The sequence below is a fragment of the Panthera onca genome, chromosome A3 (genome assembly GCF_046562875.1).
Source record: "Panthera onca isolate mPanOnc1 chromosome A3, mPanOnc1 haplotype 2, whole genome shotgun sequence".
Lineage (NCBI taxonomy): Eukaryota > Metazoa > Chordata > Mammalia > Carnivora > Felidae > Panthera > Panthera onca.
In genome coordinates, this window is record NC_138341.1 from 137,626,334 (window position 1) to 138,742,912 (window position 1,116,579).

General features: G+C 59.1%; 14 protein-coding genes and 3 long non-coding RNA genes across 41 annotated transcripts; 8 read left to right on the forward strand and 9 right to left on the reverse strand.

Moving 5' to 3' along the window:
- Positions 1-87,214: 87,214 nt before the first annotated feature.
- CDH4 (cadherin 4) lies at positions 87,215-629,948 on the forward strand. Of its 4 annotated transcripts, none has more exons than XR_014137503.1 (17): positions 87,216-87,599; positions 90,124-90,235; positions 473,855-474,081; positions 494,990-495,163; positions 559,924-560,079; positions 567,922-568,066; positions 578,273-578,445; positions 598,430-598,567; positions 610,954-611,139; positions 618,335-618,588; positions 619,056-619,198; positions 622,463-622,696; positions 623,792-624,025; positions 624,109-624,248; positions 624,839-625,003; positions 626,215-626,484; positions 627,181-627,281. XR_014137503.1 is itself a non-coding variant. In XM_081795372.1 (17 exons), the coding sequence occupies exons 1-17, from the start codon at positions 87,543-87,545 to the stop codon at positions 627,371-627,373; spliced, it is 2,913 nt and encodes a 970-aa protein (XP_081651498.1). In that variant the 5' UTR covers positions 87,216-87,542; the 3' UTR covers positions 627,374-629,948. The 4 variants fall into 4 exon arrangements, 3 of the variants coding, with proteins under 3 accessions (XP_081651499.1, XP_081651498.1, XP_081651500.1); XM_081795372.1 differs by having other exon boundaries at positions 626,215-626,396; positions 627,181-629,948; XM_081795373.1 differs by lacking the exon at positions 624,839-625,003 and having other exon boundaries at positions 87,215-87,599; positions 626,215-626,396; positions 627,181-629,948.
- Positions 629,949-642,267: 12,319 nt separating this feature from the next.
- Positions 642,268-707,779, reverse strand: TAF4 (TATA-box binding protein associated factor 4). Its single transcript, XM_081795375.1, has 15 exons — positions 706,357-707,779; positions 671,514-671,680; positions 670,185-670,304; positions 667,018-667,137; positions 666,130-666,252; positions 664,622-664,711; positions 663,808-664,053; positions 661,395-661,542; positions 660,894-661,008; positions 658,606-658,775; positions 658,152-658,282; positions 657,361-657,486; positions 656,869-656,925; positions 656,325-656,444; positions 642,268-643,753 (listed from the first exon to the last, which is right to left on the reverse strand). Exons 1-15 carry the CDS (start codon positions 707,675-707,677, stop codon positions 643,586-643,588), a joined length of 3,222 nt encoding a protein of 1,073 aa, XP_081651501.1. The 5' UTR covers positions 707,678-707,779; the 3' UTR covers positions 642,268-643,585.
- On the forward strand, positions 705,873-709,711 carry LOC145715385 (uncharacterized). Its single transcript, XR_014137504.1, has 2 exons — positions 705,873-705,962; positions 708,762-709,711. It is a non-coding gene; the product is annotated as an uncharacterized LOC145715385 (long non-coding RNA).
- Positions 709,712-727,165: 17,454 nt separating this feature from the next.
- On the reverse strand, positions 727,166-733,599 carry LOC145715386 (uncharacterized). The gene is made up of 2 exons (XR_014137505.1): positions 732,068-733,599; positions 727,166-731,291 (listed from the first exon to the last, which is right to left on the reverse strand). It is a non-coding gene; the product is annotated as an uncharacterized LOC145715386 (long non-coding RNA).
- Positions 733,600-733,909: 310 nt separating this feature from the next.
- On the forward strand, positions 733,910-745,282 carry LSM14B (LSM family member 14B). Of its 3 annotated transcripts, XM_081795380.1 has the most exons (10): positions 733,912-734,255; positions 735,981-736,144; positions 737,226-737,361; positions 738,121-738,237; positions 740,205-740,372; positions 740,622-740,699; positions 740,922-741,083; positions 741,406-741,556; positions 743,314-743,499; positions 744,081-745,282. In XM_081795380.1, the coding sequence occupies exons 1-9, from the start codon at positions 734,129-734,131 to the stop codon at positions 743,483-743,485; spliced, it is 1,275 nt and encodes a 424-aa protein (XP_081651506.1). In that variant the 5' UTR covers positions 733,912-734,128; the 3' UTR covers positions 743,486-743,499; positions 744,081-745,282. The 3 variants fall into 3 exon arrangements, with proteins under 3 accessions (XP_081651507.1, XP_081651508.1, XP_081651506.1); XM_081795381.1 differs by lacking the exon at positions 740,622-740,699 and having other exon boundaries at positions 733,910-734,255; XM_081795382.1 differs by lacking the exon at positions 738,121-738,237 and having other exon boundaries at positions 733,911-734,255.
- A 1,609-nt stretch (positions 745,283-746,891) lies between these two features.
- On the reverse strand, positions 746,892-752,654 carry PSMA7 (proteasome 20S subunit alpha 7). The gene is made up of 7 exons (XM_081795387.1): positions 752,428-752,654; positions 750,164-750,290; positions 749,487-749,611; positions 748,717-748,839; positions 748,138-748,257; positions 747,512-747,574; positions 746,892-747,102 (listed from the first exon to the last, which is right to left on the reverse strand). The coding sequence occupies exons 1-7, from the start codon at positions 752,521-752,523 to the stop codon at positions 747,010-747,012; spliced, it is 747 nt and encodes a 248-aa protein (XP_081651513.1). The 5' UTR covers positions 752,524-752,654; the 3' UTR covers positions 746,892-747,009.
- Positions 752,655-752,939: 285 nt separating this feature from the next.
- SS18L1 (SS18L1 subunit of BAF chromatin remodeling complex) lies at positions 752,940-783,918 on the forward strand. Of its 4 annotated transcripts, none has more exons than XM_081795386.1 (11): positions 752,940-753,110; positions 766,496-766,572; positions 767,087-767,176; positions 767,280-767,364; positions 768,684-768,828; positions 769,330-769,527; positions 770,683-770,847; positions 771,180-771,284; positions 772,231-772,320; positions 780,307-780,426; positions 783,338-783,918. In XM_081795386.1, exons 1-11 carry the CDS (start codon positions 753,042-753,044, stop codon positions 783,550-783,552), a joined length of 1,359 nt encoding a protein of 452 aa, XP_081651512.1. In that variant the 5' UTR covers positions 752,940-753,041; the 3' UTR covers positions 783,553-783,918. The 4 variants fall into 4 exon arrangements, with proteins under 4 accessions (XP_081651512.1, XP_081651509.1, XP_081651510.1 ...); XM_081795384.1 differs by lacking the exon at positions 767,087-767,176 and adding an exon at positions 753,492-753,564 and having other exon boundaries at positions 753,078-753,110; positions 783,338-783,917; XM_081795383.1 differs by lacking the exon at positions 767,087-767,176 and having other exon boundaries at positions 783,338-783,916.
- A 3,703-nt stretch (positions 783,919-787,621) lies between these two features.
- On the forward strand, positions 787,622-802,060 carry MTG2 (mitochondrial ribosome associated GTPase 2). Of its 4 annotated transcripts, none has more exons than XM_081795376.1 (7): positions 787,622-787,873; positions 795,540-795,730; positions 797,632-797,779; positions 798,666-798,781; positions 799,517-799,735; positions 799,860-799,998; positions 800,614-802,060. In XM_081795376.1, exons 1-7 carry the CDS (start codon positions 787,627-787,629, stop codon positions 801,006-801,008), a joined length of 1,455 nt encoding a protein of 484 aa, XP_081651502.1. In that variant the 5' UTR covers positions 787,622-787,626; the 3' UTR covers positions 801,009-802,060. The 4 variants fall into 4 exon arrangements, with proteins under 4 accessions (XP_081651502.1, XP_081651503.1, XP_081651504.1 ...); XM_081795377.1 differs by lacking the exon at positions 787,622-787,873 and adding an exon at positions 788,318-788,424; XM_081795378.1 differs by lacking the exon at positions 787,622-787,873 and adding an exon at positions 788,325-788,430.
- Positions 802,061-812,735: 10,675 nt separating this feature from the next.
- HRH3 (histamine receptor H3) lies at positions 812,736-817,715 on the reverse strand. Of its 2 annotated transcripts, XM_081795388.1 has the most exons (4): positions 817,098-817,715; positions 815,857-816,023; positions 813,819-814,735; positions 812,736-813,177 (listed from the first exon to the last, which is right to left on the reverse strand). In XM_081795388.1, exons 1-4 carry the CDS (start codon positions 817,345-817,347, stop codon positions 813,150-813,152), a joined length of 1,362 nt encoding a protein of 453 aa, XP_081651514.1. In that variant the 5' UTR covers positions 817,348-817,715; the 3' UTR covers positions 812,736-813,149. The 2 variants fall into 2 exon arrangements, with proteins under 2 accessions (XP_081651514.1, XP_081651515.1); XM_081795389.1 differs by having other exon boundaries at positions 812,736-814,735.
- Positions 817,716-834,375: 16,660 nt separating this feature from the next.
- OSBPL2 (oxysterol binding protein like 2) lies at positions 834,376-870,590 on the forward strand. 4 transcript variants are annotated; one of them, XM_081795390.1, is made up of 14 exons: positions 834,376-834,486; positions 847,401-847,573; positions 850,874-851,018; positions 852,751-852,826; positions 856,351-856,485; positions 856,917-857,014; positions 859,678-859,860; positions 861,466-861,573; positions 862,180-862,269; positions 864,560-864,683; positions 866,334-866,462; positions 867,481-867,604; positions 868,506-868,596; positions 870,367-870,590. In XM_081795390.1, exons 2-14 carry the CDS (start codon positions 847,537-847,539, stop codon positions 870,467-870,469), a joined length of 1,443 nt encoding a protein of 480 aa, XP_081651516.1. In that variant the 5' UTR covers positions 834,376-834,486; positions 847,401-847,536; the 3' UTR covers positions 870,470-870,590. The 4 variants fall into 4 exon arrangements, with proteins under 4 accessions (XP_081651516.1, XP_081651518.1, XP_081651517.1 ...); XM_081795391.1 differs by lacking the exon at positions 834,376-834,486 and adding an exon at positions 834,829-835,016; XM_081795392.1 differs by lacking the exons at positions 850,874-851,018; positions 852,751-852,826.
- Positions 870,591-877,815: 7,225 nt separating this feature from the next.
- Positions 877,816-884,187, forward strand: ADRM1 (ADRM1 26S proteasome ubiquitin receptor). The gene is made up of 10 exons (XM_081795394.1): positions 877,816-877,968; positions 878,685-878,898; positions 879,495-879,611; positions 881,577-881,700; positions 882,018-882,104; positions 882,549-882,630; positions 882,875-883,107; positions 883,341-883,498; positions 883,657-883,759; positions 883,966-884,187. The coding sequence occupies exons 2-10, from the start codon at positions 878,686-878,688 to the stop codon at positions 884,067-884,069; spliced, it is 1,221 nt and encodes a 406-aa protein (XP_081651520.1). The 5' UTR covers positions 877,816-877,968; position 878,685; the 3' UTR covers positions 884,070-884,187.
- A 201-nt stretch (positions 884,188-884,388) lies between these two features.
- LAMA5 (laminin subunit alpha 5) lies at positions 884,389-934,750 on the reverse strand. The gene is made up of 80 exons (XM_081795395.1): positions 933,977-934,750; positions 929,543-929,695; positions 920,079-920,196; positions 919,268-919,386; positions 919,009-919,179; positions 918,821-918,918; positions 914,585-914,700; positions 914,255-914,373; positions 914,012-914,102; positions 913,696-913,830; positions 913,481-913,543; positions 909,428-909,568; positions 909,207-909,344; positions 908,976-909,110; positions 908,756-908,890; positions 908,544-908,681; positions 908,014-908,066; positions 907,675-907,780; positions 907,506-907,558; positions 907,311-907,416; positions 906,889-906,988; positions 906,630-906,786; positions 906,356-906,494; positions 905,884-906,026; positions 905,700-905,806; positions 905,445-905,598; positions 904,741-904,901; positions 904,531-904,639; positions 903,233-903,330; positions 902,950-903,151; positions 902,736-902,862; positions 902,009-902,148; positions 901,222-901,337; positions 900,875-901,086; positions 900,326-900,530; positions 899,988-900,132; positions 899,628-899,768; positions 899,324-899,485; positions 899,012-899,113; positions 898,824-898,907; positions 897,937-898,167; positions 897,346-897,459; positions 896,978-897,105; positions 896,695-896,775; positions 896,367-896,581; positions 896,086-896,186; positions 895,797-895,977; positions 895,555-895,704; positions 894,869-895,020; positions 894,690-894,800; positions 894,395-894,506; positions 893,584-893,754; positions 893,207-893,403; positions 892,976-893,092; positions 892,684-892,838; positions 892,257-892,398; positions 892,051-892,153; positions 891,378-891,488; positions 890,477-890,656; positions 890,238-890,386; positions 889,987-890,157; positions 889,730-889,866; positions 889,483-889,636; positions 889,213-889,346; positions 888,975-889,137; positions 888,447-888,581; positions 887,985-888,133; positions 887,783-887,915; positions 887,556-887,699; positions 887,322-887,452; positions 887,055-887,219; positions 886,829-886,967; positions 886,573-886,718; positions 886,312-886,504; positions 886,072-886,236; positions 885,793-885,949; positions 885,547-885,680; positions 885,356-885,449; positions 885,063-885,185; positions 884,389-884,878 (listed from the first exon to the last, which is right to left on the reverse strand). Exons 1-80 carry the CDS (start codon positions 934,271-934,273, stop codon positions 884,739-884,741), a joined length of 11,097 nt encoding a protein of 3,698 aa, XP_081651521.1. The 5' UTR covers positions 934,274-934,750; the 3' UTR covers positions 884,389-884,738.
- A 17,256-nt stretch (positions 934,751-952,006) lies between these two features.
- Positions 952,007-953,178, forward strand: RPS21 (ribosomal protein S21). The gene is made up of 6 exons (XM_081795399.1): positions 952,007-952,105; positions 952,257-952,319; positions 952,406-952,469; positions 952,589-952,660; positions 952,969-953,024; positions 953,111-953,178. The coding sequence occupies exons 2-6, from the start codon at positions 952,270-952,272 to the stop codon at positions 953,118-953,120; spliced, it is 252 nt and encodes an 83-aa protein (XP_081651525.1). The 5' UTR covers positions 952,007-952,105; positions 952,257-952,269; the 3' UTR covers positions 953,121-953,178.
- A 113-nt stretch (positions 953,179-953,291) lies between these two features.
- CABLES2 (Cdk5 and Abl enzyme substrate 2) lies at positions 953,292-968,419 on the reverse strand. 3 transcript variants are annotated; one of them, XM_081795396.1, is made up of 11 exons: positions 967,897-968,419; positions 964,093-964,137; positions 960,454-960,525; positions 960,256-960,348; positions 959,007-959,084; positions 958,300-958,408; positions 957,595-957,760; positions 957,099-957,202; positions 956,632-956,738; positions 955,641-955,845; positions 953,292-955,467 (listed from the first exon to the last, which is right to left on the reverse strand). In XM_081795396.1, the coding sequence occupies exons 1-11, from the start codon at positions 968,376-968,378 to the stop codon at positions 955,327-955,329; spliced, it is 1,602 nt and encodes a 533-aa protein (XP_081651522.1). In that variant the 5' UTR covers positions 968,379-968,419; the 3' UTR covers positions 953,292-955,326. The 3 variants fall into 3 exon arrangements, with proteins under 3 accessions (XP_081651522.1, XP_081651523.1, XP_081651524.1); XM_081795397.1 differs by lacking the exon at positions 964,093-964,137; XM_081795398.1 differs by lacking the exons at positions 953,292-955,467; positions 955,641-955,845 and adding an exon at positions 955,852-955,986.
- Positions 968,420-970,244: 1,825 nt separating this feature from the next.
- RBBP8NL (RBBP8 N-terminal like) lies at positions 970,245-986,352 on the reverse strand. Its single transcript, XM_081795401.1, has 14 exons — positions 986,253-986,352; positions 980,994-981,139; positions 980,146-980,188; positions 979,511-979,606; positions 979,114-979,226; positions 978,418-978,490; positions 977,893-978,023; positions 977,664-977,746; positions 977,280-977,446; positions 976,211-976,895; positions 975,834-975,960; positions 975,296-975,366; positions 973,207-973,336; positions 970,245-971,578 (listed from the first exon to the last, which is right to left on the reverse strand). The coding sequence occupies exons 2-14, from the start codon at positions 981,052-981,054 to the stop codon at positions 971,448-971,450; spliced, it is 1,911 nt and encodes a 636-aa protein (XP_081651527.1). The 5' UTR covers positions 981,055-981,139; positions 986,253-986,352; the 3' UTR covers positions 970,245-971,447.
- A 25,938-nt stretch (positions 986,353-1,012,290) lies between these two features.
- GATA5 (GATA binding protein 5) lies at positions 1,012,291-1,022,285 on the reverse strand. 2 transcript variants are annotated; one of them, XM_081795402.1, is made up of 6 exons: positions 1,021,331-1,022,285; positions 1,019,993-1,020,168; positions 1,015,370-1,015,495; positions 1,014,462-1,014,549; positions 1,014,018-1,014,145; positions 1,012,291-1,013,665 (listed from the first exon to the last, which is right to left on the reverse strand). In XM_081795402.1, exons 1-6 carry the CDS (start codon positions 1,021,872-1,021,874, stop codon positions 1,013,510-1,013,512), a joined length of 1,218 nt encoding a protein of 405 aa, XP_081651528.1. In that variant the 5' UTR covers positions 1,021,875-1,022,285; the 3' UTR covers positions 1,012,291-1,013,509. The 2 variants fall into 2 exon arrangements, 1 of the variants encoding a protein (XP_081651528.1); XR_014137506.1 differs by having other exon boundaries at positions 1,013,554-1,013,665; positions 1,014,400-1,014,549.
- Positions 1,022,286-1,075,848: 53,563 nt separating this feature from the next.
- On the reverse strand, positions 1,075,849-1,085,287 carry LOC145715400 (uncharacterized). Of its 7 annotated transcripts, none has more exons than XR_014137513.1 (6): positions 1,084,531-1,085,287; positions 1,082,458-1,082,546; positions 1,082,101-1,082,301; positions 1,080,684-1,080,775; positions 1,079,307-1,079,570; positions 1,075,849-1,079,222 (listed from the first exon to the last, which is right to left on the reverse strand). It is a non-coding gene; the product is annotated as an uncharacterized LOC145715400 (long non-coding RNA). The 7 variants fall into 7 exon arrangements; XR_014137508.1 differs by having other exon boundaries at positions 1,075,849-1,077,789; positions 1,077,916-1,079,570; XR_014137511.1 differs by having other exon boundaries at positions 1,075,849-1,079,570; positions 1,084,938-1,085,287.
- Between the last annotated feature and the right edge of the window lie 31,292 nt (positions 1,085,288-1,116,579).

Below are 1,116,579 nucleotides of genomic sequence, written 5' to 3' on the forward strand. Positions count from 1 at the left end.
GAGGGCAGGACATTCTTAATATGAACGAAAGGCACTTCTCTGGTCACAGAGATCCATCAGAGAGGCCCTGTCCCGAATCCGAGGCTGGTGAGCCAGCAGCCGGGCCGGGCAGAGTGGGCCTCTGGGCTGTGGGGAGGTGGCCGGCAGGGACAGGTCACCAGCTCTGGCAGCTGAGCACATCCTCACGTCCCACAACCACCCTGCTCCACTCCCCTCCCCACCCCCGTGGCTGCTGAAGACTGCCGGTCCTCAGCGACCCCAGTGATGCTGGAGGTGGCCACACCCTGTGCCTCCTTCAAGTGCACACATGAACAAAAGGCCCCCCGGCTCTGAGAAGGGAGTCTTGCCAGACAGCGTCCCTTCCGACAGCCTCCTTGTCCTTACTATTAGGCTATTTCCTGCAATTGTGGCTAACATCTGTATTTCCAGAAAAGCCGAAGAAATTTACTTGGGAGATGAGCCCACACGCTTGATAGAAAGCAGAAACGAGACGGCTATGGAACCCCTTATGTCGGGGGCTCTGGCACGTCCCACAGGCCAGGGGACGGATCCCCAACCTTTGCAGCCAGATCCCCCTGAGGCTGGCTATTCATACTCCCTTCTCTTGGGGGCGCCTGTCCTCATTAAAAAGAGGGAGAACACCATTGTTTCCTGCCTTCCCCCGGAAGCTGTCACTAGGGTGACGGCAGACGGCACCGTGTGCCACACCTGGGCTGTCCAGAGTCACAGGGTGCTTTCCCACTATCGTGCTAAACATTGAAGTGACCGTAACTGCTTGGTACCTCCTCGGCCCTCTGCCACCAAGAACTGCAAACAAGAAATTGTAAATTCAAACCAACCTCGGGGCAGGGGCACCGTACTTATTGTACATTTTTACTTTTATGACTCAGCCCAATTTCAGGAAAACATAAAAAAGTGTGGATCTTTGAATCAATCCTAAGGAATGTACCGGAAAGAGCATCACTTCAACATGTTTCATTAACACGTTGGAGAGATCCTTAAATAATCCCAAAGCTGCTTCTTGAGTTTTACCTTAATTTGGCTGCAGAGACTTTGTGAGGTGGGAGGAGTAGATGAGAACCACGGAGGGGACAGCGCACGTCCAGACGTGGGTCAGCCAGTGCACAGATTGTGGGGCCAGAGTTGGAGCCTGAGCCCCGACCCGCAAAGCCACGCTTCCCTCTGGCTGTTCGTCTGTGTCTCTCTCCCAGACCATCACACCCCAGCGACAAGCAAATCCATGTCAAGGGCAGTGGAGAACATCATCTTGTTGTGCGTGTTGTGTTTGTATGTTTCCCTATGCTTGGCTGTGTGACTTATTTTGACTTTGTCTGTTTCTCTTAGGATCCCATCCCAGGAGCTACAATTGGTGTCAGTGCCACAGTGTTGGGTCTGTAGCAAGTTTGTTCACCCCACAAATGTCCGTCAGTTGCTGTATTTCAAGGTGCTGTGCTAGCATGTGGGGGTGGGGGACGCAAGGAGGTAAATTAGCCTTGGCCCAGCAGGAACTTCAGCCCAGTGGGGGAGGACCAGATACTCAGGGAAATAGGTCTTGACGGGGGTAGATGGCATACAAGTGAGTGGTTCACAGAGAACTGCCCTGGGGCAGAACCTCGGAGAAGGAGCAACCAGTGTGGACAAGACAAGGCAGGGACGTCTTCCGTGAAGGGGAAAACCCCGGGCCTGTTATAAAGGACGCAGACAGAGAAGAAAGATCAGTGTCTCCGGGAAGAGGAACATGACGGGAAAGGCTCGGAGATGAAAATGAGGCTGATCTCTTCTGGGCAGACGCTGCTTGGATGCTTGATGATCCAGAGGATGAATACAGAAGCTGATTCTCGCTGGCTTGGGCTGCATTGGGTTTTGAAGTTTCCATCCCACAGTAGGTGTTAGGACTTCATCCTGCAGCCAGAGAAGCTCTGTGGGCGGATGTTAGGGGAGGGAAGTGATGTGAAGGCTGAGAATCTGGCGTTGCCTGGGGAGGGTGGAGTGGAGCTCTCCAGGGTGCTGATGGGAGGCCTGTCCCGGGAGCCAGGGAGCTGGGTGGGTGGCCAGCAGGTGGAGGGAGAGAAGGATTGGGGGGTGGGGCACAAAGAGAGGTGCACGGGCTGGGCTCCTGAATGAAAGCGGATAAGGATGCCAAGAGAAGACAGACTTGGTCAGAGACAGGTCAGTTCTTGAATTCACCTCTCACCAGCTGAGTGACCTCAGTTTCCCCGCCGATAACCTGGAGACACTTGAAGTGGGTGAATACACTGCAGGGGACCACTGCAGACAAGACCTCATCTTTGTACAAGGTGCCCGGTAAAGGGGCAGCATCACTGAGGGTACACATCCCAATACCCCCAGGCAGGTGTCAAGGAAGGGGACTTATCTCCCAGAACCTACACCACCACTGACAATTCTAGGTGGTTGTAGAGCTCTAGAAAATAGTGGAAAGATTCCATAACATCATATTTAAAAGTTACACCTAAAAGACCAGACTGGTAGGTATAAGGGGTGAAGAGTTGTGTAAAGTCATGTAAAGCCGTCAAAACAAGAACGGAAGGCACAGTGATTCTCAGAAGATAACACAGTATAGCAAGAAAGGAAGATGTGTGAGATTGACCAAGCCCATGGGACATCCCACTGGAATGGCCAGGGGGACACCCAGCCTATCACTGGCCAGCCTGGGCCACGGTCACCTCGGGAAGGTCAGTTGTCTTTTATCAGAGGATCACGTGCTGAGACCCCAGACCCCCCAGGACGGCCCCCCCCCCAGGGGGCAGGTGGGGCCACAACCCCAGGCAGGGGACAGAAAGAGGAAAATGAACCACATCCTGGAGGTGACACTCTGAGCTAGGGGTAGAGACTAATGCCTTCATAGGTCTCAGGAGGGTCTTAATCTGTGTTTTGTTTAATTTTTTTAAGTGTGCGAAACGTTTAGGTGAATCCAAATAATTGGGTGACGGGAGGACCTGGCTGGTAATCTCTCAGCTTAATGAATGAAGAACTAATGGGAGCTGTCCTGTGCCCTGTGGCCCCCCTGAGACATTTAAACTCCTAGTAAATGACCACGTCACTCGCTCCAGGGCTCACCCACCCATCTTTGTCTCAAAGGGTACAGGGTTCTCCCTCCCTGTTTCTCCCAGGAGCTGCCACTGGCTTTTAGGGAACCCAGTGCCACAGCTTTGGGGGGGGCGGGTGGGGGACATGATGTGGCAGAAGTCACTGACATCTCTCTCCATGGCACACGGGCTGGTTTCTGGTCCCTTCTTCCACACACACCCAGGTGAGCATGGCTCTGGCTCCTCCTCTGGCCATCGGCCTCTACTGGTCACTGTGCATCCTGGGATTACCCAGGTTCCACACTCCTCCACCGAAGTCTGCAGCTGAGAGGAATTCAGGTGCCTGGCCCGCATCCTGCCTCCCTTAACACGCCCTGCTGGCTAACAGCAACTCGATGGACCCTGTTGCCTCCCAGAGCTCTGGGTGGGAAGGAGGAGACCGCCCTTCCGTCTCCATCCCCAAGCTGCTGGAGCATTCCACCGGGGCTCAACAGCAGGTAGAGCGCAGGACCACTCTTTAGGGGGGCCATCCAGCGTCATATAGCTTCCCTCTTAGACTCTCTCCCACCTCCAAGCATGGGGAGGGCTTGTCTAGTCTGGGCAATTGGGGAAAAGCAGTTCCACCCAGTTGGTGATGAGTTTCTCTGTGCCTATTTGTCAAGCCGGAGTGTCTATTCTTGGGTTCAAGATGGCTTTTCCAGCAGCCTGTGAGCTCTGTCGTGGGTTTCCAAGGTCTGCCCTGAAGCTCAACCATCCGGTTTCCCCCCTTCCTTGTTCTCCACGTTACTGCTGTAAAAGCTGATCCAGGGGCGCCTGAGCGACTCAGTCAGTTAAGTGCCTGACTCTTGATTTCGGGTCTGGTCATGGTCTCTCGGTTCGTGGGATTGATCCCCATATCGGGCTCTGGGCTGACATCATGAAGTGTGCTTGGGATTCTCTCCCTCCCTCTGTCTGCCCCTCCCCTGCTCGCTCGCTCTCTCTAAATAAATAAATAAACATTAAAAAAAAAGAGCCCATCCTGAGGCCATTGAACAAGAGTGGGGACAGACGGGTAAAGTAAGCACTGGGAAGTCCGTCCAGGAAAAAGCACGCTTGTTAGCTTCTCCTACCAGCACGGCGTGAACACAGACGCCATTTCCCGGCTGGTCTGTGGCCTTGGACAGATGTGGATCCTGTGGGCTGGCCACAAATGGAAGCATCATCTCTACAGACGAGAGCAGTGCCTTCCAAACCATTGTCCAAAGACAAAAAGTGAAGTGTCCACCCTGCAATCACCCTGGGACTGTTTTTAACCATAATATCCAGGCCTGTCTCCCAGAAAAGGTGACAGTGGGGCAGGAGGAGATGGAACTTCTAATGCTTGGACAAGAGATTCTGGTGTTCGACGGGGTCGAGAAGCTGTCAGAGGAAGTTCAACTTTCCAAAAAATAGCCATCTTAGCTTTTAGACGAAACCACAATTTCTGCAGTTTTTGCAAATAATATTGCCAGCGTAGGGAGAAGTATCTAATGACATTGTAGACAGGAAAATGTTTTGACTTTTGGTAATTAAGTTGAAAGTTCTAGAGCATTTTGCCAAAGATGAATGTAACGTTCATTTCCACATTGGGCGGTTTCCTGTGGAGACGAATAGGTTAATCCCGTTCTTATACTTGACTTCGTGGTTGATAGGATTTTAAAATTTGCAACGCAAGTGACACAAAATGTAAAACATACACAAAAGTAGGAAGCGTGGAAGGTAGACGTGAACAAAGAGAAGAAAATTAGGTCACTCAGGGGCACCTGGGGGCTCAGCAGGTGAGTGTCCGACTCTTGATTTCAGCTCAGGTCACAATCCCAGGGTCGTGGTGAGTGTGGAGCCTACTTGGGATTCTCTCTCTCCCTCTCTCTCTGCCCCTCCCTTGTGCTCTCCCCCCCCCCCTTTCTCTGCCTCTCTTGCCCACACAGGCACCCTCTTTCTCACTCTCTCTCTCTCTAAAAGGAAAAAGAAAATTAAGTCACTGGTAATCTCTCAGCCAGCATAACCACGTTCAGATTCCAACGTTTTCAATTCCAGTGTTGTGTCTCTGTTAATACTTACGTGCACACACTCAGAGTCGCACACTCACACACAAGGATGGAGTATTTATGCCCCCACGCCCACGAAGGGGACCATTGTGAGCACCATAACTGGAAACCGACCAGCTCGTCACGATGCTTGGTTACAAAAAGCTAACCTTAGCAGGAAAGGCATTGTGGATGACGGGATCCTTGCCCCCGAGGACACCCCCGTTCTAATGCCCATAACCTACGAGGGTGTCACTTTACACGGCAAATGGACAGGATCACGTTAGGGATTTTCAGATGGGAGATGATCTGTGATATCATCACAAAGGTCCTATAGGAGGGAGGCAGGAGGCCAGAGGCAACAAGAGAGGCAGGGGTCGGGCCAAGGAATGCACATGGGCCTTGAAGCTGGAAAGGCCAGGAGATGGGCCCCCCCCCCCCAACCGTGCCCCAGGATGTCCCAAAGAAACCAGCCCTGCGAACACCTTGGCTTTAGCCCATGAAACCCATTTTGGACTTCTGACCCCCATAACTATGCGACAACAAGTTTATGTTACATTAAGGCACTAGGTTGTGATGGTTTGTTACAGCAAGACAGAAAACTAACACGGGCGTCTCCCAAAAGGGCTCGCAAAGTCGCCTGGCGCTCTGCAGAACCAGCCTCTGCGCAGACAAGGCCTGGCCACACAAGTGCCCCGAACCCAGCGCCAGAACTGGTGCCCCGGGACCCTCACTCCAGGGGCTTCTGTCCCTCCTGGCAGCTGCCCCAGACCCCCTGTAACAGACCCCGTGCCATCACTGTCTCTGCCTGGAGTCCACTCTCCCTGGCTTTCCCCCCACGCGGGGCTGGCTCGCTCAGCCAGGATGGGGAAGGAGCCTCTCGCCTCTCCGCACCCCTGCCGTTCCCCTGCTCAGGATTCCACGTAAGGTCCTCCACCGACGTAAAAGACCAGACAGCAGTTGAAAGAGCTAGGTTTCTCTACAATGTAAATTTCTCTAAATTCCTCCAGGAGATGCAACATTTAGGTCATTTCTATTTTCTCTGTTGTTGCTGTTATTTTAGTCAACACTGCAATGAACATCTGTCTCGCTACATCGTTAAATTGTTGGGCACATCTGTGATTGTTTCTTTAAGATAAAATTCTCAGTGTCTGGACCCACCGTGTTACAAAAACCCAAGTGTTCTTTTGTTCTGTGTCACACACCTTGCGTCGTTAACCGGGACACGGCCCCCAGCGTTCCTGTAGCCAACATACGTGCCCGTGAAGAGTGCACATTTATAATTCTATGAGCAGCAGTACAAGTTTTTCAAAAAATGTTGATTTGTTAAACATAGTGTTTCTCACGGCTACATGCCAGCACCTGTGTTCTATCTTCATTTTGGAGACCCAGAGTACGGGAAACTGAAACAGCAATTTCACACCCAGTGTCAGTATCAAGAAAGGTTATTATTTCAACGATAAAAACTAGATGTTCAAACATTTCGTATGTGCAGCAAATGTATTTGCCTGTGCTTTAATGGGTCTTGGAGTTTGTATTGCAAACACGTGGTCAAGGTATAATTTTGTGTTTGCTTTCTGTTGTGGACATTACAGTCTGAAGGCTATCCTGTACACACACACACACACACACACACACACACACACACGCACGTATATATGAACGGATCAAAGCTTTGAGTGGGTGCGTTCCCAGCTAAGACATTTCACATCAATAAAGCAATGTGGGTCACATAAAACTCCTGTGTCCACCTTACAGATGTTGGAAGTGACCATGTGTTCATGCCATTTCTTGGCCACAGAAATATTCTTTTCCGTGATCCATTTATACAGTCTGGTTGCTCATAGACAGCACCTCCTTCCTTTCTGCACGACTTTTCAACTCTTACCCAGGCGAGGTTTCTGGTTAATAAGAAGGTAAGGAACGATACGGCTAATACATGGGGACCTCTAAGGGGGAGTGGGGGTTGTAATCGATTAAAAAACTCGACCTGAATTAGTATTAGATTTTTCCTTATGTTTAATTAAGTCTAATTAAACAACGCCGACATCTTCTTGGCACCTGTGGTGTGATTATGTTAAATATTTAATGCTTGTGAAGGATTAGGCTGCTCTTCTAATCTATAGCTAACAATCTGTTCCCTCTCTGGAGTATTTTTTATTTAGTTCTGCTTTTGTATAATGAGTTACATTTCAAAGGAAATTGTGGAACACTGCGGCACGGCCGAGCCGCGTTGGAGCCCGGCAAATGGGAGATCGAGGCACCACGCCAGTGACTTCCCTCCCAGCCCCAGGCTTGGCTGGACCACAGCAGAGCTTCCCCAGCAGACGGGACAACGTGAAGGGCACGAAGGAGGCTTCTGGAAAAGACTTTCAGCCCTGCCACCCAGGATTAAGGACTCAGAACGCAGGATGCCAAGTTCACCATGAAAACACCCTGGATGCTCTGAGCAGTTCTTGGCTACATCTCCCCACCCCCACCCCCTGGTTCCCAAAGGGCTGTCAGCTATACGGTGAAAAATAGATTTGTATGTTTTTACCCCTCCTCGCCCCCCAGCCCGCACAACACACACATCCACCCTCCTGTGGAAATTAAGCCACTCTGGAGAGCCGGCCGAGCACCGATTTCAAAGACCTCATTTCAAAGAAAAGGCCATGGTTATTTTTGGAAGCAAAACCTGTAAATGCTGAGTCAGGGTGTTTATAGAATGTCATGCTTCCCCTCCAGAGGGAAGGCGGTCCCTCATTATACATCTTGGCCTGAAACGCTTCTCCTAGAAGAAGTTCAGTGTTGTTTTCATACGCGATAATTGGTCCAGAGACTCTCGAAACTTGAAGCTTCGTTGCATTTCCCTAATGATTCCTAATATTTTCAACATATTTAGGCACAAACGACAGATTTATGTAATTAGCTCTCAATTGGCCGAATCTGTGCCATCAATTTCTCGGGCTGTTTAAAGATTCTCCCTCCTCAGCAACAGAGCACGGCGTCCAATGGGTCCTTCCCACTCACAAGGTGGAAAGAAGACCCAGGAACCCCATTTGTTAAAGCGAGTGGGCTTTAAAACATTAAATCAGCACAGAGGATACAGGCTCTGGTGGTGGACGAGTTACATTCAACATTTGGGGGCAGAGATGAAAATCGGCTCCACTCGTCGCAGCTCAAGCTCTGAGCCTCGTGAAAGAGACCCAGAGACGGATGCCCCTCGTGACCTGCAGCCCCCACCCCAACATCCCTCCTCAGGCAGCAGGGAGGGGAGGATGCCTCCGGAAGCCAGGCACATGCTCCGGAAGCAAGCCTCGTCTGGGGACCAAGAGACGCTCACGACACATGGCCGCCCTGCAGGGGCTGTTGGGTCTGCAGGTCAGTCCGCGGAGTTGTTTCCTGCACAGGTGGCGCTCAGCTCTGGAGTGATTCTAAGCGTACCTGCTTGGAGAACCTCCACCCTCACAAAGACGCCACCCACATGAAAGCCCGGCGGCACCCTGCGCGGCAGTGACAGGAACTCGCAGACCGCTCCGTGCCACCTGTTGAGAAGGCTGGATCATGTGTATTCAGGAGCATAACTGGATTTTCAAAAGTAACGTTACTCTTATGTAAAATTAATAGGGTGTTCATTATAAAATCCACCCGGCATCTTATTAACGTTTCTTGTCACTGGCAGCAGAAGGTGGAGGTTCCTTAAGCTGGGCTTCTGTTGCCCTCTAGTGAAAGAGGTCAGCATTATGCATGCAGAATTATTGTCATCACTGCATAATTAATGTTTACCGGGCTAGGGAACGGAGAATCGAGCCCCGGCCTGTCCCGGAGCGCTAAGCGCGTGCGTGTGTATACTTGTGTGTGTGCACACGTGTGCGTGCGTGCATTTCCCGGTCCCCCCCCCCACCACCTCCCACCCCCCACTTGACTGAGTGAGCATATGGAAGCCATTTCTTTTTTCCTGCCACTTTTATTTTTTGGCATGGAAGTTTAGTTTTATATGGCTATCAACAGGCAAAGATCCAAGCATAAAGAATAAATCAACAGAGCTGATCTGAGACACAGAGCTTTAATGCATAAGTATATATTTAATGTGTCTGCTGAAAGAATGTCTAATTACCCTGTCATTGAACAAAGCACATGTTCAACTGTGATAAATTATGCCAGCCTTTACTTCTGCACAACATATTGAGATTTAGGAAAGCTGCGGCAAAACCACCAGGCCACCTACCCGACAGAACGAGCCGGAACGCAGACCGTCATGGACGGAGCCGCGAGGGGAGGGGGCGGCGTCCCAAACGCTCATCTTAAACCCAGGCTTCCGCACCTGGCAAGAAGCAAGCCCTTCTCTGAGGGGTGACTCCTTGAACGTCCGCTGCTCCTTTGTTGGTCTCCTAATTGTCACCAAATCACGGTGTCCATATCCTGCCGTTCTGAATTCCATTGTGCCAGAGGTTTCGGCCCCCAAAGGGTAACAGCACAAGACGATGACGTGCCCCTTTGAACGGCACCAGGTAGATTAATCTGGGGGATGGATGAAGTGGGAGGGCAATCGTGGGTTACCAGAAAAGAAGCAAAGAGCAGCTCCCTGATGTATCTAGGCCATCGCGCGCAGGGAGGTAGCCAAGGAGGTAACATGTGAGGAGTGCTCTAGAAACCAAGGATCCAGCCGCCACCCTGGAGTGGAGGCCGAACAGGTGCTTCCTGCTAGTGTTCATCCAACATGGATTCATTTCACTAAGTAGGTCGCCACGAACGCACATCTGCCTTCGTCACTCCCCTCTCCCCCCCACCCCCCCGCTCTGCTTCCGCAAGTCCCGGCCCTGACGTTCTCTCCCGCTAGGTGCTGGTCATCACCTGTCCCTGGACGCTCCGAAAGCCCGAGAGGGGGCTCTGGCTGACAGTCCCAGGAGTCGGCATTTTTATTATGCAACAGCGGAGCAGAAACCACGCTGTGTTCTGTGATTTGTGCTGCACCCGGTCCCATGGACACAGAGCACTGGGTTTCTATTTATGTCAGCAAGAGACATAACAAACCAGGGAGAGGAAAATATAAATTCATCCTGTGCTGATATCTATTCTTTCCTGAGAGAATGCCCAGAGTGGCAGTCTGTTTCCTCAATGGCGATTATATTTCTTGTTTCTTTGATTACCCCTTGTAATAGTATTCTTTTATTTACCGACGTATAAGAGAAGGCTTTACCGTGATGTCTTCATCATGCGTAAAATACAGAGCCAGTAACATCAGTCCTTTTATTTGCTTTACCGAATTGTGATTTATAGACTAAAGGGCACATGAAAAATAGAGATAAAAAATCTATTTCTGATACCAGATTGGCTCTAAAATGTCAAAGTTTTCTTTATGGCTTTAGGAGATGTGTATCCTTATTTATCTTTCTTGGTCTGTTTTCAAAGGCTGCCGACTCAACGCTGCTGGACTGGGTGCCGTTCTCTCTCGTGTCGGATCAGGGCTCTTCCTTGCTGCTTCTCGGTATTTCATCATGGCCTCCTAAGGCAGCTGAGAAAGAAAAGCCAAGGGACCCAGGCCAGCTGGAGAGGACAGGTCAGAGCCATGGGCTGGTCACGCAGCCAGCCGAGGGCCACGGGCACGCAGGTGAAGCTCGTTTTAGGAATTAGCGAGAACGTGACAAGCTTCAGAAAGGGGCAGACTCACCAGCTACTTCCTTGTGAAGGAACATTTACGGTCTAGGGTGACTGGCCAGGACGGAGTGACCCGAGCCGTGCCTCCTGCTGTGACACAGCTGGAAAAGCCAACCCCCTCCAAGGCTTGGGGGCGGCGTGGGCATCTGCCTCAGCAGCTATGGCACCGTGGACAAGTGGGTGGCACCGTGGACAAGTGGGCCACCTCTCGGGTCTTCAGATTCCATGTCCTAACATGGAGCTGATGATAATTACGTCTCAGAAGTGGAACTCAGGACCCGATGGATTTCACCCGTGTTTATACCCGCCCAGAACACTGCAGGTGCGTCATTGATGTGTACCTGGTCCTCCACTCTGCACCTGTTCTAGCCCCTGACTTTGGAGCTGTGACGTCAGACCAGTGGTTCCAAGCTTTTAAACCTCAGGTTCTCCCTGCCAGACATTTCTGGGAGCATTGAGGAGCAGGGCTGGGGCGCCCTCGCCCTCAGTGACACATCGTGAGTCGTCGGCAGCCTGTGGACGTGATGAGCCTCTGTGGTGCAGGCGGTGTGGGATTTCACGACCCACCACTGAGCAGGCACTGGCGCCCTGACCTTTCTTGTAAAATCTTTACTTTTGCACACAAGGCACTCACTCCGGTTGGCCTCTCCAGCCAATGTCGTGATAATTGCTGACAGAGTGAGTGTCCTGGAGCCCAAGCCTCACGTTCGACAAGGGGAGCGCGAGTCCGCGGCGGGGGCGGGGGGGGGGGGGGGCTGCTACGTGCATCAAGCAATAGCAGCATAACAAAGCTCACCACCCAGGTAAACACCGTCACGGTGAGGACTGAGCTTGGGTGAGGCGCCCAACATTTTATCATAATCTGTGCCGCCGTGGCAGTCGCTTGCCTTGCAAAGCCACGCAGCCAAGAAATCTTAGCCTCCTGTTGGCAGTCGAGCGCGTAGGCATAGAGCCCTGGCCCCTCACCGCTGCCAGAGAGAAGGGATAACGTCCAGCACTCTTCCCCAGAAGGATGTCACACAGACTCCAGTCCCTAGCAACCGGTCTGCTGGTAGAACAGCTGGACGGGATTCCAGCGTCGAAGGATCACAATAAACCACCCTTGGCATTTTTCTCTCTGTGAGTAATATTCATAGGATCGCATTTACATTTTCTGTGTAATAAATCAAAAGCAAGATACCCCCGTTTCTAATTTATCTTGTGGACTGCTCTAGGGATATCTTGCCGCTGAGAATATTGCTAATATTTCTTTAAAAATCCTAAGATACACGGGTTCTGAATGTTGAATGTGGCAGTCTCGTTCGTGCCCGAAAACTTTATTCTGGGAGGGGTGTTTTCTTCACTTTTCGGTTTCTAAAGAAAGTAATACACAAATAACGTCAAGCAGGCATGAACTGTCAACACTAAAATATTGACTTTGCTCCAACCCTGTCTTACAAAGGGAAAACATTAACAATTGAGATCATAAGCAGACCTATGTACCAAGCGTATGAATTATGAATCAAAAGACAAAAATGTGGTTTTTTCCTTTCTGCATAGACGCAGAACAGGATATTATAAGCCTAAGGGAAAATAGAAGTCAGTGCTCACGAAGCATTGTACCTGCGTATTTGGCAACAAGAATGTTCCCCTATTTGCAGCACACAGGACACAGCCAGCAATCGTGACTGGTTGGTTGACCGGTAACAACGCTGATTGTAGGAAATTTCATGAATTTGGACTCTGCTACTTTAGAATTTGTGATGCAGGAAGGCTCTGCTTGAAAAACATCTTTATAGAAGCAGCTGGGTGGTTCAGTCGGTTAAGCATCCGACTTCAGCTCGGGTCATGATCTCTCGGTTCGTGGGTTCGAGCCCCGTGTCGGGCTCTGTGCTGACAGCTCGGAGCCTGCTTCGGATTCTGGGTCTCCCTCTCTCTCTGCCCCTCCCCTGCTTATGCTCTGTGTCTCAAAAATAATAAATAAACATTTTTAAAACTTACAAAATAGGGGCACCTGGGTGGCTCAGTCGGTGGAGCGTCCGATTTCGGCTTAGGTCATGATCTCACGGTTCATGGGTTCGAGCCCCGTGTCAGGCTCTGTGCTGACAGCTCAGAGCCTGCTTCGGGTTCTGTGTCTCCCTCTCTCTCTGCCCCTCCCCCCCACTCACACTCTGTCTCTCTCTCAAAAATAAAATAAACATTAAAAAATGTGGTTAAATATCCCTATAATCTTTATGGGGGAAAAATCTATTTAGTAGATAAGCCTTCATGTAAATACAAATACGAGGGACATGCACAGCATGCTTACGAGCACGTGCTGCTTCTGAGAGGCTTGGGACCTTTGTTTCCCTGCGAATTCTTATTATATGCTAATTATAAACCAATATTATAAACCATATTAAATATGAAATAATATGGCTTCTTACAATAGGAAACTGGCTCCAAAGTATATAAAATAAAACGTGAAATGTTCTCTCGTTGTGCTTCTCGGATGGTGAACATGCCTTGCCACTGTCCACACCTGTTTTTAATAAGTAGGTTCCAATGGGCACTTTCCTGTTGGCTGAACTCAAACTGAGGTCAACTTGGAAGTAATATGGCTGCCTTACAATAAATATTCACTAATTCAGAACTTGGGATCGGGGGCGGTTGTCCACCAGACCGTGCTCTGCCACGGAGCCCTTCCGCACCTTAGCGATGTCATGGGAAACACGGAGCTCATGAGCTGGCATGCGTGCACCTGAGCTTGGGGTGGGAGTTCAGAGAGCCTCCGTTCCAGGGACTGTGGCCCCCAGACAAGGGTGCCTCCACAGTGACTGATGGAGGCCAAGGTCAGGAGGCAGCACCCAGGTCGGGCACTGTAGGCCCCCCACCGCACTCACGCCTGAGCAGTGACTCAGCATAGAGGGGGAGCCTCTGCAGTGACACCACCGAGTTTCCCACGATGGGGGCTTGTGTTCCTCGTGGTTCCCCCGAGAAACGGACCCAGTAGGATAGAGAGAGATTTATTACAGGGAATTGACTCACATGATAAGGGAGGCTGAAAAGTCCCAAGATCGACAGTTGGCAAGCTGGAGACCCCGAAGAGCCGATGTTTCGGTTCAAATCTGGAAGCAGGATAAACCAGGGTCCCAGGTCCACAGTCAGGCAGGAGCATGCTTCAACTCAGCCCTTCTGTTCGTTCAGGCCTTCAACTGCTTAGACAAGGCCCACCCCACTGGGGAGATCACCTGCCTTCCCCCGTCCACCAATGTCCATCTCACACAGAAACATCCTCACGGACACACCCAGAATCACGTTTTCACCAGACCTCTGGGCATTCCGCGGCCCATCAAGTTGACACATAAGGTGAACCAGCCCAGAGCCCATGAATAATCTCCTGTGTCCAGTAAAGGACGTGCTGTATCTCACCCGCCTTCATTTGCAAAGGAGGATGAGCCCTTTCACAGCAGCGAGCGGGTGTAGGGGAGCAGCGGCCAGCTTCCTCACACGTCACCAAAGGTGGAATCTGTGCCCCTCCTCCCTCCTGCGTGTGCCTGCCCCCTCCTCCTCCAGGCCGTCCCTTGTACGATCCACTCCCCGGGACCCGCTTTCCTGTGCGAGAAGACGGCAGTCCCAAAAACAGCCTTGCGCTTTGCGAACCACCAGGCCCAGGATGCTGTGGGAGTGTTTAGCCCCCAGCTAGATAAAATTCTGATGCTAGATCATTTGCTCTTTGTAAGAATCGTAAGCATGACACAAGGCTGCTTGTGGAGTGGGTCGGAGCTGCCTGCCGGAGTTCTGGATCACTCTCTGCTGACGACCATTAGCGGCAGGGCGCTGAGCCAGCCTGATGAATGGCCAGAGGCTTCTCTTTCATTTTCAGATGCTCTCTGCAGGGCCCCGGAGTGGGTCTAGGAAGGACGGGCCCAGGGAGCTGTGTGGGATCATGTCCACCCACCCACTTATGAAGTCTTTCATTTATTCAGTGACCGTTCAGTCATAGACATGCTCCTAGCACCAGGCGAGTTGAACAAAAGCAGAAATGTCTGTTTCCCTGGGAGCTAATGACAGTGGGCCCGGTGTCCTGTCCCCTTCCCGTGTCCCCTCGATCCCGCCAGGAGCTCCGCCAAGTCCGGGTGCTGGAGTCCCATCTCTCCTCCCTGCAGCCCCGGGGTCCCGCCCCGATGCATCTAGAACCCCCGGGGCCTGGCGTGGGCTCACAGGACTCGAGTGGAGTGGGAAGACCAGGTGTCCACGAGGCCTCTGGACTGAAACTCTGCCTCCCAAAGAGCAGGCCCTGGTCCACGGTCAGAGCTCCAGACAATTGCAAGAAACGGTGGGGTCTGTTCTTGCCGCCAGTGTCTACGGGGACCATGGTGCCAGCCACCTGCGTGGATCTGGGGCCCAGGGGCCCGTACTGTCACGGACGCTGAGCCCCCAGGGTCTTCAGCCCTTCTCCTCATGTGTCCAACCCATGAAAGGCAGCCCCGCCCACGACCCAGGCCCCCACAACACGGACGGTCCGTCATCCACACTTGCTCCCAGAGCGGTTTGGTCACAAGTCCTGAGTGGCAGCCACTCCTTCCCCGGGCCCACGTGACACGTTGCAACGGAGTGGCCGCCGGTTTTGTCCTTCTGCCTCCTGCTGCTTTCCTGTCCTTGCAGGAAACGGACCTCGGGCCTTTCAGTAACTGGGATCCCCAAAAGTGACTTCGGGGTGGTCCTTCCCAGCGTGCGCACAGGGTCACGGTTTCACAAGACAAAGTGTTCCCCAAAGAGACTGTGGGTGTCCTAACTCATTGCCGTGCCCCCACCAGGACATCCCGAAGCCTGGGCCCCCTCTGAGCAGTGCGTGGCCTGTGTCACGCCCTCAGCGGCCGTGAGCCTGGGGATGCTTTGAACGCATCCATCTGTACAAGGAAATACCTGCCTGATGGCGTTTCTGCGAAAAGCCAGCTCAGCTTACGTGCAACACTGTTGGGGGTGGAGTTTTTGAGCAGGATGCAGTAAAAGGGAACCAGGCCACTCCTAAAAACACACTTCCTCCCAAGCCACTGCTCCCTTCAACCAAGCTCGGGGCCAGGGGCCAGGCTGCAGGTGGCTGGGATACACATTTTCCCCTTTGGCCACAAGCACAGACTCCAGGCCGGAGCTTGGGCAGATCCAGCCCTCCGCTGGGGACATTAAAACCGCTTTGCCCTCCTTTAGCCGACACCTAATTCCCAGCTTCTGCACGGGACGCTCTTGGTCTGAGCACAGAACCTCTTCATCTACCGAGGGAGGAAATGAAGCTGTCTCCTTCGTAAACATTGTTTTCCTCCGTAATTAAAATGAAACAGTGTCCCGGGCTGTCTGGCAGGCCCTGCTCGGGCTGTCAGAGCAGGTCTGAGCACCTTGCGGAGGCAAGGCCCTGAACGGCCGATAAATCACCACAGGGACAATGATTAGCATGATTCACAAAAAGGGATCCTAATTAAAGTGTGCGCTTTGGCTGGACCAACGTCCAAAGTGTCTTAAACACGCTGCAGATCGGTGACAGAGGTGTCCTCGCACTACCGTCTGGCAGGGGGCGGGGGCGAGGGGAGTGAGCCAGCTTCCCACCGCAGGTGCCTGGGGAGGCCACCATGTTTGGGGGCGGAAAGAAACCGGCCCTGGGGTCTCAAGTTCCTGGATAGCACGTGCCTTTGGGAGCCAAGAGTGGGTCCATCCAGGGGGCAAGCTGCCGAGCTGAAAGGGCCCCAAGGTCATTCTCCACCTGTGTCCCTCTGGGGATGGCGGTGCCAGGACTTCCTTTGGGAAACCGCATTCCCTTTTCTCCCTCTCTGTGTCTTCCTCTCTCACGGTGTAGATGCTAGAGATCCGAATGGAGGTGTTGGCAGCTTCATTCCCTCCGGAGGCTCTGGAGGAATCCGTCCTGGCCTGCCCGTGCAGCTCTGGGAGCCTCTGGCACTCCCATCTCTAACCGCTGAGGTCCCACCACCCCCTCCCCCGTCCATCGGACCTCTCCGCTTCCCTCCCACAGGGCACTTGGTGTGGGGTCAGGGCCCACCCGGGTCATCCAGGATGACCCCTCATCTCAGGCTCCTGACTCAGTCACAGCTGCCAAGACCCTTTTCCCAATAAGGTCACAGCCACGGGTTCCAGGCATGTGGACGTGGGCACGTGAATTCGGAGCACCAAGACTTCCACCCGCCAAAATGACCTTGTAGAAAGTCCCTTTTTCCCTTTCTTGTTTCCACTCTCTGTCCTTGCTTTGCTTTAGAAAACCCACAGGCAACAATGAAGGTGCTTCTGCCCCTCCGGGCTGCACGGGACTTTCACACCCACCCAGGTGTAAACGCACAATGTGCCGTCTGTATTATACGTTACGTGCACACCTGCAGGGACGTTATACAAACACACACACACGTAGGTCATGTCACATGTAACCATGTATAATACACGAAATAGGCACTATATTGATACATACAGTGGTGAAATACAGACAACATAGAACTTACCGTTTTGACCATTTTTGAAGGGCATGATTCAGTGGCGTCAGAGACACTCCCCATGATGTACGACCATTACAAGCAACCATCCCCCGGTGTCCCTCCCCCTCGGCATGGAGGTCCTGGTGCAAATGACCCTTTCTAAAGCTCCCACACTCATCCTGGACCCCCCACCCCATTCGTCTGTCCTGTGTCACAGACTGAAGACTCCGGGCCACCCCAAAGCTTCTCGCTTTACCCGCATGCTCACCCTGTGCTGCACGCTGCCAAGGCCAGGCAGCCTGCCCTTGGAGGTCGTCGCACCTGCACTTGGTGCCCAAACGTGTGATGTGCGCATGAGTGTATGCCCAGGACGGTGTCCTCAGTGAGTTGATTCGAGTGAAGGTTTGAGTGGAGTGCTCAGCGCCCTATCAGAGCTCAGGGCCACCCCATTATCACAACTAAGCACTCAGATCATGGCCACCCATTACTACGACCAGGCAGTTAAAAGCACCCTGTTTTAGTCTAGTTTTTCGGTGGGAGGATCAGAGACTCCGCCCCGGCCGCTCTGGGCATAGGGTCCTGGTAGGGAAATTGCACAGAAAGCCACAGGAGGAATCCCAGGGAGACTGAGGTGCCAAGGCTCAGGGAGGTTAGCCTTGCATCCGGAGGGCTCATCCCCACACGCAGCCCCAGAAGCAGGTGCAGACGGGCCCCTGGTTTCTGCCACAGCGCCTACACTGGCAGATCCGTCCGTGTCTCTGATTCAAATGTGTAATCAGGAGGCTTGCTGGCTCTGTTTATGTCTCAGCCCGGACCACACGGGGTTTGTCCCAGACCCCGCCAAGGACTGGATGCTCCTGAGTCAGGGGCTCACCCTGCACCGGTCAGCATGGCTGGGAGAGGCAGGATCACAGGGTGTCAGCACCCCTGCGGTCCCCACCCCGGCTCTGTGCGTGCAGGGGCCTGGGGTGGCGTGCTCTCCTTTAAACAGAGAGGCAGGGCGGTGGCCCGCGGGCAGGCGGGCCTCCTTGTAAGCAGCTGCTCAGCGCAGAGCTGGACCGGAGACAGGCCCCCCCTTCTGGGACCGAAGGTCTCAGGGGGAGCGTGTTCTCTCCACACCAGGGGAGGCAGAAGCAGCCCCGCTCCACTCCCCCAGTGCCCCCGGAGGCCTTGATGGATGAGCCAGGCTTCTCCGGGCCGCGCCCAGCCCTCCGGGCAGGCCCCGGAGCCAGAAGAGCGGATCCCCAGCTGCACACCCAGAGGCCAGTTCTGCTTCCCTTACAAACGTGCTGACGCTGCAGGACGAAGGAAAGTCGGGAGGGGCCGGGGAGTCACAACATCTGGGCCTCGGCGGTTTGTGCCGGAACCAGGGATCCCGCGGGAGCCTCGTGGGCCGTCCTCCCGCCCCTCCTCCCAGCTGCTGGGCTGGGGCTCAGGAGGAAGTCGGGGATGGGGGTAAGGATGGTCACGGCGCCTTGTGTTAACGCCACAATAGACTCGGACTCCCCGTCAGCAGAAGCGCCTCCAAACTCAGAGGTGGTCGCAAAACAGACCCGGGCCCTTGGAAAGGGGTGCGCTGACCCGTCGGGGCTCCCTGGGACCTCAGAGGCGCCGCCTCCCCGGAGAGGCCTCCAGGGCTACAACACCTTTGGAAAAGTCAAAGGACGTCCACAGCAACTACGCACTGATTTCAACCGTCCGTTTCCTCCACCCCTGCCTTCAGGAGTTTGAGCCGCCACAGACCCGGCATCTTGACGTCCGGCGGAAGCTTCCAGACCACACAGACACCTGCCCCAGCTCTGTTAGCCGCGTGGGGGCCTGCAGAACCCACATACCGCAGGGCACGGGTCGGGCCCTCGGGGGGTATGTGCCCCAAAGAATCGAAAACCGGAACCCAGACGTCGCACACGAATGTTCCTGCAGCCTTCGTCACAACTGCCAAACCACAGAACAGCCCCAGTGTCCATCGACAGGCGAGCGGATAAACAAAACGGGGTCTATCCGTAGTGTGATGTGATTCAGCCATTGAAGGCAACGGCGTCCCGACACCTGCTACCGCGGAGGGACCTAGGACGCGCTGAGAGACAGAAACCAGACACAAGGTACAAACACCGTGGGACTGGCTTACAGGAAGTGCCTGGAATAAGGAAATTCTGAGACAGGAAGCGAGTGGGAGAGAGCCTACGGGGCGGGGACGGGGGCGCCACAGGGGCGCCACGGGGAGTCACGGTTTATAGGGCACAGAGCCTATGCCTGGGAAGATGAGAAAGTTCTGGAAATAGTGGGATGGTCACCCCACTCTATGAGTGTGCTTAATACCCTGAAATGTGCACTTGAATTGGTGACCATGGCAAGCTCTGTGTTATGCATTTAACACAATAAACAAAAGGTGCTCGAACTGCCCAGAAAGTCTACAAGGAGGGAGTCTGTTGCTAAGTTCCGGTGTGTCTGGACCAGAGTCAGCAGGCACTTTCCGTGGAGGGTCGGGTAACACACATGAGGTTTCGTGGGCCATTCAGTTTTGGTCTCCTGTTCCTCTTGGTTTTTTTTGTTTTGTTTTGTTTTGTTTTTTTTTACAACCACATGAATTGTAAACACCATTCTCAGCTTACAGGCTGTGCAAAACGGGCCGCGGGCCAAATTCGGCCTCTGGGCTGCAGGTTGCTGAACCTCCCGTCTTTGCTACGAACATAAAAATTACATATTTTACAAGGAAATAACTACTTTTATTTTATTTTATTAGCACTGAGAGATTTCAAAATGTGTTACAATAGAAACAATTTGCAAAGCGAGATAGTGTGGTATGATTATGTCTACGGAAAAACAAAACCACTTGTTTCTGGGCATCTGGGCAGCTCAGTCGGTTAAGCGTCTGACTTTGGCTCAGGTCATATTCTTGAGGTTTGTGAGTTCGAGCCCCGTGTCGGCCATGTGCTGACAGCTCGGAGCCTGGAGCCTGCTTCAGATTCTGTCTCCCTCTCTGTCTGCTCCCCGCCCTGCTCGTGCTCTGTCTCTTTCTGTCTCTCCCAAAAATAAATAAATATTAAAAAAAATTTTTTTAAAGAAGGTGACAGGCACCTGGGTGGCTCAGTCGGTTAAGCATCCGACTTTGGCTCAGGTCATGATCTCACGGTTCGTAGGTTTGAGGCTCACCTCAGGCTCTGTGCTGTCGGCGTGGAGCCAGCTTCTGACGCTCTGCCCCCTTCTCTCTCTCTGCCCTTCCCCCACTTGTTCTTTCTCTCTCAAAATGAATAAACAAACCTTAAAAAAAAAGTGTATCTTTTTTGTTTGTTTATTTTGAGAGAGAGAGAGAGAGAACACAATTGGGGGAGGAGCAGAGGGAGAGGGAGAGAGAATCCCAAGTAGGTTCCCGGCTGTCAGCACAGAGCCCGATCCAGGTTCGGTCCCACGAAACACAAGATCACGACCTGAGCTGAAACCAAGATCAGACGCTTAACCGACTGAGCCACCCAGACACCCTGAAACCACGATTTCTTCACGTGCGTATCTGCTTGTGAGCACAGAGAAGTCTGGACAGACGCAAAGCCATCGACGGCTGTTACCTCTGAAGTGGGTTTGCCTGAGAGTCCAAGGAACTCTGCCTCATCTTTCGTTTTCATTTTCTTATTTTCATTTTATTTTTTTATGTTGTATTTATTTTTGAGAGAGAGCACGAGCGGGAGTGGGGGAGGGACAGAGAGAGAGGGGAACAGAAGATCCGAAGCAGGCTCTACACTGACAGCCGTGAGCCCAGTGTGGGGCTCGAACCCACAAACTGCGGGATCATGACCCATGCCGATGTCAGACATTCAACCAACTGAGCTACCCAGGCGCCCCTTGAATTTTTTTTTAAATAAGCATGTAGTTACTTGTGAAATTCAAGACAATTTCCACCAATAATACCAAAGAAAGGATTGTTATGTTTCCCATACCCCCAACTCACATCATAATGGTCCTCCTGTGCTTGAGAGGCTCCGTCAGTCTCTGAATGTGCCGTAAGACCCCACCCTCGCCCTGACAAACCTTTTCCACCCAAGGGAAATGTGGCCTAGAGCAGCAGGCAAGTGACACGGATGGTTCTGAGAGCTCAGGACAGTCCTGCAGAGCCCCTCCCCCCCCCCCACCTTCCTTCTCTCAGGAAGGGGACATCCTTGTGTGTGGGGACAGCACAGGGCATTGTCACTGCGCGCTGGGACGCCCTTGGGGGCCGCAGGGACTCAGCCCCGCGTGCTGCCTGTCCCCCAGGGCAGAAGGCAGCCGCAGGTTAACGATTCACTCTGATTCCCCCGACCTGGGGCCAGGTGTCAGGTCAAGTTTCCCCACAGGGTCGGAATGACAGACGGATGTCCCAGCAGAACATGAACGCTTCATAGAAACCCCCCTCGGGCTGGAACTCATCCGACCTCGTGCCCTGGGCCAGCAGGCCACAGCCTCATCGGAGGGGGGCGCAAGGTAAGTCAGCCATTCGTCCTGGGAGGGTCAGGTGGAGAGTCCCTTTCTGCTCTGCCCGGCCCGGCCCCCTCTCCCCCGGGAGGACACCTCTGCCCCTGCAAACAAGCTACGTGTCTGGGCTCCTGGGCTCCAGGCTTCCAACCCACCCGGTCCCCGGTGCAAGCCCGAGCCTGGGAACTTCTCTGCAGACAGCTGTGACGCGCATGGGACAGCACAGGGAGCGTAGAGTCAGGGGCTCCAGGGCCCAGATCCCTCCCCTGAGGCTGTGACAAGTAGGAAAGCTGTGAGCAGGCCCAGCTCTGTGCTCATCTCCGGGACTCTTCAGGGAGTAGTCAGCAGCCACGGGGGACACAGTCTTTCACCGCACCCAGTGTCTCCACTCGATTCTCCACTCCTCGAGGCTGCCCAGAGCCCCGTGAGGCCAGTGTCATTGTCCCCACTCAACAGGGCAGGAAACAAAGCTGCGCGTTTAAGAGACAAGACCAAAGCCCCGGAGGGGGGGCGGGGCCGGGCCCTAGGCCAGCTTTTCCCGCTGCTAAACTCCTTCTTCCAAAGGGCAGAAGGAGACTGACAGGTGTCCCCTCCCTCAAAATTACCTACAAATAAACTAGTTTTCATGAACTGGTCCTTGCTGCTGCTCTCATCCACAGATTCCTAATAATAATATCTCCCTCAAACCGTTGCTTTGAAGATTGAATGAGATACTACTTGGGGAGTACTTAGAAAAGACCCACGACTGTTGTTAAGACGATCATCGATCATCGTCGTTATTAATTGCATTACAGAGTCTGAATTGCCGTCCTCTGCTTTGCAAACTTAAGGGAAGGGGGCATTTCTGCAGGAGTCGTGCCCAGCCTGTTTTCTCCTTTGGTTTCTGCGCCTGTGGGCCACTACGAGTGTAGGAGGGTCATCGCCCAAGGGAGTCCGGCAGAACACTGTCACTGCCTTCCAGAAAGATCCCTCCACTTCCTCCGGGCACACTTCATGACGGAACTGGATGTCACAGTCACTCCCACGTTGCTGGCTTTCCCTCCTGGCCCCCGTCGTGTAGAGTTTGCGTCCAGTCCAGACGACCGTTTCTTTTTCCTGCTGTAGGCTCTCCGGGTTCGGAGTTAATACAAAGTAGCCCATGTCAGCTGCGATGAAGGCAGATCAGATACAATAGATACGATAGACGTATGGAAAGGAAAACTCACCTGCAGGGAATACTGTCTACAGAAGCAGGGAAAACTGACGCACGTGTGGTCTTCTGGGTATGTTACGTTCTGCGATGTGTGTGCACACATACACGCGTGAGTGCACACGGTCCTACGTACACACACAGACACACGCACAAGCATGCATACGTGTGTGCACACAGAGGTGCACAAACATAAATGCACACGTGCGCACGCAGAGAAACACGCGTGTGCACAAACACGCACGTACACACACACGCACTTGCACACAGAGAGAGGCACGCACACACACTCACGTAGAAATTTCAGTTTTCGTACTGTTTCGTAACAAAATCGGGAATCTACAATTTGTGTTCTGCACTTACTATACTCTGGCCTTTCCCACGTCAGCACAGATGAACCACCTTGTTCCCAGGGCCGCGTCCTACTCCGCCCCCGAATGCACCACAGTGGACTGAATGGCGTCGCCACCCCCGCACACGCGCAGGTGACTCCCAATGATTGCCTAGCACCAAGCACGCTGCGCTGAACCTTCTTTTTAATACAACGTTGCACACTCACGCAGCTGTTTCTGCAGAATGGAACCGATCCCGGAAGGTGAGGAATGGCCATGGGATAAGAAGGAACGTGGAAAATCTACCGCGGGAGAAACAAAGTGTTCTCTCTGCCTAAATTCTTCCGAGGGAACCAGCACAGAATGCCCTCCTGCTTCTCCTCCCAGTGCCAGCATTTACCTGAAATATCCCCACAGGCTGTCTGCAGTAATCAGCCTCAACGGATAATTGTTTGACAAGCCACATGTTGCCATCGTTTCCTCGATACTTTGGGAGGAGGTGACATAATATTGTGACAATGTACTGTAACACCTATGAAATCTTAATAACCAGTGCACGCCGAAGGTCGCGAGTTCCCAGCCACGCCGAAGCCCCGCACACGGCACCGTCTCTGCCGGAGACAGATCGCTCTCGTCGGGTGTGGCTGCAGTTTTAAGGAAGACGCTAAACCACGTTCCTTCCCACCTCGCCGCCTTTGTGAACAGTGTGACACGTCTTGCCTTTGAAATATCCAGTTAGGAGGGCTTGGAGGGAGTGGAGGGTGGGGGATGGGCATTGAGGAGGGCACCTGTTGGCATGAGCCCCGGGTGTTGTATGGAAACCAATCTGACAATAAATGTCATATTCAAAAAAAAAAAAAAATCCAGTTAGAAGTACAGAGAGAAGGGCATTAAAGCTGGATTTCCCAAAAGGTAGATGATTCTTCCTCCTCTAAGGAATAAAATATTCCAATTAAGACTTGGCGACCGGGGCGCCCGGGTGGCTCAGTCGGTTGAGCATCTGACTTCGGCTCAGGTCGTGATCTCGAGGTTTGTGGGTTCGAGCCCCGCGTCGGGCTCTGTGCCGACAGCTCGGAGCCTGGAGCCAGCTTCGGATTCCGTGTCTCTCTCTCTCTCTCCTCTGCCCCTCCCCTGCGCGGGTTCTGTCTCTCTCTCTCTGTCTCTCAAAAATGAATAAACATTTAAAAAAAAGTGTTAAGACTTGGCAACTAAGTAGCATTGCCTGAGGAACGATACGTGAGCTCACCCTTTGCGACACCGATATGCACCCGGACCCTTAGCGGTGAGCGTTGCTCCCACTCAGAAGACAGGATGGCACTCTGTCTTCCAACCCACTAGGCCCAGGCCCGATCATGGGGAAGCTTGATGTATTTTGTGAAGTGAGTGTCATCCACAGCCTGAAGTGTTTAAAAATCAGTCATTCCATTTAATTAGATCTTCAGTAGCTCTGAAAATTAATATCACACCAATTGTGACACTAATGAGCTCTGTGATCCTGGGAGCGATGGAGACAAGGGTCTCGGCAGGGACTGGGGATCCAGACACTCGCGTGGCTTCGGGGTACAGCTTTGCCCCTGCCTTGTTCCTGCGACTTAATTCGGGAGCCAGCAGCCGGTTTCAACAAGACCACACGGCGTCCACGCGCTGTGGTCATTTAGCCCGCTACGTTTGAGAAGAAAAAGGAAAAAATACATAACCAGCCGTGCCTTAACAGAACTGACATGCCATTTTTCCCAACTTTTTTCAAAACCCCATGTTTGCAGCATCGACCTCATTAAAAAGCCTGTAAGCAGGATGAGGATCTGGGTCCTGTATATATTAATAAAATCATCGATTTTCCCTGAGCCAACTTCTCTCTGGCACAGAGATGCCTAACAGCACTGCGAAAACACTGCTCATGTCAATTTCCAGTGTACCACTGTTAATATCCAATTTCGAGAGCACATCTTTTATTTGTAAAAGCAAATTGCCAGAAAAAGCAATTGCCACTGGCATCCTGTGTTTCTAGCTCCAGCACGAATCTTCATGGAAAATTTATAGGAAACAGTTTCTAAATTTCTCCATGGCCTGTGTAGTATGGGTGTTTATCATACATTTAGATACCTACGTGACTTGATTATTTTTTTTAAGTGACAACCCATGTGAATTTAAAATGAGGTTACTTTAGGGTGCATAAATTAGATAACGTGCGCTAAAGGATTAAAAATGAAAGGCAGAAGGAGAAGGAGCCACAGACCTACTGGAAAAACCCAGGCTTGGATCATCGCTAGCGTTTCGAACGGGTCCCCCTCAACCACCGTGGGATGCCACATAGCTGCAGCCCCACTGGACAGGAGAGTGAATACACACGACTCTGGGAATTACAGCCAGGTAATTAAAGACGTTTGTGAAGGCGCTCGGGGAAACCAATTGCTCTCTGGCATTATTGATTGAGGGAGAAGTCAAGTAATGTTAGGCGTCAAGTAGAGAGGGCCGACCAGACCAGTAAATAAAAGAACGATACATTTTAAATGCAATTGTGGCAACGGGCACTAAGCAATCACTCTATTAAATAAACCGGTCGGTGCTGAACGCGTTTGAAGCTCCCAATATGTCTTCATGGATGTGTAAAGCAGAGCAAAACGGGAAACAGAAAAAAAAAAAAAAAAAATTGAGTAGAATGGTAACGTGGGCTCTAAACTGAGGGAACCTGTGCGATCAGGCTGCTGATAGAAATGTGCTAGCGACAATGGACCCCGAGGAAAAGCCATAAACTGCGTAACTAGACGTATTAATAGAAACATGGGGAAAACGCGTCAACGTAAAAGCCGTGATGTCCGGAACAGGCGCTCAGAGTAATTGACAGGGGCGCAGCTCACCGCAGCGCGTGGACCCGACCTGCCCTTGGGACCGAGGACACGGCCAGGCTGCCCTTGGCCGGTGTGCGCGGGCCGTGGGTTTGTTTCCTTTGGCTTTTGCGGTGCTTTTTACTTTGCCTTTGGAACGACCGCCGATATGTCAGACTTGGGAAATTTCACATAAAAAGTCTGATTCCCGGCTTTTCATGGAAAATCGAGACCCGACCGCACCGCGGCCACCTTCCCGTGGGACAGAACGCGCTCTAGCTACAGGGAGGGAGGAACCCCTCTCCCCACTGTGCACACCAGTGTCACACGCACCCACGCACCCCTGCCACGCACCTGCCACGTGGCCCACGCCCCAGCCACGAGAGTGTGAGCCAAGTCCCCTCCCCTAACAGACCCATCGGATGTCCGGTCTCACTCGGTCCGGGAGCTGGGAAGCGCAGGCTGCCCTGGCCCACCTGGGTTCGAGTTCGGCGATGGCCTTCTTCATAGATCGCCGCAAAGATCATGCAAAGATGATAAGAGTCTGTGCTCCGTGCTGTCCGGGGAGAAAATCAATTTCTCATTCTCCTAAAAAGCTCACGATGTGACTGGAATTTACCAGAACCGAGTAAACAGAATTGTCATCCCCCTTGAATGCGGGGGGGGGGGGGGGGGGGGGGGGAGGGGGGAGGTGTTAGAAAAAGACTTTATCATTCTATTTCCACTCTCCTATTATTATCTAAGTTTGACTGATTTTTTTCCAGGGATGGGATGGTTACAGGGCGACTTCACGATGAACCTTGCAGAAACCATGCTTCCGGCTTTGTAATAGAGACAGTTTGAAATTTAAATCACTGGTGAAAGATTGAAGCCTAGCGACTGGGAAGATGTGATTTTTTTTTTTTTTTTCCATTTATTTTCCTTGAAAAGTACAGCCGACCCAGCATTTGCTCCTGAGTCTGACTGTCTCATCACAGGGCAGGTAAAGCAACAGAGAAGGGAATGAGTGACCTTGGGCTTGCCAAGGTCATGGAAACAAGCCTTCTGTCCCCCCCGGGTATAGACCTAGGGCAGAATACGGAAGGTGTTCCTGGGCGAGAGGTGCAAAGTCCTTACGCTGGAAGCCGAGGACAGCGTCCCACGGTAGCCCGGAGCCCATCTCTGCTCCAACGAGCCCCCCTCAAGGTTCGCCTACATCCAGGACAAGACGGGCTTCAGAAACCACCTTGCAGCCATGGTCACTCTAGGTCACTCATGTGCGACGGACACAACACACCCAGGTCATGCCGAACATTCGGGTGCGGTGGCAACGCACACAACGTGCTCAACACGGTGCCCACGGAGCAAATGACGCATGCATACTGGCTACAGGGGCTGAGAGGGTGGTGTACACGCTGACAGTTAAGGGGTGGGGGGAGCCCGAACCCCGGTGTCCCCCCACAAAGTGGTGTCCCCTTTTGCTGTCTGGGGAAGTTATCTGGCTGCTAAGCTTCATCTCTGAAGGTAGAATAATAACTCCTACTTTGTAAGAACTCCACAAGGGCGACATTGAAAATACAGCTCGAGGCAAACAAATGCATTATTAGATACTATTCTGTAGCACCTATGCTTTGCTAGGACCCGTATTTCAGGAACTGATCGGATGAGGCCAGATGATTTGGACAGCTACAGGAACTTGCACCGATGACTGAGAACAACATTTCTCAAACAGTGATTCAGAAACGTCCTGCAAAGTATCCACTGTCTGCCCCCTGCATCGGCTGCTTCCGAGTATCCACTCGGTGTGCTGGCAACAGGAACACGAAGTCCAGTCCTTGTCCCAAGGTGCGCCTGCCATGATTCCAGAGGACAAATGGCTTATTGCACGCTCTTGCCACAAGCGCCCTTTGCTTCTGGCCGGTGAAGTGACGTGTTCCATGGTTCATGCGTAGACTTGGCTATTTGTCATCATCCTCACTCTTGAAGAGAGTCATGCAGATTTAACCAAGTTAAGAAAGCCCCTTGGAGATAATGCTGCGAGGACACAATTAAGGCGTGCGTCTTCTTGGTATTTCCCACCGAGATCCACAGTGCTGCAGCCTGGAGTCCTTGCACCTGCTTGACCACACGGTCGTGAACTTGCACCCCATTTCGGGCAGGCCCGCGATTCAGTGCAAGGACAGCTGGAGCTATTGGGGTTTTCTTTGGAACAGACCACAGGCCACGAACAGGGATATCAAGTGCACCGAATGGTCATAAAGTCGGGGGAGCTCCAGGGACGCCGAGCCGTGGAGGGACGTGCATGGGGGCTCGCAGGTGACTCCGGAGAGGGGAGGGAGCTGTGGCTTTCTGTTTGGGATTCAAGGCATACAGCATCCCTCGGGAAGCCGAGATCCGTCTCTCATGAAATGAGATACTCACTCCGCTGAGCGCCCCGGCTGTATATTCTGAACGCATCGCACGCAGTCAACCCCGCGGGACTCGGTACTCACATGCGTCCAGGCGAACGGCCACCCACCCAAGCCGGGCGCGCGGGATGCTGAGTTTTGTCCTTGCCGTTCTCCGTCTCATCCACAAGCGCTGAGGCTTTCCTCCGGTTGTTCGGCACAATGAGGTTTTGATCCGATTTTCCAGCTGATGACTTCATTCCTCCAGAGTGAACATTAACTGCTTTGAGCTTTTCTGGAAGTTGCCTGAAGTGGAAAGTGAGAACGTGTATGTTAGAGCAACAAAAGTTCATGTCATGAGTTATTGCTTCCTCGGTGTATTTGAGAAGTAACCTTTCGTTTGAACTCCAGAATTTTTCTCCTGATCAGCAGAGTTGGCGTCGGGCTTCTGGGTAAAGAGCATCCTGCTGAGCCGAACGCTCCAAGGCCGACCCCCCCCCCCCGGCCCCCTGCCTAAGCTCCTTCGTGACTTTTCCTCATTCCCACAAAGACGCAGCGTCTGCTTCCAGACGGTCCAGAGGGACAGCCCATGTCCTCTGGGCTGTTTATCACGTTAGCCGCTTCCGTGAGGGCAAGTTCCTCGCAAGTTGCCACATCTACCTTCCTCGTTCTGCAGGTGCGAAAAATTCACTGACGCTGCTGCTCGTCAAGAGACGCAAAGAATTTCCTCCGATTTGTCTCAATTCATGCTTGAATTCCAACACCCATCTCAGAAACCTACAGTCGCTGTTGCTTTAAGCCCCGCGTCCTCCTCCCCTTTCTTCCCCAAGCCAAACGGTCCGGCGTGTACTTTGTAAGAACAGAAAAGACTGTCGCCGCGTTGGCTCTGAGTCTCGAGAAAGGATTGTGCAACCTGGGGGGACGGGGCACCATTTTTGCCAGGGGAAGTTTACCGCAGCCCTTGCGGCTATAACCTCAAAGGGCGGTCTGCTCTCCACGATGCCCTTTGCGTCTTCCGAAAATGCATTTGGATTGTTACGGTAGTTGCAATGCAGGTCCCACCCTGGCGGTCTGCCCCAGGGCGATGTCCAGAGATGCATGTCACCCGGGGCACGTGCGGCCAAGGGGGGCGACCGAATAGCGACGTGAGAAGGTCGCTTGGTTTCAAACCTAAGATCCGTGGGTTGTCTTTCTCTCTTGGGGCGTTTTGTTCTTTGTCCATCATTATTCGTTCTCATTTTGCTTCTCCGCCAGCTAGAAAGTTCTGTCTTCGGGTCCATAAAAATCGTCTGAAGTCCTCCCTCCCTCGCGGGTAGAAGCCATCGAGAATCTTGCTGCAACCAGGCAAGTGTCAGAACAGCTCCTTCCCAGACAGCTTGAAGTCTCCTTGTCATCGAAATCTCAAACTCTATCACCGCAAAAGAGTAACATACAAAGTAACTAGCATATTCATTTCCATCTGTTTTACACTCTCATTATACCTTGTTACTTAAAGGGAGCACGATCAGGCCACATGACTGGTACCCGACGCTGAGACTGCAGAAGTGAAGCCCTTAGCAGACACCGTGAAACAGGAGGGTTCCTGTTAAGGTATCGCGTCGGACCCGCAGACCTGCCTGGTTCTCAGATGTCACCAACAGAGCTAAGTGGGCGATTAAGGGGTTAAGCGGGATCCACCCCGTTAGTGACATCTGTCTCCCAGCACAAGGGAACCCGGGCCGTGGGAGGGGTCCCTTCCCTCCCAGGTCAGGCCACCCCTGTCTGTCAGACAAATACAATAGGAATTACTTAATTTAACCCCGTTTCAGTGCTAATTGAATTCCATTTTCTAAATCCTGAATAAATACATTACAACTGCCGTTTCGGTCAAACGGAGAGAGAGAGCCATGTTTTAATGACTCCCCTGTGGGTTTAATGCCTATTCTATCCTGAGAATAATGACTCCGACAGGCCTGGAATACATTGAAGGGATAATGGTTATTTAAACATGTCAAGTCTTTACAGAGCAGATAAGTATTTTAATTTGCATTTATGAAAATCAAAAAGTAAGCACGGGAAACAGGTGCCATTGTGTCTCCATCCTAAGCCGTGGGAAACACGTGCAGAATCAGGAAGTGCGGGGGGAGGAAAAGCTTCGTGCCCACAGCCACACTTCCGTTCCTTCCCGAGAGGCCCTGCCGCCGGCCAGTCTGTCCTCCATACGGCGTTCTGGCGAGTGGGCCTTAAAACGGCACATCCGAGCACACACCTGCCTGGCTTTACACCTTCAGGGCCTGCCTGTCGCCCTGTCATCAGCACCAACAGCAGCAACAAGGTGAGGGCCGGCGGGCCTCCGCACGACGTGCCTCCTTGGCACGCCTTGATTTCCGGTCCCACTTACACCTCAGGACCTTTGCACATGCTGCACTCTATAACCCTCACACTCACACACGCCATCCTTTGTAATTATCTAATTATTTATGTCATCACTGGATTAACGTGTGTCTCCAGATAGGCAGTCAGTTAGCCGCCTTACCTAATCTGTTCGCTATCAAACCCCCGTGCACGTTTTGCCCAGCACACAGTATGCTTCTCCCTAAGCTTCTGATTGAATGAATGAGTGAATCAATCAATCGATGTCTTACTTTGCAAACTCCGCAGAGCCTAAAGATAAATAAGCGCTTTAGTCAAGCTGTTTTTCTTATTCTTCCCATAAGCCACTGCTTCTTCGACTCCAAGTTACTTCGTGTTCATTAACTTCCATATTCTTCCCTTATTCTCCTTTTATTCCATCCGTTAAGATTTTCAAATCCCCTCCCCCATCACTATGTACCCGGGAGACATTGGACTCCTCTCCCCCAGTACTTGGACCAATCCTCCTTCATTGTCTGGGTGTCTGTTTCTTTCCTGGGGCTGCTCTGGAGGCAGAGCAGACACGTCTCTCTCCGGTGCCACGGGCCGTGTACCCCAGGCAAGCGCCCGCCTGAGAACAGCCCGGATGGGCCCCTCTCTGCAGGTGTCCTCGTTCCCACCCCCCACCCCGGCTTCCTCCGCTTGCTCTGCCTGGAGGGGTCGGTGGGAGCCCTATGCTCCCTGAGAAGGTGGCCGTGGATGGCACCCAGCTGCCGGGGCACCTGTAGACACGTAGGGGGACCACCCGCCTGGTCTCAACTGGAAGGCCAGACCCCCGTCAGCCAGCAGCTCCATCCATCAGGGGCAGAGGAGCCGGGGACAGGTTGGCAAGTGGTTAGCAACCAGCTTTCAGATGAAAAGGGTGTATATAGCACCTGCCAAGTTCCACGGGGTAAACACTCACCATAGCCGAGTGCGAGCCACAGCGTGATGTCCCCAGAGTGAACTTGGGGAGGGGGTGGGCTTCTGAAGAAGGCCGGGCTGCTGCCTGACCCTGCGGGCTTGCCTGACAGCTTTGTCTTTCTTCCCTCCTTCCGTGGAAGACGGGTCCCATCTCCAGCTGCCAGACCCTGCGAGAGGGACAGAAAAGAGTCTCTCTCCCAAGTGCTCAGGAGCCTCTGTTGCTCTCGGAAGTCTTTGCCAGGATTTGGAAATGCCCACCCTACCGCCTAATGAAGTAGATTTTAAGAGCCCGCACACCCAGCTCGGACATTTGACAGAAGACCTCCCTCCAGGCTTAAAAACTTCCATTCAAGGGGCGCTTGGGTGGCTCAGTCGGTTAAGTGCCCGACTCTTGATTTCGGCTCAGGTCATGGTCTCGGGGTTGTGAATTCGAGCCTCACGTCGGGCTCTGCCCTGACAACACCTGGAGGCTGCTTGGGATTCTCTCTCTCCCTCTCTCTCTCTCTCTCTCTCTCTCTCCACCCCTCCCCCCACTCGCACCCGCACGTGCACTCTCTCTCTCTCTCTCTCTCAAGATAAATAAACTTTAAAAAATTCCAATTCAAAACTTAAGCAAAATTCTAGAATATCTGCCTGAAAATCATTTTCTAAACTAAGAATAATGGCAAAATGTAAACATGTAGAAGAGGGATGTAAACATGTAACAAACCTCGAATCGCGAGCGTTCGCAGCTATTGACCCTGGGGCCTCGCAAGGCCTGACTTACTCCGCCCGCGGGCACAGCGGCCAGCTTCGCCCTTTGCCTCGGGTTTTGCCTTGAAGAGCAGAACCAAAGGGCTCGGTGGATAGCGGAAGGGAGAGGAGCCTGGGTTTTGTTATGGGGGTGCGTGCAGGGGAGAGGGGAGAGGGGGAGAGAGAGAACAGAGAGGCAGAGAGAGAATGGGGGGGGGGAGAGAGAGAGGAAGAGACCTGGCTACAAATGGGGACGAGCTGGGTCTTTCATGAGCTGTAATCCAAGCGTGAGCGGCTGCGTCTACAAATTTACATCTCAGGAGTTTGAGTCAAAGGGCAGGTATGGCCACAGAGTCACGCAGCCCAGCATCTCGGGCCACCGTCGCCTCTGACGCTCAGCACCCTGGGGTGTGCAGCTTTGGAGCAGACGCGGGCCCCCTGCCCGACCGTGTGCGCGTCAATCTGCAAATAGACCCTCCTTGACGGTGGTAATTCCTACTTGTGCCTTTATAAATCGAGCTACTTTTTAAATGCACGATGTCACCACCCTCCCCTTCTCTGCATGGATCCCCCGGGACCTGTCCACACGGCAGCTTGTCTTCTTAGGATGATGGGTCAGCCATCCCGTGATCCTCACAGATCTAGGGGGCCGTCAGCCCTGTCATCTGACTGCAGTGTTTGCCGAAGGTGTGGGGAAATGAGCCCCCCCACCGCCCGCTGCTGATGAGAGAGCGTATCTACGAACATCTTTACGTCGTTTCTTGATCGTTTTGTTTGATTTCTTTTTTTTAATTTTGGAGGGCAGCTGCACAGTATCATTTAGAAATTAAAATGTGCATGACCATTGACCCGATTTCATTTCTAAATCTAGCTGTAAAAATAACAGCACAAATGAAGAAAGACGCACAGTGGGGAGTCATGAACCTAATACTTACCTGGAGGGATCTGTTTGATTTGGGGGCATCCGTACAATGGAATACCCTGTGCGCATCTCTGCACCTCAATACTCCTGTGGGCTTGGCATGTATGAAATCACTGTTGGAAACTGCTGATCACATGGCCGTGGGGACTGTATAATTTCTCTCTCAAGCTTGATGCCCTTTTCCAGAATATAATAATTTTTTTAATATTTATTTATTTTTGAGAGAGACAGAGACAGAGACAGAGACAGAGACAGAGACAGAGTGTGAGCTGGGGAGGGGCAGAGACAGAGGGAGACCCAGAATCTGAAACAGGCTCCAGGCTCCGAGCTTTCAGCACAGAGCCCGACGTGGGGCTTGAACCAATGAACTGTGAGATCATGACCTGAGCCAAAGTCGGATGCTTAACCGACTGAGCCACCCAGATGCCCCCACCCCTGCTTTTTCACAATATAAAACTCCATTCATTCATCTCTGGGACCAATATTTACTGCGTGCGGCTATAAGCCGATGGCAGGACCTCAGCAAGTTGCAGTGAACAGAGCAGACTTGAGTCGGGGAGCAGAGAGGGGCGATGTGGAGGTGCAGACGGCGTGGAGCGCTCCCCAAGAGAACCACCCCCAGGGGAACCAGCAATGGCTTGGGGCCGCGGTGAGCCAGGACTCTGTTCCAGAAACAGTGTTCAGCAGCGGAGTAGAAGAGAGCAGGAGGCAGCGGTTCCCAGGTGGAGCATATTCCCAACAAATGGCTGATGGAAGTTTTGGAAGGAAGGGCAGTAACTCAGGAGACAGGAAGATAAGTTTTGGACCAGGCACCTGGGTGGCTCAGTCAGTTCAGCGTCCGACTCTTGGTTTCAGTCCAGGTCACGATCTCACGGTTCGTGGGTTCGAGTCCATATCAGGCTCTGTGCTGATAGTGCAGAGGCTGCTTGGGATTCTCTTTCTCCCTCTCTGCCCCTCCCCTCCTTGTGCTCTCTCTCTCTCTCTCAAAATAAATAAATCAACTTAAAAAAAAAAGAGATGACCTAGAGAGATTGAGAAAGTTGACTTTTTGGGGCAACCAGAAGTGGAGGAACATGAATTCGAACCCAGGTCCGCCTGGTTCCAGGTGTTTTTGCCACTCGAAGGGCACCTTGCAAGATTCCCTGAGAGCTCTTCTGTGGAGATTAAAAGAAAGAAATGTTGCAAGTGATGAAAACGTGACACCTTGCAGATTTCCAGCGTGAGATACAACGGGCAGGTGTCCACAAGCCTTGGCAGGCACGTGGACACGTTGGTAGAAGATGAACCAGCCAGATAGGCAGATACGATCAAGTTTCTATAATGCAACTTTGTGCTTTGAGAGAGGCTGCGATACAGTTTAAGCAAAGTGGAGTCAGACACTTCACACGTTCCTTCCGTGTCGTGTCGGAGAGTCCTGGACAGATCATTGCTTCCGCCTTTACCGCGAGTGAAGAATTGGACAAACTGCAAGCCACGGGCTTTTTCTGAACCCACCGAAGAACCAAGGCTGCAGAGCAGGCAAAAAAAAGCACCCAAACCTGGGGAGAAACAGATGCTTGCAGGGAAGAAGAAAACCCAAGCATTTGCTGACACAGGGCAGATGTTGCCTGATTTCACTGGCACTGGTAGGAATCTCATCTGTAAACTGTTAACTGGCTAACAAAGGCCAAGCAAGGGCAACAGGAGAGTCAAGTGCATGGGGGCTCCTACCCTCCAGGTGGGGGTGCGTCCTCGTCAAACACACCAGGTGTTGTGTGTTATCACATGTGCTGCTGGGATGCACGTCAACCGTGGCATAAAGGATGGGAGGGAATTAGCGACATACTTGTAAGTCCCTTACCCTGCGTCGAGGTGGGGCAATGCCATCTGAAGGTGAACTTAGGTCTTTTCAAATGTGCGTTGTACATGCTACAGAAAACACTCACAAAATTAAGAGGCATAAGTAAAGAAGAAATAAAGTAGAATCATACAGTGGTCCCTCATACCTAGAGAAGGCACAGCAGAAAGAGGGGAGTTTTTAGAAACTAGAAAACAGGTAACAAAATGATGGCGGGATTTTTAATTAATTCATTTTTTAATGTATTATATTTTTTAATGTTTATTTTTGAGAGAAAGGGAGACAAAGCATGAGCAGGGAAGGGGCAGAAAGGGAGGGAGACGCAGAATCCGAAGCAGGCTCCAGGCTCTGAGCTGTCAGCACGGAGCCCGACGCGGGGCTCAAACTCACAGACCAAGAGATCACGATCTGAGACGAAGTCGGACGCTTAGCCGACTGAGCCACCCAGGTGCCACACAAAATGATGTGTTTTAATCCAGTTACATCAATAATCATTTTAAATGTGGATGGTCTCAATACAACAGTTAAAAGGCAGAGATTGTCAGGTTGGGTTCAGAGAAAGGAAGACAGCTACATGTGCTCCAGGGGATATCGATTTTAAACACAAAGACACACATGCATTGAAGGTCGGAAGCTAGTGAAATCTCTATACCACGCAAACACAAATGATAGAAAGCTGCAAGAAATATATCAACTTTAGGCAGAGCAGAATTTGGAACAAAGAATATCATCAGAGATAAAGAGGGATGTTTATCCAGATATCTATCCAGATAATAAAAATATCCAGAAAACCTCTACATATTTGGGAATTAAATAATATACTCCTCCATTAGGCATGGATAGAAAGGAATTTTCTGATGAAATTAAAATGATTCTGAGCTCAACGACAATAAAAGTACAACATATCAAAATGTGTGGAATGCAGATAAAACAGTTTCTAGGACAATTTGTAATATGACATGCTAATAATAATAATAAACAGAATAAAATTCCACCCTGAGGAATTAAAGCAGGGAAGTCGCTTAATCCCAAGGCAAGCAGAAGGGAGGAAATAATAAAGTTGAGGGTAGAAAATCAATAAAATTGGAAACAGAAAAATAGTAGACAAACCCAAAGAAACCCAAAGAAACCCAAATCTGGTTCTTACAGAAGATCAGTAAAATTCATAAAGCTGTAGCCAGGCAGATCCAGAAACAAGAGTGAATCACAGTTTACCAGCATCAACAATGACTGTGTCATCACTTCTGGTACCTCCAAATATCGAGGACAATAAGGAGATTTTACGAACGATGCCACGCTGATAAATGCAACAACATAAATGAGCTGCACCAACTCCTTGGAAGGCACAAGCCCCTGAAAGGTACTCTGAGTAGGTAACCTGAATGGTGTCACATATATTAAAGAGGTTGTTAGTTAAAAACCTTCCAGAAGAGAAACTTCCCGGCCCAGGCAACTTCACTGGCAAATTGTATGAAACATGTAAGAAAGAAGCATGTCAAATGTTCACAATATCCTCTAGGGAATATAGGAAAAGACAATGCTTCTCAATTTGTGTAGAGGCCAGGTTTATTTTAATACCACTACCAAATAAAGACATTACAAGAAAGAAAGAGAGAGAGAAAGGTGGGGGGAGAGAAGGAGGGGGGAGGAGAGAGAGAGAAAGAGAGAAAGAGGGAGGGAGAGAGAAACCGAGACAGAAAGAGAGAAAGAGAGAGGGAGAAACAGAGAGAAAGAGAGAGAAAGAAAGAGAGAAAGAGAGAGGGAGAGAGAAACAGAGACAGAAAGACAGAGAGAAAGAAAGAGAAAAAGGAAGAAAAGAAAGGAAGAAACGGACCACTATGCCTTATAAACATCTCTGCAAAACTTCTCGACAAAATGATGCAGTGTGAACCCAGGAGTGTGTGAGGCAGCTCGTCCATCATGATTAGACGGGGTTTATCCAAGGGATGCGAGTCTGGTTCAACCGTTCAAGTAAAATAATATCATTCACCATATTAATGGTGTAAACAAGAAAAAGATAAGGCTACTTTAATAGATGCCGAAAAATCAGTCAGATGAAACTCAGCCCTGATTCATGGTGAAAGGTCTTGGCAGACCAGGAAATAGAAGGGACGTCTCTAAAGGACGGAGGACATCTATCCACGCCGAACGGGACTTCCCGCCAACCCCGCGCTGACAGGGACACACTTGGTGCTACCCCCTAAGCCTGGGGACAAGGCAAGGACGTGCGTCACCACCCGCAGCGGCCCCATGCTGCGTCCTGCAGGAGGCAGGACCCCTTCCTCCCACGTCCACGGTCGCAGCTCGCAGGCCGCGGGGCTGATGTGAGGTCCCTCCCCTGCACCCGGCCCCCCGGCCGCTCCCGGGCCTCCCGCTGACCCTCACCAAGGCCAAGCTCCAAGGGCAGCATTCCCCAGCCACGCACCGGTGCACGAACTCACACCTGTTGCTGCACACGCACACGTGCACCCACACCCGCTCACGCCCTCCGTCACCACCCCCACCCCCGGCTCAGGTTTTCCCGGCATCCGTGCCTGTGGTCACACGGGGCCTTGTCCACTCATTCGCTCGCCCGCGTCCCCGGACCGCCGCGTAGTCCCAGCTCTTGCGGGCTTGGGGGGGGGGGGGGTACTCTGTCACCTGCGGGTTCCCAGCACCCGGCGCGGAGCCTGGCACAGCATAGGGACTCAGCTCCTGAACCGGAATGCGGGCGCTCCGAGGAGGGGTGAGGTGGGGGGGGCGGGGAGAAGCGGGGGAGGGAACCCGGCCGTCATCCTCTGACTGATCTCTGTGACTTTCTCCCCCACGTGCAGGGCCACGGCCCCCCCACACCCCAGGGCTGCGTCCTCACGTGACGCCCCCAGCTTTGCTTCAACGGACAGAACACACACCTGACCATCAGCAACTGGCCAACGTGGGTTCTCCTCCTGAGTTAAGAATGTGTTTCCATGGTGACCTTCCGGCCATGAACTCCTTGGAAGGTAGCCGAGGTGGGCCAGCGTCCTCCAGTGTTCGGGACCACTGGGGACCTTCCCACCCAGAGCCAGTCCTTGTGGGAAGTCAGCTGCGAGTTCAAGTTGTCGGAAGGAAACCGTTGCCTTTTTTTAAAATTAATTTTTTTTTGACAGAGAGCACGAGCAGGGAGGGACAGAGAGACAGGGGGAGAGAATCCCACGCAGGCTTCGTGCTCCCAGCGTGGAGACTGACGTGGGGCTCAAACTCACGAACCACAAGATCGCGACCTGCGTCAAAGTCAAGAGTCGGATGCTCAACCAACTGAGCCCCCCGGGCATCCCAAGGAACACTTGTTGCCCTTTAACCTGGAGGGGCTCACTCTGCCTTCGACAGATTCTGTTAACACCCCTCTTCCGTCACGTGAGGAGCCCGGGTCCAGCGGGCCCCCCGAGAGCCCATCGGGGCCGTCACATCTGCTGTGAGAGCCCCGTAAGACCCAGACAGAACAGCGGGTCGGGCCGGTTCCCCGACCTCCATCACTGCCACCTGGCATGGGACCTGACAGACAGACAGACAGCTCCCTCCAAGTGCCGTGAGAAGGAGCGTGAGCACCGCGCACGCGGACATTATGGTTTTCGTATCATATGTTCTTAGCCGGGGGCCTCTTGCCAACAGTTTGAAATTCATTGTTTAGCTTCTTTATGCTCAAGGCAAAACACTTAACGGGAGACGAGCGTCGTCGAAACAACGGTGATAAATTCTAAACAGATAAAATTACCCTGTGGCCCGAAAGGAACCTGCGCGTAGTTAATATCGGAACTCGGCAAGTGCACCATCTGAAGAAGCAGGTCACTGACCAGGTGAGGAAACGCCAGGGACCCCGCGTCACGTAGCCCGCACGCCACGTCTCCTGGACGGAAATGGGACCCCGCCCCCGCCGTCAAACCCCTGGGTGTGGGGGCTGCGAAGCACCACAGTCCCGCCCCCATTCCAGAAGCCGCTGAACGGACTCTGCGGGTCCCACCGGGGATGTGTGCGCTCCGGCAAACAGGCCGGGATGCGGCACCCACAGGTGAGGAGACTCAGTTCTCCGGAGGATGTGGCACGGACTGTCTTTACCCGGAGGAAAAAATCCAGCGCGCTGAGCAAGTTAACTGCCATACAGGGAGCAGCCGCGAATTCAGAGACGCTGGCCAGTGTGAGCGAACACTCACGCTCCGGGGCAGGGGTTCAGACGGCCTGGGAGCCCCCGGCTTGGGAAGATGGCTCCGGATCAGACCCTCTCCCTCCATCCCTCCTCTGCCGCTGACTTGCTCTGAATCCTAACGGGGTTTGTGACCTTCCTGAGCTCTGATCTCCTCACCCCTGCAACGTGGAGGGCTCCCTCCTGGGGTTGAAGATCAAATGAGATTAGCAAAGTGCCCGACACATCGGTGCTCGCTGAAAATCAAGGATGTGGCTCCCGCGGTGACATTTGGTGCTTAGATGCTCAGATCCCATCAAACAGTCAGGCCTTTCTGGAATGAAGCAGAAATTAATAGGTCACCTTCAATCAAAATAGTATGTATTCAATGGGATTCAGCCTCCCATTGCCAAATTAAGAAACGCCCCAGCATGGGGCCCCCGGGGGCCCCAGTCGGTTGAGCATCCACCCGACTCTTGATTTCGGCTCAGGTCATGATCTCACCGTTCGTGAGTATGAGCCCCATGCAGCACAGAGCCTGCTTGGGATTCTCTCTCTCCCCCTCTCTCTGCTCCTCCCCCACTCATGCACTTTCTCTCTCAAAATAAATAAATGAACTAAAAAAAAAAAAAAGATTCTCTCTCTGTCCTTCTTGTCCTCCCCCCTCAAAAAAAAAAAAAAAAAAAAAGGAAAGAAAGGGGAAAAAAAAGAAATGCCCCAGATAATTCAAACTCTCTGGAATCCTGTTCCTAGCAGGAGCTTCTGAAGGAAAGTCAAGGGTACTCATGGGAAAGCTTTCCGTGTGTACACTTAGACTTAACACCTTCCGGAAAATACATTATCCGGAGTCTGTTGTCGCATCAGAAGGTGGGGAGCTTGCCAGCTGCTTCCCTGGAGTGTGGTCGGGCCGCCCGGGGCCCTGCGCCTCACTGAGCATCCCGGCTCCTTCTGCTCTCCTCTGGTCCCCTCTCTGGTCCCCTCCCGCTACATGACTTATTCCACGAGGCAACGACGCCCTCCCCCTGCCATTGAAAGCAGCTGTTTCATTTCTGATTGACTCTCTTTGAGCAAATCCTCCAGAATCAAGTTGCTTGAAGGGTAATTGTTCCCGACAAACATCTTGTTTCTTCGTCTCTGCAGCTGTAGCCACCCAGTTGTTAGAATACCATCTACTGCCTGGCATATTTATGGCTTGACTTCTTTCTCTCCTTTTACTGTGGTTCTGTGTTGTTTGGTTCCCTCAGTTTGGGGAGGGGGGGTTGTGCGCTTTAAGATTTTTTGGGGGGAGTTATTTTTTGCTTTCTTGTATTCCTGACAAATAGTGTAAGAAAGTTTTGTCTTAAACTTACTTTAAAATGTAACATGTCAATAAAACATCCTGAAAAATTGACATGAGTCCATTAACTGACAAAGCCTATGTTTCAGAGAGAAGCCAATCTGTCTCAAATGTTTGAAGACCACTTTAAAAGCTCTGGAACCATGTCGGGGCGCCTGGGTGGCTCTGTCGGTTAAGCGTCCGACTTCGGCTCAGGTCACGATCTCACGGTCTGTGAGTTCGAGCCCCGCGTCGGGCTCTGTGCTGACGGCTTGAAGCCTGCTTCCGATTCTGTGTCTCCCTCTCTCTCTGCCCCTCCCCCGTTCATACTCTGTCTCACTCTGTCTCAAAAATAAATAAACATTTAAAAAAAATTTTAAAGCTCTGGAACCATGTGTCAATCAGTTCCATGGACTCCAGGGGCCACATTTCATACTCTTATACATATTTAGTCCATCACCAGAAGTGTCCTCTTGAAAATGTCTAGGGACATTTCTATCATCTCACCTGATTCCCGGGGCTTTCCTCGAGGTCCCCCAGCTTCTAACCGTCTTTGTGGGGGAATGGGCCCCTCTTAAAGAAGGGTCCCCTGTGTGAGGTCAGGGCACTGTCCTAACACAACCAGGAGGCCTCGATCGGGCTGGGGCGTGAATGGGCGGCAGACGGAAAAACACGGGCGGTCTTCCCGAGCACCTGTGACTGCAGACCACGGCACCCCTGGCGGGGTCATGGTGGACGCACAAGCCATCGGCTCCTCAGCCACCACAGTCCTGTCTTAGAGAACCTGTCTCCGTTCAGCCCTGAAGGGCCACCCACATAACGCTGGACTTCACACTCACCATAGGTGACGGAACCGGGGGTTCAGAAAGCAGTACCTGTGTGGGTGACAGTGGGGTCTCAGGGAGCCTGAGGAATGGCTCTGTTTCCTGACTTCCTACTTCTGCTCAGAGCCAGGATCCAGCCACCTGTCACTGTGCTACTCGCGGTTCTCCGTAAGCACTTTTTTGTGCGTCCCCCTCTGAATGATAAACTCTGCAACGTCCAGCCTGTGTCTGTCTTGTTCAGCGTTTGTTCCCAGGATGCAGCTCTATGCCTGCAACAAAGGGCTTCCAGAAGAAACAATGAGCGAGCTTTGGGCCAATGAGAAAGGAGCAGACCAGGTCAACAAGGTGACCACAGCACGGGGGCCGATGGCCCACATAAGAATTATAAGTACAGTTATAGGGCATATGTCAGCAAAAACACCCACCCTTTTCCACATTAGAATATAATGCGTCTAATAGATGGGATTATTAAATTGTGAACTTACATTTTAAACAATAAATACTTTCCCCATGTCAGCAAAGGAGCCCTGGGGATTCATGTGAGGCATCCTGGCACATCTAGGTTTTGATTCTAAAAACCAGTCTCCCCTACAAGGAATCTTAGCTCCTCGCAGAGCAATTGATTTGATGTCCAGGGAAGGGCAAAGTACAGATGATCCTGGAACATCTTGTTGCCAGAAAGCAAGAATCCTTTCTTTAAAAGTTTGATAATAGTATTAAAAGGACAAAAACTGAAAGCTAACCAAAGGGGGTGTTGGTAGACACTGACAGGTAACCATCACCGAGAAAGTGATCATTATAGGTAATGGGAACCAGCCAATTCAACGGAAAACCACTGACCCAGAATGACCCTCAAAACGGCGGAAGTCTTCGAAGCCTTCTGTGAAAGATTGACGAGGTGTGGAAGACTGGTGGTGCCATGTTGTGACCCCCCCAGACGATTGCTGGTTAATGGGAGAGAATGTCATGGGAGGATCACCCTCTCCCAGAAGTCAGCGCCTCATTCAGACTTCTCAGTTACGAGCCGACATATTTCCTTTATTGTTTAACCCAGTTTGAGTTGATTTTTCGTGTGAAAGAGGTTAAGACTCAGCAAGTAACTAAAGACCCCAATACATGACTGGGGACTCCGGAGAAAGGTCATCCTCCCACCTTCCTGGTCAGTGAGCAAACTCCGAGAACCTCCGTCTCCTGGAACCATGACCAAAATCTGCCTAAGGGAGCTGGATTGCCTGTGTCTTTAGCAAACATGGAGCTGTGTCTCCAGTTGGCTTTACCCACAGAGAGAGGAAACCAGCTGGGGGGGAAGGGGGGGGAGGAGCAGCCATTGTGGTCCGGGGCAGGACTGCACAGGAGGGGACGCTGTTGGCCATTGGGTCTTCCTTCCTTTTGTCTCGGCTACCTTCCAGGCAGGTTTCCCATTCTCTAACATTCTTGAGGAACGCGTCTGGGATCTCAGCCTCAGAATTCTCAGTGTGTCCCTTTCCAGCCCTTCTTGGCCAGTTGTCAGGCTGTTACCTCACTTCTCAAACCCTACACCGGCTGGCACAAGGTCATGCGTCATTTGGGATGGAACAGTGTGCAGGACCAGTGGCATCTGTCACTATCTTGGTCACATTGCCATGAATTCTGCTGGACTTGCATTGGAACCATCGGTGGAGATGGTGGCATCACATATCCCAATGATGACGCAGTGTTGTCCGCTACGAGGGAGCGAGGGCATGACGTCATTATCTCCAGACCTGCGTCCAACTGTGCGATGCCAGACTGGCTGCACCTGGACGAAAAGGCCCACGCTAGTTTTCTGCGCTGGCTACTTGGCGTGTCTTCCCTTCGTTCTGGAGCTCCTCACTCAGGGCTCCTCAGAAGCTCAGTTTTAACAAAGATTTCTTTCCACGACCTCCACAGTGTTCAAAGGGCCGAGACACGCACGCCAAGATTCTAAGTCATTTGCAAAAGTGTGCAGATTTCCCAATGCTCAACGAGCAGAGTGAGGCTGTGGGTGGCCAAATGACCCGTGGCACACGGTCACCCAGCGCTTGTCTATCAGCCACGCGAGACACAGTGGAGGGAGGATAGCTGACTTAGCTTCTCAAGGGATGCATCCGAAAATACCACTTAGGATTGGTATTTATTTCCCACCGAACAGAATAAGTGTAGTGCTTCCTGCTGGGAAATTTACTGCTCCTTTATTCTGTTTAACCAATAATACCTTATGGGCTCTTGAAAATTATATTCGCTTAGAGATCAAGCAGCCATTTTCGTCTGTCCTGATGGCAAAGTGCCAATTGCCATTGGGTCCACAGAGCTCAGGTTCTGCCCATCACTTCTAGAACAACAAGGGTGCAGCCACAGTCGCTGCTGCTCACGCGTGGCTTCGAGGTGTCTCACGCCGACACTTTGTCGGGGCCACCCCCTCACGCGGGACGCCATTCCGTGCAGCTCTCTCTGTTCTCTCCTCAATGTCCAGCCTTGCTCGACTTTGTGAATGTCTTTCCAGACTTCCGTGTGCATGGACTTCTCTCTGCCCGTGGACCTCCGTGGCCGGTGGACAAATTGGCCTCCTTCCCACCTGTCCCAAATCTGTGCCCGTGCCCAGTAGCTCGTCAGCTCCTCTCACTAACAGAGAGGCGACTGGCATAAGCCGAGGCTGCTGTGTGGGCGGGACACTCCTTCCGGCCTATGTAACGTGGGCAGGAGGGACAGGGTTGCTGGTGTCAGGCCGTGGACGGGAGCTTCCGGCCGCCAAGCCAAGCCCACGAGGGTCCACGAACCGCACCCCCCCCCCCGCCCGCCCCGGTCCACACACAGACGCACGAGAAACCAATGCTTATTGTATATGCAGCTGAGATTTCGTGGTCTCACATGGCGATCCGTGGCATGTAGTAAAATGAGTGGGGCAGGTATGAAAATCAGCCAACCGATACATATATTTTAACATGAAACTTTCTTCATTTATTTACAACTCAGCCCACCCCCCAAGCTCCATTCCACAGAGGTGGGCGAAATTCAGTCTCAGCCTGCGTAACTCTGAACACCTCCTTCGCCCCGTGGATGCGAGTCCTACAAATCTACCAAGTGGGAAGACAGAGAGAAGGCAAGGACTCACATGCTTCTCGACCCCAGGCCGATAGCCTGATACTGAGACGTCCCTCGTCCTGGCCCCAGGGGCCACCCTGGAGACACCCTCCTTTGCACCACCAGGCCCATCACACGGGGATGTTCTTTAGTTCCTGCCATGGGCTAGGACCACAGACATGCTGTAGGGTTCTCTCAGAACTTCCCCACTCCCTAGAACAGCCACATTCTTTCTAAGTTATCCCCAGAAGAAAGGCATCGTTTCTCTGTATTCTGAGACCCAACATGCCTCTCTGGGCTTGGCTTCCTCCCCTGGTGCTTAGTTCAGGAAGCAGGGCCCATTTCCACAATCCCCGCTAGTGACCAGGCCCTCAGACCATTCACCACCCACTCCCCATCCACCCAAGGAAGCCTGCCTTGTCCAAGGGTGACAGAGTCTGCCCTTGGCTTCCTCCCAAGTCTGCAGACTGTTTCCAGGTCTTTTGTTTGCCCAGGGATCTACGCGATTGAAATTTAAAAGCTAGGGGGGCACCTGGGTGGCTCAGTCGGTTGAGTGTCCAACTTCAGCTCTGGTCATAATCTTGCGGTTCATGAGTTTGAGCCCCGCGTCAGGGTCTGTGCTGACAGCTCAGAGCCTGGAGCCTGCTTCGGATTTTGTGTCTCCCTCTCTCTCTACCCCTCCCCTGCTCATGCGCTCTCTCTCTCTCTCTGTCAAAAATAAATAAACATAAAAAAAAAAGAAAAAGAAATTCAAAAGCTAGGAAGAGACTCCATGTGTCCCTATGTTCTGATGTCACATTTCTCCCTTGGTCAAGAACCACAGACACCGTAATAAGCACCTGTTGATTTCAAGGCAGCATCACATTTTGGAGAGGGGGCGAAAATCAGTGCGTGCCTGTTTGCCGAGCCTACGATTCAGTTCAACCACAAGAAGACACATAAAAAGCAATTCATTAAGTACCAGAAAAAGACGTGAATATAGTTATTTAACTATGTTTCATGTGTTCAAACCATGAGGTAGAGGGGTGGACAATGTAAGAGCGACCTGGAAGCTTGTGGAAATGCCACACGGAATAACCAAACCCGAATCTCCAGGGACAGGCCCACACGTGAGTCGATTTTTGAAAGCTACCCTCGGGACTTGAGCTGAGAGGCAGTGTTCTCACAAAAGCCTAACACACCCCCAAAGACTCCCAGCCTTGGAGAAGCCTCTCATTTACCTCCAGGAAGCCACAGAACACTCTAGTTACGAATTCATTGGCCAAGGTGCCACTTTAGTGGGCCTCCTTTAGGAGGGAAGGGGACTCGTGGCCTATAGGAATCCCCCCCACACAGCCCCCCGACACGTCACAAGAGAAAAGTTAGCAAAATGACAGTCCCCAGCCACAGCAGAATGAAGCAAAAAAAACAAACCCCAGGTTCTGGAGAAAAGTGGGCAGTGACTAGGCTCTGGATCTGTAAGGCGGAGAAAATTCCACGCGTCAGAAAACCCCACAGATGCCATCTCTGTTCGCTTCTCGCTGGAGAGCTCATTCCCTCACCTGCTGAGCACCTGGGGGGACTCGGGGCTGTCACCAGCAGACATTGAAGTGACACTTGCTGCAGGATGCAAAACGGGTGATCCCTGGGGAGTTGTCTAACCTGAGCTAGTTTCTGTCACGATCGCCTACGTACGCAAAATTACGGGCACGGGTGGGTACCTAGAGGGGGGTCCTCGGCGTGGAGCTCCGAAAACACCCCGGTGCTGGGCCCACCCACACCCGTGAAGTCAGACCGCTTGGGAAAGGCCATGGCACATCCTCATCCCCGGGTTCCGGCCAACATCAGAAGGCACACATGGGCGCTAATTCTGGTGCCACAGGCGTGGCTGTTAAATGACAGTGGATTTCATCCAGTCCTTCCACTACTGTGGATAAAGCCACGGCTCAGTATCGGTTGGTTCTGTTGACGTGACCCTTTGACATGTGGCCGTCCGGCTCCAGCCTGAGAGGACAGTAGGGTATTTCTCCTTTGTTTTTTTTTTTAAATGCTTTTAATATTTATTTCTTTTTGAGAGACAGACAGAGTGTGAGCAGGGGAGGGGCAGAGAGAGAGGGAGACACAGAATCCGAAGCGGGCTCCAGGCTCCGAGCTGTCGGCGCAGAGCCCGACACAGGGCTCGATCTCGTGAACCATGAGATTGTGATCTGAGCTGAAACCAAGAGTCAGATGCTTAACCAACTGAGCCATCTAGGAGCCCGTATTTTTTAAAAAATTTTTAAAGTATTTTTATTTATTTTTGAGACAGAGAGAGACAGAGCATGAACGGGGGAGGTGCAGAGAGAGAGGGAGACGCAGAATCCGAAGCGGGCTCCAGGCTCCGAGCCGTCAGCACAGAGCCCGACACGGGGCCCGAACCCATGAACCGTGAGATCATGACCTGAGCTGAAGCCGGACTTTTAACCGACTGAGTCACCCAGATGCCCCAACAGTGGTGTCTTTCTCCAATTCAATAATGTCTGTCTGGTTCCCTCAGGCTCCTACTGGCTGCCAGACTCACAGAGTTGGAAGATGCAAGGCTAAGGTTCAAGTCTTGGTCTGTCTGGCTCCAAAGACATTATCGTACACAGGTCTTCACGGAAGTAAAACATGATATGATGGTAAAACTTACAAGGCATGAGATATACATCGTGTGGCCTGGAGGAGAGAGGAAGGCTTCACAAAGGCGACACATTGGAGGTGAATCTTGAGGACGGAGTCTTGGGGATGGGGGACATAGCCTTCAAGCAGAAAGATCAGATCAGATCAGTGTTAGGCCTTGGCAGGGCTGTAGCTCAGAGTAGAGCCGGGTCCTAGCAAGAGGTGGCAGAGATGAGTCTACCTAAGCACCTGTGTGACGTGTCGGGGACCGACAGTTATCTGGAGATAAAGTGGTGCCAAAGGAAGATTTTCTTAAAAGGGGTTGTTTTAGGATTTTCCAGAGAAACGGGACCAATAGGGTGTATATACACATGGAAAGAGATTCTTCTAAGAGCAGGTGGGCTCCAGACCCAGGAGAGGCACTGGGGGAGGGCTGCAGGCCGCCTGCTGGAGAAATTTTCTCTTGCTTGGGAGAGGGTGAGTCTTTCTGTTCTTTGTAGGCCTTCAACTGATTGGGTGAGGCCCACCCACATTGGGGAGAACAATCTCCTCTACCCTACCAATTAAAACGGTAGCCTCTTCCAAAACCCCCCTCACAGAAGCACCCAGAAAAATGTTTGACCAAATAGCTGGGTGCCTGCGGCCTATCAAGTTGACACATAAAATTAACCTTCACAGGCATGTTCTGATCAAATCTTCATGCTGGCAAGAACTTTCTGGATGCTGTTGGAGAATGGATTTGGAAGAGAGAGTCTATAGGCATCTACAAAAGGTTATTTGTAATGTGATTACAAGATGTAAAGGATCGCAAAACCACTATTCCAGATCCCAGCAACAGATTAAGAAAAAAAACCCATGAACTTTTCTTTTTAATTTTCTTTTTAATTTACATCCAAATTAGTTAGCATCTAGTGCAACAATGATTTCAGGAGTAGATTCCTTAATGCCCCTTACCCATTTAGCCCATCCCCCCTCCCAAAAAACCCATGAACTTTGAAGACACCGGAGGCATCCCGCCAGCCTGCCCCCCCAACCCTTCCCCCCGGAAGTCACCCCTAATTTGTGCTCTCGCGCTCTTGCGTAAATGTTTGCGTCTCCACCAATATACCCTCAGCTTTCCCGTGTTTTAAGTTTTCCACGTTTTAAACCAAACACACCATATGCATTTTCCTCTCACCTGTCTTTCCACTGAACAGTCTATTCCCGGGCTTTATCTGTCTGACCGCGTGCAGTTCTAAGTCGTCCTTTCCAGTGTCGCGTGATGTTCCATTCTGGGAGCACCCCGCACGTTGATTCTGTTCCACCCTTGGTGGATTTGGGTTGTTTCCACCATTGTTCTGTATCACACACAACACCGCCGTGAACGTGCTGGCCCGTCCTGTTGCCGTGGGCCTGGAGCTTCCCTGGGGTGAGGGGCTGGGAGGGGAGTTTTGGGCCCGTGGCTACGTGCATCTCCGAAGTTACTGAGCAACACCAAGTACTTTCCCAGAGTGTTGGTGTCCGCTCATGCTGCCTCCATCGGATTCCCGGGTCACCCATGGGTCCACATCCACACAGGGCTGCACTCTTGTCAGAGGCTTTGTCGCGGCCGGAACGCTAGTCGGTCTGGTGGGTTGTGGTTCACAACTCCCAACACTTTCCTTGTATTTATTGGCCATTCAGAATTCCTCTCCTGTAATGTCTTTTCAGGTCGTGTTGGATTATCTTTATTTTATTGAAAAATGTGTCGTGGGAGTTATTTATGTATCTTAAACACTGAACCTTTCAGTTTGATGTGTTGCGAGTCCTGTGTCCCACTTTTGAGGCTGTTTGGGGCGGTTTGGTACGATTGGGTTTCCCAACACTGTCCACATCGCCATCCACGGGGGATGTCGTATCAACCAGATGTCCTCGTGCCTCCCTGGGCACACCGTGTGCAACTGTCACAGACACGTAGTCTTTTCAGAGACGCAAAGAACATTTATACGAAGTGACCACACACTGAGCCATGGCTCTGCTGAGGACACTTCATGGTGCGATATGAAATACATTGAGGGTACATCCTTAATGTATTTCAAAGGATGGGTATTGCACACATCAAATTATCTTCAATTAAAATAGAAATCGGCAATTTTGAAAGATAACTAAAATGTCATATGCCTATATATTTTTGAATGTATAATATTTTGAATGTAATTCGCTGACAAAGAATTTTTGACAAACTTTCATTCTTTCTTTGACAAAGAATAAGTCATGATAAAAATTAAAAAGCAAAAGTTTTAAACCTTAAAATTAAAAACCACTTAGAACTGAATAGTAACAAAAATCCTACCTCAAAAAGATGGAGGCAGCAAGGCTACATTAGAGAAAAATCTGTAGCCTTAAATTGTCACACTAGCAGGGAAGGAAGGCTGAAAATAAATAAGCTATCAGGCACATTATCAAAAGATTACAGGTTCAATCGAAATTCAGGAGAAGGAAGGAAGAGATAATACATGTCAGAACAGAAATTAATGAAATAAATAAAACGGGATGCTATCATGTAACAGAAAGTATTAAAACGAGAAGAAATAGTACATATGAAAAGTTTGAAAACAACAACAACAACAAAAAACTACCCATAATTGTGAATAGAATTTCCGGGTAAATTATTTGAAATAATAAGACAGTTTATTAAGAGATCCGGAAAAAATATATACCTCCACGAAATTAATTTCCTATCGCCATACAAGCCGCAAACAGAAATGAAAGTCGAGTGCACGTTAATTACAAAGGCACCCAAAGGCTGAGACCCAGGGATAATCTAACAAGAGCTCTGCAACACCTGTATGATGCGGAATTATTAAATTTCACTGATGCACAAAGAAAACTCAAGTCAATAAAAAGATACACAATATCAATGGATCTGAAGCTTCAATATAATTAAATACGTCGATTCTCTCCAAACCGACGTGGAGAGTCCCTGCTGCTACAGCAGTTACGCCAAGACCCCGATGTAGCAACGTGTGCGGGTGACCTGGTAAGATCCTGCACCACGTAAACAGCCGCGCAGGAGGACACGGACGTCTTCGTCTACACGGGGAAGAAGATGTGAGGAGGGAGAGCTCTTCCTGCAGTAATTAAGGGCCCTGAGAATCACCCAATAGACCAGTGAAAGGGGAGACAACCAGAACCGGATGTCCATGGACACTTCATCTGCCACCAAGCTGGCACGGCAGAGTGGACCGGGGGAGACAGGTGCAGTTCTCAGTAAACGGTGACGGGCAACCCGGTTTTCCTGCAGGAAAAAAGAATTACATGTGTAACTCACATCATTCGCAACAACCCGCTTGATGTGGGTCACAGAGAGAAATGTGTGAGGCACTTCCTTCTGTAGAAGTAGGAAATTGTGGAGGAGACTATGGCGTCACTATTGATAAGCCAACTAATCGCTTATCTAATTGTCATAAACTTGCGAGCTGCCCCTCTTCTCCTTCTGCTTGAGGACTGTGTCTTATTTTTAGTTTCTGTAGTTTCACCAAAATGTGTGTAGATGTGTGAGTTCGTTGGGGGAGGAGGGTGGTATGTATTATGTATGGATTTATTTTTATTCTGCTTAAGATTAACTGCACTTTCTGAATCCATGAACTGGAGTCTTTCATCGGTTCTGGAAAATTCTAGCCTTTGGGCTAGAAGGACATGTGTCCTTGTGAGTTTACATCTTTTTTTTTTTAGTGTTTATTTATTTTTGAGAGAGAGAGGGACAGAGCGTGAGCGGGGGAGGGGCAGAGAGAGAGGGAGACACAGGCTCCAGGCTCCGAGCTGTCAGCACAGAGCCCGACGTGGGGCTCGAACCCACCAACCATGAGATCATGACCTGAGCCAAAGTCGGACACTTAACCGACGGAGCCCCCCCCCCCCCAGGAGCCCCAGTGAGTTTATGATTTTTGAATGAAACTTCTGTCTGCTTGGAACTTCATCTTTGAAATTCCTTTCAGCCTTTGTTGAAGGGGAGACTATTTCTTCTGCTTCTGCAGGCTTCCAAGAACATGACCAGCGAGGCCTGCCTTCAACTAGGCTTCGGGTTTTGCAGGCTGATGGAAACTCAGGCCACGACTCTGAACTCTCGGGGTATCAGTTTCAGGTCTCAAATCTGCCTCAAGGTTTGAGAGGACAGTGTCCGTGCAGCCCCTCGGGGGGGATCTGTTTCTTTCCCCTTATATCAGGGAGCACGGGCCCAGCTTTAAGAGGGGGAGCAGTAGCAGGCTTGGCTCTGTGGACGGATCGTGAGCTTGGCTTTGGGTCCCTGCATCCGCAGGCCGTAACACTGAAGCTCAGACACGCGTGGCGGTCAGGCACCCTCAAGGGAGGACCCGCTTCCCTGCTCGATCACCTCTCGGGGCTCCCAGTAATAATCAATTGCTGGCCGCCAAGGAGGATTTGCTTTCTTGCCAGCACATCATGCATTTTAAAGCTTTTTTTTTAATTCAGCATTTTTTGTGTCACTGGGGGAGTTTGTATATCCATCGTACCACTCTGCCAGAAGGCATTCTTTTTAATAGTTGCATAAAATCCCACATTATAAATGTCCCACTTTTAAATCATTAATGGATGGATAGTCAGTTTTGAATGTTTTTGTTTGTTTCTGGTGTAGAAAGACTCCTTAAGTGTGCATCTTTATGAGTGTGCTCTCATTTCTGCAGGATGGGTTCAAAATGTCAGAACGGCTGTGTTCACGTGTGTGTGTGTGTGTGTGTGTGTGTGTGTTCATAGACACGCAGGCAGTTGGACTCACAAACACACCTGCCACGTCTCATAGTGGGGACATTTGCCCCTTCTTTTTCCCCCCGACTTTTTACTTTGGAAAATAAATAGTTGCAAACTAGTAAGGTGATCGTGTGCCCTCAGACACACACACACACACACACACACACACACACACACACACACCAAGGGACAGTGATCTATATATTTACAGTATGTACTGACTGAACCGTGTGAATCATGCAGCCGTCAGGACACTTCATTACTAAACGTATCAGTGTGTGTTTCCTAAAATTCCCTTAATCCCTTCTTAATCTGGAACAGTTCCCCTGACTTTATTTTTATTTTTGTCTTTCATGGCGTGGATCTTCCGATGAATGCTGGGCCGTTATTTCGCACAGAATCCCTCCGATGTGTTTATCTGATCATTCCCTCCTGATTTGGTTCAGGATAATCACTTCTGGCCAAACCACTCTGGAGGAAATGTTTCCTTCCGGGTGCATCACATTGGGGGGTTACACGGAGTCGCTTTGCCCCACCCTTCACTTTGTTAGGTTTGAGCTTTTGGTTGAGATGTGTCTGCCGGTTTCCGTCTCGTTAAGTTATCATGTGCCCACAGCGATTCATAAGCGATCCTAGACTTTGAGACAATGTGGACACCCTCTTTACCAACGGCCTTTCATCCAGTGATGTTAGTGACCGTTGATGGTTCCCGCCTGAATCAGTCATTACTACAGAGGCTGTAAAGTGATGGTTTCCCCATTTTATTTCTCTACATTGAGTAATTGACATTTTTCTGTAAAGAATAGCTTTCTCGTGTACCCTAACTTTTGAAACCATCATTCATTCTGTCATTTATGGGAGTGTGGATTCATGGGTTCTTATGCTTGATGTGCTGTAACCCGTCCCTGTCATTTTCACCTTGATGCCAAGGTTTCCCTGGGCCTGGCCAGTGGTGCCCTCAAGCCACAGGGCTCTTTGGCTCCGTCTCAGCAAAGATGCTGAGTGTGGACACACGAGGAGGAGGTTTGCAGCCCAGCCCTCCGGTCCACGGGGTCCCACGGGCTGGTTCCACTTACCAGGATGCGATCTGGAGCCTGCCCTCACTCTCCGAAACACTCTGCCCCCTTGACTTCCAGCCACTTCCCCCAGCTCTGCTCCCGCCTCTGAGCTTGTGTTGAATGCGTCCCTTGATGTTGGTCCTTCCCGGGACGCCAACGCAATTCTCCTCCAGAGTCTCCGTGGATGACTTCACCCGCTCCCAAGGCTCCAGTGATCATCCCTACTCTCAGTTCCACGCCAGCACCTCCCTTGCTAGCCTGTCTCCCGAGCTCCGGCCCCGCCGCTGACGCCTGGAGACACTGCCACCCTCCCAGCCCTGCGGACGTGGTGCATCCACCCCTTTACTTGAAGACGTCAGCGCCACCTGCTTCCCAGACTCGAACGTGCCACCTGCTTTCTCGGTCACCCAGTGTCTCTGGTCGCCCAGTCGACCCCAGAGATGCCTTATACACTGCATTCTTCCCTTCGCCCTCCCTGCTGTGTGAACGTCCACTCTCGCTGAGCTGTCTCCCACTCCACGATTCTTCCCACCCGCCGACTTCTTACGCCAGAATTACTCCCCCAAGAGGACGAGGCGGCCATTGCCCACCTCCTTCCTGGGGAAAACCTGATGGCTGTCAGCAACCCCCCCACCCCGCACCTGGCTGTGTTCTCACTAATGAGAGGAACAAAGGTGTGATGTGGGACTTTGATGACAGCCGGTGCCTGAGGGCCTTCCCTTTCCTCCAGCCCCCAGCTCGGTCTGGCAGTGGCTGCTCCAGCATCATTCTGGACCAGGAGCTGATCTGGGAGATGAAAACCCTGTGCTGGGTTGATGGGCGGAAAGATGGGAGCCAGAATCCCAGACGACCCTATGGAACTATTTTCCACCACACCCCGATGCCTCCCTCCAGGCTTCTACCTGGGAGATTCCGACTTTGACCCCTTTGGAACCACTGCTTCTGGGTAGGGGAAGGGTATTTCTCTTAGCAGCTACCCCAGCCCCTGACAACACACAGCACATCCCCGTGGGGACGAGCCTCCAGCTGCCCTTAGAATTAGCTGCAAGGCCTTCATCAACTTCCATAATTGCTCAAAGATTCATTGTTTCCTTCCCCAAGCGCGCCCTTTTTGATTCATCTTTAGTGGTCAATTTCGACCAAGGCTTCGATCTATAAGTCGATTGTCCTCCTAAGAGAGGAGAGGCTTCTGGGTGCCGATCATGTTCTGCGTCTGTACAGATACGGTTGCAAGCATGTATTCGTCAGAAGAAGTTCTCTCTTTCGGGTCTTTATGCTTTGATATCTATTTACGTGCATAAGGAAGTTGTGCCGTAAAGTAGGTGCAGGTATGGGTGTAGGTGTGGACGTAGATGTCGCCGTAGATATAAGTGCAGAAGTAGACGTGTACCAGTGTATGTGGGTGTGGGTGTCAGTGCAGATTAGGTACAGGTGCAGGTGGAGGTGGAGGTGAAGGTGCAGACAGGTGTAGATGTAACCTCAGTCCTCACGGGTCTCAGACAGCATCAGCCAAGTGTCCCTGGCATTCCACACCTTCCTCCCTACCTGGAACTCAGTGGCGTCCTCAACAGGCCAGGAAGCGTCTACCTCCCCGGGTCCAGCCACACAGGGATACGCCTGAAGCACTCAATAAATATTTATGAACACACCAGTGAGTTGGAATTCTTCGCGCACATATGTGTGTTTGGGGCCCTTAAGAAATGGCTTCCACACGTCTAACTCCAATTGCATAAAATCATACTTCCTTTATTTAATCTAAGACAATTTTCTTGAGATTGCACAAAAATACCTCCTGAATTTGGGGATTGGGATTTTGAAAACAAACTCTCCTTTCTCCCTCCTCTCCATCTGCTTCCTGACTAAATACATTTAGTTCATGTCCCCTTGACCTTTTCATTTGGAAAGTGACTCATCCCTTGGGCCCATATCTTGCAGCGGCCCTCTCTCTGCTCCCTTTTGGGGTAACGGCTTTGCGGATTCCCTGGGCCCTGGGGGCCAGCACTGCAGACAGCGTCCAGATGTACAGACCACACCCTCTTGGACACTAGGACAAGAAAGGAGACAAAGGCTCATCGTGCATAAGAATTAAATGTTGGGGGGGTGCCTGGGTGGCTCAGTCGGTTAAGCATCCGACTTTGGCTCAGGTCATAATCTCCCAGTTCATGAGTTCGAGCCCCACATCAGGGCTCAGCCAGCTCAGAGCCTGGAACCTGCTTTGGATTCTGTGTCTTCCTCTCTCTGCCCCTCCCGCACTCACGCTCTCTCTCTCTCTCTCAAAAATAAATAAACACTAAAAAAATTAAATGTGTTGGTCTTATGTAATGACTACAGGAAGGTTGTCAGGTTCAGCAAACAAACCAAAACAAAACAAAAAAACAAGCTAGTTACTTGAATGTCAGATAATCACAGGAAGCGTTGGCACATGTGTGTCTCACGTGATAAATAATTTTTTCGTGTTAACACGTCCCAAATATTACAGGAAACATAATTGTATTAGAAAATCACTCATCGTTTATCTGAAATTCAAATTTTCTTTGTGTATGGGGCCCGCCTGTGCATTTTGTGTCACTTGTGTCCTGCTGTGAAAAATACCATCTTGGACAACATCAGCCCCCTTACTCCTCCCAGAAGCCCGCTGATGTAGGCAGAGCAAATGTCATCAGCTGCATTGAAATGAAGACGGTTTAAAAAAAAAATCACAACATCCGGTGGCAAAACTTTGACCAAGCTCCTACCCGTCCTTAAAGGCTTTGACTTTACCCGTGTCCATGGCTTTGCTGTGGGATAGGCGACCCTTCCCACAGAAGAAGGCAACTCGTGCCTGCTTCACTGGGACACTGCTTTTCCTTGGGGAAGGTACCTCCCCCCCATCCTGGGTCCATGTGTTCGGGTGAGCCTGGTGCCAGACCCCAGCAGGGAGACTCTGGCCGTACTAGCTCCTTGCACACCTAAGACAGACCCATGAGACACGATCACAGGACTTTGGCTGGAAATGAATCACTGGGAAAGAGAACTCTGTTTGGGGCAGTTCCAGTTTGGTAAGCCATCATAAAGGAAAGGAAGGAAAGAGAGAAAGAGGAAGCGAATCCCGAAAAGTAACTTGAATACCTAAACCGCCGCGCCTGAAGTCTAAGGGCCTCCACAGTTGTGCGTGAACCGGTGCACTGTTTTTGCTCAACCCGGTTTTAGTTGTATCTCTCTGCCGCTTGCCAACAAAAGGGGTCTGAACACCTGCTTCCACATTTAAATTTCAATCTTTATTTTCAAAGATCATTTATTTATTTTTGAGGCAGAGAGGGGCAGGGAGAAGGAGAAGAGGAATCCCAAGCAGGCTCTGCGTGCTGTCAGCACAGAGTGTGACATGGGGCTCAAACTCACGAACCGCGAGGTCACGAGCTGAGCCGAGATCGAGAGTCGCACACTCGACCGACTGAGCCACCCGGGAACCCCTCAACTTCAATCTTTGGAAAACTGTCCTGGACAGAAGTTTGACGGTTATTTATTGAGCACTTGCTATATCCTGGCCATATAGCCAGCACAGAGCCCCAGCACAGACAAGGTAAGCATGCCCCCTGTTCCCACAGGGATGATTTTAATGGTCAAATTCAGCCCGCCACGGCCATCCTGTGCCGCCCGGTCTGGGGGAACGTTCACAAAGCTGTGCTCTGATCCAGACGTGCTCCTACCTAAGGTCCGAATCCCAACGAGCCAGTTCTTCGGGCGGCCTCCGTAGCTGTCTCTTCAGAGGGCAGGGCACACGGCCATGCCCTTGGTCTGTTAGAGAGAACCCGGCCACGTTTCCCCCGGGCCCCTGCCCACTTTCACCGTCCTCCGGCACCACCCACGGGCCTGCCCATTCTCCAGCTGCCCACTCAGTGAACAAACCGTCTTGTTAAATTGCATAAGTGCCAGTACTAAGACCCCAGAAGGCAGTGAGTCCTACCTATTCCCAAGATTTACATTCTGAGTGTGTAAGTCAATAAAAACTAATTAGATGTTTACCTCATTTCCTTGGTAATGACCCTTCCATGGCACTGATTGTTGAACTGAATCCATATGCGGGCTCTGCCTCTATTGGGGTCAGGGCTAATTTCTGCACACACCAAGAAACATCACTGCAGTTTATTTATACCTGGGGCCGGTATGTTCTGTGCAGATGCTCGTCAGCTCATTTCCATAGGAGGAGGAGCCGAAGCCAAGATTTTAGCGCACCGAGCAGGGAATTAGGTATGCAACAACCATTAACAATAATGAGAGTTATGCACCTAATTCCCCAGCATCGTTTTAAAATTTGTTTTATTAAATAACGCTGTAATGTTATGGTAAGTAATGCAATGGTAAGTACCATTGACTTCAGCCTCATTAAATCATCTCCTTAACTATCATACTGGAAAACGATCATTAAACAAATGTGGTTTGTCATCGGCCATGATGTAATTGTCACAGAAGGAATTAATTGATAAACAAGGCACCACATATACGGTGCCCCTAAAGGGTGCGAAGTCGAGAGTGAACAGGTCTGGAAGATACCTCAGGAGAGAGAATTCAGAAGCCAAGTAAAGCAGAAAGAGGAGACACCCATAAGCACCCACCTTGGGTCCTTCAGGCAGGGGGAGGGACGTGAACTCTGGGAGAGGCATCACCCTGATGTGCTGTTGGGGAGAGAAGGGGGAAGGGAGGTTTACCAGTTGTCCTTCCTCCCTCGTCGTAGGAAACCGTGGAAAACACAAGGGAGTATCTCGATGATTCTCCCTTTCCCTGTCAGGACGCTCTACGTTAGCAGTCGAAGGTGCAGCACCGTAAAGGGAAACGGTGCAATTGTTTCCTGACTTTCGCTATGCTGTTCTCAGTGGCGATCAGTGGGGTTACGCTCTCCTAAAACATGGCCACCCAGGTCCCCCGAGCCCATGAAGATGAGGCCACGTGGCCCTGGAAACTAAGGTCACAGGTGGCACAGAGGTGGCTAATCGCTGACCCTAAGATAAGGAGCTTGCCCTGGTGTCATCACCGTGATCTGGGAAGTGGAAGGAGGAGGCAGAAGGGGGAGGTCCGTGTCAGAGAAAAAGAGTCAGGAGCAGAGGCCAACACTGTAGGTGCAGGGCGTGTTCCTGGGCCCTCTCACAGACCATCTCTCTCTCCTTGCCCCGGCTTGATTTTGAGGAAGGTTTCGCCTGACTTTAGAGCTGAGAAAATGGGTACTTAGCGGGTTAAATACAGGCTCAGAGCCCTTCATCGTGAGGGCCCTCGAGAGCAGGGTGCGAACCCAAAGCCACATTCTGCCCACTGTCCCGCGGTCCCAGGAGTCCCGGATTGCCAGTTAAGCTGCAAAGCGACTGAAGATCAGCCTTCTGTGTGGCGAGCATCCATCTCGACTTGTGGTTTGCTTCTCGCACCATCCCTGTTAACGGCTCTTACAAAGGAGATCTGGAATTTATATCAAAAATCCATCTCTGGGACAGAAGAATAAACACGAGGCCTCTGTATCACTTTGCCAGGCTCATGGTCGCAAAGAGTTACTAATGCGGTAAAGCTGAGAGGGGGTCTCGGTTGTTAAAGCAGCCTTTCCGGTGCAAACGACTGTGCAACCCACTCATTACCCAGTGGCCCACGGCCCCTAGCTCGCCGGGAGTCTCCGGTCGGGTCTTGAGCATACCCAAAACGGTGGTATGTACATATGAGAAATTCTCCCCTGTGTCGGCGGTTGCCCGTTTTATTACCCTGGGGGAAGGTAAAAGTACAAAGATTCAAAGGGAAGATAAAAGGGCATGATGGCACGGAGGGGGCAGTTAGCTCTCACCGTCCAGTAGAACTTTCTGTGATGCTGGAAGCAGCACAGAACTTTCTGTGCAATACGGCAGCCTCTAGGGACAGGCAGCTACCGGGCACGTGTAATGTGGCTCGTGCAACTGGGAGACTGAATATCTACGTTTAGTTCATTTCAAGAAATTTAAATACTCTCATCTGGCTAGTGGCTCTTGTCTCGGATGGTAGAGAACTGAAGACACATTTGTGAACGTGTCCATGTGTCTATGACATTCTGGCAGCCATTGGCTTTGGAATGGGCAGCCTTGCGGACAGGCGCATCCCAGCCTCCAGAATCTAGAAATACAGTCCTTCCCTGAAAAGCCATGCTCGCTCATCCATCAACCTGCCATTTCTGAAAAAGACCTCTAGTCTGCATGTCTTGTATCTATTTCTTTGGTTACTGTACCTGTCAATTTAAGTTACACGTTGTCCCTCAACCGAAGTGCATGCCCTGGGGTGGCCCACTCTTGGTGCTTTTTTACTGCACATGCAAAATTAATAAAGGGCTCATTGTAGCCACCAATGAAAAATGTAGTGCACAATCAAAACAATGCCCTTGAACTTTTTGGAGTTAACAAAACCACACGTAGACACATGTCTTGCTGAGGAAGGACGGTCCTGGGTGTTGCTGTCCGGACGGGTGCTCTGGGAGGACTGGTCCTCACGGCCCACTCTCAGAATCCGCTGACGAAAGATCCTCGTAGCCCTGCCGTTTGGGCCCGATAAAGACCATTCGAGATGCACATTTTCCAACTTCCCTTCAGCAGTCACAGATACCTCCAGATGCCTCAGAACTCCCAGACCATAATCCAGATTGAGTGACATTTTTAAACGAGGAAAACAAGATTTATAGATTAACTTGCCAGTTTCAGCATTTTGATCCTCATACTAAGAACTGTGCATTTGACAAGTGCTATGTAGGAATGCTGGCTGATTGGGCTTCCCGGGAAAATGACAGCCGGCGGGATCCTGTCCCAGCTACGGGATCGCCGAAATTAGCCGCCCGAAATCGTAGGAGAATATTGCCTTTTCTCCTCGAGAGTTCCTATGCCCGTCCGCGTACTTGCTAGGAAGTTATTTCATCGATCACTGGGGATTGGAGGTCCTGGTGAAACGTGATCTCTCAGAGCGATCCCCTGCACATGCAGCATATGCAGCTCTTAAATGTTTGTTCGGCTAAAGCCGCCTCTGCTCTTAAATCCAGTTAAAGGGCACAGAGCAAACACTGCGGCCCGTCACACGGGCTCCCCGAGACTGCGGAAGGCAACCAGGGGCCCTGCACAGGCACAGGAGGCCACTCGCTGTGACTTACGGGCATGAGTAAGTCAACATTGGTCGCTCCCAAGGGAAAACAAAGAAACAAGAAGGCACCAGCGCTTTCCAAGGTGCATGCATTTAGGTACAACGAGGGTTCCCACTGTGTGTTCCTGGGCTCCAAGCCCGATGGTTCTTCGTTCACAAGTCAACAGACGCTGATTCCAACGACGTTTAAAAAAAAAAAAAAAAAAAGGAGGGGGTGGGGGAGAAGTTTTTTGGAGTAGTCTCAACCCTCGCTGTATGTTAGAAACACCGTGGAAATTTTTTAAAAATCCCAGTGCCCGGAGGCGCCTGGGTGTGTCAGTCAGTTGAGCATCCGACCTTGGCTCAGGTCATGATCTCACGGTCCGTGAGTTCAAGTCCCACATCGGGGTCTGTGCTGACAGCTCAGAGCCTGGAGACTGCTTTCAGAATCCGTGTCTCCTCCTCTCTCTCTGCCCCTTCCCTGCTCACGTTCTCTCTGTCTCTCTCTCTCAAAAGTAAACAAACAAACAAACAAAAAAAGAGTTGGATGCTCAACTGACTGAGCCACCCTGAAAATATTCATATATTTTCTATGGTGTGGTTAACTATTCAAATCTTATGCCCTTTTATTATTATTTAAAATTTTTTTATGTTTATTTCTTTTTGAGAGATAGAGAGAGTGAAAATGTGCGGGGGAGGGGCAGAGAGAGAGGGAGACACAGAATCCGAACAGGCTCCAGGCTCCGAGCTGTCAGCACAGAGCCCGACGCAGGGCTCGAACTCACAAACCCTGAGATCATGACCTGAGCTGAAGTTGGACACTTAATGGAATGAGCCACCCAGATGCCCTGAGCATTCAACTTTTGATCTCAGCTCAGGTCTTGACCTCAGGGTCATGAGTTCAAGCCCCACATTGTGCTTTTAAAAAAAAAAAAAAAATTCCACCACCTGGATCACAGATTCAATTATATAATACTTTCTGGGTGTGAGGTTATGGGAATCAGGTACGAGGGCTGGACACCAATGACTGTGGGTCTAGAAAGTTCCCTGTCGGAGGTGGCCGGGGAAGCAGCTTAGACAAGGGAGCCCCTGAGAGCCGTGAGGATGGTCCACAGCCAGGTCCGTCCGAGGGGATGAAGAGATACCCGGTCTCTGCCACCTTCAAGCCACAGGCTGGAAGGTCAGAATTCCCAGAGAGCGGGCTGGCGGTACGGAGGAGCGGGGCAGGGAGGGGGGAGCTGCCCTCCTCTGCCCAACTTCTCGAAGGAGACAGGCGCTGACACTCCCTGCAGCCACTGCTCCACACGAGGCCAGGCGGGTTCCCTGGAAGGAAGCCGGAGGAAGGACCCAGAATGACCCGAACCGCTGTCTTCTCTGGCGAGCGACAGGTGTGTGCTACAGAATGAAAATAATGGATATTAGTCAAAAGTCTACGGGTTAGGAAAAATATGCAACCTCTTTGAATGCAGGAGAAGATATACTTCACTTTTTCCAAAGTATGTTTTATAACCACAAAGCCAGTCTCCCCACCATGGTTTCTTTTCTCATTACCGTTTTCATCATTTTTAAAAATGCAACTCAGTGGCATTCGGCATATAGGATGTTCTGCAACAGCACCTCCATCTAGTCCCAAAATGTGTGGGTCACCCAGAGGGAAATCCCACAGCCCGTGGGCCCACCCCCTGCCCCCCGGCCCCCAGCCCCCAGCCCCCACTAGTCTGCTTCTGTCTCTGAGGATTGGCCTGCCCTGGACGCTTCCTGTCAAGGGAAACCTCCACGCCTGGCCTTTGCGTCTGCCTTCCCTCACTCAGCATCATGTTTTTGTGGTGTTTCCAGGGTGTAGCCATGTCCGCGTTTGCCCTTCCACGGATGCACACGTGTGGTATGTCCACACGTGTGGACGGAATGTTTTCCTAAGAGGAGCATCTGGCAGGGGCTACCTGCCGGTTTTCCAGAGCTGGAGATAAGAAAACAGACCAAGTAGGGCCCCTGGGTGGCTCAGTCGGTTGAGCGCCCGACTTCGGCTCAGGTCATGATCTCCCTATTTGTGAGTTTGAGCCCTGCATCAGGCTCTGTGCTGACAGCTCGGAGCCTGGAGCCTGCTTCGGATTCTGTGTCTCCCTCTCTCTCTGCCCCTCCCCAGCTCACACACTCTCTCTCTTTCTCTCTCATAAATAAATAAACATTAAAATTATTTTTAATTAAAAAAAAGAAAACAGATCAAGCACACTTTACACGACTATCTACAGGGTCCTGTGTTCCCCTCGGCCCCAAGGCCCTGAGTGTCACTGACACTTCCCTGGTGGTCACAGGGCTGACCTGGCATGTGCTTTCCCAAAATCAGGGTGTTCTCAGCCCCACATTACCCAGGATTGGGCGTGGGCTGATTTCCCAGAGGAGACCGTTGTGTGGGGCCAGGAGAAAAAGCCCCAGACGTGGGCCGGGCACAAGGGGAGATGCTCTGCAGACAAAATTACGTCTCCCGGGGCTCAGAGACCACAGGACCTTTGTCTGTGCCTGGCGGCCTGATGTTTTGGTAGCCTTGGTGATAACAAAAAGCGTTCGCTTACTCTGCTCCGTTTCAAAGCCCTTCCTTGGCCTCATTTAAGCCTTTTGGGAAAAGAGAGATGCATCTCTGGGTGGCCTGTGTCATCACCTGTGCAGACCAGGAAAATACCTGTGCCCGTCCTGCACAGACTCGGGCCACACAGAGCTGGGGAGCCCCTGAAGCGTGGCAGGTCCGAGCCCAGCTGGGCCTCAAGGGCACAACACACACCAGTGCACAGACTTTGTGTCAGAAAAGGCACAGAAATGCCTACTGGATGGTATTTGTATCGATAATATGTTGAAATGAGGATGTTTTTACAAGGTTATTTATTTGGAGAGAGAGGGGGAGGGAGGGAGAGAGAGAAAGAGAGAGAGGGCAGGGGCAGAGAGAAAGGGAGAGAGAGCCCAAACAGGCTCCACACTGTCACCACAGAGCCTGGCGCTGAGCTTGAACTCATGAACCGCGAGCTGTCGTGAGATGCTTAGCTGACTGAGCCACCCAGGTGCCCCGAAATGATAACATTTTGCATATATATCATTAAAGTCAATTTCACCTTTTTAAATTTATAAATAATTATGTATTTTTTGACTTCAAGTTTTTATCTAAATTCTAGTCAACATATATGGTAAAATTGGTTTCAGGTGTAGAATTTAGTGATTCATCACTTACTTACCACGTCAGTGCTCACCTGTTGTTTTCAATGCGTCTGTTAGCGAAGCTTAAATTTCACACGTGGCTCTCATTACATTTTGATTGGACGGAGCTGGTCTGAAATGTGGACGATGCGTGCAAGGTAGGCACAGGGGCATAGGGTTGAGAGGTGGGATCGGGTCTCAGTCTGGGGTCCAGCCTGCCTTGACCACATGCCAGCCGTGTATCCTGAGACAGGTCACTTAATTCCTCTGGGCCTCGCTTGGCTCACCTTTAAATGGGAAGGTAAGCACTTCCCGGGACAGTGGTGCCATGGGAACCCTTCCCGGGACCGTGGTGTGGTGGGAGCACTTCCCAGGGCGTGGCCAGTGGGAGCACTTCCCGGGACCGTGGTGTTGTGGGACCTCTTCCCAGGACTATGGTATGATGGGACAGTCCGTGTCCGCAGAGACTGAGCCTGGGGACTGGCACACCATCCGGTGCCGGTGATCACTGCTGTTTCGCGATCCTTCCTGGCGTGGAAGAGGTGGGCATGAAAGACGGAAAGAAATAAAGGCTGCAGCCACCCCTTGCCAGAGTTCCAATTTGAATCTCTCCATCACCAGGAAACCACAAATCTCGTTCATTCAATCGTTGTTTATAGAAGGTGTGCCATAGCCAAGCCCCGCCCAAGACACCAGGAGCCCAGGAGGGCGGGTGCGTCCCGGAGCGCCCCAGAGCATCCGCCCATCTCCCCAGGGCTGTGGCCAGGACAGCGGCCGTTCCCACCCGGGCTCCTCTGTCTCCTGAAGTTGGTGGGTGACCTCGTTCACTGTTAGAACTTGTGGCTTCGTTTTTGGGTACAGCCAAGGTCAGGGTACGTTGTGGGGCAATTCATGTGCATGCTGCTCAGTGATGAGCTTCTGGGGGAGGGGAGAAATGAGTCCAGCTGGCCTGGGTTCTAGGCCTATTTACACACCTGTTGTCTCAGTGCAGAGGAATCTCACCTAGGAGATGGGGAGGTTTGCACATCGCGGGCTGCCTGGGAGGGTTAATTAAATTAATGAACTCACAAGGTGCCAGGAGGTGAGCAGACGTGTCCATTTTGATTACTGACACATCCTTCATGCTGACACAAGGTCTAACAACTGGACAAATGTTAAATAAATATGTGGAAACAGTAAGTCCAATCACTTTCATTATTTCAAGGAACTACCTTTTTCCTTTTTTTCTTCTGCAAGATGTTACGCTCTTAAAGCCAAATCAATTCATTCATGAGACTGTGTCTGTGTGTGCACATGTGTTGGTGTTCAGGGGAGAAAGGATTCATTACTGTGTGTGTGTGTGTGTGTGTGTGTGTGTGTCCGTGGGGGAGAGAGAGAGGACGATCCTCCGTATCTTTTTTTGCATCTCTCTCTGCAGGACCAGCCTTTCCTGCGGCCCTCATGCCCAGAACCTTCATACTCCCAGAACCCAGTGCTCCTGGCAGATCGGGCACTGGGCAGCCGCCTGCAGGATTCAGCATCGTTGTAGGTTGGCTGAAAGCACTGAGCATGAGCCTGACCAGGAGGTGAAGGCCATCTGGTCTCCCGCTCATCAGAACCACCTGGGCACCATCCAGCTGGAAGCCACGCCCCTGGAGGGAGAGGCCCAGGAATCCGCATCCCTAACAAAGGCTCCCTCTTACCTGTACCGCTGACCTGCTGGTACATTCCGCCAGAACTGCCTGCAGACAGAATCCAGCCCAAGCTCTTTCCTGCCCACAACGACGTCTGCCCCGATCCCCTGGGGCAGCGTTTCAGACAACCTCTCATTTCAGCATCCACCTTCAGAGGGGAGTACCAGGTCCTAGCAGAAGCGGGTCCCTTTTCACGTCACCAGGCCCCCTTCTCCTCCACTCCCAGGCCGTGCCGTCTACCGCTCAGAACGCGTTCAGGATCCATTTGGCAATTTCTGTTTAAAAATCTATCTCGCGCATACTCAGAGCAAATTAAATCAGATCAAGCAGAAATTGCCTTAAAGGGAGTTAACATCGTAAGTAAATTCCTGCTTCAAGTAGCCACGCTAACTGGCTCAGCCACACGTAACCTGTCGTCTGGGTCAGATCACTGAGGAAGCCGGTGGCCCCTGGGCTGTCTTCTCAGAACTGGCCCTGAGAAGTCCCACTCACCTTATCGCTCTGGATTTCAGTTCGTGATAGGGACGAGCCGCTCACCAAAGCAGTTCAAGAACGGCAAGAGACTGAACGAGCGGATGGGTTTAGGATGCTGTCTGTTCAGAATATGAAAAATGTGTGCAGTGTTTGGAGGCATCTGTTTTGTAGCCGGAAGTTAGAAGACACTCGGATGCCGGTGGGAGGGGGTGAGGGGCACACTGGGCAAAGAGGAAAGGAAGGGACATTGCCACCGGAAATGATGGTGGGAGGGCTTGCGCAGACAACGCAGGGCGGCTGTGGGCTCCTGTGGTCGGTAGAATAACGCCCCCGGGACCTCCACCTCCCAGTGCCCCAAACCTCGGAACACACGACCTTCCGCGGCAAAAGCGACTTTGCAGCTGTGACTACGCTTAGAACCTTGAGAGGAGAGGTCTCCCTTGATCGTCTGGGTCAGGCCACTTTGATCCCATGAGTCCTTACAAGCAGAGAGCCTTCCCCAGCTGTGGTCAGAAAGAGGCACGGAAAGTTGGAGGGCATGTCAGAGAGACGGACGCGAGAAAGGCCTCACCCGCTGTCGCTGGCTTTGAATCGAGCAGTGTGGCACCTCCAGACGCCGGGAAAGGCGCGAAAGGCGCTCTCCCCTGGGGCCTCCAAAGGGAACACGGCCGCGGGGAGCCCGGTGACACCCGATTCAGACTTCTGACCTCCAGAACTGTGAGGGGGTACGCTTGTGTTAAGCCACCAAGTCCGTGCTGATTTGCTACAGCGGCCGCAGGAAGCACAGACCATTCTGGAGTCCCCGCTGCCCCCCACGCCTACTCCCCGAGCCCTGCGGCCGGGGGCACCGGTGAGTCTGCTCCACACCATTGCTTTAGGGGTTAAACGAGGTCCTGCACAGAGAAATACCGGCTCCTTGCTGGTACCCGACGTGCGTGAGCCACGGTTGGATGAGAGGAAGGAAGGGGCCATGTGCCACGCGATGCACAATGGAGAATTCACGAGGGCGGCAAGGACACAAAGCGTGGCCGTGCAGGCGGAAGGCTTTACTACAGAGTATTCGTCAGAGTTACGGGCCTGCAGGTTAGAGCGTCTGCGTGCAAGTGGACCGGACGGTTTCCAGGTGCCCCTTCTTCGTGACCCCAGAGCTCTGTCAGCCTCGTGAGCCCCGGAGGCTGCACCGGCTTGGACCCCGGGGAGGCATCTTGGCGAGTGGCACGCAGGTCACGCTGGCAGGGGCTCTGCTGACGGAGGAGGAGCTGAGTGTAGGGAGCAACCAAATGACAAGACAGTCTTGGACCTCTGGTCCCGCTTCGCCCCGTGCCGTCCCTTGACGGTGCTGGGAACGGTGGCATTCTTCTGTCACCCCCGCCGGAAAGAGGTTTCATTCCCACACGCCCGAGCCTTCTGAAATGTGAACTGTTCCATTTCCTTCTTGCTTCCCAGGGAGAAAACCAAAGGCTTTTTATTCACGCCGCACAATCTCAATACTTGATTTAGCCTTCACTGTTTGTGCAAGAAAATTCCTGCCTCTTTTCAGATTCCGGGCCGTCCACTGCCCATGTGCATCTCGTGGTGTCTCGGTGTCCTTTTGGAGGGCATGCCCCCTGCTCCTTGCTGGCCTGGCCTGGGAAAGGGCCGGATGGACCGCTGCCCACTGGACCTGTCATCCCCCTGAGGGCGGGCGTGGTGGCCCCTCTGAGCCCCGCGGGCCAGAAGCCAAGCTGCCACACAGCGCCACTTAGTGGCCGTGAGCCACAGGCGCGCCCTGCTGGGAGTCCGCAGGAGTTTGGGTGATAAGGAAAAAACGGGGTTTTACAGAAGTCACGTTTCTGCTTTGTCCCGAGAGCTCTCTGGATCTGAGAGCTCTGTTGGAATTTGCAGAAAGCAGCAATCTATGAGTGAATTAAGGGATGCGTACGTGTATCGATGCATTCAACGGAGCCATATGACGGGATGAAATGGTCTGGTGTTCAACCTAATATTTGTGCATGGGGACCTGGGGGCGGAAGTAAGATCTGTGTGGCATCACCTGTCTATCTTCTGTCCACCTAGCTAGCTATTGTCTATCATCTGTCTGTCTGTCCCTGTCCGTATTCACACATGCACACGCTTCACAGAAATACCGATCACGTATTTGAGAAAAAGTAAAACCTCACTCTCTTGAACTTATCCCAGAGTGTGTATCACATTCAGAGTCTAGCTGCGTGAAGTTTCCATTTAGGACGCTTTGGCAGAGTGAGTGTGGAGAGCCTCAGAGTCTGGAGACAACCCGAGGCATTGACAAGGATGCGGGTGGGGAACGTCCCCGAGCCGTGGGGACAGAGACTCACCTCTTCCCAGGCAGGTGGTCCAGTGGGCCTGGAAGCGGTTGGCTGTGAACGGCGGGCCGACGGCGGCCATCCCCCTTCTCACGAGGCGCTGGGCCGCTGTCTTCTCTCCAGCCCCCGATTTGACCGTCACACCCACGCTTCTCCTCTCTCTTCAGTGTCAGGCCCCTGCTCTCTCCGCTGGCTCACATCTGCTTCCTCCCTGGTCACCCCTGGTCCGGACGGGACAGATCTCTGCCCCATGCCCGTCACGTGCCCTGCTGGCTTCCAGCCGCTGAGGCCGGTCTCGTTCCAGCCCCTGAAAGGACAGCGACGGCTGCTCCCGGCCCGTGGGAGTGTGCCTGCGGGTCACGTGGTCAGAGGAGCGGGCTCCCGTCTCCTCGTGCGGTCCGTGCGGGCCTTGGCCCTGGGCGCTCCTTGTGCCTGAGATGCTCTGAGTCTCCTCCTTCCCCATCTGCACCCGCAGTCCCGTCCTCTCTGCACTCCGTGGGCACTCCGACTAGGAAACCGCCAGGCGCGTGTGCCCCTGCCTGCGCTGCGTCCTCCCTGGAACGGAGCTCCCAGTGATGCCCCCGGGCCTTATCTGCTGCCTCCCTACACGCCAGATACATCGCAGGCCTGAGTGGCCTGTGTTGAACTGGGGAAAGGGGGCTCTTAGCGTAGTCCCCCCTGTCCAGTGGCTGCGGACCACTCCCTTCCGGGCTGGGCACGTCCCATCACCCTGGGCCCTTAGCTGGCGGCGAGGCAGCTATTCCAGCTCCAATCACCTCTGCCCGCGAGGGTGACGCCCACACGTGTGCTGTTCAGCAGTGGTCCCCAACCCCCGCGCTTCGACGCTTTGGCGTTTGGAGCCCAGCCAGCGTCTCCGGTGGGGCCGCGTCCTGGGGACCGTGGGATGTCCAGCGACACCTCTGGCCTCTAGTCACAAGATACCAGTAGTGTCCCCACCCGTCCCCACCCTCACCACAGTTGCGGCAACAGAAATAGCCCCCCACTTCGCCAAATGTCCCCTGGGGCACACTCACCACTGCCTCCTATGTATCAAATTCTCCATTCCTCACCATCCGCCCGCGAGGGGGGCCATCGTTATCTCTTTACAGAACGGGAAGCTGAGCTCAGAGAGGTTAACACACTTGCTCAAGGTCACACAGCCAGTAAGCCAAGGGGCAGAAAACTGAACTCATGCCTTAGCCTTTCTGGAAGTCTCCAGAAGGACAAATACGTGCCTCCCCTCCTGTGGACAACACTGTCACTGAAGCCATCAGTGTCTCGACCGCAAGAACTGGGAGGAGCCACACCCAGTCAGGACGTGTCCAAGTGCAGATGGGAAGGGACCCTGATGCTGAGAGAAGCCGTGACGCTGGCCCAGGTCAGCAGGCGAGCACGTGAGTCGCTGGTGAGGGGCTTCGAGCCTGGCTCGGATCCACCTAGAATCTCCTTCTGGAGTAATCGAAGATTTGCAGAGGGGAGGGGAGGGTTGCCGCACAGCCATACCGCTCGTCATTTCTCATGAGTTGTGAGGCAGGTGTTGGGTGGCCCAAGAAGAGAGTGAGGCAGGCCAGGCACCTAAGGGTGCTCTTGACCCGCTGAGGGCCAAGCCCCTGCTCGTCCAGGCTCGAGAGTGAGGCCGCTCCACGTGTGTGCCCTGGGTGCCCCCTCCCCTCCCCCCACGCCTCCCCGGGGCACCTCCTGTGCCCCAGCTGGTCCCAGCCCTCACTCTGAGCCTTGCCCCTACAGCCCCCAGATTCATATTTATGCCAGTGGCCGTGCTTGACCCCCCAACGTCTCCCATGCACACCCAAAAATCTTTTCGAGGTGTGTTCAGAGAAGGGTGTGTGGCCCCCTGGCCGGTCCCTGGCTCATCCTCCGAGCCACCTTGTCGAGGGAGGCTAGGCCAGGGCGAGCAGTCAAAGCCAGGCCAGCCCAGGTCACCCCAGACCAGCCCAGGCCACATCCGGCCACACCTGGTTCAGCGCACCCTGCCGGGGCGTCGGCCACGCTGCCGTCTGGGAAATGGGTTGCTGATGTCCAGACACACGAGCTGCAGCTTCGGCCCAGCCATCTCCTATCCCGGGGCCTCTGGAGGCTCGTGAGAGGCACACCGCCCGTTCCGGCACCCAGGAGCCGCCCGGACGAAAGCCGTGCCCGGGGCGCACGCAGCTCGGCTAACAGCAGGTGGTGAGGCCAAGGCCTCGCTACTCCCCATCACTTTCAAACCACGGCTCTATTCCAATGATTATAAAGCTCCCTGGCCTCTGACAAATGAACGGAAAGCCTTCCCACGTGCCGACAGAGCCGGGAAAGAGAATGGCATCAGAGCCGGGCCTCACCCTCCCTGGTGGGTTCTGCTCTTCCTAATTTGTGTTTGCCCAGAGCGATGGGAAATCCAGAGGCTGGCAGGCTGTTACTCACTTTCCAGCCCCGTCAATCTCGGTGAGGTTTTACATTATTGGATGTGAGTTTGGGGTGAATTATTCAGGTTTCGCGTTTTGATGAATGGGGGGAAAAATGCCTGTGGAGAACACAGAACTACGTGTGTGTGTTTGTGTTTCAGGAAAACACACATCCCCTTTGCTAATCCCCACTTGTACTTCCTGTACAGAATCTCCTGCAGGCCTTCCGTGCGCGGGGCAGAGCGCCGGGTGGCGGGACCCAGCTCCCCGGGAGACACCTGCCCATCTCTCCGAGCCTCATCCGTATCATCACTGTCAGTAACAGACGGTCATGATAACACCGCCTGCCCTGAGTGTGGGGGGCGGAGATCTGCCTGCTCTCAAGGGCTGGTCAGACCACGATGAGCGGTTCGCTCAGTCGCGGACCAAGCCCCGACTGTGGCGCGGCCGGGAGACGATCTGCAATACGGGGCAAGACCGGGCGGGCCCGCGTCCCACCGCCAGCGTCTCTGTGACTGTCTGTCTGTAAATCACGGGCGACCTCCTGGCTTTGCGAGAGCCCCCTTGGCAAGAGGACGGGGCATGGAGGACCTCCGACGGCACCGCGATGGAGGGATGCGATTCTGTTTTACAACCTCCCCCCCGTCCTCCCGGATTTATTTACTAGCTAATCACCTGTGCAAGACAGTGCCTTTTCGTCCCGCTTAGATAACCCACGGGTGTCCAGGTCAATTGTCGATGCACCACAGTTGGCTGGAGGCCCCTCTCACTTGAAAGCTGATCTCTGGTCTCCGAGCTTAGGTGGCTTCAGTGATGTGTTATTACTACCGTTCCATCACCTCATATTATTAATTTCATTTATAGCAGAACCAATAACTCATACATTCAAGGCACTTTGTCATGCATACCTGTAAATAGATTGGAAGTTTACTGAAGCATGCTGGGTAAACACGAATCTGGTGTCTGCTCGTCTCCTGGACCCGTGCCAAGTTCTTTCGATTCGGGCAATATTTTTTAGAATGCATATGAATTTACGCCACAAAGACAGCCTCGCCACCCCCGGCCCCTGCCACCGTCACCCCTGAAATTCCATTTAGTTTCAATCTTACTGCTCAAAGCCGGCTCTGTTGGAGCCGCGCCGCGTGAAGGTGAAATGTCACCGCGTCATTGTCACATTGATTTAGAAGCGTCGTCTGTAAGCCTCTGGCTCCTGTGGGGTCCTGCTCGGCGACGTGGGGAGGGCCCGCTTCACCCCGCGCAAGGTGAGTCAACAGAGGCAGGGCTACCCCCAGAGGGGGCCCTGGCGGCAGCCCCGGACAGGAGGCACCCCACTCCCACGCTGCGCCCCAAGGTGACCTGGGGTCATGACAGTCTGGATAATTAAAGAGGCAAGCTGCTCGCATAGAGCAAACCCTTTATTTCTCTTTAAGGCTGCATCTAAAGAAGGGAAAGCGGAACACAGGAACAGGACAAATACACCGACCCTTTGACAACGGCACCGTTTCCCGAAGATGATCCTGCAGGTGTACCTGCTTACGCACTCAGCAATGACATCGGTTCAAGGGAAGGAGCGCCCTGCCTCTGAGGGAAAGACCCCAGGCCCAGGCTGCAGTGCTAGGCTCAGCGGTACCCGTTTCATGGATCTCTGTGGCTTCTGCCTTCCCGGAACCCATCCCAGCCCCTTCTCCTGGTAACAGACCCTCGGTTCCCACTGGGGGATTCCACTCCCTCCTCAGTGAGACGCAAGTTCATGGACTCCATGCCTGTGTGGTCATGTGACCCAGGCATGGCCAGTCAGAGCACTGAATCGTCCCGGCACAGCCACTAGTTCAGAAGGCTGCAGGGACCAGGTTGGTCCGATGAGGCTCCTTCCAGGCCTTCTACTCGGATGACCAGTAAGGTCAAGTCTCCTATCACTTGTGTTACTGACAAGGCAGGTCTAGCAGCCATCTCGCTAGTAGAAGGAGAAAGCTACTTCAGAACGAAGCTGACATGTGCAATACAGAAGGGGACCGAGGCCAGCGGCCAAGAGAAATCTGTTCGGCACCTGGGTCCAGCCGTGCCTGAAGCCAACGTAGGTCCTGGCTTTGGGGTTACCTGAGCCAATATACAGTGCTCTATTTTTTTTAACATAAGCCAGTACGAGTTGGAATTCACCCTCTTCTAAGTGGAAAACAATATCCTGATAATACAACTTAGACCCCAAATACTAAGAGCCAGTCTCCCCATCGCTTTCTGCAATTGTTCGCCTTTCCTTGCAACCACAAGAGTCGGATTCTAAGTTAATAGTAGTCTTTGAATTCCTTCAAGTGCTATCCTTTGTAAAAGCAATCTCTCAGGTTGTCAGAGTGCGAAGTGATCCGATTGTACGGAGGAAATGTATCATTTTAAAATGAAAACGGAAAGGCGGGTTTTCTCCAAGGTCTTTTCTTTGAAACTGCGTGTCGCCCGCTCCAGCATTTGTGGTGCCCCCAGCCCACATTTTTACTGCTTTAGAGGCAGCCAGAGATTCCTCCGGCTTCCAGCCAGCCGTTAGTCCCAGCTATTCCGACTCCCGCCCCTGGATTCAGACATGGGGCAGATGGCTGAGCCCTCTTCCCAGCTGGGCGGCCACAGGCCCCCTCTCCCAGTGGCCCTGAGTAACATGTGTGCATGCACTTGACTTACGTTGAACTATTAACGTTACTTTATTTTGCACAGCTGGAGTCAATGGCATTTTGAACGCAACACGAAAATGTAAATGAATACACACAATTATCGAGAAGGCTATGCAAACCTGTCCCCCTCGATGTGGCCGGACCCCACTGAATCGTGTAACGCGGGGGACCCGAGCCCTGACTTTGTTCTAGACCTCGGGAAAACAGCCAACGCTCTGAAGATCCTTGGATTTCTGCTCACAGTGGAAAACACTGTCTGGGCTGGAGACCCCGGGACTCCCCTTTGCATGGGACCTTTCCTCGATTCGGACGATGCTGGAAGGGAAAAGCCCAGTGTCAGCAGCAAGGTCTGAAGCCAGGACTTGGTTTCTGATTGTATATAAATGTGGCTGAAACTTTCTGTCTGCCTCCTGCCCCGGTGCCGTGTTCCAGTGACTCCCGGGGCAGCCAGCGCACATGGTTTTCCGGAGCCCCTCCACGTGGTTATGCAAGACCCCGGCCCGTCTCTCCTGATGCAGGCGTGCTTCTGGGAGGAGGTCCCGTCTGAAAATCCACGGGTCCTCTGGTCTCAGATGGACTTACTGAAAGTAGAGCATGAGACAGGGCCTTGGGTGCGACAGTGTATTTAAAGATATCTCAACTGATTTCTGCATGTGGATTTTTTTTTTATCCTGCAACTTTTACGTGTGTGTGTGTGTTTGTGTGTGTGTGTGTGTGTGAAGTCCTTGGGGCTTTCTTCATAGGAGATCATGTCATATGTACAGGGAGATAATTTACTTCTTTTCTTCCAATTTGGATGACTTTATCTTTTTGTGTTTTGCCCAATCGCTCTGACTTTGACTCCCAGTGCTACGTTGAGTAGAAGCAGCAACAGCGATCATCCCCATCTTGTTCCTGATCTTAACGGAAAAGCCCTCAGCTGTCCACCACTGAGTGTGATGTGAGCTGGACGCCTGTCCTGTGTGGTCTCTGTTGTGTTGAGGTGTGTTTCTTTCTATTTCGAGCGTGTTGAGAGTGTTTTCTGATGAAGACACTAGAATTTTGTCAAATGCTCTTTCCAAATCTATTGAGATGATCCTACGACTTTTTACCCTCTGTTCTGTTAATGTGGTGTCACACTCCTTGATGTGTGTTTGCTGAACCACCTTGCCTCCCAGGGATAAACCCCACCTGGTCGTGGTGTCGCGTTCAGTCTGCTAATCCACGTTCATCAGGGATATCACCCGGTGAAGGTAATTTTCCTGTGCCTTTCTCTGGTTTTGGTGTCAAGGTAACGCTGGCCTCATAAAATGAGGGTTCTGATCTCTTTAATTTTTTGGAAAGGTTTGAGAAGGACGGGTGTGCAGATTTTCCTTTAAGTTTTGGTAGAATTCGCCAGGGAAGCCATCTGGTCCTGGAATAGTCTTCCTTGGGAGGGATTTTGATTGATCACTCTCCTTAGTCATGATTGGTCCGTCCATATTTTCTCTTTGCTCATGATTCAGTCTCAGTGGGTTGTGTGTTTCTAGGAATTCATTCATTTTTTTGGGGTTGTCCAATTTGTTGGCATAAAATTGTCCACAGCCTCTTAAGATCCTTTGTTTTCTGTGGAATCAGTTGTAACGCCTTCTCTTTCTGATTTGAGTCAAGATCTTTTTCTTAGATTTTTCTTAGTCTGTCTAAAGTCGTGTCAATCTTTTTATATTTCAGAAAATCAGCTCAGTTTTGTTGATTTTTTTCTATTTTTTTGAATTCTCTACTTCGTTTATTTCTGCTCTAATCATTACTATTTCCTTCCTTCTGCTAACTCCAAGCCTTCCCTCCGCTAACTTCAAGACTTCCGCTAACTTCGAGTTTAGTTTGTTCTTCTGGTTCCTGGAGGTGTAACATCAGGTTGTTTGTTTGCAATCTTTCTTCCTTCCTAATGTAGGCATCTTATCACTATAAACCTCCCTCTTGGCTGCATCACTATAAACTGCCTTGGCTGCATCCTGTAAATTTTATGGTGTGTTTTTTATTTCATGTGTCTCAAGACATTTTCTAAAATCCCTTTTGGTTTCTCTTTTGACCTGTTGGTTGTGCAAGAGTGGGTTAATTTCCACGTATTTGTGAATTTTCTCCTATTCTTTCTGCTGTTTTACCTGTGGTTCCTTTTGGTTGTGATGGGAAAAGATACTCGATACAATCTAAATTCTTCTTAAATGTGCTAAGACTAGTTCTGTCACCTAAGATGGGATCTGTCTTGAGGAACAGTCCATGTGCTTCCGAACAAGGCACACAGTCCCCTCTCGTTGCTGTGTTATTCACAATAGCCAAGAGGTGGGAAAACATCTCAACGTCCATTGATGGTGGATGGAGAGAGCGTGGTGTATGTAAACAACATGACATTGTTCCGCTTTAAGGAGGAAAATCTGCCATTTGCAACAACAGGGATGAACCTGAAGGACATTGTGCTGAGTGAACAAGCCAGACACAGAAGGATGAAAAATGTGTAATTCCTGTTATGTGAGGTAGCTAAAATAGAGTTAGAAACGAGAGCAGAATGGTGGTTTCCAAGGGCTGCGGCAGGGGGGATGGGGAGCTGTCCTTCAACGGGTGTAAAGTTTCGTAAGTTCTAGAGATGTGCCGTACCGCTTAGAGCCCAGAGTTAACGATCCTGAACTGCACGCCTACAGCTTTGTGACTCGGGTAGATCTCATGTCAACCGTTCTTACCAGAGTAAAAGAATAAATGAATGAAGGCATTCTCACTCATAAAACCATACAGATGCGCTCAGGAGGTGGGAGACAGGGAGGATGGAGGGTGACTTACCAGCTGGTTACTGACCGGGCACCTGGGGTTCGGCCCAGAAAAGTGCCACCCTCCGTTCGCTTTTAAACGACAGATTTCTGCCATACAAGCGGAAACTTTTGCACTCTGACAACCTAAGAGATTGGCTTTACCAGAGTAAGGAGCCGGGGTACTAACCCGCTAACTCCCACCCACCACCGGAGGCAGGCTGACCCCAGGCGAGATCCGCACCCTGACCTCCCTCCCTGTGCACACGCACACATGTGCTTTGGGTTCAGCCTGTGCAGGGGTGGAGGATGCCCTGGAGGCAGAAGGAGGGACCTCCAGGGCTTGAGGCAGGCAGCCACCTGGGTGCTCAGTGCCTGCTAGAGACGTGACCCAGCGGGAGCCACAACCTCAGAGCAGAACCCGCCCTGGGGCCACCAGGGGGCCCTGGCCTGGGCTGGAGAGGTGCCTCAGCTACCCCTCCGGGCTCTGGAGCTGCGTTTAGCAAATCGCACATCCCAAACCATTTGCAAGATGAGCTTGTGGAGCAGGGCCAGACCGGGAAGCTTCCTGCTGGGGGGTGAGGGTGGCAAGTCCCCTCCACCAAGAAGATTGGAAGGTTGGTTCTTTCTTTCTGTCCTCACCCCCCCTTGCGGGGGCGGGGAGGGGGAGAGGGCTCTCCGTGTACATCTGGACCATCCAGGAGCAAGCCTCGCAGAGGCCACCCCTGCAATGCAGTGTCACTCGGCGGAGGCCCGGGGCCGGCGTCATCGTGTCTGGCCTCAGTTCCCCTCCCTTTCCCCGCCGACTCCCCCTGCGGAGCTCCGTGTACGCATGCGCGGCGCCAGGCACCATCCCTTCGCGTGACGGCGGTGAACCTAACGCACGCGCAGCCGACCGCGTCTGCCGGGAGCCCTCCCGCGGCAGCCCAGGCCACGCAGCCCGAGGAAGGACGTCCCCGGAGATGCATTATTGCACTCTTCTGGTTTTGTTCTGTCTTTCCCTTCCCCCTGCCTCCTTCTGGCGTTGGAGAAAACATGAGTTGAGATGCCCGATTCCTGTCTTGCTTTCCCCTGCAAACTGGGAGTGTGAGCAGAATAACGCATTCCGTGTGTGAAGGGAGGGCGTGGAAGGGCCTTGCACGCTGAGCCGGGGCCTCCTGGGGACGCCCCTGCCTTCCAGCTGCGTGAGAGGCAAACCTGTCAGGACACGGTTGGGATTTCCAGCCCCAAGCTCTGTGTTTAGGGCTGAAATCAACTAGATGTTGGGCCAAGCCAGCTGCCGGGGGTTGGCTGGTTCCCCCGGGGGCACCCGCGGGAACACACCTCCTCTCACCCCTGCAAAACCAGGGGCTGCCCAGAACAGCTCATCAGTATCAAAGGCACCACGGAAGTGAGAAGGGGTTTCTGTCCTGTGTCTAGCCGTGACTAGCTACGCGAGCAGGCTGCAGAGACAGTCGTGCGGGTCTGAGTCTGCTCTTGCCTCCTAAGCCGGGCAAGGTAATAGTTATCTGTGTACCAAACTGTCCCACAGCCTGGTGTCTAAAACATCCACTTCCAATCGTATCTCACAGTTTTGTGGCTCAGGAATTTGGACAGGACTCAGCTGGGTGATTCTTCTGTTCCACAGACGCCAGTGAAGGTGACTCAGTGGTCTGCAGGGTCCTGGAGACCTTCACTCTCAAGGTGGACGTGCACAATGACAGCGGAAGGCACCCTGTGCCCGGCCACTCCCGCGTGGTGGCCTCAGCGTGGTGAGACTATGCACCTGGCCACTCAGGGGTCCGGTGAGTATGCTGTGAGAGGAGGCACCCCCTGGGGGCTGCACGGCCTCCTGTGACCTGGTACGTCTCCCCAGACGTCATTTCTGTCACATCTGGCCAAGCGAGTCGCTGAGGCCAGCCTGGACTCCGGGAGGACAAGGAGCCTCAGCGCCCCGTGGGAAGAGGCACAAAGGATCTTCAGCCATCCTCACTCTGCCGCGGGCCCGGCTGCTACCTCTTGCCCAAGTCTCGATTCTTCCTGAGCCGATGGCGATAGTAATGGGCCCCACTTTTGAAAACGGGCCCGAGAATAAAGTGGGACCACGCCCCAAAGCTGCGTCTCCGTCCCTTGAACAGGTCAGTGGGGAAGGTGGCTGTTTCTCCCTTGGTCCAACCTGGAGAGGCGCTTCCGGAGCACGTGGGCCAGAGCCACCCGGCGACGCCAGCCCTCCCTCTTCCAGCTGCCGTATCTCTCGGGCACCTTCCACCACATTCCTCTCAACGCTGACTCTCGAGTGCAATAAAGTGGCTCCTGCACGGGGAAGGCTGTGGCGCTCAGCGCAGATCATTATCTCTTAAGAGCAATGAGTATTTGAGAATGTGCCTTTCCCGGCAATAATTTATAAATGAGGGAGAACAATCATAATAGTCATTGAAATCCCAAAAAGCAGGAGACTATTTATAAATGCAGAGTGCTTCATCCTTGCCAATTCCAGAATCCTGAGTACCTAAGTGGGAGAGAGTGAGGGCAACTTGGTTAATTGGCATCTAACAATCCTGTTGTGAAAGGTGTTCCCCAGGACTCAGAAGAGGCCAGGAAGGCGGCCAGCTCGGCTCCAGGACAGCGAGGGGGGGGGGGGGGGGCTGTCGGCACGGAGGCAGCAGTGGTGGGGAGAGACGCCCTGAGCAGTGCCTCACAGCCAGAGGCTGGGGCACTAACCCAACCCACCTGACGGGGCCCGGGTTGGAGGCTCTGAGATTGGGATCCCGGGCCACTTGGTAACGAGCAAGAATGAAATCCTGCCATTTGCAGGATGGAACTGGAGGGTATTATGCTGAGTGAAATAAGTCAGTCAGAGAAGGACAGATATCATATGTTTTCACTCATATGTGCATCTTGAGAAACTTAACAGAAAACCATGGGGGAAGGGAAGGGGAAAAAATAGTTTCAAACAGAGAGGGAGGGAGGCGAACCATAAGAGACTCTTAAATACAGAGAACAAACTGAGAGTGGATGGAGGGGTGGGGGAGAGGGGAAAATGGGGGATGGTCATTGAGGGAGGCACCTGTTGGGATGAGCACTGCGTGTTGTACATAAGTCATGAATCACAGGAATCTACTCCCGAAACCTAGAGCACACTGTATACGCTGTATTTAGCCAACCTGACAATAAATTCTATTAAGAAGAAGACAAAGAAGAAGAACCATGGAAGTCGGGAGAGAGGCCATCAACTTACCTGAAATTCATTTAGGGCAAGAGCCTGTAGTCTTTACTGTTTAAAAACACAGGCACAGGGGGTGCCTGGGGGGCTCAGTTGGTTAAGCGTCTGACTCCGGCTCAGGTCATGATCTCACAGTTCGTGAGTTCGAGCCCCATGTCGGGCTCTGTGCTGACAGCTCAGAGCCTGGAGCCTGCTTCCCTTCTGTGTCTCCCTCTCTCTCTCTGCCCCTCCCCCAAGTGCTCTCTCTCTCTCTCTCTCTCAAAAATAAACATTGAAAAAATTAAAAATAATTAAAAATAAATAAACATAAATAAAACAGGCATGTTGGAAGCAAACAGGAAGTCCTTAAATAGGTGGATGGACAAATACACCGTGGTCCATCCAGACGATGGAACGTCATTCAGTGCTAAACAGACATGGGAATCTTCAGTGTGCCCTGCTGAGAGAAGCCGGTCTGAACAGACTCCACACTACACGGTTCCAACTGTATGATGTTCTGGAAAAGGCAAAACTATGGAGACTCAAAGACCGGTGGCTGCCAGGGGCTTGGGGAGCCGAGGACAGGCAGGCAGGGCAGGGGGGGATCTGAGGGCAGCGCGAGTGCTCGTACGACGTGTGACGGTGGATGCATTTGGCACGACAAGCCCCAGTTGGCTCCGTCCTGGAACAACAGCCCCCAGAACCCCGAATACAGGGGCTCCAGGAGGAGGATGGCACCTGTGTCCTAAACCCAGGGAAGCGTTTGCGTTTTCTCGCCTGTAAATGGAGGCCGATGCTGCCAGTCCCACTTCCGGAGCAGGGAGGCGGCCAGGACGAGCTGGAACGGCAGGTGTACAGGGGTGAGGCACTGCTGCTGTGCGCGCCTCATGGAGCCCCCCGGCCTTGGCCCGGCCCTGGTGTGAGACCTAACCTCCCCGTGGGACGGTGAGACCCGCGGGGACAGGGGCGGGTCTCCTGGGACGCAGCACAGTACCTGTTCAACCCGAATCAGTCAGGGAGTCCGTGTGCTGAGCCCAAGCTCGTTAAGCGAGGACCCCGGCTGCTGGAGCGAACAGGCCTTCCTCACCCCTGTCTCAGGGGGTGGCCACCTGCGGTCCGGGAGCACCACCCACACGGTCTCCCGGAAACAGCTGTGATCAGGATTAGACCTCCCGCTGTCTCTCTTCTTCTTCCTCAGTTTGGGAATGCTCCGGAAGGAGCTGCTTTCTGTGCCGTAGCCATGGAGCTAAAATGACCCCCAGAGAGGGGCCCCTGGGGGGCTCAGTCGGTTAAGCATCCGACCTCCGCTCAGGTCATGATCCCGAGGTTTGTGGGTTCGAGCCCTGCGTTGGGCTCTGTGCTGACAGCTCGGAGCCTGGAGCCTGCTTCGGATTCTGTGTCTCCCTCTCTCTCTGCCCCTCTCCTACTCATGCTCTGTCTCTCTCTCTCTCAAAAATAAACACTAAAAAAATTTTTCTTAAATTAAAATGCTCCCCAGAGCGGCCCCAGGACCTATGGACAGACCTGTGCTCACCTCCCAGTTCTGTTCTGGGTGAGCTTCACAATGTGAAGCAAGCCACGTCCCTCCTGGAGCCCCAGTGAAACGCGGCTGCAGCAAGCGGATGGGGTGGTGCCCGAGACCCTGCTCGGGAGACAAGGGTGCTGCCCAAGCTTCCACGCGGTGCCCCCAGCAAGCAGCTCAAAGCTGCTCTACAGCACCCAGCCTTGGCTGGAGACGTTCCGTGGGGGCCCCAGGGGCGATCCTTTCTGCAGCCTTGGGGGCAGAGGGCTCTGCACCCACTGGGTTATTTCGCACCCTCCTGCCTCCTTCTTGATGCCCCAGCACCTGCTTCTACTCGTTCACCAGGACTCACCTCTTCTGCAGCTGGAGACCCAGGTCTAGGCCATTTGCTATGTGTGTGTGTGGGGGAGGGGGGGGAATCCTGTTCGTAGGAATCATCAATTCCACAAGTGTTAGCTTGAGAGCTGGATGGCCTGTCGAGCAGACTGGACGACCACGTCTCCTCCCCGCTTCCTTTCTACAAGGCTCTCCTTTCCACACACAGCGCCCAGCAGCCTCGAGGGCCCTGCCAGCGGTCCTGAGAATCCCACTCTCCTGCTCCACTGGGACACGGGATATCACCACCACTCTGGCCACCTGCCACGGTTTCGTCCGTCAAACAAGGAATTTGTTCGCTCAACCCAAGGCAGCCCGCTTACTGGAGAAGTATCAAACGTTAAGCCACAACAGGACATTCAAGATGGAAGGGTTTGGAGGTGACTTAATGCCTTAGCCCCTGGTGTGCATTCTGAGTCACCCAGGAAACCCTGAGAACAGATTGATCAGGCACTAACTGATATTCGCTGTACCTGAATCTACGGGGCTGGGCTGGGGTCCAAGCATCCTTATCCCAAAGATAATCTCTAACAGGTGGGGCGTCATGTTTTTAGGGAGGAGGCTTCCTCCATCTGCCTCTGAGGCTTGTTCCGGGTAAAGCTTCATTCAACCACAGACCCGGAAAGGGAAAGGAGACAGAGGCGCTGCTCGGAAGCAACACAAGGGCTTGCTTCTTGAAGGATGCGCGTCTCTGGCCCCCACACTCAGCACAGCGCCACGCTCAAGCTTTCGCTGCCCATTGCATAGCTGTACCCGAGCAGAGTGGACGGGGCTGGGATCTCCTGCCACTGCCCAAGGAGTCCAGCCACCTCCCAGCAGCCCCGGGGCCTGCGTCCTGTGCCCTCGGGGGAGTTGATAGGCACTAATCCCCCAAAGCTGGATAACAAAACCCGGGTGACCGTAACCTGAAAGGATCCAGCCAGCCACTCAGCAGGTGGCAGCCGAGGCCCCGGGGACGCCAGGCATGGGGGCGGTGGGGCGCTGAAGCCACGGGGTGTCGTCCCAGCGCAGTGTCACAGCCTGGGCACTGATCTGACACCTAAAGCCTGCGTTCACCTGCTATCCGTGTTCCTGGTCTCTTGTGTTTTATCACCGCTCTTGGTCTGCTCAGATTTCCCACGTCCCCCCGCCCGCTCTCCCTCCCTTAAATTCTGTATCATCTCTTTCCTTCTCCTCAGACATTTGTTTGCATCGTCCTGCTTCCAACCCGCCCCCACCCCCCCCAGCCCCTGCCTTCTGGAACCTCCTGTCATCAGCTTGTTCTGCTCAAGCTGCCTCCTCTGGCCCCAGTTCTTGTGCTTCTGTCCTGGAGTTTTCCAGAAGAGACAAGAAAAGCCTCTTCCAGGTGTAGGCAAGGGTTCAGGTGGGTGCAGCATCGAGGGGCCCTCTTCACTCTTCCAAGGTTAAGTTTCAGGAGACCCGCCTTATCCCCACCTTTCTTGTTCATCTGCTCAGTGCTGGGCGGGGCACGCACTGTCCCTGGCACTGGGAGACAGCAGGGGCACAGTGGGCTGCCCCTGTCCCACTGCACACACAACTCAGACAAGCCGAGAATCAGAGTGACAGGAGCGAGGTGTCCTGGATGAGTGGGAGGTGCGTGAGCAGGCCTGTGGGGGGCAGGGGTCTGCACGGCCTCTCCCCTGAGCGGAAGTCAGCCATGCAGAGGCGCGGGGGTAGAATGTTCCAAACGGAAAGCACAGAGACCTGGATGCAAGAAGCAGCTCTGAGGAGTGGAGTCGGGCCGGAGACCAGACGGCATAGGTCCTGGTGAGCCACAGACACATCATCGAGGGTCCAACGTGAGGGCTTGAAGCAGGGGCGTGATGTGACATTCTCGGATTCACGTTTCCAGCGGGGGCCCTGCAGGGCCTGGTTTGCAGGGAGAGCAGAGGGGAGGAGGTGGCTGTAGGGGTGAGATGTGACAGGCCTCAGTCCCCAGGTAGAAGGAAAAGACACATGTGCAATACGATTTGGGAGAAGGACCACCAGACAAGGAAGAAAGTAAAAGGATAAAAAATGCACTCACTTCCCTGATCCCACCTGGGGATGCAGGGCACCCAAGAGACGGACGGGCACAGCTCCGTCCCAGCTTAGGAGGTGCCAGGGAGCAGGGGCGCGGGGCACCCACGTTCCCGGGCATCCCGGGGACGCACAGACGGGTGCGCAGCGGCTCTGTCGCTGACATTCACCAGCCTGCCCGCGTCAGCCGAGGTCACCTGACCTCCCTTCCTCCTTTGTCAGCTGCTTCTAAAAACCAGCCGACAAGTCGACACCATGCAAGGTCGTGAGTGAGCACTCTGTTACTGGTGACATGTGTCCCTGCTCCCAGCACCGGAGCTCCCCCTCTTCCCACAGCAGACAGGAAACAAATGAGCACAGAAAAGAACTGCTGGGGTCCCGAGGCAGCCCTTCCCCTCCCGTGGCCGGGACGCACCTCTTCCTCCAGCAGGTCCCAGGCCGCGGACAGCTGCGCCCTTACACTGTGCTGTCCTGATCCCTTTCCCTTCCCAGCTGCTCTCCTACTTTACAGAAGTCTCCTAAGTGGCAAAGCCCCTGTCCCCAACCCCAGCCCCAGAGGAGCAGTGGCCCTGAGAGCCGTACCCAACGGGGCCGCGTCTTCCTCCAAATACAGGAGGCGGGACCCGTGCTTCGGGGCACTGGCTCAGGCGAGGGTGTGGGTCCGGACTCAGGCAGCCCCGGGTTCCGGGTCAGGCTCCTCAGTGTTCTGCCCTGGGTCCGGGAGGAGTGTGGGGTGCAGCCCAGACGGTCACGGGATCTGCCCTGGCGGCCACCACTGTTGCCGTGGCCCTGCCCGTCCGCCCACTGGACACCGGGCTCCGTGGAGGGGGGTGAATACTACACCGGTGCCCGCAAGGCTCTCCGAGTGTCCCAGGGAAGGCGTGCAGAGAACAGTGCCAGGACGGTGTGACAGTGAGAAGACAGACGTGTGCAGGAAGTCCCAGAGCAGCCAAAGCCAGGTGCTGACCCTGAAGAGAGGGAGATGTGAGTGACAGAGCAGAGCCACCTCCCCCAAGGCTGACGATGTCCTGGCAGAGGGCAGGAGGGCAGACACACAGGAGCCGGGAGGGATGTGCCAGCCTGGTGGGGTCGGAGGTCAGGCTCCTGGGTGGGGTGGGGGGGGGGTGGGGTGGGGGGGGGGTGGGCCGGCCTGACCGGGGAAGGCTGGAAAAGGAAGGAGGTGGGTGCGGGCTGGGCAGGGGCAGTTGTAGCTTTCCTCCTAGGCGTCTGCACCAGAGTCTGGAGGTGGCCCCCAGGTTCTCAGTCACGCTGCCCAGTGCAGCCTCACAGCCTGGCCACCCGCCAGCTCGGGCCCGCCTTCCGTCCGCGGGAACCACTGCCTCTTTTGGACGTGAGATGATGATTCAAAACCTTTGAGGCAAGGTCTGGTACACAGTAAATATCAGAAAATGTTAAAAGGGAGCCATGATGATGTTGGTGACAACAGGGACAGTCAATGGGCTTCGTGGCTGAGCGTCAGTGGAACTGAAGCACAGAGCTTTGTGTGCCAGCCCGTCTCTCGTCTGCTTTTCCCCTCAGGATTGTTCTCCGCTCCTCGCAGGAAGGGTTTCTCGGGCTGGGTGTCGGGATTATTTCATTCACTTCTACTGTGCCTTGAATACCTTCAGCTGCCCACAAGGATTCCGTTCTATTCTAGGAACACACCTTTTACTGGATTCTCCCTGCTTTCTTTACAAAACAGCTTCTATCTAACACTGACGTGTCTAAACAATAATGGTAAGTGGGGAGAAGCAAATCAGCAGCAGACAAAAACGCAGGGAAACGCGGCCCTGACACACAAGCATCTGATTTGCTTCTAGAGATGAGCCCCTTCCCAGACCCACCTCAGCAAGTGTGCTCAGCAAACATCTGTGGACCAATTACAGTCGACAGTTTACAGGTGTCGAGAGGAAACAGTCACTCACATGCTACCCCCCCCAAATGAGCTTTCTTAATCTCTCTTGGAAACAAAAGCCCACTTTTCTCTAGGGTTCTTTATCTGGCAGGTGGAGAGCACAGCTTCTCCTGCAGGTGGGCTGGAGCCCCCAGAGGAAGGATGGAGGTCAGGCAGAGCAGGGCTGGCTGCAGTCCTCCCTCGGGGCCCCTGGGACAGGGTTGGGCCAACTTCCTCCTGCTGATTCCCAGGCTCTGCCCCCCCCCCCCCAAGCTGTCCAGCTTCAGTAGATCCAAGGCAGGGCCCAGGAAGCAGCATTTTTATGAGGCTCCCAGGACAAGCTTATTCACCTGCGGGATCGGCCAGTGGTTCTCAAATGCTAGGGTACATGAACATTGACCCAAGAGGCTGGCAAGGGGCCGGGTCCCAGGCCCCAATCCCCAAAGCCCCAGCTGGGAGGTGGGGCCCAGGAGCTGAACTTCTCACGAGCCTCTCTCGGATTCTGAAGTGGATGATCTGAGGGCCGAGGCGGAAAGAAAGGGGAGGTGGTTACCACGCAGATCCCTAGGTGGTGGATCTGGAGCGTGGCCCAAGGTTCTGCATTTCAAACGAGCGCCCAAGGGCTGTTGGTGCTGCTGGTCTGGGGTCACACTTCAGGCGACCTGGCTGGAGACCATCCTTTAGACTCACTCCACTGCCGTGTGTCTTAGATCACAGTTTTCCTTCCTCTCTTAATGTATCCTCCCTGCTTCGTTCGCGGCAAGCCTGATAAACCAATGCTCTCTACTGGACTCACATCAGCTACTGCAGGGCCTCTGAAGCCGTCTTCCTGAAAATGTGAGTTCCCATAAGACATCAGACGCCGTGTGAAAGGGCTGCCTCCATCAAACGAGTTGGGGAAGTGCTGTGGGGGTTGCGGGGCCTGCGCTAGCCGGAAGCATCTCTGTGAGTCCCCTCGCCCCGCCGTGTGATGAGGGTGTGAACAGAGCCCAGTTACGGAGTGAGGACAACCCCAGGAGTTAATTGCCACGAAGCTCGTCCGTCTGTGCCTGACTCAAGGCGGATATTCTCAGGATGCGCGTACCCCGTCTGCAAGTGGAGGCAGCTCTGGTGGCTCATGACTCCCAGGCGCTCAGTGGCCGGCATGTCCTGCAGTGTTTGGGCCTCGGGACCCCCACCCAACACCCCGTTTTTGCAGTTCAAGTGGCCATGCCTGTTTGCAGTCCAGCGGGTTACAGAGCCAGGAGAGCAAATGCTCTGCTCTGGAACTCGTCCCCTGAGGAACACTTGGTATCAAGCTCTGGTCTTCCGGAGACAAAGGCAGGGCCCGGGATGCACATTTCAGGACGGCCTGTGTGGGCTCTCTAGGCAGTGACGGGGTACATTAAGGGGGGGGGGCAGGAGCAGGGGTCTTTCAGAGATGTGAGCACATGGCCGAGGAACGCAATCCCCCCCCCCCCCTGCCGGCCGTGTGGATTTCCGGTACATTTATCCCTGAAACCTCACTGGTGACGCAGGACCTCTGTGCAAGCGTGACCCTGATAAGCCAGGCACGTTCGGGGATGTTAGTTCCCCATCAGGTTAGGAATGTGCCCAGATGCAGGGCGAGGTACAGCGGCAGGCTGGTACAGATGTGCCATGCCCTGGACTAGCTGCACACGCTTGCAGGGCGAGAAAACGCACGTCACCTTGTGGGGCTGCGTCTACGCCTAACCGCCTAACCCGGCTGGCTCCTCCTGGCTTATCGATCACCTGGGGTCTGAAGCGTGCAGCGCACTAACCAACGGACCGCCCTGCCCAGGTGGGAGGGCCCCTGGGGGAGAAGAAAAGGCGGTTCTGCGGCTCTTTGCCCACCTGCCCAAGTTGGCTCTGACCTTGGGGCTCCGCACTTGCACTCAGTCCTCTTCTCCCTCCTTTGCGGCGCATTTCTTAAACCAGAACTAATGTATTCTGGACACAGAGCTTCTCCAAACCAAGACAAAGAAATTTCAAATATCTGAGCAAACAAAACCACTTTCTCTCAATCTCCAAGCCAAAAGGAAACGTGCAGGAAGCATTTACTCACTTTCCAAGCCGCGCATATTTTCACTCGAGGATCCCTGAAAGAAGTGTCCCCCCGGTTCGCAGATCACCCAAGCAGAGCAAACGCAGCCGGCCTGGACAGGCGGAGCGGACATTCCTGACACAGCTCTCCTGTCGGAAAATTTCTTCCTTTTCTTTCCCGGGGCCTCTCATTTCTTTCCCGGCTTCTCAGGCCTAGCAGTGTGTTTTGATGCACAACCAGGAATCAGTCCCTTCCCCAGTCCTTAGGGGCGCAGCGCGGCCAGGGCTCTGCACTGCGCTGGAGGGTCAGCACAGCCTGCAGGCGGAACCACAGCCCGTCCGCGCTGCGCCCTCGCTACCGCCCGCCTGGTCTCTCGGGGCTGACTCCTGCCCGCCGAGCGTGGGTGCAAGGCCCCTCGTGAGGTGGGCCTGGGCCGCGGGAGTCGGTGGGAAGACACCCTAAACGGGGAGAACAGAAGGGGAGCGCCCTCCCACCGTGGGCCGGGCAGGAAGTTGCCCTGAGCAGCAGGGGCTCCCCATCCAGAGGGGGCGCCCAGGGTATGTGGGGGTGGGGCGAGGGGAGACTCTGTGCCTCCTTCAGTCCTCAGGTCCCCGCCCTCCTCCCCCTCCCCCGACCCGGGCTCGGACGCCCCGCCGTGGGGGGCGGGGGCGCGGGGAGGAGGCGCCGGGCGCGGGCGCGGCGCGGGGGGCGCGGCGCCTTTAAGGCCCGCGTCAGGCCGAGCGAGCGCAGGGGCCGGGCTCGGGGCGGGGCCTCGGCGGGGCGGCCGCGCGGCTTCACCTGCAGTTCGGAGCGCGCGGAACAGAGGCGCGGGCGGCTGCGAGGCTGGCGGACGCACCGGCCCGAGGGAGCGCGCCGCCGGCCGACTTGGCCTGGCTCCCGGAGCCGGGCGGCGATCGCGGCGGCGCGGCCGGGCTGGAGGCGCGGGGCCCGATCGAGCGGCGGCGGCGGCGGCGGCCATCGGAGCTGCACGATCGGGGCGGCGGCAGCGGCGGCGGCAGCGGCGGCGGCGGCCGGGAGCGGGCTCCGGGCGCCGGGCTCCGGGCGGGCGCCGGGGCGCGGCGCGGCGGGAAGATGACCGCGGGCTCCGGCGTGCTCCTCGTGCTGCTCTCGCTCTCCGGCGCGCTCCGGGTAAGTTGCCGCCTGGCGTCCCGGCCGCTCGGAAGCCCCAGGCACCGCGGGGCCGCCCCCGGAGCCGGCGGGGCGCGCACTCGCCCGGAGGGGCTCTCCCGGGCGCCCCCGCCGCGCGCACCGCTGCATCCAGAGGCTCCCGCGCTCCGCGAAGCCGCCCGCGGTCGGCAGGAGCGGGGAGCCGCCGGGGCAGAGGCGAGCCGTGGTGCGGAGCGGGGTGCGGTGCGGGTGGGTGGAGGGCCCAGAGAGCTCTGCCCGAAGCGGGACCCGCCAAGCATCCCTCGGCCGCCCCAGGTCCGCGGCCGCCGCTCGGAGCTCGGCTCTCCCGCGCCTGGGCAGGCTGCCCGCTGGCGGAGCCGGCGCGCCCTCCATCGCCCGGGAGCCGCGCGCCTCCGGAGTTGGCGAGCCCAGCCCGGGCCGGGACTGCGGGCGGGGGAGCCGGCGGCAGCAGGCGAAGAACCAGGGTCCTGGGGACACCCGGTCTCGCCGCCCCGTGCCGGGGGCCGGGGTCTCGCGGCGCGGCGCGGCGCGGCGCCTCCTCCGTGCTGGGCTTCCGGGTGCTGACCCAGACCGCGGCTGCGGGTGGGCGGCGGATGTGGACTGCGGGGCACCTTCGCCGCGGAGTCCCCCAGGCGCGGCTGGAGCCGGTGTCCGGCGGGGCCCTCGCCGCTCGGAGCGGGGCCGGGAAGTCAGGCGGGCGCGGGGTGAGCGTGCCCGGGAGCGCGGTCCGGGCGCCCGCCTCCTTCCCTCCGAGTCCGCGAGCTCGGCCCCCAGACCGGCTGTGCGCGGCGGGTGCAGGCCCCGGGGGCGGCGTGCGGGGCTGCGCCGGGTGGCGGCCCTGGGGAGGCGGCGGGGCCGCGGGAGTTGCAGGAACCCCCTCTCGTGGCCGATCGGCCTCGCTGCTCCTCCGGGCAGCGCGGTTGCAGCCTCCGAAATAAACAAGTGCGGCGCCCCCAGGCCCGCTCGGAGGCTGCGGGGCGCTCCGGCTGCGTTCGCCACTCGCCCGGGCGGGGCGAAACTTTCCCGGGCGAGTTCGCCCCCGGGGTTCCGGTCCTCTGTGGAGCTCGGTTCCCGAGGAGCGGAGCCGCGGCTTGGAGCTTTCCCAAGGAACGAGCCCGCGCCCCTCGCTCTCCCCGTGGCGCTTTGTGGGGAGGGCGTCCGCGTCCGGGCCGGCGGCGCGGTGCCGGAGCCGGGGCCCGGCGGGCGGGCGGCGGCGGCGCGCGGGGCTGGAGCGGGCGCCGCGGCGGGAGGCGCGTTCCGCTCGGCGGCCCCGCGAAGCCACGACCGCGGGCTGCGCCCCTGCTGCCGGCGAGCGCTGGCCGGGGGGAAGCGGGGCCGCTGCGCTCCGACGTCTCGGCCCAGCGTCCCGCCGCGCGCGCCGTCTCTTCGACGGTTCCCCTCCGCTCGAGGCTGACCTGTAGCTGCTGTCCCCCGCAGCCTGGCCGGGGGGCTCCCCGCCCGCCCCCCAGCCCCTCCCGCTGGGCAAGACCGGAGGACACCCACCCTTTCAGGTCAGTCAGGGCAGCTGTCTCGCCCGTTTGGGCCAGAGATGGGGGCTCCACGGGCGGACAAGTGTCCAGCCCAGTGGAGGTGCCAGGGCTGGAGGGTGGAGCCGCGTCGCCGGGAGCCTCCCTCCTTGCCCAGCGCTGCGCCGCCTCTGGGAGGACCTCCTCTCTTGCTCTGCCGCCGCCTCCCTCCCTGGGGACCCACAGAGAAGACAGAAGCCCAGCTCTGGGGCCCCGGGGGGCGGTGGCCGAGAGGGCCTCGGCTGGCTGCACCTCCCTCCTCTCTGTGGCTTCCTCGGCTGTCTTCGGACACTCCTCAGACGTTGCTTTCTGCGGGGACAGAGAGGCCCTCCGAGGCCCGCAGCCCTGCCATCCGCTGGCCCTCCTCCCCGCCTGCACCCCTGTGCCCAGGCCGAGCCAGCAGTTACCCCCTCACCCGCGCTGGGCTCCCGCCGCTTCCGCGCGGGAAGCAGAGGACCCTCCCCTTGACTCGAGGTCAGAAGGTCAGGTGCAGCCTGGCGCTGCGTCACGTGCCGCGTCCTTCACGTGACGTCCATCCCATGGCGCGGGCATCTCCTCCTGTCACCTGGGCACGAGGAGGGTGAGCCCAGGACAAGAAGGTGCCCGGGAGAGAGACCACAGTCACAGGACACGTCACAAGTGTTCTGTTTCATCGTTATTGTTAATCTCCCACTGCGCCCGGTTTATAAGCCGCGCTCGACCGGAGGGTGTGTGTCGAGGAAAAAACGGTTTATACCGAGTTTATACGGGGTTGGGTGCTGGGCGGTTCCGGGCTTCCGTGGGGTCTGGGACGGAATCCCCCCAGGAGGGTGCTGTTGGACCAGGTGAGTCCCTGAGAGCACGGAAGCAGGGGAGCTTGGGGGGAAGGCTGTGGCTCAGGTGGTTCTGTCATAGCCAGAGGCCAGACCCTGCCTGCGGCAGCCACTGAGAGACAAGGGGTTGGATTAAATTTCTGCCAACTTCACGTTTGTCCCGACCTCTTTTCTTTCTGTTCTCAGGCCCATAATGGGGATCTTACAGCCCGGGAGACCTGCAAGGCTGGATTCTCCGAAGAAGACTACACGGCACTAATCTCGGAGAATATTCTGGAAGGAGAGAAGCTTCTCAAAGGTAGGGGGGGCGTGGGGGGTGGGAAGAAATCGCACACTGTGTTCTGGACTGGGGAGACCTTTCCGTGGAAAAGGCGGGTCGGGGCTGTCTTTGAGGCAGGCTGTCTGCCAAATGACGGTTGTGAGGTCAATGAGGTGTCCCTCCGTGGACCTCAAAGGCGTTTTGCATCCCAGGTGAATGATTCAGAATGCCTGTCATTTTTGAGTGAGGTGAATCATTTCCTGGGCAACAAATTGGAATTCGGATGTAACGTCACCCAAATAATGTGCAGAGAGAGAGACTTTCTTGCTAAGTATTTTTATGTATGAAATTCTGGATTCTTAAATTATCCCTGCTTTGAAATGCATGATAAAGCAGACGATGTTGTTGGAAATGCGGTAAATAAACCCACAGACGTTCTGTTCACAAATGTGGTATTCATTTTCATTACTACCCCACTGATAACACGAAAACACACATGCAGGAGGGAACTACCAATTAGCTTTATCGTAATTGTAGGATTATATCCACGTTTGTGATGGGAACGTCAGAGGCAGCTTCAAAAGTCAAGAGACAGGAGATCATTCTGCATGTTGATCCGTTTCCCTTTCGAGACAAACTAATTAAACTTCCCATGTGTACGGGAGGGGAGATCAATCAGGCCTTCCTTGTGAGGTTTCCAAGTCCTACCGCGAACACCGTGGCTGAGCGCCTTCCCAGAAGCAGCAGCTTTTAGCCGGTTTCAGAGTGACGGAGGGAGCAAACTTTGGATAAGGCTTCAGAGCTAAATTTCAGCACTCACGACTAAATAATCCTCATAGCGCTGACTTTCTCCCCAGCTTTGGGTTTCAGGGAATCTCAGATTCTCAAGAGCTGACAGCAGCTCCTTAGGGGGGCGGTGGTGGGGGTTTTTCGGATTCTCTTCCTCGGGGACAGAGCTCGGTCACTTATCTTGTTTGTTCTTGGTTACGTGAACGGGATTTTTATTTGGGGCTGAGTGCAGCTTCCCTCACCTGTTTGTTGTCATCTGCGTTGACCTGCTAAGGGCATCATCTGTGGAGCCTTTTCGTGGATTACCCACCCTCCCTCCCCCCAAAAATCCGTGGCAGTTGCCCGGAAGCAGAATGGGCGTGTTGCATGAGTAGGCATATGTGGTGAGAGCCTTAGGAGATGCTCTGTGAATGTGCTGTGCGTGTCATTTCAGAATTCGAGAGGGTAGACCCTCTTTCAGGATGGATTGGTCTCCCGAGCGTCCCTGTGTGCCCTCAGGGAAGGCCTGGAACATTCTTCTACTCTCAGTGCGTTGTACTGTTGCACACAACAGGGACGCTGTGGTGCCCCCGTGTGCTGATCTGGAAGCTGGCTTCTTGTGCCTCTCTGGGCAAGGAGCCACACCTGATGGCATCTTGGAGTTTCGCTTTTACCCAGGAATTTCAGAAAGAAGGCCTCTGTTTTAGTAATAAGTACTACCTACCGCAGAAGAGCATGGCGGAATCTCAGACCTCTTATGATGAAACGTGGGATTTCTAACAGGCGTCTGGTCTCCCCCCGCGCACCCGCCGGTGGAGAGCTGGCCCCTCCGCTCTTGGCCCGCGTGGTGGGGAAGTCACGATCGCTGGCTGAATGTTGGCCTGCCCCATGAGCCCAGATGGTTTTTACCCAGCATGGGGTGAAGAGCCCACCATGGCAGGCAAACTGGGACCAGCAGACAGGCTTTGTGGATGCGGGACTCATTTTCTGGGCCCTTACTTGTACCTGAGATGTGGCCCAGCGCAGCCCAGGTTGAGGGGAGCTGTGTCCCAGTCACTGGGGCCTGCTCCTCCCCTCCTCTGGGGTAGGCTGGAGCCCCACTGCTTCTCCTGCACCTGCCTCCGTCCCCCTCCACCACGCCGTTCTCAGGGACCGAGAGATGTTTTCTATCTCAGAAATAATTGTTGCAGATACGGAAGCAAAAGCCAACGCTGACATACATTCAAACCAGGACAGATAAAAATGTCTCTGTGTACAAACTTTGCAAGTGACAAGACTGCAGTGAAGATGTGTGGGTCCAAGATAAGATATTGGCACAACACTTCTGTTATTCTGGTAGGAATCAGGTTAAGCTGATAATGACTCCTTATAATTGAGTTACTCCAACCGAGAGAGCTTAACCTTCATTTGATGAGCAAAGCTTCGCGGCGTCCCCATTTTATTGTAAGTACGCCGTAAGCCATTAACGACTGCTCAGTGGCTCCTTCTCTGCCTGAGTCAGCTTACCAGCAGCCCCGAACCTCCAGATTCCAGAAGGAGCGATTTGTTACATGGTAATTAACTTATTTATGATAAGTGGATGGAAGAAATGTCGTGGCATTTTGTTTTATGTCTAAATGAAAAGCATTTCCGTTCTAAAAATTTCATGCTAATTAGGCTTAAAATAGTTTTCCCCAATAGGACAGCAAATACTATGGTACTGTGGACCTTTGGACCAGCGGAGCGTTCTGTGGGACGAGTGCCCCTGGTTCCTAGATTCCTAGATCCCCTCCGAGTTCTGTCTCCTGTGTCTCCTTTTTCTGGCAAGCACGTGCGTGTGGTCCCATGGACTCTTAGCTGTGGTTTTGTTTTCAAGGTAGTTCACTACGGCCGCGATCACCGGTGCATGGTAATACCCAAAGTAGGTTGGTTAAGCGGTTTCTCCCTGGGCCCAAATGGAACGTTCTGGGAGCCCTGGTTGAGCGGGGGCCGGTTGCCCAGCCGGTGTCTTTTTCTCTGCTTTGTTAATAATTAATGGTCAGCCCTGCTGAGGAGGCCGCAGCTGATGCGGTGACCTGCATTGCTCTGTTGTGGCGGGCAGAGTTCTGGAAAACCCAGAGCGGCTCCGCCCGAGGATGGGAGGGTGACAGGATGTGTGGTGGGGACCCACGTCGCACGGGTCCTGTCTCCTCTGGGTGCTGGAAAAGAGGCAGCGTGTGAGTAGAAACGTTCGGAGGGGTCTGGGCCTTACCTAGGGGAAGCGGGCTCAAGTGACACAGAAAAGAGGAGTCTGCTTCGATGACGAGCCGTTGTGTTCCCCTCCTGCGTGAGCGTGGGGCCGCAGTGTGCACCCTGGGCCACACTCTGCTCCCTCATCGGAGGACTTCCGTTCTCTGCTCGGCCATCTCTCTTACCTAAACCGGAAATTTCATGAGGGCCGCAGCCTGTCACTCTGGTTTACTATTTTAGATCATTTCAGGATGTTCAGAAGGAGGAGAGAGATGGTCGAGGGCTGGGGTGGCGGCTTATCAGCGGCATCATCCCTTGCCTGGTTTAACCCTGCCGTCTTTACTTTGTCAGTTCGGTTTATTGCCTCATCGTTGTAAACTGGCGGCTGCGGCTCCGGGCATCGCACATGAGGTTGGAGCAGGATGAAGCGAGGAGGGGGTAGCACCGTCCGCATCCCTTCTCTGTACCGGGAAAGCAAGCACTTCGTCGGGTGGCTCGCTGTTCTGGTCGGCTGGAGCTTGGTCACCCGCCGCTCCCAGCCGTGAGGGGTGGGGACGCTGGGAAGGAGAGGGCTGTGTCGCCGTATCTGGGTTAGAGCTGTTACGATCCCCCACCTGGTGGAGCCGTGTCCTCGGAGCGAGTGGGATCCTGTTTTCGGAAGGAGGAAGGGAGGGGTGGACGCAGGGAGACAAGCAGCGACATCCGCTGCCGGCGCCCTACCTGCCGCGTCGTGGGATGAGCGACTCCTTTGCGTACCAGGCGGGAGGGGGCGGGACGGTCCCAGACCGTCCAAGTGCAGGTGTTTGCGGTCAGCAAGCGAGCATTTGCCACGATGTGATCGGCGCGGCCACGAGTACCCTTATCTCCTCTGGACGAGGACGTGGAAAATAGCCGCCCTGCCCCCTCGGTGTGGACAGGTCGCTCCTGCCGGGGCAGAAGGCAGCCCCAGGCGCGCGCGCGAGAAGGTAAGCGAGCCCTCCCGCCTACCCAGCCCCCGGCTTCGTGCCCGGTGTGTGTGCGGGCCGCATGCGGGCTTTCATCTCGGATGAAGACGTAACGAAGGAGCCCGAGAGCGCCGACGCCCTGGCACGTCTGGGGCGCCCTGGTTAAGTCGCGGGGGAGCGGGAGCTGCCGTGAGCGAGCCGGTAAATGGCGCTGGTGACCCCCCGGCCAGCACCGCCTCGCCCTCTTCCTCGGCGACGCCCCTTCTGTACCCACCCGCCTGGCGTACGCGGAGTCCTGTTTAAGAGGCTCACCCAGCAGGTGGACGCCCTCACACCAAGGTGGCGGTTCAAGCCGTGGGGCCTCATTAGGGTGTGCTGCTAGATGACGCTTCTGGGAAGGGGGTTTTGCGTGGCTCTGTTCGCTTTTCTTCCTGGTAAAGAGGAACAGATTCGGCTGGCCACGCCTTCTGCCTTTTGCTTTTTACCTCCTTCTCCTGCCTGGAAGACAGATGTGATGTCTGAGGCAGAGCAACCATCTTGTGACTGTGAGGACGGTAGAGCGGGAACTGGATCCTAGGTGGCGTCCTTGAAGGGCATCCAGATAACCTGTGGGCTCGTTGTCCCCCAAGAGGTGAGAAGAACGAGGCTAACACACCGCAGTTGAGTTTCTTGCCGTACGTGACCCAACGCAGTTCCTGATTTAGGGAAACAGTGCTGTGCACCCTAGCTAGTGCCTGTCCTTGTCTCTGGAAACTTGGAGTACATTTCATCCTCTGACTTGTGCCCAGGTTTTGGGGTCCTTCTCAGTTTTTGTTCCTTGGGCCCTGATTTCCGTCTCTCTTTAGTGGCCTGGCTAGTACCCATGCCTAGCTGAGAGCATGCCGTGGGCACTCAGTAAGTATTTGCTGGGCAGATGAAATGAACGGGCACCACGTTCGAGTCCGCGGCCAGGATGTGGATGAGTCCTTACGTGTCTGCCCCTCCCATCGTGGAGTGCACAGTCTCCGTGGGCTCTCTTAGCTGTCCTCATCCAGGGGGGCGGGCATTGGGACTTTGTCTCTGTCCGCAATATCGACCGGCTCTGGGAACCTCGGTCTCCACTAGGTGGAGGTGAGTGGGCGCAGAGCAGGACCGCGCCCCGACGGTGAGCTCCGCCCCCGTGGACGCGGCCCTCGTGGCCCGACTGGGTGCTGCGCACCGGGTCCCTGAGGCAGTGTGTCGGGAGTTCCCGTCTTCTGACTTCTGCCCCATGTGTATAATCACCTGTCACCAAATCAAAACCCTCAGTGCCGAAAGCTCACACGCCAGTTACACGTGAGGATGATGCACGCGTGGAAGCTGTGGCCTGAAGGTGAAGGTTTTGCGGTTCAGAACCGCGTGTTCTAGCGGCCGCTCGAGATGAGGAAACGGGAGGCCTTGTGTGCTTGTCCCGTGACAACACGGAGTTCGGGCCACGCTGCCTGCCAGCCTCCGCGGACACCGCCCTTGTGATCCTCGCGAAAGCTCTGCCCATGAGTAGCACTGGTCCCGTTTCGTGGATCAGAAGCCCGTGACCCCAGTCGGGAGCTTGGCTAGAACGCGCTGATCTGCTGTGCCTTCCCTGTCTGTCCAGACCCACGCTTGTAGCTCATTTAGATCCCTCACGTACCGTGTGCAAAGATGGTTCCGGAGCGCCAAGGTCACGTGCACATAGGATAGCCCAGGTGTTCCGGGCACCGTCAGAAAATTAGTAATTATCAAGCATTCAGACGTGCTAATTGTTTCCCGTTTTGGACATTTGCAACAAACAGAAGCCCAGTGTATCAGGAGGTGCTGGACGGGCGGCACTGATGTGCGAGGGCTCATCTGAAGTGGGTCCAAACTCTGTGGACACCTTGGGTTTGCAGAACCGGCCCCAGGATCAGCAGAGCCAGGGTTCCGTGAGGCCAACAGGAGTCTTCAATTCTGGGCACGTAGCAGACGGTCCAGGGCATGTGCTCAGGGGGCTCTGAGCCCTGCCAGCGCTGGGGGAGGCCGGGAGAGACCCCCCCCCCCCCAGGCGAGGCCTGCAGCCTGGAAGCTGGACATGGGTGACCCGGGCACTGGGGACAGTGAGGAGGCCTACGATCGTGGACCGCCAGGGGGGCCACAGACCGTGACTTGAAGGAGGTTTCTGGCACTTTCTCCTGGCCGGCTGTGTGTGCCTTCCATCTGCCGTGGTCCTTTCTACCCTGGGTCTGGGGTCCCAGGTGTTTGCAGGGGCCTCCCATTTTAGGTTTCCAGGCCTCTCCCCTCCCCTCCACCTATCCCATCCCCTTCCCCTCTCTCTCCCTCACCTCCCCCTCGCCTCTTCTCTTCTCTCCCCCTTCCCCTCCCCCTCCCCTCTCTCCTTTTCCCTCTCTCCCCCTCTCCTTCTCCCTCCCCCTTCCCCTCCCCCTCTCCTCCTCCTCCCCCACCTTTCTTTGCAGCATACTGAAGTAGATGCCAGAACTAATAATGACTTGAGAACTTGAGAACAAGTGAACAAGCAAGCATTCGAATGTCCTGATTTTTCTGACTTTCTGAAGGAACAATCTTTACTTAAAATGGATTTCACCATAAAAAAAAAATACCCTCATGTGAGTTTCTTTGCGTCGAGAGTCCAAAGTTCTCCCGCGTGTGTTCTTGTGAAACCTCAGGGCACTTGCCTCTGAGTTTTCGTCCTCAGAGGGGGGCCTGGCCTGTTGCAAGCGGGGGTGGTGAAACCCTTTGCTTTTGTCAGAAGGCTCAGAATTTGGGTGACTTTTTGCCCGCGCTCTAGGCTGCCCTCTCCTGGTGGCCTCTGGCACTGTTTCAGGTTGGCTCCCTGACTTCCATTCTAAATTTTTTTTTTTTTCAACGTTTTTTATTTATTTTTGGGACAGAGAGAGACAGAGCATGAACGGGGGAGGGGCAGAGAGAGAGGGAGACACAGAATCGGAAACAGGCTCCAGGCTCCGAGCCATCAGCCCAGAGCCTGACGCGGGGCTCGAACTCACGGACCGCGAGATCGTGACCTGGCTGAAGTCGGACGCTCAACCGACTACGCCACCCAGGCGCCCTCCCTGACTTCCATTCTTACAGGAAAGAAGACAAAACAAAACAAACCTAGTTGATTATCCTCAACCGGGTGTCCCCCCCACCCCCCGAGTGCTAACCTGCCCTCTCACTTAATGCCCTCGAGACACCTGCGGGCTCAGGGTGTTGGTAGGTCACGCCCCGGCCCACCTGGTTCTGTGCAGGGGTCTCTGTGACTTTCCATCCCCCGCACGACTTCTCCAGGGAGGAGTCCGCTTAGGTCATGGACTGTGTTAGTTTAGTGTAGCCCAGTGATCCGCGTATTTGGTGGCTTAACGCACACAAATTTATCCTCTCGCTGTTCTGGACACCAGAACTCCAACAGGGGCCGGTCCTCTGGGCTTCAGTCTGCAGGGGGGCGGTTGGGCAGGGCTGATTCCTTCTGGAGGCTCTGACCTCACGGCCACGCTGGTACCTCTGCCCGTACCTTCCCCTGTGCTCCCATCACCACCTCTGACCTGGCTGCCTCCCGCCTCCGCTCAGGAGGACCCTCGTGACGGCTTTGGGCTCACCCAGAAAATGACCCGAGATCCATAATCATCCCCAGGCTGCTTCTGCGCAGACCTGTGTGCATGTGAGGCGACACTCCAGGCATCCCTGGGGCCTCCCGCGGGCGTTATGAAGGAGGGACACACGGTCGCTTCCTGCTCCCACGTGTATCCCCTCCTCATGTCCCTTCGTGCGGTTCCGAGGGGTCCTCAGCAGTTGTTCACCGCGGGGGAAGCGGGGGCCCAGGGTGACCGAGGAAACCCGGCTCTTGGACGCCCCACGCAGCCCTCATCCAGTCCCGCCTCTTGGCAGGGGCCCCCACCTGCCGTAGCTGTGTCCGTAGTTGGGACCCTGTTGGGCAGCTTCCTCGTGGGTCCCGAGATGTGATTTGGGTAAAGGAAGGGTAAGCGGAGGGTAAGCGGAGTGAAGGGTAAGCGGAGGCTCCCAAGCCCAGAGCAGCTTCCGGTCTGGCTGCTGCCAACGTTGCCTTGTTTGGTTTCACTGTTTTCTGGCTGACAGTGTGAAGGTAAGCCTTCAGCGACAGATAAACATCCACGGGCGGAAGAGTGCCAGTCCCCGCCTTGTCTCTAGGAGGAAGGAATTCCGTCGGAATTAAAATGTATATGGGACGTTGGCTCTCCTCCCGTTATCTTTCCTTTCAGATGCCATCTTAACAAGGATGATAGCTCAGGTGATGTTGCGTAGATGTGTCGTAAATATCGTGTTAATCTCCAGGTGTGCATTTGGGAGTGGCGCATGTCTGCGCTCGCTCCCCCTGCTCTCGGGCAGGGAGGCGTGGGTACAAGGCGCCTCTCCTTCCCCCAGGGCTGCTTTGCCGAGCCGGTGCAAAAAGGCGTGAGTTCCGTCTCCGAGTGTCTCGTTCCTCGTGTTCCGAGGGTGTTCCCGCCCGGCTGCTCGGCTCCTCCGAAAGCAGAGGGAGCCGGCTTGCCCTGGAGCAGCCGCTCGGCGGTTTGCAAGGGCCCAGCCCCTGTCGCCGTTGGTCCTTTGCAGCTGCGTTGGGGGCAGCCTCCGTTTCCCCGGGGATGGTCGCAGCGTACCCTGAGCGGTTGCCGGGGAGCCCCGGGTACCTCGCGGGGAGTCTGCTGCCACAGGTCCCACAGCCCGGCCGTCCTGACTCCTCCAGGGTCTGGGTGGGCAGCCTGTTCCCGCCAGGGGACGACGCAGGATGCCTGGGGTCCCCAAGTCGCGCCCCAGCTGGGCCCTGGGGCCGCGTTTGCCTCTGGTGGCGGAGCTGCTGGGAAGCCACTTGGTGGTTGGGTCCTGACACTCAGGCTGCTTTGTAGTCGGAGGGGATTTCCGGGAGAAAGACCCCCTTCTTCCTTTCTTTTTTATTCTTCAGTGAGGTACTGAGAGCGGGCCTGGGCTGGCCCCTCGGAGGGATGCCCGCGGGCATTTGATTACTGAGCGCCGTGAACAGGATGGGCCACGCGTGCAGCCCCCTTCGGCGAGCACCGGCACGTCACGGTGGGACGGTCGTTCTTGTGTGGTGACCGCGGCTCTTCTGAGCTGGGCTCTGTGCTGGGCGCCTCCCCGGGGCCAACTGCGTGCATCTGCACAACCGACCCCGGGAGGCAGGCGCGTCACTGGCCCCCCTTTACCAAGCAAGGGCTGCTGACGCATGACGCTTCGGGGTCCCGCGTCCACGCTCCCCCGCTGGCGCCTGACGCCGTCCCCCTGCCCCGACCATCACCGCGGTCCCGGATTTTCCGGGTGGGAGGGCCGGGACTGTTCGGCTTCGGGGTGTCCAGACCCAGTGCCCCGTCGGCGGCTGTGTGACCCCAGGTGCATGTCGTGACCTGCGTGACCTTCAGTCGCACTGGCCGTGGGAGGAGACGAATGGGAGCCCTGGGCTCGCGGGGGAGTCTGGGTGGCCCTGCAGGCGGACGTACAACGAGCGGGAGGCAGACCCGGCCTGTTGAGGGCGCCGCTGAGCTGCCCCGGGTCACCGGGTCACGGGTGCTACTGCCTCAGCCAGTGCAGCTGGCCCTGCTCAGCCCTGTGGTACCCCCCCTGCCCTGCTTCTCTCCCTTCCCCAGGCTGGGGGGCTGCAGCCCACGTCCAGGCCCCAGCAGGAAGCGGACTCATTCCCGATGCGTGACCGGGGGGGGGGAGGGGGGGCGCCCGGGGCCGCGGGCACCTGTCTTCTCCAGGTGCCTCGGTCGGCGGCGGAGGACCTCGGACGCTCCCCTTGAGTGTCAAGCCCCGAGACGTGGGCAGCCGGCCTTCGAGGTGGGAGCTTTTCTGTGAGATGGCAGCTGCATCCGATAGGTTTTTATGGTTTTGTGTGGGGACTTCTGGACGTTCTCACGTGTGGCCAGAGACCTGTTGGCGGAGGGCGTGTGTCTCAGAAGCAGTCAGTAACGGCGTGGCTTCCTTCAAGCTCTGTGGGCTCATGGAGAGGCAAGTGAGAATGTGAGTTATTCGCCGTGGTTGTTTAGGAACAGGGCTGTGGGGTGATGGGATCGTGTCAGGTCGTATTTAACGCTGGAGCAGGGACGCGCCCGCGGGGTCAGAGGCTAACTCGAGTGTGGCCGTGGTGCCAGTTCTCCCTCTGTACAGCTGGACGCTTTTCCCTCTACCTGTCGTTCTTTCCCACCTTCCCTCAGTACAAAGGAGGGGTTAGATCACTTGTCTTAACTAGCTCTTAATATCTTAAGATAAAACACAGAATGCCAGGAAGGGCTGAAGGTGATAAAATTGCGATCAGACGTCTGTAAAATTACAGAACTTAATGTTTTCTTCAGAACAGGGAGGCTTTTCGATGAATTTTTTTTTTTCCTTAAAGGAGCTGGACGGCTTCAGGATTGATCTGCAGAGAAGTGTAAGCTAGACTTCCACGTGGGGGAAAAAAAATAGTTACATGCTTGAAAGGTTAATGGCTGGTAAACGACAATTTTCTACAATCCTGGCTAATAAAAGTACCTTATAAGACATAAAATGTCATGCTGGCAGAATTACAGGGGCCTTTGAAATCCATTTAAAGTCTCGGATCCTTTGAAAATGGGGGTGGGGGGAGTGTAGTGGGAGCTTCAAGTGTTTTCCTTGGTGGTTGAACGATGGAGAAGCCAGGTACAAGCTTCTCCAGAGAGGGGGAGTCTTTCTCCCGGGTATTTTTGGCTCAAACGTTGAACAAATGCTCCGAACTCCTAGTCCCGGAAACTGCAGGTGAATTTTTACTGCGGTAGTTCAGTCCTGGCTAAACCTGCCCTGTGTTTGTGGGTCATTGAGCTGGCCCTGCTCTGGGGATTTGCATTGGAAAATGCTGTAACGTGGTATTGCCTACGAGTCTCTGGGTTTTAAACACGGTGACAGTGGCAGCCCCTAAAACTAGGATGGGCTTGTCTCCGCTTTTTAGGTAGGAATTCCAGGGCACAGAGACTCTGGAACTTTCTAGAGCTCCACAGGGATAAATTGGGGGACTGGAAAACAAGGGCCTCCTCATGTTAGTCTGCCCGCCTCTCCCGTCCTGCTTGCCTTCCTTGGATGCGAGGAGTCTGAGTGTGCAGAGCAGATGACCGAGCAGTTAGAGAAAACCCGTAGGGCCGGCCTGGGAAACAAGTGCTCCTGGTGTGTTACTGTCCCCGTGCCCTTTGGATCCTGCACCTTCTGTGTTAAGTCGAGCCCCTTGACAAGGGCACCCCTTCCTCCTAAGTGATAGAAGACAGTCCTTACATCCAGCTATGCTGAATCAGCGTGATGGAGGGGCCAGCGGGCTGCCTTCCTAATTTCTTTGTGAGCAGGGTTAAATTCCCCTTGGGGCTGGCACAGGGCCGCGGGCTTGGCTCTGGCATCTCATAACAACGGGCTGCAGCAAAGAGGCTCACGTGCCTGCATGTAGATTCTGAAAGTCTCCCCTGCTCACCCGATGTTGCATCAGTGCCTCTCACCTGTCACCCTCGTCCGGTGCATGAAGCCACGCGAACCTAAAATAGGGATGTGACTTTCCGGCACCCTCGGCCTGGAGGTCGTCCGCTCCCCGCACCCCCCAGGGGCCTGAGCGAAGGTGCCATGCGAACTGGACGGCTCTGTCACAGTGTGAGGGGATCTTACTCGTGCCTCTCCCCAGTGGAAACACCACAGTAAAGGGGAGCTGGGGTCTCACACCGACAAGCCAGGATTTGGGTCGAGGCAGGTGGGGACTGTGGGACCGACCCTCCTGGGTTTCTTTGCGTGAGCTGACGGCCGGGGGCGGGCGGAAGACGGCAGCGGCCTGAGGGCACGGGACTTGGGATCAGGACGCCACACTTGTGCTTGGAATTGTGTCACGGGTGGCATCTCCTCCCTTTACGGAAGAGGCACCGAGAGGAGAGGCCTTTCTAAGCCAGGCCTCTGTCCTCTGGGAGCCCTGGAGCGGGTGCCCAGGACTGCTGGAGACAGGCCCCGTTGTCAGGCTCTAAAAGGAGGATTCTGGGAGGATGGCATTCTGTGACGCGCAGATGAAGTTCCCCAGTGGCTTTCTGAGGTTGCCGCTTCAAGGAGGCTCTAATTAATCACTTCCTGTGAGCACAGGGGAGCAGGGGCGACTCCCAAGATGAGGAGGACAGAAGTGTGCCCTCTGGGTATCTGCTCCTCTGTGCAGGCAGAAAAGCACATTGTTCCCTCACTCTGAAAGGTATTTTATCAGGAAGGCATCCCCTCCCCGCGGTTATCTAGGAATTGTTTTATTGCGTTTCTCCCTTATCAGTTTTGAAATAATATTATTTCCTTCGTGCTTAAATGCCACTCGGGTTAAAACTGCTGTTGTTGGAAATGGCGCCACGGACGGGTGTCTCGTTTATTGCCAGAGTTCTTGGTCGGTCTCAAGGAGGACAGATGGGACGGGGAGGCCGCGTGTGGCTCTGGACACTTGTGTGTGTCTTTCTGAAAGAGTCCCGGGTTCCGAGTGTTCAGCAGGCGCTGAGGAGGCAGGCGCTTATCTATGTATTTCCGACCATATTGTGCGGTTAATCTCCACTCACCGTCTCCCAGTGGAACCGCTCTTCGTGAGACTGGAGCCTCTCTCCAGAAAGTTATTTGATTTTTGATGTAAGGAAAGGATTAATGCAGTTGGGTTTTGATAAGGCTGGCCGTCTAGCGTGGCACAGACATGTGCGTCCTGCCCGTATCGCTGACAGTTGCTTTGTTACATAGGAGCTCTGCAGAGCGGCGATACGGGCGTGCGGAGATAATTGTAGTTCTGCTATTTAAAAACGAAGTCTAGTGCTTTGCAATGTTAAAATGATAACCTGTTCAGGGAAACTCGCGGTGTCTGTCTTTTGGCACGGAAAAGCCAACCTCTCCCAGCGGCTTGCCTCGCCTCCTGTTAACGTATTTTTTATTTTCCTGAGCGTGAATCAAAGCCTCGTTTCTGTTTGAACTCTTAGGCCGGACCGTGGGCCAGAGGTGTGTGTGTGCAGTTGGGCACTAAACGTATTTCCAGACGCTCTGTACCGACAAGGTGCTTCTGCCTTTTGCTTTTCAAGGATCTCAGATTTTGAGATTGGACGTGTTTGGTTAGACTCGGCGTCAGTAGCTTCCGCTGTAGGGAGCTTTCCTGATCCAGGCGCTAATCCTGGTGTCCTGCCTGGGAACTGAGGGAGGGAGAACCAGAGGCCACACTTGCGCCGTGGATCGGAGTGATCCCATAATCTATCATCTTCCTCTCGCCAGCCGGACAGTGACGGGGCTGCTGTCCACGCCGGCCCTCTCGCTCACTGCTGTTTCCCTCGTGGCCACGTCTGTTTTGATGGGGTGGGCGTCCGTGGAGGCCCAGGATGCTGGATAACGGAGACTGGGCCTAATACTCTGTCACAGCGTCTCTGAGACGGCAGTGGGGTCAGGGGCTGTTGGACAGAGAAAGTCGTGGGGTCCAGCCCGACGCCACGCTGCGTTAAGACAGCCGTTAATTGTTTAGCGCTTGGTGGTGACGCCTTGCTTCGGAAGCGCTTGTGAATCTTGGGATTCCTAGATACCAGAGCGGCTGCGGCACTCTTTGTTTGGCCCATCGGCCACGAATCCCAGAGGGCCTTAAGCCCTCCATGGCACGTTTCCAGTGCCCTTTTCCCTTTTCCCCCATGCCACGCCCACCCCTTCCTCGGGCGGGCACTGAGCCACGTGCCGAAACGAGTGGTACTTGCCAGCCCTTCCTTCCTCCTGCTGCCCCTTTGTTTTGGCTGCCCCTCCAGCTGCCCTGTGATCGGTGGGAACCTTCCAGGGCCTCCCGCCTCAAGTGCTGTTTCTTTGTGGAGCCCCCTTCCGCTGCCTACTCCCATCCCTTTGCCTGAGCTAAGTGAGATTAATTGCTTCCATTGTCTCACCGCTTTATTAAAGTGTGTGATGATGTAGTGTTTATTGTGCTCTCCTCCACGTCTGCCCGAGTGTGGTTGCACTGTGTGCGTGTGCGTGTGCGTGGCGTTCCAGCTAGAGGTGGGGCAGCATGTGTGCTAGGGAGCTGGAGGGCGAGGCTGACGCCCGGGTCACCCGCGAAGCCTCCCTCCCGGGAAGGAGTCTTTGCAGGGAAAGGAGATGAGCTTTCTCCCACCTCTTGGAAGGGCAGAGGCTGGAACTGACAAGCATGGGAATTTGAAAGCATGAAAACCAGAGAAGAACGGACATAAAATGGAAGAGTCAAAGTATTTTCATTCTGCACCTCTGTATTGGGGCTCGCTCGGTGTATTTATTAAGGCGTTATCAAAGCAAAGTAAGGCAAGTGGGTCTCAGTCTAATGAAATCGCCCCTCTGTGGACCGCATTAGCTTCAGGTGCCCAGAGCATAATTGGGTGGCGGTGGTGATTATCGCATCGGGAGTATTAGGGCCGGACAGCCTCTCTCTTTGTGTGCTGTGTGCACAGCACGGCTCACGAGAGTCTTGGCGGACGAGGGGCAGGGGTGAATGACTCCTCCAGCTCTGGTCCACACATTTCAGCCCCTGGTGCCCCTCTCTGACTCAGGGCCTGTGTTACAACCCGGCAGAAAGGCACATGGGCTCTGCCCTTTGGTAAATTTTAACTCCCGGTTTGTTTGGCTGGTCCCGGCATGGGCAAGGCACGCGGTGGTCTCTCACCTGGGGGCCAGGGGGCTTCATTTTTTAAATGACTTGACTTTGTGTCCCTCCCTGCCACCACCACCCTTCACCAGGGCGCCCTGTCTGCCAGGATCCTTCCGCTGCTGAGCTTTGGGTAGGTCTGTAGAGTTATGTTGACCTCAGGGAATGGGGATCTGGAGGTGTCTGCATTCCTCAATGTGCAGGAGTCAAGCTGCTTGGCTGATAACATTTTATTGATTCAACTCTTCTCCCGGTCTTGGCGAGCTGGAGGGCTCCCCAGATGAGGTGGTGATGCTGTGGTATTTTGGCGCTGTGGAGGTTCTCGCTGTAGATGTTGAAATGATACTATGTGTTCCTCGTGGGCCAGGGGTGTGTGTGTTATCACCTCCTGCAGTTACTCGAGGGTGGTGGCTCCTGGGCAGGGGATGCCCAGCCCTCAGGGAAACACGCAAGGCGTAATCGTTGTTTCCAGAGGAGGAGTTCAGAATCAGAGACGGAGGCAGTTTGGAAGGGAATTTGGGAGGGAGTGGGGACGGGCCGCGAAGCATGTTCTGTCTCCTTCAGAAGCATGGAGTTGAGGCTTTGCGGGGTCTCTGATGATGGGCCTGTGGGGAGCCAGAGGCCTCCGGGAAAGAGCGGTACCCCAGAGTCTCATGGTCAGTGATCAAGGAGGTGCTGATGGGATGAACTTCACTTCCCAAGTGGGGGTTGGCTTCAGATCCCGGCGGCCGGGACCCTTCCTGGTGGAGGTTCAAGATCGACCGGCAGCTTTCCTGGGAGCAGCCGAAGCCAGTGGATATGCCGTGACTTGCAAAAGCCCGGGGTCAAGGCCCGGGCAGGGATCTCTTTTCTGGCCCCCTGCCTCCCTCGGAGGACTGCCCCGTGTTCCTTTACGTCTAGGGTGAGAAGTCACGAGGCCGTGACTGCTGTTCCCAAGAGCTGTCCCTCCAAAGTTAAGACACTGTGGCCAGGAGCAGGTCCGGGAACATTCCAGGAGGTGGGCAGGGGCTGGCACGGGTGGGCGTGTCCTCCCAGGGCCTTGTTGCCTCTCAGCTGTCGTTCTCAAACGCACCCTTTGCTGAAACACCACAACCAGCTTCGGAAGCCGAGCTGGAGGGCCCAGTGCTCTGCGGCTGCCACAAAGCCCCGCGCACTCCTCACCCTGCCCTGCCCGAGACTCTGCAAAAGCGAGCGCCCGGTGCCTCCCGCTTCCCGTTGTGCTGGGGCCTCTGCGGGGCCGCCTCCTGGGCTGGGCACCCTGCCTCTGCTACCAGCTGTGCTCTCGCCCCTCTGCTTCTCCCCTGCTGTCCAGAGCCGATGGCAGTGTTTTTTTGCCTGTCGCCCTCCCTTCCCCGCCCCGTGGGCTCCCAGACCTGCTTCTTGGTGTGCCCCCAGGCCTGGAGCAGGCTGGGCCCAGAGGGACCAGTTGGGGCTGGTCGCTGAGCAGGTGATGGGGCGTGTCCTGCCCAGTGGGGCCTGTGTGACTGTCCTACCTTCCCTCCCTCCCTCCCTCCCTCCCTCTCTCCCTCCCTCTCTTCCTCCCTCTCTCCCTCCCTCTCTTCCTCCCTCTCTCCCTCCCTCTCTCCCTCTCTCCCTCCCTCTCTCCCTCCCTCTCTCCCTCCCTCTCTCCCTCCCTCTCTCCCTCTCTCCCTCTCTCCCTCTCTCCCTCCCTCTCTCCCTCCCTCTCTCCCTCTCTCCCTCCCTCTCTCCCTCTCTCCCTCCCTCTCTCCCTCCCTCTCTCCCTCTCTCCCTCCCTCTCTCCCTCCCTCCCTCCCTCCCTCCCTCCCTCCCTCTCTCCCTCTCTCCCTCCCTCTCTCCCTCTCTCCCTCCCTCTCTCCCTCCCTCCCTCCCTCCCTCTCTCCCTCCCTCCCTCCCTCTCTCCCTCCCTCTCTCCCTCCCTCCCTCTCTCCCTCCCTCTCTCCCTCTCTCCCTCCCTCCCTCTCTCCCTCTCTCCCTCTCTCCCTCCCTCTCTCCCTCTCTCCCTCCCTCCTCTCTCCCTCCCTCCCTCCCTCTCTCCCTCCCTCCCTCCCTCTCTCCCTCCCTCTCTCCCTCCCTCCCTCTCGGCCAGCACTGCTCGGCCCTTCATCCCTCTTCTCTGCTTTCCTTCCCTGAGTGGTTCCCACCTCCCCTCACCCCTGGTGGCTGGTCTTTTCCAGAGCCCCCACCGGAGGCTAGGATCCCTTGCCCGTGGGGAGGGTGCTTCGGCTGCCATGGGGCTGCCTTGGGACTCAGCCTGGGAAGGTCAGCGGCTGGATCTCCTCCCCTCCTCCCCGTGCACCTGCAGGGGCCAGGCACCCACGGTTGCTGGATTCCTGGGTGGAAGAAAGAGCCTGCCCCTGAGACTAGACCGGGGTGCCCTGATGGTGGAGGGAGACTGTGGGAGGGGTCTGAGAACCGGGGAGCCTGCGTCCTGCGAGGGCGGTGCCTTCGCCTAAGCCCTGTGGGGACGCAGACTCGGCCTGCACCCCTAGTGCCCGAGAAACGTGAGCAGTGCAAACCCTGATGTGAAAACCTCCAGTTTTGTGACCTTCTGTGAGTCCAGCACCCCGGTTGCCGGGCCGGACTCCGAGCTTGATGGCGGGTTAATGCCGTTTCCAGTAACAGAGCGGCTGTGTGGAGGCTCACGCCAACAGGGGGTTCAGACACTCCTTGCAGACAGGTAGTTGGAAGGAAGGGGGACATCCTAGTCAGGGCCCGTGGCTGCAAGGACGAAACTCCAGGAGGTCAAGGCTGGGCCTCGTGTGAAAGAATAGACCTCCACACCTATCGCCTGTCGGTAGCCACCGGCGAGGCAGGTCTGGCGACGGCCCCACCCTCCCCCTGGCCATGAGCCTTGACTGCTGGGGCTGGGGCTGGGTGGGGTGGGGTGGCCGTTCCCTGGGGCTGGGTGTGAGAAGGGGGTGTGGGGGGAAGGTGCAGGTGAGCGGGGCAGAAGGAACCTTACTTGGAGGCGGAATGCCCACGAAGGTGGGCAAGTGGGTTTTAACGGCACTTTGTCCAAACGCGGGCTGTCGGCACCCGAGGACCAGGGAGTCAGGCCCCGCATGGTCTCCTGAGGTATGGCGTCTGCGGTAGGTCTGGAGGGCGTCGGGGTTCCCAGGGCCCACGCGGCATTTGGGCCGGGGGTCCTGCAGCGACAGAGACCCTGTTATGCTGTCTCCCAGGCCTCAGGACGGAACCAGGACGCCCCGATTCTTGCAAATCTCGATTTTTCACTGAGAAAGCAAGCAGCAGGTATGAGCAGAGATTTAGTGGCGTTGCTTTGCTTTTACTGTGCTTATTTATAAGCGCCATGTTGGGCATTGATATAAATTTGCCTGTTAAGTACACGTGCTTCCGTAAAATCAAAGAGTCCATTAAAACAGAAGCGGAGGTCTGGCTCGCGAGGGGGCCGAGGGGAGACCACAGCGCGTGGCGTCCGTGCGTGAGGCGTGCGCCCGTCGCTCTGGCTGCGGCCGGGGGCCTGGACGACCTTGCCGAGTGTGCGACCTCCTCTCCCTTCCCCTGAGCGAGGGGTGGGGGGCAGCGGCGTCCGGGCCCCGTCTCACGCTGCTGTGGTTCCATCGCTCTGGACGGTGAGTGCCACTGGCTGCCTGTCCCGTGCTGATGAAACGTTTCCCGCTCAAGTCATGAGTTTTCAAGAAAAGTGACGATGGTCCCGAGGGTCTGCAGATGGGGCAGACCCAGGACGCACGCTGTCCTCACCCCTCGGACACGTGGCTCCGAGCCGTCGGCCTCCCTGCTCCGGGTTTGTGGCGGGCAGGGCTCTCCCTCACGCCCCGGGTTCCAGGCAGCGGTGTGCGGCCTCGGGTGCCCGGTCACCCCCTCCGGGAAGTGGGCCCCATAAATCGTGTGGGGGAGGGGCGTCCGTGCAGCCAGCGCCGAAGCCGAAGGGGCCGTGTGCTCGGAGCCCACGTAAGGGAACTGACCCCGGACCTGTGCACCCGCCACGGGCCCCCCTGCCCCCCATCAGCTCCGCCAGGCGGACTGCCGACACGATAAACACAACACATGTGCTGCATCTGTTGATTGAGCAGGTTCCGGCCACACTTCTGGTGTTTGTGCCTTCGAGAATCCCAGCTGCTCTGCAGAGAGGCTTCAGAGGAATCGAGACGGTTGGCGTGGGGGCCACTTGGGAGCATAATTAGTGATGAAACAGAGCAAGGATTCACCTCTGCAAACACACTTTAGACAAGGTGGTTTCTTTTTTTATTTTTTTGTTTATTTTGAGAGAGAGAGAGAGAGAGAGAGAGAGAGAGCTTGAGCAGGGGAGGGGCAGAGAGAGAGAGAGAGAGGGAGACACAGAATCCGAAGCAGGCTCCAGGCTCCGAGCTGTCAGCACAGAGCCCGACGCGGGGCTCGAACCCATGAACGGTGAGATCATGACCTGAGCTGAAGTCAGAGGCTTAACTGACTGACCCCCCAGGCACCCCTAGATATACTTACTGTTGACTTCATGTGACGTTTAAAAGGTTTTTGTTTCTACCAGGTGCATGTGCATGTATGCAGTGTGTGTGAGTGTGCATGGGAGTCCTGTGTGTGTGCACAAGCACACACGTGGGTGCGATCTAATGCAGACCTGTAGCTTGTGTTCGTATGTGCACACGCGTGCTTTGTGTGGGTGTGTAAGTGGGTGTCCACGTGCGACGTGTCCGTGTGCAGGTGCCCAAGCATGTGGTTGTGTGGTGTGCTTATGTGTTTGCACACGTGTGGGCGTGACGTGCGTGTGCTGGGACAGGACTTCCCTGGATCTTAGCTGCTGGAATCCGTGCCATGATGAGTCTTTGTGAACCCGGCTTACGGACCGTCTCTTACTTCCTCACGACGAATCCCTAGGGGCGGAACTCAGAACTGCTGATTCAGAGGCCGTGTTCCTTGTGTGGCTCGGGATCCGCTCGTCTAGGAGGTGGCGCTGATTTGCATCCCGGTGACGACGCTGGGTGTGCGCGTGTCCCTGCGCCTCACGCCCAGGGGCCCTTCCGCGGCCGTTCCTTTAAAGCCATGTCCCGGGGTGACCGGCGTCATCCGTCGAGAGGCTGGGTGCTCAAAAAATCTGCCTTTCCCTCCTCTTTTTCTCTTGCAAACTGCACGTTGGAGCCTGTTAGCGTTCCTAGCAGGGCGATAGGTGTGGTCTACGCAAACCGCAGATTCATCAGGGAAATCCGACATCTGTCTTCAGCCGACAGGGCCGTGCACTTCTGCGAGCCCTCTTGCTGCAGACAACGCTCTGGGGAGTTTTGTGATTTTTTTTTTTTTTTCAGGTAGTTTTGGTGCATTCTTTTTTTTTTTTTTTAATTCTTATTTAAATTCTAGTTCGTTAGCATACAGCAGAGCCGAATCTGGTGATTCATCACTTCCTCCCAGCACCCGGTGATCGTCATCCCTAAGTGCTTAGCAGGTGCTAACTTGTCCCTAATGTGTGCCCTGCCCGGGTGCTGAGGTGGGTGGCTGCTGGAATGCGGTCTGTCCAGGGGCCATTTGTTTGTATTAATGAGTGACCAGGGGCCATTTGTTTGTATTAACGAGCGAGCAGAACCCATCCAAATTGGCTGAAGCCCCCACACGGGTTCTTTGAAAGTCAGCGGAACTTTCTAAGGCCTGGAGTCCAGGGTTTAAACGGCTTGGGGAGCCAGGGCGTCCACCTGTAGAGGGCCTGACACAGTCATCATCGAGGCTGCGTAGGCAGAGGACAGCGGGACGTGCCGGACTCTGCCCTTGTCGCACAAAAGCAGCGATGGACAGTTGGCGAGGAGAGGGGTGCTGTGTGCCCCAACTCCAGGCTGTGGGCCGGATTCCACGTGGCACACAGCCCCACCTTCTACTCCTCTGCCAGATCCCCCTGCTTCCGCTTTGCCCTTCTCTGTAATGTGTGGGAGAGAACGGGCCCTGGGTGAGACCTCTTGCTCCCAATGCATCGGTCCGTAGCATTCGTGCAAGCAAGCACATGACGCATGGTGTTGTCCACCCAATTGGACAGATGAGGAAACCGAGGCCAACAAGCGGAGACGGCGTCGCCAAGGTCACGCTGAACGCACGGCTGCCCGCGTAAGGGCAGTTCGGCGCGGGTCCGGCGATGGGGCCAGAGGCTGGGGCGCGTGCCTGCAAGCCACAGCCCCCAAGACCCGGGTGGCTGGAGGGGACGCAGAGGACACGGGGACACAGCTGTGGAGAGCCCGGCCTGCCCCCTCAGCCCCGCCGCCCAGCGCTCGCTGCTGGGCAGATGATAATGACACCCGTAACGACGGCCGTAACGGTGAAAGATAAAGGAAATGAAACATTATTAACCGCTGATGGATAGTGTATTCAGTTTCCAATTTAATGACCTGTAACTGCAAATCTAGGGTTAAGAATGAACCAATTTCCCACTTCCTTTTTGCTCTGTTCATCCCAGATAAGGAAAGGACAGGATTACTCCAGAGACGTGGAATCCAAATGTCAATGTTCTGCCTCATTAGAGAAACGGGCGCGACTCCCCTGAAAGCCTGCACGGCTGGGGTGCTGTTGTTCAGCTCACCTGCTCGGGAGGTGCTCGTAGGGCCCTGTGTGCCCTCACGGGGAGGGCGTCCCCGGGGCTGGAAGCCTGCTCCCCTCCCGCGCCCTCACCCCTTCCCTCGGCTCCTCTTCCCAAGGCCGTAAACTTGCACAGCTAGTGCATCCCGGTCGGTGGGGTCGCACGTGCCTGGGAGCAGAGTGGGGCGGCCGTACAGAGCCCGAGGGAGCCATTCCTGGCAGGGATGTGGGCGCCTTACCCGCCCACCATCCCGGCAGGGCGCTGAGAGATTAGAGACCGGTGTTCAGGTTGATGGCATGTTGACCAGATTGTGTGCGTGTGGCCCGTGGTCTCCTTCCCAGGGCTTTTGCGTGGAGAGCAGGGGGTGGGAGCCGCCTGGGTTCTGTTGCCCCAGGGCCCCTCCCCCCAGGCCTCCAGCCCTGCTGCAGGGGTGCAGCGGCCAATGACGCTTGGACATCCCACGGCGGTACTTTACGAGGCCAGGCTTTCCAGCCATTCTGCGCACGACTTGATAGAACCTTCCGGATCGGATAGAACTTTCCCACTTGAGGTGGGAGGGGCTGCTGGTTACAGTTCACAAGCCAAGAGCGGTTGGTAGCTAATGCTTTTCCTCAAGGAGGGAAATTATGAGCAAACACTTCTGCTCGGCAACTTTGTGAAAACAAACATATGACAGTATAAACGCTTCTTAACAGCCCTGCATATTGGTCTGGTTCACAAGACACTGAAACCCTAAAATAAAACAATGAGAAAGGATGTGTGTGCCAGCTTGCGGGGAAGGATCTGACGGGTTCATTCTCACTGGTTTACGGGCAAGTTTCAGAACTGCATCTGTTACTGCTTTGTGAACACTCAGACGTCCTCTGGGCTTGTTTTCTTGCACTCTGTGACTGACATCTGCCCAAGGCTTACCGTCCGCCAGCCCAGTTGGGAAAGTTCAGCCCTGTCATTTTAAACACGGCTGACGTCAGACTTCTCCACGGTGCCTCTTGGAACACTGGATGTGTGGTAAAACGGCCACTTTAGATGGGACACAGAATCTCCACACGTGCCGTGGATGCCGGGGTCCTCCGCCCCCCCGCTCCGTGGCCCTGATGCCGTGTGTACCCTCTGGGAGTCTGCCTTCTCAGCTGCACCCTGGGGGGACAGCCACGGTGGCCTCGGTGTCCAGAAGTCAAAGGTGTGCCCTCGCCATGCACCTGCTGGTGGATGGTCGTCGCTCAGCCCCCGGTAGCTCGTGAAAACGAAGACACTTGAGGGGACTGATGGGGGTTGTGAGCCTGTGAGCTGTGCTCGTTTCCCACAGCAGCCTGCAGTCTCGGGACGCCCAGCGCAATCCCCCCCTTGCGGGGCATCTGGTGCGTGTCAGAGCTTGGAGTTGGGTGGACGCCATGGGCTTGGTTCCCAGGTTGCTTGAGAAGCTGCCTTCCCTGCACATCCTCCCCACGCTCGCTGGGGCGGCTTCCAGAACTGTGCGTTGGGTACCCGGGCGTGCCTCTGGGCCTGCGTGTCTGTCCTTGCGTCCGGCACCCCCCTGCCCCGGCGGGTGAGGCTTACTGGGTAACCCCCCCCCCCCCCCCCCCACAGCAGCCCACAAGGAAAGCATGACCGTGGGACAGACCTTGGTTTCCCGACCTGCTCGGAAAGACGGTCCAGCAGCTGAGCTGTGCTGAGATGCCCAGGTGCCCGGACGGGCAGGTGACTTGGCACTGAGCCGTGTCTGTCCGGAAACGAGTGCACATTTGTTCCTCCAGCCACGGGGAAACACCATTTGGGCGCCACATGTTTTCAATGAGATCGGGTTTCACAGGATGAAAGAAAATCGCAGCCAATAGGATTTGGAAGGACAGTGATCAGCCTTTAAAAAAAAAAAAATCTATTTATCCAAATCCATTTGTTGAGAGAAGCCTCGGGCATATTTTTATTCTCGTGATTTTGTTTTTCCCAAATAGAATGCGTTCCTCGGTGGAGTTCTCTGGTTACGTGTTCCCACAAAAACCCCCTTGCGTGGAGTGGCCACAGTTCCTAGCTGATCCGTGAAAATGGGATTTTCCTGATCTTTGGTTCAGGCCCCCAGAGTTGAACTGTGTAACCTCTTTTAGCGGAAAAAATCACATTTGTCCCCCTTGACTGGCAGCCTAATTCTCTTGCCCACCGGTGTCGGAGGTTGTGGCCATGCACTGTGGGGTGACCTGGGTGACCCTCAGGCACTTAGGCAGGTCTCACAGGGGCCTGGGTGGGGGGAGGCGAGCTGCCCGCTGATCACATCATCCACCCAGAGCGGCCAGGCGCCCCTGCAAAAGGCGCCTAGCGGCTCCTAATTAATGATCCTGCTGGTCCAGCAACCCCCTGCTGCCCTCGCTCGGCCCGGCGACAGGTGCAGCTGTGGTTACCGCGGGCCCGGGCGGCAGGGACAGGTGACACGGAAGCAGGACTCGGTGGCCACCGAGGGTGAAGGCGCTGACGACTGGAGCACGCCCGCCTGGCGCTGACATTAGGGGCTGTCCCTCGCGGGACGCAGCGCGGCCCCCACAACACACGGCTTTTATCTGTGTCGGCCGTTCAAGAGGATTCACGGTCTTCAGGCGATAATAAAATCATCAGGTTCTGCGGCGAAAGTCACAGACTCTGGCTCCTTGCAAGCAAACTGGGCTTAAAAGGAAAATGGCTTATCCAGATCCTATTAGGAAAGGACAAAAAACATTTAAAAAGCAGGGAAGTCCTTTCTCCCAGCTATTGTAGTGGGAGTGGGGTTTATGGACAGCCCCTTTCTGGGGGGGGGGGGGGTGGTTTTTGCTCCCAGGCCAAATGGAGAATTCACGGAGGCCCCAGCAGTGTTGGGGTGATGAGGGAAAGGGAGGAGGAGGGGTGACCCCCTGCACCCTGTCCTGCCTGCCCGGCCCTGTCCAGTCCTAGCAGCGGCTGGTCCCAGTGGGGTCTGGAACATACTGAGCCGTGAGCGTGCCCAGGGCTGCCTTCTCATTTCCTCCACGCAGCTCAGGGCGCTGGGGGTGGGGACTCCAGTCCCTGGGGTGACTCTGGCTGAGCTCTGCACCCCCCGCAGGCCTCCCTCTCCTCGGGGGCAGGCTGATTCTCGGCCTCTTTTGCCTGCTGCTTTGCCCGTGCACGCCTACAGCACAGGGCACAAGGGTCTCACCAGCTAGCAGCGCTTTGGGGTGCGGGGGTGGCGCTGGGGGGCTGAGGGTGCCTGGAGAGGGACCTGTGCGTTCTCGGCGTTTGCCTTAACAGACGTCTGAGACTTGCTTGGTGATGTCCTGTGAGGCCAGAAGTGGCACTGGGATATCCCCGTGGCCAGCAGAGTCCCGCACGGCCCTGTACCCTCCACAGCCCGCTTGGCACATCTTTCCAAGTGCTCCAGGGGGAAATCGCTGCCCTTATACCCCTCCCCTGCCAGCTGCACTCCTTCTGTGAGTGAGTAAGATGGTCTGGGGAGGCACTAGAACCTTGCCCAAGGTCCCCCAGCCCAGGAAGGACTAAGTCTGCTTTGGGGCTGGACCTTCGTGCACACACTCCAGATGCTTCCTTCTCCCTGGGCCACTCCACGCGGAAGGATGTTTCAGGCTAAGTCAGGTGGAAGGATGAGTGGATGAAATGAATGGATGGTGGGTGGGTGGGGGGATGGGCAGGTGGATGGGTGGATGAGTGGGTGTAGGTGGGAGGGAGGAAGGATGGATGAATGAATGAATGGATGGAGGGAAGGGTGAGTGGGTGGGTAGGAAGGATGGATGGATGGATGGAAGGAAGGAAGGGTAGGTGGGTAGAAGGAAGGAAGGAAGGAAGGATGGGGGACAGGTGGGTAGATGGATGGGTAACATGCATGGATGGATAGATGGGTGAGGAGGTGGAAGGATGGGTATATGAAATGGACGATAAGTGGGTAAGTGGAAGAAGGAAGGGTGGAGAAGTGGAGGGATGGGTGGGTGAGTGGATGGATGGGGGGATGGGCAGGTGGATGGGTGGGTGAGTGGGTATAGGTAGGAGGAAGGGAGGGAGGAAGGAAGGAAAGATGGATGGATAGAAGGATGAGTGGGTGGGTAGGAAGGAAGGAAGGAGGGAAGGAAAGAAGGATGGGGGACAGGTGGGTAGATGGATGGGTACATGCATGGATGGATAGATGGGTGAGGAGGTGGAGGGATGGGTAGAGGAAGGGAGGGTGGGATGGATTAATTTGAGCTTCTTCCTGATGGTTATTCAGATTTTTCTGGATAAAAACGTGCTGGGATGGCACGTTGGGGTACTGAGTCAGGTGGGCAGGACCAGAAAGCCCCCCGAGCGTCAGCTGAAGCATCTTCCTCTCTGTTCACGTGCGGTGCGCTGTGGGGCTCCTGACGGGGGTCCTTCTCTTGAAAAACTCAGAGAAGCACTGACCTTGTACCGTGGAGGGTGTCCTGTGTGCATGTCAAACAAATAGCCCTGTGGACGGAGGCCTTGCTCACCGTAAAGCATCACTTAGAAGGTGATCTTCAGTGATCAGGTTGGGTCACTGGGCAGATGCGTGGCATCCCCGGGCAGGCCAGCCCCTGAGGACAGGGGTTTGTCAGCCTTGGTGGCTGATCTTCCCGGTGCCGAGGTCAGCACCTGGCTCCCAGCACACACTTGAGGATTTGTCCATCCGGTGAAGGAACGTGTCTTCCCTGCCCCCCTGTGAAGGCTAGATTCCGGAAGCCCTCCGGTACGTGCTCCCTTCCCTCCTTCTCGCGTGTGATGGAGACGTTAGTGCACGTCAGACCCTTTGCCAGGGCTCTCCTATTGTTTTAGAATGTTCCTTTAATCCAGTAAGCGCGTGCCCCCGGCTGGACTTTGATGAGTCTGTGGGGAGACCGGGGAGGGTTTCGCGGTGCTGCGCTTGGAATGACAATCAGGAGGTGCTACTCGTGGCTGTGAGGGTCTTGGCTCTGGCAGAGTGCCCCGCCTCCTTCTGGGTTTTCCGGGCTTGGGGTGTCAGGCCAGCGCCGGGGGCACAGAGATGCCCGTGCGGGAATCCCCGACGGCATCGGCTCTCCCGAGGTGAGGCCGGGAACTCCGGTCCTCGCTGGAGCTCGGAGAAGCGGAAGAAGGCGGCCTGGAGCAGGGCGGTCTGGCCGAGAGCCGCGCTCCCGGCCCGTGCTGGGCGGCGGCCTGGCCTGGGACAGCAGCACAGCGGCATCTCAGCCCCCGGGCCACCGCAGGCCTCCCCGCTGCCGGCCCTGATTGGGCAGCGAGATCAATTAGGTTGACTGTGTGTGAGTTACAAGGATTAGACTGAAGCCCGTGGCTTCATTGATCAGTTGCCCTAGACAGTCAGCTCCCCCCCGGAGAACCATGGATCCACGGGCCAGCCCGAGGCCTGGCTCGCCTCCCTCCCTCGCCCCTTCCCTGCCGCCCTCCCTTTCCCTGGACTCGCCCCTTTCCCCACCTCCCCCTTCCCTGGACTCACCCCTTTCTCACCCCCCCTTCCCTAGACTCACCCCTTCCCCACCACCCTCCCCTTCCCCGGACTCGCCCCTTCCCCACCACCCTCCCCTTTCCCGGACTCGCCCCTTCCCCACCACCCTCCCCTTCCCCGGACTCGCCCCTTCCCCACCACCCTCCCCTTCCCCGGACTCGCCCCTTCCCCACCACCCTCCCCTTCCCTGGACTCGCCCCTTCCTTGCCACCCCCCACCCCCCCCCCCCCACCGGACTGTGTTTCTGGAACAGTGTCATCCAGCAGGTCCCTCTCTGCCCTCACGAGCCTTACAGACCTGCCTGCTGCAGACCGTCTGGGGGTCAGGTTCTGGTGTTCATCACTTCTTTGAAAAATCACATATTACTTATGACAGACGCCGTGAGCCTCTGGCAGCCACCTTGCCCTCAAATCCTGCAGTAAACATCATCCTTGTCTCTTGCCAAAAAACAAAACAAAAAGTATTAATTAAAAAAAACATTTATGGAGCACCTGGGTGGCTCAGTTGTTTGAGTGTCCGACTTCGGCTCAGGTCATGATCTCACAGTTCTTAGGTTCGAGCCCCGTGTCTGGCTCTGTGCTGACATCTCAGAATCTAGAACCTGCTTTGGATTCTGTGTCTCCCTCTCTCTCTGCCCCTCCCCTGCTCACACTCTGTCTCTCTTCCTCTCTCAAAAATAAATAAACGCTAAAAAAAAATTGTTTTTAAACACATTTACAAGAACCTGCACTAAAGAAAATTGTTAACAAGTCAAGCTGCAAAGGAGTCTGAGATTATAGGTGGTGAGAGTCCCCTGTGTTCATGGTAACGACAGGAAGAGCATGTGCTAACATGACAGCCTGCTGAAATTCTGGGACTAAAAATGCTCGGGAAGGACAGAGTTGGTTCTGACATCAGCAGAATCTTAGTCATGCTGGCGGAAATTTGAATGCGCGTCCCCGAGGACGGTGGGTCGAACCCAGGCTTCCAGAAAGCTGTGTCCGTCTTAACCCCCTGTGAGCGAGGTTTATCCGGGGGGAGAAGGATCTTTGCAAACTTATTCAAGTTAAGATGAAGTCATATTGGATTTGGATGGGCCCTGGATCTGTGAGTGGTGCCCCGATGAGAGGGGAAGGGGACGCTCAGTCTGGTTGGAAGAGACCCACAGGGAAAGGGCAGGTCGGAGTGGACGCTGAGACCAGAGTAAGGTGTCCGCAAACCAGGGAACCCCGGGAGCCCCAGCAGGGGTAGGAGGGACCGCGCTCCGGGCGTCAGAGGGGACGTGGCCGGATACGGGCTTCGGGCCTCCGGAGCTGGGAGAGGGTGGCTTTCTGTTGTTTTAAGCCGCCGTGTTCGCGGTGGTATTTGGTTACACGGTGCCAGGGCGCCGAGACGCTGAGGAACGTGGCGGTTGGGGAAAGCCAGGAACAAGGGTGTTGGTCCCAACGTGCACTGCTGACTTGCCTCCTCAGCAAGTCCCACAGCGACCCTGGGTGACCGTTCTGTCACCAGCTCCCGTGAGGACGCAGCAGTTGCCCAGCCCAGAGCCGCAGGGTTACCGTCCAGGACCTACGCGGGGTTTTCCCGGCGTCCCAACGAGATGCAGGTTATTCCCCAAAGCCCCTCAGACACCCACAGCACCCCACCCTGCCCTCCTCAGCTTTGTACCTTCTTACCCTGCCTTGCGGGAGGCTCGTAAAACCGTGCTCTAGGAGCGAGGGGTAAAGACAAAAACAGCCGATGGAAAGTGTCAGGGGCCCTTTGGAAATCAGCAGTACATCGGCCAGCATCGTCCCCCTGGGGCTTGCTTGGCTTGTAGCGAGCATCCGTGTGAATGTTCGAGATGAAGTTTGAGAAGGATGACCGGGCTTGGGACTGGTTCTTACAAAGGGACGTTACTAAAAATCATTTGTTTTAGGGAAACGCGTGTGTATTCAAGCACCAAACAAGCATGGGCGGGTCCAGGCGCGGACAGTTGGTGACAAGGATGTTCTGTTCCTGCCTGCTCAGAGCGCACACGGAGTGCAGAAGGGCAGGGCTGACAATGACACGAATCCGTGAGAGGGAAGTCATGCTTGTGGGTGAAATCAGTTACAGACCATGGACACACTTGCCCTGATAATAACATCTCAATATGGAAGAAAGAAAAAAAAAAAAAGCTTCAGGGAGAGAGTCTGGTGCTCCAAAGCCAGACAACCGGGGAGGTTGGAGGTAGGGGGCACCTGTCAGAGGAAGTGACATTAAGGGGACAACTGAGGGGCACCTAGGTGGCTCATTCGGTTAAGTGTCTGACTTGAGCTCAGGTCATGATCTCACGGTTCATGGATTCGAGCCCCGCGTCTGGCTGTGTGCTGACGGCTTGGAGCCTGGAGCCTGCTTCGGATTCTGTGTCTTCCTCTCTCTCTGCCCCTCCCCCACTCATTCTCTGTCCCTCTCTGTTTCTTTCTCTCTCTCTCTCAAAAAATAAACATTAAAAAAAGGCGGGGGGGGGGGGGAGACAACTGAGTGATGAGGAGGAGAGGAGCCAGCCACATGAGGATCTAAGGGGAGATTGTCCTGGGCAGAGAGAGTTGCACGTGCAAAGGCCCTGAGGCAGGCCTGAGCTGGGCATGTTCCAGGAACAGAAGGAAGCCCCAAGTGGTCAGGACAAAAGGAGTTATAAGAGGAGAGGGGACAGGCAGAGAGACTCTTACGGTGGACCCATGCAGGTGGGGAGCGCTGAGCCAAAGGCCTCCTCTGCCCCAGACCCAGCTCTCCCTCAGTCTGCAGCCAAGAGCCCTCAGTGCCTAAGAGCAGGGGCCTTGGCTGAATGGGCCACGCCTGGGTTCCAGCCCCTGTGGGTTCTCTCTGCAGCAGTGCCTACCTGGATGGGGAGAATGCCCAGCTCTTGGCCTGGTTCAGGGCCCCTGCCTCTCTCCCCCAAGACCCACGGACCCCTGCAGGGGTGAGGCAGGCCGTCCTCCGGTGCCTACGTACCATTTCGTTCAGGCGGAAAAGCCCTGGTTTTCTGGCCGGACCTCCGGGAAGGCGGGTTCCCCAGGGAAACAACCCCCCCTCTTCGTGCCCTTCTTTCTAGAAATTTTCTGGCTGACTGATGGCAGGGCCCTCCCACCTGCACACATACGCCACTGGGAAGCCACAGACTTCCTGCAGCTCTTAACCCCGCTAACCTCCCTGGAAGGTTTCCACGGGGAGGAGGAAGGTGACGGCAGCCGGCCACCGTGGCCTCATCGTGGCCGTGGCACCCAGGGCGACACTTGTGGTGTGTCGCCGGAGGGTCCCAAGCCCACCGCCCCCAGCCCACTTTACGGACGGGGTTCTGTGACCGCTAGACTGTGACGGAACAACACCGCGCCTGCCCGTCTCTGCCGATGGTCCTGCAAGTGCTTCGGGTCAGGGGTGCGTGGGAATGGGGAGAAAGTGGTGCCTTTACGGCGTCTGCGCGCCCGCAGCGCACTGACCGGGCCACGTGCGAGAACAGCGACGTCCGGAAACACTTGCCAGCTTCGTTCAAGTGGGACCGCGGGTGCCCTCTACCCAGGGGTGTGCACGACGCTGATGCCGGGGGCAGACCTGGCGGCTGATCCCTGCGACTCCGGACGCGCCCCTCACCTTGGACACGCGACCCCCCCGAGAGTTCTGGCCCCTTCTTTCCAGGGATTATTCTCAGACTATAAACCTCCTCTCTAAAAATAGGTCACATAAAAGGCTCGAGTATTTTTCTAATTAGTGTAAGAATTTATTGAATATACATCACATGTATAGATCACAATATTATTAAAATTACTATTAAGACTTTACACATCAAAATATTTCAGGCGGCGGGGACACAGGGAAGCCTGATGCTCCCTGAGAATCATATCTGCATTAGCAAGATAAAGGACAATTTAGGACGATTACAAAAGCAATGATTTAGCGTACAACATAAAACTCTGCTGAGAACTAACTCGTGATGCCAGCTGGGCTAAGCTGCTTAATCTTTATCTAGTTCAATTAAAATCTGAATGTTTGGGATTTCATTAACAACGAGGGGTTCGGAAATTACATGTGCTTTTACACCGCGTTCCACTGCTGATGCCCAGGATTGGAAGTTTCACCGAACGTCTTCAGGTAGATTTAGGTATAATTAAAACTTAAGTACTTAGAGGATAACGCAGAGGGAAGAGAAGATTCGGTTTGTTTTTCCCGTCAGATCCAATTGACAGAAGTAGAGCCCACCCAAGTCAGCGCACCTTTCGGGGGGGGGGGAGAGGGGTGCAGAGGGGGCCGCTGGCTGGGCGCCCCCCAGCCCGGGGACCCTCGGCCACGGGACGGGTTCAGTTAAGGAGCACACGACTTGCTCTGGCGACTTGTAAGTGCACGTGCGGCTCACGGCTGATCGTCACATGTGATGTGCTTGCAGCCTGTGGGTTCATTACGCATTTTCCCGACTTTGCGAGCAGGCCTTTCTGAAACTAAGCCAGAGTGATGAGGCAGCTTCAGGTATGACTTCAGATTAGGCACGACGGGGGCAGGATGTTCACGTGCCTGTGTTCCCTTGACCCGGGGGTGTCACCAGCCCTGTTCTTCCCCCAAGCATGGGAGGATCCCTCCGTCCCCATTGGGAGGGTCTGACTGAGCGTGGGGGAGGGACCGGGCATCTGCGTTACTAACGCGCCCCCGTGTCGTGCCCTGTGCACCCTGAGGGATCAGCCTACGATTTGGGCTGCATGTAGGACACACCTGCTTCTCCACCCACAGGGCGGAAGGGACTTGACAGATGGGACTCGGTCAAGAACGCGGAGGTGAGACGCTGAGGGAGGCGGTGTCCGCGGTGGGGGGTAGGGGCCGACAGCAGAGGTCGAGGTGACGGAGGCGGGGTGTAGGCGCCCCCAGAGGCTGGAAGAGGCCAGGAACAGCATCTCCCCGGGAGCCCCGTTGGACAGGGTAGTTTGTGTGTGTCGCCTACGGCCGCAGCGTGTGTGACGCAGTCACGGGGAGCCGGGCAGCTGTGTGGCCTCGAGCAAGCCGCTGTGCCTCTCTGAGACCCGTGTCCTCGCCTGTGAAATGGGCGCGGGGGAGGAGGGTCCGCTGAGGTGATGCAGGCCCCTTCCCTGCGAGCTGCCGCAGGGCCCTGGGGGAGCCAGGGGAGGCATCTCTGCTCAGGCTCACGTCTCTCTGCGTCTCTGGCCACACCCTTCCCTCCTCCTTCTGCCCGAGTCCTCACCCTGCTGCTTCTTCCTGCGTTCCGGGAAGCGGGGAGGGGGGGGGGGGTGCCTGGTGGGACACCCGGGCAGAACGAGAGCCCGGCCAGCTGTCCCATGAGAGGGGCTCGGGCTCCTTCCCAGGGCCTGGGCAGCGGCGGGGACAGCGAGCCAGCTGTGCCAGGCATCGGTCACCTGACGTCCCTCCTTTCCCTCGCCAGTTCCGTCTGTCCCCCGTCCCCCTGACTCCGGCTCCGCAGCTGCCTACGGGGGTGTCGAGGGGCCAGGCGGAGGTTCTCGGGAGTGGCACGGTGCGACGCGGGTGTTCAGGGCGCCTGCCTGGAGGAGGCGGTCCTGATCTCGCGAGTTCAGATGGACGCGCTGCCGTTTCTGTTCTGTTAACCTGGGCGGCTGTTCATCCGCCTTCAGTAACAAAGAGGCCGCTCTGGCACCGAGCTGATTGGCTGCCCTTCCAGAATTGCCCTTCCAGAGAACCCTGGCTCCCTGCTGGTCCTGGAGGCCTTCAGCCAGGGCCCTGCTCTGTTTCCGAGCAGGGTGCCGCCCCCCCCACCCCCACCCCCGTCGTGGGAGCCACTCAGGGAACGCGAGTCTCTCCAGCAACGAGTCAGCTGCAGGTCGGTCGGGAACTATCTGGTCAGACCCGCCCTTCCTTTAATGCGTATTTCGTGTTTGACTTCTTTCCCCGGAAGCCCCGGCCCCATCTCTTACAAGTCGGGATTTGGGATGGAGTGGAGCACACAGCTCAGTCTGCCTTCAGCGAGGGTGCTTGTGTGACAGCTTCCCCAGGTCGTGACTGTGACCTGTGCAGTCTCCTCCTTCCCCTTAAATCGCTCCGGAACTGAGCCTGTGACACTTTATTACCTTAGATTTACGCCTTTTTACTGCCTGTCTCCCCTCTGAACCACGAGCCCCTGGAGGGCAGGAGGCGATCTGTGTGTGTGCTCAGGGGTGCGCGTGTTAAATGGGCGTGGTTCGTATGTGTGTGTTTTCCAGCAACGTGTGCCGTTGAGCCTGACCGCCCATGAGTATGCGTTGCGCGTTTTGCACGTGAACTTGTCTTTTCATTCGCGAGGCTTCCCCTTCGTCCCGGGGGGAGAGGAGCGTTGTATCCGTGACCCTTGTTGAGTGTGGACATCCAGTGCCACAACCGTACTTTCTTCAGGCTTCTCGGAGGTCGTGTGCCCACGGATCACATGAGAACCCTGTGTAAAGTGTTGATTCTGATTGCGAGCGTCTTGGCTGGGGCCCGAGGGTCTGCGGGCCCCCACGCTGTAGCTAACGGACTCAGGACCACACTGTGTGGAGCAAGCGTCCCGCACGCGAACCTCCTTGTGTCATCCCGAGCCCCACGGCGGTTTCTAGGAGCTTGTGACTAAACCCTTCGGTTCCCTCCAATTCTCCTGCCTCCTGTTTACCAGTTTTTCTCTTCCCTTTGGCCGGTGAGCGTCTCAGGGTGTTGGTGGGCATGCGTTTGCACCCGCTTTGAATGGCCGTCGGAATTCTCAGAACCAACGGTGTGGCTGATGTCACGTCAGGATTGGAACAAGCCGCTACGGTCTGGCGTCGTCATTTCCGCTTGTCAGGAAGACGGAAACAAACAAATGAAGGGTGCGTCCCCATCCCACGTAGGTTTGGCAAATGTTCCAGCAGGGAGATGCCTGGAGACCAGAGCTGAAGATGTGCGTCTACGTCTGGCCTCAGGTGTGGAAACTGGGGCCACAGACCGGTCCCACGGGGCAAGAAATAGACCCGCCTGTAATTACCGCTGAGCCGTATCTAATGGCACCCCTTCTGTTTCTCTAGCCATTTGATGGTTTTGTGACACAGCCACCAGTCTGATACGACTCCAGGCCCAAGGCGGGCGGCTGTGTGTCTGTTCCGTCCCTGGCTGTCACTCTGAAAGAGTCTGAAAGCTTCTGTTCTTTCCTTCATTGCTTAGGTTTCCTTCCACCTGTTGATTTTAAGAGTCTCTCAGAGTTATCGGGAAGGATGATTATTGTGCATCTGGACGAAGCAAGTTGCCGTAGAATACTGTAGGCAAAACGTCCTAGGTTCCTTCAAAACTGCAGTTTACAGGAAGGGCTTCATTTGCTCTGTTGCTGTGACACCATTACACTTTTATTTTATTTATTTTTATTTTTTTAAAAATATTTTTTTAATGTTTATTTCTGAGACAGGGAGAGACAGAGCATGAGTGAGGGAGGGGCAGAGAGAGAGGGAGACACAGAATCAGAAGCAGGCTCCAGGCTCTGAGCTGTCAGCACAGAGCCCGACGCGGGGCTCGAACTCACAAACCATGAGATCATGACCTGAGCCGAAGTCGGTCTCTCAACCGACTGAGCCACCCAGGCGCCCCACCATTACGCTTTTAAAATGTTTGATTGCCGTGTAAAGGTAAAAAAAAAAACCAAAAAACAAAGGACGTGAGTCCTGAGTGTGTGCAAATGACAAAGCCTCTCAAGTGGAGCCTGCCGTAGAGCCAGCTCACGGAGGGGCAGAGTGAGAAGCCTCCTCTGGGCCCTCTGCTAGGATTACCGCTCCGGCAGGCGTCTGCCCCACCCCCGTTTTGCCTGATGGTGAACTTCAGGTCAGTGGAAACCCGTGGCCTCTAAGCTCTTGGATCTGCTTCTCTGGTCCACCTCTGAGTCATTCGGATGGTCGTCCGTGTGCGCTCTGATTTCCTTCCCATCGACAGGCAGCCTGCTCCCCGCAGGTGCTCGCGCCCTGTCTACACTGCTGGTGCCCCCTGAACGGCTCGTGCCGCGTCTCTGCGGTGGCCTTTGGCCTTTGGGAACACGTCCCTTGTGCTGGTGGGATGACCGGAATTTTGGGAGCACGATACGGGTTGAGACAGTGGAGTGTGTCGGGGTTGAACTTCGGTGCCCGGGGGGGAACGAAATGCCAACGTCTTCTGCACCTTTCAGCTGGTGTTTCACGAGCCTCTTGGTTTGAAGTGTGTGTGGCATGTTTTCCACAGGTGCGGACCCCGCCAGGGGCATGTGACGTTCAAGGACGCTGCAGACGGGTTCTTTAATGTTCAACACTCCTATGTGTGCACACGCTCAAGCAAAGCTGTCACAGAACCGCTCTGAGCCGCAGGGGTGGGTGGGCGGGCTGAAGTAGTGGGATCCAGTGTCCTTGTGGGGAGGAGGGGGCGGGGAGCGGTGGCGTCCCTGACACCCCCCTTCCCGCCCCGTTTTGCAGGAAAGCTGCGCGGCTGATCTTTGTCCACCTGTACATCCTGGCAAAAGCCAGACACGCCAGCAGCCTCCGAGATTTTTCTGGGGAAGCGGCTGCCGCTTTTGTTCACTGGAATAATTGCCGGGGCGGGGGGGGGGGGGGGGCGGGCAGGCGGCAGCGGGGAGGGCCAGGGCTCTCCGCGTGGTGCAAGGCGGACAGAGTGTGCCGCGCCTCCAGTTACCCAGTGCCTGGTTGTCATTGCCTAACGGGGACCAGGTCAGGCAGCTCCCCGGGGTCTTGACTTGAAAGTGAATTTGATGATTGCTGGTGGAGGAGAGGCCGGCCCTTCGACGTGTGGAGGTGAGACTTCGCTGCCAGACTCCTGTCCCCAGGCCCGAAATAGGCCCTCCGTACGTCGGAAGCTGCTCAGAACCCAGCCGGAGGCTGGGCCACGGGAGCAGGCCACGGGAGCCGGCTTGCAGCCCACCGGTGGCAGGAGAACCGATGCCTGCTGGATCTGGATTCCGGTGGGTGAGCGGACGCCCAGACTGCTCCCTTCTGACAGCCCTTGCTGGCCCAGGATTGGCTGTGAATCTGTGGGTCTGGTAACAAACTTGGGGTCCCTGGTTGGAAAATGAGGAAAAGCTTCAGGACCCCTGGGTGGCTCGGTCGGTGAAGCATCCGACTCACCTGAAATGCATTTAGGGCAAAAGCCTATAGTCTTTACTGTTTAAAAACACAGAGGGGGTGCCAGCGTGGCTCAGTCGGTTGAGCGTCTGACTTCAGCGCAGGTCACGATCTCGCGGTTCGTGGGTTCGAGCCCCGCGTCGGGTTCTGTGCTGACGGCTCGGAGCCTGGAGCCTGCTTCGGATTCTGTGTCCCCCTCTCTCTCTGTGCCTGCCTGCCTCTCTCTCTCTCTCTCTCTCTCTCTCTCTCTCTCAAAAATAAGTAAACGTTAAAAACAAAAAACAAATCCAAGAAAGATCTCTGGTATTTGCCCACGACGAGTACTCCACGTGGCAATCCTGGAGTTGAGTGTGGTGACTACAGACCAGCTTTTCGGCGTCCCCTGGAGAGAAGAGTGGGGCTGAGGTGTGTAAGGGAGGTCCCCTGAGGGGCCGCGGTCACTGTCTGGGACCAGCTGTGCAAAGACCCTAAGGCTCATGCCAGCCGGATGGCTTAGGCCACCTGCCCACCTCCGAACCCCGACTGTTCATGGAGCTCAGCCTGCAGGACGGCCCCGTCCTTGAACCAGCGGGGCCCAGAGCGGTGGGGTAGCCCCAAGCCTGCTGGCAGTCCGGGCTCTTTGCTAGGGAGCGAGGTTCACGTCCTGCAAGCCAGGTGGGGAGTCTGCTCAGCGGCCGCCACGAAGGACCACAGGCCGGGGGCTCACACGACAGAAACCTTTTCTCTCGCAGTCCGGAGGCTAGGAGTTGAAAACCACGGTGTGGGCAGGCTGGTTTCTTCCGAGCCTCTCCCCTTGGTGTGTAGACAGCCGTCTTCTCCCCGTGTCTTCCCTCTGTGCGTGTCTGTGTCCTGATCTCTTCTTACAAGGACACCTGCCATCATTGCATGAAGGCCGTTTCTAGGGCCTCACTTTACCTATGTTACTTTTTAAAGGTTCTACACGTAAAGACAGTCGTAGGTGCTGAGGGGTAGTGCTTCAGTTTTTCAGGGGGAAGGACGGTTCAGCTCGCGATGGCTCTCCCCAGGTACCGCCCGACAGGGATGGGAGAGAGTGTCTCGACTTCACAGCCGGGGTCTGGGCCCCTGTCCTGTGTCCGTCAGACTCACGGTGAAGCAGCTTTGCGGGGGCTCAGGGCCAGATGATGCCCCGGATCAGATGAATGTTTATTTGAGTTGTAGATGGACCGTTAGACACTTCAAGTTGGCCCCTGAAAAAACCAACACCCAGGAAATATGAGGGGCGCGTGTTTGTCTGAATAGGGTGGGAAATATCCCTGCCGAACAGAAAAGCCTGGGATGGAACCAGAAAGGAAAAGAGCGTTGGGTCAGAAAAAAAAAGATTAAAAAAATCCTTTTATTAAGGAAATGTTTTCACGTGGAAAGGCAGACAGATTGAGAGAAGGAATTGTGATACATGTGGTGGAGAATTTCTCACCTTTGAATACAAAGAGGTGATGCAGGTTGGTGGCAAAGCGTTGAGCGTAAGCAGCCCCTATCGACTAACGCGGGGAGAATGTACGCTCCTGCTGGTAACCAAGGAAATGACCTGAAAATGGGAATTTTCCACTTTTGTCCTACCAATTAGATAAACTTTTCCTTCCCCTTTAGAGCGGTGTTACCTAAAACCAGCCAATCACCTGTTGAGTTGGCATTTTTACACGGTCGCGAGAGATGTTAAATTGAGATACAAAGGAAAGTGACAGAATCCGTCAAGCTCCGGGGAAATGGTCATGCGCTTCTACTCAGCAACTCCGGATCAAGTCAGTCCTAAAGAGAGACATCGGGGGTGTGGGTAGGATGCGCCCCCCCCCCCCCCCCGACCAGACAGGGGAGTAGGCACTGCACGGCACAGGACTTCTGTGCTCACCGCGGCCTCTCCTGCACCTGACCCTACCCCAGCGTGGCCCGAGGGACGCCTGGTGTTCCTTTGGGTCCCCTGCGTTCTACGTCTGTTCTCCTGTCTCCCCTCCAGCCGCACTGAGACCTGGGGAGGATGCAACGCAGGGCCCACGCTCAAGGGACGGGACCCTAATCACGTGAGGAGGAAATCCACGTTCCAGGCTTGGCCCTGCCCAGGATGCCTTTCGTGTTGTGGCCTATCGAGGCCCAGTCGTGGCTAAAGTCTGTTCGTTTCATCCTTCTTAATCCCGTGTCCTGCATGGGGCCTGGTTCAGCCCGAGGGTCAGATAAGAGGCCTGCTGAGGCGTCCCCGTTCCTGGTGCCTGGCGGTGACTCAGCCCCCACCACCTGGGGCACCAGCGAGGGCTCAGGGCCCGGAGGCTGGGGGCTGGGCTGGGGAGGGGGTTGAAGGGACAGTCCCAGGTGGTTGCACAGCCGCCTGAGTCCCTTCATCGAGGGGCGCCCTTCGCTCGGATTTGTTAGCTTGCTGCCGGATTGCCCCCGGCACGCCGTGCTTCGTACAGACAGACCCTGCTGGGCCACCACTTGTCACGGGCATAAACCTCTATGTAATTATGTTTTTAGAACCAGACAGAGGGAGCTGTTAATTCCACATGCAAATCGAGGGAGGACCGTTGCAGCCACGTGAGATCCCCCACCCCCCCACCGTCGGGCCGTGGCAGGTCTGGGAGGTGGTGTTTAAGTAGATGAGTCTCTTCCTTCCAGACACAACAGGTGATGAGTGCCAGCTGACCGCTTGTATGTGGGAGGAGGGCGTTTATTCTGGGGGCCCCAGAGGACGCTCTTGAAAACCTAACAGTCCCTGGTTTTCTCCGGAAAGACCGCAGAGGGAGGGAGCCAGGAGGTACCGATGCCCTGGCTGTAGCGGCCGTGCTCTGTGGAGGGCAATGAATTAGCTCTTGGACCCCAAGGAATTTGAGTGCTCCTTGGGGACGGGGGGGACCTGGTTTGTTTGTCCCTGGCCCATTTGCCAGTCTTTGGTCACAGAGCCTCGGCTTCTGTCTGAGGGAAGCCCCCAGGCCCGGCCCATGTGCTCTGTGGAGGGTCCCCCCAGCTCGGGTGCTCACGGGGCCGATGGGATGTGCCCGCGTGCAACAGTGTCTGTCTGCCTGGGGCCACGGGGTGGTGTGGGGGTGGGCCTGTGATGGGACAGGACTGTCGAGGGGCTCCAGCTTCTGGATTCCTGGGTAAGAAGCTCTTGCCGGACGCCAGGCAGGAGAGAAGCCCCGGGAACAGGTGCTTTCGGGGAGCACAGAGCTCCAGCTGACAGAGAAAGCTGGCCCTGGGGACAAGTGGCCACCTCAGACGGAAGCAGCCTGACTCCGGGCTCGCAGAAGCACACCGGCCCCGCGAAGCTAGCCGGAGTCTGGTTTTTCCGTTCCTGCTGCAGAAACAGATGTGAGGGGGTGGACAGCGAAGGATGCCCGCAGCTTCCCGGGGGGCCAGGCGGCGGGGGTCCGGCCGAAGGAGCCGCGTGCTGGGCCTGTTCTAGTTCGCTGTCGTCAGTGCTTGGGAAAGGCGGGACGCTTTCAGGAGAGAGGCCACGGACAGCGGGGGGTTATCGGAGACGGCGAAGGCCACACGGCTCGCGTCCTCACGCCCTCTCCCTCCCGCCCTCACGCCCTCTCCCTCCTGCCAGTGGGTTTTGGTGGGTGGGGGCTGGCAGGTTTCAGGAAAGCCGTGAAACGAAACGGGACTCAGCTTCCGAATGGAAGGTGTTTTCAGATAGGCTTTTTGACGCATGTGCGTTTTTCAAAATCCATTCCATCGGGAGAGGTTAAGAACGGGAAAATCTAATTTTCTGGAACATCGGCGATGGAAAAGACCTTGCCCCTTGCAGATGGAGCCCGTGCTTCACCAAGTTTATAATTTGGAGGCTCGGAGGAGTTTGAAAAAGTCCACTTGTCCCCCTAAATCAGGTTCAGGCAGCGAAACACACGTGCTGTTCCAGGGGGCAGGATGAACCTTGGGCTTCGAGGGGGAGTAGAGCTGTCAGCACCGCCTTATCAGGTTTCCGCCCCTCGCCCTTGCCCGTCTGCCATATGCCGCGTCCTCTGAGCGGGATCGCTTTGTCTGTTAAAGGGAGAGTGGATGCTTTTCAGTGCAATTAATTTAGTAGGCCACAAACGTGGCTGCCTGCCGGGAGTGGGGCTTGATCAGACAGATGGGCTAATGGGAGCCGAGCGGGCGCCGACCGCGTAGAAGGGGATGGGAGAGCCGCTGTCGCTGGAGCGCCCTGGCTCCACTCCACACGTGGGCGGCTCTCTGAGCTGCTGCTGGGCCCGGGCACCGCCGCCCGCATCTCCCACGGCCACCGTTGAGCGGGAAGGTCACGGCCGCCACGCCCACGGGGCCTGGAGGCGGGTCCTCGGGCCTCCCTCCGGTGAGCCTCCCCTGCACCTTCACAGCTGTAAGTGTCTCGGGGAGCCCCTTCTTCTAGAAGGAGGTGGCCACATGGCCGAGTGTCCTGGCGCCTGCCCTGTGGATCCTGTCAACTCGTGCTTGACCTGCAGGGGGAGGCTGCGGCCGCAGTGTGTTTCCACTAACCCACCCCGCAGCCCAGGCCCCTGTCTTTGCTCTAGACCGGGCTTGTCCACCCGGCTGCCCCGGGATGGTGCTTGTTGTGGGTGTGCCTCTGTAGGACGCCCAGCAGCATCCCTGGCCTCCTCCCGCCCCGTGCCCGTGGCAGTCCCTCCCCCGGTGTGACAACCAGAAATGCCTCCAGACGTCACCCCGGGTCCCCTGGGGGGCAGGAGATCCCCCTGGTCGGGATCTGCAGCTCTAGATGCAGGGCCGGTGCTGGTTCGGAAACTGGCCCCATCTGTGCAACATAAGGGAAGATGGCAGGGGCAGGCCCCTGTGGTTGGGTAGGCGGCAGGGTTCATAAGCAAGGGGAGAAACCGGCCCAGCTGATTGGCTCATCTGCGCTCTATCCCTCCCAAGCTGGGGCGGAGCTTGTGGGGCCTGCGCCTTCGGGACTTCTCGTGGGGAAATTGCAGGCAGGTGCTCCGCGAGGACAAGGAGAGCCGAAGCCGCAGGCCGCTGTGGTTAGGTAGGTGGCAGGGTTCCTAAGCAAGGGGACCTCCCTGTGAGGCCGCTGGGGCGGCCGGGAGTTGAGGAGATCCTGCCCCTGCCTGTGGAACCTCGCGCTGACAGAGAGGCCTCGACAGGTCTCCATCACTGCTCGGCCCCCATGGCCTCAGGGCCTCGCGCCCTCTCAAGGTTGACTCTTTGGAAGGGCTCCCCGTGGGGGAAGGGTGGGCAGAGCCACCTCCCAGGGACAAGGGAGGGGTCAGGAGCCGCCGATTCCCCCACTCGGCCCAGCAGGCTAGGTGACCTCCTCCAACGGCCGGTCATGGAGGGCGCTTTCCGTGTCTGCTTGTGGGTGTCCAGCTGGGCAAGGGTGAATTTGCGTGGTTCTTCTGCAAGGGAACGTGTCAGAAGGAGGAGCAAAAGTGGAATGCCCCGTGGCGTTTGGGAAAAAGTAGGCCAGTCTGGCACCCTTGGGGGTCGTGCTGGGGGCACCTTGCCGGTTGGTTGGTTCCCCGCGAGTCTGAGAGGCCTGGGGCTGCCCCGCAGGAGGACCCTCGCCCTCTTTGCCGCAGTTTTTGTCGAAACCTTGAGTGTGGGCTGAGGGCTCCTCTGCCCGCCCTAGAAACCAGCACCTGATGCCCTAATGAAGGTGAAAACACCAGCTGCTGTTCAGACAGTGGTTCTCTGTTGGCCTCGGACTTTGTCCCACTCGTCGGGGTGAAGCTCCAGGACTCAGCTCTGAAGTGACCAGCAGTGACCGCAGCGGGAAGCAGCCTTGCCCCGAGTCCGATTCTGTCTGGATTTCCTGCTGTGAACCATAAAAAACCTAGGTGTGTGACGATTGCCCAGACGGATGCTCTTTCTTCCTTCCTCTTCGCCCATTTTTTTATCTCTTAGAATTAATGTTGACTCTCTCCTGAGGAATCAGTCCTGTGCTCGAAGCTTTATGGATGGTGAGTCGGGCAGCGGGTGTGGACGGGTGTGGCAGGGACGGATGGCATAGGGGATCCAGGGCGGCAGGAGACTTGCCCGAGCCCAGGGGGAGTTGGGATCCGTGATGACTGAGTTAGGGTGCTACTCAGTGCTTAGCCCCTGATCGGGAACCTGTGAGCCCCCTAAGGTCCAGAAATGTGTCCGACCTGTTTTCCTCTATACCCTCAATTACTGGTGGGCACTTGGGATAGGGAAGAAAACACTGGATATTCATCGACTGAACTGAATTTACCCCACGCAGTGTTTGCTGTCGTTCACTCAGCAAATGTCTGCCTGTCCGTGTGCCTGCCCCTGGACGCGGGCAGGAAGGTGGAGGGCAGAGTAGGAGACCCCTTCCAGGTCACGGTCATTCATTTAGCCACAGCCGGACCTGCATGCACATATGGACACATGCGCAGGGTCGAGGATGATCTGAGTTGGGGAGTTCTGCCGTTCCAGGTTTCTCCCCATGCCCGGCCGGGAGGTAGGGCTAGATTGCAAGCTCAATATTGGTGTCACAGCGGCAGCCTTTAAACTGCCCTCGCCATCCAGCCAGGGCCAGACTTGGGTGGTGCTCAGGTCTTGGCTGTTGCGAATAAGGCAGCAGGGGACGTTGGGAGTGTGGATGTCTTCTGAGATCCTGACTTCAGTTCTTTTGGATGCATACCCAGACGTGGGGTTGCTGGATCGTACGGTAGGTGCTCGCAGGGGCGGGGGAGAGGCGAAGTGAGGAGCTCCTGTCCACAGGGGCAGAGCCCTTGTCCACAGGTAGAGAGCACAGTTGCGCAGGACGGTGATATTCTGGAACACTGCCGCACAGCGTTGTGCCTGTGGTCAGCACTGTTATCCGCTTACAAACCGGTGGGAGAGTAGGCCTCATGCTGAATGTTTTGGGGTGATTTGGGGGCGCCCCGGGAAGGGGCAAGGGAAATCCCTGGATTGAGTTGGGACCCCTGTGTAGCTGATGGGGCAGCACCGGAGGGCTCCAGAAGGGGCCCTGAGACAGCTCCTGAGCCTCTTGGGGGCCGGCACAGGTGTCCTTCTGGTTCCCTGTATTTTGTGTTGTTGTTTTGTTCTGTTTTGTGGTCGTTCGTGTATTCGTTCAGCCAGCATTTCTGAGCTCCTACGAGTCAGACTGTGCTCGGCGCAGGGACTAACTGGGTGGTTCTTGTCCTGGGAGCTCACGGCCCAGAGGCTGGGTGAGCACTGATCACCTACCACCAGCTGAAGGTAGATTCGAGCTTGGCGAGTGGACCATGGAGACCTTGGGGCTGGAACAGATGGGAGGAAGAGTGGACCTGGAGGGTGTGGCCTCTTCCAGGGGCTCAGGGCCTGGCCTGCCCCCGGGGACACTTGGCAACACCTAGAGACATTTGTTGGTCAAAGTGGGGGAGGGTGGCTGTGAGCATCTTGTGGGTGGAAGCCAGCGTTGCTGGTAGACATCCTGCAGTGCCGGGATGCCCCTCAACACAGAACTATCCAGCACAAAGTGTTCATGGGGTTCAGAAAGGCTGGCTTTAGCTGAGATCCAAGGGATGAGTGGAGCCAACCAAGTGAAGAAGGAAGCAAGTATCTTGGAAAAGGGAGCAACCTGTGCAAAGGTCCTGTGGTCAGGGGAACGTGGCTGAACGGGAACAGGAGAAACGGCCAGGTGGCTGGAGGGGTGGGCAGACTGTGGTTTGAGAAAGGCACGGGGGTGGGGGGCTTGCTGCCCGCCTCTGGGGCCGTGGCCTGTGGTCTGCCCAGCGAGCTCGTCTTGTGTGCCTCCAGCTTTCTGGCCACTGGGTCCTCCAAGATAATCGGACACGAAGGCTGTCCACAGGGCAGTGTGACCCGGCTGGTCTCACCTTTGGCCAGTGGTCAAGAAAATAAAACTAGCCACTCTGCATATTTTGGGAGAAAGAGAGAGGAGTGGGGGTGGGGGGGCTCTGTGGTCTCATTAGCAGTTGATCGAGGTCAGAGAGCTCCAATATTTAGCTAACTCTGCAAATTGGACCAGTTAGTTCCCTGGGAAATGAATACAGTCTGCTCGTCGATCTAGGGAACCGCGCCTTCCCCGAGGAGCGCAGAGAGGAAGCAGAGCCGATATTGTGAATTCTGAAGGTGAGGGCACCTTTTGACCCAGAAGCTCCACGATCATCGCTGCTTGTGTGGCTGTTTCCCACGTCTTCTGAGATGGGGGCTTTGGAATGCTAATGCTTTAAAAACACGAATAGTTGTATGTGTGTGCACGTGTGTGTGTGCATGCGTGTGTCCGAGTGTGTGTGCACGTGTGTGTGCGTGCATGCATGTGTGTGCGTGTGTGTCTGTGAATGTGAGTAGAGGGTGAGTAGATTCGGGAGACCGTGCGTGACGTCATCTCCCTCCTGGGCATTTGCGGAGCTGCGAGCTGGGGCCCCCTGGCTCTGCTGCGTCCAGCCATCGCCACTGTCTGATGGCAGAGCCCCCTCCCTGGTGGCCCCTGGCAAATGCTGGTCCGCGTGCAACACGCCCTGGTGACTCGATGTGCCGGGGACTTGTCATGACCTCGGTTACAGCGGTCTGTACCGGCAGGGAGGCTCCCCCTGTGGTACTCACACAGTCCTCTCTGTGACCTGGTGGGGGGTCTGTCAGCAGCAGCAGCAGTCCCCCCACTTTACAGATGGGGAAACCGAGGCACAGAGAAGCAAGTCACTGGCCTGAGGTTCCTGGCTAGTCAGAGGTCGAGCCAGGACCTCCTCTGGGTCCTTGAACTCCCTCAGGTACGGGACGGCGTGCAGTCGACACCTGCTGTGTTCCCGCTCTCCAGGTCCGGGCCTCACCTCCACGGACCGCAAGGACACACAGGACAGAGAAAGGCCGGATGTTTATTACACATGGGACATTTCACTTGCTTTCCCTTCCCCTCCCCTCTTCCCCTCTTCCCCTCTTCCCCTCTTCCTCTCTTCCTCTCTTCCTCTCTTCCTCTCTTCCCCTCTTCCCCTCTTCCCCTCTTCCCCTCTTCCTCCTCTTCCCCCTCTTTCCCCTCCCCTCTTCCCCCTCCCCTCTTCCCCCTCCCCTCTTTCCCCTCCCCCTTCCCTTCCTCTCCCTCTCCTCTGCCTCCTTCCTCCTCCGCCTCCTCCCTTTCCTTTCTCCCCTCCTCCTCCCCCTTCCCCTCCCTTTTCCCCTCCCCCTTCCCCTCCCCCTTCCCCTCCCCTCCCTCCCTCCTCCTCTCCCTCCTCCTCTCCCACTTCTCCTCTCTCTCCTCCCCCTCCTCTCGTTCCTTTCTCCCCCTGCCCACCTACCTGTTCTCCCTTCCCCTCCCTTCTCTCCCTTCTTTGCTTGGATGGGAAAGGGAGGGTTCCCTCCTCTCCTTTGCAGCCTCAGGGTGAGTCCTGGGGTGCATGCTGGACCCCCCCCGCCCCCGCCGCTGCACACCTGGCTTCCCCCCGCGTGTCCCTGCAGTAGGTAAGATGCTGGTGTGTGCTGAGGCAGCACGGAGCTGTGCACGGAGTGGCTTTGGTCCCCAGAGTCCCCACATCCCTTCCAGACGTGGCGGTGCGCCAGCCACACAGGATGCTGCCTTCGCCCCCGCAGCTACCCAGGGTAGGGTTCTGGAACAGAGCACTCACCTGCAGAGAGAGACAGGACAGCACGAGGAGGGGGGTTGCCCCGGTGAGCTCCCAGTGCACGTGCCCGCAGGAGGCTGGGAAGGCCGTTGGCGGGCATGACGGTGAGGCTTGTAAACACTCAGAGTGTTTCCTGAGTGTGCTCCATGCACCGGGAAGTGGACGTCACCCCCTCTGCGCCCCCCGGGCTGCCGGGAGGTCTCCTCATGTTGTTCGGCTCACAGAGCGGGGGACGGAGCTCTGGCGTTTGGGGCCCTCATGGCCATCCTGCGAGTGCGGGGGGTGGGGTTGAAAGCCCTGTCGTGGAGCCCAGCTCGTCTGCCCCCGCCCGCCGCCCGGTGTGCCCCTCGCCTCCCCGAATTCAAATGTCAACAACAGTCGGCAGTGGAAGCAGGTGCCAGGACTGGGCGAAGGTTCCCGGCAACACTGGGTTGTCTGAGGATAGACTGCGATCCCCGGGTCTCCTGCGGGATCCCTGGCCACAGGTCTGGGGACCCGAGCAGACGGCAAGGTCAGCCCCCCTCCTCAGCTTGGCCTCCGCTTGAACTCGTCAGCCTGACGCCACGAGGGCTCCTCGCGCAGCGACAGCCGTGATACCCACACCCTCTGCTCTTGCGGCTTGGCCAGGAGAGGTCTGTCCAGCCGTCCGAGCCCACGCGGGGAAGATGACACCTGGAAGGCACCATACCGCAACGTTTCCGAGTGCGGGCCAGCGGTGCTTGGCTCCCGTCGACATCGGTCCCATCTCCCGGGGCCCCGACGCCCCCCGCGCCTGGTGCTGTGCTTTGCTGAAGTAGCCGGTGTGCAGGTGGGCAAGCTGCCAACTCTGGGAAGCGATCCGAGCATGTTCTGGATGGCTGCGTTGATACGGTGAGGTCGTGGGGTCCCCGTCCCAGAAAGAGGCTCTGGCGGGAAGGCGCGGTCTGCCCGTCACTTGGTAACGAGACGTGGTGACCTTTGCTGCACGCGCACTGTGGCTGTTGTAGATCTTCGGAGCATCGAAGAGGCTTGTTGGAATTGATTCCTCCTTGCTGGGGAAATGATGAACTCAAGGCTCTGTGATGTTGAGGCAGAGAGAGGAGGTTAGGGTGTGACTTGCCCCCAGACGAGGCCCTCGTTCCTGAGATTACAGGACAGTATTTGCTCTGATGTCAGCGCACTGAGGGGAGATCGCAGAGGTCATTTCCGGGACTCTGGGACTTGACCTGGAAGCGGTTCCGTTTACCTTTGCACGGAAATCCATGCTGGGTGCCAGGTACCTGTGAGACCGTGCGAGGCTCTAGGATGTCCCCACGTGACCCTGACCTCCAGGTGCCAGTCCCGGGGGACGGATACGGAGGGGCGGTTGTGCACCGAGCCTTGCTGGGAACCTGATGGGGGCTCTGTCTGTGCTGTCGACCCAGGAGGCCTTCCTGGAGGAGTCTGGGTGCTAAATTGGAACTGATCACATGAGTGTCCTCGGGCTGCCGTAACAAATCCCTACGAATTGGGTAGCTTCAGACGACCAACGTGTTCTGTCTCAGGGCTCTGGGGGCCAGACGTCCGAAATCAACGTGTGTGCAGGGCCACACCCCCGGAGCTGCGGGGGAGGGTCCTTTCTGCCTCTTCTGGCTTCCTGTGCTGCCGGAGGAGGCCCTGGGCTGGTGACCACGACTCCAGTCCCTGCCTCCCGCATCACGCGGCCTCCTCCCTGTGTGTCTGAGGGGACCCTGCGTCCACATCTCCCTCTGTCTCCAGATTCAGGCTCACCCTGATCTGGTGTGGCCTGATCGTCACTTATGACGTCTCCAAAGGCTGTGTTTACAGATGAGAGACGTCCTGAGTTTCCAGGCAGACGTGAACTTAGGGGGGCGTTGTTAACCCTGTGCCCTGATCCTCGGGGCAGGCAGAAGAGGGGCGGAGGCAGCGGGGCTCGCGCCCAGACGGGGTCTACGCATTCGTTGTCGAGGCTGCTCCTGCGGGCAGGGCTCTGGGGCGGAAAACTCTCCGGAGGCCAGCAGGTGGGCACAGGCAGGCAGGAGCATCACGGAGCTTTTCTCTTAAACTTGGAGGAAGTCCCTGGGGTCACGGTGGTGAGTGCTGGCCCCCCCCCCACCTGCTCACGCGGTACAGGGCAGGGGTGCAGCCGCAGGAGCACCGTCCCTCCCCCCCCACCCCACCCCACCGTTAAAGGAGTCGTTCTTGGCCGGGGCTTCGCCTGGTGCCTGGCCCAGAGTCAACTGTCAGCAAAGAGAGGATAGCGGGTTTGTGTTTGGCTTCTGTAACCCTGCTGTCCTGTGTGGGTCGTAAGTAAGTGTTGGCTGAAAATAGAAATCTTAGGTCTCCAAGGTATCCTCCCCTTCAGGTGTGAATTTGCTATTTTAAATTCCGTTAATGTTCCCTTATCTGTAGAGAGCAGGGCCTCGAAATTTCTCATTTTTCCAACAAAAGGTGGAAGAAAACTAGGACCTGTGTCTTTCCTGAGCTGTGTCAGCATGGGAGGTGTGTGTTTTTTTTTTAAATATTTATTTATTTTTGAGAGACAGACTGAGCGGGGGAGGGGCAGAGAGAGAGAGGGAGACAGAGAATCCCAAGCAGGCTCCGCACCGTCAGCTCAGAGCCCGTCGCGGGGCTCGATCCCACGACCTGCGAGATCGTGACCTGAGCCGAAATCAAGAATTGGACGCTTAACCGACTGAGCCACCCAGGCGCCCCGGGGAGGCGTGTATTTTGGGAGGGAGAGGACGCTGCAGGTGGGACGCAGCCTTTCACACCAGCTGGGGCTGGGAGAGAAGAGGCAGTTATGGACGGAGTCTGTGCTCCGTGCAGTAAAGGCAGACGCCCAGGCCGGCTGGCTCGGGCTGGGGGAGGGGTGCGTGCCCAGGAAGGCGGGTGTCATCAGTGCCCGCAGGGTGTCATCGGTGCTGGTCTTCTCTTGTCCACGTGGTTCCTTCCGGAGAGCGTTCCGTGGCCAGCTGCCTCCCAGAACGTCAGCCGTCTTGGTCAGGGGGTTATCGGAAAACCCGGACAAGATCTGTGCCGCTGTGGCGGCTGCTTAATCGAATGGGCCGGCTCTCCTCTTCCACCGGGTTGGCCTCAAGCGCAGTGCCGGTCCCCACACGTCCCACTCCCCCTGTGCCGGTGACGCCATTGCAAACCCATCAGGAAAGCAGAGGCTGCCGTTCTGAGTGGACAGATCCTGGAGAGAAAAGGAGTTGAAGGAAACTTGCCATAATTAGGCTGTCCCCTCCTGTCCCCTTCTGTCTCCAGACACTAACTTTAGGTGACAAGTATAGTGTTTCTGTGGTGTTTCCCCTTAGCGTTTCTTTGTAGGAGTCTCTACTTAGGCAGGTAATTAGCAGTCCCCTTGCAGACGCCTCACTTACGTGACTTGTTTTAGAAAGGGCTTAGCCCAAAGTTGAGCTCATGGAAGGCTTCCATGAATACATACTGAGTGAGTGAGTGAGTGGCAGGTTTTGAGCTATTTCGGCTCACTCGTACGAAATTCCTCGCATCGCAGGAAGCCGGCGGAGGGAGAAAAAGGGTTATTCTTGTGAAATACACACTTACCTCTCTCGTGTGCTGTGTGGCTTCGGAAGCCCGCAGAAATGCAGGTGTGTTTGTTGTGTGGCCAGCCTGGAGGGTGTGGGGTTTCAGCTGCTCGGGGCGGGGGGGGGGGGGGGGGGGGGACGAGCATGTCCTGAGCCATCAGTGACCATCTTTCTAAGGTTCCGTATGAGAAAGCAGAACTCACGTTCAGGTTGCACCGTATGAAGCGAAGTTTCTGATCCCGAGGCCTCATGGGCATTCTGGAAGCCTCTGGCACAGGGGGGCGGGGTTGCTGCCTGTGGGGTGGGCGACGGGCTTCCTGGGAGCTCTTCAGGGCGAGGATCCACAGGACGGCCTTTTCTGTCAACTGGCAGCCAAAGAGGAGTTACTTCTCGTTTCCCTGGAGGAAACTTTTACTTGACTTCCGGCGGTGAGAAGGCAGCCCTAAATGCAAGGCGCGCCCTTCTTAGGACTTTTCTCTCGGTCATCCGAGAGCATCTGAAGGACTGAGACGGGCCCGGCCTCGCGGTGTCTCGAGGCGCGGGACATAACCGTTTCTGCCATTGCCTTCCTGGGGGTCATTTCCAAACAGCTGGCCGGTCGGGTACGTTTTTATTGGCCGGAAGGTTTAGGGCTCGTTTCGGCCAGGCGAAAGGGGGCTGCCGTGCCCCTCCCCTCTCCCTGAGCGGTTCTGTGGGTGCCGCCTGGCATGGTCCCCAGGAAGCCTCCTATTTTATCCGAGAAATTTGTGTGCCCGAAAGCCACGTAGGAAAGACAATCATGTCTGAGGGCGTAACAATTAAAGTTCCTGTCAAAAGCGGACGGTTTAAACTTCACAGGAAAAATAGACACCTGGGGAAAACGTTTTTATTACATTTGACAGTTCTTTTAATAAGTAAAGAGTTTTTGGAAATCAATGAGAGGAGCTCAAATTGGCGTGGACGGCGGGGGGTGTGAAGAAACAGTGGCCACATTCGGTGAACACGCAGTTGACAGGAGAAGGATTGTAGGTGCCGGAGAGGCATTTCAAGGTGCTCACACTCACTTTGATGGAAAATAAAACTCTCTTATTAATCAGGTTGGCAGGTGTGAAGAGGTGTGACGCTCGGGGTTGGGATGTGCGGCGAAATCCACGCTCGTGCATGTGGCCGGAGGGGGTGGGGGGGTGGGATTTCTAGCCGACATTCTGGGACGGTCATTTGACAACGTGCACTCACCCCTCCATCCAGCATTTCCATGTTTAGAAACTCACTCTGGCGTTTGCTCCCGGGTGCACACGTGCGCTCACCGGACGTTTTTTTATAATGAGACACCACCCCTGTCGGTTGGCCGAGAACTGTCTCAGCCAAGTGCGGAACAGGAAACCAGGCAGCCTTTACAAAGCATGAGGTGTAATTCTACGAATGGCCACGGAATTTTGAGTAATAGTTACTCTTAGGTGAAAAAGCAAGTTTGCGAGATAACATATCTGTTGGGGACTCTATGTTAGGTAATATTTGTGCTTATATATATTCATAGAACATTTAAAAAAAATTTTATGTTTATTTTTGGGAGAGAGGTGGCGGGGGGGGGGGGGGGGGGAATGGGGCAGGGGGGGCAGAGACAGAGAGAGAGGCACAGAGTCCAAAGTAGGCTCCAGGCTCCGAGCTGTCAGCACAGAGCCCGACGCGGGGCTCGAACCCACGAGCCGGGAGATCACGACCTGAGCCCGAGTCAGACACCTAACCGACTGAGCCCCCAGGCGCCCCTCATAGAGCATTTTTAGGGGGATGTGGGGAAAGGTGACATTGCCTCTGGCTTGGGGGCGGGGAGCAGTGTGAGGTGGGGTTTTTACTTCTTGTCAGGAGATATCTGTGGTGGCCTTAAATTGCTTTTTAATAAAATTGCTAATTTCAACAACAGTTTGCTTAAAGGGGAAGTTAGCCTTTTCTGTCAGGTGCAAACGAACAGAATTCCTGTTATACTTTGTACGTGATAAAAATCTCCGTGTACCTCGTGCGTTCTGCTTCCAGTGCGTCCACGTGTCACAGCATGCTGCTCCCAAACGCCCTCCGTGGCCTAGAGCTTGTGGGGTGAGCGGTCACAGTGCTTCCTGGCACCCCGTGCATGTGCGACTCCCGTGTAGGGGACAGTGAGACCCCTCTGTCCCCTGCACCCACTGTCCCTCTTCCAATGGCAGCTCTTCCTGAGGCGTCAGAACCTCCTGGAAATCATCCACTCACACTCCACGCACCCCGGACCGTCACTTGTGACCATTTGATTGTCACCAGAGCGGGAAGAATGCCCGATCGCTCAGTCCAGCCTGCCTGCCTGGGGTGGGGTCCCATGGTTATGCTGTAGCCGCGTGGTGCTGCCTGGACAAACCCCTGTGTGGACGGGACAAACACCCTCCGGCAGAACACCCCCCCCCCCCCCCCCCCGCCGCCCCGTCCCCACAGTCGGGGTCACGACATGCGTCATCTTGTGAATTTGCCATTTTCACTTAAGATGAGTTATTGATCAGAGTTCCACGGCCGTTCATACAATTATCCCTCATTCTTTGTTTTTTTTAATTTTTAAAAAATATTTATTTTTGAGAGAGAGAGAGCGCGTGCGCGCACACGTGCGAGTGGGGGAGGGGCAGAGAGGGAGGGAGACAGAGAATTGGAAGCCAGCTCCAGGCTTCGAGCTGTCAGCACAGAGCCCGACGTGGGGCTTGAACTCACAAACCGCGAGATCGTGACCTGAGCTGGTCTGACACTTAACTGACTGAGCCCCCCAGGCGCCCCTCCGCCTCGTTCTCTTCAGTAGCTGCCTGGCATCTGGTCCTGTGGGTGCTCTGCCCGTGCCTGAGGCAGCTCCTGCCAGACAGGGAGTCGTTTATTACCAGTTTCCTAGTAGAAATAATCCTGCGCATCCAGGAACATCTCACAGAATCAGTCCCCAGAATTGGAACGGCTGAGTCCCAGGGCCTGTGCCTTTTACGCCTGGGTGGATGTTGTCCGTGGCCGTACTGTGTGGTTTACGCTGTCAGCAACGTGTGTAAGGGCCGATCTCCCCGCAGCCTCCAGAGGCTCGCTGCAGGAGAGATCTGTGCCAGCGGGGCCGTGGGGAGGGCTCTGTGCCCCCGTCCCTCCCGGCTTACCGCTGGGAGGCTGCATCCTGCCGTGACCACTTCTACACCGTCTCCGCTTCCCCTCCCCTGGGAAGACCACACGCCTCTCAGCACATCCCGTCTTGCCCCCCGAATCCATTGCCCACACTGGTCTGAGGGGTCATTTAAAAAGCCTGAATCCCCTCCTGTTCCTGCCCTGCCCAGCCCCACCGTGCTTGGCAAACACGTGCACACATTTACCACCTGGGCCGGCCCTGGCACATTTCCCCGCAGCCGCTGCGTGCCCGCCACCTGGTCCTGTCTGTTCCCCACACTTGTCCAGCTTGTCCTCAAGAACTGGAATGCCCCCCCCCCCCCCCCCGCCACTCTGGCCACGGGTGGCCCTTGTTGTTCGTGTCTCGGCCGACGCCCCAGCCGCAGATGACAGCAGGCGTTGGCTCGCCACGTGTTTTCATTTCTGACAGTAATCCCTGCCGGAAACCGTCTGGCTTAATTGTTTCTCTCATCCCCCTGGACCCTGAGCCCTGGCTGTCGTCCTTGGCGCTGAATGGTGCCCGGCGCCAGGAGCCCTTGGTAAGCATTTGTGGAGGGCCCAAAGAGACTCTTCCGAGAGAAGCGAGACTAGAAGCCCCACGTGGGAAGGTGCTGCTATCCGTCCGCTTCCCTGCCGCGCGTCTGCAGCACCAAGGCCAGGCCCGGGCACGGGCCGGCCCCGAGAAGCTCGTGACCGGTGGCAGGGCCACCTGGGTGGTAAGATGGACACGCGCCGAACAGGCACAAGCCCTTTCCGACCACACCCCCCTCCACCGGCCCTGTTTCCGTAACTGTTCTCATCCCAGCAGAGCCCGACGGAAGGTGGGCTTGTCTTAGGGCTTCTCTGGCGAGAGGCCTGGGAAATGCACGTCTAGTGGCCAAGGGGGACCCCGTGTTTGCGGGGCGGCTCCAGGTTCCCACCGTGGTCGTGGCTTGGGAGCCATCAAGTCCAGCTGTGTCCGTACAGGATCCGAGACCCCTCCCGCGATGCTGGCCCGCCAGGCGGGGTTCCCGATGCCAGGTGCTCCCTCCTGTGCCCTGGGCGGGGAAGACAGCAGAGTACCCAGAGCACCTGCGTGGGGGTCAGATGTCCCCGTCGTGGCCGCAGCACGGTGCACCTCCCTGAGCCATGAGGGGGGCACCACCCCTGGGTCTCCTTCCCGTCTCGCCGGCAACGGGGCGATTCCTGGTGGGTCCCTTGGGCCACCAGTGGTCCGTGTGTCTTTGCGTTGCCTGCCCAGGCTGCGTACCCTCAGGCCGCCGGGTGGGGGCCGCCCCCAGAGGCTCTTCACCCGCGCAGGCTCCGTCTGTGGCTAACTTGGGCACTCTGACCTGTCGCCCCCGCGTGCCTCTTGTATGCTCTGGGCTCTGCTGTTGTGCATCTTGCGGTGAGAGATGCCCTGTCTCGGGGGCTGTCCCTCCCCCTCCCCCGGTGGCCCCAGCTCTCCTCCCCCCCCCCTCCCCCCCGTGCTCTCAGATGCCCAGCTACTTCGTGACGAGCCTGCGATCTCAGTGCTCTTTGCCACAAAGATCTGAGATTTTCTTCCCTTCCCAGGCCTTGATCCTGCCCAGCGTTATCCTGAAACAAGGCCTCAGCCTCTCCCTAAGCGCGCTGGGGTGTCTTTATTTTTGGCCCAGGCCGGACATGTATTTGTAAAGGGTGTTGGTGCTTCACTCCCACGAGCCTCCCGGGGCAGAGACTGGTGGCCGGCCCTCCGAGAGCGGGGGTTATTTTTAGGGGCGTCGCACAACTCTGATGAAGAGAAACAGGCACAGGTGTGGCCACCATTTGCATTCGCACACTGAACATTCTCAGAGTCAAAGTTACGGTCCCCCCAGGGTGGGCGTTGCAGGGGTGCGGCCGTAAGGGGTGCTCCTGAGACTCTGGCTTCAGGAGACCCCAGCAGTGGCTTTTTTTACTGCACAAGTAGCCAGACAGCCGGGCCAGGCCGCTTGCGGCCGGTTAGGGAGGAGATCAGCGTGGCCCAAAGTGGCCCTGCCCGTGTACGTGGGCCCGTGTGTGGGTGGAGGCGGCCTGGGGCATCCGGGGCCCGTGGTGGGACGGGAAGGGGGCCACTGCGTGGCACTGCAGTGAGCGGAGCCACCTTCCGTGGCTCAGATGCCTGGTGTGTCTGCCAAAGCCCTGGGTTGACATTTCAGGCGAGGCGTGTAATAACGTGGTTTATTGCCCCTGAGTCGGAGTGGCTCAGAATTAAAGTCTGTGCTGTCTGGACGGCCTGCTGCGAAAACAAACATAACTCCACGCGGCTCCTGAACCACCGCTCAGCATGTGCGGCTCCTGAGACCTGAAGAGACCCAATGGGGCTTGGGTTCACTGCGCCCAGCTCGGGGGCCCTTGCCCTTCCACAGGCCCTTGGGTTGCTTGTCCTCTGGTTGCGTTTGGGGGAGCTTTGCGAGGGGGCAGGCCTCCCACCCCTCCCTTGCACGTGGAACGTTCCCGCCTTTGTTGCCGTTGCACCTGCTCTATTCCCTGTTCCCTTCTTCTGGAATGCCGCCCACAGCCGTGCCCTCCGGCTGGCCCCCCTCATCCCCAGACACTGGCACCTGCAGGCAGGACACCGTCCTCGGCCCCAGAGCAGTTGCTGTGGTCACCGTTTCCTCTCTGGGGTCCTCTTCCCCTAGATGGTAAGTGCTGCGGGCAGGCACCTTGCCTGCTGTGTCTGGGGGTGGTCTCAGAGTCTAGAGGCTGCAGGGTTGCCGTTTGGGAATGAGTGGCTGGATGCGGGGCCCCTTGCTAGGTGGGAGGGCAGCCTCCTTGCCGCTGCCCCAGGACGTGCCCCTTCTGGAGGACTCAGCCTGCCCGACCTGGCCAGGGGGTGGGGCAGCCTGGGTTGGGGGTGGGGCTCCGGCCACAGCTCAGGGCACAGGTGGGCTCCAGAGGGAAGGTAGGGGCAGGGGAGGCAAAACTCCCCCAGGATGGGCCTGACCCCAAGACGTGCTCTGGGCTGTGCCCTTCGGGGCCACCCCCCCGAGCCTTTGTCCAGCCAGCCCAGCCTCCCTCCTGTTGCCCTCCCTTCCTGAAACCGCATCCTGCTCATTATCAAAGCCCGTCTGGCCCTGGCTGTGTCACAGGTAATCTTACGTGAGCCTTGCCACTCTGAGAGACGGGCACAGCTGTCATCCCTACTTTGCAGGTGACGTTCAGGCTCCGAGGGTCAAATCCCCACATGAGGCCACACAGTGGCATGTTCCTGCCCTTGCTCGGGCAAAGCATGACGCGTGCGCTCCTTACGGCCGGTAACGGGCATCGGCGTTCGCGTTTCGTGCCCTCAGCCCCCTTCCTGCAGCTCCGGGGAGGCACCGGGACCGATAATGCTCAGATTTGCTGAGAAGGGCTACTCTCCCCTCCCTCGTTCGCTTAGAGGGCTTAGAGGGTTCGCTTAGAGGGCTCGCTTAGAGGGTAGAGTCTTCTGCACCCGAGCTCGAAACCTTCGTCTTCCCAGACCAGGGGGCCCAGCCTCCAGGGATGCTCCCGGAGCACCGGGTCAGCGCCGTGCAGGCTGGCGTCTGAGACGCAGCAGGAGAGAGGGAAGGGCCTCCACTAACAGCACTGTATACAGGACGTGTGTGAAGAGTACCACGTTGGCTGCGTTGGGCTAAATAAAACACTCTAGTAAAATCAGTCCTACCTCTTGACTTCCACTATTTTTTGACTGGCGCGAACGCGTTTAAGATTGCACTCAAGGCTTGCGCTCTCTGCTGACAGAGCCCCCGGCCGGCTGCTCCCGCCTGATGGGCCGGGGGCCGCCGGCTCCATTCGTGAGTGTGACCGTGTGTCCCGTGACCGGGAGGGCTGCCTCGCGTGGCTGCGGGGGTGACCTCTCTCCCAGAGCCTCAGGCAGATGAGCCCGGCGGGAGCCCCCCTTCGCTGCCGTCTCCCTCAGTTTCCCCCTCCGCTCCTCGGGATGCCCCCGTGCCTCTACATGCCCCCTGCCCGATGACACGCCGTGTGCTCACCCCGCCTGGCTCTGCGGCCAAGCTGCCAGCCGTAACGTCCTAAAGGCTGTGGGCTCGTTAGGGAAAGGCTCAGCTGACTGGACGGCCCATTCACCTAGCATGTCACAGGGACGGGGGCGGTCTGGGGACGTCCCATGGCCCCAGAGCATCAGTGTCCTTACCTGAGAGATGGCACGTGACTCCCATGCGGGGCTGGGCTTCACAAGCCAACGGCGTGTACTTCAGGACGCTCACACAGCCTCCGGGTCCGAGATCTTTAGGGATGGATCTGGGTGCGTGTGTGCACGTGTGTGTTTGTGTGTGTGTGTGTGTGTGTTCTGTGTGCGTGTGTATGCTTGTGGATATGGACATCTTTATGCGTCTGTGTGTGTGTGTGTGTGTGTGTATATGGTTGTGTGTGTATGTGTGTGCACGTGTCCATCGCATGTGTGTGTGTAAACGTGTGTGTGTGCACGTGTATATGTGTACGTGGATATCTATGTGTATGTGTGTTATATGCTGTGTATTTGTGTATATGCACATGTGTGTATAAGTGTGTGCACGTGTCCATCACGTGTGTGTATAAACGTGTGTGTGTGTGTATGTGTGTGTACACACACATACACCCTGGATGCCCCCTGGAATTGCCCATCTGGACTAGAGAAGCAGGAGGTGGGACAGCCTCCAGGACCCGCTGGCTCACACGTGAGGACGGTCCCGAGCCCTCACTCTCCCTCATCCCCCCCCCCCCCCCCCCCCCCCCCGGCAAACTGCGTCACACCCAAAATGCGTTTGAGAGCCACACCCTCTCAGCCGCTGAGCAGGGCTCTGCCCCCCCCACCCCCACCCCGTGCGCTGCCCACAGCTGGTCTCCACCCAGCAGCCAGAGCTCCTGTTCCAACGTGGCTTCGTAAGGGCAGATCCGGAGCCCCTGTGACCTCTGTGTGCTCCCGAGGGGAGGAGGCCCAAGGGCGGGCAAAGACTTGGGCACAGTGGTCACATCAGCTCAAGTGCAAACCACCCAGACGCCTGTCAGCAGGTGAACGGGTGGACAACAGGTGGCAAGTCCATACAGGGGGACGTGATTTGGTCATAAAAAGGATGAGTCCCGATAGACGCCCCAGCACGGGTGCAGTTGAGAACACTAGGCTCAGTGCGGGCGGCCGTCACAGCAGTTCAGGGTCCCGTTCCTGCGAAAGGTCCGGGACAGGTGACGTGTAGAGATAGAAGGCAGCTCAGTGGTCTCCAGTGCTGGGGTGTGGGGAGATGGCGAGTGACTGTGATGGTGGAATGTTCTGGAATTAGGTGGGGGTGATGGTGGCATAGCTCTAGAAATGAACTAAAAACCACTGTGGCTTGTGCTTGCAATGGGTGGGCTGTTTGGTATATAAATTATATTTCGATTAAGCTATTGGGAAGAAAGCCTGGTGTCCAGGCCCCCAGCTCCCACTGCATGAGGAGGGGACCCCCCGGCCCCTTCACGTTCACACCCCTGCCCGTCTCGCCCCTGCTCTCCTCCCCTGGCGCCCTGCCCGGTGATTCTGCACGGCGCCTGTGTGCCCTCCCCCTTGGCCCCCGCCCCCGCCAAGCTGGCGTCCTCTCGGGTCTCAGCTCAGGAGCCACCTCTCCGGGTATCAGTTGTCTCAAGCGATCACCCTGCTCTGCTCCCTGCACAGATAGCCTCTGAAACTGCCCCCTTTGTTGACGTGTTTGCTGTCTGCTGCCCTCCACGGGAGGGGACACTCCGTAGCAGACAGGCATCTGTTGGCTCGCGGCTCTGCACCCAGCGCCTGGCGCACAGCAGGTACCCAAACCGTGCTGGATGAATGGGCATTGAGTGGCAGCATTGGACGTGCCTGTCTCGCCTCGGACAGGATTCTGAGGCTGCCCACGGGGCGCGCACCTCGTGGTGTGGACAGGAGACGTGCCTTCCTGGTGCAGGGCGAAAGACCACACGGCGTCCAGGAAACACTCCCGGAGGACAAGGAGGAGGGTCCCCCGGACCGCCCTCCCCGCGTGAAGTCCGCTCAGGGGCTGCCCGAGCCTTCAGTCGCCGTTAAGTCTCAAAGACCTGTCAACAGAGGCGAGAGGCGTTCCGCGTCTTCTTAATAAGCACGGTGGCCGCGACAGTGCTGCCGCGGGAAGCTGATGAGATCAAGCACATCTGACGATGCCCTCTGGCGTGGGGGTGACACCTCCGCGAGGGCCGAGAGCAGAGGCCGCGTGGCTGTGGACAGATGTGGACGTATTTGTATCGATTCTCCCCCCAGCGGCCCAGCCAGCGTGCGAAGACGAGCGGGGCCAGGTCAGCGATTTTGTCTGTGGTTCACGTGACGGTTGAGTTGCCGCTATCTGGTCCAAGGGAGATCGAAGGTAATTACGTTCGCTTTGTTCGAAAACTTAGGAGTAAGGTGCGTACAAAGCTCTTTAAGATTCCAGACGAATCGATTGGTTTGATATTGAGAAATTTTAATCGCAGTTTCTCTGTGATGTACAAGGTGCGGTTCCTGGAGGGCACAGTGAGTCTCCCCTGCGCCTCCTCCCGGGCCCGGAGCCAGGGGCTCACGGCTTGCTCCTGGCAGCGTTTGGGGTAAGCTGTAAAGTGCTCTTGCGTCTGGTTCCTTCAAGGGTGACCTTGGTAGTGGCTGGCCACCGGCCACTGTCTCTCCCTGCTGGTGACTCTGTCTCTACCTCTCCGATCTGGTTAGAGTCCTCGAGGTAGATGCAGGTGTCTGTGGACAGACGGCCCCGACTCAGTCTGTCGGTCTGTCTTCTGATAAAAGCAGCCACTCCATCCCGCCCCCAGCATGGTCGCCCCCGAGCGACTTGCCTGCCAGCGAGGACGTCTGCCTTTTCCTCGTTATCTGGCCCAGTTCTGATGCCGTCCTGGGAGGAGGTCCTGCTCTGTCGATCACCCCCACTGGGGGCATCTCCTTTTCGGGGCGCCTCCCCCCGTCCCCGCCTGCCTCAATCCCACGAGACCCAAACGGACCCACCTCCCGGCTGTGAGGTCCAGAGGATCGTGTCAGCTCACCGAGCCTTGTCTTCTCTCTCTGGTGGGGGTCCAAGCAGGACCCGCCTCACTCACTGGTCAGCTTGCGGATGCGGTGTGGTGACGTGTGCATCACACATGGTGCCGTGCCCGGCACACGGTAGGTGTGCTTCCTCCCCTGCCTCCTCCAGCATCAGCAGTGGTGTGGCGAAATCTGAGTGCTCCACCCCGTCTCCTTCGGGGTCTGTTACCTCCTGGCACCTGTTCGCCAGCACAGCACGTGGTCTTTCTTCGGTCCCTTCTTGGTCCCCTCCCAGGAAGGCCTTTGCACGGGCCTCTTCCCGTCTCCCTTGGTCGTGCCCATCCCGCGTGCCTGGTAGGTCCTCACTGAGTATTGCGGGGGAGGAGGGAGTGCCTCCCCGGATTCTGTCCATGCGGAGACCGGCTTCTTTTTTAACAGGAACCAGGGGAGGCTGTCGGTGTGGAATCTCCACTCCTTCCTGCAGAGGGCAGGTGGCCCCGAGTCACTGACACTCAGCTGACTCTGAGGTCCCAGGGCCTGATTGCCCTGTGTTCACTATGAGACCTTGTAGGTAAAGGTCTCTCTTCCCTTCCTCCCATGGCAACAAAACCCTGTAGCGGTGAATCCACTCACACGTGGAGGTGAGGGCAAGCGGTCTGGGGGGCACGGAGATTCTGGCCTCAGTCGGGCTGATGGGAAACAGCCACGCCCCTTTGGTCTCTGAGGCTGACAGCTTGAGAAAACGGGTGAGGGGTGGAATCCCGGCTCCGCTCTCCTTGCCCTGGGTGAGCCACCGTTGCTCTCTGAGCGGCCAGGGCTCCACTGTGAGGGGGGGTGGTCCAGGAAAATGCCTCCCAGGGGTGCCTGAGAGGCTGATGAGTCGTTTCCTGGCTATGGCTGGCACACTGCTTTGTCGGGTGGTGGTGATGATGGTGATGATGATATAGGTGAGGATGAGAAGGAAAATGATAATGAGGAGGGTGACGAAGAAAATAATGGTAACAATGATAAAGAAGATGGTAATGATAACAATGGGGATGGGGATGACAGTGTATAGATAGAAGGGTGTCCCTTCCACTCTTTCACACCATGTGCTCCCCGTTTGGAAGGCCTGACGTCCCATTCCGTGACTTCTGTCATCTTTGATATTTCTGTTTCTTTGAGCTGTGAGTTTTCCCTTCCTGTGTGTGCTTTCTCCCACTCTCTCAACCCATGCTGCATCGATGATTTGCACTGCTGTGAGGGTAGGAGTGGCACTTCCTTCTTCCTTCCTTCCTCTGGTAATTTTGCAGTGTGTGAGTTTCTGCCCCGGAGTTTTTAGTTTTCTCAAACTGCAGGGCGTTAATTAGTTTGGTTATCTCATAATGCCATTATAGTTTTCTTATTAACTGGGCAAATATCCAAGGACTCCTATTCCTCGTTGGGGTCTTTTGCAAGGTTTTGGTCACAGGGCTGGGCGAGCGGGTGGTGGGCTTGCAGGGCAGCCACGGACAAGGAGAGATTTGATCGTTGGAATCACCTCTGGCTGTCCCCAAGAACGCCATGGGGCTAGGTTCACCCTTTTGGTTTGACCAAGGAGAAGAACACCAGCCATTTTGTAGAGCAGTGGTTCAACCTTTGCCTTTCTATGCACTTTGCTTCAAAACTCATTCAAAAGTTCAAGCTATCGAGATACTTTAAGGAGAGATGTTGGGGAAAGGTCGAGGAGAAGAAAACAGAGGTTTAGAACCAGAAAAGTCTGTTTGTGCACCTAGGACCTCAGAGGAGAACATTCCGTCTTGACGGACGGAATGGTTGTAAGGCTCGGGCAAGAAATAAAGTAGGAGGACGAGGATGTAGGTCTTCTCACCGTGAATTCGTGTCCTCCTGAAGAATGGGGACCAGAGAATTGGCCAGGCCACCACAGGGCTTCAGGGCTGGGCTCTTCCTGTTTCATTTGCCCCTCCCCCTCAGACCCTGGCGTGTCTGCCCATTTCTGAGTCATCTGTGCCTCTCCACACTCACTGACCATTACTGTTCATTTTTAATAATCATTTCAAGAGTTGCACAACACCAAAGATTTTAGTTGAAATTGGAGGGAGACTTTTTAATTATACTAATGGTTCTCCAGAAAGTGTTTGTTCTTTAATCATTAAACTATCCTTGGGGCCAAAATAACAGCATCGGAAGACTGAGCATCTTAGAGGAAATCTCATCCTTCGTTTTATGTGCATGGAAGTCCTAAAGCGAGTTCGCTGCTTCTAGGTGTATCCCCTGGAGACATTCTTGAACACATCCCCATGGAGAACACACAGGGTATTTACTGCTGTATTGTTCAAAATGGGGGGGGGGGGGAGGAACAAAAGCAAACAGAAGAAAACCAAAATGTCTGATGATAGGAGAATAAATATGTAAACTGTGATATATTCAAACGGTGTGATTCTGTGATAAACTGTGTATCCGTGTCCCCGTGGATAAATGTCTAACATAATGGTATACAAAAATTGCAGAATGATATTGACTAAATGGTACCATTTAGATGATGTTTTGAAATACCCTCAAATATATTTGATCTATTCGATCAAATATATTCGGATTATATGTCCATGCGGAACAAAAGCATGGGAATGAAGAGAGGAGACACAAACCAATTTCCAAGTGGTGGTTTCTGCCTTGCCAGAAGGGGCCAGGACGGAGGAGGGTGGGCCCAAGGAGCTCCCACTGGGATGTGTGGTCGTTCCTGGAGATCTGAAGTGCGTATGGCGTGTGCCCTCATTTGTTCAATTAGGTGGGGTGAGTGTGTGTGCGTGTGTGTGATTATTTCTTACACTTTTTTTTGGTTTTGAAGCGTTTCGTCGTTAAACGATACGGACTTGAAGAGATTTTATGTAATTGGTCTTGAACAAGAGGCCCTCTCAGAAGAAGTGGTCTAGATAAAAACTGGCTCATGTTGGACTCCGCGAGGCAGACTGTGGGAATTCGCAAAGGATTCCAAAGCAGATTGGGACACACGCGTTGCGGGTCCTTGCCTCTCCCCACACCTGTTACGTGGACACCCGGGGGCTTCCTCGAGCTCAGACCCCTTCCCTGCCAGGCATAGCTGGGCATCGTACGGCTTGGGGATTTATCATCTGATGCAGCATTTGAGAAGGGCCCCTCCCCAGGCTGGATCAGAGCAGTGAATCTAGAGCAACCAATGCAGGATGTTTGAGGGGAAAAGCCCTCTGAATTAGTCACAACCTTTAAAGAGTTATTTGCTTGCAGATTTTAAATGCCATCTCATTGCTTCCGAGTTCATTTTATGAATGTAAAGAGTATTAACCGAGTTTAAGAAGATGAGTTAATTAAGAAATCATAATTCCCAGAAAGCCTCTTTGACATAATTTAAAATCCCAGGTAAGTGTAATCCCATCATTAAAACCTGAAATTGAATGGGAGACTGGAAAATACTATGTGACTGTACGATACGAGGAATCCCAACGAGAGGGTCCAGGGGCAGGGAGGAAGAGTGAGCGAGGGAGGGAGGCCAGCCGCTCGTGGAGGAGGGTGGGGGGTTGGCACAGACTCATCCTGGCCCCGAGGTCGCGGAAGCCAGCCGTCGATGTCCAGGAGATGGTTTTCCACGAACGTACAGAGAAGTCACTCACACCAGAGCCTTCCGGTGTGGGCCACACGCCAACGCTCCAGTCGACCGCACAAGGAACCAAGGAACTCACTTGGGCTAGTGAGCCAAGGCCGGGCGCCCGTCTGTTGGGGATATCGTGAGAGGGGTCTGTCCGCGGGATGGCATTTTGGATTTTCTAGAACTGATTCTACGCAGACTTGTGTATTGAAGTTACTCATCCTTCGGTAACTGCTGGGCCAGGAATTTAGAATATGCCATCAAGGAAACCATGGTTCCTTGCCCTTTTTGGTTATGTTTGCTGCCGTTTCCTTATAAAGCCCTGCACGCTGGGTACAAATCATCCTGTCTAGTGCGTGGCCCTGTGAGGGCTGCACTGGCCAAAGCTGCGTGTTCGGGTTTAGACTGTGAACTCTGAGATGCTTCTTGTGTCTTCCATGGGACCAGACAGTTTCCCATCGGGCGGCAGCAGCCTGAGGTGGTCCCGTGAAAGGGAGTGAGATAAACCCCGGGTCTGTCTGCCCCCTTCTCCGGAAAGGCAGGATCCCTTGACACGCTTCTGTGCTCAGGGTGATGCGGGGGAAGCACCAGGCAGAGGCTCCCCGTTGAGTGGCCGGTATTACGGGCGCCTCTGTGCAAGTTCCCACGTTTCCGAGGAAGGACCTCGCTGGTGGAGGTGCTGCCGTTGGCAGTCATTGATCGGTGGGGGGCAGCGCTCAGCACGAAATGGGGCGCATCACTTTGCCCCGTAAATGTCAGTCATTGTCACTGTTTTTATCGAGCTATAACTTCAGCTGTATAACTGGAGACATCCATGACCCCGGTGACCGAGAAAACGATCTTCCGGTGAAATACTGACCAAATCAGAGAGCTGGGGAACAGCCAAAACATGGCCTCACTGCTGTTTGCTGACCTGCCAGGAGAAGGCTGCACGCGCTTGCGTGCGATGTAGCTTATCGAACGTAAACTTAGGTTAAGGAAGGAGATCGGGACTCTCAGCCGTCTTGGACACTGGCTGATGAGTCCGCTGGCAAATACATCATTCCACAGCCGACGCGCTTTCTTCGATGGTGAACACGGTTGTGGGCTGATGGCTGTGTGCTATTAACAGGAGGCTGAGTAATCGGAAGTGGCTGGCAGAGGTCTCGTAAACCCATACGTTGCTTGCGTGTTCAGGGCCATTTTTCATGCACGGCGTCTTCAAGGCGAGAGGGAGAAGGCTGTATAGCGATGGACCGGAGACCGAGTGTGCAAGGCTGGGACACGCCAGCCTCATCTGAGCAGGCTCCAGGGTAAGTATTTTCTAGGGACGAGCGGTGCCTTTTCCTGCCTGGGGCGCTGGTGGATGGCAGGGTGCACACTGAAGCCTGATTGCTTAATCCAAGGATCTGGAATTCATAAAACTCTTCAAAGTGCATAAGGCCGCCGTCTGTGAGGCCTGCTGGCAGTGGTGACGTTGTGTAGGATTACGGATTACTACCAGCTAGGCGCCTCGGGTCTGAAGGACGGCGAGCCTCAGCTTCCCGGGAGAGCGCAGATTGTAACCATCGGGTGGTACGGTTCAGACTGTTTGCTCTGCCGTGGTGGAAGGATGGACGGGGAGGGAGGACGGCCCCGCACGACCACCCCTCTGGTCATCTCTGAACTTGAAAGCACTTCCCTCACAACCACGGGGCCTGTGGGCACCTGGTTAGGAGCAGCAGATAAATTCCCGGGTGGATAAATCCTGCCTGGCATTCCTGGCCAGATGTAAAATGAAATTTACCCAACTGTACAGTTAGCCTTTTTTTTTTTTTTTAAAAGGAATTTAAGGATCCTGAATATTTGAAATCCTCCCTCCTTGACCCAACGCTGTCAGATTTGCGTTTTCTCTGGCCCTCACAAAGGACCTCACTGACCCCTCAGAAAACGGGAGTGCTGCCCTGCCTGCTTCCTTGGGGGGCACACAGACTGGGGTGTGGGGTCATCGTAGGGCTCTGCTGGGGGGCGGGGGCGGACTGTGCCTGTTTGGAAGGCACGGTGCTCTCGAGGAGTGTTTTCTGTCGGCACGTGTAACGTGGAAAAGTAGCTGAGTGTCTGGTCTAGGCTGGAACGTGAGACCCAAAATGGTTATGAATTAAGGTAAAAGAAACTTCAGGTTAGCCGTCCTTGCCAAAAACGAATCTTCATGCAGATTGTATCAAGAGCTTGGCTGGGAGCCAAGAACATGAGAAGAGCAATATTTAACTAGAACTCTTGAACGGTTCTGCGGGAAAACGCGTGTGCAGGTGTGCGCGCGCGGATGCCGTGTGTCCGTGTGAGAACCTAGACCGATCGCATCCAACCGGTGGGACACGTTCAGGGAGCTAGTACGTGCGTGTAAGACCCTGCGGCAGGAGCTTGCATAATTATTCCCCAGTCTCCCTGCCCCCTGCGCCCCACTCCAGCATAAAAACCTTCGATCGCTCCCGTATCGCTCGGCGTCAGTGAGTTGGGGCTGACCACCACGTGACCCCACTCGGTCCCGAGGAGAAGGTGTCTGTCTGGCTCGCAGACTTGTTGTGGGTCCGCTTCGTGTCGTCTCCACTGTGGCATCCTGGCCGAAGTTGTTAGTTGTTCTTCTTGTAACTATGACTTGCCGAGGATTGATTTTGGATGCATGATTCCCTAGGCTTTATGACCCAAGATGGCATGTGCCATTGTGTCCACGTCACGTGGCAGAGTGCCCATCACTGCCGTGACAGTCACGCTGGCTGGAAGAGTGCCCAAGGCTAGACTCTGCAGGGGCGGAGATGAAAAATACCCCAACAGCGAGAGGCTCCCTGAGACACAGACTCGACTCAGACGTAAAGCAGTGTGTCTGTGTGGAGAGTGAAGACAGCAGAGTCCGGGAGGAAGAACGACTCTGGACGAAGCCATGGACACACGACAGACCTTAGCGGGTGCCAAGGACTTCCCCAAAGTTCTGTGAGAGCAGAAATGGGAGGCAGAGGGAGGGCCCGACAGAGGGAGAGGAGATCATGCTGGCCTCATAGGACAGGGGGTGCACCCACCAAATGGTGCCTTGCTCTTTGTCCGTGTTTTGTGCTCTTCTTTGAAGGGTCCTGCTCTCAGGGTCGCCCCCCTCCCCAGGATCACAGCGAGGGAGAGCCCACTGATTACGCTCTCAATGTGCACGTCTGTCCTGCTTTGGGAATTGCTTAGCTAGTCTGTTGGGTTTCCATATTTGTTTGTCATTCTTCTGTCCACATTCCAAAAGGATTTGATGTAATTTGCTATAAAACACAGATATATGTTGAGGTTGTTAAAATGGAGAGAGAGAGAGAGAGAAGAGGAGAGGAGAGGAGACACAACTCAGGGAAATTCTGTGTCTGTTCCTTTCTTGTGAATGTCCTCCAGTGTTCTTGGTTTTAGGTTTGCCATTTTTCCCGGTGACAAGGTAGCCAGGGGCCACTCTGCCGATTCACGAAGAAGGAAGGGGTTGCTTCTCCTGTGGCTCATTAATTTATAAAGTTTTATATGTCCTGACATTTCTCGTGTTAGGTTTTCATTGTCGTTTTTGGCTGAGTCCTTGCTTCCTAGCGTCTTGTGCTCAATTTTAATATTTTAATTTCTTGGTTATGTCTACAGTGCTAACACAAATTCATAGACGCACGCTCAGAATAAGGCTTTCTGTAAGTTTAAAATTGGTAATACGAAGTCAGGGACAAAATCGGGAATTATGGGACACTTAATCACTGGTAGTAATCACTACTAATTTACGGGTAGAACAGGGACCCAGCATGAGTCAGTGTAAGATTCTGCTGGGTAACGAGAAAGACTGTACTAAGGGTCGAGGGTAGAACGCCTTTGGCTTAGTGATGCTGGGAGCAGAAATGCTTTCTCTGTCCTGATTCCTACCCATGTCTTGGTGAACAATCAAATTCTTCTAGGAATTAACATTCTCCTGATGAGAAACATAAGTAGATTTGTGCGTGCATTTTGTACCGGTCCTAATTTGTTCCCCTTCTTGTTGACATATTAGTGGATGCATTCGTCCATCCAGGTGGCATTTCTACCCCAGTGAAACGAACAGTGGACGACAGGTGCATCATTTTCTTCTTTTGTTTCTAGCTTTAACACCGCCAATGACACCACCTTGTGATTTCTAACATAGTGAAACCCGAAGTCTCCAGTTTTTAAACACAGTGTTAGCCCCTACAATTCACTAGCCATGTTTCCTTGGGAATATAAAGTGTCACTGAACGGTCAGCGTTTAATTTTTACTCAGCTTAATGTAGTACGGGCTGAAAGAAGTCTGCGTCGTCGAAGAAGCCATTACTGATGGAGTCCCCAGGTGTCAGATCTGTAACAGCAGCGTAAGGCATCCTCACTGGGACACTGCTGATAATTCACACGTCTCATTCGACCGAGAGCCCACTCTGCCCGATTTACTTTCAGCTTGAACTGCAGTTACATGAAGGGTTTGAGTAGTCGTCCGTATGCTTGGGAGTTAACTGGAGAGCAAGAAAGACGGCCGCCAGAGCGTCAAACATTGGCGTCTCCTGGAGGAGGGGCCCCTGCACTCTGAGTCAGCTCTGTGTGTAGGGAAGGGTGGGCTCCAGGCTGGAAGGAAAGACCTGGGAACTGAGCGAGGTGCTCTCCAAGGTACTTGTTTCTTCAGGGTCACCGTTCAGCAAGCTTTGAGCTTCCATCCAACAAAAGTTTACTGAGCTCCTGCTTTGGACCCAGGACTTCCCTAGGCTTTTCTGCTTGTATTCTCCTTTGCTCGTGGAGTCACCTTCCGGAAGGAGAGGCAAAAGCCCTCAAGTAAATACACAGGCAAGATGATTTCATGTAGGAGAGCGCTATGCAGAAAATAAAGCAGGACGGTATGATGGGGACTGCTTTGCTGCAGAAGACTGAGCTCCGGACAGGTCCTGGGGGGCGGGGTCAGGCCTTGGGGCTGAGCGTTTCTGGAGGAGGGAACAGAGGCAGAGGGTGCACCAGAAGTCCTAGAGGGGCGAGGCGGTCCCAGCGGCTGGGCACAGTGAGTCAGAGGAAGGAGGCTGTTCGCAGATAGGGAGACCGACAAGGAGTTTGGGGTCCATGCTTAGTTGGGAGGCATGTCAACGCCTCCACTGCCTGCAGAGAATTGGGTTGTAGGAGCGGGAGTGGAGCAGGGATCCAGGCTCACTAGCAGAGTCTCGTGCAGGTGGGAGGCATGGTGACTGCATTGGGAGAGGACAGAAGTCCTGTTCATTCCGTAGTCAGGTGGCTGGCCAGTCTGCCCCCCTCCTCTCCATCACACGTCCCAGACGGAGTAATTCACCAGCTTTTCTTGTTGCCCCAAAGATGGGCACGGCACGTGCGTGTAAAAAAACCACATATCACACGGTTGTTTACCTGACATTTCATCTCCAGGACCCCGTTTCGTCCTGGCCTCGTGGTAGGAACCCACAGCACCCCTGACTCACTGACTCTGGTTATTGGACCCCGACATTATTGGGGCCAACCCCAAAGCTTCATCCCCTGCGTGGCCCCAGCACCCTCTCTTTAGTGTAGAAGGGCCCTTTGGCAAACCAGTCGTGACCTCGCAGCTCAGTGGGCCCACCTCAGTGGTGCCAGCGGGGTCTGTGTGTGATGGCTTACCTGTTTTTAGCAGTATGTGTGTGATCAGGTGAGCAGCCACCTTTTTCAGATTGCTCTAAATGTTCTTACTTGGATTTTGCTTAAAAGAAGGAAAAAACACAAACTATCAACACATTTTTCCTTTTCCATACTTTACCAAAGAGGAAAAAAATGTAACAGGATATCTACTCCCACGATTTTTCCTGTGGTGACTCAGGATGATGACAAATCTCAGAGGGGAGTGTTAATGGCAGCTGTCAGTGTTATTTAAGATGAACTAGAGCTTTGCAGTCTCCTGCGGTATGAGCTCTGAGAGAGGCCCTGAGGGTTGCTCCCACCGGTCATACACCTGCCAGTCCGCCGCTCGTCCAAGATGGGACTCACAGGTGCTCACAGGGCAAAGCGAACCCTGCTTGGGTGTCCGTGAAGCATCTGCTCACCTTGCTTTGTCTTAGCACAGTGGTATACGCTGTGCAAACACAGGCGAATGGGGGCCTGTTCCAAACTGAGAAAGTCTCTTGGGGAGAAGGGAGGGCTCATGCCTTATCACAGCCTTTCTGTTAGCTATTTGCTTTATGCCGTGTAGCCCTGGGACCCAAGAAAGCCTCTTGGTTTGGGAAGAAGCCGTCGGTCTCCTCCGCTGCGGCTGGCTTGGCCGATTGGGAGCTGGGACCTAGGTATCTGCGGTGTGTGAGCACGGGTGTTCATGTTGTGCACACGGTCATCAGATTATCCCGCGGCTATCCCGTAACTAGAGGTCACCCCTCACATGGTTAAAGAGGAGTCTGGACGCCCACGTACGTGCTTATTGTGGAGAACCTTCCTCCGTGTACGGCTGACCCTCTGTCTGGTATGGTGACCTCCCACTGCCCCATTTTTCCACCGTAATGCTAAATATTCGTGCATCTGAAGCGACTGAGTCCGGAGAGAGCAGGAAGCTGGTTGTCCTCACCACAGAGGAGTTACTAACAACTGTCCTCTCTTGCCAAATGTAGGAAGATTGAATTCTGCCCAGACTTTCTGTAACAGACCTTCCGGTGACAGCATCATTTTGGTTCTCTTTTGTTTCCTTTTACCTCCTGTATTTAAACGATCCAGAATCTGTTTGCACCTCATGGTGGTTTTTGGTTTTTTGGGGTTTTTTTGTTTGTTTGTTTTTTGGTTGGAGACTGACTCCCCTGGGGCAGGGTGGACGAGTGTGGGGTGAGACTTCAGGAAATACAGAAGGACGTGTCATTTCAGAGGTGACAGTCCCACTTTCAAATAAGCCGGCAGACGACAGCTAGTAACTGCCTCCCGTTTCCGGTGCGGAAGGGCAAACCGTTTGGGTTTTTTTATATAATTGACACAGGGTCTTAAAAACTCCTGTTTTTTGTTTTTACTTTTTGTTTTCAAGCGGCATTTTTGGAGAAAAGGCACAGAGATGTGGGGCCCACGCCTCCCTGGGACGACAGGGCCTGGCTGCCCAGACCCTTCCGTGAATGAGGAGGGGAGAAGGAGGGCCACACTTTATCACAGTCTTTCCGTTACATATTTCGTTCATGTGGTGTAACCCTGGCATGCAGGATCCAGGATTTCCAGGATTTTGTGCATAAAAAGTCATACTGGGTCACGGGGCAGGGTGCCTCTTGCACCACCTCCCTGGAAGCCACCTGGGTCCAAGGGCCAAAGTGTTGTCATCGCAGACAGTGACGGGTGCAGTTGGTGGCTCTGGGGACAAAGAACTAAGCACGCACCCATCCTGCCTGTCTTCAGAGCAGCGCCTCGCAGGCTCCCGCCACGCGTGGGACGTACCGTGTCCCGAGGTGGCACCACCTTGATCGCTGGCTCACGGTTGCTGTGAACTGAGTCGCAGGGACGAGACACCCTCTTGAGGTGTGAGCCAGTTAATTTACACAGTGGGTGAGGACAGATCCCTCCAGGCCGTCGCACCCTTCTGTTGGCCGTGGGGAGCCGCGGTGTTGGCTGGGTGCTGGGCTGGCTGGCTGGCTGGCTGGCAGACTCGGGGTGCGGACACCTCCGCCGGGGGGGTGCGGGGCGAGGAGCTGCGGCTCTCCGAGCTCCACGACGGGGAGCCCCGTCTGGGGGAGCACCGCAGTCACGTTCGTGCACGGCTCAGTGGGGGCAGCCTTGCCGACCGGACTGCGCGGTGAGACCCTCCAACATGAAGCACATGCTGGAATAAAAGCCAGCGTAGGAGGCCTCTTCGGGTCACCTCTTCTGTGATGTAATTCTACTGCAGGCAGTAAACTGAGGTCTGCCTCCCCTTTAGCTGACTGACATCACGGAACCTTGTGACTTTTTTGGCCTCTTGCTCCCGCTGCCCAACGGTAGAGCCGGCTTCCCCATCGTCGCCTGTCTGGACTTTCTTCTCCTTTTCTTTCTCGGCGAAGCGCATTCTGATCTTCACGAGTGGTAACCGTCGATAAACGTGTTTCTTAATGTTTGTAATTGAAGTAACGGCATTATTTTATCGTTGTTCTGGAATCCAGGTGAGAACTGAAACTTAGAGACGCGTGTTGGTAACACGCAGTTGACGAGTATCCTGTCTAAAAGAGCAAACAGCAGATGTGTCCCAGGTGGCGGGCTTGCCTACATCAGAACTTGTTCTGGCGAGTTCTGTTAGAATGTGGCTGATATCCTCGTCGTAGTAGTTTACGCGTGCTAAGCTTGAGAAAGATCGGCTTGACGGTTACTCTGGAGCCTGTTGTTCTAATAAACGTTCCCTTTGGAACTGGGAAAAGCAAAATGAAGCACGTGCTAAGGACAGGGCCACCGCATCAGGGCACTTTGCAGAGGGACGCAGCACACTCGGCCCGGCAGAGCCCTGACCCGGCCCTGCGTGGGACGCCCCCCGTGCTGGGAGTCGACCTGACCACCTGTCTGCCCTGTCTGGGGACCGTCGTCTAAGAGAGGAGTTGGGGACCTCTGAGCCGGGACAGCCGCGCCCCGTGCTGTCTCCACCCGAGGTCAGCGGAGCCCTGCCCCAGGCCACTGCCCTCGCCCTCTGCTGAGGGGCTCCCTTCATGTGGCCTCAGGAGAGGCCCTGTCTCGAGTGCACAAACCTGTGGTCCTCATAGGAGATGTGACGTTGGGAACCTGCCTGTTGGTCTTCTGTATTTTCTAGAAGTAACTTTGACAGGAAACTCTGTTCGAACCGGGGAGTGAGTCACAGAAGGCAGAGAACATGCTTCAAGCCTGAGGTGGTCCCTGCATAGACCCTGTTCCCTCGAGAGACATCGGTACACCTGGGCCAGGCCTGCCGTGGTGGCCGTGGTGGTGGCCCTGCTGGTGGAGGGGCTCTGGGGGTCCGACGCGAGTAAGCCTGCCGCCTCCCATCCCCTCCGTCCCCCAGGCAGTCCCATGGCAGGGACTGTCACGTGGTGGTCACACCGTGACCAGGTGGTCACGTCCGTTTCAGACACTGGAGGGGCCAGGCCACACGCGGGCAGAATCTGGGCTCGAGCTGCCCTGTCTGCCCGCCACCTGGGTCGCCGGCGTGGGCTCAGCCTCCTGGTCGTCCTCAGGGCCGCGGGCTGAACAGCCGCCTCTCGAAGGCTTGCTGTAAAACCACGCACAGTCGCTAAACTCTGAAGAAGCAGACAGATGTGGAGCAGGCCTGTCTGGGAGTTTCTGGACACTGTGAGAAGTGACGTCTCCCCCACTTTATCCAAAGTGTGACTACAGCTTCTTTAAAAACAAAGAAACAGCACGCAGTTGAAATGAGACCTGAGAAGGGTGTAGATCGGCCGTTTGTGGCCTCAGTTCGGTGACATGTCCCTGGCCGGTGTCCGGGCATGGTACGTGTCCTTTCAGGGGGTTCCCGTCCCAGGATGAAGACATGTGACCTCCCCCACGGGGGTTTGACCTGTAGGATATGGAATAATTCTGTTCTCTCGCTGGTGCACCCCACGAGTAGTAGGAGACTGAATCGTCATTGTCAGACATGCAGTCAGGCAGACCCTAAGGGCTCCCCGTGTCCCCCATTGGCTCCCCTTGGCACCTTTCCAGTATTTCCACAGGTACATCACTCTAGGTAAATATTTTAGCGCAAATGGAATTTGTTATACGTGCGTTTCCGCAAGCTGCTTTTTAAATCTCCTTGGAGAACATGCGTTATCAGAACATACGGGTTTACTTTCTTTTAAAAATTGCAGGGTATCCCATAGGTTGAGTATCCTACTAATTTATTTAGCTAGTATTGAGGACATCGAGGTTGTTGCCTTCCTTGTTCCTTATTAGACTGATGTCTTTCTCCATTGTGGTGAACTCCTCTAAAAATGGGAGACACATGGCTAAATTGCCCTTAAAAATGGCTTCACTCATTTAAATGCCCACTGAGAATACATGAATGTGTTCATTCTGGGAAGCCTCTCCAGTACTTGGTACTTTCGGCCCTTTTCGTTTCTGACCATCTGGTAACTAGAGCATTATATTATTTAAAATTTCTGGTTCCCTGATAACTAGTAGGTTTGAACATGTCACGTTTTATATGGCCCATTTGTAATTCTGCATAGGTGAATATATTCCTTGGGGCGGTTTGGCTTTTTCTTATTGATTCGTAGGAGCTCTTTCTATATGCTAGACGTTGATTCCTTATTTGTTACACATGTTATGTTTGTTTTCTGGCAGCCAGTTGCCTGGCTTTTTTCTGGTCTTCTCCGTTCTTCTGAACAGCTCAGCAAGTAACCTGACACCCTATGAATGTGTGAAATGCTGAGGGCAAGAAACGGGGCCTATTTTCCACTCAGACACACAGGTCGGAGGACCCTGGAAACCTCGAAACTTCACAGAGCAACCTGCCCAGGAGATGAGCTGTCTCCCTGTGTCCTGCTGGACTGCCAGGTGCTCAGGCTCGACTCGGGCCCCTGGGGACCCCGACTGTGTTTTCATGCTCTCCCACCGCTTCTGGGACAGAGCACTGCCTTTTCTCACCCAACTCCGAGTAAATGAAGGGCCAGACGTTTGGAGCTCCCCTGCTTCTCAACCTGCTTGGGTCTCTCTGGTTTTCTGCCCCACCGAGCTCTACGTCTGGACTTTGCCCTCATTCTCGGTGGGTTTCTCCAGCCCGTAAATGACAAACCCGCTTCTCCTACGAGTGGAAGCAAAGCCTGGTCAGCTGGTGGGAGGGGCTTGCTCACAGTTGGGGTGTGGCCCCTGGGGGTTTGAAGGCACCCAGGCCTGGACCACGCAGCCACTGGCTCTCTCCCTGAAGCGAGCATCGCTTCCTCCGGTAAAATTAATTCCGCACGCTGGGGCCTCACGGACTAGTCTTCACATGAAGCTGGATGCTGTTCCCCGGGGGTGAGAGTGGACGCCGTTCCCACCAGCTGCTCCTCCTGCCGTCCGGCTTTGCGTTCAGGGCCGTTCCACCTTCTTCTTCTTCTCCTCCTCATTTCTTAAAAGAACTTTTGATTGGCCTGTAAAAGCTGATGCTGTGTCCTGGTTTGCCTCCCGCTGGACGGGCGGCCCTGCAGACCGGGGCGCGGGACGGGCCACTTCAGAAACATCTGAAAAGGAGGTTGCGACTTAGCTCGGCTGCTTTCAGGGAACTTCTCTTTGAGGACAATAGACAACAGTGATGTCTTCACCCCGTCAGCCCCGCCGTGTGTTTAGGGGGCTTATTTTCAGTTTTACTGTTGGAAGACTTTGTCTTCCTGCTTTTGGGTGTGGGGAGTAAAGAATTCACGGCGACGGTGGTAAGTGAAGATTCTGTGACGCTGGTTTCTGACCGGGGGTGATCGTGCCCTCGAGGGACGTTTGGCCGTGTCTGGGGACATCTTTGGCTGTCACCACCAGCATCAAGTGCACACAGGCCAGGGGTGCTGGTGAACATTTTCCAGGGCTGGGGAAGCCCCCCACCCCCCAGCCGAGGCCCCGAGGTCAGCAGGACAGGGCGTGGGCACCCCACTGCTCCGTGGAACTGGGGTGTTCTCCAGATAGTGGTGGGCGGGGGAGAGCACGAGCTTGGCCGGAAGGGGCTCCAGGGGGCCACACCCTTGTCGCTTGAGTTCCAAGCCTCCGTCACATCAGCACCTGAGCCTGCTCCCTGGTACCCCAGCTGGAGAGGAGTACCCACCAAGCTGGGTCTTTGCGAACGTCATCAGAATGCGTGGTTGAGTTCAGCAGATGCCTGCAAGTGGCCGGGGCCCAGGAGGCAGTTGCCAACGCTGCTGTTGTTGATATAAGTCAAAGATCAGAATTCAGGGAGAAGAGAGGGCGGCTTTCCGACCTCTGCCTGCCCCGGGGCCCAGATGTGACACATCGTCTACCCCAGCCTGCTGCTCATCCCCGTCTGCCCTCTGCTAGACCCTCCTTTCTGGCCTGGCTACAAGCGGGGGCAGCCGGGACAGCTGACCTTGACTCCAGCCAGCGCCGGGCTTTTCCGGCCTCGGTCAACCCGTTGTCCCCACTTGACCACCCCGCTCCTCGTCTCCGTGAAGCTGGCCAGAAGTATGCTGTGGAGGTGAGGACGGGCCTTTGTGGGGACAACAGAGCCACCGTCCCCCACTGGCTGTCCGTGCCTGGCTCCCTTACCTACGGAGGCCCTGTTAATTAGGCGTCGTTGGCCACATCGGGAGTCGCACGTTAACATTTTATAGGCCGTTTTCTCATAAAGAAAAGCAAAGCCAACGTAATTCTTGCTGGCTTTGGGGTTTTGGCTTCACGCTCAGCACATCTGACGCAGCCACTGTGGGGATAAAATTCCCCAAATGTTGCCGTATCATCGAGTAGCGAGGAAAACGCTCCATTTCAGTTCGTTGAGGAAAGACCCCCAAATCCTTTAATGTCCAGGCAATAAAGAGTGAACAAACCTTCCCTGGAGGACTGAAGGCCCTGAACGGAGCTCTGAGTCAGGAGATGGCCAACACAGGGGAAGTTCGGAAGGCTGGAGTGGGGGCTGGACCCCGTTCTGCCTTTGCCAACATGAAAAGTGGGTGTTTGGATGGAACCAAGGTACCTTCAGCCATTCTGGGGGCTTATCCCCGAGCTTTACTTTCCTTACCCTCGGGGCTCCGCAGTGACCCCAGCAGGACCGAGGCGGGTGGGGCAGGGTGCACATAAGTGTTCCTCTTGTGGAGGCTTCTGGATCTAAGACACACACAAAGAGCGGAGCAAAAGAACAGGTGCCTCCAGAGTGGGAATGACAGAGTCCAGCCTGAGCTCTTACACGGGCCTTCTCAAGACTGTTGTCTTGCACACACGTCAGCCATCTGCTCTGGTTTAAGAGAAGAAACATGGGGACTGATGGAGACAGGCCTATAGAGGACACTGAGGAGGAGTAGCTGATAGCTAAGATGGGGAAAAATCCCCTAGACATGTACATATGTGTGTGAGCACACACATCGTCTGCACATGTGTCTTCTATCTACCCATCTACCCATGTGTGTTATGTATATGTATGTGTATGTGTATATGTATGTGTGTATGTATGTATCGTCTTCCACCTCTGTCGGTCCATCCATCCATCCATCCATCTATGCACCTATGTATCCATCCATGCATCTGTGTGTCTATGATCTACACATCATCCATCCATCCATCCATCCATCCATCCATCCATCTACGTATGCATCCGTACATACACAGACACACGCATACACAGCATTCATAAGAACTGGAAAGTGTTAGGGAGTTTGGGAAATCCCCTGTGTTCTTCACAGCCCAAAAGGACATTGACGTCTATGGAATAAGACGTTGATGGATTGTTCTGGAAATGATCGGGTTGTCAGGAGAGCATCCTGGTGTTTCGGAAGGAATGAAGCTTATCATGCACTTGCTAAAAGTTTGTTTCCAGGATGGCTATACCTTTTTTTTTTTTTTTCTCAGAATTTTGTACTTGAAGAATTTGTCTTTGCCTGGGCGCGCTGCTGAGAGGCAGATTGATAAAACATAGCAACGGCATTTATAGAGCATCCCTTGTGTGCCCAATGGTGAGCTAAGACTTCTGCATGCGTTCTCGCCCTGGGGGTATCATCCTTCCCACTGAACTGATGGGGAACCTATCTAGGTAGAGGGTTTAGCATTTTGCCTGGGGTCCTGCAGCTGGAAGGTGGTACATCTGAGTGCTAATGTGTTCTGTTCTGTTCTCTTCGGGCACTTACACCCTCCCGCCTACCATCACGGCCATTCCCTGAGCTGAGAGCCACCGTCTCCCAGGAGACTTGGGGAAATGAGGTCTTTGGCATTGACCCCATCCCAGCTCAGCCAAGAGCCCTGAGAGTCTTTATACCCAATTGTTTACGAGTCCGGCCAAGCGGAGAAATGCAGTGCCCCTCACTCGCTTTAATCCCCTCACCGTTAATTGTCTGGCTGCATTTTCTTCAAGAGGTAACAAAGAGTAAAATCCAAGCAGTTGCTTCTGTTCGGCTGGTTGTAAATATTCAGCCAGAATTTGACTGACAGTGCAATCTTATGTTCCCCAAAGCTTGTGCCGTATGTGAATATTTTAATTAGGATTGTAACAAGCTATTGAGAAACTTTGAGCTAAATTGGTTCAGCTGTTTTTGCATTAGTGAAGCATGAAAAGGAATTTTTTTCATCTATTAGAAAATATCCCTTAAAAAAAAAAAAATCAAGCCAAACCAACTGAAAATCAGCCAGTTTGGGATACTTCTTTAAAGTCAGCAGATTGGATCTCGGTTGGGATTAACTGTACACATTTGAAACATGTGAAATTTAGTTCAAAGAGGTTGTTCGGGTTTTCACTCTTCCCTTTGGCAGCTGCTTGGAAGGGAGAGACAGTTCTGACAGGACCACGTGTTTCTAAGAAAGGAAGGAGGTTGCTGGCAGGTCCAGATTCCTCAAGGTGTCTTGACTTAGGACCCTCCATAGAGGCGAAGGGCTCTCCACCCGGGGAGATGCTGGGGTGCCTTTTCAGCACGCGGTCCTCATCCCCAGGTTGTGCAACCCCCGCGGCTGGAGACACGGCCGAGACTGCCATGTTGGGCCGCTCCATTAGAAATCCTCCCTGTGCTGAGCTGTGACCTGCCCGCTCGCCTCATCCCCTCACGTCGTGCCACCTCTTGGACATTGAGCGTCTCTTGTGGCTTTGTCCGAGAGCTTGAGTGAGACAGAAGGACGGGAGGTGGCTGGCTAAGGTCTAAAGCTAAGTCTTGCCATGTTGCCACCACACAGGTGGATGGTTAGGAAACCCCTCGGCTTCTCCGATCCCCACAGCCGTCCCTCCCCTCCGCGGGGCCTCCTGTGTGGGTTCTTCTCCACCCCGGTGGTGATGATCTCTTCACGTCTCTTCTTACCCACTTGTCACGGCCCCGTGTTCCCATCCGTACAGGGGCCGGACAGTCCCCTGGGAGGAACCAGACAAAGCGGGCAGCTCGTGACCCAGAGTAGGGGACCAGCGCGAACTCACGGCAGCTCAGAATGAAGGCCCAGTGTGGCCAGACCTTCAGGTTTTCCATAAGAAGCCAGGAAGCCGGAATGAAATGTGCAATCTCCCATTTTCAAATATAGGCAGCTAATTAAAATGTTTTGCTGACACACAGTGCGGGCCCCGCAGCGCAGATCCCTCTCCAACAACCAACGAGGACTACAAGCCACTGAGTCGTTTCCAACCTTGGTCTTATGGTCCCCAAGGGCAGGACCTATGATTCCTTGTTTCGAGTTTTTGTTCCCTGGAACCCCCCTGCGACACGGACATAACTGGCCACTTGGTAGTTGCTTATAAATCTTTTTTTTTTTTTTTTTTTGGAAAGAAAAAGGGTGTTTGTTTTTGTTAGGTTCAAAATTTAGAACAGTTCTACCTCGTGCTTTTTTTTTCCCAAACGTATGTGCTTTAACTGCCAGTTACCATAAGACATGCTAATGTCAATGCCTGGGAATTGTCCTCTTGTCTTCCGCTGGGGTGACAGATGGGCCGTGAGCCGAGCCAGGGCCAGTGTTTCCCGCGCGAAGGCCTCAAAACCATGGCTGAAGTCTCTCCTTGGACGATCAGCTGGGACGATAAGGGGTGGCTGCTGCCATCTTCACAATCCACCAAATAGGGCTCCCGGGGACTCGATCCTGCTGCCTTTTTGTCCCCACAGCCCCAGGCCTGCGCCTGCCGCACCAGGACACCGGTCAGGCTGTCCCCACAGCCCACAGGTGTTTTCTGTTCACTGTGCCCTCCAGGAGGGCGGCGGGAACCCGCGATTTCCCTGCTCTAAGGCCTCCCGAAGGGCCGTTCAGAGCAGGCGCCCCATGAATACTCCGTGAATGAAGGCAGAGCCAACTATGGCTTTCTCAACAGCTCCCTTCCCGTTTCTCCGCCGCCTGAGCGAGGGCACTCTCAATCCGCAGCATTATACTGTCAATTAGCGAGATCTGAAGTCCGTCCAGTCCCTTGTGAACAGATGCCCCAGTGTTCCTCTGGGAGAGGGTCAGACTCTGTTTCCCCTTGGAACCCTCGCTTGCCTAGACTCTCTCTTGAGAACACATTCGCTGGGGGTTTGGAGGGCCGGGAGCTGGAGGCTTAAGGCAACAGCGAGCCTGGCCTGGGGCCGAAGACAGTAATTCTTACCAGAGGGAACAATCCCATTAATGCGGGAGCTGAAGGAGAGGAAGACACATAAAACCACATAAAACCATTTGCCTGGCAGGGAGTTGTGCCACCAAGTGCTCCCCGTAAATCTCCACCCGGGGTCGGCGGGAGGGAGAACGTTTCCTCTGTGGTGCACCCAGCCCTGGGCTACGGGACACCCCACATGGAAACGTGGTGGGGGGGGGCGTTTCTAATGAGAGTGTTCACCACATGGACGTCCTTAAACCCGTCAAGGTCAGGAGGGGAAGTCGGGATGTGGAGGCAGCAAGGCAAAGGTGCCCAGAAATCAGCCAGCAAGGAGACGTGCCCGTATTTTACTTGCTGGCAGCCTGAGTTCATTAATTCCAAGGGAAGTTTCTGGGTCAGTGACTTCTCATCTTGGCTTTCTTTTCGTAAAGAAACAATGAACTCACACATCACCACCCTGGGAAGGGCCCTCTTAAGCCTGGTGAGTTCCTTACTCTGTGTCTTATGAGCCCTTTCTGTGGGATGAGAGGAGGCTCGTCGCGAGGGTCACTTCCGCACCTGCCCCCAGAATCCTGTGTTCCACGCGTGCGTCCGTGTTTACGTGTGTCTGAGGGTCCGTGTGTGTGCGCTCCCCCCCTTCCCTTTCCTGGGAAATTCTGCAGTTAAATGCACGCAGGCGACGTTCGCTCTAGGAACATCTGCCTTGAAAGTGCCTGGTTCCCGGCGCACGGATGGCCCGTGAACGGAGGCTGATTTGTTGTCGCCGCCCCAGCGCGGGGGGTTCGAAGGGCTCCAGGGGGCTGGGCTGGGGTCTTTGTTCTGTCCCACAAAGTAGTCAATGAGGCATGCGTCCCCAGCAGTGCAGGCCCTCGGTGCCTTCAGTGGGGGGGGATTTAGAGCCACCCTCTCCGTTCCCACGTTTCATCTCTCAGCGTTAGGGAGAGAGGCGAGAGGGAAGGAGGAATCTAAAGGCTGCGTTTTGCACTAACTGCTCCCATCAGAGTCTCTGGAGCATCTTGATGAAAGCCAGGTTCTGATGGAGCGAAATGAAAAGAGGCAGACAGTGACTTCGCCCCCACGAGATGACACTTTAAAGGGAAAGGCCTAGGAAGGAAGTTCTTTATTGAGTAATTAGCCATAATAAGCTCAGATAAGACAACAGATCAAACAAATCCTCGGAAGGAAAGTGAACAGAGACGATGACTTTCTGGAAGGAATAACAAATAACATCCACAAGCTGAAATCTGGGACTCTTGGCAAGATCCTGGTTCTAAATAGAAGTAATTGCCACACACAGCTTTCTCTTCTCATTGAACCCACATTATAACTGGCATCGTTAAAGCCCGAGCCGGGCTGCCTGTGAGGCCATCTCTGTATGTCAGTACCTTGCAGAAGCGGCCACAGCCAGGCGGACGGGCTCTAGGCTTGGGAAGAGCGGACGATGCTCACGTGTACCCCGAGTGTGCTGCCGGGCGCCCCCGGGGCTGTGCTCTGGGGAACGAGTGAGCTCCTTACCCTTGAGGGGCTTTCAGAGAGAAGGGTGCCGGGTGGGAGGCAGAAACAGGAAGCAGAAGATGCCAGTGGGGCTGGAGGGAGCTCAGGGCTGCGTCTCAGTTATGAGTCCTTCCGCCAGCCGCCCATTCCCAGTGGTTGCCATTTATTCCTGTTCACCGTGAGCCAGGCACAGGGCCCTGCCCAGGAGCTCACGGTCAAGGGTGCCGTGATTCCAATGCAGGGGATGGTGCCACAGTGAGGAAGGTCCAGGCGGGATGTCACTGGGGCAGAAAGAGGCCACCTGCGGAGGGTTTCCGGGAAGACGGAAGTCAGGGCACAAAGATAGACCTTAGGGCTCAGTTCTGGACCAGATATCGGGCCCTGGGAATCATGAGGGTTTCTACACTTAGCACGAAATAGAAAAAAAAAAACCCACCACCACCACCACCACTTCACAGAATCTGTTGACAAACGGCCAGAATACTCAGAGGCATGTAAACCCCAACTTTGGGAAGATGGTTTTGATCGGTAAGGGCTGTGGACACGTGAACTGAGGCTCCAAGCCTGCACCCAAGCAGAGCGCAGGCTGGCTCCTCCCATCTCGGCAGAAGGCTGGGCAAAGGCACAGCAGGTTGGTGCAGCAGGGGGCGCCTCGGTTGAGCGTCCCTCTCTTGATTTTGGCTCAGGTCATGATCCCAGGGTCGTGGGATCGAGCCCCATGTCCAGCTCTGCACTGTTCACGGAGACTGCTTGAGATTCTCTCTCTCTCTCTCTCTCTCTCTCTCTCTCCCTCTCTCCCTCCCCCCCTCCTTTCCTCCGTCTCTCCACTGCATTCTCTCTCTCTCTCTCTCAAAAAATAAAAATAATTTTTAAAAATGCAGCAGGAGGAGTTTGGGGAAAGACACAGGGAACTCGGATCCCAGGAACAGGACCTCTGCTCCACCGTTGTGGGCTGGCTGCTCCGAGAACACAGGCTGGGGAGCGACCAGCGTCAGAGTTCAGGAGGTAGCAGTGGAGAAGCTCTGTCCAGGAGCTCGCGGGGTGTTTGTCCTGCTGATAAATTACAGACAGGAGGCCACTGAGAGTTTATATCTCCATCTGTGTGCAGCGTGAGGCCCGCCTGGGCTCCGGAGACCCTTCTAGACCTTCTAGACTCTTCCAGCCACAACAGTGGACGCCTCCCTTTGCCAAGACACGTGCTCACGTGACCTTGGTGGGTCTGGGCGAAGGAGGAGAAAAATCACTCCTTAGCTTTCGTGACGATGCGTGTCAAAAAGAGAAAAGCGAGCCCGGGGACAAGCGCAGGTGATCGGGGCTGCTGAGTCCTTGGGAGTGTTTGTGCTTTTCCGGGGGCAGGCCACGCAGCTGCTGCGAGCACAGCACGTGAGTCGGACACGCCGCCGCTTGGACCTCCTTCTAATCTGCATGGCGTCTGTCACTCCGAGAAGGAGAAGGCTCCCCTTGTGATTTGGTTTCTGACGATCGTGTGTGCAGGGGGCGAGCTCCGATTCCTTCCTCGAACGGACATCTGCTAAACAGCAGTGACGAGCCCACACAGCACAGGGTGCGGGGACAGGGAGCCAACGTCCAGGACCGGGGAGCAGAGCAGGCATGAGGTCAGGGGGCAGGGGCTTCCGACCGTCCACTCGTCCGTGTGCCCGGGGCACCCGGAGGGACACCGTGACGTGTCACTGGTGGCATCTACCCTCAGCGAGGTCAGCCCAGCATCCGGCTGCCCGTCATGGCCCAGGCACGGGGGATTCCCGCACAGCACGGGCGCAGTCTGCAGGGGCCGGTGAGGGCACCAGCAGCAAGCAGTGAGGGTTACAGTGCTCTGACCAGTAGGAGCAGCTCGGAGCCCAGTAGGGCGGGTGCTAGGGAAGCAGGGTCCGCGAGAAGGAGCCATTTGCGCCGAGTCCTGAGAGGCAGGAAGGAGCCAGGCAGGCAGTGTGTCGGGAGGGGAGCGTCCCGGTCGAGGGCACGGCGGGTGCAGGGCCTGGCAGGGATGCGCTGGGTACGCGGGCCGCGGGCTGGAGCGAGGAAAGCTGCCGGTGGGGAAGGGGACCCTGGTCCGCGGGCTCAGCGTGGGTCTGGACGGTGGAGCCCGGCTGGGTGTGGGGCCCGCCCCGAGGGGTGCCCGGGACAGCTCTGGGGCAGGAGGGGCGGGATGCCGTCAAGCAGGAGGAAGTTACTGAGACTGTGCGCGACTGGCCAACGGAACAGACTGGAAGGGCCTCGCCGGGAAGTTTTCAAAACTGATCAGGAAGCCTTTTGACCTGCCTCACGTGTCCCTTTGCTGGTCACGCGTTGGATACGTGGCCTGCCTGAGTGCAGGAGTGGCTGGGGGCTCTGATGGTCTCATCCATGAAGTGAGGGGGTGCGGGGCCCCCAATTCCTTCCTGGGGTCCCTGGGGCTCCGGGGGCCCACTGCTCCAGCCGGTGTGACCTGCGTTTCCTCACTCCCCCGACCCTCTCGTGCGTTCATTAGCTCGCTCATTCATTCGTGCACGAGACATGTCTCGCCCAGCGTCTGGCGTTTGCCAAGTGCCGAGCTGGGTGACGGGGACGCGCTGGCCAAGGACAGACGGCCCCTCCGCCTGTGGGGCTTCAGTCTTTCAAGAAGCATCAGAGACCCCCTCTCGCACGCGTGCTCACCCACATGTGCCCACGCGCACACGCAGCCGCAGAAGTAAAATCCTGACAAATGTAATGAAGAGATCCCGGGCCCACAGGCGGGTAATTCGGGGGTTCGTGGCCAAGCCGGTGGCCAGGCGGGGCCCGAGGGCAGAGCAGCTCCATGCTGGTGCCCGAGGCAGCTCCTGAGCCGCATGGGGACCACGTGGCCAGAGCTCAGAATGTGAATGTTTCTCAGGTGAGTGAATTAGAACAACCAGATCTGGAACCGTGACTTCTGAGTTGTCCGTGGCCGGCCTTTCCACGTGACCTTCCACACTCACCGTGAATTACCCCCCTGGAGCAGGGCCTGGGAAAGAAGGGTTCTGACTGTACCCCTTCCGCCTGGTTCGCGGAGGCTTTCTGTTGGTGGCGGGCCCCCCCCAAGTGGTGCATCCCAGGACGTCACGCAGCAGCTCCCGTGGACCCAGCCAGCGGCGGTGGGCCCCCCCACCTTCCACAAGGTGCGTGACTTCGTTCACAGGCCACTGAAGCTCCAGGCGCCTCGTGGCCTGGCCTCCGGGAGGCTCACGTGGCTGCTTCTGCGGGGAGGCTGCCCATGCGGAGCTCAGCCCGAGCTCGCACGACCGTGTTCTACACTCAGAAGGGGCTCCCGGGGGGGCTTGGGGCCCACCCTCTCCCCGGCTTCCAGGCCCGTGTGCACATCCACGTGGGTCACATGCCCGCCGTGAACACGTGCTCAGGCCCCAGAGTGGGAGTTGTTGGGACGCCTCAGCGGCTCAGTCGGTTACGTGTCCGACCTCTGATTTTGGCTCAGGTCGTGCTCTCAGGGTCGTGGAATCTAGCCCCATGTCAGGCTCTCTGCCGACAGTGTGGAACCTGCTTGGGATTCTCTCTCTCCTTCCCCCTCTCTCTCTCTTTCTGTCCCTCCCCCGCCCCGCCGCTGTTTTTAAAATAAAAAAAATAAGTTTAAAAAAAGTTGCTTTTCTAGAATCCCCGGATGAAGACGTAGCCTCTGTCTTGCTTCCAGTTGAGTGACTTTGAATGAGGGACACATCTCCCATTCAACCCCAGGCCACAGTGAGCCTGTTTCCATGGAGATCGTGAGGAGCAGGGGCTTCTGTGATCCCCAGTGGTTCTCAGAGCGTGGCCCCAGACCACCGTCATCAGCACCGCCCGTTGGAAACTCAGATTCTTGGGTAGGACCTGCTGAATCCGGAACTCTTGGGGTACAGACACCGGAGGTCGTGTCTTTCCTAGGCCTCCAGGGGTTTCTGATGCCCAGTAAGGCAAGGAGCCACATGACCCCTCGCACCAGACCTGCCACGTCCTCCGCCTCGGCTGGGGTGTTTTTTACTGTACCTTCCAGGGCTGCAGTCCACGTAGATCAGGGAGCCGGCTGGGGTCTTGTCTCCTTCGATTTGTTGTGGTTTGTGTTTTTACTTTAGGTTTTTTTTATCTTCCCTGCGATAGTTTCTAAACAATAGGTGAAATATTAACACACACAGTTATGTTTCAAGACCTAAGAAAAGGAGCTCCCAACACAAAGACCGCACCTTCCCCATCCAGGCAGGGGAAGCCCCGGCTACCCCGCCCATCGCAGCCCCCCCCCCGCCCCCCCCCCCCCCAGAGGCAGGCGCTCCGCTGAATTGTGTCTCCGTCATTTCCTCCAACGCGCTGTTTGGTGTCTGCGTGTTGCCTGAGCTTTTTGGAAACGGGAAGTCCTACGATGCGCCCTCTGAACCGAGAACCGGCACCGGCAGGGCTAGCGATGTCGACCCCGGAGCCGGCTGTCGGGTTCGAGACCCGGCCCTGAGCCCGCGGTCCGGAGCGAGCCCGTGAAACCCTTTGTGCCCGAGCTTCCCTGCCTGTACGGCCTCCTTCCCTGGTGAGTTTCCGCGGTGTCGGGGACAGTGCTGTGCCTCTGGCTGGGCGCGCAGTCTCTCACATTCACGAACGCGTTGTGTTTCTGGACTCCGTTCGTGGGGCTGCCCCGTGGCTGCCGTGTGTTCCTTCCCTGGCGCACACGGTTCTGTCGGAGGGACGTAGCAGAATTTGTGCCCCTGCCACGGACGGACGTGGACTTGTTTCCCGTTTTCTCCTGTTACGGATGCGACCTCTGCGAACTTGTTGATTCCGTGTGCAAGGGTGTCCCCGGTGCACAGGTCCACATGCAGTTGCTGCCCGGTGGAATAGGACTGTTTCACCTTTTAAGGGGAAACATCTCGTGCTCCTCTAAGTGCTTGGAAAAGTTCACCTTCCTGTGAGCGACGTCTGAGAATTTCTGTGGCTTCAAATGCTTTTCAAAGGTTTGGAGCAGATTAAAAAAAAAAAAGAAAAAAACAAGAAACAAACAAAAAAACTTTTGGCTTGCGGATAGGATTTTACTTCCATTTCCAAAATTCTTAATGACGCGGAACGTCTTTTCATGTGTTTGACATTCTTTTTTTTTTTTTTTTTTTTTTTGGTTTTCTATTGTTAAACTTCAGCTTGGGTCTTTCACTCAGTTTTCTGTTAAGTTGTCATTTCTTACTGATCTGTAAAAGTTACTTAGGTACCTTAGCTGTGAATTCCTTATTAGATTTGAAGGGAGCAGATATCTTCTCCCAGTTAGCATTTTTCTTTCAGCTTTCTTCGTGCCGTCGTTGGTAAACACAAGCTTCTGAGTGCTGGGAGCTTACCGCTTGTTTGCTGCATCTCTGGATTGTTCGTGTGCATTAGGAAGCGCCTCCTTAAGCGCACTCTGGTACATTTGCTTCTCAGATGTTTCTAGAAGTTCACATTTGAGTCCTCCAACCTCTGGGAGCTGATTTTGTAAATGGAGTGGGATACAAATACAGTTTCACTTCATTCATTCCGTGTGGAGGGCTGACTGTTTGAGATGGTGCCTCAGGTCTCTGCTGATTTCCAGTTAAGTCCTCCATATAGAAATTTCTCACGCGTGCAAGTGTGTTTCTGGATTTCTGTTTGTCAAAACCTGTAGGAGTACCCTATGCTGATTCGGCCTTGTTCTAAGCCTGGGATGTAGACGGGGCAGTTTCCCACCTGGTTCTCACCAAGACTTCCTTGCCTGTCCTTTATCCTTTGTTCCTCCATAGAAATTTGGAAACGCCTTCCAGAAAACACAAAAATATTCTGGAATTTTCATTAGAATTCTTTTCAACCTATTGCCCAATGGGGAGAGAACCTGATATATTTACCCCTAAGATTTATTTCTCCATTGCGCAAACGGATGATGTAATACACAATTTTCTCCATAAATTTTTGCACACTTCTTGTTAGAGTTACTTACAGTACTTGATATTTTGTGCATGATCAGTAATGCCGTCTTTTATTAAACTACATGTTCCACACATTCTAGAGGATCGAAGTGCCATGCACATTCGTAAATTTATCTTGTATCTAGCAATCTGTTCAGTTTCTGATTTCTAATAAATTATACATTCTTTGGGGTTCTAGCATGTAGATAATCCTGTCATCTATGAATAATGCTATTTTTAATTATTTCTTTGTACCTTGGGTTCTTTTTTCTTGCTAATTAGTCAGTGTTAAATAGAGATGTTAATATCAGATAACTTTGTCTTGTTCCTGATTTAAAAGGCAGTGGCTCTAATAATTCGTCATTAAGTACGATGTTTGCTGTAGATTTAAAAGATATTCTTTATGAGGTTTAGAAAGTTCTCTTTCATTCTTAGTTTACCATGACTTTGTTTTGCAATTTTTTTCTTCTATTGAGACAGTCTCATAATTTTTCTCTTTAACCTGTTCACATAGGAAATTGCATTAATAAACAAACTTGCATTGTTGAGATAAACTTTGCTGGGTCATGAGACACAACCTTAGTATGCCTTGCTGGATTTATTTTACTGATTTTTATAATTAGTAATTTTTATATCTTCCAAAGTAAGATTGCCTATAATTTTTCCTTGTACTTTTCTGGCTTGATTTTGGCATTGAGGTTACACTAGCTTCATAAAACCAAATGGGGACGGGGGTTGGCCCTTCTTGTTCTAATCTCTGGGAGAAATTGTACAAAATGAAAATCTTCTGTCGACTGTTGGGTGGAACTTACCTGTACATCTCCCAGGCCGTGTGTGTGTGTGTGTGTGTGTGTGTGTGTGTGTGTGTGTGCACTCACGTGTGTGCATATGTGTGTGCCTGTATGTATGAACATGAAGTACACTGTTTTCTTAGATGATTAGAGAACTGTAGGGTGTCCTACTTATTACCAAGTTGATTTTGACTATTTACGTACTTTTTAAAAGCTGAGTGAAGTCAGTCAGAGGACAGATATCGTATGTTTTCACTCCTATGTGGATCTTGAGAAACTGAACAGAAGACCATAGGGGAGGGGGAGGGGGAAAAGAGTTACAAACAGAGAGGGAGGGAGGCAAACCACAGAAGACTCTTAAATACAGAGAACAAACTGAGGGTGGATGGGGGGGAGGGGAAAATGGGGGATGGGCATTGAGGAGGGCACTTGTTGGGCTGAGCACTGGGTATTGTATGTAAGCCAGTTTGACCATAAATTATATTAAAAAAATAAAAGAGAAATCTTTACTTTTTATAAGGTCATCTACACCACGGGGATTTCTTTCCCTGAACATCCCTCTTCTTGGGTGACATTTGTGGTTTGTGACGGCAAGCCCTCCGCTCCACACAGAAACAGTCTTTATTTGTGAGGCATTCACCTTGTCTCGGACGCGTACGTGACCACGCAGGGAGTTGCTGCTCAGGAACTATGCAGAACTAAATCTTCCAGGATGAGCAGTATACAACGGGCAACTCACCTGTGGGCTACGGGCAAGCGTGGGTTTCCTGTTGTTGTTGTTGTTGTTGTTGTTGTTGTTGTTGTTGTTGTTGTTGTTGTTGTTAAACCCTGTGATGATCCAGGAAGATATTCTCATCCACCTTGTTAGAGCTAAAGTCTCCTTAATTGTGACTTTTTTTCCCAGCAACTTAGGTAAATCCACTGTGCTGAGCCCCAGATAATAAGCAATTAGACCTCGACGATTGCAGTCACCTCTTAATGATCCCAGACTCTCCCTTGCTCACTCACCAGCCTGAGGGATGTGAGAAAATACAAACCAGGTCACGATTGCTTGAGACCTTTCTTCTGAAACCCAGGCTAGAGGAGGGCCTGGCCTCTGCTAATCACAGTGTCCACTAAGCCTCAGCTTCACAGCCTTTAACTTTTAAATCCGTGGACCGCTTTCCTGCCCCAGGACCTTTGCACGTAGTTGTGGCCGCCCACGACATTGTCCTCTATTTGCATGCCAAGACCTTCTCGTCCCTCAGCTTTGGTAAAAACGTCACTTCTTCAGACAGACCTGCACTGACCACCTGCTCGTGGGAGGTTCCCCTGCCCCCGCCACTAGGGTCTCCACTTTTGCGTTTTGCTGGTTTCTGGCCGAGCACCGTCCCAGTCAGTCGGGATTTCATTCCTTTATCTTCCCCACCAGAGTGTACCAGTGCCGAAACGTGATTCACTGGCTCGCTCGCTCTGGCTCAGTGAGCGTCTTGGAATGACCAAGGAATGCCTCGGAGACACTTGTTCTGCTGAGCGTCTCCCTCAGATCTGCCAGCAGCCCCAGAAGCTCGAGGTCCCGGCCCGGCCCTGGATGTGGCTTGTGAGGAAGTGCCCCAGGATCCTTCTGTTCTCCCCGCTTAGACACCCTGTCCTGCCCCTCCAGCTGGCAAGTCCCTTTCCTGAGTTCTAGCTCACTGTGACTGTGGTAAGCCCCTAGGGCGGGTCCCCTGGTGTCCTGAAAGGCAGCAGTGTCCCTGGGCTCCAGTCCTGGCATGGCCACGTGTGGTCTCCAAGTCTGAGTACCATCCCCACCTCTGGGGGTTCTTCCAGGACAGCGTGGCCAGTGAGAACTGGGGGAGCGTCTGGGGCCGCCTGGGGAATTTGGTGACGGCGGTTGTCACAGCTTCCACTGGGGGCTGTGCGTCTGTCCTCCTCGTTCACGTTGATAGCCTCTGCACAACGGCGTCCTCCAGTCTGGGGACTGTCTCTTCGTCTCTGTATCCTTTGGGTAGGATTCCCAACTTTTCTGTGAGTTCTTGCAAATAATCGTCATCCCAACAGGGTCTTTTCCAGGGCTCAGCGTCTCTCTGGAACTTGCAGGCACCTGCTAGGAAGCCGTCAAGTGCAGGACGGTGGCGGGGCCTGCCAGGAAGCGGACAGCCCCTGCTCACGAGCCGCTCCTGTTCGACAAGAGGCAGATGGCGATGAGCTCCACGCTGTGGAGGAGCGCAAGGGCCGCGGGGTCGTAGAGACAGCACCCCCTTGGTCCGATGAGTGGAAAGTCTTCCTGGCTGGAGTCGGGGGGGGGGGGGGGGGGGGGAAGGGGCGGGGCTGAGTCTGGAGGGTGGGCTGGGGGCGGGGGAGCAGGAAGGGGCCATCGCTGGGACGAAAGCAGCGCCTGGACCCCATGAAGGCCTGTGTGTCTTTGAAGATGAACGCAACCTGACGCAGCGATGTTCAGAGCGTCAGGGAGACTGAGGCTCATCGACTGTGCTGCGTTGAGGGCGTGCCTGCATCCACTTTTGGAAAGACAGTTGTCAGGCGCCTGCAGGTGGCTTTTGAGAGCCATCAGATCAGAACTGAGCCCTGGGGACTTGCGGGCAACATATCCCTGCCCCTAGGCTACAGGTACCCGCTTGTCCTTGCATTCAGAGATTTGAGCCCCTTCCCTCCCCCTGCAGAGCCCCACTCCAGTGGTCCCCCTTTAATGACGTCCTCCTTACTACCTCTAACAAGCGTCAGCATAATTTTTATTTAACAGATCCAAGGCAGGCCCCAAATAACTAAACGAGACCAAATTCTACTGGGCTGGGAGGGATTAGATGCTGTTTTCTAACGACCACGCAGACATGAGCTGCGAAAAAACCGGCAAGCTGCCTTTGTGCAGGATTCGGGTGGGCACGCGGGCACGAGCCCGGGCGTCAGAGATCCGGACAGGAGGGTTTCTCGCCGTTCCCGGCTTCCCTGGCGTCTCAGCATGGAGGGCGAGTGTGGGCTCCCTGTGGGGACAGATTGTCAGAGCTGCAGCTCGGGCTTTGCTGGGGAAATGCCTGCGTCTGCATTTTGCGCTCCTCCAGGTTTGAAGGCTGAACCTCCAAAGAGATGTTCCCGAGCGCCTGCATTTAGTTCGCTTCCAGCTGGCCTCTGCAGCCCTGGGGGCTCATCCCAGGACGAGGTTCCTGTCTTAGCTCCGAGTGCCCTAACAGTTGACCCTGCCAGGAAGGGCTGCAAGCAGCTCGTTGAGAAAATGATGCCAGGAAAGCTGACGAGGGGAGACAGTCTAAGGAGGAAACCCAGAAAAGGGCCTGTGAAGGAGGTCACGGCCTCGGGCAAGTGTAGCTCAGTCCCTCTGAGGACCCCCTGCAAGACCACGGGGAACCCACCACAGGAAGGAGGAGGCAGGCGTTCACCCATCAGTGCCCGCCTCTCACTGCCTGGGGCCGGCTGGTAACTGCTCATGGCCGGGAGAGCCACGTAGGCAGGAACTGGCCATCAAAGACGCCAGCCCCACTGGAGGCCGAGGGGCCGTGGGCAGGGCACCAGCGTGTCCACTGGGTTCCTTCGGACACCTGCTCCCCCGGGCTCACCGTGTCCTGACGCGTCTGGTGTTTGTCTCTGGCTAAGGGCTTGCCCTGTGCCAGACGCATTCTGGAGCCGAAGAGACAGCAGTGATGAGCCCAACAGCAGGACAGGGGTGAGTGAATGAGACCGACGCACGAGGAAGCCTCAGAATTTGAGCGAGTTCAGAGTGAAGATGGTGAGGAGAAGAACACTGTGGAAAGGGAGTGCCCAGCCACGGTGGGGACATGGCAGAGAGACCCAGGAAGCAGCCTGACTGGCCCCCACCAGCCCGACCCGGGGAAGTGCGGGAGTCAGAAATAAGTAAGACGGTGGGGCTCGTAGCCTGGGGAGCAGAGCAAGAATGTGGGAGTCCACGTTGACAGAAAGCAGACAAGACTGGGGGTGAGGAAGGGGCGGGGCATCCTTGCAGCAGAAAGAAAGGCAGCCGGCACGTGAGGCATGACCGACGGAACCAGGAATGCGCCGTTCGACGCAGCGTTGACGGCAGGTGATGCAGGCGAGAAGCGTCCGTAGGTGGTGAGTCTGGTCGGCGAGACTTAAGGAGGGTAGAGAGGCAGACGGACCCAAAACATCTTCCTAAAGATTCCTAACGGTTATAAAGGGGAAAATAAAGGTGAGTTTCCACGTGGGGCGTGGGGCAGATGCGTGCTTGTGAAGCGTCACAGCCACGGCACCTGTGGTAGCGGGACACGTGGAAACTGCGTGCCTGCTGGCACACAGCCCTTGATCCCCAGGGATCCCGGATCTGTTCCCGAGAGACCTCAGACAAACCCGCACCGAGGAACAGTCTGCAGCAACTAGCCTGCGCTCCTCAAAGATGCTCAAGTCACGAAATAAATAAACTGTATAGAAAAGGGGGGGGAGGGCTCAGTCAGTTCAGCGTCCCACTCTTGATCTCAGCTCAGGTCACGATCTCACGGTTCTTGGGTTCGAGCCCCACGTCGGGCTCTATGCTAATAATGTGGGTCCTGCTTGGGATTCTTTCTCTCTGCCCCTCTCTCTGCTCCTATCCTGCTCTCTCTTTCTCAAAGTAAATAAATAAACTTAAGAAATAATGCACAGGTCACAAACCTGATGAAAGAAAATCTGAGTGGGGACAGCGGAGTTCCGTGCCTGATCTGGGAATTTCTTTTGCTAAAAGACGTTCCTGGGGTGGTTAGAAAAATCTGGGAAAAGTCTGTAGATGAGATCGTAGCATTGTGTCAGTTGTTCCCGCCCTGATCTTGATGTTTGAGCTGGGATACGAAGGAGGATGTCCTTGGCTTTAGGACCTACGTATTGGGGGATGTGTTAGCAGTCAAGCACGTGGGGTCGAGGAAATCCACCTGCAGGCATGACTGGTCATGCATGGTCTTGCAACTTCTCTGTGAGTCTGAGAGGCTATTAAAACAAGAATTACAGAACGAGTGAGCAGTGCAAGCCCAGAGAGGTGGGAGTCCAGGGAGCACTTTGCCGAGATCAGGTGGTCAGAGAAGACCCCTGCAGAGATGTCATTTGAGAGCAGAGGTGCGGATGCCTCTGCTCTCACCGACCCCACCCCGCGGTGTGGACGGGCCGGCTCGGAGCTGGGAAGGGCCTCCGGGCCGCAAACCAGCTCAGCGTCCCGCAACCCCCTCCCAGTCTCGGTGACACTCGAAGGTCACCTAGCAACCAGTTCTCGTGTGGGCCGTGCGCGGCAGGCCTGGCCCCCGGAGGGTTTCGCACTCAGGCCAGGGACAGGAGTGGAAAAGAGAGGGTGGCAGAGTGGAGCCCAGGAGGGGAGGCCCCACAGAAACCCTCAGCCACGCAGCCACACGACGCCTCGGCCACCGGCTGATGCTCACACGTGGCACACGATCCTCTGGATCTGTCACGGGCCGGGAGCTCCCAGAGTGGCATTTTCCAAGGGGACCAGAGCTCCTCGCCCGTCACGCCATGAGACGCGGCCACATTCCCTGGAGCCCCTCCAGCTCCCGACCTCCGTCGTTCTAGACTGAGCCACAAAGTCTTCCGTGATTGCAGAGTACTGCTGGCAAAATGTGTCACTGGGCGGTCCATTCCGAATCCCCCGTTACCGTGGCAACGCAGACATGCAGGACAGCCTCCCATCACGTTTCGGTGGCGGGAACGCATTCGTAGTTTGATCCTCCTGCAAATCCCAGCTCGTCTCACCGGTGCTCGCGGCCTGGGATGAGAGAGGTGTCCCCGATGGCGCACGGAGTGGGCTTTTGCCCCAAGAGAGACGCCCGTCCTGTCGGAACTAAGAAAGACTGTCAACGGGATCTTGGCCCAGGCAACTTCCAGCGAGGAGAGGCGGTGTGAGCGGGGCCTCACACTGCGTGGGATCCTGGACGCCCTCGCCTGGGAGGCTGCAAGCGGTCCCGCCACAACCCATGTCCTTCACCCGTGAAATGGAGATATGAGTGTCCCTCCCGGGACTTCCCTGTGGGCTCTGTGCTGAGACACGTGGTAGGAAGGGCAACAGTCCTAGAAGAGGCCAGAAGGAGGGGCTCGTACCAGCCACACGCCATGGGGAAGAACGCAGAGGAAGTGGCAGGTTCCGAGGCTGGCCTTGGCCCCACTCCCCCGCTGATCTAACCTCTGCTCTGGGTATGGCTCTCCCAGGACCAGAACGTTCCACGTGCAAGCGTCCACTCGAACCCCATGTTCTCGCTCCCTGCCCTTGCCCCAGGTTTCTCCCGCCTCCACTGCTGTGAAGTTGCCATTCCTCCAACCTGGGAAAGCTGGTCCGAGGCTGGCTTCCTCCAAAAGGGTCCCAGCTACCCATGAGCTCCCTCTCCTGGGACCTTTTCCAGTAGCACTCACATTCCGCACCACAGCACTCTGGGGTGATCCACTCCGTGGCCACTTTCTCACGTCACACAGTCCATGCTCAGGTTGCCGACACCATTGGGGCCCAGGTGACAGACGTCATCACCACCCTCTCTGCTGTCAATGCGGGAGGTTTCACTGCTGATACCACCGTCACCACCACCACCGTCACTACCTTTTCCATCACCACCGTCTCACCGTCACCACCATCATCACCACCACCAGCTAACTGTACTGAGCACCTAGTGGGTGCCAAGCACTCTTCTAAGCACCAGCCTTAAAGGGCCCCTCTGAGCTAGGCACTGCTGTTATCCCACTTTACAGCTGAGAGAACTGAGGCCCAGACAACATAAGCAATTTGTCCGAGGCCACAGGGAAAGCGCACGGAGGAGCCAGCACCCGAGCCCAGGCAGTGTGACTCGCGTCGGCTCTCCTAACCCCACCCCAGACTGTCCCCCGACCCTTCCCAGGACCCCCTGGGAACTCTGTAGGCACACCACACACGCCATACATGAAGGGATGCCCCAGGTGACCTGCTCTCTCACCCCCTCCCTATCCCGGCCATCTCTTCCCCTGTGCAGCCTTCCTGGATTCTGTGTAGGGGTGGGGGTGGGGGGGGTCCCGCATCCCCACCACGTCACACGCACCGCGCTCACGTTCCCACATCTTCGTCCCCTGTGAACACGGGATCCCCTAAGGAGCGACCACGTTTCACCGCTGTCACCCCACCAGCACCAAGCTCCGTGCCTGATCCCTGACGGCTGTTTGACAAGCGTTTAAAAACTCAGGGTCGCTGATCTGCCAAAGCTTGTTGACTCAGTACCGTCAAGGAGCCCGCGCCCTCTGTAGCTGTAAACTCTCCCCGAGCCGCATGTGAGCCACGTCCCGCACCCCGGCCACCCTCCCGCTCCGTGTGTGGCAGCTTCCGCGCCACTCTGCGTCACTTCTGAAGAGGACGGAGCGTCCCAGACGCTGAAGGTGAGCGAGTCCAGAGTTCACGCGGTCACGCACGTGCTTCCGTTTTCACATCACCACACACCCGAACGAGTCACGCTTCGCGTTCACGCGACCCTCAGCGCTTTCGGGTCACTTTACGGTGTGTTCGAGAGCTGGTCCAACGGTGTCCAGAAGCGAAGCATGAGTACACGAGGTCACAGTTCACAAAACGGCCCAGCGCCCGCACCCACCGGGCCGCGGTGGCAGGACGATTCGGGGTGGATCTGGTACTGGGTTTCAGGGTTTTTCGGGGCGGGGGGGTCAGACACGGCGAGGGACGTCTACAGCTCTCCCTGCTGCTCTCCCTCCGCTAAGCCCCAGCGTCCTGAGAGGCCCCGGACGGCATTCGTCACAAGAAATGCAGCGGGAGAGCGCGCGTCACGTTATCTGCAATGAACACAGAAGACGATCGCTGGTTTCAGAATAAAATGCGCCTCGAGCGAGGCGCCGGGCACCGAGAGCGAGCAGTCAGAAGGCACAGCCCACTGCACTCGGGTCTTGCGGGACCGCAAAACCTGCCTCCCGCTCGCGGACCTGAGCGGCTGTGGGGCCGGGAGCTCGGAACTGTCTGGGGCCCCGGCGGGGCTGCAGGAAGGCACGCGATTTTCTCTCGGGCTTCGGGGCCAGACGGGAAAGTCGGGTGCAGGGTCCCCGGCAGGAGAATGTGCCAGAAGGAATGGGCTCCGGGCAGCCAGAGCCTTCGGTTTGTTAGGAATCAAGGCGGAAATCGCGATTTTTAGGCAAGATAGGAGCGAGCAGTGACACGTAAAGAAGACAGAAGCGGGAAGCATCGTGTGGGACGGATAAGAGACGTGTGGCCGGCGTCTGGGCTGCAGGCTGGTTTATGACGGCCCCCGCGGCTGCAGGTTCGACGCCGTTAACCCCACTCCCCGGCATCACCAGCACGCACGTCCGGCCTTCCCGTGGATGTGGAATCAAACTTTCCGATCCGGCGAACACGTTCTGTCGCCACCGAGGTGGCCGTCCTTCCACCTGGGTGAGCGTGACCGTCACCTGGCTGGCTCATGGGTGGGGGGGGGCGGGGAGGTCTGGCCGGGGCTCCCCAGGGGTGGTCACCGCCCCCCCCCCCCCCCCGCTGCCACCCCGGGTGTGAGAGCGCCGGCGAGGCTTGGGAGCTGCTCCTGGGCGCCGCTTCTTCATTGACGAGGACACCTCGGCGCACCTGCAAACAGGTGTCCAGAGCTAAGGCAGCACCACGGAGCCCTGCAGCCCAGCACGGACACGCTGGGTGGGGGTGACGGGCAAGCGTGCGCTCAGAGACGGTGCCTCGCTGGTTTTCTCCGGTCGTCACACCGGGTGGGAAGGGCTGGGGTACCGCTCTTCACGCCGCCGTCCCCGCGTCTGCGTGTGACACGGGCCGCGGCACCACTGCGTGACTTCAGGACCAGCGGCCGGGTCGCACGTGCGGGGCAGGCCAGGGACGGTCGGGCATCCGAGGTGGTCACGTGCTTACTCCGGGGCCAAGACGGCCGCCCGGCAAGAGGGGGCAGAGGGCGAGACGGGGTCCCGGACGTGGGACAGACGTGCTGAATTCCAACAGGAGAGCACGCGGATTCACTTCAGCGGTATTTCCTGGAACCCGAAATGGGCAGTGTCTGCAAACACAAGCTGCCCGCCTGTCGTGCGACCAAGCCCCACTTCTGAGTCATCCTCACGCGGCCGGGCTTGGTATGAGCTCCCCAGACGACAGCAACACGTGTCTGGCCGGGGCGAGGGGCGGAGGGGTGCGGGGGCGAGGGGCGCAGGGGGGCCAGGGGGAGCAGATGACAGATCCGCCCTGCGGAAGGGCCCGCCCCCTGCTCTCCCGGCTCTTCAGCCAGGCTCGGCTCAGGGCTGCCCTGGGCAGAACCGGGGGGTCCCATGGGAACGCAGCAGGCCCTCTCCTGGGCCAAACGCGGCGACAGAGCTGGACCCAAGGGGCGACAAAGGTCTGCCCGGCCCTCTGGCGGTGGGGGCAGGGGGCGAGGGGGTGCTGTTGTTGAAGTGCAGAATGAGCCGGGGGCTGGGAGCCCCAGGGAGAAAAGTGTGGTTTGGGGAACAACCAGATGGGCCTGCCCACACGACCACCAGCTTGATGGCCTTTCCCGCCTGGCCCAGAGCCGACAGGATGAACGCACATCCACGGGGTCTCCCGGTTCCTGGGTGGAAGGGAACAGCCTTTACTGAGTGCCTCCTGGACACCAGGGGCCACCCCAGGAGGAGCCCCCGCGTCTCCAGCTGCCCCCAGGACCACAGGGCCCCAACGCGGTCCGCCTGGAAGACGCCGCGGGACCACAGACGACTGCCATGACCTCACGCCCAGAGTGGAGGCCCGCCGGTGCCCAGGGCGCCTGCCTCCTCTCCCACTTTCCCACCCTCTGCTGCCTCACTTCTGCCAAGCCCTGTGCAGCCCCGGGGCCAAACCAATCAGGGCAGCTCCAGAGGCTTCCGCGGGGCTCAGAGCACAGGCTGCAATCAGATTACACGCTCCAGTGCCCAGCCCTGCTCGCTCCCAGCAGAACGGAGCCATTCATCAACACTGAGGCCAATTAAAAAGCAGGCAGGCTCCCAGATAAAACCGTCCCCAAGCTGTGCGTTCCCACCACCCCAAGAATCCCACGGGGTGACCACTGCCCGTGCAGCTTGCGCCCTCGAGGGATGGACCGGACACAGGACAGGGAGGAAGGACCGAGGCGCCACTGGCTTCCCACGCTGCCAGGAGGGTCGTCCCTCGGGGGCTGGAGCCCCTCGACTTGAGCACAGCGCTGAGCCCACCGCAGCCTGCTCCACATTTTGTGTGCTTTTCATGGAGTCATTTTGTGTACTTCCGTTAAAGACCTTAATATCCAAGTGACGGGGGGGGGGGGGGGGGGGAACCCAGCCTTCTCGTTATAGTCTCTGTAAAAACAATATTGTAAAAATTTACCACCGAGTTATTTACAAAGCAAGAGATGTAATCAGTATTTAAGCACCCGCTGGAACGATGGGTCTTTCGCTGAGAGTCGCAAGCCCTGGCTGGCAGCGAGTGTTTGAATCCTTTTCCGGGACTTAGAACCGAGCGATGGTCTGTCCTTTGAGGCGGACACATGCCTGTTCGTGGTGGAAACCACGACCCATACGAGGCCCTGGCTTTGGAGAAGGCCTCTGCGTATGCCACGGGCATCACCATGCCTACTTATCTCAGAGCCAGGAGCCCCCTGGGGGCACGGAGAGGCGTCCGGCCCGGCCCTCCACCCGCCTGAATCCGGTGACACCACAGCCGCCCAGGTGCTCAAGGTGGAAGAACCGGGCCACCTTTGAGCTCCCCAGGTCCCGCCAGGTCCGCCACTCCCCTCCATGCCCGCGTCCCTGCTGGAGGCTGTCTCCACGGACGGAACGGTACCTCTAGCTGCACAGTGGCAATGGCCTCGGCTAGGGGGGGCACCTCCAGCCCTGCCTCATCAGCAGCGGGGAGGTGACGGACCAGCGCACAGAGCTGGCTGTGGGCCGTGCTGCTCGGGAACCTTCCCACAGGCTCCCGACACCTTGAATGGCATCCACGCCCTCGCTGCCCTACAAGCCCCCGGTGTCCCGTCCCTGCCCCCTTCCCACTGCTCCCCCTGCTCCTGCGTGCGGCCCCACGACGCTGAAGGCTTCCTGCTGTGGCATCCGCACCATGCCCTGCACAGAGAGCCTGTCGTTCTGGTCCTCCAGCGCGTGCGGGGACTGACTCCATCCGCATCCGAGAGCCCCGAGGCCCCGTGACGGTTTGGGAAAACCTGACATCCCGCAGATTCTGAGAGCGTCTGAACCCTTCGGTCGGGAATGGAGAGAAGCGGGTCTTCTGCCTCTCAGATGTGAAACACAGACCCCCTGTACCGTGGCTTCCTGAAGTCCACCAACCACGTTAGCGGGGAGGCGGCCTCCGTGTCTTCAACGTGGTCCGAAGGGCGTGAACTGCATCCCAGGGAGAACGTCAGCGTTAGGCTCAGGTCAAGTGCCCTTCAGAACCAGGCTGTCCCGGGCCGCTACGGCGTCAGAATCACGGTTCAAAGTGATGGGATGGGCCTCAGCGCCAGGTGAGGGGCTCCCCGTCTTCCCCCGTGTTGACGTCGTAGGCTTTTTGGACCTTGTAAGGTCAACTCCTGTGACGGGCTGAACAGCAGACCCACACGGCCCCTGTGATGAGCGGGTGGGCAGTCCCAGCATCTTCTCGCGTCCCCCAGTTATAAGGAATAACGTGCCCACTTTGTCCTCTTAGATTTTTTCATGTGGTGTTGATTTTGTTTTATCTGAATAAACATATTCCGGAAAAGCAGTTCTAATGGTTTCCTTGGGATACAGGTTTTGTTCCTTGAAAAGTTTGAAAGGATAGCATATTGGGATCTTGTGGCTGCTTAAACAACTCGGTCTGCGATCAAAGTGTGGGCAGGGCTGCGCTCGCTCCGGACGCTCTAGCGAGAGGACCCTTCGGCCTCCTCCCGGTCCCAACACTGTGGGTGCTCCCTGGCTGGGGGCCACGTCTCTCGTCTCTGTCCGCTTACACATCACCTGCCCTTCTCCCGTGCTTCTCTCCTTTTCTTCTAGGGACCTTGGTCACTGGATTTAGGGACCCAGCAGACCATCCAACAGGATGATTGGTCTGTTTATCTCAAGATCTCCACCTGGTTACAGGTGCAGATGTTCTGCAAACATCCTTTTTCCAAATAGAGTGATGCACACGGGTTCCAGGGATTTGACATGAACTTCTCTTCTTGGGGGTCACCATTCAACCCTCCTTGTGCCGTTCTGTATGGTTTAGCATAATTTACGAACTTTTTAGTTTGAAACACAGATTTGCAAAGAAGTTGCAACATAGTACAGAAAGGCCCCCCGACCCCATCCCCTCCTGGTCTAACTCCCAGAAGTTACCCCCAGCAAACTGACCTTGATACAGTCCACAGATTTTAGGCATAATTGTCTTTTGAGGGTCTGATTTCAAGTCGGAGAGGTGTGCATACAGCACAGGCCCCCTTCAAAGCCGTTTGATTCAGGCCGGATTTCACCATCCGCCCAGGGTTCCGCCTTCCACCACGGAAAGGGAGGCTTGAGAACCACAGACATGGTGGCTGCGACAGTCAGTGCTTGGTGCACCCGGCGCGTTCCCCCCGCGTGGTGAGCGCTGCTCCTTTTAATAGATTCAAGCTGGGGCTCGGGCACAGGATAAGCTGCTGGGTCCGCTCCTGGGAAGGGTCTGGAGATGAGACGCGGAACACACAAAGGGTTTGGAGTGAGCCCTTCGGCGGGTCTCGGTGGGGTCCGGGCGGAGCGCTGTGCGCTCGGGCACCGATGGGTGAGCCCACAGCATATGCAGCGGCCTTCATCGGCAGTCAGCCGTGCAAGGTCACGCTGCGCTCCTCACCACCAGTGCCAAACAGGGGGGAACGGTTAGAGCCGTGGTTTTTATAGTTATGGAAGATCATTCAGCATGGGAGCCTGTGTAGCAAAACCCTGCACGGGTCACTGAGGAAATTTGGAACCTCATCCTCCTGATTGAGAGCAGTGGTAGTGCTTTGAGTACTGGTTCTTGTGTGTCGACCCCGCCGCCCCCGTTTTACGGGATGGCCGTCACATTTTGTAACCTAAAGTAGAAGGGAGGGGGGCTATTGGAATGTGTCCTGTAAAGGCACTGAGTCGAGTAAGAACCCTTTGAAGGGCAAGTGAGAAATCATGGTGCCGTTTCCTCCTGTTCCCGCTGCCGAACCACCTCTGTGCCTGAACGTTCTTTGTTTAAATTCCCGTTGCAAGTTTCAGAAGGGAAATGTTAACTTCAGGAATTTGAAACAAAAAGAAACTCACTCAGAGTTGGGTGGTGTGCGTGGAGCCCGGACAGATCGTTCAGAGAAAATCAGACGGTAATTGGCCGGTGTTTAAGGTGGAGTGTGATGCGGGTTGGGTAAATAATTTTGTTGCAGACTTTTTTTTTTCTTTTAATTACACAGACTAATTTGATATTGTCCTGGGAAGCCGTCCCTCTGAATATTCAACAAAAGCAACAATGCGCTGGGGGGATGATATTAAGGGCATTATTTTTGCACAATTTATGCTCGGTGACAGCTATCACCTGCCTTACTTCATCACCCGTTTACACGGAGACGGCTCGCTCCTCCAGTCTCATTAAGCTATTCGCTCATTGTAATGAACGATTTTAATGTGCTGCGTTAGGGTTGTGCCACGCCGAACTGTTGAGAAAATCTATCTGACTGTACACATTTAATGTTTGCAGCTAAATTAATGCCTTTGTTACCGCCTCCGTGGTGGATTGGACACCGTGCGTGCTTTGATCGCACCTGTCTCCGTTTCGTCCCGGTCCCGGGTCACCTCTCGGTAGCGTCGCGATCACCGCCCCGATGGGGAATCTGTGGACAGGTGCGCGTCCCGTTTCGCAGAAACTCCAGCAATTCGTCTGGAGCCCTCTTGGCCGCCCTCCCCTTCTCCCGCCCACAACCGAGGGAGCCTGCAAAGCCTCCTCTCCCTCCCCTCCCCGCAATTTGTGCCCCTCCCTGAATCCTTCAAGATGTTGTTGGCAAGTTGCAAAGACAGGAAGATAATATCTTTCCTGAGGATGCAAGGCAGTTCTAATAAAAAGCTGTCATTCACAAATCCAGATCGCCTGTCACACGATATGCATTTTAAAGACCATATGAACTGTTAAGCGGCTCAATATGGGCAGCCCGCATGGTTATTACGACTTGGAGATTTTTAGCGGTGAGAGAAGGGGGTGTGGGGCCTACTACCTCTTTGGCAAAGGGAAAGGTTGGGGTTCTGCAAAGACCTGCGGCATCTGGGCTCTGTGACCTCGGAATTGAGCGCCCTGTACCTGCTCAAGAGGCCTCCCCCGACGAGGGAAAGACGGGCGCAAACGTGACGCGGTGGAAATGCTGGAGGGTCATCCTCTACAATCTCGCAAGTTCTTGGAAACGACAAGCCGCACCGGGTGACACAGTCACCATCTGAGTGCAGCAGATGGGGACTCAGAAGGGTACTTTGCAAGGGGAGGCTTAGGTGGGACTCGGCAGGCGGCATCTCAGATGTGGAGGGAAGGGAGATGAGAGCCCTGCTCACGCCAGGGCCGGCGCGAGGTTTCGGAGGCCGGTGCCCTCCCTGATCTGTCTGTCCCAGAGGCCGCCGGCTTGTGCCCTGAAGGATCGCTGGGACATCTTGTGATTGACGTTTGATTCGAGCGCCTCCTTATTTTACAGATGATATCACCAGGGCCCAATCAGGAACTCAGGCTCTGAGATTTAAGGAAGAAAAATACGTTCTTTGGGAGAAAGCAAATGCAGAAAATTGTAGACAATTATTCTGGGCCTCTTTTAGACCGTGCGGAAATAATTAGCCCATCGCACTCAACCCAGCAGTTTACGATAAACGAAAACATCCACTTAGTGAGAATTTTTAGTTTTCGAAGGGAAGGACTAACGTGAGAAAACGGCGTGCTCCCCTCTCCCCCCACATTTGTTTTGTTTCCTGAGGAAGAAAACAGCCACAGAGATCATTCGGAGGAGGGCAGAGCGGTCAGCCCCAGGTCCCACGCACACGCCATGGCTTGCGAGGGTGGCGTTTGGCGGGACGGTGGAGGTGCAAGCCTCGTTCCCTCAGTGCTGGGCTTCTCCGTCCGGTCACCAGGCTGGCCCGTCCCAGCCCCTCGTGATCACATGGCCCCGTCTGTGTCGGATGAGCGCTGAGGGCTTTGCACAACTTGTAAGCATCTGTTTGTTCCCTTAAAAATGTGACCTTGCCGTTCTTATTCACCACAACATCCGTCTCCCCTCATCCCGATGCCCGGCGCATAGTAGGTGCCTCGCAAGTACCCGTGGGATGAATACCTGACTTGATGCGTGTGTAGAAAGAGCGTGGGCAGAGTGTCCGCATGGGGTTGTGGTCCGGACTTCTCACCTGGGCTCAGGGGACACTCAGTGGCGTCTGGAGACATTCTGGTTTCCCACAGGTTGGTGGGGGGGGGGGGGGTTGCTGTTGGCATCTGCTGGGGGCCAGGGACCCTGCCGAACAATCCTGCAAGACACAGGACGGCCCCCGCGGCCGAGAATGGTCCTCCCGTTGGGAGTGCCAGGTGTGAGAAACCCTGGTCGCGTTCGGGAGATCCTTCCTTTTCCCTGTATCAGTTTTGCAAATTCTCTGATGTAATTTTGTAATTAAAAATCGCTGGTTAAAGAGGTGTTTTTAATTAGCGCAGACTGGGGATAAAGAGGCAGTGTGGCTCGTGGGAGTGGCGTGGCCACAGCACGCCGTTCCTCCCTGCTAGTTTTTGTCCCTGGGGAAACTTCTGGTGCCGGCTTGAGTAGCTGCCCGTGCCCTCAGGCCTCAGAATCCTCGGACGCTCAGGGGGTGTTCTAGAAAACACCCTTGGGATGTGTCCACTCTGTGATCTGCCAGGCAGGTGAGCCCAGGAAAGGAACAATTTACCCAAACGGACAGACTCAGCATCATTTAGGGACAGAGGGGCTGAGCCGCCGTGTTGCTGTGTCGGGGGGCCTGGAAGCCATTGGCTGGGACTGGGTCGGGCCTGGGGTCACCCTAGACGTGACCCTGACAGCGGACAGAGGTCTAGGACAGCCGCTCTTCACTGGTGTCCCGTCAGCAGTTCCTGTCGTGGCCCATGCACCCCGCTGAAGCGCTTTATGGGCAGAGGAACGCCGTCTGGACCGCACCTGTGCCCCTGTCCCTCTGAACGCCATTCCCACAGCCTTTTGGGGGACTCCCCATTTGGCGTGAGGGCTCTGGGGTTACCTGAGCAGAGGCTCATTCCTGAGCAGCAAAGAGGTGTGTTTCATTCCCGCCCGCGTTCCTTCCGGGGACGCTCCCTGTGTCTGGCGTGTCTGTGCTTGGGCCATAAGAGTGGTTGGTCCGACTCTCTTCCTCTCTGCCTCGGGGAGTAGAAGCAGAATGACCCTTAGGAAAAAAAAAAAAAAGTAGGGAAAGCATATTTTTGCATTAGCACGTTGTCCTCTGAGGACGTCGTCTGTCCCTAATTATGGCCGTGCCTCCAATCTGCCCTCGCTGGGCAGCGCTCCTGAGGCACCCTGTGGGTGCACGGCCCTGGCGGTGCGGGAGGAGGGCATCGGCCGCCGCATCGGGTCTGTCGGGCAGCCTTCCCCTCCCGGCGCCGAGCAGAGAGCTAGTGACGAGCGTGTGGGGGGCAGCAGCTCTCGGTGACCGGGGCGGGGACGAGATCGGGGCGAGCCGGCTGGGTGGCCTTGTCGAGGCCTGGCTGGCGAGGAAGCTGTCGTGCGACCTTCTCTCTTGCGCGGGAGCCCGGTGCAAGGCTCGGGAGAGCGCCGCCGTAAACTCGTGCTGGGCTTTGACAAATGCCCGTTTACTCCAGGTGGTGACCAGGTCGTGCTGCAGGACGTGGACGCGGTGGGGGGCGGGGCTGCCGGGTGGAAACAGCGCCGTGTCTCCAAGGCCCCCTTCCCTGTGTTCTGGGGGGAGCCTGACGCCCCCAGGACGGGCCGGGCGTGCCCCCTGCGGTTGGCGGGCCCAGTGAGCCGGGGCCGCTGCCTCTGCGGAACGTGGCCGCTGCTCCCGGGTCCACCCCACGTGCAGGCAGGTGCTCACCCAGAACTGTCTCTAGAACCCGGTTCCGCGAGGCACAGGCAGCACAGGGGCCTCTGGGACTGAACGTGCCGCCCTGACGTTCCTTTCCAGGGAACTGAGTTCCTTGCATATGAAAATTAACCTTCTTTAATAACAAAAACGACACAGGCCGTTGAAGTGGGGCTGGCGTTATCTTGCCAGGGCGCTTGCCAGGCCTGGAGTATTTACTGAGTAGTTTTCAAAGTTCATTAAACTCTAGAGATTAAAGGCTGCCCCTTGCGGTGCCCCGTGCCAGGGCACTAAGGCCCTATTACTTGGTAAAATGTTTGCTCCGTTGTTAATTCAACTCCCCTGAGTTCTCATCTTCCGAATCAAAAGACATTTTCCCGTGCTGTTAAATTTGACATTTTCAAAGGACCTCGGACCGTTGTTCGCAGCACTTGCCAGAAGCCCGGTACGGCACATTTATTTCCTGGGGGAGGAACGCTTGCCCCCCACGGTTCTCTAGAAATGTCAAATGCATTAGCCCTCCTTTCTCCCCACGCTGTTTTCCCGTGTCACCTGACTTCCAATAACCAGCTGACCGACACAAAGGCTCCCCAGTGGAGCAGGAGCTTGTGGGGGGGCCCCACGATCTCCGGCCCCCCGGCACAGGACCCACCGGGCAGGGAGCGTGGGGACAGCGGCCCGTATGCCACCTGCTGTCCCGGTCTGTGATCAAAACTGCTTCTTTTCCACTTCTCATTTCCTTCTGAATCTCTATAGGAATATCCTTTCTGTCACCTGATTTGACTGAGGGCCTTTGCCGGATTCTGCAGCACAGTCCTGGTGGCAGTGACCGTGCTGTTAATGGGTCCTCACGCAGGCTGGCCTGGGCGGGGGTGGAGCCCTGTCTTCCCTTCACCACGAAGAAGTCCGATGGTGGACCCCGTGTTTCTGGAAAGAAACGCGGGTCAAGCCTTCGGTCTTCCGTCAGTGTGGGGGGCCTGGGAGAAGCCTTCCTTCCTGTCTGATACACAGATAAACGGCCACCGGCCCTCTGATGTTGAGGACCCCCAGGCGTTGGCACGATCGAACCGGGACGCTTTAATTGGCAGGGTCGAGGAACATCCTGAAACAAGCTGTCCTCGCGAAAGTCATTCTTCGTTACTGCCCGGCCCGGAAGTCTTTGTCGAGCTCCTCTGTCACTTAGTAGACGTTTGCTGCTCCTACCGCCGAGCCCCGTGTCGGGGCTCGGCCGTCCAGCTGCGAGCAGCAGAGACCCATGGCATCACCGTGCCGGCGTGGATTTCAGGGGACTTCCTAGCCGTGTGCCCGATCACTCCAGGCCTCAAACTCCTCCGTGGTATCAGGGGAATAAGAGTGTGCAGCTTGCTGCGTTCTTTTGAGGATTAAATGAGATACCGCACGTCATGGCAGGGATAAGTGCTCGATAATTAATAATCATCATCACCGCCACCAACGGCAAATGCCAAGGGTTATTAAATCCTTGCACGTGCCAGGCAGGGATCCGAGCAACGCTTCTCTGTTATCAGCACGTACCGCGTCCAGAGCATCGTAGGTGCTCACACGGTACCCGAAACAGGAGAACGTTGGGCCCGGAGAAGCGAGATGACTTGCCCAAGGGTTCCACAGCTAAGGGGCAGCCGCGCTGGGATTCAAAACCAGCCTGTGTAAACCTGTGGATTGTGCCGAGAACCGTCGTGCCGCAGCACCCGCGGCTTCCACCGTTGCTGCCAAGCCTCACGGAGCTCACTTCTCCCGGAAAATGGGTCCGTCGTCATCGGCGTCCTCACTGGTAACAGCGGTTGCACCTGTTGGACTGTGTCCGTGTGACCTGGTGGCCTTAGTCCCTCACACGCGTCATGTGAAGCCCTCCTGCAGGTACTGCACTGTCATCGTGCCGACCGCCTGGGACAGTGCTGGCTGTTGTTTCACGGGGGAGAGGACGGGGGTCGTCTCACCCGAGGGACACCCAGGTCACCTCGGTTTTGCGTCTCGGGAGGAGCCACACTTCCTGGAGGGTGTTCCCTCCTCTGGGCCCCCCCACCCACCCCTGCCCTTGACCTCCGTCCCCCTCCATCTCAGACGTGTCCTTCCTCCCTGACGGCTTCCCCGTGTTAAGTCTCCGCTCCGGCGTTTTCTCCCCCCGGAAGGCCGTCCCGCCCCCATCGTCTCTCAGGATGGGGAGGGACAAAGCCCCATTCTGGGAACTACGCCACCTCCATAAGGAAGAGCATATTCTCCGCGCCTGCACCTTGATGGAGATGCGGAGGGACGAGGGACGAGGTCCCTCCGGACGCTGCCGTGAGGAGGGGTCGGGAGCTGGGCAGCGGGGAGGGGCGAGGACGCGGCAAAGTGGTGACCGGGCTCCCCCCACAGCAGTCAGGCCACGCCCGGCCCTCGGCCTGTTGAGCCAGAGAGGCCACACCTGCCAACTTCCCAAAAGGAGTCAAACCCAGACTTTTATGTGAAATCTTTCCATTTTTACACGTCAGAAGCGTCATGTTAAAACACAAAGAGAGCTCCTCAGCCGGCACGTAGGCCAAATCAGGCACGTGTGCAGTTAGGACGTCTCCACGGCCATCAGACCGTGAGTGCCCGCACGCCCACGTCCGGCCTTCCTGCACGCCCACCATGTTCTAGAAGCTTCCGTGCCCGGCACGAAGATCTGCCCGCTAGGCCCGAGCCATCTGCCTGGCCGCCCAGCCATGAGCCCCAAGGCCGGAGGGCAGATACCCCAGAGCGCTAGGCGCGGCAGCCCCTGATCGGACGCTGGCCCTCCTCTCGGGAGGCCAGGCCTTTGGGGGGCCCTGGCGTCCTCCTTCCGCTTCGCAGGCCCTCACCCCTTCCGAGGCCGGAAATCTCCAGGCTTTGTGAGAGGAGAGAAGTTTCTGGGGACCCCATCCCTCCATCAGTGGTTCCAAACCCCAGAGAAAAAAGATTTGACCGCTTAATCCCAGAAGGCGGACATTTGTTATCCTTTAAATTATGCACAGGGGCCCCCGTCTTGCTGCGACTGAGTGAGGACACACAGTGAACATACGTGGGTGTGTTAGGAGGTGAAACAAATAAATGTTTAGTTAATTTATTAGCAGTAAAAGAGCTTTCGTGCTCATATATGTGGCATTACTAATACACATCTGGTGTTATTAATAACGTTATTTATACCCTAAACACTTAATTTTTAAAGGCCTCGCTAACTCTCTCTCACTGTGCTGCGATCTCAAGGCACAGTGATCACGTAGAATGAGCTCCATCACTAGTGAGAGTGTGGACAGACCCACATTTCGCGCAGCCTCAGGAACATCAGATGTGCTGGATGATTTCATCAGAGCGATTTAGGGCCCCCATGGTCTTTAATCTCATAAGGTGTCTGACAGACCGTTGGGATTAGGACTAGAGGCGGGGCCTCCGTATCTGGCCCTCTGCTCGTTTTGTAAATAGGATTTTATCCTCACGCGGCCACACCTGTTCCTTACCTGTTCCTTAGGTATCCTTTGTGGCCGCTTTCATATAAAAGCAGAGTTTAGTAGTTGACACAGAAACCATGGGGTCCTCAAAGCCTAAAATATTCATCAACCGGACCTTTCTAGAAACAGTAATCGTTCTCAAACACAGGATGCCCCATCCCAGAACCACCAGGGGACTTTTTTGAGGATCCAGAGGCTAACTCCTCCTTTGGAAATCTGGCAGGCAGGGACCCAGTCTGTATTTTAATGAGCTCCTTGGGTCACTGTGATGGCCAAGAGCAGGTTTAGGACGAATCTAGAAAATGCTCTGGTCTCGTGGTGGCATCCCGCTGACCGTGGTAATGGCCAGTGTGCACTCAGACCTTTGCGGCCGAGGCCCGAGTGTCCACACCACCCACTTGGAACGGCCTGCCTTCTCACTCCTCTGACACCTGAGCCCCAGCCCTTCCCAGTTTTCCAGGCCCAGAGCCCTGAGGTCCACACGGAGGCACCTGTAACCCTGTGTCAGCCCTGGGATCAGACTGGACGCTCCTACAGAGAGGGAAGGTGTGACAGACGCCTGGTGGGTTTTGTGATATACTTTTTAGTACTACTTAAATCCTTACGGGAAAATTATTTTGATAAAAATACTTACTCAAATAGGGAACAACGAAGAAGTCTGTGAAAACAAGGCCTCTCCCGGGGTGTTTGCTTTGGGAAGAGGGAGGAGGAGGAGGGGTGGTCCTAGGAGGCTGTCAGCGTCCTTTCCTCCGTCCAGGTGGAGGTTTACGGGGGGGGGTTCGCTTTGTGAAAATCCATCAGACTGTATGCCTGTGACTTCTCAGCTTTTCTGCAGGGATTGTATGATTCCCTAAACACGTATATTTTTAAGCATTGGCTTTTGAGGGTGGACCCAGGTGACCCAGAGTCACCTTGAAAAGCTGACAAGATGGAACTTGAAACGTGTGTCCCGTTCCTGGGGGAGGCCCCTGCTGTGTGTGCATCAGTACTTTCGTAAATCCTGTCGTTTTCTTCAGAATGAAGCAGTCATGTTGTTGGGGCACCTGGGCGGCTCGGTCGGTTGAGCATCTGACTTTGGCTCAGGTCATGATCTCACGGTTCGTGGGTTCAAGTCCTACGTCGGGCTCCGTGCTGACAGCTCAGAGCCTGGAGCCTGCTTCGGATTCCGTGTCTCTCTCTCTCTCCCTCTCTCTGCCCCTCCCCCGCTTATGCTCTCACTCTCTCTCTCTCTCAAAAATAAACATTAGAAATAAATTTAAAATAAAGTGTTGGCAAATGAGATATAAACATTTAAGTTATGTCAGAGTTTTTGTTAGAAAAATAAACAATTTCCACTTGGGTAGGGACCCCACTTCTTATTGGTGTCTGGGGTGCCCACTCCTAGCAAAGCACCTGTACGTGGGGAGGGGAAGGGCCTGTGGAGTGAACAGACGTGATTCTCCCCACGAGTCCAGGAACCACCAGCGTTTCTGCGACTTGGCCTTAAATACCTGCTTGTTCTGCATGACTGTCTCTTAAGCACACCCCGTCCACAGGATGGACGTTTGCCGGGGGGCAGGGCTCACTTGTGTGCTAGAGACCCAGGCGCTGAGCCGCGAGCGTGGGGAGCACATGGCGAGCTGTGTATGCTGCTTACTGCAGAGCGGAAGGAAGGTCGTCGGGGCACGAGCTGACCGTATTTCTGTGGGACTCCCCTTCTGCGTTCGTTCACCTACATCCTCACGTGAGCGTTGAGTGAACATTGAAGTATTATCAGTCCTGGTTATTTATCTTGGCATTGATGACGTAGCTTGAAAGATTTTGAGCGTTAAATATTTGCGGAGGCCCGACTTTGCATGAGGATAGGTTTGCACGCTGGGTCTCTACGACTTATGTAGTCAAGAGATGAGGTTCTTAGGAGTGATGCTTGCACACAAAAGAATAAGAACAAGAACCGAATAACGCCATTTGAGACTTATCACCTATAAGGGGAAGGGGAGCGGGAGGGACCTTGTGTTGGCCCTGGCTGTCCGGAGAAACAGAACCCATCGGTTGTGGGCTTACAGAGACCGATGCACCGGAAGGAACAGGCCCCCACACTTTGTGCGGCTGGCAGGTCTGAAATCTGCAGGGCGGGCGGCCGGCTGGAGGCTCGGGGAGGAGTGGATATCGCAGTTGAGTAGGAAGAAAGCCTGCTGGCAGAATCTCCTCTCCTTCGGGGCACCTCGGACTTTTTTCTGTTGTGACTTCAAGTGATTAGGCGAGGCCCACCACATCATGAAAGGCGATCTCCTTTACTGAAAGTCTACTCATCTAAATACTAACTTTATCACTCCAGGGCCTTTAGGCACCTGTAGATTGGTATTTGAGCAAGTATCTGGGTCCCGTGGGCTCCGTGGGGTCATTCCATGGCTTCGCTGATGGGCACCATTGGGGGAACCACCTCCCTCTTGAGAGAAGCAGGCAGTGGTGTTCTACGTGAGCCACTGCGACTGGATTTAGTGGAATGAATCTTACCCGCTGGGTCGGGGGAGAGTGGCACTCGCCATTTGTTACCGTCCGCCCCGTAGTTTCTCCGTGGGGAGTAAGCAAGAAATTAGAAACATGCGCATGTCCTTCCTCCTCTGCCCTGCTTCCTCTTGGGACTCAAGCACTCTGAGCCTCCCAAAGGAGGGTTGGCACCAAGGAGTGTCGCCGTGCCCCCAAGCGGTGACCCCGGTGACGCACACGGGAGAGACATGCCCCACGCGGGCTGGGCACCGTGCCTTGGGCCAGTGGAACCCAGCTGAGTGGGGATTTATTTTGACGTATTTCTTGGGCATCGTACATTCTGTCCCGATGAACTCAGACCAGGTTCCAGAAAAACACTGGGTTTGGACATGTTCCTGATGACCATTCCTGCCGTGTGACGTCCGGCTCTTGGACAGGCTTGGAAGCCGTCCATTTCCTTGTTTGGTTCTCTTGTCATGAACTTGTTGCACACGCTTGTGTTTGTGAGTGAGCCCTGGATCCGCGGCCGGTTCCCGAGCGCGATGGGTTTGGGTGGTGAAGTCAGGTCCTCTGAGTCACGCGGCGAGGACGTTCGAGATGGTTCCTCACTCACTCTGGGTCCTAACCAGACCGCCCCAGCTCGGCTGCCCCCCCCCCCCCCGCCCCGCCCACCCCGAACCAGGAACGGCAGGAAAACGGGGTCCACTGCTGGACTTTGAGCCCCAACCCCTTCCCCTTCCCGCCCACCCACCGGCCTTTTTTCTGAACAGGGAAGAGGGGCCGTGTTTGTATCTCAGGCGGGCTAGCCTTGTGCAACGGGGGAAACCTTCCCCTCCACTCCATGACTTCCTCGTGTCTGGGAAAACTAATCGGCTTGCGTCAGCCATTGGGGGTCCCTTCAGTCAAGCCCGCAGTTGTAAGCAGAGCGCCCAGATTGGAACACGCGTCTGCAGACCCCACAACAGAGCAGCCCTCACACTGTGACCGAGCAGGGCCCGGCCTGGTGAGGCTGCCTCCCGGGAGCTGGCATTTCTAGGTTGTGCGGCCTCTTGTGAGGGCATCACACTGGGCTTGGCTGGGCTGAGTTTGCTGTAAACTGAACCCCAAATCTTTATGCACACTAACCTCTTCAAACACCAGACTCTTCAAACAGTATCTTCAATTATTTAAAAGCAAAACAGAGCTTGTTGCGGTTTTTTTATGTTTATTTATTTTGAGGAAGAGAGACAGAGAGCGTGAGCAGGGGAGGAGCAGAGAGAGAGAACCCCAAGGAGGCTCTGGTGATGTCAGTCTGGACCCAACGCGGGGCTCAAACTCGGGAACCGGGAGATCATGACCTGAACCGAGATCGAGAAGAGGACACTTGACCGACTGAGCCACCCAGGCACCCTCATTAATGATCTTTTTTAAAAAATGGAAGTTTGGGGCTCCTGGGTGGCTCGGTCGGTGAAGTGTCCGCCTCTCGATCTCGGCTCGGGTCATGATCTCACGGTTCCTGAGTTTGAGCCCTGCATCAGGCTCTGCGCTAACCGTGCAGAGCCTGCTTGGGATTCTCTCTACTCCTCTCCCACTCATTCATTCATTCATTCATTCTCTCTCTCAAAATAAATAAATAAACCTTTTTTTAAAAAAAATAAAGAGATTATTAATGGAAAATGCCAAACATATTCAAAAGTAGAGAGAACTTTTGAATCCCAACCCCTCCAGATCTCCCCCCACCAGCTTCTATCCACCAACATGGGTTCTTTGCATCTGTCCCCAAAACAGCCTGTCTTCCTTGTAGAAGCAGCACAGGGCATCAGACTGGTCATCATTTTCTGGGGGTCATCGCTGTGGGCACTGGCACAGGCCAGCGTGCCCCTGGCTCACATCTGACATCGTCCCTAAGCATTGCCAGCTTGTAAGCTGATGTTTTAGCTGGTCTCACGTGCGTGCTGTTGTCTTGGAGAGACTGACCCTGCCCTCCAGGGTGCGTGGACCTTCCAGGCAGGGGCCGGGGGCCAGGCTCACCCGGTGTCGCTCAGGGTGCGGGAGCAGCGAGTGCACCCAGCGTCCCCTGAGCCCGTGGTTCTCACGTGGCTCCTCGTCGGCCTTCCACGCGTGAGGGGTGGAGCGAGGGTTAGCTGGGGGCCCTGCTCACCTGCGCGGCTGGAAACCTGCCCTAACATCTGCCCAGTTGTTTAGCTCTTTAGCGCAGAATGCATTTTCATCCTAATGAATATTTGCGTGGAGCTTTACTCTTAAAGCACATGCGTGTCTGACCGGAAGTGTTAGGCCAATTTACAGATGAGAAAACGGAAGGGTTAGCGACGTTCCCACTGGTCACCACAGTGGAATCTGTTGGAGAAAGTCCTGTTCCCCCCTTTCTTCCTTCCTCACAGATCCACACGTTTACTCGGGATAAGTAATCTCCTCAACAAAAGGCTTCTTTCCCGGGCTCCCTTGCTGCTAGGTGTTACCACATGACTAAGTTCTGACCCAGTGCAAATACATGGAATTATTTGGGGGACTTCTGGACATTTTTTTTTTCTTTTTGCAAACTTTCCCTTCTGCCTCCCCCTCGGCTTTCTTCCTTCCTCCTTCTTCCTATGTGGAACACAGAAGTGATGGCTGGAGGTCCAGCAGCTACCTTGGGTCCACGAGGTGACCTTGAAGGTAGAAGCCCCGGGTACACAGACCAGAGACATGACGAGTGTGTGTGTTGGGGGGGTGGGGTGCCCCAGGTGTGGCCTCACTCATCGGCTGCTGTCATACTCTGAGGTATGTGGCTACCTCCCTAGAAGTCAGGACACTCTGGAAAGTGACCGCTTTGTACCCCTACTTCCACGTGGGGGCAGTGGCTCCAAACACTGCATCTCACGGGAAACATGTAAGTTGGACCCAGAGAAAGAGAAGGGGTCCCCGTGCACACCACTCGGTTCCGCCTACACCCCAGGGTGTGTCGTCTTCTGAGCTATTCTGCTGGTGGCCGTGCAGCCACTTGGGCCGAGTTGACACCTTCCCGTGTCTGCATCTTCCCACCAGCAACTCGAGCTCACGCTCCCCATGCCTCACGGGATGCCGTTTCAGTTGCCTTTATTCCTAAACCCAAAGGGCAAATGGGAAAGCACCGTCTCTGATCTTGGAGAGCTTCCCCCTTTGTCTGAAAGCAGCAGCAGGACACAGAGTATCAGGAAAAATCTAGAAATTGCCGTGTGCAATCTCCAGCTCATGTAAGTATCTCCACATGTTATTCTTAATTAATTATATTTTATTGAAGCAATTAGGAGACTGACAACCTCAGTTAAGTGATAACGAGAAGACCGTGTCTTTTCACGTGCTACTGATCAGACGGGGTGGCCGTGCGTCCCGGGGGCTGGCACCGGGAAGGCACGGCATTGGGGGGGGGGGGGGTGCAGTGGGCAGACGGGTGGGCGAAGTCGGAGCCGTTCCCCGCCCCCCGCCAGCTGCCACCTGTTCGCGCACAGTGCCCCTCCCGCCAGGGAAAGGAGGCCCCTCGGCACATCCCTCGGCTTCCTTGTCTTTGTTTGAATTTCCAGAAACAGCGGCAACAGCTGCTCCAGTCCTGAACACCGCGCTTCTCTGGGAAGTTGGGTTAATTTGTCTAATTTTACACCTTTCACTCTGCTCCCCGCGGTGGAGCGCTTTCGCGTCAGAGCGTCAGGTAGATTTCATGCTTCTTGCCTTCCCTGAAACTGCCCGTGGCGTTGAAAGCGGCCCACGCACCTGGCTCAGACCCGGGGCTGCGGGACTTAACTGGGATGGTGACGGCCGAGGGGGCGTGGTGTTCCCGGCGTGGCTCAGCTGGTGGGACGGGGACCGCACGGCAGGGCCGGCGAGGGGACACGGCACCGTTTTCTTTCAGTCACACCTCCCCTGAATCGGAGTCATTTCTTGGGGACGATGCCAATTTCCCAGGGGCTCCCGGGATTTGGAGGTGAGATGGCTGTTTTGTTCTTTGTAGGACGAACATTGTTAAGAAGACCGTACGTTCTTTTGGCTGATGTCAGTGTCATGACTTGCTGACTTTGGGGGGGGCCTCGAGATTACACTGAAAGCTGTCCATCACCCTGTCGTCTCGCCTCAGCCTTCCCACCCCTCGGAAGCCACAGCCGGCCTGCTCCCCGCCCGCCGGGGGCTGGCAATTCCCCATGAGACACCATGCCGCGTCCACACTGTGCCTGTGCTGGGAGACACTCTAGAAACTGCTCGTCCCCGTGGCACCGATGCTTCAGGTGTGGGGGCAGCCCCTGGTCTATGAGACGGACCCTGGTGCCCACGTCCGACCTCGGGGCCGGGACTCCCCCACGCTGGTAAAGAACAGGAAACGAGAGCCGCTCACGGAGTCCGTGTGGCAGGACCACACACGGTTCAGCCACGGCCCCAATCCCCCGCGTTCACGTTGTTTAACTGGTCAGTATCCTCACGTCTGCACCGAGGGGGAAATAAAGCCGAGGCTGAAACGTGGATTTAATCCAAGGGTCTCTCCAACAGATCTTCTCTGTGATGAACATGAGGTTGCACTGCAAGCACTTGTCCCTCATCACTTAACCCCCCCCCCCCCACCCCGGGCTTGCAGCAAATCTCCCAAATCCTCATCTGGAGAAAACACAGTGCACTTTGCCTCCAGGGCTCCAAGTTCTCGGGGAGGATCTTAGGTGGTTTGGTGTTTGGCAGTGTGGAGAGCACAGGAGACGGTTGGCTTGTGGGTTCGTGCCGGGGCTGATCTGGGGGAACACACCCTTTGCTGTCAGAAGGTGATGTATTGGGGGGGCTGGGGACGTTGACAGGAGGGGGTGTCACTGTATGTTGAGGGGCCACCGCCAGCCTCTCTGACCGGGAGAAATTTGAGCTGAGGCTGGACAGCATCCAGGAGCCAGCCTGGAGGAGACAGCGACGGAATATTCCAGCAAAGGGGCGGGAAGGCGTGTTGAAGGCAGTGTTCACTCCAGCTGCTGTACAAAGATGCGGTCGAGCATCAGACGTTTACAGGGGCTGGAAGTGCCAGGTGAGGGAGCTGGCAGCTTTGGTTCCTGGTGAGCACCTGTCCCTGCCCCGCCCTGCCCCTTCCCTGCCCCGGCTGCGTTCTCACATGGGGGAAGGTAGGGTCTTCCTCTGTTCTTAAGGGCGCGAATCCCATCATGGGGTCATGGGCCCCATGACCTCGTCTGCTATTAATCATCTCCCAGAGGCCCCACCTGCGTTACCATCACTGGGGTTCAGCAGGGCGGTTCTGTCCTCAGCCTCCAGGGTTAGATGTCCCCGCTCCCCCGGCCCCAGTTCCCCAGTAATATCCGGCTTCATCCCGGGGCCCCTGCCCTCTGCCTGGATACACCATCCACGGCGCTCACTCCCAGAGGGGTGCCCCTCCCCGGCTCCCGAGACCCTCGTGAACACGCCTACAACAAAAAGTAGTTGCCGTCACCAGTTACTTCTCCCTCCTTCTAGAAGGTTCTTCCCCCCTTGCCTCACACAGCTGGCCCCGTTCCACTATTCAGTACTCCACCCTAACGGCAGCTCCCTTGAGAGGCCACCCCCTGTTGTGACCCTGCGATGGGAACGCACGTCCCCTCCCCACGTGCACAGCTTCCTGTGCTCACCATCAGTGGCCTGTGTGGCGGGGCCCTTTCACCTGGTGGCCAGCGGACCCGCGAGGGCCCCGAATCCCAGCACCCGGACCCCAGCAGTTGGCTACAGTTCAGATACACCATTTTCAGGGGGCTGGCGGTAGAATTGTAACTGAAGCACAGGGAGGCCACGGGGAAGGTAGGGAGCCACTGATCTCGTCTTCGTGGCTCGTGGACAGCGGTGGGCTGCACTTCACCGCTTTGCACAACTTTCTGTCTCTTCACAAAGCTAGACAGAAACTTCTTTCTGACGTTTCTCCGGAAACTCTGCCCCCGGGTATATTCCCGAGACACATGTCACAATAAAAATAATAAAAAAAATGTTCAGGAATGTTCTTCCTAGAAGCTTCATGCTGACCTGTTCCACATGGCAGCTTCCTGAGCCCACACGCCCGGGAAGATGGGTGAAGAGGGCCGCCGCTCGGCCCTGCAGGGTGACACATGGTGACAGTGGGAAGGAGCCAGCACGACGTAGATGACGGTCACACACGTTCTGTTGAGCACGAGAAGCCAGACTGCAAAGGCTGCACGCCGCGTCATTCCATTTCTTCATTTGCGTTTCTGTGAGGTTTGCAAACAGGCCAGACGAACACCGGTTTCTTACGGCCGCTGTGGCAAATCAACACACACTTAGTGGCCTAAACAGCGTAGGTGTATTCTCAGCAGGGTCGTGTCCCCCGGGGGGGCTCTGGGGGAGAATCTGTCTCCTGGCTGTTCCCGGTTTCTGGGGGCGCCCACACTCCTTGCTGTGGCCCCAGGTCACTCTGTCCTCGGGTGCTGTCAGTGTGTGTCTGGCTCTTGCAGGCTTATTCACTTGAAGGCTCTGGAAACTGAGCAGTTCGGGAAGCTGCCAGTAATTTTGCCAAAAGGAAAGCAGCAACATTTTCAAGACGCTCTTGCCTTCCAAGGCCCCGCGTGGGCTGGCACAGATACAGAGGCCTGCTCAGCCCCCTACTCCGCCCCGCCCCCCGTTCCTGGGCTCGGAATTGCCTCCTAACCCCTGGAGCAGTGGTGAGGGCTCGCGGCCAGCAAGGCGGCGTCCCTGACCTTGAGCTTCTCCCTCATTTGGTACCAGAATCAGAACCGCCAAAGACACATCAACACAGCTGGGCCTCGGAGACAGACATACTACGCCTCCCTAACACTCTTTAAATAACTACGACGTGAAAAGGGGTTTCCTCCCTCTCCAGAAGGAACTAAAATGTGTTCTTCATAGATAAACATTTCAGACCAGACCAACTCATCTGGATCAAATGTTACCTTTTTAAAGATGCAAATTGAAAATTAAACATCAAAACGCGAGGGTTCACTGGGGCCGCCAGGAGCGGCTTGGATGCTCTTTAGAGCTGGTGCATGGTTGGAAATCGGGCCCACAGTCCCTACCAACAGGCAGGGAATCTGACTCTGTATTGTTGTCTCACTTTGTGTGGTTTAGAATTATTTTAAAGAGGAAATAGGATAAGAACTACTAAGCATATCTTAAGCAGGTGGAAGCTGCTGTAAGTGAGAGAAGTAAGTCCCCAGGATCATTCCAGGAAGATGTGGGCAAGCCTTTAACCCTGCATCCTCACTGTCGCCCTGAAATGTCACTCATTTCTTAATATTCCCAGCGTGGAAACTTTGAAAGAGGCTCAGTCACAGCTACTAACAATACACCGTTTGGTGGCTGAGAATACTCAAAGTTTTAGAAATCTGATCGTCATACTTAACGTCGGGGGGCCTGCAGCGCCACGGGGCATCCTTGACCAGACCCGATAGTGAATGTAGTTTCACTTCTTTTCCCAGATGAGAGCTAATGAGCTCAGGGGAGGGAAGGGACTTGCCCGAGGGCACACAGCTCAGGGTTCAGCAGGGATCCAAACCAAAGTCCTGAGAACAGCCAGCTGCACCTCAGGAGTGTTGGCTTTTATACTGAGACCGGACAGGCTGGAGTTGTAGGAAAGTCCAGTGACACTTTAATGCCTTTCCTGTAAGTTATTAAGGAAAAGAAGAATATCTTGTGATCCTGTATCCACTCACCCATTCATCCACTTGTCCATCCATTTTTCATGCATCCATCCCTCTGTCCATCCACTCATCCATCCATCCCTCTGTCCATCCACTCATCTGTCCATCCATCCATCCATCTATCTGTCCATCCACTCATCCATCCATCCATCCATCCATCCACCCACTCACCCGTCCATCCACTTGTCCATCCATTTTTCATCCATCCATTCACTCACCCATCCATCCCTCTGTCCATCCACTCATCTGTCCGTCCATCCATCCATCCATCCATCCGTCCATCCCTCTGTCCTTCCACTCATCCATCCATCCCTCTTTCCATCCACTCATCCATCCATCCATCCGTCCATCCATCTGTCCTTCCACTCATCTATCCATCCATCCATCCATCCATCCATCCATCCATCCATCCCTCCCTCTGTCCTTCCACTCATCCATCCATCCCTCTTTCCATCCACTCATCCATCCATCCATCCATCCATCCATCCACCCACCCACCCACTCACTCATCCATCCATCCATCCGTCCATCCATCTGTCCATCCACTCATCCATCCATCCATCCACCCACCCACTCATCCATCCATCCATCTGTCCATCCATCTGTCCTTCCACTCATCTATCCATCCATCCATCCATCCGTTCATCCATCCACCCGTTAATCCATCCACCTGTCCGTCCATCCATCACCCACCCATCCATTCACCTACCCACTTACACACGCATGCACTCACCTGTTCATTCACCCACTCATCCTTATGTCCACCTACCTACCCATGCATGCATCCCTCCTTCCTAGATATTGGGGATTCCATGACCAACGAAGCTGATGAGGTCCCTGCTTTCATGGATCAGATATTCTTCTTCACCGTCCCACACTGTCATCAAAATGGGAAACCATGTTGTGTCCTCAGGAGTTCCCCACCCCAAGCATCCGCCTTGGGGCCCGTCTAGGGGGTCTGATTTCAGAACTGCATTAATCACTCCCTCACACAAGGAAAAGCTGCATTCTCAATGTAACAACCTCAGCAGAGACGGTGCCTGGATGATTGGCTGGCACAACCTCAAGTAAGACTTCCTTGCCTTTCTTGTATTAGTTTTCAAGTGGGCAGCGTCCCACAGGGCCAGACAGCCGAGCATCAACATGGAGGCTCAGCCACCAGCTGGACTGCACTGTGTCACCCACTTCAAAGACACCACCACAGTCATGCCTTAGATGTGGCCCACCATATGCTCAGCAGCTACATTGAACAGCTCATTTCATTGAGCTCTGTCTGATACAGAGCAAGTTTTGAGCTCAAAAAAAAATAAAAATAAAGGGAGCAAATGTGTGCCAGAAAGGAAGGACTGTGTGTGCGTTGGGGGATGCATGGGGGTGGAGATGTGTCAGCACCGTGGGCAGAGCGTGGCAGGCGGCCCGCTGGTGTGGACAGGCTGGACAGGAAAGCCTCAGGCCAGGCATCTGCTGGTGCCCGCAGGATGTGCGCCTGTCACCATGCTCACTCCTTAGCGTGGTCCTGTAGGGGGGCCACGATGGGGGCCATGCCACGTCTCAGTGCGGGACCGTGAGTACTGAGCCGCCTCCTCTAGAAAGAGGTGAATGCAGTCTCCCCACCCTTAAAGCCGGGGTGCCTGGCTATGGCAGGCCCTTGAGAGCGATGAAGGATGCCTTTTGGCCACTGATACAATCTGCTGTCCCCTGCAGGCAGCAGCCATGTCCTCCTCTGGGACTGCCCCGTGTCTGGTTCATTACTGAATCCTGGTAGGTGGATGAATGTCTCTGTCTCAGTCTAATCTACACCGAGGAAAACCAAGGGGAATCTCAGTGAATGTTGCTAAGATCTGGGCCCCCAGGCGTGACCCAGGATGGCTGGAACTGGCTCCTGACTGCTGCCCGAGCCAACTGAGCGGTCTGCCCCCAGTGGCATCGTCAGTCTTGGCGTGTGGGAGCTTGAGAGTGGCCTTGGAACTTGGCAAATGCTACAGATTAGTGTCCTTCCCAGAGAGCCAGTTTTCAGCGTTTACCGGCGCCCCACTGGCTTGGAATCCTGAAGTCTAGATTCCTTAGCACGGCATTCGAGGCCCCTCCTATTTTCCCAACTCAGCTCAAAGTGGCTTCAGAACAAGAGAGAAGGCTGGGGCGGGGATTGACTGGCTCATATAACTGAAGTTTCCATGGCATGTCTTGGTAGAGATATGTCCAGGGACTGAGGACTGTGTCCTCGAACTAGGCTGGCTCCCTCTCCCGCCGCCGTATCAGCTCCGACAGGGTCCGTGGAATCAGCAAACCCAGCAAAACAGCTTTTCTCAGCTAGGAGCTCTAGCAAGAGCTTTGGGTTGCATCTGGTTGGCTTAATCTACCTCTTCTTTTCCCCTTGAAGCAGTGGCTCTAAATGGAATGTTCTGTGGGACACCTGGGTGGCTCAGTTGGTGAAGCATCTGACTCTTGATTTCGGCTCAGGTCATGATCCTGGCGTTGTGGGATCAAGTCCCACATCAGGCTCCACACTGGGCATGGAACCTGCTTTGGATACTCTCTCTCTCCCTCTGCCCCTCCTGGCTGCTCACGTACTCTCTCTCTCTTAAGAAAAATAAAAAGAAAAGAGAAGAAGAAAATAAATAGAACGTTCTGGTTGGTCAGGCCTGGGCCCTGTGACATCCTTTGAGCTGGAGGGGCAGAGGCAGCCCCCGCAAACCTCGGGAGCCAGGGCAGAGGGACGCTGGGGCCTGATCCCCAAGGACAGGGCATGCGTGCTGGCAGGGCCCCTCTGCCTCTAAGAATGACTACGTTGAACCCACCCCTTCTCGGTTTGGTGCTCCTGGCTGTTTGTCTGTACGTGACTTCCATGCAGGGTGCCCTCTGTGTTGACCATGGTTTTAAGCCATCATTCTCAAGCACCTTCCCCCTCCTTCCTTTGCAGCTGACCCCCTGCCCCTCCCGCCTGCCCTGCACCCCCACTGCCAGCATCCTCCCCCCTGCCTCCCTTCTGCCAGGCTGCAGGTGACTGCGAAGTTGTTCAACCTGCCCCTCAGCTGCCAGCGCAGGCCGTGGTCCTGGGGCGAGGGGTGAGCAAGAGAGGGAGCACAGCACCTGACCTCCGTGCTCCGGGTGGGGGGGGGGGAGCACCTGGGCTGGGAGGGGGCTGGCCTCTCCTCACTGTCTCAGCAACCTGGGTCTGTGGGCAGGCTGTGTCCTCACCTGGAGGTTGGGGACATAACCGCACCACGGCGGGGATCGGATGGAGGCTGCCCCACGCCCGCGTCACAGCACAGCCCCCATCGTGGCTGTCACTGCCGTGATGTTGCAGCTCTCGTGTGATCATGGCCGGCACAGTCGGTGCTCCAGTCGTCACTGATTGAGCGCGTCCCGGCGCCAGGGCCTGTCTGCCACAGGTTCTCACCGAGGTCCCTCATTTGTGACAGGTGTTGTTGTCCCCTGGTCCCCACGTCCATGTGAGCGCCCCAGGTCCAAGTGGGTCTTCCCCGGAGCCCTTCCTGTGCTGCTGGCCTCCAGCTGGGAGATTTCTCACGGTCAGAGGTCAAGGTGGGGGCAGGCCTTCTCCTGGGGCCTCTCTCCTTGGCTTGTGGACGGTGTCTTCATGTGTTTGTCCCTCCGTCTCTGTCCTAATCTCTTGTGAAGGTGCCTGTCGGATCGGGTGACCTCGTTAAATGTACTCACCTCCCGAAAGACGCCGTCTCCACGTACAGCCACATCCTGAGGTCCTGGGGCCAGAAGTCTGGCATGACGCTCCCCAGCGGCCGGCTTAATGCAGACATGTCACCTGCGTGTGAAGGCACCGCACCCCGGGTGGCGGGGGTGGGGGGAGGCAGGCCCTGATGCCAGCGGGCCGTGGGCACGCCAGAGGCAGGGCCGGTGCGCCTCCCCCGCCCTCGGTCGACCCAGGCTGCTCGGGCCGGGCCGTCTCCGGAGGGCGGCCAGCCTGCGGCTGCCTGTGTAGCCCGCGCTCCTGCAGAGGCCGGTCCTGCCGCGGGGCCAGCAAGCTGTAGCGAACGGAGCCCCACGGCATCCTTGTGCTTCTTCGTGGTCCTCCTGGCGGCACTGTTGATGACGGTCCCCTTGCAAGCGTGGGAGCGAGCGGCAGAAGGGAGTGTCGGTTCCCAGGATCGGAATTCCGACCGGAGCCGCAGTCGGGTGGTTTCCCCAGTGGGAGAGGAATTTGAAGCCCTTCGGAAAGCCGGTTGCTGGCCTCCTGCTGAAGTCCACTCGCCTCCTTGTGGAAATGAGGCTGGGCGGCCGGGCTGGACCCAACGCCCCATCAGCGAAGGTCTCCCGGCGAGAGACCACGCCCATCGCACCTGCACCCAGTGCTCAGGTGTCTCCCAGCAGCCGAGACCAGGTGGGGACTGATGTCCTGTGTCCCTCCTCGAGCTCTGCCAGCTCAGCCAGGGAGAGGCTGGGCCCTCTGCCATCCACAGGTTTCAGGACTTCCGTCTGGAAGTGGGGGCTACTCCAGGCCCCCGAATCCCCAGGCCAGTGGCATCCACATGTCCCCAGAAAGTGTTGGAGACACACGGTCAGCCCACCTCCAGACCTGCTGAATCAGAACCCCCCGGGGCACGGAGGTGTGCATCACGTAGGCCTGCAGAACTGTCCGATCAGGCGAGGGGCGCCTGGGCGGCTCGGTCAGTTGAGTGTCTGACTCTGGGTTTCAGCTGAGGTCGTGATCTCATGGCTTCATGGGTTCAAGCCCCACGTCGGGCTCTGCGCTGACAGTGTGGAGCCTGCTTGGGATTCTCTCTCTCTACTTCTCTCTCTGTTCCTCCCCGCCTCGTGCCGTCTCTGTCTCTCTTAAATAAATTTAAAAAAACACATTAGAAAAGGTATAAAGAAAAAGTTGAGGATGATCTTTAATGCGGTCAATGCACATGACATAGAATTTTCCATCTTCACCATTTTTCGGGGTAGGCTCTGTGGCATGGAGAACATTCACACTCTTGGGCAGCCGTCCCCACCGTCCATCTCCAGAGCCTCTTCATCTTCCCAAGATGAAATTCTGTCCCCACGAGACACCAGTTCTCCCTCCCTCCCCCACCCCCACCAGCAGCCACCATCCGACCTCCTGTCCCTGTGAATGTGACGGCTCTAGGTCCCTTGTGTAACTGGGCTCACGCAGTATTTCTTCTTTCGGGACTGGCTCACTTCCCTCACAGTAATGTCCTCAAGGTTCACCCCTGTGGTAGCAGCTGTCGGCACCCCCTTCCTTTTTCAGGCTGAATCTTACTCTATCGCGTGGTCAGACCCATTTATGTGATGCGGGGCGCCAGGCGGTTGTGAGTAAGGCCGCACCGAACATGGGAGAGCAGGTACTTCTCTGAGATTCTGTTTTCATTCTTTTGGAAGTATACCAAGAAGTGGGATTGCCGGATCATATGGTCGTTCCATCTTTAATCTTTTAAGGAACTGCCGTCCTGCTCTCTGTCGCGGCCGCAACAACTTGCATTCCCACCAGCAGGAACGGGGCTCCCTTCTCTCCACACCCTCTCCAGCATTAGTTACGTGCTGTCTTCTTCTTGATGGTCCTTGTGACAGGGGTGAGGCGGGATCTCGTCGTGGTTGTGATTTGCATTTCTGATGAGGGGCGGTGTGGAGCATATTTTCGTATACCTGTTAGCCACCTACATATCTTCCTTAGAAAAACATCGATTCAGAGCCTCTGCCCACCTTTTAATTTTTTTTAAGTTTATTTATTTTGAAAGGAAGAGAAAGTGAGCATGAGCAGGGGAGGGGCAGAGAGACAGGAAGAGCAAGAAAATCTCAAGCAGGCTCTGCACTGCCGGTGGACAGCCCGATGTGGGGCTTGAACCCATGACCTGTGAGGTCATGAGCTGAGCCAAAACCCGGAGTCAGACGCTTAACCAGCTGAGCCACCCAGGCGCCCCCTTCCTCTGCCCATTTTTTAGTTGGATTGTTTGTGGTTTTCTGCGATTGAGTTGCAGGAGTTCTTTACATATTTTGGATCTTAGCCCCTTATCAGATGGTTTGCAGATATTCTCTCCTATTCTGCAGGTTGTCTTTTCATGTTGTTAATGGTTTCCTTTGCTGTGCAGAAGCTTCTTAGTTTGATGTGCTCCCACTTGCTTATTTGTTTAAGTTTATTTATTGGGGAAAGGGGCAGGAAGAGAGGGATAGAGAGAGAGAACCCGAAGCAGGCTCCGTGCCGTCCGCACAGAGCCTGATGTGGGGCTTGATCCCATGTACAGGGAGATCATGACCTGAGCCGAAATCAAGGGTTGGACACTTAACCGACTGAGCCCCCCACTTGTTCATTTTCGCTTTTGCTGACAAATCAAAAAAATTATTGCTAAAACTGATGTCAGAGAGCTTACCATGTTGAGTTCTAGGAGTTTCGTGTTTTCAAGTCTTATGTTCAAGTCTGTAATCTCTTTTGAGTTGATTTTTGTGGGTGGTGTAAGATAGGGGACCAGTTTCATTCTTTTGCATGAGGCCGTCCAGACTTGTCCACACCATGTGTTTGGGGTCCTTTTTGGTTTCATACACACTTTAGGATTGCTTTTGCTAGTTCTGTGAAAAATGCCATTGGGCTTTGAGAAGGACTGTACTGACCTGTGGATTGCTTTGGGCGGGATGGACATTTTGACGGTCTTTATTCTTCCAGTCCAGGAGCACGGAGCGTCTCTCCGTTCGTGTGCCTCGTCTTCCGTTTCTTTCACGGATACCTCGTGATTTTCAGTGTTTTTTTATCAGCAGGTGTTTTATTCATTTTGATGCAATCGTGAATGGGATAGTTTCCTTAACTTCTCTTTCCGATGGTTCGTTATCAGTATGTAGAAACACAACAGATATTTTTGCGTATTGATTCTGTGTTCTGCAACTTGACTGGACTGCTTTATTCGAAGTTTTCTCATGGAGCCTTTAGTGTTTCCAGGTATAATTTCGTGTCATGTGCTAACAGAGACAGTTTTACATCCTCTTTTCCGCTGTGGATGCCTGTGATTTCTTTCTCTTGCCTGCTTGCTCGGGCGAGGACTTGGGGTGCTGTGTGGAGGGGAATGGGGGGGAGTGGGCGCCTTGTCCCGTTCCTGGTCTTCGGGGACAGCTCCCCGTCTGCCAGCAGCGAGCGTGATGGTGGCCGTGGCCTCTATTGCGTTGAAGTGCGTCCTCTCTACACCCACTTTGTGGAGAGTTTTTATCATGAATGGATGTCGGACGGAAAGTTTACCGAGTGCCATTTTGGGGACTGGGGGCTTATGCTTTTTAATAAAAGGCAGTCTTTTTGAAGCGGTAAAGTCTTTGGATAGTATTTCTTGACTCCCTGCCCTTGGGAAGCGTCGGATGTCTGTACACAATCATAGGGGTGCGTGTGGGGGGTGGTTGGCCTAGGTGTTGGATGGACATGACCATGGGCCCAAGGAGGGGCTGCTCACTCAGGATACAGCAGGACCGGCCTGACCTCAGTTCTCGGTAAACGGGGTGGCCCTCGGAGCTGACCAGGGGCCTTTCAGACGAGACCCAGATCCTGTGGCCTGTCTCCTTTATAGGAAAAGCCCTCTGTCAGGGGCCACACCGTCCAGGTGTCCAAAGACTCTAAGTCTCCTGTGTTCTCCTCTCTCCGCCTCGTCCCCTGCCTCCCTTCACCTCCTCCCCTGCCTCCCCCTCCCTCTATCTCCCTCCCTGTCTTTCACCCCTCCCCTTCCCCTGTCTTGCTCTTCCCTCCCTCTCCCCCTCCCTCTTTATCTCTCTCCCTATCTCTCCCCCTTCTTCCCCCCTCCTCCTCTCCCCTCCCTCACTCGCCCTCCCTCTCTATTTCTCTTCCCATCCCCTCTCCTCCTACCCCTCCCCTTTCTCCTCCCTCTCTCCCTCCCTCTCTGTCTCTACCTCTCCCCCCTCCCTCCCTCCCTCCTTCCCTCTCTCTGTACCTGCAAATCTGCTGAGGTTGTTTCTTCCACCTTGAGCCAGCTGTGGGGTGTGGGCCCCACGTCAAAGTGCCAGGTGCTACCTCTAAAAATATCACCAGTGTGCATAGCACCTTCCAGTGCAAGGAGTCAGGCCAGCAGAACATTTTCCCTCCTGAGTTGATTATCATCAACAACTGTCAACACACCCCAGCCCATCTCCGGCTGGAGTGTGTTTATATGTTGATAAGTAGCGCGGAGATTTGGGAGAACTCTCTAGCTGTTTGTGGCTCAGAATGACCGATCTGCAGACCCCAGTAAACAATCAGAGCTGTCCAGGGAGGGCAGGGGCAGGACAGTGGCACCGGCATCCAGCTGACTGGGCCCCAGAGGCCAGACCCAGGTCGGGGGTGTTCCCTTCATGTGCACAGAGCTTCTGGTCAGCAGCCTGGCAGCCAGGCCGTCTTCACGGTCAAAACGTGTGGGGAAGAACACTGTCAATCCATTAGGTTTCCTGTCCGCACACGTCTGTCTGTTCACGGGGCTGTACTTGGCCCTCGAGACGTGTGCAGAAGGGAGCCGCGTCCGCTCACAGAGCACACGGAGAACTCACCTGCTTTTGCTGTTTTGCTGTGAAATAGTAAATGCCGATCAGGAAAATGAAGATGCCTTTGGCTTCTTACTGACCGTTTGGTCTCGAGGCATATCGTAGGCATCAGATTGAAGTGAACATTATGGTTCAAGTTTAAACCCTGGCATTTAAAATTTTGTTAACATTTATTTACTTTTGAGAGAGAGAGAGGCAGAGTGCAAGCAGGGGAGAGGCAGAGAGAGAGGAAGACACAGAATCTGAAACAGACTCTAGGCTCCGAGCTGTCGGCACAGAGCCCGACGTGGGGCTTGAACTCAAAACCGTGAGATCATGACCTGAACCAAAGTCAGACGCTCAACGACTGAGCCCCCCTGGTGCCCCCCTGGCTTTTTTTTCTTTTTTAACTAGGAGAGGTTATTAGATGATCCCGGTCAGGTTCCCTGAACCTCTGGTTTCCCGTCTGTAAAGTGGGCCAAGAACAGCACGCGTGTGACAGCCAAGTGAGACCATGTATGTGTGCGTCACTGTCCCCGTTGCTGTAAGGATGGGCCGCCGGGGGCTCAGAGCAACCGAATGTGGTTCCTCACGGTCTGGGAGCCGGGAGGCTGGGGTCGTGGTGTCGGTGGGCTGGCTCCTCATGCGGGTGGCGAGGGAGAGGCCGTGCTCCGCTCTCTGCCCTGCCAGCACCCTCAGTGTCCTAACGCCCCGTCTCTGCTCAGCCATCACGTGGCCTCTCTGTGGGTCGTGTGTGCCTCCTCCCTGTCTCTTCTCCTGTCCCTGGATCCAGGGCCCTATTTCATCAAGGGCCCATATCCTTAAATACATCTGCCAAGACCCTTTTAACGAACGAGGTCATGCTCACAGTCCCAGGGGACCTGTGTTTTGGGGGGAGCACCATTCAGTCCCCCGCAGTGGATCCACACTTTGTCGCCGGAGAAGGACCTCGCATGCAGCTTGGCGGGGCTGCTGGCCACAGCGAGGGCTCAGTACAGAAGTGCCTTGAGCTTGGACCACTGTCCCCCGTGGCAGGTACAGCCAAGGCCACCTTGTGCCCAGAGGGCAGCACCTTGTGGGTCGGCTCTTGCCCTCACCTGTCGACCTCTGATTTGTCTTGTGCCCTGGTGATGGCCTCCCCGACGGTCCTCGCTGGGGCCCTTAGGGCCTCCTGCCTCATAACTGGTACAACCTAGACTGGTCAGCGGTGCCTTGGAGCCCAAACCCGGGGGACGTGAAGACCCGGGGGCCGTTGAGATGAAAGAGAGATCCCAGACTGCGCATCGGCGGATGGCTGTTCACCGGGCCCAGCACAGCGCTAAGGGAGGGGCGCGCTCAGCCCAGGGATATCGACGGTTCCCAGGCACACACGTGTGGCCCTGCTGACCCCTGGGCTCCCCTCCTGCTGTCCTTGCTTCTGCTTCACTTGGGCTGTCCTGGCTGTCCCTCTCCTCCCGCGCCAAGGCTCACCCCTCTGGGCCCTTGCCATCCTGTTCCTTCTATGCATGAGCACTTTCCCTTTTCTGGCTGGTTCAGCTGAAGGGTCACCCTGTGGAGGTCTGCCCAGCACCCTGTGCCTGACCGATGCCCTAATGTGTGTTCTCCGCACACATGCTGTCGTCAGGCTCTGAATTACACGGCCACGGTGTCACCCGTCCCCATGGTGAGGACATGACAGTCCACAGCTTCACGACAGGCACCCGTGCACGAGGTACAGGCTGAAGGCTGTTTGCAAAGCCTGTGTGTTCTCACATTCTAACCATGGCCCTCCGAGGGGGTGTCGGTGGGCCCCATTTTACCAGAGAGTGTAGACAGGTGAAGAGTTGTCAGACCCACTGCTGGAGAGGAGGTTCCGGGCACTAACCCAGGAGTGTCTGACGCCCAGTCCAGGAACACCAGCCTCGGCCAGCGCGGGTCACAGGAGCGCGGGCGGCCACGGGAATCCCGGTCTCTGAGAAGAAGCCTCCCTCTGCAGTCAGCCCCTCCCCCTGCACGGAGGCCTTGTGGGGCGGCAGGGCAGGGTCAGGACCAGGCCTGGTGGGGCTGGAGCTGAAAGGGGGTGAGAGCCAGCGGGGAGGCCGTGACTGTGTGCAGGTGCCCCCTCGCTCTGGAGGCGCGATGTCCTCGCCAGAACTGTGGAATGAGAGGTCTCAGCAGGGAGAGGTGTCACCTCTGTCCCGACAGCACCAGAGTGCAGGGCAGCCGGCCCCGCGTGGGACGTGATGAGACGACGAAAGTCTCACCACTACTTCTGTTTACAGTGATTTTTGTGGGGGGGGGGGGGGGGCACCAAAGATGAAATAAACAGCCCCAAGCATTTCAGGAGACCACACGGCAGGTCTTTTAGAGCTGCTCATGCATCCCCTGTGGCCCAGCTGCTCCCCTTGTAGGATTACACCCTACAGAAGGGCACAGTGTACCTCAAAGCCACGTTCTAGAAGGTTCGCGGCGGTCCAGAGTTGGGAACGACCCGGATGTCCATCCGCAGTGGGATGGGGAGACGAATCAGGGCACGTTCACACACGTGAGGTGTGCATACAGCAAGGATGAAGGGCGATTGTGCTGCCCCAGCCCGAGGTGTGGACGGATGTGAGCACAGCATCCCCGAGAGCCGCCACCAGCAAGAGTACGGCCCCGTCTTCCCATCATCCGGAGCTCAGAAGCGGTCTACCGTGATGGGAGCCGTTGCCGTCTTGCTTTTCCGGAGGGCTGGCTGGGAGGGGACACCCAGCACACGGTTCGGCCGGACCCTCAGCTGCCCCTGTGGTCCTGCAGGCAGCCCCGTCTTACAGTGAGGTCTGCAACGCCTGGACCGCAGAGCGGAGCTCGCGCCAGCCCCCGCGGACGGGCGGCACACCTGTGCCTTGAGCGCCGCGCTCACTGCGGGCAGGTGAGGGGCTGGAGGAGGGCGGCTGGGAAAACAGCCCGCCCTGAACCCCGAGCAGCCTCTTTGGGCACTCGGGGGGGGGGGGGGGTCTGCCGAGGGAGGGTCAGTGAGGGCCTGGGTGGAGCACCCAGGACGGGGCAGGGAGCAGCTCAGGGAGCCTCAGGACAGGGGATGGGGGCTCCCGGGTGAACACAGGGCAGGAAGCAGAATCCAGATCTGCAGCCGGCACCTGAGTAGGATGTGGTCCTCGAGGCCAAGCCAGGGAGGAGGGACCGGCTGACCAGGGTCGACGCTGCGGTGATGGCTGGGAGGTGAGGTGGGGGTCCATGCCTTCCAGAAAGGCCGTCCAACGAGCCTCAGGAAGCCTCCCTGTTCCAGCGCAGGGGCACTGCCCAGGGGGAGACGTCAGCCACTGATGTCATCGGTGGCCTTGGGCCATCCCCAGAACCAAAGCCTGTGCACATCCGCTCTCCGCTAATGCGGCGAAACCACAGCGCAATTAGCAACGGTCCATCTGGAGAGAGACCCTGCGGGGTTTACTCTGCAGTCTTTGCTGTTTAAAAAGTGATGAAGAGGTGTTCGTGTTATGGGGGGAAAAGCAATGAAATAAATAGGACAGAGGAATGCATAATGTATTTAGTGGAGATGGCTCGTTTTGTTTTTTTTTTTTTTTTTAATCTGGCAGGTGAAGGAATAATCTCAGTTTTTGACAGCAGGTGTTTTAATCGTGCTGATTACGATAGCGGTTTTGCTTGGAAAATACCCTGGCTTCGTATATGAAAGATGAGAAACACAGGAAAGTTACAGCGAGTGGCGTTAACGTGCCGTAGCGTGTTATCTGGGACCCACACGCACGTTGTCATGTGGCTAAGTTCAGGGAGTGCACGTTCACACGGCGTTGGTAGGATGGGGGGCAGGGTGGAGTCCGCTGTTCTTCGTGGAGAACGGCGGAATCGCGGGTCGGGTTCTTGGCTCTGAGCGTCAAAGGCTGCAGGAATCGTTGGCCTTCTGGCCGCCCCCGTCGCCCCCTCCCGTGCGTCCCCGGTCTGTGTGTGTGTGACTCATAGCCCCCAGTCGTGATTGCTGTAGAAATGCTGGTGGTGCCGTGGCGTGGGCGCGCGGGGCAGGAGGGTCCTGGACACTGAGACCACAGCGGTGCCTCGTGGTCAAGGGGACCTGGGCCGTGGGCGCCAGTGCACGTGGCGGAGGGCACCGGTCACAGCAACTCCCGGAGACCCTTGAGGCCAAAGCCGTGTTTCCCTCTGTGCTGTCTTTGCAGGTTGTCTCAGGAGCACGGGGTGTATGGGCTCCATTTGGATGCTCAGGATGTTCCTCTAAACGAACTTCTTGCTCGTGACCTTTTGTGGAAAACCAGTGCGGAGTCCGGGCTAATTGTTGCTAATTTTTCTGTAATCGTGTATCGTGTTCCCGGTAGGTGGTGTTTTCTTTCGCAATGTTTGTGTCACTCACTTACCACTCAAGTGAGCAGCATGTGTAGGACAGCAACTCAGGGTCTAATGAGGGAAGAGAAGAGTCACAAAGTGATTCGCAGGCTGGCATCTTTGGAACAAGCAGTTAATTAAAAACAACCTTGAAGCCAAGAGCGTGGCTCCCTGCTGCGTGTTTATTTTATTTTTATTTTTTTTTCAATATATGAAATTTATTGTCAAACTGGTTTCCATACAGCACCCAGTGCTCATCCCAAAAGGTGCCCTCCTCAATACCTGTCACCCACCCTCCCCTCCCTCCCCCGCTGCGTGTTTAAACACGGAGGCTGACACACGCGTGTTTGCTGAGCCCTTCCTTGTGGCTCCGTGTCCCCAGCGCTGCAGAGACCACGGGCTCTGAGCGTGTGAGGGGCGCCGTCCTGCGCGCGGACGGCTGACCCTGATCGGCAGGGCCCTGTCGCGCGCGGATGAGGCTCAGCGGCCCGTTTCTCGGTGGGCCAGGGTGGAGGCTGTGTTTCAGTTCTAGCACAGACACATCCAAGGCCAGGAGCGTGAGTCGTTTTCCTGCAGGGGCTTCAGGTTCTGTTTTGAGAAACCAGAACGCCATCTTCTCTGAGTCCCCGCCTCCCGCCACCCTGCGTTCATCAGAACTGTCCCCCAGCCGAGGTCGTTCTGGCCGTGTCACCTTCCCCCACCCTTTCCTCCCCTGCACATCATTCATTCTCTACCACAACAAAGCGCCTTCTTCCCGTTTCCCGAGCAGGAGCACGTACTTGGAGCCCGGGGGACCTGGAGCCCCTGCTCTGTCTTCTGCCCACAGTGCCACCTCCAGACCCCCAATTTTCATGACAGTCATTATTCACGTCTCTGCTAGCAGCTGTTCCCCTCCAGGATGGCCCCGCCAGGCCACCTATCTGTCGACACATGCCAACCGGAACCTCTAGTTCCAGTGGGGCAGAGTGGGTGGTTTCAGACTGGTCTGGAACCAATGGCTGCCCTACGTAGATAGGAGGGAGGGGGGAGGGACGAGGGAAAAACAGAGGAAGAAGGAAAGACTCGAAAACACCAGAAAACACCCAAGGCAGCTAGGATTTGAGAGGCCAAAATCCCAGAGAAAAGAGACCTACAGGGCACAGAGGCCGGTGTCTCATGGGGGGGCACGGTCGCTGGAGTGGGTGCTGACATCCGGGCTGTGATGGAGGAGACACTCGGGCGAGAGGAGACACTGGGCAGAAAGCACCTGTGGGGGCTGAGAACGGGCACGGAGTGGGAAGGCCTGTGGTGCGTTGATTCTCAACGCTGAGAAGACAGGCTATTCCAAGTCCCCTGAAGGGGAGCCATGGAGCAGCTCCTGGGGTGCTGGTGGCGGGATGGACACTGGCCCGACCGTTAGGAAAACTGTCAGCAGTTCCCGCCAAAGCTGAATGTGGGTGTGTCCTGTGTCCTGGTAGCTCCACCGTGAGACAGATCCCTAACGGGACGCATACAGATGGGCACCAGGAGACAAACGCAGGAATATCTTAGCCACGTCACCCGTTATATCCTGGGATCCTGTCGATGGAAACCATCGAGACATCAATAATAGAATATATAAGTAGATCATGAGATATCTGTACAGCAGAATACTATCCAGCCTCCTGAAGAATGCACACCAAAGGTGACCATCACAGATCGGATGTCGACTGAAGGCAGAGGAGTGGTCGCCTTTGGAGGTGGGCGTTGGGTTGGGGCATGAGAGCGGTTTCTCTGGTCCTGGCGATGTTCTCAGTCCAATCTGGACACTGGCCACATGCTGGGGGTGCTCACTTTGAAAATCCGTCAAGCTGTGCACTTGTGATTTGTACGTGTTGCCATATGTATACCGTAATATTAATCTTAGCTGAGTAGGTGGATGATGGATGGGCAGGAGGGTAGGTGGGGACAGAGAGAGAGAGAGAGACAGAGAGTGAATGAATGAGGAAGATTGTTTACTCTGTCCTGGGGACAGTCCTACATAGACGGGTCTATTCCTCCCCCTGTTCTCAGTCTGTATTTTTCTATCCCTTCGAAAGAAATTATAATGTACTTGTTTGCATTTTCCAGATTGTGGGTTCCTTGTTCTCGGGGGTGACCATAACATGATGATAATAGTGGCCACTTATGTTTGACTCCTCTTTCCAGATGCTGGTCTCCATTTATTAACTCATTTAATCTTTACAAACAGCCCTCAAGGCAGAGACCATTATTATCTCCATCTCACAGATCCAACACAGTTGAGCCTCGGAGGGACTATCCTGCTTCCCAGAGTCACACAGCTGGTCAGGGGCAGAAGCAGCATTCCCAGCCTCTAGCACCCACATGTACTCCAGCCATCAGGCTCTCTTGCCTCTCCTAGTGATGAAGGTGTCAGTTTGTTTAAGGCCAGCTATGTGCTTGATACATACAGAGCTCAGCACCCGGGACAGCTCATCCCTGTGTTTCCAGTATGAGGCAGTGCCCAGTATCTGTTTGTTGGGTGGGTGGATGGATGGATGGATGGATGGATGGATGTGTGGATGGATGAATGGTTGGGTAAATGGTTGGGTGGATGGATGGGTGGGTGGATGGATGGGTGGGTGGGTGGGTGGGTGGGTGGATGGTTGGATGGATGGATGGGTGGGTGGGTGGATGGATGGATGGGTGGATGGATGGATGGATGGATGTTTGTTTGCATGGATGGATGGATGGATGGATGGATGGATGGATGGATGGATGTTTGGATGGGTGGGTGGATGGATGGATGGATGGATGGATGGATGGGTGGGTGGATGGGTGGATGGGTGGATGGATAGATAGATGTGTGAATTGATGGGTGAGTGGATGTCTGGATGGATGGATGGATGGATGAATGGGTGGGTAGATGAATAGAATTTCCAAAAAGTATGCCCTATGAAGACCCCCTCTGAGCCTGTCTGGTGTCTGATCAGAGACCAGGATTCCTGAGAAAAGCACCAGGGATACAGTCAGGCTTGAATGATTATAGCTTGGGGCTGGGCTTCGTACCTGGAGATGCCCCATCAATATAGATTCCTGGCCCCACCTCTAGAGATTATGAGTCAGCAGGTCACCGAGGGATCTTGGGACGCTGGGTTTCTAACAGGCTCCCAGGACGTGCTGCTCTGCTAGACCGTGGACCACGCTGGAGAGGCCAGGGCATGAAGTGCGCTCCGGTTCCGTTGGGGCCGTGTCTCCTGCACTGACACTTAATAATGTTTCCCCGAGCCCTCTGTTAATTGGACTACACAGAGATAATGAGAGAATGATTTCTAGGGCATGTCTTCAGGGCTCTGCAGAGTGGGTGTGTGCACGCAGGGAAGGGGCCGAGAGGGTGTGGAGAGCCTCCCCGGAACGGGAGTCTGCACTCGGCTTTGAAGCCCGCTCCTCAGTGCGCCAGGCGGCCTTCTGCCTCGAGGCCATTTATAGTGCCAGAGCGTGTGAAGCTAAAACAGTTTGATGTGTAATTGCAGGAGGAAACGAGAAACCTGCTGAGCATGGCAGGATAGAGCGCCTTATCACCTTCATGTGCAGCGGCTGCTCTCCGGAATTGCCAGCAGATCCGCGCCATCGACAGAACGGTGACATTTTTCATGGGCCGTGGTGTTCTGAATCAACACTGCAATGGTGTGATTAGAGGAGGGAGGGACTGGGACAATCGCAGCGGCCCTGTGACAGATCAGTCGCAAACCCTGCCTCCCTCCTTATTACCTGCTGTCTGGTGTGATATGCAAAACAGCTTCTCCAGACGCATTACACCTTCACATTACCTGAAAATTGAATTTTATTTGGTGGCCTGCATATAATTTATAGCACTCCTCCAGTACACTTCAGCTCTCATTTAGCTGAAGGTGTATTCTTTATTTCCTACTGGCCGAGAGACAGAGAAGGAAGCCCGGGTATTCATTTGTGCTTACGGCCCCCGGCCCCAGCCCCCCCTGCGGAACCGGGTTTTAAGCCGCCTTGGCAGCTGGGTGATGTGGGCTGCCCATGCTCCACGGCGCCCGAGACGCCACCTCCTGAAGAGGCACTGCCCTCGGCGTGGATGGAGCGGTGCTCTGGGGTGGGTTTCCCTGCTCGGCCGGAGTGCGCTGCCTCCGTGGACCGAGGCCGTGTTGGACACGTGCTGGGCCCCACCCACCCAGGGGTAGCGCGTCAGTGAGGGATAGAGGGGACCTTGGATTTAAAGCGTCGCTGAAATCATTTCTTTTACCCAAGCAAACAAACCTCCCCTCACCTCGCCCCCATTTCAAATCATAAACATTCTATGGGGAAGATCGGTTCAACGAATCTTGGCTTCTGAAGTTCCCGTGTAGGAGAAAATCTCGCTTGGTCAAGATTACTGTTTGTTTTTTTTTTAAATCAAATTTATCAGGTAAAATTTACATACAATACGCTGTACCCCCTTTAAAGTGTATACTTCCATGAGCTCTTAAAATATTTTGTAACGTTTATTTAGAGTGGGAGAGCGCACAAGTCAGGGAGGGGCAGAGAGAGAGAGAGAGAGAGAGAGAGAGAGAGAGAATCCCAAGCAGGCTCTGCACTGTCAGCACAGAACCCGACTTGCGGCTCAGTCCCCCGAACCGTGAGACCATGACCTGAGCTGAAACCAAGAGTCAGAGGCTTAACCAACTGAGCCACCCTGGCGCCCCTCCGTGAGTTTTGACAGATACATACGCTCATGACACCTGCACCAGGGCAAGATTCCGAGTATCCCGTCTCCCCTGGAAAGCTTTCTCTGCTTCTCCGCAGTGGACCCTCCTCCTGCTGACCCCTGGCACCAGTGATCAGGCTACCGTCACCGTGGATCGCTTGGCATTTTCTGCAGCTCTGAAGAAACGGGGTCAAGGGGCACATACTCTTCGGTTGCCCTGTTGAACGTTTCAGAGATCGTCCGCATTATTGTGTACATGTCGCTATACTGATGCCTGCTGGTATTCCCCTGAACAGAGACATGCATTCTGTGCCCCCGCTGGTGGGCATTCTGGATCTTCTCTAGGTTTTTGCTGCTGTGAATAAGCTGCCGTAACGTTTGTGCCCGCGTCCTTCGTGTGTCAGCTGTCTGGCGTGAGCGGCTGGGACGCAGGTGCTTAACTTCCTAGACATTGCCGGACAGCTTTCCAAACCAGCCGTGTGAGAACCCCACTTCCTTTCCTGCAGGTGGTGTGCCCAGTGCTTGGAACTGTGGCCCCTGGGTGAGTGTGTAAACCTCACTGTGGTTTAATATCCATTCCCTACAGGCTGATGGCATTGGACACTCTCATTGCTCATTGGTGCGTCTTCTTTTGCAAAGCCGCTGTTTAAATCTTTTATTGATTCTGGGATATTGTTGTTGTTTATCTTACTGTTGAGTTGCAAGTGATCTTGGTATATTCTGCATGCAGGTTTTCGTCAGATACCTATAATGAAAACGTTCTCTGCCATCCAGTGGCTTTTGCCTTGTTTTCGTGCAAATATCATTCAAAGAGCAAGAAGCTAGTTCATCTATGTTTCCTCTTACAGGTCACGCTTTTTACGTTCTGTCTCCAAAATCTCTTCTTAGTCCAGAGCCCCAGCAGTGGTTTCCCCTGGGTCTTTGGCATGTTTTAGAGTTTCATTTCTGTATTCATACCTGTGCGCGGTTTTGAGTTAACCTCTGTGTGTGGAGTGAGGTTGGGATCAGTGTGTTTTCCATGCGGGGGTCCAGTTATTCCGGCACCGTTTCTTGGAAAGCCTTTCCGTTTCCTGTTAAATCGCTCTGTTTTGTCAAATACTAGTTGACCCCCTGTGTGTGGTTCTGTTTGTCAGATTCTGTTCCTCTGCCTGCACACCGTGCCCTGATGCCCATGCCCTTGCAGGAAATCTCGACACCGGCCACGGCCGTGCACACCTCCGTCCACGGCTGTAGCTGGCCAGGAGTGAGCCGTGGATGGAGGGGGTCCGGGATGATCCTGCAGGGCAGGTAGCACAACGTTGTTGGCGGCCTCATCAACTTTGATACGTGTAGAAAGAGCTGTTGATTGTTGAGGGGTTGGAACGAACCATGGCACCTAGCACACGGGCCGCAGTGCTGGTGGGTTTAAATCTCCGCCCGGCTGTTGACCCACCCACCCACCTGTCTGAGTGGGTGTTTCTGGCAGCAGCTTTCTCCTGCCCTGGCTGTCCCGCCCTGTGGGAGGTGCGGTGTCTTCTGGAGAGGAGGTTGTACCCGCTGGAACATGGCACTCGCCAGGCACTTCCAAGTAGGGGCTGATGCCACACGACCACTCTTCAGTGACTTCCGCCTCCGAGTGTCAGGGATCAGATCGGCACGTGGCCCACGGAGCTGACACACCAGTGACATCTGATCCTTGGCTAAGTGCCCAATTAGGAGTCGGCTTGCAGTTCATGGCTGCCCTAGTTCCATCGTTTTTCTGAATGATCCTCATTAGGTTTTGCATGATCTAATTTAGCCCAGCTCTGTGAAAGCGCTGTGCAACCCCATCCCCTCTCTCTCTGCTATTTGAGAGAATAATAGATCCATAGGAGAATTCATTTGTAACTCTAAGCCCCGAGTTAAAGACGTCTCGGGGGATAAACGTGGGTGATTTGTGGAACATTGCGATGCATTTATGAGATAGATTGCACGTTCCCTGCGCACGGCGAGGCCAGATCAGGTTGCATTAGAGACGTCAGGCTCTTCCCTACCTAATCTGGCTCTCCTTTGGGGAGAGAACGCAAGCTTTACTGAGTGCTAAGTATGAGAAGCCACAGTGGAAATTGCTTCCGTCGCAGTGGTCCTGGGAGTGAGCGCCTGCTTCTTGCTCCTGTAGGCGCATCAGGGAACTTCATAAGGACTAAAGTGCCTCCCAGTGTGCTTAATTTCCAGGCCCAGCCCCACCTCCTCCGCTGTCACACGGAGGCCACCAGAAAGCACAGTCTCCCCGGACTGACGGGCAGGAGGGCAGCGCCAGGCCAGTGGCAGCTTGTGATCAGCGTGTGCTGTGCGGGCCGGTGCTCCCCCCAGCTGCCCACCGCCCGTTTTGCCCCGGGGTCCCCCCCACCCCCGCTCTCTCCCCCGTCCCTTTCTTCCTAAGCCTTGATTGTTAGTGACTCTGGCACTTGATCCTTCTACCTTTACGGACCCCCACCGCGACGTAAAGTAGGTGGAACCCCTTGTGTTTTCCTTTCTCTCTCTTTCCTAGCGCCTGGATCTCAGATCTGCAGCCTTAGCCAGCTCCACCCACGCATAGGAAGCTGAAGTCACTGGCTCTGTGCTCAGGCCGGGTTGTGTGGGCAAACCTGGCTTTCCTTCTGAGACCGTTAAGCCACAAATTCACGGCGATCGGCCTCGTAGTTGCCGTGACTTACTGCGTGTGCGTGATCTGTGAATCTGCAGAATGCCTGCGGGTTTGGATTCCGTGTTGGGCTCATTGACAGGAAACCGAGGCTGCCCCTCGACAGGCAGGCAGAAGTGTAGCAAAGAGGATTGCGTCCTGCCCGAGCTGTTCCAGGGAATTTGTTTGTGAGGCTCTCACTGGGGCGGAGACCCCAGCAGGCCCTGGGGGCCCACCGGCTCTGGGGATACGCAGCCTCTTCTGGCGGCCCCGCCTGGGTGCACGGAAGGCTGCAGAAGGTGCAGCCCAGAACGGAGCTCTCAACCGAGTGGGCAGGGGAGGGGAGGGGAGACCGAGGGACCCGGGACCAGGCGCCGCGAGGAGGGGTGCCCCGAGTTGTGTGCAGCTGACGCAGGGCCGAGCCCTCACCATACATGCTCCCTGGGCCCTCTTACGCCCGGGAGACCCAGCTGCCGGGTGTGGAGCCTGACGCTGCCCAGGCGACCTCCTGCGGCTCAACCCACGGGACACGGGGGCATCCGCTGCCTAGGCCGCACCTGGCCTCTGTCCGTCTTGCTCTGAACTAGCCGTTCTGTTATCCCGGTGACTGATGGCTTCCTCACCCCTGGCAGGGCCTTAGATGCTGAGCCCAGTCATTTAAATGGATCTGCCACTTTGGTTCTAGAGGCTTCCACCCCAGGGATGTGTTCACAGCCCTCGGCAGCCCCTGCAGGTGTGCCCAGGAGGGGCTGGCAGAGCCCTGGGCTCTCTGATGAGTCCCAGGGACCGGCTGCAGGCTCTAATGGTGGGGATGAGAGCCCCAGCCGCTGTCATGTCAGGAGGGGCCTTCTGGGCCCGTGGTGCTGGTAAGGGGGCTCCCAGGGCTTTGGACCACAGGTCCTCCGTGACCACGAAGCCACTGTGATAAGACCTCCCCGAGCTCTCTGTTCTCTGGCCACACTTGGTCTCACCACATGGCCTTTGCACGTGCTGTTCCTCAGCCTTTCGTGGCCTGGTTAGATCCTCGAGGAAGCTGCCCCTGACCTCCCCGGCCGCATCAGGCCCTCCTAGCGTCAGCCTTGACCCACCCCGTCCCTCTGTTAAACACGGCGATAGGCAACGTGCCCTTCACACAGGTCCCCGTGGATTCCACTTCCCCTCAACCCCGTCCCACACCAGCCGAGGCTTCTGCTGTTCCACTCGGACACTGGCTGCCCAGTGTTAGCTCAGGCCCCACAGGCTACAGGCAAATTCCTCCAAACTACCGCCGTACTTCTGACCAACGGGTTACAGGCTCCAGATTTCCCGTGACCCCCTCAGATTCGATACTTTGGGAGAAGGACCCACAGGGCCCCAAAAGGCCCAGTTCTGATTAGTGTCCCTTGAGGCCTGGGCAGCGGGGCGGAGCTCCTGTCCCCAGGGGCAGCAGAGTGGCATTGGGACGCCCCACTGTGCTTCTGCGTGCTGTTTTCCCTGAGCGCCCGTCACTAGGCACGGCTGGTTCGGGCACTGGCTGTGTCACCGCCCCTCCTGTCCCTGGCCCCTGGAGGTCAGGCTGAGTCAATCCCCAACTCTCCAGGTGTGCAGTTGAGGCTTCAAGTGACGGCCACCCCCCCCCAAAACGAGGGGCCTCACGAGCATGACAGAAACTCCCCACATTCAGGAAACCCTGAGGGTTGTTAGATGCCCGGTGTCGGGGGCCAGGGACAAAGACCCGATTCTCACGGTACAACAGCGAGGTCGTTCCCGGCCCGCCTGGGGGGCCCTGCCTGCCCAGCACCCAGCACCGTGCCTGGAACTCGGGGTGGGGGCTCCCGCAGTAGCCATGCTTGGAGGAGGGAGTCGTGTGAGCGAGGCTGGGCTCGGAGGAGGCTGGAGGAGAGCCGGGCCCCGGCCCGTCTGTGCGTGTGAGGAGCAGGGGCCCCATGCCTTTCCCGGCCCCGCTCTGACCCTGGCTCCGTCCGCCGGCTTCCGCAGCCGTGGCTCTCGCGGCACATCCTGGGCTCGCGGGAGGAATCTCTTGACCTTGATGTGCTTCTCCCCCTCGGTGTGTGTTACTCTCTCCGTCGGATCCCTGTCTCCTGTGGAACGTGTGTCAAACCGTGGCACTTAGCCGGTCAGGTGGCCGCTCGCTTCCTTCCGGAAGCTGGAAGCCTGGCGTTCTCAGCCAGCGGGGGTGCGGGTGCCGATGGCAGAGCTGGGCTCTCGGGTTCCTTCCTCCCGCACAGCCCGTCCCGTGACCCCACGGTGCCCTTACAAGCAGGCCATCTACACGCTCAGGCTGCAAGGAAACGAGGGATTTCCTGTCGCTCATGAGCATCACTGCCTGGTGGCTTCTACTGTGTAACTCAGGTCCTTTGCGCTGCATTTAAGAGGCGGGAGGTCACCGGGATCCTGTAGGGACAGGTGCAGGGTTGATGGCCCCACGAGGCCAGTAGGGGGTCCTCCAGCCCTGCACCCGTCTCCTTAGCAGAAGCCATCAGGGACCAAGGACTCCGGTCCCCTTCAAAGGTTGTTCTAGCTGGAGTAAGAATCGAATTGACACGAGGCAGAGTAACAGGAGAAAATCACATTTAATGGCGTGCGTACCGGGAATCCACGCAGACAGAAACTCCAAAGACAGGCAAAATGAGGCATACGTGACCTGAACTAGGGGGACGGGGTCTGGGACTTGAGAGGGAAGGAGTGCCCTTCACACGGAGATAAGAAGAGCAGGGAACTAGATATCGGTCCTGCCACACAGATGGGTCGCTCAGATAAAATGCATCTCTGCCAGTAACCTTTCTTTTGGGAAAAACCCGCAATTTAGATTCTTTGATGGAGTTAAGGGAGGGGCAGATGTTCCTTCTGAGCCCGCGGGGTCTCAGCTGCCTTCCGCTGAGAATAACCTTCACGCCAAAGCGGCCATCTCCGGTGACCTGCCCTCAGCCCCTGCAAAACCACACTGATCATCCCAAAGGGACTGGCCATTTTCTGCCAGTCCTGAAGTCACCACACTGGCTCCGTTGAGGGCCAGACGCCGAACGTCCTCGGCTTTGTGCTCCGTCCTTCCATTGCACCCATACGGCTCTGCCTTCAGAGCAGGAGAGCCGCCACGATGAGCCGTCTGGACCCCGACGACATCTCTCCACGGCGGGGCCACACCTGGCCGGTGGGCACCAGTGTGCCAACACCGAGCTCATCCCCTTCGACAGTCTTGGTTCAAAGTCCTAAACCAGGAAGGCTGTACCCCACGTCTCCCTAACTCATGGACCAAATTTGACCAATTGTGTCCTGAATGAAAGGCCCAGTGCTTGAGAAGCTCTACTGTTTTTAAAAACGTCTACTATCATAAAAATAACACACCCACCAGTAGGGCCCTGCGGCTTCCGTGAAGAATTCACATTAGGAAGTATGAAAATCCGTACCCCGTACAATTTGAGTGTTTCTTCTAGAGAAGCCAAGAAACCTTTCTGCGAGCTTCGGTTTTATAGTGTGTGTTTTGTTCTCCTTGAGAGGACCTCATAAATCAATTAGACACATTTTGCTATAAAAGAAATATTTTATGTGTGAAGTACTTTCTTTAAGATTTTCTCTTTTATCAGGGGTTTGTAAAAGCACAAAATGACACATGGGTATAATTGGTTGGCCATAGTCCTTAACTGTGGGTGTCGTATATCTCTGCTTATGCAAAATTTATTTGCGTGTCAGAACTTTATTTAAGTGGATAAGGTGGGGAAAAGCTTCCCTGAAGACATTATATATGAAAAAGAAGCATATATATGCTTCAAAAAACTTCTGCAAAAACTTTGCAACGCTGTATTGATAGGATTCTACCCACAGAAAGCACCCCCCAGAGTGTCCTGAAATAGATCCTTGACAGAAACCAAGTCTTGCCATTTTATTAAATCGATAACGTCCCCAGAAGTCCTTGAGAAAAAGCCCAATGCGTTTTCAGCATCCCAAATGGTAAAAACTTAGTTAAAAGGTTCAACTCATTTAAAAACGTCAAAACGGCGAAGGCCCATTGTTACGTGTATGCCTTGAAATCACCGGGTGTGGCTTGTCATCACTTCCTGTATTTTTCCTCTCCGAGAGGCATATGTCTTCTCTGTTGACTGTTCTGACTGATTGTATTTTTAACTTTTAAAAGACTTGTCTCTTAACTGGAAAATAGTTTGACTTTTTGTCAAAATGGTCAAAACAATCTCGGCGTTGGAAGTTGTGTTATTGGAAGATGTGGGCCTGTCTTTTAAAAGCCAGCCCCCAAGAAGGGTGTTGGCATGCATGTTTCACTTGCCTGTCGCTGTATGACAAACCCCAACACTGAGAGGAGTAAGACACCGGTACGATACTTCTGCTCAGTTCTGTGGAAACACAGATGGGCTCAGCTGGGTGGTTCGTCTTGGGGTTTCCATGCACCTGTGGTCTGGTAGTGGTTGGGGTTGGAGTCATCCCAGGCCATGAGCAGCCTGGACATCCAAGATGGCGCACGTCGTGGCTGGCAGTGGATGGCGGCCATCAGCCAGGAGGTTGGCCGAGACTGCAGACTAGACATGGTTTGGGCTTCCCAGAGCTCGGGGACCAGTTCTGAGGCATGTGTCCCGAAACACATGCCTCTCCCGAAAGAGAGCATTCCAAGGGCCCAGATGGAAGCCAGAGGGTCGTGTGACCCATCGGTAGAAGTCCCAGAACATCTGTCCACTGCAGTCTATTGGTCAATGTGGTCATCAGCCAGTCCACACTCACGGGAAGGGGATTGGCGTCTCCCTCTAGTGGGAAGAGGAGCCCGTAAGTACAGAGAAGGAAGGAATCAGTGACACCATCGTTGGAGACACCCCCCCCACCACAGCCCCGGGGGTGGTCTGTGACTCTCTGTATCACCCCCACTGCGTGGCTGTGCACAGACCACCCATACACGGAGTTCCCAGTGGCCCCTGCCTCTCTGCTCACTGCTTGGCGCATCTCAGCCCAGCACACCGCGCCTCTTTGGCTCACTCTCCGCGGATCGTCCAGTGTTGCCGTGGGCCCGCGGTAAACCCCGAATGCCGTGTCAAATGATTGCAAAGTGGAGGTGCAGATAGTGCACAAACACAGGATTCCGTGCAGACGATGAGCGCCTTGCTGGACGATGGCAGGAGTCCCGCCCAGGCGTCCTGACAGATGCAGAGCAGGGCGGGGCTCAGGCAGACAGTCATCAAAGAGGCAGAAATCAGCGTTTCGCCGATGATAATGTACGTTCACCCGAGAGAACTATTAAGACGCCCGATAGTTAAGAGAACACCTTCTGAGAATCCATGGAATTCTAGACTATGTTTTATAAAAATCACTGCGTACAAAAGGGCTCTAAAGTCGCCTGTAAAAGGAACATCCTATCGGGGCTGCAGGGTGTTTGGTTCGTAAGATGGTGTGCAGATACGGGCTGCTTGACTCGGTCTTTCGCTCTAAACGCTAGCGCGCAGTCGCCGTTAGAACCGAAACTTTATTAAACACTAGGAAAAATAAACGTATCTTCAGTAAATTCTGGTTTTGTTTCCCGACATACAGCGCTAATCAAATATTTGACTCGCGTCATTCGCTCCGGCGTTCGGCGGCTGTACTCTGTGTCTGTCCGAGAGTTTGGATCGTCTGCTTTGACAAGGATCTCCTGAGGCTTAAACGCAGGTGCGTGGGGTTGAGAGTGCAGCTTCCCACTCGCCTGTCAAGCTCGGGGAGCACGCCCTCACGCGGGCGCCCTCCGGCAGGTGTCCCGGCGCCCCTGCTCGCCACGGTGCTGTGCTGACGCGGGGGGAGGAGCGGAAGAGGCCTGGTATCCTTGTCAGGAGCCTGAGCGCGGCTGCGCACAGGGACGTAGTCACCGGGAGGCCCCAGGAGCACATCTGCAGGTAGGCTGCCCGTGGGCAAAGGCGTCAGAACGATCAGCACTGAGACCCGGGTCTGAGGTAGAAGTTTCCGCTGAGTTCAGGTAGAACTTCAAAGACATCTCCTCTCTCTGGCTTCATTCTCAGGGTGACAAAGACACAGTTCTTCACACGTTTCCGAGTCGGGAGCGACTCGGAGTTGGCAAGCTTTGTGCCAGCTCCCGCGGGGCTCTCCCGCGGTCTCAGACTTGTGATGCCGCATCGAAGCTTCAGCCCCGCCAGTGTCCTGCCCACCATGGGAGCCTAAGGGCCCATTCTCTGGGACAACTGAAAGGAGACAGGACTAAGCGTTAGAAAGGGGGGTTTTTGAAGGAAGGGACGCCCCCCACACACACTCACCAGCCTCTTGACCTGAGAGTGGGCATCGGGACAGAGCCAGCCGGGCCACACTGCCAGCTGGGGCTGGGACTCCAGTCGCAGGCACCAGCCACGCCCTCTTACCCCCGTCTGGTCCACGTGTACTACCGTCTGGTCCACGAGAAGGAAGAGGCAGGTGGCACTGACTACTCGCTTTGCAGGGTGTGTTTGTTCAAGGGCCCCCCCCCCCCCCCCCCCGGCGCCTCTCTGGACTGACGGGGCTCAGGCCCCGCCGAGGTAGAAAGTCCCGCAGGGTTTCAGAAACCACGTTTGTGTACCTGCGCGTCCTCCTGGTGACGGTAACCAGCCTGAATCCGACCAAAGAGCCCCAAGCCGCCTTCCAGGGCTGTCAGTGTCGTCTTCGCTGCCCGCAGTCGGCAGGACGGCTTTCCTCAGGCTCTGCTGAGCCGAGCGAGTTCGCGAGCGTTCATCCCAGACGCACTAAAGGCAGGTCGGGGCGCTCTGACACCGGGAGCGCTGGCTGGGCTGGGGTTGAAAGCCAGTGTGTGGGGTGGGGCTGGGTCTCCCCGAGAGGGGGACCTTTGAGCACATCACCTCCAGGACGTAGTTTTAAACCAACATCACCGTTGTCGGATCGAAGCGAACCATGTCCACGGTTACCATCCTGCTGTGAAAATGTTTGTGGTCAAAGAAATAGTAGCAGGTGTGGGGAACTCCAAGAAAGCGCAGAGCTAACCACCGTTTTAAGTAGACGTGGCGTTTCTGACCGGCCCGCTGGGGTGTGTCGGGGCTGCCCCGGGGGGGGGGGGGGTCACACGTCAGACTCTGTCTCTGGCGCCCGCGGTCCTGAGCGGGAGTTTGCATTCCGGCGAGTAAGATACAACAGGCTAGACGCAGACCCGCGTTTGGTGGGGCCTCGGCTCCAGACCGAAGTCAAGTCAGCCAGTCGGGAAGGCTCCCGGACTCCCGAGATGCGGCTCCTTGTATAAAATCAGTAACAAGGCAGATCTTTGACCCTCTGTTTGCTGATTGAAAAGCAATGTACGTGTGTGAGTACACATTTCTTCAACTTGAGCCCTGCTTCCCCGGAAGTAGATGTTTTTACTCCGAGGGTCCCTAAAGCTCGGTGCTGTTGACGTCGGGGCCAGATCGTTCTGGGGGGGGAGGGGAGGGGCGCGTCCTGTGCGTGAGGATGTCCAGCAGCAGCCGTGACCACGCCCACGAGATGCCAATAGCACCCGCCTCCCTGAGTGTCCGTTATGAACATCAGACGTGTCTGCAGACATTGCCAAGTGTCTCCCGCAGACCAAGGGGCCCCTGGTGGACAGCCACTGCCCTCGTAATAGGCTTTTTGCTTTCTCTGAGCGGACTTGACCCCGTGAGCCACATGCAAAAGCACCTCGGTTTGCCCGGAGGGCTCTGCGCGCTTAGTATCGGTGCCCAGGACTCTCAGTTTGCCGCAGGGGTGGTTAATGCTGTTTAATTGGTACAGTAAATATTCCAGAGCCTTCTTGTTACGCCAGAGTCATTGGGAAATCAGCTTTGAGACACGGCTGCTATTTTAGGGATCGTCACACATCATCTGCTGTTTGGTGTCAAACCCAGAGCTGCTGGTATTTAACACTGATTAATAAATGGCAGGTTGTCAGTACCGGATGCGAAGAGACTTTCCCGGTGCCATTGTTCTTTTAAATTAAAACATTTAAACATTTAAATCCAGGGCTGGTTCTGGTGGCTCATTTTAATTATTCCTTTTGTCTCAGCGTACCTTCTGTCTGATCACACAGCTGTCATGCCGGCGGTACCTGGAGTCGGAACACATGACAGCCTTTCCCTATTAACTGCCATTATTTTTACAAGGAAAGCTGGAAGCCGTTGGAGCAGATATTCATTTCCAGAGAAGACTGCCGGCTAAGTTATTGAAATGAACGGATCTGAAGGCTACAACTCATTTCATTTATATCACGGGCTGGCGGCAGGACTGGGCCGCGTGTGCGTGCGTGCGCGCGTGCGGAAGGCATCGGGAGCGCTTCTCGCCACGGTCGTCCTGCTGTCCCTTCTCTGCTCCTGACTGCGACAGTCACAGCCCAACTCCGGCCATCCCTGGCACACAGGAACGTACGTGCAAAGCCCATCAAGGAGGCCCCGTATCGATGGGGTTGGAGGACCCAGTCGGACAACCGGCGGGAAGCAAGGGGGCCCGTCTGGAGCCTCGCGTCGTGCCCCCACCAGGGACCAGCATCAGTGTGCAAGACTCTGTCTCTGCAGGAAGGGTCCGGTTGGCCAAGCCCGAGTTGAGCTCTGCACGGCTGCCGGGCGGGGGGGGCATGTCCCCCAAAGTGGGCCCCATGCCAAGACTGAACGCAATGAGGGATCCCTAAAAGGCAGAGTAAGTGCTAACAACAGGAGGGGCAGAATTCAGGAGGGCCGAAAATGCCCTCCCTTCCCTCTTCCCCGCCTCCTGCAAGTCACTGGGCTCAGGGACCGTGGCAGTGTTACCTTTCGCTGTAGAGATATGGTTTTGTCACCAGCTTTAAATCCGCCTGGTTCTGTTCTATTTAGCCGAGCTCCTGTGCTCCCAATCAGGGTGGGGAGATACTGCAGAATTCGGCTCTTGCAAACTGCAGGACGTTTCCCCTCCTTGCAGTGTTTATGTTCCCTGGGTCCAGTGTTACAGCCACACGTTCCCAATTTGGCGTGGGGGTGGGGTGGATCCCCGTGCCCCTCGTCCCCCGCGGAGGGAGTCTGGGCAGATGCTGGCATCCTTCTCCTCCAGAAGAACCCTGACGTCACGTGTCTGGTCCCCGCGGGCTCCGGTGACCGTTCTCGATGCAGTAGAGGGGCAGGAGGACTGAAACCAGAGGGGACCTCGGGCACCTAATTTAAACACACTGGGTCATAAGTCCGCTCTCAGAAGGACTGTTAACTCCTTAAATATATACAATTGGTCAGTTATTCCCAGTTACTTCTCAAATTCTTTTAACAGAAGGTAATAGACAAATAACATAAAAACAGTGAACTCCATGTACCTAAATAAAATATGAGAGAGGCAGATAAATTTAATGCCGTTTTGCCATTGCATTCTGGATTATAAAAAAGAGAGACTAGTAATAAAAAGAAAGCTCACAAATTCTCAGACTTTTTTAATGATGAAGCTCTTTTTGCCCACATAAAGACGATTACCATTTAGAGGTCTTTAGACTGGGGAAGTAATTTTCATAGGCAAAACAATTAATCAGGTATGTGCTTGCAGAACACAAAGCTTGCAATGTTCAGCACTCCCAGAAAGACCGGAGGTATGTGGGGGTGATCCTTCAGAAGGGTGAGTTTTACTGAGATTATCCGAAACCCAGACTTCTTTAGTCTAGCTGAGAAGACGGTGCCACCGGCCAAAGATGATCATTTGGGGCGCTCGGGTGGCTCAGTCGGTGCTGTGCTGACAGCTCAGTCAGTCAGCTGTGCTGACAGCTCAGAGCCTGGATCCTGCTTCGGATTCTGTGTCATCCTCTCTCTCTCTCTGCCCCTCCCCCATTCATGCTCTGCCCCCCTCTCTCTCTGTCTCTCAAAAATAAATGTGAAAAATTGGGGCGCCTGGGTGGCTCAGTCGGTTAAGCATCCGACTTCAGCTCAGGTCACGATCTCGCGGTCCGTGGGTTCGAGCCCCGCGTCGGGCTCTGGGCTGATGGCTCAGAGCCTGGAAGCCTGCTTCCGATTCTGTGTCTCCCTCTCTCTCTGCCCCTCCCCCGTTCATGCTCTGTCTCTCTCTGTCTCAAAAATAAACAAACGTTAAAAAAAATTTTTTTTTAAAAAATAAATAAATATGAAAAATAAATAAATAAAATAAAAGCTTGAAGATTACCAATAACCTTGTGCTCTCCCCGTATACATTACCCTGAATTAATGTTTATCATTCCCTTGCTTTAAAATATTACCTCGTGTTTCTCCCTAAACATTATTTAGCTTTAATTTTTTGAACTTAAAAAAATAGTCGAACATTCTCTTGGTTTCAGCTCAAGTCATGATCTCATGGTCCCTGAGATCAAGTTGGGCTCTACCCTGACGGTGTGGAGCCTGCTTCGGATTCTGTGTCTCCTTCTCTCACTGCCCCTCCGCCGCTCATGCTCTATCTCTCTCTCCTTCAAAAATAAATAAACATCAAAAAAAAATTTTTAATGATCATTTAAACATATATATTATTTTAAGTTTATTCATTTTGAGAGAGAGAGAACAAGGGAGGCACAGAGAGAGAAAGGGAGAGAATCCCGCACCGTCAGCACAGAGTCCGACACGGGGCTCAAACTCACGAACCATGATAAACAGGGTGAAATCAAGAGTCAGACGCTCAACCAGCTCAGGCACCCAGGCGCCCCCAAAGATGATCATTTCACATACACTTCTTAGAGCAAACGGCCAACTATTTTTCTACAAAACTTGTTTCCATAAATTTACTTTGGTGTCTTATATATTTATTTATTTTTTAATATAATGCATTGTCAAGTCGCCGAACATACAGGGCATACCGCGTGCCTCTTGGTTTCGGGGGTAGATTCCTGTGATTCGTCGCTTCCCTACAGTACCCTGTGCTCATCCCAACAGGTGCCCTCCTCAGTGCCCATCACCCACTTCCCCTCCCCCCATCACCCCAAGTAGGAGTACAGACTTTAATGTTACACAAGTGTATGTTTGATTGTTCGGCCTACGGAAGTTACTTTCCGACCCAAAAAGACGTTGCGCTTCAATCAGCCGTGTCTTCGATGAAAACAGTTTTAAGCCAAATTGGTGGCCGTGCTTTTGAACAAACGCTTTGAATATGCCCCTCACACATACAGTCTTTTCCGTCATCGGTCACGGCCGCCATTCACGGCCACGTAAATGTTCCATCACAGGGCTGGCTGACGACTGTTGAACTGTGACGTCTCATGTTGAAAGGTCAGCTGGTTTCCATTTCTCGTCGCAGGAGGTGGCTCTGAAGGGGGCGTTCGTGTGCGCGTGTCCCCTGCGCCTTCTGACACTGCCCGCAGGGCCAGTCAGGAGTGAAGATTCGGGGCACGTCTCAGGCTTGTAGATGCACCGCCCCTCCGCCCTCCCGGAAGCCCCGCCGTGTGGCATGTTCACGAACCGTGGGGACCTGTGAGGTCACCCGGCGTGGAGGTGGGACTGGAAGACGCTTACGCACCTGCGCTAATGAGTACAGCTTGTTGGGGGAAAATCTGTTGTTGGCTGTTTACATTTTTAGTCAGTGAAGCTGAACTTTTCTTGCCCCTAATTTATGGACCCTTTGCTTTTTCTTGCTGAATTTGTTATCTTCAGGGGTTTGTTTTCTCGTTTGCTTCCTACTTCCCACTGAAATTCTGCTCTCCAGCTTGGAAGACTTCCTTGCGTGCCATTTGTGAAGCTTTCTGCCTGCCCCGCTCTCTCTGCAGATATATCCCTCGTTTTTCTCTTGCCTTTCGGTGATGTCCGCAGTGCCGGCCGACTCGAAGACGTCCTTGCTTTTGTTACCACGTCTGTCTTTCCCCCAATGCGTTTCCCTTATTTTCCCTTCGTGACCCACTGCCTTTCTCTGTGACCCACCTTCTTCCCGGACTCCTTACCATCTCCCACTGTGGGATCTCCCCGATTCCTATCTCCCTTCCTTTTTCTTCTCCCTGGTTTTGCTGCCGCCGCTGGAGTGAACTCCCAGGCTTCCCCAGGTCCCTGTGCGGGCCTGCTGTGACCTCCCTTTCCTGCACTGGGGCCCTCCCGTCCCCCCTGGAGCAGTTCAGGGCCGGGACTGGAAGGATCTTAAAAGTGGCCACGGGGACGAGCTGGCTGGGCCCCTAGCAGCCACGCCTGGACAAGTCTGCACCTGATCCTTCCGTGTCCCCGGAGTCGTGGGTGCTGAGTGATTTGTTTTACCTCCTGTTGACTGAAAGGACTTTTTATAGTTTCCATTAGAGATTTTTATTAAGCAAACCCGCACTCCGCCAGACCAGAAAGGTATTATGCGAACGTTTTATGAGCAGAATGTAGAAATTAATGGAGAAAAAAGATACTAGAAAGTTGGATTGTTTAGCGATGTTTGCTGCTCACACCTGACGGAATGTGGTTAATCGTACACCATGGAGCAGGTCCCTCTAATCTCCTCCATAATGTGTGTGTTTTTTTTTAATTTCCATTCGTGTTGGGGGTTTTTGTAAAATAAACACATATTGTGTTCTCCGGAGAGATAATGGGCGCCTTTAAACGGACAAAGGCATCTCTGATTCCGCCAGCTCTGGGCTCCGATAGGCGCAGGAGGGACTCCGCGGCCTGCGTTATCGCGCCCCGCTGCAGGAAGTGACCGAAATAGACCAAGCCTCAGAAATCGCAATTGTGTCGAGCCTGGTGATGGTGAGCTTCTCCGCACGTGGACGCACAGTTCCATACGCTGAATCTACAAATAGGCCTGCACATCCGACGACTTCTTTCTGATGCTCTGAAAAGGCTATTCTGTCTTTCTTTCTTAAGCCAATCTTCGAGTTTAGTGATGGAGAAATACCAATAATGGCACACACACAAGAAACAAAATCAAAAGGCCCTGAAGCATTTAAAGTTTGATCAGGAGGACGCAGCAGTCACGTGGCTTCAGGCACTGCTATAGGTCTTCAGCCTGCAAGGATTTCTCCACCGGTTTAAAAACCCGGTTCACATTTACTTGTGTCACTGCACTCACAGGCCCCAGGAGGTGCGCGGGGATGGGGACTGGGGCGCGTCTGTCAACTGTGGCATTGCCCCATGGCCGGGGACAGTGATGCTTCAAGGGCACGGCACCAACCTGGCGAAGGCCGGCTGGGGAGGCCCGCAGCATGGCTCCCTGTCCGCTCCGGGCAGGACCTGGCAGCAAGGGCCACGTGGATGGCCAGGCGGGGGGGGGGAATTAAAGCCGCTCCTTACGTATTCTCCGCTGCCCGTGTTCTCCTGTGCTCCTGGAGGACTGGTCTTTACGCCCTGTCTGTCCCCCAGGCCCTCCCGTCCTCTTTGCCTTGCACGCACTGCCTGTCACGAGACACAGAGGACGTTTTTTCACCAAATGTACGGCCCATCTTGCAGAAATGATCGCTTTGCACAGTCCCCTAATAGGACCAGAAGAAGGGATTTCAACGTTTATTGCTTTCTAAACATTATTTTCACAGCGTACGTTGATAGAAGATTTTAATGAAAGTGGATAAAGATTAAGAACGTAGAATTGCCACTCTAGGTATTTTGAGCTACGCGTATCTTCTACCCTTTCTTGTTAAGCCTACAAAAATGAAATTATGCCAAATAATTTTGGCTGGCCCCCGCCTCGTCCATAGACTGTGGCTACTTTCTGTGTCATATGTAGTTTTCTGTGCTGTTTTTAGAGGTGCACGGACTCACGGGACTCTGTTTATTCAGGAGTTTTTGTAGCCAGTTCAGAGCGTGCTTGATTTCAGTTTTCTTGTCGTTAAAGGGAAGACAGTTCCAACGGGAGGCTTGGGTCACCTGTGAGGGGACTGGGCAGCTTGCAGCAGCCAGGCAGCTCTCTGCACCTGTGACTGACCGGGACCCTTACCCGGAATGGAAGTGAGGGCGTGTTTGTTTCTACGGTGTTGATGATGAGCGCGTGATGATCAAAGCTGTCTAGGCGGATACTTGGAAGTCTTCCTGGATGATCCTCCGTGGGCCCTGTTTGTGGATGTGAAACCCCAGTCTGTGGGTCAGGGCTGTCTCGGGATGAGCCCCCTTCAGGGGGGCATCCCCCAGGACGGGGCCTTGGGGGAACCCCAAGCTGCAGGCCTCTGGGCCAGCTGGGGCTGGGGAACGATGTTTCCCAGGGGGTGCTAACAGGACCCGGAGGCAGGAGGCACACACATGTGCAGGGCCCGTGGCAGCACCCTCCCCTGCCACCCTGGGCCAAGGACCAAGGGCCGGATCTGCACCCAGACTGTCCATCTACGTCAGTTTTCCCTGCAGTGGGGACAGGATGCGACGTGGGTCACACCGGCTTCTAACGTCTGGAGACCCGATTCACGTCAGCTGACTCTTCACTCGACAGAGGATTTGCTTGGGGGGCTTCAGACTCAAGGCCAACTTTTACACGGAAATACAGTTAGTTGTGAAAACACGGCCGGAACGTGAGCAGGTCTGTTAGTGTCAGTATCTCAGTGCCCTGATCATTGTGCCAAGCAAACCATGGCGGTGTCTGAAGGTGCTTTGGTGGAGGTTATTTGGGCACAGTTGTCCAGAGCAGCGGGCCTTGGCTGCATGAATGCCTCCCCACCCCTGAAGGGCAGTGGGGTTCTCCCTGGCATCGCCCCAGTGTCCTGACTGCCACCCAGCCACTGGGAAGTGCCGGGCAGACCTGTATCTGTATTCGATCCCACGCAGCTCACTTAGGACACGTTCCGCGTATCAGGGTCACAAGCCCCCGCAGAGAGGGGACTGGCGTGGTCAGCAGAGAAGCGGGTTTGCATCAAGAGACACTGCACGTCTTCTGAGATTCTTCCCTCCCCCCTCTCCTCCCCAACCCACCTGCCTTTTCCTGGGCCCTTGGTGCACTTTCACCCACATGCTCCGTGCCGGGCAGGTGACATGTGTGGCACCTGCCTTTGGAGGCCACAGATTCAGGGTGGGAGCCGTGGAAAGGGCCCCTCTGAGCCACATCGCGGCGTCTCACCCGCCTCTGCCCCGCGACATAGTGAAGATCCCAGTGTGACCATGCCGTAGAAGCCAAACCGTATGATCCCTATAAAGCCCCGGTGTCCTGACCTGCACAAAAGCTGTAGTGAGGGCTCCTGGGACACAGGGGAGCTAGCAGCAGGGAGCATGCGCACCTGCATTCACACTTCTCTCTCCTGCCCTCCCAGGGGGCTCCTGCTCGCCTGGAGGGAGAACCCAGGACCCGGTGGCCCGAGCTGGGTATTGAGTCGAGGAGAGTCGCCCCGAGCACTGAGAGGCTGAGGGGGCTTCCTGGAGGAAGGATCCGGAAGGGGGGGGAGGTGTAGGGCTCCACCGAGGGGAGGGGAGGGGAGGGGAGGGGAGGGGGGGGCTGGGAGGGTGGTGTCCAGGCAGAGAGGAGGGCGGTGAGCCCAGACAGCCCCTTCCTTCCTGCCCACCCTGCTGCCACTGGGCGGGGACAGTCATCACCTGAGCCTGGGTCCTGGGAGCTCAGCCCCAGATGGAGGACGGCAAGGCGGGGACAGTGCCGAGGCGGGCATGTTAGCGAGCTCCTAGACGCGACACCGTGGTCATCGCTGCTCTGTGCTGTTGGTTGTAAAGCAGTCCCGAAACCACAGTCACTTCCCGACTTACAGACAGAGTCACAGAGTCGGGTCACCGTACCCGTGAGGCCTGAGGCGGGGCCTGCCCCCACCCCTGTCCCAGAGCGAGAGGCCCTGGAGGGGGGGGTCTCACGAGGTCGGCTCAGGACCCAGGCGGCTGTGGACGGGGTGGCTCCTGGCCTGGCCCTGAGGGCCGGTTTTGCATCGTGTCCCTGACCTGTCCACCTGGACAGGTGAGCGGACAGGTGGCGGCAAAGGGCGTGAGGCTGGGAACGTAAGAGGAACCAGGAGCTTCCCCCGGGTTGATTCTGCTCCACTCCTGCAGCGTCTGTGGGACAAAGCGGGCCGCCTGCCGTTAACCATCGCGAGACTTCACATCAAAATCTGGGCGCCCCCGCTGTTTGGAAGTCGGGGGGTCTGGGCTGTCGCCTAGCAGGGAAGGGAGGGCCCCTTACAGGGGTGACAGCAGCACCGTGGCCACTCGGTTCTCACCCTCCCCGATGCCCCCCAACCCCAAAGCCCGGTGAACCTGGGGTTCTGAGACACGTACCCTCGTGGCCCCTGACAGGGCTCCCCCACTCCAGGCCTGGGGTGCAGACACCTGTAGGATGCAAGAGGGTGTCAGGACAGGATGACCCAGACGACATGGGGGTGGGAGCCTACAGAAGGGGGCTCCTCGGCCCCTGGGCTGGTCAGGAGGTTGGGTGGCCCCCCAACAAGGTTGCTCTGCTCCATCAGTAGAAATAATAGGAACCTGGAGTGAGTAGATTCCGTGTGAATCCCCGTCCTTGTGCTGCGTGTAGGAGACGTTAGTGTCCCACCCCCAGTTTGCAGATGGGTAATGAGGGGATCGGAGGGACAGACAGGACCCTTGTCCAAGACCCCGCAGCACAGCGAAGACACTTCACAAGCAGGATCTGGTCGGGGCCGCCTTCTCCCCGTGAGCTTGGTCTGCCCGCCGGGGCGTGGCCGTGACAGTGAGCGGCCCCCACCCCAGCCCGGCCGACTGGAGCCACCGGCACTGGTCTGACCAAGAAGAAAGACGTTTACTCTTCACTTTTGAGCGTGAAGGGCTTCTGGCCACGTGTGTCTTCAGATTAGGCTCCGTGATCACGTGGTCAGTGGACGGTGATCACGTGGTCAGGGGACGGTGACACGTGCTGCCGTTTGTTTCTGAGAAACAAACCCGCCCGGCTGAGATCCAGAGGGAATTTGGACTTCTCCCCCGGCTGCTCCCTCATTCACAGGCGTTCAGATGGTCTAGGCAGAAACCATTTGAAAATTAATTATCCAGATAATTGCCTACCACTTAAGTTCACTTTACAAAACGTCAGCTTGACGGTCAGCCCTGCTTGTGGGAAACGGCCTTGGCCCTCGCCTCAGAACCTGGCACCGGCCGTTCCCGCACCTGCTTCCGTCTGTTTGCTGGTGGGTTGGCCGGTTGATCGCGAGTTCCGTGGCTGTCGTGTGTCGCGCTCGGGCTGTGATCAGGTAATAGCGTTCCGTCCTCCCGGTCCCGCCTGCAGTCGGGCGGCAGATTCACAGGGGGCGCTCCCGGCAACTTCAAAGTCACTGTCATGTGTCAGAAAATTATTTGAGATGATGCCTGATTCCGCCCGTAATGGATCTTCGTCCTTCACTTAAAGGTTTCCTTACCCCACCTGATGGGGAAGAAAAGCCAACTTTAAGTAGCTTTATAGGTGTCGTTTGATTTCTGGAAAGATTGCTAATCCCAGTGGGAATTTATGTAAAAGCATTCAGACCCTGCAGAACAGTCAAGCCTTCCATATTTATCAAGTGCCGCTGTTCTCGCGTGAATAATGCATTCCGGGGCAGGCTCAGTAAATTGCCTTCGTTAATGAATTTCAAAGGTACAGATGGTTGTTGAAGCGTCTTATCTGGTGGGTTTGCTGTTGGAGTTTTGTTATTCGGCTTTTAAATTTCCGTGATTGTTGGAGAGTTTTCCTACATTTTGTAAGAAGTAAGGCAGGGAAAGCAAGAGATACGTTATTTGATTTTTTTGCCGTTAATCCTCTGGACGCGTTCTTTAATACGAGCAAAGGCCTTGTAGTGGATAAGCCCCAGGGGGAGGTAACCCCATGAACAGGCAGCCCCTGGCAGCCAAGGTGGGTGTTGAGTTCAAGGTTCAAGGAAAAGAGAAAAACAGTGACCGTTCCTCTGTCCCTTGCCTTTCTTCCCAGCCAACCCCGCCAGGCCCGTCTTCACCCAGCCTCCCCCACCTCCCCGCCCCCATCGCCCGCCCACCACCCTGTAATAACACACTTCGGAAACAGCTAGCTAGTGTGTCATTTAATCTTGGCAACTTCTTGAAAGTCAGACCAGTGCCGTGTCTCCTCCCAAGCTCACTGCATAGAAAAAGGTTTTAATAAGAAGCAGATGTGGGGCACCTGGGTGGCTCAGTCGGTTAAGCGTCCGACGTCGGCTCAGGTCATGATCGCTCGGTTTGTGAATTCGAGCCCCACGTCGGGCTCTGTGCTGACAGCTCGGACCCTGGATTCTGTGTCTCCCTCTCTCTCTGCCCCTCCTCTCTCTCTCCCTCCTCTCTCAAAAATAAACATTAAAGTAAAACAATTTTTTTAAAAAGAACATGTAAAAGTGAAAATCGAACTTCCGGGAAGCAATTAAGTAATTTTAAAGTCGTCATTTGATACCTGGGAAGACGAACAGTGTGTGGGTCTCAGCGCTGTCACACGTGGCGGGTGGTGGTGTTGATGACTCCTAGCCAGGTGCCTCCAGGTGTTCCCGGAAGGAGCTTGAATTTCTTTCTGGAAATGCAGTCGGGGAGGGGAGAGCGCCCCACACGGGGGTCTCTGCCCACACACCTCCCCCGCTGGCTCACCACCAGGCCCTGGCAAGTGGCTGGACCTCTGTCAGCCCGGGTCAGTGTGGGGTCCCTGCAGAGAGAAGTACCCACGGCACCCACTTCCCAGGCCGTCGGGAGAGTGTGGAATGTGTTCTGTGGGGGCCGGGTCTCGGGAGGCGCTCAGCACCACACAGAAAAGGTGGTGTGGGTGGCAGATTTGTTTTCATTTATTTAAAACCCAAACTTTGGCGTATCTTCCCTAGTAGAGTCACAGGGTGCCATCTGGAACACCGAATGTCCGTCACTGCCCTGCATGCGGTCCCACGACCTTCACCTGAATGGTCCTGCCTCTGTTTACAGCGTGGGGCTAATGACACCAAGGGAATGCTTCCCTTCCCCACACACAGACCAGTCACCCTTGCAGAAGAGATCCCGTCTTCAGGGCCACAGATGCCTCTGCGGGCCTGGCCTGTGGCAAGCATGTGTGCAGGGCCTCAGCTCCCTTCCTCCTCGTCTGTCCCCTGGGGACCCTCGGGGGGCTCAGACCCCCCGTTCAGAGTCCCCGCCAAATGTGAATCAGCAGCGACTTCCTTCCAGGGCACTAGAGTTTAAGCCCCACCCTTAACTAGACTTTGGGCTTCACCAGCAGGTAAGAGGACACGTGCTCTCTGGGAGCCAGGGCCACATAGTCACTGTCACCACCATGCATGGTCCTTGGCGAGAGAATCTGTCTCTGTTGTGGGGCCACCTGACACCCCAGTGGGGGGGGGGGGTGGGCAGAGGGTGGAGGGCACCTCTGAGGCACAGCCAGGTGTTTGGCCCCTGAGGCAGCTGCTCTCTCAAGCCTGGTCATGTCCGGGGACATGTATTTTACACACCTGGAGAGGGCGGAGCGGCGATGGGCTCAGCAGGTGCATCGTAGGCTTTCCCATCACCATCGTAGGCCCCAAGGAAACTCTGTATACGGCGGGAGGCCTTTTCCGGGAGCCGTTGGGCCTGCATGCGGCCCCTGACCTTGCCTCAGGGGTCCCACACCTGGCAGCCAGGCCCTCTGCCCGGGCTGGGTGGCCTGTGTGATCCCAGCCATCTTTGTCCGCAGATGCCTAATCGCCAGGCCCCAGGGTTGCATGCGCCTCTCCAGTGTTCTGGAATGCGTTGCCTGTGGCCGCGTGCAGAGCGCTCATCCATCCCTCAGAAGTTTGTAAAAGAGCTTCCATCAAATGAAAACCATGTACCGGCTGCTCTGGGGGCCGAACAGGCAGACTGTCCGCGGAGCTCACATCTGGGGGGCGGAAGGCGCTGCCTTCTCGCACGATGAGTGCAAGAAGGCGCCGAGCGTGGCGGCCGTGGGGCAGAGAATGAGGGCCACCCTGTGGGGAGCACCCCGCTGTTTCTTTTTTTTTTTTTTTTTTTTTTTTTGTTTTGTTTTGTTTTATTTATTTTTTTTTATTTTTTTTTTTTTTTATTTTTTAATATATGAAATTTACTGTCAAATTGGTTTCCATACAACACCCAGTGCTCATCCCAAAAAGTGCCCTCCTCAATACCCATCACCCACCCTGCCCTCCCTCCCACCCTGCCCTCCCTCCCACCCCCCATCAACCCTCAGTTTGTTCTCAGTTTTTAACAGTCTCTAATGCTTTGGCTCTCTCCCACTCTAACCTCTTTTTTTTTTTTTTTTCCTTCCCCTCCCCCATGGGTTTCTGTTATGTTTCTCAGGATCCACATAAGAGTGAAACCATATGGTATCTGTCTTTCTCTGTATGGCTTATTTCACTTAGCATCACACTCTCCAGTTCCATCCATGTTGCTACAAAAGGCCATATTTCATTTTTTCTCATTGCCACGTAGTATTCCATTGTGTATATAAACCACAATTTCTTTATCCATTCATCAGTTGATGGACATTTAGGCTCTTTCCATAATTTGGCTATTGTTGAGAGTGCCGCTATAAACATTGGGGTACAGGTGCCCCTATGCATCAGTACTCCTGTATCCCTTGGATAAATTCCTAGCAGTGCTATTGCTGGGTCATAGGGTAGGTCTATTTTTAATTTTCTGAGGAACCTCCACACTGCTTTCCAGAGCGGCTGCACCAATTTGCATTCCCACCAACAGTGCAAGAGGGTTCCTGTTTCTCCACATCCTCTCCAGCATCTATAGTCTCCTGATTTCTTCATTTTGGCCACTCTGACTGGCGTGAGGTGGTATCTGAGTGTGGTTTTGATTTGTATTTCCCTGATAAGGAGCGACGTTGAACATCTTTTCATGTGCCTGTTGGCCATCCGGATGTCTTCTTTAGAGAAGTGTCTATTCATGTTTTCTGCCCATTTCTTCACTGGGTTATTTGTTTTTCGGGTGTGGAGTTTGATGAGCTCTTTATAGATTTTGGATACTAGCCCTTTGTCCGATGTGTCATTTGCAAATATCTTTTCCCATTCCGTTGGTTGCCTTTTAGTTTTGTTGGTTGTTTCCTTTGCTGTGCAGAAGCTTTTTATCTTCATAAGGTCCCAGTAATTCACTTTTGCTTTTAATTCCCTTGCCTTTGGGGATGTGCCGAGTAAGAGATTGCTACGGCTGAGGTCAGAGAGGTCTTTTCCTGCTTTCTCCTCTAAGGTTTTGATGGTTTCCTGTCTCACATTCAGGTCCTTTATCCATTTTGAGTTTATTTTTGTGAATGGTGTGAGAAAGTGGTCTAGTTTCAACCTTCTGCATGTTGCTGTCCAGTTCTCCCAGCACCATTTGTTAAAGAGACTGTCTTTTTTCCATTGGATGTTCTTTCCTGCTTTGTCAAAGATGAGTTGGCCATACGTTTGTGGGTCTAGTTCTGGGGTTTCTATTCTATTCCATTGGTCTATGTGTCTGTTTTTATGCCAATACCATGCTGTCTTGATGATGACAGCTTTGTAGTAGAGGCTAAAGTCTGGGATTGTGATGCCTCCTGCTTTGGTCTTCTTCTTCAAAATTACTTTGGCTATTCGGGGCCTTTTGTGGTTCCATATGAATTTTAGGATTGCTTGTTCTAGTTTTGAGAAGAATGCTGGTGCAATTTTGATTGGGATTGCATTGAATGTGTAGATAGCTTTGGGTAGTATTGACATTTTGACAATATTTATTCTTCCAATCCATGAGCAGGGAATGTCTTTCCATCTCTTTATATCTTCTTCAATTACCTGCATAAGCTTTCTATAGTTTTCAGCATACAGATCTTTTACATCTTTGGTTAGATTTATTCCTAGGTATTTTATGCTTCTTGGTGCAATTGTGAATGGGATCAGTTTCTTCATTTGTCTTTCTGTTGCTTCATTGTTAGTGTATAAGAATGCAACTGATTTCTGCACATTGATTTTGTATCCTGCAACTTTGCTGAATTCATGTATCAGTTCTAGCAGACTTTTGGTGGAGTCTATCGGATTTTCCATGTATAGTATCATGTCATCTGCAAAAAGCGAAAGCTTGACTTCATCTTTGCCAATTTTGATGCCTTTGATTTCCTTTTGTTGTCTGATTGCTGATGCTAGAACTTCCAGCACTATATTAAACAGCAGCGGTGACAGTGGGCATCCCTGTCGTGTTCCTGATCTCAGGGAAAAAGCTCTCAGTTTTTCCCCGTTGAGGATGATGTTAGCTGTGGGCTTTTCATAAATGGCCTTTATGATCTTTAAGTATGTTCCTTCTATCCCGACTTTCTCAAGGGTTTTTATTAAGAAAGGGTGCTGGATTTTGTCAAAGGCCTTTTCTGCATCGATTGACAGGATCATATGGTTCTTCTCTTTTTTTTTGTTAATGTGATGTATCACGTTGATCGATTTGCGAATGTTGAACCAGCCCTGCATCCCAGGAATGAATCCCACTTGATCATGGTGAATAATTCTTTTTATATGCTGTTGAATTCGATTTGCTAGTATCTTATTAAGAATTTTTGCATCCATATTCATCAGGGATATTGGCCTGTAGTTCTCTTTTTTTACTGGGTCTCTGTCTGGTTTAGGAATCAAAGTAATACTGGCTTCATAGAATGAGTCTGGAAGTTTTCCTTCCCTTTCTATTTCTTGGAATAGCTTGAGAAGGATAGGTATTATCTCTGCTTTAAATGTCTGGTAGAACTCCCCTGGGAAGCCATCTGGTCCTGGACTCTTATTTGTTGGGAGATTTTTGATAACCGATTCAATTTCTTCGCTGGTTATGGGTCTGTTCAAGCTTTCTATTTCCTCCTGATTGAGTTTTGGAAGAGTGTGGGTGTTTAGAAATTTGTCCATTTCTTCCAGGTTGTCCAATTTGCTGGCATATAATTTTTCATAGTATTCCCTGATAATTGTTTGTATCTCTGAGGGATTGGTTGTAATCATTCCATTTTCATTCATGATTTTATCTATTTGGGTCATCTCCCTTTTCTTTTTGAGAAGCCTGGCTAGAGGTTTGTCAATTTTGTTTATTTTTTCAAAACACCAACTCTTGGTTTCGTTGATCTGCTCTACAGTTTTTTTAGATTCTATATTGTTTATTTCTGCTCTGATCTTTATTATTTCTCTTCTTCTGCTGGGTTTAGGCTGCCTTTGCTGTTCTGCTTCTATTTCCTTTAGGTGTGCTGTTAGATTTTGTATTTGGGATTTTTCTTGTTTCTTGAGATAGGCCTGGATTGCAATGTATTTTCCTCTCAGGACTGCCTTCGCTGCATCCCAGAGCGTTTGGATTGTTGTATTTTCATTTTCGTTTGTTTCCATATATGTTTTAATTTCTTCTCTAATTGCCTGGTTGACCCACTCATTCGTTAGTAGGGTGTTCTTTAACCTCCATGCTTTTGGAGGTTTTCCAGACTTTTTCCTGTGGTTGATTTCAAGCTTCATAGCATTGTGGTCTGAAAGTATGCATGGTATAATTTCAATTCTTGTAAACTTATGAAGGGCTGTTTTGTGACCCAGTATATGATCTATCTTGGAGAATGTTCCATGTGCACTCGAGAAGAAAGTATATTCTGTTGCTTTGGGATGCAGAGTTCTAAATATATCTGTCAAGTCCATCTGATCCAATGTATCATTCAGGGCCCTTGTTTCTTTATTGACTGTGTGTCTAGATGATCTATCCATTTCTGTAAGTGGGGTGTTAAAGTCCCCTGCAATGACCACATTCTTATCAATAAGGTTGCTTATGTTTATGAGTAATTGTTTTATATATCTGGGGGCTCGGGTATTTGGCGCATAGACATTTATAATAGTTAGCTCTTCCTGGTGGATAGACCCTGTGATTATTATATAATGCCCTTCTTCATCTCTTGTTACAGCCTTTAATTTAAAGTCTAGTTTGTCTGATATAAGTATGGCTACTCCAGCTTTCTTTTGGCTTCCAGGAGCATGATAAATAGTTCTCCATCCCCTCACTCTCAATCTAAAGGTGTCCTCAGATCTAAAATGAGTCTCTTGTAGACAGCAAATAGATGGGTCTTGTTTTTTTATCCATTCTGATACCCTATGTCTTTTAGTTGGCGCATTTAATCCATTTACATTCAGTGTTATTATAGAAAGATATGGGTTTAGAGTCATTGTGATGTCTGTATGTTTTATGCTTGTAGTGATGTCTCTGGTACTTTGTCTCACAGGATCCCCCTTAGGATCTCTTGTAGGGCTGGTTTCGTGGTGACAAATTCCTTCAGTTTTTGTTTGTTTGGGAAGACCTTTATCTCTCCTTCTATTCTAAATGACAGACTTGCTGGATACAGGATTCTCGGCTGCATATTTTTTCTGTTTAGCACACTGTAGATATCGTGCCAAGCCTTTCTGGCCTGCCAAGTTTCAAAGGAGAGATCAGTCACGAGTCTTATAGGTCTCCCTTTATATGTGGGGGCACGTTTATCCCTTGCTGCTTTCAGAATTTTCTCTTTATCCTTGTATTTTGCCAGTTTCACTACGATATGTCGTGCAGAAGATCGATTCAAGTTACGTCTGAAGGGAGTTCTCTGTGCCTCTTGGATTTCAATGCCTTTTTCCTTCCCCAGTTCAGGGAAGTTCTCAGCTATAATTTGTTCAAGTACCCCTTCAGCACCCTTCCCTCTCTCTTCCTCCTCTGGGATACCAATTATGCGTATATTATTTTTTTTTAGTGTATCACTTAGTTCTCTAATTTTCCCCTCATACTCCTGGATTTTTTTATCTCTCTTTCTTTCAGCTTCCTCTTTCTCCATAACTTTATCTTCTAGTTCACCTATTCTCTCCTCTGCCTCTTCAAGCCGAGCCATCGTGGATTCCATTTTGTTTTGCAATTCGTTTAAAGCGTTTTTCAACTCCTCGTGACTGTTCCTTAGTCCCTCGATCTTTGTGGCAAGAGATTCTCTGCTGTCCTGTATACTGTTTTCAAGCCCAGCGATTAATTTTATGACTATTATTCTAAATTCACTTTCTGTTATATTATTTAAATCCTTTTTGATCAGTTCATTAGCTGTTGTTATTTCCTGGAGATTCTTCTGAGGGGAATTCTTCCGTTTGGTCATTTTGGAGAGTCCCTGGCGTGGTGAGGACCTGCAGGGCACTTCCCCTGTGCTGTGGTGTATAACTGGAGTTAGTGGGCGGGGCCGCAGTCCAACCCGATGTCTGCCCCCAGCCCACTGCTGGGGCCACAGTCAGACTGGTGTGTGCCTTCTCTTCCCCTCTCCTAGGGGCGGGATTCACTGTGGGGTGGCGTGTCCCGTCTGGGCTACTTGCACACTGCCAGGCTTGTGTTGCTGGGGATCTGGCGTATTAGCTGGGGTGGGTAGGCAAGGTGCACGGGGGCTGGAGGGGCAGGCTTAGCTCGCTTCTCCTTAGGTGATCCACTTCAGGAGGAGCCCTGTGGCAGCGGGAGGGAGTCAGATCCGCTGCCGGAGGTTTGGCTCCGCAGAAGCACAGAGTTGGGTGTTTGCGCGGAGCGAGCAAGTTCCCTGGCAGGAACTGGTTCCCTTTGGGATTTTGGCTGGGGGACGGGCGGGGGAGATGGCGCTGGCGCCTTCGTTCCCCGCCAAGCTGAGCTCTGCCGTCCGGGGGCTCAGCAGCTCTCCCTCCCTTTGTCCTCCAGCCTTCCCGCTTTCCGCGCAGAGCTGTTAACTTATGACCTCCCAGACGCTAAGTCGCGCTTGCTGTCGGAACACAGTCTGTCCGGCCCCTCCGCTTTTGCCAGCCAGACTCGGGGGCTCTGCTTGGCCGGCGAGCCGCCCCTCCGCCCCGGCTCCCTCCCGCCAGTCCGTGGAGCGCGCACCGCCTCGCCGCCCTTCCTCCCCTCTTCCGTGGGCCTCTCGTCTGCGCTTGACTCCGGAGACTCCCTTCTGCTAATCCTCTGGCGGTTTTCTGGGTTCTTTAGGCAGGTGTAGGTGGAATCTAAGTGATCGGCAGGACGCGCTGTGAGCCCCGCGTCCTCCTACGCCGCCATCTTCCGGCACTCCCCCGTACCCCGCTGTTTCTTCGGGAGCTGTGGACCCTCCGTCCACTCGCCTGTCCCCCCCGGGGTGGGGTCTCCGTTCTCAGTGGCACCCCCCACGCTGCCCAATTGCACATGTATCAGACTTCCTATCTTGTGTGACGCTTTCTACATGTCTAGACTGCGAGCACCATTGGGCGGTCAGGGCGCACCCGTGGGACGTGCTCAAAAGGTTTTTGTCACTTAAGAGAGAGTCGCAGCTCCGTACAGAGAGGTTCCGTCCACCCTTCATCCACTTGATGGGGTATCACAGTCGGTACCACGCCCAAGCCCGTCCCGTCAGCCGTCAGTCCTGCACCTGGGCGTGCGTGTGTGCGGTTCCACACGGTTTTTAAAGTGTGTGATCGCTTGTTTAGTGCAAGGTGAACCGACCAGCCTGCTCTTCACCTAGCTCCTGACGGCTTCACATCAGCTTCTGCCTCTGATGAGAAATACGCCCAAACGCTCACTCAACCAGCGGTCACTGGTAGTGCCCGCCCTTTCTTCCGGCCTCTGTGCTGGCTGCTGGGGACACAGAGGTGACCAAGGTGGAGGTGGTTCCTGTTCTAGTGGAGTTGGTGGCCCAGAACGGGAGCCGGCAAGGAAATGGTCAGATGCCACCTGTGTGGAAGTCGGGCGTGGTGGGTGTTAGTGAAAACCCCTTGATGCGGAGGCCAAGGCTCGCTGGGCACAGGTGGGAGGGAGGGGCGTTTAGGCCACCCGGAGCCCAGAGGTCTGTGGCCCGGTCAGAACCTGAACGAGGCTGGTTGGGTGCCCCCGGTGTGAGTGGGGCGGTGGCTCAGGAGCGTGCCGGGGCGGGGCCCACGTCAGGAAGGCTGCGGGCAGGGCAGGAAGCTCGGACTTGGATGGAGTTGGGGCTGTATACGTACCACGTACACAGAACAGCTTCGCCGTGATATAACGCACACATCTTTCAACGCAGGTCAGTGGCGTTTAGTGTTCTCAGACTCACGCGGTCACCACCACCGTCCAGGTTCAGGGCAACTTCATCACCCCCAAAGGTTGTCTGTAGTTTTATCTCATGTAGGTTATTTTACCACCACAATCAAAACCGAAGAGTGGTTCGTGTCCCAAGGCATACACTTAAAATGACTCTCTGGCATCCCTGTGACATAAAGGAGGGTCACAAGGACGGCATGCGCCACCCACGGGGTTCCCACACCCGGGCAGGACTCCACTAGAAGACCCAGCCGGGGGCCTGTGGCCCGTCGCTGGGCCCCCTGGGTGGGTGGCAGCTGCTGTGTTGGACGCAGCTAGGTTGGTGACTTCAGTGGCTCAGGTGGGCATTGAGGTTGGGGACAGTTGGGGACCTGACTCTCCGAAACGATGAAGAGCTGTTGGAAAGTGCTGAACAACACAAGGGACGACGCCCCCTCTCTTCATGTGATAATGTCCCTCCTGGGAAAATTCACTGCAGATTGAATCCCTGCCAGATCAGGTGATGTTTACATGTAAGACACAATTAAGGTCTGGGCCCAAATGATTCTAAGCTTACAGGACAAGCCACATCAGCTGTGCACATGGAACTTCTCATGCTTTGCAGGACGACTTGGCATCCCTAGTCCTTGCCCACCAGATGCTAAAGGCACTCAGACGTGGTGATAACAACAGTGTACCCCGCTTGTTGTCAAAACCACTCCTTGGGATGGTGCCATCCCCATGAGAGCCACTGTGATCGGCTAGGAGTTCCTCATGGACCCTGTAGCTAGTCCTTACACTTCATCTGTAGTAGGGGCCCTGGCTCGTGTGAAGTAGCCAAATAAACATGGATGGATGGATGGATGGATGGATGGATGCATGGATGGATAGATGGATGGATGCAAGGATGGAAGGAAGGAAGGAAAGAAAGAAGGAAGCATGATGGATGGATGGATAGAGAGATGGATAATATGGATGGATGGATGGATGGATGGATGGATGGAAGGAAGGAAAGAAGGAAGGAAGGAAGGAAGGAAGGAAGGAAGGAAGGAAGGAAGGATAGGTAGAAAGATGATACAGATGAATGGGTGGATGGATGGATGGGTGGATGGATAGATAGATAGCTGATACAGATAGATCGATGAATGGATGGATGAATGGAGAGATGGGTAGGGGGATGGCTCTTAAATATCACTGTCCTTGAAGTACCCTCTGGAGCCTGCTCTCCAGCATATGTGCTGAGCTCACCATCTCTGGCCGTTAGCATGAGTGGACCGCTCCACCCCTAAGTAGACTGTGTTGGGAACTTGGTGAGTAAAAACCATATTTTGCTGTCATGAGAACACTAAAGTTATGCAAGCGTCTGAGGTTTTACTGTCGGTCAGTGGTTCCCAAAGCTGGTTTTGCTTTCTCTCTAGGGCTCATTTAGCAATTCCTGAGAACAGTTTTGGTTGTCACAGCCTCAGAGATTGTGCTGGCATCTAGTGGGTAGATGCCAGGGATGCTGCCAAACGCCCTGCATGTGCAGGAAACATCCCACCTGCCCAAGACAGCCCCCGTAACAAAGAAGGATCCAGCCAGGCTGTCAAAGTGCTGGGATTGAGAAACTCTGCCCCAGGTGATCGGCTGTACTACGTTTAAGCTACTGGAATGCGAATTAATTGATTTTTGGAATATTGAAGACAGCCTTGAACAAAATGGATGCACAAAGAGCACCTACAGAAGACGAGAGACCTGGGGGAGGAGCTCCAGGGCTGAGCTCTGTAAGGACGTTCCTCCGGGTGTCTTCAGAGCAGAGGGTGCGCCCTGTATGTTAGATGTGTCATTAGTGTGATTATATATACTTACGTGGAGACACAGATGTTCTATAAATGCAGCGATGCTTCTGAGAATAATAGGAAAACTTCTCCTGGGGGTGAGCAAGTTAACAGAGAACGAGAAGCCTGGATTCACAATGGGTAATAAATGGAAACTTGCCGCACAAAGAAAAATCGGTGTTTTAATTTGTCAGAAAATTACTGACTGGCGGGAGGTGCTTTGTACCAGAGCTCTCCTTTCAGAGCGTGAATTTTCCTTAAAAGAGAGCGAACCTGTGTTTACTGTCTCTGTTGGACAGAGCCATTTGAAAACAATGAGGACCTACATGGAGTTCACAGACAGCTGCCTTGTTGCAGTAACCACACGGGCCATTTTGGAAACAATTAGTTGTTGCCCACATCTGCCGCTATGGCCGCCGCAGCCAGTTTCTCTGTGTACCTTAGAGGTGGGCAAAACCTCCGATTAGTTTCTTTGTTCACTGGAGCTTCACATCGCCCCGCACCATCTCCGGAGTGAGGGAGTGACTTGTTTTATCCTCCCTCAAGTAACTCTGGTAAGGGTAACCCAAACATAGAACTGGAGACATTAGGATATACGGTTATTCTGAGAAAGTTGACCAGCAACGCAGCCAAAATTTGGTGATGGTATTGATACAATGGTGTTGGTGACTGTGGTCTGATGATGAAAGTGGCAGTTATGATGGTGGTGGTGATGATGTTGATGATGTTGGTGGTGGTGATGATGATGGTGATGGTGGTGACGATGATGGTGACAGTGGAGGTGGAAGTGATGGTGATGGAGGTGATGATGGTGGTGACAATGGAGGTAGCAGTGATGGTGATGATGATGGTGATAATGATGATGTCAGTGGAGGTGGCAGTGGTGACGGTAGTGATGATGGTGACAGTGGAGGTGATGATGATGATGTGATGGTGGTGGTGGTGATGGTGACGATGGTGATGGTGATGGTGATAGTAATGGTGATGATGGTGATAATAGCGATGATGATGGTGACAGTGGAGGTGACGATGATGATGTGATGGCGATGATGGTGATGATGATGGTGGTGGTGGTGATGGTGGTGGTGGTGATGACTGAAGCCGTATCAGGGTCAGCAGAGCTGGCCTCTGGCCCTGCTTGCCCCCAACCAGTGATCTCACACACCTCTTGGCCTCAGCTCCTCCTGCTCCTCCCCTGCACCTCCTGCCTCTGAGCTCTGGCCAGTCCCATAGTCCATCCATCCTGGGGACCAGCAAGCTTGGCCCAGCACCTGGGACTTCACATTTTTTTTATTCTCTCTGGAAGTCTTTCACCCAGATCTCCCTCTGGCTGTCTCCTTTTGGTCAGTTTGCAGCCCAACTGTCCCCTGGAGCCTCCCCAGTGCCCCTTCGCCATCTCAGTGTCCTTTTACACTTGAATTGCCTGATGCCAGGCTTAGCTTCTCTCTGGCTTGTTCAGCCATCACCCTCTCCAGGTCAGCCACGTGAGAGCAGATACGGGCACTAGGCATCGCTGTCCCCTAGTTCCTGGCCTGTGCAGGTCTAGTGGGAAGTCACCACTGAGAATCCCTGAACCAGAGTTTTGTGTGTACTTGTAGGATGGGGTCAGGGTTTGAGGGGCTGTTAGGTCCCCAGCAAGGAATGGGCATCATGAAGCGGCAATCCCAGGACCCCATCCTGGGGGTGCCCATCTCATTTCAGCAGCGACTCCTTTTGGGGCACACAGTGGAGCCTGTGTTTTATGTTTATGAACCAAGAACGTGTCAAAGCTCCCTTCTCGTTTCTGTCTGTGAGGCAGAAATAACGTCCCTGACTCTCGCATGTGTGTGCATTCAGAGACCGTGTTGTGCCCTTGTCTCAAATCACCTCTTTGAACGTCACACCTCTGAGGTGGGGAGAGGGACACACAGAACCTTAGTGGTCTGCCAAAAGTTTCAACTTTGGGTTTTCGGCGCACGCTGACCCCAGGGCCCACAGGGACCTCCCTCTGGGGGTCTCTAGGCCAGCAACCACCTGCAAAGTCTAGAAGCGCTGGGCGAGTGGAGGTCAGGAAGCCGCCCACGTATCGGGCAGGTGGCCGACACCAGGGCCCGAGAGGGCGCCGTGCCAGTCAGTCGATATTCTCCATTAGTAGGAAGTCAATAAACGTTTGCTGGATGAATGTGCATGGGTGTAAACCTCAAGGAGAAGAGGGGTCAGGAGCACGTCACCCACGCAGGTGTGTAATAAGCACTGAGTGACCACACGCCCTGCTGTTAGCGCTGTCTTTGCTCATTGGCACCCCAGCTCCGTTGCCAAGGAAGGGAAGCCTGTGATCGATGTAGCAAGGCTCTGGAGCAGAGAAGGGGTGCGTCTTGTCCTGCAAGGAACAAGGTGAGCCCAGGCGATCGGAGGTGAGACCTGCTTCCTTCACTTGGGCCCGGGAGCCAGCCGGTTCTTCTGATGTTTGGCCTTACAACTTGATTGGGAGATCTGGGTCTCAGCTTTTTGCTCTGACAGGGTGCAGTAGGGGGCTCAGAGCCCTAGACTCACCTGCCGTTGGGGGACCTGGTTTTACAGTGTCTGCACGTTGGGGCTGGGATGGAAGCGGCCAGGCCACCCCAATCCGGGTGTGAATGGAGCTGTTCCCAGGAGCAGGTGGTGAGGAGGCCCCTGTGGGAGGGGAACGTGTTGAGTGGGTGACCCTGGGGCCCTTGAGGGGTGGCTGAGCTGGCTGTCTCTCCTAGAGAGGGGGTCTCGCCGCGGAAGGGAGCAGGGGGTGCCGAACTTGGCTTCAAGGCGGTGGTGCACGTCTCAGAGCTGGGGAGACCGATGAGGTCTTCTGTTTCGCCAGCGACTCGATAAATGGTGTGGTCACCTGTTACTATGAAACACAGCATTGTTGCTCCCTGCTGGCCTGCTTGGCAGCTGGGCCCGCTGCCTCGGCTCTCCCGACACCCCCCGGGGGACGGGCCCCTGCGCCTCGGTGGTCCTGCCCCGATCTGTTTGCAGCTTTTTCCCGAGACGTTACCAGTGCACGCTGGCGGAGGACCAGGTTCCTAACGCAGAACCGGGCCTACTGTGTAGACCCCCGACTTTGAACAGTGAGTGTCGTTATCTCCCCTCTTTCCCCCGGTTTTGTGCCAGTTGTTAGGAAGGGAATATTGGCAATGTCAGGAGCAAATTGGATTAGAAAAGCACAAAATCCCTAAGCCGGGACTTCAGCGGGGAGGGAGACAGCCTTGCTACAGCCCCTCCACTTCCCCCGCAATTAAAAGGGGCACAAAGCAAAGCAGCACTTGGCAAGCACTGCCTCTTAATTGTCAGTTGTGCAGGATTAATGAACTACATTCCTTCGCCGAAACACAACATGCGGACGGTCAAGACTTGACGCCTCGGCGGTGGGAAAGCGCCTTCGTAGATGATCTTCGGAGAAATCGCAGGTGACTTCCCTGCCTCGGGAAGGATGGGGAGACTGCAGGCCCGGTGACGAGGCATCTTTTCAGACAGTCTTCGTGAGTGGCTGGCTCCAGGCGGAGGGAAGGCGCCGGCTCCTGAGGGCAGGGGTGGAGGCCTGGGAAGCACAGAGGCACCCCCCCACCCCGGGTGGGAGGGGAGGCGCCTGCCGTGGGGGCGGGGGCTTGACTGCTTTTTCCCTAAACTCCTGCCCCCCTGCACTTGGTGTCGTGTCCTCCTGTGTCGTTTCTGCATTTGCTCACTTACCCTGTGCACCGACCTGGAGTCGTCCCGCCGGGATGCACACCGTTTGCAGAGGAATCTTACGGAATGAGCGCACGGCCCTTGCACTTGACTGGCATCTGCTGCCCAAGGCGCTGGAAGCCGCGTGAGCTCCCAGGGCCGGAGGTCAACGTGAAACCCGGTGGCAAATCCATGAAAAATTAAGATGCCCGCTAAACATTGAGTTGACACAAAGGATTGGTGCGTCCGGCCCTCCCGGCTCAGGCCCCAGGGTGGCACCCGTGTGCACGAGAGGTCATGATGCGACAGCGAGGCTCTTTGACCAGGAAGTTGTCGAGGAGGAGGGGTGAGCTGGACTCATGAGCAAGTCCCCAGATCAACCCAGGACCGGAAAGTGCTATGGCCCTGCAGCACCAGCTGATGAAACCCATGACGGGAAGAGTGTTTGGGCGTCTCTGTGTTCGCCTTTCTGAAACCTCCTTGCAGATTAGAACTTTCTGTGGGGATTGCGCCTCGCTTCACTGGGTCCTCTGGGACAGAAACACCCTGAGGACTCTGTACTTCGGACACCACTCCCTCCGAATCCCTGCTGAGCAGCACACAAAGGTTTTGCCTGATTGCAAACATGACCTGCTGGGGTTTCCTCTGTGTCCTCCGTGGCCAAGGACTCCTCAAAGTAGCTGTGGGTCTTCCAAGGTAGAGGAGAGTCATTTTTATGCAAACAGTTGGTATTTTTAGTAAAATTTTTCTTACCTGTTTAGGTTTTTTGTAATTTTTATTTTATTTTTGAGAGAGAGAGACAGAGCATGAGCAGGGGAAGGGCAGAGAGAGAGGGAGACACAGAATCCAAAGCAGGGTCCAGGCTCCGAGCTGTCAGCACAGAGCCCGACGTGGGGCTAGAACCCACGAGCCGTGAGATCATGACCCGAGCCGAAGTCGGATGCTCAACCGGCTGTGCCACCCAGGCGCCCCTTTACCTGTTTGTTAAATAAGAGGGCCCTGCAGTTCTGGCTAAGGATTCCTTAATCTTTTCCTGCTTCTATATTCTAAAGGTAGTAAAATCACATTTTTTTTAAGTTTATTTATTTTGAGAGAGAGAGAGAGAGGAAGGGAGAGAGAATCCCAAGCAGCCTCCACACTCAGCACAGAGCCTGACATGGGGCTCAGTCCCACAAACCCTTGAGATCATGACCTGAGCAGAAATCAAGAGTCAGACACTTAACCGACTGAGCCCCCCAGGACCCTGACAGTAATAAGTTCACTTTAAGTAAATCCTTACATAGATTTCCTCCCTGTTGAGCTCGTCCCTGGCTCCCAAGCAGAGCCGGGACCACGGCTTCAGCTCTGTCCACCGTCCTTGTCGTGGGCTGACTTTCCAAAGCCCAGACGGAACAGGCCTCCTCTTTGCTGTTGAAAAGAACTTCCGTTCTCTGTTGAAGCTCCAGGTCGTGCTCAGTGAAATCACACCACTGGGGATGGAAGCGGACAGCTGGTGACAGAGCAGGAGTCTTCAGGGGAGGAGAGTCAGACGGGTGAGAATTCCCTGGGGGGACGCGGGCACCGGGGTCACAGCAGCAAGACGTCCACGAAGGAAGCACACGCCAAGTACTGGAGAGCCAGAGCCCCGCCCGGCGAGATCTCGGCAACATAACCCGTGCTCGACGCCAGTGACGCCTCGCCCACACGGCGGCCCGGGACCCCAACCCCGCCCGAGTCTGCACTCAGCACCCAAGCGCCCAGGTGTCCCGACCAAGCTTCAAGCGGCTGCTCCGGGGTGGGGCTCACCGGGGGACCCCTCCAGTCGGCCCGGAGTGAAGACAGAGGCTTCCACCGTGCACACCTGGGGTCCCAGGTGAGGAGTCTGAGGGCCCAGCAATGAAGCTGTCTGAGTCACGGCACCAGAACCGTGAAAGAGACCCCGAAGCAGGCAAGCCAGATCTTAACATCCCTGTAACGGGGACCAGAGAGCGCGCCTAGCTCCGCTAGAACTGAAGACGTTCACACGGGGGTGAGCGCCAGGAAGGAACTGGAAGAAGCGGGGCGGGCGGTGCTGTGAGTTGGGCCGCCGGCGTTTGTTGATCGACGCTCACCGCAGGTAGGCTCCTACCCGCCCACAGAGACCGGGAGGCGGGGGCCCCGCCTGCTCCGTGGAGCCTGGTGGGAGCCATTCCTGGTCGGGTAGAGGCAGGATTCACAAGTGCGACGTTCCAAAACAGATGCTCTAAGAAAGGGAGGTCGGGCCCGTAGTCAGGACGACACTCCTGCCCCAAAGTTGCCGAGCTGAGCGGAGCGCGACCGTGGTCAGCGGGGAATGGCAAAGTGTGGTTGGAGCTCGAGCCGGCCGGCAGGAAGCCGGGACAGGTGGCCCTCCTCCTGGCGGTTGATTTCCATGCTGACGCTAGCCCTGTCCACGTGCTTAGAAGTTAGTGGGGTCAGCGCTGCCTCTTCTCATAAGACTTGTTCCTTTGTGACACGTCACTTTTTGGGGAACTTGGTACGTTGGGGCCTTGCCTGGTGTCAGAAAGACAGTCCCAGAAGGACGGGTAAGCCCTGTTACGGTCAAACAGAGAAAAGCAGTATTCAGTTAATGCTGTCCCTGCGTATTATGTTTTTTAAACAGTCCCAGTAGGCTTGTTTCCAGCTATAATTATTATAGATGGGATCTTACTAACTTCCACTTGGAACCCGGAGCAAATATAAGGAGCGAGTGTTTGGAGTATGTTCTGGGCCGTTTTCAGGTTGTAGTAAAAGAAGTTAACGCCACCCCTGTAATTTAGTTGAGAGATGACAGTCCGACATTGGGCTGTTGACCAGAATATCCTCATTTGTTATTACCTCGGAGGGCCCGGCCTGATGATGGGCCAAGACATCGTTTTGCTTTTGCACGCAGAATTCTGTCCCTGAGTGGTGAGTACTACCAGAGAAGGTTAATTGATTTGGGCAATTTTGGACACAAATGGCTTCCCTGGATCCTGGAGTGGGGGTTGGAGGAGCCAGCTGGACCAAGGGGTCCCTCGGATGGGCTTTATTAACAGTCCAATAACTAACTTGGACGTCTCTGCTGTCCTTGGGGTGAGAAGCAATTCAGCCTTCATGTGCTGAGCCCAGATCCTCTCCCGAGCGAGTGGGCACTCGTGCCAGTACCCGCCGCTGGTGGGGGACGGGCTCGCCACTCACTGTGGGCTCTGAGCTGTTACCAAACTAATTTTCACTAGAACAAAGAGGCCGCTTGCAAACCAGAGGCTCAGCGCGAAGGAGGACTCTCCTTTCCAGGTCACGCTTCTTAACATCTTTCCTGTTTAATAAGCTAAAAGTCTGAAAATGTCGAGTTTCTTTAGAGTGCGTGTGAGTTTTATATGCCCACACACTTAAAAGATGTGTCTGAACATCCCCGGTGACTGTCAGCGGGGACTTGGGTCAGGCGTGTGGAGTTCTTGAAGGGGCAGCGTGGTGTGTGTTTTCTGTCCCTCTGGGAACGAGGAAGGGGCTCATCATAGAATTTGCTGGAGGGTCTGCATTTTGATTTTTGGGCATAGCTTACCTGCTGCTTTATCCGAGCATCCAGGAAGAATGGGATTTCTGTGGGATTATGCACTAGAAACAGACTTTCCAGGGAGGCCCGATAACGGGGAGGGGCTGGTGGATATCAAACCCGGGATTTTTTTTTTTTTTTTTACAGTCTCCTATTCCCATGGGGCACCTGGGTGGCTCAGTCGGTTAAGTGTCCCACCTCGGCTCAGGTCATGATCTCACGGTTCGTGAGTTCGAGCCCCACGTCGGACTCTGTGCTGACAGCTTGGAACCTGGAGCCTGCTTCGGATTCTGTGTCTCCCTCTCTCTCTCATGCTCTATCTCTCTCTGTCTCAAAAATAAAGAGACATTAAAAAAAAACAAAAAACTGTAAGCCAGAAAAACAGATTCTCAAGTCTGGTGTACTAGTTTATGGGGACTAAAATACAGCCTTATTTATTTATTTATTTATTTATTTATTTATTTATTTAGGACAAATTTGGACTTTCCTGTGTTCTCCATAGACTACCTTCCAAATTACTTTGCCTGTGTGAGCTCGCTGATGAAGGAAGTGTCTATGTGGGACGGTAGGGAAATAAAATCAAATCCTCCCCTGGGATGGGCTTGCGTTTTGAGTTCATCACATTTAGCTCAGCATGTGAATCGCATGTAGTACGTATCATCCACCAAAGGAGACCTGAATTTCCACTTCCTTCTCTCCGCCGTGGCCACCGTTCCTGCCACCACAGCAGCCGACTGACGGGGGAAAATTGGACACTTGCTGAGAACAGGCCGCCTATACGCATCGAGGCCCCAGCATAAGACTAGATTCAAGTGGGTTTTTTTAAGCTTCTCTCCAGATGTTTGACAATATGTGAACACAGCTGTATTATCTTGACCAAAATAGTTGATTTTGCTGCAGTCCTATTAGATACCATTCTCCTCCCTGTTTTGTTTTGTTTTTTCCTTTTATAAAAACGGCTATGAAGGGGAAGCCTGGGCTGTAGTAGGGAGCAGAGAGCCACGGGGAGGAAGAACTGTGCAGGAGGCAGGGCTCAGGCCGGTCCCAGGACCACCGTGGGGGCCGACGCGCTTGCTCCCCAAATGAGATGCCACAGGGTCCCAGCTACAGGGCGATGAGTTCAGGGTCCGTCCTTCCCTGGTTAGAGTGGCCCGGATGGCTCCCCAGTCACCCTGTCCTTTCTTAAAGTTGCTGAAGACGTTTATTCAAGATTGAAATTCTCATCTGTACCTCTCTTCTCCCCGTAAGCAGTGATATTTTCGGGGATTTTAATAATACCTGCCATTCTGAGAGTGCCTACAGCGTGGCGGGCTCTTTAGTGAGTTCTCCATCCGCTTCCCACACCCAGCCTGCGGGGACACGGGGGCCACCTGTCCGGTTTGCGGGGGAGACGGGAGGTGCCCTGCCACCCAAGGCCACGCTCTCTTCATTCTCGAGGCCACGGCCAGTTGACCTAAATCAGGCCCGACCGAGATGCTGACGACCAACAAAGAACGTCTCGTGTGCTGTTACCAAGCCAACATTTGTTAAACGCTAAGACCGCCTTCCGTTTCTGCTGCTTGTTTTTTGAAAGCTTATGTGTATGCGCTGGTGACTCTCCCCACTTGCCATTCTTGTGGCCGAGTCTCTGAGGCCTCGTCTTGAGTGCGCTGAGAAACCACGAGCTTGCCCTCACCGCTCGCGCTAGCCCTGCTGTGGCACCGCCAAGAGCAGCAGCCCACACGTGTGCAGGACGCAGGGTGTCTGCCAGGAGACGCGTATCAGCCGTTGGCGCACACGCGGCTTGAAGTTCGAGGACCGGCCTCAAGACCACCCTCCCTTCTGAGGTCGGCTGCAGAGCTCAGGGGTCCCCAGGACCACCCTCAGGGTTTGATAACTCGCGGAGACTCCCAGAACTCGCTAAAACCCATCAGAGTGTTGGAGAAGTCTTCTTCCAGCAAAAGGACCCAGATTAAAATCAGTCAAGGGGGAGCCCAGGAGGGACCGCGTGGGTAGACGCACGGGGGGAGCCCAGGAGGCACCGCTACGGGGTAGTGTCCACTGTCCTCTCCTGTTGGGCACGGCAGCACCCATGTGTGACGGCGTGCATAGAGTGGCACCAAACGGGCTCCCTCAGGCGTCCAGAATCTTGGTGTGAGTTCTGTCACTGAGGCACCGTGGACCAGCCCATGGCTGACCCCGCCTGCAGCCCCTCTGGGGGTCCACCCGACAGCACGGCCCAGAGCCCCCAGTCCACATCGCAGAGTTCCTCACTGGCCCCAGGCCCCAGCAAAGAAAGGCACCATCAGGCAGGACGCCCCCCCCCCGCCCCTCCCGGGGCGGAGGGCCAAGGCCGGCTTGACTTTCACAAGTAAGTTCAAGACTTCCGTGGTCTGCCTTCGACCACTTCACGGGAAGCTGTTGTAATTTCGGTAGCTTGTGGTCAGTTCCGTGACGTCCGCAGCATCTACTGATGAGTTTCTTCGGCAAACACTGCCGCTGGCCTACATTTTTGCAGGAGGCAGAATTGAACGCATGTCTGCTTTGTGACCAAATGGGAATCCCCTGTTTCCCTTTTGCTGGGAAAGGGACGTAGCTACTTCCCCACACAGTTAGGTCACATGGTAAAACTTTGTTCTTACTGAACGTTCTTCGAATACGAAAGTATGACACGGTATGAAACCGGTGGTCTGTGCCCGGCAGCTTCACGCCAGGCCTTGACCTCGCGGCACAGAGTGGGGGGCGCAGAGCCTCGATCCTGGCGTTTGCCGATTACTGGGCTGCATCCCGTGGCCTGTTTCGAGCTGCAACGTGACGGCACTGACCGTGGGCTCGGGAGAGATGAAAGTCGCACCTCATCATATGGGATTTCTGCCTTTGGGCATCAAGAGGCCTGAATAACCCCGACAGCATTCAAGTTAGTAGAATGTAGTGAAATAATTAGGAAGTGAGAAATTTTGAGTATTCATTACGCACATTTTTAATATAATATATTAATTGTGAGTGTAATCCATTTAGTGTTTTTTTTTTTTAAGTTTATTTATATACGTGGAGAGTGAGAGTGCTCAAGAGAGAGCTGGGGAGGGACAGAGAGACAAAGGCGAGAACAGAGGATTCCAAGCAGGCTCCGTGCTGACAGCAGGGAGCCCGACGTGGGGCTCAAACCCATGAACTGTGAGATCATAAGCTGAGCCCAAGTCGGACCTTTAACCGACTGAGCCCCCCAGGCGCCCCTGTATTGTGTAGTTTTTAACAGTGTCTGTGTTTAACAGCAGGAGGACCCGTTTTCTGGGTATTTAAGAACGGGCTCTATCGAGCCAATAGGAGTCCGCCGCAGCCGAGAGGGCCGTGATCGGAGGGGTTGCCGGCCCCTCCCCTGAGGAGCCAAGCGTCTCCCGCGTCGTCTCTGCCAGCATGTTGTTTTCTCCATTCCGAAGTCTTTATTTGCAGAAATAACCTATTTTAGGAGCTCGCGTTTTAACCAACGGGCCCCATAACTTAATTCATAAGCAGAGAGTTGAATTTCCGGTTCACTTAGCAAATTGCTTACGGTTCTCGGTTCTGTGCACTTGTAATAAAATACATTGTGGGTAAAAAAGCCCGTCATGTCTGTATGGTTTTCTTAAAGCAACTTTAATAAGGCACTGAGCACCGAGTGGCTTGCACACGTGCACACACGTTCTCTCGCACCCGTGCCGGGAGGAGGGAACGCTGCTGATTTTGGTGCCCAGCTCTGAATGCATGGCTGCTACCCGTGTCCTTTTTTTCTCTCGTCTGCGTCACCGTGTACCAGTTCATGCTTTCACGGCGCGTCTTCTGGATTCTGTTGGAAAAAGCATCAGAGAGTATCGGACCACCCTGGTTCTCTGTATAGATCCAGGCTGCTTTGTCGAGGGTCACAGAGGATGACTTTTTAACTTCCTCCGTTTTCTGGATCCTTGGAACACATCCACCCAGTGAGACATTCTTCTGTAATGGAATAGTACATTATTATTGGTGTTCCTTGATACGAAAGAAATGCAGTGCCTTGGGGATCGTAAATATCATCAATTCCCACAGGTTGGGAGAGAGACTGCAATATTTTTTAGATTATTAAGAAGGCTTCTCTTACCTCCGATGGGAAGAGAGATGAGTTTTATAATCACTATGCCCTGGGTGACGTGGGTGAAGCAATCAAACCCTCTCTTTAAGACATAATTATGATTGCTTTCAACATTCTTCTTTCTGGAAATATCCTCCTTTTTTTCTTTTTTTCTTTTTTTTTTTTTTTTTACTGCCTGGGGCATTTTTATATATTCTATTAAGAAAGTTCCTGCTGTGGCTGATGGCACCAGCACTCTGTTGTTTCCGCCTTGGATGAGGTTTTAGAGCATATTATTGAGGACTTCAGAACATTCTATCTGGAGTGCAGGCTGCAGGGTTTGCTTGTCAACTTTGGGGTTTTCATTGCCACTAGGCAATCTGCTTCCTAGTATCATTTGTTGCCAGGATCTCTGAAAGTATTAAATACTCCAGGCAAACACTGCACGAGGAGAATCTGCCCGTTCCCCCTGTCATTTGTGATGCGTGCGACTGGAGCCGTCCCACGTCTTGCAGGAGGCGCTCCGTTTGCAAAGCCTGCAAATATGAACCACCTACGAAACTCACCGGACAGGGGATGGGTGTGTTATGAGGTCAGTAATGCACAGCCACCCCCCCCACCCCGACTACTGTGAGCACAGTGCTAAAGAGTGCCAGGGAAGATGCGGAGCGTCTGGGGAGAAATTAGACGTGTCCCGAGCCTCCCTCGGACTTGCACACCCTCAGACACCCACATCTGAAATCTGAAATCCCATTCCACCAAAAGGGGATGTTCCCGGAAACATGGTGTTCTGGGTCGGTGCCCCCAGCCCCTCCTGCCTTCCCCTTCTTTGCTGTAGGACTTCTCTCCCTCCCCCTCCCTCCCCCTCCCTTCCCCTCTCTCCCTTCCTCCCTTCCCCCCTTCCCCTTCCCCTTTCTCCCTCTCTCCCTCTCCCTCCCTCTCTCCCTCCCTTACCCTCCCTTCCCCTTTCTCCCTTCCTCCCTCCCTTCCCCTCCCTCTCTCTCCCCTCCTTCCCCCTCCTTTCACCTTTCTCCCTTCCCCTCCCTCCCTCCCTCCCTTCCTCTTCCTCTTCCTCCCCTGAAGCTTCATGCTTCACAGTAAACCTCACCTCTGCTTTCATGGCGGTCTAGAAATGTTTGCACACTTGCTATTTTGCCATGGACTACAAACGAACACCACTGTGAGATAAATTTGCATCATGTTGGCTTACCGACTTTGCAGGAAATCTTCCTTTTGGCACGGCTTCTGCGTCTGCCTGTGGGTGTCATGGCCAGAGACAGAATTCCAGGTAATGCAAGCCTCAGAACAGACACCGAATGTGGTCCAGGTGAGGAAGAGCCAGCCCCTCAGGGGCAGGAGGGGGCCTGGTGTCGTCACCACTGGGGCAGTGACACTGGTGATAATTAGCATTGCCGGGTGGACAGTGCTACAGCCCCTAGAAGTAATGTGAGAAAACTCGAAATGCTTAATTCTGGTTAATGAGGACACTTGATGTTCTTTGCTGGACTAGTAATCGGAGTTAAAGACCAAACACAATTTTTACAACAGATGTGATTTTGACTCAGGTCTCAACATTTTGTTGGAGTTTCTTTAAGCTCTTAATCCACAAACGTTTTGTTAATCTCAGCCCTGAGTTGAGTCTTGAAATAGGAAAGCTCCAGAAAAGCAGGGGGTTGGAGTGCTGGTTCCTGTGCGTGGGAGGATGGAAGTCAAAATCACAATTTGCAGAACGTCCCTGCCTGCCAGACCAGTCGAGAGAGCGTGTGTGTGTGTGTGTGTGCTCTGATCATGTGTCCTAAACGTACAGGTGTGTGTGTGCCTCTAGACGTGGACCCTGTGCATACGTGTATATATGCAAATTCCTACATGTACAGATTTAATTCTCGCAGCAACACTACCGGGTGGGCTCTTTACTTTCCTCGTCTCACGGCCGAGGAAACTGAGGCTCAGAGATGAAGTGAGACACGGTGGTGACCGCGACCCCCACCCCGCCCGCCGGGCACCAGCGCTGCCCTAACACCCCCTTCAGGGCTCTGTGTGCGGTGAAGGCTCCGCAGTGAGGTACTAGGCAGGGTGAGACCGACCGTGAGTTTAAACCGTGTGTTCGGAAGCTTTTTCCAAAACAAAACAACATTTCAGAGGGTGGTTGAGGAGATGCCGTTGGGGACAAGATTGGGTCTGCTCACTGGCACGGGCAGGACCATGCTCAGGGCCACTAAGGTGAGGTCACGGGCCAAGTTGAGTCTCAGAACAGAAACACAGCTGGGCCCTCCTAGAGGAGAGAATGCAGAACCTGGACCCAGGTGTTAGAAGACCTGAGCAGCATCGAGGGAAGCAGGGGGAGGGGCAGCTAGAGGTGAGTGAAGGCCCGAAGACATACCTGTTCTCAGCTGGAGGCCGGGGCCCAAGCAGGGCGGGGTGCTGGGCCCCGGTGAGGGACAGGTGCCCCGGCCGCTGCCCCCGCACCTCCTTCCACTGGCCAAGTCTTGTTGGCCGTCAGTCTGAGAGGGCTTGGAACGTCAGCTCCTTGCACTACGGTCCAGGGCGAGAGAGGGCAGGGATGGGGCCGCAGGGCAGACAGGGAGACGTGGCACGAGGGAGCGGGAAGAAGTTCTGGCCAGATTTTGTCCACGAAGGGGATGTGGACCAGGCTTCACGGGGTTGAGTAGAAAGAGGGAGAGGAGACAAGAGGGCGATGGTCCAGGGGGCAGCTGTGCCAGGGAGATGGGGGTTGCACATGCCACGAGGGGGGTGAGTGCGGGTCAGGGGCAGAGGACAGAGTGCGGGTCAGGGGCAGAGGACAGAATGCGGGTCAGGGGCAGGGGACAGAGTGCGGGTCAGGGGCAGAGGACAGAGTGCGGGTCCGGGACAGAGGACAGAGTGCGGGTCAGGGGCAGAGGACAGAGTGCGCGTCAGGGGCAGAGGACAGGGTATGAGTCAGGGACAGGACAGGCAGATGAGGAGCTTCAGAGAGTGTGGGAAACCCACTGTGTCCTGAGACCACTGGAAAGGGGAAGAGGCCCACGTGATGGCCACTATGCTCAGGAGGCAGGAATCCCTGGGTGACAGAACCCACGCCTGATGCCTCGGGAGACCTCGAGCACACCTGAGCTCACCTCCGTCCCTCATCACAACCACTCGTCACATGTAGCCATTTAAGTTTAAGTAAAGTAAAATCAAATACGAGGAAACTGTTGACTCCTCAGCCACGTTTCAAGTACCCACATGTGGCTGCTGGCTGCCACACTGGACGAGGCAGCTACAAAATATTCCTGTCACCGCAGAAGTTTCTGTTGGACAGGACAACATTCAGATGTCCCTTCTACTTCTTGCTGGCCCCGGGAGGGGTGCTGGGCAGGTGCCTTTGATAGTGACATTCAATGCTTTTCAATTAGGAGGAAGTTTCTGATATAAAAACAGGATTTCCGTCAATCATGTTTCTTGGCATTTACCCACAGGAATGGAAAACTTAATGTCCGCACGAAACAACCTGCACCGATGTTTACACCAGCTTTATCTGTAGTTGTCAAAATTCGGAAGCAACCAAGGTGTCCTTTGGCAGGTGGGAGGGTCATTGTCTGGTCCATCCAGACAACGGAATATCAGTCAGCACTAACGAGAAATGAGCTACCAAACCATAAAAAGGCATGGGGGGAACTTCAGTTCAAATTACTAAGTGAAAGAAACCAGTCTGGAAAGGCTACGCACTGTGTGATTCCAACCATATGACATTCTGCGAAAGATGAAACTATGGAGACCGTAAAAGATCAGTGTTTGCCAGGGGCTGGGGAGGGGGAGGGGCAGGTGGAGCGCGGGGGACTTACCGGGCGTGAAACTCTTCCGCGGGATGCTGTGTGGGTGCTTCATGTCCTGGGGCGTGTGTCCAGCCCCACGGGATGCCCGGCACTGAGAGTGGCCCTAAGATAAAGCAGGGACTTGGGGTGCTGACGACGTGCCCACGTAGGTTCACGGATTGTGGCAAATGCTTAGCTCTGGAGGGGTGTCGACGGTGGGGAGACGGTGCATGGGTGGAGGTAGGGGGCATTCCGGAACCCTCTGCACCTTCCCCTCCATTTTGCTCTGCACCTAAAACTGCTCTGAAAAATAGCCTGTTAGAAAAAAGGATTTCCAGTTCAGTGCTTCTCCAAAATGACCCTCACCTAGTGTTTACAATCAGATTACGACTTTTGGGGTGAACTTAGAGACCTCCAGGCACTGGAGCGCTCACACGGAGCCTCACATTGAACTCCCGTGTTTCTTGGCGGGACCCCTGTTACCCTGCATTTAACACACGGTGAGCGACGGCCCCGAGCTGCCCGGGGGGAAACTTGGTTCTCCCCCAGCAGGACTGCCAGGAGCGGCGGTCCCTGCTTCCAGCCCGTCGCTCCCTAAGAAGATCGTGCGTCTCCCCCTGGGGGAAGGACGACCCCTCCTGGAGCCGTTCACGACCCTGTTGCTGGGCGAGCGCTTTAGGGGGTCGTATTCCGAAGCAGAACCTTTCCGTCCTGTGGAAGGTTTCACAGGCTGGGAAATAATTCCTTCCTCCCAATCTTATACACAGACATAGAGCCTTCGTTGTTTAAAAAAAGGCACCAACATAGTTTATGAGATGTAAATAGAACTTCTGTAACAGGAGAGCTGGAGCTGGCGGTAATTGTGTGAGTGGTGACATTTCCTTCAATCTATTGGCAGGGATCGTGGCTGTTCTGAGCACAAGAATATGCCTCTAAATTGGGAACAGTAACTGGCACCCCAGACAACAGGGGGGCTCACCCAGAGAGCCTGGGTCCAGATGCCGTGCGCGCTGCTGGACCACAAGCATGTGTGTGCCCAGGGGTGCAGCCTGGAGGAGAAGGGGTGCCAGCAGCCGGCATCAGTGCCAGGATGGAAAAATGTGGGCAGCCAGGCCAGGCATGGGCATTCACCCTCAAAACGAGCTTCCCTAGTGGCCCCTGATTTGGGGACAGCTGTGGACACATCAGAGCAGTTTGGGGACTCTGCTGTGTTTTAAGAGTGACCCAATCCTGATTCACAACAGCGGACCTACTTTCCTGTGTGTGAGTCTGTTTGGGCTGCTATCACAGACTCGGGGGCTGAAATAACAGACACTTGTTCCTCATAGTTCTGGAAGCTGGGAAGCCCAAGGTCCAGGCACCAGCAGATCTGGGTCCTGAGGGGGGATGTCTTCCCGGCTCACAGGTGGCCACATTCTGGCTGCGTCCTCACATGGCACTGAGGAAGCTCTGGTGTCTCTTCCTCTTGTTAAAAGGACACTAATTCTGTCACGGGGGCTCCACCATCTTGACCTCCTCTATTCCTAATCACCTCCCAAAGGCTCACCTATAAATACCATCACATTGGGAGTTAGGGCTTCAACATGTATATTTTGGGGGACACACACATTCGGTCCATAACAACATGATTGATGAGTACCCAGAGCTGAATCTGGTTTGCATCCAGCAGATGACCCAGGTGTGACACAACTTACTATTGCCACCAGGATGTACATGTAGCCTACAACAAGTGTGTGCTAATGCGTCAGGCATTTATTAAGTGCCATGTGTTTCCTGAGGATACAAAGTGAATACGCATTACTTCCATCTGCCAAGGTCAAAGACCAGAACATAGAAGACAGAGAAACAGGGGCACCTGGGTGGCTCAGTTGGTTAAGCATCCAACTTCGGCTCAGGTCATGATCTCACAGTTTGTGAGTTCAAGCCCCACATCGGGCTCTGTGCTGACAGCTCAGAGCCTGGAGCCTACTCAGAGCCTGTGTTTCCTTCTATCTCTGCCCCTCCCCCACTTGTGCTCTGTCTCTGTCTGTCTCTCAAAAATAAATAAATGTAAAAAAAAAGAAGACAGAGAAACAACAAGCTGTCACGATGTGATAAATGCATAACAGAGATTAGCTATGTTTCATTTACCACTTCATAGAAATGATGTAAGAGAAAGCTCTGTCTTCCCTCAGCCATTTCCGAAGTTTGTAATTCCCTTGTGTAGAACCAGACTTCCATCTGGTTGTATTTTCCTTCTATCTGGAAGATCTTTAACATGCCTTATTGGGCAGATCTGCTGGTGATGAATTCTTTCAGCTTTTGTGTTCTGAGAAAGTCTTTATTTTGACATTTTTTTGAGAGATAGTTTTGCTGGGTATAAAATTTTTGGTTTGGGGGTTTTGTTTGTTTGTTTTGTCTTTCAAGATTAAAAATACGGCACAAGCGTTTCCTGGTTTGCATCATTTCTGAGGCGAAATCTGCTGTCCTTAACTTTGTTCATCTGTACATAATGGACCCCCCACCGCCCACCAACTCTGGCTGGTTTTAAGATTTTCTTTTTTTTAAGTTTATTTATTTATTCTGAGAGAGAGAGCATGCATGTACATGCATGTGGGAGGGGCAGAGAGAGAAGGAGAGAGAGAATTCCAAACAGGTTCCGCGCTCTCAGCAAAGAGCCTGACTCAGGGCTTGAACTCGTGAACCATGAGATCATGACCTGAGCCAAAGTCAAGAGTCAGACTCTCAACTGACTGAGCCACCCAGACACCCCTGAATTCTTTTTATCACTGGTTTTAAGCAATTTAATCATAAACTGTGTTGGCCTGGTTTTCTTGTTGTTTCTTTTGTTTGGGTTCTTGAGTCTTTGGATTTATAGTTTTCATCACATTTGGAAAATTGTAGCCATTACTTCAAACACATTTGCTCCCCTGCCCCCATCCCCTGTGGAAATTCTAATTACAAATTTAATAGGTCACTTCAAGGCATCCAGCAACTCACCGATTCTTTGTTCTTTCAAATTATTTTTTTTCTGTGTACTTCATCTGGACACTTGCTGTTGATGTGTCTGCCAGTCTGGTAGTTTCTTTTCTCCTGCCGCGGTTGGTCTGCTAGCGACCCCAGTTCACTCCGCATCTCGGATGCTGTGTCTTTCCCCCACACAAGTTTGATGCAGGACACGATCCTGCTCCCCCGCCATCGTGAACATGTGGATAGAGGTGTAATAATTTCCCAGTGTCCTTGTCTGCTAATTCTCTCCTCCTGATCTTTTTTATTGATCACTTTTTCTCATTATGGGTCATATCTTTCTGCTTCTTTGTGCGCCTGGTATTTTTTATGTAGTGCCAGATACTGTGAATTTTGCTTCTGTGTGTGTAAGCACTTCTGTATTCCTGTTAATATTCTTGATCTCTGCTCTAGGACATGGGGAAGTTACTTGGAAACTGATGCATTTGGATCTCGCTCTTCTGTGTTGTTAATGGAAGATCAGAGCAGTATTCAGCCCAGGGCTAAGTGTGTCCCAGGACTGGGGCAGTTTTTCTTTTTGCTCCTGTTTTGACTGTCTGCTCAGTGTGCCGTGAAGCCTGAAGCCCCTCCCCGCTGGTGGGGACACACACCATTTCCAGCCCTAGGTGAGCTCCCCTGATGCTTCCAGACCGCAGTGCTTTCTCACATGTGTCCTCTGATCATGTTCAGCCCAAGATTGAAGGAATTCCCCCACAGCTCTATAGCTCTCCCTCGGGTGTATATTCTGCCTCATTACTTCTAAGCCCCTTCCCCTCCCAGACCCTCACTCCATCTTCTCAGCCCAGGGAACCCCTGGCTTTTTGAACCCAGAACCCCATACTGGAAACTCTCTCCAGGCAGTGAGCAGGGGGCAATCCTGGGCTTGCCCTGTATTTCTCCTCTCCATGGATCACTGAGCTAGGTGGTGGGTCAGTCTGGGCCCTGTGACCCCATCTCAGTGGGAAGACCCCTATTGGAGTGATGTGCCATGTAGAGGCAAGTGTAGAGTTGGTGCCCATCTTCTAGATCCTTGGGGGCCTTGCCATACTCTCCCCAAGAGCAAGAGATCCGTGTAGTGATCAGATCTTGGGGGTTGACTGGGCACCAGGGTGGTGAAGGTGCAGGGGGCAGGGCCGTGTTGTGGGGAAGACACAGCTCCCCTCGCAGGGGAGGAGGCAGGAGCTGCTCCCTGGCAGGGTCCCCAGGAGTGTTCTGTGTGGGTGTCGGGCTGTGCCATGGGGACACGTAAGGACATCAGGTCTGCCCGCCTGCCATTTCTTCCCTGCACCACCCCAAGACCACGGACAGCACTGTGAGCTCAGTCGTCTAGTGCTGGCACCAACTTGTTGAATTTAAGGAGGTCACGCCTCTCTTCTCTGAACCTCAGTTTGGTGGCCTGTATGTTGGGGCAAATCCTGCACACTCTGTGCACACATGGAGTCGCAAAGTGAACGCAGCTCAGATGCTGCTGACTGTAAGCGTGTGCACACCAGTCTTCCCACCGGTTCTCAGAGGACTGTGAGCGTGTTCACACCAATCTTCCTGCCTGGTTCTCAGAGGACTGTGATTGTGTTCACACCCGATCTTCCCACCCAGTTCTCAGAGGACTGTGAGCATGTTCACACCAACCTTCCCACTGGTTCTCAGAGGACTGTGAGCGTGTTCACACCCGATCTTCCCTCCCGGTTCTCAGAGGACCGTGAGTGTGTTCACACTGATCTTCCCTCCCGGTTCTCAGAGGACTGAGCGTGTTCACACCCGATCTTCCCTCCCGGTTCTCAGAGGACCGTGAGCGTGTTCACACCCGATCTTCCCTCCCGGTTCTCAGAGGACCGTGAGCGTGTTCACACCCGATCTTCCCTCCCGGTTCTCAGAGGACCGTGAGCGTGTTCACACCCGATCTTCCCTCCCGGTTCTCAGAGGACCGTGAGCGTGTTCACACCCGATCTTCCCTCCCGGTTCTCAGAGGACCGTGAGCGTGTTCACACCCGATCTTCCCTCCCGGTGTTCAGAGGACCGTGAGCGTGTTCACACCCGATCTTCCCTCCCGGTTCTCAGAGGACCGTGAGCGTGTTCACACCCGATCTTCCCTCCCGGTTCTCAGAGGACCGTGAGCGTGTTCACACCCGATCTTCCCTCCCGGTGTTCAGAGGACCGTGAGCGTGTTCACACCCGATCTTCCCTCCCGGTGTTCAGAGGACCGTGAGCGTGTTCACACCCGATCTTCCCTCCTGGTTCTCAGAGGACCGTGAGCGTGTTCACACCCGATCTTCCCTCCTGGTTCTCAGAGGACTGTGAGCATGTTCACACTGACCTCTCTGCCCAGTTCTCAGAGGACTGTGAGCGTGTTCACACCAACCTTCCCACTGGTTCTCAGAGGACTGTGAGTGTGTTCACACCTGATCTTCCTGCCCGGTTCTCAGAGGACCATGAGCATGTTCACACCCGATCTTCCCTCCCAGTTCTCAGAGGACTGTGAGCATGTTCACACCAACCTTCCCACTGGTTCTCAGAGGACCGTGAGCGTGTTCACACCCGATCTTCCCTCCCGGTTCTCAGAGGACCGTGAGCGTGTTCACACCCGATCTTCCCTCCTGGTTCTCAGAGGACTGTGAGCATGTTCACACTGACCTCTCTGCCCAGTTCTCAGAGGACTGTGAGCGTGTTCACACCAACCTTCCCACTGGTCCTCAGAGGACTGTGAGTGTGTTCACACTGATCTTCCCTCCCGGTTCTCAGAGGACTATGAGCATGTTCACACTGACCTCTCTGCCCAGTTCTCAGAGGACTGTGAGCGTGTTCACACCAACCTTCCCACTGGTCCTCAGAGGACTGTGAGTGCGTTCACACTGATCTTCCCTCCCGGTTCTCAGAGGACTGAGCGTGTTCACACCCGATCTTCCCTCCCGGTTCTCAGAGGACCGTGAGCGTGTTCACACCCGATCTTCCCTCCCGGTTCTCAGAGGACCGTGAGCGTGTTCACACCCGATCTTCCCTCCCGGTTCTCAGAGGACCGTGAGCGTGTTCACACCCGATCTTCCCTCCCGGTTCTCAGAGGACCGTGAGCGTGTTCACACCCGATCTTCCCTCCCGGTTCTCAGAGGACCGTGAGCGTGTTCACACCCGATCTTCCCTCCCGGTTCTCAGAGGACCGTGAGCGTGTTCACACCCGATCTTCCCTCCCGGTTCTCAGAGGACCGTGAGCGTGTTCACACCCGATCTTCCCTCCCGGTTCTCAGAGGACTGTGAGCGTGTTCACACTGACCTCTCTGCCAGTTCTCAGAGGACTATGAGAGCGTTTACACTGACTTCTCTGCCCAGTTCTTAGAGGACTGTGAGCGTGTTCACACCCGATCTTCCCTCCTGGTTCTCAGAAGACCATGAGCGTGTTCACATCAGTCTTTCTGCCTGTTTCTCAGAGGACTTCTGGGAGAGGCAAAGGAGAGGGAAGCAGGGAGCATCTTCTCTGTTCTACACATGAATGAGTGGAGCACTCAGCACCGTTACCATCGGCTGTACAACTGGGCAGTGACCATCCTTGGTCTGGAACTCAAGTCACTCGACGGCAGGTTGAGTCCCCTCTCCCCTGCACTCGACGTCCTGCAGGGAAATGCTGCCCCTGGGAGCACCAGGCAAGATCAGGAGACGCTTTGTTACAGCTTGGGGAGGGAACAGAATGCTGTTGACCCCTGACAGCTGGAGGCGAGGGATGCTGCTTACACCCTGCAGTGCCCAGGGTGGCCCCACGGCAGCAAAGCACAGTCTGGCCACACACGTCAGGGAAATGGGCCCAAGGTGGAAATCCTTTAGCCCGCCCTTGTCCGTGCACGGGTCTGGAAACGCCGGAGGGTCGCCCGTCTGCTCCCAGGGCACGACCGTGTGCTGGTTGTGTCATTCCTGCCTATGTCTCCGTGAGTGTAAGAAGAATGCATGCCTTTAAACCCCTCTGTCACCTGTGCACTCAAACAGGTGAGTCCCAGCACAGACTTCTCGAGGGTGTGCAGGGCTGGGGTGAGCAAGCACTCCCTCCCGAGGCGCCTCTCCTTCCAGGGCCCAGTACCAGACCCACAGGCAGCGCTAACTTGATGTGAAAAATGCAAGAACAAGTTAGAAGTCACCCTGTCTCTCGTTCTCTAGCTCCTGGTGCTTCTCTGCATAGAAAAGATCATCAGAATACGTGAGATTTTTTTCCAGGAAACTGCTTCAGAAAATGATTTTCAAATACAGTAAAATGCTTCTAAGTTTTTATTCATGCGATGTCCCTTATGATAAGTTTTCCAGCTCACATCCATGGCCCTCCTGTTTCTCTCCCCTCCTCCCTGCCGGGCTCAGCTGGACAGTCCTGAGCAAGGGGACCACGGCTTCGTCTTTCAGGATGAAGTGTGAGTGTGTTCACGCTGTTCACACTGGGCAGAGATGTGCCCTGTTGCTTCTGGAAGCCGCCACGTGGGACTTCCCTCTCCTTCGGCTCCATCGCTCCTGCTCGTTCCAGATACGGGAATTCTCTGCAAAATGCGGGTTCCCAGAGGAAGGATTCTGCAGGGCCCCGAAAATGCCCGGTGTAATCAGAGAGTTGGAGGCAGGATGATGCCGAAATGCACTTGTACGTGTTCTTCAAGATGCTGGGAATGTCTGTCTCCAGTGTGCGTTTCTGTCATCCATAAGGAGATGCTTCTGGAAGCAAACGGCCCGTTTCAGCAGCACGGACTGCGGTCAGCGCTGCCTTCGTGCATTCTGGGGGCAGGCGGCGGGCCACGGCTGGTTTCTCGGCCAGGACTGAGCTCTCTTCACAGCCTGCCGCTCACGCTCTCCCCGCCCTTCTGCAAACAGGGCCTGGACGTTGCTCAGCTGACTACCCCCCCATGTGGTTAGACGCTGGGGGCACATGTCACGTGACCTGGAGCCATCCAGTGCACGTGACCATTGCACTGACAGCTCTCTCTGGAGGGATGGGCCATTGCCTACATGGTTGATTTGAGGACAACAGCAGCCGCCCATGCAGCACCCATCCCATGCCAAACACTGTCCCCAAGTCCACCCCCTGAGATGTGTCATGCTATCACCATCCCCATTTTCCAGGTGAAGAAACTGAGGCACGGCACTTAGATAGCTAGGGACCAGTAGAGCCAGGATCTGAAACCGGTCAGTCAGCCCCAACACCGAGCTGCTCCGAAGCGCTCCTTTCCTGCCGCCACAGACTTTTGGGAGAGAGTAGCCTTCTTTCCTCTGGATCTGGGAGCCCACTGCTGGGGGCCAGCCGGGTAGGAAGGTGGAACAGGAAGTGAAGCTCAGGCAGAAGAAGGCAGAGCTGAGAGGTACAAAGTGAGAGCTGGATCTTTGATGGAATAGTTGCGTGCCTGGATCCAGCTGTACCTGAAGTTACCCCCAGACATTACTGCCCCCTTCAATAACGTAGCTGAAGCCATTCACACTGCATTTGTGACTTTCCTAGCAAACGGTTCAAATCTAATCAAGAAGCACAAGACCACGGCTTTGTCCCCACCTGTCATTACCTCTGTCTCCATCTTGCCAGCTGCTTTCAGAGACGGTTACAAGAAATCTCCCACCCCATGCACCCTATTGACTGTGATGGTGCTGCTCCCTCCAAGGGTGGCCTCAGCCAGTGGGACGTCAGTGCACACACCGTGAGCTGAGGCTAAGAGCGGGCTGAGCCTGGGAGCTCCTTGACTGTGGTTGGGGCCTAAGATCGGGGTGTTAAGGAGCCCAAGCCGATCGGAAGCCTCGCAAAGGAGAACCCTGGCCGCCCCCCAACAGCTCACCGCTGGGTGCGTGCGGCTGAGCGACCGGGTGTCTGACTGCTTCTCAGGTGGCCCCAGGCAAGAGCTGCTGAAGGCCCCTCGGGGTTTCTGGCCCACGAGGGTCCAGGGGAGCAGCCCACGCAAACCAAAGCATCTGAGCCCTGCTTTCGTCCTGCCGCGTCTCGTCTTTACTCCCTCGTTCGTTCGTTCTGATGCCCCGCTCGCCTCCTGGCTGCTCGTGTTCAGGCACTTCCCTCCCCTGGCATCCTCCGTGTTCCAGACCTGCTTCGGGATGTTTCTCCCCCTTCTCTGCTGCAGACCCACGTTCCTAAAACACAGCCTTCACCTTGTCCTACCCTGTAGGTCCCCCGGGCCTCAGGGACACGAGGCAGATGCCCAGAACACTCTTGAGGTCCCAAAGCCTGGTCTCGCCCGGCCTCCCAGACTTGCCACGTGCCAGGCCCCCATTTTCCATCCTCCCCCAGAACAAAGACTTGCCACTGTGCCGGCTACATCCCCAGGCCTCACTCTCGTGCCCCTAACACTCCTCAGAATTGTGCGCTTCTGTCTGTCCTGAGGTTCCACTCCTGGCTTCTCCACGAAGCCTCCAAAGGCCACGCTGCTGGGCGGCGTGTTTTCTGGTGGAGCGTCTGCCATGAGAGGGCACGGTGGCCAGGTGCGTCCCCGTCCCTCCATCCTGCTCACCGCCGCGTCCGTACCGCCGGTCTCCCACTAACGGGCCACGTTAGATGCCCGGCAGCCGTCTGGCTCTCTGCCCTTTTGTCACCACGAGCAGGTGACAAGCAGCCCGAGAGCCCCAACAGCTTCCCGGGTGATTGCTGTCCTCGCTGCGCTTCGGAAGCTGTTTGCGGAGTGCGCCCACCCTGGCGGGCATCCCGGGAACTTGTGTGTCTGTTCTCGTCACACGAACGGCGCGGGAGAGCCGTCGCGACCCCGTTCGCCTGGAGCACAGAGAGGTGACGCGACTTCCCGAATAGCCCAGCCGGGTTTGAACCTGCGTCATGAGTGTGTGAGGCCAGCTCCCGACCTCCCCTGACCGCTACCCCACTGCCCCCTCGTGCGCGTGTTTATCCCCCTCTGGGGAGCAGGCATGATAAGACTGGAGCCTGAAGTGGTCCAGGCCTTCCCCCGGGGCCGGGAAGGAGGCACCGGAGGGGAGCACCTGTGCGTTGGGGACGAGGACGTGGGTGTGGTGCAGATTCCCTGCCGAGAGGCGGGAAGGCGGCCCCCCCAGCCGCCCGCGGCCCCCCGGGATGAACGGGCACACCACGCTTCGTGTCGATGCTCTAGGCCAAGCGCGTTGGGCCCTTCAGAACTGAGGTCAGCGCCCCTGCTTCCTCGTGGGACGGGCTTGGCAGCCACGGGCTTCGACGCATCTCCCTGACAGAGGACTGTGCTCCATTTACCTTCTTAATGGAAGTGCAGACTCCTGCTTCACTCCACCCTCTCTGGCCGGGTGTCGAGCGGCTCGTGTGGACCCCAGCAGCACACTCTCCCCCAGAGCCTTCCACATCACGAACGGGGATTCGGGGATCCCGTCAGCAAATGTGCACTGAGCCCGTCCACTCGGCGACGACGGCGGGAGGTCCTGGGGCCGCGCAGCTGCGGGGGACAGACCTCCGGCTTTGCAGAGTGGCCACATTTGGGGGAGACCCCGTGACAGGCCGCCAGACGCAATCCAGATGGGCCCCTGGGGACATGCAGGGTGGCAGCGGGAGGGCTCGCTGGCCACCCCCGTGGCCTCAGTGAAGCGCCCTTGCGGCAACGGTCAGGGACGCCCCTGCTCGCCGGCAAAAGGCAGAGTGACCGTGGAATGAGTGAGCACAGGCTGCGGGCCGCTGCCCAGACGGTGGCCGGACACAGAGCTGTCTCTGCCGTGGTGCCCAGTACAGGCTTCAGCCGACACACCGCCTCCTGCCAGCGGGGCGCCCGGGAGCAGACACTGAGTCCCTTCACTCTGGTCCTGGTCCCCAGGCTCCTCCCGGTTCTCCCTCCAGCACATTTCCTCTCCTACACCCGCCTCTGAGTGGAGACCAACAAACCCATGGATGCATCGCTCACGCACTTGAACGATTATTTTCATGGATTCGAAGTGCCAGGAAGCCACGATATGCCCTCTGACCAATAAGGAGAGAAGTGGGTGGGGGGGGGGAGTTCTGGGCTGCATCACCTGCCGGGTGTAGGGACTCATGGCATCGGGAAGGGCTTGGATCACTCCTGGCCTGGATGTGGCGGAAGGCACGGGGCCGGGGCAGGATTTTCCCCCATGTTTGCGTGTGACCGCTGACGAATCCTTGTGAGTCCAGCCCTCGTCTGCATTTCCTCGGCCTTAGCAGTGGGGCCTCCTCTGCGTCCACACACATCCCAGGCTCCAGCCCTGGAACACGTGGTAGTGAGGTTTCAGGGGGTCAGCTCCCGTGTGGACAAGCCTCGGGGGGACAGGCAACGCCAGTCTCTGTCACAGAGACACCTGCCTGTTTAACAGAACAGAGCCATTTCTAATTTCTTAAGAGAGCATTCCAGATTAACTCGTTTGTCGAGAGCCTCCGTAAACAAACACCTAGAGTTCCCAAGGGTCCCCGTGGAATGATCCTTCTGAGTGGCTTTGGCTAAAAGGCATCCCGCGGTGGTCATTGCTCTGCAATTGTTTCCATTGGAGTGAATTATGCCTGTGCTAGGATCTGTACGGGGCTGATTTATTTTAAATTGCAGGATAAGTTCTAAAGCACAAGAAGTGCCTAGTCTGTAAAAAGCGTCCTGGGGCCTGAGTGGCAGCTGGAGGGCTGAGTGACGAAGGCAGAAATAAAAATCGGGTTCAGGCGCTGTCGCTCCTCGACCCTGTTCCTTGGTCTCCTGACTCTTAAGGCCGAAAGTGGTTTTTAACGTCGTTAGAAATTCGAGGCCATTCTCCTGCCGCTGTCCTCTGTCCCTGGAGCGTTTTCTAAAAGACCGTGAGCATTTGTAGGTGCACACAGAACACGGACCATGGGAGTTGCCTTCCACAGCATGTCCTGGGTCCAGCATGACCTGAAAGCGTTTCTCATGTCCAGAGATGCAAAGACAGGGAATCGGTGGGTCTAGCTGTTCTATAGCAGTCAAGTTTATTTAGTTTTTATTCATCCATCAGTTTGGAAAACCAGTGTCCGTCCTCACTCCGTGCTTTTATGTGTCGCCTGACATCATCCCTGGCCGTCTCCACCACGTGGAATCGGGACTTCCCAGCTCCCGGCCTGAAAGCTTCTGGGCATCCCTCCCTCTCCTGTCCTTCCCTTCCTGTCTCGCTAACACGGGCCACCCTGGTCAGGAGAACTGAGAAAGGGGTCTTGTGTGCTGTGATCGCCCCTCGTGCACGTCTCCGGGGGCTTGCCCGCCATACTCGGCGGAACCCCCGACATCGCCCGTGATGGACACGGGGCGAGACCGGGCTCAGCACACTGACTGCGCCACGGACAGAGTTGGGACAGAGTGGCGTTGAACTTGAAGCGGCCTGACTTGTCCGTCCCTGCTCCCCCAGGGCTGAGCTCCAGTGCCAAGAGTCACAGCCAGGGGTGAGCGGGGCTCTCCACCAGCGTCCATTCGACGGGCCAGTTGATTCTGCTGCCGGCAGCTAACGTGTGTCCTGTGCTTCAGGGTTGGGCACTAAGCGCCACATGTGCGTTAAGCTCTTTTACTTTCTCGGCAACCCTAGGACGTGGCTGCCGCCGTGACTTCCATTTAGAGGTTAGCACACTGTGCAGGCGGTTGAGCAACTGACTTTTGGAACCTAATCCGCCAGGGCTGGGAGTCAGAACCCAGTGGTCTCCGAAGGCAGCCCCTCGGCAGCATTATTTGGGGAAACTGCTGAAAAATACAGCTCCCTGGGCCCCCACAGGGAGATTCTTAGTCAGCGGGGCCCAGGAGCATGCATTTAAAGTACTCTCTTCGGGGGTGGGTGCCTGGGTGGCTCAGTTGGTTAAGCGTCTGACTCTCGGTTTCAGCTCAGGTCATGATCTCACGATGTGGGAGTTCGAGCCCCGCCTTAGGGTCCGTGCTGACAGTATGGAGCCTGCTTGGGGTTCTGTCTCCCTTCTCTGTGCCCTCTCTCCCCTCCCACACATACACTTTCTCTCTCTCTCTCTCTCTCTCTCTCTCTCTCAAAATAAATAAACTTTAAAAATTTTTTAAAAAAATAATAAAGCATTCTCTCCAGATTGTAACAACGGGCCTGCCGCTCTCCCTCACCAACTCCTCACTGTCAACAGCCACATGATTTGTCTTCAAGGAAGAAAATCAAATGTACACCCCCTCCAGCTGTTTTGCTCCCCCAGATGTTATCTAAGGGAAACGAGAGACACGCACCCGAGGGTTTGAAGCAGCTTCGTTGACAATAGTCCGGAAACCGGAAACAGCCCAGGCGACCGGCCACCCACAGGCGTGTCTGGGCAGCTCTGCTCTGTTCAGCGACCGGAAGGAGCAAACTGCTAACACCTGTGGGCCACGGGGATGCATCCCAGAAGCACGTGAAGTGGAAAAAGGCTCGCACGGAATGCTTGGCGTCCGATTCCATTTGTGTGACGTTCTTTCCAGAAGCCACATGAGTCAATGGTTTGAAAACACCGTCATTGCACGTGCTTCTGGTGGCAGTGAGGGTCGGGGTCAGGGCAGGAGGCGAGGGGACTTTGGGGGCAAGGACAACTTTCACGACCTTGACGGGACCGTCTTAGAGGATATGCCGGTGTCACACCTGAGATCTTTGCGTTTCCCTCCACGTACATCTTCACAGCAAAAGGAAAAACCCTGAACGAATATTGAGCTCTTGTTACTGATGTGCAGGGTGACCTATTTGTGGGTGGGTTATTCTCGGGTCTGTGGCTCGCTTTGGTTCCCCCAAAGTCACATGGACTTGTGGAGGAGCGGAGGGATGGGTAGAGACATGGTAAAACAACACAGGCTGTGATTCGGGAGGTGTCGGCTGCCCCGTGATGCAAGGTGGTCACTTATGGTCACCCGCCTGCCAGAAGTCTGACGGGTGCCTGTGCACCAGAGGCATCTTCTGAGGTTTCCAGCCATCGCTGGGATACAGGAGCCCGGCGGGGATCAGACTGGCCGCTTCGTCACCCGTGAGGCCGGACTGGAAATCGGGGCCCCCTGCCTTCCCTGTGGAGTCTAGACGTGGGTGCGGGCGGGAAGCTGCCAGCTGGAATTCTCCCAGATCCAAGAGGCAGGTGCCGCCCTAGGAGGCCACGGGGGCCTTAGGTTCATCTGGCTGGTTCGGGGCAGCAAACAGGCCCCAGCGAGAACCCGGTGAACGGCTCACTTCTCCTCTCCCGGTTGAGGTCTGCCAGCGGGGCACTTCAGCCCCAGTCCTTGCTACAGAAGTTACCTCCAAAGCGGCTTATTCCTGGGTGGAGGGAAGTCCTCACAGACCGTCCCACAAAGACTGGCCGTGACTCGGGCTTCGGTGAGGCGTACACTGGGGCGTGAATACAACTGTTTTAACAACAACAACAACAGATGGCGGGGGCGGGGCTGGGTGACCCCAGGACTCCAGTGCCCTGGCTCAGACGACAACTCTCATGAGTGCGGTTTGGGTCCATCGAGCTCGTGCAAGTTGCTGCTCGCCATGTTGTCACTGTAGCAGTTTTCACGGATGGCGAGGCCAAGTGCGGTTTCGTGTGACTAGGTAACTGTAGAGTGAGGATGCCTGCTGGCCGGTTCCCCTGTGCTTGTCCTATAACCTGCTCGGGGGCATTTGCATGCCCCCACACACAGAGCACACCTGCCTCCGGGTAGAACGGGCACCATTGCCCACTTTAACCTGGGCCCAGGTGACTCTCCCGTGCCGGACGCTCAAGGAGCGCCCGACTCGCCGCATCCCCGCGGTCCGCGAGGCGTATCTGATGTAGGCTCACTCCCTGATGGCACTTCAGGAGAGCCACTAGGTGACATCAGGGGGCATTGTGTTCTGGGAGACAAGTCTTTAGGAGAACGTTCTTTGCTTGTCTGAGCAGGAACACAGGGCTGTCTGTGGCTGCGGCCGTCCCATCTGGAAGGAGCCATTGGCTGGATGTCATCACCCGGGGATGAGCACAACGAAAATTCTGGTATATTTATTTTCAACGTTTTTGGTATTGTTTCTGTACCTGTGACCTGAATCTACACGTGTTTCTACTTGCGATGATGAGATCATACTCTCACGTGTTTCTGGACTAAGTGGGCCTTTTCCTGCTACTGTGCACAGTTGGTCAGGTGACTGGTCCAACGCAGGGATCTTAAAATACCCCTGACTGTTAAAGAAATCTAAAACGACACTCAGGATGATCACAGCGCCAACAGGAATGGTTGACTGTACTTTAATCGCCCAGTAATGGGCATTTCGCGTAAGATTTGTACAGTCACATTCAAGGTACATCGGACTAGGCAGAAATCCTTGCCTGCGCTGGATGACTATTTACCGAACTCCGTCGGCCTCAAGTCTTCGGGAATGGAGTGCCTTGGAGAAGAGTAGCATAATTTTATTGCTGACTCCTTGTCGTACAACATATGGTACAGGCTGTAACCAGATGCGTGTTACCTCACAGCGGTTTTGCGCCGAGTCTCCCAACCACCGTGTGTGCGTCCTGTGAATAAGCCCGCAGGTAGCACAGCAGCTGCCAGGAGGGTTTGCTGTGCGACAGGGCGGACCGTGGCGGCTGAGACCCAGCAGCCCCGTCCTGTGTGGTTTCCTGCAGGGCCTGACCCTCACGTTTGTCGCGTTTGTAGAGCTCCTGCCCCAGCCCTCTCACGGGACGGGTGTTTGTGACTCTCCTGACACTGGCATACTCCACCACCACGGGCTGGTGAAAAGCAGAAAATGCAAAAAAGAGGGACGGGACAGGGACAGCACAGAGTGATGTATGGAGTTCGAGTAGTGGACAGAAGGTTAAAGATGTTAAAAACTGTGATTTGATCTTAAAGAAGAGAGAAAGAACTTCTTTGGGGGCAATTTTAAGACAAGTGTGCTACTTTCTCTGTTGTTTCGGCCCCGTGGGCGTGTCCTTCCTCTGTTTTGTTGGCGGTGTTGATGTCGGTGGTGGTAGTGTTGGTGTTGGTGATGGTGATGTTGATACTGGTTGCTGTGGTGCTGCTGGCAGGGGTGTGGTTAATGTCGGTGATGGTGGTGTTGATGGTATGATATTGGCAGCGTTTCTGTCAGTGATGATGGCGTCGATGCTGGTGGTGTTGATGCTGGCGTTCATGTTGGTGTTCGTATTGGTGGTGTTCATGTTGGCAACAGTAGTATTGGGATGTTGGTGTCGGTGGTGTTAGTTTTGCTGCTGACAGTCGTGTCGGTGTGGTGGTGTTGACATTGGTAGTGTTGATTGTGTTGGTGGTGTTGGTGATGCATTGACAGTGGTGGTGATGATGTTGGTAATATTGGTGTGGTGGTGTTGATGGTGGTAGTGTCGACATTGGTGTTGGTGGTGTTGGTGCCGGTGATGTTGGTGATGTTGGTGATGTGGTGTTGGTGATGCGTTGACGGTGGTGGTGATGATGTTGGTAACATTGGTGTTGGTGGTGTTGGTGCCGGTGATGTTGGTGACGTTGGTGGTGTTGATGGTGGTGGCGATGATGTTGGTAATGTTGGTGTGGTGGTGTTGATGGTGGTAGTGTCGACGTTGGTGTTGGTGCCGGTGATGTTGGTGACGTTGGTGGTGTTGGTGGTGGTGGCGATGATGTTGGTAATGTTGGTGTGGTGGTGCCGGTGGTAATGATGATGGTATCGGGATTGGTGGTGGCAGTGTTGGTGATGTGGTCTCGATATACTGGTGGTGACACCGGAGGTGGTGGTGGTGTGGGTGGGCTTCTTTGTGAGTTCTCGTTTTCCCAGTGGAAGGCTCTGTCGGAGAGACTGCTGTCTACCGGATGCCAAGTATCACTGGGATCGGAGATGCCGTGGCGAAGAGGTCCCCTGAGATGCCTCTCCTCGTGCAGGCCACTCCCCATCTGAGCAGGGCACCCATGTGGCGGACAAGTCCCCACACAGAGACGGTATCAGAAAGCAGGGAGTGTGTGGACACAATAAAAGCGATAACCATCGGTAGATTGGTACAGAGCTGGGCTACGTTACGGTGAGCGACAGGGAAGGTCATCAGAGCGCACGGATGAGCGAAGCGGCTGGCGGCTGCATCAGGACAGACCCCCTCGCTGAGTGCGGGGGCAGGAGAGCGTCGGGGTGTGATGCACAGGAATGGAGCATCATTTCCGGCATTGAGCGCTGGCAGTCGTCAGCTGGGAGGTCGTCCAGGGGCTTGGATTCAGCCCTGGGCCCCGCAGGATTGGATGAAGTATGTGAATTCACCCAGAGACACAAGCAGATCGTTGAAACCCATTTACTTCTAGCTCGAGATCTTTCCTGGAAATTCACCAGAATGGATCTTCCCGGCTCTTGACCTTTCTCTAGAGGAAGCTGATTACGATCCACTCCAAACCAGCAGCACACACTCCACGTGGACCCTTCCGGAGCCCACGGTCCCCAGACGGGCTGCACCCTGCTCAGGTTATAGATGTGTCCTCCCCACTCCTGGGTGATTCCCAGAGGTACCTTGTGGTTCTCTGAAGTCTGTGCTTCTCACAGAGCAATCTTCCCTTCTGGGGGTCATGGCCTCTGCTGCCCCCCATGAAAATATTTTTTTGGAAAAACAAGCTGGATACCGAGAGCCGATGAACGGCCCCAGAAAGTGCCTCCGTGGCCGCAAGCCTGTGCGCCCCGTCATCTGTTCTCGTTGGCGACGGCAGAGGCGGCCAGCACAGACGGAACAGCACGAGCGTGTCTGTGCCTCCCGCGAGCAGTGGGCCCGCACACACACGGCAGTGTAGAGGCTGGCTCCCCACCCCGTCCACGGAGCCGGGTGGCAAACCACTAGTCTAGCCGGCTCTGTCTGCCCCCCCCCCCCCCGCCCCCGCTCCACTAAGCCCGTCTCCTTGTTCGCGGCCCCTCCCGCCCCACTCCTGCCCGGGAGGTTGAACCCCACTCCGGGGAGAGAGCAGATCCGGCCTGTGCTCCTCTACAGGTGAGCCGGCTCAGGTGGGCTGTGGAGGTGGGGGTGGCCCCTCCGGTCCCGCCCTGTGGCCCTCGGTGTCCCCCGGAAGCAAGACCTAAAAACCAGCCAAGTGAGATTCCGGGCTCCTGTCGCTGTGATAGGCCACCGGCAAAATTCCCCCGGGCATCACAGCGGGTGGCAGGAAAACGGGCATTTGACCGAGCTCCCTCCCCGCAGCTGCACGGAGGAGCCTATCACTGGGACAGGGCCCCCGGGAGCCCACCGCCTCGGGGATGGTCCCCCGGGACTCTGCACACGAAGCCCCGGGGGCCCAGAGGTTCATCCCCGCTCCCGGTTGTTTTAAAAATTATTGCTTCCGTTTCATCCTGAAAGTTGAGAGATTTGCATAAATTGCTGCCTTCGTCTTCCTTACTTTTTCTAAACTGGATAACGAAATCCCGTCTCTGCCCTCACATGCTGTGTGCAAATCACTAAAATCTATAAGCCTTGAATAGATTTAGAAAATCATACGCTGCTATGAAAGAGACCCATAAATGAGTCTTTGTATTTGAAGTTTTGTCATTTAACAAATGCATTGTTATCCATTATCCCTTCAATACTTAATAAACAGCTCGTAATGAAACACAGGAAGGCACAATGGGAAAGGGCTTTTTTCCCCTTCCTTTCTTTCAAAAACAGCTATTTCCTTGCAGGTAGTAATTTTGTTTTAAGAAGAACGATGTTTAGCGCCAGGCTTTTTAATAAAACATGTGCGAGAGAATAATTCTCCTAAAACATTCTGTATCTACAAAAATCTATATGTGGGAGAACCTGAATTATCCACTAATAGATTTTATTACATAGCAGTTAAGAATTTTTCTGGAGACATCTAGTCAAAGGCATCAATCTTGGGTAACAAGGCACGGGAGAGAAAGGGACTTACTGAAAACGGGCATTCTTCCCTTCGTGGGGAGTTCGTTACCTGCTCTGGGGCTACTGTTTCCTTCTAGAAGGTGGAGCGCTCTAGGCCGTGGTTCAAGCATGGGACGTTTTGTGCGCAGCTAACACGATAAGCCGCAAGTAAGGGAGTCAGCGTGTATTCACTTAATCCACGTTCTCTGGGGGTGTGTGCCTGCCAGCGGAGTGTCTGCACTGGGGAAACCGAGGCACTGAGAGGCTGTCCTCAGGTAGCCGGCCTTGAACAGCAGGAGCAGCAGGCAGAGACTCGAATTCAAGAGGCCAGGGGCGGAGGCCCACGGTGGGGTGAGGAGGCCCACACGGGGGTACACTCGCTGTTTTAATGCACAGAGACATTCTCATTCAGGTGGGAACGGCCACTTAGAAGCTGAAAGGAGGTGAGAGGGACTCGAGGGAACCAGGGGCGGAGAGCAGGAGGCAGAGGAAGAGAGCACTGCAGACACCTGGCGCGTAAGGGAAACCCACCGCGGGACTTTCCCGGGTGTTTGCTGTGAAATCTTTCAAACTTACGGAGCGGCTGAGCCAGGAACACCCGTACGGCCCCCGCGTAAGTTCCGCGCTTAACGTGTCGCCGCGCGGGCTCCTTCGCACACCCAGCCCTCCCTCCCGTCCCTGTCTGGACCCCAGAACCGATGAACGGGGGCCACAGCCCCGACACTCCACATGCACCTCACGGAACAGACGTCAGTATTTGTTGGCGGTTTTGAGGCAGACGTTCCCAGAGAGAAAAATGCACACGTGGCAAGTGTGACAAACCAAAACTGCCATCGAGGCACAGAACGTTCCAGAAAGTCCTCTTGTGCCCGGTCGGCCCCTCCCCACCCGGCCCCAGAGGCGATCGCTGCTCTGACTCCTCACTACCGCTTGCCCGTGGTGCGTCCACCATTAGCGCACCTGTTTGGGGTGCACCTCAGGCTCGGTTTGGGTTCTGCCTTTTAGCAGTGGGAAGCTGCTGGCCGTTTGGGGCCGTTCAGACATCCTGCTGTGGGCAGGTGTTTTCTGCGTTTCCCTGGTGAGCACTCTTGGTCTTGTCTTTGTCTTTTGTTTTATTTTTGAGAGAGAGACAGACAGAGTGCAAGCGGGGGAGGGGCAGAGAGCGGGAGACACAGAATCAGAAGCGGGCTCCAGGCTCCAAGCTGTCAGCACAGAGCCCGACGCGGGGCTCGAACCCACGAACCGCGAGATCACGACCTGAGCCAAAGTCGGACGCTCCACCGACTGAGCCACCCAGGTGCCCCGGTCGTTGTCTCTTTATGTGACATCAAGACAGCGGCCCAGGCCTCCGTGCACTTACCGTCCGTGGGGCGGGCGTGTTTCAGTCTCCCCTCCACCCGCCTCTCTCTGTGTTCAGTGCGTCTCCGTGGATGGCACGGATCTGGGTCCCGATGTTTCTCTGTGTGTTCTGACAGTTCGCACCCCGTGATGGGATGTGTGCCTCCTCTCAGTTTTATTATTGATGTGCTTGGAGTCAAACGTCTGTCTCCCTTTGTGACTTTTCTTTTTCTCATTTTTCCCTCTTATATAAATTGATTTTTTCTTTTTTAGAATTTTACGTTACTTATTGGATTCTTACTTCTACCCTTTACGTTATGTTTAGGGCTGCTGTAGGGATTACAGTGCACAGCACCGTCTACTTGAAGCTTCATTTAGAAGGAGGCTGAGGCAGAGCCTTGGGGGGACAGGGGGCGGGGGGTCAGGGCTCAGCAGACACTGGTTGGCTCGTCTACACCCCAGTGAAAGAGGACTTTCAGAGTGATCTGGCTCAAGTGACACAAATGTACACTCTCACTCTCCTTACTGTGTAAATATCGACGCTTCAATAATTAATGGTAAGCAAACTCGGGGGACAGCATGGCTCCCATTTTTATTAGCTCTTTGGAAATAATTCAGTTTAATAACTGCTGAATTTTTGAATCCCCTTAATATAAAAAGCGTTGAATGTTAGGATAAACTCCGAGCCTCCTCACCTGCCCCACTTTGCAGGTGAGTCTCAGATGGTCCCAGGAGGTCGTCCCCCAAAACTGACCCAGTTGTTCCCCAGGATCTGTGGAAGCCCTACGCATCCCACTGGCTGTATCTCCTCTGTGAGTGGAGTTCAGCTGAGCTAAGGCCCCAGGACTCCCCACTCCTCTGGAGGAACCTCCTCCCCGTGTGGATGGAAGCCTGGGGGCCACGGGCCGGGAACAGCAGAGTCGGGCGTATGGGTGAGCGAGGATCAGACTCAGGAGCCAAGTCTCAGGCTGCACAGGAAAGGGTCCTCGGGTCGCCCAACGTGGCTGGAGGGTGGCCCGCCATCCCACAGCCCTACCGCTTGTGCAGGGACCCCCAGACATTGCGCTGAGAGCCCGCCCCTCAGTTTCCCCAGGGAGCGGAGGTTGTGAGTGAGATCCCGGGTAAGGGGCTGCTTTCCATTCATCTGGGCCCAGGGCCAGACGCCTCTGATTGATCCTGGCTCCCGCGGCACCCCTGCACGTCACGTGCTCGTCCCCAGAATGTGGGTGACGGTTCTGTCTGCCCCAGGGTGGTTGGCAGGGTCAGCAGGGTAATCCATCCAGAGCTGTTAGATGGGCACCGGCCCATCTCAAGTGTCACCGAGTCATCACTGGGCCCTTATGACTATTACCATTAGTTTTACGATGGCTCTTGTTGCTGTGACGATGGCTGTCAGCATGAGGACCGTCACTTCCCTGCCGGGAGCCACCAGGGTGTCCTCCTTGGTGATGTGGGGTCTCCCAGCTGCATGGGACCTCTTTGGCGGCAGCATGGGGGAGGGGTCGGTAATTTGTCTGCATTACCGTTGTGTTTCTCAGATAACGGACACGGCACGGGCTGCGCTCAGAAATGGAAATTAAATTTTTAATAGGCTCTCCGGTAGTTACAAAGACAGGAGGGCGCTGGAGGCCCCAGCTTGATGGCCACAGATGACGGAGTCATTACTCACACTTGCCTTGGGGGCCCAGAGTGGGCTCAGATGCTCACATGGGAGCGAGCCCACAGGCGGGACTCGCTCATAACAACCGTGCGTCAGGAGCACCTGGGTGGCTCAGCCGGTTAAGCATCCGACTCTCGATTTCAGCTCAGGTCGTGATCTCGCAGTTTGTGGGTTTGAGCCCCACGTCAGGCTCCATGCTGACAGCACAGAGCCTGTTTGGGGTTCTCTCTCTCCCTCTCTCTCTCTCTCTCTCTCTCTCTCCCTCTCTCTCCCTCCCTCTCCCTCTCCCTCTCCCTCTCCCTCTCCCTCTCCCTCTCCCTCTCCCTCTCTCTCTCTCTCCCCCTCTCCGCCTCTCCTCTGCTCGTGCTCACTCTCCCTTTCAAAATAAATAAATAAACTTAAAAAAAGAAAGAAAACGTGTTGTCCGAGTCTCCCACCTCACCCGGCCGTCGGGTTCGCCCTCAGACCGCGACGTCCCCAGGGGGAAGCAAGGACTGTGTGCTCGCACAGGAGTGGAAGGCACAGAGCGAGAGAAGGGGCTGCATTTTGCAACTTGTGTTCCTGCCCCAGGAGGCGCCTGCCCCCGCCTACCGTGAAAAGTTTGACCCTCTGGCAGGCTCTCTGTGGGGTTAGGCGGGAGCATTTCCTGTTAGTCAATGTTCATGTTTCATCTTTGCAAGTTGTGTTAAAACCATTAGCCAGTCAAGCACCCTTCCTACGGCCTCATGGCCCGGGGTCCTGAGAGGTCCTGGGCGCAAGAGGTGCCCTGGGAATTTCAGGCCCCGCCGTGGGCACGTTCAGGTGTCCATTGGAACCCTCTTGCCGTGGAGACGGGAAGTGCAAACTCCTTATGTTTGCACATCTGGAACAGCTAACTGTGTCTGCAGTAGGGTGCTGAGCGAGCCTCTCCAGGAGCCGGGCTCTGCGTCCACAGCGGGCGGCACTAACACGATCGGGAGAAAGAACTGTCTTCTCCTGTGGGTAGTGGATGATCTCCAAGGTCTTTTCTGGTCGGTGCCAGAACCGCATTTTTCTTGGTGCCCTAGGTGGGTCGTATGTGCTCATGCTGGGGGCAAGAGGAAAGCCAGAGTCGGGAGGTGGTACCACAGTCCAGCGTCTTGATTCAAGCTGTTTCTCCGTATCTGATGTTAAAGCTTCGTAGTTTCAGCGTCCATGGCTCCTTCCAGCGTGCAGCTTAGGACAATGTAGAAGATACGTTATTCTGTCCGGCTTCTGTGCAGAAGAGCCGTTATAAATGGATGGTATAGGGGGACCCAGGGAAATTGAGACGGAGTCAAGGCCCCCCAAGGAAATGCTGCTGATTATTGCTGTTTACCAAGCTCCCTGTCCGGGCACTGAGAGTCAGTTAGGAATAATTGTAATGCGGGTGGGAAGAATCCTGGCTGAGAGGTCAGGAGCCCCCTTCAACCCGCTGACCCCACCGCCTCTGTGCGCACCGCTCTCCGTGCCGCAGAGAGCCACCCTGGCCGCCCGACTCGAGAGGGGCTCGGCAGCTGGAGAGGAGCGTGTTCTGGAAAGCATGGGTGCCATGCAGATTAAACGGGGGTTCCAGAATACTCGTGACAAGCAGAGACACCTGTGGGTGTTACCGCCTTCCGTTAGGGCACCGCAGGGGAGCTCGGCCGGACCCCACTAACGAAACTTCTCTGTTCTCTTCTTCCTAGGTAAGTGATCCCGCTTGGACACGCGTGCCCATACCCACCCGCCTCGCCCGCGAGGACGTGTCTCCGCTCCCGGGGCTCCCCCGTGGGTGCCGCGCGAAGGTCCTGCGTGGACCGCGAAGACCGGTGAGCGGATCTGCCGCTGCGGCCGTGCGTGGGCGACACCGGTCACGTGTCCGAGTCTGCGGGGGCGTTGCTAACTTGCGCGCGTAGGGGAGGGGTGCAGAGGAGGCAGCGAAGCCGTGAACCAATGAGCACTTGGTGTGGACGCTCCGACTTGAGAAGCCAGTGTAGAAAGCGGGTAGACTCCACCGGGGTGCAATCCGCGAGGCCCAAACAAGAGAGCGCAGGATTCCAGGGGGAGCATCAGACCCACTCGCACCGTAGCAGCCCGGCGGTCTGGTCTGTTCTGTGTGACCCGGAGGCACGGGCTCCTGCTGGGACCCCATTTTCTGCTTCGCGGGGTCCCCTTGGGCTGCTTCTTCGAGGCTCAGGTTGTCCTTCTGTTTGTGGCAACCAGATCAGAGGTGTTTTCGGTTACGGGAAATGTTAACGGTAAATAGCTGAAGGTGTCTCCTGCTCCCTGGAATCCAGACCGATGCGCGTGTGGCGTGAATCGGTGTGGTCAGGAGACGCTCTCTTTGCGCCTGAGCCGTGCGCTCTCTTAGAGCGGGATTTATCGCTCTCTCTAAGCTTACGTGGAAGTTTACGCGTGTTACTGTTTTTAGAAAGAAAAGAGCGAAGCCGGGCAATGGGCACTCCCGCACCTGTGGTGACCTGTGTCCGTACCCACCCCGCGTCGTGCGGGGGTGTCAGCAGTGGGGAAGAGGTCAAGGCCAAGCGCAAAGTAGAAACACACCGGAGGTGACGGTTGTCGTTGTCCGAGCTCGTGCAGTCCTGCGTGCTGGGAACATCTTCCTGAGTGCTACGGGGAGCCTCACGTGGGCTGTGAGCTTCCTGGCGTCCAGCGAGTGCAGGGAAATGCGACATCATGAGCCGGAAACATTCTTCCTTCCTTTTTGTTCCCGGTGGAAAAGACTTCTACGGAAGTTAGTTCCTTTCGGACAATATTTGGAATATTTCTAGACAAAAGACCCAGGTTTTGTGTGGTTGTTTGGCCATTTCACTTAATAAAACAGCGGGAATAACAATAGAATCCAACTCACTGATGTCGTGTAGGCCAAAGATGATTTGTCCGAATGAACATTCCAGCAGTGGCTTGATTGGATCCCAGGGAGAACCTGGGATCGCCGCAGGGGGGTACGCGCCCTGGGAAGCACAGGGAAAGGCTGGACCGGGCCGCAGCGGCCTGGGGTGTTGGTTGTGAGTGGAGTAACCAGCCTGAGAAATGGGACGCGCGGTCGGGGGGAGGACCTCTGGGGAGAAGGGGCCCATCGCGGACCCAGGAGGAGGGCATGGCCGGAGATCTCACGGAGCATGGGCAGCCGGCGGGCCCAGGGTGCAGGCCCAATTGTGAATGTGAGGGACTTTCTTTTAAAAGAGGATGAAAGAAACAGAACGAAAGGTCCTAAAGAGTGATTCCAGTAAAAGTGAACGTAAAGGCTGTTTTCAAGACGCGGCCCGGATGTTTCCTCGGGTGAGCACGTTCGCGGGATCGTGAACGCCGGACTGTGCTGTGCAGGCTCCGTGTCGGTGGGACTCGCCCCGCATCTGTAGAAGGACAAAGGTCACGGGTCATATGAGGGCATAGGTCACACTTCACCTGGAGTCCCGGTGTGGCATTTGGCCGTGGGGGGATTGAGTCGAGGGTCCAACTACCCACATCCTGAACAAAGTGGGAAATTCTTCCGTATCATCTGCTTGATGTGATTCCACGGGTCAGGTAGGTCTGTGGAAAATGGACCCAACCCTTCCACTTCCCTTTGAGTATCGCCACTTATTCTCACCGTGAAAGCCCATGTGTCTTTGGCTCGCGCCGCAGGGAGATACCACGGGCCCACCGAGGACGCCAGGGCTGGCAGCGTGCTTTTTACGGAAATCCCCCTTCCTTGCCCTGGGCTCTGGGGCGGATGCGTCCAGCTCCCTGTGGCCTCGTGTGCCGCCCTGGATCAGGGCACTGCTGTCCTTGGAACGGGGACCTCACTACTTACAGTTGTCTGGAGGCGCTCTGGAGTCCCTGGGGCTTGGCGCTCAGTGCCTCGACTCTGGGAGGTCTGTGTGGTTCCTGCGTGCTGTCTGCAGATGGGGAAACTGAGGCCCAGAGAGGCTGGGCAGCTATTCAGGACCACACAGCACCTGGTGATGAGCCATCCTGACCCGCCTGTGCAGGGCTTCTGGGCCTGGTCTTCCCCGGGCAGACACGTGGGGGGCAGGGGCCCGGGCTGCAGGCGCTCACCTGCGTGCCGGGCGCCGTGGACGATGCAGCCAGGTGTCCTTGCCACGTGTAAATCTGACTGATCTGAAACACGGTGACATCACTCCTTTCCTGATGGTCGTGTGTGGCAATGTGGTCCTTGATCTGGGCCCAGAGTCAGCGGGAGGGAAGCGCACGCCCCCCCTCAGCCCCGCACGGTGCCTGCTCAGTGCTTTCCAGGTCCACCGAGGGCTGGATTTGGGAGATGCATCTGGTTTAAGGAGGGAGAGATGCACAGGGTGGGCGCTCAGAGCGCAGAGCGGGGACAGTGCTCCTGTTCCAGAACACAGCTCAGCACTCACGGCTTTGCTGGCAACGTTTTGCTGAAGATGTAGGGCTTGAGGCTATATTTCTTGAGGAAATTTACTCTTAAGTTCGCGCCTGCTTTCATTCACGTCTGGAAGGCAGGTCTGTGATGTGAGGTGTGGGGGGCGTCCCAGTGGCTGCCGCAAGGTGAGGGTGAGAAAGAGGTGAATTTGGGCAGGAAGGGGCGGGGGCCGCTGTCGCCCTGACTGGTGGCGGGCTGGCGGGGGGAGGGAGGCTCTAAGCCGGTCCTGAACACACAGGAACTGGCCCCGCGTCCCCTGGCCCGCCGGGAGTGCGCTGTCCTTGCGGGGAGCAGCTCTGGGATCCAGTCCACGGTCCCGGGAGCCAGGAACTCAGGCGTGACTCACTTTCTGCCTTCGTTCCTGTGACCCTAGGGACAGAAGGTAACCCGCGGCCGGAGGAGCCCAACACGGACTTTGGGTCTGGGCAGCTGACTCTGACTTGTCCGTGGCTCTCGAGGGTCAGTGCTAACGGGGCTGGGGGCCGGGACGGGGCTGTTGCCTGAGTCACGACCCTGGCATCCAGCCCGTGCGGGATAGGTGCTAAGTAGCTGTTGCGGGAACAGCGAGATGGAAGGAACAGCACGTGAGTGTATCTTCCCTCCCACAGGCTGGGGTGTCGGGGGCCACGGGGGGGCCAGGCTCCGCGTCTGCCTGCTCGCACGTGGCGGGACTGCTGCTCACTCCGCGGCCCCACACGGGCTCCCCTGTCTGTCCTTTCCATTCGTTGTTACGTATTCCCTACGAGCAAGTGACGTGTCGGGAAAGAATCATGCACGGAGGACCGGATGCGGCATCCACACGGGGGGTCGGAGGCAGATGAGGGTGGAGTGTCGAAGACCCACCGCAGGGCGGGCTGTGGGGCTCCCTGCTCCCTCCCCGTCAGCGTCCTGAATGCGAATAAGAACCAAGAGAGAACGACTTCCGGTCGGTGCTGAGTGTCCAAATCGAGTGTGGGAGGGAGCACGCAGCGTGTGACGTGCTGTCCCGGACGTGAGTCTTTTCTGGAATCCTGAGTGAGGAACCTGCACCTTCAGTGGATGAGCCCTCTTTGCAGATGGGGAAACTGAGGCCCGGAGGGGCCAGGCAGCTCACACGTGGTGCAAGCGAGAAACAGCTCGCGGCCCCTCTCCGTCCTTCCCAACACGCCGTCACCGCCGCACCTGTGCCTTTGCCTCCGGGTCCTCCGAATGCGGGAAGAGTGAAGTCCCTGGGTAGCAGGGCTGTTTCCGCCCCACGCTTCCTACCACTGCCGGCCGGGTTCTGGAGTGTGGCGGGCCTGCGGGGGTGTCTTCAGTGAAGGGAATGTGGCGGAAAACTGCCAAGGCCTTAAACGTGTCCATGTGACTCCTTCCTTCCCCCTCGAGGACACACCCTCCATCTTTCTGCTCCTCGACTTGGCCAATCAAAGCGTTAATCCGGGAACGTGTGTATGGCTTTCGGGGAAGGAGACGCACCTGCCTGCAGGGTCTGGGAAAGGAAGGGCACAGGGTACAAGGCAGACCCGCGTGTGGCGATGCGGGTGGCCCACGACCGACCACCTGCCCGGCGTCCCCAGGGTGAGGAATGTCCATCCGTCCGTCCCCCCATCAACCCATCAGGGGCCACTCTTCTCACTCGGGCGGAACCGGTGCAGGGCGACCGGTGTCCGGAAAGCCCCGGACACGCAGAGAACGTCGAGGTCCGACCACGCAGACACGAGGTCACCTGTAACCACGACTCTGTCCTGTAACCACGCGGTTTCCCTACGACGCGGCTTCAGTGACACGCACCCCATTGCGAGGGTGTTGGGTTTTCTTATCTGCCTGAGTGAGTTTGCAACATGTTGTGTGAGTTTTTCAGTAGAATATAGTTTCTTAAGTCAGATGCAACAACTAAAAATAAATATATATACACACACATACACAGACGTTTATAAATACAGACATTTTCTCCAAAGGTAATTTTTCTAAAAGCCAGAATAGCTTTTGGTACCACATCTAATTAGGAGATTGTAGAACAACGCACAGCCATCTTGATTATAATAACCGTCTTCAGATAATGCGCTGTTAAATTAGCTCACTCAACATCTATTTTGTAAGTAGATTTGGTTTATTTTTAGTTCTTATTTGAAGCCAGGAATCCAAATGGAGGAGAAGGGTTTCAGCGAGCTTGTGAGACCATGGGGACGGTGCCCGGGGGCTTAGCAGGGCAGCGCCTCCGAGCAGCTCCGTGCTTTCCGGGAGGAAGTTTGAAGAAAAGCCATCAGCACGGGCAGCCTGCGCTGTGCCTCAGAGACAAGCTTCCACTCGAAGAAAAAGAAATGACGCGCTCACAGAAAACAGCGCAGCCTGCAAACATGTGGCCGCGATTCTCAAATTGCCAAGGTCACCCAAAACAAGGCAAGTCTGAGAAACTGTGACAGCCCAGCCCTGTGGATCCCAAGGAGACATGAGGATTAAGTGTCATGTGGGGTCCTGGGCGGGGTCCCAAAGGTGTCAGAATAGTGAACAGACTTGGGGCACGTGGGGGGCTCAGTCGGTTGAGTGTCCGACCTTGGCTCAGGTCATGATCTCACAGCTCCTGAGTTCGAGCCCCACGTCAGGCTCTGTGCTGATGGCTCAGAGCCTGGAGCCTGCTTCAAGTTCTGTGTCTCCCTCTCTCTCCGCCCCTCCCCTGCTTGCACTCTCTCTCTCTCAAAAGTAATAAACATTTAAAAAGTTAAAAAAGTGAATAGCGAACAGACTTCAGTTTGTAACCGTGGGTCAGCATCTGCTTGCTGTGATAACAGCGGCAGGCGCCACAGTGAGGTGCAGTGGGGGGGCCTCTCTGTCCCGTCTTTGCAACTTTTCTGTAAATGCAAAACTTTCCTAAACTTCAAAGGCCGTTTGAAAAACTCATAAACAAGATCAATTAGAACACCCGCTTCTACCACTGGAGCAAAACCGCGGCCAGTGCAATATTCTGGTGTATTTGCCATCTCTGTGCCCCGGGGTTCGCCAGGGGAAACCACGCGGGGGGTACAAGTTCGTATCCTGTTTCCCCGTCTTGTTGTGGGAACACAGCATCGTCCCCGCGTCTCTAAAAACGATGTGGCCGATCAGTCCACCAATAGGGAGATCCGTATGTACGTAAATGCATTCTGGGAGAACATCGCCTCCTCCTGAAAGTGGAAGTGAGCTCAGAAATGGATTCGGTGTGGCACACCCCTCACGCGCGCCCCGCGCAGCCTGAGGGGCCCCCGCCGTGGGGTCTTGGTGCTCCGAGGCGGAGACCCGGGCCTGGAGAAGCCGCCCTCACCTGTTGGGAGCTGGTCCTCGGCCACATCCGGCCAGTCGGTGCTCGTGCCGCTGAGTCCCTGCACGCTGGCGGGCGAGGAGCTGGCGCCCACTCGAGGGAGGCTGGAGCACCGTGTGGGAGCACCGTGAGCGTCCCGGAGCCACCGCAGGCGCAGCTGACCTGGGCTCTGCGGCACCGCACGCGAGGGCTCAGGACGGGGGCACAGCACTTCCGGCTAATTGAGGAGCCGACGTGTCTTGAAAACAGGGCCCCGGTGTTGCGTTACTCTTGCGAAGCCAACACCGGAGCGTTTTTCAGCGATTGCTCATGAAATGCTCTCCCCCTCACCCACGTCCTCTCCTTCCGATGACCTACTTTTGGTCTCCGTTTCCAGCACTGGCAGAACTGGGTCATGATAGGAGGCAGGCTCCGTGATGTATGTTTTCACGGACTCAGCCATTTTACCTGCCGTTCTGCGGGCCCGAGATGCGCGGAAGCTTATTATTCAAACTGTAAATAGGCAGCAGCTCGGAGCAGAGGACGGTCAACTTAAGTGATCGGGGCTCATTTCTCCCTGCGTTTGAGAATCTCTTTGGCGGGCCTGGCCGTAGAAGCCCACGGGGCCTTCTGAGCTCTCACACGCTCACACGCACGCACAAGCCCAGCCACCACGGAGGGAGCACGAGAGAGGTGCGGCCCGGTGATCGCAGACGCGAGAGGGCACTGGCCTCCGCCGAGCAGACCGTGGCGGCCCGCGGCCAGGCCGCGAGGCAGAGTCTGGCTCTGATTTAGTGCTTCGCCGTCCTTAGAAACCGGAGACCTCACCTCCGCGTCAGCAAACACAGTGGGCCTGATTGCAGTCTCTGGACGGGTGGGGACACGAATAAATCAGTGCCGGCGAAGGGTGTCTTTGTCAATTTCAGCATCCCAGCGGGCACACGTGGCAGTTCTCGAGAGCAGATAAAAGGAACTCATTCTCTGTGAGCATCTTATCAGGCATGTAGGAATTTTCCAGATATTACTCTACAGTATATCCATGAAAAAAAGAAAAAGAACACCCGAGCTTCACCACTTACTGTGTCAGTGCAGAATCCCAGTAAAGGCGTGGAAATAGACGGAGGGAGGGGAATGGAAGAAAATATAGGACGTCATCTAGGTCAGGGGTCCCCAAATGTGGATTTCCAGGCCCTGCCTCAGAAAACCGCAGCTGGCGGTGTGGACCAGGGCGGGGAGTCTCTGTGCCCCCCAGGCGATTCGGATGTACACCCACCCGCCAGCCGCGGTGTAGGTCGGTGATCGTCCCAGACGGAGGAAACTTCTAGCTCACTCGATAACATGCTCCACCCGTCGGTGTCTTCGGCCGCCTCGCACTCTTAGAACCCACCTTCCCGAAAATAGCTTAGGACACGCGTTTCTAGCACTGCCGTAATCCCCCAGATATCCAGCAGTGGGTATCCGATCACGTGGCAATGATGGGGCGTAGCACCAGGGTGGCCAGCCTTCACACCAGGCAGCAGTGGGACCTGTGCGGGACAGACCTGTCTCTCCAGGAGGGACTCACCAGCCCACCCGGCAGATCAGGATGCTCAGGTAGTAAGCGTCCCGTCCCCCGCTTTTGATGGAGGTGAAACTCAGCGTCCCTGCAAACCCTCTGAACCAGCCCCTTGTGCCTTAAATCAGGATCCCCAAGGACAGATCAGAGCCTCATGGAGCACAGGGTCCAGACCCGTCCGGAAACCCCACACGCACCCCATATACCGCTCCTGGAGTTGTCCTCTTTCTGAACACCCCTCAAAGGAGCACCCGAGAGTATAGAAGGCAGCATATTTCAAATCACTAAATTTCTGGGTTGAGGATCTTTCTGATCGGATTTTCAAACAACTTTAAATGAATAACGCTCCGCTGAAAACCACACACAAAGCTACCCAGGCTTTCAATAAGGAAATTTCAAATGCTGAATATAGATGCAGCTGATATTTACAATGATTTCCAAATGATGTTAACCCAGCCATTAGCAAAGTTTACAATTGATTTTAATGAGAACCTTCACCATATGGAAAAATCCCCCCGCCCCTTCTCTCTCTCCCTCCTTTCTTACCCCTAAAATATGATGCTCGCTCCATAACATCCTGAGATACCAGCTGTGCGTGAAAAACTTGCTGTCTATCAGCATCTGTGAATGGCAATAGGACGTCCTTACCTCTCAAGTGCAAGACGTGACACCACGGGGGCCAGCGCTCAGCCCTTCCCCCTCCCCACCCCCCCTTCTCTCCCCAGTGCCTCCTACACCCTCTGTCCCACCTCCTGCCTTCCTGTCCCCAGCACCTGTCACTCACATCTCCCTTCAAAGCTCACTTCACATGTCACCTCCTCCAGGAAGCCATACTTGATTACCTCCCCCTCCCCTCTGCCCACGCACATATAGCTGAATCTCCGATCAGCTCTTGCCGCTTCTTTCAGGGCTCATGTGTCATTTGAATCACAGTGACTGTTGTCCAGACCTCCTGCATGAATCTTCCCTAGATGTGGGCTCCCTCCAGGCGGAAGGCAGATCCTGGGAGCTGGCCCCGGGCAGGCTCTGAGAACGGCACCGGTGGGCATCTGTACAGCTGGGATGAGGCCCCTGCTGCTCAGCAGCAGCCGTCCCCGGTATAAGATGGCTGTCCCCATCCTGCTCACCCCTGTGCCCTCCCAGGCTCCACCTGCTTCCGTCCAAGCAGGGGCAAGGGCATTAATTGAGTGACCAGACGTTTACTGAAGCCACATATTTCCTGGGCCCGAGGTTGACTGGTGATATATTGACATGATCCTCGCTGAATTAAGAGCGGTAGATTTATTTTGCCTCGGGAAACACAGACGGAATTTTGGCCCAAATATTCATCATCTCAAGAGCAGGTCTGGACTATTGCGGCCCAGAGGATTTAGATGGTCGTAAATATGCTGTTTTCTGGACGTGGGGACGAGAGGCCACAGGCGGCCGCTGTGGGCTGGTGGGAAGGGCCAGGGCACACGACTCGGCAGCTGGGCTGGTTTTTTTTTTTAATTTTTTTTTAACATTCATTTTTGAGAGACAGACACAGAGCGTGAGTGGGGGGAGGGGCAGAGAGAGAGAGGGAGACACAGAATCCAAAACAGGGCCCAGGCTCTGAGCCGTCAGCACAGAGCCCCACGCGGGACTCGAACCCACAAACCGCGAGATCATGACCTGAGCCAAAGTCGGACGCTCAACTGACTGAGCCACCCAGGTGCCCCGTCGGCTGGGCTGTTTTAAAGCAAAACGTCAGAATAGCGGAGAGACTGGATGGATGGTGACGGCACAGGGCCCGATGCGGCCTCGGATGGAACGTCAAACCTCGGTCTTCCCACCAGGGCCCCGTTCCCAGGTCGCCAAGAGTGAGTGCCACGCTCACGCCCAGCTCCTCCTTAGAAGTTTGCCCTGGGCGTGCCTGCCTCCCCGTCCAGGGCACAAGGCTGGTCACCCTTTCAACACCTACAGCAAGTCCTATTGGTATAATTCAGGACTTCTTCAACATATTGGGATACACCTCCCTAAAAAATTCATGAATGATGAGCACGTGGCCGGATGACTTTTCACAAACGAGACCCCAGTGCGGCCGGCACGTGGAGCCAATCACGTGTATCTCCCACCCCCCTGGGAAGCTCTCTCGGGGCTACCCGAGGGGTGACCAGATGCCCAAGCCCAACCCTCTGGACTAGTTTGCCTGACTCTGAACTTGAGGTACGCGGGATCTTTTGTGGCCCGATCCTTTAGCGGGACGTGGGGTTTTGAGTCCATCCGCGGTGTCCTGTGTGCCGTAGCCGGTCCGCCGTGCGTTTGCTTGTCCCCTGCAGAAAGAGACAGGATCATTTTTCCCTCCGCCTGCTGACGGCGCTGGGGAGATTTCCAGGGTCAGGAGGTGGGGCTGCGACGGCCATCCGTGGGCGTAGGCATTGGTGCGTTTCTGTGCCCGCACACCTGCTGGGACAGCTGGGGCCTGGCGCAGGTGTGTGCCCGGTGTTGGCGGAAGCCTGCACACGGTTTCCCAGAGCTGCCTATTTGCAGCCCACGGGAGGGGGACGAGCCTCCACAGTGATTCGCTCCTTTGCCACTCCTGACCTTGGAACGTGGCGAGTGGCTAAGCCCCCTGGACTACAGAGCTCGGGTAATGAACATGCCCCCCCCATAGGACTGTGGGGGGAATGGAACAGACAAGACCATGACAGCAGAGCGCTCGAATAGGACCCTCCCGGTGTCTGGTCCTGAGCATCGTGCTGCCAGCCGCGTGTCCACCGTCGTGGCTCAGGACAGTCCTGTTCCCTACGTCTTCACTTCTGGTCTGTGCAGAGTTGAAAGCCTGGGCACCCTTCTGGGTCTCCTCCCCATGAATGCACAGGCGTGGCCACCACAGCTTCAAGGGTGGGGCTTCCTGTGGCCAGGCCCCCCAGTGATGGGGGCCTGAGGCGCCTCTCCGTCACCAGGAGGGCGTGGCCCATGTCACCTGTCACCTGTTCACTCTCAGGGACCATCAGATATGGCCTTTGGGTTCCAAGAAGTAACGATTGTCACTCCGAGCGTCTAGTGCTCATTCTTCACTCACGTGTCCCAGGCACCGGGCAGGTGCTCAGACCACCATCGTCCCTTTATTGACCATCCCTAGTTCCCAAGCCCAGGAAGCCCCTGGAGCCTCCACAGCCAGCCGCGTGGCTGGTGTTATTATATCAGAGCGGTCTGAGGTGCAGAGGACAGTCCCTAACCACTCCCTCTGCTAATTCTGCTCCCCCAGTAGGAAAAGTACCCTTGAAGGACAGACTGGAATCTGGACAGAGCTAGATTCTATGTTGGATGGGACCATCCAGCCACCTGTCCACCTACCTATGTATCCATTCATCCACGTTCACCCATCGTTCATTATAATGGGGCCATCCATCCATCCATCCATCCATCCATCCATCCATCTATCCATCCATCCATCCATCCATCCATCCATCCATCCATCCATCTATCCATCTATCCATCCATCCATCCATCCATCCATCCATCCATCTATCCATCCATCCATCCATCCATCCATCCATCCATCCATCCATCCATCTATCCATCTATCCATCCATCCATCCATCCATCCATCCATCCAACCATCCAGCCATTCATGGCACACATGCTCCTAGAACCCCACTGCCTCCCACTGGACCTTCCTGAAGTGGCTGAGTGTGGGCCTCACCCCGCAGGTGTGATGCTGGACTGGAGGTTTCCACTGCAAGATTCTGGGCTCTTGGACTTTCTCTCACATTCCTTAGCGGACAGGACTTCACGTTTAGCGGCATCTGGGACTGTCCTAGGGTGGCACCTTTCCTTCTTCAAAAGCTGACCTCACCCCTCCTAACACTTCGTGACTCTTGGGGAAATGGGATGCCTCCGTTCTCGACACAAAGCCGTTGCCTCTGGGCACTCCCACCCCTGTTTCTAGCTTCCGGAGCTTTGATTCCACTCCCCTGGCCAACAGTCCAGCGGCTGCTGCTGGAAGACGCGCAGGTCACAGCAGGCTGATGGCCATTCTTTGCAGGCGCCTCTTTGACCCAGGAGCTGATGCGGCCGGTCCCAGCTGTGCTCACGCCCCCTGAGCAGGCGCCTCTGAAGGGCTTCGCGGTCCCGTTTTAGAGGCCCCTGATGCACACCAGCAGCACCTGCCCCACCTGCCCAGCAGCTGGCTGTGCCGCCCGCCACCTTTCCCTGGAAGATCCACATCCATTCTGTGAGATCCCGCGACCCTGACAGCAGAGACCCACGTGGCACAGTTTTACACTATCGGCTCTCAAGACGCGCGTGCACGTCCACCAGTCCAGCCACACATTTCTGCCAAGGATCTTCTCCGTAGTCCTGCCGGGAGCTGGCGGGTGACGGTCACCCACGGAAATGCCCACGTCAGTGGAGACACGACCGCCTGGTCTCACTCTTCCCATCTGTAGAGTGGGGTGTCTCCCGGGGCGGTTGGGTGGGATCAGCCCCCAGTGAGGGTTAAGAGCCTGGCTCCAGAGCCCACACGTCCGTCCCTTGCTGTCTGTGTGGCCTCGGGAAGTTAGCTCACCTCTCTGGGCTCAGTGTCCTCGGCTGCGACAGGGAGGCAATAACGGCTCCTTCCGCGCAGACGCCTCGAGGCAAAGCACTCAGGACGACGCCCAGCGGGGAATGGGCACCACGTATATGCCACCCGTCCCCACTCCTCCTGGTAAAGTTGACCGGTCGGCAGGGCTCTTCCCGTGGGTCAGGCACCGAGAGATGGGTGTTCGACCTGCGTTTACTTCTTCGATCCTCTGAGTGGCCCTGGGGGGGACGTGGATCTTTGCCACCTTCTCCGGCCCAGGAGCTGAGCTGTGAGACAGAATGCACCAGCGGGCCTCCCGGCCCCGGATCCCAAAGGCTTAGTGACTCTGCTGTTGTGCGTGTTCGAACTCGTTGACTTGAAAGAGCTTTCAGCCTCGTTGAGAAAATAGGATTATAATCACCCAAACTGTGGCATGAAAATGACGAGGGTAATGAAGTGTTCACGTGGGCTGGGGATACTCACCTGCGCTGGGGGTCAGCAAGGATCCGCGAGGGCATAGCTCCCACAGGGCCTCGCGGGGCGCATGGGGCGGACACCGTGCTGGCGACGTGGGCAGATCTCTCAGGGCAGAGAAGGGCCGGTGCTGTCATCGGGAATTAAACGTGACCCTCACTGACACTTTACAGGATGGTGCCCTCGCAGTGCTTGTCGCCGGGAAGGACTTGCGATCCAGCAGAGTCGGGCTCGTTCCCTGCCCTCTGCGGTCAGCACCGTGTGTGCGGGGGCCGCCCACGTGTGCCCGCACGTCCTGCCCGGCTGCGTTCCTGCAGGACAAGGACAGCCTGGCCCATCTGCGTGTCCTCGGTACCCCCACCCGACCGGAAAACAACCGGGGTTCTCTAAAGCATGACCAGATGCGTCTCTCAGGATCCGCACTTGGGGAGGAAGAGTGTGCCTCATGTCCCCCCTCTGTGACACACCTCTGGAAAGTTGGTGCGAGTGGACCCGCGGTCCGTGGGCTCCGTGAAAACGTAAGAGAGGCGTCTTGCCACTTCTGACACCAAGGGTTGCGTGCATTAAAGTTTAATTTGATTTTTTAATATCACATTAAAACGTTTCCATCCTGGAATGGAATGGTTATAGCGCGTATAAATCTGTCACACACACAGTGTTTCATTTATATTAGCTTTTATTTAACTTGGTAAAAGGCAATTTGCTTTTATTAATTGATTCATTTTCCCCCTCTGGTCAGGCAGGCTGTGGGGACCCTGGGGGGGACGCGTGCAGAGCAGTTGCCCCCCCACCTCGGGCCCCAAGGCCACCCGTCACCTGGCGTTCAGGACGGGCAAGGTTCTGCCATCCACTGGGGTAAGAGACAGCGTCTGAGTACTCTCATCACCTGTGAGCAGCGGGTTCCTTTCGTCACTGGGAACCTTCGTGCCGGAAGTAAAATCAGGGGCCCCCGGGGGGCTCAGTCAGTTGAGCTTCCGACTCTTGATTTCAGCCCAGGTTGTGATCTCGCGGTTCATGAGTTTTGAGCTCTGTGTTGGGCTCTGGGCTGACAGTGTGGAGCCTGCTTGGGATTCTCTCTCTCCCTCTGCCTCTGCTCCTCCCCTGCTCGCTCGCTCGCTCTCTCTCTCTCTCAAAATACATACATAAACATTTTAAAAAATAAAATTGAAGATGGTTAGTGTTGGGGGGAAGCATTGATACCTGATTGCCACCGATGAACACGTGCCAGGACGACACCAGCCACTGTGCTTGGATTTTCTCACGGAGAGAGGGGAAGGTACTTGATTCATTGCACTCAGTCTCCCTGCTGATGGAGAAGCATTTTGAGACATGGTGCCTCTGGAGGGCCGCAGGTCTGCGTACCACTCGCTGCTCCTCTCTCCGCGCACTCAAGGGGTCCGCGACGTCTGAGGCGTTGTACGAACTCGTGGGCTGTTGTTACTTACCCGTACAAATGCCACATAATTACAATGGGGACAAATTGTTTTCCATGGTTTCGGTGATGACACTTTCTATGTGTGTAGGGCCTTAAACTCTACTCGGAGCTGTTTCAGACCCATTATGTCATTTCATCCAACTAATTGAACTTGAATTGGAACAAAAAAGCACATTGAGAAATTAATTAAATCCCACCCTTTTGTGGGGGCAGGAGGGGAGAGAAACACAGCTGGGTCACAGTGGGTTTGTGGGTGCCTATTAAAAAACGTGGGGAGAAAATAAGGGGGGAAAATATAGTCTACACCCCTCCCTGTTTCAGAAATGAAAAAAAAAAAACTGGAAAGAAATTGGATTCATACTGTAATAGGAAATATTTGAGGTGAAACACGTGTTCATTGTTTTCCTTCTTTTCTCTGACCCTCCCACCACCACGACTCAAAAAATAGATATTTCTGAAAGTTTTGCAATAGGAATTTTTTGTGAGAAGCTGTAATGATAAGACATCTTTGCATAGATGGGGCTCCTGGGTGGCTCCGTCGGTTGAGCGGCCTACTTCAGCTCAGGTCATGATCTTGCCATTTGTGGGTTCAAGCCCCGCATCAGGCTCCGCCATGTTAACAGCTCGGAGCCTGGAGCCTGCTTCAGATTCTGTCTCCCTCTCTCTCTCTGCCCCTCCCCTGCTCATGCTCTCTCTCTCTCTCTGTCTCTCAAAAAATAAATGTTAAAAAAAATTTTTTTAAGAAATCTTTGCACAGGAGAGTCTGAGACAGAAGGCATAGGTCAGCATTTCTCGCCCGGGCATCGCCGACATTGGAGCTGAGCATCTTTGCGGTGGACCGTGCATCGTAGGATGCAGCGTCCGGGGCTCTGCCTGCTCGATGCAGGAGCAGCCCCCGCGGTTGTGACATCCAGAAATGTCCCCGGACATGACTGCCCAGCACCCCTGGGGTGCGAGCGGGCTGGACAAACCGTCCCCGGGTGAGAACGGTTCACGAAGGGGCAGCATGGCTGTGAAGCATCTGACCCGTCCATAGGAAGGCGCCGCACGCAGGTCCGGGAAGCAGGCACAGAGTCCGCAGGACCCACATCCTTGGGTCGGAGCAGCGGCCGTCACCTGGATCTTCATGTCAGCTCCCGCCCCCTGCCCCTCGTGACCCTTGATGGCCACCCCCGTTTTCAGCAGGGGAAACAGGGCTGGTGGTCCCAGGGGCAGGGACAACGCCCCGGTCCCCGCAGGCCTTCATTTTCCAAAAGTTCCAGCGTCCGAGGAGCAACATCTAGAACTTGCTTGCTTCTTGGAGGTTTGTCAGCCAGCTCCCCGCCCCCACCGGCCCCTCCTCCATTCAGGAAGAAGCTCTACAGGCCCCGGGGCCCCTGACGTTGAGCTCTCAGGGCTGGTGAGCTCAGCCTCCCCCTCTGTTTCTTGTGCCTGGGGCGGGGGGTGACTTTTAGCCATTTTAAATGAAATGCCCCCTGAGAGGCGGGACCTGAGGCAAGGGCACTTCCTTCAGGTGGAGGCCCCGGGGGGGCAGAAAGAGCCCTCCCTCCCGGTGCTGCAGGCCTGAGCAAGGAGGCGTGTCCCGTGCACAGTCCCAGGGAAGCTCAGAGATGTTCACTGGTGCGGCAGGAGCTTCTCAGAGCCTAAGTGCAGCTGATGGAGACTCGACCTTCCAGTCCGCACTCTGAGCGATGGCAGCGGCCTCAAGAATTCCCACCTTAGGGCCCTGGGCCAGAGGGAGGGCGCCATCGGTTCTGCCTGCACCCGACTTGTCCACCTTACAAGAGCAGGTCGACCCGAGAGCGTCTCCAGAACTCTGGTGCAAAGGGTTGTGGACACGCACATGCCCACACACAGAGTGCACTCACACACGTGCATACGGTGTGCTCACACGCGTGTGCGCTAATATGCATAAATGCATGCACGTGTACGTACGCGGACCTGCACACAAAGGTGCGTGTGGTGTGCACGCAGGAGCACATACGTGCTCCACACACATTCACTCGCACAGATGCACACATGGTGCACTCACACGTGCACACGGTGCGCGCACACACACACACACACACACACACACACACACACACACAAGTCTGCTGGCAGGATCTTTGTCAGATCCTGCAAGGTGTGGAATCGTTCCATTCCAGATGGTGAACTGTGTTCAGAGGCTGAAGGGCCAGGCAGGGACGGGCGTCTGCCTCACCGAGAGCCCGGAAAGACCCCTGCGGACCCCCTGCGGCCAGCGGAGCTGCTGAGACCTGGAGGGCAGAGGGGTGCAGGCACAGACCACTGTGCACAGGGGCAGCAAGTACAGCGGGATCGCGGTTACCGTGTGTGGATTGCGTGGTTTTACCGGTTTTCCAGAACTAGCACCAAAGTTTTAAAGTTTGGGAGAGCTTTTCTTCCCACCCACACCCCCGAAGTGGGCAGCATTCCCATAGGCGGCTCCTTGCCTCAAAAAGACAAAGCTCTGAGAAGCAGGGTGGGGAGGCCAGAAAGGCTGGGGATCCGTGCAGCTGAGCAGTTTAGTGAGAAGGTGCTGTCGGCTTCCCTGAGGGTCTCCCGGGCCCTGCCGTAGGGGACGGTCCCTGGGAGGCTGGCGCCAGGGGGCTGCGTGGATCCGCCGTGCTGGGGGCATTCCGTCTGTCCCTCCTGAGTGACAGCATGGGGCATCATGTGCCCTGCAGTGAGGAGCCTGGGACTTCCCCAGAGCCCAGCGACCGCGCACCAGCCCGTCTCTAAACACCCCTCCCGCCACTCTGAGCACGTTTACTACGGCTGCGGAGAAAACACACATCCAGTAGCTCCTTGTGGTCGCCGTGCTGCTTCTGTTGACGCTGCTGGGGTGGGAGTGTCACCGTGTCCCCACCTCGCACGCCTGCCGGTGGAGGAATACGTTCACAGCAAGCTCTAAAGGAGCGTGTGTGAAACGGTGTTGACTGAACGACTGCGCCGTGTCCCCAGCATCGCGCCGACGTCGCATCCCCACTCGCGGTCCAGGACGTGGGTTCTGTAAGGTGCTGTCCGCAGGGAGTCTGGGGGAGGAATCCTCAGGGACTCTGCACTGATCTTGCAACTGCTGTCAGTCATAAATAATTTCAAAATTAAAATTAAAACAGCCATATTCATAGCACATTCCGTTACAGGAGTATCTGTAAACAGATTGTCCAGTCTATTCTTTAACAAGAGAAGCCAGAATCTTGCACACGAAGCGACTGCCTCTCCTTATCCTCTCCACCCCCGGCATCCTTCGTAAAAACCAAACAAACAAAAAATCCTTCTTTCTAATGGGAACGTTGAAATGTGCGTTGAAATGACAAGGCTGCTTTCAGAGCCAGCTTTTTATCCTTTTATTCCGGGTCAGAAGTGACTTAGGGCGTGTCAGTCTCTGAATGATAGCTCTGTCGTCCTAAAGCTCAAGTGGTACCTTGGACAGACCTCACAGGGGGTGAATTCCCTGGTTTCATCCTGTGCCCATTTGCTCAGCCATCTCCCGTGTAATTTAACGCAGTTGGAAGTTTCCAGCGACTGGAGACCAAACTGGAACAGCAGACGTTTGGGGGGCGGGGTGGGGCGGCCGCAGCTGCGTTTTGAGCCGAGCTTTCGTGGGAGATTTAGGGAGTCTCGTGGGAGCGAGAAGGGTGGAGGGCTTGCTTCCTTTGCCCCATTCGGGCTCGCCTGGTGCATCCCGGGCTGGCGTGCGGCCCCGAACGCCAGGATCTGGCCACCCCCAGCCGACTCCTCGGGGACGTTCCGAGATGCATCGCAAGGGTCCGCAGGCTTCAGCTAAAGCCTCTCCCTGTGCAGGAGCCGGCGACTTGCTTAGAAGGAAGAACGAGGGAGGAAACAAACATTTGTGCTCTGTGCTTGGCTCCATGCAATGGCCAGACCCGCATCTCACCTTCTCTGCGCTGTGGCCTCCGTGGTTCCCGGGGTCTCCACACGTCCCTTTCTCGCTCTGAGTCACAGACCACTGCAGGTGTCCCACCCTCGCTCAGAGATGAAGAACCCTGTGTCAGCCTCCAGTGTCTCTGAGTCCTAGGAGCCCCGTCCACCTGGCAGCGGGCTTGCGAGAGATGACGGAGGGCACATCTGTCCCCCTCACACACACAGTGGGGAGTCCCAAGGCGCCGCTCAGGCGAAAGCCTCCCCCCTTGGGCATCTGCCCCCCCAGCAGCCACCTGTTCCCATGGACAGGCACCTGCGTTGGTGGTCAGCTTCCTGGCTTTGCCACAAGGTTAGTGCTTTTATTAGTCCCACTTTATTGATGCGGGACCAGAAGGTCCATGAGCACGTGGCTCACCTGTGGGAGGGGGGACTGGACCCACGCCTGCCTCTCCCCAAAGGCTTCCGTGCCTCCTGCCACCCACCCCCTCTTTCTGGAAGTTGCTGACCCTGGTGGTTGTGCTCTGACTCATCAGGAATCCTCACTGAACACAGGCAGGAGGATCTTTCTCTTCTCTCAGCTTCCGTGTTAGGGAGGGCCTAGCAGGGCCGTGTTGTGACACAGAAAGCGAAGACCTTTCTAGAACCCACGTCCTGTGGTCTGAATTCCCCGGCACTCGTCTGCGGAGCGGGCTAACCATTGGCACCCTGAACGGCTCCCCCGAGTCAGGAACGTGCCCCCGCCCCCGCCCGGTAATGGACCCGTCTCTGCAAAAGTTTAAATAAAGGCTGCAGCCCTGTTTGTTTTTCTTTTCCAATGTTATGGGGGCAAGATGATTTATTTTGTGATTCTCGGATGTGAGTGATGGAGAGAGCGGTTCGATTTCATGATTGTGGTTGTCGTATTTCAGAACTTCCTAAATATAGCTTTATTTTTTAAAAAAAATGCCTACAGCTTTACATCAAGATAAAAAGGTTTCTGTCAAAATCAAATGACGTGTCAATTTTAATGAGCAACTGAAAAATTAACAAATGTGATGTTCTAATCTAATTATGTTCTTCCAGAAAGCTCTTTGAAAATTGACTCAAGTTTGATTGTCAAGTGCCTGCCACCAAGGCCACAGCCACAGTGTGTGGGGCCCCCGGGCACTCAGGGGGGGCTCTTTGCCCTTGACAGTATTTCCAAATTTCGGAGCCCTCTGCTCATTTTCTCAGACTCGGCGGAAAGGACAACGTACGAACAGAAAAGCAGACAAACTGTACATCTCTCTGAATTTTCACGGGAGTCACAACCACGTGCCCAGCATGCAGATGCCCCCCTAGTGCCCCTCCCGAGTCGACTTTTGAAAGCACAGGATCTTGGCTCTGCCCCCCACCCCCCAGAGCCTTACTGTGCAATTGGTGTAAAGACTGTTGCACACAATTAATGTGTGGTCTGCTCAGTTCTGGCCCATGTGTACACGCTCGTGTTACCTTCATCACGATATCCATCGTGAAGTGAATGTCCTTCACCTCCAAACGCTTCCCTCTGCCCCTTTGTTGTTGTTTTGTGTGTCTGTGACTGTGGTGAGAACACTAACATGAGCTCTACCCTCGCAAAGACTTTTAAAGTCTGCGAAACCTTATAATGAAGTCTAGGCCCCATGTTGCAGGCAGGCCTCTGGGGTACACTGTGACTGTGTACGTTCTGTCTAGTTCCACATCCTTGACGTCCTTCCGTCCACAGAAGAGGAATCAGAGCTTTTCGGGCGGGGATCCGTTCTTCCCTTCCCGGAGGACAGGCGCATATGTGCAGTGAGCGGAGAGGCACTGTGACATCTGCGTGTCTCCTCTCCTGTCCCAGCATCCCCGTGGTGCTCTGCGTGTGTCTGTGAAAGAACAGGGAGAGACTCCTGGCCCCATTGTCTCCAGTGAGTGAGAGAGAGCTCTGAGGATATATCACCGTGGTTCCTGGCTCCCTCTCTTACAGAAGGCATTCCGTTCTGGGTGCTGGACGCTTGAGGGCCGCATCAGTAGGATGTGGCATTTTATCACGGGCGTGGAACAAGGCAGAAGAGCATCATTAGCTACTCACTAGAACCGGCTCAGCAGACGTGTTCCGTCGCCATCTTGCTTTTGCTTTGTGGCACCTTGGATTTTGTAGAGAGGGATGACGCCTCTCTGGCCCATCAGGCATGCTGGCAGTCTCCGGGGTGTTATTCTGGGAGTTGGACACAGTGGAGCCTGGAGTTGCCCCTTTCTTAAGGGTTTTATTGATTAGCTGGGAACGGGACACACCCAAAAAGCGAGGATCAGGGAGGGCAGGAGGAGCTAAGTACCAAATGTGGGAGAGAAGAGGAGGCCAGAGCCAGGAGATCGAGAGATGGAAGGCAGGTTATGTAGACAATCAAAGCCAGAATGCAATCGGGACATGTGATGTGGGCGAGGCAGGTGTCGTGTTTACCCTAATCTCCTTGTTTCTGGAAAGGGATTTGGTGTTGGCCTTGTTTTTTTATTTGTTTTGTTTTTACAAATGCATGATCTTGATCTTGGTTATTGAAGATTACATACGTCCACATATTACACTTATAATGCAGGAGTAAAGTAAAAGGAGTTTTCTGGTGACGTTTTCAGTATCTGTTAGCTAGAGTATTCTGCTCCTAATAAAGATTTAATCCTGCAGACTTTGGATTTCATATCCGTGGGATGGAATGGCCATTTCCATGGTGAGGCATTCATATTTGATTCCTGAGACCCAAAGCCACATTTTTAACCTTTTATTGAGAGCCTTTCTGATTATATAATCTTTGGAAATCTGGAGATCTTAGATATCAGGAAGATAAATTTACATGGACACATACCATAATTCTGGTTCTTCATATATTTTATATCACATCATTTACATATGCTTTAAATATCCAGTGAATTGTAATAAATGAGAACTCATAATAAAATTGGTAATAAAATGGATTATTCAGGTAATGCTGTTTTATTACAGTCTCATTATGATTATATAATCCTTATTAAAATCTGGATCAAAGATGAATTTCTCACTGGAGGCATTTCACAAGTACTTTAATAAATTCTATTTATTGCACAATCCCGGGGTGAATATTGGTTTTTATAATCTCATACAAATGTGTTATAACATGACATGGGACCCATCTACAGGAAATCTATAGCATGATTCCTTGATAATTTGTAGCTTACTTTCAGAACTTCTGGTTCTTATTCTAGATTCTTTCAGTAGAAGAAATGTTTGCTGGGTGGAATATGTTCATAGCGTCATTTTTCATCGTTAGCTGCTGTGGAAGTTGCCCCCAAGTGGCCCTTTTCTTGGAATCTCATTCTGACAGCATCTGGGGTCTTCTTGTGCTGATTAAGGCTGCCCGTGGCGGGTGGAGTAGAGCTGAGTGAACACCGTCCGTGCGGTGGAGGACACAGCCATTTACTGACTGGAACCCACACAGCTGGGAACCGGCAAAGCAGTCCTTTTGCCCTGGCATCTCCAGAAAGATCTTTGAAGACTGGACAAGAGCCAAAAACAAGACAGCAAGAACGATCAAGGGGAAGGCGGGGAGCCTCTCTGAAAACAGACTGGCAATGAGGATGCTTTTGGATGGGAAGAAAATGCACTGGGAGTGTCTAATGTCACGAAATAGTCAGATCTGTTCCACCATATCCGGAAGGCAGAGCCCAGGAGCATATGCGCCTGGGCTAAGAACAAGACTCAGCTTGATCTAACAGGTAGAGACAGTGGAAGCATCTTGCAACTTTTTCTTCTTTTGGATCCTTCGGCGTTGGCCTGGTGCTGTCCACCGAGGGGTGCTGAATCTGCCTTTGAACGACGTTGGAGCAGCTCCATCTTTCAGACAGATATTCAGCACCTCCCTTGGTGGACAGCACCGGGCTGGCACATAGTCCCTCTCAAGGTGCATTTCTAGAACCCCACCTGTGTGCGTCAAGGAAGAAATAGGACCGACCTATTTTAACATCATTGGGATTCACTACCCACAGCTGCTACGTAGGAAGACCCTGACCCAGACTGCCGTGTCTGAGTTCAGGTTCCCAAACTGACCATCTCGGTGGCCTCCTTCTTGCTTCACTTTCCCATTCTGTAAAATGGGCCTGGCAAAGGATCTACCTTGATGTTTTAACAGGGATGAAAGAATCAATATTAAAGACCTAAGCGTCTGGCACACAACGATGTGTGCTGTAAAGAATATTTTCGAAATTAAATTAAATAGATTTTTTAAAAGGGATTCATGGGCCGTCCTTGAGGGTGGGGTCATGGTGGGAGGACAAGAGTGAATTCCATCCACAAGAAACTGAGGGACCTCATGGTTCTTCTAGGCATGTGGACAGTGGAGGTGGCACTGGCTGAGTCCCAGCTCATGGGGACCAAGGATCTGTTTGAGAGGAGGCACGGCAACAAGGCTTTGGAGGGGTTAGCGCTTTCTGAGTGCAGACTGGAAATTGGATGTGGAAACTTGATTTTACCAGCATCAGTTGGGAAAGCACAATTTTAAATGCAGGATTTAGATAAAAACTGCTTATTAGTAAAGTGAGGATTATCCAGGATTTAAAAGTTTGGTCTTATCTTCCTCGCTGCTCAAGTGTGGGAACTTGAGGGGATTTCGGCCCCTGGCTGGGATCTTCAGCCATAAAAACGTCAGATGGGTTCTCAGAAGTGTCACCTGCCGCTGGTCCTGAGGCTTGCTGCCATCCGGGGCGGAAATGCTGATAAAAATGTGTGTGAGCAAACCGAAGACACTTCGCCAACTCTGATCCCTTGTCACAGAAAACCCTCTGCCCCCTCGGATGGTTCACAGAGCCCGGACCCCATGGAAGGTTCCACACGGGCAATCCAATTCCACCAGCGCCACAGCATGGTGGGCTTTTCTCTCTGTGCCGCCCCCCCCCCCCACCACCACCACCACCACTCCAGGAAGGATGGTGCCCTGACTAAACCATGTGCCGCTTTCTCTGCTCTTCCTGGGACTTAACACTTAAGGGATGCTCCATAAGTTGTCCTGAGGGGCCCTTGAGCCCTGACCAGCATGAGAGCAAATGCCAAGCTAGATGCACGTAGTCTGAGCCAGGAATTACAGTGGGTCCCTAAACCTCAGACTTCCCTCAACCTCGTGTCAAATGCAACTCATCTCTAGAAAGACCTGCAGTCCGTTTAAAGCAAACCAGAGGGCCACACTTGCCAATCTATTGAAATCCAAAAGTTTGCTGTCACTGTCAAGGCTCTGGGGACACGGGGTCCCGCAGCACGGTGCTCGTGGGAATGCCAGTGCAGTCTGCTCCCGTGTTGGCGTTCTGTTAGTGAATCCAGGTACCGGCTGGGGCTGCACCCTGTTCTCACCCAGGCTCTCCTGGTGCAGCAGAACCAAGTTCCTTCTCACACCTTCCACGTAGCTTCTTCCACAAGGAAGGCCACCCAGGCAAGGTGGGGCGAGGGAAAGACAGCCCCAGGGTGAGGACCCTGGAGATTGTGGAGAGTGGGCGGCTGCGGAAGAGGAGGAGCTCGAAGGAGGAGCGGTCAGACAGCAGGGGGATGAGTGGGGACCCTCTGTCACTGAGCTCAAGGGGAAGGGAGTTTTAAGGAGGAAGAAGGCCCCATGACAGCAAACTCTGCAAAGCAGCTGAAGAATGTGAGGTCCGGTCACGGGGGTCCTGGGTTGAGCAGGTATGCCTGCTGCTTCAGCCGTCGTCAGCAACGTCATCGCCAAGAGTGCCAGGACCCTGCAGCATGGACAGCTGGGCAAGCTGTGCCCCGACTAAGTGGCCCGTTGTCCCGCAGGTGTTAGAAGACCTAGGGACCTGAGAGGGCCGACGCCAGGCGGGGGGCTCCTGGCCGCTCCCTCATTTCTGCCGCCTTTCTCTGCAATTAGAGATGCCTCGTGTGCAGGGACCATTAACGCTGTGCCTCCTGCTGCATTATTGAGCAGACATCCCGAGGGGCCGGAGCCAGCTCCCACTCTTCAAAGGGAATAAATAGGGTGAGGACGTGACCGTGGGTGTTAACTGTGGGGAGCGTGGGCCCTGCAGACCTCGAATGTGCCAGGCCTAATTACCCTCCGCATTAGTGGAGCGGCAGGAGCCTCACGAGGCCTTTGGACCTGCAGGGATGGAACCAAGGATGCTTCTGGAAAATTAACCCCGAGTCTCCCTGACAGGGGAGGACAAGCCACATCCAGCCTCCCAATTCCCAAATAAGCCTCTGGTTGGGCAGTATTTTCTCCAGAATGTACTCTGGGAGGTGTTTCTCCCCATGCTTTTTGCTTTTCAGACAGGAATCCCCACCTCCTCCTGTTTAGGGAGATAAATTGACTGAATGCTAACAAATTTGTTCTATTAACATATTCAGCAGTAGGCAGGCATGAGATAATATAACTCAATTTCTATCTTAAATCATTGTTTTAATCTTGCACTTGAATATCATCATTTAATTTGTACATCCAGCTGGAAATATTGATTTTCAGAGGCATTTATTCTGTGCATTATGTAAAATTCTATTTGCACTCTGCTATAGAAATATTACTTTGTGGCTTAAAATATTAGTGAGATTGTTCCATTTTTTTTTTTCTCATTTTCCTCTTGTATCTTGTACAGACAGGGGCACTAAGGGACTTTGCTGTAGATCTGGGAGCAAAAGGGGCCGAATGAAAACCACGTGGGGCTGGACTGTGGCCCACGGGAGAGGCGGGGAGAAAATTGTGTTTGCTTGCTTGGTTTCTGTGACCATGTGTGTGTTTTGGCATATGTGTTCTATGTTAATATGGTTGTTTAAAAGCTGGTAAATAGCAAACATCAGGCTCTCAGACTTACCCCAAGGCCAGGCACCCCGCCAAGCTCCTGGCCATCTGTCTGCAGGCGAGCGAGGGGAGCCCCCAAGGCTGTTGTTCAGTTGGGCTTGGGGTCTGGAGCTGGGGAAGCAGCCCTGTGCTTCCACACTGATCAGGTTCTGCTGCTTTTGAGGTCCTTCCCTACACTTGGGCCTTTTCTAGCCTCTGTCGTCGAAATACCATAGAGGACGCATGTGGCAGCCTCCACCGTGGCCGTGGCAGGAAGGGAGCATTTATCCCGGATTCATCCAGAAGTTGGCCAATCGAAGACATGAATCCCATCCGCCCCTTGGATGCCGACAACCACAGCCTTATACGCACAGAGCTCCTGCCCTTCAAGTCTGAGAATTTCCTCCAAGGAAGGGTCATCCGTCGCTCACATGGCTTAAGCCCCAACCCTAGTTGATCTCCCAGAAACCTCGTGACCCAGGCTGGGCGGTTATAATTATTCCCATTTCACAGATGAGGAAGCTGAGGCTCAGAAGCATGATCTAACGGTTTACTGACCTGAGGGGCAAATTAGTGCCAGTTAGACAAGAAATGGGTCCGGTAGACTCACCTGGGTCTCCAGCAACCTGTAGAGAAGTAAGCAGAGTCAGGTGGGGGCGCTGGCCACGGGGACACCCCTGGAGGGGCCCACATGGCTCGACCTCATGTGTACAAATTGCATCCACGGGCCCATGAAACAGGACCACAGGTGCGTTTGCTCATCTCTGCTGATACCCAGAAGACAGAACTGGATTTGCACTAATGGTCGTAATATCAGGCTTAGAAAAAAGATCAATGCATAGTTGTCCACAAAAACTTTTAAGTAAAACGTTGTAGAAATAAATTATATGTGAGGAAAGTCTAAAACTAGTGACATAGTTTGTGGGGCCCAGTGCAAACTAAAACGCAGAGTCCCTTGTTCACAAAGAGTTGAGAATTTCAGGACAGTGACAGAGAGCGGTGAACACATTATGAAGCCCTTCTGAGCACCGACCGACCCGGTGCACAGACCTCAGCTGCGGCTGAGTGGGCCCAGGTGAAGTGCTTGGGGCACTTGAGAATGAGTTCCTGGGAGCCCTGCACATGGCCACTTGAACTTCCCTTGCACCTGCTGCTGGTCAGAGAACCCCTGCCCTCTGTGGGTTCAAGGCTGGGAAGCAGGCTGATCCCTGCCAGGACCTTGAGCCACATCCTGAAGGATCAGGGTATTTCTGCCTCAAAGGACGCCCCCCCCCCCCCCCCGGTGAACACTCCCACTTTCTCCTTATTTTGTTGAGAGAAGATACAGCAACCTTCCATCCCACACGAGCCTGGAAAATCACAGCCGTGTCTCAGCAAGCGGCCGGGGCTCCCCACAGGTGCAGACCGCCAGTCCGGCCAGAGCTAGAACTGGACCCGAGGGGAGTCCTGCTCAGGGCAGCATTCGTGCCAGTCTTCATTCACTCACTCAAGGGATGTAGCCTCCCCGGGGAGAGGACCCCCACAGCCACAGCGCTGCCCCTCCCCCCGCAGCACGGGGCCCTCCTCCGGTGGGGGTGGGGGTGACTGTCCTGAGGCCAGGACACGGCTTCACTGACAGGGCGGCTCCCACAGCGGGGGAGGAAGGGCTCATGTGCATTGACGGTCCACAAAAATCAGGACTGGCCCTCGCCCCTCAAATACTGTCTCCTCCTGCCTCCCCGAGGCCTGTGCCTAAGTGCAGTAGGGAAACACCAGACCTCCTTGGTGAACGCCATTAAAAAACAAGTAACAGCGTAATTAAAATATCCAACCGCAAACTTCTGTGTATATGTGCGGGTGATTGTAGGTGTGTATCATACCCGCACTGCAGACACTTGCAGCACCCGGGAGGGTCCCCCGGCACCACGTGGGTCGACATCAGGGACGCTGCTAAGCAGAGCCAGCCAGCCCGAGGACGGAAGGCTGGAGCAAGAGAGAATTCTCCAGAACTGAGGGGAGCAGAGGCCGGTGGGCTTTGCACAGCCACGCGCCCTCCCCTCCGTGAGGCGTCCCCCCCGTGTATCCGCAGACCCCTCTCCTCTGCACGGAAACTCAAAAGCCAGAGCCTCGTGGGGAACAGTGAGCCCGGCCTGTCAAAGCAAAGGATGAAACAGGGCCTCACCGGGTGGAAGCCGGGCAGCCCTGGACTTGGACTCGAGGAGAACATCCCCGTGAGCGACGCGGACATCGCGGGCCGTGAAAGGGGCAGAGTTTTTGTCAGACCTGCCTGTTCTTACCAGCCCTTCGGAGCCAGCGTCTGCGCCCCAGTCACCGCCACCAGGTCTTTCGGGGTCGCGCCCCTCACTGCTTTGCTCTGAAGACTGAACTCACTGCCCACCCCCCTGCCCCCACCGCCGAAGCAACAGCGAGTGCCTCCCTGCCGCTGGCCACGGTCATGGACACAGAGGCAGCCCCCAGCTGGCGCCCAGCTGAGGGCTGCGGGGGCCGTGTCAGCGGGGGCGGGGGGTGGTGGCCAAGTGGGCCAAGATAAACCCGGGGCCCATGTGTCGGGAGAACTGTCACATCCATGTATCAAGGCATCCGGCGGGCACCGTGCGTGCTTTTCTGCAAATTTTCCTTCGGATCTCTTGTTGGAACAGTCTTTTCTCTGGCAGAGGTTTAGTCTCATTACCTTCACCCCCGCCAACCTACGGCCGTGCCTGCTCATCTGGGAGGACGACACCCTCCAAGTGCACCCAGCCGCCTCTGGGGAGGCCCCCAAGCAACCGAGTTGAGAGGTGTTTTCACAGACAGACAGAGTTTTGTTCTGCATGGATATGAAAGGATAGAATTAATAGTCCGAGCTCCAACCTGGAGGCCAAACCCGGCCCAGCCCAGCTCTGGCCCCGTCCCTTCTCCCTCTTGCCCCTTGGTTCTCAGTGGCCTTGACCTCCTGGGAGCCAGGGAGACAGCTCACCCCCAGGGCACCCCTGTCCGTGCCCCTCGGGCAGGACCCCTGCGCGTGGTGCACCCAGGCCAGCTAGGATTTCTGGGTCGCTGGCTCCTCCTGCCGTCCTCGGGGCACCGGGTCAGCCCCAGCCCATCGCTGGGAGAGTGAATACGACCCCTGTCTGCCTGTGTGCAGGGAACCAAAGGCCCTCCCCCGCTGCACTGGCACGCCCTGACAAGGACTGCAGTTGCCCTGATACCCACCACGAGTGACTCACCAGGCCTGGGTCAAACCGTGACTGGGGGCAGCCCCCCGTGCAGACGCACCACTTCTCATTGACCCAGCATGTATTTGCTGAGCGGGGGCTCTGGGCTGGGCTGGGCTGGAACACAGGGTCTGGCCCACAAGAGGCCCTGAACTTGCCCCATGCCGAGGGCCGTGATGCTTTGGCTTCCTGCCTGGGCACGGGGTGCTTGGCCCTCGGCGTCGTGAAGCTTGCTCCCGTCCAAATGCTGTTGGGGTGCGGGGAGGACCAGGGAAGGGTCCTGGTCTCCGTGCCACAGCCCCCCAGGCGGGATGCAGTCCGGGCTCCTGAGCCCTGCACCCCAGGCCCTGCGAGCGCCCGCCACCTCCTTCCCCATGTCTGCCGCTCGCCTTTCTCCCCACGTCCAAGCTCCAGGCCGTAGCTCACTCCCCATGTGGGCCTCGGTGGCTGCCGGGCCAGGTATCTGGGCACTGGGCACAGCCCAGTTTTCTCTCTTGCGATCAGGAGGTTGGGGGTCCAGGATCAGGTGCCATGGGTGGGTTCCTCCGGGGGCCTCCCTCCTGAGCATGTAGATGTCGTCCTCTCCCCTGTCCTCACATGGTCTTCCTCTGTGTCCCCATCTCCTCCTCTTGTGAGGACACCAGTCCTATTGGATCAGGGCCACTCCATGACCCCATTAACGTAATCACCTCCTTAAAGATTCTGTCTCCAAGTGCGGTCACTTTCTGAGGGGCTGGGGGTCACGACTCCAACACGTGAATCTGGGGGGGACACAATTCCGCCCAGAAGTGCAGAAAACTATCCCAGGCCACTGTCGGTCTTGAGTTGGCTCCTGGTTCTCGGTGGGTTCCATCCCACGGCCCCCACCCCCTGTCACCTGTGCCTGTGATTGTCCCGCAGGGAAGGAGGGAGCAGACCACACCTGCTCCCAGCCACAGCCTCCTCTGCACACATCCCATTGGCCGGAGCTGCTCCCGTGCCACACCTCCTTCCAGGGGCCGGGTGGAGGGGGGGGCCGTCCGTGCCCTGGGGGGCCAAGGGGAACGACACCCTGAGAGCAGCCATAGGCTCAGCTCATCCCCTGCCGTTTCCTTCCCTCCCTCTCCTCCCCTGCTGCCCAGCAACCTTGGCCAGGATGGGAGACCGATGGGCTTGTGGTCAGATGAGGATGTGAGGACAGAGGAAGGGCAGGTAACAGACCGAGCGGGACCTCAGAGGCCAAGTTGACACACGTGTGTGGGTCTGGCACCCCTGCCGTGCTGGCGCCTCAAACATGGCCTCACGGGGCAGGTGCTCAGGAAGTGGGCGGAACACGAATGAACAGCGACATATTGCTTATCCAGCTTTAGAAACTGCAGTTAGATCCTGCATGTGGTAGCACATTTAAGAAATTGACTTTATTGAAAGGCAAAGAGTTCTATGAAAAGATGTATAAAACCCAGCAAAAAATACCAGTTAATACGGTGCTTGTGCTCTGGAAATTGGGAAGCACCAAGAAATAGTCACAAAACCACCAAGAGCCACGTTTGAAACAGAATATAGGAGGGGCGCCTGGGGGCTCAGTGGGTTGAGCGTCCGACTTTGGCTCAGGTCATGATCTCACGGTTCGTGGGTTCGAGCCCCGCGTCAGGCTCTGTGCTGACAGCTCGGAGCCTGGAGCCTGCTTCGGATTCTGTCTTCCTCTCTCTCTGCCCCTCCCCTGCTCGTGCTCTGTCTCTCTCTGTCTCTCCCAAAAATAAATAAATATTTTTAAAAAAATTTTAAAAGAAGGTGACGGACACCTGGGTGGCTAAGTCAGTTAAGCATCCCACTTCGGCTCAGGTCATGATCTCGCAGTTGAAGAGTTTGAGCCCCATGTCAGGCTCTGTGCTGACAGCTCAGAGCCTGGAGCCTGCTTCGGATTCTGTGTCTCCCTCTCTGTCTGCCCCTCCCCTGCTCATGCTTTCTCTCCCTCTCCCTCTCTCTCTCTCTCTCTCTCTCTCTCTATATATATATATATATATATATCTCTATCTATATCTATCTATCTATATATATATAAATAGATAGATAGAGATAGAGATAGACATATATATGTATCCAAAATAAACATTTAAAAGAAAAAAGAACACAGAAGAACGAATACCCCAGATGTTGATATCTAATCATGGAAAATTCCCACCCCTGTAATGGGTGAGACAGGAGAATGTGCTTTGGGACACATAATGTCAGCTTCTGGTCCTGGGCTTTGAGTCTTCACAAGCTCATATCAGGCGGTGCTCAGTGCACCCTCCCAAGTGCTGGGTGCTGTGGCTGTAACAAGGGGAATGGGCAGCAGGACCTTACAAGTCCCCCGTAATGACAGATGAGCTCAGAGCCGCCACAGCTCTCAGTAGGTGCTTCCCACTCCTGTGTCTGACTCTGGGGTGTTTTCCAGAACCTCGATGGAATCGTGTGGTACGGCTGGGTGCCGGCTTATTTAGGTGTCTTCGAGGCTGGCCGGAGGCAGCGTTAGGAATCCTGATTCCCTCAGCAGCACTAGAATTTGGTGGCTTCCTGTGACGCGGTTGACCCTGACCCGTTCCACTAAGGCGGTCATGGCACAAAGGTGTGTGCTGTTGGAACCCCCCGCCAGCCCTCCCCGGCGCTGAGGCTCGGCACACCGGCTCGGCACACCCTCAGGTTTCTCTCTCAATGTGTTCATCACAGACTGTCAAAAGCGGAAGGATGGGTGGGAGGACAAATTTGACGGTTCCCCGTTGCTGCCTAAAATAGCGTATTCACTGCCATTTTCCCCGTGTGCCCAGAAGGTGTCTCAGGGAAACTTAATGTCTTTCCCTCCCTCTCCAGAAAATAATTAAACACTGCAGTCATCATGAATTCTGTATGTATTTGTTCAGGTTATTAATCAAAATGTGGAATTCTCCATCATCTGCTGCCATAGCAGTGGAGTCGATACCTCGTGCAAGTGAGTTAACGTGCACTGAATGTGTATCAATGGAACACTGGGAGGAAAGCTGGGCCCGAGAGGCCACCCCTCAGACCAGCGACCGAGCCCTCGGGGACTCACCAGCATCGGAGGGTCCTGGCCGCCATTGCTCTCTGCTGTTTCTTCACTTGCGTGCCACCGTATGGGGTGCGTTCCTCTTTTCAGTGCACGTACTGCCTACTTTTTGTATCTTTATTTATTTTCATTTTTATTTTTCTGAGAGAGAGAGAGTGTGTATGCGTGTGAACAAGAGAGGGGCAGAGAGAGAGAGGGGGAGAGAGAATCCCAAGCAGGCTCCATGCTGTCAGCACAGAGCCTGACTCGGGGCTCGATCCCACACACGATGAGATCATGACCTGAGCCAACGTCAAGAGCAGGACGCTCCATCGACCGGCACCAAAACAGGTGCCCCCAGTTTTGTACCTTTAAAAAACTCCATAAAGCACTGAAAAGTGCCAGTGACCTAGTAAACACTGGGGTGGCCGCCATTCAGAATCAGCAGACGTTAATAGACTTCTACAGAAAGAAGATCACTACACGATAAGTGACATCTCCTTCTTTACCAGAAGCAACACTTTTGCCTGTGGCGTCTCTCCATCCGTGTTTTTGTACCTTCTCTGTTCTCCATGACGTACGGTACAGAAGCCATGCTAAATTTTGCACAGACTTATCTAAAAAGTGTGTGAATGGGACCGTGCCACGTCGTACTAGAAGGGGACCTGTTTTACATAATATTGTTTGGAGATCTCTCTTCGTTGGCACGTAGTAACCCAGTGCCCTTTAGCCGCTGCCCACCCACCAACATGCCACAAGACACTCCCCATTCTCCCGGGGAGGTGGGGTGCAGGGCCGTGGCTGCTTCTCCCCAGTTTCCCACCTCTGCTCCCCTGCAGGGCGCCTGGCGGGGGTGCCCCTTAGATCAGGTGTGGCCACGCTGCTCGCTTTGGGCGATGGAATCTGAGTGGCAATGGTGTCTACCACCAAATGTCAAAACATCCAGCCGCCCACGTGAGACCATTCAGGGCCCTTTCCCGAATGGAAATTCATCAACTCAAAGCAGCTTGGGACGCCGAGCCAACACCCACAGGGCAGCCGGTCGGAGGGCTGCCCCAGCTGGAAATGGAATCGTTTGGGGTTAAGGTCCTGAGGTTTGTGGGCTGGTTGTTAGTGCAGCAAAATACACCCGGTCCTGACTGACAGAAGCCGGTTCTGACTCTGTGTCATTACGAACAGTGTGGCGACGCAGAGCATCATGTGTGACTCCGGAAGAACCCGGATTTGCGCATCAGAGGGCAGTTGTGTTTTTAATTTCCGTGCTGTCGCTCGCTTACTCTCCAGAAAGGCTGTTCCAGCCTGCCGTCCCAGCCGTGGTGGGAGAGTCCTTCCCTCCACCCCCAGCGCTTTTGAGATGTTGCACATTTGCCAGACGGAGGAGCACGAAGTTAATTATCTCATTGCTTTAATTTGCAGTAGGTACCCTCTTTACGATGCAGAGTTAGTTATGAGGCTCCAAAGTATTATTTTCCATGATCACGCAAGTAACAATCCTTTTCATGGAAAATCCATATTTTGCACAATATTGGGGAATTTTCCATGTTGGCATAAGAGGAAAAAAAGCCCTCACCAACCGCCAACCGTGTGGATTTTTGGAAACACATGAGGGGTATTATGTAAGCACAACATCTTAAAAGGGCTTTTCTGTTCCTTTTGGTAAACAGCTCTGGCATCAGGAAGGGTGTGCACTGGGGGTTCCAGGATACTCATCAGCACCTGGCAGGGGCCCCTCGGATGCTTCTGACGGACTCCAGAAACCATCTTCCAGGTGCCCGTGATTTGGAGAAGCGACAGTTTCTTTTGTTAGTAAAAGTTTGGTCGAGCAATAAAACTGTTGCTAAATTCGCAAATGTCACTTAGCTCTGCTAATTTCTCAGCCGTAATGGGTTTCGTTTGTCACTTACGACATTGCCAAACTGAGCAATATTTTCTTTCTAACTTTGGTTATAAGAATGTGTAAAAAGCAAAACGCGGAGGGCGCACCTGGGCGTGTTGGTGCTGAGATGTGACGTGGTGTGGCCGTGGTCGGGTGTGGTCACACTAGAGGGGCTGAGGCGTCCACTCCCAGACCGCAGCTGCGACCCCCCTCCTGAATGGTGCCCGTTACAAGTGACTCTGCAAGGGTAAATGGGCCTTTTGTAATGTTTATTTGACAGGGTTGGTACCTTCCTTGCCCTAACGCTGCCCGGGGGGCAGGGCGGGGGGAAGGGGCGACTAGAAATCTGTTTATCTGGCTGGAGCTGCTGACAGAACAGCTTTCCAGTAACCTTCGCCCCCTCGGCGTTCTGGAAGGTGCTCTGGAAGGTGCTGAGATTCTGACCTGGGTTCTTTTTGTCGCCAGCAAGAAGCCATTTCAGCTGAGCTAAAAAGAATGTGGCAGGTGCCACGTCGTCAAGGTGGCCTCTTCCTCCAAGACCCACAGCTGGCCTGCGTCTCTGCAGACGGTGGGACCTCCCCCCGGGGGGACGCTGCCCCGTGTCCCCAGCAGAGAAGGACCCAGCCCCAGGTGTCCATAGCCCCCCAGAAGAGAAAGGCTGCTGTTGGCCGGCCTGCCAGGACAGGGGGCGTGTGCCGCCTTCTGCTGTGGGCTCCGTGAGCACTCTGCCACCGTCTGGGAAACAGGGCATCGGATCCCCGCAGGGAAGCGTGTGGGATGCGTGTCCATCCAGGCAGGAGGTGTGATGGGCGGCACAGTGTCTCTCTATGTTGATGGTGCTGGGACTCACGGGACTCAGTGGGGACAGGCTGGCCCTGGGACCCCAGACTGCCGAGCTCCTCTCGGCCGGTACCCGACCAAACTCTGACCGGTTCTGGGCAGATGCCAGTGTGGGAATGTTTTGGACGCTGGAGTGCAGCCTGGGTGGTTGAGGTGTGGGCCATGGGCCGTCTTCCCTACTCCCCGACAGCTCACCTGTGGGAGCTGGCCAGTCTCCCTGCTCCTGAGGAAGGAGAGTTTTTATGAATTATAAAACCGAATTTCACATTTAGGGAAGGACTTAGTACTGGGATCTTGGAATTTGGCAAATACGCTCGCTGGGTAAAGTCACGTTTACGTGAAGAAGGAATTCAACGTGCAGGTGAGCGAGGCGGGGCCCTTAGGAAATGATTTGTGCCTGGGTGGGCTTGGGGGACACGGGGCCCCCTGCCCCGCCCCGGGCCCGCCTCTGAGGGCCCGTCCTGGCGGGCGGCACCCGGGGCCACCAGGTGGAAGGCCCCGCCCCCGCGAGCCTCACACTTTGCCGACCACCCTGGGGACAAACGCAGCCTTTCTGAAAGGCCAAGCAGTTCTCCCTTAAGTTATGTTGAAAATTACCTTTAAAATGCGAAAAGTGAGGCCGTGTCCAAAAAGTGTACATTTGGGAAGTGGCGGTAAATTCCGCGAAAGGCCAATGAACATTTCAGAACGCTGCCGGAAGTGTCCTAAACTGTGACAGCCGGTGCCAGCGAAGTGTCCTCTCGCCTCGGGGTCACGGGCGTTGGTCTGTCACGGGCACGGCACGGGAGGGATGACGACCGCCACGCGGACTCCCCACCCCGGCTTCCTGGGGCCACGCTTTCCCCCGCCCCCGCTTTCCGGAAAGACCCAGCTGGCGACCAGGGTTTGCTTTGTGCAGTCACGGTGCGAACTCCTTTCCCATCAGCCCTCACTACCCAGATGCCAGAGAACCTCGACCTCCCAGTGCCGCCAGCACACGTGACCTGCCACGTGTGCGGCATTTTCCAGTCTCGGCCAGTACCCGCTCAGCGGTTCCGTAGAGGGCTCCAGGTCCCCTCCTTTCGTGGGTGATGTTCCCCACTGGAGTCTAATGGGCGGCGGTGTGTTTCTCTTGGCTCCAAGAGCGAGGACGCCAACTGTGTGCAAGCCGAGCTGGGGGAGCGATTTGCGTGCCGCCTGGAGACCCGTCCCGGACGTGACAAGTCGGCCTGTGGAGAAGACTGAAACTCCGACGATGAATCCACTGCGGGACCCAGGCCTTTCCTCTCCGGAGGAGGCACCCCTGCAGGAAGAGGTGCCATGGGAGGGCTGGCCGGGCATCCCTCAGGGAGCGCTCGGGGGCCGGAGACGCGCCCCGAAGCTCGGAGCCGGGCGTTTCCCAGTCCCGGCTCAGGGCACACGGGGCGGGTGGGGCGGGTCTGGGGGACGGCAGACGGGCACCTGCTGCGATGCTGCTGGGAAACCAGCTGTCCCCCCCGCCCCCCCCCCCAACACACCCACACATCCTAGCTTGGCCGTGTTGTCATTTACTCTTTCATGGATTCACTGCACGGACACCTGTGGGCGGGCGTCTCCGAGGCTCCTGGCCACAGACATGGCAGGACAGACGTGCTCGCCGCCCCAAGCCCTGACCCTGCCAGGGTAGGTGAGGGACGCCCCAGATCCTGAACCCCCAGCGCCGACAGCCCGAATTCTGTTAGTTCCTCGCACGCTGCATGTACCCAGTGGACATGGTGTGGCTGTGTGTGTCGGCTGTGGGGCCTGAGGTCGGACAGCCCCTCTGTGTCTGCGTCCTGGGGCCGCCGTCAGGGATGAAGAGGCCGCTGGAGGTGAGAGGAGCACCCCAGCTCACGCGCCTGCAGACGGCAAGGGCGGCCACCCCTCGCGGAGCCTGTGGTCGGGCCCACGCGGCCAGGTGAGCGGCGAGAACCGTATCACAGGCTGATGGCAGTGGCCGTGGAGGGAAGCTGTTGGAGTGTGGCTGGGGGGCTGTGTCAGCGCTGGCAGAGTGGCGTCTCTGGGCCTCTCGGGGAAGATGCAGGACACAGGACAAAGGCTTTGAATGCAGCTTGTGGATGAATTGCATCTGCGAACGAGACTGGCAGGAGACCAGCCAGACTGCGGTTAACAGCTGGGCTTTGGCGGGGTGAGGGGCCCCGGGCCCGACGCTGGCACCCAGAAACCGTGGCCCCTCGAAGGTCACACTCAGCTCTCCGGGGTAACTTGTTGCTTGGCTGGACTTCAGACGCAGGGGGGCCGACACGAGGGGCACCGGGCACTGCCCCCTCCCTCCCTGACAAGACAGGATGAGCCCAGAGGGGGCCCAGTGGGAACAAAAGAGCATCCAGTTCGCGTCTCTCCTGTCTCGGCCCCTTGCAGATGCTTACAGGCCGGTCTGCTGACCTGTGGGTTTCCCTTGTTTTGTTTCTCTGGTTCGCTGGCCAGAAAACGGTGGTCGGACCCGAAGGCCCCCACCCGGATTTGCACCTGGTACCCGGCTGGGGTTGGATGGGCTCCTCTCCCCGACGTGGCCGGCGTGGGGAGGGGACCCAGATCAGCTTTGTTCTGGCCAGGTTCACAGACCGTTTGTTTTGTAGCAAAGTCGTATTTTCTGAGGAGGCCAGGTCGGATCTCCCGTGCACTTGTAAAGTTAGAAAATGGTGGGAGACAGGTGTGCACTGGGTGGACGGCCAGAGGTACAGCGTGAGGACTCGGTGTGGGGGGCTCCCGGAGGGCCACAGGCCGAGGCTCCAGGCTGAGGAGGAGAAACGGTATATAAATCACCAGGAGACCCCAGGAGAGGGGCGAAGGTGTTTGCCTAAGATGTTGACATCATTCCCACCCCGTCACCTGCTCTAGGATGTTTTCAAATTTAATTTTTTTTAACCGCCGGGCCAACTTCTTGGGGCATCATTTTATTCAGATTGGTTCCATTTTAGTGGCTTGAAATGTCTATTAAAAAAATTAAAGCATGATTACATAAATTTAAATTCTTAGGGTGGAAAAAAAATAAATTCTTACGGTATAGCAAATAAATTGCGCCTGTTTTTAAGCAATTCAAAGGGCAGAGTTAGTGCCTTCTGATTACCCAGCCCGACTGCAAGATTTACCCCATGAAGCCTGTTCTGGGGAGAAGCATCACAATGAGGAGGTGGTGGGGGGAGCCACGGGCAGGTGGTTGGAATATCCTCAACCTGGCGGGAAGAGACGGCTCTTTGGTAAGAGCACGGGGCTGAAACCGCGGGAGGGTGCTGCGTGCCTCGTTTCGTGGGGTCACGATGGCCAGATGGAGATTTGGGGGCCAGAGCGAGGCTCACAGATATGCTCAGGCAGCATCCTTGGTTATGCCGGATCCCGACTCTGCAGAGACATCTCAGCTCAGAGATGAGCTCTGTCCTTCCCTGCTTTCCAGGGTCCCGATGGGAGGTCGTTTCCCTTCCGTCTTGAAAAACATGTTTCGGACCCCAAGGCTGAGCCAATGGGCAGGGCGGTCGGTGACAGACGGGGCCCCGGCACCCCTCCCGCCTGTCCCATCACAAACGCCCCACCACAGACAGGGGATCTCCAGCCTTGGGTGGCTGGAAAGGAGTCAGGAAGACTCTCTGAAACCACAGGCTTCTTCCTGGCGTCCCTCCAAGAACCAGCTCCCAGCTCAAGCAATGCTCTTTGAAAACCTTTGGAAATGCAAACGTGGGCAATTCTTTTTCAAAAATGCTACAGTGCTTTGAAGGAAGTGGGGGGGGGGGGGTGCAGCAGGCTCCCAGGGAGACGCCGAATGCAGCTTGATTTCTTCCCAAACTTATAAATCCCGAACTTCCATCGTGTATTTTAAGGCAGCCTTTTGATTCCCGCCTTCGTCCTTCTCACTGGAAAGACGTCGTCCGCGTCCCTGGCATCTGGATGGTGTCGGGGGACACGGAGGGCGCACACGGGTCTCTCTTGGTTCACTGAGGACCTTCAAGTCACGGCTTTTCTGCGTATTTGCTGCGTGGTTCTGGGCCGGTGGCCTAGCCTGTCTGAGCCCCGGCCCCTCATCTGTAACAAGCGCCCCTTCCTTGGAGGCTGACGCGCTCAGGCTCCGGAGGGACGTTCTCAAGCGCCATCCACGTCCTGCTTGCTTCACAGCGTCGCTAGCCCTCGGTGTCACCTCCCTTTCCGTTGTAACCACTGTGGCGGAGACTGAATTTCTCACATTCTCTCCCCCTCCTCGCCACAGCCCCCCAGGCTGAGCTGCCGTTGCCACATCACACTGTGTGGACACGTGCAGCCAGTGCTGGCGGCCGGGGCCCCAAGACGCGTTCCTCCGAGATGAGTGCCAGACTCGGACACGGCGTGTAGGGAACCCCGTCCCGGGGCAGCCAGGTGGGGGGGTCAGTTGCCTGTGTCTTTGAAGCCGCTCCTGCACGTGCCCAGGCCAGGGGTCCCCTCCCCAGCGCAAGGATGGGCTCTCCCCTGTCCGTCGCTCGGAGCAGCCCGGCCCATCTCCGTTTGGGTCCCAGGAATGGAATCCTCTGTATCTGCTTGGCCTTCAGGAGAGACTGGAGTCTGTCCCCAGACCACACCCCTGCCCGTTTCTGGTGTCCTCTGTTTACTCGGGACGAAACCCCGACCTGCATCTCCTTCGGACACACGTCTTGGCTGGACACCCGCCTTCCATGGCGGCCAGTGGATGAGCTGTCCTGTGACCCCTGTCACACGGGCATGGCGTGGTGAGGAACACAGAGCCACAGGGCAGCACCTCAGTGCTCATCACCACTGCCAATCAGTCCTGACTTCCCCCTAAAGTCAGATGGACCCAGAAGGAACCTTTCTGTGCGGAGGTCAGCCGTCGGAAGGGGGGGGGGGGTGCTCCGCCAAAAAAAACCAGGGAATTTTGCAAGAACCCAGCCCTGGCTGGTAACAGGTGACCAACCAGCTTCCCGCCGCGACTGCCTGGAAAGCGGGAGGCTTGGAAGCTGTCACCCGTCCTGCACCTGCCCCCCAGCAGAGCAGAGGAGCCACCATGGGCCTGAAGTGTGTGTGTGTGTGTGTGTGTGTGTGTGTGTAAGTGAGGATGTGTGCGTGTAGCAATGCACATGGGCTGTTCTTCCAGGAGCAGTTGTGTGTGCAAACACATGTACGTGGGTTCACATGCAGGTGTACGAACATGCACTGTGAGTGTATGCGTGTGTGTGCACGTGTGCGTGCGACGTACACATGGAGGGGGCTGTGCGTGTGTGCATGTGTGTGTGCACAGGGCACGTGCATGGGGGAGGGCTCTCACGGAGCACGTTGTGAGCAGCTCCTTCCTCTGCTTCCCCAGCCCCAGGCAGACCCCAGGCGAGTGACTCCATGAGTATGAATGGGGGTCAGTCCACGAAGCTGTACGTATGTTCCACGGGGTGAGGAACTCGGGGCCTTGAGTCTGCTTTGCCTTCTGTAGGAGCCAGAGCGATGGGGCACGTGACGCGAGCCTCACCCTCCTGGCTGCGGGTCCTGGGGCAGGTAGCTGGGCGCGCCCCTGCCTGGTGACCTCCAGCAGCACGAGCCCCTGCTGCTGGCAAACAGACGCCCTGGCTGCTCGGCTGGTCCTCCGGGGCCCACCCCCGCCCCACACCTGGAGGGGCAGCAGCCTGTCACTCTCCACCTCTCTATTATGTTCACCTCTGGAGCCATTTGTGCAGAGACTTAAGCGGGTTTGATGTGATGAATCACAAAATCACACCCTTTATTCAAAAACTCCACATAAACGGCCATGCCGTTTGGGATGGATTGGGCCCGCACGATGAGTTATGGGCTCGTTAGAGTGGCAGGGCACATCCCTTTATCCTATTACGTTTCTGTAAATCACACAGAGCGTTCGTTTTTAGCAACAATTCCCACCCACCTCAAGGAATCGTCAGTACCGCTCCAGGAAATGTGATCCAATCCCGATTTTAACAGGATGCACATGGCTTGCGGTTGTGTGGTGAGTTGATTCCATTATTCCTTCCCCGTAGGGACAGCCCGTAAAGATTGATTACACATTACAAATGGTATTAGAGAGGGACACAGCCTGTGTCTCTTCCTGCCTGTGGCTCTGCGTGCGGCCCCCCCCCCCCCCCCCCCCCGCTCCCTCGCTCGGATGTCCCGCCCGCGGTGGGTTCGCCCCGGCCCCCCTGCCCGGAGGGAAGTGCATGTTCCTCCCTCTCTTTTCGACGGGGGACCACAGCGGGTCACCAGGGATGGCTTGAGCTTTGGGGTCAAGAACGTGTATTAGGGGATCACTGAGTCTTTGAAATCTGGGTCTCTTCCATAAATACGTGTAGAAAGATCTGGGCAGATGCCAGCCCTGGTCTCTTAGAGGTTCCTGTGACAGCAGGATCCAGAAGGAGGTGGAGAATCACCCAAATGTTTTTAGGATGGGGAAGAAAGGTGCCCTGGAGAGGGGCTCTGGGCGGCAGGGTGTGATGCGGTCCTCCGTGCGGAGACTGTCGTCATCATCACCAGTGCACCTGGGCACTCCTCCCACAGACTTCTGTTCGATACGAGCAGGGCCCCTACAGCGAAACGGCTGGAGTCCGAGCGTGAACTTGAATGTTCTCTCAGCTGAGCCACGACTGCGAGCCAACGGGCGTGGGAGCCCCCTGGTCCGGCACACGGCATTGCCGCCATCTGACAGGCCCGCGTGTGGGTAGCACCCCCTCTGAGAACAAGCAGTCTGCAGCTTGCCCATCAGAGCACCGGTCTTCGCGGTTGCACGTGCCTCGGGTGCGTCTGCCCTGGGACGGTGGGTGGTGGCTCCACGCGGCCGGCCAGGGGTCACAGACACGGAGCAGCGGTGTGTGTGTGTGTGGGGGGGGGGGGGGGGGGTAGTCGTGGCCGGCCCGACCAGGCAGCCACACCCTCCTCATGCCCTCTGCCTCAATTTGGGGCCTGATGAACAGAAATGTCACTGGAAATTCATTTTCCATTTAATCGAAATTTATTTCTGGGTCTTTCCAAATGTAAGGTCGTCCTTTGATGAGTTGGTGAGAATTTTTATCAAGTCTCAACCTTCCTGTTGGCTGTCTCTGGGTGTCTTGTTCACGGGTGAGCGGACACCCTCCGTGAGCTAATATCCGTAAAAGTCACAGTTGTGCCTTCACAGGGCAAGCGGATGGGCCGGCGAAGGCCCTTCCCTCCTTCCTTCCCGGCTCTGCCTTCACCAGGCAGCTCTCCCTGGGGGGGGCCCTGCGGTCTGAGACAGGGGACGAGGCATGTTTTCTGAAAGGGGCCGGACAGGAAGCACTTCAGGCCTGTGGCACAGAGGCAGCCGGGGACAGCAGCGCGCAAGCGGGCGTGACCCCTTCCCCCAGGCCGGGCGGCGGTCTGATGCAGCTCGAGGGCTACAGTTCGACGTTTGGTCTACGAGCCCCTTGGTCCTGTGTGACTTCGGCACAATGGCCCTGGGTCATGCAAGGCTCACGTGCTCCACGACCGTGGCCTGCTTACGCTAGACTTCGGCTCGGTGCTGGAGGTGAGCTTCTCGACAGCTCATGGGAGCACAGGAGAGGGCACATTCGCGGGGATTCGTGGGCCAGACAGCTGCCGCGTAGAGACTTATTCCAGATTGAGCCTCCCCACGTCTGGACGCGCGTGGATTTCCAGATGGCGGGAAGCGCTGGGCTCTTGCGGATTGCCCTTCCTGGACGGATCACCCGGCTGGAATGGACGGTCTTGTTAACAACACTAATGCGCGACTACCTGTGTTTTAATCACGCAGAGACAAACTCGGGCCGTTCCGTTCTGGCGAAGCGTCGCTAATTCCCGCCGTACGATAACGATGCGGCACCGGATTCTAGAAATTAGGCCTCCGAGATCCATTAGCTGTGTGGTGCACCATTGCTAAACGAATGGCTGTATTATTATCAAGGTAATTCCAACCAGATTTCAAGCCGTGACCATAAAGTGGCTCTTGCAGTGGGTTGGGGCTTGTTCGGAAATTGCCGGTTCGATGAGAACAGTTATGTTTCCAGGTTGGAATCTTTGTTTTTGTGAAATTCGGAACAGAATTTTACCAGTGTGGTAATAGCATACTCGGGCCACCTGTGATGATCGGCTAATAACAAAACGGAATCTCTCTCACTCCGTCTAGCTGGTGGTGGTTTCTGACATACGATTACCCAGTTCTCCGCGGTGTCCAGGATTCACAGGGATGCTCAGTAACTCCCGCCAGGAATCGTGTCCCTGAGAAGAGTTGACCCGAATCCAGGACCATCTCTCAGAGGTGGTCACACTGGCCGTGCCCTGCTCCCAAAGCCCGATTTCTGTTCCCCGTACCCATTTTCAGTGCAAACAGGGCCCTGGGGGGGACAGAGTGTGGGAATCAGGTTCCCCCTTAGACCCTCTCTCTTGCTCTGAGGCCGAAGGCACAGGACCAGGCACTGTATGCTCTGTGACCGGACGACCGTCCCCTGAGGCCTCATTGCTGTAACCCCGGGATTGGTCTGCTCCACCCTCCGTGCCGTGCACCGTGTGGTAGGTGGTCCGGGAACGTGTGCCAGATGAATGAAGGTCCTGCGTCGTTTGTGCGCTGGGGAGCCCTGAGCGTGCCATGGCCACAGGCCCAGAGTCACGCCCCCCTCCCACTTCCCTCACCAGATGTCAATACTCCCTCATGATGAAAGGTCATTGCCAGCCGGCGCTGAATGTCTTTCATGATTCTACGAGTGGCATTAACTCATCAAATCCTCACCTCACCTGGGAGGCAGATACTATTACTGTTCCCCTTTCACAAATGAGGAAACTGAGGCACAAAGAAGGAAGACCACCATGAAGAAAGCTGGAGTCAGTATTGACTATGTAAAGGTGGTTAGAGAAACTCACACTGACCTGCACCCCGTAGAGGTTCCCTGTCACACGCACAGCAGCGGCCCTCTAACCTCTAGGGTCTCCTGCTGGCAGGGGTCCCCATGAAGGGGGTGGGAGGGTCCCCATGGGGGCGGGGAAGAAGGCAGGGGTCCCGTGGAGAAGGTGGGGGTCCCCATGGGGGGAGCGGAGGCCCCTGTGGAGAAGGTGATGGTCCCAGTGGAGAGGGTGGGGGTCCCTGTGGACGGGGTGGGGGACCCGTGGAGAGGACGGGAGTCCCCATGAAGAGGGCGGGGGTGCGTGTGGACGGGGCGTGGGGACCCGTGGAGGGGGTGGCCGCAGCCTGGATGGGTGTGTCAGCTGCCAGCTGGCCCAGCCTCAAGTCCCCTCACTGATGAGTCACCAGCTGTGCTAAGTGGCTTTAAAGATTAAATCCTTTTCTCCCTGTTGGGCAGCCTGGAAACAAGAGGGAAACAAAACATGGTTGTGCGCTGGGGCACTGACAGCCTGAGCTGAGAGGAGGGAGGACCCCTGTGTGTCACCGGCACAAGGGAGCATGTGTGGGGGGGGGGGGGGGGGGGTGGTCGCTGTCCCACGGGACAGTTAAAGATCCCCATAGTCATCCGTGCCGTGCGTGGGCCGCGTAGCTGGCCTCCCGGGATCCTCCCGCCTGCCAGAGCAGTGCTGGTGGGCACATGCTGGCCCGCCTGGGAGGTGCCGAGACCCTCAGGCCCCGCACATCTGAACCAGCGCACCTGTCGTCTGGTGGTGTCTTCTGACTGGCTTCCCAGCCTGACTCACCTGCACTGCTGTCACCTGTTGGCAGCCGAGCCCCCGGCGGTGCCTGAGGGAACAGGTGCCCGGCCCCACACACCGTGTGCTTGTGACCCCATCACCCAGACGGCAGAAGACCTCCATGTGGCTGCAGCCTGGGAGCCCACGGGCATCCACACAGCAGACAGGGCCCCTTCTCCCCCGGGTGCTTTACCAAGTCTGGGGTAACAGGTTTAAAGGACAGGTGCCTGGGGCACCTGTGGGGGGCTCAGTCGGTTAGGCATCGACTCTTGGTTTTGGCTCAGGTCATGATCTTGTAATTCGTAGGTTCGAGCCCCGTCCTGGGCCTCCCGGATGACAGTGCGGAGCCTGCTTGGGATTCTCTCTCTGTTTCTCTCTACCCCTCCCCCACTCGCTCTCTCCGTCTTTCTCTCAAAATAAGTAAACTAAAAACAAAATTTTAAGAGCGGGTGCCTTTTTAAAAAAAATATAGTATTTTGGGAGCAACGCTTAATCAATGCAGGCATTTTTTTAAATGTGTAAGTGCACGTAGCCGTTGTAGTAAAAGTTGTTCCGTGGATGTTTCTAGATGTCGCCCGTCCAAGTGGTCCAGAAGGGGTAGCCCCCGCTGCCTGGGTCCACGCTGCTGCCCACCCCTGGCTAGCCGGTCCTAATGCTTCTGTGCTTTAACTTTCTGGTTTGGAAGGTGGGGATGGCAAGGCCACCCACCTGTGGGACCGTGGGACTTGTGGGCACTTGTCCGTCCCCTTCCCCAGATCCCCGAGGGGTTCGTCGCTGGAAGGATCCGAGCATTTCAAGACTAATACTGTCCTTTGCTTCCAGACACAGTTGCTCCTCTGCCCTGAGACCCTGGGTGCGTTCGGACTCATAAGCGAATAATTCTCTGTCTCTGGTGTCACAGTACATATGGGGAATCGTACCAATCCCCTTCCCATCCTGATCCCCCGTATGTACTGTGACACCAGAGAGAAAGACCCGGAGACGGTACGGAAACCACTCCTGTACGGTGGGGATTGAGCCGAAGCTATGCTAAGCGCTCCCCTGGGCTTAGCCCGCTGGGGTCCCCTCCGCAGCCCCACATCTTACAGCTGAGAAGCTAAGTCACAGCTCAGGTGTGCAATTGCCCCGGGCCGCAAACCCAGAGCTTCAGGCTCCGGTGCCCACACACACCCCCATCCCCCCGTGTCCTGTGTGCAGCAGAATTTACGGAAGGGGGTCCGTTCCTTGGGTGTTTCCCACGAAACCGAATGGTGGGCAGGTGCACCTTATCCTGATGGGCTCTGCCCACTGGCTGCGGCCCGGGAGCCAGACCTGCCCTGCTGTCTGTTCTTACAAACAAAATGGTCTTGGAGCACAGCAGACTGTCCTCATCGTCTCTGCCACGAGTACAGCAGAGGTGAATCGTGACACAGACTTTAGGGCCTGCCCTGTGTATAACGTGGGCGGGAAGAGAGGAGCAGACACACAGAACCCCACAAACGCTTACACTGCCTTCCCTGTGCTCCAGAATCAGCCCTTCTCCGGGTTCTGGCTGCTGAAGCTCCCTCTTTCTGGGAAGTGGCCGGGACCAGGGTGGTGGCAATGCCGTCTCCCGAGGTGCTGGCCCACCGGCTGCCGGGGGAGAGAGACCGGGTGTGCCTGGCCATGGGCAGTGTCCTGGGGCTTCTTGACTATTAGGACAGTGGCTGTCCGAGAAACCGGAGGGGCAGAGGGGAGCCGGCCACGTGCGCCCTGTGTAGCAGGGGCATCCCGGCGGGACCTGAGCTCAGATCAGCACTCGGGGTCCAGCCTGCAGGACGGGGAGAGTGACCACATGATGCTGCGATCCAGACCTTGCGTGGTTGATGAGAGGAATCTAGAATCCACCCAGCTACTCCCACCTTGCCATGGGAATGGTTCTGTGATTTATTATTTTAATTAAGGGCTTTTAAGCTTTCATTTAAAAAGTTAAAGAAGCTGTCTTTGTATGTAAATTGCAGCAGAGCGAGTTATCACACAGTGGCCGATGCAGGCTCTGAGGAGATAACACTCTCCCGGCAGGACCCCAGTCGCCGAATCCCCGTGGCCCGATGCCGTAACTCCACGCGTGGGCATCTCGGCTCCGGGCGGTGATGCCTTCCCTGGGGTGGCCAGGCCCAACCTGCTTTGCTGAGAGCCCTGCCCCCCTTGCCCCAGGCACAGCCTCTCCTTACCTGTGACATCTGGGCGTGACCTTGTGGGCACCCAAGGCTGGCACTGTCTAGTGGCCTCGTGGAGCTGTTTTTACCCCCGATGCCCCCTTGCTCCTTCCAGGGAAGCAGCCGTATTCAAAACGCAGACGCTTGTGGAGTTACGGGTCAGCTTCCGGTTCCTTGGCACGCTGTAGGAAGGGGGTCCCCGTGGGCGCGGAAGGCCACAGGGGCAAGTCTGCAGACTCCAGGCTCCAGCCGGTACCTCCTGCCTCTCCCTGCCTTGTCCCGGATCTTGCCGTCAGCACTTAGGACACATCCGCTCCTGGTTGCTCTCTGCATTTCGGGCACAGCGGGGCAGGCTGGAGGGTCTGCTCTGGGGCCTTAGGGGCGCCACCACACTCCATCCTCACATCCGTCCCGCGAAACAGGTCCTCTCCCTGCCCTGGCGGGTCGAGTAACCGTGGCCCGGTCTCGCTGCCACGAACCTGGATGTCCATGGTTCCCAGCCCAGGCCACCCCCGCCTGAGAGCAAATGCAGTGCTCTCCTTCGGGGAGCGATGGCAGTGCACTCGCCGAGCCCCAGCTGTGTCCCAGGCACCTCGGCGCCGTGGAATCGTGTGCTCCTGCCCCATAATGTCCTCTGTCTAAGGCACTTTGCAGTCGTAGCATCGGGCAGAGGTGAAGCTGAAGCCAGACAGGTTCAGCACCTGTCAAGACGATGCGGGTCCTGCATGCAGCCCGACCTGTTGGGGACCGAGCTCAGCTCCTTCCACAGCCCCCCTACCTGCCCAAGGTGACGTTCCTTCTGCCCTCGCCTTCTACGTCCCATTCCCCCACCTTGCGTGGCCACCTGTCCCCAGTGCCCTCAGAGGAGGGCGCCCGTGTCTGTCTCCAGATCTCCACTTTCCGGACGTTGGGTTTAGGGCCATTCTGATCCAGGCGACCTCGTCCTGAGATCCTTGGTTCAAGTCCCTCTGCAAAGACCCTTACCCCAGTCACGTTCTGAGGTTCCAAATGTGCACACAGTCTGGGGACTCTTCACCCCTTAGGCCCGTTGAGCACAGCGCACGTCCTTCCGTGTGCAGCCCCCTGCAAGCACACTTACCTTTGAGACCCTCGGAGCGATCCAGAAAGGCATCGAAGGCAGGCCCAGGGCAGACGCAGCGCCTCTCCTGGAATTAAACAGTCAAGTTCCCAGAGGTAAAGGGGACGGTGGGCAGTGGTAAATCTGTGGGTCTCCTCCACATGGAGTAACGCTGAGCCTCTCAGATGGGAGCGTGTGTTAGCATTGCTGTCGTGGGACTGAAAAAGCAAGTGCCTGGGAGTGAGCACCTGGGAGCGGGCACCTGGCTCACCTCCGGGGCACACCTGGGAATGGGCACCTGGGCTGGATGGGTGCCGCTGACCCGGCCTGAGGGCTGTGGCAGAAGGGGCGGCCAAGTGAGCCTGTCCCCCCACTCCCTGGGCAGGAAGCTCCCCGAGTCCTGCCCGCCTCCGTTGGAAGCATCCATCCGCTCGTGGCCGGTTCCTGGCGGGTGCTGCCCCTCCCCTCTCACACACAATGCCTCGGGGAGGGGGGGGCAGCTCTTAGCTGTAAAGGCTGCGTATGTCCCTTGTCCCTATTCAGTCTGCATCACACAGCCAAGAGCAATCATTTCTGTGCATGACACGAACGGGAGCTCGGGGAAGATCGAGCCTAAACCACGTGTGAACCAGAGGGGTGGGTCTGGTGAAAATCCCTCGCAGAGAAACGCACAGTGCTGCTCCGTCGGCCACCGAGTAGATCGACCAAGTGTGGTGTTTCCACGCGACGTGGTATTACCCGGCCTTAAGAAGTTAGGGGATTCTGACAGGGGCTGCGACACACGTGAACCTTGCTCATGTTATGCTCAGCGAGATGAGCCAGACATCGAAGGACAAATACCGTGTGATTCCACTCGTCCGAGGTCCCCGGAGGAGCCCAAACCACAGCGACAGAGAACAGAGCGGGTGCCAGGCCCTGGGAGGTGGGGTGGGAGTGCCCGATGGGCACCGAGTCCCAGTTTTGCACAGTAGAAGGTGCTAGAAGACCAGTGCGCGTCGGTTAGCACAACAGTCCCGTGCAGTTGAACACGGTGAGTGTGGAGGGCCGCTGCCTGGGGTACCACCTTCTAAAGAGCCCCGAGGAGGAAGGAAGGTCGGCAGGCAGGGCAGACAGCACGCTGGGGGAGCCCTCTGCGGGTCCTGACTTTGTGCGAAATCAGGGAGAGCGAGCTGCTCCAGGGGAGGGTTTCCGGTTCCAGCTGAAAGCAGGAAACCACCAGAGAGGAGCCCACGGAGCATCACCTGTTAGCCTCCCGGAGGAGGGGTGAGAAGTCCCCGTCGCTGCAGCCCCTGACCCCAGGCGGTGCTCGTGACTCATTTTGCCATTTGCCTTGGGATTGGCTCATTTCAGAAACCAAAAAAAGTTTGAGCATCTGGAGACCCCTGTGCAAAGACATGTCCCCTGGCGTGGCACTTCTGGGAGAGGAAGGTCATCGCTGCTGCTGGACCCGACACCACTGAGGAGGGCCGGGGCTTCGGTCTGGAGAGCGTGTGGGCACACTCGAGGGGTCCTCGGGATGCGAGCCCGACCCCGCAGGCCCGCGTATCACAGATGCGGAGCCAGGTGGGTGGGGCCCCGGGCGCTGTGAGCAGCGGTGAGCACCCCCACGGCCAGGCAGGGAGCCTCTGGCGGGCACTGTTCAAGGGGCCCCCCGGCCGCTGGTGTTCGCTGAGCGGCATGAGCCCAAGTCAGCAGCCGGGAGCCAGCCCTCCGCACGCCCCACGTTCGTTCGCTGCTGTTAGTGCGATTCCTGTGTTACTAGCAAAGGGGGAGCGGCAGCCGCCTGTGTGTTCTGGGCCCTCGTAAGGCAGAGGCCCCCTCACAGCACAACCACGGCTGTGCACGTAGGTAGACTGCACACAGACACAATCTCGGGGAACTCACATCCCGCACAGATGGGAGGGAAGGCTGTGTGCCCATAGCATCTCGCGCACTGCCAGGAGCCCTTCCCCTCCCGCGGCTGCTCTGCCCGCCTCCCCGCCTCGCCCTCGCTCTGCAGAAGCAGCAGGCGTGGCTTTAATTGCCGCAGCTCCTGACGGGTCAGGGGGCCCGGGGAGCCGGCCGGCTACAGCTGGACCCGCAGCCCATTAGCACCACCGCCCTGGGCCCGCGCTCCAGGATCCGCCTCTCTCCAGCCCGGTGCCCCGTGCCGGCCGCCCGCCGGCTCGGAGCCCTGGCAGCGGCCGCGAAGGTGCCTTCCCTGCTCCTCGTGGCAGGAGCCCAGCCCACACGTTAGATTCAAAAGAGCATCTCCTCACTTGTAACCACGCCAAGGTCAATATTTTCAGTGGGGATCTTGTGCGCTCACCCTCTGAGTCGGCAAACGCATGTGCCTGCCTTTCTGCACGCGAGGATGTGCTGGGGAGAAGGCACGTGAGCCCCGAGGAGCAAATGAAATGAAAATGGATGGAGGTATTTTCATGTAATGGGGGAAACCACGGAGCACATCGGGAGCGGCAGCCACAGCCGGTAAATCGCTGCCGGGAGATAAATTTTATACACAGTTCACGCTGTCGCGTTCAGCCTGGCCCCACCGCCCCCTCCTTCCCTTCTCCTGCCTTTCTTCCCAGTTGAGAATGCCACCGAAATCTGTGCATCTTATTTAATTAGAGAGAAAAATAATTTTCAGTTTAAGTAAAAAAACAAAAAAAAGCACTTCCGAGAGCTCCAGTCATTGAACCAGACAAGAGAAGCGGTCAATTCTGGTCAGGTGAGAAAGTCTCATTCGTTTTTCCCGGGGCCAGGAATCTGTGAATGAAGGCCCAGCTGTCCCCTGGGGGGGTGTATTCACATCCCTGTTCTAGAACTGGATTGTATGCTCTTCTCTGCGGGCTCTGGCCTCACCCATAAAGGCCTTGGACCAAGTCCAGGGTTCTTATAGATGTGTCAACTGCCATATGCCCGAACAGTAGCTACTTAAACGCCCTGGGCAGCCTTCCAGCGAGGGATAAACTAACGTGGCGGAGAGTTTGTTGGGCAAAGATCTTCTCGGGACAGAGTAGGGACAACCTTCGCAGCTTGTAACATAATAATGAGCTCATGGAGAGTTCTACAAGTTAAAAAATGAGGCCCTGGAAAAGCATTGAAGTGGGGTCAAAGATCTGTGTTTTACTAATCAAGTTCTTCATTTAGGGCTCTTTCCATTTTAAGTGGCCACACTCAAATGGCTGGCACAAAATCTTAAGTATAACAGAGAAATCCTGGGGACGGCTTCAGGTACGGCTTGATCCAGGGACTGAAGCGGTCCTCGTGATTATGTCCACCACCTCCAGGTTGGCTCCTTTCAGTCAGTCTCTCCCCTCATGGAAGCAAGCTGGCAGTGATCAATTCAAGCCTACATATTCCCAAGTTTTAAGTAGAGGGCGAAGGAGAAAGGTTTTCCCTGGTAGTGTTAACCAGGATACATGCTTCTGGGTTGCACACTGCTCTAGTGCCAGGCTCAGGGCCACATGGCACCAGCATTTATCAGATGGACTGTAATGGTGGTAGAAAGACATGAATTTGTTCTCATGGGTTTAAATCTGTTTTTGAGAGACTCTGCCATTAATAAAATGTTGGAATGAAGGAACAGAGCCCCATGGATTTTACAGAGCAGGGGGTCTGCACATCACGCTCCTCTGCCTGTTTTGTGCAGGTCTCATTGGCTAAGCTGCCTTCACAGGACAACAGTGGAGTGATTGCCATAGTGACCGCGTGCCCCGCTGTACGGTCTGGCCCTTTACAGGAAGCGTTTGCTGATTCCCGTAGAGCATATGGTGAAGGAAGTGACCCCGACGGGAGACTGGTACACGCGTCCCTGGGGCTCCTGACCCGAGATCTCAGGAAGGAATGGGGTTTACTCCCGCAAAGAGGTGGGGCAGGGGCGGGGTGGTGGCGTGGGGCAGGGCTGGGAGGACAGGTGGGGGCCACCACCCCTGGGCGGCCCGCCCTTCTGGTGAGGGGTTTTGGCTCTGAGAATTGGTGCCCGTGTTGGGACCACCGTCAGGACTAGAAAGGGAGGGAGGGCAGAAGGAGAAGCAACAGTGGGAGAGAAGATAAAAGGCGGACCCCCAGGATTGGTGAGTCCCAGCCCAGGGCGGGTGGGTGTGGGCTCTCGACCAAAGCTGCGGAGGGAGCTGGGCTCCTCGGTGTGGGTTTTATTTTGGCTTTTATTTTGTGTGTGGACATAAAACACAGCTTCTTCCCACAAGACAGCGCCTCAGATTCGTCCTCACTGGGTCGTGTGCCCGTGGTGTTAACTCTGTCCACCCCAGTCCTTCTTCTGGCTGACAGTGTTCATAGCTGGCAGGTCAGGGTCGGGAGAGAATAAAGAACCCCTCGGTGCTGACAGTACTGAGCCCAGAACGCATCAGCCATCCACCATAATCCCCCATTCTGGGCTTCCCTACTTCCTGCGGACCAGCCGGGCTCCTGGACAGAGCTGCGAGTGGGGAAGCCGTCTCCCCAGCCCTCACCTGAGGCAGGCATCACTAATCCATCCCTGCCGGGGGAGTGCAGCCAGCATCGGCACCCAGGAGAACCCCGCTGGCCACGGGCCTCCCCAGGACCGGCTGCACAGGGCGGCTTGTGCCGAGGGGACCCACTTCTCTGTAGAAGCAAGTGTGCCCCTCAGCACTCCCTCTGGAAGCTTGAAAATGTGCATCCACAATGAACTTCGTTCAGCCTGGGGACTCTAGGGTCTTGGGAGGTGTATTTTTTTGTTAATGTTTATTTATTTTGAGACGGAGACGGAGTGTGAGCACGGGAGAGGCAGAGAGAGAGGGAGACACAGAATCCCAAGCAGGCTCCAGGCTCCGAGCTGTCCGCACAGAGCCTGACGCGGGGCTCGAACCCACGCACCGTGAGATCATGACCTGAGCTGAAGTCGGACGCTTAACCGACTGAGCCACCCAGGCACCCTGAGGTGTATTTACTTTTAATGCCAGACAAGGACATCATTGCAAGAGCCATAAAGTGAGGTAGGAAATTAAAAGTCATCACGAAAAATGCAGTGGATGCCGTGAGAAACAGGTGCACACCATTACCTGTGCCGTCCACACCCGTGTCCTGGGTGTGGACGGACCTGTGCCGGGAAAATACTTTACTGTCGTCTACAGGAGCTGAGAGGACTCTCGCCTCCTAGGACGCAGCCACGGGCCTGGGGTCTGGGTCCCCAGGGAGGGCGGACTGAATCGGCAGGCGGCCTTCCAAAAAGCAGCCTATTGTTCTATTGTTCTAGCGGGTTCGGGAAGCCTACAACGGGTCGGCGGGAGGAGGCGCCCACCGTGGTTGATTAAACCGTCCTGGTGGTAGCTCTGGGCGGCCCCCGGGAGAACGAGAAGTTGCTCTACAGGAGGCCTGCGTCCTGACATAATTAACATTTCTGATCACTGGCTTCCCTCCCAGTATCGTCTTAGCAGCAAGCTAGCCTGAGGCGAAGCTGGGAGCCTGCAAAGCAGGCCCTCCTTCCTCTCCCGTCTCCTCCCCTGTAATTTCCCTTCCTCCCTCCAGCCTCTCTCCCTTCCGGCTCTTGTCCTCCCAGGGCCTCCCCCTGCACGGGCCCCTCTGGACCGTGGGGCATCCTGTCCAGCCCGGCGACCCCGGTCCTCCCTCCGCCGAGCGACTCCCAGTCTGACGCCCCACATGGAACACCCCACGCAGGGGAGGACCGAGGTCCCATCCCCAGACAGACACTGTGTCCCCACTGTCCTGGGCGCCGGTCCGGGTGGGGTGAATGTGGGCGCTGTGCGGAAACGAGTAGATCCGGGTTTTCTACATGATCTGAGGCTGGGCTTTGTGAGACGCTCTCTGTGCTACAGCATTCTGAGAGCGCACTGGGTGTAGCCGCGGGCTCTCCCTGTAAATTTTTTTTTTTAATTTTTTTTAACGTTTATTTATTTTTGAGACAGAGAGAGACAGAGCATGAACGGGGGAGGGGCAGAGAGAGAGGGAGACACAGAATCTGAAACAGGCTCCAGGCTCTGAGCTGTCAGCACAAAGCCCGACGCGGGGCTCGAACTCACGGACCGCGAGATCATGACCTGAGCCGAAGTCGGCCGCTTAACCGACTGAGCCACCCAGGCGCCCCTCTCCCTGTAAATTAATGCAAACTACCCGGGGATGTGCGCGCTTCCCACTGGTTGAACTTTGCGCAGTGAGCGAACGTAGCTCATCGAGGGCAGGACGTTTCTGTGGCTCTGGACCTGCCACCACAGCCCAGGACCCGAGGAGGCGGTGCCGGCCGTCCCAGGGTCCTGCGGGGACCCCTCTCTCCGCACACCCTGCTTGCACTTGCCGTGCAGCTGGAAGTCTGCGGTGTGAGGGACACAAGACCAAACTCAAAGTCCGTGCACAACAGGTGATGTCACCAGACACGGTCTCCCTCATCCTCCCCGTTATAGTGGGTTTCCGGTCGTGGGTTTGGGCTTCCGCACACCTGTCCCCGGGCAGGTGGTGGTCCCGCCCACACAGGGGATGACAGGACATCACCTCCAGCAGCTGGTTCTCTTTCCCCGAATCCCCCGACCAGGCCTGAGCCCGGTCCCTGAACCAGTCTGAGCCCCCCGCCCAACCACACGGGGGTCTTTCCTGCTCAAACCCCACACCTGAGAATAGGGGTGGGGGCTTCCCAGAGGGGGTGCGAGGCCACAAAATGAGAAAAGCACGCTCCTTCTGGCCTCAGGCTCATGCTTACGGGACCCCCACCCCGGGCCACCGGACCCACCGGGAGGACCCACGGCTGGCCAGCTGCGCCGGGCGTTGCCTCCCTTGTCTCCCGGATCACGTGGTAACATCCACCCTTCCAGAGGTGCGAGGTCCCCTGCGTGTGGCCTACTCCCCACACCCTCCTCCCCGGGCGCCCAAGGCAGAGCTCAGGCCCCTGGAGATGCCGGCCTGGCCGGGCTGCAGACCTCGGTGCCGAGCTGGTGGCGTTTGCCTTCATGTGGAAATTTGGATGTGAGGCTGGCGGCTCGTCCTGAATGCAAGCGTCCCTCCTCGTTAGGAGACCTTCAGAAGCTCTTAGAGCCAAAATGTACTTTTTTTTTTTTTTTGGTAAAATAAAATGGCTAATTAAATTGCATGTACTTTCATTATAAAGAAAACTGTGAAATGAGCATCTGTGCTCTTGACGTTCATCCCGCAATTTCCGTGCTCGCGGCGTCGTTATCAGCTAGAAAGCAGCTGATTTGCTGGAGCACACCCTTTTGGGCTAGAACACGACCCAGGGTAAAGGCCTTGATTTACGCCCTCTTATGTCGGCAAGAAAGGAATCTGTATGAAGTCAAGGCAAATGCTATTAAAAAACAAACAAGCAAACAAAAAAACCCTGCATATGCGTTATTACCGCTTCATGAGTAGGCGTGGCACCTGAGTGACGGGCACGTGGGCCACCGCACCTGCTGTAAAAAAAAAATCCCTGCAAAGAGGGAAGGGTGCCTCTCATGTGACAAATGATACCTGTTCCCTGGAAAATCAGGACGGGGCACGTCAGCTTTCCCAGGGCAGTAGTCATCAGGTGCCCCGTCCGGACCTCATTCCCACCCTGCCCTGCCCTGCCCCGCCCCGCCCTGCCCTGTAGAACGTCTGCCCAGGGTTCAGCAGCACCGTGGACATCTGCTGGGAGGCTGGGCCTGTGGGCACCCTGGCAGGACAGGGGAACGAGCTTGGGGCAGGAGACCCGGAGCTTCAGTGACTCCTTACTTTGGGAATCATGTTGGACTCCTTACCATCCCTCTGATAACCTTTCTGTGGACCTTCCTGATCTCAGGATTAAAAGCTGAGACCAGGAGCGCCTGGGTGGCTCAGTCAGTTAAGCGTCAGACTCCTGATTTCCACTCAGGTCGTGATCTCACGGTTGGTGGGTTTGAGCCCCACATCAGGCTCTGTGCTGACAGTATGGAGCCTGCTTGGGGTTCTCTCTCTGCCTCTCCCACTGTGCTCCCTCTCTATCTAAAAACAAATACGTAAACTTAAAAAAAAAAGCGCTGAGGTCCCTCTGGGGAAGACCCTTGTGGGCACGTCTGCATGTACGGGGGTCACTTGGGGACGCAGACCTTCTCCCATGACATTTATGTTAACGCGGCAGCTTCCAACCCACACACCTGCGGGACCCTGGTCTCCAGGGACTCTGGGGAGGTCAGTGGAAACATCTCACAGAGAACAAAAAGTATGTAGAATGGTGTAGTATTTTTCTTTTCAAACAAATGCGTCTCCATTCTGGGCCATCCCATCTGGCCAGTGACGTATTCTAGAATCTTCCTGCAGCCAGCATCAACTCTGGGGCTGCTGTTCGCATCCGGTTTCCTTTCTTTAAACATCTGCCCATGTACAGGCTTTGTCTTGCACGCTCTGGGGTTCCTTAAAAATACCCAAGTGGAACGTGGCCACACCCGACCCCCAGGGACCCCCGGACCCTCCTGGCACTTTACTGTCCAAATCAGGGCGGTTCGCCTGACGCAGGGCCACTCCCTCCCACAGGCCTAGTCCTCTGGCCTTATGCTCACGTCACGTTTCCGGTCTGGTGCCTGCACCCACAGCCTCCGCTCAAACAACACGAGCAGACGAGGATTGGTTTTCGAGGGGTTCTGCCTCCCTGGTGGCCCGACCCCTCCTTGCCGTGATACCCACCTTACACGTCCGCCCCCTCCTCGTTTTCCCAGACCCACATGCAGCACAGAATGACCATATGACCACAGAGGCCTTCAGGATAATAGAGCGACCTTTTAAATATGCACCAGCTCACAACATGCCCCTGCTTCAGCCCTCCCAGCAGCGTCCTCCGTGCTCCCAGTATAAAGCCGTGAACTCCTTGTCAGGGCTCTAAATGGTCCAGCCTCAGCCAGCCCTCTAGCTAGGCTTCCCGGGGCCTGGAATGTTCTGTCCTGGGCTCCGGGCACCCAAGCTGCACCAGACCCTGCAGGTCTAGGCTGGAATGCCTGCTGGCCCACCCCGGCCCCGTCACACCATCCGTTTTGTCCCAGGCTCTTCTCACACTAATTGTCTGGCCTGTTAGCAGATTGATATAGTCTGTTTCCCCTGCTAGAATGGCCACTCGGGGAATGACAGGTCCTATGTCACCTGTGGTTCTGTCTCCGGCGATAGCACGTGGCCTGGCCACTGTAAGGGGAAGGTGGTGAGGTGTTGCGTTTAAACAGACGCACTCGTAGATTTTCACTAAGACAGTAGTGAAACGTGGGCTAAGCCAGACAGATGCCTGTGGGAATGTGTGTGGGGGCAGAGGTGGGCCTCTTGGATCGGGACAGGGCCCGCGGGAAGGGGTTTGGGAACACAACCCCAAGACAGTGGCAGCAGTGACCCAGAGCCCGTACAGGCCGCCATGCCCCCAGACGGCCCCGCGTCCCAAGGCAAATGGCACAGAGGTGCTATGTCCCAGCCTCCGGCTCTCGCACTTGCCTGCCCTTGGGTCACCGCGAGATTTGGTGAGAAGAGCACTGAGTGAGGCCGGAGCTTCCCTGGAAGGAGTGATGGTGTCTCCCTGGGGGGTCACCTCTGAGCGCCCTCTGTCCCCTCCCTCACCTGCGGACAGCCGTGCCAGAGCTGAGAGCTCGTCACGTGCCGGCACTGGGCTCCCTCCACTGCTCTGCCTGCACGGCTCAGATAAGGAAAACGGCCCCGAGCTCGGGAATCTTGGCCCAGGGTGACCGGTGTGGTAAGCAGCAGGGCTGGAACCCAGCCACGGGTCTGCTCTGAAACATTCCAACAAAATGATTCTGCTGGAAAACACCGTCTGCCCGAGCCAATGCTGTGTGGGGCAGCTGAGGCCCAGATCGCGGGTCTGAGTGCCTTTAGCCGGCTCGCCTTCGACCTTGCAGAAAGACCCCTTGCCCTTGCCTTCCCTCCGCTTCTTCTTTGTCTGTCGTCTCGATGATAAACCCAGCAGTCAATCACCTCTGTTTTTCAGGGTCTCGTTTTGGTGCCGGCTTCTTTTTTGATACGAGGTCATTTATATTTTGCAAAGTATATGTTAGTTAGGTATCGCTTCCTCCTTAATTTTCAGTTTTCATAGTCGGAGGAAGTTTTGTCTTTCTGATTGGTCAAATTCAACTCAATAGGATTTTATTGAAGATCAACTGTGGGGTCCTTCTGGAACTTGGTGGAACATTAGGGATGGTGATGATGATGGTGGTGATGGTGGTGGTGGTGGTGATGAGGAAGACGGTGACGATGCCGATGTTGATGATGGCATTGACGGTGATGAAGACTACAGCGAACACTCTTCAGAACTGATGGGTCCCTTGGCACAATCCAAAGCCCTTCCCACACGTGAATGTGCTTGATCCTCACAGATGAGCCCTATGAAGCATCTTCCTTCTGAGATAGGGAACCAGGGGCACGGGAAGTCGGAGTGACTTTTCCAGAGTTGCCCAGCCAGTGAGGGGCAGCACCGGAATCTGAACCCAGGCTGCCTGGGACCACAGGTCATGTTCCGTCCCCCACCACCCCACCGCGGGGAAACTCACCAGGTTATGGGAGACAAGAAACAGACAAAGCGATTAAATACTACTTCTAAAATCATCTGCTGTGCTGCAGTAGTTTATTTGTTGAACAGACCTGAGTGCCTACTGTGTGCTAATAACCCTAGGGATAAGAGTGGACAAAGCAGGCATCCTCCGAGGAACTCGAGTGCAGGAGGGAGAATCCACTCTCCCTCCGTTCCACGTGCCCCATGACCAAGGAAGGAGGCGCAGGAAGGGGTGTCCCCGGGGACTGGAGAAGGCAGACATGGCTTCTCAGCTTCCGGGCATCAGGGGTCTTCATCTGATTGCTGAAGGAAGACTGAGATTGGGAGAGGGCGGAGGGGGGACAGGGAGGAGAGGCGCCCCTGGGGAGACCTGGACGCAGGTCCCCCGACGAGGGCAGAGTGAGCAATCCTCAGGGAAGGTGAGGGAGGCCAGGCAGCCTGAAGTGGGGGCACCAAACGACCGGCAGAGCCCAGGCCGGTGCACCTAACTCTGCCCCTTTCATTCCTGCTCACGTCCCCGCCTGCAGAGGCCCGGGGACGCCTGCCCCACTGGGCACAGTGCTTCCTCTGCTGGAGTTTTGTATTGATTTCCAAATCAGCTTAACCAAGATAACACTGACTCTGAGACCTGGGAAGAGGGCTCCCGTCTTCCCATCGAGCCCTTGGTCTTAAGTCATCTTGTCAGAAGTGAGTGCTGGCAGAGAGCGGGGGGGGGGGGGGCCAGCGGGGGCGGTGGTTCTGTGACCCCCCCCTCCCCCCCCTGCCAGCAGGGCCTGGCGTGGGAGACCCGGCCTTACCGCCCACCTGGTGCTCAGCGCCTTTTCTGAAGGAAGATTAAGCAGCAGAAAGCAGCTGCTTTCATTGATATTTATTGTTTTAAATTCGTTTTTAATTGCACAAGTAACACATGAGTGATTTCCCATTGTTGAGCAACCCACAAGCCCCGCCACACACCCACCCAACCCGCGATCGATTGCTCCTGGAGTCGGCCGGTGTTTTCAGTCTCGTGTGCTCGCTTTCCTGTACAGGTACAAACACACGTGAAAGTGTGCAGATTTGTTTTTCATTTTAGAAACCCAAGTGCTGCTGTCACGCAGAACTTGCTTGTCCATGGCGGTACGCGCCGGGCATCCTTCCGGGACACACACGGGGAAGCGCTTTGCCACGCGTCGTGCGTGCCGTGGCCGTTCTGCAAGTGCTGCCTTTTATTCCTATTAATTGCAGCCACAATCGGGGGAGATGCTGACCCAGGAAACTGGGAAAACTCCAGATTTTTAGGTGGCTTTCGGAGATGGTCTAAACTCGTTGACGCTGACCCATTGGGAGGAGGACAGACCTCTTCCTACGGCCGCCTTGGTCTCAGGCCCCACGATCGGGAATGCCAGAAGCAGAGTCTGGGCAGAGAGTGAGGGTGAGGGGCCAGGCAGCAGGGACTCTTTCCCTGTTCATCTGCACTCACGCGGAGCACCAGCCTGTACTCAGGCCCTGTGGAGGGGACACGAGGAGCGGAGAGCATTAACTCAGCGTGGAGCGGCCAGTTCCAGGTACAAGTGGCTCTGTGTATAAACCTGAGCAAGGCACGTTCCCCACGGGGAAACTGAGTCATCCGCTCTGACCTGGGGTCCCTGCTCTTCCAGACACGGGCCGCCCCGCACGCTGGCCCAGCGCCCTTTCTCTGCCATGGCCCCAGGCGCCCAGCGTCCCTCACTAGGCCCTCCCCTGCATCACTCTGGTCCACGGCGGCTTTCCGTCATTTGGCTCCCCTCGCGGGTCTGCCTTTCCCTGGAAAAGCCAACAAAACCTTGCACCTCATAAATTTTAACAGGCTTTTCAGCTGATGTATTTCATGTCTGAATTGTTTTATCTGTCTCACTTTGATTGTGCGCCCCGAGGGCTGAGACCTCGTCCTGTTTCATCTTTTGTGCGGCTCTGAGCAGACTCTTGGCATTCGGCTCTGAAAACACAGGAGAAGATGAATATACGCGAACATCTATAATTGTTTTATTTCGAGCGTTTGACAATAGATCAGAGATGTGTGTGTACCGGTACGTCTGAGACTTGAACGTAATTTCATTGCACATCTTAATCTGTTCCTTGGGTATTAGTAATTTGTAAAACATGATTTATTTGCTTAGAATTTTCCTTCATGACTTTAAATGTGTGCATAACATAAAGGGAAACGTGATCTCCGATTTCCGATTAACTTTTGCCGAACAGGCTTCCTGGAGTTACCTGTACTCACATGGAGGCATACATAAGACTCGAATCGTGTCTTAGGAACAAAAAGCCTCCTGCCCGAGCAGCAAGGGACGTTAAAACAAAGAGGTTCAAGTTGGATTTAAGAATCCAAAGTGATTTCTTCATCTGAGTTTTCAAATGTTTGGGGAAGGGACGTACGTAGCTGGCCTCCTTTCATCCTGTTCGTTGAACTGTTTCCAATGTAGAAACTCTCAGATTCTTTTTGTGCTGCTGGGAAATTTCTCTTGGTGACAATATGCCTGTGGCGTATGTAATTCAGTAGGTAATGTACAAGAACAGAGGTGAGCCCACCAGAATGATCCAGAACTTACTTTGTTCTTTCACGGCTGTCTGTGGGATGCCAGGTCAAGTGCTAGATCATAAGAATTCAGGGGTCAAGTGGAAAGACGGAACTTCCAGCCCTGGGGACTCCACAACTTTGGGGGAGAGAAATGGGCCACAGGCCAGCCAGCTCCATGAACAGGAACTTCGGTCCACGGCACCGAGGGCTCCCGGGAGCTGAGACGGCCAGTGGGGTGAACAGGGCTCCCTGAAGGGGAGGCCAGACATTCCTACAGGTGGGAGAGCTGGCCGTGCGGGCTGAGAACGTGGGCGTCAGGCAGGGGAGAGGCAGGTGCAGTGGGGCGGGCGGGAGCTCGGTGGGCTCCATGGACAGAGGACAGCGGGGTGAGGCACAGGCGTGGGGGCTTTGAGCACACTTAATTTGGTGATCTGATGGTTTTGGTGACTGTGGTCATCTGACTGCTGCGGGAGACTGGTGTGGGGGGACTAGGGGGGAGTGAGGAGGCCGGCCGATGTTCAAGGACGTGGGCAGACACGACGGCGAACATGGAGGCCAGAAGGTGGTCCCGAGCGGGGTGTCCTGCAGGCTGGTTTAGGTTGGCTTTGTGTGTGATGGCAGGAGGGGTGCGGCCCATGGGCAGGGGAGTGCGGGTGGTTCCCACAGGCCTTCCAGCACCCAGGGCAGGAGGGTGCAGGCAGAAAGGCGAGGGACATCCACTCACACCCCGAGGAGAGGCTCCTCAGCGTCGTTCGGACCCATGCCGACTCGGGGCGGCCCCTCCACCGTTTACCCAAGGGACTCTGTTCACATTAATATATGGGGGAGGGGCCGGGGAAGCGTGTTCCACATTCCGCTCAGTGGGCCGGAGTCAGGGGCAGACTCTGGTTAACACGCCATCCGCCGTCCGGATGGTGTCCTGTCACGTTGTTGGGATACGTCTCCAGTATTTTGTCTTTAAAAATGTGGCATTTTAAACAAATCCGTGTGTGCTGAGCCTGTCCGAGGCCTGACGGCTGAGGGTCTCAGGGTCTCCAGGCCCCAGTCTGAGAAATGAGGCCGGTCACGGCTCTGTGACGCCCCAACGTCGAGGTCTGCCCTGCCCCTGTTGAACACAGAAGTGCTCCTGGACAGCGTCCTCCAGAGTCCCAGGGACACGGCCCTTCTGCTCTGGGGGGACCGTCCCTCACTTACCCCGCCACACTCACACACTCAGCGGACCTGCTCCCAGCCCTTCCGGGACCCTGTTCCCCTCTGCCTTTCCACCGGGCCGCGTCCGTGGCCCTGCTCCCACGTGATGTGTGTTCACATCTGTGCGCATCAGAGCAGGTGGGGCAGGGTGTCCGCTCGGAAAGCCCGGCTCTGACCAGGGTTCCACGGCATCTCCCTCTGCTGAGGATAAAAGCTGGAGTCCTCCCGGGGCCCCCGGGCTGTGTCCTGGGGGTGCCCCCTCCCCTGCGCCAGCCTGCTCTGTCTCGTGTTGCCCAGCACGATCTGAAGGTTTAGACGACCCTGTGTGTTTGCGGTTGGCCCCTCCTTCCGCAAGAGGGTGTGCGGTGTGTCCTATCCCCAGGGGTTTGCCCGGCACCCAGCACTTGCTCACTGAAGGATCTGTCAGAGCAGTTGGCCACGTGGGGTCTTCCTGTGCTGCTGTGCTGGTGCTGGGGGGGAGGGGGGTGGTCACAGTACGGGACTCTGCTGTGGCTCCCTGCCCTCCCCAGAGCCTGCCGCTTGTGATGGTTGTTCAGCAAATGGCTCCACTCGACAAATTCCAGGGAAAATTAGTGCAAGGAGGGCGTGACGAAGGGGTGACTGTCCTGGGGAGGCACCCACGGGAAGCAGCATTGAATTTGAGACCAGAAGGAAGGGGAGGCTTTCGCAAAGCAAAAAGCATTCCACGTCCAGGAAAACAGCCTGGAGGGAGGACTGACGTAGGCAGGGGGCCCGTTCCAGGAGCAGAAAGAACCAGACAGAGCCCCTGGGTGCCAGTAGGGAGCTGGCTGGAAACCCAAGAAGTGAGAACTCTCTCTGTGGCAGAAGGTGGGAGCCAGAGAGCAGGGCTGCAGGGGGAGGGGGGGAGATGGGGTGCAACCAGGGGAGAGGGTGGCTGGGGGGGAGGGGGCAGAAGCAGGAAGCTACACATTTAGATTCCCTGGAGCTCCACGGGGAACTGAGTCTGAGCCAACACTTATAATTCAGGGGCTGAAGGGGGCAGGCCAGGAGGGGACAGCAAGTACCCCACGCTGGCCAGAACCCAGGGTCAGAGTGAGGGCAGCCGTCGCGTCATTCTCTTGGCAGCAGGTGGCCCCGGCGGTGTCAGAGCAGGGAATGTTCTGGAAGGATGGATCTTGCAGCCTGGAGACCTAGTCCCTGAGAGGAGCACACTAAACTTGATCTCCCCTCACTGCTGCGCGTGCGTCCAGACAGCACAGGGCCGCCGGCAACAGCCGGCTCCTGGAGGAGGCTGGCATCACGTGATGCCTTCTGACTGAGCACAGACCTGTGCCCACAGCCCTTCTCTGGGAAATGAGGGATCATTCCTCTGTCAGAGTAACAGCTCGAAGAAGGCGGCGTTCAAGTGGGATCCTCGGGCTGGCGCCAGGGGTCCGCCTCCCTCCTGAGTACATCTGTGCTTACTAGTCGTAGGTCGGTTCAGAGCCTCGTAAGATCTCTTCGTGATTCAGCTTCGGTAGGTTGGCTGTTTCTAGGAAGACGCTCATTTCCTCCAGGTAATCCGCTTTGCTGTTCATCATGTTCTCTCACTATCCTTTTCAATCCTGCCACATGAGTGGTAACGCCCCCTCCCACTTCTAATTTTAGTTATGTGAGTCTTTTCTCATTTTATTCTTGGCCTAGCTAAGGATGTGTCACTACAGAAAAATCAGGAAAACACAAAAGAAGGCAGCAAGGGAGGAAAGGCGAGACAAAAAAGCTCCAAGATGTTCAGAAAACAGTTCACAAAATGGCGCTAATCAGTCCTTTCCCATCAGTAGCCACATCAGGTGGGAACTCCCCAGTGAGAACACACAGATGGGCTGGGTGAGTAAAACCAGAGACAACACCAGAATCCAGCTGCATGCCGTCCCTAGGAGACTCACATAGGACCTGAGACACCCGTGGGCCTGTTTTTTGTGGTGACCTGCTTAAATTGCCTTCTTCTTTTGCCTGTTGGTTCATTCTATAGGTGTTTTCTTTGTGGTTACTATCTCAATTGCATTAAACAACACAAAGTTGTAACAATCTAATTTAAACTGATAAGAGCTTAACAGTTCAGCCACATATAAAAGCTCTTTTAATCTCTACCCCCCAATTTATGTGACCATGGCACAAATTACCCTTTTCAATATTGCATACCCATTGACATAGATTTATAGTTACCTTGTATGCTTTTGTTTTTTTTAATAATATGCTAGAATTGTGCTCCTACGTTACAGTGTATGGGTTTCTTCATTTGTCTATACATGCACCGTTACCAGGTAGTTGTGTATTTTCGTGTGAATTTGTATCACTGTATCTTTTTATTTTAATTGGAAAGACTCCCTTTAGTGTTTCTTACAGTGGGGATGAACTCCCTCAGCTTTTGTTTATCTGCTAAAGTCTTAATTTTATCTGATAAAGTCTTAGTTTTTCCTTCATAGTTGAAAGACAGTTTTGCCAAATAACAGTTTTCTTGATTAAACTGGCAGGTTCTTTCCTTTATCACTTCGCATATATCACACCCCTCCCTTCCAGTCTGCAAGGTTTCTGCGGAGAAATCACTGGTAATCTTATGGGAGCTCCCTTGTAGGCAACAAGTCACTTTTCTCTTGCTACTTTCAAGATTCTTTGTGGCTTTTGAGTTTGATTACAATGTGCCTCAGTGTAGGGCTCTTCAGGATTCATCCTAGTTGGAGTTCTTTCAGTTTCTTGAATTTGCCTGTCCATTTCTCCCCTGACGATTTTCAGACATTGTCTCTTCAGATCAGCTGTCTAACCCCTTTTCCTCTTGCTTCTCCTCCTGGGGCTCTCATAAGTCATCGTCCACTTGATGGTGTCAAGTTTTTTGGGTTTCTTCACTTTTCTGCATTCTGCTTTATTTCCATTCTCCTGGTTGATTGTTTTGAATATACCCTGTCTTTAAGTTCACTGACTCTTTCTTCTGTCCTTCTCAAGTTTGATGCTGAACTCCTCCATTGAATTTTCCAGTTTGGTTATCATATTCTTCAGCTCCAGAATTTCTGTTTGTTTCTTCCCTGTTTTTGTCTCTTTGTTGATATTTCATTTTACTCATGCATCATTTTCCTGCTTCCATTTAGTTGTTGTTCTGTACTATCTTCTGCTTTGTTGACTATTCTTGATAACGATGTTTTTTTTTTTTTTCTTGCATTCTTTGGTAATTTATGTATTTTCAGTTCTTTAAGGCTAATTTTCTGAGATTTAACTTGTTCCTTTTATTGAGCCACTTTTCTCTCTCTCTCTCTCTCTCTCTCTCTCTCTCCCTCCCTCCCTCCCTCCCTCCCTCTGTTGTTTATTTTGTTATCATTTGTTGGAACTTCAGCATTTGGAGAAAAAACCACCTTCCTCAGTCTTTGCAATCTTGTTTAGTACATAGAAGACTTTCACCAGTGTAGGTTGCTAGAGAGATTCTGGAGGCCTCTCAAGCCTTTTCTGGGAGGGCATCTTCTCTGGGCTGCTATATGTAATTTCCTAGTTGAGGTTTGTCTATTTCTACTCAGCATGCGCCCCCCCCCCCCCCCCACACACACACATTCTGTCTGTAGCACTTAAGCCTCTCTGGTGCCAGACTGCCTTGGGATCTCTTTTCTTCTCAGTGCCTTCCAACCTGGCTCCCATACATGTCAGCATTTAGATTCAGGGAAGACAAAAACCATTCTCTCGGCCACACACACACCCCAAAGTCAGAATCTTGAATTATGTTCCATTCTTCTTCTCCTCTCCCAACCCAGGAGTTGGCAGTTTTCTTTCCATCACATTGCTCTCTGCTAGGAGAGGGATTGTGAAGAATAAATACCATGAATTTTCCTACCACTTTTGATGTAGTTCTTCTTGGCTCATCTGGGATGCAAGAACCTCTTACCCTACTGGTGTTTGGATTTTTCTCAAAGGAGATTTATCTATGTACTGTTGTAAAGTCATTGTCACCATAGGAAAAGAAGGACGTGGGGCTTCCTATTCTACCACTTTGCTGCGGTCACTCCCCAAAAGCAGTTCTTAGCACGCTATGCATGGGGGATAAAGTCATCTTCTGACAGATCTCCCAGACTCCACACTCATCCCCATGGTCAATACCAGGGATCAGCAGACTTGTCCCATCAAAGGCCCATAATAAATATATTCAGCTTTGGTGCCCATAAGGCTCCGTTGCAGCTGCTCAGGTCTGCCATTGGAGTGTGAAGCACCCACAGACAACATGTAAATGAATGGTGTGGCTGTGTTCCAATAAAACTTTACAAAATCAGATGGTGGTGGGCATGCTGAAGTTTGCTGACCTGGTCCTTGCCCAGCATGGCAGACTGAGGGATCCTACCAAAGCTCAAGCCAGGTTACCTCACTGGTCAGCTCCAGTCATGCAGAGGGTCCACATTTAACTCAAAGCAGAGTGTGGTCTTTGTAACGGCTCCCACTCACCTCATAGTCTGCCCTCTGCTCTTGCCACCACTCTGTTCCACCCGCCTCTCTGGAGCTTAGTCACATGTGCTGTTCCCATGTTAAGGTCTTTGCCTTCACTGTTCCCAGCACTTGAGACACCTTTCCTCCTCCTATCTACCTGCTTAACTTCTTCAGTCCCTTTGAACACTCTGTGACTCTCCCCATATCACTCTGCTCAGGTCCCCTTAACAGATGGGGTTCTTAAATGACAGAGGTGAGTTCTCTCATGGTCAGGAGGCTGGAAGTCCAAGATCAAGGTGTGAGCAGGTTGGTTCCTCCTGGCCCCTCTCCTTGGCATATAGACAGCCATCTTCTCCCTGTGTCCTCACGTGGTCATCCTTCTGTGTGTGTGTACCTGTGTCCTAATATCTGCTTCTTATGAGGACACCAGTCATTTGGACTAGGGCTGACTCATATGACTTCATTTAACCTCAATCACCTCTGTAAAGGGCCCGTTTCCAAACACAGTCATGTCCTGTGTGCTGGAGGTCGGGGCTTTAACGTACAGATTTGAGGGACACGCTTCAGCCCACAGCACTCCCTCTGAGGCCCACGCTGACCTCCCTGTTTGGCTGGCAGCCCATCTCCTCAGCCTGGTGCTCCGGATGCTCTCCTTCTACTCTTTCCTGCTTGGCTCCGTCTCTGCTGACATCCCGCAGGACGTGCCAGCGCCTCCCCAGCATCATGTTCTCTGGGCTCCTTTATAGTCTTAAAAATTATTGAAGGCCCAAAGAGCTTTTGCATATATGGGTGACATTTTTTGGTATTTACCATAGTAGACATTAAGACTAAGACATTTGAAAAATAGTTATTAATTAATTCATTTAAAGGTAAGAAAAATAGGGGTGCCTGGGTGGCTCAGTCAGTTAAGCATCCGACTTCAGCTCAGGTCATGATCTTGCGGTTCGTGGGTTCAAGCCCTGTGTCAGACTCTGTGCTGACAGCTCGGAGCCTGGAGCCTGCTTCGGATTCTGTGTCTCCCTCTCTCTGCCCCTTCCCATCTAAATAAACATGAAAATTTTTTTTAAACATAGAATAAACCACATATATGCTAACATAAACAGCGTATTTTATGAAAACTAACCACATTTTGTGAAAAACAAAACCATTTTAGTGAGAAAAGTGGCAGTATTTTACATTTTTGCAAATCTCTTTAATGTCTGGCTTCTGTATCCACTCTGTTGTGGTATGTTGTTTGGGTTGGGGGAAAAAAAAAACCAGCAGCTTTCCTTAGATGCGTAAGTGTAAAAGGAGAGGTATCTTAATGCCCTTTTCAGATAACGATGGGTTCTTTTCTTTGATATTACACCAAAAGTTAACAAGTGTTAGTTTCCTAAAGCTTAGCTACAATATGGAAGCTAAAACCATCACACAGTACTTTTCCTACTTTGTTTTATCTGGTACTTTGAATGGATCTCTAAGGCATGCATAATTTTATAACATCATGGATTAGTCTTCTGAAATTGTTGGTTTTCTGAGTTCTCATATCTTCCATCTTATAATATTTTAAAATTTACTCATTAATATCACCATCAGTATCATGAGAAAAATATTTAATTGCCGGGAAGCTGTTCAGGCTCACAATGGCAGACACCAGTTTTCCAAAACTCTCATTTTTGCTTGAAAGCTCTAATTTTATCATTGGCAATAAATATTGTCAGTTGTTTTCCTTGAAGTGACAGACTCACTTTGTTAATTTCCAAGCAAATGTCTGCCAAACATTCAAATGTGACTAACTATGGTTTGTCTGTCAGTTGTTCTTTTAAGTAAAAATAATTTTCTGCGAGAAGAGTGGCTAGTTCAGCTTGTAACTCAAAAGTCACACAAGTGCTTTGCACCTTGACCCACCACACTTTGGTATGTCCTTCACCTCTGCTTCCCCATTCATCTCAGTAAATAATGGAAAGGAATGTGTTTGAGTCAAGATTTAACAAAACTAATTTCTGCTGGTCTATTTCATCCAGGACATTCTTTAGTGAAATGATCCACCGCCCCCCCCCCCCAACCCAGTAAAGACTCGGTGATGAAGAACATACTGAGTGCCGATTACTGTTTGGAGCCCCTAGCCTGGGTTTTGCCATGGCATCCACCATTCTACCATCAGTGCAAAGGCATCATGGTGAAAAAGACAAATAACCTCTTTTTTGTCAGCTTTGTTATAATAAAATTCACATACCAAAAAATTTACCTTTTCAAAATGTAAAATTCACAGTTTTTGGTGTATGCAGAGTTGGGCAATCATCATCAATATAACTTCAGAACCTTTTGATCACCCCAAAGCAGACCCCACACCTGTTAGCAGCCACTGCCCATCCTCCTTCTAACCACCCTCTCACTGCCCGTTCACACACACACACACACACACACACACACACACGCTCTACACAACCACCAGTATATTTTCTGTCTCGGTATATTTGCCTAGTCTGGATGTCTTATGTAAATAGAATCATAAAATATGTGGTCTTTTGTGATTGGCTTCTTTCAGTTAGCATACTGTTGTCAAGGTCCATGTGTATTGAAGAGTGTGTCCATACTTCATTGTTTTTTTACTGAAGACGAGTATTTCATTGTACACTCATTGGATGGTGTAGTAAACAGAATAACGGCCCCCCCGTGAGGTCCACGGCCTAACACCCAGAGCTGTGTCTATGTCACCTTACATGGTGAAAGGGACTTTAGAGATGAGATTCAAGTGAGGGCCTTGAGATGGGGAGATTATCTGGGACTAGCCAGGTGGGGCCAGTGTGACCACAGGTGTCCTCATATAAGAAGGAAGCTGAAGGTCAGAGTCAGAGAGAGAAATAGGACATTGGAAGCAGAGGCCAGAGGGATGTAGGGCCACAAGCTAATGGACACAGGTGACCCCTAGAAGCTGGGAAAGCAAGGAAACATTCTCCCCTGGAGCCTCCATGAGGAATCTGCTGACCTAGTTCAGACTTCTGACCTACAGAACCATAAGTTTCTGGTCGTTTGTTACACAGCCATTCAGAACGAATATACCCCATCCTGCCAATCCATTCCGGGGATGAGCATTTAAGTTGCTCCCATTTTTTGGCTACTATGAGTAGTGCTATTAGGAACATTCGTGTACAAAGTGTTTGTGTGGGCATACATTTTCAGTTCTTGGGGGTAGATACCTGGGAGTGAAATTGCTGGTGTGTATGGCAACTCCGTGTTTAACATTTCAAAGAACTGCCAAATATTTTCCAAACCAGCTGCACCATTTTATAGCCCACCAGGGACATATGAGCATTCTAACTCTTCCACACAGTCACCAACACTTGTTATTTTCTGGGTTTTTTATTGTTATTATGACCATACCCATTCCTCACAGGTATGAATAGTATCTCGGGTTTTGATTTGCTTTGCTCTGGATGGATCCATAATGACTAAGGACAGTGAGCATCTTTTCATGTGCTTAGTGGCCATTTGGATCTCTTCTTTGCAGAAATATCTATTCAAGTCCTTGGCCCTGTTTTAATTGGGTTATTTATCTTTTCTTATTGGGTTGTAAGAATTCTTTGTACATTCTAGATACACATCCCTTATCAGATACGTCATGTGCAGATATTTTCTTTCTGTGCCCCGCATGGTGGCGAGGAGGGAGCCCACACCTACGGCCGCTCTGGCCTGGAACAGCACGGATGCAGCACAGAGCACGGGGGGTGGTGTGTGAGAGAGATGCTGGAGCCCCACCTGCCTCTCCAGGGAGAGCCCGCCCACCACCCTGAACCTTGGCCACACCTAGACCCAACGTCATGATCAACCTTAAAGCATTCCTGCGTTCACTGACCCTGGTGCCAGCGTCCACCCGACTGTGCCCCCAGCTGTGTGCCACAAGCTCACCTGCCCTCCACGCCATGCACATGGGAAGGACAAGACTCGGGGCGGCCTTCAGGGGTAGCCTCAGCCCAGACCCCAGTGTTGGGTCTCCTTAAAGCCCCAGGAGGTTCCCCGAGCAGGTGCGCTCACATTGAGTGTGCACCGGGTTGCCTTTCCCAAGGCTTCTCACGCTGCCTGCATTGAGTCCAGATCCCCTTCCCCACAGAGAAGCCTGTAGGAGGGAGAAAGGGGCTCCATGGTGACCCTGCCGAGTGGTGGGAACTCCAGTCCTCCTTTGCATCTCCCGTAGAGCAAATGATGGGGGCCACCCGAGAGTTAGCCTTTCTTTCTCAGGAAGATGTTTCTGTCGATTCTTCTTTAGTGTTTAAAAACATTAGAAGAGGCACCGTGGAGAATGGAAGACGCGGGGGCTCATTTAGATGTCAAAGACGTCCCTGTCCGTCCAACCTACGTGGTGTATTATACACAGCAAAACCACGCCATGTGGATTAACTCCGGGGACTGCATTTGAGGAGCGCGTTGGTGAGAAAGATTGAACGTGCGAGGACCTGGCCCAGCCTCTGACTTGAGAAGTCGACCGTGGGCTTGGTTGTTATGAATGTCCCCATAATGGCTTCCCATAAAACCCTCCCCCATATAACGTCTGCCCATAAAAATCCAATCTCCACTGGCCCAGGGCAAGGAGAGGCCATGCGCTCCCGACCGGAATGTGTGAGCTCGCAGGGGAATGGTCCTCCGGGAGCCCATGGCCTCTCCATTACAGAGTTCAGCCCCAGAGCAAACGAATCCTGCAGTGTGCACGGGAAAGTCTGAGTGGGTGGCGCTGGGCAGTCTCTGGGGAACAGATGGCATTAAGCACCGGGACAAAGTAGTTTTGACCTCGGCCCCCATGATGGGTTTTTTTTGTTTGTTTTTTTTTTGGTTTTTTTTTTTTGCTCCCTGGGACTACTTCCCAGCACCATAAGCAAAGAGAGGGTTGTGTGCTGACACGTGAGAGCGGGCTTCCCAGGGGCAGGGGGCAGAGTGCGCTCGGTGCTTGTCCAGGGCACGTGCTGAGCTCATGCGGCCCTGGAGGTGGGGTAGGGGTGGGGGGTGCTTCGCTACGACGGTGCCTGACACCTATGCCCCGACCCCTGGCCTGAAGAGAGGAGGGGTGTGCGGGGAGGTGCGGGTTGAAGCGACCGGTCTCGGGAGCTGCGGGCGGGGTCTCATCAAGGGAAGGAGGGCTGATCGATCGACTCTGCCCAAGTGTCAGCAGGGAAGGGGGTGGGAGGAGGAGGAGAGAGCATAATAGTGCTGCTGTGATAAAAACAGTGGCTAACATTTAATTAAAGTCATTTAGCATTTAACTTGAGAGCATTAAAGTCACAAACATTTCTTGGGCCTCGAGCGCCAGCTCTGGTCAGGGTTTGGGGACGCAGTTGTGACCTGGATGGAGCAGGTGCCAGGACCTCCCATGCTTAGTAATAGTGATGCAGAATGGCACTGTGGACGGGGACGGTGACTCTCCGTGGGGCCACCCAGGCTTCCCCCTCCCAGCCCCCCACCGCCCGCATCGCCAACGCTCTCCGGCCTCGGCGCCTCTCATTCTGAGGCCGTTTTCTGCCCTTGACCCTGTTGGACGGCTAGTGCAGCCTGTGCCTCTCCCCCCAGCGGAGCCGTGCCTTCACATGCAAAACCTGAGGCCAGCATCACAAGGCCAGCGATCACACTGGCAGGTAGTTATCGACACGTGAAAAAAAATCTGTGACGTAGAAGCATGTTTTCATTAGCGTGTCAAGTAACAAGACCCGGCGGTGGGCCAGGAAATGCTGGATCTCCCAGGGGCGCTGACACAATGCTCTTTCGGATGGTCTTCAACCGCGGTGTGCCATGGGGAATCACGGGCTGTGCCACGTGGCTCCCCTTGTGCCCGCATGACTGACATGTGGCACCGTCCCCTCAGGAGCTCCTCTGGAGGTCATGCACCCCTAAGACTCTCCCACCCCAGGACCCCATTCCTCCCACCTCGGGCTGCCTCCTGTCTGAAGCCTCCGTATCTCCCTTCTGCTGGACCCGTACCCCCTCAGAGGGGAAGGGGTGAGCTGAGTGGCCACGAAGGGTGGGATGGCCCCTGCAGCCACTGGGCAGTGGGGTGAGAAGGGCTTTCATGCAGAAACCTGGGTCAGGAGGACATGGGGCTCCCAGCTGGCCCCTGCCTTCAGTTTCACGTAGCCTGGGGTGGGGTCTGTACATCCGTGACTCGGGTGCACAGGAGCTGCTCTGAGCAGGGGGCTGGGGAGCTCAGAACATCTGGGCACATTCCTGCATTTCTTCCCCACTCGCCCCAATGTGTACTTGGTTCCCTGGGGGTCCTGTGCCGGCCCGCAATGACCTCTGATGCAAAGTGGCCTGAGCTGGTTGTCTGTGGCCATCACCTTTCCGGCTGGGTGGATTGGTTCTGGCGTCACCAGCTAATACCAGCTCCTGGCACCAGCTGTTCCTGGGGGACCCTGCACCTGTGGTTCCAGCATCTGTTGCCGTCAGGAAAGGCTACGAAGCATCTTGGGGCCACTGAGCACATGTTCAGAGGCGGCTGGGGACAGGAGAAGCTGAGGGATGCCCCAGTGTCCCCGTGTCCACTTCAGCCGACGCGACCGTGCCGACATGTTCGGCGTGGCATCACCTGAAGCCCCTTTCTTTCTGTCTGCACCCACCCTCCGAGCCAGTGTGACCCACCCCCTGGCACCCTCAGAGGTACTGTGCGGAGACCAGCTTCGCTCCTGTCTTCTGTTGGAAGAGCTGAGGTGTTTCCAGGGAGGGGGGGACCTTAGCGGCCCGTGCCGTCACTTACGCCGGGTTCTCGCCCGGCAGTAGCCACAGACTTCGGAGTTGGGTATTCGGACGTCCCCCGGCTCCAGCAGGAGCGTGAGATGATGCCACTTCCTGAGCCCGGGGCAGGGGCTGCTGGAGGAAGGCCGGGAAGCCTCACGTGCCCGGTGAGGGGCCCGAGGTGCTGCGTGTGGAGCTGTGGCTTCCGTTTCTCTTGGGGGGCCCCGCACGCTGCAGAGGGGGCAGAGGGCGAGCATATCTGCCGGGCCCTGGGCTCTGCCCTTGTCTCCGGTACTGTGCAGACCCACCGTTTGAGTTAATGCATCAGTGCCCTGCCCTGTGCACCCCACAGGTGTTTGATGAGTGCTTTTGAAAGGCCTCCCCTCCTGATTCTTCCGTGGAGAGCTGCACTGTGTTAACTGGGAAACGACCAGAGCCTGCAGCCCCCTCCACCCCCACGCGGGGCAGGGGCTTCTAGAAACCGGGGGTGCAGCCTCACCCAGGCGCCCACAGGACACACGGGGCATGACTACTGACCACGTGTCCCTGCAAAACCATAGACTTCTGTGAACGTGCGCCCCGTCCTGGTGACAAATATGGCAGTGGAGAAGCATCTAGAAACCTCTCTGTGCTTGTCTTGCTCCTAAAGGCGCTCTGTCTCTCCCTCTCACCGCCACTGTCTTCTCCTTTTCTGTCGATGACACTTCCTTTCCCTGATCCTGGTTGAAGCAGAAACCTGCTTCAGTTCACCATGCATAACACAGGAGCAGTCTTGCACTGCTGTGCTCTTGCTTCAAAAATAAAGAAAGGAAGGAGTCTTAGCCACAGGATAGAGAAGCAGCCTTTCCGAGGAGATGCCACCGGTTCCTGAGTCGAAGTGACAGGTACACCGTTTTAATGACGGGGAAAGCGTGAAGGGTTTATTATAATTTAAGAATGCTTTCTGTGTGAACAGACTGTCTGACTGTGCCGAGATGCTTCTCAGAACCGGCTGGCTCCCAGAATGCCACGAAGAAAACGATTGGACAAGATGTAGAATTCGGCCCAGGCCCGGGGACGCACAGCCGACATGCACAGCAGAGGGCGTGGTGAGAGGCAGGAGTTGCGCGAAGCCACAGGCATTACGGCGTTTAATTTTGGGGAAGGATGTTAGGGTGCAGGCAGCTGACAGGTTTGACGGGCAGTGCCTGGATGCCAGCTTCCACACTGCAAAGGCTCAGCGTGTCTTAGGGCAGGAAGGACTCTGGCGCCAGGCAGAGATCTTCTGCCTCTTCGCTGCAGGGCCGGGGCTGAGCCTCCGTTCCCCTGCCTCTGTCACGGGAACCACTGAGCTGCAGTGAGAATCTGCCACACAAATGCCAGGAAGCCCCCGGCGTGGTGTTCCCCCGGAAGAAGCACTTGGCCAGCTTCAGCCGTTAGTCAGCATAACGTCCTGGGCTTTGTTCTTTCAGCCCCGCTTGCTCTCCGGTCAGCCGACGCTTACCTTCAACACCTTGCTCGTTTGTCCCTCCTCAAGGCAGGTCTCCCGACCCCCTCTGCTCTGCTGCCCCTGTACCTGCGCAGCCCTGACGCGGCCCTGATCTCTGTCTCGCCCTCCTGACGCACCCCCGGGGCCTGTGGCCTGGCCCCTGGTGCTAACGGTGCAGAAGGGGAAGCACCTCGGCTGTGCCCTTCCTGTGGCCTGTTCAGAGGCACCCCCACTGCTGTCTGCCTCCCTGTGCCTCCCCAGGCACCCCCTCCATGCCTGTCCCCACGACAAAGCCAGCCAAGCCAGGGGCGGGGCTGAAAGCAGACATCGGAGCACCTCGCCGGCAGTAGCTGATTTTCGCCGGTGTGTTGCCGGTGTCCCACTCACGGCCACTGAGTCTTTGCAGGAGGCAGACGCCCCCACCTTTCGGTGAGCCTACGCCCAAGTTCAGCGGCACGGCCCCGGTGCACGCTAAGCCCACAGCAGCCACATAACCTGGGCTGGAAGCACAGTTGTCGAGAAAGCTCTTTCTTAAATACTAGATACAAGAGCGCGTCAAGGGAGGGACAGTGGCAGGACATCTGACTGCCCTGCCTGTCCCACCTCACCGCGTCTCCCCAGAATGAGGTTCCCCGGCAGGCAGACGGCACAGGCCCAGCCACCCGGCCCACACGGGGTGCCTCTGAGTAAACACGCCTGACAGCCTTGGGCCCGGATCACGGCCGTGACTCCCGGTGCCATCTGACCGCAGTCCTCCCGGTTAGCGGAGAAGCAGGTTGCTGTGGACGCGGCCAGTGGCATCAGTGACACGCTGAAGCACTGGTTGGATCACAGGGTTTCTCCTCGCTGCCTTTCAAGCACGGCCCCTGTGCAGCAAGAGACAGACCCCTGATCCGCCCCCAGTGGAAAATGGACGTTCCCGCTTGTCCAGAAGCAGCTCGCTCTGGGCGGATGTCGGGGTCCTCTGAAGGAAGCCCGGAACCTTGGGTCCTGGGCTCGGACAGAGGATGGACAGACAGGCAGGACAGATGCTCAGGGGAAGGGGCCTAGCAAAAAACGAAGTGAGTAGTATGAACGCCAATGGTAACAGAAGCCACCCTTTGGACTTTGCAAGCTTCAGTGTTCATGGACGTTCCGGGTGAGCAGGAAGGAGGGGAGGGGAGATTCGTTCCCGTGCTTTAACACGAAAATCCCCCGAGGTGCGCAGCACCCCATTCTCTGTGTCGTTCATACGGTCATTTATTCAGAAAATTTGGGGTGCGGAGGTGGGGCAGGGGCGGCGTTCAGATGGTAAACTGTGCCCGGCATGGTGAGCACTTGTGCAGAGAGCTGCTGGGGCCCCCGCCGACCCTACGGGCTCACTGACTTAACAGCACATGTGAAGCCTTCAAGGCCCAAGTACAGTTCCCAGATTTAGCAGCAGCTGGGGCCTGTTGGGAAGGCAGACTCCGGGGCCCCGCCCTGGTCCTGCACATCCCAGGTGATCCTTGGGCATGGACACTAGGGAAGCTCTGGACGGACCAACCATTTTTCACCACAGGTTGTGTGGTTACCGGGGACCAGAAGCGCCCAGCGGGGCTCCTGGGAAGTCCTGTCTGGTGTGAAGGACAGATAAGTTAAAAGCTCAGTGTGGTCTATCCACCTCTTCGTTCTTTGAGGCAACAGAGAACTGTCTGAGCCCTCCTGTGCCTGAGACCCTGCCGGGCACTGGATGTGACCTTGAATGGGACAGGCAAGCGCCTGATTCCACGGGTCTGGGATTGAGCACAGAGAGAAGAGGAAACCACGGGCAGCCGTGGAAGTGTTTCCATCCCGTGGTGAAGAGCGCCAGGGAAAAAAATCAAGCCACAGAAAGGGGCAGAGAGTCCTGGAGTGAGGCAGCCCCAGGCCCCACACCACTCCTGATGGTCCCTCTCTGAGGTCACCGGAGGGAATGGCCACGCCCAGACCTGGGCGAGGAAGCCCACGGAGAGGGAGGCACGGTTGGATATGGAGAACCCCGAGGCAGGTGTTGCAAGAGCCAAGAGAAGCCAGCCGTGCACCGAAGAGGTGGCAGGGCCGTCCTGGGAACATGTGTGTCTGCAGGGACACAAGGGGGAGCCTCCAAGGACTGCAAGCTGAAAGGCCTTCCCAGTTCCTCCCCCCAGAAGTTCCCATCCCCTCAGCCCCTCCCCCAGGAGGTCCTACCGCCTACCCCCAAGAAGTCCCAATCACCAGCTCCCTCCCCCCAGGAGGTCCCGCCTCCCACCCCTCCCTCCAAGAAATCCCTCCCCCAGCCCCTCCCCAAGGAGGCCACGCCCGCCCAGGGTTTGTCCTCCCTCTCCCCTCCACGATCCCTCTGTGTCCCCATGCCCCCAGAGCAGTTCTGAGTGCAAGGTGCTGAGGACGCCATGAGACTTCCCAAATGTCCAGGGGACATTTGAGCTGCAGGAGGCCTGCCGAGTTCTCTAGAGGGAGAAGGTGAAGAACTCAGCTCCCTAACTGCCTGGACGCTTGAATCAGACCACAGACAACACGGGAAAAGCACTGGGCCCATAATAAGCCCCGGGACGTGTTCATATATCCCTGTGGGCGTGCAGTGCGCGTGTGCATATGTGTATGTGCACACGTACGTGTGTCAGAATCTTTCCTGAAACCCAGCCACAACCGACAGGACACGTCCCGTTGCACCCCTCCCCCCACCCCCCCCCCCCGCACCTGCACATTCTAGACTGTATGTTTAGACAGAATTAACTCCCAGGCCCTGTGCTGATGTCTTGTCTTCCCAATGCCCTCTGTGTCTGAAGCCAAGAACACAGCATGTTTAGGGCCGGGAGGCAGCATCCTGAGACTCGGAGAGAGGCCCCTGCGTGGAGGATGCGATGCAGACTTAATGGTAGCGTCTCCCCAGGCGGCGGCGGCTCCTCTTGGTGCCTAATGAGCCTTCCTGGACGTCGACGCAGCCTAAGTAACTGTGGGGAGAGCACAGGACCTGGGATGGGGAACATTTGGCAGCTGAAGAAGTGCTTTTGTGGCCTCTCCTGTGGACACGCTCCCAGGCCAAAGGCCAGCCGGGAGCGGTGACGGTTCTCGTGCAGCATCGCCAGCCTTCGGGTCCCGTAGAAATAGCGTCCCCCTGCCCTGGGGTACATGTGGCGGGGGAGGAGCCACAGTGCGCGTACTTGAGAGCGCGTGTGCGCCCCCCACCCCCCAGCGCACACGTGTGCGTCCTTCACTATCATTTTTCTAGATGAGGCATTTCACAAATGTGCTGCTACTCAATCCAGCAGCTTGCAGTAATGGCCTAATTACCAAGCTCCTGGCGAGCGTTGCTCTGGGCATCACTTGGGGAGAAATGGAAATAAACAAGGGGTCCTTGGGTAATTTGGGGGGAAATGGGCAGTGGAAGAGAGAGGTCTGGCCCTGGCAGGGCAGGTCCTGCTCCCCAGCACCCCCACTTCTGTGAATCAGAGCCAGGCTCGGGCCTGTCGGTTCCGAGTGAGGTTCCAGAGTGCTTTGTGCTAGAAATTCTGGTGCGAACCGTGTGGAAGGCCGGGGCGTGCCTGCCTATTTGCACTTCTCCGTGAAATGCAATTCCACACGGTCGGGAAGATGTCAGCCTTCAGGTCAGGTGATGAGCTTGAGTTACTGTTATTGGAAGTAATGAGTCCTGCCCGCCACTGGGCATGGGTAGGCAGCCAGGCGCTGGCTACTGAGCAAATTCAGCTTTTGATGGAGGCCCCTGGGGCTCAGGTCACAAAGGCCCCTCCACAAAGCAAGGCACAAACCTCTGCTGCCACCTGGATGGTGCACTGTGTTGTTAATTCTCCGTCTTTGTCCCTGTCTTCCTGTGTGCTCCTCCTCTCCTTCCCTCTCTCTGTCTCTCTCCCTCCCTCTGACCCACACGCACACACACATGTGCATTCCCATGCATGCACACAAGAACACACACACGTGCACAGTGCACACATACATGTGCACCCATGCTTACACACACAAATACATACACACTGTGCACACACATGCATCCATGCGTGCACACACGAACACATACGCACATGCATAATGTGCACACATATGCACCCATGCATGCACACATGAACACATACACACATGCACAGTGCACACATACATGCACCCATGCATGCACACACGAACACATGCACACACGAACACATACACAGATGCACAGTGCACACACGCACATCCACCCATGCATGCACACACGAACACACATACAAACATGCACAGTGATGCACACACGCACACGCATGTGCACACTTCTCTCCCAGCTGCCTTCTCCTTACTTCTCTGCCCCATGGAACAGCAGGATGCCATTAGAACCTATTACCTGGCAGGTTCTGCACACAGGATGCAGCTTTTGCACACAGATAAAGCATCGTTGTAACAGCTTGACGATCCCTGTACAGAGGGAGTCAGCACAGGAGGTGAAAACACACGCCCCACTCTGTGGAGACGAAGCAGCAAGTGCAGGGGAGGGGAGGGAGCCAGTGCTGCCGAGGACTTGGGCATGATCTGCCGTCCGTCCAGGATGAACCATGTCTGGGACCAAACACACCTCTTGTTAGGGGAGGGGGGCTGGCACCAGGACAGGAGGGCTGTTTGGAACCCGCTGAGGCCGGTGCCACTATGTGCAAGGTAGGAATGGCCCCATCCCCCGCCCCAGCCAAAGCTGAGACCCCGATGGCTGAGGCCAGCCTCACATCCAACGCACTGCCAAAGCTCTGCGTGGCCCTCCCTGGCCCAGAGCCCGTCCACGTGGTGTCTCCCTGTGAGGGTCCTGCACAGACACTTGACAGACGAAGAAACAAGCCCAGGTGATGCAACCACAGGGCAGATGGAGGGTGGAGAGTGGCTACTCGGCCTGCACGCTGCCTCAGCAACCCTGTGCGGGGCCGTGACACAGAGACACTGAGCAGTTCCCCCAGAGCCACACAGCAGCAAAAGTCTGAGTCAGGATCCAAGCCTCTCCACCGAGCTCACCTCCTCTTGCAAAGCCTGACGCTCTCCCTCCACGGCTCACGGAGTTCGCAGGCATCCTGTCCTGGGTGTTCGCTGAGGGGTCTCTGCTCCTTTGAGTCTCCTGTGTATCTTCACGGTTGTTACTGAGGAGGAGACGTGATGCACCGAGGAGCGGGAGGGCCCGCTGTCTCCGGGGGCTTCCCCTCCTCTCCCGTCGCACGTGCAGGTGTCCAGTGTCATGCCTGTGCCCCACGCGTCATGAAGGGGGAGAAATGGATTTCTAATGGACTGCAGTGGAGTGACCCCGGGTGACCTTATTTGAAGAGCTGTGTGGGAAAGAGGGCACGCCCGGATGCCATCATCCCCAAATTGCCTTGAGGGTCCCAGCTGTGATTCTGTGGGGGCCACAGCGTCCAGAAACCACTAACTGGCCCACGGGAAACTGGGCCAGAGGTCTCACGCGAGGCGGGACCAGGACCAGGTGGAGCCAGAAACCTAGCGTGGCCACGGGAGTGATTTGTCCATTTCCTGGTCTGTTAACCTTCGCGGTCTTGTCTTAACGCTGTTGCTGTTTGAATCTGCCTCCACCGCATGAACTGAAACCCAGATGCTCGGCTAAATATACAAGCGTGATGGAAAACAAACACACCCCTCAAGTGAGGGCCAAATGGGTTTTTAATACACACATATATAAAGGTGGAATTTTCTCCTGGGCCCCGGATGCATGAACTGAGATAGTTTTCTTTTTAATGTTTGTTTGCTTTTTTTTTTCCTTTCATAAAAGCGCTAAGTAATACCATGACCTTCTGGAATGCGAAAAGATTTTTTTTTTAATCCAAAAAGCTTTTTGATTCCATTTAAGAAGAAAAAGCTCTATTTTGAAAACACATTTGATGGCCCACACCCATTATTTATGATTTTCTCATAAATTATTTTTCTTGTGGACTTTTTAAAAATGGACATAAAACCTAGCCCAGCAGTGCGAAAAAGCGGGCGAACGCACAAAATGGTTGGCAACCGTGAAGTCGGTGCTAATGTAATAAGATCAAGCGGAAATGTGTGACTTTTTTTAAAGGACTTTTTCTGGCATGTGGGCTCCTGTCAGCCTCTGTGAGGCTAGAGGTACGGGAACATCAGCATATGGGCCCTCTCTGGGGTCAGAGTTCTCCTTACCTGGACAGGTTGCCCTCGAACCCAGGCAGCCCCTGGCCGAGTTTTCATCTCACCTCGGAGACCATAGTCTGGCTGGTTCTGTCCTGGGTCTGACGTGCTGGGTCTCTCCCCCTCTGTCAACTCCAGACCTGGATCGACACCTGCTCCTTCCTTCCTTTCCTCCTACTGCTCCTCATTCAGGGAAGTCTTCCTCCCTTGCAAGTTTTTGAGCTCCACCTTGAAACTGAGTTTCCCAAAAATGAGCCTTGTCCTCCTGCACCTCTCTGTCCCCCTGCCCCCACACTGGCCCAGTCCACCCCCACCCCCACCCCCGGAGTGTGGGGTGTTATGTTCTGGCCGGGTCCTGGGCTGCAGGCATCCAGCCCAGATGTGTTCAGCTTTCTAGAACACTGGATGCTCAGTCCCACAAGCACACATAATTTGGGTGAGGGCAGGTTTATTTTTAAGCCACGCGTGTTGACAGGGCGGTGTCTTGATCACGTCTGGAAAGTGCTAACAGTAAATTTACCCAGTGGTTTCTGTCAAATGGGAAGTTGCAGCTGTCATTTTGAGAACAGAGAAAGCCTGTCAGTGGACGCAACCCATGGGGCACCCTCCCTGGCCAATATGCTAGCTCTTTGATCATCCAGATGGGGCTGCCATGAACCCTGGTCAGTGGTCACCAGCAGCACCCTGGACAGAGCCCCCGGCCTGGAGCCAGCAGCACCCTGGACAGAGCCCCCGGCCTGGAGCCAGGGTCTCTGGACTCCTGTCTGGAGAACCCCTGCCCTCCCACCCAGCACTGGAGCTGTGGCCTGACTCTGGAGCACATTGTTCTTTGCCTTTTATGCTCACAGTTTTGCTTTGTGGTCTAGGAATGTTCGACCCAGCCACTGACATGGTCCATTGAAGCTTTCCTCACTTCCCCTTATTTTATTCGGAGAGTTGATTCTGCAGACCTGGGTGCCAGATGAGCTGCTCTCCCAGTCACTGGTCCAACATGTTCCCTTAATCATCATCGTCCTGTGGCTGCTGGGTGTGGTCAGCAGGTCCCAGGATTACCACTGGAAGTACTAGCCAATGAAGTCGTCATGCCCCCAACCAAACTGGGATACAGGCATGACCCCCTGCTTCAGAGAGCAGATGTCCACGTTCCTCGCAGGCCACCACTGTGGCATTTGCGCCGTGGCTCCTCCATGAAGATGCTCCTGTGGGGCCAGGCTGTGCCGTACATGTCTCAGGGCAGTGCTGAATCCCAAGAGCCGTGTCCAGCCTGAATCCCAGGCCGGCTTCCTTTCTCAGGCTTCAGGGCATGTGTCTGGGGCAGGCAAACATACTTAACGTCAGTGGCATCGAGCCTTCACAGGGATGACGTGTCGTTTTGTCTTTCTTAATGATTACTGTTCAAACAGGATGTGAAATAAGCAAACCAGTGGGCATGCTGGTTACCTCTTGTGTTCTCGAATCCAGCGGGCTTAAAGTTGGCTTCTTTGTGCTTTGTTGAGCATTTTCCTGAATTCGCACCTTTTCACATACCTCAGTGCCATTTGAGTTACCTCGCCCGTGAATTCTGCCCACACATATCCTTTGCAGTCTTTAAAAAATATATATTTTTTCCTGACTTTTTCTTGTGGTTTTGCAAAGGTTTTTTGGGATATCATACCCATTGCTGATTTTGCAAAGTGAGATGTCTCCAAGCGGGCACTCGTTGGTTGACTCTGTCAGTTACAGACTTAGTGGAAGGGAAATCCTTCATTCTCATGCCATGGTTTAGACTCTTGGGTCTTATTTAAGGAATCTCCCACTACCTCCAGATCACTAACAGCCCCCTACATTTTCCATTAATGCTGTGGTTTTACATGTTTCACAGAGCTCTGTAACTTGTGAGAACCCTGCTTTTGCATTTGGTGTGAGGTAGGGACTATACCCACATGGGTCTGTTTCTGGAGCCTCACTTCTCCCCCTCAGTCTCCAGCCCTGGGCCATCTTTTCTGCCTAATTGCTACTGCAGAGAACTCAGTTCTCCAGGAGCTTTACCTGTATCTCTGTGTTGTGTGTAGAGCGGAAAATGACCTGGAAACAGCCAGTCACACCTCTAGGAGGGCGAGTAAAGGTGTGGCTCCCGGTCCTGCTGGCCCAGGGAGAGGAGCTTCTCACATCTCTTTATCATCTCACTTCAGCTCCCAGTGCTTCCTTGGGGGAAAAAATGGGGTTTTCCTTCTTTCTGTCTCCCCTGTCTCCGCCCCGCTGCTTCAGAAAGCACACGCGCCTGCAGAGGGAGCCCGTACTTGCCTCCAGGCAGAGCAAGCCGGAGGCTTTATTCCAGAGCAGCTCATCTAGGAGTGGTGCAGACCTCCTCCTTCGTGACGGATCCGACCAGACACCCGTTTGCATGTGTCAGCCAGCGGGAGCAACCTCCAGTGCCACGTGGCGATGTTCTCACCCGATGTTCTCATTCCCTGGAAACACGCTCGCCTCCGTGTTAAACACACATTGCTTTTCATCACCTCCACATTGGTGTTGGTAATAGTCATTTATAAACTGTCCTTCTCTGAGCAGAATCCAGGATGTGATACTAAAAAAAAAAGTCTGGGAGAAAGGGCTTCAAAAGAAAATAAATCTAGTGAGCTGGATACCTAAACCCCCAGGGAAATAATTAACTCCAGGAGATTAAATGAAGGAGAGGAAAGCTTGTACGAGGGGCGTCTGCGTCTGCCTTCATCCCTTTCTCTCTGTGTATCTTGGGCCTCATCCTGGGGCTGGCGGTCAGTGGGCTCCTGGGAGCAGCGGACTCCGCAGCCTTGTGCTCTCTGTACAAGGATGTTTGTTTCCAACGTCCTTGAAGCTCAGATTCGCGGTTTCAGGAGCTCGTTCGTTTCTCCACGGCAGTTGCTGGTGCTTGCTTTTCCAGATGCGCCGCGGCTTAAGCGTGTGCCTGTTCTAGGGTCCCTGTGATTGCCAAGGTGACCAAGCCTCCCGTGCAGCTGTTCAGCCTGCAGAGGCGGGACGCGCAGGGAGGTGGAGGCAGCTGAGGCGGCCGGAAGGGATGGGCAGTACAGTAAGAAATGTATCTGGTCTTTGTCCCTGTTTCCTGGCACAGGGCTCCTAACGCTCTTGAAATTTCCTGTGTGACAGGAATTTCCTGTGTGTCCCTTACCCATCGTGAGCCTCTGCCACCCCCCTGAGCTAGTGAGGTCCCCTGGGTCCCCCGGCAGCCTGGGGATGCTGCTGGTCACCAGAACAATGTAGTGACTGCAGGACTGGAACTTTCAGCCCCACCTGCCCTCCTCCGGGAAGAGGAGATGATGGGGCTAGAGATGGAACTCTGTAAACCCTCTTGGACGGTGAGATTCCGGGAGCTTCCGGGCTGTGAGCACAGGAGGTGCTGGACAACCGTGCACCCAGGGAGGGCGAGGAAGCCTCACCCCACACATAGCTTCCATCTGGCTGTTCCCGAGTTCTGTCCGTCATAATAAACCATAAGCATAAGTGAACTGACTGTTCTCTGAGTTCTGTGAGCCATTCTGGCAAATTATTGAGCCCGAGGAAGGGATCGTGGGAAACCCCAGCCAATGAGAAGTACGGGGCTGGGGGACGGGGGTGGGGGTGGCATGCAGGGAGGGCAGAGACGACCCGGGACTGGTGACTGGTGTCTGAAGTGGGCGCAGTCTCGTGGGACTGAGCCCCTAACCCGTGGGGCCTGCACCAACTCCACGTGGTTGGTGTCCTTGGTCCAGCTGGTGGACACCCGGGTGTCGGAGAATTCGAGAACTGGTCGGTGCCAGAGAAAACACCCCAGAGGATGTGAGCAAAGAGCACCGGGAAAATGAGTGCCTCTTGTTTCTGTGGGTGACCAGAGCCGAACCCCTACTCCCTCACATGTCAGCGAGGGAGCTCGTGGCGCAATCCCGCCCCCAGCCCAGCCCTTCCGCAGGAACCACGGCAGCCCCTCGTGTGCACGACACCCATGGCGGGAGAACAGTGGACTCTGCCCGCCCAGAGAAGACCAGAAGTTGCACCGGCGGTCATCCCTCACGGCAAGATTGCGTTTCTAGCTGTGTTGGAATTTACGCCCTTGAAACGTAGACTTCTAGTTCATGTGAGTTTTTGTTGTTGGGTTTTTTTTTTTTTTTTTGAGTGACCAACTTGAGCTTCCCATAATGAAAAACATTTGTAATCAGTTAAACCTCAAAGTGATCCCGTGTAAGTTAGTTACGAACTTTTAAGTCTTTGGCCTGAATAACAGGTAGAGAAAAATAAATTAACAGAGAGCGGGTGGTTGGAAACTTCGTGTTAAGTACTCTGCTTGTTGACTCTGATGATTCGCGATTCGGCATTTTTCTCTTCTCTCTTTGTAGTGACTTAAGGAAAACGTATGTATCTGGGCCCAGCTAGCTCTGTGTTTCCCAACAGACCTCATAATTATTTATTAATGGAGGGATTTGACAGAGCAGAATTAACAATTTCTGTAAAAACCAGCATGTACGAAAACAGGGCCAACTGAATCTTGCATTTCTAGATGTAGGCCGCTGTTGAGGGCAATTGCAGACAGGGACAGTTCACCAGGTTGTGTAAGTTCTTCTGCTGGTATCACGGTTTCCATGGTAATCCCCCCCTTCTCCAGATGAATTGGAGTTCTCAAGAACCCATGCAGAGCTGGTCTCTGGTGCACATCCACCGGGGAGGAAGGGAGCCCACCACACACCGCCCCACGGCCACGCCCCTGAACACACTGCCCACACTGCCCCACGGCCACGGCCCCGCACAACACTGCCCTGCTGGTCTTTCGGGTGGGGACTCACACCAACCCTGCTGTACAGATGAGGACCCTCTAGCCGTATGGGCTTGAGCCAGTAGGTGCAGGGCCGAACCTAAAAGTAGGAAAAGCTAGGGCAAGAGAGGCCACAGAGCCCACGAACTTCCTCCCTGGCCACCAAGGGTCTGCACGGTCATCTCTGATGGGGAAGGTAATGGGTTGGGAGGAGAGGGCAGTCCCCCTGGCTTCAACATCCCCAAAATGATAGCTGGTCACTTGCAGCCTTTCATCAGGTGGGACGAGGAGGTAGCCATGTGCCCCACCCTGCCTTTGTGCCAGCTGGGCGGGCGAGGGGTGGGACACTTTATCTGTGAGCCCACGTCTTCAGTCCCTCGGTGTCGTGAAGTCGGGCACACCTGTCTTTGGGCGAGTCTTGGAACCCCAGTATGAACCAGGCTGGAAGAGAGACCGTGTAACAGGAGAGTGGCTTCCGCTCTCAGATCTCCCCAGAAGAAACCCACCTTGCGGGGGTTTGGGGTGGGGTGGCCAGATAGTCATCAGGCGTATTTAACTCTGTTTTCCTCCGGCGTAAGAGAAAGCAGCAGGCAGGTGTGCAGGTTACATGAGAGAAATGTCCCTGTTACAGAGAGAGCATCCGGTGGCGTCTGTGCAGACCCGCGGGCGGCTCCTTCCCCCTGCTGTTCTGCCGCGGCGTGTTTGCGACCAAAACTACGGTGATCATGTGGTCCTCGCCCGCAGCCCGGAGTGTGCTCAGTTGAGGGGCTGACCTTTGGGGGGCCTCTGCACAAAGACCCAGACCCGAAACCCACCTCTGTGACGGCCTAAGCCATGCATCCGGAGCGGGTGGGGTCCCCACTGTGCATCCTCCACATGCCTCCCTGTCTTTGGGGCACAGTGGGCCTCGGGAAGCTGCCGGAGGGCAGGGAAGAGACCGTGTCCAGTGGCTGAGCGGACAGAAGGAGCAAGGTGAAGGCATTTCAGGGGGAGGTACGTGTGTGCATCAGAGCCCTCCCGCCATCTGCAGGCTGGATAACCCCCCACCTGCGACTCAGAACTAGCAAACTGTTACGTTTCTCAAGAGCAGAGAAGGTGAACTTCAGGACTTAACACCTATCTGCTTCATTTTCTTCAAACCAAGCCCACCAGCCGCCCTGAGACGAGGCTTCAGGGCTTGGCTGGTGTCATCCTACCCTGCCACCTCTCCAGTGGGGACTGCGGTTTCCCACTGCTGTGACCCAGGGTGGGTGTGTCTGTACCCGTGCACACTGTGTGCCTTAGCAGCTCCCGGAAGGGGCTCCCTCCCCACACATGTGGTGACCCACCTTCGTCCTGGGGCACTCGTGCCCCACTCATGCAATGGAATGTCCACCTGGGACGGAGGGGGCTTTAGGGCGGGTGGCGGGAGGGACGGGAAGGCGCTGGCTGCAGCGGAGGGCCGGGGCAGGGCAGCTGGGAGCATCCTGGGTGCTGGGCAGTTGCTGTTGCCCCAACTAGACCGGCACCACTGGGGCAAATTGTCCATTCTCTCCTGAGGACTGAGGCTTGAGGGCACGTGGTGAACTGCAGGGAGGGGACAGAGACCAGGGGACCAGATAGCACGCCAGCCTCCCTTCATCCCTGAGGTCTGGGCTCGGAGTGCACACACATCACCAAGGCAGGGGTGGGGCTAACTGGACAGAGGACGGCATAGGTTAGGGTGGGGGATCAGATTCACACGCCTTCTTCTTTCTGAGTAGCAAGTGCACACCGTGGCCCCTCCTCGGCTTATGGTGGGATCAAGCCAGCAGGCCTGGCCGAGCGTGTGCGAGGCGTGGTCACTGACACTTCACACAAACGTCTGTGCCTTCGCGCTGTTGCCGAGCAGGAGGGGAGATGTGTACTGGTTAACCCGCAGCGTCACTCGTGGGACAAGAACGGACCCCCCCCCAGGATCCCCTTTCCCTCCCCCTCCACATCCCCCCCAGCACCTCCCTGGCTGCCGTACTCCCTGCTGTAGCCTTTGGACTCTCCCAAAGTAGGACGGTATCTGTCAAGTAAATGCTTTCTTGAAGTTGTGTCCAGCTTGTACCATCTATTTTTGTACAAACCCGGAGCTATTTTTCGTTACCAAAACTGTCTCTAAAAACAAAATGATGATTGTAACTCCGGGTTCACCCCAGAGCAAAAGCTCTACCGAATGCTGACGACTCACTGTCAGTCCCAGACCACGCTTCACACCTACTCGGGTGGCGCTCTGCCCTGGTCCCCAGAACATGGTGGTATCCACGTGAAGCCTGCGGGGCTGTTTGAATCTCAGAGGGCGTAGAGTCCCACATCAGGTTTTAGTCTTTACCGTGAACATGTCCACTATTTGCGACCTGTGTCACAACTGGGGCATTGGTGCACAGGGTGGGAACTTGCACGTGAGTTTGCAAGTGTGCACAGGATGGGAAAGCGCTCAGGCATGTCGCGAGGGCATTGATGTCACACAGGCAAGGGAGAACAAGTGACACTCAAGGACTGTGTCCAGGGAGGATACTGCTGTAGGTGCTGGATGACAGCAGGCAGTGAGGTTCTGGGGTGTGGCTGCTGGGGAGCCTGCTGGCAGCTCCCAAGTGGGGCACATCAGCCCCTGAGCTTCTGGGAGATGCCTGTAGAAGGGAGACTGCAGGGGGTGGCATCTCTAGTCCAGAATCCTAGAGGGGACAGCCTGGGAATCCCAGCTGCTGGGATTCTTCCTGGGCTTCCTCGTGGCTGAGTCAACTCAGAGGTGGGGTCAAGAGGTAGAGCATCCTCATGGGCTTGGGCATGTAGTGCTTTGTGCCATGATCACATTAGAATGGATGGGTGGATGGATGGATACGTGGATGGATGGATGGATAGATAGATGGATGACAGATGGATGAATGGATGGACAGATAGATAGATAGATGGATACATGGGTGGGTGGATGGATGGACGGATAGATAGATGAATGGACGGATGGATAGATGAACGGATAGGTGAATGGATGGATACGTGGATGGATGGATGAATGACAGATGGATGAATGGATGGACAGATAGATACATAGATGGATACATGGGTGGGTGGATGGATGGACGGATAGATAGACAGATGAATGGACGGATGGATAGATGGACGGATGGATGAATGGATGGACAGACGGATGGATAGATAGATGGACGGATACATGGGTGGGTGGGTGGATGGATGGATGGATAGACAGACGGACGCACAGACAGATGGATGGATGGATAGATGATAGATAGATAGATAGATAGATGACGGATGGATGAATACATGAATACGTGGATAGGTGGGTGGGTGGATGGATGCATACATAGATGGATGGACGGACAGATGGACGGATGGATAGATAGACAGATGTACAAATCTTCAACACATATGCAGCATCTATCACAGATTTATCTGTTGAAGATTTGTACACACACAAAGTATAGCTGGAAGACTACAGATGAGGTTGCTATTTACCAATGTGTTCCATAATTCGTTAACAAAAATGTTTAAGTTATTTTAATTTTAGTCCATTTAATTGATACCAACTTCTTTCCTTTTCTGTTAGGCCCCCTGGAGAGAGGTCTTTGTTTATCTGTTTGCAGAGAGTGGCCTTAAGTGTTGCAATAAGGACCAGATACAAAATTAAAACACCTTCCTGGGTGTGCCGTCCTGATTTAGCAAACAGGAACCTCACACCTGTTTCCCCAACCATGTGCTGGTGGGAGGCCCTTGTCCCACAGAGGAGGGTTCATTCCCTGTGTCCCTGGGTTCATCCCAGCTCAGGGTGGTCACTCCATCACATCTGTAAATGTACTTGTTTGCAAGAGTTCAAGGAATCCTTAGCTTCTGTTCCTGTTTTCCAGCCATACTGTTAATATTTGCTCCTGTGCGTTTCTTCAAATGGCACCATCCACATTCTTCCATCAAAGGTCAGCATCGTGAACCTAGGTTTCTGTAGAAAACGCAACCATCAGGTGGAGTTGGAACATGACCACATCCCAGGCTGGGGTGCTCGGTGCCCGGGCCTTCCGGAACCTCCTACCCATCAGGTCCTCCTGCACTGTCCCGCCTGCCCCTCTGTGCAGAGCGTGGTTTCTGGGCTCTGTTTGACATTCCGCAGCTCCTGCCCAGACAACAGCCTGTCTCCTCTGCTGACAGGGAACATGCCTCGAATGAAAGTTCATTAGTCTATTGAAACATTTCAGTTAATTGCTAAGCTGGTACCCAGAATTGTCAAGTTCATATTTCCATCTGTGCATGAGCGCAGTAATAAAGAATTTTTTTGGACAGGTTAATTTGCCTAAAATACCATGCAGTCAATCAGAGTAACAAAGTTGTTGACGCCCGCATCTGTCAAACGGGGTTCCATCCCGGCCCTCCCCCGGCTCACACGCGCCGGCGGCCGCGTGGGGCAACGTCATTCCAGTGCGGAGCGCCCAACAGCTGGGCGTCGCACTGGTACGGGTGGTTGATAGTTCAGGGACTTTGTTTTGGAAGTAACATTTAGTCACTGAGGTACAAGATGGCTTTGATATTTAATTTGGACTGTTGATATTATTTACATTTGTTAATTTCATATTTTATTGAATTTGCCACAGATGAAAACCCACTTTGAAATGAAATGTGTGTGCTTCTAAAGATCCCTAATACACACAGGTGTTTAATTTAAAAATAAAAATAGGTTAAGTGTTTAAACTAGTAATTACTGAAACCAGCTTCCCATCAAAGCTCCACCACCCCCCCCCCCCAAGCCAGGAAGGAAAGCATGTTCTGCAACCACCAGTCTCAGGCGTGGGTCCTGCTCAGTCTCACACACGGGCCCCAGACATGACAGTCGGCTCGGCTGCTTGCACAGACGCCGCAAGTCGGAGAAATGAGGGGCCGAGCAGCGGGGGTGGGGTTCGTCAGGGCCGGTGCCCCTCGGCCCAGGAAGCTGTCACAGTGAACCCCTGGGATGAACCTGCATGATGAACCTGGACCACAGCGCGTGACTCAGGAAATCAGACAGCCTGGGGAAACCTTTGACGCCAACCGTCACGCGAGGTGATGACAGTGCAGGGGCGGGGAGGACGAGGTCAGAGCTTGGACTCGGGGTGAAATGGGTCAGTGCTCCAGCTCTGAGCCTACGGTGCACCCGCTGGGTGGCCCTGGGGAGGGGAGTGAACATCCTCCTGAGACTCGGTTTCTCCGTCTGCCAGATGGAGGTGAGAGCAGCCCCTCGCCGAGTCGACGTGGGGATCAGTGGGAGCATGTCTGTCCGAGCCCACGTGGTCCCGCGGGCAGTGGGACGCTGGGGATGTCCTGTGGTCAGCAGGCAGCAGCTGTGTTCTGCGGCCGCCGCCATGGAGAAACCTGGCCATTTTGTGCTCCTGTCCCAGGTGGAGACACCTTGTGGGGCAGATAGTGAAGGTGCCGGGTTCACCTGTGTCTTCTCGGTTCAGACCACGCCTCCGTGAGAACTTGCAGAAATACCACCTCAACGGAAGCAGGCTTAGAACAAAGCAAACACCTAAAACAAGGTGGCTGCGCCCTACTTCCGCCATCCGAGGGGCACCCCCAGCGGCCAGGCATCCGCGTCACTTGTTGAGAGTGCGTCAGCGCTGATCTTTACGGAGGCCCTGGCCTGTCACTGTGTGGCCCTGGGGACCAGCCATCAACAGTAAGTGCTGTTTGAGCAAGTCACTGAGCATAAAGTTATTTTTGCGAACAGGAAACAACACGCACGCAGCATCTGAGCGGAGACGGAGACACCTGCACCCTCTTGGGAGAAACCCGGCCCCGGGGGACTGGCGCCAAAGCATCCCCACCGCAGCGCGGAAGGCCAGGGCTCACACCCGGACTCCACGCCTCCTCCTCCGCGTCCTGGGACACGGCCTGTTCTTCCTGGGGCTGCATTTCCTCATCTGCAAGATGGGGGCGAGCCAAGCCCGCGCGTCTGAGGCCCAGGGGGTCGACCCGGTGGCCGGGGCCACACGACGACCAAGTGGACGAGTTGAGTCCCCCTCCCCATAATCGTAAATCAGCTGTGAGGCTCAGAACCCACGTTGAGGGAGCTTTTGTTCCTGAGTCGTGGAGGCCTTCCCGGGCCGCTCACGTTGCCTTTTGAGGGTGGCAGGTCCTTGACAGGAAGCGCGAATGGCGGTAAGGGGACCCACGGGGGCGGGGCCAGGGGGCGTGTCTCTCCCGAGTGGCGCCCAGAGCCTCTGTCAGGATTCCTGTGATGGTGCCCAGGACCCCAGGCGTCTACACCGGGCGGGGGTGGTGTGGTGATGTTCTGCTCCCTCCGTGGTGGAGAGGGAAGGACCATTTTGAACAAGATCGCATTTCTCTGAGTATTTAATTAATACATTCATTCCACTTTCAAATATTTAATGAGAACTTTTTCCTCCCCCATGACATCAGAAATCTCTGACATTTGCTGAACCAACTTGGCATCTTTATTAAGGATTTGTGTGTGAGGCGTCCACAGTTTTGAGCAGCCTGTGTGATAGTTTGTTCCAAAAAGACCGTGTGGGAGGAGGAAGCATGAGAAACACAGGGCTATATTAAGGTCAGAAATAATGATCATCTACTCATTGTGAGAACCAAGTATCAGCAGATCAACGAAAACAAATCTGAAAGCAGTGAAAACAACATCATTTTAAAGAGGAAAAAAACAAGGATTTTGTTTGCTTTTCGGGGATTTTTTTTTTTAGACTTGGCCACAGAGGCAGACACTGTTGAGAGGCTCAGGGCCTTTGTACCTCAGAACAGATGATGTCACAGACTGCAGAGTGCCTCGTGAGCCTCCCCGGAGTAGGGAGGATTCCGGATCATCACCCCCACCTCTCAGAGGAGACTCGTGACCTGTGTGGTCCCGGGGCTGAGCCGTGTCTTGGCCCCAAGTTTTGTGATCCTAAGTCGCATGGACTATCCCCCCTGTGGTCAGGAAGGAGGGGGCTCCAAGCTAGCCCCGCCCCCAGGTGGCTCTGTGAACCATAGAGGGTTTGGTTGCTCTCATTCAGAGAGTGGGAAAGAATGTGTAACCCGTTGCCCTTATCCTGTGTGTAGAACTATAGGGAGTCAGGTATTTTCAGAGCATCCTGAATTCTTTTAAGGGCACTTGAAGAAAAATTTAAAAGTTCAGAAAAATTAGGGGCGCCTGGGGGGCTCAGTCGGTTAAGTGTCCGAGTTCGGCTCAGTTCGTGATGTCACGGTTCGTGAGTTCCAGCCCCGCGTCAGGCTCTGTGCTGACAGCTCAGAGCCTGGAGCCTGCTTCAGATTCTGCCCCTCCCATGCTCATGCTCTGTCTCTGTCTGTCTCTCAGTAATAAATAAACATTTTTTTTTTAATTTTTAAAAAAAGAAAAACAGTTCAGGAAAATTAAATTCAGGCCGGGAAATGAGTAGAAAAACACGCCGTTTGCAAACCTCTCTTCCTAGACGGGTGGGTGATAACCCTGAAGTCAGATTCTGAATCGTCTTCATGACCCCGTGGGGAGAGAAGTCACTGCACCCCTACAGCGGCTCACACAGGGGGACTCGGCACCGGTGGGCATAACTGGACACCTCAGGGGAAAGCGGTTCGGATCGGCTCGTTGCTTCGGGCAGAGGGTCAGCGGCTCCTAAGAGATGCCTCACCACGCGGCGGCCCCTCGCGGTTAGGGAGGGGGACTGACTCTGCCAAGATGCCAGTCACGGCGCCCGTGACAGGGCTGTGTCCTCTCAGGGTGGTGCACACCTCGGGGAATGTGCTGGGCTGGAGAACCCGACTGTGCGCCCGGGTCTGCCCGGCGCCTCCCAACCTCCGCTGCTTTGTGACGACTCCCCTTCCCTGCCTCCTCTTGCCGGCGTCCGTTCGACACTGCCTCATTTGCTGCAGCGAATTTTAAAAAGAGAAACAAGTCGATCTAGACACCTGGTATCCCAAGACTTCGAAGCGTCCCACAGCCCCCCATGCCACCTCCTGCTCCTGTGGGAGCTGGCTCCAGATCCGGTCCCAGGGAAGGGGTAACGTCTGGTTACTTGAACGTCCTGTCTGGACCCCGTTTCGAGATTTGCCCGGGCTCTGGGATTCTGGTTCCTTCTTAGGATCCCAGAGGTTTCCTTATTAATTATCAGCGCCCCCTCCTTCCTGCTCCCTGCCTCCCCACCTCCTTCCGCCCCGCCTCCCTCACACAAGGTTTGTGGCGTGCCTGGGCCCCGCAAGCCCACATCTCGCAGGTGACGCGGATGCTGCCCCGTCCCAGCAGGGCGTCCCCTGCTCTGCCCGCTTGCTTCCTTAGCCTCCAGGGATCCTGGGGCATCAGGTCTGCGACTGCCCTGAGACACTGAGACAGCTGCCCACCTGGGTGCCGAGGGGCGGAGTCCCTGGTGTGGTGCAGGGGTGCAGGGGCGATGCCGTTGCCCTGGTCGGGAGCCTCCCCTCCCTCTCGCCCCCGACTCCGTTCCGAGGACACGCTGCTCGCTGAGGTGGGGGTGGGGGCGACGAGGGCCCTTCATCCAGGAGTTCATCAGGAATTCCAGTGGGTCCTTGGGGAGCCCGGCAAACCCCTACAGAGCACTTCAGAGGAGATTGGATTGACGCCGGAGTGCCCTGAGGGTGGTGAACATTCCGAAGGCCACTGAGGCCTGACTGGCCTGAGGAGCAGAGAGGAAAGCGTCCCACAGCAAGGGCCAAGGCTGACACCGCCCCCGATGACGTGAGCAGAGGGTTTGGGGGGCGGCATGACCGCTCAGAGGCAAGTGTATCTCAGACAAGGGTGAGAGCCAAGTCCTCGGCCCCCAGGGCGGGAGCAGAGACGGGAGCGGGGCCGCTTTCCCCCACCCGTTGGCCCGGCGGTCACGGAGCTTCGGAGAGGCTGCCTCTGTGGTCCGGGGGTGACCGCCTCCCTCGGGACGCACGCCAGGGGGACAGCAGGGCCGTGACCCCTGTAAGCGTGGCCGTGGTGGTCGTCTCTCTCTAGGCTGATGGTGGCTCCTGTGCGCTGTGTCCCTGAGCCCAAGGGGTGGGGTCGTTCCTGTGCCCCGTGCACCTGCTGGGCCCCCCCTCTGGTCCCGCTGACTTGGTGCTGTGAGCAGGTGTGCTGGTCCTCGGGGAACACTTAGGCCTCCAGCCCGGGGACCGTTGACAGCTGTGGGCTGCCCTGGGCACGGTGCAGTAGGGGGGGGCGGCTGGGGGGGGGGGGGCGCGTTCAACAGCCTCCCCTCCTCCACCCCCCAAATCCCAGTTATGCCCTCTCCCAGCTGTGACACCACAAATGTACCCAGACATTGGCACATGTTCCCGGGACAGAATCTCCCCCGTGGAGGAGAACTATTGGTAGATAATGTCCATCTCTCTTTATTGTGTGTTTTTTAATGTTTATTTATTTTGAGAGAGAGAGAGAGAGCAGGAGAGGGGGAGAGAGAGGGGGAGAGAGAATCCCAAGCAGGCTCCATACCACCAGCACAGAGCCCAGCGTGTGGGGGTTGAACCCATGAACCGTGAGATCGTGCCCTGAGCCGAGATCAAGGATTGGATGCCCAACCCAGCGAGCACCAGGCGCCTCCGGCTGTCTTTGTTTTTTTACAAGTGGGAAAGCTGACATCCGTGAGGGCCACCACCCCGTGAAGGTCATCTGTGGGTGGTGGCCTTTGGGGAACACCCAGGCTGTCGACCATGGAGCCCACGCTTGCAGCCAGGTGTCTGTGGTCACACAGAGGTGTGGACAGCAGCTCTTGGAGCCAATGTGGGGGCAGCCCCGCCGGCCCTGGGGGGAGGGGAACACTGGGGCAGCCCCGCCGGCCGGAGAGCGGGGGTGGGGGAAGATATTCTAGTTTTCTCCCTTTTCCATCAGTGCCCCCCCCCCCCAGTGGACTCGCCTCCCCCCTCATGGCACCTTTAGGCCCACAGCCTCCCAGGCTTCTCCTCACCCCACCCATCCAGGAGTCTCAGTCCCCCCTCCTCATGCAGCACAAGGTCACTGGATATTTTCAGGACCCTTCCATGGTCCTCAGCTGGTATGTAGTTCAGGGACTCGTGGCACTAGCCCTGGGGGGCTGACTTCCTTCCCATACTGCTGAGGACCCTCCCACAGGCCCCCAGCCCCTCTCTGTGCCCTCTGCCCGTGACCCCTGACCACGTGTCAGGCGGAAAATGCCGCAGGTTCTGGGCCCCTGGTGCGCTCCAGATTGGGCCCCGCCCCCAACCACGGAGCCCTGGGGACTGGCTCATCTGCGTTCTGCCTTCCCTGGGACATCAGGCCTGGGTGCGTCCACACATCAGGCGGCCTTCAGGAATTCCTGCGTCGTGGCGCTCGCTACGGCGGAAAGTTCCAGCGACTGCTCCTGCCTGGGGCCTGGCCAGTCGTCACGTACAGGGGAAGCCGTCCGTGGGGCAGCAGGGCCGGCCCCACCTCCACACTGAGCACACTCACGCCTGACAGCACAGGGGCAAGTGAGCACGCTGGGAGAGACGCCCTGACCCTCGGTGCTGGCCCGTGACGGCATCCGCTGAGCGGACGGCGGGGCCCTGCTCCCCTCTCGCGGTCCGGCAGGGCAGGGCGGTGGGATTTCCTTCATCTCCCAGCCTTGTCTCTGGTGGTGCACTGCATACAGTGGGGCTTGATAAATGCTTAATGAGCGTGCACCTGCGTGCGCTTCTCAGCTCAGGCATCTCACAGACGAGTCGGGGCTCCGTCTGGGGCGCCTCTGCTCCTGACCCAGTGGGCAGAGTCCCTCGGGGCCCCAACGGCTTCTCTGCAGATGCTGGGGCACGGGGCTCCTTTGCAGACGTGCGGTACCCAGGAGCGTGGGAAGCGGGACAGCAGCGGCCACCAAGAGGTGACGAACCCTCTGGCTGCGGCCACCTGGCCTGGCCGAGGCTCTGACCTCTGGCCCGAGTCCCTCCCAGCAGCCGCCGGGGGCATAGGAAAGAGGAGGCTCTAGGCACTCACCGATGCCAGAAATGAAATTAAAACAAATAATTCAGAGCTTGGACTCCAGGGTCTAAATCCCCCGAGGCAGAAGGAGCCATAATCAAAGGCTTGGCGGGTCCTTATCTGTCCCCCACACGTGCTGCCGCAGCACATGCGGTTGGCTTTAATTATTGATGTTTCTTTTTAAGTTAAAGATGAATTTGAGACAGCTATGAACTTGGAAGGTTTATCTTCCAATTACAGGGAGCCCTGTTGATAATGATCACCGGAGGTGGCCGCGGGAGCCGTGGGGGAGCACCGGGGGGCCGCGGCCTTGCCAAAATCTGCCACACTGCCCACCCCCCAGGCCCTGCCCGGTGAAGGTGCTGTGTCCCCGCGTCCCCTTCCTCACCACAGCCCAGTGGGCCCCCCGAGCTTCTCTGTTAGGTGGCCTCAGGTCTTTAGATGGGACGCTGCCTCTCTTATTGGGCAGACGGAGGCAGGGGGTAAGGGTCAGGGGCACCAGTGGTTGCCCTGGCATGGAATCAGGGACACGGGATCAGGGATATGGGCTCTGAGGCGGGTGAGAGGCTCTGGCGAAGTTCCTGGTGCCCCCAGAGGCCTAGAAGGGGGCAGCCCCGGCCCTGGGACATCCCCCCAGAGCTGAGCTCTGAAGGTGGATTCACCACAGACCCTGGAGAACCCTGGCCACCAACCGCAGCCCGGAACTTTCTCCAGCCCCCGCTGGCCACAGTCACACCTCAGCATTGGTGCGGTGTGCCCTGGGTTCTCCTAATGTGCTTGGGCATCGCGGCCGTGACCGGCACACCGAGCAGGTTGGAACTTGGACACTTTGCCCAGACGCCCACCCACCCCGCCGCTGTGCTCTGGGCTCGCCGTGAGCAGAGCTGCCATTTAGGGAAAGTACTGGGCAGCCTGGATCCACAGACGGGAAACTCCATGCGGTCAGGGCGGGTGTGGATTCGTGTTGGCCCTCGAGGGGATCCTCACGTCCCCGAAGACGCCCCCGCTCACACCTCGGGGTGTCCGCCTGTGGGTCCCAAAGCCCTCCGTTTGGCATTACCCGTAATGGGGCCTTAATGCTCTCCCATCTCCATGCGCGAGGATTCACATTTGGCCGGAAACAAGTTTAGTTTCTGATTTAAAATTCCTCGAGACCCCACGACACTTCCCAGGATCTCCGGTTAGCATGGGCAAGAACCCACTTCTTGATCCCAGTTCTGTGGCCGGGTCCGAGTACTCCTGGAAGCCCAGCTAAAGCACGACTGGGTGGCAGTGGCTGGAAAACCAAGCCCCATTATCCTCCTAGAAAACACTGCCTGCTCCCCCAGCAGGTGGGCATTGAGCCGGGTGTTGGGGCTACAGCACCGAACTGGTCCCTCTCACACGTCCGTGCCCGTGGGGCGGCAGGCACGTGAGCCCCACAGTGAGGCTGACAGGGCTAAGAAGGAAATGAGCAGGAATGGGAGAGGGGCAGAGGTCAGGAGAGCCCGGAAGCCCTCCCTGAGGAGGTGACGTTCAAGCCACAGCAAGTAGTGAGAAGGAGCTCTGACGTCGTGGGAGTCCTGTCTTGTACACCCGCTGTGTGTAAGACCCTCAGCCAGGGACTGGGGATGAGCAGACACATAAGACAGCCCCTCGCCCGTGGTTCTCCCGTAGTGACGGTGTTCAGGCGTTTGCATCGACGTCCACCCGCGCTTTGGCACCTGGGACGGACCCTGTGTGGGGAAGAAACCGCTTCCAAGTTCCATAGGGCGTGGTGCCTGCTTCACGGGGAATCTGCATTCGGGGGTGCTCCCAGGTGGCTCCCACTCTGAGAAGCCCCCTCTGGAGCCCTCTGCTCCCGTCGGCGGACCCGGCGCGGCCGACGTGCCCACAAGACCCCCGCCGTCCCCGCTGGTCAGCGCTGCGTTCTCGCCCGTGGGCGTGCACCCCCGTGTCTCTCGTGAGTCTTGCCCCGTCTGTTCCCAGCACGAGGAGCTCGGCGGCCCCTCGCAGAGCTCGTGCTGGTGGTTGTGGCAGGATTCTTCAGGCGTTCAGACTCCACCTGCACACTTCTCTTTAGACCTCGCGTTGTGTGTCCCCTAAGTAAGAAACGGCCCCCGGAAACCCCAAAATTAAACGTGGGGAAGTCAGAACCTTAGCGAAAAGGCAGTAAGTAGAGTTCTGTTTAATCTAGGAGAATTTGACTCCAAGCATCAGAAATAAATGAGAAAGTTTCTTTTTAAGAGAGATTTGCTAGGACTCTTGTTACATTAACAAGGCAAGTGCAGGAGGTTTTAAAGGAGGATCTTAGTTTGAATAATCAGTTTGCTCCTTTGCCAGCTGAAACGGAAGCTTCATCTCGACTCCGGTCGTTGGACCGTTCCGGGGCCTCCTGCTCAGCTCAGGGCCTCAGCTCCGTCCCAGGGCTGACGCGGGCCATGCGGGTGGTGGGCACACAGCCTCTGATTCGTCCCCTGGGGAAGCCCCTGCTGGGCTGTCCCCGGAGGTTCCCCGGCCCTGACTCTCAGTGGTTTGTGGTGACTCAGACCCTGCCCCCTCGCAGCTGTGTGTGGACTTGTCTTCCTGTCCTCGTTTTCTCGTCCTTCTCCTTTCCACCCTCATGCCAGCCTTGTACAATATTAGCCTTGTTCTCCAGCACAAGGCATCTGTGGCTTTATAAGAATAACCTGCGTGTTGATGAGACCTGCACTGTTGCAGAAGTCGGCTGCCCTGTGCACGGGGACACGGGGCGGACCCTGGGGGAGTAGTCCCCTCCGGATTTGGGGCTATAAAACCCGGGAGTGCGTGGTCCACTTCACCGTTTCTCCGAGTCTCCGAACTCCCCGCCGTGTCCCTCGCTGACCCTGAATCCCCTGTAACGTGTACATGGCAAGAATGATGTCTCAGGCTGAGCGTCAGCGGATCTGGCTTCAGTTACGTTTGTTTTTCCCTGTGTGAACCGTGAAGAGTTTTGTTTGCTTGTTTTTTCCCTTAAAACTGGTTTCTGTAAGTCTGGCCAGAACAGCCTTCCCACCTCGGAGCTGGGAGTCCTGCTGAGGATCTGGACTCTGCCGCCCGTTTATAATTCCAGGCCCACTCCGTCCGTGCCTTTCCTGGCTTCCTCTGAGGCTCGCCATTGAAACGGATTCTGGATCAAGTTTGCTTTGCACAGTTAGGAAGGCTCCGTAAGGTGCTTCTCTGGTTTATCCTCTGGTAAGTCCTCGGGGCCACAGGACACGTGAAAACGCGGGGGGCCCAGAGAGAGGATCGTTTCTCAGGCTGTCAGTGGGGTGGCTTCAGCTCTGGCCACACCCTCTCTGCTCACCGCGGACCCGCCATCGCGCTCCCAGCCAGGCGCCCGAGCTCACAGGCCAACTTGGCGATGGGAGCGTTGTCGCGCAGACTTGGCCGGCTCCGTGTACGTGCGGCTCGGTTGCCCAAGTAACAGTGCTGTCCAACCACTCAGCTCGCCGCTCACTGGGTTATGAAGACAGTTCTGGAACATGCCCATCAGCAGCTCTTGCCTCCATCCCGTGGGGGCCAGCCTCCCCCTGCCAGCGGCAGTCGTGTTTGGTTTTCCCCTAACTTCCTCGTCTCCCTGCATGGCCATCTTAGTAGCCAGCATTCGAGTAGGATCTTCAAGATGCACGGTCAAGTGCAGCAAAAAAAAAAAAACCCCAAAGAGGTTTCACTCAGAAAGTTGGCACGTGGAGGCCTGACCTCAGACGGGTGTGAGAGCATCAAGGTTCCAGAAACTTCCAGAAGACAGCTTACTGCGTCCCAACTGGGAGTGGGGTGTCTCTGGCTTCTTGGAAAGTGGACTGGAAGTCAGGTGACAGGGCAGAAGGTGTCTGGGTGCGTGTGCTGGGTAGACCCAGAGCCTTCAGGAGGGCACAGTTACAGAGAGGAACCCGTGGAGGTTGCATGAGCCTTAATCACTGATGGCCTCAAAGACCCTTCCGTGGCGCTCTCGTGGAGCTCTCCGTGGAGCAAGGAGAAAGACCGTGAACGTAGGGATGGATGGGTGGAAGGACAGGGGAGGGGGTCCCACCAGAGGCTCAAGGCTGGGGGGCTTGCAAGGCAGCCAGAGACATGAGGAGAGAACGGTGTCCCCCGCGGATGAATAGAAAGGTCAAGCCTCCCGTATAAGGTGTTGGTGTGCAGACTGCCTGCTGACCTCACGGTGCCCGGTGCTGTGCCGAATATTTAGTCCCCACTACACGGTGAGGACCCACGGTCTGTGATATGCTTTCTAAGGAGAGTGCGTCCGTGCACACAGGAAGCCTTGAATTCTGTGAAGCACCCAGTGGGTTTGCATATGGCAGGTGGGCCTGGCGTGAGAAGCCAGGGGAACCACTGGGGCCCGTGAGATGACGAAGTGTTTGAGCTTTGAGGGCATTTGGAAGGGAGGTGGTGATGGAGAGCCAGAGAGGGGTGCCAGGGGTGATGTGGGCTGTCCGGGGAGAAGGGCTCCTGGTAGCTCCCACGGTGTTGGCTGAAGGACGGGGGGACGCTTAGAGAGGCCTCACGTTCATGAGACAGGAAGCGCCTCGTGGCATTGTCATGGCAGTAGGATGGCTTCTCGTGCGGAGCCCAGCACATGGCATGGTGTTCGTCAAACACCAGCCGCTGTCCCTACCGCCGCGGGAACGAATGAATGAACACAATCACGAATGAATGACAGTGAGAAGGAAAACAGCTGCGTCCACCTGGAAAACGTGTCTGGCCAGGATAGGTGATGTTCTACAGTATTTGGCAGCCATCTGAAGCTCGTGCCAGGCAGTAAACTGAAAATGCTCGGGGAGCATGAGTTTCTAATGCAGGTACCTGACCCGCTTCAATTGTGGTAATGAGTGCAATTACGGTCTGTGTGGTTAAGTGCCCACAGTTCTCGCCCGCCTCCCAGAGCATTCCCCTCTGTCGTGCTCCGGAGGGGGCCAGCGTCGGGCTTCCCCCTCCCCCAGCTCGGCCGTTCAGCATGGCAAGTGCCATTGAATTGATTGACGTCTTTCTCTGATCGTGTCGCGTTGCTGCCCTGTCGTTTCCGTCGTGCGCTCGCTCACTGTTCCTACCATGCCCGCTCTTCTCCACCTGAAATAGAAACCGTTCACGATAGTAATTTCAACACATGACCTCGTTGAAGACATGAGAGAGGCATTGAGCGATAGGTCACCCTGATTAGTGCTGGACTTTCACATGGCGGTTGGGAGTCCAGGGTAAATCAAGGTTGTGCTTGTCCACAAATGGGTCACGACCCTGCAAAGTTCTAAAAGGAAGGGCTGTTTTCCGGAAAGATCCATCTCCGTCTCCTCTGGCAATTTATATTCTGAACGCAGAGCTGAAGGCACGAGCTTCAGTAACTCTCAGGGCTGTGAGCCGCGTCTTTATTTCTTGGTGGACTTCAGGTCAGATGGCCAATTATTTTATGTCCTTTTTTTCCATTAAGAATACCGTCGTGAGCAGAGAACGGTCTGGCTCTCTGGCAGTGAAAATGCCCATCTTTGTCACCTCGGAACTGTTTTGGCAGAGGCTGAACCCAGACGCAGCTCTGTTTTGTCACAGTTGCCTTCTGTTCTGTTTTGAAGCGATTACTTTCTTCTAGGCTGTCTTATTGTTTTCTCTCCGTGGATGGTCCACTGGGGAGAGCTGATGGGAGGAAGAAGGCCAGAGATCGCACTTCCTCGTGAAACTTTGCCGCTTTGATGTTTAGTGGCACATCCAGAGAGAGAATCCCAGAGAAAATAGCAAGATCTCTCTCTAGCTGAAGGAAGCCGGTGCTCAAAATCGTTTGCTCTGCTGGGTTTTTGTGACGCTCAGACAGTACGGCCAGGTCAGCCTTCCTGCACGGAAGAGTTTACACCAGCTCATCGAGGGCACCAAGAGTGGCTTCGTGCGTGTGTCTGTGGCCGAGCGCCCGTGACCCACGTGGCCCTGCTCCCGTCCAGGGTGTGTGGGGGCCTGCCTCTGGGGGTGGCGTGGGAGCGTGCCCTGGGCAGGTGCAGATACAACTCAGAAGACAAGTATGCGGTCAGCCAGGTGTTTACTGGGGGCGGACCTGACTGGTGGGGCAGACCTGTCACCATCCAGGGGGCCTGTCTGTGAGTGTAGACAGGTGTATTGGCCAGTATAACACAGGGGTGCTGCTATGGCCAAAAGATGAAAGTAAGTCTCTACCTGTGAGTCCCGGTCACGCCCCATAGGGACGAGGCGAGAGGCATCGAGAGTGGGAGGGTTTGGGGTGCCTGGGGGGCTCAGTCGGTTAAGCATCCGACTTCGGCTCAGGTCATGATATCACGGTTCGCGAGTTTGAGCCCCGCGTCGGGCTCTGTGCTGACAGCTCAGCCTGGAGCCTGCTTCGGATTCTGTGTCTCCCTCTCTCTCTGCCCGTACCCACTCAGGGTCTGTCTCTCTCAAAAATAAACATAAAAAAAAAGTGGGGGTGGGTGGCATTGGATGGGGCACCTGGGTGGCTCAGTCAGTTGAGCGTCCAACTCTGGATTTCAGCTCAAGTCTTGGGACCGAGCCCTGAGTCAGGCTCCACGCTGACTGTGGGACCTACTTACGATTCTCTCTCTCGGGGCGCCTGGGTGGCTCCGTCGGTTAAGCGGCCGACTTCGGCTCAGGTCACGATCTCGCAGTTCCTGAGTTCAAGCCCCGCGTCGGGCTCTGTGCTGACAGCTCAGAGCCTGGAGCCTGTTTCGGATTCTGTGTCTCCCTCTCTCTGACCATCCCCCCGTTCATGTTCTGTCTCTCTCTGTCTCAAAAATAAACAAACATTAAAAAAAAATTTTTTTTTAAAGATTCTCTCTCTTCCTCTGCTTTTCTCTCCCACCCTCTCTCTCTCTGTCTAAAATAAAACTTAAAAAAATTAAAGAGAGGGGGAGATTGGAGATGGATCTTTAAGAGTTGGCAGAAATTCTCTGGCAGAGAATGATAGAAGGGCCCTGAATACATACGTGTTGTTCCTGCCGATGGAAAATTCTAGTTTCATCACTCAGCAAACTCAGCAAAGATTAATTAAACATGAGGCGCTGATTAATGTTCGAAGCGACGTGGGAGTTTGCGCTACGCTGTTGGTCTATGTCTGGGTGACTCTCGGTCCCTTTCTACCAACAACCCCTTAGGGCTGTGAGGCTCAGCTCTGACGTGGGGGACGCAAGCGACCGTCCAGGCTGGGTGCCGGGCAGAGCAGTCAGCAGTGCGTCTGGGCTGTGTCTCCGTGTCCACAGGAAGGTTGTTGGTGACCAACCCCACCCATGGCTGTCCTAGCTCTGCACCCGTGGTCCAGGCCCCTCCTCTTGCCCCGGGTGCGATGTCAGGACCAGAGAAATGCCCGGGGCACAGGCCGTAGCAGGAGGCCTGCCTCTTCTCTGTGTCCGAGGCCCTACATGGGGTCAGGGACTTCTTTGGGATCAGAAGGGACGCCTGAGAAGGAGGGCGGCTTGACGCGGGGGCAGGGAAGGGCAGAGCCCCACTGGAACCCGCCACCCATGGCTGTGGGGAGATTTCTGGCTTTTTCCATTTTGTGACTGGTGCTTTCTGGTTGGTATTTATGGCACGGGTACCTCTTTCCCCCTCTCAAGCAATGCTGCCAGGCCGGCTTGGCCGTCCTGGCAAGGCTGGGCAGAGGAGCTCTGTTCTACGGCAGGCCTTCCCTGCGCCGGGACCTCCTCCCGCGGCCGTGTCGTCGCCCCTGGGCAGGTCAGATTGTATCTTCTTCCTTTTCAGGACCCCAGAGGGCCCAGCACACTTGCAGTGTTTGCGCTGAGAAGTCGGCTCATTAGAGAAACTGTCACCCAAGGCAGGGTCGTCCTCACGCTGCTGCACCCCCACCTGGCCCCGGATGGGATTGAACCCCCTGGTCGTTCGGGTCCCCGGGCCACAGGGCCCTCCGGGTGTGTGTGTCCAGCCAGCCTGCAGGGACTCAGCATCCCGTGTGGGGCCCTGGTCAGGCGTCTGCACGCCATGGCCGGGCCATCCCGTGAGGCCACCATGCGGCGGGCTGGGCTGTGCTTGACGGGTGCAGGCGTGGGCACCAGGCCCCCCTGGGTTCACCCGGCTGTGCCCGCAGGCAGAGTCGCCCAGTCTGTCCGCGTCTCGCCGTGGGGCTAGCGGAGGAGTGGGGTGGCGTCTGAGCCCGTTCACTCGCTACGTGCACACAGGCAAGGGCGGCAGGCGTGTGCCCAGCCTCAGTGTCCCCACTCTGCGATGCCCCTCCCTACTCCGCCCCACCAAGGTGGGGGAGGCAGCCGCCGCCTGTCCCCGGGCAGGTCTCCCTGGATTCGCCAAGGCCCAGAGCATCATAAAACTCTGCAGCAGCGCTTCCGCCAAGGGCCGTGAATTAAATTAAGGAAGAAATGCGTTTCTACAGATTTCAAGGCATATCCAGCCTTACACATGATGCTAGAACGTTCTCTGATTCTGAATCGCTGGAATGCGTATTAACTCATGCCGGCTCAAAACTGCGGGTGTGACTGGAGGAACCTGGGAAATGAGGACTCCCACGTGCTGTGACCTCCCATGAGTTCCCGCAGCGTCCTGTTGATCTAGGCGACGATGCAAAACTGGGCACGGAGAGGCTGAGAGGGACAGCGGATGACACTCCAGCTGCGGCCCAGCCTGCCCTTGCTGTCCCCTGGGGTGGGTGGGGAGGGAGGGGCTTCATCCAGTTCTGGCAGAGCCCCGGTATATGTCCCCCCTTACAGGGTGTCGCCCCTGTAAGCAGGGGCCCCGATAAACTCCCTGCTGGTCCAGCTCAGCCTTGGGGTGCAGGGCCAGTGTTCGATTCCACACGCGACGAGATCCTGAGCCACCAGAGCAGCCCTGGTAGTGCCCTTGGCTTCAAGTGGCACCTTGGTCACCCAGCCGACCCACGTCCTTGTGCTGAGCCCTAATACAGCTTCCCTTCTCCAGCACAAGATATTTATTCCAAATCCACTGTGTCAGCAGAGCAAGGGCTCCGAAAACATGACTCATCCGGTACTGTGAAAAGTCAAGTGCGAGGGGTGATTTGCTAAGTGAATAAACTGTCACATGCCAGAAGGGCACACTCCGTCTGCTTACCTCGACGGGACAGAGCGGAGGCATCTAACCCGTGCACACGCACACCCGTGCACACACATCTGTGTGTGCGGACATCCACACGCACACGCACACAGCACCGGGCGTCGCTCGGGGCTTCATGGGGAATCTGCCACCAGTGCCCCCCCCCCCGCCCCCCGCCTGTTGTTCCTGGAGAGGCTTTCGCTCAGCACACCTCAGCCACGTGGCCAGAACCGCGGCGAGTGCCCTGGTGCACCGCTAAACGGGCAACCGGACATGTCCCCGTCACTGCCTCGGCCGCACCGCCCACTGGGCTTCGCTCGAGCTCCCCCGCAGAGGGTGCTGGCCCTGCCACCTGCTGGGCGTGCACGGGAGGGACACAGGTCGGCCAGCAGGAAGCCTGTTGGTGGCCACCGGGGTACAGAGGACAAGCACCCCGATTAGCCTGCGTTCACGGCGGCCGAGGCTCTGCAGGCTCCAGCCGACGCCGTAATCCCTTCTGAGGACACGAGGACGGGAAACGCCGGCCACCTCCACACCACCTGTTAGCTGAGCAGCTCACGTGGCACAGAGGGGAGATGATGCGTTCCACGTGCTTGTTCATTATCTGGGTCTTTCTGACAGTGTGGGAGCAGGAGTGGGCTTTCAGAACGGAGGTGCCGCCCCCCCCCCCAACCATGGGCACTGGGCGGGAGGAGCAGGGTCAGCAGGCTGCCCACCGCTCTGCATTGTCACAGCCTGCTCTGGTGGCACTGTGATAACAGGACCCTCCTCTGCAGACACGATGTGGCACTAACCTGAGGACCCGGGCCCCCGGGCTGGCGGACCTGCATTCGAATCCCAGCACTGACGCTCTGCTCCCTGGTCTGTAGGGTAGAGACAGGGTGACGCCCACCAGGCGGGGGTGTCGTGGGGGCTGCTAGAAGCTCACGTTTTCCAGTCCTTCTTTAGTCTCCCTTCGGGCGAGTATCTCGTTTTCCCTTTACAACTAGGGAACCAGGGGCAGGGCCCCTGTAGCACCTGTACAAAGGTAGCTACGGGCCACACTCCCAGGGTCCAAGGTCACAGCACCGGTGTCTCAGCTCCTACCTGTGTCAAAGAGGGATCGTACGAGTTGGGAAGGGCCGGCGAGTTCACGTGCGAAGTGCTTGCATCCTGCCTGCCCCGTAATTGCCGGACCCGTATTTGCTGTTCACTGTGTTACCACTCAGGGGTCTTCCCGGAAGGAGCTCACACTGGGGTGTGGAACCCGCCTCCCCCCCAGGACGGCCCCATTGTAACCAGAGTCACAGACGTGGCTGGTCCCGCCCCAGGTAGCCCCCCTGCTCACACGCGTCTGTCTGCCGTTGGGACCTGCAGCCTTCTGTCCCCGAGACTGGCTGTTGGCAGAGTCCACGGGACATGTGCGCTCACCTGTTGCACTGGCCGTTCCGTCTCGCGGCCGGAGCCCAAGGTCAGGGGTGGGTGGGAGGTGAGGCCGAGACGCGGCCCTGTAGGCGAGGTGTGCAGCCTAGACTTCATTCTGTACTTTTGGCTCCCTTTCTAACTTCTTGTGTAAAAATCTTCCTCCCACATGCCGCTTCATTGAACTCATTTTTGAGATTCTAGAAGTTGTACATCCGGGTCCCAGTGTGTAAGTTGTCACAAAACCTCTCTTGGAGGTGAAGAGCTGACACTTTCTGCGGCAGTGGAACCAGGAACCAGGGAGTTCGGCATTCATGACAAAGCTTTGCTTCCTGCCGGCAGAGGCGACGTGCCGGCTTGGCACCTGCCAGGAAGGGCTCGGGCTTCAGCTCCCGCCAGCGCCTCTGAACGGGGGCCTCGCTGTCGATGCGGGGAGACTGGATATCTGGAAACGACACGTAGGGTCACTCGAAGGAAGCACCTGGGTCTGTGATTTGTTTACGGGGAAGGCACGCAGGCCGTAAGCAGCCGCTGTGATCCCTTGTTCCCTGGACACTCCCTTGGCTTTGGACTCGCTTGTTGTTATGTCTGGAGCCTTGACACCTGGATGACTGAGGACCTTGGCTTGGTGGCCTCATCCCCCACATGCTGAGCAACGGCCGGTGGGGCTGAGGGAGGGCACACAGCATCCGGGGGAAGCTCTTTGAGTTGCACCCATGAAGCTCTCCGCGGGGGACGGTTTCCTTCCTTGTCTGTGCTGGGGCAGCAGAGTCCCAGGGTTTGTCTCCAGACTCAAGGTAGTAACGGCCACAGGTCTTTGGGGCCACTAGTTCCAGAGGAAGTGGTCCCCCCAGCACTGTCCTCTTGGGTTGCTCAAAAATTAGATCATGCTGCTGCTTTGCTTAGAACCCATCACAGGCCACATGTAGCATGATCAGAACTCTTCGGCGTGGCCCCGAGACCCCCTGTCAGCAGGCAGCTGCTGACCTCTGCGCCTGGGGCTACGTTCCCACTGGGGCCCCGCGTCTGGGCCTCAGGAGACCTTCCCTGGTGTCCCTGGGCCATGTGCTCTCCAGCCTCAGAGTCTAGAGCTCCTTGCTGCTCGAGTGCCACTGTCCCTCACCTGGAAAGGTCCTCTCCTACCTTTGGGGAGCTCACCTCCTCTGAGAGCCTTGCCCCATCACTCAGTGGGGATGAGACCCCCCCACATCCATTATTCTCTTGCAGCCTGGTCCTTCTCTCTCCATGCCCTTTCCTGTTCTGTAATTATACACTTATTCAAGACGAATTTCCCCAGGAGAGTGTGCACCACACGAAGATAGGGACTGTTTGGCTCAAGCTGAATTCCTAACGCTCACCAGGACGCCTTGCACACACTCAGCGGCCAATGTATACAATATACACTTGCCGAATGAATGCTGTGTTTCTTATCTATGATTAAATGTCATCTTTTCGCCCCCCAAAAATACTTACCGAGCGTCTACCGTACGTCAGGCTCTGTACTAAGCAACAGGATATAGTTTTGAATAAGACAAGTTCTCACCTTTAGGAAAACTATCTTTTAGCATCAACATATGAGCACTTATATGGTGTATTTGTACTGTATTTTAAGTGATTTATTTCCGTACTCAACGGTAATAATAATTACAGGTCTTCAGTGCTGCTAATCCAGAAACCGGTAGTACTTTGTTAGTTTTTCCGAGACCTAACAATTAGCTAAGCCTCCCTCACTGGCGTGAAATGCATTTCATTCAGACATCGGCAAGGGTTTTAACGAACACATCCACACGTAGGTTGTCCACATGATGATGTTCTTAAATGGTCCTCATACTGGTTTCTATGCACGGCTAGCACGATAGCTCTACCGAAGCTCTAGGCAGCTCCTGCTGCCTAGAGGACGCCGTGCGGAGAGAGGACACCCCTCATAAGGAGGAGCGGTGGGCTCTGGGGGGCAAAGACAGCCGCTGGTCCTCCTGGATGCCCTTCGAGGACGTCCCTGCCCGGGACCAGAGCTGTAGTCATGGGAAGGAGGGAAAGCGGGCTGGACAGGACGGGGTTCGAATCGATGTCACATCTCTTCAACCTTTTCGAGGTACACAATACACCTTCGTGGTAGAAAACAGTACAAAATGCAGAAAAGCAAACTCCATAACCGCAGTATCCGCACAGAATTCCATGCTAGTTCACACGGTCCCGCCGTGCACGCTCCTGTTCACACCTGTGCACACGGTGGACGGACTCGTTCACCACAGCGGGATTGTGCTGCCCTCAGTCAAGGGCAGGGTGCCTGGTTACTTACAAACCCACGCACGTCCCTCCCTGTTGTAAATTACATCATTTTAAGTGAGTAACTCCACAATTATGGGGAAACCGTGATTTAAGCAGCACTTAACGACTGATGTTTGGGTCACTTCCGATTTTCAAAGTTATAAACCGCATGGTAATGAGCACGCTTCATCATTTTTGCATTCGCTTACTACTTAGGATACGCTGTAAAACAACAGAGTTATCAGGTCATGATGGGGTGGGGGGTCACCTGTACTGCTTTTATTAAATACTGCTGTATTATCCTTCAGAAAAACGTTCGCTATATGCTTCCCCACCATTAGCATTTGGGAAAAATCCAAAATCCATTCAAATTCATAAAACCTTGAAATACAGTTTTACCTGATTGTGGCGCCCAGGGTAATGCTTGGGACATTAATTCGTGGGGTGATTTTTCATTTGGGAAAAAATTCCGTTTCCTATAATTATGCCAGAGAAAGTGTCAAGAATTTAAAAGAAACTTTAATTGTTCATTAGCTGTGTATTTACATTGTATGGGAAACTGTAAATTTTTAACAAAACAGCCATATGCAATATTGTTTTATGTTTTCACTTTGACTTTTATAATTTATTTCATTTTATTTATTGGATGGGTCTTCTTAATATTTTTTTATTTTATTCATGTTTATTATTTTGAGAGAGAGAGAGCGCGTGAGCAGGGGGGTGAGGGGAGGAGGCAGGGCACAGAGAGAGAGGGAGACACAGAATCCGAAGCAGGCTCCAGACTCTGAGCTGTCAGCACAGAGCCCAACATGGGGCTCGAACCCATGAACGACCTGAGCCGAACTCTGATGCTTAACCGACTGAGCCACCCAGGCTCTCCACTCCATTTCTGGTTTTTTTTTTAATTTTTTTTTTAATGTTTATTTTTTTTAGAGAGAGAGAGTGCAAGCAGGGGAGGGGTAGAGAGAGAGGGAGGCACAGAATCCGAACAGGCTTCAGGCTCCAAGCTGTCAGCACAGAGCCCGACGCGGGGCTCGAACTCACGAGCTGTGAGATCATGACCTGAGCCGAAGTCGGATGCTTAACCGACTGAGCCACCCAGCTGCCCCTGGATGTGTCTTAATCCATTTCTCAGGTTCATTTGGCATTAATAACACTGAAAATGTTTACAGAAGAGTGAAATGCCGTGAAATGGTGTGAAATTGGGTTAGACTAAAAGCAGTATGTGCGGTTTGGGGGAGCACAATCTCACCATTTGGTGAACCTTGAGAAGAGGGGTCATCACACGGAGGACGGGGCTCTGGATGTGCAGAGTGGTGGTCATGCCACGGGGGCCGTCCCAGCCGTGGTCCGTGTAGAGATACGCCCCCTGCCTCCTTGGGAAAGATGGCGGTTGGGGGGGGGGGGGGGGAGAGGCAGGGGACAGGGACACCAGGAGGGACTGTCACTTTTATTCCATATATTGTATTTGTAGTTGGTTGAAACCGTGTGCATATGGACCCGTGCAGGTTCTTACCTGTGTATGAACGCAGAGGAAGGGTTGGAAGCAAATGTGAAAATACGCCTGAGGCTCCTTCCTGGGGTTGGTCTGCTTTACAGCTGGATGTGCCCTTCATTTCTTAATAGATACGTTACTTCCCTAGCAGAAGAAATGTATACGTGTGACCGGTTTTAAAAGCATGCACGCACGCACACCTCTTTTGTCTGGCCTTTTGGAGGATGAAATGGCAGATGGGATCCAGTTCAGAGACACGGCCGCTGTTCCAGGCCCTGCCCGGCTCCTCTGACCAGGGGCTCGTCCCCCTCTCTGGGGAGGAGGCCACGTCCCGCTGGCCCAGCTTTGGCAGATGGGAACGCCCTAGCCAAGCAGATCACGGCCTTTCCACTAGCGCGTCGGCTCCGAAGGCAGGTCACGTGTGCTCATTCACTCGTGCACTCACTCGTTCACGCACCAGCCTTCGTCCTAGACACTGGAGCACCTCGCCCGACAGGGAGCCTGGGTCCCTGGGGCCCGCACCCCAGTTCGGTCCCAGCAAAACAGGTACACGGGCTCAGTCCTGGCGCACAGTGGGTACGTGGCCTCAGTCTCGATGCACAGTGGGTTCAGTCTCGGGTCCAGTCCCAGCACATAGTGGGTACACTGGCTCAGTCCCAGCACACAACAGGTACATGGACTCAGTCCCGGCGCACAGTGGGTACGCGGCCTCAGTCTCGACGCACGGGGGTTCAGCCTCGGGTTCAGTCCCGGCACACAGTGGGTACGCTGGCTCAGTCCCAGCACACAGCAGGTACACGGGCTCAGTCCTGGCGCACAGTGGGTACGCGGCCTCAGTCTCGATGCACAGTGGGTTCAGCCTCGGGTTCAGTCCCGGCACGCAGTGGGTACGCGGCACTGCCCAGGTGAATGCCGTCGGCTGGTGAAGAGCCACCAGGCATTGAGGATGGCAAGACGTAGCCTCGAGGTGACCCTGCTGTGGAAGCGTGGAGAGACGAGGGCGAGGCTTCAGCCCTCATGGGCAGTCACAGAAGACGGGAAGGCGGACAGCCCGGAGGAGTGAGCCCTCAGAGCTCAGCCCTGCCGCGGAGAACACGAGTCTGGGAGGTTGGGAGGGAGCAGGTGGATGAAGGAAGAACTTGCTGGTGTCACCCCCAGGCCGAACACGGGTGACGGGCAGGCTCGGGGAGCGGGTTCCTCTCACATGCGCTGGGCCTATGTGCTGGTACGTTTGTCCAGCCTGGACCTCCAAGGGCTTTGGGAGCCCGCAGCCCCTCTCCTGAGCACGTGGCTGAGGCCGCCAGGGACACGTCCCCAGCACCTAGAACGTTCTCGGGCCCGAGCAGGACCTGACTGCGTCTGCGTGGATCTGATGACAGGGCCCGTGTCTCACCTGCGAGTTGTCCGTGGGGATCCGAGCAGACTGAGTAGGGAGAGCGTCCGTGCCTCCGACTGGAGGGCCTCCGGTCTCTGTCTCGGACCGTGTGAGTGTTTGATGCGTGAACGCAACCTCAGCGCTGCCAACGCGAGGCCGGTGCCCGTGCAGGCCCTGAGCCATGAGAAGGAAGTTCCCCATGGGTGCACTTCCCGTGGGTGCGTTTCAGTGGCTTCTGGGGGTTGGGGCTATAAACACACACCCACGAGACCATTTTTAAGTGGCTCGTGAGTGCCTGTCTCACACTACCGTTTTAGGACCTTTCTTCTTATTTATCAAAAAGCTCCTCTCAAGCACCTGTGACCAGGTGCAGGTTGAGGTGGTTTCCAGGTCCCCAGATTAGGAACACGCAGGGCAGGGACTCTGTGACTTGTTCAAGGTCACAGAAAACAGGAAACAGAAGCCACTCCTGGGAGGGAACCACAGGAAGATTTCTCCACCTCGTCTCGGGCTGGTTACTTGATGCTCTGGGTTTTGCTGAGGAACATTGATCAGAGAGAGCGTCTCAAAATGAAGATATTTGCAGAACACTTAATAATGTAAACACAGCATTCACCTCGTAGTGAAACGGGGCACCGAGTGGGATTTGAGACAGACCAAAAACCAATAGTGTGAAATCCGTGCTGGTGGGAGCCCCGAATGCTATAAAGATCGTGCCGATGTGCCCATCTGTGGCTCGCCCCGTGTGATCTCCAGGCATGCCGAGGGGAGAGACACCCGCCCATCCGCGCCCGGGCCTCTGAGTCTGCGGGTGTCACATGTGACAAGTTCCCAGGGGCTGTGGCCGGCCTTGGCGTTGCCTCGAGGACGAGCGTGTGACTCTCTTTGCCAAGTGAAGGGTGAGCACGGTAACACGCGGAAGCTTCCGGCACGGCACTTGGAGTCCTGGTTCCACGTGCAGAGTCCCGGGGACAGGGTGGCCCCCCAGGGTGGGACCTGCCGAGCCAGGAAGGGGCCGACGGGGCCCCTGGGACAGGAATCAGGAGCGACAGAAGAGCCGTAGAGAGAAAGTCTGCACCTTCCGGACAGAGGCACGGGGTGAGAGCCACAGTGGCCATCCCCTCAGGAACCGGGCCAGCACTGGAGGTTTGAAAGAGAAATCCACCCCCGGCATTCTGTATCCAGCACAAGGATCCTTGGAGAGTGAAGAAAAGTGAAGACTTTCTCGAACAAAACCGGAGAACCTGTCAGCGGTAGGCCTGCCTGGCAAGTTCTTCACGGCAAAGGAAGAGGGTTTGTAGGTCGGAGACTCGGATCAGAGAAGGAACCGATGAAGGTCAAATAAAGTCCCTGACTGTTCTCAGTTTTGACTGATTTAAGAGAAAACTTTGTTTAAAATATTAATAGCAACCAGTAACTCTTGATTGCCTGGAAAAGTTGGTTTTTTTAACTAGTCGCCAACATTTAAGAATCAGGGGTCTCACAAAACCCCTGGATTTTCGCCAGCGGCAACCACAGGAGGCCCCTGTGCGGGGCCCGGAAGGCCTCGTGACCCCGCTCCAGACCAGTGAGTGCCCTGGTAGGCCCCCCGTCCTGTCCTCCTCAGACTGCCTGAGAGCAGATTCCTAAAATCTGAAGGTGAGTTCTAAAAACTCTGAGAGTGTTTTTTATGAGACCGCTGCCAAAGAGAAGACGGGGCTGGGGGGGAGCCGAGGAGAGGGACAGCCAGGGTTCGGTGGCCGGGTCCAGGCTGGCCCAGGGGTCAGGGAGCCACCTCTGGGGGGCCAGGGCAGCTGGGCAGGAACGCCTGACTTCACAAGCCTCGTGTTTTCTGTTCGGTGTGTGGGAGCGAGGACACCGTCATGCCCCACAAACCAGAGGGAGAAAAAGATTCACCACACAAAGCCAAGTTCTGTTTTGGGACAAAAGGACACACTTTCATGGGACCTTACATCACCTTGGCTTCTGATGTGCTGTGATACCTTCATGAATGTTAGAGTTGGGTCTAGGAAGAAATTCTCTTTCAATAGCTGGAGAGAAGGACCAGGGTGGCACCATCTACATCACGGAGTGTGGTCCCACATGTGCCCCCAAATCAATTTCCAATTTATTTTTTTAAGTTTATTTATTTGAGAGAGACAGAGTCTTTCCTTAATTTTTTTTTTGACATTTATTCATTTTTGAGAGACAGACAGAGCGTGAGTGGGGGAGGGGCAGAGAGAGACACACAGAAGCCGAAGCAGGCTCCAAGCTCTGAGCTGGCAGCACAGAGCCCGACATGAGGCTCGAACCCATGAACCGTGAGATCATGACCTGGGCTGAAACCAAGAGTTGGACACTTACCCGAGGAGCCACCCAGGTGCCCCTCAATGTCCTATTTCGAAAGGGGTCTCGGGAGCCTTCTGTGATAGTGATCTTGCAGCAAGTTAGGGCAGAGACGTCCCAGCCACAGAACTCGTCTGCACTGACCGTGTGTGACGTTGGCAGGCTGTTCACGGGACACGGATTTAGCCCTTAGGAGAGGCCAGGTCTTTGGCGAGGCACCGAGGGGGGGAAATACACCTCGTAGTCATTCCCACGTAAGAGATCTGATTTGTCTGCTACTGTCCCGCTGTTCCCTAAGATCAACTCTCGTAGGAAATTGGGTGAATGGCACTTGGGACCTCTCTCTACTGTCTTTGCAACTTCCTGTGAATCTACAATTATTTCAAAATTAAAACTTTTTAAAAATAAGACTGAATCTGATAAACCCAGCTGTGCTGGAAGGTCCCACCCTACCTGTCTCGCCAAGCTGGCTCCCTGGGACTTACCTCCAGGAAATTTTCTTCCATGAACAGCCCCCCCACGACACACACGCACGGGCACATACACACAGGCACAAGCACACACACACGTAGCCTGCTTCTCCCGCGTCCCCCTGTTCCCCGTCTTGCTCGGTGCAGAGCCGTGTCTGTGTGCCCTGTCTCTGTGCGTCTTCTACCAAGAGCTCCCGGGAGGACCCCGGCCATTCTCCACCCTTACCCTAAGTCCGCTGTGGTCCATGCTGGCAGATGGCCGTTGACTGAGTCTGCACACGCGTCAGGAGCTGGGGACAGACGTCTGAAGGGGAAGGAAGGTCATCCCACGGAGCCACGTGGAGTGAGATTGGGGCCAACCACTGACAATTAGTCACACCCAGAGGTGAAACGGGGTCCTGCCGGGTTGCCGACCACCTGTCTGCTCAGGAGCCTGAGCGCTTCACAGAGATGCTTGGCACAGATCTTCCCGGACTCACGATGGGGAGATGTCCTGATAAACCCGTCCTAAGTGGAAAATATCATCCAGTCGAAAATGCAGGCATACGCCTGGCCTCCCACACGTCAGAGCTCAGCCCTGCCTGCCTTCCCCGTGCAAGAACACTCGTGTGAGCTGAGCCCATGGCTGGGCAGGACCCTCTCGCACGAGGCCTGCGTTATAATAAAGTGTTGACTGTGTAGCGTACTGAATACCGTCCTGGAGTGAGAAGCAGACGGGATGTCTGGGTGCAGGGTGGTCATAGGTACCCTGGTGGCTGCTCCCCCTCCTGGTCACGTGGCTGACTGGGAGCTGCCGCTGCCTGGCATCATGAGAAACCATCAGATCGCATAGCACTGACCCGCAAAAAGATCCAAAGTCAAACTTCAGAGTAGTTTCTACTGAATGCACATGGCTTTTGCGCCATCGTAAAGTCAAAAAATCGTAAGTTGAACCATCATAGGTCAGGGACCATCTGTACTTAGCACTTCGAGGTGCCTGAGTACTTAGAAGAGGTGTGTGGTTCTTAGTACTTAGGGTGCTTGAGTACTAGCATAGGTGCTCAGTACTTAGTACTTAAGGGTGCCTATGTCCTTCGCTAGGGTGCTCGGTGCTTAGTACCCAGGGATGTCCAAGTACTTAGAGGTGCTCAGCATTCCCGTCTCACCCCCCTCCCAAGTCTGCCGCTTCGGTGACTGCCCATCCAACGGGGACTTGAGCAGGTCCAGGGAGGGGCGGCTACATCCACCCTCTGCCGGTGTGGAGACACCAGAGGGCTCGGTGCAGGGCACGGTGGGTGCACGCGCAGAGAGGACGCCCACGGCCTGAGGAAGTTCTCAGAGTCTGTAAATAGGGCCTCACCATAAATAAAACAGCACCCGCCTCCCGCCCGGGGCTGGCTTTGATGTTTCATTCAGGAGACGCCTGCTCGGTTCGAGCCGTTTTAATTTGTTTCCTTCCGCGTACTCTGCCGCGGGGTCCCCGGACGCAGGCATGAAAAGCAGCCGTCACAGACCTTAAACAAAAAAAAAAAAAAAAAACTTAAGTCTTGAGCTGTCTTTGTATCCTGGCCTTTTGGCCAGGCAGCCTTGGTCCCCAGGCTGGGGCAAAGGGTCCCCTCCCTCTGGGTAGACCGAGTGCCCGGGCTCCCAGGGAACAATACCCGACGACGGCGAGGTCGTGGAACCTCCCACCTGCAACAGCCACCCCGTTGGGCGTTTCGTTCCGCGTGACATCGCACAGGGGCTCCTGAAGCTGGAGCTCCAGCCCCTGCGAGAATTATCTGGAGGCAGAACCCCATTTGCGGGCTCCCACGTCTGCACCAGGGCCTGGAAGGCAAGGCGCAGGGGCCTTTCCCCGCCCGCCCCTGTCCAGGGAGCGCTGACTGCTAGGCGCTCCAGGAATGGCAGAAGTTCTGGAACCCCCCCTCCCCCGACCCACGAGGAAGCTCACGGCCATCAGGCTCCAGGCAGATGGCCCCCCAGTGGGGGGCGGGAAGGGGGAGGGACAAGGACCCGAGGGGACTCCGGGGCGCACAGCAGCACAGGGACACTGCGTGAAAAAGCCAAATCACGCCGGGAAGAAAATGCTTTCTGTTTAAGGCTCTCCTGCCTGTTCTGACAACCTCAAGGAGAAAATGCCAGCTGTTGACAAACATGCCCGTGACGCCTCTCAAGACGGCCTCGGGCACAGAGCTCCAGCCCGGAGATGATGGGGGGGGGGGGGGCAGTTCAAATAATCAGCAACACTTTTATGTCCTTACTGTCTGTCCTTTGGGGACACTTTTATGTCCTTACTGTCTGTCCTTTGGGGACAAACCCATGTATTTGCAGGACTCGATGACCCGGGGGGTTTTTTTTTCATTACAGACGACGAAACCAAGACTCAGACAGGTTAAGTAACTTGCACAAGGTCACACAGCAGCAAATATCCAGAGTGGAATTTCAGCCAGGCCGTCTGTCCCCGGAGCTGCTGTGTGTGACCGTCACGCCGCCCTGCCTCCGAGCCCCTCTGGCCAGAACAGTATGACATTCTCTTCTTTCTAAAATGGCCTGTTTTTCAAAGCAAGTGATGAGACTGGTTTTCCACCTGAGGGAGATTTAAGGAAGTGATGGAAAGGGGGGGTGTGGAAAGGGGGGAAGTGACGGAAAGGGGTGTGTGGGGGGGTGCACAGATGTGTAAACATGCACACGTGTATAGACACGTGTGTCCGCACATGGGTCACGTGTCTATATGCGTAGACAATAATAAAGTGGGTCAGTTTAAAGAAAAATAGCACCCAGGTGGCATTGGATGTGTTGGCACGGTGAAGTGCTGAGGGCGGCAGAAAAAGCTGAGCCGTCTGAGGGGTCAGGAAACCCTTCCAGAAACTTCTGTGGCCACCCCTGTTTCTGTGGGCCATCGGGAAAGTACGGAGGCGGGGCTCCTGCTGGGTCAGGCGCACCACGTCCTAGTGAGTCTCTCTCGGCCCCGGGACGGGTGACGGGCACTCTCCAGCCCCAGGCGTCCGTGCCACATGCCGTCCGTGGGAGGAGGTCACACGGGCAGGCGTCACGCTGTGCGTCTGCCAACCTAACTGCTGCTTTCCACCCTACGACTGTCATCACTCACCTTTAGGGAAGCTGTGGAAACGGTTCTTCCAAATCAGACCTGATTCAAATTGCATGTTTAGAGCACGTGGAAATGACAGGTGGTTAAGGCGTGCGCTGGAACCTTCCGGAGCTCACTGCCGGCGTCCTGGAGCCGCACAAAGTAACTGTTGTCAGCAGGTGATTGAAAACGTCCAGGCTGTGCTGTTCAATTAATTATGAAACAATCTGTCGCCCACGTTCGTAGCATCGAGTGTGGGCCTCACGCTCGGAAGAGAGGCCGACGACTGGGGCTGGGGCTGCACAAAGACTTGGGGACAGAAGCCAGCGCAGTGAAGTGACACAGAGATGCACACGCGGAGGGGCCTGGGGGAGGGTCAACAGGGAGGGGAGCACAGTCAGGCCGGGGCTGGCCTAGCGGGGGCACCAGGGGGGGAACGGGGTGCCGTTCCCTGTGCAGAACATCCGTTCATCCACCACGTAACTGTGCGGAGGGAGGGGGACAGTGTTGTGATTCAGGCGTGTCAGCTTTCTCCAGTGGCCACCCCGGATCACATGCTCATGCAGCCCCTCAGGCCTCCTCTCCGCCTCCCATGTTCAGCCAGAAACACCCACCTGTCTGGGGGTTCTGCTCATCCTTCAGGGCCCTGCCATCCTCCTCCTCCTCCAGGAAGCCTGCCACCAGCCAGCCTGCGGTTGAAGCCTGTCCCCAATCATGCTCACGTGACACTGACTGCTACAGGCCAGCACAGATGCCACAGACACACGGCGGGTTCGCTACTGAAGTGTGTACTCGGGACAAAGGGACACTGGATGCCACCCTCCATCCATGAGGCACGGGTGAATGCCGCGTGGCCGGCTCTGTCTCCAGGGAGGGCACGACAGCACACACAGTGAGTGAACTCGTGGGGGGAATGAGGTTCCCGGCGCAGGGGTCAGAGGCAGCCTCTCCAAGGAGGTGACATTGCACCGAAAGTTAACGAAGGAGCCACGTGGGAACTAAGACCCCGAGCGGCGGGGCCACCGGGCCAGCCGGAGGGCCGGCTCCGGACAACGGGGGACGTGCGGCCCGAAGAGGCAGACGAGGCTCAGACCAACTGTCACTATGGGGACGTGTCGCAAATGGGGAAGCGTCTGGTGCCCGGCCAGGCCTATGTTTGTCAGGAGCTGTCCTGGCCGCCCCGGGAGACCAACAGGGAGACTGGCCTTCGTCCAGGCCGGAGGCGACGGTGGCCTGGACGAAGCTGGTGTCTCTGGAGATGGTGAGGCTTGAAGGACGTGCTGACGGCCCGGGGCGGGGGCGGGGGGGGGGGGTCGGGTCAGGCGAGGACCCCTCCCGGCTGAGCGTCTGGGCGCTGGTATGCCACTGAACCCAGGAGCAAACACATCACTCCCACCCTGGGCCCTCCCGCCCCCTCCTGCCTCACTGCTGACCACACACTGTCCCTTTCCTGTGCCCGGCTGGTCCGTGTCGCCTCCACCAAGGCCAGGGCAGGAGGACGCCGCCTCAGGAAAGTGGGGTACTGATGCCAGGGAGGCCCAGAAACCGCGGTCCCACCCCCCGCCCACGGGGCCCTGACCTCCCCTCCAGCCCCTTTTCCGAGAGGCCAGTCCCACTCGCCTGGAGCCTCCAGTTTGCAATTTAGCCCTACACGCTCCCCCTTGACTCCTTGGGGCCCCTCCCGACCTAACAGCCAGGACCAGGCTCTGCCGGGTGACTGCTGACTCAGGAAGCCCCTGCCCCCCTGCATCGCCAGCCCTCACCTGCGAACCGGGCCTATCAGAGCACAGACCACAGGGGCGCACCATGCACGAGACAAGGCGGGACAGTGGACACAGAGTGCTGGTGTGGTGCCCACCTGGTGAACTGGCACGGATGACGGGGAGCCGGCAGGGGCCCGTGCGGAGCCCGAGCAGTGGTTTCTCCCAGCCTCACAGCACGGGACCTCTGCCCGATGGAGGTGCCTTCCCCGCACAGACGCACGTTAGGGAGAGCAGGGCCCAGGAAGGACCCTCATCTGTCTGCCTTCCCTCCCGGAGCTGTGTTCCTCTTGCCTCTTGATCCAGCAGGCACTTGGGCCATTGACTTGATCCCAGGTGTTTATTCCTGTTGGATAAGTCAAAAGCAGGATGAGAGCGGCCAGGGGTCCACCAGGCCGGGGTACGGAGCTGGGAGGCAGAGACCACAGCTCCAGCCACAGCCACAGGGTGAGCTGACCTGCCGCCCCGTGCTGGCTGAATGTCACATGTCTGTGCATCTCCCCTAACCAGCTTGTTAAACATGCAGCTGCCTGCACGAGCAGAGGGCCAGGCCCAGGTGATTCAGGAAGCCAGCGAGTGTAGGTGGAGAGTGGCTGAACCCCAAGCCACACCAGGCAGGAAACCAGAGAGCAGCTTTTCCTGTATCTGACTGGCACACCCCTCCCCAAAATACACCTGCCCAGATCAACCCTGGTGCACGGATGGGAAAGGGCATCTCCCTCGGATCTTCCCATGAGATCCACAAGGTATCTGCTCGGGGGCCAGGCTTTCAGCTCCACATCCGGGTTCCTGTCCCTTCATTCCAGGGGGCACTGCCTTCCAGGAGATCAGCAGACACCCATGAACTCAGAATCTTTGTTGTTGCAACATTGGATATTGGATTCCACAATTAAGACTCATCGTTTCAGCGCTCGGTCGGAAGACCACAGCAGCGTGAGTCAAATGAAGTTTCTTGAAATTAACAGTCGCCATCATATGTGAACGGAACTCCTCCCCAGAAAACAAGCCCAATAATTGAAATTATTTCTGCCAGCCCATCAGTCTGGGGTTGAGTAAATACAAATCTCTGGTTGCTAAGAGATGGGGACCGCCAGGCAGAGACGCCGCCGACGTAGGGGGGTGGCCGTTCGCCAAGTCTGTCGGGGGGTGGAACGCATTCGGGGTAGTCCTGGCGGGGTCCGAGTGCTGGAATCAGCCCGTGTGAGCGCCCGAGGGGCATGTGCTCTGTGGAGCTGATGACAATGTCTTGCTCGCACGTCGTGAAGAAGGCAGGAGCCGTCCCAGTGGCTTGTGGTGGGCTTGGACTCCAAGCCCAGCAAGTGCCAGCATCACCGCCTGTGATCCGACAGCTGTTTCTGGCCGGGCCCGAGCGGGAATGCTCACTCCCCAAATGGCGCACGCGCCTATCTGATCTGTGATCGGCTAGATGATGCTAAAGGAAAACCGACCAAAAACCAGCCTGGGTCTTCAGGTCTGAGTCTGAACGACAAGCCGGTCCTCAAGCGGCCCAGGGCGATTTCGCGTTGCCTGTTGGCCGGCGCGCATACGGTGAGCCCCTTCCCCCAGGCTCTGCCTCCCGGTCCTCTGCGATGCAGGATCCCTGTTGGGTCTGCTCACCGAGTGACAAATGCTCCCGTGAAGTGTGCATTCCAAGGACCGAGGGGGTCTGGAAAGATCCGCAAACAGTTCCTCACGGTTGTAAGGAAGCGAGCGGGCACTCCCGGGAGCGGGCACTCCCGGGCTTCCTGTGTATTCGTTTTTGATGAGGTGTGGGCGGAGCCGAGGGCAGCCGGGCTCTCCGATGGTCCACCCGGGTCACATAACATCACATTTATCCCTGACCTTTGAGCGTCTGATGTGCGACAGCCTGGCGACAGCCGCGGGCAAGGTTTACACAGTCCTCCCGACGCGGACCGCGGCCCCGCTCCCCTGGACTGTCTGAACATCTACTTGGTCTCGGCTGACGGCGGGGAGCAGAGAACACGGCAGTGAGGGGTCCCCGGCGGCCGCGTACTGAGGTGGCACCCTGCAAGGCCGGTTCGCGCAAGTCAGGGCGGAGGCTGAGACGGCAGAAGGGCTGGGGAGTCTTGTTAGTCCGGGAGCCGCGCCCGCCCGTCCGAGGTGGATGCCAGGCCTACGTACCAGGCGCCTTTTCCCGAACCGTGCAGACAGGAGCCAGGAGCCCTCTCCTAACCTCGGCTGGCTGGCCAGCTTCCCGCCCTCCTAGCCAAGCTGTTCTTGGTGCCCTTGGCCAAAAAGAAGGCAGTCGCGGTGGCACACGGTCCCCAGAAGTCGGTGCCCCGGTGAGGACCAGAGGCTGGGAGCTGGCGGCTACTTCACGGACCGACCTGGAATCCATCCGAGGGGCCAACTGTCTGAGCACCAGCAGCTGCAGCCAGCGCACCCGGCGGGGGGGGGGGGGGGGGGCCTTGCCGCATGAGCCCCGAGGAACTCTTCTGTCCTCAGACGTACAACCTGTCACGTTTGGGGTGTGCGAGCCGTGGTCCCGTGACTTCCGCCGAGATGCCCGTCGGCTCCGATGGAGCAGGGGTGGCCGCCACAGCACCTGATGTGCCCAGGCTCAGGGGTGACACAGTCGGGATGACGCACGAGACTCTGGGCCGGCTCTACGTCCCCGCACCCCTGCCCTCAGCCCCATGGCCTCACCCCCCTGGGTCCCGAACACGTTTGCTGGCCAAGCAGGTGCTTCAAAGGGCATGTGAGGAGCAGGAGCGTGGGAAGGCGGTGGGAGGAAGCTGTGTCTCGGGAGGGAGGCCCCGGCGGTGAGCAGGGCTGGGGGCAGGGGGGGCGCCGCCTGGGGGGGCTGCCGTGCACCCCGTGTGCTCTCTGGAGGCTGCACCGGGAGCACCTCTGCCTTGCGCACCGGCCGGCTGATCGCCTCGGGTGGTTTACGGGAAACTTCTAGTGCCAGACAGGTGCTGACCAGAGCAGCGTTCCTGGGCTGGTGGGTCCTTGCCGTGTTCACGTTCTCCAGCCCTGGGGGAGGGGAAGCCCCGTGTCCTTCACGATGCTGTGCGCTGGCTGTCATCCTGGGGAAGCCTCACTTCTGGGCCGTGCGTGTGAGTGTGCAGGGAGAGCAGCTGTCAGTGCGAGTGTGCAAATGGCTGTGGACGTGCAGGTGCGTGTCTGTCCCAGTGTCGACAGACAGCCACGCACACGTGTGTACAGGCGTGTGGAGTTCAGCCCCGGGAAGCCCCAGGAGCTGCGGACGATGCGCTAGCCTGGAAAGAAAAGTACATAATCCTCAGAAAGTGGCCATGGGAGGCCGGGAGGGCCTTCGGCTTCTGGAAGCAGAGGCACCATGTGGAACGTGCACCCCCGCCCTGGAGGTTGTCACGGGGCCGGGCTCACACCGGCACACGCGTGTCCTGTGATGTGCATCATGTCAGGGTACCCCGGCCGCCGGCACACTGAGGGCTCCGCGTCCAGGGGAATCTCCCCCGAGGCCGTGTGCGGTCTTCCCACCACAGCGGGGAGAAGAGCGGGGGTCAGAGAGGCCCAGTCAAGCAGGTGTCACTGCCCCAGTTAAAACCCGGGGCTTCGGAGAAGCTCCCACTGGCTCGATACTGGCAGGATACCCCAGGCAGGATACTGGTCTCTGGGCCAAGCTGGCCCTCAACAGACCACTTTTCCCTCCCTAACTGCCTGCTGCGATTGCCGTTTCTTCCAGAGAGAAAGTAAAGGCTTCGAGGAAAACACATAATCAGAATGTGGGTCGCCCACCGGCACACCTGGGTCCCTTCTGCCGGCAGCCCCCCCGGACCCATCGGCACTGCGCACGAGCCCTTCCCCCCACCTGCCCTGCAGGCCGTGCTGGGAAGCTGGGGTAGGTGCTCCAGGAAGAGCCCTATCCTGCGAGGTCCAGGGCCGCCCCCGGGTCCCCAGAGCCGGCAACACCGTCAGGCGGGCCCTTCCTTCGTTCTGGGGTAATTATGCACCGGCCACAGGCCCTGCCTCATGGAGCCCATGTTCTCAGGCAACAAGGTAAGGAGCACAGACAAGTCCCCCCCCCCCCATAGCCCTAGGACAGGCATCCCCAGGACGTGTGGCTGGAGGCCAGAGAGTCAGCCGGTCGTGTGGATCCCTGCCGTGCTGGTGGCTCTTGCGGAAGGTGCAGCGAGTGCAGAGGCCAGTGAAGGACAAGGCTTGGCGTGTCCCCACACTGAGGGGCCGGTGGCACCATGGCAGGAGACATTCAGCAAGAATCACGGTTGAGCCACAGGCCACCGCCGGCCTTAGAGGCCGTGGTGCAGACTTCGGTTTGACTCCAAGGCCACTGGGGAGCCACAGAGGGCTCTAGCAGGAGGCTGGGACATAGATTGGGTAGAACTTGAGTGTCCTATGCTGTAGCGCCTCTTCTCAAGCCCAGAGGAATCAAAGAGCAGTGAGAAAGTGCAGAGCAGAAGCCCCAAGTCCCCACCAGAAAGTCACCCCGTGTGCCTCAGGTTCCCGGAGAAAAGCTCTTTGCCGGAATTCGAATCTGCTGCTAGCCAAAGTGATCATTTTCCCATTAAATGGCCTTCCTTTTGCATGGCAAAGAGTGTTCTCCCTCTCTCCTTCCCCCTCAGCCACAAAAGGCTTTAATGAAAATAATTTCTGGCAGCTGTGTTTACCAGCGCCTGCTGTAGGATGGTTGTGACATCTTAGTATAAATAAAGCGTATGAATGCATGCAGGACGCGGCTCTGGCTGCAGAACAGGGGCTCCGGGCCCCACTACGGCAAGGCCGCCGGTGCACCTGAGCAGCGGGAGCAGAGTGGCCTGAGCCAGGCTTGTGCACTCAAGAGGCCAGCGCCGCTCAGCATGGGAAGGCTCGGGGGGACTCTGCCCACCCCACCGCAGCAACACCCTTTCTAGAAGGAACGGACCTAACGATAGGAGCGCGTGGCCAGAACATGGCGCGGGCGGGAGGCAGGGCTGCTCAACTGCACGCGGCAAAACAGTGTGGCTCCCGCAGCAACATCGGGCAGATCCGGCCGCAGGAACGGCTAGACATGTGTTCACTGGTGCTTCTCTCTTGGTGACCTCCGTCCCGACGCAGATTCCCACCCAGGCTGGCTGCCGCCCTCCGGGTCTCCATCTTTGTAGCTCAGGATGGAAGTTTTCAGCATAAAGAGACAGACTTTCTCCTTCCCTCTGTGTTTCCAAGAAAATACTGGGAATGACTGTCATTGACTCAGCCTCAGCGGTGTGTCCGTCCCTGACCCAGGCCGTGAACATGTAGCAGTGGGGTTGGACCAGGATCACATGCCCTCTTTTGGACCTATGGTGAGGCCGTTACTCCCACCACAGAAATGGACCAGGAGAGGGAGGGGTGATTCCCTGCACAACAAGGCACTGTTGCTAGAAGGTGGGGGAACGTTTATCCAAGGAAACGGTTGCTTTAGTACTTGGAGTCTGCTGGATCCACTCAGGAAGAACAAAACTGCATGGCTTGTCGGGATTCCCAGGACTTCTCAGCCACTCCCAACAGGTGGACCCAGGGTGCCAGTGAGGACAAAGAAAGTGGACAAGGGATGAGGGTCAGTAGAATAATGGCCTATAAGCGGGTTTTACAGCAACTGAGCTCTGGGACCCTCTCCACCAAACAAAGGGCCTCTGGAAGGTTAGACAGAAGTAAATGGACCAGTCTTAAAAATCCTGTGATGGTCCAAGTTTAAGCTGTGGTCCTTGCCCTTAAAGAATTACGTATACTTATCAAATCCTGACCCACAGTCAGTACTCAATTAAGGAAGGGATGAATACATGGATTAATGGATTAGTGAATGGATGATGGATGGATGATGGACGGTGTGTGGGTGTGTGGGTGTGTGGATGGATGGATGGATGGTGGGTGGATGGATGGATGGTGGGTGGATGGTGGATGGATGGACAGTGGGTGGATGGATGGATGGATGCATGGCGGGTGGATGGATGGGTGAATGGATGGATGGGTGGGTGGATATGTGGTGGCTGGCTGGATGATGGATGGATGGATGGATGGATGGATGGATGGTTGGGTGGGTCAATGGATGAATGAGTGGATGATGGATGGGTGGATAAGTGAATGTATGGATGGATAGATTGATGATGGGTAGATTGATGGATAGGTATATGGGTGGTAGTGGAGAGTTGGATAGGTGGATGGATGGATGATGGATACATTAATGGATAGGTATATGGCTTGGGTGGATGGATGGATGGATGATGGATGGATGGATGGGTGGTGGCTGGATGAATGATGCATGGATGAATGAATCAGTGAATGAATGGGTGGGTGGGTCAGTGGATGAATGAGTGGAGGATGGATGGATGGATGGATGGATGGATGGATGGATAGGTTGATGATGGGTAGATTGATGGATAGGTATATGGGTGGATAGTGGATGATTGGTTAGGTGGGTGGATGAGTGGATGGATGGATGATGGATACATTGATGGAGAGGTATATGGCTTGGGTGGATGGATGAAGGATGGGTGGAATATCCATCCCAGAGCCTCCCAAGTGCTCTGTATGTACTAAGAATGTGTACCATGCTCTGTGTCTGAACTGGGATTCCAGGATGAATTAAAGGCCCATTCCTTATGCACCCTTCTCCAAGTCAGACACAGTCCCCAGTCAGGCATCTGTACTTTGCATGAGGGTGACACACATCTACATAGTGTCTTCACAGGTGTCACTTCAGCATCTAGTACCATGCCCGCCGCAGTAGGGGCTCTGTGGAAAAAATGAGTCATGGCTCAAAATAGCCATAGGCAAGGCAACATATGAGACTATGGGAGGGGTGAAAGCTCAGAGCTGATGGTCTCTGGAGGTGAACGGCAAGGCCAGCTGCCAAGGATGAGGGTGGCCCAGAGCAGGTCTCTGGGGTCAGTGGTGAAGACTGGGGTATTTTTTGAGCGGAACTGGAGAGGATCCAGTGGAGGACAAGCGAGAAGATGGCAGGGCCCCCTGAGAATCCGGTCGGCTCAGAGACGGTGCCCAGTGACCCCACCAAGCCGGCCGTCTTCTCCAGCTGGACACAGCAGCCCTTGCAGGGGAGCCGAGCACACGGGCTTCCCTGTTGGGACACCTCAGTATGGCACCCAGACTCTTCAGGTCTGAGAAGCCACACGTGGGGAACAGAAGGGTGGCCCTCAAAGACATCCACGTCCCACTCCCCAGTGTTTGTGAAGTGTCACCTTAACATGGTAAAGGGGACTTTGCTGACGTGAGCAAAGGACGCTGAGGGGGGAGTGACTGGGATGACCTGGGTGAGCCCTAAATGCAACCGCACATGTCCTTGTACGGGGGTGGGGGGGGCAGGAGGGTCTGGATGGGAAAAAGAGGCAGAAGAGACAGAGGTCAGAGAGGCGGGTGCCGTGCTGCCGACCTTGAAAATGGAGGGAGGGGCCAGGAGCCGAGGAAGGCAGGCGGCTTCCCGAGAGTCCAGAGGGGATGCAGCCCTGCCCACCCCGGACAACTGTAGGACAATGCTGTGGACGATGTGGTCGATCACGGCCGCCCCGGGGCCTCCGCGCCTGTCAGCCACGGGCCCGCAGCTCCAGATGGGGTCTCTAACCTTGCAGAAAGGAGGACAGACAGCTCAAAACCGGCCTCCCTGTCTCCAGCCATCTTTCCACCATATCCTTTTAAAACTCCCCAGTGAAGAGGGGTGGGGGACCCTGAACACCACCGTGCAAACCTGAGATTGAGCGCGTGGGTCTCTTTACCCCGTGTAGCTGGAGAGAAGAGGCTCTTACGGAGCTTGACGATTCTGCCTCCGATGAAATGGCAGATCCCATAGTGCATGCGAACATCTGCAACTCTGTTAAGGCCTCTTTGTCCCCAGAACACGTGGCCAGGGCCCAGAAGAACCCTGCTCCTTAATATTTACCCGTCTTCCCCCAGCCTCTCGCGGGAGGGGGAGGCCGCCGGTCCGCACGGAGGTCATTAGTTTGATTCCGCGTGTCTTGGGTCCACAGTGGTTTCAAGAGACATCATGAAATAAATTCCGAACGGGTTATGGAGATGCCCACAGAGCAAATAACATGCGCAAATTACCTTGCTGCTAAGGGGGAAATCAAAGTCTCGTGTCTCTTCCAGACAATGTGACAGAATGAGACAGCGGTCAGGGAGGATGTCCTTCAAGAAGTGAAGGTGCTTACGTTCTGTGTCATGTGAGGGTCCCCTTCCAAATGGCACGGGCCGAAAGATCCCATGCTCCGAATGTAACGTTTATCGTAGTAGGAACGAAAGGAAGACCTCGGAGGGGCTTGATAAAGGGACAGAGCTGTGTCTCCAGCCCCCAGAAAGGACGGTCCGGCACGGGTGGGCACGTGAGCGCTGCCCGATTCTCGCGCTGTCCTCTGCAGACTCCGAATCTGTCCCACAGAGATTCCCCAGGCGTTCTTTCCGGGCCTAGCACAGGGTCCCCACCCTCGGGCTGTCCAGGGTCAGCTGGGGACAGACGCACGTGAGCTCGGGGACCCCGTGGAAGCAGAAGGGCGCAGAAGGGAGGTGTGTAGCACAAGGGGCAAGAGTGGCAGGGCAGCTGTGCCGGTCAGTGGGCAGCCACACGGCCGCCTTCCAGAAGAGTGAGCTGAGCTAAAGAGAATGATGCCAAGTAGGAAGCTGGAGACACGGGGCAGACGCGCGTTTCGGCCAGGGAAGAGCGTGTGACAGTCACAGGGCACAGGAGAAGCCATCCTCAGGGAGGAGCCCTCCCCTCGGGGCCTCGGGGTGGGGGCATCAGAACTGGAAGCAAACCAGAGCCGCACAGGCAGGTTGCCTCTGAAGTTTTTAAGTTTCGAGGAGCTACATTTAAAGAGTAGAAATAAGCAAGTGAAATGAATTTTAATCGGTATTTTATTCCACCCGATGTACCCAAACTAGCATTTCAACACGTGGTCAGCGGAAGAGTTTATTCATGAGAAACTTCGTTCTCTCTTTTCACGCCAATGCTTCGAAGTCCGGTGTGCGTTTTACATTGACCGCTCAGCTCAGTTAACACTGGCCGGGATTCGCGGGCGCTGCGGCCACACGTGGCTGGTGGCTGTCTCACCAGACGGCGAGGCCCTGGACCCTAGGCCCGGGTCAGCGCACTGGGGTCCTTGAGCCAGACCTGGGCCCCCTGCCTGTGTTTGTAAGTGAAGTTTTCTTGGCACACACGCCCGTCATTGACGTATCGCCTGTGTCTGCTTTTGCACTTGGATGACCCAGGGGAGTGGTCAAAGGGGACCGTACGTCCCACCAAGCCCAGGATTTACTGTGCAGCCCCTTGTGGAAAACGTTGCTGACTGGCTCCTGACGGAGATGGTCTCTCTAAGAGCAAAGGCGGGGCCGTGAGGGGTCTGAGCGTGAGGGGCCTGCTGCCTCTTTGCCAGGATCCTTGTGGCTGCCGCGTGGGCTGTGTGTGGGGTCTGGCCGGGGGCCCGCTCTGACACAGGTTCGGGCAGCAGCGGGCCCCCTCCCACTTCGGGGGGGAGGGGACAGGCCTGAGCCCCGCGGGGTTTGAGATCAGAGCGCTTCACGACAGGCCCAGTGCCACAAGGCCCAGAGCCGGTGCCTTGCATGCCGCCCCCCTGCACACCCGGGCTGGCCCGGCTCTCACCTGCCCCTCCCCACGCACAGAGCCCAGAAGCACCGGCCCCCCGTGTGTCAGGACACGGTGGAGGCCGCAGTACCGTGCAGGCAGGGTGGGCGGGGGTGACGGCTCCCTCGAGCACAGGGGTGCTGGTGTGGCTCATGTCGCCCGGAGTCAGGGGTGCTGGGCTGTACCTCACTGCGGTCCGTTCGCCGACCACAAGACAGTCTCGGTACAAGAACTCAGATGGAGAAGCGGGGCCGTGGGGTCGGCTCGGGAAGCAGGCCGTGGGCTAATGTGGCTCTGAAAGGAGGCGGAGCTCATTCTGACTCGAGTCTGCTGGGGAATCCCCCCTCACCTGAGAAGGAGGGCGTACAGAGGCCTGGAAGGAGGGTGGGGCGGGCAGTACAAATGGTGGGGGTCCTGGGGCTCCCCCCGCCCAGGATGGGCTCCCTTTCAGAGCAGGGCATGGGGTGGGGGCAAACAAGCAAGCAGAGGACGCTTGAGCCCCAAGGTCTGCCGGCAGGCTCGGGCTGCGCTGTCCTCAGCAGTCTGCCTGTTCTTCTAAGGGGATGCAGGGAGCGTGCCCGGCAGCGTTCTAGATCCTTCCACGTACCCTGAGACGACAAGCAAATGTGCCCCTGTGCCCCCCGGGAGCCGAGCGGAGCCTCGTGCCAGCTCCCACCGTTGGAGGAGGAGAGCAAGACCAGGTGACCGGGGGACCTGGGACAGGAGGGGCATTGACGGGGCACATCACACCCACGGCTCTGTCCCCGGGGTGGACTGCGGACTCCCTCGGTGTGGTGGGGCCCGGCTGCTGGGCGGGACAGGCTGCCCATCAGGCCGCTGGCACAGAGCCTGGGGAAGAGGGCCGACCTCCGGGAGAGAATCAATTACGGGGACGGCACTTAACCTGCCAAGGCTGACAACAGACATCAGACGCGTTAGCGGCACCACTCGCCACTGGCGGGCAGCAGACGTGCTAAATGCACGACACGGACACGAAGCGCGGAGAGAAACACGGGTGCCCCCTCATTAGGACGCTTCCAGCCCGGCCTCTGCTTGACGAGCCCAGTTCACTGCGATCCTCGCTAACATGCTCCCGTCCGCGTGAACGCTCAGACTCGAAAGAAATAAAACCATCTAGTTCCAAAAAAATCAACAGGACTTCACGCTTCACACTCTTTCGCTAGTTGGGACCCTCCTTTCCTGACGGATCCCCTCCCGGCCAGATCTCAGTGAAGCGGGCTTAGCTTGATACCACCTAAGAACAGAGGAAGACGACGGACCGACAGATGGACGGACAGGCAGACGGACACAGTATTTTCTAAAGATGTTAACTGGTTAATTAGTTCAGAATCTTCAAATGAGAAGTTAAGTAGGGCGCCTGGGTGGCTCGGTCGGCGGAGCGTCCGACTTCGGCTCAGGTCATGATCTCGCGGTCCGTGGGTTCGAGCCCCATGTTGGGCTCTGTGCTGACAGCTCAGAGCCTGGAGCCTGTTTCAGATTCTGTGTCTCCCTCTCTCTCTCTCTCTCTCTGCCCCTCCTATGCTTGCACTCTATCTCTCAAAGATGAATAAACGTTAAAAAAATTAAAAAAAAAAAAAAGTAAGTAGATACCGGAGCCATAAACATCGCAGGTGAGCACCCAGGAGTGAAGTGTGGCCAGCAGGCACCTGGACGTCAGGAGCCACAACAGCCAGCTGCTCAGCCGGGCGCTTGTCTGGGGTCCGTAGGAGTTTCTGGGCTGCCGTGCAGATTACTGCAGATGTCATGCTTGCACAGCAGAGGTTTCTTCTGCCACAGCTCTGGAGGCCGGAAGTCTGGGACCGAGGTGCCGCGCGGCTGGTTGCTTCGCGGGCTCTGTGGGGGAGTCCGCTCGGCTCCTCCCTCCCCCCTCCCGGGGTGGCCAGTGGTCCTCTGTGTTCCTCAGCTCGTGGACGCCACCGATTCCTTCTCCACCGCCGTGTGGCCTCTTCTCCGTAGCCCTGTGTGGGCTCACTGTCTCCCGTGAGCGACCTGCCGTTGGTTTTAGGGCCCACCCTAATCCTGTAGGAGCCCATCTTTTTTCTTTTTTAATTCTGAGTTTATTTATTTATTTTGAGAGACAGAGAGAGCATGAGTGGGGAGGGGCAGAGAGAGAAAGACAGAACCCCAAGAGGGCTCCGGGCTGTCAGCCCGGAGCCTGATGCCGGCCCGAACCCACGAGCCGTGAGATCATGACCTGGAGCCAAAATCAAGAGTCGGACGCTTAACCGACTGAGCCACTCGGGTGCGTCCCAGTGCAAGCACACGTTTGTCCCCACCTTAATTCTGCCCTGCGAAGTCCCGTTTCCAAATAAGGTCACATTCTGAGGCTCCACACGGACTCGAATCTGGGGGACACCATTCAGCCCACGCTGGTGCCCAAGGGAGCAAGCCCACGTGTCCGTAACTCTTGTCCTGTGGGTTGAACACGCGTCCTTGAAGACTCCTAAGGGGAGGGCCCCCTGCCTGGTGCTCCTGCTGTACCCTGCCCTGGAGGGGCTGGATTCGCACTCCTGCCCCCTCGGGGCGCCCCCCACCCACACGCCGTTCTCCACCCCCCAAGTGCGTCCCCGGCACGTCTCAGATGGGAGGGTGCCTCACAGACGCTGCTGGGACCCCTGCGGGGGGCAGAGCCCAGGTGTTTGAACAACTTAGATCCAGATCTCAGGGGAGGCCGATACTGTGGCCGGGAGGGAAGCACAGCAGGGGGAGGCCCTGGGTAGGGCCCCTAAAAGAGCGGGAAGGAAAGACAGTGAGGAGCCCCCTCCTGGCTGGGGCACCGCACGGTGCCCGTCTGAGAGGCGGAGGGAGGAGGGAAACAGAAGCAGGACCCCTGCCCTCGAGGGCCGCCCCCGAGAGTGAGCAGGTGACAGCACTGTGTCACGCTGGCTGTGGAGCACCACGCCGAGCTGGCCCCCAGGGAGCTCAGTGCCACCTCCCGGGGGCCCCCGCCACCCCTACCCTGCCTGAGGCTGGAGGAGGGGCCTCCCCATCGCAGGCCGGTCGTGGCCCCTCCTGGGCCCACGGAATGTCAGGTGGCATAGCCAGAGCCAGACCTTGACCTGGACTTTGAGGGAGGGCGGTGGGCCTGGCCAGGCTGACAGCAAGATGGACCAAGGGGCTGCAGGGGTGCTGGGTGCAGGCGTGTGCATGAGCCAGGCTGAGGGGCGTGGGCACCTAACGGGGCTGGGGGCCTCCTTCGGCCGGAGACGTGGGGGCCTGGTGAGGCCAAGGCCAGTGCCCGGTCCTGCACTGAGCTAAGTCAGGGCCTCCTCTGACAAAGGCCAGGGATGGGAGGGAACACCCGCAGGAGCCACCTCCCGGGTCCGGGTGTGGGGAGAGCGGCGACCGTCACTCCGGGCTGCTAGAGCAGGCCAGCTGTGGGGAGATCGCCTCCCCGAAGGCGGAGGCCGTGAAATCAGGAGGAAAGGCAGAGAGGGAGGACGGGCAGGCGGCCGAGGGGGCAGGCATGGAGAAGCGCTAGCCCACGCCAGGCCCGCTCACGCCTGCGACGGTCAGGGCACCAGAAATGGTGGCAGTGTCTCACTTCTAAAACAGTGGTCAGTGCATCCCTGGTGGGGGTCGCAGGACGTCGACCACCCCGGTGAGGCCATCCTCCCCCGCCAGCCCCGCACCGGGTGTCCGACACTGCCAGCAAAGGCCCTGGGGCCCCTGCCCTGTCTCTGGCTCCTCACTAGCCTGCACCCTCTGAAGGCCAGCTGGGGGGAGGTCACCTCTCTCCCGGGGGCCATTCAGATACTTCTGAGGGGCCTCGCCTGCTGGGAAGCGAGGAGTAGGGGCGGTGACCTTTCTCCTGCCCTCTGTGTCTGACCCCACTTCTTTGGGAAGACAGACGGGTCACTTTCCAGAAGGAAAAACTGTGCACAGTGAAGTGGCTTCTCTGACACCCAGTCAGTCTGTGCATCTGTTAAGCAAATGATTTGACGGTGTGACCAGAGGGAGAGGATGTGGACCCGCTAACATCATTCAGGACTCTGCGTCTTCCAACCACACACCGGCAAATTGGAGACGTAATTTGATGTGAATTACCTGCAAATTGTACACAGTACTTCGCCACTAAGGAGCTTTTTGCAGGGCTCAGTATGAATTTTCTCTTTTGTCCAAATCCTACAAAATACTCTTTGTGAATTGTTAAGATTTTTTGCCATGCATAAAAATAAGGCTTAAATCACCCAAAAGGTGACAAAAATGCATTCGAAAATTCTTGGAACTGTATAACTACGTATACATTTGAAGGAATCTGTTATTCCCCCCGGCCCTCGTTCCCAGGGGGCGGTGAGAAAATGGGGCACCAGCCAGTGGTCGGGAGGAAATCATAGTCCTTCTGGAGAGATCAGGCCCAGGCACAGGGCTGTGGTTGCCTTTGCAGACCCCCAAAGAGAGCTTCCCGGGCACATGGAAAGTCGGGGTGCCCTCTGCAGCTGGGCATAGGGGTGCATTTGGAGCTCCCGCAGGACCAAGCTCCGTGTCTGAGTTTGCAAATGGTTGCTGAGTTAAGATACCTTTGGTTTCCTGGTTAGGGAGCGGGCACAGTGCTTCACAGTTTGTCTTTTCAGGGTGTATGTGGTGCATCGGGGCAGGAGTAGAAAATGTGATGCTTAATTAAGCCTACGGCTATGTCCCTGTGTGAGCCACCAGTGACCCCGCGTGACAGGGGTCCTTCGTGTCCCCGCTGTTTGGGGCGACTCAGCATCCCCAGCTCCGTGAGCTGTTTGCAGTGCCCTGCATGGAGGGGCTGAGGACCAGGCCTGCAAATCCCCACCAGCACCCACCCACCCCAGGGGCTCAAACCATAGGTAAACGAGAGAGAGAGAGGCAGAGTTCCTGTCTGAAACCATCTGGCCAGCCGTGCCTCAGTGGGGTTCTGGGACAGAGAAAGGGCATGAGGGTCACTGGGCACACAGATTTGGGGGCACCGTCCCTACAGTTTCCAGTCTAGCAGGTCTGAGGTAGAGCCTGGGAACTCTCCCTGTAAACAGTCCCCGGTGGGTTAGCCTTCCGTGGCTGCTATGACAAACCAGGGACTTAAGAGGCCGTCATCTTACAGTGCTGGAGGTCAGGAGTCCACAGCGGGTCTCACGGGGCTGAGGTCAGCCTGTCGGCAGGGCCGTGTTCGTTCTGGAGGCTCTGCTCTGGCCTCTCCCAGCTTCCAGAGGCCCCCGCATGCCTTGGCTCCTGGCCCTTCCTCCCCCTCCAAAGCCAGCACCTGCCCATCTCTCTGACTCTGACCTCCTCCTTCCACCTGGAAGAACCCTATGATGACATTGGGCCGTCCTGATACTCCAGGACCATCTCCAGACCCTTAACCAACCACATCCCCGAAGTCCCTCTGGCCGTGGATGGCGATAGATTTACAGGTTTGGGGGTTCAGAACGTTGACATTTCTGTAGGGCCTGTGGATTCTGCCACTCCCACCAACAGGTGCTGCTGCTGCTGCCGGTCTAGGGACACATTGAGCTCCTGAATCAGGACGACCTAAACTCAGGTCACGTTCCCTTGATGTGATACTGGTCCCATCCTGGGTGGTGCAGTTCACTGGTCAGGTGGCCATGTGAACGGGGCACCCAGGCCCCTCCCACCACCAGAAGTTCACGGTCGGCCCCCTCTCTGAAGCAGGGACTCCACAGTTGCTTCTTCCTTGGCACTCACCTTCTCTCCAGGGGCTGTTTTCATCCACTTGAGACACAGACTCTGTGGCCTTGGGGTATAAGGCGGTGCATTCTGCTCTGGCTGCCCCAGGCCAGTGCTGTCTCTGGATAAGGCTCTGTGCTGGGGTGTGTTTACCATACCAGCAGCAGTGTGGGACTGCCCAGATTATTAGGACAGCCACAAACAGGTCCACCCCTAACGCTCTCTGAGCCACAGGCCCCCACACGGCAGGAAAGCGAGGATGCCCCAGGCCCCAGCAAGACAAAGGCGGGTCAAAGGGTACAGAACGGAAAGGTGTCGGTCACACCCCTAACCCTGTGCTTTGATGGCACCACTCAGTGCCCTTCCCGGTTTGAGCACGTCCCTGAGCCAACCCGACCCTCCTGGGTCTCTGTCACTTCAGGGTTCCCAGTGCGATTCAAATCCCGAGGCATCTCCTCAGCAAATCCCATGTCATCCAGTGTAATCCCACTGGAGAGATGAGGGATCAGGGCAGTTTCAAAGCAGAGCATGAAAGGCACAGTGGGGATAGGGAGGCAGGAAGCGGTCCAGTGCGTCGGAGATGCTCCTAGAGTACTGGTGGCTTCAGCACTGCCAGTAAACATGCAACTCCTGGGCATCTGCCTCCACTCTGACAGCCAGGCATCCCTACCTTTACAGCACTTACCTTCAGGGAGCAGAAGAAGGTGGCTGGATGGATGGATGGATGGATAGGTGGGTGGTGGGTGGATGGATGGTGAATGGATGGGTGATGGACACATGATGGATGGTGATGGATGGATGGATGGATGTGTGGATGGATGGGTGGGTGGATGGATGGATGGATGGATGGATGGATGGATGGACAGAGGGATGGATGGAGGGATGGGTAGATAGTTGGATAGATGGGTGGATGGTGAATGGATGGGTGATGGATACATGATGGATGGTGGTGGATGGATGGATGGATGTGTGGATGGATGGGTGGGTGGATGGATGGATGGATGGATGGATGGATGGACAGAGGGATGGATGGAGGGATGGGTAGATAGTTGGATAGATGGGTGGATGGTGAATGGATGGGTGATGGACACATGATGGATGGTGATGGATGGATGGATGGATGTGTGGATGGATGGGTGGGTGGATGGATGGATGGATGGATGGATGGATGGATGGACAGAGGGATGGATGGAGGGATGGGTAGATAGTTGGATAGATGGGTGGATGGTGAATGGATGGGTGATGGACACATGATGGATGGTTGGATGGATGGATGGATGGATGTGTGGATGGATGGATGGATGGATGTGTGGATGGATGGATGGATGGATGGCGAATGGATGGGTGATGGATACATGATGGATGGATGGATGGATGGATAGATAGTGATTGAATGGATGGAAGGAAAAGGAGAGAATCAGGCATTAAAATTTCATTAAGGATAAAACAATGGCTCAAAGAAGTGTGGATTTGAGCCCCCGAGGGAACACCTGACATTTTTGGTATAGTGAAGAGGCATCTTGCAAAATTCCAGATGATTCTAATCTGTGTAGCACTGTATTCCTCTCAAGTTTGTAGGATTATGGCATTTGTTGTGGGAACTTTTTTTACCTGTGAGGCAATATGTCCGTAAACAAACGTACTACAAGTAGGTATATTACCTGCTCACTCAGCTAGCGTTACTCTTGCTTTAGGAAAATGCATCGAGTGAAAAGATGCGTAAGAACAAATTGCGAATGGTTCTCTCTTGGCTGGTTTCCTAAAAATCGGCTGTATTTTTATGAAGCTGGAAATGACAGACAAGAGTCCATTAAAATAAATACAAAGTCACCATGCCATTCAGGCCTGGCAGCTGGACTCACCTCACACGATTTTGACGCTGTTTTCTCCCCAGAATGTGTTTATGTGAATTTATATGCCGCGTATAAATGTTCAGAATATGAATAAGTACACACAGCTGTATTTCCCACGTCTATGTGGTGGAAGGCGTATGATAAATCTTGAGATCCATATGTTTGTCTTATAAAATCCCGGTCTTTGAAAGTAGTAAGCAATAGACACTAGGACAGCGGAGGGGACTCCAGGACAAGAGGAAATAATCCGCTCCAGACACTGTTTCCGCAACACAGAAGACGGGCCTGGCAGATCTCCTCTCGGGCCCCGTGATGACCAGCGTGTGCTGGCTTTCTCGGGGTCCTCCCCACGCATCCTGGGACCCCACCAGGGGAAGCCAGTGGGCAGGTGCCTCAGGAGGGAGGGCCAGCTGGGGAGGGGCAGACACCTGCCTTCCAGCGGGCAGGACGATGGCCCACGCGATGAGCTCTGTCAGCTTTCTCTGCAGATGGGCCAGCAGTTCTGAACCTTTGCTTGTAGCTTACCGGCTGCCGGTGGAGTGAAACACATGCTTTACGGAATGAAATTTCATCTTCAGATCAAATATTTAAATGCGTTTCCTTGCGCACCGTAAATCTGTCTTGGGAAGACTGATCACGTGGTCCCAGCTCCTCTTGCTCTGAGCCAGGCCCTGTGGTCATGAACCATCCTGATCTAAAGCCCTGTTTTCAGCCATCGACAGTGGAGACAGACAGACAGACAGACAGACAGACAGGAGACAGGTTTTTCCTGGTGGTGGACCTCTGGGGAGGTGGGGGCCAGAGCAGGATGTTTACGCTTCAGGCCCTGTCTGTGGATTTGTTTAACCAGGGTGATTGGCACCCACTGGGCGGCAGGGATGTAGAGTTCATCTAGAGGAGGCCCTGCCCTGAGGGCACAGAACATTCCAGAAACCACCAAACAAATGAATGAAACCACTGGCTTTGGAAAAAAAGGATACCATCAGGAATGCTGCCAGTGAGGGTGGGGATTGCCCAGAAGCAGGGCCAGGGAGGCAGCACCACGGATATGGCCACAGGGCTCTGCCTGATGGAACTTTCTAGTTAGGGGAAGAGCGGACCCAGAGCTTGTGGCTCTGAGCCTCCCTGTCTTACTCACGCGGATCAAGTAGGTCAGATATGATGTGTGTGGTGCAGGGGTGGAGCTGGGTGGGGAGGGCAGGGTCTCAGACCTGTTCGTACAATACACTTTATACAAGACATTTCATCACCCCAAAAGGGGATGTGACCACCGCTAATATGCCCCCTGTCTTTCTGTCCCGTGGCTTCGCCCGCTCTGCACGGTTCACGTGAACGGACTCATCCGCCACGTGGCTGTTATCCCTGGCTTCTTTCACTCAGTACAACGGGTTTTAATCTATTTTTTAGCTTCTATCATTTCTTGAGAGCCATTCATATATGGCCCGGCTTCAAACCTGCTTCCCCTTACTCATCTGTTAAAGCTTCGGTCACCCCGTGGGTGAACTGGGGGTCCATCTCCGGCTGGCGCAATACGGGGATTGAATGACAAGTCTGGATACCACCCCCCTCCCCACCCCGTCTCACCTGCCTGCCCAGAGACAAACCTGGGGACGTGTTAGCTCTCCTGGCAAACTAGTCCCCCTCTGCCGGCCCCGGAGATCTCCACATTGTAGAGGACGCTCCTTAGCCCTGCACCTGCCCTGACGGTGCCCTGCACATCGTCTGCTTCCCTTCCTAGCTCGGGCTCTCCACGCTTAGCATGAGGCCAGCTGGCCCTCGGGCCCCTTCCACTGTCCTGACGTTGGGCACCTGGGGCACCTCTCGGAGTTCCAGGGTCCCAGCCCTCAGAGGGGTCCCACACCCTCGTCCCATATCTTCCCCCACCCACCGGAAAGTGCCCGGTGCATGAACCTACCAGCCCACGGATCCCTCCAGGACGGCGCCCACATGCCTTTGACATTCTGGGTGGCAACATTCAGGAAGGAAAGGCTCTCCCTTCCAGACCCCTCTCCCTCCTTTACCGGAGGACATTTTGCAGTTCTTGAAAATTCTGATAAATACAGAAGGCAAAAATAAGATCCGTTCTAGCACCAGCCGAGGTGGTGGGATTTTTTTTTTTTTTTTCCCAGTGAAAATAGACCAGTGGCGTCTGTACCCATCATTTTGCATATTTTTCTGCCAAGAGAATGGAGGTCTTGCCAGCTTTTCCTAAAAGAATCGGGATTTCTGTGAAAGTCCTGGATCTGCGCAAACCGTTGGTGAATTTGATGGCGGTCGGTTTGCCGCAGAGCCGTGGCCCGGTCCCCGGCTAAGTGTTCCCCTGTCCTACGCCTGCTTGGCCCAGGACGCCCGCCAGCTCACTCTAGACAGCATTCCCCCGCCCCCCGGAATGTGCCTGCTGAATTCTAACCCCCAGGGAGACGGTGTTAGGAGGGGGACCCTGGGAGGCGATGGGGTCCTGAGAGCGGGGCCCCCGTGGAAGGAGACCCCAGAAAGCTCCCTCACCCTCCCCGTCCTGTGAGGACCCAGTGGGAAGGCGTCACCTCTGAGTTGCAAGAAACAGGCCACACAGCCTGAAATATTAGCTCTAGCGGCCGGAACAGACCCAGACAGAGCGTGGGTTCCAATGGTTTAGGGAGGAGACGGTCCGTGAGCGTGAGTGCGTGTGTGCTCACACCAAGGGGTGGTTCACTCCCTATGCCCCTCGAGTCACCCTGAAGCTCCGTAGAGCTGGCCCACCAGCCATTCTGCCCCCTCGCCAGCAAGGGCGCCCTTGGTCCTACCGTCCTGTGACCCAAGCGCACAGCGGGGCAAAGCCCTCCACGGGAGCCCCTGTTCAGAGGGTCCACCCCTACGGTGGACACACAGGGTCCCCTGCCTGCCCCCGGTCCATTCACCGGACAGCGGCTGTTCCCCTGCTTTTCCCCTGCAGATGTGAGTCCTTAAAGATAGTTTCTCCCAAAACCCAGGGTGATTGTGCGCACGTGGAGGCGGCCCTCGTGCCACGAGAACCGTGGGCGTGACCCCCAGGTGCGCAGGTGCGGCGAACGTCCCCGAGGCACCTGCGTCCTGTCCTCGCGACTCAGGCGGCCCTGTCGTCAGTGAGTTTGCTCTGATTCTACAGACCGAGGCAGGCAGGAGCCGTTTAAGCACAAAGAAGAACTCTTCAGAAATCGGTTTGAGGACAGAGGAGGCAAAGTCTTCCTTCGGGGCAAACTCACTTCAGCTTTCTTAAGTTCCCAAGTCAGTGACTTGGAAACCCTTTCTCCCTCACAGTCTGATCGGAGGGAGGTCCTGACAGGTAGCATTTATCTCCAGGAGCACCTGCTCGTCAGTAAGCACCTGATGGGGCGCTCATTTATTTTAAAAAATGGAAATGTGGCTTGTGGTTATCGTGTGTCTAGAGCATAGAGGTGTTTTCCAGGAGGGAACCTGGCGCTCCTGGAGAGACCCCAGGGGTGTGAGGCTTTTGGGTCCTGGGGTGGGGGGTCTTTGTCTTTTGGTTTCAGTGTTAAGTCCCTTCCTAGGAGGAAATCAAATCCCATTTGTTAGTGTGGCTATTATTTTAGTCGTGATATTGTTAACAGTTTGCTTACATAATATTTAAATTCAACAGGCCAGGGTCCTCTGAGGTGGACCCGAGTCTCAGGGGTCTGGTCTGCAGCCCAGGGGCCCCCTCCCTGTACCGGCCCCGCACCCTCCTTCCTCTCTCCATGCCCCCTCCCTGCACCCATCTCCACCTGCCCTGTACCTTCCCTCCTCCCACCCTGCACCCTCCCGGCACCTGCCCTGGGAGCTGTGACGCCCTCTCCTAAGCTGGACCGTTGCTTTAACCTGTAGGGTTGACATGATCTGGAGTATTCTTATTCTGTGCATTGTGTCTCCACTGGCACCAGGTGAAGTGTTGTCGTGCAAATAGTCACCAAATCAAGTTATGCTGACTGGACCCTCCTCCCCCCCTCCCTGTCCTCCCTCCTTCTCCATCCAGCCTCCTGTCTCCCCCTCCCTGTCCTCCCTCCCTCTCCATCCAGCCTCCCTGTCTCCCCCTCCTGTCCTCCCTCCCTCTCCATCCAGCCTCCTTGTCTCCCCCTGCCCCTTCTCTCCCTCTCATTTGCTCCCCGCCCCATACTGCCTGGCTTCAGGCCCACGACCTAACCACTGCACGGCTCTGCTTCCTCCCAAAATGCCTTCCAAGGGCCTCCGTTGTGAGCTAGAACTTAGCAGTGACCACAGGACCATGGGCTTCCACGAAGAATCAATGAGTCCTTGCTCTTGCATTTTCTGCTGCACAGAAGTTCAGACCTGAGCCTGTGTGCCATCAGTGGGGAAGGTCCCTGTAACCTTAACCACTTAGTAGAATCACCATGAGTTAAGTGATGTTCCTCTGAGACCTTAGCTTTTGCACAGGGTAAAAACACATAAAGATGATGCGTTCATTCTCTCAAAATTAAAACCCGACTGGACATACTCTGCCACGAGCTTCTCCCCAGGGTGTCTGGACAGACGCCCACGCTCCGTGTTCCCTGAGTCCAGCCCGTGTGTGGTGGCCCACGTGCAAGGGGCCATGGCTGACCCGCACAGCTGCTCAGGGCAGCGGGGTGTGGTGCTAACCCCACTGGACGAGGACGGCGGCCGGTGGCTGCGTGAGCAGCGTGAGAGCGGATGGGTCAGTGCAGGGGCCGGGCCTCAGTAATGGCTGATTCCTGGGAGGCTTCCTGGAGGAGGTGCTGCTGTGTGTGATCGGGCTTGCTGGGGAGTGGTTCCCGGCATGTGGCATCAGCCCCAGGGACAGAGGTGGGGACAGTGGAGGGTCGAGGAGGGACCACTGCGTCCACTTGGCTGCTCACGTCCACATGCCTGAGCCGTTTTTCTGAGTGGCTCTCACTCTGTCTCAGTGAGCGCGTCCATTGCTCCCTATACTTGTTCCAGACCTTGGGGCCTGAGCCTGGCAGGGTTCCCGGGTGCACCTGTGCACAGAGAGAATAACAGCAACATCACCCCCACGGGCCACCCATCCCCAGGGGACCACCCATCCCCAGGGCCCCGCTCCCGCGGTGAATGGCTGCAGCCCGAGCCCCAGGGTCAGGTCTGGTCTGGCAGGAGAGACCAGAGAATTGGCTGCGGGTCTCCCAGGGTCTGTGAGGCTCAGGGAGCAGCCGGGACCCAGGGGCGGCGTTTGCCCAGATTCTGGGAGTGGACACGGTTCCCGGGGCCTTCCCGCTGGCTCTGCACAGTGCAGGCCCCACCTCTCGGGCTTTCCGGAATCCAGCCCTCCCTCCCCCGAGATGAACTTCCTGAGTGATCCTCTCCTCCCAAGAACGACTCTACCTGCATCGGCTGGGGGGCGTTAAGGGACCAGGTCCCGACTGGCCCACAGGCTTCCTCTCCCTCTGCAGCATCACCTCTGCCTTCTGCCCTCTGCCCTGCGACCTCACCAGTGCCTGCTTTGCCACCACTCCAGGTCAGAGAGAGGAAAGAGAAGTGTGTGTGTGTGTGTGTGTGTGTGTGTGTGTGTGTGTGAATATAGAAATTCTTGAATCATTAAAATAAATTTGCATCCATTACGGCCTTCCTAACATTTCTAAGTAGCATGAGAATCTGCAAAGAAATAAGCCCCTTTGTTTCTGCCAAGAAAGGAAAATTCTCCACCTTGTCTCGGTGCAAAGAAATTTCTAGGCATGAGGGAAAATGAGGGCCACGGGGGGATAAGGATGTGCCCGTGTGTGCACGTGTCTGTGAAACTTCTTACATTTGTTTGCACCACCTGTGTCCTCAAGTTTAATCCAGGAGTTCATCAGAGGAATATTTATTTATTTCCAGAAGCATCAAAGGCATTTTCCTTTCCTTCTGGTCAACGTATTCCTGAAAGGATCTGTTTTAAATGGATAGACCGACCTCACACTAATCTCCCTTTAGGCTTGAGAGAAAAGCCAGCAGAGGGGGAGACGCTCTGTGCCACATCACACAGATTGGCTCACTGTGGGTGTGTTTTATGCCGCGTTCCCTAGTACACATCTATTGACTGCACCGGGAAATTTTCTCAGATACGCACCCGCGCCAGCAAATCCCCGAGCGCCGGGCTGGGCTGGGGCAGGGGGCACATTTCTAACAAGTGCGCACCATCGCAAGAGCCCACCTGTGCTCCGTGTGACTCAATTTGCTGCCACTTTTACACATTTCAGCAACAATCGATCAGAAAAATGGATTTAGCTTCTATTTTAATGCTCCATTTTCTACGAGCAAGGGAGTGGGGTTTTTTTTGTTGTCGTTGTTGCTTTTTTTTGTCTTTTGTCTTGCAAATGCTAGATGGGGCCTCAGAAATGCCTCTGGGGATACTGGTCAGAAGTTAGCACGTTTTCCTGAAAGCCTTGAAGGTAATATTGTCAGGAGGGTTACGAAAGAAGGGATTTTTTTTTTTTTTCAGTTATCCAATTAAAATGACCCATGGGGACAGCCGGCCACAGGATGGAGCCTGGGAGGAATGGCAGCTGGGGTTTTGAATGGCTGGTTTGGGATCCCGAAGAACTCTATTAACCCTTCCCCCAACGGACCAGCGGACCAGCCGCTGTTAACCTGGTCGCTCCCAGACGGGCGAGTCCTGTGCTGGCTCAGCCGAGTGTCGTGGGAGGTTTCCCACAGGGAAGGCAGGTCACACGGACCACCAGGGTCTGTCACCCCATCATTCTTGTGTTCCCACGTTTCATCGATTGCCTGTCACGTGCTGGACACTGGGGGAAACTCGCCAGAGGCCCAGAGGGTGAGCAGGAGGGGGCAGCCAAAGCGGGGGGCTCGCCCCGCGCTCAGGGAAGCTCTCTGGGTGTCCTGATGAAGCTGCTTGGGACCCTTGGAGCAAGGGTCACGGCGCTAGGGTGGCGAGAAGCCGCGCGCGAAGTCCCCAGGTCCCCCGAGCGTGAAGGCCTCTATCACTTTCCTTCTCTGCCCCTCAGAGCACCTGCCCTGTGGCAAACCCCCAGCCCGGCCACCTGCCACGTCACACCTGCCACGTCTGTCCACACACCTGCATCCTCTTATAGCATGCCACTCCCCGGGACTGCATGCAGTCGTTTCTTTACTTGGGATTTTCAGTATCTCCAGTTAGAATGTTCTAGAGCAACGGCTCTGCCTGTGTGTCAGTACCGCCACACCTAGAGCCTGGCGGACAGGCAGAGGTGCCCTCCAGATCACGGGTGGAGTCACGCGCTGGCGGGTGTCCCCCAACTGCACGCGGACGCGGGGTCCGCTGCCGTTCTCGAGACGCCAGCATTGCCTCGGCTTCTCCAAGTCACCCTCCCACCGAGAACCCTTCCGCGACACCCACGGCGACATTCTTCTGTGAACCCGCAAGATGTCGAAAAGACTCGCCGGGTGTGATGGCAGGAGTGAGGGGCGGCCTCATTTGTTTCGCATTTTTGGAGACTGTCATGCTGGCTTTCGCTGTCTCCTTTAGCGGGGAGCTAAACGTGTCTGCTCTGTGTCAAGCCTGCCTGCCTGTTCATCCCCCCAGCTTTGACACAGAGGAGAACGCAGTTCTTATTTAGGACGAGGTAAAAATACGAAGATGACCCTTGGAAGGAGATGAGGCGGTACACGCATTTGAATCCCCCTTGCCGGATGAAATGTGAATTGGGATTTCAAAGTGGAGACTGGGAATGTTCTCCACCAGCTGTGCTCCTCGGGGGCACCAAGGGCCCCCCGAGATGATGAGCTGCCCGGCAGGGACTCAGCCGGAGCCCTGGGACACAGGCGGAGGCCCTCGGAGCAGCGCCCTGGGGAGCCCCGAGACGTGCCCCCCGGGGAGCCCCGCGCCTGCGCCTCCAGTCGTCTGCGTCCCTTGCAGACCGTGAGCCACCCCCACCCGAGACGCTGTAAAGAGGACATTAGCCCGCGGTTTTCTCCTCTGCACGGGAGCCCCCGACAGAGGGCCCCGCCGTGCACAGCGACACCCGCGGGTAGTGCTGACAGGAGCTGGAGTGAAATGTCATATTTTCAGATCCGCCGCACCGCGGAGGAGCAGAAGCAGGCCCCCCCGTGCCTTCAGAGACTGACATGGCATGAAGCAGGGTGTTAAAGATAGATTTCTTCGGATAGGTGCAGAAAATCTGCGCAGCGTTTTTCCTGCCTGGCTGCGTAGAAAGATCAAAACAGCCGTGTTTTCTGAGAGCAGAATTCTAATGCTCGGAAGCCACGCCTCCAGATTGGGAATGTTGATACAGAACTAATACCTACTTAGAGTAATTAGCACTGTGCGCCACAGGCACGGGGGTCGCCGGCAGGGAGAGGATTAGCTGTAGACACACACGGGCCTCCAGCCTGCAGAGACCACGGGAGCCTGCGTCGCGGGAGAGAGCGTGGTCCTGGGGTTACTCTGCCGGTGTAGGAGCCAGGTGCACCCGGGACTCCTGCAGACGCGCACGGAGGCAGAGAGGGAGGGAGGCAGCCCCGAGCCCAGGAGCCCCCGCAGCCACCTCCCTGGGGCCCCCCGCAGGGGTGCGGCCCTGCCCCGCCTGGATTCCGGATTCTGGTCTCCCGGAGGTCGAGAGAATGAATCTCTGTTGTGGTAAACCACGGGTCTGGGGTCATCTGTTACAGGAACCACAGGAGTGAAATGCAGGGTGATACCTGATTTCAGATTCACTGGCATGTGGCTGAAGGCTTCCAGGTGGTTCCTGGGGCCGGGAGGGGAGGGCACAGTGTGATGGTGAAGAGCTCAGTTCGCCGGTTCACAGCCGGGTCGGGGCTGGGAGCCTCACCCCAGGGACGCCCGGTGGCACCAACATTGGCAGGAGATTCCGTCGCAGCCTCCCTGTGTCCTGGAGCCCACGCAGCACCCTGCCACCCGCCGTCTGAAAACTAAGCTCCTGCACTGTCCCCGCAGGACGTCCGAGGCTGCGTCCCTGCCCCAGGCTGGGAGGTCCTGCTGCCCACCCACCTGGGACACGCCTCCCCGGGGCCCAGGTCGGTTTTCTCTTTCTCCGAATGAGCGCCTTCCCTGGGGAGGCAGCGATGGGCAGCTGAGCCACGAGACCACGCCGGGAGACAAGGGTGGTGCCCGGCCCGCCGTGGACTGGTTATGCGGCCTTGTGCAAGTCAGCCACTCTCCCGGCCTCGGTTTCCCTCCTGTGAAATGACCAGGGCTGTCTAGAGCCACACCGCCCAAGACGTGGCCTCAGCCACATGTGGCAATTCAGGTGCTACACTCCACATCACAAGTGGCCCGTGGCTGCTGTGCTGGGCGGTGCGGGTCTGGACGTCCTCAGCCTCTCTCGCACTCCCCCCGTGTGTCTCGGGGGCCCTCGCTGCTGCCCTGGGAGCCGAGCACAAGGCCAGGTGAGCCCGCGCTGACACCCCCGCCAGGCCAGCTTCTGCTCCCGGCTCTGGCGGGTACGAATGAAGACGGAGAGTTGAGGTTTCCCGCGTTTGTTCTAGCGTGGCCCGGTTTATGTAAAATTTTTTTTCTTTTGGTTTTTCTGGAGGTTTCCAGGGCCACTTCGCATTACGCACAATGGCCACCACGCCCCACCGTGGAACACGTGTTGACGTGGTCCTTACCTGGAGGAAGATGGCAGCCTGGGCCACGGGCATGACTTATTAGAGCCTCACTGTGAAACACGTGGTGACCTTCAGGTGCTCTGAACTTCTTTGCCGTTTAGTTGGCCGGTCGTGCCGTCCTCGCGTAAAGGTCATCGTGGCTGGAGATGCCTGCTGGGGACAACGTGTTTGCGCACAAGCCCCGCCACCATGGCTGAGACCGGCGTCCCCGAGCATCGCACGCCCCGCGCAGGGCAGCGCAGCCCGGCCCGGGGACGGGTGGGGCACGGAGGCTGACGGTGCCTCACACACACAGCCTGTGTGTGGGTCACACACACCGCGGGGGGTCTGGCCGCAGCCTGCCCACGAGCGACACGCGCCCCACTCAGAAGCCCCGTGCAGCCAATTAGGATAACACGGCCGCCTTCCATGGCGCTTTTGTCCCCTCACGAAGGGGTTCTTTCCACAGATCCCAAGTCACCGATGCCACTTGCTTAGTGCAGGTCACCGCGTCGTTGGCGTCACAGTGAGCACAGAGCTGAAAAACTAGCGTGGAAGAGAAGGTTCCGGAAGGCAGACCACGTGGGAGCAGGCAGGAAGCCTGTGGAAATTCCTGCGGGGAAAGGCTGGAGTACACAGGCAGGAGTGATGGAGGGCGGGTGGGGGGCAGAGGGAGGGCAGGCGGAGGGAGGGAGGCTAAAGTGGACAGGGGGTCATCGTTGGCCCCCAAGTGCCGCCCCGAGGAGGAGCCCCTCAGCTGGACAGATCGAGGATGCTCGGCCCTTCTTGTCCCACGTGATGGCGCCCAGGAGGTCCCACGACGTCCGTCCTGGTCCTGAGGAGGCCCGAGGGCGAGGCTGCTAGCCCAGCGTCGGTCATTTAGGCCGACGTCCCCACGCCACCAGCCCACTGCGTGGACTTCTCTGCAGCCAGTGTTTGCTCTGAGAGCAGAACCACGTGGACGTGGGGGTGCTGAGGAACCACGCCCGACACGTGGGCACGGCGTCCTAGGCCACAAGGCCACGTGGAAGCTGGGGGCCGTGTGCGCTCGCCTGGCAGCTCTCACTGACTACAGTGCTTGGGGGAGAAAGAAACATCCGTCCGCGCATCGCCCAGCGGCTCCGCCCGCAGCCACCAGGCCATCGAGGGGGCGGAGCCGGGGACCCAGAGATGCCGCTGCACCAAGTCCACGGGAAGCCATCCCATCACCCGGTGCTCCTGCTGAGCTCCGCCCTGAGAATTACTTTCTGGGCTTTTACTTCTCTTCCTCTTGCAGAGAGGTTCCCTGCTGGGTCTCTCGTGAAGTCACAAGATCCTCGCATCCAGAGGACGAGCACCGTTGCCGAACGCGCCCCGGAAGGGCCGGCTCGCACCTTCTCCCTGCGGAAGGAGCCAGCACAGGCTGGCAGCACGAGGGAGGCCTTGGGATAAAGCCCCTGCCGCGGGAAGAGTGTTCTGAGCCCGACGCTCATCCCCCTCCTTCCTGGGGAGAAGGACGTGTCCTTCCGCCAAGAGGTCACAGAGGCTTTTCTTCTTCTGGCCGCACCAAGGGCCGTGTTAAACCTGAGCTCCCCCCAGACCTGAGCACCAGGCTCCGCCTGGCCAGGTGTCCGAGTCGCAGGGCTGCGTGCCCCCGTTTCCGCCCACAGACGGGAGGGGCCCCACTCTGCCCCCCGCCAGACCACCCAGCACCTGCAGGGAAGCAGTTTTACCACAAGGATTCTAATTCCCCGGAGGACGTGCGCTCTCCGAGCTCTTCCTGAGGCTGGAACACACTCCCAGTCTGGCCCCGGGGCTTCTCCTCAGCTCTTGGGGTCAGGTGTTGCTGGAAATGACAGCGGGGATCAGGGACCCCGGTCCTGACTCCTGTCTGCCAGCCGAGCCCCTTGCTGGAACGTGAGCTCCCGAGGGCTCAGTGCTGTCAGCCGGCACAGGACCTGCCCCGCGGACGGTCCCGCCACGCGCGTGTTGAATGAGAGCGTCACAGCCCGGGCGAGCTCCGCTTGCTGGGGTCACAGGCATCACGTCCGTGGATGTAGTGCCTGGACCCAGCGCAGCACATGTGTCCGCGCCACGGGCGCTCACTGAATGCGTGCCACACCACACGCTCCTTGTCTTGGTGTGGCCGGAGGGAGATCCAGCGTCTTGGGCAGAGGAAGCATCTGCTCTAACAAAGAACCCCAAGTGGCTTAAACGGAACTGCGCCGTCTGGGTTCTGGAGGCTGCAGGTCCAAGGTCCCGCTGTGGCCCCGAGTCGGTTCCCTCTGAGGGCATGAGGGGCGCGTGCTCCGGCCCGTCCTCCACCTGCAGGCAGTGCTCTCCCCGAGGCTCCCTCTGTGCACGTCCACCCCTGTGTTCGCGAAGGACCCCGGTGGCATTGGATTTGGGACCCACCCTCCTCCAACTCAGCCCATGACAAAGGGGTCCGTGGAGCTGATGCGGGTCGTCGCTCTGGCTGTCCCAGAGGGAGCGGTTTCAGGCCGGAGTGCGGATAAACCAGTAAGCTCCGGCCCACCGGCAGGTCGGTCGAGAATCTGACGTGGGGCCCTCTCCGGCGGTCCCACGTGGCGGCTGCGTTCCGGCCGTGCTCAGCTGGACAAACAGAACGGAAGCAGAATGTGCGAACAGACAAGCCGGGCCTCCTGCACACGGACCCCAGGTCCTGCACGACCCAAGGATCGCCCTTCTCAGAGCTGGCCTTGTCCTGGCAGATGCAGACAGGCCACCCCTGCCTGGCGAGGCTTTTCCAGATGCGGACTATGTCGGTGAACCTGGAAGGAACCTGCTTTCCTGGGCTGCAAGCTTGACTCTATCCCAAGGGAATGAGTGTTGCTCAGGCGAAACAGAAACTCCTCCAGCCCAGGTTGGCCGGTCAGTGGACGGCCAGAAGGTGGCACCGGGCCACGGCGAGGCCTGGAGAAATCCCGTCTTCACCGAGGGAGGCAAATTCTGCCAGACACGAGTCGGACAGCGGGAAGAAAGGGTCCTTGTTATTGTCATCTCCTGTCCCTTCGGCTCTGTCCAGACGTCACTGATCTGAGAGTTTGCCACGGAGCACGTAATCGTCTGCCGCTTCCCGCAAAATCCCTGTGGCCTTCTTGTGGGCACCGATCCTGGAAACGTAGGTTTTACTGGGAACCACGCAAAGGCGGCACATCGGAGTGGCTTGTAATTCCCTTCCTGTAACCCTCGCGGGATCACAGCCCAGGGCGGGGGCTCTGCATTTAGCAGGGCAGGAAAGGGGCACATGGACGGCTCTGTCCTCCGGGAATGTTCCAGACAGAAGCCCACGGGAGCTTGCCTTGCAAAGGGAAAGCAAGGGCCACCCTCCCCCGTGCAGGCGAAGAAGCCAACGCGGGTGAGAGTGTTTCTGCATTTTGTGTTTTGCTGCGAGTCCTTGCGGGCATCTCACTGATGCGGCTCACGGCTCTCATGTCCGCGGAATTGATCGCGACCTTGATTCAGGGCCGTGGGAGTTAAAGCAAGTCCGAACGGCTGCTAATAATATATGCTTTTTATTTCTCTGAGTGTGCATCTTAAAATCACAACGACCTCGTATGTGAGCTGCGGGCTCCCAAGTGCTCTGTCAACCCAGTCCCAGGCAGCACAGGGTGTAGAAAACGCACAGGGTGTATGGGCCTGGTTTAGCGGGTTGGTTTTTGCAAAGCGATTCAAAGGACTTTGCAACTCATCTGCTGTTCCGTTCGATAGAAACTTAGATTTCTTCATCTACACCTGTCACTTTCCAACAAAGCCAGCAGGGCCTGGTATGCCCGGCCACCTGCTTGCCCCGTGGTGAGGGAGGGGGGTCGCACAGATGTGTGCTAGACAGGAAGGCGTGCGCGTGTTCCGTGAGGACGGTGTTCAGTGTCCTCCCTCGGCAGACCAGTGTGTGTCACGTGCCTCGTCCCGTGGCGGTGCCCTGTTTGGGGGTAGAGCACGAACACGGTGGAGGTCACCCCTTCTGCCGAATTCACGGTCACGTGGCACCGAGGGCTCACAGAACTGCCGGGGCCCTCGGGTGCCATAAACGCTGCAGAGGCCGAGCTGATGATCAGAAGCAGGGCCCCCTGAGCAAGCTGAGCGCGGCAGCCTTCGGTCCCCTGTCTCCTTCCTGTGCACGAGCCCCTCCTTCATGCAGACGCGGGGACCCCAGCACCAGAGCGTCCTTCCTGGTTGGGGGAGACCCTACACCCAAGCACGGAGGCCAAATGCAAGGTGGCAGCGGTGTTGATGGAGATGAACGTGGCACGCGTGGGCGTGGTCGCTGTCTGAGCGCGACGGGGGCGTCCGTGGCCGGGAATCCCATAAAGGAGGGGCTGCGGCCGGCGGGGGCAGTGCGCTATGACGCGGCTGTGCGGAGTGCTAACTAACCTAATCCTGAAAAGGTGTCATCTGTCCGCACCCACGAAGTGGTGGGGAAGGAGCGAGGTTGGGGCGTGGGAATCAAAGCCCCTACGTCCTCTCCGTCCACGCCGCCTCTTCCCGGGGTCCCCGTGAACCTGCAGAGAGCACGGCAGGCACGTCCATCCGGTCCACCTCGAGAGAGCATCCCCTCTGGACCCCAGACGGGGCTCCGCTAGGCTCTGGGGGGGGGGGGGGTCTTTCTTCCCTCCCGCAGGTGGGGTCCTCGATGGCCTCCCTTCCCTTTCGTCTCGTCCTCTTTGTTTTGATTCTAAGCACACTGATTGGCTGTGGGTTTAAACAGTATTTACTCAGAGCTCTTTACCTTGTATTTTTCATTTGGAAATATTAATTGTGACCTTTCAGAACTCCCAAGTAAACTTTGCCAATAAAATGAAAAGGTTGAAGATCTGGGCGGAGCCGGGGCATGTCTGTGGGGACAGAAGCAGGGGGCCGCTGCCTCTGGGAGCGGCCAGGCAGGCGGCCACGCTCTGAGCTCGGGGAAGCCCAGCCTCCGCCACGAGTGGGGAGAAAAGACGGCCCTTGGATGGCAAGGCTAGAGTCCGGGGCCCTTCCCCCCAGCCTCCTGCAAAGCCAAGCTGTGAGCCCTCCCAGCTCAGCCCACTGGAAGCAAGAGAATTAACCAGCTGGGAACAGGAGTCAGTGGCTGAAATTAATTTTCATGGGGTCAGAAGCGTTTGAACTGTGTCCCTGGGCCTCGGCTTCTCCCTGGGGCCACCTTCGGGCCTGGACAGGTGCCAGGAAGGGTATTAAGTCTACAAGATCCAATCTCCTTTCCAACAGGAGTCTCAGTGGGGGCTTCCTGACTCCTGGGGGGGTTTGCAAGGAAGGGTCCCTGTGTCCACCATGCCCACCAGCCATATGGGATGCCTCTGTTAAAGCTGGGATGCCCGTCCATCCCAGAGCCGGCCAACCTTCCTGGATGCCTGGCTGACGCGTCTCACGAGAGTGTAGCAGCTTGCCCTCAGACACAGCCAACCTGAACACAAGGCGAGGGCACGTGGTGTCAGCAGCCTCGGGTTCGGGGCTCGTGAGGTCAAGTGGGGAGGCAGGCGGCAGGCAGCAGGCGGCAGCAGGCATGGCCGTGAACGCACGGCCGTCCGGGCAGATGCGACCTCCCGCCGACGGCTGCCATAAAGAGGGCTGTATGTCGCCAGATCTCCTGAATCTTCCTGACGAGCTAAAAATCTGGATTTTTTTAAATGTGAAACTGGCCAATATGTAGTATCTACAGCCTAGACAGGGGGTTCCGAGTCTCCGCACTGCTGGCGTGTGGCCCAGTCAATGGCTCGTGGCGAGGGCCTGTCCTGGATGTCGAAGGATGTTGAGCAACCTCCTGGCCTCCGCCCACGAGATGCCAGTCAGTAGCTCTTCTCCCACGGCGTGACAACTGAAGGTGTCTCCAGACAGTGCCAGGCGCCCCTGGGGGGGTCTCAGTGACCCCTGCGTGAGAATTCGGATCTGGACCCTGAGCCTTCGTTTGGGGAGTTTTGCAATAGGTCCAGAAGACCCGCGATGAGTTAGTAGCTAAGCCCAGAAGTGCGTGCGGGGCTCACAGGCTCCCTTAAGCACCTGGGGTTTCTGTCCCCTTTGCCTGGGTCACATCTCAGCCACCTGAAGGCTCGTCCCCTCCTCGGTGCCACATGGGTCCATGCCAGCTCCCTGTAAACCACACTGGCCGGCAAGCTTTGGGAAGTGGCTTCATTTGGAAATGTTCGCTCTCATCTTTGTGACGGCCTCCGGCCTGAGCTCACCGCAGACGGTCGTGGGGGGAGGAGGGTTAACCAATTACCTGAAAGGAACAGAATGTCATCCGGCCCCCAGGGAGTCCAGCGGGGGACATGGTGGGTACCGGCCATCTGCAGGACCAGGCTCACCCCACCCCGCGGGGAGAACGTTCAGCCCTGAAGCTCCGGCCTCAGATTTGGGTTAAGGTGTGCAAAAGCATCCTACCCCGGGGCTGACCCTGTGGCGAGGCAAGGACTGTGGCACTCAGAAGATGTTCCCTGGCACCACCTCTACCAGTCTCGGTGCCTGTGGCCAGTGGCCGTTCATAGAAGCAACGGCGTGTCCTTTTCCTGCCACTTAAAAGGGACCCTCCGTCGGGAGACAGCATCATGGGGCTTGCTCCGACCCCCATGGGTCAAGACGGGGAGAGCAGGAGTCATGGTGTCGCCCGGCTGTCCACCCCGACCAGGCTCAGAGGCCGGCATCTGGTCCCCTCTGACCGCAGAGGCTTCAGTGAAGCTGTAAATTAGGCAGAAGCCTGCAGAATGGCCCGGAGTCTCCATTTGCAAGGGGTTTGCTGGGTTTTTCTGCACACACGTGTCAACAGTGAAAAATCGCATCACTAACGGCCAAATCAAATATCCTCATTGTGTCAGGTTTCCCAGACGTGATGTGCAGAGCTCAGAGCTCCTCGTAAACCCGTAGTGTCGCCTCCTCCCCTTAAAGGCGCTGGATGGCCCCCACCCCCACCCCCAGCTGAGGTCTGAGAGTCCCCTCCCCCTCGGGCAGTGCCCGAGTGCCCCACCCCCGCTCACAGCTGGGGGTGATGGGGAGGGGGGGAGGCCCAGTGTCCAGGGAGCCAGGCAGACCGCTTTTTTTTTTTTTAATTTACGTCCAAGTTAGCATCTAGTGCTAGAATGATCTCGGGAGTAGATTCCAGCGATTCAGCCCCTGCGTATAACACCCAGCGCTCATCCCAGCAAGTGTCTTCCTCAGGGCCCCTTGCCCATTTAGCCACCGCCATTCTCCACAGAGCTAGAACGAGCAATCCTAAAATTTGTACGGAACCAGAAAAGACCCCCGAACAGCCAAAGCAATCCTGAAAAAGAAAACCAGAGCTGGAGGCATCACAGTCCCGGACTTGAAGCTGTATCACAAAGCTGCAGTCATCAGGACGGTACGGTACCAGCACAGAAACGGATACGTCAATGGAGCCGACGGCTCTGGAAGGAGACAGGCAGGTGGGCCGCTGGCCGAGGAGGCTCTGCACATTCCAGGGGCATCACGAGGGACCCAGAGACCCTGCCCGCCGCCGGGGTGCCACACCGGAGGCTCCGACAGGTGGCCTCGCTTGTGGGAGAGCCACACATGTGGACTCGGGTTTTACAGATGTGACGAGGGGGAAGATGTCTCAGGAGCAGAGAAAGTTGGGCCACAGGCAGACCCTGAGGGAGGAAGGACGAACGGAAAGACAGGCCCAGCCGGAAGCTGGGTTTCCACAGTCAAATCGGCTGGGGGACACATTCTCCCTCCGATCCCACATAAACCGCACACTTCCTGACGTTTGGAAAGCGCAAGGCTGACTTCTCTGTGCACCACGCTTGTGGTTTGGCCTGAGCAGTGAGCTTCAGCGAACGGGCTTCCGGAAGGATGTTAATGGCGAGACTCAGCCTCGGAGAGAAATCTCGGCCCTCGGCCTCAGACAATCCCTGGAGCCACATGCTCAATGGTGGTAAAGGGAGCCCGGCCTGGCCTTTTACAAAGAGAGAGGCCATCGGAACCCAGACGGCGGGCCGCGTGCAGCTCTCACGGCCCTGTGCCACGGCGCGCTCCTGCCGTGCTAGAATGTGCCTGGCACCCCATAGGACAGTATTAAATCGGGAAGGGACAAACCATGAGATCATGACCTGAATCGAAATCAAGAGTCGGACGCTTAACTGACCGAGCCACCCAGGCGCCCCTGGGCCTGTCACTCACAGCATCCTGTCCTGATGGGTCGTGAAAAGGTGGCCTCGTAAAAGGGGGACCCAGAGGCAGGGGTCGGTAACATCCGATCAGTGCTGGAAGGGGTTAGGACCCACCAAGCAGACAGAGCCGGGATGGAGTCCAGCCGCACGGGGTGCCGGGCTGGGGGCTTTGTGGAAGGCAGCCCCCTCTCTGGGCGTCCGTCTGGCAGGGCTGCGGGGAGCCTTCCTGGCGCACATCCGCACTGCGGCTCCAAGAGCCCGGCAGCGAGTCCGGCAGCGCCGGCCCGTGGAGAGGAGGCCAGGCTGTGCGCGCTTCCTCCCGAGGAGACAGACGCAGAATCCAGAAATAGCGGCCCACGTTCCTCGTCAGCGTCTGTGGAGCCTTCTTCGCGCCCACGCCTGCCCGAAGCCTAGCCTCGCTCCGACAGCAACGTCAGCTCGGGCGGCTCCCCTGGGGTGCCAGGGTGGCCCCCGCAGGCGGCAGAACCCAGGCCCGGCCCAAGCCCAGGGTGCCCAGCTCTGCGGCCGCATTCGGGACATGGCAGCGTTTCCTGCGCACCTGTTCTGCTCTCCTGTGTTTCTGCTGCCCTTGGGGTGCTCCTTCAGGCACATAGGGGGTATCGGCCCTGGGAGAGGACCCCAAGAGATCACCTGCCTCTGCTTTGAAACCCTAGAACTCGGATTGCAGAAAAGTCTGGGGAGAAGGCAGCCTGACCTGGTCAGCTCCCAGGACGGGTTCAGGGACCGTTGTGGCCTTCCTGCTCCTAGACCACCGTGGCCCCCAGCCAGCCCCCCAGGAGTGGGAAGGCCCTCTCCCTCTCTGGCAGCTCCCTTGGAAAAGCCGAGGCCTTCCCTCACAACACCTGCTCCTGCCACTCTGTCTGCGGGCACACTGCCCGGGGCCCCCCAGTTCCTGAGAGCTGCGGGCATCCCGGGGCATGGGGGTGGGGCAGGGACTGGGCTCCTCTCAGGTGAAGCACGTGCAGCTGTCTGTAGTTCGTGGGGTCAGGCCCCACCAGGCTCCCGGGACACGGGTCTGGGCCTGTCTTCAGTAGCACCCACCCCCAGACCCGAGCCCCGACGGTCCCCACCCTCCACCCATGCACACAGCTCCCCCCCTGCGCTGAACCCCCTGCACCGTGTTCTCCTCCCCCACCTTCTCTTGTCTTTTCCAAGACTTCCTCGAGCGCTGTCTTCATTTCAGCCAGCCGCCCTGAGGAAGTCACAATGATGAATTAGCACAGCCCGGAACACTCCTCCTGTTTGCTCCTCTGGCCCGTCTGCAGAGGTTCTCCTGACGGCTGCATACTGGATGCAGCCACATATGAACAGGTGTGGTCTCTGCCCTGGTTCTTTTCTACGGGAGAGTCAGAAGTTAAACATGTAATTCTTATGTACACAGAAGCTGGGAAAAGGTAAATCCAGTGAAAACGACATGTATATAATAGAAGGTTCTAACTTTTCTGGAATCCCACGCTTGTGCCTAGTAGGAAGGCATAACAATGATGATTTCATTCATCAGGCAAACTAATTCTCACTAAGTTGTTAATGGTTGATAGAACAGATGGATTATTCCCCCAGGAGTAGTTGTTTTTAATGGATAACACCTGAAATGGTATCACCTCAAGTCAGAGGGTCTGCTCACCACTGTAAGATTCCAGATAGTTCCGTTTAGCAGTGGCTACACTTGTGTTCAAATGCTGGCAATGTGGAGATGTGGGTGAGACAGGTCACTCCGTTATGGAGCACCCAGTGGAAGGTGGTCTGTGAAGGGGCGCGTTGGGAGTCCAGAACGGGGTCAGGCTGCAGGAGACCCTAACGTCAGGCCTGGGGTTGGCCTCAGTTGTGGGGGTGCAGGGAGGATGAGCCTGCCTGGGGTGGTTGCACTTCTCTGCCTGGCTTGTCCCTGGGGACACTCCCCTTCTTCCTCTGAGGGTCACAGTGGCCAGATCTGTCCCCAGGGCCCCCACCACATCTTCGATGGTGGCCACAGCACCCCCACACCCAGCTCTGGCAACTTTCTCCAAAATACAGATGGAAATGACTTAAACAGAGGTGATTTCCAGGGAGAAGTTGAGAAGAGGATGTGCTTCAGTGGGACTGTGGCTCTGGGACTGTCGCGGGTGATGTCGGGGGGCTGATTGCTCCCCCAGACTCTACTGGCAGGTGCTGCCTGTCTTGGATAAGACCCGGGCTTGTCAAGCCATCTCATCACGCTGCTCTGTGGATGCTCCCTTGCTGCCTGCTGCATGCCAGGCCCACAGCACAGTCCTCAGGGATGCCAAGACCCATTCCACCTGCCCCAGAGGCCCAGGTCAGAGGCAGGCGGCGTGCTGTCTGGGTAGAGGAGGGGTCTGGCCCCAGATGCCCAGGTCAGAGGCAGGGGGTGTGCTGTCTGGGTGGAGAAAGGGTCCCAGAATGGAGTATTTCAAGCACCTTAGCAGAGAATTAAAGCTCCTTCCCTAGTAGGTAGAGGGGCTGCTTCCTACTCTCTCTTACCCAGACCCAACAAGGCCCCTTCTCAGCCATCGTTCCTCCTTTCCATGGGAAGTGACCGTGGGGTAGTGCTGTGGTGTCGTAACAAAAGTAACCAATCAGCTCCAAACTTAGTGGCTTCCAAAAGAGTGAATGAATGCTGATCACCGTGTGGTTCGTCGGCTCATGAACTTGAGAGCAGCTTAGTTGGGTGGTTCCGGCTCAAGATGCCTTGTGTGGTTGTAGCCAAGCTGGTCTCCAGGGGATTGGTGGGGTTCTGGGACCCACTTGCAGTGGGGCTGGCTGGCGCTCCGTTCCCTGCCAGGCGGACTCCCTCCAGGACTCCAGGCAGATGCTTGGGCATCTCTACAACATGGCTGCTGTTCCCCAGACGTAGCCTCCAGAGAGAGAGCAGAAGGAAAGCCCCAGCCTGCTTATGGCCCAGCCTCAGAAGTCCCACGTGTTCATTTCTGCCACATCCCTAGTGGCTACACAGGTCAGCCCTACTCAGTGTGGGAGAAGTGGCCGCCATTGCAGGATTGACTGCTACAGTGGGGCAGGAGAATCAGGAGAAGGCAACCAAGGATGTGTCTGCCAGCAGTCCTGGGGACCGGTGAGGTAGGAGGTTCCCTTTTGCCTTCACGCCTCCTCTGGGGGTCCCATCCACGCTCCTCAGTCCCCCTCCCCATCACCTCGCACGCCCTGATCTCAGTTCAAGGACATGTTGGCCCTGTTGACTTCCACAACGGTGACCCCTGACATCATGCAAAAGGACGCCTGGACGAGGGCCTCAGCACTGAAGCTGGCTGTGTAATGGACCCAGGCCCTGGCCTGGGGAGTGGACAGCGGGGTTTGCACTGGCTGCTGCCCAGGGGAGCCCGTCCACTCCGTCTGGGTTACTGCAGCTTTCTAGCAAGTCTGTAGTCAGGTAGCATCAGCCCTCCGACTTTGTCCTTCTTTAATACTGTGGTGGTTATGCTGGCTCCTTTGCCTCCTTTCCATATACACTTTTTAGAATCAGTTTGGGCAAATCCCCAGAGGAGCTTCCTGGGATTTTGAGTGGGACTGCAGTGGATCTATAGATCAAGCTGCAAAGAACCGACATCCTGACAATATTGAGCCTCCCTATCCATGAACATGGACTATCTCCACATTATGTAGTTCTTCTGTGATTTCACTCATCAGAGTTTGGGAGTTCTCCTCGTAGAGATCTGAAATGTACTGTGTTAGATTTGTACTTGAGTATTTCACTTTGGGAGGTGCTAATGTCAATGGTACTGTTTTTAATTTCAAATTCCACTTGTTCCCTGTGTATAGGAAAGCAATAAGCTTTTGTGTATTAACTCTGTATCCTGTAACTTTGCCATAATCACTTCTTCTAGTTTTGCAAAGACAGTCTTCTTTCTTCCTTCCCAATCAGTGTATCTTTTGCTTCGTTTTCTTGCCTTATTGCATTAGCAAGGACCTCACGTGTATTGTTGAAAAGCAGTGGCAAGAAGAGACATCCCTGCCTTGGTCCTGGTCTGAGGAGGAAAGTTCTGAGTTTCTTACCATTAAGTGTGATGTTAGCTTTACGGCTTCTGTGGATAGTCTTTATCAAGTTGAGAGTATAATCTCCACTCCTAGTTTCCTGAGAGTTGTTATCATGAATGGGTGTTGGATTTTGCTAAATGCTTTTTCTGCACCTGTTGGTGTGATCCTGTGATTTTCCTTTGTTAGTCTGTTGAGGTGATGGGTTACATTCATTGACTTTCAAATGTTGAGCCAGCCACACATACGCGGGATAAACCCACTTAGTCATGGTATATGTTTTTAAATACATTATTGGATTTGGGGCGCCTGGTTGGCTCAGTCGGTTAAGCGTCGCACTTCGACCCAGGTCATGATCTCGCGGTTCGTGAGTTCCAGCCCCGCGTCGGGCTCTGTGCTGACAGCTCAGAGCCTGGAGCCTGCTTCGGATTCTGTGCCTCCCTCTCTCTCTGCCCCTCCCCTGCATGCTCTCTCTCTCTTTCTCTTTTTCCCTCTCTGTCTCAAAAATAAACAAATATTAAAAAGAAAAAAAATTTTTTAAAAAGTATCCGTGCATGATGGAGATTTGGTTAAAAAGTAAAATGCTCGTCTTTCAGCGGATGGACTGGACAGCTCAGGGCCTGCCCCCTCCACGAACGCAGGCTCCACAGGACAGACGGGCCTGGGCTGGCACCCCTCCCAGGACCGCACCTGCCTGGTGGTCGGTGCCCAGCAAGTGCGTAGACACGGGAGTGAGTTCACAGAGAAGCCCCAGGGCCCCGATCCCCGCCTCCCCACCTCCCGCCACCCCTGCACCAGACCACGTGGCCGGCTGCCCAGATAGTGAGCCCAGAGACCACCTGCTCCTCCCACCCGGAGCGTATGAGCAAACGTGTGGACCTGGGCCCAGGCCAGCAGGGCCTCCGGGAGGTGGGGGGGCCACCGTGCGCTTCCTGGGGAAGCGAGAGCACGAGAACGCCGTGGACAGAGCCGTCGTTGCCCCTGGACCCCCGAGGCGGCTCTCCGTGCCCACAAAGCCAGAAATAGGGGCTGCAGCAGGCAGGGACGGCTTCTCCTTTCCTCTTTTTCACAGATGGCACAAGCTAATTATTCTCATTTGTGTAGCACCTTACACCTCTGTAGATTCTTTTCAAAATGTTGGAAAACAGATGATCACGTCTGTTTTTGTAGCCATGTGAGAGATTTTCATTAACAGGATCGGGCAGGACCATCTGTGTATTTAGTGAAAAGTTTGCCACCAGCCGCGAGTTTAGAACTTTGAGACAATAGCTGAGGGGGCGGGTTTCACCTGTCTGCTGGCTGCCTGTTGGTGGGGGAGGGGCTGGGGGATGCAGAAGGCATTGCTGGCTGGGCCTCAGAGCTTCTCGGCTGGCTCCCCTCCACTCAGCGGGTTCCCCCAGCCCAGACTCGTGATAACCAAGCCAGAGAACTTTCCAGAAAAATTGGTAGCCAGAAACCGCTTTGCTGCCAGCTGGCTATGCAGCCTCAGGCAAGTGAGCTCGCCTCTCTGAGCCCCAGCATCCTGGAGAAGTTGCAGCTCGGCTCGTGGGCTCTCAGGGCGCCCTGTCCTAGGGAGCGATGATGAGGGCACTTAGCTTTGATGGAAGGTTCTGGAGGATGAACCACACAGCACGGTGAGTCTGCAGCCACAACAGGCCCTCCGTCTTCATGCTGCTTCTGAGTCATCTCTCCGTGGCAGAACACCCCTCGTGGCAAGCTTCAAGTGTGTATTTATGCAATCCGTAATTAAAGCGATGCAAATCGATGAGCAGGGACCTTGCTCAGTGAACCGAACAGCCCCCCACTCTGGGCCCGGCAGGCTGCTGAGGTGGCAGCCTGAGTAGGGGGGTGGCGGGCCCTGGTGAGGACGGGGCAGGCCCTGTGCGGAACCAGCGCGGGCCGCCTTCTCGCAGCGCTGCAGGCGAGGTGACCCGCCGTGGCTCACACCCATTCGTTCGCTCAGCACGTGCTGGGCCCCGTCCTAGGAGAGCCGGAGGGCAGGCCCACCCTCAGGGGGTGTGCCTGCCAGGGAGGGGGTGTCCTGGGCAGCTGGAGCAAAGAGCCACGATTTTAGTGGCTTCAAAGAATAGAAACGTATTACCTTACAGTCCTGAGGTCAGAAGTCCACAGTGAGGCCACAGCCAAGGTGTGGGCAGAGCTGGCTCCCAAGGGAGGCTCTGGGGGAGAGTCTTCGCCTGGCCTCGTCCAGCTCCTGGAGGCCCCTGCACAGCTCGGCACCTGCCCGCCTCTCTCTGACCTGCTCCCCTCGTCGAGCCTCCAGCTCTGACCGCCTGCCTCCCCCTTGTAGGACCCTTGTGACTACCGTGAGGGCCCCATCTCAGGACATGTAATGGAGTCACATCTGCCACGTCCCGATGGACCACTTTGAGGGGCCATCGTTCTGCCCCCCCGTGGAGGGAGACAGCTACCGTCCCGCAGGTTTGTGGAGCCCTGGGTAAAGCCCGTGTGTGCTGGGCCAGAAAGCGCAGCGAGGTACGGCAGGGAGGATGAGGAGAGGCGTCTCTGCAGAAGCGACATCCCACCCTCGGGGAAAGAGACAGCCAGCCTTGGACACGTGGGGACCGGCCAGTGCCAACATCCTGGATGCTCAAGGTGGATACTTACACACCGAGATGAGCAACAGAGACACCTGCCCCACAGTGAGGGGCGTGCACAGGAGGGCAGGCGAGGCCCAGACAGGGCTGACACTGCAGGCCAAAAGGAGGTGCTGCAGGGGTGCAGGCACAAGGTGGAGGGGGCTTTGGTGCACAGCAGGCTGGGAGGCTGGGCGAGGCCGATGATGAGACCGAGTGGCCTGTACGACCTTGGTCCCAGGGCGAGGGACCTACAGGGCAAGGGGCAGGGGAGGGAGCCTTGAGGTTTGAGAAGGACCCTGGACCTTGGGGAGTGAGGATCAGCCTGGAGCCCGGGGGGCAGGGGACGGTGGGGGTCTGCCCGGCCTTGGTGGGAGGGCAGCGAGTAGGTGAGAGGTGCGGTGGGTGCTGGGAGAGGGTGCTTGGGAGCACACACAGGCCCGGGCTAGGGCAGCAGTGATCCAGGGCAGCCCGGACAGGGCGGGATGGCAGCCGGGGTCGTGTGCAGGGTGTCTGGCCTCGTGTCTGGCAAGCTCCCCAGCCCCTACTCCTCACGCCCTTCTCCCCACCCGCCCTCCTCACCAGCCTAAAGCCTGTGTCACACATCCGTGTATGGGGAAAACAATCCTGCCGGCATATCCCTGGCTCTGCAGGAGCGTCCACTCCCAGGGACGACCAGTAACCAGCTGCCGGAGGCATCCGTCCCCAGGCCGCCAACAGAGTGAGCCCCTTGGCTGTGGCCAGAGTTCCTTCTTGAATGGGTAGGAAGTCATGGTTTTTTTAATGTCATTTATTTTGAGAGAGACAACAAGCTTGGGAGGGGCAGAGAGAGAGGGAGAGAGAGAGAATTCCAAGCTGGCTCCACACTGTCAGCACAGAACGTGACGTGAGGCTCGATCTCGTGAAAGGTGAGATCATGACCTGAGCCGATATCAAGAGTCAGATGCTCAACCGCCTGAGCCACCCGGGCGCCCCGGAAGTTGTATGTATCCCTGTTAACGAGCCAGTGGGAACAAATAGCAGAACTGTCCCTGACTCACCAGGGACGGCCCTGGGACTTGAGACTGGGCAGTGAAGGCTGAGAGAAGGCTCTAGAAGCTTCCATGCAGCCAGGGTCGGTTGAACAGAGTTGTTTTCTCGGAGCCAGCCTTTCTCACCCCGACATTTCAGAAGCGCCCGATCTTTACGCTATCTGGGCAAATAAACAAAATATGCACACGCAAAACTGATGCTTTCCATGTGCTCAACCTGATAGAACGGCCCATGTCCCTGCCCCTGGATGTTCGCGGGGTTCTCAGAGCTGGGGCCACTGACCTGTCACAGAGAAGAAGGTGCTGCCTGAGCAGAATCACTAGGTCCTGCTGCCCTGTCTGGGGCGCAGGGGGAAGGGGCACCTTCCCCAGATCCCTCGTGTGTCCCCTTCCCTAAGACCAAGCCACAGTCTTGTCCTTGTTCTTTCCTACAAGGCAGGGTCGGTGAAACGGGGCCCCTCTGGGTGTTGGAGGGCAGGACTCGGGTCACACCAAGTGTCGCAAGTGGCACATCTCCGCCGCACCCAGACCCCGTGTTGGGGGTGGCGCCCCGGCTGCCTCACCCCCCCCCCATCCTGCTCTGCCGTGTGGGAAGCCCCACCCCCCGCCGCTCACGGCAGCCTGCCCTGGGCACAGCCAGATGCGAGGACCCCAGCAGAGCGTTTACATTCGTGCAAAGGGTGGCAAAATGCCAAGCAGCATGCCCTCCACTGCCAGGGTCAGCGGACAGTCCTGGTGAAGCCCGTCAGTCCACACGGCCTGCTGCCCCCACACTCGGACCCGCACTCTGGCCTTGGAGGCCATTGTCCCCTGAATGCTAACTCTCAGACTTTGTGATTCGCCATGACGGACGCCGTCTCCTGCTCATTCACACACCTCCATGCCCAGGGCACTGGCCAGCAGGTGAAGTGACAGCCGCCCCGGGGACTTGGCTGCCCTGAGCCACGGAAACACGGCACTCGGCAGTCACGAGTGGCTCTGAGTCCTCGGAACCCGGTGCGGAGAGGACCCTCCCCGCTGTGTCGGTGCTCACGGGGGGCACTGGCAGGAGCGAGTGACCAAAACCTTACCCAACCCCCTGACGTTACCTGCAGCCAACGGCTTTGCATTTGAGAGCAGCGCGTAATTGTGAGCTTCGGTGGGCTCTAATCAGAGATTTTTTTTTTAAGCTTTGGCAGTTTTTGTTCGTTACCGACACAGAGAAAGACTCAGCCCCACTGTTTGGCGGCTGGATGTACAAGTGCATCTCCAAGGTGGGCAGTCTGGCTGCAGAATCTTCCGGGGTCCGACTCAGCCACGGACGCCTGTGAGGTGTTTATTCCCTGCTTTCAAAAACACAAGCTGTTATTCCCCCGGAAGAGCATGTAATGTGCGAAAACATTAGGGATATTGCAAAATGGTCGCGTGAAAAAACTGGAAATGTTTCACCAAAGAATTAACCTTCCTTCGCTTCCTTCCCTCCCAACCTTGCGGAGAGATAATTTCTCCCAGTCTTTATCTTCTTTCCCTATGTAATTGCTGCTTTAAATCACAAAGCCTTGAGCGTTGTGAATGCAAACCGCGCAGAGCTGTATTTAGCCCGTGCACACCTACAAAGCCGCCCTCTCCGGTCCCCCAGAAGAGAAACCACGGGAAGGTGCAGGGAGTCGGGGTTCTCTCGTCCCTGAAGAGCGTGTGAACATCCGTGCTAATGTTGTAAGACAAGAGGGGCTCGTGGCTTTCTGTGGACGCCTTTGTTCTTTCCTTCTGAAGAATGGATAATTCCTGGGAGCTTGTGTTTCGCTCATAATTGTTTTTTAAATTAAGTTACACTTTGCAGCCCTGACTCTTGAGATAAAGACACGTCTGGTGGGGGAGCACCTTGCTTTTGTTAAAAGGAAGGAAGGTGATAAGACGTTGCTTACTTGCAGTTGAAACATCCACGTTGCCACTTTGCGTCTTGTTATCGTGAAAGTCAGCGTCTTCTTTTCACTTCCCTGTGTCGCCGAGGAGGAGGAGGCCAGGAGCCAGGGCGGTCCCTGGGGGCTGGAAGGTGCTCCCACATCCCCCGCCCCCAGTGAGTCCCCACATCCCCGCCCCCCACTTGCTTCTGCTGCCTCCAGGCTAGGCAGCCGGCTGCATGCCGGGCTTTGTGCTGGGCTTGTTCTCCCGATTTATCTCATTTAATCATCATTAATAAACGTCCTGCCGGGCAGGGCTGGCTCCGAGAGAGTAACCATTAGCTTGGCAACCTCTTCGTGGCAGAGCGTCCAGAAATCTGACCGTGGGCCCCGGGCTCAAGCCACGTGGTTTTGGGGTGCAGGCGCTGGGTCAGATACGATGCTCAGAGACGTTTGCAAGCTCTCCAAGGCCACACAGCTCGCCCTGCTGGCTCCGGGGCCTCAGCTCTTGGCAAGGCGGCACGCTGCATGCTCTTGCACTGTGATGCACGTAGTAGGTGCTGATCACATAGTAGGGACTCAGCGAGGCAGACTGCACAAACCTCTCTTCTCTCAGCAGCCAGAAGAGTCTGGTTCAAAGGCTGTCGTTTCTTTCCAGGGAAAGTCCGGGAACCCTCTTTCGCCATCTTGGAGCGTGCACCCAGCAGGAGCGAGGCCCGCTGGGCGCAGACTGAGTTTGGGCCGGGTCGGCTTGGCCAGGTGGGTGGGGTTCCCCTCCGCCTCCAGCCTCCTCCGTGCTTGTTGCCTAAATCATCTGAAAAATATCACTCCTGCTTCATTGACCTTCCTGCAAATTTTAATTTACACTCAGGAGTAAAATGTCATATAATTTTTATGCAGCTGGTTGAGCTGCCTCACCACCATATTACACAACAATCCTTTATCAAGATTTCGTGTCGAACTTGCACAAGGGATAATTACCTTGAGATAAACTCTTCGTTTGCCTGACGTTCCACACGGGGCTCCCTTAGGGACAGGGTCTGCCATTGCTGTGTTGCTCTGTAAGGGACCGTAGATGTGGTCTGGGGATCGGGCCAAGGACCGTGTGAGGCCAGGATCCATCACCTCCAAAATGACTTCGTTAACTGGCTGTTTTTCCTGCCAGGATAAAGTCACCAAAGTGGAGCTTAGATGGGCAGGGACCCACCCAGCGCAAGACTCTCTCCCCAGGCAGTGGGACTTAATGGCCATCGCTACCAACTGGCCCCTGTCGGAGAAGCGGGGTGTGTGACAGTGTGGGTCACCGCTGCACAAATGTCACTGCTGCTCGAGGATAGAAAAGGAGAAATGCCAGAACCTCCCCCTTCGGGAAACATGCAGCTAACGTGGGAGAAGGAACTGGAAAGGCAGAGAAGCCTAGAGGGCCTTTGAGAGCCACATACAGGCGTGGACGCCTGGCTGGGATGGAGTGGCAGGCAGTTGGAGGCAGCCACTAAAATCGTTTCTTTAGATGCAGGACTTCCTTTGGGCATTAATCTTCCCGAGCGCCATTTTCTTTATTGGAAAGAGTAGCCATGCCTCTCCGTGTCGTGGCAGGCACCACAGTCAAAGCTGACGGTCACACGAGCAGCCGTTGCCAACCTTGCTGTGTCCACATTAAATATTACCAACGTGGCATTGCTCTTCGGTCCTCAGGACACGTGGCAGGGTCTCACTCCCTCGTGACTTTGGCGTGGGGGTCGGCCGCAGGATTTGCTGTGGCGATGGGAGCAGAAGAAGGTTCGTCCCTCCTGGTAGGGACCTGAAAGCCAGTGAGGACTCCCCAGCGCGGGGCCTCCCAGACGGCCCATGTCATGTGATTTGGGAGATGTTTGTTACTTCGGCTTAACGGAGCCTCTTGCTGACTGATGCACCCTGAATCCCCAACTCTCATATTATGCATATATCCTGGCCTTTCAGGACTTCCCAGACCCTCGCCTGCTCTAACCTGCACTGGAAATGTCCCAGACGGACACAGAGTGACCACTGTCACAGATGCAAAACTATGTCCCTGCCCCTCCCCCACTAGCCGTGGGCCCATGTTCCTCAGACCTGCCTTGGGCAATGATGTGACACATAAAAAGTGTGTGGCCGGACACCCGGCTGGCTCAGTCGGTAGAGCGTATGACTCTTGATCTCGGGGTCCTGAGTTCCAGCCCCACGTTGGGTGTAGAGATTACTTTAAAGAAATATTTTTTTTTAAGGCAAAAAAAAAAAAAAAAAAAAAAAAAGAATGTGCAGTGGTTTCCTTTGCTTCCTTTAGAAACAGGATTTGGATCAGGACCACGAGCTACATGAGCTCTTTGCTTCTTTGGGGGTGACTCTTGACTGACAAAGAGGATGCTTCCATGAGTCCGTGTTGGGGGGCAATTCAGCCCTTACCACTGAGCAATTCTGGTCATGAGCCTGGTAAACATGTCCCCAAGTCCCAGTCACTCGCAGAGCCCCAGGTGTGGTCAGAGGCCCATCCTGGAAGGAGCCCCATTTTTTCTGAAGAACCCCTTCATGACACCCCCAGGGCCTGGTGGGGCCCCAGATGGGCCCAGGGCAAGGTGAACCCTTGGCCTCTACGGGGCTGTCCCCCTCTGCCCCAGGGTCGGACTGGCTCCTGCTTTCCCGTCCGGGCTCCCCCTCCATGAGGACATCAGCCCCCTTCTGGGGCTCTCCTGGTACCTGGCACCACAGAACCCCTAACAGGCCACCATTTTCAGTGTATTTGTGGGCCTGAGGGGAGGTGGTCGGCTCCCTCCCCTGCACCCTGAGGCTCCTGAGAGCAAGTCGGCACTTTTCTGAAGGCCTGCCCAGCCCCGCGGAAGGCATGGGCACGGGGGACAGACCAGATGTTTCCGCCCTTGGCCTGCAGCCACCCCAAGGTGTGCTCGTCCCAAGGGGGTCCCCACACGCGTCAAAGCCCACGTGGTGTGAATACACCTGGGACACAAAGGTCTGATGACATGAGACGCAGAGATGGAGGTCTAGGCTGTCTGCGTGATTGAGAGAAGGGAGAAATGTGTTTGCCTTTCCTGAGTTCCTTTTAATTTACTTTTGGAAAATGGTTGGCCAGCGGCCCAGCTGTATTTATAGAGGGAGCAGGCCGGTGAAGCTCAGGGCCATGGTGACACTCAGCCCCGACGAGCCCAACCTCAGGAGGTGCCGGGCAAGTGCGGCCGCCAGCACCCGGAGAAGCCCAGACCCTCGTGGCCCACCCAGACTCAGTCGGGGCCCCGCTCAGAACCCCGAGGCTTCAGGATCTGTGAGCTGAAAGCCACTGGGAGAAGTCCTCCGGCTTCCAGCTCTTGGAGGTGGGGGGAGGGCGCACCCCTGCGAAATCCGGACGCCCTTGCCCCCCTGCAGCCTCACAGCCTGGTTTCTGAGTCGCAGTGGCCCTTCCTGACGCACACGTCGGGCGTCCCGCACATCACAGGACGAACAAGTGGGCTTATCCCACGCCACGGGGGCTGCGTGTGGTTGGTGCCGTGCACAGTGGGGCCAGGACCTGGAGGGTTCCCTTGTGCCTCTAAATTCTCCTCCTGGTGTGAACGTCTGCAGCCAAGGGCAAAGGGTTAAGCACGTTTTGTTTACTGTCTTGACTCTTGACTCTTGATTTCGATTCAGGTCATGATCTCATGGCTCGTGGGTTCAGGCCCGGGCATCGGGCTCTGCGCTGGCAGCCCAGAGCCTGCTTGGGATTCTCTCTCTCTCTCTCTCTCTCTCTCTCTCTCTCTCTGCCCCTGCCCAGCCTGCTCGCGCTCTCTCTTGCTCTCAAATAAATAAATGTAAAAAAAAGAGGGGTGAAGAGACCCAGGAGAGAATGCTCTTTGGCGCATCTGGGGTATGGATGAGTTGGGGAGTAGTCCCGTGTTCTCTTCTGTCCCATCCGTCCCGTGCAGACATCCAGCTCGGGAGGGGCCCTGTCTGCAGGGAGAGCACACGCATGCACATGTGAACCCTAAGTGTGCACGTGCACCTGTGCGTGTGTGTCCCCCTGCCCCCCCGCCCCCCACTCCTGGTCTCCGAGCCCAGGGCCTTCCTGCCTGTCCCCGCCCCTCGGTGCCCTGTCTGCCTTACTCTTCTCTATAGCTCTGAGCGCCCCCTAAGCTGCCCCACGACATCCCGTTTTCTGTCCCCTCCAGTAGAATGGGGGCACTATGAGATCGGACGTGGCCTTGCCTACTGTCTCCCCACTTTGGAGAACAGAGGCCCTGGAAGGAGGCAGCATGGGAAGGCGAGCCAGGCCAGTCAGCACGCAGACGGGCAGGGTGGACAGACGGTAGGACCCGTCCCACAGATGGCCCACGGGGGCCGTGGTGGCCGCAGGCCTTCCTGGCAGGACGCCGGCCCCACACTCAGAGCCGGACTTTCCCCTGGATCACAGCCCCTCATGACTGGTCAGTGGGGCCACCTCCCCAAACCTCACAGTGGCCTCAGATACCACATCCTCCTCAGGTGTCTGGAACAGCTCCGTGGGAGCTTTGAGAAGAAGAAGGAATTAAATTGTGAATGGGTGAGTCAGCCAGAGAGGAATGCCTTTAAAACACAGCCCCAGGGGCGCCTGGGTGGCTCAGTCGGTTCAGCGTCCGGCTTCGGCTCAGGTCCTGATCTCGCGGTTTTTGAGTTCAAGCCCCGCGTCGGGCTCTGTGCTGACAGCTCGGAGCCTGGAGCCTGTTTTGGATTCTGGGTCTCTCTCTGTCTCTGCCCCTCCCCCGCTCACGCACACATTCTCTCTCTCACACACACACAAATAAATAAACATTAAAAATTTTTTTAAAAATTTAAATTAAAAAGAAAAAAAAACCACAGCCCCAAACCGCCCTTTTGGTGAAATGCAGTAAAATTATAAAGCAGGTCTGGAGGTCATCGGGAATTGCGCCCCCTCTGGCGGGCTCCCCCCTCTGCACAGAGGACTTGGGGCGGGGCGGGGGAGGTGGCCTCTGGGGACAGGAAAGAGAGCCATCTCTCTACCTGGGCCTTAGCGGCGGGTGATTTCATTAGCTCAGTCCTGATGTGAAGGTGCTAATGAGAGGGAGGCTGCCGGTTCTAAAAATAGTCGGTCCTGTTTCCTGGCTGTGAAGGGCACCCCCGGGCCTGGCTCCCCTGAGCCCTGGCTGTCAACTCCAGCGTCTTCCTCACCACCGCACGCATGTGGCATTCAGTGTGTGACAAGAGCCCAGCCCCCCGCCCTGCACAAGGGCGCTCGTAAACCCAGAGGGGGGGGTGCAGCCCCAAACCCGCCCCTCTCGCAGCCGCAGGCCTGCGTGGGCCCCGGGTGCCGGGCTCCCGTCGGTGGGGCCAAGCTGTCCGGCGAGCCCCGCCTGGGCTGTGGCAGCTGTGCCACGCGTCCCGGGACACCCAGCCCAGCGGACGCCTCCTGAAGGCGGACGCCATGACCGGTGTCTGTTCCCTGGGGAACTTGTCTGTAAACTGGGGTGACCACTGTCCCTGCCTCAGCAGTTGCAGCGTGGGGGGGGTGGTCTGGGTGTCGACTTCGGCCCATTTCCTGGCAGGTGGTGAGAACTCTGTAGGCAGAAGCTGCCGTTAACTTTGTAATGACCGCCATCACGTTTGGAAGGACAGGGAAGGGGCACTCCTGGTGGCTGGGGGTCAGGCGAGCAGCAAAGCCGGGGGCCCCCCTCAGCCCCGGCCCTGCCACTCACTGGCCGTGGACCTCGGGGTCCAGTGAACCTCTGTGTTTCTGAGCTTCACTCCTGTGACACAGAAAATCCCAGGACTCATTACGGGTTTGTGAGGGTTCGGCGAGGTCACATGCTCCTGGCGCCTGGCAGGGACCTGAGTGAGTGAATGAACGAACGAATGAATATTCACAAAATGTTCCTTCGTGACAGTTCATGAAACGTTGCTTTCACGTGTTCAATAAAACATACCCTTCTTTTCTTAATAGTCAAAACATCACCACTGTTTCTCCACATGGGCTCCCAGAACCTTGGACCAGAAAGCAGAGGTCCAGACGGGGACAGCCACCCCTCCCGGGTTCTCGATGCACCCCCATTTCCTGGAGCTCACCCCCAACATTTGGGGCCATTAGGACGACTCCCACATCCCTGCCCGTGGAGATTTGGACCGAGCGGCCCCTCCTCCCTCCCTCCGATGACCCTGGGCAGAGCCCCTGCAACGGTCCTGGCCCTCGCTGGACAGAACACCTGTCCCCAGCCCTCCTGCCTAGCTGGGTACCACCAGCGGTCATAGCCATTAAGGTCGATGTCCTCTGGGGGGCCTCCTGTGGCGTGTTTTAACGGGGCCCGGTCGCGTCCCCTGCTTGGCTGGGGGTGGGGGGACCGGCCGACGTCACGTTCTGCTCAGGCCCCTGCGAGGGTGGGAGGGCCGCCTTGCTGGAGACGTCTCCACGCTCGTTCTGACGGGGCATCAGTGCGAGGTACTAATGAGGAGCTCAGACGGCTCCCCGGGAAAGCACTGAGGCATAAATAACCCCCCTGAGACCTTGAACCTTTCTCCGCCACCCCGTTTCGGCATCTCGAACACACCTGCGCCTTTGTTTTCTTGAACAGAGGACCGTTAATTAGTACCTGGACCTAGAGAACTCGCTGTCCGTGCGTGAGCTCAGGACCGTGCTGAGACTGGGTCCCCACGCGAGGGCCGCATGCACACCCTGCTGCCTCTCCCTAAAGTGCCTCCAGTTTCCACGCGGCACCAGAAATATGAAATAAGGTCGTCAAGAGTCCTTGAGGGCAATATGGAGCCTGGGGGCATGCTGGAGGACACAGGTCACTCGGACCAGGGCACACGTGCGTGGCCACTTTGGCTGGTTTTTCTCGGGCAGAAAGAATGTCCTAGAAGAGACACAGTCAGTGATGGCTGGGGCATGGCGTTCGGTTCATTACGAGGAAACCCAGCGGGAGAGGCAGGTTTTATGTTACCAGCCGTAAATGAAACGGCATGAGAGGCTCCAGTGTTTTGCTTCCAAATGGGATTTTTAACATTTCTGAGATGGCGTGTTTTCTCTGGAGAAGGTATGTCTAATGGATAGTGAATATCCATTTTTAATAGGTTTTTTTAAGCAGTTTTAGATTTACGGGAAAATAGAGCAGAAAGCTCGGAGGGTTCCCATCCACCCCTCTCCCCCACCCCGCACAGTGTCCCCCCTGATTCACACCTTGCGTTCGTGGGGGTGTCGTTATAGTGGGCGTGAGGCAGTGTTGATGGGTTATTGTTAACTGAAGCCCGTGGTTGAACCTGTACTTGCCGTGGGTTTGGACAAGTGCACAGTGCCACGAATCCACCCTCCGCACCGCCCTGGCAACCGCTGATCTGTTTACGGTCTCCTTATTTTGCCCCTTCCAGAACGCCGTGGAATCCGAGTCACACGGCGTGGTGCCTGTTCAGCTGGCTTCCTGCACCTTGTGATGTGTCTCCCCCTGGCTCCTTAGTTCATTGGATATTCATTTCCGAAGCTCCTGGAAATGGGATTTGTGCATTTATCCCCCAGCATCTCTCAAGCACCTGCTGGGCACCACGGCCCTGGAGGTCGCCGTGAGGAGTGCAGGCCCCGTGCCCAGCAGCCCGAGCTCGCAGGCTGGCGGCCGTGGCCGGAGCCAGACGAAGCAAGCAGGGTGGCCAGCTGTGGGGACACAAAGGACAGCCCCCCACAAGCTGCAGGGGAGGGGGGGGGACTGGGAGCGTGGCCAAGGCTGGGCGGGAGGGAGCATCCCCGCGTACGGCGTGGAGACACGTGGTATGTGTTGTGGGGAGAAACACGCCCGGGTGGCCGAGCCCCGGACGGCACGGAGCGGGACAGGTGGGGCAGCTCGGGTGGCCGATGGTGGAGACGCTTGCGCCACACAGGACCCCTGAGAGCACGCACCCCACTTCCCCCTACGAAGCTGGAGGCAGAGGCTTGTACACATTCTGTGCCCGGAGGAAGCTTGGCTGTTATTTTTCACGCTCAGACATGAATAACGCGCTGAGCCAGTTTAGAATGAATCAGCTCGGCTTTGCGTCGTCACGCTGCTGGTTTGGAGACGGGTCGGGAGGGCGGAGGGGCCCACGGTCTTCTGAGCAGGCGGAGGCTCCGGCTCTCGTCGGAACCCTACAAATGGAGCGGAGGGCGGGCGGCCCAGACGGGGCGGCAGGTGCAGGGGTCGAGCGTCACCCAGCTGGGGGCCTGCAGCTGTGACAGCCAAGGGCCAGGGAGGAAGGGTCGCACTTGGTTTGAAGGCACGTGAATTCAAAGTTTTTGTTTTTAAATAACGTTTCTGTTTGTATTTGAGAGAGAGAGAGAATGAGCGAGAGACAGAGAGAGAGAGACAAAGTGTGAGCGGGGGAGGAGCAGAGAGAGGGAGGCACAGAATCCAAAGCAGGGTCCAGGCTCCGAGCTTGTCAGCACAGAGCCCTACCCAGAGCTCGAACCCATGAACTGTGAGATCACGACCTGAGCCGAAGTCGGACGCTCAACCGACTGAGCCCCCCAGGCGCCCCTCACATCACTTTAAAGTTCAAAAGGCCCCATCGAAATTCCAACAGTGCTCATCTCATGGACGTGTCCTCCGAGGGGTGGGTTCTCCTGGTGCTCGTGAGGTCACAGGTGGCATCGTGGAGGGCAGCAGGGGACTCCCGGCACTAGGACATCTGCAGGGAGAGGGGCACGACCTAGCCCATGAACGCCTAGCTCACGTGTCCAGAACGTGTCCTCCCGGGTGACGTGCACCAGCCACCTGCACGGGGGGCCTGCCTGTCTCCCCACTTCCTCCCTCGCACAGTTCAGGGCTTGGCACGGGGCACCCGCTGTGGAGAAGGTCAGCAGGTTCACATGCACTTTGCTGCAAATGACACTTTTCCAATTTCTGTGAACGCATGGCTGCTTCGGGAATCTGGACGGGGCAAGATGGTGGCAGAGGACAAGACGACCGGCCGCGAGTCCCCGGACTCCGTCCTGGCCCCGAGGCACCCTCGCCAGGCTCCGGGACATCTGCGGGTGGCCACGTGCAGGCCGATTGCTCCCGGGCGTCAGCCCGGTGGGGCGCAGGCTTCCCGGACTGCAAGTGGTGGGCACACAGGTTCCACGACCCGGCCTCCCGCACCCCACAAACAGGAACCCCGCTTCTGCTGTGCACCGTGGTCGTGGGCCCGTGTCCAGCGGAAGGCCCCACGGAGGAAGGGGCATGTGCAGCATCGTGTCTGTGTTTAAAAACACGGGTCAGAAAACAGCCCGGAAGGACGTGCAAGGGTCCCGGTTGCCTGAGGTTTCGGCGAGGCCCCCGTGCGTTCGGAGGCCACAGGGGCAGCGGCAGACGTGAGGCCTGTGAGGCAGCCCCTTCTTAGCGGGGGTCCCGCTCGGGCACCGCCAACATGCATGACCCACATTAACAAAACCCACCAAACATCCCTCTGCTTTTTACTATCCCTGTGCCCCAGCAACTCTAAAGACGTCCGTGGGGGCAGACAGGTGCACGTCGCACGGCCTCTGTCCCTGGGAAGCCGCTGGAGAGCATGAAGCTCTGAGAGAGAGGGGTCAGCAGCTGAGATGAATCCGGGAAGACTCCCTGGAGGAGGCTCACGTGGCGGTGCAGGGTGTTCCGGGCAAGGGGAGCCTGTGTGCCAAGGCCCAGTGCTTGGAGCGTTTGGCCAGCAGGGAGGAGGTCCTCTGTCAGGGGCCGGGGGGCTGGTGGGGTGAGCACAGCCCTGGGCATCCGGCCGGCTGACCTCTGTGCCGCACCTGTGGGGCAGGGCTTTCACCTGGAGGAAGTGGTGGGAGCTGAGCCCCGAGTGGGGCTGGGGGTGACTGCTTGGCCATCCTCGCCGAGCCCTTAGCTGCAGCCTCAGCTCACATCCCTGAGGCAGGGGTCTCTGGGGGGGGGGGGGGGGGGCTCGCTGGGGAGAATCGGCAGGAGAAGAGGTATCCGTGGGGCCCTCGACACAGAGTGGCCCCCACCAGGGCCCCCGCTCACGACCTCCTCTCCAACCTTGATTTCCCCCCAAGTTCCTGTGGCCCCAGGCTGCCCTGACCTCCTCTGGCTCCCCAGCACCTGACCATAGAGGTGCAGTGAGTGTGGGATGGATAGATAGAGGGGGTATGGAGGGACGGAAGGATGGGTGGGTGGGTAGGCAGAGGGAAGGAGAGCAGGGAGGGAGGCAGGCAGGCCGACTCTATCGGGTGAAGTTATCCTCAGCACTGTCCCAGCTACGAGCTCGCCTCTGGCTCATTTGATCTCTCTCGGCTCACCTAACAAGAAGAAGAATCAAAAAGGCCGTCTCATCAGCACAACGCAGTTCTCCAGTGGAGGCACAGCCCACGGCCTCTCCGTAAATGTCAGGCGGGCGCCGCCGTAGAGGAGGCAGAACCGCGCGCCCTCGCCCGCGGTTCCCGGCGTGCCCCCCTCTTCCCACGGAGCAGCAATTAAAAGGGATGAGGGTAAAGGGTTAAACGTGGAGCCTCTCGAGGAGGGGCTGACGGGCTTCCTTTCACCGGCGCGTTTCCTGCATCAGCCGGGCGAGCGTGGCCGCACACGTCTGCTGCGAGCCAGCGGGGCCGGGGCCGGGGCGGGATGAGCCGTTCAAGTTTTTGCACCTCCCTGGAGAGATGAGAGAGGCGGCACACCGAGTGTCGGGGCGTCGATTAACGGAGCACTGAAAGTGCCCGGGGCCCGTGTGCAGAACAAGGGCATCTTGTAAGGGGGTCAGTAGGGCTCGCGGGGTCACTCGAATACACGAATGCGTTCTGAAACATAATTAACCGTCTTCCGGCACGTAGAGGCCACGTCGCATTACGGTGATGGCCCGGAGTAGTTCGTTTTTCTGGTGCGGACATTCTGTGGGTCGGTGACACTCCCAGGAAATTCTAGAAACACCTGGAGCCCTGAGCTCTCCCAGCATCGTGCAGGCATCCCACACGCGGACACACGCGGCTCACTCCTGTCTGTTTAGGCAGCGATGCCAGTGAGCTTCTGGAGCTCGAGCTCAGACGTGGCCTCCTTCGGGAAGCGTCCCTGAACCCCCGAGTGCCCTCCCTGCCCCTCACTTGGGACCCGGGTGTCTGCACTTTGTGTGCAGTTGTGACACCGTGCACAGTTCTCAGCACTCCTGCCCCCGGCACCCCCATGAGCACCCTGGTCTGTGCCTGGGGCCGAGAAGGTGAGAGCTGGGGCCAGGAAGGGGGAGGGCTGTGGGCGAGGGCCACATGCCTCGGGCTGGTCCTCAGGCCTCTGTGGGAGAAGGACGGGCCCCTCTAGGGAGGTCTTTCTCCATGGCAGTGCCGCAGCCAGGACCTGGGGACTCAGGGAGCCCCAGGAGCTGGTTTTCATTGACACAGAACTCATAGACCATAAATCTCACCATTTCACAGTGAACAGTGGCACTCAGGATGGTCACGGTGATGAGTGGCCGTCACGTCTAGGTAGTTCCAACACTTTCTACCGCCCCGAAAGAGACCCGGCACCCGTTAGCGGCCACTCCCGCCCTCCTCCCCCAGCCCCGGGCGCCACCAGTCTGCCTTCTGGCTCTGCGGGCAGCCCTCCGCGGGCAAGGCCAGTGGTCACGGTCCCCAGGTGGCCTCGTAGTCAGCAGGCTATTTAAGCTGGTCGCATGACCCATGAGAGGCCCCCTCGGGGGCCCCAGGACCAGGGTGGGGTGGGTCCTAAGGTCCCGTGGGGACGACCTCATTTCCCACCCCTGTGGCGCCTCCCTGCGCGGTGTCCCTGGTTCGTGTGTCCCCGCTGGAGGGACCCTCGCCCACAGTCCTTGCTCTTTCCCTCTTCCTTCGCTCCTTCTGTTCCTGGCTCTTGGCGTTCTTGTCCCAAGCAGGCGTGTCTGCAGTGGATGCTGGGGCCTTCTGCTCGGGGTCCTGTGATCCACTCTGTGGCTAAATTTTGAGGACATGCTTCTGAAGTCACAGTGGCGGATGCCTAGCTCAGTTCGCTGGGCCGTTTTTATGGCCAGAAAACACTATGACCCTGTCTTCACATTGGCCCCCAAAAGGGGTGTCTCGTCCACTCAGGACACTCCCTCAGCTCCAGAGGCTGCTGAGTGGCAGGCGGCCCTTCCTTCCTGGGGCAGAGCTCTACTGATCCTGTGTGGATTATGGAGGCGGGGCGGGGGGGGGGGGGGGGGTGTCCTAGTTCAGCCGACTCTGAGAGGCTTTGGGCATCCTTTGCAAGCACCTCCCTCAGCCTGTGCTGGTCTCTGCCCGCTTGTTTTCATTCCGGTCACCCTACAACAGCCCCTGCTACAGTCATGCTAGTTCTGGGGTCCTCGAGACCCCGCGCTGCCTCTGCCACAGGACCTTTGCACATATTGCCGGTGTGGCCTGCCCAAGCCTCACGGGAGCTGTCTCATCCCTCAAATCTTAGGAGAAGCATTCCCCGCCCCACCAAGTCTGGGTCAGGCTCTCCTTCTCCACCGGCATGCTTCCCTTGGGAGTGTTAACTTTCTGATGTAATGACTCGGTTCGTTTCTGACCCACCCCACACCCTAACCTCTACCTGGCAGCGACTGTGTTTGGCTTTGGTGCCTGTTGTATCTGTAAGGGAATTGTTTCTGGTACTAGAATGAGTGAGTGGGGTTACTGTCGCGAGCTCTGCGTGCGCAGAGCCACCTTTAGCGTGGGGCGGCGCCTTCCCATGGACCCGCGCGGGTCCTGGGAGGGTAGGGCAGGCAGGGGGGCCACGGAAACTCCACCAACCACTCAGACAGGCCCTCCGAGGGGGACCAGGACTGCAGATACTGACACTTCCACGGCACACGGGAACCTGCGTCCGTGACAGGTGGCCGGGCAGGTGCATCCCTGCCCTTTATGTGGACCGGCAGCGTCCCAGCGGGGGGACCACGAGCCCGGAGTGCCGATCGGACTCCGCTCTGCGTTGCCAACCTCCTGGCGAGGGGAGGGGAGCAGGGAGGCGGCCACAGCAATGAAATCCCTCAGGACACTCGGTGCGTTTTCTGGTGCTCAGCCCGCCCCCGGTGTCCAGCCAGGGGTCAGACGCAGCTGCCGCCGTCTAAGTGTTGACACGTCGGGAGCAGGGGGGACGCTGGCGGGCGGTGAACGCAGCAGCTCACGCTCTTCCCTGGGCCTCTTCCCGGGACAGAACATGGGCTTGAAGAGCAGATGCGTCCTGTCCAGGCCCCGCCTGCCTCCACAGCCAGACGCCAAGAGCTGCTGCGTCCACACCTCCGGCTGGGGAGGGGCAGCGGGGCCCCGGGTGTGGACGCAGATCCACGGGGTCAGAATCCCAAGTGCTGGCTGACCCCACCCATCCTGCTGGGCTCCCTTCGGCACCCTGGGGACCCCCGGCCTGGTCTGGGGCCCCCTTAGTGGCCCGCACAGCAGCCTGTTGCCTCAACCAGCCAAGCTGTCATTTTCTGGCCACCCGCGCACGAGCCTCCGCTCTGTTGTGCCCGGGTAGCCCCAGTGCCAGGCACCAGGAGGCCACGGATGTTTATGGGATGGGCGACCCTGCGTGTCCTTGGCTGAGAGCCTTTGCTCCCCTGGGCCACCGCGTAAGACAAGCGGGCACTTACCGGTCTGTCCTGTGCCTGGTGAGGCGCATCCCGGCCACAGCGGGGACAGAGCCAGATGCTCAGAGAGGCCGCTGCTTGTCAAGCGCAGACCTGAGTTCAGGCCCTTACCCCAGAGGGGCCCGGATGGGCGTGGCCGTGGCGGTGGCACACAGCCTCTCCGCAGCACACGTGGCACTGGTGATCTCTGGTGGCACAGGGTCGGCCAGGCACTCACCGGGGAAGATCCAGGGGCAGGCAGCCCGCCCGAGTCCTGCCCCCAGGGCCCACTCCCCGGCCTCCCCCGCCACGCTGGCTGTGCGGGCCAGGCTGCCACCGGGGGAGCCGGCCGTGGGGCCGTGGCTGTCTGTACTTAGATTATTGGTTTTCAAGTCTCTCAGGACTCCTGTCTCTTGTCAGGTTTGTTTAAAACTAATGGAAGTAATTAACAAGCCCTAGAGAGACCCGTGCAGCAGGTCGGGGCTGGAGGAGGACGATCCCGCGTCGCCGCCCAGGACAGGAGGACGCAGCTCCAGAGCAGGCCTCCTCCAGGGGTCCCAGGGGCTCCGGGAGGGGGGGGGACGCGCCCTTTCCCCAGGGGCGACTTTCCCCTCGCAGGTAGTGCTGGGCCGCCCGTCCCAGAGGGGCTGGTGCTGTAGACCCCTTCCCACCTGCAGATCCCAGGCCTCCCGGGGGCCTGGGGGGCCGCAGCCCCAGCGAGCAGGTGCAGGTACCACCCCAGCAGCACAGTTGGTGCTCAAGATACACACAGAGCCGGACTAGGAGGGTCTCCCTGGGGCGGCGTCCGGGAGCCCGCAGAGCCCATCTCCCCCTCCTGCCGCTTCGAGAAGGTGCGAAGCGTCTCCGGGCCTCAGTGTCCCCATCTGCAGAATGGGGACGATGCCGCCTGCCAGCCGTGCCTTCCTCTGGAGCGGGAGCGGCCGTGCCCAGCAGACCACCCGGCGTCCAGCTCAGGGGGCCCTTCCCAGGAAGCCCCGGCCTGAAGCAGGATGGACGTGCAACCCAAATCTACTCCGAGCAGGAGTTTCTCTGCGTTTGTTGGTTGTATCCACATCGAGGGAAACGTTTCTGACAGAATCTCCTGGGACTTTAAATTTTTTCTGGACTGACCCTGGCCGTTCCCCTCGCTGCCCGGGGCAGGGGCGGGGAGCGTTGTGGGGAGGCCTCGCCTCCCGTCATAGCGACTCTGTGCCCGCACTGTCCTCAGCCCCAGGGACACAGTGGGAAGCCAGGACAGCGGCCCTGCCCTCACATGCGTGGCCGTCCAGGTGGACACAGGCAAGAAGCACAAGGCTTCTCCCAGGCAGAACGGGGTGGTTCACTGCAAGGGGCAGTGGGCGAGGGCTGGCCCGGCCCTGGGGTCCAGCGCCTTCGGGGTGGGCGGGTGTGGGAGGACCCCGCCAGAAACCTGCGGCTTGGGTGTCTGTCCCCAGCCAGCCTGGAAACCCAGCCAGGGTGGAGGCCATTCTCAGACCCCCATGCTGGCCTGGCCTGCGCAGGAGCTCGCGGGCACAAGGCGCCAGGCAGCACCCTGAGCTGAGGGTCGACAGGAGAGATGCTCGGGGCCACGCGGAGCTGCCTCTCCAGAACCCTGACGTCTGGAGACCGAACCCCCTGCGGCTCCCGGCCCTGCGTGCCGGTGTCCGGGGGTTCCAGGCTGTGCCCCTTCCCACGTAAGCACCGTGGTCGTGGGGGCGACCCCTCCCAGAGGGCGAGCCAGGTGACGAATGGCTATAGCCAGCCTTCTCCGTGTGCCCAAAAGGGTGCCCAGGGAAAGGGACGCCCTCCCCAGGACCCACAGCACCGCTCTGTGGGGACTGGCCGGGGCCCTGTCAGAGCAGAAACACGTCTGCTTTTAACACCCACGAGCGTCGCGTGGCCGCCCGTGTGGGGCAGCCCTCCGTTTACCCCACGGGCTTGCTTGCTGGCAAGCTGCACAAGGTCACAGGGAGGGCCTCGCGTGGCCCCACCTGTGGTGTCCCAGAGGGTCCCCCGTCCGCTGGGGACACGCGCCGTCCGAAGGGCCCCTGGGGACAGCACTCTGCGTTTCCCGTTGGGGCCACACCAACTCTCCCTTGAGTTCACCCACACTCTCTGACGGTGTCGCCCTTCAGTCTTGAAGAAATGCCGACCCTCCGTCGCTGTCCAGTTCCGTTAGCGTTGCTGCAAATCTGCTTTCAGAGAACAAAGGGGCTTATTTATGTATTTTGTGCTAATCTCCCAACATTCCCAGGGCTGTCATGTGTATCCTTGTCAGTGACAATTGGGTGTCAGGAATGATTGACCCAGCCGAGTTTGCGGCTGATTTTAATTTGCTTGCGAATGGTAGCGTAAGAGCAGTCTGGAGTTTTCTTGTCATTTGGAATGAAATACCGCTATCCCCCCGTTGGGGGACATGTTTCGGGGAGCCACAAGCCACCCAAGCCCCCGACGCCCTCGCCTTCTGTGCCCCCCCCTCCCCGGGGCCCAAGCACACCCTCCCGCCCTCGGGCCAGACCGGGTGCAAACGCCTGGCTTCGTCCAGTTTGAAAACATCTTTATTCGCACCCCACAAGTGGGAGGTGTGGTGCCTGGGGGGACGTCTCAGGTGAAGCACGTGAGATGACGGAGCGAGTACGTTATGTATTCTTTCAAGGCAAAGCAACAATACAAGGTGAACGCAGGGGAGAAACGCGTTATCCACCGTAACCGTGAGATGCTTTTTTTAGTTTCTGGAATAAATAGTAATTAAATCACGTAAGCGGTGACAGTGAGATTGCTTAAAAAAGCACTTCTCCCGCCGTAACTGCTGAGAGACCCACATCTTTATAAATACTGCGTAACTTTATCCGTCGTTTCTGTCAGCAGAATGCGGCACTGGCTGCTGGCGCCTCGTAACTTACCTACCGTGGTGGCGGTGGCAGAAGCAGTCGTGTAAAAACAAACCACGCCGATGTGGTCCCAGCGAACGCACGGCTCCCGAGGTGCCTTTTCCCGCGCGGAGTTACGATGACCGGCAACGGAGTCACTAGGAGGGGCGGGCACCTCGGTGCCTGATTCGTGGTCGGGAAGCAAAGCCGCGCACGGGCCACAGCGTCAGCGTGCCGGCTGCTTCAGCCGCCGGGCGTCCGGGTGACCCGAAGGCCGCCGCCGGCCCCGGACCCGGCCCAGCCGCCCTGACAGAGCGCGCGGGGGTCGGGTGGGGTCCCTGAGGAAAGACACGCACCAGAGACCACAGCAGATCGCGGCCTCACTCAGAACACCGCTTTGGCCCACTCCTTCCCCAAACCCAGAGTCCTCGGGCTGAGGAAACGGACGCGTCGGGGCTCCGGAGGGTGCTGGGGGCACGAGGTTTGCAGGCAGTGAGTGGGGTCGGACGAGGGAGCGTTTGCGGGCAGAGCATCCCCGTGGCGCCTCTAACGGCCGGACTCGGGGTGGACTGAGACACGGTGACGGGGGAGGTGGTGTTTCTGAGGCCGGCCGCCCCTTCCCTGGGGGTAGAGAGAAAGCACGTTCCCTGAAGGTCAAGAAGTCGGTTTTAAATCATTGTTTTCCCCGTGTTGCGCATCAGGAGACCCGCTGCTGAGGTGCAGCCACGTGAGCGCCCGTGACGCCCCGCTGCGCACCGGGCTGGTCCTGACCCTGTCTTCCTTTCCGCTTGCAGTCTCGTTCAGCAGCTGTCTGGGGACCAAGGGGACCCAGTATGAGACCAACAGCGTGGACTTCAAAGTGAGGGCGGACGGGACGGTCTTTGCCACCCGGGAGCTGCGGATCCCCTCCGAGCAGGTGGCCTTCACCGTGACCGCGTGGGACGGCCAGACGGCCGAGCGATGGGACGCCGTGGTGCGGCTGTTGGTGGCCCAGCCCTCGTCTGCGCGCCCGGCACACAAGGTAAGATGTGGCCCCACGCGGGGCTTGGCGAGTGGCCTCCCTCCTCTCCTTGAGGTCACTGTGGCACAGCGTCTGCAGAGTCCCCTGAGCATGGGACACGCGGCCGGCTGTGTCTGCCCAAGAGGACCATCGGACGGCCGCCTTCCCGAGGGACGCTGGCCTCGCGGGCAGGCGCACAGGCCTGGTTTGATACATGGCTCTCGCCCTCCTGAAAGCCTTAAAAACAGAGGCCCCGCATTTCCGTGTCTCGCCGGGCGCCCCAAATTCTCCTGCCCGCGGCATTGGCCTCAGGCCTGGGGCTGCTGGGTGAGCGGGAAGTTCCAGCTTGCTTGGCCCCTGGGACAGGCCCGTGACACCCGGGCATCAGCCAGCAGAGGGAAACGTGGACCGAGACCCTCACAGCTAACAGGGCCCCCGAATTATCCTGATGCAGTCAATGTATGCGGCGGGTTAGCAGAAAAGAACATACCTTCAACTGCGTTCCCAGGCAGTCCCTCAGGAAAAGGCCCTGGGAAGCAGAGGGTTAAACCAAGTTGGTCAGATGCCTTTCTGTACATTTACCCAGAGCCCCAGGGGCAGGTGGTCTTCGAGCTTCCCAGGCCGGCTGATCAGGGAACCCTCTTCCTGGAACACCTTGCAAGACGGGTGTGCCAAGGAACCCACTTTGGGAAAACAGGGACCTGTGTGTTGTTTATCCTGCTTTTAAACAAACTGGAGGTGGTTTACGTTTCAAAAGAGAAAGCGGCAGGGCACCTGGGTGGTCTGTCGGTCAAGAGTCTGACTCGGTTCCAGCTCAGGTCGTGATCTCGTGGTCCGTGGGTTCGAGCCCCGCGTCGGGCTCTGTGCTGACGGCTCGGACCCTGGAGCCTGCTTCGGATTCTGTCTCCCTCTCTCTCTGCCCCTCCCCTGCTCGCCCTCTCTCTCGGTCTCTCTCAAAATAAATAAACTTAAAAGAGAGCGAGAGAGAAAGTGGTGACGGGGCAGATAGCTCTCCCTCCTCGGTGATGGGCTGATCCGCCTGGGAAGGAGGTCAGGTGCCCTCATGCCTCATGGGTATACTGAACCAGGCATGGAAACGAGTTTCTAACAAAGGCGCCCTAGAGACTCGCGAGCCTCGCCATGTGGATGCTACAGACCCCAAGACAGACGGACGTGGTTTTCCATTCTTTCCCGAGTGATGATGACAAAGTGCCGATGAGAAAAGAGTGAGCAAGGCGGGCCCCGGGGGGGCCCTTCCCTCTAGGCGAGGGGCTGGCAGGGTCAAGGTTCACGTCCCTGATCGCAGTGCAGAAACCCTGAGCCTGTGAGCAGAGGGTAGAGTTCCTCAAAGCCTGTGGAAGGCCTCAGATGAAAGGCGCTAATTGAAAACATAATGACACCTTTTGTTAGGCGTGTTAATGAAGCGATTTCTGATGCAATTAATCCCGATTCCTCTTGGAAGGTGATTGCAATTAGTCCCCGCCACTAGAGCCCCTCCGGCCCCACGTCAGGCCCACCCAACAAGCACACGGGGAATCCGTGTCCCAGGCTCAGACCATCCTAGGGAGTCCAGCTGCAAAGTGCTGTAGGGACAGCACCCCTGAGTGTGTGAAACGTGGCAGGCAGTGTCCCTGCGGCTCAGCCAACCCAGCCCTTCTCTATTTATTCCACGTCACCTGATGGCACCCCACTTCCTCTCACATTCAAACCAAGGGTACCTTGTCCTGACTTTTTAGGACCCTACCCAGGCCCTGCCCTAAGAGGTGGCCACTCCTCTGACCCTCAAAACGTCTGGAAGCAGGTGCTGTCACTGTCCCCACTTTACAGATAGGGACACAGAGCCGTGCAACCACAGTCCCTTTGCTGCATGGGAGAATTATGTTCCAGAAAGGAGTGCAAACTGGCTTCCTAGGCACAGCTGAGCTCAGCATCATAAGGAGCCTGGCTGCCCTGGGTTAAGGTTTAAATCAAGGCTCCTCTTACTGGCTGATGCTTTGGGACGAGTCACATGACCTCTGTGAGGTTTCCTACTCTGGAAAATGGGATAACAGTAGGGTTGTCATGAGTATTATGTGAGATAATGTGAGTTCATGCAGATTGCAGACTCTGGAGAGCCCCTGCCACAAGGACAGAGCTCATTGCTGTCATCAGCATGGCCCCATCCCCCAGAGTCCTGTGGTCCTGTGCCCATCACAGCCACTGGACCCTCCTCAGGGGGGTGCCCAGGGGCAGGGAGGAGGGTCTGTGCGAGACACTGAGTCACTTAGTTGGTAAGTCCCTACAGAGACCAATGCCAACCTTTGAATAAGGTCACCCTCTATACATGGATTAAGGTCATGCCGTGTGGCTGATGTCCCTCACCACCCGCAAGAAGCAAATGTAAATCTTCTCTGGTGAAAAGTATCTCAGTAAGCCTCAAATTATCCCCGTCTTCTCTTACACGCAATGTCTAGCGCTCGGCTAAAAGTCACTGGGCACCCGTGGGGACGGGACAAGGTGCACAAAAGTCAGATACAGAAGACAGTAATGACCCTTAATGGCTCCAGGTGACAGAGTGGCTCCAGGTAACGGAGTTATCAGACAGATATGATAATAACTGCACTCACTGTGTTCAAGCACATTGAAGACAAGCTTTTGACAGAGGATTAGAAGAATAAAAAAGAACTGAGCCGTTTGTGACTGAAAAATGTAACAAACGAAAGAAAGAGTTCAAAGAGTCCATCTTTCTGCAGATTAGACACAGCTGAAGAGAGGTTTAGTGAAGCAGAAAATATCAGAAGGAAGAGAGTAAACAGTAACGGGCATGGGAGAGGTAGCACGGAGTTCTGACATGTGCACGCTCGGAATACGAGGGGGGATAAAATGGAACAGGAGTAATATTTGAAAAGACAATGGCAGAAGATATTCCAAAAACTGACAGCAGACATCCACACGTCGACTCGAAGCCCCCTGACCTCTAAGCGGGGTAACACAAAGAAAATTGTGGGTTAGCACGGTCCCGGTCCATTCAAGCCTCTGTAAAGAAAGGGCGTAGACGGGGGAGCTCGTAAACAATGGAGATGTATCCCTCACAGTCCTGGAGGCTGGAGGTCTGCGATCAGAGTGGCTGCGTGCTCAGGTTCCCAGGAGGGCCCTCTCTTGGACTGCTTCTCCGGACATCTTGTATCCTCAGCTGGCAGCGAGCGGATAGAGGAAGCACCCTTGCTCATGACCTTTAGAAAGTCACTAATGGGCACTAATCCCATCACGGGGGCTCAGCCCTCATGACCTCCTCCTCTGGTCCTAATCACAGCCCCCCCGGGAGCCCCACCTACTGATGCCATCACACCTGAGGGTCGGGATTCAGCCTATGAATTCGGGGGACACACACCTTCAGTCCCAACAGGTATTTTATGGTAAAATGTCTGAAAACCGGAGCCACATAGATCCGAAAGCAGACAGAAGACAGAGCTCCATGGAAGGTGGAGTGGTGACACAGAAGCTGGCTTCTTGCAGGGATGGTAGGGCCCGGAAGGTGGCGGGTGGTAACAGAGACAATTCTGTGACCCAGGAAAACTGCCTTTCAGGCAGCGCCACGACAGACTCTGACACAGGCAGAAACAGGACGCTTCGAGATGGAATCCCAGAATGAAAAGCCATGAGGTTAAGTAGGCGGAAATAGCTGTGAGCAGTGAGGGAGTGACACCGCGGGGGTGAAAGATACAGGACAGGTAACCTGCAGACAGGGTGCACGGACTTGGAGGGTCTGGGATGCTCCCTCTGTCCTGGAAGATGATGGAAATCAAACTAATACAACACTCGGATAAGACAAAGACCCCTGTTAGAAGATCCGGGAAAACCACTGCAAGGTCACAGTGGTGGACACATGGGGCACTGACCAAGGTAGACAGTATTTCGGGCCATAAAGTATATCTTAACTTGAGTTACCTAAAGTCTACGTAGAGTCAGTCTTGCCTTGTATCAAATTGAGAAAAAGATACCTATCGTAGTGACAGTTACTTTCCCTTGGGATTTTCATGGGATTCTAACGTGATTATAGATGAAAGCATTAGGCTGTAGCCAGATAACTTAATGACCAGCTCTGTGCAAAGCATCCTGGGTATTTCCTGTGTATATATTTTCACCTCTTCTAGTCTGCAAACTTAGGCAACACTTTTTTTAAATGCCTTAAAAATATAATTTGTCCTTTACCTCTATTATCAATGTGAATTTAAAAAAAAAAAAAAAAGGTCTTTCTTGGGGCGCCTGGGTGGCTCAGTCAGTTACATATCTGACCTCGGCTCAGGTCATGATCTCACGGTTTGTGAGTTCAAGCCCCACATCTAGCTCCACACTGTCTCTCCCTCTCTCTCTGCCCCTTGCTCACTTGCACTCTCTCAAAAAATAATAATAATAATAACAATAAATTTTAAAAAGTCTTTCTTAGAAAAGAGTCCTACAGTTGTTTAAGTTCTAACGTAATAGATGGGAAAATGGAATACTAAAACATCAATCCAAAAAACGTCAAAGAAATGGAAGGAAAGAGTAGAGGAACCCCATTTTTCTCTGTGAGTAAAATGGTGGGTTTGCAAATACGTTGATCATTATAACAAATGAAAATAGATAAGCTGTAATTAAAGGAAAACAAATTGACAGGTTAAAGAAAAGCCCCAGCTACATGCAGGTCATAGAAGATAGATCTAAAAAGCGTAAGGGTGGAGAAAAGCTGCAAGTAGAAAGACGTGGGGGAAAAGCCTTGGAGTTACTCATCAGGAGGAAAGTGGGGGCTCTGTTAACATAAGAATCCTGAATCTGGGGCGCCTGGGTGGCTCAGTCGGTTTCGGCTCAGGTCATGATCTCGTGATTCGTGGGATGGAGCCCTGCATCTGGCTCTGCGCTGAAAACACAGAGCCTGCTTGGGATTCTCTCTCTCCCTCTCTCTCTGCCCCTCCCCTGCTCACTCTCTTTCTTGCTCGCTCTCTCTCTCTCTCTCTCTCAAAATAAATAAATTAACTTAGAAAAAGGGGCGCCTGGTTAAGCATCTGACTCTTGATTTCGGCTCAGGTCATGATCTCGAAGTTCATGAGATCAAGCCCCGCGTTGGGCTCTGCACGGAGGGCTTGGGATTCTCTCTCTCTCTCCCTCTCTCTCTCTGCCCCTCCCCCATTGTCTCTCTCAAAATAAATAAACTTTTAAAAAAAGAATCCTAAATTTGTGTGCACTTAATAATACAGCTTCAAAACATTTAGGCAAAAGTTAGTGGCACTGAAAGGAGAAGTAAACAAATACTCAATTAACGGCAAAATTCAGCGAACACCTCTGAGAACATTTAGAGCAAGCAGACAGAATGCCAGCAAGGAACTAGAGGATTAGACGCACAGATTCAACAAGACTGACCTCCCTGAGACAGGTCTGAAACAGAAACCAACCACGGCTGCGTGCACATGACCTTCAAATACACGTAAAACCTGCGTGAAACGTGGCCGGAGGCCGAACCTCCAACCAGGTCGCCCCACACTCCAGAGGTACAAAATCCGAGCAGCGAAGCTAGAAATCCGTCACGAGGAAAGTAAGGAAAAGTCCCCACAGGTGTGGAAGTTGAGTCAGAACTTCTGACTGAGCCTCGGGTAGGAAAGGAATCCCGTGCCGGTTACAGAGTATTTGGAGCTGAGCCCGGGAAGCGGCAGCTGGAGCCACAGCCACGCGGGATGCAGGGTCCAGCCTGACATGCCCGTGAGAGCGGAAAGAGGGAGGAAGCCTGCAGTCTGAACCTTCATCTCAAGAAATTAGACAAAGAAGTGAAATGAAACAAAATAGAAAGGAGGAAACAGTCAAAGCAAGAGGAGAAAGTGATGAAATGAAAATGGTAGAATTAATCCAGACAGCAGCTGACTCCAAACTCCCAGCTGATCAGACAGAGCAGTCCACGTCAGAAGTGAAAACTCGGCCTCACGACCGATCTCGCCCAGCATTTCAGTGTCTTGCCTACAGTTTATACCAACATATTTGAGAATCTTCCTGAAATGACAGAAGTGCACAGCTTAGCAAAACTGAAGTAAGAAGAAAATCTGAGCTGTTTCGTTAATACAAGCCAATTTCCACTCAAATCCTTACCCCAAGGGCACGCGCACACGTGGTGGCCACACAGGAAGTTCTACCCGCCGTAAGGACGCGTTGAAGTTCACCCCTATAAACTTGTCCAGAGAGCCAAGCAGGCACCCCGTCCAAACCAGCCGGAACCCCGGAGGAGCAGAAAGGGTGGGTCGCTGTATGCCAGGCTGCTCGTAAATAGATGAAGAAACACCTGGGGCGCCAGGGTGGCTCAGGCGGCTCAGCGTCCGACTACAGCTCAGGTCATGATCTCCCAGTTCGTGGGTTCGAGCCCCGCGTCGGGCTCTGTGCTGACAGCTCAGAGCCCGGAGCCTGCTTCGGATTCTGTCTCTCCCTCTCTCTCTCTGCTCCTTCCCCGCTCATGCTCTGTCTCTCTCTGCCTCAGAAATAAATAAACCTTAAAAAAAAATTTTTTTTTAATCGCCCCCACTTGAGAACCACTAAACTACAGTAATCAAAATGGGTAGTTTGGGAGCAAAAACAATCAGATGCACAAATGGAGCAGAATAGCACAGAAAAAAAGAGGTAATGTTTTTTTAAAATTCATCCTCATGGAGGTATCACTTTCGTACAACGGAATTCTCCCACTTCACGTATCCAGCTTGATAAACCTTGTCATATGCACACGGTGCAGAGTAACTCTGTGGCCAAGGTCAGCGCACCACAGCCCGCGGCCAGAGCTGACCTGCCACCTGCCTTTTGATGGCCTGCAGGCTAAGAATGGTTTCTGTGTTTTTAAATGGTTGTATGAGTATCTATATTAATACCTTCAATTTCACTTCTTGGCCTGCAGTGTCTAAAGTATGTCACTGTCTGACCCCTTAGCAGAAAGTTTGCCAAGCCCTCCCTAGGGTAACGGAGGAAGGACCATCTTTCCAGTAGATGATGCTGGACTGATGGGGTGCCCTTCAGGAAAAAAGGTGAACTGGCCCCTACCCCACCCCACACCCCAAAACCAGCTCTAGGTGGAACGTTTTCAGCGCGTGCCGAGGGCTTCCTGCCCGGGTTTGGGTACAGCGGGGAGTTCAGACGGGGACAAGGTGAGTGGGGGGTGCGGCCGGCAGAAGGTTCTAGAGACACAAAGCGCCCTTTTCCGGGAGCAGTCTACAGGCTGCAAAGTCCCGAGAAGCTCTTGCAAAAGCTCCGAAGCACATCCCTCAGGGACCCCCTAATTTCCCGGTTCTGTGAATCCCGAGTCTCTCGCGTCCCGCTCTCTCCGAGCCCCGCCCTCCGTGCCCGGTGTCTGAGCGACTCGGTGGGGCTGGACAGCACGGACGGCTACGTGAACCGTGCGAATTTGGCAACACTTCTCCTCCTTTCCTCTCCTCTCTTAGCAACTATTCAAAGGCGGCCTTTTTATGGGTAATACCAGCAGTGCTGGAATCTGGAAGAACTTTTTTCTGTGCAGTCTTGCAGGAAAGCTGATAGCAATTCAATTAGAAAATGCAAATGAGGTCACATATTTCCCACCGGAGTGCCGAATCGCCCCTGAGGAACCAGAGCAATATTCTGGCCTAACAGTAAATACTGAAGATAAAGTTTCGCGTGCGGCTGTCAGCGGACTGGCTGCGGTGGCGCTTCGAGGCGGCAATATGGGACCTGTGGGTATAGTTTGCAAAAAAGAAAGTGTTGTTTATGAAACTAATCCTGGCTCTTAACGCGCACGTCAGCGTTTATGAAAGCCACGCTCAGCCGAGCGGCGCCCACACCCAGCCGGGCCCAGAGGCTGGCGCGGATCTTGCCGCGAGGTATCTGCTTCCCCACGCGTGTGGGCTGAAAGCGTCCCCCTGAGGAGTGTATGTTGGGGTCCTGGCCTTCGGCCGCTGGGAATGAGACTGTGAACAGGCTTTTGTTGGGGTGAGGTCCTTCAAGGGGGCCCCAATCCAGTGACCGGCGTCCTCGGGAAAAGGGGACGTCTGGACACAGATGCGCACGCAGGCAGAGCTCTCTGGAGGTGGAGACGGACAGCAAGTACGTTTCTGTGAGCCGAGGAGGGCCAGAGGTCGCCGGCAGAGCACCAGAGTCCAGGAGCGAGGCCCGGACGCGTTCTCCCCCTCGGCCCTGGGAAGAACTAACCCCTGCTGATACTTTGACCTCGGACCACCGGCCTCCAGAACCCAGACGGTAAATGTCTGCTGCCGACACCCCCCAGGCCGTGGTTCAGTGGCTTTCAGCAGGTGTGTGGCCTCATCCGCCAGCCGAGCGGAGGGCAGACAGACCCCGTGTAACCCCCCAGGGCTCCGGATGCCCTCCAGTCCCCTTCATACAGCCGCCTGGGTCCCCAGTACAGTGAGGACAAGTGTGGCCAAGATCTTGGTGCTTTAGGCCTCACGGTCCAGCAGCCTTCCTCTCTGTGGTCCATCACTTCTCCGTCTCAGGGTCTGCCCCCCAGACCCACAGTCTGTCACCCCTGCATCCTGAGCGCGGGCCAGAACCCATTACCGGCATCACCAAGGGCACCCAGGTTGGTCCCCGGTGGAGTGGAGGGGAGAACCGGTTCCCGCCGTCCACCCGAGAGATGGTAAGGCCGGCCGGGTCAGGAGAGCCCCCGGGTGAGCGCCACAGGGCTGTCGTGCCCCTGCCTGAACCCTGACACCCAGATTCGGCGGTTTCAACCGAAGGGGGGCCCACATGAGGCTTTCCGTGCAAGGTGTCGCCTTGGGAAAGCACCCAGGGAATGGAGTGTGTGTCTTCAGAAAGAACCTTCCAGGAGATGCCTCAGTGGTCAGCGAGGTGCAGACAGGGTCCGCGGTTCTCCGTGGGGAGCCGAGTGCTCACGCGCCCCGCGCTCCTGTGGGTTCAGCCCACGTCGCCGCACGCGGGGCCTGCTCCTGGCGGGACCGCCCCGGGGAAGCCACACGTGCAGATTCTCGTGTATCGCCACACCCGAGACCCGCACAAACCGCTGGGCTGGTCCCCGTCCAGAGCCGGAGCTGGCGGCCACAGCCCGGTCAGCGCCCCCACGCCCGTGGGTCTCCAGGGTGAGCAAAACTTCTCAAACTCACGGCATTTTAACCGTTTGTTGGCATGAAGCACGCAGCGACTGTTCTCATTGGTGGAAGGTGCCTCTCGGCTTCCTGGTCTGTCTGTGGTCTCGGAGAAGGGCCCTTGGGGCAAGTGTGACTTGTCCCCGACCCTGCCTCTCCCGGCCTGCGGTGAGCGGGAGGCACCAGGGAGAAGGTCAAACGTAGATGATGTTTCAGGCTGCGAACGGCCCTGAACAGGTGCCCGAGTCAACCCTTCCTTTTGCAGAGGGGGGGTGGGGGGGGCGGGGCGGTCGTGACAGGGCCTCCGCAGAGACAGCGAGAACCCCCATGATGTGCCCGGCCAGACCCAGCAGGGACACTGCCCCAGGCACCGTGTCAGCGAGACTTGATGGGGAGTGAGCCGGAGAAGTCCGGGTGGCTCGCTGCTGATCCGCACGGCACCGTGGACCCCACACGGAGGGCCACTGCCAGGCCAGGCAAGGAGGCTTCCTGGGAGGCAGTCAGAAAGGTCCCAGGTCACGTCCCTTCCCGAGGGAAGGACGACGGAGTGCTGCCGCGTCCCCACCAGACAGCACCCTGCCGCAGGCTCTGTTCTGTGAGGCGGGGACACCACCGGGAATTGGGGGGGTGGGGGCTGAGCAGCAGGCAGGGGCCGCTGCGGTGTCCGGGGCTCAGGAAGGTGACGTCTGAGCTGAGCCCTAAAACACGAGAAGAAGCCGGCGCTCCAGACCGAGGCCTCCTCCCACCCCGGCTTCTCCGTCCTCTGGCAGAATCCCGTCTCGGCCCCACCAGGCCTGGGCTGCGGGGCCGCCGGCACTCGGGGCGCTTCTCCGCACGCTGCCTCCCCGGGGACCAGGTGGGCGGAGACGGCGTGCACGCCTGCGACCGTGAGCCCTGCAGACAAGCGTGTGCCCGTGTGTGCCCTGCTCACCCTCACCCCGGGGCCTGTGGCTCTTGATGGGGCCAGTGTGCGTGCATGAGCGTGTTGGGGGCCTTGCAGAGAACCACCCCCCCAGGAAGTGTGGGGCGTGAGGTGTCCACGCTGCCCTCCTGTAGCTGTTTCAGATGAAAATCGAACCGGGTTTCCAGACCAGCACAGGTTTCTGGTTCCTTCCAAGGCCTGGGCTCCCATTTGGTATTTGGTTAAATACACAATCCTTACTCCTGAAGTTGTTTATGAAAACAACAGCGACGGGGTCACGGGCACCTTCCGCCACGACAAGAGCCCCCAGCACGGACGGGGACACCTGTGAACCTGAAACCCGCCGGGGGGGCGCTGACGTGGCCTGGAGCCCGTCCCGTGGGCCCCACGTCCGCAGTAGACGCTGGGAATAGACTGGAGGCCCAGAGTCCCCAGGCGCCTTTCGGGGGGAACATAACGGGAAGTCGGCTTGAGTTAAGGCTCTCCGTCAGACCCTTCCCAGGTCCTCACCGAAGCCTTCCAGAATCATCGACGCTGGCGAAACTGACCGTTTTTCTCACCAATTGACGCCCGTGTGCGAGAGTCCATTTGGTTCCACCGCTAACAGCTCCCAGAAAAAGTGACACAGTTTGGCTTAACTTGATGATTTAATTTCATTTGGTTTTTTTACCGCGATCGTATTTTTTCCTATAAACAGAAGAATAATCCCATGTAAGATGTTTGTAACCAAACATTTTTCGTGATTCTCTAGAGCAAGTTCTCTACCAGGGCGTTCAGAGAAGACTCGAGGCATTTTGGGTTGTCACAGCGGGGGGAGGGGGGTGTTTCTGGCATCGAGTGGGTGGGGCAGGATTGCCACCCAGCGCCCTACAAATGCACAGGACGGCCACACCCCAGAGAATGACCCAGTTCCAGATGGCGGCAGTGCCGAGGTGTGCAGGCCCCGGTCTGGAGACGGGCGCTGGGGGCCGTGGGCCAGCTGGGGAGGCGGGGACCGTGAGCGGCTGGCCGGGCACACGGCAGTGAGCCGAAGGCACGCACGCACACGCCCGCACGCAGGGGCCTGTCTGGACGTTGTGGGGTCTCCTGTCCTGCTCTTCTGTGCTCGGATGGGGATCCTCATCATGGTCCGCGAGCATGACGTCTGCACACAGACTGCCCATCTCACATGACACCTTCCCAACAAAATGGCGCCGACGGGAAAGGTCCCTGGGCAGCGGTGACTGAACTCTTTCCCGCAGGGCCGCTCACAACTCCCCGACCTCGGCGGCCTGCTTGACCCCGGTGGGAGTGGGTGTCAGGACCGCCCTCGGTGTCTGCACTCGCCCTACCGGCCACAGGGCAGAGAGGGGCCAAGGGCCAGGCCCAGCTGCAGCTGCATGACGGGACCGGTCACTGCACCTGCCAGGACCCCCACCTGGCCAGGTGTGAGCGAGGGCTGCACCAGCCCCTCCCTCCCTAAGTGGCCTGGGCGTGCCTGAGCGAGGCCAGGGGGCCCCCCACTGTCACCGTCACTAAGACTCTCCTCCCAAATAGACACTTGAAGGCGCAACCATGCTGTTCTGTTCAGGAGACCTCTCTTTGTACGCTCTCCGTGGGAGTTTTCAAAACGACCTCCCTCCCCTTCCTAGAAGAGATCGGAAGTAAGAAATACCATAGCGGTGCATGGGGGAGACAGCGCCTTCTTCCACGCAGCAGTGTCGCGGAAAGAGACTCCACTAAGCACCTCTCGGAACCAACCTCATGCAAATGTGTGTTTAGAATGGCTTGCGTGTTCTCTTTGCTGGAGAACGGGGATGCGTCTCCCTTGTTTCATTTTGTGTTTGGTAAATACCACTTTACTTTGTCCATCCTCAGCTACCATGGAAACCAGCCAGAAGGGTGCCGACACTACCCTAAATATTTTAAACATACACGCTTGCAGGCAGACATGTACCGGTTTTCAAATGCACGTCGAAAGGGGAGTAGGAAGAGAGGAGTGAACGATTGGTGTAGACTCAAGTGCCTCTTTCGTTAGGAATCTCATTGCCCTCAGTGAAAGTCAGTGCCACGTGTGACACTTGGGTGGGGGGCACGCTATTTATGGACGCACCTGTAACCCAGAGCCGCAGGGAGGCAGTGAAATCAGGGGGGCGGTGAGCCAGAGGCAGAGGCAGAAACGACGCTCGGGTTCAGGGGATAGACCCTCACCACCCTCGTGCCGTCAGAGGTAGGGCCAGTTCACAGCGCAGGATGGCATGTCACACCCCACTCAGCCCCCGACCGCCGACCCCTGTGTAACCGGCCACCTTGGAACCCCTGCCCCTGAGTCTCGTGTTTATGGCTGAGATTGGCCACGTGTTTACCAAACAGTAGGGCCACCCAAGAGCGGTCGGATGAGCTTGTGCAAATAGGCGTGTGGTCACTCTGTGTGTGCGTGAGAGGTCACAGGTGCCCCGGGGGCCCATACTGGACCCCGGCGGAGGCAGCTTGGCTAAAAGGAAAGACGTACCAGCTGCGTTCTCTGGAGACTGCTCAGTGTCATGGGAGGGAAGGGCTGGTTTATTTTTGGAAAAAGAGAAGCTCGCGGCCTCACCAGGGCCCCCAGAGCCTTCCGTCCCGTGAGTGCAGATGTTCCTGTCCCGGGAGGCTGGGGGTGACAGGGGTCTGTCTGCAGGGCTGCACTGCCGGTCAGAGACATCAGGTGGCCCGGGGACCTTCCCCAGGAGGCACCGACTCGGGGAATGCAGACCAAGGGGGAGGGGGCGGGCACGCCTCGGGATGCCGACCAGGACCCCCTTGGTTAAGAAGACGTCTCTAGGACATTAGACACTGCACCCACGTGGCATGTCCCACAGGGAACTAACTTGAAAATGTTTCCATGGATTCTTTCATCGAATCAGATGGACTTGTGCTCATGCTCTTGTCTCAAAGCGGAAGGAATTTGAGGTGTGAAGGGAGCATCCAGCCTGGACCTGAGGACGGGGTGGGCTGGGCTGTCAGGGACGTCAGGCTGTCTGTCGTCTGTGACCCCACGCTCAGGGGTCGGGGCTGCTGGGCGCCCCTTAGAAACACAGCCCTTGGGATCTGGCATGTGGGAATGTTGAAGCCGTTCCCGGGTTTGTGCCGCCTCCTGGGAGGAGTGACTTCTGAGCCACGGCTCCGGAGAGTGGCCCACGCTCTCTGTACCCATCGCACTTTGCAAAAGCGCCAAGTGTCCCCGCCTGCGGACCGTGCGTGGGAGCGCAGTCCCGGCTGTGCTCCAGAGCCCGGGCTTTGCACTGGGCTCCTCCCACCCCGCCTGTCTGTTCAAGAGGCTCTTCTCTTGGCCTCGCCCACACACTGCTGTTTCTCTAGTGTCCCTGGGCATCACGTCTACGCCCTGTGGGGCTGGTGCTTGACTCCGATGCCCCCCTCCCCCGCCGAGCGTGTCCACCGTGCAGACCCCTGGACCCCACCCTGCAGAGCCCACTGTGTTGGGTCAGGAGGGGGTGTGGCGGGACCTGCCGTCTGCGTCCCTGTCGCAAGGAAAGAGGGACGCTGTTACACCGCTTAATGCCCACCTCCAGCCAAGATGGCGGGGAAGTCACCCCAGGGAGACACCTGGAGATTCTGTCCCGGAGGCGGACGCTTGATTATTTATCCCCCCTGTTTACCTTCACCTCTGATGTTTTATGAGTCAGCCCGTTTACTTACAGCCAGTGCTCACGCTCGGCTTAATAATTCTATGCCCCTAACAGGTGAATGGTTAGATAATAGAAGCATGTGATGAATTATAACCTTTTGCATGTCGATTGGAGGTATGGATGATTATAGCCTTCCCCTGGCACTATTTTTCTTTCTTTTTTTTTTTTTTTCTCCTTTTTCAAAAAAAAAAAGGCGATAATTTAAATCCTGCCTCAGGTCAGTTTTGCATTATTCACCTTTCGATGGTGAATTGATGATGGAGGGAAATGACCCAGCTTCTCCCTCATATTGAGGAATCCATGAAGACTTCACCTGGAGGTCACACTCCATTACACTCACAGTCAGACACAGAGAACAGCCCTGTGGTGCACGGAGAGCAGGACCGGGCGGCACAGAGCTGCCGGGAGCGTGGGAGAATAATGTGCCGATTGAGGGGCCGGTGGGGGGAAAGCCCGCCTGGGGAGAGGGCCTCGCAGGTGGCTGTTGGGGTGCAGGTTTGGACGGGCAGGGCTCGGGGCTGGAAAGGATGGTTTCTTCTGACATGCAGCTTGCCCGTGAACTCGGGGGCCTCGGCCTCGCTGAAATGGAAGGCTGCTGTCCTGGGCGGGCCGTCCTTCTGTTCTCAGGTCCATTACCTCCCACCTCTCTCCCTAAAATAACAACCGTGGTGCTGAGTGCAAGGGCCAGGTCACATTATCCCTAGGGAGAGAGGACACCTGCCTTTGGGACTTGCCCAGAGAGCCTGCCGGGAGGGACCTGCCAGGGCCACACAGGTTGGCCTGGAGGGACCTTAAGGCCACCAGTCCCGGGTCCCCCAGGCCCCCAGGTGCCACAGACCGTCTGCAAAGGGACCAGCCCCACAGCCTGTGCAAACACAGGATGGCATTCTGTCTCCTTGAAGTCGGTGTCCGCTGACACAGGGAGTCCAGACTCCAGCCCAGCAGGGGGATGACCCCTCCCCAAGTCGTGGAGTGAGGCTGACCCCCCCAGGTCAGGGCCTCAGCCCACACCCTGCACCCCAGCTGTCCAGGTGGCCCCAAAGCGCAGAGCTCATCCAGCCCCACGAGCCTGGAGACCAAGGCCCAGAGGCTGTAAGCGACCCCCCCCCCCCCCCGAGGCCCCACTCCCGGCACTGGGACGCCCGCCTGAGAAAGTCCCCCTAAATCCCGGTCCCAGAGCAACGTCAGCAGAACGAATCCAGAACAGAGCACTGCTGATTCAGACTCAGCGGGGAGAGGCGATCGGAAACGGGAAACACTTTGTGAATAAAGCTGATTAAGAAATAGCGGATTTAGGGTTTCACGAGTGAGAGTGGTGCTCTGTGTGTCTGCACCGCGAGACACGTCTCCCCAGGTGGCCGGGCTCCACACCCTTCATCTGCCCCTTCTGGGAAATGCCCGTACGTGCTCGGGGCGGGGTGGGCTGTGCCTGGGGCACCTGGGCACCAAAGAGTGTGCAGCCTTGAGCAGGGGTGTGGCTGGGGTGTTTGGAGGGGAGGGGAGGGGAGGGGAGGGGAGGGGAGGGGAGGGTGGGGCGGGAGGCAGGTGGGGCTCTACCCGTGTGGCCAGGGAGACCAGCAGCCCAGGTAGTGAGGGGTGGGGGGTCCCCCCCCCCCCGCCCCGTCGTACCCTAATTCAGGGCAGGGAGCCCATCCATCCCGCAGCCGGGGGTAGTGCCCTCCCCTCCTGGGGGAGGCCACCGTGGCAGATGGCGTGCCAAGCTCGATGCCAAGGTGGACACTCATGCCTGCCCATGTCCGGACAGGGCTCTGGGATGGGCCCATCCAGGGACACCAAACCCTGCCTCCAGCATCCAGGAAGTCTCCTCCCTGGGCTGTCCCCCCCTCCCCACCCACCACCGCCCCCTGGCTCAGCCCCGCCCTCACTACTAGGCAATTTGGACGCATTCCTTCTCCTCCTTGTGCCTCAGTTTCCTTAACTGGGATGTAAGGTTATGGGACAGTCCTAAGCCCACCTGCCCCTCTGAACACTCGGGGCTCATTCCAGGCCAAGCCACCACCCCCAGGTGTCCAGGCTAAAGCCCCCCTACCCTGTTCTCTCTGCACCCCTGGGAGTCCAGTCCAGCCTGCAGAGCCCCCTCCGGCGTGACCCTTCTTGGGTTTCTTCTCCCCACCGTGAGCCTGACAGTAGGGCTGAAACCCCGCCATCTGCCCTATGCCCTCGGTATCACCTTGTCACCTACACTGCCCCCGGTAAGGGCCTCCTCGTGTCACAGGAGAGGAACCAAGGCTTGGGGGTGCAGGGGTCAAAACAAATACCGGCAGGGCCAGTGAAGAGCAGCCCGTGTCAGACCAGCCCCGTGACCCCGAAAGCCTGCAACATCACCCCCCCATTCTACTTTATTTCTAGGCCCCAAACAGCCCTTGAATTTCATGAGGGCATCTGCCTGATTTTTGAGGCACCCACACCGTCCTGCTTCCACACCTGCCCCCTTCTTGGCTATTCATTCTCCCGACAACAAACTCCTATTCACCCCTCAGTACCCCACTCAGGTAGAATATCCCCCTGAAGCGTCTATGCCTTCCCAAGATGGCCTGAATTGCAGTGCCAGCTCGAACCCGCCTGTTCCTGGCTCCGTGCTGATCACTGTCCCATGGAGAGTGTGGCTGTCCTGAGGACTAAGTCGGAGATTACCTGGGCCCATGGCGCCCCCATGACCCGTGACAGCCATCACTGTCATCAGGGCTCCTGGCCTGCCACTCCACACGAGCACTTGAGGGTGGAGGTTGAGGGTCACTTACTCGGCGCTCAGGAAGCATGGGGAGCCCCACGTTTACATCTGTCCACTGAGTTTGCTCTGTGCCGAGTGAGTGGCCGTGAAGCCCAACGACCTCCCAGGCAGGGCAGCACCCACAGCGTGGGGCCAAAATAATGCCTCGGCCCCCTGCGGGCGGGGTGCGTCCACAAGCTGTCCGCACCTCCAGGAAGTTAACCTCTTCACCACACCTTCTTGGGCATCCAGCAAGAGGACAGCAGGACCAAGTGATTTCCTCAGGGCTCTTTGTTCTCTGGATGTGCAGGTGTGAGCTTGGCCGGATCCAAAGGTCAGTTCAGCAGCGAGGACCCCCGCCCATCCCTGCCAGTAATGACCCTTGTAGCTTGGATGAGACTGTAAAGACCCAGTGATGGGGTGTGGCCAGCCTATCATGATGCCAGGCTGTCGGTTTGGGGAAAATTATAGTGTTATAGACACACACACAGCATACAAACACACACGCACGTACACGTGTATGCACGTACTCGTGCACACACATACGTACCTGCGTGCATTGCACACACACGCACACACACGCACGCACCTATAGACACCTGTACGTGCACACGCACGTGTATAATTTCTAGTAACAGTGGCACAGAGGTCACGTTCGTTCCGCTGTCCGGCACCCGGCCATCATTTACTCAGAAATACAGAATTCGGGAGCACGTTGGGAAAATCCGCGGGTGTCATCCGTTAGGAAATATTTTTGAGAGTAACTGGAAGCATTATTTATAACTAGCGCAATTGTGCATCGGTGTTTAGGCGCCGTGTTCCCAGTGGGCCCAGGGTGACCGCGTGTCAGAACGGCACGCTCGTTCCAGGGGGGCAACCGATCATCTGCACTAACGTTTCTGCCCGGAGACGTGGGCGTGTCTTCCAGGCTGAGGCTGCACGGGTCTGGCATCGATTTTCGCCAGATTTTGTTATTATATGTGTCTCACAGCTTTAAAATAGTAGCAAATATGTGCAATTTATTTAAACAACACTAGGGAAATTAACGCCATGCAAGCTCGTCCTCAGCAAATGAAGATAAAGCAGTTCAAAAAAAAAAAAAAAAAAAAAAAGCAGCTTTATGAAAACTCTTTAAAACCCGGAGCCTGAAATACAAAGGACTCAGGTGAGCGTTCTGCCTGCTGGCGCCCAAGCCTTGCCGGTGGGGCAGACCTGTGTTCTGCGCACCGTCACTGGGGGAGACATCGGGGGAGCCACAGATGGCCAGCACCCCCCCCGGGGTGTGCTTGTGGCCGGGGCTCCCTGGCATCTCGTGCAAGGCTCCCAAGTCCGGCAGGCTGCCCTCAAGCAGACACGCTTAAGAACAAACACTAACCCTGTCCCTCCTCCCGGGGCAGGTGCCCGGGGACAGGCGAACTATTTAGCTGCGAGCTGAGAAGCCCCCGGACCAGGCTGTGGAATGCATCAGTCACCTGGGGGCTCCTTAACACAGACTGCAGACAGTTCTCCGGGAACGCTGACTCCTGCCGGGCCTCCGCACACATGACTTGAGGACGGGTAAAGGGGATGTGACCTCCAGGCAACGAGACCCACGAGTGAGGGGTGGCAGTCAGCCAGGGGCTCCGGTCTTGAGGTCTGACTCCCAGGTTCAGATCCTGTCCCTGCCCACTGAGCTGTGTGACCTTCTGAAGTGACCCGGCCTCTCTGAGGCCCCCTCTGTGCCTCCCTAGGAAAGTGGGCTTGAGGACACGTCCTGCTGAGTCGGCGAGGGGAGTTCAGGCAGAGACCGTGGGGGACGCTCACGGCCCACAAGGCGTCAGCTACTCATGTGGGCAGAGAAGGCAGTTGTCTGTGCCCGGGCTGTGAGGGGACCGTGTGTGGCCAGGACCGTTCTGAAAGCGTTTCTGTGGTTCTCTGTGAAGCTCACGGAGGAAAGTAAGGATGCGACCCCATCGCTGTGTCATCCTGAGAGCCGGAAGATGAGTCACAGCAGCCATTGGTTTGACGTGAACAGAAGTCAAGGCCCCCGGGGACGTGCACACCTCGCGTGGCCCCTTTCCGATGAAGGTGGGGAGTGGTGGACGAAAGGCTTGTGGTTTTAGTTGCCTCAAACACTCGACTGCAGGAGCTCGGGCCGGGAGTCCGCTGGGGCCTGGGGGGCGTCCCAGAGGGGATCTCTCCTTCCCCTGTGGCTTGTCCACGTGGCATTGCCCGTGGATTCGGGAAGAGTTTACCTTTTCATCAAGTAGGCAGTTTTGTCCACATGTACTTAACTTATTTCTATGAAGTTCTTTTGAGAAAAAAAAAAAAAAGTGGGCAAGGTCCTGGGTCCTCAGACGGCCGTGCTCAGACCACCCAGGCCCATCTTGCTGGCAGAGGGTGGGACCCGCCGTGGCTAGAGGCGGGTGGACTGTGGCCAGGTGCCGTGGGCTGTCCTATTCCAGGTCTGTCTTTGCCTCGTGAGCCGTGATGTGCAGCTGGCTCCAAAGCAGAGTCAAACGAGCAGCAGCCATGAAAACAGTGCTGGGGCACCTTGAAAAGGAGCAAGGAGGCGGCACACACACAGACACCGTGCGTACTCGAAGCTCCGCACAGACGCCGGGCGCGTGCGTGAGGGTCTGCGGACACCGCGTGTGTATGCGAAGCTCTGCTGTGGCTCCTTTAATTATAGAAAGTCATATATGTTGCAATATTCAGAAATACAGAAAGGTAAAAGGAATAGAGTAAAATTGGGTAAAGCTCACTGGTGAGCAGAGAAAACAAGTTTACATTTTGATGTTTCCTTCCAGTCTTCTCTGTGTCCTTACACACACACACACACACACACACAAATAGGGACTTGTGCTACGTGTATACTCTGTTGCCATTCTCCACTTACATTATTTGATGGACATTCGTCATGTCCCCGTCTCCAAAGGGTAGCTTTTAATGACTCTGTAATATCCCAAGATACAAACATAGCATTCTGCATTTAACTACAATTTAGGGGCGCCTGGGGGGCTCAGTCGGTTAAGCATCCAACTTCGGCTCAGCTCATGGTCTCATGGTATGTGGGTTCGAGCCCCGCGCCGGGCTCTGTGCTCACAGCTCGGAGCCTGGAGCCTGCTTCGGATTCTCTCTCCCCCTCTCTCTGCCCCTCCCCCACACACACTCTGTCTCTGTCTCTCTCTTTCTCTCTCAAAAATAAATACACATTAAAAAATTTTTTTTGCCTATTATTTGCGGCTATCAGATCTCCAGAGGTTTTTTTCCGATTATTTTCATTACTTGATGTATACATAATATCCATAATATTATTACAAAAACATCTGCAGTGAACATTTTATATGGAGACGTTTGTTTGCATGTAGTGTTTTGGGGACAGATTTCCAGCTGTGGAGCTACTGGGGGTTTTTTTCCTAATTTTTTTTAATTGATGTACAGCTGACAGCAAGGAGCATTTTTGAGGCTGTTGTTGGACTGGCACAAAGCAGCAGAAGGCTGTGGTTAGCCCCCAGCAGCATCCAGTCAGGGCTCAGCCACCATCCAGTCCCAGTGGCTGCCCCATAGTCAGGGGCTCTGATGGCTTTAGTTGCCATAGCAACCCTCTGAAATCAGTGTTGTTATTGCCAGCCCCGTTTTATAAAAGCAGCTGGAGTTTGGAGGGACACAGCGACTCGCCCAGAGTCAGTGGACCTTAGGATGCACATCGACACGAGACACCGGGTCTGCCTAACGCCGCCTCCTACACCCTCAAACATCGCTTGAGCCGACTAACACGGCACAGTGCACAGGACTGAAGATCCATTCATTTAATCTTGTCAGTTTGACAGGTGAAGAGAGTATGTCACTTCAGTTTGCATTCATTTGATTAACGGAAGATGTGAACATTTTTAATAAGCTTACTGATTTTTTATTTTGCCATGACTTTCTATTCATGTCCTTTCCTGTTACCAAAAAGATTTAAATTTTTTATTGATTTGTAGGAACTCTTTATATAGTGAGACTCTCCATCCTTTGACAGATTTGTTGTAAATCATGTTTACCGGGGTTATCAACTGTGTTTAGGGGGTGTTTTCATAAACAAGAACTTTAAATTAAACTGTGTTTTCCAGGACGCCTGGGTGGCTCAGTCAGGTAAGCGTCCAACTTCACTCAGGTCACTATCTCACGGTTTGTGAATTGCAGCCCCATGCTGGGCTCTGTGCTGACAGCTCGGAGCCTGGAGCCTGCTTCTGACTCTGGGTCTCCCTCTCTGTCTGCCCTTTCCCTGGTCCAACTCTGTCTCTCTCTCTCTCAAAAATGAATACACATTAAATAATATTAAAAAAATAAAAATAAATAAATAAACTGTGTTTTCCCTTGTGATTTTTTTCCCCATTCTTCCGTTGCTTGATTTTTTCCCCCTAACACTTAGCCACTTTCCCAAGCATCATCCAGTCTCTCTGTGTTGATCTAGGACAGAACAGATTCTCTGAACAGATGCCTTTTCCTCTGCGCAGAACTTAACCAGACTTCTTTGACTCTTCTCTCCCCCCTCCGACTAATGCTGCAGAAAGGGAAGCCGAGTGCCGGTCTGGACGCCTCTCAGCCTCCGAATGACACGCTGTTGCCGTGGCCCCAGCACCAGAATGCCAACGGGCTGAGGAGACAGAAACGAGACTGGGTCATCCCACCCATCAACGTGCCGGAAAATTCCCGCGGGCCCTTCCCACAGCAGCTGGTGCGGGTAAGTGGAGACCCCTCCTGCTGGCTGGGGAGGGTCTTAGCCTAGTGCGTCCTCTCCTCCGGGATCTTGCAGGTGAGTCTGGCGGGCTTGTCCTGGAGCGGGAGCACGGGATGGTCTGCACTCGGTGTCCAAGGTCAAGATGGTAATGAGACGGCACGAGACAGAGATCAGAAGGGCAGCCTCGTCCTCCAGGGAAGGGGGGTCCGGCCGGACTTGGGTCGGCTCGCCTGTGCTGATGGAAGGAGGCGGGGTGGCGACTTGGGCATGCCCTTTGTCCTCTGACACGCTTCTTTGCTCACACTCTTTTCCAATGACGACTAAGACACTGGACGGTGGAAAGACGGCGTGTCTGTGCTGGGGATGACGGTGGCGGTGGGAAGTTCCGGAACTTGGGACGGAGACCGTGACCCCAAATTCGGGGCTTTTGCATCCCTAGTGGGGGGTGGGGCTCCTGCAGTGCACGAGCTCCCGGCCCCCTCCCCAAAGGTGCTTTCCCTGGGAGAAGGGAAGAATCGGTTCTACAGATCTGTGTTTCAAAATCAAGGCCATCAACTAGCACTTCCTCCTTCCCTTTGGAGAAAATTGCAACCCAGTGCGGCCAATACTTTGGTAAAACGACGGCGAGGATCCCGTTTAGCGCCCCATCGTTGGGGAGCGCCTCACCCCACTGGGCGGGGTGTTGCCACGGGTGGCCTTCCTTCCGGGGGCTGCTGAGCCTGTCCTGTCTCCGCTGCACCCACGGAGGGAGCTGGGCTGTGCGTTTCAAATGCAGACACGGAGCAGAGCAAGGCAGCGGGCCCCGCAGCCGATGCCTCTCCACACACGCCACGGCCGCGGTGCCCTGGCCACAGAACCTTGTTCACCCCCAAGCACCAAGCCCCTAAAACCCTCGGAATTTCCTGCCCCTTGAAAGCGCTGGGGTTGTCTTTTGTTATGTTAATGGTGACTTTTGGAGAGTCCCCTAAGGACTGGGGACTGATTGCCGGTTGCCAGGGGAACCGACTCCGAGAGGGGAGACCTTACTTTCAGCCCTGCCCCCCAAAAAGCCTGGGACGGGGAGGGGCTGGAGGTCAAGTCTGTTGCCAGTGGCCAGTGACTTAATCAACCAAGTCTGTAATGCAGCTTCCATAAAAACCCCGAGGGACAGGGTGTGGAGAGCCTCCTGTTGGCGGCCCGGGGAGGGGCAGGGAGCCTGGCATGTCCGCATCTTACCCATCGGGGGTTCCTGAGTTACACTCGTTATGACAATCTAGCGAGTAGACTTGCTCTGGGCTACGAGGGGGGGTCGTGGCAGGCCCTCTGGGTGGGAGCCGCGATGCGGGACTGAGCCCCTCCCGTGGGACGGACACCTGCTGTTTCGCAGCCCGCGTCAGAATAAACTGTGTCTCTTAAACTGCAGACACCCAGCCGGTGTCACAGGATTGCTTGGTGGGGGAGCCCCCCACCCTCGGGGGTCAGAAGTGTGGCCTGTGTTGCAGGCGCGTGAGGGCGCAGGAGGGACGCGGGACAGTCTCTCCACTCGTGGGGAGAAGCCACCCTCTGACCTCAGTTCCCCCTCCCCCGTGAGACGGGGAGCTCGTGCTTTCCAGAGCCCCTCCTGCCCTTGAGTGTCCTGACTGTTGGGAGGTCCCTGTGATGCAGGCACAGGCTTGAGCGAAACACTCAAGACGTGAACCCCAACCTGGGGGTAGAGTCCCAGGACCCCGTGTTCAAGGTCAGTGTGCCAACCCCCGGCCGCCGACAGGATGAGGGTGCTGATGACGTAGCTCTGTGGCCCCCACGTGCGTGCGCCCTCTCCGCCCTCTCTGCCCTCGGGGACCCGTATCTGACTAGCACTCGTCATCCGCCTACCTAGTGTTTCTTGTCAGGGATTCATTTCTAATGTAAATTAGGCTAAGAGGAGACTTTATTTGCGGTCACAGTTGGAAAGCTGGCATTGTTGGCTGTGAGGAAGGCTGACCGTGAGACTCGCAGAAGGCAGAGAAAACACAGCTGTTGGTGTCTGGCTGTGTAACTGTCACCCTCAGAGCCTGAAGGCTGCCTGGGACTCGTTTCTAAGGGAGGCAAAGAGCAAATATCAGCCTTCCGAAGAGGCGGTAGTACCAGCAGCTTCCTCTTGAATGGCATCAGGATGCAAAGCCAAGTGGAAGGGGAGCCAGCTTGCCGTCGTGTGGTTCAGCCTTACTTAGGGCCTCGTGCTTTGCAACTACTCAAAACTCCGCTTAGTCGGAAGCAGTTGCTGTGACTCAGGGGTCGCCAGACTTTTTCTGTAAAGGCCAGATAGTAGCCATTTTAAGCAGCCAACCAGGTTCGGGTTCAAATACTCAACTCTTTGCGGTACGAAAGCTGCTGTAGGCAACGCGTAAACTATCCCCGTGTCTGTCTTCCAATGAAACCTTATTTACAGAAACAGGCACTGGGCCAGATGTAGCCCAGTTTGCCAAGCGCACATCCAGCTTACCTCCCAGCATCTGGGAAGCACCCTGGCCCACCTCCCCGGCACTTGGCGGGAACATTGTAGTGAGTGCGCGACCTTGTGATGGGTACCGAGGGCTCTGGTCTGCTCACGCGCCGCAGGTGCACGCGTGGTGTTGTGCGTGCATGCTGGCACTTCTGGAATGTTCTGCTGTCCTGGCTTTCAGAGTTTCTCAGGTTAGTGGTCCTAGTAGGGACACACGAATCTTTCCTCCTCCGCGCCCATCCTTACACAGGCTGTGAAAGGTACCGTAGGCGGAGCCCCCGACACGCGAGGACTCCCAGGGCCTGTCCCCTCCTGGATGATGGAGAAGAAGACACTTCTGTACTTTCTACCCGAGGGACCCGCCGTGGTCTCGGGGGCCAGTCAGTCGTAGCTGGAGGCAAGAATAGCCAAGTCTCCCCCGCCGGCCGAGCCTTCGGCTCCCACACGGCCCGTGGATGCATTGATGGGGGAGGGGGGTGGTCACAAGGACATCTGTGTGCTCCGATGGGGGCCGTGCCGCCTTCCAACTGCACAGCTACAGAGCTGGCTTCGCAGAGCAGCTCCGGTTGCTGCAGAGCCCCTGCGGACGCAGCATCCCGAGGACCCCCTTGCCGCTGACACGTCTAACCTGGACCTCGAGGAAGGAAACGGAAACGGGGCCTCAGGTGTCCGCCGAGGAAAGCAGGGAACCGGTGCCACCAGCTCAACCTCGCTGTCCCCTGGCCCGCCCCATGGCTGTGCTTTTGAACAAATTTGTCCTCCGCTCCGCAGACACCCTGGCGTGTCCAGCAGCCCGCATAGGGAGGGCCACCTCCATGCTGGGCGCGGCCACTCCAAAACAGGCCACGAGCTGAAGGATAGGGTGTGGGTTAGTGTTAGCTGACTGCTATCAAGGGCATTCCCGGAATTTCAGAACTGAACACAAGACGGGTTATTTCCTGCTCCTGTGAAGGTGGTTTGGGGGAGGGGGGCTCTGTACCACGGTCACTCGGGGCCCCAGAATGAGGGCTGCAGGACTGGCTAGGCCTGGCCGTGGCATGCACTGATTTTGCCCGAGGTCCACTGGCCGAAACCAGGTGTGTGGCCGTGCCTTACCGCAAGGGACACGGAGAAACGTGGGCCAGCCGTGCAGGGAGGGAAGGGGATGTGTGTCTCTGCCCCCGGAAGGCTCCCCTGTGAGAGCGTGTGTGTCCTTTCGTCTGTGACGGCTCCCCTGTGCCAGGGAGACGGGACGAGGGGTGGCCTGACGAGAGGTCAGACCTGACCCTCCAAGCCTGGTCTTCGCCCCACGGCCCCCTTTGCTTTCTCCACAGCACTTAGCACCACGTGACTTCATGATCGCTACTGACGCATCAAAGCACAGGCCTCCCGCGCCTCTACTGTTGTAAACAGCAGGCATTACGTTCATTGAGTGAGTGATGGAAGCAAAGCCCAGTGGAGGGCGCTGCCTGGGCGCCCAGCGGCTCACACACCCTGGAGGCCGGGGCACCAGGGTCCCGGCAGAGATCTTGGCCCCTCCTGGTGGGCCTTCAGAGTTTCTTGCCCGATGGTGGAGTACTTTCCGTGGAACGGAATCCCAAGCCGAGCTGGGATCTTATGGGGAGATGCATCCTCAGCAGATGGAAAACAGAATCTCCTTACAGTTTCTGTAAGAGATTTGTCTTTCCCAAGTGCACGCCCAGTGATCATGTCAGAACTCGGGGCAGAAGCACGCACACACGTGTGCACCCGTGCCATCCCACGTGATAGCCCACGCGTACGACCCCCACACTCTCATGTGCTCACTTCCTGCCTCCCTCCTCCTCTCGCTCCCTCCCTTCCCCCCCGTTCAGCTCTTACCTAGCCCAGGCAGGGGTTTCGGGAGGCTTCCTGCCCCCCTCTCTGTCTGCAGGACGTTGATGAGTTTCCTGTCCCTGTTTTGGGGGAAGCTGCTCCAGAAAGAAGCCCGAGTCCCAGCAAATGTGAATACAGCTTGATGGGGCCGGGAAGCCAAGCGAGGAGCACTTTGAGGTTCAGCTGGGATCAGCTGCAGTTGTGTGCTCATTAAGGCATTTCATTCTGATAAAATATGCTAAATGAAAAACTGGGCAGGAGAGAAGCAGGCAGAACGTTCTTCCCCAAAAGCCTCTGTTAATTACAGGCTTTTTCCTTGGAAGGACTAGCATTAGTTCTGCGACGCAGGGAGAATGAATAAGCGACTTGGGTGGAGGAGAACCCTGAAAAGGGAAGGCTGGCCACGATGGGCTGGGCCGCCAGGAGCGGGGAGTGTCTGCGGCACAGTATGGAAGCGCTCCTGCGGGCGTGCCCACCGGAATTAGGCCGCCGTCTAAATTTAAGTGGGGAGGGGAGAGCAGCCACATCACAGAGGCAGCACTCAGAAGCTCCGGGCTGTCCCTGCTTCAGAGCCGAGGGGGGGAGACACTCGCAGGCCGGCTGATCCCCTGGGAAGCCGGAGACCCTGTGTTCTGGGAAGGGGCAGGAGGGGATTTTCCCTGCTCCTGTATCCCGGCTCTGGAAGGGACGGTTTGGGGCCAGCTGAGGTGCCCAGCACCGTGCAGGCACCGGAGATTCAGAGGGAGAGGACTAGAGTGCTTTCCAGCTCCGAGGGCCTGCGGGCAGGCCGCCTGCTGCCCGTCATTCAGAATTTGGTCCCTTCGCTACCACGGTTGGGATTCCTTCATGTGTACCTTCGTGGAGGGTTCTGAAAAGCCACTTGCTTTTCTAGCCTGTGTGTTAGGTTTGACTTCTGGCAAGATTCGGAATGAGGATAAAATCAGACTTCTAAGAAGTCTAATAAAAATTCAGAACTTGTTAACTTGAGAGGTTGTCCGGGGCAACTGTAGGAACCCGCTCAAGATGATGAGGAAGAAGGCTGTGCTACCGGGAGACGGGTCCTTCAATTTCAGAAGTCGGTATTTTAACAGACAGCAGCTCGTGCAAACCTGTCCTCGGAGCAAGGCCTGGAAAGGAGATCGTCACATAATCGCTTAGCACAAAGGGTAGCCACGTGGCGAAGGTGAGAGATGAGCGGGAGGCCGTTTCTAGAGCAGGGAGCTCACGAGAGCACGGCCGCAGGGGGCTCAGAAGGACTGCCAGAATCCGCTTCCCACCTACCAGCCCAAGAGAGCTGAGCAGACCGGACCGGTTCGCATTTTCCAGGATAAGTTTGGCTCCCGTTCTGTGCACAGGTGCCACATTGCTTCATACCCAACCACAAACATTTGCTGACCTGTGTGGATGCAGATGGGTGGGGTCTCTGCGGAGCTCAGTGAGCGATGTGCCCTGGGCCGGGGTCGGCACTGTGAACGTGTGAGACAGGGACACGGAGAGTCACCCCGTATCTGACCCAGGGTAGACCCTCCATAAATGTTGATCAGACGCATGAATGCATTTGATGGGACCGGCTGAGGTCTGACTCCGTGTTATCCTGCGAAACGTCCGCTGGGCAACCTTGTGGTGTGGTCATCACTGCGTTCGCCTAGGAACCTAGTTTCTGGCTCTTGGAAGGCATCCGTTCATGTGTGAATGACCAAGAGATCATTATTCACCGTCTCACGAAAGTCAGGTGGCCCTTTAAAATGTGGCATGTGTGTGTTTACCCCCTTCTTCTGTTCCCTCAGTCTCCAAGACAGGGTCTCACTCCTTAGCATGTCTCACAGGACCTCATGGTCTGACTCCGCTCCTTGGAACACCCAACTACAGCCACGCTGGGCTACGTGCAGGTTGGTCACACCCTTGGTTACCTGGACTCCTGCGTACGAGCCCTTCCCTCAGCCTGGAGGGCTTTCTCACTGCACCTGATGCTCCCCAGCCTGGCCCCTCCCTGCCTCCTCTGAGAATACCCCGCTTCCCAGGACCGGCACAGGCCCTCCCACAGGGGGCATGGCAGCCCCATTGCCTGCCACCGTGGCAGAGTTTTTGACACTGTTTTGTCATGATTATTGATCTGTCTTTCCCACTAGACATAAAGGTCCTTGAGGGACAGTCCGCCTGTCAAGCACAACCTTGGGGACAAAGTAGGTGTCATTAAGTACTTATCAAATGAGTGAATGACACAGCTGTTGTGCCCATCTCTACTGGTTAGCCTTTCATGATCATTTTGAAGACTGTTAGGTTTAATATACAATCCTTGAAAGTAATTACTTCGGAAGTTCCGCTTCTGGTGATGGTAAAGTAGCGTATGTCAGACTAACACTTCTGAAATAACAATTATAAACTCGGCAAAAAAAAGTCTGCAACTATTTGAAGTTGCTGGACAGTGGTCAGTAGGCGACAGGAACTGAAAGGAGGAAACAGCACTGGGCGAGATCTTGTTTTTGTGACTTTCCCTCTGAGGTCACTTCTCATCCTGCCATCAACAGGCAGCTAGCTCTCACACAGAAAACCAATCTCGCTGGTCAGAGGGGTCGGAAGATGGGGTTTAGAACTGACAAAGCAGCAGAATGTGAGGGGATCAATCCTGTAAGACGTGTAGCCACGGATGGAGACTCTCACATCTGCTTATAACTTCTGCCTAGCCAGGGAGCTGTGCGTGTGGGAGGGAGACTCCAAAGAACCCAGCAAAAAGCAACAGCAAGAAGATTGAAAGAACTGAGTGGAAGTTTCAACTGCTGTCTCCTGCAAGGGAAACAGATTTAGATTTAGGTCCAGCCAAGTTAACTCCCTGCCTTAACAGAAATGAACACCCTTCAGAGAAAGATAACAGAACCAGTCTGTACAATGTATCATCGACAATGACCAATACGCAAACAAAAATTACTAGACATATCCCCAGGAAATAGAAAGAAAAGAGAGAAAGAAGACAAAATGTAACCCATAATTAAGAGGGAAAAACTGCCCACAGAATCTAACTCTGGGATTACTATGTTAAAATTACCAACAAGACTTTTGAAATATCTTGTACAGATACGTTCAAGGACTCAAAGGAAAACACAGTCAGAATGAATGAATACATGTGGAACCATAGCAGAAAAAATGAAAACTAAAAACAGAACCAAATCGAAGTGGTAAAACTGAAAAGTACAATATCTCTAATAAAAACTTGCTGGATGGGCTTCCAAGTGGATCATAGATGGCAGAAGGGTCACTACATTTAAAGATACACCAGGGGGTCTTGGGTGGCTCAATTGGTTGAGCGTCCAACTTCGGCTCAGGTCGTGATCTCGCAGTTTGTGAGTTTAAGGCCCACATGTGGCCTTCTGCTGTCACCACGTGCAGCCCGCTTCAGATCCTCTGTCCCTGTCTCACTATGCCCCTCCCCACTCGCAGTCTCTCTCTTTCTCAAAAATAAATAAAACATTTTAAATAATTAAATAATTAAAGATAGATCAGTAAAAATCACCTAATCTGAAGAATGGTAGAAAACTGAAACACAAAATTTCAGCTGGATAAGAGAAGCAAACTTACAGATCCAAGAAATCCATTGAACCACAGGTAGGATGAATACAGAGAAAACCCAATCTTGATCATAGTCAAACTGATGAAATTCAAAAACTCGAGAGAAATCTTGAAAGCAGAGGAAGAGACACAGTCTGTCAGAGGGCAGGGGCAGCGAAGGTTGGCTTCTCTTTCGGAGGCCACTGGGCAATGGGAGGCCATTTTCAAGATGCTGAATGAAGAAAACTATCAACCAAGAATTCTGTATCCAGAAAAAAAAAAATGCCCTTCAAAGTTAAAGGTGGAATAAAGACATTTCTGATAAGCAAACTGAGGGAATTCATTACCAGCAGACCCACGAGAAGTGGTAAAGAATGTTCTTTAGGCTGAAAAGAAAGGACAAGGCTGGAAATTTTTTAGATCTGCAGGAAGGGATGGGGAGAACAGGAAAAGATACACTTGGGGGATAATATTTTACTGAAAAGACAGCTGACTGTTTAAAGCAAAGGTGTGGTGCTGTATTGTGGGTTTATAATTCGTAAGAGCGAAAGAGACAGTGGCGTCCACTGCTTTGTCCCCGGAAGGGAAGGAGCCGTTGACCAAAGAAGTGACTCCAGGGGAGTTCTTAATGACCTGGAGTGACGTTCTCCTGGAAACTCTGTGACTCCTCCCGCCGTGAGTCCTGGTGGACTCACGTGGGGGGGCTCAGGACCCCGTGGGGGGGCTCAGGCCCTGCCCCCCGCCCAGCCCGGGTTCCAACAGCACGGCCCCAACACAAACACACCACTCGAGACCCTTCTGCAGCCGCCGTCCAGCCTCCCTGTAATTACACATCGTGTGGAGACCTGAAGGGAATTCACACTGTCCTTGCTAAAGCCCGAGGGACGTGAAGAAAGCAGCCGTTCACCGACTCGGCGGCCTTGGGTTCTGTGATTTAATCAATCGCGCGACAGAACCGTGCAGATCCTTTGTGTCTCCCGTTCCCTCGTCGGAGCAGAAAACGTTCCCTTTCTTGAATTGCTTTAATGGCTATATTTATGCAGCTGAAAGATCTTGACGAAACGAAAGTAGAGTCAAATCACTGCAGATGCTCCGATAATTTATTGGAGAATATTTAATTAGAATATATTAATATTTTAGACTTCCACCATTAATTTAATATTCAGAGATTTGATTTAGTCATTGAATTGCTGTAGCGTCTTGTGCGGGTGGCTGTTTAGGGCAGGCGCTCTGAGCACCTGCCACACATGGATAGTCACAGCGGGGCTCCCGCCGAGTAGGACTTTTGCCATGGCCACCAGGCTCGAGTCTGCAGACCAGACATCATCTGCAAGTGTGGGCACGAGCTGGGAGTTCCGTTGGGCCTCACCGTGGAGGCCAAAGAGGAGGTGGGGCCGATCAGGGCTCAGAATATTCTGGAACTCAAGGAGCAGTGTCCGGCAGTGGTGGGAGGAGGTGGCTGGGCAGGTGAGGGCTGCATCCCACCTGGCTGGCGGGTCTGGTTCACTGTTCCTGTTCTCACTTACCTCCAGGACCATTTAGCTGTTACCAGGGAAACTCCCCTGTCCCCTCTGGCTGCCCTGGGGCTACCGTAGGGTGGGGCTGGTCCTCCGACAAGTGCCAAGAGGGGGTCGAGTCCTCAGAGTATATTGGGGTCAGGCTGCTGGCGGCCCTCTCCTGGAAAAGGGTGTCCTTCATTCTGGTGTGAAATGGTGACAGTAGGTCGTGGGGAAGGTTGTCTGTTCATCCATCACATGCTCATTAAGCTTTTACGTACAACCTGAACGCCCGTTCTGTGCTGTTCAGGTGTAGACGGTACACAGAGAATGGATGGGACAGAGTCCAGGGGACTCTATGTTCAGGGGAGAGAGATAAGTAAACCAACTATTAGGGGCCAGAGGGTGTGGGGTGCGGTAGCAGAAGAACCATGGTGCTGCAGAAGGGAAGAGATTTGAGCAGGGGGAACAGCAAAGTCTTAGAGGAAGAGCCAGGAGGTCAGAGTGGCTGAACGGAGACAGCCAGAGACAGGGGGAGGGGTGAGCAGCCAGCTTGGAGAACCAGAGGTCCGGGTCCTGAGTGGGGCGTGTGACTGTGGGGGGGACTTGTTTTACTCTGAGACCCAAGGGGTGATGGGACGAGGCTTAGATTGGCCAAGACCCCTCCGGCTGCCGCTCAGGGACCAGGCAGAGTGGCAGCGGCCGAAGGAGACTGCCTGGTGAGGGGGCCCCTGCAACGGCCAGCACCGAAGGGCGTTGTTCCACTGCCCTTGCTTGGCACGGTAACGGAGTTGAAAACCTCGACAAAACCTCTTTGTTACGTTTCCATCTCAGTGAAATTCAAGATTTGGGATCTGCTGCTGCTGTGGGACTAGCGAGACCCTTGGGCTCTCCCCGACCTGAGCCTGGGCTTGAAGGGAAGGAGGCCACCCCTGTGTGACTCTCCACCCCCCGCCCATCCTTCCCTGAGATCCCAGAGCAGCGGAGGGCGCCCCCGGCCTGGCCCACGGTGGGTGGACCAGCAGCCGGAACCCGGTCACCTTGCAGATGCGTGTAGCGTGATGTAAGCAGAGTTCCGCGGAAACGTGAATTCGTTCCCAGCATTTACGCCGTGGAACGTAGGGCTTCCGTTCCCTAGAGAAAAACCACATGTGAGAGTATTTCCTTGAACGCTCGGGACAGCCGCCGTCCACGAGCCCGTCCTGGGTGCAAACGTCAGCGGGACCGGGAGCCTCTGCCCCTGCTTGGCTCACCGACAGTCCCGTGGGGCCCCTCTGAGCATCTGGGCCGCGTCCCCCGAGCCAGAGTGCACCGAGCAGCTCGGATGGAGCCAGCACATTCCTGGGAAAGACAGGGCAGGCCCGTGGGCACGGAGCGACATGCAGGTGCGGGCGGGACACAAGTGGGCAGGGGCCCTGGCCAGCCAGCACCTCGGGGTGGATTCCAGCTCTGCTTCCTGCTGGGGGGGGGGGGGGGGGGGGCAGGGATGTGGGCAGGAGCGCCCGGCAGCCGCAGGAGAAACATCCCGCTCTGTGTCTGACCCGGGGCTCCGGGCCGCTCCCCCATCCTGGGCAGGCCAGCGCCTGCGAACACCAGGGAGTGACGTCCCCGCCAAGCCGCGGATTGGCCCGCGTGGCCATGTGGTGAGCCTGGCTCCGGGGTCAGGGCACGAGGATAGCACACTGGGAAGCGTGAGGGGCTGAGGCCGGCGAGCAGGGGCGAGGCACCCCTGCTTTAGGTTGGGGGGGGGGCGGGGGCAGGGGTGAGGACGGGGCCTGGAGAGGAGACTGTTCTGGAGGGTCCCACAGGGACCCCTGCTTCTGGGCAGGGCGTGCAAGACAGGCCAGGCTCTTCACGCTGTGTGGTCTGCCCTGCAGGGCGGCTCGGCCAAGGCGGCTCGGGGCCCACCCCGCTGGCTCCCTGAAAGTCACCTTGGGACCAGTGCCTGCAAGGCACGTCTGCTCCTCGAGTGGCCCTACGTCAGGGGTGATGCGGGGGTGGGAGTGGGGGCCTTGGCCCAGACACTCGTGACCCACAAGGGTGAGAGCCTCCCTTGGACCTCGGGGTCCACTCGGTGGCCTCAGGGCCGTGGGGCTTCGGGCCCCGGTGCTCATGGTTGGGAGGCAGCCGCAGAGCACCCTCCAGAAGCCCAAGCCCCCAGGGGTGGGCCTTGCAGGGATGGAGCTGGGGTAGCGTAGCACACAGGCTTTGCTTTCAAAGATGGCTACGTGCTCGGAAGGGAACAGACAGCACAGGAGCACGGCTGCAGGTGAAAACACGAGCCCCGGATCCTTCTCCCGCGTCCCAGGCGCCACCCAGACATGGGGTCAGGAGCTGCCTGGGTGCCTGGAACAGGTGCTCCCTAGAGCCAAGGAGGAGACGGGCTGAAGGCCGCGTGTGCCCTCCTGGGGGTCCGGGCCATTCTCTCCCGCTGGAGACCCGCCCACGCTCATGATGATTGTTGGTGTTTCCTGGCAACTTCCTCTGGCTTGTACACAACCAGCATGGAGACAGCTGCCCTCACCAAGCTCTCGGCTTAAAGACCCAACTGCCACCCACAGAAAGGAGGGTGTGGGGACACAGGCTCGAAAGCCAAGCCAGTCGGAACGGATAGGGTCCAAGGACGGGTGGTGTTTGGGAAACCAGACCCACTCCAGGCCACAGAAGACGACGGAAAACCGTGCGCTGCTTTCTGGCCTCCCCAGTGACGCTGGGACAGCCACGCGTCTGCCCCCAAATGACGCCGGAGGAAGAGCCAGTGCTGGTGAGTCAGCTGTGACACAATTCCTCTGTGCTTTGTTTGCCTCTGGCTGACAGTCCCTTCCCACAGCGGCTGGGTCTCCGGCCGCACACCCGGGACTCAGGGACATCTCCGTACCAGCCGTCAGAAGAGGCCTCACATTCTGAGCACCTGCACAAAGTTTTTGGGCCTCCAGGCTGCTATTCGATTGAGTTACCTGTTTGGTTTTGGCTTTTAGAGGCTTCACGGGCTGTAATTCTCAAGTTGAGAGGCTGATCTCATTTTCCCAAAAATGTGAGGTGATGAAGACGAGAAAAGGACTACGTCCTCGGTCTGTTAAAAGCAAAATTAAGCAGACAACTAACCAGCATCTCAGAAGAGTCCGGAGCCTTCCAGGCCCTCCAGGCTGGAGAAGGGAGGGTCCCTCCGCCTCGCCCCACCGCGTGCTGATCACCTTTCCCCATAGCGCGTCATGAGGACACGGGGGCATTCACTGAGCACCGGCTCTGGTCAGCACTGAGGTACAGCGGCAGCTCCATGGTCATGGTTCTGTCCTGTCCTCGAGAGCTAACACACTGGTGGTGGAGACAGACAAGAGGAGAGGAAACTGCCAGAAGATGGACAGAACCACAGAGAAGATCAAACGCAGGGATGAGACAGGTGGGGACAGGCAAGGTGGGGAGGAAGCAGGTGCTTTAGGTGGGACGCGTTGGTGAACACCTCTCCAAGAAGCCGCTGTTGAGCTCCTGCAAGACTAGGAGCCAGCTGTGGCAAGCTCAGGCAGGGAAAACAGCAAGTGCAAAGGTCCTGCGGTAGGAACAAGCCCGGTATACCCAAGGACTGGAAAAGTCTTTACAGCTAGAATGGTGAGTGAGGAGAGGTGGGAGGGCAGACCGGGAGGAGAGCAGGAGCCCAGCAGCCCCTCGGGCCCTCTGGACCAGGCAGGAGATCCAGCCCTTGCCCCACATGTTGAGAAGCCTGTAAAAACCCACCCGTGGTGGTCTGGGAAGTGCCTTTGGGTGGGGGATGGAAGGTTAAGGACAAGAGCTGCAGCGGAGCCTCGGGAGGAGGGAGCCGGTCTAGGGGAGCGGTGGTGTGGGCCAGGCAGGGCAGGGGAGGTGCCTGGGGAGGAGTGGGGAGCCAGGGAGCCCAGACAGGCCGGAAGAAAGACTCCACACGACTTGATTAGGAACTGGGGGTGGAGACAGGGACACTCTCTGGTTCCCAGGGTTTCAGGCTGAGCCACCCGGGCACACCCCTGTCACTTGGCAGGGGAAGGGGTGGGGGTGTTACATGCAGTCTCCCAGGCCCGCTGTCCTCACTGTTCTGGAAGAAATGTGAGCCGCTCAGGCCTCTGCACTCCCGAGCATGTCAGGTGGGGTCTGTGCCTACGAGGACCAGCATTTAGACAGACCCAGACCAGGGGCTCAGCAGGCCCTGAGGCTCCAGCACCACGAGCTGCCCCTACATCCCTCCCAGGCCCAAGGGGCCTCGAAGCTCTGAGTGGGCAGCTGAGGGCCCCGGGATGCCCTGTGGGTGGTACATTCCCTTGTCGCATCCTAACTCAGCCCATGCTCAGGCCCTGGAGCACTGAGGCCCTGGCGGCTGCCTGGGTCCCCTACTTTGGTTTTCTCCTGTTCCTAAGGAGTGGTGGCCATCGGCCTGATGGGACTTGGCCTCCGGGCCCCTCCCTCCCTAGGTGGACCCGGCCAGCGGGTGTGAATGGTGACTGCCCCCAAGACGGGACCCCGCCAGCTCTGCTGAGCCCGGCCCCCCCTGACCTGACTCCAGTCACGGGCCTCCCCAAGTGTCCAGCAAAGCCCTGCTGTGCACACGCTCGAGTGCACTTGTGGGCGTGTCCATGCATACACGCGGGCGCTCCTGGATTTCCACTTTGCCCCAGGGGATGCCGTCGATGACGTGACCCTCAGACCATGCAGTAAGCAGCAATACCATTTACTCCCAGAGGCAGGGACTGAGGCTCAGAGAGGTTGAGTGACTCATCCAAGGTCACACAGCCATGAGACAACAGAGCAGGACGCCTACCCGCCCCAGCCCTGTGCACTGACTGACAGCTCAAAGCCGCCCCGTCCCGGCCTGTGAACAAGGCCCTGTTGGTGGCCCGGCCGACTGTCACCTGATGCTTTGCCTGCAGCTTGGGGCTGCCCCGGAGGACTCCTGGTGTGGGCTCTCCACTCGGCTCCCCGTCCTGCACCAGATTCTTGTCTCCTGTTGCCCTGGAAGGGAAATCCCGCAGGAACGGACCAGGTCCCCCTCTCCCTGGGCCCCGCGCAGCCCCTGCTTGGGGGAAAGGAACATGTCGGGAGGCACGGGGGGGAACCTCAGTCCTGGGTGGTCAAACCCGGGCGGGGCCGCTGACCTTGAGGGCACCGCTTGAGTTACAGGCTGGGTGTGGGGGCTGCACAGGGGCTCAGCAGCCACTGCTGAGCTGAGTCAGGACGGGAGAACAAAGGGCCACCGAGCAGACGCCGTTTGCAGGGGCTTGTGCTAAAGTGGAAACTGTTCCGCCTCGCCGAGAAATTGAGTTTCACACTGCTTTCCCAACGGTGACGAGCCTCACGCCTGTTCCGGCTTGCCACAAGAGCGCCATATGGTACCCGCTTTGCGACTCAACGCGTGTCCCCAACGGGAGGGCCACCCTCCCTCCCGGCTGCAGGGGGGGTGGGGCCCCAGCAGGGGCCCGCGGGGGCCACCCGTGTGTCCTGTGCAGGGCTGACCCGAGGGCCCGGCCACCCCGGCGGACCGTTGGCCACACGAGTCCCTTCTCCATGCGCTGGAAGGCCGCCAATGACCGTGCCAATTAGAAGGGTTCACGGCACACGGGGTTCTTCCCGCGGAGTGTGGCCGTGCCCGGGGCAGGGGGCGGTCAGGAAAGAGGTCTGACCCTTGCGGCAGAAGGTACACGTCTGTGCTGCTTCTCCACAGCCCGGTTCTCAGTCCAGCAAGTTCTGTGGAGCTGTGACTGCACTGAAAACCAAAGGCCGGGGGCCGGACAAGAAGGATACGGTGCTGGCCTCGCAGAGCCCCGGCTGATCAGGAAGGTCGGGCGGGCCCCTCGCTCCCAGACGGACGGTGTGCCCTCCCCGCGGCTGTGCTGGAGGAATGCGGGTGACGCTGGGGCTCCCACTCTGCCTTCGTCCCCTGCGGGTGTCAGTCCACCCGGGAGGCCGGAGGGGACAAAGCGTTTGGGAGTCCACGGCCCGTGTCTCCGCTCCCCTGTTCTCCCCGGCAGCCGGTCCCCAGCCAGCCGCGGCCAGAGTCCTCTGCAAAGCGCCCCTTTATCCCTTGGAATGCCCAGGACACATGGTTCATAAATGTCCCCTGTGATCTGAGCTCAAGCAGCACTGCTCCCGGCCGGCCGCTGGGACCAGCCGAGCCGCACGCACCTGCCGGCCCAGAGTCTGGGCCCCACGGGCGCCTCCCGCACCGGCCCAACCTCCACCTCCGCTTGAGGTGATCCTGCCTCTCCCTCGCCCTCCGCCACCTGCTCTGGGGCGCATCCCTCCCTGGCCTCAGCCTCCCCTGGATGCGTGGGTCCCAGCACCTCTCACCACAGACAGCCAGGAATGGGGTGGTGCTCCTCCTGCTCAGACCCCACGGCTCCTTCTCCGGTGCCTTGGTGCTATTCCACAGCAACAGGTCACAGGGCTCCAGGCTCCCAGTATCCCCTGCGCTGAGACCCTCTGCGGGTTCCCCGGACAGAAAGTGACTCATCAGACAATGTTGGCGTGGTGGTGCTGAGGGGAACCACCTGGAAATCAGACTGGATGCCCACACACCAAAGCACTTCATTCGGGCCCCTTGCTCCGGGGGGCGGGTGTTCGCGGATGCCGGCAGGCTGGACAGCAGGCCGGGTAAGCCGCCCGGACACCAGGGGCCCTGGACGACCCTGGAGAGGACAGGCTTGAGCCGGACAGGGAGGCAAGGCCCCTGTGGCCTGGGGTGCCGGCCGCAGTCTCCCAGGGCAGTGGCCGTGTTTCCCAGGTCTGGCCGCTGCACAGCGCTGGGGCCGCCCCCTCTGGCCCAGCTCTGTGTGTCATTGACTGCTGTCAGCGTTTCCTTGTGAAGCCCGCAGCCAATGACAATTAGCCCCGCTGACCCTGTCTCATTTGGAACCAGAGGCCAAGAGCTGACAACCGCTCCATCACAATCAAGGGTCCCCTAAGATCGCACTGAAGCTCCAGGCCCTCCCCGGGGATCCCGCCGGGCTCCAGGCCCTCTTAATGGAGATTTTTAAAGTTTTTCCCTTATGTTCCATGCATACTAGCGTCTTGTCAGAGCTGTGGGATTGAGGGTTAATTTTAGAGTTGCTACATTTATGATCAACTGTTACTTTATATTTAGCTCCTATAAATGTTTCTAAATAATCAGATAATATTTGAATACCTTAAATAAACTAAGTAACGGCCTTGTTGCTCTGATCTGGAAATCACATTTAAATAGCTACAGACTGGGGAACTTTACAGAGGCAGGTCCGTGTGCGGGGCTGGTTTCCACGTGGATTCGGTTGACATCCACAGCTGTTTCACTCAGGAGTGGGGGGTGGAGTTAAATCTGTGTCCAAATGTAAAAGGATTATTTTCAATACTCCCACGAATATCAGGAGGATTCGAGCGAACTACAGTGTTCCTGAGTCAGAATTCTCTGGAGGCTTGTGGGGATTTCCCTTCCGGCTCCCGGCGACCCCATCCGGCATCTCCATTTGGTGTGTGTGGCCCTTTGTGGTTTCGGGAGGGTGGCCGGCCAGCACACATCCATCCGAGCGGAACATCTGGGGCTGTGGTGTAAGTGGAGCCTGTGGGCAGGGGCTCGGAAGGTTCTGCCAGAGCCTTGGGCCTCCAGGCAAGGGCTCAGCAGGCCGAGGGTGTGGACAGTTTCATGGTGTGCCCACGGGGCACGGGTCTGCTGGAATTTCCTGTCTCACCTTGCCTGATCAATGAGCCCTTTAGGGACCCCAGGCCTCAGAACCTTCTGGCATGTGGGGGCCTCACTGCTCACAGGTGGGAACCACCAGTGTCCCCTCTGTGGCCTCTCCAGGGCCCATCTGTGCCTGCGGCCTGCGTGTGCCTGGGTGTAAGCACAGCCCCGGCTCCGGCCCCCACGCATCGTTGCTGGAACACCCGGGAGGGCCACTGACCGCGTCTTCTCACCCAGGCACTTGGGCATCGTGGGGCTAGGCCTGGTCGTCCGTGGGGGCTGGGAAAGCCCACGTTGCCGTGTGAGGTCGGGCCTCGGAGCCCCTGCCCCGGGGAGATGGCGGCTGCCAAGGGCCTCGCTCTCTGGGGCTCTGAGTCCCCAGAGGCTGCAGCCTAGGTGCTGGCAGAGAGCAGAGCAGAACCCCTGCACCCAGAGATTGGGGAGCGGGCAGACAATCCTCCTGGTAGAGGGTTGGGGGTGTCTGCTGCGACCCATGGCGGGTGCGGTCAGAGCCACGGCCCTCGGAGGCCTGACGACTTAACCCTGTTCCCCTGCCCACCCCCCCCCCATGGTTCTGAAACACAGAAGAGGCCCCCCCTGGCTGCCTTGGTTTCCTATGGATGCTGTAACCACCACAAAATCAGTGACTTAAAACAGCCCACATTTACCCTCTGGCAGCTCTGGAGGTCGGAGTCCGAACCCCGTCTCTATGGGTGAAAATCAGGGTGCCTGCAGGCTCTCGGGGAATTGTTTCCCTATCTTCTCCAGCCTCTAGAGGCGCCGTCGAGCCTCGACTCGTGGCCTCTCCTCCATGGTCAAGGCCATCTTCCCTTCTCTGCTTGGTCCCCACATCTCCCCACCGCTGGAGCCAGACCCGCCTCTTCCTGTTTCGTAGGACCTGTGATTGCGTCTGGGGCCACCGGGTGACCCAGCATGACCTCCTCTCTCAAGGTCCTAAACTGTGTCTTGTCTGCAAACTGGTTTCTGCCATGTAAGGTGACATTCGCGACCGGCAGGGATTAGGGCCTGGGTGAGGGCCACAGGCGGCTCATCAAATGCCCAGAGCGGAATGCCGCGGGACCCCTCTGAGTGGAACGAGACAGAGGCTCAGATTTGGTCTCTGCCCCGTTCCCACCGGTGATGCCCTTCACCCTGCCTCCCAAAAGAAGGATGCCGACAAGAGCTAAGGTCTGTTAGCCCTCTGAGGAGCCAGACCCCTGCCGACACACCCCTGCTCTGTTCAAGCCCCTGCGGAAGGAGGGGCACCCTCTGACCTGCCTGTGATCCCCGCAGCGGCCCAGAGAGCCCAAGTTTCCCTCGCAAAGCACAGAGCTGGGCTTCCAACCCCGGGACGCCTGGGGGGCTCAGTCGATTAAGCATCTGGCTCTCGGTTTCAACTCAGGTCATGATCTCACGGTTCATGGGATCGAGCCCCCCATCGGGGTCTGTACTGACAGTGCTGACCCTGCTCGGGGTTCTCTCTCTCTGTTTGCTCCCCCAAAAGAAATAAACTTAAAAAAAAAAAAAAACCACCCTGCAGCCACCCCTCTGAGCGTAACCGAGAACCTCATACAGGTTGGTCATGCCTGGCTAACTGTGGGGGGGAACCGAAGTCCCCCAAATTCGTGGGTGTGGCCCCATTATTCCTGCTTCTACTGTCTCCAAGTTAGTTGTAAAGAAATGAATTTCTGGGCCCTTGGGTAGCTCAGTGGTGATCTCATGTTCATGAGTTCCAGCCCCCGCATCAGGCTCTGGACTGGCAGTTCAGAGCCTGCTTGGGATTCTCTCTCTCTCTCTCTCTCTCTCTCTCTCTCTCTCGGTCCCTCCCCCACTTGTTCTCTCTCTCTCAAATTCAATAAGCTTTAAAAAAAAGAAAGAAATTAATTTCTTCTGCAGAAGATTGATTTAAAAGAAAACTTACTTGGGGGAGAAGACCAGCCTTCTCTTTGGGAGGGAATGAGAACTTACCTGGGGGAGAAGACCGGGAAGGAGAACTGGGAATCTGCTCCTGCCTTTCATTTGCTGCCTGAAGCTAATCGGCCACGGCGGCTCCAAGAGCGGCTGCCAATGAGACAGAGACGGAGAACGAGTGAAGTGAAGTCCACGGAGGCGCCTCGCACCCGGGACAGCGTGGGGGGAGAGAAGCTGGCTGGACAGAGATACCGCCTTGCTGGGGGGGAGGGGGGACGGGACTGGTGACTGGACTGCCCACCTCCCAGGCCTGCCCTCATCCGGGCTCCGAGCACCAGCACTGGGGGCCACTGAGCGCCCTCCTCACCCACTCTGTCCCCTCCCGGTTGTCATCTTTGTGTAACATTCTGGCCAATTCCAGCCGAGAGGCATTTTTTCATCACCCCGGCTGTCTGAGTCTGACATCCTCGCGTGTGGCAGCTGGGGAGGAGGGGCTGTGTCGTCACGGCTGGAATCCAAGTCCCCGGACAGCAAAGAGCCTCCTCTTGCCTCCACTGCCCACGCCCTCCGCCCCCGCCCCGCACACGCCTCACGCGTCCATCCGCGACGTGGCCGCCTGTGGGAGAGCCATCCCGGCTCCTCGGTGAGGCAGCCGTCGGCGCGGGCCTCACCCCACGCCCACGAAGGGCTTCCGGGTCCCCTCCGGGTGGCCCCGCACGGGCCCCGTCCGGCCTCCGTCCCGATGCTTTTGGACCAGCGAGGAGCCAACAGGCACTTGGCTCACGGGCACCCAGCCAAGCCAGCAGTTAACGGGGCCCCAGACAGACGCACCCAGCCAATGCCTCCGTCCAACCCGGTTTCCCTGGGCTGGTTATTTCCGAGTCTAAAAACCCCTAATTCCGGGAGGCAGGCAGTATTTTAATGTAAGTTCGGTTCCCAAATGAGACCTTTTCGTCCAACTGTTCAACGGTACTTGGAACATGAAACACAACTTGATACACAGGAAGTAGCTTTGGCCGGAGGTGGTGGCTGTGATCTCTGCCTCCGTGAGGGCGCTTGTCCCTGGGGATGGAATCCCCCCAAATCAGGGGCGCCCTCCGCGCTGGCTCTGCTCATTCCCGGGGCGGGGGGGCGACATCCTCCGGCGACAACACGGCTGCGCTGCCCTGTCAGCCGTGGTTTCCCCAGATGGGGGGACGTGCCAGCCCCTTGCTTTGTCCCCGAGGAAGGTGCATCTCACATGTCCCAGCCTCTGTCCAATCCTCGGTTATTAAACTGTCAAAACGAAAATCCGCTGTAAGAAAAGCTTCCGTTTCCAGTGGCCCTGCAGCTTAGCGAGTGCTCAAAGCTGGAAGCCCAGAGGAAGGGCCGCATGCGGTGGGGACAGTGTCCACGAGGAAGGGCCCGCGGGCTTCGCTCTGCCCTGTGTCTCCAGCAGACATCACACAGGCAGCCGGGTCCGTGGGGTTACAAACAACTGACACCTTTTGCCTGGAACACAAGCCTCTCATCCAGGGAGGTTGCCAGACTTGTGAATTATCTGGCTGAAACAGAGGCACGTGCTCTCCAAACAGATTCGATTTTCGTCAGGGGTGATGATGGAACAGATACCAAGGGGGTGGGGGGGTCGTTCGGGAGGTGAAAGCCACGGCTTGCGAACCGCGTGTGAGTGCGAGCCGCCCCAAGGGCAATGCTGAGGACAGGAGGGGACCGCGGTATGGCCCTGCCAAGATGCCTCTCGCGCCTTGTCCCGTCTGGTCCCGGCCAGCTGTGCTGTGCAGGCGAGGAGACGGGACCCAGGCAGGCAGCAGCGAATCGAGAGGCAGGCGCTGCCCCTGAAGGGTCATCGCTCACACCCGCCCCCTTGACAGCTTCAGGAAGGGCCGTCACCAGAAGGACCAACCACGTGACTTGTGGGTCGTAGCTTTGACATCAGGGTCATCAAGGACCAATGATTTAGTCACCTGCGGCTACATAAGGAAACTTCCGTAAACACCCCTATATGACGGGGTTCATGGACCTTTCCAGTACACTCGCGGGAAGGGTGGCTCGCCCCAGCTCCGTGGGGACAGAAGCCCCCGCGCTCAGGACCTTTCCGGAGCTCACCCTGTGCAACGCGGTCTGGCTGCTCAGCCACGTGTACCGTCACCGTAAACCGCGATCCTAAGTAAAGCGTTTCCCCAAGTTATCTGAGCTTGGGGCAGCAAGCTGTAAAACATGAGGGGGGTTTGTGGGAACCCCTGATTTATGGCCCTCGTTGAGAAGCTCAGGTGACAAGCTGGGACTGGCGACTGGTGTGTGAAGTGCGGGCAGGCTCGTGGGACTGAGCCCCCTGACCGTGGGTCCGTGCTGACGCTGGGAGGCCGGCAGTGAACGGAACTGAACGAGTGCCCGCGAGCGGGAGAACCGGTCGGCGTGAAGGACAGATCTGACGCTCTCCCCAGCAGAAGGGAGACGGGCGATAGGCAAGCAAAACACACGGGTGCTTTCAAAGTGTCCAGGATGGGCGGTCTGTGGACGGGGTGGCTGGAGGTGGGCCACGTCCTCTGGGCATAGGAAGCGTGGGGAGGTCAGCAAGGACCGGGGCCACACGTGGAGCCATCCTCCAGCGTCCCCGAAGGCACGGCCGTCCCAGGGTCCCGGGAGGCACCCGCCTCCTCCTCCCAGCACCCAGGCACCTGCCGTCCCGTGAGGAGCGTGGGAGAACCCAGCTGTGCACCAGAATCACCGGGGGAGCTTCAGGGCCCAGTGCCGCTCAACCAGCGGGTCGTCGTGTGTTTAAACCCCACCCGGCGGGCCTGGGGGTATGAACAGGTGTGTGGAGAGAGGCTCCAGCTCGGTGGTCGTGTGGGAAAGTGTGCGGGGAGGCTGGTTATGCGGGCGCACGCCCACGACGAAGCCACTCGTGTTCGCCAGGGGTCTGCCGCAGTTCCTGCTGCCCTGAGCTGGGAGGGGGGCCGTGGCGGCCCGGGGCGGGGAAGGCAGGAAGCCTGCTTCGGGGCCCGCCTCGGCTGCGCCACGGGTGCGCACGCGGCAGGGGCTGTGGGGCGCATTTAGGCTGGCTGGGACGCCGCTGCTTTGGGGAAGACGTCCACGTGCAGGCCTGTGTCCTGTGCGACGGGCTGACGTGTGGGACGGGGCAGCTCTGGCCTCCAGAGCCGGAAGTGCCCCTGAACCTTCCCAGACGCCAGAGCCTTGGCTCTCCGCCCAGCTGCCTTACGCGGGTGTCAGCGCAGCCGGACGCGGCTCCTCCCGGGGCCTGGCCAGGCGGGCAGTTCCCGCCACACCGTGGGCACACGAGGACGGGGCGACACGAGGCGTCCAGGGAGCCTGTCTGTGCAGCTCCCCTGTGGCCCTTGGGAGCCGCGGGACACGGCCAGGCGGACGAGAGGCTCCCTTCCCGGAGACGGGAGTGCGAGGGCTCATCTTGCAGCCTTGTACTCGCCTGTGTCTTTCGAATCTCGCCCCTGAAGACACCGCACAGGAAAACAAGCAGGCGGGTGGGCGTGTGAGCATGGGGCGGGGGTGTGGCATCTTCGGGGCTTGGAGGAAGAGGTCCCGCCGGGCGGGGAGGCTGGAGGACACGAGGAAGCCCCCCAGGCACAGGCACCTGCGGACGAGCCCCGCTAGGGCACGTGTGCTGGGGAGGGGCGCCGTCAGGTGGGCTGAGGGGGCTGGGCCGGGACGGGGGGACCCCATGGGTTCAGGCCACTTTTGGGAGCTGCGGGTTGACGGTGAAGGCAGCGGGAGGGGTGTGCGCTTGCCTGCTCTAACCCCTCGGGGAAACCCTGGAGCCCTGCCCCATACATGCTGCTCTCAGGGTCTCAGGGTGGCCCGAGCACCGGTGGCCCCTAGAAGCGGCCCAGGCGATTCTAATTGTGCAGCCATGCTTGAGAACCGCCGGCCTGGAGAGTAGGGCCCCCCGGTGCCCGCCAAGCCCGTGTGATCCCCGTATGGAGGCATAGATGCCAGGGCAAGCTCCCCACCCACCCTGACCACCTGTGGCCATGAGTATTCAGGGCTCGGACCCGTGCCGTCCAGGGGGCTGAGAGTGAATGAGCAGGTGTGCCAACGGCCGGGCCCCCCCCCCCCCGCCGAGATGCGCCAGGACCCACCCCATGTGGGATGAGAAGACGTTCCCACCGGAAACCAGCAGGCGCCCACGTGGAACCACTGAGCCCTGTTTCGTTTCTTTTTTCATATCGGAGAAGAAAGCTTGGATATCTTGGACAATATTTTTCTGAGAAGCAGCCAGATGGGCTGTGGCTCCATCCGGCTCAATAAATAAACCGGCCGGGGCCGGTGCTCCACACGCCTGCCTCTGCCGTCCTCAGCCCGCGGTTCTGTTGAAGGGACAGGTGGGCTCGGGGTCCTGAGTGCCTCGGGGACCAGCGTGATGCGGGCCCCTCTGCAGGGGTGGCCCCCTTTGTTCTTTCAAAGACCCCAGGAGGGGTGCATCCCTGTTCCCGTCCCAGAGATGAGGACGGAGGTTTCCACGCCAAGGGAAGGCACCCCAGATCTCACGCCCAGCTCCAGCCAGGTTCCAGCACCTCCCACAGGTTTAGAAAAGCCGGAGGAGGACGCTGCCCTGAAGAAGGGGCACCAACAGGGTCAGGGGGTGCTCTGCTGTGGTACAGGGGTGCAGGGAGAGGCGAGAGCCCGAGCAAAGTTCCAGACACCCTCCCCAGAGAAACACACACGCACACACACGCCATCAGAGCCGCGGGGCGCTCCCGTGGGGGGTCCGATGCCGTAACAGCATTGGGATATAAATCAGACTTGGGGGCTGCTGTAGAAAAACACCTTCCCGTTTTGCTCAGGAGGACATTCATTTCCTGGGGCGAGAGGTGTGGAAATGCAGGTGGAAACCTTAGTCCAGCGCAGGCCGCTGGGAGGGGCCATCATCTGTGACACGCGTGTGCCGTCCCAGGCGTGTGCCCAGCGCCTTGTCAGCCCGTGCTCCACGAGGCCAGGCTGGGCGGCAACCACACTGGCCCCAAGGACCTGGTGAAGAGCCGTCTTTGTCCTGGTGAACCCGACGCCCGGCACAGAAACGATTTGGGCTTCTCGAAACCACAGCCCCACTTTCAAGAGAGGGAGATCTTTTTTTAACTACGGAGAGGCCCTCTAATAATGGGTTGCTAAGAAACAGCCACAGTAGATGATTCTGAAAACGTCTCGTTCGTCCCCGGTGTAAGAGTTCCCGGGGCCATGGAAACCACCCACCACCCGCCCGGAGCAGAAGCGCCGATGGGGGCGGGGCGTCCTGGGAGGGGCTCACGGGGTGTCTGGGGGGGTCGGCCGGCAGGGCTGTGGAGTAGCTGGTGGGGCGAGCCCTGGGGATGTGTCAGTGACATTAGACGAGAGAGTGGCTGCTGCTGGAGGCCCAGCCGGTGTCTTCAGGCGGACTTAACGTGGGCTGTGGACCAGTCTCGTAGCATCTGATGACAGGCGTCTGTGTGTGAGGCTATTTGAGCTAAATCCATTGGATCCAGACCTCGCCCTCCCCAGTCTGCTCCCGGTCCTCCCTTGGGGAGTCCGCGGTCCCCTGTCCCCTGTCTGAGGTCTGGCCACGGCTATGCTGCCATCTGGGGGGCAGGGGGAGGCGGCTGCGGGCAGGTCTCACATGCTGGGATCATTTGTGTGAAGCAGCCACAGAGTAAGGACCGAGTAGCATTCGAGAAAATAAACAGGCACCAGAGGACAAGCTGAGAAGCCACCGATGGCTCTTCAGGTTCCAACGATGCAACGGAGCAAACGCCCTGGGGAGACGTCTGGTGTCGAGAGGGTGGCCACATACCTCTGGGATTGTGAGATACAGGAAGGGAGGTGACAGGGAGTCTTGTCTGCACGTCTCGAGCTGCTCGGCAAAGCCGGAAAGCTCACAGCCAGCGGCGTCATCCGTCATTATGTTAAGTAACATCCACCCAGGGGTGGGCTCGCGGGCTGGCCAGGGTGCGCTCCAGAGCCTGGCTGGGCGGGCTCGGGCCAGGCACCGACCGCCTCGGGCAAGCCTGCCACGGAGGCAGCGAGCCTGTCCTGGGCGCGTCTCCGGCGTGGAAATGGCCAGAAAGCCAGCACACCCCAGTCCCGGCCTGGTGAGCTCGAGCCTGGCGGGTGCCGGGAGATGTCCTCCCACCGTGTTTGGGACGCACGGATTTCATGCCGCCGGGTCTGCAGCCGGGCTGTGAGCCGCAGCGGCCGGAACCCGCGTCCGAGCGAGGAGACAGCTGCCGACGCCGGGGACTCGGGGGACCCAGCTGCAAGGTTCTCACCACGACGCTCTGGGTGCGAGAACACTGCCTCTGCCAGTCGCCGAGGAATCTGCACTTCGAGAATCTGGACTTTGATTTGGAACCTAATGGACACATCATCTGTTTTCTTGGACTTGTTTCAAATGTAGCAATGCCAGCTGCCAAAAAAATAGAGCTAAGGCTCCGTGCAAAGACACATTTATAACCGCTACACCCTACAGTCAGGGGGAAAAAAAGCCTCCATTTAGACCTCATTTTGAGGCTATGGACACATTAAGGGCCAACTCTAGATCTTAATGATGCGTAGGGTTTTTCTCCAGTCCCGGCTTTACCCCTCCCTCCTCGATCTCACAGCGTCTCAGAACATTAAGGGAAATATATGCAAAATTCATTCCTAATGTGATTTGAAACAGAAGAGTGATCCAACACCTCCAAGCAGCTTCTGCAATTGTCACTTCTCCCTCCTGATGCTTTCAGCCTCCTGTTTGCCTCTCAAATGTGTGAGCTGCGGCCGTACACGCTCGCTGTTTACTGTCTGCACGCTGACGGGGTCAGGCCGCCGGGGCGAGTCCCCTGCCGCCCCACCTTTACCCTTCCTGCCTCTGCTCGGACACCACATATGTTGCTGTTTCTTTCCCCGATGGTGTTAGTTAAGTCAACTCGCTTTTGAAACTAAGTACGTGTATTTTAAAGCATAGTCCACGTAACCTTTGTTTAATAAAAAACAAACCCGGTGACTAGACCTACAGAGAATGGAACTGCCCCGAATGGCAGCAGAACTGATGTTATTGTTTAAAGGAACCGTGTATCCATCCACCTCCGAAAACCATCTCCGGTCCCAGCAAGGAGGCACCTGTCACAGATCGGAAAATGCCCGTGATGGCAGCGGTGTGGTGAGTGGTCCCGGGGGCTGGAGACCTTCGCTCGGAACTGATCCGTCCCTGATGCCTTCCTCCCAGGGGGAGGCGGGTCCTCCCACCTGTTACTGTGCAGAAGCGTCTCTAGGGACCAGTGCTGTCCTAACCAGCCCCGGGGCTTCTGGGGAGGCCGGCTGGGAGCCTCAGTGCACTCAGAGATCAAGTTAATCCGTGCCTTTTAATGTTGTCGCAACTCGCAAATGACACCCAGGAAGGCGGACCCACCTGCCGTCTTCCCAGAACCAATCCCGAGTTCCGAGGAACCTGAAAACAAGTGACACCTCGTTAAAACATTGAGGTGCCGGCAAGCCGGTGATTAAGTGCGACTGTGCCCACACGTAGGTGACACCCGGCCTAATTAGCGTTTGCACTTGGGGAGGCCGTGTGGGGAGGAGTCTCCGGATCCCGCTCCAGATGATGGATGAGGAAACCAAAGCCAGAACTCGTGGTCTCTAACCTGGGGGACATTGCTCGTCGCCGGCCGGCTGGGGAACCGAACAGAAGCTGGGACACACGTCAGTGTTACAACTGACAGACACCTAGGACGGGACAGGTGTCCAGGGTCGAGGGCAGCAAAGGTGGTGATGGGGAGCCCTGGGCAGGGCCGGAGCGTGCGGGGCCTGGCGGCCACAGGGGTGTGGGGATGCCGTTCTGAGTCTGACGGGGCTGCTGGAGGAGACCTGGGTCTCCTTTGGAAAGGGCACCGTGTCCGTTGCTGAGGCCGCCCTGGAGGACAGACACCTCGAAATGCTGGGGTTTATTGCCCGTGCGCGGGGATTTGGCGGGCGTGGCCTGAGCGAAGGACCTCACAGCAGGAAGGTTCTCCCGCAGGAACCAGGCTTTTTTCCAGACGGAGGCAGAGACCCACGAGGGCAGGCAAGGCGGTCACGCCGATCCCCCCGGCCAAGCAAGGCACCGCTGGCCCCGAGGAAGGGGGGAGGGCAGGGGCTACAGGGAGGGGTCTCGGGCGTCCGCAGAATCTCACCGCCGGCCTGCAGCGTGGGGGACTGGGTCGTGTCGCAGCTGCCGTTGCTGTTAATAGCACCACTGGCTGCCCCTCCGCGTGTGTCGTGTGGTTCTCCTGGCACGCGGCTCACGGCGCTCTTCCAGCCAGGCCTGGCCCCGGCCGAGAGTGGGGGCTGGGGGGGGGGGGGGCTCGTTCGTGCCCAGTTTTGCAAGATGAAAAAGTTCTGGAGCTGTACTGCACAAAACGCAAATGCACTCACCGCTGAACTGTGCTCATAAAAATGGTTAACATGGTAAATTTAACACTATATGTTTTTTAGCACAATAAAAAAAGCATTGCTATGCAAAGCTAGCTAGCCTCAAAATAAAACCTAAAACCCTTTATTTAAAAAAAAAAGAATTTGTCTCTTAAATAGGGAACACTGAGCCAGACGTGAAGCTTTCTCTGTAACTTGCAAGTTTATCTGGCACGTATCTCTCACCCTGACTCCGAATTATAGTGGCTCAGTGACGGACGGCCTTTCCTTTACTCTGGACCTATTTTTTTAAATGAAAACGATAAAGTGGCATACGACGCAATCCTGCTAGTTGAGGTTGTAATCTAGTAGACATTTAATAAATATTTTTTTATCCTGTTCCCCCCCCCCCCAAAAAAAAAAACCTGCCCTGGGGCATGTTGCTGGCTGCATTTCTGTTTTGGAGCCCTCATTTTGCTCACTCCGTGTGGGGTTTATCTGGAATCCTAAAGACTGAGCCACAGCCACCCGAGATGAGACTCTGGGTGCCCCCAGCCTGGTCCCCGTGCCCCCCCCCCGCTCCTTCCCCTCCACCAAGCCCCCACCAGCCCCCCAACAAGCCAAGGCCAACACCAAAAACTATAAGCATATCCGAAAGAATCGGTTCTCTGCAGCCAGGGCAGAACCAAGTGGGGGGCCACCGTCCTTGAGAAGGTCCCGACCCGCCGGGTGCCTGGGTCACCCTCAGGGTCTCGGAGCTTCTCGGCAGAGCGGCTACCCTTCCACGGGCTTCTCCGGGCCGGAGCGGGGCGAGGGTGTGGCCCTTGCAGTCTCTGGGCCATCCTGACATTATGCTGCTGTTGCAAACCAGGCGCGGTTGTAGCGGGAGCTAGAAGGGGGTCCGTTGTGTGAGCTCAGCGCCTCACCCCTGCAGACGTGGCGGGATGTGCTGACAGCTGCTTCATCAGCAGCCTCGTTGCCGCCTGTCAGGCGTGCTGTTCTGGAAAGAACACAACAGAAACCACATCTTTAACAAACACAAGCATCCCAAGCTCTTAGGGAGGAGAAAAAACACGCTCCGCTGTGGACGTGATCCAGGTGGAGGCCAGAGAGTGCTGGGGCAAGGTCCAAGTGACTCGGGCTCAAGAAACGAGATTTTCCCGAGACATCGGATCCAGATGCTGGCGTCTCAGGCTTGCCCCGACCCAGGCTGTGCACTGCGAGGCCCGCTCGGCTCGCAAGACGCCCTCCGCAGGGGGGGCGGTGACCGTGACTCTCCCGTAAGAAAGATGGAAACGTTTGAGGACGCAAAGCGAGGAAAACTCAGTAAATCGCTTGTGTGCCTTTGCGATGGGAAAGGGAAGCTCGCCGTGCAGCGATGAGCGAAGCAAATGCAAGAGCAAACTGAGGGCTGGACATTGCACAGCCCGAGAGGTGCTGGGGTCTCTGGTGCCCGCGCTCGCCGGCCTTGCTGGCTGGCGCCCACGGTCACGACTGCAAGCCCGCGAGGGGCCGTTCCCCTGCAGCCGTGGGGCCCGAGGTCTGTCACCCCGAGGCACCCACCCCACCTTTGTATTTTCCGGGGATCTCGGACCAGGGGCCACACGTTCATCTGCTCTCAAGGGTCGCTGTCTCCGCATGTCGCCCCTTTCCAGAAAGCAGAACTGAGACCGGGATTTCAGTGGCTGTGATTGGGGTCAGGGGAGGGAGGGGGCGGGCAGGAAAGAGAAGAGGGTAAGCAAGCATGTGGTCTCAGCTCGTCCCCGGAGCTGGGGGCCGAGTCGTGGCCCCGCTTCGTGCCCCTAACAGTCGCTGGCTGTGGGGCCTGGCTTCCCACGTGGCGGGGCTCCCGCTGGCCAAGGGCAGCTCTCGAAGAAGGGGGCAGCTGGACGAGGGTTCACTGCCCAGGGAAGCGGGTCTGGGCAGGACACCGGCTGCCTCTCCCCTTGTCCTCTGACCTTGCCGGACCCCACGTAGCCTAGATTTTAAGTCACACCATCCCAAACGTAGCCTTGAAATTTGACCACATGGTCCCGCCCTGGTGCACAGTTCAGTCACCAACTGACAGATAGTGAATTCATGTAGAAAATGGCTCATTACTGACCCGGGCCCTTGGGGAGAGGCGAGGCAGTTAGGACTCGGATGTGAGCACTTTCCAGGACTTGGATTTGTGCCAGGTGCCTGCAGCCTCCTGCACCCACCCCGACTAGCGTACCCCCAAATATCTCGGAAGAGCGATTCATCTCTAAGCAGCTGCTTTGCTCCCCGGACGGCGACAACAGACAGGGGCCTCTTGGAACCGGTCGACTTCAGTCACAGAAACAGGTCAGGAAAAATTACAGCCTCCTGGTCACGAGCAGAACCCGGGGTCTGACCCAGCGGGACGGCTCTGAGGCCCCAACCCGGAGTGAGGACACCCGCCCACGGCTGCCGGTGCCGGGCCCGAGGGCAGGAAGTCCCCGTGCAGTCAGAGAGCCACGGAGACCCACATGCTGCCTCCCGCCTTCCCAGAGAGTAGCTCGTAAATTATTCCTGCACAGATTTCAAACAGAATTTCTAACGTCCTTGGCAAACCCCTTTAGTTGTGAGCATTAACAGTGTAAACAACATTGCAAGGGGATGTTTAACACGTGGTTCCAGCTCCCTCCAGCACTTTCGAGGCCCCCCGCCTCGTTCCCGCCCATCCGCTAACGAGCCAGGATTCTTCCCTGGCCACCCAGGCCAGGTGCCCTCAGGAGTCCGCGTTCCTCTCTCAGCCAGGGAGCTTTGTTGGTGACGACAGTGCCCTTGGCTGGGCACCGAGGTGGCTAGAGCTGGGCCTCACCTGTACCTCTGGCCTCGTCCCCCTCGCCCCAGGTTGGGCCGAGTGAGCATCTCTACACAGACCCCGTGATCTTCCTTTTTTCACAGATGAGGACACGGAGGCTCAGAGAGGCTCAGTCACTGGCCCAAGGCCACACAGCCGGAAGGCAGAAGCCTCAGACCCAGGCCTGTCTGCTTCCAAAGGTTTTGTGTGAACACGGCCTCGGGAGCACCCAGCGCCCTCACCCCGGCAGCACAGGGCAGCCCAGACTCTGGTGGGACCCCCAGAATGGTGAATGGGTGAGCTCGGCCTCTGGCAGCTGCTGCCGGCCTTCACGTGTTTCGTTCCCTCCACCCGGACAGCAGTGTGACTTCCTCTGCCCCCGGGGAGCTGCCCCGGCTGCCTGGGGGCCCCACAGCCTCGCTGACTGCCCTCTCCAGTACGGCAGATGACGGTCACTTCTGACACTCTGTCACAGCCCCTGCCGCACGTGCACGCGGGCGTGGCTGTGAGTCACCTCCCCGGCCCCGGGACCCAAGCCAGCCTGTGGCCGGGACTCAGTGCACGTGTGGTCCGTCCATACTCCCAGCACGCAGACCACGGCTCTAGGCTCAAGCAGGAGCCCACGTGGGCTCAGGAGGGCCTAGACTCTGCATAGACCCGGCAGAGGTTAGGAGCAGCTGTGCCTGTCGGGGCTCCAGACCCCACACACCCTGGCACCTGGGCCAGGGCCACACGGCCGAGAAGAGCCCACCCTTGGGAGCCCGAGCTGTGGGTTCAGATCGGGCCCCTGTCTCCCAGCTGTGTGACTGTGCCCCTCCCGCGGTCCACTTCCTCACCCGAGTCGGGGATGATACAGCCCCCCCTCGTAGATGGTGTAATGACTGACACCCCCGGAGAACATCCCAGGAGTGATCTCCTCTCATTCCCACCCTCTTACGCTTCACTGTATAGACGAGCGAAGTGAGGCACAGAGACTGTAAGTAACTTGCCCGAGGTCACACAGCTAGGATGTAGGAGCAGGACTGGGTCCCGAGCCGTCTGAAAGGTCCTGGCGGCCCACCCCAGGGGAACGAGGCTGGCTGGTCCGCCCTGGAAGCCGCCTCCTCGCAGCCAGTGAGCTGGAACCTGCCTCACCTCTCACCCTGGAGGCCCTGGACTAACACACAGAAAACTCACTTGCGCAAGAGACAAAATGCGGGGCTCCTGTTCGGAGAAAACGCTTCCAGCCCACGGTTAAACCCTGCTTTGTGGTGATACGAAGACGAGCCCTCGCGAGAAGACTGCATCCAGTAAATACGGATTTAAGATGCTGGAGTGTTTGTAATTGGCACCTTCATAAACTCTTGGCCCTTCACGTCCCCGCACTGACACAGCCCGTACGTCAGGGCGGGGAGCGTTTAAGAAGGTAGCTTCCGAGCGTCCTCGCTGCCAGGCACCTGCTGTGGCGTGAGCACTGAGAAGGGAGCACCTTCCCACCTCTGGAGCCCTGGGGTGGGTTGGGGCAGTACTAACAATGCCATCTCTTTGCATTAAGTCTGCCCATCCCCCCCCCCCCATGAAGGTCAGTGCTCCCTTAGGCCCCCAGGCAGGAATCCCGCCTGCCCAGCCCCCCGCCAGCCCAGCGGCCCACGGACCCTTTGCTCTGCTCAGTGCACGAGGCTTTCTAGTGCCTGTTCAAGCTCCCTTGTGGACACCGGGGGGGAGCTTCTGCAATTCTGTTTCTTCCGCTCTGTAAACCGAGGGTTCCCTGCCTGGCTTTGCAGGAACCCAGGACCTCAGAAAGTACTGACGAGGATGCTGGAAAATTCTGCACCCCGAGTGCACTTGAGTTCCCTGGAATGGCTAAAGCACATATCGTGCGTGGGGAGGACGACTCGGGCCAGGAGGGGCTGTGCCCTGCGACCCATGAAGTCCTAACCCAAGCACCATGATGCCCACGTCTACCCAGGAGAGGCCACAGGGCCGTGGCACTTGGGACCACAGTCCCTGTGCTTTGTGACCACGAAGCATTTGTCCCAGCCCAGTAATGGCTTGGGAGTTCCGGCAACTTCTGTACTCATGAGCTGGGAGGGTGGGTGGCCCTTTTGCTGTCTTCCAAACGGTATGAGCGCCCTGCGTGGCCTTGACCCTTGACGGCCTTTGTCCAGGAAGGCTCTGAGATACCACAGGAAGGTACAGCCTTGCACTCAGACCTCCGGAGGGTTAACCCGCCTGCAATTAAACTCCTTGGCCCCCAGGAGCCCTGAAGATTCCCTTCGGGCCTCCCCCCGCCCACCACTGCCCTGCCGAAGTGGAAACCTACTTGACTATAACCCACCTTTCCTGTCAAGGGGGCGGGCAGCAGGGGAACCTCCTAAAAGTGTAGGGATTATGTTCTCAGGCCCCCAGAGGCCACAGCCGGGGAATTCCAAGCTAGAATGGAAATAAACCCAGGGAACACCGGTTTTCTGATGTTAAATCTTAGAAACTGTTAATCCTAGATTATCAAATGCAAAATACACCCCAGCCAGAAATGAAAAGCTCAGGACAAGCTGAGGTTTGGGGCCAGGAGCTGGGATATCTGTCCTTGGCTGTCCCGGCTGCTTCAGATGCCTGTATTTATTTATTAACCCTCCACTTCTCTCCGTTTACAAAAAGAGGCTTAAGGAAGCAATCTCACTTGGCACTGAGGAGCTTAAACTCACCTAAACTCAGGCTCTTGCATCTGGGAGCAAACTGGGGGCGTTAGAAGGCGGCTCCCTTGTGCGGGGCCCCCAAGATGCTGGCTCTGCTCTGGAGCGAATGTGCCACGAAAGGGCCCTCAGGGTGGGCAAAAGGAAACAAGGGAGACGAGGGGTCGTTTGGGGAGGGGCGGCCACCCGTCCCAACCTAAAACCCCACGCTGCTGTGGGCTTTCACACTGAACAGCTTTCTCAACGGCTCCCTGATTCTTCTAAATACAAAAGTAACGACTCTGGTGGCAGAGTTCCGCCGAGATTCTTATGGAAAAAGCATGGAAAATTCTATTTTCCACTTCTTTAAACACCAAATTTATTTTCTCTTATCTTATGAGATGTTCACTTTTGTAATAAGAGAGGCCGTGGTTTTGCCAACCTGAGGCGTAAACTGTTTATGGCAAGTAGCTGCCTATCTTAGGGGCAGATGAGTGCAGGGCCCCGAACAGGACCTCTTGGCTTCTTGCAACTGGTGACCCGTTGGTGGAAGCCGGCCATCTGTCCCCAGGCGGGTGGGAATGAGGATGGGGGCCGATGGAGTCCGGAAGGATCTCAGGCACGATTGTGGTCACGTCAGCTCGCCCCCGGGACAGAAGTTCTCCTAACAGACGGCACTTGGTCACCCGGCGGACCAGCAGGTGCGCTCCGTCTCCCGGGGGACACGCCAGCCACAGGCTGCCCTGCGATTCCCCTGCCCCTCTGTCCCCGCACCGAGTCTGGGCACTCGGCGGTCACGTGTGCTTGCTCCCGGCCCCGTTTCTGCCGCGTGCACCTGCTTCCATATTGACTTCAACGCTCTGGCAGCAGCTTGTCCCAGAAAGGAACAGAGAACGCCACACTGCAGCTCGTGCCTAAAGAAAAGGCTGCTGTGCATTGGCAGAGCATCTGTCCTGCATTAAAATGCGGTGCTCGCGGTCTGCTGAGTCACACGGGTGATTCTTCACCTGGACCGTTGTTTCACCAGCCACCTTCCAGGCTTCTGCGGAATCTGTTGACACCCGTGCCCGCAGTGGCCTCCTCCCCTGCCAGGCCCTGGGAGACCCTTAAAAACGGAGAGGCTTATCTGTGTCCCTGGGAGCCAGTGGTTCAATGGGAACGAGAAGGAGAGAACCGTGCAGGTGCCTGCGTTGCTAGGAAGGGGAGAACTTGGTGTGGACACAGCAAACAGGGTGGGCTTCTTGAGGGAGGAGGGCTCTAGAGGCAGTATGAAAACAAAAACCAAAGGAGTGGACAGTCCTTGCCCTGGTTCTGCGCTGAGTGTGTTTCCTGAGTCACTCCCTCCGCTCCTCACAAGAAGCCTGGACAGTCAGGACCGTCACTCTCCCAATCTTCCAGGGAGGGAGGAAGTTGGCCCAGAGAGGTCACGAAACAGGTGGCAAGGGACCAGGCAGCCTGAGTCTTGACTCTGAGCCCTGAATTTCTCATTCATGTGAGTTCTTGAGGGAGCAAGATTAGGACCCCAGGGCAGGCAGGTGCCCCCACATGTCAACGGGTGTTATTCAACAAAAGGTTCTGTGCCAGGGATTTTAGGGAAAATGTAGGTGATGCAGATACCAGGGTCTGTAATGAGCCCCCTCGGGATGGCCTGTCCTCTGGGGAGGCTGCTCTAAGGGGCAGAACCGTGTGAGCCCTCCTCAACCAGAATAGGCCTAAGTCCTGGGCAGACATCACGAGCGGGCCTGTACGGAGCCCCCGGGGCCCCGCCTCCCCACCCACAGGGCCCCGCCTCCATACCCCGGGGCCCCGCCTCCACACCCACAGGGCCCCGCCTCCCCACCCGCAGGGCCCCGCCTCCATACCACGGGGCCCCGCCTCCACACCCGCAGGGCCCCGCCTCCATACCCCGGGGCCCCGCCTCCACACCCTCAGGGCCCCGCCTCCCCACCCGCAGGGCCCCGCCTCCATACCCCGGAGACCTGCCTCCCTACCCACAGGGCCCCCGCATGTGCCTCCGGCCATGTCAGGGGCCCATCCCTCTGCCTGGGGTGCCCTCTCCACTTTGCTCACCAGACCTTTTGCTGGTGCTGCCACTGGGGCTGAGCAGCATCCAGGAAGCCTCCCCAGCCCCTGCCTGTATCAGTGAGCCCGTCTGGGCATGTCCCCGTCCCGACCTGCCTGTCACCAGCCATCTGTGCCCAGCTGGTCACTTCCTCTTTCACTGTCTCCTGTGCTGGGTGGTGAGCTCTCAGAGGTCACAGACCCACCCACAGAGTTCATCAGGCCCCAACCCATGGCCACGGGCAGAGCTGCCTGGCTGGACAGTCCATTCTCGACCACAAAAAAAAGGCCACTCAGAGTGAGAGCTTGAAGTGCAAGTCAGGTTCAAAAGGGGAGACACGGCCGTGGATGCCTGGACGATCTCCCAATGGGCCGTAAGGAGCCAGCGAGGGTTCTTGAGCTGCCGAAGAGCTCACCTGAGCTCCCGGTCAGGACTCACGACCTTCAGGAACCCACAGACTTTAGCCCACAGCCTTCAACCATTGGAGGTTTGACCATTATATAATTATTTTTATATAATTTGCAAACACCTTCCAACTTCACTCGGATGGCGAGGAGGGCTTGCCTGACTCCAGGCTCGGGCCAGAGCCAAGTAGCCTGCCTTTCCCCGGGGGGTCGGGGCCCCTGTCCTTCCCCAGCCCTCCCCATCTCCCGGCTTTAGTCTGTGAGGACCACCCTCCAGGGCCCGAGGTCTGATTGCAAGCTCTGGGAAGTTGCCTGCAGGTCCTGCGTGGACCTGGGGGTGTCTCTTGGGGACCACTGGCTCTCTGGGCAGCTTCCCTGCCCGTCTCCACCCCCAAAAATCCAACAGAAGCTTTGCATGTCACTCAAATCAATGATGCAAACTTGTAGTGGGTTCTGTAAACTTCTACTGGTCACTCTCGAGGCCCCGGCCTGGGGGGCTGCTTACAAAGTGACACAGAGCTACTGGGGGGCCCACTGGGTTTTTCTGAGATTGGCTTCACGGCAGGAACCCCGTGGCTGTGCCTGATGCCCCTGGACACCCTCGTCAGAAAGGAGGCGCCAGCCGGTGGTCTCTGGGCTCTCTCCTCTGTTCTCAGCCCCATCCCCAAGGTCCAGGGACCTTGGACCCTCAATGCCTTATCTTCTGTCTCCCGGGACACCTGGCTTGGGAGAGCATCGTGGCCAGGACGGGAGGGCACTAAGAGAAACAGACATGAAGAAGCGTCAGAGGCAACTCCCGGGCAACAGAAGCAGCGTTGGTCTTGAAACTGTCCCCTTCCAAGAGAGGGGGACCCAGAGTCAGGATGGGAGCATATCGATATTTGAATCCGCAGATGGTTTTCAGATTCATTTACAACACATCATTCATTTCTCCTGAGGAAAATTCCAGATGCATTTGTATTCTGCAGACCCCTTAACTCTGTGATTTATCACGTCTCCTCCCGATACATCATCGAGACGATCATACGTGTTTGTGAAGGCGGCTGGGCTGGGGCCCCACACTCACTTTACGACGACACCCCCCACGTGCTGTTCTGCCCCCCCCACACACACACACACACACACACACATGCTGTTTTGCCCCAACCCAGGACTTGTGTACATCAGGAGAAAGCATCACTTTCAATATCCTAGTGGGGTTTTTCCCCTGTGCTGCCGATTGGTATAATTTATAGGAAGGCTCTAAGCCCCCAGCCAGGCTGGGACCACCTGCGTTACCCGTATAATTACCAGCCCTCCCTTCTAGCTTTGTGTGCCGGGAGGAGGGAAGACGTTTCTAAAGGAGCTATTTTACTTGTACGGATGAAATGCATATTCATTTGGTGGGGGCGGGGGCTCGGGTATTTAGCGGTTATTGGGTGGCAGACCGGGTTCTCGGGGACTGGACAAGCCAGGCCAGACAGAGGGGGGTAGGGGGAAGGGCGGAGGAGCCAGTAACTGATTTCACTCTGTGACCTTGAGCTAGGTTGCTTTCAAAGGCCTCGGGTCAGACTCCTCAGGCACAGCCTCTTGGAATCTGGGGTCGCCTCTCCTTTCTCCTTATGGAACCTGCTCTCGTTCTCGAGGGACCGTCTCTGGCCTCCCCCGTCCTGCCCCTGTCCCCTTGGTCACCCCAGGGAATGGTTCCACCAACTGTTGTTGGGCATTTATCCCTAGCCATGGTGCCTTGAGCCAAAGCCCAGTGTCCCGGGCCAGACAGGTGGCCAGACCTACGTGGCCCTGGGCTCTTCATCGGCCGTGTGCCCGATGACTTACGCACATCAACCCTCGTTCTCTCCTCACGCGGATAGGGCCACCTCACAGAGCGTGTGCTGTCCTCACAACAGCAGCATGGAGGGCAGGTGACACTGGCCTCAGTCCCCACAGGGGTCAGACAGGGGACAGCCGAGGTCATGATGTAAAGGTGGCTGGACGCTGCCCAGAGTAGGCCGGGCTCAGCTCGGGGGTCCCGGACGCAGCCCAGGGGACAGACGAAGCCCACCCCACCTGGAACTGCTTGGAGCCACACTTAATGACACGGCTGGAAACAGAGCCCACACATCCTGACTTGCGTGCCTGTTCAATTGGCCTGAACTGGATTCGAATGCTGTGAACACAACTGCCCTCGAATCTCTGCACGTTTGCCTGAAGCTACAGGCCCCTGACCTTCAAGCTGACGAGGGAGAAGCTCACGGAGCCTCTAGTGTGTGTGTGGGGCGGGGGGGGGGGGGGGGGGGGGGGGTGCCACCCGCAGCAAGACTATCAGCTAAGGGGTTGTGTTTCTAAAAATAGACAGGTTTCTTAGGTCTTTTTAAATACAGAAAAACAAACTAAGGAAAGGAGAGGAAAGGAAAGGAAAAAGAAAAGGAAAAGGAAAAAGAAAACAAAGAAAAGAGACAAGACCCTCACCCACATCACCATCATTGGCCTTTTATATTAGGCAGGATACAGGAACACACCTAGAAGATCTTCCGATTTTCTGTAAAGTTGTACAAAATGGAACGTGGAGACCTCCCTCCATCCACCTGCTTGTAACCTTTCTGATTTCTTGCACAAAAGAAGTGGCTGGTGGGGATGCACACACCTGTGTGCCGCGAGGGAGAGATGAGAAAGGGGGTCTGTGAGCACCGCCCTCTGCAGCACCCCCACCCCCGCCGCCTCTGTCACACCAGCCACGCTTGTGTGGGGGCTGGGAGAAGACGCGGCAAAAGTCGCGTGGGGTTGGCCAGAGGCTGTAGGTGGGAGACGGCTGTTTCCAGCCACGAGGTGTTAGAGGGCTCCCCACAGCGCCCCCAGGTCCCAGCGCCCGGGGCCTGCGGCACCGAGGCACCCGCGTCGAGTCCCACACCCAAGACGGGAGCAGACGCGTCCCTTCACCCCCCTGCTCAGTCTCACTCTTCTTGCTTTCCGAGGGGACCCGTGGGGGTCTCCTTACACAGGGACACTTGTCCGCCATGGAAGCAGGCCCTGTGGCCGGCTAGCCCCTGCTTTCCCTTTGGGAGCCCCCCGCCTCGTGGCAAGAACACCCCATGGTCTGCATCCCTGAGGCCGCTTTCCTTGCAAACAGAGCACCCAGCCTACAGCAGCCTGAGCACCGGCTCTTTATTCCACGTCTGAGAAGAGAAGGGAAAGTCGGTGACGGGTCAGGGGTTCGGCAACGCTCAAGGACTCGAACACTTTATTTCCTGACCCCAGCACTGTTAAGGGTTGGCTTTGGGTCCTCGTGGTTGCAAGAGGGCTGCTGATGCTCCTGCCATCTTGCCCACCTCAAGAAGTGACAGTAGTAACTATCTTTTCATGCTTGTCGGGAACGCAAAAACACACCAGGATCCCTTCGCTGCCACAGACTTTCCCTTTTGCCTCATCCTTAGAGGTTGGTCACGGGCCTCCCCCAGCTCCAAGGGAGGCGTAATTCTAGCCTCTGTCGGGGGAGACAGGAGAGGGGAGCTCGGACTGGCCGTGGCATCCATCATGCCACAAAGGAAGCTCCTGGGGGGGCGGGGGAGGGGGGGGGGTTGGTCCCTTCCTAGCTCCTTGGGCTTCAGTAGTTACTAGATGGTTTTCTTTCTTTAGGGAGGAAGGTGGGACTTTGCGATTGTATTTTTAGATATCATCTCATTAATACTTTACTTCTTTGCAGTGACTGTGCCTTCAGACTCTAAGGTCGGCCCTCTAATGTGTTGGTGAATTATGTGTTCATTACCCGAGTACAACATAAAAAGCATCTTGATGCCTAGAAAAATCACTCATGTAATAAAAACCTTTGTCATTTATTCATTCTAATACAATAACCATCTTGTCTCGTGTGGCGAGGGTTATGGAGCCTCCGATGACAGCGGTAACACGAGGAGACAGTCATTTTTATAGAGCAGAGTTATTGCCATGTTTAGATTATCAGCATTTTTATTAGGGTGCTAAAATGAAAACTGATAAGGGGGGCACGTCGCTGACGCCCCTGGAGTTGCCGGGGTCTGACCCAGCCAGCCATCGCCGAGGTATTCAGTGGCGCCTCCTCTGTGGGGGCCCGAGGAAGGAGCTGGTCAGTGGAAACATCTCTGAGGAAGCACTAGAGGTTGTGTCCCCTAGTCCCCCACAGAGGATGTCACTCGTGGCAGCCGGCACCGCCGTGCGATGTACCGTCCGTGGGGGGGGGGGGGGGGGGGGGGGACGGGGGCGGGAAGAGACTCCGGTGCCCCTTCAGGGCTTCTCCAGAGAAACAGCAGGATTATAAGGACTGCAGGCTGGGGACTCGATGGCACAGACACGGTCTGAGGGCCACCTGCGGGGACTCTGCCGTGCCTGGAGAAGGCCGGCCCTTTTGCTCTATTCAGAGATCAGCTGGCTTGAGGAAGGCTCCCCGCTTCAGGGAGGACGGTCTGCTCGGCCCGAAGTCCACTGACTTAAACGGCAGTCTCACCCAGAAGAATGTGGGGCCACGTAACTGGGCACCCCGTGGCCCAGGCCAGCTGACGCACGAAATCAACCATCACAGGTGGGGAGCAGAGTCCCAGGCTCCGGGAAGCTGGCTCCAGCAGCCCGCCCTGGGTCGCTCACCCCTGCCCTGCCAGTTTGGCGTAAAACACACGCGAGGTTTCGGTTGACCCCGAGCTCTGCGGTGTGCTGGGGAAACGGAACATCGCCAGAGACCGCCTTAATAAAGGCATGAGGTCTAGAACGAGGGAGGTGAGCGTCCCTCCTCGTCTGGCCCGACAGCCCATGACTGGCCTGTCCTGCCCGGCTCTACACAAGTGCGGCCCAAGTCGGGGGATCCTGGTAAGCTGAGGGTGTCTGTCTGAAAGGGCTCGGGCAGGATGGAGTCAACGTGACAGCACAGCCCCAAAGAGGCCGCTGGTCCAAGTGGAAGGGAGGCGAGGTCACGGGGTGTCACCTGTGCCATCTGACAAGCTATCAGCAGAAAGGAAGTGGAGACCAAGGCCCTGACGGCCGGGCTGTCTGCAGAAGCAAAGGGCTGTCTCTAGGGACCAAGTGGGGCACACAGGCCACCCTAGGCAGGGACAGCGTCCACGGGTGTGCGTGCAGGGCAGGGGGTCGGACGCACCTGCCAAGGCCGCTGCGACCCGGCCATCCTGACGCCCCGCGCAGACACTCTCTGCCTCCCCATCTGAGGCTCAGACGCATCACAGCCGAGAACACCGGGGGCGGGGCGGGGGGGGGGGGGGGGATGTCCCACGGCTCCTCCAAACTTGAGAGGGAGCAGAGCTGGGTCAGAGGTGGTTTTGCGTTTGCGGGGAACCGGCCCCGTGTGACAAGTTCCTGCAAGGCCCTCCTCCCACACGGAAGCAGCCACCGGTCTGGGATGGAACCATAAGACCCGAGACCCTGAGCGGGTGCCGTGGGGGCTCCGAGGTGGCTGCGGGCTTCCTGTCGTGAGGTCACGTGAGGGTAGGAGACAAGAGCGCGTGGTGGGGACCACAGTGGACAAGACAGCAGGTGCCCCCATAAAGAGAGTACCGTCTCAGGCCCCCTGAATGTCACCATGAGCCCGGCATGACCGGATGTCCCAGTTTTTTAAAGAGGCGCTGAAAATCCGGATTCTTCGGTGAAAGCGGTGGGCAGCCAGACCCGCGGGAAGGCCCCGTGTTGCGCCGGGCTTCCCTCCACAGGGAACGGGAGCGTCCCAAGCGCTGGGTCTGTTGAGACCTTCACGGCTCTGCCCCCCTGGAGGCAGGAGACAGGGCACACACTCGGGACAGTCACGGCACCGCGTTCCCCTCGGACCCGCCCCGACTCCGAAGCCAGCGTCTGCCCAGCTTCCCCTCAGCAGGTGCCGAGAGCCCGGCACGGTCGCACCGCCGTCCTCTGTAGGGTTTCGGTCCCTCCGCCTCCCCGAGGAGGCCTGTTTCTCACCCCCTCCCCAGAGGGTGAGTGGAGTCTCTCTCTGTGACACACGTGCTTTACGACCGGGCCGTCTGAGTTAAAGCCGGTGAAGGTCACTCCCGATTACGCTGCCACCTGGACACCGGGAGAAATAAAGCAGGTCTTAAACTTCCTGCTTCAGAAACACGCACTTGCCGTTTTGCACTTTGTGTCGTCATAAAAGCAGGCTTTCGAGGCAGGAGAGGCGGTTCAGAGGTTGTTTGGTCCAAACCCTCCTTTTACAGGCCAGGAAATGAAGGGGCCAGGAAGGTGAGCCCAGGCCACCCGGCAGGTGTCAGTGGGTGAGCATCGTGGCCTTGGACCCCAGCCCACGCGGCCTCCTGATGGATCCAGGGACACGTCCTGGGGCTCGTTGCCACTTGTGTGAGACCCTAGTGAAGTGAGAGGGAGCTGCTGGGCGTCCAGTCCAGTTGGCTGAACCGACCCCCCGAGCACCCGGGGGAGTCCTCCTCTGGACCACCTGACACTCCCCTAGTTGCACACACGCTGGCCCCAGGGTACTAAATAAAGGAAATTTTAATTCACCACAGGAGGGTCACACGTGCACCCCCTGTGATGTCAGACACGACGTCTAGAATCCTTGAGAGATGCAACGGCTGAAGCCCTGGAAATGGGCAGATGCTCTGAGCTGCCCCGCAAGTACCCTTGGGTGTGTCTGTGTCGGGGTTCGTCCGTCTCTTCAGTGTGGGTACATGACATGTGTTTCGTGTCTCTTGCTCTCCCTCCTTCTGGGCAAGTGAGCCCCTTGGACCGTGCTGATGGCAGTGGACTAATGATGACGGTGACCGTGATGGTGACCATGGCAGTGATGAATCTGATGGTGATGTCGATGCAACTGCTGACAGCGTTAACGAAAGCGATGATGACGGCGGTGATGCTGGGGACGGTGTTCATGGCAACGGTGGTGGTGGTGACGGTGACAGTGACGGTGACGATAATGACGGCAGTGATGAATCTGATGGTGATGTCAATGCTTCATGCAACTGCTGATAGTGTTATCAAAAACAATGATGATGGCGGTGATGCTGGGGATGGTGTTCATGACGACGGTGGTGACGGTGACGGTGACGATAATGACGGCAGTGATGAACGTGGTGGTGATGACAGTGGTGAGCTTGATGATGATGGTGACAGTGATGGTCATAGAGGAGGAGGAAGGTGTAATTACCCTGTCTTGAGCACTTTCTACGAGTCTTCCGAGTTATAAGCATCTTTGTTTCGATCCTCTTGACGGTTTTTATGCAGCAGGAGTCACCGTCCCTTTATAGACGAGGGGACTGAGAGCTAGACAGGTCAAGGTTATCCAATGGTGTACTAACACGTGGCAGGGGGAGGGTTTGAAGCCAGAACTGTCTGCTTCCCAGACCTATGCTCATGGTCACTGACATGGTATCTTCACCATGCATTTGTGTGTTTGCGCTCAACTGAATTGCTAAACCCCTTGTCCACTGAAATATTTGGCAGCAAAGAATAAATGAACGTAACGCACTTACGTTGCCAGTTCACGTAAGGTCTTTAAAAGTAAGGCATGCTTTTCTCCGCTAAGTAAATCTTACACCAGAGCATGGCTCAATCGATAAATACTTTGCAGTAAAGCCATGTAGTGGGCCAGCTTTCTTAGGTGTAAAAAGGGTGTTTTGTTGAGAAGATTGCAAAAGACAATGTCTTTAGGGTAGGGAAGAAATTGCTAGAGGAAGGCGAGTCTCTAAGGACCACTCTTGTGTTTGCCATAGTTAAGCACATCGGCTCCTTTTCTCTTTTCATTGTGATTTCCCACCAGATATCTAGAGCAACAGCTCCCCCAGGGAGAGAATCTCACCGGCCTCCGTGGCTCTAAGATCGCGGCTCTACTCCACACCAGCTTTCCGTCAGACCTCAGGGTGGTCTCATCAAGTCCGGCTCTCCAAAGGCATGTCTGCTACTAGCTTGCTAAACGCCGGGTGCTGGCGGGTAACTGGATTCGTGCGTAACGTGTACGGCTTGACATGAGTAGCGGCCATTGAATCCTACAGAGATGGCTAAAGACACAGAAAAGACGTCTCCCCCCCCCCCCCCCACCTCCCACCGTGTGCATTAAGTGAATTGATGATGGTGGAGAGGCCGGATGGCATTAAAACAGAGAGACTCCTGGGGAATATCATTATAGACCACAGGTCCTACCTGAGGAGGGGAAAGTCCCATCGTTTTCTTCCGGACGCTGAGCTATCTGCCTCCGCTGTGAGAGCCTGTGTGTGCACGTGTTCGTATTTCTAATACTGACCTCGTTAATGTGTTTGGAATTAGCCAGCATGAAAACTTGGGAGAAAAGAGGTCTTGATGAGAAATAGTAAGCCAGTGCCAAACAAGGGATCAGGTCATGTTTAATCCAATCGTAGGGAGATTTCGAAGGGGGAAAGAACCCTTTCATTTGAAGACTTCTTTCATCTGCCGCCTTTTTCCCACTTACTCTGTAAAGGAACCATTACATCGTCTGATGTCACTGGGACCGCGTGCGTTATAAAAACAGGCCTAGTCCTCCTAAGGTGACAAGACGGAGTTAAATTTTCTGAGTGTTGGCAGTTGAACCATGAGGCTCCTTCGAACAGGACGTTTAAAGGTTGGGTCTCGGGGCGCCTGGGTGGCTCAGTCGGTTAAGCGGCCAACTTCGGCCCGGGTCATGATCTCGCGGTCCGTGAGTTCGAGCCCCGCGTCGGGCTCTGTGCTGACAGCTCAGAGCCTGGAGCCTGTTTCAGATTCTGTGTCTCCCTCTCTCTGTGACCCTCCCCCGTTCATGCTCTGTCTCTCTCTGTCTCAAAAATAAATAAACGTTTAAAAAAATTTAAAAAAAATAAAGGTTGGGTCTCTCCAAGCCCCACACTCTCCTTGAACCCCATGGCCATTTTCTTACCCAGGAGCCACAGTTACAATGTTTGAGTTTATGGCATAACAGCTGATTTTTATCACTTGACCTGCAGATCCTAGAGTTGGTGAATCCTTTTTCCTTTCTTCCTTCTTTCGTTCCTTTACCCCATGACTTACCCCCCAAATTCTCTCTTTGATGACACGGACATTAAAATTTGTAGAACCCAGCCTCTGACTCTCGCCTCAACCCCGGGCTCACTCATAAGAATTTTATTGAGCACTTACTGTGGACGAGACACAGTGCTTCACATACAAGACCTCATTTAAAATTTACCCAAACTTTGGTGGTAGGTACTACATGGATCTCTGTTTTACCAATGGGGAAACCGAGGCCGAGATCAGAAGGGAGGAAATAGTAGACCCAGGAATTAACCCCAAGTGCTCTGGACCCAGAATTGACTCTTAGCCAACTCGCTCTGTGGCATCTCCATTATATTGTCAGCTGCCCACTTGGTTTTCAAACATACCTTTTCTGTCATCGTGATACTGATGTACCACTATCTCCATCATCACCACCACCATTATCACTGTCCCCACCATCACCAGCACCATCACCAACGTCACCAACATCACCGCCATCACAATTACAATCATCATGACCAGCATCACCACGATTTTCACCCTCACCACCGTCATCACCACCATAAGTAATAAACAACCACCGTTTCTATGAGTCTTCTTACGGTCTGGAGGAAAAGGAATTGGTCTACCTTCTTGTTTCATGCACAACCGCCAGCACAAAGATTAAAATTTTTAAAATAGCTTATGTAGAACGGAAGTACAAGCAATTCTCAGCTTGTAGACATTTGATTTGGGACTGCATCGTGCTGATTTCTAACAGACCACTTTCTATGAAAGCATATCTCACCAGTGCTCGGTACGGTAATGGCGCTTTTGTGGGGTCAGCAGGATGTTGGCTGGTCAGAGGGCTTTGGCAGATGCCGGGTTGACCACGGTGAAGCCGGCCTCCCTCCCGTGGGACTTCTCCAGGCCTGTAGCGTGCCCCCACCTAGTGTGCATCTCTGAGATGTGTGTCCGGAAAGAGTGAAGGAGGCGAGTGTGGGAAAGGCTGAGGCGAGAGGGCCTGGCGGGGCATCTGCAGAGGCCGGGGAGCAGAGTTACTCGGTGCGGGCTGGACGGCAAGTCCAGGAAGCGGAACCAGGTTGGCGTCAGGTTCAGGGCGAGAAAACCTTTGTTGACCATCTCAGGTCTGCCCACCTCCTCCCAGCCAGCACTAGGTTCTCACAGCCAACAAGAGTCCCGGAGAAAGACGCAAGCTCCCCTGGCCGGGGCCAGGGGCCAGTCCTAGAGCCAAAGCTGGCCCGAGGCAGCCAGTGAGGGGCACTGCCCTGTGCCTGCAGGGGCAGGGGACGGCCGGCGTGTCCTGTCCTGGCCTGAGTGCGGTGGCCGGCCCGCTGCAAGGGCAGCACAGGCGGGTTCCTGGCAGAGTCAGCATCCTCTCCATGGCCTAGCAGACCCTGTGAAGCCATCCAGAAATAGGACAGTTACTCTCTAGAACTTCGTTCCCTCCTCCCGATTCGGGTCAAGGCCGTTATCACTACTAAGAATAATCCTCTGTTGATCGCCCACGGTTGTTTCCGAGCTCAGAATAAACTCAGAGTAAGGGGGAAACACCCGGAGGGCTCCGCAGTGAAATCCGGCGTGCCAGTCCTCCCAGGCACTTTGATGTCCCCCCTCTGACCCCAACTCTGAGTCGCAGCAGCCCCTCCCCGCCAGGGCTTCTCCCTGTGGGAAACAAGGCACCGCCCGAATGCCTGCCTCTCACCTGGCAAAACGTCTCCTAAAAGGCGTGAAGAGAATGTATTTAGAAGTTCTCTCGGCCTGGTTACGTACATCAGAGTGTAATCGTGCGATGAAATGCTGTGTGCCTCTTGAAAGAATGAGGCCACCTACACCCCCACCCGTATGTGCAGTCGCACCTCGCCTATACCCGGCCCGTAATATACTTACACCTGTACCCATCCCATCCTGTCTATGTGCTCACACCTGTACCTGTACCTGTCTCTGGGAGAGGGGCTAAGAGGGAAAAAGGGAGTCAAAGCGACTCTTCGCCACTAGCCTTGGTCCCGATCCCACGGCTTTAAGGTTTTCCATGAACATGGGTAGGTTTTTCAACTTAAGACAGACAGGAAAAGGCAGGCTTTGCCATTAAAGATTTTTTTCCACAATGGAGACACAGTTTTTATTGTAAAAGGGAAACTTTGGCTTCTTGTTTATAAATGATGGCGCGATGGGCTCCAGAAGAGTGCCCCAGACAACCTCCCTGTCCCAACCCCCCGACCCAAAAGGGTCACCTTCACGGTGACGAGGGACCATGTGGATGAATGAGAGCATCACCGGGCGGGCCCTCAACACAGCTGTCGCCTCAGCAGGGGGAGGAGGAGGGAGATTTGCTACAGAGCAGAGCAGGAGGGAAGGTGGTGACACTCCCGTGGCCTTGTGGCCACAGGCAGCAGAGGCGGAGGTGAGGAAGAGCTACCCCCACGAGCTGCCGGCACCTTGACCTGAGCCCAGCGGGGCTGGTTGGGGACTTCAGGCCTCCGGATCTGTGAGAAGATAAATGACCGTTGTTTGAAGTCACCCTGTTCATGGACCCTTGTACAGGTGACATTGTGGATCCTTTAGTTCTGTTTTGCTTTCTTAGCATTCTTCAAGCAAGAGAATCAAGAGAACAGAGAAGGGCTGTCCGCTTACTAGTCTGCGGAAGGGGAGCACCCCCAGGGCCTGAGCTCGGCCACCCGGGCCATCTGTCCCTCGCACGTGGGCGGGCCGGTGCCTGGCAGCCAGCAGCCAGAAAACCGCGGCCCTGCCCCCTTCCCAAATCATGCCCGCCCAGCTCTAGGGCCCCTTCACGGGTGGCAGACCTCAGCAGTGTCCTTTCTTGGGGGACACACCTCCCCCTCGGGTGATGCTGTGGGGGTGCGGGCCCCTACGCCTCAAGGGAACATCTGTCCTTTCTTTCTTGTCCCCTGACAGGTTTCTTCACTGGGCTCCCTTGTCGAGGTGACGATAGCTTGGCCCAGTTTTTCTTCAACACAAAGCCTTACCCTCCACTCCCGTCTTTCCCCAGCAAGGGCTGCATCCCCACGTGGAGCCCTGGGACGGCCGTCCCCCGGGTCGCCTGCCCTGGGGCTGAAGTAGCCCTCAGGCTGGGGCCCTCAGAACCTCTGCTATTTACCCCGCCCCAGGGTCCACCCAGTACGGCCCCTGCTGCCTCCCGCATCAGTACCCGTCACCTTTCAGCCCGTCACACGTGTGTGAAAGGTGGGTGTAGACAGACTGCTAAGGTGACCTGGGATCCTGCCCCCTGCTGTGCACACTGCTGTGAATATAGTGACTTACCGTCCTGGTCACGTTACTCTGCGCGGCCCAGCGGCTTTAGGACAGGGAGACCGGGTAGGAGGGCCCCTTCTCCAGCAGGAGAGGAGGTCCGAGAATCGGAGTGCGGGAGGGGCGGGACATGTGGCGGCTGGCTTGCAGATGGGGACGGCCAGGTGGGAGGGCGTGCGGGTGCCCCCCAGGAGCTGACAGCTTCCCTGGTGGATGGTCAGCCGGGAAAGGGAACCTCCGTCCTCCAGCCTCGGGAAACTGAGTCCCACCAGCAAAATAGGAGCTCGGAAGCCGACTCTCCCAGAGCATCCAGACAAGAGCTCAGCCTGGCTCACACCCTGGTCTCCGCCCTGTGTCACCCTGAACAGAGAAGCCATTCTCAGGGCTTCCGGGGGTGGCTTTGGGATAGCTCCGGTCCTCACCTCCAGCTCATCAGGGTCCCCGACTCACATGAGAAAGGGGACGCTCCTGAGCCCTTCCTTCTCCCCCTCCAGGCAGAGCAGGGGAGCTCAGGGGTGGGACAGCCTCGTGCAAAATGAGCTAAGTCAGGAGCTAACCAGGGGCAGATCTGTCCCCCGGGACACGGAGCTGTATCTGGAGGCACATTTGGTTGTCACACCTCAGCGGGGAGGGGGAGCGGGTACCGGCATCTAGTGGGCGGAAGCCAGGGATGCTGCTCGGCACCCTGAGTGCCCAGGACGCACCCCCACCCCGCCCTGTGATGGAGAATGATCCAGTGCCTGGGTGGTAGGTCCTGGTCCAAATGGGAGGTCCTGCGGGCACCTCAGGACGGTCCTTAGTTTTCACCACCCAGTCCCTGGAGGGGCAAGGCACAGCTTCCGCTCTTTGCCCTAAACCTAGAGATGCCGAGCCGGAATCTGGGTCCCTGTCACCATCATCCGCCAGGTGCTCACAGCCAACGGCGTGGCAGGTGACGCGGGCCGTGCTGCCTCCCTGGCCCTCGGTACGTGAACAGGAGGTTTCCTCACAGGTCGGCCTCCCCCGTCCCGCTCTCAGGCCACCGGGTGTCCCGAAGTTTGGGGACTTGTACATAATCAGGGAGCCGTGCTAGCGCTGCTGAATCATTAACGGTCTCTCTGGCCCTCGCACGTTCACAATGTCATGCAGGCATCACTCTACCTAGTTCCAGAACATTCCATCGCTCTTCAAGCACTCGGTCCCCGCTCCCCTCCCCCAGTCCCTGGGAACCACAAAGCCTCTTTCCGTGTCTATGGATTCGCCTATTCGGGACGTTTCGTGGAAGCGGACACACACAGCACGTGGGCTCCCGTGTCTGGCGTCTTCCCCTGAGCCCCGCGGTTGTGCGGTTCATCGCGTTACAGCGGGAATCGTGTCCGTTCCTTGCTATGGCCAAATAATATTCCTTGTGTGGGGAGGCCACACCTCGTTAATCTTGTCGTCAGCGCTTGGGCAGCAGGGCTGTGTCTGCTGGGCCACGGGACACGGTGCTGCCGTGAGCATCCGTGTCCAAGTGCTCCTTGACCACCTGTTTTTAGGTCCCTGGGGCACGTGCCCGGTGCAGTCTGGGTCCCATGGTGACTGTCACATTTGAGGAGGTGGTCCGTGGGCATCCCCTTGAGATGGCACTTGAGTCAGTGCTTCCCCACCAAGCGTGTTCTGTGAACAAACCGCCGGGGCAGGGCTCGGGCTCCAGGAGCTCCAAGGAAGCACCCTCAGTGTGGTCAGCCATCGGCAGATGCGCTGCGGGATGAGAGGGGCGCCTTGCTCCTGCCGTGAGAGTGGCCATGCTCACGGGTTTGGGGACTGATGGCTCTGCCCTTCGGGGGCTCAGCATGACCTTCTCCCTGCACCCGGTTCTGTCGGGCCAGGGGCAGAACCCACCTTCTCTGCAGGCTCCAGCTGGGGAGGGGGAGACAGGGCGCCCTGGGCTACGAGGCAGGGGTGCGGCAAGCACCCGGGCGATCCATGTGGTGGGCAAACAGACCACCAGTCCCACTACATGCTCCTGGGTGCCCTGAGTCCTGGGCTCTAAAGCTTCTGTCCCACACATGCAGGGCAGGAGGAGGGCCACTCCCGTGTGCTCCCCTGAGCCTCTCCTGTGTGCTCCCCCTGAGCTCCTGTGTGCTCCTCCTGAGCTCCTGTGTGCTCCTCCTGAGCTCCTGCGTGCTCCCCCTGAGTTCCTGTGTGCTCCCCTGAGCCTCTCCCATGTGCTCCCCTGAGCCTCTCCTGTGTGCTCCCCCTGAGCTCCTGTGTGCTCCTCCTGAGCTCCTGTGTGCTCCTCCTGAGCTCCTGTGTGCTCCCCTGAGCCTCTCCTGTGTGCTCCCTTGAACCACTCCCGTGTGCTCCCCTGAGCCTCTCCTGTGTGCTCCCCTGAGCCTCTCCTGTGTGCTCCCCCTGAGCTCCCGTGTGCTCCCCTGAGCCTCTCCTGTGTGCTCCCCCCGAGCTCCCGTGTGCTCCCCTGAGCCTCTCCTGTGTGCTCCCCCTGAGCTCCCGTGTGCTCCCCTGAGCCTCTCCTGTGTGCTCCCCCTGAGCTCCCGTGTGCTCCCCTGAGCCTCTCCTGTGTGCTCCCCCTGAGCTCCCGTGTGCTCCCCTGAGCCTCTCCTGTGTGCTCCCCCTGAGCTCCCGTGTGCTCCCCTGAGCCTCTCCTGTGTGCTCCCCCTGAGCTCCCGTGTGCTCCCCTGAGCCTCTCCTGTGTGCTCCCCCTGAGCTCCCGTGTGCTCCCCTGAGCCTCTCCTGTGTGCTCCCCCTGAGCTCCCGTGTGCTCCCCTGAGCCTCTCCTGTGTGCTCCCCCTGAGCTCCCGTGTGCTCCCCTGAGCCTCTCCTGTGTGCTGGCAGGAATCAGCAGATCTAGGGCCCACGGTACAGGGAACGGCATACAAAGATGCCTAATGGGCCCTGGCTCAGAACGTGGATCAGGGACTCACGGCAGCGTTAACTGGGCCAGAGAGGAACAAGCGTCCCCCAGTGCTTGGGGGACCCCCGCTCCACAGCCACCAACGTGCTGGCCACTTGCTCCTGAGAATGTGTTTGGACACGGGGCTCCTTTGCTCTAGGATGGAGACTCCCACGCTCCCGGGGGCCCCTTCCGGCAGGAAGGACGGTTCCCCAGGAGCTCTCGGCCACGTGTTCCTCTGGGCACGGGCCCGTTTGTGTCACCCACCCCGGCCGTCCCGCCTGGGGGCCCTCAGGTTCCTCGCTGTTGGTCCTGCCGAGCACACATCAGAGAACCGTGTCTGCTTACGGGGTGCGGCCCCAAGGAGACGAAGCCCTGGAAACTGCCTGTAGAACAAAGCCTTCCCGGGATCCCCGAGACCCAGTGTCGTTGCTTCCCGTTCGTCCAGCGCCCCAGAGAGCCCAGGCGTTGTCAGGTGGAGACGAAGCGGAGAAGGGGTTGGCCCTGGACCCGCAGCCCAGCCCCGCCTCCCTGACCCTCGGTGTCGTCACCTGACACGGGGCTGGCACCGGCCCCCTGGGGGCTGTAGCGGGAGTCGGGGAGGCCGGGTGCTCAGGGCGGGGCCGGGCACAGAGTCGCCACCCCAGGTGCACCAGCATATGCGGACGGAGGATCACCTTGGGGACCGGCACCTGCTCCTGCCCACAGAGTGGGTCTCTGGGGACCAGAGGAGGGAGGAAGGGGGTCTCTGCGGCACTGCCCACCCACCCAGCCCGCGCGCGTTCCCCGAGCTCCGGCTGCCTCGGGAGCTCCCCCAGGGGCTGCGGCCCAGGCCGCGTTGGGCACCAGCGGAGGGGAGACCGGCCATCGGTGCCAACACACACCCCAGCTCATACGCGAGCGTCGAGAGAGGACTTTGAAAGCGGCCCTTGAATAGGGCCACTCAGGCAGGGCAGTCCTGGAGGGCTGCTTGGGGAGAAGGCGTTGATGGGAGACCCGAAGGCTTCGAAGGGCAGGAGGGGAGGAGCCTTGGGAAGGACATCGAGGCTCGCGCTTTCCAGAGACGCAGCTGTCACTCTTCTGGGGACCTCTCTGTGGATGGGGTTCGCTTCACACCCATCCTCCCCGTCCCTGCCAGGGCCTCACGTCGCCGAACAAACCTGTCTGCCGGCCACTTCTTTCCCGTGGCCTGATCGCCTGCCCCAGCGGCCCCAAGGAATGTTTGCCCTCTTGTAACCGAGCGTAGAGAGAAAGTGGGACTTAGTTGAAAGGATGCATCGTGGTGATGGATCCCTTCTAGGAACAGTGGAGATCTGGCGTCCGTTTCAGGCTGAATTCCCAGTAACAAGCATCTCTTTTAAAGGCTGGCAGCTCTCAGGGGGCAGGGAAAACTTGCAGGGGGGGGGGGGGGAGTCCCAGGGCACCTGTTTCCAGCACCCGTGCTCAAATCCTGGATCTGAGGAGGCCGCCCCCCTTTCTAGAAACGGCCGCCCCCATTCCTGCAGCCAGGCCGACGCTCCCGAACGGGCTGTGCCAGCCGAGTCGCAGGGCTCCCGGCGTGGCAACTTTTACTAATACCAGCTTCTCGCCTGCTCCCCCGTCCTACCAGCCTGTGCCTCAATGACCTCACGTGTCACTGCTCCTTACACTGGGGGCATCCGCACAGCAGGCGTCCCTGGTGCTCCCACAGCAGCGGGCTCCCCGCCTCTGGACCCCAGCCCACCCCATATTGCCCCCCACCTTCCCTCCCTCCTCGGGACCCCAGCCTACCACATATCCCCCCCCAAATTCCCTCCCTCCTCGGGACCCCAGCCCAACCCATATCCCACCCCACCTTCCCTCCCTCCTTGGGACCCCAGCCCAACCCATATCCCCCCCCACCTTCCCTCCCTCCTCGGGACCCCAGCCCACCCCTGCACCCCCCACCTTCCCTCCCTCCTCGGGACCCCAGCCCACCCCATATCACCCCCCACCTTCCCTCCCTCCTCGGGACCCCAGCCACCCCATATCACCCCCCACCTTCCCTCCCTCCTCGGGACCCCAGCCCACCCCATATCACCCCCCACCTTCCCTCCCTCCTCGGGACCCCAGCCACCCCATATCACCCCCCACCTTCCCTCCCTCCTCAGGACCCCAGCCCACCCCATATTGCCCCCCACCTTCCCTCCCTCCTTGGGACCCCAGCCCAACCCATATCCCACCCCACCTTCCCTCCCTCCTCGGGACCCCAGCCCATCCCATATCCCCCCCCACCTTCCCTCCCTCCTTGGGACCCCAGCCCACCCCTGCACCCCCCACCTTCCCTCCCTCCTCGGGACCCCAGCCCATCCCATATCCCCCCCCACCTTCCCTCCCTCCTTGGGACCCCAGCCCAACCCATATCCCACCCCACCTTCCCTCCCTCCTTGGGACCCCAGCCCACCCCTGCACCCCCCACCTTCCCTCCCTCCTTGGGACCCCAGCCCAACCCATATCCCACCCCACCTTCCCTCCCTCCTTGGGACTCCAGCCCATCCCATATCCGCCCCCCACCTTCCCTCCCTCCTCAGGACCCCAGCCCACCCCTGCACCCCCCACCTCCCCTCCCTCCTCGGGACCCCAGCCCACCCCTGCACCCCCCACCTTCCCTCCCTCCTCGGGATCCCAGCCCACCCCTGCACCCCCCACCTTCCCTCCCTCCTCGGGACCCCAGCCCACCCCGCACCTCTCCCCTCCCCCTCCTCAGGACCACCTGCTCACCCGGCACCCATCCCTGCTCCCCAGCATGGCCCCTCTCCAGGCTCCTGGAGCAAAGCAAAACTAAGGAGAACCATCCTTTTGCTGTGCCACAGCGGTAGCTGGGACTCCACCAGTAACGGGAGCAGAGTGTCGACGCGCACGGTGCCACCCGTTCCGAGCCCTGTGGCCCCTCAGGCTTCTGCCATCACGATCCCCACGAAGGCTGGGGGTGCGTTGGCTTCCAGACGGTCACTGAGATGCAGCCCCCGACAGGCAGGGCCGGCCTGGGAGCCGCCGGCCTGGCAGCAGGGGCCGGAACACGCCTGGCACCCCTCTCCTCCGCCCACCTCGACCTCGCTGGGGGGACCTCCTCACCCACTCTCGGCAGCACGGACGGAGAGGCCGCGCTCGGCCACCATCCCCGCGCCGGGCGAATCTGCCTGTTCGGTCTCCAGCCGCGGCTGCTGGGTCCAGGACGGGATGGCAGCTGCATGGAGCCCCCGGGAGGGCGGCACCTCCCGGGTCGGAACGCGTAGGGCGCCAGCGCCGGCTCTGGGGAGGACGCCTAGGTGTGGACCCCGCTCGGGTGCTTGGGAACCAGCTGGCCTGGCAAAGTGGCTGCATTCCCTGTGCCTCGGTTCCTTTGCCTGTAATGGGGCTTTGACGCTGCTTGTAGAGTTTGAGCGGTAACTGAGCCTGTGCGGGGGGGGGGGGGGGCAGATAACACCTGTGGCACCAGCAGACCAGGTACAGAAGAAGCGTGAGCTGTCGTGGCTGTGATTACATTTGCGTTGCCCCTGTGTCCGTGCCACGGATACAGCGGCTGTGTGACTGCTGCGCTGCGGTGACTGTTGGTCTGTCCCCGTGGCTGCTGGGTTGCTAGGCAGATAGGGTGTAACCACGGAAGTGAGAAGGGCCACAGAGGGAGAGAACACGTGCTGAGCGCGTCACCTGAGCCATGATCCAGCTGTGCCTGAAACCCACACCGTTCCCACACGAGAGCCGGTACGTTGCCTCTTTGCTCGAGCCAGGTAGCGTGATTTCTGACACTTGACAAAGGACAGGGTTCAAATGCCCTGTGGTAGCGAGGGGGCAGACTGTATCCCCTGCACTGTGGCCCGGAACCTCAGCCTCATCTGGTATTTCTGTGTCCTCCTGTCCCTTGGTTTGTTCAGTCATCCACGTCTGGTTTGCAGAGCATTTTCCGTGCATCTACTGGAACACTGGGCTCTCTGGAGGAGACGTCAAAGCAAAGCACCCAGGCATCGTTACTGCAGAGTCGAATACTCTGCTCAGACTTACGACAAAGCAAAGTATTCGGTCCCCACTATTGGCAATGCATAAACTCAGCAAGGCTCAGTCCTTGGCCCTCGCTAAGTCATACTCAGCCCGCAGTTCACAAAGCGCAATACTCAGCTATCATTTACTGAAGAAGTTCGCTATTCATCCCTCAGTACTGACTAAACATACTGCTTTATACTGACGAAGCACAGTACTCAGTACTGAGAAAGCACAGCACTTATCCCTCGTTGCTGACTAAGCAACGTACTCAGCATAGTACTAAGCACAGTACTCATTACTGACTCAGCATAGTACTCACTCCTTGGTACTAACACGGTACTCAGTACTGACTAAGCACAGTGCTCAGCCCTTGGTACTGACTAAACCAAAGACTCCGCCCTCAGACATGCTGCAGACCATCCATTGCAGTCTGTCCCACGCTCTTGACAACAGCTCTGAGGGACTGGCATTAGATCCCATTTCCAGGTGGTGACGAGGAAGCATGACGGCAGGTGACCTGACCCAGGAGGGGAGCTAGGTGAGGTGAGCTAGGTGAGGGCACCTGTCCTGAGTCCCTGGGGTGCCCTTCCCAAGAGAATGAGGAGGAGACCTTCATCCCAAAAGGAAACACCCCCATGGGCCCAGCTTGGGTCACATGCCCCTCCCTGAGCCAGTCACTGGGCTGGGGGACGTGCTCCTGGTGCCCACGGACGGTCCTCCCCACCGGCCCGTGCAAAGCATGGTGGGCAGTGGTTTCTAAAGGTGGGAGGGGTGGGGGGCCCTCAGCAGACACAGGGCTGGTGGCTGCCTGGGTGCCCCATTTCGGCCTGCTCGCAGCCTCACCCCCCTCGCTGTCCCCACATGCCTGCTCACACCACACCCCCACCATTCCTGTCCCTCGGGGGCTGGGGGCTCATCCCAGCGCCGGGTCCTGCCCCTCGGGGCTCCCTCCCGCGGCCTCCCCCCAGCCCGAGCTATGGCCTGGCCACCACAGCCTCTGTCTCCCCCACCCTGCCCCACGTTCCCAAGGACTGGATCCCGTCCGGTGTCATCCCTCACCCCCAGCCCGGGCCAGCACACGGCAATGGCAGACTCGAGCTGTTGTGTTAAAACCGAGGCCGTGTGGGCAGGGCCTTCCAGACACAGGCAGGGAACGCGTGTCGAACACCGACGAGGCAGAGCTCCCGGCCAGACCCCCGCTGTTCGTCTGGAGGACCAGGATGCCAGCCACCAGGGTGTGGACGACAACCCTGAGGGAACGCTCAGCCCACAAGCTCCCGTGTCACGTCATCCAGTCCGTTGATCCCTACTTGACCAGACCGAGGCAGGAAGCACACCCGTGGACTCGGCTTCCCGTCTGGGGCTCCCTGAGGGACACGGGTATTCCTAGCTCGAGTCCCGGACGGGGGAAGTGGGCCCACTCTGGCTTGTCTGCGGACGACGGCCCTCGTTAGCGACCACGTTCTCGCAGCTGCCCCAGGCTGCTCTGCTCAGGGTCCCGTGTCCCTCCGGCAGGCTGCCCGGGCACCTACTGCCGAGCGAGCACCGCTCGAGGCCGCGTGCTGTGTGAGTGACCGTGTGCCCCTCTCTCCTGAGCGCGCAGCCCAGTGGGGGATGGAAAGAAGGCAGTTGACACAGAAAAAGCTGGCAGTGACAAGGACCGTGGAGACAAGCGGGGTGCAGCCGGTGCCGTTGGTACCGTCATATCCCCAGGGGCCGGCGCACCGTCCCCGCCCACTCGGGGTCTTGCTGGAGGTTCAGAGTCGGACACCCCCGCAGAGGGCTGACCGTGCCCCAGTGGCAGGTGCCCGGGAGGACCCCCCTCGCCCTGGGCTGGCCCACAAAAACCAGCCTCCTCGCCCCAAGGCCGGACTTCTCTGCCACAGGTCACACCCCGGGACTCCCCCTGCCACCGTGGGATGAGACTAAAGCCAGACCCCGGGCACCACGTCTCTTTTCCCTCTTGTGTCTTCTCCTTTTCCCACTCAGCCGCCCCGCCCCCCAGAAGCATCTTTGTGTCGGGCTCTGCTCACAGGGAGCGCCACTCTGACCCCGGGATCCAGAGGTCGGGGTGGGGCCTCTGCGGGGAGGTGCCAGGTGCTGATACGTGAGCACCCCAGTGACCTCTCCTGTGCTTAGCATGTGCCTGCCCAGCGCTGTGCTAGGGCTCTGCGGACCACACGGGGTCAGGAGGTTTGACCTAAGGCCGTGGGAAGCTGTCCAGCTACCGAAGCGGAAAGAACGTGCCCAGGAGGGTCCTGGGCTCCCACGGACGGGAAGGGGAGGGCAGGCCAGCCGGGGGAGGGGGGGGGGCCCAGGCTCCGGGTCTTGCCCAGGAGGTGGCTCTGTACTAGTGGAGGGACCCCAGCCAGACTTTCCACCCTGACTCAGTCTTTTTCTTTTTGTAACATAATTTATTGTCAAATCGGCTTCCATACAACACCCAGTGCTCAACCCAACCGGCGCCCTCCTCAGTGCCCGTCACCCACTTTCCCCTCTCCCCCACCCCCATCAACCCTCAGTGTGCTCTCGGTATTTAAGAGTCTCATGGTTTGCCTCTCTCCCTCTCTGGAACTGTTTTCTCCCCTCCCCCTCCCCCTCCCCCATGGTCTTCTGTTAAGTTTCTCAGGATCCACATATGAGCGAAAACACGCGGTATCTTTCTCTGACTTATTTCACTTAGCATAATACCCTCCAGTTCCATCCACGTTGCTACAAATGGCCAGATTTCTCATTGCCAAGTAGTATTCTATTGTGTATATAAACCACAATTTCTTTATCCATTCATCAGTCAATGGACATTTAGGCTCTTTCCATAATTTGGCTATTGTTGAAAGTGCTGCTATAAACGTTGGGATACAAGGACCCCTATGCATCAGCACTCCTGTATCCCTTGGGTAAATTCCTAGCAGTGCTATTGCTAGGTTGTAGGGTAGTTCTATTTTTAATTTTTTGAGGAACCTCCACACTGTTTTCCAGAGCGGCTGCACCAGTTTGCATTCCCACCAGCAGTGCGAGAGGGTTCCCGTTTCTGCACATCCTCGCCAGTATCTAGAGTCTCCCGATTTGTTCGTTTTGGCCACTCTGACCGGCGTGAGGTGGTATCTCGGTGTGGTTTTGATTTGTGTTTCCCTGATGAGGAGTGATGTTGAGCATCTTTTCATGTGTCTGTTGGCCATCTGGATGTCTTCTTTGGAGAAGTGTCTATTCATGTCTTCTGCCCATTTCTTCACTGGATTATTTGTTTATCGGGTGTGGAGTTTGGTGACTTCTTTATAAGTTTTGGATACTGGCCCTTTGTCCGATATGTCAGTTGCAAATATCTTTTCCCATTCCGTCGGTCGCCTTTTAGTTTTGTTGATTGTTTCCTTTGCAGTGCAGAAGCTTTTTATCTCGATGAGGTCCCAATAGTTCATCTTTGCTTTTAATTCCCTTGCCTATGGAGCCGGGTCGAGTAAGAAATTGCTGCGGCTGAGGCCCTGACTCATTCTTGATTCAAGATCCACGTTTGGGAAAGAGAAGCTGATTGGCCCAGCCTGGCCGGTGGGCCTGCCTGATGGCTGGTAGGGATGCGGGGGGTGCAGGGGGTGTGGACTGTCTCCCCAAGACCACTCACGATGGAGAACGATGACCCCCCAAAGGAAATCGGGCCTCCGTTACTGGAAGAGCCAGGAACGGGTGCTGAGTCACCCCCACCGCCAGCCGCAGTGCGGCCTGTAATCCCAGACCACAAATTAAGTAGCTACCTGTCTTTGTTAATTTGGTGCAGCCCGAAGGCCATTTCTGAGAAGCCTCTAATTCACTCTTCCCCACCAGGCAAATTCTGGAAGAACATATTCATGGCTTTCATTAGTATTCATAGGACTTTGAGTACTTTTTCATGATTTCTAAAACTCAAAGTAATTGTGAATGGTAATGTGTAACTGTCAATGTTACACAACAAATGCCTCTTCCTATCACGTTCTGGGGTTTCCTGTTCATTACAAGGACCTAATTGAAAATAATTGAGGGCTGGATTTTATCACATGGAAAATACGGGATAAAATGCAAGACGGGCAAACATCGTCAAGCCCCTCGCGGTGATGTGGGAGAGAGCAGCGAGGGTTGGGGGAGGGAAGAACCCTGGCTCGCCCGCGGCCCCAAGTTGGGCCCGTTAATTCGGTGAGAGCAGTTTGATCATCACCGGGTCTCGCTGTTCTCAGCACGGTGGCAAAGGGCTCTCAGAGTGCGGCAAGCGGGAAGGGACGCACGCAGACACTGGTCACGATGTCACAGCTGCTCTCAAAAGCAGCTGAACTGAAGCTCTGGTCCCAGAGCTCAGAGTCGTGGTGGCTTTTTAAAACATGGCGCTTCCACAGTCCCCGCACACCGAGTGACAGTGGCGACCAGGGAGCCGCTCTGGGGGACACAGAGACCCTCTGGGCTGTCCCCGGTGTGACTGTGCAAGGGGCCCCGTGTCCTCGGCCTCCCTGTCTGTGTATAAAAGCCTTCTTGGGAAGACAGGTGACTCCACTCTCGGTCCCCAGTTACTTGTACAACTTGTCCCCTCCTTGCCCCTCTGGTCCCCACGCCCGTATATGCAGATGGACTGGACAAGGTGGTGGGGTGGGGCTGGACATTCTGGGGCTCCCCTTTAGTGGTCCCCAAGGAGTTCCGGGACGGGGTGGAGATTCCTTCAGAGCTAACAGAGGCTTCTGAGGCATGAGGACACATAGGAGGAAACCCCAATTTGGACAAAGAGGCCCAAGACCAACAGGGGCGGAACGGGTGGGGGACCGGCCTTCCCTTTGCCAGCCCCATCCGGCGCGCAAGGAGGGGGTCCCGTCTGGCCTGCTGGCGCGTGAGGAGAGGGCCCACCAGCCTCCGCGGTCCCTTCCTCTCCTGCCAAAGGCCACTCCCTTACTCTGACCCTCAGAGGTCTCTGCAAGGGCAGGAAAGGTGGGAGCAGAACTTCCCAGGAGCCCCCCCCTCCTCTCCTGCTGTGGGATCCACGTCGTCGGGGGAGGTGAGGGGTCACCAGAACTTGCTTCTCTCCCTGACTCCCCTCCCCCTTCTCATTTCTCTGTTCACTTCCTCACTCACACAGCAGCCCGTGAGGCTCTGAGTGCACCTGCTTCCTCCCATCTCTGGCTGCTCCCCACATTTCTCTCCCTGTGTACTTCCTCCTCCCACAGGGCTCAGAGAAGCCCTTGGTGCCGCCCACCCCCCCAGCCCCGCTGCCTTAGGCTTCCCTGCGGCTGTGGAAGTGACACTGGCCATCTGCTTGCTGTCTGCCTGCCCTGCCCCCCGTTCCTGCCCCAGGCCGAGTGTCCGTGGTTCCCGTCTCCAGGCCGTGTGTCCGTGGTTCCCGTCCCCAGGCCGTGTGTCTGTGGTTCCCGTCCCCAGGTGGTGTGTCCGTGGCTCCCGTCCCCAGGCCGAGTGTCCGTGGCTCCCGTCCCCAGGCCGAGTGTCCTTGGTTCCCGTCCTCAGGCGGTGTGTCCGTGGTTCCCGTCCCCAGGCCGAGTGTCCTTGGTTCCCGTCCCCAGGCAGTGTGTCCGTGGCTCCCGTCCCCAGGCCGAGTGTCCGTGGCTCCCGTCCCCAGGCCGAGTGTCCTTGGTTCCCGTCCCCAGGCAGTGTGTCCGTGGCTCCCGTCCCCAGGCCGAGTGTCCTTGGTTCCCATCCCCAGGCAGTGTGTCCGTGGTTCCCGTCCCCAGGCCGAGTGTCCTTGGTTCCCGTCCCCAGGCAGTGTGTCCGTGGTTCCCGTCCCCAGGCCGAGTGTCCGTGGCTCCCGTCCCCAGGCTGAGTGTCCTTGGTTCCCGTCCTCAGGCGGTGTGTCCATGGTTCCCGTCCCCAGGCCAAGTGTCCTTGGTTCCCATCCCCAGGCAGTGTGTCCGTGGTTCCCGTCCCCAGGCAGTGTGTCCGTGGCTCCCGTCCCCAGGCCGTGTGTCCGTGGCTCCCGTCCCCAGGCCGAGTGTCCATGGCTCCCGTCCCGAGGTGGTGTGTCCGTGGCTCCCATCCCCAGGCCAAGTGTCCGTGGTTCCCATCCCCAGGCCGAGTGTCCTTGGTTCCCGTCCCCAGGCGGTGTGTCCGTGGCTCCTGTCCCCAGGCGGTGTGTCCGTGGCTCCTGTCCCCAGGCCGAGTGTCCTTGGTTCCCGTCCCCAGGCGGTGTGTCCGTGGTTCCCGTCCCCAGGCCATGTGTCCATGGTTCCTGTGTTCACCCACAGCTGCACTGCCATCCCTGCAGACACAGCCTGTGGTGCTTGTGCTCCTGGGGCCCAGAAAAGGGAGCTGAGCATGTTAGTGCTCACGCGGGAGGGAGAAGGGAGGACAGGCGGGCATTCGCGCAGACAGGACAGCAGACAGAGAAGGCCTGAGGTGACCCTGAGAAAACCAAGAAGCCCCAGCGGTCAGAGCTGGGGCCCCGCTACAGCCACGGGGGAGCTACAAATGTGTCCGGTGAAACCCTTCTCTTACCTCTGGGCTCTGCTGGGAGTCAAGGGTTTGAAAGAAAATTGCCTCTCTTGGCCGGCTGCAGCCACGGCCGCGTGTCCACCCGCCTCCTGCGTCCCGATGGTCCCGGGCCGGGCGGGGGGCGAGCGGCGGCCGCTGCACCTCAGCAGTCCCAGGAGGCAACAAAAACGAGGGTGTGTGGTCTGTTTGCTGGGAAGGTCTCCAGGCTTAATACCCGGCGAGGAGGAACACCCGGAAGGCGCCACAGAAGAATTATTTACGTCCTCGCAGAAGAACTTGGTCCTCAGAACCTGAGAGCAGCTTGCAAACGTCAGGGCAGGAGGTCCCGGGGACACCTCACAGCGGGCAAGGAAACCCTGACAGGACGCTGAGTGCAAAAGGGGAGGGGAGATCCAGCCATGTGTGCGCGTGTGCGCGTGTGTGTGCGAGCGTGCGTGGTGCGTGTGAGGAAACTATATAAGGCAGTGGAGTTCAAACCTGTCCCCGAGCTCTTCCCCTGGGGCCTCTCAAGGACCCTGTTCCTTCCCTGCCAGTCGTTACCACGCTTTTTAATTGTGGACTAAGAGGGTGTCACTTTTTCAGGTGTGTCTGATTCCCCGGGCACGCGAGCCACGTGAGGGCAGGGCAGGGTCCGCCCAGAGCAGGGCCCGGCCCACGGCACGTGAAGGTGTTGAAGTGACACGGGGCGGGAGCAGGGGACCAGCCTGAAGCTGAAGGTCCTCTCTCCTTGCTGGGGTGTCGTCCTCTCCTGGGGTGAGGCTTTCTCTGCTGAAGTCTGGACGTGATTCTCTCCGGTTCGATGCTTTGGGAATAAACCGCCGAGGTGTTTGTGATTCAAACCCACACATGGTGACTTTTCTCCGGTTTCAAGTTCATTTGAGATTAGGCAAATACCTCCTCCTTGGGGAAGATTCTGCCAGAATCCTTCATTTCATCCAGCCTTTCCTAAGGACGCGAGCTGGCCTTCCACGCACAAGTCCCTGGGTGAAAACAATCGCCCGGCACCATAAGTTATTTTAATGTAGACGTCACTTTAAACTAACCTTTTACCATCTGTTCTGTCCTTTAATAACAAATGCAAAAGAGCCTAATTCTCCGTGGCGTCGTAAAAGTGAGGTGGGTGATAGAAACGCCTGTCTGTGTTCTTTATTCATGGCCCTATCGTACGCTGGCGTGATGTTTTTCTCATTTTCCAGACACAAATCAAGGGGAAACTGCTCTCCCCTGATCTGGTGAATTCATTTGTACAGTGTTTCTTCTTAATGTGGTAAACTGTGCAGAGCATCCCCGAGCCGGCACTGAGTCCCGGGCGCGCACGCAGAGCAGCAGCTGGGGAATTAAGCAAAGGCGCCCAGTGGTCAAACTGTAATGAGACTCCTTTGCAAAAAATAAAACCTCTTTAAATATGTGGTGGGTTCTTTTCAGTGGTTTTATAATTAAATTTCCCCATGAAGGATGGGCAGTCTGGCCCAGAGAACGCGATAGAAGCGTGCCAGGCCGTCCGCTGTGCTCGCCGGCCGGCTGCCAGAGCCCCGCCTCTGGAGGACTGCCTGGCCCGAACCCAGCGACCCCTCCATCCAGCGCAGCTCGGCCGCTTCTCTGGGGCCCTCTGTGTGCTCAAGTGCCGAGCTCACCGAACTTTCTAGAACTTTCCGGGCTCCCAGAAGACAGAGCTTGTGCTTCATAAGCAGCCAGCCTGGGGCTTTCTACATTAATCACACAGTTCCCAAACGGGGTCTGATCTGCTCTAACGGGTTCCCCACACGTGGACAAACAGCGCAGGTGCAGATGGCCAGAGGGGTCTTCCTCTCTGGGACCCAGACTGGCAACTGCCGCCCCATTTCCCTGGCGAAAACTCCCTCGGGGGAGAAGAGGTGGCTCACGGCCACGGAGGGCCAGGGCCGCTGTCCTGTGAAAAGAGCCCTGGGGAAGGAGCCAGGTGGCCAGGAAGGCACCCGTCCTCTGTCCTCTGTCCTCCGTACAGACTCATCTCCCTGGACGCGGCTGCATGCTGGGCTGCTCGCACACGGCTGTCCTGGCTGAAGGACGTTACTCGGTGGGCGGTAGAGGGCCCATGATGAACACAGGGTACACACGTGTCCTGGGGCGCCCAGCGCTGTGAGGGATGAGCGGGCAGAAGGCGGCAGGCCCGGGACCCTATGTGTTCATCCCTGGAGGGAGGCAGCGGTGGCTGTGGCCAAGATGAGCACAGCAGAGCTCCGACACCCCCACGGCCCAAGGGACGGCACAGGGTGACATGCGTCCCCAGCCCTGGCCCCGGCCGTTCTTTCCGTGGCCTGGCCTGAGCCCTGCCGGGTGTGTGCTGCTCAGGGCAGAGCCAGGAGGTGGGAGATGGAAACAAAAACAGTCCTCGTAGACTGAGGGGAGGAATGGGAGTGGGGGTGGGATAGGGGTTTGGGGAGGGGAGGAGGGGAGGGCAGGGTGGGGGAGAGATATGTGGAGAGGAGAGGGGTGGGGAGAGGTATGTGGAGGGGGAAGGAGCGGGGTGTCGGGGAGGGGTTTGTGGAGGGGGGAGGGGCTGGGGAGGCGAGAGTTATGGGGTTGGAAGAGGAGTTGTGGAGGAGGGGGGAGGGTACAGGGTGGAGGACAGGAGTATTTGGTGCGGGGGGTACATTCCCAAACAACCACCCAAGAAATCTACTTAACATCTGTCGCTACCTGGTACAAAAACGACTCTTGTCGCGAGGACTTGGAGACATAGCAGCTGGCACAAGGGTGGGAGAGGACCGTTAACTACCGCCCCATCCCGTGACTGCCTTATTCTAGACCAGGAAGTGTGCACCCTGGACGCCTTCGCTCATGCCGCCCGCCCTACACCCCCACCTCTGGCAGCTACCTGCCTGTCCTCTGTGTCCATGAGCTCAGGGGTTGTTTTTTTTTCTGCATTGAATTTTATTTGCAGTCTTGCAATAAAGCCGACCCTGCTCTGTAGAACTGGAGGTTTCCATCGTGTCTGTTTCGTTATAAAATGTTGTTATGATCCCTGAGCTTTGATTTACAGGGAAAAAACTGCATTTTGTAAAGGTAAACTGGGGACCCGTGAACGATGAAGGGTTATTGGAGCACCCACCCCCAGCACCGCCTGGAATCCACATATAACTTCTGACCTTCAAAAACTTAACTACTCATAGCCTACCGTCCACCAGCAGCCTTACCAACAACATAAACAGTCCATTAACACATATTTTCTATGTTGAGTGTATTATGTGCCGTGTGCTTACAATAAAGTAAGCCAGAGAAAAGACAACGTTATTAGGAAAACCGTAGGAACAGAAAATACGTCTACAGTCCTGTACTGTATTTATCCAAAAGAATTCCCTATATAAATGGACCAGCGCAGTTCAACCCCGTGGTCGAGAGTCAACTGTATTCAAAGTTGAATTCCAATCTGTTACTTTGACCTTATCAATGATACCTTTTCAGTCTCGGGGGCTCAGAGAAACCAGTTACCTTCCAGCGGGCACCCCCGTTCCCGTCAGGTGAGCTTTTGCTTCCTCTAAATGAAAGAGTTCACAGTTCTCCGTGGAAATACTTTCACGTTCCCATGTAGGCCTGTAGCCGTTGTGACAACAGTCCTCAGTGTGAAATCTGTGTCTACCTCCCGGTTGCGGGTCCTCTCTGCCCCGACCCATCCTCACAGCCTCCCACCTTCGGGGACCGGACCCTGTTCTCTGGTGCCCCGTCAAAGGCGCAAGATATTGGGACACGGACGAACACGTAGCGGGTGTGTGTGCTGTGTCCCAGCCTTTCTCCCCTCTGGACTCTGTAGCGGCTGCTCCGTGGTCTCGTCTTTCCCCGTCACCCGCTGGGCCACCGGACGTGTGGTCGGTGGCACTCCATGACCCCCTCATCACTGGCTGCCCTTCCAGTTCCCAGAGTGGATACCTGATGTTCCCCGAGTTGGCCAAGTGCAAGCAAATCAGGGGTGGGATGAGAGGACGTTTAAGAAGCGTGGCCCCTGCCCCCCGCCGCAGGCTGACTCTCCTCTGCTTTTGCTCCTGTTTCCAGATCCGGTCCGACAAAGACAACGACATCCCCATCCGGTACAGCATCACGGGGGTGGGTGCCGACCAGCCCCCCATGGAGGTCTTCAGCATCGACTCCATGTCTGGACGCATGTATGTCACTAGGCCCATGGACCGGGAGGAGCGAGCCTCCTACCACGTGAGTACCTCGGGCCTTGGGTTCCTAACTTGGGAAGGAGAATGTCAGCCTGAGCCTGTGCTGGAATTGCCCGCAGGGCTGTGTAAAGCCCACGGCGCTGGGCACCACCCTGGGGTTTCTCATTCAGTGGGCCCGGGACGGACACGTCTGCCACATTCCCGGGGGAAGACAGGAAGGTCTGGGACCACCTTGGAAGGACCCCTGGTCTAGAAGCTCTGGATCCACGTGTGCTCCCAGGAGCTCATTAGTTCTGGTGGAGGGAGGGGACACGTGGCTGCTGGGCACCGTGGGGCCCTTTTTCTGGAGCGCCCCTGTGAGCAGTTCTATCCTGTCCAGCCCTAGAATAACACACCTGCTTCTCTGAGAGCCGGCAGCGGGTCCGGGATGAGTGCCGTGCTGGTGCCACCTCGGAGCGGGGCACGCAGAGGGGAAACGGACGTGACCACAAACGTTGCAGGGCTCGGGCTTCTGGGGGCTGTTGGCTCCTCTCCTGCTTGGCCTCCCTGACGTGGTAGCTCAGGGGAGGGACCCCGGAGCTCAGGTGAAAGCAGCAGCATCTCGTGGCCTCCACCCTAACGGCCAGTCCCCCGTCCGGACCCCCTCCTCATCTGCAAGATGCAGGTTTGCACCAGCTGGAGGCAGTGTGAGCTGGAGGCAGAGGTGAGGACCCCAGGCCCCTCACCAGGTGGGAGGATGCAGGGTTCACATGTGCGAAGCCCGGAGAACAGAGCCCCACGCACGATACGGCCGGTGTGCACGTCGTAGTCGTCATCACGATGTCTGAATGTCCAGGTCCTCGCTTGTAACTTGGAAATGAAGACCATCGTTGGAGAGCATCGCATTCTCAGCCTTTTGCCCTGATGTGGACGTAATCAGCCCAGATTTCACTTGGCTTCAGCCCCCAGTGCCGAATATGGCCAAACACCGCCGCCACTCTCTGGTTATCTGCTTGGGGCCCACTGTCCACCTCCTGGCACTAGCAGGAAGGCTCCACGTGGCAAAGAGCCATCAAGCTATCCACACCACGTCACCAGGCCTGAGAACAGAGCCTGGCCCTCAGGGGATGCACAGGAACCATTTGCAGAGAGAAGGAATTGGTGGGAGAGGTTAACTCTGTCGTTGACAATGGTGGCCTCTCCCGAGGGACCCCTGACGCCCCATGAGAAGTAGGGTGCGAGGCTGACTGGACCTGGGGAAGCCGGGTTGGGAGGTTGGTCCATCCTTCTTAGCCACGGTCTCAGACTGGCTGCCCAAGTCCCAGGTGGGTTCAGCTTCACAGAGCTAGTCGACATGGAAAAGAAGGTTCCTCTCTACTCATGGGTCTTCGCCCATGAGTAGAGACAGGTGTGGAATCAAAGTCAGGCTCCTGGCTCCAGAAATCCCCAGTTCACTAGACCCAGACATCCCTTTTCAGAGAAGCTTCCAAGAGAAACCTTGGCTCATACTTCCAGACTCTTCCCTTTGGGTATACCACTTCATCCCCCATCCATCCATCCATCCATCCATCCATCCATCCATCTTTTCATCTATCCACTGACCCATCCATCCATCCATGCATCTGTCCATCCACCCATCCACCCATCTACTCATCCATCCATCTACACACCCACTCAGCCACCCAACCATCCACTGATACATCCATCCGTCATCCATCCATCCATCCATCCATCCATCCATCCATCCGTCTTTTCATCTATCCACTGATCCATCCATCCATCCACACATCTGTCTATCCACCCATCCATCCATCTACACACCCACTCAGCCACCCAACCATCCACTGATACATCCATCCATCCATCCATCTTTCCATCTATCCACTGATCCATCCATCCACCCATCTGTCCATCCGTCCATCCATCCATGCATCCATCCACCCATCCATCCATCCACTCATCCATCCATCTACACACCCACTCAGCCACCCACCATCCACTGATCCATCCATCCATCCATCCATCCATCCATCTTTCCATCTATCCACTGATCCATCCATCCACCCATCTGTCCATCCGTCCATCCATCCATCCATCCATCCATCCATCCATCTACTCATCCATCCATCTACACACCCACTCAGCCACCCACCATCCACTGATCCATCCATCCATCCATCCATATATACATACGTTCCATCCATCCATCTATCCATCCAGGGAACAGTTCTCAAGCGCCTAGTACATGTTAGGCCTTGTGGTTGACAGTGGGCCTACAGTGATAACATGAACAAACATGGCCCCGGTCAGGGGGAGCTTATACCACTGGGATTAAAAGGCATCAAAGCCTTTTGGCCTGAAACCCCTAAGAAAGACCACGTGCCCAGATTCTTCAGCAATCAGACCACAGGTCTTGACGGAGTGGGTGTGTCCTGCCTGGAGATGCCACTGGAAATGGGCATCCGGGTGTCATCCTGACTGCCCCTCGGACGGTGGGGGCCAGGGTCAGGGAGAAGAAGCAGGTACAAGGAAAATCACTACATCTTTTCTGAGCCAGACCGGTGATTCCGTTCCCAGGGCTAGGGAATGTGGAGGGAGAAACACAGACTTGAAAACCCTGAAGCAGGTGGCCGCTGACACTCGGGCCCATTTTGCTGCTGGCGTCTAGGCAGGCCGTTTCAGGGGTGTCTTCCCCCCGGGAGGGGCTTGCAGGGGGCTTCCCCGAGGCCCTGGTAAAATAAGGCATGGTTGTTCCCACACCCAACACTCAGTGGGGGCCGGACACTGGGGATGCGCCACCCTCCTCCCTGCCCCCCTCCCTCCTCCCTTGTGGTCTGTCCACCCTCCCAGAGGCACATGCCCTTCTGAATGCGCTGTTCCAGGCATCTGTGCCCCCGAGTCTAAAGGGATGTACAGCCAGTGGCCGGGGACCAGTGAGCGTTCCCAGTGAGTGAGAAGAGAAAGCAGGGGGTTGCTGCTTGCTCGCTACGTCGCCCACCTGGTCAGGTGTCCCTCTGCCCTGCGGCCCTCGCCCCTGATTGGCCAATGACATCCAGAGCCTCGGCCGACATGGGAGAGCTTTGTCTCCAAACAGCCCCACAAAGAGGCCACGTGCTGGTGATCATGCTGACCTCCTTCAAGATTAGACAGATTGGTCTTTCATTATCACGGTTGCTTAGAGAAAGCCCCTCCCCCGGGCCTGAGGTGCCAGACCCTTCTCTTGAGGCCTGACGGTAGGGTTGGCCCCAGGCGACCCCTCTCCTGACCGTAGGGCTGGCGCCACGTGGCTCTTCAGTGTCCCCTGAAACGTCACTCCTCTCTCTGTACTGCAGCCATCGGCCGCGGTTGCTTCGTGGTTTGGGGAGGGGGAGCTCCCGGTGGGGCACCTCTCCTGCCTTCCTTGGGGCTCCAGCGACCCCTGCTGTCCCCAGTGCAGGTGTCTTCTCTGGCTGTTCCTTACGGACCGTCCAGACCGCTGAAAGAAAGCCTTTGTCATAGGCCCTGGGCCGGGCTGCCCCCCGCGGCTGCTCTGTGACCACAGCCCTGGCTGGCCTGGTGGGGAGGGGCCGCCCCGGGCAAGGTCCTGCTCAGCTCTGACGTCCAGGATGGCCACACATTCCGGGTCCCAGCGCAGAATGAAATGGGGGACCCTCATCTGGACTAAGGATTTCAAGACAGTGACGGCAGGGCGTTCAGCCACACGCGGGCCCTCCTGAGCTCGGGGCCCGTAGGCTGCGTGGTCTCAGGCCACGGAGCCCACCCCGCGTGGCCAGCCCGCAGGCTTCGGGTCCTGTCTGAGGCGGGATCGACGGCGAGGCCATTTCACGGAGACTGAGGCTTGTGAGGGGTGGGTCTCACAGCCCGTCGTTGTCTGGGCCTCCCGAGCCCTGTCAGCCCCAGGGCAAGCTGCCCCCAGAGCCCCTGCGCGTTGACTTCTGTTTCTCCCGCGGCCGAGTGTTGCCAGCACCTTAGCCCACGCACTCCCCCACGTGGACACCCCAGGCCGGGCCCTGGGACGGCGGGATCTGGGAAAGGAGGTGGACCGACGACGGCCTGGGACCTCCTCTCGAGTTCTTGGTGCACCGCTCGCTACGCGCTGGTCCTCAGCGCCAACCGACACTCGGCCAGCACGGGCGCTCACGCAGCCATGCCGCCCGAGACGCATCCCCTTCACGCGCCCGTGGGCTCCCCCACGGGCTGCACGGGCCGTCCACACACATCTGTGGCCCGACTCGAGATGGAGAGTCAGCTCCCCTCACGTGCCGACAACGCAGCTAGACCCAGAGACAGAGCAAGAGGGAGAAACAGAGACACAGAAATAGAGAGACAAGGGGGAGAGGGAGAGACGGGGGGGGGGGGGGGGCACGACCTGCCAGCAGCAGAGCCCCAGCCCCGCAGATGCAAACGTGGGCACAGCTCGTGTCTCTCTCTCAGATTCTCACCATGGCGCGGCCAGCAGGTGCAGTGGGCGGGGTTTGGGGACTGTGCCGGGGGCTGTCCGCCAAGCCCGCTCCGGAGGACGCGGGCCCCAGCGCCTGCTGACTGCACAGCCGCTCCTGGGAGAACGCACGCCGTGCGGGGAGGCTCTCCCTTGCATTTTATTTTAATTACTTTGGAAACCTTGAGCTCAAAGTGAAGACCTGCTCTTGGTGTTTCCAGTTCACTGTTTCTCCCCTGCAGTTCACACCAAAGTCAGCCCTGGAATTCTGGGCTCCCCGGGAAGGGCCCCGGGTCAGCCCTCCTGCTGCTGCCCCAGTGGCTGGTGCCACTGCCTGCGGCCACGGGGCAGGGCCCCCGGGATGGCTGCTGGGCGAGAGGAAGCAGAGATGCCCCCGAGGGCCCCTGGTCCTTTCCAAGGACACCTGCAGGCAGGCCACACCCCCTCCTCTCTGAAGCCGGCCGAGAGCAGCCGGCAACTCTGGGGGGACACCACCCACCCGTCCCCGCACACTCGGCTCGGTGTCCGGGTCTCTGGGTGACTCACTCGCCTCCAGACACTTTGCCCACATTCTCTTCCGTCCCCTGCCACGGCCCTGACGTCCCGTCTTGGGAGACGGAGAAATGATTGTTTCCCGCTCGTCATCAACTAGGAAATGTGCCCCACGGGGCTGCTCACTTCAGTCTCCTCAGACCCCATCTCACAAGTGGGCAATGTGGGCCCTTGCCCTGGGGCTCCCAGGGCCACCCCTGGCAGCCACCTCCAGCAGTGTCGGCCCTGCCCCCTGCGGGGTGACAAGTCGGCCGGAGACAACGGGACCCGGACCGGAGGGCGGCCAGATCCATTTGCCAAATTCTGGACTGAACCCTCACGTCTCACTTTTCAACTCTCTGTCCCACCGTGTGAAGCCCTCTGCCGTCCCCCCCAAGGTCAGGGTCCTGGCGGCCCTCACACCCCCATAAGGCTCCAGCACGAGCCCCTCCCGGCACTCCTACCTTACGGGGCGCCCCCCAGCGCGAGCACAAACTCGGTGGCTTCAAATAACACCCGCTTCCTGGCTCACACTCTGGAGGTCAGAAGTCGGCAGCTGTGCCCCAGGGTCTCACCAGGTGCAGGTCGAGGTGAAGCCGGCCTACAAGTGTCTGCTTCCTGCCCGTTCAGGCCGTGCCGGGCCCAGGTCCCCACTTCCTTCTGGCTGGCAGCCGGGGCCCCTCTCGCCCCCTAAAGGCCCCTGCATCCCTCGGCACGTGGCCCCCTCCGCTTTCAAGCTGTGCACGGAATCCGCCCGCTGTCTAGCGTCCGGCTCCCTTGCGGCCACCGGCCGGGGAAGCACCGTGATCCCAGAGCCACGAGGCCACCGTGTCCCGCCCAGACGGCATCCCTGCGTAGCGGTCAGCCGTGCCACAAAACGTCGCCCCGTCGGGGGGCGACCCGCCATCGCTCCCTCATCTGGGGATCCACACGCCCCATCCTCGGGCACCTTCGGCCACACCTCCCACCTGAGAGCCGGCTGATCGTCCGTGGCCACGGGTCACTGACACGAGCGTTCAAACGCACAAAACGAAGAGGGGTCGTGTTTGCTTTGCAAGATGGTTCTCCAGGAGATTCCTTCGAGGGCTCCGCACGTAAGACCCACTGCTGAGTCCCGCCACTACCGCCATCTTCCTGAGCCTCGCTTTCCCCGTCCGTAAAGTAGAGGTCGGAACCAGGTGGTCTCTCGGGTTCTTGTGAAACCCGAGGCGTGAGTGACCCGTGTGGGGCTCCTGGGGCCCTGCCCGGCCCTGAGCAGGCGCGCGTCCAGTGCCACCCCAGCGCCCACCCGCAGGCGGCCTCGGGGCCCACGTGGGGTGCTCCGCGGTCCGTGCTCCAGCCGGAGACGCAGCGCAAGCCCCGGAGAGGCAGCATGCGCCCGTCGTACCCAGCGCTCTCGTCCCGTCCCCTCTGGGGCCCGAGACCAAGCTCACAAGTTGGCGTCTCCCTGTCCCCCTCCCATGGCGAGAAGAGACACACGTCCTGCACACGACATCGCAGGAGCAGGACCTTCCCTTCACGCGAGACGAGACGCTTGGGGTTGCAGGTCGCCGAAGGCGCGGACGGCTTCCCTGTCTCCGCAGGAGGATGGGCCCCCCGAGCGGTGAGGGGGCCTTGGACACCCCGCAGAAGCTAGCAATGCGACGCACATTTGGGGGGCGGGATGGGGGGAGACCAGGAGGACCCCGGGCCTCACAGCCGGGGGCCGCTTCTGCTACAGGGCCGCACCAAAGCGGGCACCGCCACTTCCGTTGGGAGATGCCAGCGTTAACCGGAGCTCAGGATTACCTTGTCCAGAGGCTTCCTGACCCTTGACCCCGTGCGCTGCTCAGGGCCGCGTTCGAGGAGGCGGAGGGTCACCTGGCCGCCGCCCAGAGCTTCCGCAGCAGGATGGGCCGGCCGGGGGCTAACACGGCGAGGGGGCTTCACGTCCCTTAACCAGGGTGCTGGGGACTCACATCCGCCCCAGAGGCTGCGGCCACCGCCCGGCTCCTTAAACACTTCAAGGGTGAAATTCCACTCGGGGCCGTCGCGATGAACCGAGCCTCCGTGGGGCAGGTGTGGAACGCACACGGCCTCCTCCTTCCCAGAAGCTGGCGCAGGGCCCCAAGGAGGCCGTGGAGAGGATCGTGTGCCCCCCGCCCAGCTCGGGGACACCCCCCCACACTCCAACAGGCTTCCAGCACGGCTCTTCTCGTGCCCTTGGCCTGGAGCTGTCCTGTTGCAAAGGTGTTGGGGTCCGACGTGTCCAGCTTGCAGGGTGATGCAGTTTCCACAGAGACACGTGTGACACTCACAGCCTTGGTGAAGAGAGACCTTGGGCAGACCCGGTTCTCCCCCACATCCCAGGCCCCACACGGCCCCTCTCCGGCCCCCTCGGCTGGCCTCAGCCACTCTGGGACCCCCATGGGGACCTCCACCCTTGCTCTCCTCTCCATCTCCTTCGTCAGGCCTCAGCTCCAACGTCACCTCCTCTGGGAGGCCTGCCCGGCCTCCTCCCAACCCCAGCCGGCTGCTACCATACAGCCAAGTTACCTGTCTTCTCTTCCTTCTTGACGTCCCTCTCCCTTCCAGATGAGAAGCCCCGGGGCTGGGCCACGTCCGTTCCACTGGGCAATAATCTCAGGTCCAGCCAGTGCCTGGTGCACAGAGGCCCGTGACAGATACTGGTTGAGTGAATAAATTAATGAGTGAACGGTGAATGAATGAATGAACTCATCCAAAAACTAAGGGTTGCTGACAACCCTTCCCCGTTTCCACGGAGGCGAGAGCCGAGGCTCAGAGAAGTTTCATGACGCGTCCCAATCTCACACCCCTGCCAAGACCCTCCCTTGAGGGGCCCAGGCCCTCACATCACCCCCAGCCTGCTGCCGAGGGCCCGCGGGAACCTGCTCCCGGCCGTTCCCCACGGCTGACGGTGTCTGTGTTGCTTTCCAGCTCAGAGCCCACGCCGTGGACATGAACGGCAACAAGGTGGAGAACCCCATCGACCTGTACATCTACGTCATCGACATGAATGACAACCGTCCCGAGTTCGTCAACCAGGTCTACAACGGCTCTGTGGACGAAGGCTCCAAGCCAGGTGAGCCCCCAGCCCCTGATGACCGGCGGGCCAGCAAGAGCCGGTGGGCAAGGAGGCCCCGCGCTCCGGGGAGGCCGTCCGGCGCCCACGGGACCCTTCTGCTGATGCGTTCGTTTACCACCTCCTGCGTGTCCCACAGTGCGTCTGGGAGCGGTCCAGAGAGGGGTGCAGACAAGACAGGCTACCACAGGTGAATATGGCCACTGCACCGATGATAAGGCTAGGAAGGAAGCCGTGGGGCGCTGAGAGTCCTGGAGGTGGCTGCAGATCAGGGAGGGCCCCTCTGTGGAGGTGACTTACAGGCTGAGAGCTGAAGCAGGAGCAGGAGCCGCCTGGACAGGAGGTCTGCGGTCTGTGTGTGGGCAAAGGGGGCCTGGGGAGGGAAAAGGCACGGGCAAAGGTCCCGGGGCAGGAGGCGAGCTCAGAGAGGAGACCTGCCATTCGAGGTCTCCCACACCACACTTTGCATTTTATTCCAAGCCCCCCGGGAAACCCACGAGAAGGCCAGACGCCCCCAGCCCCGAGAGGTGAGCCTGCGTGCCCGAGGCCCAGCACCCCTCAGAGTTGACCCAAGAGCCAGTCTTCCCACAGACTTCAGTTTGGCGTAAATGATGTTGACTTCATCCTGGGCCGGGCCCCTGGCGAAGCACGTGATATGTCTCTGGATCCGCATCCCCCAGGAAGCGGGCGCCCTCCCGCTCCCCTTTAGCAAAGACACGGCTCAGGGTCCGAGGAGGTGAAGCGAGCAGCCCTCCTGAGCGTAGCGGGCCGGAATCCCCAGCCGACTCCGGAACCTTGCCCGGGGACCAGCGGCATCGCTGGGAACACGCTGGCAATGCAGAACCTCTCAGCGCGCACCCCTGATTCAGGCTCTGGAGGTGGGGCCTGGAGTCCGGGCACGATGCCCCGCCCCCCGGTGGTTTGTGCGCAGGCCCAAGTTTGAGAGGCGGGGCCCTGAACCGCTGCCTCCTCCGAGGATGGAGTGTCGTCCCCGGGACACCTGCCTGCGGGGTCGGGGCGGGTGGAGCTGAGCCCGGAGTAGCCACGAAAACACAGGACGCCCCGCTGCATGTGAGGGTAGCCATTGTCACGCGTGCGCCCCACGCAACGTCGGAACATGCTTCCAGGGCCAGAGGCCGCCTTGCCCATCTGAACTTCAGCGTGACTGGCGTCTGTAAGTTAGTGGGCGACGCCCCGTCCCGGGAGGGCTTCCGGGGCCCCTGGCCCTGGGCAAGCGGAAGCCCGGGCACAAGGAGCCCGGAGCAGAGGCGGCCTCCCGGGAGGGGCCGGTGGCATGCCACCACGGGGCGGCGAGGGCGAGCATTTATCATCCCTTCCCCGCCCGAGGACATTGTCGTAGCTCCGTGTCCCGGGGCTGCTGTTTCCACAAGGCGAATGCCATTTTCGATTGATTGTCTCAGAACCTCAAGACGCAGGCCAGCCTGGTGTCAGTGAAGGGGACGGGGTGTGACGTCATTTCTGCCGGCACCCGGGGCGGCTCCTCCCCTGGAGAGGCAGGGGAAGGCGGCCGACGGGCACATCAGCTCCAAGCAGCCAGAGAGACTGGACGGAAGCCGCCAGCCGCCAGCTCCTTATGCAGCCGGAGGCAGGGGACTGGGTGCCGGGCTTGGGGGGCTTCCTCGTTACCACAGACACGGTGGGCCTCTCGCCCCAAGACCCAGAACGCTCTGTAAAGGCGCCTGGATATCACAGCTCAAACCTCCCGTGCCATCTTTTAAATCGATACAGACAGTCTCTTCCCAAACGTGTGACCGGCTTTACTCATTAGGGTAACAAACGAGCAATAACCCTTTAAGCCTGGAGACTGGAGCAGCCCCTCCATCAGCCCAGCCCCACGGGGCCACGTGGCGTGCCCAGCGTGGCCGGGAAGACCGGAGGCCGGTGTGGATCCCAAGACTGGTCCTCTTTGGCCACTCCCGTGCCTCTCAGTCTGTCTACACGAGGTGTTGACTGGCTTTCAGAGTCCCTGGGGGACCCAGCGTCTGTCCCTGACCCCAGAACAGCCCTCAGAGGGGAATGGGGACACCGCGTCCCAGAGCGAAGCCCGGGACGGAGCGGTGCCGCGATGCGAAGGACCAGCTTGACGCCCTCACGCGCCTGGTCAAGGGCAGGCTGACACCAAACAAAGCTGTGGCATCGCCGAGGCGGGCGGAACTTGGAAACGGCCTCTGCGATGCCTCCCCTTACGTCAGGGAATCACGGTGACAGGCAGGTTTCCCACGGTGCCTTTGTGGGGTAGGGAAAACCACCACCGGAAATTAGTCACGATTCTCTGCCGTGATGGGCTAATGAGGGGCTTCAGGTGTACGTGCCAGGGAAAACAAACGGAAGGATGTATGAAATATTGACTCAGCTAGGTAAAAACCTTTTAAGGTTTGGGTAGTTCACTTGGGGACGTTAGCAAGCTGACTCCGGACCAGGGTCCCAGCCGGGCCCCACGTTCACCCCGCGTTCTTTCCCCAGCCCCGGCGCCCCCTCGATTCATGAAATGCTCCCTGGAATCGCTGGGTCAGACAGGCTGGGAGGGCGTGGAGGTCTTGGGATGGCCCGTCCTGCAGGCTGGAGCAGCGCTTATCGTGGTTTGGGGTCGAGAGGGTCCTCTGCTCTGATCACAGCTGTTAGATCTCTGGGTATCCAAAGCCCACCTCAGAGGCCCCCCTGGAAAAGGGGATTCGCCGGCTCATCTAACTGCAGAGTCCAGAGACGGGCAGCAGCCTCAGATGCCGAGGTACTGTGTCCAGAGTGGGACCGGCCAGAGCCCTGCTGGCCACTGTCCGACTGTCCCCTCCCCGGTGCTCGCTCGCTCCCAGGGAGGCTCTCTCTTCCTGTGGACAAGCCACCCCAGCAGCTGCAGGCGTCTCTGAGCTTCGGGCGGCCCCGGGAGAGGGAGTCCAGCAGGAGCCCCAGCAGATCCCCATGCCCTGGCTGGGGTCGTGTGCCGGGCCTGAGGCAGCCCCCGCGGCCAGGGCGTGCACTGAGAGCGTGTTGCAGGCACAGACAGGGTCTGGTTCTCGAGCCCTCAAGTCATAGAGTCTGAGCAGGTGGCGGGCGTGAATCCCCGAAGGAAAAGCAGATGGTTTACGCAGCTGTAAGGATACAGAGACACCCCACAAACCCTCCAGCCGTCTCCCCCAGGGGAACGGTTCACAGAACTGTCGTGCAAGATCACTCCAGGATGTTGACGCTTGTGCAGTGCACGGACCTCACGCACATGTCCGCAGGCTAATGTGTGCGTGTTTCCGTGCAGCTCTCCAAGACCTCCCCACAACAGCCCTACGGGACAGGCACTTTCGTTTTCCCCACTTTTGAGATGAGGTGAATAAGGACACACAGCTAGTGCGGGCAGAGGCAAGATTTAAACCCAGGCAGTCTGACTCCTGAGCCACAGTGCTAACCATTGTACAAACTGCTTCCCCTCCCCAGGTCTCTGTCAGGAACGCATTTGGCCACAAGTCACAGAAAACCCAGCTTGGACCAGTGGGGGTTTGGGGGAGAGCTTGAACCCATCCGTGCACACGGTATTTGCCTCCGCTTCTTGTTTCTTGCCACGTGGTCACAAAATGGCTGCCATGCCTCTAAGCATCACATCCACTATCAGGCAAAAAGACGAGAAAGAAACAGAAGGGCAGAATGTAGCGTGGGCAGTTTCCCCACCCACCCCCCCTACCCCACCACCCCCTGCTGAAAACACATGTTGTACATGAGAGCGCCTTTCTCCAGGATAGGAAAATATAAACCCCACCCTCAAGGTGTCCATTGTCCAGCTGAGGAACCCCGAAATCTATATGCTACGTACGTGCTAATGAGTGGTACGAGATGCTCACCTGGGCCGAGGCCTTCGGGAAAAGGAAGCATTTTCCTCCCTCGGGGCCTTTGCACCTGCTGTGCCCTCAGCCTGGGTATCCTGCCCCCAGTCGCTGTGACACTGGCCCCTTTTCCTCCCTCAGCTCACATGGCGCCTCTTCAGCCCACGTGAGGGGGCTTGTCTGCCCCCCTGCTTTCCAGTAATACTCCATTACTCATGGAGTTACTTAGTTTGTTGCTAGCTTACAGCGCTGGGCAGAGATCCTGTCTGTTCTCTTCACCGCTGTGCACCCAGGTGAGGGCGGGACTCCGTGAACCCCAGCCCCAGCCCGACAGCCCCCCTACCCGGGAGCCCTGGAGGCTAACCAGGGCTCAGGACACGCCCGGGGCCTCCTTCCTGGAGCTCGGAGCTGCTCGGCTGACAGTTCTGTGAGGCAGGCTTCGAGACCCTCACAAGAAAAGATGCCTCCGCGGTGATTATCTTTTAACTAAAAAAGGCTTTAATTGGAATTCCTGATTTCCCTAACCCCTCGTAACTGTGTGAAGGCCTATATTATAAATTTTGAAATTAATGTCGCCTTAAAATATTAAATAGCAGAGAAATCTATATGCTGCCAATGAAGTCAAAGAAACCCTCATCTTGATAACGCAGAGTTTTTGCTTAAATAGATTATTCTATTAGTGGCCCGTTTATTTATTTATTTTATTTCTGTGCTGGCGGAGGGCTCCCTGAGATTAATGCCATGGACTAATGCACAGATGGTACCAGATACTTGAAAGTCATCTGAATATTAAGAATTTAAATCTTTAGCCTCAGTGATTTGAGCAGAAAGCCAATTATGGGGCTGAATTAGTTTTCAAATTAAACTTCAATTTAAGGCTTGTGAAATTAATCCTTTAAGGCGGACAGCCGCGTTTGTACACGAATTTCTTGCAAGAACCGACCCTCTGCTTTCTCCCCTTTCCCTGCCGGTGCGATCAGTAAGAGATGCTCCCCACCCCGGCAGCAGGCAGCGGCCCCGCGTAGATGAAAATATAATCCCGTTGTTCTGTTTCATTCGCCAAGAAAAATGGAAGCCTTTCTACTGGGGAGAGAGGCCCAAGGAGGCGCCCAGAAAATCCTGGAAGGATGTTTCGTTTCTCATCCTCTGGGCCCCAGGAACAAGGACGCACCGTCTCCCCGTGTTACCATAGATGCTGCTGGTGTAAGCGCTTCCTTAGCGGAGGGCATGCCCGGGGCCGTGGCCTGTCCTTGGGGTAGCTGGGGCTCGTGGTTGTGCGTGGACTCAGGCCCGCCCGGCTGGAGGCCAGCAGCCACAGCCTCCAGACGCATGGGGACGGCCCTGCTCACACCCCAGGCACGGCGCATGCCCTCAGGACCCCACGAGGGATGTCCAGCTTCCAGAAGAGGACCCCCAGGCTCCAAGAGGCTCAGTGAGGTTCAGAACCAGGCCCCGGGAGCGGCAGGGCCGGGGTCTGATCCGGATGGAGTACAGTCTGACCCTGAGCCCAACTTGGCCCGAGGCCACAGGCGTTTGGTTGGAAAGGTCTCTCTTCTAGTGCCTTGTTACCCAGGGGTCAGCCCGACTACCTGGCTTAACTGCCCGCCTCAGCCCCAGCCCAGTCCCTGCACCGGATGGAATGGTGTCCCCCCAAACCGGGGTCACCCCGGAAGCTCGGAATGTGGCCTTATTGGGAAACACGATCTTTGCAGACATAATTCATTAGGATGCGTCCTGATCCACTGGGGCTGGAGTCCCTTGTAAGAAGGGGAGATTAGGACTGAGGCACAGAGGAGGAGGCCACGTGACGGCAGGCCAGAGCTTGGAGCCAAGCAACGCCAAGGGTGGCTGGCGGCCCCCAGAGCCGGCAGAGGCAGGAAGGACCCCCTCCGCTCCCAGCACCTTCAGAGGGGGCACCGCCCTGCCGACACTTTGTTTTTGCACTTCTGGGGGATAATAAAGTTCTCTTGCTTCAAACCGTCCAGTTTGCCGGAGCACCGTCTCAGCCCCCCACCCCCCAGCACCTTGTCTGTGCCCGAGGAAAGGCCTCGAGCTGCCTGGCGGAGGTTTGCCAGACCACCCACCTTGCCAGAGGCTTGCAGGAAGGAGTGAGGTCATGGCCACTAGCCACTGCCTGTCGGGCTCACCCCTCCAAACCCCAGGACAGAAGGACACGGAGGAGGCCACAGGCCACAGCGTTCACTGCAGGCCTCGGGGAAAGAAAGCCGAGACCAAGGCAGGAGGCAGGGTTTGGAAGGAGAAGCCCTCGTGTGTCGGGAGTAGACGGTGGCACAGGGACCCAGCAGGTCAGAGCCTGCCCCCGGGTCAGCAGAGTCCCGGTGCCCACCGGGTGGGCAAGCTCACCTGGGGTGGAGAACACGCCCAGACAGGGAGGGAGGCCGCCTCCCCCAGAGGGCCCTCCAAGCTGTCGAAAAGGGTTTCCTCCTGCCTCTTCCCACCTCCTGGACCCTGCTCAGCTCCGCGGCCCCCGTCTCCTCTGTTCCCCAGCGACCCTGCCCCTTTCCAACCTTTGACAGGGTTCTCCGGTGACGCACCTGTCACCTGACTGTGCGGTGGTGACCACAGACCCAGCAGATTTTCAGAATCTCTCTTTTTTGAGAGAAACCAAATTGTGATTTAGGTTTAAAAAAAAAGAAGTCCCATATTCTGTTTCTCGGCTGAGTATTTCTTTTTCTGTTTTGCTTTTTTTAGTAACATTTTATTTTCTGATAATCAACTCTTTGAAGGAAACTGGGAAGATACGGAGAAACTCAGGAAGCAAAAATCAAATTACACGTGCGGTCCCGCACTCAGAGATTGCTGTCGAGAGCATTTGACATACGCCCTCTGGCCTTCCCTCCTTTGCGTAAACACGAGATTTTAAAGACCGGGGTCGTACTGAACAGTTGAGAAACCTCATTCTTCTCCAGGGAGCCGTACGTGTATCATAAAAATTTCAGATATCATTAAATATTCTTCTACAACATTTTAATGGCTCTGAGCTAGTCCATCGTAGGAATGTTATTATAAGAACATCATGATTTATTTAACCAGCACCCCGCTGTCCTACAGCTAATATCATTTACGTATCGATTACGCTCTTTGCTTGTCTGCACCACTGGACGTGAGCTTCACGGGTCAGGGGTCTTTCCACTTGGACTTTTACTGGAGATCGCTGTAGAGCCACGTGCAACGTGCACCTAAGAGAGCGTCCGCGTGTCCCTGATGGGACTGCGGGCCTGGGGATGGGGGGGGGGGGGGGTGTCCGGTGTCACTGGGGACACACCCTGGTCAGCCCTGAGTCAGAAGCAGGGGGACTTAAACGGGGAAGCTGTCAGGTATTGATCAAGTCCCGGCCGTTCTGGGCTCTTTGCTGCTGGGCTCATGTGTGGCTTCCTGGATTGTCACCAGAGATAGAGGGTCTCACCTCCTCCAAGCTGACCTGTAGAGAGCTGTGCTTGCAGGGCTGGTCCCTGCAGGTGGCGGGTCATGTCCCCCACACCCCGCTGGTCCCTGCGGGTGGCGGGTTAGAGCTCTATTTTCGTGTCTGGTCGGCTGGCATATGCTTGTGTGTTCAGTCTCACAGAACCTCAGCACAATATCACAGCCAGGACTTGGGGGTCCATACAGTCAAGGTATGGAACACTGCATCCCTACGAGGGTCCTCATGTGGGGGATTTGATAGTCACACCCACCCCTGTGCATCAGGGATTTTGTCCCGTTTTGCTCACTAACATGCAATGCCAAAACGGTGCTTGGCACGTAGTGGGTGTTTGGTAAGTCTTTGTCGAGGATTTTCACACTTGGCCATCAGGAGCCATGTCCGCACGGACAGCCGAGGGCACAGATCAATCATCTCTTGTACATCTATGATTTTTCCCTTGGAACAAATTCCTACCAGTGGATTTCTTGACTGGACACATTTTAAAGGCATTTGGATACATACAGACAGTGGAACTGCCTCCGGAAGCTGAGGCTGGAAGCTGAGGCGAGGCCGTCTGCTCCCTGGAGAGAAGGGGACGCAGGAGTCCCAGGTCCTCTATATATCACTGCTATTCTGTATCATCGTTATATTTTTTTTATGTTTACTTATTTTTGGAAGAGAGAGAGAGAGAGGGAGACACAGAATCCAAAACAGGCTCCAGGCTCGGAGCTGTTGGCACAGAGCCCAAGGCGGGGCTCAAACTCACAAACCGTGAGATCCTGAGCTGAAGTCGGACGCTTAACCCACTGAGCCACCCAGGCGTCCCTGTATCATCGTTATTTTTAAATAGTGTTTGCCTTTTTGGTATGTGAAAAATGCCTTCCTTTCATTTCTTTAATCAGTAATAAAGTTGCTTTAAAAAAAAAAAAAGGAAGGGCAGAAAGGCTCTCGGTGGTGAAGATGTGAAATTCAGGCTCCTTGACCTGACACGCTAAGCCAGGTGTAGGCAGTTGTGTCGGGGACTGGGTCACGGGTGTGCTTTTCCTACCTTGAACCATCTGATCTCTTCCAGAGAACATGCACTGGTTACCGGATGGGCTTTCCTTCTGCAATCAGAGAAGAATTGTCAGAAGCAGATCATCTGTTTAAAGAGCAGGCTCCTGCGTTTAGCAAACATGCGGCTGCTGAATTAACACAGTGTTATAACGAGCCCAAACTAAAGGGCAGCTCTTGCTACTGACAAGCCAGACCGGGTGCTCCACACCCAGCGGCTGCCGGGGCACAGCCAGAGGGCACGGACTGACCGGGCGGGTCCCAGACAGCGAGAGCCTTAGCAGCATCCGGCCCGCACACACTCTGCCTCCAGAACTCTCTCTCACGAGGCACCAAATTTGACTCTGAGCCTGGGATTTTAAAGGTTTGGGAACGCCTTGGTCCCTGAAACTGATTCCCCGGGTCACCAGTCAGGGGCCGTGTTGGGAGCGGGGACCTCGTCAAGGAGCTCATGAGGAAACGGAGGCCCGGCTGACGGGGCTTCTGGGTGTAGAGCCCCTCTCTCCTTGCCCTTCCCCCCCTCCTCCTTGCCCTTCCTCAGGCCTGGAGGCCTAGCTGCACAGCTTGAAACCCCAAGCCCGGTTCAGCCCCAGCTTAAGACAACAACCCCCAAGAAAGGATCCTGTCAAAGAAGGTGCCCACACTCCCTGCACCCCTGCAGGGCCCTGGACAGCACGCTGTTCCCAACCTGGGAGCGAGGAACTGAAGTCAACACGTGCAGCTCAGGACAGGGGCCACCGGGCCCAGGGCTCCAGTGGCAGGCACGAGGCTGGGGGTGGTGCTACTCAGAACTCAGCTGCACGTGACACAGACTCAAACTGAAATGGCACAAGAATGGAAATGCATGCGCTCAGTGACACGAGAGTACTTCTAGTCAGGTCTTGCTATGAACCTAAAACTACTGTTCCTTAACGTCTTGATGTCTAAAAAGTCTTTGGGTGATAGGTTCAGGTGCAGCTTGATCCAGGGGCTTCCTAGGGAGGAGTTGTCACCCGAGATGGCCCTGGCCTTCTGTGGCCACAAAGTGCCCATAGCCCCCAACCTCACTCACTGAGCCAGCAGCTCCAGGGTCAGGGACAACTTTTGGTTTCCCCGAAACCCCAGCAAAGGAAACTATTGCCTTTGGCTCTGATGGGTAAGGTGCCCACGGCTGAACCCATCACAGTGGCCAGGGGGCGGGATGCGCGGATCCAACCCGGGGAGGGTGGACACCAAAAGGACCTGCAGTCACGAGGCAGGGTCGGGCCACCCCCCGCCAGCACTGAGACGCGGGGCCGCGGGGGCGGCTCCCCAACCGCTTGGATCCGAAACGCAGACAGCCGCGTGTCCCGCAGGAACCCCTGCACGTACACCCCACCTCCACCCCCGTGTGCACAGCCCCCTGCGGGGTCTCCCCTCGGCTCGCTTTCCCTGCGCCCCACAAGCGCTTTTCCGTGCCTTCCGCAGACCGCCCAGACCCCGTTCCTTCTCTATGTGCCGCAGGTCCCCGCCGCGCCCCCGTCCCCGCCACTCTGCGCCCCCACGTCCCGCTGCACCGCGCCCCGCGCCCCTGCGGAGGCTGAGAGCCGAGCGGGCGGAGGGCGCTGGGCTCCGAGCATGAGAAGCGTGGTCTCTGGGCCCCGGCCCTCCCGCAGCTGAGAAAGAAGGAAGGGCTGAGCCCCGAGCTCGAGCAGAAGTCCTGCAGAGGGTCTCTGTGCGGAAGTGCGGGAGCAGGTTTCCTTCTAGCACCATCTCCCGAGATTGGCCGGCGTCCGGCACGTGGCGGGGGCGGGGGGGATGGGCGGCTCCGGAGGCCTCCGCGCGGATCTGCGATCGGCTGGTGATGTCTGCCCTGGGTGTGTGCGAGGGCGCAGCCGCACGTGTCGCCAGCAATTTCCACCTGAGATGCTTTCTCTGTCGCAGGCACCTACGTGATGACGGTCACGGCCAATGACGCTGACGACAGCACCACGGCCAACGGGATGGTGCGGTACCGGATCGTGACCCAGACCCCACAAAGCCCATCCCAGAACATGTTCACCATCAACAGCGAGACGGGGGACATTGTGACGGTGGCAGCTGGCCTGGACCGAGAGGTGAGGTGGGCGTCGTGGGGCCGGGGAGCCCGTGTGGGAGAGGCCGCCCAGGCCCAGGTCGTGTCCCCAGAAGACTCATCTCCTACTGCGCCTGGTGGGGGGGTGGGAGGACCGGGGTCTCCACAAAGCAGTTCCAGTAGATCGCGGAGCTGGTCCCACGTGCGGTTTCCAGAACAGGCCCAGCTGGATGTGTGGGGCCGAGGGGCCCAGGCTCCGAAAAGCGGGGCGAACCTCTGTGGGTCTCAGGATGCCGCACAGCGGGTCCCCGGGTCTGGGGACTGGCACGTACACACCTGGAACTCCCTCCCGCGTCTGACCCTGGCGTCCAGGTGGCAGGCCATCCGCCGTACCCCGCGATGAAGTGAGGCACACAGAGGGGGCGGCAGCCTTCGTGCAGGCCAGGCACAATCAGAGCCGATGCTGGGTACTTCTCACCTTCCCCGTCCCTCCCGGGACCCCGCGAGGCTGGCACCTGGGTTACACCCAGACTCCCTCACCCCATTGTGTGGACCCCACCCAGGGCCGGACCCCGGATGGAGGCCACCTCAGGACAGGGTGGGAAAAGGAGCCTCTGCTGCTGCCGCCGGAGAGGCATTTTCCCACCACACTCGGGTGCGTCTGCAGGCGCTGGGCCGCACGTTCCCGTGTGGACAGACGGCACTGCCCCAGTCACCTGGCTCTGGGGCCCCTGGCAGATTCGGCAGCTGCTCCTGGCTGAAAGTCCCCAGGTGGCAGCCGCGGGTACTCCAAGCTTCTCGGAGGAGCGTCACCTGCTTGTCCCGCCTCTGGGCTCGATGACAACCTCCTGTTCGCTCTGTGACCACAGGCCGGCATGCCCTCTAAAGGATACGTGACTCAGTTTATCCTCTAAAGCATTCGGCTCCCAGGACTGGGAGGAGACCCTGGCTGAGCTCAGAGCAAACAGGGCTGTGCTCCTCAGTCCTGGCTCGCTGCCTGTAGCAACGGCTTCCTGGCCACATCCATCTCGGTGGCCAACGGCTCCCCCTCCCCGGAAGTGTCACGGGCCTGTTCTCTGGGTCCGGGGGACCTCATCTGGAACTGGGACAGTGAGCCGGGGCCCTGCCAAGTGTCAATTTTCAGGGCCAAGCTTCTCCCAGCAGGTTCTCCCGTCCCAGACTGACCCCTGCAGGTTTGGAGAGGGGACACCTAACACCTAGAGTATAGACCTCCTCCCGACAAAGCTACCAGAACCTGTCCAGCCGGGCCGCCCCACCTGCGCCTTCCTAATCAGTGAACGCCAGGTTGTAGCATGGAAAGCGCCCCCCGCCTCCCGGGAAGGCATGAGGCGCTTTCCTTGGAATTCCTAACTCGTAGTGGGGTTGCGGGACTGGGGCGGAGAGGTCACGCGAGAGGTCATTTGTGCAACATCAGGGCTCAGCAGGACGCAGGGTGGCCCTCGCAGCCGCATGGCCGTGAGCGTGTTAGCGGATAGCCCTGAGCGCCAGCCACAGTGCCCTCCCTCTGAGACACGGACACAGTGACGCCAGCCTGGTGGGCAGGGAGGGGAGGCGCGGGCCGTGGCGGCAGGACGAGAACTGGCAGGGAGACTCGTGGGGCTGCAGAGGCACGGGTTCAGAGTTTTCTTGTCCCGGCGTCAGCGGAGATGTGTGCACTGGGGGACCCGTCAAGACCCCACCACCCTCCCAGGGACCAAGACAGGCGCCGGCTCCGTCCACACCAGGCCCTGGAGTCAGGGACCGGGGGGAGGGACTGCTCCCCGGCCCCCAGGAGGCTGCTGTCATTAGCAGGGGAGGTGGAGCCTCAGGCTGTGACAGTGGTTCCCGATGGGAAGGCCATTGGAGAGATTCACACCGTCTTTTCCTTTCTTGTGTAGCAGATTTGGACAGAGGTGCTGGGTGAGGCACAGGGGATGGAGAGCTCATTAGGCCTGTCCCCAAAGGTGTGCGGGGGGGGGGGGGGGTGCGGAGTGGGGGACTAAATAAATGAGTATGCTGCAGGGGGGTGCCGGGGATCGCATGCACAAAGTATCTTGTATGGATGAGGTGCTCTCACAATGGAGAAATCCAGGGAGGCTTCTCAGAGGAGGTGACCTTGCTCGGACCCTGGGGTCTGGTAGAACCGATCACATTTTCTGCTCTCTGGGACAAATGACCAGCACTCACTTCTCCTGAATGCTACGCATCACACAGCTAACTTGCCTCAAGAAATCATAGATCCCACTAGGCACGTTCCTTCATTCGGTCAAAAACTTTGAGTACCTCGTATGTGCTAAAAACTATCAGAGACGCTGGGGAGACAGCCGTGACCAGGGCAGGCGGCCTCCCAGCACGTGTGGGGCTCGCTTTGCGGGAAGGAGAAGCCGGCCAGGAAGAAATCACCAAGTGAACAAATACGTCCGGGAAGCGGCACGGGTTATAGAGGGAGAACCCCATGTGCCTCCGCCGAGGGCAGGAAGCCCCCCCAGGGCCTGCCCCATCGCCGCCTCCGGGAAGGGCATCGGAGGAGTCTCCCAGGGATGTTGTAACAAAGTGCCAAAAACTCCCGTGTCACACTTCTAGGGGCCAGGAGCCCGCGGCCACGGTGTGGACAGGCCATGGCCCCCTCTGGAGGCCCGAGGGGAGGACCCTTCCTGCCTGTCACAGCCCCTGGCAGCCGCGGACACTGCTTGGCTGGTGGCCCCGTCACTCCAGGCTCTGCCTCCGGGTCACATGGCTTCTGTGTGTGCCTCTCTGTGTCTCCTCTTCTTACGAGGACACCGTCATTGGATTTGAGGCCCACCCTAATCCAGTGTGACCTCATCTGAACCAGTTACACCCACAAAGACCCTCCTTCCTAATAAGGTCACATTCTGAGCCTCCAGGTGGACAGGAATTTGGGGGAGAGACTCTTGAGGCCTGACCTGCTCTTCTTGGGATTCCTAAATCCTAACAGGTGTCCTTTGAACTCAAGGACGGGAAGGAAGTGGCCCTCCAAGGGCGGGCTGCAGGTAGCCACCAGCCACATGCAGCGTTGAAACTGACATCCTTAACGCCAAATAGAATGCAGCATCCGGGTCCTTACTGCTGCCAGCCCCATCTCGGGCTCCGCCCTCATGCCCGCCCGTGACCTCCCTGTGTCCATGGGCAGACACCGTGGCCCCTCTGCCTCATCCAGTCCCCCAGAGACATGGGCGTCCGTCAGCTGACCTAAACCACGACGCAGAGGCCGAAGGAGGCCCGCTCCCCATCTCGGTGTTGTCCGCGGCCTGCAGGGGGCGGGAGGTGGGGGTGGGCTCTCTCACCAGCCCTGTGTCTCAGAGCTCCGGGCTGCACCGCCTCAGCCCTGCTGCTGCGAGCTTTCCCCAGGTTCCTGTGCAGGTGGCCCTATCCGCTCCCCCGCCCCAGACCCCCACCGCGACGGGGCAGAGGGGCGCCTGCTCTGGGGCACGTCGGTTTCTCACACGGGCAGACCCCGGCCCCACCGTCCCACGACCTTCTCCACGGAGTTCTGTTCAGTATTTGATGGGTGTGGGCTTGAGGCACAGGGGACAGAGGGGCGGGAGGGCTGGTGCCCTTCCAGCCAGCCGAGCGTCCCGCCCGCCCAGCTGCCCTCAGCTCCTTCTCAGATAATAAGAGCTGCTCACCACAGGCCCTACCGGGAGCTCCGGCTGGCGGGGTCGGCTCTTCCGGAAGGAAAGAGGCATCTACAGAGCCTCTTTCCAGAGGACCCTTCCGGGAGGTCGTGCGAGAAAGGCTCTGGATACCGTGCTGCCGTTTCCCCAGGCCAGCCTTGCCATGCTGGAGGAACGGGGCCTCTGTTCCCGGCTTTAATTTGTGTGTGGACCAACAGGCCCGCTCGGGGAGGGAAGGACAGAGGACACGCTGGCCAGGCCCCCTGACGGCGGGAGTCAGGGATAACTGCAGACGCGTGGGCGTTTCCGGCCCTGTCCTTGCTTCCAGAAAACAGATACCCGGCACCTGCTGTGGACACCAGGGCCCCTCCGGGGGCCCCACGGAAGCTGCACGCGGCCGGGCAGTGCACACAGCACCGCTTCGTCCTCAAAACAGCCTGGGGTGGGGGTGCAGAAGGAGGGGTGCTAGCAGTCGTGTTTCTTCCCAAGTGAGGGAGGCGAGGCTAGAGCGGCTCACGGTTCCTGGGGGCCGGAGGGGAGGTCTCAGGTCGCAGGTCAAAGAGCAGGAGACAGGCTCTGCCCCAGGGGGCTGGAAGGTCACACGGGGCATGGGGGAGGGTGCCAGAGGCCTGGGGACGACCTGCCACACCCCAGACCTTACTGGAACCTCGAGCAGGGAAGGCTCCAGGTTTGATTTTTTTCTTTTTCTTTTTTAATGTTTATTTTTGAGAGACAGATGGCAAGCGGGGGAGGGGCAGAGAGCGAGGGAGACACAGAATCCGAAGGAGGCGCCAGGCTCCGGGCTGTCAGCACAGAGCCCGACGCGGGGCTCGAGCCCACAAACAGCGAGATCATGACCTGAGCCGAAGTCGGCCGCTTAACGGGCGGAGCCACCAGGCGCCGCAGGTTCAACGTTTTTCAAAATCCCAGGCAAGGCAGACGGAACACGTGTACGGGCCACGTCCAGCCTTAGGGCAGCTCTGGGCACCCCAGCTCCATGACGGCCAGCGCTGCCGGTCACAAGGACCTTGCTTTCCTCCCCTGAGAAACGGGAACGTGAGGGCTCCCTGGGCGGGGGCTCGTGCTGCCCTGAAGGAGGACGGTACCCCTGAAGTGCGTGTCTTCGTCTGGTGCCTGCCCACCCCAGCCTGGCCCCCAGCCCTTCCAGGGGACGCTCCTGAGCCAAGCGGAGGGGCTGTGCTCCACCCTGCCAGACGGAGCACAGGACACCCAGTTAGACCTGAGCTCCAGAAAAACAAGTCCTTTTTAGTGTAAGTATGTCCCAAACACCGCATGGGACATACTTATGCTAAGTTAGTCATTTGTCTGAAGTTCCAATTTAAGTGGGTGGTATGTCCGTATTTTTATTTGCTTTTTCTAACAACCCCACCCTGAAGTAACCGGCCATCCCCCCTCGGACCCCTGTTCTGGGCCCAAGGTGGGGGGCCGAACAGGCCGGTGTTGAGTCCGTGGAAAGGGCTCTCTGAGAAGCCCACTCACGCACCTGCCCCCCTCAGTGGGCACCACGGTGACATCTGACAGAGGGGGAACTGGAGCGGCCGTGACAGGCGACAGGGTCCTCGAGAGTCGGGTTTGGCCGATCAGGAGAGGCGGGACAAGAAGAGGAAGTGACCTCTGAGGGTACAGGCAGCCCGGTGGCAGGACGCACCCTCGAGTGGGGCTGGACGTGTGCCCCGCGGCTCAGGGCCTTCCCAGCTCCGCAGACCGCCGCGGCCTGGGAGACGTGAGATGCCCCGTCCGTCGGCCGGTGACAGCCCGCGCCCGCCCTTAAAGGGACACCGGCCGAACCGGGGGTGGCTCCTTGTACGCGGGGCCCAGAGGCCGGGAGGGCACCCTTTGACAGACACGGCCGAGGGGTGCAGAGCAGGGGGGCTGGTGAGAGAGTGACCAGTGACCCAACACCGTGAAGCACAATGGCCTCCGTGCCCTGTGACCCTCTGCCCCGAGTCTCCAGTCACCCGTCGCCCAGATGAACACCCTCCATGGCCTCCTTTCTCAGGACAAAATCCAGTCTTTCCCAGGGTCTCCGGGCCCCTCTGTCTTCACCGTTCACTCGGCCGAGCTCTTCCCACAAGGGTCCTGTGCGGTGACGTGCTGGCCTGACCCCCCCACCCACACACATTACAGCCACGTCCACATCCTGTGCTGGACGGTCGTCCGGCCTTCGGCACAAAGCCCTGCAGTCAAGTCCTCCCCCACCTGACCTCACGCTTCAGACCTTCGAGCCGACTTTGCAGATGCAAAGCCCCCACAAAGGCCCCCCCCAGAAAGGCTGTGTTGTCCAGCGGGGAGAGGCCCTGCACCCGAGTGGAGACGGCCCAGCCAGGAACCCTCCTGTCCTGTCTGAGCCCCTGCACCGCGTGGGCCCCGTCCTCCACACCCCTGCCGTGCGCCTGCTGCCGGCACTGTGCCCCTGGCGTAGGGACCGCCAAGGGCGCTGCCGTCCGGCCTCTGCCCTGTGTTCTCGGAGACGCTGGGAACGCACCAGCCCGCACATCGCTCGGCCTGGATAGGGTGTGGCCGTGCCGGGTCCCCCGGCCTCCGCTGCCCCTCGGCCCCGTCCCACCGGGAGGCTGGGCCTCTCCTTTGGGGAGGCCACCTCGGGTGTCCGCTCAGCGGCCGAGCGCCCCTCTCCGGCTGCCCTTCCCATCCTCCCACCCAGAGCAAGTGGTCTCTGAATCTTAAGCGAGTAAAGTGAAATAATTCAACACAAGCTGTCTGCACTGATTAGCACATCCACAGACCACAGGCTGCCGTGGTCCTGAGGCGGCCAGTGGACACTCCCTGCCTCCTGCGTCGTCGCGGGGCGAGGCGTCGTGGTGATGCCAGGCAAGCCCGGGAGCTCTGTAGGGGAAGGGGGGAGGTCCCCGGACAGAAGGGACGTCAGGGGGTCTGGAGGAAGGAGCCGACGCCTGAGACGTGCCAGGAGCCGCCTCTGTGCCCATGCTGCCCACAGCCCCCGCCTAGCTTCCCACTCCCCAGGTGCTGAGGGCTGGCCCACCCCTCCGCCGCCGCCGCCTCATGGCTCACCCCCCACCACGCCCTCCCCTGTCCCCGGGGACCTGAGGCCCCCGTTCTTCCTGTGTCCACAGACGTCGCCCCCAGGGAGGCGTCTCTGACCAGTCTGCACAGGGCTGGCGCCCGTCCTCTGCCTCCCCCTGAACCGGGCGTTTCCTTCGCGGCCCCCCCCCCCCCCCCCCCCCCCCCCGCCGAGGGAGACTGCGCAAGCTTGTTGGCTCCTTTACAGCGAGTCCCCTGCCCAACGAGCTCTGGATAGCAGACCCGGTCTGACCGCCTGGCGATCGGCTGGGTGCCTCGGGCACTGAGGTTGCTCAAGAAACGTGTAGAAGCATCAGCAGGGTGGACGTGGCGAGGGCGGGACCAGCAGGGAGGCAGACCCACGGCGACACGGTCTGAGAAATCTGTCACCCCTGCCACCTGAGCCCTGTGCGGCCTGCCCCATACCCCTCAGGGCTGCAGCCAGCCCACCCTTATCCCTGCCTGCTGTCAGACCTTGGATCTGTGCGAGCCCATCTCTCTTACCTGTTGCCTCTGACTGAAGCTCGGGGAGATCAGTACTTGCCTGGACTTTTTTGTTTCTCAGCTACCAAGCGCTCCAACCTAAGTGTCCTCGCTCTTTGGGGCCTCTTTTACCGGACTCGGTCCACAAGAGATGGTACCCAGAGCTTTATACTAAAGTGGGAATGGTTGATAAGAGGCAGGACAAGGTGGCATTTGCACTTCATCAGAGTAGGGCCTGGAGCTGAGAGAGGGACGCTCCGAGGATGACCGTGAGATACCAGCCGTCAGGGTTCAGGGCGCCGTGTCTGTCCCCCTGGGGGAGCTCACTCTGAGTTTGTGACTCTGTGCCCCGGGGAGATGCCAGGACTGTGGCTCTGCCTGGCTCCCGTCAGCCGCTTGGCAAGACGTGGCAGGTGGCCCGCTACGGATCCCGCACCAGATCCCCATTCCCGCTTTGCCCACGGGCGCTCCCCGCGGGGTCTGCCTTTGCCTCCGGGTAGAGGACGCGGTGGGGGTGGCCGCGGGAGGGTCCTCCCCTCACTGATGTTCCCAGCTCCTGCTTGTGCTTCGGTCCCAGCTGCCCTGAGCTTCCCCCGCTGGCCTCCGGGAGAGTGTGAATAAAGGCCCGCGGTCGAGCGGACGCCCTGGTCCGGGCCGCTCGGTGGCAAACAGTAACACAGCTCCATTTCCAGGCTTTTGTAAAAGCGGAGGGCAGCTGCTGGCAGGGGCCGGAGACCCCAGGTGACTCCCGAGGCCCTGCCCGGCCAGGGCGCCCTCCCCCTGCCCCTTGGGCGGCACGCGGGCCACATGACGTGGTTTCTCCACGAGACACCTACACAAATCTGCCTTTTCCTTCTCTCTCCGTGAGGGTATTGGTCCCCCCACCCCGGGAACGGCAGCATCCTGGGGAGAGAAACCCCACAGACGCTGCTCGGAGCCAGCTTCCCGTCTGGCAGAGCGAGCCATCTTTATGGACGGGAAAATCCACAAACATAATTGCCACCGTGTCTAATTAGGCAGAGCTATGTAAATTGAGCGTTTTTACATGATTAAAATGTCAGCAGAGGCCTCGTAAGGTGTGAGAGGCCCCAGCATCTCCCGTGTGCCCAGCGGGAGGCACCGCTCACCTGAACCTCCCCGGTTAGAGTGTCCGTGGCCGGACGGGACGGCGAACGTGACACTCGGGCCCCGTTCCAAAGGCGAGGGTGGCTTTCTGTTCTGACGGCTGTGTCGTGCGGCTGGTGCCGAGCCCCGGACGTCCTGGGACTCGCTTTCACCTACCCCTGGGCGAGGTCACTCGGTCACCACGGACCCCACCCAGGCTCTCTGTCCCCACACGTGCTGACCCTCGCCGGTCACCTTCATCGATTCGCGGTGTCTCCCCGCACGAGGGTGGGCCCAGGAAGTCCTCTCGTGGCCTCACGGGACTTGCAGGGACGCCAAGCCAGCGCCTGCCCGGGGTTCCTGGGATGCCGCACCTGCGTTGTCGGCCCACGAAGAGATTTCGTGGAGCAGGGTCCACGCAGCTTTTCTCCAGCATGATGACCCTCGTGGATCACCGCCATCGACCGCAGTCCACGCCATCCCGTTACTCGGATTCAGGGGGGAGCATCCTGTGGTCACAGGGTCGGCGTGTCCCTTTGCTTCATGACAAGCCTAGCGGCAGGCCACACAGAAAATTCCAAAACTGTGTTTCCTAGAAAATGAGCCCCTTGTAAGCCCTCCAAAGACGCCCACTGCAGGGGAGGCAGTGGCGGGGCCGGGCAGGGTGGAGGTGGGCGTTCCTCGCCGGCCGGTGTTCAGGCATGTTTATGGAGCCCTGAGTAAGTTCACCACGTGTGGCCTGGTTGTCCCCCGGGAAGTCCTCCCAGTCTCCTCGCCGGAAAGGGGAGGAGAGGAGGCCCAAAGGTGCTCTCGTCATGGGGCTTTTGATCTGCACCCCAGACCCTGCCGCCCGCCCCTGCCCGCTCCCGACACGGTGGCCCGTCCACGCATGCTGTGAACCCTCAGAGCCGTGTTTCTAGCCACGGGGTCCAGCGCTGGACGTCACAGCCACTCCTGCCCCAGAGCCCAGGCTGGAGCCTTTGGAGCCTTTCTCCACGATAATGCCTCGTGGTCTCTCTTATCACAAAAGCAACATGTCCGTGGTAGAAAACGCAAGTAAGGGGGCCCCTGGGGGCCCAGTCGGTTATGTGTCCCACTCTTGCTTTCGGCTCAGGGCGTGATCTCACGGTTTGTGAGCTTGAGCCCCACGTCCGGCTCTCTGTTGGCAGCTCGGAGCCCGCTTGGGATTTTCTCTCCCTCGCTCTCTGCTCCTCCCCACCCACGCTCTCTCTCAAAATGAATAAGTATTTAGAAACTTTTTTTTTAACGTGTATTTATTTTTGAGACAGAGAGACACAGAGCATGAACGGGGGAGGGTCAGAGAGAGAGGGAGACACAGAATCGGAAGCAGGCTCCAGCCTCCGAGCCATCAGCCCAGGGCCCGACGCGGGGCTCGAACTCATGGACCGCGAGATCGTGACCTGAGCCGAAGTCGGACGCTCCACCGACGGAGCCACCAGGCGCCCCTAGAAACATGTTTTTAAAGAAACACAAAGAAGCACCAAGAAGAAAAGAGGGGTCCGCTATCCTCGCTCTGGGAGAGACGCACCCACGTGCCCTTCCCTGCGCTCGCATGGCCACTGTGTCCTCAGTTGCAGCGGAGCCGTCCTGAGGGTCGAAGGGTGTGGCCCCCGGTGGCGCCTGGCGGTGCGTCACCGCCACGGCCTCCCCGCTTTCCGTCGTTGGGATCTGCGCGGCTTGTCCCCCGCTGTGGACCTTTCCTTGGTTTCGATCTTTCTGTTGAGCCGAGATGTGAGTGCAGGGCAAGAGGAGGCGGGTCAAGGACCCGGGCCTCCCACGGGAACAGCCCGGGCCCCGTGTCCCAGCCCTGGGAGGGGAGTCGTGGCAGGACCACCTGCCAACTCCTCCAGGAAGCCCTCCCCGCCTTCTCAGCCCTGACCGGCGTCTCCCATCTCTGCCTCCTCCTCAGAGGCTGGCTGGAGGGCAGGGGCGCAGGGAGGCCACCCTCTTCCTGGAGGTGTGCGGCTTGACAGGATGGCAATGGGGGGTGGGGTAGGGCCCGCCCTCGCCCGGGCTCCGGAGGAGGGCGATGTCAGGGCGGTGCTGGCGGGGGCTCGGCCAGACCCAGCCTGTGAATAAATCCAACTTTGTAATTGAAGTTCCACGGGCGTGGCAGCCGTGCTCACTCGTCTACGTAGGCGGCTGCCCTCCCAGGACGATGGCAGACTCCGGGCGGCCCCAAAGCTGCTCCCACCTCAGGTGACCCCAGCTGGCGCGTTCCTTGGGGTGGAACAGGGATCTCACCCGTGCCCTCGGCTTCGAGGCACCTTGTCAGCCAATCCAGGGTCTCGAGCAGCCCAGAGACAGGTTCGGCCACAGAAGTGAGGGTTTGTTGTTTTAAAACGGCATTGAAGCGGGGGGTTTTTGTACAAGAGTCCCAGTTTCTGGATTCTCTGAAAATTGGGAGGCTCTGGATCCTGGGTCCTGCTCTCCCCAGGCGCCGGGAGGCTGCCCTCTGCCCGGGGGTCCCTGCAGCCCCATCGTCCGGCAGCCACAGGCCCCAGGCAGGCACCTGTGTTCTCTCACACGAAGCCGCCAGCAAGGGTGAGGGGCAGAAGGGAGAGCGACCCCGTCCCAAGCGAGAGGGGGGAAGAGCCAGCGTCTCCAGGCAGAGGGAGGGATGTCCCTACGTGGTCACGCATGTCGGCCCCCTCCCCGCCCCCACCTGGCCTGCGTCCCCACGCCCTCGGCCGCCAGGGCCCCTGCCCCCACGGCCCCTCCAGTCTGTCTCACCCACCCCTGCTTGCTCCGCCCGCCAGACCTCGACGGCACCTTCCCAACTGGTCTCCTGACCTCTGCTCCTGCCCTCTTTCTGTCCTCACTCAACAGCCAGGGGATCCAGTCCACACCGGATCCGACCACCGCTGCCTTCTCAGACCCTCCTGTGGCTTCCTGTCTCCCCCAGAGTAAAATCCAAATGTAGCTTCTGTATCCTCTGCACCCTCTGGTCCACCTTGCCCCTGCTCGCTGGCCTCCCTTCCCGGCCACGCCAGAGTGCCTGCCTCAGGGCCTTTGCACTGGCTGTTCCCGCTGCCTAAAACATCCCTCCCCAGGATGCCCACCAGTTGGCCAATCGAGTGACTCCTTCACAAAGAAGCCCTGTCTGGCCAGCCCGTGTAAACTAGCACCCCACGAACCCCCACCACTCTCGGCCCGCTTCTCCTTCATTCTCCTACAGCCCTTGTCACTACCTGACGTGGCACGTTTTGCTCACGTATCGGCTGTCTCCTCCCCTGGAGTGATGGTTCCCAGCCAGGGTGATTCCCTCCCCCACGTCTGCGAACAGTTCTGATCGTCGCGACTTGGGGACGGCCCCCCTCAGAGAATGATGTGGCCCCAGAGGGCAGCAACACCAAGTGGGAAACGCCCAGAGCATCCGTGCAGGAGGGCACGGGCCCTGCGGGCCCCTCGGAATCCTGGACTTGCGGAACTAGGGCACGTGGCCCCTCCGTGATCAGGTGTGAGCTGTGCATGCGTGGCCGTGGCTGCCCCACCTCCCGCCAGTGCAGGTGCTTGTGTCTGTGACCCAGGCGGGTGGCCGGGAGGGGCCCCGAGGAGGAGAAACTCCAGGACTCAGGGACCAAGGCATCTCCTAGGACGGGACAGCCCCCCCCCCCCCCGCCCCCTGCCACTGGCTTGTGTCTTCCCAGGGTCTCAGACCCCCGAAATCCTCGGTGGTCGTTCCTGAGAGCTCATCTCCCCTCGGTCCCGCAGAGGGAGATGGGGACACAGCCAGGCACCCTGCTCATCCGCTGCTGGGGACTGCGCGGCCACTCCCCATGCGGCCGAGGGAGGACGCCGTCCCTGAGGTGCTGGAACGTTCTCTCGTTTGCAGAGAGTAACCTGGCGGTGCAGAGGGAGGAGATGGGGGCCGGGTGAGGCTTGTCGCGGCCGCAGCATCGCCGCAGCCCTGGGGGGAGGCGGCCGGCCCCACACACCCTGAGGGTGCGGAGGGCAGTGGAGACGCCCCCCCCCCCCGCCTGGTCATCCCCCCCCAAAACGCTGTCCCCGCCGGCAGCCCCTCCTGCCCCCCAGCCCCCAGCGGCCACTCTTCCGATGTCTGTCTCAACTGGCTGGCCCTGGCAGGACGTGTCACGTCAGCGGGGCCCGAGAGCAGGTGGCCTCTGGGTCTGCTCCCTTCGCCCAGTGCCGTGCCGTCAACGTTCGCCCCTGGGGCAGCACGTGTCTGCGCTCCGTTCCTCCTGGAGCCGCCAAGTCGTACTGCTGCCTGTGCGTGGACCGCAGCCGGTCATTCGTCACGGGTGGACGGACGTCCGGGTTGTTTCCACCTGGGGCCGCGTGGCCAGTGCAGCTGCGAGCCCTGGACAAGCGTTGTGTTGGACTCTTTTCCCAGCCCCCCGGGCACGTGCCGAGGCACGAGATCGCTGCTCGTGGGGTAACGGAGCTTTCAAGGACCCGCAGACCATGTTCCTTGGCGGTCACGCTCCCCACACCCCTTGGGACGAGTCCCAGTGAACAGGAGCAGCAGCCCGTGCCCCCTCCCCCGCCTCCTGTGCCCCCTCTTCCTGCAGTGTCCCTCCTGTGTCCCCTCCTCCCGTGGTGTCCCTCCCGTGTCCCCTCCTCCCCGGCGTCCCTCCCGTGTGCCTTCCTCCCACGGTGTCCCTCCCGTGTGCCTTCCTCCCACGGTGTCCGTCCCGTGAGCTCTCCTGCCTGGTTCTCAGGGCCTGATCCGACACCCAGGTGCTAAGCAACGTAAGCCCCAGGCGCAGGGGGGAGGCCAAGCCCCCAGTGTACTCGTAGGTCAGCGTCTGAGGGATGGCGTTTCCAGCAGTGACTGCAGTGATAGGCAGGGAAGCACGAGGGGGCCTGTGGCCCAGGGTGGGAGCATCGGGGCACCAGCGGTGACCAGACAGCAGGAGAACCCCAGCCTCATTCAGGGAGGAGGGATGCTGGGAGGGTCTGTGGCTTGCCCGGTGGACGCCGGGCTCTCAGCCTGGACTTACACCTGCGTCCCGGCTGCCAGCCCGTTGCAAAGCACCTGCAGCAGACACGAGCGTGGGGGGTGACACGGGCCATTCTCGGGTCGGGGGCGGCCCGGGCCCCTCCGGCACGTGGGGGTCCAAGCCAAGGCCTGACGTGGGTCAGGGTGCAGTCCTGGTGGCCGGCACGGGGAGCGGGTAACACGGGGCCCGCAGGAAGCTTTGATGCGTTTCTCGGGCAGGTCAGCCAGCTGCACTATTGACGGATGTTCTGCAAAATTTAAATGCTGAGCTATGGGGATCTTAAGCAAAAACCCCCGGGACCACCCACTTTCGATTTTCTTACCTCCTCTCGAACTTGAAAATGGCCAGATCACATTTCAGCGAATTCACTGCACCGGAGGAGGAGGGGTCCCCCTGGGCAGCAGTTGGGGGGGGGGGGTGTTGGTGGGAGACTCAGGAGGCCCAGGCCCGCCCACTCCCCACCGGCCACCTCCCTGCAGCTCCATCAGGGGCTGATATGGAGATCAGAGGCCCGCTGCACAGCTCAGCCCGTGGAGAAGGACCACTGTGGGTCCAGGGTCATCTCTTTGTCCCAGGAGACCCGGGCGGCAGGTTTTGGGGGCTCCAGACGGCCAGACCCCGGCCACACCATCCACCAGCCTTGTGCGCCCCCCTCCCGGGACTCAGTTTGATCCACTGCAAAGTAGGGAGGGTTTCACCCCTGCTCCCCAGGGCCGCTGGAACGTAGGCGCCTCGCGGCAAATGTGGTCTGTGGGGTCACCAGCCGGAGGCACTAGAACAGCCCTGAGAAACGTCCCTTGCCGTGTCAGGGCTCCCACACCAGGCCTCACGGAAACGATGACACGAAGCCTTATTTAATGAATACATCAACCCGCTAACCATGCCAGAGCCTTCCCGTAAGTAACGATGGGACGGTTATGTAAGGGCATCTTGTCCAAGGACGCCAGGTGACTGGCCGCCTTCCTCAGCCTCTGAATGCCGTTCCAGAAGGGGATTTGGTGCCGCAAAAAGATGACATTCCTGGGTCTGAGAATGTACTTTCTAAAGCATAAGCAGCAGCACGGGAGCTGGGCGCCTCCCACCCCCCGCAAGCCGGGGAGCCTCACAGCGGTGCAAACCCTGATCAGGGCCGAGCTGGCCCGGGTCTCAGAGCCCCGCCCACAGCGAGGCCCAGTTCTGCTGGGGCCTTGCCCACATTTCTTCCTGGTGGGGGGTGGTCTTCCCCCCCACCCACTCAGGGCCCAGAGAGTCCCCCACCCACCCTCCAGAAGCAAGACCAGCACACCCTCTAGTGGTGGTGGGCTGCACACGCGTGCACACACACACGTGGATGTACACATGGATACCTTCACGCGTGCACACGCGTGCACATATATCTATATGCACGCGTGTGCAGACACAAACATGCGCACATGGACGTACACGTGGATACATGCGTGTGTGCACATGCGTGTACACATACCTCTATGTGTGTGTGTGTGCATACACGCAGATGTACACATGGATACGTGCATCATGCATACTCATATACATATACTTGTGTGTGTGCACATGTGTGCGTGCACAAACATACACGGATGTACACATGGATACATGCACCTGTGCACGTATGTGTACATGTACCTATATGTGTGTGTGCGTGTGCATATACAAATATGCACACATGGATGTACACATGGATACGTGCACACGTGCACACACAAATACACTTGCACACAACTGTACACATTCACATACCTATATACGTGCATACATATGTCCGCATACAGGTACCAGGCACACACGTTCACGTACACACGTACGTGCACATGCATGTGTGTCCCTGTGTCTCTGAGGGCGGTAGCCCAGATGGTCCCGTGTCGCTTGTGAGTCAACAACTGAGGACACAGGACGGTGTGGAAAAGAGACTTCACATTCCAATCAGACTTTTTTCCTCTCTTCTCTGGCCAGATCTGTCCCTCGGCCTCCAGCCTGTGCCCTCTCGGGTCCTCTGCTCTGGCCCCTTGTGGTGGTGGCCCTGGGAGGCAAGGTGGGGCAGGAGGTTTGGTCGCTCCGTGTCTGCTCCACCGGGCCCCCTTCCTTCCCACCCCGGGGGTCAGACAGTCAAAGCCCCAGTGGCAGAGGTCGTGCGGGAAGCCTCACTGAAGGGGACGCTGCCGTGTGCCCTGAGCAAGGCCAGCACAGGGGCAGGGACGTGCCTGCTGTCTCACAGTCCAGGGCTCCATGATGCGCCAGGGGAAGAGTGCAGCCAGCAACCCGGGAGCGGGGTGGGTGTGGTCCTGCACACCCGCATCCTGCAGGCATCACGTCACTTGCCCACTCGTGCGCCGGCCCCTGGCTTGCCAGGCCCCACTTACTCGTTCACTGCTCCCCCCGATGGCGCCCACAGGGTGCTCGCCATGGAGCCCGAGCGCCAGGCCAGCCGTGGGGGGCGATGTGACAGTCAGTGTGCACCAGCCTGGGCACGTGTGGCCACATGGCAGGACTGGCAGAGGGACGCCGACCCAGCCGGGTGGCCGGGCTGCCCCGTGATGAGGGACACCGGCGTGCAGGAAGGCCCGAGGTGTCCCCTGCCCATCACGGGTGGATTCCGCCGGGATTCTGTGCGGCTTGGAAGTCGGTCCTGCGGGGGCAGGGGGAGGAGAAAGTCCGATTAAACCAGAGAACCTTCCAAAGCGAGGCTGCGGGAAACCGGATTTTGCGCCCGCGTCCTGGTGGGGCAGGGCGCACGCGGGGTGGGGTGCAGAGGGACCGAGGCTCAGGCGTGTGGGGATTCAGGATCGGTCTGCTGGCCTTCCCCCGGCATGGGCACCGCCTCCAGCACCAGCGCCCTAGTCCTCGCCAAGGCAGAGCTGTGACCTGAGACAGGTGGCCCCTCTGATGGACGGGAAGGAAGGGCGTCTTCCTTCTGCCCTGGGGAAGCGGCCTCTGCCGCGGGCAGGGCCACGAGGCCAGGCCTGGCGGGTTTCTGCGTGTGCCTTGTCCGCGCTGGTGAAGGTGAATCCTGACCGTGCTGCTGTCGCGGGCAGTCCGTCAAGGATGGTGCCGGCCACGCTCTCCGTGTACCGTCCGCTCAGAAAGAGACCCGCTAGGTGTCTTCACTGATGTTGCCGTGTGGGCACCGTTGGCTCCATATGCATTTTGTCCACGACAAAAGCCAGAAAGAACGACGGGTGTCCGGAATCCCCACCGGCACGACCACCTGCCCCTGGTGCGCTCGGCGGTCCCGGTGTGAGAAGACGCAGGGCCACGTGGGCAGGGCCACGTGCTGGGCTCATTTCACTGGGCCTCCTGCTCCTGCTGTTCACACTGCCTGTCCGAGCTTCCCTCTCCGGTGAGCCCTACACTCCTCGTTCAAGAGCCATCTCTGATGCACCTCCAAGGGGAAGCCTCTACCTCCTTCTGAGTTCCCTTGTGCCCGGCACAGAGGAGAAGATGTCAGCCACCTCATGGGGTGGTTGCGGTTCTCCTGACATAAATGACGGGTGGTTAGCAGGAGAGAGGGAAGGAGGCAGGATGGATGATGGGGAATCGATGGATGGGTGGGTGGAGGGATGAATGGGGGTGTGGATGGACGGATGAGTAGATGGATGGATGGGTGAGTAGATGGGTGGAGGGCTGGATGGATAGGTGGATGGTGGGACAAGGGGATGGAGGGAGGGAGGGAGGGAGGGATGGAGGGATGGGTGGGTGGATGGGTGGGTGGATGGATGGATGGGTGAGTAGATGGGTGGAAGGCTGGATGGATAGGAGGATAGAGGGACAGGGGGATGGAGGGATGGGGTATGTGGATGGAGGGATGGAGGGAGGGAGGGAGGGATGGAGGGATGGATGGATGGATGATGGAGGGATGGGTGGGTGGATGGAGGGATGGGTGGGTGGATGGGTGGGTGGATGGATGGATGGGTGAGTAGATGGGTGGAAGGCTGGATGGATAGGAGGATAGAGGGACAGGGGGATGGAGGGATGGGGTATGTGGATGGAGGGAGGGAGGGAGGGATGGAGGGATGGATGGATGGATGATGGAGGGATGGGTGGGTAGATGGAGGGATGGGTGGGTGGATGGGTGGGTGGATGGATGGATGGGTGAGTAGATGGGTGGAAGGCTGGATGGATAGGAGGATAGAGGGACAGGGGGATGGAGGGATGGGGTATGTGGATGGAGGGAGGGAGGGAGGGAGGGAGGAAGGGAGGGATGGATGATGGAGGGAGGGAGGGAGGGAGGGAGGGAGGGATGGATGATGGAGGGATGGGTGGGTGGATGGAGGGATGGGTGGGTGGATGGATAGATGGGTGAGTAGATGGGTGGAAGGCTGGATGGATAGGAGGATAGAGGGACAGGGGGATGGAGGGATGGGGTATGTGGATGGAGGGAGGGAGGGAGGGAGGGAGGGAGGGAGGGAGGGAGGGATGGAGGGATGGATGGATGGATGATGGAGGGATGGGTGGGTGGATGGAGGGATGGGTGGGTGGATGGGTGGGTGGATGGATGGATGGGTGAGTAGATGGGTGGAAGGCTGGATGGATAGGAGGATAGAGGGACGGGGGATGGAGGGATGGGGTATGTGGATGGAGGGATGGAGGGAGGGATGGAGGGATGGATGGATGGATGATGGAGGGATGGGTGGGTGGATGGAGGGATGGGTGGGTGGATGGGTGGGTGGATGGATGGATGGGTGAGTAGATGGGTGGAAGGCTGGATGGATAGGAGGATAGAGGGACGGGGGATGGAGGGATGGGGTATGTGGATGGAGGGATGGAGGGAGGGAGGGAGGGAGGGAGGGAGGGAAGGAGGGAGGGAGGGAGGGAGGGATGGATGATGGAGGGATGGGTGGGTGGATGGAGGGATGGGTGGGTGGATGGATAGATGGGTGAGTAGATGGGTGGAAGGCTGGATGGATAGGAGGATAGAGGGACAGGGGGATGGAGGGATGGGGTATGTGGATGGAGGGAGGGAGGGATGGAGGGATGGATGGATGGATGATGGAGGGATGGGTGGGTGGATGGAGGGATGGGTGGGTGGACGGAGGGAGGAAGGGAGGGATGGATGATGGATATGTGGATGGGAAGGATAGATGGCTATGTGGATGGATGATGGAGAGATGGGTGGGTGGATGGATGGGTAAATGGATGACAGAGAGGAAGAAGGGAAGGAAGTAAAGGTTTATCTTTTGTGAGAAAACTTTTGAACGTGGCACAGCACCAGAGTGAAGCTATTTCTATTATTTTTTTACGTCTCCTTGGTTGCAAGTTCTATCCATTTTCACAAGTGTCAGCTGTTTTCGGCATTTACTCAATTCACTTAACAAACACTGATCGAGGGTCTACTGTGTACCAGGCACTAGGCTGGAGTCCAGGCACACAGCCTCTCACAGATGGGGACTGAAGCCTGGCAGGCCGGCCCCCGTGCCGCCGCGCCTCTCGGCCCCTCCCCTCGTGCCTGTCGCCCTGGAAGGCCAGTTGAGGAGCCCTGACTGTGCCTCCCCACCCCCCATCCAGCGGATCAGTCCCCTAGAAGGAGTGACCCAGGCGTGCACAGAGGAGCGGTTTCCTGCTCCTCCAGGGGCTCCTGTCACCACCCGGAGTGACAGCCAGGGGGAGGAAGTGGGGGGAGGATGGGGGCCAGGAGCCAGCACACCCCCCACCCCCACACGCGTCCTGACCCTGGAGTGGGCTGCACCGGGCCCCCGGGCCACGGTCACATGGGACAGTGGCCTTGACTGGTGGGAGGACAGGGCAGGTTCTAGGTGGGAAACAGTGTGTGGACGCTCCCGAGCCCCCAGAGCCCCCACCCCAGTCCAGGGCCCAGCCAGATGGACTTCGTGAGCCCAGACACGCTCCTCCCAGCTTGGGGAGGGGCTGCCACGCTGTCACCTCCGGGCAGCACATCCCTCCTCTTCCAGAAGCCTCCCCCGGTTTCCCCCGCCCTGGCTCCCGGAGAAGCTTGTGGTGTCCCTGCCCAGCCTGCCCCGGGGGTACCCGGCTCATGCTGTCTGGTGTCAGAGCCCAGGGCTGACGCACGTCTTCTGTCAAGGGCCAGACAGTGACCGTTGTAGGCTTTTCCGGCCACGTGATCTCTGTCACAGCCACTCAGCTGCTGTCGTGCAGAAACAAGCCACGGACAGCGCGCTAATGAGTGGACGTGGCCCTGTGTCAGTACAACTTTATTTACAGATTAAAGAACCAGTGGTAGGGAGATTTGGCCCGAGGCCCGCAGTTTGCTGACCCCTTGTATACGCTTGTTGGGTCACGTGATTTCTCTCCAGGCCCCTCAGCGGCTCCCAGCTGTCCACAAATATCCAGACGCCTTATCAGGCACCAAGGGACCTCAGTGGACAAGCTCGCTATTCCTCAGCATCTCTGTTGTCACCGACGGTCACTTAGGAACATTTAATGCTCTATGTGTTGGGCACTGCAGTCGGCTTTGGGGACACGGTGGTGAGTAAGACAGCCGTGGCCTCCCGGAGCTCCGTTTGGTGAGCACAGACAACGAGGAAACGATGGCACAAAACCGTAAACTCAGAACCCTGTTCTGAGCCGCGGATGTGGAGGCCGGTCTGAGGGCGGCTCATGGAGCCCTGGCGTGTCCGTGGGATTGCCCCTGTCTCTGCAAAGTGTCCATCCCTGGTTTCCCGAACCCCACGCAACACGGTGCTCTCGGCCCCCCGTGCTCTCTGGCCGCGGGGAGCGTGCGTGTTGATGGAAAGGACGGGCCGAGACCCAAACTGATGCCCGTTCCCTCCCGCCCCTGTCCCTCCAGAAAGTGCAGCAGTACACAGTCATTGTCCAGGCCACAGACATGGAAGGGAACCTCAACTACGGCCTGTCGAACACGGCCACGGCCATCATCTCGGTGACGGACGTGAACGACAACCCGCCAGAGTTCACCACGAGCACGGTGGGTACGCAGCTCACGGCCGTCGGGTGCGGCTCGTGCCGCTTCTCCCCTCCCTGAGTGTGATGGAGGGACGGGCAGCGGGAGGCTGACGCGGAGGGGGCCTCCCCGGGGTCTGCGGCGGGAGACAGGCGGGAGGGCCTGCCAAGGCTCTGCCTCCGGGGGTGGGTGCGGGGGGGACGTGTGCTCCAGTCCGGCACCGCGAGGCCCGATGCTGAGCCGCAGCTGACGCTCTGAGAAGTGCCCGGGACAGACTGGGCTGGACACTCTCTCCGGAGTTGACCCGTGGTTTGGGGGCCCGGTCGCTTTGGGAGGCACGCGTGCGGCTGCGTGTGGCCGTGTGTGCAACGCGACCTCCTGGGGGGGGGGGGGGGCTCCTGCAGGAGCAGAACGTTGCCGTGAGCAGAACGTCGTGGAGGGTGGGGACACGCCGGGCGTTCCTCCCCCTCAGGCAGAGCTGCCCACACCAGGCTGCTCCCGGCCTGAGTGCCCAAGTGCGCTTGGTGGGCATTCATGCGCCTCCGTTCTGAGTCTAGAGCCCATGAGTCACAGAGACCAGCTGCGCTCATGCCGGCACATCCCAGGGGCAGGGCCCCGGGGTCACAGATTCAACAGCGCTGCCCCGCCAGGAGCCCCTCCCCAGGAAATCCTCACGGCCCACTCAGTGCCCGGCACGTTTGGTGACCCCCTCCTGCGCCACCCAGCCGTCTTCGGGGGGCCGGCCCTGCTCTCTCCCCACTCACTGGTCCACACCCTCCCCGGATGACTGCCCAGGTCCTTGGCGAGCAGCGCTGTGCCCCCCACCGCCAGGGCAGGCGCCCGTCCTCAGGTGTGGTGGGTGTAGGGGCCAGGATGGGCGGGAGGGAGGGTCAGGTCAGCAAGGGCCCCCAGAGTGGTGCTGGCTGGTGGCTGCCACCCCAAGGTCTCGGGATGGCCTCTCAGAGCCACCGCCTCTGCTGGGGTCCAGGCTCCCGGAGGGCCGACTGGGTGAGGGGGCCACGGCAATAACAGTGACAGTAATGGCAACAGCACAAGCCACGCTGGGAGCCTTCCCCTGCCAGGCTCTGGTCCCCCCAACCTTGTGAGGGTCAGGGCCCTCGCCCGACAGTCCCTCAGTGACAGAGGCTCAGAGACACGAAGTCACTTGCCCAGACCCTCACTGCTAGCCCGTAAGTGGGAGCGGCTGGGATTGGAGCCCGGAAGCTGCACCTGCTGTGCAGCGAGGGGGGAGGGGGGAGGGGGGAGGGGAAGGCGGTGGGGAAACAAAGAGGAGACCCCTCCTTCTCCCCGAGAAGGCCGGTTAGCGCCAGGAAGACATCTCACAGGCCAGAGTCTGGGAGACGAGAGCCTCCCTGGGGTCCAAGCATCCTCTCCTCCTGCTTCCCCACGCCCCACGCCCCGAGCGCTCCTGTCCCCAAATCACAGAGTCCCCAGACCCCACAGCCCTGTACCTCCACCCCCCTCCCCAACTTCCCACATCCCGGAACCCGGCGGGGTGGCCTTGCCTGTGGGGGCGCAGCGCCATCTAGCGGGCGGACGGTAGCTTGCACTCGGGCGGAGCTGCTGATCCACAGCCCACCTGGCGAGGAGCCGGCTGGCTTCCGCGGCCACCTGCTCTCCTGGGCCAGCGGGCAATGGCAGGAAAGGCCCTGGGCCAATGTCCCGGGGAGTCTGGACATGGGTGAAGCGGCCCCGAGCGACCCTGGAAGGAGAATAATGCCCAGGCTGCAGGCCCCAGCAGGGCCTGGCGCACCCCTGGCCGGGCAGACCTGGCTGTCTTCCGGACACGCCAGGCCCGCGCTAGCGCCTGACCACAGCACCCTCGGGAGCAGGACGCCTCCCAGAGGTGACCTTGCAGTGAGGAGCGGAGCCAGCACCACGCCAGGCATCTGACATCGACCCTGGCAGTTGCGCCAAGTGGGTGGGCACCTTGGACACTCAGAACCCACCTTCCGCCTCAGGGGTCTCAGGTGGTCTCGGGCGGGTGCCCAGGCAAGAGGACACTGTTCCCGGGGATACGCTTGTGTCCTGGTGCCAACTGCGAGCCCTTGTGTGCTGGGGCGGTGGCACCAGCCCTCGTGACCGCCAGGATCCCCAGGAAACAGCCTCGGGACCTCCACTGTCGCCACGGGAACAGAGCAGAAGGAAACCAAGCCAGCTGTCCCTGTTGGTAGTGAAGGATGTGCTTCCGGGCATGGGCCACCATAGCGACCCGGGGAGTCAAGGACTCAGCCCAGCCCTCCTGGTCACCTCCAGCCACCACGGGGTTTGGCAAAAGCTCCCAGAGACCGGACAGGATGCTCAGAGCCCCCACCTGCCTCAAGATCCTGGTCCGCACTTGCACCCAGGTGCCCTGGAGAAGGTGTGGCCACCCGGGGAGGGCAGGCGATGGCACAGACCCCGGTGGCTGCAGCGACAGGCGGAAAGGCAGAGGGCTCCGGCATGGGGCAGACCAGAGCCTGCACCCACCCTCCTGCCCCCAAACAGCCTGATTCTTTTACGCCCAAGATGGTCGGCCGCTGCCTAATACACCAGGAGCCAAAGTAGACACAGCCCATCGGCCCCAGGCAAGAGCTCCCAGAGAGACCTCTTGGTCTCCGGCTTCGAGTCGGATGGAGATCTTGCCGATGCTGTTGAGGTGTGACGGGAATGCGGCATAACGCACGGACCTTCCGGGAAACGTTCCCACCGGCCAGGAGCACAAGCCCGTGCCCGTCCCCAGAGGCAGCCCCCACCCCTGCGTCCATCGCCAAGGTGACCTTTGCTTGTCCTACGACATCACGTGGATGGAGTCACGCGGGCCGCACAGTTCTGCGGAGCCAGGCTTCTCTCATCCAACAGAACGCCCGTGGAGCCCACGTCTGTGGTTGCACCCGCGCGGTCGGACAATCTCCCGCGTTCCTGGGGGTCCCCCGTGGCCAGCTCAGATCTTTGGACCATCTGTGAGCACCCCGTCCGTGCATGCCCTCCTTCGTTTAATCACTTTCTCTGTTTTAAAGATTGTTCTGAATGACAGTAGTTCACGATAGCTAAACTTTGTTTCATAGAGGAAAACTGTATTGATTATAAGGGAAAGGGAATGTATGGAAGTAAACAGAGTAAACATAAAGGGGGAGAGAGTACGGAGAAGGAGAGAGAAGGGTTCATGCATCAGATCGGGCGCTCACCACATCCAGCCTCCCGGCTGGGGAGGCCCCACGGTGAACGGCCCGGGGGGGGGGGGGGGGTCCCGATTGAGGGTCCTGGGCAGAGCGTCCTCCCCTCGGGGGAGGCTTCCAGCTAGCTCTTCCCGCCCGGGCGACGGATACACCGCCCGTGTGTGGTCCCCGGTTGCTCATGAAGTTTGTCTCGGTGCCGTCCCCAGCCAGCTGGGTCTTCTCTGCTTCTCTCACGGCATCACTATCCCAGGAACCTGGGCGGCTGCGTATCCTTCTTCCCTCCCTGATGCAGTCCAGGCGGCCAGCCCGGTCCGGCTCCAGGGGGTGAGCCAGTTAATCCCTCTTGGCGTCAGGAACGGAGGGGCCCGTTCTGATCCCAAGTCCAGATACGGAGCGTGAGCCAAGCAAGCCGCCATGACCGCGTGTGCGGCTCTACGCACAAGGCCCACGGACGAGTTCTAGGCAGAGTGGAGACCCGGCTGAGCTTCCAACCAGGTAGTTCGCACACACGGTAGCGTAACGGAAAAGGTACCAAGGGAGCCACCGTGACGAAGGCGTCCCCTTCCGCCCCACGCCGCCTCCACCTCGCGCCCCGCTCTGTACCTGGTGTCCTCTGACTTGGGTTCTTTCACTCACGATGTGTCTGAGACCCTCCCGTGTCCGTAGATTCTGAGTGGCCTTGGGATGTTTTCAGTGCTCGTTTGGGAATAACGTCAGGCTCACACAGAGTCGTCGGAGTGGGAAGGAGAAACGGAACAGCCACGTGCACTGGCCACCATCGCGTGTCCTCCGTGTCCCCGTGCCACTGCTGTGTCTGCAGATGGCCGCCCGGACCGGGGACGGAGCCGTAGCATCATGGCTGTCACGCCTAGAAGCTTCTGTGTGTTTCCTAAGAGGATTCCCCCCCGCCCCCAATGTGGCCATGGTGGTCACGCCTAGAAGCTTCTGTGTTTCCTAAGAGGACTTTCCCCCCGACGTGGCCTTGGTGGTCACGCCTAGAAGCTTCTGTGTTTCCTAAGAGGACTTTCCCCCCGATGTGGCCTTGGTGGTCACGCCTAGAAGCTTCTGTGTTTCCTGAGAGGTTTTCCCTGACGTGGCCACGGTGGTCATCACATACATGGCCACTGCCCCTTTTTCCACCAGAGACGACTGAGGCCCAGAGGGCTAGTTCCGGGCTGCCCGAGGTCACACAGCGAGGCTGTCAAACCCAGAGCGCCTGCTGCCTCGGGCCCCGCCTCTGCCAAGTGGCTGTCCTGTCCCCTCCTGAGGCGGAGCACGTTCAGCTTCCACAGCGAGGGCCCCCGGGTGCCCACACCCGCTCCTGCGGGCAGGCCTGCGGGGGGACCACCTCTGCCCCCCGGCCCAGCCCCAGCCCAGCTGTGCCAGCCCGAACCCCGTCTTCCCCTCCGCACGCAGCCGCACTGAAACCCCCGCGGGCTCCCCCAAGTGCCAGTCCTGGGAGGGCCGGGGAGGGAGCGAGGGGAGGGAGCGCTGTGTGGGGCACCAGGAGGGGGGACGCACCAGGAGGAGGGCACCCTTGATCCGCACACACCTCTGAGAAGCGGGCGCCACAGAAGCGCACGGAGACCCTGGAGAGAAGGTGCATCTGACCCCAGACGTGACCCCCGTCCAGGTAAAGGGCAGGTGGGCGCAGCCTGGCTCCCTGGAACGTCCCGCCTGCTCCTCCTGTGCCCCGGCCGGCCTCGGGCAGGCCCCAGGCCTGGAGTGGGCTCAGGGTCCGAGAGTCAAGGAGGAGTGCTTCAGCGGTACCTCGGATCCTGACGTCCGCCAGGACAGCGCTCAGGGAGGCGGCCTCGCTACGGTCAGACCCGAAGGCCGCTGCGGCGGGGGGGGGACCAGTTTCCGGGCAGGAGTGTGCGCGCCCCCCCCACCCATGTGCTAACGTCCTGGTAACTGAGTCACATGGCAGTCGTGGGTTAGATTCGGGGGTCAGGGTGGCCCATGGTGTGTCCCTGGAGACGGGTGACAGGCGGGGCCCAGGAGGCTGCTTGGCACAGGGGTGGTGGGCGGGGCCGAGGGCCGGCCGCCTCCCCGCACAGCCAGGCTATTTTTATCGAGCTTAATCAAGAACAATCAGCAGAAGCTGAGGAGATGGGGGGATTTGCATGATCCAATTCCTACCCTTAAATGTTAATTAAAAGTCATTTCCCCTGTGCGTGTGCTGCCGCGAGGTGCCCCCGCCGCAGGGCTGGCGGGTTGTACGGCCATTGGACACTCAGCACCCCTCGAGGGTGAACGTGGGGGTCAGCTGGGCGGGGGGGCTGGTGGCCCCCAGGACGCACTCAGCCCCGAGGACCTCCTGCTGGCTTCGTCCTCGGGTCCCGGAGTGAAGCCTGGATAGCCGGGGTCCCAGGCCCCGGCCACCAGCTCAGCCACCCTCCCTCTGACTCGCCTGGAGTCAGGAGGCCCCTCACGAGCCCCCCGCCTGGTCCCTCCTAGCCCTGTAACCTGGGCTGATAGCCGGACCTCTCTCAATGTCCCCACTTTACACAAAAGTGTCATCGGTCCCAAGGGGATGTCAGGAGGGTCCACTGGTGTCCGTGAAGGTTTACGCCTGGAACCGTGCTGCACTCTGAACGTGCCACGGGCGGCGGCCAGCCCGTCGCAGCAGCACAAGCAGGCCCCCGCCTTCACACACTGGAGTCCTGCCCCAGCTCTCACTCTGCAGGCGAGGGACTCACAGCGAAGTCACTAGAAGTCTCCCTGTCAGCCCAGTTTCCTCATCTGTTGGCGGGGGAGGGGGGGTGGATAGAAGCCATCAAGATGCATTATTATGGCAGTTTAAAACTTGGCAGCTGATAAGACGCGTTTCCTCTTGTCTCTTTGAGAGAGAGAGCAGCAGAGGGGCAGAGAGAGCGGGAGAGACAGAGAATCCTGAGCAGACTCCACATTCTTGGCACAGAGCCTGACTCGGGGCTCGATCCCATGACCCTGGGATATCATGACCTGAGCCGAAGTCAGGAGTCGGATGCTCAACCGACTGAGCCCCCCCGGCGCCCCCGCTGTATGTGGTGACCGCATGGCCTGCTTCCCGTCCCCAGAGAAGCATGGATGAGATTACATGTGAAAACAATTAATGTGGTTAAATTAAGTAATTTAGTTAAATTCAAGTCAGTGTTAAAGACAAAAGGGCATGTGATCATGGTGCCCCCCCCACCCCACCCCGTTCTCCGGAGATGGGACAGGACGACAGTGAGCGTGGAGGCCAGCACTTGGCCCCCAGCGAACTCAGCCCTCCCCGGGGCTGGCTGGGCCCGCAGCGCCTGAAAGTGGGCCCGCTCTGGCCCCCCAGGTCCTGTGAATCCCAGGTCTCCTCAGCTTTTCGACTTAACGTCCACAAACCCAGGAGAAGGGAGAGATTTGAACTCAGCATGAGTTCCTGAGAATAAGAATTTGGCATCTCAAAACGGGCACGGACTGAACACCCTTAACTGTGCACGGACACTCGGTGCAAACTTCTGCCATAAAGAGTTACTCGGATCTCCTCCGAGCACCAAGAGACGGCAGGCCGGAGCGCCAGTCCCCACCCGACATCACATCCCACCACCAGCCCTTCCTGCCATGCCTGTGTCCACTTCCCAAAGATGACACGTTCTTTGACCCCCTGGGTCCCCACCCAGCCGGACTGCAGGCAGACATGGGGGGTCAGAGGCTGGAGCCAGAGTCCCGGCTGCTAACCGGTCTCCCACACAGACCAGTCGCTAACCTCAGGCAAGTCCGGGAGGCCCCGTGCCTGTTTCCTCACCTGTGAGGTGGGGGACAGCTCCTCGGGGTGGGGACAGAGGCTCAGGGGGGCATCCTGGCCCCCAGAGCCTCTGTCCCTCCCCTGTGATGTGCAGGGTGAATAAAGACAGCCTTCAGGTTGCTTCTGGATCAGGGCCACTGGTCCTCCAATCTGATTCTGATCTGAACTTAGAACCCAGCAGAAACCATCATGATTTTACTGGATACAAAAGTAAATTCTAAACAATAAAACCACTGGAATGTCCAGAGGCGCATCCGTAGTTACATATGCCAGCAGAAGCCAAGGACAAATGGAGGGGCAGTGCTGGTGTGTGCCCGGGGGGGGGGGGGGGGGGGCTCCACGGAGACCCCTCCCCAGGTGCCCACCCAGCACCCACAGCCCCATCCTGGGCAGACGGGGACTCCCGGGGCCGGCTCTCCAGGCTCTGCTAATGACTGTGGCACGTCCCCGAGTTCCAGGTCAGGGAGGGCACCCCTCCTTCCCGGTTAGATGCCCCACCAGTGCAGGGGGTGCAGACTGGAGAGGAGGGGGTGCAGACTGGAGAGGAGGGGGTGTCCTACATCCCAAGAGGCGGCTGGGGGAGGGTCAAGTCCTCCGGCCCACGCACGCGTCTTTTAGGACTTTTAGGACCAGCCATGGTTCCAAGTGATCGGAACAGAAACAAAAACACAGCCTCACGGGTTATGCTGTGGGGTGTGGACAGGCTGGCGTTCTCCGTCCTCTCTGAATCCTGCTGGGCTTCACTGTCCCCACCCAAATCCTCCTCTATGCTAATGTGACCTTCCCCTGGGAGCCCTGCAGATTTCTGCCTCGGAGCTGTGTTTGTGCTAGATGAAATCCTCCCCGCCCCCGGGGATGGGGCTACATTTGAATTCTGGATTACCATCTAGGCGAGACACTGTGTTCCGGTGATCTTAAAATTCCTTCTTTCCCAAATATCTGCCTTCACATCCCATGAGGCATGGGAGAGGCTTTCCCTGTGCCCGAAAACCAGAAAAAATTAAATTAAAAACTCATTATGGCTAGGGGAAGGTTAATAAGAAAATCCTAAGCCAGATTTATCAGCTTAAGGCCCTTCTTTGTGAACCTTTATTAAACTCGCATGAATTAAAATAGACTCTTGGAATAAACTTCACCCAGAGTCTGGGAGGAATCGGGCTCCGGGACACACAGGTCTCGCCTGTGCCGTGAAGCTCTGGGACGGACCCCACACCCCGGAGACAGAGAGCAGAGCAGACAGAGGTGCCCATCGGGCCAGCTGTGGTGACCCACGGGGGCACACCCAAAGCCCGGCTCTTAGGTGACACTGCCCGGACCCACCCCAGTCATCTAAACAGGGAGGAAAGCTGCCAGAGGCTGTGAGCAGTCACAAGACCCAAGGGCCCGCCGTGTCGGGCACGGAGGCTCCAGCCGGAGCAGCCCCTCCTGTTGCCCACGCTGAACTGGGTGCCATCCCCGTAGGGGCCAGAGCACGGGGCCTCTCCGTCTTGCTTCGGAATCTGGCAGGCGCATGCGACCGGCAGGTCCTAGGCCACCTGACCAGCTCGTGGCCGTAGAGGAAGCTGCGAAAGCAAGTTTGTAGAAAATAAAGGGATTCAGAAGGCGCCAGACAGCCAGGCAGCCTAACAGTCTTAACCAAAAAGAAACTTAACCAGAAAGTTACTGACTCTGGCGACTTAACCAAAAAGAAAACTCCTCGGGTCTCAGAAGCCAAAAACCAAGCACTGACTTCAGGCACGGCTGGACCCAGGCCCCACGAGCCGCCGGGAGCCTCCCTCGGGACACGCCTCCTCTGGGCTTGGCATCCTCAGGCTGAGGATGGCGGCCCCACCGCACCCAACGCTTTCAGGCAGGTGTGGGTGCAACACCCAGGCCAGAGACAGCACCAGAACTCGGTGAGCCCCGGCTGGCTGGTGGAGGCCACGTGCCATTTCTGAATCACCGAGGTGGGGAGCATCGCGGCCTGGAGAGGGTCCGCACTCTTTTCTGTAAAGGGCGTAAAGCCATCACTTCCAAGTCTGGGAGCTCCAGGTCACAATCAGTGAACTCCGCCACAGGCAACGTGTAAATGAAGGGACGTGGCTGTGTGCCGATCAAACTTTATTAACAAGACGGGCTATGGCCTGAACTTGGCCCTGTCGTTTGCCAGGCCTCCATTCCCACCAAGCCCCTCACGAGAGTCCGGGCGCTGAGGCCCCGGGACCACAGATGCTCTGGGTCATCCCTACCTCTGAATTCCTAGACGGTCTGGGGAGGGCACACGTTGCTCGCCGGCTTCCCCCCTGCCGCCTGGGAGGTGGGCAGCGGGCATCCCTGGCCCCGGTCTTCAGTTGAGGAAACCCGCTCAGAGGGGCCGAGGGACCCCCTTAAGCTTCCACGGCTGCTTGAGGCCAAGCCAGGCCTGCGCCCACCTGGACGGGCTCCCTCGGGCAGGTGGCTTCGCCCGGTGTGGTAGGTGCTCTTTTCCGCTCCCAGGGAGCTGGGCCCTCCCTCTACGGCCAGGGAGCTGTGCTCAGGGCCCGGAGCCGGGCCGGGCAGTGTGCCAGGCCCTTCGTGCCCGTTCTCCATCCCCGAGCCTCGGGGGAGGCGGCGTGCCCGTTTTGTGGATGACAAACTCGGTTCTCATTCAGCCCAGGTCAGCAGCCTCCGGGTGGTCACAGCCTCCAAGAGCGCCTCCGGCACTGGGGACACGGTGACGTCTGGCAGAGGGCGTGGCCCTGGGTGCGGCAGGGAGGCCCGGGGGAGCATCCACCAGCAGGAGGTGTGTCTCCCGGAGGCTCAAGCAACACCAGGCGGTGGGACCTAGGCCTGCTGGCTCAGTGCGGTTAGCAGACTGGCCCCAACAGGGGGCCCTGAGTCTCCCTTCCCCCACCGCCCCCCCCACGAATGCAGGGGGGCCGCTGTGCCGGCTCCAGGCCTTCCGCTCCTTCCTCTGCCCGGCTCCCACCTCCCTGAGGACCACTGGGGGGCGTCACCCCACACCTGCGCTCCTCCTGAGAGCTCCAGGGACCGGGGCACCCCGCATGCATACACGCACGCACACACTGCCCGAAGCAGCCCTGTGCCCCCCCCCCAGGATGACCCGCCTCCTGGCCCCCAGCCCCCCAACCCTCCCTTGTACTCTCCAGGCCTCGTGGCCAAGCCTCGGCAAAGTGCCCTCTGAATGCCCTGCCCCCATAGTCCTCTACCTGAGGCCTCTCCGCCCCAGGACCCCACCCCACCCACAGCGATGGCAGGGCCGCTCCCTCCCCGACAACAAGTGCCTGGGATCACAGTCAGGCAGGGCTCCGCCTCCCCCATCCACCTTGGGTCTCTGGCCACTGGGCTGAATAGCCCTGCTGTCCCTTGCCAGGACCTTGATGCTGTGCACTGTGGCACCCCACAGTCCCACGAGGGTAGGGGCCGGCCCCCTTGCTCCCGGCTGAGTCCCCGGGGCCCTGGGGATGGAGGGAAGAGCGCCCACCAGTGCGCCTCCCGGAGGCCGGCCTCCGGGGCCGCAGCTCCCGCTGGTTCGGGAGGACAGCGGCGACCGGGACCTGCTGGAGGAACGGGAGTGGCCGCAGGCCATTAGCTCGGAATGGTCACCGGCTCCGGCACCCCCGAATCCCACGATAGGATCTCGTGCTGCTGCGTGGGACGGCGTCTGAGGGCCTGGTGGGAGAGATCCTTCTTGGATAAATTCACAATTGTTCTTGCTGACCAGGTGATGCTATCAGGGTTTGAAGACTTGCGAGGACCAGGTGACGAGGGCCCTTTGTGGGCGCCTGAGCGGCTGGGCTGTGGTGTTCCCGGCAGGACGTCGATGCCCAAAGTCCAGGAGGCTGACACAGGAGCCTCTCCTGAGCCTGTGAAGTGCAGGTGAAGGTCTGTGCTCTTGCCTTGGGTTGAACAGAGCCCTTTGCAGCCCCGGAGGCAGCCGACCTTGCCGGGGCTCGGGTTCCTCCTTCGCTGGACCTGAGGCCCCAGTTCCCCGGAGCCGCACACCAAGCACACACTGGCCGAGCTGCAGGGTTCTGACCTCCAGGAAGCCAGAAAGAGCAGAGCCACCAGCCCCGACGTCACTGACCCACAGAACCACCGATGGCCACCCTCGGCCTTCAGGCTCCCGGTTCTGGGAAGTCAACCCCTGTGTTCAAGCCACCGTGGCCCAATTTTCTGTTCTTTGCACCCAGAACCCCCTCGCCAACGACCAGCTGAGGCCCGAATCTTCAAGTGCCCCGGGGCAGAAACCGGTGCGGCAATCCAGGCCCAGAGCCGGGCTAGAGGGGCCCGGTCTCTCCCAGGATGACCCAAGCTCCCGAGGGAGAGAACCGGAGGCCGGATGCCACACCCACCAGCTGGCGTCCGTCGCCCGGGGGGAGGGGTCCCCTCAGAGCCAGCCAGCCCCGCACGGGGGCCCCGTGTGTAGGGGCCTGGCCCTTGGGCTGCCGTCAGCCCCGGACGCAGAGTGTCAAAGAACCCAGATGGCAGCCGCAGCGTCCGAGCCGTGAACGCACGGCTGGTTCCACGGTGGTGGAGGACGCGTGACCGGCTGCCTGACACCCCCCGCCGGGCGTTTCGAAACGCACTCAGGGGTGGTGAGTTCGTTCTGGAGCAGAGACCAAGGCCCACCACTCCCTGGGGGCACAGGAAGACCGTCCTCCGCCTAAAGCGACGCCATGCCTGTCCTGGGGGGCGAAAGGGCGTTTTGGGGCCGCGGCCCCCGGGTGGGCACAGGGCAGCGTGGCCGGGAGGCCTCGTGCGCCGCGGGTGGTGGTGACGGGGAGTCCTGTGAGGCTCGGGTGCCACTTCCGCTGAAACTAGGCAGGCACGGAGGGGGCCCGGGAGGACGAGGGCTGGGAGCCAGGCTGCCTGGGGCCACTCCCAAGACTGTCTCTGGATTCCTTCCTGCCCGGTCGGTGACCCGGCCCACGGTGACAGGGGGCTGGTCCTCAGGACTGACACTCTGCCCCCCACTTTGTGGTGCCCCAGGGTCTCTTAACCTCTCTTGCTTCATCTGTAAAATGGGGGTGAGAACAGGGTTACCCTGAGGAGACGGCATGGGCAGCACCCGGCACGGTGCCAGGACGGTGGGGGGGGGGGGGGGGGGGGGCGGGGCGGGGAGCCCGGGCAGGATTCTCCCGGGAAGCCCTGCACGCTGCGAGCACGTGCTGTGGTGTCTCGTGTGCCCAGCTGTCACACGGGCCTCCGGGCACACGGGGAAGGTCTGAAGGGGGTTCAGGAGGGAGGCCGGTGCGCACGTGTGTGCAGGTGCCCGTGAGCCTTGGTCTGAAGGTGGTGGGTACGGTTCTGAGCCCCGGGCCGGCCGGGGGCGGGGGGGGGGGGGGGCGGGGGGGAGGGCCCGGAGGGCTCTCAGCAGCCACCGTGCGCGCCAAATGGGCCCACTTGTGGGCGACAGGGGGTGCATCCCTGGGGCTGGTCGAGGGGCCCACAGGATGAGAACACTCTCTCCTTGTGTTCTGCAGTACGCAGGGGAGGTACCCGAAAACCAGGTGGAGGTGGTGGTTGCAAACCTGACCGTGATGGACCGAGATCAGCCCCACTCACCAAACTGGAACGCCTTCTACCGCATCATCAGCGGGGACCCCTCGGGGCACTTCAGCATCCGCACGGACCCCGTCACCAACGAGGGCATGGTCACCGTGGTTAAGGTGGGTGCCCTCCTCACTTCCCGCCAGCCGTGGCCAGCTCCGCCCCGGGCCGCGACCCTGGGACCCACCTGCTGGACCGGAGGCGGGCTCCCGAGGACCTGGCCGTGTGACCTCCAGGGACTGGGCGGCCTGACCTGCCACACCCCCCCCAGCCCCCCAGAGACCACTCTCCTGTCCCCTCCCTGAAGGCCACATCGCTGCCTCAGTCCAGGAATGGGTGAACCCCATCCCTGGATCCCGGAGATAAATCCAGCTCAGCCACGAAGGAGTGTTTCCTCGTCCGGCATGGCGGGACTTGTTTGTCTAACGTCTGAAGATTTGTCATGTACTTTTCTGAACAGCTGAGGCCTGTGCCTTCCCTTCCCGGTGCTGTGTTGATCCAGGATTTGGTGTCGCAATTTATAGACAAATGTCAAGACCGGTGTTGGGGATGGGGGTGTGACGACGGGGGGGCAGGGTGAGGGGCTTGGGGGGACTCCTGCGTCCCCAGCGCGGTCCGGGAGACAGGACTGCGCGCTCGTCAGAAGTCACAAGTGAGTCCTACCACACGTGCACCTAAGACTGAGTGTCACGGCCCTTAACGCTGGGCGCACAGGCGGCCGCACCGTCCCCACGGAGCCCGGACCGCGTGTGCAGATGGCATCCGTCACCTGCACCGCGCTTCTCCGTTTTTCCTTCTTTGCGTTGTTACCCACCCGGGGCTTTCCTCCAGACTCTCGGTTCAAAGTCTTTTTAAGGCAAGATGGGTGTTGGAAAGCACCTTCGGGTTAATTTTGCGCTCTTTGGTAAAGACAGCATCCTTTCAGACGTTGTCTTGCAGAGGAGGGTGGCCAGGAGGGGGCGCGGGCGGTGGGGGGCAGTCCGGGGAGGCGGCCGGCTCTTGGCTCCCTTACCGCGGGCACGGGCCAGTCGCCCTCGCTGTGCCCCGGACGCGCAGGGCTGTCGCTGACACCGCAGTAGATCCTGGACAGAGAAGGGCAGGGCGGCGCCTGGAACAGCGCCTGGAAGGCAGTGAGAGCTCACCTGACAGGAACAGCTGCTGTCTTGACACCGACTGGCTGCCTCCCCACCCGTCCCCCAGTGTTCAAGGAAGGTCACCTCAATCCCACCAGGGTCCCCAGGTCCCTTGGAGGCATCGGGCCCCGTGTTGGGTACACATCACTGCCCGGCCTGCAGGAGTTGACAGTCTGCAGGGGGGCGTGAGAAGGAGCCACGGAGACGTTCTCGCCGCAGGCGTGCGTGAGGTGTGCCTGCCTTCTGTCACACCACCCGGCTGCTGTCTCCAGCCCCTGTGCCCCCCAGAGTCCTGGGACCTCCTCTGCCTTCGGGGCTGACCAGGTGCCGGGTAGGGGAGGAGAGCATCTCTGGGCCACTGCAGAGATGTGTGTGGCCAGCCTGGCCCTCAGCCCCCTGGCCCAGGCTGGCTGCGTTGTCCCTCGGCCCTGAAGTCTGAGGAAATACACAGTCCCCTCGGGCAGGTCTTGCCCTGCCCCCCACGCCCCCGGCCCCCTCCTCCCCAGCCCCACTGGGCCTGCTGTCTCTCAGGCTCTAGCCAAGCTGGGGCACAGCCGCTCTGCTCCCAGGCCCCCAGCCCCAGTGGGCATCTGTCACCATCCCCAGCCTCCTCGAGAGCCCCCTGCCTCTCCCCACACGTCCCCCTTCTGTCCCTCCTCCAACCCCGAAACCACAATCTCTCCCAAGGAGAAAACCACAGGCGCAGACCAATCACAGGCCCTTTCTCCTGCCTCACCTGGACCTCAGCTTTTGAAGCAGAAAAGCCAACAATTGGCCTCTTCTGTCCCCCCCCCCACCTCGGCAGCAGTAAGGCTCCCAGAGGCCGAAGCGGGGTCGCAGGGGGGCAGGGGACCAGGGGTCGGGGGGGAACAGGGTGTGCGGCCCCCACAAGCCCCTCCCTCCACCAGCCCCGCAGCCCTGCAGGTGACAGCTCCCGCCCAGAACCGAATCCCCCCTCAGCAGGGTGCCCCCAGCCCCTCGCGTCTCAGCGAAAGGTCTTGGCCACGTCCGGGGAGGCAGCCACGGTGAGACCAGGGAGCACACACAGCCGCCCTGATGGAAGCTGGAGGGGCAGATTACCTATCGATTTCCCCATTACAAGCGTGTTTTATTTCGCCCTCCGACAGACGGTTACTGGCCGTAACAGTGTTTCTGGAAGGCGTTCTCACGCAGACCGGTGACACTATCTTAATGCATTACACGCAGCGTTAGTCCGTGTCCCCCGGGGACTTGAACCAAGAAACAGGGAGAAAGATTACTTCCTGTGGTGGCTGGTTCGCGGACAAAACCATGACACTTAAGTGGCGTCGCCCCGTCCCCAGCCGGCTCTCGGGGGGTCCTGGGGGAGGCACTGGGACACCAGCCGCCGTTTGGCCCCGGGGGACCCTGGACACGGCGTGGGTGCAGGTGTGTGCTGTGGGCCTGGAGGCCATCGGACATCAGGACAGAGGAACCGAGCCCACACCTGGGAGGGACAGGGGCTCGTGGCCTCTGGCCTGAAGTCCCCCGGTATGGTTCGGGCCAGCGTGCCTCACCACACTGGCCGCCCGCTGGGGCCGGTGAGGGTCCCGCCCGGGTGACATCAAGGCCCTCCCGCAAACACGTGCCTCGCAGCACCCGGCATCTCGTGCCAGGTGATGGGCAGCGGTGGGCGACCAGGGAGGCGTCAGACCATCCCCCGCCGCCCCAGGCCGACCCACGCTGGCTCTGTGCGGAGACACAAGGTGAAGCCCCTCCTCAAAGGGCTGTGAGGGGCAGGGGAAGACGGCAGTCGTGACACGGCCTGTGCCACGGAAGGACGTGGCGTCTCGTGGTGAGGGTGGGGCGGGGCTCCCAGAAGCCCGCGGGGACCACGCCTGGAGAGGGCGATGGGGACATCAGGCCAGAGCCCCGGTCTCTGCCGTGGGGCCGGCCCCGGGGTCTCGTGAAGCCCCGCGCCCACCCCCTAATATTACTCACTGCTCTTAAATTCCTTCGTGTCCTACTTAATAGCCCCTCTGTCGCGGTAGCTGAGAAGGCGTGGCTTTGGTGCAGTGCGTGTAAGGTTTCTAATGCTCACAGACGAGCTGCTGAGGATGGACCTGGGTGGGGGGGAAAGGGGGCTCAGGTCGGATCAGCGGGGCGGCCCCGCCACCAGCAAGTCGGGGGTCCGCAGCGAAAACTGACACAGCAGATACATTCCTCTCCAAGCAGAAGCACGTTCGACTACTTTCCGTGGAAACTGGCAGGAGTCGGACTGCCGTGAGCCTGTTCCGTATCCCCCGCCATCCACACTTGTGCCTGAAATGCGTTTTTCAGTCCCCGGCCTCGTGATTCTCCACCCCTAAGTATGTCAGGATGCATCGCCCTCAGACACGCGTTCCGCTTACGTAACCACGTACCGGACCCGGGCCGTGTTTCCTTCAGAGTCTCCGGTACAAATCTGTGCTCCGTTCCCCTTAACCTTCCTGAAAGTGTCTGTCTGCGGTGGTTTTTCAGACCTGGATCTGAACGGGGTCCCTGCATCCCTTTGGTCGTAGCATCTCTCGAACCTCTCGTACTCTAGAGGATCCCACCGTCCCGTCCACCATCCACCTGTCGTAGACACAGCGGCAGGTGGCCGACGGAATCTGGCCCCGCGTGCCGGATTTGTCCAGTCACCTCGTCACGATGTGTCTTGCTCCTCTTCTCCCACAATTCCCGTGCCCTGGGATTTAGACCTGCAGGGTCCCTCCGTGGGGACGAGCTTTGCGGCTGGAGCGGAGGAGTCCCATCAGGAAGCCCCTGGCCGTCCCTCTCTGGCCACGTAAGCCTGCCCACTGAGCTCGGGCGCTGACAGCCCCTTCCGTCCTTGTAGACCTGACTCCCCCCCCGCCCCTTATGACCAGCACGCGGGCTGCGGCGTGACGCTTCGTACCCGCAAACGTGCAGTCCTCCGTCGGTCCGCCTCCGCTGGTCTTATCATCTGCTGGTGGCCCTTGTCCGGATACGTGTCTCCACTCGTACAAATCGGTGCTTTTAAGAATCAGTCGTTCCCTGGCTGCGATGAGTCAGTACTAAAGAGCTTGCCCTCGGCAGCAAGGGCTGTGCACTTAAGTGAAAGGCAGGTCGCGGTGGTCAGAGCAGCGGCCCCCCAGAGATGCCCGGGCCCGAGTCCCCGGAACCTGCCAGTGCATAGCAGTCAGCTAGGGGCTCTGGGAGAGGACGCTACCCCGGGAAGTCCGGGTGGGCCCCCTGGACTCAGCCTCTTTGCGAGACGGGGGCAGGAGGTGAGTGTCGGAGGAGCCGTGGGGAAGAGGCAGAGCTCAGACAGCACCACACGGGGCAGGATGCTGCTCGGAAGGGGGAGGAGGGGCCAGGAGCACGGGGGCTCCGGGGGCTGCAGAAGGCAAGTGTCCGGGAGGGCGCGGCCCCACCCACACCTTGACCTCAGCCCGGCGACGCTGAGTTTTGACTTCCGACCTCCAGAACTGTAAGATAACAAATTGTGTTGCCCTGAGCCACTAAATAGGAACACGAAACCAGGACGGGGCCCGACAGGACACGCGAGATCAATCCTGTACGCGTTACTTCTCTTCGTCCGTTCTCAGCCTGGCGGCTGGCCGAGGTCCCTCCGAGTTTCTGCTGCTGCCGTAACAAATCACATCCAGCCCGGGGGAGGCGCTCAACACACACACTATTCTCTCCCACGTCTGGTAGTCGGATGTCCAAAATCAGCTCCACTGGGCCGGAACCAAGGAGCCGGCAAGGCTGGGCTCCCCCTGGGGATTCCGTTTGCTTTTTCCAGTTTAGAAACCACATCCCTACACTGTGGCCCTTCCTGCCTCCTCAGAGCCAGAACCTCGGTGCTCACACAGCTGATGCTGTGTCCCTCTGTCTCCCCTTGTAAAGACCCTCGGATGGCATTTCAGGCCCCCTGGGGAGTCCTGGGCCATCTCCCACCGCAAGACCCCTAACTTCATCATGTCCACAAAGTCCCTGTGCCATGGAGGGCGACGTGGTCACAGATTCCAGACATCAGGACCTGGACGTCTTTGGAGACCACTCATCATCCCACCAGAGCAATAAACAAAATGTGTGTGTGTGTGTGTGTGTGTGCGCGCACATGTGTTCATTTTCTCACTACGGTTAAGAATGCGTGGATTTTTATGTATTCACCGTGCTTCGGTCAGCTGCAGTCATGATCGGTTCTGGCCGGTGGGAAGTCCCCTGGCTGGTTCCTGGGTCCCTTCCTGAGTGCTTCCTTGCACTGTGGCCCAACCGGATGCCCCCAGTTCATCTCGCGGCCCGGCCTGCCTCCCGTCTGGGTCGGCCATTTCTCCAGTGAGAAGGGTACTTAGAAGCCAGCATCCAGACGGCGGAGGGGCTCGCTGCTGCCTGCCTGCCGTTTCTCCTCGGGGTTCCAGGGGGCAGAGCGAGGAAGCAACCCTTCACGTGCCCACCCTGCCCGGTTCCACTCACTTCACTGACTCAGATGGCCGTTTTATTCGAATTTAACACTGGAGGATTTTTACTTAACTTCAGTGACTTCATACTCGTCTTTCCTTTCTCGTACCCGGAAAATCTTATTTCCTAAACCACGTTATTACACGCGTTTATTTACCTTATCCTGGAATATGCATCAGAGGCTTTAAAAATAAGCCCAGGGGCCACCTGGGTGTCTCAGTCGGTTGAGTGTCTGACTTCGGCTCAGGTCATGATCTCAGTTCATGGGTTCAAGCCCGTGTCGGGCTCTGTGCTGACAGCTGGGAGCCTGGAGCCTGCTTTGGATTCTGTGTCTCCCTCCCTCTCTGCCCCTCCCTCACTGTCCTCTCTCTCTCTCTCTCTCCTTCTGTCTCTCTCAAAAGTAAGTAAACATTAAAAAAGAGAGAGAGAGAGAACTACCATCTACATATTGCCCTGGTCACCTGAAATCATTATTCTCTTGAGAGTCATGCTGATATATAGTTGACTTCATTTATTTCAGTTTGCTTGCAATTTTCGGGGATCGCTTTACACGCCTAACATTACTCGTACTGTCTTACCAGTGGCTGTGTAAGGTGCCATACGGCTCCAGAGCCAAAGCTCTGTGACGGCGTGTGCCCAGCAAACTCGTGCCCCCGGCCCTTCCCTCCACCCTGTTCCGTCCCCCAGCTGGCAGGGGACCATTTTCACGCGTTCTTGCGATTCACCCCTGCGGTCTTCCTTTCCACAGATGCGAACAGCTACACACACGACCCCGAGCTCCTCCCCGTCCTGTGCACCTGCTCCTGCTCCCCGGCAGATCCCGGAGCTCCGTCCGCCTCGGTTCACTGTCTTCCTCATTCCCCACACCTCCCGCTGCACCCGTGCGGTCCGCTCGGCTCGCCCAGCCGGCGCTCTGGGCATCCGGGCTGCCTCGGGCGCACGCCCTCCGTGAACCACCCAGATACCGCGGGGGGGGGGGGGGGGGGGGGAACCCGTCCGTGCGTAGGTTACCCCGCAAGGGTCTGAACAGAAGTCTGAGGTGCTGCTACAGGGGGTCCCGTCGCGTCCTGGGGTGTCGTGTCATGTCGTGTCGCGTTGCTTCCTGTGAGACTGCCGCAGCCCGCCTTTGAGCCGTTACGTGCAGTGACGTGTGCCGGGGCCCCAGCGCCTCCGTACAGCCTCCCTCCCTCCCTGAGCTCTGGCATTTATCAGTCAGGCTCCCGGTGCCCCAACAGGGCGTAACCGGGGATCATGTTAGCGCAGGGGCCACGCCAGAGGGAAGGGAACCCACAGACCTGATGCGTGAGTGTCCTGAGGCTGCTGGGCGGGTCAGAACAACAGAAGAGGACCCCCCCCCGTGGCACCTAGTAGGGCACCCCTAGACAGGCAGCAGTGGGGGCCTTGAGCGAGCCAGGCTGGAGGGAGCGGCACCTGACGAGGGAGCCGCAGAGGGGTGCCGCCACCGGGAGCCGCAGCCCCCGGGAGCCCTGCCACTGACGTCGCACGGCATGACGGGAAGGCGCGGCGGGGGCCCTTTTCCCCAAACTCTTTCTCCCCCCTCTGGCAAACTCCACGGGAAGCCAGAGACAAGGGGCCGGCCTCCCTAGGGACCGGCCTCCTGGGCACAGAGCGGGCGGGAGGCGCAGGCACAGACTGGGGCGGCGGGTGCAGACCAACCAGCCCACGGCCCCCACCCTCTGAGCCGGCCCCGTGGGTGCCCGTGCCGGCTCACCCCCCGGGGCCTCCCTTGTTCCAGGCAGTCGACTACGAGCTGAACAGAGCGTTCATGCTGACCGTGATGGTGTCCAACCAGGCGCCCCTGGCCAGTGGGATCCAGATGTCCTTCCAGTCTACGGCAGGGGTGACCATCTCCGTCGTGGACATCAACGAGGCGCCCTACTTCCCCTCGAACCACAAGCTGATCCGCCTGGAGGAGGGCGTGCCCACCGGCACCGTACTGACCACGTTTTCGGCAGTGGACCCCGACCGGTTCATGCAGCAGGCCGTGAGGTGGGTCCCGACCCGTCTTGTGCGTCCGGGCAGGGGGCACCAGGAGCTCCGGGCTGGGGACGGCGGGGACCACCCGGCCCGTGTGATACAGGCGCTCACCCAAGAAGGTGGAAAGTTTTCCACACGTTCAGCAGTATCTCGAGTCAGGTCGGTCCTGGTCCAGGTCGCTGCGAGTCCCTTGGCCTCTCCGTCTTAGTTCCTCAGTCTCCCCGTCTGTAAAGAGGGGGCAATGAGAGCATCTGCCTCCTGGGGTCCTTGTGAGGATCGGGAACCTGTCCGCCACGGCGACCGTGAGCCGCTGTTGAGGGAGGACCCCATCCGGGGCGGCAGGGAAAGCCCCGGGGTCCAGGCGGGCGCCCCGCGAGGGCCGCGTCCTGCCAAGTGCAGGCTGGCGGGTCCGGTGGCCAGGGCAGGCCGGGGGCTCGGGGTCACTCCCCCCTTCACCTCCTCACCTCCTCCCTCCTCAGATACTCCAAACTGTCGGACCCAGCAAACTGGCTGCACATTAATGCCACCAACGGTCAGATCACCACGGCAGCCGTCCTTGACCGCGAATCCCTCTACATCAAAAACAACGTCTACGAGGCCACCTTCCTGGCAGCTGACAACGGTGCGTCCCACTCCAGGGGGCGACTGTCGGGTGCTCACCCCTGCCGTGCGCTTTATGGCAGGGAGACCGAGTGAGGCCCGTCCAGCACCCGGAGAAGGTGGAGGAGGGGAGCAGGGGGGCACCCGCCACGCCAGGTGTCCTGTGCGGAGCCGCGAGGGGACCTCATCGTCCTTCAGTGCCCTCGGGCAGGCCCCTCTCTGCACGCGTTCAGAGCTCTGGGCTGCCTGACCACCAGAGGGGGCTGGGGAAGGGACTCCTCCAAGCAGCTCTGGGGCTGCCACCCCTTGTGACTGACCACCCCTGACCCGGACCCCGGCAGCCTCAGTCCGAGCAGGGGCCCACGAGGGGCCCCAGAGGCAGGGCAGACACCCGTGAGAAGCCACGTGCCAACCGCATGAGCCCTGGGAGCCCGGAGAGGGTGACGGCGAGGCCCCCGAGCCAGACCGGGGAACCCCAAGGAGCCTCGGGTAGGGGTGAAGGTGAACTGGGCAGGGATGAGGGAGGGAGGGCTGAGCAAAGGCGGCAGCAGTGGAGCCAGGATGGGGCAGGAAGAAAGTTCACGCGCACTGGGGCCTCCCAGGGATGTGGACAGATGGGTGCTGGGACTCCAGGCCCCACGGCCACCCCGCCCCGGATCCAGGGCACCCAGGAGCCGGCAAGGCCCAGAGCCCAGGGTGTCTACCCAACTCTGCACAGGAGGGGAGAGGAAAGATCCCAGAGCCAGGAATCAGTCCCGGCACCACTTAGTGGTGGGGAGAGACCTGACCGCTCCGTGCCCCAGTTTCCTCCTCTGCAAAGTGGGGATAACCCTACCGCCTCCCCTGGGGCTTTGAGAATTGATGAGCTAGTGCCCCCTGAAGCACTGGGAACAGGGCCCAGCCCAGGTCAGCGCCACTGCGAGTGCTGTCATTGCCACGAGCTCCTGCTGTGTGCCAGGCGCTCATCAGCCGACCGAACAGACAAGGCTGACATTCCAGGGGCCCGTGTGTCAGCTAGAACCAGGTCCAGCCGCGTAACGGTGATAGAAATCGCAGCGTGAGTGAGGTTTCTTTTCTCCCACGCGAAAGAAGACTGGAGGCAGGCCGGCAGCCGTGGGTCTGGGGTCTGGTTTGAGAAAGCAGGCTCACTCTGGCCACCTGTGTGTCTTCAGCGAGCTACAGCACGGTCCACAATGGCTGCCGGTGCTCCAGCCGTCACGACCACATGCCGGCAGACAGGAGGAAGACCAAGAAGGGCAGGGACACATTTCTGCCCTTCTAAGGACTTCCACCCCCAGCTCGTAAAGGCCAGGACTTAGCCACGAAGCCACGTTTCACTGCAAGGGATGTTGAGAAATATGTCTTCTGGCTGGGCAGTGATGATCCCAGATAAAATCTGGGGCTCCAGGTCTTTTAAAGACAAACAGGGAAATGGATATCAATGGACAACTTAGCAGTCTCTTGGCCCCACGAGACGAATGAGAAACAAGTCAACCAGATAATTTCAGGGAGCAAGGTCTGGAAGAAAACAAAGCAGGGCATGGGAGGGAGGGGCCGGGGCTTCCACTGTGCTCCCGAGCCGTGGGGCCAAGACCTGTGGGACCAGAAGGAACAAGCCAAGGGAAGATGATGGGGTCTCAGGGGAGTCCCAGAGTTAGGCAGCAGCATGTGCAAAGGTCCTGAGGCAGACCTACGCCCGGTGGGTTCTAGGACAGTGGTGCCGCTGAGGCCTCAGGAGCAAGAGTAGCCCTCGCACAAAGGCTCGTCCCACAGCAAGTGAAAGCTGGGGCCCGGTCACCACCTGCTGGCCTCCCTCCTGGCTTCCCTGACCCTCGGGGTCTGCAAAAGCCCGGCCCTGGAAGCTGACCGTGAGGTGCGCCAGCCCCGCTGGTGGGGGTGGTGCCCCTCCTCCAGCAGCTCAAGCTGCCGGATTAGAAAGTGGTTTTAAATGAACCCGTGCCCAAGCAGCAGAAGGTAGAGGGCAGCCCGAAAAGGGGAGGCTGCACCCAGCCTCCTAGGATCGGAGGACGGGCTTTGCCGCAAGGAGCCCAGGCTCGGGAAAGGGAAGGTGGGTGCCGGCGGCACGGGGCCCGGAAGGGGTGGGTCCCGGCTGGTGAGCGCCGTCTGCAGCCGTGCATCAGTAGAGCTCTGCGTGAGTGCTGTGGGCAACGGTGGGCATGTGCGTGTGTGCACATTGTGCGTGTGCGTGTGCATGCGTGCATGCGTGTTGAGTGCTGTGGACAACTGTGTGAGTGCTGTGGGCAACTGTGCGTGCACGCATGCGCGTGCAGACATGTGCGTGCGCGTGAGTGCTGTGGGCAACTTGTGTGCGCGTACATGCACATGTGTGCATGTGTGTGTGCGTGCATGTGTGCGCGTGCATGTGTGTGTGTGCGTGCATGCACGTGTGCATGGGCACGTGTGTTTGCATGTGTGCGCATCCATGAGTGCACGTGTATGCGTGTGTGTGCACATGTGTACACATTGTGTTGCGTGCATGGATGCGTGTGCATGCACCTGTGTGCTGTGGGAGACTGTGCACATGCATGCATGCACACGTGTGTGCGCGCATGCGTGTTGCATGTGTGCGTGCACGTGTGCACGGGTGTGTTTGCTGTGTGCACGTGCATGCGTGTGCATGCGTGCACATGCGTGCATGCATGTGCGCATGTGTGCATGTGTACATGTGTTGCGTGCACGTGTGTGCTGTGGGCGACTGTGCACATGCATGTGTGCACACGTGTGTGTGCACGTGCGTGTTGCGTGTGCACGGGTGTGTTTGCATGTGTGCGCGTGCGTGCATGTGCGCATGTGTGCGTGTACATGTGTACACGTTGTGTTGCGTGCGCGTGTGTGCTGTGGGCGACTGTGCACATGCATGTGTGCACATGTGTGCGTGCGTGTTGCGCGTGTGCACGGGTGTGTTTGCATGTGTGCACGTGCGTGCGTGCATGTGCGCGTGTGCACGTGTACACGTTGTGTTGCGTGCGTGTGTGTGCTGTGGGCGACTGTGCACATGCATATGTGCACACGTGTGTGTGCATGCACACACGTGTTGCATGTGTGCAACGCGTGTGTGCGCGCACACACTGGCAGCTCCACAGCTGAGTGGTTGTGTGTGTTGTACAGCAGGTGTTGGTGCAGGCTCAGGGCTGTGGACGTGGCCGGGGATCCATCCCTGGGTAGGGCGGTGGGGCTGGGGCGGGTCCCACGTGCATCATCGTGTGCCCGTGGTCGTGGAGAATCAGGAGCAACCCCGCACAGTCACCCTGTGCCTGTCCCACAGGGATCCCCCCTGCTAGTGGCACCGGGACCCTCCAGATCTATCTAATCGACATCAATGACAACGCCCCCGAGCTGCTGCCCAAGGAGGCACAGATCTGTGAGAAGCCCAGCCTGAACGCCATCAACATCACCGCGGCCGATGCCGACGTTGACCCCAACATTGGCCCCTACGTCTTCGAGCTGCCCTTTGCCCCGGCCGCCGTGCGGAAGAACTGGACCATCACCCGCCTGAACGGTGAGCCCGCCTCCGGCACCAGCAGAGTGGACACGTCTGGGGCGCAGCACCCCGAGGGGGCCCACGGAAGAGTGAGCGGTGGGGACGGGAGCCCTTTCCCCCCCACCGGACCCCCACGAGGCAGGGGACGCTGGCCGTGCTCCAGTCCGTCCCTGAGGGGGCCATGAAGGCAGTCCCACTCTTAGAACGAGCACGGCCATCAACATCCTGCAGCCCCAGCCACTCATGTCTGTGACTGCTTCCTGCACGCGGCACTGACTGGCGGGACCCTGACCGATCTATTTCCGAGGGCAGTTTCCTAGGTGTGGATTTGTTGTATAAAAGGGCATCCAGATTCTGAAATTTTCTAGCACCGAGGATGCATCCGGAAAGGTCACACCAATTTGTAGTTTGACCAGGAGTACAAGAGAACACCTGCTTACCCAAGCCCTCACCAACACTGAATGTCATTATTTTCTGGTTTTTAGAAAATGTTTTATGTTTATTTTGAAAGAGAGAGTGTGTGAATAGGGAGAGGGGCAGAGAGAGAGAGAGAGAGAGAGAGAGAGAGAATCCCAAGCAGGCTCCATGCTGTCAGCAAGGACCCCAATCCAGGGCTCAATCCCACGAACCATGAGATCACGACCTGAGCCGAAATCAAGAGTCGAACGCTTAACTGACTGAGCCGCCCAGGAGCCCTGAATGTCAGTTTTAAAGAGCATTTTCCCAATATTAGCCAAAATCATTGTCTCCGTTTTCATCTCTTAACTACCAGTGCCCTCTTTTCATCTATTCATTGGCCATTTGCTGTTTCTTCCGTTAATTGTTCAATGCCCTTGCCTAATTTTCTTTGAGGTTTTTTTGTAATTGATTTGGCAGAACTCTTTATATATTAAGGAAGTGACTTCTTCATCCTACACGTTGCAATTGCTCTTTTCTTGAACTGACAATATCTTTTCACTTTACGGAACGATCTAGCGCGTGCGTGTGTGCGTGCGTGCATGGACCAAATATAGTTTAGATTTTCGTGCTGTCAGACTCTCTGTCCCCTCGAAGTCCTGGGGTAAAGGAGTGCTGGCTGCAGACTGAACGAAGCCTGTCCTGCCCCTCTGCCAGGTGACTATGCTCAGCTGAGCCTGCGTATCCTCTACCTGGAGGCTGGAATGTACGATGTCCCCATCATCGTCACAGACTCCGGGAACCCTCCGCTGTCCAACACGTCCGTTATCAAGGTCAAGGTGTGCCCGTGCGACGAGAACGGCGACTGCACCACGGTTGGCGCCGTGGCGGCGGCTGGTCTGGGCACCAGCGCCATCGTGGCCATTCTCATCTGCGTCGTCATCCTGCTCAGTGAGTACGGCTGAGCCACGCATGCGCACCCGTGCTCACACGCGCATGCGCCCCTGCTCACGGCGCGGCCCCTGCCCCCACAGCCATGGTCCTGCTGTTCGTGGTGTGGATGAAGCGGAGGGAGAAGGAGCGCCACACCAAGCAGCTGCTCATCGACCCCGAGGACGACGTGCGTGACAACATCCTCAAGTACGACGAGGAAGGGGGCGGCGAGGAGGACCAGGTGAGGCGCGTGGCCGCGGCCCCCTCCAGGCTCGCAGCTGGAGGGCGTTTTGTCCTTCGTCTCGGTGCGGAGGGGCCCACGCACCTGCCAGGGCAGCAGAGATGGGCGTGGCCTCCCTGCCCGCCCTCGCCCGCACCCGGGGGCTGGCACGGCGCCCCCCATCCCGCTCTCCCCCCTTAGCCGGGACCCCAGCCCAGTCCCCGCCCGGCCCGCGCGCACAACGGGGACGTGCACGGGGCGCCTGGGAGCGTGGACTCCAGGGAGCTGCCTGGCTGGACTCTGGGTCCGAGGTGGCCGTGGGGGACTTGGGGCGGCTGTGCACCCCACTAGAGCTCAGTGCCCGCTTAAGACAGGTGAACGGGAGCCCCAGCCCCGGGCTGTTCCCGGGAACAAAGGAGGCGCGTCCTGGCAGGGGCGGGGTGCGGTCCCCGGGGCCCTGGGGGAGCGTCAGTCCGGCGAGGGCAGCCTGGGGTCACGGGCAGGACTGGGCTTTGCGGGGAGGGCAGACCGGGTGACGGGACGGGGCGGCAGGCGCGCTGGGCGCCCCTGCCCGCGGCCCCCGCTGGTACCCCCGCCCGGCCCCTCCCCAGGACTACGACCTCAGCCAGCTGCAGCAGCCGGAGTCCATGGAGCACGTGCTGAGCAAGGCCCCGGGGGTGCGGCGGGTGGACGAGCGGCCCGTGGGCGCCGAGCCTCAGTACCCGGTCAGGCCCGTGGTGCCGCACCCGGGAGACATCGGGGACTTCATCACCGAGGTGGGTGCTCCGCACGGGGGCGAGGCCGCCCGAGCAGGGCCGCTCCGCTGAGCAAAAGGCCCCGGTACCGCGCACAGGCCGCAGCCCCTCCCCGCGTGGGGCGGCCAGGCCGGGCTGCGGGGACAGATCCAGACCGGGGCTCAGGGGTCACCCTGTCCTCAGCGCCCCTGTGACCGCAGGGGCCCCGCGTGTCCCCCCGTCTGCTCTCTAACGCTGACGCCTCAAGGGGGGCTGGCGACGTGTGTACCCCGCCCGTGTCAGAATCTAACCGTAAAATAACTGACTTACACAGATCGCAGCCCAGGGGGTGGTTCCGCAGAGACACAAAGGTGTCTCAGGACGCTCTTGAGACGCGTCACCAGCCGCAGGTCAGAGTTCTTCAACTGCCCCAGAGCTGATCTGCCTCAGGCGGCACTTACTCCCCGGGACGTGATGAAATTTCAAAACCCCTAATCTGGGATTCAAAGCCCATTTCGGATAATTCTTAGAGAAAAGTAAACATGGAAACTTCAAACCATTCTTACGGAGGGGTGATACGGGTGCCCTTCCCAGGGCAGGGCTGGGCAGTGAGGTGTGTCGCAGCCAGCGGTCGCTGTGGGCACCCAGGCCACTCCGCAGTGACCGCCCCGGGGCCAGCGGGAGCCCCTCCCCACGGGGACCGCCCCGGGGCCAGCGGGAGCCCCTCCCCACGGGCTCAGGAGCAGGGGTGTGCACCCACCACCCCCACGGTCCCGGAGGAGGCCACAGGACCCCTCGGGCGGAGAGCGCAGCTGCTGGCGGGAGGAGAGAGGGCCAGGGCGCACGGGGAGGGGCTCTGGCAACACCTGCTGCGTCCCCGGTTTTGTTCACGGGACGGTGACCGTGGGGCAACTTGAGACTTCTGACTTGTGGCCACCTCAGGGTCACGTTCCAAGTGGCAGAGACACGGGATCGCGACCCGTCTGCCCCCTGGGGAGGGGCTGCTCCCAGGCGCAGGCCCCGCCCAGCCCTCTCGCCTCATGGTATCGGTGTGGCCTCCAGCATCTGGTGTGCCACCTGTTCCCCCTTCCCTACACCCCAGCCCTACTCCGTTCTCTGAGGCCCCTCGGTTAGACAAGGCCGCACTTAACGGAGAACCTCCTGTATGCAAAGCTCAGCCTCCTGGCCTGCTCCCCCACGCTCCCGGGCGCCCCCGTGTCCCCCACCCCTCACCCCGTGTCTCTGTGACCCAGGGCCTCCGAGCCGCGGACAATGACCCCACAGCCCCCCCCTACGACTCCCTGCTGGTCTTCGACTACGAAGGCAGCGGCTCCACCGCGGGCTCCGTCAGCTCCCTCAACTCGTCCAGCTCCGGGGACCAAGACTACGATTACCTGAACGACTGGGGGCCCAGGTTCAAGAAGCTGGCGGACATGTACGGAGGCGGCGAGGAGGACTGAGCCGCAGAGGGGCCTGTGGGAGGCGCCGGGCCGCCCGGCTCCCTGCGGACGTGTCCTTTAGTGGTGTGTTAGGGGGTCCCTCCCCGCCCCAGCCCCCCCAACAGGCGCGCGTCGCCCACCGCAGTAGCTGGCTGGCGCTGGAGGAGAGCGCGAGGCACTCTGTCTTAACTTGAATTTCCTAGAACAGAAGCACTGTTTTTAAAAACAAAAAAAGAAAAGTGCCTTTTGGTACATGTATCAGATTCCCTCAAACTCAGGAGTGACTAAAAGCAAGCAGACAGACCACGTACGGCCCCCCAACCCCAGTCCTGAGCGCCAACCCCCCCCCAGCCCCAGCCAGTCCCAGCTCTGAAGGCACCAATTAAGGAATCGGGGAGAAAGTGTCCTTTTTTTTTTTTTTTTTTTTTTTTTTTTAAAGTGGGTGATTTGCTTCACAAAATTTACAAAGAAAGCCCAGTTTGGGGTCCAAATCCCAACGGCCCTTCCGAGCCCTCCAGCGTTGCTCTACACGGTGGGGGTCTCCTGGGCCCTCAGGTGTCCTTGAGGCTGGAGGGCTGCAGGAGACCCAGCCGCGGAAGGCTCCCCGGGGGCGGGCCAGGCCTGTCCACCAGACGCACTGCTGTGTGCACTTGGCTTTCAACGCGTCTTTGGCTGCCCTCCGACTCTAGACGCTGTAAATAGCTGGGGCGGGTGGGGTTCCCAGGGGCTTCTCTGATGCTCACCATCTCTTCCCTCGGCTGTCCCCGGGTCCCTCCCCAGAGACAACTGTCACCCCAAACTCCACCCAAGTCCCCGTTGCCTTTGGTCCGGAAGAATACAGCGTCCCAAGAAGCCACAGCCCGAACCAGCCAGCATCCCCGGAAACCCTGCCATGAGCCCTCCGCCCCTCGCGACCGGATTCCCGAAGGACCCCGTCAGAGGCCCGGCCCCCGAGAACCGGACACATCCGTGAGGGCCGTGCGGACGGCAGGCAGGGCCGGGAACCCGCACAAGCCACAGCCCTTCTGCATCGGAGTCTCCGATGCTCCTGAGCTCACGTGCGCAGCAAAGACCTGCTCCGAGTGGCCAGGCTGCCCTGACATTGCTGTGCCGTGGGTCCCACAGATGCGTCTGGACGGCACCCACCTGAAACAGCAGCCCATCTCCTTTCCTTCGGACCCAGCTCAGCCCCGAGCAGCTGCTCAGACTCCGAGAGTTGCAACAGCCCTTTGCACAGGCAGGTCCGACGCATACACCAGACTCGAGAGTCCGTTCCGCAGGACGTGAAAGGCGCCGTGTCCCCGGGGCCCACTGGGGAGACCCCACCGCGTTTGTTCTCTGGGTGAGAAGAGGCTCCTTGGTCCCCGGCGGGAGAAGACAGCCTCGCAGGAGAACCCTGGTCTATTCACAGGCTCCCCAAGAAAGGGGCCGAAGGGTGCACTGGCTGTGGGCGGGACTTGGCGCTGGGGTGCCCTCGGGGAAGCTGGCTTGCCTCGGTTTCCCGCCCTGGAGCCTTGAGGAAAAGCTTCAAGGGCTTGGGGAGGTGGGGAGGGCTAGGGCTCAGCTTGCTGTCCGTGCTGTCCGTCTGGTTGTCTTTGATGCAGTCTCAGCCTGTGGCCTGTCCCCCTGCCTGTGGTCACCCTCTTTTCCAAACAGCTTTGGCCTCAGAGGTGTACATGGGGCACGTGTGTGTGTGCGTGTGTGTGCAGTGGGTCTGGGTTTGTCCCCACCGGACGGCAGGCTTCCTCCGCGTGCCAACCTCCTTGCCAAGTCCGCCGTTCTCCCAGAGCTGAGCTGGGGCCGTGAGCACCGGTGTGTGGCCGGCTGCTGGTGAGGCTGAAGTGGGCTCTGCCCCTGACCCCCTCCGCCTGCCTGGGGAGGAAGGGAGGGACAAAGACAGCCACCGTGTCACACGCTGGAAGCCCCGTCTATGCAGACGTGGGGCAATCTCGGGGGTGGTGGGAGGGCTGTAAAGGGGGACTAGGACCCCTGTCCAAAGCCGAGCTATGCAGATGCCTCGGGGCCAGGCGAGGACTGTCCCTGTGTCTGGGGACGTGGCCATTCGAGGGATTGCTGGTGGGGTCAGGACTGATGGAGGCGAGTTGGAATCTTGTGTGTTTTGTTGTTTTTGGAAAGTTCATCCACCTGTTGAACTTCTAAGTGTGAACACGGTCCGGGCACTGAGGCAGCTGTGGATTCTCCTCTGAAATCCCGACTCTCTCGGGTTTCCGGGGCCCTGGGCTTCCTCAGGGACGGACGTGCCAGGCCTGGCCCAGGACCCGGCCTCCTGCACACCGATCCCGTGGACCCCAGCACAGGTGCCTGTCTCCCCTGCCTCCTCGCCCCACACCCCTGCCCCTCACTGCCGCCCGGCCCCTGATGCAGTTTGCCTAAATCCTACAGGCCGAGGCTGTGGCCGCCAGCTGGGCGGGTGTTGACGGGGGACTTCTCACACCCATCCCTGCTTCCAAATGTCTAGACAGCTGCCCTTCTCGCTCGCCCCTGCAGTCCTCGGGGGCCAGAGAAAGATGGGGTTCCCATGCCCTCCCACATCCGCCTCGGAACAGGTTCCGAGGTCAAGCTAGCATTAGCTAAGTGTGCAAGCAGCGTCAGACGCCTCTCTCACGTGGCTTGTAGACAACACGTGCCCGTGATCGGGGCCACGGAGGCCCAGACTCGGCACTGGCAAAGCGCCAGGGCATAGTTTCGTTTCTGTAGGGAATTTCGTTCTGGGAACAGGGCACACCTGCACCGTAGGGTGGAGGCGAGAACGCGGCCGTGGTCGGCGGGCACCCCGGCCGAGGACCCCCGCGTCTGTCTGGGCCTCCCAGACAGACAGCCAAACGTCAGGGCCTCGCGATGCCTCAGTTTCCCTAGCGTGAGCACCGGCTGACGCACGGGGCGCCTCTGTCCTCTCCAAGGTACAAAGTTAGGGGAGGGGAGTCTCTTTGTCAGTGCTAGAAAAAGCACCAAAAAACCCGCAAGGTCTCGCGTACGCAGCGCCACACCCAGCGCGTCCTGCGGAAGCGCTCGCACCGCACGCACGGCGCGCGCGTAAGACAGGTTCTGCCCAGCGGGGAGCCTCCTCTGTGTATAATTGGAACGCGTTTTGCTTTTCCTTTTCTCTCCTTTTTCCATTCTGATTTTTGTTTTTTGCATGTTTCTTTTTGAAAATGGACAAAATGTGTAGCAGCCCGCATGACTGTGGTTGTTTTGGGGAAAGATACCGGAGTATGACGTGTCCCCACTGCAACTCTGAGCACCGTGGAGTTAGGCAGACGCCCCAACTTTTTTTGTAACCGTCAACAGCACAACTATTTTGTATTGTTGTTTGTATCATTTTGTACCAAAAAAGCAAAAACAAAAACAAAAAAAGCCAAGGAAAAAAAAAAAAAAGGGAAGAGCGTCGATGTTTTCTCAATGTGTTTTTAGTGCCCGGCAGTCTTGGTTCCAAACTGAGGAGCGGCTTTGCGGAGCCGCCCTGTGCTGGAGCGGAGTCGGGGCCCTGGCGCACTGCTCCAGACGAGTAAATAAAGTCCCCGTTTTAAATAGTCGGCTCAACCTGGCTTGTGTTTCTCCGAGCATTCGAGAAGCCAGTGGTGCCCCCGGACAGCAGGTGGCCGGATACGGGGCTTCAGTGTCGAGAGTGGGGTCTGTTCATCCGGCAGACGTTTCTGGGGCCCCTGCCGTGTCCCAGGCACGGTTCTGGGCTCCGGGAGCACGCGCGTGAATAAAACCAGGCACGATCCTCCCATCTGTGAGGCCGGGAAAAGCATACAAACGAAAGCCCACAGGCCGCAGGTGCCAACGTTTCCAGGTTCTATAAGTTCTACGTCGAGCCCGCAGGTTCTCCTGCCTTCGTGATGCCACGGACGGCCAGGGTCACCTTGAGAGTCCTCATGCCCCACGGGTCGTCTCAAGGCCCTGGCCACCTCCCCGCCGTGGAGGCTCTCCATCTGCTGGAAACCCAGCCAGGCCGGGTGGGCCTCAGAAGCGCTCTGATTGGCCCAGCTCAGTCACATGACCTGCCCCTTGCCTCCTGGCTTGCCACTGCCCCAGGGGTGGCTCACACCTCCCCTGCCCCGCAGCCGGGCCTCTAGCGCAGTGCTGGCTGGCAGAGGCCACGCGCCCCAGCCCGACCAGGCTGGGCCGGCAGACGCCCCGCCCTCCTCAAGGAAACTGAGTTCAGACAGCCCGAGGGGCCACCCTGCTCGCCTGCTGCCAAGTGGTCCAGCCAGACCTGAGCCAAGGGGGCTGCTCCCTGCACCCCAGCCCCCCAGCAGAGCTGACTCTCCCGACCTCCCTCCGGCCTTTACTTAGGCACAAATTTGCATCCACAATAACATGCATAACAAAAAGTCACACGGTTAATTACGGGTGCAGTTCATAATTACAGGCACAATTAGCCACTTGCTAATTTTGAGGGTGCCAAGCAAGCAGCTAATTACATGCATAATTAGGCTAGTGTTTTGGGCCTGGGACAGGCAGTGGGGGGCGGGAGGGCACAAACTCCTTATCATCAGACCCCTGGAGTGAGGCCCTGGGGGTGGGGGTGGGGGAGACTGTGCTAAAGAACAGCCTCCCACACCCGGCTCCCCAGCACAGGGCTGGTCATCCCGGAGGAGTCCAGCTTGGGGCCTCTGGGAAGCCAGGGGGCCCCTTCCCTGGAGGCCCAGGAGGGGCATTCGGTCACTTCACACGGTGCACTGGCAGAGCCCCAGGGGTCTTGGCTCCCCCGCTGACAACCCACCCTGAGGGCCGGGGACCCTGGGACGGGCAGAGGGGCCACAGGCAGCTGCCCAGAGGCCCCATGAGAGGCCCCCTCCCCCAGGACATCACGGGGCCACGGCCTCAGGGGCAGGTCAGCCACCAACCCGAAGCCCGCCCTCCTGGCAAGAGGTCAATGCTGTGGCCTGGGGGAGGGCAGCAGAAACGCTCCTTGATCCGATTAGGGCCAGGGCTTGAGGATGGACGCGGGGGGGGCAGGAGCAGATGGTGGACTGAGGAGCCTAAGGCTCGTGGGGGCCCCTATCCCAGATCTGCCCCAGGCGTGGGGAGGACTTGCTCTCGGCTCTGGCCATGTTGCTGGCTGTGCCCGTGGCACAGCCACACGTGGACAGCCTAGAGCTCAAGATGAGGCCAGCAGGAGTGGGTCTAGGGTGTAATCAGGGCTGCGAGTGGACCCGGGGCGTGTGTTCTAAGGGGGAAGGGAGAGCCCGTGAGATGCAGGACAAAACGAGAAGCCCTCACGTTCCAGGTCAAGGTGCCACAAGCCATTGCCCGCCTCCCAGTGACAATACCACTGATGGACAGACCAGTGGCCGATGGCGCCATTACCTCTGTCCCGGAACGTCCACCTTAGAGCTGTTTTACCTGAGAAATAGATGTCTAATCTGAACCTGATTTTAACAGACAGACTGGGCTCTGCCTCGTGGGAGTGCAGAGCAGGTGTCCCCACCTCCTCTCCCCTCTGACCCCAGACCCTGAGTAGCCCGGGGAAAGGTCACCCTTCTCTCCGCCCACACATTCCTCCCCCGATCCGCCCACCTGATGCTGCCCAAGCTGGTGTCCCCAGGAGCTGCCCTGTGCCCTGACAGCCCAAGGCCAGGCTGGGGGTGGGAGGAAGGCGCTGGGCTCTCACAAGGCGCCAGATGCCTCGACACAGGGTCTCACGGTGAGAAGTGCAGGAAACGCTCTGACACGCAACTCCGGGGAGGACGACAATGGCTGACTTATGAGGCCACTTCAGTCCTGTTACCATTAGCAAAGAACATACAGAGCACGGACCCCACTGCCCCCTGTGCCCCCACAACGTCCCTGAAGGGCTGTGAGCCCTGCTCCCACATGCCACCAAGGCTTGGGCGACTGCCTTCTCGGGCACCTCCCCGTGAGCGGGAGTGCTGGCCAGCTAACCCGGGCCTCGCCCCTCGGCGCTCAGGGCCCCTCTCTGCACACAGCCCTGCGGCACCTGAGACCCAGGGCCAGTGCGTGGGCACAAACGGTGGTGGTTCAACACCCTCCAGTCTGCGGCTTTCAGCAGCCTCACCGGAGACGGAAGGGGCCTCAGCCACTGGGGGGGGGGGGGGGGGGGGGCAGGGTCCCTCCTTAAGTGGAACCTAGGCCCAGAGGCTCCCACAGAGGGCCCGTCCCACAATGCCCACAGCTCCGCACCTGCTGTCCTGACCAGTGGACTCCTGAGGCTGGGGTGGCAGTAACCTTGTCCTGACTGAGGTCCTGACCCTCAGGGGTCACATCGGAATGGGGGGGGCACGTGAGCCATCAGGACAGCAGCATCAGGCCCCACCAAATATGGGTCCTCGGGACCGACAGGGAGCATGGGCTCTGGGTGCCCACTGAAGGGCAGAGGGAGTGGTATGTGGCCGGGTGGCAGGGGTCACTCATGCAGGCCTGAGTTGCCGGCTTCTCCTTCCACCCTCCCGACACGCACGCTCCCTCATACACCCCCAAACGCCCACCAGCTCACCGGCCGAGCCCCCAGGCTCACACCCTCACCTGCATAGGCACGTCCCCCGGGCTCCCGCAGGGCGCTGTCCGCTGTCCGCAGTGCTGACCCTCCGACTGGCGGCGCTCCTGCTGCGTGGCTTCTGGAAATGTCCATAGGAAATTCCGCATTCTAGGAACGAACTGTCTGCTTGGACATTTACCTCAGAGACCACCGTGGGGACAGGGAGGGGTGAGGTCCGGCCCCCTGAGCTGCAGCCACAGGGACACTGCTGCGCCGGGCAGTGGGCTCCCGGGGGCTCCGTCTGCACAGCCTCCCGGGAAGGCCCACGTGGCCCTGAATCTTCAGACTTCTCTGTGGGAAAAGCTCTCCCACGCGGGACCCTCCTCCTGTGCCCTCAGTCTCTCCTCACGGTCTGTATTTCTGTCTTTACAACAACTTAGTGACTTAACATTTACATGCTGTGGTCTGTCCCCCCACGTTAGCAGGGCAGCGACCTCCCTGGCTGTCCCTGCGAAGTTCCCAGCACCTGTCAGGACGTGGCTGGGAGGAGCCCGCCCCCCCCCCCCCCCCCCGGCCCAGCTGAGAAGTCCCAGGGGCAGCAGCGGGAGTGTGGCCAGAGCCCGGCTGGAGTTAAGACCCAGGGTTTCGTCCAGTTCTGTCCTTCCTGAAGCTCGTGACCCTGGGCGGGTCCCTGAAGGTCTCCGGGGCCACACCAGCTGCACTGTGGGCAGGTGGGGAGACGAAGTGAGATGCGACAGAGGCCAAGCGCCCGCGAGCACTCAGGACAGCCCAGGGAGTATGTGGGGGCGGGGAGCCCAGCCGCATGGCCCGTCGTCCAGGGCCGTGTGCTCCTGTTACCAAAGGAGCAGAGCATGTGCGCGGCGTGAGGTGTGCGTGCAGACGGCACGCAACCCCCAGCCCCCAGGTAGCCAGCGGGCATGTCGCTCCTGGGCCACGGGGGGCAGCTGCGGAGGGGCTGGTCTCCTTTGCCGAGACCTCCACCCACCACCACCGGGAAGGAGGCATCGATCTCCGCTCTCCGGGGGCAGAAACTGGCTGAGGTGGAGGCAGAGAAGCCACATCGACTGGCTCGGATGGTTAGGGCTTTTGTTGGCTCAGCAGAGGGCAGGCTGGCGTTGACTTCTGCCCACGGTGTTGAGCCCAGCCGGCCCACACCCACCCACCCAAACCGTCCCTCCCTCCTCGTACGGCCATCAAGGCCCCTAGACCCGCACCCCACGGAGAGTGACCTTGCCTCCCCCCACCACTGCGCAAGACTGACGGGCCCCCTTGGAGGGGACACCCACCCGGAGCTGGTAGGGGCCCTGGAAGAGCAGCCCCCAGGGAGGGGCAGGGCAGACCCCCGAGGAAGGGGTGTGGCAGCGCAGCATGCCAAGTGACCAGGGAGGGGTGAGCTCCCCGAACCCGGAGCAGGCTCCTGTGCCAGCCGCCACCCTGCTTTTCCCTCCCTTTCAATCTCTGGGATGGTTGTCATGGAAACCAAGAGGCTGGCGGTCAGGAGCAGGTCTGGAGCAGGCGGAAGAGGCCGGGGGCACAGGTCATGGGGCCTGCGGGGAGGGTCCGGTGGGGACAGTCACAGACCGGCGGACATCCTTCTCGGCACCCGCCCCTCTGCTGTCCCGGCTGCCTGCGCCATGACCAGCCACACAAAGCCCTGCTCCTTGGTGGCCTTGGAAGTCCCTGTAGCCGAGGTCACTGCGAGGGAGGGGCTGTGTCGGAGAGGAAACGCCAGCTCGGGCAGTGGGGCTCCGGCAGTGGTGAGGACCCCCGAGCCCCTTCTCTGGAGGGTCCACACTGAGACCCAGGTCGACCCAGCTTCAGACGTGGTTTGACCCGCACGACTTGCTGTAAAATGCTCTACTGATGCACCAGTGTCCCGTGGCTGCCGTAACAGGACCACAGACTGGGTGGCTGACATCAGGTTGATTTTCTCACAGATCTGGAAGCCACAAGTCCCACACTCGTATCCCCGGGCTGATACCCAAGTGTGGGCGGGGCCAGGCTCCCTGCGCAGGCTCTGGTTAACCTGTAAGCCACGGTGGGGTTTGGGGAGGGGGATGATGCCATTGTCCCCGTTTCAGACACGAGGTGAGGTCACGCGTGCCCAGAGGAGGGGGTGTGAGCCCTGATTCGGCCCTGGGTGCACAGGGGACCCTGGGCAGCTGGGCAGGAACCCGGCAAGGTGTTTAGGGGTAGGTGCAGGCTGAGGGTCCCCTCCCCACCTGCCGGTGCCCAAAAGAGGGGCCTCAGTCCGGTCATGTCCCCCTCAGCCCAGGCACCCCCAGGGCCATGCAGACGTAACCTCAGCCGCGGACCGCACGGCCCGGCATCTCCCTCCTTCCCCGCCGTCTCCTATGTCTGACACCGCCCTACCCTCTGCCCTCCCCGCATGGTGGTGGTCCGCCTGCCTGGCTGCATCGGCCCTGCTCTTCCGGGGTGGCAGTGAGCAGGATTTGGGCAGGTTCCCTTCCCAGAGAGAGGGATGTGGGGGAGCCATGTGGAGGAACTGCTAGGAGCCGGCTCTCGGGACTGGGCTGGATGTGCAGGCCCAAGTGAAATGACAAATGAAAATCTAGTCACCGCCTGCCCCCGCGCCTCCAGAAAAGGATCAGTGCTGGGCCTGCAGGCACAGCTGCATCCAGGTGCTCCAGTAACACCAGCAAGAAAGACTCTTCACTCTGCCTCTGCACCGGCTGAGTCTCAGTCCAGCTCCCCACAAGACAGCCGGTCCTACCAGCCCCAACCATGAGGCGCTCCCTCTGAGCCATGCCTGCACCCCCTCTCTGCCCTGCACGGCGCTCCTTCCTAGCACACCTGCCCTGCTACCACCCCCCTCCCACATCCCGGGATCTGTCCCCCGAGATGCAAACGGACTCCGGCATCTCCACCTTCAAACAGCCCACTGGGTCCTCACCAGGGGCACATTCCAGCCCACAACCTCAGGCCCTGGCCACGCCCTCCACCCTCCCACACCCTAGTGCCCCTGGTTTCCCCGGGCAGCTGCCCCCCAGATTCCCTCCCACCTCTCAGGTTCCTGGTCCCCATCTGTCACCATTAGTCCTTGTCCTGGCCCTTGCCTGTTGCCTGGCACCCCCAAAGACCCCCATGGCCACAGCCCCAGCCTGGACCTTCCCTCCCCCGCAGACCTCCCCCTTCAATTCACAGACCCCCTTTTGTTCGCCCTGTGCCAACGCCAGAACCGGGGACCATTCCGCATCACCCCCTCACATCCGGTCCACAGCCAGAGAGCCCCTCTGCCTCACCTCCCCCCCCCCCACACACCCAGCCCAGAATCAGGGGCCTCTGCCTCACCCACCCCCCCCCCACATCCGGCCCAGAACCAGGGGCCCCTCGGCCTCACCACATCCGGTCTGGAACCGGGGAGCCCCTCTGCCTCACCCCCCCCCACATCCGGCCCAGAACCAGGGGCCCCTCGGCCTCACATCCGGTCCGGAAGCGGGGAGCCCCTCTGCCTCACCCCCCCCCCCACATCCGGCCCAGAACCAGGGGCCCCTCGGCCTCACATCCGGTCCGGAAGCGGGGAGCCCCTCTGCCTCACCCCCCCCCCCAACATCCGGCCCAGAACCAGGGGCCCCTCGGCCTCACATCCGGTCTGGAACCGGGGAGCCCCTCTGCCTCACCCCCCCCCACATCCGGCCCAGAACCAGGGGCCCCTCGGCCTCACATCCGGTCCGGAAGCGGGGAGCCCCTCTGCCTCGCCCCCCCCCACATCCGGCCCAGAACGGGGGCCCCTCGGCCTCACATCCTGTCAGTCCAGCCTCGACCACCTCCACTCCCCCCTCCAAGGCCACCCGCCGCCCACCTGTGCCTTCCTCTGGGCCACTTCCTGGCCAAGCCAGTCTGCACTGGGACGCCAATTTGCTTTTTATTCTCATCCACTCATTTTGGCATCTCTGAGCTATCGTTGATGTCGGGCACCCCGCACATGCTTACAGCGCGCCATCTGGAAACTTCCGGCATTGGTACGCGCGCACGAAGCCGTCCCCACAACCAAGATAACCCCGAGTTTCCTCGCCCCTGCGCAGGCGCAGTCCGCAGACTTGTGGCACTCACGCGGAGACCCCCTCACGGTGCCCAGGGCGCCCACGTACGGCGCTTCTCGCAGCCACCGGGAGCGCCGTGCGAGCAGGCCGAGCGGACCGAGGTGTGTCCGTCACCTGCACTCGGACGACGGGGGCTTTTCCAGGTCTTGGCGACTTCAGATAAAACGGCTGTGAATACCTGTGCACGCGTCTTTGCGTGGCCGAATCTCCCGTGTCTCCCGGAGGAGTGTGTACGGGAGCGCGTGGATGACGGGGCTGGACAGGATGAGGCGCCCACACTCTCAGGGACCTGCTGCGGGGGGGGCAGGTGCGCCCCGTTCGACGCCGTGTGCGGGCATCTTCCTGCCTTAACTTCCAAGCAAGCGCCTGAAAAGTCGCTCCCACCTTCCTCCCCCGACATGTCCAGGAGAGAGCCCCACTCCTCCATGGCGCTCGGTGGCCACCAGTGCCCAGGCCACTTCTCCCAGCCAGAGCCCTGTGTGAGCGCCCCTGCGGGCTGGGCCTCGACCACACCCCCCGGTCCCTGCAAAAGCCGTCCTTGCGGGAGACGTGCTCGATACTTGCCAAACGCATTTTATTCTGTTCTTAATATTTATTTATTTTTGAGAGAGACACGGGGGGGGTGGGGGGGGGGGTCAGAGAGGGAGGGAGACAGGAAGACAGAATCCCAGCAGCGACCTCTATGTGGGGCTCAAACCCACCAACCGTGAACCCCCCAACCGTGAGATCATGACCTCAGCCACCCAGGCTCCCCTTTGCTAAATACGTTTTAGGAAATAAAGGTTAAGTGAGTGCCCATTCTCAAAAATACAGAAATCCTGCAGTTACAACAAAGCCTGATAAAGCAACCTGCGCCGACAATTAGATTCCTGGAAAATAGGCGTCATTTATCTCTTAAGGAGAAGGGACAGGTTCCCTGGGGCTGGTCTTCCTGGGGCAAACGCGCCCTGGGCATGGCCCAGAACGGCCCAGAGGAGGCTGCCAGCCCGTCGCTGGAACAGGAGGGTTTGGAAAGGCTCCCCGCGGACTGTGGTCTTTCTAACTGCATAGCCTCCACCCTGAGAGCGTGCACTGGTGGTGTGCTTGCTGTATGCGAGGCACGAAGGATACAGAGGCTTCGGGTGGCAGGTGGGTCCCAAAGCAGCTCAGACGCAGCAGGAGACCAGAACAGCCTGGCGGCCTCGCCTGTGCGACGTGGGCAGGGGCAGGCTCCGGCTCGGGGCAAGCTGGGGCCCTGAGCTCGGGGACGGAGGGAGGCCGGGTAGACTTTTTTTTTTAAGATAAAACTTACATTTGGAGACCACAGTCTGAGAGGATAAACTAGTTAACGATCGACTAGTCGATCAATGACTATGGACAACCACAAGATCACAAGTCGTCACCTGTCCCGAGACATCCACACACCTTCCTCTTCACTCGGCACCAGATCACGTGGGGCCAGGTCACCTGTCCAGGTGGAGCTGAGGTCCGGCCCAGGGGGGTTTCCCCAGGCTTCACTGAGGTGCACTTTGCATGTGCCAAGATGCACAGACCTCACCTGTCAGCCTTTTACATCTGCGCACCCCTACGTGACCGCTACCCGGGTGGAGACAGAACATTCCCACCAGCCCAGAGGGTCCCGGTGCCCCTCGCGCCAGCCACCAGGGGTAACCACGCGGACGCCTGTCACCTCGGGGATTCTCCTGGCCTTGAGCTTCCCACGAGTGGAACCAGAGGGACTGGCCTCTTTCTTCATGATTCTTTGGAGATTCAGCTCCACTGCTGAGAGCATCAGCGGTTTGTCCCTCTTTCCTCCGGGGCAGTATCGCATCGACAATCACACTACAGTTGGGATCCACTCACCACCTGACGGACGGCGGCTTGTTTCCACCTCAGTCCGTGAGCGAGCGGCGCCACGATGAACGTTCGCCTTCGGTCTCTGACAGACAAAGGCATTCAGTTCTCTCGACCAGATGTGACGGAGGCAGGAACCGCGAGATCACAGGGAGACACGCGCTCCATTTGTGGCTCAGTCACATCAGCATCCGACGCTTGATTTCGGCTCGTCTTATCTCGCAGTTGGTGACTTCGAGCCCCGTGTGGGGCTCTGCCCTCACAGCACGGAGCCTGCTTCACATCCTCTGTCCACCCATCTCTGCCCCTCCCCCACTCACGCTCGCTCTCTCAAAAATAAACATTAAAAAAAAAAAGGGCAACAGTTTTCCAAAGTGGCTGGACTGTTTCACAATGGCGTCCTGCCCCTCAACGTGATTCTGTCAGCCTCTTTCTTTTTAAAAAAACTTTTATTAATGTTTATTCATTTTTGAGAGACACAGAGACAGAGCGTGGATGGGGGAAGGGCAGAGAGGAGACACAGAATCCAAAGCAGGCTCCAGGCTCTGAGCCATCAGTACAGAGCCCTACACGGGGCTTGAACTCACGAACTGTGAAGTCGGATGCTTAACCGACTGAGCCACCCAGGCACCCCGTTCCATTTGTTTGTTTTAATTTTTTAACATTTATTTATTTTTGAGAGAGTGAGAGTGCAAGCAGGGGAGGGGCAGAGAGAGAGGGAGACACAGAATACAAAGCAGGATCCAGGCTCCGAGCTGTCAGCACAGAGCCCGACGCCGGGCTCGAACCCACGAACCGCGAGATCATGACCTGGCCAAAGTCTCCGACGCTCAACCGACTGAGGCCCCGGGGGGCCTCGTGTCAGCCTCTTTCAGTCTGAGCCACCACGGTGGGCATGTGGCAGGTCTCGCCATGGTTTTGGTTTCCATTTCTCTGATGACCGGTCATGACGGGCAACTTTTCTTTCACTCATCGGCCACCTGTAGGTCTTTCATAAAGGACCCATTCAAGTGTCTCGTACATTTCTTACTGAGCTGTGGAACTCTTTACACACTTTGCATGCGGGTTCCTATCGGGTTAACACCCCGTGCACGCTCTCTCCCGGCCTGTGGCCTCCCGTCTGCCTTCACTGGGCATCTTCTGACAGGCAGAACTTAAGTGCACTTCGCCGTTTTTCTCTTTATGGCTTGTGCCTTCCATGTCCGTAAGGGTCCTTGCCCACTCCAGTCTTCTAGAAGCTCTGGAGTCTCAGCTTCCACATTCAGGCCCACGGTCCACCTCAAATGAGGCTGCGTGTGCTCACGTGAGGACGGGGTCAAGACTCACCCTCCGCCCTCAGGCCCCCAGTTGCACTAACGCCCGGCCTCCCTTCGCCGCGTCGGTGTCTTTGTCAAAAGCCCAGTGGCTGTAACACGCGGATCCACTTCCGGACCCTGTGGTGTTCGCTGACCGGGTCTGCCCGCACACGCCAATACCACCCCGGCTCGATTAGCACGGCTTCACGCGAAGTCTTGAGACCTGGGAGCGTGAGCATTTTGATTCCGCTCTAGACCGCCTTGGCTATTCCAAGGCATCTACAGCCCCGTCCGGGTCTCCAGACTCAGACCGTCCCGTGGCAGACCATCCGCTGGGGCTCTGAGCGCCGCAGCACCGCCCTCCCCGCAACACCCCGTGCGCTCCGTAAACGTGGCACTTTCTCCGCTCAGACCTGCTTTCGTCTCTCTCGCCTGGGTGTGAGGGTCTCCTCTGTAGTTCCTTGCACGCATCGCTAGGTATCCTGACCTTGGTCGTGTCGTTGGTGGCCGTCAGTTGCTGGGACGCAGAATCACGGTTCATTTAGGACACTGACCCCCCTCCTACAATCTCACCAAATCCGAATCTGGGCAGCGTGTTTCCCGAGTTTTCTGCGTGCGCACAATGGCGCCATCTGGGATTCTTCCTCCATCTTCCTCCTTTCCAGACGTGATGCCTGACTTCCTTTTCCTGCCTTTCTGCTGCAGCGGAGCGGTGAGAGCCGGCGTCCCAGACGCCGCCAGCCAGCCCTCTGCGCCCAAGCCCGCCCACGTACCCGAACCCGACCTCGGACAACTAACAACGTGTCATGGTGGGCGCCGACCCACAGCTACCGGTCTGGTGAGGGAAAATGACGGGCAGACCCGTGCCTCGTGGCTGCTGGCAGCACCTCGGCCGTGCGCGGCCTCCTGCTGGCGTCACAGCTGTGGCTGCGACCGTCCCTGACCCGGCAGGACGTGCAGACAAGCTGGAAGTCAGTCACACCCACAGAAATCTGAGCACGACCGTCCTCCACCGACTGACCTGATTTATTTCAGGCCAACAGCTTCACGAAAACAAAGAGGCCGTGGTTAGAAAGTACCAGTGTGACCTGCCCGCTAAGTCACCTCGGGCCTGTTCCCGTGGGCGGGCGACTTAGAAACCCTGAAAGTGCTTCCTGCACAGGCTCTGTCCTCGGCCACCACGGGTGTGACGGGCAAGTGTGTCCCCCCAAGAGAGATCAGTGGAGGCTAACCCCCGGCACCTCAGAACATGACCTCACTTGGAGGCAGGGTCTTTACGGAGGTCAAGTTAAAATGAGGTCACTCGTGGTCCCGTGGCAAGGGGCGACTCAGACACGAAGAGGGACACGCACAGAGAAACCGCCACACAAACGACAAGGGATGGCGGCCAAGGTGCCAGCAACGACCAGAGCTGGGGGAGAGCCCCGGCACGGACTCCCTCGCGGCCTCGGGGGAACCCCAACCCTGCCGAACCCTGACCTCGCGTTTCTGGCCTCCAGAACGGGGACACGGGCCTCTGGGACACGGCTGGCAACCCCCGGAGACCACGGAACGGGCACCCTGATGCGAGCGGTGTTCTCCAGCGTAACTTGTACGGAAGCCCACACGTCGCTGCGTGTCGTCAGACTAGTTACACTTGACGTGGAAACTGGGCGCCAACCCCGAGTGCGCCACGGCCGGCTCCAGCGGCGCTCGGGAGGCAGGGCGCGGGCCGGTACAGCACGCTGGCTGGCAGAAAGGAGGCGGGCGTCCTGGAGACCCCATCCGGCTCCGCCACTCTGTGTCCGCACCAGGCTCTCCAGGGCACGAGCCTGTGCTCAGAACCACCCCCCCCCCTCCCGGGCCCACAAGGGCCTCGCCTCGCCTCTCCCCAAGGTGCCCCAGCTGCGAGGACAGGTGCCCAGCGTACCTGTGTCAAGGTGGGGCGGTCCGGCAACGGAAGGCAGGCGGGGTGGCCCGGACGGCCCGAGCACGCGGGGAGGCAACTCGGCTTCGGGCCCTCCCGCCAGGCCTCACTGTGCGGCGCGGAGGTCCCGTCTGCGGAGGTCAGGCTATTCCTCCCAGAGTGGCTGGGGTTTACACACCGATTCTAACAAGGAGCCCCTAAACAAACGCCTCCGCGGAACCAGAGCTGAGTCTCTGGCGGCAGATCTAAAACTGGAAAACCGGGAAGAACGGGCAAAACGGATACAGATAAATTTGTTTTTAATAAAGGAGTTAATTTTCTTTCAATCCTATATAAAACAATAGCAATTAAAAACTTCATTTTTGAAAGTAAAATATTTACATATGAACAAGTAACTGTGCAAAATTTACATGAAAAAATGGAAAGACAGGGATTTCCTAAAAGACAAAATAAAAGGCGTAACAGTTTTCGGGTGTCGATAAAAAATACTGATCAGCATTCGGTTCACACTCGCGCGAATTAAAGTCTGACGTGAGGATTCACACGGAGAAAGCCAAAATATTTACAGTCATAAAAGTACTATCAATAGACAATTTAATACAATAACCTCTGAAAATATAAAGAACCAATTAGTATATTTGTAATAAAAAAATAGGTACAAAGAAGGGGCTTCGCTCTGGACATCTGTAAAGTTGGCCCACAGCTTGCTTACAGTCTCTTAGCAAAATAATTATAGTTTACATAGCCATTTTTATGTTATGTGCCAAAAATTATGTACAATTACTGACAAAATACACCAACCATTTTTCAACACTTGATTCACACTGAGAAACAGTCTTTTGATGATTCTTCTCAACTTTGATTTTATTTCATCTAAGTTTCCACTTTTAGCTAAAAAACACAGTGCAAGTAAAATATATTTATGCTGAAAAGGTTTTCATTTCTTTTAACTTTACAGCTTTACAAACTACAGCAAATAAACTGCGTCTGTACAGGTGCCGACCACGCGCTCGGGAGGAGCCGGCGGCACGGCCTCTCCTGAGCAGGAAGGTGGCTCCGCTCCGCGCGGGCGCGCCGTGGGCTCCGGGCTCCTCGGGGACTCTGGCGAGGGAGGGGACGGGCAGATAAATAGTCTAAAAAATCAGTTTGCTTTGCCAACTGACTAATACAAAAATAAAATAAATGAAATGAGGTCATCGCTGTAGACACACACCTACGCAGTAAGTCGGGTTGAATGAACCAAAATGCACAAATAATGTAGAAACCGCTACGAGGTGACAGAGGGCAACTAATTATTTGCTAAACGATTCCATCAGTTTTTATATATGGCTTGTTTGGCAAGAAGGCCACTCAATCAAAGATGAGCTAAGAGTTAATTGTCCTTTAAGAGGGCCCACGGGCCTCTGTGTTCTCTGTTACAGAAACGTGTTTTCTTCCGCACTGAAGAGTTGACTTAGAAACAGGAATATAAAACTGTTCCGTTGTAAAGAGGTGGCTGTTTTTTAAACAATATCCCATTTGCTTGTTACAAAAGGCGTCATCTGCAAATATATAAAAGCGTCCCAGGCGTCTCCGTCCGCGACGCCGCGCCCGCCCTGTGCTACTTGAGGAATGCTTTGTAGAGCAACAGTGAATGGCTTGTCTCACGCTCATTCTCTAAACAAAATATGAGGTCCCTGAGGTTGACCCGCGTGATCCTTTGTCGCGTGAACTGTCTGGGGGTTCCGACGCCGGAGCTGCCTGGGACCGCCGAGCCTGGGCCCGACCCCTGGTGACGAGAAAGAAGACAGCCGAGTTAGTGGTGTGCACGGGTGGGCGGGACCCAAGGCGCTGGCAGGAAGGGGCAGGGCCAGGTGCTGGCCCCAGGGCTACGTGCCCACAGCCACTCGAGTGTCCCTACAGGTGTGCCAAGGAACCCTGAAGCTGGAGGAAGCCACGTGTGGGACAGGCTCCTTCCTGCAGACCTGCTCCTGGAGCTGAAGTGCTTTACGGGTCCCTAACAGGGAGGGGGTGCGAGCAGGGGGCACGGCCCCCACGCTGACCTCCGGGACCGGTGGTCTCAAGCACCCATAGGGGCACTAACCCCTGCAATTCCCAGGGCTCAGACTCCGGCCCTCAGGGCCTGCAGAAGGCACAGGCGGAGGCTCCTGCCCCAGGGGGATGGCAAGACAGCTCCTGGGCTTGAAGCTGGTGTCCCCGACCTCCATGTGTCCAGGCGGCCAGGTGGGACCAATGCCACACCCGGGGCAATCGTGTCGTCCCCATGTCGCCGGCAAAGGCACTTTCCCAATGCTGCAAAGTCTAAACTCCCAGGCTGGGCGGGCGGGCGGGCGGTCAGCCGGTTAGTGGGCTGGACCGCAGAGCTCTGGGGTCACCGCGGTCGTCCGCAGCCAACAGGGGGCACCCTGCTCCCAGCCAGTCTCAGCGGGACACTGCCACCTCCGGGCGACAGCAGCAACTGGGCTCAGGGCCTGCACCGCTGGGGAACAGCCGAGCTTCTGCGAGTCTCTGACGCCTGCACGTGGACAAGGAGTCACTGGGGGCAGTGTTCCCGGATGCGTCGTGTTGGGTCCTGGGGTTCCAGCACCGCATCTCCGTCCGACCACACAACTCCCAACTGCGTGGTGCCTGGTTCTCCGTTCAGAATGAAAACTAAGCATCTGTGTTCTGATGGTTAAAGTTGCTCGTGCATATTTCAAGTGCAAACATAACACAGGGTATTTTTACCGCATGTTCTCACAGCTTAGGAAGGTGGGAGGAAAGGGTTCCCCGACAGCTGAAGAAGAGCCCTGCTCTGACCAGGCCGCAGTTCCGGGAGCCGGCCAGCAGGTGGCGGGCAAGGCCCACGCACGCTCCGGGCACCAGGTCCCTCTGCCACCTGAGCCCTTTCCCCCAGGGGAGTCCCTGTGCACACGCACCCGTCTTTGACCTCAATTACAATTTGCACCCCCTCCACCACCCTTCACGGCTGAGGTCCCTCCTCCAGGCCAGGTGGCGTGGCAGCTACTTTTCCTTGTTTGAAAGAACAATTCTGGTTTCTCCGTGCTTTCCTGAGCCTCGGTAACAGCCCTAAAGGAGCATTTTGTGCAAGACACACACCGCGCCACCCCACCCCCTCCCCTCCCCCCGCAGAGGCTTGTGATGACGTTGGAGCGGCAGGAGCCCGGGGGCCCGTCGGGGGCCCACCGCTCTGCACCCCAGACACCATGGGGAGAGCCCAGCACGCCCAAGCAGAGGCCAGTTTCTGGGAAGACAGCTGCCCGCGGACGGTGGCCTGCCCTCTGCACCTCCCCTGCAGACGCCAAGACTCACGGGGACAGGCGCAGCCACGCAGAGAGCAAAGGCACTACCTACCTAACGGACCGAAACATCTCTGCAACACGCGTGACCAATTCTGGACCACGTCTGATGTTTCTACTTTCCAAACAGAAAGCCAACAGCCAAAAACAGGAAGGGCAGGGCCCCCACTTCAGGTGGAAATTACCGGGTCAGAACTCAAGACAAATAACACTTGGCGATATTATTGCAATAATACTGCAATATTTCTTAGAAACCACAACTGGTCTCAAAGCGTTAACGGGCAAGTGAGCCGGCGGAGAGCCGCCCCCAGGTGCAGGCGGCATGCTCTGAGGGCCAGCGAGAAACTTCAATTCCTGGTGTTTCTCTGGATGTTGTAAAAGGCCGATGTTCAAAGAGATCCTACTTAATAGTCACTTTACTCCTAATTACACGGGCCGAGCACCGTTTCCCCATCTCACGCCAAAACGGAAGGACGCACTTCACCGTCCCCCCGCCAGGGTCCTGGTCATACTGCTCGTCGGGTATTCTGGCTGCGGGAGGGGTCACAGGGGCCCGGAGCCCGGGAGAGAGGACGGCCGTGACCACCCAGCCTACCGACACCGCGCCCAGCCCAGAATCACGGAACAACCGGTGGGGGGGCGGGGGGTGGCCCCCGGGGGGAGCGGTGACACCCACACCCCATCAAAGGGCTGCTTTGCCCGGTCTCTGCAGGCGCTGGGCTAAGAGCAAGGCGACCCTGGATGTATCGCTTGCACACAGTAGGTCCTCCCCTGAAAACAGCACGTCGCACACCTGTCAGCCCGGTCACGGGGCTGGTCCAAGACAAAAAAAAGAGCTATTTCTTTTGAAGGCAACCTTGCCATTGGCAAAATGCCACAATCGATCTGACAGGCAATGAGCACCTGATGTAAAACCGAATGGGAAAAACCCCACTTTCCGTCCAAATCCCGGCTCGTGGGGCCACCTCAGTTGGGGGCCAATGCTCACGGGGAGAGAAGCCCCCGGCGTGGCTGGGTGCTCGCCATGCGTGCCGACACGTGAGCCCCGGTGCCACGGGCCCTTGGGCACGGTCTCAGGGAAATGTCCACCTCGGGGCCACAGCAGCCAAGAGCCCCGCACTCACGGGCCCCCAGAAGCACGGCCAAGCGGCTCCCGAGCGAGGGGCCCCTCAAGGCTGCGCCCCCGCCCCGCGTTCAGCTGGACAGCCAGGAGCCTGGGCCAAACCGGTTCCAGCGAACCCAATGGCACAGCCTCCGACCGGCTCGCCCTGCTCCCCTCAGTTCCCCAACTCGCCTGCACCCGTCTCTGCGCCTTCCCTGTCCACGAAACAGAGCACCCGGTGCAGACAGGCGGCCGGGAGTACACGCGGCGGCAAAGACACGCAGGTACTCTCCTCAGGAGGACACATACCACTCAGTCACCCCGACACCTCCCTCCGTCTCCCCAAAAGCAACTCAGAACAAGAAGGCACCAATCTACCCAGGCATCGCTCCATCGGCAGACGTGGCGGCACGGAGCGCCCTGCTCCAGAAAGACTCCAGATGAGGACACCTGGCAGGTCCTCCCGAACCCACAGGTGACGTGGCAAAGGCAGAGGATGGAGACAGCGAGGGGCCGCGGTCTGACAGAGGCCACCCAGAATGGCCGGTCCACCCCAGTCTAGCGTCCAGAGTCCTCAGAACACAGAGCCTCCGACGAGGGAAGGAACTAAAGGGACACCGAGGCTCCTGCAAGACCGGGACGTCACCGCCAAAGGACACAGGACCCTCCTACAAGCAACGCAAACAGAAAACCGGCCACACTACCCGACTGCTCAGCACGGTCAGAAGAGGGCGCCATCAGACCGCAAGTCTGATGAGACACCCAAACCCGGCAAAAGTGACCCAAGATGAGCAAGTCCGTCAAGATCTACCGCAAAAAATCAGCAAACAGAATTCCACGCACATCAGAGACTGTCTGGAAAAACAAGAAAACCATTAAGACAACACTTCCAACAACCAAAAGATGTCCTGAAACATTTGACGACATGAGAAGTGCCCTGAATGAAAAATCCCTAACGTTAAGAGAAGTAGATTAAAAAACAGAAGGGATGAGAGTGGAGTAAATGCGAGAAAAAAATGGGAAGGAGACACAGAGATCTCTCAGAAGTGCATAAATTAACTGCAAGGCACCGAGGGCAGACCCGCGAGGAAAGGCAGGCTCGTGAGGGGCGCAGCCGCGGAAGGTCTGGGGAAGGGCAGGTGGCGGGCAAGCAAAGGCCTGTGTTAACAGAGCCTCCGAAGAAGGAAGCAGACAGAACACAACAGACACGGAAGCCAGAGTCCAGGAACCAGAAAGACCAAATCTACACACTGAAAGGTCCCATGAAAACCGACTCTGACATCTCCTCGTGAAATTGCTAGTTTTCAAAGATCAAGACAAGGCCTCGTGTAAAAGAGAATAAATGACAAAGGCAAGTGAATCAGCCTGGCATCGGGGCTTTTCAAAACCAGCTTCCAAAGCAGGACGACCACGGATGCTCATTCACAGAAGGACTGAAAGAAAGTGCGAGCCAAGGATCTTATATCCAAGCCAGACCGTCCTCCCTATCGAAGCCACAGAAAGACCTTTTGCAACATGCAAGTGTCAGGGATTCTGCATGGAGGCCTCCGCAGGCTGGGCCACAGTGCAGTCGTCATCCAAGGCAGGAATGGGCAGGGACACGCGCAGTGCTGGGGCGGGCGGAAGCACTTGTAAGGAAACCACACCGCTTACTGAAGCTGAGGAGGGGCCCGGCGGGAGGGCGGAGAGCAAGGGGCGTGTGCACTGGCTGCTGAGAGAAAGCGGGCGGGGCTCAAGCCCTATGGGAACTAAGAAGCTGAACAGCTAAGAAAAACCAGGGGACATTTAACAAGGTTTATGTGCAAAAATAACCACCAGAATACAACCGTAAGCCTTCCTGAATACAAACATTTTAATTAAAGAGCAAAGAATATGCACTTCAGAGGAAGAGAATCATAGCAAACGTAAGAAATAGGCATAGTTATAAAACACTGAGACAGAAGAGACCAAGCGTGTTGATCATATCAGAAGAAGGCGAATGGGCTCAATTCACCTAATAGAGGGAAAGCTTTTCGATTCGGCTCAGAAAACGAGACATAGCCACGTGCTATAGATGTGAGCCACACCTAAAATCAGGAAGTACAAGACCAAAGCAGGGACAGAGATTCTCTCTGGTGAGGGAAGTGCAGAGAGCGGGGTGAATGATGGTCCTAACTCAGGACACAGCAGAGCTCAAGCCCACTGGACAACGGCAGACATTTTTTAACGCTAAAAGTGCCAATTCACAGAAGATGTGACACTTCCGAATACTTCCGTACCCAACAACGTGGCACACACAGCCCAGCTACAAAGCATCAGCTGCAGAAGACACAGGAGATAAAGACAGAAACGCACCACTGACATCGCCACAGTCCGTACGAGACCCATCGAATGGACAAGAATAAGCAAGGATTCAGAAGACTGGTCCGCATGAGCAGCAGGTGCGTGTTGTGGAAATCTATTAAGCTCTACGCCGTTCGGGAGAATAGGCCCGTTCTCAGGCACCCACAGCACAGTCACCAAGATTCCCCGTGTCGCCACCGGACTGGCACAATTTTAAACAATCATGAACAATCTCCCGCGGTGCTGGTGAGACGGGGGAAAGCGAAGCGACCCGATCTTCGGGAGGGGAGCCCGGCTGTTCCTAACAAGACCTCCTGGCAACTTTGCTGCACCCTCAGCGGTGCGCCCCAGAACACAAAGACCCTCGGGCACGAGGTCATCCGGCATGGCACAATGGCACACAAGTCATCGTTAAATGAAGGAATAAGCGGGGGGGGGGGGGGGGGGGGGGGCAGAAAGGACGGAGGGCAGACAGCACCACAGCCGCTGCGGGAGACACCTGATGGGAAAGCAGGAGCTCACGGCGTGATCGCCCGGCAGGCACCACTTTAGCCAGAGGATCCAAGTCCCCACAACGTGACGCACTCAGAAGGGCACCTTATCCCTTTTGTGAATTGTAGCTAAAATTATGGAACGTGCACTTAATTGTGAGGAAACCCAGGATGAACCCAACTTGAGGGACTCTGTACCAAATAAGTGACCCCCACACTTTGTGAGCGTTGAGATCAGGAGGGAACAAGGAGCGACGGAGGAAGGAGCAAAGAGGGTCCTGAGTGACAACAGGAAAAGGTCCCCAGGGGGACGATGGGGACAATCAAACACAGATAAAATATTTGCAAAACAAACATCTGGTCAGGGACCATCACCCCAAACAAACTGTGCACACAACTCACAAAACTCAACAATAATAAACCTGAATGAAAAATGGGCCGAAGACCCGAGCAGGCCCCTCACCGGAGAAGACGCACAGATGCAGACGGGCGCGGGGACAGACACTCCGCATCACAGGTCGTCAGGGAAACGCAAATCACAACAGCGAGGCACCACGCACGCCTGTCACCAGGGCCCAAACCCACGACCCTGACGACCCCAGACGCTGGCGAGGGCGCGGAGCGGCAGGAGCGCTCGGCCGTTGCCGGCGGGAACGCAGGATGGCGCGGCCGCTTTGGAGGAGAGTTTGGTGTTTGGCTACAAAACGAATCATACTCTCACCGGACGAGCCGGCCATCGCGTTCCTTGCGATTTATCTCCACGAGTCGAAAACTCGTGTCCACACAAAAACCTGCCCACGGATTTTTATAGCGGCTGTGCTCGTGACTGCCAGAACTTGGAAGCGACCACGGCGTCCTTCAGAAGGTGACGGATAAACTGTGGTAGATCCACAACGTGGACCATTACTCTGTGCTCGCGAGAAACGAGCTCTCGGTCGCGAAAACGCAGGGAGGAGGCTCCGACGCTCGTCACTAAGGCAGGAGGCCGATCTGAGGAGCCCCCACACGTGAGTCCGGCCACACGACTTCCTGGAAAAGCACAGCCGGGGACACGTAAAGGGTCAGTGGCCGTCGGGGTGGCGGGAGGTGGGGGTGACGGCAGGTGGGGGTGACGGCAGCGGGGAGATGAACACGCGCAGCTCGGGGGGGTTCGGGGCCGTGACACTAGAGCGCGCGATGCTGTGAAGGTAGGCGCACGTCACCGCACGTTTGTCCAGACCCGCAGAACGCACGACGCCGAGAGTGACCCCAAGGCGCACGTGGACTCGGTGGTGATGACGCGTCCGTGGAGGCTCATCAGTTTTCGTAAATGTAGCCTCCGGTGGGTATTGACGGTGGGGAGGCTGTGCGTGTTCGGGGGCAGGTAGCACACGGGAAATCTCTGTACTTTCAGTCAGTTTCGCTATGAACCTAAAACCCCTCCAAAAAACAAGCTGTATTATAATTTTAAAAAATTAAATTCTGAAAAACCAAATCAAATAAGGTCTTACGAACCATCTAAGCACACTGATGGCTCACTACAGGAAGCTGGGTGAGGAGTGTATAGAAATACTCCAATATTTACCTAACTTTTCCACGGGTCTAAAATTAGTTCAGGGGCGCCGGTGGGGCTCAGTCGGTTAAGCATCTGACTTCAGCTCAGGTCATGATCTCACGGTTTGTGAGTTCGTGCTGACAGCGTGGAGCCCCTCTCAGAGCCTCTGTCCTGCTCTCCCTCTGCCCTTCCCCCGCTCACATGCTCCTGCCCTCCCTCCCTCTCTCTCTCAAAAATAAACATTTAAAATAAATGAATAAACAAAATCAGTTAAAAAAAAGTTACTTTAAAAAGACCTATCCCAAGGAAAGAATCCCAAACTAAAAAAGAAAAAGAACTAAGCATTACCACTGATGAGGAGAGGCATATGGAGAACTTTTTAAAGTACGGATTTTATGTTAATTGTTATATATGTAACACATAAGCCTCCCTCTGAAGTTCAAAAACAGACAAAAGCAACAACGCATGAAAAACCTCCCAGAACAGTGTTTGGCGACCTGCGTCTCTCCACCGTGTCGCTCAGGGTCCCCGCGCTCACCGCAAGCAGCCACCTCGTGCCCGGCCCTCCCCGTGGGGTTTGGAAACACACGCTCGTCCCGCTCCTTGGCCTGTCCTCCAGACACATCTGAACCCAGTCGGACCTTCATCCACGGGCCTTGCCCGCCTGCCCGCCGCTCCCCCCAGCGCCGGGGCCTCAGCAGCCAGAGCGTCTGGGAGGCCGGGTGTGCTGAGCGAAAGACCAGACACATCGGCAATGACGGAACTCGATCTCCCACGGAGACGGACTCACGGGCGAGGACAGGGAGGAGGCCGGGAAGCCGCCCCTGGGTGCGGCCCAGAAGCGGGGTGCCCGCCGGAGCGCGGGGACCGCTTCAGACGCAGAAGGGCTGTGCCTGCACGCGCCTTCCCCCGCGTGGACTGCAGAGGGGCCCGGAACCGGCCTCCACACGCCGCCCCCCGCAGGGGACCGGGGCTCCTGGCCGGGAGCCCGAGGGCGCAGAAGTACCGGAGGCTCCGGATGCCTCTCCTGCCGGCAAAACCGCGACGTGTCAACAAGGGTGACATTTCAAAAGGATATGGAAACAGCTTGAAGGAGCTTCCACTGCCCAAATCTAGAAATAACGAGAGATTGATTACAACCCACTGAATACCACGGGAGACCACGGCCCCGGCCACGGTGGCGCACAAACGCACGAACAAATGGGCGGACGGAGGACGGAGGGAAAGGTCTTCCTGCAGCAGAAGGCGTGAAGGGGACAGACGTCACGGACTGCAGCCGCGATGGCGCGGAGGCTGGGGTGGCCCGCGGAGTCCTGGAACACCTCCTCGCTCAAGGCGAACAAATACTAACCGAACGGCGGTGACTACACGCCGGACAGTGTGGCCGAACCTGGTGACCACGGTCCGTATCAGCAGGAAGGTCACCACACGGGGTGCTTCCTCATGTGACAGACTGGACGCAGTGCCATCGAGATGGAGGCGTTTCTGCCAGAGTCACACAGACCCAGGCCGAGGCTCATCCTGTAGACGGAAGTGCCGTCCCCTGAGCGCTGTTGAGAACGAGGGATTCGTAACAGGCTCACGTGCAAGCCAACCGGATGCCCCACGTCCCTGCACAGACGTGGAGATGCTACTGGGGCCACTGGTGACACGGGGGCATGAGGACAGGCAGACATGCCGCCTGGAGTCTGTGCGGCCTCGTGCCAGACAGGGCCCGGAGGTAGCAGCACTAGGGGTGCAAAACGCTCCATCAGAGGAACGTATACACACACACGTGTAACACACACGTGTAACACACACACACACACACACACACACGAGACACCGTGACGGGGTCGGGGTCATGCAACACTCAGAACTGAGAGCATCAACAAAGAGCTGTGAGCGCTACTCCTACAACTCTTCTGTAGGCTTGAAACTATTTTCAATGAAAAGAAAGCTGTATTTTTAAATAAGCACCGTCTGCTGGGAAGACAGCAACGGGGGCAGCAGTTTCTTCATCTTCCCAAAGGCCCGTGTATGACTCACGGCAACTGAGCGGCCAAACCCAAAACCAGCAACCGTTATTTAGAGCAAACCCCGCGAAGACGAGCCGCGGGCGGCCACAAGCCCGAACGGGACCCCCAGAACTGTGCAGGACGGGCTCCCGCCGGGCTGGAGGCCTCAGGGGGCAGCGGCCACAGAGCAGCATCCCGCGGACGAGATCGGGAGGTAGGAAACAAGGTGGGCAGGACGGGGCGGTGGAGACAGGGACGGCCCAGGAGCGAGGCGGGGAGGGGAGCCGTGCATGCTGACAGCAAGCATCCAGCACACGAAGGCCACGAGAGAGGGGCTCCGCCAGGTTCGCAGGCTACCTCAGACACACACACCCATCGAGTTTGAGGAAACGAAAGTCACGTGAAAAGAGCCAACAGGACGGCACGAGGATTGAACCCCTCCCCCCCAAGTTGCTACAGGGAAGAGAGAAAACGAAGACGGGTAACATCCTTGCAGACAGTGAAAAACACCGAGAAGACAGAATCAACAAACAGACCAAAACTGTAACGGTCTACCTCAAAACAAGCTAAGAGACACTGACGACAGTCGTAAAGAACAAGAGAAGCCGGAATTAGCGAAACTCAGAAACGAGGCGCCAGAGTTGGGAAAACATTAGACGGAAAACTCAAGAAACCGCGAGCACAAGAACGTGAGCGCAAGTGAGGCTGACAGAGGGTTCAAGAGGCAAGGACGACACAACGGTCCCCGTCGGGGTCTCCAAGGAGGAAGCCGGGGAAACAAGCCACCAGAGATGTTCCCGAACGAAAACAGACTTGAAGCTGCGTGAACGCCACCCATACCCGAGACCGCCAACCCAGACAACCGGTTCCAAGGAAAATTAAAGGCTCGTAAGAAAAAAAAACAAATTCTTTGGGGAACTTGGGCTAAAAGAACACATGACGTATAAGAGAAACAAAATTAGACTATCATCAGGCCTGAACAGCAACACTTTATGCCAGGAATACATATCCGGAGTAACACGTTCAAGATTCTCGAGGGAAGCAAATGGGAGACAAGGATTTCACAGCTACGCAAACGGGCCTTCAAGTACACAGGGCACGAGCTGCTTCCGCGTGTAAGCACCTGCAGACGCCCTCCCCACGAACCATCCCAAAACAAGCCGGCAGAGGAATCACAGAAAACCGAAAACGACCACACAGACACCAACATCAAGATGAATCATCCGTGTGACGCACACGGTCCCTCGAGGAACCCTGCGGGAGGACGAGAGGGACCGCGGGGCGAGGCACTGCTGCAGCGAGCGAGGCCGCTACATGCTCGACACGCACGACAGGACGCTCCCGGCCAGAGCCCCGCCTGCCCGAGCGGGAAGACCCTGCTCCCACCCCAGCACCCAGCCGCGAGGCCACCTGCCCTTCCCCGGGAGCCACCTGGACGGGGGAGGCAGTGTCTACGGGGGGCGCACTAGGTCAGAGGGGCGTTCCACAGACCCTTACTGACGCCAAAGGGAAAAACAAAGCGCCCGACCGAGTCAGGATGAACCGTCTGCTAAGCGAGAACCCGCACTCCTGGGAGGGAGTCCATCTGCCGCCCACAATCTCCAGCACCGAGTGGCAATCGCTAGACACGCAGAGAAACAGGAAAGTGGGAGCCGCAGGTGAGGAGAAGAGCAGCCAGCAGAGAAGGTCTGAGCCCAGACCCTGGACCCGCACAGGCATTAAAGCAGCCTTTTTTTTTCTTAATTTTTTTTTTCTTAACGTTTATTTACTTTTGAGACAGAGAGACAGAGCACGAGTGGGGGAGGGGCAGAGAGAGGGAGACACAGAATCCGAACAGGCTCCAGGCCCTGAGCCGTCAGCACAGAGCCCGGCGCGGGGCTCGAACTCACGGACCGCGAGATCGTGACCTGAGCCGAAGTCGGACGCTTACCCGACTGAGCCACCCAGGAGCCCCATAAAGCAGCTTTTATGAACAGGCCAAAGGCAGGATGTCCCGGGGGCTGTGGTCTCTCTCAACACGTGAGCAGACAGGGAACTTCAGCAAAGAATCAGAAACCGTAAGAAAGACTGGAAACCCCAGAACTGTGAACACATCGGTGGGCGCGAGCTTCAGTGGGTGGGCTCCACGGCTGCCTGTGGGTGACACGGCTCCGTGTGGTCAGGGGACCTGAGGACAAACAGGGGAAATCATCCTGCCTGAAGACGAAAGAAAAATGAACGCTGCCAGACACCTGAGGGCAACGTCACCAGGTCTCATGTACTTGTCGCTGGCAAGTCCAAGAGGAAAAGCAAACCGGAACCAGAAAAAATTTTGAAGAACTGAAGGCCACCATGCCCCCAATTTGAGGAACTTCTTCTACAGATCAAAGAACCCCAAGCAGGCCAAATGTCAAGAGAACCAAGTCTAAAAAGGACCGAGACAAACTTCTCAAGTTTACAATGAAAACGTCAAAGCAGCCAGAGAAGGGAGATACGTCAGGTGCGCGGCACAAGCGTAAACCACGTGGGGCCCAAAGACACCGGAACCACGTCTTCCACGGGAGAGAGACGGTCACACATCCATCGCAGCTGCTGATCAGGTTAGGAAAAAGGGTTCTGCCATTTTGCAAAACACGCCAGGAAACCTCCCACCTTTTTTGTGATCCGGAACGAGACAGCACAGCATTGGGACGGAGATGCCCTCCGCGGCGTGAAGGACTCCAGCCGTGAAACAGAGGGGCTCGGGGAGCAGGGGCATAAGGGGTGCCTGGTCGTGGGGCTCCCACATCCCTCTTAGCACGTCCTCACCTAAAGTACACGGCTCCCATCTGGACACGCTCAGCTCCTTCAGGAGCGTAGAAGAGACCAAATCTTCAATGCAAAAAAAAGGGCTGTCAACCCAGACTTTTGCATTCAGGGAAAGTACTATTCAAAGTTGAGGGGGGGGAACGCCATCCCTTTCGAGTAAACAGAAGCTGAGTGAACCCCGCCCTGCCCCGCCCCCACCAGCGCAACGCCCACTACAAATGCCGGACACGGTCCTGTGGGCCGACGGAAACGCTGCTCGTGCAGGCCCGGACCGCGGCCTCCAGAAGCAGAAACTACACACGCCAACGGGAAACGCCAGGCTCTCTTTCTTCCCGTAACTTAAAACACAACGGACGGTAAACCAAGATAACAAAACCCTAAGGCTGGGTTTATAACCGTGTGTGAAGATATCACAACAAACAACACGAGAAACCAACAAAATCTGGACACACGGAAAGCGGCACGGGTCCCTCTCCCCGGCACCCGGACTCCCGGCCCGGCTCCTCGCCCGCCCCATGCACGGGCCTCTTCCAACAGCTCCTTCCGCGGGCGGCCCGACGCTCACCGCGTCCACGCACGCGGACCAAGCCTCCGTGCGGCGAGAACCCGGGCTCCCGCAGCGTCCACGACAAGCCGACGTGAGCGTGAGGTGTGGGGCGCACAAGTACTCCGGGGAGGCCCGCGGGGGGGGCGGGGCGCGCGCAGGGCGGTCGAGGATCCCGGGCACCTGCCCGACCTGGGGCACAGAGCGGAGACGCCCCCGGGGCCCCTCCAGCCCTCCTCGCCGCCGCCGCCACGGTACTGTACCTCCGTCCCCGACCCCGGTCCCGGAGAGTCCACCTTCCGCTTCTTCCGGGGCCCGATGGCGGCGAGCGCGGTGAGGTTGGCGTCCCGCTGCCTCATCTGCGCCAGTTCCTGCTGCTGCATCTTTGTTGAGAAAAGGAAAACAAGGACCGTCAGGTCACACGCGTGGCTCTCGCTTTGCTACGAAACAAACAGAGGCGGCTGCGGGTCTTGGGAAACCGTCAAAGTTGAAACTTCTCTCACGTTTGGCTTCAACGGTAAGCTTATCCCGCAATCAGAAACACGAAGCAAAAGCAGATGCGCGCCTCTCAAAGCCCAGAGGACATAACGAACTGAAAGTACAAAGACTACGGCGCACCCAGTGGGGAAACGCCGCCACATGTGGGAGCGGGACGCGGGCTGTCTGCAGCCGTCTCAGGCGGCTGTGTCGGTGCCCGTCGTACAGAAACACCGCCCCTTCCTCACCCTTTCTTGTGTGGCACGAGCAGGTTACGTGAGAGTCTATTTTCAAGTGTAGAGTAAAGATTTTCTGGCTAAAGACGCTTACCTCTTTTGCCTTCTGTTTCAACCTTAGTTGTTCTGGGTCTTCTTGTCTGGATCGAGACTATTTTTTAAAGAGGTAAAAAGAAAAATAAGCTCGGACCTAAGTGTTCATCGTCTAACAGACACGCTATTTTACTCATGATATAGTAATATCCAGATCATACGACGGGACGTATATTACGTTTTTCAATGCTTTTTTACGGCCCAAACGTAACAATTTAGGCTGCACACCATGGGGAAAAAAACAGCCACCATGAAGGTCAGTGCCCCTGGAGAAGAGCTCACACATGGCTTTCGCCACGCCCGCCGGTCAAGGGCTCTGACAGACGGTGGGCCAGGTCAGCCCAAGGGGCTCTGGCTCAGGTCTGCAGCCCACCCGAGGCCCCCTTCCAAATCAAATGCATCACACCTTCGGGCCCGGGCCGGCCCCAACAGCACGCTGGCCTCCCAGGGCCTGGGGTGGGAGCGGCCGGCCGCGAGAAGCGCACACACTTGCCTTGGCCGCCCGCATGAGGATTTCTCTCTCTTGCTCGTCTTTCCTCTGCTTTTCAATTTGATCAAGCTGCTCAAAAAATTTGAGCTGAGCCCGGACATCACTTGCCTGCTCGTATCTGTCATCATCCTACAGAAAGGCAAGAACACGGTCATAATAAACCTGGGGACCGGGCTGGACAGGCTGCGCACACCCCGCTTCCCCAAAGCGAGTCCTACGGAGTCCCGCACACCCGCCCCCGGCGCGGATGGCCTGCGTGGGACGGGTCTGCAGGCCAGCAGGCAGACGGAGTCTCGGTGAGCCGTGCTGGGGCTCACGAGGGGTTTCCACCTCAAACGCTCGTGTATCATTTGATTTTCACTGCCACTCCGAGGGCACGGGCCTCACGCGGCTGGGCCCCTCTGCACAGCTCCCACGTGAGGACAGAGGAAGGCAGATCCCACCCTGCAACCTGCCCCTGAAGGCAGGACCTCGGTGCAGGTGACCCTCCACGACACAAACGGGGCAGCGGCCCGAGTCGCGGGAGCAGGGCTGGCTCGGGGCCGTGGGCATGCCACGGTGGCACTGGCAGGGGCTCCGGGACCCCCACCCCAGCCCCGGCCCCGTGCCTCATGCAGGCCCGGCCTGCCCTCCTCCTCCGGCCGGGCGCACGGCACTGAGGCAGCTCCGTGGAGAATTCGGAGCCAGCGCGACACCTGTGCGGCCCCGCGCACCCGGTGCAGGAAGAGGCTTCCCGGCAGGACCGACCCGGAGTCCACGGCCAGCTCGGCCTCTTCAGGACGGCAGTGTGTTACCTTGTACGAGAAGTTCTTCTGCTGGGCCGTCTCTGATATTTTCTCCACGAGATTCTGTAGCCTCTGCTGCGTGGCGTGTGATACGTAACTCACAACGTCCGGATGCAACTCCGTGATGCCGTGTTTTTTACCTGGGGGTAGGCAACGCTTTAGCCGCCGAAGCTCCTTCTCTCCTCTCCGAGTCACCGTTCTGTCTTCCTCGACTCACCGCTCAGAGCGACCAGAGGGCGGCCTGGACAGGCCCTCGGGGCAGGGGTGGGGGTGGGGGGTCGGTCTACACCCGCTGCAACTACCTGAGAACCACCGGCATCGAGCACGGGGAAAGTACAGCACCGGTAACAGGCAGGACAAGGTACCGAGTGCGCTCCGCCGGGGAGCTGGGCAGAAGACGGCTCTATGCGGGGCTAGAGTCGCATGTGCACCGGGGGCCCCAGTGACGGCGGCACCCACGTACCGATCTCTAGGATTCTTCTCTGTAAAGGCGCTGGTAGGAGAAAGGTTTCATCCTTACAGGATCGCGTCAGGGTGCCCACTAAGTCAGAGTTCGTGGCTAATATTCGTGCACTTTCTTCCGACAGGTTTACTCCCGCCATCGAGGCCACGTCGTTGATGTCATCGTCATCCCTTCAGAGAGGAAGATAAGCTGACTGAGCGAGGGGCGCGTCGGGAGACGCTCGGGGGGCCTGACCCAGCGGTCCACAAGCGGGGCAGGGGACCCCGTGCAGAGAGCGCACGGACGCCCCTCCAGGCGAGTGTCCCGCCGGCGCCCTCCGGCCCTGCACCATCACCTGATCGAGGAAGCCCAGCGGTCTTCTTTGAAAAAGAGTCTGGTTTTTTTTCTTCTTTTAATTTCTTTTAATGTTTATTTTTTGAGAGAGACAGAGACAGAGCACGGGCAGGGAAGGGGCAGAGAGAGAGGGAGACACGGAATCCGAAGCAGGCTCCAGGCTCCGAGCTGTCAGCACAGAGCCCGAAGAGGGGCTCGAACCCACGAACCGTGGATCATGACCGGAGCCAAAGTAGGAGCTCAACCGACTGAGCCCCCAGGTGCCCTAGGAGTCCGTTCTTTTAAAGGAAGACCAGCTAAGCATTAAAGCTGCACAGGAGTCCCAGCACGAGGATGCGTGTAGAGGGCTCCTCCACGGTCAGGACTAAGCTCAGAGAGCAAACCCAGCCACACAGGACCCACAGCTTCAAGGAGTTTGTTCCCAGTGAAACCTGGCTAAGAAAATCAAACAGCATTCTTTTCTTAAAACGGTCCCACAATTGTGGAAAAGGCAGAGTCGGGGGTGAAGGACCCTTTCCTTCCTGAATGAAGCTGCCGACCTGACGCCCCACGCCCCGGATCACCCCACGCGTGCCCCCCGAGGAGCCGGCGTCCCCTGCGAGCAGGCCGCCAGCCACACGCACGGCCCCCCTCCAGCCTCCCTAGCCTGGGACGCTCCTCAGCCTCGCCTTGGCTCTCATGCCAGTGACGCTTAGAGGCCACGGGCCAGGTGTCCTGCAGCAGGTGTGTGTCCCCCGTCTGACTGACGTCCCCTCCCCTCGTGACAAGAATGTCACACAAGCCCCGCAGAGGGCCGGGTCTCCTTGGTCCTTTCCTGATGCACTCTGAGCTCCAGCCCTCTGGGGTCCCTGCCGGCTTCCCCCTCCTCATTAGCTCCCCATTTATTCACCGTCACGGGCTCGTGCGTTCCTGTCTCACCCAGGGCACACAGCCTGTCACTACAGACACGCACAGTGGGAGGGAGCCCATCCACCCCAGCACCGCTCTCTGACCTGATGAGATGTGCTAGCTTGCCCTGCAAAGACCCCGAAACCAGCCTTTCTCAGGCACCTGGGTCACGGCGCCACAACGGTTTTTGAAAGCCGTGGTCCGAGCGCTGGGCGGGCTCCCTGCCATCCGGGCGCTACTCCCAGGTGCCTCTGGTGCACACAGCAAGGAGCCCCCGCAATCTGTGCGTGGACACGGACACGGACCCCACGAGCTAACCTGGCACCACGGGGCCTTTCTAGCTCGCCTCGTGCCCGCACTAAAATTTCCTTCCGTGGGACATACCCGGATTCCCCGTGGCCCTCATTCCCTCGCTTCTCTTCTGTGCAGGTGGACCCCTCCCTCGGGGCGGTCCTCCCCGCCCCCACCGGGCGCAGGCCCTCCACACCGGGCCATCCAGGCACAGCGCCCTCCTCACCCCGCTCGGGCGCCGACCCCGGCTCGGCACCGCTGACGCCAGCCCTGCTCCAGCGGCCGACGGTGTCAGGGACGAAGTCTGGTGGGGGCGGGCCCGTGAACACCCCGAGGACGCGTGTCCTTCCCCGCTGCTTCATCGTGATCCACGTCCGCGCCACGGCCTTCCCGCTGCGCGTCCCTGACACGCAGCTTTTTACCCAGCTGCTCAAGAGCCCAAACCACAGCATTTGTTTCCAAAAGTTTGAAGTTAAAAGAAGGGCAGGTGAGGCGTCCTACGTGATGGTCACGACGCACTCGCAACACCGAGACCTAGCGTCACAACGATGGCCTTTCCGTCAGTTCATACAGAAAACAGCGGCTCATTTACTTCCTGCTGTGCGTTTGCAGCAGATCTCCCTGCGCTAACTTTGCGGGAAAACGCGTACACGGGGGTCAAAGGCACGGAAAGAAAGCGGTCCCAAAACCACAGCGCCGGTGCCCCGCGGGCGAGGCTGCCACAGGCCCAGGCCTTGGCCCCGCCACCTGCTCAGCGCGGACAGTGCGCCCCGTACCGAAACGAGCCTCCCCCGGGCTCCTTGAGTTTGTTTTTCTGCGCGGCAGCTGCTTGAGCCGAGACGGCAGAGAGCGCTTTGGTTCCAGGTAGCACGGCGGGCTTCACCACGGGCACTGCAACACAAGACAGCAGCGGTCCACGCGCTGCACGTGTGCCCCGCGCCCCCCCACCGCACCCTCCCCGCTCCCCCGCCACACACATGGGCCCAAACGGTCGGGAGCCTGGCGGCTGAGGGGAGGCCATCACTGCCGACCCACCACGGTGACGCCCGTCAACACGCGGGACCCCTCGCCTGAAATCCTGGGCAGAGGCACGAGCGCACCCGTCAGGTGCAGGAGGGGCTCGGGACAGAGAACCCAGCGGCGCCAACTGGACCCGTTGCCCCCGAGATCACCCCGACGCGGCGATGGCCGCACGGCGCTGTGGACGCAGCGAAGGGCACCGGACGTTTGGGGGGGCGGTGGCGGGGAGCCCCGGGCGTGCGGCCCACGGCCCTCACCTGGCTGCAGCTGGTTCAGCTGGATCTGCTGAGGCGCGGTGAGCACGATGCGGCTGTGAGGCTGCCGGAGAGCGACCATGGGCGTCTGCGTCAACGTCACCTGCGGCGGGCGGATCAGCGCTCCGGGCTTGGGCGGCTGCTGGATGACCTGGGGCAGAGCCACGGGCCCATGAGCACCCACGCCCAGCTGGAGGCCCTGCCGGGACCTGGACGCCTGCGTCCGCGCCACAAAAGAGGGGAGCTCTGGGGGCAGATCTGCACGTGGGGCCTGAGGTCGGTGCCAGGACGAGGCAGGCTGACCCGGCGGCCTGGCGTCGGAACAAGCGCCTTCCCCCCAAATCTCAGAAGGGGATACGGCTGCTAGCCACTGCAGGGCCCCGTTTTCCCTCCCGCACAGGGTCTCTAAGAGATGGGTCGCCTTCTACCCCGGGGCGGGGGGGGGGGGGGGGGGGGGGGGGGTCAGATTTCCCGCGTCCTGCCCTGAACTCAGCCCTCAGCCTTCAGGGAAGAGCCTCTCCTGCGGCCTCCCCGTGGGGGCCTGCCCGTGCCCACCACCCGAAGCTGAGCTGGGGAGACACCCCAGAGCTGAGTCCAGCCCCAGCTGTGTCCCCTGCTGCCCCCAGGCCTGCTCGGGGCTGTGCTGCCTGGAGCTCCATCAGCCAGAGCGAGCTCCTGCCTCTGCCTTTGCTCCAGGGACCCCCCACACCCCGCCCCGTCTAACCCTGGGCCCAGCCCAGCGCCCCGCCCCACGCACAGTGGCACTCCCTATGCCAGAGTCACACTGCCCGGCCCAGAAGGTTATTACGTAGGTGACCTGATGGGCGTGCCCGGTATTACGAGACACTTGCTGGGGACACGGGGTGGTGCCCTGCAACCAAACTGTTTCTGCAACAAACCCATGAAAATTCACCCTCTAAAGGAAGAGTCAAGACAACAACTGCCTCAGAGTGGTCAGGGTCAGAGTCAGAGTCAGGTTTTGCCACGAACTAAGGGAAAAGCCACGGTTTTCATCTCCATAGGCTTCCAGGATCCAGGAATGGACCGGACTCAGGCCTAACCCCACTGCTGCTCCCCCACACATCCCCCACCCCTGGCGGGACTGGGAAACGCAGTGCAGAAGTGACCCCGTGGGTCACCACAGCCTCTGACCACAAACCAGGAACACGGGTCAGGTCACAACTACGCACCAAAAGTCAGACCTTTCCAGGAAAGACCGGAACCCACGAGGTTCTCTTCAAGGGAACGCCCCTTTAGCGCAAATTAGGCCAGGGGGGTAGGACGGCCCTGTACGTACAGACCTGCACCCTCGGCACGAAAAGCCCTCCTCTCGCACGCACCCTCAGCCCGCAGCACCGCACAGCGCCCAGCCCGGAAGACCAGACGCTCTCACCCACCATCTCAGCACACCTTCCTCACTGGCGGTCAACGCGAGACAAAGGCTTCCCTGAGCAGGTGGGCAAACAGCCCCACGGACTCTGGTGGCTCACCGGTGGCTCACTCAGTTACTATGTGGCCGCTGTGACAAAACACACTCTACGACCCGCTATCAGGTGACAAGGGAACCTGCACCGTGGGGGAGCTTTAATGGTCTGTAAAGCAACAAAATCCCTCTGAAATTAAAAAAGCCAACTGCCCTTCCAGGTTTGGGGAGCACATTTAAAATGCAACTCCTGGGGCGCCTGGGTGACTCAGTCGGTTAAGCGTCCAACTCATGATCTCAGCTCAGGTCATGATCCCACAGTTCATGAGTTTGAGCCCACATCGGACTCTGCACTGACAGCACGGAGCCAGCTTGGGATTCTCTCTCTCCCTCTCTACCCCTCTCCCGCTCACGCGGTCTCACTCTCAAAATTAACTAAAAAAAAAAAAAAAAAAAAAAATTTGAAACGCAACCCTTCCCAGCAAAGACAGCCCTCGTCTAGCCACGGAACTCAGAAAACTGGATCCACACCTTAAATCAACAATCAGCAGCCTGCAGCTTTGTGTCACCGAGACCCAAACTGGGGCTGCAGAGCTGGGCTCAAGGCCGTGAGACAAAAGGCCCACCGACCGCCTGCCTGATGTGTCCATCGCCAGGCACACGGTTTCCTGTCCCGGGGCCGCTGCTCCTGATCAAAGATAACGTCCCACTGAAGATTCACTACAAATGCCCGGTGTTCACTGGGGGCACGAACACCCCCGGCCGATACCAGGAAGGGACAGGCCGTTGGGTAAGAGCCAACGGGCTTATCCCGTCTTCCCAGGAAACACGCGTGCGGGGCCTCGGCCCCAGTTCACGCCTGAACTCTGTTAGCGCCCCGGCCTCCCCCGGCGGGAGCCCTGCCGCCTGCCTGCGGGGACGCGTCCCTGAGCCGTGGCCGATCTGCGTGAGAGGTGGGCACGGGGGTGACGGGCGAGGCTCTCGCCTTCATACCAGCGGCGTGGGCTGCCCCCGCTTGCCAACGCCAACCTGTGTGGGCTGCGTGAGGCTGATGACAGGGGGCTGGAGAGCGCTGGTCACGGTGGCCGCCGTCTTCCCGGCCGTGCGCTGGACCGAGCTGCTCAGCACCACGGCCGTGAGCGCGGTGGTGGCCTGCGAGGCGGGCGGCGGCTGCTGCTGGCTCTGCTGGATGAAGGCCGCGGAGTCGGGGGTCAGCTGTCTCAAGGCGGGCAAGCTTCTCTGGGCGGGAAGACAGACACAGGGTCGGCAGCGGCACGCGGCCGGGCTCCCTCCTCACAAACCCAGAAACCTCCCGCTGTGAGGAGCAAGCCCCTCAAGCTCAACCGCGCGGGTCTCAGCGCCTTCACGCCTCTGGGCGTCGGCGCGGGCAGCCGGGCGCACTAACCCGCAGCCCCACCGTCGCCGAGCAGGATGATTCTCGGAAAGAACTGGCTAGAATTTGCTCAGAAAAAAGAAAAGGGCGGTATTTCTGAAAGGCTCTTAAGAATGTCACGGCGGCAAAAGTTACTTAAGAGGGCCGGCCTGATGCCCTTGAACTCCACCGCCTACGGGCGAGCCCCGCCCATCGGCCTTCGGGCCGGTGCTTCTGTCTGCTCTGTGCCAGCGGCCAGGCCACAGGCCAGGGGCCTCAGGGCTCAGAGAAAACCCCCTGACGGGGAACGTGAGGAGCGTCACAGGGCACCTGAAACCCACAAGCCCACGGGGCCACCTGGGCGTCCCCCTCTCCCCTCCCCCAGGCCCACGGCAGGCTGCTGGCGTGCAGTGCCGCAGGGGTCTCCACATTTACCTTCAGGAAAGGCACAAGGTAAGGTTGAGGTGAAGAATTAAGTTCTCGGTATAACCTACTGGTGAAATCTTCCGCTTCGATTTTTCCATCCTTAAAAACGAAAACCACAACAAAATTCTCTCGTGAACACAAGTTAACACTCCTCTGGTTATTCAGCACTGCTCTGGTGCCCGTGGGAATCCGCGTCCTTTCCGCCAGGTCTTGCATGGGGCACAGGTGACAGCATGGGGCAAGTCAGGGACGCCTTTACAAGAAGAGGCGACCCACATTGAGACCCCCAAGCCTCCAGGAGGAAGCCCGGGGTGGGAAGCGAGAACCCAGACAAGAGGGGGGCACAACCCTGTTCTGGAAACCGAAGCATGTGTGGTCTCAGGGTAGGGGAGGCTAAGAGAGGCGGGCAGGGACGGGATGTCACGGGCCATCCTCGAGAGGAAGCCCTAAGAGGGAGCGCTCTCAGCCAGGGCTGCCGACGTCTGGGGTCCCGCAGGGGAACTCAAGCTTCCGCCCAACCTGTCCAACCTGTGCCCTCTTGTTTGGGGCGTTACCAGCAGCCAGGCCCTAACTAATGCCAGGTTCAAGGAGGAAGCGGCAGCAGCGTCCAGGGTACCAGGAGGGCCCATGAGAAGGTGGAACAGGGGCCCCGGTGCCCTGCCGAGAGCACAGCCAGGTGGGGGCAGGGGTATTGCCAGATCACGTGGGGAGCAAGGGACGTAGTGCCGAGTGGCTCCTTCGGCAAGAGGGGACCGACCACAGACAAGGGACCACAAGGATGGACAGGAGAGGCATTTACTTCGTCGGCGATTTTCACGAGAAGGCGGAACTGTTACAATTAAAACAAAAAGCTAGGAATCGTTGCTTCCCGTGAGAGGGGAGATCGTTTTTCAATCTCTACGCTCCCTGAAAATACTTAAGTGCGTGGTCCAAGCAACTGCTCGCCTGCGGGAGCACGACTTGTGTCCTTTTCGGACCAAAACTAGGGTGGCCTGCAGGCAGGGCAAGAGCCAGCCCCCTGGGGAGGAGACGGCAGCTCTGAGAGTGGCTGTCCCGCCACCCGTCACCCCGGGGGAGGGGTCCCCCCCTACCCCCCACCCGGCTGCCTGAGTCAAGAACGGAGGCCCCGGGCAGACACATCCCTCCAGCAGAAAGACGGAAAGCATCCAGAAGCCCAGATGTCAGACCACCAGGCTTCCTCAACAAAGAAACCAAAAGGAAAGCGAAGGGCAAGGAGGAGGGACCTGAGACCAAAGGAGACACAGAGAAGACGGCCGTGCCCGCAGAGAGGTGCAAGAAAAAGCCTTGAAAACGCTCTCAATCAGGTGTGTTTACAAATGCTCCTGAGGTGGACAGAACACTTTCAAGTGGCCTTCGTGTGAGTGCCGTGGGAAGCAGGACGGGTGCAGGTCAGTCCCCAGGAGGCCACCACAGGCCGCGCGCGCCTCTGGCGGGACCTCCCCGCGCGTGCGGCCTCCCCGCGTGTCAAACAAGTGCTCAGAGCCGCATCCTCTTACCAGTAGGTTCTGGACCAGCTCTTTCACGTTAGCGGCTGTCTCTGTAGACTGTTTACCAGATGAGGCCAGTTTTATTAATGTAGATAGAAAGTTTTTACATTTCTTCACGTTTTCCATGGTTTCCTGGATTCAAGTTAAAAAGATACAAGTGAAAAAGTCTTAAAAAGGCAGGTTTCTGTCAGAGCCTCTGGGTTCACCGGAACGTCTACAAGAAACTCCTTTGCAGAAAATGCAGCGACTCTCAGGGCTGCTGAGGGGTGGAAGCCAGGACGTGTGCCACGTGGCCACGCCAACCGAGGGGCACAGCAGAGCTCACCCTGACTCAGCCAGCAGCTCAACGCCCGGGGACGTAACCGGGCGAACAACCATATGCGTGACCATGAGGAACCTGTGGCACGTCCCCCGTGACGTGGCTTTACCATAAAGAAAAGCTGGCGTCTACGTAAACACGCAACAAAAGGAATTAAACTATGACCCAGCTACGAGAGGTGCGGAAAAGCCTGAGCAGAGAAGCGTGAGAGGGGGTCTAAATAAAGCAGGACCCCGGCAGGTGACCGATGCGCACGTGCGCGGGGAGCCACTGGAAGCCTAGCAGGGACGTGGCTCCGCTCTGGGGACAGTCACTCCTGTATGCTGCACGGGCCGCGGCCTCAAATGCCACCTTTTGGGCTTCTGTCACCGTGGACCTCTGTGCGGCCTGGAGCCTCAAGCAGGGGGGCAGGGCCTTCCCGCCGCCCCGCAGAGCCCGCTGGCTCACAGCCCGCCTGGGAGAGGCCGAGGTCCCCGGGCTGTGCTTGCCCCGCGCAGCTCTACCCTGCAGGAAGGGGGGCTGCGGGCGGGCGGAGGGCCCCTCGAGGCTCCCGTCTCCCACCCACGGGTGGCACTCACCGTGGCAGCCGTGGAGGTGGTGGTGGCCCCTGGCACCGTTCGCTGAGGTGTCCCCGTCTGAACAGTCGTGGCCGTCCCGAGGGAAGTTGTCTGGGCAGCGCCACCCAGAACCAGCTGAGGCTACGAGAGTCCAAAGGCAAGGTAAACAGAGGGTCTGCAGAGACGGCCCTCACATCCCCCAAAAAGAACGAGACCCACAGCAGGCGGAGCCCTGGACCCCGCGGACAGCGAGCCTGGCCGAAAACGGGACAGGGAGACCAGGCAGGGCAGAGTCTGGCCACGGAGGCCGGAGCCAGGAGTCCCATGGCCACCGGTGTGAAGTATCTGTCCTCCCAGAAATGAGAAGCAAAACGGAGAAGCTACAGCTGAAAACATGTCACCTGGCTTGTGCAGAAGCCAGTGACGGGAAAGGACCGTCCTCCCGTCGGGTCTCCACCCACATCACCTCTGGCGGGGGCCCCAGCTGCGCCCCCGCCACCAGGCCAGCCTCTCCCTGCTCTCCATGAGCGAGCCTCATCGAGAAACATCACAAAACGAGGGCTTTCCAAGCAGATTTGAGCAATCCATAGGGAGTGGGTGCGAGTGGGGAGGGGCCGGCGACCCCCACGGCAGCTCCGGGGAGCTCCCGAAGCCTGGCTCCACACGAGCCGTCACGACAAACAGTTACCGCTCTGTGTATTACATTCTCCCAGTTGATGCGTCTAGCCTTCGACATTCCCTCTCTGGTTTTCCAGACCTTGCTGTCTGTGGCCCGGCGCGCCGGGAGGCCTGCCCTGAGCACCTGCGGCTGTGCCGGTGGCTCGCTCAGCCCCCAACCCCCCACCCCCCACCCCGCGAGGGGACGGAGCTAGACATGGCGGGCCGTCTCCTTACAACCCGAGTGTCTCGTTCACTCCTAAGGTTCGCTCGCAGGGATTACTGAGAACATCACATCACCCTTGGAAGGAAGGCCGCGGGGACGGACACACGGAGCCACCGTCTCGGGGCACTGGGGGGACCGCTCAGAGGCTTCCGGACGCCCGGAAACAGCCAGGGCACTTGTCACCCCGTGCAAGTCCCCTGCACCTCAAGCCACACTCCCCACGTTCCCTTCTGCGGGCCTGACGCGTGCACAGGTCACCCCGTGGTGCCGACACCGCGTCTGCCTTCCACCTGACCCGCCAGCTTCAGGGCCTTCTCAGGACAGCTCCGCTCACTGTGAGCAGAACTCTAACACGCCCACCGGACTGAACCCAGGCGGAGAGCGAGTCCCAGGACAGCCACCCTCTCACGGGCGCTCCGAGGACACGAGTCTGCCGCTCTGCTCCCACCTGTGCAGCTGCTTCGAGGAACAACCTCCCTGCCGCAGACGCAGAAGGAAAGACGATGAGGTGCAGCCAGAGGGCAGGGCGCCCGGCGCCTCCTGGGCCCCCCTCCGCCAACCGTCCACACCACTCTTGCCTCGGCTTCCTCATCTGGGAAACCGGAACAGCGCCCGCCCCACAGCAGCACAGGGGGGAATCACACGACAACCAGCGACGACGAAGCGCGGTCCCCGCACGCGGCAGACGTCCGACACAAAGTGGCCAAAGCCGCACAACCTGCACCGTGACGGACGCTCGGAACACCTCAGGACCGAACAGCTCTGAACCCCTCCGCTTCCGGCTCCCCAGCCTGGCCGCCCAGCGCCAGCCGCCACCCTGCCCAGGGGGCTCCTCCCGGCTGACGGAAGGGGCCAGCCTGCCCTCGGCTCGACTGACCAGAGGCAGGCTGACAGGGGAGGGTCACCAGGGCACCCTCCCCGCCACAGCCTCGGACACCCGGGAAAGAACACACACACACACCAACCCCAGCAGGCTGATGGGGAACGTATCTGGGACCGGGCTTGGTTCCTGGCAAAGGGCACGGGCCTCGGGGACGCAGGGCGGCTGGGCAGACGCACACGGGCCCAGGGGTGCGTTCCAGAAGCCCCCGACCCCTCACCTGTCAGTGCCTCACCAGGAGGAGGGGGTTGTGGAGATCACACCCGCCAGCACACACGAGCAGCCGGAGCCCCGCTCCCAGACGAGACGCACATCCTCGCCCCTGCGCTTACAGGTCGGCGGGCACCACGCCCAAACCGTCCACACTACAGATTCCTCTGCTTCACGGTCAAATAGTAATAAGGCGGTTGTTTCTGGGGCGCCTGTGTGGCCCAGTCGGTCAAACGGCTGACTCTTAATTTCAGCTCAAGTCATGATCTCACAGATCGTGAGTTCGAGCCTGTGTCTGGCTCTTGTGCTGACAGTTGCGGAGCCTGCTCGGGATTCTCTCTCTCTCCCTCTCTCTCTCTGCCCATCCTCCCCCAAAATAAATAAACATTTTTTAAAAAAACAAGGCGGGGGGGCACCTGGGTGGTTCAGTCGGTTGAGCTTCTGACTCTTGATTTTGGCTCAGGTCGTGATCCCAGAGGTTGTAGGATTCTCTCTCTCCCTCTGCCCTCCCCCGCTCACGTGCACTCTCTCTCTCAATTTAAAAAAAAATTTTTTTTTTAATTAAGGTGATTATTTGTAATTATGCTTCTGGCACAAGGAGAAGCTTTTTTTTTTTTTTTTTAAGTTTATTTACTTATTTTAAGAGAGAGAGAGAATCCCAAGTAGGCTCCACACTATCAACACAGAGCCCGACACAGGGCTCGATCCCGTAAACCACAAGATCATAATCGAAGCTGAAACCAAGAGTCAGACACTCAGCTGAGTGAGCCACCCAGGCAGGTGCCCCAGGGGGACATTTTAAAAACACTGCTGGTGTCAGGGCGCCTGAGCGGCTCGCTTGGTTGAGCGACCGACTTCGGCTCAGGTCACGATTTCGTGATTGACGAGTTCGAGCCCCGCGTCGGGCTCTGTGCAGAGAGCTCAGAGCCTGGAGCCTGCTTCAGAGTGTGTGTCTCCCTCTCTCTGCTCCTCCCCTGCTCATGCTCTGTTTCTCTCTCAAAAGTAAATAAATATTTAAAAAAAACAAAACAAAAAACCCACCGCTGGTGTTCAATCCCATGTGGTTTAAAGAAAAGCCTGACCTAGCCTGGGTAGGCCATCAGAGACAAAACAGTCCTCAGGACACTTCCTCCCGAAGCCCACCTTTGCATCCGACCTCCCAGCCCGCGAGGCCCGACCTCCACGCAGAGGGCGCTGCTCCCACGGCCTCCTCACCTGCACTCCGGGCGAGCGCTGCAGTGCCGTGGCGGGCTGTACCGTCGTCTGGGCCTGAGACACTTGCTTGATTATGGTTGTTGGGGTCACCTGCCGTGCAATAATAGGGGTCCCAGGTGCCTGAAAAGTAAGTAGGCATCATCTAAAAGGAGCAACAAGTGACACGGTTCCCCGCCCCAGCACAGCCGAATCGCCCCGCTACTGCAGAAGGGGAGGGCTCGGGCGCATCGGGCCGCGAGCCACAGTCAACAGAGCCACCCCACTTCAAGGGGGGAGCGTGTGACCGGAATCTGTGCGTACTGTGGTAACACCACCACCGGGCTCCTTCACCCCAGTCTACCAAACATGGACTTTAAAGAACGCGAGTATCTGGGAAATCGGTCCTTGTGTGGATTTCTAGTCATCTTGTTCGTAAGCACTAAAACGGTAAGAAGCGCGCGTCCCCTGGGTCTAAAGATGGGTCACGTTGCTGCGGAACAGGAAGTAAAGGAGACAGCGGTCCAAGCGGCCCACTGACACTAATCCGGATAGAAAGACGGGGCCAGTCCTGAGCACAGTGGTGCAGACGCGGGCTGACAGCGGCCACGCTGGCGGCCAGACGGTAACACACACACGTGACAGTGACAGCACGGGTGTCATCTGCCTGCGTCTCGCTTCACACGGCCCCACGGGCCTTGACAACACCGCTCTGAGCCGCCCTGGACATTCGATGAGGGGCACGGTGTCTCCCTGCACAGCCAAGTCCTCCGTCTACAGTGCAGGCCTTCACCTCCCGAGGGAACGCGGCTGAAATCACAGGAGGAAGAGACCTCCAGCCCCTTCCAGCCTCCACTTGAGTGACTAACCAGCCAGCCAGTCAGGACGGGAGGGTCACGGCAGCGGGCAGAAAGGCATCGGGAGACAAGACGCGGGTAGCGGGCTGGCACGCGCCGAACGGAAGTCAGGATGAGGACAAGACACGCCAGCACGGGGGTCCCGCCCCCCCTCCACCCAACCTCCGGGCCCAGGGTGCTAACCCCCAAGCACGTGGGGCGGGGGTGCCGTTCAACGCAATCTCCTGACGCTCTCACGCGCCTCCCCGACAATAACACTAACGCACGCAGGGTTCACTCTGCAGAAGAGGAGACTGAGGCACCGGGGGTGGAGTCATGGGAGGGGAGGGAACAGACAGGACGGAGTCCAGGCAGAGTTTCGCTGAGCACGGACGCGGAGCTGGCCCCCCTGAGCCTCCCGAGGGTGGCCGCGCGTGGCCGCCCCTCTCCGCCCTCGCGGGACACCTGCCGGACGGACGTCCCTCAGGCTGCTGCCACCTGGCGCGCGTGCACTCACCTGTACGGTAGAGATCTGGACGGGAGGGGCACTTGTGGGGGTTGCAGGGCGGGGCGCCATGGTGGTCTGAGGCTGGGTCTGCACGTGGGCCTGGGCCTGCATCTGGGCCAAGGCCTGCTGAGGAATCATTAACAACTGCCCGTTCTCGCTCCGCACGAGGACCATACCTGGGGATAGAGGAGACCTGGCGTCAGGAGACGTGCCCGCCCCCGCCCCCCCTCCGCCACAGCCGGGGAAGGTGCTGACCCTACCAGAGGGGAGCCGGTCGGCTCTGAGAAGGAAAAAGGAGAAGCTGCGAGACGTGCAGGGTCGCACGCTCGCCAGGAAAGACGGCGTCCGGGACAGAAAGACGGCGTCCGGGACAGAAAGACGGCGTCCGGGACAGAAAGACGTACGAGGTTTTTTCCTCGTGGGATTCAAGCAGCAACCGAGTCTTGGGAAGGAAGCCAGGCGGCGAAGCTCCCGCGGCCACAGCACCTGCCTCGCGGCCGCCTGCACGGCCACACGCCAGCCCCCCGAGGCGGCCCGGCGCTCGCCACCGCCCCCAGCCCCACCGGCCGTCTCGGAGGAGGGAGGCCTGGGGTCCTGGGGGCCCGAAGCAGGCATTCCTCTCGGGAACATGACTCCCGGGACTGCTCTCGGGTGCGGGGGCCGCGCCGTGCCCGCGGCTAACCCGGGACGCCCGCGACACACACGCAGGGACAGGGACGGCCACCCGCGCTTGGCAGCTCCAGAGCTCCATCACCGGGAAGCAAGTGCCATCAGCCAGACGCGGCATTAACTGTAGCTTCAAGAACCACAAAGCAGCTATGTCGTCGATTCCACCAGAAAACAGCAGCCTATCCCCACCCTCACCTGGGGATAAGTCTCCCACTTGGAGGGACAGGGCGAGGAAGAAACGCTCCGCTTCGCACGAGGCCCGGTGCCTGGCGCTCCGGGACAGGAGGCCTCCCCGGCGCGGCCCGGCCTCTTCCAGGCTGCACGCAAGGTGGCCTCTCCGAGAAGAAACGGCCGGCCGGCCTCACAACGAGCAGCATCAGGGCTTTCCCTCCCGAACCAAACGGGAGCTCGAGCGACCCCAGTAACTCCCAGAGGAGCCCCTGAACCCCCGGGTCCCGGCTCCTTCGACACCCAGCATGACATCCAGAAGTAACAGGCCTCTCCCGGGCTCACAGCTATAATCCCTCATTTAAAAGAACCACGTCCATGCCCATTAAGTAAGCTTCCTTCCAAAACGTCCCGGTTATAATAAACCATGCTGAAATTTAAAAACAAAACCAAAACCGGCTGCTGAAATAACACTCTGCTGGACTCTCCCAGACCCCGGAGCCCGTTAGCACACTGGGGACCCCAAAAGAGGAAACCTGGCCCTCCTCCCAATGCCAGTCTCGCAAGCCCACCATCCCCTGTCACTAGTCACCAGAGACCCCCTCCCCCTCGTTAGGGTTCTGGGAAGCCACTTGCTGATGTCGCCGAGCAGCGAGGGGGGATGGCCAGGCCCCCGGCCACGTAAAGGGCCCGGCAGCACCCGTGACTTAGTGCCCCAACTTTAAGCCTGTTAACGTGGCAGTGCATGAACGTGCTTTGACTATCAGCTGCTTTTCTGCTTAAGAAATCACACCTACAGAAACTTAGAGGAATATTTAAAGGATAAACACGTACGAGCCAGTGACGTGGTTAAGATGCTAACAAAACAGAAGTGGTGCCCTGGCCCCACAGACCCGTAAGAAAAGGTACCGTGAGCCACGCAGCAGGCCTGTGGTTTGAACAAAATTTGGAGAAGTGACCACGTAACTTTAAGCAGGTAACGTAACCGGACTCGGGCATTGCAAACACGTCCGAGTGGGTATGCAAATGGAGCAGTGAGATTGACGGACACAGCTGGACACGAGGGAGGCGGGCTGCTCGTAGACCCCAGGACGCCCACTGACCGCGAACCCGAGAACAGCCACTCGCTCCTGAGGCGGAGGGAAGGCTACGTGCACAGGAGGGCAGGCGCTGTCCTGGGGCCGCACTTCACGCCCGGTCTCCCCAGCTATGGTCACTGATCGGGCAATAGGCAGAATAGCCCGAGGACGGTCACCACACTGACCGCTGCGTCGAACACCCCATCTTAATGACGTTACCGCAGCCCCGGATCTTGTCAACTCTGGCTGTGACCACTCATCTCAAACAGATAAGCAGCTGTACAGCGTCTACTCCTGCCAACGCTGAGACACACAGGCCTGGCCCACAGTCACACCGGGAGGCCGCCCCTCCCCACCCTCTGCAGGTGCAAGGTGGGCCCCTCCCCCACCCCCAGACGCCGCCAAAGGCCCCCTGCACACCCGGGCCACCCGGCAAAGCCCTGACACGGAAAACACAACGCCCACTTCAGAAGACCCTTCAGAGCCTGTCTGGCCCGTGCAGCCGAGCCCTACAGGCAGTCACCAGGCAAGCCGGGAGCCCCGGACCGGCCTTCCAGGCCTCCTGATGGAGCCCGGCCCCTCCCTCACCCGGGAGCCGCCGCCTCCCCTCTACTACAGACACATTAAAGCCAAAACCAGCCAGTCCACGGAAGCCACAACCCTGATTGGGCAGACAGAAAAGAACTTGGGTTTTCTTCTTTAACGATTTTAATATCTTTCCCAGAGTAGAGTTTGTACGGGAAACTTGAGGAACTCAGAGACGCACACGGAAAACAAATCTCCTGAAATCCCGCGTCCTCTGGTGACCGTGTGCGTGGAAAACACACCAAGGCCACTGCGAACACAACTGAGGCTATGGCGTTGCTACTCAGCCCGCGTCGTCTTCTCACCTGTTGGAGCGTAAGTTGTTTCCATGTCATCGAACATTCCTCAAAAACACAATTTTCAGTAGCTACGTAATATTCCATCCAAAACGTATTTATGATTGAGGATACCGGACTATTCTCTATCTTTTGCTGCTGTGAAAGCTCAGATTTTAAAATGACAGCGCACGGCATGAACACCCTGCGGGTACTTCCAAGGTCCGTGCCACTCAGCAGTGACCGGCCTCCCTGTGCTCGCCGCACGAGACCCTGACCCCGCCCCTCCCTGGGAGGCAGGGCGCCCCACACAGCAGAGCGGAGCACACACACAGTATCCCAGTATTGGGCGGACCGCCAGTTCCTAAGAACGGATCCGACCCCTCCTCGAGCACCAGAGTTCAGGATAAACTCAAGGTTTTCACCCAATGTTAGCTGTCGTGATCCCTCTCCTACAACATTCCTTATTGTATTTTTAACCAAAATGTAGGTCAAAGCTACACTACAAATTAAACAGGCACTTTTGGATTCCGCCGGGAACCCCACCTGCCCATTAAGTAAGCTTCCCTCCAAAACGTCCCTTTCATAATAAACCATGCTGAAATTTAAAAGCAAAACAAATTTGTTTCAATTCTGGGGAAGCCAGGGGGCTCGGGCCACGGCCCTTCACACGCGGGCCTGGGATAGGGGGCGCCTCCCCGAGGGAACAGCGAGAGCTGGAGTGACAGGAGCAGGGAGCAGCAGCCGGGGTCAGGGGGACCAGACTTCCGCCACAAGGTCTCCACCGGGCCGTGGTGAGAGTCAACACAGACAGCGGCAGGAAAGGCAAAGCCGTCCGCGATCACACACGTGCAGAATGAGACTGTGCCCCGAGCCCTGACGCTGATGCTGAAGAGGCGGGAGTCAGGACGTGCCCAAGAAAAGGGAGCAGTCTGTCTGCACCTCGCTGGACGCTTCAGTTTTGAGTGCCGCACACCCCACGCTCCCGCGCCAAGAGGAGGAGACCGCAGAGGGGGAGGGCCGGGGAAGAAGGGAGACGGTCCCTGGGGCCCTCCCACCACACCGCCACCCGCAGCCCCGCCGGGAGGAGCAGCAGACCAAGCAAGATGCCAACAGGGACACCGGGAAAGCTGGTGGAAATTAAGGCCCAAGTGTTCCTTTTACTCTCATGGCTGTCCGCCTCTTAAACGCACAGGGACGAGGACTCGGGGCACAGGGTCAGACAAGCGCGTGGGCGGGGCTCCCGCGTCCTGGCACCACACCCCGCCACGCAGGCCTAAGCAGGGAGGGGACAGCGCACCAACTGTACCAAACGGTGCTGCTGAGCCCAATCCACACCCGACTCACACGTGAGGCCAGACACGTGGCCCTGGGTCCCAGGGTTTCACCCCTTCGCGAGCAGCTGGTCAATGTCACATCTCACCACGCTCGTCCATAAACTGCACAATCATTTCTGGAAAACTCCCCCCGGGCTCCTGAAGTGCCAGCAGACAGTGGTGCAGGACCCACCGGCCAGCTGAGCTGGGGCGCCAGCTCGGGGGTGAAGAAGTCCCCACCAGAGTGCGGGGCCCTGTTCGTCAAGGCTCATCCTGCATCTTCCAGGGGGCATCGGTGTTTAACAGTGCGCACCGAGGGCACCTTTCTTTTAAGACCTGTTTACTGTTGCAAAGCTCAATATTTTCTTTTTCATCTGCACAGGGGGGCAGTTCAAGGCTGGAAGCAAGAGCAGCACAGGAGGAAACGCTGCTGCTCCGGGGCAGGGAGCAGTGGCATTACCGCATTTCTGAATATTTAGCTGGAGATGAAGCTTCTGACCCGATTCGTGTTCCAGCTTGTGCAGCTCCCTGCACAACACACACGCCATCATCATGAACTTTAGTTCATCTGAGCATACACCGCCAGCTACAAACACGGCCGAGAAACGTTAAGGAACACGTGACGTGAAGAGCTTCGCCAGGCCAGCGTGGTTAGGATGTCAACTCCCCGCAAACGCATCTGCAGATGTAACACAAAACCCACCCGAACCCCCGCAGGCTTTTGTGTGCAAACAGACAAGCTGATTCTACGATCCACAAACACAAGGTCCTAGAGTAACCCAAACAAGCGGGAGTAAGGACCGAGTCGAGGCTAACACTGACCGTTTCCAAAGGCATCAGAAAGCCGCGGTCACTGAGGCAAAGTCGAACAGATCAAGGAACAAAACAGTCCAGAAACAGGCCTGCACAAACACAGACCGGTGGTGGCTACAAAGGCAACTGGATGGGAAAAGGGCAGCCTTTCGACAAATGGGGAACCGGCGAACGTCCACACGCGAAAAGCACGGACTTGGATCCATGCCTCACACCATACACCGACAGCAACTCCAAGCAGATCCCAGACCTAAACGTGAGCCCTAACACTCTAAGTTTCTGGAAGACAATGTGGGGAGAGGGGGAATCTTTGTGACCCTGAGTTAGGCAAAGATAGTCTAGATACAACACCAGACACACAGCCCATAAAAACAAATTGGTAAACCGGACTTTATCAAAACTAAACACTTCTGCTCTTTGGAAACCACACTCAGAATGAAAATAGAGGCCGCAGGATGGAGTCCTCGCAGGGCCCACACCCAAGGACAGGCCTGCATCCACAACACATACAGAATTCAAGAAAACACGTAAGAAACAACACATTTGAAGAGACCACTCACCAAAGATACCAGATGGCGAGCGAGCACACGTGAGGGTGTGCCACACCAGTCATCAGGGAGCGCACATCAGGTCCCCAGGGCGACACCTCAACACACAGACCCACACACACATCACCCGCAGCAGCTTTGTGTGTAACAAGGTGGGAACAAACCAGAGTACACCAGCACGTAAAAGGACAAGTGACTCTGGAATATCCATAAAACAGAAAAGTACAGATGACCAGGGATGAGCTACTGGTACCCAGCAGCATGGTCAACCTCCCTTCACCATGGAGCGATGGTTCGGAAACCCTCCTACCAAAGAGCTTGCAGGGGCTTCCCACAGCTTTTGAGATAAGGTGGCCCTCCCTCTGCAGCCTCACCTCGAAGATGCCAGCCACAGAGCTCCCGCCTACCATAGGGCCTTGTTCTAGAACATTCCTTCTGCTCTGCTGCCTCCAGAGCCAGCTCGAGGCCCACATCCTGCGACTGTGGCTCCCGGACGGTGCCTCCCTCAGCACAAGCTCCCTGGGGGCAGGACTGACACCCTCAAACGTCTGCATGGAGAGGCAGAGAAACAGAACACAACCTCCAGCCGCACTCCACGGACCAGCTGCAAACAAGCCCAACCATCGTAAGGACAATGAGCCAAGAAAAATACAACCAGTGGCTAGTGTGCTATCTGGTGGACGTGCATGTGAAGAGCTGTTTTCCTGGGGCACCTGGGTGGCTCAGTGGGTTACGTTTCCGACTTCGGCTCAAGTCACGGTCTTGCGGTCCATGGGTTCAAGCCCCACATCGGGCTCTGTGCTGACGGCTCGGAGCCTGGAGCCTGCTTCGGATTCTGTGTCCCCCTCTCTCTTTGCCCCTCCCCTGCTCATGCCCTCTCCCTCTCTCTCTCTCTCAAAAATAAATATTAAAAAAAAAGGGAACCGTTTTCCCATGCTGTCAATGCTTTCAAATGCGAAAGATTAGAAAAAATATCTGAAATGTTTGATGAAAACAAAACACCAAACTCGGGATGACCGTGACAGACATGCTAATCGCCACGTCGTACGTCGTGCATCGTGCGCTGAAACCAACATACCGCTGCGGGTCCCCGGCACTTCAATAAAAAAGAAACACAAAAAGGCCTCAGGGCAGGTGGATCCCCCGCCAGTTCAGGGTTCAAAGCGGATGGCGGCCTGAGACAGAGTCAGGACTCCACAACCCATCACGTTTCCCTCTCCTCACAGCGTCCTGGGACTTTCCAAGTCCTGATGAAACTTAGGACGTTAACGGTTTAAAGTAGCGTGTCCCCAGAACTCTTCAGACACTGTGTTTTAGGGCCCTCACCCACATGTACACACGTGTACACGCGCGTGCACACACACACAGACACACACACACACACCCTGCAAAACCATTTGCCACGGGCTGGGCCGGTGGAAGAGGCCGTGGGTGGGGGGTGCGGTGGATCAAACATCTCCATACAGGTCGAAATTTTGTAATGAATGTGTTTAAAGCACAATTTCTGAAAACAAAATTCTGTCCAAATCTTGACTAAGTTGTCGTAATCACAGCTGTCTTATCTACTTTACAAAGTGCCCAAGGGGCGCCTGGCTGGCTCAGTCCATGCAGCATGTGACTCTTGATCTAGGGTTGTGAGTTCGAGCCCCACAGTGGGTACAGGGATTACTTAAAAATAAAATCTAAAAACATTTTTTAAGTAAATATCAGTGGCCAAAAAATGTATCAAGTGATTCCCAAAAGCAACACAAAGGGCCAGGCAGCAAGGAGCTCAGCCTCACTAACGAAGACGGGCAAATTACTAGATGACTCTCTTCACCTACATCTACCACAGCCTGGGGTGGATGCAGGGCTTAAATTCTGGGCAAGGGTCTCTTCTCACAGCACCAGTGCTGGAAGGCGCGTCCCTCGCCCGGGAGGCACAGGTGCAGCCAGCGGGCCACGTCCACACCGAGAACCGCACATCATCCAGAGGAATGTGCTCTGACTGTGTGCCGGGAGGGACGCATATCCTTGATGTGTGACGTAAAAATACACCTGCGGGGCAACACAGGGGGCCGACCCGTGTGACAGTGCCGCGGGCGTGCTCAGCGGTGTGCTGAGAGCCGAAAACCACGGTCTGCACACGGCTCAGGGTGTCTGTACGGTGCCCCACCGTCTACGGCCCTTTACGTCAGTGTTACAGTCCCTGCGTCACTTAAATCCACAGCGAGAAAAACAGGGCCAGCAAGTGCTGGGTGACGGGACGTGAGGAGGGCTGCCTGCCGCCACCTCTGCCCCGCTCCTCCTCAAGGTCCACCACCACTTCACCCCGGGACCCACGCACCGTCCCCATCCCTGTGGCCCCATCGCAACCCTGGGAGCCACGGCGTTCTCTCCCACGGACGTCTGCCCAGCCCGGTCCCGGACGCTCCGTGCTGCACGTGTCCGGGGGTGGCCGGGGCCTCGCACTCAACAGACACTTACTAAACACCAACGCACCAGAGGGTCCAGGCGGCCCCGCCCTGCGGCTCCAGCAGTGTCTACGTGTCACTGCTCTTCCGGAAGGTGGAGAGAAGACACCGTCCCCAGAAAAGACACGGCCGGCTCTCCGACAACAGGGCAGGACGGTGGACACAGCCTCCCTAACCGAGGGCCAGGCTGCCCTCCAACATCATGGCCCCAGGCCTCCCCGCTCTCAAGGGGCCGGCGGCCCGACCTGCCTGGCCGGCGGACAAGCACCTGCCCAGCGCACTTCACCCGGCGTCCCTGCCCCTGCCTGGGAGGGCACGGCGCGCGGCGGAGGAGTCGTGGGCTCTGCGCCCCGGCCCTTCCTCTGCTCGGCCAGCGCCACCTTCTCGTGTTCTCACTTCTCTAAAACCCCTGAAATCCAGGGGCGTCGGCGACGTGCCTGCGCTCCTGCTCCGGGCAGCCTCCCCGTGTGGGCAGCGAGCACCCCCACTGGCCCAGGTCAACCCCTCAACCTCCCTGAACTCTCAGGATCGAGACGGAGCGCAGTTACCTCTTTCTCTTCAGGCTGAAATCCTGAACGCCCTGCACCACCCGAGAGCCTCTGCACACACACGTTACCACCTCTCTGCACCGCCTCTCTCACGAAGCTGTGCTGATGTCCAGGGTCCCAAGAGCAGCTCTGGAAATAGGACAGGTGGCTCCGCACGAACACCGAGGCGGAGAATGCGCAGGATGCTCTGGAAGAACATTCTGGGTCTCTGTCAGGATCAGTAAGCAGAGAGAAAGGCACTTTCCCTTGCAGGGTCATCCCCATGGCCTTCTACTCGGCAACATCTACGTCCTCGCACGGTCAGTATCATCTACTGTACCCTCAAATCCGCACACTCGGCCACCCTGAGGTGAGCGTCTGTGCCCTCCCACGTGTCCAGCTGGCTGGTGAGCCACAGAGGCCGCAGGAGAGGGACTGACCGCAAAGCGTCAAAGGCGCCGTGCCAGTCAGAGCCGCCCGTGCCGCAGGACGGGACTCGGGGAGCCAGGCTGCAGGCCCGTCCAGCGCCTGGGGCCGTAGCAGCTACACTGAACACTGGACGCCCTGCCTCTTGTGGAAGTTTTCGTGCAAACGCTGCACAAGTTCAAGGAAACGGAGGTCAGGTGGCAGAGGCCGTGACTTTACGTGATTTACGGCAGAACGTCAGCCCCAGGCAACCCCGCTTCTCAGAACACTGGAGTCGAGGAAGCAAAGCAGGGGCCCGAGCCCATCCCTTCCCGCAGTCAGCCAGCAACTCATCCACGGAGGACCTACTACGTGCCAGCACGCAACACGCACCAACGAAAACCAGGAGCACAAGGCGGCACCCGCTCCTGGGGCCTCCCGCGTGGTGGGGGGAGGGCACGAGCCGAGCAGCGGACCGGTGCGTCCACCCAGGCCGTGGAGGGGGGCCACGCAGCACTGCAGGAGCCCGTAGCCAGGGGGCCTCCACACCTCATCTGAGGGGCCTAACGGGCTTCACGGAGGAAGCGACACGGTAAAGACGCGGGAAGGAGTGGGGCCTCGCTGCCGGGAGGGTGAGGGAGAACACACCTTGTCCCAGAGACGCAGGCGAGGACACCACGAGGGTCAGCTGGGAAGGGCACAGAGAGGGGACTCAGGAGGCTGAGGTCCAAGCACAGGAGAGCGAGGCCCCAAGGGCCCAGGCAGGAGGGGCCGGCACTCGGGAAGGAGAAGGCGGGGGCTCCTAGCTGGTGGCTTCAGAACTCTCCGGAAGTGTGGGTGTGGGGGTGCGGCTGGAAAAGCCGGAGAACGAGGAAGGAGAGCGCAGGTGGGAGGAAGAAGGTGCTGACAAGAGACACTGTTCAGTTTTCAGTAACATGAAGGCAATTCCCACAGTTGGCAGAAAAAGCATCTGATAAACTCAACATCCACTCATGACTACAGAATAAATATCCCCGCCAAAAAAAGCAAACAACTTCGGAGAATTAGCAGTGGGAAGGAGCTTCCTTAACTTGATGAAGGGAATCTACAAACTATCATCTCCAATGGCAGATCTTTAGAAGCATTTCCTTTGAAATCAGGAATAATTCAAAGAGGCCAGCCATCACCTCTCTTACCCAACACCGTACCCAAGGTCCCAGCAAGCCGACAGCCCAGAGGACAGGTCAGGGAGTGGGAGCATAAGGCTCTGAATGAAATGAGATTGTCATTAATTGTACAGAACAGGATTCTTCACATATAACACCCAAAAAAACCAGCACCCACAGGGGCGCCTGTGTGGCTCAGTCGGTTGAGCATCCGACTTCGGCTCAGGTCATGATCTCACGGTTCTCATGGGTTCAAGCCCCACATCACGTGCCACACTGATAGAGCAGAGCCTGCTTGGGATTCTCTCTCTTCCCCTCTCTCTCTCTCTGATCCTTCCACACACTCTCTCTATCTCAAAATAAATACATTTTTTTTAATGGCACACACATTTTTTAATGAAAGCATTTGATAAGATTGGCAGACATAAGGTCAATGTGCAAATCTCAACTACAATTCAATGTACCATCACCAAAAATTAGAAAATGCAATTCTTAAAAACTACTATTTAGAGAATCCTAGAATGAATCTAACAAGACCTACATGGAAAAAAATACGTACACTTGAATGAAAGATCTTACACAGAAGATCTAAATAGAGTGATAAACCAAATTCGTGAATACATAGGCACCATACCGTAGATGTCAATCCTCCCCGAACTGACCCACGGACCAATACAATCCCAATCAAAGCAACTACGGGGACTTTCACAAGCTTCAAAGATTTGGCTGAAAAATGTATAAGCAAGATCAAAATACCAAAAAACAGACAATTCTCTGGAAGAAGCGAGTGAGGTACTGCCCCAGTGTCAGCACAGAGCTACACTATGGACACGATGCTACCGAGGAAAAGGCAGATAAACCAAGCGAGAGCCACCGAGAGCCCAGAAACTGACCCCTATGTAATACAAACTTGAAATACTGCAGAGGGACGTGCAGACCAGTGGGGTAAGGAAGGCCCATTCAAAGAAACAGTGCTGGGGCAACTGTCTGCTGGAGAAAGAGGAGAGAGTGACCCCGAGCTCTACTGCACCACACACACACACACACACACACACACACACACACACACAGCTGAACCTGCGGGACGGAAGCCAATGTCAAGATGTCAGAAGAAAATACAGGAGAATATCCCTGAGACCTTGGGGCTAGGAAGAAGGTATTAAACATGACTCAAAGGTGTTTACCACAAAGACAAGACAGACAAATGCTGCTACGGGAAAACCAAGAAACCCACTCGTCGCCATGAAGAAAAGTGCAAAGGCTGGCTGTCAGCTGAGGAGCACACTGGCCACATACGTGACCTCCAAGGAATCGTAACCGGGATAGAGATTAACTCTTACAAATTAGAGAGAGACGATTCAGAGCACGGCTAGAATGCAGCAAATCCACGGCATGGAACAGTCGTCCACGATGAAAGGGGTGCGTGCGACACCCCGCTAAGCCTCAGGAGCATCCCACTAAGTGCAGGAGGCCAGACACACAAGAGCACCACTGTGCAAGCTCACGTTTACGGAACTCCGGACGAGGCAAATCATAGTGACAGGGTGCCAGGGCCGGGGGTAACCGCCAACAGGCCTGGGGAGGAGTCCACACCTTGACCGTGGTGGCAGTCACACGTAACGTACGTGTTTGTTAAAACTCACAAAGTCAGACGCTCAACGGGGTCGACGTCACGATATGCAGACTAAGTCTCAAGAAAGGATCGTGAAGCTAGATGGGTGGGGCGCCACAGCACACCCACTGGCAGTTAGAATGCAAGAGGCCGACCCTGCCACGTGCTGGCACAGGCGTGCGGGGACAGGAACTCTCCTGTTGGATGAACAGCACATTCCCACAACCACTTAGGAAAAGCCTGGCCTGAGCCTGAGGAGCCTGAACACAGGTTTCCCCAGTGACTCAGCAATTCCGCTCCCAGCATTTACCCTGGAGAAAAGAACACGCACGCGTACGTCCACACCGAGCCCTGTCCACGAACGCTCAGAGACGCTCCATTCATTACTGCCCAGGAAACCGAACCGCCGGCGTCCGGTGGACTGACGGACACAGTGTGTGCGCGACCGGGGCGAACCCCGAACACCCCGCGTGAAGCAGCCAGACACGATCACGACGTGCAAGTACGTTTCCGCGAATTGTGACACGGCAAACAAAACTACAGAGACGCGAAGCGGGGCGCGTGCCTGTCAACGAGAGGGCAGGAGAGGCCCTTGGGGGTGAACGGAGCATGTGCGTCCGGAGCGTGAGGGGGCCGGACAGATGCACGCACTTCTCAAAGCGGGTGCACTGTGCTGCATGTGTCTTATGGGCGTCTAACCCCCAAGAAAAGCCTTACGCGTGCTGAGCTCTATTTAAAGGCGAGCCTCCTCACACCCGGCTGGCGCGTGGCCAGGAGGCTGAGTCACCCGCTGGCGACAGCACAGCAGCCCGGGGGGAGCTGCCTCTCACCTCGGCCGGCGGGACCGCCCGGCAGGCCCCCACCTGCAGCCCGGAGCTCCCCGGCTCGGCCGGCGTGGGCTGCTGGGCCTCGTCGCTGTGGCAGGAGGAGCTCAGGTGTCCTTCTGGACCATTCCTTCCAGAGGTATTCTGAAGGTTTTAGTGCCTGCACCGTGCAGGAAGGTGTCGCTAGGAAAAGTAATTTTTCTCTGAGTGGAACAGATATAAAAGTCCGTTTCTCAGTTAACACAGAATGCCAGCACAAGATGATCTCCAGGGTACATCATCAAGGAAAACAGGGTGCAACTCCGCACACATGCACTTCAGGTGTGAACACGAACATGCTTATTCTTACAAAAAGAAATACTGGGGGCACCTGGGGGGCTCAGTCAGTTAAGTGTCTGACTTTGGCTCAGGTCGTGATCTCGCAGTTTGTGGATTCAAGCCTCACACGGGACTCTCTGTGCTGACCGCTCGGAGCCTGGAGCCTGGAGCCTGCTTCGGATTCTGTGTCTCCCTCTCTCTCTGTCCCTCCCCTGCTCATGCTCTGTGTCTCTCTGCCTCTCAAAAAATAAATAAACATTAAAAAACAAAATAAAAATAAAAAGCTGTAAAATAAATAAAAATAAATCAGTTCTCATCCAATTCCCTTTCTTCAGTCCCTTCCCCATAAAAAAGCCAGTTGAAAGAGGAAGAAAGAAAGAAAGAAAGAAAGAAAGAAAGAAAGAAAGAAAAAGAAAGAAACTGAATGAATGGCCCAGAAACCAATGAAAATAAAAACTTTAAACTGTCTCTGGGGACAGGCAAGAGAGAGGGGACAGAGGAAAGGCTTCTGCAGACCCAGCTCTCCTGCCGCGGGCAGAGAACTAAAGCGTGTATCATCAAACTGGTAACAAAACACACGGAAAAAAGAATTATTTCAATGGAGTTTGAACACACAGGAACTGCAAGAAACCTTAAACTCCACTTTCACTGTTTAATTGTGAAACTCTAAGTATATGGTAGGATACGCCAAGTGAGTAAACAGGATTGCATTATCAGACCCATGATTTTCCGAGCCAGGGAAGAGCTACAAACACAATTTCAAAGAATTTAAGGGACCCCTGCTGGGTTAGCAACCTGAATGGGAAGTACGTGTGGCTGGCTCCCTGACCCCAGATGCGGGGCCCTGCCCAAGCCACGTGCTGACACTTCTCGGGCTGAAGGAAGGGGGCGCTCACTGCCAACGGGGACAGAGCGACAGCGCGGGGAAGGAAGGGGGCGCTCACTGCCAACGGGGACAGAGCGACAGCGCGGGGCCATCCCCCAACGCCTCCTCCCACGTCCACAAACCCCGCACGCTGACAGCCATGCCGCCGGCACACAGAAGTTAACTCCAGGTTCAGGCAGAGGCCAGGAGGAAAAGGATGCTCGGGGCACGCGGAGGAAGACACAAGAGAGCACCTGGGGACAGGCAGGCGGGGACCAAGCCCAGCCACACAGGCACAGAGACCGCAGAGCAGCGCGGACGACACGTAAGCCCGCCGTGCAAGCGACCCCGCATGCTCGCGCCCGCCACCTGCCACAGCCACACCCCTGGGACCCCACTCCCCACTGGCTGCTCCCAGAATGCAGGCTCAGCCCGCTGTCTGGAAAGTTCCGCAGGCACTCTAGGGGCCCCCGTCCTTTCCCTCCTCGGAGTGGCCTCCCTGAGCACCCGTCTGAACAGCACCTCCTACCCCGCCTCACTTGTGCAGCAGACCCCGATGTGCGCGTGCTGGAACTTCGTGTGGCGCACGCGGCCCGTCACCCCTTCCGGAAGGACCCCCATCACATGTAACGTGCCGGCACAGAGCTGGCACTCGGTAAGGACACGGCCATTAAAACCACGGAGTCTGTAACTCCCCACAGTAGTGGAGGACCGGGGAACTTTTAGAAAGGAAACGGTGCGTCAGGGACAGCCACGATGATCGCCTGGGGACAAGAATAGGGATCACCCTTCACGTCTTTCCCGTATTTTTTTGTCCTTATCAAATCTTGCAGGATGAGCATACATCATGGCAGTTACCCCCTCACCCGCGCTGGGCTCCCGCCGCTTCCACGTGGGAAGCAGAGGACCCTCCCCTTGACTCAAGGCCAGAAGGTCAGGTGCAGCCTGGCGCTGCGTCACGTGCCGCGTCCTTCACGGGACGTCCATCCCCTGGCGCGGGCATCTCGTCCCGTCACCTGGGCACGAGGAGGGTGAGCCCAGGACAAGAAGGTGCCCCGGAGAGAGACCACAGTCACACGACGTGTGTCACAGCACATTGTCACAACCGTTCTGTTTCACCGTTATTGTTAATCTCCCGCTGCGCCCGGTTAGGGTTTATAAACCGCGCTCGACCAAGGGCGGGGTGTGTGTCGAGGAAAACACTTGGTGCGTGTAGGGCTGGGTACCCCCACGCCTTCGGGCTTCCGTGGGGGTCTTGGAGTGGATCCCCCTGCAAATAAGGGGGGGGGGGGGCTGCTGTATTTACGTGGAAATACGTGCTGTATTTACATCTGTTTAAAAACCAGATGTTGTTTGTAACTACGGACAAGGGAGCTGCACCTTCTAGCGGCCACTACGGAAACGGCCAGGCCTGGAGGGAAGCCCCAGACGCAGCCGTGGGGTTCAGTGCACAGCCAGCCCCTGACGGACACTCAACTTTCTCTAACGAAGACCAGGCGACGCTTCCGTTTGAACGAAGCCAAGGTGGACCCGACTCGGGTGGTGCCCACGGCCCCCAGCACGTGACTGCTCACGCAGGTGCCCGGGGGGGGGCAGCGGCCCTTCTCCAGGGACAGCCAACAAACCTCTCCTCACCGCACGCAGACGCTTCCAAGCGCTCTATTTTAGCCATAAGAAAAGTGCGTACCCGTATCAGACCCGATCGACCATTAACGAAGCCATTTCAAACAAGCCCCTGAACACCAGTGCCAGCTTCTTGGCCTCAGGAGACCGCAGACGCTGGCACTTCACACAAATGACAACTACCCTCCCTTCCGGAACATGATGCAGCACCGAGGCAGACAGAAGAAGAGGCACCATAACCTTTTAGGTGCAGCTTTACTGAAATCTAGTTTACAAAGAATTGTTTGAAGTGCACAATCTGGGAGCTCGAGCAAACAAACACACTTGAGTAGTCACTCCTGCAGTCGAGACCTGAAACATTTCCATCAAGTTACAAAGCGCCCCGGCACCACGTGGCAGGCTCCCCAGAGCAGGCCACCGCTGTGGGCACCACGCGGCTTCTCCTGGGGTCTCAGAGACCTGGGATGGTGCAACGGCCGGTCCCCGGGGCCTGGTTTCTTGCACCCGGCAGAGTGCTGTGAGCCCCTCCACAAGGCTGCAGGTGTCAGCACCCTTTCCTCCACGTCACCAAGTACCGAGTGCGGACGGGCCACACGCCGTGCACCTCACGGACATTTAGGTCATTTCCAAGTTGGGCTCTGGTGAGTAGGCCCGCTGCAAACGCTGCCAGGGAGTCCCTCGTGGACGTTCACCTCACTCCTCCTGGACAGGCTGCTGGACACAGCAAGGACCCAGTGCTGTTCGAGCACCTGCCACATGCTGTTTCCTCCTACTGGGCACTCACCCCCGGCAACCTGCGGGCTCCGTGACCCCCACACCCACCGGCTGGGGTGCAGCCTGTTAGTGGGCGTGGAAGCGACGGGGTACCCACTGGACTCTAACGCGTCCTTCTCTGATAACCAATGATGTGAGCATCTTCTCATGTGCTTCGGGGCCATTTTTATACCTTCTATTGTGTCTGTTCAGACCTTCTGCCCATTCTTTTTTTTTTATTTTAAATATTTTTATTTATTTTTGAGAGAGAGACAGAGCACGAGTGGGGGAGGGACAGAGAGAGAGGGAGACACAGAATCTAAAGCAGGCTCCAGGCTCTGAGCTGTCAGCACGGAGCCCGATGGCAGGGCTTGAACCCACAAACCGTGAGATCGTGACCTGAGCTGAAGTCGGACGCTTAACCGACTGAGCCACTCAGGCGCCCCTCTTCTGCCCATTCTTAACGGTCTTCTGACCACTGCTCTGACCTGCCTCCCTGTGCTCTACATAAGTTCTCCGTCAGATGCATCACCCCACTCCAAAGCCTGCCTTCCAGTTTATTAACGACGACTATCACCTAGCAAAAGTTTCCTTCTGATTCTGAAGTCTGGTGTATCGATCTTTCCCACTGCGGTTCGGACTACCTGTGTCCTAGGAAATCTCGTACTAACTTAACCCGTGGTCATAAAGATCACCACCTGAGATTTCAGTGTCACGGCCAGAGGGCCACACTGCCACTTCTGGGAACTCTGCGGCCAGCGTCTGCACCCGACAGAGGACGATCCCAGAATGCATGATCCACTTCTGCTGACATCCTTTCTCTCCGGAGCGGCACACCAGGTGTGATGGAGCGCGCACGGAAGCTGGGCGCTATTCGCTCCCACCTGACAGTCCGTCTGTGAGACTGCTCGGCAGAGACCCACTGTGCTTCGCCTTACCTGCCCCCCACCCCCCGAAACGGGCGCCCTTCAAGCGCAAGGGGGCGGGTGGAAGCTGGAAGCAAGAACAGTGAGGACCAACCAAAGCAAAGCAGGGCCAAGTCTTTGCCGGACTCGGTCTGAAGCCACACCCACAGAGCGCCGGGGCCAGTCTCGTTCTAAGGGAACTGACTCACAAGTGTGGGGGGTAAAATCTTAAATCCTGTGCTGAAAACGGAGCACGCCAGCCGCCCCCAGAGTGCTTCACTCTGCTTTAGAACAAGTCCGGCTTCGCCGTGAGAAAAGCAACCCCTGGTTCCCACGGTACAAACGCAGTACCCTACAACCTACAAACCCACGCTGCCCCGTTTCAATCATGTAGAAGACGACACAGCCGAGGGAGCCTGAGATCTCCTGTGTCAATGCCGGCTCCCAGACCTCTCCCTGCCAGGACACTCAGACAGAGGGGCTGCCTGGCGAGCAACCATCAGCTAGGACGCTGTTCCCTCGGGATCCCCCACAGCCAGGGCGGCCCCCAAACCTTTTTCCCTCCTACATGCACCCTTCTGCCAAGGCTGGTCTCCCGTCCACCCCGACGTGCACTCATCACCACGCCCACTCTGTCCCACCACCAAGGTGCCCCCTCACTGCGGCGGGCTGCTTTCCAACACAAGTACCAAAAATCACCCCTGAAAGTCCCCTAAAGCCCCAGGAGGTCTTGGGCTGAGCGGGTTCCCTCCTGCGGTAACATGGCCAACTCCTCCCAGGTACTGGAGCACATGGGGGCCTGTTCACCTGAACCCCAGACCAAAGAGGGGGCTTGCCTTTGAGAAGTCTGATGTACCAAAAATGCTTTTGTAGAAACACTGGATCGTGCGTGGGGGCTGAGCAGAGTGACATCTGTTGCCGTACCAAGACTCCCTGGGGCACACCTCCTTGTCCCCCTGAGGGGCACTGCTAACCATCCGTGTCATGGCTCCGAGAGCTGGCACTCAAGGGTCGAGGGGACCTGCACAGCCAGTCAGCAGTGGAGCCTGGCTGCACAGAGTCCCACTGCTGGCTGTCGCTGTGTGGGCCCGTCTGACCCTGGCTCAGGAGGACAGCAACATCCGGAACCACCTGCAGAGTCAAAGGGGACTTCCCCCCACCCAGGGCTCGTCCCCCTCCCGCACGCCCCTTCCCCAGGCAGCCAGCTCTTCGGCCCCGCACACACTCATCGCACCGGCTCCCGCTACGGCAGTTCTGACCTCCACCTCCGCACCTGTGCCACCCACCAGGCCGGACACAGCTGCTGCTCCTCTGGACACAGCAGGGCTAACGCATGCCCCCACCGGGCCACCATCATGACCGGTCCCCAGGCCAGGGAGGGGCAAGCGGGCTCAGGATCAGGGAGGCCCCGGGCAGCGTGCCTCACCAACCCGAGCCTCAGCCACCCATCTGCAAGAGGGCAGCGGGGGCGCAGGAGACGTGCACAGTGCCTGACTTCTACGTCCCGCCCCCGGTGGGCAGAGAACTCATGGGTACCCTTCTGGGTCGATCCTATCCTCCTCCTGTGCCCTGTCCCCTTGTCTGTCGCCTGCCCTCACGAAGGTAATGTCTCTTACTGCCCCCGTTCCCACCTGGCTAGACCAAGACGCATTTCCTGAGACCGGGCTATGGCAGGAACCTCCTAAGGTCTCCCTGCCTGACTCCCCCTTTGACCTCCCAGGGAAGATGCTCACTGACAACTCTTCCCAAAATACCTCCATTCGTGAGAAAAACTCTTAGTAAACTAGGAATAAAGGCAACTCCCCCACCCCGATAAAGACTGTCCGCAAAAAACCTACAGCTAACATCCTACTTCACGATGAGAGACTCAAAGCTTCCCTAAAAAGAGGAACAAGGCAAGGAGGTCTCTCTTCTCACTGCTGCACGTCAACACGGCACCAGGCATCCCAGCTGGTGCAACACAGAAGACGAGATAAAAGGTACACAGATTGGGAAGGAAAAAATAAAAAACTGTCTTTGTTCACAGGATCATCTACGTAGAACCCTCCCCCCCAAAATGACAGAAGGGGCGCCTGGATGGCTCGCTTGGTTGAGCACCTGACTTCGGCTCAGGTCACCATCTTCTGGTTTGGGAGTTCGAGCCCACACTGGGCATCCTGCTGTCAGCGCGGAGCCTGCTTCAGATCCTCTGCCCCCCCCCCCCCCCCCGCACCTCCCCACTTGCACGTGCTTGCTCTCTCCCGCACGCTCTCTCTCTCAAAAACTAAGTAAGCTTTTTCTTTTTAATGACAAAATAAACTCCTGGAACTAAAAATGATTACAATAAAGTTGCCAGATACAAAGTTAACTTACAAAAGCCAATCACTTTCTCATAAACCAACAACGAGTAGAATTAAAACACGTTATCATTTACGTTAACACCCAAAAAACATGAAATACTTAGTTATAAATCTAACAAAATACAAGACCAAATAAAATCAACTAAAAACTCTGATGAATTAAATCAAAGAACCAGATAAATGGAGGGACAGTCCATGTTCACAGACAGGAAGACTCGATATCGTCGGGATGTCAGTTCTTGCCAGTTTGGTCGGTAGCTTCACTGCAACCCCACTCAAATCTCAGGAAGTCACTTCATGGATATTGACAATGGACGGGAGGCCACGGACCCAGAGGAGCCAACGCGAGAGCCGGAGGGGGACTACCCGATGTCAAGCCCACCGCAAAGCCACAGCAATCACGCCGCCGTGTCCCGGCGGAAGAAGGCACAGACCGTGGGACAGAACAGAGCCCAGAAACAGGCCCCAGAAACCCAGTCGACGGACGTCTGACAAAGGAGCGGAGGCGACACGACGGAGCAGAGACCGTCTCTTCGACAACCGGGGCCGAACCCCCCGGCCGTCCACCTGCAGAAAAACGCATCTAGACACGGACCTCACCCCCTTCACGAAAATCCACTCAAAGTGGGTCACAGACTTAAAGTAAAATGCGAACCCTGATCTCCTCGATGACAACCCAGGAGAAAGTCTCGGTGACCCTGGGGATGGCGATGAGCTTTCAGACACAACGCCCAGACAGGATCCAAGAAGGAAAGCTGGCCAGCTGGACTGCGGTAGAATTAAAGACGTCTGCTCTCGGAAAGACTGTCAGGAGCCACAGACTTGGAGAAAATAGGTACAAACGACATTTGATAAAAGACAGTCGTCCTAAATATACAAAGAGCTCTTAAAACTCCACAGTAAGAAAACAACCCGATTAGAAACGGGCCGGAGACCCGAGCAGGCCCCTCACCGGAGAAGACACACAGATGCAGACGGGCGCGGGGACAGACGCTCCGCATCACAGGTCGTCAGGGAAACGCAAATCACAACAGCGAGGCACCACGCACGCCTGTCACCAGGGCCCAAACCCACGACCCTGACGACCCCAGACGCTGGCGAGGGCGCGGAGCGGCATGAGCGCTCGGCCGTTGCCGGCGGGAACGCAGGATGGTGCGGCCGCTTTGGAGGAGAGTTTGGTGTTTGGCTACAAAACGAATCATACTCTGACCGGACGAGCCGGCAATCGCGTTCCTTGCGATTTATCTACACGAGTCAAAAACTCGTGTCCACACAAAAACCTGCCCACAGATTTTATAGCGGCTGTGCTCACGACTGCCAGAACTTGGAAGCGACCACGGCGTCCCTCAAAGGTGACAGATAAATAAACTGTGGTAGATCCAGAATATGGACTGTCAGTCAGTGATAGGAAGAAACGAGCTCTCAAACCATGAAAAGATGGAGGAGAATCATAAATGCACATCACTAAGTGAGACACACTAATCTGAAAGGCTCCGCACTGTGTGATACCAACTGTAGGGCCTTCTGGAAAAGGCACGACTACAGACATTAAAAAGATGGGGTCGGGAGGTGGGGAGGGGTGAACAGGTGGAGCACAAAAGATTCTAAGGGCAGTGAAAATACCGTTTGACACTATAAAGGCGGATACGTGCCTTTCTCCGTGTGTCCAAACCTCGGAGATGAAGCGAATGTAAGCTCCCTAAGGGATGGCGTGTCAGCGCGGCTCATGCCCTGTGACAAAGGTACCCTCCGGTGGGAGATGGCCACAGTGGGGAGGCTGTGCTGGGGGGAGGAGGGGACATATGGGAAATCTCTGTACTTTCCTCCTAATTTTGCTGTGAACTTTAAACTGCGCTAAAAAAAAAAAAAAAAAAATTAAGCTCTTTACCAAAAACAAAACGAAACCCAAAAAACACGTCATCTGCTTTTGTTGGTACCTGGACACTGGAGGGCGGTACCCCAAACCCCCTAAGAAGCGGCCTGTGGACAGCTGGCTGACCAGCAGAACTCTCCCATCTGCCACACCTCTTCCCCCGCCAAGAGCCCACTAAGCCGAGAGTCGAGGAATGGACGTGGCCCCACACCCCCGACAGGAGGAGCCAACAGAAGGACGAGATGCCCGCAGAGGCAGAAAGAGAGCAGCAGACTCTGAGAGAACGGGAGGGGTCTTTCTGGCACCCCCAGGGCTCAGGGCAGGATGTCCACGCTCTAGGCAGAAGAATTTATGGCCACGAGGTCCTTTCCTCAGAAACAGAGGACATCCCTGCGTCAAGGGTCCCCTGTCCAGTCCCACCTGACCTCTACGAGGGGAGCCAGGGCACCACGAAGGCTCTCCATCCGTACAGCGCTCACATGAGCCAGAACTGGCAGACCCTTCATAACAGGCTCCAACAAGACAGAGACCTGCACACTACTGTGTGACCGGCACCCATCCTGGGCACCAGGCATCCTTGGGGCTCCTCCCTCAGGAAGCAGCCTGGGGAAGAGCTGAAGTGCCAAGATGGGGGGGGGGGGGGGGGCATGCACACAAGCCCCCAGACACAAGAAAATTGACAAACTCAAAGGAATTTCAGAAAGAGAACAGCAGGACATTACTTAGAAGGGAGGAAACCCCCCCAGAGGGGACCTGGAACGTCAGGTGAGGAAAGGACCTCTGGCACAGACCGGACCCGGCAACGCCGGGCTCCGCAGGTGCCTCCTTTCCAGCCGGTGCAGGTGTCTCGGGCATGGGGACACGTGCTCGCCACGCACGGACAGCGCTCAGGCACACGTCGGCACCCGGAAGGCAGGCCGCAGGAGGCTTGGGGGCGCCGCGGGAGGCCTCCCCAGCCTGCCGGCTGCACCCTCTGGCCCCCGGGCCACGCTGCCAGAACAAGCCATTTACACGCCGTCCGGCTCCGCGATCCCACATCCGCCCTTCACCCTCCAGCCACCCCTGCTGATCAGCCACCTTCAGCCCAGGCAAGTGTACACCTGACCCTCCAGCCCTGCAGGCGACCCACCCTCCCGCCAGGGTGCCCCTCTTCCAAGAGAACCCCACTTCTGGTTTGATATGGGACGCCGATTTCTCAGGAGCACGCAGTGCCGTGTGGCGGTCGGGCCACAGGGCACACCGCCCAGCACAAAGCCCGGGGACAGCCTCCCGCGCGCCCCCGGCCCTCCAGAGGAAGGAGGCAGGAAGGCCACCTCTGTCGTGTCCCCTCCCTGCCACCCAGCGGCCCCCACCTGTACCTGCTGCCCCCACCAGGGCAAGCTCTCCCTCTCACCCCCCAGTGGAGGTGGGGCTGGACCACTTCAGCCCCTCACCCTCCCTCATCCAAGAGGCTGGCTCAGCGTCCCTCCTCCCCAGCTCCTGTCCTCTCATTCGGCCACCTCCCCGGATGCCTGACCGGACACCTGGCATCCCCCAGCGGCTGGCACCAGCCCCCTTCTCTGCAGCCTGCTGGCTGCCCCCTGGGCCCTGCCCCCCACTTTCTCTCTCTGTGGCAACCGCTGACCCGTGTGCAGGTACATACAGAGCAGCCACGAGCCCCGGGCGGCCAGCAGGCACCTGAGCGAGCCAACGCGCAGGCACAGCAGCCAGAGGAGGCGGGACGCCAGCGGCTCTGGACACCGTGCACGGGGGCAGCATGTCGACCCGGCAACACCTGGGAGGCGGGGTTGAACCCGATGCGTTAACACGGACTTCACCTTGTTGCGCTTTCACATCCCTTGTCCTTTTGAAGGCGCTACCAGAAACTTCACACTCTGCGTGTGGCCCGCATCACACTCCTCCTGGAGAGCACGGCTCCCAATCTCCCGTCTTCGGGAAACAAGTCCAGAAACAACAAAAGGAACTGGCCCCACACTCCAAGCACATGGCTCTGTTCCCCCTTCGAAACCAGCATCCCCAAACGCTGTCCCCTCCCCATTTTCCCTCCCCGAGGCCCGGCCTGTCCCGGCCTCCAGGGGCAGATCCAAAAGCAGGTCTGTCCCTTAACCTCCTAAACTGGCCATCGACACACAACAGGTACAGACACTCACCGCCCTGACACGCCCCTGACCCCATGACCTGGCACCCTGTGCCCCACCCCGCCGCGGGCCCCCCATGGGCCCCCTGCTTGGGCCTGCTCCCCTCTGCTGGTTCCTCCTCTGTTCCACCTCTAGGTGTCAGATGTCCCCCAACAGGTCTCTGGCCTGTCTTCTCTTCTCTGGGCTATACTGTCCCTCCTCCAAACCCGGTGGGCACACCACCCTTGTGGTTTAACATGACATCAGTCCTTTTTTTTTTTTTTTTTTTTCAAAGTAAACTCTACACCCAATGTGGGACTTGAACTCACGACCCCGAGATCAAGAGTCCCACCAGCTGAGCCAGACACGTCTCCTGAAATATCATCAGGGCCCCCGCCCCCGATCCCCAGCCCTGAACCCACCTCTGAATTTCAGACGCAAATCTCAGGTCTCCCTGACCCCCTCCCGGACACCCGGTGCACGACCCCCGCGTACACATGTAGAACCAAGAACGTGGGTCTCCGTAAAGAGACCCGGCCTGTTCTCAAGATCTCTCCTGTGTGCGGCTCTGTAGACGAGAGTCTGCCAGTGCCCCCCGGGCTGGCCACCCCTCCCCAGGCAGGAGACCCAGGCGCCGTGTGAGGGCCCTTCTCACAAACAACACAAGACGGGATGAAGGAGTCCTGCTTGCCTCCACGTGACAAAATACCACACAGCACAGGACGGAAGCATCACTTACGGCCAAGGTCCCAAAGGACGCCTCACAGCACGGTACCCTTTCCACACGCTTGAAGCTGAAAAACCCCACACACTTAACAATGCTCAGGGAGGCCACGGCAGTTAGGAAAAGAGAAGCAAAGGCGTGGAGGCCGTGGGGTCAGGACGACGGCGGCCACAGGCTGGGGGCGGCGGGGGTTGGATGGTCCCGTGGGATGCTGGCAGGCTCCCAGCTGTTCCGTGGGGTGGAGTTTGCAGGTGCTCGTCACATACAGCAGGTCACGCGGGGACCGGAGACTGTGACTAACTCAACTCCGCGCGTCTAAGATCCAAAACATCCTGTCCCGCACTAGTCTTCTCAGTTAATGGCTTTTCAAAATCATGGCCCGTCCACCAAGCGGACAGACCACAAACGCCTCCAGAAGACTCCCTGACTCACGCCACAGGCATCCCCGCCACACGAGCGCCACGCTGATGCCGAGCTTCAAAAATGAACGCGCCACAAGCCACGCTCTCCGACCTCAGCTGCTCCCGCTTCGCCGGCAGGTAGAGCCTCGCCTGGACCGACTCACGGCCACCCGCCCGCTGCCAGGCCCCGCGGAGACGGGCCTCGGTGGGACACGCCAGTCCCGAGGAAGCGCCCCGCTCTACCGCGGGGGCCATGAGGCCGGCGCCCAGAAGCACTGCGGCAGCCTGGGCCTGAACGACACGCAGGAGCACCCAGAAAATAATACTGTGAGGTGCAGCCGCGACCTGGCGCGCTGCCCACTGTGGAAGCGAGCCGGGGGGGGGGGGGGGGGGGGGGGGCGGCCAGAGCAGGCGGGGAGGTTGTGAACGCCCCACGGCCAGACCACCGTCAGGAGTCCGGCTTTGTTCTAGAAGTAACGAGGGACCCGTGGAGGTCCTTGTGTGCAGCAGCCCAAGCAGAGGGGACGTAGTGAGGAATGACGAGGCGCGACTGACAGGCAGTGCGACGGGGCGGGGACAGTGAGGCACCCAAGTGACCGACACTACACCCTCCCGTGCCTGCAGCCCCACCTGGCGCCTGCCCACGACCCCACACTGGGCATCTACTGATGAGGACATCCAGGAGCTGCCTGGAAAATTCTAAACTACACACAGCTGCAAGAGGAAACGCTCTAGGGGTCCACCCCCCAGAACAGTTACTAAAAATTCTCATAGCGGCCTCAGGTCTCTTTAAGAGAAATAAAACATCACAGAGAAAAGTGGAGGTCCCATGCGCAGGCCCGTACCCCCACCGCCCCAGAAGCAGCCACCTGCAGGGAACGAGGGGACACCCTCCGGCCACCTCCCACACTTGGACACACACGTGCCCGCGACACGCAGACCTGAAGAGCGTGCGCCCCCTTCCGCCACCCCTAACCTGCCTTCCGTGCACAGCGCACCTCTGCCGTCCAACATGCCAGCACTGAGCACGGAGCGTGCTTCTGCCCCCGCCGCACACCGTCACACGCAGCTGCTCGTGACCGGGCCTCCGAGGGACTGAGGCTGACGGTCTCAAGAAGGCCAGGCCAGCAAACTCCCCGAGCTGACGGCACAACGGTCTCCTCGAGGGTGGCGTGTCCCCAGCAGGTCGGCAGCCCTACCCGCGCCGGGAGACAGCCAGCTGTCCTGGCTGTCACCAAGCCAAGTACGGTCAGAGACCCCTACGGAGGTGTGTCTGGACCGTGGAGCCCCCGGAGTCGGAGAGGGGCTGGCTCCACCATCAGTTCCAGGATCGGGACCCCAGAGAGCGGTGTCCAAACCACTCAGCATGAAACTCAAGCCAGGGCTGGCCCACCGGGCACCCGGCCCAGAGCGGTCGGGACCCTGGCCCAGACTCGCAGGACTCCCAGTGAGCTCCGCGCCGGGCTCCCACGGCCCACTTGGAGGCTGTCTTTACTATGTCACCTAGAGCTTGGGAGACGCTCTGAACAAAGTTTCTCAACTGTTAAATACGTACCAAAGTGGCAGCAACCCTGACTTGTTATCTAATCAATCCAGAGCAGCAGAGAAAATGCTGGAGTGTCCAAAATGGACTATAACAGACAGAAAGCTTATTTTCAGCAATTACTGCAGGAAAAGGAGCGGCTAATGAGATTCCATTTCAGAAACGATGCTGCATCTATCCCCACCTCCTCCCCTTGCAAACCCATCTTCCGTGGCTCACCAACAGCCCCATCAGAAAGTAATTCCTGAGGACGGGGACTGCCCTACTCTAGCACAAGTCTGATCTGAAGTTGGTTGGTGCCCAATGTCTGCTCATCGACCGACTAATCAAACTCACAAAGCGTGGCTCTGCCCTTCGAGGCCACGAGCAGGGCTGATGGGTGGCCGCCCGGGCACAGCTCTGCAGTCAGGAGAAAGGGCCTTGCACCTGGAGACCAGGGGACCTCCCGACCACTCACCCCTTCCCGCCGTCGGGATGGCCCCAACCTTAATGCCCACAGCCACTCGAAGAGGAGGCCGGGGGACCGTCTGGTAGCACGAGGCACAAACCCCCGCTGACCCCAGGAGTCCAGCGGCGGCTGGACACACCCCTGCCTCCCTACAGCCGGGTCTCTGGAACAGACAGCACCAGCGTGTCGGCCCCTGGAGTCAGCCACCCTCTTGCCGTGTGCTCGGGACTCGCCGGGCTGCGGATCTTCTCGCGAGAAGGCCCGGCCCTGTGTCAGCTGCCTCAAGTAGGCACGAAGACAAGAGACGCAGCAGGAAGGAGTGATCGCCCCAGGCCTCCCACCTGGCTGGCCTCTCTCTGGGCCCAGCCCCTCGGGTAAGGGGCTGAGGAGTCTCTGAAAAGCCACTCACCTCCTTGGGTCTCAGCATCTTCACTGGGACCACCCGGCTCTAGAATCCTCAGACTCACGAGTCTGTCCATCGGCACACGGCAGGAAGCCCGGGGCGGGCACACAAGTGCAAAACCACGTGGGCTGCTCGACCGACCGCAGCGCCTCGTCACCTCATCGGAAGTGCTAATGTCCCTCCCCAGCCATTTCCACACATAAAAAGGCAAAGAAGCCGGGAGGAATTTGCTGCCTTAATGACAAACACTCCTACTTCATAAAAAGCTCTTAAAACAACAACGGCCCTGTGTCCACTTCCCCGAAGGGCAGGTGAAAGGCAGGTGGCGTTCAGGGTCGCCCCTCCTTCCTAGGCCGCCTCCGCCCCCCCTACCTGCAGCAGGGGGGCCCGCCTGCTCTCCCGGCCGCCCTCCCCCTGCTCCAAGACAGTCCCCCAGGAGGCGGCCTCACCCTCACGGCCAAAACTTCCATCAAATGCCACGGGACTCCCAAATTCTGACCCCTCGCGGCCTCTGCCCCCAGCCCACACCTTACGCTCAACTACCCCTGATGCCTCCTCAGAAACGGCACCACACGCTTCACGTTCCAGACAGGCCCACGGCCCTCAGCCCCCGTCCCCCTTCACTGCAGTCCTCGGTCTCAGCCACCCCGTGATGCCCTGTCCTCGCAGCGCCGTGGATCGGCTCCCCGGCCGACGTACATCCTAGAGCAAAGGACCTCGGTCTCCATCCACATCCACGGGAAAAGGCTCACCTTCGCTTGGTCAAAGAAATACACCCTAGAACCAGACACAACCTTCTAAACGAAACCTGTAGAATGGTAGCAATTTCTAAAAAGTCATCATTTTGGCCATGGCTCTCAAAACCATGGTTTTAAAAGCGTAAATGGTCGAGTCCTCAAGAAGGCAATTTGTATCAAAGACTCATGAATGCTCGACCCATCAGACGCCCACAGAGCTGTGCACAAAGACATTCACCTGAGGGTCATTCACAGCCGACCAGGGGACGTGAGCCACAGCAGCCCCTCCCAGGGGCCTGTGGGGAAGCTCCGAAGGAGGGGACTTCAAAGGCCACCAGGGCGGGGGCACTCCCCACACAGGCTAACGCAGGAGGCGCGGCAGGACCTCGGTGACCAGGACCTCGGTGACCGAAGGTCTCCCTCTGCACGTGTTTCATGCAGGCGGATACAGGTGGTGACCAGCCAGGCAAGGCGAGATTATGAGGAACTTTATTTTCTCCCTCACGGTTTTCTTTTCTGCCCACACTTCCCATAATGAATAAAACTTTGTATCAGGAGGGAAAACGTGGGAAAGGCGTCCCTTTCAAAGGACTAGTTGTGTTACGACGCTGTGGTTCTGCTACAACACCCACCGGCAGCACCCGCCTCTCCCCTTCCCCGACGTGGGGGCGCCGGGGGCGCCCTGACAAGATCAAACCACGCCAGGCCTGGCCCGTGACCTGCTGTGTTCACTAACCCACGGCGTCGGTCTACACATATCCGTACACGGATTATATTAAAAAGCACTCGACAAAGCTCCTCTGTGAAAGGCGTGACGGCCCCTTGGAGAGCTCCCCTGACGCACTCGCCCCCCACACCGTGGCACAAAGATTGAGGTGGAAACGCTGCCTTCCGTCCCCTTCCAGCTGCGGTGGCAACACAAGACGGTCCACACAGTATGGCCACCCCACGCCCCAGCACCTCCCCCCTCCCCAAAGCGCTGGGCCTCATCCCTGACCCCACAAGGCCCCTCTCTGCCCTCTGCAGCGTCCAGGCCAACGCCGGCCACTCTGAGTGCAGAGGGCGCAGCACTGAGGACGAGGGCCTTGCTGCTCTGGCTCCTAGTGTCCTCCTGCTCTGTCCACTCCGTGTCCACTCTGACCGCTGACTGCCCAAAACAAGTCACTGCACAGCGACAGAACCTTCTCACTGCTTGCTCCTTAGCTAAAATCTGCTGTCCAATGCGACGCGGTCATAAAGACCTGTTTTAGGATTTCCCCAACCTTAAGAGCTGGAAAACATATCAAAATATGCCCTCGGGATACAAGTTCCCCAATGTCAGCGAGGAGGTCCCATACCACCTGGTCACACCCTCCTCAGGAACTCAGTGGTCAAAGAACCACACGTGTCCATCACCCCCTTCCCAGGCCACATGCAAGAGGCAGAGAGGTCCCATTAGACTCCAACTTCGGGATAAAAGACCCAGCTGAGGGGCGCCTGGGTGGCTCAATCGGTTAAGCGGCCGACTTCGGCTCAGGTCATGATCTCGCGGTCCGTGGGTTCAAGCCCCGCATCGGGCTCTGTGCTGGCGGCTCAGAGCCTGGAGCCTGTTTCGGATTCTGTGACTCCCTCTTTCTCTGACCCTCCCCCGTTCATGCTCTCTCTCTGTCTCAAAAATAAATAAACGTTAAAAAAAAAAAAAAAAACTAAAAAAAAAGACGACCCAGCTGAGAAGGCCTGCAAAGGGGCTCTGAGCCTCCAGCCCAATCTACACTCACTCAGACGCCCACACTGGGAGGGCCTCCGTCCACTCACATGCAGGGGGATGTGGCCAGGCAAGTGGCCACAGAGGAAAGCTGGACAAGAAGGGGGCAGGCGGCTGGGTGGCTCAGTCGGTTAAGCATCGGACTCTGACTCAAGTCATGATCTCACAGTTCATGAGTTTGAGCCCCGCTTCGGGTGAGCTCAAGACCTGCTTCAGGTGAGCCCCGCTTCTCTCTTTCTCACTCTCTCTCTCTCTCTCTCTCTCTCCCCCCTCGCTCATCTGCACTCTCTCTCTTCAAAAAAAAAAAAAGGAGGGGGTATCCATGCACTTTTCAAATGTGGGGGTGGGTGCCTAAATTGTGGACAATGTTTATACCTCTTTGCGTTTTGAAGATTTCATTCCCTTAGTGCAGACATCTAAGGATGTGTAAGAATCAAAAATTGTACTTGAAAGGGCTCCCGGTTCTAGCATAGAAACAAAGTTCTCAATTTCCAAACGACGCTACAGCACTTGATCTACTCAGGGCGTTAAGAGGCACTGGTCGTAAATCTACGGCTCTGAAGTCCGCATGTTTGTAACTTGCAGTGCCCCACGCAGTGGCAATCTCACACCCAGCTGGAAACAACTGTCCCTCACATGCTGGTGCACGGCACCCAGGACAGAGGCTCCAGGGGCGAGAAAGTACCTCTCTCCTTCAGTCTTCTTACGATCAAAGACCTGATCACAAAAAAGACTGCCAGCCTCCAGTCGAAGACAAGTTCCAGAGACGAGAGCCCTAAACAGTAACTATTTCCCAGGACGATCGAGAAAACCTGAGACTCCTGCTTATCATCAACATGAGAAAAAGTAAAAGTGTTTTTGAGAACTTTGCAAACTCCCCACACCTAAGGCAAGTTGCTCCACAGTCCTTTTAAATCTCTGCTTCAAGATTTTTAAAACCAGTTGTTAATTACGTCTTGATCAACTCACACACGACCAGCTATTTCTCGAAAAGCTTTCTTCAAATGTGTCATTTCAGATGAGGAAACTTACATTTACACACCGAAGCCAGCCGGGGTTAGGAGCACACCAGGAACTACCTTTATTTTGATTTCAAGGAAACAGCCACGTGCGCGCCCGGCTGCTCTGCCCCACCAACCTGCTTCGTTTCTAGGGCAGGGTCTGAACTGGGTCAGTCCCGTTCTGATCAAACACCGCTGCCCGAGGGGACCCAGTGCCCACTTGTCAGCAACTCCTACAGCACAAGTGAGGGCACTCACTCGCCATGGCCCAGAGGTGACAGAACTCCTGGGAGTCGGGCCCTTTGGCCCCTGGGTTCATCGGCCACCCAGGTAGCAAGATCCCGCTTGCTAACCACTTCCTCGTGGGGCGCTAAGAAATACGGATCTACCCTGGACCAGCAAACACAAAGGACTCGGGAAGTCTCGACTTTTCAAACTCCAGTAATTGTGCCATATGCGCACAGCACGCGTTGCCCTCCGGCACAGTAGGCAGCAGGAGAGAACGGAAACCCCAGGAGGGTCTAAGGGACCCCTTTCCTGGTTATTGCCAAAAGGTGAGAACCACCAGCTCCAAAAGACCCCCACGTACGCCTGAAACGCCACCCCACCCCCAGGCGCCAAGATGGCTTTGTCCTCCCTTAAGGTAGTGGTGACATTCAGGGGCGAGGTGCGGACAGAGGATGGCCTCCCCTCCAAGCCCACGGTGTGGAAGCTCAGAGAAGCTACCTCTGTCCCCGCCAAGCAGAGCTGTCCAGTGCCGGCCGTGTGTGGCTCTCCGGGAGTTCTTTTCCCTTTCTCTTAATGAACGTCACCATTACACAAGTACATCAAAAGCAAAACCCCAAGGCCTTTGGGCTAAAGCAAACCCCATGCCAAAGCCGAGCAGGCAGCCGCACCCACTGCCCCCATGGCAGCAGGACACGTCCGCCGGGTCTGTGACCGGCCTGTGACAGCCCCGGCAACTTTCCCACTCACGCAACCAGAGTCAGCCATCGCACCAGGTTCCCCGGTGACTGAAAACGCGTCCAAGGCTGCTATGGTTTTGATGAGAGCAAAGCTGTCTTTAGACCTGGCACCATCTACAGCAACATAACACTTAAGACCCGCGAAAACCGTAACGTCACTGGGACAGCATGTAAATAACAGACGTTACACGACAGAGGTGCGTCCCATTCGTCCCGACAGGATTCCACAATGCTTTGCAAAATGGTCAGCGGCACTTTCTAGCTGGGGCAACTGGGACTCCAAGCAGAGAAGGCAAGAGTGCCCTCAAGTAACAAAATCTAAACGTGCAAACACACCCCTCGGGCCACAGCACTTGCTGGCAAGACCGGCCACCAGAATGTCCAGTTCCTTTAAACTTCAGTGCTGGGCTCTCCACACCCTACTGCCCGGCTCAGGGTCAGCCCTCCGGGAAATAACCCGGCCCAACAGCCCAGTCGGCTACCACTGGGTTCTTCCCTTGCCTACCAGCAAATAACTGCGTTCATCATGGTGGGAGCCATGTTTTTACGAGCAAGAATATTAACAGTGATAATATTCACTTCCAATAAGGAGCATGCAAATGTTCCCAGGCCAAGGCATCTATGCCCATCCAGAGGAAACGGTGCTCCGTCCCGGACTGAGAACCTACGCCCTGGCCAAACCTTCAGGTGACAGGAGAGCATTCTCTGCAAAAGCAGGACAAACAGACGTCCACTGCAAAAAAAACAGTAACTTGCCACGCCAAGAGATAACCTTTGGAAATGAGCATCTTTAACGTAGCATCTACCTGAAAAGATCTTTTAAAACCATTTACGCACACGCTAATTTTGGTGTCACGTCACTTTTTTTTCTCTCAGTGACGATCATAATATTACCGGGATGTTACTAATAAGCTGTACGAAACGAGCGCTTTTCGCAGTTCTTGGAGAAGTGCCTTTGCGGCAAAAATCTCTCATCTGTTCTCGCTTTCCCCATAGCGGACACAACTGACACTCTGGTACCTTCAAACGAGCAAATCGGTTACAATAACGTAAGCGTTTCTTTACAGAATTGTCCTAACAAAGAAGATCAAAATGGAACTCGCTAAAGCCAAAATCCACATGGGTTCCAGCGCACGATGAGAAGGCCTGGGGCCCCGGTGAGACCCCCGTACCTCCTCTCCCCATCTGGAGCTCGACCTGCAGGAAGGAGAGGAGCCGAGGGGCCGGCCTCGTTCATACGCGCTCACCTGACACCTGTGTGCAGCCTGGAAAGGCCTCCCGCCCCTGATCCCTTCCCAAGTGTCTGCGTCTCTGAGTTGTAGCAAGAACGAGCTATTAGCCAAGCACGGTTATTTTTATAAGTCACTTCTACCTCCGCTGTATACGTCTTTGGGATGAGAGATTTCAATGAAGAGGGAACATCAAGGAAGAGAGTTTAGTATTTCCTGATCGATTATGTAACTAGAATATTCATAACCTGTCATTTTGGTTTACAAAAGTGCGAGAACTTTGTTTCGGGGTAATACTTTTTTTGCTCCCGCTGTTGTAAAAAGGAGGCGATGTAAGTATTCAGAGTTCCCAATCGGTGGGGGCCGGGGTGTGGGGAGCGTCAAAGAAAACACGGACACACGTCTTTTACATTCTAGAAGACATCTGTCACCCCAATGTCAACACGGGCTGCTCTCTGCTCTCACATCCCGGGGACTTAACGCAAACACTCATGACAACTCTTACAGCTTTTTTCAAGCAGTGGTCTACTTGCACGCGAAGACCTCTCTGACGGCGACGTTAAGACCAAAGATGAAAGTGAGCCCGGGGTCACTCGTGACAAACATGTCAGAGACGCCCTTTCCCAACCATGGCTTCCTCCCCCGGCACAAAAATAAGGAAGGGGTTTCACCTGCGCTAAGGCGCAGACCAAGGAGGCCCAGCCATCCCCAGACCACCGCGCCTGCAGGCGTCACACGGGCCCTGCCGGTCAGGCCAAGCGCCTGCCTCGCCAACTACTGACCAGCTCACGCCAGTTTCCAACAACACGAGTGCGGCACGGGAACGCTCTCTGGCAGGAGTAAGGCAGGTGCTGAGCTGTGCAGGACCCCCAGGAAGGGAGTTTTATACATAGGGAAAGGATATTCCCACGTTTTACATAACGTACCACAACCCCGAATTCCCTTTTTCAAAAGTTACTAAAAGATCAGCCCTATTCTCCACCGAAAGGTCAAAACACATAACGAGCAAAACAGAACCTTCAATAAAGCGCCCACTACAAACTCAAAAAACAAACCAGACGCGTCCTAAGGGGCATCTCGACACCTCTCCAGCAACTTCTTCTGCGTCACCTTTTCCCCTCCGAGCACGGCAAGCCCCACTCCCACCCCGGAGACGTGGGTCTGGGCTGCCCACTTCCCCCGCCCCTGCCGGCCTAAGAACACCCTCACGGGCTCTGACAAGAAAACCCTCCCTTGTTAAGACGCTGAAATTCTGTCAAGGTGACCAACGGCTCTTTCCCAGAAAGCACGCGGGGACACGGGAGGTGCTGTTTCCGCTCCCGCCACCGCGTTGGCCGCTACAGCAGCACATGTTACTACACAGCCAGGGAGGAGCTCTCCAGAAGCTCCCGGTCCCCGCGGGCGAGGCGGAGGGGATGCGAGAGGAGACGGGGCTTCTCAGTGCTCGAGTTTCTCTCTGCTCAAGAATCCCAAAACACAGCAGCATGACCTGGGACGCTGTGGGGTACCTTTCACCGTCAGACCTGAAGAACCCCAACCGACTGCCAGGGATGACCCAAGAGACCGGGGAAACGCACAGGCTGTGGCCGCGACTGCTCCCCCTCACTACGCACCGCCGTCTGCACCTCTGAGAGACCCGCTGATCTCACCGGATGGCACTAACCAGAGCGGCTGAGCATCCTTTAACCCGCAGCACGGCACTGCTGGACGCTGTGGCCGAAGCAGTGCACGACACAGTGGGAGGCAGGGACGTGGACCAGGAAGGGTGTGTGTGCCCAAGGATCCCTCCAGGGCTCACCTGGGATCTCTGCCATCCTGCCGCTAGCAGGGAAGCGGAAGCTTTCCATGCACGCTTGCCCGGCCACAAGGAAGGGGCGTCCCTACTCTGCCTGACCTCACCAGCTGGGGGGAGTGCCCAGCCCTCCATCACAACCCAGAGTAACAGAGGAGCAGACGAGTTCCGTTCACAGGCCCTAACACAACCGATCCCCAAAACCAGAAGGGGAAAGCAGCAGACCCAGGAAAGCCATGGACCCAGGCTGCATAACCCAGTAAGCCGTTCCGGCAGAGGCCAGCAGCCAGAGCGCTGCACGGCGGGGGGAGGGGAGGAGCGGGACAGGGGCACAGGGAGCCGGGAGAGCAGAAGAGCCGCTGCTGCACGGTGGGAGCCCAGAAACTTTGCAATGCAAACAACGAGCTGAGGCCAAGCGCTGCCCCAGGAAAGGGAACCCCTGCTGCCACAGCACCCCGGGCGTGCCCGCAGACACACACACACACACAAACACACACACGCATGGCAGAGAGCTCTCCCGCACCCGGCAGGGGAGCACTCCGGCTCATTCGCTGCAGGCCCGCGCAAGACCCGTGACCTCAGCGCCCTGCCAGCCCCACAACTTCCTGGACTCCCCGCAGGGGCAGCCAGGCCCGCCCGGCGCGGCCACTCACCTGGGGGCAGCTGGAAGTTCTGGATGTTGGTCGGGTTCTGAGGCGGCTGCGGCAGGCGGGGGGCGAGGACCGTGGGCGTCAGCGTGGCCCGGATCCCGCCGGTGGTGGCCGAGGGCGTCCTGGGCAGGCTCTGGGGCCCCGCGCTGGCCGAGCCTTTGGGCAGCCCGGTGGGGGTGCCGGGGGCCGGCGGCGGCGGCAGTCCGGCGGCGGCGGCGGCGGGCAGCGCCCCTTGCATAGTTGGCCCGAGGATCATGCCGGCCCCCGCGCCGGCCGGGCAGCTGGCCGCCAGGGCCTGCGGCGGCGCGGGCGCCGGCTGCACCGCCGTCTTGGGCGAGTCGGCCTTGGCCACCTGCGCGGGCGCGGCGGCGGCGGCGGCGGGCCCGGGCTGACTGTTGGCGGCGGGCGGCGGGGCGGGCGCGGGCGCAGGGGTCGGGGCGGGCGCGGGGGCCGGGGCCGGGGCAGGGGCCGGGGCGGGCGCGGGGGCCGGGGCGGGCGCGAGGGCGGGCGCGGGCGCGGCGCTGCCCCCGTTCTGCGCCGCCGCCGGGGCTCCGGCCGGGGGGCCGGGCGGCCGGGCCAGGCTGGCGGCGGCCGGCGGCGGCGGAGGCGGCGGGGCGGCGGCGGCGGCGGGGGGCGCGGCGGGCGCGGGGGGCGCGGGCGGCGAGGGGGCGCGGGGCGCGGGCGCGGCGGGGGCGCCGAGGAAGGGCGGCGTCTGGATGACAGTGGCGGCGGCAGCGGCGGGCTTGGGCGGCGGCGCGGGCGCGGGCCCGTTGTGGAGCAGGCTGACAGCAGGTGCGGCGGCGGCGCGGAGCGAGGTCCCCAGCGCGGCGCTCCCATTCAAAGTTTGCGCGGCGCCGGGGCCGCCGGGCGGGCCGTTGCGGGCGGCGGGCTGGGCGGCGGGCGCGGCCGCGGCCCCCGGCGCGCAGGCCCCGGCCCCGGGCCCGGCCCCGGCGCCGGCGCCGGCCTCGAGCGCGCTCAGCTTCGCGGCGGGCCCTGCGGGGACAAGCGGGATGGCGCGGTGAGGACGCGGGCCCGGCCGGCGCCCGCCCGCGCTCAGGCCGCGCCGCGCTCTACCTGCGGGGGGCGGCTCCGGCGCCGCTGCGGGCGCGCCCTCGGCCGGCACGGCCGCTCCGGCTCCGACATGGTTCCCGAGCGCGCCGGCGGCCGCGGCCCGCGCCTCGGGCGCGCGGGGCGCGAGGTGGTGGTGGTGGGCCGCGCTGGCCGCCAGCTGCGACTCGAGCGAGCCCACCAGGTCGCTCACCACTTTCTCGTCCACCTCGCTGTTGAAGAAGACCTCGTCCAGCAGATCCGAGCCCGCCGCCATCTTTCCTCCTCGGCCCGCCGCCGCCGCCGCTCGCCGGCGCTGGGCGGGGAGGAGGCTCCGCGCGGGCGGGCGGGCGGGCGGGCGGGCAGGCGCGGGCGGGGGGCGGCGCGCGCCTGCGGGGCGGGGGCGGCGGCCGGGCGGGCGGGGGGCGGCCGGCGTAAGGGGGGGTGTAGAGGGCGGTGACGGCGCGGTGCGCAGGCGCGGCGGCGCGCCCGCCCCCGCCCGCCGCCCGGCGCGTTGCCATTGGTCACGGCGCCCCCCGCCCGGCCGCTCGGCGCCTCGTCATTGGCCGCGGCGCGCGCTTAAAAGGCGCGGCCAATGGCTGCTAGCGGCAGAGGCCGGGGCGCGGGCGGGCGGCCTGGGCTCGGTGGGCGAGCGGGCGGCATCGGGCCGGCGGGCTGTGGGGGTGCGGGCGGCCGGGAGGGCCACGGGCTGGGGCAGACGGACGGCTAGGCGCGGCAGGCGGGGTCCGCACCCCGGGCCTGCTGGGGGCAACGACGGTGACTCGCTCTTTGTCTGCGCTCGTTCCAAAATGGCTGCGGCCGGAGCTGACGGGAGCGCCGGGCGGTCGAGGGAGGGAGGGAGGATGGGAGGGAGGCCGTGCTCCCGAGGCCCGTCCGCCGCTGCCTTCGCGGGACCGGAGCCGGGACAGGCGGGCGGCGGCGGCGCCACGGCTGCGGGCGGGCCGGGCCTGGCCGAGGACTGGCCTCGCGGCGTCGGTGCGCGACTGCCGGGCGAGGCGGTGCGTCCTGGGCCCCGCGCGTCCCCGACCCCGTCCCCGTCCCCGTCCCCGTCCCCCCGCCGCGGCCCGAGCTTCCCCGGAGGGAGTGGCGCCCGGCCTGGGGCGGCACGGCTCCCGCACACGGGTATCCATAAATCACTGGGGGAGCCGACAGCGCTGGTGGCGACCGGCAGTCCCGAGTCGGGAGCGGTCCTGTGTGGACGGCCTCTTCCTGTTTGCTCTGTTCTCTTTGACAAAGTGCGTGACCTAAACACTGTGCACGAGCATCTCCGCTGTAGAACTGACTAGCTCAGGTACAGTGCTCTTCGTGCCGGGTTTTGCTTGTTTGCTTTTTACCACCAGACGGTGTTCCGGGACGCTTGGCGAGGACAACCGCGGTCTCCGGGCAGCGTGACCCAGCCCCGCGCGCCTGGGGGCGGGGGACCCGTTCACCTGCTCCTCCGCGCGCAGGAGGAACGGGACGCGCCGGGTGTGGGGGCGGGGGGCTGGGACCCGCGGCTCCCGTGCCCATCTCCTCCAGCCCCTGGAGCCCGGCCCGGGGTCTGGCTTTCAAATAGCGGAAATGTGGAATTCTGTATAAAATCGTAATCTCTAAACGCTTACAAATAATTAGAAAAGCTTACAGTTAGGCCAAGCAACAGCATTGGCAGGCTGATTTCAGGCCCCGTGTGATGACATCTGTACCGGGAAACAGATGTGAGCCATCGTCCACACCCTCAAAGCATTGCGATTGGGGTGGGGGTAGAAAGTGAAGCCCACTGTTCTGTTCCGCTGCACCCTGGAGGGCCGGTGTGACTGCGGGGGAGGGGGGATCCCCACTCTCAGGTCGCCCCTGCTACATTACTGTCGTCTTCCCTGAAGGAAGGTTGGTGGTGCCATCTCAGGGCACCCCTGCTTCTCCACACAGCGGTGGCTTCCTGCGTTCTCTGACGGGGACCCCCCTCCCCCAGCCTCTGGTCAGCCTGCACTCTTGGACGCAGGCCAGCATCGCTGCTCTCCTCTGCATCTGGCCTGCTCCCTTGCAGGGGCGCCGATCTCACCCGCAGACTGCTCCAGGGCACTGTCCTGCAGGAAGTGTGGGCGGTTAAGTCTGCACCCCACCTCACCCCCTGTGGTCCCATTTCCCTGCCAGGGGAGTCCCCGTCCCCTGCCCCCACCCCAGGGAAGATGGGAGCCACAGTGCTCCCTGGAGCACTGCCCACCTTGAGAGTGAACAGGGGCAGTGAGGAAGCCATGGGGCCACCATGTGCGCCTTTTCAGTGTCTCTTCAATAAAATAGAGAAAGCATCAGACACACTCAAATCCGAGAGTAAATCATTTCCGCCCTGCTCTGGCCGTGTGAAAGGTACGCCATGTTGGTTGTATTCCCTTTGCTTCTGTTGTCTACCTGCAATACTACATAAGAAAACATTTTTTAAAGACCCAGGCCTAGGCTACCAGAGTCCCATTCACCTGGGGGACCTCCCCACCCCAGCGGATGGTGCTCCTCAGCCCCGTGGATCTGGCAGGGTGTGCCGGTCATCAAGAATGGATCCCTGACCCGGGGTCGAGTGCAGGAACACCTAACTGATCCATAGATGTAGACACATCCGCTTCTTAGGGCTGTCAGCATCATCATAAACAGGGACTTACAGAAACGACAGAAATTCATTCTCACAGTTCCAGAAGCCAGGAGTCCAACATTAAAGTGCGCAGGGTCCTTCCCACCTCCTGCTTCTGGTGGCCCCCGGGCTTGCACCAATCTGTGCCTCTGTGGTCACACGGCTTCTCTGCATCTCTGTGTCTTCTCATCTTTTTTTTTTTTTTTTATGTTTATTTGTTTTTGATTGGGGGGGGGGGGTCAGAGGGTCTTAAGCAGGCTCTGTTCTGACAGCGGAGAGCCAGAAGTGGGGCTCAAACTCACAAACCGTGAGATTATGACCTGAGCCAAAGTTGGACACTCACCCAACTGAGCCATTCAGGCACCTGTGTATTCTTTCATCTTTTTTATTTTTTAATTTTTTAACATTTTTATTTATTTTTGAGAGAGACAGCATGAGCAGGAGAGGGGCAGAGAGAGAGGGAGACAGAATCCGAAGCAGACTCCCGGCTCTAAGATGTCAGCACAGAGCCCAACGCGGGGCTTGAACTCACAAACCGTGAGCTCGTGACCTGAGTCAAAGTTGGACGCCCAACTGAGCGAGCCACCCAGGTGCCCCTCCTTTCATCTTTAGAGGATACTAGTAACTGAATTTAGGGCCCACCATAAATTCAAAATGGTTTCATCTCAACACTGTTAAGCAATTCCATATGCAAAGACCCCATTTCCAGATTGTCATGTGCTGAGGTTCTGGGTGGGTGTGAATTTGGGGGGGACACTTCAACCCAATATAACACATGACTGGTTTGTTCGCTTATGGAAAGAAGATGGAAATTTCAGATCAATCAGAAGGCCGTCATCAGCCCGATCGGCCCCTTTGCCCCAGAACAGTAGCCTGAGAGTTGGTGCATTTGGAGTGGAACCCAGTAGCCAAGGCCACCCCTCCCTGTTCTGCCTCGGAAACAAAGTGTGGTGCCGCAGGTAAGCGACACCGACACACTGAGCCCTCCCTCCACGCCAGGCCAAGCCTGTGTGGCAGATGAGGGGACTGACGCTCAGGAAGGATGTCATTAGTAGCCCAAGGTCTCTCCCGGTGGAGACAGAAACCTGGGACTCGGACCGCAGAGCTGACAGACACTGGCAATGCTCCTTTTAGACTGGCAAGGTGGACCGAGCCCTCGGTACACTGATTAGATGTCTGCTCCAAAGTTAGAGTCAGGCCTGCCTCCTCTCGGAGCTTGACCTGGATCTGCTGGATGCAGGCTGTCTACAAACTCTCGGATGACTCATTTACGACGGTGTCTTGGCTGACTCCCACAAATAGCTAACTACAGCTGTCACGGATGGATTTTACTAGTTTAGCTCAGGGAGGGGCTTATTTCAAAGTTTAGGTGGGAACTCCGATAGGTCAGCCTTCCTGGGCCGTCTCCCTTGCCACGTCAGAGTACGAGCAAGAAACAGCCTTCCTATCAAGTCCGAGGAGCCCGCTGGTGTCTTGAGTCCCCGTTCCCTGGAAAGGTGAGGCTGCCGAACTCCATTTCCTGAGTATGAGGCCCCTCAGAGGGTTTTTTCAGGTAGAACTGCCTATTGCTTTGGTTAATTCCTAACACAGCTTGCCCCTCATTCAGCTTAAATGCTCAATTCGTAAAGCCCCAGCCTCCATTCCTGAAAAGTTACCTTCTTGAAAACTTCATTGCAGGTGCTCTGGGAGACAGACCGAACCGTAGGTTTTGTCGCTGGAACCTGTGTCATTAGCATTAACTGCACAAGATACGTAAAGCTAAGATTTTAGGCACTGACCATTAAATGTCAGTGAGAATGTAAAAATTTAAACTTTGAAAGTTAGACCATTTACAAAAGCATCAACCAACCAAACACCTCAACGTAAAACTAACAAAACAAAGCAAAAGACTGACAGACAGAGGGGCACCTGGGTGACTCAGTCAGTTCAGCATCCAACTCTTGATTTCAGCTCAGGTCTTGATATCACGGTTATGAGATCTCACAGTTGTAAGATCAAGCCCCATGTCAGGCTCCGAGCTGGGTTTGGAGCCTGTTTTAAGATTCTTTCTCTCTCTTCGCCTCCCCCTGGACCCTCCTCCGCTCACGCACGCACACGTGCTCTCTCTCGCTCTCTTTCACTCTCTCTCTCTCAAAACAAAACAAACAAAAAAACGAGAGGAAACTGTAAAACACGATTGAGAGAAATTACAGAAAAAATAAGTATGTGGAGGGATATACAAAGTTTAAGAATTAGGAGCCTGTCCTTTCTTCCCAACGTGATCTACAGATTCAATACAAAACAGGTTTTAAGATCCCAGCAGGGTTTCTTTTCACAGAAATTGAAAGCTGGGCTTCCATTTACAGTGTGGTAGAATAGTAACCTCCTATTGAACTCACCTTCCCACAGACGGCACTCTGAGCTCGGGACAAAATACAAAACACCTTTTCCTGGAGTCGCCAGAGTGAGCAAAGGCAGGCAAATGCTGGGGAGGGGGGCTGCCTGTCTCAACACTCCTGGCCTAAGGCCAGGCTGCACACCGACCAGATAAAGCACCAACATACTCCTGAAATCGCTGTTGCACTATACACTAACTAATTTGGATGTAAATTTTAAAAAATTAAAAATTAAAAAAAAAAAAGCACCAACAAAACACCTATAGTCCTTCTGCCTAAGGGGCTAGGAGACGGAGCCGGGCCAATGACACCCTCTGGGAGATGCAGGGACATCCCAGAAGGGAAGGAGTAAGAGAAACAGGGGCCTGAGTTCTGTTTATAAATAGGGCCTAAATCCCCAGGTGACACTGGACCACACGCATGGGGCCGACTCCAGGCAGGTAGGCTGAGAACAAAAGAACCAAGATGAGGTCTAACATGAGATCAGAGCTGCTGTCCACGGGTCGTTGTTTGTAGCCCGAGCACTGCCGAGTCTTAGCGTCACAACAACACGAACACAAAATAAAACCAACTCTGGGGATGTGTACGTATGACTCCAAAGTCAACAGAAAATAACAATGTGTCTAGGATACAATCCAAATTTACTTGATATACAAAGAAAAGGAGAATGTCAGAACCATTCTCAAACCAAAAAGGGTAAGTAATGGAGATTGATCCCTGATGTGACCCGTATTGTGGAATTAGCAAACAAGGATTTTAAAGTAACTGTTACAACTGTAATCACTGATGTAAAGAAAAATATGCTTTTAATGGGGGAAAATATTTTTTAAAAACCACAAGTGAGAACTAGAAACTATATGTATATTTTTGTTTATTTATTTTTATTTGTTTTAATGTTTATTTGTGAGAGAGAGACCGAGTGCGGGTGGGGGAGGGGCAGAGGGGTGACACAGAATCTGAAGCAGGCTCCAGGCTCTGAGCTGTCAGCACAGAGCCCGACGCGGGGCTTGAACCCACAGACTGCAAGATCACGACCTGAGCCAAAGTTGGACGCCTAACCAACTGAGCCTCCCTGGTGCCCTTAGAAACTATTTTTAGAAAATGGAAATTGTAGAACTGAAAATTAAAATATCATAAATATAAAGTTAACTAAATGGGCCTAACAGAAGAGTGAATGACAGAGGAATAATCAGTGAGCTTGAAGATCTATCCATAGACTTTATTCAATCTGAAAGAGTGGGGAATAAATAAAAGAGACCAAGGATCTGTGAGACCATTTCAAAAGGTCTACGTACATGTAATTGAAATTACAAAACGAGAGGAGAGAAAGAATGGGGCAGGAAAAAGTATTTGAAAAAAATAATTTCTAGAATCTTCTATACGTGGTAAAAGACATGAATCTACATACTTGAAGTTCCATGGTCCCCAACCAAGATAAACACAGAGAAAACCATGCATAGGCCCATCATAGTCAAATTGCTGGAAGGCACATGTAAAGAGAAAACTCTTACAAGTAGCCACGCGGTCACAGCCATCCAGGGAACGACACGTGGAGTCTAATGACTTCTCATCAGAAACTATGGATGCCAGAAGAGAGTGGAACTACATGTACAAAGAGCTGAAAGAAAGCCTGTCAACACATTTGCAGGACGTCAAACCAGCTTTCAAGAATGAGAGTACGTAAATATATTTTAACATAAAAGAATATTAAAAGAAATCCTCACCAGCAGACGTGTATTACCGGACATGCTAAACAGGAAATTCTTCGGGCTGAAGGAAAATGATACCAGCTAGAAACTCGATCATCAGGAAAGAATGAAAAGGATACATAACTGAATACACATACAAGAGTACTTTCCTCTTCATTCCTCTAAAATCCATACGTCTGTGTAAAGCAACAATTGTAACATTGCATTGTGGGGATCTTACTGTATGTAGCTGTGAGGCACACAACGACCGCAGACAATGGGCCTGTGACATTGGAAGGCTCTACATCTGGGGTACATTCTGCTATATCGGCTCCCAGACACTGTGCACTGCAATCGCCAAAGCCATTACTAAAAAAAACAAACAAACCACAAAGGAGTACGCCTCGAAATCCAACAAATAACTAAAGCAGAAAGGTAAAAAAAATATTCAGGTCATCCAAAAGAAAGCAGAAGAGGACATTTTAGAAGAAACAAACAAAACAAATAGATTAGAGACCTAAAGCCCACCAAATCAATCATATTAAGTGTAAGGCATTAAGCACCTCGATGAAAAGGATATAAAAGCAAGACTCTACCATATGCTATTTTCACAGGAGGCATAAATTTAAAAATCTATCATGCCAACGGTAAGCCTGCCAACGCTGGAGGAGCCGTGTTAACATCACATAAAATGGGCTTTCACAGAATACTGTCAGAGATAAACAGAGAGGCTGCCTCGTGAAAAATGGTTACTTCATCAAAAAGACAAAAATCATAAATCGGTATGTACCTCATAACAGCTTCAAAATACATAAAGAAAAAATTGACAAAATTAAGAAGAGAACAGATAATTCAGCAATCGTTGTTGCAGATTTTAACATGGGGCTCGCAGCACTGCATAGAACAAATGAACTAAAAAACTCGTGAAGGACACAACTGATCTGAACACTATATAAACTATCTTGAGCTAGTATTTTTCAAACACACATAACACATTCTTTTCTCGTGTATACAGTATGTTTAGCAAGATAAACCAAATGCTGAGCTATAAGACAAGTCTCAATAAATATAAGAGGACTCAAATCATACAGAATATGTTCTCTGATTGTACTGGAATTAAATTAAAACCAATAACAACAAGATAGCTATAAAACCCCCAAATATTTGGAAATATCCAACTAATCCCAGGGTCAAAAAAAAAAAAAAAATCACAAGGGAAATTTGAAAATATTTTGAACTGAATGCTACTGAAAATACCACCTACCAAAGTGTGTGGGTTGCAAACAAAAGCAAAGCACAGAGGGGGTTTTCATTTATAATATCCTCGTATTAGAAATTGACACGTTAGGGACACCTGGGTGACTCAGTTGGTTAAGCTCCCAGTTCAGCTCAGGTCACGATCTCACAGCTCGTGAGTCTGAGTCCTGTGTCGGGCTCTGTGCTGACAGCTCAGAGCCTGGAGCCTGCTTCAGATTCTGTCTCCCTCTCTCTCTGACTTTCCTCCACTCAGACACTGTCTCTCTCTCTCACTCTCTCTCTCTCTCTCTCTCTCTCTCTCAAATATGGGTAGCTCAGTTGCCTGAGTGGCTGACTTTGCATGAGTTCGAGCCCCTCATCAGGCTCAGATCCTCTGTGTCCTCTCTGCCCCTCCCCTGCTCTCCCTCTCTCTCTCTCTCTCTCTCTCTCTCAAAAAATAAATAAATAAACATAAAAAAAAGAAACGGACACATTAGTTCTAAAATTCATGCAGAAATGCAAAAGGTCAAACATAGCTAAGATAATTGCAAAAAAGAGAAAAGCTGAAAAAAAAGGCGGGGGGCGGGGCACCTGGGTGGCTCAGTTGGTTAAGTATCCGACTTCAGCTCAGGTCATGATCTCACAGTCTGTGAGTTTGAGCCCCACGTCGGGCTCTGTGCCGACAGCTCAGGGCCCGGAGCCTGCTTCAGATGCTGTGTCTCCCTCTCTCTCTGCTCCTTCCCTGCTCATGCTCTGTCTCTCTATGTCTCAAAAATAAATAAAAACATTAAAAAAATCATTATAAAAAAAAGAGCAAAGCTGGAGGGTTACCCCACCACATATTCAACCACTGTAACTGGAGTATTTAAGACAGTGGGGTATTGGTACAATGGCTGAACAGGCCAACTGAATGGAATAGACGGTCCAGGAAAACCCTCGCACGTAGTCAGCCTACTCACAACAAAATGGACAACCACCTGCAGTGAGGAAACGATGGTTTTTGGTTTCCAATAATTAGCACTTCGTCAGTTGGCTACCCACAAGCAAGAAAAATGAATTTTTTTTTTAATTTTGATCCAAAAATTTTGATCCAAACCTCACACCATATAGAAAAATCAAGTCCAGCTGAACTGGAAGAGCTACATGTAAAAGGTAAAATAAAACTTCTAGAATGGAACATGTTTAGGGGCGCCTGAGGGGCTCAGTCGGGTAAGTGTCCAACTTTGGCTCAGGTCACGATCTCAGGGTTCCTGAGTTCGAGCCCCCAGTTGTGCTCTGTGCTGACAGCTGGGAGCCTGCTTGGGATCCTGTCCCTCTCTCTCCGCCCCTCCCCTGCTCATGTGTGCGCGCTCTCTCTCTCTCTCTCTCTCTCTCTCAATATTGTTTTTAATTCTAAAAAGAAGGAAACATATTTATGATCTTGGAGTAAGGTTTTGGTTTTTTTTAATAAGTGCAAAAAGCACTAAACCCTATAAAGGAAAAAAATGATAAATTGGACCACATTAAGAATTTCTCACGAAAAGGCACCACCAGAAGAACGGGAAGTGGCCCACCGAATGGGAGAAGATCTGAACAACACGGGAAAATGGACAGAAGACATCACCTCTGACAGACAGAGAGGATAACTGGGGCGTGAGAGGTGCTCAGCCTCATCGGTCACCAGGGAAATGCAAGTTAGGCCCGCCACAGACCTCCCCCACCCCGAGAGACCAAACTCGGAGGGGCTGACGCCACCTAGTTGGCCAGGAGAAGGAGCACCTGCCGATGCGAAGATCCTGGGCAACTTCTACAGAGCTTTGAGCAGCCTCAGCCCCCCCAGCAGGCCTCCCGCACACGTGCCCCACAGCAGGGCCCCGTGTGCACCAGCGGGAGGTGCTGCAGGGGCCCAAGCGGCACTGTTCATGGTCACCCCAAGCTGGAAACAACCCAAATTTCCATCAACAGTAAAATGGGTAAATAAACGGCAGTCTATTCACACAATGGCATTAAACGGGTGTGTTCGGTTTGAGAGAATGTGTTGATGCGTGTAGTTTTTTTGTAAATGTCACACTTGAGTGAAAGTCAATGAGGGAACGTGTCAGACTCATTTGTGCATGCTCAGCTTTCTAAGCTGGAAAGCCTAAAACAAACCCCTCATCCCGTAAGACAAGGACGTCAGGGCTCGGAGATGGTGAGTGACTTGCGTAAGGCCACCAGGAAATAGGAGAACACAGACCCAAACCCAAGTGTCCTGCGTCCCCAGCCAGGGCTGTCCCCACCAGCAATCTGCTGCCATCAAAATGCCTTCTTTCCTCCTCTCTGGTCGTGGTTAAACAATAACAACGACAACAACATAAAATTTGCCATCGTCACCATTTTTAACTGTACCGTTCAGTGCTGTTAAGAATTATTTGCACTGTTGGGGCGCCTGGGTGGCTCAGTCAGTTAAGCATCCAGCTTGGGCTCGGGTCATGATCTCACTGCTGGTGAGTTCGAGCCCCGTGTCGGGCTCCGTGCTGCCAGCTCAGAGCCTGGAGCCTGCTTCGTATCCTCTGTCTCCCTCTCTCTCTCTGCCCCTCCCCTGCTCACCCTCCCTCCCTCCCTTCCTCTCTCTCTATCTCTCTCTCAAAAATAAATAAACATTAAAATTAAAAAATGAATTATTTGCATTGTTGTGCAACAGATCTCCAGAACTTTTTCATCTTTTCAAACTGAAACTCTACACCCATTAAACAGCTTCCCGTTTCCCCTCCCCCTGGCCCCCAGCAACCACCAGTCTGCGTTCTGTCTTCATGATCTTGACTCTGCGTCGCTCATGTGAGTAGAATCATACAGGGTTTGTGTTTTTTGTGACGGGCTTACTTCACTGAGCATAATGTCCTCAAGTTCATTCATGTTGTAGCAGGTGTCAGAACGTCCTTCCTTTTTAAGGCTGAATCATACTCCAGTGTATGGATGGACTACATTTTATTTATCCATTCATCTGTCAATGGGTACCTGGGTTACTCCCCTCTCTTGGCCATTGTAAATAATGCTGCTGTGAACGTGGGTGTGCAGATGTCTCTTCGAGACCCCGATCTCGGTTCTTTAGGGGATATACCCAGAGGGGTTCTCGTCAACATTCTTAAGTTATCTTATGCTTGTAGGTTTTACCGCTTCCGCTGAACTTGAGGTCCTAGAAGTCAGGGATCAACTACCCAGTTAGGCGTTGGTGAATGTTTGATAACTGTCTTCCTAAGTGGGTGGGGGAGCCTTGATTTATAACATTTGCCAGTTTCCTTGGTGTACGGGCCAAGAAGGCACTGGAAGTCTCCAGTGTACCTGGACCCTGTGTTGCTACCCAAGCCCCATCCCACACAGCCAGGCAACACTACCCCCACCCCTGGAGAGCATAAACCAAAGACACCCAGACTCAACGGCAGGAGCCAAGCAAGGCGGCAGTGGAAGTGGACTGAGCGATGGTCTCTGCATTGAAGGACACCATTAAGGAAGGTTTCTAGGGCTCGGAGGTGCTGGTTAAACTCTACTTCTTGGGTTGAGAGGTGGGCACGTGGGCTCCTGCTTCCTTATTATGAAAGGCACACCATGATGTATACATTCTTGTATATACATGAGACATTAAGCACCTAAGAAGTCAAATAAAAACACACACAGACTCAGGTGCTGTGTGTACCCGCACAGGTAGGCACGCAGGTGCACCCAGCCTCTCTCGGAGTTCTACCCACAGGTTTCAGAGGGACCCAGTTACCTGCATTCTGAAAAGCTCATTCAGATGAGTCGCCCATCCCCTGAGGTTAAGACTCTATGCTCTAACACAAGAGATGCCCACACTCCCGATCTTTTCCGTCAGGATTCCTGAAGTGGGGGAATGGTTGGGATGAGTCACGTGCCCTTCTCTCGGGAAGCCAAAGAGAGTAGCATGTGTCCAAAGTATGAGGTTGGAAGTCATGGACAAGCCAGTGGATCTCTTCTTTAGGGGAGAAGGCTTGTCTTCTCACACGTTAAAACCTTTCCCCAAATCCATGCCAATAGGCGTTTTGATATTCCCAGTCTATCAAAGGGGGTTGTTCAACTCGGAAACAGTTTGCAAAATTAAGGTCCTGCCCTGAGAACCCATATGCTGTTTTTAGAGTTCATACAGAAACTTCGTCAGTGGAACTAGGCAGAGTTCACGCTCTTCCACTCCCAATGTTTTATTTTTGTGAGGGGTTGATTTGTATTGTGATACAACGCACGCCACGTAAAATCCACCACCGTAACCACGTCAAAGTATACGACTTAGTGGCAGTGAGTACATTGGCACTGTTGTGCAGCTGTCCCCTCTCAGTCCGGAACATTCCATCATTCCAAAGGAGACTTGGAAACAGTCAGTCCTTACCCCACTGTCTCCCCAGTCTCTGGCAACCATGAGGCCGCTTTCTGTCCCTGTGGATTTTCCTGCAAATGGGATCATACGACGTGTGTCCTCCCGGGCCCGGCCTCTCTCACTCTGCACTGTGTTTTTAAGGCTCGTCCACGCGGCAGTGTCCATGCCTCGCTCCTTATTGAGACCGAGTGACACTCCGCCGGTGGAGAGACCGCGTTTGGTGGACCCGTCCGTTGGTTGGCGGATGTTGGGTTGTTCTATCTCTGGAACGGTGCTGCTGTGTGCACTCGTGGGCGGACACAGGTTGTCGCCTGTCTTGGGCACCCCCCTCAGAGAGGAGCACCGGGGTCGTGGGGCGACGCTGGGCCAGGCTCACGGAGCCCCAGACTTCTCTTTTGTGTTGGGAACCCTTCCCGGGGCAGGTGAGGCCCGCGTGCGCGGGCAAGCTCTCACAGACGGTTCTCCACCGGCTGGATACCCGCTGCCTGTGTACCCGCCCTTCAGGTGGCAGGGCCACAGTGAAGAAAGCTGCCGCGAACATTCCCTGCCGGACAGCGGGGACAGAAACCACGTTTCTCCCGGGAACACGGCTAGCTGTGGACGTTGGCACACAGGCGCGCAGCCCGTGCCCTGGGGGCCTGCGGCAGGGGCCACCAGGGGCCTCCCAGGCAGACGTGGGGGGAGGAGAGAAATGGGTCCAGGGACAGACTTCCACAGGGCAGGGACTCCACACGCAGGCATCTCCTTCCACGATGTGGGGAGGGGAGCGTGTTCCTCGATTCCTTGGCCGACGCCTCCCGGACGCCACCGTGCTCCAGGCCTGTGCTGGGCTCCGGGGACACGTGCCGGCACGGGAGGGTGACAGGAAATCAGAAAGGCCGTGAGTCAGGGAGTCACAGCCAGAGTAGCACAAGGACAGTCAGCAGGGTGATACAGAAGTGTTGCTTTGGAAGGGAGCCAGGAGGGCTTCCAGGAGGCAGTGTCGTGGGAGCAGGCCTACTCAGGCATGGCAAGGTGAGGGCCCAGCAAGGGGTTCTCCTGCAAAGGCAGGGCAGCTGGGCACTAGGTATTACCTGTGCTGGGCTGGTCTCCTCACTGTCCCACTGACTAGTGGTGTAGACACAGGGCCAGGCAGGTAATGGTCACCCAGAATGGCTTTGGTCCCTCCTCTGTCCCCTCCTGCTGCATGGCCTCAGGCTGGCCTGGGGCTCAAGTTTGTCACCTCTGTGCCCTTCACTCTGTGTGCAAGGACCAGGGCGTGGGGAGGAGCCAGCCTGGCCTGATCCACAGAGCGGGAGGGACACGTGAAAAGAGACACAGAGCCTGTGCGGGACGGCTGTGCAAATGTCCTGGGTGGCACGGCCAAGGACGAGGTGCCTCGGGGCACACAGTCCCAGCAGCGTGTGGAGTCGGGGCCCCCCAGGCCGACCGGCAGACAGCAGGGCCCTCAATCCGCCCTCCTGTCAGGAGGGTGAGAACGTCCCAGCAACAAGGACACTGCTAGGCCCAGGCCCGCCGGCAGCGGTGGCATGGCACGCGTCCCCGCCCGTGCCACCCGGGGGAGGGGAAGCAATGGGCATCTCTCGGAGCCTGAGCAAAAAGCACGGTTGCCGCAAGGCCTCTCTGGGCTTCCTCACCGACCTGACACCCTGCTGGGGACACTGGCCCGCTTCCCAGCTTCTGCCCCCAAGGCCACCTTCTGGCCAGCCTGTGGCTGTCCGGTGTCGATCCTGGCTCCATCCTGGCACCCAGCAAGGGTCTCACATGTGGAAGGCCCCCAGCGGACGTCAGTGGCATAAATGCATCAGTGACCAGGGGATTAATCAATCAAGCAGTTAATGAAAGAATGGATGGTGTGGTGACCCGAGGGTCCAGGGCCACCGGTTGTGACAGCCTCGGGAGGGCCCATTCTCACCACCTGGCCATGTCTGGACAGCACAGCCCACCCATCCCTGCGTGTCCCGTCAGCACTGCCTCCCCTCAGACGCACTGACTGCTCTCCTGGATGGGGGCAGGGCGCGGGCAGAAGGCCGTCTTCCCAGTTCTCTTAGGACGGACTTAGCATCGGAGCAAAGTCGGTCTTAAGGAAGCATAGCCCACCTCCCCCTCCTTCCCACCCCGGCAGAACCCCCATCTGCGGCCTGCCTGTGGCAATTTCCTAACGTCTACTTACGGAGTCGACACAAGAGTGTGGGGGCTCTGCCCCTTTCCAGGGCCCTCCACCCCCCATTTCCTCCACTGGCCACCCAGGGGTGCATGTCCCTATGTTGGAAGGGGACCCCATGCCCCAGCTCTCCCGGTGTCAGCGAGCCATGCTTGGCTTCCATGCACCCCTCCACGGGCCCCCTGCCCACTCTTCGTGCATCCTCTGGCAGCTTCCTGGGACAGGTGCGTGGGTCCCCTTGTCACCTGCAGGTGGCCTTATGCAGCCCTCTTTCAAGATTCACTGCGTAGAGCTTCTGGGATTCCAAATGCAGCCTCTTCAGAACTTTGAAGGCCATGCTGCTGTCACCTGGGCCCACGTGTGATGGCTGCCAGATCCAGGGCCAGTCAGATCCGGGGCTCTTCACAGGGGACCTGGCCTGCTCTCTGGAAGATTTAAGAGTCAGTTTGATGTGCCCTGGTTCTAGAAATGTTGCAACACCCTGTCTGGGGTGGGTTTTCATTCCTTTGGCCTAGAGCCTCACGTCCTCCTGTTCTAGGACATTTTCTGGTGGATGACTGCCTTGATGAAGCTCTCCCTTCTGTGTTCTCCTAATTCACTAATTATACGTTAGATTGTGCCTAAACCAGTGGTCTAATTTTATATTTTCTCTTGTATTTTTTCATTTTGCTTTTTTCTAATTTGTGGGAAACTTATCTTTGAGTTTTCACTTTTGCTATTTATATTTTAATTAAAAAAAGAGCTTTTTTTAAAAATTTATTTATTTTGAGAGAGAGAAAGAGAGCACACATGCACAAGCAGGGAAAGGGCAGAGAGGGAGAGAGAGACTCCCAAGCAGGCTCCATGGTGTCAGCACAGAGCCCAATTCAGGGCTCGATCTCACAAACCCTGAGATCACAACGTGAGCTGAAATCAAAAGCTGGACACTTAACCAACTGAGCCACCCAGGTGCCCCCCAAATGAGCTCTTACTTATTCTCTGCCTGTTCCTTTTTCATAACATCTTGTTCTCAGGTCATGGGTGTGGTATTTTCTCTTAGAGATTTTTTTCTTTTTTATATGATCTTTTGCTACTCTTATTGTTTCTGTTTCCTTAGGGCTCCTTTATTTTGGTAGGTATGGAATCTGTCTTTCGTGTTAGATGCTCTTACCTCGAGGGGCTGGTGGTGATCCTGGAGGTTTGCTGGTCTTCATGAGAGGCACTAGGTGTTAATACGAGCAGTGTGGCTGGGTGGGGTGAGGGTAGGCTACTAAAGTTAAGCAGCAGGGTCCAGACACTCGGCCAGAAGTCTTGGGAAGCCAGGCCAATTCTGCAGAATCCCCCCATCTCCTGCACGGGAGGCAAGCCTGGCTGCCAGAACTCTGGGAATTAGCAGAGTCAGGGCCAAGGTCGCCTCTCAAGATGTGCCTGTGAACTCATCTCCCTGTTCCTCCCTGGCCGGTGCATGTGGTTGTGCCTGGGCCCCCCTGAGCCCCGAGAGAGAACCCGGGGCCTCCAGTCTTCTGCCAGCCTCTGCAGCCTGGGTCTGGGGTCATAACTGCTCGTGCTTGTTCTAAACCCCCCTCCACGCCCCACCCTCAGAGCCCCCTGGCGTGCTGGAGCCTCTGTGGTTTCCCCTGGTCCGACTGCCAGGGCCTCCGCGGCACCTGTCTTCCAAATGAGGGAGAGGAGGTGCCACAGCGTCCCTCTGTGGTCCCTGCTGGGTCCTGGGAGGGGATAGCGGTACGTGTGCCCACTAAGCTAGGTTGAACCGGAAGTCACCCCCTTACATTTGGATTTGTCTGAAAGGCACTTTTGGAAGCTCTCACTGTTGCTGTCCCTCATCTCCCGCTACCACCATACGTACCTCCAACTACTCAGTAGAAACACTGGCCAGAGGTGGGGAGGGCGGGGGAAGTCTTCTGGAAACATCAAGAAATGTCACTTGAATGCCTGTCTGCAAGAGAAGGAAGAAAAGCTGTGTCTGACCCAAGAGCTGAAAGCTGGGGGGTTGTGGTGAAGGGGCCAAGAGCACCTGCCATGGCCCCCCCCACCCACCGCTTCAGGAAGAATCTGGGCACAGTGTCATAGGACAATTACATGAGTTGCTGATAAATAAAACCAGGTTTCTCATGAAATCCAGATTTCTAGGGGTGCCTGGGTGGCTCAGTCGATGAAGCATCTGACTCTTGATCTCAGCTCAGCTCATGATCTCACGGTTTGTGAGTTCCAGCCCTGCTGGAGGGAGGGATTCTCTCTCCCCCATCTTTCTGACCTCCGACCCTGCTCGCACGCTCCCTCTCTCTCAAAAATAAACAAACATTTTTAAAAATCTAGATTTCTAACTCCTCTTGAAAACCGGCGGGCCTGGAAGCTCTGGAGACAGCACTGCGTCGGGCACTTAAAGCCAAGTGTGCTTGACAGGCCACTTAATTTTCCTGAGTTTCTATGTATTTATCTGTCAAATAAAAATTGACTTTAAACTTCTGACAAACCACCTGGGGCGATGGCCGTCCCTCCCCCCCCAAGAAACATGACGTCCAAACCCCGCCCGCCACGACACAGCTCTCCCCACCAGTGAGTGTGCGAGCCCCGGGCCTGGAGAGTAGGGCAGCAGTGGGCGGGACCAGGGCCTTGGCCTGTCTCCTCCACCCACCTGGCAGCAGTCTGCCCTGCACATCTGGACGAGGTGCTCACACCTGCTGCAGGCACTGGGGACCAAGGCTGCCCTCACAGGGCTGGCATCCTAGGGGGCAGAGCCAAGGGCACCTATAGGGATAGGATGTGGGGGGTAAAGTAGGGAGGGATGCAGGGGATGCGGGGCGGGGCTGCTTGGCCATTTTCACAGGGTGGCTGGTGGCTGCAGGTGGCCCGTCTGTTTGGATGACATCAGAAAGAGAAGGGAGGGCTGGCCCATAGGAAGCCCAGAGGAAGAGCATCAAGGAAGTGGAAGACCGACCTCCCTGGCATTTCGAGCCCCTCAGGAATGAGGATGTGGGTCACAGCCCCAGGTAGGCCCCCAAGACCTGCAGAGGTGACAGCAGAGGTGGGGTGAGGCTGGCCTGGCCGGGAAGGCTGGACAGCGGAGGAGGGAGGGGGTGAGCACCAGCTGAGCCCCGAGACCAGATGTACCAACTAGGCTGGTTTGCCTACCTCCTCTATGAGACCTCCCTCCAGGAAGAGAGGCTGGGGCAGCCCTGGAGGAACGGCCACGTGCAAGGGGACGGCACCTGTGGGCACAAGGAGGGAACTGCGGCCACACAGATCTCCTTTCCTAAAGGGACTTGCAGTCCAACTGTGAGAGGCTGAGCACCTGTGGCCTGAGGCTCTGACTCAGCCTTTGTTGAGCCCAGCAGAGATGGTGGGAGGCAGTGGCACCAGGGCCTGGCCATTTCTGCCCCGTGTGGGGCTCCTCCCCCAGACTTTCTCTCCTCAGCAGCAGCTCCTGCTGGGTGGGCAGAGACTTGGCCAGGCCTGCAGAGTGGCTGACAGCTCCCAGCCCAGCCTGACTTCCCCGACCTCCCCCATGGGTGTTACTCCCAATAATCCATACCATCCCTCGTCTCGGCACCTGCTTGCCGGAGAAGCCAGCCTGGGACCCTCTCGCTTGGACTTTGTGTGATGACAGGCAGGGCAGCCGGGACAGCTCATCTATTCACTCAGCAAACGTGTGGGGTGGATGTGTAACGGCACACTGGAGACCGTGGCTTTCCCAGCCTGGGTGTGCACTCGGGCTCTGCTCGGACGGTGGGCACGCTCCCCACCTGTCCTTGTCCTCAGTCTCCTGTTTGTGAGACCACTCTGGAGCGTTGCTGTGCCTGTCAGGCTGCTTAGCACGATGCCCGGAACACGCTCAACAATTACAAATCTCAACTGCTATGGTTTCTCCTTCGAGCACTCGCTGCAAAGTATTTACCGTGTGGGCCTTATTTTTCCGAGAAATGAAAACGCGTGGTCTGCGTGCGTCAGGATGGGGATGGAAACAACAGGCTTGAAGGCCTGGAACTGGAGATCAGGGTCTCTGGGCTGCATGCCGGTGTCCACTGTGCTGCGTGACCAGCCAGGCTAAGAGGCTTCTCCCAGGGGTGGCAGTCCCCTCCCAATGCCAAGCTTTGAAGACAGTTCTATCTGCCCTGCTCATCTGAGCACAGAAGTCTGCCCCTCGGGCAAATGCTGGCAGGGAGTGGACACTTGGTGCCGAGGCACTCGCCCAAGCAGGGAAATGAGTCTCCTTCCCGGATGGAGCAGCAGCACCACTGACACGCGGACACCCTGTCCCCAGATAACATCGGGCCGGGGCCGGTTGACCTCACATGCTGCTGTGGGAATATAGCGTGGGACGGCCACTTTGGAAAACAGTCTGGCCGTTTCTCACAATGTTAAATATGGAATGACGACGTGCCCAGGCAATTCTACTCCTAGGTATATACCTGGGAGAGAGAAAAACGTAAGTCCACACAAAAACTTGCACACAAATGTTCACAGCCGTGTCATTCGTGGTAGCTGAAAATTAGAAACGACCCAAACGGCCATCACCTGAGAAAACACAAGCAACTTCGTACAGTGGAATGTGACTCAGCCATAACAAGGAAGCACCAATCAACACTGCAATGTGGATAAGCCTTGAAAACGTGTATAAAGGATGCCAGGTGAAAGAAGCCGTCACATAAGACTACGTAGTGTAGGGGCACCTGGTTGGCTCAGTCGGCTGAGAGTCCAACTCTTGATTTTGTCTCAGGTCATGATCCTAGGGTTGTGGGATCGAGCCCTGCATTGGGGTCTGTGCTGAACACGGAGCCTGCTTGATATTCTTTCTCCCCTCCCCCGCTCATGCGCGCGCGCATGCTCTCTCTCGCTCTCTGAAATAAAAGCCAAAAACAAAAACAAAAAAAAGGGCCACATAGTATAGAATCTCATTGCAGTGAAATTTCTAGAACAGGCAAACCCACAGTAGTTGCCTAAGTCTCAGGGAGAGTGGAGCGTAGAGTGATTACTAGTGGCTAGAGGTTTTGGATGAAGTGATCCAGGAATTCACTGGAGGTGGCTTTACGCCTCTGGTGCTATGCTAAACCCCACTAAACTGTACGCTTTGAATTTTCTCAACGTTTATTTATTTTTGAGAGAGAGACAAACAGAGCATGAGTGGGGGAGGGGCAGAGAGGGAGGGAGACACAGAATCCGAAGCAGGCTCCAGGCTCCGAGCTGTCAGCACAGAGCCAAACGTGGGGCTCAAATCCATGGACCGTGAGATCACAACCCAGGTTGAAGTTGGATGCTTAACTGACTGAGCCACCCTCGTGTCCCTAAACTGTACGTTAAAAAAATTTTTTTTATGTTTGTTTATTTTTGAGAGAGAGAGAGAAAGAGAGAACAAGTGGGGGAGGGTAGAGAGGAAGACACAATCCAAAGCGGGTGCCAGGCTCTGAGCTGTCAGCACAGAATCCAACGTGGGAGTAGAATTCACAAAGTGTGAGATCATGACCTGAGCCTAAGTCAGACTCTTAACCGACTGAGCCACCCGAGCGCCCCTAAACTGTATGCTGTAAATGGGTGAATATTATGATATGTAATATCTCAAAATTTTTATTTATTTTTATAGTTTCATTTTTTTAAAGTTGATTTATTTTGAGAGCGAGCGAGCGAGCACACGTGCATGCACACGCAGGGGAGGGGCAGAGAGAGAGAGAGGGACAGAAGATCCCAAGCACGCTCTGTGCTGACAGCAGCGAGCCCAATGTGGGGCTTGAACTCACGAACCGTGAGATCATGACCTGAGCCAAAACGGACACTCAACCACTGAGCTACCCAGATGCCCGTCCATAAAACTTTTAAACAAATAAGGAAGTGAATAAGGCATGAATTCCAGTCCAGCCCATGGTGGAGACACCAGACTCTGGAGTGATCATCCCGAGGTCCCGCAGTTCACGCTGAATGCTGTCTGTGAAAACACTCTGCCCCCAAGCCCAGCAAGAGTCCCAAGGCAAACGTGGCTCTCCTGGCCCAGAGCTTGAGAAAGGCAAGTATGTATTCACGTAGGTCTGTGATGGCCTGTAGGAACAAGATGGGCCACGGGCTGTGGTTTCGGGCGCCGTCCTCTGTGTGTAGCCGCTGGTACCCACTGGAAACGCTGGAAGCGGTCTTGTACTGAGGAGCCATCTTCCTGGGGTACGAGCCCTCTTCCCAGCCCGGCCCACGTGCTGCCTTGTGTCCACCTGGGCACCTACAGGCTCCTCATGCACATTATTTCTTTCCACCCGGTGCATGAATCCAGCCTTTGCGTTCAGGATGTTTAAGGCAGCAGCAGAAGGGAAGGTTTATTGGGTTAACACCCCAGACCTTAACGCAGCGAAAATACCCGTGTGCCTGGCTCATCCGCGTGCTCCAGCCTTTCACTGGGCCGTGAGAATGTCTTAGTAAGTGTACAAGGGGCACTCAGGTTGGCTTACGGAGCGCTGTCAGCGGAGTCCAGGCTTTGGGAGCCTGGGCGGTCTCTCCCACTCCCTCTTTACTTCGTTCTTGGGGCTGCAGTCCTGCCCCACCGGCACACAGGGCCCAGCCTTGGAGTCGACTTGGAGCAGGCATCCTAGGACGCCCCGGGTCAGCCTGTGGGTTTCCATGGCAACTGCCGAGGATGTGCGGTGAGGACAGAGCCTTGAAGAAGTAACTGCTTCCCCAAATGCCCAGCTCCAGCCTCAGGGCAGCCCCCATCCGGGACACCTTTGAAGGGTGAGCTCCTTGAGCACAAAAGTCACTTCTGGTCCCTGGCCCCCAGGGCTGAGGGCTGTGGGGCACGGCGCGCAGGCCAGCGGCCCGACGCTCCAAAGGGAATCCCGGCCCCGCTATCTGCTGGTTGTGTGGCTCTGGCCGAGCACCTGGCTGGCCGCCTCCCCTCCGAAGGTGCGGTGTCACACCTCCAAGGCCCGGGACCGGGGTCAGGGGAGGGGAACACACGACCGGGCGGGCACCGGTGCCGGCACGGGGCAGCTCAGTAAACACTGGCCGTTGTGGGCACTTAGTAAAAGCACGGTGGGTTGCCCTGGAACCAGGCTCTCCGTTTACTTTCTTTCCAAGTGTGATAGACATGCGCACAAAAGTGCTCAGGTCACGTGTGTTCAGCTCCATGGATATCCACAAATGTAATGCACCTGTGTAACCAGTACCCATGCGTGGCTGGCTCCCAAAGCCACGCGGGCTCCTTCGAGCCCTTAGGCTCCCAGTGACCGCCACCGTAACAGCGCGGGCGTGCTTCCCTGTGAGCCTACGTGCAGGGGGTCAGGCCATCGTTTTCCGTCTCTTTCTCTTGCCACCCTGTCCCTGCAGCCGAGTTCCACTCACACTCAGTGCCCCAGAATCTTCCAGCAGGGCACACGCTGCCATCAAAGGTCCAGTCTGCTGCCAGCGGGCCCGGGGGTTTCCGGTTTCACTGCGAAAGCGTTCTGGGGCACAACTACTGGTGAGCAGACGCACCGTCGCTGGGTCCTCAGAGCCATCTTTTAGGGGCACGGGGCCATACACTCCCCTTCCCTGCTCGTCACATCCCCTCTCCTCACCCTCAGCTGTGGCCTTGGTCACTTGGTCGTCCTTTCCCTCTTCCCTCGGGAACTGTCAGGGGACAAGGTCCAGGTGGCCGGCAGGCGGCCCAGACCGACTCGCCGTGCTGGCCGCTCTCACGGCCCCTGTAAGCTGAGCCTGACAGACAACAATGGCACGCTCCCCTCGAGCCAGGCCGGCTGTGCAAGGGCTCTCAGGCTGATGGGGGGCAGGGTGGCACCATCAGGGGCCCCCACCAACTAGCAGGGGAGGGGGAACCAGGAGCCACCCCCAGGCCATCTCCACTTTGCTGTCCAGCTCTGTCCTCAGCAGGCCACCCCCAACCACCCCCTCACCTGCCGGGAGGCTGTCCCTCCGGGCCCCTCTTGGCCTGGATGTCTCTTCTTCCCTGGAAAAGGCCGAGAGGGGCCCCAGGCAGAGGGAAGAGGTGGCAGGGTCCTGTGGCTGAGGATGGCTCCGGCGGCGGTCCTGAGGCCGCCCGTACCCCACCCAGGCTGTCACCCTCACCGCCAGGGCCCCGCAGGCAGGGATCCGGGACGGGGCATGACTGGGTTCTTCTGTGCGCTAGTCCCGCGTGAGCAGCTCCTTGCACATTCAGTGCTCGTCTCTCTGAGGTGGGGTCCAGATGTCTCGGACGCTGGGAGAGCCCACAGCCAGGAGGCCCCGGGCCAGGTTCCAGCAGTGAGGCCCAGGAACATGTCCCCCCACACTGTCGCCACTCTTCAAGCCTTGGGGAGCAGCAGCGGAGTTGACCGCCATCAGGAGAGAAGCCTCTCGGGCCTCCTCTGGTGCCCTCTCCTATTTCCAGAATCTCGAACGGTTTCCCTCTGAACTTCTGAGGGGCAGCTCCCCTTGGGGAGCCAACTCTGCTCAGCGCTCTGCCCAGCGGGAAGCCGGGAAAGGTGGCTGTGGCTTGCTGGGGTCGGGGCCCTAATGTTTTTCTTGGACTTCTCACTCCCTAGCTCCCTCACACCAGAGTGCTTAACTGGGAAAGGGTGGAGAGGGAGGGGAGGGGAGAGGGCAGGGGGAGGGGAGGGGAGAGGGGGAACAAGATGCATGAACCTCAGGCCCTCACCTACTGGTGCTCCTCGTGTCTCTAAGGAAAACAGCCCTGTAGGGCCCCGGGCAGGAGGAAATGGATTTCAACAGGATTCACAGAGAGCAGGTCAGACCTCAGAATTCTTGGCTCCGGAAGAACAACAAGATCCCCTTCCAGTCTTTTCCCTCCCGGCTCCTCGGCCACCGAACACCCCAGGCCTCCAGCCCCTTTCCCTGCTGGGAAGGCCTAGTAGGTGGCACCTTCAAAGCCAGCCCTGATCTCCGCGCCCAGCCCGCCCGTACTCTCGGCTGCCTCCGGGCGGCGCTACCTGCAGCGGGGCCAGGGCTTCCCCAGAGGCGAGCACCCGCCTCCCTTGTGCCAGCCTCAGGAGACGGGTGAGGTCCTGCCCCGCTGGCATGCTCCCACGCTTCAGGCCACTGACTTGACTTGCTCTGTAGATCACCCATCACTGACGTGTCTTTGAATCAACTCACCTGTTACGTTTTGCTCCCAGCAAGCAGTGATACCTAGCATACCCATGGCCCATACTTCCTCAGGGGGACATCAGAGTCACAGTGATAGGCTGCGGCAACGTGCCCTCCTCTTGCAGGACGCTGGCCGTGTGACGCTGCCAGCCTGTGATGGGACCCAGGGCGGCGTCCCACGTCCACACATTCACACCTGTCCTTACGAGGGCCCGCTTCACTCTTCTCCATACACACAGCAGGTGCTTAGGTAAGCGGCTCACGTCTGCAGTGGGTGGTCCTCGGCACAGCCAGCTTCCCATTGGGTGGGCCCAGGCGGTGGGCTCCTGGCCCCTGCCAAGGCCCCCACGGGCACGGTCTTCCAGGCTCCTCACCAGCACTGACGAGATGGGCAGCACAGCTATAATCTCTGTCGGACAAACGGAGAAACTGAGAGAGGGAGTCCGAACTGCTCAGGGTTTCCCAGCTCCTCAGCAGTCTCTCCGTCCAACCCCCCCCCCCACACACACACACACACACCCCAGGAGTCTAAGGCTTGGCGATAGATAGGCTCCGTGAAGAGCTGTCTAGGGTGGACGTGCTGGATGGGTGTGCCCCAGCTTGGGACACAGACCACGCCGATGACCTCCAGAGTCAAGTTTAGGTACTGCCACAACCGTTCCCCTTCTCAAACCTTTTGCAAAGTACCCTCTGCTCTGGGCAGGACACCAAGGAATGGGTGGTAGGACTGGCATTCCTGGGCCTGTGTGCCCCATATATTTTTAGCCTCTGCCCTGCCTGGGCATTTGCCCCGTGGCTAATGTCCTCAGGGAACCACCTAGCTGCACACCAAGAAGCCTAGCAGGCTCTTGGAGGTCTCCAGGAATGACACCACACCCTGGTCCTGAGGCTTCGGGTCTAATTCTCTTTTCCAAGACAGAACCAACTCCTGTTAGCGAAGAGTCCTTCCTCACCTCCAACACAGAGGCCTGTGGCCCAGAAACCAGGATCTGGGAGGCACAGAATCTGTAACATTGGGCAAGTCATGTTCTAGAGCTGGAAAGTGGAGGGAAGGAGGGCTGTGGCTGCACGGGGGGACAACCAGGCCAGATGGTTGCAGAGATGATCAGGGGACAGGGGACGACAGCTACTCCAGACAGGTGCGCTCCCAGGGAAAGGCTGTGCCACAGTGAGGGAGAGCCCTACCTCTGTTCCAGGAGCAGGATGCCCGGATCCCCAGAGATCTCTCTCAGTGGGGCAACACCAATCCCATGGCCGTCCTGTCCTTGCTCTCCTCACCACTGCAATTTTCCACGAGTCAAGAACCAGGTCTAAAATGTACAGGTAGCTCTTGGCAGATACATTTTGAAGACTTTTCCATCTCTTCTGCTCCCTTTTCTCAAATTCTGGTACTGGCCATGGCTGAGTGCCGGTGGGACCAGAGTGTTCTGTGACGGGCAGGCACCTGTCCTGCCAGCAGCTCCTCTGTCCTGTGCTGGATCTCAGTCCTCCTCTGTAAGACCAGGGGAGTCAGAACGCCTAGTCTGTGGGGTGGCTCAAGTTGTTCCCTGCAGTGGCTTTCATTCGTTTGTTTGGCACTCTGGTAAGAAACACATCCCACATTTGACCCAGTACCCACGTAAATATTCACACATATAAACGGCCTCAACGCAAAACAATATTCTCACTATGTGGGATGCCCTGATATTTTCCGTTTTATTCTGTTTCATTTTTATAAAATACTGGTCACCATGCACCAAGTTTCTTCCAGGGCCCAGCACTAATCCCTGATCTGATGGGCAGGGCCAGAGGGAGAGACGGACAAAAAGCCAGCGCACACGTGCGCGCTCTTAGTGGCTGACCGCGCAGGGACAGTCGGAGCCCCCCTCTCCGCCTCTCACCGAGGACGCCCAGGAGGCCTCCGGGCTGGAGCCGGGCGGGCCAGGCCAAGCCAGGCGGGGCTTTGAGGCGCTGGTAGCGGGCTGGGATTTATTTTAAGGGACACGAAGCTACCGCAGGTTTGGGGGAGGGGAGGGATTAAAAGAGAAGATGCGCTCAGCACTTTATATTTAGCGGCTGACGCGCCGGAAGCGCTCGTTACCCGCAGCTGCCACTGCGCCCAGAGGGCAGCCCCCGCCTCCGCGTCTGGGGCAGGGACCCCGAACCCCGCCTTCAACTCCCTGAGCAGGGACTCCCGAGCCCCCGCCTCCACGTCGCAGGCAGGGACCCCGAACCCCGCCTTCAACTCCCTGGGCAGGGACTCCCGAGCCCCCGCCTCCACGTCGCAGGCAGGGACCCCGAACCCCCCCTTCACCCCGCGGGTCAGACACCCTGAACTCCGCCTTCACCTTCCGAGACAGGGACTCCCGTCTCCCCGCCTCCACTCGTAGGCAGGGACCCAAACCTCGCCTTCGCCTTCCGGGCAGGGACCCTGAACCCCGCCTTCACCTCGCTGGACAGGGAGACCTGGCCCCTGCCTCCACGTCACGGTTGGGGACCTCGGCCCCCGCACCCCGCCTCCACGTCGCGGGCAGAAACCCGCAGCCCTCGCCTCCGCCCGCCCCCCCCCCCCCTGCCCCGGGCAGGGACTCCGGCCCGCCGGTGCTTTAGAACGGGAGGAACGGGACACACCCCGGCCGGGCGGCCTTCCAGCCCAGCACAGGGGAAGCTCTTCTGGTCTCTTCCGCGGAGACGCTATGGAGCTCGGGGACTGCTCTCAGGAACTGGCGCCCAGGGCTTCGCCGCCACGCTCCGCCCCCCGGCCCCGCCCCTCCAGCATGGCCCCCGCCCCCTGCCTGCGCACGCGCGCTCCGCCCCTCCCGATTCCCACCCCTCCCCCCGAGCCTGCCAGCCAGGTCTCGTGCTCCCACCCCGCGCGGGGCCCGCCGGGAGTTGGCCGAGGAGGGGGCGGAGAGCCGGGGGAAGCCCGCCCGGGCTCACGGCGCGTGCTGCGCAGGCGCGGAGAGCGGGCCCGCCCCCAGGCAAGCGGCGCGGCCATATTTAAAGGGAGGCAGGCGCGGCTATCCAATGGGCGGCGAGCGTGCGGGGGCGGGGCGTGGCGGCGCGAGGCCCCGGATGTGGCTGCTGCGGCCCCTCCTCCCCCGCGCTCCCCTCAGAGCCCCCGGCCGCGCGCCGCCGCTTGCTTGCTGGTCCCCGCGCAGGCCCGTCGGGCGACGGTGAGGAGGCGCCGAGGCGGAGGAGCGGGCGGCGGCGGCGAGGCGACCGCGCGGAGGCGAGCGGGCCAGGCCCAGCCGGGCGGCCGCCGCCATGAGCGGCTCCTCGGGCACCCCGTACCTGGGCAGCAAGATCAGCCTCATCTCCAAGGCGCAGATCCGCTACGAGGGCATCCTCTACACCATCGACACGGACAACTCCACCGTGGCGCTCGCCAAAGGTAGCGGCCCCGCGGCCGCCCCAACCGCCCCGGCCCCCGGGCGCCAACAGCCGGTGGGCGCCGTCGCCCCCCCACCCCCTCCGGGCGCCCCCCACCTCCTCGGACGCTTCCTCTCCCGCGAAGCCCCCCCTCCCCCGCCGGGCTCGGCCGGCACAATGGTCTCCCCCGGCCCCGGCGGCGGGTTATTGTGCGCGGCCGGCCCGCCCAGCCCGAGGGTGGGGAGGGGAGGTGGGGGCGGGTCCAGCTCCCACTGCGCCGCCCCCTCCTCCGCGCAGCCCACCTCTGCAGGTGGCTGGCCGGTGCTGCTGGGCTGGGCGGAGGGGGCGGCGGGCGCCGAGATCCCGGTCCCTGCGGAGGAGGGGCGGGGCGAGGGGCCTGAGGCTCCCCGGGGCCTCCCCAGAACGCTACTCCTGTGAGCCCTTCTGGAACCTATTAAGCAGCTGGGGCCTTGAGCCTGAACAAACACCACGTCTTAATGGAGCCTCCTGCCGGGAGAGGAGCATCGGTCGACTGCTAGGTGCCCCCACTTAAAGCGCTCTCCTGCCCTAATGCAGACGTTCAGTCTGTGGCTGTCCCCTTTTGTGGCCGACCCTTCCCTGGAGGCGCCGTGAGCACCCTGAAGCCCCCGCCAGACGTAGAGGCAGGAGGCTGGAATGTGGCTCTAGGGGAGTCCAGAATCTTTTCCAGGCTTGTAGAGGCAGGAGGAGGTGGCTCAAAGTTTCTTTGTCTTCATCCTCCGGGGGAAGATGGCGAGTGTCCTTCCCTTGCCTCTTGGAGAGAAGTGCCGGGTGCAGCCAGGGCTGCAGAAACCCTGGGTGTTTGATGGGTGTCGTTGGGCCTGTGAGGGTCAGGGCACGGCGTCCCTGTTTCCCACGTCAGAGGGAGCCTTGGGCCTTCAGGACGCAGTCATTCCAAACTCCGGGCATACCTCCTAAAGTCTGGCGCTCGAGTTCTAGGAGAGACCAATTGCGTGGCTCCAGGAGAGAATCCAGAGTTGCAAGGTTATGTGTTGACGTATACCCTTGGCACTTGAGTGTATCTGGCATGCCATCCCCGTTGGAGAAACTGAGGCCCAGAGCCTCTGGTCCTTAGCAGGAGTTGTGCTCAGATTAGATAGAGGCTGCTTCGAGCCCAGCTCTGCCCGCAGAGCCTGAACCCTGCTGGGAAGGGTGCATACCCCAAGAAGGCCTTCGGGCAGACCCGGGCTGGCGGTGGTGTGGGTCCAGGCTCTGAGCCCACTTCCCCCATTGTTTCTGTGAGAGCCCCTCCCGGGGAGGGTGCGGGAAACAAGCCCACAGGCTTCTCGCCTAACAAAACAAACTCCCAGGGGTGACGTGCGGCGAGGTTTCAGGCAAAAAGCAGCTGGCGGGCTGTTTAATCTCAGAAGTCGGGTGTAGAGGGGTGTTCTGCAAAGTGGACTGTTTGCTCAGGGCGCTGGCCCTCCTGTGCTCACACTTGAGAACCGTCAACTTCGGGGGACTGTGGGCCTCGGAACTTGTTAACTTGTCTTTGGGCCCCAGAACCTTCTGGAGCGTTGCCAGCCGGGGTCTTGTAGGCATCGTGCTCTGGAAACGGGGGGGTGGAGTGGCCGTTGGGAGGTGGACCGAGGGTGGTGTGCAGGGCAGGGCCGGGCACAGAGTGCCCGAGGGCTGCAGTGCAGGAGGATGGATTGAACGCCCTTGGCCGAGGACGACAACCTCACCCTTCTCTCTCCCAACTCCCAAGTGAGGTCTTTCGGTACCGAAGACCGTCCCACAGATAGGCCGGCCCCCCCGCGAGAGGAGATCTATGAGTACATCATTTTCCGGGGAAGCGATATCAAAGATATCACCGTGTGTGAGCCTCCGAAAGCCCAGCACACGCTCCCGCAGGACCCTGCTATCGTCCAAGTAAGTGTGCTGCCCTGCTCCCGACGTGGGCACGCCTTCCGAGAGGTGCCGCCTTCCAAGTGGAACTTGGTGTCCTCTGTCTGGCGGGAGCGCTCGACTCGAGGAATAGCCTCTCAATGAAAAGTGGTTTAATTTCTGCGCAGGCTGTTGCTGCAGAAAGTCTTAACCTCAGCTTGCGGTGTCGTGTGTTGTAGAGAGAGGCTCTCCGTGTGTGCGAGTGTGTGTGTGTGTGTGTGTGAGAGAGAGAGAGAGAGAGACAGAGAGAGAGAGGGAAGGGGGTGGTGCTTCTAGTCTTCCGGGGAGGCTTGGGGAATCACGTTTGTCCTTACTGTTGGGTCGAGACAGCAGGACTTGCTCTCCTGACGTCGTCTGGATTTTAAACCCCAGTGTCGTGGGACACGGACCTTGCGGTTCTTAGGCCGTATACGTGCCTCCTGCGTTAGGGCAGAATTTGCCCAGGATTACCGGGGAGCCTAGCTTAATATTTTCTTGACTTGCACATGTGAACATTCATTGGTCGCTCCGAGGCTGCTTCTGCGGGAGGCTCTGGGACTGAGGGCGCTCCCTGGAAGGTAGCATGCTTGGGGGGGCTCTGGGGACATGTGGAGAAGCCCCGGGCCAGACCTATGAAAGGTCTGGAGGGAGACTTCTCAGAGACTTCAGAAGAGGCAAGTACCTGAGTCAGGCCTCGGGGCACAAAGAGGTCTTTGGGGAGCAACAGGCAGCAGCGTCCCTGAGGGTATGGGGACCGGAGAGGTGTCGCACGTGTGGGAACTGTGTGGCTGGGCTGCTGCGTGTTGGGGGCAGGGCCAAATCTCGGATGGCAAGTCTGCCCTCTTACAGAGGCTAAACTAGGGAACGACAGCCGGTGGGGAGCCATCTGAGGGGTTAACTGAGTTAGGGGAAATTCCGGTTAGAGTGACCCGGACGGGCGGACCTGGCTACGGGATGTGGGCAAGGCAGCTCTGAGCTCCCTTAGGTGGTTCTGGAGGCTTTGCCCCGCGACCCCGGGCCTCCAGGAACACGGGCAGACAAGTCTGACTGCTCTGCGCTGCTCTCATCTGTGTGTCTCGTTGGTCAGTCTTCCCTGGGCTCGGGCTCGGCCTCCTCCTTCCAGCCACACGTGCCTTACAGCCCCTTCAGAGGGATGCCGCCCTACAGCCAGCTGGCTGCCAGCTCTCTGCTCAGCCAGCAGTACGCCGCTTCCTTGGGTCTAGGTGAGTAACCTGTTTCTGTCTGCTAAACTCGCGCTGTGATCTCCAGGAGGCGGGGCCGCAGACCCTGATCGTGGGGACACCCTGTTCCTGGCCTGTTCTGCTTGTTCCCGCACGCTCAGCACGGCACTCAGTGCAACTTGAACCAGTTAGAACGCCGGCTAACTCTTCAATTGAGAGTAAAAGAGTTCGTCTGACTTTGGGGACAGATGAGTCAAATCAAAATTCATTTGAAACGTCAGCCTGGGTCTGGGTGGAAGTCACGGCATGTTTGCTTCAATAAGAAACAACTGGTTTTGTGATTACGGATGGGCTCTAACTATTGACACCTTTGGAAGCCCGTAAACGCAAAAAGCTGGATCGATACCCATCCGTTAGGCATTTTGCTGTCCCTGCTTTGCTCAAAAGTTCCGTCCCCCGAGGTGGATCGATCCTGGAATGAGGTTCTCTTCTGCACGTGTAGCGTGACGGTCTGCCTGGCCCCGGACGCAGCTTTGCGAGGCGTTCAAACCCTGGAGTCGGCAGGCTCCTACCCCAGCCCGGGGCTGTGGGCAGGCCCTGCAGACCTGCTCTTGGGCCGCTCCTGAGTCACGCTGTCCGGACTGCTGCTCTGCCTGGCTCACGGTGTTTCTAGAATAGGTTTGTGTGAGCCACGTGTCCCGTGAGAGGTTGCTTGGCTCTTCCGAGCTTGCTGGCCACGGGGCCGGTGTCTCGTTACTTACTTGCGTACTTTCTCTTTTGCTCTCCTCTGTCTTCCTTTAGAGAAGCTGGTGAGCCCTCCAGCCTCGGCCGCAGCTTCCAGCCCTAGCTCTTCTCCGTCTCCACAGCCCGCCTCAGAGCTTGACGTGTCCTCAGAGCCACATCAGCTCACCTCCAAGGGTAACCGCAGTCGGGGAGAGCTGCATGCTGTCTTGCCGTCCTGAGAGCAAGGGGGTAAACCAGTAGCCCAGAGCGACAGTGGCTGTAGTAGATACTTTGCCAAGCCCGAGGGTCAGTTCAGCTGCTTCCATGTGGTTCAATACGTAGTCGTGACTTACTAACGAGCTCGCACGGTTTTAAAGAAGGCGTTAGAAAGAACTGACCCGGAACTTGTTCACTCCCCGCTGGGTCCAGGGTCCGCTTGGACCTGGATCGAGACTACCGAATGTGGGAAGCTTTGCACAGAAAGCCTTTCCCTGGGGTTTCAGCTGGCCCAGAATGTGTTCTAGATTGCCGGGTGACACTGCAGGGGAGCGTCCCTAAGAAACTCACATGCTGTTCTGGGAGCCGCGTGGCATATTCGTCACCCTTCCGAGAGGCCTCGGGTGTCTTTCTAACGTGAAGCCCTGTTAGAGTTGGGAGACTCGCTCGAGCAGGTGAACGGCGTGGGCCAAGTGACCAGCTTGTTAATGCCGGGGTGCACTGCCTGTCTCAGCTGGGCCGTGGCACCTGTTGGGGCTTCTTGGTCTTTCTCGATGTTCTTCTCGTTTCTCTGAGAGCCGAGGTTCACGTGCCTGACTGTCTGGGTAGAGTGCCATGCCCTGCCCTCCCCGCTGCGGAGGCTCGGTCCAGGGTCGCACCCAGAGCATCCGTGCCAGTCTGTTATTTTGCACGTGTTGCTTTCCGTTCCCGCACGGATGCCAGCGTGTCCCTGACGTAGCAGCAGTGGTGTTTTTGCCCAGTTAGGGTTTACGTTAGACGGTTTGTTCTCTGAACTGTTGGTGTAAAGCTGCTCTCAGGGGAGGGTAGTTTGTTGATGGTTTTCGTTTTATCAAGGACGGGTGAGCCTGAGTCTCTCCCCCATCGAGTTGGAGTGTGGCAGGAGCAGCGGGCTGCGTTCCCGGGAGGGCCCTGCTGGGCAAGGTGGCAGGCCGGGGAGGGGGCTCCAGCGTGGTCCTGTCACAGGACACCTGCGCGCGCCAGTGTGCGAGGCCGTCCGGCTTGCCTTGGGAGCTCTTCTCTTGATCTGGTCGTGAGGAAGGTTTCACAGTAACTGCCTTAGTTTCTGTCTCACGTGAAAAACCAGAAAGCTGAAATAGCCAGTTTTCACGCGTAATGGGCCGTCTCTCCTGATGGCGACCTCCGTGCTCAGGGCCCAGGTTTTGTGCCTCAGAGCTCTGTATGCCTCCGCCCAGCCCCACAGTGCCCTGTTTAGACGGTACAGGGAGGGGGGGAGGGGGACGGACCAGTGTGGGTGGCGTGCCCTCTCCCCCTTCCTGCCTCAGAGGACACCTCGGGAGCTGGGACCTCCGCCGAGGGCTGAGACTGCAGCGTCGTAGGGACAGACTCTGGTGCGGCCCCACCACCAAGGGCAGCCTGGGAGCCTTGGTCTCCTCAAGATGCGCTGCTTTTCTGTAGTCGGGTCTTATCGCATCATTCTTTTTGGTTTTGTTAATGCCTCAAGCAGAAACGGCCGTGTTCTAGAGCTTAACTTTAAAGAATGACCGTTTACTAGAAGATCCCAGACTGGGATGGTTCTTGTCCAGCGTGGACCAGAACAAAACAAATTCCCCGACCGTGAATTTGCCAGCACTTTGGAACCAGGGAGCCCCCTCGGGCTTAGAGCTTGTGTGGTTTTTGGAAAGCTGTTTTCTAAACCACCTGGGAGGTGTTCGTTTCTGGCAGAGTGTTTTTGTCTCCTCGGGGTTACCTAGGTTGGGGATCGGGGGCTCAGGGCTCCCTGGTGAGCTGGCCTTGTGGCCGGCGGGCTAGTCACGGGAGGGGATGGTCCGGGAAGCTCTGCCAGACTTGGGAGAGTCTCGAGGTGGTGCCTTCAACTGCCCGGCCCGCCACCCCGAGGGAGGGGCTGGAGGGCCGTGAGGTTTTCTCCTCTCTGGTCTTCAGCGCTCCTTCCCTTCTCGTCTCAGGAGCTGGTTTTCCATCCGTCCCAGTCGGCAAGAGCCCCATGGTGGAGCAGGCCGTCCAGACTGGTTCTGTCGATAACCTGAATGCCAAAAAGCTGTTACCTGGCAAGGCCACTGTGGGGATGCAGCTGAACGGGCGCCCGGCCCAGCCAGGCGGCAAGGCCACCAGCGGTACTTGTCCCTTCCCGTCCTGGTGTCCGCTTCACCGCCTCAGAGTGGCGCCCTGCTTCCTGGGGTTCTCTTTTCTGTCTTCTTTCTGTTTCATTCAAAAGCCCGCACCCCCTGCCCCCCATCGTAAACACCGCGTGTTGTCGCAGGGCCTGCCCTTGCTGCGTGGCCCCCGTGCTCGCGCCACCCCGCTTCCGTCGCTGGGCTCTGCTTCGGTGGGCGCTTGCCTTACTCTTTCCTTTTGCGCCTTAGATGTAGTTCAGCCGACAGCTGTGCAGAGTCAAGGGCAGGTGAACGACGAGAACAGAAGACCTCAGAGGAGGAGATCAGGTAACCGCTGTCGTTGCCACCTGAGTTCCGGGGAGCCGCGGGCCACCCGGCTGTGCTCCGCTTCCCTGCTCGCCCCTCTGCTTGGTCTCTGTGGGTGACGGCTTTGGGGTGCTGGGGCTCAGTGTCCGCTTCCGTGTGCCTTGTCCCCTCTTTGTCACCCATCTCACTGGAGTAATGTCAGCTCGGCGGCTCACCGGTCACGGCTTTCCTTCCTTCCCCCAGGGAACAGACGAACGAGGAATCGCTCCAGAGGGCAAAACCGCCCGACTAACGTCAAAGAGAACACGATCAAGTTTGAAGGCGACTTTGATTTTGAGAGTGCAAACGCCCAGTTCAACAGAGAGGAGCTGGACAAAGAGTTTAAGAAGAAACTGAATTTTAAAGGTGTTTGGCGTTATGCAGAGGGTGCCCTCCCCACCAAGGAGTGTCTGTAGCTGCAGGTGCAAGACAGATGGGTGGGGGCGGGGCAGGTGTGGAAGCGGCGCCATCTAAGGAATTCCTGAGTGAGGACGAGGCTTGGGGTAATGCGCAGACTGCTCGTGGGTGAGGAGCAAGCTACACGGCTGGGGGGGGGGGGGGGGGCCCTTCTTCTGACACAGACGACGACGAGCCATCCCCCACCCCATGTGCTTGGCCTGAGGACAGCTGCCCAGGGGCCCGCCCTGGCAGAGGGAGGCATCACCGTTTACTCTGCTTCTCTCTGCAGATGACAAAGCTGAGAAGGGGGACGAGAAGGACCCAGCGGTGGTGACCCAGAGTGACGAGGCTCCTGCTGAGGAAGACCACCTGGGGCCCAACTGCTACTATGACAAGTCCAAGTCCTTCTTCGACAACATCTCTTCTGAGCTCAAGACCAGGTCAGGGGGCCTGGTGAGGGGGCCGGGCTCGGGGCTGGCGAGGCCTGGATGAGCTGGCAGGAAGACACTCATTCTGCCTCAAAACTCCAGAGCCTGGGCCATGCTCTCTTGAAGACCAGACTCCCGTCTAAGTTCAGGACAAACCTAAGATCCTCCTCCTGTTTCTGCCGTGTGAGTACACCGGTCTCGGTGGCGCCAGCAGGTGGCAGCGCGGAACCCCTGACAGTCACAGGCGCCTGAGGGTCGGACCGAGGTCCGGCCTCCGCTTCCATCTTGGCTCTGCTACTCTTTTGTCCACTGCGGCTGAGTTCGGCACCATGCTCCCCAGCTGAGTGATGGGTCGTTCGGTCACACGCCGCCTTGTCCTGGCAGCCGACCCGGTGGCCTGAGGCCCTTGCTGCCTGCAGCAGCTGGCCTGCGTGTTCGGCTCCCGACTGCTTGAGGCTGGGGACCTGGGCGTGCAGTTAGAGCCCCTGGAGACTGGTGCTCAACGGTTACCCTGCGAGCAAGCTAGACGGTATAGAAGGGACAGGCACAGAAACCCGTGTGCACTCATTCTGCGAACGGAGTGCCAGACACGCTGCTGGGCATCGAGGGCACAGCACACGCTGGGGCCCTGCTGTCCTGTGTTTCTATCCCAGCAGGGAAAGTAGAGAGTAGGATAGAAACGCGTCCGGGCACGGGCAGGAGGAGACTGGGCAGGGCCTGGGGGCGGGGGGAAGGTAAAGGTAAACCGAGTACGGAGGTGTCACACCGTGTGGTGCTGGGAGCGCTCGTGGGTGGACGGAGGAAGCTTCCGCGCACAGGCCGCCTGCCAGGCGTCCGCCGCACGCCGGAGCAGAGTCCCAAGAGAGGCAGTCAGGGATGAAGGGGGCGCGTGCGAGCAGGGCGAGTAGGCCACGGTGACGACCAGCTTGCGTGCCGGGAGCTGTGGGCGGCTGTCCAGGCTGGAGCCGGGGGCGGTGCCGGTTGACCTCTCCCCCGTCTCTGCCGAGGATGCCGAAGGCGGGCAGAGGGGCCGGTGGCCCACCCGGAGGCCTGTGCAGTAGTCCTGGGGCCTCGGAATCGGGTGGTGGCGGCGGCGGAGGAGAGCTCGGCTGCTGACTCTGCTTTGCAGGGGGAGCGGACCGGGTTTGCTGACAGGTTGTGAGGGGAACCACGGCGACCGTCGGGGTTGTCGGGCTGGGCGGGTGGAGGGTGCAGCTGCTGGCTCTCTAAGCGAGGCCGGGCGGGGGGGGCAGTGGAGCGGGAGCTCTGTGCCTGTAAGCGGACGTGGGGCCCTCACCTGGGACACAGGTGGGTGCTGGCCGCATCCTCAGTACGAAGGGCGCTGGGTGGTATGTGGTGTCCTTGCCATGGCCCCACCGTCCCCAGGGTGTAAGCCTCATATTCTTGGAGATCCCGTTCCATCTAGCCCAGCCCTCTCCTCACATACTAGAAACTTCTCTGGAGGGGTCTGTGGTACGCTTCGGGTCTCGGAACCTGCACGGGCACTGCCTAGTGTCACGCACTCACCTGTCGATAAAGGCAGGAGAGTTCATGCTGGGCAGCCCCGCCCGGTGAGCAGCAGACCCCGTTGGCAGTGTGGCCGGGAGCACCCGCAGGGTGGGCTCTTCGGCTGCGGGGTCCTGACTGGGTCACCCCCTCTGATGGCTCCGCCTGCCGGTCCTTCCCCCGCACCCCCTCCCTGTGCTGGCTCAGGAAGCTGTGAGCAGATGCCGGCTGCAGTCGGTCTCACGCACCTGTCTGTGGTCCAGTTCTAGGCGGACTACGTGGGCCGAAGAGCGGAAGCTCAACACGGAGACTTTCGGGGTATCGGGAAGGTTTCTTCGTGGCCGTAGCTTCAGGGGTGGATTTCGAGGGGGCAGGGGCAACGGTACAACCCGCCGCAACCCGACTTCCCACAGAGCTGGGACCGGCAGGGTGTAAGGATGGGGCCGCAGGTGAGTGACGGAAGGGGGCTTCCGGATCCGGTGGTGGGAGGGCGTTGGGGGGGCACTGCCTGTGGGCACCCTCCTCGGGAAGAGCTTAGGAGCCCTGGAGCCGGCGGCCCTGGCTTCCAGCAAGAGGAGGAGCCTGCGGGAATTGGGGCCAAGATGAGGGCCCCGGCCCTCTGAATCACCTGGGGGGCTTCTAGGGACGGCAGGCCCCCGAAGTGCGGGTCCGGGTGTGGGGGCTGGGCGCGTGCTACTGCAGTGTGGTCGGCAAGGACTGCCGTCACCAGCTGGCCTCCCTGCCCCGCAGGGCCCCCAGGTGCGCATGAACAAGGTCCCATCCACCTGTGTGCCCTGTGGGTCTGGGCGGGCAGTGGGCTGCAGGTGTGCCCAGTGTGTACAAAGGTGATTTTCATCGTTGATTGAGACTGGAAAGTCTGGGGAGCCCTGGCCTGACTGGGGTGGGAGGGAGGTTGAGCACCCTCGTTCTCCCCAGGACCCTGTGTGCCTGGCTCCTGCTGGGGGGGGCGGGGGCTGCCGAGTGGGACGTGCTGAGCGTGCTCACGTAGTGTCTTGTCCCTTTCTTGCAGGTGCGTGCGGAAGCAGCACAGAAACGAAGCTGTGTCTGAGGTTATCGGAAAACGCTGCACTTACTTGGGAGACGTGGGTCACTTTGTTTACCGAGTTTGGAAAATTCCCGTACTACTACTTATGTTTTGGACTTAATTGGACTTGGACGTGGTCTGAGTTAGAACCACTTGTTTGGGGGAAGTATTCGTGGGTAACCTCTTTGAGGTATCTTGGCCTGTCTTTCCTCTTTAGTTGCACACAGCCTAATTCTAAGGTTTTGGTATTTTGGAAAAAGGTTTCTAGAGCAAAAGCTTGATCCTCACTTTGTGACTTTTTTGTGTGACAGCTTTGACTTTTTTAAAGTGGAACCAAATCTCATTTGGCAAATGTGGCAGCCAGTTGCATCTTTATAACCCAACTGGCCTCTGGTGCTGCTGGCCTGGCACCCCCCAGTGCCGTAGGTTGGGGTCTCAGGAGTCAGGCAGGGCCAGCCTGGGGACGTGCGGGGGTGGGTGGGCCTGGGCAGGGAGAGTGGGGGTGTCCCACGGATCATGTTGTAGAAACAAACCAGACAACCCTTACATCCAGAGCCGTGATGTCAAGGTTGAGGGCTGGTGGGTGGTGGGGGCGGGGTGTGGGGGGGCTAAGTCCTGGAGGCTTAGGAAGGGGTCCTGAACGTGAGCTAGGAACTGTTGCTCAGAGCCCGGCTTCCATAGGAACCAGGGTTGGGGACCAAAGCCCTGTGGTGTCCCCACCCTTCCTGCCCCGTCCCTGCCATCCCCTGACCCAGGCCAGTCACTGTTGGACTCTGGCCACCGTTCAGTGTCTCATCCACTTGGAAATGAGCCAGTCTTTTTTGCAAGGTCGGTTGACCGAGAACATATTTCTTCTTGATTGTAAATAGTTCTGTGTTTTTGTTTTACAGGTGGGTGGAGGGAGGGTGGGGAATATAAATTTGTTGCATGAGTAAACGGGTCAGACCTTTAGTATAAGCATGCGCCCTTCTGATGGACAGGGCATTGTGTTGAACATAAGCACCTTGGTAACTAAACCCCTTTAAATAGCTATAAAGGTTTTAGTTCTGTATTGATTCAGTTACTGTAAAAGCTTGGGTTTATTTTTGTAGGACTTAATGGCTAAGAATTAGAACCTAGCAATGGGTTGCTCTGTTGGAGTAATGTAAATTGTAATTATAAATAAACGTGCAAACCTTTAAAACTTTCTTCTCTGCTCTGAGAGTAAAATCGTTCTGTGGGTTGTGCTGCTGGAGTCCTATCCTGTCTGCCGTGCCCGTCCCGAGGCAGGAGCTGTTCAGGCCTCGCGCTAGTAGGCTCCTTGGCAACATCTGCTCTCGAGTGACATTGACCCGGCTGGTCTGGGTAAAGGGCATGAGCCAGCCCGAGTGTGCAGCGGGCCAGCTTCCCAGAACAAGGGGCTCTGCTCTCCAGACGTGGGACAAGGGCTGGTTCTAAAAGCTCTGTCCGCAGTAAACCTGCTTGGGAGATGCCCCGCCCCCCCACCCCAGGCTGCTTGGAGCTCCCGTGTCCTCTGTGCCCTGTGGCCTGTTCCAGGGCTGGACCCCGCACCATCCAGAACAGCAGACGTGGCTGTTTGGACCGAAAGCGCCCCGCATCACTGAAATGGGTTTCTGGGGGTCTTTGAAAGGCCCGCCCCATCCACCGTGTCACCGCTCCCTCGGTGCCTGCCTGTGGTTCCGCTGGGCCCGGAGCAGGCCCAAGCAGCAGGGGGCTGGCCTGCAACGGCACAGCACCGTGGTCAGTTTCACAATTTCAACAAGCTCTCAGCAACCTTCCTTTTTGGGGGAAACAACTAACATCCTTGGCCAATAAAAAGTTAAAATCTTCCATAGTCAGGTGCAGGTAGCCATAACACGAAAACTCCACGAAGTAGGTGACTCAGCGGTCGCACTAGGCAGGTATTTCCTTCAGGCGATCTAAATATAGTCTCGTCACAGTTTACCACAATGACTAACTTCACTACTGACGCTCTATGCTGACGTTTTGACAATTCTACATTTTACACTGAGCTCAAAACGTATCTGGGCGTTTTTACTCCTTTCTAGATTGAATATATATGTGCCATTCAGTGAGAACCCAGTGAGGGAAACTGCAGACGGAGGTGGGAGCAGCGCCCTGGAATCCCAAGGGCACAGCCGGCAGGGCAGCCGGCCCAAGGACTCAAAGAGCCCTTTGTGCCATCGCCTGGCGGGGCAGGGACGCCCGACGGTGGTCCTGTCACCGGGACTGGTGGCAGAGCTTCCTGTGAAGCTGCGGGGGTGAGGGCGAGGCTGCTGCTGGCTGGAACCTGGAAGGGCCATCTCTGGCTGGAGAGCAAGCACAGGGGACAATCAGCACCAGGAACTCAAGGGAGAGCACACAAGCGCGAAGACTCAATCTAGGGAAACCAGAAACGACTCGTTCTGAACACGGCTGCTGCTCTGTGGGATTCTGAGTGAAAACCAACTGGGCGCCGCGTGTTTCCTGACGTGTGTCCGTCAGGAAGGAACAAGGTCCGTCTGCTAGCCCCTCTGGGAAGAGAAACTCGGGAGTCTCGGCGTCGGTCTCTAATGCCGCGCGCCTGTCTACAGCAGCCGTCACGCTTGGCGTGCGCTCCTAGCACTGCTGGACTCCCAAACCAGAAAGCTGGACGCCCCTGGCCCGCCACCAGTAGCCTGGCGACTTCGAGACTGGCGACGAGAGCACAGACGAGAGCGCACGCTAAGGAGAGCGCTCGGACGCAGGGAGGGGAAGACCCCCTTTCTACAGAGCCGTCCTGATTGCACCCAAGAGACACACGCTCTGAAGAAAAGGTTAACAAATAGGAAGTTTATTGCAGGACCCTTGGACAGTAGATGAGTGTTGGGAAATGCCTATGTATCACTTTGAAAATCCATGATTTGAATTTAAAAATCAATTCAAGATTTCATCATCATGATGCTTTCTTCTGTTTCTTCTTTTCATTTTCCTCCTTCTCTTTCTCGATTTCAGCAACATACTTCTCAATTTCTTCAGGATTTAAAATCTACCAAAGAAAGTTTACGGTTAGCCTCCAAAGCACACAAGGCATCAGGGAACCGGCACCCCCTCCGGGGAGGAAAGCTCTGGGGCTCCGGCCACGTGCCCCTCACAGCAGCTTCTAACAGAAAAACTAGGGTGTGCGCGCCTGATCCGGGTGACGCCAGTCAGCTTGCCACAGGCCCGCGGCAGCCTTTCAACGTGCCCAGCAGCCACGCGAGCCCCAGCCTCCCCCGGAGACCCACGCGATGATGCTTACTCTTCCACTTGTTTGTGGGCAGCCTCGGGAAGAAATCTCCTGGAGCACAAGCGCCACAGGAGTAGGGTCCCCGTTCCCACCACCGCCTCCCCCCCGCCCCCGCACCATCCCTGGGGATGCTCCAGAGCGAAGGACACCAGACGACCTCGGTGATTACCTTGAGGGGTTGATCACGTCTCATGACAGCCAATTCAATGTTTTTGCCGCCAGACTGAACCACCTTGGAAAGCGAAGAATAAGGCCAGGCGCCTACCTGCATGGCACCAGCACCACCCGCCCCGCCACCCCCGCTTCCACACAGCAGCTAGGCTCCCAGCCCCCTTGGCCCTCCCCCCCCCCCCCCCGACCCCGCCCAAGCCCAACAGCTGGACGCCAGCCTGGCCTTCTGGCCACTCCCCTGCCTCTTTGGCTTTACCTGCCAGCATCTCCCAAGTGCTGACGAAGCCCAAGGCCACGGCTCCCAGCCACTAGTCCCCATTCTCATCCCCCAATCTTAGCAGCGGTGTGCTCTGAGTGCAAAGTTCCACACCTGCTGGCTCTCGTCCTGCCTCTGCCGCCCCTCACCTGAGCGTGCCCCCGGACCAGCCACTCGGTCCTTGATTACCCCAGCCGCATGAGGGAGCTGACAGCAGTGGGGCAGGGCCCGGCCGAGCAAGCCCTGGGGCGCCCAGCATTACCGCCGGCGGCCTCACCGCCCCCGCTCCCGCTGCCTGCACACAGCCACCCACTTCTGTGCTGTCCATTCCGCCCAGCCCAAGCACCAGATTTCAAATGCAAACGTACTTCCAGGAGGGCCTTGATAACCAACTTAATGGTCAGGTCGTCTGTCTCGATGGCTTCGTCAGTGTAATTCTTCTCCAGAAACTCACGCACGGACTTGGCGCCCCGGCCTATAGCATTAGCCTGAAAGAGGAACGTGTTCTACGGTGCAGGGCACGACAACCCAGAACCAGCCCGAGGACAAGACAGCAGCTGCCTGGGCCAGCCGTGTCAGAGGCAGCCTGGCCCCTTGGTCCTGCCCTATGGACTCCTTTCCCCAAGAGCTACTTGGAACCGGTGCTGATCCTTAGCCACGAGTGGGATTCTTCTTTGTTACTGAAAGACACGTGGGTGACTGTACTGCGTGCCACATACCCCCATCGCTCCCTATCCTTGGACATGGTCTCGAACAGCAACGTCTAAGGACTTCTTCGCTCTATCGGCAGGAGCGTCACAGAACAAACGGGTAGTGAGTACGCGTGCACGCGCACCAGCAGGACACGGCCTCCTTACACCAGCAGGAGACCCGGTACCTTCCAGTGGCCTCTGCAAGTTTTTACTGGCAAGACCGCCCGAAGACCCTCTGTTTTGTCAGGGCCTCACCTTCCAGGCATGGTACGTCCCCGAGGGGTCCGTCTGATAGAGTCTGGGGGTGCCGTCAAAGTCGAAACCCACAATGAGGGCGGAGATGCCGAACGGCCTGCGCCCATTGCTCTGCGTGTAGCGCTGGCGGGAGAAGGAACATGTTAATGCCTCAGCACGAAAGGCCCCGGGGAACCCACCCTAAGTCCTCTCTCTCTCTCTCTCTCTCTCTCTCACACACACACACACGCACACGCACACAGCGTTCTCAACAGCTGAGCCTTCGCTGAAGGGATGGAGACATTCAAGTTATCTGCAGTTCCAACGATGAGGGACGTGAGCCCGGACTGCTCAGCGGTCCTCCTTCTCTTGTGCAATTTGGCTCAGAAAGGTGTGCAAGACCTGCCCACGACCGAACGCATCGTAGAGCACAACCGAGGCCGCTGGAACCACTCTTGACAACACACGCGCTTTGGCTACACACTTGACTTTAAAATGACCGGCACGTCACCAGAGGGTGGAGGTCGCTCTCAGCTCCTCCCAAATGCTTGGAACCCAACCATTCAGGACATCAAGACAGAGACTATCATGTCCCTTCAGAAACGTGAACTTGGACCGTCCCACGCCACTAAACGCAAACGATGCCACCAAAGTGGATAACCTACGGTAAGTTACATTTGCACAAAAATCGGGACTGTGCGTGGAATTAGAGCAGTTTTCTGATTCCCCTGAAGGGACCTCTGCAAACAGGTACACACAGGTACCATGAACTACTGTGGCGGGATGCCCACCTGCTTCAGACTGGCGATGTAGCGGGTGATGTACTCCACGGTGACTGGGTCCTCCACGGTCAGCCGGTGGCTCTGGCACTCCACCCGAGCCCTGTTGATGACTATCCTCGCGTCCGCAGTGAGCCCTGCAACAGCAGAAAGACTGCCACCGGAGCCACGCCTCATCGGCTCCCATCGGGGATGGCACGGGTCACACGACCACACGGCAGTTACATACTCCAGCCAGTCCTCTGAAACCCAGCTCTCAGGTCATCTGGGTGATGGACGCCGGGGTGATCATCCCCTGGCTGTGCACAGAGGCCTCGGACAAGACACGTCAGTCCCTAGGTTAGTTTACGTAAATTGGGATCTTGCTAGAGTGGACCTGCACGCAGGAGCTCGGGAAGCCACGAGAGTGCCCGGGGCACACAGCATGCCCCACAGCAGGGAACTGTGGTCGGGGAAAACCAGGCTCGCCAGGCCCGTCTCCAGACTGTAACTGTGATCCAGTCATGCGCCAGCAACAGCAAAGCCTCCCACCCCCGAAAGCTTTGGTGAGGCTGGCAAAGGTCCCAATCGACTCCTTTTCAATGACTTTAGTTTCCCCACTTTCTAGATCTTCCAAGAGCCAACCCACTGAGACGGCCTCCAAAGTGCTAATAAGGGCCTCTGAGGACCAGGGCACCGGCGCCACTCACCTGCGAACGCCATGCAGACGTTGTCATCCAACGCGCAGATCTTGCGGACGGTTCTCTCATCCTGCAGTTTGGCCACTGATTTCTTCTCCACGCCCAGAACAACGATGTCCTTCCCTCGCACACCGACCTTCGATAAAAATCAACACGGTGCTTAAGAAAGCAACGAGAGGTTTTGCCATCAGGCTCAGGGCGCTTAGCAGATGGTAACCGGGACCTGCGAACACCCTGGGGGTGGGGGCCCCACGCTTCGCAGATCACAGATACTGACCCATTTCTGGCAGAGCTGGCCCAAGTGTCACGACCTGGGCGCCCACTCCTGTGCACTGAACGTACTGATACGAAGTCTCAATTACAACACAATTGTGTATACACCTTCAACCGGGAGAATCAGACACATGCAAGGCTTTGAAGCCTGAGATCCTGACATTTGAGACAAGTGCCCCAAGAGCACTGTTTCTGTAGTTGTGAAGCATATTCAAACCCATGCTGGGGGCACCTGGGTGGCTCGGTCAGTCAAGCATCCAGTTCTTGGTTTCCACTCAGGTCATGATCTCCCAGTGGCTTGTGAGATCGAGCCCCCGAGTCGGGCTCTGCGCTGGCAGTGCAGAGCCTGCTTGAGATTCTGCCCTTGCCCTGCTCATGCCCTCTCTCTCAAAGTAAAAAAACATTGAAACAACAATATCAACACCCCCCCCCCCCCCCGGCACACCTGTGCACAGCTCTGGGGAAGGCCTGGTTTGCCCTCAAGTGGAAGGACAACTCTTAACAACTATTCCCGGGAATTAGCTTGCTCTCTGCATATAGCAGATACCGTAGAGGGGAGGAGAGCGTATCGGAAACATGGAAAAATCCTCCCACTGGCCAAGTGATCCCTCGACCCCGTCAGGGCAGGAGCGGATAGAAATGGGGCAACGCTCCAAGGAGCAACACGTCTCAGCCCAGAGATCTCTCAGCCGAGGCACTGCCGGCCCTGGGGCTGCCCTGCCCACCTCTACCCCTAGATGTCAGCGGGCAGCACTTCACAGGCAAAGAAACAGGTCTGCACCCGTTGGCAAACACCCCTTGGGGCGCAAAATTCCAGCCCGCGCCCCCCACCCCCACCCCCAGCCCCAGGCCATGGTGGAAAAACACCGATCTGTGTTTCTGACTTCAAGGCTCTTCATGCTCTTAGGTGGCCCTCCAGGTTCCCCTGGGAAAAGGGAGCCAGGCTCAGAGATGCTGGGAGGATTAAGCAAAGTCACCCTGGCTGGCCCGAGGGAGTACGGGGGCCGGGGAGTGTCCAAGCAGCTCCTCTCCCAGTGCTCTTTAACCCGAGTTGGGCCAGAAAATGGATTTTGGACCTCAATTTCAGAAGAGATTCAGGAAACGAAAGCACTTCATCGCCCAGAGCTGTGTCCTTTTTCTCTGTGCGCGCGAACCTCCGAGACAGGCAGCAGGTAAAAGGAAAACCAGTAACACCAGGAAAGACCCACAGGCGTCTCAAACGCATCCCCCATCCAAAATTCAAATGGTGGCCCAAACTTCAGATCTGTGCTCAGATGGCAGCAGGAGAATGATCGCCACGCTGCCCGACCCGGTGGAGGGCTCCCGGTGGCACCGCCGCCCCGGAGAGCCTGCTTCCCTTTGTTCCTGAAGGGCACCTGGGCTTCCAGGACCACTGCCGTCCCCAGTGGGGAAGTCCCCTGGCCGGGACCGCAGGGGTGCGGCTCACCCAAGTTGCTCACGGACGTGAGGGAGTCACCGAGCCAACAACGACCCAGCCCTGCTGCTAGGTGCCCGCGCCCACGGCCCAGGGCCCAAGCAGGGCCCTGCAAGGGTGACCCGCCAAAATGGCCGTCCCACGGCCGCTCATACACCCTGGAGACGCCCGAGGGAAACAGAAACCGGTACTCCAAGGCTCAGCGCTCACACCGAGCGCGCCGGCCTCGCGAGCGCCCGTGCGCAGTCACTGGCACACAGGTAGCACTGCCACCCTTCGGTGAGAACCCACCGGCAGGAGGGCAGTGGCCCCAGACTCTCCTGCGCCCGCCTGCGCGGCCGTCCCAGCATCCGCAGGTCCCAAACGGGCCCCCGCCCCGCTTCCTTCAGCGACACCAACGATCCCGGGGCTCCACGAGAGCCGCCCGAACAAAGCGCATCCCTACGGCGGAGGCCGTGAGCACGGGCGAACCCGGGCCGACCCCGGGAGCCCGGCGCGCACCAGCGTCCGCCGCCCCGCTCTCGCCACCCGCCCCGCACGCCAGGCCCCGCCGGCCGCCGCTCACCGCGGTCGAGCCCTTCTTCACGGCCTCCTGCGCGTACTCCACTTGGAAAAGGTGGCCGTCGGGCGAGAAGACGGTGATGGCGCGGTCGTAGCTCATGCCGGCGGCGCGGCGGCGGAGCCGGGGAAAAGCGCACACTCACGGCCGCGCGGCCCGCGATTCACGACGCCTCTGCTCCCGCGTCGCGCGCCTGCCCGCCCCCGCCGCCGCGCACTGCGCTGCTGGCGTCCGGCGCCTTACGGCGGCGTCGGGCGGCGTCAGGCGGCGTCGGGCTGACGTGCGCGCGCGTCGGGGCGGGGCCGGGCCGAACCACCGGCGACAGAGAGCGGGGGGCGGCCCGGTGGTGGAGGGCCGGGCGCGGGGCGCAGAGCGGCCGACGCGGGGCGCCGCCGGGGGCTCGGCCTGGGGGGGCGGACGGCGCGCGGGGGCGGCGGCGCGGCGGGCCCGGGGGCGACGCAGGGGCCGGCGGGGCGGGCGAGTCCACGGCGCGGCGCCCCCCGCGGCCCCCGCCCCCCCCCCCCCCCCCCCCCAGCGACTGCGGAGAATGAGCGCCCGGGGCCGCCGAGCGCCGCCGGAGCAGAAGCCCCGAGGAGCTCGGGCAGATCCCGCGCGCGACCATGTCGGTGGCCTTCGCGTCCGCCCGGCCGCGCGGCAAAGGGGAGGTCACGCAGCAAACCATCCAGAAGGTGGGCCGGGGCGGGCGCGCGGGGCCGGGGCGCGCGGGGCCGAGGCGCGGGCTGCCGGCGGGCGCGGGGCGCGAACAAAGCCGGGGCGCAGCCGACGGCCGCGACCCCGCCGCCCCCCGCGCCGCCCGCGCCCCGCTCGGCGTGGGGACGGGGGCCCGGGCCCGCCCGGCTGGGCCGGGCCGGCGGCGGCCGGGGCGGCGCGGGCGGCGGCGGGGCCCCGGGCGCGCGGGGGCCCGGCCCTGCGAGGCCCGCGGGGGGCGCGTGGAGCGCGGGGCGCCGAGCCCGCGCGGCCCCGGAGCCCGGCCCGGAGCGCGGCAGCCCCGGGGCCGACCCGCCCGCCGCGCGCCGCGGCCCTTACTCGCGTGTCACATTGTTTTTCAGCCTGACACCCCGGCCAGCCTCCTCACCTAACAGAAACTTTACCGATTCGCTTTACAGCCTTTCCCCGCGTCCTGTAAGTTTGGCCTTGTGGTTTTACCGAGATCACGCTCACGTGGGTGTGGGGGCACCTTTACCAGAAGCCTTGCGCTTTGGGTCTGGGATTTTAAGACTTCTGTTTCTCCGTAGAAGGCAAGTTCAGAAGAAAATCGGTGCTAGCCATTCCCGTTTGCATTTTCTCGGCGTCTGTGGCAGCTGCCCTGGTTTCTTTTTCGCCCTGGGGAGTCTCGGGTCAGCGGTGCGCCTCGGTTCCCCACTAGCTGCTTCTCGCCGGCGGGGTTGGCCTTCACGACCGCCGCCCCTCTTGCTTAGGGGCTCGCCAGGACCTTGTGGACCTTGTCCTCTGCCTCTTGCCTGTCTGCAGACTGCCTTTGCTGCGGCCGGTTTTGGCGAGTGGACGTCAGCGAGCTGCCAACGGGAAAGAGAGCACCTGAGAAGGGGCAGAAGTGCGCAGAAGTGCGACGTTTGCGTTTGTTTAGTAAACACCGAGCACTTTCTGCATTGCCTGGCCCTGCTCGCCGGGCTTTGCGGATCTTAACTCTTTGTGGCAGGCAGGTACTGTGTTCGTTTTACAGATAGGGAAACTGAGGCATAGTGAAGACAAGCGTGGTTGCTGTTAAGAGGCTTGCGGGGAGACAGACCCGCACAGTAGCTCTAGGGTCACCTGTCGCCAGTGATTGTCGCCCTGGGAGCGCCTGGCTAAACACAGGGTCAAAGGATTGGCTCAGAGGCACCCTCGGGCAATCCAGGGGGGTTTCCTGGCACCTTGCCTTTTTGGAGCTCGAATGTGATGAGCGCAGACACTGTTTCCAAAGCCTCTTTTGGCTCAGCACCCATCTAGCTATCTGCACTTTGCGCTCACGCCCCGTTAAAGCTCCCGGAAGTCTTTGGGCAAAACCGCGTGCCGGAGCGCCCGATGTCCCCAGGCATCAGGTCGCAAAGAGGGAAACTCGCTGACCGTGGAAAACGGGCCTTCCGTTTAGGCCCTCGCCTGATTTGTACTGACGGGATTGGCAGTCCGCGTATTACCTTGGCGCTGTGGCAGGGAACAGGTGGGGGTCTTGCTGGCTGGCTGTGAGGGGCTGAGAGGTGCGGGTCTTACACCCACGCTCGGAGCGTTGAGGGAGGCGAGAGAGCAGGAAGTACACGGCTTGTCCTCAGCATCTATTTGAGCAGGACTTTGCCCGGCAAACTTCTGCTCGGCCTTCAAGGCCCACTCAGACATCCCCATCCCCTCCCCCATTCTCTCTTGGCAGTCCTGTGGTAACTGCAGCGCTTTGACAGGTTGCTGGGGCTCCTGAGTTTGCACGTTACCGAATTATTCTTCGCTGTGTCCCTAGCCTGGCACGCTGCCTGGCACAGCTAGTGCTCGGTACGTACTAGAGCGTCTGTGACCCTGGTTCCACCAGTGGAAGCATCGGGGAGAGGCAGACGTGTTCATTTCCTGTGGCTGCCGTGACGTTGTCGTAGACTCGGTAGAAATTTACTTTTCATCCTCTGGAGGCCAGAAGGTCCAAAACGAAGCCGTGGGCAGGGCTGGTGACTTTCTGGGGGCTCTCGGGGAGGCTCTGCTGTTTTTCTCTGAGCTGCTGCTGCTGCGGGCTTGTCGACGCCTCACCCCACCCCTGCCTCAGCCTTCCCGGGGTGTTCTTCTCTGCGTGTATCTTTGTGTCCAAATCGCCCTTTTCTTTTAAGGACGCCGTTCGTAGGATTTAGGGCTCCCTCGACCTCAGTCTGACCTCGCCTGGACTCGAATACGGTGTAAAGACGTCGTTTTCAAACCTGGCCGCGTTGGCAGTCTCCGGGGGTTGGGACTCGAACCTAATATTTTGAGGAACACGGTTTAACTCGTAACAGAAGACGTGTCTGGGAGAGAGATTCCAGACAAGGAAAACCAAGGAGCGAGGCTAGGAAGGCTCTGGAAGATCCAGGGAGTTGCGGCGGTCCCGCACGTGGTCTGCACAGAAGGATGCGGGAGATTGAAGGAGTCGAGGGTGGTCCTGCCGGTGGTCCCAAACCGGAAGGGCGGGGAGAGCCAGCCTGGGGGAAGCCTGCGCTGAGCGCTCGGGAGGTTTCTCCGGTGGTGACCAAACCGTTTCGGTGCCGGGGCAGAGGGCAGCACGGCACTTGGGGGGGACCGTAGGGAATGTGACTTTGCCAGGGACCCTGAGGTGGAGACGGGCAGTGTCCCCGCAGCTGGCTAGCTGGCCTGCAGGCTGGGACCTGCGTGGGCTGCTCTCTGCTGGTTCGGGACCAGGGGATCCCCGCCGCCCAATGCCGCGCTCCCACTGCGCTCGCAGGGTGGCGTGGCAGTCGCGTCCGTGGGCCGTGTGGCTGGGCTTGGGCACATCGGAGGGGGCCCCGGACACCAGGCCTTGGCTGCTGGCCAGGCACCTCTTAGTTTCTTGGCACACGGTAGTCGCTTAATAAACGTGAGTTTTACCGTCCCTGCTGGTGTCGTTCTCCTTAATTCGTTTTCTTGGCCGGAGGGTGGGAACGGGGTCTTGTCCCCGTGTGCCCCCGGCACGTTGTCCGGGGGGACACAGGCTCTGCGGGAGCTGGGCACCTGGCGTGTCTGCCAGCGAGGGTCCAGTGCAGACGAGCGAGACCCCCGAGGGCAGGTGCCGGGCTCGGGATCTGCGCGTCAGGGAGGGGGCGGCATCAGACCAGCCCTGCGCCACCGCCCTTCGTGCCCCGGGGGCTGGGGGGCAGGGGCACAGAGGTGAAGGACGGCCGTCTGGGCTGGGGGCGGGTGCCGTACGTTCTCAGGCCTGGAACTCGTCTTCAAGAACACGAGCTGACTCGGTAAAGAAGGTAAAACTGGTCTTTTCAACAATTCGCCGTCCTACCGCCGCCAGCGGCTTGCGGATGCCGAGCCCCCCACCCCCAACTTGCCTAATTGACTGTCTTGGGCAGTTGTCACCGAAAGCCTTCTCCCCGGTGAGCACGGTCCCAGGCAAGGGAGGCACCGAACCTGTCTCTCTTTCCATCCCCGGGGACGGGAGGGGGCGATGCCTCCCGCCTCTGGTCCCGGGGGGGCCGGTCCTGGGGCCGGTGGACCCCGGGGGGGGCTGCGGGCGGCCGGGGCGCGGGGTGCCGTGGGTCTGCTCGTGAGGCCCTGAGTGCCGCCCCCGTGGGGGAAGTGTGAGGAAGCACCGTCTCCGGAGGGAAGAGCCGGGCCCGGGCCCTCTGCCCCGTGACACGAGGCCACGGGGCCCCCTCGGGCCGGAGGGTGAGGAAGCATCCGGGCGCTCCCCCGGCACGCGCCGGCCTCCCACCCTCGCGGTGCAGCCCGGGACCCGGGGACGGGGCAGCAGCCGGGGTCTGCCACGTGACACCAACAGGTGTCTCCACTGACGTTCTGGTGGCCCTGGCCCTGTGCCCCTGACCTGTCCCCCGGCCAGCGGGCCGGGGCCCGAGCACCTGGCCCGCGTGCGCGGAGTCAGAGGCCGGTTGTCCCGGGATCCCCGGGCTGTGACCGAGGCAGCGCCGCCCCCCGCCCGAGGTGCGGGAGTGGGGGGACCCGGCGCCGATGTCCCCGAGTCCCTCAGGGCCCGTGAAGAGATCGGGCCGGTCTTTTCCCACCCGAGCCGCGGCGGGCACCGTGACGTTTGCGGCGCCGACGTGACAGAAGCCAGAGGCTCCGGGGAGGAGGTGACGGATGTCGGTGCGGAGAGTGACCGCACTCCCCGGCGGCCCCCCCCCCCCCGCCACGAGGCCGGAGCGGGAGGCGGCGGCGGACCGGGCACCGGCTCGGCTCCCGTCCGGGGAGCCAGGGCCCTTCCCCCCCGACGGGCCGGCCTGCTGCGGGCGCTCGGTGCTTGCGGGCCCGGCTGCGGCTCCGGCGGAGGCCTCAGGAAGCCGGGAGCCGCGGAGAGGGGTGCGGAGGGACCGCGGAGGCCGGCAGGAGGCGGGTGTCCCCCCGTGCGCGCACAGCGGGGGGCCGGTCACCCTGCTGGCCTCGGGGGTGGGGAGGGGGGGTGGAGAGCGGCTCGGGAGGGTCTCGCCACGACTCGCCCGCCACGGCTCCACCTCGACCTCTGGCTCGTCCCGATGGTATTGCCAGCCTTTCGAGTCGTCCCTCCTGGGGAAGCCTCGCTTGGGTCTGGTCGTCCCTCCTCAGGAAGCTTCGCCTCAGGATCCAATCATCTCTCCTCAGAAAGTCTCACTCGGGATCCGGTCGTCTCTCCTCAGGAAGCCTCCCCTCGGGATCCAATCATCCCCCTTCAGAAAGTCTCACTCGGGATCCGGTTGTTCCTCCTCAGGAAGTCTCACTTGGGATCTGGTCGTCCCTCCTCAGAAAGTCTCCGGATCTGGTCATCCCTCTTCAGCCTCACTCGGGATCCGGTCGCCACGCCTCAGGAAGTCTTCCCTCGGGATCCGATCATCTCTCCTCAGAAAGTCTCACTCGGGATAAGGTCGTCCCTCCTCAGGAAGTCTCCCCTCAGGATCCGATCATCTCTCCTCGGAAAGTCTCACTCGGGATAAGGTCGTCCCTCCTCAGGAAGTCTCCCCTCAGGATCCGATCATCTCTCCTCAGAAAGTCTCACTCAGGATCCGGTCGTCCCTCCTCAGGAAGTCTCCCCTCAGGATCCGATCATCTCTCCTCGGAAAGTCTCACTCGGGATAAGGTCATCCCTCCTCAGGAAGTCTCCCCTCAGGATCCGATCATCTCTCCTCAGAAAGTCTCACTCGGGATCCGGTCGTCCCTCCTCGGGAAGTCTCCCCTCAGGATCCGATCATCTCTCCTCAGAAAGTCTCACTCAGGATCCGGTCGTCCCTCCTCAGGAAGTCTCCCCTCAGGATCCGATCATCTCTCCTCGGAAAGTCTCACTCGGGATAAGGTCGTCCCTCCTCGGGAAGTCTCCCCTCGGGATCCGATCATCTCTCCTCAGAAAGTCTCTCTCGGGATAAGGTCCCTCCTCAGGAAGTCTCCCCTCAGGATCCGATCATCTCTCCTCAGAAAGTCTCTCTCGGGATAAGGTCCCTCCTCAGGAAGTCTTCCCTCAGGATCCGATCATCTCTCCTCGGAAAGTCTCACTCGGGATAAGGTCGTCCCTCCTCAGGAAGTCTCCCCTCAGGATCCGATCATCTCTCCTCAGAAAGTCTCACTCGGGATCCGGTCGTCCCTCCTCAGGAAGTCTCCCCTCAGGATCCGATCATCTCTCCTCGGAAAGTCTCACTCGGGATAAGGTCGTCCCTCCTCAGGAAGTCTCCCCTCAGGATCCGATCATCTCTCCTCAGAAAGTCTCACTCGGGATAAGGTCGTCCCTCCTCGGGAAGTCTCCCCTCAGGATCCGATCATCTCTCCTCAGAAAGTCTCACTCAGGATCCGGTCGTCCCTCCTCAGGAAGTCTCCCCTCAGGATCCGATCATCTCTCCTCGGAAAGTCTCACTCGGGATAAGGTCGTCCCTCCTCGGGAAGTCTCCCCTCGGGATCCGATCATCTCTCCTCAGAAAGTCTCTCTCGGGATAAGGTCCCTCCTCAGGAAGTCTCCCCTCGGGATCCGATCATCTCTCCTCAGAAAGTCTCTCTCGGGATAAGGTCCCTCCTCAGGAAGTCTTCCCTCAGGATCCGATCATCTTTCCTCGGAAAGTCTCACTCGGGATAAGGTCGTCCCTCCTCAGGAAGTCTCCCATCAGGATCCGATCATCTCTCCTCAGAAAGTCTCACTCGGGATCCGGTCGTCCCTCCTCAGGAAGTCTTCCCTCAGGATCCGATCATCTCTCCTCAGAAAGTCTCACTCAGGATCCGGTCGTCCCTCCTCAGGAAGTCTCCCCTCAGGATCCGATCATCTCTCCTCAGAAAGTCTCACTCGGGATCCGGTCGTCTCTCCTCAGGAAGCCTCCCCTCGGGATCCAATCATCCCCCTTCAGAAAGTCTCACTCGGGATCCGGTTGTTCCTCCTCAGGAAGTCTCACTTGGGATCTGGTCGTCCCTCCTCAGAAAGTCTCCGGATCTGGTCATCCCTCTTCAGCCTCACTCGGGATCCGGTCGCCACGCCTCAGGAAGTCTTCCCTCAGGATCCGATCATCTCTCCTCAGAAAGTCTCACTCGGGATAAGGTCGTCCCTCCTCGGGAAGTCTCCCCTCGGGATCCGATCATCTCTCCTCAGAAAGTCTCACTCGGGATCCGGTCGTCCCTCCTCAGGAAGTCTCCCCTCAGGATCCGATCATCTCTCCTCAGAAAGTCTCACTCGGGATCCGGTCGTCCCTCCTCAGGAAGTCTCCCCTCAGGATCCGATCATCTCTCCTCAGAAAGTCTCACTCGGGATCCGGTCGTCCCTCCTCAGGAAGTCTCCCCTCAGGATCCGATCATCTCTCCTCAGAAAGTCTCACTCGGGATCCGGTCGTCCCTCCTCAGGAAGTCTTCGGATCTGGTCGTCCCTCCTCGGGAAGCCTCACTCGGGATCCAGTCACCCCTCCTTAGGAAGCCTCACTTGGGAATCTGGTCGTCCCTCCTCAGAAAGTCTCCGGATCTGGTCATCCCTCTTCAGCCTCACTCGGGATCCGGTCGCCCCGCCTCAGGAAGTCTTCCCTCAGGATCCGATCATCTCTCCTCAGAAAGTCTCACTCGGGATCCGGTCGTCCCTCCTCAGGAAGTCTCCCCTCAGGATCCGATCATCTCTCCTCAGAAAGTCTCACTCAGGATCCGGTCGTCCCTCCTCAGGAAGTCTCCCCTCAGGATCCGATCATCTCTCCTCAGAAAGTCTCACTCAGGATCCGGTTGTCCCTCCTCAGGAAGTCTCCCCTCAGGATCCGATCATCTCTCCTCAAAAAGTCTCTCTCGGGATAAGGTCCCTCCTCAGGAAGTCTTCCCTCAGGATCCGATCATCACTCCTCAGAAAGTCTCACTCGGGATCCGGTCGTCCCTCCTCAGGAAGTCTCCCCTCAGGATCCGATCATCTCTCCTCAGAAAGTCTCACTCAGGATCCGGTCGTCCCTCCTCAGGAAGTCTCCCCTCAGGATCCGATCATCTCTCCTCGGAAAGTCTCACTCGGGATAAGGTCGTCCCTCCTCGGGAAGTCTCCCCTCGGGATCCGATCATCTCTCCTCAGAAAGTCTCTCTCGGGATAAGGTCCCTCCTCAGGAAGTCTCCCCTCGGGATCCGATCATCTCTCCTCAGAAAGTCTCTCTCGGGATAAGGTCCCTCCTCAGGAAGTCTTCCCTCAGGATCCGATCATCTCTCCTCGGAAAGTCTCACTCGGGATAAGGTCGTCCCTCCTCAGGAAGTCTCCCCTCAGGATCCGATCATCTCTCCTCAGAAAGTCTCACTCGGGATCCGGTCGTCCCTCCTCAGGAAGTCTCCCCTCAGGATCCGATCATCTCTCCTCGGAAAGTCTCACTCGGGATAAGGTCGTCCCTCCTCGGGAAGTCTCCCCTCAGGATCCGATCATCTCTCCTCAGAAAGTCTCACTCAGGATCCGGTCGTCCCTCCTCAGGAAGTCTCCCCTCAGGATCCGATCATCTCTCCTCAGAAAGTCTCTCTCGGGATAAGGTCCCTCCTCAGGAAGTCTCCCCTCGGGATCCGATCATCTCTCCTCAGAAAGTCTCTCTCGGGATAAGGTCCCTCCTCAGGAAGTCTTCCCTCAGGATCCGATCATCTCTCCTCGGAAAGTCTCACTCGGGATAAGGTCGTCCCTCCTCAGGAAGTCTCCCCTCAGGATCCGATCATCTCTCCTCAGAAAGTCTCTCTCGGGATAAGGTCCCTCCTCAGGAAGTCTCCCCTCGGGATCCGATCATCTCTCCTCAGAAAGTCTCACTCGGGATAAGGTCGTCCCTCCTCAGGAAGTCTCCCCTCAGGAAGTCTCCCCTCGGGATCCGATCATCTCTCCTCAGAAAGTCTCTCTCGGGATAAGGTCCCTCCTCAGGAAGTCTTCCCTCAGGATCCGATCATCTCTCCTCGGAAAGTCTCACTCGGGATAAGGTCGTCCCTCCTCAGGAAGTCTCCCCTCAGGAAGTCTCCCCTCAGGATCCGATCATCTCTCCTCGGAAAGTCTCACTCGGGATAAGGTCGTCCCTCCTCAGGAAGTCTCCCCTCAGGATCCGATCATCTCTCCTCGGAAAGTCTCACTCGGGATAAGGTCGTCCCTCCTCAGGAAGTCTCCCCTCAGGATCCGATCATCTCTCCTCAGAAAGTCTCACTCGGGATCCGGTCGTCCCTCCTCAGGAAGTCTCCCCTCAGGATCCGATCATCTCTCCTCAGAAAGTCTCACTCGGGATCCGGTCGTCTCTCCTCAGGAAGCCTCCCCTCGGGATCCAATCATCCCCCTTCAGAAAGTCTCACTCGGGATCCGGTTGTTCCTCCTCAGGAAGTCTCACTTGGGATCTGGTCGTCCCTCCTCAGAAAGTCTCCGGATCTGGTCATCCCTCTTCAGCCTCACTCGGGATCCGGTCGCCACGCCTCAGGAAGTCTTCCCTCGGGATCCGATCATCTCTCCTCAGAAAGTCTCACTCGGGATAAGGTCGTCCCTCCTCAGGAAGTCTCCCCTCAGGATCCGATCATCTCTCCTCGGAAAGTCTCACTCGGGATAAGGTCGTCCCTCCTCAGGAAGTCTCCCCTCAGGATCCGATCATCTCTCCTCAGAAAGTCTCACTCAGGATCCGGTCGTCCCTCCTCAGGAAGTCTCCCCTCAGGATCCGATCATCTCTCCTCGGAAAGTCTCACTCGGGATAAGGTCGTCCCTCCTCAGGAAGTCTCCCCTCAGGATCCGATCATCTCTCCTCAGAAAGTCTCACTCGGGATCCGGTCGTCCCTCCTCAGGAAGTCTTCCCTCAGGATCCGATCATCTCTCCTCAGAAAGTCTCACTCAGGATCCGGTCGTCCCTCCTCAGGAAGTCTCCCCTCAGGATCCGATCATCTCTCCTCAGAAAGTCTCACTCGGGATCCGGTCGTCCCTCCTCAGGAAGTCTTCGGATCTGGTCGTCCCTCCTCGGGAAGCCTCACTCGGGATCCGGTCACCCCTCCTTAGGAAGCCTCACTTGGGAATCTGGTCGTCCCTCCTCAGAAAGTCTCCGGATCTGGTCATCCCTCTTCAGCCTCACTCGGGATCCGGTCGCCCCGCCTCAGGAAGTCTTCCCTCAGGATCCGATCATCTCTCCTCAGAAAGTCTCACTCGGGATCCGGTCGTCCCTCCTCAGGAAGTCTCCCCTCAGGATCCGATCATCTCTCCTCAGAAAGTCTCACTCAGGATCCGGTCGTCCCTCCTCAGGAAGTCTCCCCTCAGGATCCGATCATCTCTCCTCAAAAAGTCTCTCTCGGGATAAGGTCCCTCCTCAGGAAGTCTTCCCTCAGGATCCGATCATCTCTCCTCAGAAAGTCTCACTCGGGATCCGGTCGTCCCTTCTCAGGAAGTCTCCCCTCAGGATCCGATCATCTCTCCTCAGAAAGTCTCACTCGGGATCCGGTCGTCCCTCCTCAGGAAGTCTCCCCTCAGGATCCGATCATCTCTCCTCAGAAAGTCTCACTCGGGATCCGGTCGTCCCTCCTCAGGAAGTCTCCCCTCAGGATCCGATCATCTCTCCTCAGAAAGTCTCACTCGGGATCCGGTCGTCCCTCCTCAGGAAGTCTCCCCTCAGGATCCGATCATCTCTCCTCAGTCTCACTCGGGATCCGGTCGTCCCTCCTCAGGAAGTCTCCCCTCAGGATCCGATCATCTCTCCTCAGAAAGTCTCACTCGGGATCCGGTCGTCCCTCCTCAGGAAGTCTTCGGATCTGGTCGTCCCTCCTCGGGAAGCCTCACTCGGGATCCAGTCACCCCTCCTTAGGAAGCCTCACTTGGGAATCTGGTCGTCCCTCCTCAGAAAGTCTCCGGATCTGGTCATCCCTCTTCAGCCTCACTCGGGATCCGGTCGCCCCGCCTCAGGAAGCCTCACTCGGGATCAGGTAGTTGTTCTCCACTGTCCACCAACTTCTGGCCTGTGTGGAGAAACTCAATGCCGTAGTTTTTCAGTTGGTTCATTTTTAGGATCTCTGTGTTGTCCTTGATGTTTTTGGCAAGTTGGCCCCTTGGAGAACCTTCTGCTATGGAAATTCACATCCTTCAATTCTGAGAAAATACTTCGAACAAATTTTTAGATGATTTTTCTCCCTGTGTGTTCTTTCTGGAAGTCCTTGAAGAATTGTTTCTTGCCAATCAGATCATTTTTCTAATTTTGTCATCTTTTCTGTTTTCTACCTTGGTGTTTTTAATCCGCTTTCTAGGAGTTTTTCTCAACTTTATGTTCCAACCTTGCATTAATTGTTTTTTGCTCTGGTCAATACAGAAATATTCCAGAGCTCGTTTTGCTTTGTTTAATGGCATCTTTTATTAACGAGTACAGTCTTTTGGGGCACGTGGTGGCTCAGTCGGTTGAGCATCCGACTTCGGCTCAGGTCGTGATTTTGCGGTCTGTGAGGTTGAGCCCCACGTCGGATTCTGTGCTGACAGCTCAGAGCCTGGAGCCTGCTTCAGATTCTGTCTCCCTCTCTCTGCCCCTCCCCTGCCCGTGCTTTGTCTCTGTCTTTCAAAAATAAACAAACATAAAAAAATATTTTAACGAATACTTTTTTTTTTGGGGGGGGATATGAGTAACAGTTGCGCTTTTCTCTCCTTTTGTTTTTCCAAGCTTCCTTTTTGTATGATGTTCGTCTCCCCCAGGTTCGGCGTCTGCAGCTGGCCTCGGCTTGTCTAGATTGTCTAGATCGTCCAGATCTTTCTAGGTGGTAGGCTTCCAGGGAGTACTCTTGCTCAGGGCCAGGGCCCGGGGCGGGTTGGTCTGTGGTGACACTGGGGGGTGCGCCCTGCCTCCGGTGCCCTGGTGCTACCCCTCTGCCTCGCCCCCCTTCTCCGCCTCCCAGCCTACCGGTGAGCAGTGGGGAAGGTCCTGGGGCTTCCGCCTTCCTGCTCTCTGGGCTCCCGGTGTGGCTGTGTCGCATCCGGCACCCCAGGATCTGCCCTCCGGTTCTAGAACTCTGGCACTGCTGTCTCAGCTCTGCTCTGTTCACGTCCCGTGCTCACCGGGTCGTCCGGGTTTAGAGGTCAGGGGCCTCCAGTCCGCCATCTGTCACCCACTCTGGCCTGGCCTTTTTTCCCAAGTGTTCGTAACTTAACTGAGATGGTGCTCCATTTCGTGTCCTTTTCCTCGATCCCCTTACGGTACGTTTCCTCGTGCGCAGGAAAACTGCGAACTGTTCGCGATGGCTGCTTACGCTACGGTCTGCTGAAGTGTTGCTGGCCTTGACTCTTTAGCTTCTGTCCCTTTTGGAACGTTAAGGACGATGTGGTGGGGCACCTGGGCGGCTCAGTCGGCTAAGCCTCCGACTCTTGGTTTCGGCTCAGGTCACGATCTCCCGGTTCGTCAGCTCAAGTCCCACCTCGGGTTCTGCGTCGGGCTCTGCGCTGTCAGCACGTAGCCTTCTTGGGGTATTCTCTCCGTCACTGCCTGTCTCAAAAGAAGTAAATTTAAAAAAAAGGACGAGGCTAAAACGGACCTCCTGATAGCACTTCAGCTCTGTGGTGTGTGTCCTTGGGAGAGAATCCCTGCCCGGCAGTTTCAGGCAGGAAGCTGAAGCCGTAGAGGGGTGGCTCGCAGAGGGAGAGGAAGGTCATTCTAGTCGTTTACCTTAATCAACCTGGACGCCGAGTCCCGATTGCCCTCAGGGTGGGCCCAGCCGCCGCCACCTGTCCTCAGCAAGCCCCCCCCCCCCCCCCCGGCGGCTCCTGGGCCCGCAGTGCCTGCCTCCACTGCCCCCACGTGGGAGAAAACGGCGGAGCGTAGACAGGACAGAGCTGTAAACTAAGGCCGAGCAGGAGAGACCGACCCCGAGGTCGCAGAGGCTGGGGGACGGTTGCCTGCAGGGCCGCGGGGCAGACTCGGCCTTGTGGCCCGGCCCAGTCAAGCCCTTTGTGCCGCCTTGGCCTCCCCTCCGTGGACGGGCTCGGGCCCCGAGCTCTGGAGGAGGACTCCGTGGTCAGAGTGCAGGGAGGAGCCCACGTTGCACAGGGAGGAAGGGTGAGCTGCCTTCTGGGCGGTGGCGAGCAGGGGGCGCCTCCTCTGGCTCAGGGGCCTGTGGCGCTGAGCCCTCCCAGAAGAGCCCGCACCGTGGTGACCGGTAGTCGTTGAGGACAAAAGTCACAGAGCTTTCTTTCGGCCCGAGTTTCCGAGTAAAGACCTTCCCGTGGAAAGCAGCGTTGGCCTCGGGCGCGGTCCTGCCCCTCCTTCCAGAGGGTGCTCGCGGGCGCGGGTGGTGAATAAGCCGGGATCTTCTCTTCACAGCTGGCCGGAGGAGGGCTCACCTTGGTGGGCACCGCCCCGTGCGCGTTGCCCTGCCCTCCCCTCCCCAGCGGCTCCGGCTCACCCCTCCCTGCCCCCACTAGGCCCTCCTCCCCCTTGTGCTTCCTTCCATCGCCTCCTCCCGGGTCTCCCCAGACCCTGCCGGGCGCTGCCCCCCGACGTGGCCGTCCTGAAAAGCTGGCTCTGGTAGGCCTCTGTGGTGCCCCGCAGGGCCGCGAGCTGCCTCGCCCGGGCGGGACTGCCTGCCCGGCCTCTCCAGACAGAGACCCGGCGGCCCCGCATCCCTAACGTAGACTCTGGGCCCGCCCTAGCCGGACAGATGCGCTGTGGTCACGGGCCCTAGAAAATGCTGAGCTGGCGGCTGCGGGTCTTCATCTGCCGGGTGAGAGGTCCCGGGACCCGCCCCTGGGTTGGGTGGGCGGGGGGGGGGCGCGGGGTTGACCCCCCCCGGCACACGGAGGGCCACGTGCTTAGCACAGGGACGTGGAGAGCGTTCGGTTCTGCCGAGCGGCGCGATGAGCAAGAGTGGCAGTTCTGCGTGTAGAACGCCTGCACGCGGGTGACGGTTACTGTCGCGCACCGAATGGAGCGACTCCGGCCCCGCCCCGTGACCCTCCAGCCGGGCGCCGGAGACGCGTCTGCGTCCCTGTTCACGTCCGCTTCCCCTTCAGATGCTGGACGAGAACCACCACCTGATCCAGTGTATCCTGGAATACCAGAGCAAGGGCAAGACGGCCGAGTGCACCCAGTAAGTGGCCGTCGGGCTGCGGAGGTCACCCTCCGAGGACGGCCTCGTCCCCCCACCCCAGGGCGCTCCCCGAGGAGGGGGAGACGATGCGGAGGGAAATGAGGTGCGGGCGGGGGGGGGGGGCTGCCGGGGGGACACACCAGGGGACGATGAGCGCCCCCGGGCGGGACCTCGCGAGACCCCCCGGGGCTGGACGCGGCGTAGGCGCAGGAGCTGGCTGTCGGAGCCACCCGGAGGCCTGGCGTGTGTGAGCGGCCGCCACGCGCCTGGGGGCTTTCCTGGGTTGAACCGGGCTTCCCCACGTCCTCCCGGCCTGTTTGGGGGGGCCGCTTCCAGGGGGCAGAGAGATCGAGTCCGCCGCGTGTCACGGTCAGATGGAGGAGGGCTTGTCCTCTGGCGTCCGCTCGGGTGTCTCCCTCAGTCTTCTGCCTCCTCCCACCGCTCTGAACAGACCTGGTGGCGCGTGCCCTCGGGCCACCGCCTCGGGGCCTTTCAGCATGTTTTGGTCAGACAGGATCCCGCTCGCGACTCAAGCCGGGTCCTGTTCCCTGCCCGGCCCTGTGCTAGAGCACAGAGCGCCGTGTTGCCTGCCCCGTCCCCGAAGGTCAGTGTCCCCCTGGGGCCCGGCCGCGAGGCTGTCCCGGGTGGACTTCGCTTCTTCCGACTGGCCCGCGGGCGCTGCCTCACCGTGTGCCCCTCCCCTGCAGGTACCAGCAGATCCTGCACCGGAACCTGGTCTACCTGGCCACGATCGCGGACTCTAACCAGAACATGCAGTCCCTGCTGCCCGCCGTGAGTGCCCGCGGGGGGGCAGGGGGGGACAGTGGGCCACCCTCGCCCAGTGCAGCTGCCCGGTGCGATCCGGGGAGCAGCCGTCGGAGCGTGTTACGTGCCAAGGAACAGACAGGAGCCCGCAAAGGGGGCAGGAGGCCAGTCGGCCCGGGTCGGAAGCGGACCGGTCAGAATCATGACATCAGTTTCTGTAGCAGAGGGAGGAGACCCCCGAGGAAGCAAACCTAGAAACGGTGGGCGGCAGGTCTCCGCGGGGAACAGGAGGTGGTGCGGGGGATTCTCGCTCTTTATCGCGAGCCCTTCTGAGCGAGTCTGAAGATGCTGCCCGGGAACAAACGGCGCTCCGATTCGGCAACAGGACTGTGAGATGCCACCGGTGCAGTGAAGTTTTAAGTGTCAACGTACTTTGTTTTCTGCTGAACTTTTTAAAATCCGTTTTCCCCAAATCAAATAATTGCTGCCAAGGCAAGGTCCAGCAGTGGCCGCCTCCCGCAGGTGGACCGGAAGGCAGAGCCGCGAGAAGGACCGGCCCGTGTAGACCGTGGTGGGCAGGGACGTTCTGGGACACACGCGATGCCCCCTGGTGCCCTGGAAAGTGATGTCACAGGTGCCAGGGTGTCTTGCCGACGAAATTGTTAAACGGACATTGATTGGCCTATGAAATCGGGATTCCTCGCTCTGGAGACAGCAGTGGATCCTGCGGGGAACTTCATTTTCTTGGCCAGGTGTAGACAGCATCTGCCTCCGAACCTTCGGAGCTGCTGTTTGGTCTGGATCCGGGAGGTGAGGGTGCAGGGGTCTCTCGTGCGTCCCGTCGCCTTCTACATCCTGATCACGGTTGGGCTTGCTGCAGGGCAGGGCACACGCACGGGAGGAGCAATGAGAGGGCCAGGGCTAGGGCACAGGGCGGTCTGTGCAAAGGCCCCAGGACACGGGGTGGTGTGGATGAGGGACACAGCGAATCCTGGCCAGCTGAGGCCAGGGTGCAGGGGCAGTGCGGTGGACCGGTGAGGTGGTCCCTTGCATCCCCAGTGAGGAGGGCCCATCTTTGAACCTCCGGTATGTGCTGGTTAGCTTGGTACTCGCTTAAGGTCTGAACGCTCACAAGAATGCTCGGTGTACCGTCTCCTGGCCTGAGGTGTTTGGGCCTCGTAGTCCGCAGTCAGCGATCACGTGTGTGAGCGGCAGTGGGTCACAGACATCTGCCAGGTGGCCGTGAGCCGTCGAGGTAGCTCTCTCGAACCGCCGAGTCCCTGGAGGGCTTCGGTTGCTTCGTCTCTGGGTTAACCAGCCTCCCGTTACTTTCTTGTCGCCTGCAGCCGCCCACCCAGAACATGAACCTTGGCCCCGGAGCGCTGTCCCAGAGCGGCTCCAGCCAGGGCCTGCACTCCCAGGGCAGCCTCAGTGATGCCATCGGCACGGGCCTGCCCCCGTCCTCCCTCATGCAGGGCCAGATCGGCAACGGTGAGTACCCGGAGCACTGGCGACAGGGTCACCGCCTCGGGTTCCCCGGTGCCTGGCTGTCTCGGCAGAGCACCCCGTGCCCTGCAGAGCTGAGCGTGGGGCGTCCCTCCTCCCAGAGGCCCCGGCTGCGGGGGCGCTGCTGTGCCCGGGTGCACGTGCGCAGGGGTAACGTGCAAAGGGGATAAAGCGCTTCAGGTCCCCTGCTCTGCTTTGACTTCACATCCACGCGTGGGGTTCCGGGTGGGTTTTTTAAACAAGAGCAAAAAGGTTATCTTCGGATCAAGAGCTAGATCTCTAGCCACCGGGAACCGTCCCTGTCACAGCGAACGTGCGATTCCCGCGCTCGGTTCGTTTCCTTCATCGGTGGCGCTGCCGACCACGGGCTGGCCTCCCTCCGCGCGATCGCTCGAAGGAAACGTGGGGTGTCTAGCGGCAGGGCTGGGCCTGCCATCGGACGCGGTCTCTGGTGGGTTTAAGGCCCCCTCCCTGTGCTCCTGGCAGGTCCGAACCACGTGTCCATGCAGCAGACGGCGCAGAGCACGCTGCCCACCACCTCCATGAGTATGTCGGGCAGCGGCCACGGCACGGGGCCCGGCTACAGCCACTCGGGACCCGCCTCGCAGAGCGTGCCCCTGCAGGGCCAGGGCGCCATCGGCAACTACGTGTCCCGGGCCAACATCAACATGCAGTCCAACCCAGGTACCGCCCTGCTCGGCCCTGGGACGCCCTGCCGGCCCCCGTGACCCTTCGAGATATGTGCAGACCGTGCACGCGGTCCTGTGGGGCTTCTGAAGGGGTGGGGGCCGTGGGAACAGACCACGTGAGGTCTGGCTCTGTGGAGAGGGGGTTTCCACCAGTCCCCGCGGGAGCGTCAGGCCAGGCCGTGCCGAGGGGCGGTCCGGGCCCCATCTGAGGACGGGACCAGGCTCACGCGGGGTCGGGGGCGGTGTGGCCGGAGCGCAGAAGTGGGCGGCGTGCAGGGCCACGGACGCTGGGCCAAGGGAGCCCCGTGGGCTGGGAGCGGGGTGCCGAGCACTGGGAAACGTCGGGTCCCCATCGAGCCGTCCCAGAGTGTCAGACCCTGAATTTCAGAGGCTTGGTACGGACAGGGAGATCATGAGCTCTCTCCCTAGTTTACTTTTACGTCTTGTAATGTCTGGCTTTTTTGGGAGGGAGAGAGCATGAGCAGGGGGAGGGGCGGGGGTGGGGGAGCAGAGCCCGACGCAGGGCTCAAATTCACAAACCGTGAGATCACGACCTGAGCCGGTCAGATGCTCAACCAACTGAGCCATCCGGGCACCTTTTTTTTTTTTTTTTTTTTTTTCTGAGAGAGAGAATGAGCAAGCAGGGGAGGGGCAGAGAAAGAGAAACCTAAGCAGGCTCCACGCTGTCAGCGCAGAGCCCAACACGGGGCTCGGACCTACAAACGGTGAGATCATGACCGGAGCCAAAATCAACACTTAACTGAGCCACCCAGGTGCCCCAAGATGAGGATGTTCTAGACATATCGAGCCAAGATATATTACTAAAATAGATCTCACCTGTTTGTTTTACTGTCGTGGCGTGGCTCACTTCCCGTCCTCCTGGGCAGTGCTGCTCTAGCGGGCTCTGAGCAGGGGCGGCACGACTGGACAGGCCAGAGGGCACAGGCCTGAGCATCCGGGGGCACGGGCGTGGCTCCTTCGCAACCAGCCTGGGGGACGAGGGATGACAGGACAGGACTCGTGTTTCTCTGTGCGTGGAGGTGGCCCGGGAGCTGGAGTCAGACAGGGATGCGGCCGGGGTCTGGGGTGAGGGTGAGGACGCCCTCCTGGGGAGCTTCTTGGGGTTATTCGGGTCTGTCGTGTCGCCCAGTGTCCATGATGCACCAGCAGGCGGCCTCGTCCCACTACAACTCGGCGCAGGGCGGGAGCCAGCACTACCAGGGCCAGTCGTCCATCGCCATGATGGGCCAGAGCGGGCAGGGGAGCAGCATGATGGGGCAGCGGCCCCTGGCGCCCTACCGGCCCTCCCAGCAAGGTAATGCCCGCACCGCGTCTTTCCGCCTGGGAAGCTGGGGGGCGTGAGGCTTTAGTTCTTTAGTATTGAGCAAGGATCGTGGATGGTCCGGAGCCTCGTGGGGCTAACGAAATATGGAAGGATAAGGGCCGGTGCCACTCCTGGAGGCGGACAGGCTTGAGGGGCTGTAGGGGGTTAAGTCAGGCGCAGGGTCCACAGCAGGTGCCGGGCCGGTCAGGTTTGTAAGTGTGGTCCCGGGGACTGGGGGCTGGATGCGGGGGGTCCCGACCAGGCCGTCGAGGAGGCTGTCACGTCACGGGAGAACCGTTGCTGAGTTACCGTCCTGCCCCCAGGCTCGTCCCAGCAGTACCTGGGCCAGGAGGAGTACTACGGAGGCGAGCAGTACGGACACGGCCAGGCCGCCTCGGAGCCCATGAGCCAGCAGTACTACCCTGACGGTGAGGCCCGCGCCCGCCCCAGCACCGGCCGTGGGGTGGCTGCCCACCGCCGTGCTCCGGTCGCCCCCAGTGCAGACCCATTGCTCCCGGCCTCTGCCGGCAGGGCACCCGGAGTCCCCCTCGCCCTTGTGCCTTTGGGAACGGGGGTGAGGGCACGTCTGGTCTCTGCTGAGAGAAGCTTCCAGTTCAGGCCACAGCCACTCACCTACTTGAGGCTCCTCTCTCCCTTCCCAAACGGCAGCAGTGGGTTGAGGCTGAGATGTGCCGTCCCCTGAGTCAGGGCACGTAACTGTTTTGGAAGGTGGACACGGGAGCCCTTATGAAATGCCTTCCGAAGGTGGCGGTTTGTATCTGCTGCTCAGTTTCTGCGGATTCTTTTCCCTTGGTGCCGCCTTTCGGTCACATTTTAAACAGTCTCAGGATCTGTGGAGGTGGTGTGGAAAGCGGTCACCTAGGATCGGTGGGATTTGGAGGGGGAAGGACCCCGCAAAGGACGCGTGCTCCTGCACGGAGCACGCGTCGGGTGGGCGGTGGGGAGGCGGCCGAGGCCAGGGCAGGGCGAGCTGTGTCGCCGCCACGTGATGGTGACAAGGCCTCCTGAGGGCTCACGGTGCCCGGGATGAGGGGCCGCCGGGCCTTGTCACGTGTCGGGCACTGAGTACACGGTCTCCTCTCTGTAAACTGTGACGGACGGACTCCTCACGCTCACCCCCAAGCAGGGTGGCTGCCTGCGTCTCAAGGGAACGGAGGCCAGGAGGTGGCGGGAAGCTGCTTCACAGACTCAACCTGCGGGAAAAAGACGGATCGGGCCTGACTCCGGGCACTCCTGACCCCACGTGTTGCCCGTTCAGTTCATGACTGAACCCCGAGCCCAGGCGGCCTGGACCCCCCCCCCCCCCCCCCCCCCCCCGCCCACTGACTGTGGTCCATGTGGGTTTTCCCGCAGGACACGGAGACTACGCCTACCAGCAGTCGTACACGGAGCAGAGCTACGACCGGTCCTTCGAGGAGTCCACGCAGCACTACTACGAGGGCGGTAAGCCGCGCGGGGCCCACGCTTCAGTCAGACACGCGCTGTGCTGGGTGGCGCCGCACTCCGTGAGGCCAAGGGTCCCCGTGGCCGCTGCGGGCGCTGCGCTCATGACGCGGGCGGGGTGGTTGGAGCGGCCGCTCTGGAGTCGTGGGGGCACAGACCCTCCCATCTGTGCAGGGGGAGCTCAGACGGGCTCCCTTAAGAGTTCCCGACTCGGTGGGGGGGTCCGGGCGCCCCGTGTCCCTCCCGAGCCAGGCAGGCGATGCACCTGGGGTGCGTGGCTTCCTTGGGTTTGGCCTGGGCGTTTCTTGAAACACCTGCTGGCCAGATCAAGTGCAGCTTGGGCCGGGAGCTGTCCGCAGAGGTGGGGTGAGGCGGTGACGTTCTAGAAGCAGACTGACAACACAGAGCCAAGTAGCGGCACGCACCCATTTTCCTGCTGTGAATAATCTCACTGACACTGACTTCCAGCCACCAACGTGATGTCACCAAACACAACTAGGAAGAAATGTGCACGTTAACCTCTCAGATGGGGCCCCTATAGAGTGAAGGTACCTCGCTGCCCTTGCGAGACCCCAGGAGAAGAGAAAACCGTGAGGCCACAGGGCACTGGGACATCGGCCCGTTTATAGCCTAGGCTTCCCGGTCAGGACATCAGAAGGGGAGACAGCGTGAGGTTTCGTAGCAGGGCCCCTGGGGAAGGAAACACAGATAGAACCATGAAACAGGCAGTTTGCAAACCAGGTGTTTACGGTGGCTTTTTAAAAGAATTAAGCTAGAAACACAACAATATTTACCGCCTGAACCATTTCTGAGCGTAGTTCAGTGACGTTCAGCACATTTACATTGGGCGGCCGTCCCGACCGTCCGTCCCCGAACTTGTTCGTTTTCCGGACTGATTTTCTGCCCCCATCAGACACTGGTTCCCATCTCCTGCCCCCAGCCCCCGGCGCCCGCTTTCTGTCTCTGTGTGTGACTGCGTCCATCATGCAGGATCATACAGCACTTGTCCTTCTGTGACTGGCTCACTTCGGTCAGCATAATGTCCTCAGGGTTCATACGTGTGTTAGCAGCTATCGGAGCGTCCTTCCTTTTAAAGACGGAATCGTTTTCTAGTGTGGGCACAGCATGTTGTTCGTCCATTCCACGGTCGATGTTTTAAAATTTTTTTACATCTATTTTTGAGAGAGAGGGGGAGAGAAAGACACCACACGAGTGGGGGAGGGGCGGAGAGTGAGGGAGACACAGAATCCCAAGCAGGCTCCAGGCTCTGAGCTGTCAGCCCAGAGCCCGACGCGGGACTCGAACCCACCGACGGTGAGATCGTGACCGGGGCCGAAATCAGCCACTTAACCGACTGACCCCCCAGACGCCCCGATCGATGGACACTTTTGAGTTGTCTCTGTCTCTCAGCTGTCGTGAATAACGCTGCTGTGAACGTCAGCGTGCAGATGTCTCTTCGAGTCCCTGCTTTCGTTTCCTTTGCATTTATACCCAGAAGTAGAATTAGGGGGGGTCTGGTAATTCTGTGTTTAATTTTTTGAAGAACTGCATTCTGTCTTCTGTGGCGCGGTCTTGTTTCTTAGTTACGGCGGTAGGAGATTGTAGGACATGTGGAGAATACGGGAGAATCGCCCAGTTAGAAGGACTTCCCCGCAGCGATTCCCCCTGTCCCCACGTTTGGGTGTTGCTTGCGAACACGGCTCAGACCCAGCCTTCTTGTCCTGGCGAGTCTGGCTCCCCAGGCCCCGTGATGGCCCGTGCCTGTGCAGTCACGCAGCCAGGCAGGTCCTCACCCCTTCCCCGGCAGGTGCCCCACCTGTTCCCAAAGCAGGTGCCGTGACCTGGCCATCACCCCTGGCTGGATCTGAAACCTGATGATGGGTGTAGAACAAGAGAACAAAACATCCCAACCACCTTGAAGTAAAATTATTTATGGACAACTTCATGTTCCCCGTTGTTTTTACGAACCAGTCAAGTGATTGAGTGTTGGCCGTTGATGGGGAAAGGGTGACGCTTTTTTTTAAAAAAATTTGTTTTAATGTTTGTTTATTTTTGGGAGAGAGAGAGAATGGGGGAGGGGCCGAGAGAGGGGGGAGACAGGATCCAAAGCAGGCTCTGCGCTGACAGCAGCGGACCTGACGCAGGGCTCGAACTCACCAACCTGAGCCGAGAGCAACTCACCAACCTGAGCCGCACGCTTAGCTGGCTGAGCCACGCAGGGCGCCTGCGGGCAACACCTTTATCCTGCCTCCTCACCACGACTCAGGTGGTTCCTGTGTCGCGCTTGGTCGTGCCTTCCGTTACGACCACAGGAAACTCGCCACCCGAGACCACCGAGGCGGTCCCCTCATCCACACGGTCGCCCCAAGCGCTGTTCTGCAGCGGAAGCTCAGCTGCTTCTCTTCGCTTCCAGTTGAAGGCGGGTGTGAGTGAGCGTTCTCGGGGCGCACCACACGCCCCTCACCTTGGACGTTTCCAAGACGCACGCTGGCCCAGCGACAGCTCTGCGGGCTCCTGACCGTGGCGGCCGGCCCGTGTCACTGGCACGGGTATGGGAGGGTGGAGGGATCGCGGGCTGACGGAACAGATGGGCCCACGCCGGGCAGTCGCGCCCACACAGCCTCGCCGGGAGGCACTTGGACAGGGTGCTGGAGGGGGAGCCCCTCGCAGCGGGAGACCCGCCGAGAGGCCGCGGCCAGAGGCCACACTGCAGACGGGGGTCCCGGGGAGAGGGTTCCTGTGCCCAGCAGCACGGCTCCGGGCCAGGGGCCGACAGCTGTGGAGCACTGACCTGCCTCCAGGCAGCAGCTGCTGGTGACACTTCCCAGGGTACACCAGCTGGTGGGCTCTACACGGCTAAAACTCTGCGTGTTTGCGCCATTATAGAAACAACTCGACGCGTAAAAAGTCGAGTCTGGCGCACTCAGGTGTCTGCGCCGCTGGGTCTCCGCCTGCCGGGAAGAGGTGGGCTCTCGGGGCCACCTGGGGCTCATCCCTGCACGCGCTCTGACGCCAGCACTGGGGCCTGTCCGCAGAGGCCGCAGCCGTGGGCCCTCCGTCCGCCTCCCGGGACGCCGGCGCTCAGCCCTCTCCACTGGGGGGGCCCTCTGCTCACCGCCAGCTGTGCGGCGTCCCGGTGAGAGTGCTCAGGAAAGAACCTTCCGGCAGAAACGACTGCTCCAAAGACAAGTTCAGGACGTGCCGCTCAGCCTTTGGAACTTCGAAGCGCACATTTTTATACCCTTACGTTTGGCTCACGCGTTCTCGCCTCCCATAACCCGCGGGACGTTTGCTAAAACGGTCACTTTTTTTAAGGCAGGTGTGGCAGACGGAATGGTTTCCTCCTGAATCTGGAAGCGTTTTGTTCCGTCTCGTTAACTGGACCTCGACCCGGCACTACCCGCACTTGTGTCACAGGGCCCAGGTCACCCCACGGTGGGTGGCAGTGCCGGGTGTGGTGTGAGAGGCAGGCGGTGTTCTGCTCTGAGGAGACTGGATGTGCGTGAGTGGCCCGTGGCCCCGTGCAGGCGGAGGGCACCGAGTGGAAGCAAGGAGGGGGTAGGTTGAAGCCAAAATAAAGAGTCTTCCAGTCATTACGTTATTCCACAGTGTGATGGGGAGCCTTGTGGGGCGCGGCAGCTGGTCCTGGGGTTCACAGGAGGTGGCATGGGACAGGAGCCCCGGGTGGTCCCGTAGAATGAGAGGGCGCTAACGTGCAGAGGGCTGGTTCCGGGCCAAGCGGGATGAGGGGATGTGGGACCCGCCAAGCCAGGTGGACACAGCGCCATCAGGGCCCACGCCGAGCAGTCCACGGAAGCCTCGAAGTCCTGCTGCACCCTGTCACTGAGATCTGCACTGGCGGAGAGCAGACAGAGCCGGGGTCTGTGGCCCTGTGACCGGTCCATGTGTCTGTTAAACAGTGTCTGTTAAAGGAAGCAAAGCCTCTGTGGCTGCCGTGGTGGAAAATCCGGGTGGTGCCGGGTGCTCAGGCCGGGTGCCGAGGACCAGGGTGTCTGGGGTGCCGCCTTCTGCGGGACACGGTACGTGTTTGCACATGCGCACACACCCCACGGACAAACTCTGGGAAGACGGTCAGGACACCGATAGAAGTGGCTGCGAGGGGACCGGGTGGGGACCGGGCAGGCTGCGGGTGGCCTTTTTCCCTGAACCTCTTGAAGGCGGGCTGGCTTCGTGTTCACATTTGTGGATCTCGCGAACGTATCTGCCTGTGCGGAAGGTAAATTTACAGATATTAAACGTTACTCTCTCCGAAAATCAAAGCAGCCCGACCCTGTGGCCGTCCAGACCCATCGCACCCCTGGTCCCATGGTCATGGCGCTGTTATCCTGGGTGTCCTCAGGGTCTTGCCCCGAGGAGACCCGGAGTGTGGCCCATGCGTGTCCCCGAGGCACACCCTTGCTCCCTGGTTCTTGTTGTTGTCGTTTTTAATGTTTATTTATTTTTGAGACAGCATGAATAGGGGAGGGTCAGAGAGAGGGAGACACAGAATCGGAAGCAGGCTCCGGGCTCCGAGCCGTCAGCACAGAGCCCGACGTGGGGCTCGAACTCAGGGACTGCGAGATCGTGACCTGAGCCGAGGTCGGACGCTTAACCGACTGAGCCACCCAGGCGCCCCTGCTCCGTAGTTTTTATAGACTGCGTCACTGAGCTGATGGGTCACTGGTTCCTGGCGGTGGTTTTGTGTCCATGACGCTCAGCCAGGCCCCTTTCCTACTGGGCTTGACTCCGGTGGAGGGAAGGTTTTCCGGGCGTGGGAGGGCGGATGTGTGCTTCCCAGAGGCGTCCCTGCTAACGTTTGTGGCGCACCTACTGGGTGCCAGGCCGCAGCCAGATAGCCTGTGAGTGAGCTCCTCCGTTACCATCCGGTAAGAAGGGGCTGTGAGGCTGAGGTACGCAGACTGAGCAAAAACTTCAAGCCCTGAGGAGGACCCGCCGTGTCTCAGATGTGCTTCCAGGGTGAGCGAGGCGAGGTGTGGAGCCCGCCACGTCCCGCCCCACGTCCTGCCCTGCATCTGCCCCGTGGCTGCCCACCCGTGGCTGTCCAGCCTGCCGGCCTCAGGGAAGGAGCTGTCAGAGCAGATGCGGTGGGTTTGCAGGGCCCCTGTAGGGGGGACTCGCCCTGGGGTTGGAGCACGCTGCTTTGGTGGCTGCTGTTGACGTCCCCGCGGACAGTTTTACGCCCTCACGGGGTGAATTGGCTCTCGGTAAAGCTGCTGCTTAGAAAAATACGCCACCAGGATCTGGTTTTTATTTATTTATTTATTTATTTTATTTTATTTTTTTTTTTTTAATTTTTTTTTTCAACGTTTTTAATTTATTTTTGGGACAGAGAGAGACAGAGCATGAACGGGGGAGGGGCAGAGAGAGAGGGAGACACAGAATCGGAAACAGGCTCCAGGCTCCGAGCCATCAGCCCAGAGCCCGACGCGGGGCTCGAACTCACGGACCGCGAGATCGTGACCTGGCTGAAGTCGGACGCTTAACCGACTGCGCCACCCAGGCGCCCCAGGATCTGGTTTTTGAATACTTGTATTTTACGGCTCCTAGAAAAGGAAAACTTACTTTTAATTGGGAAAATAAAGTAGAAAAAAAGATTTGACAAATACGGGTTTTCATAATCTGGCCTCTGTTTTCTTCTTTCTGGGACATGTTTTGCTTATAAAGAAAAGAACAGGCAACTACAGTAGTCCCTCCGTCCCCCCACCCACAGTCTCCCTGCCGTCTCGGTGACGGGGCCCCTCGAGGGAAGCAGAGGATCCCCTCCCTGACGCTCGGTCTGTTTCATCGTTACCGTTAATCTCCCATTGTGCCGAGTTCATAAACTGCACTTGGGGTGTGTGTCGAGGAAAACGCTTGGGGTGTGTAGAGCTTGGCGCCCCCACGCCTTCGGGCTTCCATGGGGGTCTTGGAGTGGGGTCCCCACGGGTAGGTGGGGGCTGCCACATCCTCTCCGGGCCAGCCATTCGTCTGCTGGCAGGTGTCGCTGGCGAGTGAGGACCGGGGTCTCCTGAGCCCCCGCTGCAGACTCAGGACCGAACGCACTACGAAGGCTGCACGCTCTGCGTGGTTTTGAAGAGCGAAGCCCTAACTCAAAAGAACACGACAGAACCACGCTTATGCTGCTGGTCTTTTTATAAAAGCGTTCGGAGACCCGTGAATGGAATTTCGTCTCCAGCCTGAATCTGAACGGGCAGCTCTGGAGACCCTGCGGTGGGAAGGCTCTAGGAAGATTTCCATCTAACTCTCGGCCCACGTCCGGCGAGGCGCTCACTGGGACCCTCACTTTTCTCACTGCAAGCTTCCTTCTGAAACGAGGCTTTTAGCGTGGACACTGCCTGGTGAGATCTTGAAAATGAGAGTTAAGGCGTTTTCTCTGAAAAACAGAAAAAGTGGATCTGAAATAGTGGTTGGACTTCACCAACGTGAAGATAAAAACATACAGGCCGGCTCGGTCGGGGGAGTGTGCAGCTCGTGATCTCGGGGCGGTGACTTCGAGCCCCACATCGGGCGTAGATTACTTAAATAAATAAACGTTTAAAAATTTATAGGTATATTGGGGTACCTGGGTGGCTCAGTCAGTTAAGCATCCGACTTTGGCTCAGGTCACGATCTCGTGGTCCGTGAGTTCGAGCCCCGCGTCGGGCTCTGTGCTGACAGCTCAGAGCCTGGATCCTGTTTCCGATTCTGTGTCTCCCTCTCTCTCTGCCCCTCCCCCTTTCATGCTCTCTGTCTCAAGAATAAATAAAAAAATGTTAAAGAAATATACATATATATAGGTATATATTTGCCTTAAAAAAAATTCTCTGTGGCACTGATTTCCTAACGTCAAAGGAAAAACCCGACGTGGGTCTGAGCCAGCACCGCGGACTCTGCCTGCACGTGCGCCTCCATGCTGAAGGTGTCCCGAAACATCAGGGCTCCTTCCGAGCCGCGTGGAGACACAGCCTTAGAGCTGCCGCTCACCTCAGCGTCTCCCATCAGCCGCAGGACCGGCCGTCTCCGGATCTCCCTTCTCTGCGCCCCGTGTGTGAAATGGGGGTGTGGTGGTGTCCCCCTCCCAGTGTCACGGGAAGCACGCGAGGTAGTCCGTGTAGCCTGCTTGGGACCCACTCTGGCCCGCGGCCCCGTCCCACTCTTACTGCTGAGAAGAGACAGCAAGGGGGGGGACGTGTGTAGAACATTCCGAAGGCTCACTGACCGGTACTGATTCTCCGCCCAAGACCGTTAGAGTTTCCCCGCTGCCTCCCCCACTGGCCGCCGTGTGGCTGCGTCGGCAGCGGTGCTTTCAGTTGCCTGTGCGAGTCCTCGCGCTTTGTCCTTCCCACGACCGGCACCACAGCCGAGCGGCTGCCGGGATGGACTGTCCCGACTCGCCGCCTCTGGCTGTCGTGGTGGCCCAGGGCCGCCGTGACCAGGTGCTGCCGAAACGGGCCAGGGGTCCGAGAGCCGACGCGGGGTGTGTCCCCGGCCTCGGTCCCCGCTTGCGGTGGCTCCGGCCGTCCCGGGTGTCCTTGCTTGTAGGCATGTCACTCCACGGTGCTGTCAGCACGTGGCTCTCCCTGCGTCTGTGTCCACACTCTCTCTTACGACAGCACCCGTCCTTGGATTAGGGCTCGTTCTAGTCCAGCCAGCCTGCCCCTCACTGATCACATCTGCAGAGACCCTAATTCCAGATAAGACCACGTGCACAGGTGTGTGGGTAAGGACTCCAACGTACCTTTCGGGGGGACGCGGTTCAACCCAAAACACTTGCATTAACCTTTGCTTTCGGTTCACTTTCGTTTTGGGTGTTGATTCGTAATCTTCTAAAACAAGAAGAGAAAATGTCATAAAAGATTTGTGGGAAAGAGAAGATCCCGAGGTAGTCGAGGTGGCCCAGGGTTTTCCGAGGCGTCCACGTCCTGAGTGGCGGGAAGGGCTGCCTTTGTCCCTGGGAATGAACCGCGTGTCTCCTTCCCCCCACAGGGAACTCGCAGTACAGCCAGCAGCAGGCGGGGTACCAGCAGGGTGCAGCCCAGCAGCAGGCCGGGTACCAGCAGCAGTACCCCAACCAGCAGAGCTATCCCGGGCAGCAGCCGGGCTACGGTAAGGGGGTCGGGGGGAGGGCACGCCTTCCCACCCGGGCCCCACACGCGGTAACGCTGCGGTTCGTTCGGTGACACTTAGTACGCTCGTTCGGGAATAGTTTTATCTATGTTTTGATGTTTTATTTATTTCTGAGAGAGAGAGCGCAAGCAGGGGAGGGGCAGAGAACGAGGGGAACGTGGGATCCAAAGCAGGCTCCACGCTGTCAGCAGAGAGCCCAATGTGGGGCTCGGACCCGTGATCCGTGAGATCACGACCTGAGCCGAAGGCTGACACTCAACCGGCTGAGCCTCCCAGGCGCCCCCATTTTGGAATAGTTTTAGATTTCCAGCGAAGCTGTGTGGCTAGCGCACAGAGTTCCTCTGTTGTTCACCTCGTCCGAGCACAGCGTGATCGTCACGACTAAGAAACTCCGCTGGCGCATTGCTGTGGACGGAACTCCCGGCTTATCCAGATCTCACGGGGTTTCCCCCAGTATCCTATTCTGTCCCGGGACCCCTCTGGGGTCCCACAGGACGTTGAGTCTCACGGCTCCTTAGGCTCCCCTGGGCTGGGACAGAGTCTCAGAAATCCCGGTCTTTCTGGACCTTGACAGTTGTGAGGGAGACTGGACGGGCGCTTTGTTGGACAGCGTTGGTCGGCTTTGTCTGAGCTTTTTCTCAGGATGTCCGTGGGCTGTGGGATTTGGAAAGCTCGCAGGGGCGAAAGACCCTTCTCATCCCACATCAACGTGATGTGCCTCGTGATGTGCCAAGCGTGTGGTCGCTTGGTTAGAGGCACCCACCCGGTGCCCCCGCCATCGAGCTGTCCCATCTTCCTCTCCTTCCCCCAATCATTGGAAGCGAGCCCCTGAGTCCAGCCCATACTCAAGGGGGGGATTGTCTACCGTAGACTGTTTGGAGTTCCTCTATAAGGCGCACTCCACTTTTAATCATTTATTAGTATGTGTCTGTGGATATTCGTTTTATACGCTGGGTTGTATTCCAGTACTTTTCTGTTTTGTTCAGCATGTCCAGTTTGCCTCGTGGGAGCTCTTCCAGTCCCTTTGACACGTCCCCGTCCTTTTGTTTCTGAGCATTTCCTTATTCTCTGGGACCGTGATGCTCTCCCTGCACTAGCCCTAGACGTAGCCAGGTCTCACGGGAGCTCTGGTTCCCTGACGAGAGAACGTTGTTAGGGACTGAGAGCCAGGGGCACGTGGGCATCTTCTGGGCCTCTCCACGTGTGGGTCAGTCCGGCAGCAGCTCCTGGAGGGGCTCGCCCGTTCGTCAGCTTTTGCTCGCCCCACGAGCGTTCCCCAGACGGCGAAGGGGCCCGGGTGGGGCGCTCTGCCTTGGAGCCCACCGGCAAGCATTGGTCTCCAGGCCCGTCGGACAGAAACGTGGGCTTTTTGAGCTGCAGCAGCCACAAAGGGGAGACACCCCGTCCACTGAAGGTCAGCGGAGTCTCCCCGAGGTCAGGCCGTCCAGCACAGCAGAGCGTCCTGCCGGGAGCATAGCCCGCCCATCTGCCCAGCCCTCTATGGGCCTCGGCCCCTGAGGCAGGTACGCCTGAAACAGGGCAGGCCTGGCCTCTTGCCTGCGGGTCATGTCTGCCAAGAGCCCGAGGCCGCACGACGCTCTCCCAGGGTCCCCGCCTGCTCCCGAGGCGCATCTGGGCCACCCTCCCCAGAGCCCAGGTGCTGCTGTCACAGGAGGACCGCTGCCTGAGGTGGCCACCACATGATGGCCCGGCGAACCGTCAGTATTTAAAATACACTGCGAGGGGCACCTGGGTGGCTGCGTTGGTCGGGCGTCCGACTTCGGCTCAGGTCGTGATCTCGCAGTTTGTGAGTTCGAGCCCCGTGTCGGGCTCTGTGCTGACAGCTCGGAGCCTGGAGCCTGCTTCACATCCTGTGTCTCCTTGTCTCTCTGACCCTCCCCTGCTCACGCTCTGTCTCTCTCAAAAATAAACATTTAAATAAGTAAATACATACAATGAGATAAAATACACTGAAAGCCGGCCTTGCCACCTGAATGAGTGGGTGATTATCTCAAGAGTGAGTCTGTGAGTCTTTATAAAACCTCCATCTGTCTGTTCCGAAATGTCTTCGTTTACTGTAGTCAGGAGCCCCCACTCGCTCATCCAGCCAGAGCTGGGCCCCGTCCCTTCCATAAACCGTGTGCCTCCCTGAGGGAACCCGTCCAGGCCGCGGGACTCGGCCTTCACTGCACCTCAGGATCACCTGCCAGGCGGGGCCCTTGCGTGAGGTGTCTTCCTGAGCTCACAGGTGACCGTGGCACACGGTGAGGAAGGTAAGCCCCAGTTCAAGATTTTTGTTCAACCTTTTATAGCCATGACTGACTAAACAATTTTTTGAAAAATTATTTGGCCTTAAAATCTATTTTTTTGTTAAGGGTTTATCTTTGAGAGAGAGAGCACACGCGAGTGGGGAGAGGGGCAGAGACAGAAGATCCAAAGCGGGCTCCCTGCTGAAAGCACAGAGCCTGACTCAGGGTTCAAACTCACGAACTGAGAGATCATGACCTGAGCCGAAGTTGGCGCTTAACGGACTGAACCACCCAGGTGCCCCCTTGGCCTTTATCGGTTCTTTCCAAAGCTTTTGCCTTAGTTTCCACGGGAACGCCTACCTCCTTCCTCTCGCACGGGAGTCTTCAACAGCTGCTGTGGTGCTTAATTCGTGGGTTTGTGGCGACCACCCTGGCGGACACGCTGCTGCCGGGAAGCCGGTGCGGGTGCGCCGGGGAGCGGCCCACTAGCCCCGGCGGGGGGGCCGCACAGGAGCCGACGGCAGCCTTGCTCGAGCACTCGGCTGAGCTTCCACCGCTGGGTCCAGCGGTGCGGCAGACACTTCCGGAGGGCTGGGGAGGGTGTTGGGTCGTTCTCATGGCTCGGGTGTGTGTCCTCACAGGGCCTGCCCAGGGAGCCGCCTCGCAGTACTCCGGGTACCAGCAAGGACAAGGCCAGCAGTACGGAAGCTACAGGGCATCTCAGACGGGCCCGTCCGCCCAGCAGCAGCGGCCTTATGGCTACGAGCAGGCAAGATTTGGGGATGCCTTCAGACGCGCAGATCCGTCGTGTCTGTGGAAACGTGACAAAGGTTTCTCTTATGGTCGTGAGGAATAAGGAGAGGAAGGAATTGGCTGCCAGGGTCTCTTCCAGAATGTGAATTCGCTGATCCGCTAAGGCTTTTGCGAATTACTGTACGCATAGCATACCCTCACTCGGTCAGACACGGCTGGCCGAGTGGCTCTGCGTCAGGGTCCCAGCCCAAGTTTGCAGCCAGCCCTGCTGCTGACCAGTCCCCTGTGGGAGCTTGGCCCCTTGGGGGTCTTACTGGGGGCAGCTGGTAAGGGTGAGCCTCGCTGACCCTCTGATCTAAATCATTGGCCGCAGGCTTGGATGGACGGCCTTCAGAAAGCCAGGATCGTGTTGCCCGCCCGAGATCTAGACAGAGAGCTGTTCGCTTGCCTGCTTCCCATCCCTGTTTCCGTCCCTAGTCCTGGGTGTGGGCTGCGGGGCGCGGGGTGGGAGGTCTGTCTCAACTACGGAAGTGTAACACGTGTCTCGGTCTCTTACAGGGCCAGTATGGAAATTACCAGCAGTAAGGGACAAGCGTTCTTGGTAGAGCCTTGTGGTGGCATGTCCCCTGGGGATGGTTGGGCCGGTGGCAGTTCTGGTGAACTCTGACCTCTTGACTGCCCCTCCGCCCCACGCGGTGTCTGCATGTGAAGCGTGCACATTTCATCTGGGTACGATGCCAAGGGTGCACCGCTGGCGAGAGACGGCGCTTCGATGGTGTGACATATTCGGTGCTGTGTATAGTATTGTACGTCCATACGACGGGGAGGTTGTCTCTTTTGTCCCTCTCCCCCTTGATGTTTCTAGCTAGCTTTAGGGGTCCTGTTGTCACCAGAGTATTCTGTGCCCAGCGATGGGACACATCTATCAGATGCCATAGTCCACGTGTTCACATAAGCAGGCCTCGGGTCTGCTCCTCCTCACGCAGTTGTCGTAATGTGGGTTGTAAACTTGTCTTTCACTGGCCACACCGCAGCTGGACACGCGCGCACAGCCCCTGGGTGGCAGCCTCTCCCTGTGCCTCGATGGCGGGGGAGGGCATCTTCTGTGTTTTGGGTCAGTTTCTGGTACACGGCGGAAAGTGTAAACATGCTTCGTTTGGGGAGGCTGCGAATAGTCCTTTCCAGGCTCGTGTGCTCCCTGTGTCTCTCGCCAATTGTGTTTATCCAAAATGTTTTATGTTTTTGTATAAAGAATAAAGAGGGATCAACGAGTATATTCCAGATAAACGTACGATTAGCCTGACCCAGGGAAGGAAAGAGGGTAGTTCTTTAAAATGACCGGCCTTGGCCCTTATTTATCTGACGGTCAGTTCTGGGATTTGGATATTTGATATTGCCCTATTCTGAATTGAGAATTTAAAATATTTATACCAAAATTTCCAAACAGTTGGCAAGTATTTTCTTTTCTATTCTTTTCTTCCAGGACCTGCTTCTCCAGGTCTCTAAGCAAGTGTTCCTTTTCTTTTAGAGATATCTGAAATTCACACCTTATTTTCAGAAAGAACCCCACAAATTTGACTGTGTTCTTCCCAAGGAAAAGGATTTATATAGGGGAATTTGAGTAAATTTTACATTCCTAGAACATCAAATCCCATTTAAGTTCTCAAGCATTATAGACAGCTCACTTGGAAAAGCATAGTAAAAGGAAACCTTCTGTTTCACTAATTAGTAATACAAACATTCTGTCAGCTTTTACCTGGATAATAGTATCCACGTGAATACTTTAAAACCATATTTGGATAAATGCTGACATACTTCCAAGAACAACCAAGAAAATCCAAAAAAATATCCAATTCTTTCCATACCAGGCCTACTGAAGATGGTGTTTTTAAATTGATAAGTTTCGCATTTTAAAAGTCGACAACAGTCCTTCATCCGGAGGTGTTGAATGGCTTACAGTTTACAAGGCATCTTATGCTGTTTTTGTTTTGTTTTCTTTTGTTTCGTTGCTTGAATGAATCGTGACAGTCCACACTGGGAAATACGGAGGCAATTACTGCTCCCGTTTTACGGATGAAGAACTGAGGTGCAGATTAAAGATTGCCCCAGATGAGTACCAGTCCTGTTCTAGCATATTTTCCCCTCTTCTGTGGGGACAGAATCACACGTACATTGGGATAGGAGTGTCTCTTTTATAGGCATATGGGTTTTAAAAACTCTTAACGCTGGTAAGGGCTTAAAGATACGTACTCTATGAAATTACTGAAAGAGAGTTCTTAGTTGCTAAATGACACAGACATTAGTAATTTCATTTAGGGAGGTGTCTCCCTCGATTTTGTCCTGTTCTTTCCTGACGGTTTTCATAGAACTAATTTGCAAACTCAATCGGGAACTAAAATTTCCCACTGAAAACGTGACACATTTTAGAGAACTGTGAAAGTGGTTCCGTTTTTATTCCTTGCCAATCTGCGAATATGCCTTTTATGTGTGTGTGTTTTTTTAAGTGCCGTGTTAATACTTTTTGAAAGGAAAGGACACTTACACTTATCCCAGAACTTCAATCTGAAATGTCTTACATTAAGAATTTCTTGAATGTTGTGTATATATTTTAAAAAGCACTTTGTGAAATAGTTTGTACATTTATTTCCTAATTTATACATGATTTGGGGTATTAATATATTTAATGATTAATCACGGAACGTTTATTTAATGTCTCGTCCGCTTTTATGTGCTGTTGTGGGGAAGAGGTGGTGCCAGCAGTTCTGTTTTTATTAAACGTATTACATCTTCTCTTCTGTAACATGTTTGCAAAGCTTAGGCTAAAGTGAGTTGTTCGTGCAGTGTGGTCGATGGTGCTTTGTTTTTTATGACTCCTTCCACAGAAGGCCAGTGACGATGCAAAGGACGCTTGGAACGTGACGCTCATTCTTCCTCCCAATTGTCCCCGAGCCACAGCAGGTCTCGGACCCGAGAGACGCCCGCAGCGTCCAGAAGTGCACGTGGACACGGCGGCACGCAGAACCTCACCCCCGTCAGAGTTTGCCTTGCAGCCACTGGCTGGTGGGGACCTGGGCTGCCGGAAGGTTCCAGGGGCGGGGGGCGGGGCAGCCTCCGGACCGCTGGGCTGCGAGGGCCCAAGCCTCAGGGCCGCCGGTGTTTGCGGGAACAGGTGGTCTGAGTGCGGGCGTCTGTTCAGAGCTGCACAGGAGGAAGATGCTTCTGTTCCCCTTTCGATTTGTTGCGCTGTTACTTCATTTCTAGTAACGGAACAGGTCAAATTCGTCTTATTTGTGAGCACGGTACATTTTCTGAAAAACATCCTATCAGTTCAGTTTTTTCCAGTCGGGAGTTCGGCGCGTATAAATTGCTTATGATTTGGTGTAATGTATGAATAAACTGGTTCTTCAAAATCACCCTAACAGGGCGGTTTCTCTCTGTGTTCGGACCCAGTGGACCAGCACCTGGTTGTGGGGGAGGGGCAGTGGGTAACTGCCGGGGGAGGCGGGTGTCTGTCTGACAGGGGAAACAGGCGTCTGACCCGGCTAGCTGGTGTCTGATGAGGGAGGCAAGTGTCTGTCCGGCAGGAGCGGCCCATGGCCGTTGGGGGCGGCAGGTGTCTGACAGGGGCGGCGGGTGTCAGGTGGGGGAGGTGGATCTCTGATGCAGACTGCTGACGTCAGTTGGACGGGGCGATGGTGTCTGATGGGCAGCCAGTGTCTGAAGAGGGAGGCAGGCAGATGTCTGACCGGGGAAGCCAGTGCCTGATCGAGGCAGCGGGTGTCTGGTGGGGGAGGCAGGTCTCTGATGCAGACAGCCATCAGTTGGACGGGGTGGCAGTGTCTGATGGGGGCAGCCAGTGTCTGAAGAGGGAGGCGGATGTCTGACCGGGGAAGCCGGTGCCTGACGGGGGAGGCCGGTGTATGACAGGACTGCCAGGTGTCACCGGGGGGCGGGGCGTGGCTGTCGGGGGAGGCAGATGTCTGACGGGGGAGACAGGGGTCTAACAGCAACGGCCCGTGGCTGTCGGGGGAGGCAGGTGTCTGACGGGGGAGACGGGTCTCTGATGGGGGTGGCCGGCGTCTGAAGGCGGAGGCAGATGTCTGCATGACGGGGAAGACAGAGGTCTGTCCGAAGGGGGCAGTCGGTGCCTGACGGAGGAGGCGGGTCTCTGATGGGGATGACCCGCGTCAGTCGGACGGGGCTCCGGGTGTCTGACGCGGTGGCCGGGTGCCCGCCAGCCGGCGCCCCTCCAACCGCGACACAGCCAACGCGGACGCCCAAGGACGCGGGCCAGAGTAGGTCCTATCTTCCGCTCACGCTCGCTGGGCAGGCCCTGCGCAGGCGCAGCCTGCCGGGGGCGGGTCCGGCCCCGGAAGTGATCTGCAGCCCGGGTCCGGGCCCCGGAAGTGACGTGTCCCGGAGCGGTGAGTGCGGGCGCGGGCGGGCGTCGGGGCGGCCCAGGGGACCGGGGCGCGGGGTCGGCGACGGCGGGCACGCCTTGTGAGAGCGGCCTTGGGTCCCGGGCGCCCCCGCGTCCTTCCGTGCGTGTCTGCGTAACCGCCGGGGACGCACGGCCGCGCGAAAGGGCGCGAGCGCTCACACGTCCTGCGAAACATTTCGGAGCGCGTGTAGACGGAGCGCTGCTGCAAACGCGGCTCCCTGCTCCGCTTTCCCGCGCCGGGCGCTCCCGGTGTGGCGGGTGTCTCTGCGGCCCCCGAGCAGGCGTGCTCCCGGGTCCGGGGCGGGCGGCACCGCCACGGCGCCGTCGAGGAGCGAACGTGTGCGGAGACCGTGCAGTCGGGACGCCGACCTGGAGCTGCGACGGTGGAGTTGCTTCTGCCCCTGGACCCAGAGGATTTAGTGGGGAGGGTGCCGCCACCAGAACCAGACGGGAGCGGCCCGGAACCAGCTTCCTCGACGGCAGGGAGAGCAAGTGCCTCTGGGCCGGCTCTGCAAACAGCACGCACGCTCTTAGGTGGTTGTAAGGAATGAATTTTGAAATTTCTGTGGAAGGTTTAGAAGAGGTTCCTGGCAAAGAATAACTTCTGCTCAGCAGTACAACTGAGCTTAACGCTTTATAGAGCGAAGTAATAGTGTCCAAGGCCCTGCTGGCTCGGTTGGTCGGTAGAGGATCCGACTCTTGATCTGGGGGTGGGGAGCCTACTTGAAGAAAAACAATAGTAAGTAATTTAAGAAACAAACTGGAGGGACGCCTGGGTGGCTCAGTCAGTTGAGCGTCCGACTTCGGCCCAGGTCATGATCTCAAGGCTCCTGGGTTCCAGCCCCACGTCGGGCTCTGTGCTGGTAGCTCAGAGCCTGGAGCCTGCTTCGGATTCCGTGTCTCCCTTTCTGTCTCTCCTCCTACCCTGCGGCGTGCGCGCTCTCTTTCTCTCTCAAAAGTAAATATTAAAAAAATAATAAAGTAGAGCCCTTACCACGTGCTGAGTACCTTTCCAGCAATTGTAAAAGCCCCATCCTGTAATCATAACATCGGCTGGACTCTGGACCCTGGGTTTCATCACTGTCTGGCCTTTACCTGCTGAACGGGCCCAGTAGACAGATGCTCCCAGGAGGAATCTGAGCTCACTTCCTGAGTTCCCACAGTAGAGACCAGCACTCTCCAGAAGGACTCTCTGTAATAGTGGAAGTGTGATGTCCAGTATGGGGCCCCCTGACCACACGTGGCTGTCAGCACTTGAAATGTGCCTTGTGTAACTGAGGGACAGTATTTTTACATTTTTATTTATTTATTTTAAATGTTGTTTTTGGGAGAGAGAGCAAAGGAGGGGCAGAGACCGGGACAGAGGATCTGAAGCCGGTTCTGCGCCGTCAGCACGGAGCCCGATGCAGGACCTGAACTCACAAAGGGTGAGTCATGATCTGAGTCAAAGTCGGATGTGCAGCTGACCGAGCCACCCAGGTGCCCCGTTTTTAAATTTTTAACTAATTTAAATTGAATAGCCCCATGTGGTTGGCTCATTGGGCGGTGCAGGGATGGCATTAGAAGGAAAACAGCAAACAGCAGCGTGACACAAAGTTGAAATTGTTACTTATCGAGGGAAGCCCTGTCACTCAGGCATGCAATCAGCAGGCTTTTCCAACCGGTGCTGGAAGGGCCGGAAGGAGGAAGTAAGCCCAGTAGGCAAGATTCAGAGCGCAGCTCTCTGGCTGGCCCTGTAGCCGCTGACCTCTGCGACAGGTCTCCGGGTTTCGTGTCACCGGTGCCCTGTACCTGGTGTCGGCCAGGGCTGGGTGCACGGTACAGCCCTGCAGCGGGCTTTGCCGTGGATGTGCTGGTAGCAATGCTGGAGGACTTGTCCCTTTACCAGTTTCCTCGCTCCGCTGCTGCCACCTGACCACTCAGACCTCGGGTGAGCCACTTTCCCTCTTCATCTGCCAGTCGGGGGACTGAAAGTACTTTGCTTACAGAGGCCCAGATAAGGCGATCCTTAAAAATACTCAGCTCAGTATTTTGCAACGCGGTAGACGTCTTGAATGTTGATAGTTACGCTTATTTCTAGGCACTTTTTATGTATGGCGCTACCGTGGGTGAGACTGTTTTCTTCATTTTCCAGTTGTTTGCCGCTAGTGTATGAGTACAATTGGTTACTTGGTTAATCGTTTTATTAATTTTAGTCATTGTTTTATAGGTTTTCCTGGGACTCTCTGTGGAAACAATCATATCTTCTGCGCTATCACCTCTCCTTTTTTGTTTTGTTTTCATTCTTTTTTTTTTTTTTTTTTTTTTTTTTTTTTTTTTTTTTTTTTTGGGACAGAGAGAGACAGAGCATGAACGGGGGAGGGGCAGAGAGAGAGGGAGACACAGAATCGGAAACAGGCTCCAGGCTCCGAGCCATCAGCCCAGAGCCTGACGCGGGGCTCGAACTCACGGACCGCGAGATCGTGACCTGGCTGAAGTCGGACACTTAACCGACCGCGCCACCCAGGCGCCCCTTGTTTTCGTTCTTTATTGCAGCGTTTGAAACACAGTGTTGCGTAGAAGTGGTGAGCATAGCGGCTTTTTCTCCATCGTGGGTAACAGTCCAGTCTTTCTCCATCCCGTGTGATGGCCACGTGGGCCAGATGCCCTTTTGTCAGCTTGGAGATGTACCCTCCCGTTCCTCATTTGCTGCAGCGTTTCCTTTTCCTGATCACACATGGCTGCTGACTTGGGTCAGGTGTGTGTGATTGCCAGTGGGAAGCGGGGGTGGGGTTGTAACTGCTAATAAAGCCTGTGTTCCAGGAGTCATCCCGCTTGGCCCTGGTACGCGGTAGGCTCAACTGGACCCTGTGTTGTTAGGGATTCTTTGTGTCTATGTTCATGAGGGATGTTGGACTGTAATTTTCTCTGTAATACGAGGCTTTGGTACTAGAGTTTCACTGGTCTTGTAAAATGAGTTAGGTAGTGATCTCACTTCCTTTTTCTGAGAAAGTTTCTGTAAGATTGCTGTTATGTCTTCCTTGAATGTTCTTTAGAATCTCCCAGTAAAATCGTCTGAGTCTAGAGTCTTTTGGGGGATGTTTCTTATGAGCAGTTTAACTTTTTTTAGTAGACACAGCTATTTAGATTTTCTACTTGTTGTATTAGTTGGGTGAGTTGCATTTTTCAAGAAATTGTCCATTTCACGTAAGTTACTGAATTTGCTGGCAAAAACTTGTTCATAGCATTCTCTTACCCTTTTCGTATCTGGACAGTTGGTGCTGAGAACCCCTTTTAAATTCCTGACATTGGGGATCTGTGTTCACTCTTGATCAGTCTGATGAGAGCTTTGTTAGCACCATGAATCTTTTCAGTGTATCTTTTCAGTGGCTGTGGTGTTTTTCTGTCGTCTGCTAGGGTTTATTTCTACTCTTTATTATTTCCTTCCTTCCACTTTGCACTTTCTGGTTTCTTGATCTTAGCTGGTTTTAGATTGTTCTTCTTTGCCAGGGTGAGCACGCAGAGCCCCGAGGGTCCCCTGAACTGGGCATGTTGTGCTGTCCTTGCCGTTCCTTTCAAAATGGAAGCGTGCTGTATAACTTCCGGGTAATCGGGGTTTCCTTAGTACTGTACGCTTACTGACTTCGGTCTTCTTGTAGCCAGAGAACACACCACACCCTCCGTGGTTTCCATCCTCTTGAATCAATGCTCGAAGCTTTGCGTCCCGTCCGATGGTCTGTCTAGTGAGTGTTCCAGACGCCTGAAAATAGCGTCTGCTCTGCAGTCGTTGGATGAACTGCTCTGTGCATGTCAGATCGACCCTGTTGATAAGATGGCTCAGATTTTCTGCATCTTCGTCGCTGTTTTCGGTTGTTTGCTTGTTTTCTCTTCAGCTACTTTTTTTTATTTTTAAAATTCCCCACGATGGCTGTGCAGCGGTCTGTTTCTCCCTTCAGTTCTTTCAGATTTTGCTTCATGTGTTTCGAAGTTGTCATTGTGCACATCTGTAGCTGCTCGGTGCCCTTGGGTCACTATCAGATGTCTTCCCTCGCGTCCGGTGATGCTGTTTCTGGACGTCTGTCTTACCTCAGTTACGCATCTGGTTAGGTTAAACTAAACTCTTCTATTGTTTATTTTCTGTGTGTCCTCTCTGCTTCCGTTAGCCCTGTTCTTCTGAACCGTTGGCGTGTTTTGAAGCGTCCCCTGTCCCTGTCGGTTGGCTCTTGGGCCGTCTCTGTGTTGCGTGTCAGCGGCTGCTCTGGGGAACACGGTGCACATGCCCAGCCTGTCCTCGCCTGCTCGGCGCTGAGGCTGGTGCGGGCCGCTTGCCCCCCACGGTCCCTTTCATCTCCCCGCGATCTGACGCTGTCAGGTGGAGGACCTCTGCCTGCGTCGAAAACCCACTGGACGGTATTGTAAATAAGTCTTTCTTGCTGTGATCTTACGTGTCTAATCTCACCAGGAAAATTGGCAGTGCTTTTAAGTCATTTACCTTTTCTGTTGCTGCCTCCCGTTGCTGAAGATCTGGGTGTCCCTCTGGGGCCGTTTTCCTTCACCTCGGGAACTCTCGAGCATCTCTTGCAGAGATGCTTTTTCACCGTCTGAGACCGTCTCGTTCCATCTCCCCTCCTGAAGGGCGTCCTTGCCGGGCCTGTGATGCTGGGCGGACAGCCCTTGTCTTAGAGATAGCACTCCAGGATGGCTTAACGCGGTGTGGGACCCTGGCTCTGGCCCTGGAAGAGAGAGAGAGCTGTTGGTGGAAAAACTGGTGCACTCCGAATGCCATCTGGAGTTTAACCCAAGTCGGGTTCTTAGTTTTGGCAAACGTATCCCGGTCACGTAAGACGCTAACGTTAGGGGAGACCGGCCAAGAGGTATATGGGAATATCTTTCACCTTTTTTTTGTAAGTCTAAAATCATTCCCAAATAAAAGTTCCTTGTAGAAACAGTATGCACTTACAGAAAGGTAACGGGAGGGTATCCCCGGGGCGGGGGGGATTGGGGTTCAGCCCAGCATGGGGGGTGGAGGAGGGGAGGGTTTGGCTGCTATGAGGATTGAGCCAGTGAACAAACATGTCCAGGACGCTGGAAGCGGGGACCTGGCAGTCAGAGAGTGGAGTTGTCGAGACAGAAAGAGGAGATGAGCATGCGTCCTGCGGTGTGCAGTTGGGCACGTAGGTGTGAATTCCTGGCTCGCTAGCTGTGGGTGGACAGGCGTAGCAGTGACGCACAGGTGGGTGTGTGTACCTCTGTCTGCCCTCCGGGTCCCCCCTGAGAGCCCGCAAGCTGCGAAACCCCAGCCTGCCCAGCGGGCACAGGGGCTTCTGAATCCCATTCTCCACTCACAGCAACGGGGGCTTCTTGAGTAAAGGCTGATCTCAGGGTCGTCTGGGGAGAATACGAAGTGAGCCCGGAACATTTTGTACCCAGAAGCAGGGAAGTCCTCAAAGATTGATGGGCCGCCACTGGCCAAACTGGGGACCGTTTGAACATGATAGATAGATATGTAGATAGATAAATAAATATGTAAATAGGTCATAAATAACTAAACGCATGCATATCCAAGTGTAGCTCACTAAAACAGAAAAGCACGAGCCCACGACGGTGAATAAATGGGGAGCTGATGAGGAGGGGGAAGCCGGCAGGGACCCCAGAGGGCTGGAGCTCAGAGTGCATCAGGAAAGGACCAAGGAGACCCGGCCCTCTGCGGGGCTTGTGTGACATTCTTGTCACGAGGGGAGGGGACGTCAGTCAGACGGGGGACACACACCTGCTGCAGGACACCTGGCCCGTGGCCTCGAAGCGTCACTGGCACGAGAGCCAAGGCGAGGCTGAGGAGCGTCCCAGGCTAGGGAGGCTGAAGGGAGGGCCGTGCGTGTGGCCGGAGGCCTGCTCGCGGGGGACGCCGGCTCCACGGGGGGCACGCGTGGGGTGATCCGGGGCGTGGGGCGTCAGGTCGGCAGCTTCCCCGCAGGCGATTCAGGAAGGAAAGGGTCCTTCACCCCCGACTCTGCCTTTTCCATGACTGTGACAGTTTCCAAATGAGAAGCAAAACTCTTCAGTGCCTTGCTAGGAGAATTCCCACAAAGAATGTATCCCTTCCCTGTGGAACCCGAATGTGGAGCTGGAGGCTCACGGGAGGGGCTTCTAAGGTCCAAGCAAATTCTGTCTCCTCTCCTGCTGTGTTACACACTTGGTGGCTTTCTAATTTTTTTTTTTTTTTTTTTAATATTTATTTAGTTTTGAGACAGAGAGTGAGCAGGGGAGGGGCAGAGAGAGAGGAAGACACAGAATCCCAAGCAGGCTCCAGGCTCTGAGCTGTCAGCACAGAGCCCGACGCGGGGCTAGAACCCACGAGCTGTGAGATCATGACCTGAGCTGAAGTCGGATGCTTAACCGACTGAGCCCCCCAGGCGCCCCTCTAATTATATTTTAAACATTACCTGTACGTTTCTTTTCCTATTTGCGTGTATATTTCATACTTAGAAACGGGAGGGAAACTTTCTGAGTTTTCTTTTACGTGGCACACGTGTGCCCACGCATCAGGGACATCTGAGAGTGGGTGGGTATCAGGCCCTCACAGCAAAGGGAGAAGGGGCTGTCACCCCTAGAGTGCCAGGTCCCAGGCTGCCTCACATGTGGCCTTGGCACCTACAGATGTGTGGGCACTGGTAAGGGTGTGAGCAGCCCCCAGTTAGGGACAGGTGGCTCACACTGAGCACGAACGTGGGCGGCCTGTTCACGGGGATTAACTCGGCCTGTCCTGCCAGCCCCGTCCCATTGACAGATGCACAGAGTGAGGCCGCACAGGGAAGAGTGCTTCCGGGTCCACACTGGGGACAAGGGGCAGAGGGGACATTTGCTTCCAGTCTGGGGGCATAACCACCGCGCTCCATAGCCTGTATTCTCACTGGTCCAGTTTGGCTATTTGTGTACTGCACAGGATAACCCACTAATATTTGAGTAATTGAGTGTTTTAATATATTTTTTAATATTTATTTTGAGAGGGTGCACACACAAGTGGGGAAGGGGCAGGAAGAGAGAGTCCCAAGCAGACCCCGTGCTGACGTAGGGCTCGATCCCACAAACCGTGACACTGTGACCTGAGCTGAAATCAACTGACTGAGCCACCCAGGCCCCCCTGGGTGTTTTAAGAACTTTTTATTTGAGGCTCGGGTTTTCTTCTTAATGTTCTCACTGAGCAGATATTTGATAACCTGTAGAGGAGTGCATCCAGTGCTGCGGGAGGTTTAACGATTTAAATCCTTTGTACACACATCTTGCTCTCAAGTAAGACAGAGGCTGAGAAGGGCAGGTGACCCTTCCTGGGTCGGAGCTGAGAGTGGTGATGGAAGACAGTCCTGTTAGTGAGTTTGTTTACGTGTTTCAAAACCACACGTGGAGATACTGCCGTGCACAGGCCTTTTCTTTAGTTTCAGTTTGCAGGGTTGTGGGTTTTGTTTTTTTTTAAGTTTATTTATTTTGAGAGAGAGAGTCCCAAGCAGGCTCCGCTCTGTCCGCGCAGAACCCGACTTGGGGCTCCATCCCACAAGTATGAGACCATGACCGAAATCAAGAGTCAGATGCTTAACCGACTGAGCCACCCGGGCGCCCCTCGGTTTGCAGGTTTAAACCAGGCGTCTGATTTTGCCAATTTGATTTTTGTTAAGGAGCCATGGTGCCTTCGAGGCTTCTCTCAGTAGGACCGCGGACCGTGTTTGGGGGCGTGGGGCGCTGGACTCGGGTCGCGCCCGGCCAGCTCCCGTGGCACGCTCCCCCCAGGCTGCTCTCGGCCAGCTGTGCGGACCTCTCCAAGCACCAGGAGCCCCCCGGAAAGAAACCGCTCTCCGAGAAGAAGCTGGTGAGATTTCTGACCTTGAAGGAGGTTGCCTGCAGTTCCCTCTCTCAGAAGCAAGGCACACTGTTTTGAGATCTCATTTTCCTGTTCATTCATTCTGATGTGTGTGATGCTACACATGTGGCATCTTGAACGCGATGAGATGGAAAGAAGGTCTGTGTGCCGAGTCCTGTGCTCGTGGAAACTGCGAAGAGCGGGGAAGGCGCGTGGGTGCCGCCGGAGCGCCGTGCTCCTTCCCTGCAGCCGGGAGGGAGGGTGCACACTAGCAGGGGAGGGGCAGAGAGAGGGAGAGAGAATTCCAGGCAGGCCAGCACGGAGCCCGACGTGGGGCTCAAACTCCCCCACCGTGAGCTCAATACCTGAGCCGAAGTCAAGAGTCAGACGCTCCACAGACTGGGCCCCCAGGCGCCCCTGGGACGTGTGTACTAGGTACGTTCTTAAGTATGTACGAGTCGTTCTTCGTTTAAAACCTCTGTGGGGGGAAGGGGCCTGCCTTTAGCTTTATACTTCTTTAAGCCTTACCTGGTTTTTGTTCTAAATTCACCAAGACCTACTAAGAACGTGAATGACCTTTGATTAAATTTAAGCAGATAGGTGCTTCCGACCCTATCTATCATTCCTCCTAAATGGGTGTGGGCAGATAAGCATCACCTGGGCCAAGAGTGTTTTCTGTGGACAACTTACCACGTGCCTCAGCTTTGCATGGTCTTAGCTGAACGTACAAATTGAATCTAAGTTTTATTTTCCCTAGAACGTTCATCAGTTGTGCTTTTTTCCCATCACGTTGATCTTGATTATGTTGGCCTACAGCAAAGTTTTTGAAATAGTAATTCGTGGTTTTTCCACGTGGTGGTGCCAGAGAATCTTAAAATACTTGGGTATTAAAAAAAAAAAAAAAAGATCTGCTTATGCAGTAGTGGACAGAAATGCACATGCCCTGGGTCCTGGTGGAGGGGCCTTGTGGATGGCCACGTCCACCTGCATACGCGTGCAGGAGGGCGGCGGGTTCCCCGCTAGCGGGACACTGGCACTGTGCCCTGGCACCTCGGAGAGCTGGCCAGGATGAGCTAATGTTTATCAAATGTGAACCTAGTTAGTTCTAGTTCTTCTCCTAGATTGTGCCTCCCTTAGGGGCCTAGAGCAACACTTACTCTCAGGTGAGGAGTTGTCTGTATTGCTACATTTAAACCTAAGCCCTCTTCAGGGGCGCCTGGGTGGCTCAGTCGGTCAAGTGTCCGACATCAGCTCACGCCATGATCTTGCAGTCCTTGAGTTCGAGCCCCGCATCGGGCTCTGTGCTGACAGCCTGGAGCCTGCTTCAGATTCTGTGTCTCCCTCTCTCTCTTTCTCCCCCGCTCGCACTCTGTCTCTGTCTGTCTCTCTCTCTCAAAAATAAAGATTTTTTTTTAAAAATTAAAAAATAAATAAACAAACATAAGCCCTTTTCAGTTGGGCTGCAGAAAACATTCTTTCTTTAAAGTTAGAAGCCTGGTAATCCACCAAGGACTCTCGCATTCATTATGGTGTCTTTCCATTAGTAAAGACCTATTATTTCAGTAACGTATTTCTATTTGAAAAAACATGGAAAGATGCTTTGTTTAAGGAATGTTCTCTAAACAACTCTCATTTTTTTTAGTTTGGGAATGTTGACTTCGTTATCCAACTGAGTTCCGTGCTGACCACTTTTTACATGTGCCTTGTTGACTGACGTGGGCCTACAAGTAGTAGGGGCTCGTGGGAACCTTTTCCTATTTTTGCACTGGAGGCGAGATTAGTAACCTTAGCGTCATTTACCTCTAGTCTTAAAACCTGTCATAGATACAAAAGGCACATTCCACATGGCTGCCTGGTCCTCGCGAGGATCGCGGAGGGAGTAACGAGTGGGCTCGCTGTGCTCTCTGCAGAAGAGGCATTTTGTGGACCATCGCCGAGTGCTCGTCCGAGGGGGATGTGGAGGCGACGGGGTGAGCTGTTTCCACAGTGAACCCCGGAAGGAGTTCGGAGGCCCCGACGGTGGTGATGGAGGTGACGGTGGCCATGTCATCCTGAAAGGCACGTGTCCCCGGGGGCCGTGTGGGAAGGATCGGGGTGTCTGCTCCTCTTTGGGGTGGAGCGTCTCCAGCTTCTTATCCGCGTGGGAATTTGAATTCAAATGTTGACGTATGGACATCATTTTTATTAAATTATATGTGTGTTCGTACTTAATGCCCCTGAACCAACTTCAGTGGTGGGTTTTTCTAAATTTGAGGAGTACAAAGTGCGTTTACTCTCAGGGAGTGTAACGTTCTAGTCCAGCACGTAACAACAAGGTCGGTGTTGCTGTCTCGGTACGTGCCGGAAGGCTGTGGACTACGTTGACCACATTGTGGGGCTCGAGCTCATGAACGCTTGAGATCGTGACCTGAGCCGATACCAAGGGTCAGACACTTAACTGACGGAGCCGCCCAGGCAAACCCGAAAGTGGAACTAGTTTTACATTGATGATGGTATTATAGGTGATTTTGAATTTTCAGAAATTGTATTTTTTTGAAAGGAAGTGAGAATTTAGCTTTTTAAAATGTCACATTGCGGGGCGCCTGGGTGGCTCAGTCGGTTGGGCGTCCAACTTCGGCTCAGGTCATGATCTCACGGTTCGTGAGTTCAAGCCCTACATCGGGCTCTGTGCTGACAGCTCAGAGCCTGGAGCCTGCTTCCGATTCTGTGTCTCTGTCTCTCTCTGCCCCTCCCCTGCTTGCACTCTGTCTCTCAAAAAGAAATGTTTAAAAAAAAAAATTAAAATATCCCATTGCTCGCTCGGTAACTTGTGCCATGACTTCATTCCATGTTTCTGTGCGCGAGCATTTTTAATGTCCTTAAACCCAACCAGAGGAAGTGGACAGTGTGCAGAGAATTCTGCTTTTAAGCCAACAATGGTGAAGGTCGTTGCTCTAACTTGTAGCTGACCAGCAAGTCAAGTCGCTGTCCTCTGTGTTGTCGCGGTACCAGGGTTTCCATGGGCAAGCCGGCGGCCGGAAGAACTGCTCCGGGCGAGGCGGCGCTGTCCTCTACATCCGGGTAAGCCTGTCGTGGCCTCAGGGGGTGCCTCACAGGGGTCCCCTTGGCTCGGACACACAGCTGTCCGAGACCGAGACTTGGTCCTAATTTTATCCCACACGTGTGTATGACCCGTTTTCAAAAATCACAAAATAATTGTATTTAAAAAGCGGGACTCCAGGGGCGCCTGGGTGGCTCAGTCGGTTGAGCGGCCGACTTCGGCTCAGGTCATGATCTCACAGTCCATGAGTTCGAGCCCCGCGTCAGGCTCTGTGCTAACAGCTCAGAGCCTGGAGCCTGTTTTGGATTCTGTGTCTCCCTCTCTCTGACCCTCCCCCATTCATGCTCTGTCTCTCTCTGTCTCAAAAATAAATAAACGTCAAAAAAAATTTTTTTTTTTTTTTTTTTTAATAAAAAGCGGGACTCCAGGGGTCCGCTCTTCCTCTGTCCTGACCCTCTCAGGCCATCTCTCTGTCAGATTATTCCAGTGTTTTCCAGATGCTTCCATCCACCCTAATGTTTTAGAAACACTGTTTGAAGAAGCTATCTGAATGCCATGCAGGGATTATGACAGCCCCATAAAGTCCCTGTGAAGGTTGGGACCTTTCTCTTGGTGCTTCGTAGCTCTGTGAAGGGGGACCTAGTGGTGCCCCCTCCCTCTGCTACACCCCCCTCTTCTAGACACGGACAGATGCATGGGGTCTGGTCCACTCACGTGTCTGCCCTCCAGCCCCGCAAGTGCTTCATTATTTTCAGGTCCCTGTGGGCACCTTAGTGAAGGAGGGCAGTGAAGTCGTGGCTGACCTGTCCTGCCCGGGCGCGGAGTACGTCGCCGCTCGGGGAGGTGCGGGAGGAAAAGGCAACCGCTTTTTCCTGGCCAATGACAACCGTGCACCGGTGACCTGTACCCCCGGGCAGCCCGGTCAGGAACGTGTCCTCTTCCTGGAGCTCAAGACGGTGGCCCACGCCGGGATGGTGAGTATCGTGTGGGGCCCCAAGCAGGAGGAGGGGGTGTGGGCACTGCCGACCGATAGACGCTCTGTCCCCGGTGCTGCCACAGGCGCCCCGCGGTGACACCCCATCTCTGCCTCTCTTCCAGGTTGGGTTCCCCAATGCCGGGAAGTCCTCGCTTCTCCGGGCCATTTCGAACGCGAGGCCTGCCGTGGCGTCCTACCCGTTCACCACCTTAAAGCCCCACGTTGGGATTGTTCGCTGTGACGATCACCAACAGATAGCAGGTGGAACTTCATAGTCCTCTCCGAGGTTGGGTGTAGACAGTGTCCTTCGGAGCCGTGCTTCTGTCGGCCTTCAGAGCCGCCCCCCCAGATGCGGCCTTGCTGCAGCCCCCGTCGAAGTGCTCTCGGGAGTCGTGTGCTCCTTTCGGGCCCGAGGAAGGCCTGCCTCCCCCCCTCAGCACTTGTCGCGGAGGTGACACGTGACCTCAGAGCTTTCCCCGTGCCATTTCGAGGGAAGAAAACTTTTTCCCCGGGAGGGAAGGTACCCGTTAAAAGCAGTGAGCCTGCCGCTCACGTTACTTGTATAGCACTTTGCGTTTGCAGAGTGCTCTATAATAATTTCTGTCGGCAATCCGGTTCCTAACAGTTTACAGGAGGCCGTGTTCCCCTTTTCTGAATCATTTTTACAGCCAGAGGCTGGCTTGTGTTCACTGTTCCTTACCGGGCAGGCCCCCCCCCCCCCCCCCCCCCCCCCCCCCGCATACCTCAGCCTCTGGCAGCTCAGAGCCACGGTGCCCGGGACGGCAGCCGGCCCGATGGGTCGCTCCGGCGGGAAATCCGGCGGCATCCGTGTCCGGGGTTCCGCAGGCAGCCCCCCTGCTCTGTCTCCCCCTGCAGTGGCGGACATCCCGGGCATCGTCCGGGGCGCGCACCGGAACAGGGGCCTGGGGAGCGCCTTCCTCAGGCACATCGAGCGCTGCCGCCTCCTCCTGTTCGTGGTGGATCTCTCGGAGCCAGAGCCGTGGACTCAGCTCGAGGCCCTGAAGTGGGAGCTGGAGCAGCACGAGGCCGGCCTGTCCCGGCGACCCCACGTGGTCGTGGCAAATAAGGTCGACCTCCCCGAGGCCAGGGCTGCCGTGCCCCGGCTGCGGGCGCGCCTGGGCCCGAGCGCCGTCGCCCTGTCGGCGGCCACCGGGGAGAACGTGGAGGCGCTGCTGCTGCGTCTGCAGGAGCTGCACCGCCAGCACGTGGCCACCGAGCTGCAGCGCGGCCGCCAGCCGCTCAGGTGGTAGCCCCCCCCCCCCCCCCGCTCGGCGCGGAGACGAGTCGCTTACGAAGATCGGCAGCGTGGGTGCCGCGCCCTCCGCCGCCAGCCGGGGCTCCCCCTCCGGCAGACTCCGCGCCTCCCGTACCCGCCGGCGGGCGGAGGGGGTCTCGTCCGTGTCGCTCGGCGCCCTCATCGGCGAGGGCCCCGCGGCCGTCACATGCGGCCGAGCGGCCCGGACTTGGATGAGCCGAGGGGGAGGCGCGGGCCCAGGAGCCCCCACACTGGAACCGTCAGTGCCGGCAGCCGCCCCCGAGGCCCGCACGCCCTAGGAGGGGACAGGAGGGCGCGGGGACCGGGTGCGCCCGCAGGCGCGAGGCTCTTCTCGAATGCCCCCGTCTGAGAGAAGCAGGAAGGGCGACGCCTCCCCGGTTGTTCCCAGACGGAGCGGCGCTGCATGGAGCCGCTTGCGTCACGACTCAATGCACCCAATATCCGACCCGGGGACGGCTGGCTCCCGGCCGCGTGCGGCTTATTAACTCAGGGCGCAGACTTGTGTGCCCCCCAGATAAAGTCCGACGCTGGGGGCACGGCCCTGAGGGCCCTTTAGGGACAAAGTGGATGGGGAGCGGGGGGCCCTGGATCCTGTGGGGACTAGCCACGGGGGTCCCCGCTGCTGGGCGCTGGGTGGCTGGGTGCCGGGCGTCCCCTCAGATGATAAACTTGACCTGAGCCCTCAGGAACAGCTCCGTTCTGAACTACCGTCACATCTGCGCTGGAACCAGAGTCCTTTGCCTGCAGCTTTATTTTAATGTCTGATAATTTCCGAGGTCCTTGTGTTCTGGAAACACAGATGGGTTTTGCGATCTCTTTGCTCTCTCTGGGGCCACCTCAAAGGCTTTGGTAGAGTGGCATTAATTATCGTGGCCTTTCATCTCTGGCTGGGCCCCGGCACGCGGTACTCTGCACAGGGGCGACACTGGCTGCCTCCCCGCTTCTGCCCTGCTCTCGGCCGGGCCCCCGGCAGCCTCAGGGCCTGACCCAGAAGACGCTCTGATAAATATTTATGGAACGAAGAAAGGAATGGTGTCTGATAGGTACATTTCAGTTTCTTTTAGTTTGAAAATATCTTGAGGGGCTCCTGGGTGGCTCGATGGGTTGAGCATCTGACTTGATCTCGGCTCAGGTCACGATCTCACAGTCACGAGATCGGGCCTAGCATCGGGCTCTGCATTGACAGCAAGGAGCCTGCTCGAGGTTCTCTCTCCTTCTGTCTCTGCCCCTCCCCTTCCCATGTGCGCACACTCTCAAAATAAATGGACGTTTAAGAAAAATAGATCTTGTAAAGACATGTGGTTGGCGGGAGGACTCGCTGAGTGGCCAAGGCCCCAGTGCCACCCCCCTCCCGTCCCAGCCCCCCACCAGGGCCACCTCTCATGATTGTGGATAGGGGACATGCATGCCGTCTGGGACCTACACGAGGTGTCCAGCCCTCTGTGTGGCCCATCCTTTCCTTGGAGCTGACCTCTGCCTTGGGCCACTTGCCCTTGTCTGTCCTAACTAACTCCTGTCCCTCCCTGTCGGTTCTTTCCCCAGGTGCTCTAGCCCCTGGTCCTCCTCTGCCCTGAGGATTCCCTCTCCCGTGCTCTCCGCCTGTGGTTCCCATGTGGCCTGTGCAAGCTGCCCCCCAGGCTCTGCCCCTTCAGTCCCTCCCGTCGAGGTGGCTGTCACTTGGTTCCTCATGGCCTTTCTGGAAGTGGCTGTGACAACGGGGGCCTGAGCCTCAGGATGCTGTGCTCCCCAAATCCGCCCACTTTTGGCCCTAAGGCCTGGCACCCCCATTTCCAGAGCGCCTGCACCCACTGGCTCCAAAGAACAAACCTCCAGGCTCCGGCATGGCTCCTGAGGGTGCCTTCAGCACCCCTGCCCTCGGCTCTGTCCCCACCCGACCCCAAGAGGTTGCCCTGCTCTGCTGGCCTCTGGGGAAGCTGGCTGCCCTCCCTTTGTCTTTGCAGAGGCCCATCTGTCCCCCACGCCTTTCCCAGCCTGGTGGGTGCGAGTGGACGTGGCAGTTCCAGGAGAAGGATGGGGAGGTCGGCCACCTGCCCTGAGATGCGAGGGTAACTGCAGATGACCACAGCTTTGTGCTGCCTGTCCTGTCCCGTCCTGTCCTGCTAGAGGTGACTCTGTCCCTGCCTTTAGCCCGGGCTGACCCGTGACCTGTCCTAACCTGCAGAATGTAGGGTGGGGACCGACAGGCCTCCAGCCTGCAGCTCCCCAGGCCTGGGTGAGGCAAAAACATGCCGTCCACACTGTCCGCGTGGGGTCCGGGCCACACCGTGGGTTCAAGCCAGGAATGTGAGGCTGGGGTCCACATCGGTGTGTAGTTCAGGTGCAGAGTGAGCTGGGGGTGGGGCTTCTCCATCCGGGCGCCTTGAGACCCTGATCTCTCCCGTGCGCCCAGCTCAGCTATCTGGGGACAACGGCCTCGGGCTCCTTGGCAGGCAGCCCAGGTGTGGTGGGGCCCGGAGGCCCTCCCTGTGGCCCTGCAGCCGCACAGCAGACCTGCTCCACCCAGACACGAGCGCCCTCCTGAGGGGAGCAGGCCAGGGACGTGGCGGGGGGAGTTGGTTCCCGTGACAAAGTCCATACGCTGGGGGCTTACAACGAGAACCTCATTCCGTCCCAGCTCTGGAGGCCCCACGTCCAGCATCACGGCGCGGGCAGGGCAGTGCCCCCTCGGGAGGCGCCGGGGGATCCTGTCCCCCCCAGGGGTCCTGGGCTCGCACCATGCCCCTCCGATCTGCCTCCACGGTCACGTGGCTTCTCTGTGCATCCCCTCATCCTACGAGGACACCAGTCACTGGACTTCGGGCCCACGCTGAGCCAGGACGACCTCATTCTGAGATCTTTAATTCTATCTGCAAAGGACCTATTTCCAAATCGAAACAAGGTCACATCCTGAGGTTCTGCTGTATATGAACGGGGGAGTGGCCAGTCAAGCCAGGATAGCCCCCTTTTTACCTCGACATCATGTATGTGTTGCAGGGTGCCAGTCCCCTCCTCTCTCCAGCCAGCAGCACGCGTGGTGTGGCCCCTGCACATCCCAGATCCTCCCTCCCCGCTCCGGGCCACCTGCTCCCTTGGAGCAAAGGCCCCTCCTCCCCTGGCCTGGCAGCTCGCGCTGCCCCTCCCCCGCGCCAGCTGTTTCTGGGCCACACCAAGCGCTCCCTGTGGTCCGCGTGCCCTTCCCCAGGTACCCCGTGAAATTGGGGAGGCCTCCCCGCGGGGCCCACCGTGGGCCTTGTCAGCCTGTCTCGGCTTCTGCGGCCACCTGGCTTGTGCAGCGACTCCTGCCCCCACGGGGTTCGCTGACAACAGGCACCTGTGATGTGCGCTGTGCCAGGACGGTGCCCTTGAGGACCACGTATGTGTGTCGGGGCGTACCACGGAAGGCCACCGAGCCGAGAGCTCTGCTCAGTGACACGCGGGAGCGGACCGGACACCGCACCCCACCCCCGAGGCCACACGTGGGGTTGCGTTTCAACGGTACTCCTGAAGACCTGCCCAGATGCGTGGTGGATGTGTGGTGCTCAGGGCTCTGGGGGCATCACGAGGGGCCCCCGCGACAGCTGTCCTGTGTCTTGACTGTGGTGACACGATCTGCACAGGTGGTAAAATCTCCTAGAACTTCGTGTTTCTCGGGTTGCACAGCTCAGTTTGGGAAGGTGAAGGGGTGGAGCTGGACGGCAGTGACAGGTGCACAGCGTGACCGTGCCTGGTGTCACTTAAGGTCAAAGGGGAGATTCTGTGTATTTGACTGCGATGAGAGCGTTAACTAGGCACCCGCCTCACGCTCGCACGCGAGTGCAGGTGGCCCTCGTGCTATGGTCCCGCTGGGCGGTCCTGTACGCGGCTCCCACGGGGAAACTGGGTGAGGAGCGTGGGGTCCGCGTTGTCTCTTACGATTGCGTGTGAATCCATGACAGCCTCCAAAGAGAAAGAAAAGCAGAAAAGACACCGGAGAAGCCGCTGCTCTGGGATGAACTCCGTGGAGACGGGGAGATCGGGCCTGCGTCGTCCCCTCTGTCACCGAGCCTGGCGTTCCTGATAAATGTTAAAAGCAGACACATAAGGTTGAAAGGACACAAAGCAACCCCTGGGCATCAGGCTTCTGCAGGGAATATCCTTCCTGAGTCCAGGGCACCATGGGGGTGAATGGGTGTGGGCAGAAATTCCTCGAGACCCGCCGGGCACGGTCTGCTCCTCACGGCCTGCACTGGGGCTCTGATGTCAGCATCGCTCCAGGCTTCTGAAAGGCCAGTTGGGGCAGGGGGACCCCCCAGGCCACCTGGCCCAGAGTGCACAGTGCCACACAGGCTAAGGGGAGTCGCGGTACCTAGTGATTCCACAGTCCACAGGCCTCTAAACTTCCGGGGCACAGCCAGGGCTGCCTGGGGGCCGTGGGGGCCACAGATGGGGCACTGAGGGGTAGTGTCCGTCCTGTGATCATTTGGTTCCTTAAAGAAAAAGTCTTTGCAAAAAATTGATGGGTACCAATGGCTCAACATTTCCCCCAGAGCCGGGAAATCATTCCGATTTCTGCCTTGGCCATGGTCCATTACTACACCCGTATGCTATGCCTGTTACATTCAGCACTGGGAGTTGTGCTAACCCCGCCTCCAGCCTGGTCTCCGTCATCTGTACGGTGGGGACGGTAAGGCCGGGGGAGCAGGGTCACCCCTGGCCTGGCCTGGGCGTCTTACGCTTGTTCACGTCGGCCCCACCCAGGATACTCCAGGGAGCACACCCAGCGGTCCAGGCCTCGGGCCGACACCCCTCCAGCGCCCCCACCCAGCCACCCTGTCCTTTCCACACAGCTGGGTGGCTTCTTAGCACTGGGCCCTCCCCTGGACCCCCTCCCCCACAGAGTCATGTCCCTGAGAAGGGACAGGGAGGGTTGCCGGATGTGTTGATTTGAATTTCAGATCCACAACAAAGAGCTCTGCACACTTACGCTAAAGCATTAGCTGTTGCAAATCTGAAATCCAGATAGCATGGGCTCCTTCTTTTATCTGCCTGCCTCAAGTGAGGAGGTGTGGGAAGGGGGGTCGGGGAAACACAAAGCTCAGTGCCTGGAGGGAGGGCTGGAGGGGAGCGGGGGCACCCCCTGGCCTAGGGCACCGCCTTCTTCCAACCCCTTAGAGGGAAGCCCCTGGCAGGCGGAGGGAGGCTACAGGCTTGCAGCCAGGGCCAGAGGCAGGTGCAAACCCCCCGCCCCCATGTGATTCCCCCACCTACTCCACCCCCACCCACCCTGCCCCGGGCCTCTGCCCCGCCCATGCTGCCCCAGGCCTGCCTGGCTCACACTCTGCTGTCCCACTGTCCTCCAGGGAGGCCCCCTGCAGCCCCGGGGGCAGGCCTTCAGCTGACAAAGTCCAGGGGAGGCCCCCCGGTTGGGAGGGTAGCGTCAGAAAATTCCCCCAGCAGCCCGGACCCCCACCCCAAAAGCGCGTGTTCTAAGTCACTTCCGCACTCCACCTGTGTTAGGACAGCCCTAACTGACCACTTCTAACCAGCTTCCCCCTGGTGTACTCGGGGTGGCCCCAGCAGAAGCCACCCCCTCCCAGAGATAGTGGACGCCTTCCCAAGTGACTCAGAGGAGCCAGCCTGGGCCTGCCCCAGTGCCAGCTGGCTCACGGGGACCGCTGAGGAATGTCTGGGATCCACAGATGACCAAAGGGGGCATCTCAAAAGGCCCAGTTCTGATCCCAGGAAATATCCTTGTGACCCCAGTAGGTTCCCGTAGCCTGGTGACCCCACAGAACCACTGCACCACCAGAGGAGCTTTGTCCAAGGGCTCTGACCTCCCAGCTGGATAGATCTGGAACCCTACACCAAATCGGTGTGTAGCATAAGGCCCAGCAGGTAGCAGGGGCTCGAGAAGGTTCACTGATGCCATCCCAGCATCCACTCATGGTATGTCCCTCTCTGAAATCCCTGCATTAGACCGTGACTCACTTGCACTTAAAGAATGCCCTCTGTTCAAGTGGAAATCTCCATCTTTCCCTGAGTAGGCCATCACACTTTAGCATGCATTAATAGATTGGTGGGCCTAGGAGCAGGACCGAGCAGAACCTCAGCTGACAAAGAAAGCCTGTGGGCCCTGGGGGCACCAGGGGGAGTTGCCCACCTGCCCAGCCCCCTGGCTTCCCAGGAGCACGGGGTTCTGCCAAGCTGGGGAGCCAGCCGAGGCCGGGGGCCTGGGAAGGAGGGCAAAAGGCAGGCTCTTCCCCATGCACTGAGTTGCCCCAACTCCTACACCGCAGCTAGGAACCAGGGTTTGCTGGACTCTTTAAAGATCATCAGCATTTAAAGTAGAAGCATTTAAAGATCATGAAATTTGTCATGTTTGAATTTGGAAACTGGTGTGACTTTGGTGTGTCACAGATGCGTTTGCAGCCCAGCCCAGTTCGTCACCTCCCCTCCTTACGCCCAAAAGCATCTCCTCTCTCCCTTCTCTTTTTCTTTTGAAGGAGACAGTAGTCCCTCCTAACCCACCGTCGGGCTCCCCATGGGAAGCAGAGGACCCTCCCCTTGACTCGAGGCCGGAAGGTCAGGTGCAGCCTGGCGCTGCGTCACGTGCCGCGTCCTTCACGGGACGTCCATCCCCTGGCGCGGGCATCTCGTCCTGTCACCTGGGCACGAGGAGGGTGAGTCCAGGACAAGAAGGTGCCCCGGAGAGAGACCACAGTCACACGACGTGTGTCACAGCACATTGTCACAACCGTTCTGTTTCACCGTTATTGTTAATCTCCCGCTGCGCCCGGTTAGGGTTTATAAACCGCGCTCGACCAAGGGCGGGGTGTGTGTCGAGGAAAACACTTGGTGCGTGTAGGGCTGGGTGCCCCCACGCCTTCGGGCTTCCGTGGGGGGTCTTGAAGCGGGGTCCCCACAGGTAAGGGGGGGCTCTTGTATTTTGGGGCCCTTCTGAGCAGATTTCACAGCAAGCTGCCTGTTTCCCTGGGGGGGGGGGGGGACGGACTGGATGCCCTGGTCAGGTCCCTCCATGGCACCCTGTGGACAGGACAGATGTCACAGGCATGTGGCCTCAGCCTCCTGACTTTTCTACCCTCAGAGTCTAATGCGTTAAAAGATTGCTTTCTGGAGCGCCTGCCTGGGTGGCTCGGGTGGTCGGTTGAGCATCAGACTCTTGATTTCAGCTCGGGTCATGATCCCACGGTCATGGGATTGAGCCCCAAGTCAGGGCTTGGGATTCTCACTCTCTGTCTGCCCTTCTTTCCACTTGTGCGCCCTCTCTCTCTCTCTCTCTCCCCAAAAAGAAAAAAAAAAGAAAAGATTGCTTTCCTACCCATGACCATTACAAACAGCTAATTATTATTTTACTAAATAACTGATTCACTTCCCCATTTTTTCTTAATCAAAGACACAGACCTCCCATGGGCAGGAAGGCTCTGTTGCCCCCCAAGACAGAGGGATGCCAGCCCAGGCCAAGTATTGCTGGATAGGACATTTTCAGCACCTCACACTGCAAAACCCCATCTTGTGTCAGCTGTAGGAAGAAAAGGGTATTTGGTGACTCATGAAACAGAAAGATCCAGACGCTAGCTTTAGGCAGGGCTGCATCCAGGCGCTCGGACAATGGCACCAGGAAGCTGCCTCTTCCCAGGGTTTGACAGGCCTTCCTCTGCCTTGGCCTCAGAGCTGTGCTCCCGCCAGGGGGCAGCCTCAGTGAGGACGGCGCTGGGGGCCACCAGCTGCAGGGCAACACGGGCTTCCCAGAGTCCCAGCCAAGGTCCCAGCACTGCTGCTCTCCGGCTGGGCCCGGGGTGTGCGCTACCCCAACCTGTCACGGGGATTCTGGCCAGCCACGCCTGGGACCCGCACCGGTCCTGAAGCCTGTGGGTGGGGCCGGCCCCCGGGACCCGCTGGAGTGAAGGGGGAGTGGTTCCCCAAAGAAGGGGCAGGGGGGCCAGACGCCTGTGTGCATTTCCGAGGGGCTCCAGGTGCCCGGGCTGTCGGGCTCGGGACCAGACGGAGAAGGTGGCCCCTGGGGGCTGGGGTGCTGGGAAAGTGGTCACAGGAGGAACCAGCACCAATTCAGCCACTCATTAGCTGTGGGACCTTGAGCAGGTCCCATTCAACCTCTGTGCCTCAGTGTCCTCACCTGTCAAACGGAACAGAAGCACCTCATCTGTCTGACGACCAGATGAGCGTAGATGGGAAGCGGGTTCACGATGGGGCCTGGGGCTCAGTGAGTGTTAGACACCGGGAGCTGTTCCCGCCCGGGGAGCATTCCCTGTGCCAGGTTCCACGGCCATGCTTCCTCGCCCCTTCCCTGGTCCTGACCTGCTGGACCCGAGTCCCTGCCTTCTTCCTGTGGGGCTTCACCCTGAGCCCTGCCCCCGACCCCTCCTGTAGGATCCCCAGCTCCCGGATGGCCCCCGCCAGTGTGGGTCACCGTCACCGGATGTGCCCTGAGGACTGGAGGGCCGGGCCCGGTCCCCCAAGTATCAGGCACAAGGTGTCCTTTGCCACCCGCAGCCCCTGTGAGGAGGACGCTGTTAGATCTGCAGGGGCCGAGGCTGGAAGGTGGCACAGCCCAGACCACCTGCCCGTCCAGCCACGCCCAGATCCCGTGCTCATTTCCACAGAAAGGAAGGAAAGCAGGGGGCAGAGGTGAGCCCTCTAGGTGCCAGTGCAGAGGGGACTCATGGAGCCCCTCCAGCCAGCCTGCCTGCTGCCAGGCGGGAGGCACAGGTCAGCACAGAGCTACCTGCTGGGTACAGGGCAGACAGCATGGACGATGGGGCCATTTCTGTAATGATGGGCGGGCAGAGCCAGCGCCCCCTGGCCCCTGGGGGCCCAGGAGAGAGCCTCAGGGATCCCTGCCCCCGCATCACCCTGCCGAGCCAGGACCGCATTCTGTGGAGGAAGAAACTGAGGCCCAGAGCCCCTGGCTGGCCCCTGCGACTTACTGGGACAGGAAGGAGAAAGGGCTAGATGTTCCCTTAGGATACCCGGCTTCAGTTGCAGCCTCCCCACAGACCCGCTGGGCAGATGGGGCAGTCCCCTCTCCCAGGCCTCAGTTTCCTCTCCAAACACACTCCCTGCCTGACCTGGGCATCGGATATTGGGGCTTCCCACTCCATAGCCCACCTTGCCTCTTCCCCCTTCTCTCCTCCACTTGCTGGCTCAGGAGGGGTGAGTTTTCCCGGCTCCTTGTCGCAACACAACAGAGCACAAGCAGCCGATACTCAACACGTGCTTGTGTTAAGATCAACAGCGCTGAGCTCCGGTTCCAAGGCTCCCCGGAGCCCCCTCCTGGACAACACGGAGGCCCCTGGTGCTCAGGGGAGCACAGGGGAGACCCCAGTGGAATGGGAGGGTGGAGTCCTGGCCCCCGATGTGTACTGGGTTTGTCATGTGGGGTGAGTCTCCCAGAGCCCAGAGCCCTGGCTCCCACATCTGCAGAGTGGAGAATGTGAGCACCCCTCGTGGGCTGGCTGTGAGGACAGAGGGGCTCCAGCAAGTGTTGCTGGCAAAGGTCCTTTGCACCCACAAGTCCAGCCGTGGGTGTGAGGATGGGTGGGGGCGGAGGATAGACGGCCACGTGGCTCCCCCAAACGGCAGGGCTCCAGAGCCGGAGGGGCCCCAGCCGTCCCTGCCGTGGCCCCGGCTCCCCAGAGGAAACACTGGGTAACTTGCCCTTTTGTAGAAAGGTGGGGGGTGCCCGCGTGGCACCCTGAAAACATAGGGTCCGCACCAGCCTGGGAGGGACCCTCCCCCGGCACGGTGCCTGGAACCTGTTCCCAGGGGCACCCCTTTGCCTGCACGCCCTTCTTTCGGGCCCCAGGCTTGGCCCCTGCGGCGTCTTGGAGCGCCCCGCCACCGGGGTCAATGTTGTGAGCGCGTGAACCGCCACCCTTCACACAGGCTCCCAGCCCCTGGCTAGTGAGCTGGCGGCCCCTCCTCTCCAGCCCCTGCCCTGTTGATGTCCCCTGCAGTCCTCAGTCCCCGAGGAAATGGCCATTAGTTGGTTGTCCGCCTCCCAGCTGACCAGCACCCCTTACGGTGCCTGGCACACAGTAGGTACTCAATAAACAACAGCTGCTGGCGTGGGCGAGCCCCTGCAGAGGCTGCCGCTCCCGCCCCGGGCCCGCCGGCTTTGTGTCCCCTCCCGGTGCGCCTGCTTCCAAGGAGAAAGGCCCCCTTGGCGTGTTTGTTTGCTGCGGGACTCAGGCCCAATAAAGTCGGTGTCTTTCTTCTCTCCTCCTCCAGCCTCACGCAGGAGCTCGGGGAGCAGCAGTTTCCAGAGATTGAAGACAAAATTGCTTGAAAGCCTGCGCTTTTATCCTCCAATTTGTAGCCATTTAGCAGGGCTGGGCGGAGGGGCAGCGAGGGCTCTGGCTGTGCTGCTGGCACGGAGGCGCCCACCGCTGCAGAGGACAGGTTCTTTGTCTTTCCCTGGACGGCTCTGGGCTGCAGGGACAGACCCCCGCCGTGGGGGGTTGGCAGGCAGGTCCCGCGGGGCCAGCAGGGAGGCCACTTGGCTGGCAGTGCACGGGGCCCCCAGAGCACGAGGGCTTCCCTGAGCTCTGGGCCCGCAGAGGGTGGCGCCTACCGTCTCTGCCACCCCTCCCCCTGCAGCCCCTGCTGCGATCTCTGCTCAAGACAACGCCCAGCCCCCAGGCTGGGCCCTCCCTCTGGCACCAAGGAGGGGGCGAAAGAAGAGCATCCTGCCTGGGCCGGAGGGGGTCTCTTGAGAGTGTGGAGGAAAGGGGCGCCAGCTTAGGGCTCTGGGAAAGTTTTCTGGGGCATTTGGGAAATGAAGTTGCAGGTATAGCTGTGGGGTGAGAGGTGTCTGGGGGAGGAAGGCTTTGAAATGTTGCTATGAAAAACCTCGCTCTGCAGTGGAGAGAATCAGAGCTTGCTGACCGGTGCCGAGGGCCCGGTGGCATGTGGCCGTAAGAGACAGGCTGTGTCTGCAGTGGGGAAGGAAGGAAGGGGTCAGAAGTGCTGTGCAAGTAGAACCCACGTGGCGGGGAGAGAGCATGAGGTCAGGGGAGGGAGCGCTCTAGTGGCTGGAAAGGAAGGCAGGCTTCCTGGAGGAGGTGGCTTCCGACCGCCCAAGTTTGTATCTCCCCTAAGCTGTGCTGGCCTCGCCCCCTTTCCCAGTGGACTCTGAGCCCCTGGGGCGGGAACAAGACCTGCCCCCTCCGTGGAGCACGCAGGGACTGATTGTTCATTGGACCCAGGCTCACCCAGCACCACCCTCTTCTTCTCCCCGTCCCCATCTGCCACCCTCAGTCCCGCCTCCACGCCTTTGCCCGGGACCCCTCTTCTATCCAAGGTGGCTCCCCTCCTCAGGCCCATCCCTTCCCCTCCACCCCTGGAGTTCAGCTGGTCCCCTGGCAGCTCCCCAGGTGGAAGATCCTGTGACACAGGAGAACTCCGGTCCTGGGTGGTGGGCAGGTGGCACAGGGGGCGGGGCTGTGGGTCATATTCTTGAGGCTGGAGTGAGGCCCTCCTAGCTCCATGCCGCCTTCCTGAACAGGGGTGCGTGGCTGGGGGCACGGTGTCTCTGATCGGGATCGGACCTGTAGGACAGGCCAGACCAGCCTTATCTCCCCCCTGCCCCTCATCCCCTGCTGAGTGGCCTTGTGTCTCCCTGGGGTCCCGACCAAAGTACGGTGACTCAGCCCGCCCCCAGGAAGGCCTCAGGAATCAGCACCAATAAAAAAATACACTTTACTGTGGACCTCGAAGTCTGCAGGGCAGCGGGCAGGCGGGGAGCGGGGCATGCACAGCGCCGACGGGGTGCACGGGACGTGGCCGACGGCCCCGGTGTCCTGGGGCTGCCCCTGCGAGCCCCGGGGGCCCCCTCCCGCCCCTCAGCCGGAGCGGATGAAGCAAGAGAGGCGGCCTTCCCGACGAGCAGGCGTCCGGGGCCCCGGCCGCGCTCGGAGCCGCCAGGCAGGGCCCAGCACCCCGAGCCCGGGGGCGGGGTGGGCAGAAGCAGCTGGCGCAGCTCAGCCGGAAGCAGCAGCGCGAGGAAGGAGGGCGTGGGAGCCCACACCTGCCAATCCAGCCCTGAGCTCCTCAGCAATTTTGTCTCTCTTGATTAAACAGCCAAGGAACATGGAGTTCACGGACGTGTTTTCTTCTTCGTCTTCCTGAAACACCCAGAATGGAAGGGCAGAGGACGGCCGCGGGTTCCTGGGGGGCACTTGGCACTTTGGGGGCGTAGGGACTTGGAGGGGGCCGGGGCCTGGGCTCAAGCAGGGGACAGACAGCAGCAGAGCCCATGGCCCTGGCTTGTGGGGAGGGCGGGGGAGGGGCGGGGGGGGGGCGTGTGCAGGTGTGCGCAGATGTGTGCACGTGCAGGGCAGACTGCTCACGAGGCCCGGAGCGCACGCCGATCACTCGCTTTGGGAAGGACACCAAGCAGCACTTGTGCAAAAGGGTGGACACCACCGGCCACCGGACCGTCTGTGGGGCGCGGGCGGCGTGGCTGGGATTGTTCCTCCCGGGGTGAAGCTAGGGTTTGAGCGGCGGGGTGGGCGACCAGGCTCCGGTTCAGGCAGCAGGGGCCGCTCTGGCGGGCCCAGCGAGCTGCCCCCGCGGCAGGCGGACGGTCTGAGAGATTCTGCCATGGCATTTTGGGCGGGCTGGAGACGAGGCGTGGCTCACGCCCGGGGGCGGCCAGGTCGGGGGCGGTGTGGCCGGCTGCCCAGGAAACCGGAGCCTGGCGGGGGCGGCGGTGGGAGGCCCCCCCCCCCCCGGCACCCCGGGTGCCCGCCAAGGGCCGGCTCACTTCCAGCAGTGCTCCAGGGAGCTGTGCGGCTGGATCTTGAGCTTCTGGGGGCAGAGCAGCTTGGTGAAGGCTCGGCGGAAACTGTAGTGGCACAGCGGGTACAGGACGGGGTTGACGGCCGAGTTGGCCCACAGCAGCCAGAAGGACGTCTCGTACCAGTAGTCAGGGACGCAGTGGCCGTGGCAGGCGGCCCGGATGATCATCAAGAGTGTGTACGGGGCCCAGCAGAGCCCGAAGATGCTCACGATGACGGCCAGCGACTTGGCCACCTTCTTGTCCCGAGACAGCCGGAAGCGCTGGGTGATGCTCTGGGACGCCATCTTCATGCGCTTCTCCAGCGACGCGGAGGACGCCGAGGGCTTGGAGCCCCGCTTGAGCGAGCGAGGCCGCTCGGTGCCCCGCGAGGAGCTGCCGGAGCTGGAGGTGGGCGAGGCCGCGGCGCCCCCACCGCTGCCGCCCGCGAGGGCCGCCTCCCCCGCCTCGGCGCCCGGGGCCGCCTCGCCCACCCCGACCCCGTACCTGTGCAGCGGCACGGCCTCCCCGCGGCCCTTCTGCCAGCAGCCCCAGCAGCCGGGCGCGGCGGGCGGCGGGGAGGGCTGAGCCTCGGGCGGGGGCTCGGGGTCACGCGCCCCGTCCAGCCGGACGCGGGTGCGCCTCTGGATGTTCAGGTAGATGCTGAGGTTGAAGAAGGTGACGCTGAGGAAGGGCGTGAAGAACTCGAGTGTGGAGGCCGTGATGAGGAAGTACCAGTTGTAGAAGAACTCGGCGTAGCAGTGGCCCTCCGGGATGGAGCTGCCCCCGGACAGGTACTCCCAGCTCAGGATGGCCGGCCCGTACAGGAGGAAGGCCAGCACCCACACCATCACCATCTTCTGCACCGCCCGCCGCGTGTCGCCCTGCTGGGCCCGGTAGGAGACCTGCCCGGGACACGCCGGGTCAGGAGGGAAGGGGCCCGGGCAGCAGCAACAGGGGACTGGGAGCTCCCCCAACACCCCGCGCCCCCCCCCCCCCCGCCACCGCCGCAGCCTCTGGGGCCTCTGCGCGTGGCCTCCCTCCCCTGCCCGCTCCCCACGTGGGTCTGGCCGGCCGAGGCCCCAGCACACTCTCCCGCGGTCATGCAACCTCCCTCAGATCGACCCCAAACGCTAACTTCGTGCCAGGCTGCTTGCGTGCTACCCCTGCTGGCCGTGGGCACCCAGGGGGTGGGGGAGGTCCTGTCACCCTCCCCTGCCCACCGAGCGTCCCCCGTGCCGGGCTCCGTGCCCGGCACCTGCTGGGTGTCTCGTGCAATCTTCACGGTGGAAGTTGTCCTTCCTTCCCTGGTGCCTCAGGGAGAGCGGCGGAGACCACAGGTGGATTGGCTCAAGAGGACCCTGAGCCCCTGCTCTGCACTGTCTGTGGCCTCTCTAGGCGGGGACACGTGGGGCCCCCAGCAGAGGGCGCTCAGAGTGACTGGCAGAGTCATCTCAAAGAAGAGGGCCAACCGGGACTCCGGCTGCTGCCCCTGTGCCCGCCTGGCCCTGATGCAGGCCAGAGTCCAGCGTCCCTGGCTCACGGTGACTACTCACACCAGGAAAAGCTTGTGGAGCCAGAAGCTGATGACTGACTTCTGGGGGCACACTCGTGCACACATGCACGCACGCTTGTGCGCACATACACACACACACACACACACACACACACACGAGCGCACGGTGGGGAGGGTACCACCGACGACCTCTGGCCCAGATCCTCCCTCAGCCCTCCAGACTTTGGACCTGCTCCAGGGCGGAGGCTGAATTGCCCCCGTTCCTTCAGGAATACCCGATGCCGGGTCCAGACGTGCCTCCTGCCTGTCCCAGGACCCGTCCTACTGGCAGCAAATGGCTACTGAGTGGGCGGCTGGCCATAGGGTACCCAGTACGTCAGGGGTGAGGCCAGCAGAGACCAAGCCCACCCGGTACTGCCCACAGCTTGGAAGTGGCCATCCTCTGCTGTGGCCACTTCCTGACCACCCCCTCCCAGGAGCGAACATGGGGCACCGGCTTCCCAGACTCACAGCGCGGGTGACTGACAGGAAGCGGTCATAGCTGATGAGCACGATGTTGAAAACGGACGAGGTGCAGAGTAGGTAGTCCACCACCAGCCACAGCTTGCAGAGACCACGGCTAAAGGGCCAGCGGCCAGTCAGCACATAGGGCACATATAGTGGGATGCAGAAGGCCCCTGTAGGAGAGTAGGGCCACGGTGGGCCATGGCTGGACAGGGGCCTGGGGTCAAACCCACCACAGTGGAGAGACAGGCAGGACCTGGGGGTGGCGCAACGGCCGCTTTCCCGGGACCGGCAACCCTGACCTTGCCCTTGCCTCCGCCCTGTCTCTTAGGCACACCCTCTACCCTGCGACTGGCCTTCAGCCCCTGCCTAGCTTCCAGTCCTACTGGCGTCCCCTGGACTTGGAGGTAGGAGGGAAGATCCAGGGGTGGGGACCTCCGGGCATGATGAGACCCCCCCCCCCCAAGCCTTGATTCGGTACGTCCACATTTCTGTGCAGTCCTCCCAGGCCCCAGAGGGAGGCAGGAAAATTTCCTCCCTCCTCTTCCACCTGCTGGACCCCAGCCCCTAACCCAGCCTTTGGACAGCCCTTCCTCCTCAGGTCAGAAAGAGAGAACGCCTTTCTCCCGACCCAAAGGGCATTGGCTGCCACCACGCCAGCCGCTCCCACCGCCCAGGGTCTGGCAGACGCACTTAGCAGCCCCAACAGGTGTCTGGCGCTCGGGCCCCCTCCGCGCGCCCCGCCCCCAAGCCGGCAGCAGTGCACGGACACGTGAGAGCGCGCTCCTCCGAGCATCTCCCCCACCCCCACCCCGCTTCCCCCACGCCCCCCTCCCCCAACAGGGCTCTAAAAACTCCCTTCCATGTCCCCTCCCCCAAACCTCTCCCAGCGCCCTCCGCACGTCCTGAGTCCGCCAGCAGCCTTTGTTTGGCTACGGCGCAGGAGCCAGCGGTGCACTCGCCGCCGCTGCGCCTTGCGCCTGGCCAAGCGCCCGCCCGCCCGCCGGGGCCCCTTCCCGAGGAACATCCCCCCCCCCCCCCCAGCCCCGGTCCCGGGTGGGGGAGGCAAGGAACTTCGCCCGCGCCCCCCGCCCCCCCCCCCGGGTCCCGGACGCCCCCTCCCCAAACAGGGCTCCCTGGCGGGGCCGTGTGCCCGAACAGAAAGGCGCCCTAGGTCCACGCTCCAACCCCTGCTGGCCGGGCCAGGCTGGACACTCCTGGGCTCGGGCGGGGGCTGGGGGCTTTACCCACGAGGAAGTCGGAGATGGCGAGGTTGAGCAGAAAGAAGTTGTTCTGGGTGCGGAGGCTCGAGTCGGCCACGAAGGCGAGCATGACCAGCGCGTTGCCGAGCACCGTGGCCACGATAAGCAGCGCCATGAGCGCGGCCAGCACCGCGGTCCAGGCGGCGGAGAAGCCGCGCGCCCCGCCCGCAGCCGCCGCCTCGCCCGCCAGCGCCCCCGACGCGTTCAGCGGCCCGTCGGGCGGCGTGCGCTCCATGACCCGCCGGCTCAGGCGGCGCCGGGGCGCGGGGCAGGGCGCGGACCGCCGGCCGGGCGGCCGGGAGGGGCCCCGGCCCGGGAGCCTGGTGTCTGCGGGCTCTCGGCCCGGCCGGCTTCCCCGGGGGGTGCCCGGCGCATGGTCCGCGGGCGCCGAGACCCGGGACGGGGCCGGGGCTGGCGGCGCCGAGGGGGCTCGGGCCGGAATCCGAGCCGAATGGGGCCAGCGGCACGACCGCTGCAGCCCGGGCGGACCCGGAGCGGAGCGGGAGCCCGAGCCGCCGCCAGAGCGCCGGTGCGCCCCGAGTGCAGCGCGCAGCCGAGTGCGCCCCGCGCGCAGCCCGCCGCCCCCCGCGCCCCGCGCAGCGCCCCCGCCATTGGCTGCCGCCCGCGCCCCGCCCCCGCCCCGCCCCCGCCCCGCCCGGCGCCGGCAGCACCACGGACAGCGCCGCGTGCCCGCCGGGCCGCCGGAGCCCCAGCCAGGAGCGCTCGGCGGCTGGCGGAGAGCCCGGCCCGAGCAGGCGGGCGCCGGGGCGGGGGGCGCGCCTGCTGCCAGCCGGCCCGCGCGCACAGGAGCCGGTACCTGCGCCGCCGGGCTCCCCGGCGACCCCGGCGGGCCCTCGTCGGGAGTCGGGACGATTGTGGGGACCTGAAATGCAGGGAGGGGTGCACCTGCTCCTGCGCCCAGGGGAACTTGCCCCGCGGGACCCCTCCTCCTGTCATGCTTCAGGCAGGCGGGTCTCAGGGGAAGGAACGTCCCAAGGAGAAAGGAGGGGGAGGGGTCTCGGAGAGCAGGGGCCCCGACCAGGGGTCCGCTCCAGCCCCCATATGCGTGGGACTCTGGGCAGAGCCCAGCGCAGGGTCTAGGGTGACCTGCAAGGCGCAGACGGTTGTGGAGTTACATAAGGGAAGATAGGGGGCCAGTGGGCCCAGCCGGGAAGGGAGCACACCCCCCCCCCGGGGCTCCGGCGGCCCCAGGTTGAGCAGGGAGAGGCCAGAGGTTCAGAGCCTGGCCATGGCCCCCTCCCCCTGCTGACAGCAGAGTGAGGCGGTCACCGCTGCAGGGACAGGCGAGGTCACAGCACTTAGGGCGCAGCCAAGGCAGCAGCTGCCGCGGCTGCGTTAGCGCCTGCAGGAGGGGGGGGGGTGGGAGGAGAGGCGGCGGGAAGGAGCACCCCCTCCCCCCCAGACACACATGCTCAGATAGACAGGGTCAAGGACAGATTCGGCAGGAGACACAGCGAGACAGACAGATGCGCCCACACTCAGACACACAGACACCCACAGACCAAGGAAACAGCCACCCAGCGTCAGGCTGGGGACCCACGAACGGCAGTTAGACACACACACAGCAGACAGCAGACAGCCAGGGAACAGCGCCCGAGGGAGAGAAAAGCAGCGACTCTCTCTGCTCTGTCTCCAGCGGCGCGCATCTGCGGAAGCCTCCAGGAGGACAGAAATGGGCGAGTCTGCATGTGGGGGGTGGGGGCAGCGAGGCTGGGGGGAGGGGCTGCTGTCCCGCCGGCACACACAGGCGCTCCCACACTTACCGTAGCTTCCTCAGCACGCGGGGACCGTCTCTTGCCCTTGCCCCAAGAGACACTTCAGAAACTTTGGGAAGTGGAGGAGGCTAGGCTCCCTCTAACCCTTCCTCAGAGCTGGCTGTGCAGCAGGAGACCCCGGACCTTCGCCCCAGGGGGCCCACTGTTCGGCCTCTCGCGGCCCGTGCTGGAGGAGGAGGGCGGGGCTCCAGCTCGTGCTCCCAGAAGCCCTCTCTGAGCACCTGGCTATACTCCCCTCCACCAGCAAGCCCTGTTCCTCTTGCAGGCTCCCCGGCTTCTCCTCACCGTACCCCAGTGTGCCTGGTGGGCAGGGCTTTGCCAGGACCAGGCAGCTAGTTGGTGGTGAGGCGAGCCACGCAGAGAGTTTCTGGAGCAGCAGAGAGCCGCTGGACCCCATCACTGCCATCCCCCAAGTTGTCCTGCACCTTTGGTCCTGGGTCGGGACTCTGCGCCCCACGCTCTGTCTGCCAGCAGCTCCCTGCTGAGCGGGTCCCCCAGGCCCTGCTCTTTCCCAGTCGCCCAAGGCTGGCCTTGGCCGGATGGTGCTGTGTGGGTGCCCTTCACCCCTGGCCTTGGGAGATGGAGTTTGATGGGGGACTGGAGGGGGGCTTTGGCTCTCTCTCACTAGCTGGGAGCCCCTTTTCCAGCCTCGGTGTCCCCCCTGGGATGAGGACTACGTGTTGCTTACTGTATGGGATGGAGGGATAAGTCAAGGGGAAGTCCGTGTAGAGGGCAGCAACTCTGAAGTCTCGGTGAAGCTGGCCGTGGTTGTCCTTGTGGCTATCAATATTCTGGAGCCTTCCCTGGCAGTCTTTGTCCCCACAGCAGCTGGAGGGGTCATGGACTCAGTTAGACCCTGGCACTGGGGGGCCAGCTATATGACTCAAAAGAGTCATGTGTTTTCCTGAGGTGGAGATGGCCTCTGTAAGTTGAGGCCATCAGGAGAGGGAGGGCCAGGGCTGACCCACAAGTTTGAGGGTGACCATGGCCAAGACTGGTGAGCACCTCCTCCTGGCATTTACATGCATGACCTCATTAACTCCCATTTGCCCTCAAAGGTGGATAGGACCGAAGGTCCCTGTGCAGAGTGGGAAAGTCACCTGCCCAAGGTCACACGAGGCCAGAGGCCCCTCATTTAACAGCCACACTCTTGGCCCGGCTCTGACATCAAGGCCCTTGAGGCCAGTTTTGACCTTGGTTGGACAGAAGCCTGATGTCCGCTGGGCTGGGCCCAACTGGGCCAAGGCAATTTGGGGTGAATGAGGCAGGTCCTCATATGGCTGTGCACAGGACATCTTGCCCTGGGGGTTCTGTCCCAAGAAGTGAGTATCCAGGTCTCTGGATGGCATGGACCCTCCAAGACCCTGGGACAGTCGGGTTGATGGTTGGGGGACAGGAGCAGGGCCCTACTCTGGCTCACCGAGACCCTCGCAGAGTGGCTCGTGCCCCAGTTTCTCCATTTGGTGTGCCAAACGTCCAGTCTCATAAAGGGGCCGTAGAGCAAGCACCCCATTCACACAAACTCCAGCCAGAATCTCCTGCAAACCTCACACAGAGGAGATCATTCACCCACCGACGGATCGATCGGTTCGTTCATTCATCCATGCAACAAGGTTTTCCTGAGCACCTACTACATATCAGGCATCGCGCCAAGTTCTCCTAACGGAGGGAGGCCGGCATAAGGCCGTGACTGAGTAAATGCCTCCGTCCGACGGTTGTAGGAAATGAAGCAAAGCAGGGGACAGACGGTGTCAGGGCACAGGCCTGGGGTAGCCACGGCGTGTGCCACTCAGCTCTCCTTTCAGGAGAGTGGGGCACAGGGGTCTGCTGCTGAACTGGAGCTGAGGCGACTCCCAGCCCCTGGTGGCAGGTGCCGCGTGAGTCAGAACACGGCCCAGGTGACAACATCCGTGGGTTCAGGGGCAGGGTCCAAAGCCTGCGGGGCTGGTCTGGGGGCCTGACCCATCATGTCAGAGGTGGGGACAAGGACTCTGGGCTGGGGCCGTGTGGATGGACGTGTGACTATGGGCCCCGGTGTTCCCCGGGAATGGCGTGATGGCACAGAGCGGTCACACCAGGGGCCACGCGTGAGCCAGGAGCACGGGCTCCCACCTGCCCAGGACGACCTGGCTACCGCCTCCTCTGAACGTCCGACCCGCCGGCAACAGAGACCAAACGCCGAGTCCCCAAAATGGCACATTCTTCTGGAGAACAAATCGCCACCTGGTGGTGAATTGGATACGTTGGGCCCCTTCCACACTGGCCGGTCTTCACACACGGGCTCGGGTGTGGGCGCGTCACCGTGACCCAGGGCCTCATGGAAGCCTGACCCGAGGACAGGGAAACCCATGCCGGGCGGCGCCCTGTCAGGGCCCATCAGCGTGGAGTCCGCTGCCTGCTCGGCCTGCCGCACCAGCTGGACTGGGTCGCTTCGCAGGACGCAGACGGGGACAGCCTTCCAAGGCACCACAGCAGGGCAATGGCCGAGAGGGCGGGCGCCGCCCCACGGGACCCAGCGGAACGAACCGGTCTGTACGCGGCACTGCATGCCCGGCGGGAGGAGAACGAACGCCCGGACGCCGTGGCCCACGGAGGAATTTTACCCCCGCCCCCGGGGCTCTGCAGGGTCACAGGCCCCCTCCCACAGGCACACTGGCACCTGGACACACGGGCAAGGGCCTGGTGAACTCAGTCTCGACTGCCTCCCCGGCATTTCGAGCCCCTTGGGCCCAGACAGGAGGAGCAGTCAGGGCTCCATCAGCAGGAGGGGTGGGGCTGCTGGGACCTAAAGCGGCCGTGGGGAGACGTGTGGAGTGCAGGGCCCTCCTGGCACCGTGGGGCCCCCGTGTGACTATCACGTGCGTGGACAGTGCAGCTGTCCCAGCCTGAGAAGGCACAGCAACCAGGGACTCAGACCCTCAGGGGTGAGGGTGTGGGTCACCCTCCCAGGCAGGCCCCCAAGACCTGCAGAGTGACATCGAGGTGGGATGAGGCTGGCCGAGTAGGCTGGACGGTGGAGGAGGGAGGGGCTGAGCCCCAGCTGAGCCCCGAGACCGGCCGTAGCAAAGGGGCTCGCCCGCCATCCCTGTCCTCCAATTGTCCCCCCAGGAGAGAGGCTGGGGCAGCCCCAGGGGGGGCCCCACGTGCAGGGGACAGCACCTGCAGCACTCAGAGGGGCTCAGCTGTCCCTCCCACCGAGGACTGAGGAGGGAGGGGGCAGCCCTGTTGGTGTCTGGAGGGAGGGGGAACTGCGGGAGCAGAGGACCGGGACGTGGGAGCGTGTGTCTGTGGCTGGGGCACAGAGCAAGGGGACGGCGTGGGAGAGGGCAGACGTGCTGCCTGGAGGGGGAGGCCCCGCAGGGCTGCGGGCTGTGCCGGGCCCCCCTCCTCGGTGCACAGAGTCTGGCGGGGTGGAGGGCAGAGGCCCAGGGCCGGGGGAGGTGCCCCCGGTGAGGGTGATGTGGCCCCGCCCCGCATGGCAGTGCGGGCGGAAGACCTGGCCGGATTCTGGGTGTCTTTTGAAGCTGACCCGTGAGGCGTGTGACACAAAGGCAGAGGTCAAGGCTGACTTCAGGCTTTGGGTTCAAGTGGCTCGGAGGAGGGTGTGGCACCGGTGGGCAGGGAGCATGCAGGAGGGGCAGACTGGGGCCAATGGGGTGCCTGAGATTCAACTGCCCGTTGGACGTTCTGGAACAGACGTCGACAAGCCCCCAGGGCCCAGCCCCAGCTCTGGGATCAGAAGCCGGGCCCCGCGGCAGCCCGCCCCCCTCCTCCTGGGTCCTGGGTTAGAGGAGCTCCGCGCTGGAGAAACAAAGTTGGGTGTTGCCCGTGTCAGACCAGCAGGCCGCCGTCCCTTGCGTCCTACGCTGTCACCGGGCTCTGCCATTAGCCACCCGCGTTGTGCTGGAAAAACCTTTCTCCTTCAACCAACCGCGTGCCCGCGGCTGTTCCCGCAGCGCGCTGCCCTGCCGCGTGGGACGTGCCCACTAATGAGGAATAATGGAGGCGTGGAACTGCCCAGGCCCAGCTGCGGGGCGATTGTCCTGCTGGTGACGGCCCCGGCACATTTGCCAGAGCACTCGTCAGGCCTCTGGGTCCAGCGCGGTGACACTTCTTCAGAGGAACCACTGCTGTTTGCTTTCTCTCTTTCTGCAGGAGCTCATTTGAATACGGGAATGCAGAGTTTTCTTTTTTTGTTCCTTGTCTTTTTTTTTTTTTTTTTTTTCTTTCTCTTGTGACATTCTGAGCCAGCTCCTGGTGCGTCCTGATGAGTTCAGGGTCCGGGTGTGACCAGAATGGCTCTGGACGCCACCAATTTGGAATAAAAGCTGGGTCTGATTTCCCTGCCTTTAGGGACAGAGCTGAATTGGGCCCAGGGCCCAGGTGGCAGGAAGGAGAGAGGGGACGGGAGGACCAGGGATATAGTGGCTGTAGTGTGGCTGCAAATGACAAAACCGACTCGATACCCCTAAGGGAGGGGGTACTGATTGTGGCCTGTGGCTGAAAGATCCAGGGGGTAGGTTTCAGACACGGCTGTATCCAGGAGCTCAAAGAACAGCAGCTTCTTGCCATCTGTCTTCTCCCTGTATTCACCATTCCCAGCAGGGGATGTGTCCCTGAGATCGCTGCCTACGGCTGGGCTGCCCTCCTGTGCTCTCATTCACTCCCCGGGAGGAAGGAGGGGCTGCCAACAGAAACCCAGAATTAGCGCCACTGGCCTGGCTCAGACCTAATCCTGGTGGCTGGCAGCCGTGCCTGAGCTTGCGGCAGCGTGGGCTGACATCCTCAGAACCCCACCCCTGTGGAGGGTAGAGGAAGGATGGAGGGGGAAGGACGGTAGGGGGGAAGCCGAGGTCGCCCCCCGCACCCGCCACGGGGTGGGGGGTCCCGTGGGGGGCCCCTGGCCCTTCCCCCAGCACGGCCTTCGTCGGCAGGGCCCAGGGAGCCCGGGCACGCTCCCGGGGGTGGGCCTGGGCCCCGAGAGCTCGGTGGGAGGCCCCTGGGACAAAGCCCCTGGGTGGGGGTCCCTGGGGGCAGCTGGGACTGCGAGACCGCCTTCTTCCCGAGCGTCCGCTGCGAGCACGGGGCACAGAGGGAGAAGAGCGTGCAGGGGCGTGAGGGGCGAGGGCGGCTCTGTCCCACGGCAGGCCCGGCAGACCGCAAAGAGCCCGCGCAGGGCGGCTCTGGAGGCCGCCTCGGGCCCGCCCGGCGGGAAGGAAGCCCGCAGCCCTTCCTGGCCTACTTCTTGCTTGCCGGGAGCCGGTGCTGCAGGCTTGGAGGCTGGGTCAGCCCGGCCCACAGCCCGGTCAGCGGGCCCCAGAAAAGCTCACACCCCACTTCAGCCCCTCCCGCCTCGTCCTTGCTGGAGAGACCCCCTCCGGGGCCTTGGTCTCCACTGGGGGGAACGAGAGGCCGAGGGCAGAGGCTGAGGCTGCCAAGAGCACGGTGAGTGTGGAGAGGGAGTCGGCACCTGACTTGGGTCTGAAATGTCCTCACCTTGGGTTCTTTCCCCCAAGGGTGGGGCTGGGCGCAGTTATCAAACACAAAAGAAGGGTAATCTCTGGTGGGCTCCCGGGAAGAGGCGCAGCCTGGGAGAGGTGTGGTCTGAGGGGCATGGGGACAGCTGCCTGGGGGAGGGGCGGGGACAGCTGAGGGGCCAGAGGGGTAACAAATGCCCTTCTCTGAGGAAAGAGGCAGCTGTACCTCCAGAAAGTCCCTCTGCAAGACCCAGGCTCTCTCTCTGGTTGTGCCCACCCCCCGGCTGGCTGGCGAGTACTCCCTGAGTGAACGAGGCCTGGTTTTTAATTTTTTTAATGTTTATTTTTGAGACAGACGGACAGAGCGGTAGCCGGGGAGGGGCAGAGAGAAAAGGAGACACAGAATCGGAAGCAGGCTCCGGGCTCCGAGCTGTCAGCACAGAGCCCGACACGGGGCTCGAACCCACAAACCGTGAGATCACGACCTGAGCCGAAGTCAGACGCTCAGCCGACTGAGCCCCCAGTCGCCCCAGAATGGGGCGTGTTTTGTCTGTGCAGCTTCCCCCCCGTGGGCAAAGCCTGGACGCTCCATGGAGAAAACTGAGAACTCTGCTCTCATCCGCTGTGTCTCCTCCAGGGCCCTGGGTCAGGCTGCGTGGGGGCTGTCGCGGGGCCTGGTGAGAGGCTGGAGGGCTCTGAACCTGAATCCGGCTTGTGGGGGACGGGACCCGGCCATCCCCAAGAGTATTTGGTTGGGTGACCCAGCCCTGCCACAGGTCACCTGGGCCTGGGGACCTGGGCTGAGCATACTCCGCGGTTCCCCAGCCGCCACTGCTCTGGGGCCTTCGGACCGACCAGAGCTCCCTCTTTCCTGTAAATGTCAAAACTTGGGGGGTCGTCAGCCCGGACAGAGGTGGGGACAGGCCACGCTGACCCGGGGCCCAGTCCCAGGGCTTGTGGCAGTGGGCTAGTGGGGAGGGGTGGGCCTGCGTGAGCGGGGGGCGGTGCCCAGGGTCCTGTCCCACGCTGAAAGCCGCGCTCCGGCCCCAACACTCCCTGCCCTGAGCCGCTCCTTTGTCTGGACTCCTGGCTGGCAGCTGGCCAGTTGCTGCCTGCCCTTGGAGGCCCTGCCCTGACCGGAGCGTGTTTCTGCTCGGTGCCCTCTGCCCAGCAGCAGCACGGCCACAGCGCCTTAGCTCCCTAGTGCGTCATCCGGGGCTGACCTTCCCCTCCCTTCGATGTGCCTGTCCCCCACTGGGCCCCTCCTATGATGATCAGGCGGGGTGGGCCTGGTGACCGCAGTCCATTTGCAGACCCCCAGGCCTGGGGTTTGAGGCTGGGCAGGGGCCACGTGCTCCGCACACGGGCCGACAGTGCCCTTGCCCCTGGACGGCACCATTGAGGTCAGCACGGTGCAGGTAGAGGAGTCTGTCGAGGGTAGGGGACGGGGTGACCTCTGGGCTGGGCACACCGGGGGCTGTCCTGGGACATTGATTGCTGTGTGCAGGCCCCTCCCCCTGACTGGCTGCTGCCCCTGCTCTGCTCCAGGGGTGAGGCCGAGAGGTCAACGGTCCCCATCTCGGGCCTCGGGCCTCGTGAGGGCCCCCAAGGCCCAGCCCTGGCCCTGGAGCCTGAAGCCTGGCTGAACTTCTGTTCCTACCCCCACACCTGACCCATCACCTTCCCCCACGGGTCCCCGTGCCCCCCTCCCCACCCCGAAGCCCTCATCTTGCCTATGCGGGTGCTGGGCCCCGAGGGTGCAAGCACGCGTGAGCCCGGTCCCAGCCCCCAGCACACCAGCGTCACCCTGCCCCTGCCTGCAGCCCCGGGCCCCGCTTCCCCCCTGAGGTGGCCGGGCTTCAGGGGGGCCCCACGGGGCCTGCACGCGGGGCCCGCACCGCCCGGAGCTGCCTCCTGCAGGAGGAGACGGGGCCCGGCCCTGGTGAGGCGCCTCTGTGTGCTCTGGGAACCCCGGGGCTCAGGGGGGCTCCTCGTGGGGCCTGTGTCTGTCAGGAAGATAGCCAGCGAGCCAACTGCGGTGCTGCTGGGGGCGCCGGACCCAATAACAGCAATGTCCCTTCAGTGCCGGGGCGCCGGACCCAATAAGGGACATGTCCCCAAGTCCTTGAGGGAGATTGCTTCCAACAGCGGCGTGACCCAGGCTACAGCAGAAAGAGGCCGGCTCAGCTTTGACTGAGGACAATGAAGTCCCAGTGCCCAGACCCAGACCAGAGACTTGCCTTCTGCAGGGACACACGGGGCACCTGGGTTCTCCCCAGGGCCCTGGGGGAAGGGCTGCTTCTTACCCGGGGAGATGCCCTGCCCTCTCCCCCAGCCCCTGCCCTCTCCCCATGCTCCTGCCCTCTCCCCTATATGCCTGCCCATTCCCCAGCCCCTGCCCTCTCCCCCAGCCCCTGCCCTCTTCCCCAGCCCCTGCCCTCTCCCCCATGCCCCTGCCCTCTCCCCCAGCCCCTGCCCTCTCCCCCATGCCCCTGCCCTTTCCCCATGCCCCTGCCCTCTCCCCCACGCCCCTGCTCTCTCCACCACGCCTCTGCCTTCTCCCCCACACCCTGCCCTCTCCCCCAGCCCTTGCCCTCTCCCCATGCTCCTGCCCTCTCCCCTATATGCCTGCCCATTCCACAGTCCCTGCCCTCTCCCCCATGCCCCTGCCCTCTCCCCCAGCCCCTGCCCTCTTCCCCAGCCCCTGCCCTCTCCCCCATGCCCCTGCCCTCTCCCCCAGCCCCTGCCCTCTCCCCCATGCCCCTGCCCTTTCCCCATGCCCCTGCCCTCTCCCCCACGCCCCTGCTCTCTCCACCACGCCTCTGCCTTCTCCCCCACACCCTGCCCTCTCCCCCAGCCCTTGCCCTCTCCCCATGCTCCTGCCCTCTCCCCTATATGCCTGCCCATTCCACAGTCCCTGCCCTCTCCCCCATGCCCCTGCCCTCTCCCCCAGCCCCTGCCCTCTCCCCCATGCCCCTGCCCTCTTCCCATGCCCCTGCCCTCTCCACCACGCCCCTGCTCTCTCCCCCACGCCCCTGCCCTCTCCCCCACACCCTGCCCTCTCCCCATGCTCCTGTCCTCTCCCCCATACCCCTGCCCATTCCACAGTCCCTGCCCTCTCCCCATGCCCCTGCCAGATTCAGCCTGGATCTACCTTGCCCTGGCATCACATAGTCCTCTCACATTTCCAGATTTGCTCTGCTGACTCATGCAGAGCCGGAAACACCCATATGACAAGTAATGATCCCTTCCCTGGGCTCTGTTTTCCCATCTGTACAATGGTGCAGTATTGGAGAAGCCAGTGACTAAATGCCCCCGGAAACATTTGGAGCTCCTTGGGGTCTGTCTTGACTGACTCACCAGTGCACCATCCGGAAGGGTGGTCCCAGCCTGCGATGCCCTGATGGGGAGAGGCGCGCTCCAGAGGCCTGGACTCTCCGTGTGGAGAAGTGGGCTTGGAGGCTTCTCATCAGAACCCGCTTTCCCCGCCCCAGGTTCTGCTCTGCTCCCCTCCCCGTGGCACAATGTATGCCCTTGAGACCAAGCCCCCCGCCTGCCTGATTACCCCAGAGTGATGCGGTGATGCCCCAGGTCCCATCCCGTGCCCTGCCTGGGGCACGGGATGGGGCCAGCCTCGGGGTGGAGGTCCCTCAGGAGAATCTGGCCACTCCTAGGAGGGAGGGGTGGCCGCTGGGGAGAGCGCTGGCTGCTCGGCTCTGGGGCCACGCCTGTGTCCTGCCTTCACAGGTGCTTTTCCCACGACTCTGTCTCCTCTGGGCTCCACCCAGCCCTGGGGAAGCGGGCTTGGAAAGAACCCCTGTTTGCAAACTGCAGGGGGCTCCAGGCTCCATCGCAACCCTGGCTGCCTGCCAAGACCACCTGCACCCACCTCCTGCCAGCATCCAGGGGCATTTATTGAGCACCTACTGTGTGTAGCTCGGCTAGGAGCCCAGAAAGCAATGTTACTCCTGTAGCCAGTGAGTGGCTGGAGGTGCCCGATGGCTTCGTCTCTGGCGGTGCTCCAGCTGTGGGACTCGCGGGCAGATCGCCTTCCCAGAGCTGGGGCAGGTCTGGCTAAGTCCCCAGCATGAAGCCTCTTCTCAGCGCCTTTGCCTCCTCCCCAGAACAAGCCCGACCTGCTCACCCAGCCTGCCACCCTGCCTGGAGGGGACAGAGCCACCCAGCCTGCTGTGCATGGCCTGGAGAGACAGCACCTGTGGGCCCTGATGCCTGTACCTTATCTAGGGCAGCTGCAGAATTTGTGGGGCCTGGCGCAAGAGAAAAATGCGGGCCCCTCCCCAGCAATGAAGAATTTCAAGGCGGCAACAGCGGGGCAGTGAATTGAGCACGGAGACTCGCCTGACTGCACAGGTCGCACAGGGCACAGTCCTCCATGAGCCACGAAGGCAGGCCTGGGGCGTGCCTGGCACACGGTGGCCAGCTGTCCCCTCCTCTCCCCTCCCCTGCCTTCACCTCCCGGGATGGCATGGAGTGGGCACGCTGACCCCCAGAAGAACCTCAAATGCCCCAGTGTTTCCTACCCAACACCCCCACCCCACCTGCTGCTGGTGCCCCTTTCTCCTGCTTCTGCCCACCCTGCTGATGCCCCGCACGCAGACGCACCACACCCCTCCTGCCCCACGTGGGCCCCTAGGAGGGGTGGAGAGAGAAGGGGCAGGGCCCAGCCGCCCCTCCCCTTGCCCGCGGTCCCCTCTGGCCTCCTGGAATCAGGGCCTCCCAGTGGCACCACGGAGCCAGCACAGCAGGTGGTCGACAGGTACCACAAGGAACCACCGGCCTGAAGTCAGGGCACGGCCAGGAAGGGGGAACCCACAGGCCCACGCTGAGCGCGTCAGTGTCCGGGGACGCTGAGCATCCCGCCAGGCACAGGCACAGGCCATGGGTCCTCTGTTTCGTTCAGGCTGGCCATGCCCTCCTCTAAAATGCTGCTGTCCCACCAAGAATGGTGTGGGACGCAGTTCTGGCCAGTGAAGAGTGAGCAGAAGTGCCTGGAACTTTCAGGGGCCGATCCTCAAATGGGGCCGACTCACTGTGGGGCAGCACTTCTGCCCTTCTCTGCCTCCTTCTTCCTGGCCAGATATGCATGAGATGCCTGGAGTAGCAGCAGCCATCTTGGGCCATGAGGTGAACCTGAGAATGGAGGCTGACTCTAGAACGGCGACACGATAGGCTGGGGCGTGGTCCTCGATGACCCACGGCTCCCCGCCAGCCCTGGACAGCTCGGGCTGTGTCCCGTGAGATAGGACACTTCTGCCTTGCGGAAGGCTCTGTTGTTCTGAGTTTCTATATATGCAGCTTCAGCTGACCCTGAAGGGAAGGCAGCTGCATTGGTCTGAGCGTCCCTGCCCCCAGCAAGGTAGGGGTCCCTCCAGCATCTTGCAGGACACTCCATGGAAGAAAAGCTCCCAGTTCCAGCAAATCCTGGCTCTGCAGGTGGGTCCTCCGTATCCCAGAGGCTCCCACATATACCAGAGTGAGCAGGGCGCTGGGAAGCCCTGCATCGGAGAGGACACTTGTTGGCCTAGTTTATTTATTTAGTTATGATTTCATTTATTTATTTATTTTGAGAGAGAGAGAGCGCGTGTGTGCGCACGCGCGCACGAACGAGCGGGGGAGGGGCAGAGAGAGGGAGGGAGAGAGAGAGAGTTCCCAGCAGGCTCCACCCTCTGTGCTCTGCTCTCTGCACTGAACTCCACATGGGTCTTAGGGCTCACGGACCGTGAGATCATGACCTGAGCAGAGATCAAGACGCTTAACTGACTGAGCCACCTGGGTGCCCCCTCGTCAGCTTCATTTACGTGGCTTTCCCAAACCTACTTGGCCACGAAACCCTTTCTTCCAGAAACACCTAATAACAGCCACAAGGGACTGGGGATTGCATGGCACCTGGTTTGGGAAAGTGCCCTCAAAGATGCTCAGCCCACTGCTGGGTACACAGTAAGTGCTCAATAAATGCTAGGGCTGCTACTGAAGCTAGAAGTGGGGCCTAAGTGACCTCTGTGGGCGTGGAAGGCGGGGCCCCGCCAACCCCCGCGTGCCTGCCTTGCCCTCTCTCTCGGCCCCCGGGGTCGGCTCACCCCCGCCCGTTCCTTCAGGGGACACACTGACCTCAGGGCCAACTCCCTCCCCCAGGGATGGGGGTGCCGCTGAGTCAGGCGGGGTCGCGCCGGGAGGAGCTGGCTGGCAGAGCCGCAGCGGGGTGGAAAGTGGGTAAGAGGAAGGCACTGCTTTTTCTTTGGCAGAATTTAACGGGTGCAGATTGCTCAGGCCCCAAAGCCATGGGGAAAAAAAAGAAAAAGCCCTTTGCCGCTGCTATTGATAACTTGTCTCTCTTCACGTGGTGGGTTCAAAACTAAAAATACCCTCCTCCGACGACGGGGAAGCCGAGCGCTGTCACGTTGCAGAGGAGACGAGAAGGTTGCATGGGGAAGGATCCGCTTGGGCCACGTGAGGGCCAGGGCCAGGCCGCGGTGGCCAGCGCTCTCCGGCCACCCAGGTGGCATCCTCAGAGGAGACGCCCCAGCATCCCACAGAAGAGAGCGGAAAGTGTCTCTGCAAAGGCCTGTGGGTGGCAGGGAGAGGGCTGAGCCTCGGGCCCCGCCCCGCCCCCTTCCAAGGCAAAGGCGAGGCCAGCAGTGCGGGCATCGGCACTCCTGGACGCCCAGCCCTGTTGGGCTTACGGGGTGGCTCTGGCTGCCGGCCGGCTCTGCGGCGAGCGGACAGCCTGCTCTGCTGCCTGAGCCTCAGTTTCCCCATCTGAAGGAGGCATCATCCGTGTTCTGCGTCCTCACGGAGAGACAGCCGGGAGGGTAGTACGTGTGAATGTGCCTCCTGACGGCACAGCAAGGGCACGCGTTCCCACACATTTGGGGCTTCCGGGCACCGGGCCCACAGGTCGGCCAGCTGCTGAGGGGAGGCCGGGCAGCCACCCACAGGGCTGCTGGGTCACGATATCAACTGAGCCTCGTGCGGGACGTGGGACAGGGAGGTTCTAATTCCGGGGCGGTGAGGGACACACAGACACTCTTGGGGTTGGCTCGGTCGGAGAGCGGTTCCTGCAGGAGCAGGCACCCTGAAAGTTACGTACCAGCCCAGCACACGTGGATGGACCCCCGGGATCCCGAGGGGACTCTGGGAGCCAAGCCAGGCCTGAGCGCTCGGGATGGAGGACACTCTGTGACAATCCCCCGCCAGTGGGTAGGTCATCAGTAGTTGATATGGTGACCCATATGGAGTCCCACAGGGCCCCAGCCACCCAGGAACAGCTGGGCATCTGGTTCAGGGGCAGACCCGGTGGAGAGGTCTGGGCAGGTCTCTGTCTTTCTGACAAGTTCCTGGGCCGCTGACTCAGCACAGGCTCAGTCTGCTCATCTGCACAGTGGGAATCACACATAGTATCTACTCGGTTGGCCGTCGCAGGCATGAAACTGGACAAGACATGTCACCCACTGGATGATGTCAGCCACCACCACCATCATCGCATGGCCCCAACCCCTCTGTCTCCTTTTCCGCTCCCATCTTCTGTCCCATTCTTAGAGAATTTTGCCTCTGGAATCGGCCTCTTGACCTACTGAAGATCAGGAAAAATGCTCCTGCGTTGGGTCCCAGGTGCCGTCCTCCCAGCCATCAGCCAAGAGGGGATTCTCACTCAGTCCTGGCCTCGGGGACCAGGAAGGACCGGCACCTGATCCTTGGAACTCAGTTTATTGCATCTGTTAAAAGGGGGTAAACTGATATCCCAGCCGCAGGGCCCAACTGGGGTCAGACCCTACCCCACTCCAAGGCCAGGGCAGAGGTGGTCAAGCTCAGCCCTGGTGTGGCCCGTGGGCACACAGGAGACTCTGTCCACTCCAGCCTCTCCTCTGGCCCTAGCTCCCCGATACCGCGTTCACCCCAGAGGTCATGGCCACGGGGTGGGCCGGCAGGTTGAATCCCTCGGGGCGCGTCCTTTGCCCCAGGTCAGAATCGCAAAACCCCGTCAGAATGGGGGGTGGTGGTTTGGGGACCCTGCACTGGACTTTGGCCGGGCCCACAAGGGAAGCTTTGGAGCATCTCCATGGCAACAGGCCTTGTCCTTGTCCTGGCTTGGGGGCCTGCACACACCTCCCTCTTCTGCTGGGGTCGGTTTCTTCAGGGGTAACCATGGCAACGCCTTTGTTTCGGAGGCTTGGCCCCACCCCCTCCTGGTTTCTCTCTACGGCAGAGGTTGGGAGAGCTCCTTTTCAGTCCCAGCACGTCGGCGGGCTGCAGTGACAGGGCCCACCAGTGAGCTGGGCCAGTCTCTAGGATGGGGGATGACGGGATCTCTGGGCCCCACCCCTGCCGGAGACCCCATCCACTCAGTCGAGGCCGGCCCCTGCCCTCAAGGCACCCTTAGTCCTGCTGGGGGTGACCTGTCAGTACCTCCTCCTTGCTAGAGATGGGGAATCACATTCTGAGGCGGCAGCGCGGAGACCAGCCTTGGGGGACAGGAGGCCGGGTGGGGCACGGTGGGGGTGGGGTCCGGCTTTGTGGAAGAGGCGGCCCTGAGCGGGACTGTCTCCATGTGCCATGTGGTCACGACTACTCTGTCAGTACTGTTGGGGGTGCAAGACCCAGTATTCCTTTGTACTCAAACTGGCTTCAGCAGAAAAGAAAATACAGTAGCTCCTGTAACCGAAAAGTCTAGGACAGAGCTTGCTTAGGGTGTAGCTGTTCCAGGAGACCCAGGACGTGTGCTCTTGCTTCCCTCCGGGCTGGCCTCATTCCCGGGCGCCACAGCCCTCACGGTGGCGAGACGCCCAGTAAGTAGCTCCAGACAGCGTCTTTCTCTCAGCCGGCCCAGTTCTGGACAGGTCTGTGGGCGGATGGGAGAGTCATTTGGCCTTCGCCTTTCCCTCTCGCCTGAGCTCTCCGACCCCCAGCGGGGGTCTCAGGGCGGACCCTCATTGGCCAGGACAGGGTCACTTGCTCACTCCTGAATCAATCACTTTCTGAGCAACCAGCCTGGTTCCTGTTACTCCACTCACCCAAACCCAAACCCAGACCTGCGATTCAAATGGGATGAGGGTGGGAGAAACCTAGTTTGCAAAGGAACATCTGGGTGCTCATAGGCTCAGAGAGGTTAGTTAACTTGCCCAAGGCCACACAGCTGATAAGGATGCAAGCTCGGGGTCTGACTCCAGAGCTTCTGGGCTCAATCGCGGAGCCACTACAGATCAGTGAGTTTTATTTATTTATTTTTAAACGTTTTATTTATTTTTGAGACAGAGAGAGAGAGAGAGAGAGAGAGAGAGAGCATGAATGAGGAGAGGCAGAGAGAGAGGGAGACACAGAATCTGAAGCAGGTTCCAGGCTCTGAGCGGTCAGCCTAGAGCCCCGGGCTCGAACTCACGGACCGCGAGATCGTGACCTGAGCTGAAGTTGGACACTTAACCGACTGAGCCACCCAGGCGCACCCAGATCAGTGAGTTTTAAACAGGGGAATTAACTGCCAGGGATACGGCCGGAGGGTAAATTGGCGCAGGATTCTGGTGAGCGATGAATGGTATGCCAAGGAGGGTGGACAAGGGGGAGCCCGCAACATGTTTGAACTGAGGAAGACAGCTTTGAGAGGAGGACTCCAGCCGCCGCCCGTCCCCTGGGGGTCGGGAACAGCGGAGCGCAGAGCCACCAACCGCCCAGCACCCCCGCCACCTGACTCGCTGTTTGTAAACTCAACCCGTCCAGCCACGCCCCTTCCTCCCTCTCTCCCACCCACCTAGGGTCAATATCTGCATAACCCCGCCTCTACCTGCTGTGACTGGCTGTCCGTGGCGTCACTCCTCCGCGCGGGCGGGACTCCCGAGGGGCAACGGGGGTTGCCGCTCCCGCAAATGATTAGCATAGTCCCGCCTCCCGGCGCGGCCCTCGGGCCGGGCGCGGATTGGGCGGACGGCCGCTGACGCTCCGGCGCCGGGCGCGGCGAGTGGAGAGCGCCGGCTGTCAGTCTGCCTGGCGGCCGGCCGCACTTCCGCCTCGGTGTCAGCGGGTCGCGGGCCTGTGGGGCGGGGGCGGGGTGGGCGGCGAGGCTCGGCCGGCGCCGGAGCGACCGCGGTCCAGGTGAGCGGCCCGGACCCCGGCCCCGCGTCGCCGGGGGCTCGGGCGGGCGTCGGGCGGGCGGGAGGCCCGGCGGGGCGGGGTGGTGGTGGGGAGCGGGAGCCCCGTGCTCACCGACCCGCCGGCCAGGCCTGGACCCGGCCCGACCCCGGCCCGACCCCCGCCGCCCGCCCGCCCGTCAGCCCTGCGGCCCCGGGGAAACTTGGGAGGAAAGTTGGCGGCGGCGGGCGGGGGGCGGCGGCGGAGGCCCCGCGTCGCCGGGCAACCGCGGTGCCGGAAGTCGGGTGGGCTGGGAGGCCCGGGCTCGCCTGCCCGCCCCGCCGGGCGGCGGGAGGGCCGGGGGCGCGGGCTGCGGCCCGGGGTCGCACACGCGGGCCGCGCGGAGGGGCAGCGTCCCCGCCGGGGACCCGGCCGCCCCGGGCGACCACCTGTGGGAGGGCTGGTGCGCCCGCGCCTGGCTCGCCGTCCGTGTGTCAGCCTTCGCTGCCCGTCGTGCCGTGGGGCGCCCTGGACCGGACTCTGATGTCGCACAGGTCGGACGTGTTTCCTCTTTCCCCGCTCCCGCGCAAGCCGTCGGACTTACCGAGCGCAGCCTCGCAGAACGGGGCCTGGGGCGGTCTCCAGTCGGTACCCCCACGTGTGCGGGAGGAGAAACCAGGTGCTGGCCCGTGTTCCCGGTGCTCCTGAGTGTGAGGGTCACCTCCCGGGAAGCCGTGCTCATGTCCCGGGTCTGTATCCTGAGTGTCAGTCCGGGACCAGCTGCCCACCTGGGCCCGCAGCTGCGGCAGCATTAGCCCCTTTTCTGGGACTGCCTGCTTGGGCACATCTGGAGACCTGGCCTCGCTCGCTTCGCTCATTTCTGGAATTCAGGCAGCAAGCTGCCTGACCCCTCCAACCCACTGGGGATGTGGGAGGGACACAGCCCTGGGGGCTGGTGCAAGGACGGTGTCCCCGAGGGCGTCCCTGCAAGTAGAAGGCTCTTGCTGACCGTCTGCTGGGTGGTGTTTTCCCATCTCCCCCAGCCTCAGCTCCTTCCTCTGTGCCATATGTCATTTACCTGCAGGGCTGAGGAGCAGACGACCCCATCACCCCCAAGTCCCCGGCACATAGTAGGTGCTCCGGATTATTAGTTCCCTTTCCTCTTGTTGAGAACAGGAACCTTACCGGCTCCACTTCCTCCTTGTCCAGCGCAGGGCCTGGCATGGTGTTGTCACTGAAAACATGACCATGCATGGACTGACTCTCCTGGGTAGATTTGCTTTTCCTGTCTGCGTCACATGCCCTTAATGTTAATAACAGCTCCTACCTCGGGTGGTGATACTGTGTAACAGTTGTCTTCCCAGGACTGCAGCGAGCCTATTATATTCACTTTATTCCTGTGTTTGACATCCTTAATGTGTTCATGAGTGAGCCGAGGAGCGGAGAGGTGGGGAACTTACTCTGAGTCACACAGTAGTGGATGATAGAGCAGGGATTTGAACCCAAGTAGGCTGGCTTCAGAGTTTACACTCTTAAAGTGCCTCTCCCTATGGCCTTTTGAAAAAAAAATTTTTTTTAATGTTTATTTTTGACAGAGAGACAGAGCATGAGCGGGGGAGGGGCAGACAGAGAGGCACACACAGAATCTGAAACAGGCTCCAGGCTCTGAGCTGTCAGCACAGAGCCTGACTCGGGCTCGAACTCATCAACCATGAGATCATGACCTGAGCCGAAGTCGGACGCTCAAACGACTGAGCCACCCAGGCGCCCCTCCCTATGGCCTTTTAAAACCAAAATTATTGTTTACAATAGCCCCTTAACGTTTTCTTCTGGAACATTCTACATGTGCTGTATCACATGTAGTAACACATCGTAATGTGTCAGAATTGTATTTCTTACAGCATATGCACCTGAGAGATTTTCATTTTTTTGTGAGCATGGTGTTTATAGAACCATTTTATTCCTACTGAAATAAAGGAATTCTCCATCTGGCTATCCCAGCTTTTCCTGAAATATCCCACCTGCTGTCCAGTTGCTTCATTGGCAGCAAGGTGGTTGATGTTCACTGTGCGGAAGGTTGAATTGTAGGAGCGGGGCGATGATGGAGGTCCATGCAGGTCTGACGTTGTGGCTCACAATTCAGTTCCGAGCAGACTCGCTGCATTACTGCGAAGCACGCCCAGGGCATTCCTTGTCTCAGAGGCGTTTCGGGGCATCAGACTCCCGTTTTGTCTAGCGTTTTGACCAACGGGGTTGTTGTAATGTTTAAAAAGTGCCACTTGACTTTCATGCTAGTGCCCTCAGCCATGCCTCCAGGAAATGCGAGCAAATGAGGCTTGGACGTGCACTTAAAGCTGGCTGGACTTTTAACATTTTGTTACATTCAGCTGATTACAAAAGGACATTTGGTTTTTTAGTGGGGAAGTTTTCCAACCTTTAGGCACTCAGTATTGTCTTCAAACGGGGCTAGTTGTCTCTTTAGTATTTCTTTGAAAAGCCACGGCCTCGTCTTTTCCTGGGAGTTTGGCTGCGGCGGATATGAGGCACGTAGGGCTTACATGGAGTGAGAGCCGGGAGGATGGTGCTCCAGGTGGCTGAGGTGCTCCAGAGTTGAAGAATCATTCCGCAGGCAGGCGGTGGGGGCAGCAGGGAGAGCGCGGGGGGGGGGCCCTCAGGCTCCAGCCGCAGCCCCTTGACTTCGATGGGGGCAGAGTTACTTCTCTCTTCTCGCGTCCGGGGTCTGTGGCTGCAGCACAGGCTCCTGGGAGGACTGTCTGTGAAAATGTAACGGAGAGTGTCCAGTATCATGACGGGTGCCGGGTGCCCCTCGGCTGCCCCTTCCGTCCCGGCCAGAGAGCGTTGAAGTTGGCCGTGACACACACAGGCGCAGATGCGGCTTCGAAGCGAAGCCAGGACATCTTTGGTGGGCAGCTCTGCCTTCTGCTGAGATGAGTCACGGGGATGCCTTCAAGTTCCGACCGTTCGCGTGGGGTTGTCCGGTGCTTACGGACACACCGTACCTCAGCCGAGGGCCCTGGGCGCGGGGACAGCCAGCGCGTGGTCCAGGCCACCGCCGTGTCCTCCCGGTGGAGGCTGACTCCTGACTTAGTGCTCGGCACGCTGTCACGTGTGCAGCTTCCCCCTGAGCTTGGCGCACTTTACAGTTGAGTCGTAGCGGAGTGAGACCGAAAGGAAGTTAGTATGTGAACTTGACTGATCAATAAAAAGCATTAGTATCTTGGGTCGCACTTGGATACTTTAAATGCGCTTTCCGCGCGCGGTGATTAACTTGTGTCCCTGCCATCATTTCTTTTTCTCAAAGTGCTTGGTGTGACAGCCGCGCCACACCCGGGTTGGGTCGAGCCCGGACTGGGAGACGCGGTGTGGAGTGCGGCCCGTATCCGCCGCTCTCCTTGGGGACTGTGTGATCAATGGCCACTCAGACAGGCCTGTGAACTTGATGGCATTTCTTCCTCTCCCTCCCAAACTCAGAAAAGAACTTGGGGCCGTTGGGCAGAACCCCAAACCAGGTCTTTCACCTGGACCTTCAGGTTATGCAAATGTCGTGATCTTTGTGTTGAGCCAGAGTAGAAGTAAGCCTTTACAGAGGGCTGTCTTGGGGTGCCCGGCTGGACTGAGCCAGCCGGTAGGGCGTGCGACTCTTCATCTTGGGTTGTAAGTTTGAGCCCCACATTGGGGGTGGAGAAGACTTACAAGTAAAAAAATAACAAGGATTGTCTTGAAGAAGCAGACGTCTGAGATCCGGGCGGCACTGCCTGCAGACGCTGTTTGGAGACCCAGACTTTGGGATCAATCCTGGCTGAGCGGCCCCTGGCTCCACAGCCTTGGGGCCTGATGGGGGTGGGGGGTGGGCATGTGCGTGGCGCTCTTCTGGGCCTCATCCCACCGTGCCTGGGAGTCTGTTCAAGAAACCCTGGGTGCCTGGGTGCTAGGGTCTGGGGCTGTCCCCAAGGTTGAGGCCTGTCAGCGGTGGAAACCATCTGGGCCGCTCCTGGGTGGCCAGGCCTGTCTGATGGTGAGCGGTGGACGGGCACTGGCCTTAAAAGGTGCCCGGAGAAAATCTTGGTCCAGGCTGGTGCAGAGGTTCTTGGGAGAGAGCATGACATACACAAGAATGGTCTGTAGGGAAGCTGTACTGAATCCAGATTCTGGAAAAAACTGTGGCAGCCGCGGGGCAGGGAAGGCTGTGAGTTTTATTGGACAAACAAAAGGCTGATCGCGAGAAAAGATCAGCTGAAGTCTGACACGTTGAGCCACTGTGTTGGCCAGAAAGTGACTTCCGCCATTGCCTTAAAACCAGGGTGACCGTATGATTTGATGTCCACACTGGAACCCTTTGGTGTGTAGAGAAGCACCAGGAAAAAGGACAGTGGTGACAGATGCCACACTGTCACACACTGGACAGGGGAGAGAAGGGCCGGAGCCATGCTGTATAATCCTGTATAAGTTAGGACCAAGGACCTGTCTTCCAGAGTCCTTGACCGGGGTGGGGGAGCAGGGCAGGTCCCCAGGACAGAGCAGGGTGGGAGGGGTCCCCGTGCGGGGAGCCAGCCTCTCAGTGGTGCTGTAGGTGCTTGTCTGCGCTAGCTGTCCTTTGGATTGAATGCCGATGCCTGTCAGGGCGGAAGGCTCTTCGGTTAGCGACGGAGGGATTTTAACCCTGGCTTCTCATCAGAAAGACCTGGGGAATTTTCTGAGAAGTGCAGGTTCCAGGCCCAGCCCCAGATCTACTGGATCTGGGCTTCCGGGATGTGTGTGTGACCCGCTCCCATTGTTCTCAGGTGCCTGGTGTGCTCACTGGCACGTGGGGCCCACACGTGGGGTCATAGCCCAGTTTTGGATCCAGAGCCCTTTGGAGAACTTAGTGGAGAACCTAGTTACCTTCCTGAAGAAAAACAATGAATACAGAGTTTTAGGATTTTTCCCCTTTTTGTTTCTCTCTCGTATTTGGGACGTTGGTTACAAGTTCATCCCTGACACCGCCCGTCCCCACCATCAGTGTTCAGGAAGTGTAGCTGGGAGTAACCAGCAGGTCTGATATTCGCGCAGTGAGAAGGGTACCTGGAGATGAGCGGGAAGGACGTGGGACAGGGAAGGGCAGCAGGCAGACGGAAGGGCAGGTATGGCAGACGGGCCTCTGTGCCATGACGGAGTTGGCATCTGAAGCATCCTGCCGGACGGAGGCTGGCAGCAGGCTCCGTGGGAGTGGGGTGCCCTGAGGGTGGCCGGGGCACCCCCTTTCGCTGCTCCCGCACCGCACCCCGCATCCCAGCTGCCCCGGTCGCTGCTTGCTGGTCCGCGGCATTTGGTTCTGCTCATCAAAGGGTACCAGGCAGCGCGGGGGGCTGGCCCTGCGGACTCTGAGGGCTCTGCACGGCACCCTCTGGCGTGGTGGCTGCTCGGCGGTCTTCTGTGAACACAGACCACAGGCCGTGGACAGAGTTCCCGAGTGTTCTCACGCATTCTCTCGAGCTGCGTTGGAACCGCTTTTTTCTGTTTCGCAGTGACGAGGTCGATTAAAACAAACGTGTGTACGTGAAAAAGCTTGCGTTCATCTCGCGCATGTTTGGAAACACTTGGTGCTGGGTTCTAAGCTCTTGTTCCTTGAAGTGTGTGATGTATTCCTGGCACTCGTTGAATGAGAAGGAGTTTGGTTCAATGGAGGCGGGGAGCTGGAGGGGACACAGGGATCTGGAGGGGGCACAGGGATCTGGAGGGGGCACAGGGAGCTGGAGGGGACACAGGGATCTGGAGGGGGCACAGGGAGCTGGAGGGGGCACAGGGAGCTAGAAGGAGGTGGGCCTGGGTGGTGGAGTGCTTCACTCCCACTTGCCGAGCCAGCCGGCCGGCCCAGTCCCACCAGGAAGTGCAGCTCCCCCGCTCTCCTCCTGCGGGCCAGGCAGCTTCACCCTCTGCCTGCCTTTCAAGGCCACCCTGTTGGCCCAGAGAGTGGTAAACAGTAGCGACTGACAGAGCATGAGAGGTTCGTGTCCCTTCCTCAAGCCCAGAAGCCCTCCGTTTCTTGAGTGGACTCCTAACCCCACCCACCAGCCTTTGCACAGTGGCTGGTAAACCGGCTTGGCCGGTCTGGAAGCGAGGTGGTGCCTTCTGAGGGTGGCGCGGCGTCAGCGCCAGTGTGTTGGAGAGAGCCCACAGCTGCCCGTCGGGGGAGAAGCTGTAAATTCTGCAGTGTCAGGAGGCCGGTTTTTGCGATGCAGATGACGCAGACCCGGGCAGGGACACACACAGGGACACACGGCTCACCCGCCGTGGCCTGGAAACGGCACTCGATGGAGCGTCGCGTACAACCGGATGGCATCACATCCCGCACGGGTGGAAGGACGCAGAGCCCAGCGGTCAGTCCCTGCTCCCGCCCCTGGTCCCGGAGGCCCGAGTGCGCGGCGCTCTCCGGGAGGGAGGCAGACAGTCCGTGCGGCTCACCTTGTGACACAGGCTGTGTGCGCCCGAGCAGGTCGCTGACCGCCCTGGCTGTGCGGCTGTGGGAACGGGCGGGCCGGAGGGTCCCTCAGCGGGTGGCCCGAGGCGTGATTCCGTGACTGCCAGTTGAGCAGTGCAGGCGGTTTTGGAAAGGAGAGCGAACGGCGGGCTTGGCCTGATATCCTTACTGGGTCGCACCCGGCGGCTGGGTCTTGGGAAGGTCCTGCCGCTCCGACCGGCCCCGGTGCTTCGGCGCCTCCCCGCTCTGCCGAACGCCTCCTTGTGTGTGGCGGGATCCCGGGAGCTGGCCAGGGCTGCCGGGTGGGCAGCGGGAAAGGCCCCCGCCCCGTGGTCTCAGCCCCATTCTGGGGGCTCAGAGTCCCCGGCAGCCAGCGGCCCCGCGCCCGACGGAGCCCGCGAGTGCGTTTCTGGCGGGCTGGAGCCTGTGCGGGTGGGGTGTGTGCCTGCATGAATTTTTGAGGCTTTACGAAGGAGGGAAGCGGGGCTGTGGCATAGTGGGCATCCGTAGGGCAAGGGTCTGCAGGCATCCGGTGACAGGTGGGCCTCGTGCACAAAGTGGGCTTCGAGGCACGAAAAGTAAGGGCGGCCCCAAGCACGGTGTCCCCCCGCAGGGGCGAGGTCTCCAGAGGCACAGGACGGGGTGGCTCGGGGCCCCTCACTCGAGCCTGTGGAGCTGCCCGGTGGAGAGAGCCCGCGAGCCGGGGGCCGCCCCTCCGCCAGGGCCAGCGTCCCCCTTGCCACGCGTCAGTGTCACCGAGAAGCCTCGGCTTCCCTGTTCCTGATTTCTCGCTCCCATCTCTGCCATCGTGTTCTTCACTTCCCGCCCACGGCTCATTGTCCAGCGTGTGCTGAGCCGTGCGGCTTCCACGCTCGGAAGTGGCGGTGTTTCCTGCTCCGGGGCTCCTGGGGAACCGCCGAGCACTCTGGTAACTTTCAGTGTTACTGTAACGTCTCTCCAGGGGTCTCACGCCCGCGGGGACCCGGGGGGGGGGTGGGGGGGGGCTTTGGTTTGTCGCCTCCCTAGCCTGAGTTCTCTGCACTGTGGACGGGGCATCTGTTTCTAGATCGTTTGGCCTTGACCTTAAGAGCTGGGGCCATGAGAGCCTTGCCACGAACTGTGCTCTAGAAGGTACAGCTTCTGACTTGTGCTGGATGGAAACCCAGCCGTAGGCAGTCGGCGCCTCGAGCGCGGGCCCAGTTCCCGAGGCTGCTCTGCGTGCAGGGCCTCCCGAGTCGCCCTGGCGATCGCCCTGGGCCCGCTTCTTCTGGGACCGCCCTGCGTTCCGTCCTGGGGTCCGCGTCCGCCTCCCTCCCCGTGCCAGCGCCCGACCTTGCTCTGCAGGTCCCCGATTTCACACGGCCACACGGTTTCCTGGTGAGAATGAGCCACCACTTTGAGCCGTCAGAAGGAGAAACATTCCCCGAGGTTGGAGTGTGAGATGAGGTTTTGGGGTCCCTCCTTAGCAACAATCCCATCACTGGTGATAATGGCAGCTTTTCCCTTTCAGTGTAAAGCTGAGTAAGCTTAGCAGCCAGTGCGTTTGAGCTCTGTCCGTAATCGTTTATTTTTTGTTTGCAGTGCTTATGTACTTTTTCCAATTTTTACAGTTGTGGTAGAATAACATAAAATTTACCATCCTAACCATTAAAAAAAATAATCTCTGTACCCACGGTGGGGCTGGAACTCACAACCCCAAGATTAAAAGTCACGCGTCCCACTGACTGAGCCAGCCAGGCGCCCCCATCTTAACCGTTTTTAAGTGTGCGTTTCAGTGGTAGTAAATCATTCATAACCGTGTGGAACCCTGATTGTCACCCCTCGCTGGCACCGTTGTCATCTTGTAAAATTGAAACTCTGTCCCCATTAAACACTAATCCCCATTCCCCTGCCCCCGGCTCCTGGCAGCCATCATCTGTGTCTATGAATGTAACCACTCCTTAAGTCCTCATGTAAGTGGAATCAGACAGTATTTGTCTTTTTGTGCCTGGCTCACTTCACTGAGCACAGTGTCCTCAAGGTCCCTCCACGTGGTGGCGGGTATCAGCCTTTCCCTCCTTTCCGAGGCCGGGATGGTCCACTGCACGTATAAACCACGTTTGGTCTCTCTGTTCACCCGCCAGCGAGTACCGGCTCGCTTCCACGTTTTAGCTGTTGTGCATAATTCTGCTGTCAGCCTGGGTGTGCAAACATCTCTCCAGGACCTTGCGTTCCATCCTTTTGGGCAAAAGCCTGTAGGTGGGATTGCTGGGTCATGTGATAATTCTGTGTTTAATTTTTGAGAAACTGCTATCCTTGCCTTGTTCCTGATCTTAGAGGAAAAGCTTTCAGTCTTTTGCCTTTGACTGTATTTGCCGTTGGTTTTCATATTTGGCTCTGCCTAGGGGGTGGTACTGTCCTTCTATTGCTAGCTTTTAGAGTTTTTATCACGAAAATGTGTTGAATTTTCTCAGATGATTTTTATGCATCGACCGAGAAGGTCATGTGCGTTTTCCCCATGATTCTGTTGATGTGACCTGTTGTATCAATCAGTTTTCATATGTTGAACCATCCTTGCGCTCCAGGAAGAAATTCCATCTGGTCGTTGTGTATGGTCCGTTTAATGTGTTGCTGAACGTGTTTTAATGTGTTTATTTTACCGTTATTTTGTTGAGGACTTTTGCCTCTGTGTTCTTAAGGGACATTGCAGTGTAGTTTTCTCCTTGCAGTGTCTTTGTTTGGCCTTGGTTCAGGGTCATGCTGACCTCCTAGAATGAGTTAGGAAATGCTCCCTCCTCTTCAGTTTTTGGAAAAGTTTGAGAAGAATTTGTCTTAGTTCTTCCTTGGATGTTTGGTACAATACACCAGGGAAGCCATCAGGCCCAGGGATTTTCTTGGCTGTGAGATTTTTTTAAGTGAAATTTTTTTGTTTATTTTGAGAGAGACAGAGAGAGAATGTGAGCAGGGAGAGGGGCAGAGAGAGAGAGAATCCCGAGCAGCCTCCGTGCTGTCCGTGAGGAGCCTGATGCGGGCCTTGATCTCACGAACCGTGAGATCGTCACCTGGGCCAAAATCAAGAGTTGGACGCACGACTGACTGACTGAGCCACCCAGGCGCCCCTGCTGTGAGAGTCGATCCTTGGTTCAGTCTCCTTACTAGTCAGAGATTTTCTGTTTCTTTGTGAGTTCGTCTTGGTGAGTCTTGTGTTTCTGGGAATTTGTCCGTTTCAATCTAGGGTATCCAGGCAGTTGGTGGATCATTGCTCATAGTTCGCAGGCTCTTACGAGTCCTTTGTATTTATGTCGAGTCGGTAAGAATGTCCAATCTTAGTTGCGTATTCTCTCTCTTTTTCTTAGTCTACCCAGCTGAAGGTGATCATTTTGTTGATGTTGTCAGGGAACCAACTTTTAGTTTCATTGATTTTCTCTGTTTCTCTGTCCTTATTTCCTTCTTTCTGCTAACCCTGGTATTTGTTCTTTTTCCTCAGCTTGTAAAGTCGGGTTGTTGATGTGAGTTAGGTTGAGTTTCGATGCTGGTGTTGGTGGCTGTAGGTTTCCCTCACCTCAGCATTTGCTTTCACTGAGTCTCCTACTTGTGGGTATATTGTGTCTTCATCTTCGTTTGTTTCTAAGTATTTTCTCATTTCCCTTGAGATTTCTTCTTTGACCCGTTGCTTGCTTAAGAGCCTGCCGTTGGATTTCCACGGTTTGTGAGTATTCCAGTTTTCCTTCTGTTATTGATTTCTAACTCGTTGCCTTATGGGCAGAGGAGGTGATTTGCGCGAGAGTTTTTGGTAAAATCTGTTGAGATGTAATCTGTGGCCTGACATCCGGTCGCTGCTGGAGACCGCGTGTCCTGTTGCTGCTGTTGGGGCGTGTTCCAGGTGTGTGCCGTATTTTTGCTTGGTTTACTGTGTCAGGCAGGTCCTCTGTTTCCTTCCTTCCCTTCCATCTGGTTGGTGCCTGCCAGCACGTTTTTAAAGTGTTAGATAGGATTTATGTTAGTTTGAACAATCTAAAAATCCAGAATTGGTAATTTAACTGCAAAAGTAGATTCAGCACTTTCATTTACTCGTGTCCCTGTCTTTCCTCGTGAAGATCACCTCTGGGTGGCCTTGCCTGGTGTTTATAGAGAAAGAGAGATAACTCACAGTTCTCCTCTTGAGTCGACCCTGGAGAGTAACCTCCAGGGTCCCTTAGCCACTCACTCAGTCCTAGACGAGTAGATCTGTTTTTCTGAGAGAATCGTACAGATGGATGTGTAAGGCTTAGGCACAGGTACTTGTACAAGTGGTGGAGGAACATTTTGCGTTTTGAGCCGGGGTCCTGGACGCACGGACGGCAGTCAGAGGGCACCCCTCGGAGAGAGCTGGATGAGACTCCTCTCAATGAGGGGAGGCGTTTTGTGGCAAGCCGGGAGGACTGGCGGTGTCTCCTGGGCTGGTGTCCCCCCGGAGAGGCCGGGAGTGAGTATCCACTGCAGCCTGTGGTGGGGGATCGCCGCACGGACGGGTCAGGACTCCCGGCCCCTTCGCCTCTCACACACCCTCATCCCATCCCATGGGCCCGCTGGAAACTGCTCTGAAGCAGCGCCCACCCTGGTTACCTGCCCCCCCCCCCCCCCCCCCCCCCCAGCGGTGCACAGAGGCTGCGCCCAAGAGGAGACAGGAGGACTCCTGGTGCTCCTGTCGTTGACTGGTTTTTCAGAGCAAGTCGGCTGTGCTCGCTGCGGCAGCACGGGCATGACATCAGAGCGACACCGAGGAGATCGGCGTGGCCGCTGCTCCAGGACGACCGGGTGTGCCGGCATCATCCGGGACGGCCGCCCCATCTCCTTCCGGCATCTTCGCGAGCGAGGACCCAGCTGTACCCGATGTGTCTCAGTGTCTTGCAGCATCCTGGTGCTCAGACGGTTCTCGTGTTGCAGAGGGAGCCTCTGCAGGCCCATCCTGCATCTTGTGCCGGGACCCCCAGCTTCTTGCTGCCCTGGAGGGTTGGTTCCCAGTCCTGGATTCAGCCATTTCTCCTCCAGGGACCCTGGGTCCTTTGGGTGGCTTCTAGCGGGGCAGAGCAAGTTGCTACGTGTTGTAGAGGGGACACATTGTGTCCCCGAGGAACTGGGAGTAAGTAATAACTTCTCTAATGTGCACAGGCAACGAATCCCGGACTTGTGAGCGAGGCTTTGTATGGGTGTTTCCAGAAGCCGCCTGGTGCCTGGTTCCGCCGGTGGGAAGGGAAAAGGCGTCTCTGAGAGAGCCTTTCAAGGCAGGAAGAATGGAGGAACTTAATGCCAGTTTGTTTTCTAGTGTGGGAGCTCGTGTAGCACCGGACGGGGCCAGAGATGAGCCGCTCTGGGGACGTCACCCAGTGCTGTGTCTCCACTCCAAGGACAGAGGGCATGTCCCTCCCTCGGGACCGGCTGCTCCTTCACCACCCTCAGAACTCGCAGGAGGGCTCTGGGGGCCCAGATCTGTGTTACTGACATAGTGAGATGGACTCAGCTTGTTTTTGTAAAAAGTCAAACCTTCTGGGACAAGGCTAATCTTTTGCTCAGTCTCTTCCATTTATAAAATCCTGTTCTTCCGGGCGCCTGGGGGGCTCAGTCAGTTGAGCGTCTGACTTTGGCTCAGGTCACGATCTCGCGGTTCGTGAGTTCCAGCCCCGCGTCGGGCTCTGTGCTGACAGCTCGGAGCCTGGAGCCTGCTCCGGATTCTGTGTCTCCCTCTCTCTCTGCCCCTCCCCCTCCTCTCAAAAATAAATAAACATTAAAAAAATTGTTTAAGTTGGCATGAAACAAATACTTGAAAATTATTCTGCACATTTGCCTACAACCACCTGTTGTAGCTTCCGTGTGGGTATGTGGTGACCTTCAGTGGGACGTCTGGGGGCAGGTTTGAGCCCCAGACATGTGAGTGAACACCCACCGAAACTGACCCGCCTTTCCACCTGTACAGTAACTCTCTCCGACTCTATCATTTCATTGTTTTCTTTTTAAAAATTTGTACTTATCTTTAAAAAATGGAAGTACTGTATAAGGGCGCCTGGGTGGCTCAGTTGGTTAAGTGTGTGACTCTTGATCTCGGCTCAGGTCACGATCTCACAGTTCGTGAGTTCGAGCCCCATGTCGGGCTCTGGGCTGACAGCTCGGAGCCTGGAGCCTGCTTCGGATCCTGCGTCTCCCTCTCTCTCTGCCCCTCCCCTGCCCGCTCTTACTCTGTCTCTCTCTCAAAAATAAATAAACATTAAAAAAACACTAATAACTTCAAATAATGATTACTTCTTGATCTATTATTCATTGATGGATATTTATATTATGGATGTTTTCATACTTTTTGAAATCCTGCATTTGTTAGATCACTCATTTTCTTTGCTTACGTTGTAATTGAGATTGATTTCAAGAATGGTGAATGGGTATTTTCTAAATGTTTCTGAACCATAAAACTTCTGAAAGCTAAGTGTACTGAAATGTTTTCTCCCCTTAGATTTCCAGTGCCTGTTGGGTTTTTACCAGAAGGAAAGTTCACGGCGCACGATTACTTACGCTGTCGATGTAGGTCCAGTACAATGGTTCAGTAGAAGAGCCGAGACTGGGTGGCGAGGGAGCCGGGCTACGGCAGGATGAACGGCGAGGAGGAATTCTTTGATGCTGTCACAGGTGAGCGGGGCAGGAAGTGACTCAGAGGCCGCGGTGTGGGCGCAGGAGCTTGGGTCCGGGTCCTGGACTTGGCCTTGGGAGGCGAGGCCATGCAGGAGAGAGACGCGACGTGTCCCCCGGCGTTGACTCGCATGTACCCTATCCCAGCTGCGGGGGAGAAGCTCAGCTTTGGGCCACAGGTGATAACAAGAAGGGGCAACTGAGTTTTAGTCTTTAAAAGAGTTGCCCTGGAGCGTAAATACTGTTATTTGGATCCTAAGCGAGACGGGCAGTTCTCTTATGTTATTTAGACGTCACGATCAAAGCCTCGCTGTCCTCTGTTCTAACCGGATCTTGTTTAGTGCTGCGTAAAGTGTTCCAAGGCTCGTGAGTGTGTGTGCTTCCGCGACGCCTCTTACCGTTTCAGAGTTCAGCTACGTTTCGCTTTTCCCGTGACCATTTTAAGGACTGCTGCGCAGCCTGTAGTCCGAAAGACGATAGTGTATGCCTGACGGAAAACAGTGTGTTGAGGGCATGGGGATCTGTGCGGGTGCGGGGGGCGGGAGGGGCAGGGGAGGGGAGGCTGGGCTGGGTCAGCCCGCACTGGCTCAGCTTGGCTGCTCGCCATCCCCGTGAAGGAGCCCTGAGCACCTGCAGGAAAGTGACAAGTAGCCGTATGGGCCCGAAGACTCTTCAAGTTCAAGACGGCCCTCCATTCTCTGTGGTCAACAATTGGAACGTCCTTTGTCATCTGTTGAGGACTCTTACTGGTGGAAAGGGACCTCGAGAAACTATTCTAGTCCAATTCCCTCCTCCTTAGGTGGAGGAGTATAAAAATAGCAACTTTGAAATATTTCTCCAGACCAGGTTTTTAGTGATGGTCTTTCAGGTGTGGCCAAAGGGGCTACTTCCGTAGTGACTGCTGTGACTGTCCCCTCTGGACACGCTTTGCTGTGTGAATGTCTGTCTCCTGGAGCCCGGTCAGTGTGCCCGGGGCGCTCGTCACTCACCGGCCAGACCGGCCCCTCCTCCCAGACCAGGTTGATGGACCGACAGCCCGACTGTTGACTTATTCTTGTTTGAGGTGCAGGCAGCAGGAGGGGCTGAGCTCAGTTACTTGAGTCGTCTTTCCTGGTCTCGTAGCTGCGGTCTTCCTTGCGACTGTGCGCTTGTCTGCCTAACCTGCACGGTCCTCAGTGACCGCGTGCGTCGTTCGAGACGTGCTCTGTGGGCCTCCCGGCCCTTGCGGGGCGACCAGGCCTCTAACCAAGAGAGCCGGCCTTGGCGTGCCCTTCCCTTAGGACTCTTGTGGGCAGCTTCCTTCTGCTTGGGACCAGTGGACCTGGACCCCTGAGTGTCTCCAGACTCTGCCTGGAGACTTTTCCTCGGATGGGACCTGAGCTTTGTGTAGCCCGCCGTTTAGAGAAGCGCCCCCCCTCCCCCTGCCCCCGCCTCCCCGCACGGCTGCACTTCTCTGCACGTCTCTGAGACCCGGGACGCAGCTGTCCACGGAAATGATGGCTCACCTCAGCTCTTTGGTCTAAACCAAATAGTGGGAGACAAGCAGCAGGGCCCCAGGGAGGCACCGTGGAGGACGCAGAATCCCGATCACTTCGCCATGGGACTCACCTTCCTGTGTAATCTAAGGGGAAGTGTCTACGCCCAGCAGTTATTAGAGGAATGGCTTCGTGGGCAGTTACTTCCTCCAAGAACCGGCACTATTAACAGGAAAGTTTTCAAAGTACGTGAAAAACTTGTACAGATTAAGGGCTACGGAAACAGACCTGTTAACAGCGTGTACCTCTGAGTGATCAGATTACAGGTGATTTCAAGTTTCTCCTTTGTTTATCTGTATTTTTTTCTGTAATAAACACGTGTTGTACGTTAAAATGTTTAAACCGTTTATGTTGCGCCGGCTTAATGTGAGAAAAGACTTCAGCAGGGTTCTCAGTGATGTGTCGCCCTGTTTTCCCGGGCGCAGGTTCGGGCAGTGATTTAGGTGAACGTTTTCCTTCACAGCTGCCGCCTGCAGCCTCTTAGCGTTGACGGGGGGTCTGTGGGGACAGGGACACACAGAGGAGGGCGGGCAGGCCCTGCAGCACGGGGGTCTCCTTAGGAAGCCAAGTTTGGACTGGGGATTAAGTAGATGTTGCTTTTGTCTCAGTGAGATCAGAGGTGACGGGCTGTTTCAGAAAATGTTGATCGTTAAAGAGGCTTGTTTTTAACGTATCCTCTCAAAGCCACCACGTGATAAGTGTGGACACTCCATCTTGGGAACCTGTCAATATGGAAAAGTACGAGACAGGACTTTTTTGTGTATCCTCAAGAAAGTGTCACAGCAGGTTTCTTTATTTTTCGGGACTGACGGCGTGCTCAACCCGCCTGGCCTTATGCCCTGGGCCTCCCCTGGTCTGTGAAGTGAGGGGCCAGCGCGAGCGCCGAGCTCCCTGTGAGCCCGCGTCCTCCCGGAAACGGTCACTGTCATGGCCAAGCGCCGTGGTCTGGGAGCCCCTCCCTGGTGGCTGCGGCTCCCCGAGCTCTTTGTGGCTCTTTGTGGCTCTTTGTGGCTCTTTGTGGACGTGGGGTGTGCTCTGAGCTCCGGCTGGTTCCGTGCTTGGGCTCTTGCTCATGGGTATGAGAGTCTGGCGCTGTGTTTGTGTGGTGCAGGTTCTTGTAGCATCAGTGCTGTGGCTTGTATTTTATTTTATTTTTAGTTTATTTTGGCGGGGGGCGGTGGCTCGCAAGCTGGAGAAGGGCAGAGGAAGAGGGAGAGAGAATCCCAAGCGGGCTCTGCGCTGCCAGGATGGAGTCCCGTGGGAGGCTCGATCTCATGAACGGAACCATGAGATCGTGACCTGATCTGAAATCAAGAGTGGGACATTTAACCAACCGAGCCCCTCAGGCGCCCCCACGGCTTGCATTTAGAAGAGGCGGGGCTGACTGCAGACCTTGTGCAGAGACAGGACATTCTGCAGCCTAGAGGCGGGTCTGAGTGCCGGAGAGGTCGCCTGCCCCGCAGGGCGTGAGCCCGGCCTGAGACACGGGCACACCGCGCTCCCCGGCCTCCCAGCCAGACCGCAGGTGGTGGCCAGGCTGCACCGGGTGCACAGGGCACCCGTGCTGTCTGAGCTCCTGGGGAAGCCCCCAGAAGCGTTCCTCCGTCTGCCTCTGCCTCGGGTTCTTGGGGACCAGAGCGAATTGTGGCAAGATGCGCCCGTTACGAATGAAGTAGAGCTTCCGGTATTCCGCGGTCAGAGCTCTCGGAGCTGGGCTTCCGTGTCCCCCCGGCCCCGCAAAAACTACCACTCTGCTTGTGTGCAGGCTTTGATTCTGAGAGCTCTTCCGGGGGATTTTCAGAGGCAAGTCAGAGAGTCGCTGCGGTGATGTGTGTGGACTCCGGCAGAAGTAATGGGGTCGGAAAGGCCGGGGAGAGGCCCCCTCGAGAAAATGGAATTCAGAAGCACAGGTACGTCATCGTGCGCGCGTTTTAGAATCTTCCGCTGTATCTGTGACGCCCTGGCCGTGCCACAGGGCGCTCCTTCAGATCTCCTGAGTCCCGAGCGCAGGGGTGACCCAGCCATGGTGCCCCCGGACAGCATCCCCTGGTGCCCTGTTCAGCCACAGATTCTGAGACCTGACGCCACTGTCCTTGGCTCCTGGAGGTCAGTGATGGCACTTCCTTGACTGCTGATTGCGGTCCCCGCCCCAGGACTTGCGGGGTGGACCGGCGGGAGGGCCGCCCTCCTGCTGCCCCCTGCAGACCGCCTGCCTCTCAATGCTGCACTGCCTGTCTGCCCTACAGTTTGGAAATGGGTGTTTAGAGCAGCAAGTCCCCCTTTCCTTTTCCCCACATTTCCTTTTCCTTCCGAGTTAGATTCTGGAGACGGTGACCTAAGTCTTCCCCAGCAGAAGCGAGGACAAGGGCAAGACAGGCCCCGCGAGGCAGTGGCGGTGGGCAGGCGGCCTCTGTCCCCCCCCACGCTGACTTGCTTTGCAGCTTGAGGGAGCCCTGCAGCCTCACCACAGCCCCTGCTCTGGGCCCTAGACCCCAGCGCCTGCTAGATGCATGCAGGAGGGGACTTGGGCGTCCCGCCCCTGCCTGTCGGCTCGTTCTGCCGGCAGGCGTCGGAGCACCTCTGCACGTGTGCTCCAATGGCCGGTCCTAGAGTGGGTCATGCTCTGCTGTCCTCCGCTCAGCGCCCCATGAATCTGGTTCGCGCGTCGGCCTAACACCGTCCTCCTGCCCCCGCGCATTGTCACCCAGCTCTGACACGTGGTCCCGTTACGCACGTCTGGGCTCCTCAGCCCTCCCGGCTCCTGAGTCACATCCCAGCCCGGCCGCCTCTCCTGTGCCCCTGTAGCGCCCGTAACTGCCTCCACACCCTCCCGTCTCCTCTCCACCCTGCGGGCACTAGACAGATCTGAATGCACTGCCTCTGCCTCTTGGCCAGTGTCTGCGTGGTCCCCAGCGATGGTGAACAGAGCGCCTTGGCTGGGAGAGGGGACCGCAGGGTCACTCTCCTCTTGGGATGAGGGCCGGCCCTCTGTGTTCCTCTGGCTCCGGCCCCGGGCCCGTTGTCACTGGTCCCAGCCTACAGGGGCCTCTTTGGAGTCCTCAGGTGCAGCCAGCCCGTTCCCACAGCAGAGCCCCATCTGCCCTGCTACCTTGGCCCCCGGCCCCCTCCTCCTGCTCTTCCCTCCTGACCCTTGCCAATGGGTCCAGCACACCTCCCCCCAACTCTAGCTTCACAGCCCGCTCAGGCACCCCTCTTTCCCAGGTGGAATAGTGTCTCATCCCAGCCCAATTCGTGGGAGGGAGACTGCCAGGCCTCCCCGGGAAGCTGGCAGGAAGAGAGCCTAGAAAAGAATGAGCCTCGGGAGAACAAACTTGTGTTTGAAAGGGACTCCCGGCAGGCTCCCGGCAGACTTCCAAAAGGTTTTGTTAACGCGGCTCTGTCTTGTGCCTTCCTGGCCCGGCCTCTGCCGTGGTCACCGTCCTTTCCCGGGAGACCCTCCAGGATGCCTGTGCAGAGACCTTTCTTTAGGACGTAACAGCACTCGGGCTGCCAGAGCAGACACATTGCCGGTGTTTGCATCTAAAAACTAAAAAAGAAATGGTCACTGGGCAAAATCATCAGTTGTAAGTGAACCTGGTGCTGGAGGGACCAACCCGCGTCACTCTGGTCGTTCCTTCATAGGACGTCATTGCCTGCCCCGATGTTTACCAGAAGCGACTTCAGCGTGTGGAGTATATTAAAGAAATGCATCGGCCTGGTAAGTTCAGGGGGACTCATTTCAGGGCCTGAGGCTGAAACATTTTCAATTCCTGGGTATCTGTTGCACTGCTGATAGTTTAGGGAGACGTGCTCTGCACATTTGTAGCACGAGGACGATAAGATAGGACAGGGACAGACGTGGGGTGGGGGAGAGAAAAGGCGCGAAGGCTAAGGTGTTCACAGCCAGCGGGAACGTGATCCCACAGGCAAGCCTCCTGATGTGAGACGCATCACAGCGGTTTACGTTGACCCTGGCGTTCTGTGACGGGCTCACAGTCGGCTTTGGACAGTCCGCATGATGTGGGAGCTTCTGTGGGCTGCTCAACACAGGCTGAGGGCGAGCCACGGGCAGAAGTGCGGGACCTGGGGCACAGCTCAGATGCTCAGGGTTTGCTCAGAGGAGGTGGTTGGATAATCGGTGTCCCGGGGCCGCAGGCTTCTTTTCTCGTGGTCCTGCATGACGGGACTGTCACCGTTTGTGGGAATGTGAGCTGTGCCCCCCCCTCCGGGAGGGCAGGGCTCACCGCAGGCCATGGGTTGTACCAACAGCGTTGTACCGACAGGCATGCGGCCCTGTCCCCCGTGCCTCCCACGCGTGCTGCCACCGCCGTTTATTTCTGCCCTCGTCTCTTTCAGCCCCTTTCCTAGAGGAAACTGCTTCTTTTCTCCCACTTTTTATTTTGAAGTAACCTTGGACTTCTAGACGGTTGCGGGTGGTACATTGAGCCGTTTGCCCTTCACCCGGCTTCCCGTCGTGGTGACGTCTCATGTAGCAGCCGGGGCTCGGTGAGCGAGATGCCAGCGTTCCTGTCGGAGCGTCACTGCTCACCACGCACTTGACTTGGCTTTCCTAGTACCCCCTGCTGTCTTCGTACTGGCGGCTGGTGTTTGGGCACCAAGGGCTGGCGCGGGATGTGCTTGACGCTCCTGGGGTGACCCTGCCCCAGGCCTCTCGGCAGACAGAGCTGGAAAACCCAGGCGTGCCTTCTGACCCTGCTTCTGCACACACGTATTTGTGTAGGCACCTGTTTGGCTTTTTTTATGTTTTAATTTTTTAAGATTTTTATTTTCAAGTAACCTCTGTACCCAGCAATGGGGCTCCAACTCACAACCCGAGACTAAGAGTCACTCCAGTTAGGCGCCCCACACGTCCCTTGTCTTCTAAAATGGCACGCTTGGGATTCTTTTCTCTTAGCGGTGTTTTCCCCTACGTTTCTGGCTGTGTGAGCAGGTCAGGTCTAGGTGGGTGTATCTGTCTGAAGATAGGTGTTGAACTTGACTAGCTCCTTGGTCGGGCACCTGGGGGGGCTCTGTCGGTGAAGCGTCCGACCTCGGCTCAGGTCATGATCTCACGGTCTGTGGGTTCGAGCCCCGCGTCGGGCTCTGTGCTGACAGCTCGGAGCCCGGAGCCTTCTTCAGATTCTGTGCCTCCCTCTGTCTCTGCCCCTCCCCGGCTCGGGTTCTGTCTGTCTGTCTCTCTCTCTCTCTCAAAAATAAATAATAAACACTGACTAGCTCCTTGGTCCTGCAGCTTCTTGTCATAAAGCGACACCATCACGTTGCATTCCCCAGGGCCCCACCGTAGGGTGGATCGGATTAATGCGTGGGTCGGCGCGTCCCCGGGCTACACCGGCTCAGCACCCACGGGCTTCGCCTCTGGGGTGGCACACGGCCCTCTTCCTCCTTCGCCCACTGGGACGGCGGCCCCAGGCTGGCCAACGGGCCGCTGAGGCAGGCAGGGCCGGGGAACACCGCCACGCCTCGCCGCTTCCCGCCTCTCCTCGTATTTTGAAGCAGACCCCACTTGTGAATACTTTCGTGTTGCTGAAGGATACAGATTCTCTTTACCACCAGCACGGCCACCCTCACACTTCAGAAGGCCACGCGCTAACACCGTCCGCTACCCGCCGGGTCCGGTCCCCGGCTGTCGGAGCACCGTTCTGTCTGTGCTTCTGCCGTCTGTGGTGTTACCTCCCTCCCGACTAAGAGCTCCTGGCGCTCGGGCCGGTGCTGTCACTCTTCCTTTATTTCCTGGGACGTTTTTGTGCCGAGAACGTGCCCTTCTGCGGCCGCCAGTGCGGTTTGCAGAAGAAAGTCAGGGTCAGTGAGTGATTCTCACTTTATCACGGTCGCCACGTGATGTGGTTCACTAGCATGACCCAGCATGGCCAGTGTAACCAACTAGCTTGTCTGTGTTTGTTTTTTTTCAAACTCACGGAGTCAGACCTCCCCGGTCCATTCCAGCCCCCGAGCCACTCCCTCTTTGGCTGTTAATAGCCTCTTCGGCTTGGCCGTGATCCCTTATAGACGAAGCTCTGGCTCATTCTGTCCCTTTCTCGTCCAGGATCTGGAGTCAGCCGCTTGTGCAGGGAGAGAGAGGACTCAGGACCACAGCTGGGCCCTAGGGGTAGGGGGGTGGGCTATGAATTGCTGTTCTAGGTCTTTCCAGGGGGAGAGCTAGGAGCTGTTTGGATTTGTTTCAACGACGGTTGAAATCTGGGATGACGGGATTACTCCAGCCCCCTCGGTCGCATGTCTGCGCCTCGTCCCCCCACACCGACGATCCCAGTTTCTAACCACAGTGCAGGTGACCGATTTAGACCAGCACTCAATTAATGACTCACCTGCTCTATCCCACACACACGACAGTTCCGGAGGACAGGACCACTTCTGCCGCCACCAGCGTGTGTGCTGACACGTGGGTGTTGGTTCCCTTTTGTGGGTCGTTTTGTCTGGAAGGCGTGTCTCCGGTCACCGTGCTTGGAGTTACCTGCCGTGGTCCCCGTCCACGTGGCTGGGCCCCCAGAGCTTGCGTGCGCTCATCTGCTTCTTTTGTTCTCGATGTTTGGACGTTGCTTTTCTAAATTACTTTTGTTCAAAATCGTAAACCTAAAGTCAGATCTCTGGGCTGAGGTTCCAAGAATTTCCCTTCCCGTCCCTGCCCTCGCGCTGTACTGGCCCTTCCCCTCGAGGAGACCGTTTCCACCCTCCGTGGTCTGTCTTCCCGTGCCTCATGAGGGGACCGTGTGTCACATCCTCCCTCCTTCTTCAGATGAACTAGAGGCTTTTCCGCCTCTGTTTCGCTGCGTGGTGCCACAGCCACGTAGAGCCACTGCTTAGGCGCACGGTCACCCCGCGGTGCCGTGCCTTCTGGCCGCCTATCCCTGTCACATGTCTGCTGTGTTTGCCAGAGCATCTGTGGGGCGGGCTCCCGGAAACGGCCGCGGGACCGAAGGGCAGGTGCGCCCGCGCTTCTGCCGTGGTGCCCCGTCTCCAGGCGGCCCCGTTCTGCACCCCCGCTGGCCGTGGGGGCCTCTCTCCGTCCTGCCCTGCCCTGCCCTGCCCGTGGCCCGTGGGCAGCGCTGCTGCTCGAGCAGGCGAGCAGGCCGGGTCTCCACGGGGTTGACTTCCTTTCTCCTGACGAGCTGGACGGGCATCTTCCCTGCGCTCAGAGCGGGGCGGGCGTGGGCTCGGGTTCCTGGGGACCGTCCGTGGTGACGGGTCTTCACCGGCTCCTTCCAGGAGCTGTCCAAGATCACCATGCCCATCGCCTTCAATGAGCCTCTGAGTTTCCTCCAGCGGATCACGGAGTACATGGAGCACGTGGACCTCATTCACAGAGCCTCCTGCCAGTCCCAGGCCCTGGAAAGGATGCAGGTGGGCGGTGGGCCCCTCCGGGGGCGCCAGCCACGAGCCTGGTGTCCAGTGAGCGTGACGCCACGTGAGTGGCCCGCGGTGGTCGGCCCGCGTGGCTCCCGCTGACTCCTGGGTGCCGTCCTGCCCTGTGCCTCGGCTCCTCCTGGGTCCGCTCGGGACCGGGCCCCCCCCCCCCCCAACCGTGTGTGGGTGCGGCCACCCCGCCGACCTGGCACGGGGCCTCAGGGCCGCCCGGGCTGGGGGAGGGGGGCACACGATTCCTGCCTGTGTGGTTTGAGGAAGTGCTCGCGCTGACGGGCGTTTCCCCGGAAGTTCCGTAATCTCAAAACACGTGACGAGGGAGACCCGTGCCAGCGGGAGCACATCTGGCGCGGAGAGGCTGCGCGTCCCCCCCGTGGCCCCCCACTCACCGTCCTGTGCGCTGTTCCCAGTGCGTTGCTGCCTTCGCGGTGTCGGCGGTGGCTTCCCAGTGGGAGAGGACCGGCAAGCCCTTCAACCCGCTCCTGGGAGAGACGTACGAGCTGATCAGGTAAGGGGTCGGGGCCGCGGGCGCCCGGCACGGCTGCGCAGGGGTGAAGCGGAGCGCCGGGCTCCAGAGAGGAGGGGAGGCGACGGGCGACGGAGGGGCGCTGGCTCTCCTGGAACCGACGTGGACACGGGCCCGGCCCACGTCAGCAGGGCATCTGGTGACTGTCACCAGGGCAGGTGCAGCTGCGGGCAGTAGCTCCCGTGTGCTGGCCAGGGGCCGGGTGGGGTCTCTGCCGGGTGGCTCCCCGTGCCGCCCACCCCGACCTGGTCTTCTGACCTGGTCTTTGAGCCCCGCGCACGCCCCAGAAACGGCACGGCCTGTGGCGGTCCTGGCGGGGGCCCCACGAGGGTGGACCGGGCCTGTTTGGGGTGCTCTTTCCCGACCCCGCTGCCCGCGTGAGGTGCCCACCCAGACCAGCAAGTAAATCAGCGGACGGTGGCGCTGTGCTCCCCGCCATCTGCTCAGCCCGGCTGGGGCTCCTCTGTGGGGCCGTTTGGGGCTCCCTCCGGGTCCTGTAGAGAGTCTGTGGGGGTGTCTTAGTGAATGAAAGCGTAACTTCAACGATAAGAGCACACCCTTTTTAGAAGATGCGTGAGTTGAGAAAAGCGAAAAGGGAGACGTCATCCCACAGGAGACCGTGAAGGTTGTGGTCGATTTCCTTGAGTGCGAGCACGTGTGTGGTCTGTCATTTAGCATCGTGCCATCGTCATTTCCCCATGGTGTCACAGGCTTTTGCTAAGTTACGCTGCCACGTTTTGTGTCTGGCGTCTGCGTGCGCCCCAGCTTGACGCACGCACCGCCCCCTTGCGCCGCGGAGTCGTGGCGGCGTGCTGTGTCGTCACGGCGTCTTGATCTCAGGGAGCCCTGCGGGTTGTGCTTCTCGGGCCGTTTATTGCCCTTAATGGCCGAGTTGTTCATGATGAGAGTTTCTCAAAGGTGAGTAAGTGGCTGTGGACGGGCGGTGTGGGGTGGGTCTGCTTGAGTCGGCGCTCCGGGCGCGTGCGGCTCAGGGAAGCGTGTGCCAGGGTGTGTGTGTGTCAGCACTGCTTTCACACCTTTGCGGGAGGAGTCGGCAGTGTTAGCAACACAGGCATAAATCACCTCCCACTCGGACGGTGGCACAGATGTCCGGGTCCGGGCTCTGACCCGTTTCTGGCCGCCCGGGGCGGCCCTGCCGCTGGCCCCTCTGCGTGCCGCTGGCCTGGTTTTCTCACGGACGGAGATGTTGGCTGCCGCTCGGTGCGCGGGCACCTGCTTTCGGAACCCCGCTGCCTTGGAGGCAGCCGGGCGTGTTAGAGGCACGGTGCTGCCGTGGGGGTCCGTGCAGGCGACCCTGGGTGACCGTGGCAAGTCCCTGCTTCTTCAGTCCAGAAACGGGGGACCTGAGGCCCAGGTGAGGGAAAGACCCGCCCCGAGACTCACTGTTCAGAGGAACTTTTGTTGTGAGTTCCCAGAGAGCACTTTCTTTATCAGCCACGCCTCTGCTGCCTCCCCACGGTGCATGTGTCCTGGTGCCCGGGTGGGTGGCTCTGACCTTGTCTAGCCACCAGGAAATTATTGGCGTTTTCGTTATTGAAAAGCACCATTAACATATCTTGAAAAGAGGAATTAAAGCTGATACGAAAGAAGTTCCAGACGACGGGAAGTGAGCACGTGGGTTCAGAGACAGCATGACCCACCATCCACGACCCGTGGTGCTGACGGCCACCCCTGATCATCAGTCACTTCCAGGATTCGGCTGAGGGGTTGAGGCGAAGCCCCGGACTGACCGAGAAACGAGCATCTTCCCGGGCGTGCAGGCCCGTCTTCGGGTCCGGGTCGCACTGCGGCCGCGTCTGCTGCACGCGGGGCCCCGAGGGCCCTTCCGGTCTGAGGAGCTTTGTAACTAAACCGAGTCGTTCTCCAGTGTCTTCTTCCCTACAGATTGCTCCTCAGCGGCTAAAAATAGCACTTTCTTTTCTTAGACAAGTATTCATTTTGTAAATTACATACCTTGGTTGGCAACCTTTTAAAATCTAATTTTTCAACTTTCCTTCCTCTGTAACGATTGGAAATTCTGATTCCAGTTAAGTTAGTAATTATGTGGTTTAGCTTTTATAATTTTTAACGACTACAGCTGTAGGTGTATTCACAGTTCCGGAACAATTAAAAACTGACATTTTTATTGAAAAAGAGCATGTACTGAAAATCCCATTTCCTGGCCCAGGAGTATCTTGGGGCATCAGACATGGCACGTCACAGAACTTCCAGGAGCCCTAGCAGGGACTAGAGGAGGGCCCCCTTCGGGAAGGCCGCTCTTGCGGTTCTTGGGCGCTGGGTGCCCCTCGAGGGCTGAGGTGGCCGCGTCTAAATCACCGGCTCTAGGAGTTTTCTTCTAGACCTGCACGTGCTGGGGGCAGCGTGGGTGGAGGCCCCTCACACTCTTTCTCCTTCCATGCGGGGTTCAGATTTGCCCAGAGGCGGTGGGCGCACGTGCAAGTGTCGGGGGGGGCGGGGGGGCGGTCAGTGTCAGGCCAAGGGTGGCGTCAGAGAGCGAGTGTTGAATATTTCTGTCACTCAGGGTGGCCGGGGGCTGCGGGGCTCCCCCAAGAGGTGTGCCGAGCCAACCTTTGTCGGATTTCGCTGTCACTGATGTGCTCTCTCCCTCTTGTTTTTGTGCCTAGGGAGGATTTAGGATTCAGATTCATATCCGAGCAGGTGAGCCACCACCCCCCGATCAGTGCATTTTATTCAGAAGGCCTCCACCAGGACTTCTTGTTTCACGGCTCCATCTACCCGAAGCTGAAGTTCTGGGGCAAGAGCGTGGAGGCCGAGCCCCGGGGCACCATCACGCTGGAGCTGCTCAAGTGAGTGCGGAGGCCGGGGGCCGGGCGGGCGCCTTTCTTAAGTTCCAGCAGAAGGGTCTTTCCCCCGGCAGACACTCCTTCGAACAGGCAACGCCCCCCAGACCCCTCATCGGGACTGGGTGTGATGTGGGCGTCTGGGACAGCCCACCGAGGACCTGGATGGCTTTAGTCACTGCCTGTGGTAGTCCTTCCGCTTGGTGATGAGCCGCACGTAGCACCTTACAACAGCCGCTCTCTCCTCTGCCACGTGGTTTCTGAGGGCTAGGGCCGGGGTGGGGGGGGCAGCGTGGCAGGCGCTCTGGCTCGGGGTCCCGTGAGGTGGTGGGCAGGACGCGGGCCGAAGGCGGCTGGTGGGACATCTGCTTGTAGGCCCCCTTCCGTGGCCGTTGGCAGGAGGCCGGGGGGTGCTCACAGCGGGGTGCTGGCATCCACCAGAGCTGGGGACCCAAGGGGGATGGAGCCACGGTGTCTCTTAGGACCTCATCGCAGAGGTGGCCTCACCCTGACCTTAAACCCTCGTTGGTCACGAGGACCACGCTGCTTGAGGGTGGGAGGGAGACACGGATGAAACCTGGGAGGTGGGGGACTTTGAGGGGCGTCGTGGAGGCTGCCCGCACACCCATGAAATCTCAGTCCAAACGCTCCCCGGTGTTTGTTCGGACACCTCGCAAAGCAAAAGCCCATCTCTAGCAGTCGTGTGGACGTTGCAAAACCAGCGTAGACCCGGTCTAGGCCACGGCGTGCCGCAGGCTCCCTGAGATGCACGTCTTGCTAACCGTGGCCCGCCGTGATGAAGCACGGGGTATGATTTTTGTTTCACGTTGGCCCAGCCTGGCTGGTTGCCGGAGAATACCAGCCCCTGACCCCCGTGTACCCAGGGCTGATGGGGTCACCAGGTGCAGTGAGGGCACCCCACTTCTGGGAAGCATGTGCGTCTTGCGGCGGTCTGTGCTTTCTTGGGGCGTGGCATGCAGAACTGAAAAGTGGCAAATCTTACTGATTAACGCATTTGAGTTTCCCCTGGAAATTTGAGGGGCCCCGAATACTTGTCCTGAAATACTTCTGCTTTGAGCTAGTCTCTGCCCTTGATCATGGCTCTTTGACACGGCCTCCCTCGAGACACGGGTCTCACGAACTTGCATCACATCCGTAGGGGTTCTTTTCTCCTTGGGTCAGGCCACTGGGGGAGGATGAGGGATACGAGCAAAGGCGTCTGGGAAGGCGTTCCACACGGAGCTGCTCCCTGGACCTCGGGCGGGGTGTGGGCCGTGCGGCTCCCGCAGGCGCCGGCTGAAGAGGCCATTGTGTGGACAGCTTCCCGGGACAGCCTTTTCTCTTTGTCTCGGTGGTCTCCTGTTGCTTATTAACTTGTCTCGACATTTAAGTAGAAAGCTTTGTTGATGCTACAAAGGAAAGCAGAAATAAATTTCAAACAAATGCTAAATAAATAGCCGCTGTTCGAGGGAGTTCAAAGCGATATTCTACTCCGGCACAGGTTTTAAGGCAATTATGGCTTAATTCTGTCTGGTATTTTGCTTTTTAGGGTCACGCAGTGTCTTTTGTTTGCTGGCGTCTGACTCGCGTGTTTTCTGGCATCTTTCACAGACACAATGAGGCTTACACCTGGACCAACCCTACCTGCTGTGTGCACAACGTGATTATCGGGAAGCTCTGGATAGAGCAGTACGGGACGGTGGAGATTCTGAACCACAGGTAATGGCACCGGTCGCGCGCCAGTCAGAGACCGCGCCGAGCCCCAGACGCGCTTGCCGTGAGCTCGGGGACACGCTTCCGGCCTGCTCCCGGCTGCCATTCAGGCCGTCGGGGTTCGGCGCGCCTGCGGGAAGAGCCAGGCCTGGGGGTGGCCGCCATGGTGCTGGTCGGTGGTGGCATCATCTTGTGCCCCTGCTCACCTCTTGTTTTGGTTTCAGTCGCAGTAGCGAATTGATTTTGAGATTTTAAATGACACTAAAGAATGATGGGATTCCCACGTGAAACATCCTCAAATACTGACCTCTGTCCACCCTCGAACCTTCCTCCTGGAAGTTCGTGACATAGCGGCTTTGTTTTTTAGCAGCTTTATTGAGATACAGTTTGCATACTGTAAAATTCACGCATTTAAGTGAGTTTCGGTGTATCTACTGAACCGTACCGTTGCCACCAGGCAGTGTCAGAGCATCTCCGTCACCCCAGAAAGGTGCCCCGCGCCCATCGCGGTCACTGCCCGACGCCCCAGCCCCGGCCACCCGGGTGTCTCGGTTCACCTTTCCCAGACATTTCGCGTCGTACAACGGAAGCCTGTGTTTGTTTTTCCCGCAGAACTGGAGATAAGTGTGTGCTTCATTTTAAACCGTGTGGACTGTTTGGAAAAGAACTTCACAAAGTGGAGGGGCACATCCAGGACAAAAAGTAGGTCTGCGTCTGGGTGGCTCACCGTGGGCGGCGCGTGCGCCCCTTGATGGCGATGTGGGCGTGCCAGTGACGTTCGCTCACGCTAGAAAAGATTATGACTCTGTTTGGTCTAGAGAAGACACTCCCTCACTGGGTCTACAGAGAGACGAAGGGTTAGTTTTAAGTGTCGTTTCCGGGCGGTGAGTGATCGGGGTCTGTCTCGCCCTCTCCTGAGGAGGAGAGGTCTGGGTCTGACTCCTTTTGATCAAATGGACGTGAGGAGATGAGGTGCTCTCACTGAGAGGAAACGCTGCGCTTTTGCGAACAGAGCTGAGGTTGAAGACGTGACCACGCGTCTCCTCCGGAGCGGTGTCTGCCACGTGTTGCCAGGCACAACTCAGACCGTAGTGGGAGCCTCAGTTCCACGGGCCGGCTCGTGGCACTCTGGGAGTTAGAGACTTTTTACGTGTTGGATCAGAGAAACGGTCAGAAGTTCCCAATAGATTTTCCGGGGTTCTCTCTCCTTTGGGTTATTTAAAAAAACATTTTTTGTAATGTTTACTTATTTTTGAGAGAGAGAGACAGAGCGTGAGTAGGGGAGGGGCAGAGAGAGGCGGAGGGTCGGGCGGGGACACAGAATTCGAAGCAGGCTCCAGGCTGCGAGCTGTCAGCACAGAGCCCGACTCGGGGCTGCGAGACCGTGACTTGAGCCGAAGTTGGACGCTTGACCGACCGAGCCGCCCAGGCGCCCCGACCTTTGGGTTATTTTATCTTATGTTTTTGGCCTCAGATTTCTCACTTTTTATTCCCCAGTCAGGAAATTGGGATTTGTATAATGTCATGAAACCCCTTCCACCTCCTAAAAACTAGACATTTTCTTTCTTTCTTTCTTCTTCTTCTTCTTTTTTTTCTTTTTTTGAAGTAGCCTCCATGCGAACATGGGGCTTGAACTCACCACCCTGACATCGAGAGTCAGGTGCCCCACCCACTGAGCTAGTCAGGTGCCCCACCTATGTTTTAATTAGAAACAAGTTTCCAGGGTAAAACGGTGGGTGCTGTTTCTTCTGCTGCCGAGTACCAGAAAGTCACCTGTTCAAACAGCCTGTCAGATGCTTTTAGACTTCAGACTCTGACCGCCGTGCCCACTGAAGTGAGCCGGGGCTCAGCTCGGAGACCTTGCAGGACAGCAGCCCTCTTCAGGACAAGGGCACCGGCCATTGCCCCGAGCAGCCTGTCCCTGGTGGTGGAAACAACCCAGAGAGAGACCGTGGTCAGCGTGAAACGGGCCTGCAGAAACGGGCCACTCCTCACTGCCACGCGCACCGTCCCGGAGGGTCTGCAAACCCTGTTCTGATTTTTTGATTTTCCATCCCAAACTGGAGTGAGCTCTTGCCTAACGCCGTGCCTCTTGGGGACAGAATATGTCGGCCGAGGTGACTAAGTCCTGAGTGAGGACTGGCCGAGTGTCCCCCGCCAGTCCCCGCGTGGCCACTTTCCGGGCTGAGCCCGAGGCAGGGGTGCCCGCCCTCCCAGAAATGTCACACGCCTGGCAGAACAGCATCTCCAGGCGGTGCGTGGCCACCGTGCTTTCCCCGCAGGAAGACACAAAAAAGACAAAAAGAAAAAACAAAAAACAGTCCAGCGCTGTTGGCGTTGTTCCTTTTGGAGTCCGGCAAAGCGCTCTGGTGGTTGATCTGGACAGTTTCCAGAGGTCGTTAGGAAATGAAGCAAGCAGACGGGTACTGATGTGGGCATCCGATCTGTGGATATGAAGATAAAGCAGACAATGCCAGCTGAAATTGCGAGGGCTGTTGATGTGATTTGTAGGAAAGGGAAGGACACAGTCTTGGAGGTTCATGTATTTCAAGGGCAGTGGCCAGACCAGCACGTGGGTTCCAGCGAAACCTTCCCTTTTTCTCACCTTTTCTTGTCCACACTCGTGGGGGCTTGTGCCCTTATCTTCTTTCTGCTTTGGCAAATTAGGCCCGAGGGGGGACCCTCAAAGGCAGATTTTCCTCTTCGCACCTCTGTCCAGAGAGGTTCTCAAATTTACAAGGAGACAAACCAGAATGGGAATGTACTCCACGGTCACGGTCACAATCGAGGTGCTGCCTGTTTAGATGAAGGGTTTATAATTGCTATAAACACGGTTTTAAAAATTCCCTTTGATGGGGCGCCTGGCTGGCTCAGTCAGAAGAGCACACGGCTCTTAATCTCCAGGTCGTGAGTCTGAGCCCACGTTGGGTGTAGAGATTACTAAAGATAAATAAATAAACTTAAGCAAAATTAAAATTCCCTTTGACTACAGCAAAAAGAAGCTCTTTATGATCTATGGAAAATGGACAGAGTGTTTGTGGGGAATAGACCCTGCTGCGTACGAGTCCTTCAAGAAGCGGGAGAGGAGAGGCGACCACCTGAGCAAGCCACAGCCGGTAAGGTGCTGCCCCCGGGGGGGGGGGGGGGGGCGCGAGGGGGGGAGGGCTTCAGAGTCGAGTGCGGGGGGAGTCTGCCTTCCCTCTGCTGGGCCTGTGGGGTCCCAGCTGGAGAGGATGAAGGCCTGGAATCCGCCCGTCCGTCTGTGTGCTGCTCGGGGCCTCGGTTTACCTGCATCTCTGTGTGCAGAGGCTGCTGCCGTCAGCCGGGCTCGGGGGCCACCTGGTACGCCATGTCCCCCAAGCCTGGCAGAGCCCAAGTGCACCTACGTTTCTTTCTGGGAACGCCGTGCTCCGGGTTCTTCTTTGTAAACCTCCTGTCTCCCAGCACCTCGTTAGCTTAGACCTATTAAAAAATCAAGACTGTCATGTCTGTGTTTTCAGTTCTGAGCACCAGGTAATATATTCGACAGTTGGGAAGTTTTGGCAAGGATACTCTCCCCCCAGAGCTTTGGAATACTGATGATCTCAGGGCTAAAACTAGAAGGGGTAGCTCAAAGGAAGGGTCAGGTTGTTCGAGGTAAGAAGAGAGAGGGGGCCAGGCCCAAGGCATTCAGCCTCCCCCAGGGTTTCAGTGGTCCGGCCCTGTGGCATCGCCTGAGTGCTGCTGGACACCTTCCAACGTGCTCTTTGACTTTATTTTTTTTTTTTAATTTTTTTTTTTTTCCAACGTTTTTTATTTATTTTTGGGACAGAGAGAGAGCATGAACGGGGGAGGGTCAGAGAGAGAGGGAGACACAGAATCGGAAACAGGCTCCAGGCTCCAAGCCATCAGCCCAGAGCCTGACGCGGGGCTCGAACTCACAGACCGCGAGATCGTGACCTGGCTGAAGTCGGACGCTTAACCGACTGCGCCACCCAGGCGCCCCATCTTTGACTTTAAAAAGCAAAAGGAACGTTCCATGTGAAGACCACACAGACTTGGAATGTGAAATGCCCGAAGGGGTGGCTTTTGGTGCCTTAGTTTAGCTTCGTTGTCCTCTGGGTGACTCGACATGAGACAGACTTGTGTGAGCACTTGCCCGGGAGCAGCCTTCTGTAGCTCCTGGCACCGAACCCCGTGGCCCGCAGCCAGCGGTACCGAGCCCTGTTGGACGTCGGCCGGGAGGGTCCCGAGGCCGCGTCGTCATGTCCCCGCGTTCTCCCGCAGCAGCCGCGGGGGTGGCCACTGCTTCCTTCTCCGGGTCCCGCTGCTTGGGAAATGTGAGGGTGGTTGCGTTTTGTCTTCAGATGTGGTCTGCAGGCGGGGTTCAGTCTAGAGGTGCTAAGGGTCCATGAGGTCGCCCGGCGTGAGCGGTTCTGGCGGAGGGCCGAGCTGCGGCGTGTGGGGACTGGCTCCGGCCAGGGAGGGCCGCACCCCGCCTGGCCGCTGCTGTAGAAGGCCCAGCCCCCCAGCCCCCCAGCCCCACCTGCCAGCCGGCGGCTCCCTAGGCGTTGGTGTGTGCTCTCCCCAGGAGGGCGGGGGGGGGGGTGCACTCCTGTGCTGCTGACTTCCTGCCCTCTGGGGGAGCCCCAGCACGGGGAGCCCCTGCAAAGAGAGCATCACGGCATCTTCTCCCTTACCAGAGAGCCCATCTTGCCCTGCCTGACAGTCGCTCCGAGAGTAGCTGTCCCGCCCGGCCGGCCGGCCCACGGTGTTCTGTGTTTCAGGACGACAGCTCCCAGAAAGCTGACGGCGATGTGGCGGATGCCGTGCCCGAGGTTCAGGAGACTGTGCAGGTCATTCCAGGCAGCAAGCTACTCTGGAGGGTCAACACTCGGCCCCCCAACTCTGCCCAGGTCCGTACCCCCGACCCCCGCCCCTCTCCGCACCCCTGACCCCTGGCCAGGCCAGACCCCTCAGCCGTTCCCCGGCCCCGTGTCCACGCCGCCTAGGACCTTGCTTCCTCAGAGTGAGCCTCCGAGGGCTCCCCGCCCTCCCGGAGCCCCAGTCGAGCCTCGGCCACGGCCTGGCCTCCCCGGGGCAAAGGCAGTGCTCCGCCAACATGTCGTGTGCGTGTGCTGCCGTGCCCCTGACACGCGGTGAGACAGGTGCCCCGCGTGCACACGGTGCCTTCTCTAGGCGGCCTGCACCGACTGGGTCTCACTGAAAGGGGCTTCCAGACTGCTTTTGAGAGATTATTTTCCCGACTTGTCGGTTTAGATGCTTAAATGCATTTTGGTACTTATGTTTGAAAATTACGCTTATAATTTATATTGCACATGATAAGTTTATTACATCCCGTATGATAGAGTGCAGTATAGAGGGTGACTGTATAAATGTAATAATTTTGTGTAGTAACTGTTATTTTAGTATCTATCATTACTTATCTCGTTCATACGTAAAACATACGGACTACATGTGAAGTCTACTTCACTCCTATCACCCTACCAGACCACAGTAAAAAGGAGACAGAACCCCCACCTACACGGACGTCACCTCGACACGGCCACTGCTGGCTCCCAGCAGAGTGTAAAATAGTTCGACCCAACAGGGCAAAGGTGTACTTCTTGCCAGGAATTCCTCTTAAAAACAACACTTGTTCCTCCTCCCTGTGGTTCGTGTCTGTGGACCCAGGAGTGGAGCTGGAGGGCCGGCAGGTGCGGGACAGTGAGGAGGTGCTGGGGGCCTTCCCAGGACCGGCCGGGGGGGAGGGGGGGGGCGGGCGGGGCGGCTGTGGGGCTGCGTCCGCACGGACTGTGGGGCAGAGCGTGGACCGGCAGGAGTGGCCAGGACCCGGCCGCCCCGAGCGGCCTAGCCGAGCGGAGCGCGGAAACATGCCAGCGTGGTGACGGGTTTCCGCGCCTCTCCCCCCAGATGTACAATTTTACCAGCTTCACCGTCAGTCTCAACGAGCTGCAGAGCGGCATGGAGAAGACCCTGGCTCCCACGGACTGCCGCCTGCGCCCCGACATCCGCGGCATGGAGAACGGCGACATGGGTGCGCTCGCGGGCCGGTGGGGGCGGGGGGCGCCCGTGCTGCAGGTGGACAGACAGGGAGACTGAGGACAGTGCCTCTCGCACTCTCCGTGGTGGAAGAGGTTTAGAAATCCCAGCCTGCTGCAGACCAGTCCCCTTGTGGATAGGATACGATTAAGTTACTAGAAAAATGAAGGACAACGGGTGCGGAACACGAGTCCCCCAGTTCTTATCAGCGAAATTGGGGTAACGTTTCCAAGGTTGGACGTGTTCTCCATCCAAAGTCAGTGTAGGACCGCATCCCGGGCCCAGGCTGCTCGCGCACCGTGGGTGTCTCCGCGTGACGAGGGAGCGGCCGCACGCCGGCTCACCCATCCACGTTGGCCGTGCGGTGGGCCGCTGGCCAGAGGGCCGTCCCAAGCGGTCCTGGGTTTTGTGGACACAGTCGTTGTCGAGTGGAGGGACTGCACGGGGCAGGGAGACCCCCACTCTCCAGGACCAGTGTCTGCACCCGCACCCGGGACCGGGCCGCAGAGCCCGAGGGTCAGGTTACGCGGGACGGTCCTCTGTGGGAAGCAGCCCCCGCTGGCCCCGGCCCTGCCCTGAGGGTCAAGTCGCCCGTGAGCCTGAGCTTGCCCTTGCTTGGTGCTCCTTCCCGAGCCCTGCTGCGCCCTCCTGCGGTGCGGGGGAAAGGCCTGCCTCTCCCCGCAGCCACACTGGGGTCGGGGCGCTGCTGTAGCCTCGTGACCGGGTGTGGTTTGCAGACGACGTTTCTGACCAGCGTGACTTCTCACCTAGGGTCTGGGGGTGGGGGGCGCTGCCGCGTCTGTCTGCTTCCTTCCACCCTCGCCTCCGTCGGTTGTAAGCCGGGAGCCTCACCGTCGACTCTGAGTCCTTACCCACGCCGTGTGCTTGGCCCCCAGATCTGGCGAGCCAGGAGAAGGAGCGGCTGGAAGAGAAGCAGCGGGAGGCCCGGAGGGAACGGGCCAAGCAGGAGGCCGAGTGGCAGACCAGGTGAGGCCTCGGTGGCTGGGAGAGGGCAGTGGCCAGGGCCCCACGTGCACCTGTGGCTGAGCAGAAGCTATTTTGGGGTCCCATTAACGCGGGGCCGCAGCCCCGGGTCTGGCATGGGTCCCGGGACACAGATGGGCCGAGCGTCCCCGAAGGTGAGTAGGCACCCTGCCAGTGCAGGGACAGGTCCCCTCCGACCCGGGCCTGGCAGTCCTGCCCACAGCGCATCTGACCCTGAGCATTCCTCTCAAATAGGACACAGTTTAAAACAAACCGTAGTCTGAACCAGGCCACCAGCTGGAGGACGACACAGCTTGTGGAAAGGCAGTGCTGTGGAAGGAATGGTGTGTTCAGCCATCGCCCTTTGACACTGCTGCAGGCTGCTCTTGTCCACGTCACCTGCCACGTGGCACAGGTGGCCAGATAGGTCCCGGCCGGCCCCACGTGGTAGCATGGATAGGAGGCAGGGTGTGGAGAGCGGTGCCCAGGGGCATCGCAGGTGGGGACACACCTGTGTTCAGACCAGGTGAGAGGGTCACAGACACACAGAGACAGATAGATAGAGACAGACAGAGACAGATAGAGACAGGGAGCAGACCCTGTGGGCCCGGGGCCTCCTGCTGTCTCACCGGAAAAGCGCGGTTGGTTTGTCAGTGGTCGTAATTACGTGAAAACAGCCCATTCGGTGAGGATTCAGTCGGGTAAGTACCGTAATACTTGAGCATAATTAAAAACATATGTCCGTTAAAATGTTAGTCCTAGCAAGATCTTGGGGTGCATGGGGCACCTGGGTGGCTCAGTCGGTGGAGCATCTGACTTCGGCCCAGGTCATGATCTCACACTCTGAGTTCAAGCCCCACGTCGGGCTCTGTGCTGCCAGCTCAGAGCCTGGAACCTGCTTCTGACTCTGTGTCTCCCCCTCTCTCTGCCCCATCCCCACTCATGCTCTGTCTCTCTCTGTCTCAAAAATAAATTAAAAAAAACCATAAACAATTAAAAAAAAATCTTGGGGTGGCCTTGAGCTGTTCACTGAGTGTTTTTTCCAATCAAGCTTGATGCGCTGTAGGCATTGTTTTCTAGGCCTGGTCACGATCGCCTCCTGTGGCTGTTTTGTGACTAACATTTTTAAAACCATTTCTTTGTGCTTGGGCTTCCGACCTGATTTAAGTTTGCGCTTTCAGTCTTTCCAATATTTGGAACTGGCTTCATTCCAGAAAAAGCTTGAAAAGCATCCACCCTCCTTCATTGTCTTTAAGGAATCGATTTAAAAAATACATTGCAGAAGTAGCGATATTTGGTCCTCAGATGACTCCTTCTACTTTGTGAGCCCCAGGTCCTTAGTTGTCTTCAGGATGTGCGCCAGCAGTCGAGGGTCCGGGGGGCTTCCCAGGGCACGTGCCACACACGTGCCCGCGGTGGCGGCCCTGTTGCCTCCCTGCCCACAGGTCGTCCCCTTCCCCAGTTAGACACGCCGGGCCTACTTCCAGGGAAGGAACCAGCACTGTGCCCGTCCTTCCCTCGGAAGGGATAGTGGCCGTTCTCCGCTAACAGCCTAGCGTGTTTCTGTGAAGGCCTTGAGGGTCTGCTGGCGAAGCCCACTCTGGGCTGTTCGCGGGGACAGCATTCGAGAGAAAATGTGGTCGATAACTCTCAGCCGTGGCTGCTGCCCTGGGCTGCATCTAAAGCCGCGTGCTGATGCGGTGAGGCCTCCCTGCAGGGAACACGAGCCAGGTTGTGTCCACGTGCTTCCTGACCATGTCCTCTGTGTTCCAGGTGGTTTCATCAAGGCAGCAACCCACACACGGGGGCTCCCGACTGGTTGTATGCGGGGGGCTACTTTGAGCGGAATTTCTCCCGCTGCCCAGATATCTACTGAGGGGCCGGAGTGGCCCCCAGGACCGGAGACCGGACTCCGTCAAGTGGTCACGGCAGAAACCAGCTTTTCCAGCGACTGTGTCCGTGGAGACAGCACCATCCCCGGTCAAGGATTCGATGCTAATTAACTTCTGATCGCCAAACATTTTACTACTGTTCATCAAGCTTCACATGGGATCATCGTGTTTTCATTAAGGGCGGAAAAGGACAATCCTCTGCCGTCCCTTCACGTGACGGGAATCAGCCCGGCTTGTTACAGCGCCCTCTTCATTTTAAAGTTCATAACGGAAGTAAGTAACCAGGAAGGGTCTGAGTTCTAAGTCCCCCCGTGTCCCTCCTCCTAGCACAGTGGCAAAGGGTTTCTGAGACTGTCGTGCATTTGAACCAGTAACAGGGGAAGACGGATCTTGAAAGTAACCCTTCGAGGAGCTTTACGGGGCCAGGGGTTGCTTCCTAGATTACGGTAATGCAAAAGTGAAGACTTTCAGAGCGCCAGATGGAATGAAATGAAAGCTGTCAGATTCTGTATTTTTTACCAGTCTTCAATAATGTAAAGATTACTTTTAAAATATTTAAGTTAAAACTACTTGAATAGTATTTTGCCGGAGAGCAAGGTTTGCATTAATCACCAATCGTATACTGTCCGAAACGAAGCATTACCGTGACAGCCTGGGGTGGCCGGAAACCTCGAGAGTCGTGACGGACCTCCCCAGGCTGCTGCCAGCCTCGAAAGGGGCCCCGCCTCTGTCACCGGGGCTTCGTGGCCTCTGCAGGCCAGGCCCGCGTCACAGAGGGTCGCCGTGCCTACGGCAGGTGCGCCCTGCGGGAGGCTCCGAAGCAGCAGCCGCTACGGCCGTGTCATTAAAGTTACTTAACAAAAAATAGGTGCGTGTCCATCCTAGAAACATCCCTTCTGGTGGCTCTTGTCTTTCTGTAGAAGTGTCAACACCGCAGGCCTCAGCGGAGCTCTGAACGGAGAGCGTCTGCTGAGCGTGCACGCACTCACGCGGCCGTATGGAGTGCTGGGCTCTCGGTGGCAGGCTGCCGTCATTGTGTGTCCGGGCTTCGACGTCACATCTGTCATTAAAACACTTTTAAAAGCGAATACTTGTTCTGCAGCCTTGATTCTGTAGCTTTGGAAACCGGAAGTCAAGGTGTCGGGTGGAACCGAGCGTCTGCCCCACGGAGACGGGAGCGGAGCCACTGGCGACGGGCAGAGGTGTGCGAGGCTTTACGGTTCTGACGCTGTTCTGAGACGGGGTCGTGGCGCATCTGGTCGTCCGAATGGGGACCTCATGCCCCTGTGGCCGTGGGCGGGTTCGCTGTCCACGAGGGCGGGCGAGCTGAAAACGTCGAAGGGCACAGTCCTAGGACACGTTTAAAAGGACAGTATTTCGGGCAGTTTAAGAGCTTCTTGCAGATGAATCCGTTTCTCACTGCCACTGATAACAGGCCAACGAGGTTTGCACTTTCGAGTCTGCTGGGGAGGCCGGTTTTCAGCACGCACCGGGCCCAGGCCCCAGAGGAGGAGGGCGGGACGGTGGACACCAGAACATACGCGTTTGTGGGGCCGTCCTCACTTGGCTTATGGTTTTTAAACTTCGGTCTCTGCAAATGCCAACGTGTAAAGTGACTGCTTCAACTTCGTCTCCCTTGGTCATTTCAGATGCCAGAGGTTTGTCTCTACTAAAGATTTTTTTCACTAGAAAACGCATCTTAAAACACAGGCACCTGCTACCGATGCTTTTGGCCTGTGTGGAAAGTGGTGGCTTCTCAGCCACACATTGATGTCATTATGGCTTTGCTGTAAGGACCCAGGGGCTTTCTAGAGTAATTTTGTAACTTCGACCATCTGTGCAGCAGGGACAGTAGAGCATACTCTCCCCTAAACGCTCGATGTGATGAGTTTGCTCCCCTTTGAGGTGAGGATCCAGTCTCGCGTCCTTGACTGGGCACACAGTTGTCAGCCGCTGGAGGTTCAGCCAGGGACAGAGAGACACCACGTTGGAATATGTCTCGTGTGCGATATAACCTAATGTCATGGGGCCCCTGGCGTTGACTAGGTTTCATAGGCCACCTGGTGTTGGAGACCCGACAGTCCTGTCTGGGGGGGGGGGGGGGGGGGGAGGGGGCTGGCACGAATCTGTCCCCAAGCAGCCAGGGTCAGGACGTCACTGGCACCTGGTTGTGGCTCCTGCTCAGGAGGAGGCCGCGGAGAAGCAGGCCCCGGGCCCTCGGGGACATCACGGCATTTTGCCACCCCGGGTTGCCACTTCCCGGCATGGGTGGGAGGGACGCGTGAGGGCCCAGACGGCTCTGCACAGACACCGGGCCCTAGGAGGGTAGCGGCCACGTGGGAGTGTTGGCGTGGAGAGCCAGAGCGGCCGCAGGGAGGGCGCCCCTGAGGAGCAGCTCCGAGGGCTTGGCCACTGCGACCCCCTTCAGACTCCTTCCGCAAAGCGCGTGGAAGTGTCAGCCCACCGGTCTGCCAGACACGCGACCTGCTTTGGGGACCCGTGTCAGACCAAGCGGGACTGGCACTGGGGGAGGCATCAAGTGCAGCCTTGGTGGCCTCTGGGGGCACTGGGCAGGCCCAGGCCCGATGCCGCCGGCCACATGTCTGACCGAGCGTGACGCCGACCAGCTGGGGAGGTGTGTCCGGTGAAGCGGAGGCCGTGCCGTCTGCTTGCTGGGTTCTGGTCGGAACATGGAGTCAGGAAATCAGAACAGGAGAGGAATGCCAGGAGGCTCCCCAAGGTGCAGGCAGCCCTCCAGGCGGCCCTGGCCACAAGCCTCCTTTCGGGACACTGGCTCCTTGGGAAAGAGTGCTCCCCAACAGAGTTGGTGACTCACTGGCTTTCCCAGTCTCATGTACGCACGAGGAGCACAGAGCACGGACATACTGATAAAGTTACCGTTGGGAAGCACCAGTGGCCCTTCTCCTGATCACCCCTGCGTTCCGAGGGGAGGGTTGGGTGGCGAGGAGAGTTCAGTCGGCACGAGGTTCCCGCCAGTCCTGGTTTCTCCCGTCTCAATGTCTGCACTTTCAGACGTCTTCCCGAGGACTTTCTCAGGTCCACAGTGGTGCAGAGATTGGGGTCCCGGATCAGAGCATGTAACCAGACCCAAGGCACACCGGTGGTCTTCCCTCCACCTGTATTACTTTGGGCCTCACTATCTTTTGCGTGCGTGGTGGGAGGGTTTTGCAAAGTAAAAACTGTTTTTCGTGTCTCTTGCGTGAGTTTACTGGACAGTCAGCCCTTCCCTGGCTGCACAGCTCCGTCGCCCCTCTGAGAACCAAACGGTCCTGTGTCAGACGATTCGTAAAGGCCCCGTGGTCTCTGCAGCAGGCGACGACACACAGACACGGGCCCTTCCTTCCTTGCTGTGCACGTGCTTGGCTGGCCCGCCACGCTGTTTATCCTGTGTCAGTGTAGCTCGAAAATGTCAGGCAAGAGTATGGCTGGTGAGACGGATTTATTTTTATAATAGGTCATAACTGTCAGTACCCATCCGTGTAAGCAGCATCCACTACTCTCGGAGGTTCTTCTTGGAGGACTGAACAGATCCGTGAAGGTGAATGTTCAACCCCAGCTCCAAATACAGATTTCCTTGGAAGTGGGTGGTGGCTGACACTTGCTCTGCACTGAGCAAGTTTTCACTGTCCCAGTCGTTCTGGCCTCTCTGGAAAGGACTGCAGATCGGCTACAGACGAGTCCCCGCGCACGGGTGTCGGATTGGACTGTGCACTCTGTAGGATTGGCCCCGCACACGGATTGCTTCAGAAAACTGTTTGTCATGGTGGTGGGGGCTCGGGGACACCGTGACACCATTGTGTGGGCACAATGGGTGGGTGAAGGGAAGTGGGGAGCTCTGACTGACCATCTCTCTTCTCTCCTGGGGATCAGAGCCCCCAGTGACAACAACAGAATGCCCAGAATGCGGTGTGAGTTTGACCGGAAGGTCCGTGCTGCCTGGCTGCTGGCCTAGGTGCCCAGCAGCTACATACTTCGCAGGAGGAGGAGCTGAGTGGAGATGGTCATCCAAATAGCCATGGTGGCTCTGGTCAGAGGGACAGACGGTCCACAGGATGGCAGTGCCCTCAGGATGCCCAGGTGCACGGACAAGGGGCTCCACCAGCCTCTGCCGTATCTGATGATGGGGACCGCGGAGCACTCAGTGCTGCCAGAGCCAGGCCCTAAAACCGGGCAAACAAAAAACAACCTGATTCAAAACTGGACATTTCTCCAAAGACGCGCAAGTGGCCAATAAGCCCGTGGGAACATGCTCGACATCGCTAATCTTGTGGGAAATGCAACTCACGACGACACGGAGGTCCCGCCTCACACCCATTACGGTGGCAGCTGTCGAGAACAAGCAAAAACCAAGTGTTGGCGAGAATGTGGAGAAATCGGAACCCTCGTGCGCTGTCTGTGGGAACAGAAAACGGGGCAGCTGCTGTGGAAGGCGGTATGACAGCTCCTCAAAAAATTAAAAATAGAATTACCAGATGATCCAGCAATTCCGCTGTGGTTACGGGCCCAAAAGACTTGAAAGCAAGGTCTGGGGAGAGAGACTCGGACATTCACATCGACAGCAGCGTGAGGCAGCATCGCTGAAGCCCGCGAGCAGCCCTCGTGTCCCCCCATCGGATGAACGGACGAGCAAGATGCAGTCCGCCCGGACCAGGGGCTGTTACTCCGCCTTGAAAAGGAGGGATGTTCTGACGCCTGCTGCCACACGGGTGAACCTTGAGGATGTTGTGCTCACTGAAATCAGCCACAGAAAGACAGATGCTGTCTGATTCCACTGATCGCATCAGGCAGAGTCGTCAAAATGCTGGAGGCAGTAGGGTGGTGGCTGCCGGAGCAGGGGACACGGGACGGGCAGCTGGTGTTTCACAAGGTGACGGGGGCTCTGGAGGTGGACGGCGGTGAGACGTCACAACATCACGATGTATTTACCACCACCGAACGGCATACTCAAAAATGTTCAGACGGTAGATCGTATGTCCCGTGTATCTTATCACAACAGAACAAGACTGGAGAAAAGTTACCAGTGGCGTCCAGGGCTTAGGGAAGAGGGAGCGATGGCCAGGAGGGCGCGGGGCACTTCCGGGCAGGGAGATGGTGGGTGCACACCATACGTTTGTCCAAACCCGCTGGCTGTGTGCACCGAGATGGGCTCTTGGCGACGTCGCATGTCCGTGGGGGCCGCGGACTGTCACGGCACACCCTCTGCAGGGGGGGGGGGGGTTCGTGGCAAGGACGCTGTGCATCTGTGGAGAGCGACGGGCTCCATTTTGGTAAGAACCTGTGATTGCTCTGAAAAGGCACATGTCAGTCAAAGGAAAGAAAGAAAAACAAAAACCCACTCGCCAAACCCTGTTCTCCGGTGGCGCCTGCTAATCGCCGCACCGTCTGTCCTCCGCTCTGACGGTTCTACTCCGCGTGTTTGAACTGCACTCGCGGGAACAACCGTGTGGCTCTCTTCCTGTGTGTCTTGCCGGCCGTGCCCTCTCTGGTGACGCATCTGGGCACGTCCTGCCCCCTCTCTAGCTGCTGCGCCCAGGCCCTGCCGCCTGGCGCAGGAGGAGCCGCGGGGGCTTCCGGCTCTGCTGGGGCTGCCAGGGCGCACCCCAATGCCGTGTTCCCCACGGCGCCCCGCGGCGGGGGCCTGGGCCATGCCTGTTTCTCATTCACATGTCGTCACCAGGCCGGCCCCAGGCTCGACCCCCTGCTTGAGGAGACGCTCTGGTTAGTGCCCTTCGAGGCCCCATGCTCTGCAGGGTCTGGAAAGTTCGCTGGTCTCCCTGCGGCTTCCTGTGGCAGCTTTTTAACTTTTCCTGACTTTGAACAAGTGCCGCCTGCCCGCTGGCCCATCTTGGGGGCACCCGGAGCGGATCTTCCCGTCGTTGTCTTTTCTGGCTTCCCCTGAGCTCCGAGAGGGCGGTCACGGTCACAGGCTTACAGCTGCGCCCCTCTCCCCTGTGGTCTCAGGAATTATCAAGGGCCGTGGAGTTTGTGTGGGGGCTCTTATCTGTTGGGATTCACCCTACTAGAAACGAAATGAAGAAAAGTAAAGGTATTTAACTAATAAAAAGACAACGAACTCATTATTAACATAAATAACAATTTTTAATGAAAAGCAGCTATATTTTCCAAAACAAAACTGGTGAGTCTTTAGATCTCAAGACAATGGACACAGAAGCGGTTGTCCTTCAGACTATTATTACACAGGTTATACAGGAATTAAAATAATGCACCAGACCCACACGTACCAGCGTGAATAAATCTTCAAAACAAAACTACTTTCCACTTTTACACTTTTTACAAAAAGCTTTCAAACAAAGCCCGTGTATACATCTAGTTGGTAAATCGTCAGGCAGCTCGCACAGTGGCCTTGCTTTGGTGGCGGACGGGGGTCTAGCATGGGGCAGGGAGGGTGCAGGGCTCCGTGTGCGCCCCCTTGCTTACTGCTTGGAGCCTCGAAGCAAAGTGCAGGATGGAAACGCGGCTCAAAGACCAGCAGGAGGGCCACCCGTCACTCATTGTGAGTATGGACGACGGGCTTCTTGCCCTCCACTCTGAGCACACACATCAGCCTCTGGGGACTCCAGGCACAGAAGGAGTGTGGGGAACAGCCGTGCCAGCACTGTCTTCGCTGGTATGGGGCGGGGGGGAGGGCTGGACAAGAATGGGGTCAGTAGGGGGGCGGGGGGGCACCCCGCCCCGGGGGGCCCCCCCGCCCCCCCCCCCCCAGGGAGAAGGGAGGCAGCCATGCCAGCACTGTCCTCACTGGAATGGGGGGCCCCTGGGGGAGAACAGGGGGTACCCATCTTAGCACCATTACGGGGGAAACGGGGCCGGGGGTACCGCACGGAACTTCTGTCGCCCCCGAGGACCATCGTTGATGTCGTGGGCTCTGCGTCCCAGGCCCCGGAGCCCTGGGCTTTGGTTCAGTCACATACCCCTGCGGTCGTGAAGCCGGCCCTCCCCAACCCCCGGGTCCTAAGACGCCCTTCCCCTGACTCGGGGACTGTTTCCTCCACGCCCTGGGACCTGGCTTGCAGCGCTGGCCGTGAACCTGAGACGCCCCCTCGCGCCTCGCAGGTGCCGCCGCTCTCCCGCGACGGTGGGGATGTGGGCTCCAACGCCCACCGCTGGGTCGGCGCCTGCCACGCCACTCCGGTCGCCGCCGCCAGGGGCCGCCGCCGCACCCCTATGACACAGCAACAATAGGGGCCGCTCTGGCCCGCGCGCCGCCCGCCCGCGCTTCCGCCGGAAGGGGGCGCGGGGCGGGGCGGGTCGGGTCGACGGACGGCTGCCCTTTCCAATCGCTGGCGGTTCAGCGTCGGCCCCGCCCCTGGCACGGCCCAATCGGCGGCGAGAGCGGCGGGAGGGGCGGAACGAGAAAGAACTTCCGGCGGGGCCCGGCAGGCGCTGAGGAGGAAGAGCGAGCCCGGACGGCGCCTCTCGGCCGAGTCGCGGCGCGGGCCAGGTGCGGGGGTCGCCGGGGGGCGGGGACGGCTGCGGGGGCGGAGCCTGCGCCGTTGGGGTCCCCGAGCCGGGGTCGGGTCGGCGGAGGCCAGGGGCCGTGCGCGGGGCGACGGCCGTGGGGGCCTCGGGCTCTCGGGCCGGCGGCGGCCGTGCCGGCCCGACCGCCCCGCGCGACGCGGGGGCCGCGGGGGCCGCGAGGTCGGGGTGGGCCCGTGGGCCCCGCGCGGAGGAGCCTGGTCGGCGCGGCGCGACCCCGGTCCTGGGGCTTGTCCCGTCTCCTCCCCCACCCTCCCACCGCGCTCGTTTGTGCAAGGGCGCCGGTCCGCCGAGTCGCAGCTTAACGGGCGTGCCCCGACGGAGCCCGGCCGGAGTCTCGGCCCTGTCCGAGGTGTCGGCGCCGTCTCCTCCTAGCTCACGTTGCTGAGCTTGTTCGGGGCCCGGGCCGCAGAAGTGGCGCTGAGCGGGGTTCTCGGCGGGAAGCGGGGCGCGGTTGGGGTGCACAGGTTAATTCCGATCGTGGAGAAACCTGAGAAGCAGCTGCGGCCGCGCCCGGGCACCTGCTGGCTGCGTGCTCCAGGGAGACTGCGCCGCCGCGGGGGGCCCCCTGTCTCCCGGCCTGGTGGCGGCCTTTCGCTCTGTCCCGCCAGTGTCACATTGGACGAGGAAGCTGGGACTTTCACGATCCTGACCGGGTTTGCTTGCTGGTCGCTCTTCCAGGATGACGACTTCAGGCGCTCTGTTTCCAAGCCTGGTGCCAGGCTCCCGAGGCTCCTCCAACAAGTATCTGGTGGAGTTTCGTGCAGGAAAGATGTCGCTAAAAGGAACTACTGTCACCCCAGATAAACGGAAAGGGCTCGTGTACATTCAGCAGACGGATGACTCCCTCATTCACTTCTGCTGGAAGGACAGGACATCTGGGAACGTAGAGGACGTAAGTGTCTGGTCTTAGGAAGCCCGCCTGGTCGTCGGGACGGTCCGGTTTTCCAGAAGCACGCGTAGCTGCTCACACCTGGCTCTGGACACGCAGCTGCCCTGTTACGGTGGGCGTGTGCTGCTGGCACATGTGGGCGCCGCTGCTCCGGGGCCCACACCAGCTGTTCCGCTTTGCTCACGGGCATTCGGGTCTCCCGCCCCGGATCTGTAGACTGCTCCCGTCATTGTGCCTGGGATTCGGGTGCCGTGTAAACGCTGCGCTCCACCAGCTCTCCTCCTTTTTAGCGCTGTCTGTTCTCCAGGCTCGTGTGTTCCTTGTTGAGAGCAGTGCAGACCCACTTTGAACCCACCTGGGAACGTCGTTCCCAAGACGTCTCTGTTCAAAATCCTTGAAAAGCCGAAAGGCCCCCTTCCCTGTTGAGCATCGAACCCCTCTCCCGGCCCTCATGCCCTTGGTGGGGTGCCTGTGACCCTGGCCTCTCCACCCGGTGGTGCATCGTGTACCCCGCCCCCTCCCCCGACACGGGACCCAGCGTGTTTCCCGCGGAGGCAGTATTTGTGTGACGCTAACTCCTCCCCTGTGGCTCTCTGAAGGATTTGATCATCTTTCCTGACGACTGTGAGTTCAAGCGCGTGCCGCAGTGCCCCAGCGGGAGGGTCTACGTGCTCAAGTTTAAGGCAGGGTCCAAACGGCTCTTCTTCTGGATGCAGGTGGGTAGGTTTTGCTGGCCTGTTGTCTTTCCTCGTGGCTCACCGGGCGGTAGGGCTGGTGCTGGCCGAAGGTGACTGCCGCGGAACCTGAGAATTTCCGTGGGGCTCCTAGCGCCAAAGGCAGCAGAGCAGGGGACCTTTGCAGAGGGTACACACTTGTGGCTGGGCTCCCGGTGCCCTTTCACGACCCGGAACTCCCTGGCACACAGAGCGGTTTCTGGACTGGGCCCCGGTCTTGATGCGTCGACGGGCACACGGCCCATGATGTGCTTGTCACACACTCTTCCCCCCCGCCCCCCTGGGCTGTGAGCACGCACGGCGGAAGCAAGGTTGACCACACGCTTTCTCCTTGCTGTGTATTTGTACAGAAACGGAGTGTTCTTTTCCAGGCTTTTCTGAGCCCTGCCTCCCCCTCCCCCCAGTTGTGTGCTTTGGGGTGTTCGGGTCAGCGCGGCAGGGCGTCCTGGTGCCCACGGCGGCAGGCAGCATCCCACTGGGCGTAACAGCCGCCCAGCCTTCTCCCACCTGTTGGCCGTTGGGCCCGTTTGCACCTCCGATTTGTTGCAGGCGGCGTGTTAAAGAGTGATTTTACACCAGGTTTGTTTCCCGTACAGGGGGTGGTGGTGATCGCCGTGTTAAAATCCAGAAACGGACTTGGTAGAAGTGGGTAAACGAGTGCATTTGCAGGGTTTTTTTGCTTTTTGGGTTTTTTAACGTCTTGAGAGAGCTCGCAGGTGTGTGCCTGAGCAGGGGAGGAGCAGAGAGAAAGGGAGAGAATCCCAAGCGGGCTCCACACTTAGTGGGGGACCATGAGATCATGAGATCGTGGCCTGAGCTGACGTCGAGAGCCCCACGCTTTGTCGACTGAGCCGCCCAGGTGTCCCCGGTTTTGCAGTTTTGACAGATGTTGCCACTTTCCTTCCCCAGAGGTGAACCTGTTGCCCTCCCCCCAGCACTTTCTGGAACAAGGCAGAAAAGGTTTTCCTCTCTGTGGGCTGGACAGGCTGTGCTTCTGCCGAAGGAGCGTGAAAGCCACTGTGGACGAGAAGTGAACGAATGGGTGCAGCCCTGTTCCGTTAAGACTTCATCTGCGGACAGAGATGGGGCCATGAGCTTGTTTCCCCAGTTTTGCCAAGAAATGTTTCCCCAGAGGGTGCCTGGGGGGCTCAGTCGGTTAAGCGTCCGACTTTGGCTCAGGTCATGAACTCAGGGTCCGTGAGTTCGAGTCCCACGTCTGGCTCTGTGCTGACAGCTGGGAGCCTGCTTGGGATCCTGTCCCCACCCCCCACTGCTCCACCACACGCGTGCTCGCTCAAAAATAGAAACTTGTAACAGTAATACAAAAATCGTTTCACCAGCTCTACTGTTTTTGTTTCTCCCGATTTTGCTCTTCTCCCCACTTCCTTCTGCCCTGGAGGGGAGGAGCTCTGTTCTGTCCCTTCTGTGTCCCTAGCACCCTGCAGGCCCACGGTGCACACTCAGGGACGGAGGGTGGGCACTCTGGCTCGTGGGCCTGGGGGCACTTCGGGAGGTTGTGGCTGGCGAGCGCCTGCGAGCCTCTTTATGGAGCTCCCAGCGGACCCGAGGGGCCACGGCTGGGGCTGCTCTGTGTGCCGTGGGGTCACAACCGGTGGTTTCGTGGCTTCACGCGAGTCACCGGAAGGTTTCGTGGCTCTTAGACTGTTGTGTAAAGGGTCCGGTCCCGGAGGGTCAGAAGGCCTTGCGGGTGCACGTAGGGCGGTTTTAGTGCTGCAGTGTCCCTACCCTGAGAACCAGCGTTGCCACGGCACCGGCGGTCTTGTGGGACTGCCGTCCCTGTCCGCCCTGCTGGGCCCTGTCCTCAGTGCTGTGTGACTGTGGACAGGTAACATCACCCGTCTGAGCCCCTCACCCTCGTGTGCGAGCTCCTTCGGTGGCAGGCGGGCTGCCCTGTGGCAGCTCCGGTTGTACCCCCTCCCCCCACAGGAGCCCAAGACGGACCAGGACGAGGAGCACTGCCGCAAGGTCAACGAGTATCTGAACAACCCCCCGATGCCTGGAGCGCTGGGGGCGAGTGGGAGTGGAGGCCACGAGCTCTCTGCACTGGGCGGTAACGGTCACCTCCCAGAACACGCTGGGGTGTCCGAGCACGTGGCGAGGTCTTGGATCCCTGATGGTGCAGGCTGGTTGTTTTAAAGGGACGCGGAGGCGTCCCAGCTCCCATCGGTCCCCAGCCCCACCTTCCAGGGGTGAAACGTCTGAGCTCCACCCCGTCGGCTCGTTGCACTTGCGGTTTGGGGGAGAGCCGAGGGAGAGGTCCCAGCGCGCGCTCCGTCTCAGCGTCAGCCCGAGTCCCCCAGCCTCCCCGGGGCCCCGTGGGTGTTGACCCGGCGACAGGCCCGAGTCTGAGCACCTCCTGTCTTACAGGCGAGGGCGGCTTGCAGAGTCTGCTGGGGAACATGAGCCACAGCCAGCTCATGCAGCTCATTGGACCCGCCGGCCTTGGAGGACTGGGTAACCCCACGGCCCCGCGGCCTGCGCTAGGGGCGGACAGCCGTAGTTAGGGTCGCTTTGCCATTCGAGTTCTTCCTTTAGTTCCTCGTTGGCTCCGAGCGGTCTCTGTGAACACGTGTCCCTCATGCCGGCTTCCCCGGGAAGGGCCCCCCGTTCCCTGCCGCCCCCGCTGTTGTGCCGGGGCGGGTGTGTGTCGCACACGCGTGGGAAGCGCTCGCTGTTCTGCCGGGTTTGCAGCGCGTGTTAGTGCGCGCTAAGTGCGTCGTCTGCAGACCGGGACAGAGGTGCCCGGACCTGATGGAGTGAGGCAGTCGCTAGTCCGGCACCTCAGCCCGTGGCCTCTGCTGTCCCCTCATCCCTTGGGTTTCGTGCAGGATGCTTGGCCGGGAGAGGTGGGCTCTTCGGGAGGGTGTGGCATCTGAGCTCACGTCTCTTTGCTCGCAGGGGGACTGGGGGCCCTGACCGGGCCAGGCCTGGCCAGCTTACTGGGGAGTGGAGGGCCTCCGGCGAGCAGCTCTTCGTCCAGGTGAGCCCTGTGCTCCGCCCCACCATGCCTGTGTGCCCCCAGGCGTCCCCTCGTTCGAAGGAGCCCGGACATAGGAGATGGCGAAGGACAGAGAACCCCCCCCCCCCCGCATGACCCCCCAGGGAGGGTCCTTTGGGGCCTGGACTCTTCCGGAGTCCCAGCAGTTCCGGGACGTTGGGGGCAGGACCGATGCGGGCACCCTCAGGGTGTGAGGCCGTCCCATCGCTGCCCTCGCTCTCCCCAGCTCGCGGAGCCAGTCGGCAGCAGTCACCCCGTCCTCCACCACCTCTTCTACCCGAGCCACCCCCGCCCCTTCCGCTCCAGCAGCCGCCTCGGTGACCAGCCCCAGCCCCGCACCCAGTTCAGGTAACGGAACCAGCACGGCAGCCAGCCCAACCCAGCCCATCCAGCTGAGCGACCTTCAGAGCATTCTAGCTACTATGAACGTGCCGGCAGGGCCAGGAGGCGGCCAGCAAGGTAACATGTGCTCCTCGGGTCCGGGCTGGGGGGGTGAAGGTGCCTGCCGCCCCCCGCCTGCTCCCTTGCTGGATTTCCGAGGCGTGGGGCCGAGCATGTCCCCGGGCTGAGCCGCTGCCCCCCCTCGCCTTGCCACACCCGCCAATTTCGTGGCTCGGGCGTCCGCGGCTGGCTTCCTACGTGGGTGTCTGTGTCGGCCTCGAGCCGCTGACGGCCCTGCGCTTACGTCTTAGTTGACCTGGCCAGTGTCCTGACGCCCGAGATCATGGCACCTATCCTCGCCAACGCGGACGTCCAGGAGCGCCTCTTACCCTACCTGCCCTCTGGGGAGTCGCTGCCACAGACGGCAGAGGAGATCCAGAACACGCTGACCTCGCCCCAGTTCCAGCAGGTAGACGCTGTGGCCTGGGTGCCCCTGCCACGTGCTCGGTGGAAGGGGGCACAGCTCACCGAGCTTCAGCGTGGCTCCCGGTCGCGGAGCGTCCCCGCCCCCCTCCCGGGCTTTCACCAATAGCGTGGGCTCAGGGGGCGTCTGGCTTTCTTTCGCAGGCCCTGGGCATGTTCAGTGCAGCCCTGGCCTCTGGGCAGCTGGGCCCCCTCATGTGCCAGTTTGGCCTGCCTGCAGAGGCCGTGGAGGCGGCCAACAAAGGCGGTAAGTGCCCGCGCCCCCACCCTGCGCCCAGGGCAGGGTTTGTTTTTTTCCTCGTAGTTTGCATGGCACAGGGCTGGCCGGCTGGGGCCCTGGAGGTTCTGTGGCCCTGGGCCTTGGTGTTGATGTTTTCATCTCCTGTGCCCTCCAGCTGGCAGTCTCAGGCCGGGGTCTAGGAAGGGCGCCTCACATTTTTAAATGTATTTTAGATGTGGAAGCATTTGCCAAAGCCATGCAGAACAGTGCCAGATCCGAGCAGGAGGGCGACGGGAAGGACAAGAAGGACGAAGAGGAGGACATGAGCTTAGATTAATCATCCGCTGTCCCCAAGGGGTCGGGATTCGCGGCCTCTGCGATGGCGCCTGTGGCGCGGAGCGCGCCCTCACCTCCGTTCCGCTTGCTGAGAAATAAAGGTCTTGTCTTTTACCTGCCACCTCTGGTCTTCCCGTGTACCCAGGAGGGAGCCGGGCCGAGCGCTGCCCCTCCAGCCCTGGCAGTTCTGACTCGGGGGTGGGGGGACAGCCACTCCAGGCGAGGGGAGCCCCCGGGCCGGCGCTGCCCCCGTGAGCACGTCCGGAGGCTAGATCGCCTCTGACTGCTTTTCTCCTCTCACAATTAAAGTCAACGCTCCGTTAAACAGAAGTAGTAACTTTTTAATTTCAGAAGCAGGGCAGATTTCTCACGTTACTAAAAATTGGTGGAGGAAAATCTCAACGAAACTGAAAGATAAAACGTATTAAAAACCCCAGTTTATAGAATTTATCCTTTTGTTTAAAGAGATATAACTTAAAGCCATTTCCAGAAAGAAGATTCATCACCCCTAGAACCTAGAATCCAGACAGACACAGACTTTGAAACAGCAGAGGGCAGGGCCTGCGGGCTCTGAGGTGGGAGCCCGCCTGCCTGGGGCGGCCCTCCCGTGGACTCCAGGCCCGGGGCCCCTGAGGACTTGTCCTGCACGGCCACTGGAGGGGCAGCCGCGCTAGGTGGCGGGGCAGCCGCTGGCCCCCACTGCCCCCTGAACACCCACAGAGCGAGGCCAGGTGACGGGGGACCGGTTCACCACCAGGTTCCTCATGCAGCCATGGTAGGCCAGAGGCCCAGCCTGTGTGTTCGTGGGCCCTGGGGGCACAAAGGAAGATGGGGGACAGGTTGGAACAGAGGCCAATGTCCCACCAGCAGCGCCCCCTCCCCCAAAACCTGTCTCCCCGGCTGCCCCATCCCAGAAGGTGGGGTGGAAGCAGAGGGATCCCAGCACCTGATCCTTCAGGGGCCACTCCCACCCCCAGGCAGAGGCCACACTCACCGGGCAGGCCCCCAAGGTGCAGAGGGGCCAGGGCGTCCCCTGAGGCCACTGCCACCGTGGGGCCTCGGGTGCCGTTGGTCTGTGTGTCCACCGTCAGCTGGAGGGTATTCCCGCCTTTGGTCACTGCGGGCACAGGGTCCTTGTAACTGGGCTGGGAGGGGCCTGGGCTGTTTGCCCAGGGGGTCCCACTGGGGGGTCCCACTGGGCGGTCTGCGGCTGCCCCTCCTGGGCACTCCCCCAAGCACAAAGGCGCGGGGTGGGAGCTCGGCCATGGGAGGGGGGGCCCGGCTCACCTGCCAGTCGGTGCCACTGCCCGTCACACAGGGCTGCGGGGCACGTCACCCACGTGGAGAACTCCCCGCCACCGTCGTCCGCCCGCAGCAGGACCTGGGGCGGGGCGGGTGAGTCAGGAGAGCGTCCCTAACCCAGGTCCACACTGTGGTGTGGGAGCAGCGCCCCCCACGCCGCCCCCCGCCCGACCTACCTTCTTCTCTTGCAGCTGCAGCTGCAGGTAGGGGGGCGCCCGGCCCCGGCCCAGGTGGAAGAGGAGGCCGGAAGCGGTCTGGGGCCGTACCTCCAGCTCCAGGCTCACGTCAAGAAGGGTGACCCCCAGGGTGTCTGTGGGGAGGCGCTGTGAGGGAGGGAGGCGGGGCTGCCCGGCCCCCCCCCCCCCCCCCCAGAGCCCCACTCCCTCCCCAGAGGGCTGGGGGCGCACTGATGCCCTACGGACCTGCGGTGACGACTCCCCCGCTCTCTGCGAAGAATAGGCCCTTCTCCAGGGGGCCTGAGAAGCATGGTGTGACCCCCACCACACGTGTGGGGGGCCCCAGAGGCCGCCCATCCAGCCTCAGTCTCCTCACACAGCCGCTGAAGCCGCTGACGGTCACCTGTGGGGCACAGACGGGCTGGTGTGGGGAGGGCTCCGGAGCCCCGGGAGGGGAGTTCAGCTGGGGGGTGAGGAGCAAGGTGGTTCTCGGGGGTGTGGGGGGGGCGCTGAGGTGCTTCTCACTGGGGGCCTAGGGCTGAAGCCACTGGCAGGAAGGCCCCCCACGAAGAGAGTTTGGGGCCGGGGGTTCCCTGGCTCCTCGCGCCGCTGGCCAGGCCGCTCCCGGTCCTGGGCCCGGACCCCGTCTGTCACCAGCTGGATCCGAGTCTTTTCCCACCGCACAGACACCTGGGGGCGGGAGGGGGCGTGTCAGAGCGGGAGCTCCCAGGGCCCTGCCCGTGTCCCCTGCCCTCAGTGCCTCACCACGTGCCACCGGCCAGCCCGTGAACGCCGGCGGCTCTGGACACGGAGCCGGGGCCCGGGACCTTCTGTCTGAGCGACGAAGCGTCCGTGGCTCAGGAGGAGAAGCAGGGAGGGGCTGCCGGCCATGAGAGGGGCGGCGAGGAGCAGGAGTCCTCGGGGGGCGCGAGGGCGGACCAGCATCGAGACCTGGGACCTGGAAGCCAAGCGGCGCTATCAGCCTGGGCGGCCCCCCCACACCCACCCCACCTGGCCCAGACTTACCAGTTCCCCGGGGGGGCGGGGACGTGGGCAAACTCTAGGTGACTGGGCAAGGGCCCCCCAAACTGGTAGGCATCTCGGGGGGTCCCGAGGGGCCGGGGTGGTGCGCAGGCAGGGTCCCGGGGGGGCTGGCGGCTGCGTCGGGAAGCCTGGGGGCGGGGGGTGGCGGGGTGGTCAGATGGGACGCAGGAATGTGTGGGGGCCGCCTTCCGGCAGTCCCCAGCTCCGCCTCGCTCACGCTGCCCTCCCCGCGCCCTACCTTCCGCAGCGCTGCAGCCCGCGGTCCTTGAGGTGCCCGCCCAGGGGTCTGGGCACGTGGCGCAGGAGCGCAGTCTGCGGTCACGTTGACGCTTTTGGAGTACTGCTGCAGGTCGAACACACGCTGCGGCCCCAGGAGCCTGGGGGGGGGCGCAGTGTGGTCAGCGTCGGGGGGGTGGGGGGTGGGGGGATGGGTGGCGGCCCCCACACCGCCGCCCGAGGCTCACCGCAGCACGAAGACATTGCTGATGCAGCCACTGAAGAAGTCGCCAGGCTCCGGCCTGCCTCCCAAGGACAGCTCAGCGGCTCGGGGAGGCTGGGGCTGGGGCCCGGGGGACGGCCCCTGGTGGGGCTTCATCTGCTGAAGTTGGTCATCCACATAGAGCCAGACCCTGAGGGGGACAGCAGCGTTTCCCCCACCCTGCCCTGCCGGTGGCCCTGCCGCCACCCTGTCCCCCAGCACCGCAGCCAGAGGCCCCGCGGGCTGGGCTCACCCTGTGTCGTTGCTGTAGAAAGCGACGTAATGGGGGGCACCGTCAGCAAAGCCGTCGCGAGTTTTCACCTCCGTCCTCAACAGCCGGAGCGTCACGCGGCCCTGCTTCAGGGACACCTGGCACAGCTCATCCTGGGGACAGCGGCCAGGTCAGCGCACCAGGCCGGGGCACGCCTCCTGCCCTCCAGCCGCCCGAGCCCCAGGCGGCCGCTGCCGGGAGCGGGCGCTGACGCACCTCGGATCCTCGGCGGTAGAGCAGACCGCTGTCCCGCGTGCTGCGGAAGCCGAATCCCGAGTAGACGCGGCCCGTGAGGGGAGCGACGTGAGGGAGCTCCAGGGACAGGAAGCCGTCGCCGTGGAAAGTCACGGCCCGTTGCATCTACGGGAGGAGGACGGTGACGGCGAGGGCCCCGGACACGGGCCCGGAGAGGGTGCCGCCGGCCAGGGCGGGGGCGGGCTCACCAGCAGGTCGGCGGTGCAGCCCGCGCTCACGCCGGTCGTGTTCAGCCTCTTGAGGTCCACGTACTTGCCCAGAGCCTTGATGCCCTTGATGCAGCCGCGGATGGAGCCTCCGGAGGGGAAGAGCTGCCGCAGGCTGCGGGGGAGGGGCGTCAGGGCCAGCGCCCGGCCGGAGGCCCCGCCCGCCCCGGCACCGCGGGCTCACCTGGGGGGCAGCTGGTCCGGGGGCACGCCCCCCAGGTAGTAGGCGTCCGCCAGCTCCAGCGAGTTGTCCCGGTCCACGCTGAACACGGAGCTCCTTTCCACGCGCACCAGCACGCGCTTGCGGTTTTCCGCCAGCAGGAACACCTGGATCTGCGAGACGCCCGCGTGCGGGGGCTTCAGGGTGACCCCTGGGCCCCGCCGGCCACCCCCCCAGCCTCACCGCCGAGGGTGAGCCCGGGGCCCCGCCGGCCCCCCCCCCCCAGCCTCACCGCCGAGGGTGACCCCGGGCCCCGCCGGCCCCCCCCCCCCAGCCTCACCGCCGAGGGTGACCCCAGGCCCCGCCGGCCCCCCCCCCCCCCCCCCGCCTCACCGCCGAGGGTGACCCCGGGCCCCGCCGGCCCTCCCCCAGCCTCACCGCCGAGGGTGACCCCGGGGCCCCGCCGGCCGCCCCCCCCAGCCTCACCGCCTTGCTGGCGGAGGTCAGGGCCTGCAGCTTGTGCGCCAGGTTGTGGGGTGGTTGTGCCTCCTGCAGGCCGGTGCCAAAGTCATAGAGGAGGGTGAGGTTGCCCTTCCGCACTGCCAGGCACAGGAACTGGTCCTGGGGGGTGGGGGGGACGAGCAGGGTCGGTACGGGGTGGTGGGGGCAGGGTCCGTATGGGCTGGGGGTGCTGGGGAGGAGGAGCGGGGTCAGTATGGGGTGGGCGGTGGGAGTGCTAGGGAGCGGAGAGCAGGGTCAGTACGGGGCGGGGCTAGGGAGTGGGGAGCAGGGCTGGTACGGGGGAGGGGGGGCCGGGGGAGTGGCGAGCAAGGCCGGCAGGGTGGGGAGGGGAGGAGCTAGGAAGAGAGCAAGGTCGGTAACGCAGTGGGGCACTGGGGAGCGGGGAGCAGGGCTGGTACCGGGGGGAGGCTGGAGAGGGGGCGCGAGGTCGGTACAGGGTGGTGGGGGGAGGGGGCGCGCTGGGGCCGGGCTGGGGCCGGGCCGCGGACGTGCCTGGTGGTGCAGGAAAAAGATGATCCCGTTGGAGGACACGAGCCGGAGCTCCTGCTCGAAACGCTTCGTGTGGCTTATCTGACTGCCCACGCTGATGCGAGCGAAGCCTGAGCCGTCCAGGTAGGAGCCATCGGTGAGCCACGGGTCCCCGGTCGCCTTGGAGCTACCGGTCAGAGGTCACAGGGTCAGCCAAGAGCAGGCCACGCGCAGGTGAGGGCCGGGCCCCGGCTGCACGTACCGGGCACAGGGCTTGTCCACGGCCGTGTCCAGCTGGAAGGTCTCCTCGAAGTTATAGAGACTGAAAACCTCCTCGTTGAGCGTGTCCATCTCGACGCAGCCAAGGTAGCCGGGAAAGCGGAGGGGCTCCGGGGGCTGTGGGCACAGGGCACACGTCAGGGCGCCCCTCACCCAGGGCAGACCCCAGTTGGGGAGCCCACGGTGTAGCATGCGGGACCGCAGCCACACACGGAGCGGGGCCTGGCGGGACGGAGCGCGGGCCCAGGCTCACCGTGAAGTCGCTGGGGTAGCCCCCCACGTAGAAGACGAAGTTGTCAGGATGCAGGCTGAGCAGCCCCTGGGCCCCAGGGGCCACCGTGTCGGCCTTGATCTCATGGACCGTCTGCTTCTCCACCGTGATGGACATGTGGCCGAACTGGAGGGTCCTGAGGGCAGAGGGGGTGGTGAGGGGTGGACCCCACCAGGTGGCAGGGGAAGCACGGGGCGGGGGGGGGGGGGGGGGGGGCCCGGCCACCCACCTGTCGATGCTGACTGCGGCGAACTGCTCCCCTATGTTCTCGTCCACGCTCAGGGTGGCGGGGCCCGCCTCCCCCAGGCGGTACACCCAGTGCACCTTCTGGTCGCGCAGAGCCACGCCCATGTAGTCGCCAACAGCCTGTGGAGGCGGCGGGAGACTCAGCAGGACAGGGTCCCAGCACAGCAACATACCCCGCCCCCCGCCAACCTGGTGCCTGGCTCCACCCAGACCGCCGTGCCCACTGTGCCCACCCAGTACCTGGCGGCTGCCCATGTACAGCACGAAGCGGTCCCCGGTGACCTGGCCAGACGCCAGCTTTGGACTCTGGAGGTAGAACTTGAGAGCGGTGTAGGCGGCGAGGTCGGAGAGGTCCCGAGGGGCACGCAGCTGCACCCCCGAGCGCCCATTGAACTTCATGGGCACCTTGACCTATGCAGGGGGTGTGTGGCTCATCAGCGTCCACCGTCTCACCCCCCGGACGCCCGCTCTCCCCCGGCACTCGTGCCCACCTTGCTGGCAGCCCCCCGGGCTTGGGCAATGAGCTCCCGCACGCGGCCGATGTTGGTGGACAAGGCCAGGCTGGCGTTGTGCGCCCCACGGTTTTCCAGGAGGCTCAGCTTGGCCAGCAGCCGTGGCAGCGTCTTCTCCAGGGTGGACACTGCGGGGAGCAGAGGGGGTGACCCCGATGGCCCCGTCTCACAGGCTCCCAGGCCACCCCCATCGGGGGCACCGCACCCCAGGCGCCCACCTGAGCGGCCCGCGTCCAGGACCGCCTGGCCCAGGTCCTGGCTCCGCAGGCCCCCGTACTGGCCCTGCCACCGCTCCAAGTTCTGCTGCATGTCCTGAATCCGGGACTGCACACGGGTGGCCGTGTCCTGGGCTCCAGTGGCCACGGCTTTGGCATGAGCGATCTTCCTGCTCGTCTCGTCTGTGGTGGGCAGCGGACAGGCACGTTCAGAGCGACGCAGGCAAGGACCACCCCGGCTTCACCTCCCATCCGGGGAGACCGCCAGCTCCCCCCAGAGCTCACGAGAACAAGCACTGGGAACGCCGCTGTCTGTCCTGTCCTCTCCTCTACCAGATGGTGCCTTTTACGCCAGCTTCTCAGACCACAGCCCGGTCACCCTAACGCCCACTCCCCGTGGCCACCGTCCTCCGTCCCAGGGCCCTGCCTCCCCGTGGCCACCGTCCTTTGTCCCGGGGCCCTGCTAAGTCTCCACGGCCCCATTTGCAAGCTTGCTGGCACGTTCTACCCTCGAGCGGGCAGCCACACGGTCGGACCTGGGTGGGGCACACCGGTCCTTGCCCAGAGGCCTTGCCTGCGTCCTTGGCTCCGGCCACAACGGCCACCTCGGTCCCACCTACACCTCATGTCCTCCAGCCACCCCCGTCCTCCCTTGGACATCCTTCCCGGGAGCCAGGTCCTGCCCAATGCCCCAAACCCCTGGGGGTGAAATGTCCCCACTACACACTCCCCGTGCAGCCACCCTGCCCCAAAGGCAGGGTCCCAGGGCTGGGGCTACCCGAGTGTGAACACGTCCCCCGTCGGAGCCCACTGGGGAGCACGGACCAGCACGACGCCCGTGTGGGGGAGGGGTCTGTTCGCCCCAGGACAAGCGGAAGGTGAGGCCAGACGGAGACCAACCTACCTGTGTCCATGGCCAACATGGCCTGTACCTCCCGGATTCGGGCTGCCAGCTGCTCCTTCTTGGCCTGGGCATCTCGGAGCGGGGTCCCGGTGCCCTGGAGGGTAGCCCGCGCTGTGGCGGAAGGCAGCCTCAGCCCCGGGAGCCCCTCCTCCCCCACTCCTGACAGGCAGGCCCAGCCCTCTCTGCCGGCCCGACCAGCGAGGATGGACCCAGGCCGACATGCACACAGATGGGGACATCTGGGCACGAGGGCCCCCAGCTTGGGCAGGTGCTGGAGTGATGGGCTCCTGGCAGCCACCCGGTCCCTCCGCAGGCGTAATTATCCCCATCTCGTACATAAGATAACGGAACCTCGGAAGAGCTGGGCCACCGTCTGTGGGCTGCACACGCCCCGAGGTTCTGGCAGCAGAGGGAGCGTTCCTGCCACCTTTTTTCATGCCACAGGCTGCTGTGCACACGGCCCCCAAATCGGGACAGTAGCAAAGACCCTTCCCGGGCCCGTTGCAAGGTCGGGGGAGTGGTGGCCCTCTGCATGGCTGCCAGGGCAGCACGCGGACGGTGACCGGGATTCCCCCACAGGCAGCCCTCCCCCTCCCTCACGCCGTCACCTACGACTCCCCTCCCCAAACGTGAGCGGGCACAAAGGGCCCGCCCCCGTCCCCCCAGCACTCACCACGGCCCAACCTCTGCTCCTCCCGGAGGACGGCCTCCACCAGGGCGCTGCTGTTGGCCAACAGCTGCCGGGCTCGGGGCTCCAGGCCCCGCCGCACCACCGTCTGCAGACACGGGGACGGACCCGGGTCACACCCGCCTGGCGGGAGCCGGGGCAGGGGGAGGGCAGGGGCTCCTGCGGGGCTGTGGGGAGGGGCGGGGCCTCACCGCCCACGTGCGGCTCGCCTCCTGCAGCGCCTGGCCAGCAGCGCCCTCCGCGGCCTGCACAGCTTGGAGGATGCTGCCGTAGGCGTTAGCGGCCTCGATGGCCCGCTGGATGAAACGGTCCCGGTTGACTCCTTGGATGATGCTGTGGGGGGCGGGAGAGGGACGCTGGCTGTGCGGCCGGGGGGACCCAGACATCCTCGGGCCCTCCCTCCTGCCATCGCAGCTGCCAGGCCCGCCCGCCCGCCCCCTCCAGCCCCCCACGCTTCATCCCTTCCCTGCTCCCTGCCAGGTGTGCCCTCCTTGTAAGCTTACGGCCAGTTGGGGTCAGGGCTTCTGCCCAGACCTTGTGGGCAACAGCAGCCTCTCCGAGAGCCCTCCCAGACCCGCCGCGTCCCAGAGAGGACCTGGCACTTCTCGGGCCTCGCACCTGGTCAGGTTGACGGCCAGCTGGTCCAGCTGCCGCGCGTGCGCCTCGGCGGCCTCCACCAGTTCCACCCTGCTGCTCGCCGGGGAGAAGGCCCGCATCTTCTCCAGCAGCGGGGTCCGGGCCCCGTCCAGGTTTGCGGCCAGGTGCTCGTACTCCTGGGGGTGGGGAGGGCCAAATGGGACCTTCAACCCGACCCCCTACTCGCTCTCACCTGATGTGGGGACCCGGAGGCGCGTCCTACACGCAAAGCCCCACCCGGACCTGCCTGGGTGCCCCCAGGAGTGGCACTCACCTCCCGGGCCTGGTCCATGCCGTGCAGGCGCTCCGAGAGCTGGGCCAGGATGTTGCGGGCCGCCTGCAGGGTGGCACTCAGAGTGGCATTGTCCCTGGACAGCTCCTGCTTCCGTTGCTGGAGGCCACAGGGAAGGAGAGGGTAACGGGGACAAAAAGATGGGACAACGTAACAAGGAGCTTGCGGGGCAGGAAGGTGAGTGGGAGAGGCAAGGAGAGGAGGGCCCCTCACCAGGACCTCCTCCAAGCGCTCCTGGTTTTGGCTGTTGAGTTCCTCCGCCTCCCGAATGGTGCCCACCGCCCGGTTCAGGGCCCCTCGAAGGTCCATGAGGCCGGCCTCGTGCCGGGCCAGCTGGTCTCGGGTGCGCTCGGCCAGTGCCCGGTTCCCCTCCCAGCGGCTGGTCAGTTGTTCCTGTACGCGGGCCAGCACTGGCCAAGACCCCACACAGGGATGGGGGTGCAGGCGGAACTCCCGAGGCCCTGGTCCCGCCCGGTCCCCGATGCCCCACCTCAAGCCCATCTCAGCCATTCTGGGCTGACCATCCCCCCCCTGGGGCTCCCGGACCAGTCCCTCCCCATCCCTCCTTCTCTGGGACCCACACCACTCACGTCTCCGGGCTTTGTCCAGCTCAGCCTCAGCCGCTGCTCTCGGGGCGCCCAGGTCTCGGGCCCGCATCTCCCCAAGCAGTCGCTCCACCTCGGCCAGCGTCCGGCGCACGAGCTCACCCGACGGGGCTGAGACGTTGGCCGGGAACAGGTGGTCTGTCTGGGACTCAAGCTCTACAGGGGCAGGGGTGGGGGCTGTCAAGGCCAGCCCGCGGCCCAGGCCGACCTCTGCCCACTAGACCCCGCCTGAGCACGCTCAGGGCACCAGCACATGACCCGGAAACGCCCTGGATGAGTCGAAAGACCCTGGCTCCAAGCCACGGCTGTGCTCGGCTGCTGGGCCGCCTGACCTCCTCACCCCCACCCCAAACCCTGCCGCCCGTCTGCTCAGCCCGTCCCCTCGGCTTCCTTGCCTGGCCAGCTCCTGCTCCAGGACAGCAGTGGGCTGAAATCTCCCCTCCTCCCTGACCCCTGGGCCAGGCCTGCGCCCCCCAGTCTCTTCTTGCTGTGACTGATCTGTTCGTAAGTTTTTCCAGGGAATGGGGCACCACCAGAAGGGGGCACGGTATCCCCAGAGAGCGGGGGCACGCCCCACAGCATCCGCCTGCCCGCTCCTCTCCGGCCACACCTGCATCCCCTCCTGCCCCCTGCTGTGCCCTGCGGCCCACTCAGGCACGGCACCATCTCCCCGTCGACACAGCCAACTCTGCGGGGCTCTTCGGCACCAGGCCCCCTGGAGGCAGCACTTCCGGCTCGGACCCTGAGCACCATTCTGCTTGCCCGCCATCCCCTGCCCAGCTGGGTTCGCCCCTACCACTCAGGATGCGGTCCACAGCCCTGATGGATGCCAGCAGTGTCTGCGCCCGGCCCAGCGAGGCCTCAGTGCCGTCCAGCAGCCGGCTAGCCCGGGCTAGGGCTCTTGCGGCCTGTGGACACAGCGCCCCGTCAGAACACGGCACGGAGAATCAGGGGCGAGAGCAGACAGTCGGGGGCCCTGGGAGAGGACCTCCGGAGGTCCAGGCCGCTGCGGGAAGGGGTGTTCCAGGGGAGGAGCATCCCCGGGAGCGTTGGGGGAGGGGCCTCCCCGCAGGCGTTCCCCAGGGTCCTGCCTGGCCGTCCAGCCTCTGCGTGTCCCGTCCGAGGCCTGAGCTCTGTCGTTCCAGGGCCTCCAGCTGCTGTGCTGTCTCATGGCGGGGGCCCGGCGGACTCCGGAGCTGGCTCTGGGGAGGAGAGAAGGTGAGAACCTGCGCCCTGGGAGGACAGGCTGGGGGGCCGGACTGACATGTACCTTCAGGTCAGTGATGGAGGCATTCAGCCCGTGCAGCCGGGCCCAGGCCACCGAGCTGGCGCTGACTCCGTGCAACTGCTCCCGGATGGCAGGGAGGAGGGCGCCGGCCTGCTCGAGGTCGTCCAGGAGCAGCACCACACAGTGGTCACACACTGTAGGCAGCACGGGCGAGGGCGGGGTGGAGGGGGAGTCAGTATGGGGTCGGGGGTTGGCGTGGGGCCAGGGAAGGAATCGGGGGGATGGTGTGGTGGGGACAGGTCAGCCAAGGATCACAGAACTGACGCAGGAATGTTGAGCTACGCTGAAAGTGACGCGCTTAGTAAGGGTCAGAGGCGAGCACGGGGATCACAGGATCAACCGAAAGGTCGGCACGGACTCAGAAAGTCAGCAGGGAACCGGGCAGGTGCCAGGAAGCGGGTAGAAGGTCAGGGTGGGTCCAGGGGTGCTAAGGACCGGTTGGGGAGTCCAGGACTTGGGGACCAGAAGGAAGCAGTGGGTCAGCATGAAGTTCAGGGACCCCTCGGAAAACTGAGAGGGAGTTGGGGTCACAGCGTTTCTCTGGAAGTTGAAGTTAGCACAGGGACTGCCAGGTCACGAGGGGCTGGGACCCACACGCCCACAGGCAGACCTGGGAGGAGGCAGGGACGGGCATGGCTGGCGGAGCAGGGCCAGAGCACGGGGCACACCTTCGCAGTGGACGCCGCGGTCCCCAGGCCCGTCGGGCACCGGCACCTGGTGCTGGTGACTGCAGGTGTCACAGCGCTCCCCGCTGAGCCCGGGGGGGCACGTGCAGTGGCCGGTGTGCAGGTCACAGTGGCCCCCCTGGCACCGGCAGCCTAGGTACGGAGGGGCGGGGTGAGCGCTGGCAGAAGGTTGGCGGGGGGGGGGGGGTTGGGGGCCGGCCACCCCACGGCTCCCCGGTACTCACGCCTGCAGCCCTGCTCGGGGCGCCCCCAGTGGCCCGGGGCGCACTCACGGCACTGGGGCCCTCCCGCCCCTGGCCGGCAGTGGCACTGCCCACTCTGGGGGTGGCACTCAGAGCCCTCCGCGGCTGGTCCGCAGGCACACGGGCGGCAGCCCCCACAGCTCTGGAAGCCGAAGTGTCCTTCCTGCGGCACAGACCACCTTGATGGCGGGGTGCCCCCGGCTGGGAGGCCCCGCCCCCCAGCCGCAGGCCCCGCCCCCAGCCGCAGGCTCCGCCCCCCGGGCAGCCCTACCTGACAGCGGTCACAGCGCGGGCCTGTCACGCCTGGCTTGCACACGCAGTGCCCGCTGTGGGGGTCACAGGTCTCCGTCCCGCACGGGGAGCAGTCACACCCTGCAGAAGGGGTGACGCGGCAAGAGCCCTGAAGCCCCTCCCTCACCGGGCTCCTCCTCGCCGCCGCACTCGGACCTGAGCCCCTCGCTCCGCCCGGCCGCCCCCCTCCTCCATCCCGTGGCAGCCCCCACGGCGGCCTGCTCGCCGCCCCCCGCCCTCCCCCGCGGCCCCCGCGCCTACGGGTGCAGTTGCCGGGCAGCAGGGCGTTGCCGTAGAAGCCGGGGGCGCAGCTCTCGCAGCGGGGCCCGGCGGTGTGGCGCAGGCAGCCGCGGCAGGCGCCCGTCAGGGGGTCGCAGTCGCTGAAGAGCAGGTTGGGGTCACCGTTGCCACTGCAGTCGCACGGCTGGCATGAGCTGCCCAGCACCATGGGGTTCCCGAAGAAGCCCGGCGCGCACCTGGGGACGGTGGCAAGGTGAGCGGCCTGTGTCCCTCCGCCCACCCACCCATACACATGCCGACTCACGTGCGCACCCCCCACAGCCCCCGCCCCCACGCCCAGCTAGCTCACCGCTCGCAGGAGGCGCCCGCATAGCCGGGTTTGCAGAGACACTGTGTGCGGCCACCTCGCAGGACGCAGCCCACCGCGAAGCTGTGTGGGCGGAGATGGTCTTGTTACAGCGGTACACCCACCAGGGGCCCCCACCCGGAAAGCCCACCTCAGCTGTCCCCGCCTCCAGAGGGCAGTGCTGACCCAAGAGGGTAGGGGATGGTGACCTTCCACACTGGGCTGCAAGGGAGCGTGGCCACCAGCCGCCCTTTGGGGGGACCCTGGACCGGCTGGCCCAGCTTACTTGTTGGAAGGCACGGCGAGGGGGCAGGGGCAGCTGACACAGGGGGCCGTCGGGTCCTCGGACCCACTGCGAACAAAGCCAGCCTGGCAGTGCTCGCAGCGGTCGCCCTCGGTGTTGTGCTGGCAGCCCTGGGGCGGAAGGCACAGGTGGGGGTGCTGACGACACAGGCCCTGCTCCTCACAGCAGGGTCTGATCAGCCCTCCCGCCAGCCGTGCCAGGGACTCTGTGCCCAAGGCCAGCCGGTGCCCCGCCCAGGACACCTCCCTCCACCCGCACCCCAGCGTGGCCACAACCGCTGATCCAAGGGCCCTGGTCTCCCCGAGTCTGTGTCTCGGTGGGCTGCCCGGCCTCTGCTGGGCCCTACTCACCTCGCAGATGCCCGAGCCGGGGAGGCAGCGGTCTGAGTGGCCGTGGCACTGACAGGGGACACAGCGACCCAAGAAGAGACCTTTGACGTCCCGGTAATAGCCGGGGGCACACTCCTGGGGGCAGAGGCACAGTCCTCAGGAAAGGAAGCAGAGCCAGCCCCAGAGCGCAGACGAGGGACCATGCTCTCAGGCCCTCAGGAATCCTGGCCCTGACCGGCTGGAGACATGAAGTCAGATCCCCAAAGGCATACGGACGCCCTGACCCCGGTGAGCAGCCCCCCAGTGTGGGCTGGGCCGCCTCTCTCTCCTCCAGATGCCTCTTCTGACTGGGCGGGCGCTCAGTGACGAACCCCTCGGACAGACAAGCAGGTGGACGAATGCGTGAAGGGGAGGAGGGCGGGCAGGTGTGGGACGCGGCGACGCCGGGGTGGGCCCGCGGACGCAGGCGGACCAGGCAGTGAAGGGATGCGGCGCGGCCGTGTGTACGGAGGGCCGGGCAGGGACACGGGTGACAGGGGAGGGGCAGACAGATCAGCCGGCGGGCGGGAGGCGAACGGGGAGACGGAACGGGGCCGCCTGCCCCCACCTCACCTGGCAGGAATCCCCAAGGTAGTTGGCAGGGCACATGCACGACTCCACGTTGCTGGCTGGAGGCCCCCCGCCCGCCTCGCCGGCCACCTCCAGCGCCACCCTGCGCAGGGAGACGGCCGAGGAGGTCTGGGAGAAGAGAGCGCGAATGTGCAGCTCCTCCAGGCCCGCCAGCACCATCATGAGCTCCTCGCGGGACACGGCGCTGTGGGTCTCCGTGTGCCGGAAGTTCCCCTGCGGGCCGTGACGGTGCTCAGCGGGGCAGGACGGGTGACTTCGGGGCCGGAACAGCCCAACCACCCGTGGGGGGACCGGCCCCGGCCCCCCACCTCCCACGGAGCACAGACACCACCTCCAGACGTGATAAGGATTCAAACGCATGGAGGAGATGCTTTGAATTTTAGAACAAAACGCAGGTGAGCATTTTCTAATTCCAGAGACTGACCCGTGAACGAGACACGGAAACACTAACCACACGTGAAAAATCTAGAACTCTGAATCCGTTAAACATCTGAATTTCCGTTCACCCGAAGACACCTTAGATAGAGACCCAGACAGGCCACGAGCTGGGAGGAGAGCCGCTGCTCCCGAGGTAGACACGGGGAGGCCGGGGCAAAAGGCAGTTGGACCCGCAGGGCCGCCGGGCACCCCAGCAGCTGCTCGGCCGTTGGGGGTCAGGGCCCCGCGGGCCGGCAGGCGGCCGGGAGCGCCACGGGCACGGGCGGCCAGAGCAGCGGGTGGCGATGTGCGCGGGGGAGGGGCCGAGCTCCCGCTCCCAGGCCCCGTTTTCTGTCCCGGAGAGCGGGCACGGCAGCCTCAGGCCCCCTGGGCTCCCCTGGGCCGTGCCAGGATCCAGGATGGCCCCGGGTGCCCGGACCAGCTCTGCTCACCTCCACCAGCTGCAGCTGCCCGCGGTGGACGTGGCCGGGCGCCGGGTACGCCGGCTCCAGGAACATGATGCTCATCTGGTTGCCCTGGGGAGGCGCGCGGGCAGATGAGGGCCGGCAGCCGGGCTGCCCGCCGTCCCGCTCGGCGGTGCCCGCCAACCCGCGCAGCCGCACCCGCCCCGTCCGGCTACCTGCAGCACTACGTCCGGCCTGCTTTCCATGGGGATGAACACGTCTCCCCGCTGGGTCTCCGAGTGAAGTTCGTAGCGGAGGGTGCCGCCATAGGATGACACCTGGAGGCAGGGCACAGAGACGTGACCCGGCCAGACCCTGACCGCGGGCGCAGGGTCACCAGCAACGGGGCTGGGCTGGGCCCCGGGCACCCTCACAGAGCCCCTATCCCGCCCTGGACGTGGGCACCTCACTGCTGTCCTCCCCCAGCCTCCAGGGGGTTCCTGGACACCCTCACAGTGCCGTCCCCAGGGCCGGCCTCGCTCGCTCACCTTGTCCCCCAGGTAGGAGGGTGGGGCCTGCCAGTACAGCTCAGGGAAGGCCTCGGCCCCGAGCCGCAAGTCGGCGTAGAGCAGCTCCGAGGCCGCCCGCAGCTCGTGAGGCACCACCTGCCGGTCGCTGCTCGCCAGCGTCCAGCCCTCCATGTCCACAAGCTGTGGGCACACAGGAGGGGCGCGGGGTGAGCACCCTCACGTGCCACGGGGCCCGTCCCGCACCCGGGGCCTGCCGGTTGGGGGTCACGTGTCCCCTCTGGGAGGCGGCCCTGCCCCAGTCCAGGTCCTGCTGACTGCACACCTCCCGGCGGGTGTGGGCCGAGCTCCCACAGCGCTCGGTGGCCCCGAAGCAGAAGCAGCGGGTGCAGCCTTTTGGGTTGGCAGCGTCCAGGAAGAAGGTCCCCAGGCGGCACTGGTCACACCTCAGGCCCTGCACGTTCTCCTGGGGGCGGGTGGACAGGGCAGGTCGGTCGGCCACGTGCTGTGGGCTCAACCACCCTGGCTCGCTGTCACCCGCTCGCTGACGGGCTGAGTCCCCAGAATCGGCCGGGAAGCCCCCAGGGCCCCCAGAGGAGGAGTTTCAGCGGCTGAGGCAACACAGGAGGTGGGGCATCAGGCCGTGGAGGCCACCTAGGCCCCCCCCCCCCCCCCGGCCCCTCACCTTGCAGTAGCACTGGCCCGTGAGGGGGTCGCACACGCCGGGCGTGGAGCCCGCTTCATGGCAGTCACAGGGGCGACAACTGGGGTAGCCGTGGAAGCCAGGGGCACAGGTGTCACAGCGGCGCCCGGCCACATTGGGTCTGCACCTGCCAGAGGAAGTTCAGACGCTGGCCGGGCCTCTCCTCCACGCTTACTGAGACCACAGGTGGCCCCCAAGGCAGCGGATCCCCAAGGTGTAACCCCCCCTCCAGACCTGGGGGGAGGTGCTCTCAGTGGCAGTGCCATCCCTGACCCAGGACCGACCCCGGGCCATGGTGACAGCCCCACTGCCCAGCTCACTTGCACTGGCCACTGTCCATGTCACAGGTGGGATCCGTAAGCTCCTGGACACCAGGCCCCGAGCAGTTACACTCCTCACAGCCAACCAGGGGGTGGCAGCCAAAGGTCAGGGGCTGACAGACGATGCAGTCGGGCGGGACGGTGCGAGGCGGGCAGACACAGCGGCCGGTGAGCTCATCACACAGGCGGCCTCGGCAGTCACAGGCTGCAGAGCACGGGCACGGGCGTGGTGAACCCTCTGCCCCATCAGACGCCGGGGGTCCGGGCCCGAGGACACCCCGCCCCACCCCACCCCGGCCCGGTTTCGCCAAGCTCCAGGCCGCCTGGCCCAGGCGGCTCCTCTGATGTGCGGTCAGTTGCCCAGAATCGCTGTCCGGTCCCCGGACCCTGTCTGACAGCGAAGCCACGGGCTGCCTGAGGTCCTACAGACGGGGCAGCACAGCTCTAGAACTTTCTCCTGGCCACCATACCCACACTTCCTTCCACTGGGAAGCCTCCCTGGGATTAGGACCTTCCTTCGCCGGCACCCCCGGGGACTGAATTACTCACGCCTGCAGCTGGGGAAGCCCCAGTAGCCAGTGGCACAACGGGAGCAGTCACGGCCGATGACATGGGCACGGCAGGGACACTGGCCCCCAAAGGGCTCACATGTGGGGCCCGTGGCTCCCATTTCATGGCAGCCACAAGGCCGAGCCCCGTTATTATAGAAGAGAGAGAGAGAGGAGGCTGCATCGTGACAGAACTGGGACGAGCTGCTGGGGCTGGGGTGAGAATGAGGTGGTGAGGCCCAGTCCCCATCCAGAGCCCCGCCCCCAGCCCCACCCACCGCCCCGCCTCCGGCCCCGCCCCACCCCGGAGCCCCGCCTCCAGCCCCGCCCGGCCCCAGCCCAGTCCACCTGATGTGGTATCCCTGGCTGGCACACTGGCTGATGAAGTCGTAGGATTTGTCCAGGGGCTCCTCTCGGAGGTAGCCGGAGCTGTAGGCCTCCTCGGGGACCACCAGCACGTACTCCTAGAGCACCAAGGCCTAGTCACCTTCCCGTGGGCCCAGGGGAGGACCCAGGCTGGGGAAGTAGACCAGAGCCTGCCGGAAGCAGCACATCACGAAGGGGGGTGGGGGCAATGGGGTGGGGGCGGGGGGGTCCCTGGGACCGGCCAGGGTCCAGCCAGGCAGCTAAGACGGCAATGGCCGCACCACACCCAACCCCGGGCCCCAGCAAGGCTGGCAGGTGTTGGGTGCCCAGTGGGCTGCTCAGAAGGGAGGTCGGCTTCTGGAGCCTAAGGGACGCTTAGGGTTGTGATGCTCAGCGATAAAGAAGCGTCCAGCCTCTTGGTGCCCCCCTCCCATCCTTGTCTGCCAGACATGCCTTTGCCCTCCCTCTCCGTCCCTCTAGGCCTCCTCCTCCGAGAAGGCCACCCTGACCAGCAGGGCTCCAGGGGGATAGCAGGCAACATCTTGGCTCTTAGATACCCTCCCCCCTCCACCAGCCTCACAGCCTGGCCCGGAGGTCCGTGGAGCCCGCTCTCCCTGGCACCTGGTGTGGGGCTGGGCCACGCAGATGGACACAACCTGCCTGAGGTGACCGATGGTGTGACGCGTTCAGGACATCCATACCCGGAGACGCTAGCCCCACGTCGGGCCCCAAGACATCTGCGTGCAGACATGGCGTCCTCGGGACTCACCAGCCAGAGCCACCGGTCCTCGGGCACACGCACGGTCACGGTGAGCTCGCTGTCGGTCACATCCAGGACGGCCTGGCCCTCACACACCACCAGGGTGCGGCAGCCATAGCCGTGTGGGCAGAAGCTGGCGTTGGCGTGGCCTGGAGGGGGATGAAAAGGCAGGTTGGCGCACATCCTCCACGCCCCACAGACCAGCCGTGGCCCCGTGGCCTCATTCCGGGGTCACTCCCAGAGCCACCAGGGAAGAAGAGATGGCCACGGGACAGCGCCCTGCCCACCGAGGGGCGTGCATCTGCGATGCACAAGGCGGACATGTGACCGCGCGTCAGGCCTCTCCGGCTGGGCCCGCTTGCGCTACGTGAATCGGGTGTGGCCACACACAGAGGCCCGCTAGGCACGGGTCCCGAGCTCGGCCGAGCAAAAACGAAGCAGACACACACGTGAGAACACAGGTGCCGTCGACACGTGTCCCGCGGTGAAGCCTGGATTACCCGCCTACGTGACAGGGCGAGCCCCGACTCTGGAAGGGAATCGAGCGAATCCGGGAAGGGGGCCCGGAGGCCGGGGCTGCCGCCTGCCCTGGGCCCTGGGCCCCTCCTCTGAGAGCCGACAGCTCTCGCGACGTCCGCACCTCGCGATGACCACACGAGGGGCCGTGCGAGGAGACCCCCGACGGGCTGGCTCCTCGTCCGGGGGTCCGCCCCCACGGCCCGCCCCAGCCACTCACCCTGCCAGACTCGGCCCCCGCTGACGAGGACCTCCACGGTGAAGGTGGGGTGCGCCGGCTGGTAGCCATGCAGCAGGAAGGCGTAGCGGCCCAGCGCGGGCACGTGGGTGGTGAAGACCACAGTCCCCTGCAGGGAGAGGCTGCGCTGAGCGGGCGCGGGGGTAGGAGTGCGAGCCGGGCTGGAGGGTGGAGTCCTCCCGGCCTGGGCCCTCACCTGGGGGTGGCGCAGCAGGGTGGGCTCCACGTCGGGGTCCACGGCAGTGGAGGGCCGAGGCTGGGGCCCTGGCGGGAGCGCGCCGGGCGCGAAGTCCTGCGAGCGGGCCAGGGGGAGGCCGGGAGGCAGCGGCAGCACGCGGCAGTCCCGCAGGATGACGGGCTGGGGCGGCTTCGGGAAGCGCGACGGCAGGCAGGTGGCACTGGAGGGGGCGCGGGAGTGAGTCCCCGCGGGCCGGCCGGCGTGCCCCGCCAGCGGTCCCGGCCCCTCCCGGCCCCGCCACCTGCTGGGCTCGAAGGCACCGTGGCTGCTGACGCAGCGGACCCGGGGCTCCACGAACTCCAAGCTGAATGTCTCCACGGGCACCAGGGTGACGCCGTGCTGTGGACAGAGGGCCAGGCGTGGACGTGCGCGTGGGGCCCTCCCACACCCCGCGTCGGCCCCGCGTCCCGCTCTCCACGCCTAGTCCCCGGTTCCTCTGGCTGCACGAACACTGGCCCTCGACTGCAGCGTCTAGACCAGAGCCCTTCTCAGCTCTCCTCGGGGCCACCCTCCCGTCTCCCCTCCGCCACCCATCCTGTCACTCTCTGCGGCTCCTCGACCGCGACCTCCCCCCTCGGCTCCAGCGACAATATCTTGTGTGGCAGATACGACAAACGCGAGACACCAAAGCTGCCCAGGAAACCCCACAGCGGAGGCGGGGACACCTGCCCTGGGAGATTCCGGTAACAAAGCTCCAGAACGCACTGATGAGATGGCGCGCTCAGTGCCGGGGGGGTGGCCACGGGGGCCGAGGGGCGTCGCAGGGGCGTGCTGCTTCCCGGCCTGGGTGTGGGGGGTGAGGGAGAGCCACGCTGGGCTGTGCACGCGAGGCAGGTCTGGGTCCCCGCCACAGGGCTGAGCAGAGACACAGGCCCCTTTACGTCAGCTGGTCGGGCGGGAGCCCTGCGGCCGTGTCTTCAGCAACACGCGTGAAACACACCAGCCCCAGAAAGCGCACGGAGGGGGTGCGGCGGGCAGCCACGGGGCTCCCTCTCCCTTTGTGAGTCTTTCCCGACATGCGACGCTTTTATAACGGCACGTGCGGGAGTAGATCCATTTTTTAAAGGGCGGGAAACGTAACACTGGTCTTGTGAGAGCGAGCGTCACCCGCCCTGAGCTTTATCGAGGGCACGTCTCCGCTCGCTCCTGGGCGTCCGCGACGTTAGCACGGCACGATGCTTCGTGCCCAGGCAGGTGCAGGGGCCCGTGTCGCGGCAACGTCATCCTCGTTCTCAGAGCACGGAGGACGACCAGGAGCCAACGACCCCGCCGAACAGACCCCTTCACACCGCGATGTTCTTGCAAATTATACCAGGAGGCGGTTTTTTGTTAACATAGTCACTTTCTCCTCCTCTCCAATCCCCACGAGCCGTGCGCGCACCCCCTCCCCACGAGCCGTGCGCGCACTGACGGCGGGGCGGCTGCTGGGCCCCTGGGCTCCCCACACTCTTCTACTTCTATGCCGTCTGAAATCTTCCGAAAGGCGGGAAGCCACAGGGGGGCCCTGGGGCCCATGCAGGTCAGGGGTCAGGGCCTCACCAGGAAGAAGCGTGCCTGCTTGGCCGTGAGCCGGACGCTGGCCTCCGTGTCCAGGTGGAAGACCGCCAGGTGGTGCTGCGTGTCCAGGGCGGCGCCCCGGCACAGGGTGCTGGGGACGGGGGCGGGGTGGTCAGCGGGTGGGGCAGCCCCGGGGCCCAAGCCCTCCCACGCGTCCCCCCCAGACCCGAATCCTCTCCCACTCCCACAGACCTGTAGAGGCAGGGGTGCAAAGTGAGTGCCCCCTGCTGAGGGGCCCGCCGCGGGACGTGCACGCCTACGCCCGCCTCCTGGCGGGCGTCCTCATTGGCATACTCCACCACCAGGACGTAGCGGCCCGGCTGTGGCACAGCCACCTGAAGCTGAACGTCCACCTGGGAGTGGGGGGGACAGAGTGATCAGAGGCCCCACCGGCAGAACGAGACCCCGTGCACTCCCTGGGCACCCCTGGGCACAGCCCTTACCACCTCCCCCCGACAGCCTCCCCCCCCCCCCCCCCCCCCAGGTCTGAGTCTGCACCTGCTGTCCTTGCCCGGGGCACTCCTCCCAGGACACCCCCATGGCCACTTGGCCTCCAACCTCTGCTCACTCCAAGCCTCCCCTGCCTTCCCAAGGCCTCTTGGCCTCAGTGCTGCTGAGTGCTTGCTGCCCGGAGGCCCAGCCCGGGTCTTCAGAGAGAACAAATGACTCTCTGCCTCCTCGTGATAAGCTGGGGGGGGAGGGGGGGTCAGCGACACCCCATTTACAAATGAGGCTCCAAGGCTGTCTTGACTCCCGACGTCAAACCTGTGGCCTTGCCTGCACCTGTGTGCCGTCACCGCGGCACGGGCCCTCCCTCCCCCAACCTCCAGCCAAGGGCACGCCTTCCCCAGATCTTGACCCTGCCTGCCCCTCTGTGGGGTCCCAGGGACACGCACGTCACTGCCCAGGCAGGCGGCCAGGGGCGGGTGCGAAGGGCTGAGCTGCTCCGTGGGGCACGGCCAGGGCAAGCTGTTGTCACGGCGACACAGGGCCTCGGTTCCTGCAGCTGAGGGGAAGCCATCCAGGGGCAGGTGCGTGTAGAGGAGGCAGCTGGGTTGGGGGGAGGGCGGGGGACACAGAATGCCGTCAGCAGGGACACGCAGTGGGCACAGTGAGGGTCAGGCCTCCACCCCCACCAGGCCGGCCCTCACTTCTCCCTGGAGCGCTGCTCAGCAGGCCGGAACGTGCAGGCCTCGGTCACCCGCAGCTGCAGGAGGGCCGCCTCGTAGTAGGTGCTGGGTAGAAGGACCACATAGTCCTGGCGGGCGGGGGGAGAGGTATGTACTAGGGCCCCGTCCGCGGGCCCTGATCCACCCCGCTCAGCCCCCGCCTCACCAGGAGCACCCCCTCAGCCTCCACGAGCAGGGCCCAGGCGCCGGGGTTCAGCACAAAGGGCTCCCCAAAGCCCCTCTGGGGCACGGTGACAAAGGCAGGCTCCGTGCTGGGTGGGAAGGTGACAGGCTGGCTCTGCTCCGTACCTGGGGACGTGGACCGTGAGACTCCTAGTCTCAGCCCACGGGCCACCACGGGCTGCAGCTCCCCCAGGGCACAGGCCGGCCCCCCACCCACACATGGGCCCCCAGTGGGGCTGGGGCAGAAGTGGGAGGGTAGGGGGTGGGGCAGGAGCAGCTGGGGCGGGGCTGGGCGGGACTGGGGGGGGGTAGGGCAGCGGAGTGGGCAGCAGGGCTGGGGTGGGGCGGGCAGCGGGGCTGGGGCGGGGCGGGCAGCGGGGCTGGGGCGGAGTGGGCAGCGGGGCTGGGGCGGGGCGGGCAGCGGCACAGGCGGCGAGAGGCCCCCAGGCACTCACAGTTGGTGCAGGTGGCAAACTTGCCCTCCTCCTGCACAGAGACTCGCCCGCTCACAGTGCTGGACCCGCGGTTGACGAACCGGAAGACGAGCCGGAAGAGGTCAGGGGAGGTCACGTTCAGCCTCACCACGATCCTGGGCTGGGGGGAGCGGGGACACGGAGAGTCGGGGTCGCCCCTCCCTGGCCATTCCCAGCCTGGTCCCCCGCCCGCCCCATCTGCCGGCCACAGTGGGGACTCGACGCTGAGACCTGGGCCGGGCAGCTCCCCACCCACCTGGATGGGCGACATTTGCGCGTAGCCCCTCCAGCCGAAGCTCTCGAACTCGAGGGGGTTGAAGCCGAAGCGCGCGGTGCGGCCCTCGGGCGTGGCCGCCTCCTCCAGCTCCAGGCGTAGGTCGTGTAGGTCAGGGAGGTAGTGGTCTCGCGCCGGCCTGGCCACGACAGGGGTGGTCAAGGGCAGTCCCCCGGGGCCCCTACCGGACGAGCTGCCTCTCCGGCCCCCTGCCCTCCAGCCCCCCGGGTGGGGCACCCACTCGGCACAGGTGAGGCCCTGGGTGTTGGGGCGGCACCGGCAGGCGCCCGTCCGCGGGTCACAGCCCTGTCCCAGCGCACCGCCGACGTCACACCGGCAGCCTGCGACAGGAGAGAGCCAGGTCAGTGCCGCCCACCCCCAGCCGGCCTTGGCGCTTTTCCCACACCGGGCCCGGGCCCCTGGGGCTCGGTCTACTATCTGCAGAGAGCAACTGGGCCACAAAGCCCACTCCCACGACCCGCAGGGGCCGCCTGGGGCTCCGGACAGTGATGAGACCCTGGGGCCGACTAGTGACGTCTGCCAGGGGCACGGGAGAGAGAGGGCGGCCCCCGTGCCCAGCACAGGCCTGGCCAGGCTTTCGGAGGCTGCCCGACGAGTGCCCGCACGACAGCCAGGCCCTCCCCGCGGGACGCAGTCACTCACTGCGGCAGCCAAAGTAGTCAGCTCGGTCCAGCCCGAAGAAGCCGTCCCGGCACGCTGCGCAGGCCTGGCCACACACGTGAGGCTTGCAGGAGCACTGGCCGTCGCCCTGTGGCCGGGCGAAAAGGTGAGACCGAGCAGGGAGGGTCGGGACGCGCCTGCCCCACAGCCCCCGGGCACCTCGGCCCCCAGACTCACCGGCCGGCATTCGGCGACTCCACCCAGCGTGCCCCGGGGATCACAGCTGCAGCCTAGGGGAGAGGCAGAGCGGGCCTGGACCCTGCGGGGCTGGCACTCGCCTCCCTACACCGCTCCCGTGCCCCAGAGCCTCCCCAGCACTCGGACACCCACCCACCCCCAGACTCACGGGTGCAGCCCTCGGGGTTGCTGGGACTCAGCCCCCAGAACCCGGGTTTACAGCGATCGCAGCTCGGCCCCTCCACATGAGCCCGGCACGTACAAGGGGCCTGTGCCTGGGAGAAGATGAGACTGAGGGTCGGAATGGGTCCCTGCCCTTCTACCCGAAACCCTTAGCCCTGGAGCCCTGACCCTGCCCCATCTCGGGCATGTCCCCGGGATGCAGACTGAGGACCAGCCAAGGGAACAAACGGGCCCTGAGGTTGCCAAGGCGACAGGGCAGCAAGGGAAGCGATGGTCTCCCTGGAGGTGACAGGCTGAACTCCACTGAGGGCTGACCTGGGCTCACCTCAGGACGGGTATGATCGGCCGGGGCCAGGCCGGCAGGGTGGCAGGACCCAGCTGTGGGGAGACACGGGCTCTGGTCACTTCTCAGTCACTGACTCAGGGCCGAGGGCTTCCCCGGGCCCGGCCAGGACCCACGGCTCCGTGGGAGCCAGCGCACGTGCCTCCCACTCATGTGAAGAGGCGGGCAAACACGTGCAGGGTGCCTCTGTGCTCTGGTTCCCTCGGCTACAAAGGCACGTGCCCTCCCCCGCCACAGGGAACAGGTGCAAACGTGTGGACACACGCTGTAGGCGCACAGAGCACGTGAACACGGCGAGGGAACACGCGCTCCCGAGAACAATCACGTGAAAACGTGTGCGCGCACTTACGAGGCCCACAGACGCACATACGTGGCACGCGGGCCCCCACGTGAGCACAGTGCGTGAACGGCCACACGAACGCACGCGTGAGCACACAAAGCGCGTGGACGGGCGTGGGCACACAGGAACGAAGGGGCAGCTACACGGACCACGCACCCCGCGCCGGCCTCACCTTCACAGGAGGGGAAGTTGTAGGCGCCGGGCACGCAGGCGTCACATCGCAGCCCCGTCACGTGGGGCCGGCAGCTGCACTGCCCGCTCCGGGGGTCACAGGCGGCGTGCAGGGAGCCCTCGGCGGAGCAGCGGCAGGCTGGGTGAGAAAGGCAGGGTGTGGGCGGGCAGGAGGGACATGGCCGCCCACCCTCCCCCGGCGAGGACACTCACGGGCACAGTGGGGGAAGCCGTGGAAGCCGGGGCTGCATTCCTGGCAGGTAGTGCCCGTGTAGCCGGGGCGACAGAGGCACACGCCCCCTGCCCCGCAGAGCTGGTCCAGGGCACCCCGGGGGTCGCAGGTGCAGGCTGCAGGTGACAAGGGGTTAGGCCCGGGGCGCCTGTGGGTGGCCCTCCCGCTCCACCCGGGGCCCCGCCCTGGCCCTCCGCTCACCGTGGCAGTCGGGGTAGCCATGGTGGCCCGGGCTGCAGCGGTCACAGTGAGGGCCGTCGAACCCTGGCCGGCACGGGCAGCGGCCGGCCTCATCACAGCCCTCGGGCAGGGTCCCCACGGGGCTGCAGCCACACACTATAGAGGAAAGGAGCACATGGGGGCCCCCTGAGCCGGGCAGGCCACACCCTGGGCCCCACACACCCCCGTGCCCGCTGGGCTGGCCTCGCTCACGCTGGCAGAGAGGAAAGTGGAAGTATCCCGGGGCGCAGCGGTCACACGCGGCCCCCTCGAAGCCCTCCCGGCACGCGCACTGGCCTGAGTCAGGGTCGCAGTCCCCTTCCACCGCTCCGGGGCTGGAGCACCGGCAGGCTGCAGGGAGGGGTGGCCGCACTCAGTCAGAGAGGGCGCAGGCTCCGGGGGCCGCACGAGGACAGACACGGGGCCACACTCACGCTGGCAGCTCGGGCCGTAGAACCCCGGGGCACAGAGCTCGCAGTGGACGCCCTGGAAGGCGGGTTTGCACACGCAGCGTCCCACCCGCGGGTCCTTCCGGCAGGCGTTGCCCTGGGTCCCGGCGGCGCTGCAGTCACAGTCTGGGGGGTGAGAGGGGAGTCTCAGGCGCCTCGCAGACCCCAGCCCTCCCCGCCGGAAAACCTCTTCTCTCCGCAAACTCTCCTTACGCCTCATGCGCTCACACAAGAACGAAAGGACAAAAATCCCAAGAAGGCAAAGCCCACGTTTCTGGAAAACTGCAAGCAAGGAGATCAGGACGGCTGTAGTCCGGGTAATTAGTCGTCGCTAACACAGCTAAGCCAACCGCAGGCATTCGCCCCACCAGAGAAAACGTACAAACAAAATCATAGAGAACATTGTAGTCTTTATAAATAACTCCGTGGGTTGGAGAGAAGGAAGAAAAGTGAGCCAAACGTCTCAACTTTGCCTGAGAAGAGGTCGTAAATACTATTTAATTTTTGTCGCTTGTAGAAGATAACGGTTTGATATTTGTCAGAAATGGAAGGGTGACCCCGGGCCAGATGAGGAGACAAAAACGGAACTTGTGACCCCCCCCGAGAAGGAAACACAAACCATGCAAAACCAAAACACGTTCTATTGCCCAATCTGGCCAGACGCGGGAAGGAAAGACCCCGCGGGAGGAAAGAGGACACAGCCAAGAACAGGAGCCCCGACTGAGGCCACGTCCCTGCCGGCCACGTCTCCTTTCACAAGATAAAACTCAGAGGCCTCCGTTTGGGTCCTGAAGAGAAACCAAGTGCCACTGGCACCACGCAGTCGTCACAACGGCCGCCCTAGACGCGTCCCCGTGAATCAAAACCACCCCTGGTCGAGACCCAATGCTTCACACGTTGCCGTAACTAAGACAGAATGAAAATAATAAATTCAAGAAGTGATTCAAACAGTAACAACACAAAAGAAAGTAAAAAGACCAAGATACCGTGTGATCTCACTTACATGCGGAATCTAGAACAGAAACCAAAAACCAAGCTCACGCGTACGGAGAACACGTTGGCGGCTGCCGGGCCAGGGGTGGGAGAAAGGTGTGAAGGCGTCCAAAGGTATAAGCTTCCAGGCGTAAAAATGGGAAAGCTGTGGGGCTGTGATGTGCCGTTCACTGTGCTGGATGGCATATTGGAAATTTGCGAAAAGATCTGAAAAGGTCTCATCATGAGGAAAAAGTAATTCTGTAATTGCGTAGCGACAAGACGCTAAGCACGCTTACCGTGGTCATCGTCTCGCAATATGTGCAAATATCAAACGAAAACGGTGTCCACCTGAAACTCCCCGGATGTTGAATGTTAACTACGCTTCGATTTTTTTTTAAAAAGAAGTAGAAGGAATTAAAGATTTTAATTCAAGGTTTTCAATACTAGGAAACAAAATCTCTCCCCCAAACTACAAACAGAGAAACTCCAGCAGGTCTCATAGGTGGAATCTTAAGCTGTGTTTTGGAAACGCCAATATATTAAGCAAACTTCCAGGAGAGGAAGAAAGGAAAAGAAAGGAAATGAAAACAGACAATGAGAGAAACGAAAGGGAAGGTAGAAATCATGACAGACCGCTGTGTGTGGCTCTGTACCACTACGTTTTAAAATCCAGGGGCACCTGGGTGGCTCAGTCGGTTATGCATGCAACTCTCGATTTCGGCTCAGGTCTATCCTGACAGTGCTGATCGTGCTTGGGATTCTCTTTCCCTCTGTCTCTCTCTGCCCCTCCCCTGCTCAGTCTGTCTCTCTCAAAAAAAGTAAACTTAAAACCTCTTTAATAAAAAACAAAACAAAACCAAAAGACATAGGCAATTTGCTAAGAAACATCAACGACCAGAATGGACTTAGGCTGAGGCAGGAAATCAACAGATACAAAACCACGGGAGGAACGAGAACCACAGTCGAAGACTTCCAGTAAACAACAGGTGTCAGGGCCCGTGGCCTCAGAAGTCCCATCAAACTTTTAAGAAATGGGTAATTCCCGTGATTTTTAAACCGCCCAAGCGAGGGTCATTTCCCAAGTATTCTACAAAACGAATTACAAAATGAAAACCAGATGGCACACACACCAAAGAAAAACACCAAGAAAACCCTCAACCAGTCTCCCCGACAGATACAGACACGAAGGTCTGCGTTAGGAAAGAAAAGGTCTGCGTTAGGAAAGACACAATAGGGGCGCCGGTGAAGCGTCCGACTTCGGCTCAGCTCATGATCTCACACTCTGTGAGTTCGAGCCCCGCGTCGGGCTCTGTGCCGACAGCTCGGAGCCTGGAGCCGGCTTCGGATTCTGTGTCTCCCTCTCTCTCTGCCCTTCCCCCGTCTCACGCTCTCTCTCTCTCAATAATAAATAAACGTTAAAAAAAAATTTAGGACAGACACAACGGAATTCCTCGGACAAGGAGCAGACTGACCTGGACACCCCACCAGCATGGCCGTCGTGGAGCGCCAACCCTGGGCCACAGGGACCGGAGGGCTTTTGGGAGTTATGCTGGGGCTCAGCAAACTGCAGTCCAAGGGCTTGGTTCCCCTGCCTGCTTTGCAAATAAAGCTTTACTGGAACACAGCCAGGCCCATTCACGTTCACACAGTCCACACCGCTTTCCAGCTATGGCACACGACAGCGGGTCTCACGAGCCACGACAGGACATCTGGCCCTCAAAATCAAAGGCAGGCCCTGTCTGGCCCTTTCCGGAAGAAGTCTGTTGACCGCTGTTTACGCCACTGACGAAGAACAGACATTTAAATGTAAATGAGAGACCGTCCAAGACCAAGCGACACAAGAATAAGTGAGTTTAGGGCGCACCACCTCCCTACGACGGAGTCAGACGCAAGTGTCGACAGAACCACCGGAGGGTTAAAACGGCAGCACAGGAGAGAAGAGTCCCCAAGACACAAGGCAGAGGACCCTGCTGGTGGAGGCACCGGCATGTGAGCCACGCGTCGTTTGCTGAGCGCGCAGAGAGCTCAGCCCCGCCAGCAACGTGGATGCCGTTACGGAAGAAAAACGCCTGCCCATCAGACTGGGACACACCATCTGCTGAAAGGCGCGCCTGATTCCAGAAAGACAAGGGGGAGGCGGTCTCTGACAGGTGAGCGTCCTGCCCGCTGGGCTGACGGTCGCAAGCAGCTTGCGTCGCTGCGGTGGTGCCCTGAGCATCCGCTGATGCCGCTAACGTGACTACACTGGACACTATTTCGTTTCAGAGAGCGGTTTGGCAACCTGCCGCCAAAAATGTCCCTGAACATGCATGTCTAGTGACTCAGAACCTTCTAGGAAATTGTTCTGCAGAAATGATTGAGAATTGATGGAAAGTTTTAGCTACGGGGATGTTTATCGTAGCATTTTTTTTTAATTGGAAAGAACCTAAACTTCTAACAATTGGGAGTGAAGTAAACGCTACATCTGTTGGGATGACACGGAACACGAAGGGACACGTCTGCAGGGCCACAGCGGCCACAGCGGGTGGAAACACAGTTACAAAGCTCATGTACACGTGGCTGTCTGCAGAAGTGTGCAGGCACACAGGGAGGTCCTGGCTGTAGGAAGAGGGCTTATTTGTAAATGGCGCAATCTCGGATACCTTTTTTTTTCCGCTTTATACTTCCCCATCCTTCTGGAGGGTTTTTTTGTTTTTTTTTTTAGCACGAACATGCATTATTTGCATAAAAATACAAGAACCAAAGGGCACCTGGGTGGCTCGGTCAGTTAAGTGTCTGACCTCTGATTCCATCTCAGGTCACGATCTCACAGTTCGTGGGTTCAAGTCCCAGGTCAGGCTCTGAGCAATGACCACGTGGAGCCTGCTTGGATCCTCTCCCCCTCTCTCTGCCCCTCCTCTGCTCCACTCTGTCTCTCAAAATACACTTAAAAAATACACAAGAGCCAAAAGTAAGGTGAGCACAGTGAACCCTCCCCCTCCCGTGAGGTCCTTCACGGGGCTCCCCCCGCCCCACTGCTCTAGCGGAGCCCAGGGCAGGACGGGGACCTCGGGCGACACTTACTCACGATCTGTCCGGCTGGCAGCACCTGTTCCCCGGTGTGGTTGGGGGAGGAGGACGACGCCGCTGAGGGAGGAGACGCTGCGCGTCAGCCAGGTCGGCTCAGCACCACTGGACACGCGGGCAGGACCGGAGGCTCCACCCTGGGTCCCCCCACCTCCCAGGGCTCTGGGGACCGAGCCCTGGTCCCCCCCCCCCCCCCCGGCAGACGCCCTCACGGTAGCAGCGCGGGAAGCCGGCGAAGCCCTCGGCACACGCGTCGCAGCGCTCCCCGGTGAAGTTGGGCCGGCAGTAGCAGCGGCCGGTCAGATCTTCGCACGTCCCGTCCGTGAAGTCCGACTCGCAGTTGCAGCCTGGACGGGGCCGAGGCGTCGTGAGACGGCAGGCCCGGGGCCACTGGGCCGGCCCCAGGGAAGCCGGGCGAGACCCCGGCCGGGCCTCCCACGGCGGGGCGGGGACCCCAGCGGAGCAGGGAGCCGGAGACCCCGGACGCCCCCGCCCCCGGAAGGCCCCACCCGGGCCAACCCCACTCACGGCGGCAAGCGTGGGGAGAGTCAAGGGGCTGGTCCGGGGCACGGAAGAAGCCGGGCAGGCAGCGTTCACAGTTGATGCCGGTCGTGTGATGCTGGGGTGGCGGATACGGGGCCCCTGAGCCCGGGCGTGCTCCTCCACCTCCACCCCCGCCCCCCGCCCTGGGTGCGCAGACTGCGTGGGGCCCTGCCCACGCCCCCCTAGAGCCCCGCCCTCGCCCTAGTTCCCCTCACGCCCCCATCCCACCTGGCAGTCGACGCACACGCCCCCGCCCTGGTACGCGCCGTCCAGGTTCTGGCTGGCGTTGCGCCGGTCCACCTCCGGGTCGTAGAAGCAGTCGTGGGCGTGGCCGTGGCAGTTGCAGGCTGGAGAGAAGGGGCGTGGCTGTTCACAGGCCCTCCCCGACCCCCTCTCGCGGGAACCCCCAGGGCATACCTCACAGACCAGGGGTGACCCCGGGTGTGGCCCGGCTGGGGTGGGGGTGGGGGCGGAGCCCGCCACGTGGCCAGAGCACGCCGACGGAGAAGGCGTGTGAGCACGTGTGTGTGCGCACGCGGGCACGCGCAGGGCACTCACACTGGCACTCGTTGGCGCTTTCGGTGGTTGCCGGCTTCCACGGCTGCTGGTTGAAGCCTGGGCAGCAGCGGTCACAGGAGCCCCCACATGTGTTGTGCTGACAGGCACACTGAAGCCTGTGGGGGACACGTGAGACAGGAGGGAGGGGCCCCACCGTGGACCCACAGGGACACGAGGAGAAAGATGGCAGGGGCTGTGCACAGCCCCCACGGAGGATGGGAGGAGGGCCCAGGACGCGTGTCAGGGGGGCTGGGACAGGGCACTCGGTGGCGGCGTAGGTGGCCCCTGCCTGCAGGTCAGCCTGGAGCCCCGGGTCCTTCTTGTTGGAGCTAAGCCCTCCATCCTGTGGCGGGGCCCTAAGGCCGAGCCCACAGCCTCCCTGGGCCAGCTCCAAGGCCCAGGTCTCGCTCAGCAGTATGAGCTCAGCCAGATACCCCCAGGCATCCAGGGCGCCGCCCCAGGGGCAAGTGGCCAGGAACTGCTTCCTCTTCCAGCGGGGGTGGACACCAGACGGCTGGAAGCCCGCCTGCTGTGCTGGAGAGCAGCTCCCGTTGGCTCAGTGGTCAGGGGGACAGCTGGCCGCAGCTGAGGACTGAGTTTGCAGAACACCCATGCCCAAGCCCCACCCGACACACACCTCCGTCACTCAACCGAGGCGGGGGCAGGAACCACAGCTCGGGGCTGCTGACTCTGGTCCCGGGCCAGCACCGCAGCTGCAGGCACTGTGCGTGTCCTGAGCAGGACCTCAGAAGCTGGTCCACGGAGACCCAGGCCTCAGATCACACGGATCCAGCCCCTCCCCCCAAAGTGTCTGCAGGGCCTTGGGAATCAACACTGCTCGCCCTCAGGGCCAGGGGACATCTGGGAAGCCTCCGTGGAAGAGGAAGCAGGAGTGGCTGCCACAGAGAGGTGGCCCCAGGAAGCCGGTCTGTCTCCACCCCAGCTCTGAGGGTCCGTAATGTAGAGTCCGCACCTGTTGTTTGGTTCTTCCACGGTCTACACGGTCAGGGCACCAAAAATTAATGTAAAAAGTGGTACTGGGCTAGTGATACCCCGGGGGTGTTTGGCAAAGGCCCTCACAAAACTACTCTGGAGTGATCGTTCCCAGTCTGGGGCCCAGCAGCGACACAACACGCAGCCCACACAGCAGATCAGCAGGACACGACCCCAGCAACTTGGGGGCAAATGGGAAGAAACCAAAAACACGAACGTTTCAAGTTATAACCAAAGGAACCTAAAACAAAACCTGCAACGCTATGAAAAACAGGCAGGTGTAGCCAAAGAACCAATCAGAACTTCTATAAACAAAAAATTCAATCACCAAAATTCCAGATAACGGACAGGCTACTCTCAGCTGGAGTTTCAGTGACCTAAACTAACCACCTAAAGGCAGCTCAGAAAACCGATAGGGAAGCACACGTGAAGTCCGGAGACAGAAGGAAACCGTAAGAAGTTCCTGTCTATGGAACAGAATTCTGGAAAAAGAAAAGAGGTGTAAGGGGCAAGGTCAGAGCCGATGGCCAGGAATGGTCCCGAACCAACAAAAACACTCTCTCAGATTCAGAAAGCATGAGTTTGAGCAAGAGAAGACAGAACCACTCCTTGATGCCACAGAGATATTCTGCAGAGAAGGTCACAGAACCATCCAGAAGGGGCAGACAAACCAGAGGGGCAACAGTGCATGTGACAGTGACTCTCCCACCCATTGAGGACACCAAGCGACAGCGAAATGCTTTCTCTGAAGTGTGAGAGACACAGCCGTCAACCAGAATTCTAGTCGGCCAAGCTACCTGCCCACCCAAGAGTGGGGACAAAACAGCCACAGACAACAGCCGTCATCAGAGACCACACATTCCCACTGGACGGAAGCACCATGCACGGGGTCAGAGCTCTTGGGCGCTGTGTCATCAGGGCCACAGAGCAGCTGGTTACGCTTCGATCTGGTCACGTATGCCCGACGCTAAGCAAGGGTCTCACCACTACAGTAAACAGCACGGCCACCGGCCAAATGTCTGCGTCCCCCAGAACTCACGCACGGAACCTAGCGGCCAAGGTGACAGTACTGGGAGGTGGGGCCTTCAGGGGGTGATTAGGTCTTGAGGGTGGAGCCCCCGTTAGTGGGATTAGTGTCCTTATGAAAGGACCTTAAGAGCTCCATCACCCCCTGTCACGTGAAGATACACCAAGAACCAGGAAGTGGGCCGCCGTGGCCTCCAGAACAGTGAGAAGTGTGTTTCTGTTGTTGATAAGCCACGTGTCTATGGTATCTCGTCACAGCGGCCCAGACGACTGACACAACGACACAGCAACAGAAAGAAAACGTGTAACTTCCAAATCAGAGGAAAGCAGGAGAGTGAGTGAGGGGTTCTGAACAGAGCCAGGCAGGTAGTGGTGGTGGTGACGGAGATGGGGGAGAGGGTGCAGGGGGCTTGGAGATGGTGGTGATGGTGGTGGTGCAGGTGGAGAAGGAGGAGGTGCGGGTGTTCCAGGTGAAGGAGGAGGAGGAGGAGGAGGAGGGGGAGGTGCGGGTGCTCCAGGTGGAGAAGGAGGAGGTGCGGGTGCTCCAGGTGGAGGAGGAAGAGGAGGTGCGGGTGCTCCAGGTGGAGGAGGAGGTGCGGGTGCTCCAGGTAGAGGAGAAGGGGGAGGTGCAGGTACTCCAGGTGGAGGAGGAAGAGGAGGTGCGGGTGCTCCAGGTGAAGGAGGAGGTGAGGGTGCTCCAGGTGGAGGAGGAAGAGGAGGTGCGGGTGCTCCAGGTGGAGGAGGAGGTGTAGGTGCTCCAGGTAGAGGAGAAGGGGGAGGTGCAGGTACTCCAGGTGGAGGAGGAAGAGGTGTGGGTGCTCCAGGTGAAGGAGGAGGTGAGGGTGCTCCAGGTGGAGGAGGTGGGGATGGTGCAGGCCGAGGCGGGGGAGGAGGCAGAGACCCACGGGAGATGGTGGGTCGGGGGCTGTAAGGGGCAGACCCCCCCCCCCCCCCGCCCCCCGGAGGAGGGCAGAGGTGTGGGAGATGGGAACAGGGAGAGCAGAACAGGCTGGAGCTCTGGGACGTGGCATGGGGGGGGTCGGCGTCTGTCGTCCTGGGGCAGCCGCCCCGTGGGCACCACCCCTCGTGCCCCACAGGGTGAGCTGAGCCCCGTCCACACCCGTGTGCAGGTGAGTCAGAGCAGATACCGACGCCTTCCCGGCAGGCAAGGGCAGGCCCGCGTCTCCTCCGAGGCCGGTCTGGCGCCCAGCAGGCGCCTCTGCCAGCTGGCACGTGTTCCCACTTGGCACCCGATCTCCCAGAGCAACTAGCGGGGCCCGAGCTCAGCAGCCGACGCTGCCGGTGAGGGCCCGAGTCGGGGCCACAGGGCCGCAGGACGGGCCGGATGGGTCCGGAGGGCCACCGGGAGGCGGGCAGCCAGCCTGTGTCCTCCGGCCAGGTGAAGGTACCCTTCCCTCCTCAGACCCATCGGCCGTATCTGAGGAGGCCTGGGGCTCGCCGCTCATGAGGCCACGAACGGGGTGACCTCCCCTGCTTCCGGGCTTCATCTGCACCCCCCCGTAAGTGGGGGTGTGGACAACGGCCTGCAGAGAGCACAGCGCAGGCCCCCACCCCAAATGCATGAGGTGGGGGCTGCGGGATTTCAAGGCCAGGGAAGCGGCAGGGGCGGCCTGCTAGCTCCCCGTAGCGGGCAGGGGTCTCCACGGGCCCCCCATCCAGACTCGGCTACATCTCTTGGCACCTCTGTCCGCCCCGGACCCGCCTGGCCCTGCAGCATCAGCCCCGCAGGGACCCCACACTGGGTACAGGTTCGCACGTTCCCGGTCTCCCCAGAACAGATGCTCCCGGGCCCGTGCCTGCGGTGGGGGACGAGGTCAGGCACGGGGACAGCAGAGCAGGTATTATTTGTGTCCCGAGGGAAGGGAGAGGACTAGAGAACAAGGACGTGCAGTCTCAGGCATGTCCCCACGCCCACCCGACTCCCCTGCTGGGGCGGGAGAAGCAGCCAGCCCGGAGGGCCGAACAAGAACCCCCTCGCTGCCGGCCTCTGGGCAGACGGGTGCGAGCCAGGCCCAGGGCCCCCTGGGGAGCCGCACGCACGCTGCCCCCCCCGCTTCGCCGCGCGTGTGAGCAAACCGAGGCCGTGGGACGGCAGCCAGGGCGCGTCATCCGGGGACGCGGTGGGCGGCGGCACCGGGTCTCCAAGCCCCGGAGCGGGGAAGGGGATGAGGACCGGCGGCAAGAGGCGGGCCTCACCTGAAGGGGTCCGTGGGGTCTTGGGCGTCACAGACGTCCGCGTGGCCATGGCAGACGCAGCGGCCACCGATGCTGATGTCCTTGATGCTATAATAATACTGCACCCGTGGGCGGTGAGCACCGCGGCTCACCCACACCAGCCCCGGCCCGGCCAGACCGCCCTTGGGGCCCACCGGTCGGCGTCTCACCCGGCGGGTGACGGTGGGGTCCCGCAGCGCCTTGCCCATGAGGTGGCCCAGCAGCGTGTTTGTGCGCAGGAAGCGCAGACGGATGTTGGTAGCTTTGGTGAAGTCACGCAGCAGGGGTGAGTAGGAGAAGTTCATGGCCCCCGGGCGCCCGTTCACCAGGGATACCACAATCTGCACACAGGGCACAGGGTCAGGCCAGGGTGTGGGCCGCCACCGCCAGACCAGCAGGGACCGGCCACCGTGCTGCCCCAGAGCCCACCTCGCCGTTCTCCAGGGGCACGATCCGAGAGTACTCGGTGGAGCAAATGACGTGGTCGTCCCGCGTGATGCGCTCCAGCGTCTGTGGCCCGAACCGCTCAAAGCAGTCCCTCTTGGAGGCTGTGGGAACCGGGCGGGAAGGTGAGGGCGCGGGGCCCCAGCGGCACCCCCCGACACTGCTGTGCCTCGACGGGCCACCCCGCCCGGCCCCACAGGCAGTTGTTGCAGGGGCGAGGCACCTGCTGAGAAGGGAGCTTCCCCAGGAGGGCGTGGCCCTCGCCACGCCGGCCTCTCTCTGCAGAGAACAAGTGCCCCCCCCCCCCCCCCCCCCGCAATGGCCCTCCTCATCCCGTGCTTGGGGGACCATTCCCAACTGCCCTGTGGAGGACTCCCCGCCCTCACTCTCGCCCCCGGAGTTCTGAGGGACCCGTGACCCAGGCCCGCCCAGCGGGAGCGTCCCCATCAACATGGCCGGTCATGGTGGCGCTGGACAGGTGCGCCAGGGAGACGTCAGGGCTCCTGACCGGCTCCCCTTGTTGCTCCTGGAGCTGCTGGGCCATGAAGCCGGTCTAGTGAGAGCCAAGATGTGGCACCAGAGATCCTGGCATCACCAGCGCCCGGACCCAGCCCGGACCCACGTCAGGGAAAGGAACTGCTGAGCACGCACCTGCATTTGGGACCTCACGCCCCACGGCCCTGATGTGCGGAAGCTGGGCGTGAGGGCAGGCCTGGCACTCGGGGCCCTGAGAGAGCACGGGGATGGCGGCCCACCCCAGGGGACGCCCCCGGCCAGCCCCGGCCGGGAGACTCACAGGCAAAGAACTGCCACGGCTGGTAGGTGTGGCCGAAGTCCGTGGACCGCTCCAGCACCCAGAGGTCCGGTCTCGGCGAGTTGGCGAACTTGATGAGCACGTAGGCCACGTGGAAAACCTGCGGGAGGGTGAGGTGTTGACGCCCCCAGGCCCCCTCCCCTCAGCTCAGGGCCTGGACGGCCACCCCACCCCATAAGGGGGGCCCTCTTTTCCCACGCTGGACGTCCGTGGGCTAGGCCCATGAAGGCCAGCCGGCTCGGGGCACAGCCCCTTGGCTCAGGCCTGTGGCTGCCGAGGCCCATGCTGGGGACACAGAGACTGAGGGTGGGAACCCCCATTTCTGACAGTCTCCCCTCCTGGGCCTGGGGTGCCTCCCTCCACCTCTGCCCCAGCGGCACATGGGTCAGGCTCTGAGTCTGCAGGCAGGCCTGGGGGCCGGGGTAGAAGGGGCACAGGGGCAGTCTGTCCATAGTGCCCAGGCAGCGAGGCTGGCCGGCCAAGTCAGGGGCTCATTCCACTGTCCCCGAGGCTCTGGTGGCCGGCCTGGGCAGGTGGCCAGACGGTAGCCCCAGCTCCCAAATGAGCCTGGCCTCCTCAAACAGCCAGCAGCTCCCGGAACGGGGCCCCTCTCCAGCCTCACCCCGGTCACCCCCATGGCACTCTCAGAGCTGACTCAGGACCAGCTCCCTCTCCCACTGACCGGCCCACGGCCCCGGAGGCCCCGACGGCAGGTCCCTGTGCTCATCAGGAGACCCCAGTGGGGCAGAGGGGCTGGACCATAAGCCCTCTCAGATCTGGGCCAAGGAACCCTCGCCAGCCCAGGAGCTGGTACTTCACAGGGCCCGGGGCGTGTCAGGGCGGCACCCAGCCCGGGAAGGGCAAAGCCGTTCCCGCAGAGGCACCTAGAATCCCTCAAGCACCGGCAGGCAGCACAGGGGCACCTCTCCTGCTCTGCCCCAGCACAACCTCACTCCAGGGAGGTATGCCTCTCACCTCTTCCTCACCGGAGGACAGCATCCCTGGATGTCCCTAATGTCTTGTGCCTCCAGGGGCTTGGTGGGGTCCCTCCCCTGTCGACTGCTTCCCCGGCCCTGCGGCCTAGCAGGTGTTAGCCTTGATCCCCCAGCCCCATCCGACACGGGATCCACAGGGCAATCGGGACACCTCCTCGGGGAAGCCCTCCTGACTGCAGCCCACCCATGCTGGCTCCGGAGGCCCTGGTATGCAGACACATGGGGCGAGGTAATGAAGGAGCCCCTTTCAAGAGGCAGCGCCCCACGGAGGCTGGAGGACCCTTACAGGTTGTGGACCCAGCTCCTTGGGGGTACGGCGCATGGCAGGGGGTCCCCACATCAGCATCCAGAGCTCCCAACCCTGGGCCACAGTTCCCAGGAAAGGGCTCTGGCTCACTGAGAACAGCCAGGAGGCTCAGGCGCCTGCCCGGCCGTGGCCTGGATGATGAGGCTGGGCCACCGAGACCCCTGAGAGGCAGAGTGGCTGAGGAGGCCTACCCTCACACACCAGCCGGGCGTGACTGCCCCGCCCCTGCACACATGCTTCCGGGGGGTGGTGTCCCTGCACCCACCCGGCCTCAGCCTCCCCTATGTGCTGACGGGATGGGGGAGGGACAGTGTTTTCCAGGCCTCGAAGCTCTGAGGGCCAGTGAGCGCCTCCCCCTCCCCCAGCCCTCTGCCCCGCCGCTAAGGGAACAACAAAGCCGGCAGGGCCACTGTGCAGGCTCTGCCCGTGCAGGGTGTGTTTGGGCTCCAAGGAGACACGGGCAGGGCGGGCAGTGGGACTCGGACGGCCCCTAATCTGCACAGGGAAGGCTGGGCACTCAGGAGGGGCGGGGGGGTCCCACACAAGACCAGACAGAGTGAGCAGACAGGCCGCGTGGGGCGCCCACACCCCCACCCCAGGCGCACTCCCAGGGCCCCCCCAGGTAGGCAGTGGACGGTGCAGCAGCCTCAGAGGTGACGTCACCCATCAGGCCCCCCACCGTGCCCTCAGCAGGGCCCCGCCAGCGCCTGCTGCCCCGGAACAGAGCACTGGGGCCCCACGGGACGAGGCAGGGGCCACTTCAGGGCTGCCCGAGGCCCACAGTCAACCCCCATCAACTGAGGCCGCCGCAGTGATCCTGTGAGGGAAGGTGGGCACGGGCCGTTAAGAATGGGGGGAGGGGGACGGGAAAGTCCCAGGCCCCTGGGACACACCCGTTCCGAGTCCTGTCATTCCCAGAAGGCCTGGAGTTTTCAGAGACAGGCCCAGCTGAAGCCAAGAGCCGCCTTTCCCCGGGGAGGGGGGTGGGGGCGCAGGCTTCTCCACCCACAGCCAGGCTCTGAGGTCATCGTCCGTTCAGTGCTGCCCGCGGGGGAGGGGCTGGGTCTCTGGGGCACAGACCCCACACCCAGACTGACACCTTGGCCAGCCCTCAGGCACTCCAGGGAGCCCCGGGGACCTCCAATGGCCCCTCCCGCAGGAGGGGTCTTTGTGCGGGAGGAGGGGGGCATGGCAGGTGGAGGGGGGGCCCCGGGTGCGTGTCAGGTGCCCACAGGCTGCTCTTGGGTGGGGGCGGCAGCTCGGCCCCCAGCAGAGGCCCCGAGGAAACGAAAGGTTCCCGCCAAGCCCCCTGGGACCCACCCCCGCCTTTCCCTGAGCGAGGCCACCAGGCTGCGCCCTCCGCTGGCCGGCTCTGTCCCTCCCCCAGGTCGGCGGCCGGTCGCATTTTTCCCAGCTCAGGGCACTTGCACAAATATTGATTCAAACGCACGGAGCAGCGGGACGAGGGCAGCACGGAAACTTCCACCCCGTGCGCAGCGCCCTAGACGCGAGCAAGACCCCTGCCTCCGTCTGTTTGCCACCTCGTCACCGGCCTGTCACCCGGGGGGCCCCAGACAGCTGTGCCCACGGCCCCAGGCTGGAGGGGACGTAGCCGTGCACCCAGCCTTCCCCATCTGTCCCCAACCGGTTCCGGCTGCCAGGGCCGCACAGCTGCCCTGGATGTGACCTGGGAGCAGGAGCAGACCCCTGGCCTCCCTGGACACGGCCCTCCCCCTGCCCGCCCGCCTGCAGGGCTCCGCTGCCAGCTGGGGCTGACCTTTCCCGCTGCTGCGAAGTTCTGTGCAGAAGGAAAAAAATGTCTTTTAAAGCTAGAGCCAAACAAAAGCCTCCGAGTTATTTTTAAAAATCTGGCTATTCCGGGGCAGGCACGTCTCCAGGACGGCAGCCAGACCTGCCTCTCGGCCGCCGCGCCCCCTGGCCCCCACGCCCTCCTGACCCGGGAGGGCACGTGCCCCGGTGGTGACCACTGCCTGAGGGGGGCTGGGGCCAGGACAGGAGGCCCAGAGACTGCGGTGGCTGTGCGTCCCCTCCCTGGACACAGCACAGTCGGAAGACAACCATGGCAAAGGTGCGGGTCAGGGCGCGGTGTCTCTCCGAAAGCTCCGAACGGGAAGACACCACCTGTCCCTGGAGGTGGCGGGGAGGGTGCACAGGGCACCCGGTGCCCAATACATGCTCGGTGCCAAGGCAGCAGTGGGGGGAGGGGAATGTGCAGGGGCCAGGGCTGGAGTCTGGACAACATAGGGAGGGACTCCAGACCCCACTAGGGGCCCCTGACACCTCCAGGGATGGGAGGGGGGCAGAGGGTGACAGCTGGTCAGCCACCTCTTCGGTTAAGGTGCCCACATCACTAAAGGCAGGGCCACGGCTGGAACATGGGAGTGCGAGGTGCTCATGACCAGCGCGGCCACCTCCGCCCCGGCTCATCTCAGAGCTGGAAAGACCCAGGCCGGCCCTGACGCCTCTGTCCTGGTGGGGGGAGGGGGGGGGTGTGGAAGCCCAGCCCCCTCCTCCCTGCTGGGCTGGGCGGTGTGAATCACCCCTCAGTGTGTGACTCAGCCCTGGCCCTGAAGGAAGCAAGGCCCCATGCCGATGCCTGGGACATTCCCGGGATGGGCCAGGGTCCCAAACTGTGGCCCAGCGGAGGCAGGAAGTCCCTCCTAGACCAGGCGTCCGGGCTAGCTCCCTGACCTCCTGGATCCCCCCACCTTCAGGGCCCAGCACCCCCGCGTCTGCACCCCTCTAAGCAGGGACCCCATCTGGAAACATCCATGACGATCAATGCCGTGGCACGGGCCGGCGAGGCTGGGCCGGGCGTGTCTACTCAAGCCCCCAACTGGGTAAATAAGCATGGCCGTCCACACAGCGGGAACAGGGAGCCTGAAAACAGGCTACACGTGGACCAGTTCCAGGAGAGGCAAGGACTGGAAAGCCACTGTCGGGACGGAGGCAGGACACGGAAACAGAGGATACGCAGAGGCGTCAGGGCCTCAACACTGCTGGTCAGGGCACCGGGTGGGCAGAGCGGCATGGGGAGACTTTCAGGGAATGGGGGGCGTGGAAGGGCCTCCGACAGGTGTTCAGAGACCCCCACCACCGAGGCCTTGAAGGAGGGTTTCGGGCCCAGCCCCAGCCCAAAGCTCACTGCCCCCCGTCCCCTCCTCCCTGCAGCCTGGCCCAGGTCAGGCCAGATGGTCAATCCCGAGCCACAGGAAGTAGAGTTTATCCCGGCGGGGGGGTGCCCAAACCTAAACAGTTTGGTCTCGGTGAGTGGGGCTGCTAGTCACCGATGCCTGGGGTTTGTTTACAAACAGAAAACAGGAGGCTTTGGGGGCCACCGGGGCCTGGGAGGGGAGGCCTGGGAGGTGGCAGGGAGGTGTGTGTGCCTTGTGCTGGGTGGCTTGTGCGAGCATGGTGGCCCCTCTGGCCCTGTGTCCTCTGAGTAAAGGGTCTCGCTCATTCTCGGCAGAGGGGGGATGTCTACCCCAGGGATGCCACCAGGACCCCCTCACTGTCTTCCCCCAGGGAGCCCAGCTCAAGGGGCCATGTCCGGACCAGCCCCCGCACCTGTCCTGGCCGCTGGGCTCCGTAACCAGAGCCCGGCCACCAGCCTCGGTCATACTTCCTGCCACTTCCCTTGAACAACCCCGATGACACTCCCAGGGTGCTGGCCGCATGGCCGAGTGCCCAGCTGGGCCAGAAAGCCAGGCCAGCAGGCACCCGGGGACCAGGAGGCCTGCCAGGGGAGCCCCGAGCTGGCCGGCCTCTGAGGGCATCCTGCCCAGAACCGGGGCTGGCAGGGCAGAGCCACACGGGGGACCCCAACAGCCAAAGCAGCCAGTGGGTTCTGGGGCCCTTGCTGAGGCACAGAGTCCACAGGGAGGTGCTCTTGTCCCCACTCTAGAGGAGGGAACAGCCCAGGAGGCACAGAGGCCACGTGGCCCGGCTGGGACCAAGCCCGACAACTCATCTAGAAACCAGTACCAGGGTCCTGGTCCATCCACACTGGCTCAGTTTCCCCGAGTGCCCACGGGGCTCACCCACCGGTGGCTACCAGCTGTGCCAAGGCTTTGTTCCTCGGCACCCTCATCGGGTGGGCGGTGGCTGCTGGCGCCCTGTCTCCCCACTGTCCCCCACGGAGGGCGGACTCCTCACCCTGGCCTCACACCCTGATGCTGGCCCCAGTCCCTCTGTACCGTTACCTGGCCATACCTCTCAGGGCTGGGACAAAGGGCTGACCTGCCCCTGCCACAGGGCAAGAACGCAGTTGGGAGGGGATCAGCATCCCCACCTGAAGCCAGATCTGGGGAGTTGGTGGCAGTGGGCAGGTGAGGGAGAGGACCACTGAGGAGAGCCCCTCCTCCATGGCCAGGCCCCAGGGGGGTGTCTGGAAAGGGAGGGGGTCCGCCCCACAGCGACCCCCAGGTATCTGTGCCCAGCTCCTTAAGACCACTGGGCTTGGGGGCACCCGGGTGGCTCAGTCGGGTGAGCATCCGACTTCAGCCCAGGTCATGATCTCATAGTTTGTGGGTTCGAACCCCGTGTCGGGCTCTGTGCTGACAGCTCGGAGCCTGGAGCCTGCTTATTCCGTCTCCCTCTCTCTCTGCCCCTAATCTACTCTCATTCTGTCTCTGTCTCTCTGAAGAAAAATAATAAACATTAAAAAAAAAAAAAAACCACTGGGCTCAGGGGCAAAGGCCTGGGACCCCACGGCCGAGCCCCTGAAGGGGGCAGGACCTACCTGCCAGGACCTGAGCCTGGACCTACCCTGTGGCGCGGGCCTGAGCCAGGGCAGTCAGAACAGCACCCACCATGCCCTGGGGGAAGGGGGAGCCTCAGGCTGGCAGGAGGCTCCTGGGAAGACCCCCAGGCCGGTCACTGGGACCCAGGAAAGTGCCAGCTAGTAGAGTCTTTCTGTACCCCTCCAGAGGAGGCCCAGTTCTGAGGCTGGTCACACCAGCAGCTTGGCTCTCTCAGGTCTGAGGGTTCCCAGCCAAGGTCCACAAGGCGAGCAGGGCAGGGAGCCAAGGCCTGGGCTCCCCATGCCCTTTGCAGCCAGGGCTGGGCTCTCAGAGCCTCAGTTTCTCCATCTGCAAAACGGGAAGGAGGAGGGTCCAACGGCTCCCCCTCCACGGTGAGACGGGAAAGACCACACAAGGATACGAGTGACTCAGAAAAAGAAGGGTCAGGCTCACGAGGCCCCATGGGCCCCACTGTCTCCAGACACACAGACGCTGCAGGGATCAAGCCCCCCCAGCCCCGGGCCCACCCACCACGGCTAGGAGCTGTCCTGTGGCCCACCCGCCCCCTTGCCCAGTTCTCCAGAGGCAGGAAGGCCTCCGATGCCCGATGCCAGCTGCCCCCTCCCCCTTCCCAGGGTATCCGCTCCAGATCCCAGAACAAAGGCTGCTGGCAGCCCGCCACAGGGGGTGTGCCCAGCCCCACTGCCCGCTCAGCCCGGCTTCCTGACAGAAGCCCAGCCCCACCCCAGGGCCCACGCCTCGCGGGACCGCCTAGCCCCCACGGCGGAAAACCTGGAAGCGGCCGCCCCTCGGGCCGAGCCTGTCACCCCATCCGCCCCAGGGAGTGCGCTTGGAGGGCCCTGCCCTGGGGACATCCCCAGTCTGACTGGGCATCAGCCACTCCATCACCAGGCCAGGGGGGGGCCTCGAGGGCTCGGACCTAGGTCACTGTGAGGGCCGCGTTCTAGGGCCACTCCCTAAAACACCTCCCCACCACGCGCAGGCAGCTGCTGCTCTGCCCTCCGAGCCCTCGCTGAATTCCCCCTTCCCTACATCGGGGCACTGATGTCAGGACCTGCTTTCCATCCCCAGCCCCAGCAAGCAGGGCGCCCCGGAGGGACCCAGTCACTGCTCGGTGGCTCAGGGAAGAACAAGCAATGAGCTCCCTTTCCAAGAGGGAAGGTGGCAAACTCGGGAATTTCCTCCAGAATTCCGTCTTGACTGGGAAGTATCCCCAGGAAAGACATCTCTCTTCCCCACAAAGTTAGAAACTGGGTCCATGTGCCCCATCCAACTCCAAAGCACTTTATCAGGCAGTATCTGTCCTCCCCTGTCCCCCAACCCAATCCAGGCTGGCAGCCCTTTGGCCCAACCAAGACTGGGGCTTTGGGGGATCTGTCTACAGTCAGTAAAGTCGGGGGGAGGAAGGAGGGAGGGATGAGTGGATAAAAAGAGATATTAGTGGGTGAATGGATGGATGGGTTGGTGATGGGTGGGTGGGTGGTGGGCGGGCGGGTGGGTGGATGGATAGGTGGCTGGCTGGCTGAATGGGTGGGTAGAAAACAGGAAGGAAGGGGAGGAGAGAGAGAGAGAAGAATGGCTAGGTGGATGGGTGAGTCAATCTCCCCCAAACACAGCTAGAAATGACCCCTCTCCCCTCTGCGCCACTTTACAGTTGGGGAAACCGAGGTTTGGAGAGTCCAGATACACATGCAGTGAAACCCTCTTGCTGGCCTGGAACCAGTCCACAAAGCAAATGTACCACCAGCCTCATCAACTCTGGCCCGTTTCACAGATACGGAGGCCACGGCTCAGGGGCCACGGAGCCCAAAGGGGCCAGAGCTGCAGGGCGTGGGGCACCGTCCAAGTTCCTCCTTGGCCCCACTCACTGCGCCTCAGGGAGACATCGTGCCCACCTGCTCTGCGGCCACCCTGGGGTGGCCATGGAGACTGGGCCACTGTGCACCCAGCTAGGGGCCTCCCTCCCTCCCCCCTCCCCTCCGCAGCCGGGCTTGTCCCCCGGAGGAGGTGAGGAGGCAAGAGTATGCCAGCTCAGCACAGGTCCCCCCGGCTGACCGCGGAGCGGAGCAGGAGTGGGCTCCACGTCCCCGCCCTCCCTCCCATGGACCCCCACGGCGGTGCCAGAGAGAGGAGGACCCCAGGGTCCCACAGGCCCCTCCCAGACCCCTCCCAGAGGACAGGAGAGCACAGATGTGGTAAAAACCCAGTGAGCTGAAGGGAAACGGAGCAAGCCCCCTGTAGACTCGGGCCGGCTACCACCACCAGCCCGGAGGAGCCCCTGGCAGGGAGCCCATTAAAGGCGGCCGCCCCCAGCCCACCCCTGTTCCGGCCCAGCTCCTGCCCCTTCACTTCGGCTGCTTCTCCCACTGGAAATGCCAGGCCACTTGTCAGGGCCTGAACCCACCCCTTCGCTGCCCACCTTCCCCTGGGCCGGGCCTGCGGGCCTCCCGGCTGGGGGCAGAAGGTATCCCAACAACGTACCCTAAATCTGCCCATGGGGCCCGCCCTTCCGGCCACCTCACCACCTCTCCTAACACCATCAGGGTGACAGCGGGACGGAGGCTCAACCTGGAGCAGAGACCCACCAGGTCACACACCGGGACGGTGGCCAAGCCACCGCCGTGAACAGGCAGGGGTCTGGCAGGATCGGCCTCGGGGCCCAGACCCCAAGAAGACCCAGTGTTGGCTGCTTCCGGGCTTGGGCTCATCCACCTGCCCCCACTGAAGTCCCAGCGACAGAGGCAACAGGACTGCCGGCCCATTTCACAGGCAGGACCCCAAGGCCAGGCACCCGGCAAAGCCACACGTAGAGCAGGACGCAGCCCGGGGGAGTCGGACGCAGCCCAGAGCCAGCAAGTGGGGTTCGTGTGTCACTGAGAAATGCCCGGCCCCACCTTCCTCTTGCACAGAGACCTCAAAGGCCAAGGAGAGCACAGGGCCTGGCCTGAGCACGCACACCTAACCCCAAGGTGGCCTCGCCGCAACGCAGCTATTCCAGGAATGTCCACTTCCAGGGCCTCCTCCCACAGCCGCCAGCCGGAGCCAGGCTCCAGGCAGAGGAATTCCTCTGAGTAAACAGCAGGCCCTCCTCCGAGCTGTCCCCTCACCCCATGACCCCTGGTGAGCCCCCTCCCCCCTCCTCCCTCCCTGAGTGCAGCAGCGATGTTGACAAACACACAGAAGGCCCCCACCCCCACGCCTCCGTTGGCCGGGCCGGAGGCAAGGGGCCTGCGGCCAGCAGCCACCTGTGCCCAGCCCCCCCGCTCCCCCCAGTCCCCAGGGCTCTCCCGGGGCCCCACGGTGAGTTCTCCAGCCGCAGCTGCAGCGGTGGGGGGTGCGGGGGCAAAAGAGGGGCCCTACCTGGCCCAGGTCCAGGGTGACGTTGACCTCATTGTAGTGCAGTCCCCGGGACAGCGGCGGACTCTGCCACCAGCGCTCCGTGCCGTCGATGGCGTTGCTCACGGGGTGTGCCCTGTTGCTGTGTGCGGCGGTGCAGATGTCGCAGTACTGGCCCTGCGGGGACGGGGTGCTCAGATGGCCGGTCTCCCTGCCGCCCACCAACCTGCCAACCCTCGTCCGCCCGGCAAACACACACGGAGCGCCTGCGATGGGCTGGACTCGGGGCACCTGGCTCGTCGAGACACGGTCACACCCCTCCCGGAGGAAACGGGAGAGCGGCCCCCTCCTAAGGTGGGAAAACCAGCGTGGGCCTCCCTGAGGAGGCGAGTGGAGTGTGCACTCCAGGCCCCGGCCGGGAAGAAGCAAGGAGAAACGGGAAAAAGGAGGACGCGGCCAGAGCTGAGGGGAAAGAAGGCCGGGCGGGGGATGTCACCACTACCTCCCCCCCAAGCAGGGAGGCAGGGGTCCAGGTGGCCAGGACGGCTAGAGCCAGGCTGCCTCCCCAGTTCCGTCAGCAGCTCCCCCCAAGTCGGGCTCTCACCCAGAGCCTGGATTAGGGTCTCCAGAGAGACGGAATTAAGCCATTCCGGCGGCCTGTGGGGAGAGGCCCAGAGTGGAGGCGTGTGGGCAGCCGGCAGGAGAGGCCTAGACCTCCAGGCTCTGCCGCCGCTGAGCCCCTGGGACGAAGCCAGGTCACAGCACCGTGAGCCTCAGTGTCCCCATCCGAAGAGTGGGGATAACACTAGCACCTGCCTCGGCCACAGCACGATTAACGGATCCCACGTGGGGCCCAGCAGCTGCTTCTGCCACGGTCCAGCCACCTGCCGGGGGCCTATCCTCTGGGGGGGACAGAGACGTCCCTGTCAGGGAGGAGCAGGTGCTGGGAGCCTGGGGGCACGGGGGGGGGGGGGGGGGGGAGGCAGCTAGGCACTGGCCTCAGGCCGAGTGGAGACCCAACCCCCACCCCAGAGGAAACCAGACCTGCTATCCCTCCGCACACAAAGGCCGCCCTCTGGGACTTGGCATTGACCAAGGCCCCAGAGGCTGTGTCTGGGAAATGTGGCTGCCCCACCCCTCCCAACCTCCCCGGGGGCCAGACCTCGTCCTAGGAGTTGGAGGTAGGAGCGTGGGAGATCCCCTGCTCCCCCACTCCCAGGCCTGGCAGCCAAGAGAGCCCCCAAGCCTCCACAAATTCAAGGCGGGCCCCTGCCTCTCCTGGACCCGTCTGCCCCGGGCCCGGGACAGTGAGACCAAAATGCAACGGAGCCTGGGCACCCAGCCTTCTACCCAGCAGCCTCCAGGACCCCCGGTGCCAGGTGCTCCGGGTCACCCTGTCTCAGACCTTGTTCCCGCCTGTGGGCTCTGGACCCTCATCTCCTGTCCTGTCTCAGCTCAGATGTCGCCCCCTCTGCAGGGCCCCAGAGCTCTAGACCACCCAGGCAGCCAACCAGCCGAGCCCCGGACATCACCCGCCTCTTCGTCCTATCACAGGGCCTGAAATTCTCTGGCTACTAGTGATTCTCTGGTCACTGTCCCCTGCTCAGGGGCCCGGAGCTCAGTGGTGGCGGGACCACCGCCCAGCTCTTGACTGCGCCCCTGAGCCCGCGCCGCCCAGAGCGGCCACACCTAGGGGCTGGAGCAGCGGCCACCCAGAACGGTGGGTGTCATGTCTGTGGGTGGCTCCACGGCCAAGCTCACGTGGTGACCCCACACCCGAAGCCAGGGAGGCGGGCAGGGCCACCTGGTGGGTCGGTGGGCCTCCCAGAGAAGGCTGCCTGTGGTTAGACCCCCCGCCCCCAACCAAGCCTGGGAGCACCATGTGGAAGCTGGGTCAAGGGTCAAGGCAGGTCAGGAAAGTTTCTGCTCAGGCCCACCCAGAGGGTCAAGGAGAGCTGACTCTCTCTAGTCCCCACAAGAGGCTACGGCGGGCGCCTCTCCCGGCCGGCCTGCCAGCCCGGCTCTGGCTCACAGTGGGCAGCGCTGGGGAAACCAGGCTCCCTCCCACAGAGGGTCCTGCCGGGAACACAGTGAGGAAACAGGAGTAACACGCCCCTCCCCGTGAGTCACCGCGCCGGCAGCTGAGCCCCCGACTTCCCCTGCGGGGCCCAGGGCCAGCCCGGAATCCCTGCAATGCCCACCTGAGGCCACAAGGGCCTGAATGCCAAGTTGCCCTCTGCCCGCTCCAGTGCCCGTCCTGCCCGGACAGCAGCCCCCACCCCGGGCCCCAGATGGGACGCCCCCACCAGGGGCCCTGGGGGCTGCCAGCCAGCCCCCATCCTTGGGCCTCACATCCTCCGTGACCCAGCGCCCATGCTGGCACAAGACTGAGCTCTCAGGATGGACAGAAGGTGGGGGTCACCACCCTGGCACGTCCTACCCCAGGCCCTCGGCTCCAGTTGGGGCCTGTGGGCGAGGCCCTATCACCAGCCCGTTTGAAGGCCAGGGCGGTGAGCAGGCCCTCTGCCCTTAGAGGAGAGGACAGAGGCCGGCCGGGCCAGGGACTGGTCCAAGGCCACACGGCTGTTCAGCCTGTGTCTGCCAGGCCAAGTGATCTTCCCAGGGCACCTGGCAGCCTCAGAACCGGGACGCTAACCAGCAAGGGCTACGGTCGTTCAAAGGGAAGCTTCCTCCTCTTTCTCGCCCGACCATGCGCTGTGGGGGCTCACTCAGGGCCTGCTCCCCCCTGTGTGACACCACGTTTGTCAGAAGTCACTATAACTGATGGCTTCCCAGGGTCCTCAGGCTAAGCTCACAAACTCAGGTGAAGAAGGCTCTCGTACTGTGCCCATTTTGCAGATGAGAAGCCTGAGGCCCAGGGAGAGAAACTGCACAGTTAAGAGAAGCAGAAGAAAGAGGCTTTGACCAGGGGCCCCCAAGCTCCTCCTTTAAGCAATAAAGGCCCCTCCCTTCAGGAGTCTGGCAGCTGCTGCTCTGCCATCCCCCCCCCTCCCCCCCCAGGTGCGCAGTGAGGAGTTGTAAGGGGGCAGGCAGATGCTCTAGAGGGACAGCAGCAAGGGCTCAGCCAGGCACTCTGGGGCAGCTCTGGAGACCCACATACAAGCTCCCTGAGACCAGCCTCTTTGACATCAACCGGATGTGGCAGGGGTGGGGGGGTGGGGGCGCTGCAGCAGGGACCCAGGTTTCCACTACCCACCCCAGCCCGATCCTGGCCTGGCTGTGGGGCTTCCAGCAGGTTTTCCAGGCCTCAGTTTCCCTACCTGAAATGTGGGCTTGACATCTCTTATATCAGCTGTGCTGGGCTCAGAGGAGAGCACAAGGTGAGCCCAGGAGCCCAAGGGAGGTGACGCTTCTGTCCCAGGAGGGCTCTGTGGCACCAGCCCCCTCTCAGCCCCTCCCTCCCCTGGGCCAAGGGCAGTGGGCAGGCAGGAAGTGCAGGGGGCCCAGCTGAGGCTCCTCCATTCATCACCCACCCCAGCTAATCCACTCTCCAACTGCCCTCCTCCCCTCCCCCAACCTCTCCTACCAGGACTGAAGGACTCAGGTTACACCAGCCCCGGGCCCCCACTCTCCCTAAGGTTCAGCAGGGGTGTCAAGGGGCCCCCGGAGCAGACCCTACCCGCCCCTGCCCCCGCAAGGGTAACCCAGGCCCCCAGCCCTCAGCTGAAGTCCAGAGCGTCTCAACGGCCCTGCTTCCCTGGTCAGGTGGTACCGCTTGGCCCATTCTCCACCTACACATTTGTGGCGGGGTGGGCATGCCTCCAGGGGGTCTTCAGGGTTGAGACCACGTCTCCCGAGGGAGACGGAAGCCCACAGACTCAGCACCTGCGGGGCAGGGACGCTGCCCCCGATTGAGTCTGCATTTTCCATGCTCAGCTCCAAATACCATTGTTTGCTTGCCCGCCCCCCGCCCCCAGGGTCCCACCAAGTCCCTAGACCTCCAGAGAGAACTTCAACCCTCTGCTATCCGCAGTGACGGCCTCCTGGGTCTGGCCCCAAACTCTAGGAACACCCGGCCTCAGCCCGCACCCCAGCCCCACCCCCACCCAGCAGGTTCCAGCCTGTCCCGGGGGAAGGCAGAGCGGGCCCACCCCCTCCCCACAGGCAGCCGCTGTGGAGGCCAAGTCCCGCCCTCGCCGGGAACCCCGGGACTTGGGGACACCGGGGACCGGGCACCGGGCCCCCTCCCGCCCTGCCACGGCCCGCCCCGGGCACGCTGCGTCCCGCCTTGACGGAGGGGGACGCACACTTCTCTGGCCGGGCCCGAATGGCCGAGCTGGGGTCCCTTCCGTTTCCCGAAATGCGGAACCAGGGCGTCCCTACTAGACGTGCGGGCTTCGGTCCGCACCTGAGCGCTCCCCGCCAAGTCCGCCCCGGCGCCCGGGCCCCCGCCACCCCGCCCCGCCCGGCGGCGACCCAGTCCCGGCCCGCGCGCACCTGGATGGTCTGGTTGGGGTCTCCGCCGGCCACGGGGCCGCCCACCAGCTTGCAGTAGAGGTCCTCGGTGGGGCGCGGGGCGCCGCGCGCTGGGGCCTCCTCGCCGCAGGTGGCCGACGCGGTGATGCGGGCGCCCTCGGCCAGGTTGAAGTAGGGCGGGTGCAGGCTGAAGCCGCCGCCCGCCGCCTCCCGCGCCCGCGCTGCGCCCAGCAGCGCCAGCCCGGCCAGGAGCAGCGGCACGGGGCTCCGGGGCCCCCGTGCGCACCCCGCGCAGAGCCGCGCGTCCGGCCTCGCCATCTTCCAGCTCCGGGGGACCACGGCGCCGCGGGAGCCCGGCGGGAGTGCGGCGGCGGCCGGCGACTCGCCCCGCCCGCGGACGTCAGGCCCCGCCCCGGCCCGCCCGGGCGCCCGCGTCCCGCGCCCCGGGGAAGGGGCGGGGGAGGGGCGGCCGGTAGCCTTAACCCTTCGGATCCCGGCCCGGCCGGCCTCCCGGAAGGGGCACCTGCTGGCCCGGGGCCAGGCCGTGGGGACGCGGCCCGACCGCGGCCCCCCTCCCCCCACCCGCCCCGGGGCCTGGCTCCCGGTCCCGAGCGGCGCCCCCTCGGCCGCGGCGCCCGGCCCGCTCCTCCCAGCCCGGCGGCTCCGCTCTTGGTTTCCCTAACTTTGGGCACCTCTTGGCGGCCGAGCGCCCCCGGCGGCCCGGGGGCAGGCGCTGCGCCGGAGAGTCAGGCGCGCTCGCCCAGCAGCCAGCCCTCGCGGTCTGTCCCAACAGCGGCCCAGCCCGTCCACGCCCCCCACCCCAGAACCGGCACACCGTCCAGAGCGACCGCCCCGCCGGAGCCCGGACTCTTGGTTTCCCCCCGGGGACTGGATGCGGTGACCTCCGGAGACCCCTTGCAACCTCACCCTCTGTCGCTGGAGCTTTGGCTTTTCTCTCCTACTGCCCCCCGTGTGTGCATCATTCTGCAGGTGGAGAAAGTGCGCTCTTACCGGCCATGACTGGCCACGAGTGGGGGCCCTAAGGAAATCCCAACTGCAGAGAGGGATAGGAAGACCCGGACCGGAGACCCCAGGCGCCCCTGGGGCGGCCAGGTCAGCAGGCTTGGCTTCGAGATATTCTGGAATAGGGAAATGGACCAAGAGGCACAGGGCACAGGTGCCCACTGTGGGCCCCTGTGGCAAAGGGAGGGTGCTCAGAGCCCTGAGGGTGCGGCGAAGATTGGCTGCAAAGGACATGTATTGAGCACCTGTGGGGCCCCGGGCCGGCGGCGAGCCCACCCTTGTGCCCGGGAGGTGCCAGTGGCCTCCGCCATCTTCTGCTCGGGGCCACTCCCTCGCGCTGGGCAAGCGCTCGCTCTCTGGAAGATGCCTGGGAAATGAGACGGGGTCTAGAGGCCAGAACTCAGTTTCGGTCCCAGCTGTTTCTGGGTTTGGGTGGCTGTGGCCACTGGGTCTCCTCCCCTCGGGCTCCTGGCCCAAATCGGCCTCATGGGGAGCCTGGGGGATTGGGGAGGGGGTGTTGCGCAGCTGCTGAGCTGGCAGCTCCCCCCATTCTCTGAGCCACGCCAGCTGGGTGTATGTCCCGCGTGGGACCCCCTGGACGGTCCTCGTTGGCGGGCAGCCGGTCCTCGTGGGGTCCTGCAGCCACAGCTGTTCCTGAAGGTCGCACTATCATCCACATCTTTCTAGCTGTCCCCGGCCTCCCGCAGACCCTGTATCCCAAGGGAGCTGGGAGGCCCCTTGTCTTCCAAGTTGGGAAACAGGCAAAGGGGATGAGCCTCCTCCGCCCCCTCAGTCCGCCATAGTTTTGTCCTTCCACCTGGGGGAGGGTAGAAAGAGGCGGGTACCTTTGTAGGAGAAATTCTGAGTGGGGGAGGAGCCGGCCCAGAGGGCGGCCGGGTGGGCGGGGGGGGGGGGGGGGGGGGGGGGGGATGTGGAGATCTCTGGGGTCCCCAAGGAGGCAGGCCAGCTCATGAGCTAATTTCTGGTCCGTTGTGAAGGACAGAAAGCCACCCCCGTGCAGTAGCAGAGTTCCCAGATGGGCAATTTCAGCTGCCCCCACCCCGGGTCCACCTCCCATTGTGGACCTCACTGCACCGCGCCCTGGCCCGTGGCACCCCCTTGATAGCTGGGGGTCCTGGTGGTCTGGGCGCGGAAGGCTGGGAACCCACCCCCACCCCAGGTCAGCTTCCCAACGTCGCTGGAGGGGCCGGTGGGCAGAGGTGGTGAGTGGGAGCCCTCTGAGCCTAGCGGCCGGGCCTCCCAGTCCGAGGGCATCGAGCAGCCCGGAGGGTGGCTGCCAGAGAATGTGCTGAGTCAGCCAAGGCACCCAGCGCAGGGAGGGTTAACCCGGGGCTAGCTGCTTCCCGGCAGACAGCTGCCCTGGGAGCATCTGGTGCCTGGGAGGGTCGGGGGTGACGTGGGCGGAGGAGAATGTGGTGAAAGGGGCTGGGGGAGGTGCCCACCCTCTGCCCCCACCGTGTGCCAGCTGGTGTGCCCAGGGAGGGGAGCAGCACGGAGGATGGAGGTGTCACCCCCGCCAGGCTACACACTGGCTTCTTCCAGGGCACCTCTGGGGGGAGGTGGGCAGGGCAGGGGAGGGGAGGTCCAGCTCTGCCCACCTCTACCCGCCTCTACCTCTGATACCCATGTCCTGCTTCTGGCAAGTCACCCCCAGGTGGCCCACCTATGTCTCCCATCTTCCTCTGACTCGCAGGCCAGCCAGCCACTTTTCCTACTTACGAGTGGGGAAACTGAGCCCAAAAGGTCCGGGGGTCAGCCAGGAGGGCAAGTTAGCAAGGAGGAGGGATTTGGTCATTCATTTTCTGCCCCCCGTTTACTGGGCACCTTTTGAGCACTAGTCCCTAATGAAGTGCCCCCTTGTCCCACTGCCCTAGCATTGTGTCACTCAGTCCAGGGTGGGCATCCCAGGGTGCGCTTCAGGCTGGAGGGGCACGGACGGATGCAGCCTGCAGCCTGTCTTCCTCCTCCTGCGAGATTCTGGCCACCACCGGATGGGAGGTCCCAAACCAGAGCCCTCCCCACCCAGCCCCCAACTGTGCGGTAACTGGGCCCTGGGGGGCGGGTATGTCTGGCCCCGGCAGACTCCTCCTCCCTGGGCCAAACTGCCCCACCAGAGCCCCTCCCCCACACAGAGCCCCCTGCTCAGCCCCATCCGCAGAGCAGCTGTGGGGGAGGGGAGGGGCAGGCCGGGCACACCTGACTCAACCTGAGCCTAGTAAACTCGGGAAGCCTCTCCGGGAAGCAGGGGCCCCGGGTGCCCACTGGCTCCTCATGCAGGCCGCATCATCGTGGCCACAATCACTAACAGACGGCGGTGCTGGACCCCGCCCCCCCCCGCCCGTACCCACTGGGCCCTGCACCCTTGGAAGAAGCTGCACCGAGGGGTGTCCCCGCCTCGCTGTGTGAGGAGGCGGCGGCCAGGCGGCCAGGCGGCCAGGCGGCCAGGCTCTGGTCTGTTGCTGGGGGAGTTTGTCTCAGCAGGAAGAGGGCTCCTGGAGCAGCCGGCGCTGTGGTCGGGAATGTCGCGGGGCGCTGCCTCGGGAGGCCTGCTCTGAGGCCCTTCCAGGGAGCCCAGCTGGCGAGAACGTGCACCCCGTCCTCGGGCAGAGAGGCTGGGCGCGGGCACCGAGCTGAATGGCCACCGTCGGCCCTGGTCGAACCCAGTCGAGTGGGAGGAGGGACGCAGACCAGATGGGCATTCTGAGGACTCCCAGCTGGGAGAAGGCCTCGGCAGAGGGTTGTAGACCCAGCAGGACTGGGAGAGTTCCCGGTGCCCTCTTGGCCATCGCTCAGCCCAGAGCCTTCCCGTGGCCTTTGGCTGCCACAGTGGCAGCGGGCCCAGAGCTTGGGGCGTTGAAGGCCAGTGGGCAGAGGACAGGCCTGGAGGCGTGGGGGCCAGGACCCGGGGGCTGGAGAGGGGGCCAGAGCCGCAGCTGAGCCCCTCCCCTTAGCTAGGGGCACCGCTTACCTCCTGGGCTACCGCCTGGGTCCAAGCCCTCCCCGAAGGACAGAGCCAGGTGAGAGCCCTGGCATTCCTGGTGGGAGGAGGGCCCGGGGCACGCCTCTGGTTGTTCCAGAAGGAGTGGTACCTTGTCCTCCCAGCCTGTGGCCCCCAGCTGGCCATCGCTTTGCTCTCCCTGGCTTTGAGGACACGTGGTTCTGGGATCGATCGCCCTGGGCTGCCCGGCCAAGGCCCCTACTCTGGGAGCCTTCTGACCCCAGACCTCCAGGAGGGGTCCCTCTCTGCCTGCTGTGTGCCCAGCCCTCAGGCCATGCCCCTCACACTGCCCACTGCAGGCCTGACCTGCAGGCGTCCTCATGGTGGGAGGTGGGAGGTGCCCCGGAGGGGGCACAGACAGGCTAGGGTGCGCCCAGGGGCCCGGAGACCAGGGCCGGCCAGTCCCCCCGATCCTGGCTCTCCCAGGAGCGTCCCCAATTAGGCTTGCCTTCTCCCCAGCTGGTGCCCTGGACAGGCAGGCTGCCCTATAAAAAGCTTGCTGACCGGGGCTGCTCAAATCAGGGACTTCGTGGCTCTCCGCAGAATGATGTACATTCAGTGTACAGAGAGTCCTGGACCAGGGGGTCAGAGTCCGGGGTCTAGCCTGGACGTCCCCCTCCTGCAGCCTTAGTGACTCTGGGTGGGTGTGGGAGAGCCCTTCCCACAACGACGCGGAGCTGCCTGGTTTTGTGAAATGCACCGAGAGCTGGAAGGAACCAGAAAGGTCAGCGTTGTCAGAGGCTGCTTTTCGTGGGTTGGAACTCTTGTGATGACGGCTATAGGCTCCAGGCGCCTGCTGGCCGCTGGGTGCTGGGTCCTGGGCTGGCCCTGCGCTGTACCCGTCCCCCCCTCACCGCAGCCCACCGGGGCCTGTGGAGCCAGGAGCCTCCCGGCTACGCCCCTCCGTCCAGCCGTCCTTGGTCCTCGCCCCTCTCGTGGGACTTTGGCCTCGTTACCTCCACCTGGGACACCACAGAACCCCCCCACCCCTTTGTCTGGCTCGGGTCTGGCCCCTCCAGGCACCACCCCGGAGAGCCAGTGGGCGTTGGCCCCGTCTCATTTCTTGGACTCGTTCATTTTATTAAATTAAATCGCAGCTGTGTCCCGCCTGTCAGTCCAGCCGTATCTCCAGGCCTGGCAGAGGGCAGGTGCCAGAGAGCGGCCACGGCATGAACTGCCCTCTCGGGTTTGCCTCCCCCGAGCCGGCCAGGCTGCGGCTCCCAGAGGAAGGCTCAGGCTCCTGGGAAGAACCCCTCATGGCTCCAGTGACCGCACTCCTGCCCCCCGTCCTGCACCCCCTCGAGGCCCGGGGTCTGTGAGCTGGAAGCCAGGGCTAGTAGGGGAGGGTGGCACCTGCGATGGGCCAGGAGTCTGCATCTTGGCAAGACACCCCTCCACTTGAGGACCCCCCTTGGCCTGCAGAACGAGCTTCTACAACAAGCTCCAGGCCCCAGCCTCGGGGGAAGGGAAGGACAGGGCTGAGCCCCAGCATCACTGTCTAGGAGGCGAAGGAAGAGCCTGGGCCGGTGATGAGGTTGCTCTTGGCACCCCAGCCCCGTGCAGCTTTCTCCGGGGGGGCCCCCATCAGGGCACCTCCTAGCACCTTACTGGGGTGTGAGGTTGGGGTCCAGGCCGTGGGGAGCACACACCACCGCAGCGGCCACATCGGGCACCCAGGGCGCCAACACTTCCGTGGGGCCGTTTTTATCCTATCTGACCTTTGGCCCCAGTGCTCCGCCACCCCATCCGCACCACCTCCCTCCTTCACAGCGCAGACGGGGCAGCCCCGGGGGAACAGGTGAGGGGCACGGAGGGAAGGGTGGCACCCGGGGGCCCCGAGCCCCAGCCCAGGACGGGGCCTGCCCCTGCCCTCCTCCCTCGCAGGACCGGGCTCCGGCCAGCTCCTTCCCCCCTCCATCCTTGGGGGCCTGGCCAAGCTCTGGTTCCCATGGGGGGCAGGCGAGGGTGAGGGCTCTGCCGCTTCTCCAGGAGGTGCCCGCAGACGGCCTTATATGGCCAGGAGTCCTCAGCCCAGGAGGAATCTGATCCCCTGGGAAGGGCAGGGCCAGGGCTGCCGTGAGCCAATGGCTGGGAGCGCCTCCAGCAGCCCCCAGACCCCAGCCTCCTGGGCCCGCCAGCCTTCGAAGGGAGCCAGATTCGCCCGGATGCCTTCCCAACTTTGCGACATCTGGTCGGGGGCCCAGAGATAGAGGGGCGCACCTGCAGCTCCCCATGGCGTCTGGTCACAGGCAGGAAGCAGGGTCCCCTGAACCCCGCTGGGTCTGCACCCCTCCTGGGGCAGAAACCACAGCAGCCCCCGACAGGTGGGGCCCTCTCCCTTCGAGGGACTGGCCTGGGACCAGCAGCCCTGCTCCAGGCCTCGACCAGCCAGGCACACGCCCCCCCACCCCAAGCCCTCTCCTCCGGGCAGCCTGGCCCCGGCCCCTCTCAGAGCAGCGGGGGGCCCCCCCGGAGCCAGGCCTCACCTCCCTCACCCTCCATCCTTTTCCTCATCAGGGCCCGCTCCTCTGTCTTTTCTCCCTCTCCCTGTCCAGGCTTCTCCTTCCCAGGCTGCGGGTGCGCTCTCTGTGTCTCTGTCCCTTCCTCTGTCACTTTCTGTCTCTGTCTCTCTCTCCTCCCCGCCCGATGCCCTAGATCGGCCAAACTCAGCCACTCGGGCAGCCCTGGGCACCCCCACCCCCATGTCTGGTCTCAGAGTGCTGGGGTCTCCTGAAGCCTTTGGAGAGGACTCATTTCTAACAAGGGACAGCAGTGGTGGTGACAGGGCCACTCCTGCCTGCCTGCACAGCTCTAGTCACAGGGTCCCAGCAGCTGGCTGCCAAGGTCACGGCTCCCCTGGGACCCTGAGCTGACAGACCCCACGCCCCCACGCGGCCCCAGGACGCAACAAGTAGGGGCGATTTCCGCCTCATCATCTCCCACCCGCAGGCCACCTGCCAGCCCACGGGGCAGACCCCCAGGGAGGCCCTGGGCCGAGGGCAGAGGGAGACCGGTGGTAACGGCACCCACCCCCGGGGTTTGGCGGCAGCCATTTTCCGGGCCGGCTGTGGAGACCGGGACTCTTGTCCCCTCCCCTGCTGTCTGGGTAAGCTGACCGAGGCAGGGACCCGGAGCCACGGCACCTGTAGGCCTCCCCCAAGTCACTTACTTGGGTGCGTTTCCTGAGGATAATGAGGGGGCCCCTGGGTCCGCCATGTGCCTGCACCTCGCCGGCAGGCTCTGGGGTGGCCGCTGGGAATCACCGTTCCGTTTCCCAGAAGGGAAACCGAGGCTTGGGGAGGAAAGGAGCCAGGAAGGGCCGGAGAGGCGCACACCCGCGGTGTCAACAGCCGTCCGTCTGGGAGGTGCTCTGAAGGGGGCGCAGCGGCAGGGCCACGGGCTGGCCGGGGTCAGTGCAGCGGTGGGAGGCCTTGGGCGGTACGTGCCCATCTGTCCTGGTGCCTCGCAGACATCGGGGAGCCCTGGCCTGGGCGCTGTCCGGGGGCTCAGGCCCACCTGCCCTGTGGCCCCCACTGAGAAACGGGGTCCCTTCTCTGCCCGCCTCCGCCGAGAGGACTCTGGGCCTGTCAGCTCAGGTGGCTTTTCGGAGGCCAGCAGCCCTGTGGCCCCTGTTGGGAAGCCATCAGCCCTCAAGCCTGGAGCCGGCCCCTTCACCATGCCCCTGCACCACACCCCTGCACCATGGTCCCTGCACCACGCTCCTGCACCACACCCCTGCACCACACCCCTTCACCATGCCCCTGCACCACACCCCTGCACCATGGTCCCTGCACCACGGCCCCTGCACCACACCCCTGCACCATGGTCCCTGCACCACGCTCCTGCACCACACCCCTGCACCACCCCCCTGCACCAGGGCCCCTGCACCACGCTCCTGCACCACACCCCTGCACCACACCCCTGCACCACACCCTGCACCACACCCCTGCACCACACCCCTGCACCACGCCCTGCACCACACCCCTGCGCCACACCCCTGCATCACACCCCTGCACCACACCCCTGCACCACACCCCTGCACCATGGTCCCTGCACCACACCCCTGCACCACACCCCTGCACCACACCCCTGCACCACGCCCTGCACCACACCCCTGCACCACACCCCTGCACCACACCCCTGCACCACGCCCTGCACCACACCCCTGCACCACGCCCCTGCACCACGCCCTGCACCACACCCCTGCACCACACCCCTGCACCATGGTCCCTGCACCACACCCCTGCACCACACCCCTGCACCACACCCCTGCACCACACCCCTGCACCACGCCCTGCACCACACCCCTGCACCACACCCCTGCACCACGCCCTGCACCACACCCCTGCACCACACCCCTGCACCACGCCCTGCACCACACCCCTGCACCACACCCCTGCACCACGCCCTGCACCATACCCCTGTACCACGCCCTGCGCCACACCCCTGCACCACAGCCCCTGCACCGCGCTCTGCACCATGGCCCTGTACCACGGCCCCACCTCAAGCCACCCCACATGGCCCCCAGCACCTCAGCCGCTGTGACGGAGTTCCTGCGGCCAGGAGCGCCTCTCCCCACCCGCTCTCACCACCTGCAGACCACGGCCCCAGGACCCGCCCCTTTCTGTTGCACATTTTTCCTTTGTTCACTCAACTCTTTAAAAAAAATTTATTTCTTTCATTTCGTCATTTTGTTATTTATCTTGTGTCTGGAGTCCCGTGCTGAGCAGGTGACCCTGTGGCCACAGCCTTCACTCTGGCCTGGAGGCCCCGCAGCAGGCAGGCCAAGGGGGTCAGGGCTCAGCACCTGACCTGCCGCACGTCTCCGGCAGTCCCTGCTCTACGGCCACCACGCGGAACGGAGACACCAGACGGTGGCAGTGCAGCCGCCGGGTGACCCGGGCCTTCCGCTGCGCAGACGTACCAGGAGAGATGCAGGCACGTGTCTACGCAGCTCCTGTCCACAAACATCGAGGGCCGCGCTGTGCACAACAGTCCCGATGTCCGCGCATGGCGAGTGGGGGACCAGGTGTGGCTCCACGTGCTGTGGCGCACGCGTCAGCCCAGAGAGGCGCAGAGTCTCGGCGCTGCTACGCCACGGGTGATTCCTGGGAGATGGCTCCTTTGCAGGGGCTGTGCAGGGACTGGGAGAGGCATGGCTCGATGGCTGGCCTTTCCCAGGCATCAAGAGGAGCGTGGATGCCAAGTGGGGGCCATGAAGGCACAGCATACGCAGGAACAGCGCCCATCGGGCCTCCAGCAGAGATGGTGGGGGCAGGGATGCGTCCGGGTGCCTGCGGACCCACCACCGCGTGGCCTGCCGGTCCCGTGCTTCCGGTGACACGTGGGCCCGTGTTTAGGGCCGCGGTGAACCAGAGACACCAACCCCGAACAGTGGACTGACTCAGCCTGAGTGTGTGATGCCACTGGGTCCCGTCTGCAGAGATGCTGAGTCACAGCCCCTCCTGCCCTGTCCCCTGTGCAGGCCCTGGTCACCGTGCAGGGGGCCTGTGGGCTCGCGCCCCAGAGGCCCTGGGCCTCACCCCTGCACATCCTATAGGTGGCCTGACCCGGGGCTGCCCTAGGGTCACCAGTGTTTCAAATACAGCTGACCCCCAACCACGTCCCTCCACCGTCACCCTGATCTCATTCAGGGGGCCCTCCGGGATGCCCAGTAGGTGGGGAGGCTTGGAGGTGCGCGCCCAGCCAGTGTCTGAAGCCTCCGGCTCGGGTCTGGCCTGGCAGAGAGGGGTGGGCTGCTGAGAGCGCCTCCAGGATCCTCTGGGGTTGTCCTCTGCCCCAGGGGTGAAATGAAGGTGGCTGGGCTCAGCTCCAGGCCTGTCTGCCTCCAGCAGACATTTACAAACATGTGTCCTGCTCCTCCGGGGGGAATGTAAACACAGGGAGACGTGCGGGGTGCGGGGCTCCCGTCAGGCCGTTGCAGGGCGGGGGGTGGGCGCGGTCCACTGGGAGTCCAGTCTCCTCGAAAGCGGTCTGGGCCCCCTCTCGGAACCTGCGAGTGGCGGTGAGGGGGGCGAAGGCTGGGAGCTGAGAGCCACCCCTCCCTCGGGGCCCAGGTCTCCCGCAGCCCACCCTCCTAGCTCTGTCCTGGGCTCGCGGTGCGCCCTGAGGTCAGAGGCGTCCCCCGCCCCACCGGACTCCTGTGTAAATGGGGCCGATCGTGTTTTCCTGCCTCGTTGTCGGGCCAGCCCCTCAGCAGCACCAAGCCACCCTGCGCCCAGCACCCAGTGGGCCATTAGGCAGCTGCTGTCTGGTGCCCTCGTGCCTGGTGCCGGGCAAGTGTCTAACATGCGTCATCTGATCGGATGCCCACAAAAGCCCATTTTACAGACGGGGGCGCCAACAATCGGAGAGGACATGTGTGACCCTGCCTGTTGAGGCTCGGGCCCCGCTGACCACGCCACGCTGGTAAGTCCTGACCCTGTCTGCAAGGGACTCATTCCCCACCCGGGAGGTTTGCTCACGGCAGACGGTGTGGCCCACTGCTCTCCAGCGACGGCAAACCTGAGTCCTGGCAAGGCCCCGTGGCCCCAGCCCCAGGAAGCAGGCCCCTGGGGCCTGCACAGTGATCTGGGTCACTCAGGAGGCTGGTGCGGGCTGCTCCCGGGCCCGCTGTATCTCTGCCGGGAGTGCACTGAGCCCCATCGCCTGCCCACCCAGGGGAGGAACGTGGCAGGGGCTGCAGGGAGCTGAGAACCTGGCAGGAGAGCCTCTGCCTTCTGGAATTCCCCAGCCCAGCACCTCTTCCCGCCCCCACTCCAGGGCGCCCATCACTCAGTCCTTGTCCGCAGGGGCACTGGGGTGGCCGGTGTTAAAGGCGTGGCACCTCTCAGGGCTGGTCACTCCGTGGCACTGTCCCTCCTCGGACATCCCTTCTCTGACCGCCCAGCCTATGTAGCCCTTCAAAACCCTAGACCAGGCATTCTGGGCCCGAGGCCTCCCGAAGGGGCCGTCGTGGGCACCACGGGCGGCTGGCTGAGCAGCGCCCCTGGCCCGCACCCACTGGTGGCCAGGAGCACCTCTCCTCCCCGCCAGGTGTGATGTCCTGGCAGGGATCCTGGTGGGGGGGACAGCTCCTGGGTGGGACCCACTGTCCTACACCTGAGATGAGATGCTTATGGCCTTCTTCCTTGGGTCACGAGCTCTCCGGGGACAGGGACCATCGGTCTCGCACACTGTAGTGTCCGGTGCCCAGCCCGGGCCCAGGACAGCTCCCGGCACCACTGCCTTCCCACTGCCACTCACACGAGGTCCTGGCGGGTGGAGGTCCTGGCGGGTGGAGGGGCCGCAGAGGCCCAGAGCGCCTGCAGAGCTGGGGGTGGGGAGGGGCGGGAGCTGGCGGCTGGCCAAGCCAGCCGGACAAGCCCGGGCCAGACCCACATGCCTGGGACAGGAATTTGGATTCCGTCACTTTCCACCTCGCCTCTGGGCCTGTTTCGGCAGCTGCTGATGCACCCTGCTGGGGGCAGGGCCCAGCTCAGCGCCCAGGGCTGGGGACCTGCCCATCTACCTGTCTCGTCCAGCTCAGGCCCACGGGGCGTGTCGCTGGGGCACAGACCAAGGTAAGGGATGTTCTGAAGGTGCCCGCGCCTGAGACCCCGCCGGCCAAGCTCCTCTCCAGCACAGAGGCCGGGGCCTGGCTGTGATCATCTCATCCGTCAGCCCGCGTGGCCCCAGCCATGTGACGCTGGGGGTGGGGGAAACGTCCTCTCCCTCGGTCTCAGCTTCCTGCTCTGTAAAATGGGCTCACAGTGTTGTCATGGGGCCTCTGTGGGGCCTTCCCCAGCTGCTGGTTCACAGGCAGGAAGCGTGAACCTCCCTCAGAAGTGCCAGGCCCAGAGCTCCCTGTCCTGGCTGCCTGGCCGGGCGCCGGGGACACCCACTCCTGCGGAGCCCGGGCACAGGCGGGCTGAGACCTGGGCAGTGCTGCAGGGTCACCCTCGGGCCCACTTCCCACGGGGACAGCAGCTCTCCGTCTCCCTGACCAGAGCGCTCCCCCGGGTGTGGCACCGTTCCGTCTCTGCGCCGCTCACCAGGCTCCCAGCCGCCCCTGTCCTGTTGAGCCCTGACCTCCACCCATGGGTGTGGGGACAACAGCTCCGACCTCCTGATGGGGAAGCAGAAGGGGAGAAGGCCTAGGGGCAGGGGGACGGCGCCGGAACCCAGGCCTTTCCCAGGTCCCCCTGCCCGAGTCACTGCCTGGACGTGGGGGCTCCGTCTGTGCCAGGGGTCGGACCCTGGCCTGTGCCCCGGGGGGCTCTGCTGCCTGCGCTTTGCCGTGCTTTCCCATTGAATCTGGATCCCCACCCGGTCGGGCTGGGACGCGCTGGCCTCCGGCCAGCCTGGCAAACCCTGTGTGTCTGCGGGGACGAGCCAGCTGGACGCCCTGTGTGTGCTTCGGACGGAAGGGCCTCCTTTCCTGTCACTTGGCTCAGACCTCTGTGGCCAGCCCCCACAGGAGGGGTGGGGCCAGGAGGCGGGACAGTCTTGGGTGTCCGACCTCAGTACCCCCCTGCTGTCAGCTGGCCCCTCCAGGTGGACCCGGTGCACAGATGAGCCCCAAGTGCCTAGCTCAGCCCCCACCGGACTCCCCAGCACGTCACCTGTGTCCTGAGAAGGCCTGCATGAGCCTCCTGGGAGCCGGGGCAGGGGCGATGGGGGCGGTGGGGGGGGGGGGGAAGGGGACTGGCCCCACCCAGAGCCTGACTCCATCCTGCATGGTCATGGGGAGCCCTGCCTGCCTAGGTGAACAGCGGAACGAAGCATCCAGCGGGTGGAACACTCAGGATTTGTATTTGTGCTTTTTATCATGTCTCAATGAAAAAAATCAAATAGAAAAACAAAATGACAGATACATAAAAGAAAGCGAAATAGTAAACGACACGATGAAAAAATAAAACAAGGTAAAATAGAACGGACGGGGCACTGGCCTGGCCCCTCCACGCTCCCTGGGGCCCCGACAGGCTGAGTAACGATGCCAGATGCCCTAAGCTCTGGGCCAGTTATGTTGACCCATATGGGGGGTGCCGCACGCCCACCGTGACCTCCCTTGACCCTCATCAAGACCAGGGAGGGCCGGTGACTGCCTTTGTCTCTCTGAGGTCAGACGATGATCCCAAAGCCTGGGAGGCTGTGGGGCCAGGCCCTGGTTGGTGGCTCACTGGCTTGCACACTCCCCGCCCCCCCCCCCCCCCCCAAGCCCCAGGGAGGTGAGCCAGGCCTGCTCTCAAGGGAATGGAGGGCAGGCCGGAGGGGCTGGTGGCTGTAACTCCTGGGCAGGTCTGGTCGGCCCTGACCTGCCGCTCACCCTGGCCCCCGCCCTGGGCCCGGAAGGAGGGTTTCCTGGTTCTGGCCGGTTCCCTTCCACACACAATGCATTTCAGACCGGCCCGGCCGTGCCTGGCCCAGAAACAGCTGCTCTGGGAGGAGGAGGGGGAGGCGCCCCTGGAAGGTTGACCTGCCCCACGTCTCAGGGCCTCGTTTACCTGTGCATGTGGGGGGGGGGGGGCCTGCAGGACGTGGCTGCTGCACAGACACCAAGCAGCTGCTGTTGGCCGCCATCGCCCTCCCCGGGCAGCCTGAACAGGGACCCGTATGAGATCGAGCTGTCTTTGGTGCAAGCTGCCAGTCACCAGCCTACGATTCAAACCCAACCGTATGACCTGGAACCACATTGTGACAACAGTACTGGTGATGATGGTGATGGTGGTGGTGATGAACACTAGCAGGCTGGGGGTTTCCTGAGTGCCGCACTCGTTCTGAGCACTGCATGTGTTAACTAGTTGAATGCAGACCACCCAGCCCTGTGGGGTGGCTCTACCATTGTCCCTACTTCATGGCCAGAAGGAGGCAGCTGAGTAATTTATCTGAGGGTTAAGAAACAGAGGGGCAGTGCAAGCTTGACTTGTGATACTGATGTGATATTGACAAGTCAAGGTTATGGAGAGCACTTGGGAGGGTAAAGTGGGGCAAGCAGGTGAATACTTTTTTCTTTTAATTTTCTTATCAATTTTTTTAAATGTTTATTTTTGAGAGAGAGAGAGAGAGAGAGAGAGAGAGAGAGAGAGAGAGAGATCGTGAGTAGGGGAGGGGCAGAGAGAGACAGACACAGAATCCAAAGCAGGCTCCAGGTTCTCAGCCCGATGCGGGGCTCGAACTCACAAACCATGAGATCACGACCTGAGCCGAAGTCGGACACTCAACAGAGCCACCCAGGCACCCCACAGGCATATACTCTTGAGTAGAAACAGGTGCACTCAGGAACCCTGGACGGCACCACCCTGCTGGACATCTGCTGCTGAGTTCCTGGAAGCTGCCCTGGGATCTACAAAAAGGGCTCAGCCTGTCTTCAAGTGCCAGGTCCTCCTGCCCCCCGCTGCCTTTGTTCCACCCGGCCTCTGACCCTTGCCCAATCTGGAGACCCCAGAGGAAGCTCAGTAAACAATCTACCCCACGGACAAGGGACCAGGGGCCTGAGGGAGATGGCTCAGCCCCCTTCAGTTCCAGAGACGTGGGCCGGGAACAAACAGGTGAGCCTCTGCCCTAGGGCCCCAGCGCAGCTGTAGGCAGTGCAGACACAGCTCTCAGACGCCCCATAGTGGCTGCTGGGGACAGCACAGGCACAACGAGGCCATCCCTACCTAGGATCTTGTCTGCAGCCCTCCCTCCCCCGGTACCTGGCTGCCATCAGGGACTACTTACTTGCTCCAAGGTGGGACCTGGGACCTTGGACAGCAACGTTTCATAAGAGTAAATCCAGATTTCCTGGGCCACAGGGTGGGGGACACAAGTTTCTTTCCCTTGAAGAACTTGGCCTTGAGACTCTGCCCTAGAGGAAAGGATGTGCACACCCATGTGTGTGCTTCCTATCATCTTACATTTTTAAAAATTGTTTTGGAGGTGCCTGGGGGGCTCTGTCAGTTGAGCGTCTGACTCTTGATTTCAGCTCAGGTCATGATCTCACGGTTCATGACATCGAGCCCCACCCTCAGGCTCTGTGCTGACAGTGTGGGGCCTGCTTGGGATTCTCTCTCCTTCTCTCTCTCTGCCCCTCCCCCGCTTGCTCACTGTCTCAAAACAATTACATAAACATTAAAAAATACGTAAATATTGTGTTAAAATACACGTAACATGGGGCACCTGGCTGGCTCATTGGTGGAGCCATGCAACTCTTGGTCTTGGGGCTGTGCGTTTGAGACCCATGTTGGGTGCAGAGATTACTTAAAAATAAAGTCTTTAAAATAAATAAATATTGGGACGCCTGAGTAGCTCAGTCAGCTAAGCGGGCGACTTTGGCTCAGGTCATGATCTCACGGTTCGTGGGTTCGAGCCCTGCATCGGGCTCTGTGCTGACAGCTTGGAGCCCGGAGCCTGGTTCTGATTCCGTCTCCCTCTCTCCCTGTCCCTCCCCTGCTCTGTTTCTCTCTCAAAAATTAATAAACACTAAAATAAATAGAGATCTGGATATTTCCAAGCTGAGCGTGAAGACTGCTTAAGATTCTTTCTCCCCCTCCCTCCGCCTGCCCCTCCCCCACTCACACTCTCTCTTCCTCAAAAACAAACATTAAAACACACACACAGATGTAAAACCTACCACTTTAACCATTTGTAAGCGTGCAGCTCGATGGTGTTAAATACTCTAATGACGCATTAGCATCACCACCATCCAACTCCAGAACTCACTTTGCAAAACTGAAACTCCCTGTTCAACACTAGCTCCGTTTCCCTCTCCCACACGATGGCAACTACCACCCTATTCTCTGATCTCCACGACTCTGAGTACCTCGTGGAAGTGTCATTGTGCAGCATTTGTCTTTGTGTGATTGGCTAATTTCTCTCAGCATAATTTCCTCGAGGTTTAACTATACCCGTTGTGTCAGAATGTCCTTCCTTTTTAAGGCCGAATAACATTCCCTTGTACGTGTAGACCATTTTGTTCACCCATCCGTCCACCGACGGACATACGGGTCGCTTCTGCCGTTTGGCTGTTGTGGGTAATACGGCTGCAGATGGGTGTGCGAGTATCTGTTTGAGACAGTTTTCAATTCTTTTGTGTGTACACTCAGGAGTGGAGTTATTGGATACGGGAATTCTATCTTTAATTGAGGAACCACTATACTATCTCCCACGAGGACTACACGGTTCAGATTTCTACCAACAATGAGCAAAACCTCCAATTTCCCACAACCGTGCCAACATTTGCCTCTTTTTAAAATTTTCTCTTCTTCCTCCTCTTTTCTACTTCTTTCTCTCCCTCTTCTCCTCCTCCTTCTTTTTAGTTGATACATTCATCTTGAGAGAAAGAGAGGCACAGAGAGAGAAACTGAGAAGAGAGAGAATCCCAAGCAGGCTCTGTGCTGTCAGCACGGACATCATGACCTGAGCCCAAATCAAGAGTCAGACGCTCAACCAACTGAGCCACCCAGGCGCCCCTGATTTGCATTTCCTTAAGGACTAGTGCTGTTGAGCATCTTTTAAATGTACTTACCGACCATTTATACATCTTTGGAGAAATGTCTACTGGGGTCCTTTGCCTACTTTTTAAAAAAAAAAAATTTTTTTTTTTTAACATTTATTTTTGAGACAGAGCATGAACAGGGGAGGGTCAGAGAGAGGGAGACACAGAATCTGAAACAGGCTCCAGGCTCTGAACTGTCAGCACAGGGCCTGACGCGGGGCTCGAACTCACGGAGCGCGAGATCATGACCTGAGCCAAAGTCGGCCGCTTAACCGACTGAGCCACCCAGGCGCCCCCTTTGCCTACTTTTAAAACAGGTTTTGTTTAGTTTTAGTTCTCTCTATATCCTGATATTGATCCCTCACCAGGTGTATGATTTGCAACATATTCTCCCATTCTGTAGGTTGCTTTTTTACCCTGCTGATGGTGTCTTTTGATGCACAAATCCTAAAAATTTTCATGAGGCGCGACTTGTCGTTTTTGTCCATGCCTTTGGTCTCATTTCAAAATCATGGTCGGGTCCAATGTCGTAAAGCCTGTGCCCTAGGTTTTCTTCTAAGAATTTTGTTTTAGGGGTGCCTGGGTGGCTCAGTCGGTTGGGCGGCCGACTTCGGCTCAGGTCATGATCTCGCGGTCGTTGAGTTCGAGCCCCGCGGCCGGCTCTGTGCTGACAGCTCAGAGCCTGAGCCTGTTTCGGATTCTGTGTCTCCCTCTCTCTGACCCTCCCCCATTCATGCTCTGTCTCTATCCCAAAAATAAATACACGTTGAAAAAGAAAAAAATTTAAAACAAAATTTTGTTTTAGGTCCTTGATCCACATCGTTTTTACATAAGGTGTTGAGGTAAGGGTTCAGCTTCCTTCTTTTGTATGCGGATGTCCCATTTTCCCAGCACCGTTTGTGGAAAAGACAGTCCTTTCCCCCCCACAGTGGTCTTGGCAGCCTTGTAGAACATCATTTGACCACATATGTGGTTTATTTCCGGGGTCCCTATTCCGCTGAACACTCGAGGAAGATCCCTCTGCAGACCTCGCTCTGCTACTCTCTCCTTCCTGGCACTCCGGTAGTCTAGCTGCCTCTCCCACCTTCCAGCTACAGAATCTTTTGATCACCAGGACTAGCTGGGTTGACCCACATGCAGACACAGGCAGGTCTCAGCGGGTCCTGCCCCGGGAGCTTGGCAGCGTCCCCTCCCTGCCCCGACCTCGATTTCCCGAGAGCGGTGTCCCCGCGCCCTAGAGAGGACCCCAAGTCCGCCCGCCGCCTCCCAGCCTGCTCGAGGCTTCCTCCCGCTCGGCCACTGTCGCGGACGAAGTCCCAGGAGGGGTCTGCACGGCCCCCGCTCGCCCACGCGTGGCTGACAGCCGAAGCAGAAGCCGCGGAGGCCCGGGCGTCCCCCAGTCCGGCGACGCCTGCCTGGGCCCGCCACCGGCTCCCGCGAGTCCGCCGGGCGCCGCCACCCGCAGGTCCCGCCCCGTCCGCCGGAAGCGGAAGTGCGTCAGGGCAACCGGCGGCGCCCCGCGTCGCGACCCGGAAGCACTCGCCGAGGCCCCGCCCCGTCCTCCAATACCGCCGGCGGCGGAGGAAGTGCTTCCTTTCTGCGCTCGCGCTCGTGGTGGTGGTGGCAGCAGGTGGGTCGCGCGGCCGGGCGGGGGCTCCGGGCGGGGTCTCCGGGCGGGAGCCGACACCCGAGGGCCGGGGCGGCTTGGGGAGACGGCGCGGGGGCCGGGGCGGCTGCAGCGGAGACGCGGCCCGGCCTCACGGCGCCTCGGGGTCTCGCAGGCTTGCCGTCGACATGCAGAACGACGCCGGAGAGTTCGTGGACCTGTACGTGCCGCGGAAATGGTGAGCGAGCCCTTCCACCCGCCCCCCCCCCCCCCCCCCCGCTCACTGCGCTTACCGCCCCCCCCTTCCCCCCTTCCCCCCCGCAGCTCCGCCAGCAACCGCATCATCGGCGCCAAGGACCACGCGTCCATCCAGATGAACGTGGCCGAGGTGAGCCGGGCGGAGGCAATGGGCCCGCCCCCAGGGCGGCCGAAGCCAGGTCCGGGTGGCCTAGCGGGCTGAGCACTCCCGGACCCCAGAGTTTTATGACTCGCGTTGACGATTTGCAGGTTGACAAGGTGACGGGTAGGTTTAACGGCCAGTTTAAAACCTATGCGATCTGCGGGGCTATCCGGAGGATGGTGAGTTTCCCTGGCTTTGGGCACCGGGTGTGCGGTTGAGTGGGGAAGGGGGTCTTCCTTTCTGGAGGCCCGAGTAGATTTGTGGGCAGAATGGGTGAACTTGTGGGGCTGTGCTAGCCGCCTGCCCCTTCCTGCCGCGGAATAGGGGTGCTAAGGGGCCCAAGATAGGAACCCCCGAGAAAGCACTCAGGTACCCCCCCCCCCCCCCGCCCCCCCATAGTCAGGTATGAGGCCGTGTGCCAGGCCTGTCCACTGGACCTCCTGCCAGCTGGGGGTAGCAGGGGTGATAGTCGAGCACTTTTTTCCAGGGTGAGTCTGATGACTCCATTCTACGACTGGCCAAGGCCGATGGCATCGTTTCAAAGTGAGTAAGATGGCCTGTGTTTGGGCACAGAGGCCTGGGACCTTTCCTGAAATGAGGTTTTAACGTCGTCCTTACTTTTGTCCTAGGAACTTCTGACCAGAGAGGATTACAGATGTGAGATGTTTGTCGTAAATAAATAACAAAAATAGCAAAACCCACCTGTGTTGGTTCATTCTGGGAGCGTGGATGCGTTCCTCTGGGCATCAGTGTGAGGGCTGCTGTAAAGCTGGACGCGGCTGGTCAGCTGAAAGGAGGCAACCTGTGGCATACTTCGCAAAATCACATTTTACTTTGAACCACAAATACGTTACCGTTTGCAAACAAATGACACGTGACTTGACATTGAGGTCAGATAGTCGCTTAGCGCACTTTTAAACGCACAGCTGCTTTCGGAGCCGCCTCTTAGACGTCTGGGCTCGATCTAGAGAGTGAGGGGCTCAGACACGTTTGGCTTCAATACTGGCTTTGCTGCAGTGGTCACTGACCGCCACAGGAGCAGCTTTTGGCATCGAGGACAGGACACACCAAAGGGAGAGTTACAGGTCTGCGAAGGACTAAATCTTACTATGGGAACACAGAAACCTAAACTGCTGTCAGCTGTTCGAACACCCGTGCGGAAGTTGTCGCGGACGAGGACGCACGCCCTCTTGAGGTGAAGTCTGGGAATCCGTCCCTTCCAGCGCTTGTGACGCTAGAGTGTCCTTGAGATACGAGGGCTGCACACGTTGCTGTCCAGGAGGGAAGCAGAAAAGCACCTGTATCTCAGCTCCCTCCCACCCTCGTCCGTCTGGGACACGTGTGCATTAGGGGCCGTCGAGGGGGACAGGGAGTTTATCCCACAATAAATAGGGTTGGAATACAGGCTTGGGCTCCATCCCCCGGGGGAAGAGGAACAGCTGGCCTGCATGCAGACACGGGTGCTGGGGTCCAGGCTGAGCCGCCGGTGCCTGAGCGTTGTGATGAGCAGAACCGGTGTCTCCTTTTGGCAAAAGCATCAGTTCACACACAATACGGGGTGGGGCTGTCGCACAGACTGACAGGTTTGTAGGACGGCAGGGAAGCAGCTTAATGGCCCAGCCAACGTGGTCATTTTTAATGCCAGCTGACCCAGGGAGGGAAATCTTCCTTGGTTCTTCAGTGTTTGACGGGACAGTGAGCTGGAGAACTGGGTCACAGAACGTGCAGGAAGGACACGCAGACCTGGGAAAGCCGAACACGGGCCCTGTTGAGAGAAGGGGCACGGGCCTGCACACAGGTGACAACCACCACTCCCTGGGCTTCGTGTGACAGCCAAGACTGCGTCCTGCCTACGAAGAAAGGTGTGTGCACCCGCCCCCCAGGGAGATGGGGCCGTCGGTGGGGGCTGTGGAGTAGCCCACCCCCCTCCTGCCTGCCTGAGAGTCAAGTGTGGTGTTCCAAGTCACGGCCTCAACTGCTCTCGACCAGATTTTGTTCCCTTAAGACCCATCAAACCAAATCCCAAGTAACAATAAATACACTGGTTTTCTCCATCAAGATATTGCTTAGAAAGATCAAGAGCCAGGAGCAAGCAGTCCAACAAACATCCTGAAGGTCCGGAGTGTCGCAGGCAAGCAGGGTTTCCCGGTGAGAGGTGAAGGGTGGGTCCCCCCTCGGGTGGGCTAGTGTCTGCGCGGAGGCCTGCTGGCGTGTGTGACGCTCGGGCATCAGGATTTCACAGTGACACGATGCTTGGAGTAAAAAGTGAGAGAAACCGGAGTCTGCCCTAGTTGCATTGATGCCAGAGCTCCGCCTGTGGAAGGATGCCGGGGGAGGCCAGTGGGCATCCCCGAGGGGCTCAGCTGGGCCGGGAGGGAGCTGTGTCCACCAACGAAAACCGGAAAGAGCCAAGACTAACGTTTCGAGACGCCAACTTCTGCAATTCCAGAGTGTTCAGCAGGCTCTGGAAACCCAGATCTCTGCGATGCGAGCGCAGTGGCTGTGGTGGTTTGCGGAAGACCAGGCGGTGCAAAGGAAAGATGCCGAAATGACCACTTGAGGATCGGGTCGGTCTCAGGCACATGAAAAAAATAAAACCTCACGTTTTGCTCGCGTAAAAATGCGAGAAGATTCTCAGGAATGTACCATGGCGGGTGGTGTGCTTTGGAATGAAAGCGGTGTCCCTCCAAGGGAGCAGGTGTGCAGGGACAGCGGCATCAGTTGAGGGGCAGGCGCGTCCCTGCCGGGCGGCCGCTCACACGGACACATCCCTGGGGCCCTGAGCGCCGGGGCGTCTGGGCGGTGTGGGAGGGGTGGCCGCCCTCCGGGCAGAGGCCAGGCTGGGCTAGAACTGCTGCGTGAGGCGTCTGTAGTGAGGTAACACCTGGCCCTCGGGAAGGTAGAGCGCGAGTTCCAAGGCCACCAGCACCGTGAACTCAAACCCGATCAGATCCCTTCTGTTGAACCGAAACCTTTCCTCCAGCTTCTGCGAGGGAGGAGGGAGGAGGGAGGAGGGAGGTTATGCGGAACCCCAGCTCTGCACCAGCCGCTCCGCCCCAGCCGGGTTCTGCACAAGCCACGCCCCACCCTGGTCCAGAGCAGGTCGGGGGCGGGGCCGGGGGCGGGGCCGGGGGCGGGGGCGGGCGCGGGCGCACTCACGTCGATGAGCTGCTTCACCTCGCTCCTGCGGAGGTCGCTGCTGATCTTGGCGGCGAGCAGCACGCACGCCCCGGCGCATAGCTTGCGGTTCTGCTTGTTGAGTTTGCCCTGCAGGACGAGCTTCTCGAAGTACACGTAGGCCATGGACACCGTCACAGGCTCCAGGCTGCACTCCTCAGAGAGGTTCCGCATCTCCCGTTTTAAACTGCGGGTTTACACGGAAGCCGGGTGCTGACGGGCAGTGGAAGTGGCCGCCCCTCTCCCTGCTCCAGGGTGGCCCTCCGGGCCGTTGAGAAGGCACCATTTCCTCCAGGTGGGCACGGCCGGCGCTAGGGTCCGCAGCTTGCTGGACAAGCAGGCGGATGTTGGCTTCCCCTTGCCCCTCCCCCGAGGTGTACCGGGTAGCCCATGCTGCCCTCCAGGGGCCACCACAGAGGACAGAGTCCCTGCTCCCCTGTGGCTGCGAGAGAGACGATGTGGGGAGAAACGGCACCGCGGAAAGGCCCTGAAGCAGTGTCTGGACCTTCAGCGAAGCCCGTTGGTGCTGGTGAGGGGGGGACAGTGAGACAGTGGGGCGAGGAGGGCCCAGGGAAGGGCGATCCCCAGGAGTCCCAACTAGGCCAGGCTGCCTGGGCTCCGGGCGGTCCACCACTTAACTCGCTGAGGTCTTGGGCAAGCCTCCTCGGCCCTCGATCCCGTCTGTCAGATGGGGTCACCACAGTGCCCACCTCCTGTGTGGTTACGGGCATCAGGGAGCAGGGCTAGCAGGTGTGGGTGCAAGCAGCACTGAGGCGGCCTGACCCATGGAGGTGGCGGGCGGGGGGTGGGGTGGGGTGGGGAACTGCTGATATTGGCCCGGTCAGATAGCAGGAGGGGACTTGGGCGGGGCACACTGGACTTATCAAGCTCAAGAACCTACCAGAAACAGGAGAGGGGAGGAACGGCCTCATCACGGTGGCAGGGCCCAGAGATCTCTCCTCAGTCCCCTTACCTTCTGATTTTGCTCAGTGTCAGTTTGATGTGTGGGAACTTCTCCCGGAAGGTCTCATTCATGTCCTTCTTGAGGTCAGAGGGCTTCACGTACTCTATTACCGTGGTCTGTGTGAGAGAAGGCCGCAGGGTAGGGGTCGGCCCCGCACAGCCCTGGGGGCCACCCACCCGAGACCCTGGGGGCTGATTTCACGCTGGCCTGGGTCTGCAAATGGCTTCAGGCAGCAGATCGGAGGAGGACACGTCTCAGGACAGAGGGTCCCAGAGCCTGGGATGCAGAGTGGTGACCCAGGCTGCCAGGGCGGTGTGGTCAGCGCAGCCTCTGGCCTGCTGCACACCCCCTGCTGCCCCGAGGTGCTGGTGCCCTGGGGTGGGGGGCCCAGTAGCCCTGCCCTGGCGGCTCGCCCTCAGCCTGCCCCTGAACACCCAGAGGCGTGTGGACTGGGCCTGCACCGTCGCCCCCCGTACCATGTAAGATGCGAAGATGAGGACCCGCTTGTGCTTGCCACAGGGCCATTGTGGGTCGTCCAGGAGGTTGGGGTTATACTCCAGCGTGTCCCCTGCGTCAGTCCCTGTGTGCAGAGGACAGCCCTGACCGACCATGAGCCCAGGGCTCTGGCCAACCCAAGCCTCAGCTGGAACCCTGGACTAGCCCCTGGGGAACAACGCTTCTGGGGTCTGGGAGGGACTCTAGGCCACGGTTCCCTGTCCCTGAGGGCTGGGCGGAAGGATGTCCTGACCGAGAGACCCCTGCCCCTGCCCCGGAGCTGTGTGTGGACACGGGATCTCTCCATTTGCTGCGTGGATGAAGCACAGGCCGTCTGCTCCCTTCTCCCAAGCCTGGCTCCCCGTCTGGACCGGGGGCTATGGGCTTCAGTGTGATTCTGGTCTGCCTGCCACGGTGTGTCCCTTGCCCAGCTGGTGTGGCTGCCTGCCCGGCACCCGGTTAGGGCACGTGGGGTACCTAGATCCGTGCCGGCTGGTGCTGACTTGGCTGGTGTAGGTTTGTATCTTGTCCCTGGCAGAGCCCGGGGGATGCTGGGCCGGGGCTGGGGTGGCAGGCCGTGGCTGTCTGTCTTGTGAGTGACCAGGGCGTTGGTAGGGTACAAGAACTTGGCATAAGACACCACCTGGAGGGGAACGGGTGTCAGGGCTCAGTCCCAGTCATCCCCGGGTCCACAGCCCCTCGTAAGACCAGAAGTCCAAGCAAGCTGTGCCTTACTCCTTCTGCTGCAGGCAGCCCCCACACGAATGCCACCCGCACGGGGACAAGGAAGGACCCACTGAGAGCTAACGCTCCCGGGCATCCCTCCCTGTTACACCAACGCTTGACGCTAGTGTTATCAGTAACAAGAACGTCCCAGGATGCCACCTGCGCCATCCCCCACATGGGATCTGCAGCATAGGAACCTTCTTGCTGCCTCTGAAGCCCTTGACCTCTGACTTCCAGCACGGAGGCAGCGCCTGGGCCCCCGCCCAACTCACGCCGTTTCCCATCAGCTCGCTGCTGAGCGAGGTGAGGGGCCTATGTTCACAGGGCTGTGTGGCTTCCTCCCCACACCCTGCACTTTAGGAGTCAAGAAAAACCCAGCTCCGTGTCGATCGCCTGGGCGAGCACAAGCTCCCAGCCCACCCACCAGCCTGGCCTGAGCGCGGCCTCCACTCTTGCCTTCCCATCTGCTCCCAGCTCGACGCCCTCCAGCTCAAAGACCATCTCGGAAGACACGGAGACGCCGCCCGACGGATGCCTCTGCTTCTGGCCATCCGCCCGCAGGTCACTGCAATGCACGGGGGGAGGCGGCTGCCGGGCCTTCCTCTGTCCCCAGAGGCGGCAGGGGAGCAGGGGCCCCCGCTCTGCGCCCGCCAGGCCCAGAGCTGGGGGACGGGAACTGTACCAGCACCGCCTCGGGCACAGGGGAAGGACCCTGGGCCCTGCGCTGCCCAGTCCTGCCCCTTCCCAGCCCCACATACTTCCTGTGAGAACACCTGCAGGCTGGCAGTAACGGGGCGGCGCCAGCCTCTCCCTAGGCCTCCCCCCGGGCCAGCTTCACCCAGGCCCCTCGCCTGGCAGGTTTCTCTACTGCTGTTTCACGGCAGGTCCTGTGGTGCTATGTCCGCCCTGACGGTCACCTTCCTGGAGCTATGCCGGGATGCACTCGCCAGGGTCGGCCACAGGACGCATCCCCATGAGGAGGACCGTCCCAAGGCAACTGCGTGTAAGTAACGTGCGGACACACCCCTCCCAGAGAACCAGGACCCAAATGGCCTTTGGTGCTCCTGAGGCGCTCTGGCAGAAGCGGGTCTGCTGGCCTCGGCGTGAGGCCACTGCGAGCCGGGGGGGAGGGGGGCCTAGCCCATGGCCCCCTGGTCACTCACCTGACCCGCAGGCCTTCTCCATAGGGCAGGACCGAGAAGGCTGCACACAGGGACCGCTTGGCACAGATCAGCACGATCCTGGGGGGAAGGGTTGGTCAGAGCAGGTGGCAGGTGTTTCCAGGAGAAAGTTCCTTCCCGCCTAGACTTGGGTCACGCAAGCTGCCTGGAGTGTCCAGGGGACAGGAGAGCCAGTCGGTGTGGCTGTCCCAGCTCTCGCCCGTTCCCTGCAGGTGCTTAGCGAGGGTGCTCGGTCCCGCTCGCAGGTGCGTCCCCTCCACAGGATTGCAGCACAGGAAGGTCTGGCCTGGCCCGTGCAGGCAGCGGGAGGCCAGTGGTCGGGGCTGCTCACCCAGGAGAGGCCAGGCTTTGGAGGACACAAGAGCAGAGGTGTGCACCCAGAGGACTGTCCGGCTCAGGGGGCCTGTCCTCAGCCTACCTGGAGGGGCTGATAGAGCCAAGAGGCACCTACTTCTACGTCCTGAGCCAAGCTGGCCAGGAGGCGCCCCGCGTGGGGCGTGTGGCAGGAAAGCCGGCCCTTCCCCCCACTCTGGGCTCGGATCTACCCTGCCCGGCCCGGCTCCAGGAGCAGGAGACTCCCCTCTTTTCTGGCTGTGACTGCCGGCCCCCCGGGGCTCCCGGGAGCCAGCCCAGCGCTTGGGCCTGTTCCTCAGCACCAGCACGGGCCCGTCACACTGGGGGGTCCAGGCCACTGCTAGAACACAGAGCTCCCTGACAAGGCCACTGGGTGGATGCCTGGCAGCACGGCCTCCAGCAGGAAGGGCACCGAGCTCAGATGCCCCAGGGCTGGCAGGATAGGGCGTGAGGGACGGGCGATGGGAATGCCTTCAGGGCACCCACACAGCACCCACAGACCCAGGAGTTCCTCCCGGCTGCCCGTCTACACCCTTGTCTGGGGCAGCCAGATCTCGGCTTTTAGTGTAACCTCCCCGCCGCTGCCCTCCTGTCCCGGCCACGTTCCGTCGCCACACCTGCTCTGTTTCCGACGTCCCTTCACCTCAGCGCTCCTACTCAAGCTGGCGTCCACCAGGTGGCCCTTCACCCGGGACACCGGAGAGGAAGGGGGCGGTGGACCCGAGCTTGAACACTGGGGGAAGCAGGAGCCGCTCGCCGACACGGGGTTCGAGGGCGGATGTGCCGGGCGGCGCCGCGGCTGCACGCGTGGGCCCGGGATCGGACTCCAGCTCTGCCTCTGGGCGGCCACACGCTTGCTCCCGTGGCACATGCGTACCTGCTGTTCCTCGTGTCGTACTGTCGCATGTTCTTGATGAAGTGAGTCTTCTTTAGGCCTTTATGTCTTGGGGAGCCGGATATGTGTTTGGTTCTGCAACGTAAACCCCAGGTCACTCTCCCCTCCCTCTAGAGCCCCTCTGGCCCCAGAGCCTGGTGGCTGGGGCGCGCGGGGTCTCAGAGCCAGCGGGACCCTCACCTCTGAACGGAGGCACATCCCACAGCATCTTCCAGGAACTCGAGAGAGCAGCGCTGGGAGGCAACTCGCCGTCTGTAAAAAGACAGGGCAGGGCCTCAGCAACAGACCGGGGAGACGGCTGCTGTCGGACCTGGAGACGCGCTCGCGGCCTTCTCCCCGCTGGACAGCAGCGCACAGCCATGGTGTCAGGAGCCCGTCTGTGGCCACATCTGAGTCTCAGGCAAGACTCAGGACCAGACTGTGCCAGAACAATGCAAGGGGGACCAGCGCCCTGGTCCACCACTGCCCACTGCCTCCCGGAGCTCAGGCCAGCAGGTCCCGAGAGCCCTCTCTGGCCCAGGACGGGCACGGCAGCTCCCGCTCAGCCACAGCAGGCTGAAGGCAGGGAGGGGCTTCTGGAAGTCTTCCAGGATTGGAGGAATCGCTCCTGGAGGGCTCCCAACCTCCCCCCTCCCCCATGTCAGGGGGCTTCTCGAGCGGGAAGGTTCAGAGCCTGCGTGGGCTGCACCTTCAGGTCGAGATCACGCACCCAGGTTACTGGCACCAAGACCACCACCTGGTCACTCGTCGACTTCCTAGTCCTCGTGGGGGTCACAAGCACGTCTCACAGGTGAGCCCTGAGCCCCCACACCTCCCCAAAAGAGGGAGGCTCCGGGGGGCTGAGGCCGTGTGTTCTATGAAATGAAGCTACACGGGTCCTGAGCTCAGCCTGGGCCGGCACGTGCCGGGTGGGTGCCCCGGTGTCCGTGGCACTATTTCACTCCAAATGTGAGCTGAGGGCGGGCTCCTGGGGAGGGGACCGGTGTGGGGGGTGGCACAGGGCAGAGGACGCCACTCCTGGGAGCTGCAGCCTGCCTGGGAGCAGCACTGTCCCCCGGCAGGACCCCTGGCTTACGATCCAGGCCCGGTGTGGTCAGGCCACCTCACCAGGTGGAGCCAGCCTGGAATCCAGGTCGCTATGAGCCCGTGAGTCCCCGGGGAGCCGTCGTGCCCTAGGGGCTCAGCCACCCCCGCCTGCCACAGATCGAGTGCCGGATCGAGCGCCTGTGGCAACTCGGCACCTGCCCGAGGTCACACAAGCAGGGCAGTCTGGGGGGCCCCAAGGCTGTCATCACGAAGCCACAGCCCACACTCCACTTACTTCTTTAAAATGACAAAGACAGCAGAAGCTTATCGAAAATAAATGAGAATTGAACACAGTGGAAACTCCGGCGAAACGCCGGGTGTCCCAGAGCGGCCCCCCCTCCAGAGACGGGGCTGGTGGCGGTGGAGGACACCCGCCTGCCGGAGGAGAGTGCCCGGGGCGGGGGACGTCAGTGCGAGGGGAGTCTGGTGGGGGGCGCTGAGGCCCGGCCAGGGTGGCGGGGGGATGTGCGGCGGGGGCCTCCGCGGCAGGTGCGCTGACTGCTCACGAGGCAGCAGGAAGGGCGCGTCGGGCATGACCCAGCGTCCCGAGAAGCCTGGGGTGGGTGCAGGTGAGCACCGTCCCCGCGCCAGGTGAGTAGGTGGATGTGCGGGACCTACCGGCTTAGGCAGAGCCCGACCGTCCCCGGGGGTGTCCGTGTGCTGCTCTGCAGGGCTGGCTCACAGGCCCCACGGAGCAGCCCCGCGTGGCTTCCTCAGACTCATTCCCTCGGCTAATTTCCCAGGCGATGCTCCGGTGGCTCCTGCGCGCCCGGGGGCTCGCGAGCCCGGAGCCAGCAGCCACCTCCGTGGACGCCGGCCCCACACGCGGCCTGTGGCCCGGCGCCCGTTGGAGCGGCGGGCGCGTCACGGCGCTCTGCTGCCTGGCTCACTCCTCCCGTGGGTTCCGGGCTGAGGCAGTCAGCTCACCAAGCTGTTAAGATCTGTTCCCAGTTGCTTTTGCAGACATCTGTGGTTTTCTTCCACTCGTCTCTCCTCGTGAGCATTTTACATACAAGCTCGGTCCTCGCGACGACGGCACGTGACGGGCCGTGCCCTCACTCTCAGTTCGCAGGCGGGGAAACGGAGGCACAGAGCCGGCGAGCAACTTGCCCGAGATCACGCAGCTTGTAAGGCGGTCCTGGGCCCTGCACCCGGGCAGGCGGTCTGTGTGACCACTACCGCTGCAGCGCTGGCTGGGGTGGCTGGAATCGAGGCCGCGCCCCAGACGTTTCCTCGGGTGCTCCCTTGCTGAACTTGGCCTCCATTCCAGAGATGCCATTAGTGCGTGGATGAGCACCTGTGGCCCCCGATCAGGGCGCCCCGAGCCGTGGGTCTGGGTGGGCACCTGGGACACGGGAGGCCCGGGTGTGCAGCTTACGGCTTCCCCGGCGTTACTGGGCGCATCCGTCCGCAGAGGGCGGGGTGAGCTGCAGAACGTTCCGCGAGTGAGTCTGTGGGCAGGAGAGGAGCAGCCTGCAGGCTCCCAGGGATCTCAACGTCCTTGGGTGTGGAGGTGACCGCGTCGTGGGCGGCAAAGGCAGCAGGACAGCCGGCGGTCAAGCCACAGGCGAGGCCAGAGCCCCGGTGGTGGACACGCAGGACCTTCCCAGGGCCTCCCCTGGTGGTCAGGAGGGGCTCGCCCTTCCCAGGACACGGAGCAGCGTCAGCCGTCCCTTACGCAGCGCCCCCTTTCAAAGAACCTGCTGGCCCGTCTTTTGGTGGCTTCCTCTGGAGGAATGTGGAGCCCTCCGGGGACTCCCAAGGTGAGACCAGCAGGGCCTCACACACAGCTCCGGCAGGATGGGCCACCCAGCGTGGGCGGGCTCTGGCCGCGGGTGCCCCGGCTCAGCCTCTCTGGACACAGCCACCCAGAAAGGCGTCCGTCCGGCCAGCAGGCAGGACAGAAGCCCTGTGGCAGCTGGAGCGGAAGCACACTCCCCGCTGGGGGCAGCGGGCGCGGTCAGCAGGAGGCCGGGCACGCCGTGCTCACCGCGTGTGGTCGCCTCTCTGTGCCCGCACATCACGTGCTGCCGGTGACAAAGTGGGGGTCTTGGTGTGCGAGGGGTACTGGCTGCGGAGAGCTTCTGGGGGGGCGTGTGCTGCCCCCAGAGCCGGGCCTGCATTTTACACCCCGTTGAAAAACACCACCCACGAACAAGCTACAGAGAACACAGCTCGGGCTTTCTGCCCCCCGCATCGCCTCACCCCCCAGCCCTGGATGTCTGGGCAAACACGGGTCTCCCCTGCCCAGAAGCCTCTCCGTGGCGCCCAGGTCAGTGTATGCGGGACGGTGTCTACTCGCCATCTGACTCTCTGGGGAAGAAGGGGCCAGAGGTCAGGGGTGTGGGAGAGGCTGTCGAGGGCACAGGTGCCCACCGCACTGACCACGGCTTGCTGGCTCTCCGGCTCGCTCTCAGCATTACCCCCCACCTGCCCCCGAAACACGAAACGTGAAACACAAACAGGAAGAGAAATTGCTATTTGTTAGTTTCTAGCACCTGATGGACGTCCTTTACTTTGTAACTACAGAAACGCCCAACGGAGCAGGGGTGCCCACCTGAGGTCTGTTTGAGGGCCGAGGACCACCCAAACTGAGGGGGGGGGGCCCAGGGAAGGGGTCAGGCCAGCTGAGAGCAGGCTGCTGACAGGTACCAGTGCCAATGACCCGAGACGCTCTCCTGCTCCGTGCCCATCCGAGCGCAGCGGCCGACCTCGCAGACCCTTGGTGCACACCTGTCCAGGGAGTGGTGGTCCTGGGTGCCCCATCTCGCCAAGTCCCTGCCAGGCAAAGCACAAACCCCAAATTCCAGCCAACCGCTCAGGGAGGCTTCAAGACCCCTTGGCCATGGGACCCAGGGTGTGGTCTCTGGGGTTCAGGTCGCAGGCCTCTGAGCCACCCTGGGACAGCGCCTCTAAGCTCTAACCTTGGCTGCCACCTCTGGCTGTCCTCCAGCAAGAAGCCCCCGAATCAGAGTTGGGAGCACACTGCCAGATGCGCCACTGAAATTGGCTCAATTTAGACAGGAGCTTGGCAGCTTCTGGAACACGAGGTGGCTCCTGGCCAACATGGCGGCTAAAATGCTCAGCCCCTTCTCAGCACCGTTCCGTCGCGAACCCTCCAGGATTGCGAGAGTCTGCGTTCCCAGCTGACACAGCAATGTCCTTGGGCTCCCCCGTGCCCCGGCTCACCTTCCTGGTCACGAGTGCCTTGGACACTAACGTGGACTGTGGTGGGCTCAGCTGGGCTCCCCAAAAGTTACACTGAAGTCCTAACCCCTGATATCTGTGACCGTGACCATATTTGGACGTAGGATCTTTGCAGATGTGACCAAGTTAAGATGTGGCCATCAGGGTGGGCAATGACTGGTGTCCCTCTAAGGAGGGGAAAACGCCAGGTGCAGACAGAGACACCCAGGAGAAGCCACGTGCAGATGGAGGCCGACACTGGGGGGCTGAGGCCACGCACGAGCCAAGGGACACCTGGGGCCACCAGGAGCTGGGGGAGGCAGGAAGGCCCCTTCCCTGGAGCCTCCAGACGGGACCTCAGACCTATGAGCTCTGAGACGGTGCGAGGAAGCCCTGTGTTGTTCAAAGCCGCCCAGCTCACGGTGCTTTGTTTTGGCAGCGAGAGAGCTTGAAGCCACAGGGCCCGGCGGGGGCCACCTGTTTCTGCCGGCTGGAGGAGCCCAGCGTCCTGCCTGCTCGTGGTAAGCGACTGCAGTGTTGAAATGAAAATAAATGCCAAGTTGGGGGCTCGAGAGGAACAGGGATTCCAATGACTTGCTCACTGGCTTAGCAGGAAAAAACCACGCCAGACTCAACCCTGAGTGTGAAACACAGCTTTCCTGCTGTGGACTGCGTGTGAGCACTCGCTGGTAACCTGGTTGTGACAAGCGTCTGCTCGCCTGGCCCTGGCCACTGCCTCCCCTCGCCGAGCCCGTGACCTCCCCTGGCCTCACACAGCCCCTCGGGTTCATAGTATGTATGGCAGAAGCACTTCACAGAGGAGTAAACTGAGGCTCAGTGGGGCCTTGCTTCCTGCCAGCGGTCACAGAGCCCCTGATGGGCACAGGTCTGTTCTGCAGGCCTGGGTCGAAGCACCACACTGGTGCAGACTTCTGGAAGAGGCCCTCCCCCCGCCTGCTCCTGGAAAACAACAGATTCTCGACTGAGCCTGCAGCTAGGAGCCCCCTTTGCTAGGCCGGCCGCCCCTCACGCACTCCGCAGCGACTCCCTCTGTGGGCCCGTCTCTGGGCCTGGGGAACTCAGAGTGACATGGACAGTCCCCACATGGGGGGCCCGCTATCTGTCCGCCGGGAGGGACAGTGGGCTCGTGACCCGGGCTCACGCCAGGGGTGGAGGGACACGGGGATGGGGGTGGACGCAGCAGGGAGACCGAAGGGCACCCGGACCCACACCATATCCCATCCCGAGCCAGCCTCCTCCCGAGCTCAGGCCCCTGCACACCCCCCCCCCTCCCCCACCCCAGGAATGGGCCGCGCGGTGACACCACGGGCCACGCGGCCTCGCAGGGCTCCTGGTTACTGCGTCGCATCCAGCATCCACGGCCCCCAAGCCCCTCCCTGGCAGGCCGCTGGCCAGGCTGGTTCGCAGGGTCTGGCCCACAGCAGGGCGGCCTGCTTGCTGAGCAGACACGTGGTCCGCACACGCACATGCACACGGAAGGGGCAGGGGGCGGCCGGCGTCACACGGCGGGGAGCACACGCATCGCTCTCCAGCTGGGGCCCGTCTCCAGGCGAGCCGCCTTCCCTCCGAAGCCCCACGACTCCTCCCATGACAGACGGGCTTTGCCGTCCGCCCGGCACAAGGGGGGACCGTCCTCGACCACTTCGAGGCCGAGGACAAGTGGGCTTCGGGGCTCTGTTTTTAAAACAGATGGACTCCTGCTAGGGAACTAGCTGGTTCTCGGTGTCAGCCTCCTCTCGCACAAGCACCCTCACGTCACCCCCCAGGGGACCGGACGCGGGCTGCCGAGCTGCCGCGTGTTGAGGGATTCTGATCCCTTGGCCCCCGTCAGCCCCCCAAGCGCCTCTGGAGCGCAGCCAGGCTTGTTTGTGGAAGGGGTCCAGGGTGTCCTTCCGGCCTGCCCAGGAGGCAGCCGCTCCTCTGTATGGTTAGAAATACTTCCGTCTGTGGTGGGACAGTGACCTCGGCAAGCGCTTCTCCACGGGCCACACACAAGAGCTCTGACCCTAAAGTGAGAGCCAAGCGTTGTATTCCGGACTGAACCTTCCCAACCAAAACAGCCCTAGAAAAGACCCCAATGCCCGTCTGAGGGCCGGGGGTGGGAGGCACCATGGCGCGTGCAGCCGTGACGACCTCCAGCTGAGAAGAGCCGCCTCTGGACCCCAGGAGTGGCCGGCCTCTGCAGGGCCCTGGGCTGCGGGGCTCCGCACTGGGGCCCTTCCGCACACCCTGCAGCTCTGTCCTGCACACGGTGGCCTTCCAGAGGGACTGTGACCGCAGCCCATCCTCAGTGCCAGGCCCCAAATGGGTCCTCAAGGTGCAGGTGGGCAGTGGGAGGGCATGGGATAGCCCCGGAACCTGGAGGAAGGGGCGAGGAGGCAGGGTAGTGGCAGCAGTACTGAAGGGGCACCCAAAGCTGCAGCTATGCAGGAGGCTGGGCAAGGGTCTCCGGGGCAGGAGGCGGGGCGTCTGGCAGCCAGGCCTTTCTGGGCACAGGCACACTGGAGGGGCAGGGCTCAAGGGTGGGGGCTGATCTGGCTTCCTCGAAATGGGCCCAGGGCTTCCTAGAAATGGAATCCGAGCAGGCGGAGTGAGTGCAAGCTGGGGTGTGACAGGGCCAGGGACACTGAACCCAGAGGGGACCGGGGCGGGGGGGAGGGCTGGGAGTCTGCACAGAGGTAGGGGGTGTACCAGGGAGCGGGAGCTGTGGGATGGCAGGCTGGGAGGTTGGCCCTGGTACAGAAGACTCAGAAACTGGGTGTCACGGTGCAGGAAGAACCCTGGCCCACATGGAGAGGTCGCCCAGGTAGGGAATGCAAGGGGCCACACAAGAGTGCTCCAGAATCCAGAGTCCAGGATAAAGGCGGGCTGGGGAGGGGCGTGTCCAGAGCTGGCAGGGCTGTGTGTCTGGGGGCTGATGAGGGCTGAGGAGCTGGCAGAATTAAGGGGACCGTGGCCCCGGTGTCTGGGGACAAGCCCCGAGGTTGCTGACCCCCACATCTTAGACTGACCGGTCCCAAGCAAGACTCTCTTTCTCAGGCTGGCAAAACCAGGACACCCCAACCCTGTGTCTGCGGCTCACAGGAGATCAGGGTCACCTTCTGATCCCCAAGTCCTGTGCCGACAGGGCCCCAGGTGACTCCGATCCCTAAGTCCTGTGCAGAGGGGGCCTGGCCCACTGTGCCCCCATCCCTTGGACCCACGCTCCCCGCCCAGGTCACCCTGACCCAGTGTCCTGGGCTGTCAGGTCGCCGGCCCACCTCCACTCCTGGGTCGACGTCCCCAGGTCACCCCAGCCCCGCGCTGCTGCAGCTCAGGGCCCGCACTCACCTCTGGCGTTGCCCGTCCAGCCCGAGCCCCAGGCCGAGGCCGAGGCCGGCGGGCGCGGGGGCGGGCGCGGGGCTGAGCAGGCCCTGGGGCGCCGACGCCCTGCCCGCGATCCCGGGCAGCCCGGGCAGGCTGGCGGGGGGCGCGGGCGGCGGCGGCGGCGGCGGCGGGGCCCCGCGGGAGGAGGGCTCGGGTCCCGGGGGTCCCGGCGGCGGCGCGGGCGGCTCGTGGGCCTCGGCGGGCGGCGGCGGCGGCGGGGGCGGCGGCGGCGGGGCTTTCTCTCCGCCCGGGCCCAGGCTCGGGGGCCGTCCGTCCAGGGAGATGTTGTTGAGGAAGAAGAGCGCGGCCTGGCGGCGCCGCGAGTCCCCGCGCCTCCGGGGCGCCTGCGGCGGGACCCTGGCGGCGGGGCCGGGGCCGGCGGGCGGCGGGGCCCTGGCGGGGCCGGGGGCCGGGCCCGGGGCTCCACCCGCCGCGGCCGCGGCCATCCTCGGACTGAGCCCGCCGGCCGCCCGCCGCTGCCGCCCCACCTGCGCGCACGCGCCCGCGAACGCCGCCCATTGGCCGAGGCGCCCCGCATGCAAATGAACCCCTGTCGTGCTTTTTCATTGGCCTGCACGGCGCGGTGGGCGGACCGCGGAGTTCGCTGGCTTTGGGAGGAGGGGGAGGAGGACGGTGGGCGGCTTCCCTGGGTCCTAGAGGCGATTCTGCTGCGGCGGTCAAGGCAGCCGTGTCACCTAAGGTTCGAATCCCCGCTTCGGAAGCAGGAGCTTCGGGGCGCTGGCGCCCTGTTCTTCTTGCTGGGTTGCGGATTTCGTGGTCAGCCTCCGTTGAGCCTGAGTCTTTAGGCTCCAGCGCTTGTCTCCTCTGGGGTGTGTGTCGGTGCTGGGAGCTGGGGTGTGGGGGCGGAAGCTGTGCCGCCTGCCCTCTGCAGGAGAGGGGGCTTCAGCTTGCAAAGGGTCATCTCCTCGAGGAGCCCCAAGGCTCCTTGGAATGGCAGGTGGTGCCACCTGGCTTCCCTCACTGACTGAGGAAGACACTGAGGGTCTGAAGGGAGAAGGCACTTGCCTGGGATCACGCGCAGATGGGGGCAGTGCTGGGCCTTCAGTCTCAGGCAGGGTCTTGCAGTTCCCTCAGCAGCAACGTGACCTGAGCCTTCGTGGTGCCTCGGCCTCACTTTCCCATTCTGTACCCAGGTGACCCTGACCTCAGAGCAGGTGGCTTCATGCTCGGGTACTGCCCTCTGGAGCCCCCAGGAGCCCATCTGTGTCTTTGGGGGGGAGGCGTGGACAGGGTCCCGCCACCACCTCGTCTGCTCTGTCCAACTTTCTGCCTGAGACAACGACTTCAGGGTACTGTCAGGATTACTCAGGCTCAGTGAGGGACATCCCAGCACGGGGTCAGCAGTGCTGCTGCAGATCCGGGCACCTGCTGCTGGGTTGGCCCAGTAGTGCCTCTGTGTGTAGCTGCTGGGCACACACCCTGATCCGGGGAACCTTCTGAGCCCCTGCTGGGGAGGGCGTGGGGCGGGGCGGGGCAGACGCTAGCTGGCTGTGCGCTTCTGTGTGAGGGCAGGATGAGTGAGGGAGTCTCCCATCCCAGCTGGGGCCTGCTGCACGGCCACTCCCCCTTCAGTCCCCCGAACCCACCTCCCACCGTGGCCATGTCCCCTCCCACTGATTTTCATTTGCCATCACAGGTAGGCTCTCCCAGCGTCCGGCCTGTCCTCTTTCCTCTTCCCGATGCCCTACCAAGTTGGCCTTCAAGGCCTCTCCTGTGCTTGGGAGGGAGCGGACAGTTTCCCGTCAGGCAGAAAGTGGGGCTTGACCAAATGTGTAATGAGGACCGAACGCGGGCCGCCAGGCACTCACGGGCAGCAGAACTGCCCTGTGAAGGTCCCTCTTGGGGAGTCCCTGTGCCCATGGGTGGTGCCCACTGCCGCTGCTACCTGCCGGTGCGCGGGGAGTGGGCAGCATGGCGACTGGGGCAGCCAAGAGCCTGAGCTCCGGATTCGGCCTCCTCTGCTACCTGCCAGCTGGGCCACCTTGGGTCAGCTGCTTACCCTCCCCGACCTTCAGCCCCTCTGTCTGTGAAGTGGGGGCACTGTGTGTGACTGGCGGGGCTCCTGGAAGGAGTGAGACCAGAGCTGTGAAGTGCTGTGCCTAGACACAGAGTGGACCCTCAGTCCTGCCCAGTGGTACTAGAGGGGGGGCCCTGGCAGGTGGGCAGCTGACAAACGGGTAGCTAACAGTTGAGCTGATGTCAGACCAGGAAGTTGAGAAGGGGGTGATGGGGGAACGGAGTGATGGAGGACTGTTATCTTTTGCTCCCCAGCCCCATCCATGCTTGTCCGCACACAGCTTTTATTTGATGTCAGATCAGATCAACTTTTAACAATAGGAGTTTTCACACACACGCACACACGCACACAGACGTGCACCTCCCGCCCCAGCTTCCCTCTTGGGCATTTAGTCCCTCTGATCTCTGGGGCCAGCAGGTGGGCAGGCCAGTGAGTGAGGGGGAGTGGTGCTCCCGTTGTCAGACCTGCACCCTCAATTTGTCGCAGGCCTTACCCGGCCCAGCCATTGCCCTGTATCCTGCCTTTGCCCAGCATGAGCAGTTCTCAAACTTCTCAGACTTCGAGTGCAGGCCTGCTCCCAAGACCCCAGTTCGGTGGGTCTGGAATGGGGCCTGGGAGCCTGTTTAAGCTCCTCCCCCAGAGGGTACTGAGACACACCCTCCTAGAGTGACAATGGCTGAAGGAGCAGGGTACCCCTGAGGGCTAAGGGTGCAATCCTGGCCCAGCCGCCCTGGGGTCCTGCAGGTGTGGTCTGGGGACACAGGAGTAGTCGCTCAGTGAGGAGGGTACTCTGTGTGGGGGCTGGGGCACATTTTCCGTTCTGTTCCCTGCAGCCCTCCCCAGAGTTTGCCCTGGTCCCTGTACCCTCTGCAAACGGGGCTGGTTTTGTTCCCAGGCCTGGATGCATTCAAGAGCCCAGGTAGTTGGAGACCCAGCTGACCCCCGGACTCTGCCAGCGGCACATGCCATCCCTTACACCTTTGTTCTTGGATACCCTCTCCAGTGGGGCGCCCACTGGCCTCCCAACACCCTGACTGCCGGCACGTTTGCAGGCTTCCACGAGGGGGCGCCCGAGACCACCACTCGCATTCCGCCCAGTCAGGGAGGGGGTGGCCAGGCGCGCAGGGCCCTGGGGGTCAGGGATGCCAGTGGAGTCTGAGACCATCAGAAGTGGGGGCACTGCCCAGGAAGGGTTGCCTCCGTGCAGCAGGGGTGGGGACTGCGCTGGGCTGGAGTCTGAGTCACCCCTGCCTCCCCTGCCTCTGAGAACCCTACTGCCCCCCCAAAGGAGCAGATGGGGTGAGGGTCGAGCGCCAGGACTAGCTGGTCAATCTGAGATGGGTGGAGATGGAGGGGTCCACGTGGCCAGCCAAAGACCCCCTCTTGGCCTTTCCAGCCCCTGTGGGGATGGTCCAGGTCCCGGTCCCCTCCTGCCCTGTGCTGGGCTGTCAGTTGGGTGTGGTGCCCCCGGGAGCAGCTAAGTCTCCTCCCAGCTGCCATTGCTTGGTGGGGGGCTGCCGTCCTCAGGGTCCCTTGGGCTCCCGGACCCCTCATGTGCTGTCAGGGGCTCCCCCGGATTCCTTCTCCCTGGGGCTGGCTTCTTGGAGGCTGTGAAGAGTAGACCGAGGTTAGGTGGCAGGCAACAGTCTGTGTCCCCCTCACAGTGATGCTGGGTTCTTGCCCAGGGCCCTGTGGGCAGCGTTTGGGCAAGGGGAGCTGATGCGTTCCTGGAGGCACCAGACACCGGCGCGGGGCTGGTCCGATTGGAGGGTGGGCTCTCCCCCCAGGCGTGTGACTCAAGACCATTTGGCCCCAGTGCCTCGATGCCTTGCTGAAGGCCCAGGACCTTCTAGATAAATCCCGCTTCTCGGGAAATGCTCTCAGAATCCCCGAGACACTGGTGGGGTGCCTCCATGGGCCTAGGGCGCAGTTGGTCTGTCCTCGGGACCCTCGCAGGTAGGTCCTGCCAAGATGCTGGGCCCTAACGGAACGAGGGCTCTGGGTTGGATAGGCCACGTTGGAATCCTGGCCCCACGTACCAGCCCTGTGGCCTTGGGCAGATTAACTCTTGGGGGTCTTGGTTTTCCCACCTGTGCAACAGTGATGCCCCGTCACTGGGCAGGGTGGTGAGGCCCACAGGCAGTTGATTCCATCTGCCACCTTGAACCTCCGCGTGGGCACAGGACCCAAGGGCGCTGCCCCTGGAGCCAGGCGGTGCCCGCCACAAGCTGGGCGACGCCGCCGTTCTCGCTGACGGGCAGTGTGTGCGTTGCAGGGTTTGGGTGGGTGTCGGCTTGGGAGCCCCTGGGTTCGCCCAGGGAGGAGACCGGGGATGGGACTTGGCTCAGAGCAGAGGGCGCGGTGGATACCCAAGAACCCCTGTGGACTGTGGCCACCAGGACAGTCTCCGAATATGCCGAGCAGGAAGTGCCTTGAAATATGACAGGTGTGCTGGCCTCCTCCATGGCTCGCCCGAGCAAACACAGGCCACTGTCGCTTTCCAGGCAACAATGGCACATTGTGGCGGCCACAGCCCAGCCTGCCTACTGCCGGTCTGCTTGCACAAACACCAGGGCGGCCTGTGTTATTAGCTCAGGCTTTCACAGGTTTTCAGCCCAGCTGCCTTTGTGGCCCGACCAGGAAGTGAAAGGTCATTCTGATACCCTCCGGCCGGCTCGGGCGGCTCTCCTGGGAGGGGCCCACAGCACGGCCCCCGGCAAACATTCCAGCAGCCCCCACCGCCTCAGTGGGAACAGACACACTCCGGACCCAGAGGCCTGCACCCTCTGTGATGCCCCTCTCTGAAGGTGGACAGGAGGGTCTCGGAGACCCCCGCCATGAGGGGCCAGGAGAGGAGCAGGACTTCCGGGCCACCGGGCTTGGGGGCTGCTGTGGCCCAGGAAGCCCCTTCGCCCTGATGCCAAAGACGGTGATAACAACTGTCCTCGGCCTTATCCCACGGAAGTCTCACACTCACTCTGCTACTGCCACCCCCCCCAACTGCCGGTTCTGGGGGGAAACTGAGGTTCAGGGTGACAGGACTGGCTCAGGCTGGACAGTGAGGCCGAGAAGAGCCAGGATCCACACTGTCCTGACCTGGGTCCCTGCTCAAAGGGGCCTGTGCCAGGGGGAGGTGCAAGGGCGGGTTTCTGTTCTGAGCGGCCACAAAGGTGGGGTGAGGGCGCTGTACTTCGGCTGCCCCCCACCCCGTCCCGTCGGCCGGTTCCCCGCGGTACCTCTGCACCAGGGGCCCGCGGCTCGCTTCCTCTTCTGCTGCAGGCTCTGCCCTCGCTCCTTGGTGCAGAAGCACCTGGGCCCCTCCCGCGGTGTGCTGGGCTTGGCCCCCACCTCGCAGCTCTGGCCCACCTAGGGGTGTGGGGGTGGGGTGGTCAGGACGAGGGCCCTCCCCCGAGCCTGGGCTCACCTAGGGGCCTGGGGGTGTGGTCAGGACGAGGGCCCTCCCCCGAGCCTGGGCGCACCTGAGGGCTGTGGGGGTGTGGTCAGGATGAGGGCCCTCCCCCGAGCCTGGGCTCACCTAGGGGCCTGGGGGTGTGGTCAGGATGAGGGCCCTCCCCCGAGCCTGGGCGCACCTGAGGGCTGTGGGGGTGTGGTCAGGACGAGGGCACTCCCCCGAGCCTGGGTACACCTGAGGGCCTGGGGGTGTGGTCAGGATGAGGGCCCTCCCCCGAGCCTGGGCTCACCTAGGGGCCTGGGGGTGTGGTCAGGACGAGGGCCCTCCCCTGAGCCTGGGCGCACCTGAGGGCTGTGGGGGTGTGGTCAGGATGAGGGCCCTCCCCGAGCCTGGGCGCACCTGAGGGCTGTGGGGGTGTGGTCAGGACGAGGTCAGGACGAGGGCACTCCCCCGAGCCTGGGTGCACCTGAGGGCCTGGGGGTGTGGTCAGGACGAGGGCCCTCCCCCGAGCCTGGGCGCACCTGAGGGCCTGGGGGTGTGGTCAGGACGAGGGCCCTCCCCCGAGCCTGGGCGCACCTGAGGGCCTGGGGGTGTGGTCAGGACGAGGGCCCTCCCCCGAGCCTGGGCGCACCTGAGGGCCTGGGGGTGTGGTCAGGACGAGGGCCCTCCCCCGAGCCTGGGCTCACCTAGGGGCCTGGGGGTGTGGTCAGGATGAGGGCCCTCCCCCGAGCCTGGGCTCACCTAGGGGCCTGGGGGTGTGGTCAGGACGAGGGCCCTCCCCTGAGCCTGGGCGCACCTGAGGGCTGTGGGGGTGTGGTCAGGACGAGGGCCCTCCCCCGAGCCTGGGCGCACCTGAGGGCTGTGGGGGTGTGGTCAGGACGAGGGCCCTCCCCCGAGCCTGGGCGCACCTGAGGGCTGTGGGGGTGTGGTCAGGACGAGGGCCCTCCCCCGAGCCTGGGCGCACCTGAGGGCCTGGGGGTGTGGTCAGGACGAGGGCCCTCCCCCGAGCCTGGGCGCACCTGAGGGCCTGGGGGTGTGGTCAGGACGAGGGCCCTCCCCCGAGCCTGGGTACACCTGAGGGCCTGGGGGTGTGGTCAGGATGAGGGCCCTCCCCCGAGCCTGGGCTCACCTAGGGGCCTGGGGGTGTGGTCAGGATGAGGGCCCTCCCCCGAGCCTGGGCTCACCTAGGGGCCTGGGGGTGTGGTCAGGACGAGGGCCCTCCCCCGAGCCTGGGCACACCTGAGGGCTGTGGGGGTGTGGTCAGGACGAGGTCAGGACGAGGGCACTCCCCCGAGCCTGGGTGCACCTGAGGGCCTGGGGGTGTGGTCAGGACGAGGGCCCTCCCCCGAGCCTGGGCGCACCTGAGGGCCTGGGGGTGTGGTCAGGACGAGGGCACTCCCCCGAGCCTGGGCGCACCTGAGGGCCTGGGGGTGTGGTCAGGACGAGGGCCCTCCCCCGAGCCTGGGCGCACCTGAGGGCCTGGGGGTGTGGTCAGGACGAGGGCCCTCCCCCGAGCCTGGGCTCACCTAGGGGCCTGGGGGTGTGGTCAGGATGAGGGCCCTCCCCCGAGCCTGGGCTCACCTAGGGGCCTGGGGGTGTGGTCAGGACGAGGGCCCTCCCCTGAGCCTGGGCGCACCTGAGGGCTGTGGGGGTGTGGTCAGGACGAGGGCCCTCCCCCGAGCCTGGGCGCACCTGAGGGCTGTGGGGGTGTGGTCAGGACGAGGGCCCTCCCCCGAGCCTGGGTGCACCTGAGGGCCTGGGGGTGTGGTCAGGACGAGGGCCCTCCCCCGAGCCTGGGCGCACCTGAGGGCCTGGGGGTGTGGTCAGGACGAGGGCCCTCCCCCGAGCCTGGGGCAGCCCAGGCGGCTCAGCGGCCCCGCCCCACGGAGCGTGGGGCTGGGGATCCACCTCACCTCATCGTCCGAGGTGTCTGACTCGTCCAGGTCGTCCGACTCCAGCCACTGCACTTGGGCCTTGCTGAGCTCTGCAGGACGCAGGGTGTGGGTCAGGCCGGGGTGGGGGCCCCTGGAGCCTAGCGGATGCACAGGCCTTTCTAGCAGGCCAGACTAAGAGTGGCAACTGCAGACGACACTGAGGCACCGAGGGGCCGAGTAACCTCCCCAGTGTCTCCGGGACCCTCTGCTGCGGCCCCACCTGCTGGGCTATCCCAGGCTTGGTAGCTGTGTGACGGGGAGCTCAGTACATGCCCTGAAGCCCTAATTGCTAGGATGGTCTTCCCTTCACTGCCTATGATCAGCGATGTGCCTGCCCTGGGCCCCCAACTCTTCTGGGACTGCAGCTGGGGTGCCAAGCCCTAGACCCAGGGTTTGGCAGAGCAGGTCCAGGGGGCTGAGCTGGGCCCTAGGACGGGCTTCCTCGGCGGCCACTGACCACGGCCCCTCCCGTCCCACTACCGCGCCAGGTGCTCCTGACCCCAGGCACTCATCCTACCTGGGTGGCCATCAGCATCGGGCCGGTGTGGGTGGGGGGGAGGTTTTGGTCTCCCCCTAGCTTCCTCTCCCGTCCCGCTTGGAGAGGGCACGTTGGGGTGGGGCCCTGGAAGAGCTTGGGAGGGATCCTGGGGGCGAAGCGAGGAAGCAGCTGAATTCATCTGAGCCCTGCCCCCAGCCCAGCCTTGGGCACAGCCTAGCAGGCTCTGGCTGACCGCAGCTGGAGGGTAGCATCGCCTCTAGCGTGAATCAGGCAGCCAGGCTGTGTCACTGGGGACCGACCTGACGGAAAGAGGGGGGAGCACGGCCTGGGCCTGGCTGGATGCCGGACCTGGGTTGGAGGCGCGTGGAGGCCGAGAACAGGGGTGGGCCCCTTACCGCAGGACTTGGGGGTCCTTCTGCCTCTGGAGCTCTGGCTCCCTTGGTGCCATTGCTGAGTCCCCAGGGTACAGGCTGGGCAGGCGGCTCTGCTCCGTGGGGCGGCTCTGGGCTGGGAGTGTGGGCAGCTGGGGGGCTGAGTGACCCCGGCTGGTCAGGAGGCTTGGGGGCATCCCGGCCCCGGCCGCGCTCCGAGAGGTCCAGGGGCTTGTCTGGGACATAGTCCTGTGTGGCTGTGGCTTCCTTTCCCCTGGGGCTACCTGGGCCGGTGGGCTGTGTGTGTCCCCCTCCGGACAGGGCTGCCTCGCCCTGGGGGCCTTCTGAGTCAGAGCTGACTGGTGGGGAGGGTGGGGTGCCCCCCGGTGGAGGCGGGCCCCTCAGCCTGGCACTGCCCATCCGCCCCTGTGCCCGCAGCTGCTGTCCCTCCAGCCGAGGGTGTCGCATGTCCACTGGGCCCCCCCGGAGGCCCAGTGGGCCCATGGGCTCCTCCCAGGCCTCTGCCTTTCCAGCCTTCAGGCCCTGGGGCCGGGGGCCGCTGGGGGCTGAGGCGGGGACTTGGGGGCCGCCGTGGGGGCTCTGAAGGTGCAGGGCCAGGTGGCGGTTCAGGAGGCAGAGGCGGTCAGCCCGGAGGGAGCGCTTCAGGGACTCATAGGTCATGACCGGGTGCCGGGCGGCCCGCAGAAAGCTGCAGGGAGAGAAGCCCTGGGTTAGCCCCCATTTCACAGCCCGGCTGCCCCAGCTCGCAAGGCAGGCCCGCACGCACAGTCGTGGAGGGGCCAGAAGTGACCTGGGGCCCAGGGCGCTGAGGAAGGAGCTGCACACGGAGATCTTTCTCTCTTCCGGGCCTTAGCTGCCTGCTCCGGCCCCAGCCCCTGTGTCCCGACCACACGATGCTCTCAGACACTGAGGATGGTCGGTCTTAGACCACTTCCGAGAGGGTTCCCGGGGCTCAGTCCCCATCTGCTACCCCCACACCTCCCTCCCCTTGTCCTGGCCACCTCCTGAAAAGTGGGACCAGATTTGGAGACCGGGCGTTCTGCTGGGGTGGCGGTGGCAGGCAGGGCCTCACCTGTCCAGGGGGAGGCTGTGCTCATTGGGTGGGCTGGGGGGGCTGCTCCCGGTGAGCGGCAGTGCGGGTGTCCCGTTGGTGGAGCCCCGGTCAGCAGAGCATGCCTGGGACCCAGGCCGCACCACGGCAATGGTCCCGTGCAGCTGGTTGGAGATCCGCTGGGGGCTCTGCGCCGGGTGGACGCGTCAGCCTGGGCGGGGGCGGCTGCCGGCCTCTGCCCTTGTTCTCTGTGACTTTGGGCAAGTTAGCCGCCCGCTCTGAGCCTCGCCTCCACCCAGCAGTCCCTGGCTGGCCCACCTGCCACGTGGGGCTGGGCGCCGTGCCCGGCACAGAGCCTGGGGCTGCCTGGAAGAGGGGAGCAGGCTTGGGGGCCTTCGTGCTCACCGTGTCTGGGGCCCACGTCTCGGGCAGGCTGGCGCTTGGGGAGATTCTGGCTACTGGAGGTGTCCTGTACCCCGTGGACTTTTCTGTGGGAGGAGAAGCAGTGGGCAGGGCCAGTGAGGAGGCACTCGGAGGGGTGGGCAGCTCCGTCCTCCAGCCAGAGGGCTCCTCAGTGGTGCCCAACTTTCTGGCCTCTTGTCCCTCACGGCACCTCCCCTCTGGGGACTCCCACCTGGATGGTCGTCCTCGGCCTCCTCATGGCCTCCCGATGTCTTCTCGATGGCGGCCTTCCGAGCGCCCGGGGAGGGGAGTAGTAGGGGTGAGGGGGGGTCTGAGGCACCCTCCCTGTATTGGGGCTTGAGCCTGACTCCGGAGGGGAGACAAAGACAGGGAGGGTGAGCAAGGGCGGTGCCAGGACCAGGAAGGCCAGGGCGCACCCTCCTGGGGGACAAGCCACCCCTGCGGGGACACTCAGGTGACCAGGAAAGCACTCGCTCTTGACATTGCCTGAGACTCCGCCATCCATGGCTCCACAGGGCTAAGACCTTGATGGCTGCCGCGGGTGTTGGGGACCCAGCTCAGTTTCTAGGGTGTCCCCCAGGCCCCCACTTGTTGGACTATGAGAGGCTAGAAGTCTGTGCCGTGGGGATGGCCTGTGGGGACCCCCCGGGGTCCTGTGCCCTCCTCTCTGCACCAGTGGCGGGGGCCTCCCGTGGGGGGGGTTTGGGGAGTGTGGGTGCTCACCTCCCCCACTCACCGTGGGCCCCGAAGCCGCTTTATCTCCTCCTTCAACGTCTCGTTTTCCCCCTGCAGGCGGTTCAACTCGTTGGCTGCAAAATGCGCTGATCAGTGAAGAACTCGGGGAGGAGAGGCAGGGCAGGGACAGGGTCCCCACAACACCAGGGAAGTCCCCCTCCTTGGCCTGTCTGCCAGCTGTGACTCCAGCACTCGGCCCGGGGTCTGGCAGCCCACAGGTGCCCCGTAAGTGCTTGCTGTGTGAGTGCGTGGTTGGACGCTACTGAGTAAACAGCACCAGGCTGTGGAGGCCGTCAAAAGTGGTGGGGACCCCCCCCCGCCCCCCGCAACGAAGCTTGTCCCTGGGGCGCCCCCTGGGGGACAGGCGGCTTGTCCTCCTCATTGGCAGGTGGGGGCTCCGGACTCTGTGGGACTGTCCTCATCACAGGAAGGAGGGGTTGCGTCCCGAGGTCGGGGGCACCCCCAGCCCAGGTGACTGACCAGTGAGGGACATGCCGGGGCCCGCTGGGCCTTTTTTGTATCACTGTCTGTTTCCCCGAGACCCCCGTGTCAGGCCGAGTAGGTCCTGGGGGTCCCGGGACCCCCTTGGGGGGGGGGGCGACAGAGAGGTGCAGGGTAACGGGCCAGGGCTCACTGAGGAGGACGGGGGGATGGGGTGGGGCAGAGCAAGGTGCAGGGTGACAGGGGCGGGGCTCACTGAGGAGGACGGCGTGCTGCAGGTTCTGGAGGAGCGAGTTCTCAAACTCCTGCTGCTTCTTCCTGGCCAGCTCCTGGGTGACCATGCAGCGGTCGCACAGGCCAGCTCGCAGCCTGCGGTGTGGGGCGGGGGCAAGAGGCCACTCTCAGGACGGAGACCGGGGCCCCCAGAGGGGGCTGGGACCCTCGTTGCCCTGCTCCGGGGACGCGGCCCTGCCTTCCGCTGACCGCGGAAGCCCTGGCACGTGGGCTAAGCCTTCCCTGTTCTGCCGAGCGTGAGAAGGAGCCGCGGAAGTGCCTTTTACTCAGGGCTCGGCGGCACCGCCCGGCTCAGTCCCCCAGCGCGCGAGGCCTCCCGGCGGTCCGCTTGCCCTCCCGCCCCACCCCTGTCCACTCACCTGTTCTCCAGCACCCGCACGTTCTCCTTCAGCGCCTTCTGCTGCTCCCTGAGCTGATGGTTCTTGGCGCAGAGCTCTTCCACCCTCTGGGCGTCCCTGTGGGGGGCGAGCCGAGGCGCGGGTTCTGCTCTGCCCGGGGGGCCCCTCCTGCCGGGGTGAGTCCCGGGCTGGGTCCTGCGGGGTGCACCTGCTGGGAACGCTGGTAGAGCCGGCCTTACGAGGGCGGTGCCGGCCCAGCGGCCCAAACGCGAGCGTTCGTGGCCGCCTTGGCGACCGGCCGCGTCCACGCGCTGCTGGCGGTGGCACAGAAGTGCGGCCGTCTGTGAAGTGGCGATGCGAAAAGCTGCCCCGCGGGCCCTGGGGGTCTCACTGTTGGTGCCCTGGGTGCCCCGAGCGGATACGGCTTGCCCCCCCACCGGAGGGCCCCTGTTCGCTCGGCGGGGCTTGGAGGTTCCAGTCCTGGCTGCAGCGGCTACTCGAGGCACGGCTTCGGACCGGTGACTCAGCCCCGCCCCCAGCCCCGAGGCTCAGTTTCCCCTTCTGCATCACTGGATGGGGGCAGCGTTAGCGCCCTGGACTGTGGTCATTGTGTTTCCCACTGGGTTCCCACTGGGCCGGGGTCTGTCCTGACTCACCGGCATCTCTCGGAGTTCAGCTCTAGGAGTTTATTCTGCAGACCTAGGGGAGCCAGGAAAGGGGTGGGGGTCACCTCCTGTCCCTGGCCGTCAGGCAGGGCCCTCTGTGGACCCCCGCCGCCTGCCTGGACCCCCTCACTGATTCCCCAAGGCCATCCCACCGGGCCGAGTCCTTGAGGGGTGTTTTCTGGGGGCACAGCCAGTGTGGAAATAAAACCCGCTCTCTGGGGAAGCTCTTGCCACTGGGCTGGAGTCTGACTTGGGCCCACGCAGTCCCCACCTCTCCAGGTCACCGGGGAAGAGATCCGGGCCCCTCGGGCCCTCAGGGTGGTGTGTGAGGGCTGTGGGCCGGCCGAGAGTGAGGGGAGTACGCTGGCCCCAGCCCCGTGATGGGGGGTGGAGTGGACAGGCCTGTGGGCTGGGGCAGATCTTGGCCTCGGGGGTCCTGTCGGGGAGCAGGATTTCAGCTCTAAACCCTGGAATGCTCTGGATGGGCCTCCATCCATCCCTGGAGGTGGGCAACCACACGGCTGTGGGCCGCCAGCACCCCTGCCCCGCCCTGGGTGAGGGGCTCATCTCAACCCAAGCGTCTGGCTTTCTGTTGGAGGCCTGGCTTTTTATTTCTGCTCTGCTGTCGGCTGACCCTTTGGGAGAACACCTTCCAGGGCCACACTCAGGGATGCTGATCTGAGGCTGGGCGCCTGCCTCCTCTGGGCTCTGGGTCAGGACTCCCCGTCTGGGCCTGGAAGGCAGGGCCCCCAGGTCTGGCTAGATTTGGAGGTTCGTGGAGGAGCATCCTGACCCGGCCCAGGTGAGGGCTGTGGACACCCGCCCCCCGTGGCACTCACCCCGGACCTCGTTCTCATGGACGTCCTTCAGCCTGTTCAGTGACTCCATGAAACTCTCCATGGCTCCCGAGGGCTCTGGCCCAGGCCCCTCTGTGCTCAGGGTACAGGGATGGCCCCCTGGCCTCTACCGCCCCTCTGTCCCCAGCCTGTAGAGGAAGGCGTGGGGAGAGGTCACTCTGGCCAGGGCAGGGTCTGTGTATGCAGGCGCAGATCCGCAGAAACACACGCACCGGCCTCGTCTGCCCAGGGAAACGGGCCCCGTACTGAGAGGCCACAGGGTCCTGAGGAGGGGGCAGGAGTCCCACCGACTGCTGGCCCCACCCCCTCCTCCCCACAGGTCCTCAGAGGTACTTGGTTGGGCCGTGCACACCTTGGGGGTCCACTGCCTGAGGTCAGAATTGAGGGGCCCCGGGGGCTGGGGCCTGGATGCCCTTGCCCTCCCTCCCTTCCAGGCCTTTCTGGGCCCCGGGCAGCCTGGAGAGGTCTCTGGCGGGCGGGCAGCTGGGAGGAGTGGGCTCACAGGGCCGTGGGTCCCCATGCCACGCCCCACCTCCCCTCGCCTGCCGCTGCCCTTGCGGCCGCAGATTGGTCCCAGGCCCGGGAGGCTGGGCCACAGGTCAGGGGGCTGGGCCAGGCCTGGTCTGCAGTGGCTCCCGGCACCCATTACACGCTCTGTTAACCCGTGAGCTGGTTGCAACATGCAGAGCCCTTCCGGGAAGGTCTCTCTTCTAGGTGCTTCTCTGAGGGGAGGGGGCGCTGCCAGTTGCTGGAGCGAGTGCGGGCCTCCGATCCAGACCTCTGCTCTGGGCTGCCACGCGTTCAGGCTGCACTCCGTCCTGGGCCAGGCGGGGCGCCGTGCACGCCCTGTGTGTGTGTGTGGTGTGCGCACTGCACGCGTGGTATGTGTGTACGTGTATGTGCGTGTACTGTGCACGAGTACTGTGCGCACCCGTGTACTGTGCACGAGTACTGCGCGTGTGGTATGTGCCCGTATGTGCGTGTGCCATGCTGTGTGTCGTGTATTAAGGGGTGCTGAGGCCCCAGCGCCTCTTCTCCCTGAGTTCGCCCCGAGTAATTGTGGATGGTCATCTGGACTCTGGCCTGTGTTTACCCAGGCTGCTGCCAGCCCCGCGGGATGGACGAGGCCCCGCCAGACGGACTCTTCCCAGGTGCACCTGGGGCTGGACCCCGCCCTCTTCCTCTGGATCTCACCTCCAGGCCAGGGGAGGTGGCCTCTTCTGGGCTTCAGCCCAAGGAGCCCTGGGGTCCGTTGGACCCCGCAAGCAGGTGGCTGAGCTCCTGGTGCCCCTGGCCCCTCTCCTGCTGGCATCCCACAGCCGCCTGTCAGCATCCTACATCCGCCAGGACCCCACCTTCCCTCTCCTGCTACGCCCACGGGGGCCCAAGTCACCCCCCTTCCCATGAGGACACACTCTCTGCACAGCACTGGGCCCTTCGAGGCCCTCGAAGCCTCCGCTCAAAGCTGCCCGTGGCCCCGTCACACCAGGCTGTGCCCGAGTCCTTGCCCTGGCGGCCCAAGGGAGCGCCGTCTCATCCCGTTTGCGCTGACGATATGCACACGAGTGTTTGCAGCAACACCCACCGAACAGCCCCCTGCTGGGAACGCCCACGCGCCACTGCCAGTGTCCCTGCTGGGAGGGGTGGCGGCTGCCCCCAGGGGCCGTCATGCTGTGCCACCGCATGATGGGAGCCGGCCCGGAAAGCCGGCCCGACTGGCGATTCCTGCTCACAGAGCACACAAGGGGCATGATGCTCTGAGCGCTTGGAGTTGGGGGTGGAACCCAGGAGTGTCCTTGACTGTGACCCCAAGAGAACCCAGGGGTCAGGGCCAGCCGGAGGCTTCTGAAGCTGCCTGAGGGAGACTGGACCGTGGAGTGTGGCTCTCAGCAGCCTCTTTGGACCTGAGGTCAAGCATCAAAGCACCAGGGAGCCTCGGCCGGAGGACGCGGTGACATCCACTGGCCTGCACTGGCTGTGGGAACCCACTGAACAGGGCTGGCCGCAGGTGCTGGGATGCTGGGGCCCCTTAGCTTGTTCTGAGGGCCCGCCTGGGCTCTGGGCCACCCCCAAGTGATGGCCAGGGGCACGGGGGTGGCTGCTCGGTGGCTGTGTGTTGAGTGGGGATGACAAGAGTTTAGGAGGGGCCCCACCTCGAGGCTGGGGGCTGGAGCTCACCTGGTGAGGTTAGGAGACAAGACCCGAGATTCTCGGGGCCGGGAGAGGCCAGCGCTCGAGCGAGGCATTAATGCCAGTCCCGGCCTGCTGTCCAAAGGGGGAAACCGAGGCCCAAAGAGATCACGTCATGCTCCCCAGCCACCCGGGAGGAAGTGGAGCTGGGGTTTGAGCCGGCTCCGGGGTCCGTGGATGCTGTGCCCTGCCCCGCGCGCACCGCTGGCTCGTTCCCCTGTGGCCCCGCGGTGCTGGCTGGGGGGCTTTTAATCGTGCAGCAGGGCCCCCGGAGCCACGCAGTGAGCAGGGGCCTCTGCGGACTCAGGAGGCTGGGCGAGGAGCGCCAGGCAGGGGCTGAGTCGCGGTGCTTGAAATTCCACCCAGACCCGCCAGACAGGCCCGCGCCTGGTCCACAGGGAGCCGCCCGAGGGAGCCTCTGGTGCCCATAGGCCTGGGAGCAGCCCTGCACCCTGAGCCTGAGCGGGAGGTGGGCCAGGGCCCCCACGACGACACCAGGGTGCCGACGCAGGGCCGGTGGACCCCGTTCCCCCCACCTCAGGGCCCCTCAGGCCCCACCTGACGAGAGGAGATGGTCTCTTGCACGCGGGGCAGGGCATAGCAGCGACACAGGGCAGGTTGTCCTGGTAGCTGGAAATAGAGCTGGAAGGGATGCATCATGCGGCAGCCTCCCCTCCCCTCCCCTCCCCTCCCGCCCCTCCTCTCCCCTCTCATCTCCTCCCCTCTCCCGGAGAGGCCCAGAGCCATCCAGCTCATGGGCGACAGTGTTGCAGGGATTGTGTGACCTCCCCGGGGGGGCAGGTGACAGCGCATCTGGCTAAGGCAGAGTAGACAGACTCTGGGTAGACCCTGTCCTGGCCTCCACTCTCCTGGAGGGGGGAGGGTCTAAGGAAGGGGCGGGAGGTGGAGGCAGGTGGTCCCCACCTGCCTGGAGCCAGCTCTCCCCAGCAGCTGCTCCGTGTTTTGCTGGGAGTGCCCGCAGGTGGGGGGGCTGGGCCCCGGTCTCTGGGCCCCGGTGGCCTGTGCACAGGAGGGGGTGGCCTGAGTCGCTGGACAGGGTGCGATGGGGACGGAGGCCTGAGCTCTGCTCCTCGGGGCCCGAGGACACTCTGGACGCCTGTACCGGAAGGTCTCTGCTGGGGCTGAGCCCCCGGAAGGAGCAGGCTCCTTTCTATCTATCTAGGGACAGCTGTGCAGGTGACACCTTCCAGAGGACGCGTGTCCAGGCAATGCGCGTCCAGCCGAGGACCTGGCAGTGGAGTGCTCAGCTAAGTGCAGACGGAGACCCTGTGTCCACGGCCCGCTGTCCCTCCACCAGCACCTCCCTCACGTGGCCCCCAGATGGCTGATAGTGCCACGTACGGGGCGCCTCCTCTCTCAGACAAGCACGCATCCCACTGCCACAAAGACCCTTTGCAAGAGGGCAAGATCCCCCGGCCCCAAGTTCAGGGGAGAGGCCTCAGACTCCGCCAGGTGCACACCTGCATCCTTGGACAGCTGTCCAGTGGGTGGACGCTTCGGGTCCCCTGGGTCTTCGTGGCTGTGTCCAGGGGGGTTGCCATCCGGCCCCCTCGCACAGAAGAGAGTGCCGAGGCCCCAGGAGAGGGCCGGCTACACACACACGGGAGCCCCATGACCTTCCGAGAAGGTGCTGGGCGTCCGGGTCTGCAGACTCAGGGCTGAGCCTCAGCATAAGAGGCTCGAGTGTCTCCATCCACCCTCTCTGGGGGGCCTCGGTGGTGACGGGCAAAGCCTCTTCTGTGGCAACTTTGGCCAAGTCGCCCGCCTGGCTGTGCCTCCGTGTCCCTGTCCCTGACACAGACGGTGGGCATGTATCTTGACCTGGGCTCCCGGGGGCACCAGGGGCCCTGCCACCTCGGGCTGTCGGGTCTCCTTGGGTGTGGTGGGAGCTCCGGGGATCAGGCCGCTGGCTGGCGGTCAGGGGCCAGCCTGGGCGCCGGGCACCTGTCGGGAGCTTCCCGTGCAACGACTCATTGGGTCTCACGCTCACCCACGGAGTAGCTGTGGCAACCCCATTTTATAGTTGAGGAAGCTGAGGCTCGGAGTGAGGTCCCCAGCTTGCAAGGGACGAAGCCTGGGCACAAACCCATGGCCTGGGTCTCCTGATAGCTCCTGGGCCAGTTTATGCCCAGAGGGGCATCACTGCCCGGTGGTCTCTAACATCACCTGTGCCACACGTGTGTGACGCCCGCACGCACACAGGGAGGCGACGGCATCCCGACAATATCCTAACATGCCCTCCTGCACACCCCGACACACAAACCCCACGCACGCGGTGCCGCCCTCAGTCACCCGCCCGGCCGCACACGCAGCCCTGCACAGGCCCGGGGAGAGCCGCATGCACCGATGCACGCGCACAAGTCCGTGTAGCCGCGTACCCCACGTGTGCACACACGCACGCACGCACGCACGCACGCTCAGGGGAACAAGGCAGGTGTGCGCTTGCTTGGCGGGCTGAGGTTTTGCTTTGCGGCTCAGGTAACAGCGGGCCCTGCAACCTGACTCCGGGAGGATGGGCTGGCCCTCTGTGGCTGCGCCTTCCCGGGCTTCCTCCCCGAGGCCTGGTCAAGGGAGACTGCGCGGGACGCGCGTCCCTGTTTGTGGCTGCTTTTCGGGGGCCGCCGAGTGTCCCAGGGTGCCCAGCACTGCACCGGGGGGGGGGGGGTGGCGCTGCGTACGACCCCCGCCCCCATGGCTGCACCCCTCTGCCCCGTGGGGGTCCAGGCGGTGGGGCAGGTCCAGGATGCGGTGCCGGCCAGCGGCCCATTCCTGGTGCCCCTGGATCCCCACCAGATGACGACTTCCCAGAGTTCTCTGCACCCCGTCCCTCTGCCCAGGAAGCCCACTGGGCCTCCTCCCCCGGCCCCCTCGGCCAGGGGCCCCAGGGCAGGTGGCTGCGCCTCTAATGCCCGTCAGGCCGACCCCCGCTCCTGCTCAGGGAGCAGGGGCTGGGCACCCCAGGGACCCCAGCCCCCTCCTTTCCCTCCCCCGTTGTTGGAGCTGCGAACCCTGGGGTCCCCGGGTACTCACATGGTCCTTCGCTGCAGCGACCTCCTGCGACCTCGGGCCGAGCCCCAGCGCTCCCCACCTGAGGGAGACAGAAGTGAGCAGTGTGTGAACTTGCACGGGCAACAAGGCACAATTTTGGCCAAACCCGCTGGACAGGTTCTGGGTTCTCTGAGCAGCAAGGAGGCCGAGACTGCCCCAAAGCTGCCAAACGGGCTCTGCCTTCGAACAGAAAGTGGCAAAACGGGTCGGGGCTGAACCACACAGACCCGGGATTGTTTCCCATAATTACCGCGGGGCCAGTTAACAGGGAGAATCCGGGGGCCTGGGCCGTGAGGGGAGGGGAGCGGAGGGGGCTGAGGTGGGTGGGGGCCAGAGGCCCCCTTTTTTGCCTCGCATCCTGGCTCCCCACGGGCTGACCTTTCCGGCCTCAGTTTCCCGTCCGTACGGCAGGGATAATGGGCGCAGGCATGTTCCTCCCAGAGGTCAGGAGACGGAGATCCAGACCTGTGGTCGCAAGTGTCCCTGCTGCGTCTGGGGAGCCCCTGCGTGGTGGGCGCTCCCAGAGGGCCGGGTGTCCCAGGTCAGGGGCATCTCTGGGCCTCCGGGCAGGTGGAGGTGCTCGGTGAGGCTGGGCCCGGGCGGGGGGCTGCTGCGGTGGGGAGCTCTCCTGCGTTTGTTCTCTGTGCTGGGACGTCGTGGCCACGCTCGTGCAGAAACAGGCCGGCCTCTGCTTGCCCCATGATGCGCCCCCTGCACCCCTTGTCCTGCACCCCCTCGCTCCCCCTCCACACGTCCCCTCCATGCTCCCTTGCCCCCGCCCCCCACGCTCCCCTCCCCACACCCCTTCCGGGCGTCCTCAGGGCCCCACAGGAGCACCAGCCTCCCCCAGGGGCACTGAGTGCGCTCCAGGGAGACCTCAGGGCGAGAGGAGGAGGCCCGGGCTCCAGGCCAGGAGACCTGGTGAGGTCCCGGGAGGCACTTCCTGCTCCCTGGTGAGGCCCCGTTGGCGGCGGTGGCCGGGCCCCGGGATCTCAGAAGGGGCTGGAGGTCAGCCAGGGCGATCCCAGGCTCTGGCTGGACCCTGGAGCTCCGTGGACGCCTCTGCACAAGGCCTCCCACCGGCCCTCCTGTCGGGGCCCATGCGTCCGCGTGCTGCCAGGCGCGGATCTGTGTGTGTGTGCGTGAGGGAGGGGGCCGTGAGCGGATGTGCTTGGCTGTGGCTCCGTGAGCTGCCCCACACCTTGTGCGTGTTCACCTGCGCGTGTGCACACGTGTGGTGCGTTCTCTCGCGTGGGCGTGTGGCCGTGTGCGTGGTGGGAGTCAGACATGCGAGCTCTTGAGGCGGCTTTGCCTGTGTGTGTTGGGGTTGGGTGTCCCGGGGGGGGGGGGGGGAGGGGAGGGGCCGAGTCAACCCCTCTCCCTCCGCGCTGCTGAGCCTCAGACCGTCCGGGGTCAGCTTGGCCGTGCCCTGCTCCCCCTCCCCCACCTCGGCCAGGTTTGAGTCGTGACTCTGCGCCCCCCTCCCCCCGGAGAGCTGAGCCATCTTGGGCCAGTCACCCAGCCTCTCTGAGCCGGGGCCTGCTCCGCCGGGCGGAATTTGTGACGGTGGCTGGGCCAGGGTCTGCCCCAGGAGGCGCACCCCGTGCCGGCCAGCGGGTGGGCAGGGGCCCTGGCCGGACCACGTTAGTAATCAAACAACAGCTGTAAGTTTCCAGAAGGTAAACACATCCGCCCCACAACCTTGTGACCCTGTGACGCTCACACCGCCAAGTTCACGATCGCCCAACCGTGCATCGCCGGGCGTGTGGATAACCCGTCAGCGGGCTGCGCTCGCCAGTGGCCAGGAGGGACGGTCCCCTAACACCCAGGGATGTGGACGAAAGTCAGCATCTTGTGGGCGAGGGCTGCTGCAGCCCAGAGGGACGGCGTTATGCAAAGTATACCTCAATAAAGTTGTTTTGTTTTAATGGACTTTCTGTTTTTTTTTTTTTTTTAATTTTTTTTTTTTTTCAACGTTTTTTTTTTTTATCTTATTTTTGGGACAGAGAGAGACAGAGCATGAACGGGGGAGGGGCAGAGAGAGAGGGAGACACAGAATCGGAAACAGGCTCCAGGCTCCAAGCCATCAGCCCAGAGCCTGACGCGGGGCTCGAACTCACGGACCGCGAGATCGTGACCTGGCTGAAGTCGGACGCTTAACCGACTGCGCCACCCAGGCGCCCCTGGACTTTCTGTTTTTTAATTTTTTGTTTATTTATTTTAGAGAGAGAGAGAGAGAGAGAGAGAGAGAATGTGAGTGCAGAGGGGCAGATACAGAGGGAGACACAGAATCCGAAGCGGGCTCCGGGCTCTGAGCTGTCGGCACAGAGCCCGACTGGGGGGCTCGAACGAACTCACCAACTGTGAGATCACGACCTGAGCTGAAATTGGATGCTTAACTGACTGAGCCTCCCAGGCACCCCTAAATTAATAGACTTTCTTTGTTAGAGGAGTTTTAGGGTTCCCAGCAAAACTGAGAGGGAGGCACAGAGATTGCCCACAGACCCCTCCCCCTGCAGACTGGACACTTGCTTGGATGCCCCATGGCCCTCAGAGTCCACAGTACGTTAGGGTCGCCCTTGGTGTTGCATGTGCTGCGGATCCGGAAACATACGGTTAGTGTCACACAGAGTGTTTCCACGGCCCTAAAATCCCCTGTGTGCCTCCTACTCATCCCTCTCCCGGCAGACACTGACCTCTTTACTGCCTCCAGAAGCTTGTGCCTTTTCCAGAAGCGCATCCAGGTGGAGTCAGTGTGCAGACTTTCGGATTGGCTTCCTGCATGTAGTGATGTACCTTTAGGGTTCTGCCCTGTGTTTTCACGGCTTGGTAGCTCGTTCCTCTCTCTCTCTCTTTTAAGTTTATGATTTATTTTGCGAGAGAGCTAGCCCAAGGGGAGGAGGGGCAGAGAGAGAGAGAAGGAGGGAAGAATGTCGAGCAGCCTCCTGGCCATCGGCGCAGAGCCCAGTGTGGGGTTCCATCTTGCAAACCGAGATCACAACCTGAGCCGAAACGAAGACTCGGGCACAATAGACAGAGCCGCCAGGCGCCCCATCTTCTTGGTGCTGCCTAAATCCCGCCGCGTGGACGGACCACGGGGCGCTTACGCGTCACGCACCGAAGGGGCGCTTACGCGTCACGCACCGAAGGGCACCTCGGACGCTCCCGGGTGTTGGCCATCATGAAGACGGCCTCTGTGAGCCCCCGCGTGCGGGTTTTCCGTGGACAGAAGTCCCCCGTCCTTCAGGTAAAATGGGACCATTGCTGGACTGAGCGGCGAGGCGGGGTTTCGTTTTGTAAGAACAAAGTCGATCTGTAGGAAACTAAACCGCTCTTGACGCAAGGACGTGTGACTATCCCGCCGCCCACGTGGTCACCCAGCGGCGTCGGCCCCTGGCCCCTTCCCTGGTTGCTGGGTGGACACGGCCCCAGCCCGGCCTCGGGGCAGAACACCCGTGCTGGGCACCGGCCTCGTTGTCCCTGTTCGCCCCGCCCGAGGCCCGATTTCTTTCGGGCGTCGTCCGGTTTCGGGTGTGGCCCCTGGGCTGCGGGGAGGACACAGCCCCCGCCCTCACCTCTGGGAGGTAGGTAGCTGGACCTGACATCACCGAGGGAACCCTGTCACCCCCCTCTGCACAGTGTGTTGGCACAGTGGTGGCTGGCTACTGGGGGACAAGTAAGTGTCCCCTGTTTTGCACTCAGGGCCCCCTGTTCCTACCGTTTCGCCGGAGTGGTGACAACCTCTGTCCCCGAATGCCGTGACCAGAGTCCCTTTGTGCCCCCTCCCCATCTCACGGGGAGGCCGAGGCCAGGGAGCAGGGTGTACCAGCTCGTGAGGGATCCGAGCCCGCTCTGTCTGAGAGCAGCACCTGTGCCCCCCACACGATGTGGCCTCTCCTCACGGATGGAGAGTCAGGTCCAGGGGCGGGTCCTCCCCTGGGCGGGGTCCTGCTCTGTCATCTCTCTCTAACTCTTCCTCCCCGCTGTGTGTGCCCAAGTCTGTCCCTGGACGTTCCCGGCGTGGGGTCCGTGAGCGGCCTTGGAGGCCTGAGGGGGGAGAGTGGGGGATTCACAAAGGGGGGGGGCCGGTGACACAGGACTGGGACACACCGGTGAAGGTGCAGGGCCAGAGGGCGCATGTGCGTGGGGAGGCCTGGAGGGCCCATGAGGTCAAAATGGGCTGGGAGGTTAGTGGGGAGAGGGTGACGTGGCCCCTTCCCGAGACCTGGAGGCCACGGGAAGCAGTGTCTTCCCGCCTCCCTGCTCCATTGGGCTGGGTGTTGGGAGCCCTAGATCCTGAGGCCGGCTGTCTCTGATCCACCGGGAGACTCTGGCTCACGCCTCAGTTTCCCCAGCCATCTGCCCGGGAAGGGTGGATCCGTTTCGCCGACGTGAAAGTCCCAGCGGCCCGCAGACACAGGAGACCCGCGTGGAATGGCCCAGCTGGGCTGGGCGGCCCCCGGGGACATCTGGGGACCTTCCTTGCCGGTGCACCGAGCCGGAGATACAGGCGGGCCAGCCGGCAGCTTCGAGGAGCAGCCGGCAAAGGTTCTCCGGGGACAGAGGAGAGAGGACAGGGAGCAGGCCAGCCGGAGGCCACTCTCCCACCCACTCCTCCTGCCTCCTGCGGGGGGGGGGGGGGGGCTGAGCCTCAGTTTACTCATCTGCAACCAAAGACACAGGTGTGCACATTGAATGAGATCACACCCTGGCATTCGTTCCTTCGTTTCACTCATTCATTCGTTCCATGCTTTCTGAAACCCTAGGTGCTGGGTGTCGGGGGCCGGGGGTGTGACGAACTATCTGGGCGGCACCCCCCATCGGGCGGCACGACGCCCAGGCCCCCAGCAAACGTGACTGAGACCGGAGACCCTTCTTTTGCCACCCGGTAAACTGACCAGCTGGAAACCGAGGCCCGGTGACCCGTGCAGGGGCGGCAGGGGGTCAGGAACAGCTCCCAGAGCCCAGCGCAGGGCTCTTCGGGCCAGGGAGCCCTCCCCCACAGCTGAGGGGCAGGGGCTGCAGAGCCGGGACCCCGGACCCCCCAGCGCTGCCTCCTGAGGCTGCTGGGGGCACAGTGCCTGCCCAGGGGTGAGGGGCGGCGCCCCCAGGCTCTGTCCCTGGCTCTGGAGGGCTGGGAGATAAGGCTTCAAAGGCCTCTGCAAATGCAGCTTGAAAAGCCCAGCCGTCCTGCTGTTTGTGCTGCTGGATTGATAGATGGGGGTGTGGGCATTGGCCCCACATAAATGGCTCACCTATGAATGTGGCCCTGTAGAGGGGGGGCTCCGGGGACAAGGCAGTTATATCTGGGGCCTCTGTCCCCACCCTCGCTGCAGACAGGCTTCTGACGACCCGGCGGCGGGGTGCTGTGCGCCCCGCTTGGGCCAGGCTGCGGCTCGTGACGGGGGCAAGCGTGGACCTGGTCTGGGCAGCTGGGAGCGGGGGGCACCCCTCCACCCTCCTTCCACGTGGCCTCCGCGGTAGGCACCCGATTTTACACTTCTTTCTTGGTAGCACGGGAGCCACAAGACGGCCCCGTCTCGCAGATAAGGCCCAAGTCCCCTTTGCTGTCACCTCTCCGCTCCCCAGGGCGGCCTCGGCTCGCCCCGCCAGTGTTTCCTGCCAGGTCTTTCTCTGTGCAGCCAGCTGTCTGTGCACTTGAACATCTTGAAGGTGCACAGTTCAGTGGCCACTTTGTGCCACCCTCACTACCGTTCGATTCCAGAACATTTCCGTCGCCCCCCAGAAGGGACCCCGTGCCGGTCGGCCGTGGCTCGCCGTGTCCCCTGGCAACAGCTAAGCCTCTTTTGGTCTCCGTGGCTCGCCTGGTCCGGACTCTTCCCAGAAGCGGAATCTCACAGGACGTGATCTTCCGCGTCTGGCTTTGTTCGCTGAGCACAAAGCTTTCGAGCTCCTTCCGTGTTGGAGCGAGCGTCAGTGCGTCCCTCCTTCGGGGCTGGGTAGTATTCCACCGTCGGGCCGGGCACGGCCTGTTTATCCAGCCACCCGCTGGTGGACGTTTGGGCCGTTTCCACCTTGTGGCGATCGTGCACGGTGCTGCCGCGAACACGCATCCAAGGTTTCGGTCGAACGCCTGCTTCCAGCTCTCCTGGACGCAGACCTCACGGCGGGAGCGACGGGAGCGGCCTTGTGCTGCCCGCCAAAGGCCTCAGGACTTTCGGAGGCTCTGCAGGTTCGTGTTGTGTAGCTGATGAGAGTCCCTGACGATCTTCAGCACAACATGCCCTGCACACCCTGATGGGTTCTTGGTAAAAACAACCGTTTGTGTAACTGTTGCAGCGTTTGAAAGACAGGGCAAGGAATGATAGATGGCATATAGGGGATAGATAGGTATAGACAGGTGGGTAGACGGAGGGCTGGGTAGGTGGACTGATCTATGAGGGATGGATGCATATGCATGGGTAGGCAGATAGGTAGGTCGATAGATAGACCCATAGACAGACAGACAGATATCGACTGATAGACACATACACAGATAGAGAGACGATAGATGGATAGACAGATGATGGACATCAATGGCTGACAGACAGACACACGGATAGGTAGATGCCGGATGCCCAGGCCCTGCCCTGGAGACTGGGGGTCGGCAGGTCAGAGGTGAAGTCTGGTCAGTTCTGGAAGCACGACGCCCCTCGTTCCTCCTTAACGGCTCAATGGCACCCCTCAAGACGGGCATCTTCACTGGATTTAGCCGTTTGCCCCCCACAGACATTCCAGTTGCTTCCGCTTGCGGGGTTTGGCTCGGTTTTTGCCCATGACCACGGCTGATCCCTGCGGAAACATGAGAAGTGGGACAGGCGGGGGGCTCCCTGCCAGCGTGCTCCCGGGGCCGGCGGGCCGCACGCCGGCCCTGAGCTGGGCTGTGGAGGGAGGACGCGAGGTGCCGGGTTGGAGGATGGCACGGGGCAGGGGCAGGGGCAGGGGCAGGGTCCACCAGCTCAACAATCAAGGGAAACAACGTACATTGTTGGGTGTTGCTTTAATTACAATTTTTACTGAGGGGCGCCTGGGGGGCTCAGTGGCTCAAGCTTCCAACTCTTGATCTCAACTCAGGTCACGATCTCACGGTTGGTGAGTTCGAGCCCCACGTCGGGCTCTGTGCTGACAGCAGGTAGCCAGCTTGGGATTCTCTCTCCCTCTCTCTCTGCCCCTCCCCTGCTCTCACGCGCACGCTCTCTCTCTCAAAATAAATAAACTTAAAAGAAATAAATAAATACAACGTTTATTGAGATAACTGTGGGGTCACCCGCAGCTGTAAGGACTGTGCGTCCTTTCCACAAAAGGTGTTGCCCCCGACCCAGTAGTTACCCCGTGTGGGCCCGTGTGTGTGTGCGTGTTAAATTCTACAGTATTATCTTCTCCCTGGGTGTCTGCACCCACCACCCACGTCAACAGGGAACGTTCCCGACACCCTTTGGTGACTTTCCTCTTGTCCCTTTATAACCACCTCTGCCCAGCCCGCCTCCCTAAACCCGGACGGCCACGAATCTGTTCTGCGTTTCTGAAATCTGTCATTCCAACACTATTGTATAATAGCGTATAACACTATTCGTATAACACCACTGAACACGCAGACACAGGCGCCGTGTAGACGTGGGCCTCTGTCCCCATGGAACGCGGCCCTTGCTGCATCACATGGTAGCTGTGTGTGAAGTTTGTCAAGAAAAGTGCTCATAATATTTCAATGCAGTACTTTAATTTCTTTTTTAAATTATTATATGAGAGAGAGAGAGAGAGAGAGTGCATGCGAGCTGGGGAGGGGCTGAGGGAGAGATAGAATCCCAAGCAGACTCCACACTCAGTGCCGAGCCTAAAGCAGGGCTCGAACCCACCACCCTGGGATCGTGACCTGAGTCTGACGCTCAACCGACTGAGCCGGCCAGTGCCCCTCAATGCAATGTTTTAAAAGATCAAAATTAATAGAAAAAATGCACAATGAACGGGGCATCGGGTCGTAAACAGACAGGCCTGGGGTGAGGGGAGCGGGGTGCTCGCTCTCAGGGCTGTGTAAGGGCCGTCCGATCTGCTGCAGGCTCCTGGTTGGAGCGCCGAGCACAGACCTGAGCAGCGAGGCCTCTGTTTTCTAATCTGTGGAAGGGGCTGACGGCGTGTCCACCTCTTCAGATTGCTGGGAAGACGGGGTGTCAGACACGTGGCCCGGGGCTGAGCCAGGGTGGGTGGTCCCCGTCCTCCACCTGCCATCCCGGAGATACTCCCGCTCTCCCAGCCGGGCGGCTAGTGGCCTCCGCACAGCCTTGGGTCCGATCTCTCCGGGCCGGGCCCGCCCTCTGAGCAGCCCTCCCCCTCGCCGAGCTAAGTCCCGGGCATCGGCGAGGTCTCGCCCCGAGCACCCCCTCCACGGAGCGGCCCTCCTTGACCGCGGAATGGGTCAGACCCTTTCTCGGGTTCGTGGGGCGCAGGGCTCAGTGACCGCTGCCTGTTGATTAGCAGGGTGACTTCAGGACGCCGTCCCCCAGTCCTGACACCTGGCCCAGGGTGGGAGCTGCCCAGGAGATTCCACCCGGGCCGATTTTGTACGTTATTTTTTTTTTTTAACATTTATTTATCTTTGGGAGGGACAGAAAGAGACAGAGCACGAGCAGGGGAGGGGCGGAGAGAGAGGGAGACACAGAATCCGAAGCGGGCTCCGGGCTCCGAGTTGTCCGCACAGAGCCCGACTTGGGGCTTGAACCCATGAACCGCAGGATCATGACCTGAGCTGAAGTCAAGGGTCGGACGCTTAACTGCCTGTTTGGGTCTCGGGCCCGTGTTTGTGTTTGTGTTTTTGTTGCTATGTTTTACGAGTTCTTTAGGTATTTTGGATGACAGTCTTTTATCAGATGTTTCTCTGGCAAATACTGTCTCCCAGCCTGTGGCTTGTCTTCTAATTCTCCTGACAGTCTTTCCGAGAGCAGACGTCTTTAATTCTACCCCAGTCCAGCTGGCCAGCTTTCCTTCTTGGATCCTGTCTGGGCGTTGTGTCTGAAAGCTCATCGCCATCCCCAGGGTCACCGAGACTTTCTCCTGGGTTGTCATCGAGGAGATCAGGGTTCGCATTTTACTTTAAGTCTGTGACCCACTTTGAGTGGATTTTCGTGAAGGGGGTGAGGTCCGTGTCTAGATGCGTTTTTCTGCAGGTGGACGGCCGGGGGGTTCGGCCCCGGTTGTCGAAGAGACGGTCTCTGCTCCGTCGTGTCGCCTCCGCTCCTTTGTCAGACGTCCATCGACTGGGTTTCTGGGGCCTGTTTCTGGGCTCTGTTCTGTCCCACGGTCTGTGCCTTCTTCCGCCGGGACACGGCGGCGTGATTGCTGTGGCTTCACGGTGGGCTTGATGTCGGGTAGTCCCCCTCTGGCTCCTCTGGGTCCGTTGCCTCCCGTCCATTGTCAATATCCATAAAGTGACTTCCTGAGATTTGAGTGGGATTGCAGTGTATCTCCCACACCAACTCCAGACAGACTTCCTGGGACGGAGTGAGGGCCCTGGGAGGGACAGAGGGGCCTGGGGAGGGACAGAGGGCCCTGGGGAGGGACAGAGGGCCCTGGGGAGGGACAGAGGGCCCTGGGGAGGGACAGAGGGGCCTGGGGAGGGACAGAGGGCTCTGGGGAGGGACAGAGGGCTCTGGGGAGGGACAGAGGGCCCTGGGAGGGACAGAGGGGCCTGGGGAGGGACAGAGGGCCCTGGGGAGGGACAGAGGGGCCTGGGGAGGGACAGAGGGGCCTGGGGAGGGACAGAGAGCCCTGGGGAGGGACAGAGGGCCCTGGGGAGGGACAGAGGGCCCTGGGGAGGGACAGAGGGGTCTGGGGAGGGACAGAGGGGCCTGGGGAGGGACAGAGAGCCCTGGGGAGGGACAGAGGGCCCTGGGGAGGGACAGAGGGCCCTGGGGAGGGACAGAGGGGTCTGGGGAGCGACAGAGGGCTCTGGGGAGGGACAGAGGGCCCTGGGGAGGGACAGAGGGCCCTGGGGAGGGACAGAAGGGCCTGGGGTCATCTGCTCCCTCTGTAGTCTCACCCCCCAAGGGACAATGGGGGCTCCCATCCCACCACGTGCCACTCCTGAAAATGTTTTATTTGTTCCCATTTTGTGGTTGGAACGGGCCCAGGCCCCTCAACCTGTCGGCCAGGTGGGACATGGGCTTAGGGAAAGGGCCTGTCAGCAAAGGCCATCTTGCCCCTGAGCCAGTGTCCTGACCGGCCAGTTCTGGGCCTCCTCACCTGACTCCGGGAAGCCGAAAACTTGTTTTTCTGCTTACTCGCCCCGGATGTGACCAGCCCGGGCCAATGGCAGCCCTCCAGGGCCCCGCGTGTCTGCGCAGAACGGCCTCCGGCCTCCCGGAGCTGTGGGGATTTATACAAGCACGTAACGGGGACTGTAAATCACGGCAGGTCAGGATAAGTCGGTCCCTGGCTTTAGGAGGGGGGAGGGGGCGAGGAGGTGTCTGTGACAGGAGTGAGCCCAGCCTTGAGCTGGGCCGTCTGTTGGCACATCACAGATAATAAAACTGCATCTTCCTGCGACGCACGGGGCAGACTTGTGTCAAACCAAGATGTCGTAACTGATGCCTCGTGACCAGGAGCGTCCCGTCAGAAGGCCACGGTCCATGCACCACGCATCCCGCACACGTCATAAAGATACAGTAATGGTACATGTGTCTTTAGAGAAATACTAATATTGTTGTTTTACGAGAGACAAGAGTTGAAAATATTAAAAGTCAGAATTTTATGGCCTAAAAAGAAAGTTAAATAATGAGGACGTGGGAAGGGAGATCAAAATATCTGTCACTGTTGGTCCCAGTGTCCTGGAGACAGGGCGGGGAGGCCGACTTTGACGGGCAGGCCGGCCTCCGCAGCCCCTCTGTGAACCTGTGGGCGGGCGGGCGTCTCCTCCCCCAGAAGGGCTTGAAGATTCGTCCAGAGAGTCGCAGGCCTGGAGAGAGGCTGGGCACGTCCCGGGGAGGGCCGAGCCCAGGGTCCCTCTGGCTCTGGGCCTGGACGGGGATGTCCCGGCGGCGGCTAGCTTTACCCCAGATCTTTCCAGAAGGACATTCTCCTGGCTCCCACGTGCACCCTGTTGGACGGTCACACGCCACGGTGCAAGGCTTACAGCTTCATGTTGTGAATCAGCTTGAACGACTCCCTGCAAAGGAGCAAATTAAGGGTCCAGGGAAGGTACTGCGGATGGTCAGGGGGCCAGGTGGGTTCCTGCCAGTCCCTGGACCCCAGGGGCTGTCCCCGGTGGATGCCAATGAGCACCAAAGACCGGCGATAGGTTCGTCGGCTGTGGCTGAGCCCCCACCCCGGGACTTTGCTCCACCCCGGGTTCTGCCAGTGATAGTCGTGAGCTCTGTTCACAGCTCTCTGGGCCCCAGTGGGAAGGCCCCCCATGTGTGCCCCGGGGTGTGCCCCCGACCCAGGGTCAGTCTCCTCTAGAACTTTGCTCAGGTTTTTTTTTTTTTTAAAGGTGACATTCCCATGGTTTAAAGTTAACCATTTCATTTCTTTTGATGTTTTTACATTCATTTATTTATTTTGAGGAGGGAGGGACAGAGAGAGAGGGAGAGAGAGAGAGAGAGAGAGAGAATCCCAAGGAGGCTCCACCCCAGGGCAGAGGCTGTTGCCGGGTCTCGATCCCATGAACCGTGAGATCGTGACCTGGGCCGAAATCAAGAGTTGGACGCTTAACTGACCGAGCTGCCCAGGCGCCCCTAAATTAACGATTTTAAAGTGAATAACTCAGTGACCGTCTGTCCACAGCGGTGTGTAGCCACCCCTGTGTGTCCCCCCCACGCTTCCGTCCCACCGAGAGGAGACCCCGTTCGCATCGGCGGTCACTCCCTCTCTTCCTCCCCTGCCCTGGAGGCCACCACTCTGCTTCCGTGTCTGGATTGGCGGGTTCTGGATGATGCCTCCTGTCAGCGGGATCCTACGCTTGGACTTCGTGTCTGGCTTTTCTGACTCAGCGTCACGTGTTTGAGGCTCATCAGTGGGGTAGCGGGCGTCCGCGCCTCGTCCCTTCTCGTGGCCGAGTTGTACCCAGCGTGTGCGTGGACCCCAGCCGTCGCCTGTCACCCGCCGACCGACTGCTCCCGCCGGGTGCAGCTGTGAGGCTCGGACGTGTGCAGCTGAGGTTCCGTTTTCAACTCTTCGGGTAATTTTCTCCAGATGGAGACACAGTTTCTCCCCTGGTGTTGATGTCCCTGCTGACTAGTGGCAGCTGTGGCCCAGCACTGACCCGGCGGCTGGCCTTTTGCTGGGCGATTCCCTTAATCTGAAGCGTTTGGTTTGAAGAGCTTTGGCCGACTCATCCAGCCGCGGGACCCCCGATCACGTGGGGAACCCCCTCTCCTGGTGGGCTCCCTCCGGCCCCTTTCCGGGGGGCTGCACGCCTCCCGCCCCGAGATGCAGCCGACACCCCGCATTCCGTCACGCGAGGTGAACGTGGTCTCCCGCAGAATCCGTGCAATCCGTGTGCCGCCTCTGGCCAGAGCCATGTGCCCAAGATCCGTCCACACCGCTGCTTTCCCGGCGGTCATACGTATCGCCGCACAGAGCCCCCTCACGCGGCCACTCACCCGGCTGTGCCCTCCGCTTCCTTTGGGAGCAGCATGTCGCGGCCCCTGCGCCCCACTTGGCATTCGTGCAGCGAGTGACACATTTGGAATGACAGCGAGTAGCTGTTCACACCTCTGTGTCCTGCTGGAGAGGATGACCCGGGGAGGGCAGAAACCACGGCTGCCCGGGGGTGGGGGGGGGGGGCTGGGGGGCGGGAGCGAGCCCAGGGGCCTTTCTGGTGCTGTCTGCCGGGCTCGCTGCCCCCCGGCTTTGAGTTCACCCCCCCGAGGGACACCCCACCCGGCCTCAGCACCATTCAGATCACCAGGGAGGAAGCTAGGTGCCTACGTCCAAAGAAAGGCCTGTCCAGTGGGATTATAAGCGTGCGCTTCGAACTCCGAGGGGACGCAGGACAGCGCACCTGCCCAAGACGGGGGCTGAGGCCCGTCTGCTGGGCGACACGGGGAGAGAGCCCCTGGAGCTTCAGGACCGCCCCCACCCAGCACTGGCGGGTCGCTCCGTGGCCCGGGGAGCAGCCCCCTGACCGCGAGAGGCGGGGAGAGCCCCCTGAGCAGGGCGGGGCCGGAAGGCTGGGCGGACTGTGGGACGCCCGCTTGCCCGGGGAGGTGTGGCCCTGGGGCCGAGGCCCGAGGCCTGTGTGGTCCGATCCGTCCCATGTGGCTTCCCCAACACGCACGGTTACATAAACGATGATAGCACTTCATAAACATTTTTCTAACATGCGGAATGTCTGACATGAATTTCAGCTATTTTAGAACTAATAAACAGTTGTCAATGTCATGGCCGACGCGGAGCAGAAGCCACAGCAATTTGTGGAAGATCAAAGGCATGAGCAAGGGTCTGGTCTTTAAAGAAAGAGAGGGTGAGGGAGGCCCGCCCCGGGCCTGGAGGCAGGGGCTCTACCCAGCGCGGGCTGCTCGGCGGGGGTCCCGGGGCCGGGTGGCTGGGGGCCCTCGGAGCCCCGAGGCGCAGGCCCCTCGTGATGACTCACGGCGCTGACGTCCGTGCCCGTGCCGGCCAGGGCCTTCGGGGGCCGGGTCTGTGCCGGCCGGTGTGCGCCCCGCCGGGCGCCTCGCCAGCCGCCTGGCCTCGGAGCCCGAGGCTGGCGCCACAGCTCCGGCCTGCGGAGGCCAAGCCGAGGCCCCGGCGTGCCGTGCCACGTGCCTCGGGGATGTGCTCCGTCTGCGTGCGGCCCAGGGCGGCCCTGGACGTCAGGACACCTGAGCGCATGTCCGATCGGCCACCGGCCCCACGGGCCTCCGAGCTGCCTGCTCTGGTTCTCCTAGGTGTCCTCCTGTGCTGGGGCTGGGGGCTGGTCAGGGGGTGTTGGGGACGCCCAGCGTGGGGCCCCTGCGCTGGCGGCTGTATCTCTGCAGCTCAGAGGCCAGGAATCTGAGGGGACCGTGTGGACGCTGAGGGAGCAGGTGCGTGGGGGTTGCAGGGAAACACTGAGACCCCACACTTACGGGGGCAACACAACAGAGACAGGTGTATAACCTGTTCTATGTGAGCCCAGCGGGGATGCGGACAGAGCCCTCGCCCTCTGTGCCCTCTTCCAACCTCCTTGCCCCCCCCTTCCCTGAGAGCTCCTGTCTCAGGGCCTTTGCACCTGCTGTCTGCTTTTCTCCTTTCCTTCTTCACACATTTTCTGCCCTGCTGCCACTCAAATATCTGTTTCAGGGTGAGAGGGGCTGGCCGTCTTCACAGCTGCCTTCGCGGACCTCAGTGGAACCTCCATCTGTTGTGGGGTGAGCTGTGTCCCCCAAAAGATATACGGAAGTCCTGGGGCGCCTGGGTGGCTCAGTCGGTTGGACGTCCGACTTCGGCTCAGGTCACGATCTTGCGGTCCGTGAGGTCAAGCCCCGCATCGGGCTCTGGGCTGACGGCTCAGAGCCTGGAGCCTGCTTCTGAGTCTGTGTCTCCCTCTCTCTCTCTGCCCCTCCCCCGTTCATGCTCTGTCTCTTTCTGTCTCAAAAATAAATAAATGTTAAAAAAAAAAAAAAAAAAAAAAAAAGATATACTGAAGTCCTAACCACAGCAGATGTGAAGGCGGGCTCATTTGGAATAGGGTCCTTGCAGATGTGGTCAAGTTAAGATGAGGTCACTAGGCTGGGCCTTGATCCAACGGCTGGTGTCCTCATAGGGACACGTCCCCATGCAGACCAACGCAGGGGAGGCGCCACGGGGAGACAGAGGCAGAGATGGGCAGGGTGAAACCGCAGCCCCAGGGACACCTGGGGCCACCAGGAGCTGGTGGGGGGTGGTGGCCAGGAAGGACCCTCCCCCTGGAGGCTCCCCCTGAAGCTACCCTGATGTCAGGTGAAATCCAGAGAACTGAAAGGGGGCGGACTAAGCGCATAATAGACAAGTAATATGTATTTCCGAGCGAACGGAGAACGGAGGAAAGGCGGAATTCCTTCACTGTGTTTCAGCCCCCGCCAGGGACTTAGCCTCGGGGCTGGGGGCTTCCCAAGTGGTGTGTCCCCTGGGACCTGTCTGGGTCTCAGCACCCCCACTCCCGGCCCACTCTGACCTGGGACAGCCAGGCCTGCCTGAGCTACACAGCTTAGCACCTCGACCCTCCTTCCCCTGAGAGGAGGGCCTCTGAGTCTCCCCTTGGACCTGGGTCAAGTGGACCCAGGGGCAGGTGGGGTGAAGGCAGAGGGGAGGAGCCAGCCCCGCCCATTTCCGGGGTCCCAGGGCTCACACGGGGTGCTGATCACCCAGGGGAGTGACCAGCCCCAGCCCGGCCCGGGATTCAGAGAGAATGTTCTGTCACTGCGAGGCAGAGCCCTGCTGTTCCCTGCGGGCCCCACTTGCCAGGCCTGCTGGACGTCCGGTGGCCGCACGAACCAGAGAGCGAGGCCGGAGGGGGCCTAGAAGGGGGGCTTGGGGCTGCCGGCAGGGGCCAGGCCTCCCCAGGGAATCTCCCCCAGATTCTGCCTGGGATCCCCCCCCCGCCCCGGGGACAATGACACAGGAGACCCTGCTCACACACACGCCGGCTGTGCTCACAAGCCTTGCCGGGAGCCGAGTGGAGAGGGCGGTAGGGGCACACGGGTGCGGGGGGCCGCGGGCGCGTCACCGCGAGCCCCGGGCTCCCGTGCCCTCGTGTGCGGAGCAGGGCTGCGGGGAAGGCCGATGGGCTACACGGCCCTGGCCACCGCCCTCCACTCCGTCCCTCTGGGGCGTCATCCGGGCGGTGGCCCCAGAATGAAGAGCCCAGGGGCAGCGGTCAGACGAGGGCCTCGTGTGCACGGAGCGGACCATCCCGGGGGTTTCCACCTGTGGCGGGCCCACGGCCCAGCTCGTCGTCCGGCCCCTCCGCCCTCAGCCTCGGGGGCTGCCGGTCCCTGCAGTAATGAGCAGGGCCGTGATAGTCGAGGCACAGAGATGGGACGCGCGGAGCTGGGGTGGGGGTGGGGCTGGGTCCTGGCCCCTACCCAGCCTGCACCTGTCCCTTGCTGACGACGTTACGTCCGCTGAGGCTCGCCCCTGCTTGTGTGGAGGACCACGGCCCGTGTGTGCTCCCCGCCGTCCAGCTGCTGGTCCCGAGGCTAAGGGTGTGCCGGGCCCCGGCCTGCAGGGGCCGTTGACCAGCCGTGGGGACGGGGCAGGTGCGTCCCGCCGGGCGCTGAGCGTCTGCACTCGTCCACCCTCCATGTGCCCTCCCAGCGTTGCCCAGTGCGGGTGGTGGGAGCAGCGCGAAGGACCCGCAGACTACCTCCCGGTGCCTGGAGCTGGGCTCCGCCCTGGGGAGGCCACCGCCCTTCCAGAGGGAGACCGGGGAGCCCCGGCAGACGCGCCCCAGCACGTGCTCGCCACCCCCCGGGCCCACGTGAGCCCCGCTCACCGGCCCCAGCAGCCCCAGGGCGATGGCCCGGCCCTCAAGGTGCAGCCCAGCAGTCCCCCACGGCATTCTCATCGGAGAAGGAAGGTCCCCCCTCCTCCTGGCCGTGGCTCCCCACCAGGCCCCTTCCTTGTCTGGGGGCATCAGCCGACACCTCTGCCTGGCAGTGGAGCCTGGCACGACCCCTACCCTGCCTGGGTGGCCGGACTGCCCTGGGGCGTCGGTCAGGAGGCTGCGTGGAAAACCCAGCCTATCTGTCACTGACAGGGGCTGCGCCGCGGACCCGGGGGCTCAGTCTGCAAAGGCCTCATCTCCACATTCTGGCTCAGCCTTCCTCTTTGGGGTTCCGGAGTCCAGCTGGCCTGGGTGTCATGGAGAGGGCTGAGGGGGGCCCAGGCTCTCCCCCCCTCCCCCCCCTCCCCTCCGCTCCCGTATCTCGGGGCAGCAGGCTGGAGGAGAGCAGGCTGGCTCCCTCCCCCTGCACCTGGCCTCCTGCCTGTAGGGCTCGGTCCGCCTGCACCTTGGGGCCGGGGACACCCACACCCACACACCCCCAAGCCCTGCCCTGCCTCCCGCTCCCCCCCCCGCCCCTCCCACAGTGCTGCAGACTACAGCTTGGAGGCCAGCTTGGGCCACTCTTCCATTTAGTAGCAAATACACTTGGGTGTCAGCACCGTGCCCTTGCCTCGGTTTGGGGATGAGAACTGGGGATGAATCCCCACGAAGCTGTCTCTGCCTGTGCCCAGCGGCCTGGGGCCCCCGAGTCACACGTGGCTGCTGAGGGCTGTCCGGCCCCAGCTGAGCTGCCCGGTGGGTGTGCGACACGGGGGTTCGCAGAGGCCCAGCTCAAACACGCCGTCCCGGGGGGTCACATCAGCACCTTCTGTGTTGCTGACATGCTGAAGTGACAGCATTTTGGACACGCGTGGTTAGAATATATTATTTTTAAGAAAAAAATTTTTTAATGTTTATTTTTGAGAGAGAGAGAAGAATATATTACTAAATGCATTGTGCCTGTTTCTTTTCCCTTTCCTGTTATGGCCACTTGCACTCTGGGCTCACGCGCGTGGCCCGAGGTATAGTCGTCCCGGACTGCACGGGGCGGCCCAGGAGGCAGACACACAACAAATGGACAGGTGCGTGACGAGCACATGTCAGGTCACCGTGACGGCCCGACGGAAGTGAACAGGGCGGCTCCCCGAGAGGGGGGTCAGGTTCAGCTCCCCTCAGATGCCGGGCACCCTGCTCTGCCTGCGCAGGTCCCCTCGACCGGAGTGAGCAGAGTCCTGGGGCAGTTGCTGACCTGCCTCGGCCCAGATGTGGAACACCTGCCTTCCAGTCTCTTTTGTGCCTTCCAGTCACTTTGGGGGACGGGGTTGAGGATGTGGTCTGGCCGCCTCACCAGCATGCCGGACAATCAGGGGAGCCGTGATCGTGAGGTCCATGCACTTTGCTTTAAAAGGATCTGGGCCCATGCGGTCGTACGGGCTGTGGTTTCTGTGGCTGTCAGCAGGGTGAGGTGGTCTCTCCTGGGTGGAGGAGAGAAGGGCGGGTGAAGAGGCCCGATGTCCTGGGGCCGCCGAGACAAAGTACCACAGACCAGGCTTAAACAGCAGAAATGCATTTCCTTGCAGTTCTGGAGCCTGGAAGTCCGAGATCAAGGTGTCCGCATGGCCAGTTCCCTCTGGGGGAGGGTCCTAGCTCCTCGGCCGCTCCTGGTGGGCACCGTGGCCAGCAGCACCTGAGCTCCTTGGCTTGTACAAGCAGCACCGAACCTCTGCCTCCACTGTCCCATGGGTTTCTCCCTGTGCGTGTGCCTGTGTCCCCATGTCCCCCTCCTGCAAGGACACCAGCCACATCGGACTAGGGCCCCTCATAGTGAGCAACACCTTAACTGAGCAAATCTGCAACAATCCTATTTCCAAATACGGTCACGTTCTGAGATACGGGGGGTTAGGATTTCAGCGTGAATTTGGTGGGGACACAATTCAGTCCATATACTTGGTGTGGGGGGAGGAGTCAGCAGCCCCCAGTCCTGGACTTTGTGTACAGTAGGCCCCAAATCTGACTTGTGCTTGAAACTGGTACAGAGGGGGGCCCGGAGCCCCACAGTCAGGATGGAGCGGTGCTGGGGACCCACCGGGTGGGCTCCCTGGAAGCAGTGCCCGTTCAAGTGGCCCACAGGGAGGGGTGCTCAGGAGGAGGGTGGGCAGGGAAAAGCTAAGCACATTGGACCCCCCAGGACAGAGATGGTCCAGGAACTGCCCAGCCCTGTTCCCGACCTTCCCAGGGGCCCAGCTCTCAGTGGCTCCAGGGAGACCCTGCTTTTTTCGTTTTTCTTTGTTTTTGGTCTATAGCTGAATTTAACTGTAAAGGGCAATAAATTATGGATCAGGAAAAACATTCCTTGTCCCCACAAAGGACGTGGCTGTCCCCGGATGACTAGTGACTCTGAATTACTGTTACTTAGTATTTATAACTCCCGCCGGACAGAGCTCACAGATGTCCCTGGGAAATCCTGCCCCTGGTGTATTTTTAGAGCCTATTGTCTGTCCTGATCGGGTTCTCCTAGACTTGCCTCGGCCGAGGTGGGAGTGTGAGAGTCGTGTGGGTCTCAAGGGAGGCCCAGCGGCGCCCAGACCTCTCCCCGCAGGACAGGAGTGGGCGCTGGGCCCCTGGGGAGGGAGCGCCTGCGTCCATCTGAAGTCCAGTAACGGCTCCTCCAGGGCTGGTCTTCTGGAACACCCGCTGTGTGCCCACTGCTGAGCTGGGAGCTGGGGACCGGCAGCGGGGAAGAGCCCTGTCGGGGTCACGAGCACGCTTGTGGGGGCCCTGGGAAGGCTGGTGGGGTAGCCGAGTCTCAGGAGCGGCTGAGCAGGGCCGGGGCGGAGAGCGGGGCCCCTCACAGTCGTGGTGGGGTGGGAGTGGGGTGGAGAGGCATGGGGGGGGGCCGTGGAGAGCGCCGGGTGTCCCGAGGCCCTGTCAGCAGTCCCCCTCCTCCTGGGTCTCCAGGGGCTGTGCCTCTTTGGGGGGGTCACAGAGAGGACCCAGCGAGGGGCTCCTCGTCTTCTCCAGGGCCGGCCAGGACAGAGCTGTGCCAGCCTGGTGACTGACGAGACCCTCGGTGGGGCCGCCTTGTGTTTCTGCTGTTGTTCGTGGCCCACACCCCCCCCAGAGCTGAGCACTTACCCTCCACCTGCAGCCCCCCACCCCGTAATGTCCTGGACCTTCCCGTTCTCCCCCCGGGGGCCCTGGGGTGTGGGTTTGGGGACCCCCTGGTGGCCGTCCCTCTGGCCTGGCTGTGTGTTCTCCCAGGTCCCCCCACACAGGGCTGGTGCTCTAAGTATCTCTTGGCCTCCGGTGCGTAGATGCACTTTACTTGAGTATTTAATGTCCTCTCTCATTCATAAAATAAACAAGGGAGGTTTATCTGCAAGTGGCTGTGAACTCCCGCGGTCGCCCTGCGCAGCCGAGGCCAGGAAGCCCTCAGAACTTGACCGAGGGGAGGCGCGGGCCGGAAGCGGACAGACCTACTATTTTACTTTGAAAGGCTAATGGGGCTGGGCTAGAGGGTCTTAAATCTTCCCCCAGAAAACCCCGGCGGAGCTTTGCGGGGGGAGTCGTCCATCACCTCGGCGGACGGCACACGCCCGCTCAGGGAGCTCTTGATTTAAGGAGGCCGTGGGTCTGGGGGTTTCTGTGTTTAGTTTACGGGCTTTGGAAACACTCATTGCACTCTCCCTGAACACCGGGCTCCGGGCTGAGCACCGAGGTCCTCAGAGGGGCTCTGTTCCCTACCCCCATCCTCCTGGAACCCGCTTGAGAGTCACGGAGGGAAGGGGCCCCCAAAGCCATCCATCTCGGTTAATCCCGTTCCATATGTCGGGGACGGACTTCCCGGCTCCACTGAAGAAATCCCATCCCTGATTATGGCCAGCGCAAAGGGTCAGGCTGCTGCCCAGACCTCCTTGTTCCCTTCCCCTGCCCTCACCCCCAAGAGTGGGAGACGGGCTCGCGGCTGCCACGGTCGAGCTGAGGACCGCTGCCCGTTCTCCTGGGGACACTGTGTCCAAACCATCCGAACCTAAGCCCCAAGTTTTCTTGGGTGGCTCAAGTCCCAAGGACAGGCTTTGTCAGCCTCAAGCTGGCCGGTGCCCTTGGATGACCTGGGAGTTCTCCCTGCAGGGTGAGGGTCAGGGCTCCCTGCTGGCTGGCGCTGGGGGTGTGGGGTCCCTCCCGACTCTCTGGGCATCCCCCACCCCCACCTCCCAGTTTGGAATTGCTGGAAAGAGATTCGCATAGAAGGGATCTGGCTGGGTCCTGGCCCAGGATCAGCTGTCATGACCCACTGGGCTTGAAGGGCTTTTGGTAATTCTTTCAAGATCTTCAGAGAAACTCCTCACTTTCTCTCCCTGTGGTCTGGCGGCCTCTGCTCTGGAAGCTGCGATCCTTTGTCCTTTCCTGCCACCTGCCTGTCTTGTCTTCTGCGGGGAGGCCCTGAGTGTGGGCTGGAGGGGCTGGGGCACTCCTGAGTCCCCCCTGCCCCCACCGATGTCACCCCCAGGGCCTGCCTGGGGGTCTGGTCCGGCAGGCCTCACACAGTGGGAAGGGACACAAGCCCCAGGACAGACCACTGGGAAAGGGGGTACTGTGGCTATCAGACCAAAGGGCGTGAAGGGCCAGGGGGTCGAAGTTGTGCTCTGTGCTGTCCCCGTGTCTGTGTCCCCATTCCCTGCCGCCCCCTCTCAGCCCCTCCTACTCTGCACAGACAGTGGCTTCCTCCTCCTCGTCCAGGCACACGGCCTGCTCTGGGTCTGACTAGACCTGCCCCATTCCTGGCCACCAGAACCTGGCAGAGGTCAGGTCAAGGGCACTGCCCACCGTGCTCTGCTGTCTTCTGCGCATTAAAAAACAAAGAATCGCCAGAACAGGGTTTGAAAATTGTGTAACCTCTAAAATGTTTATGTTGCACAACTTGGCACATCTCACACGAAGGAGACACGACTTAGAAAAGATGAATTTGGAGGTCAGACGGGAAGCCCTCGTGCGCCACCCCCCCGGGAACCAGAATCCCTCGACTCGCCCCGCCAGCCCCCAAGCCTTCCTGGGGAGAGGCCTGCCCCACCTTGTGGTCGACCGGAACGTGCCTGGCTCTGAAGGCCCCTGGCCTGGCCCTCCATTCCCACCCTTGGTGGTCCGGGTGTGGGAATCAGCCCCACCCAGCACCCCCCCACCCCCTGACCCTGGCCAGGCCCTGGGGCCCAGCTGTCAGAACTGGCCCTGGCTTTTCAGGGCGGGACAGCAGTGCGTGCTCTAACTGGGGTTCCTAACTGGGGTTCCTGGAGCCCTTTCCCTGTGTGCACAGGGCTGTACTGGTGGAGGACAGGGGTTGCTGTCCACACGGGTTGGGCTGGGGCTGGCTGGGTGCTGTTCTCCCCGCCCCCTTCCAGGTACATGGGAGCAGGGCCTGCATGGATCACCCCCACGCAAGTCCCCCTCTGGGAGTGTGCTTCTGGGGATCCCGCCTCACCCAGGACCCCTCACCTCGCATCTGCCTTTCCGGGGACCCCACCTTACCCCTCTTGTCCCCGTCTTCGACTGTCCTCAGAAGGACTGAGAGCTGTGGGGTGACTGAGGAAAGACGGAGGCCGACCATCCCCATGGTGGGTGGAAGGACGGGCTTCCGGGGGCAGGCGGTCCCGGGAGGGCCTGGCCAGCCTGCCCCCCAGACGCCAGCAGGGGCACAGGGTCCACTCATGCACTGATATTCCACCACCGCTGAGTGTTGGCCAGGCCCTGGGCTCAGTACTTTGTTGTCCCCTCCCGCTCATAAAAGCCTCGGACAAGGCTCAGGGGAACACGTTTAGAGCGAGCTGTAATTGTTAAATATTCTCAGGAGCTCTGATCTTTAAGTCTGTCTCTACACAATCTCTCTGTCGTGTAACCCACCCCTCTTCTCGGGCATACAGGGTGTCTCCCTCCTGCCCCCGGCGGTGGGACGGCTGTGCTCAGAGAGACCTCCTAGCACTGCCCGAGAAAGGCTTCGTGGAGGAGGCGCCATCTGTTCAGTGCACAGAGGGGAAAGCATGTGCAAAGGCCCAGAGGCGTGGCGAGCCTGGATGCTGGCAAGTGTCCCCCATACCCAAGAGAGGACGCAGGTGTGGGAAAGGGGAGCCCTCAGGTCACGGGGTGGTCAGGGTTCTGGCCAACTGCGCGGTTGCTGGGGTGTTACCTGGGCCAGGGTGTTTGGAAACAAAGAAGAAACCGGCCCAGATTTGCATCACGGGAAATCTGAGCTCTGGGCCGCGAGGAGGGGTGGAGGAGGGTGGGCAGCTGGATGGGAGGGGCCGATGGTGAGGAGGACCCCGGCCGCCGGGGATTCTGCAGACACCGTGGGGAGCAGCGGCTGGCAGCAGAGGGGCGCAGGTTGTGCGGGGTGCGGCTCCCACGCAGGGAGGCCCGGGTCCCTCCTGCAGGAGCGGAGCTCCTCCTTGGCCGGCCGCCTCGATGGTGGCGGTGGAGGAAGGCCGTTGGCCAGCGAAGGAGAAGTCCAGATTCCTCGGGGTGTCCTGCCCCGGAGTCCAGTGTGGAGGCCCTGCTCTGGCCTCCTGTCCTCCCACCCACCCGCCTCCCTCCCCCAGGCCCCAGCCTGGCCAGACGCCGTCCACCGGCGGTGCCGAGAGCCCTTTATCAGATAATAAATAAGGCGGCTGGAGCCGTCGGTGTCAACATCTTGGCGTGCGTCACAGGGCATTGGGGGTGGGGGGGCTGCCTGCCACGGCCTCCGAGTGGTCGTCTAGGGCCGGCCGCCCCCACCCCGGCTCCAGCCGGGCTGTGGGGCTCAGCCAGCCCCCTCCCCTTTGGGGCCCGTTCAGCGGCTGCCGCAGCGCCTGTGGGAGGAAGGACGGGGACCCCCCCCCCCCGGCGCCCGCAGCCTCGCGGCCTCAGGGGGCACCTGGCCTCTCTGGCCTCCGTCGGCCGAATGGGGGTCCCCCTGGGGGCTGGGACCCCGGCCTCGTCGTCCTCTCCCTGAGTGCCTGTCCACGCGGCCTGGAGGAGGGCAGCCCCTGGGCCGCCACTAGCTGTCCACGGTTCGTGGTGAAGGAAAGCAGTGAGAAGTTACAAAGGCGTGGTCCCTTTCCCAGAGACAGCGGCCGGCTGTGTTTGGTGGCAGAATGGCCTGTTTTTGATGACGGTGACAGCAGTAACTGTTCTTTTCTAAGAAACGGCCTTATTTGGTCAAATAAAAAGCTGGTACCCTGCATGGCTCGCCCCAAAGAACCCTTTTCCCTTCTTAAGGAGCTCGTTCCATTTTCCCCGCAGGTCTGCAGGGCTGTGGGGGGGGAGACCTGGGCTGCAGGGGGTCAGCTGGGGCGGGCGCGGAGGCACCAAGTGGGGCCGCAGCACAAGGGCCCGAGGGGACGCACGTGCACCCTGGCGTGGGCTCGGGACACACTCTCGGCTAAACGCAGTGGCGTTCGGAGAAGCGGGGAAGCAGCTGCCCCCGGGTGTCGCCCACCCTGGGTTCGTCCGAGAGGACGTGCGGGCGGGGTCCCCTCTGAGGAGCCCCGCGACCCCGTCCTTGGCACGCCCTGGAGTGAAGCGTTGGGCTTCAAGTGCGTGTGTGTGTGTGGGGGGGGGGGGGGGACCCCAGCTGAGGGGACTCCGGGCGTCACCCCTTCCTCTGTGTCCTCAGCTCTGCCCGCATCAAGGCACCCGGACGGACCCCAGCGGGGGCTCAACGGACGGGACAGCCGCAGGGTTGGGTCCCCTCCTGCCGGCTCTGGGGCGGCTCCAGCTGGGAAGGTGACAGGAATCGAGTGCACGGTCAGGCAGCACGGACGGAGCGGCCTTTCCTTCTGTCCGGCGGCTCTGATGAGCGGCCGGCTGCCCACGCCCGCCAGCCTCCCCGGCCCATCCGGTGGTTTCCGGCCAGCCAGGCAGAGCCGAGGGTGGGCTGGCAGGAGGAAGCACCACAGGAAGGGGGTATTGGCGGCCATATGGAGGCTCCGGGTCCCGAAGCTTCCGGCCCCGAAGGGGCACTGGGGGGAAAGGCTTAAATTAGCAGCAACGCTCATGCCCAGAGGTAGGGCGCTCAGCCTCCCTCGTCCTGGGCACGACACATCCAACAATGAAAAAAACGGAAGAGATGGCTTCTTCCTTCCCTCGTCGTCAACCCCCCCTTCCTGTCAGGATCCCTGTTCATGGGCAGGGAGCCGGTGGGCCGGACATCCATTCCCCCTCCTCTTTGTGAGGACCCTACCTGTCCTACTGTGGACCCCTCCAGGAAGCCTCCTTGGGTTGGAGAGTGCAGAACGCCGCTCCTGGATACGGGGACCCCCAGGCCCGGACCAGCTGCGCACGTGTGTGCATCACTTGGCCACAGGCACATGGCACCCTCCCCCTGCAGATGGGGAGACCGAGGCTCCGACAAAAGCCACTGGGTTCCCAAGTGGTAGCACCGCTGGGTGAGAGGATGCCATGCTGTCCCTCCAAGCCCAGGCCCCCACGTGGGCCCCTCGGTGGCCAGGTGCCTTGTGCCACCGCTCGGAGCCCTGGTCTCCCCCATCGGAGAAGAGGGGACCCGCACCAGCCCCCTCGCAGGGGGACAGGGCGGAGTGCAACGCAAGCCCAGAGGAGGTCCTCGAGGGTGCCGGGTGGCCTCCCGCCTCTCCTGCCCTCCGGGGCCTCTGCTCCCTCACCTGGAGCCTGGGCGCCACCCCCCCCTCCCCAGCCCCCAATGGCCCCGGAGGATGGACGTTGCCCCCCGCGCAGCTGCTTGGGCTGGGAAGGCCGAGCAGGGAGTTGCCGCTTGGTTCTTCCAAAATAACGGTGAGGGCCTCTCGCTCGGGACCCGACGCCTGGTCGGAGGTGGGGAGGCGGGAAGGGGGCACCGCCCTGCCCAACTGGGCGGCTCCTCACCTGCTCTCCTGTGAGTAGCCTCCCGGGAAGGGGAGCCCGAGGCCTGTGGGCACGGAGACGGGATGGCAGCGGGGTCTCCCCCCCGCGACAGGGGCGTCCTGTCCGGGCTGAGCCCCCTCCGCCAGGCACGTCCGCGCACAGGCACCCCGCCTGCAGGTGCCACACGGTGAGAGGCAGCAGCACCTGGCTCGCCTGCCACACCCCAGTCAGAAGCGCCAGGCCTACATGCGGACACAGGGGCACATGGGGACCAGTGCCCTGAACCTCAGCGCGTTCCCCGTGCCCTGACTGCAGCCCAGAGCAGCAGCACGTGGCAGGACAGGGCCTCAGACCCGGGTCCTCCTGACCGCGCAGGGATGGCTTCTCCACGTGTGGGCCCCCGGGCCGGCCCAGCGTCCCTCTCCCGTGCCGGTGGGCGACCTCAAAGGCACTCTGTGTTTGAGGGTCTCCTGGTCGACCCGGCGTGGTCAGCAAGGTCCAGCAGACCAACACATGGAGACAAGTGTCCGCAAGGAGAGGCGGCCTGAGTGAGCACCGGACCCGCTGCTGACCCGGCGGGCAGGGACCGGGCTGCGAAATCCCACAGGCGTCAGCAAAAGAAATGCAAAATCGACACCTTTATTTTACATTTTTTACTCATGGCATCGTTTGTCTTTAAAAAAAAAACAAAACAAAAAAAAACAAGACAATGTCACGTGTAAATTGTGCTGCTCGAACTGGAGGTACAGCCTCAGGAGGACGCGTTCTGGAAACTAACGCCAGGGACCACGGTGTTTAAACACGAAAGGCGAGCCTCAGCCAGGAGGCTCGGCGGCTGGCAGCTGCTCCTGCTGTCTCGGATGTTTGCTGGCGAAAGGCGGCAACTGAGCGGAAACGAGGCCAAGGCCCCTGGCAAGGCGCGCCCCGCTCCCCTCCATGCCTTATTGTCTCCCCGACCCCGGTGGCTGCTCGTCATTCGGTTCCTTGGGCACAGCTCCTTCTAGCCGGTTTGACCAACTAAGGGGTCACCCCAGCATGGGGGGAGGGCTTCCGCAAGGGGGGTTAGTAAGAATTTCTCTGGGACAAGCCAGCTGGGATGATCCGAGGTAGGCCAGGACATGCGGTCACTCTACCACCAGCACTGACAGTGCCTGTGGGGTCAGCACGGGACCCCAGGTCCTTCACTCTGTCAGAATCAGTCACGATACACAGATTCAGTCAGAATGAGGCCCTTTACTGCCCCCTCTGGGGAAATCATCCAAATAAATACACAAGTAGACGACGACGCTGGTGTGAATGGCTTGCCCTTGGGGTGGCATCCTGGCACAGTGCACAACCTGCACATCTGTCCCTAGCAGCCCTTCACTCACAGGGAGGGAAAGTTCTCTGTGCCGTGTCTTTATCCATCAAATGCGAGAAAAGGAACAGATCCCGAGCCTGAGGAGGTCCCATGTCGGGCGGCTCCCCTCAATCACGTTGCCTGCTTGACCTCGGCCCTTTCATTTGTGATCCTGGTTTTACAACAGGTGGCTTTTTTGTTGTTGTTTGTTTTTTTCCAGCTGCCACAATGTGTCAACACGGCGATGGCAGATGTGGACAAGAGAACTGTTGGTAGTGGGCCCTCCAGGTCAGCCCACTGGAGTGGCCCAGTGTCACACAGCCTTTGGGGGAGTCCCCTTCTGTCTGCAGGGGGAGCTCAAGGCCTTCTCATTAGCCTCTCCCCCTCTCCGGGGCCTGACCGCTGTCTGTACAGAAGACCTCCCCGCCACCGTGTTGAGGGATGCCCAGCGCCTCAAGGTCCCGCTGGCTCGTCTTCTGGTGGATGGACCTGATGGTCTCCCTCTGCTGTGCTGGAGCCAGGCAGGCAGCGAGGCGGGTCCGATGGACGCCCGAGGCCCTAGGCCAAGGCCAGTGCACACCAGGCCTCCTGGCACAGGGTCCCGCCGAGGCCAGCCTGGGGGCCCAGGGCTGCAGAGGAGAAGGCAAAGTCCTCGGGCTCGAACTTGAACTCCAAGTGGCTGGGAGCCAGGGGGTCGTTCACCTGGCCAGAGGCCTGCAGGGGGAACAGGGGAAGCACGAGAATGCAGGAATGGCCAGTAGGCCTCGCTTGGCGTAGGGAGCCCTCGGGACCGGGACGTTTGCCGTAAGAGGCCTTCTCAGACCCTGGAAGAGGGCAGGAGGCCCCATGTGACGGACAGGACAACACATGAGGGCGTTCAGCCTGGAGCGTGCCACAGGTGTGCTGCTGGAACCAATGGCCAACTGAGTGCCCAGCCCTGAGCTCCTTCCTGGGAGAGGCCCTTGGGGGCGCTGATGGGGGTCTGACCTGGTGGGCGAGTCAGGGTTCCCTGAGGAGGTGCCCGGGAGCCAGCCCTGGGTCCCCGGTTCCACCCCACCTGACTTACCTGGGAGGTGACGCTGGACCCAGGGCACGAAGGGGATGCCAGGTTGGATTTGGGTTTCAATGTAGCTGCTGAGCTCTCAGTGTCCGGGACAGCGGGCGGGGAGGCCGCGGGGTTCCCTGTGCTGCATCCTGGAAGGGGGGGCACATCCAGCTGTACTGGTCACTTAATGGGTCAGAGGCACTGGGTGTGGCACCCTCGACCTGCCCTGCTGCCCCTCAGCTGGGTAGGCTCGCACCGCCCGGCCCCTCCCCAGACCGGACGGGTCCCGGGGCAGAATCAGGGGTACTTGTGCTTTGGGAGGGCGATGCTCGAACTAAACGTGCAAATCTCTACTGGTGGAAATTTGCGACACTCCAAGCGACTCCAAGGGGCGAACGTGTACCCCGCAGGAGGGCTGGGGACTGGCCTCTTCCTGGCATCCCGATGGGCCCCGGTCCCTCACACCTGAAGAGCCCTTGGTCTTCGCAGCGTTCTTGGGCTTGCGTTTCCGCGTCTGGATGCTTTCCTTCTTCATCGCCAGGGGCCGAGGCACCTGGCAGGGGCAGGCAGGGGAGGGTGACTGGTCCTGTCTCTTCTCACCCTTGGGCCTCTTGAATGGCCACATGCCCTGATGTCAGTCCTGCAGAGCTAGTCACTCTGGGAGGTGACCGAGTCGTCAGAGCCCTTGGTGAGCTGCTGGCCCTGGGCTTGGGGACTTCCTCCCGGCAAAGCGGGCAAGAGCCAGTCCAGGCCCAACCCCCCAGAGCTGTAGGGGCCAGGAGGGCTCTAGGCGCGCACAGAGGCCACACCAGGGGGCCTAGCCCCTGTCTCAGGTTGAATGGCTGCAGACCTGCCTCACTGATGCTGAGCCTCAGTAGGCCCATCTGTGAAAAGGGCCTAACGGTAACAGCATAGGCCTGGAGCGCGTCCTCAGTGGGGGCCACACGGGAAACACGCTCAGCCCCGCTCTGCCACCTGCCTCCCCAGGGCCCCGTGTCTCACGTGACCCGAAGAGGGCAGCCCCGCCCCTGCCTCCCCCCTCCCGTCCACTCGCCACGCCCCCATGCCCCGCCCCCAACTCGGGGCCCCCAACTCCCCCGCCCCACCCAGTCCTCACCCGGGCCCCTGCCCCACCCATGGCCCTCCTTCCCCTTTCCCCCCTTTCCCCCCTCCACTCACCCCGCCCCGCCCCTTCCAGTCCTCACCCCGCCCCCACGTGGCCCCGCCCCTGCCCCACCCGTGCCCCCTCCAGTCACCCCGGCCCCGCCCCCCAGTCCTCACCCGGGCCCGGGCCCCACCCATGACCCGCCCCGCCCCGTTCACTCACCCAGGCCCCGCCCCCCGTCCTCCCCCCGCCCACCCCGTCTGCTCACCCCGTGCAGCTTCATGTACAGACCGCAGGCGTTGCACACCGGTTCGCCGTCCGCGTTGCGCCGCCACAGCGTGGTGTTGGTCGTGTGGCAGTTGCTGCAGCAGAGGCCAGCGCGGCGGGACGAGGACTGTGCATGGGGGAGGCTGGTGTGAGCCGGGGGCCGGGGCCCTGCTGCTCCACCTCCCGGCCAGACGGTGACGCTCGGAGACAGGAGCACTGGACCCGGAGTCAACCAGGGTCCGCCCGAGTCTCTCCCCGGGAAGCCGAGGCCACATCCTGACTCTGTCTGGAAGGCAGCTGCTCTTACTGGACACGATTTGAGTTTCCTCTCCCTGCCCCGGCCCTGTCTCCCATCTGCCTCTCGGTGCCAGGAGCTACGCACAAGGGGGCGCCCTCCTGCGGCCCACCCCCGCCAGTCCACCCACCTTCCTGGCATGGCAGGGGGCCTTAGGACCTTCCCCAGGCTGCCATATGTAGCAAAAAACAAACAAAAACTACACACACCAGGATGCCAGCTAGATGCGAACTTCGGATGTGCAACAATATTTCGCAGAAGTGTGCCTCCGTGCAGTATTTGGGACATACTCACACTAAGATGCTAGTTGCTGTTTATCCGAAATTCACATTTGACTGTCTTGTATGTGACCCTGACCTACCCCTTCGGGCTGCACCGAGGTCCCCGCTTCCTGCACCTCCGCTCTCCCCATCCAGCTGCTCCCTTAGAGCTCATACTGCCGTCACACCTCCCAGAAAAGTTGCACCATCATTGAAAAGTAGGAGTCCGAACCCCTCCCCTTGGGCCATCATGCCTCCTCATGCTGAATCCTTCCTACGGAAACACTCAGGCCAGGGCACAAAGGTGCCAATGCGGGGCCTTGAACGTCAGTGCTGGTTTCAGCAGCACTCACGAGTACACACACACAGAGCTCGCCTGCACCTCCCACAAACGTCCTCACGGTCGCCTGTGCGTCGTCTTGCGAGAAGAGAAGCCTCGGTTCCGCCCCACAGCCGTGCCCCCCCCCCCCCGACAGGTGTGGAAACAACCACAGGAGGAATCGATGCCCCGTGTGTGTGTGTGTGTGTGTGTGTGTGTGTGTGTGTGTGTGTAGAAAACAGCCCAGAAGTCCAAGAGCCGTCTCCCTGTACCCTGGGAGTGCAAGGGAAAAATCTGGAGCCTGGATCAAGCAGTGAATTCTTTCCTAGTGAACATAAATTAAAATTAGTAAAAAGAGGGGAAGAAAGGACCTGGAAAAAAATTTAAAAAGTTTGTTCGTTTGTATTTTCCTCTCCCCTCATCGGGCTGTGTGCTCCAGATGGGGCACCGAGGCTCAGAGATGCTGCTGGGCCGGAGGCATCGGGGTGGACGGAACCGCCCCCCTGAGCCCCGTGCACTGCGGGGACACATCCCCGGTGCCGTCCCTACCCCGACAGACGCCCGAGCCTCTGTCCTTCCTCGCTGCCTGCACAAGCGGCCAGGCCTGGCCACTCTCGGGGCCCCCTCGCTGCCAGGCCTCCCCCCCCCCCCCCCCGCCGCTGTATTTTGTTTTCTTCTTTGGTCTGTTCTTTTCAAAAGAAGTTAAACTTCAAAGCCTGCTGGCTGCAGCAGCTCCAGGCTCCGCACGCGTCTGATTCAAGTGAAGAAATCAGGACGCTGGGCAGCCCAGCCAGGGCGGGCTGAGAGCCGGAGCGGGGAGCAGGGAGAGGGGCCGCTGCTGCTCCTCGGCTGGGAGGGGTGAGGCCAGCTCACACAGCGAAAACCACTTTTCAAAGTAAGAGACGCAGCTCAGCTCGAAACTCACAACAAGAGGTACAGCGGGGGGAGGGGGGATGGCCCCATTTCAAGCGGGTCCCCTCATCCCGCTCTCGGAAAAGGACACGGTCGACGCTTAACCTGATAAAGCGTGTGTCCCTTGCTGGCCAAGGGCAGACCGTGCCAGGGACGAGCCCGTGAGGCGGACTGTGCAGGAAGGAAAACCCGGGGTCCTCAGTCAAGGTCCAGATTTGCTCCTGGAAGGATGCGGGGCCCCTTCCTGGAGGTGGCGCCGGGGGCCCTCTGGCCTTGGCCGCAGGGCTCTGACGTTGGGCTGGGGTGGGGCTGGGGGGGGGGAGGGCTCTGAGCACCTGGCCACACAAGCAGGCACGCAGGGGTCTGTGGGGCCACCTCAACTCTCCCCACTCGCTCGCCCACACTGACAGAAGCCTCAGGTAAGAGGTTCGTGCCTGTGACTAAGGAGGCACCCAGGATGCAAAGGGCAGAAAAGATATGAACTCCTTTGGGACTGGGGGCGAGGCCTAGGGGGTGGTGGACGCACACTTGTTATTGTCACATTCCTGTGTTGTTGGTGACAAGTTTCTAGAGCTTCTGTAATCATTTGAAAGAAGGTTAGGACAATTCTCTCCGGGGGCATCGGTGCTGGCCACCCATGAGGGAGAGTGAGGCACGAGCAGGGACAAGTCTGGGGTGACTGGCCCAGCCCCGCCACGGCTGCCTTGGGGCCTGGGCTCTGGTCCCAGCACTCTCCGAGAATCTCTGAGTTTCCACACGAGCCCGGCCCCGCCACCCGGGTCACCCTCCCTGAGTGCCAGGCAGGAGCCCAGAGACAAATCAGAGGAAAACCATCCATGAGGAGCCAGCTCGGAGGAGAGGGGAGTACGACCCCTCTAGGAACACCGTCCCCCCTTCCTAGGCTCGTCCCGCATTCAGATCTGCATGGGCCTGGACGCAGGGATGACCAGCTGACCACCCTCTGAGGCCGGCCGCCTCGGAGGGGTGGGGGGTAAGTTGAGGGCATTCTCCACCCTACAAAGCGTCCTTAAAGCTAATCATCCCTTGTGCCCCGGACCAGGACGCGGAGGCCGCACCAGTCCACAGAATGGGCTAAGGCCTGTCCAAGCACCCCACCTAAAGTAATCTTTCCAACGCAGCAGGGGGACAGTGTGTGTAGGGGCCTCGGCCGAAGACCCAAGACAGGTGCATCACCAGCGGGGGCGGGGCACACGGGAGCCCGAGGCAGACAGTCCTCGGAACCCAGCCCCTGCTGCGCGGGGCTGCTGGGGGAAGCCACTCTCTGAGCGCCTTGAGCCCTGGGGTCATCACAGGGCTGCTGTGAAGGTGAATGCCTCAATGCCTCATGGCCCCTGCCTGCTTACCCCCACATCAGGAATTTTCTGCTGGGAGGTGAGCCCTGTGAGGGGTGGGGGGCAGAGACGGGAGGATCCGAACCTTCTCTTCCTGTTTACCAGTGTTCCCATCCCCACCCCCTGGGGGAGAAGGGAGGGAGCAGAGGAGCAGCCGGCCTGCTCCCTGGGAGTTGGGGGGGGGGGTCAGTCCCCCAGGACACCTCTGCTTTAGCCTGTTTCCCCATCTGTGAGGGCCACACCAGGTGCCAAGCCAGTGCCGTGCATGTGTGTGTGTGTGTGGGGGGGGAGTGGGCATGATCACAGGGGCAGAAATATAAGTGAGGAGGTGATATGGATTCTGAGGTGTCCCCCCCCTTCCAGGAGGCACAGTGTGGGTGGAGGGGAATTAGGGGACCCGCGGACCCCAAACTCCAGGCTAGAACAGGGAGAGAAAAACAGTGGCTTCCCCAAACTGCCTGGGTCAGTGCTGCCTCCTGCCTGCCCGGTCTGGAGCCTGGATCGGTCGGGCGCCTCCACAGCCCAGGTCTGGGTTTCCCGAAAAGGGCCAGCGACTGAGCACCAGGCAGCCCAGAACAGCCACCGCGGCGGGCAGGCAGGCCGGGCCACCTGCAGCAGCCGCCAGGGACGAGCCCCCCACCCACCCTCCGATGCACCAGAACCGGCCAGAGCCGGCTGACCGGCCATGACAGGGCTCACACCAGCATTAGAGCAGAAGGCCTGGCATCCCCAGAAACAGCCATGCCCGGACCCAGGACTCAGGAGTCACTGTGGCCTCACTAACTTTAGACAGCTTGCAAAGGCGGGCCCTGCCACGCGCAGAATTACTCGAACCTCCGAGTTTGCCGGTGAGACGGCAGAGAACCAGTGCCTGGAAACCTTCACACAGCCTCCGGGGACTCTGCCCGGCTGGGGGCAAAAGTGAGTCCCCGGTCCTCTCCGCTCAACATCCAGCCACACGCCAGGAGAAACCAAAAGTGAAAACAAGTTTCGCGCATGGAACCACCGCAGACCCGGTCTCAGCTCCAGCCCCCTGGTATCGGGGAGAAAGTGCTCCCCAAGAGCAGGGGTCCCCAGGACCCCTCCTGCATTGGATTTCAACCCCCTGCCACAAAGCCACCACCCAGAGGCCACCTTTCCCTCCAAACCCCACGCCCGGGCCATGTCACCTTGCGCCCCCTGCCACCCTCGGAGCCGCAGGGCTGAGCCCCAGGAGGCCGCTTGGGTCCACAGCCATCCTGTGCCCCGGGTCCCGGGCAGAGTCACCGGGTGGCCCTTCTTCCGGGGAGGCCCACAGACCCAGGGCAGCACCGCCTTGGGCTCCGTGAGCCCAGCCCTTCTGTGGAGGCGCGCAGGGCAGGGCCTGTGGCGGGGCCTGGGCCTCCAGGCGGCTCCCGGATGGACAGCAGACAGCGCTCCCAGGGCCCTGCTGGGGCACCCAGCCTCTCTGGGGACTCAGCTTGGGCCCCCTGCAGGCGGCACTCACCAGGCGCTTCTGTGGGCGCACGAGCGGCCTGTTGACTCCGTTCATCTTGTGGTAGAGGCCGCAGGCGTTGCACAGGTAGTGGCCGGTGCCGTCACGGCGCCACAACGGCGTGGAGAGGGCCCCGCAGTTGACACACTCGCGACCCTCGCCAGGGAGCTCTTCCAGGAAGTCCGGCACTGGGGGGACAGGCAGCTGGTCGCGGGCCGAGGCACTGCCCTTCCCCGGGGCCCAGCGTCTGCTGCGTCTTCCCGCTGCGTGTGCCCCTGGCTTTCATTTTATTTTAACATTTATTTTGTCTAATTTCACTTTAAAGCTTAACTTTACATATTATAAAGTTTGTGCCAGATTAAAAGAGAAGCTGGTTAGGGTTGCCTTGCAGGGTGGGGGAAGGTCAGTCAGTCAGACCCCCGGGCGGCAACAGAATGGTTCCCCTTAGAACCGAGGTGTAATTTTGATCCCCTGGGGAGGCGGAGTGGTCAGCACCGGCGGAGGGAGGTGGCCCCAGGGCCTCGGCCTCTGCAAAACGGGACGTTAGGAGGGCCGGGCTGAGTAGATGGTGCCATCCCACAGAGCCTGCAGCCCCTGCCTTTCCTGTCGGCTTTGCTCGGGTGGCGACCACCGTGGAACACAGCTGGGCCTGTGCCACCGCTCAGGGGCCCGCAGGGCAGAAGGGAGAGGTCCCCGGCTCCCTCCCCGGCGGCACCGGGTGCCCTGTGGGGGCCGGGTGGGGGTCAGTCCTGCGGGAGCTGCCCTGGGTGACGGCGGAGGGGACCCGCTTCCTGCGCCATGGAGGCAGTCGGGGCGGAGGCGGCTTGGGGGTGGGCCTGCGAGGCTGCACCCATGAAGTAGGGCGGCCCAGGGGCTTCCCGCCTGCGGCGAACACAGGCGTTCCCCCCCCCCCTCCCCCGGAGCAAATGCGCCTGAGGGGCCTGGAATCCGATTATCCAAATTGGCACCCCGGGGGCGGGCGGTGAGCCACTGAAGCCAGGTCTCAAATTAGAATATGTAAACATTCTAGAAGGAGCAGAGTGTGGCCGCTTACTGAAATAAATCGTATTCTGAATTTTATAAAAACCGCTTAGAAACTTCTCATAAGAGCGTATGAGGTGAGCTCAACTGGTGAGACCCAGGGGGTTGGGTTCAGGAGAAAGGAAGCCCAGGACGGCAGTTTTGGTCTCAGGGGGGGTGACATTGTGGCAGATGCTGTATTCTGCCCGCGTGTACTTGTCCCGCAGTTCTGGGCCTGGCGGGGGTGAGGGGGGTGGCGCGGGAGCCTTGGCCGGGTGCAGGACTGCACCCCGGTAGGCCCAGCACCCAGCACCCCAGGGTCACACTCACCGAAGGTGGCTCTGCGGCTCGGGAGGCCAGCCGGGCGGCCCTGGAGGCCGTGCAGGACGCTGCCTTCGAAGGGTCCGGAGGCCCAGGACGGAGCCACCTCGGTGCTCACGTAGGCGGGGTAGGCGGCGGGGTAGGACGCGCCCACCGGCCGCCCCAGCGGGGCCGGGTACTGCTCGCGCGCCAGCAGCGCGCCCTGGTAGGCGCCGCCGTCGCGGGTCCCCGCGCCGCCCCCACTGCCGGGCCCGGGGGGGCCGTGCGGAAAGGGGCAGGCGGTGGCTCCGGGCGGCTGGGCGGCCGGCGGGTGCGGGCCGCCGGCGCCGAAGGCTGAGGAGTCTGCGGCCGCCGCCTGCGCCCAGCCGGGGTGCGCGCCTAGCCCGGGGGCCTGGGGGCCCGGCTCGCACGCCGGCAGGTAGGGCAGCATGGAGGGGACGCGCGCGGGCGGCACGAACACCGGGGAGCCGGCGCCCGGCGCGTGCAGAAAGGCGCCCGAGTCGGCGTAGGCGGCCTGGCTGGGGCTCGGGGCCAGCGCCAGGCTCTGGTACATCTTCCCCGACGCGGCCCGGACCCGCGGGGAGGGGGCGCCGGCGTCGAGTTCCCGGGCGCTGTGCGCCGCCTCGGCGCCCGCGTCCCCGCTCCGCAGCGGGCCGCGGGGTCAGCACGGCGGGGCGCGGGTGGCCCCCGGCGGCCCCGGCGCAGCCCGAACGCCGAGCTCACCTCCTCCACGGCCGGGCCTCCGAGCTTCCCGGGGTGCGCTCGCCAGGGCCCGCGGTCGGGGGGGGGGGGCGGGGGGGCGGGGGCGCCGCGCTGGGAGAGGGCGCCGGGCCCGGTGGGGCGCTCACGGGCTGGGGGCGAGGAGCGGAGGGCGCGGTGGTCTCGGCGGGCGGGCGACAGGCGGGCTGGAGACTGGGAGCCCGGGGCCGCGCGGTCCCGCAGGGAATCCCGGCGCCCGCCGCCCCTCCCCTCCTTCCCTCTCCTCCCCTCCTTCCCTCCTCTCCCCTCCCCTCCCCTCCCTCCTCTCCCCTCCTCTCTCCTCCCTTCCCGCGGGGTCAGCGCTGGGGCTGCGGCCGCCGCGCCACGTGACCGGAGCAGGCCCCGTCGCCTGTCCCGGACAGGGACGCGGGGCACCCGGAGCCCAGTCCCCGCTGAAGCGGGCGGCGGGAACCGGCCGGTGCTCGGTGGGGGCGCCGGGCCAGCTGGGACGCGGGGACGTCCCCAAATTTGTTCTGGGCGGGGGTGGGGGGGGGGGGACTCGCGGACCCCCACCCCTCCGTCGTCGCCAGCCCGGCTCGCACCGAGGCCGGCCTGGCGTCCGTTTGGGGCCCTGCGGAGGAGTCCGAGAGCCCGAGTCCGCTGCCGCTCACGCCGTGGTGGGGCCCCGTCTCTGCACCCGGACTCGGGGCCCAGCGCCAGGATCCGGCTTCCACGGGGACCGCCCAGCTCGGTGTCCCTGGGCTGGAGCCGGGTGGACGAGGCCCTCCCGCCCAGAGTCCAGCCGGAGTCCCGCAGTTTCCTCAGTTTCTGACTGCGCGGGATCCCAGCGGGGCCGGGCAGAGGTGAGGGGGAGAAGGCCGGGCGCCACCTGTCTGTGCTCCTTGTCGCCTCGCCCCCCCCACGCCCCCCGCGGACGTTCCCTGGGCCCAGGCGGTGGGGTGGGGAGCGGGGGCTCCGGAAGGTCTCCTCCAGGATCCAGGAGTGTGGGATGGGTGGGAGGCCACCTGGGTCCCTGAGGTGCCCCCTGGCACTCCCTGGGTGGCCCCCTGGTGGCAGCACTGTGGCAGAGATGGCCTTTCCTTCAGCCTCCTGCTGGATGCCCCAGCCTCCTCCACAGGCCCCAAGCTCTCTGCTGCTGTCACAGCACTGACTGGGTGACCCTGGCTGGGCAGGAGCAGGACTTACCAGACAGCCCTTGAATGCGGGACTTGGCGCTGTGAATGTCCTTCCTTTAAGAAATGGGCCCTTGGCTCACCTTTGCCCATGGCACCTCCATGGTGGCCTAGACTCTGGGGCTCTAGGCCTGCGGGAGGGGGGGGGGTGCGAAACGGCCACCGCTTGCGCCCCTCCCTGCGTTCCCTGTGCTGACAGCAGGCAGGGATTTGGGGTGCTCTTTGAGGCACCCAGGGTGAACCTGGTTGGGCTTCCCAGGAAGCACTGTCCTGGGAGGTGACAGGGAAGGCCCCCACTCACACCCTGGCTGGAGACCCCACAGAAGTTTCCAGGGCAGGCCCCTGATTCTCCACAAGCCTTGTCAGGTGCCATGGGGAAGGGGAGCATGGCCTTGGGGCAGGTGGCCTTGGGGCTGCGGACTGCTTCCCTGCCCCTATGCTCCCCCAACCCCTCCACTCCTCCCCCCTCCCCCACCCCATCCCTCCACCCCTCCCCCACCCCATCCCTCCACCCCTCTCCCACCCCTCCCGCCTCCCCTATCCCCCACCCCCCAACCCCCACCCCTCCACACCCTAACCCCTCCACCCTCCACCCCTCCGAGCTCCCATCCGCCTACAGGGATGGACTCCTGTGGTGCCCGCTCTCCCCACCCACCTCTGGAGTCTGAGCCGGGGCCCCTCCTTTGCCCATCTCTCTCTAGACTTTGCCAGTGGATCTATCTTTCCCTCTTTCAGCTCTTTCAAAGTGGGTCCCCGAAGGACGGAGAGGTGTCCCCGTGCTACTCAGGGTCCTAGAAGCTCGCTGTGCCAGGGGCGCCTCGCAGCTCTGGAGGGCCCAAAGCAGGTCGAACCCCACTCCTTCTGCCCTCAGAGCCCAGGTTACTGAGAAAGTGGACATGGAAAGGGGGGATGTCCCGCCAGTGCCACTGGCGGTGAAGAGAGGCGAGACAGGGAGACCCCACCCCCACCCCCCAAGGAAAGGTCCAGAGAAGAAGGAAAGATCCACGACCAGCCTGGGATCAGGCTGGGGCTGTGGGGCAGGGGCTTGTCTTCTGTACCAGGGATAAACTGCCATCAGTCCTCGAACAGCAAGTTCCAGCATCCGTGGGCCACGTGCTTTGTCCTGTGGCGTTTCCTCTTAATTCTCGCGTCAGTCTCAGGATGTACATGATGTTATTATTATTCCCGTTACAAACAGGTAAACAGGTGACAGAGAGGTTAGCTAACGTGCCCAAGGTCACCCAGCTAATAATTAAACCGGGTAATTAAAACAAATGCACACCATTCATAAGGGAGGCAATGTCTGGTCGCTTTTTCTGTATTCACCAATCTCTAGAATGGACATGAATTAGTTTCACAATTAAAAGGCTGAGGCTCTTCTTCCAGGAGGATGTGGAGGCGGGGGTGGGGTGGGGTGAAAGCTGCCTCTAAATCCTGGTCTCCAACCGAGGAGCTTACTCTCGAAAGCCCCCTCACTGGCTGTGCCCCACACAGGACCTTCTGCTGTGTCCAGGGCTGGGCTGCCTCCCCTGCGGTCCTGGGGCAACAGCCCCCTGGGGTTGGGACGGGAGCCCACCGCCCTGGAGCCTAGAGGCTGCGGTGGTATTTCCTGCCCCCACTCCGGGAGCCGGACCCCCTGCCCGCCGTCCCCCACCTTGGGGCGCAGCCACATGGGGGGGGGGTGTAGGGACGGTGGTTGTCTGCAGCAGCCTCTGGCCTCTTCACAGATCACTTCCACTTGAACCAAAAAGAAAGGCATCTCAGCCCGAACGGCAAAGCCCAGGTCCTTCCCCACCCCAGGCCTGCCTTGCCCAGCCTCCCCCTACCCCCCACAAAGGCCTTCTGCGCCACTGCCCCTCAGGAGGGAGGCAGGCGCCCCAGTCCCCCCACCCCCCGCTAACCCCTCCAGCTGCAAGCCTGCCTCTCCCCTAAGCCTTTGCCCATACTGCTCTTCAACGTGGAGGACCCTTCCTTTGCTCTCTTTTCTACTTGATGAACTCCTACACATCCCTCAAGGCCCAGCTTGCAAATCCCCTTCAGTCTGGCTTTCCCTGATAAATTGCTCTCCCCCCTCCCTTGTGCCGCATCATGTTTTGTGGTCAGTTGGCCGTGTTCCTGTTCGGCCTTCTCAGCAGACACTGAACCTCGAGGAAAGTTTTGGGGCCAGCAGGTCTGAGCACGAACGTGAAGCTGTCAGATCGTCAGGGCTCCACGTTGTCATCTCAGGGCTGTGTGACCTTGGGCGAAATACTTTTCTCTCTGTACCTCTGCTCATCTGCAATGTGGGGGGTGACAGTGGTGCCTGCCCTCCCACTGGCTTTGGGAAGAGTTAGTGGGACTCAGGGTCTGGCCCAGGAGGGTACCCTGCAGGCCTGAGGCAGGTGTGTAGGGAAACCAGGGGAGGGAGCAGAGCACTGGGGCTCCAGGATCTCAGCTGCAGACAGGTAGAGACTGTGCAGCTGGGTTCCCCGGGCCCTGAGAGCAGGACCAGGGAGGCACAGGAAGAAATTTTGGCCCCAGAGGTCAGCCATGAGTGTCCCCCCCATCCCCCACACCTCCCCCGGCTTCCCTCTGGCGACCTGGTCAGGGTGGCTGGAAGGGGACACGTCTCTGATGTGGAGACCCCACCCCCATGAGCTAAGAGGGTTGGCCTGTTGGGCCCCCGGTGACCAGGCAGAGTTCCTCTTCCAGGGCCCTGAGGAGCCGTGTTCGGGGGCCTTGGGGAGAAAGATCCCCAGGACGGGAGTGGCCACGAGCGGGTGGGGGACAGGGCAGGGGGTGCTCCCCGGCCTGCTGGGCTCTGGGGTTTCACTGGCCCAGCGGCTGCCTCCTCCCAGCCCCGGAGCTGAGGAACCAGTCTCCATTGGTTGGGGGGGGAAGGGGGGTTAGGGCCTCCGGACCTGCTCCCAAGGGGGACCCAGGCCTTGCCTCACCCAAAGCCCGAGGGGCCTTGGCCCCCTTCCAGGGATGGCCCCAGGCAGGGTCCTTGCCCCCCACACGCTGACTTAGCTGTGGCCCAGGCAGCTGTCTGTCCACCCCAGGGAAGGGGTGTGGTGCCCAGGAACTAGGCCCCCAGGTTGGGGGGGACTGTGTGCGTCACCCACAGGACTGGGGAGGAGGCTGGCCTTGCCTGAACCTCAAGCCCCTCTCGCCTCGTTCAAGTGTGGTGGGGGGGCGGTTAAGGAAAGGAGGCCTGGGGGGACTGGGGGGCCTGGGAGCTCAGAGCTCCTTCCCAGTTATTTAGGGCAGCCCTATGCCCCTTCATCCAGGGCGGGGGAAAGCCAGGTCAAAGCCCCTTTTCCTGTCCTCTGAGTGGACCCCTCTTTCCCCAGGCTCCACCCTTGCCAAGCTGTGACCTGCCCCCACCCCGAGCCTCAGAGCTGCCCCTCAGGGGAACGAGGTGGAATCCACATGGGGGGGCTTCAGGGCTTCCCTAGCACGCACGACCTCGAACGACAGAACTGACCAGGGAGGTCAGGGAGGATGGGACCTTTGGGGGTGGGACTGGAGGGGCTGGGGCGTCCTACAGTGTGGGAATTCAGCAAGGCCAGGGTAAGGCGAGGGCGCTACCCTGTCCTTAGGGTACCGCCGAGCTCAAGAACCCAAGGCCCGCCTGGGCCTGCCTGCCCCTCTGGCCTGTGTCCCCTGTGCCTAGAGCTGGGGCAAGGGGCAGCCACTGCTGGAGGCAGGGGCCGCGTGCCTGGGGGTATGTCCCCTCTCTGCCGGTTCCCCCTGAGCTGTAGCTAATCTTGCCACTCTCATCAACACCCCTCCCCACCTCCCCAGTGCCTGCCTGGGCCTGAGATGTCATGTGTTTATTTATTTATTTATTTATTTATTTTTTAATTTTTTTTTTTCCAACGTTTTTTATTTATTTTTGGGACAGAGAGAGACAGAGCATGAACGGGGGAGGGTCAGAGAGAGAGGGAGACACAGAATCGGAAACAGGCTCCAGGCTCCGAGCCATCAGTCCAGAGCCTGACGTGGGGCTCGAACTCACGGACCGCGAGATCGTGACCTGGCTGAAGTAGGACGCTTAACCGACTGCGCCACCCAGGCGCCCCAGATGTCATGTGTTTTAATGCTTTTGAAGCTGAGGGCCATCTGGGGAGTGTGGGGTTCTCGCTCCCATTTTATAGATGAGAAAACTGAGGCTTACCCAGAAAGACTGGTCCCAGACCCTGGACTGGGCAGAGTTGGAGGTGGGCCTGGAGCCCCTGTCCCCAGAGACTCTCGGGTCACCCTGCCGGCCCACACGGAGCTCCTCCGGGACAGACAGCCCTTGGAGGGACTTCATCGTCCTCCCGACCCACAGGCCCGGCCGGCAGGAGACGCCGTGCCTTACAAAGAGCCTGCACTGGAGATGACCCGGAGGGGCCTCGAGCCGGCTGCCGGGAAAAGGGGAGCAGGAAAGGAAAACAGTTCACGGGCCGCAGTATCATTTATGTAACCTAATCTAGTTTCAAAGCTCCTTCCTGACGTCCCTCGGCATTAAACCCGGCAGGCCAGGTCACCAGACAACCCACTTAGAGAGGGGCCCTCTGGGGAGGGACTTAGGCAGGTTTGTTTTTGGGGAGATGTAATCACCCTCCGAGGGGCTTATCTCCCGGTTCGGTGGGACCGTGGTGTGACTGCAGCACTGGCAAATGTCCTGTCACGTGACGAGATATTTACGACCGGCTGCCAGGCCTGGGAGCTCCCCCGGTCGGCGAGCCCACGAGGGAGGGCGTTCTGGAGCCTCGGTGCCGGAGCAGGGACGGGAGACCGGCAGGGGCCAAGAGCGCACAGGACCTGGCCATCGGGCGGGGGGCCCGTGATGCCGGGGTCTCTGGCTCCTCCGGGCCTGAGCTCGAGTAGGACGGGCAGAGGGACCCCCTCACGTCTCCTAGGTGTACATTACCTCAGCGTGAGCGACATCACGCTCGGCGCCTGGAGACCGGGCTGGGCCACGGCTAATAAAACAGCCCGACTCTCGCGCTGGCCCCGGTGACGGCTCGCTGTCCCGTCAGATCAGCTGCCAGCCTGACCTTGAGGAGGATTGTGTGGTCCCTGGGGCCTCCGAGGCCGTGTGTCCCCGACTTTGCCAGAGCAGATGAAAACGAAACCGTGTGTTGCCCGTGGAATCACAGCACTTGACTTAAAAGGGATGCCCCATGGCTCCGGCCAGAGGGGCTCCCGCTCGAGGGACATTCCTCGCCAGTCCTTCCCTAGACCCTGGTTTTGCCCAAGCATGTCAGGATGCAGGATCGTTGTCTATGCCCCAACCTCTGTGTTTTGTTTTGTTTTGGTTTGTTTTTTGCATAAAGCCATAAAGCTCTCCCCGCCCCAGGGGCTCTTGCCCTCTGCAAACACGTCCCTTCAGGTCCCTGCAGGACTGTGTTATCTGGAGGGCGTGGAGGGCGACACACGCCCTTAGAAGTAAAAAGTGGCCAAAGTGGTTGGGGTCTTGGGAATTCTGTCCGTAAAAATTAACCCGAAACTGTGCTGGGCTTTATTTTGCTCTCTCTAATCTGCTGTGGGCCTGCCGCCGGCCGTCCTCACTTCGGGGAGGGGGGGGGGGGGGCGCGTCGCTGCCCCTGCCTCTGCCCACATCCTGCCTGTGCGGCTCACGGCTGTGATGACCCGGGCTGTGTGTGACCCACACTGGGGACAGGACAGCCCTGGCCGCTCGGCACGGACAGAACGGCACCGTCGGTTTCTGGGGAGACTCCTTTGCAGCAGCCCATGGGCCTAGACGGGGTCTCCCCGGGACGTCAGGATTCCCACACCCCGTGTTCCCGCACGCACACGAGGTCCCGTGTGGACGGCGGGAGCCGCAGCGCTAGGCCCCAATCTTGGCCCCGTCTGCTGGCGTGCTGTGCGTCCTCCTGGAGCTCGGCTGCACCTGCTTTGCGGCGGGGGGGACGGTGCCACTGTAACCTTTCCTCGGGGCCCAGAGGCTCACCAGGCCCCGCTCTTCAGCTCCGGGGACAGCCCCTCGGTCCTGTGTGCAGAGTGTCACTGAGGCCCAACCGGGAGGGTTGGGGTCCTTATGGCCACTGTAAGCGTCTTTGCAGGGGCTGTGCTCCTGCTCGTGGCCCGGGGTCGGAGCTCCCGCGCAGGGCGCTGGGTGCCGACGCCCTCGGTAAACCCCCAAACGTGAACATGCTCGCACACGCAGGCACACTCACACATGCGGGTACCCACGCAAGCACGAGTCTGCCTGCACGTGTCCATCCTGATGGGCGGAAGGCCTCTTGGGGAAACCCCGGGGGAGAAACCAGTTGGAAGAAACAGGATGGCTCGGGAAATACCCCCGTCTTCCTGCCTTCCTCCCGCATGCTGTCTTCCCATTTCCAAAATGATGTCAGCTGGGGCGGGGGGGCCCGGAAAAATCCACATGTGGGCCAGTGAGACCTGCTCGCTGCTACTTGGCCCAAAAGCTTGTGAATGACAGTGACAGAGGTCCCGGGCAGCATCCCGGCCTGCTGCCAGCCTCATGGGTGGGGGCACCCTCCGGGAGGGGGGAAGAGGGGAGGGGGCCACCCTTCCCCAGAGACGGGCTGGAGCGTTCCTGGGTGCCATGCCGAGGGCCGGGAGGGGCTGCCTCCAGGTTCTGGCCCCGTCCCATCCTAGTCCCCCCCCCCGGTCCTGCCGCCTCGTCAGCTCAAAGGCACAGGAACTTCTGCTCATTGGATCCACGGCTGGAGGGACGGCTCAGAGCTGGCTGGAGGAGAGGAAGCCACAGGCCCCTCCCGTGGCCCCCGGCCGCTGGACTCAGGAAGGAGGCGTCGTGGGGGTCGGCGGAGAGGCCCCAGTTAAACTTGAGCTTGGGACGAGCAGCAGTGTTCGTATCAGGACGTGTCCCGCAGCATCCAGGACATATTTATACCAAGAATGTACCTGTGGTTTCGCTGAAGCTCATATTTGACGGGACGGCCTGTGTTTTATCTGGCACCCCGGGGAGAACTGTGGCCCCCGCACAGCCGGCTGGAGGGGTCCAGGCAGGGTCTGCCCCTCCCTGAACGGGCGGCTGGGGGGCCCTCGGGCCACCCGCCCCTCTGCCTGCAGGGTGTAAGTGCGGGCTCCCTCCGCGCTGGTCAGGCCTCCAGAGGTGGGGGTGGGGAGGTGCCAAGCCAGGGTCAGGCCTGCGCCCTGTGCCCTGTGAGGCTCAGAGCGGCTGGGGCTCCGCGGGTGGGGCCAGCGCCACCTGATTGTTCCGTCCCCCATAAGGGGACTTCCGGGACTTCCCAGATGCCCCTCCGAGGCCAGTCCGATGGTGCCGGGGGTGGGCAGGCGAGAGGGCCACTTGCTGCTGGGCACACGGTCTATTTCGCTGGTTGCAACTGCCCGTGTGAATGAAGCGTTCCGAATACTCCCCTTTAACCGGACGAGCAGGATTGGGGCTGCCAGGGCCTCGAACCAAGGGGTCTGGGGGTCGTCTCGGTGAGCTGCCTCGGCCCCCCATCCCCCAAGGCCAGCAACGGGCACGTGGCATCCCCTCGGCACCCACTCGGGTTTCCCGGATGGCAGCTCACCTGGGGAGGTAGTCGGGCCGGGCTGGGTGGTGACCCCTGGCCCCGTGAGTGACGAGCTGCTGCGGGAGGACGGGATGGCTTCCTCCCTCTTGACCGTGGGTGCGGCGGGGGGGGGGGGGGGGGGGGGCTGGGGGTCGCCTGGCGTGGCCTGGCATGACCTCTGCCTGCCACTCCAGAGGGAGGCCCCCGGGGCCACCTCCTCAGGATCCTGGGCGGCTTCAGTGTGGAGGCAGCCGGGTGGCTGGCGAGACTTCTGCCCGGCGGCCTCTTTAACTCTCTCTTGCTTTCATCTTCAGAAGAATTTCCTTCCTTTTCTTCCCCTCTTCCCTGTCTGCTCTGCCCTCCTCCCTTCTGCCAGGCCAGGCCGCTAGGCTGCTTGCACTCTCCTTTCTGGCTCCCTGAGGGGATTCCCAGCAAGGTGCTCCCTAGTCCCGCGTCACCCTGGGCCGGGGTCTCCTGGGCGCTTCTGGACTGTGGTGGGGCAGGGGCGGGGGGGGGGGGACAGCCCAGGAGCCCCCCTCCCGCGCCCCCCCACCCCCTGCCTCTGGCAGCAGTGCGCTGGGTTTCCCGCCCGAGAGCAGAAGTCGATGGCATCCCAGCTGCCTGTGCTCAACGTACAGGCTCCAGGGGGTGTCGGACCGAGGCCACCAGCCCCCCTGCAGCCGGCAGCAGAGGACCTGCTGAGAACCCAGAGGCGGTAAAAGGGTTCCATGCACCCCTTTTATTTCCACCCTTTAAAGTTTTTGTGCTTTCCGTAATTTCCCACGATGAACAAATAGTAGGCAGGTAAATAAATGCAAATGCGGAGCGCCAGGGTGGCTCAGTCGCTTAAGCATCTGACTTGGCTCAGGTGAGTTCAAGCCCCGTCGGGCTCCTTGCTGACCGCTAGGAGCCTGGAGCCTGTTTCGGATTCCGTGTCTCCCTCTCTCTCTGCTCCTCCCCCACTCACGTTCTGTCTCTCAAAAATAAATAAACATTAAAAAAAAGCTTTATAAATGCAAATGCACTGGGGACAGGTAACAGTTGTCTGGTTTGGCTGAAGATGCTCCTGGGGTTCCAGGAACCCTGCGTGGGGGGTGAGTGGAAGGGGCCTTGACCCGGGCGTGGCTCCAGCCTCTCGGTTCACAGGGAACCTCTTCCCGGAGAGGAGGGGAGCCAAGGTGTCCTGGGGGGCTGTCTGAGCACCCGGGTGTGGGGGGCCTTTCTGAGGACCTCGCTCGTTTTCTCCACAGGCCCCGGGCTCCGGGAGCGAGGGCACGGAGGGCCAAGCTCACGCGCGCTTCGGGCACACGTGCGCACACACGCACGAGCGAACGTGCACACCTGCCTGTACGCCAGGTGTGTGGTGCACGTGGGTGGCTTGACGGTGAGGAAGTTTCTTCCGTTCCGGTTGGCCCCCCTCCCTGAGTCGGTCCCTGCTCCTCTGCTCCAGTCTGGCCGGGCGTTTCTCAGGCCGCGATGGCTGCGTCCAGAGCGGCCCTCGGACCGGTCACTCCTAGGTGGGCAGTTGGCGGGGACGCTGACCTCCAAGTTGACCGCCTGGGCCCTGCAGCTCCCTGACGGGGCGCTCGGCGAGACCCCTGGGCCACAGAAGGACTGACTGCGGGTGTGGCTTTAGCAGAAGCCTCCTTCTTGGGAGGTACACGTTCTGCGCCCCCCAGTGCCCGGGAGCCAGCAGCCCTGCCGGCCCCTCGATGTTCAGGGGCCTCGTGCGGTACACGTCAGCCGTGTCCCCTGCTCTGGGGGCTTCTGGAGCCGGCGTAGGCAGCAGAGCGTTAGCCTTCCCTGCTGGGGGGGTGCAGGCCCTCTGGGAGGACGGACGGGAGCTGCTGTCTGCCCGTACCCCGGGAGCCTTGCCCACGTGTGGCCGTGTTCGGGGGCCACCGCAGGGCGAATTTCCATCTAGGACTTGGCTGTCACCTAGGAGGGGGTCGGGTCCAGCCCCGCTCCTAGGGCTCTGTGTCCGGGCTCCTCCTCCTGGAAGGGGGGCGGTCTTGTCTCGGGGTGAAGGTCCCGGGCTCGCCTCCTCCCGCAGGCTGGGTCCGTGGACAGCCTCCTGGGGCAGCTCTGGGCCCCGGGGGGGCCGGTCATCCAGGAATGGGGCTGCTCTGTCCCTGGCAGGTGGTGTGGTTTCCAAGCCTCGCTGCCCGGATCCACAGTGAGGGTGTCGTCGGGAAGGGAGCAGGGCCCCGGCACTGCCGTCTGCAAAGTCCCGGCTCTGGGGTGGCAGGGCGGGAAGACCGCTCTGTGCCGTCCCGGCCTCCAAGGCCCAGAGGGAGGCCTCACGGGTCAGCGGTTCCCCGCTCGCCCCCAGTTCACGGGTCCAGTGCCGCCCAGAGCTCGCCGGGGAGGCGCCCAGCTCATTCAGTCGCTTCGGCCGCTGACCCCTCAGTTGGGAGAGCAGGTGAGCAGCGTGGTGGACGCCCCTCCAGGCTGACCCCAGGGCGGCCGCCCCCTCCAGCCCCGAGTCCGCCCCGTCCCAGGCCGCGCCTGCCTCCGCCGCACCGCCTGGCGCTCGCCAGCCCTTTCCTCACGCGCCAAGAATTTCCCGAGCCGCCGCGGCCGCAGCTGGGACGTTTCTGCACATGGATCCTTGCGAAGAAAACCAGCGTCTCCTGTCTCCTGATGATGCAGACGCGTGCTGGCGTCCGGGCCCCACAGTCCCCCTGCCCCCGCTCGGCGGCCTGTGGAGAGATAAGGGGCGGCTGGCATCTGTCTCGGGGCCGGGGGAGCCGCCCCTGCACGTTGGCAGGGAGGCGCCAGAGGCGGCCGCAGACCCCCGGGCAGCTCCTGCCCCCCCCTTCCCTCTGGGACTGCAGAAAGACCCCTCCCCCGCCCCCGCCTAAGGCCACGCATATACCGGGAGACCCACGGCAGCCAACCGGGGGGCGAAGTGCTTGGAGGGGTCCCGGCACGTGGCCACACCCCTTCCTGGGGGGCCGCCGTCTCCCGGTCAGTCTGCTGGAGCCGGGCTGGCCCGGGGGGTGCAACCAGGCCTGGGGACAGACTGGCAGGCCAGCAGGCGTGGCCCGGCCCCCCGAGCCCCAGAGCGGGGCGGCCGTGGAGAAGCCGGAGGAGGTGCAGGCCCCGGGAGGCCACTCGGAGACGGCCCGGGGAGCCCTGAGGAGGCTGAGGAGGGCCCGCCCCCCCTCCCCCGGCACCGCTGGGCACGGCTGTGCACCCTGCACGCGACTTCCTCCTGTCAGAGGTCCTTGAGGTTGGAGGCTTCCAACGGGCAGCCGTGTGGCCTCTGCTTTAAAAACGGGAACGTCGTGTAAAAATGCAGACGTATTCCGTCCCGGTGAACAGAACACCCCGGGTGCGCCTGCCCCGGCTGGGGGTCTTCCTTCAGAACGGGGCGGGGGGGACACCCCCGGTGGCCGCAGACCCCACCGCTCTCTAGTGGCTTGGGCGGCCCCGCACGGCCCTTCTGTGGCCGAGTCCTGGTTCAGATCCCCCACAGGGCGGACTGTTTGCAGGAAGGTCACCCGGCCCGGGGACAGGACGCTCGTCACTGACGGGCCGGTCGGTCTGAGCCGGGCCTGGTACCAACCCCTGGTTCTTCATCCGTAAGTGGGGCAACGCCGGTATGGGGGGGGTGACACCTGCCGCCGGGAGTCCCGCAAGCCCTGCCCGCGTGCGCTCGTCTGCTGCTGAAGGCGCACGCGAAACGCACACCTGTGATTAGTTGTCACATTGGGTCTTCAGGCATTTTCTCAGTGAGCCTCTGCTGATCAGCCCTTTGGTGGGGGGGGTGGGTTCTTGATAGCTGTGACAGGAAGGCAGCCCTGAAGCTGGCAGGTCTCTGGGGATGGCCGTCAGACATGAGGGGGGACAGACCTGAGGGTCCCCTCTCTGAGCTTTAGGAGGTTTGGGTGAATGGAAGTCACAGAACAGGGTTCTGGAAACAAGCTCGTGGGGCTTCTGAGCCGGTCCTTGGAGAGGGCTCTGGGGTTCAAGAGTCAAAGTGAAACAGGCTTACACGGATTACATGCGGGGGGCGCCGGGGGGCTCAGTCGGGTAAGCGTCCGACTTCGGTTCAGGTCACGATTTTGCGGTTGACGAGTTCGAGCCCCGCGTGGGGCTCTATGCTGACGGCTGGGAGCCTGGAGCCTGCTTCGGATTCTGCGTCTCCCTCTCTCTCTGCCCCTCCCCCACTCATGCTCTGTCTCTCTCTGTCTCTCAAAAAATAAATAAATGTAAATTAAAACAAAAAAGAGTCAAAATGAAACAGGCTTACAGAGATTACATCCGGGGGGTGCCGGGGGGGCTCAGTCGGGTAAGCGTTCTCCTCTTGGTTTCGGCTCGGGCCATGATCTTGAGGTTTCTCGGGTTCGAGCCCCACGTCGGGCTCCGCACTGACAGTGTGGAAGGAGCCTGCTTGGGATTCTCTTTCTTCCTCTCTCTGCCCCTCCCCCGCTCACACTATCTGTGTCTCTCAAAGTAAATGAATACACTTAAAAAAGATTGCATTTGAGAGGACTTTCTGCCTTAACCTTTCACATGCTGAGGAGCTGGGGAGCACACGAATTCTAGGGCCTGACCAGGGAAGCCTCTTCAGAGGGAAGACATCACAGGACTCGAGGTCCCGGGACGTTCTGGGCAGTGCTGGGCTAAGCACCGCCACAGCACACGCTGTGGTCACGCATCTGTCTGTGCACGTCTGTCCCACCCTCGCCCCGCTCCCCGCCGTCGGGGCCGTATCTTGCTTTCTCTGTGGGCCTGGCAGGTGAGGGGTGCACCCTCAGAGCTTATGGAGTAAGGAGCGGCCCCACAGGAACTTTCCGGGCCAAGGAGACTGTGGCTCGGAGCGGGAGGGAGGAAGGAGTGGGCTGCAGGACGTCCTGGGCTCGCGAGCCTGTCCACGGAGCGGCCTCCTTTGAGCTCCTTCTGGTTTCTGCACAAAAGGCTGTCCCCGCTTTGCCCACTCTCAGGGCTGGTAGGCCACACGGTGGCCGACAGCTGGCAGCATTTGCTGCGTTGAGGCAGGGAGGCGACTTTCTCAAGGAGATAAGCCTGGGGGGTCGGGCTGGGTCCCCCGCGGGGACGGGGAGCGGTGGGGTGATGCGGGGGCCGGCGCGGGGTGTTGCCCAGCCCTGCTGTGGCATTTTCCTCTGTTGGTTTTGCCGTCTGATAAACGCGGCCGCTCTGGCCGGAGCCTCCTTGGAGGCTTATCTGGCCGTGTGACCCTCTGGCCTTGACTGGAGAACATTACCACCTCCTTCCTGCCCCCACCCTGGCCCCTGTGGGTGGTTGGGGAGGTGGGGGTGACCCTCCCTCCTGTCACTTTCCTCCGCTGGACTCGGGGCCCAGGGGGCCATGAGGGGGTCCCTGCGGGCAGCGACATCTCACCTGGGGGCACGGGGCCCGTCTGTGATGGCCTTCTGGCTCCCCGACGCCCCCACACGATAGCCTCATGCTGGGGACACCCCTGTGGCTAAGGAGCCTCATTTCCGGTGTCCTCAGGCTCCAGACTCGGACCGGGAGCCGTCGGGATTCTGGGAAGACGTCAGCCCCCCCGGGATCCACAGGAAGGTGAACTGGCACAGCCACTCGTGTCACGGGGAACTGACTCCGAGGGGAGACGAACCGGCCCGAGTTCGCCCAGGGCGGTAGAGCCGTCTCCAGCCTCCTGACCCCCGGCTCCAAGCTCTGTCCCCCACGCACCTGGGGCCTTGCCGGGGCGACCCGGGGTGGGCACCAGCCCGGCCCTCCCTTCTGAGAGCCGCACACATCCTGGAAGAAGAAAACACCACTTTGGCCGCCTGGCCGGGTTTCGCCGCGCCCTCCTCCCGCCCCAGGCGGGGCACGGGCTGCGTCCTCTCACTGCCCGCTTCCCAGCCACGGCCCTGAGCTGCGCCGCCCCCGTGGCCACCGATCGGTTGGCCAGGAGACCCGGGGGGTCACCGGGAAGTGACCTCAGCCCGCTGGTTTGGAGCATACGTGCGTCGTGTCCGGCCTCCGAAAGGGACCACCTGGGTCGCGGCCCAGCACGCCCTTCTTGTCTGTTCAGAGCAAGTCAGGGCACCCGTGAGCCTTGGCGTCCTCATCCAAGAAGGGGGGTGATGAGCCCAAGCTCCCGGGGAGGCCAGGGGTAGACGAGCTCAGTCTGGCCTGGCTCCTGCTTCTTATACCCGTCGTCGTCACCAAACACCGAGAGCCCGACCGACGGGGACAACTCCCTCCATCAGTCCTGGAAGCAGCCCCACCGGGGGGCCCTGCTGCCCCATGTCGCACCGGAGGCCAGGGCAGGGCTCCGCGAGGAAGAGCCACGAGGCCCCCTGGGCAGCACGAGCCTGCGTGGAGAGCTCATCCGCCCCAGAGGCGTATCTGTTGGCCTCGAGCAGGAAAGGGCATCTGGGCAGGGCTTTGAGGTATGAGTAGAAGTTTGCTGAATGAGGTGAGCAGAAAGGGTTTCAGGGCAGAGGGAACGGACGGAGTGCTCAGAAGGGTCTCGAGGCCTGTGGAGCGTGACCGCTACGCGCACGAGGTTGGACCAGGAAGAGGTGGCGGGAACCATGGTGGGAAGAATGAGTTGTCATTTATTTATTTTCTTCTGGTCAAAGCACAGCTGTCCATAGGATTTCCTTTTGGCCTTTTCTTCTGAGTTACACAAGGAGCCCGAGTCCCCATCAGCAGCGGGGACAATACAGTGTTTCTGAAAGAAAACCGAAGGCCTTTTACCCTCCTCCTGCCCACAGGCTCCCAGAAACCCCAGGGCGGCCCCGCTCCCGACGCTCCCGCCCCTCTGCACAAAGCCCACGTCATCTGTGGAAAGGGTGCGTGTCGGAGGTGTTTGGGGCCCACGGGAGCCCCCCCGTGGTGTTTTACGGCAGAGCCTGTGATGCTGGGTTTGGGCCGTCACGGGACCGTGTCCGCATTTCGCTTTTGGCCCAGGTGAGCCGGGCTGCGAGGACTGGGGTGTCGATAAGCCCCCAGCCGGCTTGCTGGACAGCTCCGAGCAGGTGTTATCACAGATGCCTCCGGAGCCCTTTCCGGAAGGCCTGCTCCCCCCCCCTCGCCACCCCGAGTTTTAAACTCCGGGCGCTTGCACAGGTGACGAGGAGTACTTGGGGGCCCCTCTACCTCTGATCCCCCCACCGTGAAGGAGGGGACTTGACATCCCTCACTGTCCTGACGTGGACCAAACGTTTGGGGTCCGCTTAGGCCTTTGGACCCCGAGTCTTGGGCCCTGCCCCTGCCGGTGCCTCCAGGACAGATGTCCTGGCCCAGTGAGAAGGCAGCTGTGGACTTTGACCCCGGCCCACGGCGCCCCGGAGAGGGTGTTTCCCAGCACAGAGCGCCCTGACCTTTGGCTGTGCCCTACCTGCAGCGGGGGCGGGTGGGCGGAGGGCTTGCCTTGGCAGTTGGGGCGCCCAGGAGGCGTGCACGGCATGACCTGCAACCACAGTGACTTTGGGCTCACCCGGCCATAAAGCTGGGGTGACGGGTTCGCTGCCCGGCTGTGCTCCCTGGAGTCCTTCCCCGGGCTGTGCCCCACTCCTTCCTGCAGCCTTTACCACTGGGGAAACTGAGGGTCCCTTGGTCATCTGCCCCCCATTTTACAGGGTGGAGGGAAGGAAAGGAGCCCAGTGTTGGGTGCCAGGCTCAGGGTCACAGACACCCAGCCTGCCAGCTGCTTCTCCTGGAGGAGGCAGCCTCTCTCTGCTCCTGCCGGGGCACGGGGTCCGCCCCAGACCCCTGGGGCTCCTGGAAGGCTGCAGGGACATATCGGGAACATATCGGGAGTGAGAGACCGCTCAAACAATACTTCCTTCCTGCTGGGCTTGGGAGGTGCACTGAGCCTCGCCATGCCTCAGTTTCCCCATCTGCAAAGAGAGGTTTGCAGTAGCCACCCCCCCCCCCCCCGCCAGGCTATTGGAGGTGGTGCAACGTGATTGGATCATTTGTTATCTGGAGCCTGTGTGTCCCCGCAGAAGAGGGGATGCCCTTTGGGACCCAGTCCTGGGCCAGGGCAGGAGGGACAACGTGACTGCCGGCCCCTGCCAGGCATCGGGCTGAGGGCCGGTGCCTCCAGATTCACAGGTCATCTGGTGTCTCAGGAGCCATGGACACGCCCACCTGCCTCCACCCCCTGCCGGCCATTTCCAGCACAGCCCTCCACCCCCCCTCCTGAGGGGCAACTTGGGGTGAGGCCACGCTGATCTGCCTCCCCTTCTTTTCCTCCCTACCCCCTCCATTGAGTGTCACCCCCAATCTTTTCTGGGTGTCTTCAAGGCCTGTCTCCTCCTTTTCTCCTTGCTGTCCCTTCTGGGCGTCTCCTCCTCCAGGGAGCTCTCCTGGGCTGCCCTCTCTCCCCTCAGAGCTCCCTCCCTGGGCGCCTCTGCTCTGGCCCTGCCCAGGCATCGAGGAGGGTCTTGCTGAGGGTCAGGTGGGAGTTCGAGGCTGGAGTTAGCTTGGCCAGTGTGGGTGTGGTGACCAGAGGGTCTTCCCAGGGCAGCAGGCTGGGCTGGGCCTCACGGGCCAGCGACAATATTCTGGAGGGAGCACAGCAGCAGTGGGAGCCTAGAGGCCTGGACACAGAGAAGCCACGGCCGTGGGGGCCACAGCGCTCGCTCTAATGACCCAGCACTTGAGTCTCTGTCATCCTTCTCGATGAGGGCTCTGTTTCTTGATCTCAGGGAGGAGCCTTTCTGTTTCTTATTTCTAAAGGTGGACAGGACCACCCCTTCCCCAGACCCCCTCTGCCCGGGCACCAACCCTGCTCCTGGGATGGGCATTCCTAGGGCTCCCGGGACCTGGGCTTGGTGTGGACCTTGGTGTGTGTGGGTGCAGGGGACGGAGTGGAGAGGGTGGTGGACAGGCCTCTGCCCCCACAGGCTCACAGGAGGGGAGAGACACAAAGGGAGAGAGCCTGTGGGGCGCGGGGGTCCAGGCCATGCTGGGGGGCTCTGAGCCTCCACACGCTTTGGCAGGATGGTCGTGGGCTGTCTGGCCCGGGGCTGGGGTCCCAGGAGAGAGTCTGACTCCTTAAGAAGAGGCTGAGGCACAGGCCTGATGACACTCCCTAAGCCACCGCCCTGGGGGCCTGGAGCAGGGACTAGAGGGACGGCTCGCCAGGCTCCCCGGACCCTAGAGACCCGTCACCACACCTGCCGGCTTCCCGCAGCCACCGGCTCGCACGTCCCTCGCTGTTCTGGGTTCCCTGTGCCTTCGCCGACAAGGGTCTGTGGCCGAGCATCAGTGTCAGCAGGGTCCAGGCCCACTCCCCCCGGTGTGTGCAATGGGTCACGCTTGGCCGGTCGCCCTCCGCCTTCCCCGGGGAAGGACCCCAGCCTGCGCCCGGGCCCCTCTCCCAGCAGGAGAACTGAGGGCACGCCAGGTCTGCAGGGTGAGGGCCCCCCCCTGGGGCTCGGGGCCGCGTCTCTGGCCTTCACGTGAGGGTACAGAGTCAGGGTGGGGCCTGGGTCTCCTTCCCAGCAGGTTCAGGGAGAGGAGGCTGGCACGAAACCACCGGGCTAAATATAGCCGTGGAACTTCCCGGAACACATTTTTCCAAGTGTCCAATAATTAATGCTCAACAACACGCAGCGTCTGCCAAGAAAGCTGAGCCCACCCTGCACGTCCAGCGGGGGGGGGGGGGGGGGGGGGGGGAGGGTCGCTGCCCGGCTGCCGAGAGCTCAGAGACACCCCCACCCAGGGGTGGCCTGGGGGCGTGGGGGGTACACAGTCAGGTCCCCGGTGGGCACTGGGAGTGGACAGCCGCCACCCAGTACGTCTGCAGCCCTGGGGTTGCCAGACCGTGGCTGAGGTTGGGGGTGGATGAGGGGACCCCCGTCCTCCGGAATCGTCTGTGCTTCCTGCGGGGAGCGCGGGGAGGCACGCCTGGGCCCCTTGGCGCTGCGTCCTCTCTATGCGGGGGAGGGGTGGGGGGGGAGGGCCGTCCGCAGGTGTCCTCCGCAGAGCCCTCCTTGTGCGCCGGCCCCAGCAGACCCCTCACCATGACTGCGGGAGGCAGCGGAGGCGCTTAGGGAGGGCCTGGCCTGTGCGGAGTCCTTCCATCCCCCCCGAGGTTCAAGGCCAGGGAGTCATCGTCCCTTATCTACCCCCCCCCCCCCCCCGGGGTCTGTCGGGACTGGGGTGGGGGGGCGGGGTGTGACCTGGAGCCCCGGCAGGCGGGTGGCGGGCTCCCCCTGGTGGCCGCGCGGGGCAGGGCGTCCTGGGGAGTCGCAGGGAGGCAGGAGCACGGGTCAGCCCCGCGTCTCAGGCCCCCGGGGCGCAGTGGGGCTCCGGGGCTTCCTCGCCCCGCTGGGCACCGGCAGCCAGAGCCCCCAAAGATGCAGTTGCCTTTAAAAGTGTGTTCTGAAGACGGACAGGCCCCGTGGTTCTCGCTTGGTGAGGCCAGATGAAATCAGGCGGGACCGCAGCGCGTCTGGACACGAGCGTCCATTTCTGTCACACGCACCGAGGAGGAGACGCTGTGGAGGCGGCCACCGCCACGTGGCTGAGGTGGGAGCAGGCTGCCCCCCACCCCCACCCCCGCCGGGCCCACCTGCAGGTGCGGCCTGGGGGATACGGGTGGGGGCTCGGGGTTCGCTGTGGGGCCCACCAGCCCCGTGCTGGGTTCCCCAAGCCCTCCGCGGACTCCCCACCACCCCGAGGTGGCCGCCGGCTCAGGCCCCTGGCGACGAGTTATCGCCCTGGGTGGCCTGCGGCCGCCTGTTGGGGGTGGGGGCAAGGAGGAAGATCTCGTAGGATTTGATGCTGAGGACTGGGCCGGCCAGACAATGCAGCCTAACGTCACGGTCACCGAGACGGTTTCGTGTGACGTCAGGGGCTCGACAGAGCAGAGAAGCCCCAGCCCCTCCTCTACCTGGCGAGAGCCGTGGGCTGGCTTCCCTGAGGGGGGCCTGCCGCCCACGCTCCCCCACCCCAGGCACCTGCCGACCTCCCCCTGAGGCCGCGGAGGCTGACACGGCCAGCCCCCCACGTAGATGTTGTCAACACGTTGTCCGGAATTATGTCCACGAGTATGTAGTATGTATTTGAGGTTCTGATTAGCAAATGACTGCGGATCACGGGAAGGTGCAGGGGGAGCACAGAGGGTCCCATGTGCCCCCTGCCCGGCTTCCCCCAGGGGTTATAGCCTCTGTAGCTGTGGTGAGGAATCACCACCTGGGAGCCGGCACAGATACACCGTTGTCACGCATGTGGCTTTGTGTAGCCATGCGTGGGAGCCAGAACCGTCCGTGGCCACAGGGGTCTCCCTGGAGCCACGCTGTGTCTCCCTGCCCGGCTACCTCCCCCCATCCCACCCTGGGCTGCTCTCACCTCCGCATCTAGGCCCCTCCAGGACCCCAGAGGCATCACCCACTGGCCTGGGCCTCACACACACGGCTCCCGCTGGATTCGGGGTCCTGTGCCGGGTCCAGACCCCCGAGACTGAGCCAGGCACTGGGGGGCACGAGGCCGGGGGGCTCTGCCTGGAGGGCCGGGCTCGGGGCTCCTGGGCAGGTTCCTTCCAACAGCCCAACGTCAAGAAAAGCCACCGGCTGTCGCTCAGGACTTCAGGGGCAGGTGCGGGTGGACCAGCCCTGCTCTGTTCGCCTGTGTGAGGCCGGGCTCTGTGGCAAAGCCACCGAGGACCGTGGCGTCCCGTGCTGAGGGCCAGCCTGGCCAGGGGGCAGCGAGGCCCATTCCGGGGGTGGGACTGTCCACCCAGCCTCCAGGGGGACAAGACGGGCCCTCCGCTCCCTGAGTCCTTCTGCCTGCCCGGTCGGCCTCACTCCCTGGGCTGGTCTCACCCCGAGGTTGACCCTCTGCCTCACTGTTAGGGTCGGCAGGGATCTCCGGGCAGGGGCAGGCGCAGGATCCCGAATCCAGTGGGAGCCATGTGTGTGAGCTGGGGGCTCGGGGCTGCCTTGACTTCTGCAAGCTTCTTCTTTGACCTCCCTTGACGGCCTGGGGCCTGGCCTCGGGCGAAGCCTCAGTTTTCTCATCCACAGAATGAGGAGACAGTGGGGGGGGGGGGGTGATGGTTTTCATGTGTGCGCCCCGCGCCCCGGGGCAAGGCGCCCGCTGGCACGGCCATCACGACGCTGACGGGGGGCCAATGCCAGGATGATGACTGTCGAGCAGGCGCGATGACATTAGTGAGAGAGCCTCACAGGTGCACGGCTGGCTCCCACCCCATGAACCCTGAAGGCAGGAGCCGGGGGCGGGGCATCTGGGCTGATGGAGGGGAGCTGAGCAGGAGTGAGCAGGGCAGAGCCAACAGCACGGGAGCAGCTCCGAGGGGCCAGCATGGGGCCCCGTGGAGAGTAGGGGTCCCAGCTTCGAGGGAAGCCACCGAGGGCCTTCCCCCCCCCCCCCCCCGGCCTGGAGCTGGCCACAGCGGGAGTGTCCCCTCACTGCCCTGGCCGGGGAAGGCCACCGGTCACCTGCTTGGCCCAGAGCACGCCTGCCTCCAGCCGTGACTCCCACGGTCGGGGTCGCGGGAGGAGGGGGAATCACGTCTTGCGGCAAAACATTTTTGTGAAATAAGTGAATTATCTCAGGGCCAAAGCAGAGGGAAAACGTGGCCTGAGAACACGTGGTGCGGCGGCCACCGGCCTCCCCGAGCCGGACGTAAGTGCCGTCGGTTGAATAAAAGCCGTAATCCAGCCCGCGCAGAGACTGGCAGCAGGAGGTGGGGGGACAGACGCCGTGGTTTTCAGGGAGCAGCTCGCCTCCCGGCCGTGTGTCCGGAAGCGCAAATTAGCGCTGATCTCTGCTCCAGGAGCCAAAGGCAGTTACGGGTTATCAGCGACTGTGGCTCGGGCTGGCCCCGAGGCTGGGGCAGGGGCACGCGGGACAGGGACCCTGAGAGGGGCCGCGTGTTCTCAGTCACCTGGCCTTCCCTTCCCCGGACCAGGATTTGCTGGGCACAGGTCCATCCTGAGTCTTTCCTTCCACCTCTGCAGAAAGTTCTGGGCTGTGGCCCTGCTGCCCGTGCAAACCGGGCTGTGTGGGTTCAGGCCGGGCTGCCGGCTGGGTGGGGGTGGGGGGTGCGGCATCTTGGAACACTGTCCACACCTTCTCTGTGTGCAGGTGACGGTGGTTCCTGTCAGCTGATGCCTGTTGTCACGGTGTTGGGTGTGACGTCCCATGAGGCCCCGTGAGGCCCTTCGTGTGGATTTCGGGGTGGCGGGGAAGCCCCCAGGAGGGAGAGCAGCTCTGCTGACAGGAGGAGGGTCCTGGCCAGGCCCGGCCCCTGCAGAGGCCCTGGGAGGAGGGCCCGGGGGAGGGGGCGCACCGCTGGGGCGCCTTGTGCCCTGTCCTTGTCCTCTGGGCGGGAGCTGCTGCATTGCACCTTGAGGGTCCCACGTCCCGTGACTGGGGACAACCTCAATGGTCTCCATAGCCCTGCCTCCCCTCCCCCTGCCTCCACCTCCCTCTCTTCCTCCCTTTCCCTCCCCTTCCCTCCCCTGCCCTCTCTCCCCTTCCCTCCCCTCCTCTGCATCTTCCGGATGCCTGGAAGGATCTGAAACCTGCCTGCACCCTGGTCCCAGATCCCCCGGCCCCTGGGGTCACTGCTCTGGCATGCGGGCCTTGCTTGGGGGTGGGCCCAGGGGGAGGGGCACAAGGCCGCCGGGTGCTGCTAGGGTGGGGGTCCTGGGAGCAGGGAAGGGCGGGTCGGCCCCCAACCCTGTGTCTTCTCAAAGTGGGGCCGGAGGGTTCCCTCAGAGCCTGATGCCGGGCAAGCTGCACGTGATCCTGCTGCCAAGGGCCAGGGGGCTGCGGTGGGGGAGGGGCAGGAGTCTCTCCTTCAGGCTCAAGTGCAGTGATGCAGGCTGGTGTGAGACCCCCACCTTGACCCCGGCCACAGGGCGCTGACGAGGATTACACACGCCTCCAGCTTCCCACCGAGGGGCCCCTGAGAATCACGGAGACCCATCCGCAGGCCGGAGTGACCCCCGTCCCTGGGGACACAGCCCGGGAGGACCGCTCTCCTGGTGGGCAGTGAGTCTGGGTCCTCCGGCCAGACGTGGAAGGGAGAGGACGTGGAGAGCCTTGGGAGCCCCCACCCCAGGAAGAAGAGACCTCCAGACTGTCAAGGGGGAGTTTTCGGGGAGCCAGGGCACGGCTCTGCAACGTCGGCCCCCAGGGAGGGAGGCGGGGCCCTCGGCTGGGCCCCCGGGAGCTGCTGGGACACGTGTGGCCTGGAGCATGGCTCCCCGTGCACGTGAGACACAGACAGGTGGGCTCGGCTGGCCGGGGACCCCAGGTGTTGCCTGGGGGAGGCACCAGGTGGCCCTGTTCAGTTACCGAGACGACCCGGCAGGTCAGAGGGCCCCTTGGCAGGCACTGAAGGAGCTGGAAAGGTGGGCAGGGGTCTTGTAGCTTTGAGGCCTGCCCTGGGGGAGAGGATCTCGTGTCCCCGGGTTGGGCCACATGCCAGCCTACGGCTCCACCCAGGGGCTGTGAGGACACCCTGAGCTGTGGGGCTGCACAGATTTGGTTTTTGGTCGCCCTGTATTGGGAGCAGGTGATAGTGGTCTATCTCTTGCAGCTGTGATATTAAGTTTCCTTTATTTTTTTGTATTTTTAAATTTTTAAAATATTTATTTATTTTTGGGAGAGAGAGAGAGAGCGATTGCGATTGAGGGACGGGCAGAGAGAGAGGGAGACCCAGAATCCGAAGCGGGCTCCAGGCTCCGAGCTGTCAGCACAGAGCCCGACACGGGGCTCGAACCCACGAGCCGCGAGATCATGACCCGAGCCGAAATCGGATGTTTAACCGACTGAACCGCCCAGGCGCCCCAAATAAATCTACTTCTAAAGGAAACTTAATATCGGGGTACCTGGGGGGCTTAGTCGGTTAAACATCCGACTTCGGCTCGGGTCATGATCTCGCGGTTTGTGGGTTCGAGCCCCGCGTCGGGCTCTGTGCTGACAGCTCGGAGCCTGCTTCGGATTCTGGGTCTCCCTCTCTCTCTGCCCCTCCCCTGCTCGCACTCTCTGTCTCTCTGAAAAATAAACATTAAAAAAATAATAAACAAAAAATAAGAGTAGATTTGTTTAAGGGTGTGGGAGAGACGGGCCGGTGGCTGCATCTGGGAGGGCGGGGTTGGCCGATGCCTCTGTGGGCGTCCCAGGTTTGTGCTGTGTGAGCCGTCTGGCCGAGAGCAGAAACACAAAACACACAAACACTGATGGTGAGAGACGCTCATCCGAGTGAAGATGTGTGTTGGTTTAGAGGAGATGCAGGGGTGCTCAGCCCGTCTGGGCCTCGGAGGTGGAAGGGACGTCAGGGACACGGGTGGGCTCCTTCCTTGGTGTGGACGCCCGCCCACCTCCCCCATCCAGACCCAGACACTGAGGTTTGTAAAGTGTCCCCGCTCTACAAAAACATTCTTGGGAGAATAAATCAAAGCAGTTCTATTCTTCACCTATAAACATCATTTAAGAGTGTTTTATGGGAAAAGACGTACTGTTTTATTCATGCAAACGATGTCTGGGGGAGGCAGGAGCTCTGGAAACAGGTCAAGTTCAGTGTCGGGTCACAGCAGTCCCCCCCCCCCTCCCCCCAGTAAATAATCCAAATCTATGTTGGGTACTTGGCCACCAGGGGGCGCCCCAAGGTCTTGTCTGAAAAGTGGGTGTGTGAGTGTGTGTCTGTGTGCATGAGTGTGCGTGTGCATGTGGGTGTGGATGTGTGAGCGTGCAAATGCGTCTGAGTTGGCATGTGCGTGGATGTGGGTGTGCGAGCGTGCGCGTGTTTTTGCGAGTGTGAGCGTTCATGTGTGTGTGGGCGTGCGTGAGTGTGAACGTGTGGGTGTGGGTGTGTGAGCGTGTGCATGTGTGAGGGGGTGGGTGTACACACGCGTGAGTGTGCAGGTGGGTGTGGATGTGGGCGTGTGAACGTGTCTGTGTGGGTGTGAGCGTGCACGTGGGTGGGCACGAGTGTGAACGTGTGGGTGTGTGAGCGTGTGAATGTGAGTGTGGCTGGGTGTGAGCGTGCATGAGCGTGTGGGTCCGTGTGTCCAGCTGTGTGTGTTCGGAGGAGTGTCTTACCGAATGAGCGAGTGCACGCGTGAGCATCTGTGAGAGAACACGTGTGCCCGTGCGTGTGAGCAAGCGTGTGTCTGCGTGCGCGGCTCGTGGTTTGGGAGCCGCGACCCCCCCACCTCGCTCTGCGAGCAGCTGCCCCCTCCCCCGCCGTGAACTTCCCGCCCAGCCTGGGAGGCAACCGCCTCGAGCAGCCGAGGAGCCCGGCCGCCTGTGGGCCGCTGGCCCCGGGACCGGACTCTTCTCTTGGACCGTGGGTGACCCTGGCACCACGCAGGTCCTCCCGGGGGCTGGTGAGCCACCAGCCGGTAGGCTGTGTGGCCGCGGGGCCTGGGACCGCGGGCTCTCGGGACGGCTGTGTCCACGCTGAGGGGCTCAGAGAGGCGGGGGGGGTCCTGGGGGGGGGGTCCTGCGGGCGAGCGTGGCGGATTGGGCCACCCGACCACCCCTGACCCGGGGTACGTCTTAGGAGCAAAGGGCGGGCTGGGGGGCGCGTTGCGCGGGGCTGGGCGCGGGAGGGGCGGCCCGGCCGGGAGCCCCTCCGGATCTGCTCTCCCGGGCTGGGGGCTCCGGGGCCTCCCGCCGGGTGCCAGCCTGTGGGGCCCTGCGGGTAGACAGGGCGGGGTCTGCCGGGGTGGCGGCCCCCACGCCCCTGAGAGCAGCTGGCCCTGGCCAACGGGACTCCGCTCGGGGCCGACCCGGGCTGTGACAGGAGCGCCCACCCCTCCCGGCTGCAGGCCCTTTGCTGGTGCGCGCTACGGGCTCCCGCACCATGCGGCGGGCGCCCCACTCAAGCTGTGCCGCCCTTCTGCCCTTCCTGTTTGGAAAACCTAGTAGACGGGAAGGATCTGGAAGTTGCCACGTGGGGCGTGCGTGGGGTGGCCGGCCCGCGTGCGGGGTCAAGCACAGGCCAGGGAGGGAAAGCGCCCGAACGTGGACAGCCGGCAGGGAAGGGCGGCACGGAGAGAGTCTGCCCCGCGGTGGGCACCTGCCCTTGCTCCTCTGGAGGCGGCACCGAGGGGAGACTGGTCCGGCCCCCAGGAAAGCCTAGGCCTGGTGCGCGTGGGACCTCCTGTCGGTGGCCGTGTGCTCAGGGCCCGGCACGCGGCGACTGCTCAATAAACGCATCTCGCATGGCTGTGTGGCCGGGGCCGAGCCCCTCCCGGTCACTCTCGGCCCCCTCCAGGCATTGTGGCCGTGTGGCTCGATGGGTAGGGGCCAGGGCACCGGGCCAGGTGCCGCTGGACATCACCTGGACGCCGCCGGGCGCCACCTGCAGGCCACTGGCCACTGCCTCCAGATTCTGGTGTGTGGGGTGGGGATAGCGACGACTTGGGGAGGGAGGCCAGCCAGGGGGCTCTCAGGAACCCCTGCGGCCCCTACCTCTGACCCCAACAGAGGTCTGTCCTTCCTCCCCAGCCTCAGTAGCTGCCCATCCCCCTGCCCACTCCCTGGTTCCCCAGAGCCATCGGATGATCCCAGGACAGGCCCCGGGTGGGCGAGATGCACGAGGCCACCCGTCACCGATGCGTGTCTCTTCGAGGACTTTCTGATGGGAATATGTTCAAGCCACAAATGCTCAAACCTATGGGGCTCTCCAGGCTGTGGAGGCTGACCCGTGCACACACCTCCTGGTGAAGCTGAATTCCGTAGGACGCCCCGCCCGCCGTGGATGGGGTGCCCCGGCTTCCGACCGCCCAAAGGGCCCCCGAGCCTCGCTGGGTGACCCCTTCTCACCAGACATGGGAGAACCACATCCTTGGCGCACTGAGGACAAGCCTCCACGAGACCGCTAATGAGCACGTTCCTGCCTGAGGGACTTTGCACCTGGATCTGGAATGCTTGACCCCCCGACGGCCTGGCCCTCTCCCTCCACGACACCTCATCGGAGACCCTCCCCAGGTCTCGAGAGGGCTGTGACCTCAGGGCGCGGTGGGGGCAGCACGGCCTCGTCAGCCTCTGACCCCCTGATAACAAAGGTGTCAGGAAGGGAACACAGATGAGGGTTGAGCGTCCTCTCGGGGGAGACGGGCCTCCCTGCAGGGGAGGGGCTGTGGTCACCTCCCTCCCTCCCAGGAGAGCCGAGCTTGTGCCCACAGCATGCTCCTGGATGCCAGGTGGGGGCCAGCAGCTCCCTGGGCGTCTGGGAAAGAGGTTCCTTGCTGCCCGCTCAGGTTTGTGTCACACGGGTGGGGGGATCCTTCCCTGCCCCTCGAGACGCGCCGCTGGCCTCCCACGGAGGGGGGAAGGGCCACCCGCATGGCCTTTTGTCGGTGGCGTCTCACTCCTGTCCTTCAGGAGGTCTGGTCTCCTGCCCACCTGTGGCCCGGACACATTCTCTGTCCTGGGGGCGGAGGACCCCGAGTGGTCCAGTCCAGGTCCCTGCGTATCAGACACAAGACAAGCTGGGGAGGAGGAGTCTGCCCTGGCCTCTCAAGGCCTCCTCCTAACGCGTGGCCGGGCAAGCCCCGAATATCAGCTCTGCCTGCTCCGTCCACCCGAGGCAGCGCTCAGGTCCCGGGACGGGGTCACAGGCGCGTCGGGGGCGCGTGCCCCTTGTTAGACTCGGGCCCCCGAGACCTTCCCTCGAGGCCGGAGAGGGGGGCTGTGCCTCCCCGGTACATCCTGGGCGAGGGGTGGGGGTCACGCCTCCCTCATCAGACACGCACCGTTCCCGCCCGAGTGGCGGTGCGGTCAGTACAGCCCTGTCTGCGGGCCCTGAGTTCGAATCCTGCTTCCCGGCTGTGAGGCCCTGGACGGTTCTGCAAAACAGGGGCACGGTTGTGCCCCCTGCGGGGGTGGTTATGAAGCCTCGGCACGTGACTGTGTAAAACTCGGAACCCAACAGAGGAAGAAGCCGTGAGACCGCGTGGGCGGGCCACACCTTGTCCGCCACCCGCATCAGCATTATCGTAACATCGTCGTCACGTAATCACCACCATCACCGTCACTGCCAACATCTTAGTGCCCCTTCCTGGGGAAGGTGCCTTCGCCTCCTTTCCGTCCCGCACCGGCTCCGGCCCTCGGCCTCCCCACTGGTGAAAGGTCAGAAGCAAGAGACCGAGCGGTAACGGAATGGAATCCTCTTTAGGCTTCGATCTGCTTCTCTCCGAAACCCCCCTGCCTGCCCCCTCAGAACGAGTCTCCCGTGCTCTACCTCCTCTGAGGTGTCAGGGACCCCCTGGGGCACCCTCACCTAAATCCTGCCCATCTGCCTGCCTGCCGGACGGCAGCCGGGGGCGCCGGGGCCCCCGCCTTTCCCGCCAGCTGGTGGCAGCCATTTCCTGTTCCTCCGGGCCCGCTGGGGCTCGGTCCCCTCCTCTGCAGCCTCCGTCCTCACCTCCACCGGGCACGTCTCAGGCGGGACATGGCGGGCCCTCTGTTCTAGGCCAGCACGAGCTGCAGGCGGGTGTTAACTGAGCGTCCGACGGGCGTGTGCAGTCACCGGCCAAGGCCCGTGGTCCGGGGCGCACGGGCCCGAGCTACTCTGGCAGAGGCAGCGCCTGGGGGCTTGGGGTGGGCACACGTGGCCTCCAGGCTCGGGAGCATGCCTGTGGGGTGGGTGACACAGACCCATCCGGAGTGACCCCAGAGGCGGCGCCGGGCAGCCCCCCGCGGGGCAGGGCGGACGTGAACCCTGCACCGGGGCGGTCCGCTCTCGGCAGGTGGTTTCCAGGGTCCCCCGGTGGCGGTGGCCTGAGCGCTGCAGGGCTCCCCAAGGGGTGTGAGACGCCCTCAGGGGGCCGGGTCCCACGTGCCCCCCACTGCATCCTGAGGGGACGCTCGGCCACGGAGCGAGCTGGCAGCGACTTCGGACACGGCCCTGCCAGGCTGCACAAGAACTTCTTGACACAGCGATTCCCAGGCCAAGCCTGCGTCCGCGTCCGTGGCTCCGCGCAGACGGGGCACAGCTCCTGTCCTCAGCAGACTCCTCGGGCGATGCGGGAGCTGCCGGCCCAGGGTCACCTCTGCAGCGTCTGCCTCCTTCTGCCAGCCCCCGGGGTATTCGATTCGCCTGCAGGCGGGGGCTGGACTGCCCACACTCTGCAGAAAAAAAAAAAATTGTTAAGAGAGAGAGAGAGAGCACGTGTAGGGGAGAGGGGCAGAGGGAGAGAGAGAGAGAGAGAGAGAGAGAGAGAGAGAGAGTCTCAAACAGGCTCACCACCAGCACAGAACCAGACACGGGGCTCAATCCCACAGCCCTGGGATCACGACCTGAGCTGAAACCACGAGTTGGATGATGAACCGACTGAGGCCCACAGGCGCCCCTAGAAAATGGGTTTTAGGTGGACAGTCTGTGCAGGGGTCACCGTGACCCCCACGGGCCCCGGACAGGCGTGGAGATGAGACCTGGAGCCATCCCAGGGGCAGCTGTAGGACAAGAGGACCGGGGGTGGGGGGACGGGTGTGAGGCTGGGGGGGCAGAGCCGGCTCCCGCCCGTCCCTCTCCTTGACCTGGTCTGGCGGGCCCGGACCCCTGCAGTATGCCATGTTCTGTGTGGATCGGGCCTCCGGTGAGGCTCACTGGGGACGCTGCCTCAGAGGCTCCCTAAGTAGCCCTCGTGGGGGTCCAGGCCCACGTGGCCTCCCGGACGCCCAGCTGCCCACAGTCGTGTGGGTGTCTGTGTTGGGCCCGCCGGCCAGCGTCCCCCACCTGCCCACCTGAGGACGGGTCTGCAGCGGCCCCTGGGGTCAGAGCGATGGGGGCTGAGCCTGGGTCTGAGTTTCCGTGGCCCCCGCGTGCTGACCCTGCCCTCTGCCCCGGAGGGCACCCGTGGGCCAGGAGGGCACTCGCTCGGGGGCCCATGGTGCCGGGGAGAGGCCGGGAGCGGCCGAGGCTGGATTTAGGCTGGAGACGGGTCCCCTCTGCTCACAGGACAGGAGGGACACGTCACGTACATCTTTCTTCTCTTTATATGTATATACAAATATAGGTTTATATATATATATATATATATAGAGGCATTTCTTTGTGAAAGAAATGTAGTCTAGCTGAAAACTTATGAGTGGTGATTTTTAAAAGTTGGCAGGGGAGTGACATTCTTGCTGCTGGGGGGCGGGAGGAGACTTCCAGAATGAGCAGGTCTCATGTTCCCTGGGAAGAGGGTTGTGCCGAGCGCGATGTGGAGGGCTCTGGGGGTGCCCTCTGGCCCCGCCCTTCCTGCTCTGTCACCAGACTGCTGATGACGTCGGGGGAGTCCCTGTCCTCTCTTAGGCAGACCACAGCGGGTGGGGCAGGGGCCACGTGGGCTGGAAGGAGACCCCCGGGAACGCGGCCGCTGAGTGGTGGCTGACCCTCCTCCGGCCGCTTGACCGGTCCCTCGGGGTTTCAGGAGAGGCCAGAAACCCAGGTGTTCACGCTCGATCTCCTGATTTTTTAAATTGACAACAAATCAAAATAACTTTAAAACACCAGGTCCGTTAAACAAAGCAGGTGAGAAGGGACTTCAACAGGTGGTTTTAAGTTAACATCTTACAGGGGCACCTGGGGGGCTCAATCGGTTAAGCGTCCGACTTCGGCTCAGGTCGTGATCTCACGGTTCGTGGGTTCCAGCCCCGCGTCGGGCTCTGTGCTGACAGCTCGGAGCCTGGAGCCTGTTGGGATTCTGTGTCTCCCTCTCTCTCTCTCTGCCCCTCCCCTGCTCATTCTCTGTCTTTTAAAAACAAATACACATTAAAAAATTGAAAAAAAAATTAACATCTTGCATCAGTGCCGTCCGTTTGTTACAATAAATGAACCACCGTGGATAAATGATCGTTCACAAAAGCTCAAGGCTGATTTCGGTTTCCTCAGTTTTTCCTCACACCCTGTTTCTGATCCCATCCAGGACCGCTCGTGACATCTAGCATCGCCTTCTCCGTAGGACCCTCTGGGCTGGGCAGTGCCTCTGGCTCTCCTGGTCTCCGATGACCTTGATGGTTGCGAGGCGTTTGGGAGAGAGTCCCTTCTTTTGAGTTGGTCCGGGGACTTTCTCGTGGTCAGACGGGGTAAGGGGTCCTCGGGGGAGACCAAAGAGGGGGGCTGCCTTCTCGGCCCGGCACGCCGGGTCCCTGCTGTCAGCACAACACACGGCTGTGGGTGCTCGGCCTTGACTGGCTGAGGTCGACGTGGTCCGGTCCTCCATCACGGAGCTCACCCCCCACAACCATGCCACACGCTGCTCTGCGTGGCTGACCTGTGGGTGCAGACGGTGGGTCACCCACAGCCTCGGAGTGAGTGCTCTCCAGTAGGGTCCCTGGGGCCATCTTTGAGCCCTGGGGAAGATGAGGTGAGTAGGACCGAGTGGGCGGGGTCCCGGTCCTCCCCTCCTTCAACACAGTCCACTCTACCTGTTTTTGTTTGTGTGTTTGCTTTTGTAAAGATGCCCGAAGAAGGCTCTGGGGCCGTGGAAGAAACGTCCAGCGTCTCGCTGCCCTGCCCTGGCGGGGTCCTCTGGGGCCAGGGTTGGATCAGGTCACCGTGTTGGCTCCAGCCTGGATGGCACGTTCTCTGGCCCTTCTCTTGGGGATGGCGGAGGCCTGGCGGTAGAAGGGGAGGGACAGCGTGGGGAGCGTTGAGCTGGGGGACCGGTTCTCCGCCAGTCCGCGGGGAAGCGGGGAGGCAGTCCAGCAGGAGTGTGGGGCCCCACGTGGAACAAAGTGCAGGGACGCTGTCCATCGGGGGAAGGGGGCTTCTGTCCTCTGTGCTTAGACACCCACTTGGCTGACACCTGGACAGCAGTCCGGGGATGAAGTGCACTCCAGGCCCCCGTGGTCTCCTGTGCCCCTGCCAGACATCACCAATCAATCCCCGCTCTCTGCTGAACTCAGATGCAGCCTGAGTCCTTCCACACGCAGCCGTCCAGCAAGCCGAAGGGGAGGTCAGAGAGGGCATGCCCGGTGAGCACCCCCTGCACCAGCCCTCCGTCGGCGTCTCCCACACGGGTGTCCCCTGAGCAAAGTCTGGGGACAGTGAGGTGTGTCCTCGGCCGGGGACCTCCCACCACTGAGCACCTTCCTGCCCCCGGCCCGGCAGGGAGGTCGTGTGGAGGCCTGGTAAGGACAGGGAGGCCGGCCCGAGACCAGAGCTGGCCCCCAGGGTCCGGCTGGGCTGTGGGCTCGCCTGGCCCGGCTCGGAGGCTGGACGTACGAGTCCAGGGACCCGGCGCCTGTGAAGCAGCCCCTCCCTGGGCCTCAGGTCCCAGCTGGTGCCTTGGGAGGCCCTGACTCTCTTTCTTCCTAACTTCCTGCCTTGACTGGGCCCTCCTTTTGGGAGATGCCTCAGTTTCACCTTCCAAGGAGTCCCGTGGGATTTCCATCCTGGAAATCCGTTCCTTCCGGAAGGGTTGTGGGCTTGTCTCTGATTTACTGGGCTGTGCGCTGATCTGAAGGCCGAGCTCGGCGGGTTGTGGGGCTGGGGGAGGCAGGTGTCAGAGGAACCCCGCCGGCCCACACTTCTCTTCAGACTCCTGACTGCATTTCCTGCCTTAGCAGGGCCCCTGCGCTCACAGCCTGATTCCCGCCCTCTCCCCTGCCCTGCTGAGCCCCCACCCAGAGGTGAAGAGGGACGACTTCCTCAGTCTCCCCAGAGCACCTGTGCGGCGTGGTCCGTTTCTACCGCGGTTTGCGCGGATGAGCGCGGCTGACCTCTTAGGACGGCCGGGTGGTTGGTGTTCCTGGTGGCCCGTCCCTCACGGAAGAGCGTGTGGAGCGGGGCCTGCGGCTCGCGCGACCCCGTGACGGGCCGAGAGCGTCCTCGTGGGTGCATGTGGCGCCGGGTCTGCTGGGCGAGGGGAGAGGGCCGCGTGAGCTGTTGGCTGTGCTGTGGCAGCCGGCCGAGGGGCTCGGTGAGACGGGCCAGAGAGCTGGCCTCGGTGTAGCCTCCTGCCCCGTTCCTCCCCAGCGGTGGGGCTCGTCGGGGTCCCACCTATCCATCCACCTGTCGGCCTTGGGCACGCCTCCGCCCTCCCTGGCCGGGCTGTGCCCCCTGCTAAATGTGGGGGCTCCCCTGCCCTACCCCAGCTGTCCTTAGGCTCTGCCCGGGCCCGGCCTGGTGGTCACCCCGGGCTCCATTCTTGGGGAGCGCGTGTGGGTGCGTGGCCCTGTGCCCTGCTGATGCGGGGGGCAGGGCCCAGCTGCGTGTGACCAGCCTGCAGCGCCTGTCACCCGAATCCGGGCATCTCCATCGCACTGTGGTGCAGTGGCCGGTCCTCACCCCGGCCGCTGGGGGTGCCAGCGCTCCCTGTCTCCGGCCCGTTTCACGCACGCTCCCGGCCCCTTCGGCACTGGGTCCCCCGCCTTCGTTTCCACTCTCGCTTTCTCTTTCTCTTCCTTCTCTGCCCGCCCCCCCACCGCTGCACGTCCCCCACACTGTGCCCTCCTTTCTCTGCTTTTTACCCCACCACCCCCCGCCTCCAAACGGGCCCTCTGAGTCCCGTCCACGGAAACAGCTGGCCCCTCGCCTCCTTCAGGGGTCCCTGCTCCCGAGTGGATGAGCCCCTTTTATAGGGCGACCAGGTGGTTGCAGATGTTGAGCTCTTAGGGGCTCAGAGGTGACGGGGCAGGTGGCTTCCCGGGGCTCACAGGGGGCAGGTGGGCCCGGAGTCACCTGCCCACCCCCCACCCCGGCCAGCTGGCCTGCGGGTCCGGCCCCGGCGTCCCCCTTGCCGGGAGCCTTAGTGACGATAGCTGGCTGGGAGGCGGAGGCGCGGCTGAGCCGTGACGTGCTCGGGGCTCCTGACGGCACGAGGAGCAGGCAGCGTTCGCCCCCCGGCGCCACCAGGACGGCTGGCCCAGACAGGCCGCCACAGGCAGCGGGCACATGGTGTGGAGGCGGGGGTGGGGGCTGCCGGGACCCCCGCCCGCCCTCCTGGCCTGAGTGGGGAGCCTGGAAGTGGCTCAGTAGCCGGTAGTTTCTGAGGGTAGATGGGGGAGGTGGGGCCCGCCTTCGGGGGAGATGAGCCGCGGGGACGCCAACCGCCCCCGCGGGCGCCGGACGGGCTCCGTGGGCCTGCGGTCCCCGCGCTCAGTGAGCTCAGAAACACAGCCTCTCTCGCAGAGGAGCCGACCATTAACAAGCCCGTGTGGTTCCAGGCCGAGGCCGCGGGCTCGCCCCCACCTGTCCCAGCTGCCTCTCCTGCTGTGGGGTGACAGCCCATTAGCAGGTCCTGCTGTGAGCTCAGTCACCACCAGACGCGGAGCCCGGGCACTGAGCACCCTGGGGTGGGGTTCTGGGGTGAGGCCCTCAGTGTCTTCTTCTACACAGTCTGAGCAGGCCAGAGTCGGGGCTAGAGAGGGTCTGGGGAGCCGGATGGAGTTGGGGGCCAGGGTGAGGCCCACCGAGTTCGGGGAAAGTCGTCTCCCTAGTCTCTTTGTTCTCCCTCCAGAGTCCCCCCTCCCAGTGTTTTGCTTCCTCCCCAGCAGCTTATTCTGGAGAGTGGGGGGTGCTGGTAGTCATTTACACTTTAGTGCGACTTAGCCGGCCTGCTCTGTCTTTCCAGGGGCCTGCGGTGGCCACTGTTTACTGTGTGCCTGTCGGGTACTGGCTCTAGGCTGCACGCTGGATGCTACTGCTCCCCTGAGCCTGGCAGGGCTCCCACCTCCCCCCGTTTTGAAGGTGAGGAAACTGAGGCTCAGGTAAGCAAACTTGCCTGGAGTCTTCCATCAAGCGTGGCGGGGCCGTGAACTGACCCGGGAGCCACCAGCATGATGATGATGACGGCTATTTAGCGGAAAGGTTAAGATTCCCTTAGGAATGGCACCGAAGGCTCGGTTCCTGTATTTTCTGGGCTTTTCGCAGGCTCTGAAAACTGCCTCTGGGCATCTGGGCTGTCCTGGGCCTGACTCAGCTTCCTGTGAGGGCACTGACCCGGGAGGGGGTGGGCAGTCCTGGCTGCCACGCCCCAGTCTGTCCCTGACCCAGTGCAGGGTGTTCTCAGGGCCAGGCCCCGAAGTCCCGCCTTTCCTGCCACTGAGCTCAGACCCTGCTGCCGGGCGTGTCGGGCTGTCCGGGAACCTCTGGGCTGCCTGCCGCCTCGGGCCAGGGGGCCTCGAATGCCACCCCCTCCCCTGTGTCCGGCTCAGATCCCCTCTCCCGTCCCTGCATCTGTCCATTCCCGACCTTTAAATAGCCATGACGAGGTGCCCTGCTTCGCCCTCCGTCGGGGCCCACAGACCCGGCACAGACCCGGCCGCAGAGGCAGCCTTTCCCACTGCCCGTGGCAGGCTGACCAGCCCCGTGGCCCGGCGGGAAAATTGCCAGAGGGCGTTCTGGTGGCTGCAGGGCCGGGGTGCCTGGTTGTGACCTTGGGGACGATGGGAGGGCAGGGTGTAGGGTGGCGGCTCCTGTAGCAGACGGTGGCCCGGCCCCCACCCCTCCCAGGCCTAGCGCCGTCTTTGCGCGAAGCCGTGGCCATTTGAGCCCGTTCTGTGCAAGGCCCGTGGTGCCGTGGCCGCAGAGCCCTGGCAGGACGGCCCTGGCGTCACCCCTGGCCCAGGTCTGATGAGGGTGTGGGTGCCGGTGTGCCAGCGGGGCTGGGCCGGGTCGGGCAGGAACATTCCCCCCGCTTCTCCCTGAGCAGGAGCAGAGCTGCTGAGAGCTGCCTTCTGGCCGCGAGGCATCTTGGTGCTCTGGCTCGAGGCTATTTTTAACCCCAGTGTGGTAAGAGCATTTGTACAGGAACACCACTCTCCCGATCAGGCCCTGCAGCTGCCCAGCGTGGACGCCGAGCTCACGCATCGGCCGGGCCGCTGAGGGCTGTAACCGGAACCCGTCGGCTGACCAGGGCAGGATCAATCTGGCTCCTGTGGCCACTGTGTCCTGCTGGGTTTCTCTGGAAGGACGCCATCCCCACCTTAATAGAACTCCGAGACCACGCCTGGCACCCAGGGGCACGGGCGAGGCGGAGGGCTCGGCCCGGAGTGGGGAGCGGCCCTGACCCTGGCCCCGCGGGGCTGCGAGGTGGGGTGTGGGCTCGGGCCGGGGTCCCCTCAGGTCGTCTGAGCACACGGGTGATTTGGGCAGCAGCTTCTCCGCAGGGACTCTCGAGGTTAAGAGGCCCCGGTTAAGGGGCCGGGTCCCACTTCACAGGGTGTCGAGGCCGCCTGGCCCCCCTGCCGCTGGGGTCTGCCTGACCACCTTGTTTAGAACAACAGGACCCTGGGTGGGGGGAGTGGGGAGCCTGGGGGGACCCCTCGCACCCCTGGCGTGTGGGCTGGGGGGCTCCATGGCTGCAGAGGGTCTGGGACCCCCGCCTCCCGGGGGAAGGGGCTCAGGTCCTCGCAGATGTGAGTCTGTGTCCTCACGGGGTCCTCCCTGGGGCTGCCCGGAGGAGGCTGTGTCCTGCGGGTAAATTACTTCTGCGTGAGGCCGTGACACTCGATGACACTTGCTACGACAGCTTTGGTGTCATCATTGCCCAGCGAGGAGGGACTTAGAGGCTCCACGACCCTCTGATCTCCTTCAGGAAGGACACGCCCACTTAGTGCCATCACTTTTTAAACGGACCTCCACCTACCCCGGTGGGTGCGGCTGGCGGGGTGGGGGGGGACACAGGCGGGAGCTGCGGCTGGGGTGTGGCCGTGCATGCTGGTGTGTGCACGTGTGTGTGACACACCCACAGGCTCCAGGAGGGGCTGGTCAACGGCGGGGCCGCTGGGGAGGGGCCCACGGCCTCAGTGGGGTGAACAGGAGGCTCACCGCGTGTGGTATAGCCTTTGGCACTTCTGGATCAAAAAAACACGGGTACACACTGTCCTTGAAGACTAAAAACCTAGTGGGGACAAGGGTGGTGTTAGTGACAGCTGCTGGCAGAGCCAGCCCCTCCCAGGCCCTCCTGCTGCCCTGTTGTGCCCAGGCCCCTCCTGTCTGGACACCAGCACCCCTCCCCTCCCCCACCCGGGTCTACCTCTTCCGGCACCGCGACCCACCCGGCCGGCCGTGCCCCTCCCTGGGAGCAGGGAGGGCAGGGGCGGGGAGGGGCACCGCCCAGGGTCCTGCCCGCCTGGCGTGGGGGGCAGGCAGACATCCACCCCAACCTGGCAAAACCCTGCCGGGTGGGCCCCTGAATGTGTCAGGCGTCACGTGCTTCATGTGTGGCAGACGTCTCTCTGCAGCCGGTGACCCAGCATCACGGTCCCCTCCCCGGGGGGCTCCGGGAGGCTCAGCCGCGTGCCCACAGTCACCCCCACAGAGGTGCCGAGCTGATGCTGCTGACACTCACGCTGTATTCTCAGCCGCTGTCCTGGGCCTGTGTCCCCAGGGGAGGCGTCTGTCCAGAGGGGATCCCCTCCTTGCCCCACGGTCTCAGTCCCGTAGGGGATCCCGGGAGCACCGTGTGGGTCAGGGGAGGAAACAGATCAACGTGCCGGATGGAAATGTGCAAAACTCCGCACGGCCACCGACAACATTGCCCGAGTGGCAGGGGCACAGGTGGGGCTGGGCCACTGGGAGCCGGCTGCCAGGCGAGTGTAAACGAGCAGGTGCCAGCCAGTGGCCAACGTGCCGCCCTGGTGGGGACCCCCGGGGGCCTGGGGGCCTGGAGCCCCTGGTGCTGCCTCCACAAGCAGAGTCGGAGACCACGAAGGGCCCAGTTTGGGGGGACCTATGACACAGTAAACCCCATAAAAGCCAGCGTTTCTTACGCTACGGGCACAGCCGCTTACTTTAAAGGTGCTGCGTTGATGTCACACGTGGCGTCAGATTCTGAGCGGCCTCCGGTCGACGATAGGATGAGGCCGAGGAAGGGAACACGGGCCCACATCCACGTCACTGCTGCAAGAGGAAACGGTCCGCAGGAGCCCGAGCCTGGAGTCAGGCCCCGCTGCTGACCCTCCGGCCCGGACGCCACGAAGATGCCACCACACCGGGCAGGGGTCAGGCGCGGACGCTGACGCCTGTAGCGACCGCTTCGACGGGAGGCCGGTGACCCCGGCACGCGTCCAGGCTGGCACCGGAGCTGGCTGTGCGGGGACGCGGCAAGCGAGCGGCCGGCGTGAGGCATGGGGGGGGGCGGCCGGGCTGGCGCGGGACCGGGAGCAGCCGCCCACTGGCACCTCGGCCTCTCGATTCCCCCACAAGGGAGCCCGTCGGGAGGTCCTGGGGACTCAGCGCCGCTGAGCCTTGCAGGCCGGAGCTGCCACATCTAAGGACGAGCTTCGGCCACACGTTTCCGGTCTCGGAGGCTGTCACGCTGGGAGCTACAGGAGGAGCCCACCCGCCTAGCGCGGGGCCGGGGTGGGGGGAGGGGGGGCGGGTCCCAGCGCGCAGGGGCTGGTGGGGGAGGACGGGTCCCACTGTGCAGGGGCTGGTGGGGGTGGTGGGTCCCATGCGCAGGGGCTGGGGGGGCGGGTCCCATGGGGGCGGGTCCCAGTGCGCAGGCATTGGTGGGGGGCGGGTCCCGGTGCGCAGGGGCTGGTGGGCGGGGCGGATCCCACTGCGCAGGGGCTGGGGGCCGAAGGTCCCACTGCGCACGGGCTGGGGGGGTGGGTGTGTTCTAGGGGAAGGAGAAAGATCACAGCAGGCCCCTCTTCCTACTTCCGGACTGTCTGCACAGCCAGGGCACAGACCATCTGAGGGGCCGCAGGAGTGCCCGGGGCACTCACCTGACCCTCACGCCCCTCCCCCCCCCCCCACCTGTCCCCCACTGCTGGCTCCTGTTGCCCTGGGGGAGGGGCGGGTTCTGCCAGGGGCCTGGGACACGTGTGTCCCGTGGGCCTGACCCCACACGGCACATCAAAGCTCGCGGACAGCTGCCGGCCCAGCTGTCGGGGGAGGGGGCGGGCAGGGGGGTGGGGAGCACCTGCCAGGAGGATGCTGTGATCGGACCCGCAGGACGGAGGAGCTCCGTCCCTGTTCAGGAAGGAGGCCCACCCGCCCAGGTGGGGCCCCAGCAGCTGTGCTCAGGACTCCACGGACACCAGGTGACTCTGCTATACCCCGCCCCCGACACACTCACCCGGCTGTTCCCCACCGGCTCTCACACCCCACTCCTCACACCGCGCTGACCTTCCTAGGGGCCCCAGGGTGCGGGTGGGGGGCCTTGTGTTTCTGGGTTTGAGTTCTGGGCCAGGAGGTGGTCTAGGCCCGAAGGGGGGCCGCCGGGGGCTGGGCCGGTGCCAGTGCCCTGCCCCCACCCTGCCCCGCCAGCCGGGCACCAATGCGCTCCCGCCTCTGGTCAGTTACAGCTGCTCAGCCACGTGGTAGCTTCCGCTGAAAGTGCCCCGCGGTGGCCAGAGCCCCGGTGGCAGGCTGCAGCCGCCCCCCAAGAGGTGGAATTATGTGCCGTCCTCACAAGACCCCGCGAGGCGGGGACCCGACTTGAACGAGAACCCAGGCCCCTCCGGTACTCTCCCCCTTCAAGATAAAACCGCCATTTCAGGGGGAGGTTGTGCACACGCAGACACGTGGGGGACTTTCATGGCTGGTCACTCTCCCGAAGAGACATGAGGAAGAAGCCCCCCGTCGCCACACTCCAAGGGGCCCCAACCCCTCTCTCAGCCTCCGGGCCCCCTTAGTGACGGCATCACCAGGAAGGCCTCAGATGCTCCAGCCTGCATTTCGGTCTTAGGGTTTCACTGCCTTGGGCTGTAATTGTGTGTCCCCCGAGACTGTGGACCTCCAGGGGCACCGATGGGACACCCACGTCCTGCGTGTGCAAAGCGGGGCCCTCAGTGCTGTCCTTGGGTGGTGGTCAAATGCGGGAGCCACCAGAGAACGTGTCCCCTGTGCATACGTGGGAGGCTGCGCGTCCTGGCAGAGGTCAAGCACTCCCAAACTACTGTAGGGCAGGTGGATGCATGTGTGGATTGCCAGCAGGGCCCTTGGGGTGCGGTCAGAGGAGCCGGGGAGACGGGCCTGAGCCACGTGGCCGCTGGGGCTTCCAGGGACTGAGTGGTTCCATCTGAGGCCCTCTGAGGATCCCGAGATTCTAGCTGGGGCTGGGATTGAGCCCAGGGACTCACCAAGTCCACCCCAGAGGGCAGCCGGGGCCACCGGACATGCGAACCTGGAGGAGGGGCAGGGGCGACGCCATGTAGCCAGGTGGCCCCCCTGGGGGTTGAACGTGCACCCCGCGTTCGGAACGAGATGCTGGGGCGCACGCATGGGCCTTCAGCCCAAGAGGGCGAGTCGGACGCCTGCTGCAGGACAGGCCGGCCTGCGGGACAGAGGCGCCGCTCTGGCCCTGACCCGAGGAGCCTGCGCTGTGGGCCCACCAGCCACGGCAGCTCCGGCCCGGCCCAGACCAACCTGCTTCTCAAGTTCACCTAAGTTCCAGAAGGTGCTAGGAGCCAGTGGCGTGTCACCGTCAGTAAATCCACAGAGAAGGAACGTGCCTCTTGCGCGGAATACGGCAGGACTTCCTTGGAGCCTTTCACAGTTGGGAGAGGACTCGGTGGGAGCCACCTCCACGCGCGAGCCTCCGCGAACCTGCATCCAGGAGTCTGAGGTCTCGACCGAGGTCCCCGGGTTTGACAGCTCACCTGCCCCAGGTGGCGACAGACACAGTAAGTACCGCTCCGAAGATGGAAAGGGGCAGAGTGTGGGGCGCCTCGTAATCCCGGGGAGAGGGCCCATCTGGAGACCGCGGCGGGGCTTCTCCGAGGCCGGCGGAGGCATCGCTGAGAGGCTTCTCTTCTTTACTGGTTTGGGCCCCGTTTCCCGGACTTGGTTTTAAGGCCGGAACTTCCAGGGAGCGAAGGTTTTTGTTGGTTGGTTGGTTTCAATGTTTGTTTACTTCTATGGAGGGGGGGGAGGGGCACAGAGAGAGGGAGACAGAGGATCCAAAGAAGGCTCTGGGCTCTCGGCACGGCTGCGGGGCTTGAACTCATGAACCGTGAGATCGTGACCGGAGCCGAATTTGGACACTTAACCAACTGAGCCACCCAGGCGCCCACAGGGAGCCAAGTTCTAAGAGGCGTATCCCCTGCGGGTCTCGGGGGAGTGGGCAGGCCCAGGGGGCTCCTGGGGTGTGTGTCACAAGCCCTGTGGGCGGCGGTGGGAGGGTAGAGCCCGCAGGCTGCGTGGTCTGGGTGGGTAGAGCTGGATGAATCGTTGCACGTTCTGGATGGACACCCCCGTGAAGTCCTGACTAAGGCTGCCTTTCAGGAGGTCAGTGCTAAATAGCTCTTTGTGATACCTGATCCCCTCCGTGTACTCGGCACAGGGATGAAAATGTTATTTTGCTTCCCACCCTTTATGGCTGCATTAATGAATGTTTGCATATTGAAAACATCGGCGATAGCCCCAAAGGTTGTACGCTAACCAGCACGTCCAACTAATATTTTAAAAATATTTATTTATTTTTGAGAGAGAGAGAGAGAGAGACAGAGACAGAGTGTGAGCAGGGACAGGAGAGGGGCAGAGCGAGAAGGAGACACAGACCTGAAGCAGCTCCAGGCTCCGAGCTGTCAGCACAGAGCCCGACTCGGGGCTCGAACTCACCAACGGTGAAATCACAACCTGAGCCCAAGTCAGACGCTTAACTGGCTGAGCCACCCAGGCACCCCGCGTCCAATTAATTTTTAAAGAAGTTTTATTTTTGATAACGCTGTTGGGATCAAGGCTCCTGAGATGGGTGTCCTGGCCTGAGCCCCGGCCTGAGCGCCCACATGCCAGGCACGGGGAGGCTCCTGTCCCCCTCTAGGTGTGGCCACACATGCGATCACGTGACCCACCCAGTGGGACTGAGGCAGGCCTGGCCTCTGCATCAGGCAGCTGGCTTAGCCTGGTAGGGCCCAGGGCATCTGCACAGGTGGCCTAGATGGCCCCTGACCTCAGGTCCCCTAGGCCGCTGGCCTTGGCTTCATTCATCTGTTTGTTCACTTGACAAGTATTTAGTGACCACCTACTATGTGCTGGCCCTCCTAGGTGCTAGGGAGACAGTGCTGGGAAAACCCTGACTCTGTCTGGGGCCCGGGGCAGGACACATGACCACACAGATAAATGGAGATGTTCATGGACCCACAAACAGGGGAGGCGGCTGGGTGTGGGGTGGTGGAAGCTTCTGGGGGAGAAGTCATTTAACCTGGGGCTTGAAAGGGGGTTTCTGAGAGCAGGGAGGGACCTGTGGACTCTAGGCCTGGCCTCTCTGGAGCCGCTGCCCCCACACTGGCGGGGTCTCTCCCAGCCCTGCTCCCTGGCCCCCGGGCTCCCCTCACACAGGCCCTGGCTGTTCAGGGATGTTGGGGCTGGTGGGGGGCAGGAAGGGGTGAACGCATAGCACACAGACCCTCACCCGCCTGCTGGCCTGTCAGGTCACTCAGGCCTTGGCAAGAACCAGAGTGGGCGGCCAGGCCTAAGGCCAGAAGGACGGCTTTCCTAGAGGGGGCAAGACAGCACTGGGCCTCCCGACGGCTGTGAAGTTTTTCTCTGTTGTACTTAAGTTCCTTTAAAAACAGTTTTTTTAAACATTTATTTATTTTTGAGAGAGACCGAGAGAGAGGGAGACGGGATGTGTGGGAGGGGCTGAGTTGTCAGCACAGAGCCCAACTCGGGGCTCAAACCCATGAACTGTGAGATCATGTCCTGAGACAAAGTTGGACACTTAACCGACTGAGCCACCCAGGTGCCCCGATTAACTTTATTTTTTTAATTTATTAAATTTTTTTAAGTTTATTTATTTTGAGAGAGAGAGAGAGGGAGCAAGTGTGCTAGGGGCAGAGAGAGAGGGGAGAGAGCGAATTCCAAGCAGGCTCTGCACGATCAGCGCAGAGCCCGATGTGGGGCTTGAACTCACAAACCGTGAGATCATGACCTGAGCTGAAATCGAGAGTCGGACACTTAACCGACTGAGCCACCCAGGTGCCCCAATTATAACTTTATTTTTAAAGAAGTTTTAGGTTTATAGAAAAACTGAGTCTAAAATCCAGAAAGTTCCCACGTGTCCCTCCCCTACGATTAGTATCTTGCGTTGACGTGGTGTATTTGTCACAACTGATGAGCCAATATTGACAGATTATTGACTGAAGTCCACGTGCGCCTTGGGGTCACTCTCAGCGTCGTGCGTTCTGCGGGTCTGGACAAACGTGCGGTGACGTGCGCCTACCTTCACAGCATCGCGCGCTCTAGTGTCACGGCCCCGAAACCCCCCGAGCTGCGCGTGTTCATCTCCCCGCTGCCGTCACCCCCACCTCCCGCCACCCCGACGGCCACTGACCCTTTACGTGTCCCCGGCTGTGCTTTTCCAGGAAGTCGTGTGGCCGGACTCACGTGTGGGGGCTCCTCAGATCGGCCTCCTGCCTTAGTGACGAGCGTCGGAGGCTCCTCCCTGCGTTTTCGCGACCGAGAGCTCGTTTCTCGCGAGCACAGAGTAATGGTCCACGTTGTGGATCTACCACAGTTTATCCGTCACCTTCTGAAGGACGCCGTGGTCGCTTCCAAGTTCTGGCAGTCGCGAGCACAGCCGCTATACAAATCCGTGGGCAGGTTTTTGTGTGGACACGAGTTTTCGACTCGTGGAGATAAATCGCAAGGAACACGATGGCCGGCTCGTCCGGTGGGAGTATGATTCGTTTTGTAGCCAAACACCAAACTCTCCTCCAAAGCGGCCGCGCCATCCTGCGTTCCCGCCGGCAACGGCCGAGCGCTCCTGCCGCTCCGCGCCCTCGCCAGCGTCTGGGGTCGTCAGGGTCGTGGGTTTGGGCCCTGGTGACAGGCGTGCGTGGTGCCTCGCTGTTGTGATTTGCGTTTCCCTGACGACCTGTGATGCGGAGCGCCTGTCCCCGCGCCCGTCTGCATCTGTGCGTCTTCTCCGGTGAGGGGCCTGCTCGGGTCTCCGGCCCGTTTCTAATCGGGTTGTTTTCTTGCTGTGGAGCGCAGGGTTCTCTCCGTACTTTGGATGACGGTCCTTGACCAGGCGTTCATTGTGCACACGTTTCTCCCGCCTGAAACTTGTCTTTCGGTTCTTACGAGGATCTCGGGCAGGGAAAACGTGTTACGTTTCAGCACAGACCAGTCCGTCGGGTTGTCTTCCGAGGAGTCATCTTTGGTGCCGCGTTTAACGAGTCACTGCGCAAACCGGTCCCCTGTTGGGACGTGGTTTTTCTGTAAGAGACGGAAGTTGTGTGAGTGGTTTGCAGCTCTCTGCTCCCGGGCCTACTTAGATTTATTTTTTGTGTAAGCCACAGCGCACTGCCCGCTCGCCCGGGGCACGAGCGGGCCAGTGACACGCTGAACTGGGCGGGACACGTTGAGTGAAAATGAAGCTTCCGCCTGGCAACTTCCAGCCACAATTGTCCTGGGACACGAGGGAGACTCCCGCAGCAGGATGTTCCCTGCCTCACGTCACTTGTCGCTCGTGGTGCTGCGGGACCACCGGCAGGGCTGGGGCCGCCCCCACGGAGCAGGTGCCCCAGAGGCCTGCAGCCTGGTAAGACCCAGTCTGACGAGGGCAGAGGGCACGCAGCCCGGGCAGGTGCATGAAGGGGTGGGGGGTGGGGTCCAGGCTTCCCTGCAGCGGCCCGAGGGGCTGCGGGCACCGGACAGATCGGCCCCCGTGCTTGCCGGAGGGGTCCCTTGCTACATTTCCTTGTCTGTCCAGTGGGCCGATCCCCTCAGCTCAAGGGGGCTGCACGTGTGCCCCCCCAAACTCCTTCCTATGCTGGAATCGTAACCCCAGTGTGATGGTGCTAGGAGGTGGAGCCCTCGGGAGGGGTCGGTCGTGAGGGTGGAACCCCCATGAGTGGGATGAGTGTCCCAACAGAGGGAACCCCGGCGAGCCCCCCGCCCCTTCCACCGCGAGAGGACACGAGAGGAAACAGCCGTCTGCAACCCCGAAGAGGCCTGCCCGGGCCCGACCGTGTCCGCACCCCAGAGTTGGGCCACACCGGCCCGGCCAGCTTCCCTCTGGCCTGGGGAACGCACGGAGGTCCTCTCGGTGACGCACAGGCAGGGGACAGCGCTCGTGTCTCGTCGGCACCAGCACCCGTGGCGGATACGCAGGGCGCACCTGCTGCTGCCGCTGGGACAAACCGCCAGACCCAGCGGCTTCAACCGGAGATTTGTCATCGCGCAGTTTAGAGGTCAGAAGTCTGACACGGCCACCCTCCCTCCCCCCGGGCTAAAATCAGGGCGCATGCGGGCCGGGTGGCTCCTGTGGGCTCCGGGGGCGCATTTCCTCTCCCCTCCCTGCTGCTGGAGGCGCCCTTGGTCTTCAGAGCATCTCTGTGCTGCTCACGCTCCTTCTCAAGGACCTCCGTGGCCCTGAACGGGGCTCCCCTGGATACTCCAGGGTCATCTCCCCACGTCAGGGTCCCTAACCACGTCTGCAAAGTCCCTTCTGCCACATGAGCTGACAGTCACAGGTTCTGAGGATCAGGACGTGGGGGCCGTGGCTGTGCCTCCCCCCTGGGGACGCGGTGACCCGTGACACACAGGTGGCTGGGCCAGGAGGCCCCCCTCTGAGCGCTGTGCTAGCCGCACCCGGCCTCACACTGGTGTTTGCGTCGGCTCCCAGGAGGACTCGGTGTGGCAGCGGTGTCCCATCTGCAAGGCTTGTACTCAGATCACCTTGCCTGGGCCCAAGGTGATGGCTGGGCTGACCGTGGGCCCGATGGAGGTGCCACAGCCCGAAACAGACGGCGAGGGTCTGTGGGGGCGAGGGGGCTGCCGGGGAACCTGGGCCGGGTCCGCACGCTCGCCTCCCTCCCCGGCACTCGGCTGCGGGAACAGGCGCTGGTGGCCGCAGGGCAGGTGCCCGAGGCCTGAGTCCCCCTCACGTCCACCGGAGGCAGGGCCCTCAGCCCTGGACCTCCTGCCGCTTCCCTTCCCAGAGCTCCGGGCGAGGGGCATCGGCCCACCTCCCTCTCCTCGGGGCGACTGCTGAGCAAGCCTGTGTCCCAGGGCCCTCCTCACCTTGGCCAACCCGAGCTCCAAGCACAGCCCACGAGCACAGCCCCCCTGGTGGACGCCGGCCGGGCCTGCCCAGCATGGCCCTGGGGCCTCCGGGAGAGGCACTGCCGTCCGATCTCAGGTCACAGGTGGGGAGGGCGCCGTGAGAAGCATCCCTCTGCTGAACGCAGAGACAAATTAATAGGCTATTTTTTAAAGCAGTTTTAGCGTCACGGAACCATGCCGTGAGCCCAGAGATTCCCCGTACGCCCTGCCCCCCACGCCGCCACCCCACCGTCAGCACCCCCACCAGCAGGCATGCCCATGACAGTCCATGAACCTACACGGACGCGTCGTCATCACCCAAAGTCTGCGGTTCACCTTAGGCGCGTCTCGGGGCCGTGCGTTCCGTGGTTCTAGACAGACGTGTAGTGACCCGTATCCACTGCGATCGTGTCTCACACGGTATCTTCACGGCCCTGGAATCCTCTGCTCCGCTCGCCATCTGTCCCCCCCCCCCCCCCCCCCCAAGGCAAGCACTGGTCTTTTTACTGTGTCCACAGTTTTCCCTTTTCCGGAAGGTGGTTGACTCCACGCAGTGTGGAGTCCCCACTGGCCGCGTTCGCTTAGTAACACGACGGGAGCCTCCTCCGCACCCTCATGGCCCGAGAGCCCGTTTCTTTCTGGCCTGAGGAATAGTCCGTTGACTGGTGCACCGCGGAGTGTTTCTTTGTCACCGGCTGCAGGACAGCTTGGTTGCCTCCGAGCTCCGTCAGTCGTGGGCGAGGCGGCTGTGCTCAGCCCCACGCAGGGCTTTGTGGGGTGGGGGCTGCTCTGGACCCACGCGGCGCTCAGTCCCAGGGCTGTGGGGCGACTCATGTCCCTGAAACGTCCTGCGTGGAACTCCTAACACCCAGGACCTCAGAACGAGGCCTTATTTAGAAATGGGGCTGTTGCGGACGGGAATTAGTTAAGGTGAGGCCGTTAGGGTGGCTCCATGACTGGTGTCCTTATAGGAAGGAGACATCGGGACCCAGATATGCGCACGGGGAGGGTGCCGGGTGCCGATGGAGACGGAGAGCGTGCGATGCCTCTGCCGGCCGGAGATGCCTGCAGCCGCTGGACAGACGCCTTCAGAAGGCGCCGGCCCTGTGACAGCTTGGGCTTGGGCTTGCGGCCCCGGAACCAGGAGACGATCCACCTCGAAGCCCCGCGTCTGCGAGATCGGTTACGGCGGCCCCGGGACACGCACGCCTGGCGAGCACACAGGCTCTCACCGCGAGGTCGCCGCGCTGTCGCGCTGTGCGCGGCGGAGGACACGGGCACAGGCGAGCCCCCCGGGCCCCCCTCCCCCGGCTGTGTGCCCACCGCACTCCCTGCAGGCGCCCAGCACCCGCCCCGAAGCTCCTGGAGAGCAGCAGTTTGTGCTGCGAGGGCAGGAGGCTGAGCCCCTGACAGTCACCCCTGCCACCGCCTGTCCAGGCCGTTAGCAGCCGACGAGCCGCGAGGACTGGTTTCTGCAAGGAGAGCAGCCTCAGCTCCCTGTGTGCTCCTCCAGTCGTGCAGCCAGGTCTGCGGAACCCCCTTCGTCAAAGCTGCAGCCCGAGGAGGGACCGCGGTGGACAGAGAGGCCGTGGCCAGCCCTGAAGTGACCTTGTCCGCGGGAAATGCCCTTCGTGATGTCACAGTCAATTACCGCCAGGGAAAGGCCAGCGGCCCAGAGAGTGAGCCGTGCAGGCAGACCCTGCTCCTGAGAGCCGGGCACACGGGGGGCTGGGGTGCCAGCGCTGTGCTGGGTTGGGAGGGTCCGGGGGCTTCTGGGGGGCTGCCTGGGGGGTTGAAGTCCCTTTTCCAGGCCTTGGTGGCTTTGGTGAGGAGCTGAGAAGCGGGACGCAGGAGGTCACCACTCTGCGAGGGGGCATGGGCCCAGAAGTGCAGCCCATCCCTCCTTCCTGGCCCAGCCGGGCCGGTGCCGCTTGTCCTATGGGGCCAGTGTCACCCTGGGGTGGGGTCCCCCACAGCCTTAGAACAAAGAGTTCTTAACCTGGTCTCCACCCCACGTGGCCCCCCGCCCCCGGCCGCCCCCCCCCCCCACTCTTTCCATACTTTCTGCCTTGATGGTGGTGCTTGGAGGTCTTTGTCCCCCCGGGTCGTGCCCAAGCCCGGCCCCCCTCGCACTGGCCAGGCACTCAGAACATCTGGGAAACGCAGACCGCACCCCGTGAGGACCTCTGACTCTCGGGACTCTGCTGCCGTGACCCCATACACCGCGGAGCCCGCCCCGGGAGGCTGGCACCCTTGAGAACATTACTAGCGACTCGTGTGAATCGTGTCAGGCGTTGGCTCTTCAGGGCACTGACCCCCCTCAGCCGAAGAAACGCACAAGCCAGTTTGCACCTGCTCTAACCCAGCCAGGCCCAGTGTCATCAGCCGCTAGTATTTTATTTGATAGACGGGGAAACAGGCACAGAGGGCCTCAGCGACTTGCCCGGGGACCCGGAGCAGAGGCGGGGGCGGACGCTGGGGTTCAGCGCTGCCTCCCGGACCCAGGGCCCCCAGGGTGGCGATCTGGGTCTGCCCACCCACTACCCTTGGTTGCGGATGGATCAAAGCCCCGTGTCCCCGGCACCACCCCCACCCCGGTGGTCTGGGAGGTGACCAGAGGCTGGCTGCTGATCAGATAAAGACCCTGTTTATCGGCAACAAACGACTTCTGGTTTCACCTGTCAACCAGTCCTTGGCGGGCCTGCACGCAGAACTTCCCCGGCTCTGTGTGCTCGGGAACCGGCCGCAGGACCCACATGGGGGGCCTGGGGGGCAGGGGCATGTCTGGGGGTGCAGGTGAGGGGCAGTGAGGAGTCCCGGGGGCCCCGGTGGGGATCCCCCAGTCCTCGTGACGGGACCTCGCCCTCCCCCCGAAGGCACTGTCTCTGGGCCTAAAACGAGAAGCAAGTCTGGGCTTTGAGATGTGGTGCCCGGCATCCAGCACGTGCCCAGTGAGCGTTGGCTGCGCCTACGGGAGCCCCCGCTTCCCCCACGCCTGCCCGCGATCTGCCCGCCTCTGCTCCGAGTCCGGGCGCCCCAGTGACTCCGAGGCCCTCCCCAGAGCCATGCCGGGGTCAAGACGGGGCTCTCCTGCCACCCGACTCTGTCCCCTCGGCTCTGCTGAGTGGACTTGGCCTCCGCTATTTTCCTCCTCTTCGTCCAGGAGACGCCCTCAAGGAGCTGAGGCCACGCGGACGCGGTCCCCACCCGAACCTGGGCCCCCAACCCCAGGACGAGTCACAACCTTTATTCTCCTTCCCTCCCAAGTCCCTGAGGGGAGCTGGGGGTGCAGGGCGGCCCTCGAGACGCAGCTGAGCCCCTCCAGCCGCGGCTCCCCGTTTCCTCACTGTCGCCGGGGAAGCTGGGTCCCCGGCACCGGCCTCACGACAAGCGCCTAGACCCAGGCCCGGCAGGTCCCCGGCAGGGCCCTCTGTTACCAGGTAGTGCAGTTTGATGTTAAAGTTTGAGGCAATGCTTTTTAAGCCCCTGTTTATTTTGTTACTCGACTCGGTCTTGGGAGACACATATATCTTCAAGGGACGCTTCTGACACATTTATTGGAGCAGCTAATTAAAAAGCTGGACCGGGGCTGGGCGAGGGCGTTGTCGCCACATTTGATTACACCTCCAGAAACCACCGCGGGTGATTGGAAGTTACTGGAGAAATGGTGGCTTCTGGGGGGCGAGGGAGGGGGCGTCTCCTGGACGCACCCCGGTCTCCCGACCCACGGAGCAGCGGCCCCCTTGCCCGGCCTTCAGTCTGAGGGAGGACTCCGTGGGCCTCCAGCCCTGGGAAGGCTCTGTCAGCGCTTCTCCAGGCCAGAGAGCGGCCCTCAGGGGGCTGTGGGGTCAGGCCCCAGGGAGGGGGGGTCTGGGGGCGAAGGTGGGTGGAGGAGAGAAAAGCCCCTGGGCTCAGGGAGCTGGAGCCCGAGGCGTCACGGGTGGCTCTCCCAAAGTGCATCGTGGGGCCTGCGAAGGTGTATTGCTGGGGTGGGTCTGTCCTGGGGCCTGTGGGTCCTCATGCTCCGGCGGTCAGGGGTGCCCCTGGAGGGGCCGGCGTGCGGAGGCCCCTGGAGGCCTGGGCCACTGTGATCCAGGCGGCCGAGGGCGTCTCAAGTCACTGACTTTCAAAGGGCCGTGTCCTGCTTGTGGGCCGGACTCTCCGTGCTGGGTCACCACCCCAGGACACCGGAAGGTGGGCAGGCGGAGGCCAGGGAGGGGCGGTGGCTGTAGGGTTGGGTACAGGGGGCAGGCACCCGCCTCCCTCGGCCTGAGGGCAAAGCGACTCCAGCGGCCCCCTCCCCCCACCCCCCAGAACCTCCCAACACCCGACTCGACTTGGCTTCTTGGAAGAGGCTATTCTTGGGTCTACCCAACAGGTGCCGAGCGTGGAGCTCGAGTCTGCACTGATGTCAGCCTCCCAAAGTGTTCTGGTCCGATGCCAAGGCTGCCTCCGCCCCTGGCTGGACAGGTGCCCCCTGGGCCTGCGGAGGGCCGGCTTAGCCCTGGCCTGGCTCTGTGCGGAGGGCTCCCCGCTGCGGCTGGCGGCCAGCATCCTGACGCTCCCGACTCAGCCGGGACTAGGGAGGACCGGGGACCCTAACGTGGGGACGGATATCACCTCCTCTGGGAAGCCCTCCGTGTCTCCACCTCGTCCTGTTCCCACGTCACTGCTGGTTCAGAGCCGGGTTCTCTGGAGGAGGCCTGGGCTGGGTCCGAGCTGGTGCTTGGGTCCGGTTCTGTGCTAGGCCCCTCCTCCGAGGGCCGGTGTGGTGACCGCTGACTCACGGAGGAGAGTCAGAGCCCCCGAGAGGCTGGGTGCCCTATCCCAGCACCCCGCAGAGCAGGAGCTCAGGGCAGACTCCGCAAATGTCTCCCGAACGAGGGGACGCGTGAGTGTGCACTCCGCCTCTGTCCGCACGAAGGGAGCACGGGGGTCCCTTCGAAGAGGGGCCGGTGCTGCTTCCGGGAGCCCCTGGTTCCCGGGGGGGGGGCTGGATTCCGCCCCAGTCTGCGCCCCCTCCTCTGGTTCCCCTGCTGAGGAAGCAGCCCTCGGGCCTGGAGGCAGCTGGCACAGGGGCGGGGTCTCGATAGTTCACGAAAGCACAGGGAAGGAACCAGAACGGAGGCCAGCACGGAGGCGGAGGGGTCATGACGGACAGAAGGAAATTTATATTTTTTGGCATTCAACTGCCTCCGCAGTGACATAATCAGAAGGTTTTTACTGACTGGGCAATAAAAAGAGCTCATAACCGAGAAGGCGCGATGCTTCGGCGGAGCTGGCCGCAGGCTTCACAGCCTTGGCGAAGGTCACTCGTGGGGCTCAGAGAGGCTGCCGCGGGGCTGGCAGGAGCCCAGGAGGGAGGCTGGGGTCAGTCCCGGACGGTGGGCGCAGTCCCCCCTCCCACGCGGCCCCGCTCGTGGGCTGAGGCTGTCCACCTCCGGGGCTCCGCCAGCTCCTCTGTCCGTCAGGCAGTCACCCCGGCACCAGTCAGCTGGTTGCCAATGTCGCCTCCTCACATCCAGGCGGGGTCGCTTCCCGGGGGAGGGGTCTTGTGAGGACGAGGGTCCCTGTTGAGCCGAGAGGCGGCGGGGGCCGGGGGGGGGGGTGGTGCGACGAGCTGCACAGGCTTCCAGGAAGGGGTTGTGAGGCCGGTGGGCACAGAGGCGGGGAGGGGGCGGGGGTCCCGGCGCCTGCCCTCGGATGGAACCTGCAGCGGCAGTCGCGACCCCCGGCTTCGCCTTCCCCGGGGCGGGATCGCGCTGCCGCCCAGAGCGCGGAGCAAGGAGCGGGACGTGCGTTACCCGCCGTCTGCGTGAGAAAGCTGGGAGCGTGTCCGTCGCGGGGTTTCTGAGCACCGGGCCCGGGAGACCCCCGGAGGGGGGCGCGGCCGCGGCCCGGGGTGGGAGGGTGGAGGAGGGGCACCGGCTGCCCCGGGTCGGGCAGAGGTGCCGGCCCCTGTGGCGTGAGCGGCGCGCGCCCACATTTTACAGTTTGGGGTTCACTTGGCCTCCGTCTTCGATGCCGTGTAACGAACCACCACAAGCCCAGCGGCTTAAAGTGCCATCCGTTTATCATGTCGCAGTTTCTGTGGGGCAGGAGCCCCGCGCGGCGTGGCCGGCTCCTCTGCCCGACCTCGCCGGCTGGGGCTGGCTTACTTCTGAGGCTCGGGGCCTCTTCCCGGCTCGTTCAGGGCGTCAGCAGCATTCAGTTCCTTGTGCGTGTAGGACTGAGACCCTTGTTGTCCGGCTGTGGGCCAGGGGCCACCTGTAGGCCCTTGCCACATGGCCCCCAAAGGTAGGTCGCTACCTTGCCATTGGCTTCCTTCTCTGAGACCATCAGGATGGCGTCTTTCCGATGCTGTTCCTTTTGAAGGCTTTGCCTGATTAGGCCAGGCCCACCCAGCAGGTTGCTCTCATTGATGAACTTGCAGTGGCCTGATCAGTGCCCTAATCTCAGAAGTGATTTCCCTGCGGCCCCTGCCTCTGCTCAAGGGGAGAGGATGACAAGGTGTGCACTCGAGGGGGACGGGATTCTGCCACCAACAGGTGTGTGTGCGAAGGAAGTTGAGGACTCTGAGCCCTCGTTCCCCAGGAGGGAGGGCTGGCCGGGGAACCGCCACGACCTTGCGTTGATGGAGATGGAAGGGTCCCAGAGGCCGCCCTAGGGGACCTCTCAGGCTTTGCTGCCCTCTGACCCCAGAAGGGCTTCCCTGGGATGCTCGGATACTGAGCCCGAGTTCCCAGAAGAGTTTTCTGGTGGGAACCTTAAACTGTAGCTGGCGGGTCCCCCACATCCAGGGGACATTCAGTGTCTCCGGCCTGCTGTGCCTGTTAAAGCTACTTGAGGACGCAGATTCAATAATTTATCAGGTCACATAATAAATTCAAGGAATATCTCCAAGGTTTTGAGAACCCGAATTTGACTTCCTCCGGAGTTTTACGATCAGGCAAAGGCATCCATCAGGACCGAGCCGAGATCCATTTGTTAAACGGGACAGCTCCCTTCAGGCGGGCTAGTTCTCAATGTCCGCAAAGCCGGGATCAGGAAAATCTGTGTTGTCAAGAAGGCAAAACGTCCTCCAGACATTCCACGGTGTGGCCACCCCCAGGCTTGGGGCTTCCATTTCTGGCTGCTTAGAAACCGGGGGCGGAGGCAAGCGGGGGTGCTCCAGGCGAAGGAGGGGTGGATTCCACTTGTGGCAGCCCGGGCAAGAGGCGGCTGTCGGGGTGTGCTCGGGCTGGTGCGTGCCGGTGCACGTTCGGTAGGTTCTGTTCTGGGGACCCAGCCAGGGGGAGCCCTGAGCACGGGAGGCAGGAGGGGTTGCCCTAGGCCAGGCGCTGGGATACCTACCCCCGGGGGAACGTAGGGTCCGATCATGAAGGTCAGCGGGGTCCTCACTTCCTAACAAGACCTGCCTGCCGAGCCGGGAGGTGCCCACCCGACTCGTGTTAATGAGAGGCAGAGGCGGGAGCTGGACCTGGGGTGCAAGGCAGGGGCAGCCTCTCAGCACGCAAGCAGAAGCCCGACACACCGTCACCACCATCACCACCGCCGCCATCATCTGAGGTGGGGACTGAGGTGGATCGATGGGGTTCTGGGTGAGATGGAGATTTGTCAGCGGCTGGGGGTCCTGGGGCTGGGCCAGGACCCCTTTGGCCCCGTGGGCCCTGTGTGAGTGGGCAGGCCACCATAACGCTCCTGAAAAAGTCAGGGATAACGAAAGAGAAGGAAACTACCCTTGGCTTCCGGGGATGGGCTCCTTGTGGAGGGAGCAACCTCTGAGGCTCCAAGGGCTCCATGAGGAAGGGGACATACACTGGCCACAGGCGCCACGGGGGCCCCGCCTGGAGGACTTCTGGGGGAGCCCGGCTGCCTGGCCCTGTGATGGCACCCCGATTTCCCGACCCCCGTGTGCGCGATGTGGGTCCTGGGGCAGGGGTGTGGCCACGAGCCCCCTGTGTCTGACGCGGGCCCGGAGGTGGGGCTGTGGCCCGTGGGTGGCTGGCACACCTTTCCCGTGGCTGTGGGGCCCGGCCACCCCCTGCAGGGACACTGTCCCCATGCACAGCATTTCCGGAGCACACAGTGACATTTATAAACGCTACATGCAGGGGACAAGAACCCCCACCCCAAATTAAACAGAACCCCAGAGAGCACCCACATTGGCCCTGGAGAAAAGCCATCTGGGGGCAGCATCTCCACGGTCTCTGCAGTGGGACTCACTTGGCAGCTGATTCCTTGCTCCAAACGGGCTTGGCCCCCCCTTTTTTTTTTTTTAAAGCACCTTTATGACAATCTCAGAATGGATATTTATAGGGCAAGAATGAGGGAACAGGCTAATTGTGGCTGAGATCCTGTTGGATCAACACCCCTCGGCTTCTGGTGACAGCGTGTGAGAGAGATAAGCCTCACCCTTCATCCCGGGGCTCCTGGCCGTGCTCCCAGCGTGGACACGAGGAGGAGACCCCCAGGAGACCTCAGCCAAGCAGGTGGCAGCCTGGTGCTGATGGTCAAAGGCAGTCAGGGGCTCTGGGGACGTTCTTAGGACCCTGCCCTCTGCGTCCTCTACTGCGCCTGCTCTGGGAGCCCAGGTGCCTGCCTGCAGGATCCTGTGTGACCAGGAGCCGGGACCCTGGTGGCCCTCGGACATCCGGCAGGGCAGCTGGAACCATGCACCCCAGGGGCGCCCGGGGTCCGCCTTGGAGAGGAGCGGTCCTCTGAGGTCTCCTCCACCTCCTCAGCTGAGTCCCAGCGAGGGGAGAGGGGCAGGGAACGGGTGCCCCTCAGGCACCACCAGAGTGGGGTGGGAAGGGCTGGGACGGCAGGGAGCAGCCAGACATCGGACCCGGGGAGTCCGCTTTGCCAAACGCGGGTCCCGCACCGCTTCCCCGGAGTCTGTGCACAGGAAAGCGAGGCTGGCTCTCCTGGACGGGGTCGCGGCCTCCTTTCCGATAGTGAGGGCGTTCGAAGCTAAGTGGTCCCAGACGTTTCTCCTGCAGGCGGTTCTGTTGATGCATCTGGAGAATTGCTGAGGGCTAAGCCGGGTCTCCTTTTGTGCAGAGAGCGGGGTGGGGGGGGGGCCTCCGCCCAGCTCAGAAGAAGAGGAAGGTGTGAGGTGTGGCGAGAAGGTTTCCAGGCCACAGAACAGCCAGACCAAGGGCTTCCTGTCTATTCTCCGCGTCCCTAAGAGCTGGGCCCTCTTCCCAGGTGCCGGGCGGAGTAAGGCTGGTGGATGTGCGGGCAGCCCGTGATGCTGGGCATCGTGTCCCCCTGCTCGCAGTTGCCACCGGGTGATGGGTCATCCGGGCTCCTTCCCAGCCCAAAGGGCCCGCAGCCAGCCGAGCCGGCCCCCACCTGCCGCAGCCCCCTGGCCACCAAGGTGATGTCCATCCTGCTCTGGCCATCCCCAACGTCCCCAAGCTCCAGGGAGAGCAGGTCAGGCCCCCTCGGGGTCTCCCACGGCCTCAGAGGTGTCTGAAGAGGGTCTGGGACCACCAAGTAATGACCACGATGGGGTGGAGCCCGCAGAAGCGGAGAAATGTGTACAAGCAGGTGGCGGGCCCACCCTGGGGGGTTTCAGGCAGTCCCCCAGTTCTGCTGGGTGACGATGTCTGTCAGTGGAGATGTGCTCCTGTTTGAAAGCTCGTTCTGAGGGCTGCATCCCTGCTGTGGCTGAGTTTTCACGTTTAAGGTTTTGTAAAATGCAGCCAGTCGGTTAAGTGTCCGACTTCAGCTCAGGTCACGATCTCACAGTTCGTGGGTTTGAGCCCCACATCAGGCTCTGTGCCGACAGCTTGGAGCCTGGAGCTGCTTCAGATTCCGTGTCTCCCTCTCTCTCTGCCCCTCCCTCGATCGCTTACTCTCTCTCTGTCTCTCACACAAAAATAAACGTTAAAAAAAGAAGAAAGAAATGGCCCCTGGGCCGTCCCCTCACCCCGTCCCCTGCCCAGTCTCCAGGTCTTTGTGGTCAGGAGCCTCCTTCTCCCTAGAAATAGGAATCTGTTTCTTGATCCAGAAGATACTTCCCCGGGGCCTTCTGGGTGCATCTGTGGGGAAGGTCAAGGGTTGCAGGGGGCAGGCTCAGAGGGCCCCGTGCCAGCTAAGCTTCCTTCCCTTCTGAGAGGGGTCCATGGGAGTCCTGAAGAGCGGACAGGCTTCAAGGCCGGCACAGCCCTTGTCGCCCCCAATGACAGCCTGAGGGGCCAGAGGAGACGGTGAGGGGGGAGAAGTCAGAGTGTTGATCCAACAGGATCTCAGCCTCAGAGCCCCCGGGGAGGGCACCGGCCCGGACCCCGCAGCTCCCCTCCTGCCTCGCCTCACCCCTTGGGGCTGTCCTCCTCCTGCCCCGGAGCTCGGTGTTGGTGGGGCCGCATCACGGGGCAGGTCCCAGGCCACCCGGCGCGAGCCCTCTCCCGAGGCCCCCGGTGCACCGCATGGGCCAGGCCCCCTGAATCGAACCACGAGCCACGAACCACGAACCACGCCTCTATGATGGTAAAGCTGTCACCATTCTGGATGCGACGTCTCTGGAAACAAATTGCTCTCTGCTGACATCATGGCAATGAAATATAACTTCTTTACGAGCTGTCAGGGAGGGTTTCCCGCTGCCATTATGGCGATGTATGCACATTTGTTTTGCTGTGTGCACACGTGCGTGCGTGTGCGTGTGTCTGTGTGCACGTGTGCGTGTGTGTTGGAGCACCAAGGCCAGGCCCAGTCCAGGGACCACGGTCTCCGACGGCCATGCTGGCTTCGTGCAGCCCCCACGCTGGCCCAGGGCACAGGAAGCTGCTGGAAGCCGGGCAGGCTCTGGGCACCTCGCCTCCCTCAAGAGCCGGATGAGCCCTTCCCGGGCTCCCCCTGCTTGTGAGCAGTGCTGACCAATCACCCCTCCCCAGCCCAGTGGTCTTCCTGACCCACAGCAGCCGGTCCTGCTCTCCCAGAGCAACATGTGGGCATCTCTGGGGTCACGGTACCCCTCGACTGCCCCTGGCTTGCTCGTCCTCCGTGCTGGGCCCTCCCCGTCCAGCTAGGAGGGTCTCCTGGACCGAGGGGCACAGGCAGTGCTGTAACACAGGGCCGCACGCGTTAACACAACACACATTTATTCCCTCACGGGAGGGGCGCTGGGAGAGCCGAAGTGCCCAGCGTGGGGCAGCCCCGACTCCAGGTGCTGGGGGACCGTGGGGACACAGGGTGCGGCTGACCCTGGCCTCCACTTACCTTTGCTGTTTTTTTATTGAGGCGAAAATCACAAGACAAAACCCCAGACACTTTAGGGTGAATAGCCAAGCGGCAGTTAGCACACTCACAGTGCTGGGCAGCCTCCCCTCCTCGTTCCAGAACGTTCTCACCCTCTAGAGGAGGCCGGCATCCATTAAGCGGCCAGTCTGCGGGGCATCCCCGCCCCCAGCCCTCCCTGTGCTGTCTGTTCTGGACACTTCGCAGCCGAGGCGTCTCGTTTTCTCACCTCCCCCGTGTCGCAGTCCTTTCTGTGGTCGGATTTACCAACCAGCACACGACAGACGGACAGACAGACGGCAGTCGGGTGGTTTGGGCTCCTGCGCTCGGGGACGCGGTGGGGGTGGGGTGCATCTCAGTCCCTGCCTTCTTTCTTCCGGCCGAGCCTGGGGTGGGTGGGTGGGGTTGCAGGTTGCAGGAGCCACAGACCTCGCTCCGCAGTGGCCGCTGTTACTGTCCTACATTCTCACCTGCGACGTCTCCGCGTCCAATTTCGCCTCGTCTTCGCCGACCCTTGTTATTCTCTGGTTTTCGGCTTTTGGTGGTTTTGCGGCCGTCCTGGTGGGTGAGAGATGGTGTCTCGCCATGGCTTTGACTTGCTTTTCGCCGATGACACTGAACATCTCTTTGTGGGCTTGCTGGCCACCCGCACGTCCAGTCCTCCGCCCGTCGCTTTTGTTGGGGGAGCTCCGCTTACCTTAACAGAGGCCGTGGCAGGGCGTGTTGGCCGCGGTCTGAAAGTACAACCAAATTTTAAAATAAAACCTAGGTTTCGTTTCATTTTACTTAAAGATTTGTGGACAAAGTGACCAAAAGCCAAGTCTCGTCAGAGGGACACAGCTGGGGACAAGAGGCACCCAGGCAGGGGTCAGGGGAGCCCCACATCTGACTGTGGCCTGATCCTCCCAGGGCACTGGCCCTGCCTTGCCCCTACCCCCTCCAGACCCCAGCCTCACCTCTAACCCCAAAACTGAACACACAGTAACATGGTTCTAGCCGTGCCTCCCCACCGACCCCCACGTGCCTCCCCACCGACCCCACGTGCCTCCCCGCCCCCACGTGCCTCCCCACCGACCCCCACGTGCCTCCCCACCCCCCACGTGCCTCCCCACCCCCCACGTGCCTCCCCACCCCCCACGTGCCTCCCCACCGACCCCCACGTGCCTCCCCACCCCCCACGTGCCTCCCCACCCCCCACGTGCCTCCCCACCGACCCCCACGTGCCTCCCCGCCCCCACGTGCCTCCCCGCCCCCCACGTGCCTCCCCACCGACCCCCACGTGCCTCCCCACCGGCCCCCACGTGCCTCCCCACCGGCCCCCACGTGCCTCCCCACCCCCCCACGTGCCTCCCCACCGACCCCCACGTGCCTCCCCACCCCCCACGTGCCTCCCCACCGACCCCCACGTGCCTCCCCGCCCCCACGTGCCTCCCCGCCCCCCACGTGCCTCCCCACCGACCCCCACGTGCCTCCCCACCGACCCCCACGTGCCTCCCCACCGGCCCCCACGTGCCTCCCCACCCCCCCACGTGCCTCCCCACCGACCCCCACGTGCCTCCCCACCCCCCACGTGCCTCCCCACCGACCCCCACGTGCCTCCCCACCGACCCCCACGTGCCTCCCCGCCCCCCACGTGCCTCCCCACCGACCCCCACGTGCCTCCCCACCGACCCCCACGTGCCTCCCCACCGGCCCCCACGTGCCTCCCCACCCCCCCACGTGCCTCCCCACCCCCCCACGTGCCTCCCCACCGACCCCCACGTGCCTCCCCACCGACCCCCACGTGCCTCCCCACCCCCCACGTGCCTCCCCACCCCCCACGTGCCTCCCCACCGGCCCCCACGTGCCTCCTCACTGCCCCAGTCTAGTCGCAGATGTATCGAGGACCTGTTGATGGAGTCATTCACTCATTCACTCGTTCATTCCTTCAGTAGATCCTCTGAGTGCAGAAGACAGGAAGGTGAGGGATACAACAGTCCTGTCTGGGGGGCTTTTCTTGAGCTAACGCCGCAGCACTGACCCTGCCCCCCACCCCACTGAGGCTTCGTGCAGGGGCTCGGCCTCATCACGCCCACGGGCCATGGCCCCGCTTGACCGATGGGGAAGCTGAGTCTCAGAGAGTCAGGGAGTCGCCTCTCCGGCCCCCCCCCCCCCGTGGCGCCCTCCCGCACCTCACGGGGCCACCTGGCGGGGCCTTAGGGACGCCGCACCCCTCTGTCTCCCCAGGGAGGGCTGCACACCAGGGCCGCCCCCCCCACCCGCCCCCCACCCCGGCCCGCGCCCCCAGGGATGGCGCTCCAGGAAAAGCTCTCAGTCAGAAGCCACTGCTCCCGGGGGCGCTCCCGGCTCCATTACTGTCGTCCGAGCTTCCAGGAAACGGCTCGTCTCCAGTGGCCCCTCCGCCCTCCACTCAGTTCAACGGGCGAGAGGCCCCGTGGCCCAGAAACCGCACGGCTGCCACCGGCCCGGATGCCAGAGGCCCCTCCCCGGGGACTCCTCACCCCCAGGCGGGCCCCTGGGGACCTCCTCTGGGGTCTGCAACAGCCTCTGCCCAGGGGTGTCCTTCCTCGCGCCCGCTCAGGGCCTCCTGCTCCGGCGGGGACGGGCCATTTTCCAGGCCCTCCCGTCGGGGCTGAGCCCCGCGCCCACTCTCGCCTCCCCTCTGCAACACCCCCCTTCTCGCTCCCGGGAGATCGCCCCGTCCTCCTGGGGTCCGCTTGCCTGACCGCCCTCCACGCCGCGACAGAGCTGGAGGGCAGGCTCTTCCAGAGCCGGCCAGAACCTCGGTGCCTCTCCCCGCTGCACGTGGCCCCGTGGGTCCAAGCGGCAGCCGTGGTGGCCTGGGGCTCCTGACGGCCCAGCCAGCCCCACCCTCACCCCTGCACCAGAGCAGCGCCACCATCGGCCCGCCTGCCCACCCTTGCTGTCCTGGGCAGGCCAGGCTTGGGTGCCCCTCTGGGCCCCTGTTCAGCCTCCACAGGAGCCTCCCTGATCTCTCACCTACATGGCCACCCAGGCCCCCCCCATCCCTCCCCCAAACCTTCCCTCCCGGAGCCCCTCAGCACGCAGCGTCGCGAACAGGCTTATTTGACTCCACACCCCTGCCGCCCGTGCCCAGCACAGCTGCTCGGATGTAGCTACTGAAACCAAAATTAATTAAATCACATCAAATCCAAGGTTGGGGTCGGTTGCACTGACCCCGTTTCGAGACCTCGGCAGCCACAAGCGCCAGGTGGCCCCGTTTGGTGAGGGCAGTGCACCTGCCTGTGCTGGAACGTTCCCCCAGATGGTGCGTGGCCCGGCCTCCGTGGCCCCGGCGGGTGCCAGGCAGGCCCCTGGGCTCTTGTTGATGAACGAAGGAGGGAGGCGGGCTGTGGGGCTTGCTGGCCGCTGCTGGGTTCATCCGCACACACCAAGAGGCAACACCTGCCACCTTCCACGTGTCTCCAACATGTGGCGGTCTCCCTGGGGTGGGGGTTCCGTCAGCATCCGACGCAGAGGGCACCGGGTCTGTCTTGACCCTCCGGGCAAGGGGCTCTGGAGGACAGCGGGGGGCCACTGCCCAGCGCCACCCCTGCCCTGGGACCTCGGGCGAGTCTGCTCCCTCTGACCTGCTCCTACCTTCTCGCCAAGTGGGGATGACAGGAGGCCCGCCTCTTAGTGATGCTTTGAAGATCCACACATAATCCACACAGAAGCTTCCGGAATACCTGGAAATGCCGGTGTTGTGGATAAATGAATAGAGTGCCCTGTCATCTGGCTTTGTCCTTGAGACCTTGGGGACCCCTGGGCACTGGCCACCCAACCAGCCTTTCTTCCAGGGAGAGACAGCCCTTGTCTGTGCGTGCCGGGCTGCCATCGGGAGGGTGACTATCTGGGTGATTTATGGTGGGGTCTCTTCCCCGCACTCTCCCCCGCCCCCATCGCCTTGGACTGTCTTTACTGTCATTTACGCCACCCTCCCTCGCCCACCTAGGGGCCTGGCTGCCTTGACCTCCTTGGCCAAGCTCTAGACGCCCTCCTGTCCCCACCCCTGCCCACCAAGGGGACAGGGGCATGTGCAGGGGCACTGCAGACACCCCCTCACTGTCGGGGGGCCAAACGGCTGGTTTCAGAAAAGCACTTCGACCAAAGCTTGAAACCTCTCAGGGTCCCCGCCTCCCCTGGGTGAACGAACCCAGGCCCCCTCAACTGGGGTTGCAGGCCTGCGAGCAGGGCCTGACTGCCCCCCGCTGACGTCTCCACGTGGGGGCTCCCAGATGCTCAGAGCTTCTGGGAGCGCCGCACCCCGCCCCCCCCCCCCCCCCCCCGCTGCCTGACACCCCCACCCCGTGCCGTTGCCCACTCTCCTGGGCCTGTGTGGCCACTGCTTGCCAGCATGTCCCTCCCTGCCCGCCCCTGTCCCTATGTGGGGGTCCTCGCAGACCCTGCCCCCAGGCTGGGACCCTGCAGCTCTGGGCCTGTGGGAGTCTGCCCCGAGAAGTGTGCACACCCCTTCCCCACGCCCGCAGCTGGGCCAGGCCTTCAAGGCACAGGAGGCAGGGAGGTCTGTGACATGGCTTTTCTGGGACAATAGAACATCTTGCTGCCTGCACTCTAGTGGCCAGGACTCCACAGACAGTGAAGCTAGCAGCCCTCTGCACCCCGTGTGGGCCCTGCCCCCCACCTTCAGGGAAGTGGGTCCGTCCTGCGTCCTGGGGGCCCCGGGGAGACAAGGAGGCCCACGCGGCTCACACGGCTGTGGGGGACAGTTGGCCTCCGCGTCCGGGCCCCGTGGGGACAGGCCCCTGCAGGCCGTGCCCAGCACATGCCCATTACATCATTGTGGCACGGACCCAGGATGGGGGTGCTCTGAGCGTAGCCAGAGTGTGCACGAGGATCTCCCACTAGCGCGTGCCCCCCGGTTGTGGGCCTGGGGTACCCGGCGGTGAGCCGGGTGGCCTGGCTTTCTGTCCAAGGTGACCTGTGGTCCTCATTACTCAGAGCTGGCTTGGGAGCCTCCGGAAACCCCGGTGGCTCTGTCATCACCTGACCTGGGCCCCAATTCTGGCCAGAAGGGCACCAAGTGAGACCCTGGGTGGCCTGGGTGGGGCCCCGTCCCCGGAGGCCAAGAGCGGGGGGGGGGGAGGCGGTCGGCCTCCCCGCCTGGGTCTCCCCCCGGGCACCCCCGGAACAGGCTGTGTGGCCCGGGAGGCCACTGCTCCTGCTGCAAGAGGGCCCCTCTGTCCTGGGCTGGGCTAAAAATAGCAGGGGGGGACGGCAGGGCAGGGACAGCCGGTGGGAGGCCCGTGGGGAGGGGCCGGAGGGGGCCGAGGACGACAGCTCGGGGCCCAGGACCGGCCGTCAATGGCGCTGGTGCTCCCACCCTGTTCCCGGTGGCCGGCCAGCCGAGGCCCAGCTGACAGGCTATTTTTTCCCCTGCTTGACTAAATATGGTCAGGGAGCACAGCCCGAGGGGGCCACTTGGCCGGGGCCGCGTGTTTGGGATGCTTGGCCGGGTATATAAGGACTGCAAAGGTGAGGCGGGCTCCTGACCCGAGGGGGGCCCCCATGCCCGCTCCGGCCCCTCGGGTCAGCCCTCTCCTCCCATCCCCTCCCCTCCCCCGCCTGCGGGAGGCTCGGCGGAGGGCCGTGTGCATGTGTGAGCCTGCACACCCACGGGACCGTCCCCTTTTGTTCCGCCCTGACCTCTACCTGGCGCTGACCCCGGCTGGGGGTGCGGGAGCGTCTGCAGACACAGCCCAGCGCGGGGAGGGCTCAAGGTGCAGGGGCTCGAGGTGGCTCCTCCGTAACTCTGCATCGCCCGCCAGTCCTGCGCCTCCGGTCCCTCCCTCCCTCCCTCTCTCTCTCCCTCTCTCCTCTCAAGATCTCCCTTCCAGCTAAGTCTGCGCGGCTGCGGGAGGGCTGGGGGAAGGGCCGGTGCGGAGGGGGGTGCGTGGTGTCTTCTTTCCCTGTGCCTGCCCCCCCCCCGCCCCCCAAGTGCGGACGCATCGGGAGCTCTGGCCTCCCCCACCCCTGCATTCGCGATTGGCTCCGGGAGAAGGTGGATGGTGCCGCCACGGCTGCAGCATCTCCCTGGGAGCCACGCGGGCGCATCGTACCGGGAGCCGCGACCCTGCGCCCGCTGCCGCTGTCGCCAGCCCGGCTGGAGGGGCTCCGCGGTGAGTCCTGCTCAGCCGGCCCGGACGGCCCCACAAACTTGCCGGCCGCCGCGGTGGGGGTGTGTGTGCCTGCCGGTGGGTGGGAGCCGGGGCGGCGGGCCGCGTGGTTCCAGCGGGGGCGCTTTGGAGTTTTCTCCTGGCTCGCGGCTCCGTCCGCATTTGGAAAACTGCAGAGCCAGCAGCCAGCAGGCCGGGAGGGCGCGTCCAACCGGGATGCACGAACTTTGACATGCGGGCATTTTGCAAGGAAGCAGCTGCCTCCAGATGCCCGGGGCGGACGGGGGTCCTGGTGCCGGGGTGGGGGGGTCCGGGGGGGGGGGGGCCAGGGGGGAGGCCGGGGGTGGGGGTGGGGAGGGCGCGATGAACCTGCCCCGAGGCACAAAGCTGGGCGCTGGGAGTGTGGTTAAACTTACCTTGGAACTTGCAGCGTTAACGGTGGAGATGCTGGGGCAGGGGGTCCCAGGCCGGCGGTGTGGCCGCCCCAGGCTGGGACACTAGACTTCTGTAGTTGTCACGGCCCCCATGGTGGGGGTGGGGGGGTGGAGGGACCCTATGCTAGGTGCGCCCCGCGGGGAGCCTATGTGGCAGAGACTGGGGGCTGGATGGGGGATGGGGCGGGGGTGGGGAGCAGCCAGGGGTCTCTGCGAGGGATCATGACCTCCACGCGGCTGGGGGTGGGGCGGGGGGGGGGGTGGAATCGCGGCTGAGGAGCGCTAGGCGAGGCCGGGCAGGGTGCCAGCCCGCTGCTCCCCCCACCGTGGGGTCCCTTGGAGGTGGCTACTGCTCACTGTCCTCACAGGATGGGAAACTGTTTGAAAAGTGGCCGGGGTTCGTGTTGGGGCAGGGCGGAAGCTCGCGGGACTCTGGCCGGACCTAGTCTAACCCCTCCTGCCCTTTGGAGCCCCCCACTTTCCTCTGTGTCCCAGATGCAGCCTGTGTGAAGGCCTGGCATGGGGAGGGCGGTGAGGGAGGGTCCCCGGCCTGAGCAGTGCCTCTGAGGCCTCACCTGTCAGAGGCTGGCAGGGAAATTTCTCGTGCGAGGGTCTCGAGGGCACATTCTGGGACGCAGGGGGGAGTGGGGGTGCCCCGGCCGCCCTTCTCATGCGGGCTGCGTGAAGGTGATAGACGAGAGCAGCAACACGAAGATGGGACGACGGGACGTCGCTCCTCAGTGTCTTTCTGTAGGGTGGCTCTCTCCTGTCGGTGGGGGGGGCCTCTTGGAGCCCAGATCACACAGCCCCACGGAAAACTCCAGCCTGGCTGTCCCCGGTGCAGCCACCACGGCCCAGGGACTGGAGAAATTGCTTACTTGCCTCTGCATGCTGCAGGCTCTGCTGAGACACAGCCCGGCCCCGGGGACGGCAGCGTCCGGACGACCCTCTCTGGGCCCGTCTGCACAGGACAGGTGGGCTGCCCGGTGGGCAGGGGCGCGCGGGGGCGCCCCCGGCCTTGTCTCGCTGATAGAATTGAAGTGTGTTCAGGCCCGGGGCCACGTCCGGCCACACCAGGACCCTGGGCCCAGCTCCTCTGTCTGTGCCCAGCCCGGCTCCTGCCCCCAGTGAGCCTGCCTGCCCCCGGCTCTCTCCCTCTGCAGGCACCTGACAGCCTCAGCGTCCCACTGCCCCATCCGCGGGCCTCACTCACCCTGGCGATGGCAAGACCTCCCCTCACGGACGCCTGACGCCTCTGGGCGCAGGCTGGGGGGGGGGGAGGGTCAGTGCTCCTTCCTGTGGCGGGGACCTGACCCAGAGGTCACACTGCTCTCTGTCAGACTCTGCGGTTCTGACTCCTGGCTTCGGGGCGGCCGTAGAAGGCAGGCGATGGGGACGAGGGGCTGCTTCTATCACAGGGACATTCTGAGATGCAGTGACAACAATATCGATACAATTAAGTGTTCCAAAGTGCTTAGCTCGCCACTTGCTAAGTTTACTTAAACCCTCTCTAACGGGTTCATTAGAAGCTGGTGAGCACCGGGAAATTCATTAACGGGAAGGCGGCCCCTGCGTTTGACAGTAAATTGCTATTGATCAGGCCCGGTGGAGGCCGGGCGCGGGCCACAGGAGCCAGGCGCCCCTGGGCCACATCGCCAAAACTGGTGGCAGTGCTCGGTGGCCCCGGCACCCGTGTGAGCTGCTCGCTGGTGCCAGCCTCTTCTTGGGGGCCGTGGCAGAGGGCGTGACGTGCCAGGAGGGGAGAGGGAGACAGAGGCGAGGAAGGGACACAGGGAGCCACAGAGGGGAGCAGGAGTCGGCTCTGCCCCCCACTGGGCCGGCACCCCCCCCCCCACACCCCCCGGCACAAGGGGCTGGCTGAGGCGAGGGCCGCCTCCCAGCGGCTCCCGGCAGCCGCCCTTGTCACACATGTCTTCAAAGACAGAGGCACCGACCGAGCCCTGCCCTTGAGGGCTCTGGTTCCTGGGAGGCAGAACCACCAGGGACCAGCCCAGCAAGCCGCCCGCCAGCTGCCCAGGTAAGGCCTGTCCACTTCTCGGGGGCTCCTGCTGCCCCCCTCTGGGCTCGCGGCCAGTGGTGCCGGCGCCCCGCAGACTCTGGCCACCCGGCTCCCTGATCGCCCCTGGTGGGCTCCTTCTGAGCTGCAGTGTCTTTGCTCCGGCCTCCCTGTGCACTTGGCCGGGACAAGGTGCCCAGATGGAGGGGGGGGGGGGGTGCTGAGAGGAAATGGCGCATCCCTTCTCCGGGGTGAGGGTGGGAGGTGACAGCCTGGGTCCTTGCTTTTCTTGTTCCATTGACGCAAAACCAGAGAACTGTGGGGCGAGGGAGGCTTTCTCGAGACTTCGAGCGGGTTTCTGCCTCTGCCCTTCCTGACCATGTGTGTGCACGTTCCCGTGAGCCCCAGACAGAGGGGGAGCCCTGAGGGCAGGGGGCAGGGCAGAGCTGGAGGGCGTGGGGCCTCGAGCACAGGTGAGGCTCCGGGCAGACGCCCCGTGGCCTCCGTGGGGCCTCCCCTTCCCGGAGCCCACGTGACTGTACTCATTGAACTACCTGCTTGGGAAACATACTTCTTTATATGCCCATATGGACCTAAGCTATGGAATGTAAAGAAGTATGTATTTCAGGCGGGGACCTCTCACCCGCGGGGCCGCCCGGGGGACAGACGGACACACAGACAGCCGGGCAGGCGGCTGTGGCCGGGGCGAGGCCTCCGTGGCAGGCCGCCTGGGCGTCAGTGGACGGCCCTGTCCCCTGCCGGCATTGTTCTGTCACTTTGCCTGTGTCAGCAGGTGGAAGCGTTCATCAGACATTAAATATTCAACGTGCTGACTGCGGCAGAGGCAAGGGGGCCTTGTGGCAGGAGTGGGGTCCGGCGCGGGGGCTGGAGGGCTGGGGGTGGGGGCCTTGGCTTGGGAACGCAGGGTGCCTGGGGCTCCGGGCCATCGCTTCTGGACACCCTGAAAGGGGTCACGTGCCAGTAGAAAGGGCTGTTTGTGAGGTAGGGGCAGAAAGCTATTCACGGCCACTAGAAGCGCAGGGAGTCCCCTCAGGGTCAGGGAGTCACGCGGGGCAAGGAAAGGGAGGAGGGAAGGGGCTCCTGTGGCCACGTGGAGACCCTCCTTGTCTCTCAGGAGCCGTACTGTGAGGCGGGGACCCCGCAGCACAGTCCCCCGGGGACCAGCAAGCAGGGTCAGAAGGCCCATGGTGCCAGGCCCCGCTCCTGCCTGAAAACACCCAAGCCCTGGACCCCGAGGGCCCCTCGGGAGCCCGTGGGGGTGAAGACAGAGACCGCAGGGTTGGAGTGTGGCCGGCCCTGAGCCCCTCTCCTCAGCTGGTCCTGCCCCAAACCACTACACCAGCCTGAGCTGTTCTCCATGTCCGCGTGTGACCCCGGCCCCTGCCAGGAGAAGAGCCCGGGGTGTGCTGTGGGCCCCGGGGCTGGGTGGTAACGGCCCAGGAGATGAGGGCAGAGCCTCTGTAGAGGCGGTCTCCAGGGCACTGGTCCTCCTCCGGGGAGGCTGAGGGCAGAGGGCCCCGGGGCAGGGGTGGGAGGGGGGTGGCTGGCAGGGGCCAAGCATCTCTGCCAGTCTCTGGCCCTCAGAGTGGGGTGAGGCCAGCGTGTCTGCCCAGGGCACGTCCTCCTCGGGCTCAGGGCTATTTTTCCAATGTGTGTGTCATCTCTGCTTTTCTGGGCGTCCTTGGCATTGCTGCCTGGGGCCCACGGCAGGTGCCCCAGCCCCTCCCACACGCTGACCTTTGGCAGGAACGCGGCTCTTGCATGGGGGTGGGACAGGGAGGGGCAGGCCAGCAGGCCGCCTCCTCCAGCTGCTGGGAGCATTGGGTCTGGGGGCAGCTGGGTTCCCTGAGACACTAAGGTCCCACCAAGGAGCCGGGGGACTGGCAGACATGGGCGGCTCCAAGCTCGCACGTGGCTCCCAGCTGCCGGGCCGGGGGGGGGGGGGGGGTGGGGGCGGCGGGGGGGACACCGTAGTCGAGGGCCACTCCAATGGCGTGCATGTCCGGGAGGCAGGATTGTCCTTGGGAACGGCCCTCCTTCCAGCCACGGGGCCCAGAGGGGTCAGTGCCCAGCGTCCCCAGGAAGGTCATCTCTGCCCTATGCCTCCGGCTCCGGCCACAGGGAGGGAAGTAGCAGGGCGCATGGCCACCGGGCCTGGCCGCAGACACACGGCTCTTCCCCTAGATGCATCCCGCTGCACATTAGGGCTTTATTGCAGGATGTGGTGTTTAAATAAAAGCATTAGTGTTTTGGAATCAGGTTTGACTGAGCAGTAAAGCCAGGGAGTTCGCAGGGAGAGAGCTGTAAATTGCCACCCGTCTCTTGATTGGCCAAATTAAGAACGGGCACCACTTGGACGCCTCCCGATGGGAGTCTTGGGGGCGGCTGGAATTTTCTGTTCGGGAAGCCCTAGTTCTTGGCTTCCCGGGGAAGGAGCCAGGGAGGGAGCCCAGAGCAAGCGTGGCTTCCGAGTTGGGTCTTTGGGCCTTTCTGTGGGGGAAGGAGACAGCGGCAGGACAGTGTGTGTCCTCTGCCCAGAGCTCTTTTCCGGGATGGCCTGCCAGCAGAGATGGGCTGCCGCGGGGGCCCTGGGGCCCTGGCAGGGGGAGAGGGCCCGGGGCGTTCCTGGGTGGGGTCAGAGCTCCACCCTCTTAGGGCTTGCCTGCCACCTTGGGGACGTGGGCTTTGTGAGGTCGTGGGGAGAAACCCAGGTCGGGGGGGGGGCGGTGCCCCTTTCTCTGAGCTCTAAGAGTGAGGAGTGGGGGGGCTCCTGGGTGTCCGGGACACTTGGGTGGATTGCGGGCCGGTGGCAGGCCCCAGATTCTGAGGTAGAAACGGCAGCTCCGAGAATCGCGACACTCATGTCAGTGTGTCATCGGTTCCGTTCTTCCAGGGGACGGCTCACCAAACCCAGCCACGCTCCAAATGGACCTTTGCCGTGCGAGGGGGTCGGGAGGCTGGGGCAGCTCCGTCGCACCGCGTGCCCGCGCTCGTGCCGACCACAAATTGTCTGTAGCCAGGTGGCCACGTGGACTGTGGCACCTGCTTCCAAGGAGGGGTGCTTGTGCCTCTGGTGTGGCGGTGTGCTCGTCACCGGCGGGAAAGCCCTTCCCTGCATGAGGTTTTCAAGGGGGGAGGGCTGGTGAAGGCATTTGTGAACAGGGCTTAGGAGTCTCGTTGAAAACGGTCCATCTCACGTGAAAAACGCTGCGCTAAAGAACAAACGATCGGACTGCCCTGCAGGATGATGGTCGAGCTGCCGCAGCCCCAGTCAATCAAAGTGGACATTGCTGGAACTGCAAATCCCTGTCCCCCCACGGCCTGAGTGAAAACCGGGAGGGCCCGAGCGCTCTTCAGGGCCAGCGCAGAGCACGGGGCGTTGGAGCCTGGAGGCCGGAGGCCTTGTGGGGCAGAAAGTGGACGGGGCGGGTGCGGAAGTGGGCGGGGCCGGCGGGCGGGGGCGGGGCCGGCGCGATCGCATTAATTGTGCCACCTTAGCATAAAGGGTAGCCTCCGTGAGAGCGGCTTTGTGCTGACTCAGCCTCGCTCGCCGGCCGCACGTCCCACTGCAGAGGGCCTCCGCTCGCTGCTGCCGCTCGGGTCCCTGCCTTTGACGCCCCCTGCTCCTCAGGGTGGCCAGGCCTGGGGACCGAGCTGCTGGAGAGGGGCCCCGGGGAGGAGAGCGCGTGGCTTTCTGGGGGACCCTGGCCTGGCCCCGCTGCCCTTGGCCCGCCAGCAGCCAGCCTCAGAGGGGAAGAGGCTGGCGTGACTTTGGGCAAGAGGAGGGGCCCCCGGCATAGCGCCGGTGGCTCCCCAGGAGCTCCTGCCGTCTCCCGCCTGCATCCTGCTTGGGGATTCTCTCACCCGGCCCCACAAGGCCCTGGACCTGGCTGGCCCCGGCTTGGGGCTGCTCCTGGGTGCCTTCCTGGCTCCCCGGTGGGGACTGCCTTCAGCGCTCCCAGGCGCAGGCTGGCTCTGACCCCGGGAAGGCCCAGCCCACCCTGCGGGGAGGGGCCACCGGCGCGGTGGCCCGAGCAGTGCAGGCTGCTGCAGAGCTGTGCAGGCGGCATGCAGGGCTGCGCGTCTCAAGGGCAGGGACAAGAGGGCCGGCTCTGGCAGCCCGGCAGCTGCTCCTGGGGTAGAGACTCAGGGCGACCGGCCCTGAAACGTGGCAGGGCACTGGCCATCGGTGCCACCCACCGAGGTTTCCAGAGGCCCAGGTCTGCTTCTTGTGCTGGGCTGGGGGTGAGACCGGGTGCGTGGGACGGGGCCAGGGACACTGGGCACCGAGGCACCTCCCAGGCCCCTGGTGCCCAGCCCAGGGAGAGAACGAAGGAAAGAAGTTTCCACTGCACGAGAGCCGGGTGGCCAGGTCTCTGGCTGTTCCCCATCCCGGGGAGTGGAGCCCCGAAGGACCTGGTGATTGAGAGTCTGGGGTCGCCCCCACGGGTTCAGATGGCTAGCTTGGGGCACAGAGGACAGCCGCAGGACGGGAGGCTCAGTGACCAGAGTATTTTTAACAGTTGAGTGGTGGGGGTGGGGGAAGGCAGCTGTCGGGAACCTGTCACGGCTTGGGGGTGATACGGGGGGGGGGGCGCTCAGTGGGGGACATCTGGAGGTTGAAGGACGCCCAGGACAGACACACTGTTTTGGGTCCTTGTCCCCCTGGCAGGCCTGTCTGCCGTCGGTCATGCCCACATATGGCTACTGGGCTATGTGTCTGTGCGGCCGCCTGCCCGCCTTGGCCGGTATAAATAGTCCACATTCTCAGCTGTCCTGTTGGAGAGGCTGAACTCAGATGACTCCGGACCAGGGGAGGCCCCAGGCGGCCTCCCTGCACCCTGCCCACCACCCCAGTGCCGGCTGCAGTGACAGGCTGGGGTGGGGTGGGGGGGCTCCGAGCCCTGTGCCCTCCTCGCCTCTCCCCTTCGTGGGCCCCAGGTCCAGGCAGGACCTGGAGACCTCCCGTCGTCCATTTCCAAGGGCACTGAGGGGTGAAGAGGGCCAGGACCCCAACTCTGGCCTGGGGGCTATGTGTGGTAGGGCGGGGAGCCACCTGGCCCGGCTCCCACGGGCTCTGTCCCGCAGCGTGGACGCTGTCGCCAGAGTCCCCTCTATACCTCCTCGTCTGTCCCTGGCCATGGCCTCCTGTGCTGCACACAACAGCTTGCCCCAAGGCTCCATAGCTGGTAGGCCAGCAGCTTCCCAGGGGGACCTGCTTTCCTTCCACCTTTGGCCCAAGAAGTGAATCTCTAATGGTGGAATTTCAAACCGCTCTGCAGCCAGTGGAGCAGGTGACCTTGAGTGAGGGAATAAAAGGGCCTGCTTATACCCCGCAAAGCACGGGGTGCCACTCCCTGCCTGGAGACGGGTAGCTACGCTTCACACGTCTCCGCTGTTGGAAGACCCCGCCAAGCAGGCAGAATTTAGGGTTGGACGTGCGCAGTCTGTGTTAGCGCAGCTCAGGCCTCCCACGGTAGACTGCTGATCCCCCTGACCCGGTGAAGCACGCGTCCCTGCGCTCCGGGCTCTGGCGGCTGCCGGGATCCGTTTCTGCAGGTGGAGGGGGTGTGACGGGGACTCCAGAGAGGGACCACGGAGCCTGGTGGCTTCTTCTTATCTCCGAGCACATTGGCTGCTAATTTGCTCCCGAGCTGCCACTGTCCCCTGACCTCAGGGCTCTCGGATCTGGTTCTCAGCCAAGCGGCTTTCTTTCCTGAAATTATACCAGCTTCTACCCCGGCCCTATCTGTGAGCTAATAAGACACAAAAATCCACCTTACCACTTTTTGCAAAGAACAGCAAAACCATCGTGCCTCCCCCTCGGCCTGTCCCCATGCTCTTTGGGTCTATTTGAGGTGAAATTTATCTCTAGGAGGGGCCCCATCAATTTGCCCTGCTCTTTTGTTGACAAGTTTATTAAAAACCCGGGCAACTCCGTATTAAACTTTTATCAGTGTTGAGAAAGAATACATATGTTTCTGAATAGACAGAAAAGTCACGGGACTGGGCCGAGCGGGTCTTGTGTGGCACCTGGCTGGGTCAGCGTCGCGAGAATGAGAAATGTCTGGGGGCGGGGTTTGCTTTTGCCTTTTCACCGCGGGTCTCCCCCGAGACTCCTTTGTAAGGACCCCGCAGCCCGAATAGAATCCCCGGGAAGGCTCCTTCGGCACAGCCCTGGCCGGGCTGCTCCCGTTCCTGGGGCCAACTGTCGCTCTTTGCTATTTATTTTAATAATTAACCAAAATTTGGAATTAAAAATTAATTTAGTGGTGAATCTGAGTGCTAATAGGTAATGTTGCTGCTGGAGATATATTAGGTTACTTATGTTTAAATTTTAAAAGCTTCATAGTAAAAAACACCAGACGCATCCAGATGTGAGTTGTTGGTACCTCCCGGTGGAGGGAAGGGATCTGTTGGCTGTGTAAGGTATTGTCGCGACCACAGGCCGCCCCCCGGTGGGTATGTGTTTGGGGGGCTGGGGGGCCGCCCCCGGGTGGGTATGTGGATGGGGGGCTGGGGGGCCGCCCCCGGGTGGGTGTGTGTTTGGGGGGCTGGGGGGCCGCCCCCGGGTGGGTATGTGTTTGGGGGGCTGGGGGGCCGCCCCCGGGTGGGTGTGTGTTTGGGGGGCTGGGGGGCCGCCCCCGGGTGGGTATGTGGATGGGGGGCTGGGGGGCCGCCCCCGGGTGGGTATGTGTTTGGGGGGCTGGGGGGCCGCCCCCGGGTGGGTGTGTGTTTGGGGGGCTGGGGGGCCGCCCCCGGGTGGGTATGTGTTTGGGGGGCTGGGGGGCCGCCCCCGGGTGGGTGTGTGTTTGGGGGGCTGGGGGGCCGCCCCCGGGTGGGTGTGTGCTTGCGGGGCTGGGGGGGTTTAGCTTCGTCTCTGCTCTGTGACCTCCAAGGGCCGTGTCTTTAGCTGCAGGTCTGTCTGGGCTGTTGGCTGCCCTTGAGCAGAAGCTGGTGCCACCTGTTCTCTAGGACTCGGGCTGTAGTGCTCAGTGTGCCGGGCCACTGACACCTCCTTCTGGAGGAGTCTGTGTGGTTTCTGCCCAAAGTGAACGCTGTGCCCTGGGGTCCTGGGCCAGGGGCTGTGGGGCAGCGTGGGAGAGAGATGCTGCTCGCCGCCCTTGAGGGACAATGGCCAGGGCCTTTCACTGAGCCGGGACGGCGGTGACCGCCGTGACAGGGCTTGGGTTGACATCGGCTATGGGCAGGGCGTGGCTGGCCCTCCCACATGGGGAAACTGAGGCTCAGAGAGGCCGAGGAAGCCCGCCGAGAGCCCCCGACGGGTGGGTCAGACTTTGGGACAGCTTAGGGTACAGGGGCAGCCCGGTGCGGCCCAGGTTGTGCGGGGAGCTCAGCTGCTCACTGAGTCCTTGCTGAGTCCAGGGCCCTTACCAAATGCCGGAGAGCTTCCCGGAAGAGGTGCCAGCTGCTGCTTGGGCCCCGGGGGGGCACTTGGGGGCAGTGCCAGCAGCACCACAGTCCTCCGGCTCTCGCGTTGGTGGTGTCGCTGCCCCACCGGGACCTCTCGGGGCGACGCCAGCCACACGTCTTGGCGAACACCCCACGCCTTCGTCTACACGGTGGTTCGCTCCAATTATAACTAATTGGACACCTAGTGCATGTTCATAGCGTCTAATTTTCTATCGATTTTAACAGGGCCGTTGGTGTTTTCCGCAGTGATTCCCCACATCCAGTACCAGTTGCTGCTTCAAAAATGCTGAGTGTACTTCCCCGTATGGGACAATTCCGTCAGCAGATGTTTTAAAACCTATTTAATTGTTTTGTTCATAAAATGCACAAAGTGTCTTAGCTGCAGCCTCGGTCTCTCGTGCCCTAGCGGAAGGAGAGGCAGAAGGGCCGGGGAGGGGTTCGGACAAAACCACTACTCGGCTCCAGCCACGGCCTGCCTTTCTGGCAAATGGCACATTCACCGGAACTCGGGGCCCAGCTCTCTGCTGGGCCCTGCAGCCCAGGCCTGGGGCGCAGTCCCTGCCCAGGACAGGCTTACCTTCTGGCGGGACGCATCGCGCATGTAAACGCAGACTTGGTGATGCATTTGCGAGTCGTGGTGAAGGCCTGGCACCGGCCTTGTCTGTTTTCTCTGGAGTCCTCTGGGCTCAGTCCCTTTGCGCCTCCTTCTGGCCCCGGGGTCAGAGTTCCAGAGAGCAGGCGGTGGGGGTAAGGGGCTGCGGGGGCTCCGGAGGCTGCTTGGTGGAGGTGAGTGGCAGGGCCTGAGCTGGGCGGGGGGCTCCTGGGAGGGTGGGCTTGAGAGGCACCTGGGCTGAGCCATGGGTCGTCCAGGGGCTCGTGGGGAAGTCGGGAGCCCCAGACAGAGGCTGAGACCCCGGGATGCTGGGGTGGCGGAAGGCAGAAAATCGGCCAAATTGAGTTAACACGGTCACTGGGCAACTGAGTCAAAGAGACAGGGACCGCCTCCCCCTGGAGCCCCACTGCAGACACAGACCCAGCGAGCCCCCCCAAACCCACCGTCACGTGTGGTAGTCGCTCGTCCAGGAAAGAGCGCCAGAACGTTCCCCAGGCAAGGCCGTGCGGGGGTGCGAGAGCGGGTGGCTGGACATCCACTCCCCCAGGAGAATGGCCACAGGGAGGCGTCCCGAGCCCAGTGCCCTCTAATGGGATGCCAGCATCCCGGTGCCTGGCACGCAGGGGTTTGGTCTGCGCTCCCCGAGACAACCCAGCCAAGACCCCACGGCCAACCCCGTGCCTGGTGCTGGGGCTGAAACCCCTAGGCCACATTTGCTGTGCTCCCTGGCGAGTTCGAAGCTCCCCCCTGCTCACGGACAAGGATCGGCGGCTCTGGACTCGAGCCCCGGAGCGTTCCGGCCTCGAGCAGGGGCCTGGACAGGCCGGGGCTGGACTGACTCGGCCGAGGGCCGCGGTGGGACCAACCCCCCCAGGGGAAGCATGCGGAAGCAGAAGGTCTGTGACTTGGGGGAGATTCCTTCAGATGTGGTGAACATGGCCGTAGGGTGTCAAAGGGGTGGGGAAGGGCCGGGTGCCCCGACGGTGTTGGGCGCAGGGTCGACACGGGAGTGACAGTGTTGGCCCGGGGCAGCTTGTCACATCCTGCTCTGTTTGGAACAGTGGCAGGCGGGTCAGAGCCGGGCCAGTCACTCGGTCTACAGGGCCTTCTCTGGAGGGGAAGGGAGGGCTGGGCTCCGGGGGTCCTCGGGGCCCCCCCGCTCCCCGTGCTCCGCAGCCAGAATAAAAGGGTGTTTACAGGGCTGGGACCTGGCGGCTCCTCGTCCTCCGGGGCCGTCCGCTGGTTGTGGGATGAGAAGCCGGAGGTTTGGGGCTCACCCCGGGTTCCCGGTGAACTTCGGGGCCTGGTTTTGAGGGAACGGCCAAGGCCGTTCCCAGGGGAAGGACCCTGTGGCACCGACCGGTTCACTTCTCTGGGGAGGGGCGCGGGGGCTGAGGTGTGGAGGGGGGTGGTCTGCGGGTTCTGCTGCCCTCGGGCGGCCGGGTATATGATGCTGAGCGGCCCCGCCCCACCCCCCGAGCATCGGTCCCACGGTGTCGGGAGGGCAGGGCAGAGAGCGAGGGCTCTGGCGGGTCAGTGCGGTCACCCCTCGCTGTCAGGCTGGTCTGTGCTCAGAGGGAAGTCCACACACCCAGGACGCAGTGTCCCTGGCACTGAGGCTGCTGTCCTCCCTCGTCATCGATGCTGATGAATTGGGTGCTGGCAGGAAAACTAATTTTCTAAAAAGGAACTTGCTCCGTCAGAGTCACTGAGGGTGGTGAGGTTTCTTCGGCCTCCGCTGGCCAGGTGCCGTCCTCACACTGAACGCGGGGCCCTTCCTGGGAGTCAAGGGGACCACCGTCACGTCCCCGACAGGTCGTAGGGTTGGGGGGGGCAGGGCCCTGGGCACTGATGCGGTCAGCTCCGTGGGTGCCCCTGTCCTGCTTCACCTCCCACAGCCACACAAGGGGGGGGGCTGTCCCGGAATATTCCAGCCCCTCCCCCCTCAGACCCCGTCCACCCCTCCCGGGCCAGGCTGGGCCGAGGTCACCACAGGCCAGGCTCATGGTCAGCCTGGCCCAGGTGGGACCCGGGGGCCTGTCCTGTGTCAGCTCCGGCTGGGAATGTGACCGGGACGGGGGTGGGGGTGGGGGTGGGCAAGTGGTCTCTCTCCCCAGGCTGTTAGCCCCATGAGGGCAGGGCCCTGATGTTTCTTGGCTGGGCCCCGGGGCCGAGACCAGTGGCAGGTGCCAGGGTCCCTGATGTACCAGTGGGGGGCCGGGGAACCACTGCTCTGGATGGAGCCCCTCTGTCCGGCATGGGGCCCCCCACCCCCACCCTGGGCGCGTCCCTCTCACGTTCAGCCCCTGCAGGGCTCGAGGGCCCCTCCGCCATGGTGAGCCCTGCAGGCAAGGTGGGGGCAGAGGCTGGGCGCCCCCACCACGTCCGGACATCACCCTGGGGCCGACTTTGTCATCCACGTCGCTGCTTCCCGTGGATCCCGGAGCCAAATGCTTTGCTAAAGCTGGTAAAATGGAACCAAATCAACTGTTCAATGGATTTGGTCCCCTTCAACCAGCTGTAGCTGCGCATTGATCGCACCGTCGGCCAGGCTGGAGGACGCGGCGGCCACGCGGAGGCCACAGCGGAGGCCACAGGGAGGCCCGGCGAGGTCCGGTCCGCTCCAAGTAAGCGAAACCCCTACCCTGCCCGGGCCCCCGACCGGCCTCGGGTGGGACTCCCGACTGAACCCCACCCCCCCGAGACCCACCTACCCTGCTCCGAGTGTGGGTCCCTCGGAGCTGTGCTCCCTGGGGCGGCCGGGACGGTGGCCAGCTGTGGCTGCCTGCCCCCCCGCGGCCCTCAGCAGGGTACCGTGAAAACGTCCGTCCGTTTCCACACCGGCGCGCTGCTGGGAAGTCTGTCCTGGAGCCCTGCATCCTGCCGGTCCCCGAGAGGCAGACCCCTCTCAGCCTCTGCTCTTTCTCCTTGAGGGTGACCTTGGCCCCAAGGCCCTTCACCATACCGGGCGCCCCTGTCACGCTGATGGCCTTAGGAACGGCTCTGGTGGTGGCTGGGGAGGCCCGCACCGCACGTCCGGAGGTCACTTCAGGCCCTGGCACCACCGGCCGTGGGCAGTGGGGCCCCGCACGCCCTGCCCGGGGGGGGCCCCAGGACTCACACGAGAGGCAGGGCTCCGGCCCAAGGGGCCACTTTGGGAATCCAGCCCAAGCTAAGGACCTCACCCGCCCCGTCTGTCTCATTCCTGCCTGAGGCTGCTCTCGGTCCAGTGTGAGATGTGGCACCTCGCTGGGGACTCTGGGGCACACCCCACGGGTCCTCGGGAGAGGAGAATACCGGTCCTCACCGCCGTCCGCCGGCCCAGGAGCAGATCAGTTAGCTCTTCAATTGATTGGATACAGTTCGCGTCCCTCTCCCATCGCGGCAGGGCTGGAACCGGGTCCCGTCCTTACGGGAGGGAGGTTCTTGTGCAAATACTGTGCCAAGACCAGCGGCCAGCCCTGGCCAGACACCCACTCAGGAAACCCTGAAACTGGCGGAGGCCCCTCAGACACGAGCTACAGTTTGAGTCAGGACACGATCCTGGCCGTGGGTGAGGACACCTGTCCCTAGCCTGCCCCTTCCTTCCTGTCCCTGCAGCCTCACTCTGGGTCAGCGCCTGTGGTTCTGATTCTGGCCTGTGTTGACACCTGCTGGTGCCAGGACCCGAGAACATTCTGTGATGCTTAGGATAGGAAGGGGGAGCCCAGGAGGAGGGTCACGGCAGGGTCCAGTCTAGTCTCGGGGCCCCCTGCCCCTGGCCTTAGCTTTCCCCTCTAAATGAAAGGATGGACCGACCAAAACCCGCTCCCATCTCCACCTGCGCCATGGACACCAGCCCCTGAATTACTGGAAAGGGGGTGCTGCTGGTTCCCGCCCCCTCGCAGGCTGTCTTTGGTCAGGTCCCCCGTGAGACCCACTGCATAGACCAGAGACCCCTCTGCTTCCTTTGCCACGGGTGACCGCACGGATGCTGTGGGTTAAGTGACCGCAGACCCCAAACCGGCCCAAAGTGTGCCCGGCGGGGCTGGCACACGGCCAGGCAGCCCCAGTAAGCAGCCACAGGCAATACGTGAGCAAACGGGCTTAGGTACATTCCAATAAATACTGCGGACGCCGATGTTTGAATTCCATGTAATTTTTACCGGTCATGGGTTTTTTCCCCCCTCGATCCTTTAAAAATATAAAAGCCATCTCGGCTCTCAGGCAATGTGCATGCAGCCATCTGGGGTTTGGCCCTAGGGCCCCAGTTTGCCCCACCCAAAGGGACAGCAAAGACACGTGTTCGGCACAGTGTGCGTGGAAAGCACCACAGAGGCCCCTGCTCTGTTCCTGGTATTAGTTGCTTAGCGGACATTTGGTGAATGAACAGGGGGAGGCCCCCAGGGAAGCCCCTCGCCCGGTCCCAGCTTTCCCAGAGCCGGAGGGGCACAGAGGCCTGGCCCACCCGGCAGGCGAGCGCATAAGCGGGAGCCCAGCAGGGGGGGATGGGTCCACGTTCTCTGTAGCTGGAGATGCTCTGTCCTGAGCCCTGGCTGGGCTGTGGGTCCGGAGGTGGGGCTGTCCCTGCCCCTGGGCGGCCTGCCTGGCTCTCGGCTAGATGTGCCCACGAGCAAGGGCCAGTAGCTGCGGCAGGCATCCACCGGGTACCAGGGCCCAGCTCGGGGCCTAGGCAGGGGGTCAGGGCACAGGGACGCGGGTTCGTCCTGGGGACCACACTTCTTGCAGCCTCACACTCTGCTCATCAAGGCCCCAGAGTCTGTGTCCCCTCGGGGCTGGGCGAGGCCGCCAGAAGGGTGAGGGAAGCGCCCGTGGTCACACGGCAGTCCCCGCCCAGCTCAGCTTAGGGTTGGCATGCAGGGCTGTGGGGCCTGGGCTCGTCCTTCCACCCAGGCCCTTGTCCGGGCTGAGCTTGGGCCGCTAGGGTGGTCCCGCTCGTGGTTTCCAGCCATGCTGAGCGTTCGGCTTTGCGGGGGCCTGAGTATCTCGCCTTGGGTGAGGCTCCAGGGGAGAGCGGACAGGGGCTCCCTCGCCGGGGAGACGGTCTGAGGGGCCAGCGCTCACAGATGGTGCCTGTCGCAGCCCACCGCAGCTGTGGCCCCGTCCCTGTGCTCGGAGGACGCATAGGGGCCAGCCTTCCCTGCTCCGTATCATTAGCTACTCCACTCACCGTCCGGGTCACTCATGGCGGCCCTGGTGCTGAGCCCTCTCGTCCGCTGGGGGTTCCTTCCAGCCACGATTTCCTACCTGGGCTGCTCCTGAGGCCACCTGGGGACTTGTCCCCTCCTGGAGACACGCCGACTTCCCCGGGAGCTCAGGGTGCAGGCCTCCCGGGCCTCCTGCAGCACCTCAGCCTGGCCTGGCCCTCTGTCTCCCTCCGGCCCCAGCGCCCCACCTCTCCTTAGGCCTCGCTGGCCAGGGTGCCCCCCGTGCGTCCCCACGGTGCCTCTTGTCCCTAGCACCCGGCTGTGGGGTCCCTTGTGAGTTCAGGGTCCCTCGATGGGGTCCTCGCCTGGCCCTATGCTCCGGCCGAGACTGTCCTCGGACACTTTTGTCGAGAGGCCGGCGAAGGTTGGTGAAGGCGATGTGCCTCGCAGAACCTTCACGGGAGTCGGGGTGGGCCCGGGGCGGGAACTCGGCCTTCCGGGTCTCCAGGGGGACCTGTGGCCTCCGGAAGCTGCTGAAGAAGGAAATGGCGGTCACCAGTCCCTGCCGACAGCCACCTGGACCAAGGCCGTGCGCCTGACAGCTTTAGGCCTGGCTGCTTCCTGATCCTGGACCTTGAGCTCCTAGAGAAAGAGACCCCCCCCCCCACCCCCCCGCCTCTCAGAGCCCCCGCTGTCCCGACCTGTGCCCCTGCCCTGGACATTCCTTACCCCGAGGGGGCCCTGAAATGTCGCTACATTTCAGTAGAGAAAAGAGTGTGCGCCCTTGAAAGAGATTCTTCTTTCTTGGAAAATGTTAAGATGCTTTTCCAGTAAGTGACCCCAGATGCTTTGTACGTGGACAGTGAGTGACAGCAAGACAGAGTGTCCTTCCTCACGGGGACAGGGTGGGCGCGTGGCGGTGGGGGAAGCGGGTCCTCCAGCTGGAAAGCTCCCTCCCTGCTGTTTCCACGGCCTCTGAAGAGCTTTGTATCTGGAGCTCGTGTGGTCGTCTAATGAAGGCGGTGTGTGTTTTCAGCATCCAGCCTGGTCCGTTGTCCTCACCCCTGCCCCGCACCTCCTGGGACAGCGCTCCCGTCCTGGGGAAACACTGCCTCCCTCAGACGTTCAAGTGCCAGCACCACTCACACCCCATGCGGCTGGCGCCCCAGCGCACTTGTCCTTGTCTGTTGCCCGTCTGGTTCTGTGCAAGTCCCAGCACTGACAGCTGGGGACACACACCCGCACACGCACACCCAGGCAGGGGTGCACGCACACACATGCACAGAGACCCGATTCACGGTCACAATGGGGAGGCAGGGGGATGGCGCGTGTGGGGTGAGGCTCAGACCGAGGCGGTCAAGCTGGGGACTGTGGGCTTTCCTTGGCAACCCCACCGAGGAGGACTCAGCCCCTGTCGCGCGCGCCCCTCCCTGGGCCCATGGCCCCTCCAGCCCTCTGCTCTGCCACCTTTATGGGCCTCCGTGCAGCCGCGAGGCGTGGGGGTCCTGTCTGCACACCCCCTCCATCTGTCTTCTGTCGGCAGAGATCAGGTCTGCCTTTTCCAGAAATTTCAGCGCACGCCTCGGTGTGCGGCCGGCTCTGCCTGGCATTGCCTGGGCTTTTCTTGAGACTCGTGCGTGGTGGCACGCCTGTTCCCCTTCCCCTCTTTGCCGGGCAGCATCGCGTGTCCCGTCGTGGGAGGAGACAGGGGCTCGGGGAGGAGTGGGCACACAGTGGGCTGCAGTCTGCCGTCGCTCGGGAGTCCGGACGGGCTCAGTGTCGGCCGGGGAGAGAAACCCAACTCAGAAGGGAATTTAGGGGCTCGTGGCCGCGAGCTCCGAAGCTCGGGCTGGATCCAGAACCTCCGACTGTGTGATCGGAAATCTGTTTTGGCCTCCACCTCCTCACCACTTTCCCCTGGGCTGGCTTCATTCTGGGGCAGGGCCTGGGGGGGGGGGGGGGGGGTGGGCAGGGGACTCACTGAAGCAGCCCCAGCAAGCGTCCCAGGGGATGCTCGTGGCCGGGCCTGCGTCACCGGAGCCCTCGGGGTGGGGTGGGAGTGGGGGGGTAGTGCTCGCCAAGAGGGGCCGCCTGGGCGGAGGGGAGGTGGGTCCGGATTGACACGACTCATTTTGTCCTTTGTATTGACCTTTTCCGGAGGGCCCGCAGCCCTCCTCTGGCCTCCGTTTGCTCCAGGGCAGCCCCTGGACGTCTGTCAGAGGGCGGCAGGATGGTGTGCGGGGCAAGCAGGAGACAGGTCCCCCCAGATGGCCAACCAGACGGCGGTCGTGGGTGGGGCCGGGGTCCCCCAGGGGTTGGAAGCTTCCTTCCTTCACGGTGGGCAGAGGGGCTCTGACCAGCACAGAGGGGAAGGGGGGCCCATGGAAGACTCCAGGTCCGGCCCCCTCTTCCGGCCCCTCCATTCTCAGGACACACGGAAGACCCCAAGTGTGCCGACAGCCGCAGCAGCGGTGGGCAGGCCTTGCTGGTGTCTGCTTCGAAAAACAAGCACCAGGAACACCCGACCTTTGTCACAGGACAGAATGAGGGGCGCTGGGCCCCGGCTTAGTGCTTGTCAGAAACGAGCGGGTTTCTCATGTCACTGGGTTGCACCACTGTCGTCCTCGGAGGGCGGGGATCGGTCTTCCTGCTGAGTCAGACAACGTGGAGCCTGACAGCCAGCAGCCGAAGCAAGTCCTGTAGGGCTGGGGGCTCCGGCCCCCGCCCACCTTGCCCACCTCAGTGGCCGTGGCGGATCCCCTGTCCGTGGGGCCACTGTCCCCCAGGACGCACGGGGCTGGGGCTGTGCCTGCCGGGCCACCCGAAGAGGCCTCTTCCGTGAGTCTCAAGGCAGAGCCGGCCCACCTGGCCACAGCCCTCGGGGGAGGCGTGTGCTGCCCTGAAGCGGCCCTGGGCCCTGCACAGGCCTCCGGAGAAGTCCTGGCCGGGGACCCTGGGAAGGTGTCCCCAGACCTGTTCTCCCCTGTAACTCGGGACTGCCCTGCACGGCTCCTCACGGGAGGCTCGAGGGGCCCGAGGCGCTGTGCCCGGGGTGTGCGGGCCCCGTGGGCATCTCCATCCCGTGCCTCCCCCGTTTCCCGCAGCCTGTCCGGAGGCAGAAGGATTTGGGGACCCCCTTGGGGTTCAGGACGCGCTTGCTTACACATTTAAATTTCCCCTCAGGACGGAAGTCCTTGGGGGATGGTTCTCTCACTCCCGGGACGGTGACCACGGTCTCCTGAGTTTGACGTGCTCCTCTCTGCCGGCCGCCCATGCTCTAAGTGCCCACGGCTGCGCCTCCTTCCGGGCCAGCAGAGACGCCTCCGAGAGACCCTTCCTAGTAATTCGGCCATCCCCAGTGGGCCCTCCCCCGCCCATGGCACTGACCTTCCGGGCACTCTTGCTTCGGCAGTTTCTAATCAATCCCGTCTATGACAATAATAACGTAATGACACAATAATAAAAATAGCTGCGTTTGTGCATCTCGTGTGCTGTCAGCCCCGAATGGAAAGTCCCTGCACCTGACCAGGAGAGCAGGGGGACAGGACAGGACACCAAGGAAGGCTCTTGGGGACGGGAAGGCTGGCGACCTGTTTCAGGACTGGCCAGTCCACCGGAGACCCTGGGTATGTGACTTGCCTTCTGCACGTGTTCCAAACCTGCCCAGGAAGGACTGCCCCCCGAGGAAAGACTGCTGCCCCCCCCAAGGAAGGACTGGCTCTCCCCAGGAAGGACTCCCCCGCCATAAGGACTCCCCCCCAGGAAGGACTGCCCCCCCCCAAGAAAGACTGCTGCCCCCCCAAGGAAGGACTGGCCCTCCCTAGGAAGGACTCCCCCCCATAAGGACTGCCCCCCCCAAGAAAGACTGCCCCCCCAGGAAGGACTGGCCCCCCAGGAAGGACTCCACCCCCACCCCCCCAGGAAGGACTGGTTCCCCCAGGAAGGACTGGCCCCCCCAGGAAGGACTGGCCCCCCCAGGAAGGACTGGCCCCCCCCAGGAAGGACTGGACCCCCCCCAGGAAAGACTGCCCCCTCAGGAAGGACTCCCCCGCCCAGGAAGGACTGGTCCCCCCTCAGGAAGGACTGGCCCCCCAGCAAGGACTGGACATCCCCAGGAAGGACTGCCCCTCCCAGGAAGGACTCCCCCCTGGAAGAACTGTTCCCCCTCCGGGAAGGACTGGCCCCCCAGGAAGGACTCCACCCCCACCCCCCCAGGAAGGACTGGTTCCCCCAGGAAGGACTGGCCCCCCCAGGAAGGACTGGCCCCCCCAGGAAAGACTGCCCCCCCAGGAAGGACTGCCCCTTCCATGAAGGACTCCACCCCCAGGAAGGACTGGTCCCCCCTCAGGAAGGACTGGCCCCCCAGCAAGGACTGGACATCCCCAGGAAGGACTGCCCCTCCCAGGAAGGACTCCCCCCCGGAAGAACTGTTCCCCCTCCGGGAAGGACTGGCCCCCCAGGAAGGACTCCACCCCCACCCCCCCAGGAAGGACTGGTTCCCCCAGGAAGGACTGGCCCCCCCAGGAAGGACTGGCCCCCCCAGGAAAGACTGCCCCCCCAGGAAGGACTGGCCCCCCCAGGAAAGACTGCCCCCCTCAGGTCAGGTGTGGGGGTGTAAGCACAGCGTTTGCTTAAACAGAACGGTGACACTGCGGCCACAGCGAGTGCGTTTTCAGGACCCGATTGAGGACAGCTCCCGGCCAGCGCCCCGCCAGCGCCCCGGGCCGGTGGCCGGTGGGCGCGGAGTGCAGGGACTGCTCCCCGCCCCGTGTCCCCAGGCCAGGCGCTGAGCCTCCCGCCGGAGGTAGATAGGAACCCTGGAGCTGGAAGGTGAGCACCGTTCATCTGAGTCTGTGCGAGTTAATTAAAATGCTTGCCTGCTAACGGTTCCCGGGCAAACTGGAAGGAGGGTGTTAACGCGGAGGCTCGTGTACCGGGGACTCCCTGATCTGAGAACCGGCCTAACACGCCCTCCGCCGCCCGAGCAAGCTCGTGAATTATTCATGCGGCGGGGCATTAATTGCATCGATATATTAATAATTAATAACGACGACGCAAAGAGCCACCGCCGTGACCAGTCTGTGGCGGCGCGCTCGCGCCCTCCCCGGGAGGTCCCGCCCCGGGACGAGGGAGGGCAGCCGGGAGCGGCGGCCCAGCCACGGAATAGGGGCCCCCACCCTGCGGGAGGAGCGCAGAGAAGGGGGCGCGTGGGGGGCGGGAGCGCCAGGCCGGCCCCGAGGCCCCGTGGTACCATCTGCAGAATGGGTACAGCGGCCGTGCCGCCCCGCGGGAGGCTCGGAGCCGGCGAGAGCAGGCTGCTCTCGAGCAGCCGTTACTCCCCCCTGAGGGTTTTGCCCAGTCTCCCTCCTTGGAGAGCTCTGGAGTCAGTTCTGGAAACCGCCGCATCCGCAGCCCCACTTCCCCGCCGGGCCCGCCCGGAAAGGGGTCCGGGGTGGAGGCCTCGGCTTGGTTTAGAAGCGCGGATCTGGAGGGCCGGTGTTCGGAGCGACGGCCCGGCTGGAAACATCCAGGGGAACGACGGAGGCAGGGGTCCTAGGGCGCGGGCCCAGGCTGGCGCCGGGAGCCCTCCCGGGGCGTGTGACACGCGTGCGGCCTCCGTCCACCTCCGAGGTGACGCTTCTGCCCCGATCGCCCTCATCGGCCCTGTTTTACGGGCTCGGAAATGAGACCCTGGCAAGTTAAGCGTCCCCTGGAGGAACCCAGCTGGGCTCCAGACACAGGCACGAGTTTCCAGACCGGGGCGGGGTTCGTGCGGCCCCAGCTCCCCTCCCTCCCCTCCCCTGCCCCTCCCCCTCCTCTTCTGCCTCTGTGTGTCTCTGTCCCCCTCCCTCCTTCCCTCCCAGTCTCTCCCTCCTCCTCTCTCTCTCTCCCCCTTTCCCTCCCTGTCTCTCCCTCCTTCCCTCTCTGTCTCTCTCCCTGCTTCTCTCTCTGTCTCTCCCCCCTTCTCTCTGTCCCCCTCCCTCCTTCCCTCCCTGTCTCTCCCTCCTTCTCTCTGTATCTCCCCCCTTCTCTCTGTCCCCCTCCCTCCTTCCCTCCCTGTCTCTCCCTCCTTCTCTCTGTCTCTCCCTCCTTCTCTCTGTCCCCCTCCCTCCTTCCCTCCCTGTCTCTCTCCCTGCTTCTCTCTCTGTCTCTCCCCCCTTCTCTCTCTGTCCCCCTCCCTCCCTCCCTCCCTGTCTCTCCCTCCTCCTCTCTCTGCCTCTCTCCCCCCTTCCCTCCCTGTCTCTCCCTCCTTCCCTCCCTGTCTCTCTCCCTACTTCTCTCTCTGTCTCTCCCCCCTTCTCTCTGTCCCCCTCCCTCCTTCCTTCCCTGTCTTTCCCTCCTTCTCTCTCTGTCTCTCCCTCCTCTCTGTCCCCCTCCCTTCTGCCCTCCTTGTCTCTCCCTCCTTCTCTCTCTGTCTCTCTCCCTGCTTCTCTCTCTGTCTCTCCCCCCTTCTCTCTGTCCCCCTCCCTCCTTCCCTCCCTGTCTCTCTCCCTGCTTCTCTCTCTGTCTCTCCCCCCTTCTCTCTCTGTCCCCCTCCCTCCTTCCCTCCCTGTCTCTCCCTCCTTCCCTCCCTGTCTCTCCCTCCTCCTCTCTCTGCCTCTCTCCCCCCTTCCTTCCCTGTCTCTCCCTCCTTCCCTCCCTGTCTCTCTCCCTACTTCTCTCTCTGTCTCTCCCCCCTTCTCTCTGTCCCCCTCCCTCCTTCCCTCCCTGTCTCTCCCTCCTTCTCTCTGTATCTCCCCCCTTCTCTCTGTCCCCCTCCCTCCTTCCCTCCCTGTCTCTCCCTCCTTCTCTCTGTCTCTCCCTCCTTCTCTCTGTCCCCCTCCCTCCTTCCCTCCCTGTCTCTCCCTCCCTCTCTCTGTCTCTCCCCCCTTCTCTCTGTCCCCCTCCCTCCTTCCCTCCCTGTCTCTCCCCCCTTCTCTCTGTCCCCCTCCCTCCTTCCCTCCCTGTCTCTCCCTCCTTCTCTCTGTCCCCCTCCCTCCTTCTCTCTGTATCTCCCCCCTTCTCTCTGTCCCCCTCCCTCCTTCCCTCCCTGTCTCTCCCTCCTTCTCTCTGTCTCTCCCTCCTTCTCTCTGTCCCTCTCCCTCCTTCCTTCCCTGTCTTTCCCTCCTTCTCTCTCTGTCTCTCCCTCCTCTCTGTCCCCCTCCCTTCTGCCCTCCCTGTCTCTCCCTCCTTCTCTCTCTGTCTCTCCCTCCTCTCTCTGTCTCTCCCTCCTCTCTGTGCCCCTCCCTTCTGCCCTCCCTGTCTCTCCTTTCTTCCCTCCCTCCCTGTCTCTCTCCCTCCTTCTCTCTCTGTCTCTCTCCCTGTCTCCGTCTCTTCCTTGTGAATTGGTGGCTCCTGGAGGGCTGCTGGAAGGGTCCCTTACTGGAGCTCTGCAGGCTGCACCCCCAGCATCCACAGAGACGCCCGGCAGCCCCCTCCCATGATCCCGTCCACATGTGCTTGTGTCCTTGACCTTCAGGGACTGGTTCCTCTGGAGCAGCAGGACTTGGGCCAGAGCTTAGCACCAAGACAGAAGTCACACAACTTGCTTTATTCCCTTTTGGCAACTTATCTCTGAACAGGCCGCTCACCCCCGAGCAAAGGGTCCCCTGGGCAGGAGGGTGTGGGGCTTGGGCTCATTTGGAGAAGAATGATTTGTCCCTGGAGGCCGGCTCTTACCTCAGCCAGGAAGCTGGCAGGGCTTGACGCCCAGGAGCCCACAGCGTCCTGGGAAGTGCCTGCCTTCTGCCTGTGCCCCGGGGCAGCTGGCACCTGGGGGCTACAGGACAGGCGGGGCCCCTCTAGAGCAGCATTTCCCTGTGGAGCCCGACCCCCACGGCCAAGCTGGCAGGTGGGGACGTCAGGAGGGGTTTGCTGGGGGAGGGAGGTGGGGAGACACGCAGGGTCCTGAACGGCCCGGGGAGGGGGGGCTTGGGGGCAGGAGGCCTTCCAGGAAAAGCAAAGTCGCAGAGGCCTGTGAGGGGACTGAGTGCAGCCTGGCCCTGAGCCCGAGGCCACTTGAGCAAGTGACGGCGCCCTCCTCTTCCACAGGCCAGCCCTGCGCCTGGGGCAGGGTGGGGGCGGGGGGAGGCTGTCAAGGGGTCCGAGGGCCCATCGCGCCTGTGGCCGGAAGCCCGGCCCACAGTGGCCCCTGGAGCCAGCGGCCTGTGGGTGTCCACCTGCGGTCGGACTGGGCGGGGGAGCTCCCGGGCGAGGACCCTTGGCACAAGTGAGGACAGCCGGGCTGCTGAACGCATCACAGCGGCAGCAGGCCCTCGGCGGCCCCGCATCGCGGTGGGTTTGCGCTCAGAGACGGAAGTGCGTGGGAGTCTGTGCGGTCGCGGGAGGGCGCGGGGTCGCGGAAGGGTATGTACCACTGCTGACTGCATTGGGTCACTTGCTTTAACGCGTCTACACTTGCACGGGGTTGGAACACCGTCTGCTCCACAGGCTTTGGAGAAACCTCGGGCTGAGGCGGTTGGAGGAGGGCAAGGCCGTACGGGGCGGGGAGGGGTGGGGTGGGGGGTGGCTGGTACCCTTCCCGAGTCTCAATGTTAAACCAGCAGCAAGGACTGCTTTTATTTAAAAAGCAAAACTCGGGTGCGGATGGGAGGCACAGGTCCCAGGTCACGAGAAATCAGGCTTCGAGCGCCGCCCCCCCCATGCCCGCCCCAGGTCCCCCTTCCTTTGCCAGGCCTTCCCGGGGGACAGGAGCCCCAGCCCGTGTCCGCGCTGCCAGCGGGCCCCTCCCTGGAGACGACTTCACAAGGACACTACAGACCTCTCACTTGACTTTCATTTGATCCGCTCGTCGGGGCTGGTGGACGGAAAGCACTTAGTACTTTGCCCAGACTTCGCAGGACAGCGTAGGTGCGACAAGGGAGCGTCCTGTGATTCGCACCCACGGACCCAGGCTGCCCGTAAAATATTTGTCCGGGAGCCAGGAGCCCCGGCACGTGGGTGAACACAGAAGAGGCCGTCGTGGGAGCCACACTCCGCGCCCCCCCCCCCCTTCCTGCCTTCCCTGCTCATGCCTGGACCCTCCGCTGGGCTGGAAGGACAGCTGTCCCACGACAGGCAGACAGGATCCAGGCTGGGAGACCAGTGGGGGCTCTGGGTCCTGGAGAAAGGGGAGGCATGGACTTGGGGGACTGTTCGTTGTCTAAGCTGCTCGGACCTTGAACAAGACCGTGTCCGTCGGGCTTCTGGACCCGTCTCCGAGGACAGGTGGGTCGGGCTTGGAAAGCTGGAGCCTCCCCGTGTCAGTCAAGCTTGGCGGGACGGACAGACGCGGTATGGGCACCTGTAGCCGGATCAGTCGATGTATGCACCCATCATCCGTCCACCTACCTGCCTGGCTGTTTATCCGTCCGGACTGAGAGAGGGAGAGATTTATTTTGAGGAATCAGCTCAGGCGACTTTGGGGCAGCCCCGCAGGCTGGACACTCAGGCAGGGTCTCTGGGCCCAGAAGTCCTTCCAGAAATCTCAGTCTTTGCTCCTACGGCCTCAGCTGCTTGCGGGAGGCTCAGCCACTTTGCGGAGGGTCCTTCCTCCCTTTGCTCAAAGTCGGCCGGCTTAAGTGTGAATCACGTCTGAAAACACCTTCACAGCGGCCTCTACACTGGGTGATCTGACAGCCAGGCACCGAGGCCCGGCCCGTCGATGCGAAGTCACACACCCCACGGCCGCCACGACCTCGCAAACCCCGCGGTGCACACACGGGGGGGCCGGTGCATCCACGGGAGTTAGGCCTTTCTGTGGAGACCCCACACGCCACACACACTGTCGCCCCACGCGGCCTCACCAACACACACACACGACCACAACTGTATACCACACAAGCTCCACTCACACACGTCCGCTGTCGGTGACGACGGGTCAGCCCCGCCGGCGAGGTTTCCGGCTGTCCGGTCAGAATTGGCCGTGGGCGGGTCTGGGACAGTGTAGACGCAGGCAAGCCTGCAGGCGTCCGGAACGTTCCCGGCCCCTGCTCGGGGCCGTGTCTCCCAGCTGGCCACAATCGCCAGGGCAGCTCAGCCAGACCCTCAGATGCAGAACAGGAGGCCGGTCCGGGACTGAGGGTGTAGGGACGCAGACACCGCTTGTCCTATGTGACCCGGACAAGTTGCTGCCTCTGTCTGGGCCTCGGTCTTCTGTCTGTAAAATGGGGGTGACAGAGAACCAGGGTGGCACCTTAGAGCACAGAGCACTGCTCAGCAACGGTGAGCTCTGTGGCAACAGACCTGGGGTGACAGATGGCCGGGGCGGGGCGCCACGCACCCTGCCCCTCCCGTGCCCGGTGAGGTCGGCAGGACCCAGCGACGCGCACGGTTCACCCTCGCGGCCGGCGCTCGGAGGGTGGCCGGGGGCCCCGCGCCGCGGGCTCTGGAAACACGAACAGAGATGACGCATGCCTCCGGCTCCCAGGATTTCACAGACACGCGAACTACGTGCTCCTGAGGCCGAGTGTGGAAATGCAATGTGGTGACTTCACACTGCTTACACGCACCGAAGAGATCCACGTTCGGGAGCGGGTGCGATCAATGGCCCGGTGGGCCAAGCGCCCCTGGGAAATGCAGGCTGGCGGGTGAGTAGACGTAAGGGCCTCCTGGTGACCTCGTCCGGAGAGCCCGGCACCCAGGTCACACAAGCCACCTGTGCCGGCCCCGCAGGCTTGGGCACGCGGCCCTCGCAGCGGTGTCTCTGGGAAGCCTGTGCCGAGGCTCTGACCGCATAGCTCCTGGGCTGCCTGCTGGGACTGAGCCTGCAGGGCTCTGAGCCTCAGCTGGGACTGAGCCTTCTGGACACAGTCCAGAAACAGCTGGTTCCACCCGCCTTCCCCCCAGGGTAGGGCCCCGCTGGCGGCTCCGGCAGAGTGGGGGCTGTGAAGCCAGAGGGCAGATGAAGGGGGTCTCCTTCCAGAGAAGCTCCCTGTGACACGACATGACGGCCCTGGTCTGAGCATCGAGGGTGCCGCCTAACTGGGAGCACCGGTGTCCCGGCCCGGGGTCCCCGGAGCAGAGCCTGGGTCAGAGGTGGGGAGCCGGTGGCCGGGAGGCCGGGCGGGGAGGAGAGACAAGGAGGCGCGTTCCTGACAGGTGGTGCCGAGTACCCTCTGGCACGCTGGTGAGCGCACTGGGAGCTGGCCCCCGGTGGGGACACCGGGCGTCTGTCCACGGCTCCCGGCCGTCTCGGTGGGGGCCTCTCCCGCGGGCACGGATCGCCGGCGCTCTCAGCCTGCCCCCCTGCGCCGTCCACTCTCGGCCACAGATGCTCTCAGGCTGGCGGTTCCAGGACTGGGGGGGGCCTCGGGCGGCGACGGGGGGCGGTGGGGGGGCGTGCAGATGTCCACCACGGCCGTCCGGCTCCCGCCGGCTTCCAGCACCTGGGAGAGCCCGGGTGCCACGCGTTCTGGGGTCTGTCTTCGTCCCCGGAGCCCGATGCCCGGGCGGGCCGCGGGCTGGCACAGCTCCGGTTTGTAAATCACTTCGAAGACGGAGGTTTATGCCGCTGGCTTGCCAAGGCAGAAAGTGCCGCGGACACCGAGGGTGACGGCCTCTCAGGCAGTGACTCGTGTGGGGCCAAGATTTACTCTCTCATTTTGGGCATGAGTAACCAATTTCCTACAAATCTGCCGGGGCTTTCGAGTTGGGTTTGCCAGTCAGAATGACCAAATTGAATCTATCTTCTGAGGCCTTTTAAGGGGGACGCTCGGCTCCCGTCAGCGATGTGGGGTTTATAGGCAGCAGGCGCCCAAGGAGCTGGGGGACGGAGGCCGCCACAGCCGGGAGCCCACCGTGTGGCCACCAGGCCGCTCCCCGGGCCCCGCGCAGGCAGCTCCGACACAAGCCCTCCCTGGCATGTCTCCGTGTCCCGGTGGGCCCGAGTCCCCGTCGCCACAAACAGGAGGGAAATGGGTCCCTGGAGGTCGGCGTGCTGCGGGTGGTGGAGGGGCCGGGGGAGGATAGTCTCTGCCGTGCAGGCGGTGGGGGCTTGGGCTCCACTTGGCACCTGTGTTTTGGGGGCTGGGGGTCCCCCTACCTCTTGCCACGCCCTTCCTGCCCCCAGCATCAAAATTGACTTCTTTTTCAAGGTCAAGCTCAAGGGCACCTTCTCTGCGAAGCCCTCCGTGCTGAATGGCAGCCCTTGGTCTCCACAAGCCCTTTCTTTATGCCGCTAGTTTGGCGGGCAGCTCAGCCTGGCCCTCGGTGGCTGGGGACTCTGGCTCTGCTGCTGGAGAGGTGACCCCAAACGTAGCAGGTGCCAATGGTCACCCGCTTCGTCCTCACTATGGCCCCAAGTGTGTGGGATTCGCTTCCCCAAACCACAGATGGAACTGAAGCGTCAGAGAGACCAGGCAGCTTCCCAAAGCCACACGGCGCCTGGGGGGAGGTGGGGGGGGGGCTGAGGTTTGAACTGGGGTTTGTGATATCAGGGGCCCCAGGTGAGGGCCCTGGGCCTGCCGAGCTTGGAGGAAGCATCTGGGGGACTTAGGGGACCAGAGGTCGCATGCTTCCGTCAGAGGCATCTGCTGGGCATTGCCCGGCCCTGTTCTCAGCTCCCCACGCCCCTCACGTTAGCCCAGCACACGCCTCTGGACAGGCCCCATCTCACAGCTGAGGGGAGCGAGATGGGAGGCGGGGGGGCGGGGGGGACCCGGGTTGGGTCACACAGCGAGCGAAGGGGGGGGATTCATGTGGTTCAAGTCAGCCACCTCTGTCAGCACCCGGGGCTCAAAGGGCTTTGCCGGCCGGCGACCTGCCTCCTGGGTGACTGTCTGGGTTTTTACGGCCGGCGTCCCCCATCCACACCGGGAAAGGGGACCGCAGTGCAGATGGCCGGATTGCAGGGCGCTGCCTCCCTGGACGCCCACCTCAGACCGCCGGGATCAGAGCTGGGGGGCGGGGCAGCCAGGCGGAAAAGGGCCAGCGGCTGGGGGCCTCCTGAGGGGCTCTGCTACATATCATCCAGTGCCTGGGGTGGGGGTGGGGGCTGCTGGGATGTGGACACGGCCAGAACTCAGGCCCTGTGGCGGCACCTGACTCCACCCGTGCAGGAGCCGTGGGGGCTCCGGACCCCATCCGGGACCCCTTCTGGGACCCCACCAGGGACCTCATCCGGGACCCCACCAGGGACCCCATCCAGACCCCACCAGGGACCCCATCCGGGACCCCATCTGGGACCCCATCTGGGACGGCATCCAGACCCTGCCAGGGACCCCATCTGGGACCCCACCAGGGACCCCACCAGGGACCCTGACCGGCAGGCCAGGAGGGAGATTTCCCTGCAGAACTTTTAGCTCCCTGAGGGCATCGAACCAGGGTCAGGATACCAGGCTGAGCTGTGCGTGTTCCCCGGGTGGAGACGGCCCGAGGCTGGGGGTGAGGAGGGCCCAGGGCTGCCGACCCTGAAGCTGGACTCTCCCTCTGGGGGTGCTGTGGTTCTGACCCCATGGACTGGGCCTTCAGGGGCTTTTATACATCTGTCCAGAATCCCCTCCGCCGGGCTCCTGGCGGCCCAAGACATACCTGGAAGAGGCCGTCCTTCCCAGCACCCCCAGGAATGCTGCCAGTCCCGGGGTGGGGGGCCAGCTCTGCCCTGAGGGCCTCGAGCAGGGAATCCGAGGCCCTCTTGGCAGACAGACTCTCTCCTTGCTGAAGGACAGGGCTGGGCCTGGAGCTTGACGGGGGCCCAGCAGACCTGGTGCCAAAGGTTTACAGGGACCGGGATTCGGTCCCTGTATCCAGCGGGGATCCTGGATAAACCGGCAGGAAGTGGGAAGCGAGGATAAGCCGGCCCTACACCAAACGTGGGAGCACCGCGGCCGACCAGGCCTGCAACGCACCGGACCTGCTGGGTCAGCGTCCTCGAGCACCGGTGTGCGCTCAGGGGAGGCCGAGGCGATGCAAGCCGTGTTGGGCGCGTTGGATGTGCACGCACACACTTCCCCCCTCAAAGCGAACCTACAGTCGCCCTTTCCACGCTCCCGGGAGATACTTTTTGGGAAAACAAGGCCGCCGCAGCCCTGGGGGTTCTGGAGCCCCAGTTCGGCCGGATTCCTTGCCTGGTGGACGGTGAGGTGCGCGGGTGAACGCGGCGACTGGCTGGAGCCTTGTTTGCAAACGCGCCGTCGACGTGCTGGACGGGTGACCGTGGCCCGGCCCCAGAGCCAGGAAGCCGCGGGAGGAGGGGCCGGCCTGGCTGCGGGGGAGCCGCCGGGGCTGCGGTTCCATTAACAGGACGGAAGCTCGGAGCTGGAGCCAGAGATGAGTCAGACAGCACTGGAGGGGTGGGCCGCGGTCCAGGAGGACGCACCCCCCACGCCTGCCCGTCCCGCCAGGGCCTGCCCCGTGCCGAGTGAATTATTCAGCAAGCTGACCCAGACAGGAAGCAGGCACGGCGGGCTCCAGGCTGCCGGCCAAGGGCAGGCAGGACGCAGGTGGGAGGGGCGCACCTGCTCCGTGGGTCCAGGGATTATTTTAGAGCTGGGGAAACTGAGGCCTAGGGGGCCCCTGCATAGCTCCTGGGCTGAGGCCAGGATGCACCTCTCTCCGGAGAAGAGCGGAGCCCCGGCCAGGACACAATGGGGGGCGTGCAACACAGCCCTCACATTTCGGTACAGACCGTCCCTTCCTCCGTCTCGGCCACTGGCCCCGGGCTGAGCCCCTGCGGGACACGCCACACCCCCCGGCACTGGGGTCCCCGGGCCAGAGGCTCCGCCCCCTGCTCAGAGTGGGCGGGCCCGCGGAGGGCGGCCTCTGGGGCCTGGCCCTGGGGGCGGGGCTTGGGTGCATCTGGGCCACCACTCAGCCCTGCTCCAACTCCTTTCCCGGGGGCAGGGGGCGGGGCCTTGCCCGGCCCGTTAGGAGCCTGGGAGCCTCGCCAGACCCAGCAGCCGCCTGGAGGCTCCTCTGGGCCCCACGGCAGCGGCCTCCCCTGCCAGCGCCGCTGTCCTAGCTGTGTTGTGGAGGCAGCGTGAGCACGTCCTCAGGCAGCCACGAGCACAGCCCCTCTCTGGCCCAGACAGGATGTGGCCACGGCCTCCCCACGAGGGGGTTCAGGTCCTGCTCCAGCCCCAGTGCTGCCTGCTGGGCGCGCTCCCCCTCCTCCTGGTGCCTCAGTTTCTTCCTCAGCACAATGGGCAGCAGGACTCAGTGAACAAGACAGACAGAGGAGGTCACTGCTCCCAGGGGTCACGTCCTAGTGGGAGGGGCCAGGGAGCAGCTGAGATAATGTCAGAAGGGACTGAGGGGCGGGTCAAGGAAGACCCTTCCTGGGGAAGAAATGTCTGAAATGGTGCCTGAGCCCCGGGAAGGAGCAGCTACAGGGCCTCATGGGGGGGGGGGGGGAGCACTGCAGAGGCAGGAGCAGCAGGTGCAAAGGACCTGGGGTGCGTGGGACGGGATGGTGGTCCTCGCCCAGGAGGGAGGCCCTCACGGCCGGTGACAGGTCTCAGGGCCCTCGTGGGTCCCGGTGTGGCGCTGGGTCCTCCGGGAGCTGTGGGGCGCCCAGGCGACAGGGCCTGGCCCCCGTGTTCATAAGACCCTCTGGCTGCTGTGGGGAGGGGCGGGTGTGCGGAGCCAGACGGCAGTGAGGAGGCCGGGCTTCAAGACCATGTCTCAGGAGACATGGTGGGACGGGAGGGGAATTTCAGATATATCTTGGGGGCGAAGCCGCGAGCTGCAGACGGACGGGTGTGCGGTGACACTGAGTTGGGAGACGGCAGAGCCTGGGGCAGCCGGGCCCGGAGGGCTGGTGGACAGGGCCACCCGGCCTCACCCAACCTGGGCCGCCCGCCGGGCCTTCACATGGGTGAGCCGGTGACCGAGGACCCAGACGAGCTGGCACGTGGGTGTGGACGGGGGTCATAGTGCACGGGTGATCTCTGAAGCGTCAGGACTGTCTGAGGCCATGGGGTGCGGACGGCTGGGAGAAGAG

Excerpts from the sequence above, each read along its gene's own strand:
- CDH4 (XM_081795372.1), top strand. The coding sequence starts at position 87,543 with ATGACCGCGGGCTCCGGCGTGCTCCTCGTGCTGCTCTCGCTCTCCGGC. Across the intron at positions 619,199-622,462 it reads CTTCCTGGCAGCTGACAACG|GGATCCCCCCTGCTAGTGGC; the intron begins GTGCGTCCCACT and ends CCTGTCCCACAG. Across the intron at positions 625,004-626,214 it reads TCGGGGACTTCATCACCGAG|GGCCTCCGAGCCGCGGACAA; the intron begins GTGGGTGCTCCG and ends TCTGTGACCCAG.
- TAF4 (XM_081795375.1), bottom strand. The coding sequence starts at position 707,677 with ATGGCGGCGGGCTCGGATCTGCTGGACGAGGTCTTCTTCAACAGCGAG. Across the intron at positions 670,305-671,513 it reads TCCAGATCTCTACCGTACAG|GCACCTGGGACCCCTATTAT; the intron begins GTGAGTGCACGC and ends CTTACTTTTCAG. Across the intron at positions 657,487-658,151 it reads AGAAGAACTTCTCGTACAAG|GATGATGACAGATACGAGCA; the intron begins GTAACACACTGC and ends GCCTTTCTGTAG.
- LSM14B (XM_081795380.1), top strand. The coding sequence starts at position 734,129 with ATGAGCGGCTCCTCGGGCACCCCGTACCTGGGCAGCAAGATCAGCCTC. Across the intron at positions 734,256-735,980 it reads CACCGTGGCGCTCGCCAAAG|TGAGGTCTTTCGGTACCGAA; the intron begins GTAGCGGCCCCG and ends CCAACTCCCAAG. Across the intron at positions 741,084-741,405 it reads GAAGAAACTGAATTTTAAAG|ATGACAAAGCTGAGAAGGGG; the intron begins GTGTTTGGCGTT and ends TTCTCTCTGCAG.
- PSMA7 (XM_081795387.1), bottom strand. The coding sequence starts at position 752,523 with ATGAGCTACGACCGCGCCATCACCGTCTTCTCGCCCGACGGCCACCTT. Across the intron at positions 748,258-748,716 it reads GGACGTACCATGCCTGGAAG|GCTAATGCTATAGGCCGGGG; the intron begins GTGAGGCCCTGA and ends TTCCTCTTTCAG. Across the intron at positions 747,575-748,137 it reads TTATCAAGGCCCTCCTGGAA|GTGGTTCAGTCTGGCGGCAA; the intron begins GTACGTTTGCAT and ends TCGCTTTCCAAG.
- SS18L1 (XM_081795386.1), top strand. The coding sequence starts at position 753,042 with ATGTCGGTGGCCTTCGCGTCCGCCCGGCCGCGCGGCAAAGGGGAGGTC. Across the intron at positions 768,829-769,329 it reads GCAGGGCCAGATCGGCAACG|GTCCGAACCACGTGTCCATG; the intron begins GTGAGTACCCGG and ends TGCTCCTGGCAG. Across the intron at positions 770,848-771,179 it reads CTACCGGCCCTCCCAGCAAG|GCTCGTCCCAGCAGTACCTG; the intron begins GTAATGCCCGCA and ends TCCTGCCCCCAG.
- MTG2 (XM_081795376.1), top strand. The coding sequence starts at position 787,627 with ATGACCCGCGTCAGTCGGACGGGGCTCCGGGTGTCTGACGCGGTGGCC. Across the intron at positions 795,731-797,631 it reads CGCTCTCCGAGAAGAAGCTG|AAGAGGCATTTTGTGGACCA; the intron begins GTGAGATTTCTG and ends TGCTCTCTGCAG. Across the intron at positions 799,999-800,613 it reads CGATCACCAACAGATAGCAG|TGGCGGACATCCCGGGCATC; the intron begins GTGGAACTTCAT and ends CTCCCCCTGCAG.
- HRH3 (XM_081795388.1), bottom strand. The coding sequence starts at position 817,347 with ATGGAGCGCACGCCGCCCGACGGGCCGCTGAACGCGTCGGGGGCGCTG. Across the intron at positions 816,024-817,097 it reads CATCTCCGACTTCCTCGTGG|GGGCCTTCTGCATCCCACTA; the intron begins GTAAAGCCCCCA and ends ACTCTCCTACAG. Across the intron at positions 813,178-813,818 it reads TCCCTGGAGCACTGCTGGAA|GAAGACGAAGAAGAAAACAC; the intron begins GTGAGCCGGCCC and ends TGGGTGTTTCAG.
- OSBPL2 (XM_081795390.1), top strand. The coding sequence starts at position 847,537 with ATGAACGGCGAGGAGGAATTCTTTGATGCTGTCACAG. Across the intron at positions 859,861-861,465 it reads ATCACGCTGGAGCTGCTCAA|ACACAATGAGGCTTACACCT; the intron begins GTGAGTGCGGAG and ends CATCTTTCACAG. Across the intron at positions 862,270-864,559 it reads GGGCACATCCAGGACAAAAA|CAAAAAGAAGCTCTTTATGA; the intron begins GTAGGTCTGCGT and ends CTTTGACTACAG.
- ADRM1 (XM_081795394.1), top strand. The coding sequence starts at position 878,686 with ATGACGACTTCAGGCGCTCTGTTTCCAAGCCTGGTGCCAGGCTCCCGA. Across the intron at positions 881,701-882,017 it reads CGAGCTCTCTGCACTGGGCG|GCGAGGGCGGCTTGCAGAGT; the intron begins GTAACGGTCACC and ends CCTGTCTTACAG. Across the intron at positions 882,105-882,548 it reads CGCCGGCCTTGGAGGACTGG|GGGGACTGGGGGCCCTGACC; the intron begins GTAACCCCACGG and ends CTTTGCTCGCAG.
- LAMA5 (XM_081795395.1), bottom strand. The coding sequence starts at position 934,273 with ATGGCGAGGCCGGACGCGCGGCTCTGCGCGGGGTGCGCACGGGGGCCC. Across the intron at positions 889,637-889,729 it reads GCCGCAGTCAGCATCGACAG|GACCCTCCAGTTCGGCCACA; the intron begins GTGGGTGGCCGG and ends CTCTGCCCTCAG. Across the intron at positions 886,505-886,572 it reads CCCGCCCCCCCGGGGAACTG|GTCCCAGGTCTCGATGCTGG; the intron begins GTAAGTCTGGGC and ends CTTGGCTTCCAG.
- RPS21 (XM_081795399.1), top strand. The coding sequence starts at position 952,270 with ATGCAGAACGACGCCGGAGAGTTCGTGGACCTGTACGTGCCGCGGAAA. Across the intron at positions 952,470-952,588 it reads TCCAGATGAACGTGGCCGAG|GTTGACAAGGTGACGGGTAG; the intron begins GTGAGCCGGGCG and ends GACGATTTGCAG. Across the intron at positions 952,661-952,968 it reads GCGGGGCTATCCGGAGGATG|GGTGAGTCTGATGACTCCAT; the intron begins GTGAGTTTCCCT and ends ACTTTTTTCCAG.
- CABLES2 (XM_081795396.1), bottom strand. The coding sequence starts at position 968,378 with ATGGCCGCGGCCGCGGCGGGTGGAGCCCCGGGCCCGGCCCCCGGCCCC. Across the intron at positions 955,846-956,631 it reads ACACTGAGCAAAATCAGAAG|TTTAAAACGGGAGATGCGGA; the intron begins GTAAGGGGACTG and ends GTAAACCCGCAG. Across the intron at positions 955,468-955,640 it reads AGGTGAAGCAGCTCATCGAC|AAGCTGGAGGAAAGGTTTCG; the intron begins GTGAGTGCGCCC and ends CCTCCCTCGCAG.
- RBBP8NL (XM_081795401.1), bottom strand. The coding sequence starts at position 981,054 with ATGGAGAGTTTCATGGAGTCACTGAACAGGCTGAAGGACGTCCATGAG. Across the intron at positions 980,189-980,993 it reads CCATGAGAACGAGGTCCGGG|GTCTGCAGAATAAACTCCTA; the intron begins GTGAGTGCCACG and ends TGGCTCCCCTAG. Across the intron at positions 977,447-977,663 it reads AGACGTGGGCCCCAGACACG|AGCCCCCAGCGGATCTCCAA; the intron begins GTGAGCACGAAG and ends CACCCGGCGCAG.
- GATA5 (XM_081795402.1), bottom strand. The coding sequence starts at position 1,021,874 with ATGTACCAGAGCCTGGCGCTGGCCCCGAGCCCCAGCCAGGCCGCCTAC. Across the intron at positions 1,015,496-1,019,992 it reads TGCGCCCACAGAAGCGCCTG|TCCTCGTCCCGCCGCGCTGG; the intron begins GTGAGTGCCGCC and ends CCCCATGCACAG. Across the intron at positions 1,014,146-1,014,461 it reads GAAGACCAAGGGCTCTTCAG|GATGCAGCACAGGGAACCCC; the intron begins GTGTGAGGGACC and ends CCCCCCTTCCAG.